Raw genomic sequence first — 1074005 nt, forward strand, 5'->3', positions numbered from 1 at the left:
TTGTGATGCTCTTCTTGTTGGCCTCAGCTTCTTAAAGTGATCTGTTCTGGTTTCCTGGGTTTGTGGTGTGAACTTCTGTGGTAGGATACCTGTGAAATTCAGTGGCGCAGTCTCCTATAGGTATCTTGGTGTTCTCCGCTTCCACTACTCCTCTTGTTGGTTTCCAGCTATTCAAACCTTTTCTTCTGGTTTCACTAGCTGCAGCAGCCTGAGGAGCTGTTAGTGTGGCCTTTCTTGCACCTCGGTAAGCTCAACTGGTCTCAGCAGTGCCCCACCAAGATCCAGACTGGCGCCGCTCTCCTGCGCCCTACTGAAACGGATTTTCTCCCAGGCTTTCCAGCCCTGGTCTTGCGTGAGGGCGTGCGCTCCCAGCCAGGCTTTCCTGTTCTCGTAGGCTTGGGTGCCGACCGTTCCATGTGTTGTGGCTAAACACACAGGACAACTCACAATTCTCCCAAACCAACAGCCACAGCCTGACTCCCCGTGTTTCCCTGTCTGCGCGGACAGAGTAGGGATGGAGCTGGTCTGCGTCGGGTGAGTAGGGGTGGAGCTCGCAACAGACTCACTTCTAGAGGTCCTGCCAGCAGCCCAAGACTCTCTGAGACTGTTCAAGTGTCAGCACAGGCCCCGTGGAGCAGGGAATGCTCAGGCAACTCTCAGTTTTCCCAAGCCAGCAACCTGACTCCACGGGTTATCAGAGCTTTCTGGTTTGCTTCCGAATGCTCACTCCTCTCTCTGCCACTACTGGCAGACCGATCTCTTATGGTGTTTTCCAATCTGCCAGATTGGAGGGGGGGGCGGTGTCCAGTTCTCTCCCAGAGTCGGTGTTGCCCATCCTTGGCTCTCGGAGACGGGGCCTCCGGCCAGGGCCCTGGTACAGCCTGGTGGAGGGCCTGCCACCACCTTTGCGCTGCTCCCTCATACCTTGTTGATCCGGGGTCATCTCCTCTCCTCAACCCCTGGTCATTCAGTGTCCCCTACACTCTGTGGAGTCCCGCCTTCTTATATGCTGCGTCCCCATTGGGCATCTGCTGTGCTCCTCTGCAGATCAGCCAGGTCCTTCTCTGTTGCGTGGAGGGAAGCGAAATCCTTTGTCCTACTCCGCTGCCATCTTCCTCCCTCTGTAAACACTAAATTCTCTGATCACAAATCCAAGCCTTTTAGACCTTTTCTCACTACCAGCTATCTCATCTTTATTTTCTTCTTCACTAAGCTTCTTAAGAAAACATTCTACCTACACTGTCTAAACATATCCTTCCAGGTACTCTTCAATCCACTCTAGCCCAATTTCTGTCCACCTCACTTCATAGGAGCTGCTGTAGCAGAAGCCAACAGTGACTTCATAAGGCAAAGGGCCTCGTCAATATGATTTTCTTTCCTCTTGGTGTCATCAACCCTGACTGTCTTGCAGGTAATTTTCTGTCCTCTCATGCTCCACACTCTTTTGCTATTGTTCATGCTGTTTCTTTTGTCTTGCATGACTTTCCCTCTGGTTTTTTTTTCTTATTTAATTCGTACTCTCTTTGAGGACTCTGTAGGTTATCATTTCTCAAAAGGTTCCTCTCACAGTCTTTGGCTGTACTCAGTGCCCAATTCCTTGGTTCCATTGTGTCCTGAGCATATGTCTGCCGCTGAGTGGACCACATGGAACTGAAATTGTCTGTTTATAGATCATAGAGGGTGAAGGCCTCAATAACTAGTTGCTTAGCACACTGCATGGCACACACTAAGCACTGGATAAGTGCTTGTGGAACCAAACTGGACTCTACTCTAACTTTTTGACAGCTTATCCTTCTTTTGCTATCTTGCTTTTTCTTACTTTGGTCCTAAACATTGGGGTTTAGTAGCATCTGGTTCTTCGTCTTCTTTTCTCCATCTTCTTATAGTCCTTGTTAATCTTCATGCAGTTGGACATGAATATTACTAATGAAACCAAGGCTCCTAACCCATCTGTGTCTGATCTTCCTGCTGAGAACCAACTTGTTGTTAGATGTCTTCAGAAGGTTCAAATTGACATGCATGGAACTCACCATCTCCACTCTTCCCTGCAACACATTTTCAAAAATGTATTCTGTAGTTTTGTTAATGTCAACTGTATCTACTCTGGCCCACAAAATAAGAATCTGGCAGTGATTCTAACTTTATTATCTTGATATATCATACTCTAGTGGTCATTACATGCTGTTGAATCTACATTTTAATACCTATCAAAAATGTACTCTTTTTTTTCATTCCTCCCTTTATATAGTCAAGGCTGATATTAAACTGGTACGCACAAATATGTTATGTTAATTGGTGTTTATTCCATGTTTGGGTGTCTGATCTGATTTGTGTGTTCTCGATTATCATCAGGTAACTGGTCTAGAACACATTCTAACAAATGTCACTTTTTGTCACTCCCCCCTAAACCATTTCTACCCTAACTGCAGTTTCTTAGCTCTCCTCGTGTACAATTAGTTATCTGTCCAAAATGCAAAGACCCACATAGAATTCTGTTACTTAAAAATCTTTCAGAGGATTGAGTGCTGCTTGTAGGAAGATAGATGGTGATGACATACATTTTCTTATTCCTGTCTCAAGTAGAACTAAATATCTCAGGCATTAGGTCTAAAACAAATAGAAGAAGATGAAAACATGGAGTGAAGAAGGAAAACTGGCTTTAAGGACCTTGTGGGCCAATGAAAAGCTTGGCAATGAGACCCTGGGTTTTATTTTCCCCTCATTTATCCTCAATTTGTTACTGAAGAGGCTGACAACCTAGAAATGCCAACAAATGCAGTCAAAAGTAAATATTAAAACCCTTCATCTTTTAAGCCAAAGGAGTAGAAAGGAGGAAGCCTAAGCAAGATGTAACTTTTAAATCATTCTTCTCCAGACAAACACCACAAAAAAATCCGTGGACCTACTCCCAGTCCCAACAGCAAAGGTCAGGTGGGTAGATTAGATTTCCACAATTGTCAGGCAGTAAGAAGACACCAGGACCCCCCTCTTTCCACAAGGGTTGTGGCAGAGCGGGTGGACTAGGGAGCCGAGACTTTCATCCCTGTTAGGTGACACTGAGGACCCTTGGAATCTGTAGCTGCAGTAGAGCCCATATAAGGAGCTGGACTTATTTGCCCACTCATCAGTAATGACACACCCTTCTAACTCCCCACTGGGGCAGTGTCAGTAGAAGCCCAGTAGAGTGTTAGTATTTTCACTGTTGATAACAAGGCCACCTATCTCTTCCTTGTGGTGTCAGTGGAGGCCATCTGGAGAGCAGTAACAAGACACTCTTACCTCACCCAGCCAGGGAGGTATCAGTTGGTGCTGGGAGCTACTGAGCAGTAATGAAGAACATCCTTCCAACTAGGCATCAATGGAGGCCAAACAAGGAACCTGTTTTTTTTTTTCTATATCTCTTTCTTGGTAGAGTACAATCAAAGTAAATAATCGGAAACAGAAGACTTAAATATGAGATCATCTCATAACATAATACACAAAATAGCTAAGATTAGATGAAAAATATTACCCCTCATACCAAGAACCAGAAAAATCTCAAGCTGCCTGAGAAAAGGCAATTGATAGATGCCAACACTGAGATGACAAAGATGTTAGACTTACTTGGCAAAAATGTTCAAACAGGCGTGTTAACAACCCTTCAAAAATTTGTCATGAATGTTCTTGAAACAAAAGGAGAAATAGAAAGTCTCACCAAAGATAGAGAAGCTCTAAAGAAAACCATATGGAAATTTAAAAAATGAAAATTAGAATGACCCAAATGAAATCTCATCAACAGGCTCAGTAACAGAATGGAAGGAACAGAACAAAGAACAATGAACTGGAAGGTGGGATAACAGAAATTTCCCAATCTAAACAATAGAAAAAAATAGACTGAAAATTTTACAGAGCCTCAGGGATATGTGGAATGATAAGAAATCTGGCATTTGTGACACAAGAGTCATGAAAAGAGGGGAGAAAGGGGGTGGGACTGAAAAAATAGTTAAAAATAATGAAAAATTTCTGAAACTTCTCAGCTCCTTATATTAGCCAAAGATATAGTCAAGCTACAGAGGATTTTTAGATTAAAGAAACTAAGTAAACCTCCAAGTAGGATTAATCTAAAAAAATCCATATGCACCAAAAAAGTCATAATTAAACTTCTGAAAACTAAAGACAAGTAAAATAAATGTGCCCTGCCTGATATAGCTCAGTGGATTGACTGCTGGCGTGTGAACCAAAGGATCACTTTTTCAATTCCCAGTCAGGACACATGCCTGGGTTGTGGGCCAGGTCCCCAGGGGGGGCATTTGAGAGGCAACCACGTATTGATGTTTCTTTCCCTTTCTTTCTCCCTCCCTTTACCTCTCTAAAAATAAATAAAACCTTTAAAAATGAATCTTGAAAGTAGAGAGAAAAGATACATTATCTGTTAAGGGGGGAAAAACATTTGCGAGAGAATTTTTCATTGGAGTGTAGGGAGATCAGAGGCAAGTGACATATTTTTCAAATGTAGTAGGAAAAGAACTATCAATTCAGAATGTTATATCTAGCCAAATTTTGCTTCAGGGATGTAAGAGACATAAAGATATTCTCAAGATGAAGAAAAACTTAGAGAATATGTTACTAGTAGGTCTCCAATAAAAGAATGGCTGTTGGCTAATACTTGATGGTGAAAGACTGATACTTCCCCCCATGTCTGAGGATGGGCAAGGATGTCTGCTCAGCACTCTGTTTCACTTATTTCTAGATGTTCTAGCCAGTTTGATAAAGCAATGTGTAGAAACAAAAACTTATCAAAAAGAAAATAAAATTGTCTCTATTTGCAGATAAACATAATAACCTGTGTAGAACATTATGGAACATATAAAAATTCTGTAGTAAATTAGTTCATGCAGATCTCAGGATACAAGATAAACATACACATTGCAATTGTATTTCTATATACTAGCAATAAACTGTGGATAAAAATGGGCAACATGAGTGATTTTGGTGGAAATGGAATTGTTCTGTAGGTTGACTATATTAATATCCTGATGACGATATTAAACTATAGTTTTGCAAGATGTTACCTCAGAGAAAAACTGGGTAAAGGAGGGGTGTAAAGTACAGCATATGGAATGCAGTCAATAATATTGTAATAACTATGCATGGTGCCATTAGGTGCTGGAAATATCAGGGGGAACACTTTGTAAATTGCCTAACCACTATGTTGTGCACCTGAAACTAATACAGAATTACATTGAATGTAAACTGTAATTGACAAATAAAAACTTTTTAAAAACTGGGTAAAGGGTACATGGTTTATTGCTGTAAATTGACAATTGCCTCCTATAGAACATTTAATTAAGAAATAAAAATCCTTCAAAGAATTCCTGGCTCTTAAGGAACACAGTTCAAACTCACTTGAATTATGGTACAAATGATCCAAAATCTCCTGTGTCTTGCCCACATTTAACATTTTGTCTCTGGCTCCTGGTCTCTGACTCAGCTTCCAAACCTAACATCCCTGTCCTTCTGGTACTTAACGAACAGAACTGCGAGTGATTAAATTGTTCCTGCTACTAAAATTCCACTTCTGTTCTAATCACAAAGCAGAGTGGTCTTTTTTCTTAAGGGGCCAACTTAAATTTGCTTCCTCTCTGACACTTTCTTTGCTTTCCTCAGGCTGATTGAAGTGTTCTTTATACTTCCATTATGCTGTTTAGACTCTTCTTATCATGCACATACAGTGCTGAGATACTGTGAAACAGTTGAGAGCAGACAATGGTTGTAATTTGTGTGCCCCCCAGTCCCTGCCACAGTGCCTTCTGGAGGTAGCTAAAATTGGTTGTGTAAATGAACCATTCCTAAGAAGGTTAATTGACAACTTGAACATGCAAAATGGAAGAGGAAAATGTGCCTGATTATTTAATTAAAACAAAACTAAACTAAAAGTTCTAACTTGTCACTAGGCCAGCAAGTGAAAAAAACACATATTCTCCACAAAATAACTGTCCCACTTGTGCCCCAACTATAGGTGTATTACAAAATTAACATTCATTAATATTTTATTTTAGTATTACAGTGTTTATTGTTTAGGAAGCCAAAGTTTTCTATAAAGTAATAAAATTTATATTCTTTATATAGTAAACAGAATAATTTAGCAAAGCATGTTTTTCATATTATCTTTTCTAAAGAGAAATAAAATTATATACATCTCAGTGTGATCAAAGTTTTATTTTCATATTATAAATTATAACATTTTAACCTATAATGTGAGGTAGATGGTAAATTGGTGTCTGTAATTGTATTTTTTCTTAATGATGAATTTTGAATAATTTAACAAAAATTGATGTTCTGAAGTGCTAGGAGATTAGAATTTCATTTATGTGTTAAAACCACCTGGACTGCAACATAAGTTAATAAACCATATCTTTTATTGAATGTAAATGGCTGATAGCATATTATAAATAAGTAAGGAATGAATCTTTTTCCTCTGCAAAGGTAAAATATTTATATTCTCTAGTTTCATACAAATCTATAACTTGAAAAAAACTTTGAAGATGGTTGTGACAAAGTTGGATATTCAATTTCACTTCTAGATATACAAAGAGGTAGCCACTTAAAACAATCTATGTTTCAACGTGAAAGCATACAATGAATATTTAAATAAGTTTTTTTTCTGCCCTAAGAGGACATATGTCTGTGAAAATATATTGGAAATCTTGTCTGCTTTGTCTTTAGCTTCCTGATAATTACCAGATTTTAAGCATATTTCTATTTCTCTCATTAAAACAAACAATAAAAAATTTTTAAAAAAAAACAAAAATCTTTGATTTCCTCCTCCCCTGTAGTTACGACTCTCACTCCTGAGGGCATGCCTGCACCCAGTAGCTCTGTTTCTAATGTGGAGCCCTGCAGTCCCCTTCATTGGCCTCTATCACAGTCAGCACATAATAACAGCTGTTGCTGGTGTCCCCAGTGAGCTCTAGTGTTCCAAAAGCCACGAACATTTTCAGACCTTATCTCCACACTTGGTTCCTCCACCTTTGAAAGTTGACCATTTCCTCCCTCTTAATCATTCACTTCCCTTCTAGAAGACACATCAGGATCCTATTTTTCCAAAATTATTCTTAATGCTCATTCCTGCTACGGGAATGTGCCCATGTGTTGCCTGAAATGTATTCCTCTTACCTTTTAGATCTCAGCTCAATGTCACTTTCCCAAGGAAGCCGTCCTTGACCTCTCTGAGCAGGTCAAATATCCTCGTAGTGCCTCACTGTATCTCTTAAGCACCTTGGCTTTTTCCTTCTTAGTTCCATCACTGTTCCAGTTGCACATTCATTTGTAGGATCCCTGGTTTGCTTATTTGTCCCTCCCTGCTCTGAACTCTTCAAGGGAAGGAAACAACTTAGTTTTTGCTCAGGATTAGTTATCAGCCTCTACCCTTCTTATTGATTTTGATGTAAAGACTTTACATAAAAAGTAATTTAATTTTCTCTTTAACAGAGAACTTCATAAACAACTTAAGTAATAGTTTAATAGTTTATATATTTCTATAAGCAAAGATTTACTTTTGGTTTTGACAAAGAGGAGGAATGCAACAATACTTTAATATAGGCACTTTAATGTCTACACAAATTTGGGAAAGTGGCAGGTATGTGTGGGCACTTACGTGTGTTGGTGAATAGTGGTCATACACAGATATGCCTTCTGGCTTCTCTCTTCTATTTTGTGTTTGCCTCCTTTTTCAATAACCCTGTCAAATGCAGAGTCAAAATGTAACGCGTCAAGGGTGAACAAATCCTCCTGGGCCCCAGCTTTCTCTTTATCTCTACTTAGTTGCCAATGTACAAATGTGTATCTTGTTTCAATTTCGTAATACTGGAACCCAGGCTCCCATAATGGCAATGGTGTGGTGAGCAAAAAACAAATAAATAAAATTCAATTTACTCACCAAACTTCTCCTTACTGTAGTCCCCTATGATCTTTTTATTTCTGAGGCATCCATTATATTGTCCTCTCTTTTATCTCTGATATTATTTATTTGAGGCTTTCTCTTCTTTCTTAGTTAGTCTAGGTAATGGTTTGTGAATTTTATTTTCTTTAAAAAACAACTCAGTTTTAATATTTTCCATTGGTTTTCTATTCTCCGATTTATTTCTAATCTAATGCTTATTATTTTCTTTCTTCTGCTAACTTTGGTCTTAGTTGTTTTTCTAGTTCCTTGAGGTGTAAAATTTGTTCATTTATTTGAGATAATTTCTTTATGCTAGTATTTATTTCTATAAACTTTTCTTTTAGTATTGTATTTGTTGCATACCCTAGTTTTGTTATGTTGTATTTTCATTTTTATCTGTCTTGAGATACTTTTAAAATTCTCCTGTGATTTCCTATTGACCCAATAGTTTTTAAAGAGTGTGTTCATTTTTACATGCATATGAATTTTTCTGTTTTCCTACTATTACTGATTTCTTGTTTCATTCAATGTGGTCAGAGGAGATAGTTGGAATTATTTTTATTTTATAAAATTTAAGACTTGTTTTATGATCTAACATGTAATCTATCCTTGAAAGTGTTTTATATGCTCTTGAAAAGAATGTGTATTTTTCTGATTTTTCTGCTGTTGGCTCGAAAAATATTGGCCAAAATGTATGAAGTTTCAGTTATTCCAGGTGAATAAATTATGGAGATCTAATGTATGGTAATGTGACATAGTTAACAATAGTGTATCATATACTTGAAATTTTCTAAGAAGGTAGATTGTAAGTGTTCTCACCACACACAGAAAGAAAAAAAACAGTAATTATATGGTGATGAATGCATTAATTAAACTTGATTGTGGTGATTATTTTACAAGGTACATATATTAGCAAATATACCTAAATGCAGCCAATTATACCTAAATACATCCAATTTTTATTTGCTCATTATTCCTCAGTAAGAGCCAGGGTAAAAAGGATGGAAAACTGTTTGCATATAAAAATAACACAAAGAAAATAGATTTTATGTTAAATTAAAAAAAGAAATCAGCTTACTGTTGTTTGGCTAAGTTATTACCTAGAATGAAATGAATTAGTTGTCACTTTCAGCCTAGCTTGACATCAAGTGATAAACTGGTTGGCATACTTGATCTTGATATGGTAGATATCATTTTTATGTAATAATAATCTCTTTGAAAGTCCTCAAGGAATGAAAGCGTGCTCTCATTTTATTAATACATTTATTTGCATTTCACAAATTGTTAACTTCATAGTAGCAAACCATTTTAATACCTTCTTCAGAGTATGCTGACTAGATTAACTAGGGCAGATGGCTGTCTGTTAATAATTCAACAATTATCTTTGAAGACATGTACTACAGTCTGTCTTCTTGGGCAATAAATTAGGTAAAGGAAGTAGAAGATTTGAGATTCTGAATTGTGGTGTAGGAATATAGTCACTGGACTGGAAATATGAATATCCACGTTATTTATCTTGCTTTGCCTTTACCTTCCTATATAACCTTAGGTGAACCAACTCAACCTCTTCTGGAATCCATTTCTTCACTGGAAACCAGAGGGGTGTCACATGTTCTCCCAGTTCTGTGATTCTGTGAAACTGCTCTGAGTCCATTGTTCTATTTCTAGAATAAATACATTATTCGATAACATGCTTTAATTTTTTTAACTCTGGAATTTCTTCCAATTTTCTTTCGTAGTGACTGCAGCTGACTCTTCAAACGCATTTAGTGAAGAAAGTTTTCATTCTAATTAGTGAAAATTTTAATGTCTGAGAGGAAGAATAGCATTTAAGACTTCTATACTGTGATTGTTGAAATGTCTACATATTGTTTGGCCTCAGACAAGGTACTTAACTGCTCTCAAGCTCAGTTTTCTCACTTATAAACATCAGTATTAATTGTACTTTTCTTATGTGGCATTACATTGGTTAATCCATGAAATCCCTTAGAATAGTTGCAAGAATATAATAATACAATAAATACTATTGTACACTGTTATTTAAAAATATGAATTTATTTTTTGAGAATAAAATTCTACAATATAAACCATTCATTCCCATGTGATCCATCACTGTAAGTCTGAACTTTCAGGTACTTGACATTTCTTCTTTCAAAGTCTGTTGGTCTCCACAACTGAGAAGCAGCCGTAACAGCACTAGAGAGGCTCCCTTCGGAGCCCATTAATTCTTTCCGAAGCATGAAGCAAAGGAATCGGCACGCAGGGATGTGTTGATGCCGCTACTACCAACTTTGAGGAATTTGGAGCCGTGAATGTTGAAAATAACTCTGTGGTCTCTTCTCTGAAGAATCTGTTCCATTACAGTAGAACTTGTGAATGAAACAAGAGTGCTCTTCTATAGCACAATATATTTCATGGCTCACCATTATCCAAACATTCCTAACTCCTTATTTATTTACTTACTTATTTATTTCCTCATCCAAGGAGGATGTGTTTTATTAATTTAAGAGAGAGAGAGAGACAAAGAGACAGAGAGAGAAAGGCATCGAGCAGTTGCCTCCCATATGTCCCCTGACCTGGGATGGAACCGACAACTTTTCAGTGTGTGTGTGGTGCTCCAACCATCTGAGCCTCCCAGCTCGGACTTACTTTTATTTTTGGATGGGCTCTATCATTTAGAGTTTTTACACTGTATATGTATATACACATATATATTTTGACCCCACATTCTCATTTGTAAGAATATATCCAAAGAAACTGAAAAGTCGAATTCCATAGAACCTAAACACTGTGTGTTCATGGCAGCCAAGACGTAGAAGCAGAGCAAATGTTGGTCAGTAGGTGAGAGGATAAAACAACTATGGGCCATTGGCACAGTGGGATACTGCTCGGCTGTAACAAAGAAGAAAATTTTACCCTTTGTGACAATACGGATGGGCCTGGAGAACATTATGCTAAGTAAAGTAAGCCAACCAGAGAAAGACAAATACAGCCCTGTCTTTTCTCTCCTTATAAATTATTAGTATAAAAATTAGCTCTACTCTCTTTTATTGAATAGGAATCAGATAAGATAATGTAGGTGACATTAGTTTGAACTCTTTGAAGAAATATGTATGTGTATATATATTAAAATATGACAGCATTATTTATACACACATATTTTATACATATTTGCAGAATGTGAGTAATTAATATCATTTTATGTTCGTAGACATAACTTTAAACCATCCCTAAGCATGAAAATCCCATGTTTCAGAATACTGAGGATAAAGCCTGCTTCCACATTGTTTTCGTATTGGGCACTCCTGTTAAATTATCCCTGATGTATCTTTAATGCACATGACACCCACTTCTGTGGATGCTACACTGAGTCTGCGATCTCCGTGGAGTCGCCCTACAGCATATTTTCCACACACGGGCCCTCTGAGTTCTGTGCTGCTCCCAGGCTTCATTTTAACAATGTAATTTTATCTGTCTGTGTTATAGTTGTTTTGCAATATCACTTATGGTAACCTGTTCTATTTAATTTGAGTGTCTGTTTTTCAAGGACAGAGGTTTGGTTCTTTCAAGCAGAGGGACATGTTAGTTCATTTTAAGACTAGTAGTCACAGTGCGTCTAACTAGTAAGCTCAGTGGGCACGTATGATAGCCCTTTGTTTTCCCCTTTGTGCAATGGAAAATGATTTTTAAAAAACTTAGTATATCAGCAATGTCCTTTTCTGTATGTATAAAATTTTAAAATGTGACAACTCAGTTTTTTCTCTCATTTAGGCTATATAATGTGATCTTCTCAACTGGGAAAGATTTAGAGCTGATGCCAGCATTTTTTAGATTTCTCTTTCACACAACCAATTGTTCAAAGATATCTACTTTTTAGTTTATTTTTATCTATGTGTGCCTGTGTTTTAGGTTGGAGCAAGCAAGTTCAGCTACTGTCACAGCTCCATCAATAATATTTACTGGTGCCTATTGTAGCTCAACATCTTGCTAGGGGCTGATATAGAAACAGAATAAATATCAGAGGCACTCCTTGCACTGAAAATGCAGACAATATATCTAATAACTAAGATCAATGTAGAGGATAGAAAGCAAACAAATCAAGACTAAGAGATTTTTTTTTTACTCTGTATAGAAGATATTAAAAATTTTCAGAAATTACAATGAGTCATGACTTGGGATAAATACTATAGATTTAATTTTTGTACCTTCTTGGATGCAATTTTTGATGGTAAAAGTAAATGAGGATGAAATAAATGGAGTTGCTTAAGATCATAGCCCTTGTAAATGGCAAAGTTGAGTTGCCACCCTGGTCAAAAACATGTCCACTAGTTCCTTAAGATTAGGAAGATTAGGACTATGGTAGGCAGAGGATACTTTGTGGATAAAACAGTACAAGTCATGAAAACGTCTACTACTGATCGAATGTTTGGCAACAGGAACTCTTCTAAGGGCTTGTACTTGGGATTTAATTTTCACCACAAAGCCATAGGGTCAGCATTTTGAGTCCCTACTTACAGCTGCAGAAACTGATGGTCAGAGACAGTAAATAACTTTACAAGTGGCCCAAGAGTGATGGAGCTGGGATTTGAAACAAGGTTTGCTGGCTCCAAAGTTCATGGTATCTTTCTATATTTTAGGAACAAGCAGTTGGGAAGCTGTTAAGTGCAAACTACCTGGTCAGAAACAGTGATCTGAACAGTAAGGGGAAGGCAGGATGTTAGGGTTTCAGGTGGGTGTTGTAAGATAAAGGGAAAAGGAAGTTGAACATAGCTGTGATGCCTTCAGCTAGGACAACTGATATCATGGCAGTTATCAAGTGAAGTATTACATACAGTAGGGCAGCAATTATTGTGGCGGGGCAAATAGTACTTGGATTTTGGTAATGTCGATTGTAAAGGTGCTCCTCAGACATTTGCATGGTGCTAGGAACTAGGTTTGAAGCTCATAAAAACTTTCAGAATTAGAGAGATAAAAAGAGTTCACAATTTCAGTCTGCTACAGAGATGATACAGGGAGAGGTGGATTTTGAGCAAGGGAGACTTTATAAGTTGGGAATGAGACATCGGAGAGGCAGCAGGAGAATCAGAGAAGCCAGGTGCCTGGAGCCCTGGCGGAGGGGAGGCTTTTGAAGCTGGGAGCTCAGCAGTGCTGAGGGCTGCTGAGGGAGGTCTCATCCGTCAACTGAGAAGAGACTTGAACATTAGGTGTCATTAGCTACCTTTATGAGAGCAATTTTATAGGAAGGTTTATTGCGTTTGCTTTGTCTTTTTAAATGGGGAAATATGAGTGTGTTTGAAGACTGTTCTATGTAAAGGATTCATTCAGTGGTATGGAGGAACCAGGCTTTGGGCATGCTCAGGTGGAATTGCAATGTCCACGTGTTAGTTTCTGGGCAGAAATCTGGGATTATAATAAAACAAGAAGCCATTTAATTTCTCTGCTTACAGCCAAGTCTCACTATTCATTATGAATAAAGAAAATGTTAATGTGTCCTTGTAGTACAGGGTAGCGGAGTGATTGTACATCAGCATGGAGGAATTCAGAGATGAAAGCTAGAAGCCGTGAGCTACCCGCTCTCTTAGTGATAAATGCTCTCTGTGACGGCTGAGACTGGTAAATATGTCAGTGCCCCTAATTAGCCCAGTGCCAGCTCTGCAGAATTAACAGTTCCAGTGCTGTGCTTCATTTACTTGTCATCCGTACTTCAGACTTCAGCATCTTTTCAGCGGGCAGGTAGATTCTTGTGACCGAGGTGGAGGCAATGGCCTATGCACTGGGAGTAGCCTCATCATGAGGCCCAATATAATCAACTCTCACAGCAGGGAAAGAACCAAAGCAAAGGGGATAAATTTGTTTTTCTTAAAATGTTTTCAGCTTTATTGAGGTATAATTTACAAATAAAATTGTAGGATATTAAAAGAGTACACCGTGATGATTTTATACACATATACATTTTAATAGCATTTCTCCCATCTGGTTAATTAAAACATCAGTCATCCCACTTGTTTATATGATGATGTACTTTTGGTGAGAATATTAAAGTTCTACTCTGTGAGAAGGTTTGAATTATATAATACAGTATTATCAACTTTTCACCATGTTATACATTAGATCCTCAGGTCTTACTCATCTTATCACTGAAAGTTTGTACCAAAGGGGTAGATCTAGAGTTTATTAAAGATAAACTCATCTTTAATATATAAATATCTGTGCAAGGATCTTGGCGCTGTAGCCTGGGAGAAGTCTTACCTTATCAGGTCAGGAAGCCAAAGCATGTTCTTAATTGAAGAAAGGGAAGGACTCTTGTATCAGAAATTAAAACTCTGGTATTTACTACAGGAGGCAGTAAAAAGAAATTGTCAAAGTTGAAAGCTTATAGAAAGTATTCATTCAAACCATGTGAAATTGCTGATATTTGACTGGTTTTAATTTACAAAAATGACAATTTCATGTAATCAACTAGCAGGAGGGATAAGAAGACAGGTCATTTGGGGACCTCAGCTTGACCACTGGGTTTTTGGTTTGAGTCTATTGGTAGCCCTTTGACGGAAGTGGGTTAAAAGGGTTGTACTAAGGAGTCATCCATCTTATAGAGAAAAAAACTAACAGATATTATGGTCTGCCTATTCCTCTGCATTTTAGCATCATCCAAGTTGTTTCTTAGAGCTAAAAACAAAAGAGATTTCTGTGTTTTGGTAGACTTTCATATACCTAGAAAATTTTAGGTTATGGAATCCTTTCCAGATCTGACAACAGCTATTGACTTCTCTCACTAGGAAAATGAATATGTATTCATATAAAAATTTTTCAGAATATTCATAAACTCACCTGAAGTTCAGGTCAGGATTCTGCCATCTAAAAGACTAAGATAGCCCTGGCTGGTGTAGCTCAGTGGATTGAGTGTGGGCCTGAGAACCAGAGGATCGTGGTTCAATTCCCAGTCAGGGCACATGCCTGGGTTGCCTGCCAGTTCCCAGCAGGGGATGCACGAGAGACAACCATACATTGACATTTCTTTCCCTCTCTCCTTTCCTTCCCCTCTAAAGATAAATAAATAAAATAAAAAATAAAAAAAAACATTTGCATTAAAAAAAAGATTAAGATAAAATCCTCTCGAGCAGTAATGACCCCCCGGATGAGAATGATAGCTTTAAAAGGTCTCTGGGAAACACAGAAAGAGCTCCTAGACCAGGCAAAGATGTACAAATAGTACTTTAACTCAGGGCTCTACATCCTATGATTCATGATGTGTATTGTGTGAGTCTTGGGTCTGGCTTATAAATCAAGGCATAAAGAATGTGAAACAATGAGGCACTTCTCCCAAATTATTTTCTCAGTGTATGCCCACCCTATAATCAAATTGCAATTATTAGTACACTTTGTTTATTTGTAACAGATAGAGAAAACCAGTGAAGGCTAGTGTTAAATTCTAGGCTCACCCACTAGGGCAACGAGGCAGGAAGGTATTGGAAAATTATGTAGCATTGGGTAGTGTCTAGGGTTTGAGGACATGTTGGTGCTCAATCCTGGCTGCAGATTGGAGTTATTTGGGGCACACATAAGCCATAATGGTGCTCAGCCTCAACTCAAGGCTGATTAGATTAGAATCTCTGGCAGTGGGGACTAGGCACTGATACCTTTCAGAAGCATCTCAAGAACTTCTAATGCATATTCAGGGTTGACCATCTCTGGATTAGATGGCGGCATGGATAAGCTGAAGGGAGGGAAGAAGCACCATATCCACACAGGCGAGGCCATTGGAATGATGGGAAATTTCTAGCAAATAGTCAAGGAAGCCAGTCTCTTAGAAATTCTTAGTCATCATATGATATTTGCAAATAAGTTTGTCCTCCTTGAAGGGGAGTCTGCTTTAGTAACACAAAGTCTAGGTCCGGGAGTCCTAGGGCCCAGGGCCGTTAACCCTTCTAGCTGTACACCAGCAGTAATGTTTCCAAAGTGGCACAAGTTAATGCGAATAATTGAGAGAGGAACTTCAGCAAGGAAAACCCCTATTCTATTTTTGAAAGAGGTTATATGCATACTTGGTTCATATTTGAAAACTCACAAATAAGTAAATAATGCAAATTTCACTCCCCTGTTCTCTGTCGTTCAATTTCACTTACTGAGGAGAAATCAGTCTTATGTGTACAATAGTTAATTCATGTATGAGCAGCGCCGTTTCCCCATTTTTTACACAAATGGCAGTGTACAACTGTTAAGCACACTATTTGCATTTTTCTTTTTTTCACTAAATAAATATCCTCAAGATTAGATGTTGTGTACCCAACCATTGATAAAGGCAGGAGCCCTGTTGTAGGAGTTCAACGAATGCCATTGTCGGTTTCATCCGTCTTCCAGAAGAAGCAGCTGACCCTGCGGCCCCTGTCTGCTGAAACGAAATGTAGGACCAGGCCCTAAGGGATGTTGCTGTCTTCGCTTTAAAACTGTGTGGAAACCTGCCTTTGGTAACATTCTCAGAAGCATTCTAAACAACAAAACACAACACAAGAAAACAAAAATCAAAACAAGGTATACTTTTTAATCCTACCACAAAAAGAGGCAAAAACTGCAGTTCACTCAAAAGTTTTTATGTCAAAATTTGAGAATCCACAGTAGCTTTGACTTCAAGCATTAGGTAGATTGAAATCACAGGTTTAATAATAAAGCAAATGATTTTTTTTCTCAGCCGTTTAGCCCTAGTGTATTAGATCATTTTGCTGAGCTGCTGTTTTCTACTACTTTCCTGCTGAAAACTTAACCTCATTGGGAATTATGTGAGCAGTCAAACATTACCTGGTTCTTTAACTCAGGATTTCTCATCTGTGGTCCTTCAGTATTAACGCATTGAATTGTAAGTAGTAGAAAATTATAAGTGGAAGTTAATTTTATGATTTTTGGTAACTGTATTATTTTCTGTGTTTGTAACACCACCAACCACATTATAAATATTGGCAATTGATGTTTTATGAATCTCTGATGTTAAAAATTTATGGTTTACAATAACCGAAAGCCTGCAGTCTCTGCTTCACCATTGTAGGGATTGCTTTTTGCCTTCGTTTTCTGGGCAGTAGCCAAGAGTATAGACTTTAGTTTAGGGGAAGCTATAAAAGCAAATAGTAAGGACACAAACTTGAGTTTTGAATAGCTTTTAAATTATCTTTACCTTTCAAGTACATTACTGCTTTTAGTATATATATTATTTGTTTAAAATCCCTATAATCTTATGATTTTTCTCATTTTTTGTGATAGAATAGAATTTGGGCTTCTGCTTCTTACTGAATATACAAGTTCTGAAATTAATGTCATTTTTCCAGGCAGCTCAACATAGTAATTACTATGCCACTGATTACTTTAAAAGAGGCATCAGCAGGGGATGGCATTGTCTGTGTGTGCATGTGTCTGTGTGCGTACAGGCTCCTGTGTGTGGGCAGTAGGACGGGAGAGAATATTCAAAAAAGCAATAAGTTATAGAGTCACTTTCATTTAAAGTACGTAACCAAAGAGGCTTAGAGGCTTTGCTTCACTTTTCTAAAGCTACCTGTGGTGATAGTTGTTGAGAATATATGGGTCCTATGTTTAGACACAAATAGCTTGCGACATCTTCTATGTAACCTTTAATAGTATTATATCACATAAACACCTATATAATTACTAGAATATTAGATTCATAAGAGCAGAACCTTAACTGACTTGTTCACAGAATTATTCCCAGAATTTAGAACAGTGTCACTAGCCCATAGTAGATATTCAATAACTATTTATTAAATGAATAACTATATTTAGCATCACCTAACTTATTATGATATGTTTTGATGTGAATGATGGTTTCTGATGAAAGATTTTTTCTGCACTGCGTAGTATTACCTGAAGTGTTTATATAATTTAGAACCTAATGTTGTATTAATCAGCATCTCTTTGGGGAAACAATAATTTCTTTAATATATCATCAGATTTGAGATTGAGCCGAAGTCCTTAAGAAAAGAAAATGACTAAGAATGGAATTAGTAAAGTAATTCTAAAATAGGGATACATCATACTCATAGCCTCCAATGACCATCTGTGGATTGGACAATAAAATGCAAAACGACTGAGCCTTCCAAGGTCAACTAGCTTTCAAAGAACATTGTAAGCCTTTACATATCACATCCGTCAGTATCTTAGTAGTAATAATATGTTATTGGATTTCTGTGCCCAGTAAATATAATATTGATGAAAATTTATTTAGTGCAGTGTTAGAAGTACGACGTTGGTTGTAATTTTATATTATTTATAAAAAGTATGGTAACATTTTAAACTAATATTTCTAATTCTTACAGTATCATGGTGGTTATCATTAGACATCATTCATTGAAGGAACTTTGAAATGCATCAGATCGTGCCCTCTATGTAGTAATCGTTATGGGATAGCGTTTTCATTCTGCTGCTCATATCATCTCTCAGTGAGTGTATTGTCATTGCTCCATGACGCTAGCACTGGAATTCAACTCCAATTGGCTATAAAATGTCTTTCTTTATGGGAGGTCAAACTACTTTAAAATATATTCTCAGTGTTTTTAGCTTATCGAGGAAATATTGGAAAAGTGATTTATTCTTATTTAGCAGGCAAGAAAATGGCAAGGCAATTGCATAAGGTCAGTTGACAAATCATTTTTATGTGATTGAGGTCAAGTTTTCCAAAGTCACAATCTAGTACACCAGGGACTGATCAGAGCCTAAAACAGATCAAAGAAATAGAAGTCAAGTGTTTACCTTGCTTGGTTAGAAAGAATAAAGTTGCTGAGTCATTTTTAGAATGATGTGGTTAAGGCTTCGAAATTTGTTAGTCAAACTATGTACTTGAGTTGCCAGATTGTGTACTATGTCAATGTGTTTATCTGTAGGAGGTGGTAATGAATAAATTGTAATCAAGTGTTTGGGATCGTTGGAATAATAAAAAATGAAATTCTAGTTGCAATAGATTCTTTGATATTAAAAGAGCAAGAGAAAAAGCAATAGAACATAGAGTCCTAGCAAAGTTTTTTTGTATTTTTATGAATATAATTACATTAAGGATCATTAAGAGTAACCATGAAAACATAAAAGTGAAATTGATATCATGCCCTATCAAAAATCCAATTAGAAGTGGATAATGAATCTACATTTTTAGGCAGTTATGGTCTGCCTCATGTTATTATTCATTCATTTATTATTCTCTATGGGGAGAACTCCAAGTTCACTGCTAGCAAATTCTTTCCTCTTCTCCCCTTAATTCAGTGTTACCCAAATGTGTTTTCCAGAACGTAAGATCCATGGGATGCTGAGATGGGAGATTTGGTTAGAGATATTTAGGAAATGGTATATATATAACATATATTACCATTCCAGACAACTTGCATTAGAAATACAGGAAGAAGTAGCAGTGATGAGAATGGATTGAAGAGTGAGAGGACATGGCTGAGCCAAGATAGATTTTTGTAGGTCACTTCAAAATTTTGCAAAATTATTGATTTATTTAAATGCCATGTTCATTTTCTACTGTGCAGGAACATCCATTAGAATGTCCTTTTATATTGCATAGTCTGTCAAAATTGTTAGATGTTTATGCTTGACTTTCCCATTAGACATGTATAATGTCATTTTGAGGCTGTGGAAAACATACTTTTGGGGATATCATGTTGGATTTTTTTCTTTAATTCATGGAAGTTGCTTTCCGTGGAGTGAGACATTTAATTTAAAAAGTCATTGCTCAGAAGTCACTGTGATTCCAGATTTTTCTCTCTTCTCAAATATTTTGAGAGTTGTTATTGTCACATTTAATAGTAATCATAAAAAAAGATTAAACTCAGAAATCAGCAAGTGTAATTTTCATTTAGCCCACCATACCAAACCACGTATTTAATTTATTGTAAAATAGAAGATTGTTGGGAACAATTAATTTGAGTGAGGTACACATTTTCTGTTTTTTTCTTTCCAAACTTGAGAAAGGAAACATTGCAACGAGGAAAGCTCGTAGGATGCTGTAATGGGACAAAGAGCTTCTCTGACGCCTGAGCATTTGGCTTGTTTTATTTATGACAGAACGTGGGATATTTTAGAACTAAGATTTGTTGAGAATTCCACTTTATTAACATTTCTGTATTAAATGTATAAGTATTGAACCGTCCGTGAAATATGAGCCATTTTACCCAGTGACATTTTAAATGATTCTCGTTGTAGGGGAAGCCTGTGGGAACACCAGATGCTGGTGCTTATTTCCGTGTGCTGGCGGAGCATGGAGTAGCTGCCTTGTTCACAGCGCCGACGGCAATTAGAGCCATCCGTCAGCAGGACCCTGGGGCAGCCTTGGGGAAGCAGTACCCACTGACAAGGTGAACCGATGCACAAGGCAAATTATATTAAAAACTACAATCAGAGTGAATAACTGAATGTTGTAATTTTTTTCCGGCACTGCAAGATCTCTTCTGGAAAGAGCCAAGATATTCTGAATGTTACTAAGAATGATTGTTCTAAACACATCTTTGAAATACTTGGAATACTAACTATACTGTGGATATTTTTCAATACTGTATCATGTTTCTTTTAGTTCAAATACTACCCAAATATTTCTCTTTTTTAATCTCCCCTGCTTATATTTTTCTTAAACTAAAATGCTATGAATTAAAATGCATAGATATGTGCATTTTATGTATTTATACATATATAACTATTTTTTGAAAATGAAGAATGGTTTCAATAGAGGAAAAATATGATTTGATTTTACATATGCAAATAAAACATGAATTTTAAAGTCCAAATTACATTTGCTGAAAGAGTGCAGGAAATTATTTTTTCTGTTTTTTTATAATAATGTGCTCCAAGTAGTTTAGATAATTTTGTGCTGGCTTATAGACATAATTTTAGTTTAATGATATGTATATTCAAAGATAACTACAGCCATTTGTATCTTCACGGCAGTTTCCATCCTCAGTTCTCATTGAGCCTCTTTGAAATAACTCACTGTTACCATAAACTAAGTGAAGAGGTTTTATAGTTAATTCTTAAGTCAGAAAGTGTGACTGAAATAAGTCGGTTTGAATTTTTTTAATTAAAAGCCAGATGTTATGACTTTTATGTTGCTGTGGCCCAAAGGAATTAAAAATAGAAATCACACACCAATTGCAGATGTAAGCAAGAAGCTTTCAATTTGGGCAGGGTCAGTGGTTGTGTTTGTTTCTTTTTCCTCTATTTTCTATTTCGTTAAAAATAGATCTGGATTTATATGCAAATTTACCTATAATCTAAAAAAATACTATCTTATTAAAATAAAAGGTATTCATAAAATTAATCATATATTATATTTTTATTCACCCTCTACTTGTTCCTTCATTTATGGCATTTCAATTGTTTCCCTCATTTTAGTAAAAAGGATAGAGACATAGATTTTGGTAAGTACATTTGATGGTGTGTATAGTCTTCATGTCTTCAGACAGGTACAGCACCTTTGAAGGATCAGTGACTGTAGTTTGTTACATGGTATGTCTTTTCTGACACATGCATTCGGATTGCAGGGCATGAAGTGTGTGACCATCAAGCTAAGGTCACTTATTTTGTTGTATCACCTTCTTTTCCCACCTGTATATGGATTTTCGATGCTATCTTTTCTGTGAAGACAGGATATGTTTCTAATTTGCCTAATGTATAAAGCATCAAACAATACTAAATGGCTTTTAAACCATCACTTTTCAAACAAATGCATAAAGACATGGAGTTAGATTTTAGCATAAAGGAAACCGCAGCACATTCTCCCTGATCACACTCCTTTGTCTTTGGGCACCTAAACTATTTATGATGATGTGTACATATGTTTTAATAGATGTTTAGGAATGAGGACTCTACAAATACCCTGAATAATTCAATTTGAATAATTTGAATTATTCAAATCACTGCTATACTTACTGAAAATCTACTATGTGCCAGGCATAAGCAGGTTATCTTGCTTGGTCATCATGATAAGTAGGAATTTTGTTTATCATTTTCCAAATTAGTAACATCAGTCCCAGAGAGTTGAAATAAGTCTTTAGAAAGAAACTAACTCAGGCAATATGACTAGGATCCACACTCTTAACTAAATATCTCAGACATTATTTTACTATGAGAGGTAAATTAGAAAACTAACAAAACCCAGGGATTTTTGTCATTTGTGAGATAAAAGCAGGTTTTACTTTTCATTTATTTTTAGTTTATTAGGTTGATACCTTTACTGAACTACTTTGATGGATTCTCACTTGTGGACTAAGAGAATGTTAGAGACAGAAGGGAGCTCAGAAACGCAACAATCTTTTTTTAAGAACAAGGAAACCGAGGTCCAAAAAGGTTAAGTTTGGTTCGGAGACAGAATAAGGACCAGAACTCGTCTTCTCATACAATTATACGTTTATATATTATATTTATGTTCAAGACATTTCATACTTACATACTGAATTAACATTCACTAGATATTATAATTACACATTCATGATTTATTTGGAGAATTTATTTGTCTCTCCTTTTCTTATAGAACACTGAAAATGATGAACTTTTCTCTTTAAATGTGTTATATATCTCAGAAAAGATTGTTTTAAAATACATTTAAAGATTTTCTATGGATTTTGGCTCTCAAAACAAATTTAATAGGGCACTATAAAATAAGAAACTAACCAGAACTATAAATTCATTTTATCATGGGCAAGGGTTTGGAAAAATAGATTAGAAGTCATCTAATATAGTCATTTCATTTCACATTTGAGAACGTTTTGTCGAAGAGAGGTGCGATAGCATGCCCAGGATTGCAAAGCTACTCTGGGCCAAAGGCAGTACAGTGTGGTAGGTAAGATTCTGACTCGAGTTAGGCTAGCTGGGTTCAATCTACCATTTACCAGCTGGGTGAGACCCTGGGAATGTTACATAGCCTCTCTGTTTCTTTTCTCCTCCTCCTCCCCTACCCTCTTCTCACCCTCTTCCTCCTTCTCCTCTTCCTTTTACTTTGTGGACTATAAAGCTAGTAAGAGTACAAGAACGTAATGAAAATAAAAGGTGCCTAATTCATGCAAAGCACTTGAAACAGTTCTTAACATAAACTAAGTCTTAACTATTATTACTATCTTTTGCTTTCTAATTCACTGCTCTTTTACATCACATTGTAGTGGTTAATTTTCCCATGCTTTTCTAATTCATTCTTAATCAAGTTAGAAAATATTTACTTCTGGGATTTCCATTCAAGGTGACATAGTACCTCATACCTGAGGCAGGCTTTCTTTTCCAACTGCATAGCAATGAGAACTTAATACAAAAGAGAAAAAGCAGAGTGTCAGACATGAGTTAAAAAAAATTATGTGGACTGCAAATAAAATAGATTGGCAAAGTGGTAAGGTTGGTTGTGGTCAGGCGGATCACAGATGGAAGTGCTACGCAAGTACTAGGCAGGTTAAATGTAAGTAAATTCCCATTGGACATATGATTTGGAAATTGTAGCACATAAGTTGAGGCTGTGATAAAATCTATAAACTGCCAGAGAAGATCAACAGAGCACCAAAGGGGAAAATCAAACTAATGCCAATAGATGTCAGATGACAATTGTGAAGATCTTCAAAGTACTGAGAGAGAATTGTCAAACAAAAAAATTTTATGAAGAACTCAGGACAAAATAGACAAATGTTCATATGAACAAAGCTAAAGGAACTTAAAGTCCAAAGACTTCTATAAAATGAGAAATAGCCTTAGGGGAATGGTGTGGGATATAAAAATCAAGCAGCTGACCAAACTGATGAAATATTTTGTTGAATTTATATAGTTAGTATAACAATCATAATGAGATATTGTGCTTAAACTGAAGCCAAAATTTATGTGGTAAATAACAGTAACAAAAGAGTGGAGAGTTTTTTTTTAAGAGCTAATTTGAGTTCTCCATCAGGGAACAGTGGGAGAAAATAGAATGAAGGAAAGATGGAGATAACCACAGAGACAGTGATGGCAAGAAATAATGATGTTCTGTCATGTGAATGAGAAGTTGATGAGGCATCACTGAAATGATCTTTTTATTTATCTTCTGTTGGCACAAGTGAAAAGCAATTTTCACTTGTTTGGTAGTTTATGGACCTTGAATAAAATATTCATTTTAGTATTCTTCTGTCTCTGCTTTATTACCTAAAAATTCTTCCCCAGAATTTATCTTTAGCTCTTTATCCATTTCTGTGCAACTTCTCAACCTTTTTGAACTAAAATTAATTTGATAATACTGCCACTTTCCCATTTCCTCTTTGCTTACTTTTGAATTCTATTGCAGTCTTGAATTGTACTCAGTTTTATACAGAATTAGGGAAAGGTATATAGGTCTCTTCCTCATTAATGTCCTCCCCACCCCATTTTTTCCTGTTCTGAGTATTGTATGCTATCTTTTGTATATCTTTTAGTATTATACATTGGATATAGATTCATTTTTGTATGTGTTACCATTATCAGAATATCATCCAGATATTTAATTCATTTGCAATAATCTAGGGTAACTCTATCCAATAAAACTGAGCTCTGCAATATGGTAGGTACTAACCACGTGTCACTACTGAACTCTTGACTAAGGAGTGATATTACTAAGAAACTGATACTTTTAATTCCTCATTTACCCTGTAAATGCATCATACTCTTAATCATGGAAGTTTTCTAAAATATCGAGGAACCTCTTTTCATATGATATAGTTGAAATATGTTCATATGTTTCAGTCATACCATTAACAATATGGTATTTATATTTTTAATTTTGCCTTTTTGCATGGCATCTGAAACTCTGGATGTGGCAACCTCATTTTAGACTCTAAAACTGTATACTAATCTCTGTTTAACCTATTTTAATGAATTAATATATTAATGTTTGACTGTATTAAAACTGTTCCGTCAGATCAGGCCATAACTGATAATCCAAATTTTAATTTCATGTAAGTTATAAGTGAATACACATTTGATTATCTAAATTTTACCTCAAATTGCATATATATGTACAAATTATCTGGCATTTTTCCTAGTCTCTGCCTCTAATTAATACCCCCTTTTGGTCTTCCATTCTCATCCTTTTTACCTGCCTACTTTCCTTTTTCTCAGATTTAAACATTGCCGTATCAGCTTTGCATACTCACCAAAGTGTTTGAGCTACTTTATTCAAATGGTTTCATAACAAAGACTACTATTGGATTACTTCAAATCTGAAATTAAAATTATACTTCACTCTCTTTACCAGGAAATTTAAATTTTACCTTCGTGACTTACTTTATTAAAGGATAGCTCCTAGATAATTTTGGGTATGTAGTTGGAAAATATGCCACTAGGCAGCTACTCAAACATTATTTTTGACAGTTTCTTGCAGCATTATATAAAGTCCTATAACTACATCAAATTATTAAACCAAACCAAACCCAATCCAAAGTTTTGCAAAGCTGTTGTGATGACAGTCTTCTTATAGAACCATTAAGTAATAGGTCATCTTTGTTGCATTTATTGGCACTTGCAAATCCATATATGTACATGCATATACAGCCAAGTCAAAAAAAGGTTATTGACCTAATAGTTTGAGGAGGAATTATATATACAACATAATTACAATTTTTTATCATTCTAGCTAATGTCCATTTGGTAGCCACGAGCCACCATGTCTATTGAGTACCTGAAATGCCCAAATTGAGACTCCATATGGGGAAAGACTGATATATCACTAGTAATTTTTTATGTTCATTACATGTTGAAATAATGCTTTTATTTATTTGGTTTAATAAAATGTATTTTTTATTATCTTTTTACTTTTCTGAATGTAGCTACTAGAAAATTTTGAACTACATCTATGTCTTGCATTTGCAGCTCACATTATATTTCAGGTGGACAATACTGATTTAGGTAATTATTATGGATTCAATTACATCATTAAAAATAAAATGTTGCAATAAGGTCATTTTATTCCCTGAATATCTTTATATTTGCAGATGGTGGTCCTTTTTTTCCCTCAGAAAACATGTTGAACAGTAACATTACATTGAATATTTTAGACAAATTTACCACAACCTCCTTTGACATCCTTATGAATAAACACCCTCATCTAGAGATGAAATTATCACAAGTAATCTTCAAGCATAGACTCCATTTATCAGTTATTCATTTATACTTAAAATTTAATTAATGCATTTGCAACAGCATATGCAACCAGATTTTTCCATGGAATTATTAAACTCATTTTTTCTACTTTTGAGGCCAGACTTTACTCTCAGGGTCATGATTATTTATAAAAATCAAGGAGGATATTAAAGTTGATCCCATGAGAGTTTGATCATTTTGTTTGTTTAATTGCTCATTTTCTATTAAAATTCATGCCTCTATGTGACACCTCCTCTTCAGAGCTCTCTTCATCAAGTCATGAACTTCCTCTCTCCTCTGGACTGCTACCATCCTTCAGTGATTTTTAGTATCTTAATGATAAATTCCTCTATCAATACACTCACATTTTCTAATGTCTTTCAATGTTAGCTTCTTTCTGCTACCATAAACACTATCATCCTTCAGAACAGACATATTTTAAAGATTTCGAAGTTTGGAATTGCCCTCTCACAACTATACTCTTTTTTGTGTGATTCTACAGTGCCTTTGCTTTCATTGATTTTTAAAAAATTTCCTCTGTGACTCAATTATTATTTCTTTTTCACTTCTCCTTGTCTTTTACCCAACTATTTTTCCTGGTAATTTTCTTCATCATGATTATACCTACTTTGCTTTCCCATTTCCCTTGCCTTGCCTAGATTCCCCAGACATCTCTTTTAGCTTTGATTTGCCATTCTTTCTTTTCTTTTTACTTCGTTATTGAATTTATTTAGGTGACATTGGTTAATAAAATTATTTAAGTCTTCCTTGTACAATTCTACAATCCATCATCTGTATATCATGTTGTGTTCACCATCTCAAGTGAAGTCTCCTTCCATCACCATTTATTTCCCCTTTACCCTCTGCTACCTCCCCACTTACCCCTTTCCTCTGGGAATCACCACACTGTTATCTCTGTCTATGAGTTGTTGTTGTTCTTGCTTAAACCCTTCATCCTTTTCACCTAGCCTCCCAACCCTCCTTTGATAGCCATCAATCTGGTTGTGTGTTAGTTTATTTTGCTCATTAGATTCCTTATATGAGTGACCATCCCTTCTTTTCTGTCACATACCTAGCCTGTGCTATCTTGATCTAGCCTTTTAGATTACTGGTTGAGTTTATGAAAACAACATGCCTCATTTTTTTACTCTATAGGCTGAGTCAGGCTGACATAACTTTTGCCATCTCCCCAATTCTGTACCTCGTCTTTCTAAGCTTCTAGAAAGATTTCAGTACCCAAAGTTCCCATGTGTTTTGACTGATATCGAGGTATCAAGATGAACGCTCCTAAGGAGCTCAGAGTCAAAAGTAAATATAAAATGAGACACATGTTTATAGCAGAGATAGGAAATACATGTTAGAAAATAAAGGTTGGAATATTTCAGCCTCCATGAATCTTCATTAGATGATATAGGTGAAAGGAATGGTAATAAATCTTCTGTGACTATTACATTGTTGGGAGGTAGGCAGTTTTAATCAGTTTGTTCTTTTACTTTGTTGATAATGAATTAACTCTTTATACACACATGCCCTTTCTTGACAGGTCATGGGCATTGAGAATGGAAGACAAACAGTCGTTTGCTCAATGAACCACTATTTGTGTCTAACCAATTCTATTCCCATTTCTTCCTTTTTATTCCGTGGAATGGTACTCCCGGCCAAGGATTCTTCATCTTTAGTAACCTTGTACTCCTTTCAATAAGATCCTTTTAAGCCTTGGAGGCCATAATGGAATTTACTCTTGAGTCATCTGTCTTTCCTATATATGTCCTTGGAATGGAGGAAACGCATGCATCAAATCAGAGTAATCTTTTCCAAAGGAACTCATGAGAAGATACAAGTGCATCATGTTTATGAGAGTATTTGTTATCTTAGCTAATACTTGAGAGTGTATTTTGTCTTGTGTATAGACCTAAGCAGAACATAGCATTTAAACTTAAGCTTAAAATTAGCAGAGACTATGTGTCAAACAGGAAAAGGCTTGCCATCTTTGATCATTTGGTGAATGTGAAAGACCAACTTGGTTGCTCTTTTCAGAACTGAGAAGGTGTAGCTGTGGATTCTACTTTTTCAATACCTCATTTCAATGCAGTGATGTGTATTTAGTTGCATTTGGGTCAAAACAAATCATGCTTCTCACCATCCTGATGCATGATATACTGGTAATATGACTGCCTTCTGCTCAGAGAATAAACGTGGTTAGATTCTACAATGTTTGAAGGAAAGTAGATGAAATTATTTAAATTTATTTTCAAGAAATGATTTGAACTCACTCTCCCTCTTATATTTAGGTTTAAAACATTATTTGTGGCTGGAGAACGGTGTGATGTGGAGACCCTGGAATGGTCCAAAAAGGTCTTCAGAGTACCCGTCTTAGACCATTGGTGGCAAACTGGTGAGCATTTTCTAGGCATGTACATAAATATTGCAGAAATGCTCAAATACACTGCAAGGGTTGGAGAAAATTCTGAACTCTGACCATCAGACACAAACTCAAGATTTGTGAGGTTCAGGTTTTAGTAGAAATAATCAATTTTTTGATGATTGATAAAAATGTTTTCATAAATGATATTGATGTCACCAGTCTCTTGAGACCTAGGTGTAAAACACCCAAAACCTCTTTGGCTTCTCCTCCTCTTTATTTCCTGTCTCTAGTGAGTCACTAAATCCCAGACTTTTTTTCGAAGTGTCTGTTGGATTCATCTCACCTTTAGTACTCCATTGTCTTTGAGCTGTGGAAACCTCATTATCATCCGTCCTGATTTAAATTATTCTCATCACTCATTGCTGTTCTCTCTGCTTTCCTGTACGCCTGCACACTCCTCCAGAGTAAGTTTTATAAGCACTGTTTAGTTACAAGATTCCTTGTGGTTCTCTGGCTCCTTTCTTGAGTTCTATAAAATTGAATATGTCTGCCTATCATTCAAGGCAAAAAAAAGTATTTTTTCTCCAAAACACACACATACATTCACAAATATATAATATATAATTATTTATTTACCTATTTGGTTTATTCTCTATTTTCTACCCACTAAGTGATTCTTGTGAAGCAAATTGTCATATTAAGTGGATAGAATATAATCTTTCATAAAAATAATAACAATAAAAAATTTTCTGCTGCTTCTTTTGAGGAATGATTGTGTACATATGTGAAAATCATTAGATTATGTGGAATCTGTTTTCCTCCTCACTAAGTGTAGAGGTTTTGTTGGGTTTCCTTCTGAACCACTAAGGGTAGCTATGAGCTATGAGAACCTTGTAGCTTTGATATGTACATTGTTTTAATTCAATTATATGTAGATTAACACATCAAATCAACCCTTTTATATTACTGTTTTCAGAATTCCCATCTTATGAGCAACTAGAAAACAGTATCAAATTTGAATTAAAAACTAATGAAGTTTCTTAGCAAAAGCTAGGTCTGATTTTAAAAATGATATAATCTAGAAGATCAAATGAGTAAGTAAATATTTTAGTAAATATTTTGATGAATTGTACTTTTTATATTATTTGGTGAATATTACTCTGTGAAAAAGCATGTTTTCTGTATTCTTTGTAATATGTGATAAGAAGTAAATGACCACAGCAGAATATGCATTCCTTAAAGAACATGAAAATCAGAAAGAATTGCTATTCCTTTTAGTTTGATTTGCTAACTGAAGGAGAAATTTCTTAGCTAAATTTAGATTTGTAACTATTTAGTAAATAAAACAGATAACACTGACTTTGGAGAAAGAGCAATGCTATGTATAGAAATACATAAAAACAAATAAAGAATTATTGCCTCTGTAAGGAAGAATATTCATCAAATTGGTGCATCCCTTATTTACCAGGAGACTTCAAATGGTTATTTTCCTACACTGAAGGAGAAAACCATCCAGTCACCACTGAGACGGTTGTCCTTTCCTGGTCAGATAAGGGTTGTTTCCATCACAGAAGTGACCTTACACAAATGCTTGCGAAGAGTTTTTTCTTTCCTCCTTAAACTTGACTGTGCCAAAGCTTGCTGAAGGAAAGCAACACATTAATATTTTTTTTACTTTTTATTGATATATTTGTGTATAATAGCCTGTGCAGATGTATGTAGTTAGTGCACTCAGGCTTACAGAAAAGCTCATTGGAGCCTGAGAAACAAGCATATAAGGTCCCTGGTGGGTACTAAGTTTCATGTGAATTTACAATTTTTCTTTAATGTATTGTTCAGAGGAAATTAATAGCATATAATGTCAGTGAGCTGTCACCTTAATCAGGTTTGACTGGCTGCTCATTACTGTGGGAAACAGAGTGGCTTTCTACTAATAATGACTGATTCTTTTCATTCCCCACCCCCTATTCAACTGTACAGCATTTGCTATTGTGTCCAATTAAAGCATACAAATACACACATATGGACAGGTAGGTAGCAGCTTGCTAACTAGCTAGGCAGTTTTGTACTTCATAAAAGAAATTCATGCAAGATGAGGCAGCTATCAGCTACTAACAAAATCTAGTAAGAATCTTCATTCATTTGCATTGGAAAAATTATTTATTCTCAAAGTTATATGTGGTGGTGAATAATTGGGAAGTGATACTGAAGTTTCCATTTGCAGCTCCTCACCTTTCCTAAGGGGCTATCACATGTGTTTTATGGTGACTTCAATTTAATGTTAGATCGTCAGAGGGGAAAGATAAATACTTTGTGGGTTACTGTTAATTGTTAGGGAAAGGAAAGAAAAATCTTGTATTTCTAGCATATTCATGAATTTCCTAATGTATTACATATCAAGTAGATGCCAGAATACTCCTCAAAAGGTAGGCCAGGAAAATCTGGATAACAGTTAAGGGAATATTAAGCTTTGCCCATAAGATTTCAAATTTCAAGTTTTTCACAAGGTCTCTCTTGTTACTGACTTAGAAATTGAGTTTTTTATACAGTTGCACACTCTTATGAACCTTCAAGACAATGTATTATTAATGAATTTGCTCTTTGATTACATTAACATATGTGTACACATGAGCTGTTTAGAAACTGTGATATGTAATTGAAATTATTAGGGGATATGTTAAGTAACTAAGATATATGAATAAAATTTGATTAGTTTCTGTGACTTGGGTTATAAGAAGGCACGCCGCAGTCAGTCCATTTTATTACCATGTTGGTTTTGTTACCCGTGTGCGATTTGTATTAGCAACAACGCATTTCCAGTGACTAACATCCTCTTTTGGTCCACTAGTATCAACTTCGATATCTGATTTGAATAATATTAAGATTCTAAATTGAGAACTAATCTATGGAAAATTCAAGGGCAGATCGATTCCTTCTAGGGATATTTTAATAAAGAATCACTGCTGTTCAGCACCACTGAAGCATTAAGCCCTTGTTTTGAATTATAATAATGTAAATGTTTAATGCTCTCATGAAGGAAATCGGTCTTGTTAAATGTAGATAAGTAGATTCTATCTATTAGACTCACAAATCTGCATAAAATATGATTTTTGTCACTTACTCAGATCTTTTATCTTCAGATTAAAAGCATCTGGATTATTGGCTAACATTTTTATTTTGTTTTTGACATAAAGATTGAGAGACAGAAATGTTACAATTATAATTATAATGGGAAAATTAGGTAAACAGATACTTGTTCCATCGTGATATAGAAATTCACATACCATAAAAAAAAAAAACAGAACTTCATTATCCTCTGGTGAACATTACACCATTGCACATCATTTCAGTACTAAGAGCAGCTTTTCTTAAAATCAGACAGGAAGCACGATTTTAGAAAGGAAAAACTGTCAGTTTGGTGCACAGTGTCCTTCATAAGAATTTTTTTCACTTAAAAATTATAGTCACTTAAGATGACTATAAATGAATTGTTTTTCTTATAAATGAATGACCAAGCAGAGAAAATTAAATTTTAGAAACTTCTATAACCAAAAACATATTAGAATTTATTCTTTTTAAAGTTTCTTTTTTCTTTCTCCTGTTTCTCCTTTCTCTCTCTTTTTCTTTCTATCTGTCCCTCCCTCCTTTCTTCCTTCCTTCCTTCTTTTCAGTTTATTATATGACATGGTACTGGTTTAGAAATTATTATAACAAAACAGTTATATAATCCTAGGTGGAAACTCTTTATTCATTCACTTGCTTTCAGTTAAAAAAGACAATGGCTACAAAGTTAGAATATTCAAGTTTCATAATGGCATTTATAAAAGACAATTTGGTAAATAGTTTAGATCAAAAGAAGCCATGATTCTTCCCATCTGCTAACAGCACATATCTGTGTGGTTTCTATGAGAAGACATAGAGTTCACGTTGAAAGTGTTTCAGATGCCCTTATGCTCAGGAGGTGCAAAGCAATTGAAATGATCACCAACTTGAGCAGCACTAGATAACTTTGTTGTTGGTTTATTGTTTTGTTTTCATCGCTTCAATGGATGACCAAACGTCATAGAATTTTTAAAAAGCTATGCAGAGATTTCAGTGAGAAAACCCAGTCACTTAATGGATTGAGACATTGGTGACAATTGAAGTTACTGATCTTACTTTTTCCCTTGGGCCATCTTTGCTGAGTTCTTATATCTTGAAGTAATCACAGTATTTCAATCCCTGTTTGATTAAACTGGTGCAGTTTTAATTGCAATTGCTAGTTCTGAAGAAAGTATATTTTATACACTAACTCTGTCTGAAAAACTTCCAGTCATTATTGATATAATGAGAATGCTTTGTACGACATCCTGGCAACCAAGGAGAGTGGACGGGAAGGCACATGCATGAACAATGCCAATTTCACTGTACTAGTCAGTGGGGGTGGTAGACTCCATTGAGTGAGTGTGTGTACTGTGTGGCCATTACACTCAAAATGACTGAGTGAGTAGAGAAATGAATTAGTATCAAATTTTGTGTTAAGTTTGAACATTCCTCTGCAAAAACTATTTGGGTGACTCAGAAGGCTTTCAGGGATGATGCAGTAAGTGCAGCACAAATAAAAGTGTGTCACAAACACTTTTCAAAGATGGTGGAGAATCTGTTGAAAGTGTCCACAAAGAGAAGTATCCAAAGAGAATCTGTTGGAAGGCCTAAAACAAGCCAAACACCTGAGAATGTTGAGCATATATGAACTGCAGTCAACAAAGATCAGCAACTAACAGTGTGAGATTTAAAGATGATCTGCGGATTCCAAAAACTATTGTGTCCAAGATTTTGGTATAGGATCTTGGCATGAAATGTGTCATGGCAAAATCTGTTTTGTGGCTTCTGCTACAGGAGCAGAAAGAACATTGTGTTGAAGTTGCTAATGACTTTATTCAAACTGCTACCAATGGACCAACTTCCCTCAAGAAGGTCATAGCTGGAATGAATCATGGGTCTGTGGCTATGATCCAGAAATGAAGGTCCAGCTATTCCAGTGGAAGTTTCCTGGTTCTCCATGCCCAAAGAAGGTGCAGCAAAGTTGCAGTAAGATGAAGATCATGTTAACTGTGTTTTTTGATTGGGAAGGTGTTGCCCATCACAAGTACACCCCCCCCAACACAATAATTAATACGGACTACAACCTCAATATTTTTTGTCAGTTGAGAGTTGCAGTATGATAAAAACAGCCAGAGCTATGGGCAGCTGGTGATTGGCAGCTTCATCATGACCATGCACCACTCATGCATCACATCTTGTGCAGGCTTTTTGGCAAAACATCAAATCATGCAGATGACTCCATCCCCCTATAGCGCAGATTTGATGCCCCGTGTCTCCTGGCTTTTCCTACAACTAAAATCACCTTTGAAAGGGAAGAGATTTCAGACCACTCATGAGATTGAAGAAGATATGACAAGGTAGTTGATGGTGATTGGGAGAACTTGTATGAGGACCCAAGGTGCCTACTTTGAAGGGGACTGAAGCATCATTGTCCTATGTACAATCTTTCTCGTACCTTATATCTCCTTCAATAAATGTCTCTATCTTTCATATTACATGGCTGGATACCTTTTGGACAGACTCTATGCCCTAATCCTCCTCCTTTTTAATAGGAATATGACAATTCTTGATTTTATTAAAGTAGACCCAAAGGCTCCAGCAAATTCCAGTATGCAGTTGTTTAAATCAAAATCATTGTTCCTAAAAGCATACACATCCTAAAACCATGTTATTAAAGTGTGTCAAGTTTACTTGACATGATAATCTTTATTTTGTTTTCAGTTTGGAAGTATATATTTCCTGAGAACAGACAACTGGGAAAATAGTTTTAAACTCAAAAATTGGTTAGGCTGGCCCAATTTACTTTTCATCCTTTTGTTGATCTGGAAAGATCCATTAGCACAGAAATTTTAAAGACAGCAATACATTTTATTTACAAGAATCAAACTCACAAAATGGAATAAGTAATTATAGTTTAAAAATAATTAGCCTACCTAAGCAGAGATCTTCATAGGAAATGATATGAACTCAAATTTGGTACTGTCTCATTTCTCCTAAGTAGACTAATTGTGACCATGTAGCCAAGATTTGAAGATGTTGTAATTAGGGTATCAAAGTTTAAGTCACTCTTTCATTCCTAAATCATCCCTTTCCTTTGTTACCCTTGCTGCTCTGACATTTTATTTTTGTGCATCTCATTTGATGATATACTTATAGCAGAAAGGTTTCGATCTGTCAGTTTGTTGTTTGAGTTTTAGTCTATAATAGAGAATCTTCATCCCAGGAATTCATCCCTGGAAGCTTTATGATTCCTGTTATTTCTGTCTTTTAAAAAACATTTACAACTATGTGCTAGCAATGTGACTTTCTTTTAACTGAAATGTATTTAGTTGTGTCCTCTGCAAAATCCTATATATTTTCTGGAAAATGCCTTCCTAGGGCTAACACATACAAGGCTCTGTATGACTGACAAAACAATAAGAAAAACATTTTCTTGGTGACTTTACCTAGAAGACTCTGTCTTTAACCATTTAAAACCTTTTCTCTGTGGTTTGGGGGCAAGTTGTCACTAACAACTACCCCTCTGGCCGCAGATCTTGGAGTGAAATGTTTCTTACGTAATTAAATGCTGCCTTCCTACGTTTGACTCTTCAGCTCTGTCATCCCTGCCTCTGGAGTTTACTTAATCATTTCCGAGCCCATCCAATTTGGCCTATGGTGATTGGCTTTCTTAAAGTACACGCTATGTTTTCAAATACAATGGGTTGAACTAGGCTCTTGAAGTGCACGCTCTGGGACTCAAAAGGCTGGGTTGCACTGGACTGGCAGTGCCATTGCCCATGAACTTGTTCGGATATACCTTATGCTGCTTTCAACGAGTAGAACTTAAGAGTCTTTAGCAGTATGAATGAATCACTACTGTCTGCTGCATTTTTTCTTTTTCTCAATGTAATGGTCAAAAATAAACATATCTTTTTTTCATTCACGGAAAAGAAAATTGTTGCAGGTTAGCCCGAGAAGTTGTGAGGGAGGGAGAAACAGTGATGTAGATGCCGTGTCATTTCAGCAATGTTGAGCCAGTGATGCTGACAGTATCCATCTGGTGAGAGAGCGGGAAGACCTGATGTCATCTTTGTTGCCTAGCAACCACATTCTTTTCTCAGTTAGAGCAGTCTTTGTTAGTTTAAAGTAGGCAATTTTTACCGACAATTGGAGAAGTAGGAGCTTAGAGCTAAGCTATGTGAATTTGGTTTGTAGAAGGAATAATCTTTTGTTAAATGTAAGGCAGGCTTGATGAGGCTTTCTCTCTTTGAAAGTGAATAACTGTTTACAAATTGTTAATCCACCTGAAAATGAATTTCCTGAGTCAAATAGCAGTCACTGAATGAGACATTTTCATCTTTGTAGCATTACAATGTAGGAATGACTTCAACTTAGGTATTTTTCAAATGTGATTACTAAACATGGATTCATTAGGATAGGTATAATAATTGCTTTTAAGAACCTCTATTTGTGCTCATTATATCAGATGATGCTTTGACAAGAGAATAAACACGGGAAAATCGATTCATAATGTAAAGTTGGTTTGGTCTTTGCAATGTCAAGTATTCTAATTCTCTTGCCCTTGGCAAAAATCACACTTAATCCACTCTAGAAAGATGAAAATGTGTCATATTTTTCTGGATCTTTAATAGGAAAAAGAGTCCCTAAACTCTCCTTGAAAACCTAGTACTGTCTGAAAATTTGGTTTCCTCCCATTGCATGTGAACTCTGGCACTGTGGATCTATTGGCCCCACAAAGGAGTTCCCAGTTCTCATTTGGAAAACAACATGTGACTATTGTTGGAAAAGCAGTGTAGATAGTGAAGAGAGATGCTGAATCCTAATAGGGTTGTGTTTAAAACCTGATTCCATCGCTTACTCTGCAGCCACAGGCAAGTGTTTGATCTGCTCAGGCTTTTACACTCGGGCCTGTAGGAAGCTTGAAATGAAGTGAAATATGTACAAAGAATGCAGCAGAGTTCCTGGTCTATAGTAACACTCAAATATTTTTCTTTTCCTTTCCTTTCAATGAATAACGCTTCATGATTATAAAGGCAATTTTAGAGCATCCTGGTTTGTTGGTAATTCAGACTCATGAAAACTTGGAGTATGAGAGTTCCATTTATAGATGAGAAAACTTAATCACAATGTAATTTCCCAAAGTCGGCTAGTTAAGACAGAACCAGAGCTGTCATTGTTTTCTGTTGTTCAGAGTTTTCTCTTCATATGTCTTATCTTATGCCTTTCTAAATTCAGTATGCTTCTCTGATTCAGCTGCAGGTTATTTATGAGTTTCTCCCTGGTTAGGAGCAGGATGAGACCTGTGTCTTGCAGTTTGAATTAGTGGTCTGCTTTCAGTATGAAAAGGTAGGCTGCTTTGAATTAAGTGTTTTAAACTGTAATCGTACCATCTCCTGAACACAAAGATTAGATTGATTTTCTTTCACTGGTATATCTCACTGTTTCTGCTTTCTTCCCATTATTACCATTCGAATTATTTATAGCTCATGGTATAGATTCAGAGGTGGAGAGAATGGTTTCTTTACAAAGTGCTGCTCTGCCCACCACGACGCTGTGATTATTATGACTCAGTGGTACCAGGTTGCTGAATTGATTTATTTTCAGGGCTTTAGTTCTCTGCATGGTCTGTGAGCTTCTGAGTCCATACTGCTGAAAGGTCACGTCTCTGGAACCACAGCGGGGGCAGAAGAGCAGATTTCCAGATGCAGCAGGAGCTCTTGTTTACAGCTGGACTTGTGACCCTGCCACCATCTTCTTCTCCTTAACCCTCACTCGCATCTCCTCTTCTTTCTCTGTGAATTCTAAATTGTAAGTCAAAACCTGGGGCTCTTTTCCCCATACCCAAACAGTCACCAAGACCTTTTGATCCGAGTATGACTCACAAGGAGTCTCATCTTCTACTTCCTGCGTAAGAACCTCAACCTCTAACTGATTTCCTGCACTTGGCCCTGAACCTGAGTTTAGCACTCCACCTTCCCACTGAAGAGATGTCTCTAACATGCAATACTGAGCAAACTGCCTCTGCTAAAAATCCCTCGTGTCTCCCAGTGTTCCTGGAATTATGTCCAGATTCGTTAATGTTGTGCAGAGGCGCCCCAGGGTCTGCCTCTGTTCATCTCTTTCACTTTGTTTCTTATTATCGCCCTTAGTCCACCCACCGCCCCCAAGGGTAACCCTGCTGAATAACTGGAGGTCACTCCCTCGATGGTCTAACTTATCTACCTCTGAACATGCTGCTATCCTGTTTAAAATATCTTTTCACCCTGAGCACTTCCTTCCTCCCACAAAATGCCTTTCAGCGAGTAGAATATATTTAATGAATATTTATTGGAGGACTCACCTTTGAATATCATTCTTGGAATAAGAAAAAAGATTGTAACAAATATAGTGGTAACGTACAATATGTTTCTTTTTCCTGAGTCCTCTGTTTCATTTGCTCTCTGGTTTGTTATGGGATTGCTTTCTGTGATTTGGCATTTTTTTTAAGAATCCTGATTGCAATAGTGGGAACTGGAACCAAAAATCGTGTAAAAAATACATATTACTTGTCAGCAAACATTTCCTGAGCATAAAATGTCAGGGACTGGACTGTGTTTGGTCCTGCTGATACAAATGATTTTCAGGCACACTAGAAAAATCTGATTCCAGCTATAGGCTGGGAAATATTTTCATATACTGATATGCACAACATAATTGCACTTACTTTTTTCTGAAAGATTTTGGTAAGATTTTTGATGGTGAGTGTTCTAAGTATCTATTACTGTTTAAAAGGAAATTTAACAGCCTAGTGGCTTAAAACAGCAGCCACATCTCATGATGTTGTGTATCAGGGCTAGAGGCAGAGATCAGCTGGGAAATCTGTGCTGTGGGTACCGTTGGTTGAGACGATTCAGACCCACTGAGTGAGGAATTGGCCACTCTGGTGGGTCCAGCACGTCTTCAGTCTCCCACCTGGGAATGGCTGGAGGGCTGGACTCAGGATTGTTGATGGAAATACCCGCAAATGGCATTTTTATCTTGGATTCTGAGTAGGGGGCCCACTGTGGCTCAGTGGTTCCAGGAAGAGTGCTTTAAAGGTCTGAAGGCCTGTGCTTAGAAATAAAGTATCACTTCCATTCTTTTTTATTAGGCAGAACAGTCAAAATGTGGCCTGAATTAAAAGAGAGTACATCATAGGTCCCATATGTTGGGGAAGAGAATGACCCATGGCCATGGAGAACAGTGTGGGGTTTGACAGAGGTCAGGGGATGGGCTGGGCAGAGGAAGGCAAAGGGGAGAAAAATTGGGACAACTATAATAGAATAATAATAAAAACATGATTTAAAAAAGAACAACAAATTGCAGTCTCTTTAAGCCCCATTGTGGACAAATTCTAATGTTGTGGATATAGCCTTTTGACCCCTCCAACATACCATCACTTTTGCTTACCATTCAGAAGTGACTTCTGTCAAAACTTTAATGTGTGTCTTGTCCAGCTGTTAATTTTTGCTCAACGTATACTGTCTTTTAAAAATTATTAGATTGGGTATTCTGTTTTACAGATTCTCTAAACAACATTTTTTGAGAATTATTTCCAAATCAGATTTTTTATGGTGTTTGTATGGTTTTGTATTACTACTTAATATGAAATATTCCCTATTTGGGGGCAACCATTTAAACTTTAATATAGATAATACTTTGATAATTGTCCTTGATGCTTAGTATTTGTGAACTCTTACAAATATTTTTTTAGTATATATCCCTTAAAGTAGAATAACTGAGTTAAAGGGTATGTGCATTTTTAACGATTTTTATAATTGTCCAATTGCCATTCAGAAATGTTGTGTTGATCTATACGCACACTAACACTTATGCCACAAACGTGATCATCCATGGTTTGTGTGGGCATCTCCCATGTACCATCTAACTGGGCCTTAGTGGATTCTCATGTGAATTAGTTCCTGATGCTGAGGAAGTCACAGGAATCACTACCATTGATCAACTATTCTAATATAGCTTCTGTCTGTCCATGCATTTCTTCCTGTACATCTCTTCCAAAACGCCAAATAAAATAAGCCTGGTTACAGTACCTAAATGATGTGCAAATGTTTAAGTAAATCTTATTTGCATAGTTGTGATTCATTAGCTTCTTTTTAAAACATTTTTAAATTTATTTATCTTTAGAGAGGAAGGGAAGGGGAAAGGGAGAGAAACATCAATGTATGGTTGCCTCTCGTGCGTCCCTTGCTGGGAACTGGCCTTCAACCCAGACATGTGCCCTGACTGAGAATGGATCTGCCATCCCCTGGTTCTCAGGCCTGAGCTCAATCCACTGAGCTACACTAGCCACAGCAGCTTCTTTGTTTAAAAGCCCTGATTAAGTTGCAACATCACTCAGACTAAAAGCTGAAAGTCTTACAAGGACTTTGAAGTAGTTTTTCATGCTCTGTCTCCTCATTACCTTTCTGAGCTTATTTCCTGTTAATGCTTTTCTCATTCATTCTGCCTCGGTCACACAGGCTGCCCTGCTGTTCTTCAAACCCTGTAGGAATAGACCTGTCTCAGGAACTTTGCACCTGTGGTTCCTTCCTCTTGGATTCTTTGACTCTAGATATGTAAATGGCATGTCTGCATTGTTCTTCAGGTCTTTGCTCAGATGTCACCTCCTCAAGGAAGTCTTTCCTGACCACCGCGTCTAAAACTGCAGTTCCTCTCGTTATATTCTCATACCCCGATTATGCCTTCTTTACCTTCTTAATGCTTCTCACTCTTTCACAGGCCCTATATTTTGCTTTCGTTTAGTTCTTATTGCTTGTCTCTCCAACTGGAATGTGAACTCCCTGAAGTAGTAATTTTGGTCATTTTTGTTTATTGCTGTATCCATGGTTCTAATGACAGCACGTAACATACAGTAGTTGCTCAATAAGTATTTGCTAACAAGTGGTATGTACCACCATTATTTCTATTTGCAAACATGAGAGAGTAGGCTCACTTTCTGTCACAACTATTTTCCTTCCTCTGAGATACATTCTGGGTGATTTTTGTTCTCTTCTAATTCTCTTTGTTCTACATGAGAACCTCATGAGATACACTAGTCTGTTCCATGCTTCTCAGGGCAAATGGTTTAAATTTTCTAGGTTTCTAGAGAGGGAGAACTCTCTCCCTCTCTCTCTCTCTATACACACACACACACAAACACACACACACACACACACACATATATATGCATATATATATGCATTTTATACTACATAATTCATATTTGAAAAATAACATATATTAGTTTCCTTTCCTTTGTTAAGGAAAATTTATTTAGGTAATATCTCACTAAAATAATAAGACAGAGTGAGGCAGCAAAGACACATGCAAAAGAGTGCAGTGTCTGTGTTAGCTTCTACTATAGCAAGAATAGAAATGTACCAAGGTACTTTACCTGTCACATTCTTCAATTCCCTGCCATCTTCTTCCTGGTTGTCTCTTATTTAAAGAACTCGTGCTGTACATTGCTAAACACTGTGTTTCTAACGTGGGGTATCTGGAAAGATTTCTCCAATGTAGTACCCTATTCTCTTCTTCAGAGAGGATGTTCTGGGTTCTTTTTTAATGTAGCTATTTCCCAGGCACAACATCACATCTGGATTTCTATCTCCCTGGATAAATGCTAAGCTGTTAATTGTAGCCGACAGTGTGAGGAAGAGGTTTTTAGAACATCTTTAAAATGGGGCATTGGGAGGCCTTCAGAGTTTGGTTAAGGGCTGCAGCATGCCTGAGTGCTTTTTCTTTTTCATTTTTTTTAATCTTTAAAAAAATTTTTTTATTGTTGTTCAAGTACAGTTCTCTCCATTTTCCTCCCATTACTCCCTCCACTGCAGCCATCTCTACCTCCCACCCTTGATCCCACCCCACTTTGGTTTTGTCCATGTGTCCTTTACACATGTTCTGATAAACCCTTCCCCATTTCCCCCCATTATCCCCTTCTACCTCCCTTCTGGTTACTGTCAGTTTGTTCTTAACTTCAATGTCTCTGGTTATATTTTGCTTACTTGTTTGTTTTATTGAATAGGTTCCACTTATAGGTGAGATCATGTGGTATTTGTCCCTCACTGTCTGGCTTAGTTCACTTAGCGTAATGCTCTCCAGTTCCATCCATGCTGTTGCAAAGGGTAGGAGCTCCATCTTTCTTTCTGCTGCATAGTATTCCATTGTGTAAATGTACCACAGTTTTTTGAGCCAGTCATTAGCTGATGGGCATTTAGGTTGCTTCCAGCATTTGGCTATTGTAAATTGTGCTGCTATGAACATTGGGGTGAATAGGGTCTTTTGGATTGGTGTTTTAGGGTTCTTAGGGTATAATCCCAGCAGTGAAATTGTCAGGTCAAAAGACACATTCATTTTTACTCTTCTGAGGAAATTCCATACTGTTTTCCACAGTGGCTGCACCAGTCTGCATTCCCACCAACAGTGCACTAGGGTTCCCTTTTCTCCACAACCTCACCAGCACTTGTTGATTTGTTTATGGTGGCCATTCTGACTAGTGTGAAGTGGTATCTCATTGTGGTTTTAATTTGCATCTCTCTGATGGTTAGTGACGCTGAGCATTCTTTCATATGTCTCTGGGCCTCTGTATGGCCTTGGAGAAATGTCTGTTTAAGTCCTTTGACCATTTTTTAATTGGATTGTTTGTCTTCCTGGTGTGGAGTCGTGTGAGTTCTTTATGTATTTGGAGATGGACATATGGATCAGCCTCAGAGCCAGGGTGGCCACTAAGTCCATGTGTGTGAATGTCTGAGCCCACAGGTGTGTTCTTGCATTGGGGTGGCTCAGTTTGGGGGCCTCAGGACATTCAAAGGTATAAAGATAGAAAACCAAAATTTCTATAATGACCATTATGGTCTTTCTAGTGTGACTTTTTCCCTAAGTGTGGCTCTTTATTGTGTTTAGAGTCTTAGGAATGCCATTTTTATAGTCTCCTTTGCATGAAACTAAAAACAGTTTTTTTCTAATCCCTTAAATGAATATCAAAATAAGGCCAATGAGATACTCAAATTGTTAATGTTCGGCGTATAAACTAGTATTATATACATTAACTGACTGGATAATGCTTTTCACTGTCCGTAAAATTCAGTCAAAATAATCACATAAAGATGTGCTTTTCATAGTTCCTTTACAATCATGAACTATGACAAAACAGCTGAAGGCTAAAAGATTATAAATATGCAAGTGCTGTACAAATATGCTTAATATTTTCAGGAAGGATGTGTGACGTCAGCTGACTTAGGCAGTCAATACTGGCAGTGCTTCACTAACCCTTTCTCGTCTTTGTTTAAGACGAGGTTTTGTTCCCACTTCTACCTCCCCAGCTCTCCTCCTCCCAGCCTTACAGGAAGAGCAGAGTAGTGCTGACATCTTTCGTAAGAATACACGGTAAGATGAGTTGAAGCAGGGAGCAGTTAGACTTTTGTTGTTTGGGATCTTTCTTTTTCTTTTAAGCAGGCGGTAGCAGAGCCATTGGAAGTTATATCTGTAGGGTCTGGAGTCTAAGGTGACAAATTGCTGAGAAGCTTCTTGTGGTTAGGAAGTGTAGTGAGTTTGAGCCGGCCAGTGTGGCTCAGTCGGTGGGAGTTGAGGTTTTGAGTCCTGGTTGGGGCACACCCTGGGTTGTGGGTTCCACCCCCAGTTTGTGTGCCCGTGGCGGGTGGCCGGTTGATGTTGATCTCTCATAGTGACGTTTTTCTTCTCTCTCTCTTCCTTCCTCTCCCTCTAAAATCAATAAACTTTTTTTTAAAGAAATGTAGTGAATGTGAACTTTAGATGATTGGAGCACCCCCACTGATAAACTAAACTTGATACGATTTACTTTTAAAATAGCAGCTTTACTTTAGCAGCTGCTTCCCACCAGGGTGGGAGGGGGATTAGAACTATCTAGAAGGGGAAAGCTCCTCTCCTAAGGAGACCTAAGAGTTTCTGTTCCTCTTGTCCCCTTGCTCTGTCTGTGGACCTTCCCTTAGAGACCCCACACTGCAGCGTTGCTTCCTGTCTCGCCACAGTTTTGAAGGATAACTGAAGGAGCATTCGGACAGTTTTACAAAGCAGAGGGAAAAGTGCTGTTCACCCTTCTAAACATGCGCATTTCCTCGCATGCCTTGACTGCGCTGGAGGGGGAATGGCCAGGGTACTGCGCGGCTGGTGAAGTGCCATTTCACAAAATACATTCCCGTTTTTTGCCTTGCTCTGAAAATAGTTGTGAATTTGTTGTTAAACATCAAAAATGTCTGCTCTGGGTACTCAGCGCTTCTCCTTGGCAGTGATGATATGGCCTAGCACCTTAAGTGCTGGGCTGTGAGTTCGGGACTGTGTTTTAATTTTCAGGAGTCCATCTTCTGTTATTGATGCCAGCTGAGCCACCATCCATAAAATGTGAATAATAAATTAAATGATGCTGGAACATAAAGAACAGTAATAAATTCTTCCCATCATTCTAAAGTGATATAACTGTGTGATAAATTATGGTAGAGACCATAGTAGAAGAAGCACATTTTGAGTTCTCAGGAGGATAGATGTTTTTATAAGTTTGGATTACTTTGGATCTGATCATCTGGGCAATGAATCCCTTGGGTTTACATGTGTGTACAATACTAAGCCAACAGTTTTGAAACTTTTCACTGTTGACACTCATTTATCCTGCCCTTCACAGTTATGAATCTCATAGTTAAAAGATTCTGTTAAGTTTACACTTATATTTATTAATAATAACAAATGCATTCTTCCATAAAATATTCACTTATAGAACTATGGTTATTATGTAATAACTGTTATTTTTCTGATTATTAAAACTAGAGATAGAGAAAAGGAAAATTAGCATTTTTGTTAATCAGTGCAGGCTAATTGTGGGTAAGTCTCTGGTCTAGCTGAAATAATCAGCATAGTATAAGTATATTTTTTCCTATGTTTTGGGACTTCTAGAAGTCCAGGAAATAGAGATTGAGAGCAACTTGGTAAGGCATTGGTAGATTCAGCTTCAGATGCCAGGGTCTCTAGGCTAGTATAGTTCTTAAGAATATTAGAATATGATATTGTTTTTAAACTTGCTGGGTTACTTATTCCAGAGACTAAGCTATAAATATTCCACACAAAGCCATTAGTTACCATGGTAAAATAATGTTAGGTGAGTTCAGGGAGACTTTCTAGAGATCTGTTTGGTTTGAACCTGTGTTTGTAAACCTCTTCCAGTCTTGCAATTCTCCATTCTTCACACCAGTGATCCACAGCTGAGAACACCGGAGAAGACTCTTTTTTCTTTAAAAGAATCACTGCTATATATAGTATTCTAAGTGGGTGTCCTTAAGTTTTAAAATGTTGATATGGTATAAATCACTGGGTTTTTAATTTTTAAACAATGCATTTGCCCTATTTATCTATTCCTCGTGCATTTTAATTCTATGACAAACCTGGTGGAGAGGGGCAGTGTACTCACTGAAGAAATCATGATCTCAGGTTGAAACATTAAATGATAAATAACATTTCTTTTTCCAGAGACTGGATCCCCAATCACAGCATCGTGTATTGGATTAGGTAATTCTAAAACACCCCCTCCGGGACAAGCAGGAAAATGTGTTCCAGGATACAATGGTGAGAAATGACCCTGAATTTTTAAAATATCTGAGACTGATAAATTTGGTATTTTAGTGTATGAGTATAGTGCAAATCCCATCACATGAAACATGCTAGGGGCTTAATAAGTATTTGATCAAATAAACACCTGTATTAATAAGAAGTGCCTTAGCCAGTTTGATCAAAGTAAGATTGTAGACTTCTAAAGATATGTTCTTGGTTATGACATCATAACCAAGATGGTTATGATGGTTGCCATACTTAAGGTTCCCAAGCGGGGGAGGGCGGGGGAACTGGATGAAAAAGGTGAAAGGATTGAGAGGTACAAACTGGCCATTACAGAATAGTCACAGGATGTAAAGTACAGCTTAGGGAATGTAGTCAATAGTGTTGTAGTGACTATGTGTGGTGCCAGAAATATCAGGGGAACAACTTGTAAAGTAAATGATTGTCTAACCACTGTGCTGTACACCTGAAACCAATAAAAATAATGTAAACAGTAATTGAAAAAATAAAAGTTAAATAAAAATATGGATGTGAAATTAGTGTGTAAAAAACCTGCTAGGTACTGAGTAATTTGGGTAAATTATTTCACTTCATGCTGAATTACTGGTATTTTTAATTCAGAGATATTATTATCATTTTAGAGATAAACTAACTGGTGCTCAGATAGACGAAATAACTTCCCAAAGGTAACTCAGTCCTGAAGATAATACAAATCATGTGTTTCACTTGTTTTGTTTGCTTGTTTTTGTTACAAAAGCTGCAGTTTTGTTTTTTTTTTGTTATACTGCCTTTTAATTTAAGAATGATGATAAGGCTTTTGAAGCTTTTGGGTAAAGATAAACATAAAGAGTGAGGGTTCTAAAAACAAAAATTATTTCATCCATGTTGGCAACATATGATAATGATATAAAATACCCTTCAGTATTTGTTGTTAAATTGTTGATAGTGCCCTGGCTGGTGTAGCTCAATGGATTGAGCGCAGGTCTGCGAACCACACAATCACGGTTCGATTCCCAGTCAGGGCACATGGCTGGGTTGCAGGCCAGTTCCCAGCAGGGGACGCATGAGAGGCAACTGTACATTAACATTTCCCTCCCTCTCTCCTTCCCTTTTCCTCTGAAGATAAATAAATAAAATCTTAAAAAAAATAAACTAGAAAAAAATTGTTGATAGTGATTATAGAAGTCCAGTACTTACCCTTGGACTGCATGCATTTCCTATTTGCATTTAATTATGGAAGTCATCTACCTTTTCAAGCCTTCAAATTCCTTATGCCACATGCTTCCTAGGGCTGCTGTGTCATGACGTGGCACAATGAAGCAGTAACACAAGTGACAACCAGTAGGACACCTGAACTAAGTCTAAGCTAGCAGTGTGACTGATGCTCCAGAGATGCCAGACGGACTGACTTGATTTAGGCTCATACTTTAATTTTATGGACAAGGAAAGTGAGACACAGAAGTTATATTATTTCTATAAGGTCACATGATTTAACAATAGATTTATGAGGAAAACCCAGCTTTGTGAGACAGAAAGGTACTTCTACATATAGTTCCTATTTGCATGTGAATTACAAAATTTAGAGCTTTTGTCTTTTGCTTCTCTAACATAGGAACATTGTATTTTTCTCTTAGCACAATGACTAGTTAAGAAAATGTGGTTCATTTGGTTTAACCCAGCAGATATATTTATAAAGACACTCAAGTGTTTTTTTTTTAAGGCAGAAATAGATATTCTGTGAAGTCGGTGACATCTCCGAGCCTGGAAAGGTGAATCCAGTTTTAGTAATATCCTCCCTTTGAACAGTTCCGCCGTCCCTACTACTCCTTTACCAGAAAAATTGCCTTTGTGTTTCCCCTAAAAACTGCCGCTTTTACGGGCTGACGGTTGTGGGAGATGTTGACCACGTCCTCCTTTCGGTGGCTCAGTAACATTTTTGTGTCCGGTGGGCAGAAAGCATTAAGCTTTGATGTCTTCTGGAATTTCAATACAGAAGTATCTCATTGTCTGAAAGCCATTGGCTTACAGACAGCGCAGGTTAAACATTAGAACTAAAGGATTTATAGCCAAGGAAATAGTGACTTCACGACTCATGATCTTTATGTGTCCTGTGGCTTTTCAGAGATTCAACACATAATGTAACATTCAATACTAGAATATAAAAAGCAGTAGTGTTCTTTTGAGGAAGGAAAGAAAACCATTTTTTGTGTTTGAAAAACATTCAATACGATGTAACACAGCTTCACGTTTATGGGATACTTTACACAGGTGTGTCACTTTATTTTTTTTTTCAGGTAATTCTTATACGAACACTATGAGAAAGGAATTGCACTCACTTTTAGATAGAGAATTGGAGGGGTAATAGAATGTGCTCAGAGGCACATAATAAATCGGCCCCGCTACTGAGATTTGGGGAAACAAAGATGAATGAGGCATGGCCTCCACCCCTAATGAACTCACAATCTAGTGAGAGACAGATAGTTACTCTGCTAATAATCTTCAGAATAGAATTTTAAACAAAATGCTCTAGGCACACAAAGAAGGAAGTGATTCATTTTTTTTTTCTGGGGATAATGTCTTTCTTTTCTCATAGCTTCTTTCAGCAGAATAAACTGGATGGATGAGCCACACAAAGAATCTATTAAAGCTTAAAACATGATGATATATCCTCATTTCCAGTTTCCAGTAAGGGTTACTGAATATGGATGTAAGGCTTTGATCTCATGATATCTTTCAGGAAGTGAACAGTGTAACACAGAAAGCATTGGGGTAATGTTTGGGAAGGTTAAATTGACCTGTGAGGCTTGTAAGTGCAAATGAAACCTTAAATCAGAAAACAAAAAGGTGTTTCCAGGCTTTTTAATACTTTATTTTTATTGATTAAAATACTTTTAGTGTATTTTAAAACCCGACTCGTTTCCTTTAATTTTTGAAAAGCAACATTTTTAATGTTTTGATGAAATGGAAGGATACCTTTAAATGGGTAGGAATATAGACTATGAAATTACCAGCATGTTCAAAATACAGTATCTTTATTTAAGGGAGAGTCCAAGGAAAATTTATGTTCTTGTTAGAAATCAAAAGTATGTACTCTTTAAATTTTTTGTGAGACATTTTAGTTTACTTATATATGTTTAAGTCTCACAGAACTTGAAAGATGCCCCTTTCAGGCTAGAGTGGAAATATTTATGCTTTAAGTTTGTGTATTTTTATTAAAAGTATTTATTTATTTATTTCTATTTTTATTTCAAAGTCATGATTTTGGATGACAACATGCAAAAACTGAAGGCTCGGCGTTTAGGAAATATTGTGGTAAAGTAAGTAAAATTTGCAATACAACTATTTAAAAGAGTAGGCATTAATATCTAGTTTAAAGAAAAGGAAATGATTTCAACAAATGACATTGCTCATGAGGAGGTTTCAGAATGAGCTTGTATACAGTTTGAGAACATAGAGTGCCAACTCCTGTGATCTATATGTGTAGGTGTCATACAGTGGAATACATTTAGGTACAATTTTAAAAAGATAAATGTTGCATCTTTTAACGTTTCTGATTATACAAGTAATGCATGGATGATAAAAGTAACTTAAATACCAAAAACACAAAGAAGTAAATAGAGTTGTGTCCTCATATGCTTCAACAATACATCATTAAGTTTGTGATATATGTGATTGTTCTCTTTTTCACAAGCATTTTAGGTTGTTGAAACAATTTGGCTTATTCTTATGTATTATTGTTTTCCTTTACCCTATTTCATAACCAGTTCAAACTTTTACTCTGCTTTTTAAAATGCTTATCCCCATTATAGGCCTCTTAGTCTTTTTTTAATATTTATGATTATCAATAATTCTGTATTTAACTTTGTGTTGTATTCTCCACTTTTCTGATAATTATTATAGTATTGAATAAATTTCTAAAAGTGTAACTACTGAGCCAAATAGTAGCATAATATAAAAATCCCTAACTCATCAAGTGTAATTCATTGCTAACATTTTTGTTAACATTCATTGGATAGGCAAAGTGGTAAAATTCTGAAAAAATGTAAGTATACTTTGATTAAACCAATACTTTGCCATTGTTATGCTGACGGAAGCTGACTAAGTTGGGAGACACACGGAATTGGTGAAGGTTGCTTTCGTGCATCTGGTCTTGGAATTTTCACTGAATGGTTGAAATAGTAGAATTTACTGATAGGATTTAAGTAGAATGAGCTGCTATAAATACAGGACATTGCATGTCAAGTCTTATAAGTTTGTTTTCCTATTTATCTTAAGTGGTTTTTATTACCTGGCATACTGACACTGATAGAAGATTATCTCAGATTAATAAAACACTAAATTCTGTGAAAATTAAGTGAAAAATAGTAATTTTTTAAAAAACATGTTCTTCAGGTAGAGATACTTCACCTGAACAAAAAGCTGATAGAGGAGATACACTTTCTGATGCGGTTTTTTTCAAATTCTGATATTATCAGTACATATGTAACCATGATATCACTTTTCAAAAGGTTAAATTTTAAGACATCTTTTGAGAAAACGGAAAAGTTTAATATTAAATATACCACTTGTTGTCATATTTTTCTGAATCCAAATCCATATTAACATAGAGCTCATCGAAATTTGACCTATAAGGGGAAACATGTTGGGACTGGATGGAAGGTTTCCTGAACAATTAATCTGAACGAGATCGTGAGTACATGTGCAGCCCGCTGAGGGAAGCACATGGCTGTAACGGAACCTAACTCTCAGTGAGCCTCGATTTCCTACAGCGGCGGGGGCAGGATCTCAGTGGCGGCAGTTGATACCAGCACAGTTTTAAACCCCTCACATGCTCTGCCCCCTAATTATTGGTGGCTTTGCCTCCCATCTGTTTAAAAATGATAAAACATGATAGTAGCCCACATAAACTATGATTTTTCTTGCAGCCATTAATGTTACTACAACTAATTGAAGGCAGCGTTACTATTGCCAAAAACATTCTATGGTTCGGATTGTCACCAGTTCAGAATGATTTTCCTCCCTCTCTATTCCTAGTGGGGAATTTCATTGTTCAGCTCTGGGATTTTGAGATTTCATTATAAATTGTTTGGGCATTCAATATATTGTGACATGCAGTGGGCTTTGATTCCCCCTTATGTCAACAGTGAAATAAGATATTTGAACATTTCATTCATTGTATATACATGCAGTTTATATAATATATAATTATATTTAAGAGGTAAGGTATAAATATCAAGGAAAAAGCTATTACTAAGATGTCTCGTATTTTAGTGGAGCAGTACGTGAAATCTTATTTCAGGAACTCATTTTCATCAGTGGAAGCAAGGATTTCCTTCTGGAACCCACACATCCAGTATTCATTTCACTCTAACTCATTGGCCTGACAATTATTTCTGTATCCCAAAGACTGCTTGCAATATTCATAAGATGTTTTCATATTTAATATCTATCAAGAAGACTTGTTTGTGTCAGTTTATTAGCTGTTTGCTGTGCCTTGAGGGGATGTTTCATTCATCCAGAATGGAAAATGATCAATGAATTTTTTTAAAAGCACATAATAAATAAATGCTTCATTGAAGTTAAGTGAAAGGAAAAGCATACCTTCTTGATTTGATAAAATGACTGTGATGTAAAAAAAACAGTCTGTAATTTGAGAGATAATCATTGTTTCTCTGTGGGCCACATTTTAAAGGAAATTTATGATCTGGAAGCCGTGTCCTTTCCGGAGACCAGCTGCATGGCCCCAGGACACTTGGTGGCCTGTAAATGATGTTTGATTAGGGACTATGTACAGTGCCTGAGGCTCACAAAGTATTTGAGACCCTGTACTTTAAGAAATGTATTGATTCCCAAATTTGAGAAATGTATAATCAAAATGAATATATGTTCCATTAAATATGTATAAAATTGTACGTTATATCAACTTCACGGTCAATTTAACATTCATGATTTTTTCATTTTATTTGTGAAAAATTTTTAGGTCATACTTTCTCACTTCCAATGATTCCTGTATATATACAATGACTGCTGGGAAATAACCAATGGGTAAACTATATGTGTGGCTTCTTGTCAAACAATTTCAAAACCAAAATGGAACCTTTCACTTTTTCAGAAAATGTTCTAGCTTATATGATATACTGCTATGTTTACTTTTCATGTCATGGATAAGGGGTGCGGCCACTAGTAATCAGAGGGACTTGGTGCACAAGGGGTTTAATGCTGAGCTGCCATTAGAGTTACCATTCGGCGGGCTCTGTGTAATAGTTAAGTGGAGTAGTCTTTGAAAGAACAATATTCCCTAACACCATTTATGTTCACTTTATGATTATTATAAAGAACAGAGGGAAGAGTCTGCATAGAATATTTGAAAAATAAGGAGTTCAAAGTATGTTAAAATAAGTCAGTAAAAAATCATAACTCATTGTCTTAATCTCAAATTTGTCTGACTTTTGTAAGTACAGCTATAGCTTCTTGTCTTATTGTAAAATCTGTTGTAAATATTATAAATAACAGTGGAAACTCTCTCTGGCAGTTTCCTTAAAATCTGAAGTTATAGTCATATTTCCATGCTTTATAAGCTGCTAAATGAAATAATTTGTTTTATTATATTAAGATGACTCACTCCAAGTTAGAAAAATGATATGTACTAATTTTTAATAAAAAAACTCTTAATCCACTTTGGTTTTTCAAACTCCTTCGTTAGGGCCTTCTAGAAACCTGGCTTTGCTCTCCTGGGAATTCCTTCCCTGGAAGGCGGGGCGTTTTAGTGACTCCGAAACCACCGCAGACATCGGAGTGCAATAAACATGAACCCTGCAGTTTTCAGAGAGCACTTTCATTCGTAAGATTGACCTTTCTAGTAGAAAACTACTCATCTGCATGGATGTTAGAAAACGCTTTGATTTTGAAACTTACTCCAGGCAGTTAGTTTAGTGGGGAAGTTTGATAGCTGAGCTATGAATACAAAATGTTCATGAATTTTAAAAGGTGCTCTTGCAGTTTCATCCGGGACTCTAAATTTCAAAACTAAAACCAGGAGTCAGTCAACACAGAGTGGGGCATGAGGGGAGATTCCAACTGCAGTTGCTACAGTGCTCACTGCTATTAAAGCCACAGGTCTCCCTCCAGTCGTTGCTACTGGAAGTGTGGCTTGTCTGTTTCATGTAGTTTCAGGGACCTGTGTTCTGCAGGCAGTGATGGGGTGCCAGGGGGCCATCTTGCATTGCCCGAGAGCACTTCACTCTGGTGTCTGCCAATTTCTCAGCCTCCAGGTACTGAGCTCTTGGCTTGTGATGGTGTTTATTTACATCTTTACAGCTTGGGAGGGTGATTCAGTCACTGTGCTGCTGTCTCGGGAGAGGGTTGTGACAGCTTTCTTTTCTTCAGTGTGTCCTTTGAGTGAAACAAGAATGTCGTATAATTGTAATGCCATTCTTTTCTAAATCACATGTACAGATTTTAGTGTGATCTTTTAAAACCTTATAACACTGAGGTGGGCAGTGGGACAGATATTATCCTCCTGTTAGACATGGGAATCAAAGCATCATTAGTAGTTATACAGCTAAAACCCACATTTATTACCTTCTTGTTTGTCTGCTCAGAGAGAAAGAAATTATGGCCTAGTTAGCTTCTGCCAGGGAGATAGTAGCTTCATATGAAAACCTCAAGTGAAGCCTGAAGACACCGTGGGAAACACTGAGAATGCAAAGTTGGGATCTAACTGTGATTCCCCAGGGAACGGGAGTTAAGTCTTCAATTTATTTCTGTTACCGTGGGGGTTCCCGATGGAGCCCTGAGTGTGTAGATATCATCTTTTATCTGGCATCGCCAGCATCTGGGGCTCATATTTAAAATTGGTCAGGGACGTGTTATCCTTTACAGTGATGAACATTTTCCTTCCTTAGTTATTTAAGGGTTTCTCTGCATTCTGACGCCTCCCCCTTCCTTGTCTCCCACACATGCACACACACATCACTGCTGCCTCAGTTCTTCCTCTTTTCCCCTTCTGAGTGGTCTCTTTGGAAGGAACATAGTCTGAGAGGACCTCCCAATTCACTACTGGACGGGTTGTAACAAAACTCCCCTTTCACTCTACTTGGAAGGTGGAAAGAGTTGAGCTGGTAACATTTGATCTTAGATTTGAAGGATGAGTATAGACATTAAGCAGCATATTTCTCAGCACTTTCATAACTTTCCCTTCCTTCTGCCAGTCCAATGTATTTTTTGTTATTGTAACTACAGGAAAAAAAGTTCTTTTTCTATCACTTCCGAAAGAGTCCCACCACACCCACTCTCTGAGAGAGAAGACCTGCATATAATATAAAATCAGGATTAGGATGGCAATAAGGAAAGCATTGCTTTGGAATACTCCCAGAAAAGTTCTGCTCTCTGCTCTATAGCTCATACACACCTGACTTCTATCTGGAGGTTATTGCTTTTCTCCTCACATTTTTTCTTTATTTCATTTATATATATTCACAAATACTTTCTATTCTGGAAATCTTTCTTTTATGCCTTACAATTTAAGGGCTACTCTATGGCATCTTTCAAAATTCTTTCTTTAGAGTCCCTTTTCAATACTAAAATAACAACATCTTGATTTTTTAAAATACCAAAATTTTTAGTAAAGGACATGCAGTATTCCTTTATTTTATCCTACTAATTATCAAATGCAGTTTCACATCTTGCTTTCCAGCCTGTTTCTCAATTATACTTGGGGATCATGAAATAGTTTTCTAGGGGCATCTTAAAAATGACTTGGGACCCACAGTTAGAGGCGTTTCCAGCAGGTAACGTCCATTACCTTGGACAGTGATAAAAATATTTTCTTCCAAGAGGTCCTGGCAGTACAGGGTTTAACCCCCTGCTGTGAAACTTGTCCAGGCAGATTTTAAATTTTACATTTTTGTCATTATTTCACTAACTTGATGAATAGAGACAATTCATGACAGTTGTTCTTCCTATCTATACTCAAAAGAATGTGTATTTCTTTGTAGTGCACAGTATGCCGGGATCTTCTTGGGTCTGAAGCCAGAGATTTTTGTCTTTGTATCATCAATGTCAACAGAGTGACTAAGGAATATCAAACACCTGACATTATTGAGGGATTGAAGAAAATAAATGTATGGGTTAATGCATGCATGTATACATGCATGTATGCATGCATGCATGAATAAATGAAACAGCTGTTTTCATTCATTCCTTTGCTGCTTTCTTCCCTAACTTTAATATTTTTATTCTCTGTCCACTGGTTTCTTCTACTCAAATCTTTGTTGTTCTAAACCAGCCTACCTGTCTCCATTAAACCACTGATTTTCTAAAAAAGGCCTTTTTCTTGTTCCCTCCTTTCCCCTCTCTCTAAAAATAAATGAATGAATAAATTTCTTATAAAAAAAGAACCAATCAATTTTCCAAACTTTTGTGGGCTTTAGGTGGGTCCACAACCCCTGGTTAGACTGACAGGCCTATATGTGTGAAGCTGTGGCTTTCGGGTGAAGCAAACAGGCTTAATCTTTCCCACTTCATTAAACTCAAAGTCTCAGTCCCTTTGCCATTCTTTTCTAGCTAAATACTGATGTGACACTTCTTTAACACTAATATTTGACCTTTGATTTCTTCTTCTTTTTAAAAAGATTTTATTTATTTATTTTTAGAGGGGAAGGAAGGGAAAAGGAGAGGGAGAGAAACATCAATGTGCAAGAGAAACATTGATGGGTTGCCCCTTTCATGCCCCCTGCTGGGGACCTGGCCTGCAATCCAGGCATGTGCCCTGATGGGGAATTGAACTGGCGACCCTTTGTTTCATAGGCCAGCGTTCAATCCACTGAGCCAAACCAGCCAGGGCAGATTTCTCCTTGTTCTGCACCCTTTTCCTGGATCATACCCTGGGTGCATTATTCTTAATATTCAGGGTCTATAGGTATGCGTAACCTTATCAGACCTTTCTCACCAGACTGAGGGATGGCATAAAAATCTTTACTCTTCCCCTTCTTCAGAAAACTTATGCAGATGTTTAAAGTTTTATGCAATAGCTGAGAAAGCCTGTGTCCTGAAAGCTTGTATTTTTTGAGGATGAATACCTATACTTTTAATTCTCACACTTTTGTTAATTATAGGAATATAATTAACAATTATATCTGTTACCAGTTTTTAATACTGTAGCACAGGAGCTCCAAACTCAAATTGAGAACTGCTTAGGTATTCATGATATTCCAGGAAAACCACTCAGAGAGCCAGCAGATGGGGACATGCCACTTACTATTCACATGACAGGGGAGGGCACTGACAGCAGTGGGTGGGTGTGAGAGAGACCACGCCTCCCTAGTCAGACTTGTTACCAGGGGCCCAACACAAAGGAGGTCTCGTGTGTGACTTTAAACTACAATACCTCAGTGTGTAAAAGGTCAGGAAGTAGTTACAGGACAAGAAGCTGCTCCCAAAAAGAGATAAGGAGGGAGTTACAATCCATTCCCAAAACAATACACATTCCTTATGGCCAGTGAACCTGTGACTGGCTCCCTGTCATGGGAGGAGGAAGGACCATGTCCATCGAACCCCTCAAGTACCATATTTTTCCTAGATTATCAGGCATCTTATTTGAAAAATAGAAACTGCAGGTATTTCCAACTTCTGGGAAGTATGAGATATCCTCTTTCTTGCCAATAACATTTGTACTGGAAAATGTTAAACTCTTGGTCCCATGTATACTCCCTGAATTAGGTACAGACTGAACCACCAGGAAACCCCGATGATATTCAGTACACTAAGTACTAACTCATTTGTATAATTATTGCAAGTTCTTAAGTATTTCCATGTACTGTGAGGTGGCAGTGTGTGGATGCTGGTGGATTACAATCTTGAAGTTGTGGTAGATAAGATGAAAGAAATGCTTGTTTAACCACGAGTCCGTCTATATGCGTAGTTCTTAATATGGGCAATGTTACGTGTTTAAGAATTTGGATCAGAATTTCTGTGTATCAGCGATCAAGTGGAACTACAGATTAAACCTGACATGCATTTCGATTTGCCCCCAGTACTCTCTGTTGTCCCCAGTCCAGTCTGAATGTCAGTTCCCATTCATTATTGCTGTTACTTTTAATTGTTCTTATTATAGGGAGATGCTTTCTTACACCCATGTGTCTGTTAAAAAAAATCTTACCAAGAAAGACAGAAAGGGCTATATTATCATGATGTATTTCTTGGGAACAGCCAAAAAATATTTATCATTTAATGTGCAAGCAGAATACATCTCCATCAGGTTTATTATTGCTTATGTACAATTGGCCTTGCTTGTTAAGGATGTTTCTCTTGGTCCATATTGGATTTTGATTGGTCACCTTGTAACTGAGGAAACTAGGGCTTGGCCATGTGGTGCCTTGACATATGACCCAACAATTAGTGTTGAATTAGGCAGGTTTTTATTGACAGGATTCCAACCCAGGGGGTGCTGAGAGCATTCCTGTTCAGAGCCCTGTTCTCCTGGGAAACCCAGTATTTCCCTTGCCCCCTAAAAGGCCATAAGCCAAAACCATGCCCAGAAGCTCCTCATGTCCTCATCTGCCCATCAGCCAGTCATGAAAACAGAGGTCTGTCCTCCCTGCAAGGTGCACTGTGCATTTCAGAGTCTCCGTCCTCTGACAGCAGCTCTCTCCCTGAGGGTCTGGGGTATGTTGTTCTCAGCCTCCATGCAGTGGTTCAGGAAAACACGTGCCGTGTTATACTGGGTCATGGTGGAGTTGAGGGAGGCACAGTCCCAAAAGAGTGACTTCTCCATATGTCCTTCAGAGAAGCAGAAGCCGACAGCTCAGTGCTCCCAGTCACAGTTCAGCTCCAAGTATCTCTCACAAATCTGTGCTTGGTTAGGCAGGTCCCCTCAGAGCTCCATCAGCTCTGCCATAGTTTGCTCCTTCTTACTACAGACCTCGTGGCTTCTCCCTATACACCGGACCTCATAGCTGACTCCCATCTACACCCTTTCAGCCTGCATGACTTCTTTCTCCTTCTGTTTCAGCCCACCCTTATTTTAAACAACTGGCCCAGAACTTACTATGTGACCGCATATCCAGCCCCTCCTATGATGTGTCAATTTTGCCAGTTCCCTGGTATCTTTTACCATCTTTCAGCTGTCATCTTCTAGTCAGGGCAAGAGTTCCCCACAACACAGGGGTATCTGCCTCCTCCGGCTGTGTCCCAAGTCATTATAGGCTCTCAAAGTTACACACACTTTTGGTCCCTGGGAGCAGCTTTCTTCATTCAAGAAAGGCACAGCTCTTAACTTGCCATTGTTATGCCAAGTGTCTTGTATCATTCACTTTCCCCTTCTCCCAGCCAACGTTTATGTGGGTTTTCTCCTATTTTCTGGGGACCCTCACTCTACACCCCATTACAACCTCTTCTTAGTGTCCTCTTCACTTCTTTAACCTCAGCACCCTAAACAGGTTGCTAATAAATTTAAAATGATTTGTAGTGGTTGCCATATTCCTATTTTAGTTTCATGTTTAATAATCAACGATCTTACACTGGTTTATAAAATATTAACAAACTCACAAAGTGAAATTATTTGCATGGGGAGTTGGAAGGATGAAGACAACAAAGTTAAAAGGACCTGAGGGATTCCTCGCTTCCTCCTGCTGCCTTCCTGCAGATTTCCCGTGAGCAGTAGCAGTAACAACTGCAGGAGCAGCAACATGGCAGCCTCCCTGTAGGGGTTTTTTTTAAGGTATCAAGATGCTTTCTCATATGTTTTCTGTAACTATACAAGGGTCAGAAATGCAAATGTATCCTTTTTTCTTTCATCTTAAAATATTAAACAAGGAGATCTAACAGGGGAGGCCGTGTAGGGAGGCTGGCCGTGGTGGAAATCGGCAAGTGCAGCTGGGCCGCGGACCCCACTTGCTAACCTTCTCTGCCTGAAAATGGGATAAGGTTAAAGTGGAAATAGATAAGGAAAGTGAAAATCGAGTTCAATGCCTCCCAGGTCTAACGCTGGCCTGCCAGGGCTGTGAAGCTGCCTCATGCAAGCAACAGCCATGTCTGCTCTGTTTTCAATTTTCTCAGCATCAGCACTGTGAATGAAGTAACCCCTTTACTTGGTGGTTTTGTTGTGTGAGTACAGGAGGTTCGGTTTTTGAAAATCCTTAAGTTTTATAGTACCTAAACTTCCAAACTATAGAGCATCTAAAAGGTTTCTTTATCCAGAAAACACATTGGATTGTTTGTTATGTGGCACTTCCTACAAGGAATCAATGTAAGAATTTATTCATTTATTTGTAGATAGTGTAATGCAGGAGCCCCAAACTGGAGAGCTACTTAAGTGTTTGTGGTATTGTGAAAAGAAACCCCACCTGGTAGATTAGCAGAGGTGCATGAGCCATTTATTACTCACGTTACAGGGGAGTACAGCAGGTGGGTGCGAGAGAGACCACAGCTCCTTCAGTCTGAGGCTCATTTTAAGGGGTCTCAGACAGGCAGCATGGGTCCTGGTTGCACAAACCTACGTGTGGTCTGGAGCTACATCATCTCAGTGTGTACAGGCAGCAAGAAGCAGTCACAGGACAAGAATCCACTCCCAAAAGGATATAAGGAGGGAATTACAAACCAATCTCAAAACAATACACATTTCCTCTGGCCAGGGGCCCCCCAACCAGCCCTCATTATGGTAGTGGAAGAGGCCGTGTCTTGAGCTACCTCACAGATGGAACTGTACAGGAAACGGGTAAAAAAGAAGAGACGTATACTGCCTTCTATTTTATTCATAGGAGTGAGAAATAACATAGAGGTCTGCGTGGTCATGAAAAGAAAAGCTTGAAGAGGTAGCAGTGGGAGGAAATTCTCAGAGTGTATGGGGGGGCATTGATTGTGAAGATAAGATGGTTCATGGGATGTTTAATTGGAGCATTTAATTACACAGAGACAGGAAGTTGGTACCTTGATACTTACAAAAACAGAATTGATTTGCCTATGGTAGAAGGATATTTCTCTTAAAAATTAATTCAGGGATGCGTTTTGGATTCTTTTTGCAGATGTTACGTTTCTTTTTGAAACCAGGATTACTGCTAATGACTATTCGAACACTGATGTGTGTGCTTCGTATGCCCTCCCCAGAAACTGCAGTTTCCCTCAGTGACTCTGCTGTGTGGAGGTCAATGACTTCCACCTCAGTGAGACGGGATCTATCCAGCAGATTTAGCAGTTACGTTTTTGTTATGGGGATTGAGTTGTAATTATACAGGAAAATTATTAGTTCTCATCATTCTGTCTTTGTTACCACATCCGTCATGATTCTAACTCTTCTGTTTTTATATAAGGTTGCCATTGCCACCTGGGGCTTTTTCAGGACTCTGGAAGAATCAGGAAGCCTTCAAGCATTTATACTTCGAAAAATTTCCTGTAAGAATTTTATTATGCTTTTGTTTTTAAACCTTCTTATCTACTTCTCTATAGTTCTTGGCTATTCCATGGAGCAACTTGGTCACAAAGCAACTTTTAAAGGTTATCTGGACCAGTTCCCAGATTTCAATAATAATAATGTCCAAACCACTCAAACAACTGAGTTTTATAATTATTTTTATTATCCTCAGGATGAAAAATTTCTCAGTTTGTTTAGGTAGCTCTTTCTGGAATTTCACAGCCTTTATTAGAAACATTATTATGAAGATAAACTTTTCGGGACTTCCTACATTATTTCCTCCACTGGACTCCTTCACAGACTGAGGCCCTGGCCAGAGCCCCACTGCCGTGAAGACCCCTTCCCCTCCTGGGCTCCTGGTTACCTGAGCAAACTCACTGGGCTCATCAGAAGTTGTAGTTTTCTATACCTGTAGCCATTTTTGACATCTTCCCTGAGTGTTCTCTGAGCTCTTTATTTCAAAATCACATTTTAAAGTACAAATACAGGATAGAGACAGTATTCTCAACACACAATATCCAGTCACCTGGGTAACAGAAAGTGCCTTTCTATAATAGTCTGTTTTATCCTCTGCCTGTTCACTCATGGCGTGGTTGTGTGCTTTGTGTTTACAGCAGAACTTCATGGATAACACACAGCAGGGCCCCGCCATCATCTTCTTGCTGTCTTTTCCTTGTATCTCCTTGAGAGACACCTGGTCCCCATTATTCCCTAGGGAAAACGAATAATCAGAATTTCTTTAAAAATAAAAAAGTGCATTTGAGTATTTGGCATTCTATCTTTTTCATTTGTGAGTGAAGAACAGCTAACCTAATCGACTGGACAAATGACAAGAATTAAAATAGCTTCCATTAGAAAGAGATCTCATAGTTAAATAATCTCAGTAGCCAAGGTGGAACAAGCCCCTGGGGGACAGTGGCAGGGAAGATTTGTCAGTGGAGTTGTCTTCAGTCAGCTCAGTCTGTCTGCTTGGTGGGCCACTGTTAAATCATCAGAATATTGGTATGGTTAATTACAACCTGACAATGGCAAATAATATATGCACATGGTTTTAACATGGTCTCCTTTAACACTGAAAGTTTCTTCCACGTCCCAGTATATGTTTAAGCTATCTGTAGTGAATCTGTACTCTGCCCTGTTGCCCTTACCTCAAAGCTTTCATTTAGGGGTTAATAAGAGCACAGAAAAATTGAGTTACCTGACCATAGCCTAGAAGTAACAAAGTTAACATTTGAACCCATAGAGTCTGGCTCCAGAGTCCATGCTCTTGAACTAATACTCCAGATTGTCCCTCTAATAGTAATTGCAAGAAGAATTGCAATGAATGTTAATTATTGAGGGCTCATAATGTGCTGGTGTCTGATCTCTTTATACACACCATTTAATTTATGCATCACAAAAGCCTTATAAGGCATAGTTTGTTACCTCATTTAATTGGTGTGCACACTGAGTGTTGAACACAAATAGTTACTCATCAGGATTTGCCCCAAAGCCCATGCTCACAAGCATAGGTATCAAGATAACTCAGAGGTCTTAGGGAAGTAATATTTCTTTCTTTTTACTTCTTCTTCTTGATTCTTCATTCTGTTGTGACTTGTGGACCAATGAAGATGTGCTAGTCCTTTGAGTTGATTAAAATTTTAATTTCATGCTTAGTACCTAACTATATTTCACTGAAGCTTGAGTTTAATCCAAATCCATGTTAATAAACTGTGCTCTATTTTGCAATTATTTATAGAGAGCTTTAAAGCTTTTAAATATTAACACAATTAAAGAATAAATCTACCAAAAAATTACTTTGAAATACCAAATTATATTGAAAATATTGGAGCTATTACTTTTCAATTAAAAAAAGAAATTGGGTTCATAAAATTTACAACTCCAAGTTTAAAAGCTTTACTCATATATATATATATATACACATATGTGTATATATATACAAGTATATACATACATATAAATATATGTATAAATTTATTCCTGGTTATTAGAGGAGTCAATAGTTTCTAGTAAGCTTTCAAAATCAAAAGTAACAATTCTATAGGCTAGCTATAAAAAAGTCAAATGCATACAGTACATTTATTCCTGTGACATTTTATATTTTACCAAGCTCAAAAATGACTATATTACCTAATAGTACATGCTGATTAGACATTACAATTTCTTACTTACAGGGATATTATGACACCATGGATGCCGGTTACATGGATGAAGAAGGCTACTTGTATGTTATGTCTCGAGTTGATGACGTGATAAATGTTGCAGGTCACAGGATCTCTGCAGGTGCCATTGAAGAGGTATTGATGAATATTGGCCTTCTGTTCTTGAGGATGTTTAGGAACAGAGCCGAGCTGATATCAATATTGAGCTGAAGTCATTCAACCTGGAAAATCACTCCACTCTTCATTTATAGCAGAGGCTAGGTTACTCAAGTACCTCACCTCACTTCCTCTCCTGTCTGCTCTCCGCACACTCCCCCATTCCCATCTGGGTGATAGTACAGAATTTTAAGCACTTACATATATTTTTTTTTTATAGGACAGTCTATGTATGTTTGCTTCTGGGTACTTGCTACTTGATTGCTTCTAGCTTCTTGATTTGTTCCTACTTGATAACCAGATTTGCATACAGTCTTATTTTTAAGATTTTATTTATTCATTTTTAGACAGAGGGGAAGAGGAGGAGAAAGAGAGGGAGAGAAACATCAATGTATGGTTGCCTCTCATGCGCCCCCTACTGGGGACCTGGCCTGCAACCCACGTATGTGCCCTGATTGGGAATCACACTGGCGACCCTTTGGTTCACAGCCCGCATCATATCCACTGAGCTACACCAGTCAGTGCTACATATAGTCTTTAAGTGGTGTAAACTTAAATATTTTATTGTACTCTCAAATCCTGAGGATTTTCTGCCATCATATGTTAGTCCCCAGAAGAGTTTTTTCAATTATTTTATATTTCTCACTTTTACATAGAGTAAAATCTACTTTTTTCACTGTTTGGTACTATGAGTTTTTTACTTGTAAAAAAAAATCTTACAAAAATCTATACTAAACTCATAGTATAGATTCTTGTAACCATCACCGCATACAGGATACAAAAAAATTTCAGCACTGTCAAAGAATTTCTGCGCTGGCTGGTGTAGCTCGGTGGTTGAGTGCCAGTCTGCGAACCAGAGTGTCGCTAGTTCAATTCCCAGTCTAAGGCACATGCCTGGAGTGCAGGCCAGGCCTCCAGTAGGGGGTGCACAACAGGCAACAATACAGTGATGTTTCTCTCCCTGTCTTCTTCCTCCCTTCCCCTCTCTCAAAATAAATAAGTAAATAAAATCTTTTAAAAAAAGAGTTTTTTCATAATGTCATCTTTGTATCTGACTCTCTATATCTCTAACCCTTGGTAACCACTGAATTTTCTCTGTTCCTTTCCCATGCTTTCNCAGAGTGTCGCTAGTTCAATTCCCAGTCTAAGGCACATGCCTGGAGTGCAGGCCAGGCCTCCAGTAGGGGGTGCACAACAGGCAACAATACATTGATGTTTCTCTCCCTGTCTTCTTCCTCCCTTCCCCTCTCTCAAAATAAATAAATAAATAAAATCTTGTAAAAAAAGAGTTTTTTCATAATGTCATCTTTGTATCTGACTTTCTATATCTCTAACCCTTGGTAACCACTGAATTTTCTCTGTTCCTTTCCCATGCTTTCTCTAGAGTGTCATATAAAGAAATAATATAGCACATAACTTTGAAAGAATGGCTTGTTTCATTTGATAAAATGTATTTGAGGTCCCTCCGAGCAGCTATGCATATCAATAATTTGTTGTTTCATACTGCTGTGCAGTAATCCATTGTGTGGATGTGCTAACTGGTTTATGTAACTTTTCAGCCATGAATGGATACTTGGACTGCTTCTAGTATGAGGCATTTATAAATAATGCTGGAATATATGTTCAAGTACAGTTTTTAATGCAAAAAATTACTTTTTATTTCTCTACAACAAGTACATACAAGTTTACTGGGTTGTATGGTAAACATATGTTTAAGTTTATAAGAAACTGCCAAATTCTTTTCCAGAGTGGCTGTGCCATTTTACATTTTATTGCTATGGTTCCTATTTCTTTCCATGCTTATAAGCACTTAGAATTGTCATTATTTTTTATTTTCACTATTTTAATAGATATATAATGGTATCTCATTGTGCTTTTATTTTCCTTGACTGTAATGACTAATACATTGGACATCTTTTTATACACTTATTTGCCATGCATGTATCTTTTTGATGAAATATTTGTCAAATTTTTCTGCCCATTTTAAAAAATTGGGTTGTTTTCTTATTATTTGATTTTGAGGGTTCTTTAGATATTCTGGATACAAGTCCTTTATCTGATATGAGATGTACAAATATTTTCTTCCAGTCTGTGATTGGTCTTTTTATTCTTTTAAAAGTGTTCTTAACAGAGAAAAAATGTTTTTCATATTGATATGGTCTAATTTATCATTTTTTTCTTTTATAAGTTATGATTTTGGTATTGTATGTAAGCATTATTTCCAAACCCAATGTCATAAATATTTTCTTCTTTGTTGTCATCTGAGTTGTATAGTTTTCCTTTTTACACTTAGTTTTATTGATTTACATTTATGTTAGTTTACATTTACATTTTTGGATCTTTTTTTGTATATGATGCCAGATGTAAATGGAATTTTTTAAAAATAAGGATGCCAGTGGTTCCAAGCATCATTTGTTGCAAACACTGCCCTTTCTCCATTGAATTACCTTTGCACCTTTGTTAAAACAGCTGACAATATTTAAGTGGGTCTCTATTTAGAATACCTCTTCTGCTTCATTAATCTAGGTGCTCATCTTAATGGTCAATACTGTTCTTTCTTTTTTAAATTTAATCCTTTTTGTATTTTTCCCATTTCTATTTAGTCTCCTTATACCCTCTCCCCCCCAGCAATCACCCCACTGTTGTCCATGTCTATCAGTCCTTTCCCTGTAGAGGTCAATTCCTCCACCCCCTCAACTACCCGCTACTAGCTGTCATCTGTTCTCCGTCTATGAGTCTATCCCCATTTTCCTTGTTAGTTCAGTTTGTTCATTAGATTTCACATCTGAGTTAAATCATATGGTGTTTGGCTTTCTCTGACTGCTGACCGGACTATTTCACTTAACATAATATTCTCCAGGTCCATCTATACTGTTGCTAAGGATAAAATTTTCTTTTTCTTTTTCTGTTTTTTTTTTTTTTTTACTGCCAAGTAGTATCCCATTGTGTAAAGGTTCCATACTTGTTTTATCCATTCATCTACTAGTGGGCAGTTGGGCTACTCCCACATGTTGGCGATTGTAAATAATGCTGCAATGAACATAGGGGTCCTTATGTTTTTGGAATTAGTGTTTTGGGTTCCTTCAGATATATTCACAGAAGTGGGATTTCTGGGTCAAAAGGCAGATCCACTTTTAATCTTTTGAGGTATCTCCATACTGCTTTCCACAGTGGCTGCACCAGTTTGCATTCCCATCAACAGTACAAAGCGTTCCCCTTTCTCCACATCCTCATCGGCACTTGTTTGTTGGTTTATTCACGTTAGCCATTCTGACAGGTGTGAGATGATATCTCATTATAGTTTTAATTTGCATGTCTCTGATGATTAGTGACTTAGTGACAAACATCTTTTTGTATATATACTAGCCATCTGTCTGTCCTCTTTGGAGAGGTATTTATTCAGGTCCTTTGCACATGTGCTAATTGGGTAGTTTTTTTTTAACATTGAGTTTTGTAAGTTCTTTATAAATTTTGGACATTAACCCCTTATGACATATATTGGCAAACATATTCTCCTATTCGATGGGTTGTCTTTTTATTTTGCTGTGACTTCTTTTGCTGTGCAAAAATATTTAGTTTGATGCAGTTCCATTTGTTTATTTCTTCTTTTGTTCTCCTTGCCTGGGGAGTTATATTAAATGAAATATTTCTATGAGCAATGTCCAAGATTTTGCTACCTATGTTTTCTTCTAGTATTTTTATGGTTTTGGGTCTAACATTTAAGTCTTTGATTTATTTTGAATTTATTCTTGCATGTGGTATAAGAAGGTGTTCTAGTTTGATTTTTCAGTATGTATCTGTCCAATTTTCCCAACTCCATTTATTGGATAAACTATTTTGAGCCCATTGTATGTGCTTGCTTCTTCTGTAAAATATTCATTGACTATATGGTGTGGGTTTATTTCTTGGCTCTCTATTCTGTCTGTTTCCTTGATCTATGTGTCTATTTTTATGCCAGTATCATGCTGTTTTGATTACTGTGGTCTTATAGTATTGTTTCAGATCAGACATTGTGATTCCTCCAAATTTGTTCCTTTTTCTCAGGATCACTGTTGCCATGTGGGGTCTTTCGAGGTTCCATATAGATTTTTGAAATATTGTTCCAGTTCTATGAAACACATTTCATTAATCTATATATTTCTTTGGTAGTATGGACATTTTAATTCTTCCTATCCATGAACATGGCATGTGCTTCCAATTATTTGTTTCTGATTCTGTTTCTTTCTTCAATGTTTTATAACCTTCTGACTACAGGTATTTTACCTCCTTGGTTATGTTTATTCCTAGGTATTTTATTCCCTTTGAAGCAATTGTGAGTGAGATTCATTATTGGTGTATAAAAATGCAACTAATTTCTGCATATTAATTTTGTATCTTGTGCTTTGATGAATACATTTATCAGTGCTAGTTCTTTCTTGGTGGAATCTTTGGAGTGTTCTATGTACAGTATCATGTCACCTTTGAATAATGACAATTTTACATCTTCCTGTCCAGTTTGGATGCCTTTTATTTCTTCTTCTTGTCTGATTGCTGTGGCTAGGTCTTCCAATAGCACATTGAATAAGAGAGCTGGAAATGGACATTCCTGATCTTAAGGGGAATGCTTGTAGTTTTTGCCCATTGAGTGTATCAGGTTGGCAGTAGGTTTGTCATGTATGGCCTTTATTATGTTTAAGCATGTTCCTTCTAATTCTACTTTGCTCAGTTTATAAATTCATGCTGGATTTTATGAAATGCTTGTTCTGCATCTATTGATATGATTATGTGGTTTCTATTCTTCATTTTGTTTATGTGGTGAATCATATTGCAACCGTTGTACCAACCTTGCACTTCCAGACTAATCCCACCTGATCACAGTATATGGTCTTTTTGATGTGTTACCATATTCAGTTTGTTAATATTTTGTTGAGGATGTTAGCATCTATGTTCATCACAGATATTGGCCTATAATTTTCTTGCTTTGTAGTATCTTTATCTGGTTTTGAAATTAGACTAATGCTAGCTTGGTAAAATGAGTTTGGGAGACTTCCCTTCTCTTGAATTTTATGAAACAGTTTGAGGAGCAGAGGTGTTATTTCTTTCCAGAATGTTTTATAAAATTCACCTGTGAAGCGACCTGGTCCAGGACTTTTGTTTGCCAGGAGTTTTTTCATTGTTGCTTCAGTTTCACTGGTGGAAATATGTCTATCCAAATTTTCTAATTCTTCCCAATTTAGTTTTGGAAGATTATACATTTCAAGGAATTTATTCATTTTTCCATGTTGTTTAGTTCATTGGCATACAGTTGTTCATAATATTTTCTCACAATCCTTTGCATTTCTTTGGTGTCAGTTGTTATTTCTCCTCTTTCATCTCTGATTTTATTTATTTGGATCTTTCCTTTCTTGATGAGTCTGGTTAGAGAGTTGAAGGTTTGTCAATCTTGTTTATCTTTTCAAAGAGCCAGCTCTTGAACTCATTGATCATTTGCATCCTTTTGGAAGGGTATTTTGTTTATTTATGCTCTGATCTTTATTATTTCCTTCATTCTGCTCACTGTGGGCTTTGTTGTTCTTTTTCAAGTTCCTTTAAGTGTAAAGTTAGATGGTTTATTTAAGGTTTTCTTGTTTTTTAAAAAAAATTTTTTGAGATAGGCCTGCAATGCTATGAATTTCCCTCTCAGGATCGCTTTCCCAGTGTCCCACAGATTTGGGATTGTTGTGTCCTCACTTTTATTTGTTTCAAGGTACCTCTTGATTTTTCCCTTGGTCTCATTGTTGATCCATTCATTGTTTAAAAGCATGTTATTTAGCTTTCATGCCTTTGCATGTTTTTCAGTGTTCTTCTTATGATTGATTTCTAGTTTCATAGCATTGTGGTCAGAGAAGATGCTTGATATGATTTCAATCTTAAATTTATTGAGATTTGTTTTGTATCTAAAATGTGGTCTCTCCTAGAAAACATTTCATATGCATTTGAAAAATGTGCATATTCTGCTGCTTTGGGGTAAAATACTCTGAAAATATCAATTAAATCCATTTGATCTAGTGTTGTTTAAATCTACTGTCTCCTTGTTGATTTTCCACCTGGAAGATCTATCCATTGAAGTCAATGGGGTGTTAAAATACCTGACTAAGATTGTATTTCTGTCTGTCTCCCCTTTTATATCCATCAAGATTTGCTTTACATATTTAGGTGCTCCTATAGGTACTCCTATTTTCACTAGGGTTATATCCTCTTGTTGGATTGTTCCATTTATCATTATGTAGTGCCCTTCTTTGCCTCTTACTACAGCTTTGGTTTTAAAGTCCATTTTTTCAGATACAAGTACTGCTACTCCAGCTTTTTATTCCTTCCATTTGCATGAAATATCTTTTTATATCCCTTTTAGTTTGTGTGTATCTTTCAATCTTAGGTGGGTCTCTGGGAGGCAGCATGTATATGGATCTTGTTTTCTTGCCCATTCAGCTACCCTGTGTCTTTTGCTTGTCTTTCACTTACACTATTTACATTTAAGATAAATTATTAATAGATACATAGTTAGTACCATTTTATTGTTGGAGTATTTTCCTCTGCTTTTTTCTTTTTCTCTTTATTCTTTTCCCAAGCTTAAGTCCTTTAACAGTTGTTGCAGTATTGGGTTTTGTGTCAACAAACTGCTTTAGCTTTTTCTTATCAGGAAGCTCCTTATTTCTCATTCAATTTTACAGGATAACCTTGCTGGGTAAAGTAGCCTGGGTTGTAGGTCCTTGCTTTTCATCACCTTGAATATTTCATGCCACTCCCTTCTAGCCTAAAATGTTTCTGTTGAGTAATCAGATACCAGTATAATTGGTGTTTCTTTACAGGTAACCTGCTTTTCTCTTGCAGCATTTAGGATTCTCTTCTTATATTTAAGCTTTGCCATTTTAAGTATTTTGTGTCTTGGTGTAGGCCTCTTTGAGTCCAATGTTTTTAGTGTTTTCTGGACTTTGTGGACTTGTGTGACTTTCTCATTCACCAGATTAGGGAAGTTTTCAGTCATTATTTTTTCAAGTAGGTTCTCTATCCCTTGCTCTCTCCTCCTTCTGGTATTCTCTTGAATTGGATGTTGGTATGCTTCATGTTGTCTAATTTTTTTTAAGCTCTCTTCATTTTTTAAAATTCTTATTCTTCTTACTGCTCTGTCTTGGTGGTTTTTTTCTACCTTGTCTTCTGAATCACTGATATGATCCTGTGCTTCATCTAACCTACTGTTTATCCCTTCCAGTGTATTATTTATTTCAGATGATGCATTGTTTATTTCTGACTGGTCCTTTTTAATGCTTTCTATGTCTTTTTTCATATTGTTAGTATCTTTATAATCATTATTATGAACTCTGTGTGATAAATTGCTTGCCTCCATTTTATCTGGTTTTTCTTCTGGAGAATTCTTTCATTCTTTCATTTTAGGATTGTTCATTTGTCTTCCCATTTTGGCCGTTTCTTTGTATTTTCTGCCTTAGTTGTTTGTGGGGGCAACTTTCCTCAAAAGTCCCCCCGTGAGCCACAGATGAGAGTAAACATGACAAAGACATGATGTGATCTGCTTGGGGAAGAGAGGTGGCCAGTTTCCCAGAGGAAAAAGGCCTTGAGCAGTGGCCAGTTTCTCAGGGGAAAAAGGCATCGAGCCCACTCCCCTAGGGGCTTTTATTGGGTTGTAATATACAGGAATACGGGTGGCAAGGATCAAACAGTAGATAATATTTCAAAGAAATCTGAGGACTTAATCTGAGTCAGAGTCTGTCAGGAACAGAGTTTGAGGGTTTCCTGCTCGAACTCTTAACATATGAATGAAAGCACTTTTTAGCAGAGCAGATTTTGCAGGTTTATCAGGAAGTCTTTGTGATGCCATATTTTTCTCCAGACACACTCTAGCAAGGCAAGGAGCTGCACCCCTCCCCATCAGGTATTCAGGCTTAAGGGGATTAGAGCCAGGAAGTGTTTCTTCCAGAAGACACGGGGACTCTGGCTATCCCAAAGCCCGGGGGTGAGAGTCCATTGCTCTTTGTTGCAGCCCCCCGAGTCCTTCCATGATGGCCTCCCAAGTGATCATGTCTGGCCTAGGTTGCCCCTCCTCTGAGGGGTCTTAACCATCAAGGACTTCCGACCATGCTTTGGGGGAAGGGAGGAAACTGAGGCAGCATTTGCTACCAGAGACGAGCTTTTTCTCCTGTGGCTCACATTCCAGAGGTCTCTGACTCATCCTCAGTGACAGGGGGTAGAGTTACTACAATTCCTAGAACCAGGCAGAGTGATCCACAACAGTTGTTAAAATAATCAATGATATAACCTTAAGTTGCAGTCCACAGTGGAGTGTCAGCACCACAAGGTGGAACAGGGTAATTCCTGTGGGTGGGGCTATTGCTTCTCAGGCTGATGCCACTTGGAGAGGAGTGCTCTGCCTTAGAAAGATGGCTTCTGCAGTGTGGGGGATGACACAGCACAGGGATCCTGGCAGCTGTTCCTTCAGTTCTCTCCCCAGAGTCACCAACCCCAGACTCTCCTCAAGCATCTCTAGTCCACTCTGCCTTCCCCTTGCCAGAGCTCAGGGTAAATGGCTGAAAATGAAATTTTGTGTGTTGGCCCTTTAAGAGGCTCTCTGCATTTTCAGCCATCTCTCCCTGGCAGACAGAAATCCTGCTGCTTTTCACAGTTGAATGCTATCTGAGTTTCTTTCTGGTTCTGGTGCTGTAGGTTGGAAGCCCAGCTTGGGATTTAGACCCCACACTTCTAAGGGGCAATCCCTGCTGACTGAAATATCCCTCTGGAACTTCAGCTGCCACTTGTGGGAGCCCAGCCAGGCCTCTTGCATTTCTTCCTCACTTCCTACCAGTCTCATTGTGGTGAAGTGGTGTTTTCTGTCTGTCCTTAGTTATAAGGTTTCTCTCCAGCTAGCGTTTAGTAGGTCATTCAGGATGATTTCTCTACACTTTAGTTGTAGTTTCAGATTGGTCCGGGGAGGAAGTTAGTGTAGCTTCCACTTACTCCTCTGCCATCTTGGGGGGATCAAGGCTATTCTTTCTTGATACTGTGGCTTTATAGGATGTGTTATAGTTGAATAGTGTCTATATTAGCTTTTTTCACAAATATTTTGGGTGTCCTTTTTAATTTTTTATATATATTTTAGAATGAGCTTCTGATTTTGAAATGAGCTTTTGGATTACAATAATTTCAGTGTGGATTTTTATTGGGATTATGTAAACTATCCCAAAATTATTATGACAAAAATTGTTGTTATTTGAACTGTACTAAATTATGCAACTTTGTATGTTGCATAAGCTTTGTATGTCTCTCCATTTATTTAGGTCTTTTTGATATGTTTTGTCAACATTTTGTACTTTTTAGTTTATAGATTCTGGCCTATAGATTAGTTAGGTTTATGCCTAAGTATTTAATATTTTTAGCTATTATAAGTGGATTTAAAATTTGGGCGTTTCAAATTTTTGTAATCAATAGAAATGCTGTTGACTTTAATAATCTGATATGTATTCCGTGATTTTATTAAAGTCATTATTTTTAGGGTTTTGTCTTTGTTGTTTTTTAATATATATTCCATGATATGTTCTATGTAGACAATAATGTTTGTGAATAGAGATAGTTTTAGGGTTTTCTTTCCAATCTCAATGTTTTTTTTTTCTCTTGCCTTCTTGAAATGGCTAGAAGTTCAGTCTGATAGTAAATAAGATAACTTGCTCCTTATCTTAGTGTAAAAGAACTTAACTACCTTAACATTAAGAATAATGCAGGCTATAGGTCTTTCTATAGGTGATGTTTATCAAATGAGGAAGTTGAATTCTATTACTAATTTGCTGACTTTTAAAAAAATATCTTAACTCAATGTGAAATTTGTCAAATGCTTTTTATGAATCTATTGACATGATCATATGACTTTTATTTTTAAGCCTGTTAACCTGGTGAATTGTATTATTTCATTTTCAACTGTTCAGTTAGTCTGTTGTTGCTGGGATAAACTTCACTTGGTTGCAATTCACTATTGTTTTTGTATATTGATTTTTTTTAAAGTGGCAGTTTTTCTTGTTCTGAAGTCAGCTTTGTATGGTAATTATATAGCAGTTCTTTTATGGATAATTCATGTTTTACAGATAATATTCAATCATCTACTAGTATCTTTTTTCATTCATTCATTTTTAATCTATCTGGATAATTATGCTTCCTGTGCATTTTCTGTAGATAGGAAATAGTTGGGTCTTGTTTTTATTTTCATCCAATTTAACAATTTCTGTCTTTTAACTGGTGTTTTTAGATCATTTACATTTAAATTATTGATATACTTACATTTGTCTATTAGTTTATTAGGTTTTTTCTTTTTTCTTTTTTATTCTTCTTAATATCTTCTCTTTTCTTTTTACGGCATTTGTGTTTTTTTTAACTTCTGTTTCTTTCCCTGAGATATTCTGTTTCCACTTATTTTAAAAGTGTTTGCCCATAGTTTCTGGGCCATTTATTACTCTTACTTTTAATGTGCAAAAATGTGCTCTGGGTAAAAGACAGATTTCTTAATAATAATGTGTCATCACCTTCTTACCTCAGGTCTTATTCCTAGGTGACCCATGAGAGCCTATGGGAAATTTCCTTACATCAGTAGCCAGACCCTCCATAGATGAGAAACAAGGAAAATGGTTTATCTCTGCTCATAAAGAGGAAGGAGGCAGTTCTCTTTCACCCCTAATGAAAGAGGCTCCTTGGATCCCTGCCTGCCTGAATCCAGACTTCAGCGGTTTGATATGTAAATAAAATCTCCCCAGGAGCCAGATAACTCCACCTGTTCAAATTCTACAACCTAGAAATGTTTCCAAATTCTGAGGCTTTATCTTTTTGACTTGTGATACCCAGGAAAGTGGTGAGCCAACCTCCCTGGCACATTGGGAGTTTAGCTTAGGGATCTTCTCTAATCATTTGGCTCTCTCAGGGAAACTAGAAAAGTTTTATTATCTTGTTAGAGAAGAGCAATTAACTAGACAAATAACCATATCTCTAATTCTCATGGTATTTGAAAATTCTAAGGAAGCTAGGACTTTTTATAGGAGAAAATCAGGAATGTTTAATTACCCATAGTTGGAATAGTTGATTTAAAATATTTGTCCAGAGATTCTAATATTGGGGTCATCTTGGGTTTGCTTCTGTTGATTAATTGTCTTTTTTCTTAATTGCTATTTAGTTTTTCCTCACTTTTTAAATGTACAGCAATTTGATATTTTATCCTGGATATTTTTAATATTACATTATGAGATTCTGGATTCTGTTTAAACCATCTGAATTCGTGTTCTTACAATTTTTTATTTTAGCATGTGGTCAACTTAGTTAAGATCAGACCACATCTCCTTACCCCCTTTCTGTGGACTTATTTCAGCGTCAGTTTAGTTTTCAAAGCCTTTCCAGCACTACTCTGGTTCATCTCCCAAAGGTCAGTCTGAAACTCAGTTAAGTGTTCAGAGCCTTGACTGTGCTGATTCTGTTACTGAACTAAAGAGGCTTATTTGCCTGAGTGCGTCAAAGCCAAATCAAGTGTGAACAGAAGTTTGCAGCTAAGGAAGTAAAGGTTTATTTTAAGGAAATGCTGCCACTCCCAGAGTCCCAGGTAAGCCCTTGCTAAAAGACTGGGCTCCCTGATGGCTTCCGTGAAATGGGTTACGTGGGTGAAAACCATTAATCATGGTGACTAAGGGGTTAGGGTCATGGTCCGGGCCATGGTCTCTACAGTTTGGTTGGTGCAAGGGTAGGAGTAGTTGCTCATTTTGCTTCTGGTCCTGATATCAGTCTTGGTGTCACCTCATCTAATTTTGGAAGGAACTGGTCAGTGGGGCCATTTACTTTTCTGGGTTTGGACCTGAATCCCAACTAAGGCCTAGATATTATCTTCTTTTTAATTTAAATTTTATTTTATTTTTTGTATTTTTTGAAGATTTTTAATTTATTTATCTTAGAGGGAAAGGGAAGGAGAGAGGGAAATATGAATGTATGGTTGCCTCTCATGCGTCCCCTGCCGGGAACCGGGAACTGGCCTGCAACCCAGGCATGTGCCCTGACCAGGATTTGAACCACGATCAAAATGGTTCGCAGGCCCGTGCTCAATCTACTGAGCTACACCAGCCAGGGCAATTTTTTGTATTTTTAATTTTATTGTATTTTTCCATTACCACTAGTCTCCTTATACCTTCTCTCCCCTTACAATCACCACACTGTTGTTCATGTCATGAGTCCTTTCTCCTTTTTGCTCAATCCTTTCACCTCTAACACTTCCCCACCCCCCGCAACTTAGCAGTCAACCTGCTCTGCCTATGAGTCTGTCCCCATTTTCCTGTTGGTTTAGTTTGTTCATTAGATTCTGCATATGAGTGATATCATATGGTATTTGTCTTTCTTTGGCTGGCTTATTTTAGTTAACATAATGTTCTCCAGATCCATCAAGACTATTGCAAAGGGTAACATTTCTTTGTTTTATGGCCAAGTAGTATTTTATCATGTAAGTATCCATAACTGTTTTATCCACTCATCTACTGATGAACATGTGAGCTGCTTGCAGCAAAAGGTTTTTGTACAACAAAGGAAAACATCAACAAAATAAGAAGACAACTCACTGAAGAGGAGAACATATTCACCCATACATCTGATAAGGGTTAATATCCAAAATTTATAAAGAACTTACAGAATTCAACACCAAAAAAAAACCCAAAATGAACAACACAATTAAAAAATGGGCAAAGGCCCTGAATAGACACTTCTCCAAAGAGGGCATACAGATGGCCAATAGATATACAAAAAGATGCTCAAAGTCACTAATCATCAGAGAAATGTGAATTAAAACCACAAGTAGATAACAGCTCACAAATGTCAGAATGACTATCATCAATAAGTTGACAAACAATAAATGCCTGTGAGGATGTGGAGAAAGGGAAACCCTTTCAAACTGTTGGTGGGAATGCAGACTGGTGCAGCTGCTGTGGAAAGTAGTGTGGCGATATCCTCCAAAGGTTAAAAATGGATCTATCTATTGTCCCAGCAATCCTGCCTTTGGGAATATATCTGAAGGAACCCAAAACACTAATTCAGGAGAACATAAGCACCCCTGTGTTCACTGCAGAGTTATTTATTTAGATGTTCTCTTTCGTTTGATTGAACCTCGGTTTCTGTGGTAAATGGACCTGAGGCTTTGTTCCTAAGATTGTTTAATGCTGCTCAGGGCTTCATTGTCCAAGAGCATAATGATTAAAGTAGTGGAAGACCAAGGGAGAGTGCAGGTAAGTCAGCATGTCAGATGAGGCCAGTTTGAGTCAAAAGGAAAGGAGAAAAGGTCATATGAAAGAAATGAAGTTTCTGCGTGTTTATAGTTCTGGCTGGATGCATGCATACACAAATTCAGGTTAGGGGCAGGACTTCATACATAGGTATGAAGTATCCCTCTCTCTAGCTCCTGTCTCACAACCTGTTTCTTAGTTTTTGATCCCCAGGGCTCCCCTTTCTGCTCTTTTGGAAAGAAAGCTGGGGCTTTAGTGCTCAGTCCTACGAGGTCTCCCTGTACAGTGTATGTGGGGAGAGAAAGGAACTCTATCTCCTTGCTAACACTCACTGGTATAGGGTAAATCAACTCCACAGGGATCCACTCTCAGCATGGACAGCTGCTGGTGGGGAGGGCACGTGGCACCGCACCTTTCCAGGCTCTCACTGTAGGATGTGGAGAGTCAACAAGGTTGCTGCAGTCCTGTAGGGAGGAAGCGGAGCAGCCTCTTTGCTGCTGTTTATCTGGAGTAGGAAGGACAAAAACAATAACTCTGTGACACAGTTCCTCTGCTTCTTTTTCCCGGACCTCCAGCTAGACAGTGTATGCCTTTCTTGGGGCTTTTCTGTCTGTACTCATTGGCAGTTCCACATTTTGGGTTATTCTAGTACCTGGGCCAGAATATCTTGAAGGCCAAACCAACCAACCAAAACCCCAATCAACCAACAAACAAAATAGAAGACTCACTATCAGATTGTGCCTATGTTCTGGAGTTTGGACAGAATCCTCTGGTCTGTAGTTTATCCCAGAGTTTTTCATTGCAAATAGTGGAAGTGATTGGGTGCAATGTAGTTATTCCATCTTTTTCAGAACCAAACCCATGATGGTTTAAACAGAGTGGGGCAGACTGCGTTTTAAGGGAAAGCAAATATTTAAAGTAGTATTATTAAAAGTGCAGTGGGATCACAATATGCAGAATGCAAGTTTAGTTCCCTTCCTCTTTTTTTCATTTTTTTATTGTTGTTCAAGTACAGTTGTCTCCATTTTCACCCCACCATACCCCCCAAAGATGCTCACCTTTGTTAACGACACACTTATCTTCAGACTAAATTTGACAGCTTAACATATATTGTCATGTGGCTTTTTAAAAAGTGACACTGAGATGTTATTTGAGTAAAAGGAAAGAAGTTTATAAAAGGTTTTGAAATGCGTGACCCTTATCTGCAATCATATTATCTTTTAACTGAGAGAGTTAAAAGAGTCAGTTTTTAACTGCCTCTGGAGCTTGTGATAAGCTGAAATTGAAATTTGTGCCTCATGTATTGTAGTGTAGTTTCTGTAGGGAAAAGGTGGTTCTGGCTGCATGAACTTTTAATTTTTTGCTTGCAGGAGAGTGCTTCTAATATTTTCTTGCATTTCTGACAGACTCAGCTAATCAAAATATGGAGGTTACATAGGCACAGACCTTAATATCAGTCAAATCCTTTGCTCTTCTATTTTCATAATGAAAGGAGAAATATCAACCTATTTAAATATTATTATAATATGTTTCTGCTGACATTCTTATCACAATTTGTATCAGCAAAGTGAGGTAGGCAAAAGGTAGGCAGTTAAATGGCAAAATGGAAAAACTGTGCTAAAATCAATGACATTTAACAGGAATGTCAACGCTTTTGTCACTAAGTGTTGGAGTACTTAGAGAAAGTAACAGGGCACCTCTCAGCCGTCAAGACGTTTTATTGCTATTCTATTACAGTTCTCCCAGTTTCCCCCCCTTTGCCCTCCTCTGCCCAGCCCACCCCCCACAGTCTGTCCCCACACCGTTGTCCATGCCCATGGGTCACTCATACATGTTCTTTGACTAGTCCCTTCCCCTTCTGGCCTCCATTATCCCCTTCGTCCCCTCTATGAATTAAGTGATTAACTTTTTATTGTATATTTACATCTTATAAGAAAATAGTATCTCCATTCATAGCAGGTTTGTCTTTTCTATGTCCCAATCTACTAGATATAGTTGGAAACTAACATCCTTTATTGGCTTCCTCTCAGCTCTTAGCACGATTGCTTAGCAAAGTGATAATTAATATTCATGTAGAATGTTTATATTGATGCCATAATCAGCTTTTATTAAGGTACCAATATCTTACTTGATATTTCAGTGCTTTTCCAGGATTCTTAATAGTGAATGTTAGATTTTATTTTGACTTTTTAAAGATAAAACTTGAGTGTCATAATCTGTTGGAAGTCTCATTTGTATAAATTAAAAGTAGACAGAATGTTGTTTTATATATTATATATTAAATTATATTAATATATTATATTAAAACATATAAATATATTATGTTTTATAAAACATAAAATATATAAAAACATGTTTTATAGTTATATACATATATAACTGTATATAACTATACAATATCTATGCCTTTCTAGTTTCTCAAAGTAAAATTCGACAGATGTATTACCTTTTATAAGACTTAATCAAACAGAAATTCTATTAAAATTACTACATCAAAAACATTTCAAGAAACCCTGTGCTCTCATCATAAGGAAACAGAGTCCTAGAACAGCTTTTCCAAATTTAAGAGGACATTATCCTTGGAGAGAACACGCATGAGGAGGAGCTTCTCTAACTGTTCATGTCTGTTTGAACAGTTGATTAATCTTTAAAAGCCTAGCATCTTGCTAGACATTTGGGATGCTTTGATGGAAGTTAAAGGAAATTAGATAAAAAATCTGCTAGTTCAGGTCTTCTGAGCAGAAACTACTGGGTGTCAGTGCGGCCCTTCAAGTTTAGTTTTCTTTCACAGTTCTGGGCGGACCTTTTCACTCAAAGACTTGCCTCTGGGGAGCAAATTGGGCTTCCTGTTTCATTCTTTCTCTGGTAGCTTAAGTTTCAGGTTGTTAAGTAGTTCTTGCAGTATCTTTAGAAACTTGGAAATCTGGTGTTAAAATATTGCACTTCAAGTAATATGCACATATAATTTGCCCTTTGAAGTTTGTTGTGACCAATGTGTCATTGTTTGTTTTCCCACGTATCTCTTTTGTTCACGATTTTAGGAATGATTTCTTCAAAGTTGAATATATTTCCATAAAGTACATATTCAACAAAGATGCCATGCAATTTCAATTCTACCCAGCATTAAGGAATGCCTGGATTTAAATAGTTGTAAAGTACTCAATATTTTCTGCAGTACATCAGTACCACTATTGATGAAGATGTGGAATTGGGCAGTTTTCTAGATGACTCCAATGTCACGGAATGAAAAAGCATCCCTCTTCCTCAGCTCCTTGTATCTTATGAGGCTGCATGATTTAAATTACGGGTTTTTTTTTCATGGAAATACTTAAAAACAGAATTGAGAAGCCTAAGTAATAGGGCTCACTAAAGGCAAAACCCTTTAAATTCATTAAAATGTGCACCAAAGTGGCAGTACACCAGTAACAATGAATGATAGACACTTATCAGACCTATTAACATAACCTTTGTGTACTCACTTCGGGGGAGATGATTACCATTTCAGTTATATCTTTTTGGGGGGACTGTATCTACCTATTACTCAAAGATGCTTCGTAGAATTCATTCAGAAGGAATGAATGAACGTGGCTTTTGATTGTTTACCCCACAGGACGTTTGGCTGGCTTCTGTCCCTCTTGCCAACAAGTATTTTGATGCTTTCATTTTTAATGATGCTTTCATTTTTAATGAAATCAGAATTTGCATGTCAGTCTTATCGCTGGGGCCAACACAGAAAGCTGCCTTCTTTCCTTTATGGTATCTTTCTAACACTGATAGATGGATATAACCTTTTATCCACTATGCTAATGAACCTCATTTACATGCAGTTATGGAAAGGGATCGTTTCTCACATATTTTTCAGAATTTATGCACAGTTGGTGAAAGTGGGAAACTCTGATACTTAGAGAACAACGTCAGGTATCATTTCTGGTTTGAGAATACTCCATGCCCTTAGAGAAAACCAGTCAACATTTCCCCCATCCACTTTGAAAAGTGCTAAGAGTGGGGATGAAACCATGGTGAGCTGAAAACAACAAAAGGAACAAACAGCAAACTAAAAGTTTTTACATTTAATTTAGTTTAAATTACAATCCCATTGTTCAGACAACAAACCACGTGGATTACTGATTTTTTTACAGTGATTTGAACTGATATCATGGCATTTCAAAAACTCAGGCATATGACGCCAGTGAATACTTTCATGAGTGTTTTTGACAATTATAACTCTGGTTAGCCAGGTAAAAGTTTTTCTCATTAAAATGTAAATAGTAAATCAGAATTATAGGATTGAGCCTACCCCATCTATATCCCATCTACTAGACAAAATATATATTCTCTTTCATGAAATGGTGACTGACTATACTAACTGCCAAAACAAATCTTTGGCCATAAAATTTGTTTCTACTCTCAATGCACGGACCTAAAAAGTAAATAAGACCTTAACAGATCAGAAAGCTGTTGGGAGCATTTTGAGCCTTGAGCCTGACACAGTGGGAGAACATCACAGTGCATGGTTGGGATAGCATGCATCTTAGAGCTTTTTAGTCGCCTCAACTAATAGAAAGAGGGTATGAAAGTCTTTTTTTTTTTTAAGATTTTCATTTATTTTTAGCGAGATGAGATGGGAAGGATGAATAAGAGGAGAGAAACATCAATGTGCAAGAGAAACATGGATCAGTTGCTTCTCGAACACCCCCATTTGTTGGAAACATGGCCCGCAACCCAGGCATGTGCCCTGACCAGGAATCAAACTGATGACCTTTTGGTTTGTGGAACCAAAGCAGTGAAGTTAATAAAACATATAGTAAAAAGTTATTTGTTTAACACATGCTACCCTCAGCCCTGTGGAAGTAAAAAGCTATATGGATGAGAACCCTGACAACTCAGTACTTCAAAGTGGGTGCTAACAATAGCCTATAGGACAGTGTTGCTTTGTATGTTTAATTAGGGCTATGTGAGGCACGCAGGGTTTGTTCCAAACATTCTAGCAGTTCATTGAGTTTTCCAGGAGTTCAGGGGAGGGAAAGTTCATTTTCACCTTGGCTTAATCAAAAGAAAAAAGTATCTTCATGCAAAGTTTGGGACTAGAAAATGAAATGTCCCAGACTTGTTTATTTCTCTCCTACCTGTCTGTCTGTGCCTTTTTAGTCTAGTTGACCAGCTTCTTCTTTATCTAATCATTAGCTGCTGGAGTTCCTTAAGGTCTCCCACTTTTCTTCACTGCTTTCTCCCTAATCACATTCATGTCCCCAGCTCTCATTAACATATATACATAATGGCATTCAAATACACATCTCTAGATTGAGACTCTCCCCAGCGCCAACTGCTTTGACTCGGATGTTCCAAAGATACTTCAATAGAACATCTCTAAGATGTATTATGTGCTCTTCCTTCTCAAGCCTAGCCCTAACTAGCATTTTCTTACTTAGAAAATGACACCATTATCCAACTCCTGCTCAGCCAAACACACACAGAGCCATTCTTAACCCTTCTGCTTTCTCTGTGCTCCATGTCCAGTTTATTATCAAGTTGTGTCCATTTCACTTCTAAATGAACTCTATAATCTTTACTCCCACTGCATATCCTTAGTCTCCTGTAGTAGCCTCTCAGGTGGTTTCAGCGCACAAACTGTGATACTCACTCTTAACTGTCCTCTATTTATTCTCCACAATGAGACAGGTTTGTGTTTTCCAAAATTCACTCCGAAGTGAAAGAAGCCATGCTGAAAGACTGTGTAACATTCTGGAAAGTGACTTAGGAGACAGTAAGAAGATCATGGGCTGCCGGAGGTTAGCGGGAAGTGACAGGTGAATAGGCAGAGCACAGGGAATTTTTTAGGGCAGTGAAGTCATTCTGTTAAATATTATAATGGTGGCTACAGGACATAGAACGTACAACACCAAGAGCAAACCCTAGACAACGGACTGGAGCGATCGTGATGTGTGAATGTCGATTCATCGGTTGTACCAAACATACCGCTGCAGTGAGGGATTTTGGTGGTGGAGAAGGCTGTTTATAAACAGGAGGGGAAGGTGTATGGGGACTTTCTGTACTTTTTTTCTGCAAATCTGAGAGGACTGTAAAAATAAGGTTAATTTAAAAATTCATTTGATCTTGCTAGCATCTTTTCCTCACCTCCTGAAAGTGCTTTATTCCCTTCCCAGTGCTGCTAAAATTGGACGTCGTCTGCACAGCCTCTCTCTCCCTCTGCAGCTTTACTCCCTCTTGCTCCATTCTCACCTGGCTCTGGTTTCCAGCCGTTCGGGTTCCTGGCAGGTGTGAATATTCCCGTGCAGTTCTTCCACAGGGCTCTCTCCTTCTGCCAAATCAATGTTTGTGAATCCTTTAGACCCGAGCTGGTCATTTCCTAAGGGTAGGCTTCTCTGAGATCAATATCCTTCTACCAGGTTGGTAAGTTTTGCTCTATTTTGCATATCAAACCCCAAATTATTTCCTCAAAGCCCTTACCACTTTTATATTTAGACATTTGTCATAATTAAATACTTATCATTATTAATATTGCTCTCCCCTACTACAGCATAAGCACCATGAGTGAGTGCTCAGTCTATTTTTGCTCACCACTGAGCCTAGTGCAGTGGTGGGAGCCCAGAAAGTAGTCAGTAGATGTTTGTTCAATGAGTGACTAGAAGGGAGAATGAGAACTGCCAAATGAACTGTTGGTATGTTGCTGTTTTCTCTAGCCATTAGAGGTTTGCAATTACTAAATGTGTATTACTTTGTCCTCTCTGGTTGGGTGGTCACTCAAGAAAAGAAACGTTCTATTCTCTGCTTAGTAACAGATGCAAAAATAAAACCACTATGTGTTTAGTCACTGGGCTGCCATGGACTCCTCCAGTAGGTGCACTTGTAGCCAGCACCAGGCGGCCATTTATTTTCAGAGGCCTGTTGCGATTTGCTTACATGTGGTGTCCACTGCACATTTTCCCTGACTTCATTAATGATGACTGCGATGAAGTTCAGTTCCCATACTTTCCAAGTAACCTATGCAATTTCTCTTCATCAATGTCAGCCTTTGACAAGTGATTAGCATGGGGATCCTAACCACTCACCCCAGTGGTAATGATGTAAATTGTGAATTAGTAGCTATGGTTTTTTTGGTTCTTTGACATATACTTCTTTTCCCAGTTGAAATAATTTATGCATACACACTAAATGAATGCTTTCCCTTGTTACAGTCGGTCCTTTCCCAAGGCACTGTGGCTGACTGCGCTGTGGTTGGCAAGGAGGATCCTTTGAAAGGTCATGTTCCCTTAGCCCTCTGCGTGTTGAGAAAAGGTGAGAGAGCTTTGTCCTCCCTTGACTGTTTGGGTCCTGAATGATTAGCTGAGGTTAAATCCAATGCTTACCATGTGAACTTTCTCCCTAGGTATAGATACAACTGAGGAACAAGTTTTGGAAGAAATTGTGAAACATGTTAGACAGAGCATTGGCCCTGTGGCTGCTTTTCGAAGTGCAGTTTTTGTCAAACAATTACCCAAAACGAGATCTGGCAAAATTCCCCGGTCAGCTCTGTCTGCCCTTGTCAATGGCAAGCCTTATAAGGTAAGTTTTCAACAATGTTTAGTGCTGGGTTCTGACATGGTTTTTCCCCATTTCTTTGACATCAGCAAAGAACTTAAAAGTGGTTTCAAAGCATGAATTGTATCCCTACAACACACATAATAGCACTTTTTAAAATAGTAAGTGAGAAGTCACATAGTCACTCTTTCTGTAGGAATAAAGGTTTGGGGAAACACAGATTAATTAAAACCATATGCATTGAGAATACAAGAATTCATGTGTGAAAATATTTTTACTGTTAGTAAATATGTGAGTTAAATGCAAACAAACTTGTAGAAACTCAATCTTATTGAATTAAAGGTACTTTTTCCTTCATTGTAGTCAATAGTGGCTATTAGTGAGAAAGCAAGTAATTGAGGTTGGCTATATGTGTAGAAACTCTTCTAAGTGATACATATGCTAATTGTATTGAGTTAAAATTATTTTAGGACACTTTAGGCTAATCCAAGCATATATATATTAAAATTTGTATGTTATACATGCATAGGTATATACATTTTGATAGTAGAGTAGTTGTATGAGCAAATGCAAAAAGAATATTTATTTTCTTTTCATAGAGGTACATAGAAAGCCCCATAACAGGGATTCCGGAGAAAATAGTATTAAGGACCAATAGTTTTGCTAATAGAACAGTTTCCTTTATCACTCTGGAAACTGTTGTTGTTAATATGTTTTAAAATATTAGGTTCAAAGTTTTCTATTTTTGAACATTTCCATATGAGTATCATGAGAAAATGGGAAACACAGCATTGCACATAATTGGTTAATCACAGGGAGGGTGAAAGCGGTGCAAGGAAGTGCATTCACGTCTCTCCCCTTCTTTTTTCCCCAGATAACACCTACCATTGAAGACCCCAGCATTTTCAGGCACATAGAGGAAGTGCTGAAGCAGGCGTCATGACTTTTTGAGTCAATTTTCCTAACAGAAGTTGACTTTTTAAAAAATTATGTCCCAGAAATAAATATTTATGTAGAAATTACTAGCCAACTGGAATGGGAATGGTGAAGCTTAGTCTAAAAGAACACACTGGAAGCCCTCGTGAAAGATCAGTGCCTTATGCTTGATTAGACCCAGTGAGCATTGCTATCAATTACCTGTAATGTGACTCATTATAGGTTGTCTAGCACTTTAATTTTAGAAAAATATATCCAATGTATGATTTTGAAAAAGTGTTCCCCCCACCAAAAGCATTTTAACTGAAGGTGACATTAATATAGAGCCGCTTCCTAATTAGAAATCTGTAGCTTTGACCCCAAACCTAAAACTCAAGTCGAAGTCAGAAAATAATTACAATTTTTCTTATGGAAATTTGCAATGTTTTCTAATATTTTTGACATGCTCACATGCATGGTCATCATCTAATCAGACGATTTTCTAGATAGGGAGGCCTGTTTAGTCATTTCTTGAGGGAAGGCTGATAATGACCATTATAAGATACTGACTTCCAGGGCACAGCTCTGCGGTCAGGTCATGTGTTATTCAGTCAAGGGAAATACCCTGCCTGAAAGACCTTGCAGGTCCTATGTCCTTTCTCTTAGTTTCTGAGACGAGGGCTCCCAGGAGCCCCACCTCCTGGCTACTGTTCTTAGTTGACCATGCACCTAATGATTCCAGCTTCTTATGGAAACAAGAAAATAATGTAGAAATGAGGTGGGTTGGCTGAGAAAGCTCTTCAGGAGGAAATGTAAATTACATTATGCTAAGAGAAACAAATAAATACAAACTTTTATGTAAAATTTATAATTTAAATAACCCACTAAAACAATATTGTGACATCCAAGTATATCTTTCCATTTTAAGCTTCTATAAAACTATTGAGAATTATTATTTTTAATTGAAAGAATTTTGTTAATAAGCTTATGGTAATGTGCCAATTAACCTGACTGGACATATACAGATAATTCAATATACGGTTTACATAGGGGCAGACACATTATCTGCAGTCAAAGAATACATTTGAACACAAAAATACACCATGCCCACTGAGTCTTTGATGGGATTCAAATATTCCTTAACCCTTCAGTCCAACGGGGACCTTATTTTCAAAGAGCAGCTGTCTTAACATGCCTTAACAGCTGTCTGCCTACACCAAATATATGTCAGAGGTAATAAATAAAGAGCTTACTTACTTGTTTGTTTCATACAAAATGCTTACAAACTGTATAAAGGCATTTTGAAAATGTGTGCTTTTTATTTGGATCATAAGCAATAATATTGACGACTTCTCAAGTAAATTCCTATTAGCTTAAGTTGGCTTCCCGATTGCTATACATGGAAACAATACATTCATTCATCTGTCGTTCCCACTAATTTTTTAATAGCCTAAGTTAAACCAACTAGATAGACAATCAGTTTATAATTTGAAGCTGTCGGGCTCCTTAAACTGTAGCTTCTATTGGGTACATTTAGTCCATTATCGCATCTGTAATCTTAACAAATAATCCATTTTTAATGTCTTAGCATTTAATTTTATTACCTTACACTTTCATATAAGATTCAGTTAATTTGAAATGGCAGCTTCTTTATCTGAAAATGTATTACTTGCAAGGTATGAGCACAAAGTATATTGTACTGACGCAAGCAGTGAGGGAAGGTGCGTCTTTGGTCTTCCTGCAGGTTCTTCCTGGGAGTCAGAGCTACAGAGCACACTTCCCCAAGCAGCTTGAGCTATTTTCCAGTTGAGTGGGAGGAGAACAATGTGAAAAACTGGGAAAGTGGCTTTTTCTTGTATCCAGTTGAGGAAATTTATCTCCTTTGTAGGGTCAGAGAAAATAATGTTACTTTCATATTAATAAATGTGGGGCAAGAGAGACAAGTCATCAGACTTTAAATTTTGGAAGGAAAAATACATTTTCTATTTTAATATTTTAATCATAAAACACTTTTACTACCTAGTTCCTAAAATATTTCTAATGAAATGTATCTTTAAAAATAACGATGTAATGTTACTAAAAATTCGATCACATTTAAATTTGCTGAAATAAATTCTCTACGATCTTCTTTCGTATTTCCATAATTGTTTTTACTGTAAGACATTGGAAAAATTAAAATATAAATATTTTCTTTTAAAATCTATAGAGTGTTCTTCAATTGGGTTATTTTGCTCAAGAAAATATATTGGGTACATACAGTCCAGACCTGTTTTATATTTAAAAAGCAGCTCAATTCATATAAAATTATATTTGTAAAGGCTTCATTCATTAAAAATATGAAAATTCATAATGTTGCTAGATGGTCATTAAATGGATTTTAGAATCTGAGAGACACTATTCTGCACATTAAAGAGTACTTTATGCTTATTTGAAACAAATGACTGGATCTTTTTTATCCCTATATATTGTAGTGTATTATAAACGATTAATATTTCTTGCTGGTGACCACCCTTGTATGTGTAGATGCAGATCTAGTTTACATTGTTGCAATATCATAGTTTCTAGCTATATTTCATTTTTGTAAGTCAACATCCCCAGGTTCATATGAGCTTTGAAAGCTCTTTCCCATTGTTTTTGCCCAGGCACTGTTTCCAGAAAACTTAAAATCACTCTCATGAGCAGGTTTAGGTCTCCCTCTTGTGGCCAGCTTACTTTTGAAGTGAGCTGACCTAAAAACAATTTTAAGTCAATTGTTAAACTTTATGTGACCAGAAAACAAAGCTTAAACAAAGAACTGGAAGTATTCTTTTTTTTTTTATTGACAATGGAGAGGGTTCTGTTACCATTACCTTTTGACTGAATCTGCTTAAACAAAAATAGACATCAAAACAAATGTAATGTACGTGCAAACATAGCAAATTAAATACAAAAATGAAATTACTAATGACAGGTCTTGCGCTTCATAAGATCAAACAGCAGAAAATCAGCAGTTAGATAAATGTATTTTTAAATAGGTTTTACTTTGAAATCTCCCATATAAACAAAGAATAAACAACAGTAACACCACCAAATAAAGCCACAGGGAAGAGATTACTCTTCTACACTTTATACACTATATATGTTAATCATTCTGTCTCTCATTTATTTCCTCTGATAAGATTGACTTCAGGGAAGTCAAAACAAGGCTATCTTGGCTAAAAGCTTATAATATTAGACACACGTCTGGCTGCTGCCCTGTTACACGGACAAAAGGGAGGGGTCTGGGTTATGTTTTCTTCCAGTAGAAACGAGCGCAGACCCTGCAGTGGCCCGTTCACTAAGCAGTGCTGGCTGGCTGGCTGGCTGGCTGGCGGGAGGTTCTAGACCATCTGAATGAGCATGTGGTTCTCAGTAAAGGAAATTTGTTTTATTGGTCCACAGGTAACAAGAGAAGATAACGGTTTTTTTTCTTTATAAATTTTTTAAATAAATTTTTTGACTCTTGTAAACAGTTTGGCTTTGTTTTCTATTGAAAAGGAGATCGAGCCATCACAGTGCTATTTCTAAGGATAGAGGACGTCCCTGATTGCCTTTAAAGGTCTATTTTTGGCTCCAGTTCCAGGTTAAATCATTCTTTTTTACATGATCAGAGGCAGGTTTTCAGCTTTAAGTATTGACAGACTTGAAGGTGAAGTGTGGAGGCATGAAACATGCTTCCAGGAAACGTCGGTCTGACTGTTATAATTCAAAAACTGTAAAAATGGTGGAATGGTAAAATACAAACAGTATAGGGTATTGTCAAATGTTTGTACTCAAGACTCCATGAACCATATATTTTATTTTTTAAAAAATCATATTTATATCCATTTACATAAAACTTACACATTTAAAAAGAAATACATACACAGTAATACATAAATGCCTAGTATATTACAATAAAACATGAAAAACAAGTGGCTCCATTTCATAAAAGCATCTCTTGTACAGAATTTATGATGTGGATGATGTTTATTTTTCAAATGACATAAGCATTTTCTTACAATTGTCATAAACTAATCAAACTTAATATGTGACTTCCCCCCAAATCACATTTTCAATTCAATAAGCCATTACTTGTGGTTATTTCCTTAGCCTTCAGTCTTCATGAAGGTGTTCGCTGCTCATCTTCTTAGGTGGTAGTGCACTTTAGGTAGGGTAGACTGAAAAGACGACATCTAGAATATCCAACAGACAGCGTCAGTTTACCGTAGGGCCCCAGGCTGGGAAGCCCACGCCTGCTCCCCTCGGTGTCCCCCTGCATGCAGCCTGCCTCCTTCTGCCCCAGGAGGTAATGAGCAGGGCACCGTCTAGGACGTAACCGACAGGTGTATGTAATGAACATTTGCTCTTCTCCAATTTTGTGCAGGCAATGTCGATAAATAATGTTTGCCCAATTCTGTGGGGAGCATGGCAGTAATATTTGCAAAAAGGTGTTAACAGAAAATATTAGCAGTTCTTCTGACAGATGTATGGCTTGGTCATCAATAAATTGGGTGTAGTTGACCTGTTCTATGGAATATATTTGTATTCTGGCTTATATTTTGGAGCTCTTATAGAGATACTTTAATTTCAACAAAACATAATGATAATAAATAACATATTGAAAGAATCTGGGTCAGTGATGAGGCATCATTGATATCTTTTTCTCATAATATATGTAGGAAAAGTTCACGATTCCTTTTCCTGACACAAAATAAATAATAAATTTGTTCTTAATTTAATAACAAAAGTGTTAATGTTTCATCAAAATGAAAATTGGTTGTCCTAGGTTAACTTAATGTAAATAAATACCTTTCTCCCATCTAATGGTAAAAACTAAGAAATATAAACTTGAGTGCCGTGCACAAAATACAGATTGCAAATAAAAAATTATTCTACCCATCAGTCAAGAGCTTAGAAGCAAATACTACTCAACATATTAAATAGTCATTTGTAAGATAGTGAAGTATTCATTTCTGGGAAAATTATCATGTTATGTGTAGAAGCGATTACAAAGAGCATTTTGGAAAGCCTCTTGTTTAGCCAAATTAGCCAAATTATTTTATTCTTTAGATCATGCCTAATTAGATGCCAAATTGCATGCCGTAATTAAAATTTTAATGTTAGGGTTTTATATTCCAAGATATCTTATCTGAAGGCTTTTTGTTTTATCATCAGAAGCTTCAAACAGTGACCTAAGAAAGGCAGTGTACCAGCTCCCATACTAGGCCCCAAAGACCAACAATAAATTGTGTGGTGCTTTTAGTTCAAGGCAATGAATAAACAGCACAAGATGAGCTGTTCCTCTGCCTATAACTGCTTTCCCTTTCCTTCTCTGCAAAGACATTTTGTTCTAATTATTGCCCTATAAAATGTGTTTCCAAAATATTAATTCACTGTAGATGGTAAAGTATTTTGGTAAAGCATGGTTTTAGGTTAAAAAAAAATGTTGTATGAGAACTTGGCATCTTTAACTAGGAAACCACAGTTTTACTAAGACTGCCAATAAAACTCCATTTTGGTATGGAATTGGAATCCCATCAAGTAATATTTCTATAAAAGAAAAATATCCTGTATCGCATGGTATGTATCAAGGTTTGCTGTTAGCCTTGTCTGTCCTTCTTAGAGTAATTTAACTTTGTTCCCATGCTGCTAGCCCAAGGCACTTAAAATTCATATTTATTTTCAACAAATATAAATCATATTGATGACACATATTAAAAGTTCAAAATTTCCAGTTATCCTTTTTCTTAAAAAAATAAAACCACCTGCAAATCTTTTTCCATCTCTGCCATTATTTTACTCTGAAAATCACTGTTTATTTCAGTTTCCCCTATATAAAATTTCACTTAAAAGTGTCTCCTTCTTGAATTGCCACATTCTCATCAGTAAATATTGCCATGTGCATCAGTATGAACTGTACTAAAAAACAGGAGAGTGTGGCAGCAACCTGCCCACACGTGCTAAGGTGGTGCCAGGCCTCCTGCAGACAGGCCTCCAATGACAGCAGACAGGCTGTGATAGGAAATCCTAGAGTAAGAGTTAAAATGTAAAGATTCCTTTCCACCCTCCAGGAAGACAAAGGGGTTACCTCCCTTCTGTACTGCGGAGCCATACCAAAGACTACGGTGTGTATTCTGTAGTCTATGCAGGTTTCATTTTTGTGGGCATTTGTTTTTTGTCAGCCAAGGAAAACTACTCACAGCAAGTCAGTGCTGCCTCCTTTGAGTGGCTGGTCAACATGAGTATGTGCGAACAGTGGAGTTGTCTAACCTCTGCAGCCTGGAGGAAGCAACTGCAAACGGAGAAAAGGGCTTTAGAGGGACTTGGACGATGGAGTACAGAATTTCAGATGAGAAAGATTTATGTTCCCTGCATAAAGGGATCCCGAACATCTTAGGTGTTCTTTCTCTCAGGTATAAGTCAGTCCTACTCCTCTTCTCTAGACCGAGTTACTAATGAAAGTTCATTCCCAAGTGACTTCACGGATCTTTGGGGCTGTGTATCCTCCTTAGATGAAACCTGGAACAGGAGCAGCTCCCCAGGCTGCTTCTGGTTTTCAAGCAAAGGTTGCTGCTGGAGAATTTATTAGGGTGGGTGTTTCCCCCTCCAAGTACTGAAGAGCTTCTGCATTAATTTTAATCATGTTAAATTCCTCATGAATTTTGCTATCATGTCCTATAATAGTAACAAGTTAGAAGAAATGTAAATCAAAGACCACAGTTTATATCAGAATGAATTATATGGGCCATAATAACTGTAAAACTTAAAAAGAATGATTCTAGGTGATTGTCTTAATAAGGAGAGTGGGCTATTTGTTTTTTAAATGCTTACCAAACAGAAACAGCCCTGCGACTACCAAGTCTAACTGTATCTCCTCCAGAATGGCTGGTTTCTTTGTGAAGTATACAGCAGAAATCTAATGTCCACAGAAGGAAATGCTCATTGGGAAATTACTGTTGGTTTTGTGTGTGTTTAATTCTCTTCTCATGGTTGTGCTTGTTTATTTAAGGCCTACTACCTTGCTCAAAGCTGGGGATTTCTGATGAGTCTGGGTTTCTAAGTTGAGGTATAAAACTTGAAACATTCAAACACGTGGGATGAGAGCAGAGTTCATTTCCATTTACTACATCTAATTAAATGAATTATTAGGAATAGAAGAGTAAAGAAACACAAAGCATGCAGGTGTTTATCATTGTTCCTAGATGTGGACATTAGCCAAATCTGTCCTTTAAAAATATTATAAATCATCTTTAAAATGTGCATAAAGGGCCATGAATTCATGCACTAGCTGTTTACAAAAGAGTCTGGTCTGATGAAAGCAAAGTAAACTTCAAGCAGAGCAAACCAACTCAAGAAGACAATTCCAAAAAGCTATGCAAGGTCAGAGAAGATGCTAGCACTTGCTAAACAAGCTTTTCACTTTATAAGCAGAAATGCAAAACTTCTGTACCATCCGTTGTCATTTTCCTCGACTGCCCAGATGTGGTGGTTAACCTGAATCCGGCTGGCAGTGTTTCCGAGGACCCAGGCATCATGCTGATCCCATGCACCTCACGGGCAGGAAACTGCCGCCTCCAGGTCGACCCACGCCTGAAGTTCTTGTCATCGCTCTGCCGGTACAGAGTTAAAAACAGGTAACGCTTTATTTACATTCAGCCTGTCGAGTATACATATAGAATACTAAGCTTTATTTTGAGAGTTTAATTGATTACAAAGTGAAAATGCAGGAAATCCAAAACAAATGTTTGTACTAAGTTTTCATATGATTTCAAACTTAAGGTTTGTTATCTTGTACATGAAACATCTCTGGAAACGTAAAATAAAACTCCAGCTTTTTTCCAAAAAGTGTATACTGACGATGGTCTGCTGCATTATATAGAAATTGGTTTTATGGTATAAGATGATACACTTAGTGGAATAAATATTGGCTCACACACTCAGAAAACCATTTATGAATTTTGCTTTTATGTGTCCAAAAGATACATGCTATAAGGAGTCTATTTTTCATATAGTCTGGCTTATGTGGGCTACTATAACCTATAGTCTGTGTAAGAAACTCAATTTGTCACATGCTAGATTTTAGCTGATACAGAGTTGACTTTTAATTTGTTGAGAAATGTGTACAGCCTGGATACTATCTTTTTAATGAAGACATGTGCTCTTGAGATGCCACTAAACACATAAAGTAACTCTGGCTGCTGATTCTATTACATATTGATGATAAAACTTTCCCCACTCTGTGCATACACCAAATTCCTACACAATACATTTATTTTGATAATCAACTGCATTGGTAACCAGCAATCCGTAATTTGGTATTCAACTAATATTATTCTTTGCATCTAATTCTAAGGAAAATGTTAATCATTCCACATAGATCTTACGTTTTTATATTACTAAATCTCCCATGCAGAGAAGGACCATCTATGCCCTATGTATGTGTGGTTCCCCTACTAACTCAGGTGGCTTCATTTTAGCATACATAATTATTGATATGCAGTGCAAATTTATTACTGTCATAAATAAGGAACACTCTAGCGGACTCTTCATCATAGATTGCTAATTTAATTATATAACACACAAGGTCACTCTGGGAAAAATAAAATAATTTATGTGATTATATCTATCCACTGGTCTTGTAGAATTCTTATTATCAGTATCTACATTTTGTTCAGACTTGGTAGACATTTTATAGGTTAAGAAATGTCTGCTATTCTTCAACTGTTGGGTTTTACATTGCCTAGATCTCCAAATGTTTATTTATGCACAGAAGAAGCAAAATTTCACAGATGTGGGCTCTCTGACTTCTTGGATCTTAGAGAAGTTGTTGCATAAACTTAAATATTCTTCAGTTCTATATATTGTTATATTACATTGTAAGAATATACAACTCTTATAATGTATGCATTAAGGGCTCAAAAATAACTCAGGAATTTAAGAGCTAAAATCATGATTCCTTGCATCTGCTCATTCAACTTAGCTGCAAAAACAGGAGACTATTGTATTTAAAAGTCTGTATGGGTATATGTAGACTTTGATTCAACAATTAAGAATAAGGATTAAAAAGATTATCAGACAACTTATAAAATTAAAATTAGTTAACTATTAACTGGTTCTTAAAAATATTATCCATAACCCTGATTGCATAGGAGGAAGAATTTCAAAGAAGTTAGCCAAGGTCAAGACTGTAGAGTTTATCTGTTGTAACTTCCTCTACAAAAGACAGATTAGAATTTATAAAACCAAGATCCTCCCGCCCTGCCCATTTGAATGTAGAATTATTGCCTCATTTGAGTATTTCCTGGGTTCATTCACAAAACTATGTTAATCAGCTTTTCTTTATAGCCAAGAAACAGCTGCATTTTGCAACACAAAATTATGCATCTCTTCATGCTCAGGTTTCCACTCCCTGCTTCCAGAAAGGCCCGGTAAAAACTCGGAAGGACTATTGAAGCCCACAGTGTCTGTCCATGCAGAGTTTAGTCATGTGCCTCCGGCTTCTTCCTCTCAGGACGCTGCTAACCTGTTCATTATTTTCCAAGTCACTTACACATGAGTATATGATGTAGAGGGATTCTTATGCTAGATATAGCCCTCAAATCCTACAATTGCTAAAATGCCATTCATATATTTTTAAGAAAGACTCAATAATTCTATATAAAATAATGAAAAGCTTCCCACTTATTGAAAGCAAGTTTTTCCTCTTCATTTTAATATCCTAAAACTTCCTGTGAAGATACACTGATATTTAAGAGATAATCAATTCTTATTAAAAAGCTGAATTTATTAGGATTAGTGTTATCGTTACTTATAACTGAAAAAAAACTGCTTTCAACATTATTTTCCATTCTCAGTTCATGGAAAAAAGGTGTGTTTTTAAATTACTTCTTAGCATTTCTAACTGCTGATGTGATAATATTCATGAATTCATGAATCTCTTTCAAAAGTAAAATGAGTAGTAAAATGTAATATTGAGGAACAATACTGGATTCTAGATTGTATCCATAAAGCAAGCATCTGACTAATTTCTGAGTCCTAGTCCTTGAAGCCATTTTGCTTGTCATTTCCTCCCAAGATTGCTTTGAATGATAGAGCAGGACTCACCTCGTCCAGTCGCCGCTCCGTCCCCAGAGCCAGGAGGTTGTTGTACTCCCTTTCAAGAATTTGCCTTGCCTGTTGACATCAAATAACAGTTACCAGCACCAAAATCACATTTTCTTGAAAAGAAAAATACATATTATATTTATCTGAGAAAGCATTACAAACCCTGTTATATTTATGATGTCTTAAGTTTTTAGTCTTCCCTATCTATAAGCCCTTGTAAATGTGTCCTACAAATAAAAGGTAGGGCAATTTTCTTTCATCTGTGAACAGCTGAGAAATGGCCTCGCATAAATGCCTGAGGTCTAGGGGCTTTGACTGACCTCGCTTTGCTGCTTTGTTCAAACAACATTTTTCTATAAAATTTGAAACATAAACACAAAATATACAGTGAAGTTGGACTGCCAAATTTTGAATAAGTCTATGCACATAGTTCTCAAACTTGAACAATGATTATCATTTGGGGAAACTTTAGAGAATTAGGATTCTTGTGCTTTGTCTCTGGATACCTGATTTCTTAGGCCTGTTATATATAGTTTGCAGATTTTATTTAAAAATTTTAAGGAACTCTGGTGATTCGAATAATTATCCAGATGTGGGAATAGATGGCATGCATACCTAGTGCTAAGTGACTGTATAATTCAGATATGTAAATAGAAATGACTGCCTGTTGTAGAGGCAGAAACTGAAGACCATCTGTCAGGGATATTGTCTCAGGGAATCTGGCATTCAGGTGGGAGGTTTGACCACATAACCTCTAAATCCCTTCCTGATTAATTTTATGATTTTGTTTTGGCTAGAAATTCAGTAGCTTGAAATTACAGCCCCAATGACATGTTTCAAAGGTTGGGCTAACTCTCAATAGGAATTATTAATACACAGCCAAATCCCCCCTAAAAGTTTAGCTAGTCATTGTGTAAATTAGGACACAGTGCAGGTGCAGCACAGAGGGGCTTGCCTGGGTGTTCTGTGTTGGAATCTGCAGTAATAAAGCTAAGCTGCTGTAGTCAAAGTTCTCATCCAGAGCTATGAGTGAGCCATGCACACCACTTTCAAGAATATTATTTGCGTATTCTCGAAGTCCAATCGCCTGGATCCAGCGAATAACTCGATCATTGCTCCACACCAGCACATCTAGGAAAAGAGGTGCATCATTTTAGGCTGCAGTATTTTGTATAGTAAACAAAACTACCGGTTGAAAGGGGTCACAGGCATCTGGCCAGGTCAGCATTGATGCCGATTTCTTTATCCACTCCCTAATGCACCTGGGCCCTTATGTGCCAAGTCTTTACTGTCCTAATAACTAACCTATTCTACTTTTACTCTGGAAAAAACAGTTGTCATTTTAAGGGTGTTTGTTATCACCTAAACCAGAGCGCTTCCATCACATGAAACAATGTCTCAAAGTGTTTCTTGTTTTCATTTGAAAGCTCGGGGGATCTGTCTGAAGTTTGATACTTTTACCACCAGATGGGGATATTTCTTAATACACAGCTTCTGTACAGAAAGCAAAGGGAGAATCTAGAAGGGGTCTTCATCAGTGTTTTTTTAACCACTATTTAAATAGACTAGAAGAGGCTTTTTTTTTTTTCCATCTGAAGTAACAAACCAGAGACCAGAACAGGAAGCTAAAACAAGGACTGAATAGTTTGATACTGCTCTACTACTTTGGAAATTCATTCTTTTAAATCTCACACTAATGCAAAAATCAAACATTCAGTCAAATTACAAGCCGATTTTCTGATTAGCCTGAAAAGCAGTATTTTATGGAGGTATAAAACAGTCATTAGACTTTACTTTCTGAAACTAAAACCTTTAGAGAAAAATAAAATAATGCTTTTATTAGATGAGAACATATCAAAGTATATTTTATTATTTTTCCCACTTTTCCCGGTTATTAGTTGACAGAAGGCTACATAACAAGTAAAATAGTTAGAAGGGCCAGAATGTGCCATGGTAAAGGAAGAATTTTAAGGAACTTGAGAGGAAATAAGAAATATGGAAACATTTTTTCTAACCCTATAGAAAGGGAAATGAAACTCATAATTTATGATTACAGTAAAAGTACATTTTTCTGTTATTTTTTCTAAATAAAATTTACACCTTTTCCAGAAAAAGTATAAATATTTGGGGAGTTATTCTACATCTGTAACTGTTTATTTTCTCCCATTTATCTGTAAGAAACAAGGTAGTATTTGGGTGAGGGAGGTGAAGAAGTATATTCATACACTGTTTTTCAAAAGCAACACTAACTTGTCTTAATGCATTCATTTTAACCAAGTGAGGTTTTCTAATGCATAACACTACAGCAGTAAAGTGACGGCCCTGCCCCCAGAGGGCCCCTCCTGTCCTTTCTCCATCTCTGTCCTCACTGCAGCAATAGTTGGTACGGCCAATACACTGACTATTCTCTCCACCGATTAGTTTTGCTTGATCTTTTTTTTTTAGGTTTTGATAAGTAAAATAATGGAATATGAACTTTTGTGCCTGTGTCTTTCACTCGATATAAGATTTATCCATGCTGTGGCAAATTGCAGTAGCTTGTTCATTTTCATTGGTATTAAGTATTCCATTGTAGGATTATGCCACAATTTAGCCATTGTACTGATGAGCATTTGGGTGGATTCTACTGTGAGTTATTAAGAACAGTGCTGCTTTGAATATTCTTATATAATTATTTTTTAATATTGCTGGTGTTGAGCAAATAATAAGAAATAGAATTGGTGAATCATTTTTATACATACATTTAACAGGAGCAGATAGTGCTAAATAAACTCCACTCTCATAATTTAAATCTTGGGAGCAGTGTATGGAAGTCTTCATCTTCACCAATACTTTGTAGTTTTCATTTGCTTTGTTTCATTTTACTTGTTTGTTTTTAGCCATTATGGTAAATTTTGTGTCATTAGGGGTTGAACTGTGTCCCCCCAAAATCTATACATTGAAGTCCTAATCCCCAGTGTTTTGGAATGTAATTTTATTTGGATATGGTCTTTATTGGAGCAATCAAATTACAATGAGATTACTAGAAAGGGTCTTAATCCAGTATGACTGGTTTCCTTCTTAAGAGGGGAAATTTGGAAATAAAATACACACACAAGGAGAGCATCCTGTGAAGATGAAGTTAAAGATACGGGTGATGCTTCTACAAGTGAAGGAACACCCAGATTGCCAGGAGACCCCCAGAAGGTAGGGGAGAGGCATGGAAACGAACCTTGTTCACAGTCCTCTCAAAAGGAACCAACCCTGCTGACACCTTCATCTAGCCGAACTGTGACAACACATTCCTGCTGTTCAGGCCTCCCCATCCCTGGTACTTTGTTACAGCAGCCCTGGCAAACTGTACATGTGATACCTCACTGTAGCTTTGATCTGTAACTCTCTGATACCTCCTTGTTAACTAATTTTTGCATATATTTATTGGCCATTTGGAAATCTTCTTTTATGCAGTTCTTTTAAGTGTCTTTTACCCATTTTGTAAACATCTGTTCTTTTCTTATTCATTTATTAGAGTCCTATAGATATCCAATATATAATTATTTTGTTAGAGATAGATGTACTGCAAATAGCTTTTTCAACTCTGAAACTGCTTTTTGCTCTTTTAAATTTATCTTTTGGTGACCCTTGTCCTTAATGTTCATGAATTTCAGTTTATCTGTCTTTTTTAAGGTTAACCTTTTTTGTGTTATGTATAAGAAATATTTGCCTATTTCAAAAAAATCAGAAGATATTTCTCTATGTTAACTTTAGAAGCTTAATTTTATTTCATTTTATTTTTCATATTTAAATCTACATTTCAGTTTGAATTAATGTCTGCACAGCAGAAGGTAGGGTCAGTGCTCTTTAAAAAGACAGTGAGTGTCCAGGTGACTCAGCGCTGTGAGCTGGGAAGACCACGCACACCCTGCCACCTGTTACGGACTGAGAGTTCATGTGAGTGTGAGTCTGTTTCTAGGCTGTCAATTCCATTCCACTGTTCTATTACTTATTCCACCACGATCACTCTGTCTTATTTACTGTAGCTTATTCACTGTTTCTAGTTTGCTAAGGTATTAATTTCTAATAAATTATCTTTTTAATCTATTTGAGAAAAATCTTTATTTTTTTCTTCATGCTGTCAATTTAGTCAATTACACTGATGAGATTATCAAATGCTAATCATAAAATACTTACATGCAGTAGTTTAAATCCTTTACTTAAATTATATGCTTTTTCCCTCAAGATTGTCTTGGCTATTCTTGGGCTTTGAATCTCAATATATATTTTAAAGCCTGATATAGTAAATTTAAATCTCCCTTCTCATACCCCCTTGGGTTTTTATTTAAGATTGTACTGAATCTATAGATCCATTTAATTTCCTTCAATAACTTGTTTTAATTTTTTGTATAGGAGTCTCATAGATCTTTCCTTTTATTTGATGTTTGACTGTCCTGTTACAGTTGTTGTTAATATCTTATACACTAGAAATATATTTGATTTTCTATTGGTATTTTAAAGTAATCTTTGTTTTTTTGAGTTTTGTAAGTTCATAGCAAAATTGGGCAAGAAGTAAAAAGTTCCTATGTTCTCCCTACCCCCCAACATGGCCAGCCTCCCTCACTATAAAATCCCTTACCAAAGTAAGACATCTGTTACAACTGAAGAAGCTTACACTGATGCAAAGTCCATAACGAGGTTCACTCTTGGTGGTGTACATTCTCCGGGTTTAGACAAATGTCTAATGGCATGATCCATCATTATAGCATCACACAGGATAGCCTCCCTGGCTAAAACTCCCCCGTGCTCTGTCTGTCCATTCCTCCCTCCCCTCTAACTGCAGGCAACCACTGATCTTTTTACTGTCTTCAGAATACTATACAATTGGAATCATAGAATGGAGACTTCTAATATAGGCTTGTTTCATTTAGTAATATTCATTTAAGTTTCTTCCATGCCTTTTCATGGTTTGGTAGTGCATTTCCTTTCAGCTATATTGACATTTTACCTATAGATCTTGCTAAAATCAAGTAGTAGTTCACATTGCCTATCATTGGATTATTTAGATTCTCTATATAACTTTTTTATGATATAGCCAAATTTAGTTAATTAATTTTGTGCTCTATTTATTACTAAAAGAATATAATAAAAAAATATTTTGTCATTACATAGGTAGAGTTTATCCAATGAAATCTTTAGAATATAATGAGAATCACCCTCATGTGCAAATCTCAGAAATATTACATTTGAAGTAATAATTTTAAACATATCTAAAGTTACATAATCATAATTCAACATTATATCTATTACATTATATGTGTGTATGAGTATAGAATATTGTTGTGCCTAAGTATATATAGGCATATTCCTCAAAAATTACCATAGATAAAAAGTTTTAAGAGACTGTCAAAAAATAGTTTGAGATACAATTAAATTAAATATATTTATTTATTCTATTCTAGGTGACACATATTTTATATAAATGAATAAACATATTGTATATAAAATATATCTCCAAGAATATGTTTCTTTGGTCAAGGAATCTTATTCTTATTTTTCAGGGAGAATTTTTGATGGAACTGATGCTTCTTGGAACATCCTCAAATGTTACAGTCCTGAAGAAGTATGGAGTGTTCCAGACTTTTCTCATTCTTATGCAGTTTGAAAAATTTACCTGTTTGGTTTTCTTCTATTTATTGCACTATTTGGGACTTTTTAGTTCAATCTTGAATAAAAGTTGTGGTAAAGCTCTCAATATTACATGTGAGTGTGTGTGTGTGTATGTTTTTTAAATTTATTTTTATAGAGAGGGATGGGAGGGAAAAAGAGATGAGAGAAACATCGATGAGAGAGAGAAACATCAATTGGTTGCCTCACGCCCCATTCAGGACCAGAACCCATGACCCAGCATGTGCCCTGACCAGGAATCCAACTGGCGATCTTTCACTTTGTGGGATGATGACCAACCAATGGTCAGGGCTGATGTTTATGTATTTTTAACAGATACTCATTATTAGATCAAAAAATCATTTCTGTTTCTAGTTTGCTAAGTATTTATTTTTAATAAATTAGCTCTCTTAATCTGTTTGAGGAAATCTTGATTTTTTTCTTTATGCTGTTAATTTGGTCAATTACATTGATGAAGTTATCAAATGTTAACCATAAAATTCCTGGAATTAAACCATCTTCACGAGGATGTATTATCCTTTTTTTAATGTTTCTTTTTGTTTGTTTGTTTTAAAATATTTTATTAATCTATTTTTAGAGAGAGGGTAAGGGAAGGAGAAGGAGAGGGAGAGAAACATCAATATGTGGTTGCCTCTCATGTGTCCCCTACTGGGGACCTGGCCTGCAACCCAGGCATGTGCCCTGATTGGGAACCGAACCAGAGACCCTTTGCTTCACAGGCCCGTGCTCAATCCACTGATATATTATCCTTTTTATTTATTGTTATAATCTGTTTGTCAGAAATTATCCCTTTTTAGTGTCCTTATTAGTTTTTGCTATCAAGGTTTTGCTGGTCCCATAAAATGAAGGTGAAACTGTTTTTTCTTTTTCTAATCTCTGAAAGAATATGTATAAGATTTCTGTTAGTCTTTCCCTTAAATATTTGGAAGAATTCAATAATAAAGTCATATGGACATGACATTTTTTCATGAGATTTTTAAAATATGAATATTTGTGTAATAGTTATAGAACTACTGTATTAACATATTTCTCTTATGTAATGTGTCTTTTCTAGAAATTTGCCTATTTATAATTTTTTAAACATTTTTGCCATAAAGTATTCCCTAAAATCCTCTAACCACTTTAAGGTGCAAAGGACTTACAGCTACATGCATTTTTATTTCTTACATTAGTTATTTTTATGTTTTTTCTTAACTTTGATAGGAGGTTGACACTTTTATTAGTCTTTTCACAAAACCAACTTTGGTATAGTTCATTTGCTCCATTTTGTTGGTTTTGCATACAATAACTTCTCTTACTTTTATTATTTCCTTCCTCCTACCTTCTTGAATTTAATTTGTTTTTTATAGCTTCTTGAGATAAATAGTTAGATAATTAATGTGAACATATTTTCTAATAAATGTAGTCAGGGCTATCATAGTGTTAGCTTTAGCTTCCAAGTTTTGATATCTCAGTTTTATTATCATTTAGTCAAAAGAGTTCCCAATTTCTTTGTGATTTCTTCTTTGATTAATGGGTTGTTTAGAAGTGCACTGTTTAATTAACAAATGTTTAAAGATTTCTGATTTTTAGTTTAATTTTACTATATACACAGAGAGACATAGATCTGTATGTTTTTGTGTGTTTTGGAATTTATATTATGTCTCAATCAATTGTGGTAAATAGTTTATGTGTCCTTGAAGAGAATCTGTTTGCTTCAGATGTTGGGCAGAATAAGCCTATAAATGTCAATTAGGTTTAAATTTTTAATCATACTTTTCAAATCACCTATATCTTTATGAATTTATCTACTCATCAATTTCTAAGTTTTTAGTATCTCTCACTATGATTTTGAAAATATCTACTTCCATGTTTAGATCTGTTTGTTTTGCTTTTCATATTTTAAGTCTATATATTACATACATACAAATTTGCCATATTTTCCCTTCTATTATAAAATACCCATTTATTTTTGGTAATGTTTCCTGCCTTAAAGTCTATTTTCTGATATTAGAAAAACCAAAGCAGTTTCCTTAATTTTTCTTTCCTTTACTTACAACTTTTCTATGCCTTTATAGTTATTGATGGAAAGAGCATATAATTGTTTTTATTTTTTTATTTACCTTTTAAGTTGGTTAGTTCACTCCCATTTAACATTATTGCTCAGATGATTAAGTTTAAATCTACTGTTTCAATTTGCCTTCCCTATCTATTGTTCCTTTTCTCTCCTTTCTTGCCTTTTTAAAAATCATGGTTTTTAAAAATTATTTTATTCTACCACTCTGTTAGCTTTTAATTTTATATTTCATATTATTCTTTTAATAGTCACACTTAAAGCTTGTAATATGCTTCTTTAACTTATAATCTCCTTCAAGTTAATGCTTCTATCATTCCTAGATAACACAGACCTCCAAACAATTTGATTCCATTCATTTATTTCCTGCATTTTGCATTATAATTGTCTTATATTTTATTTCTATGTGAAATTTAAACCCCACAGGCAGTATTACTACTTTTATTGTCATTATTAAAATTTCCCACACATTCCTTCCATTCTCTTTACACTGTGTGCATTTAAAAATTTTTTGGCCTGAATAATTTATTCTAAAGTTCCTTTTCTCTTTGAACTTCCTGGTAATGTCATTTCCCAGATTTTATTTATATGAACCTATATTAATTTTGCCTTTAATGTTGATGGACATAGAGTTATGGACTTTTAGGTAAGGATTAACTTTAAGAAACATTTAAGGATGTCACTTCATGTTCGTCTGGCATTATTTTAGATGCCGAGTCAGGTATCTCTACTACTTCTTGGAAAGTAATTTGGAAAGTAATGTGACATTTTCTCTCGTAGATTCTAACTTTTTTCGGTTTTTAAGTGGGTTTTTTTTTTTGGTCTTTTTGGGGGTCATGATTTTCAGCACCTGTTTGCAATGTGTCTCGAGGTGTTCCCACCTCATCCCTTTTCTTTCCGATCTTGTGAGGCGTGCACTGAGTATTGTGCATCTGCGGCTTGTTCTCATCCCCCCAAATCTCCGCTGCTTCTGCCTCATTCTCTCTCATCTCTCTTCCTGGGATTCCAGCGATACCTATACTAGATTCTTCACCAATGATCTGTTTTACATTATTCACTCTTTTGAATCTTTTCCTGTTTCAGGTTTCAGGTCACATGTTTTCAACAGTGGGGCTTTTATTTCACTAAACTTCTCTGTTACTGTTAAACCACCTATGAAATTCTTAATTTCAGGTTTCAACTTTCTGCTTCTGCACATTCCCATTTGGTCATTTCTCAACATTTGCTTCTAGCAATACACTAAATTTTTCCATTTTGTTATATATTTTTCTTAACACAATAATCACAATTGTTTAAAAGTCTATTTCTGAACAATAACAAAAAATATTCAATTTCATCTGTGGGCATGTTTCTGTTTTCTTTCTTGGTTTTCTTATTTTGCCCACATATACATTGATGATTGAAATGTCTAAAGACAAAAGTTGTGTAAAATGTCAGGCTTATTTATTTCCTTTTTCTCCAGGACCTTGGTTCTCCAAGGCCTGGAAGCACTGGCACTTTTCAATTATATTTTTCCCCTGCTCTGTGAGACAAGGACAAGCGGTAGAGAAAGACAGGCTTACTTCCATACACTTCTCTTTTTTCCAGGATCTTAACCTTTTAAGCTCGAGGTGTTTTATTGCTTTGTGCTGCCTTTAAACAGCTGTTTATTGATTTATCTAGCCTTTTACTTGTTCCTGTTGAAGATTTAATGCACTCCATTGTAGTCAGAAGTATAAGTTCCTCACATTAGTCTATGCTCTTTTTGTCTCTGCCAATTCACAGTTAGGGTACAGCACACATGTACGTTCATCTGGAAGCTGTAGCTGTCTCACTTCTCTCTCAACTCTTATTGTGACTTGGACCAGCTTATTGAGAAAGAAAAGGCCCCAGGTCTCTCTTTGGACTTAGTGGATGAGGAACACGTGGGGCGAGACTCAAAATGGTCACCTCCCACAGTCCTTTTATGATTTCTTGCTTCAGCCAAAGCAAAATGAATTTCTTTTGGAAGTAGGAGAGTTATTGTCGACCTCAGAGTTTTGGCTGTTTCTTTCCCCATGTCTTCAGCAAAGCAAAGATTTCCCTAATGATTTTACTATATCTGAGAATTTTATATTATATATATATAATATATAATATAAAAGTATATTATGTACTTAAGTATATATATATACTTACTAGGTTTTCCGGTCAGCCCTAGAGTATACACTTTCCTCTGAGATTTCATTAGTTTTTACATTAAGGAACAAAGATCTCAACAAATAAAATGTAAGTTGGTTAGTATTATACTTTGGTTATATTCATCACTTGCACTTCAGTTGGGCAGGTCTGTATAGCTCAGAACAATGGTTATCTAATTGTTTGCAATAAATGCAACATTTAAAAAAATAATGGGATAATAATTTCCTAACAAAAACCCAATGAAACTGTTTACTTTTCTTTGTACTAAGTAGATTTGTGAATAGGAACTGTTTGTTCATTTCTAGAGCTGGGTTTATCTTTTGATAATCTAAGATATTATATATTTACCATTTTTTCCTGCAAATATATTGAGGTAGGGTATGTGGCAAAATGGTGGTAACCCATAAAGGCTACAAGGACAGTTGCAAACATAGTAAGACTAACCCCTAAGAGATTTTGTTGGACCACTCTGCTTGGTTTTAGGAATTGTATCTGTACCCCTTGTGGCTAAGGGCAAGGGACGATCTTTGGAATGCCAGCCACAGGAGACAAACTCTGTCTCTGGTAGCAAACGTTGCCTCAGTTCCTCTCCCTGCCCCCAAAGCTTGGTCGGAAGTCAATGACGGGTAAGACCCCTCACAGCGGGGGGCAACCTAAGCCAGACTCGATCACTTGGGAGGCCTTCATGGAAGGGTGAGGGGGCTGCAACAAAGAGCAATGGACTCTCAACCCTGGGCTTTGACACAGCCGAGTCCCCATGTCCTCTGGGAGAAGCACTTCCTGGCTCTAATCCCCTTAAGCCTGAATACCTGTTGGGGAGAGGTGCAGCTCCTTGCCTTGATAGAGCTGCCAGATTGTCCAGGGAACAATCTGGCATCACAAAGACTTGCTGATAAACCTGTGAAATCTGCTCTGCTAAAAGTGTTTTCATTCATATGATAAGGGTCCAAGAGGAAATGAGTATGTTTTCCAAAGTTTCTGCAACTCTCTTCCTGACAGACACTGACTCAGACTCTGAAGCCCCCAGATACCTTTGAAATGTTATCTACTGTTTGATCCTTGCTGCCCTGTATTCCTGTGTATTACAACCCAATAAAAGGCTATGGAGAAAGGCACTCTGGGCCTTTTTCTCTTTGGAGAAACTGGCCACTGCTGGCCTTTGTCTCCCCTGAGAAACTGGCCACATCCCACTCCTCCTACCCAAGCAGATAACGTCATGTCTGGGCCATATTCACGCTTGTCTGTGGCACTCGGGGGGACTTGTGAGGAAGTCGGTCCCACAAGATTTTGTCTTAGAACTGGCAGAAGACCAGCCCAACCCAACATGGTGACTAATTTCACATTTTGGTAGCCCCTAAACTTATTATTTGCTCACTTGAATATATTAGCATAGTAAACAACACACCTGGAGCCAGTATTATGAGAGGCAGAAAGCCCATATAAGGACATGAAATGGTTGACAGTGTCCTTCTGAGAAGTCTCCGCCCCTTTCGTTCAAAAATCGTGAATATTCCTCCCCCTTACTGAATGACCTGCCCCTCGATTAAAGGATCCTCAATAAAAGAGGTAAATTCCCCTAGGGAGTGGCTGCTCTATAGCTAAGAGTTATCAAATACATAAAATCCATTTATTTGTAGCGTTAAGGGAAATTCGGCACTAATCCAAACTTTTCTTTTTCAGAACAGCAACATATCTCTTTTTTTTTCCATTTTGTAAATCAGGTCCCTTTCTATAAATCTGTTTCCAAGCAAAATTTACACGCTGATTTTAAAGCTTTGTAGAAATCCTCTGAACCTGAACAATAAATGGCTAGAGATCAGTGTTGGCTGTTTCCTAGCAACAAATTAAATGTGAGTACATTCTTGATATTCACATGGTCTCCTCTCTTTAGAAAGCTGTTTATTAAGGTTAAGGTTAATTAACACTTCAGATAATAATAGAGATCCCCTAGTCACAGCCAAGAAATATTCCTGTAAATGTCATTGAACCAATTATAGGAAATACGGGCTATTTATGATCTTACCACGCGAAGTTGTTTGTGTTTAGTCTTAGTGAATCATGTAAGTTTTTTTTCTTAGAGCTACATTGTAACCAGAAACTGCCAAATACTAATACAATATTTGATGGAGGACCAAATGGGTAATTCTTTTTCTTTACATCTATTTATATATGACGTATTCCATGTGGTGAGACCAAGCATAGTAAAATCTAATTTGAAAAAATATTTCAGAAAGAAAATTAGAAAGTGGTAACCCTTAAATTCAAATGATTAAGACAAAGATTAACTACCAGGAAAAAATATATACCATATTTCTCTGAATCATAACAAAAATGTTCTGATGAAAGTTTGACAAAAATATCTGCATGGAGGCATCTTTAGAACAAACTGGATGTATAATGAATAGGCTCAGAGAAATACATTTCAATTTAGAAGATGAAGAATATGCCCCAAATGAGATATTTATCTTGCAAGTGTTATAACCTTTTCTGTGTTTTAATCAGAAAAATAATGAAAGAGAAATAATGATGACACTGTGCTATCCAAATACGCATGTCACTCCATGATCATTGTAATACATAGAACATTTTAGTTGCACAAAAGTGAAAGCTAAAAATCCCAGAGAAAAGGCATTTGATATGAAAGAATATTACCTTTTATTTCATGTTGGCTTGCTTCTCGTCTCCTTTCCAGTTCTTTTCTGTCATAATTCAACCTTTTTAAGCACATAATTCCATACTGTAAACTTGTTCTGTTATTTTTTAAAGAAAAAAAAACATTAAATTTACTCAGCAGATGAAGAATGTTCTTTGATTAAGGATAGTTAACACTTTGTACTACCTTTTAAGGCAACAGATTAATAAATTATATTTGCATTTAAATTCTTTATCTTTGTTATTTATTTAAATGTATTGGGGTGCATTAGTTAATAAGATTATATAGGTAACAAGTGTACATTTCTATGATACATGACCTGTATGTAGCATGGTGTGCTCACAGTACTTTAGTATTGGTGGAAAATAAAATTATAGTTATTTTAACTAAAAACACAGTGTTTCCAAAAGAGTAAAAAACATTATTTGCAAAGTGAGGGAATTATCGTCTTGAAAATATCATGGATTATGTTGTTTATCCAAATGTCTTTATCTTCCATTAGGCTATTTTGACATAATCTGCACACAAATGAACATTTTATTCTTTGGAATATAATTTAAAGAGCCACTATGATAGAGACAGGAAGGAACTGATACTCTCTTTTAAAGCTGATAAGAACAATAATATAATAACATAACTAATTTAAGCAATAAGATAGAGAGCCAAATACTAAGATGAATAGCCAGCAACTCTAAGTGATACAGAAGTATGTGAAAGGAATCCACAGACATTGAAACTCTGGAAAGGACATTGGGAAGAGCAGAAAATGACTGATCCTTTAAGGATCAAGTGCAAACAAAGGGTTATTGAAGCAAATAGAGCATCATGAACATGGGATTGCAAATGAAAATTTAACTGTGTGGTGACCTTGAGATACAATGCCTGGGTTTGAAATCCTTGTTAGGAAATCAGGAGGAATAAAATTATGTATAGAGACTGGAGTTATACTAAAGAAAGCTTTGCATTCATTGTGAGTCTGGAACACATCCAGGTGAGGGAGAATTATTAGGCATTTTAACAAGAGAAAGACAACAAAAATTTCTGGTTTAAGGAAGAATAATCTGGTAGCAAAGTAGGAGATGGGGAAAATAGTTAAACCTAGGGGACAAGAAAATCAACTAAAGGGTCAGTGCTGCCCAAATAATGGTCATCATAATCACAATTGCCATGAGTGTAAAAAGAAAGCCCAGAAACCCAAGACACTCAGGGAGAGGAAAGAAGATTTGGTGGTGTTAGCTGCAAAGGATGTGGAAGAGTGCAATAAGAAATCTTTACACTTCAAAAGTAGAGAACATTGATTATTAGTGATTTCTTAGGTGTTTAGAAATACACACAAATTTAGACATACACACTGGCCAGGTTACACATAAGTGTTAAATGCAACTCTAAGCCCTGTACTTTTAAAAAAGACATGTTGAGCTCAATATTTCAGAATTAGAGGGAAATGAAAATAAATCTACATTAAGTGGGTGTTATAGACTGAATTATGTTCCCCCAAATTCATATATAAATCCTAACCCTCAGTACTTTAGAATGTGAGTGTATTTGGAGATAGGGTTTCAAAAGACCCTGGATTAAATTATTAGGGCCTTTGGAGTAAACCTTAATCCAGTCTGGCTGGTGTCCCCACAGGAACTGGAAATTTGGACACACAGACAGAGGCTACAGAGGTGAACACACAGAAGGAAGGCAACATGAGGACACAGCGAGAAGGTGGTCATCTGCAAAGCAAGAAGAAACCAATCTCTCTGGCACCTTGATGTTGGATTTTATGACTCCTGAACAGTGAGGCGATAAATATCTGTTGTATAAACCACCAGTCTGTGGTATTTTGTTAGGGCAGGCCCAGCACACTAATTCCGTGGGATACCAGATAATGTTGATATAATAATAACATCATAGACATTGGGCAGCTTGAGGTTAAACCAATAGATCTTGGCAAATTTCTGCTAAGCTTTTATATTATTATAACAATGTCTGTCCAATTTCCATTCATGGACTGTAAAGACAGTGAGATGCAATAGGTAGCCAGGTGCTACCTGTTTAGAGCCAGAGCTGAGCACAGCTTAAGGATGAAGCTTATGTATTTTCCAGAACAAACAAGAACCCTGCCATTAGACTAAATTTTTTTAAGATTTTATTTATTTATTTATCTTTAGAGGGGAAGGAGAGAGGGAGAGAAACATCAATGTATGGTTGCCTTTTGTGCATCCCCTGCTGGTAGTTAGCCTGCAAGGAACCGGCCTGCAACCCAGACATGTGCCCTGACTGGGAATCGACCTGCGATCGTCTGGTTCGCAGGCCCGCGCTCAATCCACTGAGCTACATCAGCCAGGGCTAGACTAATTTTTTAAAGAAAAAATTACTTGTAATAATTATTTTTAATGTAATAATAGAATGATTAAAAATAGATCTAGTGAAGGATGGGAAGAACATGAGTGTATTATATAAAATTCTAGTATTCAAAAGTCTAATGAAACCACTCAAAACTTGAGGGCCTAAATAAAATGTTCAGTGACAGGGAACTCATTACTTCACAATGTGTATGGTGTAGAGCAATTGATACACAGTTCTACTAAACAAAAATCATTCACCTTAGTATCTACACCTATCTGAACTAAGAAAAAATTCATTACAAGCTGAACAAAGCAAATATTATTCTCCCATCACATAATTACACTAAAACATAAGAAAACTTACCTGAAGTCTTCTCCTCTCCAAGCTAAATGAGTTTAACTTCATCAAACTTTCCACCAGATTTTACCACTTTATCAGTAACAATTTAATATGTACAAATTAATATAATTTATTATTCTCAACTTACCACATGGTGGAATTACTATCATGCTTGCCAATAAACACAATCTAAATATGCCCTGGCAAGTCATTAACACAAACTGAAATATTTGTGTCAACTGTAAGTCACATTATCTTTTTTATTTGAACTGTTTTTAAATCATGGATTGCCCATCCAGCATTTTAATGGTTTTTAAAAACTATGCTATATTTTTCTATACTAAATGTAACCCATGTTAAAAAACTGTATTAGAATTCAAAATATCTCTTTATGAGCTTGATTAAAGAGCCCCAATTATTATTTTTTTATACTAACACTTTGTCATCATTATATCTGATTTTAATACCATTTTAATTTCAGTCCCTAATTTAATGTTGGACAGGATGTGACCAAATATAGTTTCCCAGGCCAAAATCATTTAGATTTATGTTCATTAATTTATAATCACAATCAACTATATATAAAACAATCACAATCCAACTGACAATTTTCATATATGACATGGTCTTATAACAAGCATTTTTTCACCATCTAGATGGTGAATGACTTGAAAAAGGAGTTATATTTTATTCATCTGTGTGCTTACAGCTGTCTCATAACCATTCAGTTGTTTCCTGAAAATTAATATACAAATAAGCAGAATCACTAAAATATTTATACAGAAACAAAAACACAAAGTGTTCTTCAAGGCAGAATTCCTTCTCAAATCTTTTTCTAGTTTTTTTCCTAAGTTATATAACTTATAACCACATGTATTTACACTTGAAACTGGCTTAATTTTATTTTTAATACGCAATTTTTAAAAATATTTTATTTATTTATCTTTAGAGGGGAAGAGAAGGAGAGAGGGAGAGGAAATATCAATGTATGGTTGGCTCTCATGCGTCCCCTGATGGGAACTGGCCTGCAACCCAGGCATGTGCCCTGACTGGGAATCGAACCACTATCCTTTGACTCACAGGCCTGGGCTCAATCCACTGAGCTACACCAGCTAGGGCTTAATAAGCAATTTTTAATATACAAACATACACAGGTACAAATCACAAAATGGGATTTCCTAAAGTTACATTGAAAAAGACTTATGCTGTAGCAAATGTATGAATGTATCATTTTATAAGCTTTGGACACATAATATGAACACAGCTCTACATTAGATAGGCCCTGTAATTTTCTGCATGAAAATATTTTGCCCAGTAGATGTTCACAGGTGTTTCGAATAGCACATGTTCTCTATTTCCTAAACACCTCTTTTCAATTTAGTTATATGTACATTATTTATTGTTTACTCTAATGTTTCTTTGGAAGAAACCTACCGATGGAAACTATCCACCATTTTTAAATGGACACGGAGATCCTTTTTGGTTAGGTGATCTAACATTCTTGCATCTACCAAGCATTCCATAAAATAGCTTCTGTATTGTGGTAACCCCAGGCTGGGAAGCCATTCATTTCCGATCCACTCATGGTTCATATCTCCATAGGCCAGGGTCTGCAGAAAAACCGGACACTAGAATTGTTTTATAGCAGTCAAGTTTCTTAGCCAATAAAATGAGATGGTAATTGGGGGACACTGACTATTGCTATAACTGATATTTAACTACTATGACATATGGAAACAAAGCAGAAATCATATTTAGCCTCTAAGATCTGATTTACTTTGGTGCAGTCTGGAACTCTGTGTGTGTGAATTAAAGTACTTGCCTATAAGAAATGATGGTGTTCCTTTTGTATTCTCAAAAAAATTACATTTTATACAAGTGTGCATTTTAATAAAAATTAGAAATAACAGTATAATACAAATGCTGAACTTAAAGATTCTTTATGTCAGTAGGTTTATTTATTTTGTTTTTATTTGTTAGCTGATACCCCACCATTTCCTTCTCTTCAATGGTATGACATTGCTACGGCACAGTGGCAACACTCGATGTGAAAATAGAAATCTTAGTAAGTGAATAAAGAAAGAAACAATAAGGCTAGAGACAGAATGCTGAATTTTATGTGGACAATTTACCTAGTGAAGCATGCAGCTATATTTCATAAAGATTATTGGAAAGAGTCTTTTTTTAGAAATCAATATATACTTGAAGAGCAAGTCATGATCAAAAACTAAGAATGATAATCTAATTTTTAATGTCACAGCATGAACTGACCTTATCAAATGCTGTTTATAATAGCCCAAACAAAAAGTGGCATCAACTATCACCCCTAAGCCAATTTTTAAAGGATTATTACTCTCTATGAATTGTGTTGTGTTTGTCCTTATCGAATGGCAAGTGTGATTATACCATATGATTCTAATAAAAATCTAGATGATTTCCTTTTTTGTGTGTATTTTTTTAAATGATGAAATTCTTACCAAATCAGAACCTAAAAGCAATGATAATTTACTGAATGTTTAAATATAGCTCTTAGTATTAACTACTGAAATTTTCCTTATAGTCAAAGGTTTGAATCACATTAACTATAACATATGTTAGACTCATGTGCTCCTTAACAATGGAGATGTTCTGAGAAATGTGTCCTTAGGTGATTTCATCATTGTGCAAACATTGCAGTGTGTTCTTACACAAACCTAGTGTATAGCCTGCAAGACACTTAAGCCATGTCATGCAAGTGGTACGTCATTGACTGAAACATTATTATGTTGTGCATGACTGTCATTCTTTCAGTTATATGACATGTGGAAATGCGACAAAGGTGCAACTTCCTTGCAAACATAGATTTGCTCCAAGTACATATGTTTGTCCTATATTGTCATCTCAATTAATGGGAGTAAGTTTTCACTTGCCATCCCAATGCTTACAATATCTCTCCAACCCCAATCCTTATACCCTTTCCAATATACTTTAAAGCAAATGTGATGCCAAATACATTTTTAATTCTCCCCCTTCCTTATGTCCGACTTGAATGAATCCTGATTAAATATATTCAGAGCTGATTTCAGAGAAAATTAAGTTACAGTTGATTCTTCTGAAGAGGGAAGGAGATTCCCTTTTAAAAGAGACCAGGTATGAAATGGTAATCATTTTCTTTGCAAAATATGGTGATTTAAAAACATATATATATGTAAATATTTATATAATATAATAAAATCAAATATACACACTGGCCTTAATCTTAAGCTAAGGGAAGGTTTATAATATTGTGACATGCAACAATTTCTTACTTTATATCCTGATAGCATACTAAGGATATTGTTTTAAAGGATTTGAATTTCCTACCTGGGCCCAGCTTCCTTCCTCAGATTCTTTCTGTGTTAGCAGCAGGGAGTGATTAATAAAGCAGATAAGTATAAATTAATTCTAAATGAATATAGTGAAATTTTTCTAGCAGAAGCAAAATTGTTATTGAAAGTGTTAATTATGACAGAAAACTAAACAGAAAACTAAACTAAACTAAATACAACAGATTTTTATTCTGATCCATAGTAATCAATTTTACAGTTCAAAAGCAACTATATACTGTATTTTGCTCTATATAATGTGTACTTTTTGCCCAAATTTTTAAGGAAAAAATAAGGATGTACATTATACATGGGTATAATGATTACATACCACATGTATAATAATGGGTATAATATCCCATATATAATATATACAAAAAGGTGAGTGCACAGTGCATACAGAAGCACTCTATATATGGCAAAATACAGGTAGTTCCTAATTAATTTTAATTAAATATATATATTACACATGAGATTTCATGATACATTTGATTTGGTAATTCTAAACCTTTTTTAACTTAGAAATGTGTAGTTTTTCAAATGTAATGAGTTATAGCAAGAATTTCTGACCATATACATAAAAGCACATAATACACAAATGTGTATATATACACATATATATTATGAATATATATACTTGTATAATACCTATTATACCCCTAGGCTGTATAATATCCCATGTCGTATTTGCAATTCTTTGCTACACACATGCACATAATATATATGATGGAAATATCTTATACAAAGTAAATTAATAATGTGGAAAAGTGCCTGCATTCCTCTAAGATAGTTTTGTGGTAATTAAGTAGATTTCAACAACAGCTCAAAACAAGCAAAACAAACAAACAAGACAAAAACCTATACAACAAGCTAAACCAGAAATGTCATTAGTATAAGACATTGGCACTTCTATTAATCATAAACTAGATTCATATTTTCAAACAGTGATATACCTGAAAGAACATTAAATTTGGAAAAAAGTTGCTAAGAATAAAATGCATGCAGTGCTCAACTTTGCATCTTTAAATGAAGAAATGACTATACATAATATTGTATTTTTAAAAGTGGACAATTATAATCAGAGTCACCAAGAATTTTGGTAAACCTGTTCTTTGAATACCAAATGAACAGAATATTTTTAAGAGGTGGGGAACGGAAGGTCAAATGCTGTATCTGAAATGGTAAAGTACAAAAAATGAAAGTATTTTATTAAGAATGAGTATTCAGCCTGAACTTTTCTATTACAAGTTTAATTGGGTTTGGTAATATGTATTACCTGTGAATGTGCCCAACATTAAGTGATATTTATTACTAAAGTTGTAAAATAGATACGTAAATTGTTATTATTATTAATTATTGTTAGCACACTGCTTCATTTAAAAATGTCCAAGTGCAGTACACCAAAACCATAACAAACATATTAGTTATTATTGCAAAACACTACACAAACATACCTCATTACTTCAAACTATCGCAAACAAAATGATTTTATCATCCAAATAACAGCAGAATAACTTTTCTTCATGTTTAACAGAGCCATAAAGACTAACCGTTTTTGCTGGAGCTGCGAGATTTTCCATTTCTTCATGGGTCACCCAGACGTTGCCTGAAGGCTGCGGGAAGCCCGGGAGGGGAGCAGAAGCGGCAGGGTCCCGGGAGGGCAGCGGTAGTAAGGGAGAAAGGCAGCGCCAGGGTCAGTTAACGCACCACGGCAACAGTACAGAGCTCCTGCCCCTACAGCATGCACGAGAGAGCCAGCTTTGCTCCTGGCTCATGGTCCCCTTTTCTTCTACTTAAAAAAGATGAAATAGAAAGAAGCATTCTGTGAAGTTCATGCGAGAAAGACTTAAAATGATACTTCTGTGTTTATTAGTTAGAAAAAGGTTTAATTAAAATTTCCATTTCAAAGGTATGTGGCTGTTGGGTCCGTGGAGGATAGATTAAATCTGAATTGCAGAAGAGTGTATTTTTAGCTTTTTCTTCAGAAAACAAAGGTATGTGTGTTTTGTTGTGTTATTACTAACATTGTGTTCACAGAGTTTTGATTGTTCAATGTCCCTGGAAAGAGAAAACTGGTTGTTAACACAGAGTGAAAGCGCGGTTACAACCTGCCTGGGGAGCAACGCCAGCTTTCCCCAAGGGTACCTTTCCCTCCCCGTTTCGGTAAATATGTTGTTTTCTTTTATTCTCAGAGAAGAAAAGAAAGTGAAATCCTGTCTTTGATTTAACAAGGGGTGTTTTTCAGCCTCACTAAATACCCTCAGAAATTACCAAACCCATGTCCTAACTTTTTGGCAGTCTCCTACATTGTTATAGAGAAGAACAGGATGTAAAAGAAAAATTTCCCTCCAGCAGATATTTTCTATTATGACGTATCATTTACTTTCCAAATCAAACGGCCTATGATATTTATTCCATACACTGAATTATGTACAACCTCTAAGCCTAAGTCCACTTAGTAACACAAAGGACCTGGCGAGTTGTTGATGATAATGGCCATTGGGAACCAGTTCTCTTCAAATTCCACCATTTCCCGGGGAAGTCCTCACGAGCGCTTCAAAGTTGTCCAAGTAGAGCACTCCTATAGTTCCAATGGAACCTACATTCTACCTGTTGCGTGTGACTTGCTCTGGGACGTGTCTAGTTTTACAGAATTGGAACTAGCAAAACTGATACTCTATCATAAGCCACCAACACAATTCCCTCTAGCCTTTGCTACCATTCACACAAGTGCCATGTTTGAATTTCCTTCTACTATAAACTTAACATTGAACCTAACATAATTTTAAAAGTAACTAAATATAAAGTTATATAATTTGATAAAAATAAATTTTATGTATAAAAGAATTACTGATACATGCAATTGAGTAATACAAGGGAGTTGAATAGTATTTGTAATTTGTAATAAGTAAGTCATATGGGCATAAAAATCCCCAAACAGCCATAATACATATGCATAGAATTCTCATTCTCCTACCATTTGGAAATTAGAGTATGTCTGATTTTCTTTTATAGGATAAAACTGCACACACCTGTAAAATATACTTAAAATACAAGAGCTATCCATGACATTAGAAGTCCTTCCCCTAAGCTGGGAGGGTGTCATCCCTCCCCGGTTACTGGGAATAATCTTTATTATAAACAGGAAATACATATCAGTATATGAATCATTGAATCATTTGGAATAAATTTCTCTTATTGACTTCATGAGGAATACTATGCTAAAAAGAACCTTACACTCATGTGTCGTATTTCCTTCACACTCAGTAGTCACACTCAGTGGTCACACTAAGCTTTGCTTAGTGCTTGCTGTCTTCAAAGTGAGCTTCAGCAATGATTACCTGATAGGAAATTCATTTAAGTGAGTCCATATTTACAATGATTTCTGTAACCTCTAACTTGATTGTGAATTCAAATAATGAAGCTTTCCCTCCTCATTTAAGAAAGTAGACCTGCTCTGCTCTTCTTTCTCAAGTTGCTGTAGCTGTTGTTGTTTATGGTTCCACATAAATGTTTTAAGTGTTTGTTCTGTACCTGTGAAATATGCCATTGGTACTTTAATAGATATTGCATTGAATCTATAAATTGCTTTGGGTAATACAAACATTTTGACGATGTTAATTCTTCTGATCCATGAACACAGTATGTGTTTCCATTTGTGTTTTCCTTAATTTCTTCAGTGTTGTGTAGTGGGGTAGAGGGAAAAGAGAGAAAACTGTACTTGAACAGCAAAAAAAAAAAGTTAAAAAAACAAAGTTGGCCTGTATTATCTTATTCTGTACGTCTTACATGTATAACCCCTCTCACAGTTTTCCTGAAAGTCTGTATGTGCCAGTCTGGTACCATATTCTGGGATGGGCAAGGTGCTGGAAGCTGTGGTTTGAATCTGTATCTCTATATGCCAAATGAGTACATATCCAGGGCAATTTTCTAAAGTACAGTTGGCAAACTTTCTGAAATTATGTTAGTTGTTCTCCCTTAATCTGTAATTTTACTTGTGAAGGGGCACTGCCCTTCTAGAATCTTGTGCAGTTACTCATAACATAGCTTCGACACAGCTGAATTAATTAGCCACGAGTCAAGGTGTTAACAAGTTTGTTTTATAAGCAAGCCCACATACAGAAAGTTATTCACATTTCTTCCTTCTCCCCACCCATCTAAGGGATGGGACTTTCGTCTAGGTGATTCATGGAGGGGCAATGGGGCTTCAGCAAAGAGCCCGTCTCAGAGACGAGCCACAGCGGGGGTGGCTTGGAGCCACCAAAGGGGATGAGGACACTGGTGGGTTGGTCCGAACTGGCTAAAGAAAGTACAAAAAAATAGGTTGGAAAAGCATGAAGTACAAGCATAATATAGCGTAGTTGAGGGTCTCTGAGAGCCACTAAAAGTCACCTCACTGCCCTTGGCTGTCCATGCTGTAACCCCCAATATCTAAGCTGGAGAATGCAAACCATTAGTCATTCATGGTGACTAATAACACCTGTGTCTAACAGGTCATTTATAAAATTTTGATTATCTGGTAATTTAACAAATTATAATCAGGGGGCTTGAGTTCTACCCGTTCCACTTCTAACTATCCTAGGTAGGACATTTCCTAAACTTCTGAATTTTAGATTCCATTTATGTAAATTGGGCTACAACTACATACTTCATACTAGAAAAACACTGAAAAGTTTAAATTATGATATCCTATATTCTGTTACATGCTGGGTCTAGGATGAGATGAGGTGAGCCAACTGGACTAAGGAAGTTAAGGAAGTTAAGGAGGAAGCCCCATTTTCAGGCTTTTACAAGTACAGGGTCGGCACCTGACACTATTTCCTTAAATTTTGTGTCTGAGGTACCCTCTTGCCTCCCCTTAGTCTAGACAGGGTGGACTATTTAAATAGTATTATCACATGAGAACTGGGAGAAAAATCCCTAAAGGATATGAAGTATTAAAGCACTCACCTAATTAAATCATTCAGAAGAAAGTTATGACATAAAAATAAATTTTAAAATAAGCTTAAGAAAAATAATTAAGGGGAAAATAATTCATTCTCTTGCTGTCAGAAAAATAAAATAAGCAGCCAGACCTCAGAATAATCCTAAAGCTTACCTAGCAGGAAGTAAATTCTGTTACCACCTATGTCTTTTTGATGTGTTTTTTAAATTTTTTACTTTATGGTTGAATTACAAAGTACATTGACTTGAAATTCAATTTTTACATTCAAATGTGAATCTATGGCCTGGATTTACATTTTCCCTTTTACGAATCTATGTGTCTCATTAAAAGAAAAGAAGGAAAACAGATAAGAATATAGGAAGCAGGAGATGTACTTGTTAGGAGTACAGACTCTGAGTCAAAACCACCCAGGAGTGTGACCTTGGACAAGTCGCTCAACCTGTCTGTACATTAGTTTTTGCACTTGTAAAACAGATATAATAAAATTGCCTACCTCACAATGTTACTGTGAGATGTTTTTACATATAAAGCACTTAGAATAGGGACTGACACTTAATAAGTACTCCACTAATTTTGGCTATTACCACAGTATGGTTAGAAATTCTGTTAAGCAATCTCTACCCAAGAAAACCTTGAGGGTAATAAATAGTCTCTATTTCCCCATAAGATAGACTCATGTCTATCTCATGCCTTACACACCTGGTCAAGTTTGCTGAATTTTGTTTCTACCAAAAATGATTTATATTTGTTCCTAATCATGTTTATTTCCATTGCACTTCTAAAAATTAGATAATTTAAATATTATATGAAGTAAAACACAAGAGAAATTTACTCACATATAAATGCTGGTTTGAATTACTTGGAAAGACTAGGCATAGGCAAATCTTAAAACATACTATTTGTAGTCAGGTGCTAATCCACTGAGCCACATCAGCCAGTTAAAACACACTATTAATGAGATACAGCTCCATGAGAGTCCAGGAAGAAATTGTAAATGTCCAGGAGGAGTTTGTACTCAAATAAGCTTCAAATGTCATGAAGTTATTACTTTAAAACTAAATTCAAACTTCAATTTCTAGTGAAATTGAATATGTTTTATGGATGAGGTTATCAAAGAATGACAACTGGGACTCCAGGCATTGGAATCATATTCAAAGAAATTCTTAGGTGTTTCATCTAAATTAGAAAGTTTTGAACTTAATATATTTTTACTTAAAATAAAATATTTTAAAAATGTGTCCTGGCTGGATAGCTTCACTGGTTGGAGCATTGTCCATGTACCAAAATGTTGTGGGTTGGATTCCCGGTCACGGCATGTTTGGGAGGCAACCAATCAATGTTTCTCACTCATATTGATCGCTCTTTCCTTTCCTCTTTCTCTAAATTCAATGAACATATACTCAGGTGAGGATTTAAAAAGATGTAATTTATTTTCTAAGACATCCTTCTTAACGAAATATTTCCATTAACTGCTATCTCCATCCCTATTCTATTGGGTCAGAGGCCTTCCACAGTAGCACCAGCTAAGAAGAAAAAAGAAAGCTGGAAAATTAGGACTGGACCAAAGAAATAATGAATATAAACTTTAGATTTTCCTTTTGATGTATTGTGGACCATTCTGCCTGGTTCTAGGAATTGTAACTCCATCTCCTGTGGCTAAGGGCCAGGGACAACCTCTGGAATGCGAGCCTCAGGAGACAAAGCTTGTCTCTGGTAGTAAATGCTGCCTCAGTTTCCTCTCCCTGCCCCCAAAGCTTGGTCGGAAGTCAATGACGGGTAAGACCCCTCACAGTGGGGGGCAACCTAAGCCAGACTGGATCACTTGGGAGGCCTTCATGGAAGGACTTGGGGGGTTACAACAAAGAGCAATGGACTCTCACCCCCCGGCTTTGACATAGCCCAAGTCCCCATGACCTCTGGAAGAAGCGCTTCCTGGCTCTAATCCCCTTAAGTCTGAACACCTGGTGGGGAGGGGCACAGCTCCTTGCTTTGCTAGAGCATGTCTTGGGGAAAAATCTGGTATCACAAAGATTTCCTGATAAACCTGTGAAATCTGCTCTGCTAAGAGTGCTTTCATTCATATGTTAAGAGTTTGAGCAAGAAACCCTAAAACTCTTTTCCTGACAGACTCTGACTCAGACTATCTACTGTTTGATCCTTGCCGCCCTGTATTCCTGTGTATAACGACCCAATAAAAGCCCCTGGAGAAAGGGGCTTGAGGCCTTTTTCCTCTGGGAAACTGGCCACCTCTCTTCCCCAGGCAGATCACATCATGTCTCTGTCATGATTACTCTCATCTGTGGCAGATGGGGGGAATTGCGAGGAAAGTTGCCCCCACACTGATGATGTAGTCCATTTTTATCTAGACAAAAAAGAAAGCAGAACAGGCAGACACTCTGTTTAGTTAAACAAAAAAGCCTAAGTATTTTGTCTTTTTCACTTGAGAGCTTGAGTGAACACACAAGACACACCTGGCTAAGGAGCCCAACCCCAAATGCAACCCTAACGTACAATGAACTTGTATGATCCGAACTAATTACAGTTTTCTGGAAGACATGATAACATTTCTTAAAAAAAATGTGTATGTTTTCATCTTGGTGCAGTGGATTCATTACTATTTCTTTTTGCAAAGCAAATCACATTTGAAATATGCTAGAGATGAGTAAATAAATAATTTATTTAAATATTAATGCACTTAACTTCAGATATCCTGAAAACTTAAATGTAAGCAATGTGATAATGTTAACAAAGTGGGGAGGAATGAGTACACAATACAATTTGGCAAGCAAGGTTTAAAAGTAAAAGAATATACACTGGTTTTCCTTCAGATCACACAATTTGACCTTTTATTAAAAGTAATTAGAATATAAAGGCCCACTGCTCAAATATTGCTTTGGCAATAACTATAGTTTATGCAACAACATAACTATGTGCATATCCACTACGGTATTGTAAACACAATGAAAATTGTTAAATAAGCAAGATGTCCACTGTTAGGGATTTAGTTAAATAAATTACAGTATTTCCATGAAGGAGGTATGTAACAATTAAAAATTATATTAGAATTTTGTATTTATTAAATTGAAGAAAATATTTATGCTCTATTACTACATTTTAAAAGTACAAAATAACTCATCTTTATAAAAACATAAAGAAAATAGACTGGCAAGGTCTCTGTAAAAAAATAAACAGTGAAAAAAGTAATAATTAATAATACATGACCAGTCCTTCAAACACTGATTCCTCTTTGGAGCCTATTCCATCAGAATTGATTTCTCCTTACATGGAATTCCACAGCACTCTGCTTCTATCTCACATTTACAAATTCAAATAGACCATCTCCTACTAAACCTACTGGTAAGAACATCTTACTTTCCTCACCATGGCTGCCCTCTCTGAATCAGGGGCATGTATATTTCAGGCCTTTTGTAATTGTAGGTAGGGTGATGTATACAACAACCCTTTTTTTTGTTGAGTAATTACTGATTATCCACAATTTGCCAGGCACTGAATTAAGGCTTGGGGGCCATAGATAACCCAATGATATTCTTACCTGGCCTAGTGTAGGTTAAATCAAGGAGAGACAATTATTAAATGGTTTTTGTAAGTATCCAGAGTGGTAATACAGGAAGGGAAGCAGACCCAGACTTGAAAGCTTAGTGAAAACTTTGTAGAAAAAGGACAGTGAGGAATCATTAGCTCCAGGAGGAGCTGGAGACGGATGGTAATTCTGGAATGGGAAGAATATTCCAGGTAGAAGAAAGATCAATTAGAAATGCCAATGATCTGCCTTGCCTGGTGTGGCTCAGTGGCTGAGTGCCAGCCTGCAAATCAAAGGGTTGCTGGTTGGATTCCCAGTCAGGGACATGCCTGGGCTGTGGACCAGGTCCCCAGTCGGGGGTGTGTGAGAGGCAAGCACACATCAATGCTTCCCTCCCTCTCTTTCTCCCTTTCTTGCTTTCTGTCTATAAATAAATAAATAAATAAAATCTTTTAAAAAGAAAAGAAAAGCCGATAATCAACCAAGAACATGAAGTTTAGGAAACTGAGAGTCTGTGTTGTGGGGATCCTGACCTGGGGAAGTTGAGTTTTGGAGACAAACTTAGTGAAGTGTCTCCTAAGCTCTTTCCACATTTGACTGTTCTTTAAACAATTGAGTATTACTTATTATTTACTGTTAATACATTTTAATTATATTTTATTATTTCTGCTATCACAGTTGTCTTCAGTTTTTCCCCATTTTTCTATTCCACCCAGGCCTCCCACCCCACTCCCTCAGGCAATCACCACACCACTGTCCACGTCCATGGGTTATACATATATGTTCTTTGGCTAATCCCTTCACCCTTAGTTTTTAAAATTCCTTTAGTTTGCTTAGAACTTCTTAGAGAAATAGTGCTTAACTGTTCTATTTTTCATTGAGAAATGAATTAGGATGCTAAATGGATATGATAAAGTATATTCTATTTTTCCATTTGAAGCTGGAATTTAAATGCTCTTAATTTTGCAAGGCTAGAAATGCTTAATAATTTTGCATGGATATGCTCCTGACAGGAGAATCTTGATGTAAATCAGTTGTGATGCTCCTCTCTCAGTTAGAAATTGCTCAGGAAACTATCAAATTTCAATTCAGTTCACAATAACTGTTTTAGTGGCCTGCCCAGTTTTTGTTTTGGATTGTTTTCTAATTTGAGTAGTACTTCAGCTCTAGTGTACAGCATTTATAGACAGATGGACATGTTACACATGAGTTTGTTAAATTATGTATCTTTCTTTCTGCTATTTAGAAAGAAGTTAATATGGAACTATGAGAGAAAGGTAAAAGGTTTTTAAATTTGACGTTGTATTTCTAGCATTAGAATTCAGTATACTGGGAAAGAATATGAGGGTAGATAGAGTAAAAATGGAGTGAATTCTCTAAAACTGTTTAAGACCACACATAAAAACTGCAATGATATACCACCTTTCTGTCTTTTATTCATTACTCAAATGTACCTCCTTCTTCAATATGTTACTTTTCTGAGTAACACATGGGGCCAGAGAAGTCCAGTTAACAACAGAAATTATATCCTTTATCAGCAAAATATATAATTCAGGAAAAGACAAAGAAAATGATGAATATCATTTGTGAGTTTTTCTTAATATTTAAATTTGGTATCTGGTATGCATTTTTAGACATTTTGTTCTTTTCTAATATTAGGACACGGTAAAATTATGAGGAGAATAGGGGTTTATAAATGAGAAGCAAACAGATTTTTTAAGGCATTTCATGTGGTATTTATAAGACATCAAGTATCCTGTACTTTCACCAACACGAAAGATGCTTCAGAAGCAGTGAGTTAAGCACTGCATTTTCAGGAAGCACTAATTCCAACAGCTAATCACTTGAGATGTTGAATTATATTAAAAAAAAGGGACATCCTGAAAAAGTCTGGGGTCTTGCTGCTTGGGAGAAAAAATTAAACTTTAGTCTAGAGACTACTTCAAAAATCTATCTTGATTGCAGCCTTCAAATCTGATAAAAACCATAGCTCCTCAGTTGAAAACCTATTGGAAGTAGCAGCAAGGTTAATGAAGAGCAAGCTAAATCTCTTCACGATAATTCACACTGACATGGAAATGGCACTGCCACCATTGTACCCTGTGAACTCAGAGATGCCATCATTTGCCCAGGCCTGCAAGGGGGTGGGAGCACAAATGGACTCACAGTTCGGGATGTCGGAGGAGCTGAAGGGCTTGTTAGGGAAACCATCTCCTGGATTGCTAATCGGAGCTTTAAGCGATGCAGAGGATTGCTGATTCCAATTTCTCTCTGGATCTCCGTGTCTGACAGCGCAGACATGATGGCCCCACTCTTCACGTTGGCTCGGCAGGCTGCCACATACCAGGCAGGCATTCCCAGCCAGAGCTGTTGCATAGAAAACACGTACACACAGATTATAACCATAACTGACATTTTAGTTTCTCTTACATGCCAGGCATTATTCTAAGTACTTAACACGTATGAACCCTTTTATTGCCACTATCCCATTCAATAGATGCTATTATCATTTTCCCCAAAGGAGACAGATAGACAGGGATGTTAAATAATTTATTTAAAAATACCAGGCAAGCGATGAGGAAAATAAAGATTTGACATTTCATGTCCGGGGTCTACAATTTAACAACTAATTTTTATTATTAGCGATAAAATTAATAGTTACTCAACGCCAAATTTCCCTTTGCAGTTAGGACAAGAAAGCTACAAGCTCTATTTGATAAAGGCTCAGTCAATATCTGTTTAATGACCGACTTCAATTTGTAGTTCTCCTTTGGAATTCTGAGTGCAGAGAAATTCTGTCACAGAAAGAGCCAGCTCTCCCACCTCCAGCCACATGATTTTAGTCAAAGCCCACAAGGTGGCTAAGCCACAGTCATCACGTAACAACTTTCACCACGTGACAGTTGTGTAAGCTTAATTAGGTGATCTCTATGAACACATTTTTGGAGAATGAAATGTGCTAATGAAAGATGATCACATTACAAACACTTGGAAAACTTTAGCAAAAGGGAGTAACAACATGAATAATGAGTGAGAAATTAGGAGTTCCAATTTTTCAGATTTGCTTTGATGATCTTGAGAGACAAATGAATGCATAGTACAAGGAGCACAGCACAGTACCTGACACACATCTTAGGCACTGGGTGAATGCCAATTCACATGCATGTTGCAGAATCTGAATTACATACTTGAAACAGGAGTGTTCTCTGCACCTCCCTTCACCATGAGTTTTGGGTAAGAGGACATACTTACTTAGCTATGAGGAGAAAGGGTGACTCACGCAAGTTAGCAGTTTAAACCTTGGTTTTTCAATATCCCAAATATTACAGGGCTATTTTATTCATTGATATGAACAGATTGAGCAAAAGGAGAGCATCAGAGTGAGAAAAGTGAGAAGAGGAAAGAGAAAAACTATAAACCAGCAGAATACAATGCCAAGAATCAGAAGGCCTGGGCTGCATAGAATTCCTTTCCCGTCATCAGTGAGTTATTTACCCCTCTAAACCTCAGCTTTATTTTTTCCTTTGTTAAAGTGAAGGAATTCAGCTTTGTTATTCTAAGATTTCAGATACATCCCAATGAGCAACTCCTCTTGAGGTTTCTGCCCTTGTAAAATCTTGTTCCTTTGAGTTTGGGCTAGACTCAGTGACTTTAAAAAAAATTCGTTTAATGCTCACCTGAGGATATTTTAATTACTGATTTTAGAGACACAGGAAGGGAGGGAGAAAGAGAGAGAAATATTGATGTGAGAGAGAAACATAGCCCAGTTACCTCCCATATGAACCCTGACCAGGGATTAAACCCACAATTGAGATATGGGCCCTGACTGGGGATCAAACCCGCAAACTTTTGCTGCATGAGATGATGCTCCAACCAACTGAGCAACCTGGCCAGGGCCTCAGTGTTTTTTTTGTTTTTTTTTTTTAAAGTACAGACTATGGTAAAAGTGNGCTCACCTGAGGATATTTTAATTACTGATTTTAGAGACACAGGAAGGGAGGGAGAAAGAGAGAGAAATATTGATGTGAGAGAGAAACATAGCCCAGTTACCTCCCATATGAACCCTGACCAGGGATTAAACCCACAATTGAGATATGGGCCCTGACTGGGGATCAAACCCGCAAACTTTTGCTGCATGAGATGATGCTCCAACCAACTGAGCAACCTGGCCAGGGCCTCAGTGTTTTTTTTTTTTTTTTTTTTTTAAAGTACAGACTATGGTAAAAGTGATGCAATCACACTTTCTGAATTAGATTATGGAAAGGCTTCGGCTCCATTCCTGCGAGTCCTTTACCCCTTCATTCCTCTTGGAGATCTCATCTAGGGGGAAGCCAGCTGCCCTGTGAAGAAACCCTGTGAAGATGCCTATATAACAAAGAACAGATGTTTCTGGACAACAGCAATCAAGAAAGTGAATCACAGCTGTGAAGACATGAATCAGCTTTAAAGCATAGTTTCCCTAAATTAAGCCTTGAGAAGATTGCCACCCTGGCTGATACCTTAGCTTGTAGCCTTATGAGATACCAAAAAGAGGTCTTAGATAAGTTGTGTCCAGATTCCTGACCCACAGAAATATGAGAAAAATAAATGGTAAGTATAGGGATAATCTGTTACATGGTAGTAGATAACTAATACAGATGCTATCCTTTATTTTTAAAAACTTCTGGTCTATTGGAAGGTTGCTTGTCTTTATAGGGAAAACGAACAAACAAGAAGTCAAATCTTGGGGTCAGTGTGGACTGGGCCGTGATTGTGGTAAAAGGAAGCAGAGGGGGGAATCTAAGTGCAGTGCACGACTGTACCGCTCACAGACTCTTCCAGCAGGTTAGGCACAAGGAACAGGCCTTACCCTGACAGGCATGACTGAATATGACCGAAGGTGAGACTTGACCTCTTAAGTTTACAAACTCAACTTGTTCAGAATAACTAAACATTCAAATATATCCTCACTGGATATTAATGATTTCCTGCCTCCTCTCTTCTAAGTAGGATATTTAGATTTCTACAGAAACTTGGGGGTGTGTTTGGATTGACCCAAATGCTTGCCACGCATTGTTATCAATGCCCTCCCTGATTAGACTTTTAAAAGTTTTTCATGTGGATAAATGGTGTATGAAGCATCAGATTTATGTCATTCTTAGCAGGCTATATGCACTAGAGTTAAGAGGTCTCATTCATTGGATCACCTGCCTCACTCAGCACATTTCACTTCATAATTTCAGTCAAGAAGCACATTATGAACCATTTTTGTGTGCTCAGGATAGGTTTAATTAGCACAAACTTTACTGCCTGTCATTTCCCAGCCCCTTAATGTCAGTATATCTGGTTTTTTTCTTTTATCAAACCAATTGTTCCAAAGGGAGAGTTAGCTGCTATTTTGGCAAGCGATGAGTTCATCTAACTCCCAGTGTAGCTCACTAACTAGCTCTCCCAGTGTAGCTCACTTCGGTGGAGAGAAACTGAACAAAGAAGTGCTATCAAATCTGAGGTACACTTCCTTAAGCATTTTGTCTTATAATTCATTTTAAAATATAGAAATTTTAAAGACATGTTTGGAAGTAGCAGCTCTGATTACTAAAAACCTCCTGATTGGTTTGAGAGAATACAGGAAGACAAAGCTTCTTTCTCCCAGTCCAAGAAAAAAGGGCAAAACGTGTCTTTATATCTATTTATATAGAACACATTTTATTTTATTTTATTTTTAAATCATTTTTATTGTTATTCTACTACAGTCATCTCAGTTTTCCCCCTTTGCCCTCCCCTGCCCATCCCACCCCGCATTCCCACAGTCCATCCCCACACGATTGTCCAGGTCTGTGGGTCATTCATACATGTTTTTTTGTCCAGTCACCTCACTTATGAGAGGAAGCTAATGAACAAAATAAACTAATGAATAAAATAGAACCACAGGCAAGGAAACATGGAACAGACTGACAGTGACCGGAGGGGAGGTGAAAGGGGAATCATGGTGGAAAGACAAGGTAGGACAAATTTTAAAACTCATATGGCTTTTATTTTTCCACATTAACTCTTTGGCTTTGAATATGATATGATAATGAATATAAATGGTTTATAATCCTAAACCACTTAATACAACGAGTTCTCATTGCCGCTGCCAGGCAGGAAAAGCCTGTGTTCTTTGTCCTGACATGGGCATGTCCCGGCAGCTCCTAGAACTCCTCTTTAGAGAACTAGATGGGAGGGGGAGTGAACACTACTGACAAGCAGCATGATGGTGCCTTTGGGGTAAATATGAACTTCCTTCATTGTGCTCGTCAGCTCCTGATGCCCTCCACCCTGCTCAGGTGTTACCAAATTTTTCCAGACCCCTGTGTTGTGCACAAAATGCTGAATATAGTTCTTGTTTCGTTATAACACTCTGTTTAGACACAGCAGGGAGCAAGGAGATAGGTCTTCTGCTTTATTCCAAGTGTTTGAGCCTAGCTGGCTCCTTGGCCTTAGATACTTAGGTTCAGGAATTATACTATAAGCAAAGGAACAGTATGTGGTTAGGGGGCAACGGTACCTCAGAAAACACAAAAGTGTTAAAATATGGAGAGAGCTCTTCTCTGCAACCTGTATGAGCTACTCTAGGCTCTTGGAAAGCTCTGACTTCAGAAATATGCTTTTACCTCTTATCTAAAAGAAAAAAGCTATCAGATGAGTAGTGATTGAATGAAGAGCCTTCTGGTTTAATTCTCTTACCTCTAGCCATGCGACTACAGTGGGCCCATCCCACTGAGCAAAAGGTAATCCCTTCCTTCGAGCTTCTTCTAGAAGTTCATGCCTGAAGTATATGACAAAGATTATTAGTCAGGTAATATGGAAAAATATGGCTGTGATTATTTTTAATTACATTATTTAAATAAAACCAAATAATCCTTTATAAGCTTTCCATGACAAAATAACAGAATTCCTCCTTCTTTTGAGTAATACATGCAAATCACTCATTGATTTTATTAGAAATAAAACACATCTAAAAATAATTTTCCCTAACACTTATTCACTAAAATTCAACCATTGAATGTTAATACTAAGAAGCTGATTATATTATCAGCAAATGTCACATTCCTCTAACAAGAATATGCATATCCAAGTACACATTACAGGATGTAAATGTGGCTTCTTCCATCTGCCTTGCTCATGCTCCTTTATAACTTGAATGGTAGAGGGAATGCCTGTCTATGGAGCCAGAAGATATATTTGGTCCTTTTAGCCACTTCAAATGATGTGCTTAATTTTAGTATTTTTTCTGGGTCCAGGTGGCTATATTAGGAAGTTTTTTTTGTCTAGACTACAAAATCATTTCTCATTTGAAGAGAGCTCTGAGGTACATTGATTTTTATCACAACAATGTAATATAAGATGTGAAATTCAATAGTACATTTATTTCCATTTGTAATCACTTTTGTTATTAAAGAAAGTAAAATACCTCAATAACAACAAATGTTTGTTTATGACGATAAAATGTTGTAAAGAGCCTTGACAAATGCATCTTTAATCATTCTTCCTACTACAGAGCCTTTAGAATTGACATCCATTTAAAAAAACAATTTGAGTTTGCTCATTATTGAAATAGCAAGTTCATTTTCTTGCTATATATATCTGGCCAGGACCATATTAAAAAATGCATTCTCTGTTTTTTAGTATGCTTTGATTTCACACACAAATAATAAAAAATGTATAGAATAATTGTTTTTTGATTGTGTGTATTCTGTGTTTTAGAACCCCAAATTAACATCATATATAAGCTCTAAAATGTATCATTTTATCATATCTTAGTATCAATCAATTCATTGTTTATTATGGTGGACTATAATATGTTAAAAGGCAAAATCAAAAATGTCTTTCAACACAATAGATTCTTCTACTTGCAAAAGATGTTATCACTAAAAATGCAGTGTGAAAAATAGGCAAGGAGACAAAACAAAAATTGAATTTATAGTTGCCGAAGAGACATATAAATCCGTTGCTGTTTCCTTTGAAGGGATAGCTAGAAAACATGGGTAATCTCTGCAAGTGAGCTATTCAGCACCAGGGAAAGGGAACAGCGACCTGATGCCAGAATCCCACAAACTACAACGGCTTCCTCAAGGGGCCCCGCTCTGCCATCACCATTTCCTTGGGCTTCCTCATGCCATGCCTTCATTGCAAACCAGATTCAAAGAGCTTGGTGTCACTGTGACAGATGTATTTATAAAAATTGGTTGAAGGCTCAACCAACCAACCATCAGGTAGTTTTTGAACATCTGTTGTGAAATAGAGATTGACCCAGTCTTCCAGGAGATCCCTGGCTAACTAGAAAAACTAAAGACATGAAACCGAAAGCATAATGAAGTATATAAATAGATGATACAAATCAGCCATTCACATTATGAATGTGAGGATTTTGGAAAGGGGACTAACAGCAATGGCAACAATTGTTGAAGTCTTTGTGGCAACTGAGCTTTGGAGGGCAGGTAGGAAGGAGATGGGGGTGGAGTTTCAAGCTGGGTAAGTAGCAAAAGCATTGAGAGGCAGAGGCAGGACTTAGTGCAGAATTCATGCAAGAAAGTATAGAGTAGGCCTCCTTTGCAGTAGATCTCTACAGTGGTGAAGAGCATTATTAAGAGTTGTAATGTTACGTCCATTATGGAAAGGAACAATTTTGATTATGTGACAGGTGAGTGGCATTAAAGTGGAAGAAACAAGTAGACGTTTATAATCATTTTTTCCATATTTAGTAAAAAAGCAAGTAAATAGACACTCTGAACCTAGAAAGCACATATCATTTTCATAAGTGAATTATGAGTTGTTTTAAAGCTATTTTTAAAAATTAGAACATTTTAATTGTGAAGTTCTGCCTAGTTCCCTAATAAAAAAAATGCACCACACAAGCTAGAGTGATTATGTTGAAACTTAAGCCAGATGACACAACCCCTCTGTCCATAAATTCTCAATTACTCACTGTATCACTGAGAATAAAAGCCAAAGCAGCTCTTAAAATCTACCCTACTTTTTTTCATCTCTTTGACTCAAGTGTCATGTCACCTAGCAAAATCAGTTTCCTTGATGTTACTTGAAAACAGCCCAGGCTTCTTTCCACCTCAGGAACTTTGCACCTGCTGTTTTCTCTATCTTAAATTCTTGCCCCCACCCCCATCTCCACATGGCTTAGTTCCTTACCTACTTTAAATCTTTACTCAAATATCACCTTCTTGCTGAATGTCTCTTACCCTCCCTCCCACAACTTCCACCGAAGACCTCTTATCCCCATCCCTTGCTTTATTGTTTTTATCTTATCTTTTAACACGGAGTGGTATTTATTCCTCTCTGTCATCTGCCAATAGAAAATAAGTTCAAAGAGGAGCGATGCTTCATATATTCTGCTCAGAGGAATAAAGCATCTACAACAATTTCAAGATGCTTCCATTTGAAATTTGAAGCATCTACAACAAGGTCAGGCACAAAGGCGGTGCTCAGTAAATAGTTGTGAATGCTGACAGTGCTTAAATTCAGGTATTTTTGTTTAAGTAAATTGCACCCTATAATGCATTTGTGGAACCACTTTGTCAGAATAGTACCCATGCCACACGATCCACAAATCTGACCTGGTTTGGGATCTGTGATGAGAATTCTGGCTAATTCATATTCCAATGTGCTCAAGTAATTGTATTTTCTTTCTGAACAAAAATTTAAGTGTGCAACTTTTTGTAAAATCATTGAACATTGTGGCCCTTCAAAAATGTTCTTGTTTGTTTTGTTGGTTGCATTTAAATCATAGCTTCTCATTACATAACTTTAGTAAGAGTATGCACTTCACTTTTTCTTTTAACATCTGCAAGCTAAAAATTTATATCTTAATTAACATAATTATTCTAAACAGAAATATATTACAAATCCCAATCAGTTGCTTCAGAACATTGATTACCTAAATATACAATTTAGCTCCATAACATTAAGAGTTTCAAATCCAACATTAATGTTTGACCTGATTTGGAAAGCACAGCACACTGAGATTTTGTGTGTGGCAAGTGTATGTGTTTGTGAATGCTATTATGGCACATTTTCACAGCAGCTCATGTAAAAACCCATTACATATTTACGTAGTGTTTTACTTAGAGTCTAAGAACACATGATAGGTGGTTCAGAACTGAAGTGATTTCCTTACATTAAAACCAAAGATCATTCCTATTGAAACCTTTTTTCCTCAAGCTCTTTGAAATAGAGAGCATAGTCTCAGACAAGAAATTTAATTTACTTGTGAATTTGAGTTGGGATTTACACATTTTTTCCTCACTTTATTATAAATTTAATCAAAACCCTTAAAAGGGTATAAACACACTTGCACAACTGTGATGGAACAATACAATTACTCCTGCTGTTTTGAAAACTAGAGGGGCTTTCATTATGTTTCATTAAACAATTTCACTTTTATAAGACACTGTAGCCTGTTCGCCCCAATCACTTCTTGGTAGTAAAGTGGGGACTTACTGAGGAACATTGCTAATTTTTCAGGTTATTTGCATACCATTCAGACTGGATTATGTTAGTACTTCATCTAATTTTGAGCATCCTTTAACTCAGATTTGAAGTCTATAGTTCCCATACTTCTGAGGTCATTCATATTTTCTCATACTGAAATGAGGATAGGAAGTGGAAAGTAATGTTAGTAAGTACAGAGAATATAAGTCAGTTACTCAAGGGTACCCAGCAAATAGGTGGGAAATTTGAGGCTTAAACTCTTGTCTTCTGATGTGTAATTTAACGTTCTTTCCATCCCCAATTTTCGCACATCTTCACTGTTTGTTCTGTCTTCTCCTGTCATTTTAACCTCCTCAGCTTCCTTTTAGCAATTGTACCATGAAAATGATTTTGAGGCTCAAAATATTTAAGTTCCAGAAGCATAAGTGAGACAATAATCAATTTCATTTTAGAATTAAAGCAATTATATTGGTTCCTTGGAGTTCATAAATGACAGTGCATTATGCATTTATGATTTTTCAATATTTCATTCAAAAAATATAGAAATGGAGTGTTTTTCTTGGGATTATTTTCCTCATGAAACTTAAAAGTAATTAAAAAACAGAAGACAAACATTGTGTGATGATATGAAAACAGAACTTTAAAATCTAATGCCATAATGTTTACTATTTTAAAACTGTAAGTTTTTACAACTTACAATTAGCCAGCAGTGTGGGATACTACTATACCCCGATCCTGCCTTGCATTTTTAAGAACACTTATTAGAGCTTCCGTTAATATCATGAATTTTCCTAAGAAGAAATATTGCATTGTTAAATAATTAGCAGTAGTAACTATAATTTGAAATTATAGTAGGGGAAAAGAAACATTCATAGAGTCAATACTGACACTCTCCATAGTTTCCTGGATAATTGCATCTCATTGGAACCATTTTAAAATTTTTATATATTTTTATTTTATTTTATTTTTAGAGAGAGAGGGAAAGAAACATGATGTGAGAGAGAAACTTCGATGGGTTGCCTCTTGTACACACACTGACTGGGAACCAAACCTACAACCCAGGTGCAGTGTTCCAACTGGGAATAGAACCAGCAAACTTTCACTTTGTGAGGCGACAACCAACCAAGCTGTACTGGTCAGGTTGTCATTGGAGCCATTTAATTTACCACCCCTCAACTTTTGGCTTTGAATTTAAAAGCAGTATGTCTCCCCACCTAAAGTGTTTTAAATAGTTCACCATGTTACCAATGCAAAAGTTTACACCAACGGAAATATTTTATAAACAAATAGACTAAGTTAAATAAGACAGAGAAAAACAAGTACCATATGATTTCACTCATATGCGGACTCTAATGAACAAAAAAAACAAACAAGCAAAATAGAGAGACTCATAGATAGAGAGCAGGCTGACAGCTCTGGTGGGGACCAGTACTGGGTGGGTGGAGAGATTGAGCAAAAGAGAAAAAAATTAGAATGAACATGGACAAGGGTGTGGCAAGATTTGAAATTTGAAGCTGTAATCTGAATAGTACACATTTTTAAATCTTAAAAATTAATCCATGTACTGGAAACAATGGGAAAAACACAAAACAAAAGGGTTCAACCAAAACCAAAGATGACTTTGGAATCTGAGTGTATAAGTTCTACGGAGGAAGACCCAGCATTTTGAGCTGGATCTTGAGCTAAGTGCAGTTCTAGTCACTGACAAAAGTTGTCTCTTGACTCCAAGGGCGGTGCAAAACCACAAAGCACCAGGGAACACAGAGGCAGGTTCAGTCATGCAGTGCAGCCAGAAGCACCCCAGCAGCCTTCAGCTGTGACTTGGGCCTCCCTGACTGCCACACTGACTCCTGGAGAATGCCTTGAGAGCTAGGGGAAATGATGTCTGGAATGTCTGCTGACATGTGTCTACCAGAGGTGAAAAAAAACCCAGAAGTGCCTGGAAGGCCACATAAGCAATTCAAATAGAAACATTTCTCTGAACCAATGATTTCTTTTATGATGTGGAAATAAATACACTTTACAATTTTTGTTTTAGGTCAGAGGCAGTGCAGCTTGTGTTACAACCAAAAAGAGAAACACTAAAGAGAAAAGAAAAAGAGGATGGTGCTGAAAATAAACATGTTCAGCAGCCACTGTGATTCAACTTACCCAGATGTGCTTTTCATGAGATGGAGAAGGGTAGATGGAAAAGAAAAGCACAGAAATGTTAACGGATACATTTCAATCCAAAGAAAGCCATGGAATAAAACAAGAGCATTATTTCAGATGTGCAAAAGCTCAGATATGAGAAAAATATGGTGTCTCATTGTTTTCCACCATGACACACATACTCACTGCGTCCAAAATCATGATCAGGCTGAGGGTAGTTTTCTAACAGTTGACCTGTAAGTCTGGCTCTTAAAAATGAGTCACTCTGAAACATGCATGACCACCTTTTTCCCGGCCTCTAGTATACCCCGGAAGGAAATTGGGCACCTTATGAAAGAACATTCTTTACCTCATGGCACTCCCGGGTTATTTTGCAAATAGAAGCAAATAAGTTACTAAATAGCATGCAGATTCACATATAGCTATAATAGCCTACTGCTATGGCTCAAGGAAAAGTACAGTAGACTTCTGGAGAGGCAGCAACTGGAAGAAAGTACTGGTTTGAGCATCAGAATATCTTATCTCGTTCTCATACACGATTCAGTCAAAATTACTAGCAGGTTCTGATCTTGAATTTCCTCAACTTGATTAGGGGAAGAAATAAATTGTGCATTCCAGGCCCCTGTTTGTTCTAACAGGTGCTATAATAATAATTAGTATATTTATTTCTGTAAATATGTATGTGCCCACAATCATAACATGAGGAAGTATAAAAAATTCCAATACTCTTCTCCCCTCGTCATACTACTACTTCCTGAACTGGTAAGATAAGTGTTGAGTTAGTGCCAGTTGATTCTTTTTCATTAGAAACAGTTACAAGAATGGACCTTTACGAATGTTGCTATGAAGAATGATAATGAATGAGATTGGTTCACCAACATTGTCAGAAATCATCACAAAACCAACAATGATTTAAATGTGGTGTTGAAAGAGCCCACTTGCTCCCTGGTATAGTAGAGGCACCAGGAGAATATGGAAAAATAATTCAACAAAAAGCCATGGAAATATTATCTTACAGTCTCTAGGCAAGCAGAACAGAATAAACCTTAGAAAAATAAAACTTTCACTACAACTCATAAAATACATTCAATGTAACAAAATATGAAGCAGAAATTTCTATCTCAGTAATAAGGCAAATCATTAAGTTTTTTTATGGCAGAATCATTATAAAGAAAAGCTTGGTGTGGCAACGGAACACCCTGCACATGCCTCCTCTAAACACATTCATTCAGAGAAACCTTGTATTATTTTATTAAACAGGCATCACAGATAAATGCATATCCTTTGACAATAGCACCAGAACAGCTATGACAAGATCTTTAAACCTTCAAATAAACAAAAGCATAATTGTCCATACAAGTTGGCATCACAATGTCTGAAGAAATTTAATGCATATTTTACACCATACATGCAACATTAAGTAAATTAAGACCAAAAAGAGATAGCTTCTAGGTGATTAAGATGGTTTTCCTGTCAACATACCTGTGATCTTTTTTTCCTGAGATTCAATAGAGAATGCATTTCTTATATTCAGAAATATCTAGACTCTAGTCTTCCCCGTTAGCAATGGCAAGAAAAGTCCTCTCATTTTCTCTGGGATAAATAACAAGCCCCTGTGCATGACCACACAAAACCCACTCCCTTGTATGGGTCAAAACATTGAAACATGGTGATATTTCAAGGCCTCTTTGTTTTTTAGCAGAAATGTTCATTTCCTGAAATGGCAATTCTGAGAAATTAAAGACACGGATGATTCAAAGGGCATTTCCATTTTTGCTCATATACTACCATTTCTGACTCATTGGATACCTTTATTTTCCCCGGATTCCTTCCCCAAGTTCTGAGTGGGTCTGAAAGAATGTGAATTGACATATTGAACACATCCCGAGACACAGTCTGGACCCACGATAGTAGCTCTTCAGTGTTCACAAGCTCTTACAGCATCTTTCTTGTCTTTGTCTTTTCTCCTTTTTTATTGAATTTATCGGGGTGACACTGGTTAACAAAATTACACAGGTTTCATGTGCACAACCTGTGGACTTTTTCATGAGCTTTGAGAACAAGGTGATTTCTGAGCTTTACATGAAAATTGCCAAAAGAATTTAGGCCAGTTATTACTATGGACAAAATTATCTTCTGTAGCCTACCAGTTACCTAAGAATAGCTCTCCAATAAAGCAAGCAAATTAAATCTGAACAAAGTGGAATGTTAATATTCTTCACGTCTTCATCTATAGTTTTTTGAAAATAGGAACCTTGCATTAATAAAAATACCTTAAACATAAAACATGAGAAATGATGAAAATAAACAGAAAACACAAATAAAAAAGTATCACTCAAAAAGTATTGCTTAAAGTTCTAATGTGTTTGTTGTCAGTTTATGTAAGTTATCTGATTTCTCATAGTGTTCATGAACTTTCTTCTCTTCCATTGTCAATTAATTGAAAAGCCTATTTGAGTAGTTATCTCAGTTAAAATATTAAGTATTTCAGTGCATGACTTTCTAAAGCACAGGTGGCAATCACAAGGCCCGTGGGCCAAATCTGGCCCTCCACCTTGTTTTATCCGGCCCATCACCTTGTTTCTACCTGGTGGCAGCACCGAGGTCCTTGCCCTGAGTTAAGGAGTATTAACATTTACACAGTCCTAAAATTACATTTGGCCCTTTGAAAGCAACCAGAAGGCTGATGTGGCCCCTGGTGAAAATGAGTTTGACACCCCTGTTCTAAAATATGTTCTGTAACAAAGAAAAAAGTTATAGCCCTAAATAACTCAGAGATTTTGTGGTGATATAAATTCATATCAAAGATGTATGCTTGCAATGATATATTTTTTAGTTTGGATAAACTGTTTCATTTACATTATAAAAATTAGTACACGCAGTTATTTATAGTCATGTGTAACCTCATAATTCTTTTTCTCTTCCCTCCAAATTGTCAAGGTTATGATAGCAGTGAGAGAGATTCTGTCAAGAGTAAATGTTCTTTAGTTAAAGACCACTGTAAGTAATAGGCTAATAACAAATTTTCATTCACATAGAGAAGATCAAGGCAAGTTACCATCTAATGAATAAGATTAAATCAAGTTACTGACACAGTATTTTTCTTGGGAACATCAGCATACATCCAAACACAACAATAAGATATTATCTACTAACATATGTCTTTATTGCCTTAAAGTTTTCAGTTGCCTTGCTTTAATCTTCTAGATCTCCTATTAAATGAATGGGCCTTCACTTATTTATCAAGTAGTCAACTATGGATATAAAACTTCACATGAAATAATTCACTAAATGAAATTTATATGTATACTATGATTGCTTCTTGCTTTAGAAGGTTCAAGTTGATAACTCAGAAATATTCTTCACTTGGTTATTAGCACCAGGTTGAGAAGTAGATGGGTAGTAATTGGAGTGGAAAAGTGGAATGAACACAGGCTTTCTTTTAATAGGCTAAACTTGGCAATGTTTAAATGGTGATGGCCATAACACAGAAGGGAGCAGAAACTGAAAGTATAGGAGCGAGTGGGAAATCAGCACAGCCTATAACTGAGAAAATGAGGCTGGTCTTAAGTGAGAAGACAAAAGCCTGGTTCTCTGTAATAATAAAAAGGCAGGGTGGGGGCAAGTGTTAGTGTGTGTCAGCAAATAATTGAGAGTACTGTTGTTTTCCTCATTCTCTCCCTCTATGGTAGCGTGTGAGCTCATCTGCAGAAGGCGTGGGTTTGAGGACAGTGGAGTTCTCTAACAAAGGTTGCAGAGAGCAGAACGATTGGTGAGAGGAAAACACTGAGATTACTGGACAGTGTTGAAATGTCAAATGAAGCAGGTGCTAATTTGCCTGCTGTAATTTTCTCTACTGCACAGAGGTGCCCAAACATAGACATGGAGAATGAAAATTCATTGGTGCCTGTGGTTGTGACACTGGGTATGAGCAAAGAAAAGCAGGCAAAGGAATTTAGGAATTTTTTTTATTGTGTTGCAATTATGGACATGGAATCTAAAGTGAAAAGGAAGAGAGGATAGAAAAAAGGCTTATGCAGTGGAAAAGGATAGTAACTTTAAAAAATATGATAGTGAAAGAAAATGATAAAGAGACGACTCCAGTTAGAAAGGAACAACATGCATAAATCAGTAATTTGGGAACAGAATGACTTGGCGGTGATGACAAGGCTCAGAATACGACTATGGGAGGTGTATGAGTTGGAGAAGAGGGAATGATATGGGAAATGATGAAGATCTGAAACTCAAAGGTCAGGCTGTGATGGGGTGAGCTACGTGAATGTAGGAGCTGCCCAGGGTAATGGCAGGAATTGCTTTATATATAAAGTCAGGTGAAGTGATACAGACACAAATAGATAGCCAACCCCATTTCTACCAATCCTTATAATAAATGAAAGTGAATGGCTCAAAACTTCTAAGTATGCTTCATCATGATACTAATTTAAAATAACTTTTCTTTAAAGTTAATACTCATTTCAAAAAGCTTTTGGAGACATTTTTAAAAGAGGTTAGGACTCTATTCTTCTAAGAACTTTGTTATTCACTTGCCTAGCAAACTTAACTCAATCAAGCCCAAAATTGAGGTTTTGATTACATAGATTCTGGAAGAAGCACATTTAGTTGTACGTTTAGTTGTATATACATATGCATAAAATACACACACACACATATAGTTTGAAAGAAATGTCTTTTGGTGAAGACTATTTATCAAAGTAAAACCCCAGCAACAGGACACGGATGGTCACTGTCCTTCTTAGAAATGGGGAAACACGGAAGAGAACCTTGCTTCATGAGTGGCTAATTTTAAATGACTGTGAAAAGAAACCACATCTTCATGGTCTGGTAAAAAATATGACACAAATGAGGATGGCTGGGTGGTGGGGAGTGGAGGGGTGGAAATGGAGACAACTGTACTTGAACAATAAAAAGTGTGAAAAAATACAAGCTAATGCAACATCCTATATTTGTGGAAGCAAATATGGAGAATTCTTTCTAGACTAAGATGTCAGCATTATATATAAATGTACCTTAATTAGTGATATCTTTTTCTTTTTAGAAAAGGGACTAAATCATCCTTTTTATTAACACTAACTCAGTAAGTTTTAATGGAATAAATAGTGTTAGATTGACTTCAGCACACATTGTAATATTTATATTGTTTACTTATTAGTGATCATTACCATTATTATATCAAAATTTGAAATGTTATGTAGGGCTAATTATATCAGAAAAAGTCAATTTCATAACATGGCTACATCTTGTGCTTTGAAACTATTTACCCCTTTCAGTCATAAAAAAGATACTTGGTTTTAATATATCTGTTGCTCATTTTGAAGGAAGAAAGGGGGTTGGGTAAAAGACTTTTCTTTAGGAGAAATATATGCTACTTTTTTAATATGAAGAGAATGAGGGTTTTTTTTATTCCCTGCATAGACCATTTAAAATTGCATAGGACCTTGAAGGTGCAGCTCAGAGACTGAACTACATACTGTGCCCCTGCCCTGAAACCCTAGATAATTCAGACATGATCTGGGCTAAGGAAATCGGACCTTTTGTGTGCCACAGTGCCTGGAAAGCTATGTTTCCTCATGTGTGGAAGGAAACAGCAGTTTCTACTTCAAAGGCTTTGTGAAAATTAAAAATTATAACAACATAATGTGTAGAACAGCTGCTAGCATATTATAACTGCTCAATGTGGTTATTGAACATTTACTACATATAAATAGATTACTATCATTACTATACAGAGGATGAGGAGAAAAATGGAACAAAATGCATGCACACTAGGATATAGGAGTAATCATACACAATAAATAGGTATTAAGTATATTTAGACCATGATGTGTATGATTGGAAACAGAGAAACAGAGCTGGTGAGATGAATAGGGACCAGATAACGGAGGACTTCATAGGCCACCTAAAGGCATTTGGAATGTATCCTAGGGCTGCTAGGGAATGGGTGAGTGATCTCACGTCGGTTCCAAAATGTGATTTAAGTAGATCTCTTTAGCTGAAGTGTGGAGGGTGGACTGCAGGAAGGCAAGACTGAAAGTATGAAGATTGTTTTAGTGTAATGGTCTGAAAAGAGAAAGAAGAAAATCAACACCCTTGAGAGATTTTTAAAGAGCTAGTATATGGAGTGGTGGTATACAAAGGTGACAGGTACACACAGGTGAGAGTGGTAGTACACAGAGGAAGTAGTGTATGGAAGTGAGAGGGATAGAATATAGAGGTGATGAAGATGGTGTACGGAGGGGACGATGATCGTATATGGAAGTGACAGTGACTTTACGTGACAGCAGTGGTGTGTGGAGGTGATAGTAGCACACAAAGGTGTGTTGAGGAAGAAGGAGAAGAGAGAATAAGGGCAAAGATGAAACTCAGGTTTCTGGTTTGGTCTTCTGGGTAAAGGTCACAGCACCAGTTCCTGTTCCATTTTCTTAGGTTTTCTTCTTCACCCTAGAGTTCTTTCCCCATCCTAATTATGCATTCCGTTTTCCAGAAAATATATCATGAATACCTACCATATGCCAGCACTGCAAGTGCTTAAAAAAGCAGAGGTTTTCCTGAGTCCAGTCCTCAAGCTATACAGAGAATCATAGAATCCCAGGGCAGAAATAATTTAAAGGGCATGTAATACAGTCTCACATTTGTGAGACTGAAATGTGAATTTCCTATATCACAACCTTGCCACATACATATGCTTGGAAGGGCTGTATTGGAAAGAATCATGAGAAACAATTCTCTTTCCAGGAGGTCAGTTCTTTCTTCTCAGATATGTGATCACTGACAGTTCTCAATTAGACGTGGACCAAATTTATTTGTAACCACCTCCGCTTTTGGTCCAAGCTCTTGTCACAGCCATAAAGAGCACATCTGATGGCCCTTTTGCTTGGCAGCATCTGGAACTTTGTTGTCTACATGCCACGTAGTCCTAGTTATTCCTAACACTCCTTGAAGAAGTGGTTTCGTGTCATTTGTAATACGGGTCAGGATCCGCTGCTTCAAATACGCCTGCTTCAGGCTTATTTCCCAGAAATTAACACAATATCCAGCTATATGCTGGTCAGTGCATAGAAATTTGGCCTTAAAAATTGCTTTTATGGATATTGAAAATCATTAACTTATTTGTCAGACTTTGCTAATTTGCCCTTTTGCAGAAACATTTTCCTTAGGGACTAAAGTTAAATTATGCCTATCCATATCCTCCTATATACAAATAATATATATAGTAATAAAGTTGGATGCAGAATTACAAAAATGCCTTTATTAAATTTCATCCTATGAGATTTGGATCTCTCTATAAAGCTCTTCCTCAACCAAAAGTATTTATTTAAAAACCTAACTATGTCTCCTAGCTTCTTGCTTCACAAACCTGCTATTATTTAAATCATCTGTAAAAGTTTGGAGCTGGCCGCCTTCCATTTCACCCAGTCATCACTAACTCCTCTCTTCAGCCCTTTTGATTACATTGGTTCCGTTGGGTATAAATGCATTGTGTTAGTCTCCTCCCAATCTTATGTTTAGAAGTATCTTTTAAGAAGTATATGAAATACCTTGCTGAACTCAATATATGATATTTCTGCAGCATTTTTCTTCATCTGCATGTCTAGAAAATGTTTTAAAATTTTAAGGGCACAGCTTATTGTTGAGGAACTCCATTTACCCTTGGTGATCATCTAATGAGTGTTTTACATGTATATTTATCCCTCACCAATGAAACTAAGAGTGAGGTGACTAGTCTTTAACCTGCAGAACATATTTTAAGTAAGAGCATTAGGTAGCTGTAGGCCTGTGACACTTCTCATTCTGTTCAAAGATGAGTGACTTAGAGAAGGGAAAATGTCCCTGAAATACTTAAGTGCAATATTTGTCTTTATGTTTGTCTCTCTACTACCAGTCAAGACAAACAATATAAATTTATTTAGAAAAGGAGGTCCTTCCTGTAGTGTATGTAACTACCCTGAGTTTTAAAATCCTATTACTAGTTCATATTTTACATTTTCCATGGACAAAAGATATGAATACTTTTTTAGGGCTTCTGTTCTATGCACTCTGCATTAATGTTGCACTGTGGGTTCCTTCTGTATCCTTTCCTTCCTTCCTCCAAATAGATCAAACATATAGCGAGAGCACTTTGGTTTTCCTTGGCTTTATTTTTCCTAATAAGTTGCAATGCATCTTGGCCTTTAGTATTTGGGTATCACTGCTTTTTAGGTGCAGGGAAGTCTTACAATTGCCCATGGTTGGAGCTAGGCAGGACCATCACGATCAAGGCAACAGATCTCTAGCTCAGGGCAGGCAGAAAATTTGCACTTCCAGAGCCCCATATAGGACCCTGGGACACATTTTTCTGAGAGAGGAGTATTGAGTACCTTGTGTTTCAGTTCTGAAATATTCTATACTGTTTGATCCTTTCAAATCTGTTGCCCAGGAGTGTTTCCTCATAGCCATGTCTGTAACTAAATGAACTCTTGACTATAACTAATTGATCTGAGTTCAAATATCTTTTTTACATTAGGCCAACCAGATGCTTTCACCTGGGAATTTACAAATGTGAATAGAAAACATGAGTTACTGACACTTCAGAGAAATATTTCATCACTTGTTATTATTGAACTTTTGAAGTTGTCCTGACTGTGCTTTTCTGCAATCTCTGAGATCTCTAATATCCTCCCAGTGAATTCTCCCTTTTGCTTAATCTAGCAAGACTTAGTTGCTTTGGCATGCTTACAAAATAGGTATTTGTGGGGGAAGCAAAGGCATTCACCTCCCATATATACAGCATTACTTAGGTGGGAAAATGTATTTAAAGCTTCTAACATACGTCTTACAAGTTAACCTCTGAAATACAACTTGTTTTCAAATTTAACTTGGCCCTTATATAGGCCCTTAATAAATATTTATTAAATGAAAAACTGTTGTGGAATTTCTGTGATACTTTAATGAGGAATATTTTCTGTGACATTTATTTTGCTTGGAGATAGGCAATCTCTGAACCTTCCAAATGCTAAAGATTAAAAGTGCAGAGTTTTAAAACACATTAAAGATTACGTACTGAAGGAGACCCTCAGAATTGCAATGGAAATAAATTAATGAAATCTACAGAGCTTCATTTTTATGTCTTTGAAGTTCTGACATTAAGATTCATTGCTAGTGATGAACTGTGACTGCCCTGCTCCATGGGTAAAACTCTCTTCTAGAGGAGGCTGCTGACAGCTGAGTTGGAATGTTAGTTTTATTTTAATGATGTTGAAAAATTGATTTCAAATATAAAATCTATTTTCATTTAGCAGCAATATCCATTTAGGAGAACATAACAAGTAAAACATATAAAATATATTACTCATGTTACAATTAAAATTAAAAATGATAAATTAGTCAATATATTAAGATTTATATTATGTATAGCTTAGTTCATCTCAAGATACAGATTTTAGCATGAATATATATATCTTAGTAAAAATTACAGTGTTAAAAACACAGGAGGAAAATATTAGCAAACAAAAAATTTATTTAAAAATTTCAGAATTTATATTCCTGGAGATAAGTAACCACTCACTGGGTATGCATGAATTTTAATATGTTCACTGCCTGTCAAGGACTGTCACCAGTGTTAGACAAACGTAACGCTCCTAAAACAGACAACTTCATATTTAATGCCATAGTAAAAATTAGCTTCTCGGAAACAAGGCTGAGTGTAAAAATAAAAGTCCTTTCGGTCAATACATAAGACAGTTCAGTCAAAAAATCTTCAGATTAAAAGTATAAAGTAGAAAAATGAAACATTAAAACATTGACTAGAAACACACATAACATTTATGGACCCCAAAGATACAAATAAATATCTTAGGCTTCCAGAAAGAGAGAGGAAGAGATGTTACAGAAACCCTCCCTGTCTCACATGAAAGGATGACAACTCACTGACAGCAGACATGCCCGGAAGCAAGAAGAGTAGTGCTCTCAAGGTTTTGAGAGAAAATTATTTCAAACTAATAGTTTTACACTCAGCAATTATCAATTCATTTTAGATGTAAAATATATTTTCAGATCTGTGAGTATTTTGTGAGTTTGCCAAACACCCTATCATCACATTTCTAGAGAGGTGATATAGGTAATTGGAAGTTAAATATATTCCAGGAGAAAAAAAGAAGGAAAGAAGTCTGGTGAGACATCAATACAAACACATTTAACACTGATACTTCAAAATTTCTTCTTCAAGCAAAGACACTGGAGACATAAAATTTTCATTTCCTTCCTTATGGGATTATGGTCCTTGATTCCAGAGTAACATTTTTATGGAGTAATAATGTTTTTGATGCTATTTTTAAGGAGAGGTGGGGCTTACATGTCTGCATCTTGGAAGCCTGTGACTATCCAGCTCTTTCTGTGTCTGATAGGTTTGTCTAATTTGGGAATTCAGTTTTAGGAAAACCCCTTTTGTCCATATACCTAACTAATAAGTTAAATAGTTTAGAAAATGTAAGAATAAGTGGCCAATGCTAAACAATAATTAATAATAAAAATTTAATTTAAATACATTTAGACACTCTATAATTTGAAAAAGATTTATCTTTGTCTATCTGATAAAACTCATCACATGGAGACACTTCACGGGAGGTAACCCAGAAGCCCCGGGGCAGTGTCACCGCGGGTGAGTCAGTGCTGGCACTGTTGTGTCTATTCTCACAAATCCTGGTTACTCATCTGTGCTCATGGGGCTCTTGCTACAGGATAGACAATAAAAAAGAAAGACTCTTCTTCCATTAACTAACTCTGTTGGATTCACGTGAACCCAAATACTATTATTGTATTGGAAATTATTATATTGAGAAATGTTAGCTTTTATTATATTAAAGAATGTTCTTAACGTTTTCTTATAGCAAATGGAAATTATTCTATCAAATGCATTTTAAAATCACATTTTGCCAAAACATATTGCAAAATAAAATTCAAAAGTCAAGTATAGTAAGCTTTTCAAATTATATCCAGAACTAAAATTGGCTTCTGACTGTAAGGGTACTTAGGATTTGAAAAATAATTCTGTAACATTAATATCAAATCAGTCCAACAGTATGTAAAGTTAATACCAGCTAAACTTTAAATGCTTTATTTAAAAAATCATTGTATAATTGGGATGTTTAACTTTACTAGCTGTCATAGGACATTTAACCTGGCCCCATAAACAACCAATGAACTATGGCGATGCAGTGCCTCTGTATCAGCCTTGTACGCACCGCAGAAGCTGGCCACACTGCCATTACAGGCACAGCTCAGCACTCATCAGGTTCAGGGCTCATCTAGCCCTGACCTCGTCACATTTTGATGAAAGAAAATGTTTCAGCACTTGAGGCGCTTGCTTGGGACATGGCATTGCTAGAACTGTACAAGTCACGATGCTGACCCACGAGAGAAAATGCTTCATGGTTACTCGTTGGTTTTGGCACTTGTCCTGAGTTCCAGAATATATTAATGACAAGTACTGCAGTACCACTGTATGTGTAAATATTTCCTTGTGGAAAAAATAAACATTAACTATTAAGAGAAATAAACTAAGTCCATTAGCCTGGCTTGGCTTTGACTATTTTCTCAATAAATAACCATAACATTGAACAAAACAATCTTTGATAGGAATACATGAAATTAAGAGATTTCAAGCATATTATAGTAATATTTAAATATGCATTTTGACTGATAATTACTAAAAACATTTCACTGTACTTAAAAAATAATTATCCGGTATTATTTCTATTTTCTGCACAGTATGTGTCTTCTGAATTTGGATAAATACCTAATTTTTGTAAGTAGCAAATAAATAAAACAATTAGGCGACTGAATTGTTCTGCAACTTATAAGTGATATTTTCTCCTTCTTAGTACACAATTGCAAAGCAAGTCAGATGGCAAAATATCATTACTGTAAGAGAGACACTCTCATGGTTATAACATTCAGACTAATCAATTTACTTCATGACTACAGCCAAGAACATTTGAGAGAGAGGAAAAGGTGTTACCAGCCACCAGATTCTGGAATAAGAGAAATTCATTGGTTTTTAAGGACACGTTATAAACGTGCTATTTCACCACTAAAAATGTTACTATGTATTCAAAAAAAGTTATTTATGGATTCACTTGCTTTCCAAATGCTGCTGAGAATCAAAATTTGCCAATTTTGCAAGTCATGTAAATGTTCCATATTATATGTGAATGAAAAGATTCACTATCAGTTTCCCGACAGATGTACAACAATCTGCTATGAGTCTAAAATAAATTCATTTCAATCACTCAGAGGAATGCTCTGCTTTGAAAAACTTCATTTTAAGAGGGGGTACTTTACTTGTCATAAGAAGAAACACAAAGAGGAATAGTTTATTCTCTCATTTTATCATAATGATTCATTACCAAATTTAACATCAAACAGATGTTTGTAGGCCTACATTGAAGTATATTAAGTATATTTGTCTTTTGAAATAACTCAAGTGTGTTTAGAGAAACTTCATTTCTAGTCTAGGTGAACTATACTCATTTCAAACTGTAGCCTATTAGAATCAGGAAACATGATCACTGAATAGTTTCAAGGAATTCCAGGGCAATATATGCTCTGTCTTTTGATTTCCTTCTGACTAGTCTCTTTCTAAATTCCCCACAAGCAGTGACAAAGTATAAATTATAGTTAGGAAAAGGAGGGAAAAAATCTGCAAACCTACTTTTTCTTCAGTCTTCTGTCCTTCTCAGCTTGAGTTCCAAGTTTGCCTAAACCCAGGGACTCCTGAGCCGCGGCTTCTGTCTCCATGAAGCCTCCTGTGGGGGAGTAACTATTCACATTAGCTCCAATACATTGTGTCAGGTCTGAAATGAAATTCTTAAACACTTACTTGAGCAATGAGTTAATACCACATTTCTCCACTTTATTTTTTTCATTGTCTGTATATTTCCAAACTAACATGTATAGAATGGCACGGGTACACACACAAACACACACTGAGACAGTGAAAAATGACCTACCCTTGGACTAGACAGTGGCACCCGGTAGCAGTTGTAATACATGTGTCCCATGCACTGACAAACACGTGAATCTACAGTTTGCAAGTCTCAGGGGCTCTCTTTCTTACTATTTTTTCAGTGAAACATAAGAGCAAATATCTGTTGGACTATCAATTATATAATAGTCCAATGACTAAATATCTTCAATTCCATGTCAAAAGAATAGAGAGGCATTTCCTGACTTCTAAAATCTTTCCACGTGTAGCTTTTGGAACACTCTTTCACTCCCCCACATGACCCCTATGTCCAGTATACACCTAACTTCCAGAATTTTCTATGTTCTTGCAGTTTTTGTTTTGTTAATTTCATTAAATACCTTCGAAAAATTCTAAGTCTGTTTTTAAAAAGACCTTTTTAAAAATTGTTTTTACCAGTAAGTCAAAAATTATTGGATTTAGTGACAATTTTATAGGCTTTGGAATCTATTATATATGTAATATATAAAATATATTAGGTATATATTATATACATACATAATATAATGTATATCTCCTTGGAGTGAAAGGAGAAAGAAATATGTTAAGCATCAAACACGGAATCACACATTTTCTAGTGCAATTATTTAATGCAGAATCTCTGTACATAGATTAATTCATATATATTTGTTATAGCTAAAAAATGAAAACTTAATTCTGGGCTCTGTTTTCTCCTTGGTATCTATTCTATGTAAGAACATGAAATATACTCATTATACTGAAGCAGATTAAGGTATTATATATACCATATATAATGTGAAAAATATATATATATACATATATATATATACCATTTATATATCATTCTATATACATAAAATGAAAGTGGATTTAGGCTCCAATTAAGCTCAAGATCAGATACAAAGATTTAAGTTAATATTAACTCTTACAAAGACTACACAAGAAATTATACCAATATATCAGTAAATAAGAACTCTTACAGACAACTTTTATTCTCTGTCATTAAAATAGATATTTCTTTACCTAATATTCGTAGGACTTGACCAGGCACAAATTTCGTTGGTACCGTTTTTCATAATTTATTTTAGCAAATAATTTATAATACTCAATGTTATTAATTTTGGGTCATTGATATAACAAGTTACTCTTACAAGCTGTAAGAAAGTTCTATTTGACTAAAAACACATTGATGGCTGTCTAGATCTTATGCTGGAATTCATAGTTTGGGGACAAAAATGTATTTTATTCAGTTATGCAAATGTGCAATTGTTTTATTATAAAAGGTTTTCATTATTGGTATCACTAGTAAAGTCATCCAATAGTTAACTAAAGCACCCTTGGGGATCATTTTTAAATATGGGATTTTTCCATTATGTACCGTGAGTGAATATTTTCATTTCATTTCTCTCATTGGTATACTTGCCTTATTGTATATCCACAAATTATTATTCACAATCTGCAATTAACAATAAAATTATACTTTTTAAATGTAAATGGAAGTGATTGATTCATTTTAAAGCTACAAAATTTTTCAGCCATACAGATGGGGACAAGGAGATGGATGAAATGAATCCATTCAAAACAGTGAGATATTTTCAGCCAATGTGTGGTTGGATTAGACTTTTTATTCTTTAGAATAAACAGTAACAACTAAATTTTGATGCAAATTTGATCAAGAGCCAAAGATTTCAATTACAGAAAAAAAAATTTTAATAAGAACTCTGGAAGAGAAACAACAAAAGCTCCAGAAGAATTTTATAAGTCAAAACTAGATCCAGAAAAAACAGGATTTGAATTTGCTTCTTATAAATAAAATTATAAAAATAAAAAGCACGAGGAGCTTGAAAATACTATAAATACTTCAAAATCAATATCCTTTAAATGAAGAATTTAATAGAGACTGTGGATACATCCAGTTTGAAAATTCCAATAGAAAATGACACTTAATAGAGTAGGTAAAATTATTTTTATGCAACATATATAGGAATGTACCCTTAAGCAGGGTCAAAAGTATAAATACATTCATTTTTTCAGCCCAATTAAACTATTTCTAGATGAAAAGAACATTCTTTCATGGAACTGATCCAGCTGTCCCATAAATCCCAAGTCTACCTTTCCACAGCCTGACCAGCTAGCCAACTCGCGTAAGGGTGAGTCTGCTTCACTTTGTCAAGGGTATCAGCAAGCTACTATGGCTGTGTGGACTTTAGGAATATCTATTCATTTGTGCTGATACTTTATTCACTATTTATGTGTGGCTACTGAGCCACACATGAATTGTGGTTAGTCCAAATTAAATACTGTAATATAAAATATGCACAATATTTTGAAAACTCAGTACGAATATATATATATATGCATATATGTACACAATAGATAATTAGTAATTTTATCTCATTACATGTTAAAATGATAAAATTTTCATATATTGGTTTAAATAAAATGTATTATTAAAATTCATTTCCCTTATCTCACTTTTCTTAATGTGGTTATTAGAAAAATAAAAAATGAGACTCACATCTGTGGCTCGAATTATATTTCTGTTGGCAGGGCTAACCACGAGTGTCTCTTACACTGGAGATAGCATCGGCCCCCAGGGAGAGAATGCAAATATTTACTTATGTTGGTGGAAAGAGGCCACTACATTTTCAGATGTCACAATGACTGCAAAGTGAAACTAATATACATCAAGTAGGGACAAGGATTCTAAACGTCCTCAATGAGTAGAGGATACCTTGTCTTTCTGAAAATGTCAGGAGTGCCCCTGATGAGAAACACTGGCTTGTGGGTGACTCCTGCTCTAGGAGATTTACTGAGACTATGGGGAGAACACCATTAACTCCACCCATCTCATGGAAAAAGGAACTTAGGCATAAAGGGCTTGAGGCTTATGATTCAGTGGGCCCTCAGATAATAAATTACATGTCGCCTTGTCCATAGGCCCCTGGCAGTTGCACATACTAAGTCCCAAGCCAAAATTCTTGCCTTCAGAGTTCTCTGGTCTATTTATTATCAAGTACACCTTTATACCTTTGAGGATTTGGAAGTGATAGAGAAAGACCACTCCTAAAGTGTGACCCAACTCAGTATTTTTTTCCAGCCCTTTTTCTATATAAACATTGCTGCCCCACTCAAATCAGTGGGGCAGCAATCCAGTGGTCCAATCTTACACAATATCATTCTGGCCAGCAGAAGTGAATGGTTCAGTTAGTAGACTACCCTTCAGGAACCAGGCACAGGCCATTGGTCCAGAACAACCCCATAGGTGCAAGTCTCTGAGCTCAGCAGGACATGGAGTCGAGAATTAAGGAGCGCCCTGATGGGGAGAAACAGGGACCCAGGTCCATATGGTTTAGTAAGATAAGATGATACTGCCTCCCTAGCTGGTCCCAGGCTCTGAAATGTAACAGAAAATTTCAGTGCTTCCAGCAACTGGACCCACACAGGTCTACCTATTTTTTGCTGAGGATGCCCTGCCCTGATGGCAATTCCAGCCTCAGCCTCTCTCGGGCACCAGAGGAAAGCTCTTGGAGAATTTCAGTAAAGCTGCTACAAAGTGTGAGGCCTCCCAGGATCCAGGCTGAGGGATTCAAGGAAAGACCCTCTTATGACTGAATCTATAGGTGGTACTGGTTGAAAATATTTGTCCACTTGGATTATGAGAGCAAATATTTCAATATTGCCTGGGTTTTAGACTCTATTCAAAATAATTTCTTTCCTGTTGGCCCTTGATGTACATGTGTGGAGAAACCTCTGACACAAATCTGCATTTTAAGGTCTCTGCCTCTTCATTTTTCCAGCAGAAGTCCCTGCTATTGTATAAAAAAAGGAGACCTCTAACTCCAGGGGGACTGTGACTATAAACTGCTACTGACCAGTAGCTTCATCACTCTTTTATTCGACTTCTCTTTGGTATTATTTCTATATTTACACTTGAAACTGTTTACTTAATTGTTTCTGGTCTGTTAGCTCTTTGGAGAATGCACCTGGGCAGTGCCTGGCCCATAAAGAGTGTGTAAAAAAATGCACTCGTAATTGAAGCTAAATACTGCTTTTTCCAAAGAAAGGCGCTTTCACCCTGAAGAGAATGAGTCATCTTTAATTGATACTTTGTGGAATTTATATATCTCTTGGTTCCATAGCATTTAGGAAAAATCTAATTTGGGGGGGAAAAGCCAGCATAGCCATCCAAGTTTTATGCGTAGAATGGCACTTGCTATTTATAATTGCTAAATAGTGCTGGTGCAATGCTGATTCTGTTTTTGTTGTGATGCAATTGTTTTCTTTTTCATACTCATTATATAGCAGGTCAGTGAGCTCAGAGAGTTATAATACATCTGTCAGATGACCATAAATTAAGGGATATGCAGTTTAGTAGGCAAGAAATCTCTTCGAAATGCATTGCTTCTCAGATGTGTTAAAAGGTAATTTGTAAAAGTAGCTCTTAAAAAAAATCCATAATATATCCACTTTATATGTGTTTAATTGGGGAGTCTGCCTGTTCAAAATTAATATATTTTCTTCTTTCTATTATCTTTTCATAGCTTTGCTGTATGTGGTTCTATTTGTTCAATTCTCCATTCTTGAAGGTCTTTTTGTTTTTGATTTTGGTTTCCTCTCTTGCAATACCTGTCAATGCCGTCTTTTCTTTATTCTCACCCTTCACTGTTAACATCAGCTAGGCTGGTCATGTGTGTTCTGTTTTTTATTCTTTATAGTCATTATTATTAGGGCTCTCTGAAGACCTGGGAGAGGTAGTGTTTCCCAGGTAGTAAAAGAATTAACTTTAAAACCATATGGAGCAGATGATTCCCCCAGAGGCAGTACATTTTTTAACATCTCTACCTTTCCTCCACACTCTACCACCACTTGTGTAAGTGTCAGGTAAACTGCCTCCTAGCAGGGTACTTGATTGCTTTAACTTCTAGCTTCTACTTTGATACTTGACCCTGGACCTTCGATTATTTCACTTTATGTGCTTATCTCTGCTTCAAGCTGCAGCCTCTGAGCTCTGCTTTTCCAGTCTCTCCACAGTCAGCTAACTTGCCTGAGTTCTGATCATTTTCTTTGCTTGATGGTTTGGTTTCACATTTCTGATGCCAGTGAATAACCCACTTTCTGACTAACTGAGGAAAAGACCCAAGTTCCTTTCCATCACATTCTCCTTGCCAGTTTGTTCTTTCATGTGGCTTCAGTTCTCGGGCATAAGTTCTGTTTGAATCTCTAGGTTTACACCTCTTCAATTCTGTAGGAAAAGTGCATTTAGATATTCCTTGTAGAATCAAATGTATCCAGGGAGAAAAAAATTAATAGTTCAAATTAAAAACTGAACTCCTTACTTATATCTGTATCCTTCATAAGAAAATTTACACTGTATTCTGTAATTTTTTAATATTGCCTTGAATTTATTTAATTTTTATGCATTTATGTGTAATATTCTGAAAAAGTTATAATCTTGGTAAAATAATCACATTTTAAATTTTGTTAAGTTACCAGACTTGTACTATGGGACTAGGAACTCAATCAGGCATTTTTGATTGAAAGAGTGTATTGTATGGAGCAGGAGACCAGGAAATGAGAACTAGGAACCCAAACCCATGCTCCTTGATCACTGTTCAACTTACATCCGTTTTCTTACAGCACTGAATGTAGGCCACTACATGATCTTTACATATTGTCTAACTCTAAAATTCTACAATTTAAAAATACAAATACATTCTTTTTTAGAGGATATTTACTTACTTCATTAGAAGTTGTACTACAGTATTCCTTTGAAAAGCTATATCATCTGCCTCCTGCATTTAATATAGGATTTTTAGAATATGTTTTAAGTATATTTTATTGATTATGCTATTATATTTTTCCCAAGTTTTTTCTCCTCTTTCTCCCTCCTCCACCCTGCACCTCCCCATCTCCCAGCATTCCCTTCCCTCTCAGTTCATGTCCACGGGTTGTACATATAAGTTCTTTGGTTTCTCTGTTTCTTTTACTATTCTTAACCTCCCCCTGTACATTTTCTGCCTACCAATTATGCTTCTTATTCCCTGTACCTGCCCCCATTCTATCCCTTCCCTTCCACACTGAAAACCCTCCATGTGATCTCCCATTTCACTGGTTCTGTTTCTGTTCTCGTTGTTTGCTTAGATTTTGTTTTTATTTTTTAGGTTCAGTTATTGATAGTTTTGAGTTTGTTGTCATTTTACTGTTCATAGTTTTTGTTCTTCTATTTCTTAGGTATGTCCCTTTAACCTTTCATATAATACGGGCTTGGTGATAAATTCCTTAACTTTACCTATCTGAGAAGCACTTTATCTGCCTTCCTATTCTAAATGCTAGCTTTGCTGGGTAAAGTAATTAATCTTGGATGTACGTCCTTGCATTTTATGACTTCGAACACTTCTTTAAAGCCTCTTTCTTGCTGTAACTTTACAGAAGTTTTCTTTACAGAAATTTCTGTAAAGTTTCTTTTGAGAAATCAGCTGATAGTTGTATAGGAACTCCTTTGTAGGTAACTCTTTCCTTTCCTCTTCCTGCTTTTAAGATTCTTTCTTTATCTTTAATTTTAAGTAACTTAATTATGATGTGCCTTGGTATATTTCTCCTTGCATCCAATTTCTTTGGGACTCTCTGGGCTTCTCTTTGGCTCTCCTGGACTTCCTGGAAGTCTATTTCCTTCACCATATTGGGGAAGTTTTCCTTCATTATTTGTTCAAATAAGTTTTCAATTTCTTGATCTTGTTCTTCACCTTCTGACAACCCTATGATTCTGGTGTTATAGGGCTTAAAGTTGTCCCATAGGTTCCTAAGCCTCCTCATTTTTTAAAATTGTTTCTTCATTCTGTTTAGGTTGGATGTTTATTTTTTCTCTTTGTTCCAAATTGTTGATCTGAGTCCTGGTTTCCTTCCCTTCTCTGTTGGTTCCCTGCATATTTTGCTTTATTTCACTTTGGGTAGCCTTAATTTCTTCCTTCATTTTGTGACCTAGCTCAATCAGTTCTGTGAACATCCTGATTACCATTGTTTTGAACTCTGCATCGGATAGGTTGTCTCTCTCCTCATTGCTTACCTCTTTTTCCTGGAGTTTTGATCTGTTCTTTCATTTGGGCCATATTTCTTTGCCTCTGAGCACCTGTTATGTTGTAAGGGGCAGAGCCTTAGGTATTCACTGGGCAGGCCAACCCTCTTTGCTGAGTTGTGATGCTGTCTATAGGAGAGGGGTCAGAGAGGGAACAACGCCGCTTGCTTGCTCCACTCTAGGCCCACTTTTCAATAAATTCTCCTGTGACTCTGGGAGTTTCTCCCACTGTCACAACCCCCACAGTATCTTATAGGTAGTTTTGAGTCTTTAGTTTTCCGTTTAGTCAGGCCCAACTCACCCATGGTGTCTGCCACCTTGCTGTGCAACCTCTCTGCTCTGCTGCCTGTCTCCCATCTTTGTTCCTCCTACTGGTCTAGGTGACTATTTCTTTAACTCCTTGGTTGTCGGAATTCCATGAAGTTTGATTTTCTGGCACTTCTGCTTGTTTTTTGTTTTTAAATTGGTTGTTATCTGTCTTTCGGTTGTGTGAGGAAGTAAAGTGTTTCTATCTATACCTCCATCTTGGCCTGAACTCCATAAATACATTCTTATAGTAAACAATTCATGATGTATGTTTTATAAAAAAGAGTTGCTTGACATAGACTTAAATGTTAGGGTTTCATACGTCCAGTGTTATTAGGGTTGAAGCGGACATTTAAAGATCATCCAGTCTATCTTTCCAATGCTTGCATCCCCTCCACAACAGATCTTCCTAGTATTTACCTAGTTTTTGTTTTAAACTTACCTAGTTTTTCAGTGACAAAGAAGGCATTACCTCATAAGGCAACTCTTTGGAGATAATTCTGACACCCCTGTGTTCTTTTTACATTAAGATGAAGTCAATCTTTCTACAACTTTAACACTTTGGTTTCAGTTTTATATCCTCACTCAGCAATGAAAAAGCCTAGAGCTCTTTCACATAATGGCTCTTCAAATATTGTAATCAGCTATATCAGTGCATCAGCAAGAAGTATAAACACACCCATCTACTCACCTACTCCTCACACGAGCTCAGTTCTCTATATCAGCTTAATCATCCCCTTTACCCTTCCTCCAAGGTTATGAGATTGCTCTAAAAGTGCAGTAAACAGAAACGGATACTATTCCTTGGCTGTTATCTTATTATAGTGGAGTAGAATGAAAAGCCTTCTCTTATCCCAATATTATGTCTATTAATGTAGCCTACATTTGTTGATTAATATATCGACTTGAGAGTCACATGAAATTTCTAATGTTTTCTTATAAAAATAAGAATGGGGTATTTTGGAACTTCCGTATCTCACCTTTTTAAAATAGTATTTAGGAATAAGGTCTATTTTTCATTTGTGATTCTTACCCATATCAGTAATCCATAAACCAGATATCTGTGTTGTTGAAATGTTCACATCCAAGTGATTGGGAGATGTGTTGGCCAAGGGGAGGGTGTCTTAAACATGCCACTAGAGACCTTGAGTGACGTCACATCTCTCTATTCACTGGCATTATTATGGCAGTATTGTTCAACTGATTTTAACTCCCTCCCCAAATTGCCATTACCAAGGCCCCACTGTGACATCAGTCTGCAGGGATGTCATGAGTCCTCCACTAGCTTTCTTATTCTGTTACTGGGTAACTTTGTCAATGAAACAAATGAGGTTCATTTCACATGGCTATTTTTAAGCACAGCTTAATTTGTTTTGTTTCAAAGTAGGTTAATGCTGTCTGATAAAATTAAAAGTAAAGCCAGTCAGGATTCTAATTATTGATGCCTAGTCATGGATCCCAGGTTTCCAAAGCCTTGTTCTTGGCTGTTTCGATAGGACAGACAACAGCAGGTAAAATTTTCTGGGCCAGAAACATACTGAAGGTTTGGTTTGGTTTTAAATGAAAGGCTGTACATGTTTATGTATTGCTGCTGTTAGTAACACATTTATAGAAATCTATTATATGTAGTATATTGAATTTGGTGCTCTGTGGTTGGGGTTATTGATTTAGTCATATTGACTGAACCAGCACAACTGAAGTTTACCTTATTAACCTAGATTTTTTAGAATGCTATTTAAGGCAAGTAACATCCCCTTTGCAAATATTCTGCTCTGTGAATTATTAAGAATTCCTTCCTTGTTGTTTATCATTTCTGATAGAACCAAGTGAACATTTTAATAGTTTTAGTTGCATGATTTTATTCATTCCTCCAAACCATATTTCATTTAAAGGCATCCAGCACAGCTACTATCAGGTTAACTTATATTTCTCTGTTTTTCAAAATATTTTATTTATTTATTTTTAGAGAGAGGGGATGGGAAGGAGAAACAGTGGGAGAGAAACATCAATAGGTGGTTGCCTCTCATGTGTCCCCTACTGGAGACCTGGTCTGCAACCCAGGTATGTGCCCTGACTGGGAATCGAACTGGCAACCCTTTGCTTCATAGGCCCACACTCACTCCACTGAGCTACACCAGCCAAGACTATTTCTCTGTCTTTATGAAATAAATTCTTTAACTAAGAGTTGCAAATTTTAGGACGTGATTCAAAATTTCAGTTTGGTTCTTTGACACCACTGTTCCTCTACCATATTACTTTCCACGCCATCCTTTCTTATCTCCTATTTTTGATGGTAAAAGAAAGAACACTGGGATGCTGCTGTGTCTGAGTTTCCACATCAAGATATCAGAAATCAGAGTCATTAGAAATTCTTCCTCAGTTTCTACTGAGGCATAAGTCAGCAGCACGAGGTGGCAGTCCCTGGAGTTGGTAAGTTTTCATGGTCTATTGCTTGCAACCTGGATTCACCTTCCAGGCTAAAAGTAGACCTGAGTCCATACTTCTTAAGCAAAGTGCCAGTGGTACCATGCATCTTTTTTGGGGGGTACAAATATGGTTTATTGGAACGTACTTGTGCCTGTGTTGTTCGTGTTCAGTCAAATTTTATTTTGAATAAAGACTTTATAGTCTTGGTTTCTCTGAGAACTTTGACTCACCTTCAATGTAGCATGTATATAGCTCCAGAGGTTCACATTTGTCATGGTCTTCCTCACCCACACTGTAGCCCTGACCGTGCTGCTGATCCTGATTTTGTTTATACTCTGCCGCTATCGTTCTATCGAGTGAAACAAAGCTTTCAGAGCTCAGAAGTCTTATAACTATTGTGAGTTTCTGACTTAGATGGAGTTGATATGAATATAATTGTAATTCTTTCCTATCTCTTCTGTTCTGTTGTGTGTCACAGAGATACACAACCCTGGAAATGGGTAAGAACATCTAGGTTTCTAGATGGGCCTACATTTCTCTGACTTTTAACTGTACCTCGGACACAATATGGTTGGCAAAACTTCTCGTGATTCAGGAACTAAGTGAAGTGAAAAGGCAATTATGTACATTTTAAACAGCAAAAGTAAAGTATGGAATCTAAGATGAATATGTAATGTTGGAATATAAATATATAAAATGACTAGCATGTTAGCAAATTAAATATTCAAAAATAATTAACTATCAACACCATTGTGGGTTATACTATAATATATTGGGAATGACAAATAATTTGCTAAGACTATGAGCAGTTGTCAAGTAAGATAAAATTTAAAACAATATTGAAGTAGACATTTTGTATCCAAAAAAGAATCACCTTCCCTTTTCTTTGATTATGCAATAATGGTTTTGATAGTTTAAGGGGGTCCTTTTATGACAAATGAAAATCCAAGAGGATTTAATTCTCCTGCTGAATAACATTTAATCACACAGCTAGCTGAATCATCAGTTTCAATTGGTTTCTGATGTTTTGAGTGGGTTTCACATTGTGGAAGTTGGGAAAGGCATCTTTGAATAAAACTACAATTTTATATCTGAAAAGATGAAAATGATTCTCAGATATTATTTTGGTACCAAGACAGGAAACTCAGCCTGGTAGTTGAGGCATTACTTGTTAATAATCATTTCTTTATTTGAAAAAACAAATGCAGTGTTTAGAAATTTTATCATTCTGTTTAGCACTTACTACTGCAGATAGGAACTAAATTCATTCTCAATAATTTAACTCTAATTCTAAGTTAAGTATAAGGAGAAGAAGAAAAAATAGAATACACAATCATGACTTAACACAATGAATAAAAATTTTAGAAGAAAAAATACACATATAGGAAGACACCAAAAATACCTAAGTGTATATATCACCACTTCAGAAAATATATTTCACATATTATGTTTGTTTCAGACAATTATACGTGTATCTCTCTCTCTCTCTATCCATGCATCCATCCATCAATCAATCTATATATATGTTTATATAATAACCTAAAGTCATTTCAAGTGATTTTTGTTCAATTAGCCATTGACAATAACTAATTCCAACACAATCCCTATTCCCCCAATCCTTCCACCCCTCCCCCAACACCTACACGCTGTAGAGTTTGATAGTGGGAAGCTGTCATCGCTTTAGACAAAGAAGCCCTATCCTTTATATTTTATGCCTCACATGTCATATGCTTTATTTTGACCTAACAATTCTTTTGGTCTTTTGTAGGTTTCTGCTTTTTTCCAAAAAAAAAAAAGCTGTTCAATTCAGACAGCTAAGCTTTTATACACATCTGTGCTCCAAGTGGCAGAATATGCAATGGTTTTAAAGGGGTTTGAAACACTGGAACTAGGAGGGATATTTCAGTTTTGCAAATCACTAAGACAATGCTTACTTATCAATAAATGAGAATAACAGTGATAGCACTTTCCCTCAGAGGGTTTTTGTGTCTGTCACAGAGTCAGCATTAAATAAATTGTAACAGAAATTGGGAGAACTAAAAGTTTTACAATAGAGTATTCTTCTCTTGTAAGTTTTGTCAAACCTCTGTTCAGCTACCTTGGTTTTATCAAGCTGGTTAAGATGGAGAGTTTGTCTGATAAGAAAAAGAAAAAATGAAAAAAACAGAAATGAAATGAAATAAAAAATAGAGGGACACTCGTAAGTGACCGAAGTGAGTAGAAAAAGAAAGTCAGACGTGCATACTCACGGAGCTGTCCAAGGCGAGCTTTCTCCTTTTTACCAAACAAACGTCCTATTGAAGACTTGATTCCCTTCTTCTTGGGGGCTTTGTGGAGAGAGTCTTGGCTGCTGGTGGCACTGCCAAGCCCCAGGCTTTCTGGCTCAAGGGAGGCAGATAAACTACTGCAAAACACAAGGGAGGGCAAATGCTCATTTGATGCAATATCCAAAAATTACATAACATTTGCTTCCTTTATGAAGACATGAAAGGAGGAACAAGTAGACTTTGGAAATAATTTTCTCCCGTTCTGCTCACCTTTCCTCTTAAGCATATTGAAGTGTGGCTTCCTCATCCTTAGGGCCCTGAGTCTCAAAAGTTTCTCTAGAAAAATTTCTTTTTACTCCAAATGATTTTTTTCTTTATTTTCCACACAACCTCAAACTAAGCAAGGAACATAAGAGGGCTTATTAACTACATGTTAATTTATTTTCTATTATTTAGCACTTGATCTTTTATCTATTTCTTCCTTGGAGTGCTTTTAAATCTTAAACATAATGAATGACCTATGATAGGAAATTTAAATATAACTCATAATAAAGTGTAATCTATGGTTTCACTGTATTTTCATCTAGCCACCTTTCTCTATTTTGGAGCCTAATTCACTCCATTTAAAATCATCTAGCTGGCGTGAAACCATTAAAGCCCTAGAGGAGAGCGTTGGCAGGAAAATCTCAGATATTCCATGCAGCAATATTTTTATTGATACGTCCCTCAGAGCAAGGGACATAAAGGAAAGAATAAACAAATGGGATCTCATCAAACTTAAAAGCTTCTGCATGGCCAAGGAAAACAGTATCAAGATAAAAAGAGAAGCAACAGTTTGGGAAAACATATTCGCCAATGACACCTCAGACAAAGGTTTAATCTCCAAAATACACAAAGAACTCACATGACTCCACTCAAAGAAGACAAGCAACCCAATTAAAAAATGGGCAAAGGACTTGAACAGACACTTCTCCAAGGAGGACGGACATACAGAGGATCCAGAGACACATGAAAAGATGCTCGATATCACTAGCTATCAGAGAGATGCAAATCAAAACCACAATGAGATACCACTTAACACCAGTCAGAATGGCTACCATAAACACAGAAACAAACAACAAGTGTTGGAGAGGTTGTGGGGAAAAGGGGACCCTAGTTCACTGTTGGTGGGATTGCAGACTGGTACAACCACTATGGAAAACAGTATGGAATTGTGGGAGCCCGCCAGGTCACAGGGGATCAAGGACAGAGTCCTCCACTGTGAAAATGGTGGAGGAACTTGGTTTCTGGTCCCTGGAGCCAGCGGGTGTCTTGACGTTTTCCTGACCTTCTTCTTATCATCTTGTTCTCAGCCTTGAAGGAAATAACAAGATCTTGGCATATGGGTCATGTTCCGAGGATATGAGAACATCCTGCCCTTTTGATAACTCTAGGGTGTGTACAAACTTTGTAACAACAACGTTGTTCCCAGTTCCTTGCGGTCTTGCTTTAGGCTACAGTAGTTTGTATATAAGACAGCTGTTCCTTGAATAAAGTTGCCATTTGCCAGCAGAGCATTTGGTCCTCTCCATTCTTTCAGTCCCTCACCTCACCTCGCGACCACCCTTGCTGCGGCGGGCCGCGGCATGGAATTTTCTAAGAAAACTAAAAATGGACGTGCCTTTTGACCCAGCAATTCCACTGTTAGGAGTATATCCTAAGAACCCTGAAGCACCAATCCAAAAGAACCTATGCACTCCGATGTTCATAGCAGCACAATTTACAATAGCCAAGAGTTGGAAGCAACCTAGATGCCCATCAGTAAATGACTGGATCAAAAAACGATGGTACATTTACACAATGGAATACTATGCAGCAGAAAGGAAGAAGGAACTCCTACCCTTTGCAACATCATGGATGGAACTGGAAAGCATTATGCTGAGTGAAATAAGCCAGGCAGTGAAAGACAAATACCATATGATATCACCTTTAACAGGAATCTAAACAACAAAACAAACAAGCAAGCAAAATGTGACCAAAGACACTGTAATACAGAACGTGCTGACAGGGTCCAGAGGGGAGAGGGGAGAGAATCACAGGGGAAGGACTCACATGAACAAGTATAAAGGACACATGGACAATAACTAAGGTGGGGGGCGGAGATGGGAGGGAGGTGGGGAGCACTGGAGGGGGGAAGGGCTGGGAATACAAGAAAGAAAACTGTACTTGAACAAGAGTTAAATAAAAATTAAAAAAAAATAAAATCATCTAGCTGGGACTCACAAGTAACAATTTGCATACAGTAGTGATCATCGTATACTTTTTCTTCAGGTATTCTCCACAGGTTGAAATGACTTTCAAGCAGTTGGTACATTCCTAGCCAGTGTATCTGACAGTATATTAATAGGAGAGATTCAATAGATATTGCCATCATTCTTTTTTCTACAACTATTAAACTGACAATATCATAATGAATTATTTAAATTCATTACTTACTTTCCCTAATTAATTTGAGGTCACATTTTCTAAATTCCAAAAGCTATTACTTTTCATATGTTACAATACAATTCACTCTTTTTTGAGACAGTGAAGGAAATATATATTTTGAAGCTGGAGTAATTAGTGTTTTTCCCACATTAGAAATTAAAAATAAACAAAACAAAAAGTGCTTGCCAGAACAGAAAGCTCTGTTTTCAAAAATATTTGTTGCAAAACATATACTTTTTAGATGGCAAATTCTTATTGAAAGCACTAATCATTGTTATTATGTTCAGTTATATCAATTATGTATCTAGAGATGCTGCAATTGATGACAATAAAAGGACATACATTTAAGATTAAATTATATGCTTAGATTTATTTCCGTCATTAATTAGTAAAGATCTGCTTGCAATTTTTTTAGGTAGATGGAAAGCACAGTATTATAATGAAATAGGTCAGACCTGAGATTCCCAGAGAACGAGTGAGACATCAGGCCCAGAGTTCCCCCCGAATCCAGCACAGAGACCACTCCCGCCTTGGTAGGAAATGCAGAGAGTGGGAAGAGTGATGAGGGAGCAGAATAGAGAAGTCCGCCTTCTCCAAAGGGAGAGGCTGCCTGAAAAAGTGGAACTGCCCTAGGCCAGAGGCCAGTATTAACACAATGCAGTTGGCAGGAGGAGGGGCAGAGAGCGCCAAGGACTGAAACCAGAGTTGGGGCTTAGTAGCCCAAGCTTTGAGGCTACTTGCTCATGACAAAGGTGATCAGCACTGTGGGAGCTGGTTGCCCCACCCAAGGTAACTGGAGACTTCTGCCCATGCCTGGAAAGAGGGGCAAAGACAAAATGGCCATTGGCGGAAAAGCTGGACACTCCCATTGGCTTCCTGCATGTGCGGGATATTAGGAGGGCCTTTTTTAAAAGCAAAGGAATGGAGAAGTGAGGCTCTCTCTTTTGCTCTGGACCTTGGTACAGGTTCTTCTTGGCTCTCTCTGGGCTTTCGGCACGGGGGGCAAGTTCTTCATTTAGGGTTGTCTTGCTTTGGCACTTGGATACTCTGGGTTTCTGGCCCTTGCTCTTTACATAAATAGGAGAGCTCGTGGGACCAGACAGATGCCAAGCCCCCCAGGGGGCTTAGGCCCCACATGGTTGGAAGCTCTCTGCTCCTAGAGGTAGGGTCCCACCCCAGGATGTGTGCCTCCTTGGGCTCCAGCCTCTGAGACACTAAGATCCAGCACAGCAAGGCACAGGGGTCCTGGTCTGCTACAAGGAGACTGAGAGCAGTGCATCCCAGACCTTGAAGGAGAGCTGCTGCAAGAGGATGGTGACTCTGAAACCCCCGAGAGGATGGAGATGCAAACCTCCAGAGAGGATGGAGCTGATGGACAGATAAGAAAGTGGGGAACTTCTGGGCATGGTTTCGGCTTCTAGTCTTTTGGGGAGCAAAAGAAGTTCCAGGTCTTGTAGGAGAGAAGAGCTCAGAGCAGGAATGCTTTAGCCCCTGCAAGGCTGAGAACTTGTGAATAAAAACCTATTTCCCTCCACACAAATCTTTGGGTCATGTGGATTAAGGGCGACAAGCATCCGACGCCCATGCCACACAGTTACAGGATGAAGAGTCACTATGACAGATGGGATATTTCCTAATCTAACTTGTCCTTCAGGATTTTGTAAATGTGCTTTTTTTCCCCTAAGAACTTTCTGCCCAAGAAGGAGCAACACCCAAAAGATGGCTTACCTTGCAGTCAGCTAAAAGTAAATGAGGCACAATCAGGGAATTTTCTGACCTTAATTACTCTTACACTATAAGCCAAATTTACAGTCTTGTCTTTGGAGGGAAAAAGAATACCCGACCTCAGCCTGTGCCACTTTGGCATGTGAATTATTTTAAGTTGAAGAGAATCCGAGTCCAGCACTTCAGGAAAGCTTCTTACCACCACCCCGGCCTTAAATGCCTACAAGGAGTCACACAGGGACCTGTACGAGGAAGAGAGCCACTAAGAGAGGGGCATTGTTACATCAGAGGGCGATGCTGCAACCATGGCCAGCATTTATCTACAAACAGATAATCTTCTCATTTCTCTATGAATTATCTTCCTCCCCGTGAAGCCCCCAACCCTTGACCCCTGCCCTTAGCACAGGAGAGTATATAAGCCTCGTGGCCAGGAAGCCTCACAAGTTTGTAAGGCTCCCATACAAATAAAACATGTGTTTCTTCTGTCAATGTGTCTTATTTCAATTTAATTTAGACCAGTCAAAAAATCTAAAATGGAAGGTGGGAAAAGATTTCTGCCCCTACATCCCAGAGTCCCTTTAGTTTTTGTTGCTATTCCTTATAAGTTCTTCCTTTAGCCTGACTCCATTTATAGAAAGTACACAGCCAAAATAGAAGAGCTATTCCTATATACATGGCTAGCAACAAGACCACAAATATGATGTTAATTTTAAAACTAAAAATTGGATCTCAGAATCAAATTTTACTTTTTTCACAAGTGGTATGCCCTTTATTTATTTCACAAGTTGAACTAAAAAAATTTATATAAAATTTTAAACAGTCTACTTGACCGCACTGAAAGGAAGAAGAAGGTTCTCCGGAGGGGAGCACACTCTGCACAGCGTGGGGGGTGGAGCCTACCTCCTGGCCTCATTGTGGTAGGAAGAAGGCAGGGTGTGAGTCATCCGCACGGCTCTAGGGGTAGGGGGAGGGGAAGTTTCACATTTAATGGTCGCTTTGTCTTCCCGACCATCCTCTTCCACCACTGCGATCTAGAAGTAAAAACACTCCGATGAACGCTTTCAAATTTCAACTGAAGTGAACAAAAACAGAGAATCATCAAAACAAGGCTATCTGAGTAAATCTAATACAAAAACAAAAAAACCTTGGGGCATATAGGTTTTACATACACAAAGTCACATTATTAAAGAATGTGAATTTAATAAATCTTTAAAAGTGGAGACACTCCAGTTAAAGTGAACAAGGTCCGACTAGAAAAAGTATTTAATAGTAAATAAATACCATAGATCACTATGCAGGGACCATGAAAAAGCAATTTTGAAATCTGTTTTAATATACCAAAATATAAATGTTTTTAAAAAATTGGAGCAACTTTACTGAGAAAACACATAGTCAGGCTTTCATGAAACAGACATTTTTTACATGGGGGTTTTGAAGTGAGAAGACAAGTTGTCAATCTATAACTTTATTAGAGAAAGTTTATGTGTTAAATTAACCAAGCTAGAGAAATATATTTCAGGTGTTTAAAAATGAGTGGCAGTTTATATATGAACATATAAAAACTTTTTAAAATCACAATAATAAAAGGCAGGAACATAACTCTTACAAACTATTTTATTTCACTACCTGTCATGTGAAAATTAACAAAGGCACACAGAGAACCCTAAGAAAATGAGACACGGGATTTCCTTAAAGAACAATTATTTCAGAATTCAGGACAATCCTGGATGGCATAAATTTTGCCAGAGATAGCGAGATAGCTGTATTAAAATAAGATCTTTCAACAATCAAATCTAATGCTAAGTATATATTTTCACAATGATGTTTATAATTTATTCACAGTATCGTTGTGCATAAATGTATATATAACGAGAGAAAAACTGTGGAAAATCACAGCTTGAAGTAGTTGCAGAAGTTCTGAAGAAGTTCCAAGATTAGCTATAGCAAAATTTTTAAAGCCTGTCTTCTCATTTGATGTCTATGCAATATCTTGATTGTTTCTTCTATAAGGTATTATGCTTCAATGTTTTATATATGAAAAGGGCTTCATTCACTGGAGAAAATTAATGAAAATATCTGCTTGTCCTCTTGTTATACAAGCCTAGATTACTCTTAACCAGATTAGAGTGACTGGATCGTTACTTGTATAACAAGTAACTTGTTATACAAGCCTAGATTACTCTTAGGCCAGTTCAGGCAAGTATCTTAATAGAATTTTCTCTCTCCATTCCAACTGGCATAGTGCCACTAAAATAATCATTTCCTACAATTGTTTTCAGCGTGGTATCAATGCCATGGAAAACCCTTTCTAAACTCACATGCCTTTTAAACTCATGAAGTGTGCTTCCATACTCTTCCCAATGGATGCTTACATTCTCACAGGTCATGATCTAACCATGATTGTTTTCTATGATCGTTTCTGCTAAGCACGATGATTTCTGCTTCCAGGTTTTTTTCCTGAAACACCCTCTTACAATACCCTTCTCTCTTTGCTCTGACAGTTAAACTATGCCAATTTTTTAAATATCAGCTTTTAAGAAAACTATACACAAATGGTTCCCTTGAACAATGCTGAGAGCTCACACTATATCAACAAAATTGAAGAAGATGACTTTGGAATCAGAGATGGATTTGAATCCTGGTTTCTCTTATTTATGCTAATTCCTTACCTGTTGAGAGAATACATTTCTTCATCAGTAAAATGGAAGCCAGGATACTTATCTTAATATTTTCTTTTGAAGTGTAAATGGAATCATGCATGTAACTCCTTAGTCTGATATGCAACAATTTTTAGTTTTGTGGTCTTCCATAACTTACTTTTTTTAACTAATCAATTATGTCATCCTCTGAATACCCTGATGCTGCATTTCTGACAGGACCTTTCTTTGTGACTTTTTCTTTCTCCTACGCACTGAAAGTCTACTCAGATTTTCTCCTATGTTCCCAGGACTGGAGTCCATTAGGTTTCTTATATTCAATATTTATGCTCTTGAATTCATTCTGCACAGGAAAGCAGTATATCAGCTCTCTTTTCATATTTTCTATATTTTTGATGCTCTAGCATCTGAGGCAGGAGAGACTGCTTTTCCAGGGTCAGCTAATTCCTACGGAAAGCAAACCACGTCCCTGGAGAGTGTGCCTACCATGGGAAAATCAATCAATCAAGATATCTATCCCATACCATCTTAACCACTGGGCTCTTAAACTCCAGGAAGCAATATTCCTCTGCCTTAATCACTCTAGGCCAGTTATTGGAGACAGTTCCTAAAACCTAGAATCCACTAAAATATTCAAAACAGCCAATCCTAATTTTACTTGCTTTGCCTTGCCTTGTCTTCCCCTCAGAAACTATGATAAAATCTGCCCACACTTCCCCCTCACTCTGTCTGTCGCCTCACACACACTGGCTTCCCTGTGGTCCTGCATAGTGTGGCGAGCCCAGTCCTGCACAAGGATAACCTGGTAAAGAGATAGCTGGGAAATTTAACTGGTTATCTTCTCACTGCAGCTGTTTCCTGATCTGCTGGCCTCCCTGTAACTGAATAATGGTGAAATCTACATTTTAAATAGGAAGCATTATTCTAGTGTAAATAGTAAATCATCTAATTCTTTGTATCAACAGCGAGGTAAGTGTTGAGTCAAAAATCAAAATACTTAGTCCCTGTGATCTAATCATTGCTCCAATAAGCATCAATTTTTAAGTAATTTGCTCTGATGATCATATTTAAAGAATTCAATAATACTGTAATGCTCCTAATATTTTATTTTTTAGGTTAATAAAATATTTAACTGGAAGGACTATAATTTTAAAGCTCTCATAGGAAAAAAAAGAGTATTCAACTAGTAATCACATAAAAGTCATTACAATACCTTTCTCCGGTGCTTCCTTAGATCACTGGGCTGCGGTTGTCAGTGATGAAAGCAACATAAAACAGAACTAGTTAATGATTGTCATTTCACCATTGTACAAGTTTACATAGTATCTATAACTTGGTTTTCTTATTTTAAAAATTCTTTCCTAAATAAATTGTGCCCGTATTCATTTGTTAATCATTATAAAAACGCTCCTCCAGGAGTTACTTTAGAGAGGGAACTTCCTTGATGGCATAGGAGGTGTGTCGCCATGAAGGAGCCGGTGCACACGCAGGAGACGTGAGGTATGAGGCCCCAGGGAACATAAAGCACACGTGCAGTGAGCTGGCCAGAAATAAATATGGAACGAATTCCTCATCTTTTTCCCACCTCTGCAGAGCCTTGGGCCTCCTGTGGGCAAATAGGTCTATCAAAATCTCGGCTCCCAGTGTAACACGATTCTCAGACTGCTGCTTTCCTGTCGATAATCTTGCAGATTTTTTTACAAAGCTAGTTCTTTATGATCCATGTGAACCTTATTCACTTAATGTCTTTGTTAAAATGTTTCATTATACTTTACATTTTCATTGTTACCAGAAAATGGGTTGATTTACCTCATCCAGTATTCTAACTAAATATTGCTAAAATGTTATTTAAGCTTATGTATTTGTGGTGAGGTAACAGTGAATACAATTAGTAAAAGTAAATAAACCAAAAAAAACCTTAAAGCATATAAACATACGCAACCCAAACAACAATGTCTTTACAATAGTATTTTCTGTCCCCCAAATTTCTAATGTTCTTTGAATACTCAAATATGAATTATACCCAACAAAATTATTTTTCTTCCAGTATGTTCTAATGTAAAAGAAAATCTACCTGATTCGCTATAACAATAGTGAATTTGAGGGAAAAATTCCATTAGGTGATTAGTACTTCATTTTAAACACTTTTTAACCCTCAGGGCATGTTATAAATGTTTTAAGGACTCTAATTACAGAGCAATAATGTTCATTTACCACTGATTTATTTATGCCTGACCACTCAAGGCAATGCACAGAAGCACTGTCATCTTTGTCACACACAAAAACATCATATCTAAATATCATACACGTTTCATTTTATTAATATAAAATAATGACACTGTCCAGGTTTATTCTGATGATGTTTGTGAAAACACTTGAAGGTCCAAAAGCACTCATATTGCAAAAATGGGAGGAACTGATAGTGGTGGGGAGGTAATAAAGTTCTCTGGCCTTCAGGGCTGACAGAACTGCTCTGTGGACAAAGATTCTTCCTTTGCTTTAGTAAAAAGAAGGTGATCAGTATATGTAGCACATGTCAAATATGTAGAAACTAAGCCAAAGATAATATCATTTTAGTTAGTAACATCAAATGGATGGTTTCTAGATGTCTAAAGTAAGTAGATCATAACATAGCTGTTATTGCCTTAGTATATCTTAGTACAATGGCTAAAATGTTCTGCTGTATCGAGTGGCATCAGCTCTGATGCGTTTTTCTGATTGGCCATTGCTTGTGCTGTTTACTTTAAAAACATTTTTAATATCAAGCCTAGAAATTAGCAGAGACTAGAGGACTCACTGGCTTAACAGCTGAAGGAGATATATATATATATTTTATTTCACCACTTCTCTTACATAGACTTGATTGCATGGAAGTCCCATAAATGTAAAGTTTGCTGTGGGACATGTCACCTCACCTGTAAATAGTTGCTGTTTCAGTTCTCAATTAACAATCAAAGCAAGAGATACCTAAACTTATACACATAAGAGAAACTTTGTGAAGATAAAATAAAAACCTAAGGTAGTTATTACTTATAAGGTAGTTTTCCTCTAAGGTGAGAGCACACGCACTTATATACGAGCACCGTGTATATGCCTGTGTATGTATATACAATTTACTAGCCATATCACAAATTATTATAACATATTTATTTTAAAATGTCATTTGGAAAATGAATTCAACTTTTTGTTCAGATATTATACACACACACAGACATTGTGAACTTTTATAGAAGGTTTACAACCTTCTTGTGGAAATATAATACACACTTCATATTTTTCTGTAATATTATTAATTTCTCCTCCATTTGTCATGTTTGTGCTAGAGTTTACAGTGTCAACTATTATTTTATCTATTTGCATTTTAATTAGACTCTATCCCCAAATGCTTTCATTTTAATAGAAAAGTTTATTTTTTATAATAATAATGTTTTAATATTCATTATAAAAACAGAATTTTACCTCTACAAATAGTCTAGAATATTTAAATCTTCATTATTATTGTCAATTCAACATATTTCCATGTAATCACAGAACAGAAAGATAGTGTAATATGTGCTTTTGAGTTAGCAAATCTGAGGAAAAATCTAGCTCTGTCTACTAGCTGTTTTGGACATGGGCAATTTACTCATACTCTCAAAGTCTCATTACCTTGCTCTCTATTGATGTAATAGCCTCAGAATTTCAAATGTTAACATGAGAATTAAATGTCCAAACATTATGGCATTAAGTAGTTATTACAACCTGATTTACCAGAGGTTTCCTGTATTATTTTTAGCAAGGGGCACTCAGATCCCTACCAATTCATGCTTTCAACATTCAATTCCAAATATAAAGCTAAATGAAATAACAGAATTAAATAATAAAGATTAAAATCTTGACATGAAAATCAAAACAAAATTAGGAAATTGCTGCTATTGCTTTTGATGTTTCTTCTTTTTAATTATTTTATATTATGCATACATAAAATTTTAATATTCTATGTTGGTGTATTGAATCAATTATAAAATAATTTTTGTTATTTATTGTGTTAAAGAAGTCCCAATTTACTTCATCAAGATGTCAAAATGTACTTAATGGTTTGAGTCACTCTGGTTTCTAATAACTATTTAGATTCCTACTCTTCCATTTACTTATCCTATGACCTTGGGAAAGCTGCACCTATGCAGGTTACATCTCCTCATCTGGTAATGGGATTACTATCTGTACCTACTGCAGAGGGTTGTGGTGAAATGAAGAAAAAAGGAACAATAAAACACAGAGAAAGTCCTTAGTCTGGAATAAACACCCGATCAATGTCAATAATGTATCCTTAACCCTAGTGGCAGTAAAGTATCTCTGGACTTGTCATTTTACCAGTGTCATGACTCCCATCCGATCCATTTCTCTAGCAGGACTTCGAGGGGTGAGCTTTGGCGTCGAGTGTCCACTGGGGGGAGATGAACTGGCCAGTGAAGAAGCTGTAACCGAGGCAGTGATGGAGGTACCTGGGTGGACTCTGGCTAAATTCAGGCCTTCCAGGCTCACACTAGCTACTCTGTTCTCAATTTCTTCAGCACGTAACTCTGTAGATTCTTTTTCTTCCTGAATTAGCCTGAAAGATAGTTTAATTTTGATCCATTATTTGGTCCGATAATACTAATAAGTCAATAAAAACTTCTCTGTGAACATTTTATAACAAACCTGGTGTTTTAATCTTTTTTTTCCTCTAGGAAATATAAATATCAATAAATTCCAGGGACTTCCTGGCTGAAATTTAGAAAATCTCTCTTTCCAAGTAGTCCATGATTCCTCTCCACTTTTAGTTTGATCCTTTTCTATACTATCACCTACAAAAACTCCTTGCCTGCCTAATTAGTTTTTGCTATTAATCCTGAACTTACACTGGAACTCAGAGGATGAAAAATGAGAGTTTTCAAAACTTAGATTCCAATAAAGTTATTGAATCTTACTGCTGACTCAATAACAAAGTGTAACTGATAAAATCCTCAATAAAGAAATCAATTAGAATCATTTTGAAACATTAATACCTATTTAGCTGAGTCTTCTTTAAGTAAGCATTATACAATTTAATAATGTGGGAAAAATAGATGATAGATGGATATAGATAATAAAAAATTAAACTGTTACTACAAAATTTTTTGAGAAAAAAAAAGCACTAACCATCTCTGTTTTTCTTTAAATAGAAGCAGGCTCCAAGAATGTGTATATATCACTAGTAGGTATTCAAAGACACAGAAATAGAGCTTTAGCTGGGTTGCATAAAGTCCCTATTTAAGTTGAATCAATACATATTTTACATATTATAATGAAACTTGTATCAGAAGGGTTTGTTTGAAAAAAGAGGGACAGGAACCTACTGACATAATTCTGTAACTACAAATGGCTTATCGGGAAGTCCAAGGGCATATACTCCTTAACCTCAGGTCATGATCACTGTAAAGTTGTCTTTTCATATTTATTTTTTTAAGATTTCATTTATTTATTTTTAGAGAGAAGGGAAGGGAAGGAGAAAAAGAGAGAGAGAAACATCAACATATGGTTGCCTCTCATGTGCCCCCTACTGGGAACCTGGCCCACAACCCAGGCATGAGCCCTGACTGGGAATCAAATCAGCAACCCTTTGGTTTGCAGGTCTGCACTCAATCCACTAAGCCACACCAGCCAGGGCACTTTTCACATTTACTTTGGAAGACAGTTTGGCAATTTCTTACAAAATTACACATACACTTACCATATGATCCAGCGATCATGTTCCTTGGTGTTTATACAAAAGAGCCAAAAATTTATGTACATACAAAAACCTTCACATGGATGTTTCTAGCAGCTTTATTTAAAATTACCAAAACTTTAAAGCAACCAGGATACCCTTAAGTAGGAAAATGAATAAACTGGAATATTATTCATCAGTAAAAATATGAGCTATCAAGCTATGAAAAGATATGGGACATTAAATGCATATGACTATATAAAAGAAGCCAATCTAAAAAAGGCTACATATTATCTGATTATAACTCTATGACACTTTCAAAAAAGCAAAACTACTGAGGCAGTAAAAAGGTCAGTGTTCACCAGGGGTTGGGATGGGAAGAAGGTGAATAGGCAGAGCACGGCAGAGTTTCAGAGCAGTGAAAATACTCCGTTTGATACCATATTGCTAAATGCGTAGAATGCACAACACCACGAGTAAATAATAACATAAACTATGGACTTTGGGTGATTATAAAGTGTTAATCCAGGCTCATTAGTTGTAACAAACACACCACTGTGCTGTTTACGGGGGAGGATACACATGTACAGGATCAGGTGGTATATGGGAAAATCTATGTACTTCCCCTCAGTGAAATTTGCTGTGAATCCTAAACTGCTCTAAAAAATAAAGTCTTAATAAAGATATTAAGAAGCACATCTAATCTTAATTATAAGTTTTTACTTACACTAAATATTTATAGTCTGTTATTTTAAAGTTTATTTCATGGATGCATTTTAATTTGAGCAAAGATCACATTCCCAAAGGAAGGCTTTATCAAATATCAGAGTATAGCACCATTAATGCTTTAAACACATGCTAATGGAAAAACTTTCTCTTCTTCAAAAAAAATATTTTTTGTACATTTAAAATGATTGGTAGAAAATTATTCCAGAGAAATCTGGCAACATGGTTCTTTTGTAAAAAAGATTTGTAGTTAATAACTCTAATATTCTATTAATTGCATAAGAATCAAACCAAGAGGGACAATTCAAGTAAGAGGTCAATCAAAGATTAATCCAAAAGGAAATCCAAAGTTACCTAGATGCTCAATTTATTTGGAAAAAATAAATAGTAGTCCATTGATCTTTTGAATCCTCACGTATAAGTGGAAAGCAAAGAAAATAACAACAAAACAGAGTTCTTTTAGGATGTCCAGTATGCTGGGAGGGATTCCCATAGAAATCATAAAGAAGGCTGGAAAAAATAAAACCACAGAAGTAAATTAGGCAAATCGTAGCTAACTATAGATGAATAGATTATTGAACATTGCAGTGACAAATGAGTTTGAAGTATCTGGTCTCTCCTTGTAAGAGAATCAGTGAACTATGAGAAGCACTTTTTTAAAAAATTATTTTTCAGAAAATTCCACTCAAGATGGAGGCACAAGTAAACATGGCTTGCCTCCTTGTACAACCACAGCAAAAATTACAACTAAACTAACAAAACAACTATCACCCAGAATCACCAGAAAATGGAGATGTATATAGAAGTCTGACAACCAAAGAATTAAAGAAGTCACATTGATCAAGATGGATAGGAGGGGTGGAGATGCAGAGATGCGCAGACAGGGTGATGTGAAATATGAAGTATGGAATGGGTGGTCCCACACCCATGTGTGGTGGATAAAAATAGGGAGCGATACCTCAGAAGTGGACTCACTCCCTCTGGGCTCTAGCAACAGGGCAGCAGCTGGAAGGGCACCAGTGAAATATGGGGAGAAATTAAACTGTCCAGCTCAGGGCTAGTATCAGGGGGCAGCTTCCTCCTGGACAAAGCTCCAGAGGCCAGGCAGTGGCCATTGCCCCTTTTCTGGGACATCCCCCAAACAGACCCACAGAATGGCAACACCGTATCTGAGACTTCATTAACCTAGATCACATGGGTTGCCCCACCATGGCTACTGCCTAAGGATCTGTCCCATCCAACTTACCATGTGCTTTTCTACAATATGCCATGCTACTGAAACAGGGAGTCAACGCAGCTCTGCCTAATATATAGAAACAAACACAGGGAGGTTGTGAAAATATGGCCCAAATGAAAGAACAGAACAAAACTCCAGAAAAAGAATTAAAGAAAATGGAGATAAGCACTCTATCAGATGCAGAGTTCAAAACACTGGTTATTAGGAGGTTCAAGTGGGTAATTCAACAGCATAAAAATGATCCAATCAGAACTGAACACAACACTAACTGAAATAAAGAAAAATTTATAGGAAATCAATAGTGGAGTGGATGAATGAGAACCAAATCAAATCAATAAATTAGAAAATAAGGAAGAAAAAACCTTCAATCAGAACAACAAGAAGAAAAAGGAATCCCCCCCACCAAAAAAACAAGAATAGGCTAAGGAGCCTCTAGGACAACTTCAAATGTACCAACATTTGAATCATAGGGGTACCAGAGAAGAGAAGGAACAAGAAATTGAAAACTTATTTGAAAATAATTAAAGAAAACACCCATAATTTGGTGAAAGAAATAGATACACAAGTCCAGGAAGCACAGAGAGTCCCAGACAAGATGGACACAAAGAAGACCACTCATCAGAGTTAAAATGCCAAAGGTTAAAGATATAGAATCTTAAAAGCAGCAAGCAAGAGAAAAGCAGATAGTTACCTACAAAGAAGTTACCTACAAAGAAGTTCCTATAAGACTGTCAGCTGATTTCTCAAAAGAAAATTTGCAGGCAAGAAGGGACTGGCAGGGATTCTTCAAAATATTGAAAAGCAGGAACTTAAAATCTAGATTACTCAATCTAGCAAAGCTATCCTTTAGAATAGAAGGGCAGACAAAGTGCTTCCCAGAGAAAGTAAAGCTGAAAGAGTTCATCATCACCAAACCATTATTACATGAAATGTTAAAGGGACTTACTTAAGAAAAAGATCAAAACTATGAACATTAAACTAGAAACAAATTCACAACTATCAACAACTGCATTTAAAAAACAAACTAAAAAAACAAGCAAAACAGAAACAGAATGATAGATGTGGAGATCATTTGGGGGATAATCCGTTAGGAGGAGGAAGGCTGAGATTGTGAACAAGATTCAGGGATTAGGAAGTACAAATTGGTAGGTACAGAATAGACAGGGGAATATTAAGGACAGTAAAGAAGATGGAGTTGCAAAAAAACTTATATGCATGACCATGGACATGATCATGTCCCTGGAAAGATATGGGTTGTTACTGAGGGTATGCGTATATATTTTTGGTGAATACAAATATCATAAGAGTGCGTAATTGATTTGAAATCTATTTAGTGAGTTCAACCATTAGCTGCACAGCATCAGAAAGAGTTATGCAGTTGAAATTAATGTTGTATATTCTTTTTTATGTTTATAGGAATCGAATACTTACGAAGCACTTTCTATTTATCAAGCAAAGTGCCAAGTTCTGGAAATAAAACAGTTGGCCAAAACAGACACACTTCCTAGCTCTTATATGACTTATAATCTAGTGATATAGACAAAGCACTGAAGGACAGTGAAATGAACTGAAAGGTGGAAGAAGTGACAGTGGAGCTCTTTATGGGGAGTAACTATAAAGTGGGTGAAGAGTGAGGGCAGAGGAGTGTGGATTGCAGAGAATGTTCCGTAAGGAAAAAAAAAGAACAACAACAAAGGGGGTAGCGTGGATCATTTAAAGAATGCAAGTCATGTGTAATGGAACTTGGACTATGCCAGGTGAAGGTTAAGAGAACGTTGAAGTAGGTGACACGTTGCAGACCATCAAAAGATCTTGATCTACATCTTAAGAAAAACTTAAAGGCTTGAAAAGGGAAAGTATACAAATAGATTTGGTTTTTTCAAAGTCTGTTTTGGCTGCCGTGTCAGCTTGGACTAGCTTGGGAATTCAAATACTACAAAGAAACTAGAAACTATTACAATGTGCAACATGGTGATGAAAGTGGAGAGCTGGGTAGATTTGAATCAAAATAGGAGGTCCACAGATTATAAAGCTATAGGCTGAAAGAACAAATAAAAGTATTGTTCAAAATAGTAAAAACTGTTCACTGGTTGAAATAACAACTTAAGAATAGTTCCTGATGTTTGCAGGAAACAAATCCACCTAACACAGTAGGGTTCTTCATTAAGGTTAGTCAAATTAGTGATAGAAAAAGACTGCAAATGTCATTGGAATTCAAGAAAACACTTAAGTTAAAATTTAAGCTACTATAAGTGACAACATTTCTCAATATTTAAAATGCTAAGTTGCACAAATTCTATTCTATAATGCTATCCACTCTTTGGAAACCATCTACTTCCAGATACTGTGTGGTGATAGTTCCATTTTTCACATCTAGTTTCAAATAATTCAGTCACAGTTTAATTTCACTCCTGTGTCTAAATACTTTTAAGGAGCTGGCTGCACATTAATTTGAATGCTACTTAGTACCTTTATTGCAGTATTAAATGTGCCTTAACAGTGTATCTTATCACCACGAATACCATTTAAACAACAAACTTTAATTTAACAATGCTTTAAAATTCATTGGAGAAGATTTTATCTTTACCTCATTCTTTTACATTCCTTTCATATCATTTCCATATGTTTCATGTATGTCCCTTACAAAGACTATCCTAGTTTTGTACAGGAGATACATAGATACCTAGGGAATTCCATGAAAATGCACACTCTGAATCAGTAGGCGAGATATGAAATGCTGCCATTCCAACACCCTTCCAGTTGGTGCCAATGCTTCTGATTTGATGATCCTATTTGTAGTCTCGAGATCTTCTTATACCTTGAATCAGTAATAGATGAACTCACCTGATTTCTTTGTTGATGGCATCCAATTGTTCCTGAAGCATCATGGCTAGAGTCTGGGCATCAGAATGACCACTTGGAGAGAGGAGATCCATTGAGCTAAAAATCGTTTCCCGGTCATCATCATCAATATCAGAAATTTCTGTGTCACTTTCAAAAGGGTGGCTGCTTAGCATGCCAATTTGTTGAGTCCTGTTCCACTCATGATCTCCAAGAGATTTTACCTGAATGGTAAGTGAGCAATTATATTATCTATCACATTATTTATTTTCAAAGCAATATTCTAAAAAGCAGTAGAAAAAGTAGATATGCTATAATAGATTACTTGGCAAAAGATGAACCGATTATTAACTTTTTAATGTTTTGGTTCAATAAAATAGTTCCTTGGCATTTTATGTTATGGAAAGTATTGTCAGCATAAGTACCAAGATTTTCATAGAAGTAAAAATAATAAATGATAAACACCATGATTTCTAGCTCAACTCCAAATCGAGGTAACAGTTACTTTAAAGCATTTGTGTTTGCAACATTTCTCCTTATTTACAAATTAACCCTTTCTATTCACTTATACTCAAGTATTCCCATTTATCTACACCTTGTATCATAGATTTGAACTACAAATTATTCTTATAAGAATATAATTTGTGAGAACAACAAATTATATAAGAATTCTCTCAATAGTCATTTACATAAATCTAACTAAGTATCATTTAGAAATATTGTGAAGTTATTTAATTTCATTTCCACTACTCTGGTCCTTTAAATGTCTGATTTATTTTTTTAAGCCCAAGGCACACTAATTTACGTGGCTAGGTTTTAACTGATATAATAAATACTCATGTTAATGAAAGCCTTGTGTAACCAACAGACCAATGTTTTCCAAGTTGTAATATCAAGGTGTGAGTGGTTTGGGAGTAAAAGGGAGGATCAAGAGTTTTCTTCTACTTAAAAAATGGTTTTTCATTTTTGTGATGATGTAAAATAACTTTTGGGGGGACAATATGACTGTCTTGAGTATTATTTAAGATTTGAAAAACTGAATTAGCTTTTGTGTTACAAATTGTTTTGGTACCAATCAGTACTAATCTATTTTCATATAAAAATGAGAAAAGAACTGAGACGAACTCAATTTATTCATTTTTTTTCATATATTTACATTCAATAGGTATTGAATGACTACTGTAAGGGATTAATTTGTTCATGACACATAGGTGTCAATTAAAAACAAAAGTATTATAAAAAGAAAACAAGGGTTTGTATAAGTAGGCTAGATAGTACCTTGGGCACATAAAAGTAGTTGGGGAGAACAAACTATTCTTAGGGCACACAGGAGCTGTACTCTCTATAAATTGCAACTATATACTTACTGAACATGCATAGCTTACAAAGTTCAACTTACTGAGTGAATGAAAGGCTGGCACTGCAGTTAGTTGATCATGGACAGTTTTCTACAAACACCTTTAATGTTTACAGACATTTTCCTCAAAGTGTTTTTAAAATAGAAATTATAATTAAAATATTTAACTGATTTTAATTAACAGAATGAATGCCATTGCTTAGGTGCTCAAGCACAGAAACATAGGCTCAGATTCTGATTCAGCTACTTTGAAGGATGTATATCGATCTGGTCCGGGGCCTGCTAAGGAACCAGGCCTCAAGCAGAGCTTGCCTGAATGCTGCCACCTGTCTCCCCCACCCTCATCCGCAGCCTGTGAGCAAGGAAAGCTTACCTGAGCTCTGCCTCTCCTGTCCTCCTGTTTCCCCCTGTCCCCATTCCACAGCCGGGCAAGGGAAGCTCGAAGCTCATTACCTCCTAAGCCCTGAGCTCTTCTCCCTGCCCCACGTCAACCTGCCTGTCTTCCAAGAAACTGGCCTGTGGTGCCAAAAAGGTTAGGGGCCTATGGTGTGGTTGAACACTTAAAATTTCCGAGTTTCAGTATTTTCATATCTGTAATTATAATAGTATAAAAATAATACCCAATTCATAAGGTGATGTGGGTAAGTACATAGGAAATACTTAGTTGAATGTCTGGCATACAGTAAGGATTTTATAGTTAGTCATAGTTTTTAAAATACATCATACTTTACACTTTAAACTAACAAGAATACTAGCATTTTGAATCTAACTGAAATGTAATAAAATAGTGTATTCACTTAAAGGCCTCAGAGACTTGAAATAAAAATTTAACCTTGGGCTCATCTCTCCGCACACCCATGCGGCCTCTCCGTGGTCTTCTTATTACTTTTGTGGTTCTGTAGTCAGACTGGCTGTCCACGAGGGAGCCGACTGAATAGCGCAATTCGGCCGAGGTGTCCAGATGAGTCCTGGGAGAAGGAAAATATGAAGTATAGCCACTCTTTAAAATTAAATTTACTTTCAAATCACTGTCTACCTCTTAGCTGGCATTAAAACATTAGCCCTCAAGGAAATAAACTTCAAGACAGAAAACTGATGAATTACCATGACTCTCTGAGGTCTCCTAGGAAGCTATGTCAGAAATTCCAGCCTCAGGTTCTTTCCTAAAGGTTTGGCTCATGTTCTCTTTGTAGAATATAAACAGCCCTTCTGTTCATAAATCACTATTTTCAACTGTGGTAGTACAACAAAACCTGGACAACCAATGATCCAGAGGCTTAAGTTCTGTCACTTCTATTGAGTGTGACTGTTTAGTGGATATACCAATGTATCCTATTTGTTACTGTATTTGTTTTGAACATTCCTTATTAATCTAACAAAATAATGTGTAAAGTTTGGGAGTCCCAGAGTTCTCTGTTTTTCAACATTCTATTTTTCAATTTAAAAAAATCAAGAAAGTGCTTAAAATCAGATTGACCCAAGTTTAATAAAGTTATTTTTAATAAAATAGAATATACCACCAAAATAATTTTTTAAATCCTCACCTGAGGATATACTTATTGATTTTAGAGAGAGAGATGAATGGGGGAGAGGGGGAGAGAGAGATGTGAAAGAGAAGCATCAATCAGTTGCCCCTGAAACCCATGTGTGCGCCCTGACCAGAGATCGACCTGCAACTTTTGGGTGCACAAGGCAATGTTGCAACCAACCAAGCAACCCAGCCAGGGCCAAAATAATTTTTTAGCTTATAAGAAGGCATTGATTAAAAAAATGTTTAAAACGTCTTTTGACAAGCACATCTAATTTTGAAATCTACTTAGTGATGCAACAGTAGGAACATTCCAATTGGAAAATATTGTCACCATGTTTTACAATAAGTATAGTAACAAAGTACACTAAAAGTAAAGTGCAATAAAAGTTTTTCCAGGAACATTATTTATGTAGAGATTTATGGCAAATTCAGTGTATTGCTACAATAATAATATCAGTTGGCAACATGCTGTCCTACAAAATGATTTATTATCAGTAGCAAACATACTTAAAGCTGTGTTTATTCTTGAATTTGGGGTTCCTGCTGATCTACTTTCTCACCCTTAGTTCCCTTTGTGAAAGAATCATTTCCAAATATTTGGCCCGATTAAATGAAAGAGGTCAGGTGAGGTCAATGTTTACAACAGCAGAAGATACTGACCTAACTGCTGACAGTCCTAATTTTGCCAAATAGGACATTAAAGCAAATGATCTAAGGAATTATCCCTGGGAGACATGATAGTGATTGTTTTTTAGATCAGCGACCATGAGACTTAATCAGTCAAACTGATTTTTTTAAAAATGTTGATCAATCATGTATAAAACCAACAAGGCCACGGTTGTAAATGGCACAAATCTTAAGTCTTAAACTATTAGGCAGAGGGTGTAAGTTTCAAGAAGACAAATATACTTTCATCTCCATTATATGTTCAAGGGGTTATTCCTAAGCATATATTAAGCACTTAAAAAATATCTGGTAAGCCCTGGCTGGTGTAGCTCAGTGGATTGAGCACGGGCCTGTGAAGCAAAGGGTCGCGGGTTCAATTCCGAGTCAGGGCACATGCCTGGGTTGCAGGCCAGGTCCCCAATAGGGGACACATGAGAGGCAACCACACATTGATGTTTCTCTCCCACTCTTTTTCCTTCCCTTCCCCTCTCTCTAAAAATAAATAAATAAAATACTTTAAAAAACATCTGGTAAGATAATGAATTAATGAAATTGATTGTAATACATTCTAAACTACCTACCTCGGAACATTCTGTGTTCCTTTGTCTATGGCTGCTTAGGGTAATGTTTCTTTGAGCAACAGAGTAGATTTTCTAATATTACAACTTATCCTATGAGTAGTGTTTTCTTGTTTAACACTAAACTCTAGGTAATTTATAGAAACATGAAACAAAACATGGATTGGTCTCAATGACAACCTGCTTAAAGATCTTCAGTGTCCTTAAAGGCCCTCTGCAGTAGTTTGGGCCCTTCCTACTTCCGAGTTCACTTCTAGTTACTCTCTGTATCTTGCCATCGAGCTATATTGACTTTCATCTTTCAATTATTCACTTTCTTTTACTTCTGAACCTTTAAAACAGTCTCGTCACACATTTACATGATTAGCATTCTTAAAGGCTCCGTTTGAAAGTCCCATTGCCCTATATTATACTATTGTAGCTCCTCATATTCGTTCCATTACAACAGTCCTCAAACTATTATTCCTCTATTTTCCATCTGGAACAAGTCCTCTTCATCACCATCGTCACTGTATCTCTAGTGCCATGACTGGCAAGTAGAAAGTACTTAACTGATTTTGAAATAGCAAAAGACCCAAGACAAAGCAATTGTAGAAGAGCCCTCTGCTTATACTTCATCTACAAATGTTACTGCTCACCTCTTTCCTTTTACTCAACTCTGTGAGCTAGCTTTTTAACAAGAGAAGTCAAAAGCTATACTTACGTACATTTAAAATTGTAATCATTTTGGTTACAAGTTCATGTAAAATATATGCAAAATTAGAATCGTGTTATGAAAATGGGTTTTCCAAAATCAAACAGCTAGTACTTACATGTCTGAGAGCTAGGAACGTCAGTCTTGCTACACTCAGTGCAGTGTTGTTTCTACTACAGTCTGCTGCCATGAAAAATTGTCTTGTGTATAGTTCTATGATTGTAGATAAATATCACACTGCTATGTGGCCCATGATGACAACATGTCTAGAACTCTGCATTTCTGAGAGTGAAGGTCAAAATGACAACAAAATGGACATTTGGTCCTATGGAAATATCTTTAATTTGTTAATTTAATAATGCTCATTCTATGTATTTAGAATCTGCTTGGATATTTCATCAGCTCTTTTTCTCCTCCCCCATCATCACCATCACCATCAACACCATATAAACACATAAAACTGAATTAAAAATTTCAGTTCAGATATATGTGAGAATAAAAACTTGTAAAAAATCAGCATGATTTTCTAAATTAAAGAACTACCTATTAAAATTTTTGGTAATACCCTGGCTGGTGTGGCTCAGTGAGTTGAGTGATAGCCTGTGAACCAAAGATTTGCTGGTACAATTCCCAGTCAGGGCACTTGCCTCAGTTTTGGGCCAGGTCCCCAGTAAGGGGTACGTACCCAAGGAGCAACTACACACTGATGTTTCTCTCCCTCTCTTTCTCTCTCCCTTCCCTGCTCTTGAAAAATAAATAAATAAAATCTTTAAAAGTAAAAAAAAAATTGGATGTATTTGTGCCTGCAGAAATGTGTTTTTATATTCAACCGAAGAGAGAAATACTCAGAAGACTGAATGTTTTATCAATACTTATACTGAAAAATATAAGCTCCTTTATAATTTTTTTGTACCAGTAAATTTGGATCTTTTTCATTTGAACATCTGAAAAATACTTTACCAGATATTCATTCAACAATATTGTTTGAGAGCATACTACATGCCAAGATGTTTTTAAGGTGCTGAGATTATAGTAATTAACTAAATAAAAATTCTATCCCTTATGGAACTAATATTCTACACATAAGCATAAGATCATGAAAAGTGAACTTCTAGAAATCTGTGGTGGTCAATAGTTTCAAATAGCTAATATCATTGCATTGCTTGATAAATAAATGATCAAGTGAGTAAGCCTTCTAGGGTTTCTTATCAAATTTGAATAAAATGCTCTAAACAAAAAAAATTATGTGAATTATTGAAGTTCANGGTGCTGAGATTATAGTAATTAACTAAATAAAAATTCTATCCCTTATGGAACTAATATTCTACACATAAGCATAAGATTATGAAAAGTGAACTTCTAGAAATCTGTGGTGGTCAATAGTTTCAAATAGCTAATATCATTGCATTGCTTGATAAATAAATGATCAAGTGAGTAAGCCTTCTAGGGTTTCTTAACAAATTTGAATAAAATGCTCTAAACAAAAAAAAATATGTGAATTATTGAAGTTCATCTAGAGAGAAAAACAATGGGCTCATTACTTTTTTCATTTAAGGTGAGGTATTGAATCAAAGTAGATGAGTATGGCTAAGTTTATTTGAATTTTTTAAACAAGTATAATTTATTTTTACCTCTTTATTTGCAATTACTTTACCAAAATAGCTAAATTCTCTTTGAATATGAATGTTCATAATCAACAAAATTTCTCCAGTAACAACAAGCATTGAAGACATTTTTGTATGTAGAGAAAAGGGCTCACATTTCTTCCTGGAATGAGATGTAATCTTATGCATGATTCCATTTCTCTTCATTTAAGATTCTTATTACATATTTTATCTATGTAATTAAATGCAGAATATGAAAGGTAGGGATTTCAATTTTTATTGTATATCTGCAGAAAGGATTTCTAAATTAGAGAATTATTTTCGAGTATAACTAAAAGTGTAAATAAAATAAAATTGGTAAGAAGTCAAAATAAGACAATGATGGTTAGCAATAGGAAGTACTTGTTTATTTTATTTGAGGAGATATAATCATAAGAAAATTCATATTGATTACTGGTCAATTGCAGAGAAGTTTTTAATTTAATTACCTTGATATTGTGGGTTCAATTAAAGAGCCAGTTCTCATTTTCAGTTGGTCAAGTTCAGATCTCAGCTTTTCAATTTCTTCTGCTAATCTTTCCTAAAAATCAAAGAAGTATTATTCAAATAATATGCAAATAACAACAATACCAAAACTCAATCATGATCAACCAAACCACCAATTTTGCTAGCTTTTTAAAAGCAAAAAACTGATGGATATGATTTTATTAAAGGTTATTGGATATGACAGAAAAGCATGCCTGATTTTTCCCCTTATAATCGATAGCAGAAATCAATTAAAATCTATCTATACTCCCTGGAATTTGTTAATCCTGAATTTTTGCAAAAATATGAGAATAAAAGGATCATAACCAGCTAGCTATACATCACTTAGAAATGCAGAGTAGAAATCATAGCTAGTTTAAAAAATAAAGAAAAGACCTTACTTATGCAGTAAGTGAAGGATTTTTGTTATGATATAAGGATTGAAAAACACATGGGTGAAGGAGAAAGAAGATTGAATTAAAAAGATGAGGAAAAAATCATCATCTCACATGACTTAAAACTATTAGTTTGATATTGGTACAAATGTTTGTATGACTAAAACTTTCTCAGATTGGCATTGTCAATTTCAGCCTATAAATTTATGAAGATAAATTTAGTCTTTAGCATTTAAAGACTACAATTATGAAGATAATTACAGTCTTTAAATGCTCATGGGAGCACTTAATTTTGCTTTCATAATTATAATTTTTATATCATAAATGTTTAAGTACATCCTTCTGGATTTTCCATTGCTGTTTTTTGCTCTCCAGGTAGCCTATGCTTGGCATTTTACTTTTCTCATACTTCTTTACTTCCTATACTTTTTTTTGTGTCAATATGGCCTTTGCAATACTTCTGTTATCTGCCCTTTTTTACTCTTACTACAACTATCCTACTCCACATCCATTTTCCCTCTTTCCTAAATTATTTTACCAGCTCCCACAGAGGTGATGCACCATTCAAAATTTTCCACACATATTCTTCACTTAGATGTATCATTTTAAAAATGTACTATTAGATAAATCCTTTGCTTAAAAATATTCCCATCAGACTGTCAGTGGATTTCTCAAAAGAGACCTTACAGGCAAGAAGGAGCTGGAAAGAAGTATTCCAAGTCATGAAATCCAAAGACCTACATCCAAGATTGCTTTATCCAGCAAAGCTTTCATTTAGAATGGAAGGACAGATAAAGTGCTTCTCAGATAAGGTCAAATTCAAGGAGTTCATCATCACCAAGCCCTTATTATATGAAATGCTAAAGGGACTTATCTAAGAGAAAGAAGATAAATATGAACAGTGAAAGGACAGCAAACTGACAGTTACTAACAACCACACCTAAAACAAAAGCAAACCAAGAGGACAGCTAGATCAGGAGTGGAGCCATAGAAATGGAGATCACATGGAGGGTTAGCAACAAGGGAGTGGGAGGAGGAGAAGGGGGAGAAGGTACAGGAAATAAGTAGTATATACGGTAGGTAGAAAATAGATAGGGAGGAGGGCAAGAATAGTAGGGGAAATATAGAATCTAAACTACTTGAGATACATGGTCATAAACTAAAGGGGGAGAATGGTGGGGGAGGGTGTGTGCAGGGTGGAGGGGAATAACGGGGGGAAATAGAACAACTGTAATGGCATAATCAATAAAATATATTTAAAAAATAAAAAATATTCAAGTTTCTTATTGTAGTTATTAATTCATTCACTTGTTATTTCCATAAATATTGATTAAGCACCTCTTGTGTGCTAGATACATAAAACAGTAATAAACTAACACATTTCCTGCTGTTATGTAATTTACAATTTGGTAGAAAACACAATAAACAAATGCTGTCTTAAAGATATTGGTAGGAAGGAGACAACAGGAGAATCATGGAAAGGCTCTTCAATAAAGTAATATCTGAGTAAAGACTGAAGAGAAAGAGGAAGTTACAAAAACTAAGATACCTAGGAAAAGGCATGGCAGATAGAAGGAATAGCAGGTGCAAATGCCCCTTAGTGGGAGTATGTTCAGTGAGCTAAAGAGAAAATAGTCCAGTGAGGCTGGATTCGAAAAGTTAACAACCAAGCCAGATAAGGGTTGGATTTAGAAAAATACGATTGTGGGGTTGGAGAAGGATAGTTCTGAAAGTCCTTGTAAGCCATTTTAAAGCCTCTGGCTTTTGCTCTGAGTAACACAGGAAATGGCTAGAGGATTTTTGAGTTGAGAAATGGCATGACTATTCTGGTGGCTATAAAATGAACAGTCGAATGAGATTGCGGAGAAGGGAAAAATAAAATTATCAGTGTTCTTCCAAAAGATAAGCAAGAGAATTACAGCTTGGACAATGATGGTGTTAGGGAGATAATGGCTAGAATTTGGTCATATTTTGGAGATATAACCAACAGAATTTGCAGTTGGAGTGAATATGGAGTACGTAATAAAAGAACAAAGCTTTCAACCTGGGAAACTAAGAGAAAGAAGTTATGATTTACGGAGAAGCCTACTGGCGGTGGTGTTTTGGATGGATTGACTTGTTAAGTCTGAGATGCCTATGTGTCCAAATAGAGATAGAACCCTGGTTCTTGAATACATGAACTCCTTCAGGGTAGAGAGCCCAGTAGGAGATCTAAATTTGGAAGTGCTCAATTTATACATGTTATTTAAGACCATGAGATCAGATGAACTCACTACGGATTAAATATAGAGGAGAAACCCAAGAACAGGCCCCCAAACTTCAAATTATAGAGATTAAGATGATCAAGAGAAACACTGAGAGAAGAGGTTGAGAATACAAGGGATTTTGCTGATGGCAAGTGCATATAGGTAAGTGAGTGGAAATTTGAGGAGTTATAGGAAATGTTGTTATGTTAGGAAACACGTTTGCTGTATGAGATGATATTCAGAAATGAAGTATGACCTGAGACTTGCTTCCTCTGGCAACTGACATGAACGAGGATGTGAAGTATGGAATGATTAGTACTGCTGGTTGCTTAGGCAGATTGTTGATGCTGCAAGGCTTGGGTAGGTAGGTGGTGGGGGAGTGGGTTCTGGGGATCTTGCCAGGAACACACAGAATTTTGGATAACATAACATTGCATAACAGGATCAAATCCAAAATTCACAATCTGGTCAAAACCTACTTCTTTACATACATGCCAGTCTCAAGCAAACTTCTGACACAACAAATCAACCATCTATATTTTCTCTGTGCTGTTGCATATGCTCTGTCCTATGTCCTAAGCGTCTATATTGAAGAACACATCGGCCTTCAAGAGCCTGAAGAAATAGCCTCTCCTCCATGTAGACATCCTGAGCTACTTCAAAGAGAGTTTCAAGTAGGCACCCTATCATATTTCTCTAGTAGATTTACCTTTTGGGAGATTTTGTGCACACTTACCATGGGACCAAATAGTTACTTTTGAAATTAACATCATAATATATAGCATTCAATCAGGTTGAAGGTATAATTGTTCACTCTTATCTTTATTTTCTTATCATTTAAAATACCTTTCATATGCCACACTTTTCCCTCCCTTCCTTCCTTTCTCTTTTCCTTCACACTCTCCCTCCTTCTCTTTCCCTTCTCTCTATTTTTTCATAATTTGTTCAACACACATTTATAGGTCACTTCATAAGTTAGTAATTTTTACATGATTGCATTTGCCTATACCAAACAAAATGAAATGAAGACAAAATTGCTAAAAATCATTTTACAAGCGGATAAAGGAAGACAACAACCACGGCTTTTAACATTTCATAATGTGGTCTCAATTCGCCTCTTCTACCACATATTCTACAATAGGAGTAACTGATTCCAGCCAAATCATTAGGCTCATTAATATTTAAGTTATCAAACTCACTTCTCAGACCCTCCCCTACCAAGTACCTGCAATCATGTTACATGTACTGTATTTGAAAGACTTGCAAGATGGTCGTACCTTTTCTTAAAGTTTTAGTCAAGTCCCACCACCCTATAAAGAAGTCCCACAACTTCTTTATAGCAGTAACACATGGTGTTCTCTCCTACCTGTAGTTCTCATTGTTTCACTCATTTGACGCTGGCTTGGCATCTGCTTTTTGCAACTCATGGCTTTGTCAAAAGTGTGTTGTTTCTCTTCAACTAGATTTTTCAGCTACTTTGCAATAGGATTAGTTTTGAAAATACATAACTTAATTTTTATGCATAATAGGTATTTAATACATTTTTGTTAAAAGGATCTCAAACTAGACACAAATTTGTGTATGCATTTTAAATTTCATTTACATAAAGCACAAAGAAGTCAAAACCATTTTTTTTCTGTAAGAAGTCAAGCTAGAGATTTCCCTTTGGTGCAAGAACGGTGTATTTGTTAACAGCAGTGGGGATCCCAGAGTGTTGATTTTTAGTGTGTTTCATCACACTTTGATGAAAGTGTGATGAAAGTCTGATGAAAAAATTCATCAGGCTTTCCCTGTATATGTACAGTTTTGTAGGCATAACATAAAAAAGAAAACATCTTAAAATTATTTCTCATGAGATTTATTTTACAAAACATTCACCAATGTAAAATAGAAAAATGGCAAAAATGCGAGTTTTCACGATACCTTATCATGTAAAGATTCTTCCAGATTTTTTCTGAAAGTTTCTGATTCTTGAATTAAGACATTCTACAAAAGAGGAAAAAAACAGAAATTAATAAATTAAACAGAAAATAAGAAAATATGGACATTATTATTTTATCCCTCCAGATCTTCACTGATTTCTTCCTTGGTGCATCTATTTGTTGGTTTCAATAGAAACCAAGCTGCAATGGAATCTGGAAACATGACACCTGAACATTTTGAGAAATACATAATTTAAATATTTTGTTATTTTGTAACATTTGAGTTGACAAATGGCCTCAATATTATCTTTACATTTCTATTTGCCTCCTCTCAGCCTAAAAATTTGAATAATTAGGCTACTTTCAAATAAGAGTGAGTTACAAGCTTAATATTAGCCAGATGTATTATCGATAAAGAATTCAGATGAACTAATTACTATATCCAATACAAAAAGAAATAGTAAGTTTATATTTTGTAAACATTTAATTACTGGACTTATATTTCAAATACAGAATTAGCAATTTCCATGCTAGTTAAATTTTTAGAGAAATAAAAATAAAATGTTAGCAATTTAAAAAAACTAATGTTACACATCATGACATTGGAAAATTAGTTGCAGCATAGATATTTTTAAAGATCTTTACCATAAAATATTATTGTTGTAAAGCTTTATAATTTTCTCATAGTACTATGAAGCATAATTTTAAAACAACACATTGTTTTCAAGTTTACAGAGTAAAGTTAAACTAAGGGTATAGTAATTGGCATAGAGGCCATGCAATTAGAGTTGAATGGAAAGAAGTCAAGGGTTATGACTTCCTAATGGGTAAATTAATCAAAATACTTTAACATTTTATTGAAACATTTTTTCCTATATTAGTTTATTGGATGGGGCAGGAAAAAATGTCTAACTTAAGTAGTGACTGGCATTCAATCTAAACTTCCCAAATGATTTGTACACCTAGGTTTTAGCCCTTCTCTTTATTTATAAACTACAATGGGCAACCAGCTCACAGAACTTGCTGGTTTGGTAGCTGCTAGCTCTCAATGATATGTATGTAATTATCAATGAAATTGCAAACTGTGCAGAAACACTTTTAAAAAATACAGCTAAAATATTGCATGCCTAAATTCTACAGTGGAGTTGATATTACTGGTGATATAAACTCAATCACATTTTGGATTTTAGATCAGTAATAGATTCAGTTCCTTGAAACATTTGAACCATTCAAAACAAGCCTCCAAGTATACCCCAACATATTTATTTTTGTCTTATCACTTTTCTTTTTCGAATGCCACACAAAAGATAAATGAAATATTTTTATTACAAAAGTGCAGCATATGTTAATACATTTATCTCCTATGATCATGTTGATTAAGGAAAGGCAGTGAGTCATCTGACCAATAGAATGATTCCAGCAGGCACATGACAAATTCGGTGAGAACACTGCTGTTCGAGGGCCCCTTCTGCTGTCTTACCTTCTCTTCTAGAGCAGCCATTCTTTCCTTCAAGTGCAACTGTAAGCGCTCGTTGGATTCTGTCAGAAGTCTGTCCACAGTGTCCGAGAGCCTTTTATTGTGCTCCTCATTCATTTTCTCTCTTTGCCTAGCCTGAAATTCAAGAATCACAATAAATCAATTTGACATTACATAACTTTTAAAATATTTGGGTTTGTTTTTATATTTTTTCTAGTTTTCAAATTGAATTTACTTTTATGGTTTATTTTGACTAAACTGTTAGAAATTTTTTTTCTTTAAAATGCACAGGGCCTACTCATAACATTTTATAAATACAATCCATAATTAAGAAAGATGTTCATTTCTTACATGTGTAATATGAATTTGTAAACAGATCATTGAGGGGGGTTCTTAATATACATACTCTCTGAAGTTCTTGATTTTTCTCCTCAAGTTGACCTTCCAGATGTCTCATACGTTCTTCAATGTTTCCATGTCTCTCTTCAGCCTGTTAAGAAATATGAAGAATGTACCTGACATGTAAGATTGGATGAATACTTTTCCTCTAAATAAATTGAAATAAAATGTAAAGCAAGCTACTACCAACTGCAAATGTAATTTTCAAAAAAGAAACTTTATTTAAACAGGCAGCTGAACAGCATTGCTTGAAATGTGTCAGCTACAAAGGCCTGTTACATCCAAGCATCAGCAAAACATTGGAGTTATTTATGAGCAATGAAATCAGCCAAATGTAACATGCAGACTGTGCATGGTTTGAAAACAAACCTGCCATTGTCCAATCTTAAGCTCCTGAAGCACTGAACTGCACAGATGGTCGATTATCAATAAATAAAAGTAACATAATTTTTATAAAAGAAAAGAAAAACTTAGATGGATTCTATTTAGCAATAGAAAGTAAAGTCCAGTAGGACTACCTTCCTACGTATGGAGATCATGTCTTGTAGTTTAGCTTCCATAACATATTGATAATCATCAGATGAGGTAGAAGAGGTTGGATCAGACTAACGAGTCAAGGAAAAGGAGAGGGACAAAATTGAAAAATCAGAACTAAAGACACTGACGCTGAACAGAACACAGCACAGAATGCTTAAAAGAAAAGTGTGACAGCAAATTTAATACTTCTCTAGACAAAATCTCATGTGGACACAGTTACACCGATATCTGGTGAACATGATGCAGTTGATGGTTACAATTGAAAAACGATGATATGTTCAAATAAAAAGCTACCATCCTAAAGTACGGAAGGTTAGTGATGGCGGGCAATGAAAGACCACTACGGAATTAATTAAAGCAACTCTGAAAGAGTCATGTAATAATTGGAATTATGAGAAACCCAACACTACAATATGTCTCTGATAGGTTGTTAAAAGTTTTGTATTTCGGTTTGCTTGTTTGTTTAGCATATTACTTAAAAATAATGGAAACAATGTTGAAGGATATACTGATGCAATGACTTGGGTGAAATAAATTTGGAATAAAATTTATTATAAACTCAACTCTGTAGAAATCAGAGGAAAAGCTAAGCCGCAGGGTTAATTATTAGTAGTATCATCTAATTCAAGCAGGATTCAGTTTCCTCAGCAACAGCAGCAAATACAAAACGACTTCTTGTCTCTGAACACACATCGTGGCTCTCGTTCAAGAACCTTAGCACCTGTGCTCAGATATGGTCTGAATCTGAACTTTTAAGTGAATATTATTAAAAGTCTTCAAATTATCGAGGTGATAATAATGCTGTGGGAAATTGTTTGTCAACCGTCCTGAAAGATACTAGTGACCACTCCAAAATTGTTTCTGCATTGATATGTTGCTGTGGAAACAAAAGAGTGCCCTGAAATGTACAGGTAGCATCTTGACTTAGTGAGCTAAAGTTTCTCCAGTGCCAAGGTTAGTTACATGTCTCAGGGATGACTGTCAGGTTACCACAGATACAGACTGTTTAACACATGTGACATTGCTGATAGCAGGACCACATTAGTATGTTATACATAGGTTACGTGTAAAGTTACAGCAACATTTTCATCATTATTATAAGTATTATTATAATTATAACATCAAAAGTATCCTATGTCAGGACTACAGAATTTAACTCCAGAGCATATTCTATTACATTTTATATGTTTATAAGTTTATGCTAAAACAGTGAAACTTATTCTATGCAAATATAGAACTATATTTAAATACATCATGCAGTACCTGAAAAGAAATGGTAACCTATTCATGTATTGGTTCATATATATTTGTACTATGTTATGTAAGAAATTTCATTTTAATCTATGAAATAACACTTAATATTTGACTGGTATGCTAATGCATGTTATAGTTCAACATTTACTGTTTTTAATTTTCCTTCTGATATTCTAATTTCATAAATAGGGAAAATAAAGAAATAATAATAATGAAATTATCTCCTCAAATTTCCAAGCATAAGAAACATGGAAAGCTATCCTTGTCCCCAAATGCCATAAAATGGTTTTATAATAGCATTTGAAACTTAGAATTAAATTAAGAATACAGTAGGTGGGTCAAGCTGTTGTTGATATTACATAATCTAAATTCATAAAGTTATCTGTAATCTCTCAAAAGTATAATTTATCAGTGGTATAAAAATTAATTCGGTGACTGATTCAAGGTAGTCAAGTTATAACTGTTTCAGTTTCTAAAACTGTGTCTCCTAAAATACAAGTAACATCCAGTAAATCTTTCAAGGTACTTAAAACTTCTACCTGCTTCCATCTTAACTACTCCAAAGACACCAAAATATTGTGGAAATTCACTTCAGAGAATGAGCAAGAATTCCATCATGTTTAAATTACTGTGTTATTGCTGATCTTTTTATTCATACTAAAAATAAATAAAATACCTTATGGAATTTAAGATGAATTATGTCTTTGCTGAGGGAATATGAATTTTAATTAAAGAAGTATATATGATAAATCATGAGATTGGGAACTCAAATTCTTTATTAATTAATTGTATGTACACTTGCAAAAGCTCCATTTTTTGTCTTACCCATAGTCACACTTCTGCCTTTCTAAAACTAATGAGGTTTACCTACTTATCTATGTACATACACACACACACATACATGAAGAAAAAGAGTCTCTTATCAACCAAAGAATAGATTCAGACATCACTTCTAAAAACACTGGGATCAACTTTCAACCCCCATTGGTTTATGTTCACCTTATCCTTGTAAAGAATGCAATGTAAGCAACTGCTAAAAACAAAAGGTCACACAAGTACAATCTGCTATTTCTTATACTCTTTCCCGGGACATAGGGTTTATCTTGTGTTCACTCTTTAATGTAACACACAATTCCAAGTGAGCTACAGTTTTGGGAAAAATTACATAAGCAGAAATACCTTTGGGAAGAGTGCAAAGGTATTTGGAAAAGGGCAAGAAACTAAAGAGGGGAGAGCCAAAGAAAAGAAAACATAAGCAGGTGACAATAAAAATTATATATATATATGTGTATGTAGTATGTATATATATTTATATTTATTTGGTATATACATACATACCAAAAAAAATGTCTTAGGGATTATTAAGAATACTATTCAAAATATAGGAGAGAGGAAACTTGGTTAAAAATAGGCAGAAATCTTTTAACTTTTTTGAATAGTCAAAAATATTAAGTAGAAAAAGACAATGATGATCAATAATAAGATATTGAAAATGAATTGAAATCCAAAAAATAAATAAATAAAGCAGATCTGGAGACATCCCCTAAAGGTCTTGAGAGCAGAGGGCAAAAAAAAAAAAAAAAAGATTATTGCATCCATAAAACTTGGGAGAACAAATGAAAGAGTGATCTTCAAATGTTATAAAAATGGTACAGGCAGAGGGAGTATTTTGACATCGAAGCACTGGAGGACTGCTTACAATGACTGAAACACAGCAATCTTCTCAAAACTGCATGTCTGAAATGCTGTAGTGGATATACAGCCAGCCAGAAAAGAAATCAGTAAGAATGAGAAGCAGAGTAAATCCTAGCATTTAAAAAAACTTTTTAAGAAGAAAAAAATTCTACTGAAAAATGAAGAAATCAAGAGGGTCCAGATGAAGTAAATTTAAGCAATATACTATTAGGTATATTAAGTATATTAGGAGTAAACTGAAGAAATTATTTTGGGTATGCTAGTGAAGATATGTATTAAAATAAGAGCCTGAGAGGATAAAGCAAAAAGCAAAAAAGCCCAGAGAGCTATCAAGTTTTTAAAAAAATGTTCTAAATTAAAAATTCTCATGAATGTTAAAGACTCATAAATAAAGTATTACATTTTAAATTATGTTTTCTTCTCAGTCTATGAAAGGTTAATTTGGGCCAATTATTTGCAGAAGTTTAAACCATGTATCTTTGGAAGAGATTCTAAACTCTCCTGTATTTTAACTCAGGATAATACTGCTGATCATTTTACACTAAAGTTTCACAAAACTTATTTTTATTATTTAGCCACCTAACTCCCCCTAAAATAATTCAAGTCAATACAATAACTGTAAAAGCTTTCATGTTCCTCAGATAAAAAGACTAAGCATACATATCTTAATCCACACTATAAATCCTTCACAAGAAAAAATCGAATACTATTAGCAACGTTTCTCTTTGTGGGATGACACCCACCTAACTGAGCCACACTGGTTGAGTCTAAAACTATACATTTATTTTTATCTTAGAAATTACACATTTTTGGAATTGCCAGAGGGGTTTAGTGAATGATCTGTGACTACAGAAGAATTCAGTTGGTAACAACACTCTAGTCAGACTGATGTTTATTCAGCTAGTTACTCGTATACTCTATAGATAACCAACCATTCCAATATTTCCTAATCCTGAAGTACACTGTCAAATGTTTGCCTTTTTACTACCTGATTAACTTTCCTATTTTAACTAACAGGCATCAGTCTACTCTTCTTCTTCTTCTTCTTCAATTAACTACTTTTTCAGGAATGCTAGTATGTGTGCCTACTTTTATACTGTCAAATTTGTAACTTGCAGTTTATATATCTTTCTTATCCACTTACTGCAGTGGAGTGGAAAACTTAGATCTCAGTAACAATTGTGTGCTTTGAATTAATATTAAAAGTGAAACATGCTCCCAGTAACAAAATCTGGACTTTCATTCTAGTGACATGCACACACACTTTGAAGCGATGCCATTTTCACTCGAGTGTTAAAGGTAATACCACTTTTTTAAACACTGTAATGGTTGCAAAGCCTAAAATCTGTAGATAATTGCAGAATATAATAGCATTATCATCACAGATACATTCTTCAGACTATGGACATTGAACTATTGAACAGACTACTGAACATTCTTCAGACTATGGACTTTAACTGATTCAGAAGAAATTGCATCTACTAAAATCACTTTCTGACTTTTTAATGGCTGTAGACTTTAGACGTCTACAAATCTAACTTCCAACTTCTAAAAAATTTTTTTCCTCTTATAGTCAGAAAGGAATCAACTCTTTATGATATTTCATATACTGCTAATACCAATTTATGTTAAGCCTATTAGATTACTATTTTCATGTATATACATATTAAATGTCATTATGTGTTTATATTAAATAATTATGCTTATATGTAAATACTACCATGAAAAATTAGTAAAAGGACTAAAAGGACATGGAATTTTGTTTGTTTTTGTTAATGTTTAAATAGGCAAGGGAATCATCATAGTCATCTATTAATTATTCATGTCAGAATAAATATGTATCATATGAAAAGTTCACCTAAATAAGAAACCAATTAATAAAGATTAAACAAACAATTTTCATAGAGTCTAAAGAAAATCTTTATAGAACCCGTTTTGATTACTAGTCATTTCCACAAGCACATCTACACTGACCAACTGTTTTATGGCAGTACCTTTGTCAGGGCTGCAATTCTCTGCGCCAGTTCAGCCTCTACTTCGGGTAAGGTCTCAGCTTTTCTCATAGTCTGCTGCAACTTTTGCTCAGCGAGCTCAAGACGCTCTTGTAACTGCCTGTTCTTCTCTTCCATCTGAAATAGGGATGGAAAAGGAGACACTTAAAGAGTCACAGTTAGGATAGCAAATACCAGTCACTAAGAGATTGGGACTTCAGCCATTATCCTAGACTTAAAATCAGCGACCACATCTACCATGCAAAAAGATGATTGTCCTTGTCTTTTTATATATCATTTATCCATATGCCTTAATACAATTCAGCACATTAAAAACAGAAGAGATCTTACCAATGGCAGCAAAAAGAAAGTTAGTTAATACTGAATATATACTTGGACAAATGGAATACCACTTAGTACTAACACTTCAGATGTACCACGAGAGCAAAATATTGAAAATCACAGTGTTAGCTGGAGGGGGAGAGATAATGAATCATGATGGTTAAGAGGTAAGGCTCTGGAGATGGAGTTTTCAAACTTTTTCTGTGAAGGGCCAAATAATAAATATTTTAGGCTTTGTATATCATGCAGTTTCTGTTCTAACAATTTGATTCTACTGTTATAGCACAAAAGCAGTAGACAATGATTAAATAAATGGGCATGACTATGTTTCAATAAAACTTAATTTGTTAAACAGAGCCATAGTTTTGACACACGGGCCACAGCTTGCCTACTCCTGCTCTGGAGTGGAATAGATTTAGGCTTCTACTGTAGACTCTGGCAAGTGCCAATTTTGTGGCCTTGGGAAAGTGTTCATGCCCCTGAACCTTACTGTCCTTAGGACACTGAAGGTGCTTACTTCACAGGTGGTGGGTAGATTGAAATGAGGTAATATCTGTAAACTGTTTAACACCATTTCTGGTTCTTGTCTAGATCCAAAGTAAATATTAGTCATTAGTTTCATTATTATTAAGACAAATTTCTAAATTACATACTGAAAAGCATATCTGTTTAGTTCACCTCACTCTAAATTTTAGAGAATGATTGACTGTCAAGAAATAACATATTTTATTCACTCCAGGTTTTGTGAGAATGGAGAGAACACACACATGGACCAGAACAAAACCAACACAGAGATACTGAACCTGCCGTAGGATGGCCTCTTTATTTGCTAACTCATTTTCTAGTTTATCATTCATGTCGTGTATGGAGGTAGATTCTCTCTGAGCACTGAGGTAACGCTTCTCAAGAGTTGTGATTCTTTCTTCCATATCTTCTTTTTGTGCCATGGCCTACAGTTAAAATCATAAAAATTTTCAATTCAGATTCTCAAATAGCTTGATGTATTATTTTTATATTTAAATAAAATAGTAATATACAAAAAACATTGCTTTCTTGAAGTATATATCAATTTATTTACTTTCATGGAAGAAATGTCAGACTTTATGTGAGTTTCCCCAATTCATCTGTCAGAACTATCTTTACATCTCGGATTAACCGAAAACTATCTTTCTCTGAGAATGCGACAGAGTATATTTGAAACCACCTACCTTAGAATTTGCATTCTTAGAAAAGATGGGGCAGATACACTAGTTCATTACACAATAGAGGTAAGTACAATTTTGGGTAGTTATGTATCATAAAATTGGTGAAATGGTAGCTAAATTGCAAAGCAAACTTCAAACAAGGATTCTCATCTTCATAAATAAGAAGAGTAACTCAATGGTTAAAAAAGGAGGCAAAAAAGGTAAAATTGAATCTTATGCATAAATGAATTGATCTTTTGACTTTGGAACTTAATCATTTCTCTTGTTATCCATATTCCAAATAGAAAAAAATTAAACTACTAAATGAACACAAAACTCTATCAAAAAATTTGTTGGTGAAAATGCAGTAATACCATTGCATTAATAATATTTCTAATTCATAAATAATTTGGAGATGATTTTATCTTCCTAAAAGGTTACATGGGAATTTATTAGTAGGTATATAACCTACCTTTTAAGGTGATGTTGGCAAAAGGCAGCTGCAGAAGTGAGCCTCAGTGGGCTTGGTGTGGTTTCCTGACAATGTGAGGAGCTGCTTTGCATAAACAGCCTGAAATCAAGGGATGTTGGTGGTTTCCATACATCACTATCCAGATCTTTCAATCACTCATTCCTAATCTCTCTGTTATCTCCTCCAGAATCCAGGGCCAACCCTGTCACACCCACCAGGAGACCAATTTTCTTCTAATATTCCAAAAGAAACAGGAGATCTGAAACAGAGAGTCCTTCGACTTCCTGATCTCCCTCATCACCACGTGGACATTAGTTTATAACAGGTATCCCCTTTTCTCAAAGTTTAATAATTATCTGTGATCTCAGTTTTATGCTTTTTCTTCTTTAGGGAACTTGATTATTCTTTTCTCCTGGATTTCCCAGGAGACAATAGAGGTAAATCCCCCCCAAATGAAAACAGGCTTACAAAGAGGCTGGTATGGAGCAGAGAGGAAAGGCAGAGGAAAAGGGATTATTTTGAGAAAATAAAAATAAGAATGATAAATGATCTGTTTGACCATTGGCCATAATTTAAAATTACGAAATTATGCCAAGCTATCAGAGTTGGTGAGATTTTCCACAGGGTTCAAAATTAATAAGCAAGTTAATATATCATGTAATTAATAAAATGCTGGAAAAACAGAGAGCTGTATAACAAAATGAAACACTATCATAAGAAACTCCTACTTGAATCAGTTTTGGAAATTATTTGCATAATCATACTAATGGTAACAATTAATGTGATTTTGAGATAATTATAGTGTAAGGATGAGAAGAGATAGTAAGGAAGAGAATACGAGAGCAAAAATTCCCATATAATATGATCCAAATACATAGATTAAGCTTAAGTAATAGAGAAAATACAAGAAGAAATGGTTAAAAAGATTGAAATTAAGACTCTCAGGAAAAGAGATAGAGGTAGGTGGGGGTATTTATGTGTGTGCATAAATGTGTGTGTATGCACATGTGTGTGTTTTAGTTTTATACCTTCTAAATATTATTTGACTTAAATCATTAATATATCATAATAAAATTGAATAAAAGTAATATATCTACCTTGCAACTTAACATGTTGTCCTTAGTCACCCTGCCTATCCACAAGTCAGCTCTTCTTGGACCACTTGGCTGTGGAATGACAGCACTCTCCACAGAAATTCAGGGTCATTCTTGAAAATTTCATCATGCTAACTCTCACTTAATAACCCAACCTGTCATCTTCCGCTCGGTCTTTTTTTCTGATTACTGATTCTCTATCTTACCAACAGACCATTCTAAATGCCAATCTGATCATATTGAATCTTGGCTTCATGTGCTCCCCTGCATTTTTAATATAAAATCTGAGCTACAAAGCCTAGAAAAGAAGTAGCTTTTTAACCTGATACTTCTTTACCTCTATGTACTGGAATGAATCGTGTCCCCTCCTCTCAAGTTCTACCTGGGATATATAAGTTCGGCCTTATTTGCAAATAAGTTGCTGCAGAAGTAATCAAGTTAAGATGATGTCATACAGGATTACTGTGGGCCTTAAATCCAAGGACTAGTATTCTCATAAGGAGAGGGAGACCTGGGGACACAGATATACACAGGAAGGGCAAAGTAAGGAGGGAGACAGGGACTGTAGTTATACTGTCACGAGCTAAGAACACAAGAAGCTACAAGTGGCAAACAAAGGTTCTTTACTAGAGTCTTCAGAGGAAATACTGTCCTACTGGCATCCTGATTTTGAACTCATAGCCTCAAAATGACAAGAGAATAAATTACTGTTGTTTTAAGCCACCTAGTTTATGGTAATTGTTAGTTACAACGGCCCCAGCAAACTAATACACTCTGTGACTTCCTTCCCATCCAGAATGCATTTTTGCTGCCTTCTTTGTCTAGCTTAATCTTGCTGACCTTCAAAGCCCAATTAAAGACTGCTTGCTTAATTACTTTATTATTAAGTTCAAATGTATAAAATCTAATCAATTAATCAATTTGCCAGTAAAATATTCATATTAATATATTTTTGACATTAGGTACATAGCACTAGATTTTAGCCACCCCCCAAAATAATTTCTATTCAAAAAGCTTTAATTATAGAGTTTGACTTTTTCTATTTAATATTAATTTTTAATATAATAATGGTAGGGTATTTATCTTAGAGGATCTCTTCAGAATGCATATAATTGTTAATATTGCATTTTTAATATCTTTTTCATACAGAACCCTGAATAATTTGTCAATTAAAATAATTGTTAAAAATGTCTTGCTTTTTAGAGAGAGAGCAATGAGAGAGACAGAAACAGGGATGTGTTCTTCCACTTGTTTATGCATTCATTGGTTGATTTCTGACTGTGCTCTGACTGGGGATCAGACCCACCACCTTGGCATGTCAGGATGATGTTCTGAGCTGCCAAGCTACCCAGCCAGGACATATTTTGTCAGTTTCTTAGCTCGAAGAGAAAAGCCTGAATCTAGCCTGAATATATAAGATGCTTAATAAATTACAATAACAATAAATTCAGTTAAAGGCATATGTAGGCTTCTTCAGAACATGAATCCTGAAGTAGTACATACTCTCTCCAAACCTAGTTTTTCATACATATTATCTGTTGTCATGTAAATACTACAATGTTAACACCCCCCTTTTCTTTGTATGAGATATTGTTACCACGTAACATTGTTGAGGTATGTTTGTTATAGTGTTTAAGTGCTTCTCATTATATTTTATGCAGAAAACTCTCTCAATAAATCACATCTACTTTTAATTATTAATTAATATTATGCCTACAATTAGTTGATATGACTCTATGCCATACATTAAACACAGAAGTCATTGTAGGTGACTTTGGTACTGCATTTTCAATTCAGTGATTCATGCGGGAGATTCAATTTTTAACTACAGGCTGTGTTGACAAAAATAAATTTTGAATTTACAAGTTGAAGAAATATCTTTTCCCTATGTGTCACTTGGAATTTCTAAAAAAGGATGCTATTTTAGTCCCTGAAAATTGCTGTCTAAAAAGGGGAAAACAGAAGAATGATTCAATTATCTCTTGACCTGACATTTATGTATAAACTGAATTTTATTATATGAAATAAATATAACTATAAAGCTGGCACAGTGAAGATATAACTCTATGTTTCAATAATAGAAAAGACAAGTTCATTTAACTAATTAACAATCTTTTGAGGAGCTTTTAATAGGAAGTTGGAAAGACAAATTGGTTTTATTCATAAAATAAAATTAATTTAAATAATTCATAGGATATTCTAATTGTGTGCATATCTACATATTTACTGAAATATTTTTTCCAATACCTGATTAGTAGCCTTCCTGATAAAAAGTGAAGAGCTAAACTTCTGTTAAGGAAATTTCTATGTTTGCTATTTTTTCTGTTCTTTTGTTTTTGTTTTTGTTTTCCTTTTTACTTTTGAAAACTAAGGCTTTAACAAATAACTTTCCGCCCTGGCTGGTGTAGCTCAGTGGATTGAGCTTGGGCCTGTGAACCACACGATCGTGGTTCGATTCCCAGTCAGGGCACATGCCTAGGTTGCAGGCCAGTTCCCAGCAGGGGACCCATGAGACACAACCACACATTGGTATTTCTCTCCTTCCCTCCTTCCCTCCTTCCCTTCCTCTCTAAAAGATAAATAAATTTTTTAAAAAACCAAATAAGTTTCCTACATTTTTGCATGTTAGTAGCTTTCTAGATTTGTCCTTTTTAAAAAAAAAATTTATTTAATTTTAGAGAGAGGGGACGGGAGGGAGAAAGAGAGGGAGAGAAACCTCATTGTGAGGCTGTCTCTTGCACACCCCAAGTTGAGGACCTGGCCCACAACCCAGGCACATGCCCTGACTGGGAATCAAGTCAGTGACCCTTTGGTCCACAGGCTAGTGCTCAGTCCACCGAGCCGCACCAGCCGGGACTCTGAATTTGTTCTGATATTTTCTGTTCAAATATTGCAAGAAAAACAGGTTTTAGCTGAACCCTCCGACTGCACTTTTGGATTAAATACCTGAAGATATCCAGCAATAGCAGCTCTTAAAAATGCCTTCCCAACACTGAAGATGGAGCTTGTCTACATTTTCTAACAGGTGTACTGTGTCTAGACTTAATCCAGCCTCCTTACTCTAGAAGATCACAATCACTTTATGGAGCAACTAAAACAAAACTTCATATAAAAATAAATTTTGGACAGATTTATTTCTTGACAAAGAATAATTTCAAAACTATAATTTAAAACCCTTAATGAAACATACTTATATAATTTATTTTAGGTATAAATTATATTCATTCTTTTAGAATAATTAAATTATATTTATGTTATACGTAAGAGTGTTCTCACATATAAAGTGTAATACATATCAAATTTTAGTTATAGGGTTAGTTTTCTAGTCTATCATTTTTCTTAATTAATTCAGTAAATATTTATTGCTTATTCAATATATAAATCATGTTAATTTTTTTCTACTAAAACACTTGCAATCTAGTAGATTTTGTGTGACCATAGCCCAAGAACACGTTATTATTCAGGAAAACAAAAGCTAAGTTTAGGGCTTTGAATGTGAGTAAATGATGCCTTTTTTTAAGTATGTGATTTTTATATCTTCTTGCTTACTGGGAAAAGTAAGCAAAAAATTGATTGTATTACAGCTACATTTTTTAATGACAGTTTCTATCACTGAAGTAATAACTGTATCTCTCTGATTTGGGAAGCTGCTCAATGTGGAAAAAGCACAGGCTTCCAAGTTAGGCCTGTCCTGTATCTTTCTAGCACTGGGGCCTGAGGGCATGGGAAGGGCTGTGAATAGGCCTTGGACAGGCCACTTTACTTCACTGAACCTTAGATTCCTCTCCTGAGAAAAATGGGGATAATGACAAGAATCTTCTCTATCAAACAGTTGTAAGGAGTTAGAGAAATTAGATATAGTACACCTAGAATATTTTTCATGGTTGGTATTCAAGAAATTCTTAGCAGCAAACCAGGAGCTTATGGTTTTTGTCTTGAAACTTTTCGGAAATATTTTATTTGACTTTCACTGTGTCCTTAACACACACACACACACACACACACACACACACACACAGGTGGTACAACCAGAAAGGCAGGCAGAGTATAGGCTGTCTGCCCTGGTTGAATGAACTTGATCACTTTCCACTGTTCCACACTGGGCATTTCATTCATTTATAAATGAACAAAGTGCCCAGTGGCTCTGCCTGCCTGGCTCTGAAAGCATTGGTGTTTGCAATCTCCTTTCAAAGGTGAGTGATGAGAGAGATTCTTTTCTCATGAAACTCTTCTAAAGTACAAATACATTGAAATTAGAGTACTGATGAGAATAGTTATTATATTTTAAAAGAATTCGTGTGAAGGCTGAACACCCTCTGCCAGTACAAGGGATTCCCAATAAAAGAACACCTGGTATCAGATCATTGAATTTTTTTGTCACCTACATGCAAAGACCATTAGAATCAAATGATTATTTTTACATCAGCAGTAAGAATGGGGGAGATGGGGATACTGGGCTCTACCCATGACCCTAGATTAAATAAGCATGAGTAAAATAGACAAGTGTTAAATGAAAGGAAAACAGCTAAATCTCTAGGACTAAGAGAATAAAGAAACACAGAATAAGCAAGAAGTCAAGAAATGGCTTTGCTGGTTTACTAGCCAGAAATCTTGGTATTCCTTAACAGTGATATAGAAGAGAGGTTAAATGGATTTACTTTATAAATTCCAAGTTTCACCTGTGAGAAAGAATAGAGATAAGGGACATATCTAAAACCTGGTAATTCACATAAAAGTGTACAGAGCACACCCTTTGTCAGTGCGGTGGCAGAGCAATCTTCCCCTTCATGAGTCATGCGTCTTTTTTTGACAGAGCAGATATTGTTTTAGGATATATTCTAATCCTATCCATGCCTTTTGATGTTTATATCAAATATCTATAAATATTCACTTTCTCAACAAAGATTTTGTTTTTAGTATCTCTCATATGCTCAATAGTTATGTAAGTGATTCAAATGGATCAGCAAACAAAACAAGACAAAAAAAATCCAGCCTTTATGCCTTTTTATGTACAGTTGGAGAGGGAGGCGTATGATAAACAAGTAAGTCAGTAAAATAGCTATTGTTTCAGGTGCAATAAGTTGTGTGAGATTAAAAAATGAGATAAGAGGAATAATGTATGTGTGTGTGTGTGTGTGAATAGGATGGTCAGGGAACACTCCAATGAGAAAACATTTGAGCAAAAGGAAGAAGGAAAAGAAAACATAACAGAATACGTCTGCCTTGTTTAGGAGGTTGCCGTAGCTGAACAGAGTGGGATAAAATGAAAGACAAGGAAGTGAGTTCCAGAATGCCAGTAGGATGGTAGTGGAGGTAGCACGTTGCTTGTTGGCTCCTGCAAGGACTTCAGTTTGTTTTGTTTTTTTTAGATTTTATTTATTTATCTTTAGAGGGGAAGGGAAGGAGAGAAGGAAAGAAATATCAATGTGTGGTTGCCTCTTGTGTGTCCCCTGCTGGGAACTGGCCTGCAACCCAGGCATGTACCCTGACTGGGAAAGGACTTCAGTTTTAATGGGAGCAGGATAGGTAGTCATTGCAGTTTTAAGGCGAAAAATGACTTTAGCTGACAAATTTTAACAAATTACTCTAATGTAATGTGTTGATTAGAAACTGTTATATTAATTCTTTGAAAGACCATGGTTCTGTGGAATAAGGAAGAGCCATGGAAGATGTGAGAAGAGTTCACATTGTAGAGATATCGTGAGGTTGCAAGTAAATTGGATTTACAACTGAACCGAATACAGTGCATGGGTAAGAAGGTACCAAGGACAGCTCCAAGGGTTTTTTTGAGCAATAATAATGGGCTGCCATCAGCTGAGATGTGTAAAACTTCAAGTAAGTCTGGCTTCCTGAGGTAATATCAGGAAAACAATCTTGAGGAATCTGATTTTGAGATACCCACTGGAGATTTAGATACAGGCATCTGAACATCAGGAGAGAAAGATAGGCTGGAGATTTCAATGGGTGACATGAGACTGCATGAAATTAGGGAGCAAAGGCAGGTTGAGAAAGAAAGGCACTCCAAGTCTGGGGAGGAAGCTGGTCCAGCAAAGATGACTGAAATGGGAGTAGTATGTAAACTGGAAGAAAATCAGGAGCCTGTAGTGTGCTAATAACTAAGTGAAAAAGTGTCCCAGGGAGTGATAGCTAGTCAAGTGCCTGAAAGAACTGAGAAGTGACCCCTACATTCAACAACATGAGTTCAGTGGCAACTTGGATAAGAACCGTTTTGATGGGACGATGAATAAAAATATGATAAAGCAGGCTCAAGAGAAAATAAAGCATGCTCAATAAGAAAAGAAATGGGTACATAGAGTAGGGTCAACACCAATAACAACTAGCTAATTATATACAAAGGACATAAAGAGATAAATATATACAATTTAAAGAAATGTATAAAATAGAGACTTCACAAAATAAAATTTTCATAAATACATTTTTCTTTTTAATTGAATAAACTGAAAAAATCTAAACTTTTTATCTTAGCTGGTAAGATGATTTAACAATGTCACTAATAAGTGATCTCATTGTACCTTTTGTAGTAACTTCCCAGTGCTCTCTTTTTAAAATATGTAACATGATGTTAAGTCTAGTGAGAATAGAATATATAGAAAGAGTAAGGTTCTCACATACAAACATATACATCCACACTCATAGACACAAACTCAAAATGAAAAGGAAAAATTTTAAATAATGTCTTTGAGTAGTCCCATATCTAAGAGCATAGCAATTCATTATATATAAATCTCGTGTTGTTTAAAATGAACAGCTCAATGTTTTTTAAATCTGTACAAACTGTAGATACTTTTTATTATATCTGACACTTGATATCAAAAGTTCTTTCCATATATATTTTAACATAAACAATTTTTGCCTTAGTGAACAAGTTTCATGATTAATGTAACGAAACCCACATGATGGTCTTTTGAGAAGTAAAGAGTGTTGTCACTAGGGGTGATTATGGAAAAAGCACCTCAGAGAGAGCATTTGGGAAGTAAAGACTGAAAGTGTTATGAATCACTTACCTCCCTAATGTCCCTTTGATATTTAGTGTTCATTTCTTCTGTTTTAATGAGATCCTTCCTTGCTGTCTCTGCTTCTTGTTCTACCTCTCCCACTCGGGAAGAAAGGGCCGCTAAACGCTCTTTCATTTGGGCCATTTCGTAGTTTTGCTTTTCAAGCAATTCTTGTAGTTCGACTATTTGACTGGTTTCATCAGTTGAGTCTATAGAACCATTGGATAAACGCTGAAGGAAAATAAAGAGAAACGAGACTCAGGATTTTCTTTATCTTTAAAGTTCACAGACTTAAAGAAATGAGACTGATACAGCTTTCACACTGTAGAATTCTTCACAGAGAAAGAACTCTAAGAGAGTTAATTTGAGTTAAACAAAACTTCCGAGAAAAGCTCTTAATTGACATTAGAATAGAAAGGCAAATCTGTAACTTTCAAAAAGGTTAACAGATGCATTTGAACTGAGAGGTATATATTTATTATACACAGCTTCACATGAAACACCAGTACATCCTAAACATGTATTAAATGGTAGCTATTATGTTATCAATTATATATAACATTTATTATAAATAATACTACATTTCTGTAGCAAAGTATTTTAAAATTAAATAATAGTAAAGACACAGAAACTGTGTAATATTTTCTATTTTTATTCAAGACTCTGTGTGCATCTGCAAGTTTTATTTTCAATGACATTCAGATAAAGAACTGATGAACCATTTTTTTTTGGTTCCCACTGTGGATGTGAGCCGGCTAGAACAAAGTCATGGAATAGAAAAGTTTTGATCCCTATATTGCTAGCAACATAAAAGTCATGAGTGCACATGACCCATGGAAAGGAGGCTGAAATTACTGAGTACTTTGAGACTGACTTTCCTCCTCTCTGAAAGGGCTGCCTGGAAGCCAGGGTGACCCAGGTCTTCAAAGGCGTGGCCTACAGCCCAGCTGCACTGAAAGAGTTTCGTGGTAAACATGGCGCAACAACCCAAGAGAAATAAGTGCCGAAAGAAAAAGAGAACAACCATGATGAAGTAACAGGATGAGAAAAAGAAGAATCAATTTCATTATAATGTTTGTCTAGAAAATATAAATTTGTTTCAACACAAAAGACATATTAAAACAATTTGAACATACATAAGTTACGTGTTATTTCAGTTTGAAATCACTGTCTAAATACAGAAAACTGCACCTACCTGAACCAAGCCATGGAGGAATACACAGAATGCGCATGCACATTCCTTGACATCTAACATTGACCTCAGTTTATTGTGTGCTTTGACACAAATAGGCCAGGTCTGTTTTACAGCTTTCTGATTTCAGATACCCCTCCTTCCACCACCTCAACTAACTCACAGCTATAACCTTTGTGACATGGATCCCATAGCAAACTTCAGGTCTTTTTCAAGGTAAAGAATTATATTTATCCTAATATTTATGCTGTTTTTTGACTATGCAACATATTGAACAGTGCTACTATTTTTATTAGTTTTACATCTTTTATTTTAAATGACAACATTTTAATGTATGTCTCATGAAATATGTGATGCTTGGGATATATTTACACTAAGAAATTATTAGTTATTTGATGACATGAAATTCAAATTAACTGGACATTCTTTATTTTTATTTCCCCTCCATAGGAAAATAAATAAATATTTGCTAAAACAGCCATAACTTTTTACATTACAATTTTCCAGGTTGTTGTTTTTCCTTTAGGCCTAGGTTCTTTTTCTTTTTTTATTAAATCATTTTTTATTGTTATTCTATTAGACTTGTCCCAAGTTTTCCCCCTTTGCTCTCCTCTAGCCATCCCACTCCCTGCTCACAAAGTCCCCACACCATTGTCCATGTCCATGAATCATTCATACGTGTTCTTTGTCTAGTCCCTTTCTTTTCTTTCCACCATTATCCCTTCCCTCTTCCCCTCTGGTCACTGTCAGTCTGTTTCCTTTTTGCATTCCTGTGGTTCTATTTTATTCATCAGTTTATTTTGTCCATTATATTCTTCTTATAGCTGACATCATATGGTATTTATCTTTCACCAACTGGCTTATCTCACTTAGTGGAACAGTCTCCAGTTCCATCCACGCTGGTGCAAAAGGTAGGAGCTCCTTCCTTTTTTCTGCTGCATAGTATTCCATTGTGTAAATGGACCACAATTTTTTGATCCACTTATTTACTCATGGGCACTTAGGTTGCTTCCAGCACTTGGATATTGTAAATAGCACTGTTATGAACATCAGGGTGCATAGGTTCACTTGGATTGGTAATTCAGGATTCTTAGGGTATAATCCCAGCAGTAGAACCACTTAGTCAAAAGGCAGTTCCATTTTTAGTTTTTTAAGGAAATTCCATACTGTTTTCCAAAATGGCTGCACCAAATTTTATATCTCTTTTTTATGTCATTGATAAAGTTTTTAGTGTGCTGCAAACCCCTTTTCCTCCATAAACCCTGCATTTTTTATTGTGAAATTTTATATAGCTTATGATTTTTAATGATGAGTAAAGGGTACGCAGGATGTCTATATATTATTTCTTTCAACTACATGCAAATGTACATTACCTCAAAATAAAAAGGTTAAGTTAGAGCCACTGATGATAGGAAGGAAGGGGTGGAGAGCAGAAAGCATCATGAGAGCACTGAGAAAGATGGGCAGGAAAAGACTGAGTCAGACTTAGGAGAGTATCTAAAGATGCCAGTCAGACCTGAGGACCTAATACTTTGCAGGTATAGCTGAACTTCTCTGTTGTAGGTACTGAACCTCTAATTACGTAGGAAAACAGTATGAGATATTACAACTACACAGGAATGTTGGAGAGGACTCTGTGGTAGAGGAGAATAGATCCTCCTTCAACATGTCTATTCTGTCTGCTGAGATGGTTGGTAGTGGAGGGATCACAACTGAGAATGTCTGCAGGAATGTTTGCAGCATAAGGGAAGGGAACTGCCTTTCCAAAGTTATATCTCTCCCCTGGGGCATGTGATGCCACATACAATGTAGCACAGTATTATTGGGAAGTTAATAAAAACAAACTTTTTAGACAGGTCTTATGGACACAAAACTCAAAAACATTGATAGTGACCTTTATGTAGGCCACAGCTGTACACTGAATTGAGAAAAACAGTTTCCAATCATTGAGCAGCAACTGAGAACTGGTTTTGGAAAGAAGGAAAGAGTCAATTTCCAGTCAGTTATGTCCAAATTTGGGATAACTCAGGTATAATATTATAGGTTTTTTGACATAATAGCAAATATCATCTAACTCTGTACACTACTTGCAAGTAACTAGGCAAGCTTAAACTATACCAAAACTTCTACCTCCTCACATTGAGAAATTTCTATAGTCAACATAAAAAAGGCAATTTTTAGAAACTACAAAAATTACTGAAAACCAAATTTTACTATAAAATGTTTTATATAATTGAAAAATTACATTTAGGATTTTAGTGTGCTAAAAACTTTAGAGAAATTGAAACTCAGGTAATCACACAGAACTGATCTAAATTAAAATGCAAAACTTTGAATTCTCAGTTTTCATCTACCTGTTGGTTACCATGTTGCATTTAACCAGAACATATAAAGCAACATAATAAAGTTATATATGCTGTATGGTATAGCTAAGTACCAAGAAAGTAGCATGTGTTTGTATGCATATACGTACATATGTATACATATACATACATACATATTTAACAAATGTTTCCTCAGTGCAACTGAATGATGTTAGTCTTCTAATTAGAAAAAATGATTATTTCAATTCTGTGCATCTGAGGTCCATTAAAATCTTGTAAAAAATTGCATATTTTTAATGGGCTCAAAATAAGAAAAATTTTAACCAAATATAAACAGTAATTAGGCAACTAAAATAAAACACTTTTAAAATGTTAACCTTATTAATTTATTTAAGGAGGAGATGTGTACTCTCCTCCTTATATAAACTTATATACTACTCTTATATACTATTTATATACTACTCTCCGGTAGTATAGTTTTTATACTACTTTGGAATTTGGGACTATCTATCGGAAATTTTCATACTCGATTTTTTTCTAAAGTGTTTATGAATCTTTTATGTTTAAAATTGTGTAATATTTCATTTGTTCAAATCATCTTAAATAGATTTTATGGTGAGATTGGTATGTTTTCATAATTTCAGACTAGGAAGGCCCTACAAAAATGGATATTTACCTTAGAAAAAGAATATATAACTTCCATTCCAGATCATTGTTATATAGAATTAATTTTAAAATAAATTATGACACTTTAACCTAACTGACAAATGATTGAATTAGAGGTAAACCCAGTGATTATGTAAAATAGTTTTCTTGAAATGTAATTTATATACCATAAAATTCACCCATTTAAAGTATAAACATCAATGGTGTTTAGTGTGATTAAAGAGTTGCACAACTATCAAGATAATCTAATTTGAGAACATTTCCATCATCACAATAGAAACATCAGATGGTCATTTGACATTGATATAGTCCAGCTATAAGTGACTGTTATAGTCCAGCTATAAGTGACTGTTGACATTAACAGTCACTTACAGCTGCACCCATCCCCTAAGCACCACTAATCTACTTTTTATAATTATTCATTTTCTTACTTGGCACCTTTCAGTTAAGTGGAATCACAGAATAGGTAGTCTTTTAGACTGACTTTATTCACTGAACATAATGCTTTTTGAGACTCATTCATGTTGTTGCACCTAATCAATATTTCTTTTATTGCAGAGTAGAATTGCATCATGTGGATATACTACATGTTATCTACACATTCATCAGGTAATGGGCATTTAGATTGCCTCCACATTTTGGCTGCTGGAAATCACGGTACTATGAACATTTGTGTATGTCTTTGTGTGGGCATGTTTTCCACTCTCTCAGGTAGATTCCTAGAAATAGAATTGCTGGTTTATATGGTATTTCTAAGTTTAACATTTTGAACAGCTCTTTCCCAAAGTGGCCACACCATTTCACATTCCTGCCCGCAATGATGAGAGTTCCAATTTCCCACATACTCACCAGAACTTATTATTATATGTTTTTATATATACCCTTGTGGTTACAAAGTGGTATTTCCTTTATGTTTTTTAAAGGTAGCTCAAAGTATATTTATACAGTTGTTTTAAAGAGTATAAAAGATTCGCTGTTTTCATGTGCTCATATCTGTACACTGGGTTAAGAAAATAGGAACTGAAATCTAAAAAGGTGCCAAGGCTTCCCTAAGCTTGATTTGAGAATTAGCTGATTAGAGAGGCACACATACCGCACCCGTATCTCTCACTAACCCGAAAGCTTCCTATGAGTCCCTTATATTCTGTGTTAATAACATTGGTGTAATTATACTTCCAATAAGATGCAAAACAAATTAGAAAGATACTGTAATATTTTACTGGCAGTAGAGATTAAACGCGAGTTCAGTAATCTGCTCCTGCAAACACGCATAAATAATGACAGGAAAAAACCTGGCATCCCTGTCTGCTCAGCTATGGGTGAGCAGTTGAAGTCAAGGTAAAAGCAGTGTGAATGAACAAAATTGCATTAGGAAAAAAGCATTTCCTGAGGTGTTTTCAAGATGAGTTGACAAAGGCAGATATAAGTAACTATTTCCCATATTTCCCAGCTGTTACATATTCCAATGACCTCCAAACAGCTCGAGGCCACCCGGATGACTTTTGCCTTGCACTTGTCCAGAAAAGCATTGTTTACTGTTGTGTGCTCAGCCTGGTGGGTATTGTTTCTTTCTTTCCCCTGTTGCTATTGCTTAAATTCCAGTAATTCACTCTTCTGATGTTGGTCCTTTTTTATCTTTTGTAATTTTTTATTTTCTTCTTTTTCTTCTTTCTTTAGAGAGAATTCTTATAAGCCTGGCATCTGGCCCAAGCTGAAAACTGTGGGTCACCAAGAGCCATGTGACTGGTACTTCTGTTAGGTAACTCTGTGTCCAGTCTGCTCAAGAGCCTGGTGGCGTTGCATTGTTGATGTTCTCTAAATGCTTCTCCTCCGACGTTTCCTTGGAGTCTTTTGTTTTTTTCCTTTAGGTGTTTTTTTTTTTTTTCTCTCCTCTCTCTTAATTGCCTTCAGNTTTTATTTTCTTCTTTTTCTTCTTTCTTTAGAGAGAATTCTTATAAGCCTGGCATCTGGCCCAAGCTGAAAACTGTGGGTCACCAAGAGCCATGTGACTGGTACTTCTGTTAGGTAACTCTGTGTCCAGTCTGCTCAAGAGCCTGGTAGCATTGCATTGTTGATGTTCTCTAAATGCTTCTCCTCCGACGTTTCCTTGGAGTCTTTTGTTTTTTTCCTTTAGGTGTTTTTTTTTTTTTCTCTCCTCTCTCTTAATTGCCTTCAGTTTTCAGATTTTGGCTTCTTAATTCTTTCAGCTTCTCTTTTGAGCTTTTGTGGTATGTAGACTGCAGCAGTTGAAATGGTTATTTCTGTCTGATTTCAGCCTCTGATTGGCTTCCACCTAGTTGCCTTGGCACTAGGTTAATTGGCTTCACTCTACCTTGCTCCTTCCACTTCTCAAGGTGCTTCAGATCTTCCTCAGCAATCTTTTCATCTGATTTACTTGGTTTTCATTTGGTGCTATCAAGGTGTATGTGCCTATGAGTCTCCGGCCGATATGATATGGGCTCTCTCATGAAGGGACCTCAGAAGTTGCCTCCAAACTCAGCCTGGGGCCATGCAGCTGGCTGAGTCCTGGTGTTCCCAGTAGGGTCAAGGGCCTGATGGAAGGCAAGGGAGGTACCCAGCCCAGAGCCTACCACCCTACTGCAAGTGTACATTTGTGAGACAGATAGGGGCTCGCTGGTTCTGATTTATATCTGCTAATGGCCAATAACGTTGAACATATTTTCAGTGCCTCTAAGTTACTTATATAACTCCTTTGAGAAAATGTCTCTATGAAGTCCAACTTATTAAAATTTTTCTTTATGGCTTTCATAAAGTTTATGAAAAAATTGTTTTTAATAAAAATCAAATATGAAAGAGAACAGGATTTTTTTCTCATGTTTCAAAACAATACGTAGATACATTATCTTTATGGTAGAAAAATTTGAAGTAAACAGGAAATCCTTATTATAAGTACACATATGAATAAATAATATGGTAGAAATTATGCAGCCTACTTATAAGACCAAGCACAGTGATTGAAACACCAGAAGCCTCACTACGTCAGTTACACCTACTTCTTCCAATATGAAGCCAGGAATTTAAACACATTCTTGCATTTTCTACCAGGTAAACAATGGAAACAGAATCTTTTTTTATTTGATAGTTTCAAATTAAATGACCTCATCATTAATATCCTTCTCCTATTTGTAGCTTTAGTATTTATTTTAAAATACTCCAACATGTTTTTACAATTAATTTTAAAAGTACTAATACAATCATTTTCTTTCTAAGTTTGATGGTGCTTTAATGGTTATTGCTTGTTTTGAGTATATGTTAGTGGCTATTCATTGCTCTTCTACTCTGCCAAAGAATAGCAGTTTATTAAACATAATAATTAATAATTTTCACCTTTCTTATAAGTGATAAAATGATGCCTGTTAAATGTATAGAACAAAAGGCATTTACATTGGTATATTAATGTAAAACTTAATAATATCTGCTTGGATAGATATTTCTGGACAAGGTATTCTGGAGAATTTAGGAGGTAAGTTAATCATGTTTTTAGAATTACATGGACACTACTATGCAGAATGAATATTTGGTTCAGTTCTCCCCTCACCTGCTCCAAGGAGCTATTATTATTCTTGCAGCTAACAATTTCCCCCCAGATTTTTTGAGATATAATTGAGTGATAACTGTATAAGTTTAAGATATGCAACATGATGATTTTATTTATGTATTTATTGTGAAACGATTATAAAAAGTTAGCTAATGTATCCATTACTTTATATAGATACCATTTCCTTATAAAGATACCCTTTTTTTGTAAGAAAACATTGGAGATCCACTCTTTGAGCAATTTTAAAATATATAATACAGTATTGTTAACTACAGTCATCCTGAGAGCTGATAATTTAATTTTATTATGAATGTTTTTCTCAATTCAATTTGTACATTTTGACAACTCTCTTCCCATGTTTTCATATCTATACCATAAATCTTTGATTCTCTCCTAACAAATTTTTTCTTATTATAATAAATTTTATTTTCTATTCTTAAAACTTTTGTGGAAATCGCTAACCCTAACTCGTAGGTGAAACAGAGTTTATAGCTTGAGTCAAATCAAGTTAACCATGTTCTAAAATGAGAAATCAATACTCCCAGAACATTCACAACTTCTAGGAGAGAATTCCAAAATTATCTGACAAAAAAAGTACATGGAAACTGTAATCCATTGCAAAGAAAAGAAAGTCAACAGAAGCCAACCTTAAGATGATGTAATTGTTGAAATTATCAGATAAGAACCTTTAAGCAGCTATTATAACTATGTTCATTGATGTAAAGAAAATTATACTTGTAATGAATAAAAGGAGAAAATATTTCAGGAGAACCTGACAATATGAAAAAAGTCTAAATGAAAATTTTAGAATATAAACATAGAATAAAAATTCACTGGATGGACTTATAATAAAGAAGAAAAAAGAAAGGGTAAGTGAACTTGAAGGCAGACCAAGAAAATTAACATATCTTTAGAAGAAAAACAGTTGACAAAAAATAAAGAGCCTCGGGGACCAACATCATCAGTTAAGATCCCTGTAGTTGAGGAGCAAACTGGGAAGTAAGAGATATTTGAAGAGCTTACTTCAGAGCAAATAGAAAATTCCATTTCTGATAGTGAGTCTTTATAAATAAATTTATAATTGTTCCCAGTTTATATTTTTAAAAAGGGTCAACTAGAATAATGTGAATCATCTGTATAATTATTTCATGTCTTTGGAGTTTGTGCAAAGTGATAGATATCTGATAATTAAGAAAGAGTGACAGAATAAAGATGGTAGAGCCAGAAAAAGAAAAAAATATTTGAAAAAATAATGCCCAATTTTTTCCAAATATGGTGAAATATCTGCCTTCAAGTTCAGTTACCCTTTCTTTTAGCTTAAATTTCAGTCTTTCCTGAGAGAGTCCCTAAAATATGTTCATATCTCTATAGTTTTTTGTAAAATTTGCCAAAGAAATATTATTTTCTTTAAGGAGCTATCCCCTAATCAAAATTATGTATGTGTCAGGACCAACAAAATCTGAATCCATATTGGATATTCAAACAAAACTAAGTAGCATAAAACTATGACATATTAGAAATGAAAATCACCAGCTAGTTAATAAATCTTCTTTGGCATTTACAATAATACTAAACATCTCTTGAATGATGAGTGGCATTTAAAGAGCACTTCCACAAATTAAATTAGTAACATTTAGACTAACGTTCTCTAAATCTACAATCTTGATTAATGTATAGTATGTTAAAACCTTATAATTATGTGTATATCAATGATTAAATATGTCATGAATACTATTTAAACTCATTTTCTTCCTGGGAGTGATTTCTGAAAGGTAAGATAAAGCAAGAGGCTCTCTGGTTCTCTCCTAATTAATTTTAGATAGATATTTTGTCCTATGTGTCTTAATTTTTATGGTTTATTAATCTCTCTATGGGAAATAGAAAAAAGTGGGGGCAAAGAGTAGAAGTTAGGGATTTATGTTACTATTAATTAAATTCAGATATTAAAGACACAGATATATGTAAGACTTTTCAGCATTTAAGCAGTAAATACTCAGCAGTTCAATTCCATATTTGAAAATAGTTCTATATAATTTTAGGTTTAAAGATGAAGTGTTGATTATCTGATCAAAGAACTTACACTAATATTTGCAATCATTAATATAAGGAATCTAGCAATAATTCTTTGGAGGATTCAGACAAATCTAAAAAATGGGAACATCTAATAAAATATATTTTATTCTCTTCTGAGAAGAGAAATGTAGAACTAAAGAATGTAGAACTAAGAAAAATAACAAATTGAGATAGGAAAGGTATTTACAGGCATAAAAATAATAAGAAAATGAAAAACTAGAGCTGATAGTTCATTCCAAATTTCATGAGTATCAACAATGTATCAGGGTTAAAGAAATGTACATATAGAATGAATGACCAAATCAATTAAGGATTTCATAGGGCAGTAATAATGTCTGTTTATGATTATATCAGAAAATCTTAGATAAGGCACGATCCAGAAAGGGATTTTAGAAGACTTCAGTGAGTCTGATGCTCTAAAAAATATTCCCTACCCCTGGAGGGTGTGGCACAATGGATTGAGTGCCGGCCTGTGAAGCAAGGGGTTGCTGGTTCAAGTCCTGTCAGGGCACATGCCTGGGTATGGGCCATGTCCCCAGTAGGGGGTATGCAAGTGGCCACTATACATTGATGTTTATATCCCTCTTTCTCTTTCCCTTACTCTTTAAAAAGAAATAAATTTTAAAAAAGAAAAAATATTTTCTTATTTCATGAGATTGTTATGCTCCTCATTTTACTTCAATTTCTTAAATTTGAATTTACCTCCAAATCCCCCCAAACAAGCTCATACCCTTTGAGGAAGTACCAATGGATCTGGAGAGTATTATGCAAATTGGAATAAGCCAGGTAGTAAAAGACAAATATCATATGATCTCACCTATAAGTGGAACATAATCAACAAAACAAACAAGCAAGCAAAATATAACCAGAGACATTGAAATAAAGAACAAACTGACACTAACCAGAGGGGAGGTGGTAGGAGATGACAGAGGGGAAAGAGGAAAGGGTTAGCAAGGGCCAGGGACAAAGTCAATAGGGGTAGTCTTGAGGGTGGGAGGTGGGGATGGGTGGGGTGGTGAGTGTGGTGGGGGAAAATGGAGATAGCTGTACTTGAACAATAAAGAAAAGGAAAAAAATGAAATACACTTCAATAAAAAGAGAAAGCAATAACAATAAATGTATGCAAAACAATACCCTGGAATACAATGATCAGTTTTGTTTCTAAATACAAATAAATAAATAGATAAATACTTGAATTAAAAAAAACAGACCCCCCCAAACAACTGTATCTTTCATTAGAATAACAAGTTACAATAATAGCTAACAACTTTTGAGTATTTGCTTACCCAAGAATATATAGCTGATAAATTTTCAGCTTTCAGCATGCATGGGTTTATAAGTTACTTCATTTTGTTAACCCTTATTAAGTTCTGACTATGTTTTAGGCACTAAGTAAATTATAGGTATAAACACTTTTATATCTATAACAACCTACTGGATACACAAAAGAAAATTGAAGCAGAGAGTGTATTTTTCTGTGTCTACTAAAAAGTACTACAGCTAAGGTTACCTTCTAAACCCAGGCATTATTATTATTCCAGTGTCATATTGCTAGGAGTCTTCTTTCTCTCTCCCCTCCTTTGTTCATTCATTTAGTCATCCGTTTAGTCACCAAAACTCTACTGTCTGGCCTCTCCTATAACTCAGACACTAGGCGGGATGCTTAGAATATGAAATTTCCTGCCTGCAAGTAATATAATGTGGAAAAAAAGAATGAACCAAATCAATTAACCAAACAATTAACAAAATAAGGTTGAGAAAGCATGTAAGCACTGGGTAGTTCACAGGCTTCACATTATGACTTTTGGACATTTTGGGTCTGTCTATACTGCTTCTTAATCTCCATACTGCTTTCCAGCTCTCAGAAATCAGAACTGACCTCAGATATCAAATCTAGTTTTATGAATAACTGCATTTTTTCTTTGACTTGGGATTCTCCTGCACAGAATTCATAGCTGTTATTTTTAATTCCACAGTGATTTAAGTCCATTTTATCATATATAAACTATCTGTTTATAATCACTTTATAAAGCCTAGAAGAAAGCAGAAGTTATATTTGTACTCCATATGAGTTATTTTCAGCCATGACCACACATTAGAATCCTTGGCAGAGTTGAATAAAATTATAGAATGGCTCCTACTCTAAACCATATCCACAGTGAGGTCCAGACATGGATTTGATTTTACTCCCTAAGTAATTGCAATGCTTAATTGGAGTTAAGAACCACAGATGTATATTATCCAGGTACTTCTCTAACTATTATACCTAATTTAGTCATCAAACATGAAAGGTTGTCATACAAAGTAAAAGTTTAAAGTAAGAAAATAATAAAATGATTGTTGAAATGAAGACACTAAAATATATAATAGACCCAAATTAGTATTCTTTATTCTAGCATTAAGTAATTATATTTTTTAAATTAATGTTTCAAATTGAAAGACCTGATTTTATCCTTTGTTTCTGACAAATTAGAAGAAATAAAATCTTTAACAGACTTGACCATGTCATGGCCTCCATGAATAATGCTGCAATGAACATAGGAATGCATATATTTTTGTGAATCAAGGTTTTCAAATTTTTCATGTACTCAGAAAGGTTGGTATTTAGCTCTATTCTTAATTTTTTGAGGAACCTCCACACTGTTTTCCATACTGGCTATAATAGTTTACATTCCCATCAACAGTGAATGAGGGTTCTTTATTCTGCACAACGTCTCCAACACTTGTTATTGCTTGTCTTGTTGACAACAGCCATTCTAGCAGGTGTGAGGTGGTATGTTATTGCAGTTTTGATTTGAATTTTATGAATGGTTAGTGAAGCTGAAATATTTTCATATAGTATATTTTGTACTCCTATGTTCATTGCAGAATTATTCACAGTTACCGAGACATGAAAACAACTGAAATGTTTTTTGATAGATGATGGGTACATATATCCAATGGAATACTACTCAGCCATAAGAAAAGATGAACTACTGCCATTTGTGACAAGACAGATGGGCTTTGAGAACATCAGGCTAAGCAAAATAAGTCAGACAGAAAATGTTAAGAATCACATGCTTTCACTCATATGTGGGATATAAAACTGAAAGCAACAAATGAACAAGGAAAACAAACAATCCAAAACTTATAGACACAGATAACTTTATGGTAGTTACCAGAAGGAAGGGGGTTGAGGGTACTTGTAAAAGGTTTCAAATATATTTTTACACATGATGAGTTTAAAATATATTTTTACACATTTACATGCAATATATAAGTCATATATCATAGAAATGCACACTAGAAATCCATACAACCTTGTAACCCAATGTTATACCAATAAAAAAGGAACAAAAACAAAACAAAAATAATAATAGAGTTGACCAAATATTAACCTGCTTGGAAAATGTCTAGGCCAGATGATTTCTTATAGTTACTTCTCTAAGCTGACAGTATCCAGAGAGGAGAGGGGAGGGAATTTCAGGAGAAAAGGGGAAGGGTTCAAGGAACAAGTATAAAAAACACATGGACAAAAACTAGAGGGGTGGAAATGGGAGGGAGGGGGGAGGGTTGGGGATGGGCTGAGATGGGAGTAAAAGACAGAAAACTGTACTTGAACACTAATTAAAATTTTTCAAAAAAAAATTAAAATAATTTTATTATTTAACACTGCGATTTTCAAAGTCATTATGAAGCAATAAATTCCCAATAGTTTTATTTAATGGAAATATCCCCCTGATAGACCTTTACTTCTCAGTTATTTAGTTTAATGTGGTCAACAGTGTTTTGTTAATAAATATAAAATACTTATTATTTTCACAGAAATTACAAATCATTTTTAATTTCCACCATCCCCAGAGCAAGAATATTTTCATCAGAAGAATAGCTGTCATTCTGAAGCTCTGATATTCTCATAATGTTGACATTAAATACAATTCACTCACTATATCCTATGCATGTGGTTTGATAGAAATGTTATATTTTATAGTATCTTAACTCTAAATAATTAAACATAAAAATATTGATTTAATGTTAATGTTAATTTTGATTCTTGATCAATGTTAATAATACTCAGAAATGTAAAAAATGAAAAAAATTCCTATATTACAACATGAAATAAATATATTGAATGATTAATGTGGGAAAACACTCATTGGTAACAGGTTTAAATGATCTATATAGAAGGTAGAAGGAGGTGAAGTATGTGTAATGAGGAATTCGTTTTTGTTTCTAATTTTTGTTTTCAATTGCAAATCTTCAAATGTTTCTGACTTCCAGTCAAGATAGCTGCATAGGTAAACACAGCTCCCCTCCTAGAACAACCTCACCATAATTACTAAACTACAGCACAATGATCAGAAATCTATTGACCATCAGAAGTCTATTGAATGGAAGTCTGACTACTATGGAATTAAAGAAACTGGAATTATATCCATCCAGGATGGTAGGAGGGGCAGAGATGCAGAACAGGCTGGTCCCACAACCATACTTTATGGATAAAAATTTGGGAGGGATATCTTGGGAGTGAGGGGTCACATCACCACACTAGGCCCCACAGCCCAGGGTTCCAGTACCAAAAAGATAATTCCCCATAACTTTTGGCTGCAAAAACAAATGAGAGCCGAGTTGGTAGAAGAAACTTCACGAATTCCAAGCAGCTCCTCTTAAAGAACCTACACATGGACTTACTCAGATTCACTCCCTGTAAGCTCCAGTACCAGGGTAGCAGCTTGAAAGGCACAAGTGGTATACAGGGAGAAACTGAGGTGTCTGGGGTCATGGTGAGAGCTGGGGGACAGCTTTCTTCCACCAGAAAAATGGACAGAGGCCATTGTCTCTTTACCAAATCCTCCCCACACACCCCACAAAGGTAGCAAGCAAGTACCATATCTGAGACTCCAACAACCTAGCTAATATTGTTTGCTGATATTATCCTGAGACTCTGTCCCATCCAATTTATGGGCCCACACAAGTTGTTAACAGTTCTTTTTCCACATGAATGGCCGGCCTTGGCTAATTCATCACAGCTTCCTAAATCCTCTCAAACAAGCAACAGCCAGCCTCTGTGAGTCCCCGGCCCCCATACCACTTGCTAAGTGGCTCAAGGCCCAGCAGCAGCACCAGCCAGCCTAGGCCACAGCTTGGCTTTACCTAAAAACCTCCAAGCCCAGTGCAATTAGCAGCCATTTCAGAGTGCTTTATAGCCCAGGCAACGTGGCCCCAGGCAAAACACAGGTAGGAATTACTTTAGCCTGCACTGCCTGGGAAACCCAGAGCTTGTGCACCCAGTGAACAGTTACAGATCATGTCAGAGCACCCCCACCCTTCCTCCACAGTGAATCCTCCACAGAGGCTGAAGGTTGGTGGTCAGTGGTCACAGCCAGTCTTCATAGCTGACTGGCATGGTTAAATCCCTTCCATTGGCCTGCCAAAACTAATCAAGTCTCAATTACAAGAGGAGTGTGTTACTCAGCCCATAAGGTACACACACCTCAAGTACCCAGCTTGGATGGTAGCAGATACTGTGCCACTGGACCCTATAGGACACATACTACATTAGGGCACACTACCAAGACAGGAAGTCATAGCAGTTCTACCTAATACATAGAAAAAAATCACAAGGAGGTAGCCAAAGTGAGGAGACAAAGAAACATGGCCCAAATGAAAGAACAGATCAAAACTCCAGAAAAACAACTGAACAAAAGGGATGTTAAGAAATCTATCAGACACAGTTCAAAAAACTGATTATAAGGATGCTCAAGGAGTTAGTAGGGACCTCAACAGCATAACAAAAGAATTCACTAACTAAAATAAAGAACAATTTACAGGAAATCAACAATAGAGTTCCAATCAATGATTTGGAACATAGGGAAGCGGAAAAAAAAGCAATCAGAACAATAAGAAGAAAAAAGAACCCCCCAAAACTAGGATAGGGTAAGCATCTTCCGGGCTAATTTCAAGCTTTCCCACATTTGCAACATAGGGGTGCCAGAAGGAGAAAAGAAAGAGCAAGAAATTGGGAATCTAGTTGAAAACATAATGAAAGAAAACTTCTCTAATTTGTAAAGGAAATAAACATGCAAGTCCGGGAAACACAGAGAGTCTAAACAAGATGGATACAAAGAGGCCCACTCCAAGACACATCATAATTAAAATGCCAAATGTTGAAGATAAAGAGAGAATTAAAAGCAAGAGAAAAGCAGTTACCTACAGGGGAATTCCCATAAGACTGTCAGCTGATTTCTCAACAGAAACTTTGTAGGCTAAAAAGGATTGACAAGAAATATTTAAAGTGATGAAAAGTGGGGACCTACAGCCAGGATTGCTCTACTCCGAAAGGCTATCATTTAGAACTGAAGGGCAGACAAAGAGCTTCCAAGACAAGAAAAAAACAAAGGAGCTCATCATCTCCAAACCATTATTATATGAAATATTAAAGGGACTTATTTAAGAAAAAGAAGATCTAAACTAAGAACCATAAGATAGCAGTAAATGCATATCGACAACTGAATCTAACAAACAAACTAAGAAAACGGGAAGAACAGAGACAGAGTCATGGATATGCTAAGTGTTTTGATGGCTTCCAGATGGGAGCAGTGTTTAGGGGAATGGGTAAAGAAGTGAAGAGATTAAGAAGTACAAATAGGTAGTCGTAGGGTAGCCATGGAGAGGTAAAGTACAATATAAGAAATGCAGTAGCCAAAGAATATGTGTGTGATCCATGGACATGAACAATGGTGTGGGAATTGCCTCGGGGAGTGGGGGTTGCTGAGTGAAGGGGGCAAAGGAGGAAAAATTGGGACAACTGTAACAGCATAATCAATAAAATATAATTTAAAATGTTTCTTGTTTAGCTATAAAATGAAATGTAAGATTAAAGAGGATCTTCTTTCTTCCTGAAATAATCACTGAGCAGTTCTTTTTGTTATATAAATATAAGATAAGTAAGTACTCTTGCTCCAGAGCAAAACTATTTCATGGAACCTGACAAATGTCTCTTGCACTGTGGAGGACAATTTGCTTAATTACAAGAAAACCTCATGAGGGTGAGGAAAAACAAGACTGGTCTCCATTCTATTCTGAAGTTCAATGTTATTCCTAATTCTTCCACAGACTGATACATTTGACTGGGTCAGAAAGTTCTCCAAGAGTTCACAAGTAGAACTTACCATGAGGAAAGTAGGACTACGAACTGAGACCTGTGTCCAACACCTGGCTTCTGTGGTTCCAGCACAAAGTCTGGAAGACCTTCCTAGATTAGTCATCTTGATGAGTTGGGGAACCTGATTGTGAAACTAAGCCTCAAACTATCATAACCTGGAGAAGGGGAAGTCCTCCCCAAGGAATCACTGTGGTAGGGGATGACATTTCTGCTGGTGGAACTTGAAACCAGGTCAGTGGTTATATGGCATGGATTTATTCAGCCTGTACATCAGAGGGTCACTGCACTAACACATGGAGGGTGTCTGATTTTGAGGAGCCCACTATCAAATGATACTCTAACGACTCAAGAGAAGCAATAGCAGTTTAAAAATGGTTGCCTACCTTTCACCTTATCACATTTCCCAGTTCTTTCACAAAATGGTTAAAAGAAGAACTGTCCCTCTGGCCTGATTAAACTCTTGGTTTTTCTTGTTGTTATTATTGTTGTTTTGATAATTCAGGCAAAAAAAAAGAAAGGCCTCAAGAGAGTGCTACTAGGTTTACTCTTAATGGGTCACTTGGATCCTCTGATATTCATGTTAAATAGTCAGAAGTGGGCTCAACGTAAAAGTTATCAGTATAGACATAAGAATGATATATATGAATCAAGTATGACTGTTTTGTTTTTCTAGTTTTCTATTTTTTAAAAACTTAATTTCTATCTGAGAAACATGAAGATAGTTAAAATACAAAAATCAAAATTTTATTTCTAGTAAAATCCAATGATTCTTTTGTCCCCAATAAAACCTATCACTTTAAGAAATGACCTGGCTGGTGTGGCTGAGTGGATTGAGCGCAGGCCTGTGAACCAAACGATCGAGGTTCGATTCCCAGTCAGGGCACATGCCTGGGTTGCAGGCCAGTTCCCAACAGGGGACTCACGAGAGGCAACCATACATTGATATTTCTCTCCTTCTCTCCTTCCCTTCCCCTCTAAAGATAAATACATAAAATCTCTAAAAAAAGAGAAATGAATGTATCTTATTATTAATAATAACTAATAGTAAGTTTGTGATAGATGGGAGATGATAATTTTGGTTACTATGGCAATCATTACAGCTAATGTTAAAACTTGAGTAGCATTATAATTAACGTCTAGATCTTTATAGCTTCTGAAAAGCATTAAAAAGCTTTTTAAAAGCTTTATGAAGTTGAGTATGCTATTCTGACCCATGCTACTATATACTGTATTGAAGTTTTGAACACTGTATTTAACACTAAAGTCTTGGATAAAATATATAAAAATAAACATTTGCAGAGTTCTGACAGATGATTGACACATTCAGATTTATGTTTTAGAATGTCAGTCTGATTCATGCTATGTTGGAAATAGATTGTAGCCCATGGGAGATGCAGAAGGATTGGGTAGGAGGTGATTATAATAATCCAGGTGAGAGATAATAAATAGTCATTAGTGAGAAGTAGCCAGATTCCCCATATATTTTGAGGGTAGAACAAACAGAACTTTTGTTTAGTTTGATGTGGGTTGTGAGAAGTAGAGAAGACTTCAGGATCACTCCAAATTTTTTACCTTGAGCAACTGGAAAGGCAAGGTTTTCATCTTCTGAAATGAAAAACGGGTACCAAGTTTTGGGGGAAACTTAAGTGGAGACGCTCAATAGGTGCTTGGTTATATGCATTTGGTTGTAGGGTTTGAACTGGAGGTAAGGATTTGTAAGTTATTATCATACAAATAATATTTAAAGTTCTGAGACTGACTGAAATCACTGAGAGAAGATATTGAGTACTGAGCCGTGGGTCCCTTGAATGTTAATAAATCAGGAATATTCAATTCTTTGTCAGGGCATATGCCTGGGTTGCAGGCCAGTTCTCCAGTATGGGGCATGGGAGAGGCAACCACCCTTTGATGTCTCTCTCCCTCTCTCCCTACCCTCGCTGTAAAAAAATAAATTAATAAAATCTTTTTAAAAAAAGAAGTCAGGAAGAAGAATATGATTCAAGAAAGAAGACTGAGACGCAACTACTGGTAAAGTAAGAGAAAGGGAGTATGATTTACTGTAACGTAAGTGGGGAAAAAGGTGAATCAAATAGGAAACAATGATCAACTGTATCAAATACCACTCAGACATCAATACAACAGGGACTGAAGATCGCCCATTGTATTTAGCAGTATGTCTGTACGATGATGACGGGAGCAGTTTCTGTGTTGTAGTGGGACAAAGGCCTAACTGGAATTGGTTGAAAAAAGAATGCAAAGAAAGTGACTGGAGACAGTGAGTAGACAACCCTTTCTGAGGAGCATTGCTGCAGAGGGGAGTAGAACATAGAGTCGGGTCAAGAGAGAATGTTTTTAATTGAAACAATTTTGTATGTTACAGATAGAAAAGAAAAAAATTGATGAATTTTTAATTGAAGAAAAGAAGAATGCAGTAGTTAAATGGTGAGGAAAGGAGGCTTGACTTGGAATGTTAAACACACAATACAGCGTACAGACGNTAACTGGAATTGGTTGAAAAAAGAATGCAAAGAAAGTGACTGGAGACAGTGAGTAGACAACCCTTTCTGAGGAGCATTGCTGCAGAGGGGAGTAGAACATAGAGTCGGGTCAAGAGAGAATGTTTTTAATTGAAACAATTTTGTATGTTACAGATAGAAAAGAAAAAAATTGATGAATTTTTAATTGAAGAAAAGAAGAATGCAATAGTTAAATGGTGAGGAAAGGAGGCTTGACTTGGAATGTTAAACACACAATACAGGGTACAGACGATGTGTTGTGGAGTTGCATACCTGAAACCTGTATAATTGTATTAACCAATGTCGCCCCAGTAAATTCAATTAAAATTGCTGAATTTTACTCTACTTGGTATACATTACTAGATGACTGCTGAAGACATCAACACTGGTGTAACAAAGCTTGCTTTGTCTAAGGTTTATTTTTGAAAAATTTTAAATCTCATGCCTAGTCTAATAAGCTTTTTCATCTTCTAAGACACATAGGCATATTTAAGACTTTTCTTAAAGTAAATACTCTTAGTCTTAGAGTAAATACTCTTATATTTTGAAATCCATGAAATAAGGCAGTTTAAATGTTTCTATTTTTATACCCATATTCACTTTTTTAAAAAGACTCATTTATTTATTTATTTTTAGACAGAGGGGAAGGGAGGAAGAAAGAGAGGGAGAGAGACATCAATGTGTAGTTGCCTCTTTCGTGACCCCTGCTAGGGACCTGGACCACAACCCAGGCATGTGCCCCGACTGGAAGTCAGCCTGGCAACCCTTTGGTGCACAGGCCAATGCTCAATCCACTGAGCCACACCAGCCAGGGCTACCCATATTCACTTTTAGTATTTGTATACTTGTTATACTATCTCTGCCCCTGCTGTTCATGAGCTAGATGACTTTCAGCCGGGAATCTTTGCACTGCAAAGTTCATGGGATTATTATAGAGATCAACTAAAACATCTTACATAAAAACACTTTAAAAATTGTAAAGGAATTTCTACCAGTTATTTATCTTATTTTTATTGGTGTATAGCCCCTTTGTTAAATGAGGTTTTTGGCTTCTATAAAATTGATATGGGATAACTTCATGTACATGGGGATGAACCATGGAACAGCTTAACCTCGTCTCTTCTGGGCCCTTCTCTAGCCACAGATGTTCAGGCCACTTCAGCTATGTGTATCTAGGGCTATAATGGTATCTTCTCTTTCCTGGGAGGTGTACCAACCCCTATACAGAAAATTCACAGACCTCACTCTCTTGTTTAGTTTCACTGCTTGGAAATTGAGTTAAAGAATAAAAGAGAAGTGTATACTTTATTAAGTTATTATGAGAAATTAGATCACAATATATAGGATCAATGCATAGAGCAAAATATTGTTAGCACTGTTCAGAGGTAAGTAAATTCAAATAACTATCCCTGACCCAGAGAAGACATGGGCTTAATAATGCATAAAGTAAGCTACACTTGACAAAAACTGAATTTTTGTAAGAACAGTAGTTGGCGGCAATTGACATGGGGTGAGGATGGCATAGGAATGTGATTAATACACTGGACACATCCCGATGGATGATGGCGTTAAGCTACAACTTCACAGAGGTCTTTAAAAGAATAGTGTCTTTAATTAATGATGTTAGTTGTGTTTTTAGAGATAGAAATGTGATATACTGTGACTTAAATATTCTTAAGTCATACATTTAAGTGTATAGCTAACATAATTTTATTACATACGCCCATACAAGCCCTGGAGACCAGCTAAGGTCTGTCTGGTCAGAGAGCCTAGGCCTTTGGATACCTGGCTGTGGTAAGAAAGGGTGGTGGTGTCGGTCATAGGTGTGCAATTTTCTTTGGTCCCATGAACTCCTCACCTGGTGGAGAGACGCACACAGGGCAAGACTTCACAAATTGTAGGCTCAGAACACAGGCCCTTCATGCCCAGGTTCAAGAGCCATATTCATAGTGATCAGACATTTTAAATGACACTGACTTGGAGAATTGGTTCAGAATAAAAGTTAACTGTAAGAATTTGTGGGGAAAAATTAAAGAACAGGCAAAGGACTTAAACAGATACTTCTCCAAGGAGGACACACAGAGGGCCCAGAGACATATGAAAGGATACCCAGCATCACTAGCCATCAGAGAGATGCAAATTAGAACTACAATGAGATACTACTTAAAGAATTTTCTTAAAAAACATATTCTTGAATGTAATAAAATAATCAACTCTAGGAAACACATATGTATAATTATGAAAGAATAAATAACTAGAAAAATCATTTTGGGTTAGCATGGATTTTTAAACATCACCAAAACACCTAGAGAAATCATACTGGCATGAAGGAATATAAACACACAATATTCTCTTTCCTGGAGGTTAAAAGACAAAAGTTCTGGTGCTGCTTTGGCTAAATAAGTCATTTAATCTTCCTAAGTCTCAATTTCATTACCCATAAAATTAAAAGAAAAATCTCTACATACTTTGAAATTCTGATATATGAAAACAATGACTAATCCAGTAGCTGTAATGCAATGATTGTTTAAAAAGTATCTAATCAAGGTGCTTCCATGTTTAAAACATACTTACTACATCTTCTCACTGCTCTGAGGATAAAATCGGACTTCCGCCAGAGCCTACACAAACTTAAACGATCTGGCCCCTCTCACAGTGGGTCCTGTTCCCTGCTGCTCTCTCCCTTGGCCACTAGTCTTCAGTTTCCCTGTCACCCTTCCTTCCAGAAAATGTACCAAAGAAGCTCTTCTCTATCCTTGGTACACTTAGTGTTTCCTTTGCCTCAGAAACTCTAAGCTGCTCTATGTGGTTGACTTTTTGTGTCCTTTCAGGTCCCAGGTCAAACTTTGACTCCTAAAGAAGGTTTTCCCTCGCCTTGCCTATCAGTCTTTCTCCCACCTGCCTTGCACCTACCTCTTGATCACATCCACTCCTTTGAAATACATATTTTTCTTTTTTCAAGTAATCCAAGTCGTTGACTTTATTGATTGTCATAAAATATATGTAACGTAAAATGTAGTATCATAAGAATTTTAATTGTACAGTTTGGTGGAATTAAACATATTCACACTGTGGTGCATCTACCCACCACTGGCCACCTCTAGAACTTTCTTATCACCCCAAACTGAAACCCTGTATCCAGACATTGACTTTTGGGTAACCAGTGTAACCAGACACTTTACAAAATACTCCTAGTAGTTTCAATAGCTTCATAGTAGACTTTTTGAGATATAAACCTGTCTTTTGGCTCCCTTTACTCATTTATATGGACGTGTTTATCGCCAGTGCCCTCATCTGTCTTGTTCACTACTCTGACCTAACCTAGAATAGGACCTATTTCCTGGTATATTAGAAAGATCATCAGTAAATATTTATTTTAGAATGACAAACATGAAAGCCCATATTAAGAAATATTATAACCACACTATTTAATATTTATAATCAATGTGCCAAGATTTTTTTCATGCGTAGTCAGTGCTTCTATTCCTTGTAACAAAGCTGTAAGATAGGAGTATTTCCCTGTAACTGATGTTCAGGGAGGTTGAAGCCCAAGGTCACGCACTACTAGTAATCATCAGAAACAGAATTTGCATAAAGGCCCACTGACTTCAAACAACTCATTATTCCACACTGCCTCTCTGACACTCCCAATCAGAAATAATTTATCTCCTCTTTAATCTCTAGTACCATTTTGACTCCACTTTGTCATTTTTTGCAATTATTAATTTGGGCATGTTTATTTCTCACTCCAGTTTTCTAGTGAATTTATTACAGGGACTGTCTCCTGAGTCCCCACCACTGTTTAACATTATACTTATTCACATCACCTAGTAAATATTTACAGCTGGAAAAAATAATTGGAAGTGCATACTATGCAAGTTAGGAGCATTATTATCTCTTTCACTGGAGTAGCATGTTTACTGAAAAAAAATTACAAATTAACTATCCTCTAGAAGGTAACACAAAGTTATTGAGCTCAGTTCTGAATTCTTAGTGAGATAAAATTTTGGGTTCTGAAAATTTTTATTAACCTAGGAATATTTATGCTTTTCTAGAACAACTGATTCAATTTATGGCATACAGAAACATTTAAACTTGATTTATTTCAGCTTATATTTTTTCATGTTTTGTTTTTAAAATGTCAATAATTACACAACTTTTCTATGAGTAAAAAGGCCTGTTTTAGAGTGTGCTTTTATGAGACTATTTTTGTCAACTATTTTGTCAGCAGGCTTCTCAAACCACTGATATAAAACATCTCCTGATGGCTAATAACCCACCCAGACTATGTAATTTAAGTGACTTGACTGCTATAGACAAAGGGTAATCTATGTGACCAAGGTTCATGAATCACTTTCTGATGGCTCACAGCACCTAACTATAGTGTGGTGTTTTTCCCTCCGACAACCACTTGCAATTTACACACTAATACAATAGTCACCCTATGCTGGTGACTTCCATCACGTAGACACTCCCAAAATGAATGCGCTTTTTGTCTCCATTTGAATATACCTTTTAAGCAGTTCTCAATAAAATCTAAATGTTAAGATTTAAATTACAATCCAGTGATATTTGTTATACTTGATACGCTTTAAATAATCCTGTTATGGGGTAATTTTGAAAACATGTTTTATAATGTTATATGTGTATATTTGAGGAATACTTACATAAGGATGATAAAGTGCTGATTAGAATGTTGTTTCATATTTTATCAGGAAATGGCAGCAGTAGGGAGATGAAATAGCTCCGGGGGCCTAACGTGCATCATGGTGATCATGGTTAAAGGAACGTGTCGTATGTTGGAGAATCGCTGAGAGTAGATCTTTAGTATCCTTCAGCCTTCCCCACACAGATGATAATTACGTGAGGTGATGAATGTGTTAATTAACCTTACTGTAGTAATCACTTTATGATTTATCCATGCATCTAATTGTCACATTGTACATCCTAAATTTACACAATTTTCTATGTAAATTATATCACAATAAACCTGGGAAAATGTCAGGTAAAGAGTTGTGTTGTAAATAAATCTTTTGAAGTACTTTTTGAATCATCTCAGGTGTAATATGGGATGAAACACAATTTACTTTCTTTTAAATTTAAAATATACAAATATATACATATATGCATGGTATATTTTAGGTTCAGTTTTAGGATAGGGGCATAATGTATTAAACAATATTAGCATATCATTATTCCAAAGCATTTGGAAACCACCATTCCTATAATTATGGAAAGTTGAAAAAAGAATATCAAAAATTATAATGTTTAAAAATCTGTAATTGCAACCCTAAAAAAAAGGTGAGTAAGATAGCAAGGTCACGATTGTTCTACTCTGGCTGGAATGCCTTCACCAACAAATGAGAGGCAAAGAAAGCTGGTTAAAGACAAGTATTTTAGGTCACCAACTCTTCGTGGAGTCCGAAGGACACAAACATCAATTGCACACAGACCCACTGTCCTAATTCTGTAAACGGTTTCTGAAAATTAATCTGATGTGAATTCTTACATTCTATAATATCTGGATATTTAGGATTTATCTTCAAGAAACAATATTTGAAAAAATATTAGTATGAGTATTCATCCTTCCCAGAAGTATTAGAAGAATTCTTTAGCATCAGATAGACTTTTTAGAAAATAAACAAGATCTGAAGTTGTCATGCCTTTGAAAGCCATATTTTTTAAATTCTAGTCTGGATGAGCATAAATAAAACATTGTTATACAAACAATATTTTGTAGACTTCTATCAAAAAAGACAGAATGACTGTAAAGTCCACTTCATACCAAATGAATGTGATTCTATAATGAAAATAAAGTGGTAATAAAATAAAATGAAATGAAATAAATATAATATAAAATAAAATAAATGTAAAAGAAATAAATGTAATGCTCAGAAAATAAAATGAAACTGTAGTAATAAATTCATGTTAGTTTTCTACACTGACTTTCTTGTGCAAATGCCCTATTCTAAAGTGGTTCGTAGCTTATTTACTGAATTAATGTCAGTTTACTTACCTGAAAGACATAATATTTATTTAGATTTGAAATACAGCTCATGAAATTTAGCTGTCAGATTATATTTTGTTTTTAATACTTAGTTTAAGATTTCTATACAATACATGGATAAAAATTAGAATAATGAAGCCTTAAATAAAGAGCTGATTGCTTCTTAGCCACCAGAATTGATGGTGGTCTCAGGAATGAGTCTGGTTCATTTGGCTTCCTTTGCTTTTTTACCTGAATTTGGAAACATAAGAAGCCCCTTCACTTGTTTCAACTGGGTAAGAGAGAAAGTGCTCAATTTATTTTCTAGTAAAAGCTCTTGTGCTGTTCATTTTGTGGCTTCTTAATCTCTATGTTTTAAAACCTCTTGACATTTATGATGCCAATTTATCTATCTGACTCATGTGATCTTGGTAATTAAACAGTTCAACCCCCCCCCCCCAAGGTAAAATTTGTTAACATCAGATATTCAGGAGCATGTTAGAGCCTCTTGCAGAGGATATGCACAGGACTGTAATGTGTAATCGGATTCTAGGCCTACCCGCAATGAGCCTGCTTCTTGTGCCAAGCAAGTGGTTCGGCAGAGAAAAGGGCTCACCAGACTGCTGGTTTCTTTGGCCTGACTCTAAGCCCCACTGAAAAGACAATCACTCCATTCCAAAAACACCAGCAAAACTAGCGTGACCTTAAATATTCTTTTATGTAATTATCATTAACAGCAGTATTGCCAAGGCCTTCTCAAACAAATAGAAAAGTCTAAGTCAAATAAGAAATTATCAAAGAAATTTGATGTGATATCACAGATTATTTGATAATTCTATATAATAGCATTTATAAATAATAATTATTGTTCTTGTACTTTGAATAGTCCAGGCTATAAATTATTATGTATGAGTATTCATCCTTCCCAGAAGTATTAGGATGAATACTCATACATAATAATTTATAGACTGGACTATTCAAAGTACAAGAACAATAATTATTATTTATAAATGCTATTATATAGAATTGTCAAATTCTATAGATCTATTTGTATATGGGTACACTTAAACAGTGATATATATTCAATGAGTTATATAGTTGAATTATTTTAAGAGAATCAAGTTCACAGTAAGTAATGAGAAATTCAAATATCTATATGCATAAACACACATTTTTAAGAGGATCAAATCAAGAGCAATAAAAGAAAAGGAATCATCACTAACTCTGACAAACAAAAATATATTTACTACATAGATTTCCTATTTCATATCCTTATAAAATAATATAGCAAGTAAATGTTTTCATGCAAGATCCCGTCATATGGGTCATACCTTTTCATGGACTTTCTGGCCAGGCTCCATCCCTTCAAGATGTTCTGATTCTGTGGATCCCTCACTTGATGCCATTTTTCTTTGTATATGAACATTTTGTTCACGCAAGGCAACAATCTGTAAAATACAAGCACTATGCTTTTAAAATCTAAAGGAAAGCAAAAAGTATAAAACTACTGAATTTACTTGATTGTGGTTAAGAACTAATAGACACAATCAGGAAACAAACATGAAATTTTAGTTATAGTTATTTCAAAAATATTTCTAAAATTAGGTTAGTTTTTAAATAATATTTATAATGTTTATGGGAGTGTGAAACCTACTTTAAAATTTTTTTCTAGCTGGAAATGTATCTAAATCAATAGCAAGATCTATGTGTTGTTATATCAGAAATTACCTTAAAAAATAATTTATGAAATGTGATCAAATTTGAATTGGTCTACACTTTCAAAGGATAAAAAACATAAATAAAAAGATTGAAAATGGAAGGCTAATTATTAGCACATTCACTTACCCTAAGAAATAGTGTGTCTGCCATTTAAAAACCAGAAAACATACAAAAGCTGGACACAAATAACTGTGACACTATCATGGATACTTATAATGAAATGGATCTCATTATCATATTTAAATGGCCATTACCTTAGCACAGCTAGTCCAAATATAGTCGTTAATTTACAAAAAAACTTTTCCAAAGGCTATTCATTCCTGCAAATAGCTCAATTTTAAAGACATAATACTTCCAACTAAGCAAGATTCTCAGATAATTGTAGTTTAACTGATCTTGTTAATATACAAAGTGAAAAATAACATTCTAGCATTTTAATGGTATTTTAAAATACACAGTTGACCCTTGAACACCATGGATATGAGCTGCATGAGTCCTCTTATATGCATATTTTGAATAAATACTGTAAATATATTTTCTTAATAACATTTTATTTTATTTCCTTTTAAATTAAATTTTATTTATTATGTTACTACAATTGTCCTAATTTTTCCCACTTTGCCCTCCCCTCCTAACACCTCCCACTCTCTCAGGCAATCCCCACCCCTTTGCTCGTGTCCACAGGTCCTGAGTATAATAAGTTCTTTGGCTACCTCATTTCCTGTACTGTACTTTACATCCATGGGGATGTAAGGTACATCTATGACTACCTCTTCGTATTTCTTAATCCCCTCACCTCTTCACACACTACCCCAAACCCCTCTTTCATCTGGCAATGGTTAAAAACTCCCTCTGCATCCATGCATCCATGATCCCATTTGTGTTCTTCCTGTTTGCTTAGTTTGTTTTTAGCATCCAGTTGTTGATATGTATGTGTTTATTACCATTTTATTGCTCAAAGTTTTTTCTTCTTCTTTTTCTTAAATAAGTCCCTTTAATATTTCATATAATCACAATTTGGAGATAATAAACTCCTTTAGTTTTTTCTTTTATTGTCTGGAAAGCTCTTTATCTGTCCTTCTATTCTAAATGATAGCTTTGCTGGGTAGAGCAATCCTGGCTATAGGTCCCCACTTTTCATTACTTGGAATATTTCTTGCCAGTCCCTTCTAGCCTGCAAAGTTTCTGTTGAGAAACCAACTGACAGTCTTATAAGAACTCCCCTGTAGGTAACTAACTGCCTTTCTCTTGCTGCTTTTAATTTTCTCTTTATCTTTACCCTTTGGCATTTTAATTATTATGGGTCTTGAAGTGGGCCTCTTTGCAACCATCATGTTTGCATCGCTGCAGACATGTGCTTCCTGGGCTTGCATGTTTATTTCCTTTACCAAATTAGGGAAGTTTTCTTCCATCATTTTCTCAAATAGATTTCCAATTTTTTGCTCTTACTCTTTTGCTTCTGGCACCCCTATGATGCAAATGTTGGGATACTTGAAGTTGTCCCAGAGGCTGCTTACACTATCCTGGTTTTGGGGGATTCTTTTTTCTTCTTCTTGTTCTGATTGCTTGTTTTCTGCTTCCCTATGTTCCAAATCATTGATTTGATTCTCGACTTCATCCACTCTACTGTTGATTTTCTGTAAATTGTTCTTTATTTTAGTTAGTGAATCCTTCATTTCTGCCTGGGTCTTTTTTATGCTGTTGAGGTCCTTACTAAGCTCCTCAATCATCCTTATAACCAGTTTTGAATTCTGCATTTGAAAGATTTAATATCCCTTTTGTTTAGTTGTTTTTCTGGAGTTTTGATCTGTTCTTTCATATAAGTCGTGTTTCTTTGTCTCCTCATTCTGGCTGCCTCCTTGTGTTTGTCTCTATGTATCAGATAAAGCCACTATTCTTCCCTATTCTGGTAGTGTGCCCTAATGTAGTAGGTGTCCTATAGGATCCAGTGGCACAGCCTTCCCTATCATCCAAGCAGGATACTCAAGTTGCATCCTCTGTGTGGTCTTTGTACTCCCTCCTCTTATAGTTGAGCCTTGGTTGTGCTTGGCAGGTCAGTGGGAGGGATTCAGCCAGGCCAGTCAACTGCAAGGACTGGCTGTGACCACTGACCACAAACCTCCACCCTCCATGGAGGATTGACTGTGCAGAGGCAGGGTGGTTGTGTTCCAATGTGGTCTGTAGCTGTCCACTAGGTTTGCAGGCTCTGGCATCTCCCAGGTGTTGCAGACTGAGGTTAGCCCCCATCTGTGTTTTGCCCAGGGCCACTCTCATGAGTTTTAAAACAATCTTCAGATGGCTGTTAACTTTTGCTGGTCTTAGAGGTTCCAGGTGAGCCAGACTGTGATCTGAAACTGGCTGCTGCCTGGACCTGAGGTCAAGTAGAATTATAGAGGCTGGGGACTCACTGAGGCAGGTTTTTACTTGTTTGAGATGATTTAGGAAGATGTGCACCTCAAGCTGAGGCCAGCCATTCATGTGGAAAAGCCACTGATAGCAGCTTGTGTTGGCCATAGGTTGGGTGAGCGGAGCCTCAGGAATTCCCCAAGATGGAGCAAACCACGTGAGCCAGATTGAAGAAGTCTCACATTGGCCCATGCCTATTGGCTCTGTGGCTCTGCTGGAGGAAAATTCAAAAAAGGAACCATGGCCTCTGCCCCCTTTTCTCATTTGAGAAAGCTGTCCCCCAGCTCTCCCTCTGATGCCAGACACTTCAGTTCCTTCCCATATGCTACCAGTGCTTTTCAAGCTGCTATCCCAGTGCTGGAGCTCAGATGGAGTGAATCTGGGTACGTCCATGTGCAGGCCCTTTAAGAGGCACTGCTTGAGACTCTAGCAGTACCTTTCACTGACTCAAACCCCACTTGTTTTTACAGCCAGAAGTTATGGGGACTTATATTCCTGGAACTGGAACCCTGAGCTGGGGGGCCTAGTGTCGGGCTGGGACTCCTTGCTTCCCAGATATCTTTCCTGAAATTTTATCCACCACACATGGGTGTGGGACCATCACATTCTGCATCTCCACATCTCTGAGTTTCCTACCAGTCTGGATGGATGCGGTTTCTTCCGTTCCATAGTTATCAGACTTCCATTCAACTTGATTTCTGACAGTTCTGAGTGATGGTTGTTCTGTAGTTTAGTTGAATTTTGATGTGGTTGTGCCAGGAGGTGAGCTATATTCACTTACACCTCCATCTTGACTTGAAGTTAGTAACATTTTCTTTTCTCTGGTTTACTTTATTGTAAGAACTCAGGATATGACCATATAACATACACAATATGTATATAACAACTGTGTATGTTTTTAGTAAGGCTTCTGGTCAAGAACAGGCTATTCGTAGTTAAGTTCTTGGGGAGCCAAAAGTTATATGCTGATTTTTTATTGCACAGGGGTTGACACCCCTAACCCTTGAGTATTCAAGGGTCAACTGTATTATCTACTCATATACTGACTGAGTCAGTACTGGTTCTAGGAGAAGTCAATGTCCATAGTATTTAATACACAAAACTAGTGAATCATATAACACTTATATGTTGAAATTATGCGATCAGTATGTCACACAAACTAATAATCATCACATATACAAAAGACATCAGTTAGTTGGGTGTTTGTCTTGCTGCTTGCCACTGCTTCAATACCCAGATGGACCATGATGGGTTCACAAGTTCAAGTGATCTTGCATTTGAACATATGGCATGCCATTTTGTGAGGGCATGTCACCACATAATGAATTAACAGGGATGTAAAAGCTCTTCTGTCTTGTAGTACTGCAATCACCAAATAGTTAGTTCCCTGTCTGACATTCTTGCCCATCTACACTCTATTATTCACAACACATCCAGTTTCCTCTTTTAAACTTATGTTATATTCAGTCACTCCTCAGCTTTCTAAAGAAACTCAATGTCTTCACAACTTATTCAGTATACTTTGAAACATCTTAACAAGGTCTGTAATATCCTACAGGATCCCTTTGGCCACAGTGACCTCCTGTCTGTCTCCTAAACATAGCTGGTTCTTTCTTACCCAGAATCGAGAAACCCAATCTTCCTGCCTGGAACCTTCCTCCTCGCCAGCTCAGCTCAAGCTGACACAATCCCAGCTTTCAAAACTCAGCTGCAATAGCACTTTTCAGAGAAAATGTGCTTTGCTGTCAAACACTTATTATAATATACCCCTATTTATATGTGTGTGAGCTTCACTTATTAAAATACAATGTTGCATTTCTTATTTACCTACTTTGCTTGTTTATTTAGCTCACAGAATTACTAATAACACTCATGGGAAGATAATTTTCAAAGGAAGACCTTATTGGAAAAATTTTCATATGAAGCAGCACATCACATTTTTCAGTAAAAAAATGTGTTGAGGTAAATAACAAATGGATATAGAAAAACAAAGAGTATAAACCTAATTCATTAGGAAACAACAAAAGATCAAGATTTAAAGTGCTTGGGAACTCCTTCAGAGACATTTCTTTTTTATTAGTACAGAAATGTATTAAATCAAAGGAAAAACAAAAGTTAACTAGTCCCCCTATCATTTTTACATTACATTCTTAAAATTTGTCTTTTGCATAAAGTAATACTATGTTATCACCAATACATAATGAAATTCTATTATGTGTTTTTAAAAATTCAAGTGTTGTATGCTGACATCCATGAAACTAACATCCGATTTAGCAGATATGTTGAGACAAAGGTAACAGTGAATTTTTTAATTTTATGCATGTTATTCCATCATTTAATCTATTTGGAAGAGAAACCTTTTTAGAAAAAAATTAAACACAAAACTCCACTCCTAAGTGAGAGATTAACTTCCAATTGTTTAGTGAGCCGTATAAATTTCAACTATGTCCTAGTGTGTAAAATAAAGCAGGCTGTCCGTTAAGGTACACTGAATGAATTGGTGAGAGGCTTAATTAATACTCTTAATAAAAATTCAAAATATCAAATTCATATGGAAAACACTGAATGCAAACATACACTTAAAAAGACAAACATCAAACTTTAGAAAGTATGTATGTATGTGACATTCAATTCTATAAAAGACAACATTTTCAACCAAAATATGCAAACTTTACATTTCTAAAATATCAAGCCCCCAAATTAGATTTTTGAAATGGGAGAATGACTGTATGTAAGATATTCTATATTCTGTCACTCTAATATGATTTTATTCTATTCTATTTTTGCCTACTAACAAATTATCCTGGGTAGTTATGAAAGCAAAGCTTCAGCATCTGATTTAATTGTAGGTGCTAATAAGCTTGATTCTCCCTTTCACACCAGGGGAAGTGAGAACTTCCCTCCCAGGAAAGCCACTCTGGGGGGAAGAAAGCCACTCGGGCCCTGCTTTCCATGTGTTCAAAGGACCAGTGAAGGTCACCTAGAAACCACTGGGACTGAAGGTGGCACAGGCCTCTTTAGGAACTGCTCCCAGCCAGCTTGTGCAGACAACACAGGAGATGGCTTGAGGACCTGCTTGCAATAGCAAGCAGAAGAAAAGCAGCCGATTTTCTAAAACATTCTCTGGGCTCTCCCTGAGGGGAAATTCTGGCCGACTGAGGGCCGAGCAGCTTGTCTAGAATGCCAAGGGAAACCTGCATGTCGTTCTGATAAACAGCATGAAGTGCCGCAAATAGAATGACATGGCAGGTGGGTGGAATCACTTCAGCGTAGTCTCTATTTCTTACCCAGTTTCTTACATGACCAGGAGGAAGAACTGGAGATGCTGTACATGGCAAGCACTGTGCAAAGCCATTTTAAACTGCCAAGTAGGTCTTATGATCCACGTTTAATGAGTGATTAATCAAGATAAAGAAAGTTTAATGAGAACTAAGTGTAAATCAAATTTTTATGTTGTCTACTGTCATATTGTCTCTCATGGCTTAGCATTTGGGCTCTATGAAGTCAGGGGAAGTTAATGGTGGGTGAGGATGAGGGGGGTGCATTTCCTTTCCAAGCACTGCTACCCTCCCATCTTGGACTCTTTGTCCTTCATTAAGGGATGGATCTCTTCCTGGACTGATTCACTTCACGGACAGGCAAGCTGTGCATACAAATTCAATCCACTGAAGTCTGATGGAACTGTAGTCAAGAGAAATTTCCAGTCACTTTAGCTGATTAATCACGAGCGTTTGTTGACATTTGTTTCTAAATGCTCATCCTCCCTTCATCCCTTCATATTCCTTTTGGTAACAACACCTTATATTTTCATTGGAGAAATTTTTAATTTCCCTTTCCTGTGCTAATCCCTGAGGGACTGTCAATCCAGGGGTCAGAGCTGATGGCAACATGGTAGGCACATGATCCAAGCCAGGGCAAGTAGCATATTTCTTGAGCTGTTTCTAGCAGAGGGATGGGGGGAGATTCTCCTATGGAAGATGAGCTGGTGGATATGATCAGGGTGCTGTTCGCCGTTACTGTAGTTCTGCCTCTCGAAGAAAGCACAGCGATGAGGTAGAGCCCTGATGAATTGCTTCTACTCCTAGTTCTATCCTGGTACTAGTCATTTCTTTTACTTCTGCCATTTCTTTATAGTCATGTTTTCTCCCAACTTTTGCTTTAAGTGTATTTTTAATTACAGTTTACAGTCAGTATTATTTTGTATTAGTTTCAGGTATATAGAATAGCAGTTAGATAATCATACACTTTACAAAGTGTCCCCCTAATATTTCCAGTACCCACCCATACCAAACATAATTATTACAATAGTATTGACTACAGTCATCTCTACCTCTGGCACTTCATTAATGTAAGCCAAAAATGTCCCTTTGTGCTCAAACTAATTTGGATTAGTTTTTTGTCATTTGCAACTAAAAGTGCCCTTGCAAATATAGCAGGAAACATGGAAGGCCACACAGCACTGCAATTGCTAAGTGGAGATTTTAGAAAACGACTAAGAATATACTAGACACACAACGGGAGAACATTTTTCAGGTAAAAGAGCACTGACTGCTCTTTGTGTTCCTGTGGTTACAGGTTGTTTATTATTTTTGTGCAAAAAGTATTTGGAGGAAGATGGAAGTATGACAGGAAACTGAAAAAAAATAACAACAAAAAATTCCTAGAACAGTTCAGTTCAAGCTCTTGCCTCTGTGTGTGTCCGTCCTGCTGGAGGTTGGCTTTGCCTTGACCCTTGTTTGTGTTTCCTGACTGCTCATTAAGCTTCTGACAGCCTGACCCACTGCTTCGACACACTCCCAAATGCATTATATTTACCAGCCACTCTTCAAGTTTGTTTCTTGTTTTTGCTTCTGCCACGTTATTTTTGGCTCTTATCAATATCTGACAAGCTGTGACCCCATAAAATCGACCTCAGGTGGTCTTTCCAGTCTGGAAAATTCACCAACTTTCATTCCTTTTTTCTACCAAGTTGCTTCCAACAGACCCTCTCCTATCCCCTTGCTTCTGAGCAACTGTTTTACCTGCTATCCTGGAGAGATTCATTAGTTTCACAAATACTCATTGAGCACAGGCATTAGGGAAATACAAATGGACAGAAGAGAGGTGCTTGCCCTAGAAAAACTTTAATTCTTATTGGAGGGCAGAAGCTATGCACAAAAATAAGTAGCATAAAGTAGTAAATAATGATAACAGCAAAATGTAAATGAAAGCAAAAGAGAGATGCAGGGAGGTATAGTTTAATTAGAAATTAGGTGCTTTCTTAGTTTATACCTAAGAAAGAAGAACTTTGAAGGCAGAGGATGGGGAAGATATAAATCCTTATTGAAAACAGAGTTTGAGATTGATGAAAATGTTTCAGTGAGTTCCTCAGATGATGTAAAATGTCCTCTTTAAAAGAAAGCTAAGTCCTGGCTGGTGTAGCTCAGTGGATTGAGCACGGGCCTGTGAACCACACGATTGCGGTTCGATTCCCAGTCAGGGCACATGCCTGGGTTGCAAGCCAGTTCCCGGCAGGGGACACACCAGAGGCAACCATACATTGATATTTCTCTCTCTCCTTCCTTTCCCCTCTAAAAGTAAATAAAATAAAATCTTAAAAAAAAAGAAAGCTAAAATGCCAGTGAAAATTGATGCCATGGAAATTTGAAGTGTCAGGAAATATACAAAAATGTAATTCTTAGGAGAAATGTAATTTTGGACAAAATAAGAGTCTATTCAATATCTTCATATTCCCAAATTTGAGAATTTGTATAAATCCATATATTGAACAAATACTCATTAATCACTAGTCTGAGTATCAGACATCATGGAGAAAATGCAGATAAAGCAACAAGATTGCATTCTAGCAAAAGAATAAAAAAAGAAAGAGAAGGAAGCAGTAAGATAACAACAGAACAGCAGTGATTTTTTTAAGGTCTTAAAATACACTTGAAATTGTGTTAAGCACATCAAGCAAATTTGCATCTTTACAACTGTTTATCTACACTATGTTTTCTAACCAAGTTTGAGACTTCTTCAAAGCAGACCTTGAGATAACTAATAATGCATAAGTAGTTTATTTATCCTTAAATGATTTTGAAAGGTCTAGGTTGAATCCTGGCTCCTTTGGATATAACTGGTTGTATGACCTTGAACTAGTTACTTAACCTCAAGTTCATGTTCCTCTGCTATAAAATGAGGGACAATAATGTCTATTTTTGGTGTTTGTACTGTAAAGTACTTGGCTAAATATGATTTACATTAAAAATTCATTATATAATGACAATAACAAAAACCTCCATTCACCTCTTTAAGTTTATTTTCCTATTCACACTTTGTGTTCTAGATTATTAAAGGGATCACAGTCACACACACACACACACACACACACACACACAATGCCATCTTGGATGAGTTTTTATTCACTTAGGTTGCCCTTTGTGAGATGATAAAAAATACACATATTGGTCTCTGCCTCCTGTGTTTTGCATAAAGTTGCTAAAACCCTTGTAAATTCCTAAGTGATAAGAGCACTAGGAGCATCTTTTGTCCTTTTGAGGTGACTCTGGGTAGGCTCTCGGGTGGAGGCTGGTCACCACAAGAAACAAGCTCTCCTGGGATGCTTGGAATTTTCTGTCCATCCTCCATTCTCCAGAGAGGGGAGAAGGGGTAGAAATGGAGTTGGTTGATCATGCTTACATGATGAAGCCTTCATAAAATTCCCAAAGTACAGCTGTCAGAGAACTTTCAGGTTGGTGATTACATCCATGTTTGGGGAGGGTGATGCCCTCAAGTTTCACAGGGGCAGAAGTTCTTGCACTTGGGATGCTTCTAAATATTACCCTGTATGTCTCTTCATCTGGGCGTTCATGCGCATCCTTCATCACATTCTTTAATAAACTTGTAAACATAGGTTGCAACTGTTTCCTTGTCTTCCGTGAGCCCCTCTAACACATTCATCACACCCATGAAGGAGGCTATGGGAACCTCTGATTTAAAGCTGATCGGCCAGAAAGAATCACAGATGACAAGCTGGATGTGCCATTGGCACGTGGCATGCAGTGGGAGGAATTTGTGTGACTGGGCCTTCCCCTGTGGGATCTGATGCTGTCTCCAGGTAGATGGGGTCAGAACTGAGTTACATTGTGGCACACCCAGTTGTTGGCTCAGTGAATTGCTTGGTGGAGGAAAACTCACACACAGCTGGTATCAGAAGTGTTGTGAATATAGTAGCAGCCTGAGAGCAAAGGAGAAACACAGAAAGTAGCCTGGGGTTTTACTCTACATGCCTTTCCTCCTTTAACTGCCTTATAGCCATCTTGTAGGTTTTAGCATATATATAACTTACTTGGGAATGGGTTCTGAGACCATCCTACCTTTCAGAGTCTTAAGTTACATAATTCCTTAGAATTCTCCAAGACCTTATGCCATACATCGGGGAGGGCAGAAATACTATGGGAAATACAGAATCTAAAGAACTTGTGACACATGGACATGAACAAAAGGGGGGAAGTGGGGGGGAGGGGTGGGAAGGGTGGAGGGGAGTGAAGGGGAGGAATGAGACAACTGTAATGGCATAATCAATAAAATATATTTTTTAAAAAGGCCTTATGCCATACAATTCAATACCCTTTATCACAATTGGCTGTTAGTTTTCTGACTACCCATTTTTGCACTGAGTGCTTTGATACCAGAAGCTGTATCTAATTATTTATTCCCTGTTCTTAGGATACTGGCTGATAGGTAGGGGGCACTCTAGAAATATTATAAAGTGTTGAATGACAGCAGAATCTATGAATGAAAAAGACTTGTAGGGAGTTGTATAAATTAGATGGAGAAGTGCTCAAAAATTTATACTTGGAGAGGAAAATTAGTCATCCATGTAGAAGACCATACATACTTGAAGTATTTCCCAAAGTTCACATTACATAGTTCAAGGTTAAAAGGGAGCTCTGAGCATGGAAGAGTTCACCAGAGAAATAAAGAAAGAAAAGAACATAGCCTTGTAGGATTATGGAAGAGCAGCTTAATGAAAGTCAGCAAGAGATGTGATGTGAATATAAAGCAGTAGGCAAGTTTATTGTATCTTAAAATCCTACAAAATATTTAGAAGTATACTGCAGCCTGGATAATGTGTTTCAGGGCATTGAACTATGTGCTGTGTTTATACACTTTAGACCTGACAATAGATGTAAAAATTGAATTCCAAGGCTATCTAGGAATTTACTTCTGTTGAAATAATTTTAAAGTGAGAAGAACAATGTAAATTGATTTAGTTTTTACTTGTGTTTTTCCTCTTCTTCATTTTTGAAAATATTAATGTGCAGGACATTTCATTAAGTTAATTAAGGAAGAAAGACATATAAGAGAAAAGAGTTTAGAAAATAAATTTGTAATTAAGAACTAATGGCAATAATAACAGTTGTCATATGTTGACCACCTGTGCTATGCTACATACATGAAAGCAATTTACACTCGTCTCATTTAGTCCTCCTGATCCCCTCCAAAATTGGATATTATTATATTTCCCAAATGAGGATAGAGGGAATAAGTAATATACTTGAGGTCATAAGAAAAAGAAATTATTGAGATAGATTTTTAAGCCAAGTCTGAAACCTTCAAAATTTATGTTTTTAAGCATTGCACTATAATACTACTGAAAAATTAATAAACTAAGTCAAAGGATACACAATCCAGATATTTATCTAAGTGAAGACTCCAGTTCTATGGTCTGATAGCAGGTGAATTCACTCGCCCGGATTTGGCAAAACAATTTAGAAACAGAAAATTTCTTCAGTTATTCTTAGGAATAAAGTCATCTTGTTTACATTATCCATCGTTTTTATTTATAATTCTTATGTGGCAAAGTCATTTCAATTTACCTTGAAATTTTCCCAACCACTTTTAAAAATAAATCATGTCTAGCCCTCATGTTAATTCTCCAGGGATCTTCATTCTGAGATCTTCACATTCATACTTGCCTTCACCTATTTAGACTTCCAGACAGTGCCCACATCTAATTAACAAAGATTCTTTTCATCTATTTTTACCTCAAGTTCAATTAACAATTCCAAGAGTGAGACTTGCAGAAGTCTCACTACACCAGCATGTAGCTTGCTTCTGCACGCTTACTTAGTTTCATTTCGCTGAGTTCCGTGCCTAGGTTACACTGAGGTGGCAATTAGGAGGGAGAAAACAACTAGCAGAACAGTAGTGATTTACAATTTCCACTTAAGTAACTCTCCAGCCACACTAGTTTGGATTTGTGTTGTTACACATTAATTGGGAAATTATAAAAATTGAGACACTTATTTAAACAATATTAAGGGCCCCCAGGCAGTAGCTATCTCGCTTTCCGGCTCTGGCGGTTGGACATAAGATGTATACACATCGTGGCAGCGTATTAAAACCAGCGTAAGACAGCTTTAGGCAGTCCACCGATTGCAGTGGGATCAGCTCAGATGGAACCTTCTCTTGCCGTGCTTTCCAGTGATCACAGATACATTTGAAAACCTGTGACACTGAGCTGATCCAATGAATGATCAAATTGTTTGGAGGTGAGAATTAGCGGTTGGCATTATAAAAATTTTTCTGTTGTCAAATTTAAAAAAAAATAGTTTTTTAACTATGGTTTAATGAATGAATAAATTCATTTATCCTGATGAGTGATCAAATAGCTTGGATGTGGGAAACATAGGTTCACTTAGTGCTTTTTTAAGAATTCTTATCACTACACTCACTCTATTTAGCAAATAAATATTTGTTGGAAGAATGAGAATGTACTACCAACCTTTATTTTTCACCTCCCCCTTTTGTGTGACCACCTTTCACAGTTTTCACTAGATGAACTGTCTGGGTGCTAAATTTTAAAAGCACCAGAAATTTTCCGGTGACCCTTTGATAGAAAATGCAGTGGATCAATAATAGTACATGAATTGTGACTAATTCCAAATTTTGCATCAGAACCAATTTTGCTTATAGCTAAAAACGTAAGGGTACCTTGTCTTACCATGGAATCTAAGCTGACTGACTTTTTAATGGTGAAAACCATCCTTCAAAAATAATATTAAAGATTTTTAAACACTCTTCTTAAAATTCTAACTAGCATGCAAAACTGTTATTTTTAGCTTTATATTTAGGACAATAATTGCAATAGCAATAAAATCTCAAACGTTCAAATGCTTTCTTAGGAATGTTTGTTTTTTCAGTAAATATTTGTGATATACATTTTCAACATTATACTATTCAATAATAGTAATTTCAACAGTAACTATATTTTGACCATAGCAATTGATATGTAATTCTAACATAAGGTACAACTCTCTACCAAGAGAGTTGTGTTCATCTAATTGGTATTTTGGTAATTACATTTTTGATATTCAGTTATTTCATTTATTTCCCTTATTTAAAAAGCTCCTTAACCATTAAAATGATAACAAAACTTAAATTGGACAGACAAATTAGGTGGACATTGTTAAGGCACGGGACTGCTGTTATAGTAGGTTAGCAGGTAAGAGTGGCCTAATTGGGAGAATAGTAATAGAAATGGCCAAGGGCACTGTTAATGTGGTGAAGTACAAGAATTAATCCAGAGAACAAATGTGAAAATAAATCTTAGAGAATTTTCCAAAAGTACCAGTAATAGGAAAATGCATTCTGGGCAAATTATATTTATAACATAATATAAATATAATTTATTTTCACTGCAAGAAAACAAGATTTGATTTAAAATGTAAATAAACAAATAAATAAATGAGGGGAGGAAAATGTTCATTATGGTAAAACAATGACAGAGAAGTGCAGCACAAAGTGTAAAACACCTGCAATAATTCAGGGTTGAGTGCAGAGAAAGTTGGCAGTGATTAAGTTGAAAGTTCTGAATTTTGGCTAAAAAAATACACTAAACTTTCCATTACCCATCTTATTTAAAAAATAACTTAAATAACTGGTGTCTGTTAAATTAATTAAATAGGACTTCAGACTGAGATGGCTCTAATGTCAGGGTCGAACCCAAATCTTAAACCTAGATGCCTCAAGTTTCCAAAAATCAAATGGCTAAGAACAAGCCATCACAAGTGGCCAACTAGGATTTAAGCTACAAGCAAATAATTTGTTGTCTTTGCTTCTGAACTTTCTCTATACTGGCTCCCCTTCATTCCTGAAAGAGCTTGTGTTAGGTCATTCCACTTTAACGAAAGACCTGCATTAATACGGTAACAGCCTTTTCCATAAAAGTGAAATCCTCTTTGTATTTCTTTCAGTTAGTGCAAACAGGTACTACTGTAGGTCTTTCCTAAAAACAAAGTGCATAAGGTAAACTACTAAAAAGTGGGAATACTCTTTGCTCTCTGTTGTTTGGTTTAGAAAAGGTTCCATAGGAATGCTCTCCTTTTGGGTAGTGGGGAAGCCTGTGAATATTCCAAGCTCCTATCATGGAAGGGTGGTCAGGACCACTTCTGGTTCAACTTCCCTGGATGTGAATCTGTTTTTGTTCAAATACACTCTTAAACATTTTAATATGCTTCCATTTATCTTTTAACATGTCTCACAATAAAAAAAATAGGACTTCTGAAAGGCACTGATTAGCATGAATGACATCTTGGCATAGAATAGCCTGCCTTCATGATATTCCCCACAATCACTCCCTCCAAGCCCCTAACCCTCTAATTTGCATTGGCCTTCAGCTAAGGGCCGACAATTGGCTGCAGTAGTGATCTTGCCTCCTCAAATAAAAAAAAGAGTCCAAGTTATGCCAAGGAGACAGTCACTATAGTCCAATGGGTCCAGAAATGATCAGTTCAAAGTGAGTTCCTGTCTTCAAATGTCTCAATACATGTTTTTTATGAAATATGTCAAGACATGAACAGAAGTTTCTATGTTACTTTATGTATACTGAGAAGTATTAAAATGCTTTGAGTAAGTGCAGATTATTAAATGAATAGAGGTAAATCTATATAATACTAATGATGTCTTTATCATTTATTCAGATGTGATTCACCCACTGTCAGGAATTTTGGGATGTTTTAGAATAAAAATTCCACTTTAATAATTCAAACATGCTATATTTCCATTAATAAATATTTTATTTTTAAAATGTTACATAAAAATTAATCTCAGTCTCTGCTTAGCTTCTGACATCAGACAAGAAATCTGGTCTGTGCAGGGGCTGAGGTGAGGGGGGAGTGGAGAGTGGACACTCCGTGGGTGTGAGGCTTCAGATCTGCAAGACGAGTAAATCCTAGAGATCTGCTGTGCAGTGAAACAGCCAGTTAACAACACACTTTAAATATGTTAAGAGGACACATATTATATAAAGTGCTCTACCATGAAAAGAAAAACACAAAAACAAACCAAGAGAACATGACCCTTTGGAGGTGATGATTGTGTTTGGTACTTTGATTGTGGTGATGGTATAATGAATGTATGCATATGTCCAAACTCATCAAAATGTACACATTACATATGTGTAATTTTATAGATCAATTATACCTCAATATACTTAAAAAGAGATGGCCAAAAACATATAAAAATAATAACTAAAATTAATCTCTTTGAAGACAGACCATATTCCCCTTTCAGCACTATGAGATTTGACCTTCTCAGCCAGGCATGGCTAACACTGTACGTATATGCCTGAGTTTTTCCCTGGCTTTCTTTTCTACTTTCCAGTCAGGACTGAGTGACAAAATTATAGGCTGTGTCTTGAAACAGTTCTTTTTATCTCAGTGTGTTAAGGGAAAGAATCTTAAGGGGGAAAAAAGCATTTCAAAGTACTTGAAATGTACTTGAGAAAGTATAGAAGGCAGAAACAATATCCATTAGTCATTCTCGCATACAAAAAAAGAAAGCCAGGGAAATAAAAAGGATTTATCTATTTAGTTCCTTCCTTAGAAAAAACAACAACAACAACAACAACAACACACTCTAAACTTATTATTCTGAACAATTCTTTTAAAAGTAATCCATTTTCTTGTGTTTTAATGGTATTAATGGTGTGTTGTATTCTTTTGCATGAATTTCAATCTTATTTTTACAAGGTCTTTAAATGTGTACATATTACAAATTGCAGAATGGGAAGGAACCAGAAATTATGTGGTCTTTATACTTTACTCATGGGTAAAGAAAAGTTCACAGAGAATGAATGAATGATAAACCTCTTCCTGTCCCCAACCAACTGCAACCTACTCAGCCCCACTGCAGGCCAGACCACCTCTCCGATTTCAGTTCAGATGTCTTTAAAAAGAGTTACACAAGATCCCGGCTAAAAAGATTAACATTAACATCAATAATGATAACATTTACTGAAACATATTCTCTGCCAAGCACATTTTTAAGCACTTGGCATGTATCAATTCATTTAAACCTTACAACAACCTTACAAGGTAAGTTATATTATTAGAATCGAGCTAACTGAGGCAAGGGGGATGTCAGGAAATGGCCTGTAGTCACAGAGGCAGTAAATGGCAGAACCACTCAGGGAGAAATCAAACTCTCCCAGACGGAAATTACAGCTGTGGTTTGTGATGTGTTAAGTCCTTTCCCTCCCAGCCCTCCGCCTTTGCTTCTCAGCCAGGGTAGACTTTATTCACAGCATCCAATTATACATTCCACATAGAATGAAAGTTTTAGACCTGCCACTTTCACTCAGTTGTCCCATTAACTCCTAGCTACTCCTTACTATCTACTTTCCATAAAAAATTTCAAATTCTTTTGCTCCTTATTTCTGTTGTGATACTTACGTCACTGCTTTGTAATCTCTGTTTTCCGAGTTATGTGCTCTATGTTTATATTTTATTTAGGTCATAGTTCATATTAGTGGTTGAAAGTCACTTGCATCAAAATTATTGTTTGTTAAAAACGTGGAAACCATTTTAATGAATCTGAAATTTAATATACTTCCAGGTGACCCTTATGAGCCATTTAACCTGGGGACTAATGCACGCGAATTCTCCAAGTGCAGTTTTTCTCTTGTCCCTATGTTGGAGGTAGAGGTGTTAGGTAGGATAGGTAGCAAACCAAGGCAGGGAGGAGGAGGGAGACATGCCTCACTCACTAACTCAGCAGCCCCGCGCCTGGTCTGGTAATATTGCCATCATCACCAGAAACAACATGCTAGCATGCGGTGGAGGGTAGTCCTTGAAGCTCTATGCATTATCTCCACTATCTGTGCAAGAAAGCCTTTGAAACTGTGCTTACACCCCAAAGCCTGAAAGGTTGGGAAGGTCTCATAGTGCCCAAAGGAAGAAGCCCATTAACATCTTTGGGTGTTCACACCACCGCCCCACCCTGAGCTGGCACCACCTACCCTTCAATCAATAAGTAACTTCTTCACCCACATCCCACCAACGATGTAAGTCCTCAGAACAAAGGGCTCTCACTCTGATTCTCTGGCCACCTGGTCCTTGGCCTCTTTGGCTCTTGCCACCCCCGCCCTTGCCTTCCTCCTCCACCTCAGCAAGGCCTGTTCTCTTGTATGAGAACATCTTACCAAAAATTCCTGCTTGCATGCTAATAGGCTCTTTGATTTGTAATTATTTAGTGCACCAGTCAGAAGAACCGAGTTTCTTCTCATCATATAACAGAGGCAGCAGCCCAGTGAAAGCTGCTGAAGGCCTGTGACAGACTGAGACTCTAGGACATAACCCAAGTGATTGATCACCTAGTGCAAGGGTGATGCGGCTGCCCGCTTTTGTCAGACCTCCACAAGCTAAAAGTGATTGTACATTATCGGATGCTTAAAAATAATTGAAAAAAGGAGAATGCTTTGTGACACATAAAAGTTATAAGAAGTTTAAATCCCAGTCTTCATAAGTTTATTTTTATTGGAAAATGGCCAAGCCAGTTTGTTTACATAACTGTCTATGATTGCTTTTGCTCTGCATGACGGAGCAGGTATGGCAGAGACCTAATGGCCACTGAGCCTACAATAGTTATTCGATTGCCCTTCAGAGAGAAGTTTGCTGATCCCCAGTGTAGCAGTTCATGTTCATCTCAAAAACAAATGAACAAACAAAACTTGTTCAAATGGATCCTGTGAAAGCCAGAATTCTAACTCTATTTCCTGAATTTTAGATTTCGCTTGAACACACTGTTTGTAATTTCATTTAAAGCAATAGAAACATAAGATAACTAATGCCTGGAAATGTAACACTTGACAGAGTAAATGCATTTTTCATATACAATGTGATATACTTGTGTCTAAATAGGAATATTTTGGATGACATAATGACATTGATTAGTAATATTACAAAAGTAAGAACTAAGAGAATACAGAAAAAACTTTAATCTGAACTTATTTTTTTGTGCAGATTAAATTTGTAATACTCTATCCATAGGTGTGTAAGTCATTTCACAAAACTTATCACTACCTAACATTTTTATAAGTTTGTTTCCAATATAAGGTCTTTGAGGACTGGTGTTGCTGTTGTGCCTTCAAGACCCCAAACAGTGCTTGGCACCTGCCTGGCAGATAACACAGAGCACTGACTGAGTATGAACTACCAAGTAGAACGCCGGCTCCATACTTTTTGACACTGTGGACTTGCTTTCCCTCTCTGGGCCTCAGTTTCCTTCCTCTGACTCCCCCTCCATAAATGATGACAGTTGCAATACCAATCTCAGAGGTTACCAATGTGGAGGTAAAATGAGTTAAAATACATGAAACACTTAGAAGAGGCCTCTTACATTTTAGATACTTTATTAATTTATTAATGTTTTAATAAATTCTTATTGAATAAATGTTTCTGCTAAATATAACTATGGTCTTGAATTAATATTCTTGTATATGTTTTTGATTAAATTTTTTCATGGCCTTCAGTTTTTACTAGTTTGGTCTTGCTAATTTTATTTCTGTTTATTTAGTGCTGGTATGAGAATGCTACTGATAGTTACAAGTATATTTTATGTGACTTCATTAAATTCACTTATGAATTCCAAGAATTCTTTTTTGCAGTTCTTTTTTTCAGCCTTATTGAGCTATAATTTACAAATAAAATTGTGAGTACTTAAAGTTTCGAAGTGTGGTTTTGATACACATGTGCATTGCGACCAAGCATTCTTATATTCTGCGTGTTCTATCTAGATGCTACTTGTTGCACTGCAATATTTGTTCCCTTACTCTTTAGCAATAGAAATCCTTCATATGGCCATGTAAGTAGAGATTGTACTTTCTGGTCTCTTTTCTAGCTTAGATGATTGTGACAACAAGTTTTATTCAATGGAAGTATGCAAAAATCATTTGTGCTACTTCCTTATCTTCCTCTAAAAGTTATGTTATTTCTCCATGTTTCTTGGCCCCCCTCCATATCCTGCTGGCTAGAAGTAGTGACAACCATGGCAGGTACTTCAACCCAAAGATAGAAGTTTTTTGGGGTGTGTGTGTAGCCAATAAAAATTCTGATAAAGTCTATCCATAAGAAAGGATAAAAGCAAATCCTATAAATGTATTTTATGCTTTAGAACCAGCTACATATTTACGAAGCATCTTACTGCGTTTGTGTGCAGATAAAATTAATTACTTGGGTTGTTCAGGAAGTACTATGCATGTGTTATGTGGATAATTCTGATATAAATAGAATGTGCTTCCTTAAATTTCAAGGGGTCACAGCCCTCAGCAGTAAGTTCAATAACCATTACAGTTTCTGTCACCATGCTGACAAAGATAGTTGAGCACCTCTGATCTGAGCACCATGTTTAGCTGGGGGTTTTGCTGTGAGGCGGTCATGTTGGATAGATAGAGCTTAACATTCTACCACAAATACCTAGTAAGGCAAGGTGACACAGGGTTACATATTAGATCAGCCATGTATGACACATATATCAGAGTCTTTTGGAAATCTGGATTATGATCAAAATGACTAAAGCCAGGAAATGGGACCAGAATGTAACTTGGTCCAAATATTTAAATTATCAGCATAACTCTTGAGTTGGTTGTGCCCTCATAGGTGCTTCCATATTAAGCTTAAAGATGCCCTTCCCTGAACTGAACCTTGTGTCTGAGCTGAAAAAGTGTTTTGAGTATATTAATTTTATTTGCAAAGAAAAACTTCTGGTGGAACTCAATCCTACTTTCCAAACTATATCCCAGGAGTGCTAAGGAGCATTGGGCAGAAAGCTCCTGAACACTTGCATATTTTAATCGCCCTTTCATGGGAAAAGTTCTATGTGTCTCCAAAATTATTTGCATTAGAGAAGTAAGAATCACCAACACTGTTTTGATTAGTAGCATGATATTTATCATTCACTGAGCGATTGTTATACTCTCAGTGCTAGATTTTTAATTTGCATTATTTAATGTCATTATTTTACTAGATTTATAGGCAAGTATTTTTAAGATTTTATTTATTTATTTTTAGAGAGAGGGGAAAGGAGGGAGGCAGAGAAGGAGAGGAACATCAATACGTGGTTGTTTCTCCCACGCCCCTGCTGGACACCTGGCTCGCAACCCAGGCATGTGCCCTGACTGGGAATCCAACTGGCAATATTTTGGTTCACAGGCCGGCACTCAGTCCTCTGAGCCATACTAGCCAGGGTCTTATAGGTAAGTATTGATCTTATCCATATTCTACTGATAGACATTTACAGGTTTCAAATGTAAATTGACTTATCTGAAGTCACATATCTTATAAATGGCAGGCTAGGGAGCCAAACCTGTATCTGCTTCAAAGCCCATGTTTTTTCTCCACAATGTGCCCTCTCTAGTTCTCAACTATAGGCTCAAATTAAAATCAATTACATAACTTTTTTCTTTTATTTTTTAAGTTCAGGTAGCCAAGCCACATGCTAATGATGAATCTGAACTTCTGGATGCATCTGTATTTTTCAAATGCTGTACAGGTGATAAAGGTATACAGCCAGGATCGAGTCCTCCACAGTGACATATCCCTCTCAATCTCCATCTCCTCTTTGGTGACAGCCTTCCAAGTACCAGAAAGAATTTTTTTAAAGCACACCAGAGAGCTTTGGTGGATTGCTCTTCTTCTAATATTGAAATAATAACTCATTGTCCTCCTCCAGTCCCTGTGTTCTGGACACAACAGAAACATCAGTGAGAGTACAAATCCATCCAATCCCTTGGGCAGATAAGAGCCACAGTTCTATTTGGATAATAATCCAAACCTAGTGAAGAGATTTTAGAAGAAGAAATTCAAAGAAATGAATAGACCTGAGACAAGGGCAGTGGAACAGTTATTTACCAGCCATGTATTTTGAGTGAGTTGTTTCAAGCTTTAGAAGCCTGTTTTTTCCACATGTTTAAAATTGTTGTAGTATGTCCTGCCTTCTAAATTCTCACTGTTAATAATAGTAATTGTCTCATGATATGGGGGTCTGAAGACCTGAAGGTCAGAGAGGGAAGTGGTTGAAGCTGCCTGGCAGAGTGTGAAGAAGCAGCCCTTAGTATTTAACCCAGCCCAGCACCTTGAAACAGTAGATCTCCCAGAACTATTTCTAATGATCCTATAACGTAATCAACCTGTGTTGTATTTTCCTTTTTACAAAACTGCATTTTTCCTCCCTTTCCCTCTACTTCACCTCTTGTGTTTTATTAAAACTGATTTTCTAAAACTTCCTTGATACATATTCTGAGATTGCTCATAGTTTTTTCCTGCTATTTCCCAATTATATTATTTTGGGGGTAGAAAAATAACATTGGTTTTTATCAAGCATTGTTATACTTGGAGATATTTCCAACATTAAGTGTTCATGAAAACATCTTCAACAGGGGAGAGCAATGGGGGAAAGTTGCGATGACTATAACCGAACAACAACAACAAAAGAGACTTTAAAAACAGAAAGTTAGGATGATTTATAGCTGTGCAGTAAAGAATTTAGCTTTCTCCAAAGAGAGATCAGGCCTTTGTCCTCAATTAGGGGGACGTAATCTATGTTGCACCTACTAGGAATATCTTTGTTCAGTTTGAGGTCTGGCCACAGTGGATCTTAGTATGGGGCAGGCCACTCCTCATAGTCTTACCTTAGGGGTAGGTTACCTCACCTTAGGGATAGGTCAGAAAGACCTACCAGATGATTTAGGTGTCTTAAACTGGAGGCTGAGTTTAACTGCTTGGACAAACAATGGTTCTTCCTTAATTAAACCTAAATAAAAACTCTAGACGCTCAAAGGTTTGGTGAGCTTCCCAGGTTGGCAGTGCTCTGTGTGTTATCACACATCAGTTCTAGGAGATAAATGCATCCTAAGGACAATGGAAGTTTGAAACCCGCCCAGGACTTGGCCCTCTGTGTTTCTTTCCTTGGTTAATTTTGGTCTGTATCATTTCCTTATAATAAGCTATTACTGTAGACACAACAGCTTTCAATGAGTTTTGTTAGTCTTTCTAGTGAATTACATACAATGAGAGTAGATGAGGGAACCCTTGAACTCACACTTTGTATTGGAAGAGACACCAGTCTTATGAGGGATTGTGCCCTCAGACTTGACAGGGTGGCTGCGTGCTGGTAACGGTGTTATGGGTTGAATGTTTCTGTCTCCCCAGTATTCATACGTTGGATCCTAACCCCCAATGTGACGGCAATAGGATGTGGGGCCTTCGGGAATGTGTAGCTCACAGGAATTGCATTTAGTGTCCTTATAAAGGAGACCCCAGAGATCTCTGTCACTCATGCTGCTCTGGAGGACACATTGAGAAGGTGCCAGGAAGCAGGCTCTCACCAGACATGGAATCTGCCAACACCTTGATATTTGACTTCCCAGCTTCCAGAACTGTGAGAGGTAAATATTTACTGCTTAAGCCACTATGGGAGTTTGTTACAGCAGCACCTCCCAAAAAGGCTAAGACAAGCAAATAACATATGGTAGATACCAGCTGATCAAATCTGTGATGTTTTCTGCTATGGAGTTTCCAAAAGTTAAAATGATGAGCAAAGTACCATTTATAAAAATAATAAAAAAGACAAAAACCAAAGAGAAAAGATTAAAGCAATTCTTGCATCATTTTTGTCCATCCATTTCCTTTTAGTGTCCAAAACATTGATCTATTGGAACTTCCAAATTTCTCTACATTTGAGAACATTTGTTCATTTCTTTCAAAAATGAAATGGAAATAAAGAAATGCTGTAGAAATCCTCGGATCTTGTTTAGTACAACTTGCGATCTCCCACTCTCCATACTGAAAGTATACAGGCCAATACAATGCTCTCACACCATCTACTGCAGAAAACTAGTCAGAGCCACTGACACTGAAATCTATATCAAGGGAAAACATTTAGATGCAAAGTTTAAAACCAAGTGATCTAATGTATCCAAATAACTTCACCTACTAGATGTTTTAATGTTTCTTTCTATGGAGTTGAATGTTTTACTTCAACCCAATATTTGGCAATTTGAAAGCAAGTGTAACTTAACTCACTGATCTAACACATGTTTTATTAACAGATAACTGTTTTTTTCTCTGTCAGTATAAAAAAGCTATGAACTTTGAAATAATCTGTGAAAAAACTATAAAGATATCATGATGAAGTTAAATAACTGGTAGAAGGTGAACTGTGAATTTAGAAACACAGTTTTCTTATATAAATATTCATAGTAGGAGAAAGGCCAGACATACTAGTGGCCACTCTTAAACACTCCCATTTGGAGTCAGATATCTTGGCTTTTGATTCTTGCTCACTAGTGATAATAAGCAAGGCATTTCACTTAATTCCTCTACTCCTCAGTTTCTTCATCTGCAAAATGTTAGTAGTAATTACACTTTTGTCACAGGTTAACTGTGAGGATTAGGTGAAAAGTGTGTGTATGTGTATGCATGTGCATGTTCAGGGTTGGTACAGCATAGTGTATGGCATAGAATAATCTCGCCCTCAAAATTGTAGATGCTATAATTATTACCAATTGCATAAATAATTAAATTGCAGATCATTTATGAAATTCAGGTCATGCTATAGAACCTTCCTATGAAGAAATAATGTACGGCATTTATTAATTGAACAATAAACAAGTGGATAAAAAAACTATGATACATTTATACAATGGAATACTACCCAGCAAAAAGAAAGAAAGAAAGAAAGAAAGAAAGAAAGAAAGAAAGAAAGAAAGAAAGAAAGAAAGAAAGAAAGAAAGAAGGAGCTCCTACCCTTCATGAGAGCATGGATGGATCTGGAGAGTATCATGCTAAGTGAAATAAGTCAGGCAGTGAAAGACAAAAACCAAATAATCTCACCTATAAGTGGAACCTAATCAACAAAACAAACAAGAGTGCAAAACAGAACAAGAGACAATGAAATAATGAACAAACTGAGTAGCCAGAGGGGCAAGGGGAGAGGGATAATGGGGAAAAATAGGTGAAGGGCCATCAAGGACACATGGACAAAGCCAAAGGGAGTAGGTTCAAGGGTGGGAGGTGGTGGTGGGTGGGGCAGGGGGTGTGGTGGGGGAAAAATGGAAACAACTGTACTCAAACAACAATAAAAATATTAAAAGTAAACAAATATATAAAAGGCGATTTAGGCCTCAGAATAAAATGAAATACTGTTATTTTGTTTATTCCCAAGTTCAAATTGTCAACAGAAAAAAGTTTTTGTCTATTTAATTACTAACTAGCTGACGTTGACCTTTGAGCTTAATAATAGCAATACAACTTTAGTACTTCAAGTTTACAATGTGCTTCCTTGTATATTGTTTTATCCAAATATCATGAAATTTGAAAGATAAACTGTTCTAAGATTTATTAATATTCTATTTCACCAATGAGAAAACTGAGGTGCAGAGAGGGTAAATAAATTGCCAGGGGTCACCAAATTAGTAAGTGATAGATACAGGATTCAAACTGGAATCCTTTAATTTCAAGTTAAATTTCAAGTTACTTTCAAGTTACTTTGAAACTTCTCTTACTAAATTTCATTAAAATGTATTCCATTTAATTTTTAAAATAAATTTTTAAAAATCCTCACTCAATGATATGGTCATTGATTTTAGAGAGAGAGGAAGTGAGAGAAAGAGACAGAAACATTGATGTGAGAAACACTGATCCGTTGTCTTCCGCACACACAGGATCAGAGCTTCCGCACACTCAGGGTCAGAGCTTCCGCACACACAGGATCAGAGCTTCCGCACACACAGGATCAGAGCTTCCGCACACACAGGGTCAGAGCTTCAGCCCATTTAGTGTACAGGATGGCACTCTAATCAACTAACCACTTGGCCAGGGCCATTTAATTAAAAACAATAATAATTAATCTGTCTTATAAGAATACTCTAGGAAACATGTGGATAAACTAAAATGGATCAATTTATGATGCTTAGGAATAAAATATTAATATCAAACATGACCTTGTAATTCATATGAAGAGGAAAAAACGGTTCATACTCTCCACATGCAAAGATAAAGCAATCACGTCTGCTATCACAGAAAAGCAAATCCTCTGCTTTTATTGAAGAAGAAATTTATTCAAAAAAATCTCTTGAGATTGTCAACAGACTTCAAATGTCTTACACACAACAGGAGAAAATTTTAACTTATATTTTAAATGATTTATTCACATAGGTTTTAGAAATAGTAAAAATAGTGGATGTAGCAAGCAGCAATTTTTTTAGCTCTCTTTTCATTATTAGGTTTTAACATAGTTATCGTAACACATCTTGATTTCCTTTTATTGGAAAAGATTCTTTGTACTGGAACAATAAAAGTATGAACAGCAAACAAGACATTTTCTATCAATGACAAAAACTTAGGTAATTTAGATTTTACTATTAGACTGCAGTGTTATTAAGAAAAGATAATCTAGAAGTAAAATAAAGAATCATAGGCATTTATGAATAACTGCCAGTTTGACAATGCTGAAAACTTGAGTGGATTACATAAAGCAAAAAAAAAAAAAAAAGGATGTTGTTCAAGTATCATAAACTCTTACATGAAATAAAATAAATTAAGAATTAGATAAGTTTCTAACAAAAATGATACAATTCCAACAGGAAGAATAGGTTCCCACCAAGTGGGCCCTATCACATCAAAGAATTTCACAATGCCTTCTAGGGCTGTATGTCCAGACTGCAAGGATGCCAGTGCCTTATTTATGCAAACACTGCAGTCATTAAACAAAGGCTATTTTCTGGGAGGTTTTTAATGGTGATTTGCTTCAAATACTAAACTAAAATCTTATATTTGACTTTCTGTTACAGTGTGGATTCAAAGTTAGTCATGGGATTTACTAACAATAAAAATACAGAACGTGCTGACAGGGTCCAGAGGGTAGAGGGGAGAGAAGCACAGAGTAAAAGGGGATGGACTCACATGAATAAGTATGAAGGACACATGGACAATAACTAAGACGGGGGGCGGAGATGGGAGGGGGGTGGGGAGCACTGGGGGGGTGCAGGGCTGGGAATACAAGAAAGAAAACTGTACTTGAACAAAAGTTAAATAAATTTAAAAAAATAGTTCCATACATTTACTAATGATGAAAGTAAACATATCAGGATCTGAATTAGAATCTGTAGTATATATAAACATAAGGAATTAGAAACTTGTAAGATTAATCATTTTATAAAGGCAGTGGCAAACAAAAAATTATGTTTGTTTTTATCTTGGAAACAAACAAAGAGAGAATTAAAAGAAAAAAAACAAGTAATGGGCACAGGGTCTACCAAGATAAATAACATCAATATTGGGATTCTGAAATAATTGAATAACATCAGATGAGTATTTTTATTGGTTACCCCAAGGCTAATTCCTTTAATAAGTACTGATCAGCAACTCTCCCCCATTCAACATGATTTTCTGGATCACCTTCAGCTACTAAATAAATATAGCTGAGTTACTTGTGGGTTTCAGAAACCTTAATTTTTACCTCTGTTCAATTTTAGGGAAACATTTCACCTCTGTATTTATTCCAAGTGACTAGAGTCATCTGAGACAACTTTAATATTTGTATCTCTTACTTTCAAATTATTATGAATTAACAGAACATCATAGATTTAGACAAGAAAATACTGTAGTAGAATTCTAATTATTATAGTAGGTAAGTGCTGTGGAAACTTAATTTGTTTAATTTGCTGGGGTAACTTAATGAGACCTTCCTTTGAGTCTACCATCCCACACTAAAATTTCTTTGCATAGTTTTATTGGCTCCTGACTATATTCTATCTTCTCTTATTCTCAGTTTTCTTAACTCATAAAAAGTAACTATTCTACTTCCCTTAGCAGGTGGGCAATCCTTGTTTCATTGGGAAGACTCTACTGTGTCTTCTTTCCTCTCCAAGTCAAAATCCTACTCATTGCTATACTCTACACCACATTCTCCTTCCTCTATTTCTCAGAGGAAGCACTTCTACTACTTGCTATTTATTCTGAAACCATGCTTTTCTTCTACTGTGCTGCCCACAAATAATTCCTTCTCCTATGTGTCTTCCTTCTTTCTTTCTATTGGTTGTAAGCTTTTATGAGAGGCTATCTCTTATTATTGCCTATATATTCAGCTTTTCCTCTCCCCTGGTCTTTGTTGCAAACTTCTCTCAGAAAAGCGTTACTCACTATGTCCCATTTTAAAATTTCTAATTGACTCAATTTCCTTTCATCACAACCTCTCCTTTTGTGTTACAGTTTATTGAAACTCTTTGCAAGTCATTTTTACTGACCTAATGGTAAGTCTAATCACCTAATATTAAGCATAATCCCACATACCTTCATGAAACTTTTGACACTGTTGATCGCCTCAGTGCCCCCACATAAAACTCTCTCTTCTCCGTCTTCTACATCCCTCCCTACCTCTATCTCCATATTTCATTTCTACCTTTATTTGTTTTAAAGATTTTTGAGTCACTTGAGTTTCCAGCGTTCATCATTCCTTCCCAGCCTCTTATTGGCTTGTTAAGGTAGGGTCCACCTTTGCCTGTATCTCTTCACCTTTTCCATGTTTCCATTCACTTCTATTAATTCAACTAAATACTTATTTTTAGCCCAAGTAAAAGGATTGTCGAGATCATTAATAGTGAAGGATATTTAAAGCAATAGCCATGGTCCAACTGTGGTCCTAAAAACCCCTCAAAGAGGTTTGCTGCCTCTAATTCCTCCCACTATCCTGATCCAATATTCTTCTAATGTGCAAAGTACTTTATTTGCTCTTGAAAGTTCTTTATTTTTTTCTTAAGAAATTAGACTTCAGGGATAAAGTTGGTTGTAGATGAGAAAAAATGAAATCTTAAGGAAATTTTTATGAAAGTTACTAAATTAAGTTGTTGGAATAAATAAATATAGAATATACAAATATAGTTCAGCCTACAACTATAAATGCTAGTTCTTTTTATATAAAATACAATCATGTAGAAAAGTTTTTTAAATAAGCACTCCTGTGTATTCACTGAAAATTAGTCTGCACATTAATTTTTTACTGTAGTTTCTGAATCATCCATTTGTCTGGCTTAATTAAATAATTTTAAAGTATATAGGCTTCTTCTAAAGGAGAACTCATTGTTAGGATATAATCTATTCATTCTTCTTTTCATTTCCTTTGCACATTTTTTGTGGTTTCCAATTTTAAGCAACAACAAAAATACTTTGCAAGGAATAAAGACGTTATTGTATTTTCTGTGTCTAAATAATCTGTGCTCACATTTTTTTAGGATGATGACCTGTAAAAATGTATTCAGTGCTAACAATACAATCTGCCTGTGTGGACTATTCAAAGAGGCAAAAAATAAAAGCAAATTTTGATTATATATATATATATATATATATTTACAGTACTACTTTGATCCTTTCATTTATATCTGTATTTTTCATTATTAAAAGAACATTAAAAATGCCAGAAAGGATAAAGCTCTATTTTATGTTCAGTACTTTCTCACACTAGCCCTTGTTACTTTCAAGAAATTTTAAAAATCTGAATTATAAACACTGCCCCTTTACTATCATATATATTATCTACCTTTAACTTTTGGATTACCATTGATCTGTAAAATTAAAATATATGATCATATCACTTCTCTCTTTAAAAACTTAGTTGGCACACCACTTTGTACAGGAGAAGGCCCACGCCCTAGCGTCTCTCACTCAGACTTGCCTGTCTGCCATCTCCTCCCTCTCCCTACTCGTGCCTGCTTTTCTTCTCTTCGTCCAAGTCCATTTAGTATACTCTTTTTAGTCACCCTCCATACTATAGGTAATTTTTTTCTCTAGGAAAACTTAAAAAATATTTTTCTATCATGATGTAATTAACAAATACCATTGCATAAGTTTAAGGTATAAAATGTGATGATGTCATATACCTCTATATTCCAAAATGATGACCGCAAAAGGTTAGCTAACAGAGCCATTGCCTTACATTGTTACTCACCATTTTGTTTTTTATTTTTATTTTTTTGGTGGTGAGGACATTTAAGATCTACTCCCAGCAGATTTTAAGTATGCAATATAATATAGTTAACTATAGTCACCATGCTGTACATTCAATCTCCTAACCTTATTCATCTTGTAATTGGAAGTTTGTATCCTTTGACCACTATTTCCCCATTTTCCTCAACCTCCCCATCCCTGACAACCACAAACCTATTTTGTTTCAATGGGTTATACATCTGTATACTCCACATAGAGGTGAGATCATACGGTATTTGTCTTTGTCTGCTTTACTTATTTCCCTTAGTATAAGATTCATCTATGTTGTTGCAAATGGCATAATTTCTCTAGGAAGATGTTTTTTAACACCTCTGCTTTTCCTCATTCATTACTCTATTTTGTAATACTAAAAAAAGTAAGTAAACTTTGTACTTATTAAACCTTGTGCTTCCTTTCATTTTCACAATAGTCATGTTGTATTGTAATTAATTTTTATTATGGTAAAGTGTACATAATATAAAATTTACTATCTTAACCATTTTAAGTATACAGTTCAGGAGTGGCATGGCCTTCATGTTCTGCAAAATCACTACCATCAGTCTTCACAAATGTTCTCATCTTCCCAAAGTGCAACACTGTCACTAAATAACTCACTATTTTACTTACTTTTTACCATGTCTGTCTCCTATACTAGACTTAAGAGATGAATGGTTCCTTTATTAATATGAGCTTTGTCATTAGATATTCATACCCAGTACTGAACATAATGTCTGATTAAAAGAATATGCTCAAAAGTGTTCGTTGAAGTGTCATGATCAAAATCACATTTCATATCACCATATCGACCAGCCATATCAGATTATGTCAACTTTCCAGCTGGGTGGATCTGGGTACTATTATGCTAAGTGAAATAAGCCAGTCAAAAAAGACAAATACCACATGATTTCACTCATATGTGGAATCTGATGAATGAAATAAACTGACAAAATAAAACCAGAGGCATCAGCATATGGAATAGACTGGATAGATCTCAGAGGGGAGGGAGGTAAGGGGGATGGCAAGAGATTAGCCAAAAAACATACACACATATATGCAAAGCCCACAGACACAAACACCAATGTGGTGAAGGCTGGGGTTGGGGGAGGATTAGTGAGGGAGGAATTGGGAGAAACAGAGGATATCCGTAAGAGTGTCAACAATCAAACAAACATATTCTTTTAGAGGTGTTCGGTTTACAAAACAAAAACAAACTAAAACAAAATTACCTTCAATGCTTTCTCATTTCACAAAGTATTAATTACAAATTTTGATCACGGCATGCAGGGCTCACTAAAATCTGAGTCCTATCAATCAACCATCTACTTCTACATCTTTTCACAACTTGATTCTACCAACACAGCAGCATTCATTATTATTGAAATAACCAACTTCAGGTTTTCTTAATCATACTGGTTCCTCAGCTTAAAACATTTTCTACCAATTTTGAAGTCAACCATAGTCTTCCTTCAAAGGTGAGACTTTTCTAATCCTTTGGTTTACAGTATACCCTTCTCTCTGCTCTTTTGCACTTTGTTTGGGCTCCAATTTTGCAGTTAGTTAGTTTTGCACTAAATTATATTTTCTGTATCTATTTATATGTTCAACTTCATCACTTGAGGGCAAGTTACACCAAAAAATGCATAATTCTTCACTTATATTATGTTTTCCTATTCCTTTCTGTCAGCTACTCACAAAATTTTCTGAATATAATATTTCTCAATAATTATATTTTGAAAGAACAAAGATTTTACTCAATGTGATACACTGAATCAATGTATTTCTGTTTATTTAGCATGCCTAAGGTTGTTCAAACTCTACTAATAGGTAACAAACCATGTGAAAACACTGGTCACAACAAACTCTATACAATGAAAGTTGACAAATACATATTGACCACAAGGTTTATATTACTGTACTGATGAAATACATACAAATGAGAAAGATGTAGTTCATTTGCTCAGGGAACTAACAACCTAGGGTTAGACAGGTATTTAATTAACCCTAGTGCTTGTTGAACAGTCGTACTAAGTGCTGAAGCAGTAAGTGTTAGCTATTTAAACTGAGGAGCAATGACTGTTGGCAAGAAATAATAAAATATTTCATTAAAATTATCATGGTATCTGAACTTGGGTTTCAATAGGAAAGTATAATTTTAATGGGTGAGCTGGAGTTGTGGAAACATCCCAAGAGAGACATTAGCATAAAATTTAGAGGCAGGACAAATGTTGGCTGCTTTCAAAAACAGTGAATACAATAATTTAACAAGACCTTAGTCAGATCCTGCAGGGGTAAGGGGACTTAGAGCTGGATTTGTAGGTAAGACCATCAAAGAGATTCTTGAGTGTACATTACAGGTTTATGTAATATATATTGTTACACATATGTTAATATAGTACATTATATTATGTGATTAACATATTGATATGATACATATTATATACATTATATATCAGACAATGTTATAAAATAGTGAATATGATTGAGGCTTTACTTAATAAGTTTAATTTTGAAGGATAACTTAGTAGAAAGGGATAGGAGATAAGAACAGACAGAACTTTATTATAAAATCCCAGGTGTGAAATAACGAACACTTGAATTAAGAGTACATGGATTGGAAGGGTAGATTGTGGAAACAGTTAAATATATGGTTGGAGCTGCCTGAATACAGAGAGTTATAACAAATTCAAAGACAAGAGCATTTTCATGTAGGAGAGAATAGTGTCACTTTAGGAGAGATAACCTCTCGGGGCTAATCTGCAGTGGTATGTAACTTCCAATATTATTTTGCTGATATATATGTATTTAGCACAATGCCCTGAGGTTTAAGGTACTCAGTAAATAGTAGCTATTGTTATTATTAAGTGATTAACAGAATGACCAAGTAAGGAAAATAACATTTTACTCTAAAATGTTCATTGTTTTGTGTATAACATAACAAAAAGTTTTTAAAAATTCAAATGCTACAAAAATAGTATATATACTTGGAAGCACCTGAGACAACCCATAATGACAGGTTTGTACTTATACATAAAATTTGTTTTCTAACCTCACAATAATGTAATATCACTATTTGTACTTGTACAGAATTAGGATCATACTATCCACCTTCTTTCTTTTTGTAATGTTGACCATTTGGAGTTCTTTCCCAATATAGTTGTTTCACATTACTTTTCATAATGCTACTTATTTCATTTCATCCATGTGCCATAGAGAACCTAAGGCACACTCAGGAAAACTAGATAGAGATTCAGGCCTAACAGTGCGCATGGTCCATTTGTATATATTAGAAAAATTGATCCCAGTAAGTACCAGCCCTGCAGGCACATTTTTTGATTAGCAAACCCTGAACTGAATTTTAGTCTCTCCCCTTAGTCCCATGCTGTACACCTGTGGCAGAGAACAATCCGTGCAACCATTAGCAAAGCTGGGTGGGAATGCCAAACCAGTGTTTAAAATCTGTGCAGCTCAGAAAAGAAAATGAACTTTGAGCTGTAGATTTGGTTTCCTTTCTGTAGAAGTCATGGTTGAAGCCTTGGATGGATGAGAAAAGCATGAAGCCTCCACGGGAGAGATTGTGTAAGGAAAAGGTATTAAGGGAGATAATTCCCAAACCATCTGTGAGAATGGCGTAGGGGAGAAACGACAAGAGACACAGAGAGACAGAGGGACTCAGATAATGGAATAGACTCTATTAATGTAATGATGATAACGTCTATTATCTTTTAGACTCTGTATATGCATTTACATATATACTGTTATATGCATACGTGTCTCTACCAAGGTAACACTTGTAGTCTGAAGCCCCGCAGTGATTTCTCCTTCTGAGTGCAGAAAGTGCAATAATTCAGAAAATGTTTGGATAAATTTTTGGCTATCTGCACTGTCATTATCACTACCAGAAATTCAGGAACCAGACAGGTTCTGCTAATGTGGCATCCTCATTCTCCAAGCTTGCTATATGAACTCAGGAAACAAACAGATTTGACTTAGGAGGGATACCTGTACATAGATAATAATTTTAATCTGAAATCTGAAGCATTAAATAAAATTTTCCTCTAACTCTGGTTCATTTAGTCGTTTTCAAAAATTTTGTTCTAATAACTGATTATTTTGGTCTATCTTACATATTTTTATTTGGCTCTTAAGAATGTGCACTTAAGTAAGTTTTCCTTTTTTAAATAAGAAAATTTTTCTATTTATTTTTTAAAATACCTTCTTCAATTACTTCCTCTAATATCCAAACTTTATCTAGTTCCCCTTTCTAATGCTGCCAATAGCATGGATTTTTCTAAACTGATTTTGTCAGGTTTCTAAATGTATCTTTCCATCAGTAAATGATGCCCTCCTTACAGAAATTTCTTGTACAGTTTGTTGTTACTATAGAGAACCAAGAAGCCAAACCGTGTCCTCTATTTTTTTAGTATTTCATTATGAAGTAAATAATAGCATTATTATGAAGAGCTGACTTTTTCCTATGTACTTTCTTTAAAAGTCACTAATGATTTTTAAATAACTTATTATTAGAAAACTAAGAGATTTTTATTTTATTTTATTTTTTTGCTGGGTCTGTGCCATTCTAAGTAAGAATTCAAGTTAAGCCCCGTGGAAATTAATTATAATGAATAACAATGACAAAATATATTGAAGTTAATGAGTATACAATTTACATAAATAATTTTAAAAAACAAAAGCATTCAGAAAGGCTATAGTATTTTAAGGGTAATTTGAATGATTCAAAATGTATTTAATCTATATGCAAGCAATCTCTATACCACACTGCCTACGGGAGACTCTAGTAATAGTTGGGGGCTAAAACTGCACTGCACACAACAGTCTACAATCTTGTCTCCTCTTTTGTTGTCAACTGCTGTTTTCCCTTGGTATCAGCAACTGGGCTATTGAGCTGCCATTTCTGGAGCAGTTTCAGAGCCTCACTGGAATGTATGAAACATTTTCATTCAGCATAAATACTTCAATCAAGAAGTCCCCTACACCCTTGTTCATGATGAATAGAAACTTTTTCACTGCCATATCAGGCGAGACTTTCAAATTAGTAGTCACCACACCTTTTGTTTGTTTACCCTTATCAATAAAATATTTTTCATTCAGCCAAAATAAACATACGCACACATGAAAGTCAAAATTAACAATGATAAAATACAAACACTTAATACTTTCTTCTTGTGCATTCTAAGAATGAGCACAGGTAATATGCGTATTCTCTCTCATAGAAGGACTGAGTTCCTCTTGTTATTACCCATTATCTCACAGGCTCTTTACCAGAAGTACCGCTCTCTTCCTTTTGTTTAAACCATCCGGTACATTTTAAACCACTGTGCGACCTTTTATGCTTTTACCACCGCTAGCCTTTAATTCACATGGAACTAATTCTTCCTGTAGTTAAGTCAATTATTTCTAAAGTTTGAATTGTTAACCTGGAAGTAAACAAAAGCATATGTAAACTTTCTCAGTTGCCCCAGATTATTTTAAAGAACAGAGAGTTTGCACAGGGTAAGAGTTTTAGCTTGTTTGAAAAATGTGTGAATTTGTTCATGTCTGTAGTATACATATAAATATTACTATGTTAAGAATTCATTTATAATGCATGATTAATTATATTAAGCTCCCACTTCTTTAGTTATTTATTAAGTAATTCAATAATTACTGAATTATTTTACTATGTCCATTACTAGCAGTGATATTTATATCACTCAAATAAACTGGAAAAATCACCTTACTAATAAAATGTGTGTGTGTATGTGTGTGTGTGTGACAGAGAGAGAGAGAGAGAGAGAGAGAGAGAGGCCAGGCTATTTTAGTGGCCTACACAGATTAAATTTGTTATATATATTTATATATTTGTTATATATTTCTAATGTCCAAGTTCATTTATGCACTAATAACCAAAAGAAGAAAAATCTTCTAAAGAAAAATGACTCTTTAAATCGGAGATGATAAATAAAATACTTCCTTGGAGTCATGAATGAGATCAAAAGAAATGGGCTCAATGATGCCTCTAAACACAGATACCAGTTTTAGAGGATGAGAATAACAAGGACCTGAGAGAAAATATATTTATATCTACAAGGAATCAACTTTATTTGTAACATTTTCTAAGTCTAACAGACATTGTACATGTTCTCCAACTTGGGAGCTGTGTTTTCCTTCACAGAAGGACCGGCGTTCTGACTGCAGACCTTCAGAATCCCCGTGGCACTGGCTCACAGGTCACTAGCTTCTCCCAAATTTCCTTCCACCTCTCCCTGGCAGGTCTGAACACCAGAAATGAGAACACATGACTTTGGCACCAGTGTCAAGAGGCCTTGTCCAGTGGCATATACAGAATGTAATTTACTTTTTTGTGACAGTTTTGATAAACATGACGTACAACACGAGAGATAGTATGTTAGCTATATTGCACCTCGAAAGAGGAGAAAGTTTGGTATGTTACCTCCTGATTAGCAGCAGCTAGTTCTTCTTCCAGTGCAGAGACTCTTTCTAAAGAAACCCTCAGTCGTTCCCTTACCTAGAAGAAAAACCGAAATATAATATGTGCTGTAACGTACAACCCATGCATGTTAAGCTGTTAATCCACCATTAGTGTTATCAGAGACAGTCACAGTGGGCTATTATTCCACTATTTATAGTCCTAAGTGCTCAGCAATACATTGTCACCTCATAGTTTCACTGTATCAAGAGATTTCCTTTTAAGTCAGTCCTTTTAGTAGTTCAGGATAGATTTTCCCATGGAGTTGGAAGTAGACTCATCTTGTTTTCAATTCTGATTCATGGTAAGTGGAGGCAAAGTTTAAAAGTATATAATAAATTCATCTGAAAAATGGTCACTGATTAAGCATAAAAAGTAGGCAAGGAAACTTTCTATTTCTCTAAAATAATAAATCAGTTGTCGTCTGGCGTTTACTAGCTTCAAAACTGATTTGTCCAAGAGAAAGTGATGCTTTAGGCTCTGAAATACACTGTCCGTGGCTCATATGCTCATATGTATTGATTAGAGGCCTACACTGTTATGAAGAAATTCAAAAGTACCTTGTTCTGCAATTTCTAGTTAGCTTCCAGGTACCAAATTCAAACCTTATATTTTATAGAACTAAAGACTCTGCACATTTAGTTTGAAAACAATTATGATTTACAAATGTTTCATAAACAAATAAAATTCAGTGTTTCTTTTATTTTTGCTTTCTTAGAACTTCCAAAATTGTTGTATTTATTACATGTTCATATATATGCTCTATATTTATTACATCTATTCAAAAGTATAAATATTTTTATCATGTAAAAATACTACATTTATAAAAATTTAGAAAATAAATTTGACTCAAATAAATGACTATAGCAACTTAATTTTCCTTAAGAAAGAAAATCAACAAAATTTATAGCTTCATATTAAGATGTAATTTATGGTGAGTTTTGAGTATTTATGAATTAAGAAAGATTTTTCCATGGGAATGTTACAGTATTTGAATAGTGAATATGCATTTTAGTATATAATTATATTTATAAACTTTGAATTTATTATAATTTTGGTAATTCATTGCGTGAGTGTTTTAATGAATGGTATTTTCTCTTTTTGTAGATTTAATGGAGACTATAAATTAAACATTATATGAAACATATAAAAACATACATAACAATTTTAAGTTGGAGTTATAACATTATTTTCTAATTAGCAAACAAATAAAAAGCACTAGATAAATCCAGAATATAATTTGAAATTCTTTAAAATATCAATTACATATTCGTACTATCTAATGATGTCTGTTACATATTCAGGTGACTAGGTGCACTTAACTCTTGAAATAATCTTGAGTAATAAGGAATAAGTATCTGAGTGGAGTTCAACATTAATTGTATTTCATTATGCTCAAATTCTCCACAAACTGTTAATATAAATACATAAATGGATATTTGATATCAAAGGCAATTATGCAGATTTTTCCATGTTACCTTGGTGCGCTAGACCGACTGCCAGGTACCAGTGCTGCTGGACAAATATCTAACTGAACATAAAAATGCATAAAACTAACTCCTATTAATGACTGAACAAGAGCTACCTGAAAGGAAGTTTTTGATGATTTGACTTGGGGAATACTTTTTAATGAACATCTTGGATAGATGCCAAATCTTCCTATTTCCCAAGGCAGGTAAATGAGCAGGACTGCTGATATGTGGACTGCAGATATGAATAAAAATGCTAGGAGAGGTGCTCAGTATTTAACGAGGATGGTTGTAAAGTTTTATGCCCACTTCCCAAAATACCTACTATTAGAGATGGGTGTTCTGATAAAGGTTTAGGAATCCTAGTTGATGAAAACAGCAATTTGAAATAGTTAAATATAAGTAAATGATCTCACTATATGCAACACTGGTCAGGTCACATTTAGATTGTTGTGAAGATGTAAAGGTACCGTACTTTAAAAGATACACTAACACATTGGAATGTTTCTAAAAGAGTCATTCAAGTCATTTAAGAAATGGCTGAAACCAGGCTATCTTGTAGGTTAAAATAGCTTCCTGACTTTCTTTGCTCAACTGAAAATCATAGAAACTGTTTGAGACTGTCTCCTATTTACTACAAATTAAACATGTATATTTTCATTATATTGAGCCTTTAAGAAAATTGAGTTACCCCTCAATAAATTTAGAATAGCATTTACAACTTGAGATTATATCATTCACAAAGTAATGAATTTGAAGCTGTTTTTACAAGAAAATAAAAAATTATTAATATACTTTGAATTAATATTATAAATGTAAAATTACTGGTATATTGATATAATATAATATCAATATAATATAAATTTTATTCACATTTATATGAGAATGCATTTAATTCATTTTGCACTAATTTCAGCTAAACTTAGTAAGAAAAATGGGTAGGAAAAGAGGGTAACTTTTCCATGGTTTAAAGAACCGTTATAGTTTATCCTGTGTTCATAGCTGGAACTCCACTGACACAGAAAAAAATAGTATCTCTGACAAGCTTTTTAACTTTTTAAAAATATTTTTATTTATTCATTTTTAGAGAGAGAGGAAGGGAAGGAGAAAGAAAGTTAGAGAAACATCAATGTGTGGTTGCCTCTGATGTGTCCCCTAATGGGGACCTGGCCTGCAACCCAGGCATGTGCCCCGACTGGGAATCGAGCCGGTGACCCTTTGCTTCACAGGCCCACGCTCAATCCACTGAGCCACACCAGCCAGGTTAACTTTTTGTTCTACTCTGAACATAGCATCAGCGGAATGCCATAATTATCTTTACTTTTCTTCTCAGATTTCCTTTCTTCCCCCAAATGTTGACACCATTGTCTCGATACTTAATTTTTTCTGTTTTTTTACTATTTAATCATGTTTAATTAATCAATTTTCTGCATAGTCTTTAAGAAATATCCAGTACTCATTTGTATAGCTATAGTGGAACCCCCAAATACTTTATGGATATCTAGAATATTTGATATATAATTTCTTGTTATATCTATTTTCTTCATAATTGTATAAAAATAAAGATAAGTAATTTTCTTCCCAAAAGATGTTTCAAGACCACAGAAATTTTATTCCTGGAAATTAAAATATATCCCTAAACATGACAAATCTGTTTCAGAATTAAAGGAAACTGTTGTGGGATGAGCATATATTTGAAATAAAAATTAAGTCATTGACAGGGTTTCATTTTAGAATTTTCAATCCTATGATAACACCACTTGTGAAAAATCTCTGAACACCAGAAGTTCAAATCCAGTTTTGGTATTGTGATATTAGATCATAGAAAAAATGGAAAGTGTATATATATTTAATATTTTTGCTATAGTTCCCATATATATTTTGTATATATTTTTTAATAAGACAGAAACCTGTACTTGAACAAGAATTAAATAAAAATTATATTAAAAAATAAAATAAAATAAATAGTCAGTGATACCTGAGTAATAGCAAAGCACACATATACTTCTCATTTCTTCCAGCCAACAGAACTGGTGATGGATAGTGCTCTCAAAATTACTGTTGGCCTTAGCTAATTGTGAAACTTCCACCCTACAACTCAGTGGATGTATAAATAAGGGCATCAGCAATGAAGACTGCTCCTCATTGTGTTGTCCAGAGCATGCTCAGACTTTTTCACTGTATTTAGCTCTTCAGGTGTTCTAAGCCCTGTGTCATTAAGTTGGTAGTTTCTTTCCCTCAAGATATGGCTAATTGCATCTTCATTTGATCTTCTATTTAAATTTGAATATATTATCCATAACAAATTAGAATTTATATGTTTTATACCTGTTTCTTCTCCCATTCTTATTCTCATGAGAAGCTGTGAGCTATTCTTAGGAAACTTATCTATGAAGTTGCTTAGGCACATAGTAATTTCCTCAATGACTAAATGAAATACTATTTAAGACAAGCATGAGAATCAACAACAAGAACAGTATCTTTACATAGTTTGAAAGTTTTGTCAATATTGAAACATGTGTGTTAATAGTAACATTCATTAACACTCACTGAGCATTTGACATATACTAAACATGGGCTAAGAGCTTTACATGTCAGGCCATACCTAATCCGCATGACAACTCAACGAGGTAGGTGCTATTATTCTCTCCTCATTCAGAAGAAGATGCTTAGAGAAGCCACTCATACATGTCCATCCAATGTCAGAGCCCAAAGTTGTAAAAGTTTTTCTTTAGGCTGTTCATCATTACTTAGTTGATGATCAGTTCTTGCTCCTAAACTCACTGGTATGCAAGGCACCACTGGTAAGTTATTACACCTTGTTTCAGCTTCTGGGGCCATGGTAAAAAATATTTCTTTTAATTATGATATGCTCACTGAACTGAGAGCAATTATCTCTACATACTAAGTTGTACAACACCATTTTCTTCCTAAATGTACTCATATCCATTAGGGTATTTCTCTTAAAAGCTGTTTACTGCTTTTTATTCATTCCTTCATAAAGGTATTCCTCACTTACATAGTGTGGAGTGCATCTAGGGAGCATTCCAAACCACACATTCTCAAGTACTTTCTTCATTCTAGTCATGTTAAACTTTTTTTCTGAACAGGCCATGCTCTTCTTATAGCTCTGGGTTATTTTATATATTGGTCATATTGTTTAGAGTATCTTTATTTCTCTGCTCAAAAAAACTTGGCACATTTTTAATACCCAGATCAAATGTCCCCTCTGTGAATACATCCTTGACTTTCTTGTCACTTTTTCTGTGACTACAAATCACATTGTACACATCTCTTCTTAGCAGTGCTGGTTATTGACATGTGAATGTCCAACACTAATTATAAACTCCTCAGCTGTAAGAGCAATGTATTATTTATCTTTGTGCGCCAAATGCTTGCCAAGAAATGTGACACATAACAGATATTCTATAAAGGCTTGAAAAATCTTAACAATGAACTTTTGTAACAAGAAAGAGGATATAATATCCAACTGTTTACTTATGATGATAAATAAAACAAAATTAAGTATATTAAGTGATTATTTGATAAGCCATATTAGTTAATATTATATTTATCAGGGATCTTTATATAATTTTCATTTGGCTTCATTCAAATTTATTTATAAACTAGTTGCCTCTCATAGCTAAAATGAAAAATAAAATAATTTCCTCAATAATATGGAAGATAGAATTATAGTTGTCATTCTGTACACACTCTATATAATCCCCTACTCAAAGAACAGCTGAAAGACCAATGATAAAAATATACATGCAAATAAGTATTAAATAGAGCTACACTGTCTGCATGTCAAAACCTATTACGCAGTAATAATCTGTACTTTGGATTTTAATGCTCAGAGCTTGTCAGATGTTTTACAACGAAGTGACCCAATTCCCACTGTACAAAATCCTAAAGTTGTATTAATTCTAAAATTTTCATTCTTTAAAATTTACAAAATGGAAATCATGTCATAAGCCTTACTAATCTGCAAAGGGTATTATCATCATATTGGCTTATTTATGTCAGTAAAACATATCTGAGGAACAGCTGAAAGAAATTTATAGCTGTTTTTAAGACCTAAAGCAGGTTTTTCTACTAATACTTTATGCTGTTAACATACAGAGACTTAAAAATGTGAATTCATAACTGTGATATTAGAGACTAAAAAAATGCTTTGTTCTAATATATACATTGAGATATGTTTAATTTATCATTAATAGTTTCCAATGTTGGCATCTATATACATGCATTTCAGAGACAGGTAGAGGAAGAGAAAATGAGAGAGAGAGAGAGCGAGAGAGAGAGAGAGAGAGCAAAAGAGAGACAGAAGCTGAATGACAGCACTAAATTTCAATAGACTATCTGCAATAGGACCATAATGTACCATAATAGAAGTCTAACTTGATAAGCCATAGATTCAGTGACATTAAAAAACCATAGGTATGAATATTACCAACATACACACAATAATCCTGTTGCATTTATTAAAAACGACTCTCCTACAACTCAAATGTGTTCCTCTGAGCTGACTGACATCAGGAGTCGTGCACGCCACGGCTGAAGACGAGGAGCACAGCTGCGGCGATCCTCAGCAAAAACAGTTAAGCGGCAAACCTTTGCCGACATTCCACCTTTTTCCATTTAGTAGATAAACTTTTAATTCGTTTTTTTGAAGTAGAATTGACATATATAATTGTGAGAACCCTTCTACAATACTGCACCTTTTCATCCAAGGCCTTGTGGTGCTCAAACAAAGATTTCAGTGCCTTGAGAACCTCGACTTCACTGGAGACCCCCGAGGGGGACTGGGCTTGCCGTTTCACCACCGTCATTCTCAGGGACCTTTCATGCCGCGACACAAGGCACTCCAAATGCTCCAGTAACAGCTGTGGGGTGAACAGAAAATATATATGGTATAGGTAGATACAAGTCACTAACACCTGTAAGTGACTTCAACCTTAACAGAGTGAAGGTTAAATAATATCTAATGATAACCTCAGATTATAACGCAGGTAAGCAGCATAGAAGTAGAAACCTGTATCTAACCCAGGGCTCATAAAATACATTTAAAGTAAATTTCATTTCTATCATATAACAAGTTACTGAATTTAAAAATATAATGCAAATTTTATGCACTCATTTAGAAAATGTAGTCAGTATGAATTCAGTAGAAGTAGAATGCAACATAATATGTGTGACCCAATATGAAAATTATTAAAAAACATTGTGCGATGCATGATCATCTTCTTAACAGTGTTTAAAGCCAAATTAATTTCATTTCTATTTGGTTATTTTAAAAATGTTTAATAGAAGGAAATGATCATAATCATCACCTAGCTTTAAATGTGATTGTAATGATAAATAATCACATGTTGTATAGCAATTACAGTGATAATCATAATGACATGCTGTTCTAGTAACTATGGTCTCATAATCACTAATAATTATATGTTCAATTATTCTTCAATTATATCATAGAAAATGTATGCAATCAACTGGAGTATAGTAACTGACATTTGCAATAGTCTTTTTGGGAAACAAAGGTTAGAGGACAATTTTTACATCCTTTTTATTTTTCAGTGAAGGTTGACATACAATATTATATCAGTTTTAGTGTACGTCATTTTAAACTAAGTAGTCCAAAACCTGCATTTACCCAGAGTGGTCACTGGGGCTGAGTCAGGCCGGGAATAGATAGAAGTCCAGTGAACAGTGTTTCAATTATGTTCCAGACTCTATGTTCTGACCTTCCTGGAGAAATTTTGCTTTGAAATGTTTCATGACTTGGGATTCACTTTTGTTTTGTTTTATAAGAGATCTGCTACTAAAAACAAAGACACATATAAAGAAAATAATAATAATAAAACTACTGGGTTATCAGTATTAAAATGCTCTACAGAAGAGCAACACATGACCAGTCTGTTTTGTAGGAGAGCCTTTTAGAAGGACGGTGAAATCACAGGCTAACACATGGTGTTCGAGCATAAAAAAAGGTAGAAGTTACTCAAACAAGAAGAAAAAGCAGGTGTAAGATACTGGGGTGGAAAGAAATAAAGAGAACAATACTTTTTCAGGATTGTTTCCTAAAGCTTACACTGTAATGAAAAAAAATTAGAAAAGATTTTTATTTCTTTTTAGAGATATGGGAAGGGAGGAAGAAAGGCAAGATAAGAATCAAAGAGAAGGTGATACATTAAAGAAACATCAATGGGCTGACTCTGACACGCCCTCAACCAGGACCTGGCCTGCACCCACGCATGTGCCCTGACCGGGAATTGAACCAACAATGTTTTACCTTGCAGGACGATGCCCAATTAACTGAGCCATGCCAGCCAGGGCTGTAATGAAAATGTTTGGTTTTTACAATGCCACTATTAGATTTAGTGTCACATATGAGTATCACATTTCTTAGTGCTTAGTAAGTTAATTTCTCTACATTTACTGTTTCTAATTATGGTTCAACATGTCAGAAAACTTGGCCATGCCATTAGCACAAAGGAACACAAATACCTGAGATTTTATACTTATATAGATCAGTAGAGAGAAGTCATATTTAAGGGTCAAAATGGTAATAGAAATTCCATATGAAGATGATACAATTATTAATATTTCAAGGAGTTTTCCTTTTATTCATCCACCTCTAATTATATTCATGGTTTTCTCCTCTTGAATTATATAAATACATGCCTGTATTGGTCAAATCCAAGGTGTTTCATGTAGGTTATGTGGGATTGTATTAACTGTACTCTGCCTACTTTTCCAGCATCATTTGGTGTTCATCTTTTTCTGACAAAGTGCTCTAACCACACCAGCCTACTTTTGGTTCCTCAATATACCACACCTTTGCACATGTTGAATCCTCTGCCTGGAATTCTCTGCCTTTGCTCCTCAGTTGGCCAACTCTTTCTCATTCTTTAATCTCAGTTTAAATATCATCTTCTCAAAGAAACTTTTGCTCACTACTCTATGTAAAGTAAGTCTCTCCTCTTTCCAGCCTTTGTAATTCTTGAATCTCTTGCTTCATTTCTTCATAACATATCATGTGTCATTTCTTAAGAACAGTTTCACTAAATCTGTTTCCTCACTGAAACATAAACTTTATGAGAGTAGGTACCATTTCTGTCATGATCATTTTGATATTTGTATTTGGATAGTGGCTCAGTTCCTGGCATCTACAGACACGCAATAATTATTTGTTAGGTTGATGCATGTCAGCATTACTATTGTTTAGACTTTTAATATGGAAAAGCATATGAGAAAAGTTAGGGTATAGTTTAGACCTGACACTTGTGGTTGCCCCAAATTTTTTAAACATGTCCTCCATACTTAATAATTTCCTGCATTCTGAATGCTACTGTCTAGTAATATAGGATCCAAGAAGTATTTCTCAGTCATCTTTGCCACTAGGTGGCAGACACGTGACTAAACAGGACAGATTCTGAGGTGGTCAAATGAGGAAATGTGCTGGGTATGGGACGTCCATCTATTTTACAGGCACAGGAAGTAGCAGAGGCTGAATATTACTGGGACTGGAGATGTGGGAAACACTCACAAGATGAAGAAATGTGGTCCTAGCATTGTGCATGGAAGCTCAGTTTAGAGATTTCTTATACACCTTAATTAATATTTTGATGAAAACAGCTAAGCTGTACTGTTATGTGCAACTTGGAACTCTCACCTATACACAAAACCCAATGGATTTCATTAATATAAAACAAACTCCTTAAAGGGTTAATTTAACTTATCTTGACTACTCTTCAATATCTAAGAAAAATTCCATATAATATATACTTAGTACTTAAGAATCTAACTTAATGAGAAATGTAAATTAGCATGCTCCACATGCCTGGAACATGTGGCTCAAAATATTCTACTGTAACAGGTGTCTGTGGCTTTTAAGCTTACAAATGAAAATGAATGAAAAATAAAGAGAAAATCATCTATGATAACACTAACAATCTGCTAAGTGCCCGACATTCCACCTTTTTCCATTTAGTAGATAAACTTTTAATTCGTTTTTTTGAAGTAGAATTGACATATATAATTGTGAGAACCCTTCTACAATACTGCACCTTTTCATCCAAGGCCTTGTGGTGCTCAAATTTTTTATTTATTTATTTTATTTATTTTTTTCTGAGAGCTACACTTTAGTCTAAATTTTAATGTTCTTTTTTTTTTAGATTTTATTTATTTATCTTTAGAGGGGAAGGGAAGGAGGGAAGGAGAGAAGTATCAATGTATGGTTGCCTCTCGTGAGTCCCCTGCTGGGAACTGGCCTGCAACCCAGGCATGTGCCCTGACTGTGAATCGAACCGCAATCGTGTGATTCGCAGGCCCACGCTCAATCCACTGAGCTATGCCAGCCAGGGCTTTAGTCTAAATATTAATAAAGCCTGCAGAGGTACACTCAAAAAATTGCAAGGAATTTATGAGTGGCGACTAGTTTTATGTTGGAATTCCCTTGAAATGATACCATCAATATATGTACACAAAGAAACATACACTATACAGGCATACAGACATATGGCATCACTGGAAATTCTTTAACTAAATTTCTTTTTACAAATAATCTTTTTTAAAAGTACATTGTATTGATTATGCTATTACAGTTATCTTATTTTTTCTCCCCTTTTTCTCCCTGCCCTGTAACCCCCTTCACCAGCATTCCCCTCCCCTTAGTTCATGTCCATGGGTCATACATATAAGTTCTTTGGCTTCTCCATTTTCTATACTAGCCTTAACCTCCCCCTGTCTATTTTATGCCTGCCAATGATACTTCTTAATCCCTGTACCTTTCCCCCCATTCTCTCCCTCCCCTTCCCAATGATAACCCTTCATGAGATCTCCATTTCTGTGATTCTATTCCATTCTAATTGTTTGCTTAGTTTGTTTTTGTTTAGGTTTAGTTGTTGATAGTTGTGAGTATGCTATCATTTTACTGTTCATATTTTTCATCTTCTTTTTCTTAGATAATTCCCTTTAACATTTTATATAATAAGGACTGGTGATAATGAACTCTAACTTGACCTTAACTGGGAAGCATTTTATCTGCCCTTACATTCTAAATGATAGCTTTGATGGACAGAGTAATCCTCCACATAGGTCTTTGCCTTTCATAACTTTGAATACTTCCCTCCAGCTTCTTCTAACCTAAGAAATTTCTTTTGAGAAATCAGCTGATAGTCTTTTGGGAACTCCTTTGTAGGTACCTTTCTGTTCCTCCTTTTCTGTTGCTGCTTTTAAGATTCACTCTTTATTTTTAATCTTGGGCAATGTAATTATGATGTGCCTTGGTGTGTGTTTTCTTGGGTCCAACTTCTTTGGGACTCTCTGAGCTTCCTGGACTTCCTGGAAGTCTATCTCCTTTGCCAGACTGGGGAAGTTCTTCTTTATTGTTTGTTCAAATAAGTTTTCCACTTGTTACTCTCCCTCTTCTTTTTCTGGTACCCCTGTGATTCAGATGTGGAACATTTAAAGTTGTCCCTGAGGTCCCTAAGCTTCTCCTAATTTGTTTTAATTCTTGGTTCTTCATTCTGTTCTGGTTGAATGTTTATTTCTTCCTTGTGGTCCAAACTATTGATTCGAGTGCCAGTTTCCTTCCTTTTACTGTCAGTTCCCTGTGTATTTTTATTTCACTTTTCATAACCTTCCCTTCTTCCTCTATTTTGTGACTATACTCTACCATTTCTGTGAGCATCTTGATTACCAGTGTTTTGAACTCTGCATCTGAGAGGTTGGCTATCTCTTTGTTGCTTAGTTCTTTTTCTGGAGCTTTGATCTGTTCTTTCATTTTGGCCATTTTTTTTGTCTCAGCATGCCTGTTAGGTGGTAAGGGGTGGAGCCTTAGGTGTTGACCAGGGTGAGGCAACCTACCTCACTGTGTTGTGATGCTGTATTTGGGGGAGGGGTCAAAGAGGGAACAAAGCCTCTTGCTCAGCTCTGGGCAACTTTCAGTCACCTCCTCCACTCACAAGCAATTTGGGCCTTCCAGGTGCTGATTCCCACATGGGTGGGTTTGTGTACGTTCTAGGACACTTTGAGTCTCTTTAATGAACTCTCCAGTGAGGCTGGGAGTTTCTCCTGCCACCTCAACCCCCACAGGTTTTTTTCAGTCAGAGATTTGAGGCTTTATTTCTCCGCACTGGAACCCTGGGTTCTGCAGTCTGTATCACTCCCCAGTTGTTCCTCCTGATTTATTCGCACACAAATGTGGGACCACCCAATCCTCCAGCCTCTACCTCGCCCTCCTTGGTCCACCAGCTGCCGCCTAGCCACTTGTCCTTTTTGCCTCTCTGCCCATCTCTGCGCTTCGTACTGGTCTTTCTGAGTGTTTCTTCTTTAATTTCTTGGTTGTCAGACTTCCACACTGCTCAATTTTCTGTCAGTTCTGGTTGTTTTTTTCTTTTTAAATTTGTTGTTGTCCTTCCTTTGGTTGTGTGAGGAGGCAAAGTGTGTCTATTTATGCTGCCATCTTGGCTGGTTGAACAAAATTTCTAAAACTAATCAGAGAAGCCAAAGAACTTATACATACAACCCATGGACGTGATCTAAAATGGAGAGGATTTCTGGAGGGCTGCAAGGTGCAGAGCAGAGCAGGGAGAAAGGGGAGAAAAAAGTGGGAAAACTGTAATAGCATAATCAATAAAACATACTTTAAAAATTTACATCTTCCTATTAAATCTGAATTTGACATAACCTTGTGCAGTTATTTTGAATCACAAATGGTGTTAAAGCAGAAATACATTCTTCCCAATAGGCCAATTTGGCTTCTATAATCTAGTCATATAACTTAATATTAACATCTGGAAAAATAACAAAACTTCAAACTAGTTCCTTTCATGCTCAGACCACTCAACATGCTTTAATCTTAAGTACTGTTTACAGTCCCCTGTGTTTCTTAGGTACATGTTTGAGTCCTACATTGAAGTCTCAATGCTTTGGGGAGGGCATATGTCCTGTCTTATTCACTAGTGTATTTATTTTACACCATTATAGTCCATTCACAAATATGTATACATGCATCCATGTATGTGCACACATGTATCTTTACCTGGTTTTCACTGCTAGGGTCTTCTTTATTCCCCTCAATTGGATTGTATTCTCTACACATTGAGGAAATGTATTTGGAGGAAGTTTATTAACTTATGTCAACAGGTTGGTTGTCAAGAATGAGAAGCTTTTCTTTAGTAATGGCAAGTGTCTTTGAACATTTATATAATTCCTTTAGATCAAAATAAAAGTAAGGGTATTGTAAAATAGGTTTTGAATTAAGTCTATTAAAGACTTAATAGACTTAAATTAATTCAAATTAATTGAATTAACAACAATTAAGTCTTTAAGTTTGTGACCCATAGATAAAATTACAGCTATATTGTTTCTTACTGACTCTTGAAATCATAACTTCGTTTTCAAAGTTATGCAATAGTTACATTCTTAAACATTGTAAGTAATATAACCATCTTTTGATCTTCAGCCACACAAAAAATTGACACAGTTCCAAAACAACAACAAAAATGTTCTACTCTGATATTAAAAGATAGTAACTATGTTAACATTTTTGGTTTTCCTTCACTTTTTCATTAATTCAAATAATTCTGAAAAATAAAAATTTGCTAAATTTTAGTAATCAATTTGAATAAGTTGAAATAATAGCTGGAATAAGTTATTTTCTGTAAATACAACTTGTCTAAGTATGATCGGAGAAGTTTTAGGAATAACAAATTTTGTTTAATCACTTTTTCTATATTTTATTATGTAGAAATATTAAATAATAGATCTTGTTTAAATGTTTATGTAAATACCCACTATGACTTTTGTACAATCAAGAATAACATTAAGATTATTTTATTTGGATGTCCTCAATTTAATTACTCGGAGCAGCTGGATTTAAGAGCAACTGTAGTGATTTCTTTGATTCACTCATATTTCTTTTTCATTCACTCACGTTTCAGGGCAGGGAATCAGGTGTTTCTTTAGTGACAAAGTGACAAATGGCCGCAACTTTCATCTTGGTCATCACGATAAATACCTAGTACATTATTTTCCACATAACTGATACAAAAATAAATTACTGAATAGATTAGGAATCACTAAAAAGAAAAAGAAAAACCTTGCTCTTCCCTAAACACAACTGCTTCTATCACGTATGATTCATGAATGACATGGGAAATAGGAATGTGGTTTCTTAAATACACAGCTTGTGGTCAGGCTAAGCAGTACATACGCCCCGGTGTGTCACTTACAAGTCATGCAGCCTGAGGCAAGTTACCGTATTTTTCAGACTATAAGATACACCCCCAATTTTGGGAGGAAAAGGGTGTGCATCTTATATTCCAAATGTAGCTTTACATTGGTGAAATATAATGTTATTCATGTTATTAAATGTTTACCATTTTTTGCTTCAATTTTTTTTCTATTTTCTTCTTCTAAAAGTTAAGTGCATTTTATGGTCTGAAAAATATGGTACTTACTATGTTAGTTTTCCCATCAGTGAAATAGGGAAAGTGGGATTATCATAAGAATAAACTGAGTTAAACATGTGAATGACTTAAAAAACACTCTGCATGTAATTAATTTAGCTATTATGTAATTATCATTATTATTACTTGACATATTAAATAAACTCTATTCAATCAACTCCATTTGCAACTTCTGCTTTCTATTTGGAAGAAAGATATAATTAATTCATATATCAAATAGGAGAGCCCTTTCTAATCTATTGTTTTTGATGACATTCAAAATTAACACATAACCATATCTACTTGCAAGTTCTCTTTGTGGACTGTTTGTGTGTGTGTGTGTTATTTCAATCCATATGTTTACTATTCAAGGCAGACAGAGAAGAGTCACAATTTATGAGAACCCTGGAAATTAAAACACGCAATTCTGCTTTAAACTTTCTCACAATCTAACACCAATCAAATATTCTGTAGGTGTGAGAAGAAAATACTAGCTTGTTGTTTTCTCTCCATGACCAAAAAGTAGGTGTTTATGGCAAGAAGAAAAAGACAACATGTAGAAGAAAAAATTATTTAAAATGTATAAAACTGTTGTATTTAGGAACATTTAATAGGAAATTATGGGGAAGAGAGAATATGTGTCTAATTTTTTAGCTCTGGATATTTTTGGGGGGGTGGTGAAGGAGATGAGAGATGGCTATATAAGTTAGGTAGTTGTTATATAATCGATACTCTGGGAAAAAAGTTCCATAAATTTTTTTGATATAATCACAACAAAAATCCTTCATGTAACTTCTTTTGAAGAAGGTAGAAAAATGGTTTCTAGGTGGGATATGGGCAAAAAACGTAAAGAGGATGAAGAAGTACAAATTATCAATTATAAAAATAGTCACAGGGCTGTAAAGTAGCATAGCATAGGGCATATAGTCACTAGTATTGTAACAACCATGAATGGCGGCACATGAGCACTACACAGTCAGTGGTGCTGACTTCATAAGGTACATAAATATCTAATCACTGTTTTGTACACCTGAAATTAACACATTATTGTATGTCAATAATAATGTTAAAATAAATTCAAAAAGAAAAATATATTTTACAGGTTTATTCATGCTTTCAAAGGAACTATTATGATGTTTAAAACCAATTTCTGTTATCCTAATAGAACTAAATATTTGTATTTTGTTCACTTTGATGCCTGAACAGGTATTTTAATATAGCTTGCCTTAGTTCTTTTATTACCTGAGGTTCCTTTGCAGGTGCAATAGCTGCATGTACTTTTGCCTCTCTCGGAATGTAATCTCATGAAAAAAACTGTGTGGATGCTGTCCCCAAATCTCCTAGTTCTCTGAAATTAGTCACAATCAAGAAAAAATGGCACACTCTCTACTGCACTGGTCTGCACTTAGGAAATATCTCCTCTAAGCTGTAGCAAATCTTGGAGTTGTTTTCATGGATGTATAACTTGAATAATTAGGCTTAGAGCTAAGGGTCTTGGCTCTGGAGTTATTCTGCCCTTGTTTCAAATCCTTCCCCTGCTATTTATTATGGCAGGACTTTGGGCAAGTTATCCGCCCTTTTCTGAGCTCAGCTGCCCATCTGTAAAATGGGGATGATTATAACATTTCCCACAAAGGGCTGTGGAAGGGAGTAAGAGGACTGTAGAAAGAAAGGCTGTGTAAAGCAGAAATACACGGCTAGTAAAAGTTTTTGTGCATTTTAAATATGCGGAATACTTGAAAGCTACCTGGAGGTTTGCATCCCCTTCCATTTTCAGATTCCCACTCACACTTTTATATTTGGCATATTGTACTACATCAGGGAATGTAGCCAAATGTGTTAAATGTGTTATTCTGACCCTTGAAATGGGTCAGAATAAATATCACGGCAGAAATAAACTTTAAATTTGGTTTTTAAAAAAAGTATACTTAAAAAATCAAGGGTGAGAAAACAGATAGAGGAAGAAAGAAACACAAAAATTAATCTGACTACTCTTTGACAGGATCCAATAACATGAACTAAAGATGGCCCGCTATGTCCTGTTTGAGGCAGTCCGCAAAGACGGGCTCAATGAAAACCCATTCCTGTGCCCACACCCAATGAATTCTCTTTACCGTGAAATAAGTCCCTGATGAATAAGGACACAGACGGGGTTGGATCATGTAGTCATTGTTTAAGTGATGGCAGCTCTCCTTAGAAGCACAAGCTCTGTGTTGGTGAAGCCATCCTTTGTACATCGCTCTCAAAGACCAAGCATAAAATGAATGAATATATTCATTCTACATTATTTTCTCAGCATGCATTTATTAGAGCTCTAACATTTAAAATATTTTTTACCTACTTCATGTAAAATTGAACTCTATCCACCCAAAAGTGGTTTTTCTCTATGTTCTTTAGTACATAAACTGCTCTCATTTATGGGTACTATGGCAATTTATATACTTTATGAAATTTAGTGAGTTCATAACTAAAAATACAGCATCATTGATCAAATTCTAAACTTTAATGTTAAATGTCATGAGATTGAAACAACACATAGGTTTCCAAGGGCAGCATATAGTAAATTCCATCAGTTTCATAAAATCAGAATTGTCTCCATGACAATCTTCTGAAATAGAAAAAATACAACTCCTTTACCTAGGAGATTTCTGTTCCAATGGTTTTACATTTTAAAGCTTAAAATTTTTTTCTTTTAAAGATTTTATTTATTTATCTTTAGAGGGGAAGGGAAGGAGAGAGGGAGAGAAATGTCAATGTATGGTTGCTTCTTGTGGGACCCCAGCTAGGAAGTAGCCTGCAACCCAGGCATCTGACCTGACTGGGAATCGAACCGTGATCCCTTGGTTCGCAAGCCTGCACTCAATCCACTGAGCTACACCAGTCAGAGCCACTTAAAAAATTTTTAAATAAATACTTTTCTGGCAGAGGGGAGCACCAATGGCATGACACTCCCTCCTAATGCCTCATAACTAAAACTCGGGTCCTCTCTCAAACCTCTCCCATGACCCATCTCCAGACGTTGGGTATAGGTCTCCTACTCCAGTACAACTATTTGAAAGTTTGACATTCTGTATCGATATCTAGCCTTTCCTTTTAAGGCTGAAAGGAATAAGAACATTTTCTAAGGCAACATCGTGATTTTGTAGCTAAGACTATAATTTAGGATCTCTGTCTTCTTGTTTTGAGTTTTGTAGTATATTGTCCTTTAGTTTAAGCAACAGACTCTAAGTGATGTCTACTTGTAAAGTCTTTCTGAAGTTTTTAAATGCTTATTTTTATTCATATATAAGAGATAAGGCACTGAACCATATATGGAATCAATTTCAAGCAGAGGTAGTTTTATACTTACTCTTGTGTTGTTTCTTTCAGCTTTAAGTTCAGAAATTTCTTCTTCCTTTTCTAGAAGTTGTTCCCTACAGGCATTTAACTCTTTTGTCAGTGCAGCAAATTCCTGAAGGGGAATAAAAATATTTGAAGACACACTTTAGATATAAAAAATGTATTCCATCCAGCAGAAATTTAAAACAATTAAAAGCTAAATGTAAATGCAAAGAATGAAAAACATGACTCAATTGCCTGGCAATATATATATATATCTGTTATTAAATTAACTTGATTCATATTCAAAAAATGCTAATCTATAATATTTAACATATACATTTTATTATAATATGCTGTTTAGATGGATAAAAATATTTCAAAATGTATCAGATATATTATACTAAACATTAGTGTAATAATATAGAATAATTTGAATTTGTCTAATTGTGTTAACTATTCAACAAATATTATACTTTTATTTCTATAGAGCAATGTCCTGACTATATATATACATATATGTACTAGATTATTAAACAAACAAACAATAAATAAATACCAACAACTCCAATAAAAAATACCTTACTGAAAATGCTACTTAGATGAAGAATTTCATTTATTTGTAAAGTACATGAGGAGAATGTACCTCTTACAAAAATAATAAATGGACATAAGACTTGGTAACTGTCAGGATGGGCTGGGTAGGACAAAATGGTGGCTGGACTACAACCCAAAATGGTGGCTGAACTCTGACCTGAGAAAGACGGCTGATGTCAAACCAGAAAGCCGAAAGGGCGGACTTTGCCAAAACAGATATCTGCATAGCAACCTGAGCCCGAGGAAAGCCACCAATGATATATTGCTGCCCTGTTCAAAGGGGACCAATCCCCAGCTCCCACAAAGAGAGCCAACCAAAATAAAACCCCGCCATATTCCCTGCTTAGGCGCGACTTCTCTGGCCTCACTTTTCAGACCAGAGAACCTCGCCCGGACACGCAAACCCCAATAAAGCTCTATACTGCCTAACTTTGTGGCTAACTGGCATTTCTTCCTCAGTGGAGCCTGAGAAAACCTTTCAGTAACATTATTCAATTGTCTTTTAATTTATGCATAGCTTTTGTTCTGAAATGTAAACTTCATGTGAAATGGAACTTTGTCTGACTTCATTACTATACTCTCAATTTCTAAGATATAATGAGTTTTCAATTAGTACTTATTTTCAACCAATATAAACAAATCATATTGTTATAAAAAACTGGAAGTTTTGGAGTATTCTTCCATGTGAGAAATGACACTTTGGGGGAATCTTCAATGGCTTTCCTTCTGCAGATGGGGTCAGATGTTACAGGATGGCGCAAAAGCAGCTTTACAGTTGTGAGTACAAAAACACAGTTTTTTCTTGTCTTACTGATTCATTATTGTGTTCTTTTCCAAACAACTCCACATCTACTTTTTCCCCACTGTGTGTACGATATGGGTAATTTTTACCACTAGGCAGAGTTTAGAAACAATAAAAAAATTCCTTTAAAAGGAGATCAAGAAACCCAATTTGAATATTCTGCGACTTTCATAAGCAAATACTATCTTAAAATAGTTTTGAAAAATAATAAACAGATCCATATTATCATTAAATCATTTAGTGTGGTCCTTAGTAATAAAACTGATGCTTATCCAATATTTAAGTATTTGAGAAAACTCAACTGTAGACTGAGAAGCCACTGTCAGAAAATAAAAAATAAAAAAACCCAAAATGCAGGGACAGGTTTGGTTAACCTAACCTCCACAATGGCAAACTTAGTATAAAGTAAATGAATATGATGATTATTCAAGGCTGGGAAAAGTTGAGGCTTTATATTTTTGTTGGCTTCAAACCACTTATTTTGCTGAATTTCTCTGAGTGGCTTCAGCCCAAATGAGTACTTCAAAGGCCTCGGAATAGACTTAGAGCTTAGAATCCTGATGACAGAGCCCATTGCTGGCAACAGAGATAAGGGTTTTATTCCTTAATCACTGCCAGCTTCAATGCTATTGATATTCCCTGATATATTATTTAAGTTTAGCGTGGAAATAAACAAATAGAAAACAATAAACATTTCCATAAAAATGAAGCCTTGGATAAACCACATAGTTTTGATAAAGAAAAAGAGGAAATTGACAAAGATTTTATATTGTGTGTTATTAACCTAGTCACTAATATATAAACCAATACTTATGAATATTATAAGCTGAAACAAATATGTATACTTAACATACCAATTTTAAGAAACATAGATCTGGATTGACCTTTATGGATATTTAGCTTGCTATGGACAGAAAGATAAAAAATCAAAAAGAATTGGATATTTCCTGGTGGTGAAATAGTGTGATTTTTTTTTTTTTGCTTTCTCCTATGTATTTCTATGATCAAACTCTCTACATTAGAGAAAAATGCTTTTATGCACAGATAATAAGAGAAAATGTAACTCTGTAAGTGCAACTAGGTATTCAAAACTGAGTGATGTTGTGTCCATGTAGATTGATCCATTGTAGAAATGAACCGCTTGACAGAAATTAGTCAAGATCCTACCAGGGCCAAGTGACCTGGCATGTTTTATTTACTATTATGGCACTGATTATGAGCAAGCTATTCAGTGACTCTATGTATTAAAATTAAACTTATACTTACTGACTTCTTACAAATTTCAGGCATTACTTGCACATTCATTATCTCATCTTGCTATCTATATAACCATGAGGGAGACTCACTCCCATTTTATGGGGAGCAAACTGAATTAGTCAGAATTAAGTCTAAGTTCCCAAGCAAGCCACAGAGTGAGTTAGGCTGTGAACATGGTTCTCCAGACTGTCTGTCTACAGCTTTTCCTCTGTACCATCTCGACCTTAATTGTTGATCAGGTTTATATGATTTGGGTTTAGAGTGCATTTAGCAAGACTCTTCTTTTATTATGTGAAGAACTAGAAAGCATTACTTACAGTTACCCTGCACAATCTTTCTTAATTAGTCCAAAACCAGGGCGGGGAACTAGGGGGCCCAGCGCAGGGCCTTTCACGCTGAGCAACAAGTATTAGACAAGCACATGCGGCCTCTCTGGGACCGCAAAGACACAGACCCCTCACACAGTTACATGTCCAGTTATTTTACACTTTTCCTCTGACATCTCTCCCTTCTGCACCTACTTTTCCAATCTTACTGTAAACAACAGAGTTTTATGTCATCTTTCAAGAGATAGTAACAGCAAATATAATTAACATTGATTGAGCCCTTATAATATGCCAGGCTCTCTGTGAAGCAATTTATATTATCTAATTAATCCTAATAAAACCCTGAAAAACACAACACCTCACATAAAAAAAAAACAAACTACTATATACTCTTACCATATAATCCAGCAATCTCACTCATTGGTGTTTGCCCCAAAGAGTTGAGAAATATTTACACAAAAACCTTCACATGGGTGTTTATCGCATATTTACTCATAATTGCCCAAACTTGGAAGCAACCAAGGTGTCCTTCACTAGGTGAACAAATAAATAAACCGTGCTATATCTGTAACAGGGTGCAGCCAAAGCGGGGCCCCAAATGGGGATTTGTAATGGGGTCCAGAACTCAGAGTGTCCAGGAAATATTAGAATATATATATATATATATATATATATATATATATGATGCCCTCACCCCCACCAGTCTGAGCTGGGGGATGGGAAACATGCAGCAGGGCCATTGGGAGTTGTTTTACATAGCAACAGCTTTGCAGCTAACCTCTGGCGTGGTCATTTAACATACCTATAGCCTTTAACTGGTTTCATAGATATGTTAAATAGCTGTGGCCATGCTTTGAGCCAGGGGGATGGGGGTGACTTCAGCCCAGGATGTAACTGGGAAGCAACTCTCCCTGAGTACAGCTCCTGCATGAGAGCTTAAAGATGACTGACTCCACGCCATGGGGCCATCCCTGCCTGGACTTACTATGGCAGCCCAATAAAGCTGAAGAATACAGGAATGGTAGCAGGTATAACTGATTGTGGGAGGAGTCAGAAATGGGGCTGCAGAGGAAGGTCCACACAGGGATTTAAACCAAGGTGCAGCAGCTGTACCAGGAGAGGACCACACAGCTTTGGTAGAGTTGGTTGGGACCACGTGGCTTGGGCGAGAGTAGGACCATGAGGCTTTGGGATGCTCCCTTTTGCCACGTGACTTAGCAGGAGAGACTGCCTGGAAGAAAAGGGGTGAAAGGACTCTTGCTGGTGGGCTATGAGAAGGTGCCACATGGCTTTAGATTAACTTCAGATCATGGCGGCAATGGTTCCAGAAGCCTGAATCTTGGACTTCCATTTGTTTTCCTGAGATCCAGTACCCAGGCTGGGCAAAGGGGAGAAGGAAGGACTGTGCATTTGTGGGTATTCTAAAGGATTTTAGTATTTAATGAAGATATTAAGTCATCGCTCTAAGTCTGTATAACTTTTAAATAAATAATTCCTTTCCTTTTTACCAATCTCTGGCATTGAGAGACATCTTTCCTCTGCCAGTGGGCAGAGTGAACCTAGTACAGGGGAGGAACCCCCAGAGAAAAGGGGGGTCATTTTGGTAATAGTATATCATACACCACCCCTCGGGTCTGTTCTGTAACATATCCACTGAAAAGAAGATTATTCAGTGCTGAAAAAAAGTGAGCTATCCAGCCAGGAAAGAGACATGGAAGAACCTTAAATGCATATTGCTAAGTGAAAGCAACCACACTGAAAAAAGCCTATATTCTGTATGATTCCAATGACATGAAATTCTGGGGAAAAAAATAGAACCAAATAAAGATAGCAAAAAGATCAATGGTTGTCAGGAGTGCTGTGGGGGGTCGAGGGATAAGAGGACGGATCACAGAAGATTTTAGGACAGAGGAATACTCTGTATGATATCATGACACATAGAGTCTTATACATTTTTAAAATAGACAGAATGTACAACACCAAGAGTGAACCATGCTGTAAACTATGGACTTTGGGTGATGATGTCTCAATGTAGATTCATCAACTATTAGAAATGTACCACTCCATTGGGGGATGATTTTAATGAGGGAGGCTATGCATGTGTGGTTACAGGGTACCTCCATCTAAAAGGCTCTGTACCTGCCTTTCACTTTTGTTGTGAACTTAAAACTGCTCTAAGAATATACATCTTATTTTTTTAATCTCAGAAGTTATTTCCCCAAAGTTTGGCACAATCGATGGTACAGTGGCCCTGAGCTTAGCATTTTGTATGAGTTACTTAATATCTTTCTTACTTTGAAGATAAGGATACTGAAGCTTAGCATGGATGAATAAATCGCTCAAGGTCACACAGTTACAAATAATCCACTGTATTCCAAAACTCTTTAATTCCTAAAATACTGTCTCCTTCTTGCTGAAAATGAAAAATCATCAAATTCCTTAACTGCACAAATTATATAAATTTATCATTCCTCTAACTACCCACCCACCCATACAATATTTATGAAGCGCCTACTACATACCAGAGCCTTGCTAGGTGCTGAAGATATAGAGATAACTTAGATATGATTGTTGCACTTGACCCTAAAGAGCTTTCTAATTCACATTTGAGACACATTAGGGATTTCCATCACCAACAAGCACTCAAAATTCATCACCAAAGTACTGCACCGAGAGCAACATTATATGTTTAAAAAACACTGTACATATACTGACCCTTTAAAACTCCTTTTTAAAAGGTGTATCTTCTGCCCTGGCTGGTGTAGCTCAGTGGATTGAGCACGGGCCTGCGAACCAGAGAATCGCGGTTCGATTCCCAGTCAGGGCACATGCCTGGGTTGCAGGCTGGTTCCCTGCAGGCCAACTCCCAGCAGGGGACGCACAAAAGGCAACCATACATTGATGTTTCTCTCCTTCCCCTCTAAAGATAAATAAATAAATAAAATCTTAAAGAAAAACAAAACTGCTTTAAAAAAAAAAAAAAGGTGTATCTTCTGCATCTACCAGAGATTTTTCTTCCTGTTTCTATTTCCCCCTTTCCATTTTTTTCATCTCCTGATTTCATTTTCTTTCACATATTATTTCCTATACCTAGAATACTTTTACCCATCATCCATTTTGCCTAATTTATTCTTAAAGCACCAGCATAGCTTGTTAATGCTCTATAATCCTGTTCAAAATCTAGTAATGCACTCATGGTATTGTTTTTATTTAAACTGAGTTATGTGTTCATCTCCTCCAAGTAAACATTATAATTCTTTAAGGCAAGGTTGCTGCCTCATTTATTTTTATATCCTCAGGACTTTACATAGTTCCTGACAAATTATATACACTCAACAAAGCTTTGTTGTAACAGTTAGTGAATGGTTTACTTTCCCTAAACTTTTTTACTTTAATGCCAAAGCAATTTTTAAAAGATACAATTAAGTAGAGTTATTGTTTTTCTGAGTGACATTATTAAAATTTGCTCAATATATAAAATGTCTGATATTCATTTTATTTTGTAGTTGTTACTTTGGCTTATATCTGAAATATTCTATGCTATATTCTATACAACAATGACATTCCTATCTGCTAGGTTTTATTTGCATGTATATAAAGTGATATTATTGCTCCTAATACCTTGTGAATTTGGATTTATCATTTGTTTGTTGGATATATTATATTGATCTTATTATTTTTTAAAGTAAAAATACATATTTGACCCCTATGTTATTTCTCTAGTCTTTTTTCCCGCAAAATATAATCTATAGAACAGTATTTCCACAGGATACCCAGAAAAAAATTCAGAGTCAAATGGATTTGGAAAATAATATTTGCTAACTTTTACTCTTGTATATTTACTACAGGTATCAGAATATAAGAGAATATGAGTAAAGTTGGTTTTGTTGTCAAGAATTGGGAACAACCGAATTTCCATCTGCAATAAAATAGTTGAATTAAATGTACTAAGTACGCATAAGGAACACTGTACCAAGGCAACATAAGTAGCGTAGATCTTTATGTAGCAGCATCAAAAGATTTCAAAAATATAACTTATAGTAAAAATGGTATGAAACATAAAACAGTGTATACAGCACAGAGTACTGTAAGAAGCTGAAAACAGGGCAGGACAAATGGTAGAAGAAAACCTCATTTGTACCTCACCACGTCCGAATTCAAAGGAGCTGGGTTTGCTTTGACTCACTGAGACAGGAGTCGTAGATCAGTCACCAACAACAAATTATACTCAGTAACATTTTGGGCTAATCATGTCGTTCCCCAACCATAGTCTGCCAAAATTCTTACTTTGCCCAAGGACCAAAATTACTTTCCCTACTCTGTATTTTTTACTTGGAATTTTAAAGAGCGGTCAGAACACACAGTACCCACAGACCAAAGGGAATGTCCTGTTCTTTCTCAACAAGCACTTGTGCACACCACACACACATTCATATGAGCAATCCCTGTGTATTGGGCACTACCGTAAATGCAAGGGAGCTGGCAGTGAAAAAAGCAAGTTAAAGTCCCTGAACTCAGTAAGTTCTTAGTAAGTGGTAAATGTGCTCAGGCATTCACCACTCAAAGTTGTTACTCAGGGGTGGATCATTTTAGCCACACCAACCCCCTCAATTCTAACTCAACTCATGTTGCAGAGCACTCTTTCCTTAAAAAATAGAGCAAAATAAAATGGCTATTTTCCAACAGTCATCTAATTGTCTTATGCTCCTAATTATACATTACAAGTCTCTTAAATTATGTGAAATCTAACGTTGCTCAATTTCAGCTACATTGTTAGTATTACTGCCTTTCTCCCCTGCTCACCGCGTCCCCTTCTTAAGGTGTTGTTTATTGGGCATTTTTTATAGGCCAGGGATGTTGGGAGAAACTTTACATCAGTTACATGATGTAGTCCTCATGGCATCCTTATTCTTCACAGTGCAGAGATGAGAAAACTCAGATAAAAGGGTTTAACTGTAACAAGGATCATGCTAGTTCTTGGCAATGTCAGGGCTGGTGTCAACATTGCTCAGGCTTTTCAAGCTCTTCCTAGGACACAGGTAATCTTCCTCTTTATCGCTGCGGTGGTTTCAGTTCTGCACGCTAAGTGTGAACTAAGTGTGAATCCAGGCTAAGGTGAACTTGAGTAATTAAAGTGGCTAAGCTACTAATATTCCAAATAACAGCCTTTAGGTCAGTGGGTTATTCTCAGTGGTTTACATAAACATCCTTTTGTCTTGGTCCCCACGTGTCATTCCCAAAGAGAAAAACAAAAGGGCAAAGTAAAGACTCACTCGGTTCCTGTGCTTACCTAGATTTTGTAGAAGTCACCTGGTCAGAAGAGTGTATAGGCTCAGAGCTTCATCTGGCCATCTTTCCTCTTCTCCTCATGCCCCTTTGTACCCAGTAAATCACCACAGCCTACCAGGCTGCCCATCTCGGCACAGATGTAGAACACTATTTTTATACATGCTTACCTTTAAGTACATTTCCTGGTATTTAATATTGAATATAGAAGAACTAAAAGGGACTGTTGATTTCCCTGACTCTTTACAGAATGGTGTGCTAACTCGAGGCTTATTTGAGGGTGGGGGCATATATTTTCTCATTAATGAAAGGTTTGAAAGGCCTTGATTTAACAGGTGAATCCACACCTCAGAAAAGCAGGTCAGGAAAAGCTGCATGACAGGAGGGAAAATCAACCTTTTAATTCCAAGTCATTGACACCAGACAGCAGCTTCCAGGGAAATCTATGCCAGTCCACTCATCATAATTACAATTCTAACACTCTTTACCTAGCAAAACAACCTGTGTTCGCTAATCCTGTGGGTCACTAAACTGCTAAACTGACAAGGCCTTGCATCTGCAGCCATACACCTGAGTGAGCCCTGGATGAAGACTCACGAGGGCAAACCAGCCTGAGAGAGAAGAGAAAAAATGAAGGGTGAGCTGGAATTCAGCTTCACTGAGCACCACCAACACCCTCACCAACCACAAAAAAGCATCTTTTAAGTTTATTCTCTAACCATCTAACATTTGTGCAAATCAAAAATAGCTCCGAGGAAAGCATATGGCATGGAAGCATGCTGACTTGACCATCCAGCACTCAAATTAGACAAAATTAACTACTTCAAAATGTTTTTGTAATGACTTCCCTGTGTTATGCCCCAAACTATATTTTGGTGTCTCCTCTTTCAAAAATTGAAAATTCTTCTACCAATTCTATTTCTAATACTCAGTAGAAAGATTTAGATTTTAAATCTATATATTTTTGGACGAAATGGCGCAAAAAATTTCCATGTATAAAATATATACATCATTCCCCATGCCACATGACATTACTTCCTAGAACAAATTAATACCAGAAGTAATACATTGAAGAGATGAAAACAAAACAATAAAAGATAATATAGATATTCCTTACATTTTATATGTATATGTATCTCAGAATATTAGTTTATAAATTCACAAGAGACTTTAGAAATTTAGTCCAGAAATCATTTAGTCTGGAAACAAATCAGCATTTATTTCACAGAAATCAAAACCCCACCATGTGTGTGTATGTAATTTGTGCTATATCATGTTATGTAATCTAACGCAGTGTTAATGACCTCTGGTCTTCTAATTGCCTCCCAGACTTGCATGAGTTCAGGGTAAACTGTCATCCAAAATTACTGTGTGACACAGCCTTGTCTCATGGTCAGCCCTGGGCTAGACAGCTCCTAGGCAGAACCGCCTGCATGGCTAATGCAATTTGACGGCCACATCTGGACTCCTAGAGTTGCACCAAAATTGTCGAATAAGGATGCTCAACTAAAAAGGAAAATGAGATTTAAAATTCATGCAAATAATATTTTGTGCCCCCTTGATTTTCTATGTATCCATATTCTAATGAGAATTGTTCTTCCCCTAAAACTGCACAGTAGAAGATTATCTTAATGCATTAGTAATGATCTGAGACATGGAAGTCTATTTAAAATCGAACACATTATGATGGCCATTTTATGGTATGTGAACATAGATATTGAGTAACTGTTGCTTTAAAATATCTGTAGTCAGGTAACTGGAATCAAAAGTCCCCCCCCAAAATACGGATGCTTGTTGAAATCAAACATGGGTGCTGCCAGGCAGCCTCAGGCTGTCTGACCACCCATTTGTGTCCCCAGCAGGCTTCACTCACTGCCCTCCCACGGAAATGTGCCCCTCTTACGTCTCAGCCCCACTCTGCTTTCCCGGCTTTAATTTGTCAATATGTGTTCAGAGAGGTACCACGTATCAGGTGCTCTTCAGCAGCAACTGTTAGAGAAGATTCGTCTTTGTTGCTGAATACTGGAGGGCAGGCAATACTATCACAAAGTTGGTAGGAACATAGTTAGAGGCAAGTTAATTTTTCAGTATCCCAAAATCAACATTGTGACTTCTGCAGGTCTCAGGTGTTTTTTTGCCTTGTGGGCCCCTTCATTAATAGGAAATATTAGAAACTTTATTTTATTACTCCACTGATAAAGAGATAAAGGTAATCTAGACTGGTTTCCATTCATTTGTTTCTTTTAACTTTAAAGCTAATTGAAACATTTCATGGTCCCCAAAAAGTAGCATGAGCCCTAAACAGCGGTTTTACTGTACCTAATTGGTAAACTGGCCTTAAACTCCGCCTACTCCAGGAAGTCACATGCACTGTGGTCCGAACAGCACCGATTTCAGGATGAAACAGAGCTGGGTTCCCATCTAATTTCAGTTGTTAAGTCCCAGTTATCTTACTGGATGGATGCAGGTAAACATTCAGTAGTCATGCTTCTTGGTATTTACCCAAAGGCATTGAAAACATATCCATAAAACACCTGTACGTGGATGTTATAGCAACTTATTCATAGTTGCCAAAATCTGGAAGTAACCAAGATGTCCTTCAATAGGTAAGTGGGTAAATAAACTGTGATACATCTATAAAATGGAATACTATTCAGTGTTAAAGGGAAATGAGCTACCAGGCCATGAGAAAACATGGAGGAACCCAAAATGCATGTCACTAAGTGAAAGAAGCTGATCTGAAAAGGCTTCACTGTATGATCTCAATTATGTTACATTCTGGAAAAGTAAAAACTATGGAGACAGTGGTTGTCAGGCCTTGAGTCAGAGGGGTTTGGGATGAATAGGTGGAATGCAGAGGATTTTTTTAAAAAGATTTTATTTATTCCCAGAGAAGAAGGAAAGGAGAAAAAGAGGAAGAGAAGCATCAAAGTGTGTTTGCCTCTCATGCACCCCCCACTGGGGACCTGGCCCAAAAGCCAGGCATGTGCCCTGACCGAACGGGTGACCATTTGGTTTGCAGGCTTGTGCTCAATCTACTGAGCCACACCAGGCAGGGCAGAGTGCAGAGGATTTTTAAGGCAATGAAAATACTTCATACGATACTATAATGGTAGAGACATGCCATTACACATTTTTCTGAGCCCACTGAGTAACACTGAGAGTGAACCATGATAAAAACTATGGACTTTGGCTTGTAAAGATATATCAATGCAGGCCCGTAAGTTGTAGGAAATATATCATCTGGGGGGGATGCTGATAATGAAGGAGGCTATGCGTGCGTGGGAGCAGTTTGTACATAGAAAATCTATGCAGCTTCCTCCCAATATTGCTGTAAATCTAAACTGCTCTAAAAAAATTAAGTCTTAAAGTACCAAAAAGTGAGATCCTTAGTATAAATGTGACTAGCATAGTTGCTGATTATAATAGATCCAATAGATATACACAATAACTTTTGACCTACTTACAGTTATTCCACATACAAGTTTGTTTTCTTCCCACATCCATTTTTCCATATAAGGATAATATATTTCATTAGGTGCTTCAGGAAATACAAACATCATGCACTTTGTTTCATTAATAGTAACTGAAATCTAACTCGAGTCACATGACTGACTTAAATAAATAACTAACATAAATCTCATTGTGAAGTATCTCTCACTTTTGGGGAGAAGATCCTAACATCACTCCTAATAATAAATGATAGAAACAGCATGTTTGCTCTGAAGAGTAACGATAAAGAAAGAAGGGTCCTACTATCAGACTAGCATGTTTAAAGTGATTAACATTAATACACTAGAGTAAAAATACTCAGCACATTTTATAAGAGAAAATGGCTTGTTGTACTCCTTTGCTCCTTTGTACTTAGTAAATTCTTACTGATCAATTAATTAGGTTTTTATTACTTAGAATACATAATATAACACTCCACATTCTCTTACAAAAAGAAGGCATCATATTAATGTCTATAAAGATAGAAACTATGAGAAAATTCTCTGGACATCATAACAGTGTTCTTAAAGGTCCCTCTAGAGCATATGTCTCTAACCTTACCTGCTATTATTCCCTCCATATGTCTCTGATTGCATCCACTACTAGCCTGGGGCTCACACAGCTCTCAAGATTTTATCTATAATCTGAAATAAAATGGCAGGATAGAACACATTGGAGAAGTTTTCGGTGAACTCTTAGATGGGTTGTTATGAGATGGTGTTGGAGAGGAGCCCAGGTGCCCACACTCTGCCCAGAATCCAGGGTTCTAGCCTGAAGCCTACCTAGGAGAGTAGGATGGACAATGTTGAATGAAGACTCCTCTCCTTTGGGCTCTGTCTTTTTGGTTGAGTAGCATCTCAAATCCTAAATTTGAGCAGTTCCTCTCATTTCTAAGTCTTGTCACTGTGCATGTGAATACTAGATTGAGAAACTCAATGGCCTAGAACCAATACTGAAGTTATTTACTCCAAGTATTCTATCCCTTTAACCTGCTCCAGCTTCCCCTATGCTTTTCTCCAAAAAAGAAAAGCCATTAGGCCCAATCTTATGGTATCAGACATAGGAAAGAAGAAAGGAAGATTCTAAAAAGAAATAACTAACAGAGCAATCATGCCTTCCGGTTCTGTAACCCAGTTAATATTATTGTCCTTAATCTTGACTCTTTATAAAAAGAGATGAAAAATATCTTTTATCTCTACCAATGGCCAAAGGATATTTTTGCTTTTTTAATGGTTGAGGCATTTGAAAAATTTTTAAAAGTCAACATTCTGATACATTAGTAAAGTCACCTGGCTCAGTAAACATTGTAGCTGAAGCATGCCAGGGCTGAGCCACTGCCAACCAAAAAGTCTGTTGGCAGATAAAGCCAGTTCTCAGCAGCTCTGACAGTGTAAAGCAGGAGGCATGTTTGACAAGATGCTGCGTATTAATTTCAAAGGCTTTAGCATCTGTTTAGGTAACACCTGCTGTGGCGAACACTCCCAGGCACACAAAATAGCATCCAAATAAAATATTTAAATCTCCCAACAAAGCCCAACAAGGCTCAAACTCGAAACAAAACTAAATCTTGTCTCTCTAGCAATCATCAGACGTATAACCAAAAACATGTGGGCTATGCCATTGTTTGCTATTCACTGAGTTATAACGTTGTCATGGGTGCCAGGTAAGTTGTAAAGTCTATCAAAATATGTTGTCCCGACTTGGAAAATTTTACTGTGTGTAGAGTCTAGAAGAGTTGAACATGGATCAGAGAGTAACATTTTGTGTTCGATTACTTCATGTTACCATTAGAATTAAAGTATAATTTGTCAGTGAGGAGAGGGGATTGTATCAAATAACAGAAAAGTATGCAGTAGAAGAGGAAGAGCTCGCAGGGTCTTCTAAACAAGCTCTGCTAGATGGGGAGTCCAGTCTCAATGATCGTGGTCACCTGGGAAGAGGGGTAGAAACATGTGTACGTGTGCTTTGGAATTGTGAAGACACACTAACATGCCACTGTGCCACCACATGTTCAAATAATGTAACATGTTCTGAGTCCTTAAATACTGAGAAATGTTTTTAGAATAATTTAATTTGGGGGTGCAGTTTCCTTCGGATAAAAAACTTGTCCTCATCAGCCCAGTCTGGATACCAGTTCTGCTTGACAATTCTAGGACTTACTATAAGTTAACAAATTGACATTTTGATCATGTTGTTCCCTGACTTCCTAAAATATCCAATGCTAACATGTAGAAGAGCCTGTAATATTTTCAGACATTATAATGTATATAACAATGAAAAATACATGTTAAATAAAGGAAACTGAAACAATTAAAATAAACCATTATAATGTGTTAATGGAGCTATGAACAGGGTGCTCAGAAAGCACAGGCACAGTTTAACTAACCCATGGAGTGGGTGTGTGTGTGCAGGGAGCGTCTAACATTGAAGGAACAACAGCATTAACGACTTCTGAAAAAACCCGAGTACACTAAAATTGTAACACTCTTAGTAAAAACCATAAAGGTAAATCATAATCTTGCATTAGATAATGGTTTCTTAGATATGAATCTAAAAGCCCAAGAAACACAAGAAGAAATAGATCAAGTGGATACCATTTGTTATAGCCTGAATTGTGTATCCCCAAATTCATGTGTTTAAATCTTGACTTCCAATGTAATGGTATTTGGAGGTGGGGCCTTGGAGAGAGATTTAAGTTTAGATAAAGTGATAAAGGTGGGGTCTTCATGATGGGATTATTGCCCTTAAAAGTAGAGGAAAAGACACCAGATCTCTCTCTGCCACATGGACAGAATGCAGCACTTCACAAAGCAGTGACATGGGTACACAAGCCCACTTACCAAGAAATCAGCACCTGAAAGAGCACAATCCGTTTGTGCATAGCGGGGAAAGTGACTGAAAGCTGGCCTAGAGCTAAGCAAGCAGCACTGTTCTCTCTCAGACCCTTTTCCTACATATAGTGCCCAAACCCAGCCCCTTGGTTGCCCTGCCCTGGCAAATACCTAAGGTTCTGCCCCTTAAAATGTAACATGCACACTGAGACAAATTAATGTGACCCAAATGAAAGAACAGAGCCAAGTTCCACAAAAAAATACAACTAAGTGATGAAGAGATAGCCAACCTATCAGATGCAGAGTTCAAAACACTGGTAATCAGTGCAGAAAGGAAGAAGGAACTACTACCCTTTGCAACATCATGGATGGAACTGGAAAGCATTATGCTGAGCGAAATAAGCCAGGCAGTGAAAGACAAATACCATATGATATCACCGTTAACAGGAATCTAAACAACAAAACAAACAAGCAAGCAAAATATGACCAATGACACTCAAATACGGAACAGGCTGACAGGGTCCAGAGGGGAGAAGGAAGAGAATCATAGGGGAAAAGGGGATGGACTCGCATGAAGAAGTATAAAGGACACATGGACAATAACTAAGGTGGGGGGTGGAAATGGGAAGGAGGTGGGGAACACTGGGGGGGGCAGGGCTGGGATATAAAACAGAAAACCGTACTTGAACAAGAATTAATTAAAAATAAACATTACAAATAATTTTTAAAAAAACAAACAAAAAAACACAACAAAACACTGGTAATCCGGTTGTTCACAGAAATGGTTGAGCATGGTTGCAAAATAGAGAGAAAAAGTGAAAGCTACGCAAAGTGAAATAAAAAATTATATACAGGGAATCAATGGTAAAAAGAAGGAAATTAGGTACAAACTCAATCACTAACTCTGCATGATGTGGCAGAAGCGAAGGGAACCAGGTTTGCTAACATAATTGTGGTGATAGAAATGTATTGGCCTCAGAAGCTACTGAGGTGGTCCATTCTATCCTAGGACAGTGTAATAAATAAATAAATAAATAAACAAAACAAACAAACAAATAAATATAAATAAAAATAAAAAATAAAAAAAGAAGAGAATCAGGACTCAAATCAACGATTTGGAGCAGAAAGAAGAAATAAACATTCAACCAGAACAGAATGAAGAAATAAGAATTCAAAAAAATAAGGAGAGGCTTAGGGACCTCAGGGACAACTTTAAATATTCCAACATCTGAATCACAGGGGTGCCAGAAGGAGAAGAGGAAAGGCAAGAAATTGAAAACTTATTTGCAAAAATAATGAAGGGGGACTTCCCCAGTCTGGCAAAGGAAATAGACTTCTAGTAAGTCCAGGAAGCTCAGAGAGTCCCAAAGAAGTTGGACCCAAGGAAGTACACACCAAGGCACATCATAATTACATTACCCACGATTAAAGATACGGAGAGAATCTCAAGAGTAGAAAGAGAAAAGGAGTCAATTATCTACAAAGGAGTTCCCAAAAGACTGTTAGCTGATTTCTCCAAAGAAACCTTGCAGGCAAGAAGGAGCTGGAAAGAAGTATTCAAAATCATGAAAGGCAAGGACCTACATCCAAGATTACTCTATCAAGCAAAGCTTTCAGTTAAAATGGAAGGGCAGACAAAGTGCTTCCCACATGAGGTCAAATTCAAGGAGTTTATCATCACCAAGCCCTTATTATATGAAATGCTAAAGGGACTTATATAAGAAAAAGAAGATGAAAAATATTAACAGTGAAAGGACAGCAAACTCACAATCATCAGCAACTGAATCTAAAAACAAAAACAAAACAAACTAAGCAAACAACCAGAATGGGATAGAATCACAGAAATGGAGATCATATGGAGGGTTATCAGCATGGATTGGGAGAAGGGAGAAGGGTGGAAAAGTAACAGGGAATAAGAAGTATAAATGGTAGGGACAAAATAGACAGGAGGAGGTTAAGAATAGTAAGTAAATGGAGAAGCCAAAGAACTTACATGTACAACCCATGGACATGAACTAAGGAGGGGGAATGCTGGTGGGAGGGGGCATAAGGTACAGGGGAATAAAGGGGAGAAAAAATGAGACAGTTGTAATAGTGTAATCAATAAAATATACTTTTTAAAAAGGTAGCAGTGTATAAGCCATGATGAGGACTTGGCATTGGTGACATCCTGAATACAGACTTCCAGCCACCAGAACTGTGAGAAAATAGATCTGGTTAAGCCACTCAGTCTATGGTGTTTTGTTATGAAAACCTAAGATGACTAATACACCATCAAAATGGATAATCTTTGCACTCCAATGATTCAGAAAGCAAAAAGACAACCCATAGAATGAGAGAAAATGTTTCTCAATCATATATCTTATAATAAGAATTTGTTTGTAGACTATGTAAATACCTCTTACAACCAACTAATAAAAAGACAACCCAATTCAAAGTGAGTAAAAGACCTGAATAGATAGTTCTGCAAAGATATGCAAATTACCAATAAGCAAATAAAAATTTTTTCAATATCACTAAGCATCAGGGAAATGACAAATCAAAAGCACAATTTACAATAGCCAAGAGTTGGAAGCAACCTAGGTGCCCGTCAGTAAATGAATGGATCAAAAAACTATGGTACATTTACACAATGGAATTTTATGCTGCAGAAAGAAAGAAGGAGCTCCTACCTTTTGCAACATCATGGATGGAACTGGAAAGCATTATGCTGAGTGAAATAAGCCAGGTGTTGAAGGACAAATACTATATGATCTCACCTTTAACAGGAAGCTAAACAACAAAACTAACAAGCAAGCAAAATATAACCAAAGACACTGAAATAGAGAACACGCTGACAGTGACCAGAGGGGAGAGGGGAGGGAATTTCAGGGGAAATAGGGGAGGGATTTAGAGGAACATATATGAAGGATACATGGACAACAACTGAGGAGGGTGGAAATGGGAGGGAGGGGGGAGCACGGGGGTGGGATGGGATGGGAGTAATAGACAGAAAACTGTACTTGAAAAATAATTAAATAAAAAAATTGGGGAAAAAAGAAATTTAAAAAAATCACAGTGAGATATGACTACATTATGACCTCATTATATGAGGCTCTAATGAAGAAGATAAAGAATGTGCTGGTAAGGACATGGAGAAGCCCCTGCACGGCTGGTGGAAATGGAAAGTGACACAACTGCTTCGAAAAACCATCCTGCAGTGCCTCAAATGGTACAAATAGTTATCATATGATCTAACAATTTCACTGTTAGGAATAAATCCAAGAAAATTGAAAGCATGTCCACACAGAAACTTGTGCATGAGTGTTCATGCAACGTTTTTCCTTAAAGCTACAAAATAGAAACAACCCAAATGTCCAATAATTGAAGAATGGATTAAAAATATGTAGTATATATAATGAAATATTATTCAGAAACAAAAGAACTAAAGTTTTGATACATGCTATAGCCCAGATGAGACTTGAAAATATTATGCTGTTAAAGGAGCCAGTCACAAAGGACCATGTATTATATAATTCCATTCCTATGAACGGGTAAATACGTAGGAATGGAAAGTAATGAGTGGTACCTAGGGTTATTAGGGAAGATAGGGAGATTGGAGGAGGAGACAGTTAAGGGGTATGATATTTCTTTTGGATGAATAAAATGGTATGTGGATGATGGTTCAATAAAGCTGTCTTTAAAAGGCAGCTTGGCCCTGGTTGGTGTGGCTCAGTTGTTTGGAGCATTGTTCTGTAAACCAAAAGGTCACAGGTTCAATTTCCAGTCAGGGCACATTCCTGGGATAGGGGTTCAGTCCCTGGCTGTGGCATGTATGAGAGGCAACTGGTCGATGTCTCTCACATCAATGTTTCTCTCAGCTCTCTCCCTCCCTTCCCTTCTCTCTGGAATCAATGAGTATGTCCTCAAGTAAGAATACATACATACATACATACATACATACATACATACATATTTAAAGGACAGTTTAGTATAGATGCAGCAAGTGTAAGTAATGCTAACTATTGTGGTTTTTGATAAAGGACAATGGGAACCATGGAAATGATTTGAGAAAATGAATGAGATTGTTAACTGTATTGTCCTTGTAAATTCAGCAACCTCAAAGACATTGAAAACTCCAGACTTCTGACTCGGTTAAGCTAAGAGCTGAATTCTGGACCTTGCTAAATTTATCAAGATAGTGCCACCCTGGCATCTGGTCTTCTTGTGGAAGACCAGATTCCTTCAACTTCAACAGCATTTGTTTCTTGTTGCCACAGGAATTTTCATTCCTATTCGCACCATCCTTCCCCCAGCAATAAACTATATTAAAAACAACTCTTTACATAAGAAATATGGCATTTTCCCACTTGCCTTTCCCCCTTCTTCTCCCAGGGCACTTTCTCTGAGTTCTGAGTGTCTTTTCCGTCTGCAGAAGCAGAATTTCAGAACACTCTGATTTCCTGGGACTCATGAAAAATTTATCAAGAAAAGTACTTGTAAGATCACTCACAAATATTCTTAACCTTTTCAACTGTTCATAAGAATTCTGTGAAGACTTATCGAAATTTAGAAAAACTCTTGACTTCCCTCTATCCGATAGATATTTACTCATGTGAAATAAGTCTGTCAATAATGAATTGCTACATAAACATACACATGCATACAACTGCATATAGAATGAAATGTAAAATCAGGTACATAATAGACTGATACTTGCTATTTTATACTGTTTTTCTACAGCTTCATGCAATCAATTACTTGTGTTCCCATTCTATCTTCTTCCCTTTCCTGAGACAACATGAAATAATCACCTTTTCTAAGCAGTCCCATAACATTCCTTGATGTTGCACTTTAAGCAGCAAGTACTTAATAACCCAAAATGGCACCCAACATTAATCCTATTTGCAATCCTGTCATAAATTGTAACTTTTTTGTAATACTTTAAAAAAGTATTGCAAATAGTCCAAGATAAAAACTCTAGTGCTGTCCTGGATGGTGTGGCTCATTTGGTTGGAGTGTCATCCTGTGGTCTAAAGGTTTTGGGTTCAATTTCCTCTCAGGGCACATACCTAGATTGTGGGTTCATTCCCTGGTTTGAGTGCTTACAGGAGGCAACCAATCAATGCTTCTTTCTCAAATTGATTTTTTTCTCTCTCTCTCTTCCTTCTCTACAAAGCAATGAAAAACTCTCCTCGGGTAAGGATCAAAAACAAAAACAAAAACAAACAAAACAACTTCTACTGTAAAAAATTCTTGAAGGCCCTGGCTGGTGTAGCTCAGTGGATTGAGTGCGGGCCTGCGAACCAGAGGATCGCGGTTCGATTCCCAGTCAGGGCACATGCCTGGGTTGCAGGCTGGTTCCCTGCGGGCCAACTCCCAGCAGGGGACGCACGAAAGGCAACCATACATTGATGTTTCTCTCCCTCTCTCCTTCTCCTCTAAAGATAAATAAATAAATAATTAAATCTAAAAAATAAAAAATAAATTCTTGAACTGAAGAACCATGACTTCATCATCACTATTTGTTTACCTGCATAAATTGAATTAAAATGACTGACTGTCTACATTATGCAGAGAAATGAACACAGAGAGCTACTTTATTTGTTGGAGGGTCCATAGCACTCCTTACTCCGTTTTTATTTACTTAAGCTAATATTACTTGGGAAAATGAAACGTAGTTAAGAGTGAATGTATATAATCAGATGTTCTTCCTTCGTGATTTTATCTTTGGTACTAAAATAATTTTTTGAATGATATATTACACTGCAAGAGAAAGAACATAGTCCATTAGTAAGAAAATATTTTACAAAAAAAGTAAAAGAAGATTATAATTTTCAGGGAAGAAAACATTTTCAACACTTCCTTCATGTTGAGTTTTTATATTATCTTTGAAATAACCCTGCATTTAAATACACTAACACCCAGTCCATCTTGAAATAGTTTAATCGCTACGAAATGTATCGTCCTTTGATTAACAGTGTTTTTTAAAAACCATCTCTATTTCAGAAGTAAGCAAAAATCTAATGAGTGTTTCTAAATCTGCTTTTAAGGTATAAAGAAGTTCTAGCTTTCTTCTAGTCAGTCATAAGTTTGCTGATTGTGCTCTGTTGGCTTTGACAAGGTCACTCACAGGATCCCTGGCTTGAGAAGTCAGTGAATGGGACATACAAAAGGTGGACCTGATGGGTTGAAAAATGTTAACAAATGTTGAAATGTGAATTGTTTAGAACAAAATGATACATAATACATAAAAATAAAATGGTCCTTGAAAAGTAATGAGATTTTTAGGTGAGTTAACTCTCATTTCAAATTATTCATGCCACTTTTCCTTTGATTTTTGTTAATCTAGTGTGGCAAACTTCCAGATCCCATGACACAGGTCCCGTGACGCAGAGCTGGAACTTTTCATTTAGCCCAATCTGAGTCTCTGCCTCTAGATGGTAAACTCTGTGAGGGCCAGAACTAAGCACTTCTTGCCTTAGTTACACTGCTAACTGCTCACCCTGGGCCTGTTGTAGAGATTACATTTGTTAAATAAAGGCGATGCTAAATTTACTGTTCACATTTAGCGATGAAAACTTTTTATTGCAGATTAGTAGACATTTTTTAAAGAGAACTAAAATCTTGTTTCTGATTAAACAATTAAGGAATGAATTTTAAAATGTTGTATGTCATTATTTTGAAAGTGTTATTCTTTAAATATTTTGAACTTGATATTATAGGTATTATATTCTAATAAGTGACAGTTTTGAGAGCAGAATTTGCTATCTATTGTTTCTTCTGACTATAGCACAAGACAATTTAGTGATCAAGATTTAAAACAATGATTGCAACATCATACTTAGTTATTTCAGTCTGTGGGAATTCTGTAAGATCTCACTGAAAGAACTTAAGAGAGAAAATATTTTTCCTTCCACTAGGCACTATGAAGAAGGGACTACTATGAGTTTAAATAATTAATAAAAATTTGAACTCCAATCATTTTCAAAGGCACCATTGGGGCACTCCGTGTTTTCTTCCTCAACCTTAACTCAAATTTATATTGATAGCCTTCCTGACATCCTTTCGCTGATAGAAGGTTTCCTTCAGGCCACCCTGTCTCTAAGATGGTTCAGGATTTCTTCAGGGCTTTAGTTCCAACTCTCTTTTTTCTAGGTTCAAGGCCTTGTTTCCTTCCTTGCTCCCAACATACCCCATTGACATTACACCCCAAGTTTCTAGTTCCTGGGATCAGCAGATATTTTCAACATCTTCAAGTCTTCAGAAAACACTATATGGTTTTTCAGTAGCCTATTTGTTGCATTTTATCTTAGTTTTTATACTGGGAAGGCATTTCAGTCTTACATTTTTTCCACATTGGAAAAAAGTAGAAGTTAAAGCCAATAAAATATTTATAGATGTTGAGCACCTATGTTGAATTAACATTATACATGATTCAACTCATCAGGGAAATATCCTTAGGAAATTTGTTTTTTTCTCTGCCAGTCCCCTAGCTTCTGAGACACATGATTAAATATGACATAAAAAATAATGAGTTCATAAAAGATAAACACAAAAAACAAATCTACTTTTATATTACATAAAACATGAACTGTATTTACACTAATCCAGTCAGCTAAAACATTGGCATGTCAACAGTGTAGCGCTTTCTGTTAGTTTGGTCTGAAGAAAGTAAGTGAAAACCTCAGGACCGAGAGGAGATGACAGCCCCCTTCGATGATCTGAAAGACTTTCACTTTGAAGAGCTGCTTCACAGTCAATAGGGAATGATTGGAAGGGAGTCACAAGGCATTTTTATTAAATGATAAGTCCAAATCACATTTATTCGACATTTTAGAAGTGACTGTCAGGAGTCAAAATTGTGCTGGCATCACAAAGGTGGATAAAATAAAGTTCTGCTTGTAGATAGATGATGGAGGAGACAGATCTGTTCCAGATAAACTGTGACATATACTTTATTGTGTCAAAATTTATTCTGTAAAAGTGAAGATAGAATTCTTCTGCAACTCAACTAGGTGTCATGGAAGTTTTAACTTCATTTATTGTTTTAGTGGTATGGAAAAATGGTGCAATCATTTTGGAAAACAGTTTGGCACTTTCTCAAAATGTTAACTATAGTTACAATAAAACCCCCAACTTCCATACATATGCCAGCCAAGTCCATGTCCTTTTTGTAGTCAGATAACGAATCATGTAAAATCCTGAATCTACATAGATATATATACATTCAACCCTATTTTTATTGTTGACATTATTACAGATGTCCCCACTTCCCCTTCCTTTGCCTCCCTCTACCCGGCCCCTGCTCCTTCCCTCTAATCATCTCTACACTATTGTCTGTGCCCATGGGTCACGCATATGTGTTCTTTGGCTAATCCCTTCAACTTTCTTTCATTCAGTCCTCCCCCCACTCTGATAGCTGTCTGTCTGTTCCTTGTATCCATGTCACTGGTTCTATTTTGTTCTTTAGATTCTATACATACATGAGATCACATGGTACTTGTCTTTCTCTGACTGGTTTATTTCACTTAGCAAAAGATACATATAAGTGAACTTTTAATGTATTCAGTGGCTATTCATATTTCACAAAACAAAATTTGATCCTGCCCTTAGGGAGCTTCCCATAGGAATGAAAATCGTGTGAACACACACAGCACCCTAGGTTAAGCTTGAAGAGTCTGGTGCAGAAGGCTGGGTGGGTTTGTCATTGGTCTAGTTACGTAAGGCAGCCAGGTGGCCTCTGGGAAAGGAAGGTAGCACAGTGGCTCAAACTTCCAGCTCCAGAGGTGGAGGTGTTTGAATTCCAGCTCCATCTTTTAGTAGCTGTGTATCCTTGGGAAATTTTCTTTACTTTTTTGTGCTTTACCTTATTCACCTTTTAAAAAAAGATAAATTGCAGAACCAAATGCAGTCTCATGAGGCTGTTGTGAGACTTAGCTAAGTTATTCGTGTAAAGTGCTTAGACAAGTGTAAGTACTTGCTAAGTATTAACTATTTATTAGTATTTATTTTATTATTGGAACAAACACACTTCACATCTTTAGGGGTAGGAAGCTCATGTCACAGGTAATTCTAGGAGTGAGCTGTATGTCCCCAAACCCCACCAACCCATAGATACTCAGATTGTTACATCAAACATCAGCTTGCATGGCTGGTATTTTACATTCATGCCCTCAAGTCCGCTACCAGAATTCTATCATAGTCAACTTCAGTTATTTTTGTTATGGTGAAAGAAACACAGTGGCATTTAGACCTCCTATCACAATAATGACAGGTGTCTGCTGGCCAGGCTGATGTTCAAAGAATCTGGAGGGAAGTGGAGAAAATGAGTCATTTATATAAATTACCATTGCAAACAAAAGATAAAAAATATATACATACTCACAAATCATTTAGAATATGTGTGAGGCTAATAAGTCTCACAATCTGTTTTTATGATTGGTATTTTCATTTTCATTTCCATTTTCCCATTTAAATGGGTGATTTAAAGACATGTAATAGAGTTAAATATTTTGTGAATACACTAATCATTGCTGAGAATTCCAGCATTTATCAAAGAAAAGTTCTTATGTAACAGTACTATACAAAATAAATTAGAGTTTTGAGGTCTTTCACTATATTTCCCCGTAGTTTTGTTATTTGAGGTTTAAAAATAAGTGCATTTGGAGAACAGAGTCAGACAAATGTGAAATATTTGTGGCACACGGAGGGTATGACCCTAACGAAATCAGAAGCCACTTCAACTTAAGTAGCAAATGAGTGCATGCACCGTGTCACCTGTTTCCTCCCACTGCCACTACTTACAGTCCTCACCATGTGCCCTTTTGTCATCACAGGGTAGGGACTTAAAGATCTTGTGCCACATACCTGCCCCATAATAACTGGGAATTTCCCTGAAGTTACCACCAACACGTAAAACTTAAAAACACAAATTAAGAGTGATAGAGCCAGTAACACAAAGATTTCTCCTTGTCTTCCTATCAAAATATCCAATGGATTGTCGTGCTTTGTCATTCTATATTTTTGCTATCTTTTGTATCTGTGGATGCCCTTGTTCACTACTATTGTCTTAGTTAGGATTTTTTGCCAGACTTATCAACTTTTCCTGCACCCAGTACCTTTTCCCTCCACATCACACCCAAGTGATCTTTCAAAAGCACATCTATCACCCTGTAGCTCCTCTACTTAAAATCTCTGTGTGACCTGGCTCTTCATGCCATTTGAGTGAGTGCTGCCAGTCACGCCAAAGCCCCACCGCCTTACGGTGTCTTCTGAAGGGACCATGATCTCTGATGTTGCACAGTGTTTTTTCTCTGCTCTGGCTGCTCTTGCTTGCCTTCTTTATACCTGGAAAACTGCTTCTCATTCTCTAACTCTTAAAGGGCATATCTTCTGTTCCAAGAAGCCTATCTTCTGCAGAAAAGATTCGGAAATCTGTTCTGAGGTTCCCCATCGACTAGAGTTATCCATTCATGGTGCTGTATTATTTGTGCAGTTGTTTGAAGACCCACACAAGACCGCAGGACTCTACAGAACAAGAATTGCACTCCTCTTTATGTGGGTGTCCTTCTCACAATAAGGTATCTACGCAGAGTGGGATCTCAGTGTGTTTGAATGAACAAATTACCTAATAAAACAGAGATATACAATTGAGCACAGCACAACGATTCTAATTCAGAAAATTCACAAATTCCGAAAATTCTGACTTTTTGTAGATGTTAATTCTTACCTGGGCATATTGCTTTGTAGGATATTTCTAGAAATGCAATCCACTAAAAATTGTAAATGCAAGCTTAGCATAAGCATACACACCTGCCTCAGTGGACGTTCATAATGGCCAAATAGAAAGAAAATGCATTCAGGCTCTCAGCATCATTCTTTTCCATGGTAGTCTCTACCACCATTTGCCATCACTAATGCTTCTAAATGAGCAACATGCTATTTCTTTGAAATTGGGTGCTTGTGTCTGAGAAAATGAAAAAGTAAGAGCACTAAATGTACTTAGAGGTTTGCTGAAGTTTATATATTTAGATCTGAAAAGAATTCAGCTACCTAAGAATTCAGCTACCTAAGAATTCACAGCTACCTAAATAAGCACCTGTGCTCTTTTTACACAGTGATCAGAGCAGGTCACCAGTGCCCAGCTTTTTTCGGATCACATATACTGTTCACCATATTCTCAGTGTATTTTAATTTGGTAACACTGAGAGTTATAAAACGTACAAACTGTAGTAAAGGGCATTGCTAATTAATCAGGTAGTTCATGAATTTTCAGGTATTCAAAGTGTTAAAGTATTAGAGGAAAAATTTTAAAATGGTTCTCTAGTAGCTGAGTACTTTAATAATAACATATAGAAAAATCATTAATATAATAAAATATTTATAACATAATTATTTTTAAAGTATTTTACAGAATATTCTGGAGTTCTGTTTATTTGGATGCTTGCATTTATAAATGTTTCAAATTGCCAGTTTAAAGCAATCAAAGTAACACAGAGAAAAAGAATTACTTTTGATCACTGACCAGAAGGAACAAAAAAAAAACCTTTTAAAATTATTTTTAAAATTTTCTCTTAAATAGTCATTATACTCAATTATCACTTAATCATGAAAAAACAATTTCAAACCTGTTTTTGACAAATGCTTAATTTTCACATAATTTCAAAAAATTCAACTGTTAGTATTACTCCCTAGAGAGCTTTTTGTGTGAAAGAGTTTCTATAAGCATAATCTTAAAGACTTTATAGTATTTAAGCTACATATAAGAACTGGAAAAAAGCACCCTATATTCTTTGAATTTTACCTATGCATCATATTTAACAATTCAAAACATTGCACAAGTGGAGGCTGACAAAAATGTCTAACTCTTGCCCTGGCTGGTGTAGGTCAGTGGATTGGGCACAGGCCTGTAAACCACACAATCGCGGTTCGATTCCCAGTCAGGGCACATGCCTGGGTTGCAGGCCAGTTCCCAGCAGGGGACTCATGAGAGGCAACCATACATTGATGTTTCTCTCCTTCTCTCCTTCCCTTCCCCTCTGAAGTTAAATAAATAAAACCTTTTAAAAAATGTCTAACTCTTATTGTGTAACTTCCTATTGATATGCTACCCATCTTTCAAGATTCATTTTGTTTTTCACCACTATAGAAAAGGGTACTCAGGTATTCTCCGGTTAGAAATAAATAACCTCTCTCTTTCTTTCATCTATCAATTTATTGATTTATTATCTGTGTCATATCACTTATTTTCACTTATTATTTCAGTCTTTCTCTTGTACATATGCCCAGGTTCCCCATGATAAGATCTTCCCCTTAAAAGACCAAATATTCATCTTGGTATCATGAATAAACACCTTAGCAATATTGAGCACATGGGAAATGCTTTAAAAATTCATGTTAAATTAAAGTAATTATGTAGTTTGGAAATACCCAATTCAAACTTACAATGTCTACTAATTCATAGATGGCTCTACCCAGGGAATTTTGGCAGCTATAAGGTACAAAATTCAGAAAATTCTGACTTTTTGTAGATGTTAAATTCTTACCTGGGCATATTGCTTTGTAGGATATTTCTAGAAATTGTAAATGCAATTGCACTAAAAATTGTAAATGCAAGCTTAGCATAAGCATACACACTTGCCTCAGTGGAAGTTCATAATGGCCAAATAGAAAGAAAATGCATTCAGGCTCTCAGCATCATTCTTTTCCATGGTAGTCTCTACCACCATTTGCCATCACTAATGCTTCTAAATGAGCAACATGCTATTTCTTTGAAATTGGGTGCTTGTGTCTGAGAAAATGAAAAAGTAAGAGCACTAAATGTACTTAGAGGTTGGCTGAAGTTTGTATATTTAGATCTGAAAAGAATTCTGGGTGTCAAATTCACATTCATCAAATATAAGTAAAAGTTGTTAAGTAGCTTTGACTATGCAAGGGAAAAAACAACAACAGAAGTTATTTCAGACCTCCAACGTTTCCACACTGTCAGATTCTCTACTCCAGGGCCCCCCTCTGCCTCTCTCACGTGCCATTTCCCTCCGTCTTGCCCCACTTGGTTCTCATTTTGCCCAGCTGCTTCTGGCAGGTAGGCAGTTGATTCTACATGCGCCATTCATTTCCCTCATGTTGAACATTCTCAGTCATTCAACTTTCTTTGAAGCATACATCCTCTACTAAGTATCCTTCAGTGAAAGAATATGACACCTTACTTTTGTACTGGAGGCCATGACCTGACTCCATTTCTTCAAGGCCTCTCTCCTTATTTCTGGCCTCATATCCTGACATTCCCTGTCAGGGGCGTAATATCCCTTCTACCAGTTCCTGTACAGCACTAAACTCTCACCTACAGGTGGACTTCGCGTTTGCTTTTCACTACGCCAGCCATGCTCTCTCCTCTTCAACACCATCTCCCGAGAGAGGCCTTCCCTTATTGTTCTTTGTAAGTTACCTTTCTGCAACCCCTTCTTTCCAGTTACTAGCTCTTTCCATTCGATCATGCTTCAGGAAAAGTAACTTCTGATCACTGCTTTTTCCGAAAAGCAGTGATTAACCATTACTTTTTTTCCCCTAATCCCCACTCTACTGAAATAATTTTTAATCCAGCTTTCCACACTCAGTTTTATGTTTAATTCATCTTACAGTTAGAATGCCACTTATTCCAGTGCCTTGTTTGGGCATTTCATTCCTCCACTCCCTCCCCCCAATATGTCACCTGAACATTTGAAAAATACCCCTGCTTAGAGATTAAAAAAGAAAAGTCCTTAACCCTTTCTTCAAGGTCAGCATGTGCTAGCCTCCCCCCGTAGCCCTAAGCCATCACTTCCCATACTCCTTTGAAAAGAGTGCTCTGCCTCAGGGTAAAAAAAGCAAGTTTACATGCAGTCCCTCCTGTTCAATTTAGTTTCACACTGGTTCTCTTGCCTGGATCATTCACTTATTTACCTTCCTACATCCTAAACACTATGTGTGTTTGTTTGTTTGAGGTTTAGGTCGAATCTCTATTCTTCACTGAACACTTCTCCAGCTGTCCAGAATTTAAAGAGTCTGTTTTTCTTCCTATCTAAGATGAAAGAGTTTTGTGTTCCTGATTATAAAGACAGTTTAAGATTGTCTTACAAATTGTCTTAGGAAAAGAAGTATCATGTAGTATGTTGTTTATGTTTGATATAATAAAATCTGCAAAAAAAGAAAATCTATCAATTGTCTATTTTTTTCAAAAATTCATCACATTCATTCTTGCACTTAATTCACTCAAAAACACTGACAGGTTTCCTACTAAGAGGAACAATGGCTTTGCCAGAAAATAGAAATATAAGAGCAGACCTTCTTCAGTCAAAACTGACAACAACCTGTGCCTTTACGAAGCTGGAAGACATATTAATAAAAAAAGATAAATAAACACATAAGGAATATAACAAGTGGTGGTACGTGCTAAGGAACAAAACCGAATGGGAGACCAGAGCTGCAGTTCCAATAGGCTGGGCAGAAAACACTGGAGGAAAGTGTAGCATTTCACTAAAGGCCTGGAGGGAGTGGGAGGGCAATACAGTGGTGGGTGGAATGCTTTTCATATGATGGAAGGGGGAGTGTTTTGAGCAGAGTGATCAAGGAAAAGAACACCAGACCCTAGAGGTAACTCCAGACTCAAGTGAGGGACTTTCTATAGCCCACTGGGAGACTCGTCTATTTGGAAGCAATTAGGAGATTCTGATCAGAAAAGAGACGTGACCTGTTTTCCGGGTTACTACAATCCTTTCAGCAGCTACTTGAGAGATAGGCTGAAATGAGGCAAAAGAAGAGGGAGATCAGAGAAAGGATTGTTGCAAAAATCTGGGGGGAGATAATGGTGACTTGAGCCAGAGTGCTAGCCATGGAAGGGATTGAACTAGCCAGATTTATTTACATATATATGAATGACAAAGCCAACGGGGTATGTTGAATAATTTATGTCAGTGTGAGAAAAACATGATGGCCACTGATTCAGAGAATTTTATATAAAGCAACTAGAAGAAAGTGATAGAAATTGAGGAAATTACGAGAAGAGCAGGTTTGGAGCAGAGCACGAGACGTCAGGATGTCTGTTTTCAATGTGTTAAATGAATTGAGTTGCCTATTTGAAAACTAAGTTAAGATGTATTTTTGAAGTCTGAAATTTAGCGGAGGGGGGATCTAAGTTGAAGACATTAATTTGGGAGTCATTAGTTATAATATGGTACTTAAATCGATAATCCAGCCAAGATTACCAAAGGTACGAGACAGAATGAATATAAAAAGAAGAGATCCACAGAATGAAACTGCTGCATTCCTCAATGTTTGGGTGTTGGAGAAAAAAGGAGAGAACTAATGAAAGAAACTGAGAGACAGTGGGCAGAGAGGAGGGAGAAAAAGCAGAGGAACGTACTGCTAGAAGGCTGGAACATGTGGTAAGGAAGGACTCATCAGCTTTGAAGACTGAAAATCACTGGATTTGCCAACACAGAGGGCTCCAACATCCTTTATATTACGTGTCGCTGGAGAGTTGGGGGGCAGAGCCTGAAAGAGGTAGAGGCTAGAAATTGGAGGAAATCAGCATTCACAATTTTTTAGTCATTTTTGCTGTAAAGGAATTGGGGTGTGGGATGTAACTAGAAGCACAAGTGGAATTAATGGGGGTTTATCATACACTGTTATTAACATCAGAAAATAACAAAATTTTGAATATGGATGGAAAAGACTTACTAGAAGAGGGAAAGTAATCAAAGAGAAAGAAGAATCGTTAAAACTCTGTCTCTTAGCAGGAGAGAAGGGAGCCATGGGAGGAGCTGGCCTGGGGAGGGGGCGGCGCCAGTTTTTCCGCAGAGGAGATAGAGCGTTCACCATAACGCACAAGCCCGCGAGGGGACGGGATGTGGGGGATTTGGTTGTCTCAGTTGGAGTAAGCAGCAGAGTCAACAGCCGAATACGGGGAAGAAGATTTGGAAATTTGAAAGGAATTGGAGGTGTGAAACTGGTGCTTCAAACATATCTGTTCAGTTATCCAAGATATTTAAGGAATGTAACTCCTCACACATTTTAAAAATGAAATATGAAATTTGTTATTGGAAATACACACATAATTTTAATAGGTTGTAAATTTGGGCATATTAAAATATAACTGTTAACATCACTGTTTTAAACAGATCACATTGAATCATAGTAGCCTTGCAATTTTATACTCATTATCTACTAAATCATAGAAAAATTCTTAAGACAGATATTTAAAAGTTTTGCTCTGTTTAATTGTATTTTTGCCTTGGCTGGTGTGGCTCGGTGGACTGAGTGCTGGCCTGAGTGCAAACCAAATGTCACAGGTTTGATTCCCAGTCAGGGCACACACCTGGGTTGCGGCCCAGGTTCCCCAGCTGGAGCTTGCAAGAAGCAACCAATTGCTGCATCTCTCACATGCTGATGTTTTTCTCCCTCTCTTTCTCCCTCCTTTCCCCTCTCTCCAAAAAGTAAATAAATAGAATCTTTAAAAATTTGTATTTCCATTTTATCTCTCAACCACATGAAATGCATTTTTAAGCTGCAAGTCATTAATGGACCACCTAATGTGTTTGTCTGCAAAAAATATATTTAAGTAAATTCAAGTGTGTAATATTGTAAGTCTCCAGTTTTTGAATTTTGCTTCTGGCTTGAATTCTCATGAATTGCTACTAGTAAAATACTAAAATGTTATTGACTAATTTTTGTTACTCAGAGTATTAAATAAAAACAACATACATATATTACAAAGTTTGATGTTTAATTATAAAATGTAGAAGTTAGCCCTGGCTTGCGTAGCTCAGTGGATTGAGCATGGGCCTGCGAGCTAAGGGATCATGGTTCGATTCCCAGTCAGGGCACATGCCTGGGTTGCAGGCCAGTTTCCAGCAGGGGACACACAAGAGGCAACCACACATTGGTATTTCTCTACCTCTCTCCTTCCCTTCCCCTCTAAAGATAAATGAATAAAATCTTAAAAGAAATATAGAAGGTATATTTTATTGGCAGTGCCTAGGGAAATGAAAAGGACATTATGACTTGACTAAGGGATACTCCCCAGATGTCAGTTCTGTGTTTTGTCTTCTCGTTTGGTGCTGCAGGAGTTTTTATAACAGAGTGATGTACCATGGAAAATACTGAAATAAACAAAAGTGATACAGCTCTCCCTTGCTTTGTTTTTCCTCCTTGCTTTCTCTCTTTATTCTTTCTTTCTTGTATATAAGTAGAGAGGTATGTGTTTGTAGAGTAAGTTGTGATAAAGGATAATAAACTTGATTTTTTAATAGACAAATTACTTGTAGAAAGGGAGTTCATGGAAAACCCATTCATAGATCAATGTACAATCCTTGATTAATTTCTGGATAGAATAAAAATAAATGAAAAATAATAATCTTTTGGGGATAATTGGAGGAGACTGAGTATGGACTATTTGTGAGATAATACTATTATATCATGAATTGTCTTGGGTATGGGAATAGTATTGTCATAATAAGAGAAAGTCTTGATTTTTGCAAGAGACACACTAAATCTTTTGGGGTGAGACACCATGTTATCTGCCACTTATTTTTCAGATAAAAATTGGGAGAAAGAAATAGATGAAGCAAATCATAAATACAGATGAAAGAAAATTTGATAACAATAAACTTTTACTCTGCACACTTTGTCAGCTTTTATACACATGGTCAGAGTTCAATATTTCTAGCTTATAACCCTCTGATATAGGATGAGATAATTCAACATTTAAGAATAAAACCAAAGGGAATATGCTGAAAAAAAATCCATGTGTGTTTATACTAGTAAGACTAGAAGGTTAATTTACTATATGGAAAGGGAGTCATCTTTGAGGTATAAAAATAAATCTGAGAAGGTGGATCTCTAATGTCATGTATCACAGCTTACTGTTTTTCTTAACTATGATGTGCCTCAGAGCAAATGGATCTTAAACTGGCTTTACCCCTACTAAAGCTCCACTCCCTGCTGAGTGGAGTTACAGATGATTTTTTTAAATTCAACAATCAGTAACACAAATTTGTCATAACTAGTAGGTGTGAATCATACAGTTCAAAATATATGTCCCTACCCGTGCTTACTTCCGCACCCTGTGGGTGGTTTGGCAGTGGTTCCGCTTCCCTTTGTTCACCAACACAGTGTGACTACAAAAATAATCCTCTTAGAGACTATTCTTTGTGAGGAATAAAAATGAGAACTGAAGAAATTGCACCAAGACCACACTTTTAGGTCATTTCATGATTATTTTTGGCTCAACAATATTGAAAATTAAAAATTAAAAATGAGATGCCTTTGAATTCCTAGATGAGACCAGTGACTTAATATCTGTTCTTCTCAAGATTATTTGTAAGTTAATCTTTGTATTAATTTTCTCTTTATTAGAGTACAGGTTTTCTCATATACGTTTGGAATGCATTACCTAACAAAACATAATAGAGATGAACTATAAAAAGTGTCTTCTCTCTTCCCTCATGTTGGCCTTGCATCTAAATAATTTCCTATGTCTCATAGTTAGGTGCTTTTTTGGTGCTCTTAAAAACTACCTAAAGTTCTAGTTCTAGAGTTGTCTTCACCTTCCACCAACAGAGGTCAATTTCCTTTCTCCTCGATTTTTGCTTTCTTAGGCTCCTCCATAAAAATGGTTTGGGAAAAAGACGAGGAGAAGGGCACAGTGTCCCAACTACTGATAAAGCAAACAAACAAAAAATACTAATGGTTGCGGTTCTCACAAAGTCATGAAAAGTAGGCATGAGTCTTGAGAGCACACTGTGTTACGGGACATAGAGAATTTCTTAAATTTAGTTTAAGATAGTATTAGACTGACAGAGGAGTTACAGAGATAGTACAAAGATTTCCCATATACCCTTCATGAGTTCCACCTTCTGTTAGCATCTGACATAACCACAGAACATTTATGAAAACTAAGACCATTATACTAAGTGAAATAAGTCAGGTGGTGAGTGACAAATACCATATGATCTCAGCTTTAACCGGAACCTAATCATCAAAACAAACAAGCAAGCAAAATATAGCCAGAGACATTGAAATTAAGATCAATCTGACAGTAGCCAGAGGGGAGGTGGGAGCAGATAATGGGGGAAGGGTTTTCAGAACAACTATAAAGGACACATGGACAAAACCAAGGAGGCGGTGGAAGCAGGGGAGGGGAGTGAGGATGACTGGGGCTGGAGGGAGTGTTGAGGGGATAAATGCAGACAACTGTAATTGAACAATAAAATAATTAAAAAGAAATTAGCATTGGTGCAAAACTATTAACTAAACCATTCGCACTTCCCAAGTTTTTCCACTAATATTCTTATTCTGTCACAGTATCTAATCCAAGATACCATCAGCCTGTGTTGTAGTCAGTTATCATGTCTTCTTAGTCTTCTATAATCTGTGACAGTTTCTCAGTCTTCCATGACCTTGATATTTTTGAGAAATACTGGTCACAAAGTTTATAGAGTCATCCTCAGTTTGGGTTGATTTGACATTTTCCCATGATTACACGGAGTTTGTAAGTTTTGAGCAAATATGCCACAGAAGTAATGTGCCCTTCTTTTTGTGCCCTCTCAGGAGATTCGGGTCATAGGTATTTAAAAATGCAACCTTGCTCTGGAGGAAAGGAAAGGAAAGAAAAATAGTGCCAATCAAGCCATGAAAGAAAATTATGAACCTCGTCCTCTGCTGGCATTTTTGGCTGTTGGCCATAAGCCAACATTACAAGCTCACTGGTAGGGGCTGCAAGAACGCCATTATTTCTGCTACATCAACCACTGCCAGTTCTGCCCCCTGAAGTGAACTCATGGAACGTTCTCCCTGCCTGGACACACATCCTGCCTCTGAACCATGCCTTCGTGCTGCCTCTTCAAAGGTACACCATTCTGCCTCTGCTCTTTATCTCCGTTATCAACAACTATGACAACTAGCAGGAGCCCTTGTTTGTTCTTTTTTTTTTCCTTTTGTTCCACCCAACAACTGCTGAAGACCTCAAAGAAAAGCCATTAACTCTCATCCTCTCTTTCACGGTTCTCTCTCTCCTCTCTTTAATTTTATACTTGATCAGAGAGTCTCAGTTTAACTCATCTCCCAAGGGAGTCCATACTCTCCTCAGTTCATTCTTACCTTGGAAACAGAGTTTCATCTAATAGTAATGATATTTTTGAGGAACAGGGAAAAGGGGGGAAAGGAAGACAAATCACCCTTTTTATAACAGACTTTCCATTTCCATTTATATTAAATTTACATTTCCCTTAACTCTGAGAAGCCTGTGAGGCAAATATTAACATCCTTATTTTATAGTGAGGAGAGTGGAGTCTAGTATGATTTTAAAAGCTCTTTAAAGTCAGCCAGGTAGCAAGGGGTGACGACAGGGGTAAAGGCATTGAGTTGTAGCATGCCCCTTTCTCCCTCACCTGGAGGTAGAAATCACATGCTTTCTGAGTGTGTGGTTCTAAAACACACACTTTTCCTGATATCACCAATCACATCCAACCCTGTTCTCGTTCTCCTGCCAAGGGAGTAGATCCCTTGGTAACTGCCCTGAGATCGTTGGTATGTGTGTTTCTCTGACCCCTTTTTGAAAGTCAGAAATGATGTGAACATTAAGATCCCCAGCACACAGGGTTTCAAAAAATACTACTCAATACTATTCAGTTGTGTACAAATTGGACCCCGTTAGAGGTTGGGAAGCCTTTCACATGGCTAGTCCTACGTCAGTACAAATGAGTAGTTAGAGGTCATGTATGTAAACTTGAAGTGAAATCAAAACTTGTTTCTCTATTTCTGATCCCATATGGTTCCATGACTCACACTCAACAATAACTAAGCATTCCTTGTAGGAATGTAGCAAAATTAGAAACTAAACAAAAGACTCTGACCTTTACCCTTGGCTTTAAGGTTATATGTTCAAAGTTATTTGAACATATAACCCTTTAAGGTTATATGTTCAAAGATCCTCAACTTACAGAAGAAATTTCTCTGTGCCCAACACTTTAGGGCTCCCTATTAAAAAGTGAGAGGTCCAGCTGATAACATCACTCAGATGGAAGTCTGGGCAGTGCAGCACTTCCTGGAAAAGCCTTTCCATCCCACAGGAGACTCCACACCTAAGCGCCTATTTGACTATCTCCCCCCCGGATACCACTCTTCCAATACCCTGCACCCCTGTTTCAGCTGGGGCGTGACAGGGGCCCTTACACCAAGGACATGATCCTCCTACACGACTGACTTCAGCCAACTCAACTGTGACCAGTCCTTCAAGGCAAGGAGTCATCTGTGGTTGTCATTAGACATACTCATAAATATCCCAGGTCTCTGTTCCTTTCTGCACATACCAACATGAATTTTCTTTCTCACTTTGGAGTTTAGCTGTAGCCATGTTCAAATGCTAATTCTTCCCTTTGCTAGTTGTGTGACCTAAACCTAAGCTTCCTGGTCAGTCAGTGAGGAAACATACTTAATTCAGAGGGCTGCTGTGAAGTTTAAGTGGGCATATAAAACATTTAGAACAGATACTCGCAGGATTTTCTTTTCATGTGCCTTCTCTCACTACTGCAAACAGAATCAGTCTTTCTAGTTCCTTTCCACTCTCGGGGCATACAGCTTACAGACAGATTTAGGAAACAAATATTCACGTAGAATAACAGTTGATTCTAACCAATTGTTCTTTGCCACCATAGTGGAAAAGGGTGGACAAGGGGTATTTCTTATAAATGTTTGTGTTCCCAGTTACTGGCACAGCTTAAGAACATAGTATACAACAAAATGTGTATTAATTAAGTGACTAGAATGAACGAATGCATGAATGAATGAATGACTTATGGCCTTCACCTAGAAACTTAAATTAATCTTCAAAATCCATTTTATTTGCTTCCTCACTTAGCTCTGTGACATTTTTCTTGATTCCACCAGATACCTTTACTGGCTTCCCTCTTGCAATACATGAAACCACCTATCTGTCTGTCAACTATTTATTTATCTATACACTATCAATCTACTTAAAATAGATAACATTGCAAACATAGTGTTTGCTCCCCTAGCCTGTAAATAATTAAACTAAGATAAAAGCAGCAACAGAAGAACTACCATTATTTACTGAGTCCTTATTACACGCCCAGCTCTCCGCTAAGAATTTCATATAATTATTTTATTTAACCTTCCTTCAGTCCTATGAAACAGATACTGCAATCACCATTTACACTTGAGGAGCTGACATTTTAAAAGATTAAATTACTCAGTGTCATAAAGCTCGCAAGAAATGCCTAGAATTCTCTTTCCTCTTGTTAGGTGTTAGCAGAGAATTGGCCACAAGCCTGACCTCCAAACCACTGCAGTACACGCCCTCCCTGTCTAATGTGCCCCGGACCATCGGCCCCTGGCCAGCCATGGCTTGTACTCAAGTGCTTGGAACACAATGAGCATTCTGTAAGTTTTATTGAATTTTAATTAAATAAAATCCATGAGCTTTTATTAATTTTGAGTTCATTTGCACCTTCTACACAGATTCCTAGATACTGCAGATTGGAAAGCTTTCAGGTCAAAGATTGCAATTCCCAAACGCTGCTACTTTGGGCACAAAGCATTCAGTATCTTGTCAATCTAACAACATGCCTCCACTGATGCATAATAGAAGCTGCTCAATTTCTATTTTAAAAAATACCATAAATTCTTTTTACATGACATTTTAAATTAACATAATCAGATTGTATGTTACTAGTGTATTATGTTATATGAAATAACATTTAGATTGTCAAATCCTCATTAATTCATTTGTGCTAATGATTGTTCACATCTCAACCTGTTTATGAGTCATCATCATATCCTGGAACCCTGGGATTTTGTGAATTGTATCTGTTTATTGGACCCTGATTTCTCAACTGCTGTTTTTGTTTGTCTATGGCTTTAACTCTTGTGTTCCTGAACTCTGCTCCTTATAATCAGATTAGCATAGATAAAGCTGCCTCAGGGAAGAGGTCAAAGCCATTGCTAATAATAGTAGTTGCCCTACTTCAGTCTATTTTCAACACAGTAGCCAGGAGATCTTGTTCACACCAAAGGCAGACCAGCACCACCACCCCCTCACGATCCTCCAGTTGCTTCCTACCTCACTCACAGTAAAAGCTAGTCATTGTGCCTACAATGTCTCACAATTGTCTGCACTGATTTCACGAATGATTATTTTTATTCTAATACAGTCTTTTGTAGCAGAATTGTATTCTTTGCTCAAACATGCCAGGATACTTACACCTCAGGGCCCTTTCACTTGCTATTTTCTTCTTTTCCCAGACAGTTGCCCCCTCATCTCAGTCAAATCTTCATCTAAATGCCCCCTTTCATCAAGGTGTTCTCTGACCCCCTTACTTCAATCTGCAATACCCCTGCTTAATCATTATCTAACAAATTGTGTATTTGCTTAACTGTTTCATTTATTATCTATTCCCTCTGACCACTGTATGCTCCATGACACAGGCATGTTACTCTGTTTTGAGCATTGTTACACAATATTAGGAGACCTAGAGACCTACCTGGCACCTAATTGTTTCTCAAAACACATTTATTAAATGACTAAATAAATAAGTGAATAGACACAGCATTATTGGCTTTTGCAAATGTTTGAGATATGGATTATTATTTACTGACTAATACTAGTCAGTATATAAAAGCTAATATTATATGATTATATTTTGCTATCTCTTTATACATACTGTTAAAAGTTTTTTGTTCATATTTTTATTTTTAAATTAAATTTTAAAAAGAATATGCTAAAGGCAGTGTTATTTCCAAGGTGCATATCAGCTCGTAAGTATATGTAGTGCTTTTATTTTCCATTTTCTGCTAACGTAGATCTAAAAACAAGAAACCGAAAGCGAAGAATGCACAGAGCTACAGACATTCTGAGGTTTTGAAGAGGAAGAGCTCTGGGCCTTGCCACTGACAGAAAATTAGATAATGAGAAACATTTTGTAGTAGAGGAAACAAGTTCCTCTGCAGCCTTCCTTGGGCTGTACCGTCCTTGGGGTGACCATGTCTGAGATTAGGTCGACAGACAAAGGAGAGGGCTATTTGGTGAGATGTTTAGATGAGTGGATGGTGGGGATTCAGGTAGTGCCCCTCCACAATGGTACATATTAGATAGCATACAGAAATTAAAACATGGTAAGGGAAAAGAAGGGTTTTCAAATCAAGCCCTCCTGTTGATGAGGGAAGACCTTCAAATTATATTACCAGGGGTACCAGTCCATCCTCCTCTTTGCCCACCTTTGGTCTGAGATAATATATAAGGGTCAAGTATCAGATGTAGAGCCAGGGTAAAGACGCTCTTAATTGCAAGAATTTGCATGAAATCTTCTCTGTCCCAAAGATCTTAGGGCCCTTAATAGCTCCCTCTTCTTCACCATGTCCTCTTGCTTCCTGGAATACTTCCAGCCCTTACTTTTGAACTTGCTCACTCCACCTAATCCTTTTTGAGAACCCTTCATTTCAATTTTAGCTCTTGATTCCTAACTCTCTCTTTAAACTTGAAAATACAAAGTCTTATGTGAAATTCAGTCTGCTTCCTCCCTGCCCCAAATTCAAAGTTGTGGGTCACCTCTCCTCACTCCCACAACCAAAATTGGTTTCTGTGACCCACGACAGATCAGGGTTCTGAAAACCTGTCTTGAACAAGAGAGGAAGACAGATATCACCTTCAAAGGAAATAGTCTTTTCCCCTGACGACAAAGGACTCAAGATCGTTTCTGTGAGAACTGAAACTTGTCTTTTTTCAACGTCAAGTAATGTGAACATTTATAAAAGTTTAGAACCATTCTATCATACCTGTTAGATGCTAAGGGAGACTGAAAGAGGAAAAGAGGGAGGCATATATTCCACAGAAAAAGAACAACCTGACTATTACAATCACCTACTAATTGCCGATGCAAACACAGTACATAGAATCAGTGCATTGAGCAGAAAATGTCTTCTCTCCTGTAGGCCCAATGCACATGTACAAATTTACAGATGCTAACATTTAAAATACTTAACCTCCATTTACCCTAGGAGCACACTTATTTAAGTGATATGCAACATTCAGAATGAAGGCCTTGATTTTTACATCATATAATAGTAATTCACATACTGGGTTGCTAAATTATGATAAGTACCCATAACTTTCCTTTTGCAATCAAATGAAGAAATGAATAAATTGTAAGTTAGGATATTTTATTTTAATCCTTTTAGAAGTATTTGTATGAGCATTTTTAGTCATACAAATGACTTTTTGGAGCTCTGTGCATTCTTATAATTTATTCACAGGTCAATAAACTCTTTATTAAAACCATGCAATTAGGAAAAAAACTTTAGAAAGGTACCACAGTACTTTTTAAATTGAACTTATGGACTGATATTGGTTAATAAAATTATACAGGTTTCAGATGTACAATTAGGTAACACATCTCTATATTGTATTGTGTACTCACCATCCTTCCATCATCATTTCTCTCCCCTTTACCATCTTCCACCTCCCTGCCCCATACTATGGTATTGTGATGCAAGCTAAATAATACATTTTTGACACAGCTGGAAATTCACAATAACTACTTTTATACAATAATAAATTTGCTTCTGTTTCTTTTTTTAAGTGCATTTTTTAAAAGGTTTTACTTATTTGTTTTTTAGAGAGAGGGAAAGGAGAGAAAAAGAGAGGGAGAGAAACATCAATGTGTGGTTGCCTCTCACGTGGCTCCCACTGGGGACCTGGCCTTCAACCCAGACATGTGCCCTGACTGGGAATCAAACTGGGGACTCTTTGGTTCACAGCTTCCACTCAATCCACCGATCTACACCAACCAGGGCATATTTCTTAAAATGAATATACTAAACTATCTTGCTTGGTTCATCCTTTTTATTTTCTTCAATCTACTGTCCTTTCCTTGATAACAGATCATAGAAATAAATAAATTCATTTGTTATTTTATGACATTTTACCATTTAAGCTGTCACAATTTTATTATAAAGAAGACTTGCTTGTGGATTCTTAGTGTCTGTCCTCTGATACTTTTTTTTTCATTTATTCAGCATTGTTTTCTGCTATTAACTTTAATCTGTAAGATTATACATGTGAAAACTAAAAGGAATTTAATAAGAAAGTATAACATGCTCCTATTACTGACACCTCCATGAATTTTAAAACACTAGTTTGCTTTTAACACACTATAAAAATAAACTGACAATTAAAATTATACTTTATCTTTAACAAATAATACTTGCCACCTAAAAAATAAAAGATAATGCTAACTCAAAGGTAATGAAATCTACAGTAAGATTACACTTCTTCCTACCAGCTGAGTGTAATAAAATGTTGGTACAGGATAAATCAAAAGAAAATTTATTGTAGGATAAAAGCAGTTATTTCTCAGAAATCTTGAGAATTAGTCAATACGTTTTATAAAGTATTATTTTATTGATTATGCTATTACAATTGTTCCCATTTTTCTCACTTTGCCCCCTTCCACCCAGTACCCTCATTCCTTCCAACAACCCCTGCCTCCCCACCTTAGTTCATGTCCATGGGTTGTACATATATGTTCTTTGGCTTCTCCATTTCCTATACTATTCTTAACCTCCCCCTATGTATTTTGTACCTACCTATTACACTTCTTAACCCTTGTGTCTTTTCTCCCATTATCACCCTTCACCCCAACTGATAACCCTCCAAAAGATCTCCATATCTATGCTTCTAATACTGTTGTAATTGTTTGCTTACTGTGTTTTGTTTTTGTTTTTTAGATTCAGTTGTTGATAGTTGTTTGTTGTCATTTTAATGTTCATAGTTTTGATCTTATTTTTCTTACACAAATCCCTTTAACATTTCATATAATAAGGGCTTGGAGATGACAAACTCCTTTAGCTTTACCTTGTCTGAGAAATACTTTATCTGCCCTTTACTTCCAAATAACAGCTTTGCTTGTATAATCTTGGTTATAGGTCCTTGCTTTTCGTGACTGAATATTTCTTGCAAGTCCTTCTTGACTAAAAAGTTTCTTTTGAGAAATCAGCTAATGGTCTTATGGGAACACCTTTTATAGGTAACTATCTGCTTTTCACTTGTTGCTTTTAAGATTCTCTCTTTATATTTAACTTTTACCATTTTAATTATGCTGTGTCTTAGTGTGGTCCTCTTTGGGTCCAACTTGTTTGGGAATCTGTGCTTTCTGGATTTGCATGTCTATTTCCTTCACATAATTTGGGAACTTTTCCTTTATTATTTTTCCAAATAAGTTTTTGATTTCTTGCTCTTCCTCTTCTTCTGGCGCCCCTATTAATATGGATGTTGTCACTTTTGGAGATGTCCCAGAGTCTTCCTATTCTCTCATCATTTTTTTGAATTCTTATTTCTTCATTCTGTTTTGGTTGACTGTTTACTTCTTCCTTATGTTCCAAATCACTGATGTGAAACCCAGCTTCCTGGTCTTCACAGTTGGTTTCCTGTGGATTTGTCTTTATTTCACTGAGTGTAGCCTTCATTTCTTACCTTATGTTTTTCCTGTACTCAGTGAGTTCCCTCAGCATCCTTGTCACTAGTGTTTTGAATCTGCATCTGATAGGTTGGCTATTTCCTTTTTGTTTATTTCTTTTTCTGGGGTTTTGTTCTTTTCTTTCTTTGGGCCATATTTCTTTGTCTCCTCAATTTGGCAGCCACCCTATGTTTCTTTCTGTGTATTAGACGGACCTGCTTCGACTGCCTATCTTAGCATACCTGTTAAGTTGTATGGGATGGATCCTTAGGTATTCACCAGGGTAGGGCAACATGCTTCACTGCTTTGTGGCTCTGTTTTGGGGGTAAGGGTCAGAGAGGGGTCTTTGTGGCTCTGTTGCCTGGCTGCTGCAGGCTTGCTCAGCACTTGCCTTTCTTCCAGTTTCTGCATCCACTTCCCATATGTGACTGGCACCCCTCTAGCTGTTGCCCTGGTGTTGGTTTCCAGAGTGGGTGGGTTTACATTCTAGAACCATGTGGGCCCTTTAAATGAACTCTCTTGAGAGACTGGCAGGTTCTTCTGTGGCCCCAACACACACTGGTTTTCACAGCCAGAAGTTCTGGGGCTTTATTTCTAGTGATGGAACCAGGGCTGTGTGGTCTGGCCTAGGGCTCCAACATGCTTATAAACACACTCTGATGAATGCAAATAATACTAACATTTAAATGCATATTATTTGTATTGATCAACATTCTGCGTTTACATAATTAAATTAATAAAAATGTAAATAGTCAATAATTCTAAATATTGTGCCATGATTATTTTAGTTTTGTCTTCCATTTGTCTTATTTCTGACTCATGTTTTTATCCGGCTGCTCTTCAACATTTCCTCTGGTTTTCAGTCCAGGCTTCTCTCATCAGCTCAGATTCTCGTATTTGAACTTCTTAGCACACATTGTTTAGATGTTTCACTCACCTTACACTCAGTGTCCTAAAAACTTACTCTTTATATATTTTCCTTTTTGAGTACTTTTGTATATTTATGTGTGTGCTTTTTGTAATGACCTCCTTTTGCAAACCAGAAATATGGGAGTTATTCTAAACTCTTCTTTTCTCACTATTAACATCCAATAAATCATCAACACTTACACATTCTACCCCAAATATATTTCTAGGATCTCATTCCTTCTCTCTTTTCCCACAGTCCTCATCATCTCTTACCAAAACTCTTAACACTCAGCTTGTAATACTTTATTATAGCAGTGTCAGAAAACTAATATTGTTGCTTTCATTATTTTATATAAATTTGTCTATTCTTATGTTAATTATTTTAGAAGGTTAATTAAGAAACACACGAAGCTGAAATATGTAGATCATTTGTCATATTATTTAATAAAGTCCCATGGGTAACTAGATAATTAATAAAAGATATTGATGATGCTAGCATGAAAGTCTTCTGAACCCAGATGAAAACATAATAAATAAATTGTCCTTACTTTCTACAGAGCCAAAAGGAGGGCTTCATGGGCAAAAAAAAAAAGAAGCTCAATCACTTACGTAACACTTGTCCTTAACTTCTCCCTGTATATCTGTCTACCATATGGGACTCTATGTAGCTCTTTCTGACTGTTCTATATTGCTCAGTTTCTATTAGAGAAACTAAATTTCACTCTAGCTTGCGGGGAATCTGTCAGAGCATATTAAATGATTGAATCACTAGAGGGACTGAAGAAATAGACTATAGGTTAAATATTTGGTAACTGACCCCACAGACAAGGATCCAGGGGAACTGGAAGTCCCCAGCAATTCAGCACCACTGCCCTGGGCAGGATCTCAGGCAGTGGCATTTCCAAACCACAGCTGATCTGCTACGGCCTGCATCAGAGAGATCTAGGCCATGTGCCTGGCCCCTAGGTGTCCACAGAAAGGCTGACAAGATGCTGGGACCTCTGCTAAGTCTGCCACAGACCTCTCCGGTCTGCTTGTCAGCCAACAGAGCAGAGGTCGCAGAGAGAGAGCTTTGTGAGAGAACAAGATTGACTGAACTTCAATCACACCAGGAACCCTGGCTGCAAGAGAATCTTGAAAATGTAGTTTGTAGCTTTCCACATTCTGCCATTCATCAAGATCCATTGCAAAGGACGGAGGATGTTTTGAATATCCACCCTACCCACCAGATAAACTAGTAAGGCCGGTTTGTTATAGAAGTACCTTAGGTGCCCAATGAAGTTTCTAGTATAGCAGTCTTTACTTTTCATGGTAACTTCCAAACTATGCCCTTCCTGAAAATTTCCACTTTTCAAGTCCAAACTCTCAGATGACACTATCTTTCTTTGCTGAAGTAATTTAAAGAGAGAATTTAATTTGTTTCCTTTATTCCTTAAAGATTTTAATACCTACCTGGTTTACCACAACTTTTATTTCCAGTTCAAATTTTTGATCATTCAATATTCATGCAAAACAATTTTAACTTTGTCTTTTTCAATTACTCCATCCTCAGTCATATCTCAGACTCCTACTTTCAAGGTCATGTGATGTCCTACTAATAACAATAGCTACACCTTGCTTCCCATAATCTTAATTTTAAACACATTCTCTCTATATTGTCCATCTAATTTCTAACTACTTCCTCAAACACCTCAAATTCAGTAATTCTTCAAAAGTAGGGCTCACATCCACTGCGTATCATCTCTTCATTCATTCTCATGTCCCCACATCCCTAGCTATTCATCTTAAATGTCACAAACCATCATTATAACCATCATTATCATCTTGCAGACTCCCACACCTTTCCAAGCATCCCCTCTTCTGCAAACCCCTATAAACTACTTTTCTGCCTTGTAGCTTTCCATAATATTTATCATCTTTATCATTTTATCCACCATTTCTCCTACTCAACTATAATTTCCACGATTCCAAAGACACTTTTGTTCACTGCTGTTGCCCCAGAATGTACAGTAATGTCTGGTGTATAGTAAGAGCCCAGTAAATATTTACCAAGAAAATTAGTGACATAATTATCTTGTCATAATTCTTTGTTTAACTAGAACACTGATTACCATGTTGTAAATGAGTCATACAGTATTGCAATTCTAAGATGAAGCAAACCCTTAAAACTCTACTTTGTCCATTTTGTAAATAATATACAACACATACAATTTTTGTTATATATCATGAAATTTTAATATATATTCTTTGAAATTTTTAAATTTTTCCTCATAAAATCCCATACTTTTTAATAATAATTACTTCAACTAGAGTAACAGTATAGTTTTCTAACATTAAAAATATATGAGAGAACTAATTGAAGAAATTCTTAAATTAGTGAATATATCTATAGGTTTCATTAATGTTGCACTAAAACTATTATTCTCTTCAAATTGATTCTACTCTCTTCAGTCTATCCTTCAGGAAGGAAATTAAATAGTTTGAAAATACTTAAAGAGTCACTTTAATGATGCTTTTTCAGCAGTCATAATGTAGTTCCCAAGTTATTAATTACATCAGTTAAATCAGCCATAAGAATCTGTTACTAAGAAATGGAGAAGAAAATTAAATTAGTACAAACTATTTAAACTGATTAGCTAATTAAAGAAAGACCCACATTGGCATAAGCATGCCATAGGAAAGCCTTATCCATACACTGACATGCATATAATTTTGACTGTTTACAGAAATGCTGTTTTTATTGCTATAACGAACCATCCAGAGATCTACACAGTATGTCCAATAGCACAAAGTAGTATACTTAAGAAATGTTTCAAATCTTGTATAATTAACATATTCTTAAAAGCTGCAATCTTTAAATGTAGAAACATATTATACAAAATATTTTTTAGAGCTTATCTTAATAATATTTATGATGCATTAGTTTTAAAATGAAATTATCTGGGTTTATGTGTTTGTAGGTCTACATAGTATGCAATAAACAGTATGAAAGACAATTGTTATTTTCTTCCCTTTTTCCTTTCTTCCTTCTTTCTTTCTTTCCTTCAACAAACATTTTTTGGTTACCTAGATGAGCCTGGCACTTCGTCAAGTTTGGAAGGATAACAAATAACAAACAGACAAGGTGACTGAGATCAGAAAGATACAAAGCAGTCCCTCAAGAGAAGAGGTGTGAGGGAGGGCACCAGGAGGTGGTGATTATCCTTCCTGAGAGTATCCATAACTTTTCTCTGGAGGGAAAAGCATACTAGGTTCTAAGAGCCCACGTACTGAGAGCAGAATGGCTGACAGTGGTTGTGTTAAGAGAAGACAGAGCATAGGTAGGCAGGATTCACACCATGCAGTGCCTGGGTAACCCAGGGAGGGAGTGTGGCTTCTACTGGAAGTGCCATGGGAAGCCACTATAGCGCTTTTTGAAAGACAAGGAAGGTGGGGAGCATCAGATTAGGAAAGTATTATAAAAGATAATAGTAGAAATTTTTTTTTCATTTACGTGCTGCTCTAGTTTGTATGTAATGCTAGAAAATAACATACACCCCAAAATAACGGTACATTTAAAAAAAAGAATGGTGCTAAAATTTTATAGAAGAATTAGAGTATACGTTGCTAAATGATTAGCACTAATAAATTTAAGGAGTCACAAGAAAGAAGGTCTTGTCTAATGATCACTAACAGAAGATGGAAGTAAGTTTGGAGCCCCCTGCCTACCCTAGATAACAGCCCTTAATAAACGCTACCTAATACAGTAACTCTGGTGAGTGGTAATTTGACATATTACTCATCTAAATGAGTAGATGGAGGTCTATTCTGATCTTTACTAATCACTGATCACTGCAAAAGAGCAAATACATTGCAAGCACCTGCAATGTACGACCCACAATAGCATGTGCAGTCTATTGCAGTAGGTGCATGTCAGAACTGTTTTCTTCACTGATGTATGGTTTTAGTACTTCTTTTTTAAAATATACTTTATTGATTATGCTATTACAGTTGCTCCATTTTTTTCCTTCCCTTCATTCCCCTCAGTCCTATGCCACCCCTCCCACTAGCATTCCCCTCCTTAATTCATGCCCATGGGTCATTAAGATAGTAATAAGTTATCCAAATGAAGAGGTTTTGAAATGCTAATATATTTGTGTTGAAATCATTGCACATTTGTATGTACAAATCAAATATTTTATTTTATGAAGAAGTTAAATTGCACCCAGCATTGCCTGAGTTTGTACTATAAGGTTTACACTGTAGGTTGTTATATAATGATAAGAGCAAGGCTTGATTTTTGCAATTGTTCTTATTTTAACCAAGTATAATCAGATAATTTATTTAGGAAAATAAATTAGGATAAATAAAGGAAAATATTAAAATGAGGCTTTTATAGGTGTTTGACTTATGATAACATTTTGAAAATATTAAGTCTATAGAATTAAAAAAAGAAATGTTTAAAAATGTGAACTGGATTGCAGACATTCTTTAATTGCTTCAAAATCATTTGTTACAGCTCTAATTTTCTCTGGATTCCACTCCCTACACCTTCCCCCCAAAATAAATAAGTACTGTCATATGTATACAAATACCTTATTTTTTAGAAATATGCATTAACAATCTAGTGTGGTTCTATACATATAATACATATAAGCAAATTCAGTGTAACTCTTTATGTCTTCTATGCTCAGAAACATGGTACATTTAAATAGAGTATAGTATACCTACCTGAAGACTAGCTTTCTGAATAAAATGTTTTAAAAGTTCTTATGCAGAAGTCTTTAGATATAAAACTTGAATCAATCAATATTACATCTCTTTAAGTATACAATAGAAATATTATAGCAGCACAATTTACAGTAGCCAAGAGTTGGAAGCAACCTAGATGCCCATCAGTAAATGAATGGATCAAAAAACTATGGTACATTTACACAATGGAATTCTATGCAGCAGAAAGAAAGAAGGAGCTCCTACCCTTTGCAACAGCATGAATGGAACTGGAAAGCATGTGCTAAGCAAAATAAGCCAGGAGGTGAAAGACAAATGCTATATGATCTCACCTTTAACAGGAACCTAAACAACAAAATAAACAAACAAGCAAAACATAACCAAAGACACTGAAATTGAGAACAGGCTGACTGTGACCAGATGGGAGAGGGGAGAGAATTTCAGGGGAAAAGGGGAAGGATTCACAGAAACTAGTATAAAGGACACATGAAGAACAACTAAGGGGGGTGGAAACAGGAGGGAGGTGGGGAGCATGGGAGGGTAGGCTGGCATGGGAGTGGGGGATGGAAAACTGTACTTGAACAAGAATTAAATTAAAAAAGAAAGAAATATTATGAAGAGGAAATCATCCAAATTTTCTGCCTATAGACTTCTGCTAGTTCAGTACTACAACCCTTTCTACGTATCGATGCATGATTTATCTTTATAAAAACTATATCACTTCATCATTTTATCTCATTTTTTCCTCATGATTTAACTTTTAAAGTCTTTTACACATATAACAGAATGCAATCTCTTGTACAGGAGAGAATTTATTTTCTGTGAAACTTTCCTTAGAATTAAATTATTCTCACACATCCTATGACTTTTCTTATTAACTGTGTTCAATTATTTGGATTTTGACACCTGTTTTTATAATCGGAGGGTAACTGATAATAGATTCTGGAACACATTAATGAAAAGGAAAATTTTCTTATAATAAATGGAAGTCATATATACACATCAAATTGGTATAAATGGTGTAGTATTTATTCATTAAAATGCTCATCTAGTAATTAGTTACAATGTGTTTGGAATTCAATTAGGCACTACATATTCAGAGATAAAAGATAATGTTCCTTATTTTTAGAAAACCACACATAGTATAGCAGAAAAGACAGTCAATAACAATACTAGAGAAGAAAACTGATGATAGTGTAAGTAGAGTGTACCATAAAATCATAGGAAAGGGAAACAAAATGCAACACCAAAAGGTCATAGAGGACTTTGGGGTAAGTTAATAATTGGATGACGGTTTGAATAATGAAGAGTTGCCTAGGCTATGAATGGAGAAGTTTTATTCATAGTGCAGAAAAACAAAAAAGTAATGATGAAGAAGGAGAAAACAATAACTGGCAATCAGAATGTGATCAGGAAGACTGACATATTGGCATAGGAGGATATGGCAAGATATAGGATAAGAAGAAGATCCACATTCCCAGGTGCCTTGTAGAATATGTGAAGAAAAGATTTGCTTCTAAGGGTCCTGGGAAGGTGTTAGAGATTTTTTTCCCCCCAAAAGGAGAATGACACAGGAGGTTACACTAAAATGGAATAAGAATGGAGCCAAGATGAATTCAAGGTATAATAACAAAATCGCTCAGATATAATGAGAGTAACAGAATCTGAAAATTATAAAGAAATTTGGAGATCAACTGCCAGGTTTATTAAATCACTTCTGGAATTAACTGAAAATTGAGTAAATACATATTAACTAAATAAATGTAATGAACACATATTGTGATGACTGAGCTGCTCAGTTTCCTAAAAGGTCAGCATTATCTTTAATGCAATCCTGTCTCCCCAACCACAACATTTGGTCTCAGTTAGCTGGGTCAAAAATAGTCCTCTGAAATAAAAGCAGCCATGACATTTGCTAGAAGAAATTTACAACTTGGGTGTCTGGCTTTAACAGATGAACTAATCCACTCAAGTGAGAAATTTCGAGACTGTTGCTAGTGAGCTGGAGACTTTACAGCTGATTATGCACCCTTAGGTTCTGGGGTAGATATTTTCAGGCTTGTGCAAACTGATGACTAAGCCAATTTGTAAAGAAAGAAGGGTAGAGCAGACAGAAAAACATCAGTAAGATGAGAATCATGCAGTACCAGAGCAGCTAGCTCCGAAAGGCCTGCCAGTTCTCATGGAATCAGGTAGTTCATTTACTCCATTTTTGGATTTTGTGAGCCTTTCAAACTTTTTAATTAAGACTCTCTGTTCTTGATTTTGTTCACATGTGTCTGTTGCTTGCAACTGAAGGAGCAGTGGGTGGATTAATGCAATAATAAATCAAAATAATCAAACCAACATATAAGAGATTATGCAGTTAAGATTTTTTTTACTCTATAAACCAAGAAATATAAATAGATGATAGATAGATAGATAGATAGACAGATAAAACTATTTAGGTTCTCTATAAATATCTAGTTACCAGAAACTCATCTCTCTTGGATCTAGTCTATTCCATTTTCAGAATTTTTGGTACTAATTATCAGCTAGTTTTTGACATTATGGTGAAATCTATTTTGATCTTTATTTTATTATCAAATCAAGAATTATGTCTACTGTTTGTTTTTTTCCTATCTCATAACTTCCTTCTTTTTAGCAGGGTGCCTAGAAAGCTTTCGACCTCTGATGTTTGCATTTCTCTCTTTCCCGGAATATTAATGGGATTAGCTTCTCACTGATAGAAGCAAAATCCCCTTTATCTCAACCAATAGCCCCTCTGCATTTGTCAGATAACACTTAAAAGTTTTCTATTAATAGTGTGCTCCTCATGTATCTGTTTTGTTTGGGGTTTTTTTTGCTAAAATTTAGCTGACATTCCAACTTTATCATAACATTGATATGAAATGCTGTGAAGGGGCACTTAGCCTTCTGAGAAAAGTTGGGTTTGGTTTCATATCCAATGTCTCCAATACCCTGCCTGAAGAAGGGGACTTATATAGTGAAATGTTGTAACCGTGATGAAAGGGCACTGGCTAAAATGTTCAAAATGCTTGCAGGTATTCAAGTACAGTACTATTATAAATAATGCTGCAATAGTTTAATATAAAAGGAAATTCTATAAATGTACTAATCTTCTCCAAAGATCATCTATGATTTTAGATTCTACTGAATTTATACGTATATTCTGTAAATGACGTGTGCCTTCAATACCCCTTTTATCCTACTCTTTACAGCCAAGTTATTTTTTTAAGTGCTACTGAAAAGACCTCAAAATCTATAGCAAATAAGTGCTCATAGGCTGTACTCAGTTGCAGACTTTGTATAGTGATTTGCCATTGCTTTTAAGTTTTTTTTTAATATTTTATTTATTTATCTTTAGAGGGGAAGGGAAGGAGAGAGGAAGGAAACATCAATGTATGGTTGCTTCTCGTGCATCCCCTGCAGGGAACTGGCCCCTGCTGGAAACTGGCCTGCAACCCAAGCATGTGCCCTGACTGGGAATCGAACCGCGATAGTCTGGTTCGCAGGCCCGCGCTCAATCCACTGAGCTACATCAGCCAGGGCTTTAAGTTTTTTAAACTCATAAAGTTTTTGGGTGAGAATGAAATTGGATGCAAAATTTGCCCTGAATTAGAATAGTCCTAATGATAAATGTGAAAAATATATATTAGAACATGTCAATGTTATGGCAAAGATGTTCTTCAATTACAGTGGTTCCTAAAGTCATATTTTGTTGCTTTGGGTCATTGTCTTAACCTAGCAACCTTGTATAATAACATCATATTTATCTTTCAATCAATACTACCTTGCTGGTTTTTTTACAAAGTAAAAGAAGGAATATGGTGAAGGAGGCTGATGTTTTGAGATATTGTCAATGCATTTTTTTCGTCTTGTAATTAAGTTGTTTTCTTGCTACTTTTTATTGTTCAAGAATCCTTTCAGAGAAGGTCATGAGTGGATATCAAGAATTGAGAACACATTATTAAACTTTGAGTTCCAAACTCAAGAACTCATAGAAAGGCAGGCTTTACAAATAGAGAGTAAAAGTTTTTCTACAAACAACCATAGAGTCAACATCTATCAAGAACCAAAGCTAAGAAGACAAACTATAAGGTCAGAAGTAAGAGCAGGTAAAGTAACTGACATACAAATACTTTTAAATAACTGAACTAATTTAAGCAGACTGGAGAGCTGATCATCTTGGGGATATTTCCTGCTTCCCCCTGTGTAGTTCTAACAAAGCCTAAGTGCTCTTGGAGAAGCTCCCATTCTGGCAGCTGGTATGCCCACCATGATAAAAAAAAAAGGTAATGACTGAAGTTGTCTAAATGAATAAACATGAGAGCGGCTTCAGAAGATCTGGAAGACTCCAGCCCAGAGTATAAAATATGTAGTTGAAATCTCTAGGACAGTGGGCACCACAGGCTATATAAAAATTCTGAGGGTGCTATGGATTTCAAAAGGCCTGGCTTCATCATAGGAGGGTCTCAGAGATTGGGAACTCTGGACTACAGGCAAAGGCTAGGTCCACAGTCATTAGCATTGGGGTCCAGAACAATAATTGCAAGATCATTTGGGGCCAGACACACTTCAGTGGACACCAGATCATGATGTTCAGTGTCCTAGAAGGTAAAATCTCACTGCAGATGATGCCATGAGATCATGCTGAGGCAACTGAACTAAGAAAATCTAACTCAGTATCAGAAAACTAGCTCTTCCTCTCTCCTGATACCACCTGGGCAAGGAGGGAAGAAAGAAAGTTCATGAGCATGGCTAGAAACCCTGCTCTCCATAAAAGAACTGACTAATTGTGTAAAATTTAGACAATTTTAAACTGAAAGAGACTGATATCTCATTTATATACCATCTCACCCTTCTTCATATGAGGAAATGAAGGCTCAAGAACAAGAAGCTATCTGCTGGGGACTGCTCTGTTTGGTTTCAGAAGCTGTAACCCCCATGGCAAAGGCTGAATGAAAGACCTTGGGACCCTAAAAAGACAAAGCTTATCTCCCTGGCAGGAGCACTGCCTCTGTCCACTTTACTTCACCCTGCCTGGCCCCCCAGTGCATGACTGGTTAGCCAATGACAGGTAAGGATCCTCAAGGGAGGAATGACCTAAGACAGGCACAGTCATGAGGGGGCCCTCAGGGAAGGATGTGGGGGGCTACAGAAAAAGCAGGTGATGGACCCTCAAACCTCCACTTTGACATAGCCCGAGTCCTCATTCTGTCTTCAGGAAGTCTCCTGATCTTTTGGCTGCCTTACTTCCTCTACCTGACTTAAGCCTGAAACAATGTTGGAGGTGGATGCAACACTGTGCTGGAAAGGGCTGGTTCCTGGGGCAATCAGGCCTAAGAAAGGATGCATAAAATCCTGTGAGACCTACTTTGCTAATACCCTCAATTTAAATGATAAGGATTCAAGAATGAAATGAGTTTGTTCCCCAAAGTTTTATGATGCTTTAGCTATCTGACCCTTATTCAGAATAAGCCCTCATAGTTCCTTGTATATTATCTATTGTGTGGTCCTTATAGCCTGACAATGATTAATGAGCTTTACCTGTATTCCTATGCAAATTGAACCCAATAAAAGCCCACTGAGGAAAAGGCTCCTGGTCCTTCTCCTTTGAGAGATCAGCCACCTTTTCTCACCAAGCAGATCATGTCCTGGTAGACTTTTTCTCATCTGTGGCAGCTGGGGAGGGCCTGCGGGAACCGGCCCCCCACAAGCTATCCATTGCAGAAAATAAAGAAATTTTATTTTTATATTTAGAAATTGTGTAGAGGTCTCATTTTTATTATAAGTCTTACAACTTGAAAACCTTTCCGTTCATGCTTCCCTTGTTGTAGCTGAGTACAAATCCACCCTTTACATGGGAAACCAGAATAAAATTCAAGGTAAAAACTAAAAAAAAGCATTAGCAAATTGTTCTATTACTTACTTTACTAGATATGTCAAGTGATAAAATTCAAGCAAAGCCAGATTTTCTTTCACATTTGTTCCCTGAATTCATTTTGACACACCATCAAAGCTAAGTCTTCAATGAAAATATAAGTGATACAAAAATAGTCACCTCTCAGCATACAGAGAATTCACCAGAAAAATTAACTATCAAGGCACTTAAAACTCATCAATCACAACAAAACTGACAAGTATTATTTACTTCCCTATCAGATTAGCTGAAGACAAACATGTAATGAGATAAATGTATCATCTGTTCTGAACTATCAACACAGTAATCTTCATTGGCTCAGCATAAATTCCAAATCTTACTGTAACATACTGATGAATACTGAATATTGCATATAAACTTCATTTTTTATCTGACTCTCATTATGCTTAACAAATAAAAGTTTTCATTATATTTTCTAAACTATTTAAGTGTCATACAGAAAGTATCAAAAACTTTATTTTAGATATCAGCTAAAGATGTCTTTTCCTCCCATGAGTTTATCAAAGAAAACCAAAAATAAAAACTGTCTTGAAATTTAAAAATTTTTAAATTTTATACTGAAAGAATAAAGTTACTCAAATTTTCTAAGGAATAATAAAAAGATGTGAATGACATATTAGCTACTGCAGATCGCCTAATTAATAATACACACTATGAAATATATGTGGAATGTGAAATGTAAACATTTTTTAAAGACTTTATTTATTTTTAGACAGAGGGGAAGGGATGGAGGAAGAGAGGAGAGAAACATCAATGTGTCATTGCCTCTTGTGTACCCCCTACTGAGGACCTGGCTGGCAATCCAGGCATGTGCCCTGACTGGGAACAGAACTGGCAACCTTTTGATTCGCAGGCCAGTACTCAGTTCACTGAGCCACATCAGTCAGGGGAAAGGTAAACATTTTTGAAAGCCATGAATGGCTGCCTGCCCATTGCCTGACATATTCATACTTTTGATGGGGTACCCAAGAGATGGAAAATTTTTAGTTTTAGGTGATAGCTAATACACTTAGTAATCAATGCATGCAAAAAGCTATTGTTCCAGGAACTGAAGGTATGACCCACTCTGACTCCAGGCATCCACAAGCAATTTGCCCTTTCTGCTCCAGAAGACACCATAAGCAACCAATATGGTATCTGAGCCATTGTGCTCCAGGGTGAGACTTCCACTGCCCAGGACACAGATGAAAGATTGCTGCAACTTTTTATCTCATTAAGCTTTCCCTTAAATTCCAAACCCCTTACCTATACATTTTTTCTTATAAAAAAGGGTTTTGTTTAAAATAGAATGTAAGATCATCTGTTAGGGTACATAACCCACTGTCCTCTCAGATGGCCGCCATCTAAATAAAGTGCCATCTGAATAAAGATTCAATTCCTGTCTCTGCTCATTGGTTCTGGTAGTGACAGGCAGCATGAACACCAGTTTTTCCAGTTTCCATTTTACATCAGTAAATATCTGTTTATCAAGTATACACTATTTGTTCAATGCAGCCCTAAAACCTAAGTGGGAAGCAGAAGAATAATAAATCAAAAATAAGTATTTTCTATAAAGCATATAAATACATATGCATTTTATAAGTGAAACAAAAAATTTAATCTGGAATAACCATAGAAAACCAGGCAACAGAGGATTTATTTGATGTGATATATAAGATTTAAAAAAAATCTCTGCTGGGACAATGCCCCAGGAGATAAAATCGAATACTTAAAAATTTTACTTACTTTTCTCATTCTTTCACAAATCCTCCCCATTGGCAATCTAGACACTGTGTCCAAACCCCTTTCCCTAATTTAGAAGGAAAAAGAAGAAAGAAAGAGAGAGAGAAAGAGAGGAAGAGAGGAAGCAAGGAAGGAAGGAGGGAGGGGGGGAAGGAAGGNCTATAAAGCATATAAATACATATGCATTTTATAAGTGAAACAAAAAATTTAATCTGGAATAACCATAGAAAACCAGGCAACAGAGGATTTATTTGATGTGATATATAAGATTTAAAAAAAATCTCTGCTGGGACAATGCCCCAGTAGATAAAATCCAATACTTAAAAATTTTACTTACTTTTCTCATTCTTTCACAAATCCTCCCCATTGGCAATCTAGACACTGTGCCCAAACCCCTTTCCCTAATTTAGAAGGAAAAAGAAGAAAGAAAGAGAGAGAGAAAGAGAGGAAGAGAGGAAGGAAGGAAGGAGGGAGGGAGGGGGGGAAGGAAGGAGGAAAGGAAGGAGGGAGAGAAGGAGAGAAGGAAGGAGGGAAGGAAAAGCAGTAGGGGCAGGAGAGAGAAGAGCACAGTGTGGCATCCAAGGAAAACACATTAGCTGGCTCACATCAGTGCCTCCGCCCTTGCAATGCCCTTTGTTGGATTCTCTCCCCCTTTTCCACCAATGTTTTGTGAATAGTTTACTCCTCCCACCCAGATCCCTGAGATGATTCCCTACACCTGGTAAACTCAGACGCTCTTTGTGGAAGAAAAGGGGCCACATGTGAAACTGGACAAGCTCAAAAGAGGCCTTCATGGCAGCCTTCCAAACTCAGAGACCTAAAGTAACCACATAGGATGGTCTAACATTAAAACTTTCTAAGTAAATGCAGATCTTGGTGGGGTAGTCACATCTTAGGCCAGAACTTTCCTGAACATAGAGAAAGTGTTATCTACCATAACATTGTGGAATGTTAAATTTCCTTTTCCTGGCCCCTCAAAGCACAGGCAGGCACTGTGCAAGGGGGAGACCACAAATCCCCTCATTGTTATTATCATGTTCACTGTTGACTGTCAACTATCCTGTACCCATCTATGTAAAAGATGTGTCTACCACTTTACTTTTTATCCAATCCAGAGATTTCTATGCTTTGCTTCCTCCTACCTCCCTAATCTATGACTGGTAAATTTCTTGTAACCCAGTTAAGCCTCCTCTTTTGATTGTAATGTATACAAAAAGGTGTAAAAGTTCCATTTTCTAGAGCATTTTCTCAATTCATTGAGCTTTTGCTTCCCAGCAATTATCTTCAGTTTTCTCAAATAAAGTCACGAAAATTCTCTACAGGTTTGAATGTTTCTTACGTTGACATCTTGATAGACCATTTATTCTACTGTCAGCACGCCTCTACTAGAGTGCAGATTACAAATTATTTTAAGAATCCTTTCTTCCCATTAGACTGTAAGTGAGTTACTTGTTCCAGCAATGTTTTCCAGGGCCTGGCACAGTGCCTGGCCTGTGCAGATATTTAATCAGAAGAAGAGACCTGGAGGTCTGAGGGAGAAGACAGTTGACTGGCCATCAGGGATCTCAAAGCATGACCTCTACTTACTGAATTTTCCCTAGGTAAGTACCCTCCACACCATCTTCTAGAGTTAAAAATTTGATTTGGGGCAGCGCACCAACAGTGAATCCATATCTTAAGCTGACTCACAGCACCCATGTCCATAACCTGGTGATGAGCACAGGTCAAAAGGAATGAAGAGCAGATGTCACAGCTCTGTGGTTAAGGCTACAGCTCTTGGATCAGCATTTATTGAATCACATGCTGTCATCCTCACTAGACAATAGCGTTAGACAATTACTACATCCCCATTAGCCTCATTTGTAAAACATAATATTAGCCACTTCAAAAGTTGGTTTTGAATATTAAAAAAGACAAAGCATGATAAAATATATAGCACAGTCACTGAATGTTCACAATAAGCAGTGAATGTTGATATTATCCTGACAGTAACTGAGGCAAACACAGAAGATCAAGTTGTGGGTCTGGATGATTAATTAATTCCTCTGTGAAACACTCTTCCTGGGTGCTGCCTGGATGTTTGAGTATTTGCATGTAGAAAGGACTGCTATGGGATTTATATTCTGGTGAGGGAAGACATATGTTTTAAAATTCAATAGATATGTATTTTATATAATAAGAGAGAAGATGATAAGCACTTTGGAAAAAATAGAGAAGGGTACAGGGATACTGGAAATGCTATGAATGAGGGAGGGTGAGAGGGGTTTTGATTTTTAAATTGGGAAATCACAGTAGGTCTCATTAAGAAGATCCTATTTGGACAAAGACGTAAAGGAGAAAAACATGTGGATTTCAGGCGTAAAAGCATTCTAGTGTAAACTGCCAGTGAAGCAGGAGACAGGAGAGAGGAAACTCAGGAGGCTGAGACAAAGGACCTTGATACAGGACAGAGCCCTGTTCGAAGACCCATTATTCCCGCTTTCTGGAAAAGCACTGAATCGCCGTGAATCATGAATGTGCTTGCACAGAAGACGCTACATGACCCCTGCTTTTTTATAATAGCATTATAATAAATTAACACTGTGGGACCCCCTTCCCCGGTGGCCAGTCAAGGAAAATCACAGACCACACACGCAGTAGCTTTAAAGTAATATAACAACTTGTACATGCGCAATAAAAGCCCGCCAAAACTAGCCATGAACTATCTGCCCTGTAAGAATAGAATCCCTCCAGCCCCTGCAGTCAATCTCTGCTTGGAGTTGGCCTGCTCCCATGTTCTGTAGGGTACTATCAATAAATCTGCTCTCTCTCTGCTATAAACTCTCTATTTGTCCGGTTCAACTCTTTCCCAGTTTCCGTTCCCAGTTTCGATTCCCAGTTTCCAAGAAACCGAACCCAGTTTTGGTTCCCAGTTTCCAAGAACTTGGTTACCTGTGCCCACCTGCAACGCAAGTACACAGGTTCTTAGGTATAAAGTTCTGCTTTGTGGGTGTGTGAGAGGAACAGAATGGAGACCAGAATAGCCAGAATGGAATGAACTAGAGAGAAGATAATATGGGGTGAAGTCAGAGTGTGAATTTTGATTTGTAGGTCATTTAAGGTTTTTTTTTTTCCAGGGCATAAAATTTTTATTTATTTATTAAGATTTTATTTATTTATCTTAGAGGGGAAGGGAAGGAGAGAGAAATATCAATGTGTGGTTGCCTCTCATGTGTCCCCTGCCAGGAACCGGGAACTGGCCTGCAACCCAGGTATGTGCCCTGACTGGGAATCGAACCGCAATCATGTGGTTTGCAGGCCCGCACTCAATTCACTGAGCTACACCAGCCAGGGCAAGGTCATTTAAGGTTTTGAGGTTTTATTTGGAGTGGGATGGTGAGCTTTTGAAGAGTTTTGAGCAAAAGAATGAAAAGAGCTGACAGCTTTAACATTACTCTAACTTCCTTGTTGAGAATAAATCATAGAGGGTCAAGGTCAGAGGCTAGGTTTAAGGTGTATAGTTAGAAAATTATTATAATAATCCAGATGAGATATGACTGCTCAGACCAAGGTGCTAACAATGTAAATAATGAAATGTGCCCAGGTTAATAAATGGATTGTACTGTGTAAAAGAGATCAATCTAAAGTGATTTAAATTTTTATAAATAATCCATTAGAAGAATTGACTAGTCATCAACTAATATAGGGAAGTCTCTGGGTGGAGCAGATTGGAGGCAAAGTTCAGGAGTTCTATTTTTAGACATGTAAAGCACCAGAAATCTATTAGAAACAGAAATGGAGAGGTTGGGTAGGCATTTGAATATATGTGTCTGAAGTTCCGGAGAGATCTGGGCAGAAAGATTTGAGAATCGTTTGTTTACAAATAGTATTTAAAGCCATGAGATTGGGTAACATCTGATGATTTCAACAAGCGACCAAGGACTGGACTCTAGCATTACAAGTACTAGGATGTCTGTAGAGGAGAAATACCAGTAGAGGAAATTGAGAAGGAAGAATCAGTGAAGGAGGAGAAAAACCTAGTATGGCTTTACTCCAAACAGCATCAATAACATCGCAAGGGAACTTGTTAGAAATGCAAGTCTTTGACCCCACCCAGCCTTAAGAAATCAGTACCTTCCCAGCAGTGCCCAGCAATTTAAAAACAGTGTTTTACTAACTCTCCCAGATGACTTTGATACATGCTTACATTTAAGAACTACTGTCATAGAGGGACAATTGGACTTGGAATACAAGTAGACAAATTTATATTGATCCTCTTAAATGTTAATGAACTTTTATTGAGCCTCTGAAGGACTAGACACTCTACTATATATAGTAATAAATGGTCACTCAGGGAGCTCACACAAGAGTGCTTCCAGATGTTACTACCCTTAGATTAGTCATTTCACATACTTTTATATTCCCTATTTTCTTATTTTCCATTTCTTTCAGACATGATTGCTTACAGCAAGTTTTATCCTCCCAAGTTGATTTTACTAATTTCAACTGATTTCCATTAAATGTGATTAAAGCAACTAAAATTTAACTAAGGTTCTACCCATCTAGGGATAATTAGAATTCCAAAACAGGAATTCATTTGTTTATGCAAATGAATTCCCATAGTGGGTGGGGTGAGGGGAGAGGACAAATGGGGAGGGAGGGATGAGAGAGAGAGAACCAGTAGATGTATGTCAGTTGTCTATGTCAGGTGGACTCTCTGTTTCTTCCCAGCTCCCACGCCTGCCTTACCAAATCAGACAAACCAATAAAATAAAAAATAGCAAAAGGATAAACACATAAATCAGGGAGTAAATACGTGGCAGACCTTTTGAAGTTCTACTTAATATTAAAGAAAGGTGAAAAGATTTATCATAAGAGTTAGCAATTAAAAATGGAAAGAACTGCCCTGGCTGGCATAGCTCAGTGGATTGAGCACAGGCCTGCGAACCAGAGGATCGCGGTTCGATTCCCAGCCAGGGCACATGCCTGGGTTGTAGGTCAGTTCCCTGAAGGCCAACTCCCAGCAGGGGACACACGAAAGGCAACCATACATTGATGTTTCTCTCCCTCTCTCCTTCCCCTCTAAAGATAAATAAATAAATAAAATCATTAAAAATTAAAAAAAAATGGAAAGAACTATGTTTGACGCTAGCTCAACAACTAATTTAGGGGAATCAGAACCTCCTCATGTTCAACAATAAATATATATACAACCAGAAAATCTTCCTTGTAAACTCACCATGAGGGCTGAGATCGACCTATCACATGTGGCAATGCTTTTCTAACCAAATAGTAAGCAAAGATTAAATTACTATTAAAATAGTTGGAAGAAATTCTCTCTCATTAAAAGAAAGAACTTTGGGACTAAAGGAGTTTATCAATCATTTAACTTAAAATAAATATAGCTCTTAGGGCTTTAAAAATATTTTAAGGACAGATTGCATGTGCCTATATATTCTTTTGTGTTATGGATAAAATGGGGAATGTTCAAAACAAAAATTTATATACTTAAATAATTTATTTTCACTATTCATATATTCTTCCAGCTTAGAATTCTAAAGTATTTTGGTGCATTTCAATAAAAGTAACAGACAGAAAAATACAGAAATATTATGATATAGATCTTGTACCTAGCAAGATTTTAGAGATGTTTTATATTTCCACATTAATTTTGATTCTTTAAAAATCAAAAGATTTTTGCCTACATTTCACAGATGCAGTTAAAGCCTGTACCTCCTCATTGAGCCCTCCCTTATTTCTTTTTCCATGAATGTGTGCTATCCTGAAGTCAGAACATATTATTCCCATATGATTTGTTGCATATATTAAATATGTGTATATATCCATACAAAACATATATTTTTAAGAATTTGTATAAATAACTCAGCTTTTTCCTAAGATAAGGCTTTGAAATTTATCAGTATGTATACATCTATCTGTAGTTCATTTTTTTAATCGCTAGTCTTCTCTAACAAAGGGAAAAAAACAGTTTGTTTATTCTCTTAGAGAGAACCAGGTAATTTCCAGTTTTTTTTCTTGCATTACTAACAGGCTATTGGCAGGCATTTAAAAAAAAATAAGTGATGTTCAAATTAATTCAGCTGTAGGAAATTGTCTGTGGCATAATCAAATCTGACAATCCTGCCCATGAGCCCTGCCCCGACATCTGGCCACACCAATGCAAGATACCTGACTTTATGTAAAAATTGGTGTCATACAAGAAGTTGTCTTTTGTTGTGGAAAATCAAGTACCGAAACAAAATCACAATGCCAAGAGAAATACAACGAAGTAGGTCCACATAGGGTAGTTCCCTATGTGATCTTTACAGTATCTATGACAATTTGGAAAAGGCTTTCTTTTCTTTTGTGAAAAATAAACTTGTGAAAACAACTGTTACTGCTCAACAGATAGTTCTTTTTTTGTGATAATCAGATAGATGATGTCTTTAAAGTGATCAATACACAAAAGACTACTCATTTTTTGAGTAGGATACCTGAGATCAGGCTTCTGGAATAAGAAGTAATTTTTTCTTGACTTGTCTTGCTCAGGAGTTGACTTGCCCCGGGATACAAGTTAACAATTTTGAAATCACTATAGAATGTATATTGGAATTGCGCAATCAAGTAGACAGAAGGCTGATGGTGACAGCCAAGTTCCTCTCTTGGAGTGACAGGTTACGAACAAGCAAGGGGTGAAGACTACAATGAACAAGGTGTACCTAACTGCAGTTAGGGAGGGTGGTATGAATTCATGCTTAGTTTGATATAAAATACAGAGGAATACGGTAGTGAGCCGGTTAATGACCCCTAAAAAGATGCACCTGTCCTAATCTCTGGAACCCATAACTATTACCTTGCATGGCAAACGCGAATTTTACCTTATTTGGTAAAGTATGTGATTAAATTAGGGAGTTTGAGAGGAACTAATTTAGTTTATCGTAGTGATCCCTGAATGCAATCACATGTATTCTTCTAAGAGAAAGGCAGAGGAGTTTTGGGACAGAGGAGGAGGAGGCAATGGGGCCACGGCAGCAGAGATTAAAGTGATGTGGCCGGAAGCCAAGGAACGCCTAGAATCCCCGCCAGCTGGAAAAGGCAAGGAGTGGATTCTCCTCTAGAGCCTTGGGCAGGAGTATAGCTCTGCCTGCATCTCAGTTTGGGAATCCTTTCCAGAGTATGAAAGAATTTATTTGTGTGTTTTTTCATGCCACCCAGTTTGTAGCAATTTGTACATCAGCCACAGAAAACTCATACCGACCTATTCATCTACTATCTCTCTCTCTCTCTCTCTCTCTCTCTCTCTCTCTATATATATATATATATATATATATATATATATTAGTATACATATATATTCAATTGTTCTGCCCATTGAGAGGGCCTACAAGTAATGAGACCCCAGTAGTAAAGGGAATATTGACCAGACTTTATTTTATTTGAAAATATTTTGGAAAGCCCTGCTACCAATAACTCGAGTTGCCAATGTGTGATATGCAAATACTTCAACTGTCACATTCACAGGAATCATGTATATAAACAATAGTATCTAACTGATTATGTCTGGATATGCTTGGCCATTTACATATTAAAATATACATCATTTATTATACATTAAATTTCTTTGATATCTCCTTTACACTCAGAGTATTATATTGACTTATATATATTCAGATGGATCATATCTCGTATGAATTTCACTTTAGGAAATGTAAAAGAGTATCGCATTGGAAATTACTGGATTTATTGTAAGTCAGGGTTAGGATCTGGGAAGTTTGATCCTGTGGTTGTTTTCTTCTCCAGTATGGAAAGAGGCAGCAGGTTGTGACTTCTCAGTTCCCAGTCGTGCCCTACGCCTGGCAGTGAGAAGTGTGGCAGATGCTGGGGGTGGGTGTGCTGGAAAGGAAGAGGAAATAATGTTTTCCAGCACCTAGAATTTGGTGTTGGCAACAAAACTGTTTGTCCATGACAAATTTCAGCTATCATTTATGAAACTGTGCTCATTTTATGGAATTATGTTCATTTTCAATTAACTACAAAACTAAGTCATATAAGTTTCATTTGCATTCCTATTTTATTGCCAAAAATTCTTGTGGATCAATTACATATTTTTGAATGACATTTAATCCAGGTATCAAAAGTTGACTTCTGAGCCTCAGTCTAAAGTAAAATTCTATATTTTTCACTTCACTTAATTCTTCAAGTTAGACTATAAGCCACTAAGGAGACAAAGCTTATCTCCCTGGCAGAAGCACTGCTTCTGCTCCTTTTACTTCATCCATAACTGGCCTCCAATGCTTGATCAGTTAGCCAATGATGGGTAAGATTCCCCAAGGGGGGATCGACCTAAGACAGGCATGATCACATGGAGGCCCCAGGGAAGGACTTGGGGGGCTATAGAGAAAGTGGGTGATGGACCCTCACCCCTCAGCTTTGATGAAGTCTGGCTCCCCTGAGTCCGTAAGAAGTCTCCGAAAATTCCTTGGCTGTCTGCCTCCTCTGCCTGACTTAAGCCCAAAACAATGACAGAGGGTGGTGCAGCCCTGTGCTGGAAAGGGTGGGTTCACTGGGTGATCAGGCCTGAGAAAAAATATGTAAAATCCTGTGAAGCCTGCTTTGCTAAGAATGCTCTTAGTTAAATGATTAAGGTCCGAGAAGGAAATGAGTTTGTTTCCCAAAGTTTTGTAGCCCTTTAGCTGATAGACCCTGATTCAGAAGAAGCCCTAATAGTTCTTTGTATGCTATCTATCATTTGATCCTTACTGCCTGACAATGATTAATGAGTTGTACCTGTATTCCTGTGCAAATTAAACCCAATAAAAGCCTGTCTAGGCAAGGGTCACGTGCTGTCCCCTTGAGTGGTGGCCGAGCCACTCCAAGGAGCTCTCTGCCTTGAGGGAGTAGCCGTGTGGTCCCTTTTCCTCCACAGGACTCGGTAGTCCAAGTGAATTTGTCTCATATCTCATCCATGACACTGAGGGCACCGTAAGCCGGTACACACATCATACATGGACCAGTGATATATTTATTGAGACAGAGAATTAGAGAAAGAACAGAGAATTGCAGATTGGAGCTTAATTCCACCATGATTTTTATAAGGCTCTTTTACAATCCATGTAAATCCCAGGTGACTACTATTTTAATTAAAAATAGGGAGCACTGGGGGGTTGGGCTGGGATGGGAGTAAAAGACAGAAAACTGTACTTGAACAACAATTAAAATAAATAAATGAAAAAATTGAAAAATAAAAATAGGAATAATCAGTGATCTCTAATTATAGCAATAACTAGTACCTGGAAAATAATATAATAACAAAAGAAATCAGAACTTTACCGAGTTTTTTTCTGGCAAAGAACTATTCTTACTTTAAAAAAGTGAGAAGAGAATTAGGATACGCACTCTCTTTTAGACAATGACATTAATTCATGACTCCTGTAGCCACAGTTTGGAATTATGAGGGCAGTCATTAAACTAATGGTACAACAGACACTATGATTTTACATAAAGAGGCTGCAGGTGCTTATTATGGAGCTGTACATCTAACTTTGCAAAGAAAATGTTTGTGTTCCTCCCAAGCTTTACTTGGTTACTTTTCATTAGCAAAGATATAAGGGAGCTTAGTTTACCACAAGGGAAATACATCGTAGAAATCAATGTCTTTGAGCCATAGCATCCCTCCACACAGGCAGTGAATCATACTCTCCCATCTGTCCCAACCCAACTGCATCTTTTAGTAACACATGCCTCTCTGGAAAGAGCACTGGCACATGTGTTTATTATTGCTGTTATCTATATATAGTTCAAGCAGTGCCTCTATTTTCACAGAACCTCTGTTTTTAAAATAATTTGAGAGTTACATACATTATTGAAAAGATGTCAGTCAACCTACCATTCATAATTGGAAATAGTATTTCAATTAACAAGTGGAAAATTAATGTATATTCTAAGAAAAAAATCTACTTTTAAAATAGATGCACATTAGAGAAAATTTAGCTTCTATGAAAATACTACTGAGATGTTAACAGGGGTCTCCTTCATCTTGAGATTTAAATAATATTGACTGCTACCCCCATATCAGGTCCTATGTGAAGTCTCACACATTTCCCCTTGATGTTTTTAAAAATATAGGAGGGTTCATTCTCATAACAACCTCTTTACTCCAAAGTTTTAATCTCACTGAAGTTTTTAATATAGTCTTTTCCCCTAAATATTCTCAAAACATTATTTACATAAGTCATTGCATGTTTAATAGATAAGAATAGTAATCTCAGAATGAGTTCTAATGCATAAAAACAGCAGAATTTTAAAAAAGTAACCTGAATATAAGGCATTCTAATTTTAAAGTTATTTAGTCACTGCTTCTTCAGGTCACTGTTAATGCTGCTGTCCCACTGTCCATCTTCCTGCTGGGGCCCACACTCACAGATCTCCGCTAACTTATTGTGTAAAGCAGTTTACTTGTCTCTGTCGTTCAAAAAGCAGCCTTAGAGCATCTATCTTAATTTTAAAAAGAAAGCCAAACTCGTTAAGAGTCATGCCAATGCAAAGACAGTTTTCTTCTTGAGAAGAGTTTGTGAACTTTTATTTAAAAGAGGTTTTTGCTCTAAAATTTATTTTTGTCTTTAATCTCAAGTAGATAGACCAATTAGCACTAGAAAAGGAGATGCAGAGTAAACAGCAAAATTGTTGCCCTTTCAAAATTCACAGTCTAGGCAGGAAAATAGACAAGTGAAAAAAGTTGCATACAATGCACTCACTGCTATAACAAAACTGTGTGAGGTGTTTAAGAAGCAGGGAAAATCCAGAGCTTAGAGAGCTCATGGCTTGGGGGAGAATTCATACAGAAGGAAACAGCTGATCTGAGCTAAATCTGCAAGGACAGGTAGGAATTTGCTAGGCACTTGGGAAGTTAAGGCATTTCAGACCCTGGAAAGAACATCAATAAAAGTATGAATATAATTTATTTGAAAAAGAGTCATGAGACCTCTTTGACAGGGCATATACAGAATGATGTGATAGAGTTATACAGAAAGTAGAGTATTAAAGTGATGTACTTTAAAACAGGTGGGCTGGGGCTGGGTGCAAAAGGGATTAAGTACAAACTGATTGTTACAAAATAGTCGTGGGGATGTAAAGTGCAGCATAGTGACCATAGTCAAGGATACTGCAGTAACTATGTGTATGGTGCCAGGGAATACTAGAAATATCGGGCGAAGGGGCACTTTGTAAAGCATATGATTGTCTAACCACCATGCTGTATACCTGAAACTAATACAAAATAATGTTGAATGTGAACTGTAATTGAAAAATTTAAAATATAGCTCACCTAAGAAGCCAGCTTTAATACACGGTCCGACAGAGACTTCACATGACTCCAAACCCAGCTGCTTTCCAACTGCAACTTCATGAGACTCCACGTGAGAACCATCCAGCCAACTCTCAGATAATGAGAAATAATGATAAATTGCTGCTTTAAGCCACTGTGTTTGGGAGTTTTTGTTCAGCAACGGTAGGTAACGGAATTACAGAATGGTGTTTTTGTGGTGAGGACGGGGTAAGTGAGCTGGGCGAGGGGCTGGGAACCAGGTTAGGTGTGATCTTTATGGCATTTTAAGATTTTTGGTTTTATCTTAAGGGCAGTGGTAAGACAGAAAAATTTTAATTGATGTGATGCTTTGTTAGAAATTGACTTGACATAATTTACATGTTACATATTGCAACTTAAATTCTTAAAAGGCTGTCAGTAGAATCAGGGGAGCAGGCAGAGGGTGCTTCACCAACGGAAGTCAGAACAGTGATTCTCAGCTGAAATGGCAGCAGGGAGGAGGATGGGCTGAGATACCCACAGGAGAAACAATCTGTAGGACTTCATCAGGTGGACGGGACGTAGAACTTTGAGTATTCAAATAGTCAAAAGTGACAGCAACCGAACTTAAATTTTCTTAAGCCAGAGTGGGACGCAATTCCAGGACAGAGAGTCGTCACCAGGAACTCCCAGGCTGGCATGTGTCTGAGTCTCTGAGACAAGTGGAACTAGAACCCTTCTTCACCACTCCTTCTAAACCTTCTTCATGTTCTTCCTCTGTACAATAGCTTCTCGCAATTTTGTCATGTTGGTGGAGGAAAATACGGCCTCCAAATTGGCTATGGTTTCATTTAATAGTCCAAAATCTAATATTAATAGAAAGCTTACTTTCTCTTCCTCAGATCCAAGAACAAAATGTTTGAGAAATCTGAGCAGATATTAGAGAAAGAATTAACTCCATAGAGCTCATATCCTTATAAGTGAGAGTTTTTTTCTCGGGTGGTTGACAGTCTTACAGAAGAAAATGATTATGTTCAAGTGAAAGGGAAATAGATCTAGTAGAAGTTATTACTTGTATTATTTGAAATAGAAATATTTTCTGAACCAAAACACTATACAATTTTCCAGCGCAATAATTCAAGGCTATTTGAAATGTATGTCTTGGTTCTTCTTGTGTGGTATTATGTGAGTTCATTTCCTATTCAGTGATAGGACTGGGAGGATATTTTGGTAACTAAGGGTCTTTGCTTTTTGTTGTTGTTGATAACCATTTTTTTGTTTGTTTGTTTTGTAAAGATTGAAGGTCTTTTGAGAACAAAGTCACAGGGTATAGTTTTCAAGCAAATCCTAAAGAAGTTTATAGGGTTTAGTTGCCCCAAAAGTGCTCCTTTAAATACTTTAAAAACCTGAGGTTTTGTAGTCATATATATTTTGGAAGTGCTATAATTTATGTCTGTCTCTTAGGCATTCACTACATAAATTAGCAAATTAAAAACTCAGAAAAAAACTCTCCAAATATATATCTCTATACATATAAACATATAGAAATTTAAAATGTACCTGACAATTTTTTTCAAATAATCTTTCTAATACTCTGACTACATCTTGTGGGAAATGTATATAAAGTGGTGGTGATTTAAAAATCAATTTCTGAACTTCTGGCCAAGATGGAGGCATGTGGAAACACTGTGCCTCCTTGCACAACCAAGTTTAAAGACAACAAAAATTTAGTAACAAAAATGCAACCAAAACAGACAAAATTGAACTGTAAGGAAGTCTGACAACAACAAACCATTCATCCAGACGGGTAAGAGGGGCGGAGTCAGTGGCTGGCTGAGCAGGGTTACGCAGGAAAAAGCCACCGGACCAACCCAGGTGCACAGGCAGTGGTTGGCAGATCCCAGGTGTGGGGTGGCAACAGGTGGACCCAGTGAGGACGCAAGGAGGCTGGCTCACCATGGTCACACATTCGCACACAGATAAACCAGGCAAAGGAGTGAGCAGCGAGACCGACCAAAACAACCAAGGCCCCAGCCATGGGAATTAAAGCCTCAAAGCATCAATCAAAAAAACTTTTGAGGATTGACATGCCAGGAGAAGCTCCCAGGCTCACAGAGAGTTCATTGGAGAGACCCACAGTGTCATGGAGGGTGCACAAGCCCACACACCCGGGAATCAGCACCAGAATGGCCCAATTTGCTTGTGAGAAGCGGCAGAGAGGACAGAAATCTGAGAGAGAACAGAACAAACACCATTGCCCCTCTCTGACCCTGCCCCCACATACAGCCTCACAACCCAGCCACTGGGTTGCCTCGCCCTGGTGAACACCTAAGGCTCTGCCCCTCATACATAACAGGTGTGAACAGATCAAACATTATGACTCAAGAACAGCTCAAAGCCCCAGAGGCTATAATTCTAAGTGACCAAGAGATAGCCAACCTATCAGATGCACAGTTCAAAATACTGGTGATCAGGATGCTCACAGAACTGGTTGATTTTAGTCACAAATTAGAGGAACAAATAAAGGCTAAACTAATTGAAATGAAGCAAAATGCACATGGAACCAATAGTGATGGGAAGGAAACTGGGACTCAAATCAAGGGAATGGACCAGAAGGAAGAAAAAAATGACCAAACAAAAATATGGAAAAACAAGAATTCAAAAAAATGAGGAGAGGCTTAGGAACCTTCAGGACATCTTTAAACATTCCAACATCCAAATTATAGGGGTACCAGAAGGGGAAGAGGAACAGCAACAAGTAGGAAACGTCTTTGAACAAATAAGAACTTCCCCAATCTGGCAAAGGAAATAGGCTTCCAGGAAGTCCAGGAAGCTCAGAGAGTCCCAAAGAAGGTGGACCCAAGGAGGAACACACCAAGGCACATCATAATTACATTAGCCAAGATTAAAATGAAGGAGAGATTCCTAGAAGCAGCAAGAGATAAGGGGACAGTCACCTACAAAGGAGTTCCCAGCAGACTGTCAGCGGATTTCTCAAAAGAGACTTTACAGGCAAGAAGGGGCTGGAGAGAAGTATTCCAAGTCATGAAATCCAAAGACCTACATCCAAGATTGCTCTATCCAGCAAAGCTCTCATTTAGAATGAAAGGTTAGATAAAGTACTTCTCAGATAAGGTCAAGTTCAAGGAGTTCATCATCACCAAGCCCTTATTATATAAAATGTTAAAGGGACTTATCTATGAAAAAGCAGATAAAAAATATGAACAGTGAAAGAACAGCAAACTCACAGTTATTAACAACCACATCTAAAGCAAAAGCAAACTAAGTGGACAGCTAGATCAGGAGCAGAACCATAGAAATGGAGATCACATGGAGGGTTAGCAACAGGAGAGTGAGAGGAGAGGGGGGGAGGAGGTACAGAGAATAAGTAGCATAGATGCTAGGTAGAAAATAGATAAGGGGGAGGGCAAGAATAGTAGGGAAAATATAGAATCTAAAGAACTTGTGACACATGGACATAAACTAAAGGGGGAAATGGGGAGGAGGGGGTGTGTAGGGTGGATGGGAATGAAGAGGGGGGAATGGGACAGCTATAATGGCATAATCAATAAAATATATATTTTTAAAAATTTAATCAATTTTTGTGATTTAAAAATGGAAAGTTTTTCGTTGTAATTCCAATTTGAACCATATGGTGAGAGGGACAGTATATTATGATATATATAAAATTATTCTTACATATATAATGAGCTAAATAAAATCTTGTAAATATGGTAGCTATGAATAAGGGCTAATGTTGGCATGAACTATTATCCTATTTTTCCCAAATGTGATTATGCCTTATTAATCTGAGATTCTTTGATAATCTATAAATTTTCACAGGCACAATTTTCAGATGGTGACAGACTTTCATTAAGAGAAAATAAAGGGTTCTTCAGTCATGGTTTTCTGTTAAGTAATTTTTTACTCGTAAAAAATTGGGTGGCAATACATGAACCATTACAATTAATTCCATAAAGGACAAGAATTAGAGCACAAGTTAGTAAATAAAGTAAATTGATGAAGTTAATGTACTTTCCAAAAATAAATTTTAATTGCAAAAGAGAAAATATCAGAGTCCTAAGTCATGACTGTATAACGAAGACCTTAAGGCCCAGAGATGTACAGACTAGTGACACTTTTTCTGGGTGTTTGAATAGTGTCTTCACAAAATGTAATATGACAGAGTCAAATTCAGTGCTTCCTGCTCTTTGTTGCCCACTGGGATAATTCACATAGTTTCTAGGAGTAAAACCCCTCAGGGTGTAACCTGAAATATGACAAATGAAAAGAATAACAAGTTTTTGGCCTGGGACCAAGAAATGTTTATCTCTGGAAGCAGCCCTGGTGACCCTGATACATCCAGTCTGTGAGTAGCCATGGTGTATGAGAGTCACTGGACTGGGGACTCCTAAGTCACCTGTCAACTATTGGGTTGGCCAGAAGAATCATTACTTTTTTCCCATAAAATAAAAGACACATTTTTTTCATTTTTACCAATAACTTTATTGATTTGTATATTTTGAGTATGTCAGCTATCTCCTGCTATTTGCTTCTACTGAATAGAGGCCAGGGGTGCTACTAAACATCTTCCAATGCTTAAGACAGCCCCACAGCAAAGAATTATTTAGCCAATGTACCAATAGCACCAAGAAACTTTGCAAACCATTTTTGACATGTTCTATCAGTCACAGCACCTTGTTCATACACTGAACAAATAATTTTTTGCATTTCAGATGCATTTATACCTTTCTTGAAATAATAAAGCATAATACACCAAAATGTTGCGTATCTTCTTCCATCTTCCATATTAAAATGGCTGCACAAATTTCAGCAACTTTAGTAAATTTTTTAAATGCACACTTATATGATAGTTGTCACAGTACAATTGAACAAAATTGTTTAGAATGAAGTTCAAGACAACTAAGCACTACTAGAGCCATCATACAGGAAAAACATAATGTTCTTTTGGCCAACCCAGTATTTCTAAATACACTTATAATATACATTATATCTTCACCCTTTCTACTTATCATTACTTATTGATCATAATGAACACTAACTAATTTGATCAAATAATAAGGTGGTGCTAGTCCAACCATTATCCATTGATAAATGCACTGTGATTATTTTACCAAAATTAAGCCAATGACTAAACAAGTCTAAGGCTACTATGAGGGAGGAACAAAGTTTCCTCTACCCTCAAGTTTCTTCTGGCTGATCTCACACTCAAACAGACCTGAAACAGGTTAGCAAGAGAAAATATCAAAATTTAATTCATACATGTGTATGGAAACTCTGCATACATGAGATAACCAGAGAGCCCATATGCACAGGAGGTTCAGAGTTGAAAGGGGGATTGAAGTACATAAGTCATCCTAAGCTAGAGAGAAGGTAATGCACCCTCTTGGTCATTGCAGGATGGTAAGGAGAGCAGATGTTGAGTACATAGAAGTTTGCCTACCCTGTAGATGGGTGAGAATAAGTTATCTCTGATAACTCTTACTATGAGCAAGGCCCCTAATTCATTTCTTCTAGTTAGTTAAAAGGACAGAAGTTTCTCTTGATCCTGAAACTAAAACTGCCTTTAACTCAAAGTAATCTGCACACCCCAAAAGGCATATCTTGGGGTGGCTCATTCTGAACTGCCTTCACACTATGAAATAAATAACATGTCTTATGAAGAATAAGGTTGGATTACTGAGATTCTAACATTTTAAATTATCTCATTACTCAACTTGATTAACTGGTTTTATGATTACCCAGAGAATATTTTTCACAATTTTCTATGCATATTAAATGGTGCAAAGTTTTTCACAAACTAAGTGTAAAATGTGTTGATTGGATTTAGGTGACTATGAGTGAAAGCTTGTTGCTGAAGGTGAGATTAAGTATTCGATGAAGTGGGGTTTCTCATCAAACAGAAGTGGGCCACAGGAACCAGCTTTTGAAGCATGATTTGTTAGGTTCTTTGAGTTCAACCTATCTACCCAGTACATTAACTTATGCTGCTGGTGAGACATCAAATGAAAAGACTGAGCCCTGGCTGGCATAGCTCAGTGTTTGAGTGCGGGCCTGCGAACCAGACGGTCACGGTTCGATTCCCAGTCAGGGAACATGCCTGGGTTGCAGGCCAGTTCCCAGAAGGGGACACACAAGAGGCAACCATACATTGATATTTCTCTCCCTCTCTCCTTCCCCTCTAAAAATAAGTAAATAAAATCTTTTTTTAAAAAAAGAAAAGATTGTCAATGACAATAAACCAATTTAAAAGAGAAATTGCACATGTAGCATGAAGCATGGGAACTACCCATTGTTGAGGCCCTTATAACCAAAATTGATGATAAAACTAAGAGAAGTTTAAAATATAAGATATACATCACATCTGTAAATCTTATATTCACAGTATTTTTTATTTTTAGCAAGAATGTGGCAGATTATCTAATTTTCAAATTTACCATCAATTTTAACTAGCAGCTCTTAATTTATTTAACTACTGAAAACAACTATATATATTTATGTAAATGGTATTATCTTGATAGTCCCTACTTTTATTTGTTTCTCAATGAGACTTTCAAAAGAAAAAGAAATTAAATAAGAAGTGGTTTATTAGGCCTGTTTGATTCCAGACTCACACATATACACACAAATACAATAGTAGTCTCTTTCACAAAATGAAGTTAAAAGTATCTAACTAATGCAATATAAGTTCTACCAAGCATCTTGAAATCTTGGTTACTCCAATTGATAAAATCTCCGTCCCCATTCATATTTAGATCTGAATCATTGATAATATCAATTCAGTTTACCTCAAAATTGTGATTACAGAGACTGCTAGAAAATTATGAGGTACCAGATTTAAGATCAAGAGAATAAATTAGAAACAAATTCAAAGATACAGAAAACAGACTGATAGCTGTAAGATGTGGGGATGTTATGGGGCTGGATGAAATAGGTCAAGGAATGAAGCCAAAAGATACTCTTAGACACAGTCATCAGTATGGTAATTACCAGAAGGAAAGAGGGTGGGGGAAGTAGCAGAGGGTATGGGGAAGGGTAAATGGGGACAGAGACCAGACTTTGGGTCATGAACACAATACAGTATACACAAGATGAATTATGGAATTGTACACCTAAAACCTACATAATTTATTAGCCAGTGTAACCTCAGTAAACTCAGTAAAATAGAAAAATAAAAGGAATATAATTATATGCACCTATGGAAGCCTTTTTATCTCCTTCAAATCAAAGGAAAGTCATAGTTATATGCCTTTTTAGTACTGTATACCTTTCCTTGATCTATAGCTACATTACTTAGAGTGACTATTTGGTTAATTTTGACGGTCAACTGGAATGAAGCTCCAAGAGTGGAGGGATCAGGTCTGCTTTCATTCATAATGATATTCTCAGAGTGGCAGTTTCTTGCACAGGATAGGTTTTTAAAGTTCTCAATTTAAAAAATATTTAAAATCCTTTAGGCATATATCAAACTCACTCTTTTTAGAATTCCTGCACATTTTATTTCTGCTTACTAGAGTAGAAGAATCTTTATTAGCTCTGCTGGTTACAGTGTCACCACAAAGTGTTGCGGGACTGATCCCCAGTTGGAACATACAGGAGAAGGCAAACAATCAATGTTGGTTGATTGGTTGCTTTATTTCTCTCTCACATCGATGACTCTCTTTCTCCCTCCCTCCATCCCTTTCTCTAGAAAAGCAATGAAAAAAATGTCCTCAGGTGATGATTTAAAAAACTTGATCAATCATAAGAATTTACATAACTGTTAGAGTTAATGCTTTCTTAGAAATCTTACTATAAAGGTTATCAATTATTCTGGGAATAAGCATTATTTCAGTAATTTCCATCAGCTCTACTTAAAGTTAGTTACTCTTAGAATAGCTATAGTAATTTCATCTCTCTATTATTTAAGCTAATTGCTGAAAGAACAGTAAGTCTAGGCCATTACCCAGATTTAAATAATTTCAGATCATAACTGAGCCATCTCAAATTAAATAGCATTTAGCTCACTAAATGGGTAATTTACTTAAAGTATTAATGGTGTGAGATAATTAATGCTTAAGCTAAATGTACTTACAAACTCCTTGGCCATATATTATATCTCTAATATCATCTGAGACTCAGGAAAGGTGTCTTTAGGAAAGCCACGCCTAATTTGTGTAAACATTTATATGATCAATTTATAAATGCACTAGCCTTTGAGATGTGATTAGCATATTATGATTCTAAATAGCCAAATGAACTATCACAGGAAAAGGGATCAAAAAGTTCTTTGAAGAATGACGGGTTTCTACTTACAAACTGTGTGCTCAGGAATCAGTGATCCTGGATGGTAATTTTTAAACTATATCATAATTTTCTTCTAATTTTATGAATTTGGTCTATATAATATGGCTGGGTGTAAAATGTAATATTTTCTTTTATTTCATGAGACATCAAACATTTTAATGATATTCTTTAAAAATATGTTCAAAAACTGCCCTGGCTGGTGTAGCTCAGTGGATTGAGCGCAGGCCTGTGAACCACAGGTTCGATTCCCAGTCAGGGCACATGCCTGGGTTGCAGGCCAGTTCCCAGCAGGGGACTCACAAGAGGCACCCATACATTGATGTTTCTCTCCTTCTCTCCTTCCCTTCCTCTCTAAAGATAAATAAATAAAATTTTAAAAATGTTCAAATATGTGTTTTTAAGAATTCTATATAGTTCATAGAAACAATATAAAATATACATCCTGCATTCCTATTTTATTAGCCAAAAGGTAGCATACAAATTTTCTGCTTGCATTCTTTAAAATCTGAAAGATAAGGATGTGGAATTGTACCTGAGTCAAAGTTACAGCCATTACATCACTCTCTTAATTGAAGTATTTGTTATATTATTACAACTCAATTTTGTTAAAGCAATAATATGTAGTAATATAATACCACAACCTTTTGATATATTTTGAATAGCAAAATAAATGGCTTTCACTGGCTGAAAAATATATTTATTTATCTGATGCATCTAAATTTATCTAGATTTGAAAGTTATCAGTATTATAATGAAAATTATGTTGCAAAAGGTTAAGCAAAGCAAAGAAGAGAGAAAAAAACAAACAGAAAAAAAAACAGTATGGTAATCACCACAGAGAAGGGAGGTGAGGGGAGGCAGAAGAGGGTAAAAAGGGATAAATGATGATGGAAGGAGATTTTATTAGCGTAGGTAGCTAGTAAGTATTAACAAAGGAAAGGAGCAAATGGAATCAGACATTAAGCCTAATAAACTAGGGAGATGCATAGGATATTAAGCCTGACTTCCTGGGAAGTAATAACATTCACAGTCTCCCCAGGGGACTTCAGCATCCACTGCCCTCAGGACATAATCCCCAAGCAAACCCTAAAAATGCAGAAAATATTTCCTCAGGGAACAAGTGGCCTGGCACTGGGATTATCTGGAGTAGTGGAAATAAATTCCTTTGCTAGGTGAAGGCACTGTAGAAGCCAAGAAGGTGACTATAAAGGGGAGATGCATAGACTAGGAAAAGGATTGGATTGGATAAGGGGAGTACCCAGCATAAACCCCCAACAGATTAAGAAAGAGACTGATTAGTTTGAAAGAAAGCCAACTCTTTCCCCAAGCCTGAGGTAATATAATCAAAGCACATGTTAGTTCATATTCTCACCTCTTCATCCCCATTCTCTATTCACATCAGCCTTGTGAGCCTGCAGGATGCGTGGGCCTGAGCACAGGCTGCAAGTGCAAGCCTGGGTGCGACAGCACAGCACCAGCTGCAGCAGAGCCAGCAACAGAAATTAAGCCAGCTGGGTGGGAACAGAGACTGAGCCGGACTAAATTACTCAGCCATTACTCAGCTTTGGCGTGAAATCAACTAAACCAGGGCAGCTTCGGATGCCCTACCAAAGCTGAGTAATGGCACATCTCTGGACCCCAATCCTTCTCTGGGCTTGAAAAAACAAGGCTTCACTATGGCCACAGCTGGACAGAACTGAGCTACCTGGTTGTGGATGAGACATTGGGCACCTAGGAGCAATCTTTCAGTATTATTCCAATAAATCTTACTCCTACACCTCATCTTTCCATGCATGCATCCCTGAAATGCTTTTCTCATCACTCTGTGGAAGATCCCTATTTCCACTAGCAACAACTTGACACAATAGAATATACACATGATATATTATATAATTATACACCTGAAACCGATACAATTTTATTAATATCACCCACCAAATTTAATACAAATTATGTTGCACATTTTATTGATGCTATCTGACATAACATGAAAATAAAGTGTTTAATATAAAATTCACATTGTATTTTTTACATTTTTTATTGTTTTAGAGAGAGAAAGGAAGAGAGAGAGAAACATCAATTTGTTTTTCCACTTACTCATGCACTTATTGATTCTTGTATATGGCCTGACTAGGTATCAAACCTGCAACCTTTGCATATCAGAATGATGTTCTCACCAACTGAGCTGCCCATCCAGGGCCACACTGTGTTTTCAAAATAGAGAAATGGAATGTTATAAGTTTTAAAAGTATGTAACATACTTTGAATAATAAAGAATATTGCGTAATAAAGAAATATTGAATTGAGAAATATTTGAATAATATTGAATAATAAAGAAAAACGTCGCAGAAGCTAACACACTTGCTGTAAAGAAATATATCTATTTTGACAAACTATAGAACATCTTATATCAAAGGCACAGGATGGCACAACATAGGATTCTCCCTGGAGCCAGGCAGTCTTGTTTGAAATCTGCAACTCTAGTAAGAATAGCAGTGTTTGGAATATTATTGTTGAGTCATTTTCTTGTTATTCTGAAGATATCTTATTTATATACAAATCACCTTAAAAAGGTTAGAATTTATCAGGTTTGTCAAATATAACTTCTTGGGGCCCACAGATTGTGGCTTATTTCTCAAAGGAGATATTTGATTCACTCTGCCTTATATGTAAAGAAATATTATTACATCACGCCTGGTTCTTCTCCTGGCAAAGCTGAAACATACAGAGAATCATATTCATGTTTTTCCAAATGTTCTCTGGACTTCTTAGTTGACTGAGTTCTGACCTTAAATCGGTATTTAGAAGGAAGAGAAGATTCATTCATCGTTACTGTACTGAATATTTCCTCACCCTAATGCAAATGTATTCTCATATACAGTTCAATAGAATATCACTGAGAAAAATTAGGAAATACAGATAAGCAGCATCCAAAACATCACCAATAACTGCACCACCCAGAAGGCATTCCCACACGTCAGCATGGCAGAGCCTGGCATACTGGTGGCAGTGAAGACCAGCCCATGCTAGTGTGACCACAGAGCTGTAGAACAATGCACATCACAGAGGCCAGGAATTCAAAGAAGCCAGGGCAGACAATGAAGATAATAGTAGCTCAAAGGATTTGTTTAGGAAGGCTCCTGAAACATTTCTGAAGATGTGTAAAATATTACACTTGAAGATACGGCCAGCCTTTTGCTAAGAACAATATTTAAAATCCTGCAAAGGCAAATGTGGACTAGCAAGTAAAAATCGGGTTACCACAGATTACTCCTATACTTGCCAATTTATACTCTGGTAAGAATGGACTTGGAAAGCATGCACTGTAATATGAATTCACGCATATTTCCATTTTAGCTCACACAATGAAGTTAGTGTTATTTCTTGATGATTATGTTGTGTACTTAAAAAATTAAAGTATAATCCTTTCCACACTAGACAGGGCATATAATCTGTTTTTCTGAATTCTTAAATAACAACACAGGACTATTTGGCTATAACTTAACTAACTTTATCCCAGAGTTAACAGTCTTGGGATAGAAAATAAGGAAAATTAAAAAACATTGAACCATCTGAAAATAATATAGTTTATGCAATAATTTTAAATATCTTAGCCCTGGCTGGTGTGGCTCAGTGGACTGAGCACAGGCCTGTGAACCAAAGCTTCACCGGTCTGATTCCCAGTGAGGGCACATGCCTGGATTGCAGGCCAGGTCCCCAGTAGGGGGCACATGAGAGGCAACCACACATTGATGTTTCTCTAACTCTCTTTCTCCTTCCCTTCCCCTCTCTAAATATAAATAAATAAAATCTTTAAAAATATATCTTAAAACACATGGAGAAAATGTCATCCTCCATTTCCCTAAGAAGTAAAGAATTGCTTCAGGATACTCTAACTTGTTGAAACTCAGGTGATAACAGGTAACTACATTACAATAATAAGTGTTAAATATCCTTGTTCCTCTTTATTTAGAAAGGGGATGTCCTTTTCTAAAAGCAGTGCGTGTGCGTGCGCGCATATTTTAGATGGTAAGCAAATTAGAGGGCAAGAAAAGAAGATACAAGATTGGAACTCCATGGAGTTGTGTGTTGTGGGTTCTCCAATGTTTTATTCATTTGGGAGAAAAATAAATTTTACCCTGAAGTTAAATTAGTGCTTTTCTGTTGCAACCTAAAGGAATTTTATGCACACATATTATTAAAAACTATACCTAACAAGGCATTAAACCACTTTTTTCCAGGGCAAAGTAATTCTAAACTTATGAATGAGTTCAAGTGCTAATGTATCAAAGAGCTTACAAAAACATTAAAAAAATCTTTATAGTTTGAAATGTGGGATGTTGTAAATCTCTCTAAATTGCAAAGTAAAGATAACTAATAAATAATTTTACATTCTATGTATTGTTCTTATCCAGTACCTTCCATAATGCTATTTTTTTTCAGTCTTCTGGCTCATGGTTTTCCCCAGAGGGATGCGGACATACATGTGCTCAAGTTAATTAACATCCTAACTTACAGACTCCTTTGCCCTGAATAGAAAGTTCAAAAGCTGATTTATGGGCTGACCTATATGACGTCCTCCATCAAAAACATAACACATGTTATTATTATACTTCGGAGGCAGAAGAGTTGTGAGCCTCTTTCTTGTTCTTTTCTTTTAAACAAACCAAACAAGCAAGCAAAATACAACCAATGACACTCAAATATGGAACAGGCTGTCAGGGCCCAGAGGGGAGAGGGGAGAGAATCATAGGGGAAAAGGGAATGGACTCACATGAACAAGTATAAAAGACACATGGACAATAACTGAGCGTGGGGGGTGGAAAGGGGAGGGAGGCGGGGAGCATGGGGTGGGGGGCAGGCAGGGTTGGGATTATAAGACAGAAACCTGTACTTGAACAAGAATTAAATAAAAATTATATTTTAAAAAATAAATAAATAAATAAACTGACACTTTTGGGGCTACACCTGGGATCCCGAGAGAAATGAGTACTAGTAACCAGTGTGTGAGGAGGCAAAATATGGTTGAAGTGGAACAAAAACTAGAGGTAATTTGGTTAAGATGTTTAAAGTATTATCAAAAAATATTGGCATTTCCTTTTGTAAAGCCAAAAACATGAGTGTCTATGTGTGTGTGTGTGAGAGAGAGAAAATCCTTTAGTATTAGATGTAGAATTATATGCAAAAATCAATAATTTATCATATATTATTAGTTGCAAGTATTGATTGACATGACCTCATAATTTGACTGTTCTTGTATTAGCAGAGAGTCATATGTAGTTTGAAATAGATCTAGAAGATTTATCAGGGTGTCTGAGTTCATTCCTAAATAAAAACTAGATTGACTTATTTAAAATCCTATTTTCCAGGTAGGAAACTGGGCTCTCTCTCACAGAAGAATTTTTCAGATCTTGCATTTATGCCTCTAAATATTTTAATTTAGCTTAATCATGTAAACAACTGGACTTTACTATGTTTTAACATCATGCAACTTTAGATTAGTAAGCAAAAGAAAGCATAGGATAGGAAAAAGAGATCATATTTAGAATCACAGAGACTTAGAATTAATTTCAGCTCTGGTACAAGTACCGCAGATTCTGTTATGATGGGAATGATCTTGGTGAACACAGAAGCATAAATTTAGAAAACTTAACAGAAAGTATCAATGTGAAAATAGCTAATACATTTCCTGTATTGAAACTTTTGATTAGGGGAGAATAGACATCAATAAACCACCTCTTATATAAAAGACATTATGCCCAAATTATGTGAAATGAGCACTGATTCTAAATAATAAGTTAATTGCTCATTTCTATTTCTATATATCTTAGCTATTTTAAGGAAACAATTTAAGAAAATTAATAATAACTTTAAAGTGTAATACATGCTAAAATTATTCTTATGATTCACTTAAAATGAGAATATATTTGTATTGGGACTTACAAAATAAGACAGACTGTATATGTTACATGGCAAAGAACAAAATACATGATCATAATATGCTATATCCTACAGCCCATTTTTTCTTATGATATAGAAACTAATTTAATTTCACTAATTTGAGACATAACATGTCAATTAGAATATAAGACAATAATTCATAAAATAGTTTTGAGTGCTTACGATGTGACAGGCAACTATAATAGAATAAGCAAGAACAAATTAGACACAGTTCATGCTTCAAAAGTTTACAATCTCTCTGGTACAGCAAGTACAAATAGTAAATTATTGGGATAAGATGTATATACCAAGACTGAGATATGTATACCAAGAAAAACACTTCAATGAGTCTATTATCCAGGGGCCTATTCAACCACCAATCGACTCTTTGGCCTCCTCTAACTTGCTAAAGCCAAGTTTTATTTTTACCTCTTGACTTCCTCAGGGTAGGTTTCTCAGAAACTCATCCTTTTAGTTTATAGCTATTAAAGTTTTATATTCATATTTAAGTATTTGATAAATATTTGCTCCTTCATTAGACAGGAGGCTCTAAGACAGCTATAATGATTCTTCTTTATGTCATCATAATTAGTAGCTTCTCAATTAAAAAAACACCTGTTTTATTAATGAATAGAGAGGTGAAATCTGAAAAATTATTAAAGGCTAAGTAGAGTTTTCCTAGTGAAGGTGGAATAAATTCAGAAAAAAAAACAGGAATAAGAAACAGGTTGTAATGTTTCTAGCAGGGGAACTAACTAAACAAAAAAATACAATAAAACAGCAAGAATAATGCCCAAAATGACTCTAGGATCCTCTAGGGTCTTTTAACTGTGTTAGGAAGAATGAAGTCTTCTTTTAGCAAAATTAGGAGCCGCTGAGGGATTTTTTTTACTTTTATTTTTTTAAAGATTTTATTTATTTATCTTTAGAAAGGAAGGGAAGGAGAGGAGAGAAATATCAATGTATGGCTGTCTCTTGTGAGTCCCCTACTGGGAACTGGCCTGCAACCCAGGCATGTGCCCTGACTGGGAATCGAACTGCGATTGTGTGGTTCACAGGCCTGCGCTCAATCCACTGAGCTACACCAGCCAGGGCTTGAGGGATTTTAACCTGACAAGTGTGAAAGGGCAAATTTTGCTTTGCAAATAGTCAACCCTGGAAACTTCTCTAAGATCAATTGTAGGCAGGCTAGGTTTCATGCACAAGTTACCACAGTGAAAGATAAAAAAGAGAGCTCTTAAGGAAAAAAAATCACCCTAAATGCTGAAAGCCAAAGATAATTACTGTTAATATTTGGGTGTTGATACCTGATAATTATAAGGTAGAAATTTTGAGCATCTTCGAATTGACAAATTAACAAATGCCTATTTCACACAAACTGCTACAGAAAGCAGGTTAATTTTATGTGAAAATGACATCTTTGGATAACTGACAATTTCACAAACATACTACTACACTTGTACTTAGGTGAAACTTTGATAGGAGGTTTACTTATGGCATGACAATGCCCATGGGGGATACATGGCTTACCGACATGTGGCTCAGGAGAAAACTATCAGTGTGTGTAAACACTGCTGAAGGCACTCAAGGGTTCCTGAGCTGCGAAAATGAAAGATTTGTCTTCCATCGAATCACTTTTATATTCTCTGGAGCATGGACCAGGAGAGTGTAATGAATCACTTTGTTGCAATTACAACATGAAGTCACTAATCTAATTAACAACAGATGAAAGCCACCAACTTCCATTTTCTATGCAAAAGCCATCACTTTCCAAAGTTTCTCCATTTTTTACAGAAACATTTAAGACAAAACACATCACGAAACACCACCCATTTGGTGTATGGTTTGGTTAACATCAAATAAACATTTCTTGTACTTCATGTACAGGATATTCATGTATTTCATCAAAGGGAGAGTTGTGTTTATTGAGCACCTAAAATATGTCAATTATTTTGCAAGTTCTATTTCATTTCTGCAGGGGACTGGTTTGGTTTAGTCTGGCAAATGTGACTCAGCTCTGTATGGAAAACCTACAGAAGTGAAGTGGTGGGCAGGAGCCAGACCATCAAACTGAGTTTTCTCATGAGAATCAGGCCTAGAAAATGCATACAGATTGTTATAGCTTGCTCTTGCTAAAACTCCCTCACCCTGGTCTAAAACAACGAATGTATATTGTCTATCTTCAAGGCAATTTCCAAAGCCTGTGTGAATTTTCTCAAGGACAGAGCTAATCAGCTCGCCGCCATTCCCCTCTGCATGTTATTTTCATTTCCTTGATTGTACCTAAAATGTAGACAATAATATTCTGTGTAATAGATAGTAAATCCTTCTTTGATATAAGACCCAAGAAAAACAATAAAAGCCTATCTAGGCAAGGGCCTGGGCGCTCTCATGAGAGTTGCCGCGGCATTCATAGAAACTCTCCCCTTGAGAGAGTAGCGGTGCCACTCCCTTTTTCTACACAGGATTGCTGTCTCTTGTGCATTTATTCTCGTCTTCAGTCACAACAGGTGGACTCTGCTGGCCGGAGTCCACCACATCTAGCACCCAGGAACAGGGACCCAGAGGCTACCAGCCGTCATTGTGGACAACACACCAACATCTTTGGAATGCTGGCAACGCCCCTGGTAAGATCGCAGGGTGTGTTGTATTTCAGGGGAAAAGGGTACTTTTCCAAGGTCACTCTCTCTTGCGACCACACTCTCTTTAGTAAGCAGAAGCCTTGCTCTCTCTCTCTCTCTCTGGCAATCGCCACACCTCGCAGGCACAGGTGGAGCATTTAAAAGCCGCAAAGGTGATCGCTGCAACAAAGTTACCTGTGACACGATGAGTCAGTCGTGGGCAATGAACGAACACTAGGTTTCCTGCCAACTGCAAGCAAAAGCCCACGCAATGAGAGACACACTGTAAAAACATTCACAAGCCCATCCCCAAGGCACAATCCCCAATCAGGTTTTAGGATTGAGAGAGAGAGCAATGAATTTTCCTTTCAATTAGCTTTTTTTTTTCCTTACAAGCACCTCTGTGCATTCTTTCTTTAAACGTTGTTTTTTGCAGCCCTTTTGATTCTGCTTTTTCCCTCCACCCACCTGTAAACAGAAAGGCAGATATAAATGAGTGTTTTGGTTTCAATCGGACTTAGAAGAACTCATAGTTAGTTACAAGGTTGTTTATGAGTGTCTGAGCTTCTAGCTGAAGCACAGAAGATAAGAGGCATTCCTCCCTCCAGCTTGAGATCTCAGGCGTTCCTACTGGGGTAGGGGCCTTGCAGAGGTGCCTGGGGTCAATCCCTGAGATGCGTAGGGGCCTCACGGGAAACTCCAATCACAGTAATTTAACTCTCAGCTAGGTTTGGGAGCATGGTATAAAGGTTGGTCACCTGGCATTTCGAGCCCCCCTCACAGTTTTAAATGCGTGGAAAAAACCTGAAACCCATAATTGGGGTTAGGGTACCCTGGATGACAGGCAGCCCTCCTCGATTGTCTCTCACCAACAGTACATTTTTGACCCACCACACTATACTCCCTAATAGCTAACTAGTTAAGGTTTAGTATGGGCTGCCAAATCTGAAAGGGGAAATCAAAAGTAAAAAAGAAAACTTTTAACAACAAGAAGGAGCTCTCTAAAGAACAAGAGCAACGTTTTATGCTAATGCAGCAGTTTTTTAAAAGCTAGTACATGTCTCCCTGATAAGGGGTCTTTACACTTAGTAATTTAGGGAAAAGATGGGCAAAAGTTGAAACAGTACCAGGTGGTGCAAGATAAAGACTAGTGTCTCACTCCCTCCTTTAGAGGATTTAATTTAAAAATACTGGTTTGCTTGAATTTTATTTTTGTTTCTGTTTTAAAAGTAACATCCAGTCTCAAAATGTTTTAGTAAATAGAATGAGATCTCTAATATTGTTACATCATAAGGATTCTATTCAGAAAGAATTTAAATTGATTATTTAAAAAAAGAAAGAAAAGATCTCACTTTCCTCAGGCAGTAAAAAAACTTAGGAAGAAAAACAGTGAGAAAATGTGTCTTTTAACCATTCTGAATCCTCTTTCTGAAAGCCCAGGGACTGCTTTGGTTCTGGGAACAAACTCAGCATCCTCTCTCCCTCTTCTCCAGTCTCCCTAAAGTTGTCAAGGGCACTAGATAATAAGACAGTTCACTTTTGAGCACACTCAAGGAATGCAGTAATCACCAAGAATAGAAAAAATGTAAATATATTTGCCAGTGGGAAAAAAATGTTTCTGAGAGTTATGAAATGCGTTCACAAATTTCTCAATCTAAAGCACGCTAATTGCTTACTTTTAGTTGTCACTAAAAGTTGAGAATTTTAATTAAATTAGAAAAAAATTTTGGTTTTGATAATGAAAGGTGTAAATTATGGTATTTAATCTTGAAAAAACGGATTGAATGTGGATTATTCTAAAGTAGGTTATGTCTGAATGAGTTAAAAGGGCAAACTAAAATGGGCTAGAAGAGTTGAAGAAGGATTGTGTAGTTTTGCATTTCATGTTTGCATTAACCCTTTTGAGATAGATATTAGCAGATTACACAAGGAAAGGAGAGTACAGTGGGGGGGTGGGAGATAATCAGGGATGACTCAGAGGAGGTGAGAGGATGTGAAATTCAGGTACGTGGAATGGTGTGGCAGGAAAAGAAGGGTTTGACTGTACAAAGAAGTAACCCACAGAGGCTGAAATAGGTATCACTGAGCTGACAAATGGGAAATCATCAATCTGATTGAAATAAAGTTCCATATGGAGACTTTTCAACAATTAAAAATTAATAAATATGGTCAAACATTATAGTTTAAGGAATTTAAAGATATTTACTCTTCTGATTACATGAGAGTTCTGTCTGGAAAAAGTTCAACCATTGTGAACATAATGAGAATGGTTTGCTCAAGGACAGTGGACTGGAATGCACACACCTGAACAATGACAACTTCACTGAACTAGTCAGTGGGGGAGGTAGACACTATTGAGTGAGCATGTGTACAGTGTGGCCAGTGCATTCAAAATGACTGAGTGAGTAGCCCAGTGAATCTGCCTCAAATTTTGTATTAAGTTTGAATATTCCTCCATGGAAACTATTTAGATAATTCAGAAGGCCACAGCTTTGGGTGACTGGTGATTAGCAGCTTCATCACAACAATGTGCCCACTCATGCATCACATCTTGTGCAAAGTTTTTGGTGAAACATCAAACCACCCAGGGTGACTCAGTCCTCCTACATCCCAGATTTGGTGCCCTGTGACTTTTGCTTTTCCCAAAACTAAATCACCTTTGGAAGAGAAGAGATGTCAGATGATCGATGTGATTCAGGAAAATATGACAGGACAGCTGATGGCAATTGCAACGAAGGATGCTTCAGAGTGTTTTGAACAGTGGAAGAGATGCTGGGAGAACTGTGTGAGGTCCTGTAGTGCCTACTTTGAAGGGGAAAAGGGCATCATTGTCCTATGTACAATGTTTCTTGTATATTGTATCTTCTTCAATAAATGTTTCTAATTTTCATATTGCATGGCTGTATACTTTATGGACAGACTTCAATAAATAAAAAAGCAATAACTTTGATAAAAATCATTATCATGCTAATAATTCAGCAATTGTGATTACAGTTCAGAAATACAATCCAGAAACTATTGCATCTTTTGTAAATACTAGCGTTTATATATCTAGAATCAAGAAGATATAGAAAAACATGCATGCATTTTAACATAAAAATTATCTAATTATAAACTTCTGCTATCAGTACTATTTTTAAGTAAATTTTATTAATTGGGACAGATGTTTTGAAAAGCTCTTTAAAAGAAGGTCACTAAAACCTAGATGTTACAGTGTACTTAATTGAAAATTTTAATATGCTGCATAGGAAAACTTTCAACTTGAACCTTAAGAGAATTTTAGATTCTTTGTATTGTGAATGTAGACATAATAAGGTATTATATTTTCCAAAGGAATGCACTCAGGTAAGCAATTATTTTCTATTTGTTGAAATGGAAATAACATTATTTGTAAGTTAGAATGTCAAAGGCTGATTCTGTCTCTAAGGAAAAAAATGTGCTTTTTCAAAGATATAATTTCTTTGTTTCTTCTCCTTTTAATAAGACTTTTATATTACTGTAACCTATATGGCATTATTTATGATAGAAGTTATTGCATAATAACTTCTAAATGTCAAACACTATATTAGTATTTGACAATCTTATTCACATCAAATCCTACCATATTTTATCTCATTTTAACTGGCCTGCAAATAGAGGACATATTTACAGCAACCATAATTAACAGATAAATAACTCAAATTAAGTAAGAAGCATAAATCATTTTAAGGAAAGGAGGTGTCTCATAAAAGTCAGGGACGCGAATAAAACTGGGACTCAAAAATGAAGAAAAGAAAGAGTACTCAATAGATATGTGTTTATTGTCATTTTCTTGTTCATATTTTTATCTTCCTCTTTTTCTTCTTAAAGAAGACCCTTTAACATTTCATATAATACTAGTTTGGTAATGATGAACTCCTTCAGTTTTTCTTGTCTGCCTGATTCTAAATGATAGCTTTGCTGGGTAGAGTAATCTTGGTTATAGGTCCTTCCTTTTCATGACTTTTTGAATGTCTCTTGCCAATTCCCTCTAGCCTGCAAAGATTCTTTTGAGAAATCAGCTAACAGTCTTATGGGTGCTGCTGTGTAGGTAACTAACTGCTTTTCTCGTGCTGCTCTTAAGATTCTCTCTTTGTATTTAACTTTTGGCATTTTATTATGACGTGTCTTGGAGAAGGTCTCTTTGGGGCCATCTTGTTTAGGACTCTCTGTGCTTCCTGGACTTGTATGTCTATTTGCTTCACCACACTAGCTATCAACAATTGACTCTAAAAAATAAAACAAATAAACAAGCAGAAAAGAAACAGAATCATATGTATAGAGAATGTTCTGATGGTTGCCAGATAAGGGGGTAGTCGGGAGGTGAGTGAAAACAGTGAAGGGATTAAGCAGCACAAATTGGTATTTACAGAATAGTCACATGGATTCAAAGTACAGCATAGGGAATAGAGTAGCCAAAGAACATATATTCAGGACCCATGGACATAGACAATGGTGTGAGGTTCCCTGAAGAACTTGGGGTGATAGCTGGGTGGAGGGGAACTAAGGGGGAAAACTGGGGACAATGGTAATAGGACAAACAAAATACAATTTAAAAATAGAAAGAGTACTTGCATATTAACAGACTCATTCTCTTATCTATACTCTACTCTTTTAATCTTCTTGGTTCTTTCCTATTTCAACCCTCTGAAGTTCTGCTTTCTATCTTTTAGGTCCCATGGTTAAAAAAATGGGACTTCATGCAGCTCCCAATTTTTATGCATACAAGTATAAATATTCTTCATTTTCTGTTTCTACTAAAATGTCCTAGAAAGATCTCATTGGTAAGTTTAGATAAGGTGGTCACTTCTTGAACTAAGTAAGTGAGTTGGGGAAGGGAGTGGTAGAGAGTTGGATGGGTGGGTCTCGGGGGAAGAAAACATCTGTTTCACTGGTAAAAACTAGACGCTTACCCTGATCCTTAGCACCTATACGTTCAGCCACTTGAACGCTTCTACCTGCAGTTTATAATCTGAAACCTGATAAACAGCAACATGAACACAGTCAATTCATTTCACCAAACTAAAGGCAGTTACATTCAGCATCCAGTGACAGCCTTTTATATCCAGTGAATTCTAGCTAGATGTTCTCTGAAATGTAACACATACTCTCTATTCATATTTTTTTGCTAGTGACAGAATACAAATATATTATCAAAAATAAAATCAAGAAGTTAATATTGATGCGAGCTCTTTACTTATAAAGTTTTCTTATCTCTTAAAAAAATAATGGGCCTGAACGTTTTTCAGACCTAATTTTAGAGCAGCTGTCTGTTGCCTAGCATTGCATAAAAATAAATGTAACTTATAGGATATAAAGAGAAAATTATGAAAACCCAGTGTAAAAAAACATAAAAATTGAATGAATTAAAAGTGGTGACTAAGAAAAATAATATATGCTAATCTAAAAATACAGATTAATATACATTTTTAATTTCTCTGATCATAAATTTTTGACATAAGTAAAAAGTAATTAAACCAGCACATAAAATAAAAATAATTCAAAGAATGTTACTGCATTGTTTTTGTTGACAATCAATCATTTGTTTTCATTATACAGATAATTACAGGAAAAATACCATTAAGGAAAACAGTGAAAATCCTCCTATAGTTAGGACCAAAGAGGGTAACTGAATGGAGTTCTCTGAGGAATACTGTAAGAGTATGTAGCCATTTTATAAGAATTTGTGTTGACTCTACAATAACCACGTGCTCTGGAGAATTCCAACCTGGGAATACAAATGTCATGGCAGGGCAGAAGGCGTGAAGAGGTATTCTTGCAAGCCATTACATATGTCAGTGGGCAATAAATGTGGTCTGCACACAGAAGGCACAGCCTCCATTTTTTGTCTTTCTTATTTAGGAGTGAATCGCTTCATCTTCTCTTTTCTATAATGCATTCATTTAAAAAGTGATCTTTTCTAAAACAGCCATCCATTTCTTCGTAAAGATACGTTTGCCTACGCCCTTGCTTTCAGCTTCTACTCCGATGAGTCACTCCACTGCTTTCCTGGGTTTCCTCTTCCTGCAGCGTCTCCACCAAATCCTTCAGCATGACTTTCAAATGCTGCACAACACAGACATATCTAACGATTTAAAACACCATCCTTACTATATTCACAACCTCTATTCTAGTGCCCTAGATTTCTCCTTATTACAACTCTGCTTAAGTGGTCTCACTTCGCTGCTTCCATTGGTTTTAATTTGTTCCTTGCAATCTGGCTTTATTTATAATGAAATATATCCAACGGTCCTTTCAGTCCACATCCAATCTGCCTGGTAGTATTTGACACAATGTATGACTCCTTTCTTTCAACCTGTCTCCACTCTTGGCTTCTCTAATGACATATTCAATCACTATTCATCAATTTGTTCACTTAACAGATATCAAAACATTATCAAACCATTATCATTTGGTAGGCATCAGTTATTGGAGATGCCAAGTATAAGCCTCAGTAAAATATGGGCCCTGAACTTTTGAAAACGAAAAAATACACAGATAATTGTTATAAAATGCGATGAATGCTATAATAGTAATATTTATAGCATCGTGCTGCGGAAGAGGACTTATTCAAAAAATGCTTAATACACATCACTCTTTTCATTCAAGTATGTAAAGTCAATAAGAATACTCTACATAAATCTCTTCCTTTAAGTGAAAATAAACCAAAATGGTTTTGAAAGAATTCAGTGTGAATGACATAAAACATTACCCATTTTGTAAAACAGACCTAAGTATGACAGGTAATTATTTTGAATATTATTAGTTCTGATTAACATTGCAAATAGAAAACATCTTCACTAAATACTTATGAAATTAACCATTAATCAAATGATACTTCTAAGACGGTTTATTTAACCTGAGATAATGTATATAGCTGTAGACTTTTAAGGGGGGAGAGAACTTAGAGATCATTTGGTAGCCACTGATTATTTTATAAAGAAGGAACTGACTTTCTGGAAGACACTTGCTCCAAAACACAAAGAGGCATAAGTGCATAACTGAACCAGAACCCAGGATGCTCTGTATGAAATGATCTTTCTATAAAAACGCAAACCAAGTACCCCAGTAAGGCTATTCTGTGAGACACAAACACCCCTTTCTACAAGTATTCATAATAGTCTAAAAACATTTTAATGAGTCTTACGTGTGTTTTCCCATCCTCTCATTTACTTCAATTATAAAGTGATAGACCAACTTCTAAACACAATGTTGTACTCCCTGCAATCCTCAAGCAGATGTTACTTAACGTAGCTGAGACTCTGTTGCCCTAAAAAACAAGTCTAAGGATATCAGATTCCTGGAAATGTCTTTCATATCTTATAAAAAATTACAATCTGAACTCAAAAGATGCAATCAACAATGCAACATTCCTTTTATTTGTTATCTGATGACTTCATTTTAGGATGAATCTACAACTATTTACTCCCTTTAGATAAAATTAGCCCTGGCTGGTGTGGATCAGTTGATTCAGTGCTGGCATGCAAACCAAAGTTTGTAGGTTCAATTCCCAGTCAAGGCGCTTGCCTGGATTGTGGGCCAGGTCCCCAGGAGGGGTGCGTGAGAGGCAACCAATTGATGTATCACTGGCACATCAATGTTTCTCTCCCTCTCTTTTTTCTTCCCTTCCCCTCTTTCTAAAAATAAATAAATAAAATCTTAAACAAAATTAGTTGCCAAAGGCAGCTCTGTATCTGAAACCTGACTCAAACTTGTCACATATAAATATTTACAGAGAAATCATATTTTCTTGGTAGAAGGTTAGGTCTTAAAAAATCAGTTCATGAGACAGAACCCCATTTATTCAGAACCACTCCAGACAATCCCTCAGGGAGTCATCACACTGTTGACCAACATACCAAGTCCCTCTGAGTGCACCCCAGAAAAACCCCAGGCAGTTTTTCTCCCCAGTAAGAACACATCACTCCTGCTGGGTGAGAGTCCTGGATGGGTGACCTGCCCTGACACAACAACTTTCTTGTATGAAAGATCAACCATACGATTCAAGGGTCGGGGGTTTGAGCCATGTGAAATTAGACTGACCTCCTCACTTCCAATGAATGGAGAGGACTAGAGGCAGAATTCAATCACTGTGCCAATGATTCAATTAATGACACCTGCATAATAAAACCCAAGAAAAACTCTGAACATCTGAAGTTTGATACATTTCCTGATTGGTAATGCACATCAGTGTGCCGGGGGTGTGAGGCCAGGGAAGCTTTACATTGGGGACCCTCCCAGATCTTACCTCATGTGTCTCTACGTTTGGCTTGTCTTAATTTGTATCCTCTACAGTGAAACTTCAATTGTAAGGATAGCCTCTCCCTGAGTTCTTTGAGTTGTTCTAGTAAATTGCTGATCCTGAGCAGGTAGTGAAAACTGTCTACTTCATAGCTAGTTCATTAGAAGTCTGGGTCACTAGGGAACCCTGAATTTGCAGCAGGTGTCAGAGTGTCGGGAGTTTTGTGCAGAATTATGTCTGCAATCTGAGAAAGCTGTGCTAACTCTGGATGGTCATGTCTGGATTGCATTGCAATAACCATGACATAAGCATGACCACTAATTATGTTTGAAGGTACAGGGTGAGTTGTTTGTTTCATATGGAATTCATCTAATCTTCCTCAAGAAGGTATACCCACTGGATAGAAGGTAAGAAACTAAGTCATTCAAGCCTGACAATTTAAACAGTCCCTTTAGATAAATCTCTTATTCTCCAAGAGTTCTGTATCTTGTGCTTGTGCCATGGCGACTCCCTGAGATGTCGGATCCAGGTGGCGGGGCTTATACAAACTCACAAAAAAGCACAAGCGTCAGAGGCCTCGAAGGACAGTGTCCTCTACCTCCTTCATCCCCTGTCTGTCTGGTAGGGGGTCTTCCTTCTTATATTCACAAACTGTCTGTGGTTCATGTGTCTAGAAATCTCTGTTGGAGCCTGGTCACCATTGCCAGCCAGCTTACCCCTACCTGAGCCTCAAGCTCCATTGAGTTTCCAGGGATGGGTGGTCAATTCCCCTGCCATTCCCACTGGATCATAATGCTTTTTCCCATTGCTAGCCAAATTGCAAGCCCACGGGAATTCAAATCAACTGCCTCTAGCATGTCCTGTCAGTAAGATTTTACTTGAGAACTCACATATGTGTCCACCCTACAGGGAAAACAGGGAGTCTAGGAAAACCAATCTCCCTTCTAGTGCTGGTTGAAGGAGTCTCATTTCAGAGTACTAAACAGAAACCCATTATGGTCAAATGTTCTTTCTTCTTTATATACCTCTATTTTATCCAATATATCTTTAACCTGCTCAATCCCTGTCCTTGCTTCCTTTCATTTCCCTTCTTGACAGAGAGAGTAAGGCTTTACCACATTCTCTGCATAGTGTCTGAGGTCAGAAGCTACAAATAAAACCATGGTTTAATGGGGAAATTAAAAAAATAAGTTTAATTTTTCAAAACATCATTTGTTGAACAAAGGTATACATTTACCATTATTTATCTAAAGTAAAAAAATATGTGTATATGGCCAAATAGAAAACCATAGCTTAGCTAAAACTAAATTAGGTAATTATTTTTACTTTTCTTCATAATGATGTTGAAATACAGTTGCTGAAGACAAAGCAATCTTCAACTATTTAATGGTCACGAATATGCATTCATCTTGAATTATATATATTTAATGAATTGCCAAAAATGTACATACACCGTAATGTGATTTGTATGAACCACGTCAACTTTCTATGCTTTTTTAGATTTATTCAGGTCAGAGCCAAATGATAAACAAGCTCACAATAGTTTTATTTACCCCAAAGGAATGGTAAAGGTGTTTAAAGTCAAGTCTATCTGTAGTATACAACTCCATGCTTAAATTTGGAGCTTAAATTGCATCCCCTAGTAAAACAAAATTCTTGGGAAAATAAGCCATATCTATCAGCTTTCTCACCAATTCTCCAAATCAGATGCGTGTTAGCTGGTTATCCCACATGGTTCCAAACCTCAGCAAAGCAACTATTCATTTTCCCTCCACTTTGTTTTTGACTTATTCCTATCACTAATTCTTATTTCTCAAATATATGATGATCTATCTGGTTAACATCAGGAGCAAAGAGTAATCTGTTAATGAACAAGACTGTTTTGACTAAATTCAGTAAAAATACAATGAGAGATGCTATTTTTTAACTTCATGATTATATTTAATATTGGTTTGTGTGTTATTCTAAAATGGTAAAATTTTAGATGAGAATTTTTTTAATTTTTCCCTTCATTTCTTGCCAACTTAAATTTAGAGAAAGACAACTGCTATTGCCACATTGTGAAATATGCTCAGGCAGGGGGACTGGAGTTGGATTATGAGCAATAAAAGATGCTACTATTTTTGACAAGACAAATACAGTATGCATGATTCATTAAGAATAATCTATCATGCTTCTTTATGCTATCTTGTTTTGTTTTCAAAAACTGATTCATTTTTAACGCTCATGAATAATATAGATGCTTTTGTTTAAAAAGGAGAGAAACTTTTGACCCATTCTATTAAAAATTTTGTACATCTTAATGTAAGTTAAAGACACAAAGTTATTTATTAATTACAAGATAATAAAATGCAGTGCAGATTATAAAAATAGCTCCACAATGCCTAGCAGAAAATGTTATTCCATCATAAAAAGACAGTTTGAAATTCACTGAAGGTAAATTTCCCTTATAGTTTTTATTCTTCTAATACTTTGCTGTACAAATGTAGATTCACAAAGGATCAGTTACATAGCCAAGTGTAAGCTTCATCTTCTACTTTAAAAAAATCTCCTAGAAAAGAACGTTCATAGTATTCAAAATAGAGGACATTTCTTTGTGTTTTCTTTTATATTGAAAATGTATTCACCCTTGGCTACTCTGTGATTACTCAAACTAGCTATGATACTGGCATTCACAGAACCTAATTAGAGTATGTCTACGTTGAGGATGACTCCAGGCTTGAAAATTTCTTGGGTAAAGAGCTATAAAATATTCTCTCACATAACCCCAGATTTAGAGTTTCATGTGGTGGTCAATTACTGCAATTAACATTTCTGAACTGAATTCTGAGCATTCAACAAAGCATTGGGGTAGAGAAAAATAAAGGGAAAAACCTAGTAATATAATAAACACATAAAGACAAAATGTTAGAAGAAAAATATATTCATATATACTGCCAACTTTCCCTCTCCCCACTTCACCTTGTGACTAGCAACGTAGCAGCCCAGCTTACTTAGAGGAAGTCTAGCATATTGGTTCAGGGACTCAGAGGCAGGCAGCTTGGGTTGAAATCACAGCTCTTCCCCTTTGAGCTGTGGAACCTTGAGCAAGTTACTCATCTGAAAATAGAATAATAAACACTACCTACTGCATTGCTGTTCAGGTCAATGAGTTAATATGTGAGTGAGCTGCTTCAAACAGATCACAGACTGTGTGCTCTATATGTGTGTGTAAAACACAATTACCTGCTTCCCTGAACTTTATAACTATGTTAACTGTGTACATTTAATAATTTATCCGTTCACTTACTCCAAAGATATTTACCACTTAATTCCCACTTATAGCCACTTAGGACTATAATTGTTCCCCCCCATTAAAACCCTGGGCCTAGAAAATGTTTTGTTCAAGGTGGTACAAAACAATATTTACTGATGTTGAGAAATCCAATGTGGTCTATCTACTTCTTTAATATATAAAAGTGGCATTCCAACAAAAAATATTCTCTGTTATCTGAGCCAACATGGAAAGCCAATACAGTCATAACAGCTATGGAAGCTGACGAGAGAATCTGTTTAAAGGTCTCCCTCAGACCGTGCCCGATGTGCAACTCTCTCTGACCCCTGGGCACTCTGGCTCCATCCACACTGGTCTCCTTGCTTCCTATGGACACACCAGTCTTCCATTTCAGAATTACATTTGTTTCTCTTTCTGTCTCTTCTGCTTCCCAACCCTACCTCTAACCCTAACACACAACCTTAAGTTAAAAGTATTTACACATCCTTGGCTGGTGTGGCTCAGCAGATTGAATGCCAGCCTGTGAACCAAAAGGTTGCCAGTTCAATTCCCAGCGGGCCACCCCCAGTTGGGGGCATGAAAGACAACCAATTGATGTTTCTCTCACACATTAATGTTTCTCTCCCTCTCTTTCTCCCTCCCTTCTCATTTCTCTAAAAGAAAATAAGTAAAATCTTTTTAAAAAGTAGATATACAATATATAATGGGAACTAATATAGTTTAGCTGGTATCACAGGAAGGCAAAAATACATTCAATAAGTAAATAAACACACTAGCAGTAAATTTAATGAAACACTGTGCTCCAAATGTCAACATGACTATCAAGATTTTAAGAATGTGTTGTGGGTTACCGAAAAGGGACAGCACAGGTGTGTTTGATATAAAGTTCCCACCATATGTGGTGATGATTACAGACCTTAAAAAACAACCACACAAACAGTAGAATATCTTGGCCTGCATTCACATCATCTGCAGCAGTAAGAAAATAGCCAATTCCTTGCTAATAATAACACTTAAGTGTTTTATACGTAGAGCTTAGATCATCATTTTGGAACACCAAAAGTCTATGTATGTCCATTTAGAAAACATTTACAAACACCCACTTCTCTAATTTTTAAACCACATATGGCATTAGCAAGACTGAATGCTCCAAGAGGGGAACGCGAAGTAACCTATGGTAGGTTCCAAAGCTGTCTCTGTTCCTAGATTTCTCTCTGGTGAACTTGAACCCGCTCAGTTTACCATCTGCCTCTGATTTCAGTGCTTTCACTGGCTGGTTCTGATCTTGCCTGGGGTCTGACAACCACCATCACAAGTCTTTCTTCACCCCCCCACTAAGAATTTATACCTTCCCATAAAGAAGACAGAAAAAGAGCAGCATGGGTTCAATCATGGGTGCCAGCAGATTCAAACTGTTGTGTAAAATGCTCCTTTGGAATAGCTATTAACTATTGTCCTTAACTATGCTAAATTATTTTTGAATATCTATTGCTGTTACAGAAGTTTTGGTTGACTTAAAATCACAAAGAGGTCAATATTTTCTAACTGAAAAACACTCTAATATCTTAACTGAAAACAACACACACACACACACACACACACACACACACAATAATCCAGTGCTTTCTAGGCTGAGAACATTCTCAATAGGAACCCTACTTCTTACTTTCACCCTCTCATTAGAGCTTTAGTTAATATGTCATGATTTTTGGCCTGCAGCTAAACAGATGGTACTCAACTGCACATTTAATATTATATTTTCTAATATCACACTACAGAAATAGCTATCATGGGCTGCATATCCATTTTTTGTAGACACTCAGGAAACATAATTTTCACATTTCCTCTTTTATCATTTACTTCTGTGCAGCCAGAGCTTGAATGCCATACCTTACAATCTGTTGGTGTATTGCTTCCTAATATATTTTTGTTTTAGTCAGGGAATTAGTGGAAAATTCTAGATACAATAACATTTTGTTAATAGCAATGAAAGATCAGCTTTTAAAGAATTAGATATATCTAAAACCGAAACTAATATGACCACTACTGAGTGTTTTTTGATGTTTCAGAATTTTGAAATTACTTCTATTAAAACAAAAACTTAACTAAATACCATTCAATAGAAAATGGTCAGGATTAGAGGAGGTGATTTTTACTCCATGTTCAGCTTTTCAGGCATACAAGTTTTCATTAAGACTAAATGAATGCAATGACAAGTTGCACAACATATAATTACCTCTCAGCCACATAATTTCTGGAATACCCTTTGGCTTTCCAGTTCCCTCGAACAAAATATGTACAAGTGTATTTTTACCTATAGCGATCATGGTGCCCCTACAGATATTTTTTTTGTTTTCCTTCGAAAAATCCTCCATTTTCCTGAAAGGGTTTGCATTCAGTGAGTCACATGTCCATTTATAGAAACAGAGCCCTGATTTAATTGATGCTTTTGTGGTTCACACTGCACTTACATTTGCCAAGTTTAATTGTTTGCTGTGGCGAGGCTTTGTGTTACCTAAGGTTACATGACACGGAACCAAAAAAGATTTTGGTATTTTCTCCTATTTTATAGAATTGTATTAAGACTAATTAGAATGCTAAATGAAGTGTTTCTTTTGGTTCTGAAGACTGGCAGAACACTCTGTTATGAAGCAAAAAAGATTAATATATGTATTTAATTTTTTCAAGTTATATGGGAAGTTGAAGAATAATCATTTCAAAAGGGTGTCCTTCTAAATTAAAAAATGCAATATCCATGAGATTACTGATTTTAAAATCACCTTAAGATTGTTAACTTTCTATCTCACTGTAGATTTGTGAGGATATATTTAATAATTACTTTTCAATACCTCTGTATCCACAATGGAAATAGTTCCTGAAATTAAAAATAAATTTTAGTAAACACCTAAAACTGTGGATTTCATCATAGAGTAATGAGGACATTGAATTTAATAATTCTACCAAATAAACCTACCAGAGCAGAGTATTTTTTACATAATTCCTCTCACCACTTATGTCCTACAACAAAGCAAATAGTTACATCTTCTGAACATACAACCAGGGCAAACATGGGCCCATAAAGTCATCATTATTCACAGTGTTTCATGAAAAATTGAAAGTCCCACTTAGGTTTATCAATCATCTTACATATTGACCTTGTAATCATTCCTCGTTGGACAGATACTTATGAAATATTGACTTCATGGTCAGCACTTGGATAGACCACAGTGAATCAAAATGTGTAAAGACATACACGGGTCCTGCTGTCTGGAATTTCCACTGAAAATTTTAAAAAGCTAGTATATAAAAATGTCTGATTGTGTACTGAAATAACCAGTGTGAAACAAAATAGTACAGTGCCATAAACCTATCAAACAGAAGAACTTGAGCTTATCTAATGGGTCAGCAAAAATTTTTATATTAGGATAAGATTCAGTTGAATACGAAATTTGTAAATGAAAAGTGACAGAAACAGGAGAAAAGTTTACTACTCTCTCATATAAAAAACTACTAGATATGCATGGCCCAAGGCTATTTGTGAAAGAAGCTCTAAGTCGCCAAGGCCCCGTATTCCTTCTCTTTTGTTTCTGCCAGTTTAAGCATGTGCGTCTACCTCATTATCAAAGGTGGCTGTTTAAGATTTAGCAACCAGCTTTGCATTCCAACTAGAGAGCAGAGTGGGCACCTGCTATCTCTTTTAAAGGGCTTCCTAGAAATTCCACACAACCTGTTCTCTTACATCAGCAAGTGAGAATCAGTTGTAAGAGAAGATGGTATACTCACATGAAATGGACTGAATCAATAATTTGGAGCCTTATAATAAAGAAGAAAAAATGGGTATTTAATGCCTGGTCAGAGAAAACAACTTTAGATCTGAGGTCGGAAGGGTGAATAGATAGATCTTCACCAGATGGTGGGAGGAGGGGGGAGTAAAGGGCGTTCCCGACAGAAGCACAAGCCCTGTGGCTAACCAGCCTTCCTCATACCTGGACATGGACCACTTGTGTCTGGTAGTATTTTACGTGGGAAATAAACTTCCCCTTTATTTTAGCCGATGTTGGATTGAGATTGTTTAAATATATAATTCAACCTCACCCTAACTAATCCTATCTAATATACCAGCATTTGTTAACCCCTTGGAGATAATGTCTAATTTCTCTATTCTACCATTTTTCTTGAGTCTACTGTATGATTAACTTTTTGTTTATTAGTATCATAAGTTTACAATTAGTTTATGTGATTTTTCAGTATTATCACAGACACATATGTGAATAGATCTCTCCTGTTCAGATCATATAAGTGTCATTAGAATATATAAATAATATGTATACATATTTTATAAAAGCTGCTTTGCATTGCTGAGCTAATGCAAAGGTTTTGAAAATATTTAGATAACTAAGTCTTACATTTTAAAAATATTTCTCTAAAAATATTTTAAAATAACTCCATTTAACTGCTACACTTTGATGTGATATATTCTCTGAAAATATCTCCTACCTATTTTTTGTTGCTCTTGTTTGTTTGTTTCACTCCCATGAATGGCAATTTAGTGTTGGCAGTTAGCTGGGGCATGAGTGCCTCTTCCTGTGAGCATGCGCACAGGACTTCTGGAGCACACTCACAGCACAGCCGCTGACTTGTGAGCAATTCCAAAGAGATAGGAGGAAGCTGCAGTGCCTTCCTCCTATCTCATTTTAGAAGGCATGCTCTTTTCCTTGCACCTTATGTTAGGGGTCAGTTCTAATTTAATGAAGGAGAGATTTACACAAAGGTGTGAATTTTAAGAAGTGAGGTTCATTAGCAGTTGTCTTAGAGGTTAGAAATTAAGTCAGGTATTTTATTATTATTAGTAGTAGTAGTAGTAGTATTTTATTATAACCATCATTTTTATTATAAAAAGCATACCATATATTTGGTAGTTTACTCATTCATTTTTTAATTTTTAATTTTTACACATTAATTTTTCAGAGAGCGGAAGGAGAAGAGGAAAGAGAGAGAAAATATGGATTTGTTGTTCTGCTTATTTATGCATTCATTGCTTGATTTTGACCTGTGCCCTGACTGGGATAAAACCTACAACATTGGCCAGGGTCTCATTTCTAATCTTTGTAAAATTCCTTTACTTCATTTCTAATTTTCACAAAATTCCTGTGAAGTAGGTTTTATTATTTTCATTTTATAATGAGGGAACTAAAATTCAAAGTAGTTACACAGTGGGCCAAAAGTCATATAAGTAGTAAGCAGCATGATGTACGTTGATCTGATTCCAATCTTACATTCTTTCATTCATAACATGATCCTTTTCAGAAAATATCATCAGCTCTGGGCTAATCCTGCTAGATATTAAAAATGTTTGTATAATGACCATTGTACCTCTTAAATATAGCACAAACTGTAGGAGGTGGAAATATTAATCACCACTAATTATACTTGTACTTTCATTTCTTCTAGGTAAAATATATTTAATATCAAATCTTAGTTTTGCTACATTAGAATAAGATTTCCAATTTTCTTCCTGTTGAAAATAAATTCAAAGAAAATCTTGAGATAAGTAATTAGTGTATCTATAACCAATCACATAGTATGGCCCTCTCATAAATGTTTTAACATTACAATTTCCTTTTAAACCTGTACTTTGGAATTTGCAAATATATCTTGGCATATTGGCAGATATTTTATGAAACCACAGTCACAATTTGTAGGCCTGTACACCAAGATTCAATGGAGGGCCTAAAGATCACGACCAAACACACATGGGCACATTATTCCTCATATTTAAAAACTGCCCACTATAGGCACAGCAGCTACATAACACCCCTCTTCTAAGGAATGTGAATTATTTTAATCAAGATCTAATTTGAAATCAGAATTTTATTAAAACTCATTATTTACTATTGGATAATGTAAAGGTTTTGTTTCATTTTACACAGTTTCCAGGTGATAGGTAAATCATTTAATTAACACCAGATGAACTTCATTCTTGACATGGCAATATCTTAAGTCTGAATTTGGAAATTTCATGACAATCATATGTCCTACAGAAGAGATTAGTTAAAGGTCATCATTACTGAGGGTTTGTCCTCAATTTCATCAGCTTATTTTAGCTATAGTTTGGAATCCTAACAATTCATTCAGCAATTGAATTTAATAATTTTCCCATGAAAGAAATAACAAAATGCCTTCATCACAACAAATCAAAGCATGTCTTTGTAAAATAAAATAATTATTTAAAATAGAGGAAGGCATTTTGGATATTTAGCCTCTGCTCATCAGTTATCTTTCAAACAGAAAGTACCTTTCATACTGCTAAACTTTCTCTATCTCTTGCCTGCTGTTTCCAAATGTGTGACATTTCTGCATAAACATTACCTGGAATTCAGTTTAAATAAAGATTTGTTGGTCATTACCAGATTTTCTGAACCATCTTTGGGGGTGGCAAACCTGCATTTTGGATAGTTATGTTTTCTGAAGCTTGAGAATCTCTGTAAAAATTCCAAGAATGTTTTATTCCAATCCACAAGAAAGGAGAGATGAATTCTGAAAATCCAGTTTCAATTTCAAAACACAATTTGCATTAGCAGTAAGAAGTAAATATAACCTTGGGTAACAAATTATTTCATTCAAACATTTAATATTTTAATAATAACACTAGTGAAGAGAATGTTGTAGGTTTTGTATTTCTTCATATTGAGACCCATGGTAAATACCTCAGCTGGCCTTAATGACTGTTCTTTGAAGTTGATAATTCCATTTGCCTCATTTCACAGATGAAAAAAGTGAAGATAAAGAGAATGACTAACATTCAGGTGTGTCTGGCTTCTAGCTGCTATACTGTGTCATTATGGATTAAAGAAGATTTATGCCCCAGTTTCTCTTTCTGATAGCTCACTGTTGTATAAAAATGTGAAAACTATGGGGAAAATCCCATTTACTGTAGCAACAAGAAAAAAATAAAGTACCTAGGAGTAAATTTAACCAAGGATGTAAAAGACCTATACTTAGAAAACTATAGAACATTGAAGAAAGAAATTGAGGAAGATACAAATAATTGGAAGCATATACCATGTTCATAGGTAGAAAAAACTGACATTATTAAAATGTCCATACTACCCAAAGCAGTCTATAGATTCAATGCAATTCCTATTAAAATGCCAATGGCATATTTCACAGATCTAGAGTAAATATTTCAAAAATTTATATGGAACCAAAAAAGAGCCCAATCAGCAATAGTGATTTTGAAAAAAAAAGAACAAAGTGGGAGGGATCATAATACCTGATATCAAATTATACTACAAGACCACTGTAATCAAAACAGTCTGGTACTGGCATGAGAACAGACACATAGATCAACAAAACAGAATAGACAGCCCTGAAATAAACTCATGTTTCTATGGTAAATTGATATTCACAAAGAAGGCATAAGTATACAACAATGTAAAGGACTTACAAAACTCAACACTAAAAAAATAAGCAACCAAATTTTTTTAAAATGGGCAAAAGACCTGAATATGCAGGTCTCCAAAGAGAATATAAAGATAGCCAGTAGGCATATAAAATGATGCTGAATGTCACTAATCATCAGAGAAATTCAAATTAAAACCACAATAAGATATCATCTCACACCTGTCAGAATGCCTATCATCAATAAATCAACAAACAAGTGCTGGTGAGGTTGCAGAGAAAGAGGAATGTTTTTGCACCATTGGTGGGAATGCAGACTGGTGCAGCTACTGTGGAAAGCAATATGGAGATACCTCAAAAGCTTAAAAATGGAATTGCCTCTTAACCCAGTGATTCCACTGCTGGGAATGTACCTGAATAATCCTAAATCACTGATTCAAAAGAACCTATGCATCCCTGTGTTCATAGCAGCACTATTTATAATAGCCAACTGCTGGAAATAGCCTAAGTGCCCATCAATAAATGAGTGACTCAAAAAATTGTGGTACATTTACACAATGGAATACCATGCAGCAAAAAATAAGGAACTCTACTTTTTGCAACAGTATGAATGGAACTGGAGACCAGTATGCTAAGTGAAATAAGCCATATTTGATGAAAGACAAATACCATATGATGTCATTTACAAGACGAATCTAATGAACAAAATAAACTAAGGAGCAAAACAGAACCAGAGTTGTGGAATCATGGAATAGACTGAGAGTGGTGAGAGGTGAGGAAGGAAGGAAATAATAAGAAACGAAAGAAGGGGAAGGAACCAGTTAAAGAACATGTATGAGTGACCCATGGACATGGACAACAGTGTGGGGATGGGGGTGGGATAGCCCACTGGGGAGCAGGGGGGTGGGCTAGGCAAAGGAGGGCAAAGGGGGGAAAATTGGGACAACTGTAATAGAATAGCAATAAAAAATGTAAAAATAATAAACAACAAAAAGAAAAATAAATATTTAGTATTTACCAGTGATAACTTCAGGAAAAATATTTGATAAGAAAATTGAAACTGATTTTTATAGCTGGGTATTGTAGAGTTTCAAAAAGAATGAAATAGAACATCTAAGTTTTATATTGCGTTCCTATTAAGTGTATAGATCCTGATATAATTTAGTGGACATTAAATTTGAACAAATATATTTATTTAAAATTTATGAATATTTAATTAAAAATCCTTATGATAACTTATGACCTTAATTATAAGTAAGCAAAAAATCAATCATCATACACATACACATACAAAAACATGATAAGATAATGAGGCTAATTAAATGTCTTCTGTCAGATAATTAATATTTTACAGTCACAATGTCAATTTCAATCTACATATTCTCAACATAAACATGCATATTGTGACCTTTAGGATAATTGTAGGCATCCTTTACATATGTAAACATTTATTGGGCACTCAGTTTGTTCTTCTAATAAGTATATATATACTGTGTCCTTAAGGAACATATAATATAACAGGGAAACAAATATACATACTTAAATTAGACTTATGGTAATTACTGAGGTAAAAAAAATCTTTTTATGAGATCTTAGCAAGAGGGTAGATGAACCTATCTAAGGACTGTAATGCATTCATAAAAGACATACATTACACTGAACTCCAAAGAATTGGTGAGATTTGCCCTGGCCAGAGTGGCTCAGCAGATGGAGTGCCAGACTGAGAGCCAATGGGCCGTTGGTTCAATTCCCAGTCAGGGCACATACCTGGGTTGCAGATCCAGTCTCCAGTGGGGTGTGCACAAGAGGCAACTACACATTGATGTTCCTCTCCCTGCCCCCTTTCTCCCTTCCCCTGTCTCTAAAAATAAATAAATAAAATCTTTAAAGAAGAATATTAAAAAAAGAATTAGTGATATTTGAGGGCAAAAAGGAATTGAAGAAATGATGGGATTTGAAGGAAGTTCTTAGAGCAGTGAGGAATATAGAGATATAATGACCATTTTCTGACATCTTAAAGGAAATCTACAATCTGTTGAAATCGTCTGTTTACAATAAATCTCATTACAGTAAAGTGCAAAAGGTTTGGGACAGAGGTGGAACATGACAGTCAGAAGGCAAGCAGATGAGAGCACATTTATGAGGAAGGGAAATCCAGGTTGGGCCAACCAAGCAGATTTTCTCTCCCTTGAATTTAAATTTGAGTAGTGGGATAGAAAGAGTTAGCCTATCTGCAGAGAACATCCTTCAGTTCATTCTAATGCAGAGATGTAAAGAGCTGCTCTGATTGCTTCAGGTCTTCATTCAAATGTTATTCTCTTCTTCAGGTCACCTCCCTGGTCACGTGGTTCAAGCTGCATATTTATACTCCCCCACTTTCCATGTTTTATATCTCCCCTTTGCACTTATCACAATTTAACATACCATATAGTGTCTGATTTACTTTATCTATTACTCTGCTAGCTTTAATTTTCATTTGCTCACTATACATCCAAGGCATAGGTCAGAACCTGGCACGTAGTTGGCTATGAATCAATAAATTCTTGAATCTTTTACTTTTCTTTCAAAGTTCCCCACATCATTCTACTGCATTTTTTGTTAAATCTAAGAAAATTCTAAAAATATAGGCGAAGATAGAGTGGAGTTCTGTTTATGAAGGTCTCATAGAAAAAGCCCCCATGGTCATTCACAAAATATCGCTGGTATAAATGGGTTGAAACATAATTTTTTGCATCTGTGTTTGTGTGGCAGAGTTATTTTGAATATCTTTAATATTTTCCAAGTAATGTTCTTTCTTGAATACACATTTGAAATTACCTGACTCTTTTAGCATATCACTGTATTTTACATAATACTTTATTGTATATATTTTGACCTATTACATACTATAATAATTGCTCCTCAAAAATATAGACCATATGTGAAATAAGTTACTAATTACTATTCCCTGAAGGAAAAAAATGTATGTCAATACATGAATTGCATTATATTATTGTTAAAACATTTGATTCTTTATGCACATATTTTAACATACAAATAAAATGGTATTAAAACAAAAACACTTATACAATAATAAAGCATAATTCTTCAAATACAATGACTTTGTATTTTATTTATGATAGCTTATATTTCTTAGGACTTCAAAAAAGCCTTCTTTTTTTAGCTTCTTTGTAACGTTAATTTTGAGACTTCTGAGGCTTCCCAGAGGCATATTATAACTTCAAAGATAGATCTTCTTACAAAAATTAATTAATGATGTGTAAAATTTTAAAAAATACAGGATAAAAGAAGCAATATTCCATAGAACAGTGTAACATAACATTGTAGTTCAGAACTGTCAGTTTTGCACTGATTTGTAAAAACAAATAATATTATTTTCTATGACTTCTGTGTTTTTCCACAACATAATTAAAATTGTGAATATTGAAGATACAAGAACTAGAAAGGGAAATTAAGAAAAAATTTTCATTCACAATTGCTATAAAAAGTTAAATAAACCTAAAAAAAGAGTTAGGAATAAACCTAACCAAGGATGTAAAAGACCTGTACTTGGAAAGTTATAAGAGTGAAGAAAGAAATTAAAGAAGATACAAATAAGTGGAACATGGTATGAAGCACATACCATGTTCATGGATAGGAAAAATCAACATTATCAAAATGCCCATACTACTCAAAGCAATTTATACATTCAATGCAATTCCTGTCAAGATTCCAATGACTTATTTCACAGAATTAAAACAAATATCTCAAGAATTTATAAGAAACCACGAAAAGCCCCACATAGCAACAGCAATCCTGAGCAAGAAAAACAAAGTTCGAGGAATCATGCTACCTAATATCAAACTGTAATATAAGGCCACAGTAATCAAAACAGTCTAGTACTGACATGAGAACATACAGATGAATGAAGAGAAGAGAGAGCCCAGAAATAAACCCATGCCTCTGTAGTTGATTAATATTCAACAGAGGAAGCAAGCATATCAACGGATAAAGACAGTTTCTTCAATAAATGGTGTTGGGAAAATTGGAGAGATATGTACAAAAAATAAACTAGACCACCTTCTTATACCACACACAAGAAAAAATTCAAAATAGATCAAAGACTTAAACATTAGACCCAAAACCACAAAAATCATGGAAGAAAATATAGGCAGAAAAATCTCTGACATTGCTTGTAGCAAATTTATTGGATATATCTTCCCAGGCAAGGGGGAAAAAAAAGAAAAAAAACAAGTGGGACCACATCAAACCAAAAGTTTTTGCACAGCAAAGGAAATCATCAACAAAATAAAAAGACAACTCACAGAATGGGAGAATGTATTCACTAATACATCTGATAAGGGATTAATATATAAATTTAATAAAGAACTTACAAAACTCACCACCAAAATATAAACAACAATTAAAAAATGGTAGCCCTGGCTGGTGTAGCTCAGTGGACTGAGTGCAGGCTTGCAAACCAAAGAGTTGTGGTTTGATTCCCAGTCAGGGCACATGCCTGTGATGCAGGCCAGGTCCCTAGTGGGGGGTAGGCAGGAGGCAACCACACATGGATGTTTCTCTCCCTCTCTTTCTTCCTCCCTTCCCTGCTCTCTAAAAATAAATAGATAAAATCTTTTTAAAAATGGGCAAAGGACCCAAACAGACACTTCTCCAAAGAGAACATACAGATGGCCAATAGATATATGAAAAGATACAAAATGTCAATAATCATCAGAGAAATGCAAATTAAAACCACAAGAAGATATCATCTCTCACCTGTCAGAGATAAATCTGACACACAAGTGCTGGTGAGGATGTGGAGAAAGGGGAGCCTTTTTGCACTGTTGCTGGAAGCTCAGATTGGTGTAGTCACTGTGGAAAGTAGTACAGAGATACCTCAAGAAATTACACTTCTCCAAGGAGGACATACAGAGGATCCAGAGACACATGAAAAGATGCTAGAGATCCCTAGCTATCAGAGAGATGCAAATTAAAACCACAATGAGATACCACTTTACACCAGTCAGAATGGCTATCATAAACAAAGAAACAAACAAGTGCTGGAGAGGTAGTGGGGGAAAGAGGACCCTAGTTCACTGTTGGTGGGATTGCAGACTGGTACAACCACTATGGAAAACAGTATGGAATTTTCTAAGAAAACTAAAAATGGACGTGCTTTTTGATCCAGCAATTCCACTGTTAGGAGTATATCCTAAGAACCCTGAAACACCAATCCAAAAGAACCTATGCACCCCAATGTTCTTAGCTGCACAATTTACTATAGCCAAGAGTTGGAAGCAACCTAGATGCCCATCGGTAAATGACTGGATCAAAAAGCTATGGTACATTTACACAATGGAATTCTATGCTGCAGAAAGGAAGAAAGAGCTCCTACCCTTTGCAACATCATGGATGGAACTGGAAAGCATTATGCTGAGCTAAATAAGCCAGGCAGTGAAAGACAAATACCATATGATACCACTGTTAACAGGAACCTAAACAACAAAACAAACAAGCAAGCAAAATATGACCAAAGACACTGAAATAGGAACAGGCTGACAGGGACCAGAGGGGAGAGGGGAGAGAATCACAGGGGAAAAGGGGAAGGACTCACATGAACAAATATAAAGGACACATGGACAATAACTAAGGTGGGGGGTGGAAATGGGAGGGAGGTGGGGAGCACTGGGTGGGGGGCAGGGCTGGGAATATAAGACAGAAAACTGTACTTGAACAAGAATTAAATTTTAAAAAAGAAATTAATAATGGATCTGCCTTTTAACCCAGCAATACCACTCCCGGGATTACCCTAAGAACCCTGAAACACCAATCCAAAAGAACCTATGCACCCCAATGTTCATAGCAGAACAATTTACAACAGCCAAGTGCTAGAAGCAGCCTAAAATCCCACCAGTAAATGAGTGGATAAAAATCTATGATACAAAATAAGTTTTTATGAAAGAAATCCAAATATACCTCTATAATGTCAGTGCTCTGAAAGTTTTTATTCTATAAGCACAAAAGTATTTTATATAAAATTAAGACCTTGAAAAGTTAATTAAATACATTTTCATAAGTTCCCTTATGTATGAAGTATTTAAAAGGAAGTACTTAAAGTGGTAAGTATGCCGTGAGCATGTTCTCTAAATTAATATTAAGTGAAAAATTCAGGGGGAAAAGGTACAGGGAATAAGTATAATTGGTAGGTACAAGATAGACAGGGGGAGGTTAAGAAGAATGTAAGAAATGGAGAAGCCAAAGAACTTACATGTACAACCCATGGACATGAACTAAGAGGGATGGGGGGGTGCAGGTGGAAGGGGCAGTACAGGGCTGAGGGGGAGAAAAGGGAGGGAAAAATGGGACAATTGCAATAGCATAATCAATAAAATCTACATACTTAAAAAATAAAAGAATCACTTGTGGGTGCTTTAAACATCACTAATAAATTATGTTATTTTTAGAAAGTACATTTATCATTAAATGATGTCACAAATGTCATAAAATAACATTAGCTAATTTTGATTGAGTGCCATTTTACTGGAAGAAAACACTTTAGATATAATTCCATAAATAATCCTTCTAATGTTTGTGATGACTTCATGACCTACTCTCATTCCTTCACAACAGTCAAGGGAAGCAAAAGAACAGAAACAATTACAATTGCTCATAGCCCCTTTGTCACCTTGAACCACGTGCTTAATTCCGAAGGCGATGCTCTTAACCATTATGCAATCTTATTGGGACCAATAGGGTAATATTGGAAAAGTTAACTGTGAACTGAAATCAAAAATAGATTTGAAAATAAAATTACTTGATTAAACTTACCACATTATAATAATAATATCTATATGTACCTTTAAAGTCAAACCAAATAATGTGCTAGTGTGACTTTTAAATAATTTTCCTTAAATTGATTCTAAGGTTTTGGGCAGAAACCAAGCGTTTTGCTCACCATTGTTAAAGTCTGACATAATGAGGATGCTCAACAAAGTGTGTTGAATGATTTTGCAAAGTAATAGAAAGGAATTAATTTTAGGCAGTCTTCAATGCGAACATGAATTCGTTCATACAACCTAAAAGCACTGCAACTTCTTTTTGACAAGCACTAATCTAGGTGTCAATAAATAGATGCAAGTATTGATAATTAAGTAAAATAAACTTTATGTTCTCCAGAAGTTCACAAACTGGGGTTAAAGAGATACAAGCAAGAACCAAATGTAGTATAATACAGAGTAAAGTGTGTTACTGAAGTTCAAGGACAGGAGGATTTAACTTATATTAAAGTTCAGGGATGATATTCATGGAGTGGGTGAAAAGGAAATGTGAGTTTTCAAAACAGATTCACAAAACAAAGCATATCCACACGTAACGAGGCAGAAGCATCTAACCTGAATTAGGTTCTGGGTAAATATTCAAGGAGAGGTGGTAAGGAAAAAGCCTCTGAAATATGTTTGCAAAATCAACCAGCACACGTGCTCAAAATGAGAATCAATGTGTCCAAGGATTTCATGTCCCGTCCCACCTGCCCCATTTTCCTCATTCTTTGCCAAGGTCATTTTATCTATGTCTATAGTGTTCCCTACCCCATAAGCAGATGCCTCCCGCATTTGCATTTAGTACTCACAAACCTCTCTCCTGAGAGACAAACCTGTGTTTCCAACTGTCTATTCAATCTGTCCAAAACTGAACTCAATAATTGTTTTCCAAAGCTCCTCCTGCTCCATATTGCTCTCTCCCTCGAGAGAAACCTCAGAGGTTCTTACCTTTTTCTCTTTATGTCCTTTTTTAGTGAGGTAAATTCTTTTGAAGGTATCTTTTCATGACTTTCCTCACCTCTGCGACTGTTTTAGCTCACATTCTTGCGCCTCTATTGTGGCCTACAGACCCCGACTCCAGCTGCTTCCAGCGTTGCAGCAGCTGCTTATTGAACTCTTACTAACCACCAGGTGCTGTGCTCAGTGCATCAGATCCCTGACCTTAAGAATCCCTTCCATCATTTCTCTATATCCAATTTTCCTGCCCTCAAAGCATTACCTGTAATATAGACCTATTCTAGTTAGGTATAGGTGAAATACATGAAATATATTTGTGGACTCCAGTCCGGGAACATTACAACCATTTACATGTTCCTATGGGCAGGCCATTCTAGTAACAAACTATAGAAACGATCTCTCAAAGTACAGTCTTACAGAAGGTCATTCTACATCAGGTTATCACTAAGGCCTATATGATACAGAGCAAGACATTCATATTTTCACTTTGTAATTCAAATCAATATGTATTTACTCATGGTTTAATAGTAAAAAGAAGGACACGGCCCCTGTCCTCGCAGAACACATAGCCTGTCTAGCATATTTCTGTGAAGCAGAAACCGCTGCAGATACAAGAGTTACCATGTCCTACATGGAGCCCCAGGGGCTCTTCATTGGTTTCTAGGGTTGGCCTCACGGATGTAAAGAGCATTATTAAATTAATAAAGATGTGCATTTAGGAAAGGCTTTCCCCTCCAATTTACATTTTTTTCTTTCAGTACATTAGCAGGATATAAGTTTATTAACAATTTGGTTACTATAAAAACGTAATTCTGTCCTGGCTGGTGTGCTCAGTGGATTGGGCATCAGCCTGTGAACCAAAAACTAATTCCAACTAGGAGAATATTGGGTCAATAAAAACAGAATGAAGAGGTGTAACTAAATGAAAGTCTGAAGGTTCAAAACCTAAGGAGTCTGTATAGTACAATGCTTTGAAGTGGCAGAACCAAACTTCTCTAAATTTCAGAATTAATAGACAATTTAGATTAGCTACATGGTAGCTTGGAAAACTTTTGCCGTTGTACTTCATCAACACTTGAGCCAGTAGAATATAGAAGAAAGAACACAAATTTTGGATTCTGTAACCTTAAATTCAGACAGAAGCTACATCACTTACTCTCTACATTATTAACAACTATGTGGGTTCCTTTTGTGAGCATCAGTTTTATTTTATTTTATTTTATTTTCTATTGCATGTCATTTGTAAAGCAGGGAAATCTTGACAATTCATTTGGACATTGTGGAAAGCTACTGACTGGTCCTCTCTGCCCCAGTCCTATCCCCCAGCCAAGGTACAATCCATATTCTACCTAAACAGAAAATACAAGACTGTGAGTCCTCACTGAAATTCCTTAAACCTCAAGTCCAAGACCTTGAGGATGACATTTAAATTTACCTTTATAATCGCTTCTCGGCCTTTTGGCTAAGATCAAGTGTAGTATCTGTTCTTATCAGTTTAAATTTACCTTTATATTCCAGAGTTTGCACATTTTACTTTTAGTCATTCACTATCTCTAACTTCTGCTCCAGTTGTACTATATTCAGCCTTTCCCCCACACCAGTAAGTACCATTGAACACGGTAGCCCCGCCTACTTCAAACACCTGTTGTGTTGTCTCTGCTACTTATAATCAATGGCTGCTTACAATTGGGTAACAGGAAAACCTCAATTCTCTGATTTAGCTGGGGACCTCTGCCTCTTCTACTTCGTAACCCAGGAGCTGCCAAGGGATCAGTCATGCATCTATGCCTTAACTCCAACCATTGTGCTAGACATATCCAATGCATTTTAAAATGATCAACAGCAAGAAGTTATAATGTACTCCAAATAATAGAAAAATAATGGTGGATTTCTAGTAGTACCAAAATGACTGAATATAAAAAAGTCTGGTTTTTTGCTGAATAACCAGAATTACCTCATTCCCTTTGCTCACAAAGACATGGTATCTCATACTAATAACCAGTAATGATTTTGAGTGAAATTCTTCATGCAATTAAGACTTACAGCTTGCTTATTAATCTATACATTTCAAGTGCTAACCCTATCTGGTAAATTGGAAAGTATATACTAATCAAATTTTAAATTCCTCTTGATAAAATGTGAAAAATGCCAAATAATCAAAAACTGTAAAGAGATATAAAGAAAAAGATCTAAAAATTTTTGTCTGTCATAGAAATATGCCATATTTTTCAGACCATAAGACATGCCTAGGTTCTAGAGGAGGAAAATAGGAAAAAAATTTGAAGCAAAATATGGGGTAAAATATCTAATAAATAACATAGGCTGCCGCCCCCCTGCCCCCAGTGAGCCAGGTAAGCTACATTCAGACTATATGATGCATGCCCATTTCCCTCCCAAATTTGGGGAAAAAAGAGTGTGTCTTATAGTCTGAAGAAGATGGTATATTTTAAATTATTTGTTTTTTTATTAATTTTCAATTACAGTTTATATTCAGTATTATTTTGCATTAGTTTCAAGTGTACAACACAGTGGTTAGACAATCATACTTTACAAGGTGTTCCCCTAATATTGCTTGTACCCACCTGCACCATACATAGTTATTACAATATTACTGACTATTTTTTTCTGTGCTATATTTTATATCCTCATGACTATTTTATAACTACCAATGTGTACTTCTCAATCTAGAAATATACATTTTAAAATAATAAAATTAAAGCATTTCATTAATTATTCAGGGAAATTACCTATTTTGAATAATCCAACCATAGTAGACAGAAGCTAAGTATTCAATTTACCTTTATATATCTTTAGATATTTTCTTTAATAATATATAGTTATGCCTCATAGCCTGCCCATATATAGTTTTAAAAGTGTTTCCTATTGTGTTAAATATTTATATATAATCACTTAACTTTTAATTATATGTCCCAGTTTATTTAATAGAGATATCAGCAGTATCTATGTGCTAGAGACACAGAATAATACAACCTTCTCAGGGACTAAAACAAAGCATAAGTGTTTTAATAGAGGCAGAAACATGTAAATGATCAAAGAAAAGGCACTTAATAAGGCATGTAGAAATGAGGGGAATGAGTGAAGTCTTCATGAGGGAGGTGGCATTTAAGAGGAGTCTTTAGGTAAAACAAATCTCCAATGGGCAGGCTGAGAAGAAGCAAACCTAAGCAAGAGCACACTGACAGCTTTCTGGGGAAGCAGAGCTCAGGAAGCAGGGAGTGTTGCATGTATTACATCCAGACCACAAAGGGCTTTTGACGCCAAGTTGGGGAAATAAAGTTTATTCTTTAAGGACAGAGGTTACATGAAGTAGTTTAAACAGGAAAATGGCAGATTAGTATGTTTTCATATTTTGTGATAAAAAGTGTCTTTCTCTAATTTTCAGTGGGTTCTAGGGGGCAGCAGTCAGCCACTTCTATACACAATGTTGGCAGTTAATGTTAACGCTGGGAGTGAATGGCAAAAAATGTATTTTAAACAGAAATAATTCCTCCGTGGGTTCAATAAATAAAAGTGCTCCTGTCAGAAATAAATTCCTTTGTTTGAGGAAGTGGTCTGCAAACTTTGTTTTTGTAAATTTGGGGTATTAACCCCTTATCAGCTATATCATTGATGAATATGTCCTCCTATTCAAGGGTTGGTTGTCTCTTCATTTGTCCATGGTTTCCTTTGCTAAGTAAAAACTTTGTAGCTTGATCTAGTCCCATTTATTTATTTTTCTTTTGTTGCCCTTGCCTGAGGCAATGTATAAGAAAAAATATTGCTACAAGAAATGTCCAAGATTTTACTTAGTTTCCTCCTAGGTAGGATTATTATGGTTTCACAATTTACATTTAAGTATTTAATCCACTTGAGTTTATTCTTGCATCTGATATAAGAAGGTGGCCTAGTTTCATTTTTTTTGCACGTATCTGTCCAATTTCCCCAACACCATTTAATGCATGCTATCTTAACCTCACTGTATGTTTTTGCCTTCTTTGTCAAATATCATTTTTGATAAAGCACACTATTTGCTATTGTTGTTCATGAAAGTTTGCATAGAGCAGGTAAATGTAGAATAAGGAAACATTAAGGGCCTCAAAAAAGTGTATTCCTCGTTCCTGCAGTCTCTAGCAGACACTAACACACTCCTTTAAAACCTCAGTGCTGTGCAGTTTGACAATCACTAGGTTAAGTAAGAGTTAATCTACAGGAAATGAGGAGGAGCATCAGTCATCAAGACCTCTTGGAAGATTAACACATTAAGTGATAATTAACCAATCTAGAGATTTAGTAAAGCATGTAAATGGTTTCATTTGCAAACACAGAGCTAAATGCAAAATCATTTTGGGACATAATTTTTTGAGACATAAAATTAAGGAGAAGTTACTGCATTCATATGTGCTATATTATATGTTGTGTATATATTCATTTAATTTTGCTTCAAAGTTTGATTTCCATTTGTATTTATTTGAGCCCCAAAATTGACAGTTCTAATGCATACAAACATTATAATTAATATTTTATAATAGCATTTAGTCTTAATTTTTGTCAATAAAAGGGCATTCTAGTCAACTATAATGCAGAACTTAATTTTGGTGATAAATAATCACCAAACATACTAAACATACACTGCAAATTGGGTGTTGGCATCATACATGGTTCAGGCTCCTCTGAACAGGAAAATGCTGACAAAAGTATATTCATAGTAATATATGGAACCTCACACATGAGGACACTAACATTTAATTTAACTTAAATTAAATGTTAGATGGACTAGACTAAAATAGCATGTACATGTGTGTAGAAGTATGAAGGTATCTGACTACATTAAAATGCAATAAGAAAGAAAATCTTGTAAGTAAAAAATCCCTGAGCTGCTTACTTGTTGCCTTTTTACCTTTGAACTATTCAGGTCAAATACATTGTAAATCTTTCTTTTAAAATTTGATAATGTACAACTTTAGCAAAAATGGTAGGATGGTTTGAATATTTGATGAGAAGATGAAACTAAAACTCAATATTATTCATGCTAAGCTATCTTCCACTTTTTGCATATGTTAACTCTTGTAATTTTAAGAAAGTAAGCATTAAAATCCCAACTTCTTGATGCAGTACCATTTCAGAAATGTATTTATGCCATTCCATAATGAGAACCACTTTTGAAAATTTAACTAATCACTTTCAAAAGATACATTTCTTGAGAATGATCTACTACTTTCATAGCATCTCATTTCTTATAAAAAAACAAAGAAAATATATTGTCTTAAAGTAGGTGAAAACATATAAATAAGAAAAATATTCATGTTTAATTCTGTTCCTTTGAAAATAAAAGCAGAGTCAACTTTTATACACCTTTACTATCACACTTTAAAGTCATCTTTCTTTCCTTTTCTTCCACCAAAAACTAATAATACAAACTAAAACTTAAACACATTTACTGGTATTATGAATATAAAAATCAAGTATCATTTTGTACATTAAAAACAAAGAATGGAGTTTGTAACATTTCTATTTCATCTGAAATCCTAGAGTTTTTACACAAATTGTTATAACATCAATAAAATAGAAGCATGGTTAAAAATCATTCCAGTGTGTTTTCAAAGAAAATCACCTGCCCAGAAGGCTGTCAGCAAGATCTTTACCGAAGGAATTGTAGAAAGCCTGTGCGATGACTGAGCATACGAAATTTACTGACCCTTAAACTTTAAGGGACTGAAGTAGAATACCTAATGTCAAAAGCTGCCCCAAAGAGCCAGTTACAGGATATTGTAAAGAGGGTTTATATGAGTCCACGAAGAAAGAAAAAAAAAGGTAATAATTCTGTAGAAGAGCCCAGGGCACTTGCATTTTGAGTCACTGGCACAATAAGAAATCGCCACTGGGAAGCGAACATACTCTCTAACAGCACAGACGTGCACAATCAGTAGACATCAGTGTAAAGCAGACAAGGCGACAGGATTAAAAATAGAAGTATAAAATGGGAGAGAGAGAGTAATTATACCCACTGCTTATAGTTTGCAAAGGCAAGAGACTTTAACAAACAAGACATGCATTTATCCAGAGCCACCCTTTAAAATAATTCAGACTACCTCTGCTATATTAATTCACTAGGTCTTTATAGTTTTTTCCATAACATTATAACTATGTAGTAAAATAATTAAATGCTAGGATGTTTATATTCCTTCCCATAGTGTAACATATACAGGGGGACGAGGTTCACTTTCCCTTTTCATGCAAACATGACATGACTGAATTACAAAGTAAATCTTAGTACTGAAAAATGCAATTTGAAGATAAAAATGAGGTGGAATCTGATTTACTTTAGACTTAACCATTTTCTAGATGGATGACTGATTTATTCTCAGGCAGTTGAAATACATTCAGTAGGTAACACCTTTGTGACTCACTATTATACGTATATTATAAATCATTTTGACTTTTTGATCACACAGAAAATCTTCCATCTTAATGAGGTTTTACTTTATCTCAATTTGAAAAGCATATTAAATGTGATACCTAAACCTTCTGTATTATAGATTGCTCCTATAATGCACACATAAGAATTAAAACATAAGAATTATGTTAGACTATGTATATGAAATACAAAACATTTTTCTAAGCCCAGAGGACACAGTTTGCAAAGTTCCATAAAATGTCATTTAATCCTACTCTCTCTGTGATATATAAGGGAAGTAAATCTATAATGTCCACCACATTATAGCTATAAATAACAGTATCAGTAGACATAGCTCATTAACCCTCAAGGATGATACTGTAGAAAATTTTAAAATCCTTGTGAAAATTAAGTATTCACTACTATTTTGCTTGAATTCACAGAGAATCTTACTGCCATCTTATTTTCATATTTAAAGCACAGGCTAAACTGACATACCCATTTCTTACATTCTCTTTAATACTTCCACACTTTGCAGTTTCTTTTCTCATCTTCCCTTTATTTTAACTTTGACTACATATTAACTTCTTAAGTAGTGAAGCCATTTAAAGCACACTTACTTGAAAAGTGTAAAACCGGGTCCCATTAGGAGGATGCACTTTAGGGGAGCCAGAAACGGTGTTCATATCCGAGAAAATCATTTCTGATCACAGACAATATAATCCACAAGGAGCTACAGATGCAGAGCAGAGAGCTTAGCGTACAGATAAATCCATGCATGCATTGAGGGAGGCTAGAGGGTAAAACGAAATCTGCCCCATCCTTCATAGATACACAGTGCTAGCATTTTGAATCTTTCTCCTACGTTTGAAATCTAAGCTGAAAGGTCATCAGCCACTGACCTTTTGTGCAGCTAGTTCTTTAGAACATACAATGTTTAAAAAAATTTTTGATACAGAAAGAAAAAAGCAAGAACCAACAATAAATGGAGCATGTGCAGGATCTGGCAGTGCTGTGGACCTGCCCATCTGTTCTCAGTGATAATCACCCCCCTCCACACAGTCTAGCAGAGTGATTATGCTAAATATCCTGGTTAACCAATAACACACAGTTTCATTTCAGGGTAGTGTGCACAGTGTAATTCAGAGGACCTCTTCTGACTAACCTGAAGCGTGTTTCATGTACTGTTTAAAGCTGTATTCGGTAACAAATTATTTTTTTATCACTCTTATTTCTTTGTTTCCAAATCTGTACAGTATTTTCAAAAAGATTTTCAATTTTTATACAAAGCCCTTTATTTTAAAGTAAAGAGTCATTTTTTTATTTATAGATCAAATCTGGCTAGGCACCCAGGCACAAGGCATAGAACTCAGTAAAGCTATATAACACTAGGGATATTATCAAACAAATTACACTAAAATATTTCTGTTTTTCTGAACTCCTATAGAGCATCATAATGTGAACATAAATAATCATTATTCTATTTCTCCATCTTAACTCAAAAAATATTAAATTTCAAAGTCAAAGCCTAAAAAGTACATTTAAAAAAAATCAAACTCTACCTATTATATACAGAAAACAATTAATAATGTATCTTTTAGATATAGATTTTTTACACAGATCCAAAAATATTAATTGTAAACATCTAGACTACATTGCAAAGCATAATCATTTTTCTGTATCTTTTAAACAAATTATTCATTCTGCATAAAAGATCATATTCAGATGACTTTACACATTTTAGAGGTAAAAATAAATGTTCCATTTACACATGGTTCCAAGGTGGAGACTTTGGGAGGACAGAGACAAAATGAGCCAAAAGTGGTGTGTTTGTGAATTTATCCAGGATGAAATAGTTATACATAATCAAGAACCAGAAACCACCTGCTTTGAATCTGAGGGTATAGACAAAGTACAGGGTCTGACACAAGTAACTCCCTTTTTTATTATGAAACCTGTTATTAAAAATCATAAGGACATAATTCTATAATATTACACTATCATACTCAAGCACACCATATGAAGTTTTAGGTGAAATGTTACAATTAAAACTATAAATTAGTGCGCCCATATTCTCACCCTACCAACCACACTCAAGCAGGCGTTACTTCTGCTGGACCCTGTACAATGGTGATGGGCTCTTAAAACCTAACTTATTATTCATTTGTACTTCTATTCTCCAATTATGATTCAAATTTATAATATCAATAAGGAGAAAGCAGAGGAAATTATTCTTAATTTCTTAGATGGTATCCCTACAGTCTGGCAAATTTTGCAAATAGGTAATTATGTATCTAGCAAACTACTAAATAGATTAGGAGATTTTTCAAAATATTTTATTTATTTATTTTTAGAGAGAAGGGAAAAGAAGGAGAAAGAGAGGGAGAGAAACATCAATGTGTGATTGCCTCTCATGTGTCCCCTACTGGGGTGGGGATCTGGCCTGCAATCCAAGCATGTGCCCTGACTGGGGATCAAACTGGTGACCTTTTGGTTCCCAGCCCACGCTCAATCCACTGAGCTACACCAGCCAGGGCTAGGAGGTATTTTTAAATAAGTCAATCTTTTTATTTTAAAATTCTTATTACTGACACTATTACAGATGTCCCCGTTTTCCCCTCTTTGCCTGCTTCTACCCAGACTCTTGCCCTCTTCCCTCTGGCCATCACCACATTGTTGTCTGTGTCTATGGCTTATGCATGTATGTTCTTTGACTATTCCCTTCCCCTTCTTTCATTCAGTTTTCCCTTCCCTCTGACAGCTGTCAGTCTGTTCCATGTCTCCATGCCTCTGTTTCTCTTTTGTTAATCAGTTTACTTTGTTCATCAGATTCCATATACAAATCATATGGCATTTGTCATTCTTTGACTGGCTTATTTCACTTAGCATAATGTTCTCCAGGTCCATCCACGCTGTTGCAAAGGTAAAATTTCCTTCTCTTTTACAGTCTCATAGTGTTCCATTGCGAAATTGTACCACAGATTTTTTTATCCACTCATCTACTCATGGGGTGTTTTCAGATCTTGGCTATTTTAAGTAATGTTGCTACGAACATAAAGGTGCATATATTCTTTCAAATTGGTGTTTCAGGATTCTTAGGATATATTCCAAGAAGTGAGATCACTGGGTCAAAAGGCAGTTCCATTTTTACATTTTTGAGAAAACCCTATACTGTTTTCCACAGTGGCTGCACTGGTCTATATTCCTACCAACAGTGCATGAGGTTCCAATTTCTACACACCCTCGCCAGCATTTGTTGTTTGTTGATTTACGGATGATGGCCATTCTGACAGGTATGAGATGATATCTCATTGTGGTTTTAATTTGCATTTCTCTGATGATTAGTGACATTGAGCATCTTTTCATATGTCTGTTGACCTCTGTATGTCCTCTTTGGAGAAGTGTCTGTTCAGGTCCTTGCCCTTTTTTAAAACTGTATTGTTTGTCTGATGTTGAGTTGTGTAAGTTCTTTATACATCGGATATGTCATTGCCAAATGTGTTCTCCCATACAGTGTGTTCCCTTTCTTGTTTTGTTGAATTTGGGGATAATTTTAGATTTATAGAAAAGTTGCAAAGATAGTACAAGAGGTACCTGGAGAACATTATGCTAAGTGAAGTAAGCCAATCGGAGAAAAATAAATACCATATGATGTCACTCATTGTGGAATCTAGTGAACAAACTGAACTAACAAGCAAAATGGGGACAGACTCAGATGGAGAGCAGGATGAGAGGTAGGGAAGGTGGTAGGAGGTACAGGGACTGAGCAAAAATGAAAAAGGATTCATGGACATGGACAGAAGTGGACTGCTAGCATGAGAGGTGTATAAGGGCACTAAAAGTTAATATTAAAAAATACAATAAAAGTGAAGTTAAAATGTTAAAAAGTGGAGTTCCCGTATATTCCTTACCCAGTTTCCCCAAATAACATCTTACATTGCTGTGATGCATTTATCAGAACTAAGAAACTGATACTGGTACCTTATTATTAACTAAACTTTAGACTTTACTTGGACTTCACTAGACTTTCCTGTTCTGGGTTCCAACCTAGGGTACCGCATTTACTTATTTTCCATATTCCCCCAGTTTCATCTGGTCTGTGATCGCTTCTGCTTGTTTTTTTTTTATGACTATCAAGAAGTACTTTCCAAGTATCCTGTAGGATATCCCTTGCTCTGATGCTTACATTAATTTTGTTTAATGATTCTCTCATACTAAACTAGGGCTATGGATTGGGGATTTGGAATCACCAGAGAGGTGAAGTGACCTCATCACATCACATGGGGGTGGTGCATGATACACAAACATCACTAGTAATATTAACCTTCACAGTAGGTTAAGGCAGTGTTCGTCTGGTTTTTTATTGCCAAATTACTATTTTTCTCTTTCCATACCCTATTCTTTGGAAGTTAGTCACTAAATCTAGTGCATTATCAAATGGGTGACAGGGAGGGGTAAGATTAAGATTTACTTCTTGGAGAGGGTAGTACTGACATATATTAAATAGGATTTTCCTGTATAGAAAGTTTGCCTCTTCTCTAATTATTTTTTCAACTATTTCTTTTTATCAGTATAAACTATGGTATATTTATTCGGGTTATAATGCAATACAATTTATTTTATTGCTCAATTGTCATTTCTGTTTACCTTTGACATGCTTTCGTTTTTTTTAACAAGGGATGATTTTTTAAATGTTTTTTTCCTCCTGTGTCAATTACCTGTTTGCAAAAAGTGTTGGTCTTCTTAACTATAATTCTGATTGTCCCCACATGTCAACTTGAAAAATTGTTTTATATTTTTCAGAATTATTTAAGCAGCCATATTAGTTTATTTTTTAAGTGATCTATTTTTATTCATACTGATTTATTAGCCCTCATAGAATCCATTCAAATGATTCTCAAATTAAATAAACTATATAAATACACCAGTTGTGGTAATCAGTGACATATATAAAACATTTTTATTCTTCTCCTTTGAAAATACCTGTTGGGATCGCACTTTCTCCTATCGCCAGTGGGGCCCCATAACTCACACTTACCAAAGAGCTGTCAGTGGAAAAATAGTGTCTCCAAAACAAAAGTGAGTCTTCTTGGAAACCCAGGTTTTACAGGAAAAATTGGTTTGCCAAATAAGTTGTTATGGTTTAAATGTGACCTTCACATATTTTTATGCTTGCCTATAAATTGGTTCAGATATAATTTAGACCAGACAATTCAATAGATTTCCTATTATTATTGTAGGGGAGCCAATAAATTAAATATTCCTTTATTATATGACATATTCCTGATATAATCTCATATATTTACTGAATTTGCATCAAACAGCAAATTATTTAAGTTAGGAATTCTAAAGCTTTTTGGTAAAAAAATATGTCTTTTCATATTTCTTGTGTGAGAAGGAAAAGAGAATAGTATGAATTAATGTTAAAAGAGGCAAGAAAAAGAAACACTATTAATATCAATTAATATGTAAGCACCCCTCTATTTTAAATGTTGTTGAAAATTGCCAGAATATACATTCTTTTACAGTATTTTTTATGTAGGCTAATTATGATAATGACAGTATTTCACTTTTCTGATGGCCTATTTGTAGAAAACTCCATTTCCCCTCTCTGCTAATAGATGTAGGAAAAGCGGTGTCCAGGTCTGAAACCTGAGAAGGATCTAGAATCACGTCTTGTGCACTGTGGTTGTAGAGAGCTGGTTCGGTTTCCAGGCCCTGAAGTCATCATTATAAAAGATACGGTCTCTGCCCTGAAGACACTTAAAATTTGATGGGAGGGACAACAACTAATGAGAGAGATAATGAGTATGACAATTAAAATGGTGTCTAATGAATGCTAAAGATGGACTTAACCTAATGGAGGTCTTCCTAAATGAGCTTATCTGAAAAGCACCTACTCAAGGGATTTGTACGAGAGACCCTGGAGAGAGCAGAGGGGTAAAGGCTTTCCCAGGAGAAGGGAACGCCCTTCCCATTGACGTGTGTGAAAAGATATAAGATGACGTGGAATGTGTGGGGAGATATGGCAGAAAACACCTCAGGGCATAAAAAGTAACTGTGCTAGTGTGCTTTTTCATTTATAAACATTTTCTCAAGTGAAACTAGTAAAGAGACCTAATCTGGTCAACACCCTATCTATGATACCAAGTAAATTTAAAACATTCTTGTCTCAAAAAGATATGAAATATAGCATCATATTTTCATACTTCGGGTTAGTTATACTTTGGTTTTGTTTTTAATTTTCCAAATAACTTTCAAAGATTATTTTAGCTTGTCAAGAAATTTCATTCTTCATCTGATTGCTTTTCATTTATACTAAGATGATTTTAGGTATTAACTTGAAAGTAAAGTATATAGTACAATATTACTATATAAAACAAAATTTAATATGCTTATGGTAGCAGTTTCCAGACAATGTCTACCACTTGAAGGGTAAATGATACATCCATTTTAATTGTTACATTTAGAACAGTGACCCAAATCTCTCCAGATGTACCTTTCACAAAGAGAAGTGAATTAAAGTATGAACCGTAGCTCTAGCTGGTGTGGCTCAGTGGACTGAGTGCTGGACTGTGACCCAAAGCATTGCTGGTTTGATTCCCAGTCAGGGAATATGCCTGGGTTGCAGGCCAAGTCCCTAGTAGGGAGCATGCAAGAGGCAACCTCACGTTGATGTTTCTCTCCCTCTCTTTCCCCCTCACTTCCCCACTCTCTAAAAAGAAATAAAATATCTTTTTCAAAAAAGAAGATAAACTCTAGAAAATTTAATACCAGCTATTTCAACCACTTGAATGTTTATGGGAAGAAATTGTGAATCAAGAAGCAAAAGGATGACTAAATTGCACTTTCTTAAAAATGGGTAAAATAAAGTCCTAAATCCTGATACTTGTTTTGAATGCGCTAAGAGAGAAGATTCCCACAAGTTATCTAATATACCCTTCTGCCTCTGGGACCAATTAATTACTCATTCGCCTCCTGAAATGTATGTTATTGGTTTGACTTTGTAAAAAGTCAAAAAATATTTGAAAGCCTACCATTTCAAATTTTGGAAGATTCAGCTCAAACATATTTTCTATCACTTCAAAATAATTTTTACTCAAATAATTGTAGATATATTCTGCTTCAAGGCAATAAATTCAATATAATTTTTCTTTTATTACTTTACTGATACTGGATAAAAAACTAACAATTTTATAGAGCGATAAGAGTTTGATGAATTAAAGAAATACACTGAAAAGAACTTGTCTGCTGTTAGTTTCTGGTAAATAATCAGGGGGATAAAAATGCCATACTGGACGAGAATAGCAGNAAATAATTTTTACTCAAATAATTGTAGATATATTCTGCTTCAAGGCAATAAATTCAATATAATTTTTCTTTTATTACTTTACTGATACTGGATAAAAAACTAACAATTTTATAGAGTGATAAGATTTTGGGGGGGGTTAAAGAAATACACTGAAAAGAACGTGTCTGCTGTTAGTTTCTGGTAAATAATCAGGGGGATAAAAATGCCATACTGGACGAGAATAGCAGGGGTGGGTGGTGGGAAAGAGAGGAGAAAGAGAGGAAGAGCAGGAGAAGGAGAGTGGAGAGGTATCATTACAATTTACACCGTATCACACAGTGGCACTATAGGATAACAAAGGATTTCATAGCCAAGTATTCTGTTAGAAGTCATTCCAGACGGAGTGAAATTTGCAGACCATGGGCAATACATCCTAGAGAAGTCATATGGATGGCACATCAAAGCTAGTTAAGCATATCCTGGCAGCTAAGTTATCTACCTATTATCTACCTAAATATATATTCACATTTATATATTCTCAAATATATATTCTCTATTTATGTGTGTATTCTTATCCTCGTATCATAAGGTTTGCAAAATGCAGCAAAGGTAACCCTCTATAGACATCCAAAACTCTGTAAGTATACTTTTACATTCTGCTTCTGAGTTACCTGCTTCCTGGGTGTCACAGCTGAAGCTGTACAAGTTTGTTGGATTTGTTCATTCATTCATTCATCACTCACTCATTTGTTCAACAGTCCTTACTGGGAAGTGATGTTGTGCCAGACCCCTGGCATATTTAGAACAGAAATGAAGGGCAAGTGAAGCTAGTGGTGAACACCTTGCATTTAGTCATAAGCCAATGAAAAGCTCCATCATACAGGCAGAGTCAGCCCTAGAAATGAGCTCTTTTTGGAGGACATCCAAAACAAACAAACGGGGAAAAAACCTCCTTATGCCTTAAGGATTTTCTTCCAAGTTCAAGTGATTTCTTTGCTAGCAAACCATTCATTGAGATGCCCCAAATAAATGAAAACAATATTTAGAATTCATTGGGAACCCTCAAGTTTTGCAGCCATGTAGACAAAAAAAAATAAGCATATTGAAATTTAAATTCATAAGCTCCCATTTATAACACCCAAAAATATTAAATTTGGATTAAAGTCAATCTTGATGATCTTGATGGTAATGCGTTGGCATTTTACATAATCTATATGTGTATAGATTTCAGATCATCTCTGACAAAAGAAAATGGAAACTACAATAGAACAATCACTCCCAAGCCTTGAAACGTGCCCAGCATTTCAAAATACCACCTATGGCCTAGAAAAGTAAGATGCTACTAACCACACCCCCTCCCACTTCCAGCATGACTGAACCACACACATCCCCCTTAACGACACTTACAAAGAGTGTCTACTCAGTCTTTTGACTGAGGAAAAGTTTAGCTTTCCTAATGTCAGCAAACATAATATACTATGGACTCAAATAGGTTCTTCTGATGCTGAAATGGTTTTTTGAAACTAAAAGAGTTAAAATGTAGTTTTAATGTATGTTTTACACAGATTATAAATGTTTTCTTAATTAATAAACAAGAACATTCTTCACATAATATATGCTAAGTAAGTGTCTACTGAATAAACTGAACATTTACATAATCATGAAGAATTCACACTAAGATCATAATATCCAATTGTACAACAGAGGCCAAAACTGATGGTAATCTGGGCAGTACTCCGCCCTGCTGTGAGCCACTTAAAAACTAGCCAGGCTGCTCTCAAAGGAACCAGATAATCCCAGAGTGTCCTATCCCAGTGGCAATTCTTTATAACCACTTTTACCTGGTAGTGCTCACTTTATACTGAACTATCAGGAACTATTAGTTACTTTTTTTACTTGAGTTTAGAGGAAGCTCAGCTATGACTGATGATCCTTGAATGTGAACATGATTGTACATTGAAATATATGGCTATATGTATATATGTGCAGCCAGCCATATGTGTGCATGTATGTGTGTGCATTATACACACATCAATCAAACACATACATGTGCTTACACATGTACACACATGTGTACACACACCTACATATATATTGTCTTTGGAACTGAAATCAGAAAATTTTAAAATAGTGTCTTATTTCCATATTCTTTCATTTATTTTACTTTAGTATCTTTTTGCTTAAAGCACAGTTTCCACAAATGTTTACATTTATAATGATAGCTCATGAACACATTTGTGTAACTTAAAAACACTAAATTGTATAAAATTCAGGATTGAGTTTTATTTTGTTTTCTTAAAAATGTTAATTGATTAGAACTCTATAATTTCACAACTCAATGATTTTATTATATTTTGTTAAATTTATGTCATATTCTGAAATATGTCATCAGCCTGATGTTACAAAAACCACATTAAAGTTCTATGACAGGCTGTTATTTCCTCATCTACCACTCTGAATGCCAGATGTTCACATAGTTCAAGATTTTATAATAACATCTACCGGAATTTCTGAGTTCTGACTTTTTATAAAATAAATAAAGTTAGATGAGAAATATTGGGTCCATTCGATGGCATGGGAACTACATGTGGAGTATTATATGTTGAACTTAAACTTGGATGTGCCCTACATGCTCTATTGCATAGTACAAGTTTGAAGTTAAGTTTCACTCTTCCCCAGAAATTGGTAAAATTCCTAGCCATATATGAATAAGCAAAATATTTCCACTCTGGCTAAGTCTGTATTTTCTATTTTACTTGCTGTCCATCTTCAATATATGTTCTCTGATCCTTTGCACAAGAATTATTGTATCAAAATACAAAGAATTCTCTGTCACTTATACAGCATTTGGATTTTATTTTTTTAATCAAGATGCAGAATTTCAAGCTAAACTTTCATACGAAATATGCTTCTTTGGGGAAAAAGTTATGCCTTATATGGAACTTCTTGTCTATCATTGAAAAGGACCAGCACAATGGACTACATAGAATAGGCATCACTTAATATTTGGGAAATAATTGAAACATCTTCCTCTGGCTGTGTTTCTTCCTTCCTCTCTCTCTCTCCCCACCCCCTCCCCATGGTAATATAAATTATCTCATTTTTACTTGCTGACCAGTTCTTAGAGTTCAAAAAATGTTTCTTCTCCAACATATATGCACTCATCCACCCAACAGCTAAATTGATCTCCATGCACCCATTTACAGAGCACTGAAAGAAACAGTACATTAAAGGGGGAAATGGTATGTTCCAAGCAAACAAATCATATGTTCCAATGTTTTTCATCTAGTTTACTTTATTTTAAATACTTTGTTTATATAGTCCCAGAAGAAACAGATCCAACTGATGGAAGAGGAAAAGAATCATGATGGTAACTGATTCTATGTGAGTACTTTTAGGGTAACACTACCACCTGTAGCTTGAAATAATGAAATGAATTTTTTAAAAAAATGATTAATATATATGTAGATGGATACTCTATAACAGCACCATGTTTAAAAATAAAAAAGATTGCAAGATTATGGGAATAAAGGCAACATTAGGCAGAACTATGGAGTAGTACTTTTCAAAACCTTTTTTACCAAAGTTGCCAGGGTAGAAAATACATTATTTTCTCCTGAATTTTATTTTTTCCAATGTTTTTTGGAAGACAAAGCCAATCACTGTTTTTTTTATTAAGATGACCATTTATTGAATTATATTTATGGCGGCCACAGTGCTCCCTTTTACAAAGCCCTCTAAAGTATGTATTTATTCCTTAGTTGCATAGAAGGAAACTGAATCTTAGAAAGATTATAGCCTGTCTAAGATCACAGGAGTTATGAGTGAAAAAGTCACCTGAAATCAGGTCTATCTGATTACCAAGCCACACTATGAATTGAAATTGCATCTAGGCACTGATTTATCTGCCAACAATTTTAATTCAGTATAGAGTATGAAGAAGGAATTAATAAATACCTGATTATTGATTAATTGATTTCATACACCAAAATACTTTGAGGTGACTGATTATTTGGTAGAATATGTATTTTTACTTGCTGGACATATTCACATTTTCCTCACGGATCAGACATGGTCTGTGGAAGACAGAAAGGAACACAGAACCACTGAAGGCTGTGGTCCGAGCAGTTGTTCAGGTCTCTGGCCTGAACAGGGAAAGGGTGAAGTCACCACCAAATGAAATGGAGAAGGCTGCAAGAGAATCAGGTGTGGGGGAAATTCAGTTGCTCAGTTTGATACAGGTTGAGTGTAAGTTTTCTTTTAGTCAGCCAAATAGAGATGTCACCTGACAGCTGAATTTACAGATTTGAAAACCGCATTAGCATACAGGCTAAAATCCCTCCAAAACAAAACAACAACAACAAAAAACTGGAATGAAGTCATGAGGAAGTGAATGCAAATACAGGAAAGAAAGAGAGAAGAGGTCCAGGTTCAAGACCTGATGCACAATAAGCGTCCTGGGAGACCAGAGAGAGACAATAAGTAAGAACAATCAGTGAGGGATGAGGAAGACCAAGAGAGGGGTGCATCCCTAGAGTCCAGTGATTAACGCGTGAATTAAGTAGGCAAGAATGATCATCTGTATCAAATGCTGCAGAGAGTTCAAAAGCTGAGGACTGAAGACAAGGCACTGGATTTGGTCATGTAAAGGCTAGTTCCAGTAGGTATTAGGGAGAAAAACTCAATACTTAATGAATTGAAGTAAGTTTATGATGAAATGGGGGGAGAGAATTTGGAAACACTGTTCTTATACAACAGTATTAAAGCATGTTGTTGCGAAGGGAGCCAAAGTAATGAGACAGTGACTGGCAAGGAAAAGGGAAAGAAATAAGAACAGGTTGTTGTCCTAAGGAAACCGCTCCAGGAGAAAAATCGATGATGTGGGATGGAAAGAGGCATTTCTGGAGCGATGTCCTTCAGCAGGTGAGAGGGGGTAGAATCTACGAGAGAAGAGATTGGCTTTAGAGAGGAAGAGGACAGCATCTCTGATAGCAGAGCATGTGGATTGCCGTGCTTGTGGTTGTGATGCTAGGAGTTTGTGCCAGCTGTCAGGAACTGAGCAAGGAAAACAGGTGAGAGTCAGGTTGGGGGAGACAGTTGGGAATGTCTGAGCTGTGAAGGAACAGTATGAAACTGTTATGCAGGAGAAAAGCAGAATATAAATAATACCATATTAAAGAACATAGCTTAGACATGCAAGCAAATCCGTTGACTTTACCTCCTTAAATTAAAAGCTTTTGCTGTGGATGAATGGGTTGCAAAAAACTGCAAAGTGTTTACAGCATGGCAGAGAGCAGCTTAGAACATGTGCCCTGCAGAGGTAGGCAGTCCCACAGATTGGTAACAAGGAAAGAAAGGGCTGAGCCACACGTATCCAGCTCATTCTCTCAAACTTGCTTAGCAAAGGAAACGACTTCTACCTGGGGGAGTGGAAATTATGTATGCCCATAATTTTTTGTAACACAATAAACTCCTAATGGGAGTGTTTATTCCTCACTAAAAATCCATGGTCTATTTTTCTTCCATTATCTTATCTACCCCTCGATCTTAATTTCCTAATATACTTTGAACCCGTTCAGTAAAAAATTATAGTAATCCAATTGTCCAGCTTCTCTGCTACAACCTGAGTTGGCGTGTGCTGTGGCGTACATCAGACAACCAGCACACGGACGAGCTCCCATCCTCAACCCCAGCAGTGCCCTCTACACTGCCTGGCCCTCACTAACTCCCACTTCCTTTTCACGGCAGATCAATAAATCTTTTACAGTCTGTTTACTGTCTTCCTCCATTGGTTCTCACTCACCCCCCACAGATTAGTAGTTCACAGTTTGATAGTGAAATCTCCCTTCTTTGTTTTTTGTTTGTTTGTTTCACAAACTTACATGTATTTGTCCCTCTTCTTTTCTTTCTTCTCTCATCTCAAAGTCTGGAACTGATACTTGATTCCGATACTTCCACTTGAATTATGTCACAAGGAGAAAGAGAAACTTCCTGGCAATTTTAAGTCCACATGGGCTTGCATTCCCTTTTCTGGAACAGTCTCTTTTATGGGTTTTCCTTGCTTGTCTCTTTAAAGCACTCACATATTCACTCTCTAAACTGAGGTTGCTATAGAATATCTCCTGACATTACTTAACATCCAAGATGGTTAGACATACAGAATACCTGGAGACTATCTAGCACAGTAGAACCTCAGAATCCTCTAGGGTGCTTTGAAAAATAGCAATGTATAGCCCCCCCCTAATGATGTCATGTTAATTAGTTTAAGGATGCCAATGGGTACTTTTCTAAATCTCCCTGGGTGTTTCTCAGTGTGCAGACAGGATGAAGGAGCCAGTGATGCAGTGCAATTCTTCGATTTTACACTGAACCAGAGCACGAGAGAGATTAGAATGTGCTGCTCTCCTTGGTCATACAATGAATCGCCCTGAGCTAACTAGGGCAGCGCTGATCAACCAGTGCTGCAAATAGGTTATGGGCGTGCTGAAACACCGTTCTCTTGGCCTCAGGTGGCGCCGTAAATCCTGGGACTTCCAGAGCTCCTGTGGCACGCTCCATTCTAGGCTGGAGCATTCTCCTCTGTCTCCACGGCTGTGATGTAGAGATAGAATACTTTTCTATTTGTGCCACACTGTGAAAAAGTTTGAGAGACACTGGTCTGATTTATACTTCTCCTCAAAAAATCTCTGGCCCATATTCGTCTTTGAGAAGTTTATCTTTTCACCTTTTTCTGCATTAAATTCCATTCTTTATGTTGACACTCTCTTCTTTGTCCGGATCACATGACCAGTTTTGTGTTTTTAGTATATTCTTCAGCCCAATAGCTAAATAAGGAATGAACAGGTGAAACACTACGTAGGGAATGACCACAGCAAAACTTCATTTTGAACATATTGATAGTGAATTATTAAAAATGTCCTAGGTCACAACCTTTAAGATGGAAATGTAGACACCGGAACCACTAGGGTCAAGTCACAGCCCTGCAGCTTGTTGTGGAGGCCATGCAGACACACAATGAAGAGTTTATTATGTCGTGATAAACTATGGGCATACATTAGTTTCCTCAATTTATCTGCCTTGTACATTCACCACACACAAATAAATGAAAGGAAGCTAAATAGTAACATTTCACAACAAAGGCAGAAATTTTTCTTATAGCTGTGTTCCTTCATTAGGAAAAGGTCACATGATCAGTAATGTGATTACAATGCCTGGGATAGCATTATTTATACTGGAAGCCCCAGACATGCAAAATAAATATTAATTAGATTACACTGATTAGATACTTCTTTAAATTCTGATTGTATTATTATAAATTTATCAACTCAGTACATGGGCTCTACTGGCAAACAGACCCAAGTTCACATCCCCTTGCTTCTACTTTCTGGGTGAAGAAAGCTTCAATTTAGTTTTTCAGAGCTTCAGTTTCCTTCTCAGAGAAGTGAGGGTTAACAGAGGTTTTACCTCAATGGGGTGATGTGAAAATTAAGTCAGGTAATGTAGTAAAGTACTTACAGTCATTATTACCCTCTCTGTCACTCATAATTAAATTTAATTTCTAAATTTCTGGGTTTTTTCACAAATAGATTGTGTTGTGTTTATCCATTTCTCAGTTATGTTCTGTTGCCCAGGATTCATTTTTCACTCATACTCTAGATCCAGCTCTTGTGACCCCTCTTCTAAAAATTCTCACCAGTCTGAAATCATTTTATTCTCATTCAACTCATCTGTGGTTCAGTTGTGGGCCTTATTAAGGTCTGCAATGATGTGCTTGTCTATTCAACTGTGAGCTCCTGGAGAATGTAGATTGTGTTGTCCACACAGTAAATATGCTAATCAGGCCATTTCCTTCTCTTATTCTCAACCCTCCCACAGCTTCCTATCACACATTGGAGAAAATCCAGTTTTTCCCATGGCCTACAAAGCTATACAAACATTTGACCCTAATCCCTCTTTGTCCTCACTTTATGTCACCATGGTCCTACGCACTGTCCACTGGCCACACCATCTCCTTGCTGTTCCCAGAATACAATGTAGATCAGTACAGTGAAGATCTATTGAGCACCAACTATAAACTGGATGCTATTCTAGGCATTTAGGATACACTGGTGAACACAGTAGACCAACACGCTTCCTTGTAGAGCTTTCACTATAAGTGGGAAGAAGTACAGAAATCATCAACATTATAGTAATTATGTGCAATGAAAAGAAGTAGAGCCAGGGAGTGGGACAGGAACTAGAGCGAGGGAAGAAGGGATCGGTGAGCGGTGATTTCAAATCCCATAGTAAGCATATTCTCCCCTTGGCATACGTGACGGCTGTTCCTTTGGCCTGGCGCTCTCCCCAGCCACTCCAACATTCATATCGTTCCTTCCATCAGTTATTTAGGTGTCGGCCCAAATGTCACCACTTCTGGAAGTCCTTAACTGAAGCGAGTGTGACATGTGTGTTTCTACTCCCACACTGCAGCTCCCTATTCTCTTAATCAGCTTTGTTTTAACACATTGCATTTTTACTATATATAATATCTAATCATTTTTATGAGGAAAGAGATTTTTTCCTATTTAATTAATGTTGTATTCCCAAGGCTTAGGACAATGTTTGGCATAAAGTTGTTAATAAATATAATTACCTTCAGCTGATGGTTATTAAACATAAAAAGTAGAGCCAACCAAACTGATCTTTAATCAATATATTACTTCTCAGTAATTGGGGAAATTTTCATATTTAAAAATTCTGCTTTTGATGCTTATGACGTTTCTATAGATAACAATGACCTGCCAAACTCCTCTAAAGGAGACCCCTCATTCATTAACTGCACAATTATTGAGTGTTTATACTGTTCTAAGCTTTGTCCTAAGCATTGAGGGTACATTTGAAACAGAGATATCATTATTTTTTAAAAGGTAGGTCTAATTATTAAAACCTTTGCACATATATTCTTATAAAAATTAAAACAAAAAGATTGTGAAGATCATTACTCTGCTTTTTTAGTTAAACCATCATTCAATAATAGTCACAGAAGCTTGATTTTTTTCACACATGCTATTTACTATATTCTTTTCTTTGACTTTAAAGTGAAGCAAAATGTCTCCCTGGTATAAATAAATAAATAAATAAAATTTAAAAACTAGGAGTGTCTGAACTGGTCAATGCTCTTTCCATTCTTAGGAGCTTTACTGCTGATGGCAAGGATACTTAAGAAATTAGTGAAATAGATGTGTAAAGCATTGTTGATAACATATGCTGGATAAATAACTTTATAATCCCAACTGGCCGTGGAAGTCAGCAAAGCAGTCCACCTAAATGCCACAGGGTCTCCTCATTAGGGTTTTTTTCCCACTCAGCCTCTAAATTTCTACCTGGATATGGCATGGTTTAGGAAAAAAATTATACATGATCTATATGTGAATAAGACTAGCTAATAATATTAAGAAAATGTTATTTGCTTCTTGGGACTAGAAAAAATTATTTTTGCAGAATAAGCAATTTGAGTAAGATCCTTATTGTTTCTACAACTCAAATGTTAAACAGTTTATCTGACAACTTTAAAGTTTCTTCCAGACGGATAAAAGGCAAACACATTGTAAATCCATGTCTTAGTTACTTAGTTGTTAAAGTCTAACATTCAGACTACAAAAATACAATTTCTCTTATGGCCATTAACAACATAAAGCTAAGCATTTAAAAAGAAAAACAGCCCAGTAGTAAAAATAAATATTGATCAGATAAATGCAAAAAAGAAAGATTTATTTTTAAAAAGATGATAAAACAAATAAATACATCAAAAGTAAAATATCATACAACTAAATATATAATTTATATTTCAAAGGAAAAAAACATTTATTTATGAAAGCACCAAACAAGAAAGGTTCGTATGGTTCCATTTTTTCCTCTGGATCCAAGATACATATAGAAACGATCAAAGCTACCTGAATAATGTTTATAATCTATAAGTTTTAATGTACCAACTTTTGGAGTTTGATAATTAGATGATAACTAAAACTGAGAATATAGAGATATAAACAAATGCCCAAAGCTTCAGGTGAGAGGCATAAAGAAAAACATAATCCGAGGCAGAAGATGCCCAATAAATTTTATGAACCATTATGTCTAGTATTGATTTTAAACTGCCTTTTTTGTGATGTAATATTTTTTTATCTTATAATTACCCATGAAAACCTCCATTAATGACTCGTTGAGGAAGGAGGGTGCTGGGGGTGTGCATCAGTGCAAGTCAAGGGAGTTTATTCAGGGACAGAATCTGGTGGGAGGGGCTGAGAGCACCAAAAGTCACGGGAATAGAGCCTGCAGCCTGAAACCGAAGTAAGAGTTTAAGGCAGGTGGCAGGCAAATTTAAAATCCCCTTTGAAATCTTCAGAAATGTTAAAGGCACTGGAACACCTATAGTAAATTGGGTAGATTATTTAGATAATAAGGAAAGAACTTAAAGAAAGATCATTGATTCATTTAAAAAATAGTTTTCATCTCCCAAAGCTGTTTGAACTGCTAAAGATTTCACTGTGAACAAAACAGAAAAAAAATAATTTTCTTTCCTCATGAAGTTTATGTCCCCGTGGAATAAATAAAACATTTGTATAGCATAATAGGAGGAGATAAGTGTTTTGGGGGGGGAGAGGAAAGAAAAGTCAGAAGGAATAAGGAACTAAAATGTTAAAGATAAAGAAGACTTCAGTGAGAAAAGAACATTTGAACAGAAATAGACTCAAGGTAAGGGAATGGAATACACAGATAACAAAGAAAGAGGGCCCCCAGGGAGAGCCAAAAAGATACACAAAGGTGCCAGGGTGGTAGCATGGTTAGAGGGTGACTGAAAGACAAGGAGGGTGGTGCAACCAAGCTCGTATATGAGCGAAAGTGTAGCAGATGATGAAATCAGAGAGAGAGAGGAGGACCCTGGATTATGTTGTATATTATAGCATTAAATATGCATTGACCTTTATCCTGAGGAAGATGAGGAAGAAGGGTAGGGGAGGCTTTGGAAGGTTTTGTGGGAGGAGTGACAATTAGATGATTAAACAACATTTTTAAAATACTCTGGCTTCTGGATTGAGAATAAAGCACAGGGAGGGGTGGCAAGAGGAGGAAAAGGGAAACAAGCTAGAAAGCTATGAGGGCGAAAGCTAGAGGCAGCTCAGACGGAGGGGGCCGTGGCGAAAATTGATGAGACATAGCTGGACACGAAATATATTTTGAAGATAGATGTGGATGTGAGGGAAATAGAAAACAGGCATAACTCCAAGAGAATTACCTACACAAATGAAGGATGAAGTTGCTATAAACCGTGATGGGGAAGGCTGCGGTTGCACCAGGTTTGGAAGGGAGATCTGGAGCTCAGTTTTCAACATGTTGAGTTTTAGGCACATATTAGACATTCACATGGAGATATCAAGTAGGGAGCTGGACCTATGAGTTTAGATATTAGTGTAGAGTCCGGGAAAGCATTATAAATTGGGAGTCTTTGGTATATATATGTAAAGGGTATACAAATACAGGGAGATCAGAGGAGAGGTCCAATGACAGAACCCTCCAGCATCTCAATATTAAAAATGCCTGGTGAAATGTGGAAGAACCAGCAAAAAAAAAAATAATAAAGCTAAAAAGAGAGGCCATCAAGCTTTCCACTGGGTTGAGCATTTGTCCACTGAAGCAGCCCACTCTGAAGCCCACGGCCAGATCAAGAGCTGTCTGGAGAGGGTAGCTTCTTCGTCCAAGCTGATAACCTGGACAGCGAGCTGGGTGGTCTGGGAAAGGAGGTGCTGTTCTCCTGCCCACCATCACCAGAAGCCACTACACTGACCAATGAAGTGACAAATTACCACATTATTATTTTCCTTTTCTGAATTAAGTGGAGGGTCAAGAGGGGAAGATAATAACAAACAATTTGTGCCTGCAGTTTGATACAGGGCTCAACACCAACACCCAAAATAATATCTGGTTCTAGATATCAGAGCTGAGGGGGTCAGTATAGATTTCTTCAAGTAAAGTGTTCATAAAATCCAGTGATGGGTAATTTTCAACACTTTTTTTAAACAAAAACTACATTTTAAAAAAATTGTATGTGGAAGTACAAGCTGTAAGAGGCGTAGAGTGGCACTTCTTTGCTTGAGGCAGAAGTTACAGAATCAGAGACTGGCCTTTTCAAGAGTCCCTGCTGGCGCTGTCCCTGCGGCATCCTGACACTGCTCTAGAGGCCTGGTAAACACTTAACACTGGCTGAAACAGAAAAACAAAGCAGTTCAGAGATGTAAGCAAGCGGCCTTTGAAGTAGACAGAGAAGGTCTGGGGAAAATTGGACTTCATAGAATTGAATGTGCCCAGGTTGTCAGTGCTTCGCTCTCCCCTGCTCAGCTTAAAACATCTCAGGGGCAAAACTTCCAAAACGACAGATAGCACACTGGGGATAACCAGGGCCATCTAGCAATAATTCTAAATAACTTATAATTTATGGTTTAAAGACAATTATTTCAGAAATGATACAGTAACTCTAAGATAAGAGGGTAAAAGATGCATTTATAAGGTTGGGTTTCTTTTTTAACTAAGAAAAACAAGATTGTGAATATGCTCTTTCACAACTACCTTGGGGAAGAAGTTATAACGAAGAGCAGGCATGATAATGAGCCTACAGTTGCATTCGGTATCAATCTTTTTCCATCAATTGAGAGATTAGCCTTCCAGCCAGCAGTAAGGGGAAGTGTGGATATTAAAGTGATCTTGTGGGAGTCCCTCAAGAGGAGTACTCCAGCTTATTTAGAGACATTGCAGTGGGTATTCAAAACAGTGAAAATAGAGATGCTCAATATGTACAAAACTAATTTAAAAGAGTAAATAACTGTCATGAGAAATACAAGCTGGTATTTATAACGCTCATTAAAGTGATTGGTATCTTAGGCAATTATAATGACCTAAAACAATACATCATTAACTTCACTAATCTACTATATAGAACTGACACATTAATTTTTCTAAGGCTAAAAGATGTATCACTAATTTACAAATGTGAGCAGTTAAATAATCTGCCAAAGACGCCAGAGTGAGTTGCGTTTACAATGTAAGACTCCAACTACCACCTGTTTTCAGACTGCCTATGTATTACATCCACAATTGTATCCTTTGGGTCCAGTTCCTAAAGCCAGGTACTGGCTTTAAAATGTCCTAGGTCAAAAGAGCAAATGTTCTAATGACTTAGACACATTTCTGGACCCTTTCTTATACAAATCCAGTGCAAAAAACATCAGATGTGGAATGAAACTAAAGTTGTTCCTCCTACTAGAATTATGTAATTTTTTATTTTATTTATTTAATTGTTGTTTAAGTGCAGTTTTCCGTCTTTTACTCCCATCTCAGCCCTCCCCCCCAGCCATCCCCACTTCCCTTCCATTTCCACCCCCCTTTGTTTTTGTCCATGTGTCCTTTATACTTGTTCCTGTGAATCCTTCCCCTTTTCCCCTGAAATTCCCTCCCCTCTCCCTCCTAGTCCCTGTCAGCCTGTTCTCTATTTGAGTGTCTTTGGTTACATTTCACTTGCTTGTTATGATAGGTGATTTTGTTTGGTCATTGCTATGAGTTCTGTGCTCAGAACAGTGCCTTAAAAGATACTGGGTGCCAAAAAGTCCATATGGATTTTACATAAAATAAAAGACACATTTTTCACTTTCACCAGCAATGTTATTGATTTGGATATTTTGAATATGTCAGCTATCTCACATATGATATAATGGTAATTTTCTCAATTTATGTCTTGATTTGATCGCTATCAACTTCAATTGGTCTGCCCAACTGTGGAGCATCATTCAGCAGGAAATCTCCAGCATGAAACCTCGCAAACTGCCTTTGACAGGTTGAATCGGTCACAACACCTCCCCCATACACTGCACAAACCTTTTCTTCTTCTTCTTCTTTTTCTTCTTTTGCATTTCAACTTTCTTGAAATAATAAAACATAATATGATGAAAATGTTATATATTTTCCTCCATCTTCTATATTAAAATGGCAACACAGAAATTCACCAATATTGATGCTTTTTTAAATGCACACTGATATGACAGCTGTCACATACAATTTAGCACAATTGTTTCAAATGAAGTTAAAGACAACTAAGTGCTACTAGAGCCACCTCACAAAAAAAATACAAACTAACATTTTGGCCAACCCAGTAGCTACTCAATAAATATTTGCTGAAAGAATGAACACCATTTACGATACACAAGCCAAAGGGCCACATCATTCACTGGACTGGTCAGTACAGTGTCTACTTTAAACAATCTACTTTGCGTAGCAGAATTATAGACTTGAATAGGTAGGAGGCCCAAAACTCTACATTCACTTTTTAGAAAAAACATTAATTATTCCCAAATTATAGGTAATATACTGTGCTTTTTGTCAAGATAGAAACATAATATTTTGTAATCAAACCAAACTTGGGAGTTAAGGAACTAATTTTTCTAATTTTACCTAAGCCAGTAGTCATCAGGGTGATTCGGAGAAAAGCTCTAAGACATGGTTAAGTAGCATTAGATTTTTCTGTTCTAATTAAAAGTGTACAAAATCAGGTTAAAACAGAACAAGATAAAAAGCATACAAGCAAAAAAAAAAAACCAGTTTGCAGGGGACTCAAAACAGAAATGTTATTCAACTTTAAATTATTTTTCTTAAATCATTTTTTGAATTGTTATTCTATCACATGTCCAATCCTGGCAAATTATATCCCTCTTTCTTGCTTTTACACTGTTTTTCCTGTTTTTACACTCCTTCTCTCACCGCCTCTTCTCTATATGAGGCATTATGGATATCTAGAAAATCCTTCGATCTCAAGCGTTCTGGTGATTTAGTTGGAATCAAACAGTATGAGTTGAATTCTGGTTTTGCTGCTTTCTGTTGTGGCTATTAGGTGACCCTGGGAGAGATACTTAACTTTTAACATTATGGCTTCCAGGGCTGTAACTAGCAATAATAGCACATACTTGAGAGAGTTCTTATGAAGATTATATTTGGAGATGTTATTTGAAAATAAGCAGCACTACAGATAGCTAGATAAAATATTAATTTTATTTATATGTTATTTCTATTACTCTCTGGCATTTTTCTAAATGTTTTTGCTATTTCCTAATTTTTTTTCTTTCTTCTGGTTTTACTCCCCATAATTATTTCATGTGCATAGCTAACCTGTCTCTGATAAAAGGAAAAACGCACGAGTCACAGAAAGAGGAATAGAGAATCTCAACAGCAATCATTAGATTCCACTTTAAAGCCCAACCACGAACCATACTTAGCTGATAGAGATGTCGAGTTTCCAGAGCAGAATATTAAAGTTCGCTTTCGTTACTCCTTTTCAAAGTGAGTATTGTCTCGTGTTGATATCATTTGTAGAAGTTTATAAATGTAATTGGCACATCCCAACCTAACTGCAGAAACATTAAAGGCACTAGAGAGGACTCCTTCTAGGTCAAAAAAGGACTATAAAGATACCTGGAAGAAATTTTCTCCATGAGTTGAAAAAAAGCTATTTTCAGGTTTTTCCACTGCACATGAAAGAGATATTTTCTACTAACGTAGCCTATTTTAACTTATAAAATCTTAAATTAAGGCTAATTATATGATCTTAAGCACCACCAAAAATATAAATCTATAAATATTTAATCCCGTATTATATTTACATCCTTATTAAATTTAAAATGGCATAATATTAAAATTAAGCAATGTAACTAAAAAGATACAATGTTGGCTATAAATAGAAATTCTCTTCTGAGCCGTCTGAATCACCCTGCAGTATGCCTGGCAGAATGGCCAGAGTGGAGTGCAAGCAATAATAAGATTAACAAAACTGAAATTTTGTGCTGAACATTATGTTCTTGGCAGGAATTAGGTGATGCTATCATAGAGGACACCTGCTTCCAGAAGTTCGCTTGGAAGATTCTAGTGCATTATTTCCTTTAGAACCAAAGCATTTTAGACGATACGCATTGTTTCGGGAATTGTTGGGGTGGGAGTTTAGGACGAGCAGAGATTTTGCAGTAATCGGTATGTCGAGTCATTTGTTGTCATCTAAACATTTTTCCCTCCTTGATTCAGTTAAATGTGATCATTTTAATGCCATTTACTTTGAGTCATAGGGATAGGGATAAAATTAGTAAGTCTACTTTTAACTATCAAAAGAGATTTTAATTTATAAGTGGTCCTTTTTCACCTTAAGTCTTATGTGATGTGTTGAAAGCAGGTAATTGACATTGTCAGTAATTAGCCACTGGTCATTAAGACCCATGTTGATCTTTAAAAATGAGAGTCATCTTGGTCATTGAAAGACTGTCACTCTCCTGGGATAGTATTGACTTTACGATTTGTTTGCTTGTTTGTTTGTTTGTTTGTTTTGCAGACTACCTCACTACCAGGAGGTAATTCCACTCAGGTGTCACACACAGGATGGATTTACTGCATCACCATCAACATCACAACCTACAGGAAAATTAGAAGCTTCATTTGTCTTAATTAGAAAAAATTAAATGCTATGTAGTTTAAATGGATTTCTTTTATATATTCTGACAGTAGTACTAAATTCATGATCACGATACCAAATTACAGCCACATATTACATGTTGCTCAAGTTTTCATTGAAATTTCAATTATTTTTATATATCGCCCTCTTGTGGCCATATATATATGATGATACTAAAGACGAAATGACATTTTATTTTTTTCTTTGTAGTAGATCCTTTGAGGACTAATAAATTTCTTAAAATTTACTTTATAATATTTCAAGAAAAATCCCCATGACTAGTCATCAATGTAAATTGTAAGCAAAATCTGGATTTTTGGAAATTTAGTATTGACTGCAATATAATCATTGAAGAAATACAATAAATAAGAAGTAAATGGAGGATTGCTAGGGTTATTTATTAGCTTTAAACTAATAAATTGATCAATAAAATTAACATAATGATTTAATTTCATAAAATTAAGTTCTAGAGCTACCTTTGACATGATTTTCAGAATAAAGATAAATTTTAAGATATAATAATAATATCTTCTATCAAAAAAGAATTAGTATTAATTTTAGAAAAGGCTTTATTTTTGGTAACCTAACATAATAAATTAAGTGCTTTTATTTCCAAAGACAGCTTAAGAAATACTACAATTATAATCATACAATTAAGCTATTAAAAATGTATTGATCCTGAGCTAGCTATTTGAGTTTTCTAGTCCTTAGTTTCTTCATTTTTAAAATGAGAAGTTTTAGCCAAGTGATCTTGATTAATAATCATTTTACAGGTGTCCTATTAGCAAGAACTATGAGCAATCAAGAGCTGCAATCTTGTTTTTTCATTTTCTCTACCTGATTTCTAAAATGCAAGTCAAATTATTTATTAAGTCCTGTTTTTGAAGCTGCTGCCTCCTGGTCACATTTTCGAGCTCCAGAGGTAGTTTTTTTTAGAGCAAAGGGACAGAGGGACACATGCTGTTTATAGTCTTCTGTTGTTTTCGGTGTAAGAATAGCAAGGGGGTGGCTCAGAGCCAATAGAATGGAAGAAAAGGACCCCAGGTAGAGAGATGCTGAGTAAGCTTCCCTGGGGAAAGTAAATGAGTTGACCTTTCCGTCTTCCAGAGGGATTATATGCCAAGAAGAAAGGTAAAGCAGTCTCTGTGGTCACCATCACAACACAAAATGTCATAAGTTAGATTATGCAAGGTTTGTCAATGTTTGTGCTGCATAGAAATAATAATATATATATTGATTTTATAATGCATTGATTAGTAAAATTTATACTGCATAGGATGAGCTTCAATAGTATGATTTAACTAGATAGCTACTTAAAATATAGGAGTCATAAAATATAGGGTGGGGCAAAAGTAGGTTTATAGTTGTATGTGCAAGTTTATTCTTGTATTATTATTTAATTATTGTATTATTTTTCATATGAACAACTGTAAACCTACTTTTGCTGCCTCACCCTGTATTTTATAGATGAAAAGTCTTTAATATCAAAAATAACTAATTAATCACTACATTTAGTCAGTAAATCAATAATTATCCTTTTGAACAGTTGGCAACTTTGTTCTGGGTTATGTGGGTGTTTTTTGGGTGGGGGACTCTGTATCCTCAAACATCATGTATCTTATCTATCCCTCTGTACAGTATGCACTCATCCCTCTCTTCCACATACTCAGGGTTCTAACCACCTTAACTAAATAAAGCACAGGCGGCAAACATAAGGCCCTTGGCCTGAGTCTAGCCCTCCACCTGGTTTTATCCGGCCCCGCACCTTGTTTCTACCTGGTGGCAGTGCTGAGATCCTAACCCCTAGTTAAGGAGTGCTTATATTTATACAGTCCTAAAATTATATTTGGCCCTTTGAAGGCAACTGTGAGGCTGATGTGGCCCCCAGTGAAAATGAGTCTGACACCCCTGAAATAAAAGAATCTATAAAATGGGCACTTAGTAGCTCATAAAACAAAAAGAAAAACAACACCCAAACCTGAGGCACCCAGCACCTGGAAAATGCAAAGAGAAGGCTTCAGAGTTAATGAGGATCACACCAAATACTAAACTTCTACCCCAGGACCCATCAAATAAAGACACTGTTGTCACAGAACAATGAGTGCCCCCAAATTGACAGCTTCCACTGGGCTCTAGGTGTTCCTTCTAGGATCAAGGTCACTGTGGCTCCTATGAAATAATGTCGCTGCTGCAGGTAAGCCACCAGAAAGGATCCTTGCGAGAGACAGGATAATGTCTGCTCGAATGTCCAGATCTTAATGACTGAAATGTGTAAATGTGTTGCCTTACATGGCAAAAGGACTTTACAGTTATAATTAAATATCTCGAAAGGGAAAGATTAGCCTGTTTCACTTAGTGGCCCCAAATGCAACTACACAGGTCCTTAAAAGAAGAAGTTAGAGTGCAAAGGTGGGAGTGATTTGAACATCATACACTGTTGGTGTTTAGATGGAGACGGGGCCACAAGCCAAGGAATGCAGGTGGACTTTAAACTCCAGAAATGACAAACAGCAAAACAAACAAACAAACAAAAAATGAAAAAACAGATTCTTCCTTCCTACTTCCAGAAAGGAATACAGACTGGCTGACTTCTTGATTTTAGCACAGTGCAGTCAATTTCAGTTTTCTGACCTCTAGAAAAGTAAGATAATTCATTTGTAATGTTTTAACTTACAAAATGTGTAGTAATTTGTTATAGTAGTAGGAGAAAACAAACTAAATTCTCCAATGCAGATGCTAATTATACTACTAGCTCTCAATTCCAACCCTGGGTGGGTATATCAGACTCGCCAAGTCAAGGGAATACATCTACTGCACAATCACATGGGAGCCTAAAATTCCAGCATTTTCGTGGCTTCTATAGGAAACACAGGCTCCACATCCTGTGCGATATATAGTGAGACAAGCAGCAGAAGCAAAAATAAGAAAGTGGGGCTACATCGAACTAAAAGCTTCTGCACAGCAAAGAGCAACCTACAAAATGGAAAGGCAATGCACAGAATAGGAAAAATATTTTGCAAACCACCCATCTGATAAGGAGTGAATCAGCAAAAAATATAAGGAACTCTTACAACTCAAAAATAAAAAATAATAATCCAATTTTTAAAAAAGGGCAAAGGGCCTGAATATACATTTCTCCAGAGAAGATTTCTACATGGCCAACATGAAAACTATTCAGTATGACTAATTACATCAGGAAAATGCAAATTAAAACCCTAATGAGACACAATTGACCCCCGTTAGAAGGGCTATTATCAAAAAGACAGGAGATAACAAGTGTTGGTGAGAATGTGGAGATAAGGGAACACTTGAGCACAGTCGGTGGGAATGTAAATTGGTGCAGCCACCATGAAAAACAGTATGGAGGTTCCTCAAAAATTAAATATAAATCTACCATAAGGTCCAGCAATTTCTCTCTGGGAATATCTCTGACAGAAATGAAATCACTATTTCTGAGATATTTCCCCCCATGCTCACTGCAACACTGTTTACAATAGCCAAGATATAGAAACAACCTAGTGTCTTTTGATGGATGGATAAAGAAATTGTGATGGACACACATACAACGGAATGTAATTCACTCATAAAAAGGACATTCTGCCATTTTTGACAACTTGAATGAGACTTGAAGGCATTAAATTACATAAGACTGACAGAAAAGAGACAAATACTATATGATCTCACTTATACATAGATTCTTTTTTAAAATGAGTTCACAGGTACAGAGAACAGATTGGTGTTTACCAGAGGCAAAGCTAAGAAGTGAAAGAAATGGATGAAGGTGACCAAAGGGTATAAAATCCAGGTATAAGACAAATATATTCTGGGAATGTAATGTACAGCATGGTGACTATAGTTAACAACCGTGTATTGTATATTTGAAAGTTGCTTACAGAGATCTTAGAAGTTTTCATTATAAGGAAAAATGCAACTATGATATGTGACAGATGTTAACTACACTTACTGTGGTAACCATTTCACAATATATACATAAATGATTCTATTGTACACCTTAAGCTTATACAGTGCTACATGTCAATTATATTTCAAAGAAACTGGCTTTGGTGGAGAAGCATATGATGAAGGATTCCCCAAGCATAGGGAAGAGTTCCAGGTTCTAAGAAGTCTGAAGAAACAAGTATCTCCCATTACCATATTTTAATATTTTTATTATTCTTTAGACTATGTCATCATCAAAGTGCTTTTGGAAGCCTGATCTTCTAGTCCTGATGACTGTCTGATTCATTGTTTCCATTCTCTTCTAAATCACTACCTTCAAAAGCTCAAAGAGACATCATAAGCTTAAAAAAACTAAGATTTTGACCTGGCTCATCTGGCTCCATGGATAGAGTGCTGGCCTGCAAACCAAAGGATCGCTGGTTTGATTCCCAGTCAGGGCACATGCCTGGGTTGCAGGCAAGATCCCCAGCTGTGAGGGCATGACAGGCAACCTCACATTGATGTTTCTCCCTCTCTTTCTCCCTCCCTCCCCCTCTCTACAGATAAATAAGTAAAATCTAAAAAATGCTAAGACATTTACTTATCTATCAGAAATAAAACACATTCCTAGAGTACCTCAACCTATAGGTACTTTAGATATATCATGAAAGAGAAAAATATTTTCTATAAAAAAATGTGGTGTTACATTTCATCACATTCTTATATAGATACTGTTATAGAAAGGCTATAGAAAACTTTACCCTGATTCAAACGATAGATTCTGATTTCAATGCTACTAGCAATGTTTACTCTAAAACACAGATTTCTAGTTATTGTAGTAAATATAGAGTTTGGATTATACAATTAAAAGTGGAAATGTCGTATGGTGAAAATCATGCTGACTTAAAAGTGTGGATATATTCCAGACACTGTCTTTAAAATAAAATTCTTTTTTTCCATTTTTTATTGTTGTTCAAGTACAGTTGTCTCCCTTTCCCCCCCTTACCACTCCCCTCCCCAACAATCCTCTCCCCCCCTCCACCTTTGATCTTATCCCACAGTCTGGTACTGGCATTAAAACAGATACATAGATCAATGGAACAGAACAGAGAGCCCAGAAATAAACTCAAATCTCTATGGTGAATTAATATTCAACAAAGGGGATGGAAGCATAAAGTGGAGTAAAAATAGCCTCTTCAACAAGTGGTGTTGACATCTGGACAGCTCCATGCGAAAAAATGAAAGTCAACCGCCAACTTACACCATACACAAAAATAAATTCAAGATGGATAAAAGACTTAAATGTAAGTTGCAACACCATAAAAGTCCTAGAGGAGAACATACGCAGGAAAATCTCAGATATCCCACCCAGCAATATTTTCACTAATATGTCCCCTAGCGTAAGCAACATAAACAAAAGAATAAACAAATAAGATCTCATCAAAATAAGAAAGCTTCTGCATGGCTAAAGACAACATCAGTAAAATAAAAAAGGAACCAAATGTATGGGAAAATGTATTTGCAAATGATACCTTGGACAAGGGTTTGATCTCCAAAATATATAAAGAACTCACATGACTCCATTCCAGGAAGACAAACAATCAAATTTAAAAACTGGGCAAAGGACTTGAACAGACACTTCTCCAAGGGGGACATATAGAAGCCCAGAGACATATGAAAGGATGCTCAGCATCACTAGCCATCAGAGAGATGCAAATTTAAACCACAATGAGATACCACTTCACACCAGTCAGAATGTCTATCACAACCAAATCAACAAACAAGTGCTAGCAAGGTTGTGGAAAAAAGGGAACCTTCGTTTACTGTAAGTGGGAATGCAGACTGGTGCAGCCACAATGGAAAACAGTATGGAATTTCCTCAAAAAGCTAAAAATGGAACTGTCTTTTGACCCAGTGGAACTGCTGGGAATTTACCCCAAGAATCCTGAAACACCAATTCGAAAGAACCTATGCACCTCAATGTTCATAGCAGAACATAAAACAGTTTACAATAGCCTAGTGCTGGAAGCAACCTAAGTGCCCATCAGTAACTGAGTGAATAAAAAAACTATGGCACATTTACACAACGGAATACTACACATCAAAAAGAAGGAGCTCCTACCCTTCATGGCAGCATGAATGGAACTGGACAGCATTATGGTAAGTGAAATAAGCCAAGTGGGCAAAGAAAAATACCATATGAGCCCTGGCTGGTGTAGCTCAGTGGATTGAGCATGGGCCTCAGATAAGATCAAATTCAAGGAGTTCATCATCACTAAGCCCTTATTATATGAAATGTTAAAGGGACTTACCTAAGAAAAAGATAAAAAATATGAACAGTGAAAGGACAGCAAACTCACAGTTATTAACAACCACACCTAAAACAAAAGCAAACCAAGAGGACAGCTAGATCAGGAGTGGAAACATAGACATGAAGAACACATGGAGGGTTAGCAACAGGGGAGTGGGAAGAGGAAAAGGGGGGAGAAGGTACAGAGAATAAGTAGGATAGACAGTAGGTAAAAAATAGATAGGGGGAGGGCAAGGGTAGTAGGGGAAATATAGAATCTAAAGAACTTGAGACACGTGGTCATAAACTAAGGGGGGGAAATGGTGGGGGAGGGGTTGTGCCAGGTGGAGGGGAATGAATGGGGGGAATAGAACAACTGTAATGGTATAATCAATAAAATATATATATTATAAAAAAATGGAACAAACTGACAGCAACCAAGGGGAGGGGTGAAAGGGGTAATCAGGGAAAATAGAGAGAGGGTTGTCAAGGAACATGCATAAAGGACATAATAAAATTTTTATTGAATGAATAACTGGCCTTGTGCAAATGATTTTTTTCTGAGTTCAATTTATTCAGTTAATCCTCTACCTAACCTAACCCAAATATCTGATAATGCATTAAAATGAGGAGAAAATAATTGACAATGTTGTGTATAGTTATAGATTTGTTGTGTAAAAATACAGAAGCAAAATGCAAATTTCAAAATTAAGTTTTCATCCTTTTTCAACATTTTTCTGCTAATAAATACATATCTAACTCATGAATTGCTGAACCTTAAATTTGGAAGATACCATACCAACCACACTACCACATAAATTCAGTGTTTATGCGTCTGTAAAAACTTTCATCCTAATATCACTTTACAGTGGTCCCTAAACATTTAAGCAATGTAGAACTGTGTTGGAGAGCAAAAGTCTTCATTTCCAATAGACCTGATTTCCAGTTTGGGTTCTAATCTGTTCTAGTCACAATCTCCAAACAATCCTCTTCATGCCCAAAATAGTAGTAATCATAGAAGTTACCTCATAGGTTAGTAAGGTGACTTAGAGTCATAACATAATACCTAGAGATAGCCACATTATCTGGCACAAAATAACTCCTCAGTACATGTAAGTTATTAACACCAGTAATGATAAGTCGAAGGCAAGTCGAATATGTACTGGGTGCATATTTGTCTCCATTTTTAAGGACACATACTATATACACTTAGTTCATATATTTTTACTGTTGCAAACCATTAAAATGTACAAATACTAAGTGTTTTAAAAAACATAATAAAAAATTTTTAAAAACCATAATAAATTGTAATATATATGTATGTGTGTGTGTGTGTACACACACACACACACACGCACACACAAGGTCTGTCTGGAAAAAGTCCAGCCATTGTTAACATAAAGAGGATGCTTTATACAACATCAATGTAACCTGGCAGCCAAGGAGAGTGGATGACTTCACTGTACTAGTCAGTGAGGGAAGTAGATGCCACTGAGTGAGTATGTGGACTGCGTGGCCATCACATTCAAAATGACTGAGCAAGGACAGCAATAAATATGTGTCATATTTTGCATTAAGCTTGAATATTAATCCGTGAAACTATTTGGATGGCTCAGAAGGCCACAGATATGGGAAACCAGTGATTAGCTGCTTCATCACGACAACTTGCCTGCTCATGAATCATGTCTTGTGCAGAGTTTTTGGTGAAGTATCAAATCATCCAGGTGACTCAGCCCCCTTCAGCCGAGATTTGGTGCCCTATGACTTCTGGCTTTTCCCAAAACTAAAATCACTTTCAGAAGAGAAGAGATTTCAGACCATCGATGAGATTCATAAAAATAAAATGAGGCAGTTGATGGCAATTGGGAGAACTGTGTGAGGTCCCAAGGTACTTATTTTGAAGGGGACTGAGGCATCACTGTCCTATGTACAATGTTTCTTGTATCTTGCATCTCGCATCTTCTTCAATGAATGTCTCTACCTTTCACATTCCATAGCTGCATACTCTCTGGATTGTGTGTGTCCGTGTGTGTGTAAATGTATGTGTATATATACATATACACAATATTGTATATATACAATATTATAATCTATTTGGAAGTGCTCAAGTGTACATTGCAATAAAATCATTAAAAATGCAGAAATAGCAAATTGATCAAGGCAATACAAAAAAGCAATTGGTAGATGGAAAAGAAAATACTGCATTGGTCTGAAATTCTTTGCTACTTCATTCTTGCTCTTTGCTTTCCCCATTCTCTTGCTTTATCATTGGCTTTCTTTAATTGATCATAGGAATTACATAGTAAGTTTAACTTCTCACCTGTCACAGGGATAAGAAAGGAAATCTCCAAGCTGCAGTGCAGTCTCTCTCAGTCTCTGAGGCACACAGAAGCACGATGTGTGTGTGCGGCAGCAGCGGGGTGGGGTGGGACCCTGTTTTTACAGACCCAGGCTGTCTCTTGTGCCCTGCGGGCCTGCATGGCCTGTGGATGCTCTGACTGGCTGCACTCTTCCTTTCTGGTCCCAGCCATACTGGGCCCTGGACCACCGGTAAGTTTCTCTCTGGTTTGGGTCCCTCTTATTTTCATTGGCACTGGGGCCCTAATGAGAATCTCAGTTTTTGTCTGACTAGGAAATGTAGTGACTGCTTATGCTGTATGAAGAACTCTAAATATTACACTTATTTGGTTTACCACATTTTATATTCGTGACAACACATTTGCAGTAGTTAGTATATTAATAAGGAAAACTAAGTCTTGCAGAGGTTAGAAAATTTGATCATGACCACATGTCTACTAAGTCATAAATGTGGTGTTTGACTTCAAAGTCTAGGGGCACTGCTATTTTTAATATATAACCCTCTGCCTCAATATAATTATCAGAAAAGAAAACACATTCCAATTTCATACATTCGATATACATCTGGGATTTCTTTTTTTAATGTGAAAGATAAAAAAATTACCTCTGGAATAGCTGAAGGTGATTAAACAGAAAGTGTATTCTCCCTTAGGAAGTATTTAACAAACCAAACGGTGGGGTGAGGTACTGCATCTGGGTTCCATACAGGAGCTTTGATGATAATTTCTCCTTGTGCCCATGTTTCAGTTCCCAACCACCTTGTGGATACAGATATATAAATAACTCTAAACAGTGTGATACAAGATATTCTGGAGAATCACCTAGGAACTCAGGTTAGAGAAATATTGCTGGAATCACAATTAGGGTTCCCCCAGGACAAAAACCAAAATGAAACAAAACATACCTGTGGGCTTTCCCAGAGGTGATACTTTAAATGCATTCTTGACAGCAAAAAAGGAGCTTGCCAGTAAAGAAATACACGGTAGATATAGGAATAGATGCTCTATTGCACTTGTGAGTGCAATATGTTGTGAGTGAAGGAAAGAAATCTTAATAAAGATCACACATTTGTTCAGATAAAATCACAAACTTTAATATAAGAAGATAATGAGAATAGATGGAAACATTATACAAGGTAGAAGAGTATAAAATTAGCCATAATGCCTCATGAGAATGACAGCTAAGGTAATTTTCCTTTTTTTAAATTATATTTTATTTATTATGCTATTACAATTGTCCCAATTTTTCCCCTTTGCCTTCCTCCACCCAGCATCCCTCACTCTTCTCAGGCAATCTCCACACCATTGTTCATGTCATGGGTCATTTTTGGTTCTTTAGCAACTCCATTACCTATACTGTGCTCTGTATCCCCATGGTTATTCTGTAACTACATACTTATACGTCTTAATCCCCTCACCTTTTCAGTGACTACCCGAAATCCCCCTCTCCTCTGGCAGCCATCAAAATGTTCTCTGTACCCATGATTCTGTCTCTATTCTTCTTTGCTTAGTTTTTTAGTTTCAATTGTTGGTAGATATGTATTTATTGCCATTTTATTACTCATAGTTTTGATCTTCTTTTTCTTAAATAAGTCCCTTTAACATTTTGTGTGATGAAGGTTTGGAGATAATAAACTTATTTAGCTTTTTTTTTTTGTCTGGGAAACTCTGTATCTGCCCTTCAATTCTAAATGATACCTTTACTGGGTAGAGCAATCTTGGCTTTAGGCCCCTGCTTCTCATGACTGAATATCTCTTGCCAGTCCCTTCTGGCCTGCAAAGTTTCTTTTGAAAAATCAGCTGACAGTCTTATGGGAAGTCCCCTGTAGGTACATAACTGCTTTTCTCTTGTTGTTTTTAACATTTTCTCTTTATCTTTAACCTTTGGCACATTAATTATGATGTGTGTTGGAGTGGGCCTCTTTGCATCCATCTTGTTTTGGACTCTCTGTGCTTCCTGGACTTGCATGCCTATTTCCTTCACCAAATTGGGGAAGTTTTCTTTCACTATTTTTTCAAATACATTTCCAATTTCTTGTTCTTTCTCTTCTCTTTCTGGCACCCCTATGATGCAAATGTTAGAATGCTTGAAGTTGTCCCAGAGGTTCCTTACCTTATCCTTGTGAAGCTTTTTTTTTTTTGCTTTTTATTTTTTCTTCTTCTTGTTCTGATTGCTTGTTTTTTGCTTCCATATGTATCAAATCATTGATTTGATTCTCAGCTTCATCCACTCTAGTGTTGTTTCCCTATAAATTGTTCTTTATTTTAAGTAGTACATCCTTTGTTTATGACTGGACTCTTTTTATGCTGTTAAGGTTCTCACCAAATTCCTTGAGCATCCTTATAATCAGTGTTTTCACTTCTGCATCTGGTAGATTGCTGTCGGGAACTACCCTGCCTGGATTCAGGAGCTGTAACCCTTCCATGGCTAAGGCTGAGTGAGCGACCTTCAGACCATAAGCCACCAAGGAGACAAAGCTTATCTCCCTGGCAGGAGCACCGCCTCTGCTCCTTTTTCCATAACTGGCCTCCAGTGCTTGATCAGTTAGCCAATGACGGGTAAGATTCCCCAAGGGGGGAACCACCTAAGACAGGCATGATCATGTGGAAGCCCTAGCAAAGGACTTGGGAGGCTATGGAGAAAGGGGGTGATGGACCCTCACCCCTCAAATTTGAAGAAGCCTGACTCCCCTGAGTTCGCAAGAAGTCTCCGAAAATTCCATGGCTATCTTGCCTCCTCTGCCTCACCTAAGCCTGAAACAATGACAGAGGGTGGTGCAGCCCCATGCTAGAAAGGGCGGGCTCCCTGGGTGATCAGGCCTGAGAAAAATACATAAAATCCTGTGAAACCTGACTTGCTAGGAATGCTCTCAATCAAATGATAAGGGTCCGAGCAGGAAATCAGTTTGTTTCCCAAAGTGTTGTACCCTTTAGCTAGTAGACCCTGACTCAGAATAGGCCCTCGTAGTTCTTTGTACGCTATCTATTGTTTGATCTTTACTGCCTGACAATGATTAATGAATTTTACCTGTAATCCTGTGCTAACTGAGCCCAATAAAAGCCTGTCCAGGCAAGGGTCGTCACACTCTCCCCTTGAGAGAGTGGCCAGGCCACTCCAAGGAGCTCCCTCCCCGATTGAGGGAGTAGCTCTGCCATCCCTTTTCCTCCACAGGACTTTGTAGTCTGTGTGAATTTGTCTCATGTCTCATCCATAACGCTGTGGACACAGGGCCAGTATCTGCGTCAGATTACTCATCTCCATATCTTTTAGTTGTTTTTCTGGAGCTTTGATCTGTTCTTTCATTTGAGCCACATTTCTTTGTCTCCTCATTTTGGCAGCTTCCTGTATTTGATTCTATATATTATTAAGTAGAACTGCTATGATTCCCTGTCTTTGTAGTGTGGTCTAATGTAGTAGGTGTTATGTAGGGTCCAGTGGCACAGCTCCTCCTATCACCCCAGCTGCATACTCAGGGTGGCCCACCATTTAGGCTTTGTACACCCTCCTCTTGTAGTTGAGCCTTGGCAGCTATTGGCAGGTGAATGGGAAGGATTTCACCATTCTGTCAGCTGTTTGGATGGGCTATGACCACTGACCACCAATGCTCATCCTCCATGGAGGGCCAGCTGTATAGGGGTAGGGTGTTGGTTCTCTAACAAGGTGTTCACTGGGTGTGCAGGCTCTGGCATTTCCCAGAACCTGTTGGCCTAGGTCAGCCCCTACCTGTGTTTTGCCTGGGGCCACATTGCCTGGGCTATAAAGCAATCTGAGATGGATGCTATTTGTGCTGGGTTTGGCAGCGTCTAGGTAAAGCCAAGCTGTGAATCTAGGCTGGCTGCTGCTAGTACTGGGCCTGGGGCCATTTAACAAAGGGTATGGGAGCTGAGAATTCACTGAAGCTGGCTATTGCTTGTTTGAGGGGATTTAGGAAGTTTTAAAGCATGAGGCAAGACTACCCATTCATGTAGAAAAGAAGTTGGGTGGACCTGTATATCTGGTGGGACAGAGTCTCAGGAGATCTTCAGGGTGGGTCAGCAGTGTTAGCCAGGGTGATGGAGTCTCAGATATGGCACCAGCTTGCCAGCTCTGTGGCTCTGTGCGAGGGAAACTTCAGAAAAAGGACAATGGCCTCTGCCTACCTTTTTCTTTGGGAGAAAGTTGCGCCCCACCCCCACCAGCTCTCTTCTTGGTCCCAGACACTTCAGTTTCTCCCTGCATGCAACTGGTATATTTCAAGCTACCCCAGTGCCGGATTTGAGAAGGAGTGAGTCTGAGTAGGTAAGTCCATGTGTGAGTTCTTTAAAAGGAATTGCTTGGGACGCTCCAAGTTTCTTCCACCAACTTAATCCCCATTGGTATCAGGAGCCAGAAGTTATGGGAGCTTATCTCCTGGCACCGGGACCCTGGGCTGGGGCACCTGGTATGGGGCTTGGACTCCTTGCTCCCAAGATACTCCTCCTAAATTGTCATCCATCACACATGGATGTGGCACCAGCCTAGTCCACGTCTCCATCCCTTCTGCTTGTCTGGATGGATGTGGTTTCTTTAATTTTATAGTTGTCAGATTTCCATTCAACTCAATTTCTGAGGGTTCTGAATGATGGTTGTTCTATATTTTAGTTGTAATTTTGATGTTGTTGTGCAAGGAAGTGAATCATGTTTACCTATGCTGCCATCTTGACTGGAAGTCTCTAGTTTTCTTTTGTGTGAGAAAAGGGTAATAAAGAGGTAGTTTATATTTTAATTGGGAACTCTGGGAAATATAAGCTAAAATGAGGATCTAGTACTTAAAATGGTGTAGGGCTTTTTGGCAAATATTGGAAGCCAAAAATCTGCTTAAGGTTATTCTCTGTGTTGAGCAGCTGTTCATTTCAGAATGGTTTGGAATATAAGCAAAATGTTACTGTGTGATTTTTTCAGTAAATCAGTTTTTAATGTCCTGAGCCACCAAATATAGATGCAAATAAAAGTTGGAGATTCTGCCCTAGCTGATTTGGCTCAGTAGATTGGGCACCAGCCTGTGAACCAAACGGTTGCTGGTTCAATTCCCAGTTACGGCACATGCCTGGGTTGCAGGCCAGGTCCCCAATAGGGTGCATGCGAAAGGCAACCACACATTGATGTTTCTCTCCCTCTCTTTTGTCTTCCGTTTCCCTCTAAAAATAAATAAATAAAATCTTTTCCAAAAAAAGGTGGAGATTCTTTCATTTCTTGATTATTTCTGTAACTTTGAAATAGCGTTTTTTTTTCCCTTATGGGCTGCTCTTCATAAACTGTTTATTGGAAAGTTGGCATCTTTTTCTGCCTTACAATATGAATCCTACAGCTAAGGGTTTAAAATTGTGAATAAGGCAAGAAGTTTTCATTCTCTCAGAATGTTCCTGATACAAATGAATAATCCCCCTTTTCATAGAACCAGAATTATTTCTGTAAGCTTACTGTGTAAAATGAAAAAATGTTTAAGCTTTTTGTTTTATATTCTTTAGAGCACCAGGTTCATTTCAGGCCTTCGTATGAATTAATAAAGGGGTCCAATCCAATTTTAATCATGCTATTCCCCCGCAGTGGGAAGACTGTTAATAACCTTCTGCAACTGAGTCATTTTAGTGTGTCACACATTAATTCTCCATTGTTAAAACCAATTCTTTTCCCCAGAGGCTTTTGCATTCTTCTCTTGTGAAGAAAAGTGGATTATTTTTCCTTGAATGAACATACTGCACATTATAATACAATTTTCATAGACAACACTTGTCATCAGAATTAGTTCTGAGAACCACATTAGACAGTGTAATAACTTTTGTTGCAACCATTAAACATAATTTTGAAAACTTGAGAAGAAAAGTCTATATTTTTATCATTTCTGTTTTTTTATCTCTTCCTGAAATTCCAAGTTTCCTTCTTTTATCATTTCCTTTCCATTCAAAGAATTTTCTTTTGACATTCTTTTAGAGTAGGACTTTGTGCCAAATTCTCTTACTTTGCTCTCAGATGAGAATGTCTTAATATCCCCTGAACTGTAAAGGACATTGGCAGTGGATATAAGAGTCTGTGCTGCCAGTTCTTTTCTTTCTGCACTTCATGCCGCACCGTCCTCTTCTGACATCTAAAGTGCTTGATAAAGTCCTACTGCCATCTGAGTGGGTTTTCTGTTGGACACAATGTGTCATTCCTCTCTGGTTCCTTGTAAGATTTTTTCTTTGTCTTTGTTTTTGGAAATTTGACTATGATATGTCTTGGTGGGGATTTGTTCAAATGTATCCCACATGGGATCTGCTCAAAAATGGGAATTTTTCAGTCATTATTTCTTAGAATACTGTTCTGGCCTGTGCCCTTTTGCCTTTCCTTTTTGGTATAAATTGATATTGATATATCAATATAATAATATAATATATCAATATATCAATATAATATATCAATAATATAATCAATATATCAATATAATATATCAATATAATATATCAACTCTATTGATATAAATGGTAGAGATTTTGTTTCAGTTACATATGTGTGTGAGACTCTGTTTGTTTAGGGCTGGGTTTTGGGGGGGGTTGGTTTATTTACTCTTTGCTTTTCAGATTAGGTAATGTTTTTTTAAGTTTTTAAAATAACATACATTTTAAAAAAAATTAACATGTGAACATAATAGGAAACTGAACAACACAAGAAACAAAGAACAAAGTCATCCATAATGACAATACGTTTACAATCTGACCTCTCTTTGTACATCCCTGTGTGCATCTACACAAGGAGGCTTCCGTTTTCATGCAACTAAGACCATACAGTTACAAAGCAGGCTTTCCACACAACATGAATATTGGCCAGTTCACGGTCCCAAAGCTATTTTGTCTCCACCTTCAATGATTCTCTCCTCTGTCTTCCCCATTCTGCTGTTGAGCTGAGCCACTGAGTTTTTATTTTTGTTACTGTACATTTTGTTCCTAAAATTTCCATTTGGTTCCCTTTATATCTTGTATTACTTTACTGGAATGCTATATTTCTTTGCCAAGACTTTATTTTTTATTCATTTCACGCATGTGTGTAGTCGCACAATGACACATTTTTTACAATGACTGCTGCCACCACAGGGCTGATGTCTGCTGATTGTCATCTCTCATTCGGTGTGAGCCCGCCCTGGTTCTTTGCATATTAGCAATTTCCTACTGAAATCTGGTCATTTTGTGTATTGTGTGATGAATCCTGGATCTTATTAAATCTCATGTCTTATCAGGCCTCCTTTGACTACCAAAGTGTGTGAGGAGGGGTGCCGTCTTCTTAATTCCAGGTGGGGGTAGAAGTCCAGGTTCTCTGCCTCGATGATAAATATTTAATGACTTGACAAGAAATTCATTCAACAAGTGCTTTTTACTTTTTTGGTCTCTTTGCTTTATGTAGCTCATCTCTGACACCCATGGCCATGCCTATCCCTTTATCTTACGATCAGTGACAGCCTGATCCTCTAAAGCTCCGCTTAGTTAACTAATCATTTGCCGCGTCCTGCGCTCTAGTTTACTCCCTCCAGCATTCTACCGCAGCCACACGTGATGGAATTTACACATGACAGGGCCACTTACTGCAGCACTCGGAGAATACCTGGAAGCGGTGAAGAAGTGTGTAAGGAACCTACTGCGGAGGCCCAAGCAGAAGTCCAACTGAGAGACAGCTGTGATTGGGCCCAGGGTTGTGACTGAGAAAAGCAGATGTGGGTTTGCCGCATATTTTCAAAATTGAATTGGTGAAAATTGAAGATTGAATTGATGGAAGTGTTCAAGAATGGGAAAGGATGATTCAAGAATGACATTAAAGTTTTTAACTAGACCATCTACCTCTGTGGTTGAACCAGTGACTAAAATATAATACACAGGTGAAAAACTGAGGGTAATACTAAATTTGTGCTTCAAGTACTTATATGACACCCAAGCTATAAAGCGGTACTAAAACTGAAGAAAACATAAGTAACAAATAGTATAAGTTTTTGTATGTTAACAGATAAGTTTATCTTTAAAGTGACAGATAACTTTTGCAAGATATATTTGGAGTTACAAATTTAGATGATTTTGCTGGGAGAGAGAAGTAGAAAGGTAGCAATACATCTTGGAGCAATGTTTATTTTGTTGATTTTTATCTACATAAATATTTATGTAGATTTAATGCAGGGGCATTATGCAAACCACACGATCGCAGTTCAATTTCCAGTCAGGGCACATGCCTGGGTTGCAGGCCGGTTCCCAGCAGGGGACACACGAGAGGCAACCATACATTGATGTTTCTCTCCTTCTCTCCTTCCCTTCCCCTCTAAAGATAAATAAATAAAATATTTTTTTAAAAAAAGATTTATGCAGAATGGTAATCATTTTATAAATCTGAATTTTCTATACAAGGATTCCTTAGGGGTCCATATTTATCATAGTAAAATGGAGAAGGCAATTCAAGTTTTCTCTTTTTGTGTCTTCAATTTTCTTTCTCACTGTAATATATTTTGGAGATGCCTTCCATATTTTTTATCTAGTTTTCTCTGCTTGCTTACCTCTCTTTTCAGAGAACTACTTGTCACTTGGGGAATTGTCAAAGCCTTTAGTGTGTCAAACATGAAAGCCAACATCCTTGTTCATCACTATTTGTCTCACAAAGAAACTGAGAACTACAAGGGCAATAACAACGACCAGATGAGAGTGTAGGAGTATGCTTGACTGGTATCTATTTCCCCCACTCTTTTTCTGTGAAAACATATTTCTCTGGATTAAATTTCCACATACCACCTGCAACAAAAAACAACATTCAGAGCATCTTTGACAATAGAAAATAGAAACTACAATAGAACAATCACTCCCAGGCCTTGAAACGTGCCCAGCATCTCAAAACACCACCTACGGCCTAGAAAAATAAGATACAACTACCCACATCTCCTCCCACATGCCCTCCCACCTCCAGTATGACTGAAGCACACTCATCCCCCTTAACCACACTTAGTCTACTCAGTTGAAAAACTTCATTTTCCTAAAGGCAGCAAATATAATATACTATGCAGTCAAATAGATGACTGATTCTAAAATGGTTTTCTGAAACTGAAAGAGTTAAAATGTATGTTTTACACAGATTATGTTTTCTTAATTAATAAACAAGAACATTCTTCACATAATATATGCTAAGTAAATGTCTACTAAGTAAACTGAAAATTTACATAATCATGGAGAATTCACACTAAGATAATATTCGATTATACAACAGAGGCCAAAACTGATGGCAGTCTGGGCAGTACTCCGCCCTACTGTGAGCCACTTAAAAACTATGTCAGGCTGCTCTCGAAGGAACCAGATAATCCCAGAGCATCCTATCCCAGTGGCAATTCTTTATAACCACTTTTACCTGGTAGTGCTCACATTATACTGAACTACCAGAAATGATCATTTGTTGTTTTTTTTAAAGAATATGTAAGTTTAAAGGAAGCTTAGCTATGATGGATGATCTTTGAATGTGAACATGATTGTATATAAATATATATGTGGTTATGTATATTTAAATTTAATGTTCATGTAATATTACAAAAATTTTTATTAAATTTTGGAATCATATTTATATTATGAATCTTACATCTACTTTTTATTCAATTAAAATATTCCTTGAACTATTATTTTTTGCCTACACTACACTTCAGGCTGAGACCATTAGGCCCAGAAAGCAGGGGGTGTATGAAAAAGTCTTTGAAGGGGAACAGGATTGTAACAGTTGGTGATTATCGTAGTGATTGAAAAGAGAAAGAGCACAAATTTAGTGTCAGAAAAGCAAACAAAAAACCCCATATTATCTCATATATTTTATTAAACATGCCAAATTAATCAATTTTGGTTCTTGCTCTTTTTCTTAGATAGATTTTTGCTCTGTGTTTCCTTCATTTCCATATTTTTAACTATCATCTTTATATGACCATCTCTGCTTCTGATTTCCACTTAGCAGTTCAGTTTTAAGTTTTCAATGCCCCAACAAAGGTTTCCATTGACAATGCAATTAAACTTTGCCCCGAATAGAATTACCTTCAAATGAGGTTTTTTCTGAGATATATATTTTATTATAATCAGAAGACTACTCATACTACTAAGAAAAATATGAATTCTGCAAATAATAAACTATTGACAGTTTTGTACCCTTCCCATATTAAACATATAGTTATGCATTTTATTTGTAGGATTTTTATCTAACTCTCTCAATCACCTAGTGAGATAGTTGTTATAATATTCAGGGTTTTTTTTGTTTGTTTGCTTGTTTTTGCCAAGGAGGAAACAAATGGGAACTTAAAGAGAAAAAAATGACATACCTAAATGCCTAAGGCCAGTTTTTAGAGAAAGGAATTGGTGGTTAAATTTAATGAATTTTTAATCCAGGTAAACATTACTACAAATATTAAAACATAAAAATTATGTTGCTTCTCATTAACTAAATCACCTAGTTCAAACAATTTAATCCTCTCTCTTCTTCATTTATGTCTCTAATTACAAGTTCTACTGATTATAACCTCACAGTATACACCATTTCCATGTCCATGGCTAAGTCCTGGTTGTCATAGGTCACAAAAGTGACCACAATCATTTGCAGATCTACCCACTAACAAGTGGAATACAGTTACCCACTCCTGGAATCTGGGCGGGCTTGTGATTTATTGTGGACCAAAGAATGTTCCCCAAATTAAGTTGTGTGACTTCTCAATTAAAGCTTTAAGAGACATTTTATACTTCGGCTCTCTCTCAAGACCTCTGCCAATGGCCCAACGGGCTGCAGGATGAGAGACAACACAAGATGAGCCATTCGAGCTGAACAACTTCAGACTGGCCAGCCTTCTTGATCTGACGACTGACCACAGTCACATGAACAAGTCCAGCCAAGCTCGATGAACACGGCACGCACACATCAACAGAGCTGCCTTGTGGAGCCCATCCCAAACTGCCACCCCACAGAACACTAAGCTCACTAAATGCTTACTGTTTCAAAACACTAAGCGTCAGGTGTGGGTTATGCATCAAAATGTAGCCTGTTCACCTATGAAAACTCTGCTCCAGCCAAACTGGTCTACTTACTATTCCTCCACTTTAATACTTGCATAATACATCTTAAACTTTCATATTATTTTCTTGTAATAATGTCATATTGATTAAACTCATTGACATATTTTACCTGTTAAGACATTAAGACTAGCAATTTCAAATATTGGAAATGATTTTGATATATATTATATTATATAACATATATAATATATAATCATACATTCTTTTATAGTAAGACTAAGATGAAAATGCTTATATAACAAAGAGTTAAAGAGATACAACTAAAAAATAGAATATTAGCTCCAGTTATAGAATAATTTACATACAGAATTATATCAGAATTTGTATAGTATTTTTTATATCCTTGGCCTTAGTTTTCACATCTGTACGATAATTACAGCCTTGTGATCCTTTTTGCTACGAGACTTTTCTGGGGATCTAATAATGGTAATGTTAATAAGAGCTGAATAAATATTCAGCTCCTTCTATGTGCCAGACATTGTACTAAATTTTTATATACATTTGTTCATTTGATTCTTGAAACATACACATCCAAATTATTTAAAATGTCACGATAAAAATACAGTATACCATCATTCAGCACTCTATTCAGACTGGCTAAAAAAGCAAAGGAATCGTGATTTGAAATTTATTCAAAATAATGTTTTACCACATGTCATCTCTCTGGACAGGTTTCTGATAAATATACCATATGGAGGATATAGATATAAAAATTAAAACATGAACATTAAAGAGCCTTCAACCACTAAAATATGTGTATAGATTCCTGTCTCAAACATTCTATCCAAGGCCTGTATGATTTCTGAACATTATGCAAAGTCCAATAAATCTGTGAACATCATTTCTTCAGAGTAATACTTTTATTAAATGCAATAAATTATTTTTAGCTTGTTTTATTGTTGTTCAAGTACAGTTGTCTGCATTTCCTCCATTCTACGCCCCCCACCCCAGCCATCCCCGCTTCCCACCTTTGATCCTCCCCTCCTTTGGTTTTGTCTACGTGTCCTTTAAATCGCTAATAAAAACAGCTGTGAGCACAAGATTTACTTGAATTATATTTGGTTCTGGGAATACAGACAGAAATACTGCTAAAGCCCAATAATTCTGGTGATACAATTACCTGAGTCACGGCCCTAGGAGAAAAGAAAAGGACCCGTGGGCTGGGTGATGTAACGGTGAGACGGTTTCCATCAGAACTAGTAACTGGACTAGAGTTACCCGAAGGTAAGTTAAACAGAAGCAAAATTCAAATTTCTGTTATTCACCCTGTATAATTCATCCTTGTATATGAAAACACAAAGGCACATTTACAAATTGTACTTATCGCTTGTATTTTCTTGTAGAGAAACAAGAAACAGAGACCAGAATCTAGATTCATAAAGATTCTAACAACCAGAATAATCAAAGCTAGATCACTTGACCATTTTGGAAATAACTGCCTAACTCGAACATGTTAGAAAAACCTGGGAAGAACCTGGCTTACGAAAAGTCCATGTTTAAACAATGAGCAATTAATTACCCAAAACAGAAAAAGAATAGATTTTATTCTTCTACAATTTCCGTATAGAACAGTGATATAATTTGCTATTGGAAAGTATTAGTGATTCGGCACTCCAAAGCATAAACACAGTGTTTAATTTTGCAGGAAGATGAAACCTACTTTCCTTTTGTATTGGGGAGGAAGACCTTTTCTAGTGATGGGCTCCCAGGTGTAACAGGAACATCAAGAAACTGTGGCCCAAACTTTAGTTGGGATGAAACAATGTATAACACAGAACTTTTAAAAGAACCAACAACTTTTTAATCATAAAAATGTTAAGATTTTTCAAGTTAAATTCCATGAAACACTACATGCATTTATCACATGCCATTTAAAAATATGTTTCTAGAAAAAGTATATATTTTTAAGCAGACAATAGTATATATTGTGCATTATTTTGTTATGATAACAAAACTTACTTTTGTTAAATAATTTTTTCCCCAGTACAGGACAATGAAGCATTGGTATATTCCAATGTCTGACAATCAATTTAAAAAAACCAGTCAAACAGGAATGATGTTTCTATGAACATACTTAGCCCACCATTTGCTACACATAAGTCCATGGACACACTAAATACACCATCAATTTTCCTTTACTTATATTTAAAGTAAGGTGCTTTTTTGGATTAGGTAATAGTAATAGTCACTTAAGGTGCCATTTATTGTTTTAAACAAACAATTAATTCTAACAGAATGTTTGTATAGAAGAAGTCATTATAAATTACAATTTTGCAGGGGATATTTTTATTGTTTCATGACGAAACAATAAAAAATTATAATCCCATCCTTTTCTATTTTTTCTTAGGAAAAAAGTATGATAGTTTTATCTACACTAATATTTTAGTATAAATTTAAAATATTTTAAAATAAATTATTATTCCGTTAATGTTCCTATCTTCCATTTCATATAAGCATATACTCCCACAAGGTGGCGCTCTTGGCTTAAAAGTCACGGCAGATAGCAGTTCTGTTTTTGCAAGTTCTCAATGACATGATACAGGTATTAACATATTGTAAATGATGAAGTAAATGAACACTAAAAGTGCATTTGTCACTTAAAATTTATCTTTATTTATCATTCCATTTCATTTATTGAATTAAAGTTAGATTTTTATCTTATTTTGGAGGTGTAATTTGACTTTTTATTTTTATTTATTTTATTATTATTTTTAATATATTTTATTGATTATACCATTACAGTTGTTCTATTCCCCCCTTCATTCCCCTCCACCCACACACTCCCTCCCCCACCATTCTCCCCCCCTTAGTTTGTAACCACGTGTCTCAAGTTCTTTAGATTATATATTTCCCCCACTATTCTTGCCCTCCCCCCTATCTATTTTCTACCTACCCTCTATGCTACTTTCTGTACCTTCTCCCCCCTTTTCCTCCTCCCACTCCCCTGTTTCTAACCCTCCATGTGTTCTTCATTTCTATGGTTCCACTCCTGATCTAGCTGTCCTCTTGGTTTGCTTTTGTTTTAGGTGTGGTTGTTAATAACTGTGTGTTTGCTGTCCTTTCACTGTTAACATTTTTCATCTTCTTTTTCTTATATAAGTCCCTTTAGCATTTCATATAATAAGGGCTTGGTGATGATGAACTCCTTGAACTTGACCTTATCTGAGAAGCACTTTATCTGTCCTTCCATTCTAAATGAAAGTTTTGCTGGATAAAGCAATCTTGGCTGTAGGTCTTTGGATTTCATGACTTGGAATACTTCTTTCCAGCCCCTTCTTGCCTGTAAGGTCTCTTTTGAGAAATCCGCTGACAGTCTGATGGGTACTCCTTTGTAGGTGACTGTCCCCTTATCCCTTGCTGCTTCTAGGATTCTCTCCTTCATTTTAGTCTTGGCTAATGTAATTATGATGTGCCTTGGTGTGTTCCTTCTTGGGTCCAACTTCTTTGGGACTCTCTGAGTGTCCTGGATTTCCTGGAAGCCTATGTCCTTTGCCAGACAGGGGAAGTTCTCCTTTATGATTTGTTCAAATACATTTTCCACTCATGGCTGTTTCTTTTCCCCTTCTGGTACCCCTATAATCCGGATGTTGGAACGTTTAAAGATGTCTTGGAGGTTCCTAAGCCTCTCCTCATTTTTTTGAATTCTCATTTCTTCATTCCTTTCTGGTGGGATGTTTCGTTCTTCCTTCTGGTCCATTCCATTGATTTGAGTCCCAGTTTCCTTTCCATCGCTATTGGTTTCCTGGACATCTCCCTTCATTTCAATTAGTTTAGCCTTCATATGTTCCTCTAATTTGTGACTATAATCAACCAGTTCTGTGAGCATCCTGATGACCAGTGTTTTGAACTGTGCATCTGAGAGGCTGGCTATTTCTTGGTCGCTTAGAGTTATTGGCTCTGGGACTTTGACTTCTTCTTGCGCCATCTTTCGGGCTGTTCGTTCCTGTTCTGTAGCAGGACCGGAGCCCTAAGGTGTTCACTAGAGCAGGGCAACTAAGTCACTGGGTTGTGATGCTGTATGTGGGGGCGGGGTCAACGAGGAACTATGGCGTCCAGACTACTGCCTCCAGACTACTCCCACTGTGGCCCCCACAGGTGCTGTAGCTGCCACTGTCACCAGGCCCATGCGTTTCATCCCACTGCACGCAAGTGTGCCACCGTTGTCAGCCCTCACCCCCTGGGGCCTACGTGGTCCGTCTCACTGTGCGCGAATGTGCGACCGAGGTCAGTCTGCCCCACACCCTGACTGAGTCCGGGCCACTTGCGCGCCTAGGTCAGGGGATCTTTCCTGCCGGACCCTGCTCTGGTGCTGGTTCCACCCCTCTTACTGTCCCCATTGAACGGTTAGTGGTCGTCAGACTTCCGTATAATTCAATTTTCTGTTTTTTGGCTGTGTCTTTGTTCTCCAAACCTTTGTTGTATTCAAACTTGGTTGTGGGAGAAGGCACAGTGTTTCCACCTATGCCTCCATCTTGGTGGAAGTCTAGATATTTATCTTAAAAATGCCAATTATACAAATAAATTTTGTAGCAATTCAGTCACTGAAAATGTGGAGGTTTTAAAAATTCAGAGTTAAAATCTAATCAGGAAAATCCACTGGAGCCCTGGTTGGTGTGGCTCAGTGGATTGAGCACGGGCCTGTGAAGCAAAGGGTCGCCGGTTCGATTCCCATTCCAAGCACATGCCTGGGTTGCAGGCCAGGTTCCCATTAAGGGACACAGGAGAGGCAACCACACAGTGACGTTTCTCTCCCACTCTTTCTCCTGCCCATCCCCTCTCTCTAAAAATAAATGAAGTATTTTTTTAAAAAAAGAAAATCCACTGCATATTCATAAGCAAAGACACAGAACAAAGATAGTGAGAAGATAAGTTTGTCTGGGACAGATGTTCTTTGGAAATAGAGGGAAACTAGGATACCATAGAAAGAAGAAAGTAAATAGGAGAAAGAAGAAATTAAATAATGATGGTGATTTTTATCCACTATTCCTCTCGAGGTTATTATTTCTTTGGTATGACTATTCAAAGTTTGAACGTGCTCTTTCTGTTACACCCTCAGCTCCTTCAGGTCTCTCAGAGTGCTGCATCTCATCTTCCTGAAGCCTGTTCTGCTGTTTACAGTTTTGCATTCTTTGGTTCCTATTACTCCTTAACGCAGGTCAAAGAGTTTATCTAGTAACCAACCAAAGGAAGAATAATATATTCTTCATTTATCTAGTACTGGAAAAAATGAATTAGATGAGAAGTTCCATTTCGATTTAGGATGTAGAAAGTGTTAAAAGAACATTGTTCCCTTGCTAACAATGAAGAAGAACAAAGTGATCTAAAAAAAACATAATTTTTTTTAGAATATCTTATTTATTTATCTTTAGAGGGGAAAGAAAGGAGAGAGGGAGAGAAACATCAATGTGTGGTTGCCTCTTGTGTGTCCCCTGCTGGGAACTGGCCTGCAGCCCAGGCATGTGCCCTGACTGGGAATCGAACCACGATCCTTTTGTGTGCAGGCCTGCGCTCAATCCACTGAGCTACACCAGGCAGGGCATAAATTTTTATTTAATAATCAGAGCCCTGAGGAAGCCAGACATCCAGATGGACCAAGTTCCCAATGTTAACAAGGAAAGACAAGATATATAAACAGCTTAACTACTGGTAGAACATGGAACACAGTGAAAGCAGCCATAAAAGTTGGTAAGAAATAAACTCACATGTTAACTAATACTTAAAAGCTTACTGTGGCTATTATGAAAGGGCAGAATTCCTGGGAGCTCCATGGAAAGCTCCAAAGAACGTTGCCCAAGGGGTATCTACACCTGCTTGACTAATGGCTCTTTTGCAAGATGCGCTCAACTGCTGCTTGGGGACAGGCATGAAAAGAGAAAAAGACATCTGTCTCTGGTATAAGGGCAAACAATTCTTCTAGCATCTAACATCTGGTCTTGCCTTGATAAGAACTGGCATCTGTCTGAGAGAGGAGGGAAACCCTTGCATAAGTGCCAGATGAAGGTTGGCTGCCACCAGGGATGTGGCAGAGAATCTTCTCACCCCTTACCAGCAAGCTAAGGTCCGCTGCTACTGGGAGGGAATAGAAATAACCTTCCTCTAACCAGAACTCCCAAGAGGTTAAAAAAATCTGCCTTTGAGGGAAGTGCAAGAAGCCCAGTACTCTTCAATGACTAAACAAGAGGTCTATTGCTATGGGGGAAAGGCAGGAGATTAGCTTGTAAAAACACCCACTGACTCAAGACAGAGATCTGCTGCCTTGGAGAAAAGGTAGAAAACCTGAAATCCACCTAGAAAGGGCAGGAAAATGGAACAAGGCCAAGACCTGAGGCTTGGTGCACAGAGCCAGCTTCAGACTGAAGCTGGACAGATAGAGCTATGAAGCCCTAGTTTCCCCTTCCCCCGACTCCTACCATGAGCCTTGCAGAATAACAAGCAACAGTGGTCTATTGCAAAGGAAAGCATAAGAAAGCACAGAGTCGTCCCTGCCTCCTTTCCGCATAGGCATGCAGAGTCTTCTGAAAGTTGAGGGTGCGACAGGAACACTCAGACAAACTCTCTGGCATTTAAAGACTCAGACAAAATACAACGTAGATGTAGTTGAAAATAAAGGAATTTTAAGTGCATGTTGCACTAAAATTGTCATTAATGCCCAAGTCACCCTCAACTGCTAACTACCAGCTAAACCCACTAAAATAATAGCCTGATCAAGACAGGTGATCATTTATGAATATGTATGGGTATATACAATTTACTTCAGTGTTTCCTTCTTTTTTCCACACAATGTTTTGTATTTAATCATAACTGCAATACATACAGAAATAAATTAGGAGTCTCATAGAATCAGGCACAGAGAAATGCAAGTTGTAACCCAATTAAAAAATGGGGAAAGGACTTGAACAGACACTTCTGCAAGGAGGACATACAGAGGATCCAGAGACACATGGAGAGATGCTCAATATCGCTAGCTATCAGAGAGATGCAAATTAAAACCACAATGAGATACCACTTTACACCGGTGAGAATGGCTATCATAAACAAAGCAATAAACAACAAATGTTGGAGAGGGTGTGGGGAAAAGGGGACTCTGGTCCACTGTTGGTGGGATTGCAGACTGGTACAACCATTATGGAAAACAGTATGGAATTTTCTCAGAAAACTAAAATTGGACTTGCCTTTTGACCCAGCAATTCCACTGCTGGGATTGTATCCTAAGAACCCTAAAACACCAATCCCAAAGAACCTATGCACCCCAATGTTCATAGCAGCACAATTTACAATAGCCAAGAGTTGGAAGCAACCTAGGTGCCCGTCAGTAAATGAATGGATCAAAAAACTATGGTACATATACACAATGGAATTTTATGCTGCAGAAAGAAAGAAGGAGCTCCTACCTTTTGCAACAACATGGATGGAACTGGAAAGCATTATGCTGAGTGAAATAAGCCAGGTGTTGAAGGACAAATACCATATGATCTCACCTCTAACAGGAAGCTAAACAACAAAACAAACAAGCAAGCAAAATATAACCAAAGACACTGAAATAGAGAACAGGCTGACAGTGATCAGAGGGGAGAGGGGAGGGAATTTCAGGGGAAATAGGGGAGGGATTTAGAGGAACCTATATAAAGGATACATGGACAACAACTGAGAAGGGTGGAAATGGGAGGGATTGGGGAGGATGGAGGGTGGGATGGGATGGGAGTAATAGACAGAAAACTGTACTTGAAAAATAATTGAATAAAAAATTTGGGAAAAAAAAGAGAAATGCAAGTTGTTCAAATGTTGGAACTTTCAGAAAGAAACAAATCACTCCGAGTTCTGGATGCCAGGCTCTGAAAGCACGTTGTCAGTAGGTTCGTTTCTTTGTGGAAACTCCCAGGGAGAATCTCCTCCACATTTCTCTCCTAGTTTCTGGTAGTTCTTAGGAATCTTTGGCATCCTTCGGAATGTCCGGCATGACTCCAGTCTGTCTCCATTTTCACACTGCATTCTCCTCTGGGCGTCCCCCAGGTGTTATTCTCACCTTATGAAGGTGCCAATCATTAGATGAAAAGCCCAACTACACCCAGAATGATTTGTTTCAAGATCCTCATAATTGAATCTACTAAAACTATATTTTCAAATAAGGTCACATCTAAAGATTCCGGATAAACACGAATCTGTAGTAGACACCATCATCTCACTACCTTCTTCATGTTACTACACCTGCCCAGGTCATTTGCCACCTCCTATAAAGGGTTATTTTTTTAAAGACAATTTCTCAGGAAGAGCTTCTTTCACCTTGTCTTCCACTCTTAATAACAGGTCCTCCTTATTCCCTGCACATGAAAGGTGTACAATTTTAGTGGCATATTTTATATGTAGCATATGATATATAGATACATACATACACAATACCTGTAAATATATAAACGTAAAAGAAAACACACAGTAGCATGTGTTTGTGTGTGTGTACACCTGCACACAGTCTGTGTAATCACCGGAGAACATGGGACGATGTCTTAATTTGACTTTGTCAGGGCATGTGCTCTAAGGGTGTGAGCCCTTGAGCTATGGGGGTATCTGAGAAATAGAGAAGATTAATAAAATCAGCTGAAGAATGAAAAGCACAAGTGAAGAAGAAGAGAAAATGAACAGAAATATCTTTAAATCTAAATAGGTATTAATGACAAAATATGAGAAAACAAAGAAAAGGGAAAAGGAAGGCACAGGCAGTAACACTGTGTATTACATGAACTGTGGAGAAAGTAAATCAAATATTCTAAAAGATTAAATATAACACAGTCTATTAATTGCAGTGTAGGACTATAGAGTTATTTGTTAGGATGAGAAAAAAGATAAGACAGAAACAATTTTCTTAGCTTAAAAAAAAGCCTAGTCTGCCAGAAGCAATAAGAAGTGAGAAGGAAGGAAAGTATTCTTCTCAGTCATTCCTGTTAAATCCAACCTTGACAGCAAAAAATAAAAGACTTATATGCCTGGCTATGGAGATTCTGCTCGATGTGATAGCTAAATAAAAACCTTCACACACTTTAGCAAAACCTGTGTTTTTATAGCTACACTTTGAAAACAGTATTAATTGAATTCTTGGCACATCTGCAATATTAATATAAATGGGACTTCCTTTTAAGTATCTTGAAAATGAAAAATACTTTCTGTCCAAATAAATATTTAAAGTTCTTTAAAAAGCATTAAAAGATATGAATTTAATGTTTTGACAATTTTATAATTACATCTCTTAGGGGTTAGAACATGGCATTCTTTCCGTGTTTCTTATGACATCCAATATCATCTAGTTTTGATGAGCAAATCAAGACTTATTTTGATGAGCAAAGAGTTGATTAATGCTCCAAAGGAAAACAATCCATACACAGGTAAAGGAACACGAATAGAGGATTCGTGGGCACAGACATTGGCAGGGGGATTGACTGTGGGAGTGGGGAGGAGAGAGGAGGGCTGAGTAATGGGGATAAAAGGTGGGACAACTGTAACTAAAAAACAATAAAGGGAAAAGAGTTTTAGGAATGAAGGGAGGGAGGGAGGGAGGGAGGGAGGCCAGCCCACCATATGGCCCAAGATATCACCTGTATTCCTTAGCTTAATACTAAAAACAATACCAGATAAAGGCTATGTTATACCTGAATATTTGGGGGATGAGAGATTAAATTCTGATATTAAAAACATAAGATTAACAAAACATAATTGCAAAAAACAAGTTCCAGAAATGTATCAATATTTTACTTTTTAATTTATATGCTCTTATTTTTTATTTGTATTGTATTTTTTTCATTACCATTTAGTCACCTTATACCCACCCTTTCCCCCCAGTAATCCCCACACTATTGTCCATATCCCTGAGTTCTTTTTCCTTTTCGCTCAGTCACTCCCCCTCGAACCACTTCCCCTCTACACCAGCCCTTAGCTGTCCATCCTGCTCTCCATCTACGAGTCCATCTCTGTTTTGCTCTTAGTTCAGTTTGTTCATTAGATTCCACATGTGAGTGAAATCAGATGATATTTTTCTTTCTCTGACTGGCTTATTTCACTTACAATAATGCTCTCTAGGTCAATCCAAACTGTTGCAAAGGGTCAAATTTTCTTCTTTTTTATGGCCAAGTAGTATTGTGTAAATGTCCCATAGTTGCTTTATCCACTCATCTACTGACGGATACTTGGGCTGCTTCCGTATCTTGGTGATTGTAAATAACACTGCAATGAACACAGGGGTGCTTATGTTCTTCTGAATTAGAGTTTTGGGTTCCTTCGGCTATATTCCCAAAAGTGGGATCACTGGGTCAAAAGGCATTTATCAAGATCTTAATATTATAGTAACCTAAATTCTATATCTAATTATTAGTAATAATGAGTACATTTTGGTGATACTTTTGCTCATTTTCTTTTTTCTTATTTTATTGATTATGCCATTATTTTATTGATTATGCCATTATAATTATTGCCCCATTTTTATCCCCTTTATTCCCCTCTACCCTGTACACCCCTTCCCACCAGCATCCTCCCCACCCCTTAGTTCAGGTCCATGGGTCATACATATAAGTTCTTCGGCTTTTCCATTTCCTATACTATTCTTAACCTCCCCTGTCTATTTTCTACCCACCATTTATGTTTCTTATTCCCTGTATCTTTTCCCCATTCCCCCACCACACTTCGCTGATAACCCTCCATGTGATCTCTATCTCTGTGATTCTGTTCCTGTTCTAGTTGTTTGCTTAGTTTGTTTTTGTTTTGTTTTGGTTTCAGTTGTTATTTCTGAGTTGTTGTTTTCTTGTTCATATTTTTGATCATCTTCTTTCTCTTAGATAAGGCTCTTTAACATTATATTTAATAAGAGCTTGGAGATGATGAACTTCTTTAACTTGACCTTACCTGGGAAGCACTTTATCTGCCCTTCATTCTTAATAAGAGCTTTGGTGAGTAGAGTGATCTTGGATGTAGATCCTTACCTCTCATGACTTGGAATACTTCTTGCCTCTAAGGTTTCTTCTGAGAAATCAACTGATAGCCTTATGGGAACTTCTTTGTAGGTAACTGTCTCCTTTCCTCTTGATGCTTTTAAGATTCTCTCCTTATCTTTAATATTGGGTAATGTAATTATGATGTGCCTTGGTGTGTGCTTCCTTGGGTCCAACTTTTTTGGGACTCTCTGAACTTCCTGGACTTCCTGGAAGATTGGGACTTCCTTGCCAGATTGGGAAAGTTCTCCTTTATTATTTTTTCAAATAAGTTTTCAATTTCTTGCTCTTGGTTTTCCTTTTCTCCTTCTGGCATCCTATGATTCAGATGTTGGAACAATCAAAGTTGTCCCACATGTTCCTAAGCCTCACCTCATTTTTTTGAATTCTTGTTTCTTCATTCTGTTCTGGTTGAATGTTTATTTCTTCCTTCTGCTCCAAATGGTTAATTTGAGTCCTAATTTCCTTCCCTTTACCATTGGTTCCCTCTATATTTCTCTTCATTTCACTTTGCATAGCCTTTACTTTGTCCTCCATTTTGTGACCACTCAAAACATTTCTGTGAGCATCCTGATTACCAGTGTTTTGAACTGTGCATCTGATATGCTGGCTATCTCTTCATTGATTAGTTCTATTTCTGGAGCTTTGATTTATTCTTTCATTTGGGTCGTTTTTTTTTTTTTTTGTCTCAGAATGCCTGTTACGTAGTAAAGGGTGGAGCCTTAGGTATTCACCAGGGTGCTATAACCAATGTTGCTACACTGTGGTGCTGTATGTGGGGGAGGGGTCCAAGAGGGAACAATGCCACTGCTCTGCTCTCACCCTACTTTCAGTCACTTCCCCTGCCACCCACAAGCAAATTGGGCCCTTCTAGAGCTGATTCCTGGGTGGGTGGTTTTGTGTGTGTTCTAGGACCCTGTGTGTCTCTCCAGTGAACAATCCTTTGAGGCTGAGAGATTCTCCCACCACCACAACCCCCACAGGTCTTTACAACGAGAGGTATTGAGGCGTTCTTTTCACATGCTGGAACCCTAGGTTGTGTGGTCTTTCTTGCTCCCCAGTTGTTCCTTCCAGTTCATCTGAATGCAAATGTGGGACTGCAAGGTCCACCAGCTGCTGCTTCACCCAGTCCTCCAGCCACCACCTGGCCTTGAGTCCTCTCCCCACTGGCTGTCTGTCTCCACCCCTCCTACTTGTCTGAATGAATGTTTCTTCTTTAACTTCTCGTCAGACTTCCATACAGTTTGATTTTCTGGAAGTTCATGTTATTTTTTGTTTTTAAATTTGTTGTTGTCCTGCTTTTTGTTGTACAAAGAGGCAAAGTATATCTACTTATGTCCCCATCTTGGCCAGAAGTCCTGGTGATTTGTTTTTAGAATTAAAGTTCTGCACAGATTAGCAAAATAAATGAATATTACTTTTTAAATCTTAATTCTCATTCTTGTCATCTTTTACATAATAAGTGTGTTACTTTTTAATACTTTTCATAACATTTTAAATATGGAAGGGTATGCTAATTTTTGCACATATTTTTATTCTCCTAATATCCAGGAAATATACTTATTATATCCAGTAAGTATAATGTACTTATAATAATCCATCTTTTCTTTTTCACATTCAAAAATGTCAAACTAGGGTAAAAGTCACATTTCTTTACAATGTCTTTATTTCATTTAGTATGGTTGGCCAAAAAATAAGTTATATGATACAGTAATTATATTAAATTAATTTTAAAAATTAGATACAATTCCAGCTGTTAAATATAGAAAGATCTGGAAGAACTATTATGTTTGGTTAAATAAAAAAGAAGAAAAGAGAGAAGGAAGAATGAGAGGAAAATATTTATTATTAAATAGAAATAACTCCAGCTATATATTTTCATAAGTGTAGAGTACTCTGTGAATAAATACTGATGTATAAATAATTTAATAAATATAGAGTAATATTTCCTTATGGCGAATGTTTATGAAGAGCTGCCAATATTTTGACAGAAGAGATCCTCACAAGTGCACATGAACAGAAAAAACAATTGAGTTTCTGGCAAATGTTAGTTAACAAATATTTGGATAACATAAAGACATTAATTAATTAATTAATAAGGAAATTCACTTCTATTGTTAGATGTGGAAAATTACCATTAGAAATATTTACTGTTTCAATATATAACACTATTAAACCATTACATTTTTAGTCATTATGTGATCAATATATAGCATAAAATGCGTCATTACAAATGCCAAATACTTGTCTATATTTTGTCTTCATCTATGTAGATACTCATGTGATTTTCCTCATTAATCAATATGTCAATTGCATTTATTGAATTGTAAACATTAAACAAATGTTTTTAAATTATTAATTTTACATTTTTCCAAATTAGAAAGGAAGAAGTAAAATTGTCATTATCTGCAGATGACATGATACTGTATATACATACAGAACCCTAAAGATTCCACAAAAAAATTACTAGAAATGCTAAGCAAATTCAGTACAGTAGCAAGGTACAAAATATCCAGAAATCAGTTGCATTTTATACACCAATAATGAACTATCAGAATGGGAGAGTAAGAAAACAATCACATCCACAATTGCTTCAAAAAATATTTAGGAATAAACTTAGCCAATGATGTAAAAAGCCTGTGCTTGGAAAATTATAAAACCCTGAAAAAAGATATTAAAGGAGACAAAAATAAGTGGAAGCACATACTGTGTTCATGGATGGGAAGAGTTACAGCATTAAAATGTCCATACTTCCCAAAGTAATCTATAGAATCAACACAACTCCTATCAAGATGCTAATGATGTATTTCACTGAACTAGAATAAATATTTCAAAGATATATATGGAACCACAAAAGACCCCAAATAGCAACAGCAATCTTGAGAGAAAACAAAGATGGAGGAATCATGCTACCTGATGTTCAATTACAATACAAGGCCACAGTAATTAAAACAGCACGGTACTGGCATGAAAACAGACACATAGACCAATGGAACATACTAGAGAGCCCAGAAACAAACCTAAACTTTTACAGTAAATTAATATTTGACAAAGAAGGCAAAAACATAAAAATTGTGAATTTAATTTATAATTTCTCTGGCCTCATGTGTCAGACAGAAGTGGTTCTTATGTTCATGTGATTTGCTTCTAAATAATTAGAATATGGTAAAGGCAACTGGATGTCATTCTCATCATTACATGTATATGTTTATATAATAGGGGTGTACACATACACACACAGTGTGAGTGTGTGTGTATGTATATACATATATAATTATATTATATATTATATATATAATCAGATTTCTTTTTGAAGTATCCATAGTGGTTATATTCACTATCAGATGGGGAAAAAAGAATATGCATGCAATATCAAGCATTCACATTTTGCTCTTTCATGTTTCCCAGACTGCATGCATTTGTAAGGAACAATCTATTATGGTTACTGAGAGGCAGCAAAATTTTCCTTCCAGATAAATGTTCCTTCCCATAGAGACAAGTTCTAGAGGGCAAGGAAGCCCTAAATGCTGCCTCCTCTGGAAGCTCAATGAGCAAAGGGGAGGAAGCCAAGACACAGAAGTCTGTAATTTCTTACCCAGCCAAGCTATGGTGAATGAATACTAATAGTGAAAAGGAGGCAAATTCTCAGAAAACGTTCTTATCTTGCTGAAGGAGATAAAGAATCAATGACCACATTGGGATCCCAGAAAAAGCAACAGCGGCAGCCCTGGATCCACAGATACCCTGTTGCTTCGTCCTATGCTGGCATTGCCCATCAGACCCTCCTTAGAGGGCCAGCTGGGTGCAAGCATACCCAGTAGCCGAAACTCACCCAGGCTTATGAATACACAAGCACGTGGAGGGTGCCTAGGACTTCTTATTTTAAAAAATCTCATATATAATTTGAAAAAGGTATTAAAAACAAGATTTAATTTTATATTCTAAAAAAACTTTGACAATTAAATTTAAAAAGATGCACTGTAAACAAGTGGCAGCAAGCAGTTTTATTCATTGCTAAAGCCTATAGAGCCCTGATGGGTGTGGATTAGTGGGATGGGCGCCTTCCCATGAACCAAAACATCACTGGTTCAATACCCAGTCAGGGCGTAAGTGTGGGCTGCAGGCCAGGTCCCCTGTTGGGAGTGTGAAAGAGGCAACCAATCAATATTTCTCTGGCACGTGGATGTTTCTCTCTATCTCTCTCTCTCTCTCCCTCCCTTCCCCTCTCTCTAAAAATAAATAAGGAAATCTTAAAGCCTATCAAATTTAAGTACTTTGGGATACCCTTGATTTACTTTTATTCAAAACAAGACTTTAACTTGATGCAAATTAGTTCTTCAAGACCTGGTTCGACATTTACTGTTAAAATAAGTCTTTCCAGTCTGGCTGGTATAGCTCAGTGGATTGAATGGTGGCCTGTGAATGGAAAGATCACGTTTCAATCCCCAGTCAGGGCATGTGCCTGGGTTGTGGGCTGGGTCCCCAGTTGGGGACATGGGAGAGGCAACCAATTGATGTACTTTTCACACATTCATGTTTCTCTCCCTCTCTTTCTCCCTCCCATCCCCTCTCTCTAAAAATGAGTAAATAAAATCTTTTAAAAATAAAATAAAATGTCTTCCCAGAAAATAAAAATAAGATCCCCTAAAATATACTTGTCATTATTATTTCCCTATATACAAAAGTATTTTTTGTATGCCTCTGTATTATTTACTTCTGTACTCCCTATTTTACACTTATGGATCATGTTTTTAAAAGAAACAATTGTTAACCAGTTAGAGTACAAATAGTTACAGCACTGAGTTGTTATTTTTTTATTTTTCCTGTGTCCAGAAATAGTCCTGAGCACACACAAGGCATTACAAACATGCTTTCTAATTAAACCTTTATTTTTAGTTTATATTTTTCACATTGTAATGAGCAATTATGTGTATAAAGCTGTATTCACCCATCTGTTTTTTTCAGCTAAACATCCTAAACTATATGCATCTTTGATCAAGAATATAAATAGTCCCACTTTATTGTGTTAGATAAGAACACTCTAATTAGAAACCACTCTGTTGTTTAGTCAAGGACTCAAGAAACTAAAATATCCATCCTTTTTTGAAAGAGGAAATATGTATAGATATATGTTATATATGTTTTATATACTCATGTGTTTATATGTTATGTATAAGTATGTGAACACATATATACAAATAAATTTATGTATAATACAATGAAACAGAAATAGAAAAGAAGATAGAAAAAAGAATAAACTACAAATGTATAATATCTGTAGTTGAAATTATATTATTATTTTTGACAGAATTATGATAGGTATTTTGGGAAGCAAGGAGAAGTAAGCTAAAATAATTCATATCAAACTTTATTTTTTATGATCAGGAAACTAAGTATATCTTTATATATGTCAATGTTTTACTATTAACAAAAATAATGTATCTTGCCCATAATGCAAGTTCCTGATTTATTTAATTTATTTGTCCTTTTTAATTAATATATTGGCTTTCCTTCAGAAAATTTCAAGTAAATTTATTGTTACAGATTGATTAGAAATTAACAGTAGGTAACATGTAAGAATCTATTTCCAGTAAGAAGTTGTTTTATTACTCTGAGCTTCCCAAATACCTTGACCAACACTGAAAAAGTCATTTCTAAAATGCTTCCCGTGACATGAATCATCAATGAAATGATACGTTGGCAGATCTCAAACATGCTCCCCACAGGCAGTGTTATTTCAAACCTAGCTTTCAGGCGTTAGCTTATAATGCATATCTCTTGGCTCCTCTTCATATTTAACATAATTTAAATTTCTGAATATAGGAACCCACATTCTCATGTGCCCTCCAATTAAGTATTTTGACTGTGTTAAAAGGTAGGTGTTTATATAGTTCTAACCAGTAATACATTCATGAATAGGAAATAACCAACCATGGAGATCTTCTGGTATCATATATGCTAAGCCTTACGTTATCTCTCATGATAAAATTCTTGTGTATTATTTTGACTAGATCTTCGCTCATGCCACCAACATATTAAGTACCTATTTTGACATGCTGAAATATTAATCAATTAATTAGTTAATTAGTTAATGATGTCACTGATTTCTTTCTTTCCAGCCCATACCTATAATGGCATATAGGAACCTCTGATTCAGTTTTATGCATGGAATACACATTAATTTGTTTCTGCCCTCACATCTATTCCATGGAATCACATGCTCATTTAGCTGCTGAATAAATATACCCCGAAACAGAGAGATCTTGAATATATAAGTCATTGCTTTGGGTCCACCCTCATTGGGCTTCGGAGAAGCAAACCCTTGTCTTCTTCAGAAGTAAAAGCCTTGCAAGGACTCCCTACCAGCCGAAACTCTGCTGGTTAGTCCTTTCTCACAGTTTTAGAGAGGCTAAAGGTGATGATTTACACTTTCAGGACTCTTACTACTCTAGAAATTAGGAAGTTTGTGGTGAGTATGTCTGGTACTTCTCCACAGAATGTGGAGATACTTATTACCAATGGTACTATGTTTTGAGTATTTAAATACAATTCCAAATCAACAATGGAAGCTCCACTTCATATCTATTTATTTATTTAAGTTTGCAAATGCTTGTTCACATTTTTTTTATCCTCAGACTTACTGGCATTATCATGCTTGGTTCATTAATTTGCTTATTAAGTATTTATTGAAGGTCTACTATGTGCCAGTCATGTTCAGAGTATTAGGGTTGCAGCTGTGAATCAGACAGAAATGTCTGCTTTCAAGAGGCTGATATATAGTGATAATTAAAAGGGATAAATAAATAAGATATACAGCATACAAACTATATCCTGCTGATTTAATATTATTCCCAGTGGCCAACATTTGACATTATCCTTCAGTCCTATTTTCCCCATCCCACTATAAGATTCTACTTATAGTGTTCTGGTAAATTTTTATTCTCTGCTATTTTAATTCTTACTACCACTACCATAGTCTGAAGTACATCCATATAATCTCACTCCAGAATTACTATAACAGTTTCAATCTCTTTCACGCAGTATTTTGCCATCTTTTTAAATTGACTTGAGAGAGAGAGAGACCAATTTGTTGTTTCACTTATTTATGCATTCACTGGTTGCTTCTTGCATTCGCCCTGAGTGGGGATTGAACCTACAACCTTGGAGTAATAAGACAACACTCCAACCAACTGAGCTCCCCAACCAGAGCATAGTCTTACCATCTTAAGACACAAATATGACCATACAGGAATTCATAAAATGGGTATTATTCTACACCTTTGGAATAGAATAGTGAAAAGAGACAGAGCCTCTAGTTATATAGAGCATATATTCTAATAAAACAAAATAAACAATAAACATGTAAGAGCAGAGAAAAGAACACTGAGTGTTCATGATGATCTCTCTGTCAAAGTAGCATTTGAACAGAAACCTAAAGGAAGTAAGGGTATAAGCCACAGGGATCTCTGTAGAGCCAGCATGGGAAGCAGAAGGAATCATAGCATGTGCTCATCTCAGTAGAGGAACAGCAACATTGTTAGTGCAGCCCAAGTGAAATGAATTAGGGATGGAAGGTACTAGATGAGTTCCTACAAGTGCTGCAAGGAAAAACGTCACAAAGCATCTTAGAAACTACCCTGTGGACCTGGGGACTTTTTCTTATCAGATAGAAAAACAACAAAGATTTAAATCTAGATGTGACCTAATCTGATTCATATTTTAAGAAATTTTTCCTGCTTGGTTCACTGAAAAATGGACAGGTGAGAAAGGATGATGGATTTGATCAGGGTGATAATTTTGTAAGGGTGGTGAGAACTGGTTGGAATCTGGATAAATTATGAAGATAGGAACCTACAGGATGACTCTAAAATTTTGACTCCTGGAAATAGAATCCTGAAGTAGCCATTAACTGATCCAGGGAAAACTGCAGATTTGTGGAGAGTGATAAGATCAGCTCACTTTTGAACTTGTTACGCTTTAAATTTGTTGGATATGCAAGTGGATATGCCAACTATATATTTAGTTGGATACAAAATTCTAAAGTTTAGGGGAGTGATCCAGTGTAGAGATGTAAAATTTTTAGTTATCAGTGTCTAGATGGTACTTAAGTTGTAAAACAGGTTTTGATTATCAGGGGGATTGATTCTGGGTAGGAAAGATTGCAGGGCCCACGTATAAGATCCCTCCAACACTGACCTCTAAGTTCCTTGACATCATCAGCCTCAGAGTTTCACTTTTTCTATCCTTTACCATTTCCATGACCACAACCTGGATCCTATAGAACCTGGAATTGCTTTGGTCCTCAAATACTTAAATTAAGCATACCACTCTCTCACCAAAATCTTTTATCTTTCTTACTTTACCCACTGCTCCTATTTTTTTCAAATTTATTCAGACTTTAATTTTCTGCTTTATCAATCCCTTTCTGTCTTCACTGTAATTTTTATTCAGCGTAGACTTCATGACATTATTGCTAATAAAATTCTGTTATCTTGTCCCATTGGACTTCCACAGCAATGGTCTAGCAGACAACAACCTGAAATCAAAATGGCTGTAGGCATTCTCCCCTACCCCCACATATGAGCTACACAGCACTGTTGTGGGGTGGGGGGACACCTTTGAGTTATTTATGACCACTACTATTTGACAATCACAAGTGGACCTCAAACACTTGCCACTAATCCATCCATGGTTTACTTGGTTCTCCTACAATCCATCATGCTAGGTAAATCTCCATATTTCTACAATACCAGATCCCATCATGCCCCCCACCACTGTCAGCTAATTGGCTTTTTTATTTGTGAGGAAAACAGAAATTGTGAAGTGGAAGCTTTCAACTTAGTGAGATCCCCATCTACAAATATGCTTGCATCAGCTTCCATCCTTTTTTCTACCCTCATTTCAAACTTGAAGAGACATTGCTCTTTCCGTATAACACGTCCTGGGGACCATCTTCTTCTGCATCATCTACTGCTCTCCCAGTTAACTAACTTATCTCCCCTCAGTAAATTCTTCTTCCTCTGTGTGTGCTTTTCACATGTTTCAACACACTCAAAATTTTTGTTTAAAGTAATTGCCTCTCAACCTCATGTTCTATATTGGCTGTTATTCTCTCCCACTTCTTTTATAATTAAGCACTTTGAAATTATTTTTATGGCCACTGAATCCAATTCTTGTCTTCCATTAGTCTTTCAGACCACTGGAAACTTGATTCTACCTAAATTACTCCACTGAAATTACTCTTACCTAGATTCCCTCTACCTTCCCTTCATGTTGCTAAATTTCAATGGGTACCTTGTTCTTGAACTCTTGACACCACAAAACTGCCAATAAATCCTTTCACTGTCCTCTCTTGACACTGTCATTCACAATTCCATGTCTTCCTGGTGTTCCTTTCTTGTATTCATCTGTTTTATCTCTTTTTTGAGGCATACACTTCCTCCTATCTTTCCCTTTCCTCTGATTTTTATTTAATGTTTTTATTTCTCAGGGAAGAACTCTCTTACCTTCTCACTCAGGATACATTTTGGAGAGATGATTTCATTGACTCCAATAGTTTCTATTAACTACTCAATATGGCCATAAATGAGATATCACCTTTAAATTTCAAAATCATTTAGGCATTGCCAAATCTGTCAGCTCAATTTAATGTGTCCAAAACTGAACTCATCATTATCCTTCCAAAAATTCCCCAGTTCATGGGACTCTTATCCTCCCAATTGGCAAACCAAAAAGTCCAAAGTCACTCTCAACTTCTCAATAAATCTCATTCTCCTCTCTCCAAACAACCATCAGTTCTTGTGCACTCATTATGTCCTTAATATCTCAAATATCAGTCCATTCCTCTCTGTTCTCAGTTACTATCTAGACTCATATTGATCATCTAATGCTCTACCCAAATAAAATGCTGACTTTCTCCTGAGATATTACCCTCAATTAGTTTTGTAATAGTAAGGTAGACACCCCCAAAAGTTACCATTATCATTTTCATCACCTCTGTTTTGGATGACTCTAAGAGTCTTCTCAGTGGTCTCTCTGCTTTAGCTTTTTCCCTAAATCACTCTCTAACCAGAGCCAAGAAAATGTTTCTAAAGGAGACGGTTAATTAAGCAATTTGCACATTTGAATTTTTAATGGGTCCTCATGACCCTTAGTATAGAGTACACATTCTTTCTCTAACATGTCTTAGTTCTTGCCCTGCCAACCTTCTACCTTCTATCTCACCACTGCTTTCTATCCTCTAGCGTATATCATACTCTAGACCTACTGTTATTTTCTCATTTTTTGATCTATGCAGGCACTATTTCTTCCACTTAAAATGCCATGCTCCACCTTCTTCAGTGGGCAAGTTCAAATCATCCTGCAGTGATCAAGTTATTTCCTTTTACTTACCTCCCTTTATTCTCCAGCCCCTTTTCATTTCCACCAATTGGATTACACAATCCTTTGCTTTTATCTTATCCTTTGCTTACATTATATTGTAATTGGTTTTTACTAACCTCTCTACTTCACTGTATTATATGATTCTGAAATATAAAACTACTTATTTTTGCCTTTGTTTTACTAAAACATTACCAAAATCTAGCACACATGAAGCAGATAAGTAGAGCATTGGTATTTTCTGAATGATTAAATTGAAATCAGTTTTGGAGACTTTTACATTTAAAATCATCTAAAATTTGAAAAATATATATCCTGGTCTAAACAGCATCCTTAGAAAATTAAATTTCTTTCAAATTCTGTGGAGTGTTTACTCAAATTGCTATGAACCATCAGGAAGACCATTAAAATGAGAACAGAAAGTACAAAACTATGGAATGTACAATTCTGGCTCCTCAGTCGGGAAAAAATTTAATAGAGCTGGAGAATGTTCAAGGCAGTCTACACATCAAGGCCAAGGATAAGAATTAGACTGGGAATAGCTTTTAACCACACTTTAGAAATAAGGAGAACCATTAGCATTTGGATAAAGGAAACTTAGAACAATTAAAAGTACCAAGTTGTGAAGGAAGCAAATTTATAGATCTTATTACTCCAAGGTAACAAATAAAAAGAAATACAAGGGAAGAACTGAATACCCCTGTGGCGTTCTTGCCATAAACTGTAAATGAAGTAATGAGGCAAACTTCAGTCAAGCACAGATGAAGGCACTCTCAAATGTCACACTTCCACATTTGACCAACACAGAACGTTTCATGTAGTCCAAGATCCACATTACTCCTCATTAGATTTTGTTTCTATTAATTCTTAAAAGGAAATAAAAAATTGTAAGAAAATAAATAGACACTTAAAAATCACAGTATTTCTTGAACAAAATTACAAAGAGAAACTGGGGTCCTCTGACCATTTTTATTTAATTATTTGTTTACTTGTTGTTAAGTTATATGCATTCTTCATATACTTTGGACCTCAGCCCTTCACCAGAGATACTGTTTGCAAATATTTCCTTCCATTCAGTTGGCTGCCTTCTTATTTTCTTGATCATTTCTTTTTTCAATGTTTTATTTATTTATTTACTTTTAGAGGGAGGGGAAGAGGAGGAGAAAGAGAGGGAGAGAAACATCAATGTGCGGTTGCCTCTTATGTGTCCTCTACTGGGGACCTGGCCTGCAACCCAGGCATGTGCCCTGACTGGGAATCAAATCGGCGACCCTTTGCTTCACAGGCCTGTGCTCAACCCACTGAGCTACACCAGCTCAGAGCTATTGGTCATTTCTTTAGACATTTCTTCCAAGACACACAAATGACCCAAAGATACATGAAAAGATGATCAACTCCATTAGCTATAAGAGAAATGCAAATCAAAACCACAGTGAGATAACACATCATACCTGTTAGAATGGCTATCGTCCCTAATCAAGTGGAAATAACAAGGGTCGGAGAGGTTGTGGAGAAGATGGAACCCTCAAACACTGCTGGGGGGAGTGTAAACTGGTACAGCAACTGTGGAGAATATAAGGGAGGTTCCTCAAAAAATTAACAATCAAGCTACCATATGACTCAGCAATACCTTTTCTGGATCTCTGCCTTCGAAATTGAAAACATTTATTAGTAAAGACATATGTACCCCATGCTCACTGCAGCATTATTTTTGGTGGCTAAGGCATCGAGTGTCCTTCAGTGGATGATTGGGTAAAAATGTGGTACACATAAAATGGAATATTATTTAGCCATTAGAAAGGATAAAATACTACCACTTGCAACAACATGAATGGATCTTGTAACTATCATGTTAAGTGAAATAAATCATACAGAAAAAGAAAAACATATGATGCACTCATATATGGCATATAAAACAGAGAGCAGCAAATGAACAAAAGCAAATAAAAAGCACATAGACACAGACAACAGTATAGAGGTTACCTAAGTGCAAGGAGTTGGGGGAGGCAGAGCAGATTAAAAGGGGTCAAGTATAATGTGACAGAAGGAGACCTGAATTTGGATGGTGAATGCACAATGCAATATTCAGATGATGCATTATAGAATTGTACACTTGCAGCTTATATAATCTTATTACCCAATGTAACCCCAATACATTTAATAAAATTTAAAAAAGAGAGAGAAATTCTCCTCATTGTGTAAACAAGTTTGCTTGGGTCTACATCACTAAATTTAATCTCTGTGACCAAGCTGAGCTACTAATCCCACCTTACACCTAGCCCACAGTCAGGAACAGGGGCTGGCCAGGGGCTCCTGGCCAGGGGCTGGCCTACGCCTCCAAGTCAGTGGCTCACTGGCTCAAGGCAGGAAAAGAATCTGTCACAGTACTGGTTCCACATGGAAGTGCATATCTGCAGCTTCCCAGATACCGGGTACAGCTGGTACAAGTGAGTAAAAGTGTTCTTGCTTTGTGCCCCAGGATTTCAGTACCCAAAACTCCTGATGGTTGTATGAAGCTAAGTTGCTCAGGCCTTACCCTGGCCTTCCTAAGGCCTGGATGACAATTTGATCATGTAGAACACCTTGAAACCTTAGAGTTCACAAGTGTTTTACATTTTAATACTGTTAATATTTAAAACTCAAAACACTGTGGCAAAATGGTTTAATTTTTTATAAAATGCCACTTAATATTTTACCCATTAGATTTTAATTACTTATTTTCATTCCCTTTATTTTTATACATAGATGTATGCTGTGTTTTTTTTCACTGAAGGTTAATCTCTGATCTAATTTTTGTGAATAAAAAACATATGCCAAATGTAGAATATCTGACACAATTTCTCAGAGAAAATTCGAAGTTAACATTTAACATATAATATTTTTCTCATGGAGAGAAGAATTTATTTTCTATGATAACTGTGTGATTTAGAAAAATCTGCAAGTTTTATTTCCTGCAGCAAGTAATTTCCAGTTTCTGAATTTAAAGACATGCTTTTGAAATCCTTTTCAGAAGAAAGGCATCAGGAAGCCCCTAATTATGAGTTATTCTTTCATTATGAGCATTAAAACTGAGGCTACTTTAATTTTTAAAATACCTGCTTAGCATTTATTGTTAAAATATTAGCGCAAACTAGATTTCTGGACTTCCTCAAATTTATTCTTACTAGGTATGCAATATGCAAATTTATTTATAATGACATTTGCAAAATTTGACACAACTTTTATACGTGCTTGGTACTATAAAAAGTGCAAAATCCACTTTTTTCTTATGATTCAGGGATAATATTTATGTCTACCCACAGAAAAAAGTGCAATTTTTAAATATACCATTTACATTTAAAGATATATCTAAGATTTCATTATACTAGTAGAGAAATGAGACCATTCATTCAGCAATTTTTACATTTTGTACAATAAGTAAAAATTACAGAATGTTCAATTTCTTATCATTGAAAATTTCATAGAAAAGGTTTAGAAATACACTATAAATATTTATACAAAAGACATAATTTTACAAATATATAATGGATAATATTATTTAGATGATCTATTGCAATGTCACTTTTAAAGAAAAAAATAATATAAAACTTCATACAGCTTTAGGTTAGGTATAATTTAATACAACTTTTAGGGTATTTTTTTATCTTAGGGGGAAACAATACATTTACTAAAAGCCTTATTTTTAAACAATTAAAGTAATCAAATAATACTATTACCATTTCAACCTCATGCTTAAGACTATTCGATATAAGCTTTAGGAAGCACTAAAAATGATTTTATTACATACCTCCTGGTAATACACTCCAGACTGTTCCTTAACAATGGGAGACATTAAATCTATGTGTACTTTCACCACCCCCTCCAGATTGCCTGCACTCTAAGTACTCTGAAATTTGCACAATGTTCTTATCTCTACAAAACATTATAAAATAAGCACAATCACTGAATTTCAGAAAATGCAGAGAGCAGTATAAAATACCCATCATCACAGAAGGGCAAAGCCAAGAGAGAACAGGTATCTTCACAATATTATAAATTGAATCTAAAGAAAAAATACACATATAATGTAAATATACATACCCATACAGAATTCACATTTGGCTACTGGGAAAGTTGATTGAGTTTGACTTCAGGACACCACCTTGCCTTTCTGGGACCTTTTTCCCCCGTAAGGGGCTTCTTTCAATAACTAGGCTTTATGTCCACTCAATCTTTCATTTTTGGAAAAGATGCTTTCTTGACAGGACATGATATACTAAATTATTTTAACATGTAAATCATGGATAAGAATATTATCACCACTTGCAGAAGAGAGGTGTTGAGTTTTGTTTTCAACAAGAGCCAGATTCTTTTCAAAGTGATTGACCTTAACTGCAGTAATCTTTCCAGAAGCAGTGAACAGGTGGGAAAGATATTTTGAAGGAAATGAACTGACTTTTCTAATAAATGTTGGAAGCTATGTACAAACACTGCAAGGGAGCAGGGAGAAACTACGTCATGTAAGCAAACGTCCGCACTCCTTATCTGCAGGGTTGCCCATGCACCCTGTCCCAGTGAACTTCCTAGGCTGACTGGCATTTCATCTTGTCTTATACTCAAATCTATTAGGTTCAGGGACTAAATACAAGCAGCTCTCTGAAGACAATACCTTCTTTTAAATTCTTGCATAGACTAAGACAATAAATTCAGGAAAAGAACTAAAATGTGTTGTGTAGTCTACTTTAGGAGAAATTTAATAAAGATTAGATAACATCAAGAGACACTTGAGAGGGAGAGAAAAGAGAAAACCTAAAACTGCGAGTTATTTTTTTAATGTAATATCCACACAGATGCCTAGATGAAGCATAGCTAAATGCAGATAACATTGGGTTCTGTGTATTCCACATTAAACCTCACAATTCTAAGTAAAAAAGCAGTGATAAAAATGAGTGCATTCTAGTTGTTCAAATAAGTTGAATCTTATTATGTTAGACTTACAGCATGAGTTCATGATTGTACTTTAAACATGAAGTCCTAGAAATGTTATATTAATTAATGTTTTCTGAAATCACACATCACAGGAAGGACCAAGATGTTCCAACACTAGACTGCTGTCTAAAAATGATAATTCTCCAAAACTTTTTAATACTTTTTCTAGTTTTCTAGAAGCTTCCTAGGTAAAGTAGGAAAGAAACAGTGATATGAAACATCAATACTGTTGATTAAATGGGTTGAAAAAATAATTTTTCTCAGTAATTTCAAAGTGTATTGCAAGCCAGATCATGCATTCACATTGAGAATGATAAGGTCTCAAATTCCAAAGGTTCTAACTTGTGATATAGCCCATCAGCAGGACATAAAAGTATTTACGTATTCTAATGAAGCCTTTATTCTTATTTTTAGAGTTAATACATGGAAATGGATTTTATAAGTTACTAAAACTTTTAAAAATACCCAATGACATCATAAGCACGTTCACACTTTTGTATTAGTTACTGCAATAACTATATATTTCAAAAAGTTACCTATATGACAAATTACATACAAGTAACTACCTGATGATCTGGTGTGTACATAATTCAATCCATCAATAATTAAATTTAATGAAGAAGCTAACTTACCGGTGGATCAGCCCCCTTAGAACCAGTCAGACCTCCTGTTAAGGATTCGATATCCTGAAAAGGGGAGAGTGTTGATTGTAAAATGCTACTCAAATCCATGGAGAACTTCCCAGTCCCACAGTGTAATATTTTCTTTAAACTACAAACTTAGGGCACTCAGCTATATTTGTTTTGTTTTGTTTTGTTTTTTTGACCATCTTGCTAAACAAATGCTATACAAATAACCTGTATCTAAAAATGTAGATTATTTTCTCCAACTCAGTACAATCTGTAAAAACAAAAATATATAAATACACTAATTATTCCTGAAATATGCAAAGAAGAGGCTCTGGGAGAGGGAGCAGATGTTCTGTTCTCTGAGAAGCTGAAGTAAGTGCAGAAAAGATGAAAGAAAACTTAATAAAATTGCATTACAACACTTGCAAGAATATTAATGCCACAGAAAATGCTGAACCTACAGAAATTTTTCAATCACTTATAGTCCGTCTGTTACTATACATAAGTGAAAACATAAACAGATGTAGATAAATTAATTCTTCTTTACAAGAATCAATTTCTAACCTTGACTCAGTAAACACACAAGACTGGGCCTGAGTAGCGATTCTAGCTGCCACAGAGGCCACCAGTGGAGAAGTGATGCTGAGACAAGGCAGAGAACATGCATGCCCTTTATAGGGGCAGCGACAGCGCAGCCTCATCATTACAGGACTGCACTAACCATATAACTGGCAAAAGAAGCCACACTTCCAGAGTTTTAAGTAAAATCTCTCAGGATTTTAATGTTTGCCACTATTGTCATTTTGAAGTCCTGTTCCCACACCTCCAAAATGTAAAAAACAAAGGAAAAAACCTGTATGCTCAAAGGCTGCTGGATAGGAGTTTGGGACTACATTGAAGAGTCACACTATTTGCTAAAGTTTCTTTTGTGTGGCCCTGGTCACTTGTTGTATGTATGCTCTTCTTATATGTTCTGGTAAGTATAGGATTGAAGAGCCTGGGGAAATATCACTATCGTAGTGAAAAATCAAATGTAAAATATAATTGAGTAAAGATAGAAAGAAATTACATACTTATGAGAGACACCTTGATATCACTAAAAAGATTTATGCTACCAGTTCACTTGGGACTTAATCACATCATCTCCCTGCTTATCTTAAAAATGGGGAATCTTAACAGTGAATATGGGGTTCAAATGAGCACGAGAAGAAAACATCAAAGTCAGGGTAGGAGACAAGGAAGGATGATGGGATGAGAGTTGCCATTTGAAGAAGCTGACTTTCAATGGGAACTCAATGGGTGATGAATTTCTACATACAGGTTTTATTAGGGCCATAAATGACAAGAAAATTACAAAAAATTGAGTTGTCTTCTCTGTAATGGATATATTGTATATAATACCTTTACCTATCAAGCACCCCTTTGAGGAACTTCTCTTTTCACTCCCCGACTCTAGCTCCAAAAAAGATACATAAAATTTGCTTCAAATGTAGGAGCCTGACAGGGAATCGAGGCATTTAAGATTCTGGAAGGTACAATGCTATAGTCTAAGTCTTGACTTTATTGCTTGAGCAATGTTTGAAACTAAATGTTCTCCCTGCCTTCAACTGTAAGAGTTCCTGGCTCTCAAAAACTACAAGATCCTAATTAATATGCCTGCATTCTCTTAGAATTCTTTATTCCAACATCATGCACATATAAACAACCAAACCTCCTGAATTATTTGACATTATGTGTTCTTTAACATTCCTATTAAGTCATCTAGTAAATTATGTCCTTAAAAGTAAAGTATAAAACATATTCCTAAGTTGAATCCAAAGATGAGATATAATTTAAAAAATTATTTTAGAGTCTTCTGGAATGAATTGACAAGATTTGGTCATAAAATGGTTAAAATATTAGATTAATAGGTAAGAGAAACACGCAGCCCATTTTGCTGTCATGACCATGGTGAAAACCACAGTTGTAAGTGCTATTTCTGTGAAAGGGCTCTTGCAATTTCATTGAGTGAATACCTTCTGTTCTTCATAGAAAGGCATATACATTATATTGGCAATAGAATTTTGGATGGTAATATTAGAGAGATAATAGAAAACTTGATTCAGATAAAAAAGGATTTTAGCAATTTAGTTGATGCATTTTATCATAATGTTAAAAATTCTTTCATGAATTTCTTGGTATCATGGATAAGTTGGACAAATTTTTAGGTTTCTAAAAATGTTCATTCTTTTCTCCATAGTCATGGTCCTAAGAAAAATAAAGCAAATGTAGAATTTAGAAAATGAGTGAAAATGGCATTGATATATATGGCTTTTAACATGTTGAATTACAGCAAACTATAAACTCCTGGCTCTAAACAGAGTACAAATGTGCATTGTATTACACTTATTTAATTGAAAAAGTTTTTGAGCTTATATTCTATTTTGAGCATAATTTGAAAAAGAATGTCATGCTTAGACACCCATGTTAAACATGGCATCTTCTGATATAAAAGGAAAATGTTCAGGTATGAATGAGTGTAATGTGCATAAACAAAGTTATGTGGTAAAATTAATAAGTGAAATAAATAAATCCTTTGAGAAACTGAACATAATTAAAAGTGAGTTAATCTTTTGGATGGTGTTGAATATTTCATCTACAAAATAGAACTGAAATCCTCGTCAAATGTATCTACTGTATTTAATTTTTAAATATTATTTAAATGTTTTTATATGGAAAACAACAAAAGAGGACATAAAAAAGCAAATACATTGATATCCTAGAAAAATTTTAAACTAACTACTATAATATTTGATTATAAAAATTCAAAACAAACTTTGATTTTTTTTAGGTTACAGAATTTAACTATATTACACATCATGCTTATATAGTTTCAGTAGCTAATAAACTAGTTACCACTTACTGAACATCACTACATGCCAGGAACTCTTTAAATGCTTTATACATATTATAAACAGCCTTATAAGGTGGTTATAGAAGCCTTGTAAGTTATTTCTTTTCTCACTTAACACATTAAAAGTTTATATAATTTACCCAGTATTGTTACTGTTGGCATTTAACTAATTATTAATAAGAAAAGTGGAGTAAAGGGAACCAGACATTGAATGTAATAAACTGGGGAGCATAAGCCTGTTCCCTTAGTCAGAAAGCCAGGGCTTCACACCCCAGGGTATTACACATCACTCCATCAAGGGGATTAACACTCCTCCCTTCCCCCATCCAGTATCAGATTGTTGGGGAGGTGGTTGAGGAGGAAGTGGTGGACCATAGAGGTCTGGCAGTCTAACTAGGGGATGTGGACCCACTTGAAGCCCACAAAAACTTGGGAAGTTCATTAAGTTCATCGGCCAATTTGAAAAAGCTTCTGGTCTTTTCGAAGCCCAAGGTATATAATCCCAGGGGAACAAAGCAGTGGTCTCTCACTCTCTCTTGCCCACCTGGTGATGCACTTGCCCCATGTACTCATGTGTTTTCTCTCTATGGCCCTATGGCTCATGGCCATGTAGGCTCCACACACAGGCTCCAGGAAGGAGCCCTAATACTGCAGCACAGCAATGCACTGCAGCTGGAAACACTAAGCTAGCTGGGTGTTAGACTGGATTGTACTTTAACATGGAGCAGAAACTCTGGGCAGTAGCTTTTGCCTTGACCCTACTGAGAACAAGATTGGACCTTTTCCACGGTGAGATGGATGGAGGTGGGATGGTGAGAAGTGAGGAGGGGAACACCACCCTCCCATGTGGGTTAAAAAATTATTTTCCTCATCACACTGCAAGAACTTGTTTACTGCCAATAACAGTATCATGCAGCTATGAAGAAGTGTGATAACAAAACATACTTGTGTGACACCCCCACTTGTGTTATTGATACTAGTTGTAAAGAAACAGCTTCACCCTGGCATTCTGGTGACCCTGCAGATATCCGTACAGGCCATCAGCCAAGGCCACACCGTAGGATGGTAGAACATCCTCTGAGCCACCAAGAGCGTGACAAGGTAAGCAGTCTCATGAAGAGCTTTCACATGGCTGTTTATCATTCTCCTCCTGGGCACCAGTGAGGCATGGAACTTTCTACCTCACCTTTCCCAACCCAGATCCATCTGCAGGCAATAAACCTGCTTAAGTGCAATATGGAATTGGCTCTTGCCAATAGAGCACCCCATCACTCTTATCACTTATTATCTGACCCATCCAATTCAGAGTAGTTCTGTGGGGCCAGGGACCAGGGCCAGGATTAGAACGAGGCAAGTGATGTGCTGAAGGTGTCAAATTTAAGGAGGCACTTGTTCTGAGGTGATAGAGTGCTAACCCTGCACTGGCGGGATCCTGAGATTTAGTGCCTCCTTAAATGTTGAGCCCTTGCAATCTCATTCTTCAGAGTCTTGCACAAACAGGTTTGGTAGTTGTACAATTCTGGGAGTGAGTGACTCCTTAAACTTTGTTCCCTAAGCCCCTTACTTAGCTCACATTAGTCCTGGCTCTTTAGGGATGTGGAGAGCTGATACCATGGTGACTTTGTTAACGCTGTGTTTGTAATAAACTCTTTAAAGCCATTTGGACTCATTGCCTTCCTCCCAGACAAATTTACAGATGTGAGGCAAGGCAGCCTGGCACCTGCCTGCATGATGCTGCTCACAGACGGCTTGCTGCTTACTACCAGCAAGACATAGCCTCCAGGATATGACTTGTTATCACCTACACAGAAACAAACAAACAAACTAGGACCCATTAATTATATACTCAACTTTATTTCTCGAACAGAAATTTCAAGTAATGAAACTTTCACTTCTCTTTCCAAGGTGTCAAATACCTAAGCGAGATTAGCCAATCCTTGACACAAACTATAGCATTGGTCTCTTTTAGTATTGGGCGGCTCTGCTCCTGGGAAGGAAGCCTGGTAATCCAGGCTGGCCTGTGGATCAAGTCTTAAAGCTGGGGAAGGTTGCCCTGCAGGAGAAGTGAGGCAATCAGTGGCAGAGCTCCCATCAAAGCGAGATTTGAGAGCATCCGGGAGCCTGGGTACCACCTCAACCCAGGTTTAAAATAAACTCCACTTTATGCTGCCTGACGCTGCTGGTTTTCCAACGGCACCCTCTCCCCATGGTCCTATGCTGCAAGAGTTGACATACTTTTCCCTGACAGATCATTTGAATGATGGAGGTATAGGGATTAATCATGTGGTTTTTAGAGCAAGTCATTAAGTGCGGATGTGAATCCTGCTTCCTCTGTGTAGAGGTGGGAAGAAGAGAATATTGGGATTCGAGGTCTCCTTCAAGGCTATTTCTGGATCTTGATTTTTATCCCTGAAGCATAGAGTCAGCCAGTTGTTGTCAAGAAAAAAAAAGTTAAAATAGCCTGGGTATCAAATACATTAAAAATGCTGAAAATAAAATTTTAAATACTCGACTTAATCAACATTGCTCATGCCATAAACTCCAAAACATGTTTAAACCTGTAAGTAACATTTAAAGTTATTATTGAGTTTTTAAGTATTACTTCCCCCAAAAGTCACTTGATATAACATGAAAACACTTGAAGCATAACAGTGTGTTTGCCAACTAGGAGTATGTTAAAATTTGATTTATGTATAACTATAATTTGGGACTATTTTAGAAAAATTTTGGAGGAAAGTGATTATATTTCAATTAGAGCGCACTTCGGTGCATTAGACAACCTATTGAAAAAGGTATCAGGATAGTGAAACTAGTGTAAAATAGTGATATCAACCATTTTTGTTGAATGGTTCTTTTTAAAATGTGTTTCAAGGCCTTTAAAATATTTGACAAGGTATTAATGTTTATAGAGAAGTTTACATAATTCATGTATTCAAAATACCAAAATTAAGCATTTCTCTCCTCCTTTTTCTCTCTCTCCTTTTTGTAGGAAAGTTCCCCAGAACAGTCCTCCTCCGCCATTTCTCTCGAAGCGGGCCCTTTCCTCGTTGCATCCCTGCCACCTTTCGCATCGAGGCGAAAGGGCCAGGATTAGGCAGGGCCAGGATCGCCCTGCCGACGATCCCAATTCGGTTGAATCAGTTGTCAGTGTTCCATGATCATTTTTCTTGATCTTTCAGCCACATTTGACACAATGGACCACTCCACCCTCCTTGAAATACTTTTCTTCTCTTGGTTTCACCTCTGTATCACTTATTTAATACCAGGGCTCTAAATACCATGAATGGTGATGAATTGTAAATTTAAATCATCAGCCTCATCTTCTCCTGTGCAGTCCACACTGCCCACTCCAATCTTCACTTGCAACATTAAACTTGATTTCCACCTCAATCGCGCCTCCAAATTAGGTTCCTGTCTCACGGCTCTTTATGGTGACATCACCATTCTCCTACTTTCTCAGGTCCAAGTCCATCAGCAATTCCTGCCAATTCTATCTCTGAAATAGGGCTTGAATTTATTATTTCTTACCACCTACATTCACACCATCCTAATCGTTTGGACCATATTAATGATATTTCTTCTTCTGTTTCTGTTGACCCTGCATCCCTCCTTGTCTCCCCTGCCCCCACACATTCTCCTCACAGGAGTCAGAACTATCCACTCAAATACATATTAGATCAAATTACTCCTCTGACACAAACCTTCCAATGGTTTCTCATTATTCTTAGAATAAAATGCAAACGTATCACTAGTGCTCTGTGGTCATCGGGCTTTACCCGTAATACTGACTTCATTTATCACCATTAACCGTCTCTCATGCCACCCAGTAACACTGGCCTCANGAATTTATTATTTCTTACCACCTACATTCACACCATCCTAATCGTTTGGACCATATTAATGATATTTCTTCTTCTGTTTCTGTTGACCCTGCATCCCTCCTTGTCTCCCCTGCCCCCACACATTCTCCTCACAGGAGTCAGAACTATCCACTCAAATATATATTAGATCAAATTACTCCTCTGACACAAACCTTCCAATGGTTTCTCATTATTCTTAGAATAAAATGCAAACGTATCACGACGTCCTACAGTGCTCTGTGGTAATGGGCCTTTACCCATAATACTGACCTCATTTATCACCATTAACTGTCTCTCATGCCACCAGTCACACTGGCCTCATCGCTGTTTCAAAAGCAGCCCAAACATGGCTCCTGTCTCAGGGCCTTTGCACATGCTTTTCCTGCTGCTGCTTAGGATGCTCATTCCCTAGACATCTTCCTAGTCAGCTCACTTCATTCAGACCTCTCAGTTTAAATAACAAAATCTCAGACACACTTTTTCTAGTTAGCTGTCTAAATCAGTAAGGGTTTCACCCAGAAACAAACAGCAAACTAAAAAAAATCTAGAAGGGTGTTTAATAAAAGGATATTTTATTAATTTTTATAATCATTTTATTAATAATATTTTATTATTTTATTAAGTATGGATGGGTAGATCCAAAGAAATGCTGAGGCACAGGAACTAGCAACAGCTGGAGGTCATCTCCACCCTGAATCCCAGGGAAGTAAGGCAAAGAATAATATTGTCAAGAGTCCAACAAAGGCTAAACTGCTTTGCCACAGAATGGAACCTCAGTAACAGTTTTTGAATGGATGAATGACTGACAATGAACAAAACACATAACGCCATCTTTATACCTAAAAAAAAAGCTGAAGCTCAGATTATATAAATGATGAAATAGTTCTTATTTTTATATAAATGTATCACATCAAAAGCATAGCTCTAGGCAATAGTGTTTGCACAACAAATCTTTACAGAATGCCCGAACGAACAAACTAATGAATGAATTGCCCACGATCATACAGCTGGTGGATGCTAGAAAGAAATTTTGAAATCCTCAAGCCCAGTGTATTTTCCATTATATTATGCATCATTAATGAAACTTCCTTCTAAAGGAAAATGCACTCTCTCATCTTGAGGCAATAATTTTTTAGATATTCCAAGGTTTGTAGTTCATAAGAAAAAATATATACAGAATAATTCAGGATGTGATAAATAATACATTAAATTTATTTTCTGGAAAATTTCTATCAATACTTCATATTAATGACCTGCTACCTTAATCATTATACAATGAATAAATCAATTTTGTGCTTAGTAGTAATATAGTTCAAATACATTAAAAATCAGTAGTTTATTTTTATGTAACATCTCATAGTGAGTAGTTTCACAGTCCTGGGAATGAGTAACAGTCAGAAGACCAAATTTCTTTTAAAAAATCATTCAGCTTTTCATATAATACTTAATGGAAACAACCTTTCATCACAGTGCACCAGCTCCTTGAGGCAAGCATCCAAAAAACAAAGCTGAGTTTGTTAATGAGGCATCTTCCTACTCTACCAGACTTAAGCTGTCACTGTTTCCTTGGCAACTTTACAGAATAAATTTCCTGGGAGACAGAGAAACAGGAAACACACACAACAAATTTTAAAAATCTTCTTTTCTATGGAAGCCAAAAGGAGCTCTAGTTAGTCATTCTTTAAAAATTTTAAAAAGTGAAAAATATGCTTCTACTTTCAGCATAATCCAGTCCAAATCCAAATTTTCCTCGAGCCCCATAATTCCTTCAAAAAAGAATGATTGAGCCCCTGCTGTGACTGAGGCACTGTGCTGGACACCGAGAACATGATGAGGAATAAGCCAAGGTCACAGCTTTCACACTGTTCAGGGTCTGGCACAGTCTCGGAATGGCAAAGTGAATTTAGTCAACAAGCATACAGTGTGTACACAATAAGTGCAAGTTAGCACACCCAACCTGGTGGAACCCAGACTCTATGACATGCTCTCTAACTTCAGGGACCCTTCAGTCGAAGTATGTCAATCTACAGACAACATGAAGAATTCTGAGAAATAAGTGTCCTAAAAGGGGATGCAAGGGTAAATTTTTAGGGTGAAAACAAGTTTGAATATTTTACATTTTTCCCATTGCCAGAATTTTACTTCATTTTTGAATACATACTGGGTAAGTTTGTCCTCAGAACTTGGCTGAGTAACATAAATAATAATGAACATTTATTGAGCATTTCCCGTACCAGTTACCAGGCTACGAGCTCTACTGCCTCATCAAATAGCATCTTAACTTTTTTATAGTTTATTATTTGCACCATTTTGGAAATGATAAAACTGAGTCTTTAAGAGTTTAAGTGATCTGACAAAAATCACACAGTTAATAGTTGTTCAAATTTAGACAGGCTGACTCCATAAGTGATTATTTTTAACAATTGTGCTCTCTTGCATAAGTTGAGGTATAAAAAAGGGGGGGATTTCATGATATGCCACATAGCGACTTGAGAGAAAACATACTCATTTAACACTTGTACAAGGAACAAATGAAGCTGCAAGCAGAATTTTCCTGGTGGAATAAAGAATATCCTTGTTTGACCTACTGATGTGAACGAATGCTATTGAAATTAGCAAGAAGTAACATTCCAAAGATTTTTGCTATATTCACGCCTAGACTGGAAATCTCACAGGTATGAAAGATACAATTGTGTCAGTGTTCCACAGAATAGGGTTTTCTGAAGAAAGTGCCGGAGATTCAAGGCTCTATCTTTTCCACGGAGTGCCCTCTTTGAAGCACTTTCCTTGATGACATTTTTGAACTGCTTTCATCTTGTCTGTTTCTATTCATGTGGCTGAAGTGATAAAGGGGACTTTTTGCTAAACCCTGACTTGGTCTCATTCAGTTTCTCTTTGTCAACTTTTATATATTGATGCTTCTTTGTTATCTCAAATTCAATGTATCCAAATCAGACATCATCTCTTCTGCCTCTGCTATGGCCAGCTGCCTCCCAGCTAATTTCTTCCTTCAGCACTTGTCTCTGCTGGTATTTCCTAAGGACAGTCAGCCAAGCACACTGGATTTCTGCAGATCAATAGAGACTTATCTCAATCTGGTATCCATACATCACACCAAGCGAGTCAATTTTTCCTTTTAAATATCTGCTCTGTCCCATCTATTCCTTTTTTTTTTTTAGCAACCACTGTATTCACTACCTTAGTTCAAATCCTCATTTTATTTTTCTTCATTCTTGGATTTATCAAAAATACTGTCTCTGTGACTTATGTCTGCGTCATTTTTTCCACTCTCACCCTCATACAGAGAAATGGTCCTCAGAGTCTCTCTTGGGGACCAGTAGCACCAGTGTCACCTGGGGACCTAGAAACGCAATTTTCTTTGGTTAAAAACTGTGTACTGGTTTCATGTTTACAGCTCAGTAGTTAGACAACCATATACTTCATACAGTGTTCCCCTTGATAGTTCCTTACCCAAGTCCTGCTGAATCAGAAACTGTGTTTTACAAGTCCTCCAAGTGGGTCTATGTAGGCTAAAGGTTGAGAAGCACTGCTCCAGAATGTTGTGTTTCAAAGGCAAATATGTATAGGTTACTCCTGTACTCACAATTCTTAATAAGGTGCCCATTCTTCTTAGGAAGGAAAAATATCATGCCTCTCTACGCATGAGGTCTTTCATTATATATTTTGAACTACTCTTTTCATTATAATGAACCCCATACCTTTATTTTTTTATTTTCTTCATCTATGCTTTTGCACCACAGATCCTTCTGCCTAGAAAATCACTCTTCTCCTCTGCATAAATCTCAGTCACCCTTTGAGAATTTTCCCAGGCATTACCTCCTCTCAGGAGACTGTCTTGAGTCCCCCAGGCTGGGGGAATGGTTCTGCTTACCTTTACTTCCACAGTGTCTTGAACTTAATTCTATCGTGACTCTTGGTACACCATTTTATAATTCTCGTTTTACTAATTTGTCTTTTCCAGACATTTAAGGGCTAAACAACTAAGTGATACACTTATCGTCTCTGAATCCTGAGTTGTTAAAGAAATTAAATTAATGTTGAATTTAGCTTCCCAGGAAGTCCTACAAGGAAAGAATGAGCTGAGTTGGCTGACATTACCACTTTGAAATGTGCATTTTTTCTGTATTAACAGCTTTCATTCCACTTACATATTGGTTTTGTTAGTGTAAACCAGCCATTGAAAAGCTGATTATCTTTGAGTGTACTATAGAAACTGAAGTTCTAAATGGCAAGACAAATGGTCAGATATATTTTTAACATTACAAAGGTCTGAGGGGTGACTAGCATCCCTTCAATTCTGCTCGAGCCTGCAAGATGCAACACATGCAAGAAAAAAGTATTCTAGTGATCAGGAAAACAGGTTCAGATTGGCTCCACTATTACTAACTGTGTGACCTTGAGCAAATTTGTTTATGTCCTTCACATAAAAGACGTTAATCCTGGTACCTATCTTAGAAGGACCTTACAATATTAATTATGATAGTTCATGAAAATTTACTTATTGATAACTTATAGTAAATTTTCAGTTAACATTAGCTATTATTATCTATGGAATCATACACAGACACAGATTAGATTACACAGTTATGGAAAGAAGCCAGGATATGGGCTCAAATTCCATCCGTGTTGAACCAGGTATGTGTTGGAATGATTGCACATAAATCCCAGATATAGATTAAAATTAGGTATAATCTCGATGACATTTCTACAGTGTAGTTTTTCCTGAAAGTCAGGATATCCTGTATTGTATCTTACCTCATCAATTAGCCCTATAATTTTCATGTATTTGTATGACACTGTGGCTATACATTTTTTCACTGTCGTTTTAAAAATACATCATTTTTATTCTTCCCAGTAAAAATTGAGCAATCTTTTTGCTTCAGAGTAAAAACTAATTATTGGATAAAATCCATATTACGAACTGATACGCATTTTATTCCTCTTGCACTGTGTATCTGACGTCACATGTTTATGTACCACGGTGGGCTGCTTTGAGACTCTGAAATGTGCTGTGGCGACTGAAAGGAGGCGCCGACATCTAAAGGAGGCTGTCAGTGTTCCTGTCCTAGGTGCACAGTCATCTATGGGAGTGCTATCTACCAGCCTTTGCTGCCTGAGAGGGGAGACAGGTTTAATTATTATGACCTGAGTTTACAATTATACCTCCAGTTAATTAATGATGGTTGATCTTTCCCTATCTGACAAAAAAAAGTAAATAACAAGGGAAAAAATACAATACCCTACTTTTTTTAAAAAAATCAGGTTTTATTTCTAACTCAGTAAATAATAGCTTAAAATATTTACTCAGATATAGAAAAAGATTATCCTATCTAAGGTAATTTTTAACTGAGAACAGAATAAAATGTGTACCTTTTCCAACTGTTTTTATCTGCAATTCCACTGAATATAGTACCTTAAAGTCATTTATCCTTTGGTTTATAAATAAATACAAGGAAGAACTGCTTGTTAACTGAAAACAAAAGCAGAGCAAATAATTATATAGTGTATATACAGTATGTATGTATATATATATATATATATATATATATATATATACACACACACACACCCACTATTTCTAATATTCTCTCTCTCACTGGACTTCAAGTATTAAGCCAATCAACATGAATAGTTTTTAATGTGGTCATGAGAAACTGGTAAAAAAAAAGACAAAATATTTTAAAATCATTAAGTTCACACTTTCAGAGAAATTGGGCATGAGATTTTTACCTAAACATTAAGTGCTTCATGCCAGAAATGACAGCCACGGAGGAATCAGATGGAGTTGGGAACGAGAAGAAAACTTGAAAAACAGCAATTAGTAGCCCTATCTAAAATTAGATATGCAAAATTTTCAGAAAGATGTCTAATTTGGCCCTGACCACAGTGGCTCAATTGGTTGGGTGTCATCTGGCAAAGCTAGCAGTTTCCTGTTGGAATTCCAGTCGGGAACGTGCCTGGGTTCGGGGTTCGGTCTCAGTCGGGGGTGTATGAGAGCAACCAATGGATGTTTCTCTCTCATACCGATGTTTCTCTTCCTCTTTTGCTCCCTCCCTTACCCTTTCTCTAAAAATAAATAAATAAATCTTTTTTAAAAAGGTCTAATTTGAATGTAAGAAATATGCAAATTCCTTTTGCCTTGCTATTTCTTTGGGAAAAATTAATTTACCAAGTTTAAAATCATGAGAATTAAATTTAAAATTCATTTTCTATTTCCTCTGTTATTTCAATGAATAATGAAGGTTATAATGGTAACCAGAAATAGCAACAGGACATATAACTTCTCTATCTCTCTCTCTGGGAAGTTTCATTTGAATTGATTCTACCAGGATTCTGGTATCAATATCACATTCTTAAGTACTGTTAAGTGAAAGAAAATAAAACCGACTAAAATCAGGGCATAAAATGCACTGATGTTCTGCTGCTGAACTAATTGAGACTATAGCGTAATGCGAGAGAGTCTTCAGCACTAGAGACTGAAAGTCAATGGCAGAATGCTCAGTAGTCAGTGTCTGTTGTATAGACGGTCTTGCTTTCTTTTACTCCTCTGGTCAAGCTTCCAAAAAAAATCAACAAAGACCAAGCTTTAATTTACTAAAATTATTTTAGAACATTTCATATTTAGATCACTCCTTTCTTTAATATTTCTGGAACATATTTTTGATAATTTATTATTCCTGCCAAATATAACTGAAAGCATTTAGCTGAGCCACATAGCCAGGTAATAATTCCAAAGTGCAGGGAATGCTAAGGCTGTTTCAGTTAGTGCGATGGCAAAGAAGTTTGAATGTTTGTGTTTTTTAAAGCCACCCAGACCAAAAAATGTACAGCCCTCACTTTGCACAGTACAGTATTAACCAAAACTGGTGAATGTAAGAACCAGGTCCTGGTGTTGCATTGCTATGTGATAACTCAGTTACTATGCAAAGCAAGGACACAGCCCCTCTGATTCTGGCACTGCTGGTTTCAGTTAATGCAGTACCACACAAAGCAAGGACTGTTACTCCTCTTCTTTTTTTTAATTTTAATTTTTATTTAATTCTTGTTCAAGTACAGTATTCTGTCTTATATTCGCAGCCCTGCCCCCCCCCAGTGCTCCCCACCTCCATCCCATTTCTGCCCCCCCCACCTTAGTTATTGTCCATGTGTCCTTTATACTTGTTCATGTGAGTCCATCCCCTTTTCCCCTATGATTCTCTCCCTTCTCCCCTCTGGACCCTGTCAGCCTGTTCCGTATTTGAGTATCATTGGTCATATTTTGCTTGCTTGTTTGTTTTGTTGTTTAGATTCCTGTTAACGGTGATATCATATGGTATTTGTCTTTCACTGCCTGGCTTATTTGGCTCAGCATAATGCTTTCCAGTTCCATCCATGATGTTGCAAAGGGTAGGAGCTCCTTCTTCCTTTCTGCTGCATAGAATTCCATTGCGTAAATGTACCATAGCTTTTTGATACAGTCATTTACACTTCTTAATATACTCAGTCTTTACTCCTTTCCCTCCACATCCTCTAAACTAGATTGTGAATTCTGAATGCACAATACAGTAGCTATATATAGCCCAATGTTGAAATTGGAAACTTTATCTACTTTAGCTTGGCCCCAAGGCCAAGAACAAAGCTATGGTGACAAGGATTTCCACATTCGCAAGCAAGAACCTGTAAGAGACCATTATAAAATACCATAGGAAAAGTTCTGCCACAATTGATAAGCATCTTTTCTTATTGGAAGATTGGGTAAGAAATCTATATAGATGTATATGTATATATATATATATGCACATATATGTGTGTATATACATACATGTATGTATTTAATATATTATGGCAGAATGTTCAGTAGTTAGTATATGAGGTCTATCTGGAAATGGCCTCGCCATTGTTAATATAAGGAGAATGGTTTGCGAAACATCGATGTAACCTGGCAGCCAAGGAGAATGGACTGGAATGTGCATGCATGAACAATGACGACTTCACTGTACTAGTCAATGGGGGCAGTAGGTGCTGTTGAATAAGTATGTATACTGAGTGGCTGTCGTATACAAAATGACTGAGCAACTAGAGCAATTAATCTGCATCAAATTTATCAAATTTTGTGTTAAGCTTGAACATTTCTCCATAGAAACTATTTTGATGATTCAGAAGGCCATAGTTATTAGCAACTGGTGGTTGGCAGCTTCATCATGACAATGTGCCCACTCATGCGTCTCGTCTCATGCAGTTTTTTGGCAAAACATCAAATCACCTAGGTGACTCAGCCCCCCTACAGCCCATATTTGGCACCCTGCAACTTCTGGCTTTTCCCCAAACTAAAATCACCTTTGAAAGGGAAAAGATTTCAGACCATTGATGAGATTCAGGAAAATATGACAGGGCAGCTAATGGTGACTGGGAAAACTGTGTGAGGTCCCAAGGTGCCTACTCTGAAGGGGACTAAGGCGGCATTGTCCTATGTACAATGTTTCTTGTATATTGTATCTTCTTCGATAAATATTTTTCATAGTACATGGCTGGACACCTTCTCAACAGACCTTGTATGTTGTATATGCAGTCTTGTTTTCTTTTATTCATCTAATCAGCTTTACAAAAAACTCAACCAAATACCTAAGTAAGGAAAGTGTGAGAGGTACTCACATAACGCTATGCACACCATACATGTGCTGTAATATTATACAGTTTTAATAAGAAGGAAATTCTGCCAAATGCAATGATATGTGAAATAAGCCAGTCACAGAAGGACTAATTTTGCATGATTCCACTAATCTGAGGTATCTAAAATAGTAAAAATTATAGAAGCAGAGAATACCCATATTATTGCACTTGGCAGGATTTCCTCATTTTAAAGCCTGTATAATATTCCAGCATGTGTAGTGTGTTGGGGGGGGGGGCGTTATGTGAGTACAATCCACATTTTCCTTACCCAGTCATCCATTTAGGTCTTTCCCACATCTTGGCTGTTGTGAACAGTGCTGCAATTAATATGTAAGTGCTAATATATTTTTGAGATCCTGATTTCAATTCTTATAAATAAATTCCCAGAAGTGGGACTTCTGGATCATACGGTACTTCTAATTTTAATTTTTTGAGAACTCTCCATACTCTTTTCCATAGAAGCCATGCCATTTTGCATTCCCACCAACAGTGTTATAAGGGTTATAATTTCACCACATCTTTACCAACATTTGTTGTCTTTGTGTAGAGTACAGTGTCATTACTTTTCAGGATATCTGGCATCTTCAGACATGGGCACCAAAGCTTGTCCCTATTTCTAACCCCTGTCCCCAAACACACACACATACATGCACCAGATTTGGGCTACACAAGAGAGAGTGCATCCTGAAAAGTAGTTGACCTAAGGGGACTGCTTAGGAGGGTTAATCAACCTAGCCTGGAGTTGAATGAGTGGAAACCCAATAGATCAAAAGTGTATTAAATTCTTATAGTTGCTTTAACCAATTACTACAAATTTAGTGGCTTAAAATAACAGAAATTTCTTCTCTTTCATCTCTGGAGATCAGAATTCTAAAAATTAAGCTGTTGGCAGAGCTCTATTCCTTTTGGAAACTTCAGGAGAGAACCTATATCCTTGCCTTTGCCTGCTTCTGGAGAGGCCACCAGCATGCCTGGCTCATGGCCCCACACTGTCCTTCAAAGAGCATTGCTTCCATTTGTGGTTCCATCTTCACATCTTTTTCTGACTCCATGACTCTGGCTTCTCTCTTATAGGGACCCTTATGACATTGGATCACCCAGGTAACTGAGAACAGTCTGCTCATCTCAAGATCCTTAAACATACCTGCAAAGTCCCTTTACCATGTTAGGTACCTAAAAATTAGGATGTAGACATCTTCGATGGATCATTTATTTCAGCCTCCTCCAGGGGGATATTAAAAATGTAAGCCAGAGTAACCTCAGCCTGAATCACAGGAACTATAAGGATACCTCAGATTGAAAACAACATTCTCCTGATCAGCGTGTGACCTCTATCCACTAAATGTGTATTGTATTTATTTTTATTATATATTGTCTTCTATTATCATTCTATGTGTTTTTTCCATATAAATCCTAACACCCTTAGCCAAGATTTATCTACAACTCTCTGTGATCTGTAGGCTCTCAATAAATATGTTGATTTGAAAAGCCCCAAACCACAGAAATATGCCTGAAGTAGGCAGGTGCCATTGCCTGCATGGTGGAACCAAGGCCTTCCTAGCACCTATGCCAAAAAGTATCTCCTTTCAGGTCCTAGAATCTAAAATCTTTCCATTATATGTCATTCTTCTTTTCCAAGGCACTGAAACCTTAGGCATTATTAACAAATAACACATACTAGAATTAGTCACTAACATAACTGAATCATTTCAGCAGGTTCTATATAGTCTTAAGCTCCTCCAGTGTAAACTCATTGGGAGAAAGTACATTTAAGTTACTGATTCTTTTATTGTCTGCATTGCATTGGCCAAATATTTTGCATGTAAGATAACTTCAGCAAATACCTACTGATGGATAATATTTAACAGTCATGGAAAATTAAAAATAACTTCAGATCAAAGGTAACACCCAGGGAGAAAATTCCCTAAGAATAAAAATTATTAAAGAGAAAAGAGAAGAAAAAGATACATCTCATTTATTTTACAATATTGTTTAAGATGCCTTTGAAAACTGAGGTTGGAAGACTCTAAAATGCCTCTCAATGATTCCGTTCCCTGGAATTCATGCTCGTGTGTAATACTCCAGGACCTTGAATGTAGGCTGGACCGAATAGAAATACGGCAAGAATGAAGAGATGTCACTTCTGAGATTAGACTACAAAAACCTGTGACACCTCTCCATCTTTCTCTCAGAACCCTCCAGGGATGCTGACACATTGTGAGTAATAATATCATCTAGGGAGGTCCACGGGGCAGGAAACAAATGTCTCATGATGATGACCCTCCAGGAACTGAAGCTCACGCAGCTCCTCTGAACGAACTTAGAAGCCCTTTCTTCTCTGTTTGAGCGTCGGATGACGGCAGCCTTAGCTAATACTTAGAGCCAGGCTGTCTGAGAGGTCTTAAGTGTGAGAACCCAGGTAAACTGCACCAAATGCTGACCCACATATATCATCAGGTAATAAATGCTGCTGTTTTAAGCCAGCGAGTTTTGAGGTTTACAAAACTGTAGAGTTGTTTACAAAGAAAAGAATAATTAATACAAGCACCAAACTCAAATTTCATATATTTCTAATTTTATAAGGACTCTTCCATTTCGTACATTCACCATATAAGGGTTCTATATAAAATTAAAATATTTGACGGTGTTAAGCATTTTACCAATATAGCCATAAAAATAGTCATTTTTCTTGTTATGATTTTCATGCATTTGTACAACTCTAATTATATTTTAATTATTTTTGTAAAAGAGAAGCAATGTTGGGAAAAACAGTAAATGATCAATTGATTATCTGCATTGTTGATAATTATCAGTATAAATCATTAAAGAAAGTTCACATAACTCACAGTATATTTTTTTCAACACACATTTTTATTGTCTTTATTTAAGTACCCTTAAATTTCTAAGAAAACATTTTTGTGGTAATCACTGTGAGATTGAGTTTAATACATTAGAGCCACATAACCATCAGTTATTATGTAAAATCTTATGAAGAAAAACAACTTCATTTCAATTATGTGTGAATGACTTGGTAAAACTGACACAGAAGAATGTGTAAAAAGCACTGTGATTTTTACCTGCTGAATATACCATCATAGCAGATGACTCATACTTTATTTTTAAGCTGAGATATTTTATAACATAGATTAAAATAGTCTTCATTCAATGTCTGACCACATAATAAAAATAAGAACTTAGTCATCCAGTTCATGTCTACCTGGTGCTTTAGTAATAAAAAGGTAATTTAAAAGCATCCTTTTGAGGAGTCATGTATATAAGATATCCTTAAATTCCGTATTAGAATTCCCCTTTATATGGGCATTTATGAGTGATCCAGCCTCATGCACATAAATACACACACCAACCAAAAACAAATATATCTTCTTTGGAAGCCTTAGCCTTCTGTTCGAACAATCACCACTACACATCAGTTGATTTCTGCTTCTTCTAAATGGTTCTGCAGTTTACAGTCTCCAAATCTAGTATCCTTAGGCAACGTCCTGACCTCATTCCTAATTCCCAGTGCCAATATATAATTGTCTCAACAAGCAAGGTCCCCACAAATGAAAGAACTTATCTATAATTTTGCACTCAGAAAATCAATGAAGCTAATTTAATTTCAACATATTGTGGGTTTGTCACATAGTTTAGTGTTAGTATTAACACACAGGCTGTATAGGTGAATTAGAAATAGTACCTTTAGAGACATGTTACCTAGGTTCAAATCCTGCCTTTGCCATTGATTAGATATGTAACAGTTACATGACATTTTCATGCTTACTGCATTGTATTTAAGAATAAAAGTACATGTCTCACATAGTTGTTGGGAGAGTAAATGACTGTATGTAGCAAATGCAAACAAGGGTTAGCAGACAGCAGCATAAGCAACAAGAATAGTAGCAATAGTAGTTATTGCAAAGTTGTTTCCATGTGTTTTCCTCGGAATTTTAAATTACATACTGAAGGGGGAAAAAACTAGCATTTCAGTTTTTCTACCAGGTGTATGGCCTGCAGCTTCACCGTTCTCATAATTCAAACACAAAAAGATGTGGTAGCCCAAATTTAATCAGGAGACATTGTGACTGAGTGAATAGTAAGAAAAATGTCTGACATCTTGTATATTTGCATATTCAAACCTTGCATATTTGACTTACACAACCATGAAGTAACCAGGCTTCCCTTATGAAGGAGAGACACAAACCAAGGTTAACAGATCATATTTGTACATATTTAATTGGGATCTATTAACAAGCAGGGTCTCTTGAAGTATTCTCATTTATCATGGCTTCAGCAAAACTTTTCATTTATAGCATGTATTACTGTATTTCCATTTCTTCTGCTTATTTTTGATCAAGCAGTTTCTCAAGCCATGTCATAAGTGTTTCTCTCAGAAAGGGAATGAAAGATTTCATGGAAAGTTTTTTTGAAAATAGGCAATAAAATGGGATCCAATTAGTCCTGACCTATTTGATCTCCTGCTATGTTTTTCTAGACTAGATGAAAAAAATGATTCTCTTTTATCCTTAAACCTCATACATTTAAAGGGAAATAGAGTTCTATCTTTGACCTTGATTTTTGTCTCTTGAGAAATCAAATTTTTTTCATATTAAATTATGATATTTCAACCTTAAATCTGGGCTTATTATGAATCCAGTATTATTTTGTTGTTGTTGAAATGAATCATAGAGAGACATTATCTAACAAGAAAAGTGGAAGGTTTACATAGAAAATGTTGATTTCCCCCAAATTTCTAAATTTAATGAATATGTTTTAATTGCATAATAAAGTAAATATCAAAAGAAAGATATCTTTCCCTGCCTTTCTCATTTGAGAGATCTTGTCAGAAAGAGTGCACTCCGCTCCAAATGAGATAAATTCTCAGTGACCATTTTTAAGGCCTTAGGCTATTCTGCTTCACTAAATGCTATACCATATAAGAAATTATGATAAACTATTCTAAATTATTTAAAAACTGATTTACAAAATATAATGATTTACTCTAGTGACAGATTTTTTCCCTTGTAACAAATTTTCAACTCAGACTATGAATTTGGAAAAAGAAAGAAAAGCAGAGAAATTAAATAATTCATATTTATAATTATGAAGAGTTTTATAGGCCACCATAGCTAAAAAACATCTGCTCATAAATATTTAACACTGTTGTATGCAGATTTACATTATCCAGAGGAGGGATGCTTATAGCACTTCTTAGCAATCACAGTAACCTAGAAACTGCAAGACAACATGGATTCTCTTTAATGAAATGAAAATCAATCAACAGAAAAACTTCCAGAATGTTATTATGTTGCCTCTCCCCCTTCCAATTCAGCATGTTCCTCACAGCCAAGACTTTGTTTTGTTTATCTATCAATTTCCAGGCACCTGAATCAATTTCTGCATATGATGGGCACTCAATAAACACAACTGAATGACTAGATGCATAAACTCTTTCAGTTTAAATCAGGCTAGAATGACCAATCAAGAATGTGACATTATTTTTTTAATAAAAATTTGTATGTGGTATCTGGAATCTGAAATACAGAATGCTAAGACCGATGGGATAAAAGCAGTTATATTCAAATGAGTTTGTGGAATGACATTTTAAATAAGCCATGTAAATATATCCACAAGGATGCCCCCACAGGTACTACGGATCCAGAAAAGAAAAGTGCACAAAAGAGTTTCTGATTCAGTAAGCCCAGGATTGAAAATATTAATTTCTAAGAAAGGAGATTTGTGAATTAAGTAACAGAAAAAGAGATATGATCTGGGGCCCTGAGAGGAAAAAAAACTTTGTTTATAATTCGAGGCAAATTCTTTTAGAAATTAATTAATTAATTAATTAATTAAAATTAAGTTGCGTGACATCCCTTCTTATGCCTGTGGAGGGTATGTGTCATACAGAGTACAGAAGTGTTACTAATTTCAACTTACCTACTCATTGTCATATATATGTGTTTAACACATATATGTGTTAAACACATATATATGTACATACAACATATACATGTATATATACACACATACACATATACTTAATACAGGCACATACACACACAGAGAAAGTTCGTGGAAGCATTCACTGATTTTCCCCTTTAAAGTAGTGGCTGTGAGCAGACTGAATACAAGTTATCCGTTGCATGTGCCATGACAATCACCATATATCGTATCAAAATGCACTTGAGCACAAGGGACTTCATTATAAATACTGGTAGAGCTAAGATATTTGCTATTCACAAGAAAACTTATCCAGAAATGACTTTAGATATTCTACTATCAAAGGATTTGCAGAATCAGGCCATAGATCTATCATGGAGCCACAGGAAGACTTCAGAAATAAAACATGATAAGATTTAAGAAATTATAAGACGTTACTAAAGGTGGTATATACAGTATAAAAAATTTGTCCATTTTTAGTGGACAAACTATCTACCCATATCCTCAAACATTAATAAAAGCTAGAACAAAAATCAATTGAGTACTGATGTGAATTTTTTTCAATCGCAGGTTGAAAAAATTGTTGGGGCTCAGCAGACTCTACTCTGATATACATTGTATAAAATTTTAATGAACATAATAATACTGGAACACTATGTGAATTTTTAATGATTTTAAGATTGCATAAACATGACTTTTGCAGAACTATTTTCTTCTTGATTTCAAGTTTTTAAAAAACATTTATCACGACTACTTCATGTAAGAAAAATTGTGTGGTGGTGAGATTACTTTATTCATACTAGTATTTAGGCACTTGTGAAGAATATGTAGCCTTAAAAATATGAAACATACCCTAAAGCAAAAGTTAGCATCTTCCTTGAATGTTAGAATTGGCGTAGGTTAAAAGTAAACAAAAAAACAAATAAATTATTGTAATATAAGATGATTCTATAAACATAAAAGTTTTCTTTTAGTGACCCTGGCTGTTGTGGCTCAGTGGATTGAGCAGGGGTCGGTGAACCAAAGGGTCTCTGGTTCGATTCCCAGTCAAGACACATGCCTGGATTGCAGGCTGGATCCCCATGGTGGGGCATGCAAGAGGCAACCACACATTGATATTTCTCTCCCTTTCTATCTCCTTCCCTTCCCCCTAAAAATAAATAAATAAAATCTTTTAAAAAAGTTTTCTTTAAGTGGACTTTATACCATGCTTTTTCTATATAATACTAAACAATATTAATTATTGTCTGTGAATATGCAATTCTTAGCCCTGAATTACCCTCCAGGTATCTCCCTGTTTCTCCTCTTTTTAATCTACTTTCTAGGAGGAGTAGTACACATTTTCCACTCCCTGTACTTTCACTTATCGCTCATTTTCAAACCTATTTCTGCCTTCACAATTCTACTGAATACTGTCTTGCTAAGAGTACAATGATCTCGACAAGTCGCTAAATTAAATTTTTATTATCTAATAATAAGAAGTGACATAATCAGTAGTGACATCTAAGTCACTACTATAACATGGTTGAATCTTCACTCATTAAAATTTTAATTCATGAAACTCTTTCATGATATATTGGACTTTCTCCTAGTTCTACACTTTCTCTCGTAACCATCCCTCAGATTTTTTTTAATTTCATTACATGTATTGGGTTGATTTTGATGAACAAGATGATATAAGTTTCTCGTGTAAAGTTCCATAGTAATCACTATACGTTGCTTTGTGTGTTACGGATACCTCTCTACCTGAGCTCCCCTGAAACTGGCATCCCTCAGGGGTCAGCCTTCGACCCATCCGACTGACCTCTTACTCTGTGATTCCCCTGGATAAGCTCATCCATTCATAGAGTTACAACCACCAACAATACACAGGGACAGAGTTGTATTTATAACACTTTTTTCTCATATTATTATTTATTAATTAGCGTATTATTTTCCACGTGAACAACTGCAATCTACTTTCGCTCACCCCTGTATACTGATGATTCCTAAATCTTTGTCCTGGTGCTTATTGTCTCTGGGAAATCTCAAATACACTGCTTTTCTTCTCAACTGTCCCTCATACCTCAGTTAACACTCATTCATCATTCAGATAGACTTTAAGAAAATCCTGGATGATTCCTTTCTCCTTCACATCTAATCAATCACCTGCTAATTCTACCTTTTAAGTAAGTGTCAAATTTCTGTGCACATACAGTAACCTGTAAAGCTGACAAATATGCAGATCCCATCACTCATCTGAGGCTTGTGATTCAATGGGTCTGGGAATAAAAGTCTGAATTTCTAGAAAAGGAAGTTTGTTTTTAATAGGCTGGGCAAGATCTGAAAGTTTAAAAACAGTATATAGGCTGTGAATAAGGAGTCATCAAAGAAGAAAATAGGAAACTAATAATGTTCTTGGGCACGTAGACACCCCTTTGTTGTAAAATCAGTCCTGTAACATTGCAACGCCCAACACCCTCGGCCCCACTCCAGCCCCAGCCCTACCCATGGGAAGGAGTGGCAAGGCCTGGAAGATTGCGCTTGCCCGTGTTGTCCTAGTGACCAGGAGGATGCACACAAGACTGAGCAGAAAAGAAGCTGCCAAGGGCTAATGCTGGAGCTACGGGGGGTCTTTAAAAGTGGAGCATACGGAAAAACTCATGTTTTTGTTCTCTCCTCCCCTGTCTGGCTGGTCGGCAGCTGGGGGCTCAGATTCCTGAACCGGCTGGCCTTGGGGGAACCACATCATGGGGGAGTGTTCCCCGCCGCCCTCCCAGTGCTCTTGGACCTGCCTAGCCAGAAGCGCTGCTGCCCCTGCTCTCCTCTGGGGGCAGCATTGGTGGGGTGGCTTGAGAGGAACTGCGACATCAACAGTGGCCACCCGCCCACCTGCAGTGGGAGACCCCCACAACAACAGTAGTTATGCCACCGCTGCTGCTTGGCCTCCTCCAGCCTGGGATGAACCTAGTGCCCAAGGCAGTAACTTTCGGGACAGGGGTAGCAGACCACGGGAGGGCATTGGACAGAGGAGAAGCCCACTGCGAGTAGGACACCTGGACCCATGAACTCCAAATAGTACTTTGGGTGGGAGGAGAAATCCCTGGTGCAACCTAGAATGTGGATGGCAGAGTTATTTTTTTTTGAGGCGTTTTAAAGGAAATGGACTTTGAGGCAGAAGCCTGCCATTATTTCGAGCTCTATATTCTCTAAATCACGGGTGGCAAAGACAAGGCCCATGAGCCGAATCTGGCCCTCCACTTGTTTTATCCAGCCAGCACCTTGTTTCTACTCAGGGCAGCATGCAGCTCCCTGCCTGTAATTAAGGAGTAGTTACATTTATACGGTGCTAAAATTACATCCAGCCCTTTGAAGACAATAGCCCGAGGCTGACAAGGCCCTGGTAAAAATGAGTTTGACATCCCTGCTCTGAATGACTCCTTTTTCTTTCCACCAGCCTCTGTCTGCAGAGTTTCTGCCTATGGGTGGTGAGTGGTGGGACCCCACTAGTGGTTCTGGAACAGCACAAGGCTGTCCCATAACATTTGTAACACGCTTGTTAGTGGGAGAGATGTACTGCATGATCCCAAACTTTCACTCTATCTTGTCCCTTCTTAGTTTTATGTGTCAGAAAAATATTTTTTCTCCTGCTTCTTTTGTAAACAGCTTGTTGTATTTTATATTCATTAGAAAAAACTGACATCCTTTGTTAAAAACGAGACAATAAGCCTCAATCCATTTATGCTAAGCCCCACATCACCAAAATAAGACTTGATGTCACAGTTTCTTCTCTATCACAACTGAAGCGCTGAACCAATCAGCCATAGATTACTGGTCAGCACTATTTTGGTAATCTGCCTCATAGATCCCCGCCGGCCCCTAAAGTCACCTTGCCGTAGCCAACCCGCCCTTTTGCCTAGTTTATTTTCTTTGTTACTACTCCCTTCTGCCTATAAAAGTCTTATTTTGAACAGCTTCTCAGAGCTCCTTTCTATCTTCTATAATGGCTGCTGACCAATTCAAATCAGTTTTTCTTAAATAACACCTAATTTTTAAAACATGCCTCAGGTTATCTATTAACAGTTCTTGTGTGAGAAGATGAAGCCTAAGGAGACGCCAACAGCCTCCACGAGCAACGAGCAACCAGCAACCGGACCCAGGTACCTGTGGACCCCCTGGAACTCACTGCTTTCTTGTTGCCGTAGGAGGTGCTAAGTCTGTCGCAGCTTCACAGCTTTTGCCCTGTGAGCTTTCAGACTTTATTTAGCATTTCTTTTTTGAACTGGGTCCAAAAACCACTGGAGAGCGACTGGCCCTGCTTGAAAAGCAGGGCCGGTCCAGGTTCAGACTAAGTCTGACTCAAAAACTGGACCGGTTCCGGGTCAGACTAGGTCTGACTTAAACTGACCTGGGGCCAGTGTGAGGCCTCAGGTGAAAAAAACCTTCGTTTCAAGCCAGAGTAAGCAGGTTAACTTCACCAAGGTAATCGTGAATTACAGTGCCCACAGTTCAGAACTTTTAACCTAGGTAAGCTCACCCATCTATGAGGTGCCCTAGGAAAAACAGTGTTCGCCAAGCACTCACTATTAAAGGTGGAGGGAAAGCGTTTCCTCTTCTACGATCTCTCATGACCAGGATGAGACCCCCTGGGAAACTCCACTGGCTCCAGAGGCTAAAGACTGGTTCTGGGAAAACTGCCAGAAGAGTAAGAATTCTTACCAAAGTCAGCTTGATCTGTGGTGCCTAGTGGAAAAGGGAAAGTAAAATTTCACATTGTCCCTTCCTATCCAAATTTAGATTAGCAACCACAAAAATTATTTGTAAGAATTAGATCTTTGAATTGTGACCCACAGATTTGTTTTCAGGTCGTCGCTGGTTGTCAGCCATTTCTTTCCTAGAGAGAGTTATTTCCCTCTCATTTCTCTCATTTTCTGGCCTTTGAAAACTTATCTTGGCAAATGTCAGGTTGGGGGGGGGCAAAAATATGGGTGGACAGAAATATGGGTAGTGCCCTACGTGAGGCTGAATCTGACTAGGCAGAAATGAAAGTTGCACCCCATTTGTGAGTAGGGTCCAACTGACTGGTGCAACTCTCATGTAAACTGCCTGAATCTTTCTTTCTTTTGGTTATCTTAGGGAGTGGCTGTGGATCTTGGGAACTTAGAATCTTCTCCACTTATTGGGGGGATGCCTCTTGCATCCAAGCGGTTGTTCTATACAGTCAGTAAAGTCCCTAAGAACGGGTGATAAAATGATAAAAAACAAAAGTGGATGCTCTTTCCTGACATCTATGCTAAGTCTGGTTTTGCTACATACAATTATTTGGCTGTCTGGGGCTAGTCTCTGAGGACAGCATTTGCCTCATTTGGAAAGCACAGATAAACATATCTAATTATGAAAGTAACAACAAAGATCATGCTTGATATATAAATACTGTGAAAAATCACAGTTGTTAATCAAATACAAAGTTCTACCAATAGAATGTCTAGCACTTTCAAAATTTAAAAAATTAAAATTCCTGTTCTTATGCCTTTTAAAGATACTTTCTTCTGATGAACATAAAATCTGTTATATAGCTTGTAGAAAAAATAAATGATGAGATTATAAGAATAAAACATATAACCTGGAAAACCTTCTCTGCCCAGAGGATTTTTCTTGTTGGCACATTCCAAAGCTTAGGTTTCCGGGACATGTGCTTCAAGACAATTTGATGTCACCATGAAAGATTACCAGTTCTACTTCCAGCATTGTGTATTATGTCTGAACGTGCATTTCAACTGCACACAGCATTGAAAGTGGTATAAAAATACAGCAATGGCTAACAATTACCACAGAAATATTTAAAAATACAATTACCAACAGAGGAGGAAAAAATATGTGAAATCCAAATACATTAGTTGGGTATAAAATTGATTTAAAATTTTTCTTTAATGTATTTTATTGATCATACTATTACAGTTGTCCCATTTTCTGCCCTTTATTCCCCTCCACCCTGCACACTGCCTCCTACCCACATTCTCCCCCTTTAGTTCATGTCCATGAGTCATACATACAAGTTCTTTGGCTTCTCCATTTCCTATCCTATTTGAATGGAAACAAACATCACTGAGAATGCTCAAAGTTTGGGTTCCCTATATTTCATATACATTAGATATCAATAAAATGTCACCTACAACTTGCTCCTAAATTGGTATAAAAAGGTTTGGAAGATGGAGCAGAAGTCGACTATGAAAAAGTGGTTAAACTGCACCCAAATTCTGAACAAGTACAACTGTTCAAGATTTTGAGACTGACAGCCTAAACTCTAGAGCAATGCCGCCGCCTCCTGCACAAATGGGCTGCAAGGAAAATTACTCAGCCAGTGCGAATCACATTCTCCTCATCTGTGAGATGAGGACTGTCGTGCAGAGGGTTGTTGGGAGGATTAAGTAAAATGCTACAAGTGAAGTAGTTGCCACAGTGCCTGGCAGTTAGTCACCATTCGGCGCAGGTCATCTCTTTACTAAGCTGCTGTGGTGCTGCTGTTACTACTGCTTACAGGAGTCAGGTAAAGGTATGGTGCTCTCCTTTCGGGCCCTGCGTCAAAGTGAGCCATGCATTCAGCGGGAGTTAAAGGGTACCAACTCCACGGAATCACATGATGCTGGAACTCTATCAGGGCATTATCTGCACCATTTATTTGGTGCCTCCAAGAGTAGAAATTAGAGGTTAGAGCTTAGACTCTGTTGCACTACGTGGGTTCAAATACTGTCTACAGGACTTTCAAAATGCCTGATCTTAATTGAGTTGTTTAACTTCCTTATCTATAAAGCAAGGAATACAAAATAATAGCTGACTAAATGGGTTGTGTGAAATTTACATGGCACATTTCACATAAAGTGCTTACACAGTTTATGACACATGGTCAGTGCTCAGTAAGTAAATATCCATCACTGCTTAATATTCTACAATTCTCTCCTTCAGTATGTTGTAAAAATGGCCATGAGGTTCTCCATTAAGACAATTTAAACAGAGGCTTATTATTAGATGTGCTTTATTTTATTGGTCACAAAATTGCTCTGATAAACCCTGAACTAAATTCTTATTTCATGTCAATTAACCTTGTAAGTGTAAGCGGTACATCGTATGGGAAGGTAAAAAGAAAGTAGGTGGAAGCTTAGATTGACAGGTGTTTGATAAATAAGGAAAAAGAAAGGGAAAGCAGAGCAGACTGGTAGCTGGAGAAAGTGAGATACAACGTGGGATGTGAGCAGGAATTTCCTATTCCTTGCTCCCAGCAGCTGCTTGCTGATTAGGAAAAGGAAAAGGGAAATGGCAAACACCTGGGGTGTGGCTTTCTGAGACCCACCCCACTGAAAATGGCCACTATCGTCTAGTGCCACACTCCAGCACAGACTTTGCAAGCTGATGTAGTTCTGCACACACACCTCCCTTTCAAACAGCACGTCCCCAACTAAATGTATCTTTGATTGTACCATTTCCCCCCATCTACCACTGTTTCTCTCTTGCCACTGACAGCCAACTTTTCACTTAGTCCCTACCAGTTTCCTCTACTCCACTCTGGCTCCCACAGCACCACTGCAGAACAGCCAATCTGCTGACATCACCCAATCATTTAAATGCTTTTTACTACACGTCAGTAGCATTTCCTGGAGTTCACTTTTTACAAAACACTGGGATTTAGATCTGACAGTAACAATTTCGGGTTTCATCCTAAGTGTCATAAGAAGCCACAAAATGCTATTTTTGTGGGAAGGGAAGGCTCCAAGGACACTACACATGCTGCGTTTTACTCCTAATTCTCTAGTGTGTCCTCCAAAAATAAAACTCTAAATGGCAGTTTTATGGATTCAGTGTTTGTGTCTCCTCCAAATTCATATGTTGAAGTCCTAATGCCCATAGCATTTCTTAGTCTTACCAATCTTTTCAAAAAGTTCTGACACCCACAAGTTATAAAGCAGAAAAACTGCTGGTCATTCATTCTTGATTCCTCATCCGCCATCAATCCTCATGTACTAGCCCTCAGTAAGTATTCTCCAAATCAATCCAAATACATCATCTTCTCTTTAACACCTTGGCCCTGACTCCGGCCCAAGCCACCATCTTCTATCATAGGATTCCTACAATGTGCCTCTCATTCTGGTTCCATATGCCCTCCACAGGGCATTTGCATCTGTAGATTCATCTGTTAAGTATGATTCTTGACCTTGCTTATTTGAAATCTTTTAAATAAAACCCAAATTCCTTATTGTGGCCTACAAATCGCAGCTTCATCCTGCACCTTGCCTACCTCTCTACCTTTACTTCCTGCCATTCCCACTGGCTCACCCGGTTCTAGCTGCACTGGCTAAATTTTAAATCCAGTGCATCCTGCTCTGTCTTACACATGCTGTTCCCTCCCTGAGAGTGCTCTTCCACCCACTCTTCACACACATAGCGATTAGACATTTATACAACTAATAAAGTGAGTCTTCCAGAAAGATCTAGTACACATCTGACACCATACATAGTTATTACATTATTGACTATATTCCCTATGCTATACTTTATATCCCTGTGACTATTTTGCAACAGCCAATTTGCACATCTTAATCTCTTCACCTTTTCCCCCAGACTCCCAACCCCCATTCCATATGGCCACCATTAGTTTGTTCCCTGTATCTATGAGTTTGTTTCTGATTTTTTCATTTATTTCATACTTTAGATTCCACACATAAGTTAAATCATATGGCATTTATCTTTCTCTGACTTATTTTACGTAGCATAATACCCAATAGCTCCATCTACATTGTCGCAGATATTAAGATTTCACAAATGGTAAGACTTCATTCTCTTTTTTATGGCTGAGTAATATTTCACTGTGTGTATATACCACATCTTCTTTATTGAATCATCCATCAATGGAAACTAGACCACTTTTTTGCACCATATACAAAAATTTAAAAAATGTATTAAACACTTAAGTGTACGTCCCCAAAGCATAAAGCTTATAGACAATAAACTCTCTGGCATTGTTCTTAGTAATATATATTTTTGGCCATGTATCCACCAGCAAGGAAGCCAACCAAACAAATGGGACTACATCAAACTGAACAGTTTTTGCAGAGTAAAGCAAACTATTTTTTTTCTTTTTTTTGTTTTTTTTTGTTTTTTTGTTTTTAAATATAGTTTATTGATTATACCATTACAGTTGTTCTATTCCCCCCTTCATTCCCCTCCACCCGCACACTCCCTCCCCCATCCTTCTCCCCCCTTAGTTTATAACCACGTGTCTCAACTTCTTTAGATTCTATATTTCCCCCACTATTCTCGCCCTCTGCCCTATCTATTTTCTACCTACCATCTATGCTATTTTCTGTGCCTTCTCCCCCTTTCTCCTCCTCCCACCCCCCTGTTGCTAACCCTCCATGTGTTCTTCATTTCTATGGTTCCACTCCTGATCTAGCTGTCCTCTTGGTTTGCTTTTGTTTTAGGTGTGGTTGTTAATAACTGTGTGTTTGCTGTCCTTTCACTGTTGATATTTTCATCATCTCTTTCTTATATAAGTCCCTTTAGCATTTCATATAATAAGGGCTTGTTGATGATGAACTCCTGGAACTTGACCTTGTCTGAGAAGCACTTTATCTGTCCTTCCATTCTAAATGAAAGTTTTGCTGGATAGAGCAATCTTGGCTGTAGGTCTTTGGATTTCATGACTTGGAATACTTCTTTCCAGCCCCTTCTTGCCTGGAAGGTCTCTTTTGAGAAATCTGCTGACAGTCTGATGGGTACTCCTTTGTAGGTGACTGTCCCCTTATCCCTTGCTGCTTCTAGGATTCTCTCCTTCATTTTAGTCTTGGCTAATGTAATTATGATGTGCCTTGGTGTGTTCCTTCTTGGGTCCAACTTCTTTGGGACTCTCTGAGCTTCCTGGATTTCCTGGAAGTCTATTTCCTTTGCCAGACTGGGGAAGTTCTCCTTTATTATTTGTTCAAATAAGTTTTCCACTCGTGGCTGTTTCTTTCCCCCTTCTGGTACCCCTATAATCCGGATGTTGGAACGTTTAAAGATGTCCTGGAGGTTCCTAAACCTCTCCTCATTTTTTTGAATTCTTGTTTCTTTACTATTTTCTGGTTGGATGTTTCGTTCTTCCTTCTGGTCCACTCCCTTGATTTGAGTCCCATTTTCCTTTCCATCACTATTGGTTTCCTGGACCTCTCCCTTCATTTCAGTTAGTTTAGCCTTCATATGTTCCTCTAATTTGTGACTGAGTTTCTCTAATTTATGACTATACTCTACCAATTCTGTGAGCATCCTGATAAATAGTGTTTTAAATTGGGCTTCTGAGAGGCTGGCAATCTGTTGGTCGCTTAGAGTTATTGGTTCTGGGACTTTGAGTTCTCCTTGCACCATCTTTTGGGCTGTTCGTGCCTGTTAAGTAGCAGGATCGGAGCCCTAGGTTTTCACCAGAGCAGGGCAACTCAGTCGCTGGGTTGTGACGTTGTATGTGGGGGCGGGGTCAAAGAGGGACAATGGCTTCCCTCCGGCACTAGCCTCCGCGACCCCCACCAGCACCGCAGCCACCACAGTCACCAGGGCCACGCGCCCCGCTCCACTGCACGCGAGTGTGCCATCGCTGTCAGCCCTCCACCACTGGGTTCGCCCCCTGGGGCCTGCGTGGTCAGTCGACCTTGCACCCCGACCCCAATGTGCGACCTTGGTCAGTCTGCCCCGCACCCCGACTAGGTCCGGCTGCCTGCGTCCTAGGTCTGTCCTTCCCGACCCTGCTCCGCTGCTGGCTCTGCCTCTCTTACCGTCCCCGTTGAACGGTTCATAGCTGTCGGACTTCCGTATAATTTGGTTTTCTGGTCTCTGGGTGTGCCTTAGTTCTCCAAAACTTTTGTTGTATCCAAACTTGGTTGTGGGAGAAGGCACGGTGTTTCCACCTATGCCTCCATCTTGGCGGAAGTGCAGTAAAGCAAACTATTGATGAAACAGAAAGACAGCCTGCTGAGTGGGAAAGCATATTTGCCAATGATACGTCCAAGAGGGGGTTAGTAACCAAAGGTTATAAAGAACTCATACAACACCAAAAAAAAATCTAGTTTAAAAATGGACAGAGGACCTGAGCAGACTCCTACAAAGAGGACACACAGATCACCAATAAACATATGAAAAGATGCTCAATGTCACTCATCATCAGAGAAAGGGAAATTAAAATGACCGTAAGTTACCACCTGACACCTGTCAGAATGACTAACATTAATAAATCAATAAACAGCTGTTGGTGAGCATGTAGGGAAAAGGAAAGCCTTGTGCACTGTTGGTGAGATTGAAAATTGGTGCAGCTACTATGGGAAACAGTATGGAGCTTCCTCAAAAAGTTAAAAATAGAGCTATCATATGACCTAGCAATCCCATGTCTGGGTATCTATCCAACACTGATTCAAAAAGATATATGCATGTTATGTTCATTTCAGCATTATTTATAATAACCAAGATACGAAAATAACTGTGCCTTAATATTTAAAATCTGTTTCCTATTCATTATAGTAGCCCTATCTGTTTCAATTATGTGAAGTTCCTTGTTATTCTCTGTTCCTCAACTAGAACATTTCTACATATAGATAATTTATTTATTTATATGTCTATTTATTTGCTATCAGTATTTCTCATTACATGGTATACAAGGAATTGTATTACATGGAATCTTGTCTCCTGTGTTTATCAATTTATACTCAATAACTAGCACATTTTCTGAATTTGTAATACTCAATATGCTGAATGACTGAACCCCAGTATGAAACAAGTACTCAGTATACATTTAAATAAGTTAGGGTTTGTTACAAATTATTTAAAGAATAAGATTAAATATGTTCCTCTTTAATTTATTTATATTACATATAATTGTCAAAAAGAAATATTGTGGGTTCGTCAAGTTTTTATTGAATATAGTACTTTTTCTATGCTCAGAACACTGCTTGGCTGTAAGAAAAGTTGAGTAAAAATAGTCTTCACTCGTTAAAGGAAAAGTTAAAATCTTCAGGATCTAAAGTTTAGATACATGAAGCAATATAAAAATAATATATAAAATGATTTCATGATACCAAAATCACTGTAAAATATTTTATAAAACTCAAAGATAACAAACGGGTACCCCTGATGAAAGTGACCTCAGATTCCACGACCCTGCAAAAATGGGCTCCAATGAGCTGAGATGAACTAAACGACAACAGACAATCCCACTAAAGTAGCAGAACCAAATTATAGGTATATGTGCACATATAAGGTTTGTGAGCCTCGGGAATTTTAAGTAGTCACAGATATCATGTAAGACAGAATCAGAATTGGCCACCTAAAAAAATTCAGAGTGCATAATACTTTGAGGTAGCAATGTAAATATAACATGTAGATGTTTATTAAGAACATAGTTTATGTCTGTCCTCTAGCTGCTGTCAGATTGTCGAAAGTGAGTAATGCATAGTACCTACTCACAGTGCCCGTAACACAGCTGGAGGGAAAGTGAAGGGAGATAACCCTACAAATGCCAAATCAATACACACTTCAACAGGTGGTACAGACAACATATAAACACAATGCAACAGAAACCCCAATATTGAAGAGTCAATTGATTTTGTTTTGTGGATTTTAAGATGGAGGTATAGAGGTTGTGCCATTTGAGTTGGGCCTTCAGTTTAGGTCAGGTTTTGGCTGCTCCTAATACGAGAGAAGTTTATTCCAGATAGAAGGGACATCCTGTTCAAAGCCATAGGCCTCAGAAATCAACAGGGTAGCTGTGAAATGTGGAATGCATTTCAGAGTGTGCTCAGTGGATTAATACAATACCGGTTCTGGGGGTCACACAAGACATCCCACTAAAAGGCAAAAATGCAGAATCCCGAACCAAATAAGGTGATACAGGTGATGATGTCATGATGCAATACTGTCTAATCACTTGTTTTCTTTTCCACTGTGTCAACCATTTTGTTAACTGAAAAGTATTTTGTCTTTTGCAGAAACTACAGTCACTTTAAAGTCATACAGAGTCTAGCATAGGTGGCAATTGAGCACTTGAAATGTGGCTACTATCACATATTGATATGACAATAGTTTAAATATAGTGGCTTAAATAAAATGGATTATTAATATCATTTATATTTTCTATTTTTAGAAGATTAGATTATTCAATGCTGAGTCCATAAAATCATCTCTAAAATATGTGGTTTCAATGAAAACCATAAAAGTTGAATATTACATAACACTGAAGTATTTTCTTATACCTGTGAGAAAGCGTTAAAATGTGGTTTTACCTAGGGAAACAATATTTTGTAATTTTAATTAAATGTGAAAAGCTTCTATAGTATTGTGCTGCTGTAGTGGAGAGATTCATAACAACCTTTATTTTTTAATGAGGCTATTTATTATGTAACTTTTGTTATTTGCACAACCCTAGAAAATTAGCTTACAAAAATTATCTTTATGATTTGTGAATAATACCCTTCAATTGAACCTATTGGCTTCCAATAGGACTTTGTATATGTTAAAACTAAGAATAAAACCAAAATATAAACATCAGGTAGAAATGCACACAGCAACATACTCATTGTGATTATCTTTTTTTAAAATTTAAGAAATATAAAAGTACAGGATGACTATATAATCTAGAATTATATTGAAAATGACTTTAAATAGTTAATACCTATGTGTCTAAACTAAAGATTTAAAGATCTATCTACCCTCCGTAGTAAACTTAAGACCAATACATTTAGAAATTACTTGTAAGTCAATGAACATCATGTGAAAAGCTTCTGAAGTAATTTTGATAAAATTATTACTTGTATAAGAATTACAACTAATATTTATTTAGCTGAGTTACCATGAAGCAATAGTGACATTCAATAACACTAAACTAGCTACATAGTTCTAATTTCTGTGAAGTGTCTTAAAATAAAATGTTACTGTCGACGGTGCTTAGCGCATCTCTGCTAATGTAAGAGACTCAGTGTACAGCCTTCTTCAAATGAGTGCGAGTAATGCGGCTGTTAAAATGCACGAGATTGCACTGTAATAGCATTCTGTCCCTACTCACAAATCAGGCCGCAAACACTAATAAACACTGATAAGCTCACAATCACTGATCCATTAATGGAAGATTTCTGCTAATTTTGAAAGCTTTACAATTAACTGTGATTCAAGGAATCTGACTACCTGTTAAATTAAACTGTTAGGGAAATTTAGGAAGTCAATACTGAAGATTCTGTCTGAACTTTTACTTTTCAATGCAAGGTCATTATAAAAATAAAATTGTTTCATTATTTTTATAAATATGAAATGAAGACCTGCTTAATTCAACACTGCAGTGATTAAAATATTTTTATTTTTTTATTAGTACATGTATTTATTATAAAATATTATAAATATGATATATTTATTTTATTATAATACTTATTAATTTCTATTTTTAGTACTCATGAACCCCCTGGGCCCTGAGTCTACTAGTATCGCAGACTTTCTTTCACCCCGTTTGCACCACACAGGTCCCTCCACCACATAGGTCTTCACCCAGCTCCGGCCCCGCAACCCTGCTCTGGCCCAACACTTTGTTCATGCTGCTCCCTCTCCCTGGAAGGCTACATTCCTCAGTCCTCTCACATTCAGCTCCTTCTTTTCATATGGGTCTCAGTTCAAACATCGCTACCTTAAAATCATCTTTCCTAAATTTCTTTTCCCAGTGCTCATCATTCCCTCTAGTGAAAAAAAATTATTCCATTCTTTTCCTGAGAACCACCATCAAATTTGAATATATCTTGTTAATTTATGTGCTTAGTTGCATATACACTCCATGAGACAGAAAGCTATTGGCTTGAACACCCTCATTAACAAACTGATGGCATACTCACTTTCAAAGCCCGTAAGCATCTCTGCACCATATTCTGTCATGGTTACAGGGTGGTCTACCATTTGAATATACTAGACTTTGTTATCAAATCCCCTATTATTGGATACTTAGACTAGCACTATTTTGTACTATTATAAACAAAATTTTGATTCACATTGTTGTACTTAGATTTTGACCACTTACTTGGTTATTTCCTTCAGATAGTCTAAGTTAAAATACTAAGTAAATTAAAATATAGACATTTAAAAATTTAGCTCATTTTTCCATACTATTCTCAGAAATGTTTAACCAGTTTCTACTTATATCAACATTCAGTAGAATTGTCTTGCCGACTCAGTAGGAGAGCATATATTACTCCTTTTTGAATAACTTATTTATTGTCTTTGGCATGTTTTTCTATTAGAAACTTTATCTTTTTTGTTGATTTCTAAGATCTAGTCATATATTAAAGTATTTAATATATGTGGTCAAATAATTCCGTTCCAAATATTTTTCCAATTTTCATATGTATTTTATCTTTTTGCATATTTTATCTTTAGCTGTTTTTATTTTTTAATATATTTTATTGGTTACGCCATTAGTTGTTCTAATTCCCCCCCTTCATTCCCCTCCACCCTGCACACTCCCTCTCCCACCATCTAGTTTATGTCCACGTGTCTCAAGTTCTTTAGATCCTATATTTTCCATACTATCCTTGCCCTCCCTGTCTATTTTCTACCTACCGTCTATGCTACTTATTTTCTGTACCTTCTCCCCCCTTTTCCTCCTCCCATTCCCCTGTCGCTAACCCTCCATGTGATCTCCATTTCTATCTTTCCACTCCTGATCTAGCTGTCCTTTTAGTTTGCTTTTGTTTTAGTTGTGGTTGTTAATAACTGTGAGTTTGCTGTCCTTTCACTGTTCATATTTTTTATCTTCTTTTTTTTAGACAAGTCCCTTTAACATTTCATATAAGGGCTTGGTGATGATGAACTTCTTGAACTTGACCTTATCTGAGAAGCACTTTATCTGTCCTTCCATTCTAAATGAAAGCTTTGCTAGATAGAGCAATGTTGGTTGTAGGTCTTTGGATTTCATGACTTGAAATACTTCTTTCCAGCTCCTTCTTGCCTGGAAGGTCTCTTTTGACCTGTCAGCGGATTTGCTGACAGTCTGATGGGCACTCCTTTGTAGGTGACTGTCCCCTTATCTCTTGCTGCTTCTAGGATTCTTTCCTTCATTTTAATCTTGGCTAATGTAATGATGATGTACCTTGGTGTGTTTCTTCTTGGGTCCAACTTCTTTGGGACTCTCTGAGCTTCCTGGACTTCCTGGAAGTCTATTTCCTTTGCCAGACTGGGGAAGTTCTCCTTTATGATTTGTTCAAATAAGTTTTCCACTCATGGCTGTTTCTTTTCCCCTTCTGGTACCCCTATAATTCGGATGTTGGAATGTTTAGAGATGTCCTGGAGGTTCCTAAGCCTCTTCTCATTTTTTGAATTCTTCTTTCTTCCTTCTTTTCTGTGCTTCTTTCTTCCTTCTGGTCCACTCCCTTGATTTGAGTCCCAGTTTCCTTTCCATCACTATTGGTTTCCTGTGCATTTCCCTTCATTTCAATTAGTTTAGCCTTCATTTGGTCCTCTAATTTGTGACTAAAATTAACCAGTTCTGTGAGCATCCTGATCACCAGTATTTTGAACTGTGCATCTGAAAGGTTGGCTATTTCTTGGTCACTTAGAATTATAGGCTCTGGGGCTTTGAGATCTTCTTGAGCCATATTTTGGTCTGTTTGCACCTGTTACCTATGAGGAGCGGAGCCCTAGGTATTCACCAGGGCGGGGCAACTCAGTCACTGGGTTGTGAGCTGTATGTGGAGATGGGGGTCCAAGAGAGGCAATGGTGGTTTCCTCTGCTGCTTCTCTCCGCCGGGGCCTGTGCTGTCTCACTGCTTGTTCCTTCACTGGTTTATCTGCATGTGAATGTGTGACCAAAGTCAGCCTACTGCCTTTCACCCTCACTGGGTCCACCTGTTGCTACCCCAAACCTGGGATCTGCCCATGGCTTCCGGCTCCCCTGGGTCGGGGGATCTTTCCTGCCTGACCCTGCTCCACTGCTGCCTCTGCCCCTCTTACCGGTCTGGCTGAATGGTTCGTTGTTGTCGGACTTCCGTATAGTTCAATTTTCTGTGTTTTGGCTACATTTTTGTTACTGAAACTTTGTTGACTTTAAACTTGGTTGTGAGAGGAGGCACAGTGTTTCCACCTATGCCTCCATCTTGGCGGAAGTCCTGTTTTTATTTTTTAATCATAGTTTTTTTTAGTATTAGAATACAGTTGTCTCCATTTTTCCACCACCACTTTCCCCCGCCCCACCCTTGATCCTACCCTCCTTTGGGTCCATGGGTCCTTTATATATGTTCCTTGGTGACCCTTTCCCTTCTTTCCCCCTTTATCTCCCTCTCCTTTCCCCTCTGGTTACTTTCAGTGTATTCTTAATTTTAATGTCTCTGGTCATATTTTGCTTGGTTGTTTGTTTTGTTAATTAGGTTCCACTTATAGGTGAGATTATATAGTATTTGTCTTTCACCACCTGGTTTATTTCACTTAGCATTATATTCTCCAGTTCCACCCATGCTGTTGAAAAGGGTAAGAGCTCCTTCTTTCTGTTCTGCAGTATTCTATTGTGAAAATGTACCACAGTTTTTTGATACACTTATTTACTGACTGGCACCTAGGCTGCTTCCAGCACTTGGCTATTGTATGTTGTGCTGGTATGAACGTTGGGGTGCATACGTTCTTTTGAATTGGTGTTTCAGTATTCTTAGGGTATAATCCCAGCCAGTGGAATTGCTGGGTGAAAAGGCAGTTCCATTTTTTTTAGGAAATTCCATACTGTTTTCCACAGTGGCTGCACCAGTCTGCATTCCCACCAACCAATGCTTTGTTTTTGATGGCCATTCTGACCAGTGTGAAGTGACATCTCATTGTGGTTTTAATATCCATCTCTCTGATGCCCAGTGATGCTGTGCAGCCTTTCATATGTCTCTGGACTCTCTGCATGTCCTCCGTGGAGAAGTATCTATTCAAGTCCTTTGACCATTTTTTAATTGGTTTGTTTGTCTTCCTGGTGTGGAGTCATGTGAGTTCTTTATACATTTTGGAGATCAAACCCCTTGTCTGAGGTATCATTGGCAAATATATTTTCCTATATAGTTGGTTCCCTTTTCATTTTGCTAATGTTTTCTTTAGCCATGCAGAAGCTTTTTATTTTGATGAAGTCTCATTTGTTTGTTCTTTCCTTTATGACCCTTGCTCTAGGGGACATATTGGTGAAAATATTGCTGTGTGAAATATCTGAGATTTTCCTGCCTATGTTCTCCTCTAGGACTTTCATGGTATCATGACTTAAAGTCTTTTATCCATCTTGAGCTTATTTTTGTGTAAGTTCATGACTGAGTTTTTTTTTTTTTTTTTGCATGTAGCTGTCTAGCTCTCCCAACACCATTTGTTGAAGAGCCTATTTTTACTCCATTTTATGCTTCTTCCTCCTTTGTCAAATATTAATTGACTGTAGAGACTTGGGTTTATTTCTGGGTCTGTTCTGTTCCATTGGTCTATGTGCCTGTTTTTATGCCAGTACCAGGCTGTTTTGATTACAGTGGCCTTGTAATACAGTTTGGTATCAGGTATTGTGATCCCTCCTACTTTGTTCTTCTTTCTCAAAATTGCTGTGGCTCTTCAGGGTTGTTTATGGTCCCATAAAAATTTTGAAATGTTTGTGCTATATCTGTGAAATATGTCATTGTTACTTTAATAGGAATTGCATTGAATCTATAAATTGCTTTGGGTAGTATGGACATTTTGATTATGTTAATTCTTCCAATCCGTGAACATGGTATATGCTTCCACTTATTTGTATCTTAATTCCTTTCTTCAGTGTTGAGTAGTTTTCTGAGTATAGGTCTTTTACCTCCTTGGTTAGGTTTATTCCTAGGTACTTTATTTTTCTTGTTGCTATCACAAATGGGATTTTTCCCCTGATTTCTGTTTCTGATATATTTCATTGCTGGTATTTTTAGCTGCTTTTTAGACAGTCTGTTTTTCACTCAGAATTTTTATTTTTAGTACAAAGTTTTAATAGGTCCCACTTTATCCCAAGACTATAAAAATTAGACACATAAATATATATACACTGTATATACTATACATGCATATAATATAATTAGTATCACTTTCATCCTTAACATTCAAAAAAGCCTGCAAATAATATCAGAAAAATTGTAAGTTTGAATATGTTGAGACTTACATCAATGAGCCATTATAATAGTTTGATACACAGTACTTAGTATAAGATTTTATTTACTTATTTTTAAATAAATAAATAAAGCAAACGGAAGGGAAGGAAAAAGAGGGAAAGAAACATCAATGTGTGGTTACCTCTCACACACCCCCAACTGGGGACCTGGCCAGCAACCCAGGCATGTGCCCTGACTGGGAATCAAACCAGCAACCCTTTGGTTTGCAGGCCCACGCTCAGCCCACTGAGCTATACCAGCTAGGGCAAAAGTGCTTACTATTTTTTATTAATTGATCTTAAAAAGAACCTCCCAAATAATATTACTTCTATATAGGAAAAAAATGTTAAAATCCCATAATTGATAATATGTCTTTCCCAACTGACTTTAATTTTAGTTTATAAGGATGTTCATTAAAAGCAGGGCTAACTAATCTTCTCAGCATATTGAGAGTAGGAATTTAGTAATGTTATCATTAGTTATAGAGATTTTGTGATTAGGTTGCATTTCAGTACCACATAATGTTTCAGTTATGTTTAAGGAACAATTCACTTTCAAAAACATCCTGAAGGTAGATACAGTTTGTTGAAACATGATTTAACAGGTGACTTACTGGTGACTCAGCCCCTTCACTCTGGCTTAACAATGAAACTAAGGGATTTTTAGTGGGGTATCACTGCTTTCATGTTTCCACTGGAGCTTCCATACTGTCAGTGCTTCAGACTCTCTTCAATGTTTTATTGTTTCAACTGCATTGCCAAGGAGATGACAAAGTGTTGGTGTGGCTAAAGTCCCACTGAGTGAGGAAACTCTGTTTTTATCAAAATTGTTATTTTCAAGGTAAGAAGTGGAGCCTATTTCTGGAAGTCTAAAGCACTATGCTTAACTGTTTTCATTTTCTTGATCTTTTTTGTTCGGAATAGAACCTAATAGGTCAAATTTCACCTGTGTGTGATATGACCACGATTAGTATTTCTATAGTTCCCTTAAACAGTTTAGTACAAATTTATTAGAAAATACAATAAATAATAACAGTTCTTTTGAGGATTGACTATATGCTAAAAGCTTTAAGGGTTTTAATTCATTAAATATTCATAGCAAAACTATGACATCAGCATTATATGCATTCCTATTTGACAGACAACACTGACACACCATAAAATTAAGAGACTTGCTCCAGGTCACACCACTAGGAGCAGCAGAACAAAGACACAAAGCCAGGCTGTCTGCTTCTACAGTACATTCTGTACTGCTTCGTGTAACTTACACTTGTCTCTCATTCCACAGTCTGAAGTTATAACAGGATCATAATGAAAGTAATAGAGACCGTATTTCCTTGATTCAGCAAGGCCAACCTCCACAGTTCTATAGCATTCCAATTTCAATTACTCCTAGCAAGTTCTAAAAGTCCTGTGTTAGCTGTGTCATGAGCTGGCCAATGTATTTATTCTATAGTGTATTTCCCATACCATTGTCACAAGTTTTCTGCTGTCTGATTTAGTGCCCAGGTCAGCCTGACTGATTTATTGGTCACATTTACTGAGTGATTAACCATGTGTCTCTTATTGTTCCAGCCACTGGGAAAATAGCAGAGAACAAAACAAAATCCCTGCTCTTTTGAAGCTGATATTTGAGATAAGAGTGACAAATGGTAAGTTATTTGTCAGTAAGAGATAAATGATGTAGATGGAAAAAATCAAAGATAATGGAAGTCATTTTATATAGGATGTTGGCGGTAGACCTTAACAATAAGATGACATTTAAGTAAGGCCTTAAATGAAGTGAAGGTGTGATTCATGTAGATTTGGGGGAAGAAAATTAAATATAGGGTGATTTCAAAGTTTTGGCCTAAGCATGTGAAAGAATGGAATATGTTACATAGATATGCAAGGCAGCTGCATGAATAATTATGGAGTGTCTAGGGGTAGAAACCAGGGTTTCAAGTTGTAGATATGTTATATTTCAGACTCATATTCAAAGTCAAATGGAAACTATTGACTAACCAGTTGCAAATGCTAGTCAACCTTGAGGAAGAATTACTAGCTGGAAATGCAATCTGGGAGCTGTCACACTGTGAATTGCATTTAATGCCATGGAACTGGATGAGTGTTCCCTGAATCTATGTAGAAAGAGAAGACACAGTAACAGCTGAATCTGGTACATGTTCTTACACTCATACTTGTACCCAGAGTTTTATATACAGACCACTTTTTATTTTTTTAAATAGGGGATAATAAATAAGACTACATTTCTCAAATGAGTTCATATTCAAGCCTTAAGTGAAGAAAAATACTGGTATAAGACGATTAGAAGATGATCAAATACTGTGGGTGTTTTCTCTCTTTTTTTTTTTGGTTTATTTGACTGGTTATGCTATTACAGTTGTCACATTTTTTTCTCTTCCTTATCCCCCCTCTGCCCTGAATCCCTCCCCACCCTCCACCATTCATCCCCTTAGTTCATGTCCATGATTCGTACACAAAAGTTCTTTGGCTTCTCCATTTCCTATACTTAAAAAAAATAACATTAAGGTAAAGGCAATAACATTAATGAGAAGAATGCCACAATGGCTCAAAGACTTTATGAGTACAAACTTTAATGCTAGGATGAATAATTTTAAAATGTTTATATTTTCAGTATAATGCTTTGCAAGTGGATGTACATAACATAGGCAAGGAAATAGAAGTTCTATAAAACAAATGAACAATTACTGACAAAATAACACAATGCACAGGACTTTAAGAGAAGCTAATGACCTATGTACCCTTGACCTCATTTTACCTCTTAGTTTTTGGCTTTATTATTTTTTTAAGATTTTATTTATTTCTCTTTAGAGGGGAAGGGAAGGAGAGAAGTATCGATGGTTGCCTCTGGGAATGGTTGCCTCTCATGGGTCCCCTGCTGGGAACTGGCCTGCAACCCAGTCATGTGCCCTGATTGGGAGTCGAACCGCGATCGTGTGGTTCTCAAGCCTGTGCTCAATCCACTGAGCTACACCAGCCAGGGCTTTTATTATTTTTTGAGATATAATAAACATGCCATAAAATTCACCCTTTTGAAGTATAAAACTCAGAAGTTTTTGGCACATCCACAAAGTTTTGTAACTATTACCACTATCTATTTTCAGAAAAGCTGTCTCACCCCTTGCAAAAACCCATTACCCATTAACCTTCAATTCCTATTTCCATTTGCTTATTTCTATTTTGACATATTTCATTTTATTTACTTTTTATTGAATTTATTGGGGTGATTATGGTTAATAAACATATAGCTTTGAAGTGTACAATTCTATAGTAGTTTGTATTTTTATTAATTAACAATAAAATTTATCATATTATTAACAAGTTATAGCTCATTACATATGACTGACCTTGATATATACACAAATTTTACTTTTTTTCAGCCTTTTGAAAATCTAGTTGACAGATAACATTGTGTGAGTTTGAGGTGTATGATGTGACATTTTATATATATATATAAATGATTACCACAATAAAGTTAGTTAATACATTCATTATTTCACATGGTTACCTTTTTGTTGGTGAAAACATTTAAGACCTATTCTCTCAGCAAATTTGTTACGTAATACAGTGTCAGTAATTATAGTCACCATGGTATGCATTAGATCTCCAGAATTTGTTTTTAATCCAAAGTTTGTACCCTTCGACCAATACCTCTTATTTCCCCTGTCTTTAGTTCCTCGTATCCACCAATATACTCTCAGTTTCTAGAAATACAATTTTTTAGATTCTACTCATGTTAGTGAGACCATGTAGTATTGTCTTTCTCTGAGTCATTTTACTTAGCATAATGCCCTCAGAGTCCATCTATGTTATCACAAATGGCAGGACTTCTTTCTTTTTATCGATGAATAATATTGCATTCTCTTTCTTTCTGTGTATGTGTGTGTTATCTAAGCAATGCAAGTTAGAAAGAATGCTAAAAGTAGTTTCTTCTGGAATGTAGGATTGTGAGGCGTGCACCTGCTAAGTAATAAAGACTTCTTAGAGAAAATTGCCACGAGTGGGAGTCTTTTGTTATGTTTTCATGTGTTCTATTTATTTCCCTTGTTTCTGCTAGCAAGACATATACTGGGAATGTTTTTCTGGGTAAGACAGCAAATATACTCAGAGTTGGGGATGCTTTGGGTAACTAAGAAAGATTACTAGCAGGACTAGTCCCAGCTAGTAACCAGGAAAAGACTGAACTCCACATCAGAAAAACAATAAAGTCTGTCCTGAATCGAAGAGGTCAGAAAACAACGGCATAGTGAGGTCTGGCATTATAGACCTTGCTGGTCCAAAGGCATTCCATGATCTGAAGCGATGCTTCTAAGAATCCAAAGACAGTAGGACAAATTGAGAGCTTAAAGTCGGAGATCAGCAAACATTTTTTGCAGTGGGCTAGATTAAAAAATTGTAGGCTTGGTAGGCCATATACAGGGGTGAGCAAATGTAGGTTTACAAAGGTATCTTTGCAGTTCTTTCCAAGTGAGAAGGGTAACGGTGGTAGATAAATTGTTTTTATTTGTTTGTCTTTTGTTTATCTTCATTCAATACAAAACGAGGCTTGAAATAGCCTAGAGTGTTGCTCCACCAAAATTATCAGGGCCTTAAAGACTAAGACAGTCATTCAAAATTACTTAAGCACCTACATATGTCAGGCACGGTCCTGGTGCTGGAAATACAGCAGTGAATAGAAGGGATTCATTGTCTAACCTCGGGGAGCACATTCCAGAGTGGTGTCTTGAATCAAGTTCCACTGAAGCAGAACCTGAGGTGTAAATTTTTGAGTAAGCGATTCAACAGGGAAGTGCTCTCAAGAAGAGGGAAATGAAAGAAGAATTTGGTAGGAGAGGTAAACTGAGCAAAAGTCTAGTCTTAACTGGAGACAGGCTTCAAATTGATCCCATTAAGAAAACAAGAAGTAGAAATTGCAGCATAGTTGGCTGCATCTTGAGGGCAGGGACTAGACTTCTGTGCTCCCGACTTGAGGCAGACACGGCCTCAATGGAGAGGCAGCTCCTTTTTGGCCTGAGGACAATATTCCCAAGACAGCGAGACAGGAGCACTGGATTGTGGTCAGTAGAAGAATCAAGACAAGGAACAAACATTATGCATTACCAGGAGAGATAGACATTAAGGCCATAAACATTTACTATTTCAGGTGATGACACAACCAAGTGGGTAGAGAATGGCATTGGTGAAGGAAATGCTCTTATTCATAAGATGAACAAGGAAGGCATCTCTGATCATGTGACGTGTGAGGAGACAGCTGAGGGAATTAAGAGTCCTGGTCACGCAGTTATCTGAGGAAAGAGAAACTTCAAATCAAGACAGAACTAGCACTGGAATATTCTAGGAAGAGGGAGAAGGTGGATGTGACTGAAGTGTGGGTAGGGAAGCAACAGCTGAGGCTGAAAATGGAAGGGGTAGTGACAGATTATATAGAGCCGTGAAAATCACTGCCAGGTGTTGAGGTCTTAATCTAAGAAAACAAAAGCACCAGTTTCCACAAGACATCTACATCACAGTTTTAGAACCAGAAAGGCTCTCAAATGCCATCTGGTCTAACTCTTAAATTTTAAAGCATTTCTACAACGGAAAAAATATATCATTAAAGTTAAAAAAGAATTCTAAAATGTATGGAAAGTGACTACCCAATTAACAGATCTGAAAGAAATTTTGCTAGAAATTTCTGAACAGTTTCCGCATATTAGGTTCCATTTGTTTAAGTCCAGAATCTTAATGTGATCTCACCAGTGACAAAACTGTGAGAGGATAAGATCTAGCTGGCTGATGTGTGAATGCATGCTCACAGTCTGGCGTTGGCTTGGCATTTATTCTAGTTGTAACTTCATCATCTTAGGGAAGAGAAATAGTGATAATGATTTAAAGCAAGTGAGCCACATTTTCCTTACATGTAACTGCCAGGATAACTATCCTCCACAAACTGTCCATTTCACTGCAGCCAGTGAGAAGTATTTTGTTTTCAAGTTCATGAATGGAGAACACCAGACCATCCTTGATGGATAATCCGTAAAAAATCACAAAATAATATAAAAATACTCTAAAAAATAACTGCACATGAATAACCAGTAACACTAATGATATCCTATTACTTCCATTACTCTGAAAGAAACACTCCATGTCATATTATTGTTGGCCTTCAGAGAAATATTTTTAATGGCTTCAGCGTTCTGTTGTTGTTACTGTTTAGCGTGGAATAATTGTATACTTTGCTTTTATTAGGTCAAAATACTTTAATATTCTCCAACACAAAGTCATACCTTGTTTGTTTCATTGAAACAATTTGGTAAGTTTCTGGCTTTACCTTAAAGAGCCCATATCTTACTCTAATGTCAGTTTTCCCACATGCAGTTTTCTGACCCTAATACTGCTTCCTAATTATTTGCCATTAAAAACTTTTCAGTGTGGTGATCACCCCATTACTGAAGAGATGGCCTTGAAATAACCATCTAATTTTCATTTCTGTGTCATACTTCCTCCATTTTTAAAACGTGCTGAAATACCAATGATATAAAAAAGACCTAATAGATATATCTTCCTAAACATCAATGAATAGATCTTCCAGGCGGATAATTGACAAGGAAGCAGCAGCCTTAAATAACACAAAGTGGGATGTGTTTAACTGATATCTTCAGAGCATTTTACCCCAAAGCAGCAGAACAGAATATACATTCCTCTCAAGGGCACATAAAATATTTTCTAGGCTAGACCACATGTCAGGCCCCAGAACAAGTCTCAGTGAATTTAGGAAGATAGAAATCATACCAAGCACCTTCTCTGGCCACCATGCTATGAAACTAGAAATCAATCACAGAAAAAAAAAAAACCTGAAAAACACACAGGGACATAGAGGCTAAATGACATGTTACTAAACAACAAATGGGTTAACAATGAGATCAAGGAAAAAAATCAAAAGATGACCTTTAAAAAATTAAAATGAGAACACAACAACCCCAAATCTGTGGAACACAGTAAAAGCAGTCCTAAGAGGGAAATTAATAGCATTAGAGACCTACCTCAAGACCTATACCTCAAGTAACAAGAAAAATCTCAAGTAAACAATTTACTTTACACTTAAAGGAACTTGGAAAAAAACAACAAACAAGACCCAAACTGAGAAGAAAAGAAATAATGAAGGTCAGGGCAGAAATATACAAAACAGAAGAGTCTGAAAAACAATGCAAAAGATTAATGAAACTAAGAGCTGGTTCTTTGAAAAGATAAACAAACTTGGCAAACCTTTTACCAGGACTCATCAAGGGAAAAAGAAAGAGGAATAGAATAAATAAAATCAGAAATGAAAGAGGGGAAATATTATGAACAACTGAATGACAACAAATCAGACACCTGGACAAAATAGATATATTTCTAGAAACATAAAATCTTTTAAAACTGAATCATGGAAATTAGAAAATCTAAAAAGATTACAACTACTGAAATTAAAACAGTAATCCAAAGACTCCCAGCAAACAAAAGTCCTGGGCTAGATGGCTTCACATGTGAATTTTACCAAATATTCAAAGAAGAACTAACGCCTTTCCATGTTAAACTATTTCAAAAAAATTCAAGAAGAGGGAAGGCTCCTAACCTCATTTTACAAGGCCAGTATTATCTTAATTCTAAAATCAGATAAAGACACTATCAAAAAGAAAATTATAGGCCAACATCCTTGATGAAAGTAGATGCTACTATAATCCTCAATAACATATTAGCAAATCAGACCTGGCAATACATTAAAAAGATCATACACTGTGACCAAGTGGGATTTATTTTGGAAATGTAAGGTTGGCACAATGTCCACAAATCAATAAATGTGATAGATCATATAAACAAAATAAAAGATAAGAACCACATGATTGTACCAATAAATGTAAACAAGCATTTGATAAAATCCAGCACACATTTATGACAAAAACTCTCAACAAAGTGGGAACAGAGAGAATACACCTCACTCAACATAGTAAGTCCTATATGACAAACCCACAGTCAACATTGAAGACTATGGGCAAAAACTACAAGCGTTTCCCTTAAGATCGTGAACACAAGCAGGATGTCCCCTACTGCCACTCTTATTCAACATAGTACTGGAAATCCAAGCCACAGCAATCATACGAGAAGAAATAAAAGGCATCTAAATTGGAAAGAAAGAGAGCAATATGCTAAGTGAAAGAAGCCAGGTGGTAAAAGACAAATACCATATGATCTCTCCTATAAGTGGAGCCTAATCAACAAGACAAACAAATGAGCAAAACATCACCAGAGACTTGGAAATGAACAAACCAACAGTGACCAGAGGGGAGGGGGTAAGGGAATAACCAAGGAAAGAAGAGGAAGGGGCAAGAAAAGGAACATAAATAGAGGACTCAGGGGCATGGACAAGGGGGCAGGGGATTGACCTTGGGAGTCAGGGGGATGGGGTTGGGGTGAGTAATGGGGAAAAAGGTGGGACAACTGTAACTGAACAACAATATATAAATAAAAAAGCAAACCTGTCATAATTTTCGGATTACCTAATATTATGTTAAAAAATTTAAGATTCCACCAAAAGATTATTAAAACTTGTAAATGAATTTAGTAAAGTAACAGAATACAAAATAAATATTCATAAATCAGTTGCATTTCTATATACCAATGATGAAATGTCAGAAAGGAAAACTAAGAAAACACTCGCAATCACAACTGCATCAAAAATAACAAAATACCTAAGAATAATTTTAACCAACAATGTAAAAGACCTGTACTCAGAAAATCATAAAACCCCAAAGAAAAAAATCAAAGAAGATATAAATAAGTAGAAGCATACACCACAATCATGGATAGGAAAAATTAACATCATTAAAATGCCCAGAGTACCCAAAGCAACCTATAGATTCGATGCAATTCCTATGAACATAATAACAATGACATATTTCACAGAACTAGAACAAATATTTCAAAAATTTATATGGTGCCACAAAAGACCTCTATTCAGAAACAGCAATCTTGAAAAAAAAAAGAATGAAGTTGGAGGAATCTCACTACCTGATATCAAACTATACTACAAGTCTTCAGTAATCAAAACAGTATGGCACTGGCTTAAAAACAGACATAAAGATCAAAGGAACAGACTAGAAAACCCTAAAATAAACTCATACCTTCATGGTCAATTAATATTTAATAAAGAAGGTAAAAACATACAATGGGGTAAGGATGGTCTATTCAATTAATGATGCTGGCAATATTGGACAGATATGTAAAAAAAAAAACCCAAAACTACATCACTAACTTATACCAAACACAAGAATATATTCAAAATGGATTAAAGACTTAAATGTTAGGCTTGAAACAACACACACCCTGGAAGAAAACATAGGCAGCAAAAGCTTAGACACTGATTATAGCAATATTTATTCTAATATATCACCTCAGGCAAGTGAAATAAAAGGAAAAATATACAAATGGGACTACATCAGTGTAAAAAGTGTTTATACAGCAAAGGAAAACAACAAAATTAAAAGACAACTCACTGAATGGGAGAACATATTCAGACACATCTGACATGGGCCTAACATCCAACATTTATAAAGAACTTTTAAAACTCAACAATAATAAAACAAACAATCCATTTAAAAACTGGGCAACGGACCTGAATAGACACTTCCCCAAAGAGGACATACAGATGGCCAATAGACACATGAAAAGATGCTCAAGGTCCCTAATCATCAGAGAAATGCAAATCAAAACCACACTGAGATACCACCTCACACCTCTCGGAATGGGTGTCATCAATAAATCAACAAACAAGTGATGGTGAGAATGATGAGAAAGGAGAATCCTTTTATACTGTTAGCGAGAATGTAGACTGATGCAGCCACTGTGAGGACTAGTGTGGAGTTACCTTGAAAAATATATTTTTTTAATTTTTATGACCCAGAGACTCCACTTCTGGGAATATATCCATAGAAACCCAAAACACTAATTTGAAAGGATATGTACACCCTGTGTTCATTGTAGTGCTATTTGTAATAGCCAAGATTTTGAAGCAGCTCAAGTGTCCATCAGTACATGAGTGGATAGAAAGCTATGGTACATTTACACATTAGAATACTACTTGGCCATAAAAAAAGAAGAAAATCTTACCTGTTGTGACATCAAAAATGGACCTGGAGAGTATTATGCCAAGTGAAATAAGCCAGTCAGGAAAAGACAAATACCATATGACTTCATTCATATGAAGGACTGAATAAACAAAATACACTAACAAAGTAGAAACAGACTCATAGATACACAAAACAGACTGACAGCTGTCAGAGGGGAAGGGGTGGTTAGGGTGTTGAGTAAAAAGGTGAAGGGATTAAGCAAAGAAAAAAAATTCACAGACACAGACCACAGTATGGCGACTACCAGATGGAAGCGAGTAGGTGGGAGGTAACAGAGGGGAAAGGGGGGATAAATGGTGATGGAAGGAGGCTTGACTTGGGGTGGTAAATATACAATACAATATACAGATGCTATGTTATAGAATTGTATACCTGAAACCTACATAATTTTATTAACCAATGTCACCCCAATTCAATAAAAATTTAAATGAAATACATATATATGAAAGCAAAAAAAGGAAAAAAGAAATCTAAGTAAAAAAAGAAAAATCTAAGTCAAAGTGATTCATTCAGAAGAGTTAGAGCTTGAAGCTGAGCATCTCTATTGTAGTTTAATTAAGTTCATATAATTTTTCTAGTAAAAGTCATATTGTTTATTTAGAAAATGAAACATGCAAAATGCAAAGTTTTTAAAAAGTTGTTATCAATATACAATTTTACACTTGGCTTTTTCATTCCAAATACCATGAACATTTTTTCCTTTTTTAAAGTATATTTTATTGATTATGCTATTACAGTTGTCCCATTTTCCCCCTTCACTCCCCTCCCCCTGCACACTCCTTCCCACCCACATTCCCCCCCTTTAGTTCATGTACGTGTGCCATACTTATAAGTTCTTTGGCTTATACATTTCCCATACTATTCTGACCCTCCCCCTGTCTATTTTCTACCTACCATCTATGCTACTTATTCTCTGTACGTTGTCCCCCTCTTTCCTCCTCCCACTTCCCTGTTGCTAACCCTTCATGTGATCTCCATTTCTGTGGTTCTGTTCCTGTTCTAATTGTTTGCTTTGTTGTTTTTGTTTTACGTGTGTTTGTTAATAATTGTGAGTTTGCTGTCATTTTGCTGTACGTGGTTTTTTATCTTCTTTTTCTCAGAGAAGTGCCTTTAACATGTCATATAATAAGGGCTTGGTGATGATGAACTCCCCTAACTTGACCTTATCCAGGAAGCGCTTTATCTGCCCTTCCATTCTAAATGATAGCTTTGCTGAATAGAGAAATCTTGGATGTAGTTACTTGCCTTTCATGACTTGGAATACTTCTTTCCAGCCCCTTCTTGCCTCTAAGGTTTCTTTTGAGAAATCAGCTGAGTCTTTTGGGAACTCCTTTTGTGGGTAACTGCCTCCTTTTCTCTTGCTGCTTTTAAGATTCTCTCTTTATCTTTAATCTTGGGTAACGTAATTATTATGTGCCTTGGTGTGTGCTTTTTGGGGTCCAACTTTTTTGGGACTCCCTGAGCTTCCTGGACTTCCTGGAAGTCTACTGCCTTTACCAGATTGGGGAAGTTCTCCTTCATTATTTTTTCAAAGAAGTTTTCCATTTTTTGCTCTTCCTCTTCTCCTTCTGTCACCTCTATGATTCGAATGTTGGAATGTTTAAAGTTGTCCAGAGGGTTCCTAAGGCCCCTCCTCATTTTTCTGAATTCTTATTTCTTCATTCTTTTCTGGTTGAATGTATATTTCTTCCTTCTACTCTAAACCATCCTGTTTTCCTTCCCATCACTGTTTGTCCCCTATACATTTTCTTTTATTTCACCTTTCATAGTCTTCACTTTTTCCTCTATTGTGCAACTATACTCAAGCATTTCTGTGAGCATCCCGATTACCAGTGTTTTGAACTGTGATAGGTTGGCTATCTTTTCATTGCTTAGTTGTGTTTTTTCTGGAGTTTTGATCTGTTCTTTCATTTGGGTCATTATTTTGTCTCAGCACACTTGTTACCTACTAAGGGGCTGAACTTGAGGTACTCACCAGGGTGGGGCAACCCAATCAGTATATTGTGACACTGTATGTGGGGGAGGGGTCAGAGATGGAACAAATGCTGCTTGCTTAGGTCTGGGTGGGCTTTCAGTCACTTCCCCCACTACCCACAAGTAAATTGGGCCCTTCTGGTCCTGATTCCCAGATGGGTGGGTTTGCGGGTAGTACCCTGTGGGCCTCTCCAAGGAACTCTCCTGTGAGGCTGGGAATTTCTCCTGCCTCCTCAACCCCCACAGGTTTTTCAGTCAGAGGTTTTGAGGCTTTATTTCCCTGTGCTGAAACCCTAGGTTGCATGGTATGTCTCACTCCTCCGTTTTGCTTCCAGGTTTATCTGCACGCAAATGTGAGACCACCTAGGTGCTCCACCAGCCACACCCTCATTGGCCCCAGTCCTCCAGCTGCTGCCTTGCCATGCATGAGTCCTGTCTGACCCAGCTACCCATCTCTGCCCCTCCCTCCAGTCTGGATGAATGTTTCTTCTTTAACACCTTCCTGGTCAGACTTCCATACAATTCTATTTTCTGTCAGTTCTGGTTGTTTTTATTTTTAAATTTGTTGGTGTCCTTCTTTGGTTGTGCAAGGAGGCACAGTGTGTTTACCAACACCTCCATATTGGCCAGAAATCTCAAATTTATATAATACTTAAAACAGCATTCAACCACAGATCTTAAAAGGATCACTTATAGCACAGGTGGCAAACACAAGGCCCGCAGGCCGAATCCAGTCTGGCACCTTGTTTCTACCCAGTGGCAGCACCAAGCAACTTGCCCCCTAGTTAAGGAGTAGTTACATTTATACAGTCCTAAAAATTACATTCCGCCCTTTGAAGGAAGCTGCAAGGCTGATGTGGCCTCCGGTGAAAATGAGTCTGACACCCATGAGTTAGAGAAATTTATTTCATTTCTACAATTATATTCATGTTTTTTTGGTAACTTGGTGGGAACAAGTCATTTCTAAATACTGTGCATGCCTACTGACTTTTAAAATAGGGTATTTCTGATAAATAACCTCATGGAATACCTAACTTACTTTACTTAAATATCCTTGTTGTTAATATATAGACTGTGAAAGAGCATTAATTTAATTTGCTTAAAGCATGATGTTTATTTTGTTAACAAATTATATCCATTCTAAATGTATCTAGTGTTAGTAAGTCTCAAGAAAATTTAATGCTATTTAGAAATAATCTGACATTTCTCCACATTAAAAGTTCAAGTATGATTCTTGTGACATAAACTGTGATATACTTGATAAGGAACCATGGCCTACATGTTCCCAAGTCTTAAATTTGAAATATAGTCAAAACTCTAATTGTTATTTTCTTTTGTACACACAGAATTTTTGCTGTCAATGGGATTCTTTAATTAGGAAGAGAAATGGTTCTTGTAAAACACTTCACTGATTACAAAATTGGGGGGCAGAGTAGAACTGACTGAAATTCCTGATATTAAATACATTTGGTCGTCATGTCAAATACACATATTAACCTCCTTTCTGTATGGTCAAGAGCTACACACACGTCGGAGAAACTAAAGCGGACAAAAATTGAGATGTCACCTCTTGGTTTTCCTGCACAGCATTTATCCCTCCTTCCCGTTAATGAGAACTCAACTTCTGGAACAATGTTCCTCCCGATCACAACAGGACTGTCAATTGTACAGCCCTCCTCTGGCGAAGGTGAGGGCTATGATTAAACATAGGCTACTTCACTTTTCTTACCCCAGAATATGAATTCTGAACAGCAAGCTATGAAGACTGAAAAAATTGGAGGTGATTCAGCTCCTATGCACACACCCTGCTGATGTACCTTAGGTTCCTGCTCGTATCCCCGGGTTTTCCCTGGCTCCTGTTCTTTCTGAGACTTAATTTGTCCTTTCTGAGACTCTAAGCTGTCTTACATACTTCGAATAAATTCATGTTTGGCTTTAGTTAGCCGAATCAACTTCTGATAATTACAAAGATTCCTGACCAATGAAAGCTCATAAAAATGATAAAATATTATATGTTCAAAGAAAATGAAATGTTTCCGTGTAGTAGTAATACCAAATAAATTAGAAATGACACATAAAATGTACTTTAAATCTCAAGGTGGAAAAGGCAACAGACAGGCAAGTGATTGTGTGATGGATAAACTGTAATACCCTAGCCAGATTAAAAAAATGACTGTTTTTATTACCTAGCTACACCTATGAGGACACATTAGTGCTACGATGAAGGGGGAAAGTACAGGGCCTCTAATGAAATGGAGAAACAGATGTAGATGGGGCCAAGACTGGAGATTCTTTCATGTTGATCCCAGGATTTTTCTAGAATTCCTCCGATCAATTTTGCTTAACCATGGTTTGCCCTCAAGGACAGTATGTTTTGCTTAGCCCGTATTCTAAAATCTATCAAATTCCTCAAAGCATTTATAAGCTCCAATTAGACAGGACTTGTGGTTACTATCTTTTCTATATCTGGTATAGTGAACTGTGCAGAATATTTATTTTTTTAATACATGTTGACTTCTTCCCAGTTAACAACTGCACGTTCACAAACACACACACACACACACACACACACACACACACACACGAATTTGGTCTCGAGGGCTCCCTGTAGCTGTTGGGGGCTGCTATGGGGACATGATTTCACATAAACTGGGGCATCTCAGAAAGCATTTTCCCACCAATTTTACCATAGAAAAATAGTATTTTACTGTGAGTCTTTTCTAAAAACAACTCTACCTCTTTCTTTATAATCTCATAACATAGCACTGGTGCCACACCAACCACACAAGTTTTAGTTACATAAACTTGATATAGTGATAGAAAATGCAGACGAACTATTGAAGCTCTAAGACTCCCCCATGGACTTGCATTTAATTCCTTTACAACAAAATTTATGTCTATTTAAAAACCAACTTTTTTACACAATCACAGAAGAGATTTTTAGCACAACTGAGTAAAACACCCTACAAAGACTTTGACATGCCTAAAAAGAAATGCATTCAATAAAATAGTGAACTATAAAGATCAAAAGGGAAAAAATTACTAGTCAGTCACAAAAGTACTTCTGAATACACTGGCGATTAAGACAGAGAAGAGAATGTAGCCAGGGGCTCTGCAGGGCAGCGGTTTGTGACCCTGCGAGTCAGCAGAACACCAGAACCCCCACCACTGAAAGGTGTCTAACAGGCCAATTGCTGTTCGGCTAAAACTCAGTTTTTCTATGAAGAAATACAAACTTGTAGTCACCAGGTTTCCCAAGTTTTAAAAGAAACTGAAATTATAGATTTTATACAAAATATACAAAATTTGAAACTTAGAAATTAAATCATAGTTGAGAGGTTAGAAAACAACGTCTCAAATAAGCCTGCCTGAGTTTATGTCTTGGCTCTATCATCTACTGTTGTTTGACCTTGGATATGACAATCACCAAATAATAGTTTCAACCTTATAAAAGTTTTGTGAGGATTTCAACGGGATAACAAAATGTCTGATATAAGTACTTAATAAATATTAGCTATTATCCCTATTTAAAACAATGTTTTGTAAAACCAAAATATATCTCCTGTAACATAATAGGTCAGTGGTTTAGGCCTGTGATTTATAATTTTCCTACTGTCCAGAAAGAAAAACCCATTGATTTTTTTGAGAAACTTTTTCTATAGAATTTATCTTTAAGATAATATAATCCATGTAAAACTCCATATAGATGAGGCAGTATACAGAGTCGGTATAACCCAGACAGAATTCTGCAGTATGACATCCTTTGCAGTCTCTTTCAACTTCCACTTTCCAGCCAAGTTTAATTTTAACCAAAAATCAAGTGGTCTTGAGCCACACAATAATATTAGAAAACTGTATATAACAACCAATAATGAGAATATGATGATGTGTGTATCAACCTGCCTCTGATATAATTTTTTCTTTAAACAAGATATACTGTCCATCAAATCACATTACATATCACACAGAATTTATTCCCAAATCTAAATTGGCTAGATCTGAGAATGACTTTTGTAATATATCTGTAAGGATAACAATGCCTCTGAAGTTTCTTCAAAACATTCAAAAATAATTCTCCATTTATCAGCAAGGTATTGCCCAACCTCACAGAACACCATGAAAGTGCACCCACCTCACTTCCTGTATTAAGCTTCAGCTTCCCACCAGGAAGTCCCTTGAGGAAGTTTATATATTTTCTTCTCCAAGCCCTCTTCAATGCAAATCAGGACACCACCTCACACAAGCTTCAGCTTCAGCACAGGAAGATTTTTTTATTATGCAAAATTTAGGTCTTAAGATTGATTTTCCAGATCACCTCTTTCTATACCTGCTGTTTTAAAAAACCTGTTCAATTGAAGTTTATCTAAACTGGTCTTGCTGTCTTGCCATGACATTATTTTATTTTCAAATTTCTCTTCTGAGACTTCATGAGGGTGCACCTGTCAAGCATAAAGGATACTACTTACCTCTTCACCTTACAGGTTTCTGAAGTACATAAATTACACACCAACTGGCAATATATAACACAAATTTAGCCTGAGAGACAACTTTTTTAACCTGCGCGTCGATCAAACCTGTACAAGTTTAAGCATATAGGCAAACATGTTCGGGAACATAAAGTTTATAAATATATTTGGCCTTTACTTCACTACCTCAATTTCACTGCTCCACTAACGCCATGCAACTGTTTTGAAACCTATCATTAACATCTCAAAATACTGACTCACCACACCCTTTCCACTTGCAGGTGAATATAAAACATAAAGATTCTATGCTTCATCAGTCACAGAGATTGCACAGCCGAGACTATACAAGATGCCTCATACTTTATGGTGATAATTAACTGAAATGGTATAGGGCAAACATACAATTTTGTTTTAAATATATAAAGTTAAAAAATGCTAATCAACATTAATACATTTTTTAGTTTCTTAAAAACAGTGAGCAAAGAGTGTCAGCTCTACAAAACTGCCTATGCTGAGGTGCTTGGGGAATCAAGGAGATACAATCTTATATATCATAATAGTCATCTATTCTGTCTGGGTATTCCAACTCTGACATAGCCCCAGGTGTTCAAGAAAATAATTACTCTTCATAAAGAAAAATATCATGGCATCACTTAGCAGAATACAATTCCCTGTACACTGAAAATCTTCTAGTTGAGTACATTAAGTTCTTGAAAAAAACATCTATTGTAATGCAAATTACGAAATATCAAAACACTCTTGAATTTCTGTCTATAAAGCAGGCTCATTGAGAAAGTTCTGCATATGACAATAGGATAATTCCCCCACTTAAGGTGCTTTATTTCTGAAAGCACAAATTAGAGGGTAAAACTAATAGACATTTCTCCTTCAAGAATGTAAATGAGATAAATTACGTGAGATATTCTATTAACTTTATCTAAATTGTCCAAAATTTAACTTTAACTAACTTTAACTAATATGCCTGAACTAACAAAGTAGTGTAACTAATTAAAGTAGCTAACATTAACTAATATGTCTGAAATTGAAACACACTCTAAAGAATTTCAAACTAGTATTACTTTGCTTATCTCAAATAATAGAGCTATTTGCAAATGTAAAAGGAAAAAACAGAAAATCTGACTGTTTCCCATGAAAGTATTTCCAGTTATCTTTTGGCTTGGCTACAACTGTTTATCTCTAAATTTGAATAATGTTGAAAATAACACTAAAAGATTTGTAGGATATCTTCTTTAAGTAGGTTGTATTTGACTTGTCTTAGTGATTGATAATTATTCCACTTATTATAAGTTGCAAAATGACATTGTTTTATGCCTGGCTGATAACTTGAAAGCTCTGTAATTATAAGGAATGACAAAAATGTCATTAAATTGCCTCTATAATTAATTCAGTTTTTTTTCAGTTCATGTAAGATGAAGTAACAAAAATTAAATAACAAATTAGAACTTAATAACATAATAGCATAGGTCTATGAGATATATACATTAAATTCTACAAATTGAAATATAAAGAATATTTTCCCAAATTCTTTTAGAAAGCCCCCCAAATTTTAATATATTAATACACAAGAAAATCAATACTTTGGAAGTAAGGGCCACATTTCTGTTCACAATTTATTAAAGATAGAAATACTAATAAAATTAAAAATAAACCAAAAAGATCCCATCACCTGAAAATCAAAACTATTTAACCAATTATTTATTTTTAAATAACTGCAGAATATTTTAAACAGCATATCAGAATCTATTGGAGAGAAACCAACTTAAATATATAAGTCATAAAGTAAGAAAAAATAATAGGTAATTCTACAGAATATAGAATAAAATATTGTAAAATGGTAAAAAATAAATTGATAAATATTAAAGGGTTAACAAACCAAATAAAAGAGTGTTGAAAAATAACCTTTTGATGATACTAATCAAGAAAAAATGGGGGATGGACAAGCATACGTACACAAAATAAAAATAAAATGATAACATAAACAACAGCTACGTTAACAAATCTTAACAGGATCCTTAGTGCTTTCTAGCACTCATATTCCACATCCTCAGTCACTTTCTTGCACTCTCAGAAAACTGTTGAACATTGTCTACTCTCACACCTCCCACTACCACCATAGAAAAAGCTGTATTCTCTTCCTGAAGCCATTGTCACTACCTTTTCTGTCAGCCTCCTCAGACAGAAAACTCCAGGAGGTCTCCCCTCTTCATACACTGAAAATTTTTGAATTATTCCCATCAACACCCACGAGCAAAGCACATCCTGTTATTCTATCTAGGACAAAGAAAAATATTTCTCAATGTCACTTTACCCATCAGCTACCACCTATATATATGTTCCTATTTGTAGAAAAATTTCTTGAGACATTTCTTAAATACCTGAAATCTGATTCTACTCAATTAAGTTTCTCTTAAATTCACTGAAACTGGCTTTTGCCCAAACTGCTTCACAAAAAACTTGCACCAAAAAAAGTTTCAATATGTTAGATGATGTATAGTGTTGGGCATACTCAAACTTTGCTTCTGAGAAGATTCTAATGTAAAATAGTCATCGCTTTTCCTAGGATTACAAACAAGATAGAAAATAGAAGCCGTCAACCATAGAAAGATTAAAAAGAAAACAGTGAAAATTATAAGCACTCAAATAGTACTGCTTAATGATAGCAAGAAAGAGTCAATAATCTCTGCTTAATTACCACACCTCTGTGGCTCCTGCCATCCTTGTACCACTACTCGGATTGCAACCCCTACGGCTTCCACACGCCAGCCTCACTGTCACCACCACTGCGCAGGTCAGTTGAAATGCAACCTTTGCCTTCAGCAGTCTTGCTCCGTCTGGATGCAGCCTGGTGCTGGCCACTCAAAAAATGCTTTCTCTTCTTTCATCCTTTTCACTCTACTTTTCTTATCAAACCCAGCAGTTAAATGAATGTTATCTCTAGTCTGCCTGGGAGGATTGAGATTGGAACTGAAACTTCCCAGTGCATCTTTCCACTTCCCTACATAACAATGTGAAATACTCGAATCTGTAGGTGAGTCCTTTCGCTGATGAACTCATGAAAACCCTGAAGCACAAAGAGGTTCGAGCTTGACATAACTTGAAATCTAAACAACAAATTTCACAGGCAATGCTGTTTCCTTGTACTTCAAGACAATATGCCTTAGAGTAAAAGGTGAGAAAAGTATGTAAAAGTAAATGTCAATTCATGTTAACACGGAGTTCAGTATGAGAAAACAGTAAGAATAGAGAAGTTCTTCCTCTTTATAGGCTTTACAAAAATGATGCAATACATTCCTAATTTTACTAAATGAAATAATATGGGTAATAATTTCTTCAAAGAAAACAAGATACACTAGTTTAATTTAAAATAATTTTTATTTCTTACATATATTGCAGAGAGAAAAACAAATCCAGTTAACAGTAAAGAAAAGGCAACTTCAAAGAAAAATTAGTGACATAAAAACTTGTTCATGATATGATAAATGAAAAAAAGCAGTATATAAAATTGCATGTAGTATGATTTTAATTTTGAGAAAAGTACTTCTCCCTTAGTGTACCAGATGATAAAGATCTATTTAAACTGAAGTTTAAGTAATTGTAGATACAGATACCAGAACATATACTGCAAAAAAAAAAAAAAGCAATGCAAGATAACAATTTCCAAGACAAGGTCAAAATTGAACAAGGTCCATATGTGACTCAAAGTGGAAATCAGCAAAATACGTCTCAGAACCTCTGTTGAAAACCAGCTCAGAGCATCAGAAAAAAATTCTCTTAGTTATGTCTGGTCTGATTTTTTTTTACAAATAAATCTTTTACTGAGATCTTTAATACAGTAATCTCTTTGTGGTCTACTAAATAGAGACTAATATCTAAACATACATTATAAGTTTATGATGATTAAATACATATAATTCTAGTTCTAGTTCTAACATATGAGTTCTAACATTGTTAAGAATGTTTTCTTTTACTTCAATCAAGTTTCAGGTTAAATAATTCTTCCATAAATATAAAACTATAACTATCATGTATGTAATATGTTTTTGGCTATCTTTGCCTTTACTCCAACATCTTGAGTGCTTTAAGGGAGGTTATATCTCAAAGTTGTAATGGTATAAAGTTTCAGTATGTAAGATGAAATAAGTTCTAGAGATTGTTGTACAACAAATGTTGCGCCTATAATTAGTAATACTGTATATTGCTCACTTACAATTTTTTTAAAAGATTTTATTTATTTATCTTTAGAGAGGAAGGGGAGGAGAGAAGGAGAGAAATATCAATGTATGGTTGCCTCTGGTGGGTTCCCTGCTGGGAACTGGCCTGCAACCCAGGCATATGCCCTGACTGGGAATCGAACCGGGATCCTGTGGTTTGCAGGCCCGCATTTAATCCACTGAGCCACACCAGCCAGGGCTTAAAAATTTTTAAGAGGAATATATTTCATGTTAAATATTCTTACCAGTAAGAAAAATAAAATGATAAATCAGGAAAACTTGTAGTAAAATCCTGTTTCTGACACTGGTAATGTGAGAATAGAAAATAAACTTTTCTGAGACTTTATCTTACTATATATATAAAATAAAATTAAAGGGATTGCTTTCAGGACCCCAGTGAGGATAAAGTATTTGAAGGAGTCAACAAACGTAGTACTTGGGACTACAATACGTGACCAACAGATGCTTTTCCTTCCTCGCCACACCACTACTCTGCAGGCTTTACCCTTATCTACACGCTTCTACCACTGCCATTCTTTCACCACAGATCATCGTAAATACACGGGCTTCATTGTCAGTCAGCTCAAATAAGCTAAGCATTTCTTGTTGGAGAGGCATGCATCTTTCATTGGTCTTTTCCATTTCTGTAAGCCCAGTCCAGTGACCCCCTACCCCAAGATAATGCAAATGCCCATTCTATGTGTTCCCTTATTAGTAGTCACATGCCTATCCACTACATACCCATTATACAGGGAGAGGCAAAAGTAGGTTCGTAGTTGTGAGTATGCAGAACAGTTTATTCACCCATTATTATTTATTAAATATTGTATTATTTTCCACAGGAACAACTGTAAACCTACTTGTGCCCCACGCTATTGTAAGAGACCATTCTGCGTGGCATGAGTCCAGCCCCCAGTGGCAAACATTTACTGCAAAGTAACTTCCTAAAATCCATGCTAACCTTCCAAGGACAAGTGTAACCGGTTCAACCACTTTGGACCTTTTCGTTTGCAAATATCCCTCTTTTGTGATGTAATTAGCGGCATTGGCTCCTTTGTTTTCTGTAAAAGGTAACCACCTAAAGCAACCTGTGTATAGTAAAAGAGGACCTTCTTGTAATGTGCTGAGAAACTCAGTAAAGGGTGGTCACAGCAAGGGCCGTGGCTTTTGCTCCCCTTAAGAGAAAAGCCATGCTGTCCCTTTTCCTCCACCGGACTCTGTAGTGCATGTGAATGTCTCAGTTCATCCATACTGACAGACACTGACGGCCAGTGTCCGCATCACCCTATATTATAATATGATTGGGGATCTTCATCTTCTGAAAATATGTGAAATTATTGACGGCAGGAATGCAGCTTGAAGATGATCAATTCATGACCTAGATAAAGCCATGGTCTCATGTCACCACCAATTTTTATCTGAGGGGTGCATAGAGTGCCCAGATCTGGGGACACTGATGAAAATGGCAGGTGGTCTCCCAAGGCCCGTGCAGCTCACAGCTGGAGTGTCTCTTTACCCTCAGGTGAACCTCTTCAAACATCTAACAATTGTTCATTGCAGAGACAGCCAGGCTCAGCACTGCACCAGTAGTTTGGTGATAAAAGATAAAATCTCCATATTTGCAGGGATTACATTGTATTTGGAGAAAAATATGTGAAATAACTTTGAACAAGACAGCATTAAATAGGAAGCTTGACTTTTTAAGTTATGAGGCAAGAGTGGGAGAATATGAGGTAGGGAGAGGCAGATTAGAAGTCAGACTTAAGAGATATAGTAAGAGTTTAATGGTTTATATTCCAGATTAGTGTTTTCCAGATCTAATGATGTAAATTACCCAAGACAATTGTCAAGTTTCATTTGTATGAAATCAAAATCCCCAGAGGAAATGATGTCATTGTCAACAAGCACCGTAATTCCTATCTTTGGTCAACTTTGTGAAAACTGTCTTAGGTGACTGGGAGCCAGGAAAAAGTGTTCATTTAACACCTCAACTGAGAAATAATTTAAATACCATAAAATTCACCTGCTTTAAGTGTACAATGGCATGATTTTACTAGATTTACAGAGTTGTGTAATTATCACAATACAATTTTAGAATGTTTCCATGACCCCCAAATATCCCTGGTGCTCAACTGAAGTCACTTCATATCCTTCTCTATGCCTAGGAGACCACTGATATACTTTCCATCACTATAGCTTTGTCTTTTCTAGACATTTCACACGCATAAAAAGTTGTACGATTTGTGAGTGGCTTCTTTCACTTAGGATAATGGTTTTGAGTTTCATTTAAGCTGTAGTATCAGTAGTTTGTTATTGGTGTGGCTCAACAGCATTTCACTGCATGAATACACAATATTTGGTTTATCCATTTGCCAGTTGAGGGGGGTTTATGCTGCTGCCATTTTTGGCTGTCATGAATAATGTTGCTAGACCATCTGGAAACAGGATGTACATGGACACATTTTCATTTCTCTTGAGTAAATTTCTGAAAATAGAATTTATGCTTATCTATTTTAGCAAACTGCCAAAATGTTCCCTGGCTGGTGTAGCTCAGTGGATTGAGAGCGGGCCTGCGAGCCAGAGGATCGAGGTTCGATTCCCAGTCAGGGCACATGCCTGGGTTGCAGGCCGATTCCCTGCATGCCAACTCCCAGCAGGGGACACACGAAAGGCAACCATACATTGAAGTTTCTCTCCCTCTCTCCTTCTCCTCTAAAGATAAATAAATAAATAAAATCTTTAAAAAAAAACAAAAAAACTGCCAAAATGTTTTTGATGGTGTTTGTGCCATATTCCATGTCAATTAACAATTTATGGGAGTTCTAGCATCTCTACAACATCATTAACACTTGTTATTGGATGTCTTTTTGTTTATCAATGTGAAGTGTAAACTCATCATGCTTTTAATTTGAATTCTTAATGCCTAGAAGTGTTGAGTGTGTTTACATGTGCTTATTGACATCCATTGTTCATTACTGGTAAAATGTTTATTAAAACTGTTGTTCATTTTTTAATGTTCCAATATTTTTATTTGTTTCCAGTTTTACTGAGATACAATTGACATATAATATTGTATAGGTCTAAGGGGTGCAACAGGATGATTTGATACACTTATACATTGTAAAATAACTATCAAAGTAGGGTTAGTGAACACCTCCATTATCTCAATAATTATAATTTATAATTATAATTTAATAAAATAATTGTTTAAATAATTATAATAATAATTATAATGTATTTGTTGTGATGAGAACATTTAATCTACTCTCTTGACGTTCAAGTCTACAATATCACATTACTAACCACAGTCACAATGCTGTACATTAAATCCCCAGAAATTATTTATCTTATAGTTCAAAGTTTGTACCTTTTGACCAATGTCTCCCCATTCTCCCCTTAACCCCCCACCACCCTACATCCCCAGCCCTGGCAACAACCATTCTACAAACTGATCATTTTGGCTTTTTTAGACTCTACAGATAAGCAATATTAGACAGTGTTTGTCTTTCTATGTCTGACTTATCAGCATGATGCTCTCAAATTCCATCCATGTTGTTACGAGTGTCAGGATTTCTTTATCATGACTAAATATATTTCACTGTATGTATGTGTATGCGTGTGTGTATACATATCTTCTTTATCTTTCATCCATTGGCAGACACTTAGGTTATTTCCATACTTTGGCTACTGTGAGTAATTCTGCAATGAACATGGAAGTACAGATAGCTCTTCAAAGTCCTGATTTCATTTGCTTTAACTATACACCCAGAAGTGGAATTGCTGGGTCATATGGTAGTTCTATTTTTCTTTCTTTTGAGGAACCTCCATACCCTTCCATAGTGGCCATATCAATTTTGTTGGAGCTTCACCTTCCCTGGAAACCTGGACTCCAGAAAGACTTCCTTGACCATGGGTGTTGGTCTAAGACAGTGCTATGAGCTCCTGGACCAGAGCTAAGAGGGGCTAGAGCCAGCTCATGAGCCATGCGCAGAGTTCACAGCTCAGTGCTAGGTCAATATGCCTATTACCTGACACACAGTTGAGGGAAACTCCTCCCGAGCCCCTCTGCACATGGTGCTGGATCTCACAGCTCGCACAAAGGCGCTTTGTCCATGAATGGATGCCACGTTGTTGGTGAGCAGGAAATAAGAGTGGGAGACTATTATTCTGCTGTGTTCCTGTTTATCAATGTTTCAACCGAGTTACTTTCTTACTTTTTTCTTATTATTCAGTTGTGAGAGTTCTTTATATATTTTGAATATCAATCTTTTATCAGATAAATGACTTGGAAATACTTTCTCCTAGGTGTCTTTGTCTTTTCATTTTCTTAATGGCATCTTTTGAAGTATGGAAGTTTTTAATTTTGATGAAGTTCAATTTATCAATTATTCATAAATTATGTTTTATGAATAGTGTCATGTATCTTTGCCTAATCCAAAGTCTCAAAGATCTTACCTTATTTTTCCTTTTAATATGTATATGGTTTTGCTCTTGCATTTCAGTCTCTGGGCCATATCAAACTAATTTTTGTTCATGGTATGTGTAAAGATCTAAAGTAATCTTTTTGCCCTGGCTGGCGTAGCTCAGTGGATTGAGCGCGGGCCTGCGAACCAGACGATCGCGGTTCGATTCCCAGTCAGGGCACATGCCTGGGTTGCAAACCGGTTCCTTGCAGGCTAACTACCAGCAGGGGATGCACAAAAAGGCAACCATACATTGATGTTTCTCTCCCTCTCTCCTTCCCCTCTAAATATAAATAAATAAATAAATAAATAAATAAAAATAAAGTAATCTTTTTGTATATGTGAATATTCAATCATCCCAGCATCATTTATTGAAAAGACTATCTTTTCCACAATGAACACTCTTGGTGTAACTGTTGAAAATCAACTGACCACAAACCTAAGATTATTTTTGTATTCATTATTGTTTTCCATTGTCCTATCCTTATGTCTATTCTTAAGCTACCTTAAGAATGGGCTATATTTCAGCTTCTTTGATCACTGCATTTTTAAATAAGCTGTGAAATAAGTACTTTAAGTCTTCCAACTTTGTCATTATTTTTCAATACTGTTTTGGCTATTTGGTTTTTTTTTTCTTTTTCATATAAATTTTACAATCACTTTCTCCTAGGCTGAAAAAGAGCCACCTGACATTTTAATAGGAATGGGGCCCAATCTATACATCAGTTTGTGCCTGTGTGCTTCCTTAATGATTTTGACTCTTCTAAACCATGTACATGGAATGTTTCTCCATGTGTTTAGAATCTTTCATTTTTCTTAGTAACATATTGTCATATTTAGTGCATAATCCGTGAATGTATTTTGTCAGATTTAGTTTTATTTTATTATTTTCAATGCTATTTTGGATGAAATTATTTTCATTTTAATTACGTATTGATAGTAATAGAAACAATTGGTTTGTTTATATTATTCTTTTATTCTGTGACTTTGATGAATTAGTTATTGGTTTTAGCAGTTTTGTTGGTTTTTTTTTCTTCTTGTGAACATGGAAGCATTTTAAGAAAGGGAGTGGTATAGTTAAAATTTCATTTTAAATAGATAATTTTGCAGCTGTGAGGAAGGTGTATGTGAAGGAGGAAGTGCCAGAGAAAGGAAATTACTTTTTAACACTGTTGAAATAGTTATTGACATCCAAAATCCTAGCAGGAATCTATAACAAGACCAGGAGTAGACCAGAAAATGAATTAAGAAAGATAATTGCTTTTTTTTCCACAGAAATTGACCTGTTTATCATCAGACAATTGCTTTAAAGTGTCTTTTAGATTAATTACATTTACTGTACTCATTAAGGCTTACGGACTTCTACTCCCAGTAATGGCAGACTGTGCATGATGGACCACCTCTGTTAATATGGAAAATTAGAAACGTTGAATATTTTTAATTCACTTATGACCTAACACAAAAAGAAGAATAGTGAAGAACTGAGAGTTTGAAAATGGCAGAAAGTTAGGTCTCAGATATGAAGGCCTTTATCTCCCCTAGTTTTGGAAGGGCTGGCTCTGCATATTTGGCAGCTTCATTGGACCAGCAGCAATTTTCAACTGGTGTGCTGCAAGAATTTTTATTTAAAACATGCAATATCTGATTATTTAGTCAGGGGCACTGACCTCTTTCCCCTTATATTGTCAAATGATAAAAAGGACAACAGCAATATAGCAGTAACCACTGGGTGTGAATGAATTAAAATTATACCTATTTTTGTCAGATAGGCAAAATATATATTTTGGGGGATGCCACAGAATTTTAGTAATTAGTTTATAAGTGCCATGAGATGAAAAAGGTTGAAACTCACTAGACTAACAGGGACAGTGACTGTCCCTGACAAGATGGTGTAGATCAGGAAAAGCCCCTTCACTTGGAGTTGAAACTCTGAAGGGTCATATCCTAGAAGAAATAACCCCTGGATGATGGATCTTCCCAGAAATTATTGGAACAGAAGTAGTTGAGGATTTCTATTTTTCCAGTCACATGGCCAAAGCAAGTAAGTATTCCCTCTGGCAGAAGATAATAATATAACCCTAGAACTAAAATGACTTCCACTATTAATTTTATGAAAATTAATGAATTTTTATGAAAAATAACCATGTATATGAGATGACAATAAGAATAAACAATTACACAAATAAAACAACAGTAACAGACCATAGGAGTTCCAGATATTAAAGTTATCTAAAAGACTTAAAATAATTATGCTTACAGTGGTCCAGGTGATAAAAGGCAAGATGGTAAATTCTCCCAGGAAACTGGAAATTAAAAAATAAAATAAAACAAATGGAAACTGTAGAATTAAAAAAGATAATAAACACAATAGGGAATTAAATAAGTGGGTTCAATAAATGCCCATCAGTAAACAAATGGATCAAAAAACTATGGTACACTTACACAACGGAATACTACACAGCAGAAAGAAAAAAGGAGCTCCTACCCTTTGTGACAGCATGGATAGAACTGGACAGCATTATGCTAAGTGAAGTAAGCCAGGCAATGAAAGACAAATACCGTATGATCTCACCATTAATAGGAACCTAATCAACAAAATGAACAAGCAAGCAAATTATAGCCAAAGACATTGAAATTGAAAATGGGCTGACAGTGATCAGAAGAGAGAGGGGAAGGATAAAGGGGGGAAAGGGTGAAGGGTTTAGAGGAACAAGTATAAAGGACACAGGGACAACAACAAGGGTGGGGTGGAAATGGGGGAGGGAGGCAGGGAGGGCTGGGTGGTGGGAGGAGTGGGGTGAAAAGGCAGAAAACTGTACTTGAACAACAATAAAAAATTTTAAAAGATAAAAAAACAAGTGGGTTCAACAGCAAATTAGACACAGCAAAGAAAATTAGTGCACCAAAAGGTAGGTACAAAAGAAAAAAATGCCTAATGAATCATAAAGAGAAAGGGAAAGTACAGAACAAGATGTAAGAGTCATAGACAATAAAATAAGAAGAACAAGCATATGGGAATAAGATTCCAGAATTAAAAGGGAAAAATGTGACGGCATTTTTTTAATTAGTAAAAATTTCCCCAAGTTAATAAAACAGGAAAAATTAAAAGATACATTTTAAGTATATCATAGCAAAACTTCTAAAAAATTCTTTATAGCAGACAAAAAGAAAAACAAACAAGCAAATGAAAACACAAATTGACCCTCAAAGAGGCAATGTTTAAATGACAACTGCCTTCTCAATAGCAAAAGTGAAGCTTAGGATAAAATATGTTCAGAATGACAAGACAAAATAATCAGTAACCTAGGTTCTACATCCAGTGAAAATAGCCTTCAGAAATAAAGGTGAGGCAAAGACATATTCAAAAGCCTTTCAGCTAAGAAACTATTCATTTATATACTTACACTAAGGGAGATACAAAGACTATTTTTCAGAAAGAATAAAAGTGATCTCAGACGGAAGATTCAAAATCAAAAAAGAATAATTAGTAACTCAAATAGTAAATGTGTAAATAATTTGAAAGGGATAGTGCATGTATAAAACTATAAAATAATATATTTCACATTACATGCATGGGAATAAAAGGCAGGAAAAGTATACATTAACATTATACTTTGTTATGCTGAGAATGCACACACACACACACACACACACACATATATATATATGCAATATATATGTTAAATGAGCAAAAGAGTATAAAACTGCCAGAGTAATAAAGGGGAAATTGATTTTTTAAAAAAAGTATACTCAATCACTTCAAAAGGAGGCATTGAATGTTAATAAAATGGAACACAAAACAGGGAAAGAGAAAGCCCTTAGTTAGGCAATAGATTAAGCACAAATATACAGGTAATTACAGAAAATTTAAAGAGACCAATAATTAAATAAGATTGACAGATTGCATAGAAATAAAATCCAGAAACTATATGTGGGTCATCAATGCAAAGACAGAGAGACATTGAAAGTAAAAGGATAGAGGAAAGGTACACAGTGCAAACACTCACAAAAAATAAATTCACTATAATGTTATTAAAGCAGACAATGCAGAATTCAGAAGTGGACACTTCATGATGATAGAAGGTTACAATGGACATGGAGATATAACAATGATGTGGTCAAATGCAACCTAGTAACAGCCTCAAACATATATAAAAATTAATAGAATTGCAAGGAAAATACATCTATAATCATAGTGGGGGAACATTAAAGCCTCTGATTACACCAACACTAAACTTTAGACTTGGAATGGTAAAATAAAGTTATATTTTTATAAGAAAAATTAAATTTACCTAACAATATTACTAAACAAATGTGATTTCAAAGGTCAAATCTCTTCTACAAAAAGATCCTAAATAATAGATAAGTTTCTTCTAACTCTGGCAATGTCAACTCCCTTGGATTATCTTGTACAGGTTGAATACATTTCATAGGAGCATATTCTAAATGACGGAGTATATCAGACAACAGCCTATCAGAATTTTTAAATGACACTTTTATGAATATTTTTCAATAATATATCTCATATACAAAACTAACAAAGATAAAATAATCTTGCTATTAAACTTGGTCCATTAAAAATCTATTTCAAGTCACCAATACATGTACCTTCTAAACTCTCACAAGTATCAAAATTGAAGCAGATTACCCTGAAAGTGAGCATGAAAAATAGAGAATCATAGGTAAGAATAATCAGGAAAATCAGTTTATTATAGAATAATGTAGTGTCAAATTCTAATCGCATCCATTCTTGAACAATTCTAATTAATATCAAAATTAACATGGATTTTTTAGGAATACTTCAAAGCAAAAATCTTCTTTTGCCAAATACTTTTGAAATAAATATCAATCCTTACACCTGCCTTGTAAGGCTACCTGGGACCTTTGACCACCTCCTGGTAGGGAAGGGGAGCAAGAATCAAGAGTGGGGAGATTCACCTTGTTCCCATAGTACACTTTCCAAATTCTAATATCAAAGATCTCACTTCTTGAATGATAAAAAAAATAAAATAAAATAAAAAAGGATTAGAAATTTTTATTCTGGGGAAAATTCAAAATACAAGGAAGAAATGAACTATCATTCAGAATCTCAATAAGTTCTGTCATATCTAGGAAAAAGTCCTCGATCTTTATGTAAAAATAAAAATCACTAGACTTACAAATAAAACTTGGAGTGCAATGCAAAATGTAATTTAAAATTCAGGACCTATGTAACTTGGCCTACCGATCTTCAATAAGATTAAATTACAAAATCTTAATGAAATAAAGAGATAAGAAAAATCAGACAAGAAATATTAAGGGCTTACTAATGGCCTTTAGTAATACAGAGCTACTGTATTGTAAGCTAAATTGCAGAGATCAATGCAAAGCTATATGGTGTAAATAACTAGCTGTGATCATCATGTTTTAAAGGAATTTCACAAATATAGTTCTAAACTCTCGTTTCGTACACTAGAGCATTGTGGTGGTTGCTACTGAGCTTTGACCCATGAGGCCCTGAAATGAAATAGCCAGGAAAAGTAAACTGTGAATTTCAACTTCTGTTACTGAATCTAGAATTTTTCTTCAAACATTAACAAAAATAAATAAATCATATGCATGCTAATGTTCAGTATACCAGATTAAACCTTGAAATTTAGTGAAAAACACATTAGGCATTCATCTAATGGCTGTTTTTCTGTTGAAATTATTCCTTCTAAGAGAATTAAAGCAAGTAAAAAAAATTAACGATTATAACAAAGTGATTCAAAAACAAAAAACAACCAAAACATTCTTTTACTTTTGCCCTTCTGTAAAATGAAAGTCAGACATAGATATCAAACAGTGGTAGTGGTATTATAACATCACAAAACAATCCCTATCACTTCTTTTGTAAAAATTGTCTTAATTTAGGCAATAAATTCCTTGGTAGAAGAGCACAAAAAATGGAAAAATGACTGAAATTTAAATTCAAAAATACTAAGATTAATATCGCTTATGCATATCTTCAAAGCAAATGATTCTCATACTGATCTTCTTTGCTTTGATTTGTAAAATATTCAAAATGTCATCCTCTCTTTATAACCACTTCATTCCAGAAGAGGCTTCAAGATGCAATATCAACACCAGCCTTATACATACTATGACTTTGTATATACAAAGACTCTATAAATTGCATTTGTTTCTTGTTTTATCAAGATATTATATATATTATATATTACCAAGATATTAAACATTTTGATAAAATATTAATAATCAAGATATTATGTATATAATAAATAGTATCTTAATAAATTTCTAGAACATTGTGATATATATATATAGAGAGAGAGATGCTGTCTAATTATTCAGACTATATGGATTACCAAGTAGATATCATGGAAATGTGTTCAATATGCAACAGGATGATTTTTATTTCATTTTATTACTTAATATTTTTTAACATATACAAAATGCCAGATACCTTTGTAGGTAGAAATTACAGCTGTGAGTCACTGGAAAAGAACCCCCTGGCTTCATGAAACAGAATCTATCACAGAGGGAGGAGTTAATAAACAGGACGAAGAAATATAATATGCACCATGTTGGATGGTTATGTGCTATGGAGTGAAACCTGAGAACAGGGATTGGTTATATTAAGTGGGGACTATTGCAATTTTAAATATGGTGATCTGTCAGGGCCTCAATAAGAAGTTGATATTTGAGTAAAGCCTTGAATGAGTTGAGAAACGAAGTCCCATGGTAGAAGGGCAACTTTCCCAGGCATGTGGAAGACCCACTGCAAAATCCCTAAGACAGTTGAACGCCTGACATGTTGAACAGCAAGAATACCAGAGGGGTGGGAATAGAGTGAGTGAGCTAGAAAATAGCAGGAGGTGTTGAGACAGATGAAAAGGAGGGAACAAGTGTTAGACCCTGGGCTTGCACTTTGAGATGGGCAGGCGTTTCAGAGATCTGAGTAGATGCAAAACAAACATGATGCACCTTTTGTCAGAATCAGGGTGTCACTTGCTATTGTTTTGGCAACAGCTAATGAGATACAAGCACCCAAACAAGGAGACTATTTAGGAAAATGCTGTGTAATCCCCAGATATGAGATGGTGACTCTGACTAGGGTGGAGTTGAAGAGGTGATTAAAGTGGTTCAATTCCACAGCAGTTTGAAGATAAAACTGAGAGATTTAGCTGCTAGAATGAGAAAAAACTTAGACACTAAGGTTTTGACCTAAGATGATGGAATAATGACATTGCTATTATTAATTGACATGCAAAAGACTAAATAAAGATCACAAACTCAGGTTTGGACATGTTAAATTTCTGTATTTCATAATATGAGTCTGAAGGTCATGGAAATGTCTGGGCTAAAAATGTACGTCCGCCACCATCAACAATCAGATGGCATTTAAAGCCAGGAGATGAGAGAGGTTACCCATAGTGTCAGTAGAAGCTTAAGAAAAAGTATGCATGGGTACTAAATCCTGGAATAATCCAGTATCAGTGAGACAGGAGGGTGAGGAGTAGCTAACAATAAAGACTGAGGAGTGAGCAATGAAGGAGGATGAACCAAACAAGTGATATGCCTTTAACAGGGGTGTCCAACCTTTTGGAGTCTCTGGGCCACACTGGAAGAAGAAGAGTTGTCTTGGGCCATACATTGCAACATATAATCACAAAAAATCTCATAATGTTTTAAGTAAATTTATGATTTTGTGTTCGGCTGCGTTCACAGCCATCCTGAGTCACATGCGGCCCACAGGCTGCAGGTTGCACACCCCTGCCTAGAGCCAAATGAAAATTCTTCAAGAAAAAAGAAACCCACTGTGTATATTGATGAACAGGAAGGAAGATAGAATTGATCACTGCATTTAGCAACATGGGGGTTATAGATAATGTTTACAAAAGCAGGCTAAATAAAGTGGATTGAGTGAATATCTGACTGAAGTGCATGCAAGAGAAATTAGAAAAAACAAGTGTGTGCAATTAAAACAATGTCTTTTGCGATGATTGCGGTTCGATTCCCAGTCAGGGCACATGCCTGGGTTGCGGGCCAGTTCCCGGCAGGGGCTAGTTCCCAGCAGGGGATGCACAAGAAGCAACCATACATTGATGTTTCTCTTCCTCTCTCCTTCCCTTCCCCTCTAAAAATAAATAAAATATTTTTTTTAAAAAACAATGTCTTTTGCTATACTGGGAAAGACAAGTGGGGTGGTAGCTTGGTAAGGCAGGGTCATTAATAAACTTTTTAAATGGGAGAAACATAAGAATATTTAATGCTGTTGATTAAAATCTGTTGGAGATAGAAACACCAATGATCCAGAAAAAAAAGGAGGAAAGTTTTGTCCCAGAAGAGCAAGAGAGGATGAGATCTAGAACACAACAGAGTAGGAGGTCTTTTCCAAGGACAGGCACAGTTCATCACAGTAGAGGATTAAAGGCAGTGAAATGACTAGAAATAACAATCAGTTTCAAAAACTTAGAAATACATGTGGTATTCAGTGCTTCATAGGCATTGCCTTTTGGATGCCATGATGTATTTCTAGGAGCCACAATTGGCCAAGGTCTTAAGATAAAATAAAGAATAGATATTAGCAACACTATACTGAACCTAATACAGAACCTGATACACAGTAGGCCCTAAAATACTTGTTAAATAAATAGCAATTGTTAATTAAATGGCTATAATTAAATTAATAAAGCTAATGTGTATGCCCTTTATAGTCCTTTGAAATTAACAAAGTATACAACATATTAGAGAGAATTTGAATTCCCTCACTTATATGTAAATAAACACTATCAAACCCATTATCAAGTGGTTTGGCAAAGTTGAAAGTAATATCTAGATACTATATTTCCTAGTTAAATACTTTTCCATGGGACCCACACACTTTCATTTATTAAAAGGACATGATGGGCTAAGGACAGAGTATGCTAAGTCCATAAAAAGGCAAATTCATAGTATCATAACTGAGGATTTGGGATCCTTGAATACTTGTGCTCAGCATAATTATACTAACCCTAATAATCACTTCACATTTCATTAATAATAATTTTGTTTGCCTTATTAGAGCTTACGGGTAGTTATGAGAAATGTTTTCAATGGTCCATGTCTCTTTAAGAAAGTTTCCAGAGAAGTTTAATATTTCTCTAAATCTAAACGAATATAATGAAATGAAGGCGATGGCTCCAAGTAAAACAAACATAAACCATGAAAGGAATCCTGATGAGTACCACTCACCCACACTGTGGAGCTGAACAAGTTACTTAACCTCTCTTTGCCTTGGCATTATCATCTGTAAAACGGGAATAATAATCGTAACGACCTCATTGGAAAGTTTTGAGGATTCACCAAAATGATACATCTAGCAATTTAATGAATGATCTAGATTCAGAAATCAGCATTATTATCTCTTCTAATTCCCTCAGATGAAGAAATAGACCTCAAATAAAATTTCAGACAGTTATCATAGCTTTTCTGCTCATGCTTAGAGAGTAAACTATCTTGTTTTTTTGGAAGTTAAAAGTCTATTTCATAATTCTAGTTCAGAATAGGACTGTATAATATAAAAAGCTCTGATCTCCTACCCAACCTGAAGCTTCCACTCTTGTACTAAGTTCAGGCTTGTTTCAAGCTTTGAAGCCTGCACTGCAGGCTAGGGCCATGGTGGTCTGTCTTTACTTTGACCTTCTTCACTCACATCGACTGTCTCTGACTCTGTTAGAGTCAGGGCCTGAGAAAGGGAAAATGGAAAAATCACAGTGCTATGTGACTTACCCAGGTGTCAGCCATGGCAGCCAGGGCCTTCAGAAGGGTAAATATATAATCAGTGACCCTTCTTCGGAGTATGTTTGTGGCTGTGCCAAGTAAAACTGCTTCTTCCCCAGTTTTACACGACCTGCTTAGAGTCTTTTCTCTGATACAAAACTTCCAATTCATCATGCACTCATCACCATTTAGGAGTCAGGACTTCTGACACCTAATCCCACCTAAGCCCTAACAAGGTACTCACTCTGTGGGTTTACACAAACTTAACCCCTAAGCAAGCATCCCTTTTGAGGGTCCCATTTGCTTTTCAAAAAAATCACCACCTTTTGTCTTGGCACTGGGGGGTTATAACTTGCCTGAGGTATGCTGTACCACAGCTCAGGGCATCTCAAGTCACAGCTGACTTCAGACTCTACATCCCTCAGCTTCTGGAGGAAACAAACACATCAAGCTCTCTGGCTGTTTTTCCTGAAGCCCTTCTCACTTAGCTACGTTGAATGGGAACCACTCAGCCCTCACACACAGAGTGGTAGATTACACACAGCAAACCAACAGCTCTCCAAGACAGCTCCGTCCCTCTTTGAGTTTTACCACCTCAAACCTTGTAGAATCTTAAAATGGAGTTTGAGCTAATTCTGGACTCATTAGTTGGACTAAACCTCCTACAAGTAAGGTTCTGTACTTCACTTATTTAGCCTGCCCTCAAACAGAAAGATTCCTTTTTAATATGTGGATACTTAAATAAAACATTGCCTAAGATAGTGGGAGTGTTCAGAAATATTAGCTATGGCTCTTATTTATCTAACTTTATTATTTAATATTTAAAGAGTGGTCAATGAGGAGTTGCCCATATTAAAAAATAAGGGAAAAGTCTAAATGAGTTAAAAACCAAGACAGTTTGGTGTCACAAAAGTCAAGAGAGTAGGTATTTTGTTTCGTTGAGCAGGGAATAATCCCAGTGCTGGATTTTGCAGTGAATTTTAATAAAACAAAACAACTGCACTCACCAGTTGATTCCTGGTGACAGCAGCGAGTTAGAGGGAAAGCCAGCCCACATTTGTTTTAAAGAGTGAATAAAAGAGGAAAAAATTGAGACCGTGAGGACAGACAAGTTGGGAAATAAGTTCATAGGAAAAGAAAGGTTAGATTGGTAGCTATGAGGAGATAGTGTTTTGTTTTTATTGTTATTATTGGTTTGTATTTGCCACCATTTTACTTTTAAGAAATAGATTTTAATGTTACTCACCAAAAAACAGTTTGTGTGTGTGAGAGAGAGAGAGGGTTGGGGAGAGGGAGAGAGAGAAACTGAAGATACTAGAGACACAGAAAAAATTATTGGAGGAGATGAAAAGGAGGGATCAAGGATTTAGAATGGAGTATTAGTTCTAAGCAGGAAAGGCAATGCTTAAGATTGAAGGCAATGCTCAAGATTGGAGAACGTAAGTAAATAAAGACAAATAAGTGTACAGTGGTACATAAGCAAAAAATATATATTGAAGGACAACATACCTGGTAGCCTATGAAAGGGATGGTTACGAAGAATTAAGGATATGGGAATTTCAGGATAAAATAATTAATAGCATTGTTTGGCACAAAGATTCAAGGGTCATGAAGAATGAAAGAATATCAATAGATTTGCAAAATATGCATCCATTAGTAACATACAGAAATGTATTTTTAGAAAAATGATAATAAAAGAAGTCTCATTGAAAGGGTTAAGAAAAAGAGATATAAACAAAGAGAAATAAAGAAATATAAATAATGAAAAATAGAAGCTGCAAGTGAATACAATTTCATTTGGCCAGGGGTTAAATACCTAACCAGTAGAAAGAAAAGCACATCAAGAAAATAGAACGAATGACTACAGTAAAAGGTAGCAAAAGATGCAGCATCTTTCTCTGACAGGAGCAAAGGAGCAAATGCATAGTGTGATGACTTAGGTTTCCTTGAAAAGTAAGAAGCTCAATCTAAATGTTATCTTCTCATCACAAGAGGGAGGGTTGTTGTTTGACTAATCAAAGGACATGTGAGATCGGCCTTTGTAGAAATGGAAAATTTGGAAAAAGTAATTAGAAGAATGTAGTAAAGAAATGCTTTAATATAAATAAATGAATAAATAAATAAATGAATAAATAAATAAATAAATAAACTTGCAAGTTTGCGAAAGATTTTTGAGAGTAAAAATTTTCATGCTTTTCATGTGTGCTAGTGTTCATTATTACCCAGTAAAATTGCGCAGTTAAGGTTGGCTAAGAATAATGATGATTATATCTACGGTAATAACAGCATCAATAGCTGAATTTAACATTTATTGAGCATGTACTATCTATGAGTCACTGAATTGATCATTTGACATGTTCCAGCTCATTTACTGCTCATAATGATCCTAAATGGCAGGGTCTATTATTGTTTGAATTAACTACTTTAACCAAGGTTACTGAGTTAGTAAGTAGCAAGCCAAAAAGATACCTAGGTAGTGCACCTCCAGAGTAAAAGCGATTTCTGTCACTCTCTGCAAATTTCACTTAAATATTTTGCATGTTTAAACATCAAAATACAATCATATTCCTCTTCTCCACCAGTAGCCTCTTTCAGTGTAATTCATCTTCTAAGTGTACACTGGCACATCCCAGTTTATGAAAATACCTCCTGACTCTTTATAATGTTCAGGGTTTCTGAAGTACATGTATACATCTCTTTTCAACCACTACTTTAGAAATATATCATTCCTTCTTCCAATTAAGGAAACAGAGTTTCAGAGAAGTCAAGTTATTTACCAATGGTTCCTCAACCAGTAAGTGGAAGAATTCCATTTCATATTCAGATCTTCTAACTCAAGTCCAAAGCCTTAGCCACAAAGTTCATTATCAGTTCTTATTTCTTCTTTCTCTTCAATATTCTTTCTGTTTATTGTCTCTATTAGATTCAAGGTTCACTAACACAATGATGACCCAAGTGACTCTTGGCTTAGACTACACTGCATTATTTTAGCAATAGATTGATTGCACTTATGGTCCAGTGCTTCATCCCTCCTCATAATTTTCCCATGTGATTTCATACTACTTTCCACTTTGTCCCTGGTCTTGGCTAAGTAATAGTACAAAAAGAAAAAACAACAAGAAAAAGCTTACAGAGCATGTAATTGTTTCTGCTTTACTCCTACACCTCTGCCAAGACCAGGAATAACCCCGCCTGTTGCACGATCAGACACATGCATAGTACGGAATGACCCCAGTTGGTCTAGTCAAGGCCATTCATACCAGACAATGGCCGGTACAACTGACTGAGTCAACCTTCAGCTAGCCAGTGGCACAAGTGAGCACAGCCAAACCAACCAATCCATGACCTAGAGCTTTTGTGTTGTTTGTCACACAGCATTATTTTAGCAATACATAGCTAATGCACGAGTGCTGTGCAATCTATCCTAAATCAAGTATCACACTAATACCTCTTCATTATTACCGTATCATGTCACCAGTTCAAAGTTCTACTGATTATCCTGTATACAAACTCCTGTCCTTAGCAGTCACCACTCATGAGGAGGCCACACTCCTGCACTGCCACCGTATAAAACTTCATTCCTACCCCAAAGCTCTCCAGTAAACAAAACTGCTAGTTATTCTCTTTATTTAATTCCTATTTAGTCTTCTTCAAGAAAAAAAAGGAGGATACTGCTAGCTCGTTGGTCTTCTCTGTGAACATCAGAAAACCTAACCTGGAAAGCAGAGTATAGGCTGAATTTCTAGCCCCCAAATGTCCTTGAACAGGGTCCTGTGCAAAACTCTACTGCCCCACAGGAAATGGTTTCTCTCTAAAAAATGGCTCTTGAAAACCTCCTTCTGCATAAAACTTTCTGTAGTTAATCACAACTAATATTATATCTCAAATTTCAGTAAATTTTTAATTTTTAATACTATATTAATTTGGATCCATTTATATAATTTTTGCTAAGCAATTTTATTCCTTAAGTTCTCTGGGAGCCAAATTACATTCTTTTTCTCTATTTTCTTTACAAACATATGTAACCATTTAATCACACATAGGAAGCCCTCAATATATGTAAAATAAAGTAATAAAAAATTTTAAACATTCATATATGATTTTTTGCAATAAAAATCTCGCTGCCTTCAACTTTTCTTTAAATAATCTTAATAACCATATTAGTAATTAACAAATATTTGCCCTGATTTCAAAAATGCAGGACTGTTTATTTTATCAATATACCCAGTAAATTTTTCTAATACTCAGTGATATGTACATATCTGAGCATTAGAACCATATGTGTATGTATTTATATATGTAAATTAGTTAAAACAAATATAATCATTGTCATATTTATGGCTTCATAAATTAATTAGTTCTCATATTATTACTTACATTATTTTCTTTAATTAGCATAAACTACCCTATAAAGTATCATCAGTATTAGCAACCTGTTATAGCATGGAATCTGAAGACTGGACTCAAGTTGATGATGTATGGTACAATCACAATACAAACCAGATCTTCCTATTTCAAGTTTATTGCTCTTTGTACATCCAAACACATATACATTCAGTTCCGGTTTTGTTTTAAAAGCCCTTATTACTGGCACTTTACTGGTTGAGACGGTTGTAGATGATTAACATGCCCCTGTTCTCAAGGCGCTTATAATCTAGGTTGCTAAACAGGCACATAATCAAGTAACAACAATAATATAGTAAATGATAAGGTAAAGAACACGGAGGAAATGTGCTCAGTCGGTGCAGAGAAGTCTTCCGGGAAGATACAGAATCTTGGCTGGAATGAAAAGTGAGTTAGACAAAGATATTGAGGAGGAACATTATGGGCAGAGAAATAAATATGCATTAAAAAAAGACTGGCATAGATGAAGTTCGCGGGGACATTGCAAACAGTGAACTGTTATTCAATCATACAACATTACACGTTTGCAAAAGTGAAAATGTTAGGTGATAGAATAATGAAGCAGTTCAACACCACGTGTCGCAGAAAAACAAAAAATAAGAAATAATAGAGATATGTGAGGGTTATTTAATAGATTATAAACAGTATGGTCCAAAGAGGACTGAATTCAGAGAAGAGGGAGAAAGCATTATCTATGAGGACTCTTGGGTGTCTGGGTGAAGAATTCAAGTGGATTTGGTTGAGGAATGGAAGACAGATGACTGAGTTAGGGGCACTCTGAATCTGAGGTTCTGTGGCATATTTAACTGGTTCTACAGAAGGTACAAAACTGAGAGTCTAGCCTGGAGATATGGAATAATGTAAATTTATCAGCACTGTTTAACGTTTACACCTAATCACATAATAAAGAACTAAACACTATGGCTACAACACCTTTTACCTAGTTAGGGTTGTTTGTTTATAAAGTAATGATAGGAGAGAAAGTGGCTAAAGCAAAGTACCAAATCATCAATACCTGATAGCATGATATGGGCAATTTTTACCATGATATGTCATTGAGTTTGACTCTGATTCTTTCCCAAAATAATTATTTTGAATTATTTTGCTAAATTTTCTTATTTATATTATTTTAGTAGTTTTCCATTTTACATGCTATTTCTGCCTTAAAACTCACATGTATAATAATCATTTTATCCTCCAAGCTAAATGGCAAATGTGGTGCCCACAAACACAGCAGGTACATTGTTAACAAAATATTCAAAAAGATTCAAAGGTACCAATTAAAGAAGAATACTCCTCTGTTACATACAGAAAATCTATCACCCTTAAGGTACAGATTAGGTTATTAAAAATCTGCTTTGAAGAAATGGCAAGACCATCACTATTTTTAAGAACCTGTGGATTACTAGAAGTATTCAATGTTTATAATGGTGAAATACAAAACAATGTCGAAAAGTGTGTACAAGTATTTGTAAAAGAGATTGAAACCATATGCATCTAATCGTAGAAGTTCATAGTCCCTAGTATATAGTTTCTGAACCTACACACTCTATAAACAGGTAATTTGTTTATAAGTGTGTTGCAACCTTGATTGGTGACATAACCAGACCTGTACTAACATGAGACATTTATAGTTTTTATTTTTTCCATGCAATAAAAGTGTTCATAGACATGAAAATGTGTAATTATGGGGTGCTTTCCAGAATCTTTCTGGAGGGGTGTTAAATAACATATATTACATAACTACAAAAAACTCAGAAAAAACTGAACTGTAAAACACAGCTGGCCCCAAGGGATTTGGATAAGAGATTGACTAAAATTCAAAACTTGAAATTTTAGGTCATGTTATAAACTTGATATTCAATATAACAGAACTTCTAGAAGGAAAATTTTTCATTCTTATATTCTTAAGATTTATCTCTATGCTATCATTATGTAGGAAAACATTTCCAGCTTTTTTCTTTTTGCCTCAAAATATTTTGTTGCAGTAAATTGTACTTACAGTATCCTTATGAAATAATCACTCAGTTTTGTAAAGACAGAAAAAAATTTAAAACCCTGTTATTCTAGAATCACTTTGATAGAGTTAGGATCTGAACTGATGTCATCAGGCTTGGATGAGATATGAAAAGATAAATGTAGGAAGGGTACTTGCATATTCTCATACTTAGGACCAGGGAGTCGACTTCTAAGAAGGGAAAATAGGAACGCATGTAGCATTCATGCAACTCAGTTATAAATTTCATTTGACTACTTCCCCAGGACACACTGAAACTTGTCCCCAAATATAATACAGTCCTGGGTTTTTTAATGGAACATTCTATCCAGAAAGAGAAATGATTGTCCAATTCTACACTTGTCACAGAAGACAGTGAGTCACATGACTGGTTAAGGGACACACTTTATCAACAGCATTGACCAACTCAGTCTTAAGTGAAGAGTAAGCATGATGGTGATCAGTTTAGAAATTACCTTATGAAGAACAATTGCAAAGACTGAAATACCTAGCTTGAAAAATAACATTTTTGGTTAAGATATTTGAAATGAATCAACTCATTCTTTGTAATTAAACAAACCAGTGCACCAACAGGTGAGAGTTACTAGAAACACTATATCTCAAAACAAGGCAAAGTGAAAATAAAAATGAAAAGGACCAGGACAGGAACTACCCACAGAGAGGGTTACGGGATTACCTAATGGGGATGTGACAAAAGGTTCCAGGTGGTCCTTTCCATTTTGAAAGTGATCAAAATCTTAGCACTACAGTCCAAGTTGAGCTGGGTTTAGAATTGTATCATCTTTGATTATATAATTTTAATATTTATGAAGACATAATATTTACAAGATATAAAATCACAGAGAGAAATCAACTCTTCAACATCTGCTATTGTACCTAGAGCAGAGGGCCAATCAAATATGCATTTACAAGAAAAATATAGTTTATTGGAGGTGATTATTAAAAAGCTCACTTATATTCTATGCTTTTTTGTACCTAGAAAAAACACAATTATGCTATTATTAAGTAAGAAAGTTGCCTTATTATTAGCTGAAAATTCTTAAAATATATTCTTTTTCACAAAATAATGCTTTTGACAAAAATATACTAAAAATAACTCATCTAACAATTTTAAGTTGGTGAAAATAGGGCTGAACTTTTGCCTCTTTTCTAATTTCCAAAATAATTTATTTAAAAAGAAAACTCCTTAAAACATTTCTGAGTGGAGAGGGTAGGTAACACATCAGTAACTTCAAGAATTTTTAAGCAGGTGTTAGGCATTTCTTAAGGACACGTAAAAAATAGACAGTAGACTTCCAAACTATTGTCGCTTCTGAAGACAGAAAACACAACTGAAAACGAAAAGTACATATTCTTACACGCCATGATTATGTTTAAAATGCAAGGAAAGAAGAGAAAATCAACTATTCCCAGTCTGGTGACAGGTAGCTGATCAACAGGTGATTTTTTAACCTCACCAAAACACACAAAAACTTTCTTAAAAGACCAGATAGGAACTCAGTGCTTCACACTTCCAATCACCGACGTACCACATTTTCCTTTGAGGCAAGTTTTATGTGAATTAATTACCTATTCTTAAATTTTTCTCACCAAAACATGCATATCATATATTTTAAGGAAAGAAGTAATTATAAGAATGGGAATAAAGCAAAGCGTACTCAAGTCTTATCGCATTTTCAGTTGCAATAGGAAGGGCAAACGCTACCAGGAGGCGTACCTGTGGCAGGGCTGAATTGAGCTGTCTCTGGAGCGAATCTCTGTCGTAGATGACATCCTGCAGTCTTTGCTGGGCAAGTGAAAGACTTTCTTGTGTCTCTCGAAGGGTGTCTAGAAGACGGTCCCTTTCATCTAGCATATTCACCATCAGCTGCTCAAAATGGGAGTCTGAGTCCGAGCCACTGCTTTGGGACCCCCTTTGGCTCATTGGGGTGTCCTCATTAATCGTGGGCATCACTTCACACATCATTGCTTAAATAAAGTAAAAGGGAGGGAAGTCTTAGTAAAGACATGGTTGCCAATAATGCCGCCTGGCCCTCAACTCACAAAGTGCTTAGCAGCTCATTAGCCTAATGTCCCTCTATCCCTTACCCACTGCCCCAACTCCAAGCAAACTAAATATTTTGACCAAAATGAAAAACAATTAACTGACTTCCAACAACCAACATGCTCGCTTTTAATGAAACAACTTGGTTTCACCTACTACTTAAAGTTTTTTTCATGACTTATGCCACCTAATTAAATTTATAGTCATATGTTTCTACACTTATTAATTGATCATTTTTCTTTCCCTGCAGGTTTACAAATCCCTTATTGCTAATACCTCCATGTTATCTTTATTTGTTACATTGTTCACGACAAGCACAGTGTCTGGCTCTTAATGGGTGGGCAGCAAATTATTTTTAAATGACTTAAATAATTCAGTGAATTAATGTCCATTCCTTTGTTTAAGAAAATTCACAAATAAGTGAGTATTCTGTTTATATAATAATCAGTTTTTCCTTTTTACTTTTATCAACAGATTTTTCCACACCAGTTTAAAGCTTCTTGACTTTACAACTCCCAATGCTTTAATTCTATATGCTCTCTTCCTAAATTCCTGCAGTAGCCTAGCGACTGAATTAGGTATAAGTAAGCTTTATGAAATAGTCTAAGGTACATAAATTTGTTGACGTTAATATACCACTAATTGCACCTAATATTCCTTTGTTTCCTGTGAGCTGCATTGTCTGGTTTTCATTCAAACAATACAAACTAACACTCTTTCAGATACTCCACAAAACAGATGCCATAAATCACATTAGCTAATGTAGTAACTTCACATCTTAGCTGCTAACCAGAGGCTCCCAACCATGAAATAAATGAACTGCTCAGGGTATTTTTTAAATCATTTATTAATTTGATTTAAAATAGACAACACAGACGTTAGGAAAACAGTAGATTGACAACATCAATCTACTATGTGGCATTTTAATAATCAGAAATTATCTCCTTTTACCTTTTATCCTCTATCTTATATTTGAAAAAGAATCAAACCCATCTCAGTTTCAGTTCTCGTGCAGAGGCCAGCGCCTATTCATTAGAGGGCTTGGTTTCGCAGAGGGCTGATCTGGAGAAAGGCTGGTTTGGCTGTTGATCCTGAAGCCTTTTTTGGTTTTGTAATACAAGATCAATTCATTTTTCTGCCTACATATACCTGTCTCTGGGAAAATGTTTATGGTGATATTTTCAAATAAAATGCCAAGACTCACTAACTCAACAGCTAATTACTGTTCATGTGATTTTTCATACAAAATGAGTTATCAAGAAGAGAAATTCAATTATCTATGAATGATTTGGTCAGGGCTCACTGAAAACAATGAGACACCCCCAGAAAGATGAGAGGAAAGTACTTTTCTGACTGATATCCTATGTAAAAAAATTAAGGAATAAGGAGGATAAATTATTTTTAGAGTAATTCAAGACAATGCTTTCAATTATTGCTCATCATTCAAAACAGTGGGCTACCTGAAGGTAAGAATTTGACTTGTTCAATTTCTTATTGGCCCTAAAATAAATAAATAAGAGTAGATACACAAGATACACCAATGCACATGTATGCATGCACATACACACATAATTACTATCATTAAATACTTAATGATGAAAATATAATATTTGTTGTATTATTTCAATTTAAATGCTATTCAAACACTAAAACAAATATGGAAAATGAGACTCTTTTCTAAGTACTACAAATTGTCTTTGCCTTGACTGAAAAGAAATTGCAAAACAAAAAGTGTTCCAACACAGTGAAATACTTCAAACAATTAGTTCACTTGCCATGCATGAAATATACACACTGAGCAGCTGTGTCATTCTGAGAAATCATTACCAGGAGCCACTGTGGGGTTTTTTGGTTTGTTTGATTTTGGGTTTTTTTGTTTGTTTGTTTGTTTTTGGTTTTGGGGTTTTTTGTTTTGTTTTTTGACATTCAAGGTTACAACAAAATAATGGCAGAGGAAACAGTAGCATTGCGATAATTTGTGCCAAAACATTTGTGAGATGTAAATTTGGGGGTTACTTAAACATGATTAAATTAGTATTTTAAATGTTATATTTCTTGAAAGGAAGCTAATAGCCCATCTTTACTTGGGATAACTTATAAAAACTTTATATTCCAAGGAAAAATATAACTTCAGTGATTACCTGCACTATAATTTTCTCCTGAATGTACTAGCCTAATTCCAACCAAGCCTCTGGGTCACCGTGGGACATTAGACATTCACAAACTTTAGGCTCCTACAGATCAATATAAAGCTGGTCTTTGATTCAGTCCAGAGCTGCTATGATGAGAAGCACCTTCGGGACTTAGAAAATCTATGGAATCTACACTCCAGAGCACCGGATTCAATTTCACTTCCGTAGCATGTGAACAAGGGAGAGTCACTTCACCCGTCAAAACTTTAGTTTTTCTCTTTTGTAGAGTTAATAATCTGTGTTTTTTTTTAAAAAGCCTGTTTTAAAGCTCTTATAATATATCTGACTGAGATCACATAATAAAATACTACAGAGTTATTACAAACTTAAGTGTTTATTTCTATTACATAGGGACCGACATTCATTGTTGTAGAAAGAATATTTTGCTTTTATGATTCATTCTGCTTCCATGCCTAAAGGTTTAATTCCAGTGGGTACTCTGAATTCTCCAAATCCAATTTAAAAAAATCAAATGATGCAAAAGTCACCTAGGAAACATGCTGCTTTTCTTTATTAACAGTGAACCCAAATAAGTAAATCTAAACTCTTCTCAACAAAACTAGGGGAAAATGTTTCTACAAAAAATAAGGCCACTTTCATAAACTACCTTAGCTTCTTACAATAGAACTCAGATTCTATCATAAATCAAAAAATACTTATATAATCCTTAAAATATAATATAACCTCTTTCTCAAAGGCACATTTTAAATATTAAAAGCAATGAAAAATCTTGTGAGAGTTAATAGCTTCTTATAGATGACATCTGAAGCAACTTGCACAATCCAGAAGCCTATGGCTACTCAACCTCTAGGATAGTTCATCCTCATATACCACTTTTAACTTTTGTAATCATTTTCAGAACTAAAACTGCCTTGAATATCATAATTTATGAAAAACAAGGAAGGGGCTACTAATAGTTTGCTTTGACATCTACCTTTTCATCCCCTCCTCCCCAAAGTCAATTGGACACATGAATTATTATCCTCCTTTAGACGGTGATGCCTGGCTCACTAAATTACTGAAGGTTACCAAACCTAGTAGAGGTTATTTTATTGTAGAAGGGAAAAATAATAATAAAGTTGATTGGTTTAAGTATCCCAGTGCTTAGCTTGAATAATTTTATATAAGGAAAACCAACTCCCTCATTCTTAGCACATAACCTTGACTGTCTTCTAAATCTCTCGGATTTCAAAATAAAAGTTGGAATGCCCACTGGAGTCATTACCCAAAAGCTTTCAAGATCCTATGTGTTTCTTAGCAATATATACCCTTCAAGCAGTACCTATTCAGATATAACAGTGCTACAGAAGGCTTTCTTTTTTTCTGTCAGTGAATCACTTTACTCAGCCAGACCACTAGGATTTAGACCCCAATGGAGGCAAAGATGAAATTATTTTTGATAGTTAGTTTCTTTTGGAAAGATTTAGTCTTAACTACCCCAGCTCCATCTCGGTTAACCCACAAAAAAAGTAATTTGGTGAGAGAAATCCTAGCCATTGTCTGATTGATTACATTATATGAATATTCCTCCTCCTATTTAACTCTTTGAAACCCCCTGTCCTCAGGAAACATTATCACCTCTAAAGGAAGCATTTTACACTTTCTTCACCCCAGTGGGTTCACAGATGGTCAAAGAGCCGGCACACCTACGTGGCTGGATAGTTATCTCTCGGCCACACCCCCCACCCCCCCTGAAGAAGTTGACTTCATAATTTCCACACTTAAAATTCTTCATTATGCCCAACAGGAGAGAACCGAGCAGGAAGGGGGTAAAGGAGGAGGAGGGATAGGGGTTGGGGGAGAAAGCAAAGGACGGTTCGGAGCAGTAATTGGCAAGAGGAATTCGCATATTTTCCCTGGGGGCGGGGTGGGGCCGCGGGTGGGGAGGAGGTAAAGTAAATAAATAAATAAAGCGGTAAGGAAACCGTGTCACTCAAATGCAGTTTTTGTACCTAATGTCAGTAATTTCGGTCCTGCTTCTTCAATTGATCAACGACCACCGCAGTCTCCGGCTCCACTCGAGGGGAGGCTCACGCCGGGCGCTCCTGGACCATTTCCCTAGCAACGGGAGGAGAAAGGCCGCTGAGACCCCGGCGAGCCCCGGCGCGCCCCCGGAACGTGCCCTGGCTCGGCGGCGCGGCGGCGGCTCGGCATCTTCCCGCGCCTCCGTCAGCAGCCGAAAGGAGAAGCGTCCATCGGAAAAATGGCATATTACAAATTTTGCTTTGGGAAGCAGAGCTCGGTTCAGACCATTGTCAAAGGGAGGAGAGGGGGAGGCGGCTCTTAAAGCAGCAGCGGCCCCTTTGCCCGCGCCGCCGCAGCCCCGCGCGTGCAGCTGGAGACCCAGGGCGCGGAGCCGGGAACGGGGGGGCTGGGCTGGACTCGCGGAAACTTACCCCGGCGGCGCTGCTCCCCCTCCGAGTCCGGGCCCCCTGGAGGGTATCCACCCACCCCCCGCCAACCCAAACGCAAGCCGTGGGAAACGGAGTCATGAGTATCTGGAAGGGAAGTTTCCCACCTCGTCCGTCCCCCACCCGGAGCCCCTTCGGAGTTTGGGGCTAACGCCGGGATTCGGAAAGCCGAAGGGAAGAGAGTCCCAGGGAAGGGAGAAACAGGACAGGTCCCCTCCTGGCTCCCAGCTGCGCTTCGGTGTCTCATTTCACCTAGAGAGATGCTTCTTCTCTGGAAAGGGAAGCCGTCACCCCCTTGCACCCAGTTTCTCCTCCCAGTCTCTTTGCAAGCCTCCTCGCTTGCTTACATCAACCAACCTGCTGAGACCCGGTTTGGGTGCTACATCTTCTCTCCCCACTTGCCTCGCGCTGTCGCTGATGCTGCTGCTGCTCCTCCTCCGTCTCTCCCTACTCCTCCTCCTTGGCAGCCGCCACCTCCTCTTCCCCTGGAACAAGGGCTTCCCCTGGAAGCTGCTGCAGTGGTTTCCACCGGCCCTTAAATAAATTCTGAAGTAATCACGTCTTTGCTCTCCTCCTCACGCACACGCGCTCGCGGATATACACGACTACCCCGAAGCTGCTGCCGGGCTGCTGGGGTTCGCGCTGGTCCCAGTGCCTCCCGCGAGGGGCAAAGGCCGGAGCTGGGGATGGGCAGGTGCGGGAAGTGGGTGCGCTCTTCCACGCCCGACCTTCCCTCCTACACAATGGTTTTTGCAGAAAAGCGCGTGGCGGCTGCTGGGGAGGGGAATGGGCTTGGGCACCGTCTGGCTCTCAGGTCTTCTGTGCCTGTCATTTCTTTAAGCAGTTTCCTTCTCCCAGGATTAGGGCATGATAGTCAGGGTGGTAAGAACCTGAGTCAATCCAGGGTGTGGCGGCCTCAGTCACTTCTCATTACCTCTCCAGCTCTTCTCCCTTCATTGCTTTGGCAATAAGAATTGTACACTAAGTACTCCCTACCCTAGGAAATTCCGGCTTGGAGCCAAGTCTGGTTTCCATCGTGTTTCAGTTCCTCTCTTCCTAAACATCCCTTTACCTATTCTCCTTTCCTTCTTCATTCGTACAAACCCATCTCATCAAGGGGTAGGGAGGAAGCACAAGACAAAACCAGTATCTACTCTCACCCAAACAGAAAACATTTCAGTGAGAGAAATTCACATACCCTAGTTTCAGTGAAAAGAAAGAGGGAGTTCAGAAGGGAATTGGGAGAAGGGTTAAATGTTAGGAATAATTTGGGACTTAATGCAAGTACCTTTAGGACATGGTGCAAGAAATTAAAAAGGTATGTTTTACTCTTGTTTAAAGCAAAGAGTCACAAGCTAACTAAAGAAACAATATTCAAATACAAGCTCCCTTAAATTAGGTACAATATTAAAAAACATCTTTCATTTTTAGGGTAGGATTTAATTCATGTAGTGAATCCACAGAGAAATGTTAAGTCAAGTAAATGTATTTACCTTCTTCTCTTCCAGATTGTTACTCGAATTCTGCATCACAAGACAATCCTATAAGAATTAAGTGTAAAGATATGAAAAGCGAAAGGTAAGAATAATATGATGACTCATTAGATGTCAATCAGAACACATTCTCAAATATAATGTACATATAGATAATTCTGATTATCTATAATTCTGATTATCTATATGTACATTTACATAAATTGTAAATTCTGATTTACTAGGATTGGGGTGGACCCTGAGTTTCTGCACTTTTCCCAGCTCCCAAATAGGACCACCCTTTGAGCAGCAGAGATCTGGACCACTCAATCAACTCCTCCCTCTCTGTTGCTTAGATACCCTTAACCATAAGGAACCCATTGACACAAAAGGTGGCCCCGTCCATTTTCAGATAGGTCTGATGATATAATAGCTTCATTTTGTTAATCAGACATTAGTACTCTTATAACTTTCATTCTCTGGAATTCCCCAGAAGACATAGTCCTTGTACACAACAGATCTTCATATTTTAAAGACAGTTAATGGGTATGAGTCTTTGTCCAAGAATTCCTCCCTTAAGAAGAATTGGTTCTAATTTTCTTGATAATCAATAGTCATCAAAAGTGGTGTCAGATGTTCTTAGCATTTCCAAGAAGAGTCTTGATTTGCGTGATTACCATTCACATATCAAATAAAGATTTCAGTTCTAAGTAGAATCTCCCCACATTCGTTTGACACAACAGCATTGAAAGGCTACCCCACAGTTGGTATCACAGAAAGGAAGGATTTGGCAATGGAAGGCAGAGATCAGTCATGGAGAAAAGGCTGTTTTATTAAGGAGCTAGAATCTTCATGGTTACTCTCAGCTTAGGAACCTTATATTCTAATGTTATCACCCCAACACCACTGCCAAGAGTGTAAATAACATTTTCTATCAAACTGAGAGACCTTTTTAAGAAGCAGTTTTGCAGAAAACATCAGGTGAACCAATTCATAAGAGAGGAGTCACTCTCTGTATCAGTTTTTCAAGTTTAGTAATCTCTAACTTAGCATTCAAGAGAATCTCCAAAAGATTTCTGGGCCTGTCCCCAGAGTTACAGATTCAGTAGGTCTGTGGTGTGGCCAGAGATTTTGCATTCCTAATAAATTCCTAAGTGATGCTAATAATACCATTAGGCCAGAAATCCCACTTTGAGAACCACTGCTCAAATTAATCTGAAGAAACTTGGAAAGGCATAAGTACAGAACATAAAAAAATAGCTGGTAAATATTTCGCACTCAAAGCAAAAATCTCTCACACAAATACAAAAGCAACTATTTTGCTGAAGTTATTGTCTGTTCCTAATTTTGATAGCCCAGAATCAATGATTGAGATGAAATAGTCAACGGGGTTTAGGCAGAGATAGTAGAAGCCACCTCTTTCCTTAGTCTAAGTACCTGACATCAATGAAACCATTTGATCCATAGAGACATATGATATTGCCAGCCACACTTACTAATGCTTCCACAGCACATTTTATTTCAAATATGAGTTTTTTATCTTTATACTCTTTTAAGTGCAGAATGTCATACAGCCACTCTCATTTTTACTACAGTAGCGAGTCTTTCCATCTCTTTAGATATTCGGAATAGTGCATGGTTTATTAATAATATCATAATAAGAAGAAGAAGAAGCATTTGTTTTATTTAAATCAAAGATAGTTTTGTTTGTAAAGATAAAATTTACTTCAATGAGCACCAAAGAAAATGGGTAGTTAAGCATGGGCCATGACAATAACAAAGATTTAATAAATGGCATAATTTGTCTTTTAAGTGCAAGGATAATTTTCATGCAGAATGAAAGCATGTAATGTTTGTTGTAACAGACATGTTGATATTAATATCACCTAATGTCAACTATATAGTTATCCATTTATGAAAATATTTTCTATACTCGCAATAGTTCACATTAACATATTAAAATACTTTGATGATATTTTCTGCACTTACACTTATTGGTGAGTTTAAAATTGAAGATGAATTTGACAGTAGGAGTAGTTCCCACCATACACTTTTAATCTTGTGGGAACATAAATTTTATTTTATTTTCATTAAACAATTAGGCCATGCACTATTATTACTTTATTACTTTATTACTTTATTTATTTATTTAGAGTAAGCAACAAATAAGCCCAAATATATAACGAATCAAATGCAATTGAAGTTCATTTTTCACCCTCAATATTCCAAGTGAGCATTGGTTAGTGAGCTCCTTCATTCTACACAGTAATTTAGACTTCTTTCTTGTCTGAATTCTGTCATCTGTCTCCTGGAATTTGGGGTCCAGGTGATGGGAAGATAAGGAGAGGCTGGAGGAAACACATGAATTCTAAACTCCTTAGTCCAAAAGTAACACACACTTTTCTCATGTTCAGTTGGTGAAAACAACTCACAGGGCAATATCCATTACAAGAGAGTTTTGAATAGTCTAGATTTAAGGCCAGAAGACAAAGAAGGTTGGGTAAAAACTTAGCCAGTTTCTCCCACATATTATTTGCGGAAGTGATTATGGGTGTAAAAGGTATGTAAAAAATATGTTATGTTTAAATGTTCTCTTTTGTATATATTTAGAAATAGATCGAATTCAATTAATTGGATTGACAATAATGACATTAATAACAAATTCTAGCACAAATAGTAAGCATTATTTACTATGTAAGTTTTATGCTTTTTATTTTTTATGCTACACATTACTCTTCTTACCTGTCAAAAAAGGCAAACTACAGAAGGTGAAAGCTCTCCTAAGCACATAGTTGCTGACTCTTGTGCCTTCACATAAACATATAAGCATCAATTCTCACAAGATAAATTGTAAAATATGACATTAATCAACCTTTATCTATGCATTTATATGGGGTTACTGTAAAATGTAGCAATTTGACAAATAGTCGCTGAGATTTCAACTCATAACTAAAAATAACTTAGTGTTGTAGAAGAGAAAACTCAGTTATTTTTGAAGTCAAGGTGTGTTAAGAGAAGACAATGTTTATTGCATTATTCAATGGTATTGAACATCAATCTAAGAGCAATAGAAAGGCACTGAAAAATAAAATAATGACGACTTTTAAAATAAATTTTTATTCCTTTTAAAGGAAAGAAATAACCTATCATAGGAAAAAATATTTTCTTTCTAGCCCCCCTATGTGATGAAATATTAAGAGAACAATTTTAATTATATTCTTACTTTGGTTTTTACTTAGAGAGGAGATGTATTCTAATATAAATTCTCATAATAAAGGTTTCTATTTTTGCCTTCGTTCCAATGCAGGGACCCTCACTTTGTAACTAAAGAATCATAGAATTTTGTGCTGAGTGTTCAAATAGAATTCCAATCTTAGAGATAAACAAAATAAAACTCTGCAGCATTAATTCCTGGATTTTCCAACCGAACTATCTGTAGAAGCTAATCAGGTACTGCTTGACTTTAGATATCTACTTTTCAACTTCTATCAAATATAAATCTTCCAGAATTTGACTCAAAATTATTAATGATACCTAATTATTTTGATCATTGACATCACTGGTACTTTCCAATATATTTGTTTGAATCAATTGGCAACACAAAGTGAATGAAATTGATGTAAGTGATTATTGCTGCTCTTCAGATAAGAAATCATTAGAGGGGAAAAAAGTCACCAACATAAAAATTAGCTTTTCCTCAGTGTTCGCCATTCAAAGACATGTGTAAGCAGTCATGAATAGTAAATTAAACAAGAATAGCTGATATAGATAATCTTTATTTTAGACATAGTTTAAAGATTCATAGAGCAATAAAGAATATGAATAAATACTTTAGAAAAACTGAGTAGAAGACCCATCTTCAATATTAAAATAATAAGAACAACTTAATAAGAAGTTTTAGACAGTTGATGTCATGTAGAAAACTCTCTTCAAAATAACAATTATATTCATATATAATGTCTTTAGTAACTGGCTCTTGCCTTCTCTTCATTCTTAAATGGGATGGACTCAAGTTTACTTCTCATGAATACAGAGGAGTGAGATGTGGAAGGGAGATGAAGACCAAGTGAGGAAGTGTCAAGTGTCTTGGCATGCATTGCAGGGCGTAAAAGAAAAAAAATATTGGAAAACTTAGTAGCTGAAAACAGCCATCTTTTTCTTATTTATCATAGTATCAGTGGGTCAAGAATTTAATAACAGTTTGCCTGGGTAATCTTGTAATCTTGCCTGGCTTGTAATCTCTCATATGATACGTGTAACAGTGGCTAGATCCTGAAAATGGAGGTGGAAACAGCTAAAGCAGCTAGGGCTGACCAGGAGAGATCTCGCTGTCTCTTTCTCTGTGTCTCTGTCTTCTCTCTCTCTCTCTCTCTCTCTCTCTCTCTCTCTCTGTATCTCTCTCTCTCTCTTCTCTCTGTCTTTTGGGTTTTCTGTGTGATATTGCTAAATGGGATACTTTGGGCTATCCCACAACATGGCAGCTCAAGAGCAGTCAGAATGGCAGTAGAAGTCACAAACAAGTAGTGAACAGGCAGAGCTGCTTCACATTTTTATGACCCAGCTTTGAAAGTCACATAGTGTCACTTCCTCCATACTCATTTATTGGAGAACAGTCACAAGCTCTCTTGGTTTCAAGGGGAAAAAACATACTCCCCCAACCTACCTATTAGTGGGAGGAGCATCAACATCACATAATAATAAGAGTATTATTGAAGCCACTTTCAGCAAATAAAATCAGCCATGGCAACCTACTTTTCTAAAATGCATATTTGCTATTAAAAATATTCAATTTTATTAGTGAAGAAGTTTACAGTTTTAGAAATATAGGCAAACTCTATTTTTTTAAAAATATAAGTAGCTAATAAAATGTTTGTTAGACATGGGAAGAATTCATAGGAATTGGGTATAAGATAAGCAGTTAGAAAGCAGATCATGTGTGTGTCAAACAGAAAGGGATGGAAAGATCAAAGATACCCAATATTTATGAGTTACCTGGGTACTATATATTTATAATATATAAATATATCTAAGAATAAATACACAAGAGCCTGTAAATGTTCAGGTAACACTAGATACACAAGAAAAAATTTGATTCACAAAGTCTTTTTTTGACCATCTATCAATGACCGCAATTATAATCCTATAGGTCCTCTGCTAAGCAACACAAACAAAATCCATTACCATTCATTAGGCTAATGAACAGAGCCATATCAGTTGGCCAGGTATATTCGTTCCTGCATCTCTCTAGTAGGACAAGTATTTGTTGTTGGCCCTGAGTGTCTTCTTCTTGTTGACCTCCAGCTCAAACTTCAGCTCTGGCCCTGGTAACCATGCCATCCGTGTGGAAGGTTGGTGTGGCAGAGAGAAGAATAGGACGTTTGAGCATTGCATGCTCCAGGGTTCAGGTGGTATTGTCTGTCCTTCTACACTGCACCTTCTCATGTATGTGTTAATTTATCCTATCTCTCTTCTCTTGCTTCTACGTGTTTCAAATAAACTTAATAAAATGCGTGATCTGAGTATTTTAATTTGTGCTCTAAGCTTCCTTATTTCATGACCTCTGATATGGCTTGCTGACAATATATTTGGAAGCCACCAGAGTATCAAGGTGATGTCCCATATGATACTTTATCTTGAAAAGTGAAGAGGTAAACTGGCTTTTCTTATAACTTCAAGTATTTTCCCAGTGTTATCTCCATGAACTGTATCCAAAACAAAGCAAATAAACAACAAAAATCTGATACTAACCAACCAGGTGCCTGCCAACAGGATGTCCCCTGGAATCTATGAATTCCCATTCAACCACAGAAACAAACAATCTCATAGACATTTCATGACACACGACTATCACCAAATGGTGTCAAACTGCCACCAGGTCCGGGTTTGATTTGTGTAGAAGAACCAGAAGCTGGACTCCTGGTGAGCTGGCAATAAAGGATCATTACGATTATTTGATTAATCTTGAAAGTATGCAAACCTGCATATTATGTAATTAAGTTTATTATGGCAAACATTTTACCATAGTTAGTTAACAATTGTTACAGTATACATCTGAGTTTTATTTTCATTTACTTTCCCAAGCAATTATAGAGTTTTGGAGTTATAAAACCGGTCTCTACATATTGAAATTTATTTTACAACTTATACATTTGCAAATAAGGTCTTTACTTATAATTCTAGATGTCCATGAACCATCTAGAAATCAGCTGTGTAGGGGGTCAGGAGTCACACAATGTGATGAGATATAATGAAGGTGATACGGAAGCACAGACAAGAACCACTGAAACTATTGATGGGAAATTAGAGCTGAGGATGAGAAGGGTTTATTAAGTAAATATGTGAATGAAGGGTGTCAAAGTGTAACAGCAACAGCAAATAACCAGGGGCAGGTAAACTGTAGCCTGCACAGGGATCAGGGATGGTGCCAATTTGGCTACTGCGTATAAATGAGAGAGACTTAGAATGAAAAAAGAGAATGAAAATCTAAGAACATACATGAAAGATGTAAACCTTGTTAAAGAGCTTAAAATGTATCCTGAGAGTAAAAGGAAGCCTAGAAAAGTTTAAAATAAAAGGTAGAATATACTTTGGAAAAGATAAACATTGGGGGATAAGAAAGTTAAAAGTAAGATATGAAGACTGAACCACACTTCGATGGGGTATGAAATAGGCAGGATTATGTTTAGGTTCAAACAAAATGAATTCGTTTGGTCATGTTGAATATTATTATCTGACCGTGAGCCATCCACTTAGAGGTATTCAAAAGGAGTTGAGGCTGTTAATTTATCCAAGGAGAAATCTGGAGTGAAGATAAATATTTGTATATTATCATTGCATTAGAAACCATAGAAATACAGTCATCCCTCGCTATATTGTGGTTCATTTATTGTAGCTTCCCTATATTGCGGGTTTTTAAAAAAATATATGTCTAATTCTGTATCGTGGAATTTTCGCTATATCGTGGAATTTTGCAGTATATAGGTATTTATATAATATTTATGAGTTTAATTATTTTTGCCTAAACATTTCAAAATAATATAAAAATATAAAACTGTTCATTCAAACATATTAAAAGACTATTAAATCAAAATAAAATACAGTATGTATTTCATCAGCAGATGAATACCGTACTGTACACCATGGACATGCAGTATGCCACTACTGCTTGCGCAAGTTTGCACACGTGAGATTGTACACAGCACATTATTGGCTGATAGAGTGAAAGGTGACCAATCACAGCAATGTGTTCTTTGTCCTGGGCGCTGATTGGCTCAGTGACTGTAGCATCGGTCGGTTGGTTCTCCTGCACTGTCCGCATTTTCAGCATCTCTCCTCCTCCACTTCACGTTGACATCTGATTGTTGAGTGTAGTGTTGCTCTGCGTTGTTGTGTTTTGTGAAATTTTCATAAAAGTTTAAATTTATTTCAAGCCCTCTGATGCCACCCAAATATTCTGTGCCTTCTAAGGCTACTGGCAGTGAACCCAAGCTCCAGAGGAAAATGCTTACCATCAAAGAAAAGGTGGAACTTCTCAACTTGTTAAAGGAAGGCAAAAGCTACTCTACTGTAGGCTGCCATTACAACATCAATGAATGTACTGTTCGCTAGATAAAGAAAGACTAGAAGAATATTAGGTCTACGGCCACAATGACTTTCAACAAGACGGCAAAGAGGGTGGTCACTTCCCTCAATAAGGCCATTGTGAGGATTGAGTCTGCATTGGCCCTGTGGATAAATGACTAAGGAAGAAGAATATCTTTCTGGATACCAACACCATCTGGATGAAGTCTAAGAAACTTTATAATAGTTGTGCGGAAAGCACAGACATTCACGAAGGTGATGAGGATGACAATGCAGAAGCAGGACCGTGGAGTGCTTCTCCCACCAGACCAACCCCCTTCAGTGCCATCAAGGGCTGGTTTGACAACTTTCAGAGATGCTTTGGGTTCAAGAGTGTTTCTCTGCATGGAGAAGCTGCCTCTGTGGATAAAAGGCATCACCAGCAACTCCTCATAACTATGTTCATCACTCGGATGAAGAGATCAGTTATGCCTACACCTTTAGCAGAAATAGAAGTTATGGCCCAGGGTGAAGATACTGCACCACCTGATGAAGCACCTGATGAAGTGGTGCCTTCAGAAGAGCTGTAATGCTCTTGGCTGTGCCGCACATTCATCTCATCGTCATCACCTTCATTGCCATCAGTACTGCACAGCTACATAATTCATGATCTTCATCATCCAAGTTGTAGTAGTATACTTCACTGGTGAGTACCCATATAGAATTTTATGTTGTTAAAATTACACAGGTTTAAGAGTGTAGAAAGTGTTTAAGAGCATATGAAGTGTTTATAAGAGTGTGGGAAAGGTTAATAAGAAAGTTGGAAAGGTTTATAAAAGTGTGGGGAGGGTTATAAAGCCTTAAAATACATATAAATAATAAAATAAATATAACACCGCTACTTCACGGATTTCCACCTGTCAGTGGAACATAACTCTGGGGGGTCTCTGGAACCTAACTCCTGCCATAGGTGAGGGATCACTGCAAACATCGACAATGAGGGTGGGATTACAGAACCTCAATGAACACTAGCATTTAAGGCATGGTTCTAGCAAGAAATAGGCAGACAAGGGGAGGAAACTTGGAGGGCATATGTCACAGATACATGCCAATAAAGAGAATAAACATTGCAAGAGTTAGTAGGGTGGGTAACCACTATAAGATATTCCTGAAAAATCAAGTAAGATAAAAACTGGAAAGCATCCCATGGATTTAGCAACAAGATATTTCTAGAATATTTAGCAAAGGAAGTTTCATCAAAGTGCTAATTGCAGAAGACAAATCATATTGGCTTAAGAAGATTACAGGCTGAAACTGTGGCTGTTGAAGAAATGGGGTTGCTAATGGTGTGAAAAAGACAGAAGCAAGCTGAAAAGACATAACAGAGTCTTGTGTTGGAAGTCAATTGAGTGCTAAGTGGTCCATAGGGGACAGTTAGAAGTTCCAGAACCCCCTGAAATTATAATGCAAAATTTACATGTATATTTATAAGAGCATTTCTTTGAGATGAGTAATTATAGTGTGAGATTCTCAAGTCAGAGATCAACATATTAGTAATCAGAGCTGGATATAATATATTAAATACTCATTAGTATTATACACTAGGTATATAATCTTTATGATTTGCATAGACCTGAATTTATATACAATGACAACACATTACTGTGACTGGTTTTGTTTGGAACAAGAAAACAAATCTTATCACTTTATTATAATGCATACTGTGATATATTTTATCACTATTTGCTATTATTCACAACATTCTCTGAAAAGGATCATAACACGCCCTCCCCCGCCCCGCCGCCTTGTAGCAATGCCCATTGCACTGCCTTCTGTGGGAGGGTTTGCATCCCTTCTGTACTGACATAGACCAGGTCATGTTACCTGTTGTGCAAGTGGCTGTGCCAAGGTGTAGTGGAAATGTGAAGAGCCATCACATTTTTGCTTTGGATCTTTTTCTTTTCCACAAATCCAGTAGACTCTCTAGTCCTTCAGCCTTTCTAACACATACTCATCAAAATCACTTCTTGCCTAATATGTTCATATATCATTATTGTTCATATTGTTGCCATTTGTAGCCATTCCCCCTGTTTTCATTCTATATAAACACTGGAAAGGAAGGACTGAACGAAGAATTTTATATTTTTCATAGAACATGTATATATTGGGTGTTGAAAGTACATTAATTAATATGAACCTTGTAAAAATAAAACAGGCTGCACTTTTTGATGCCTTAATGAATAAATAAAACAAAATCACAAGAGACTTTAGCATAAAAAGTAAAGGTGTAATCCAGTGTAATTTTGTACAAATCAAACCACGAATGTTATTAAAGGAGGTAAAAGTGAATTTGGCTTTAAATGTTCTTTGTGAATTACATTAGGAAGTAAAAGTATACGTAAATGGCTTGAACAAATATACAAAATTTATTTTGGACATGAGGGAAGTGCAGAAAGAGTTAAGTAATAAAAAGGATCGTCTGTTTAGAGAGATATCTTAGGTAGAGAGGAGTAAGACTTCTAAATAATCAGACACAAGATTAACTTGCTCAAATAGGTGACACTAAAATTTTAGTGAAAGAAGAAACTAGAGGGCATTTGAAGTAAATAACAGGAAGAGAAAGAACAAAGAGTTTACCACCTATTATGTATTACTGAGACTTACTGAGCTTCTACTATATCTCACTATGAGATATTTTTAAAGTAAAAAAATGTGGTATCATGAATAATGATCAAATAAACATGTGGATATGGTGATATCAAGATATATCTCTATGTGTTTCTCCTTTGCCTGTAGACAAAATCATAATTCCTTTCTTTTCATCTATAACTTCTCTCAGTGTCCATTTTCTCTGTGTGACACATCCATCCTCCCAGTAACTAAGGCTTATAATTTTGGGGGGAGGGGGAGGAGCAGAGGAGAGCTCAAACAGGGTCCCTGAATACCACAAATCACAGTCAAGTTTTCCACATTTGGAGAAATCGCAGGAGTCAAGCACACCCAGGGTGTAGTGGATAAGCCTCACCCTGGGAAAACCACCTTCATGAATGTGATATCTCTCCTGCCAGGTAAGTATGAGACTCGTAATTTTGGAATCTCCGTTTGATTCATTCTAAAGTTGGACATTGCATCTGATATGATACTGAGATTTGTTGAGTTTTAATTACAAAATATTTCTATTTTCCTTTCTGTCTCCCATTGTGATTCAGTATCTCATGCCACATTATTGTAGAAGTTCTTTAACTGACCTTCTTTAATAAATCTTGAAGGAGTTCAGCAAGCATAAGAGAAAGTCAGGATATAAAGAGAGTCTGGGGGCAAAGAAAAAAACAGGCAGGGAGATGTACTTGTAAGGTGTAGTGATAAATAACAGGAAAATATTTCATCGGGCAGAGGATCTAAATCCTCATGTCCATACACAACAGGCAATAATCCAGCAGTCAGGTAGGGGGGAATGGAACACTTGCTCGGAAGCCCACATGGTTTACTCAGGTATAGACAGAAGCAGAATTTCCAGTTCCTGAGAACTTGCAAGAGCAAGCGAGGACACCTGCCCTAAGGAAGGAAATCAAATGTAATATTGAAAGTATTAATTAAGCAGACTGCCTGGTGTCAAGTCATGTCATATGCTAGCTGACCTGAGGCAGATTATTTAAACTTTTTGTATTTCCCATTTCATCATGTGTAAAATAGGGATAAAATAACACCTACATCATAGAATTAAAAGACCATTAATACACACAGCTAAACAAATGCCAGCTATTGTTAGCATCAGTAATTCCAGAGCTGAGAAACAAAGCAAAACCTAGTATTTGCAGTTGAGATAAAAATTAGAGGGCACAGTAGACCAAATTTGTATAAGCAGATGAAAGTCAGGAGTGGTTTTGATAGATAAACATATCTTCCTCTGCTCTCTTAAGTCTGAAGTTTCATCTAGATAATATACAACTAAATTGTACACATTTGTGTTAACGTTTATGCCATCAAGCTACCATTTAGTTTACTGATGAATTTATATGATCATTTCTAATATAGTTATCTTCATTACCTCTTTATCACAATATAAACACATGGTTAGATTAGGTTTCTAATCTACTGTCTCTAAAGTATGAGAAAACCTTTTTTGTGCATTCATTTTAGGAGAAAATGTTTTGGAAATGCACCTTTTTGGACTTCAAATTGTAATCCTAAATCACATGGTATGGAGCTAAGACAACGTATGAAAAGGAAGCACTAGAAATCATTTCCTAGATAATATTGATCTGTTGACAAGACTATATGAGAGCACTTTTAAAAAGGATAAAGCACATGGTAAAATATTAATAATATAATTATTTTAAGGTTATATATGTTTTAGGTCTATAAAAATATCCCCGTTTAAAACAATAAATTACTAATTCATCCAACAAATATTTATTGTGCCAGACGCAGTAAATACAATAACATGGCATGCTCTTTTTGAGCAATTTCCATAAAGACTGTTAAATTCAGATGAACAACCTGTCAAAACAAGCAATAAATATCTTCTTAAACTGTTCTAAGGCAGTGATTTTCAAGCTTTGTCATCTCATGGCCCACATAAACTAATTGCTAAAATTCTGCAGCACACCCCAAAATATGTATTTTGCCAATCTGACAAAAATATCTATAATTTTGATTTATTCACATTGGATGGCTATTGTGTTGGCTGTTGTCATTTTTTTAACATGAGAATCTAAGGCAAAAGAGATCGGTGCCCTTGACCATATTGTCAAGTACTGCTCATTAAAAAATTCTGGTGGCACACCAGTGTGCCTGCTGCAGCACACCCATTGAAACTCACATTCTAAGGTATTATTTTTACTTTAAAAATGAAAGAAGTTGTATGTGCTTAAATAGCACTATAATAATGCATACAGTAGCTCACAAACTGGACTTTTCAATAAAAGGAAAAATTATGTATTTTTAAATGTTAAACTAAAATATGCAAAGATAGATTGTTCAGTTGAATAAATTTTCATACATAAAATCAGTTTTATTTATTTGTTTATCCCTCCTACCTTGCCAATATGTCATTAGTTTGATGGAGTATAATAGTCTCAAGCTAACTTCTGATAGCTTAGTAGTTATAAGAAAGTAGCTCAAGCTTAATAGTTATAAGAAAATCTTTTAACCTTCAAGTGTTTGGATTTTGCATTTCCTTAGGAAAAACATTTTTGAAATCTTATATAAAATTAGACTACTAAAATAATTACTCCCCCCACATAGTACTTTTATGGTAAATGTGACAAAATTTCTAAACAGAAAGCATATTTTGGGAAGATCTTTTAAGTACTCTAAGGTAATTTGAATATTTAAGTGTCCAATATCAAAAACCAAATATTAAAATTACATTGATATTAAACTTGAGATTTTGTTTTTATTATATGGGAAAATAGAATTTAATTTTTGTTTTTAATTTTACTTCAGGAATGAACTCAATACTCCTGACAGTGTTTAAGAACATTTTATCCTGTTATGTTTATTGCCATGAACATTACATTTTAAAACTTTAAACATGTAATTTATATTTTAGTTCATTTTAGAAGACATTATAGTTACATCAAAAGCTTTAATTTTAATAAATAACATAATATTTTATATATAGATACTCTAAATATAAATGCAAGCTGTACAGAAGGATTACGCGCATTTAAAATGGGACCAATAATTGAAGATAAGACTAATAAAAGAAGTACTATCAAAACATTATAACATAAGTATGCAACTAAGGAATATTTCTTATTTATCAATTACCATCTCTATAAAATGATTTATGCCAAGTCACTCCATTAACAATTGCTGTTTCTATACAGTTTTTCTCCCTCTTCCTCCCTTCCTCTCTTATTTCTTTCTGCCCTGTTCCTTTCTACCTTTATTATTTATATTTATATAAACAAGAGTGCTATTTCTTTCATGAACTTTTATATTAGATATTTAAACTTTAATCTTGCTTAATATTATCTTACAAACCCACATTACTGGAAAAATTCTCAAAGTATATTTGCACTTACTTATTTTTCTATCTTTTACTGGAATAGTATAAATTGAAGGCTGCATCTCTACCTAAAATTCCTTCAGATGATTTGATTAATTGCTTTTCTGTGACCTAAAAATATGTTTAACTTACTCAAGTGGGAAAACTATTTAATGTTCCAGGTTTTCAGAGAACACACCTAGCTGAAAAATTTTAGAAAAAACCTAAAATGAATGAAGGAATGGCACATTTTATCCATTTTAACCACATTGGTCAACCTGGTTAGAATTGATAAAACACGATGACTAGCCTATTGGCCTACAAATTTCTATGAGTCAGGCACCATGTTGATATCAGTAAGAGTAATCCAGTATTTCGTTTCTTTGTCATTTATCTATCATAGAACAAAAGAACTCGACAGGTGCATGAGCTGATTTAGTGCAGACTTACAATTTTTATTTTGTGATCACTTAGTGGGTATCAAAATAAGTAGTTTTTCCTTTAGAAATTAGATCAAGATATTCAGGATAACCTTCAGATGGTGACCTTTGTTCTTGTCAACTTTGGCTAATTATAGGTCTTGGTTTCAAGGTTAATGATGTTATATCCATTATGCTGTTAGTTTTCTTGGATAAATCAGATTGTGAATGATATAATTGTAGTGCAAGCTTTTTACATCAGGAATCATTCCAGCCATGTACTTCATAATTTAATTATTGTGAAAAAAGTATATTAAAATATAGTCATATTAAATGACACTTTNAAAATAAGTAGTTTTTCCTTTAGAAATTAGATCAAGATATTCAGGATAACCTTCAGATGGTGACCTTTGTTCTTGTCAACTTTGGCTAATTATAGGTCTTGGTTTCAAGGTTAATGATGTTATATCCATTATGCTGTTAGTTTTCTTGGATAAATCAGATTGTGAATGATATCATTGTAGTGCAAGCTTTTTACATCAGGAATCATTCCAGCCATGTACTTCATAATTTAATTATTGTGAAAAAGTATATTAAAATATAGTCATATTAAATGACACTTTTAAACTGAGTGCTACCACTACACTTTCATTTAGAGCTTTGAAAATAAAGTCACTTTCAAAACTAATGTAAAAAGACAAAAAGAAACAGAGTAAAACAAATCATTTGCTTATCTTTGTGTGATAGATTGAAAAATATTCTATGTATTTATGTAGATACAGTATATCTATCTAAATAGATGAACTATTTAATCACAGGTGGCAAACACAAGGCCCACAGGCCAAATCTGGCCCTCCACCTTATTTTATCCAGTCTGGCACCTTATTTCTACCCAGAGGCAGTGTTGAGCTTTTGATTAACTGTTAAGGAGTAGTTACATTTATACAGTCCTAAAATTACATTGGGCCCTTTGAAGGCAACCACAAGGCTGATGTGGCCCCCAGTGAAAATGAGTTTGACACCCCTGATCTAGATAAATATATATATATGGAAGACAATAAAACTCATTATACTACCTTCCTCCAAAGAATTTCATGTATAGTCAGTTCAAAAGGTAAGTAGAAGTTGTGCTGGGTGGAGCTTAAAATGCATTTCTAAGTTTCTAAGTCCTTGTTGTATAGTTAATAAATTCACATGTAAGAAACTTGACAGGAATATATAATTTTCATAATAAGGTCAATTCTTCTCTTCCATGACATATGACAATGTTCTGTGAACTAAAAAGAATCAATCCTTACTAATAATATTAATATAAATAATAATAAAACATTTCCTGTAAGAAAGTCAGGCCATAAGTATTAGTCCATTTTTTGTTTCATACAGCAGTTTAGAATCAAAGCTAAAACTAAAGTACAATATTTACTCTTATAATCTGCATTTCTGATTAGTTAGAAAATAAAACGTTTTCTAATATTAGACAATAAAAATAATGAGTATGGAAAATCCATAGTAGATAAACATGAGGCAAATTTTAAAAATGCCACTGTGAACTTGTATGTCTATTTCCTTTGCCAACTTCGGGAAGTTTCTTTCATTATTCTTTCAAATAAGTTTTCAATTTCTTGCTCTTTCTCTTTTCCTTCTGGCACCCCTATGATTGACACTGTGGAGATGTCCCAGAGTCTTCTTATTTTCCCCTCATCCTTTTAAAATTCTTGTTTCTTCATTCTGTTCTGGTTGATTGTTTATTTCTTCCTTATGTTCCAAATCATTAATTTGAACCCTAGGTTTTTTCCTTTCACTGTTGGCTCTCTGTGTATTTTTTTTTATTTCAATTAGTGTAAAAAGCACAGAGAATCCCAAATAAGTTGGACCGAAAGAGGACCACACCAAGACACATTGTAACTAAAATGCCAGATGTTAAAGACAAGGAGAGAATTTTAAAAGCAGTAAGAGAAAAGTATAGAGTAACCTACAAAGGAGCTCCCATAAGATGATCTCTCAAAAGAAGCTTTACAGGCAAGAAGTTTTCAAAATGATGAAAAGCAAGGACCTACATCCAAGATTCCTTTATTCAGCAAAGCTACCATGTAGAATTGAAGGGCAGATAAAGTGCTTCCCAGACTAGGTAAAGCTAAATCAGTTCATTATCATCAAGCCCTTATTATATAAAATGTTAAAGGCACTTAAGAAAAATAAAATCAAAACTATGAACATTGACAACAAATACAACTATCAACAACTGAATCTAAAAAATAAAATAAAAACCAACTGAGCAAACAACTAGGACAGGAAGAGAGTTATAGCTATGAAGATCATTTGGAGAGTTATCAGTAGGCAGGAGTATGGGCGAAAGAGAGAGTGGTGGAAAAGGTACAGGGATTAAGAAGCATAATTAATTGGTAGGTACAAAATAGACAGGGGGAGGTTAAGATAAGTATAGGAAATGGAGAAGCCAAAGAACTTATATACAAGACCCATGAACAGGAACTAAGGGGGGGATTCCTGGAGGTAAGGGTTACAACAAGTAGAGGGAGATAAAGAGGAAAAATTGGGACAACTATAATAGTATAATCAATAAATTATACTTTAAATGCCACTCTGAGATCTACTTCAGGAAATTATTTATCTAAGAAGGTCATTAGATCATCGTTATATCTCAGTTTAAAGAATGTATACAAGTTTTTTTTTAATCTGCCAAAACCTAACAAAGAACTATGATGTCATGTTCTAAAGAATGAGGTAAGAGGTTTCTATTTATTTGAACATAATTTGATGAAACTAAGGGAAAAATTGTAAAAATACAATTATTTTCTCTTCTATGTCCATCAGTGTTTGGCTACAGGTCAAAGGAAAGTTAATTTATTATCTTTATGGTTTTGTTCTGGGGCCTTTTAAATTTAAACTTTACATTACAACTATTAATGTAATAAATTATGTCACAGACCTATTGATCAATATAAATGTAACTTTGTTATCACATAAAATTGTTCAATATTATTTATCAAAGGAGTTAACATCTCTTGTTATTTTACACATCTTTAAAGAACATTTATTCTCCTCCAATGATGAGAAAGGTAAAACCATCAGAAGCTGGTGCATGCCTTGAAATTCCCTGTCATTGAGTGAATTAAAGGCATATTCTGCAATTTGCATCTTCAACATGTTTCCCACTGGTATGCCCTCTTTGTTTTCTTTGTATGTAGCAACCTGACAATGAAAATATCTATAACAGATGCATAAAGTATAAGTCTATTGATTGTAGCTATCCATTTTATATCACATTTTAAGGACTATATTATTTGAACAATAAAATTACAAGCATGGAATTCAGAAAAATAATCTCTGCCCTCGAATTGCAACTGTAGTTACAACATTTAAGCATCTATCCTCACAGTTTGCCTTAATGTTTCATCACCCACTTCAGCCTTTACAATAAATTGAAGTTTAAATAAGAGACATGACTTTGGCATAGGAATTCATATTACCCCTTGAGAAATTAAGATATGTATTTAATTCAATATTCACATAAAGCTCAGTTATCTTCCTTTTACATTATAATCTGTCATTTTACATTCAAATTATCTTAATATCAAAAGTCCTGCTGTTTTGCTTTTCTCCACTAGAATAGGAAACTAACAATAGAAATGTTCAGTGATGAAACCATGGTTACACTAGAAGTTCTGCATTAGTCAGATATGCTATTAATTTATTTTATGTCCATCACTTTAGTATTTTAAAATAGGTTCTATTCACGAGGGAAGTACAGTAAGAGAAAAGGTTTTAAAATGTCAACTAATATTAAACAATATCAAAGGCTCACAAATAAAATGGAAATAAACTATATACTCTTTCATTTAGTATGTGTAAAATACATTATGTAGATAAGAATCATCATTATAGAAGTTTATATTACGTTTTGAAATACAATTAATGCCTTGCGATGTTTTTAAAGAATGTGATATAAAAAGGATATTTTGGATATTGTCAGTTTGCCCTTCCAGATTTACTACCTATTTCTTCCTACTAAGTTTGTGCTACTTAGAATGGGAATTAGTTTTAATAATAAAACTGAAGTCTCATGTTAAAAAATTTTTAGGTCAATTAACAATCCTATTTTTGATATGTTTGCAGGTATGATATCTTTCATGTGTATTCTTTTACCACATGACAAAAATACTACCTTCTAAGCCATATTTTAAGTTTTTTACTACTACAAAAATCTGTTAAATTATTTTGACTTACTCTCAGAGCAAATGAGCTATTTTGTTAAAAAATATTCAAGTACATTGAATGAAATAAATAGTATCATGGAATGAAATATGCCTTTCATAACCATAATATTGTTAAAATACTGTGGAAGATGGGAGAGCTATATCTTATGAAATTTCTTCTCTTGAAAATATGTAGAAAATTATCTCATTCAGTTCTCTTGCAGTGGTGAAATATAAAAAGAGATAGACTGATGTTTATATTTTTAAACAATGAAAAAGTCATATTCTTAGAATATATATTTTCTCGTTTTTAAGTTTTTACTAGTCACTATATCATGTACCTTAATAATGAAAAAATCTTATTTTTATCAGTGATAGCATATAAACAGATATTGATTTCTTTCTAGTAGTGGCATAAATAATAAAAAGAGTGACACAGCCCAATTTAGACAATATACCAAACCTTAACAAGTTACACTGTTATGTGAGAAGTGATGCAATGACTGAATTGAACCAGAGTTTTTAAACGGATCAATTATTTAATTATATCTCTATATAGCAGTTCCATTGGTTTTCAGCTCTTAAATAATTGTTTTTCAACCTTAGAAGAGTTTCAGAAATTTTCACCCAGAACTGTAAAACTATTGTATAGAATTTTCATTTCCATAAAAACATTTGGAACTAAATTTTGTTGAGATTCTGGATGATAGTGAAAACGTATTATCTTGAGCCAGAATTATGTTTATCTGAATACATTACTAACATCCTTGTCATAGGTACCATGAATATTTTGCATCTCTAAAGGTGATCCCTCGATCTCCACTTAAAAATTCTGACCTAATTATCACAGCATTTCATAAAAATTAGAACCCATTACTGCCATGGATACCATCTTAATATTTTCTCTTTTATTTAATGTATTTTAAAATGAAACTCATTTCAAACTACCAAAGACTTTGTGTCTATAACTTATTATTTTAGTAGTAAGAGTAATTTTTTCTATTATTTATGTTGGATCTAATTTGCTTTAGGCTTGCTTCATATAAGTACAAATGAACTTTTTATAGCATGTTCAAGATTCACTGAAATTGGTTTTCAATATATGCCTGTGCTCTGGAGCTCTCTCTATGTTCTGTTCTATAGATCTCTCTTTTTATTATCAATCTCTCCCTTTCTTTTGACTCATTATTATGAAAAACATATAACCCTATTCAAGTCGCATCTATCTTTTAAAACCCTCCAAGGACCCATCTACACTAACAGTTACTGCTCTGGATCTCTTCCCATTTACAGCCAATCTTCTTGACATAGTCATCCATTGTCTCTCTATTTCATTAGCTCCCATTCATTCTGCAACATACACCAAAATTCTCTAACTAAGGTCAACTTTAAGCTTCTTATTGCTAACCTAAATAGGCACTTGCCAGGCTTCATCTAACCTGAGATCCCAGAAACAATAGATGATGTTGACGATCCCGTTTCTCAAAACTCTTTCTTCCCTTCAGCTTTCCTAAAACTATATTCCCCAATTTAGCTCGTAACCAGAATGACACTATTTCTTGGGTTGGTCAGGAAAACCTTGAATTATGCTTACTGTAGTAGAGTAATATTTATTTTTATATTTTTCCAAGATTTTTTAAAATAAAATTTTACTATGAACTCTTGTATTAAGTATGTCAGATGTATTTGGTGAATTGCTACTTCAAAATGTCCAATGTCTGTTATCATCTTGCTTAGAGTGTGAAAAAGATAGGCAATATGTAGAATTCTCATTATCATAATAATTTAAACATTATGATTATGAGATTGTCATTAAAATGTCCTTGGACTTGATCTCATATAGCCTGTAGATTGAGTTCACATCACAGTGTATTTGAACTGAGCAAAAGTTAGAGACACCGTGATTAGTCTTTATTCATTTCCGTGCCTTCTCCAAATAGGCTGCTTAAACTCAAAAAACATAGTGCTAAGCGAACCCTCAGAATCATTGATTTGAAATACACAATCTTTTACAGAATTAAAAAACAATATATGGCTAACTTTTTTTATCTGAAATTTCTATCCACACTAGATGCTTTTCTTCTATGCACACCCACTCACAGTAAAGACTCTCCTATTATTTGACTTATTTTTGCACTTATTATGCCTTACCAATGATTTCTTACAGTAGAAGAGTGTAATCATCCACTCAGGGCAGATACTTTTAAGAAATACACATACATTTCTTGTCATGGACCTTGGTAGACGCATTGCAGCAGGCAACACTCACATTCATTAGAGTTGACGATAAGCAATACATAGCTTTCAACTGGGGCACTTGTCCTTGAGCTCACTGACTGCATTTCAGTCATTTCTAATGCTCAGAGAATACTTGCTATTCTCAACGTATGAGTTTATGGTTTTTGGAAATGTAGTCTCTAAAGATGTATTTAACCATATTAATGCTCAACTAATGCATTCACGAAGCTTGATTGGGGTATGGGAGATAATGTTACTGTTTTTCTATTGCTCAGCATCTTCAATGTCCTATTTTAAACAATTCATTTTGGTTTCTTGAACAATATCTGTATTTGTCACACTTCCATTTCCTTTTCTACCAAGAGACATAATTATTCTGAACAAACTTCTCATATTTCTATTTATGTAATATCTCTAAAGTGATTTTAAAATAGGAACATATTAAAAGATTTTCTTTAACTTAATTCACAGACCAAGCTCCAATAATATGAATACTCTGCAGTTTTTGAGAAAACAATATATTTTTTCAATATATATTTATAAATTTAGGGGAAAAAAGCCAACAAAAACCACTGAAGATATATGTGATTTCACTCTGACAATTCTAAATTACTAAGTCAATATAGGGCAATAGTTACTACTATTACTTTATTGGGCAGTAGAAGTTTTATCTTTTCTACATCTATATGTAAGAGGCCAAGAGTGAGGGGAAGATGAGAAATATGGAAGGGAGCAAATCCTGAGGTGCTTTCTGTCGACTGCATCTTTGTGAAATGGTCTGGATAAAGCCTTGTGTTCCCTCCCTCAGCCCTGCAGTCAACCTACATGCTTCAATTGCCGCAGCTTCTTTGGCCCTGGATGATTAAATTCAACACTAGCACCAGGGTGTGAAGTTGCTAGGGAGAAAATTGGAAAAGATGCTTATACATAGCTGCAATGGGTGTTCTCTGGATTAATAAGGAGCCCACTGTAATTTAATTCATTTCAAGTCAATGATGCTACCAATCCACCTGTGGAAGAAAACTATGCCTATCTCTGTTTGACATTTAGGAGGGAATTACCTATTTGTGCTGCTTGTTCCCCTCAGTCCTGAATTACATTGGAATTTAATTCCAATGTAAACGGAAGTGTCTGTCTGTACAATTCTATCCTTCAGCACATGTCAATTTTTTGCAGCAGCTTTGTAGTCTCCTGTAGCCCCTTCTCCTGTATTGCAACATCTGCTGTCAAGAGACCTGCCCAAGACAATGATTTAATGGTGGTGCTCTTGGCTCCGAAATGGCCACAAGCTTATGAGTGTCGTGGAGTCTCTCTTGTGAGGACTTCTCTAATTCTCTAGTCATGATTATCCCAATCAATGATCTGACAAAATCATATGCTGTACTGTGGTCCTGATTGTTTGTATGTGTAAAATGTACCTCCAATTATATTCTAAGCTGCTTAAGGACGGAGACCTTGGATTTTACTTTGGATGTATAGCTATCATTTAAGTCATACCTATGTTCTAAGAATGTTATTTGTCTCATATCTTTAATTAAGCCACACATCCTGCTAGGTATTGCCATCGTTATTATATATCAGGGAAACCCAGTCACAGGAGACATGTAGCTTGTATAATTCCACATTGCTGAGTAAGTGACCATGCCATGATCCAAACTGAAGACCCTTGGCTCCAAAGCCCTCTCTCCAAACACCACAACATGCTGCCTCCTAGTAAATTATGTGTGGTCTTGATGCTGTTTGGCCTGAAGGAAACAAATATCAAGGGGATACAGGCTGGATGCAAGAAAAACTACCCAGATTGCTGCTACCTTCTGGTTGCTTAATTATTACAGATGAGTAGGAGAAGCAAAGTGAAGCATCATGAAGCAGATGGCAGGAAAAACATCCAGCAGGACTGGGGATGCTCATATTGCTCTGGATGACCCATTTTCCCTTATTCAGTAAAATATACAGACATAGTAATAGTAACAACCCTACCTTTTTTAGACAACAATTTGCAAAGCATTTAGGAGGAAAAAAACACAGAGAATTGACACCTGATCATCAGTATTCTCTCCAGGGAAGTGAGAGAAGCAAAATAATCTTTAGGCCATCCTCCTTGAGCATTGAAATTCATGCAGAGTAACTTGCCAACAGGAGGTGCCACTGGCTGCTGGTGTTGTGGACTGCTCTGCCTGGTTCTAGGAATTATAACTCTACCCCCTGTAGCTAAGGATGAACCAGTGACCTCTGGAATGTGAGCCGCAGGAGACAGAGCTTGTCTCTGGTAGCAAATGCTGCCTCTGTTTCCTCCCTGCCCCCAAAAGCATGGTCGGAAGTCCTTGATGGGTAAGACCCCTCAAGGTGGGGGGCGGGCAACCTAAGCCAGACTCGATCACATGGGAGGCCATCATAGAAGGGCTCGGGGCGGGGTGGGGGGCTGCAACAAAGAGCAATGGACTCTTGCCCTGACAAAGCCCAAGTCCCCATGTACTCTGGGAGAAGCGCTTCCTGGCTCTAATCCCCTTAAGTCTGAATACCTGATGGGGAGGGGTGCAGCTTCTTGCCTTGCTAGAGCGTGTCCTGGGGAAAAATCTGGCATCACAGAGACTTCCTGATAAACCTGTGAAATCTGCTCTGCTGAGAGTGCTTTCATGCATATGTTAAGAGTCCAAGATGAAATGAGTATGTCTCCCAAAGTTTCTGCAAAACCCCCTTTCCTGATAGACACTGACTCAGACTAAGCCTTCAGATTTCTTTGAAATGTTATCTACTGTTTGATCCTTGCTGCCCTGTATTCCTGTGTATTACAACCCAATTAAACTCCCTGGAGGAAGGGGCTTGAGGCCTTTTTTCCCTGAGAAACTAGCCACTGCTCAAGGCCTTTTTCCTCTGGGAAACTGGCCACCTCTCCTCCCCAAGCAGATCATGTCATGTCTCTATCATGTTTACTCTCATCCGTGGCACACAGGGGGACTTTCTAGGAAAGTCACGCCCACATGCTCGGAATTTTTGGTGGCTTTTGTTGATAAACACATGGAAGGCACTAGAAATAGAACACAGGACTTTTCTGAAGTCCTGTGTCCCTACAATGCAAAGGAGTCACTCAACAAATATTTCTTATACATCTATTGAACCTTTTGCTTTATATCACCTGTAATCTATTATTTAAAGAATCTATTTATCTTACTGGAAACAGAAAAAAATCATTTTTGTTCTAGAAGTTTGTATACATGAATTCTTTAACTTAAAAAAAGTATTTTAATATTCAGCTTCTGTGCTGTCTAAGCAGCCATTGGCAGTCAAAGACAAAAAGGGGTTTTTTTGATAGATGATATAACACAAAATGAGTTGTCTGTCAGAATTAACAACATCAAAACTTTATAATTTTGAAAATCTCTGTTGACAGTCTAAACAAAACATCCTACCAGGACTCTAGTTTGGACACTCAGGTTCTCTGTAGAATTATCTTTCTCCTTTTCCACCTTCAGGGGAATTGGCATTCCTCCCCATTTGATCAGCTCTCACCAGTAATAATTTTAGTAGTATGTAGGGCTTTTGTGAATATAGATGTCACATGGAGTTTGCATGCATACAGAACTGTACAAGTCTGGAAATTACTTTGATGGGAATTTTATGTGAAAACTTTTCTTTTGTGTAAAGTGAGACAGGAGTTATCTATAGGATATAGTGGTTCAGTGAATTTTATCAGTTCCTAATACTACAAAAACTAGAGAATTGGTGGAAAAGGAATTTTAGTGGTACACTATACATAAAATATGCTACTTATACATGAGTAATATTGCTAATAGTACCTTCTGGGGGTGCAGCATTCATTTTTATTCACAAAGGAAAGTCAATTTGAAAATTAGGCAATTATTACTATTATTATTTATTGTTCTCAATAGTTTATTTTTTCTGGGACACACTAAAACCAAATTTCCCTCAAATTATATAATTAAGATTGTTATAGAGCCCTAGCTGATGTAGCTCAGTGGATTGAGTGCAGGCCTGCAAATCAGAGGATTGCGATTCGACTCCCAGTCAGGGCACATACCTGGGTTGCAGGCCATTTCCTGGCAGGGGACACATGAGAGGCAACCATACATTGATATTTCTCTCCCTCTCTCCTTCCCTTCCCCTCTAAAGATAAATAAATAAAATTTTAAAAAGATTGTTACAGAGGGGAGTGTTAAGATGGCAACAGAGTAGCACGGAGGGAACCCAGCTCCCGTGCATCTGGTAGAAAATCTGGGCGGATCTACCAAAGAACAGTTTAATCAACCAACAATTCCCCAACATTTATGAAAATAAGACCAGGGACTGTCACAGAGGAACCAGACACCTGCAGGTCGGCGTGGAATCCAGAAGGCGAATGAGGACAAAAGCGGCTGCGCGCCTGCAACCTCATAGGCTGTGGGCTGTGCCTGGGCACGCCCAAGGCGGGCGACCTCCGGTGGAACGTGAGTATGGAGGAGAATTGGCGCGCAATCGGGGCCAGCACCAGCAGTGGGAAACAGAAGCCCCGTCTGAATCCAGGGCCAGGGCGCCTGTGATGGAGGGAACTCCAGACGCCCAGCACCCGGTGAGCTGGCAACAGACTCTGTGGGAGAGAACTGACTCCCCCCCTCTCTGTCTAGGCAGTCAGGTTAATACCAGGCAGAGACCTGGGGGCTTAAGTTAACATAAAGGGGGCCAACTGCGGACTTGGTGGTGGCCAGCCCACCAGCCCACCAGCCCACCAGCCCACCAGCCCGCCAACCCCGGGGGATTTAAGAAGGACATTGTCCTTGCTGGTCTTTTGGGATTGGGCTGGGCTGAGAGGCAGGCTTTGTGGAGAAGTCTCTATTGGAAAGTGAACTGAGGTGCTCTGCAACAGCAGCTTCCCTCATGGCACAACCACCCAGCAGCCATCCAGGGGAGGGGTGGGAACACCTGGGTCCCACCACTGGACTGAGAAGGAAACAGGCAGCCTCTCAGGTGTGGGTGCCCACATCCCAATCAGGCACCCTGCGTGCCTGCATACCTGCCCTCAGAGACGCTGCAACCAGAAAAACCGGTTTGGACAGTTTGAAACCGACAAAGGAAGAGTGCTTTTTTTGTCTGTTTGTTTTTGTTTTTGTTTTTGTTTAAATGTGTGTGTGGGGGGCTCCCCTTCCCCCCCTTTTTTCCTCTCTCAACTTCTTTTGTAAGTAATCTTATATCTTCTAAACTGTATCGTTGCTCTATCTTTCAATACTCTGTCCCTCATTTCTTTTTTTTTTGTGTCCAGATTTAGTCCTTCCGTTCTTCCCAAATTTTCCGCTTATTCCTCTTTTCTCCTGACTTGTGTGTGTGCGTGTGAGTGTTGGACTGTTTGTTTGTGTGTTGCTTAGTTTTCTTTTAGGTGTATTATTATTTTTTTGCATTCTTCTTCTTTTTTTAAAGAATATCTCTGTATCCCTCCTCTTTTTGTACAGGTTTATTAGTCCTGGCTGGTTATATTGTACTACCTGACAGGTTCCCACTGCTCTTTCCTCCACAGTGTATTGCTAATTTTCTATATTTCACTTGCTTTCCTTTGCCATACTACCCAAGTTCTATAACCCCCATTTAGACAGATCACATAGAATCTATCATGTGAGTGTTGCTCTAATATTATTGTAAATAAGAGCTGTTCTATACAACAGTAATACTTCATAACACATCTCTCGGACCTTAGACCACCTTACAGGTGCCTGAATTCTATCACTCTATTTACTGACGCGCTACACCCAGTTACTCACCTGTACTCTCAACCTTACCTCAAATCTGACCACCCGCAACCACACTGCTTTCTAGATACAACTCACAAGCCGCCCCCCCTTCCCAACAAGAGACTTAACTTATGTCCATCCTTTCCTAAAAGTGGCAAGCTGGATCGAAGAACACAGTTAACTCTATACATAGCCTAAAGATTGTCTATTTCTTCTCTGCCCACTGTGTCTGTAAATAACATAAAATAATCTTCTCCTATCATAAACCATTTTGCCTCCCCCTCCAACTGATCACACATGCACAATAAAGAAAGGAGCAGGTGGAAGCAGAGAACACCAAGATACCTGCAGGAGATTGTACCACTGAATTTCACAGATATCCTACCACAGAAGTTCACACCATAAACCCAGGGAACCAGAACAGATCACTTTAACAAGCTGAGGACAACAAGAAGAGTATCACAAACAATGGGAAGACAACGAAACAATCCCCAAATGAAAGAAAAGGAGGAAGCCTCAGAAAGAATGTTAGATGAAATAAAGGCCAGTCAACTATCAGATGTGGAATTCAAAGCACTGGTTATCAGGAAATTCAAAGAACTTACGACGAGCTAACAGAAACTACAGGGGAGCTGCAATGAACTCTCTGCAAACTATACCAACATGAAAAAGGAAAAAGAAACCATCAGTAAAGGCCAAGAGGAAGTGAAGAATACAATTTCTGAACTGAAGAACACAGTAGAAGGTATGAAGAATAGAATTGATATGGTGGAAGATCGCATAAGTGAGATTGAAGACAGGATAGAAAGAATCTCCCAGACGGACCAAGTAAGGGAAAAGAGAATCAGAAAAAATGAGGAGAATATAAGAGAAATGCAAGACAACATGAAATGTAATAATATCTGAATAATAGGAATACCAGAAGGAGAGGAAGAGGGACAAGGGATAGAGAACCTACTTGAAAGAGTAATAATGGAAAATTTTCCTAAGTTGAGGGGAGAGAAAGTCACACGAATCCAGGAATCTCAGAGAGTCCCAAGCAGGTGGAACCCAAAGAGGCCTACTGCAAGACACATCATCATTAAAATGGCAAACCTCCAAGAGAAAGGAGAAAGGCAAAGAGAAAATCCTAAAGGCAGCAAGAGAGAAAAAGGAAGTAACATACAAGGGGGTCCCAATAAGGTTGGCTACTGACTTCTCAATGGAAAGGTTCCAAGCAAGAAGAGAATGGCAAGAAATATTTCAAGTAATGAGGCCTACAACCAAGGCTACTGTACCCAGCAAAGCTCTCAATCAAGATAGAAGGCCAAATAAAGAGCTTCCAAGACAAAAGAAGTCTAAAAGAATGCACTTCCACCAAACCAGCTGTACATGAATTACTAAAAGGGCTGCTTTAAGGAAAGGAAGGAAAAGAGAGAGGCGGAGAGGAACACAGTTACACAAATGGCAATGAATAAGTACCTTTCAATAATAACCTTAAACGTAAATGGATTAAATGCACCAATTAAAAGACACAGAATAGCTGAATGGATAAGAAAGCATGACCCACACATATGCTGCCTACAAGAGACTCACCTGAGGACAAAAGACCACCACAGACTGAAAGTGAAAGGATGGAAACAAATTTTCCAAGCAAATGGACATGAAAAAAAAGCCGGGGTAGCAATCCTCATATCAGACAAAATAGACTTCAAAAAAAAGGCTATAAAGAGAGACCCAGAAGGTCACTTCATAATACTCAAGGGAAGAATCCACCAAGAAGACATTAACATCATAAATATATATGCACCCAACACAGGAGCACCCAAATATATAAAGAAAATCCTAGAGGACCTCAAGAAAGATATTGACAGCAACACAATTATAGTAGGGGATTTTAACACCCCACTGTCAAAAATGGACAGATCTTCCAAACAAAATATCAACAAAGATATAGCAGCATTAAACGACACTCTAGAAGAAATGGACCTAATTGATATATATAGAGCCATCCATCCCAAAGAAACTAAATACACTTTCTTTTCAAACGCACATGGAACATTTTCAAAGATAGATCACATGATAGGACACAAAACCAGTCTCAACAACTTCAGGAAAATAGAAATCATACCAAGCATCTTCTCTGATCACAAGGGACTGAAATTGGAAACCAACCCCACAGGAAAAAACCCAAAACACCCAAAATCATGGAGACTGAATGGTAGGCTATTGAACAATGAATGGGTCAAGATTGAAATTAGGGAGGAAATCAAAAAACTCCTTGAAACAAATGAAAATGAACTCACCACAACCCAAAATTTATGGGACACAGTGAAGGCAGTCCTGAGAGGGAAGTTCATAGCGATACAGGCTCACCTAAAGAGGATAGAAACATTTCAAACAAACAACCTAACCCAACGCCTGCAAGAACTCGAGGAACAACAACAAAGACAGCCCAGAGCAAGTAGAAGGAAGGAAATAACCAAGATCAAAGCAGAATTAAATGACATAGAGACTAAAAGCACAATTCTAAAGATCAATGAATCCAGGAGTTGGTTTTTTGAAAAGATAAACAAAATAGACAAACCTTTAAGTAGGCTCATTAAGAAAAGAAGAGAGAGGACACAAATAAACACAATCAGAAATGAAAGAGGAGAGATTACAACTGATACCACAGAAATAGAAAGGATTGTAAGAAATTACTATGCGGAACTGTATGCCAAGAAATTTGAAAACCTGGGTGAAATGGACAAATTTCTAGAAAAATATAATCTTCCAAAACTCAATGAAAAAGAAGCAGAAAACCTGAACAGGCCAATAACAGCAAATGAAATTGAAGAAGTAATCAAAAAACTCCCATCACACAAAAGCCCTGGGCCAGATGGTTTCACAGGAGAATTCTACAAAGCTTTTAAGGAAGAGCTAACCCCTATTCTTCACAGACTATTCCAAAAAATCCAAAAGGAGGGAAAACTCCCCAACTCTTTCTATGAAGCCAGCATCACCCTAATCCCAAAGCCAGATAGAGACACAACAAAGAAAGAAAATTACAGACCAATATCACTGATGAACATAGATGCTAAAATCCTCAACAAAATATTGGCAAATCGCATCCAACAATACATCAAAAAGATCATACACCACGACCAAGTGGGATTCATCCCGGGGATGCAAGGATGGTTCAATATACGCAAATCAATAAATGTAATACACCAAATAAACAAAAGCAAAGACAAAAACCACATGGTCATATCAATAGATGCGGAAAAAGCTTTTGATAAGGTACAACACCCATTTATGATAAAGGTACTCAGCAAGGTGGGAATAGAGGGAACATTCCTCAATATAATAAAGGCCATATATGAAAGACCTACAGCCAACATCATACTCAATGGGCAAAAACTAAAAGCTTTTCCACTAAGATCAGGTACAAGACAAGGTTGCCCACTTTCACCACTTCTATTCAATATAGTATTAGAAGTTCTAGCTGCAGCGATCAGACAAGAAAAGGAAATAAAAGGCATCCAAATCGGAAAGGAGGAAACAAAACTGGCATTGTTTGCAGATGACATGATAGTGTACATGGAAAACCCTATAGCCTCTACCAAAAAACTGCTGGAACTAATAAATGAATTTGGCAAAACAGCGGGATACAAAGTCAATATCCAGAAATCAAAGGCATTTTTGTATACCAACAATGAAGCAGCAGAAGCAGAAATCAAGAAAAAAATCCCATTCGATATAGCAAAAACAAAAATAAAATATCTGGGAATAAACCTAACCAAGGAGGTAAAAGACCTGTATGCAGAAAACTACACAACACTGAAGAAAGAAATCAAGGAAGACACAAACAAATGGAAACATATACCGTGTTCATGGATTGGAAGAATTAACATCATCAAAATGTCCATACTACCCAAAGCAATTTACAGATTCAATGCAGTACCTATTAAAGTACCAATGGCATATTTCACAGACATAGAACAAACACTTCAAAAATTTATATGGAACCATAAAAGACCCCGAATAGCTGCTGCAATTTTGAGAAAGAAGAACAAAGTAGGAGGGATCACAATACCTGATATCAAACTGTATTACAAGGCCACTGTTATCAAAAGAGCCTGGTACTGGCATAAAAACAGGCACATAGACCAATGGAATAGAACAGAGCCCAGAAATAAACCCAAATCTCTATAGTCAATTAATATTTGACAAAGGGGGCAGTAACATAAAATGGAGTAAAGATAGCCTCTTCAACAAATGGTCTTGGGAGAACTGGACAGTTACATGCAAAAAAAAATGAAACTCGAGCACCAACTTACACCATACACCAAAATAAGTTCAAGGTGGATAAAAGACTTAAATTTAAGCTGTGAAACCATTAAAGTCCTAGAGGAGAGCATTGGCAGGAAAATCTCAGACATTCCACGCAGCAATATTTTTACTGATACGTCCCCCAGAGCAAGGGACGTAAAGGAAAGAATAAACAAATGGGATCTCATCAAACGTAAAAGCTTCTGCATGGCCAAGGAAAACAGTATCAAGATAAAAAGAGAAGCAACAGTTTGGGAAAACATATTTGCCAATGACACGTCAGACAAAGGTTTAATCTCCAAAATATACAAAGAATTCACACAACTCCACTCAAAGAAGACGAGCAATCCAATTAAAAAGTGGGCAAAGGACTTGAACAGACACTTCTCCAAGGAGGACATACAGAGGATCCAGAGACACATGAAAAGATGCTCGATATCACTAGCTATCAGAGAGATGCAAATTAAAAGCACAATGAGATACCACTTCACACCAGTCAGAATGGCTACCATAAACAAAGAAACAAACAACAAGTGTTGGAGAGGTTGTGGGGAAAAGGGGACCCTCCTAGTTCACTGTTGGTGGGATTGCAGACTGGTACAACCACTATGGAAAGCAGTATAGAATGTTCTAAGAAAACTAAAAATGAACGCGCCTTTTGACCCAGCAATTCCACTGTTAGGAGTATATCCTAAGAACCCTGAAACACCAATCCAAAAGAACCTATGCACCCCGATGTTCATAGCAGCACAATTTACAATAGCCAAGAGTTGGAAGCAACCTAGATACCCATCAATAAATGACTGGATCAAAAAGCTATGGTACGTTTATACAATGGAATTCTATGCTGCAGAAAGGAAGAAGGAGCTCCTACCTTTTGCAACATCATGGATGGAACTGGAAAGCATTATGCTGAGCGAAACAAGCCAGGTGGTGAAAGACAAATACCATATGATATCACCTTTAACAGGATTCTAAACAACCAAACAAACAAGCAAGCAAAATGTAACCAAAGACACTGTAATACAGAAGGTGCTGACAGGGTCCAGAGGGGAGAGGGGAGAGAATCACAGCGGAAAAGGGGAAGCACTCACATGAACAAGTGTAAAGGACACATGGACAATAACTAAGGTGGGGGCGGAGATGGGAGGGAGGTGGGGAGCTCTGGGGGAGGGCAGGGCTGGGAATACAAGAAAGAAAACTGTATTTGAACAAGAGTTAAATAAAAATTTTTTAAAAAGATTGTTACAGAATGGGGATGGTGGGGGGGCACAATATACTATTACCAAAAGTACCCCCACTAGGTTCGCATTGTCCACCATCAGAGGAAGGGTGTTTCTCAATGACAGAGATTTATGAAAAGGAAAACAAATGTTTATTTAAAGCTATACAGACTTAAAGTAGTGACCAAATATCTTCATAAAGATTCCAAAGTTCCTTAAAACATCCACAAACACACCCAATCCTTCCTTCTCCCTCTGCCCTTTTCTGGGGTACCGTATCTCAGGAAAAGTTGCAGTCCATGATTCAGGCTTCTGCACCATCAGCTGTGTCTCCAATTAATATAAAGCCATGTGGCACCTTCTCATGGCCCACCAACAAAAGTCCTTGCACCCTTTTTCTTCCTAGCAAAGTCTCTTGTTTCCTAAGCCACGTGGCAAGAGGAAGCACCCAAAAGCCAGGTAGTCCTCATTCTCTCTTCACCATGGTTCCCCTGCACTGCCACAGCTGTGTGGTGATTCCCATGTCAATCTTCCTCTGCACCCCCATTTCCGACTCCTCCTACAATCAGTTACACCTGCCAGCATTCCTGTATTATTCGAAGTTCACTGGGCTGCCATTGTGAGTCTGCGCAGGTGTGGCTCCATGTTACAGATCCAATCTTCTCCAAGCTCTCATGCAGGCGCTATAACCAGGGTGACCTGCCCCTCAGTTACATCTTGGGTGGAAGTCATCTCCATCCCTCTGGCTCAGAGCATGGTCACTGCTATTTAACGTATCTATTCAACCAGTTAAAGGTTATATATATGTTAAATGACAATGCCAGAGGTTAGCTGCAAAGTTGTTGCTGTTCAAAACAGCCCTGCATGTTCCTTCTCTATGTGTCCCTTCCCCCAACTCACACCTGTGGGGGAAAGGGGTGAGGACATCCTTTATATTTCCTGGACACCCTGAGTTCTGGACCCCATTCTAAATCTCTATTTGGGTCCCCCCTCTTGGCTGCACCCTGTAACAAGATGGCAAGTGGTCATCTACGTTACCAATGTATATTTGATTAACAATATGAATATAATGTAGTGAACCAAAATTCATCTAATTTTCAAAGACAAGCCCAATATAGATATATTCTGATATAATTCTCACATATCCACAATTTAGAAGACTATGAAAAACTGGAAATATAATTTTAGTGGTTATAAACACTGGGTCCAGCAGAAGCAAGGCTTGCTTTAGTGGGGTTGGTGGGGTACGTGACTGTCTCACACAATATGGACAGCAATATGAACATTTCACCTAAAATGTCGTATGCTGTGCTGGAGTGTGATGTTGTTATGTTACAGAATTGCATGCTTATGATTTTGTAATAAAAGATTTTGTAATAGAAAGGGGGCATTATTTCTGTCATACCCTGTATATTGCTGCAAGATCATATAAAGCATTTTTCTATTGTTAATCAAAAATTCAACTTAAAAACAGCAAAACAGAATGAAGTATACTGGGCAAATGTTAAGTTAGAACTTTGGGTTATTGATGTGTGATGGGGTTCCTTTGATCAGCATGTCACTTACTTGTGTCCATTCTGAATGAGAACTTCTTACGTATTCTCCCCCAAAGTAGATACTCTCCCCCAAAGTACTCTTGAAAGCTACAGTTTGCCAGGAAGAGTTTACAGAAAATGGAGATTTGCAACCACAGACCAGAACTTAAGAAAAATCTTTCCAAGTACCTTCATTCCATTCCTCTCCTCTCATACTCTCTTTCCATACAGGCCTCTTCAGCTTCCTGGCCACAGTTTCAACCTGTGGAATGTGCCCTCATGGTCTCTTCATTCTATTTGATTCTGCTTTAGCAGAATTCAGTTATCCCTCACCCNCATATAAAGCATTTTTCTATTGTTAATCAAAAATTCAACTTAAAAACAGCAAAACAGAATGAAGTATACTGGGCAAATGTTAAGTTAGAACTTTGGGTTATTGATGTGTGATGGGGTTCCTTTGATCAGCATGTCACTTACTTGTGTCCATTCTGAATGAGAACTTCTTATGTATTCTCCCCCAAAGTAGATACTCTCCCCCAAAGTACTCTTGAAAGCTACAGTTTGCCAGGAAGAGTTTACAGAAAATGGAGATTTGAAACCACAGACCAGAACTTAAGAAAAATCTTTCCAAGTACCTTCATTCCATTCCTCTCCTCTCATACTCTCTTTCCATACAGGCCTCTTCAGCCTCCTGGCCACAGTTTCAACCTGTGGAATGTGCCCTCATGGTCTCTTCATTCCATTTGATTCTGCTTTAGCAGAATTCAGTTATCCCTCACCCTTCTAAATCTTGCAAATGTCCTCATTTTTATCACCCAACTCATAAGCAAAGCATGTTTCTTATAAAGCTTTGGGAGCTTAAAATATTAAATTTTTCCTTGTTACAAATAATGTTTTTATTCACAAATGAAATAGATGTCTGAAAATAAAAGATGTTTAATGATTGAGCCCTGGCTGGTGTGGCTCAGTGGACTGAGTGCTGGCCTGCAAATCAGGGGGTGGCAAGTTCCATTGCCAGTCAGGGCACATGCCTGGGTTGCAGGCCGGGTCCCCAGTAGGGGGACATGTAAGAAGCAACCACACATTGATGTTTCTCTCTCTCTTTTTCTTTCTCCTTCCTCTCTCTAAAAATAAATAAATAAAATCATTCAAAAAGATATTTAAAGATTGAAAAAACAGAGTAAAAGGAATTTATAGAATCTATCTATATGAATTCATGGCAGAAGTTAGTTAAATATGTGAAAGAAAGAAAGAAAGAAAGAAAGAAAGGAAAAGAAGAGAAAAAAGAAAAGAAAATACTGATGAATAACACAGCAAAAGTCTTATAGAAATTTTGTTAGATTCTGGGGTATAGTACAATGTTCCTACATTTGCAATTAAATGTTGGTGTATTTATCAAAAGACACTGTTTAAAGAGTAGAAAGTCAAAGTTCAGAGAGATAGATTTGCAATACTTATATCTAAAGAGAATCTTCATTCAGGATATTTTAAATTCAAACAATCCAAAGATACAAAGATAGATAACCCTTAAGAAAAAAAGAAATACCTGATGAATAATAAATTCATAAAAGAGGAAATCCAAATGGCTTTATATATATATATATATATGTGTGTGTGTGTATGTGTGTGTGTGTGTGTGTGTGTGTGTGTGTGTGAAGAGGTATTGCATATTCTTAATAATCAGGAAAAAAGCAAATTTAAAACCAATGATGAGATACAACTCTATACCCAAAAGAATGCCTTCAAAAAGAGCTGATGATGCCATTATTTGGTAAGGGATAAGGAGCAATTTGAACTCTCACACAGCTGCTGGGTTTTAAGTTTTACAACCTTCTTGAAAAGACTCTTTTGTAGTATCAGACAGAGCTAACTACAATCATATGAATAGCTCCAGTCCGAGGTATACGTACAGAAGAAATGTAAACAGAAATGTGTAATATGAGCACAATGCTACGCATTCATAGCAGCACTCTTCATCATAACTCTAAGCCAGAAACAACCCAAAAAACCATCAGCGGTAAAATAAGTGAGTAGTAATGCATTTTAATGGAATATCATACAACAGCGAAAAAATCACTTCTCCGTACAACAACAGGGATAAATCTCAGATGCATTATGTTAGACAAAATTGTCCAAGAAAAAAGAATGTGTACTCCAAGGTCCCACTCATGTCAGACAGGAAAAAACAGCAACAAAACTGGTTCATGGTGATGTAAGTCAGAAGGGCAGTTATCATAGGGAGCAACACTCGAAGGAGGTGTGAGGAAGACTTCTCGAGGCTCGGGTCTTTATTATATTTTGATACAGGAAGAGGTTACCCCGGTATGTTTATTTTAATAATCAAGCAGTAGAGTTATGATTTGTATAGTGTTATGAATATACAATATAGTTTAGTTTTAAAGGCTTAAAAATAAATGCAGTCAATTTCTTTTCAGTTTTTTCATTTCAATAGAAGCAAGTATAAAATGTTTACTACTTCATTTTTCTTATGATCAAGATATAGATGCTTCAATTAACTCCTTTGTTACCGTTGGCTCTATCTATCCATGCATCAGTATTCATTTGAAATTGTAAGTAATTATAAGAGAAGAGGCGGAATCTTTTTTTCCTTTTTTTCTCCTTTCTTCAGAAAAGTGCAAGTACAGTAGCATGTGGGAGTTTGTCCAAGCTATGGAATAAGAAGCTGTGTCTTGAGAGACATGAAATATTACATATTTTAAGTCATGACATTGGAGATCAAAAGACATATACCCATAGAGACAAGTAAAGGGCTATTTCTATCCTTAATATCTGTGATTAAAATGCAAGTTCAAGAAGGAGGTATCAGGGATGGAAGATGTATCAAAATCCTATTTTATTTTATTGAAAATAGTGAAATGCAGGTGAGGGGTCAGGAAAGTTGATCTACTTATGGTACAAAATCATAGCTCTTGCCTACTGAGACCTTCCTTTGTGGGACGACCTATGTGGTACATTAAACCTTTGTCCATGCTGATGAAAGAAACATTATTAAAACTTTGAGAAGTAACACGTCATTGATGAGGATGTATGAGGTGTCAGGTTTGTCTCAAAGTAGTGGCTTGGGAAAGACATAGAATGTCTGAAGATCAAGGAGACAGCATGTGCTCAGGTGTTGGAATACCTAAGTTAAATAGCCATTAAGGATGTACTTTTTGTTTTTTTGTGTGTTTTTTTAAGTGGGGGACCCATTTAATGATGTGGAAAAGAAAATCTTAGAGCTACAGTTTAGGACACTTACTGTGATATTAAAAGTTAACTTGGACCTGGCTGGTGTAGCTCAGTGGATTGAGCGCGGGCCTGCGAACCAGACGATCGCGGTTCAATTCCCAGTCAGGGCACATGCTTAGGTTGCAGGCCAGTTTCCGGCAGGGGCCAGTTCCCTGCAGGGGATGCATGAGAAGCAACCATACATTGATGTTTCTTTCCTCTCTCCTTCCCTTCCCCTCTAAAAAGATAAATAAATAAAATATTTAAAAAAAAAGTTAACTTGGTTGGAAAAAAGAAAGACTAACCTAAAAATCACATATTTTTGTGGAAAAGCTAGAAGCTATAATTCCCCCCCCCCGAATAATGCTTTCGAATAATGCTTTCGTACCACTACGTTTTCAAAGCAAACTGACTTGTAAATAGATATTCACATCCTGAGAGCAATTATTTAATAGTGGGACATTGAAGTTAATATTTTCTCTCCAACACTATAGCATTTGGCAGTTCAAAACCTAATTTCTAATGATAAGAAGACCCTATCAGGAGTTTAGAGAGACACTTAAAGGGGGAGGAAGCACTCATATCACTAGTGTACACAACTGTTCTGAGGTTTGTCTGAAAGACTGAAGGTTAGTCCCCACACAACCCCAAGCAACTGAAATCTTTTCAACTCTCACTGCTCATGGTGGATCTCATATTCTTGATACATTGGACATAGTTTTTTTCAGGCTTGTATGAAAATAAAAACTTTACTACTAGTAATAGAGATATAGATACAGATATATAAATTAAATATATATATTAAATTTATACCATACACATTTTAATAATATATTATATTTAATTCATATACATGTATTAAACCCAAATCCTCCTAATGTCAGAAAAGAAAAAATATGTATCTTAAAAGTATGTGGTGATATATTAAACTAATCCTGCCAAAATTTCTTCATATTATTATGCTTTATCTAAAAGTTCATGATGTTTTTATATTCTACTGCATAGTACATGTCCATATTTCTTTTAATATAAACTTTAACATTCTAAATTACTAAAAATTTGTTTACTAAGAGTTTTAAGTAAATATTTTAAATTTCTTAAAGTTGAGTAAATTTGATGCTGCATTAGACTACACTGTTGTCTACACAATTGTGATTCTTCCCTTCTGTCTTACACACCATCATTCTGATTTTGTTTGTCGCAGCAATTTCTAATTACAAATATAGTGGTACCATGGTACTCGTCATTAATTCACCCCAACAAGTGCTGAGCAAGTGATGACTGATGAAGCATTTTCTCTTGTGGGGGCAGCGTTGTAACTCACAGAAGTTCTATCAAGTGTGAGGAGTGGCAAGCAAGCTCTAAGTCCTGAAACATATTTCCTTGTCAAAATACAACAAGTACCAGGTATGACGAGTTCTGAAGCCAGCGAGTTCGAGGCATGATTGCATCCCTTACACCAGGCCTTCTCCCAGTCTGGGGAGGCCATTGACCCAGTTCAGTTTCCTGGGCTAGAAAGTTTCTTGTGGATGAGGATTCTAGAAAAGCTATTATTTTTCTGAAAATCAAAAAGTGGGGAGAGAATCAGATGCAATAAGCTTTTTAGTTTTTGATTTTTCTTGTTTTCCTTCCCAGAGCATTGAAGCAGGCCTGGAGGCGGAATAGTCACTTTGAGCTGTGGACTGGTGGACAAGTAGGTATAACGAATAGCCTAGTAGGAATCTAGAAGAACCTGAGAGGCACCAGCACCGTGGGCACCAGCAGTGTACCTCTCTAGTGCTGTCCAATATGAGAGCTGCTAGTCACATGTACTCACAGAGCATTTGAAATGCAGCTAGTGAGACTGAGAAATGCATTTTTATTGTATGTTTTCCATGACCATTCTACATGTGGCCACATATTGAATAGGACAACTAGACTTATACCTGTATTTAGACAGCTTTTTTTATGTGCAATTCACTGGCCTCTTAACTAAAAATACTGTGTTTATACCAGCACTTCACCCGTTCTCTTTACCTTTTTTTTTCACATGCATGCACACACACATACATGCACACCCCTACTCTGAAAACCTTTCCTTTGAATCGCTGTCAGATTATACCTTGGTGGGAGTGACTGACAGGTAACTGTGACTCTCTTTACAGTGAAACACAGGATGAAGCAAAAGAATGGAAACGTGGAGCACTGAAAATAGATGGATTTACTGCAGACAAGCTCCAAACGTAATCAAGCTTCTCCACCTGCATTTCTCAGTGCAGGCAACTAAATAATGCAGAAGAATGTGTGTTCCAGGTGAGTTCAGTCTTTCCTTTACCAAGAAAACTGTGTTCCGCTTCCCCGTCAAAAGATAGGTCGCATCCTGCATGGTTTGCAGTTCTGATTTCTTCATTTCATATTCANAGAAAATAAAAACTTTACTACTAGTAATAGAGATATAGATATAGATATATAAATTAAATATATATATTAAATTTATACCATACACATTTTAATAATATATTATATTTAATTCATATATATGTATTAAACCCAAATCCTCCTAATGTCAGAAAAGAAAAATATGTATCTTAAAAGTATGTGGTGATATATTAAACTGATTCTGCCAAAAGATAAAATTTCTTCATATTATTATGCTTTATCTAAAAGTCCATGATGTTTTTATATTCTACTGCATAGTACATGTCCATATTTCTTTTAATATAAACTTTAACATTCTAAATTATTTAAAATTTGTTTACTAAGAGTTTTAAGTAAATATTTTAAATTTCTTAAAATTGAGTAAATTTGATGCTGCATTAGACTACACTGTTGTCTACACAATTGTGATTCTTCCCTTCTGTCTTACACACCATCATTCTGATTTTGTTTGTCGCAGCAATTTCTAATTACAAATATAGTGGTACCATGGTACTCGTCATTAATTCACCCCAACAAGTGCTGAGCAAGTGATGACTGATGAAGCATTTTCTCTTGTGGGGGCAGCATTGTAACTCACAGAAGTTCTATCAAGTGTGAGGAGTGGCAAGCAAGCTCTAAGTCCTGAAACATATTTCCTTGTCAAAATACAACAAGTACCAGGTATGACGAGTTCTGAAGCCAGCGAGTTCGAAGTATGATTGCATCCCTTACACCAGGCCTTCTCCCAGTCTGGGGAGGCCATTGACCCAGTTCAGTTTCCTGGGCTAGAAAGTTTCTTGTGGATGAGGATTCTAGAAAAGCTATTATTTTTCTGAAAATCAAAAAGTGGGGAGAGAATCAGATGCAATAAGCTTTTTAGTTTTTGATTTTTCCTGTTTTCCTTCCCAGAGCATTGAAGCAGGCCTGGAGGCGGAATAGTCACTTTGAGCTGTGGACTGGTGGACAAGTAGGTATAACGAATAGCCTAATAGGAATCTAGAAGAACCTGAGAGGCACCAGCACCGCGGGCACCAGCAGCCTACCTCTCTAGTGCTGTCCAATATGAGAGCTGCTAGTCACATGTACTCACAGAGCATTTGAAATGCAGCTAGTGAGACTGAGAAATGCATTTTAATACATGCATTTTTATTGTATGTTTTCCATGACCATTCTACATGTGGCCACATATTGAATAGGACAACTAGACTTATACCTCTGTTTAGACAGCTTTTTTTATGTGCAATTCACTGGCCTTTTACCTAAAAATACTGTGTTTATACCAGCACTTCACCCGTTCTCTTTACCTTTTTTTTCACATGCATGCACACACACATACATGCACACCCCTACTCTGAAAACCTTTCCTTTGAATCGCTGTCAGATTATACCTTGGTGGGAGTGACTGACGGGTAACTGTGACTCTCTTTACAGTGAAACACAGGATGAAGCAAAAGAATGGAAACGTGGAGCACTGAAAATAGATGGATTTACTGCAGACAAGCTCCAAACGTAATCAAGCTTCTCCACCTGCATTTCTCAGTGCAGGCAACTAAATAATGCAGAAGAATGTGTGTTCCAGGTGAGTTCAGTCTTTCCTTTACCAAGAAAACTGTGTTCCGCTTCCCCGTCAAAAGATAGGTCGCATCCTGCATGGTTTGCAGTTCTGATTTCTTCATTTCATATTCAGACAGGGTATCTCTTCTGATGCAAGTTTGTATTGTAGGGTCAGAAGAGGATAATGACTAGGCAGAAAGCCCTGACTGATGGTAAGCAATACACATATGTTCAGTTTCTTCTTGTCTCCAGATCATCCACACAGATCGGAGGACACAAAGAAGGAACAGGAGGCTAACTTTGGACCATTGAAAGGATTAGCTACTGCTGCTGTCCTGTAAGCCAGAAATAATTTTTTAAAAAACAGTCTTGTCTTTGAGTACAGTGAAAGAAGAATCTGAGTCCTGAAATTTCAATCATAACCATAAATATAACTCTATGAACACAATGTATTGAGGGTGTTGCTGTGCTGGTGATTTTCACCCTCTGTTGCTAAGGGCGATACAGCCCAATGGCATATCATACAGAGAAATTGTTAGGCATCCTTTGAAAAAAGCCTTAGTGTATTTATGAAATGGATTATGACTGTCTTTCATCTTAAACATTAGAGGATTTAGAAGCTATCCATGTCCAACTGTGGCCTTAATGTCTACCTGATACGAACTGAAGCCGTGCTATTAAGTTGAAATTGTTTATTTTCAGTCAACAGGATTTTATTTTATATGCTCATTGTATAAAAAATATTAAAGCATACAAACATTTTAAAGGTTTTAAAAATTGCTTTTAAAGTAGAAATTATGGCAACCCATTAAAAACAGTTGTATGAGAGGATGTTTCTTTCCAGAAAACACAGTCCTGGACCTGGGCATTTCACTGCAGCATAGAACGGAAGGCACTTAGACGAAGAAAAACACTACTCTCTGACATGTAAATTCTAATTATACTGAGATTTAAATTAGACTGGAAATAATAGTGTGTAGATATGATAAAGCCAAGGAAAATTCCAAAACCTAAAAAAATCCAGATAAAGAAATAATTTGCTTCAAAGCCTTCCTTCACTATAAAGTAAGTACAAGCTCATTTGGAACCTACTAGCCACTTAATAAAGAAAAATGTGGAGGATTTGTTGACCACGTACTATGTGCCAGCCACTCTGCTCACTCCTTTATATTTGTTATGCCACTTACTCCCCTCAATGCATTGTTATAAAGTTGAATGTGATCGAGGCAAAATTGTATTAGCTTTATAAAAGATTTGCATCATGTCATAGTTCAGTAAAGATACATGTCCTATTAGTTGGCCATTATTACCTATACGGGGAATAATAATCTCCAATTAGGAAGTGAATATGTTAGACTTTTAAACTATAAATCCATTAGATTCACATCTTTTCACCCACTTAGGGCTCTACCGCTGATCCATCCATGGCTATGAGCAAACCACTGAAAATATCCCTAACAATTCGCCTTATGCATTTCGAGAAACTGTTTCAAGTAAGTAAAAAATAATAGCTAAGTGAGGAGGAAAAAAATAGATGGTACTCCTTAACGAAAAGTTTTTGATTCAAGAAAATGGGAACAAGACTTTGTTATATGTGTGTCCTAAAGATAATGAAGTAGAACCAGGAATAAAATTATTCAGAGGTTTGCCAGAGTCAATGTAGCTTTAATTTAAAATTTCATATATCAAAGCATAGCAGCTAAGTAGGGGAGGATGAAACAATGAAGCAAAATGTTAAGAGAAGAAAATTTAGTCAGAATCTACTTACAACTACTTACATGTTTCAAGATTGTTCACAGTGCCAGGTTCTGTGAAGAGGAATAGATGGGAAAAAGCACAAAGAAATAGGCAGAACTTTCCCATTAACTTGCCTGACTTCTTGAAGTACGTGCTAGGTTGAAATGAAGTGTTACAAGTCCATACATCATCGTATTTTGTGTGATGTTAGAATTCCTAAACTAGGTTATGGCTTTTGTCTTTGGTTGGTGACTAACACTTCTCAATGATTAACTCATCCACCTCCTCTGCTTTCTCCTCAAATTACCTATGAAATTAACAGTGTCCAAGTTCCCATGGCCTGGAGAGACTACTAAACCTGATTTGCCACATTTGGAGAGGAATTCCCTCTGCCACACAACAGATGTGCCAGATTCTGGAAATACTCACAGTTACTCTATATTTTGATGAGTGAAACAAACATAACCACATAGGAAGGTCAGGACTATGAGGTTCAGGTACAGTCATGGTGTAGTGAGTGCCCTTGGAGAGAGAGGATCTCCATCAAAACTCTGAGCTTGCTTTCTTCACTTTCAGGTGCTCCCTCCATACATTTAGCATTTGCCTTGGAGACCAAGCACCCGGTAATGTAGCATGGCCAGGTGAGAGCATTCCCAAACAGGTAAACCAGACTCAGCATTGGAACACAACTATATGTTAAGGCAGTCATTCTGTGGCTGGCAAAAGAACTACCATTTTTGTTTTTTTCAAAATGTTGGGGGAAAAAAACATCCCATCCTTTAGAGTTGGAACCAGGCAAAATGAGAGGCCCATCGTATTTTAGTGTTGCAGAACCACACTGGCCAAAATCTGTCAGACAGTGGAAATTTGGCTAAGACTTTGCACATTGAACTGTCCTCAAGCTGAAGATCTGAGAGGAGTGTTCTGGGAACATGCAGATGGACTGGAGGGATGCCAAGAGAAAATTTTGCATGCTCTCTGTGTTGAATAGCAAATTCCTGGGGTAGAGTGCTCATTATTCAAGAATGGGGAAACTGGAGGAAGTTTAAAGTAGAAGAAATGGCCTTAAGCTAATGAAATGACTAGTCAAGACACAATGGGAACATTGCCTTAAAATATAGTAGAGTTGACTTTTCAAATGTAGTACAAGAAATGTATGAAAATGTTAAATGTGTTTACTATGTGCTATCACTAAAACACAAGAAAAACATACACTATCTGAAATGGGGGGGGGAGGACAAGAGACACAATAGAAACAGATCAGCAAGATGATAAATCAAATACATCAAATACAGCTTTGCATCAAATACAGCTTCATCGTGCCACTTATCAAGTCTAATTTTGTTATTTAATTTTATCTACTCACAAAATTCTTTATAAATAATAAAGAAGAACTAAAATAATGCTGAAATCTATACAGATAGTTCAAAATAACAAAAGGAAAGTACGGAATAGTATCTACTGAAGGAACCAGAGTTGTGCCACCCTAAGCTGTTTTTTTGGCATACTGAACTTAAGCTGTTTATCAAAAAACAAAAGATTCAGAAAGAAACTGTGGCCTTCCCATCTTTTATGCCCAACAGATTCAGAGAAACCTGCTTCAGGAAGGTGACTTAGGGATGTTTGCTACAGCCCAATTTGGACTAAGTGTGGTAAATAGAGGGCTTCAAGCAAGAAGACCCCAAGCCTGTTTGCTATATATGCTCTGTTTTCTACTGTTTCTGAGTTGTTATACATCCTCTGTTTCTATTGTTTCTGAAAACATACATATTCCTGCCATGTATGTTCTGGCTCTTACTCAACTAGCTGTAAATGGCCCATTCTCCTTCTGAAGTCTAATACTCATTCTCCCTCTTTTTCCTTTATCCAAAATGTCTTTTATGCCCAATGATGCCTCACTGTCTTTGGAATTTTCATGCCATGTGAATCACCCATGTGCGTGAATTAAAATTTTGCCAGTTTTCCCGTTAATCTGTCTCTGTTAATTTGATTTATTAGTCCAGCTAGAAGAATTTAGAAGGTGGAAAACAGTATTATTTCCCTTTAGCTCCCACATTATAATTTAGGTTTAAGAACTCTAATAAAAACTACTAAGAATCAATCAATATATGACACAGCTACATATTTTTTGCTATTTGAGAAAAAATAAAGTCATATTCTAAGCTTACACCATATACGATAATAATGCCAAGCAGTTGGAAGAATTTTATGTGAAGCTTAAAGTTGTAACTGGGTAAGATGGAAATATAGGTGAAGATGGGTGTGTGATATATGGGAGGGAGATATTAACGATTTTCTAACACAAAATCATGAAGTAAATGTAAAGAAAAAATTATTTTTAGTGTATTATTATTCGATATGTTTAAAAAAGACAACAGTCCCTTAATGAAATTGCTCGTGCTAAGTCTCATGTCACCACACGGAGATATAAACTTAGTTACATTTTTAACCTCTTCCAGAAGTAGAATCTCAAACCAGTCAATCAGAAATTACCTGGTTAGCACTAGTGAGGTAATTTGTCCTTAAGTGAAGGGGATCTTTCTGCAAATAATCTGCTCTTTACTGGCATAACTTCTTTGTTCTACGACCATCTGCCTAGTCTTTCATTTTGTAAGGTTCTTTGGATAGGATGCTGCCCAACTCATAAATGACTGAATAAACCAATAAGATTTTTCAAGGTTACCATTACTTTTTTCAATCCTCACTTACAGATATATTTATTGATTTTAGAGAGAGAAGAAGGGGGAGAGAGAGAGAGATCGATGTGAGAGAGAAACAGAGATCAGTTGATTCCTACACATGCCCTGACCAGGGATCAAACCTGCAATCTTTTGGTGTATGGGACCAAAAGATTGTCATCTAGCCAGAGGTGAATTTTGTTTTGTAACTGACATAATTACCTATTAGAAAACAATCAAACCACCATAAACAAAATTATAAGTAAAAACTTACCATGGGAAATATACAAGAACCAAAAAGATAATTTCCCAGAGATCAATTTCTAAAATTCTATTAATACTTCAGTGTTTTTTAAAGATATGAGTAGATAATTCATAGAAGAAATATGAATAACTAATAAGCGTACAATAATTTTCAAGAGGTTATTTCTAAACTATATATAGACCTTACACTATTCAACATGAAGAGAACAAACAACCCAATCAAAAAACAGTTTTTGATCTGAATAGACACTTCTCCAAAAAGGACATACAGATGGCCAGTAAACATGTGAATAGGTGCTCAAAGTCACTACTCATCAGAGAAATGCAAATTAAAAGCATAATGAAGTATCACCTCACACCTGTCAGAACGGCTACAATCAATAAATCAACCAACAACCAGTGCTGGTACGGATGCAAAGAAAAGGAAACTTTTGTGCACTGTTGGTGGGAATGAAGGATGGTGCAGCCACTATGGGAAACAGTATGGAATTTCCTCAAAAAATTGAAAATGGAACTGCCTTTTGACCCAGTGATCCCACTTTTGGGAATATTTCCTAGGAATCCTGAAACTCTAATTCAAAAGAATGTATGCACTCCTATGTTCATTGCAGTGATATCTATAATCACAAAGATCTGGAAACAACCCAAGGTGCCCATCAGTAGGTGAGTAGATAAAAGAGCTGTGATACATTTACACAATGGAGTACTACTCAACTGTAAAAAAGAAGGAAACCTTACCTTTTGTGACAGCATGGATGGACCTGGAGATCATCATGCTCAGTGAAATAAGCCAGTCACAGAAAGACAAATACCATACAATTGTACTTACATGAGGAATCTAATGAACAAAATAAACTGAATAAAAAAATAGGAACAGAGGTATGGACACATGGAACAGACTGACAGCTCCCAGAAGGGAAAGGGGTTGGGGGTCTGGATGACCAAAGGTGAAGACATTAAGCAAAAATCTACATATTTATATGTAGTTTATATACATATATATGTAGTCTATATGGAATCATATATATATGAGATACATATTTATATGTGTTGTATAATATATAATAATTATATATATTATATCTCATATATATATATATGAAATATAAACCCAGACTACAGTGTGGTGTTAGCCAGAGGGAAAGTGGAGTGGAGGTTGGTGGAGGTGAGCAAATGGGGCAAAAATGGGGATGGAAAGAGATTTTGCTTGGGGCAATCGGTGCACAATGCAGTGTGCAGATGAGTTTTTTTAGTTACATACCTGAAACCTGTATGTTTTGTGAGCCAATGTCACCTCAATAAATTTGATAAAAATAAATAAATGAAATGAAATAAAAAAATATGAGTAGACAATTCATAAAATATGCATAGTTAATAAGCATCCCATAATTTTCAATCTCATTATTAATTATATAAATTAATATTCTATCTCACCTATTAAATTTACAATGATAGTTTGGTTGAAAGTGCACAAACCGGGCATTCCTACTTCTGCAGGGAATAAGGCCCAGAATGACCTTTCTGGGAAGCAATCTCTTGCACTTAAAAAAAATCTTTAAGAAAATATTAAAGACCCTTCGACCTAATGTCTTACTTTCTTCTATTCTATCCAGAGGTAATAAAAAATCTGACAAAGATTAATGTACACTTATATTCATTGTGGCATTACTTTTAATAGCAAGAGAATGGAAAAAACCTATATGTTCAACATTTGGAAAATGATTAAAAACATATTGCCACATCCATCTGCTTTTGGGTGAATAGGTAAGCATAGATTTAAATCCTGATTCTCTCACTTCTTCCCATCTGACTGTTTGTAAATTAGTTATCATGTAGTATGCTTCATTTCCTCAAATGCAAAACAGGGTTAATAATACCTATCCCAAGGTATCAGTGTCAAAAGTAAATGTTATGATACATTTAAAGTGCCCGGCACCTATGGAACAAAGAAATGAATGTTGTCCTTCAGAAAAGTCATCAAAATAATGTTTGTGCAAATCAAATTGTATGAATTGTTCTGAATATTTTCGAACAAAATTCATACATAAAATTCAGGGTATTATTTTGTGTGCTTCCTTCTGGCCTTAATTCTTGCGTGCCTGTGCTGGGTGATTGCACCTTCCCCATACCTGACCTGAATTTGGAGTTGAATCTGTAAGCTGAGGTGCTAGTGGGAATTTGCCTGGGAGCTGTCATGGCAAACAAGGCTCCTTTCCTACAAGTGGAAACACATTTGTACATGAGTGCAGGCTTGGGGATGTTGCCCTCTAGGGAAGCTTTCAGAATTAGAAGCCTCTTTGGTGATCAAGCACTGTGGCAGGGGTTGAGTAAATGGGCCACTTCACAGGAGATTTTCCCCACTGGTTTATGGAATCTAGGCAACATTGTCTGGGGTGAATAGTGTGACAAATGGGGTGTGACAGGCAAGAAGACAATTACAAAAACAGAGTACCAAATTCTTCAAGTGTCCTCTACACACATATAAACAAATATAACTCCGCAAACTGAAAAAGTGAGACCTTCAGATGCAGTAATTTAGAGGATTGAAAGCAATTCTTCCATTAATCATATTAAGATTTATTGAACTTTTAAGCTCTAGGCATGACTCTTTAGTAATTCTATTCATGAAATTATCCAGTAATTACAACATCTCTGTGACTTCATTTTATTATGAAAAACATTTCAAAGAGGAAGAAACTGAGACCCAGAGATAATAAATGACTTACTCAGGATCATACACCTAATATTTGTCTGAGCTGGGACCCAGATTAAGGGGCTCTGACTTCAGCATCTGAGCTCTTGATAAATATGCAGCTGTCACTCATTAGTAACCTTGTTAACGATAATAATAAAACAAAGAAAGGCCACTTTTGAATGTCTATTATCCATTAGGCTCTGTGTTATTTTATGAAGTTTATCACTTTTAATCCTTGCAATATAAACTCTGGTGTTTATGCACTGTAGTTTCTAGCACAACTTGTGACTGTATGAAGTACAAGTTTGGGGCCAGGGTGACTTTGAACTACTACTCTATCCCTAAGATTACCATTCCAATTTAAAAAGTTTACCTTTAAATGTTTACCTTGTACAAAATTAGAGCCCTCATATACTGCTTATAGAATGTAAAATGTTATAACAGTTTTGAAAAGTCTGGCATTTCCTCAGAAGGTTAAACGAGAGTTATTACATGACCTAGTAATTCCAGTCCTAGGTATGTGCATAGGACCAGCTAAAACATGTGCGCACAAAAACATGTATGAATGTTCAGAGCTGCCTTGATTTACAACTGGCAAGAGTAAAAACAAGTCAAATGTCAATCCACTGGTAAATGGATAAATAGGTGTATTCATTCAATGGAATACTATGTGGCAATAAATTAAGTGGAATACTGATACATTTTGCAACATAGATGAACCAATCACAAAAAAATCAGACATTATATGATTTCATTTCTAATAAATGCCTAGAATACACAGATCCATGGAGAGAAAAAGTTGAGTGGTGATTGCCTGGCACTAGAAGTGGAGGGATTTGGAGGGAAGTGGAGAAGGACTGCTAGTAAGTGTAGGGTTTCTTTAGGGGGTGATGGAAACATTCTAAAATTGATTATGGTGATGGTTGCATGACTACAAATATACTAGAAATAATTGAATTGTACACCATAAATGGGTAAATTGTAAGTTATGTGAATTGTATCTCAATAAAATGCTTATAAAAATGTTTGCCTTGACTTTCATTAATATCAAAGCCCAGAAGTTCAAAATTGCCTAGGGTATTTAGAATAATAATCACCTATATTTTAGATTTGAAAAAGGCATGGGATACTTTCTATTCCAACCTCAGTTTATATGCTATAAAGGACAAAATAGTCTCTTTTCCTAGATCATACAAATAGACGATAAAACTTTCTCTAGAATTTAGGACTACTCCTTCCTGCCTTGTATTCATTTTGCACAGTCAGCAGACACCTAGTTCCGACAACCCTGGTTTATGTTCATTTTGGGAAAAAGAGCTCCCAAATCATGATGATACCTGACAAGTCTCTATGCTGATGTAATTTTTAAAACGTGCTTCAGTCCGTTTCATTCAGGTCTTGGTTCAATCATCATCTACTAAGACACATTCTGTGACCACCCTATACAACAGTGTCATGCAACACATGGTATATTTATTTGTGTGCTGTCCATCTCTCTTACCAGGACATAAGCTTCACAGAATGAGGGAAATTTTTGTTATCTCACCTAATTTGATTTGGCCATGCACAAAGTTTCAAACTTTTATTCTTTTAGTTTTATATTACAGCAGTTTCCAAAGAGGTGTGAGGTAGCATGGCTGTGCTCTGTAGCCTTCCTTCTCTTCCACAGTTTTACTGTTAGATAAGAATGAAAATTACCTAAGACCAATTTTGTTACATGTCAGACTTCAGCAAACATACAGTCTTTAGCAAGCTGGTGCAAAACAGTTCACACAAACTATAAATCAAAACATTGCAGCTCTCTCTTCTTTTAGTTGCCCCCGACCAGACCACACTTGGCCCAACGAACAGATAAAGCAATCTGTTCTGTTACACTTAGGGTCATCTTCAGGCAATGGCCATGACCCTCTTTGAAGCTGACTGGAAGTTACAGGATAAAGGATTTGCTGGATTCGTGTGTTTCATCGTGCAAAAGGGGAGAGTATTTTGAAAACACTTTAACCAATGGATGTTTCTTGAATGTTCTCCACTGAAATTCAAATGTTGTATTCATCATAATACTCAAGAGCCACTGCTTCCCTAGTATAAACCCATTTCTGATGGCCAGTTTGCTAATTAGAAAACCATTAGTAGTTCAGTCCAAAGTTATCACTGAAGTTACTGCTAGAGTGTTGGTCTTCTGAAATGACGGGAATGACCAACCAAACTGCATTCTTGATTACAGAAGCTAATGGCTCCTACGTATTGGTCCTTAAACTAAATCGTGCATACAAATCTCACTCTGTCTAAGCTGAACTAGTTAGCATATGGTTCAAACATCTTAACATTCATCTTGGTTATAGCTGTAGTCTCATCACTAGAACTGTGCCTTAGCATAGTGTAGCTGCTCTATGGATCTTTCCCAGATAGATAGTTTTTGTATTTTTAGGTAAAAGTTCTCAAAACTGTCCACTGCATCTTATTTTAAGATACTTATTTTCCTATTAAAATATGAGTTGAATGGGTTTCAAAAATTGGTTTTATGGTTTTTCTGCCATCACATTACATTGAATGTAGTGAATGTAATTCCTGAAATTACATAAGTACACATTTCCCCATTTATGTACATTAATATTCTTATTTATAAACATGTACCAAGTGATTGTTATTGTACAATAGATTAGCAAAAACTCAAATAATGGATCTGAACCTTATCCTCAAATTTCTCATCCTGCAGTAGTTATAGTACACAATCAGAAATAGTACAACTTGGACTGTAGGTACAAGAAAGAACTTTACCTAAAGAAAATAAAAGAGCTAACTATAATGTTCTTTTGAATCAAGCTCATTCTCATTCATGGGTTTTTCCTTCTCCTTTTTGTGTTCTTTTGGATGTGCTGAAAAAAATTTTTTTTACTGAAGTTCAAGCAGAATTTCAATTGAAAATCAATTCCCTTTGTTTCCTGGGAAAAAAATTAATGTTACACACAATGGCTTCTTATTATACTCGAAAATACTGTCCATTTGCTATGGTTTTCACTAGGAATTATGGTCTCAATCATGAATAAAGTTTTGTCATAATAGATCAGAAAGAATATTTAATTATAGTAGATGCTAAAAAGTATATTAATGGTACAGCACTCGATAATATACTTATTACACTACATCCTAAACATTTACTATAAATAAAGATTTATAACTAAAACATAATTTATAATTTTGAATATAGATAGGTAAGAGTAGTTTCCAAACTCATTTGACTTTGAACTAATGCCTAAAGGTAGCCGCATGTCAGTGTAGCAGATGCGGGCTCACTCACAACTCACTGGAACCTCCCTGCCTTCTTCCACTGTAGAGACTAGTAAGCAAAGCACTCTTTACTCCAGTCACTCCAGTCTCTTTAACAATCTTCTTCCATAGTTGGTCAGGATGTAAAGTCTTGGCCAGTAGAATATGGAAGGATATCACAGGTTTTACATCTTGAGTGAAAAGTCAAGATCTTTTGAGAAACAGGCTTTTACATGTGACCTTCTCTGTTCCCCTTCCTTCTCCCTAGCATGTGAACATGGTAATCAGAAGTGTAGCAGTTTTCTTAAGACCAGGAAGGGAACAAAGGTGTCTATCAAAGATGAGAGGAAAGGAAGATAGAAGAAGCGTGGTTCACTGAAGACATCTTTTAGTTTTGCTAGTCCTGGACCATGTAATCTCCAGATCCTTGACAATAAAGTAATTAACTGCCTTATTATCCTTATGGAGCAAATATAATAAAATTAAACAAGTTGGAAATTATTTCAGTGATTAAAAATTCAAGAGATTAGCCAAAGAACATGTATGCATAACCCACAGACACAGACAAGTGTGTAGTGGTGAGGGCAGGAGGGAAGAAGTGGCAGGTGGAGGGTGGGGACAGGCAAAGAGGGAGGAAATGGGGACATCTGTAATGATGTCAATGATACAAATAAAGAAAACAGCCCTGGCTGGCGTAGCTCAGTGGATTGAGCGCTGGCCTGCGAACCAGACGATCTCGGTTCGATTCCCAGTCAGGGCACATACCTGGGTTGCAGGCTGGTTCCTTGCAGGCTAACTACCAGCAGGGGATGCACAAAAAAGGCAACCACACATTGATGTTTCTCTCCCTCTTTCCTTCCCCTCTAAAGATAAATAAATAAATAAATCTTTAAAAAAAACAAAAACAAAGATAAGACAGAACTCTTTTCTTTCTTCCTATCACAGAAAATGTGATAAACTTAAGGATGCTATTAATGTTTTACTTTTAGGTAAAAATCAAAGTGACAGCAAGCTTTTGTAAGATAAATTTGGGTTCTATTGTCATTTGGTAGTATAACCCCACATAATTTAAATTCATTTTTGTTAAATATACATTAAAAATAAAATAAGTCACAGATTTAATTTGAGAGTTAAGCTGTAAATTATACAAAGCACAGATAAAAATTGATTCCTCATTGTTTTTATTCATATGCATAAAAGTTTCAGTACTCATAGGTAGAAATGACTTCTTGAACTTTTTGTTATGAAGTTGTTTTATCCAAAGAAAATAAAATTCATACTTCCAAGGACATTAACAATTAATGGAGCAGAACTTCTTATTTTTTCAGTTAAAAAATATCAATTTTCTGTACCTTTAAGATGTTTCAGAATTTTTTTACCTCACCTTTCTGTGGAAACATTTACAACCCATGTTTCCACATTCCACTGTGGAAACGTGGGTTGTAAATAAGGTTAGGGAAAAAGAAAAACTACTGAAAGACAGAAACATATATATCTTGATTAATATTTTATAAATGGTGACAGAAATGCATTTAAATTTCCCCGTAAATCATGCTTGATTTTTCCATCTCCCACCTTGAAAGACAAACCGGGAGTTCTGTATTTGTTGTTTTGTTTTGATTGTTGTTCAATTACAGTTGTCCCCATTTCTCCCCACCCCCCATTATGATGGGTTAAGATCTTTTTCTCGTTAAGAAGACATTGGACTTAAAGAAGCAGCTCTGTGCAGAGAGGAAAAATTATCAGACTGTTTCAACTCCCATTTAACATTTTGAAGGTTGATAATAAAGGGGACGGGCATAGTACAGAAAAGACATCTCTTCTTCCTTTGAAAGCTAGGCCTTAAGGCTTTTTGTTCTTCAGAAAGAAATTAGGACAAACAGGAGCCGGTTTTCTCTGTCCCATGGGATTATGGAAACAGGGAAGAGAGAGAAAAGTGAAATTGGTGACATATGTGTTCTGATCTTTCCTTTCTAGGCCTTGGCATGGAAAGAAGAGTCAGATGAGAGTGAAAGAATGTTCTGCCCCATTTCCTTTTGGATTGTGGGGGGGAAAGGGTATCTCGGGTGTTGTCTTCTCCCACATCAATTTTACGTTGTTCACGCTGGAGTAAATGGTCATATGACATATCAGGCAAGTTTGACTCCCCAAAGTACTTGCGTGTGTGATGGTGGGGGCCAGAAGATATTGAGGATCCTCCTGTATACTGAGCTTTCTGAGAGCATCTGGGAATTCACATGGGTAGATGAACCACCCAAGTGGGGAGTGACAAGAAGACCTGATATGAGACCAGCTCGGTCTGGTAGCACCATCATGCTTTGACCAGACTAGAAGGAAACAGATGATGTTTCACTGGTCCCTGATTTTTTGACCTAACTCAGTAGTATTGATAATGATTTGTGCCATACAAAACAGAAATTTGGACCAATTCTGTCTGAGAGAAACAGAAACAGAGAGAGAGGGAATGGAAATATGTAGGAGATACAGACAATATGAGACAGAGAGAGTGAAAGGGAGAGAAAGACAAAGTCAGGGAGACAGAGATGTGCCCCCTGCAATTTTACATAGTTGAAAATGGGAAGAGTCCTCACTTTCATAGCGCATATACTGAACTAATTGGAAGAATGTTCTCATAGATTAGTTTTTGGCCTATATCTTTTCATGTTTTAGACCCTTTTAAAATTTTTCTCCATAACATACCACATACTTCTGGTTTCTGAGGCCACAAAACATGTTTGTATTTTAAATCCTCTTGCCTTGTATTCCCGTGGGTAAAGTAGGGTGAGTTGTCACAGTGGACAGTCCTGGGAGGCCACTCCTATACTCAAATTGCTAGCAGTAACAGAATTCTACAGGGGAGTAAAGGTGACCCTCAAAAATCCGTCTCACAACTCAAAGTAAATATAGCCTCAACTCCAATTCTCCTGCTTTGGTGGAACCTCAAACACCAGTAGCCATTCTGTTTTTACTCAAGATGAGGGAAAGTGTGAGGGAGTACTGCTTGAGTGGAGAGGTACAGTGCTCTTAACTAATGAAACTGAAGTATATTACTTTTGACATTTTTATTAAAAATAGACCATATTAAAACATTGCAAACACTGCAGTAAATACTCATCTTTTTAAAAAATATTTATTTATTTATCTTTAGAGGGGAAGAGAAGGAGAGAGGAAGAGAAACATCAATGATGCAAACCATATGAGAAGCAATATGGTTGCTTCTCATGCATCCCTTGCTGGGAACTGGCCCCTGCCGGGAACTGGCCTGCAACCCAGGCATGTGCCTTGACTGGGAATCGAACCGCGATCATCTGGTTCACAGGCCCGCGCTCAATCCACTGAATTACACCAGCCAGGGCTAAATACTCATCTTAATGGAAGACTGAAAAAATAGAAAAGGCTGAACATTTTTCTCATAATGAATCAGTATTTTGATTAAATTATTTTAATGGGAAAAAACTAACACTGGATAGAACAAAAAGTGAAATTTTCCCCACTGAATAGTGGGTGCAGGCTCAGTCAGAATACCAGATTTGTAATAGGAAAAACACATTTTTAATCTACACTCAAACTTTAACGTAGTTCTTTATATTAAGTATATGCACATTTTGAATGAACTGCCTGCCTTCCATCTCTACTGAAATATTCCTCTGTTTTTAAGTACGTGACATAACTGCCACCCCTGTTTTGAAGCCTTCCCTGATCCCCAGAAAGAATAAACTCACACAGAATGAGTTTTAATGGTATTTGCTTTGCGCTTATTTCCTGATAGTCATTTCTTGCCACACTGTATTTTAGTCACATGTTTATACACATTATCTGTGGGGAGAGTACATCATTCATTGCCCTAACAAAGCCACCTCTGGAAATGAAAGGGGGCATTGTGTTAATTAAGCCTAGAGCACAGTATGAACTCAGAATACCCTGAGGGAGCTGGAAAGGTTGGCACTTTTTATCTCCTTGTTCTGAATGAGAGCTTTTGAAGCACCTGGATTGGAGCTTTGATTTTTGTTCCTCTATGGTACTTAGTAATATTCATTAAATTCAAAATAGAGGTGTTTAATTTGTTACATGATTGCTTTACTGGCTAATTTTAGAAATTTCTCTTTATTGAATCCTAGAGAGTTCCTCTTTCTGGTGTATGGATATCAAATCATGACTTTCACCCAATTCATAGACATTCACAAGAATTTTATATATGCTATAAATTAATACAAATTATTCAATGATTTATTCAATAATTACACACATACACATACCTATATAAAATGTGCAGACACTTATTATGAGCAAAGGTCACTCTGAATGATGAGCAAATATTTCTTCTTTTTTAATTTGATTGGCCACATGTCAAATTTGAAAGATTTAGATTTCAAAAAAAAATAAATGAACAAAATTGATTAAACTGATTAAACTGATGGATATTGAGGAAAATCAGAATGGCCCACCACATTCCAGAAAGTTGATTATTAATGTTATTTTATGGGTTATTTGTTATCTAATTTATATACTTAAACATATTTTATATTTTTTCTATTATAAACTATGGTAACATTTTTCTGTTTCAAATCTCTAAAAGGTTGTATAAAAAATTGAAGAATTGTCAACAATCTCGCATTGAACACATTATCCCATTGTTTAAAAGTCAGCTGTAGCTTTGTTTAAGTTTGTGATATGAATTCTTGGATCCATTACGTGATATTTCAGTAGGATTTTATGAACTAGGTTTTCATTGATTCAATAAATATTTATAGTTGATTTTAATCATGAAAACTAGGTAATTCACTGTGCTATAACCTGAGATAAAACAGTGAAGGTGAAATATTTAATCAGAAAGGGACACCATCTTACTTATATGTTTAAAATATTTGAGTTGGGATCTAGTTTTATATTTGGTAATGTAAAATTTATTAATAGATGTGTTAGTTTTTTAAAATAGTATTCTAAGCTAAATACTGTTAAGGTAGGTTAGATAGAAACATAATTTTTATCTGTATATGATCATAAAAATGCAAATATAGAGAATAATTTATTTAAATATTTTATTTGTCAATGGAATAGTATGTAAATTACTATAAAGTTTCTAAAAACAAACTTGGATTTGCCTGGAATGACGTTATATTCTATTATGGCAGATCTTATCATGTCAGAATATATTCAGTTTTTTCCAAGGCAGCAATTAATTTCAAAGCCTGAAGATTCAGAATATTTTCTGTGGCGCAAAATACTACTTCACTTAGTTTCATGTTAAATATAATGCTACAGGTCATATGACTAACATACATATATAATACTGGAATTATACCCATATAAACAAAAATATATCATAGTTCATGTGTAAATCAAGGTCCCAGCAGGACACAGACAGTATATTCAATCAGGATAAATCAAGAATAGTTTATTAAAGTGATTACTTTAAAATGTGACCATCTTTGTTGACAGAACTCCCTAGAGAAAGGACCTGTGCACTGAATACCCAATGTGTCTGTCTGCCTTCCTCCTGATCATCTCTCAAAAACCCATTATTGGCTAATTTCAACTGAAGTCAGAGAACAAGACAGCCTGCTGAGGTAGACCGTCCAGATAGGTGAGCAGGGTGAAGAGTGAATCTCAAAGGACAAAAGAGGATATATGGCACTGTTCATCCTTTTGTTTCTCAGCATACACCACTGTCTTGGTCTGGGTGACAGGTGTCTTCCAAATGCAGAAGACTGTGTTCCACAGCATGTTCACTCAATCATAGTCCTGAAACCCCAAATCATTAATCACAACCACTATCATCTCTTTCTACAAAGGCCAGGGGGTCAATGTGGAGTCAGTTCTACAGTCAAACATACTAATTCCAATTTTGTGCCCAGGAATTGAGAAAATGGACACTGAATGGGTGTATGGGTAACCATGAACTCACCATAAGCTGTACTTTTGCCAAAACTCCATTTATATTATCTGACCCCCATAGGTTTCCACTTGATGAGAGGGAAAGAAAGAGGGCATGATAGTATTTTGAGTTTCTTTGTGTTGATGTCAACTCAAATTCTGTTTGCATTAATTCTTGAACTCTTTGTGTAAGAAGAAATAGAGGAGCTATGAAAGGGCGGGAAAGTTGTCACACTGTGATATAAATAAAAGAGAGAGAGGGAGGAGTTTGGATGGAGTTTAACAGGTTCAGTAAACCTGGAGCCAAAGTTGGTCGATAGGATACCATGTCTCCTAGAAAGGATCTGCCTTAATATTTCTTACTCAGTGGAAGGGAACAGCATGTAAAAAGTATGGCCTCAGTCCAAACGTGAGAATGAATTTCAAAGAGCAGCATATTTTCAGTTATTCTCAGTCAGTTATCCTCCCTATAGTAAGAGGCCTATCAGGCACCTTCCATTTCTATTACATTATCATAGTGTGAAGATACTGAAAATGTCTGAGGGATGAGAAATGGGATTCCAAATAAAACCAAGCTGGGGCAGTTTCTGAAATCTTATTTCTTCAAATTTTTACATTTTGAACTCATGAATTAAGACAGAGACCTGAGAGTGGCACTTATGTGACAAATCTAGGAAGAATAGGATAGAGAGCTGGGTAAAGGAGCCTGAAATAAGGAGACAATTCTGTTTCATTCTAAGCCTTAGGAAGAACCCTCTTTCTGATTCCCTCAGGTCACGTTATTCTTCATCCCACAGACTATTTAGTGTAAAGTGTGGTAGAACAAACCAAAGCATATGCTTAAAACACATTTAGTAACTGTTTGAGGTCATGGTTCTCATGGATCCTGAGATTAGAAGGACTTTCCAGTACAATCTTGAAAACCAAAGCATTTGGTGGTAGGCACCCTCGAGGAGGTTAAATAACTCTTGTAGTTATTCATCTATTCATACATATTTTTCCCTTTTATACCAAAAAAGGCAACAAACATAAAAACAAGTCAAAGTTATGTCTATTTAAATTCCTCTTTTATTCTCTCCTCAAGCCAATATCTAATTGACTTTTTCCAAAACCAAAAGTATTATTTCAAAGTCACCAGTTGCTTTATCTTGTGGTCAATTCTTATTTCTTATCTCGCTTAACCTCTCAGCCACATTTACATAATTGCTCATTTCTACCGCGAGAGATTTTAGTTTTTTGGTTTCCAAGATACCATAAATGTTGGGTTTCTTCCCTTCATAGTGGCTCTCAGTCTCTTTTGCTGACTCTCAGGACTTAGGACTTGGATCACCATCTTCTCTGCTCAGTGTTTCCTTGGAGATCTAACTCATAAATAATAAATATACAGTGATGACTCCCAAATGCAGATCTCATACTTGGTCTTTCTCTTTGAATGTCATTCTCACATATTGAATTGCATTCTCAACCTCTCCATCTGAATGTCTAGTGGTCATTCCAAAATTAGCATGGCTCTAATGATCTCTCTGTTTTACCTCCCCAACATCTCACCCTATGTCAGTTATAGGAAACTCATCCTCCCAGTTACTTATCTAATAAAACGATTGAACTTATCCTTGACACCTCTTTTTCTCTCCTATGCACATCCAGTCCATACACATCTACTTTTCAAACATATCCAGACATTGACCACTTATCAATACTTTGTACCAACCACTGTCATCTCTTGCTTACACTATTGTAATAACCTTCCAACAAGTGTCCCTGCTTTCAGCCTTGCCCTCTTAATATTGATTCTTAACATAAAAATAAGAGTAATTGTTTTAAAATATAACACATCAAGCTACTTCTCTGAACAAAATCCTGCAGTAAATACCTATGCATAATACGAAAATTAAAGGAAAAGTTTAATTGCCTACATAGCTCAGCATGAACCTGGTAGCTCTCATACTTCACTTTATCCTATTCTTTTTCTCATTCACTTCTCCCTAGACACACTGGCCTTCCTGTTGTTTTCAAACACATTAGGCATGTACTTACATGAGGCCTACCTCAGGGACTTTGCACAGTCTTCTCCCTCTGCTTAAAAATGTACTTCTCTTAAATATTTATCTGCAAAGTTTATTTCACTTTCTCCTTCAACAATAGGCTCAAATGTTCCCTTTTCAAAGAGATTCTCCAAGGCTATCATTTTAAAAATTGCACCCTCCACTAAGGCATTCTATTTCCCTTGTCCTGTTTTATTTTTCTTCACAGCACTTACAACCCAACAGAATAATGTATATTTATTTGTTTTGTTTTCTGTTTTGTCCCTGTCTCTTCAACTACAATATAAAATCCACAGTTGTAACTTTTTTTACATTTTGTTTGCTGTTATATCTCTAGTTCTTGAAATAGATCCTGTCATATAAGAGGCATTTAATAAATGTCTGAATGAATAAATGAATGTATAAATGAGTTTACATTTGTATTTTAATACCATATTGTCATACTGTTGTTTAAAATTAGTTAACAGGCTGACCCCTGCTTTTATACATTCATTAGGAAAATTTCTTGCATGTCGAATAATCATGCTGTCATTTTATAAGTTTATGAAAGCAAAAATAATATCAAAACAAGATCACTTTAGTAGCCATTTCCTAGATCCATTAAAAAACAACTTTAAAATGACTTTTAGAAATAGTGAATTAAATTCCTAGCTAATGCAATTATTCTTTTTTGGTCTCTGTCTAAAGGAAAGCAATGATGACCACTTCTTGTTACATAGATATTATCGTTAGTTATCATAAGTGAGTGGTATACCTGTAAAGTACACATAGTGAAGAAACATTCATAAAGAAGGAAAGAAGAGTGTGGTGAGAGCACAAAAATGAGTAGTTCAACATTCAGAAGTCTGAGAAAAAAAGATTCAGCAAGAAAGGTGAAATAGTCAGTGAAGCAGAAAGAAACCAGAAAAAAATTGCTTTAATGTAAATATGCAAAAAACAGTATTTTCAAGAGGTCAAATGTGTCAAATGATACTAAGTGGTTGAATATAATCTTTTTCTTAGGCAAAGGAGAAACAAGACTTGTGACTCAGGCCTGACCTTTAATAAAATCTGTGTTTAAAAGGCAATAGGATTTTTAAGATCCCCAAATGTACCTATTCAATGAATTAGAACTGGAGGTCATGCAAGGATTTTGGACCCAAATCTTAATACATGATGTATCATTGGGCTGAGTACATGTGGCTCGTGATATGGGTCCTAGGTTATTCTGCAGATCAAATGAAATGCTCGTGAAGCAACAGTGTTGACAAGCAGACTGTTCTGGCTGGCACCTAATAGTATAAAAGAAGAGGAAATGATGCTCTACAAACACTAAATTGCATCAGGGGTCAAGTAATAAGAGCCCTGTAAAATTTCTTAAGAAGCCTAGACAGATATCTTAGAGACAAAAATTATAATCAACTGCAATTGCATGCAAAGAAGCACTGATAATAGGTAGGACTATTCACCCACATAATTATACAAGCCCCTCTTTTTAAATAGTTTTAATGAGACATAATTTACCTATTTAATGTGCACAATTCAATGGTTTTTAATGCGTCCACAAAGGTGTGCAACAGTTATCACAACCAATTGAAAGCATTTTCTCACTCCAACAGGAAGTGCAGTACCCACCAGCAGGGACTTTGTTCTCACTCAAGCCCTCCCCCAGATCCTAGGTGATCAAGGCGGCCTTTTCCCCTCACCTTGACTAAACTTTAGATGGGTTTCTTTCTAACTGTAGACCCTTGACACCACCACCATACCTTTTCTTCAAATATTTACTTTAGAAAACTTGCCATTAGACATTCTTTCTCTGCTGCTTTGAAATATAGGTAAGTTTTCTCTCAGACACTTACCAGCTCTAAAATCTAGAAATCTCTTTCACAAGGAACTGAGAGTCATCCCTTTGAAATACAATTGTCAAAGGAGATAGTGGTACTATCTCCCTGTCTCTATGGGAGAGTAGGAACCTAACTACATTAGTGAACAAATATGGTCTAATCACACCCACTGATTTCCCCACCTCGCTGAGCATTTGACAATTCTTTCACTTTTTGTTTCAGAGGAGTGGAGCCCAGTCTCTTCCACATTGCAGTAGTCTTCAATAACATCTTCCTTGCCTGTTAACTTGGCTGGTGCATTTTTCCTTTGAGATAGGCAACACCAATCCATTTTCTATCTTCATATATTTGCTATGTGGAACATTTTATTTTAATGACATCATATAATATGTGGTCTTTTATTCAGCTTAATGCTTTCCAGTTCCATGCATGTTGTAGCATGTATTGGGACTTCATTCTTTTTCACTGCTGAATAATATTTCATTGTATGGATATACCATATTTGGTTATTTTTTAGCCATTTTATTTATTTATTTATTTGTTTGTTTGTTTATTTTCGGTCCATTTTTTAATTTGTTGTTAAATTACAGTTGTCTGCATTTTCTCCTCACCCCACCCCAACCCTATAACCATTTATTTTTTTAATATATTTTATTGATTATACCATTACAGTTGTTCTATTCCCCCCTTCATTTCCCTCCACCCGCACACTCCCTCCCCCACCATTCTCCCCCCCTTAGTTTATAACCACGTGTTTCAAGTTCTTTAGATTCTATATTTCCCCCGCTATTCTTGCCCTCCCCCGTATCTATTTTCTACCTACCCTCTATGCTATTTTCTGTGCCTTCTCCCCCCTTCTCCTCCTCCCACTCCCCTGTTGCTAACCCTCCATGTGTTCTTCATTTCTATGGTTCCACTCCTGATCTAGCTGTCCTCTTGGTTTGCTTTTGTTTTAGGTGTGGTTGTTAATAACTGTGAGTTTGCTGTCCTTTCACTGTTCATATTTTTCATCTTCTTTTTCTTAGATAAGTCTCTTTAACATTTCATATAATAAGGGCTTGGTGATGATGAACTCCTTGAACTTGACCTTATCTGAGAAGCACTTTATCTGTCCTTCCATTCTAAATGAAAGTTTTGCTGGATAAAGCAATCTTGGCTGTAGGTCTTTGGATTTCATGACTTGGAATACTTCTTTCCAGCCCCTTCTTGCCTGTAAGGTCTCTTTTGAGAAATCCGCTGACAGTCTGATGGGTACTCCTTTGTAGGTGACTGTCCCCTTATCCCTTGCTGCTTCTAGGATTCTCTCCTTCATTTTGGTCTTGGCTAATGTAATTATGATGTGCCTTGGTGTGTTCCTTCTTGGGTCCAACTTCTTTGGCACTCTCTGAGCTTCCTGGATTTCCTGGAAGTCTATTTCCTTTGCCAGACTGGGGAAGTTCTCCTTTATTATTTGTTCAAATACGTTTTCCACTCGTGGCTGTTTCTTTCCCCCTTCTGGTACCCCTATAATCCGGATGTTGGAACGTTTAAAGATGTCCTGGAGGTTCCTAAGCCTCTCCTCATTTTTTTGAATTCTCATTTCTTCATTCCTTTCTGGTTGGATGTTTCGTTCTTCCTTCTGGTCCATTCCATTGATTTGAGTCCCAGTTTCCTTTCCATCGCTATTGGTTTCCTGGACATGTCCCTTCGTTTCAATTAGTTTAGCCTTCATATGTTCCTCTAATTTGTGACTATAATCAACCAGTTCTGTGAGCATCCTGATAAACAGTGTCTTGAATTGTGCTTCTGAGAGGCTGACAATTTCTTGGTCGCCGAGAGTTATCGGCTCTGGGACCTTGAGTTCTTCTTGCACCATCTTTCGGGCTGTTCGTTCCTGTTCCATAGCGGGATTGGAGCCCTAAGGTGTTCACCAGAGCAGGGCAACTCAGTCGCTGGGTTGTGACGTTGTATGTGGGGGCGGGGTCAAAGAGGAACAATTGCGTGCCTCCTGCCGCTGTGGCCCCCACTGGTGCCGCAGCTGCTGCCGCCCCCGGGCCCACGCGTTTCGTCCCACTGCACTCAAGTGTGCCACCGCCGTCAGCCCTCGCCCCTGGGGCCTGCGTGGTCTGTCTCACTGTGCACAAATGTGGGACCACGGTCAGTCTGCCCCACACCCTGACTGGGTCCGGGCCACTTGTGCGCCTAGGTCCAGGGACCTGGCCTGCCCGACTCTGCTAGCTGCTGGCTCTGCCCCTCTTACCGTCTCCGTTGAACGGTTAGATGTAGTCGGACTTCTGTATAATTCAATTTTCTGTCCTTTGGCTGTGCCTTTGTTTCTCCAAACCTTTGTTGTATTCAAACTTGGTTGTGGGAGAAGGCACAGTGTTTCCACCTATGCCTCCATCTTGGCGGAAGTCTCCCCTATAACCCCATATCTGGTTATTAATTCAGCAGTTGATAGACATTTGGGTTGTTTCTATTGTAATTTTTGGCTATTATGAATAGTGCTGCTATGAGCATTCACCTACAAATTTTGAGATGGACTTCTTCATTTTCCTTAGATGTATTCCTAAGAGTGAATATAGCTGCATTATATAGTAACTCCATGTATAATATTTTGAGCAAATGCTAAACTGTTTCCCAACATTACTGCAGTTTTACAATTCTACCAACAATATATAAGGATTCAAAAGTCACCACACCCTTGCCAACACGTGTTATTATCTATTTTATCAGTGCAATCCTGTTGGGTGTATAGTGGAGTCTCACTGTGGTTTTGATTTGTATTTCCCAATGACTGATAAAATTGAGCATCTTCTAGTGTGTTTGACATATTTGGAGAAATATTTGTTCAAATTTTGTACATGGATTTAAATTTAAAATATACTTGTCTTGATTTTTCACATTTTAAGGAAATTTTATAGGGATATTTCAACTGTCATTTAAGTGTTGTTACAGAATTATAGCAAAACAAAATCATTTCACGTGAATAATGAGAAAATATAAACAATCTTTCCTTTTTATCTATTTATTTTTATTGTGTATGCATGTTACTTCTTCATTAATGATGCTATTTATTTTTGGATCTTGGCCATTGTTTATATATATATATATATAAAACATTAAACCATGAGCCATTATCTTCAAAGTTTGAAATTGTTTTCTAAAATATAGAGTTGAAATGTGGATATTCAATTTCTTGGTTATTTAACATTATATGATAAATTTTCCTTTTTTATATTTTCAGGCATGCCTCACTTTAGACAAATAAAACTGAAATAACAGAATCTATATTTATAAAACAAAAAAATTAGGGTGAAATTACATATACATTATATAGTATTATTTTATTTTGTCAGAACAAGTAAGAAAAAATGACTACAGGATTTTTAAAAGAATGCTAGTTCAATGCATTTAGTCATCTAATTAATATTGTTTAGACAAAATATTTGTGAAGCATAAAAGGAAAAAATCCTGTATCTATATCGTCATGTTCAAATAACAATGTACAGAAAGAAACACAAAGTAAGATTTCTGGTATAATTAAATTAGTCTGACTAAGAGTATATTACTGTTCTCCTTGTGGTATAGTGGAAATAGCACTAGAATTAGAATCAAAGAATTGAATTTACATTCTAATTATGCAACATAACAGATGCAAGAATTTGAGCAAAATAGGATACAAGTACTTGGATAAATTTCAAAGTTTATGTAAATGTAAGTTATTACTATTCTAAATCTGATAATTAAAAGAATATAAAGAAAAGTAAATAGTAGGTAAACTCAAGCATTGTATAATAAGAAAATATATATACAGAAGGTATCCAGCCATGTAATACGCAAAAGAGAAACATTTATTAAATAAGATACATGAAACAGGGAACATTGTACATAGGACAATGATGCCTCAGGCCCCTTCAAAGTAGGCACCTTGGGACCTCACACAGTTCTCCCAATATCCATCTGCTGCCCCATCATATTTTCCTGAATGTTATTGATGGTAAAGCAATGATACTTCTAGAAAAGAATATAAGAGTATATCTATGTTCACCACTTTAGAGTAGGCAGATTTCTTAAGACACAAAAATTCACTAAAAATCACTGACTGTAGGACATTAATGTAATAATATCTTAGTATCAAAAATTATAATTAAATAAATAAGACATAACTAGAAGAAAATATTCACAATAAATTACCTGACAAAGAACCTATATCTAGAATATATAAAAAACTCTCAGCTAAACAATAATAAAAAATAAATAACTTGACATTTTAAAAAGGCTGAAAGACTGACCAAGCCCTTTTAAAAAAACATGCTCACATGGTTAATAAATATTACTATCAAATAAATTCAAATTAAACCCATAAAACATTCACCAAAGTGTATAAAATTAGAAATATTCTAGTTGTTCAAGTAAAGATGTGGTAAGGAAAACCCTGATGCTGGTGGTAGTGTAAATTGATTCAACCACCTCGGCAAACTTTTCAGTAGTATGTATGACAAACTCACACTTACTCTAGGCTTACACTTTTAAATTCCTAAGAGTGCATACGTGTACAAAATGATTTGTTTACAGCAACTTTATTTACAATACTCAAGTACTTGAAACAACTTAAATGGCAATGCACAATAGAATGAATATATAGATTATGTATATGCATGCATAGCAATTAAAAGAACAGGCCCTGGCTGGTGTAGCTCAATGGATTGAGTGCGGGCCTTTGAACCACCCGATCGTGGTTCGATTCCCAGTCAGGGCACATGCCTGGTTGCAGGCCAGTTCCCAGCAGGGGACTCCCAAAAGGCAACCATAATTGATATTTCTCTCCTTCTCTCCTTCCATTTCTCTCTAAAGATAAATAAATAAAAAGTATTAAACAAAAAAAAGAAAAAATTAGTGATAACTACAATGGCATAAATAGATGTCACGGACATCATTTTGATTGAAAGAAGTCATACATACTGGATATCTCAATTTATATTAGCTTCAAGAATAGATGAAACAAATCTATGGTTTTAGATATCAGAATACTGATTACCTCCAGAGAAAGGTACTCTGGGATGAAACAAAATAAAGATGGAAACTCATGGAGTTCAATATGTTTGATCTTGGTAGTGGTTAGATAGATGTATTAATATGTACAATCATGTGAAAATTCCTTCAGTCATACACTTAAAACAAGCACAATTAACTTTATAAATGTGCACTTTAATTCTAAAATAACCTCACACAAGTACACATACAAAAATTGGTACGATCAGATATTTTGAAAATGTGGGGAGAAAGCCATTACTTTCACCTGTTGGAACAGGCTAGTTCAGCTGAAGTGGTGCCCCGCTGCACATCCCTCCCTCTCACATCATGGTTTTAAGAAAGACGTTTCTTTCTTCAAAATAATTAGTAATTTTATCCCATAATACTAGTATTTGTAAGTTGTCACTTCCTTTTCCCTTCAAATAGTGAGGCACATAATTTTTAACCTGATTGTGGTTTTCAAATAGGAACTTAATACAGAGCTTGTCTCTTCAGTAACCTAAACTTTTTGTTATGCCTACCACTCTCCCATCTACACACATATTTTTGACATCTCTTAAAAATGCTTATATTAGCTTAATTTGTTACATATTGATTGTATAGTACTAATAGACTCCTAATTAAATTGTACAGCTGGATTAATTACATGTATTTTACTTAATACTTGAGGTCAAAATTAGAGGGAATCTATGTACCAGAGTGGAAATGAAATACAATTAATTAATCTGTATAAGATTCTACTTATTTTTCTAAGCACAGTTGGATAAGAAAATCTTTTAACACTATAAATGTCAATTATCAGGTTAGTTGAGTTAAATTTCTTAGCTATACATAAAATCTATCTTATGTCCCATGTAAAATGTAGGACTTAATCCCTTCTTCTTTGAGACTATCAAAGCAAAGTTTTGCATAAAAACAATTTTAAGAAAATAATTAAAACCGTAAGTACAATCTAAAAGATAATTATTCTTTTTTATAAATTAGTTCTATCAGATCAGAAGGTACATGAGATGAGTAGAAGAGTAAGCAATAAATTTGCAATTTGCAAGTTTCTTCAAAAGTGATAAATTCTATGTGAATACCAAAGATAATATTATTAAGTTTAGCAAGAAATAATTAATCAACTGGAATATACAATTTATCTTCCACTTTGAGAGCCAACATGAAAATCTGCACATCCAAAATATTTTTCAGGATTATCATTTAAAAACAATTTTTCTTACTATTTGTCATATTTGTCTCCTTAAATCTTCAAACTGTTTCCTCTTTCAGTCAAAAGTTTAAAATATGATATTAATATAGTATTTATTCTTAACATTTATCATACTGGTCTATGCTAAGCCAAAGATCTTGCCAAGAAACAGAAATTAAGTGAAACTGATGTGAGCAATTGATGTGAGCAGTGATTTTTAAGAATCTAGGCTTTGAAACATCCACTGTCCACCACTATTGTACTATTCCTTGCTCCCTGTGGCTATGGCCCCTAACTATAAGTAGCTCCTGTTCCCCCTGCTGAAAGTCTGCTTCTTGTTTCTCTTCTGATGTTCTTCTATATGCTGATATTGATGCATATAGAGTGATGCATGTGAGTGAAGAAGTAATTCAGGATTCTCTGCTTAAATTCCACAGTCAACAGAAGAAAAAAACACTAGGCTGAATCTTAATGCTGAATTTCAGCTCACTATATTTTCCTTGACCCAATCTATTTTCCCCCAAATCACTTTACATGCAAATACATCACCATATGTGTGACCCCCTTTTTCTTCATAATCTTATTAACCAAAGTCACTTGAAAAGATTTAATTTAAAAGATAAATGCAAATGTGACCATGTCATTTTATGTGAAAGTGTTAAATACCTATCCTTTGGTCCTAAGATCTAGTTTGAAATCCTCCCCATGGACTGCATCACGTGGCCCATGTACAGGGAGACTCATGTTCTATGGGCTGTACAGCTTTTTAGAAAAAAAAGATTTAACTGATTACTTCAAGTGAATCAAATCAATTGAAATGAAATACCCAATGCTTTATGAATTCCGAATGATACTAAACAAAATTCTTTGAAATAGGGTATTGGTATTTCTCTTCTTTTTTTATTTAATTGGTGTTCAAGTACAGTTTTCTGTCTTTTACTCCCATCCCAGCCCACCCACCCCCCAGTGCTTCCCACCACATCCCATTTCCACCCGTTACTGTCTGTCCATGCATGTGTCCTTTATACTTGTTCCTGTGAATTCTTATCCTTTATACTTGTTCCTGTTCCAAGGATTCCTGTGGATCCTTCCCGTTTTCCCCTGAAATTCCCTACCCTCTCTCCTCTGGCCCCTGTCAGCCTGTTCTGAATTTCAGTGTCTTTGATTATATTTTGCTTGCTTGTTTGTTTTGTTGTTTAGCTTCCTGTTAAAGGTGAGATCATATGGTATTTGTCTTTCAACGCCTGGCTTGTTTCACTCTACATAATGCTTTCCAGTTCCATCCATGCTGTTGCAAAGGGTAAGAGCTCCTTCTTTCTTTCTGCAGCATAGAATTCCATTGTGTAAATGTACCATAGCTTTTGGGTCCACTCATTTACTGATGGGCACCTAGGTTGCTTCCAACTCTTGGCTATTGTAAATTGTGCTGCTATGAACATCGGGGTGCATAGGTTCTTTTGGATTGGAGTTTCAGGGTTCTTAGGATATACTCCTAGTAGTGGAATTACTAGGCCAAAAGGCATATTCATTTTTAGTTTTCTTAGAAAATTCCATACTGTTTTCCATAATGGTTGTACCAGTCTGCAATCCCACCAACAGGGAAGTAGAATCTCCTTTTCCCCACAACCTCTCCAACATTTGTTGTTTGTTGTTTTGTTTATGATGGCTATTCTGACCGGTGTAAAGTGGTATCTCATTGTGGTTTTAATTTGCATCTCTCTGATAACTAGCAATATTGAGCATCTTTTCATGTGTCTCTGGATCCTCTGTATGTCCTCCTGGAGAAGTGTCTGTTCAAATCCTTTGCTCATTTTTTAATTGGGTTGCTTGTCTTCTTAGAGTGGAATTATGTAAGTTCTTTGTATATTTTGGAGATTAAAACCTTGTCTGAGGTATCATTGGCAAATATGCTTTCCCATACAGTTGGTTCTCTTTTTATTTTAATACTGTTTTCTTTAGCCATGCAGAAGCTTTTAATTTTGATGAGATCTCATTTGTTTATTCTTCCCTTTATGTCCCTTGTTCTAGGGAACATATCAGTACAAATGTTGCTGAGTGAAATATCTGAGATTTTTCCTGCCTATATTCTCCTCTAGGACTTTGGTGTCACAGTTTATACTTCAGGCTTTTATCCACCTTGAATTTATTTTGGTGTATGGTATAAGTTGGTGCTCAAGTTTCATTTTTTTGCACGTAGCTGTCCAGTTCTCCCAAGACCATTTGTTGAAGAGGCTATATTAGTCCACTTTATGTTACTGCCCCCTTTGCTGAATATTAATTGACTATAGAGACTTGGGTTTATTTCTGGGCTGTCTGTTCTATTCCATTGGTCTATGTGCCTGTTTTTATGCCAGTACCAGGCTGTTTTGATTACAGTGGCCTTGTAATACAGTTTGATATCAGGTATTGTGATCCCTCCTACTTTGTTCTTCTTCCTCAAAACTGCAGCTGCTATTTGGGGCTGTTTATGGTTCCATATAAATTTTTGAAGTGTTTGTTCTATGTCTGTGAAATGTGCCATTGGTACTTTAATAGGTATTGCATTGAATCTGTAAATTGCTTTGGGTAGTATGGACATTTTGATGATGTTAATTCTTCCAATCCATGAACATGGTATATGTTTCCATGTATTTGCATCTTCCTTTATATTTCTTTCTTCAGTGTTGTATAGTTTCCTGTATACAGGTCTTTTACCTCCTTGGTTAGGTTTATTCCCAGATATTTTATTTTATTTTTTTTGCTATATGGAATGGGATTTTTTCTTGATTTCTGCTTCTGCTGTTCCATTGTTAGTATACAAAAATGCCTTTGCTTTTTGGATATTGACTTTGTAACCTGCTGTTTTGCCAAATTCATTTATTAGTTTGAGGAGTTCTTGGGTAGAGTCTATAGGATTTTCCATGTACACTATCATGTCATCTGCAAACAGTGACAGTTTTGTTTCTCCTTTCCAATTTGGATGCCTTTTATTTCCTTTTCTTGTGTGATTGCTGTGGCTAAAACTTCCAATACTATATTGAATAGAAGTGGTGAATGTGGCCAACCTTGTCTTGTTACTGATCTTAGTGGGAAAGATTTTAGTTTTTGCCCATTGAGTATGATATTGGCTTTATGTCTCTCATATATGGCCTTTATTATATTGAGGAATGCTCCCTCTATTCCCACTTTGCTGAGTGTTTTTATCATAAATGTGTGTTGTACCCTATTGAAAGCTTTTTCCACATCTATTGATGTGATCATGTGATTTTTGTCCTTGCTTTTGTTTATGTGATGTATTACATTTACCAATTTGTGAATATTGAACCATCCTTATATCCCTGGGATGAATCCCACTTGATCATGGTGTATAATCTTTTTGATGTATTGTTGGATGCAATATGCTAATATTTTATTGAGGATTTTAGCATCTATGTTCCTCAGCGATATTGGCCTGAAGTTTTTTTTCTTTGTTGTATCTCTGTCTGGTTTTGGAATTAAGATGGTGCTGGCTTCATAAAAAGAGTTTGGGAGTTTTCCATCATTTTGGATTTTTTGGAGTAGTCTGTGAAGAATAGGAGTTAGCTCTTCCTTAAATGCTTTGTAGAATTCTCCTGTGAAACCATCTGATCCAGGGCTTTTGTGTGATGGGAGTTTTTTGATTACTTCTTCAATTTCATCTGCTGTTATTGGTCTATTCAGGTTTTCTGCTTCTTGTTCATTGGGTTTTGGAAGATTGTATTTTTCTGGAAATTTGTCCATTTCGCCTAGGTTTTCAAATTTCTTGGCATACAGTTCTTCATAGTAAGTCCTTACAATCCCTTCCATTCCTGTGGTATCAGCTGTAATCTCTCCTCTTTCATTTCTGATTGTATTTGTCTGGGTCCTCTCTCTTCTTTTCTTGACAAGTCTACTTAAAGGCTTGTCTATTTTGTTTATCTGTTCAAAAAACCAACTCCTGGATTCAGTGATCCTTAGAATTGTGCTTTTAGTCTCTATGTCATTTAATTCTGCTCTGATCTTGGTTATTTCCTTCCTTCTACTTGCTCTGGGCTGTCTTTGTTCTTGTTCCTCGAGTTCTTGGAGGTGTTGGCTTAGGTTGCTTGTTTGAAATGTTTCTATCTTTTTTAGATAGGCTTGTATTGCTATGAACTTCCCTCTCAGGACTTCCTTCACTGTGTCCCATAAGTTTTGGGTTTTTGTGAGTTCATTTTCATTTGTTTCCAGAAACTTTTTTATTTCTTCCCTAATTTCATCCTTGACCCATTCGTTGTTTAATAGCATGCCATTCAATCTCCATGATTTTGAGTGTTTTGGGTTTTTCCCTTTGGGGTTGGTTTCCAGTTTCAGTCCCTCGTGGTTGGAGAAAATGCTTGGTATGATTTCAATTTTCTTGAATTTGTTGAGGCTCATTTTGTGTCCTATCATGTGGTTTATATTGAAAATGTTCCATGTGCATTTGAAAAGAATGTGTATTTAGCTTCTTGGGGATGAAGGGCTCTATATATTATCAATTAGGTCCATTTCATCTAGGGTGTCGTTTAATGCTGCAATATTTTTGTTGATATTTTGTTTGGAAGATCTGTCCATTTTTGACACTGGGGTGTTAAAATCCCCTACTATAATTGTGTTGCTGTCAATATGTTTCTTGAGGTCCTCTAGGATTTTCTTTATATATTTGGGTGCTCCTGAGTTGGGTGCATATATATTTATGATGTTAATGTTTTCTTGGTGGATTCTTCCCTTGAGTATTATGAAGTGACCTTCTGGGTCTCTCTTTATGGCCCTTTTTTGAGGTCTATTTTGTCTGATATGAGAATTGCTACCCAGGCTTTTTTTTCTTGTCTGTTTGCTTGGAGAATTTGTGTCCAGCCCTTCACTTTTAGTCTGTATAGGTCTTTTATCCTGAGGTGTGTCTCTTATAGGCAGCATATGTGTGGGTCATGATTTCTTATCCATTCAGTTATTCTATGTCTTTTGATTAGAGCATTTAATCCATTTAAGTTTAAGGTTATTATTGATAGGTACTTATTCATTGCCGTTTTTGTACCTGTGTTCCTCTCCATCTCTCTTTTTCCTCCTTTCCTTAAAGCAGTCTTTTTAGCATTTCTTGCAGAACTGGTTTGGTGGAGGCATATTCTTTTAGACTTCTTTTGTCTTCGAGCTCTTTATTTGGCCTCCTATCTTGATTGAGAGCCTTGCTGGGTAAAGTATCCTTGGTTGTAGGCCTCTGGTTCTCATTATTTGGAATATTTCTTGTCATTCTCTTCTTGCTTGGAATGTTTCCATTGCGAAGTCAGTAGCTAACCTTATTGGGGCTCCCTTGTATGTTACCTCCTTTTTCTCCCTTGCTGCCTTTAAGATTCTCTCTTTATCTTGGGATTTTGCATTTTAAAGATGATGTGTCTTGAAGTGGGCCTCTTTGGGTTCCTCTTGATTGGGACTCTCTGTGATTCCTGGATTTGTGTGACTTTTTCTCTCATCAAATTAGGGAAGTTTTCCCTCATTACATTTTCATGTTTTCTTTTTAAAAATATTTTATTTATTTATCTTTTAGAGAGGGAGGAAAGGAGAGGAGAGAACTATCAATGTACGGTTGCCTCTCTTGGGTCCCCTGCTGGGAACTGGCCTGCAACCCAGGCATGTGCCCTGACTGGGAATCGTCAAGTAGGTTTTCTATCCCTTGTTCTTCTTCTTCTCCTACTGGTATCCCTATTATTTGGATATTATTACATTTCATATTGTCTTGCATTTCTCTTAATCCCTCTCCATTCTTTCTGAGCCTCTTTTCCTTTTCTTGCTCTTTCTGGGAGTTTATTTCTACTTTGTCCTCCAATTTGCTGAGGTCTTCTGCTTCATCGATCATGCTTTTCATTCCTTCCACTGTGTTCTTCAATTCAGAAATTGTATTCTTCATTTCCTCTTGTCCCTTACTGATAGTTTATATTTTCTTTTTCATATTGATATAATTTGCAGTGAGTTCATTGTAGCTCCCCTGTAGTTTCTGGTAGCTCATTGTGCACTCTTTGAACTTCCTGATAACCAGTGCTTTGAATTCAATATCTGATAGTTGACTTGCCTCTATTTCATCTAACATTCTTTCTGAGGCTTTCTCCTTGTCTTTCATTTGGGGATTGTTTCTTTGTCATCCTATTTTTTGTGAGACTCTTCTTGTTAGCCTCTGCTTCTTAAATTGATCTGTTCTGACTACCTGGGTTTATGGTATGAACTTCTGTGGTAGAATACCTGTGAAATTCAGTGGTCTGTCTCCTTTGGGTGTCCTGGTGTTCTCTGCTTCCACCTACTCCTTTTTTGTGTGATTAGTTGGAGGAGGAGGCAAAATGGTTTATGACAGCAGAAGAGTATTTTACGATATTTACAGTCACAGCAAGTAGAGAAGAGATAGAAGATCTTTAGGCTATATATAGTGTTAACAGTAATCTTCAACACAGCTTGCCACTTTTAAGAAAGGATGGAGAAAGATAAGTCTCTTGTTAGAGAGGGAAGGCTCATGAGTTTGATCTAGAAAGCAGTGAGGTTGCAGTCGGTCAGATTCTGGAGTAAGGTCAAAGTAAAGGATAGTAAATAAATGTAGTGTGTGTGCAAATAGAGTTAATCAGTATAGTAATAGAATTTAGGAAGCTGTCAAGTGGGCTAAGATCCGGGAGATGTGTTGTGAAGTATTTACAGTTGTATTAGAACAGCTATTATTTACAATAATAATAGAGCAACAGTCATATGACAGACTGCATGTGATCTGGATAACATGAGTAGGGGGTATAGAACTTTGGGTAGTGTGCTAAATGAAAACAAGTGGTGTGAAGTATCGAAAATTAGCAATACACCGTAGAGGAGAGAACATGGGAAACCTGTCAAATGATACAATATAACTAGGCAAGGCAAAGAAGCCTATCCAGAAAGAGAAGGAATACAAAGATACTATTAAAATATAAAATAAGTGAGAATAATGAAAATAATAATAATAAAACAAATATGCAGCAACTTGTGGCTTCTCTGCTATAGCAAAGTGAAATTCGTCTCTGTCTCTACTGTTGGGATGCCCCCTCTTTGGGTCCTACTTTGGTCTTTTCGCAGTTCCAAGTTGTTTGTGTCACTTGTGGGTAAAAGAAAAATAAAAGGGGCAGGAGAAGGGAGGAAAAAGCAATAAGTTTGGAGAGAAAGGAAAGAAGAAAAGAGAGGGAAAAAGTATTGAAAGATAAATCAAATAATAAAATTAAAAAGATAAAAGATTACTTAAAAAACAAACAAAAAGAAACATCTCTTCTTGGTTTCAAACTGGCCAAACTGGTTTTTCTGGCTGCAGCAGGCTGAGGGAGTGTGGTCTTTCTGCCAGTGCTCTCCCAAGAACTAACCTGATGCCTCTCCCCAGCGCCCCAGGAAGGGGATCTAGGTCTTCTTCAGAGCACTTTCCCCTGGGGTCCTCGCTGTGAGCTGGGGTGCGGGTGTGTGCACATGCATGCGCGCACCAGCCAGGCTTCCTGGGTTTTGCGGGATCTGGCTCAGACCTTCCCAGTTCTGTGGGGGAACTCAAGGGCTTCTGCCCATTCGCTGGATCGCTGCCTAGTTGGGTGGGGAGCAGGCCAAGTGGCTGTCACAGGAGAATCCTTCAGTTTACTTTCCAAAAAATTTCTCCTTAAAAAAGCCCGCCTCTCAGCACAGCCTAATACCCCAGCCAGACTGGTGACTATCGGAGCCAGACCCCGACACTGCGCCTGTCAATTCTCCCAAGCTGGGGACCGCAGACTTTGTGGTTGATCACAGCCCTTTGTCCTTATCCCTCTGTCTGTGAACTCTAGCAAACAAGTCTCCTCTCTGTGAACTCTAGCAAACAAGTCTCCTCTCTGTGAACTCTAGCAAACAAGTCTCTCCCGGTGCCCAGCCTTGCTTGGCCGGTGAGGGAGAGAGCTGATGACCCAGCTCTCTCTCAAGGACCCTTCAGCAGGCCCGAGGCTCCCAAAGAGTCTGTGGTAGGCTGCTGCTGCTCCTGTCTTTGCTGCAGTCCCTGAGACCCTACTGCCCTGCAGCTGTCTCCTTACCGTCTGGCTCTTCAGTGTCCGTTACAATTTCTGGTCTCTTATTTTCATATATGCTGGGGAACTGTTGGCTGTTTGCACTGTTCCTCCATAGATCGGCCAGGATTTTCTTCCATGTGTACAGGGAAATGGAATCTGCTCTGTCCTACTCTGTGGCCATCTTCTCTCCTCCTAGTCAGCATTACTCTTCCTTTAACTCTGTCTAATCCTGCTGGGCTTCTGAAACTAAAATGTATTGAGCATAGGAAATGTATTATGACTATGCAAACCTCTTCATAAACAAATGATAAAAAATTCTTTAAACTAATTTTAAAATAAGACATATTTAAAAGTACTAATAAATCATTGATACTTTTTCATAAAATATTTCACTTTCAAATAATAATTTTAAATGTAAATATATAAATGCATTTGTACACATGTATTTAATACATATTTATACAATGTATATGTGTATTTATTTAATATAAAAATTATTTTTCTCAGGCCACCTTTCCCTGCTAGTTGTAATAGAAGTATCCAAGACTTAAGAGATAAACATAGCACTAAATGACATCTCATGATATTTGTTCATGTCACCTATTAATAAATATTAATGGCTTAAGTCAAATTCATTCAAGATTAAGGAGTTACTTTTTTCTCCCAGATATATTCTGAGAAGTACCTTTAGATATTCTACTGTGACTAAAATTTTCAAATCTCTTTTCAGTGTTTAGTGATATAGAGATATTTTCAAGCATCTTTAAAGAACACGTCTCAAATGTATTACATTGATTTACAAGTTTACTATGGCTTTTAATAGGTGTTCCATAATTTTTAAAAAAAACTCCAATGTAAAATACTCTTGGAAAATTCTGAGTAATTTTATTACTCAGTTTCCTCATCAGTAAAATGTGAATCACATTAACACATATTAGGCAGGTAGATTAGCTGTTCACTCTCTCCACGTCTTTATTAGGTTTTCTGGGAAATATCTGCCCATTCATATACTCCACTTCTCAGCTCCTGATGCAGACAGGTGTGGCCATATTACTAGTACTTATTGATGGAATTCTGAACAGAATATTTGTCTGTCCTGGGCCAAGGTTATTAAAAAGAGAAAGATTTCCCTCCAAGCTTTCTTTCTAATTGAACTAACCGATGGCAATGAATCACTGCATGGAGAACAGCTGCCCACCTACCAGGAATAACCACTTTTGACTTTTTTGTTGTTATTGACATTATTAGAGATGTCCCCCATCCTCCCTTTGCTTCCCTCTACCTACCTTTCCCTCCTTCCCTTTCCCACATTGTTGTCTGTGGCCAGGGGGTGTGCACAGATGCATATATGTGCTTTGGCTGTTCTCTTTAGTCACTTTGACTATTTAACTGAACAGTGGGTTTGAGCCATTTGAAAGTAGTTTATTTTAACTAATTCAACTGACCAAGGATTGTTGTGAGGAACAATTTAACACACAGCCTCATCCATAGTAAAAGCTTAGTAAATGTTACCAGTAGTGCTTTTACTACAAAATACTCCTTGATCTTGGCTTAGTTGCCTTATCAACCAGTTCTTTCTATAAGATAGTTGAAAAACTGTTGATCAACTCTAACTTGAAAAGTTTTAAACAATAAACCCAACTTATTAAGTCCATATTATTAGTATGTGATTCAAATCATAAAAGTATTTCATATTATCTGAAGAGACTAGTTATTGTCTATACTGAGTCTCCAGGATTTTGCATGATAAATGCCTGCTTCTTTGATATTTATTATTATAATTATTCATAAATGAATGAATAAATTATCCAAATGGAGAATCATCTTTAAAACCAGCCTGTAGCAACCCTGTATATTGGCTCCAAACAATGCACTAAAAATTATTTGATATGGGTTTGGCAATTTTTTTCCAGCATTCATTCATCTTGAAAAGGGTCAGTATCTAAACTAACTCAACAGTTAATTTGATAAAGTGGCAACACTACATTTTTCTCATGGCCTTTCTAATGGAGTCTAACCAAATCTTCAGAAATATATTCAATAATTAACAAGCTATCAATTTTGCTTTAGGTATAAATCCAATCTTATGTGGAAGTTACTATTTGACAGCCACTATCAGACATGTTATTTCTTAGGACTTCTCTTTGCTTTGGCTGTCATTTTCTTAGTCACTTTCAAAATAACTGTGATCAGTTTTTTGTTTTTATAGCAGCATGCTCTTATGACAAACCATCATCTTCCAGCTTTTGACAATCATACAGGGTTTCTGTCATCCACAAGCCAGACATCTTTCCACTATGCAAAGTATTTCACAACCAATTAAATACAAATGGTCTCTATTTTCTGTTTTATTCTACAGAAAGTATTGTAAATCCAAGCCAGTAAAACTGATTGTGAATTTAATTTAAGAATCTATTTTACCACTTTGACCCTTTATATAGTTTAAAAATATACATTAAAACATTTCCTACAAGTACACTCATGGAAGATAATAGTCTGAGGAAATATAGACTAAAAATAAGCATTGAAAATTTTTTGTACTGGGACAAAATTTGAGAATACAGGAGCGTATTGTGTTCTCTACAAATTATCAAAATGAATCTGGAGATATTCCAAAAAGACTAATTTTAAGAGCTCTATATTTAGAACTGGGTAACAGTGTAAACTAAGGACTCATAAATATAAAAATGCCAATATGCATCAGCAATACTTTTCAAAATCCTTTTGTAATCAATTTATAAATGAAGAAAAGTCATAAATACCTTGATAATTTAGCATCCTGAAATAAACAACCAACTTTTTTAAATTTTTAAAATATATTTTATTGATTTTTTTATTACAGTTGTCCCAACTTTTCCTTCTTTGCCCCCCTCTAACTGATACTCCAATTCCTTCCAGCAGTCCTTTCCCTTAGTTTATGTCCATGGGTCATGCATACAAATTCTTTGGCTTCTCCATTTCCTGTAGTGTTCTCTTTTTTTAACATTTTATTTATTTATTTATCTTTTAGAGAGAAGGGGTGGGAAGGAGAAAGAGAGGGAGAGAAACATCAATGTGTGGTTGCCTCTCATGTGTTCCCTCCTGGGAACCTGGCCTGCAACCTAGGCTTGTGCCCTGACCAGAAATCGAACCAGCGACCCAACCCCCTGCTTCACAGGCCCATGCTCAATCCACTGAGCCACTCCAGCCAGGGCCATTTCCTGTAGTGTTCTTAACATCCCATGTCTATTTAGTACCTACCAGTTCCTACTTCTTAATCCCTGAACTCTTTCCCCCATTCTCCCTCCTCCCCATCACAGCTGATAACCCTTCAAATGATCTCCATATCTATGATTCGGTTCGTGTTCTGCTTGTTTGCTTAGTTTGTTTTTTAGGTTAAGTTGTTGATTGTTGTGCATTTGTCCCTATTTTAATGTTCATAGTTTTGATGTTCTTCTTATACAGTCCCATTTACATTTCATATAATACTGGTGTGGTGATGATGCACTCCTTTAGGTCTTTCTTGTCTGGGAAACACTTCATCCACCCTTCAATTCTAAATGACAGCTTTGCTGGGCAGATTAACCAGGTTGTAGGTACTTGCTTTTCATCACTTTGAATACTTCTTGCCAGTCCCTTCTAGCCTGCGAAGTATGCTTTGATAAATCAGCTGACAGTTTCATGGGAACTCCTTTGTAGGTAACTTTCTGCTTTTCTTTCACCGCTTTTAAATCTCTCTCTTTATCTTTAATCTTTGGCATTTTAATTATGATGTATTTCGGTATGTTCCTCTTGGGTTCAACTCGTTTAGGATTCTCTGTGCTTCCTGGACTTGTACATCTATTTCCTTCATCAAATTAGGAAAATTTTCTTTCATTATTTTTCAAATAAGTTTTCAACTGGCAACCCTTCTGGCACCCCTATCATTCAGAAGTTGGTACTTTTGGTGATGACCAAGAGGATCCTCAGGCTATTCCCTTTTTTTTTTAAATTCTTTTTTCTCCTTGCTGTTCTGATTGAATGATTTTTTCTTCCTTGTATTCCAAATTATTGATCTAAATCTCAGTTTCATCCTTTCCACTGTTGGTTCTCTGTGGATTTTTCTTTATTATATGTAATGCAATCTTCATTTCTGCCTGGGTCTTTTTCTATACTGCTGCAGCACCCAATGATTTTTTTGAGTGTCCCAATAGCCAGTGTTTTGTACTATGCATCTAATAGGTTGCTTATCTTCATTTCATTTAGTTCTTTTCTTGGAGTTTTGTTCTATTCTTTCATTTGGGCCATATTTATTTGTCTCCTCATTTTGGCAGCCTCCCTGTGTTTGTTTCTGTGCCTTAGGTAAAGCTGTTTTGACTCCCTATCTTCACAGTGTGGCCTATTGTAGAAAAGGCACCTGTCTGGGTAAATGTGGCTTCTTTAAATCCTTGGTTGTCAGACCAAGGAAATACAGCTCAATTTTCTGATGAATCTGGGTGATGTTTGTTTGGTAGTTTTGTTGTAATTTTGGAGGTAGTTGTGCCCAGCCAAAAGGTGAAGTGTGTTGACCTATGGCCAGAGGTCCCTTAATCTGACTGCAGGCAGCCAGGTCATCCACATTGTGGCCCCTCCTATATGCCAAGCCAGAGCCAATGATGACCTTTCACAAAGACAAATTAAAAAGTAAAAATCTCCTGACCAAATTATGTTTCTACTACTAGGGATGTTTTCTATAAAATTTAAGTAAATTGCCTCATATTTAATATGGTTGAAATCTCCAAGAAAAATTGAAAGACAAAATTGTACTTATTTTAAATAAAAATAAAAAGAGTTATATTTCTTAAATATTACTATCTTAAAGATCACAAAAAAAATTCAAAATTCTTTTTTATCATAAAATACAAGACGATGTTCCACAACACATGAGTAATAATTTCTTTGGTGTTGGTTGGATATATAACATGTACATACTTGCATTTCGGTTGTGGGTCTATTATATCTGAAACTGATTTACCTAATTAAGTTCTATGCTAAAACTGAAGGCCTGAAAGAGTGTGTTACTTAAAACACAATACCTTTAATCAAACAGATTATCTCAGTACTCCAAGGTCTTGCACTCTTCAAAGTCTAATTCTTTCCCCACATGAAAAGAAAATTGTATTCCTGTACTATTTCTAACCAAATAATGTCTGTACATTATATATTTTGTCAGTCTTTTATTCAACATAATCTTTTCTAGTGGATCAAATGCCAGAATAATACATGTACAAGGAGGCCATTATTTCAGAGAATTGTGCTGGTCTGGTGGTTATTTCATTTCATTTACATAGATAAATCAAGGAATTTAAAAATATCTGGTGAAAATCATATACAGCTAAAAAGGGAAAGGTATCCATGATGAGGCAATACTTCTAGGTTCACTAAGCACTTTCATTCTACCTAAATGAGCAGCTTTTGCTGGCCTATCTTTTCCAGAGGACCTAGGTAATGATAGCTAATATTTATTTTACATGAACCTCATGCCAGACACCTTTTAAAGCACATTGCATATGCTAAAGTATTTAATTCTGGCAGCAACCTATAAAAGTACATATTATTTTTCTCGTAACTTGACAAACAATGCTACCAAAGTTAATATAGCCTATAGTTATAGTAAGCATACAACTTGCTGTCCATTTTAGGATACTTTGAGAGTAAAAGTATGAATAATTAAGATAAAAGAGCAGACATAACCTAGGATATCTCAGGCAAACAAAACCATTTGGTCATCTGACTTGTATTTCATAATGAATTGAAGAAAATAGAAGTTACATACATATTAATTTTTGTTTTTATAGCACTTAAAATCAGCACAATGCTAAATTTTTATTTCACTAGTTCCAAATACTTGGGACTGACTGTACAGTACCTCAGTAGAAGCGCCAAAATGATTTTCAGCAGTGTTTGTTTTGTACTTCAGATAAGCAGGGAAATGACTTGGCAGAAAAACTAGGCTGAAAAAAATAAAAATTTTATGTTCCCTTTGAACATGCAGAAATTCCAAACTTTAAATTACTTAAGTTATTTCTTTAAAAGGAGTAATTTTAAATCAAGTTAGAGTACTGTACATAAACCTAACCCTATTTGCAGAGGTTAATTGTTCATTTTAGGAATATCAACACAAAATAGTTACTAAAAGACATTATCCATTTAACACATTTGTCAGGATACACATGGAGGCTAATATTTTAGACTTAGTCTAAATACCTCATGATACATTCTTAACTATTTACATAGATTTCTTTAAATGGCATTTATTGACCACCTACTATGTGCCAGGCATGCTCAGGAAAAAAAACAGTCAGATGCCCCCTTAAGGTTGTGTTGGGGGAAAGAAAAATACCTTGCAATGTAAATAATTATAAATAATCACAATCTATCATACAATAAATGCTATTAAATCTATTATTTAAATAGAAGCTGTAGGGTAGAAGAGTAATTTTGACTGAGTTATTAAGGAACTCCTTTCTTAGGAATGTTACTCTCAGGAGTAATATTTGAGCTGAGATTTTATTTATAGAAACAAATCAATCATGAGACTGTTGGGGGAAGTATTTGATGAAGATGAAAGAGCAAAATCAAAGGCCTGAAAAGGGAATGAACTTGGTAGGGGGTGAGAAAAAACCAGGGGACTAGAGTTCAAGCACTGCAGGAACTCAGAGTATCAGGTGAGATTGGGGAAGTCAGCCAGGGCCAGAGCACCAGTCTTGTGGACTCTGGTACTTGTAGGAGTAATGTTAAGTGCAGTAAAATGCCTTTAGAGTCTCAATAAGTGGGTAGTGTGACTTGGTACACCTTTTAGACATATCATGCTGAATGTAGTGTAGAAAACAGATTCTAGGAAGGCAGAATGGAAACACTGAGTCTTCTAGTTGGCCAGTGACTCTGGTCTGGGAAGGGGCTTTGGAATTTGGAAAAGTTTGATTTATTTGAAATGTATTTTGAATGTGAACAAATGAGAGTTATTGATAGAATTCTGGTAGAGAAATCATAGCTTTCTTTACTATTATAATTTAGCTTAATTAATGAGATCAGATTTTGTTTTTATTTTTATTTGTTTTATTTACCTGTTACAGTATTCAGGGAGTCAATTAACAGATTTGAGGTGTTCAGTGAACTCACTAAAATTGTATGCAAATTAATTGACTGCATACACACACACACACACACACTCACACTTACATATACACACAATTTAGAGAAGTGAGTTAATTGCCTTCATCAGATAATCAGAGGTCCATAACTGAAAGGGAGCTTATTTTCCTAAATATTGCACCTATGTGTTCCCATGAACTGGCTGTCTCTCTGACAGCAACTCTTGCTACTCTTGTTTGGTAATTTACATTATATTAATATTGAATGATCTCTTCCCTATATAAATCCACTACAATATTTCTTCCTTTGATATCTCTGTATACTGTATTCTCTCCCTCTTCACATTTTTGGTTTAGCAAACTTTCCTCATCCTTAAAGATTTGGCTAAGAGAGCAAATCTCCCACAGTGTTTTTGCAGGGCAGCCTAGACTGAGCTAACTTTTCTCTCCGGACCCCCAAATTATCAAAAGGACAGTCTATGTTCTAAATGTTTTAAATTGTCACCCCTTGTGTGGTGCATAATGCCTGATTTGTGATAGACACTAAAGGGAGGTAACTACCTTTCTTCTTTTTACAAAGTTTCCCAGAAGTAAAAGCTTATTTTACATTATTTTTTAATTTTTTAAAGATTTTATTTATTTATCTTTTAGAGGGGAAAGGAAGGAGAGAGGGAGAGAAATATCAATGTATGGTTGCCTCTCATTCGTCCCCTGCTGGAAACTGGCCTGCAACCCAGGCATGTGCCCTGACTGGGAATCAAACCGAGATCGTGTGGTTCTCAGGCCCGCGCTCAATCCACTGAGCTACAGCAGCCAGGGCTTATTTTACATTATTTATTGTTTATTCATATGCTATATGATATATAGATATCTTATTATTCTTTTCTCATTCCTCTACTTTTAGCCCCTGTGGAAGCTCTGTATTTCTTCTTAATATATTTAAATTTAAATTATAAATTTCATACTTAAATATAGAACAAAGTGCTGGTGCTTTAAATTTGTGATTGTTTTAAGGTTTCAAAAATTAATCCTCAGACAATTTTGGTATATTCCTCTTTGGTCTGCCACAGAAGTTGCTCAATGTAACTTTCCAATGTAGACAATGTAAATAATTGCAAATTCTTAACATCATTTGTATTGTATGATATACGTTTTAAACTTTAAAAAATTATGAAGTATTGTAACCACATTACAGAATACGGGAAGAGGGGAAAAAGTCACTCAAAATGCCATGAATGTAATATAATTACTTGATGTTATGTTGTACTTCAATCTAGAATTTATTTCATCTTTTTTATATCCTTATAATTTCCACACCTTTTTTTACCTAAAGCTCCAAGAATTCTTCTTTCTTGTACAAACCATATTGTATATTTTTAACTATGCAATATTTTATGTAAACTATTTTTATGTAAGAATTTCCTTATTTTGTATTTTTATTTTTATGTCAGGGTTATTTCATCAGATAAGATCCACAGGACTGACATTACTAGGTCAAAGATTATTAAAATAAAGATGTGTATTGATAAATATTGCAAAACACATTTCTGATACAACTGTATAAGAATGATAAAACTACTTTATTTCATTTATTTATCTTTTTCATTAGCATTCCCTCCCTTATATCTCCCTCCCCCTGTAGTCACCACACTGTTGTCCATGTCTATGTGTCCTTTTCATTTTTACTCCATTACTTCACCCCTCCCCTTCCCCTCCAGAGCTGTCCACTTGCTTTCTAAGGGTCTGTACCTATTTTCCTTGTTAGTTCAGTTTGTTCATTAGACTCCACATATGTGTAGAATCATATGGTATTTGTGTTTCTCTGACTAGCTTATTTCACCTAGCATAATGTGCTTCAGGCCCATCCATGAAGTTGCAGAGACTAAGATGTTCTTTTTATGGCCAAGTAATATTCCATTGTATAAATGTCACATCGTTGTTTTATCCACTCATCTACTGATGGACACTTGTGCTTCCATATCTTGGTGATTATAAATAATGCAGTAATGAACATAGGGGTGCTTATGTTCTTTTGAATTAATGTTTTGGGTTTCTTCAAATAAATTCCCAGAATGAGATCTCTGGGTCAAAAAGCAGATCCACTTTTAGTTTTTTGAGGTATCTCCATACTGATGTCCACAGTGGCTGCACCAGTCTGCATTCCCACCAACAGTGCAAAAGGGTTTCCTTTTCTCCACAACCTTGCCAGCACTTGTTGTTTATTGATTATTTATAAGAGCCATTCTGACAAGTGTGAGATGGTATCTCATTGTGGTTTTAATTTGCATCTCTGATGGTTAGTGACGTTGAGCATCTTTCTGTGAGTCTATTGGACAGTCTACTGTGAGTATATCCTCTTTAGAGAAGTGTCTATTCAGGTCCTTTGCCCATTTTTAATTGGATTTTATGTTTTTCACTGTCAATGAAGGAAAAAACAATTTTATTCTTTCTCTTTGATATGTGTCATTATAAAAAATTATTTTGCTGTTGTTCAAGTACAGTTGTCTGCATTTTACCCCCAACCACTCCCCTACCACCACAACCATCCCCACCTCCCTCCCCTGATTCCACTTTTTTTGGTTTTGTCCATGTGTCCTTTATAGTAGTTCCTGAAAACCCTTCCTCCTTCCCCCCCACTATCTCCTCCCATCTCCCCTCTGGTTACTGTCAGATTGTTCTTAATTTCAGTGCCTCTGGTTATATTTCACTTGCTTATTTGTCTTGTTGATTAGGTTTCTGTTAAAGGTGAGATCACGTGGTATTTGCCTTTCACCACCTTGCTTATTTCACTCAGCATAATGTTCTCCAGTTTCATCATGTTGTCACAAAGGTTAGGAGCTCCTTTTTTCTGCTGCATAGTATTCCATTGTGTAAATGTACCATAGTTGGGAGATCTGGACAGCTACATGTGAAAATATGAAACTTGATTACCAACTTACACCATACAAAAATTAAATTCAAGGTTGGTAAGAGACTTAACCATAAGTCATGGCATCATAAACATCCTAGAAAAAAACATAGGCAGAAAATTTCAGACAACCCACACAGCAATATTTTCACCAATATGTCCCCTAGAGCAAAAGACATAAAGGAAAGAATAAACAATGGGACTTCATCAAAATAAAAAGCTTCTCCATGGCTAAGGAAAATAGCATTAAAATGAAAAGAGAACCAACTGTACAGGAAAATATATTTGCCAATGATATCTCAGACAAGGGTTTGAACTCCAAAATATATAAAGAACTCACATGACTTCACTTCAGGAAGACAAACAACCCAGTTAAAAAATGGGCAAAACTATTTTAAATCACATTCTCAATTATAAATATTGATTCTATTTTGTTTATAGAATGCATAATAAATTGTGCCTCATTTTTATTTTGTCTAACTTTGCATTAGCTTGTGATTGAAGTTTAGTTTTTATAAATATATGTTTAATTATTAATTATATTTCCTCTTTGCCTATTTCTACTGTAGTCACAATTTATTTGATTTTTTCTCATTAATTTGCAAAAATTATGTATTAAACAACCAATGATTTCTGTCACATTTGCAATTTTGTTATTCAACTAATTTATACTTACTGAATGCTAATTGAACTATCGCTTGAAACAAGCACTGTGCCATGGGGTTTCCATACACTACTAGCTCATCAAATTCTAAATTCCCAAAACTAATCATAACATAGGTGCTAATATTACCCTGACTTTATAGACAGGAAACTGAGGTATAAAATTGTTCAGTAAATTCTGGTAAGGGAAACCAACTTCACATTCAAATAGATTGATTCCAAAACTCCTACCACTTTCCTAAAAATACCTAACCTCTTACAATTGACATATTGTTTTGGTCTATCTTTGAATGTAGATATTTAAAGCTCTGATTATGTAGAATTATGTTGCATTTAATTTGTATTTCTTTCCCTTGCTTAAAGAAGGAAAAATACTAATTCCTGGTCATTTCCTGCTTAGTAAAATGCATACAAAAGAAATATGTTCCAGTGTTAGCACTTGGAAATCAAAATTCTAAAAATTACTGGAAGCTTTTATACACATGTTACGTATATATCATTTAATAGTGCATCTCAGTTCAGTTACAGAGTCGGCAGCATGAATAGTGCCCATAAGTTGGGTATGCACACCACCACATTGTAGTCTTGAGTTGCTAAACCTTGGTATCCAACTACTAACTTACAAAATCTGATATAATAAATATTTTAACTTATTTGCAAGGTACTTTTAGTGCTGTGTTTTGGAATATTAGGGCCTTAAATATTTATGGTTTAGTGTGATTGTAGCTGCTATGCTATATGCAGACATAAAGAATTTCTTTGTTTCTTTTTAAAATGTTTCTTAAACCAAATATCCAATCTACATATTAATCTCTCAATGTAAATTGTGGGTTTAATAATGAGCCCATAGGAAGTCACTACCACATGCAGTAAAAAATTTCAGGGTCTGAATCAGAAACTGTCGAAATGTAAGATCAGCTGCTTACTGTGTGACCTTAGGCATGTGGATACTTTGCAGTTTCTGTACATCTGAAATAGGGATAATAAAAGCATCAATTTTCCCTCAGGTATATTTTAGGGATTAAGTGTATTTAACGTAACAGGAAAGCAAGTTAGAGATTAAATGTTCAATAATGTTAATATAAAATTATTAATATAAAATAAGCTCAGAAATGAATAGTAATCTCAAAACAGTACCTTTAATGTATGAAACTGACTGAATATAGAGTTTAATTCTTGGGACTCTCCATTATGAGGTCCTATGAGGTCCATTAAGACCTATGAGGTCTTCTTCCCTTCAGTGTACCTGCATATCAGCAGATCAGGCTGTTGTAAAAAATACACACGTGACCTGGTGTCAGTGAACCACAGATTTTTTTTTCAGATTGGAGAATATTTGTTCCCCTCTCATTAACTGTTTTCCAGTTAAATCAAAACTGAAAATATAATTACTTCAGTTTATTTTCCAGATTGCTGAAAGCAGTAACTTCATTTATTATTAAGAACAGCATCTGGTAACATGTCGGCACATGCAAATCATTTAACCCACTATCATTTGGTTTTCTTCTCTGTTTTGCACTGAGTTACAGCCTTGTTATTGATACAAAATGACATTATCTTTAATACAAGAAATAATCAGCAGATTAAATAATTATTTAGAAATTTTACTAAGTCTTCAGTGATGGCATTTATATTTTTACCACCAGAGATAATATCTTCATGCATATTTGATCTAGTTCATTTACAGAGTAAAGAACCAGTAAAGTGGTAAATTTTCTATCCCATTCTGAAAAGATTGAATATTTGCTAGTCAAAAACTTTGTTTTCCACTGTATCATGTATCCTTTGATTATAAAATAATTATAAATGTTATTATATAATTTTAAGCCTAATATTAGTCATATATTGCTTAGCATATTTGGAAAGCAAAACTTTTACTATTCTCCTAGATGAATGTTATTATGTATATATTTTAAGTTTTTCCAGTAAGAAAAATATGACTAAAAATAAAGATGAAAACTCTAGACTCTTTTCTAGATAATGCCAATTACTTGATCTGGATTTTACTTTTTAATACTTTTCATTGGTTTTCTAGTGCAAACATTCATAATAATATTGTTTTTAAAAATCCTTATTTCAGAAAGTGTCATAGCTAAAAAGTGTATTATCTTCATACATTTTGGAGATCAAACCCTTGTCCAAGGTATCATTGGCAAATATATTTTCCCAGTATATTGGTTTTCTTTTCATTTTGCTGATGTTTTCTTTAGCTTTGCAGAAGCATTTTAATTTGAGGTAGTTCCATTTACTTATTCTTTCCTTTATATCCATTCCCCTAGGAAATATATTGGCAAATAAAATTGCTGTGTGGGTTGTCTAAAATTTTCTGCCTATGCTTTCCTCCAGGACATTTATGGTGTCATGATTTATATTTAAGTCTTTTATCCATCTTGACTTCATTTTAGTGGATGTGAGAAAATAGTATGGGATTTCCTCAAAAAAACTAAAACTAAAACCGGGTTTTCTGACCCGGTGATCCCACTGCCTGGATTATACCCGAAGAATCCTGAAATACCAGTTCAAAAGAACCTGTTTACCCCAATGTTCATAGCAGTGTTATTTATAGTAGCCAAGTGCTGGACACAGCCTAAGTGTCCATCAGTAAATGAGTGGATCAAAAACTGAGATTCATTTACACAATGGAATACTATACAGCAGAAAGAAAGAAGGAACCCCTACTTTTCGTGACAGCATGAATGGAACTGGAGAGTATTATGCTCAGTCAAAGAACCTGTATAAAAGACCCATGGACATGAACAGCAGGGTAGGGATTGACTGTGGTAGTGGCAGGGGGTGGGGGTTGGGAAGAGCAATGGAGGAAAAATTGGGAAAACTGTAATTGGAAAACAATATAAATAAATAAATAAATAACATTTCAAAAAGGCGAAAAAGCATGTTATCCTCATCATAATCATATTCATTATATCTATAACATAAAATACAATTCAGAAATTAAGAGAGTGCTTAAATTCAAAAGGCACATAAATATTTTAAAAGCCACAAAAATGAGAATTTTCATTTAGAAAGCCAAATGAAAGTTAACTGTGGCCAAAATATCCCAAACAGACTTTGACAATATTTCAAAGAAATTGATTTTCAGGATCATTCCACCACATTGCTGGCTATTTTGATTTTAATTCATGCTTGTAGTTGATTACTTCTATTTCTAAATGACTTAAAAACAGGAGAATCTGGTGTCATTCAAGTTAAACTAGTTGTGCATTTAACTACATTTAAGATTGTTAGTTGCTGAACCAGCTACTCCTACTGTGGTATCTATATTCTGAGAATAAATTTCCACTGTTTGAAACTACATGAAATAGGTGATATTTGACCTCTTGGTGTCCTGCATCACACTTGAAGATTTCTTCATTTCATATCAACATAACTTGACAAAGGTTGCTTGCTGTGCATTCTTCTGTAAGACCCAGGACGCACAGGACAGGGAAATGGAAGGCGATTGCCCTGACCACTGCTAGGCGTGCAGATGCGAAGAGGAAGAAAGGAGGTTGAAGCACAACCACAGAGAATCTAAACATTGCTTCCTAGATTCCATACATTTTTCTTCTTCTTTTTTTGGAACTTATGTACAAAGAATTAGATAAATTACAAAATAGTGTGTAATTCATGGCACACTATTAGTATTGGTCCATTTGTGGAGGGTTTTTTTTTTTTGGCTGTCATGTTTTGCTTCTTCATAAAAACAAAAAGTTCTAAATACCCACTACCCACTAAAAATTAAAACACTAACCCTAATTTATCTTTACTATAGATTTTCTTCTTATCAAATCTATAATCTGAACATTCTATCTACCATTACTATCTGCATTTTCACTCAACATTTATTATTAAGATTTATTTGTTATTTCTGAAACTATTCATAGTTACTGACTGTTTTAGATACCTCATACAAGTGGAATCATGCAGCTTGCCCTTCTGTGACTGGCTCATTTCACTTAGCATAATGCCCTCCAACATAATCATCCGTAATGTTGCAAATGGCAAGATTACCTTCTTACTTAAAGCTGAATGTTCCACTGAAGTATATACCATGTTTTCTTTATTCATATATGGATGAGCATTTGTATTATTTCTATATCTTGGCCATTGTGAATGATTCTGCTGTGACACGGGAGTTCAGCTATGTCTTCAAGATCTTGATGTCAGTTCTTTTGGATATATACCCATAAGTGTTATTGCTAGATCATAGTGAGGGTCGTTTCATTTTTAAGTTCCTGAGGAACATGCAGACTGTTTCTCAGAGCAGCTGCACCATTTTGCAGTCCCACCAACAGCACACAGCTTCCAATGTCTCCACATTCTCAACAGTATTTGTTATCTTTCATTTTTTGATAAAAGCCATTCAAACAGGTGTGAGATAATATGTCATTGTGGTTTTATTTTCATGTCCATAATGATTAGTGATGTTGAATACCTTTTCCTATACCTATTGACCACCTGGACATCTTCTCTGGTGAAATCTCTATTCAGTCCTTTGCCCATTTTTAGAATTAAATCATTTGGTTTTGTGTTATTATTGAGTTGTAGGGGTTCCTTATATATTTTGGATTGTATATGTCTCTGAGTACAGTGTACTAAAGGTTTTTTTGAGAGTATATATACCTTGAAATGGAATTACTGGAAAGTATGCTAATGTTGAATGTCATACAAGTATTTGTGGAAAAAATATATTGTGCCAGGCATCTTTTTGTATCCATAGAACACACCAAAAAATCAAAACAAAGAACTGCCTTCATGGTGTTTACATTTAGATAAAGAATACAGACAATACATATAAAAAAGCAAATTACATAGTATGTTAGAGGGTGGTAAGCACAATGAAAAAAATTAAAAGTATAATATTATTAGGAGAATTGGTAGAACTATTGACCAGGGATGGCCTGTGATTTAATTCCATTGAAAACTCATTGGAGCAAGAATTGGAGGAGGTGAGGGAGTTAGCCATACAGTTATCTAGTGGAAGAATATTCAAAGAAAACATCTTTTCAAAATATGTTGTGAAAAAATGTTCTTGCAGCTGGACTAATTAAGTAGGAAATAAAATCAGAAAGATAACAGAGTCTGTGGTAACATAGATTATGTTGGAAATGTTGGAGTATCTTGGATAAAACCATAAAGAAGTGGTTGTGTATAAAGAAAAATAGAACCTAGGACTGAGTCTTGTGACATTTAAACATTGAAAGGTCAATAAAAGAGGAAGAACTAGCAAAAATGAAAATGAGTAACTTGATGGGGAAGAAAAAAAATCAAGAGCATATTGTCCAGAAAACCACTGGCAAAAGTATATTATGGAAGACACAATGATCACCATTGATAAATGCTGCTATTCTCATGTTATGTTCATATAACATGAGAACAGAATGGGCCTAAGGTTTGGCTGCATACAAGTCAGAGTTGACCTTGAAAAAGAGCTCTATTACTGGACTAGTGAAAGTGCAGTCCTGACTGAAATGATGTAAGAGTGACTGGAAAGAAGTATTCATTTATAATTCCACCAACAATATATGAGATCCTGCATGGAATGATAGAAATAGTCATGCCATTTACCAACCCTCACTCAAATTATAAACATCCTCCACTTCTATTAATATCTTCCACATTTAGTCAGCAAGTTTTCCTTGGTAACTAATTTTTAAATTTCTCCCCTACACTCCATCCTCAATTAACTTCTCTTGTTTATATTATTGAAATAGTATCCTCCATAGTCTTTCTGCCTCCCATCTCTATCAAACCACTGCATAATCACTATGCTTTTTATAAAACAAATCCAAATTTTGTAGATATTTTGGCCTTACATACCACAGACATAGAATTTTTAATTGTAGCTCTTTGCTCCCCCTCATTCAATTGAGCAATTTAAATTATGTGGGAAGTTGCCACTGAAATCTCACAGGAATAAACTTAAAGTATGTGTGAAGGATGTATATATGGGGTATATATATATATATATACATATATATATATATATATCCTGGGGGATGAAGGGATTGAGCAAAAAAAAAAAGAGAGAAAGAGAAAACTCAGGAACACAGACAACAGTGTATTGATTGAGGTGGGGAGGGGAGTGGGTGGATAAATGGTAATGGAAAAATAAAATAAGAAAAGGAGGATAAAAACAATTGAACAACCACAATGAAATGGAAAAATATTTTGTTTTCATAGATTGGAAGACTACATAGTTAAAATGTCCATATTACCCAAAGCAAAATACGGATTTTATACAATCCCCATCAAAATCCCAATGGCATTTTTTAAAGAAATAGAACAAAAAAATCAGATTTGTGTAGAACAAAAGACCCCAAATAGCCAAAGCAATTCTGAGAAAATAGAGCAGAGCCACAGGTGTCACACTACCTGACTTCAAATCATGCTACACAGCATCCTGGCCAGTGGCTCAGTTGGTTGGAGCATTTACCTGTACACCAAAAGATTGCAGGTTTGATCCCCCGTCAGGCCACACACCTGGGACCTAGGCTGTCGGTTTGACTCCCGTTTGGGGCACGTACAGGAGGCAACTGATTGATCTCTCCTTCTCTCTCTCTCTCAAATCAATAAATATATACTATGGTGAGGATAAAAAGTATACCATGGAGAAATGATAATCCAAACTGCTTGATATTGGCAGAAACACAGAAACACAGACACAGAGGCCAATGGAACAGAACTGAGAGCCCAGAAATAAAACCAATTGTATATAAACAAATAACTTTTGAAAAAGAAACCAAAAACACACAATGGATAAAAAGAAAGCCTCTTCAGTAAATGTTGCTAGGAGAATTGGAGAGCCATGTGCAAAGAGTAAAACTAGACTACAGTGCATCCCCAAATACAAAAATCAATTAGAAATGGATTAAAGACCCTAGTTCACTGTTGGTGGGATTATAGACTGGTACAACCACTATGGAAAACAGTATGGAACTTTCTAAGAACACTAAAAATGAACGTGCCTTTTGACCCAGCAATTCCACTATTAGGAGCATATCCTAAGAACCCTGAAACACCAATCCAAAAGAACCTATGCACCCCGATGTTCATAGCAGCACAATTTACAATAGCCAAGAGTTGGAAGCAACCTAGATGTCCATCGGTAAATGACTGGACCAAAAAGCTATGGTACATTTACACAATGGAATTCTATGCGGCAGAAAGGAAGAAGGAGCTCCTACCTTTTGCAACACCATGGTTGGAACTGGAGAACATTATGTTGCGTGAAATAAGCCAGGTGGTGAAAGACAAATACCATATGATATCACTGTTAACAGGAATCTAAACGACAAAACAAACAAGCAAGCAAAATATGACCAATGACAATGGAACAGGCTGACAGGGTCCAGAGGGGAGAGGGGAGAGAATCATAGGGGAAAAGGTGATGGACTCACATGAATAAGTATAAAGGACACATGAACAATGATTAAAGTGGGGTGTGGGAACGGGAGGGAGCACTTAGGGGGGCACTTAGGGGAGCCCTAAGTGGGGAGCACTTAGCGGGGCAGGGCGAGGAATGTAAAACAGAAAATGGTACTTGAATAAGAATTAAATTAAAAAAAAAGAAAAAGGGAGAACTGCAAAAAAAGACCTAAATATAAGATCTGAAATAATAAATTATATGGAAGAAAACATAGGTAGTAAACTAATGGAACTTAGTATTAAAGAACATTTTATGAATTTGACCCCACAGAATAGGATAAGATATTTGCAAGCAAGAGCTCAGAGAAAAAGTTAATACCTAAAATATGTAAAGAACTCATACAGCTCAATGCAAAACCACCAGTCCAATTAAAAAAGTGGGCAGAGAACCTGAACAGACACTTCTTCCTAGAAGACATACAAATGGCCAACAGACATATGAAAAGATACTCAACTTCACTGGTTGTTAGGGAATTGCAAATCAAAACCACAAGAGGAAAGGGTTTACTCAAAGAACATATATGAGTGACCCATGGAAATGGACAATGATGTGGGGACTCACTGTGGGAGTAGGGGTGGGCTGCACAGTGGAGGGCAAAGGGGGAAAAATTGGGACAACTGTAATAGAATAGCAATAAAAAAACACAATGAAATAGCACCTCACATCTTTTAAAATGGTTATTGTCAACAACATAAGTAATAAATGTTGGAGAGTTGTGGAGAAGGAGAAAAACCCTCATTCACTGCTGGTGGATGAATGTAAACTAGTACATCCACTATGGAAAACAGGACAAATGTTCCTCAAAAAATTAAGAATTGGGTTACCATATGATCCAGCAACACTTCATCTGGGTATACCCTTGAAAAATTTGAAAACATTTATTGCAAAGATATATGCACTGCTAATTTCATTGCAGCATTATTTATAGTGGCCAAGACATGAAAACTACCAGTGTCCTTTGACACAGGACTGGATAAAGAAGATATGGCACACACATCCAATGGAATGCTACTTAGCCATTAGAAAAGACGAAATAGTGCTATTTGTGATAACATGGAAGAACCTTGAGAATAACATTCTAAGTCAAAAAAGTAAGTCAGATATTTCTCTAAGTACCTTTATCATAAATGGGTGTTGTGCCTTATCAAAAGCTTTTTCTGGGTCTATTGGTATGATCATGTGGTTTTTGTCTTTGCTTTTGTTTATGTGATGTATTACATTTACTGATTTGCAGATATTGAATCATCCTTGCATCCCTGGATGAATCCCACTTGGTCGTGGTGTATGATCTTTTTGATGTATTGTTGGATGCAATTTGCCAATATTTTACTGAGGATTTTAGCATCTATGTTCATCAGAGATATTGGCAATGACACTCAAATACGGAACAGGCTGAGAGGGACTAGAGGGGAGAGGGGAGAGAATCATAGGGGAAAAGGGGATGGACTCACATGAACAAGTATAAAGGACACATGGACAATAACTAAGGTGGGGGCAGAAATGGGAGGGAGGTGGGGAGCACTGGGGGGGCAGGGCTGGGAATATAAGACAGAAAACTGTACTTGAACACGAATTAAATAAAAATTAAAATTAAAAAAGTCAGTCAGATAAACCTAAGAACCATATGACTTCACTCATATGTGGGATATAAAACTGAAACTCATAGACACAGACAACAGTAGAGTGGTTACCAGAGGGGAGGGAGCATGAGAGAGTAAAGGGGAAAGGGGAAAAAATACATGGTGGCAGATGAATTGACCTCGGATGGTGGGCACTTGATGCAACACACACAGGTCATGTATCATAGAAATGTATACTTGACGCCTGTACAGTCTTCTTAACCAATGTCACCCCAATACATTTAATTTAAAAAAAAACTTATTTGAGCTAGTATTATAGGAGTTGAAGGGGTTAACCATATAGATATCTAGTGGAAGAACTTTGAAACAAACAGATAAGGAGAACATTTCTAGGAATAGGTTGTGGAAGACTCTGACAAAAGAGTATGAAAATTTGCATGACCAGTGACAAAAGATTTCCTGAGACTTCTCACAAGTGAGAACAATATACAAATCCAGTCAAGATAAAATGTCAAGGGTCTGTCAGTTCATACTTTTGAGATGAGAAGTCAAGGAATGGATAATAATAATGATCTGTAGCACAACATGGTCTGTGAGTGGAGGCTCATAAATGTTTGAGTGAGGAGTCTGAAGGTGGTTTTTTTTAAAGGGATGACTAATATAGATAAGCTTTATTTTCTGTATCTTGTCTCATCTAGATTAAGTATAACAGCTATCAATAAACTAATATAGACAAGGTATTTTTTTTATATTTTATCAAATTTTGTAATATTTTGATATGCTGAATTGCCATGATCTTAGGTTATTTCTACTAGGAGAAGCATGGAAATATGAAAATGTTACTCTTCTATTTAAAAACTTTCAGTGGGCCCCCTGATTGTAAGATAAAGTCTTAAGTGAAGCAAATCCTCTACATTCAGTAGTTTCCTTTCTTTTTTTACTTACTAAACACTGTTTCAGCCATGGTCCATCAGAAAACAGTCCACTCACACTGGGTAGTCATGGGGAGTTTAATAAAACTGTCAAATACATGTTAAATATCATAGTAAAAATAATTCATGAAAGTTATTGTCAAAACAGCATCATAAAAACACTATTTGTAATTGGTTTATGAGGTTCCTTATATTATTTTTAAAAAACTGCTTAGTTGAGACACAAACAATTCAGGAAAAGTCATAAATATCCAATTCAAATGCAAGCAATCAAATACTAAAGTAGGAGGCATATCAAAAATGAATAATAGAATTAACAAAATTGTTAAGATTTGTAAATTATGCTAAAAATTAATACACGTAGCTCCATTCTTATCTTTGGTGACTTTTCTCATCTCAGATTGGTTCTATAGAAAAGAGTATCAGTTAATACTGTGGACACAAATTTACTTTGTTTTTGTTTTCATGGAAAAAAGAAGTGCAAAAAGGACTATTTGCCACTGAAGGCTGACCTTATAAAACCTGGGCCCTATAGTTTAATGGAGAGCTTCTGGCTTAGGTAGAAAATATGTAATCAGAAAGGAATCAATGCGTTTATAGTAAACAATGCATTTCTATTAATTTTATTTCACTGACTATACCTCTGAGGTCAGCATGGCAGAGCATGCTGTGAACCCCACGTGACAGCTCAGCAATTAGAGACTTAGAGTGCTTGCAAGGAGCTCAGCGACCCACAGAATGTTAACAGTAGAGCTACAATACGAATCTAAATCTCCCCAAATCAGACTTCAGGAGTCTTCAATGAACTCAATTTTAGTCAAACAAGTACCAAGTACTGATTAATGTTCATTCAGAATTAGATGAAGAGGGGTCATGTTATGCAGAAACTCACAATATGGCTTGGGGGTTTGGTGGGATCACTGCGGAGCGAGTTGTGGGGGACCCCAAATGGCAAGAGAGGCCGCACTGCCCCGGGAAGGGAGGGGCCGTAGGAGAAGGAGGCTGCCTGAGGTTACAGTAAACGACCTAGTGTGGCGCCAGTGTGCGTTGCCCCAGCAATCGAACAGCACGCCATGATATATCAGAAGGAAATTTGCACAGAGTATGGACCAGTGCTAGTGAGATGTTTGAGTAGAGGAAAAGACTCTCCTACTTATTTCCGTAGCCTGCAGGATTTCGGGCTGGGACTTGAAAAATGGAGCACAAGTGGAAACTCGTTCACTATCCTTTCCCTTTGCTAGCCTGTGTGGCTGTTGAGGGCCCAAGTGTTCCTGGGCCGGTTCGCCAGGCAGCAAGCCCTGAGCTCCAGCCTGTGCAAGAAGCGGTGGCAGCACTGGCGACAGGTGCTGCGCTGCATGGCCCTGTCCAGCCACGCACACACACAGGCTTGTGAGAGGTGCCTGGAACCAGGCTGTGATCCGGAACCTCCAAGTCTCCTGAATAATTATGTTGCAACCACCTGTGTATCACAAAGAATGGTATTTTAAATGGGAGAAGGGATTCCAGGCGCAGCGTTGGAGAGGGTTGAGCTGGCAGAGGGTGAGGAGTTACTTGCCTTTGAGTGTTTTAAAGGAAATAAGTTTTGAGGTGGAAGCCCATTATTCTTCCAAAATTGTATAGACTTTAAATAAGACTCCTTTTCCTTTTTCACCAAACCTCTAACTCTGGAGTTTATGGGCAGCGAGCCGCAGAGCCCCACACAGCTGAAAGGTGACAGGAAGAGGAACCTAATAATTTGATAACATAATTCAGAAACGCATAATGAGACATAAAACTTTGAGTATTTAAGTCATATATATTGAAACATTGGAAAACCACTGTGATTATTGTGTGCTATAGGAATCACATGCAGTTAATGTGTCATAAGCCGTTTCTAAACTTTTTTCATATTTTTAGCAAGCTTTTTACAAAATATGTTAGAAAACACTGATTAAAACATTCTGTATTTTATAAGCACTTCCTCTGATGTGTAAAGTAATACAAATGCATAAATAAAAGTGGTTATATAAATATTGAGAAGGAACATATAATTATTCATGTTAGTTGGATTCAGTATCTAATTACAAATTATATGAAAATTAGATATATCTCTATAGTGTGGTAAAATTACCTTTGCTATTTTAAGCCTTATATATCAATTGTTATGTCCTTCAGTGTATTTATGGCACAAATGGACAGTACCATGCCTTAAATACATGTGCCGATGTGCAAATATTTTTAAAACTGAATTACTCAATTAAGAAAATCATCGTCATTTGTTCCCTCCTCTACCTCCTAAAAATTACTTAAATATTATATTAGAGCAAAAGCTGATTACTAGGTAGATCATAGTATTTTTTAGAAAAAGCATGAATACATACTTGTATCTTTTTCTAATGGTTATTGGAATTTCAGTGACATTTTTAACATAACTAGAACAAATGATCCTAATTTTATATGGAACCACAAAAGACTGCAAATAGCTAAAGCAATCTTGAAAGAGAACAAAGAAAGTTGGAGGTATCATGTAATGCAACCTGATATCCAACTATACTACCAGCTAATAGCACTCAAAACAGCATGGTAGTGGCATAAAAGTAGATACATAGATGTATGGAACAGAATAGAGAATCCAGAAATAAACCCATGCCTATATGGTCAATTAATCTATGACAAAGGTGAAAAGAACATTCAGTGGGATAAAGACAGTTTATTCAATAAAAGGTGTTGGGAAAACTGATAGATGCATGCAAAAAAATGTTACTGGATCACTTTTTTACATCATACATAAGAATAAACTCAAAATGGATTAAAGACTAAAAACCCCAAACCATAAAACTGCTAGAAGATAGGCAGTAAACTCTTTAATATCACTCTTAGTAATACTTTTTGTCTTTGTCTCCTAGGGTGAGGGAAACAAAATTTAAAAAAAAAAACAAATGGGACTGTATCAAGCTAAAAAGTTTTTTCCCAATGAGGGAAATCATCAACAAAACAAAACAAACAAAACAACCCTACTGAATGGAAAAAGTAGGGTTGAATAATATCATTCACCAATGATATATATGAAAAGGAGTTAATATCCAAAATAGGAGGTCTATCCAGAAAAAGGCTAGCCATTGTTAATATAACAAGGTGGTTTGTGCCACATTGATGTAACCTGTAAGGCAAGGAGAAAGGACTGGAATGTACATGCCCGAACAATGATGACTTCACTGTACTAGTAAGTGGGGGCAGAAGACCATGTTGAATGAGCATGTGTACTGTGTGGCCATTAGGTTTAAAATGACTGAGTGAGTAGAGCAATGAATCTGCATCAGTTTAAATGCACTATTAAAAAGCACATTTCAACTGCATAAATTTCAAAGATCTTATTGCATTTATTCATGAATTGGGCAGCATCCTGTCTAGCACATATAAAGAAAGTCTGATGAGCTGTGTAAAATGAAAACAATTTATTGGCAGAAGGGAGAAGAAACAACAAAGTTATAATAGCAAAAAGAGGATTGTTTGTGGCACAGAAATGTTATACCTTCCCTTAGGGACTGGCAAGGTAGTATCAGGCAGACTACCTGGTGATTCTTGATTGACTGGACTTGGAGAGTATTGTGTTAAGTGAAATAAGCCAGTCAGAGAAAGACAAGTACCATATGATTTTACTCCTATGTGAACTGTAATGAACAAATGAACTAACAAGCAAAATAAGGACAGAATCACAGAGAGCAGACTGAAAGCTGTTCGGTGGGGGTGGGGGTTTGGGGGACTGAGTGGGTGGGATGCAGGGATTGACCCAAACAGAGAGAGATTGCCAGGGGGAGGGGTGTGGAGGAAGGTGGAGAAGAGTGTAGGGAGGATAAATGGTGATGGAAAGACACTTGAGTTGGGGTGGTGAAGACACAATACAGTGTACAGGTGATGTGTTGTGGAATTGTGCACAGGGAACCTGTATAATTTCTTAAGCCAGTTTCAGCCCAATAAATTCACTGAAAAGGAAAATAAAAATAAAGTTCTGACAAGAGATTTATCAGCATTTGGTAGATTACACATGCAATTAGATTTATTCAAAGTTAGTAAAATATAATGTCCTTCCTAAAAAAATAAAAGATAAAGTTACCATTTCTGGGACAGGCCAATAGTGTAAATAAGCTTCAAGTTAATGACATGGGGCTTAGCATATGCGAATTTATTTTGGGCCTATTGTCTTGTTCTTAACAGTAAAAATGGAAATGAAAACTGTATTTTTTTTTCTGAAGCTTCTCCTATTGATCTCCGGATCAATAATGAATTAACCCAACAAAAGAAATATAATTATAAAGTAACATATACTTAATTATATTGAGTATAACATGGACTGCAGGAGAGAAAAAAGAAAAATAGGTGTAATGAAAACATTTATTGATTGCTTATCATCAGCAACACAAAGTGTTTCTTAAAGGTATCACATATATCTCATTTATTACATACAGCTAACTTTTTCAATTTTGCAATTGGGAAAACTGGAGTTTATAGAAGTTAAGTAGTATACCTAATATGTATGCAGTGGGTAAAGGAAGAAAAGTCAAATTCTTTTAATTCTAGTAGCTGATTTTTATTCTCTGTACTTCATTCCTTCATGATAGCAGAGTGATTGCCTTTAACATTGCAAAAATATAATTTTTAGGGCTGTTTCTGTCTTCACAATGCTGAAATTAACATGGACCAATAGATGACACAAACATTTTTCACTTGCCATCTGTTTCTTGGATTACTTTTGGCTAATAGAGATCATTTCATTTCATTTTACACATTTAAATAACAAAACGCCCAGTTTTAGTTTAAAAACATCATTTTTCATGAATGCATAACAATTATTTTCGCTGTTTGATAGATTTTAAGTTGTCTTCTGACCATTCTTTTAAAATTCATCTTCTGTAAGAAAACACATGCTATCCATAAAGTATTGCTATAACAAAAGGACAATATGGTTAGTTCAGGAAAATTATATTTAAAAGCTTAGTTCTTATTCCAACTTACTGTACAAACTATTTTACAGGACATTTACTAAGAAATAAATATGTCTACTCCACTATTCTATATAAAATTTTAGGACCCCTTATAGTTAAATGACTAAGCCTGGAAGATAGATGTAAGAAATATTTTTAGGTAAAGTTTTCAAATTCTTTATACATTAATATAAAATATTATTTAAAAGGAAAATTGTATTTTTTCTTACTATTCCAGGAAATATAAAATAGATAAAATGAAAACCATATGGACTGGAATTTTTTTCAGAGTGGTTAAAGATTTTGCTATTCTATTTTAACAAAGAAAACTGTCTATTAAAGTGTTCTAGGAATAAATTTAGCTTATTTCTCCTTTCTTTTACAGATATTCAGTGGAAATCACATTCATGACCGTTCAAGTTATCATGCTTCAGGATTTTCTTAGAACAAACTTCTGTTCACCATCCTCCACTTTTTCTTTTTTTGTCTTTAATTTTTGTATTTTTAATTGAATATAAATATAAAAATATTACAATTTTTTACAATATTACAATATTGTGAAAATATTACAATCATACAATATTACAATCCCGTGATTAGGTTAGATATCATATAACTTGCTAAGTGATCAACCAGATAAATCGTATATCCATCTAGTTGTTAAAACATTATTATACTACATTCCCTGTGCTGTACTTACATCTCAGTGACTATTCTGTAACTACCAATTTGTACTTCTTAATCCTTTCACCTTTTTACCCATTCCCCCAAACACCCATCCCTCTGACAACCATCACAATGTTCTCTGAATCTATTTTCTAAATCTATGAGTTTTTTTCTGTTTTGCTTGTTCATTTATTTTGTTTTTTTTTATTTAAACATTTATAGGTATGCGTTTATTGCCATTTTATTATTCATATTTTTACCTCTTTTTTAACTCTTCTTCTTAAAGAAGACCCTTTAACATTTCGTGTAATATGGATTTGGAGGTGATGAACTCCTTTAGCTTTTTATTGTCTCAGAAACTCTTGATCTGTCCTCTCAATTTAAATGATAGCTTTGCTGAGTAGATAAATCTTATTTGTAGGTCCTTGCTTTTCATCTCTTTGAATATTTCTTGCCAGTCAGTCCTGGCCTGCACAGTTCCATTGAGAAATCAACTGACAGTCTTATGGGAGCTCCCTTGTAGATAAATAACTGCTTTTTTGCTGTTTTAAAATTTTTATCTTTGTCTTTGACCTTTGGTATTTTAATTATGGTGTGTCTGGTGTGGGACCCCTTAGATTCAACTTGTTTGGGACTCTCTTCACTTCGTGAACTTGCATGTCTATTTACTTCACCATTTTAGGAACATTTTCTGTCATTATTTTTTCATGTAGCTTTTCAATTTCTTGCTCTCTCTCTCTCCTCTTTTTATTATCCCCATGATGCAAATGCTATTATGCTTAAGGTTGTCTTGGAAGCTCCTTATACCATCCTCATTTTTCTGGATTCTTCTTTTTTTTTTTTTTTTTGCTTTTTTGATTGTATGTTTCATGCTTCCTTATCTTCCAAATTTCTGATTTGATCCTTTGCTTCATCTATTCCACTGTTGATTCCATTTAAATATTTTTCATTTCAGTTAATGTATTCTTAATTTCTGACTGGTTCTTTTTTATGCTTTCTAGTTTTTTTATATTTCCTGTCTCTTTGTTGAAGTTCTCATTAAGTTCATATACTCTTCCCCTAAGTTCACTGAGAATACTTATCACCTGTGTTTTGAAATCTGCATCTGGTAAATTGCTTGTTTCCATTTTGCTTAGTTCTTTTTGGAGTTTTGTTCTATTCTTTCACTTGGGACATGTTTGTTTGTCTCCTCACTTTAGCCACCCCCCTGTGTTTGTTTCTATGTATTAGGTAGAGCTGCTACACCTCCTATGGTTGGTAGAGTGGCCTTCTGTAGTAGGTATTCTATAGGGCCCAGTGGTATAGCCCCCCTGATTACCCAAGCTGGACACTTAAGGTATGTTCCCCCACCTCACCATGTAGGCTGTACAGCCCCCTGTTGTAGTTGAGCCTTGATTGCTGTTGGCACATCAGTGGGCTACAAGGACTGGGTACACCCACTGTGGAGGATCAGCTTTGCAGGGGCCCACCATGTGGAGAAGGATTTACTTAGCAGGGCTTTAGTGCCCATTGAGTTTCCCCCTTCAGTGTGTCACGTGTGGAGGTAGTTGGATGGTATTCTGGTGTGGCCTGAAGCTGGTCAGCAATTGTGTTGATTCTGGGCTCCTTTGGAACGTCCACGTCAGTCAACTGCTGCCTGTGCCATGCCCAGAGCCACCTGGTATGAGCTGCAAAGTGATCTGCAGATGGCTGCTGCTTGCGCTGGGCTTGGAGTTGCCCTCAAAAGGCCAAGCTGCAAATCAAGGCCAGCTGTCACTACTCCAAGCCTGGGACCAATTAAGGAGAGCTACAGGTCATGCCAAGGCCAGATGCTTCTTGTCTGGGAGATTTTAGAAAGATCAGAAGCATGAGACAAGTTCATCTGAAAATGCCACTGGAAACAGCTTGTGCGATCCTGAAAATCGGGTGGTATGGCATCTCAGAAAATCACCAGGAGAGGACAATGGTAGCCAGGTTGATGGAGATGCAGATACGGTGCCTGCCTGTCAGCTCTACTTGGTGAGGGCTCAGAAGAAGAACAATGGCCTCTGCCAACACTTTCGTCTGGCAAAATGCTGCTTTTCCAGCTCTCACCTGATGCTAGATAATTGGGTTTCTCCCTGTATGTCCCTGGTGTCTTTTGAGCTGTTGCCCTAGTGCTGGAGTTTGGAGAAAGTGAGTCCAAGGTAAGTCGGTGTACCGACCCTTTCAGGGGAATTCCTGGGACTCCAGGAGTCCACCGTCTCATTAAGCCACAATCCCCACTGGATTTTATAGCCAGAAATTATGACTTCTCTTTTTGGCCACTGGAACCCTAAGCTGGGAACCAGGTGGGAGGCTGGGACCCCTTGGTGCTCACAGGGGACCTATACAGCAGAGACATTCTTCCCAATTTCTATCTGCCACACATGGTGTGGGACCAAACCATTCTGTGTCTCCATCCCTCCTAAGGGTCTAGACATGGCTTTTTCTTTAAATACTTGGCTGTAGGACTTCTGTTTAGCTCATTTTCAGGTGATTCTGAATGGTGGTTTTTCTGTCATTTAGTTGTAATTTTGATGTGGTTGTGGGAGGATGTGAGTACAGCAATTACCTATGTTACCATCTTAATTGGACGCTGGACTAGGATTGTTAAATGTACATAAGGAATCAGGTCAGGAGAATAAGTCAAATAACCTCAGAAACTATTCAATATTTGCATCTTTTTTATTGATGAAACCAGATACTTTGCTTTACCATACATGGTAAGCTCCTACTGTTTTTAAAGCAGGACTTTAAACTCTTTCTTAATTTCAAAATTATACCTTCAATGAAAATACTACTGTAAATTATTGTAGCAGGGTAGGATTTACTAAATCTTACAAAACCTGAAAAGGTAGGCAAAAGAAGCCAACCAAGGTTAACTGGACACTGTGCTAGAATCCTTAAAATAATTTTTCTCATCTGCAGCAGGCATTATTTTCCCCATTTCGTACATGAGGAAACGAAATCCTTGGAAAGACCATCTAGAAGAAAATAGCAAATATACTGTTTTCTCAAAAAGAGAGAGCATCATGTTCTCCATTAGTAATATATACATTGTAATTTGTATAACTTCCTTTCAAACCTTGAATGTATCCTACAAGTCTTTCACTGACTTTCTTCTAACTTTTAAATTTGGATTCTTGACCACATCCCGACTTTACTTCTTTTAATCTTCTAGGTGTCTCTGCCATCATCAGGTAAATGGGGACATGATTACATATTAATTTTATTATACTAAGTTTCAAAAGACATCAGGAAGTCTCTGAGATTCTATAATGCATTAACTATATTGTGCAAAACATTTTTAACATATTAAATTTTACAGTTGGCCCTTTGTTTCCAGTGTCATCAAGTCTGTTACAAAGAGACAGGGATTCCCGCAGAGATTTGACCACAAGAGCCCATATTTCCAGGATGCATGGCTCCCTTATGTCACTTGCTGTTCCCCTTACTTAGCTCTCCTTATGCTTCAGTGCCTTGTGTGCCTTTATGGGAATGACAACAACGACATGATTTTACTGGATGATTTGAGTTTAAGAAATAATCTGATCAGTAAAGAAAATCTCTTTTGTTGAAGGTACGTTAAACATCTGTTTCCATTTCACTCATAAGCTTTTTAAAGATATCTATTCTCTTCACTTCCTATATACACTTTTGGCATTTGCTCACATGTGAAACACTCAACTAATTGTTAATGCAATTCAATTTCATATCAGTAACTAATAGGATCGTTCAAAAATGATTTATCATCTTTAAAAGATGTTTGTAATGTTATTTGGAATAAATAATGACAGTTTTATTAGTTACTATAGCAACATGAAATTCTATTTTAAAATGTGACAATATATTTTCTCAAAAGGCATTTTAATTAAAAGATACTGAAGTGTTTTTGAATATCTAATCTTACCATCATAGCAGGAGGGCATACAGTATAACTATTTCTGAAAGAAATTGGAAAAAATGTCTTTTTATTTGCTTAATTTTTTTCGTTAATTAGACCTATTTACTTCTACCATCACTACCTACAACTTAATACCGTTACACTCTTGACTTACTTAATCTGTTGAATTTGCTATTACTTGAATACCAGATATTTCAGATTTCTTTTCCCTCACTGAGTCTTATAAAGCCACAAGGTAAACAGACGTTTTTTCTTTATTAAGACTCAACACCGATGTCTACTTCAAAATTTTTAAACCATTTTCATCTCTAAGAAAAATTGCCCACTCCTCTAAGCACCCCCAGTGTTTTCTATCGAGGTCACCAATGTGTTTCATACATGTTTAATTCTTTTTCCTCCTCACTAAGTTGGTGTGTCTCCAGGACAGAGCTGCATTTGTTTCTCAGCATCTAGTTCTAAAATAATGGGCTCTCAGTAGTAGAGTTGATACCTAATGTACACATGCATGAAGAAATGAACGAGAACAAATCAAGTCACAGAGGGTAATAATTCATAAAGGCAGATCTCAAGAAAGAATGAGAATGAATGTTATATATTAAAGCTATCACTGCTGTGTCCCAACTAAACTATTCTCTTAGCTTTATTTCAATTTTTCTTAGAAATTGCTCCTGTTCAGTTTAGAGTATGCTGTTAAGTTAAAAGGGTACTTACCGAGCAGCATGAATAACATGATACTATGAATATGCTGTGTGTGTGCACTTGAGAATCTTGAAAGGCTTCATTAAAGTACTAGTACCGGTTTCATCAGAGTATTAACATTTTATAATGTAAATGTTTTCTTATTTCAATTTTTAAATTTTATTTGAACTTCAAATTTGATTATATAAATTTTCCTTAAAAATGTTTCCTAAATAAAAATGTATTAGCAAATATTCATAGTAAATGAAAATATAGTAGTAAAAAACCATATAAATGCAGGGATTGACTAATTCAAAATGATAATAGTATTTTCTTAGGTAAAGGGATTACAGTTGCCATAATTTCTGTTTTTAAAATATATTTTCCAAATAATTACTCAAGCATAGACTTTTTTACAATGAGAAAAATATAAATTTAAAAATTAACAACCACAAAAACACAGAGATAAAATACCTCATGATGTTTGAAAAGTCTCTACTTGGTGACTTCTCAGAGTTTTAACAAGGTGATTTCCAAGAATTTTAAAAAGGGCCAAAGTCAACATCAGGTAAAAGAGGAGGTGTAGCACACCCACATTCCAGATGACTTTGTAAATTCTAACAATAAAGTCTTCAGTGGATCAGGACATCCATCTATAGATAGTTTTTATGTGAGGTCTGCTTTGCACATTACAAGTGACTAAGAGTATCACTAGACTATTCTCACTACATTTTAACTATATTCAAAATAGAACACTATCCATAGGTATAGTTGCTTCACAAGAGGTAAAGAGGTATTTAATCATTTTTCTCATAATTAAAAAAAAAAACGTAATCTGGTCCTGGAAGAGTACATGGCCCCAATAAAATGGGTTGCTTGCTCTGAGAACGTTTTCCAACAACACTGTTTTAAAGATATTCACTCTTCAATGGGATGAAGCAGAGAAGTAGAGTCTGTGAATTCCTCACTGACTGTGGCCATCAGAGGCTGCAATAATCTCGGTTTGAATAATGGCAAATGCAGGGCTAATCCTCCCTGGAAGAAAGATTTCCCAATTTATTTTGCTAGATTTTCAAGAGTAAGGTAAAGAAGTAAAGTCAATCAACAATTACCATATGTGAAGAAAGGCGAACCACTATAAATATGTCAGATGAAACTATAAAGGAAAAATATTTAGACATTCAGATATTAAGATACCTACTGAGTTGCAGATACCTATTAGAATTGCGGGTACTTATTAGAACAGCTACTTATGAATTATTTTAACCAGTTAGCCCATATCATATATATAAGCAAAAAATTATGTGATTAGAAATTACCTTCCAGAAATAATTACATATAATTTTGAAATTAAAAAAAAATATTGGATATATTAATTAGTGGATAAAAAAGCAAAAAGGAGAATAAACTAAAATACATATTCCAAGAAATGACTAAAGTGCATCACAGAGACAAAGAGATGAATATAAACACAAAGAATTATAGAGGGCAGAAAAAGATCTTGTAAGTATCCCACTGAAGTCTTAGAAGCAGAGAAACTTTTTTAAGTTAAAGTAAAATAATCCAAAAGATATATCTAACACGTATGAGTTCAAATATTTGAAGAGATAATGCTTGTGAGCTTCCAATCAATATTTCTCTTCCTCCCTTCCTGTCTAAGAATATAAAAATAAAATCTTTAAAAAAACAAAATCTCACAAGTGGAATTTTTGTTTTTTGTTTTGGTACTCAACAAATTGCGAATATGAGACAATGCCTTAAGCTTATCTTGATGCTACACTTAAAATATTTTCTCCCCCCTACTATTACGAGCAAATCAAGAGGTGCCATTCTCTCATATTTAAAATGTAACTGATATTTGTGAAAATTAGGTTATTAGTATTACCTACATTTTGCTACCTTTTGTCTTTAAAAGAATGATTGCAGACCACAGTACTCACGCCATCCTTCCCCTACAATTAGTTCTGGAGTTCTGGAGATCATACAATATGCGTTTTGTATGATCTCAAAGAAAACCGCTCAAGTCCTATTCATTTCCATCTAGATGTGAAGCTCTCTTGGACACAAATGATGTTTCAGTTCTCATTGTGTCAGAGCTGCAATGTGATTCTAAGAGAAATTGAGTAAGACTACTGACCACTCAACATCACCCTTTTTCTCCTAATCCCTGAAGACAGCACTATATATATACATATTCCCTCTATTTCTTAAATCTCTTTCAAAATACTTACCTAGCTTTTTAATTCAGCATTCTTTTTAGAGATTTCAAAACTAGTCAATGGAAGCAAGTTTGAGCATAAACCATCTCTGCTGTCCTTGTCCCCATCTAATCCATCACCGCTCCCAAAATCTCCTCTCTCCCTGACATTTGTATATTTCCTGGTTCCTTACCATATATATTTAAAAAGCAAGAAAATTACTTTTAAGCAATGATAGTCAACATTTTTTGCTATGTGTATGTCATGAGAACCCAGTGGTATGCTCTACTGGTACACACTCGATGAGTCACGACACTGATACAGTGATGCACTGTTTAACGACAGGAGTACATTCTGAGAAATCCCTCCTTAGTGGATTTTGTCATTGTGTGAACAGCATAGGGTGCACATGAACTAACCTAGAATGGTATAGCCTATTACACATCTACACTATATTGCTATAACATATCACTCTTCATCTACAGGCCTGTACAGCATGTTACATACAAAACAACATGAGATTAAGCACAAGAGACAAATAAAACAATCAAGAGATGCAGTAAATATGAGTGGTGTGAGGCTATTGCCTTGTGTTGTTTAAAAGCTAATTTTTTTAAGTAGAAAGAGTACACTCTAAAATGGTAAGAAGTATAGTAAATAAAGTGGTAACATAGTCATTTCCATCAAGTATTATGTACCATACATAACTGTATATGCCACACTTGTATATGACTGGCATTGCAGTAGGTTTGTCTGCACCAGCATCACTTCAGTAATGTGTTGTGCTGTGATGTTAGGAAGGTTACAATGTCACTAGGTATTGGAAATATTTCAGCTCCTTTACGATCTTATGAGACAACCATCATATGTGCAGTCTATTGTTGATAGTAACATCATTATGCAGCCCATCACTATACTACAAGCATTAACAGAGTTAGATTTCATCTCACGGTGGCTTGAGTAGGTTGTCAATGTCTTACGCTGTACAGTTTTCTTCTTGTCATTTTTGGTGGTTCAATATCTATCTCCCAGGGTGCTGTGAAAATGGAAACTCAGAAGTTTTTGAAAATTTGATGGTAAAGTTATATATAGTCCTAAGTTGTTTTTTTAAGTTACAGTTTTAGAGTATCTGCAGAAGCAGAAGGCTTTATCAGTTGAGTAAATTTGATGTGTGTGTGTGTGTATACTTTTTTGTAGAAACAAACAGCTAATGCTCAAAATGGCCACTGGCCATTTATTCATTGTTAGTTGACTGTGTGTTCTTTTTTAAAGACTTTTAAAATTTATTTTAGAGAAAGGGGGAGGGATAGAGAAAGAGAAATATCGATGTGAAAGAGGAACATCAACTGGTTGCCTCTCAAATGTGCCCCAACCAGGGACCAAACCCACAACCCAGGCATGTGCCCTGACTGTGAATCAAATAAGTGACCTTTCACTTTGCAGAACAACACTCAACCAACTGAGCCACACTGGTTAGGGCAGCCCACTGTATTTTAAAATGACTTTTCAATTCCTAACAATCATGGGGGATGATAAAGTTATATAATGTCTGACCATCATCAGGCATGAAAAGTCTGACATAGGCTATTGCCACTGTTAAGTTGATTTGTGCTGTAAGCAATTGTAGGAAGTAGGCATTGAAGACTCAACTATCACTCTAAAGACAGAATAGAGGACTGATACAACTATGTTGTTTTGTTTTAAAATTTCCTCATCTCTTTGGACTAAAAATCCTGTATTGTGTTACAAAGACAAAATTGAAAATACCAAGACGTCTGTGTGTGTGCATATGTACACATACATATCTGCATTTACTGAGAATTTGAAACTGTCCTTGGGGACTAATACATCTCTGCATTATCACGTTATGCAAACTGACTGGGAGGCTGGCAGGAAATAGGCACAAGTCTCTCATATTGCAGAATTTCAAATCCTAATATAGGCTCGATTAAAATACCAGCTACCCTCATGCCTCCATTTTTTCTTGTTTATTAAAATAAATTCACTCCTCCATCACCCAAATGTATCTAGTTTTATGATTAAACAAGAATGTAGAAAAAGACAACATAAAGAATTTTCTATTTGCATTTTTGCATATTTATAATTCTAATAACTAAAAACTGGCTGTTGCTTAAGTTTAAAGGCAAGTGAAATAAGCCAGAGAAAAATAAATGCCATATGATGTCACTCATATATGGAACCTAAAAAACAAAATAAACAAACAAAACAGAAACAGACTCATAGATACAAAGAATAAACTGATGGTTGTCAGAGAAGAGGAAGGTTAGGGGATGGGCGAAAACGTGAAGGATTAAGAAGTGCAACTTGGTAGCTATAAAATAGTCATGAGAATATAAAGTGCAGCATGTGAATTATAGTCAATAACATTGTATAACTATGTATGGTGCCAGGTACATGCTAGACTTCTCTGGGGGATCACTTGGTAAATTATATAAATGTGTAATTGTAATGGTGCAAAGTGGGCTTTGGCTGGTTGGCATCTTTACATATGACCAAACCAAATGATTGGTGTTGAAGGAAGTGGGTTTTTACTCACAGGGCTCCAACCTTGCAGAGGCTGAGGGCGCTCCTGCTCTGAGCCCTTCCTTCCCATGAGACCCAGAACTTCTTTTGCTCCCTGCCAAAATTAAAAACCAAAACCATGCCCAGAAATATCCCATTTCCTTATCTGTTCTTAAGCTAGTCGCAAACAGATCTTCATCCTCCCTGGAATGTGCATTTCTGGGTTTCAGAGTCACAACCTTCTTGTAGAAGTTCTCTTCCAGGTTCTGGGATGCACTGCTCCCAGCCTCCATTTAGCAGTCCAGGAACTGGTTTGCCATGCTACATTGGATCACAGTGTTTCACAGGCTGGAGCCCAGGGAAGCGCATGCTCCAGCATGGTACCCTGCCTCCAGGGTGGGGTTTAAGTCCCTGGTGGGCGTGGAATCTTCTGGTCCCATAGTGCTCCCATCTGTGCATGGAGCAGGTGCAGAGGCCCAGAACATCCAAAAGCCAAAAGCCCAGGGACAGAGCTGTCACCAAGCTCCAAAACACCCTACCAAGAGAGTGACTTCTCCGGACCAAGCTCCCTTACCAAGACAGCCAGAGCAAGTGAGTCTTTTCATGCCTCTGTTGTTTAAAGACCCTGCTGAAATGTTATTTGCATAGGAAGCCAGTGAGAGTGTCTAGCTTTTCCTACAGTGTGTCAGTGTCCGCCATTTTTGTCAGCTTCTTAGGGTCTTTGACTTTCTTTAGTCAGGACAAAAGTTTCCCAGCCACGCATGCACAGGTGCACCTACATTTGTTCATCCAGGCTTGAGATGAACAAATCCTCCACCCCCAAATCCTCCTCAGGCACTGAGTTTTGCTCAGCCCCAACCCCCACTGGCTCACGTTCTCAGAGTTCCTGTTGTCTTTGTTTACACGTTGCCTGGGGCAGGGCGACAGCCTTCTTCTGCAGCCCCTCATTTCTGGAAGGCCTGGGCAGCGTTAATCTGCATTTGTTATACAATGTGCCCTAAAGTCTTTTCTTTCGGCTTCTGCTCCATTCGCTCTTCCCTGCTTTGGAGAAGGCAGGGCATTTTTCATCTGCTGCCTAGGCACCCTTTCTGACCCTGCCTCCCATCCCACCCACCGTGCCTTTTTGCAGGATTGGAGGCTGGGTCCCCTAGACCTGGGTGCTCCCTTGTTTTCCAGGGAATTTTGGGTACGCTCTAACCCGATATATAAACACTATGCCATATGCCTAAAACTACTATAAAATAATATTGAATGTCAACTGTAATTTAAATATGAAAATAAGAAAAAGAATAAAGAAAGAAGAAAGTCAATCTAAAATTTTACTATAAGGTTAGGAAAATAAATAAAGAGATTACAAGTGGTATATGGAAAATGTGCAGATACATACAGTCATAGCATGTCTGGTATGATTATCAAAATATAAATATTGGTACTTTAAAGAAATATATTTATACCACTGGATACAACATAAACCTTTTAAAAATAGTTGAAAATATTATCACTTCCTCTACCCAACCCCAAAAAGCAGTGTGAGAAATTTTATGATATGCCTCTAAAAATTTCTGCTTATGTTGAATATTATAGGCCAAATTTAGAACACGATCCCTAATACATATGGACAGGGCTACCTATATGACTTCAGACAGATCATGCACATTGAATTCATTGTCATGAGTGGAGAGGAATTTGAACTGGTAAATCACAGTGTTCTGTATCATTTTTGTACATGACATTCTCTATAGCATTACAAAATTTACGAGTGTATTAATATATATTTAAATTCTTGCATTCTCAGTAGAAGATAAGCATTTTTGCTTTGTTATCCAATAAAGAAATTGGAGATGCAGAAAACCTAAATAACTTGGAAAACCGTATATAAATAGTGAGAACTAAAATTCAGATTCTCTAATTAAGCTCTTTCCAATGATAAACATTATCTTATCATTACAGGATAGTTTTTAGCCCTCAAGATAAAATGACTAACAAGGTCATTTGAGCATTAAAACTCACTAATTCTAAATGGGAAACTACAGAGAAAATCAAACCTAACTTAGAAGCCCAATTATTTTCCTCAGAAAGAGGCATCCCCCCCCCCCCCCCGGCAAAATAGAGGCAACCAAATGCTGACAGGGTATTAAGAAACATAAATTGGTTATTATCAATTTATTAATTAATGCATAGTTTGATTTATTAAGTAAAATTATATAATTTATTAAGTTTGCTTTAAAACATTTATACAAAAAAAATGTCTGTCAGGAAGATAAATGAAATAGAATAGTAGCATATTTATATAAGTACATATATATAATTGAAATCGGGCAATGGGTACATGGGAGTTGATTTTACTACTCTATTTGAGAATATTTGAAAATTTTCCATAATAAAATATCTTGAAGTAAAACAAATCTATGCCAATGAACTTGAAAAAGCTTAGGTAAAAATAACCAATTTCCTAAAATGCCTTATCGAAACTAATTTTTGAGAAACAAAAATCTTAATAGATATATAACCATTAAAGAAATTGAATCCATAGTTAGAAATCTATGCACACCCTTGAATTTGCTGGTCTCGTGTTTTTTTTCTTTTTTTCCAGTTGAGGCTTGTATATCCAAGAAACAGATCGTTTCAATTACAAACTCCTTCAGAGCCGTGAAGTGGGAGTGCTCTCCACTCAGTTGACAAAGCCAGTATAGCATTGATACCAAAGCCAAGTAAGGACAATATGACAAAGAAAATTTACAACTAATCTCTTATATTATCCTAGGTGAAAGTTCCTAGTAAAAATAGAAGCAAATCTTACTTAGCAATGCATAAATACAAGTAATGCAAAAGAGTTTATCATCAGATCTTTTATATGTTTTGCTTTAGTCATGATAAAAGGAAGATGTGATCATCTTAAAAAATGAAAAAAGCATTAAACATGATTGAATGTGCATTCACAGGAAACAATAAAATGAGGTGTACCAGTATATAGAAAACAAAAACATGACACCACTATCAACACTTTACTCGATATTTGTGAAAGTCCTAATAAAATACAGTAAAATAAAAGGAGCATTTTATGACAACTAAAAATAAAAATGAAACTGTCCCATATGATAGATGGCACAATTGCCTAACTAAAAATATCACACACATCTATAAAATCATTACATTTGAAAATAGAGTTTGGCAACTGAGCTATAGTTTAAATGAAGAATCAGCAAACTAGAGTCTGCAGACCCAATCCCTTTTGCTGTCTGTTTTTTTTTAAGACCTATGAGAAAAAATAATTTTAAATGTGAGAGGCTGTTAGCGTTTTGGTGAACACAGACACTGGATTTTGCCCCTTGGTATCCAAAGCCCAAAGTGATTACTAATTGCTCTTATATAGAAAAAGTTTGGCAACTTCTGACTTAGTTTTTCAAATAAAAATCCCTCACAACCACAAAAAATTAGAAAGTGCAATTTATAAATCTCATTTACAAAAGTTACTGTATAAAGACTAATGTATAAAAAGTGTTAAGAATTTGTAGGGAAAATTATAAAAACTATGATATATATTTCCAATTATATAGAGAAAATTATTAGACTAGCATGCAAAAAATACAAAGAATTCACACCCGTCAGTACTAATATTCCAGTAGAAAATGGGCAAGAGCACTGGAAACACAACTGGCCCATGAATATTAAAAATTAAAAAAAATTGCATATCTATAGTAATTAGAAAATTGTCTATTAAAGCCACATGGAGATACTATTCCACATCCACCAGACTGGTAAAATTTATACTTGACAATGTCAAGTGTTGGTGAAGCTATAGATCAACTAGCATTCTAATAATCTATTACAAACTTGGGGAAATATTTTGACAATCTCTATTGATGTAAAGGTATGAATAATCAACCCCTCAGCAATTTCACCACTGGGAGTTTATGCTAAAGGAACACATATAGAAGAAGATAAATATGTAAAAAGCTTAAGTAATCTTCACAAGGATGAGGGGTTTATTTTTTTCTTATATTCTTAATGATTGATAAATGTTTGTTAAATGAATTAAATAAAATCATTTACCAACTAAATGTACCAACAGGACAAGGGATGCATTTGGGCACAGTCATAAACAAAAAGCCATACAGAAAGGAAGATAAATAAACCAGAGCCACAGCAGTGTGGTGAGTACCAAAGGTATGGTACTGAGTAACAACAAGTCACTGAAGGATACATACAGCATTAATATAAAATACTGCATGTTAAAGTAATACTCTAAATTACTTAGAGATGGAAACACAGTGAAATTGTAAAGACATTTATGCAGTTGATTTTCTCTGAAGTTAAAATGGGAGATTAGGATGGGGAAGAACACATACTGAACTTCCAAGGAATATTTTTAATGCTCTATATTTATTTCTGGATAATGACAATGTGAGTATTGATCATATTATTTTACAATTTTTATAAGTATTATATACTTATTAAAAATAAAAATAATAAAGTGAAGTATCCTGGAGATAAAGGACTATTTATAAGAAAATTGAGCCCCAGTATTTGTTTGGCACCAGGTGAAATGCAATAACAGAAGACTTTCTTTTGCTATGTTCCTGCCCCCGAGAATAACTGCTCATGTAAAGCAACATAATGGGAGTAGAATATGAATTTGTGAAATAAAATGGCTGCTTAATCATGAAGGGTCTTAAATGTCAAGTTGCACTGCTTAAATCAGTTTCTGAAAACTGTATTTTCTAGCATGGAGATGGTGTATTCAAAAATGCATTTCATGATAATGTGTTGAGCACCAGTGCATGAAATATACAGGAAACACCATGGAAACTACTAAGATCATCTAAATGTTATGAAAATCTGAGCAGACACACACACACAAAGGTTTTGTGGCCGGTCATGAAGGGTATTAAAAAGACAAAGATGTGTTAAAGTTTTTACATCAAATTGAAAGGAAAAAAAAGGTGACAGAATTCTTTGGACAGGGGACAGTTTAATGGAAAAGTTGGAGGTGTTTTGTTTTTTTTTAATATATTTTATTGATTATACCATTACAGTTGTTCTATTCCCCCCCTTCATTCCCCTCCACCTGCACACTCCCTCCCCTACCTTCTCCGCCCCCTTAGTTTATAACCACGTGTCTCAAGTTCTTTAGATTCTATATTTCCCCCACTATTCTTGCCCTCCCCCCTATCTATTTTCTACCTACTATCTATGCTATTTTTTGTACCTTCTCCTCCTCCCACTCCCCTGTTGCTAACCCTCCATGTGTTCTTCATTTCTATGGTTCCACTCCTGATCTAGCTGTCCTCTTGGTTTGCTTTTGTTTTAGGTGTGGTTGTTAATAACTGTGAGTTTGCTGTCCTTTCACTGTTAATATTTTTCATCTTCTTTTTCTTAGATAAGTCCCTTTAGCATTTCATATAATAAGGGCTTGGTGATGATGAACTCCTTGAACTTGACCTTATCTGAGAAGCACTTTATCTGTCCTTCCATTCTAAATGAAAGTTTTGCTGGATAAAGCAATCTTGGCTGTAGGTCTTTGGATTTCATGACTTGGAATACTTCTTTCCAGCCCCTTCTTGCCTGTAAGGTCTCTTTTGAGAAATCCGCTGACAGTCTGATGGGTACTCCTTTGTAGGTGACTGTCCCCTTATCTCTTGCTGCTTCTAGGATTCTCTCCTTCATTTTAATCTTGGCTAATGTAATTATGATGTGCCTTGGTGTGTTCCTTCTTGGGTCCAACTTCTTTGGGACTCTCTGAGCTTCCTGGATTTCCTGGAAGTCTATTTCCTTTGCCAGACTGGGGAAGTTCTCCTTTATGATTTGTTCAAATAAGTTTTCCACTCATGGCTGTTTCTTTCCCCCTTCTGGTACCCCTATAATTCGGATGTTGGAACGTTTAAAGATGTCCTGGAGGTTTCTAGGCCTCTCCTCACTTTTTTGAATTCTCATTTCTTCATTCCTTTCTGGTTGGATGTTTTGTTCTTCCTTCTGGTCCATTCCATTGATTTGAGTCCCAGTTTCCTTTCCATTACTATTGGTTTCCTGGACATCTCCCTTCATTTCAATTAGTTTAGCCTTCAATGTTCCTCTAATTTGTGACTATAATCAACCAGTTCTGTGAGCATCCTGATAAACAGTGTCTTGAACTGTGCTTCTGAGAGGCTGGCAATTTCTCGGTCGCCTAGAGTTATCGGCTCTGGGACTTTGAGTTCTTCTTGCGCCATCTTTTGGGCAGTTCGTGCCTGTTACATAGCAGGATCGGAGCCCTAGGTGTTCACCAGAGCAGGGCAACTCAGTCACTGGGTTGTGATGCTGTATGTGGGGGCGGGGTCAAAGAGGGACAATGGCATCCCGTCTGCCACCTCCCGCCGCGGCCCCCAAAGGTGCCACAGCTGCCACCGTCACCAGGGCCCATGTGTTTCATCCCACTGCACGCGAGTGCGCCACCGCCATCAGCCCTCCACCACTGGGTTCGCCCCCTGGGGCCTGCATGATCTGTCTCACTGTGCGTGAATGTGCGACCACGGTCAGTCTGCCTCACACCCTGACTGGGTCCGAGCTACTTGCACGCCTAGGTCAGGGGATCTTTCCTGCCCAGCCCTGCTCCGCTGCTGGCTCCGCCCCTCTTACCGCCCGGTTGAAAGGTTAGTTGTTGTCGGACTTCCGTATAATGCAATTTTCTGTTCTTTGGCTGTGTCTTTGTTCTCTAAACCTTTGTTGTATTCAAACTTGGTTGTGGGAGAAGGCACAGTGTTTCCATCTATGCCTCCATCTTGGCGGAAGTCTATAGGTGGTTTTTTTTTAGATTTTATTTATTTATTTTTACACAGAGGAGAGGGAGAAACACATCAATGTGTGGTTGCCTCTTGCATGCCCCGAGCTGGAGACCTGGCCTGCAACCCAGGCTTGTGCCCCAACTAGGAATGGAAACAGCAACCCTTTGGTTTGCAGGTCAAAGGTCAATCCACCGAGACACACCAACCAGGAAAAAAAGTTGGAATTTTTTAAAAAATTAAATGAAAATTGAAAAAAATAAGTTGGATTTTTAAAAGTGTCAAGTTGGTTAAATAAGAGTTGAGTTTGAATTGTTTGAATTTACCTCATTTAATGGAGAGTAGAATAGATCTAACTGAACATACAACTTAGTAGTACTGGAAAAACCACTGTATCCATACCTTATTTTTCTTTTAGTTGATAGCTGAAAATGTAAGAAAAATTATTTTATAAGCTTTACATTTAATTCTCTCAATTATCCTAGGGGGTATCAGTTTGTTCAGGCTGCCTTAGAAAAGGGCCACAGTCTGGGCAGTTTAAACAAGAGAAATGTATTGCCTCACAGCTCAGGATCAAAATCTCACTGGTTTGGTTGGTTCCTCTGATAGCTGTGAGGGAGACTCTGTTCTGTGCCTCTTTCCTAGCTTCCAAAGTAAGTAAATTGCCAAGGGTCATCCAGGTAAAGTCCTAATTTGCATTCAAGTATCCTAGCTTTGTATGCTATTCTTTATTTTAGTAGTTAGAGTGAATTTAAAAACTGCCTTTGATAAGAGGTTACCTTATCTTGTGAGTACTGGGCATATTAAGAATGTTTAAAGAAAAGTGATAAATTTAGCTTCAAGAAGTATAAATAAAGCATATAAACAGAAGGTACTAAGGGATGAGAATAAAGAGGTATACAAGTGCAGTAAGTAACCTGGATGTCCAGAAGGCTCAGTTTGCCAACCAGCCATTTTCCCCAGGCCTTCCCCGAATCCACTAGTTTCTTTACAAGTCATTAAAATCAAAGGGAAATTGTAAATGAGGATATGAGAAATGGTGTGTCTTGAGAGAATTAGAGATGTTGGAACTCAGTTGGCTTTAACTATAAAATCTTATCCTTACAAACCAAAATGTAGGCAATTCTAAAGATCTATTCCAAAAGTCTGTCTCTGCTTTAGGCCCCTACTATTACTCATTTCAGATATCTTCAAATTTTTGTTTTCTATGTGATGCTGTGAGGAACAACCTTGTCTAGTCCACATTATTTTCTTAGAATAAACTCCTAGACATGAAATTGTGCAAAGTATATATAATTTCCAAGACTTTTGCTATGATTCCCAGTTCTACTCAGTTTCCTTTGGACAGTGCCTCAATGTAAAATACTTTGCCATCTGGGCCCAATATCCTTCAGCTGCCTTATCGCTCATCAAAGTTATTTTTCAGTTGTGTAGGATATGTTTCTCTGAACCCACCACGTGCTTTCATAGATCCCTTCACTATGAGATAAAATCATAGTCTTCTTTCTAAGTCCAATCCACTGTTATTGCTTTGGGGGGAAACTCTGATTCTCATAGCAACATTAATTTATCTTCCCCATGCACTGCCTCTATTTGCCTCTTGTCATTACTACAGTTTCCACAAGGTACTTAGCTGTCTTTTAGCCTGGCTGTGTTACCAGCTCCTCAGAAACAGGAACCATGTCTTCTGCTCTTTATAGTCTCAGCAAGGATTAGTGAGAGTAACGCATAATCAGATTTTGGTCAATGTGTTTGAATGACTAAAAAGAGCATACATCCTATTTTCCCAAATTGAACCTAAATCTGTGACCCAAGTTTTACCACCCCTTAAGGCAGCAAACCATTCTGACACCTGCTGATGGTGGTAAACTTCAATTCCAACCTACCCAGACAAAAATCACAAAGTTGAACAGGGTTACAGAAAGAACGATGTGGGGTTTTAAAGCATGGATTTAACTCACATTCTATTAAGGTCTGTATGAATGGTTTCATTATATGTTTACTCTTAAAGCAATGCCAAAAGTAGACTAATTGTATGTGTTTGAAAGAGAAAACAGCAGATTTCAAGGTTGTTTTTCATGAAAATCTAGAAAAGTATGAGAATTAAAAAGCATTTTTTAAATCAAACTACCATAGGATAGTAAATATATTATGTCTCCTCCTGTAAGAAAGATGTGTATTTAAGCTCTTAGTCCAAAAGTCTGTGATTAACTCAGAATTGTTCAGAATAAGTGTGAGCAGCATTTTAACTGGCTATGTTCATCACAGGGCAGGAAAGTTTACACACTAACTTCAAAAGTAAACGAACTCTGCTGCTTTCTGGACTGTTTTCATTCTCCTCTGTGAAGCCTAGCTGCTCAGAGTTGCATAGATGTTTGGTACCAACAGCTTCTAAATTCAAGCCCGTGAACATTTGTACACCCTACATATCACCCTCACTTGGAATAGTTATCACTCCTACTCCCTAGTAGCAGTACTAGGAGCTACTCCCTAGACAGGCAATCTTAGTTAACATAAGAATGAAATTATTAGTTTTTAATGATACACATCAGCTCTCTGCCTAGAAATTATGTAGAATTCATAAACAAACAAAAAACACCTTTATTTATAGGAATTGGATGGCCTAGCAGTCATTTGGGGAAATCATTTCCTGTTAGGCAAGAATTTAGATATAACTTAATGAAACGATTATAAATTCAAATTCTACAAAGGGGTTGGGTAAGTGCAATGTAAGAGCAATGTAGTCTCGTGTGGCAAACTTTAGTGCAGAGGCTCCATCGAGGGGGCCTTGCAGGTGCCCTATTTCAGAAAAAGTTTGCCATGCACGGTAGCCCAGAAGCCCAAATTTCAGTTTGCTATGAATGCAAACATTTTTTTATTAATTAAATTAATTTATTTATTAACCTTTAGATGGGAAAGGGAGAGGGAGAGAAACATCAATGTATGGTTGCCTTTCGTGCATCCGCTGCTGGGAGTTGGCCTGCAGGGAACCTGCCTGCAACCCAGGCATGTGCCCTGACTGGGGATCGAACTTCGATCCTCTGGTTCGCAGGCCTGTGCTCAATCCACTGAGCTACACCAGCCAGGGCTGAATGCAAAAATTTTTAAGTATTGTTAAATAATTCAATATTTTAAGCCTTCTGTGGGCCCATGAACATGCCTTCAGGTATATATGAAAGGTGGGCATGCAGTTTGCAGTCTGACCCTGGGATTACTGCCTCTGATTCCCAATCCAAAGTGCCTCTGGGGCTCAGAAAAATTCCGAGTGAAGTTTTCACATTGAGAATCTGATCCAGCACCAGGCCAGATTATTTCTGCTATCCAGAAATAGGTAGTTTGAGTTTGCCATGAAAATTTTTTGAAAAAATTCAAAGTTTGTTTTAAGTGGAAAAAGGTTTTTACTACAGAAGTTTTAAAACAGTAGTGTAAAACATATAAAAATTGATGCAAATTTAGCATGACCAATATTATTATTCTCCTAGTCCCTGCTTAAATTATTATGTAATATTTGCCTTTTCCAAATTATATAGTTATACTTTAATTGCAAAAAATTTACAAGTGTTATTTAATATTCTTATGTGTCTGCACCAATTTAATCATCAGTGACATCATTTCTTAATACTGGCAAGTGTTGCTAATTTACCTGTTGTTTCAGTATTTTTAAATATTTTAATGTTATAATAATAAATAAAACCTCATTGCAGAAAACATGGAAATAAAGAAATTAATAAAGAAAGTTTAAAAGTAATGATGACAATACTATCTTTAGGAACTTCCCAGTGGATTATAGATACACATACACACATATATATACCCCGTAATTATTTTAGGTCAGTGAATATGGAGATAGATAATTGTTGGAAAAGCAAAATATCTAGGTGTAGCAATATTTTTAAACCAAGCTCCCAAATCATATACATTTAGGAATTTTCTAATTTTTTACTGCTAAAAAAAGAACCACTTTACTGAAAATGTTTATCATAAATGGGTGCTGGATGTCATCAAATGCTTTTTCTGCATCTATTGATATGATAATGTTTTTTTCCCTTCATTTTGCTTATGTGGTGAGTCACATGTATTGATTTGTGAATGTTGCACCAACCTTGCATTCCCAGAATAGATCCCACTTGATCACAGTGTATGATCTTTTAGAAGAGTTTGCTAATATTGTGTTGAGGATTTTAGCATCTATGTTCATCCAGAATATTGGCCTATAATTTTCTTTCTTTTTTGTTATGTCTTTTAAAAATATATTTTATTGATTATACTATTACAGTTGTTCTATTCTCCCTCTTCATTCCCCTCCACCCTGCACACTCCCTCCCCCACCCTTCCCCCCCTTTAGTTTATGACCACGTATCTCAAGTTCTTTAGATTCTATATTTTCCCTACTATTTTTGCCCTCCCCCCTATCTATTTTCTACCTACCATCTATGCTATTTTCTGTACCTTCTCCTCCTCCCACTCCCCTGTTGCTAACCCTCCATGTGTTCTTCATTTCTATGGTTCCACTCCTGATCTAGCTGTCCTCTTGGTTTGCTTTTGTTTTAGGTGTGGTTGTTAATAACTGTGTGTTTGCTGTCCTTTCACTGTTCATATTTTTCATCTTCTTTTTCTTATATAAGTCCCTTTAGCATTTCATATAATAAGGGCTTGGTGATGATGAACTCCTTGAACTTGACCTTATCTGAGAAGCACTTTATCTGTCCTTCCATTCTAAATGAAAGCTTTGCTGGATAAAGCAATCTTGGCTGTAGGTCTTTGGATTTCATGACTTGGAATACTTCTTTCCAGCCCCTTCTTGCCTGTAAGGTCTCTTTTGAGAAATCCGCTGACAGTCTGATGGGTACTCCTTTGTAGGTGACTGTCCCCTTATCTCTTGCTGCTTCTAGGATTCTCTCCTTCATTTTAATCTTGGCTAATGTAATTATGATGTGCCTTGGTGTGTTCCTTCTTGGGTCCAACTTCTTTGGGACTCTCTGAGCTTCCTGGATTTCCTGGAAGTCTATTTCCTTTGCCAGACTGGGGAAGTTCTCCTTGATTATTTGTTCAAATAAGTTTTCCACTCATGGCTGTTTCTTTCCCCCTTCTGGTACCCCTATAATTCGGATGTTGGAACGTTTAAAGATGTCCTGGAGGTTTCTAAGCCTCTCCTCATTTTTTTGAATTCTTTTTTCTTCATACTTTTCTGGTTGGATGTTTGTTATGTCTTTATCTGGTTTTAGAATTAAGATAATGCCAACCTCATAGAATGAGCTTGGCAGCTTTCCCTCCTCTTAAATTTTTTAAAAAAATAGTTTGAAAAAGAGAGGTATTAGTTCTTCTTGGAATATTTGCTTAAATTCAGCTATGAGGCCATCTGGTTTGGGGCTTTTGTTGGAAGTTTTTGAACACTGCTTCAGTTTCATTACATGTAATCTGTCTATTAAGATTCTCTTATTCTTTCTCATTTATCTGTGGAAGATTGTATATTTCTAGGAAATTATACATTTCCTCCAGGTTGTCTAATTTGTTGGCATGTCGTTGTTCATATATTTTCTAAAATTCTTTGTTATTCTTTGGTATCAGTTGTCATTTCTCTTCCTTTGTTTCTGATTTTACTTATTTGGGTCCTTTCTCTTTTTTTCTTGAGGAGTCTGGTTAAAGTATTTTTAATATTGTTTATGTATTCAAAGAACCATCTCTTGGATTCATTGGTTTTATATAATTCTTTTAGACGCTATTTCATTTATTTCTGCTCTGATCTTCATTATTTTCTTCCTTCTACTCACTTTAGGCTTTCTTTGTTGTTCTATTTCAAGTTCCCTTAAGTGTAAAGTTACATTGTTTATTTGAGCTTTTTCTTATTTTTTTTTTTTTGAGATAGGCCTGTAATGCTATGCATTTTCCTCTAAAGATTGCACTCCTTGTGTCCTACAGATTTTGGGTTATTGAGTTCTCATTTTCATTTGTTTTAAGGTAACTTTTGATTTCTTCCTTGATCTCATTGCTGACCAATTCATTGTTTAATATGTTGTGGGAACAGAGGGAACATGCCCAAACATAATAAAGACCATTTATGACAGACCCGCTGCTAGCATCATACACAACAGGCAAAAGGTACAAGCATTCCCCTTAAGATAGGGAACAAAACAGAGTTGTCCACTTTTACCTCTCTTATTCAACATAGTACCAGAAGTCCTAGCCAGGGCAATAAGAAAAGAAGAAATAAAAGACATCCAAATTGGAAAGGAAGAAGTAAAACTGTATTTATTTTTGTGTGATATGACACTGTACCTAGACAACCCTAAAAATTCCATGAAGAAACTACTATACCTGATAAATTAATTCAGCAAAGTAGTAGGATACAAAATTAATACCCAAATTCAGTTGCATTTTTATATGCCAATAGTGGACTAACAGTCAGAGAAATAAAAAAAAAACATTGCTTCAAAAAGAAAAACAACTAGGAATAAATCAACCAGAGATGTAATAGACATGTACTTAAAAAATTATAAGACACTAAAGGAAGAAATTGAAGAAGATACAGATAAGTGGAAGCACATACTGTGTTCGTGGATAGGAAGAATTAACATCATTAAAACGTCCTCCTCCCCAAAGCAATCTATAGATTCAATGCAATTCCTATCAAGATTCCAATGTCATAGTTCACAGAACTAGAACAAATGTTTCAGAAATTTTTATGGAACCACAAAAGGCCCTGCTTAGCAACAGCAATCCTGAGAAAGAAGAATAAAGTTGGAGGAATCATGCTTCCTAATATAAAATTATGCTATAAGGCCATAGTAATTAAAACAGCATGATATAGACACAGGGTTAGTAGAACAGAATAGAGAGCTCAGAAATACAAGGTCTGTCCAGAAAGTATCTCCTCGTGTAATATTAAAGACAAAGACATTTATTAAAGAAAATACAAGATACAAGAAACATTATACTTGGGACAATAACACTTCAGTCCCCTTCAGAGTGGACACCCATGATTCATCTCTGGTTAGGAGCTTCTTGAGGAAATCTGTTCTTTGCTAGTGGTTTAAGTCAAGTCATTAGCAACTATAGCACGATGTTCCTTCTGTTCTGGCAGCAGAAACTACAGAATGAATTTTCCCACAACACTTTTCATGCCAAGGTCCTGTGTCAAAATCTTGGACACAGTAGTTTTTGGAATGCCCAGATCAGGTTTTAGTTCTCACTCTGTCAGTCACCATCTCTGTTGATTGTGGCCTATACACGTTCAACATTCTCAGGGGCTGTGCTTGTTGCAGGCCTTCCAGAACACGGATCATTTCCAACAGATTCTCAATCATCTTTAAAGCATTTGTGCCACACTTTTATATGCACTGCACTCATTGCATCATCCCCAAAACCCTCTGGATCATTCAGATAGTTTCTGCAAAGGAATATTCAAGCTTAATGCAATATTTGATGTAGAGTCATTGCTCTCTTTGCTCAGTCATTTTGAATGTGACAGCTACACAGTATACATGGTCACACAAGGGTGTCTACTGTCCCCACTCACTGGCACAGTGAAGTTGTCATTGTTCACACATACGCATTCCAGTTCACTCTTGTGGGCTGCCACTTTACATGGATGTTGCACAAAACATTCTCATTTTATTAACAATGGCTGGACTTTTCCTGGACAGACCTTGTAAACCCACTTCTTTATAATCAGTTAGTGTTTGACAGAGGAAACAAGCACATACAATGGACTGAAAGATAGTTTATTCAATAAATGGTATTTGGAATATTGGAGAGATACATAAAGAAAATGAAACTAGACTACCTTCTTACACCACACACAAGAATAAATTCCAAATGGATTAAGGCTTAAATATTAGACACAAAACCATAAAAATTCTAGAAGAAAACATAGGCAGTAAAATCTCAGACATTGCTTATAGCAATATTTTATCAGATATATGTATATGTATATCCTCAGTAAGGGAAATAAAAGAAAAAATAAATAAATGGGCATACATCAAACTAAAAAGTTTTTTATAGTAAAGGAGACCATCAACAAAATAAAAAGACAACCTTGTAATTGGGGAAAATATTCACCAATACTTCTGATAAAAGGGGTTAATATCCAAAATTTTAAAGAAGTTACAAAGGTCAACACCAAAAAACCCAAAAATCCAATTAAAAAATGGGCAAAGAACCCAAATGGATATTTCTCCAAAGAGGACATACAGATGGTCAATGGACATATGAAAAGATGCTTAACATCACTAATCATGAGAGATGCAAATTAAAACCACAATAAAATATTACCTTACACCTGTCAGAATGGTTATCATCAATAAATCAACAAGTAAGTGTTGGTGAGGATGTGGAAAGAGGGGAACCCTTTTGCACTGTTGGTGGGAATGCAGATTGATATAGCCACTATGGAAAGCAGTATGGAGATTTCTAAAAATATTTAAAATGGATCTGCCTTTCAAACCAGTGACCCCACCTCTGAGAATATATCTGAAGAAACTCAAAACACTAATTCAGAAGAACATAAGTATCTCTCTATTCATTGCAATATTATTTACAATCACCAAGATATGAAAGCAGCCCAAATGTACATCATAGATGAGTGCATAATACAACTATGGGACATTTACTCAGTGGAATACTACTCAACCATAAAAAAGAAGAAAATTCTACCCTTTGCAACAGTATGGATAGACCTGGAGAACATTATGCTATGTGAATAAAATAAGCTGGTCAGAGAAAGACAAATACCATATGATTTCATTTATTTATAAGTGGAATCTAATGAACAAACTGAACTAACAAGCAAAATAGAGGCAGACTCATAGATAGAGAGTATGATGACAGCTATTGCAGGGAGGTTAGGGAGTGGGGGGATTGACTAAAAAGGTAAAAGAACTCATGGAAAAGAACAAGGATTTTAGGGAGGCAAGAGTATAGGGTGTTAAATGGTAATGGAAAAATACAATAACATTTTTCAGAAGTAAAATAAAAATAGAACCTTATATATAAACTTGTTTATGCAACATGTTTTATTATTTATTTGGAATAAAATATGGTAAACTGAATTTCTGGGAATTCATGTGGGCATTTTGAATTCTTTTTGATACGTAACAAAATTTTCTCCAGAAAATTCCACAAATTTAATCACCCAACAATGGTGCACTATGAGGGCTTATTTTCCCACATTTACATTAATATTTTAATCAAAGTTTATGTATTAAATGAAAAACAGGATCTCAATGTTTTTTAGTGTATGCATGTTTCATTTTGTAACAAAACTTTTTGATATATTGGCTATTTCCTTTCTGCTTTTTCAAATCTTTCTTAGACCTGAGTCATCTTAGTCTGCTTGTCCTTTTATTGATTTATAGGACTTCTATATATATATTCTTTGATTATTTATCTTATGCATATAAGCTGTAAATATTTTCCAGAGGTTATAATTTGTCTTTATATATGTCTTTACTATTTATGTGCTCTTTTAACTAGACCCATCTTCTTAGTACCTGTAATAAAACTAAACTTCTCATTAAATTACCATCTTTGTGAGACTATTAGAAAATATTCCATTCCAAAATTCAAAACTATATAACTATATTTGTATAATAACATTTTTGCCTTTCATTATATTTACAGTTCAATATTTACCGTCTCTACAATTGTCTGGGAAATTGTGAGGTAAACGTGTAACTTTAAGCTTCTGCAGACTATTAACTAGTTATCAAAACTTTATTTACTTTATTCTAATCATTTTATTTCACTTCAAGTTTTATTATATAATGAACTGGAATTTAAATGCTTTTTAAACATATAATCAGTTTTCACATCCATATTACAAATGAATTTTCCATTTCCTCCTGTTTTAAAATACTCTGTCATAAAAATACTCTTCTACAATCATTAGACTACATCCAGGTTGTCTAATGTGGCTCAAATATTTGTCTGCAGAATTCCTCACAAGATTATTGCAAAATTTTTTATTATAGTTGACATACAATATTATATTAGTTGCAGGTGTAGGCTATAGTGATTCAGCAATTATCCCTTATGAGGTGGGCAATGTCCACACTAAGTCTAGTAACCACCTGTCACCATACAAAGTTATTACTGCATATTATTGACTGCATTCCCTTTGCTACAAGCTACATTACAATGACTTATTTATTTTGTAAATATAAGTTTATATCTCTTGTTCCTCGTTACCATTTTTGCCCTTCACTCCACTGCCCTCCCCTCTGGCAACCATCAGTGTGTTCTCTGTATCTATGAGTCTGCTTCTGTTTTGTTTATTTGTTCTCTAGTATTGAATTTTAGATTTCAAATATGTGAAATTGTATTTTTCTTTCTCTGAGTTATTACACATAGAATAATACCCATAGGTCCATTCATATTGTCTCAAATGGTATCATTTTATTGTTTTTTATGGCTGAGTAATACACTATTGTATATATGCAACATATTCTTTACCCATTCATCTATCAATAAACATCTAGATTGCTTCCACATCTTAGCAATTATAAATAATGCTGTGTGAATACAGAGGTGGATATTTCTTTTCAAATTATAGTGTTTTTGTTTTCTCTATATAAATGCCCAGAAGTGGAATTGCTGGGTTATATTATAGTTCCATTTTTATTTATTTTTAAATTTTTTACTTAATCTTTATTGTATTTTTCCGATACCATTTATTCCCTCACCCCAGCAATCACCCACTGTTGTCCAAGGTAGTTTCATTTTCAAATTTTTGAGGAGCCTCTGTACTGTTTCCCATAGTGGCTGGGCCAATTATAATCCCACCAGCAGTGCAGAAGGGTTCCCTTTCCCCCACATCTTTACCAGTACTTATTTTTTGCCTTTTTGATAATAACCATTCTGACAGGTGTGAGATGGTATCTCTTTGTGTTTTTGATTTGAATTTCTCTGATGATTAGTGATGATGAGCATCCTTTTATGTCTCTTGGATATTGATATGTCTTCTTTGGAGAATTGTTTATTTAGGTCCCCTGCCTATCTTTTCATTGTATTGTTTTTTGCATGCATGGGATAATTTGTATGAGCTCTTTATGTGTTTTGGATTTTAACCCCTTGTCAGATATATTCATTGCAAATATTCTCCCATTCAGTAGGTTGCCTTTTTTACTTTGTTGATAGTTATGTTCACTGTGGTAAACCTTTTCAGTTTCAGGTAGTCCCATGTGTTTATTTTTTAATTTCCCCTTGCCTAGGGACACATATCCAAAAAATATTGCAAAGACAAATGTCAAGGAGTTCACTGCCTATGTTTTCTTCTAGGAGTTTTATGATTTCAGGTCTTACATATAAGTTTTAATCCATTTTGAATTTATTTGTATATTTGGTATAAAATATTGGTATGGCTCCAATTTTTGCATATATCTGTTCAGTTTTCCAAATATCATTTATGAAGAGATTGTTTTTTTCACAACTGTATATTCCTGCCTCTTTATAGATTAATTGACCATACAAATATAGGTTAATTCTGCACTTTCTATTCTGTTCCATTGGGCTTTGTGTCTGTTCTGTTTTGCCAGCACAACACTGTTTTGATAACTACATCTTTGTAGTATAATTTAAAGCCAGGGAGCATGATAGTTCTGACTTTGTGCTTTCTCAAGATTGTTTTTGCTATGTGGGGGTCTTTTGTGATTCCATATAAATTTTAGGATTATTTCTAGTAGTTCTGTGAGAAATGTCATTGATAATTTGATAGGGATTGCATTGAATCTATAGATTGCATTAAGTAAGTAGAATGAACATTTTAGCTATATTGATTCTTTGGACCAATGAGCACAGTACATCTTTCCTTTCTTTGTGTCTTCTTATTTCAGCAACGTCATCCAAAGTATAAATTTCTCACCTCATTGATTAAATTTATTTCTAGGTATTTTATTCCTTTTTCTCAATTGTCAATAAAACTGTTTTTTAAATGTCACTTTCTGATCATTGGTTATTAACGCAACACAACATATTTCTGTACATTAATTTTTTTTATCCCTCAACCTTACAGAAATCATTTATTCTAATAATTGTTGGTGGTGTGGTTACAGTTTACATATCTGCCTATAATATTATTTGCTTATAGTTTTATTTCTAATTTGGATGCCAATTATTTATTTATTTACTTATTTATTTCTTTTTCTTTTTCTTTTTTTGTCTGACAACTGTAGCTAGAACTTCCAATACTATGTTGAATAAAAGTGATGGCAATGGGCATATGATCTTGTCTTATCTCTGGTTTAGGGGAAAACTCTTCAGCTTTTCACCCCGAGTATATTTGCTGTAGATTTGTCATATATGGCTTTACTTATGTCGAGATATGTTTTTTCTATATCCACTTTGTTGAGAGTTTCCATCATAAGTGGATATTGGATTTTATCATATGCTTTTCCTGTATCTATTGAAATAATCTCATGATTTTTATTTTTTATTTCATTAATGTAGTATTGATTAATTTGTAGCTATTGAACCATACTTTTATTCCTAAAATAAACCCTAATTGATTATAGTGTATGATTTTTGTAATGTGTTTTTAAATTTGGTTTGCTATTTTTTTTAGAATTTTTGCTTCTGTGTTTATCAGGAATATTGGTCTGTAATTCTCTTATTTTTGAAGTATTTTATCTGGTTTTTGTACCAAGGTAATGCTGGCATCGTAGAATGTGTTTGGAAGTGTTCCTTTCTCTTCAATTTTTTGGAATTGTTTGAGAAGAGTCTTTAAATGTTTGGTGGAATTCACCTATGAAGCTGTCTCTTTCTGGACTTTCATTTGTTAGGAGTTTGTTTTGCTTTGTTTTTACTAGATTCAATTTCACTACTAGTAACTGTTCTGTTTAGACTTTTAAATTATTTTTTCATAATTTGGTTTAAGAAAACTGTATATTTCTAAAACTTTATTTCTTCTAGGTTGTCCAATTTGTTGGCATCTAATTGTTCATAATATTCTCTTATGAGCTTTTGCATTTTTATGGCATTGGTTGTAACTTCTTGTCATTCATTTCTAATATTATTTATTTGGACTTGTACTCTCTTTTTTTGATGAATCTGACTAGAGATTCACTTTAGTTTCTCTCTTCAAATAATCAGTTCTTAGTATCATTGATCATTCTAATTTTTATTAGTTTCTATTTTATTTATTCCCAGGAAGTTTGGAAAGATTTTGATTTAAGACACATTAAGAGCTAAAGACAGTACCTGCCATATAGTCAGTGGTCAATAAATGTTAGCTATGGTCATGACCACAATATAAGTGATCTATTTCTGTGCTGTCTCTTTGATTCCATTTGCCATCTATTTATTTGTAGTTTTATAAATAGCAAATTCAGTGCAGCACTGTTATTTTTATCAACCTGTATTTTCTTGCTTATGCTATCCCTTTATTTGTCCAGAAAAAATTAAAGATCATTATTTTAAATGTCATAATTAATGGTTTCCTAGGGTAACTAATATTTCTCTAGAAAATTATCTACTATGTGAAGTATTTCTAATTTATGAAAATGCTATTGAAATAATAATCACACAACAAAAGTATTCTTTATGATCATGTCTTTCTGAGCCTAAATTTTCTGAGTCAAAATCTGTATTTTTTCCTCTTCAACATATACATTTCTTCATTAGATATTCCTCATTTAATATTCTGAATATATTTAAAGTCTATATTTTATAAGTTATTTAATAATTATTATAAAAGTATCTATTTTAGAATAGATACATTTTTATTTTAACATTGTTATGTGTGCTGATTAACTGTTGTGGACAATTTAGATAATGCAAATGTAATAATAGGTAAAACTGTTGGTGCCTTAGCATGAATCAAGGCAGTGTCCCAAACTGTACTAATTATATGTATTGTTCCATGCAATATACTTGCAGGAAAAAAGTGTTTCACTTAAGAATGTCCTTAAGAAAACAGTAAAAATTATTAATTTTATTTAAAAAATTATTTAGCTTTTAATAGCTATGTGATTAAATGGAAAGTATGCACAAAAACTGGCTACCACCATTTCACCTGTCCTGGTAATTTCCTGAGACCTCACCCCACCCAACTTTTGGGGTCACCCAAGCCACTTCCAGCAGCTTTTCCGTATAAATGGTTTATCTTTATTCACCCTACGGACTTTCCTAAAATCCCTCAAAGGTTCACCAACACCAAAAAAGCAGAAACAAGCAGTGTGTGCAATGCCATATATCTTTCTTTAAGTGTCCTCAAACCCAGATCTAGTGGCAGCCAGGTTGGATATATAGCTTAGCCTCTCCCAGGTGCCTCCAAGCCCAGGACAGAAGGCAACCACCTATAGAACATTCTGTAGCTCATATAAGGTGACACTGGCCTGCATCAGAGCCCTTCCCAAGAGGTCTCAAAACTAACATACCCAGCAACCAGCTTTAGATTACACTACCCAACCATCTCTACAAATGATACACCCAAAGGGCAAACCCCACAGGTACTACCACTAATGTGAAACCTGTCTGGGGGGTTAACTTCTGCATAATGTTCCTCTAATGTAGTCATGGCCATTTCTCACAGCCAGTCAGTCCGATGATTCATCTTTTCCATTGATGTGCCAATAGCAACCAAAACTCAACTAAGTAGGAGGGCAGATGTAACCCACATTAGGAACATACCTGAAACAACAGCTTAGGTGACAAGGATGACTGTACCACTGGGCCCCACAAGGCATCTACTACATAAGACCTCTCTATAAAGACCAGGAGAGGTAGCAGATTTAATGCATATAAACAAACACAAGGATTCAGGCAAAATGAGGAGACAAAGACATGTGTCCCCCCAAAAAAACAAATAAAACTCCACAAATTAAACTAAACAAAATTGAAACAATCTGTCAGATGGAAAGTTCAAAACACATTATAAGGATGCTCAATTAACTTAGGAAAAGAGTAAATGAACTTAGTGAGAACTTTAACAAAGAGACAGAAACATGAAAATGGCAATAGTAAACACAAAGAAGAACCAGTCACAGATGAAGACTATTGCAACTGGAATGAAAAACACATTAGAGGGTGTCAGTAGAAGATTAGATGAAGCACAGAAGTGAATCAGTGGTTTGGAAGACAAGGTAGTGGAAAACAGCTGATCATAATAGCACAAAGAAAAAGTAATCCAAAAATATTATGGTAGTCAAAGAGCTTTTCTTAATGGAAAAGAGCACCAAGCAGCCTTTAAAATCCAACTCATGCTTCAATTCACTTTTAAGATAGGAATAATATATTTGTTCATTATTAATAATTCTATATTATATTTCTAGGGCAGATCATTCCACAATAATATGAATGTTCTATATATCTGTATGGTGTGGTAGAGTAACCACATGTGGCTATTCAACACTTGAAAGAAGCTAGTGTTACTAAGGAACTAAATTTATAATTGTATTTTATTTTAATTAATTTAAATTTAAAGAGCCACATGTGTCTAGTAGCTCCCACATTGTACAGCACAGGTCTAGAAAAGTAAAAAGTAATTTAAAAATAACAGAACCCTGAAGACAGGCAAAAGCATAAATATTTTTAAAAATTATACTTTATTTCTTCCCCCTGCTGCTATTCCAGTCACTGAAAGGTTATGTTCTCTCTTTATTTGAAGTTTTGTATCCTCAGGTTTAAAAAAATAAAAGCCACACTAAGTTTACAGCAGCCCACATTAACAAAGTCAATTACCATTTTAAACCCATAAGGACATACAAAAGGGGCCTTCTTTTCTTCACAATTTTCTTAAACTATGCATATTGGGGGAAAATCTGGTTAAGTAGGATGTAACTTTAAATATTATGCTTCTATTTTGCAAAAATCATTGATGTGAAGGTTAATTTTGTGTATCAACCTAGAGAGTGATTTCGGATGAGATTAACATTTAAATCAGTGAACTTTGAATAACAAGATTGTTCTCCGTAGTGTAAGTGGGCTGCATCCACTGAGTTCAAGGCCTGAATAGAATAAAAAGATTGGCCTCTCTGTTCATTAGATTCCACTTAAAGGTGAGATCATATGGTATTTGTCCCTCGCCACCTGGCTATTTCACTTAGCATATATTCTCCAGTTCCATCCATGCTGTTCCAAATGGTAGGAGCTCCTTCTTTCTTTCTGCTGTGCAGTATTCCATGAATGTACCATATGTTTTTTTGATCCACTCATTTATTTATGGGAGCTTAGGTTGCTTCCAGCTCTTGGCTACTGTAAATTGTGCTGCTCTGAACATTGGGATACCTAATCAACAAAACAAACAAGCAAGCAAAATACAACCAGAGACATTGAAATTAAGAACAAACAGACAATAACCAGAGGGATGTGGGAAGTGATAAAGGGGAGGAAGCGGGGAAAGGTTTTCAGAAAAAACTATAAAGGGCACTTGGACAAAACCAAGGGGGGTGGAAGCAGGGGAGGGAGGTGCAGATGGCTGGGGTTGGGGGAAGTGGTAAGAAGAAAATGCAGACAACTGTACTTGAACAACAACAACAACAACCACAACAACAAAGATTGGCCTCTCTGAGCAGGAGGGACTTCTCCAGCAGAGCACCTTTGGATTTACTCTGTGTCATTGGCTCTCTTGGGTCTGCCTGCTGGCCTTTGGGCTGACACCCTACCACTGACTCTCCTGGGTGCTGAACCTGCTGGCTCACCTTGCAGATTGCCAGTCTCCATAGTTGTGTGAGCCAATTCCTTTATTTGTATATAATTGATTCTGTTTCCCTGGGGAACTCTAATACATGCACTTTTAACATTTAAAATTTTCTTTGTATCTTTAACATTACTGTATCATATTCTTCTATCACCTTTGTGACTATAGATTTTCATCAAAAAATCTATGATAACAAATTTATGGGAAAAGATTATTAATTTTATTTAAATATATTCAAGTAAGCAAATATAAATCACAGTATGCTGAACAATGGACAACATTTACATAACCATAATAATCTAAACACTGATTACTGACTTAATCAAAAATTATAATTTCCATATTAAGTGGAATAAAGAGAATAGCAAGAACATAAGGAGACTAAATCTTTGTCTACCATAAAAGAAAGTCCATATATATGCACAAAGATACAAATTAAGAGCTAATGGCATTAACATGTTACCTAGAAAAATGTAGGTAAATATCCAAAGAGATAGAGAAGTGATTATTATTGGTGATTAGCAATGATGTGATTTTCAATGCAGTGAATTTTTAAACTGCATGCTCATATTACTGTGATGAAAATTTTTTATCACTTTTCATTTTTATATGAAATGAAAAGTAGGGGAGAAGAACATAGCCAATGGAGAGAAAAAGACGACAGTCTATAAATGCAATAAAACAATTTGAATAAAATGTTACAGTGTGCCTAATGTGGCAATTATTTCAAAACTTATAATTGCTCAATATATATACTGAATATATATATATATGTAAAGAGTGCAGTTTAGGCAGAAGTGGAATTGAATGAGTAATTCAGATTAATTTAAGCCCCAGACTCTTGGAGCCGGAAGGTACCACAGAGGTCATCTGCACACTCCTTATGACTCTTTCCAGTCCATCTAGCATTCCCTTCATGTCACAAAGAGGCGTAGGTATGAGGATGTCACAGCACAGTGAAGGGCGTCAGTGTCAGTAACAGGTGTTAGTATCACCTGTCAGCTGCAGTGTCAGGTGGTACTAACAAAAGGAGGGAATCTTAACTTTATGGAAAAAATGTCAAATGACCTGATTAATAAAGTGTTAGTGAAGTAAAAACAAAGGTCAGGTCTTCCTATTGACTACATTTTTAAACATAATTAAAATTTGATTACCTCTTTAAAAAAATTTCCATAGGTTTTTATTGAACTTGTACTTTTTAGGTCTTAAATGTGTACCTAGATTAGAGAAATTAAGATGAACACAGTTAGCATTCAGTTAAGTTGAACTGTTAAAATGAACACAATTAAGATAAGAACATTTAGCATAGGAATGTTTATTTTACTCTAGAGAGGTAAACGTTCAGAACTGACTTTCTAGAATGAGGAGGCACTTCCTTATCCTAAGTGATCTGTAAACTAATCGTACTTTTGGCCATTTTATTATTAGACTGGGCAACTATAACAGCCTTTCACTCCCCAGAAGCATTTTTCTGTGGCGTGAGATTATGGATATTCACTTGGCGTTGTAGTAAAGACACCGATAAATCTTGAGGTGAGATGTCACTGAGCCAAAAGGCTTGGAAGGGATAAAGACTGAAAACAGCTGGCTGGCTCTGTGTGCCAGGAGTGAAGTGTCCAACAGATTGCTTACCTATAAATCTGGAAGACAAATGTCACAGGTAGCTGACACAGAAGAATTTGAGTTATAGGAATTTTAGAAAGTTGGGGGATATGAAGCTTTACTGCCTTTCATAGTTAGAGTGGATATGAATGCAAAAATAGAGATTCAGAATGGATTGATCTGATATATCTCCAAGGATGTTTGGCCTTTAACAAAATCAAATTTATAGGTAAGCAATCTGTCGGACACTTCAGATTTGGTATTACATATTTTTTATTATCAGTCACTAAGTTACTAAAACTAAAATTACTAGTTACGTAATTTAAAATTATAATTATAGGGTGGAGTAAATGATATAATGTGCTATAGAAGTAAAAATTCCTAATTTTCTTTTGGAGTTTATATGTTGACCAAAGGCTGCGGTCCTCCCAGTTTGTGAACTTTGTTTTCTTGGCAAAGAGGGAGATTGCAAGCATCCCTGCGGACATTCGAGTAATTCTAATCCCAGTCATTCTGCCTGAGCTCATTAAGGCTCTTCTGAGATCTCACGCAGTGTAATGGTGACTATGTAATGCTCAGGTAGGAGCTTGAAAGCAATTCCAAACAAAAGAGCGCTATGTTGATTTCTTCACCAGCAAAGAATTTTATAAAGTCATTATGGCATCATGTATATTTACCTTTTTAAAAATGATACATGAACATTAATTAGAAGAACGTAGCTAGCTTTCAATTAATTATGGAGTACTCCATAGCTTTACATTTAGCCGTTCGGATTTTGTGGTTATTGTCTGACTGAAGTAGAAGTGAGTTACATTTGAAACTCGGGGAGCTGACAGGTAATCACTGGCTATTTCTAGAACCTTGTTCTATGATGTATATTCTTGCCTGCATTGTAAATTGAGCTGTATTTGAACTACACTATTGTACACAGAGGAATCACCCGGTTGACATAAAGCAAAGTAAATACTTCTGCCACCACAGTAGCTTTGGAGGATGCTCTTGCATTTTTATAAAATGACAATAAATTAATTATGAAGACCCACATTTTAACAATGTTATTACTATACCACTTTCTAGTTATTAATAAAATATTTTAACCTGGGAAAAGGCAGATGGATTTAGTAAAATGCTACATTATGTGCTATACTATGTGCGAAAATGCAGTACTATACACAAAATGCTATACAAACTTCTATTAACATGCCAATTTGGAAATAAATATTGGCTAATAATAAAATTAGTGCCATTTATCGAGCATTTACAATGTACTCAGAGATATACTGTGCTTTATATACATGAAATAGATTTATTACTATTTGGGGGGCATCTTACTATTGAATGCTAACTTTATCAGAGTATATGTAGGAAACAGTTGACCCATTCAAAACTACAAATAATAGAAGCCATATCTACAGGCTGGTTCTAATAGATGTTTTCAGTTTCTCTTCATTAAGGCGTAGACTGGATCTCAGTATTTTCTCTTTTCTCCAATTCTACAAATTGTCATAATTGTTTGTTGATTTTCTTCTTTTTTTTCCTCTCTCTATATAGGCAGATATTCTTTCTGTGCCTAAATAGTCATTCTCTTGTTTCATAAATGAATTTTTATTCCATTGTCTTCAACTGCAGCATTCTGGTCATATCTGTGAAAAGACATCTTTAGACTTATTCATTCTTCTTTTTAAAAATATCACTTATTTTTCTCTGCTTACATTTTCCAATGGATTTCAGATGTATTTTTCTTTAAATATTTTACCAATATAGTCCCTTGCGTACTTTCTTCACCCAGATTAAAAAAACAAGACAGCTCAAGAAGCAGTAAGAATAAAGGCTTGGTTTTGTTTTTTAATACATTTTATTGATTATGCCATTACAGTTGTCCTATTCCCCCCCCCTTGATTCCCTCCACCCTGCACAACCATCCCCCACCATTCCTCTCCTTTTGCTTATGTCCATGTGTCACAAATTCTTTATATTCTATATTTCCCATACTATTCTTGCCCTCTCCCGGTCTATTTTCTACCTACCATCTATGCTACCTGTTCTCTGAACCTTCTCCTCCCTTTTCCTCCTCCCACTCCCCTGTTGCTAACCCTCCATGTGATCTCCATTTCTATGGTTCTGCTCCTGATGTAGCTGTCCTCTTAGATTGCTTTTGTTTTAGGTGTGGTTGTTAATAACTGTGAGTTTGCTGTCCTTTCACTGTTCATATTTATTATCTTCTTTTTCTTAGATAAGACCCTTTAACATTTCATATAATAAAGGGCTTGGTGATGATGAACTCCTTGAAGTTGACCTTATCCGAGAAGTACTTTATCTGTCCTTCCATTCTAAATTAAAGTTTTGCTGGATAGAGCAATCTTAGATGTAGGTCTTTGGATTTCATGACTTGGAATACTTCTTTCCAGCCCCTTCTTGCCTGGAAGGTCTCTTTTGAGAAATCAGCTGACAGTCTGATGGGAGCTCCTTTGTAAGTGACTGTCCCCTTATCTCTTGCTGCTTCTAGGATTCTCTCCTTCATTTTAATCTTGGTTAATATAATTATGATGTGCCTTGGTGTGTTCCTTGGGTCCAACTTCTTTGGGACTCTCTGAGCTTCCTGGACTTCCTGAAAGTCTATTTCCTTTGTCAGATTGGGGAAGTTCTCCTTTATTGTTTGTTCAAATAAGTTTTCTACTCATGGCTGTTCCTCTTCCCCTTCTGGTATCCCTATAATACAGATGTTGGAACATTTAAAGATGTCCTGGAGGTTCCTAAGCCTCTCCTCATTTTTTGAATTCTTGTTTCCTCATTCTTTTCTGTTTAGTCATTTTTTTCTTCCTTCTGGTCCACTCCCTTGATTTGAGTCCCAGTTTCCTTTCCATCACTATTGGTTTCCTGTGCATTTCCCTTCATTTCAATTAGTTTAGTCTTCATTTATTCCTCTAATTTGTGGCTAAAATTAACCAGTTCTGTGAGCATCCTGATCACCAGTATTTTGAACTGTGCATCTGATAGGTTAGCTATCTCTTGGTCACTTAGAAGTACTGGCTCTGGGGCTTTGAGCTGTTCTTGAGCCATGATGTTTTGATCTGTTCATGCCTGTTATATATGAGTGGCAGAGCCTTAGGTGTTCACCAGGGTGGGGCAACCCAAGTCACTGGGTTGTGATGCTGTATGTGGGGGCGGGGTCAGAGAGGGGCAATGGTGTTTGTTCTGCTCTCTCTCAGATTTTTGTCCCCTCTGCTGCTTCCCACAAGCAAACCTGGCCCCCCTGGTGCCGGCTCCTAGGTGTGTGGGCCTGTGTATCCTCCAGGACCCTGTCGGTCTCTCCAACAAATTCTCTGTGAGCCTGGGAGCTTCTCTGGCACCTTGACCCCCCCAAGTTTTTCTAATTGGTGTTTTCAGGCTCTAATTCCCGATGCTGGAGCCCTAGCCTGAGCGGTCTGTCTCACTGCTCACTCCTTCATCTAGTTTATCTGAGTGTGAATGTGTGACCGTGGTCAGCCAGCTGCCTTGCACTCTCACTGGGCTCATTGCCACCCCACACCTGGGATCTGCCAACCACCACCTGTGCTCCTGGGTCAGTCCAGCTTATCTTTTCTGCCTGACCTCGCTCCGCCAGCCACTGACTCCACCCCTTACCGGTCTGGCTGAATTGTTTATTGTTGTCAGACTTCCATACAGTTCAATTTTCTGTATTTTGGCTGCATTATTGTTACTGAAACTTTGTTGTCTTTAAAATTGGTTGTGTTTCTACCTATGCCTCCATCTTGACCGGAGAATAAAGTTTTAAGACAAGAGAGACTAGAACCCTCTGGAATATAAATTGCATATCAATCAAAGAAGAAAAGAAAAATATGCTGGTAGATTTTCTTTATTGAATTGTCTAAAGAATTTTTGGTCATCCAATTTTTTTAATGTTTTCATCTACAACTTATGTTTATGCCAACCCTCCCACAGTGGAGCCCTGGTAGATGGAGTTCCTGTCTAGTTAATAGATAGGTTTGTTACTTCTTTCAACAGTTGGGCTGCTCATTGGTCCTCATTATCTATGAGAACAGATTAGCTGCTTATTCATTCTGGCATAAAGAGCCTTAAGATCCTTTCGCCTATTACAGGGAAGCTTCAGTTTTATGGAAGTATAATTCTTTCAATAAAACAAAAGTTTAACGAACCAAGCTTTTCTGAAGTTTAAACATAAAATTAAATATAGTATTTAGCAGCTTCATTTGAAATTTTTTGAGTTATCGCCACACTGCTTTCCACAGTAGCAGCACCAATCTGCATTCCCACCAACAGTGCAAAAGGGTTCCCATCTCCATATCCTCTTCAGCACTTGTTTGTTGATTTATTGATGATGGCCATTCTATCTGGTGTGAGATGATATGTCACTGTGGTTTTAATTTGTATTTCTCTGATGATTACTGATGTTGAGCATTTTTTATGTGTCTATGGATCCTCTGTATGTCCTCTTTGGAGAAGTGTCTAGTCAGGCTCTTTGCCCGTTTTTATTTATTTATATATATTTTTAAGTTTTTTTATTTTTCTAATTTTTTTATTTAATTCTTGTTCAAGTACAGTTTTCTCTCTTATATTCCCAGCCCTGCCCACCCCAGTGCTCCCCACCTCCCTCCCATTTCTGCCCCCCACCTTAGTTATTGTCCATATGTCCTTTATACTTGTTCATGTGAGTCAACCCCCTTTTCCCCTGTGATTCTCTCCCCCCTCCCCTCTGGACCCTGTCAGCCTGTTCCATATTTCAGTGTCTTTGATCATATTTTGCTTTCTTGTTTGTTTTGTTGTTTAGATTCCTGTTAACAGTGATATCATATGGTATTTATCTTTTACCGCCTGGCTTATTTCGCTGAGCATAATGCTTTCCAGTTCCATCCATGATGTTGCAAAGGGTAGGAGCTCCTTCTTCCTTTCTGCAGCATAGAATTCCATTGTGTAAATGTACCATAGCTTTTTGATCCAGTCATTTACCGATGGGCATCTAGGTTGCTTCCAACTCTTGACTATCATAAATTGTGCTGCTATGAACATCGGGGTGCATAGGTTCTTTTGGATTGGTGCTTCAGGGTTCTTAGGATATACTTCCAACAGTGGAATTGCTGGGTCAAAAGGCACGTTCATTTTTAGTCTTAAAAAATTCCATACTGTTTTCCATAGTGGTTGTACCAGTCTGCAATCCCACCAACAGTGAACTAAGGTCCCCTTTTCCCCACAACCTCTCCAGCACTTCTTGTTTGTTTCTTTGTTTATGATAGCCATTCTGACTGGTGTAAAGTGGTATCTCATTGTGGTTTTAATTTGCATCTCTCTGATAGCTAGTGATATTGAACATCTTTTCATGTGTGTCTGGGTCCTCTGTATGTCCTCCTTGCAGAAGTGTCTGTTCAAGTCCTTTCCCCACTTTTTAAAAAGATTTTATTTATTTATCTTTAGAGGGGAAGGGAAGGAGGGAGGGATAGAAATGTCAATGTATGGTTGCCTCTCGTGAGTTCCCTGCTGGGAACAGGCCTGCAACCCAGGCATGTGCCCTGACTGGGAATCGAGCTACGATCGTGTGGATCACAGGCCTGTGCTTACTCCACTGAGCTACACCAGCAGGGCCTTTCCCCACTTTTTAATTGGATTGCTCGTCTTCTTTGAGTGGAGTCATGTGAGTTCTTTGTATATTTTGGAGATTAAACCTTTGTCTGAGGTATTATTGGCAAATATGTTTTCCCAAACTATTGCTTCTCTTTTTATCTTGATACTGTTTTCCTTAGCCATGCAGAAGCTTTGAAGTTTGATGAGATCCCATTTGTTTATTCTTTTCTTTATATCCCTTGCTCTAGGGGACGTATCAGTAAAAATATTGCTGCGTGGAATATCTGAGATTTTCCTGCCAGTGCTCTCCTCTAGGCCTAATGGTTTCACGGCTTATATTTAAGTCTTTTATCCACCTTGAATGCCCATTTTTAAATAGGTTTTGGGTTTTGGTTTATTTGTTGTTGAGTTTCATAAGTTCTTTTTTTTTCAATTTTATTTATTTAGTTCTAAAGAGAGGGGAAGGCAGGAAAGAAAGAGAGGGAGAGAAATAGCAATGTGTGGTTGCCTCTCATGTGCCCCTAACTGGGGACCTGGCCTGCAACCCAAGCATGTGCCTTCATTGGGAATCAAACTAGCTACTTTATGGTTTGCAGGCCAGCACTCAATCCACTGAGCCACACCAGCCAGGGTGAGTTTTATAAGTTCTTTATAAATGTTTTATATTAACCCCTTATCAGATGTATTGGTGAATATGTTCTCCCACTCAGTGGGTTGTCTTTTGATTTTGTTGGTTTCCTTTGCTCTGTTAAATTTTTTTAGTTTGATGTACTGTCATTTAAACATTTTTTTATTTTGTTTCCCTTGCCTCAGGAGATATAGCAAAAAAAAATATTTCTATGAGCAATGTCTGAGATTTCACTGCCTATGTTTTCTTCTAGGATTTTTATGGTTTCAGATCTAGCATTTAAGTCTTTAATCCATTTTTAAGTTTATTTTTGTGTGTGGTATAAGAAGGCAGTCTAATTTCATTTTTCTGCATGTATCTGTCCAATTTTCCTTGTACCCTTTATTGAATAAACTATTTTTAGCTCATTGTATTTGCTTGCTTCCTCTGTCAAATATTGACTATAAAGGTACTGGTTTATTTCTGGTCTCTCTATTCCGTTCCATTGATCTATGTATTTTTTTTAATGTCAGTACGATGCTGTTTCGATTACTATGATCTAATAGTATAGTTTGATATTAGGTAGCATGATTTCTCCAGATACCACTCCTGGAAATTTACCCAAAGAAACCCAAAACATTAATTCAAAAGAATATAGGTACCACTATGTTCATCACAGTGTTATTTACAATTGCCAAGATGTGGAAGCCCACGTGTCCAACAATACATGAGTGGATAAAACAACTACGGGACATTTATGCAATGGAATACTACTCAGCTGTGAAAAAAAGAAAATTTTTGCTCTGGCTGGTGTGGCTTATTGGATTGAGTGCCAGCCAGAGAACCAAAGGGTTGCTAGTTCTATTCCCGGTCAGGCCACATGCCTAGATTGCAGGCCAGGTCTCTAGTGGGTGACATATGAGAGGCAACCACACATTGATGTTTCTCTCCCTCTTTTTCTCCCTCCCTTACCTTTTTTCTAAAAATAAATAAATTCTTTTTAAAAAAGGAAAATTATACCCTCTCCAATAGCATGGATGGAACTGGAGGACATTATGCTAAGTGAAATAAGCCAGTCAGAGAAAGACAAATGTCATATTATTTCTCTCATATGTGAAACCTAATGAGCAAACTGAACTAACAAGGAAAATGGGAACAGACTTGGAGAGCAGGCTGACAGCTCTGTTGTGGAGAGGTTAGGGGTTGGAGGGATTGAGCAAAAGGAAAAAAGGACTCATGGACATGGACAACAGTGTGGTGATTGTGGGGGCTGAGTATAAGTGGAATAAATGGTAATAGGAAAAGTACAATAAAAATAAGTTTAAAAATTTTAAGTTCAACTTTATTACTTGCACTTGAACGCCTTGAGGACATTGAGCGCAAAGTACATAACTGTTTTATGAAATCTTTATAGTTAGAATATTAATATAGTTGACTAATATGGCCTTTCCTTAATATTCCCCTCAACTTGGCTAAACTTTAGACAAGTTGCTTCCTGATTATAGGACTCTGAACTCCCTTCTCAGAACATTTACTTTAGAAACTTGAATTGTAAATCATTTCTTAGCCCCTTTTAGGTGTAAATCTTCTGCAGTCCAACAATGTCTTTCTCAAGGATCTGAGAGTCATACTTTCAAAATGCAATCTTCAAAAATGATAGCACCCCTATATTCTGTTTTTTTGTGACAAGGTAGGAACCTAACTCTATAAATGCCAGTTAGCAAACAGAAATGGCCTCATCACATTGTCCAAACCTACCCTCTGCCAATGTCCTTCAGAGCTTTTCCATTCTTCCTTCTCTTGTTTAGTGGCACTGAGTTGAATCTTTTTCTCCTTTTACAATAGTTTCTTCTATTGCAATAGTGTTGAAGGAAGTCTTTCTTGCCTGTTTAATTGGTTTGGTATATATTCTTTTTTAGTTTAAACTATAGGAATATTTGGGCCAAAGGGACAGAGACTTAATCCTGGCTTGTAGGGGAGAAAGTACATGTTGGGAATAAGGACACATTTTTGTATAGTCTTAAACACAAATATAGTGATCAAATATAATTAAAATATAACTTTTAAGTATTTCATTTAAAATAACAAACTATTTTTTTAATCACTGGGGTATAATTGACAAAGTTGTAAGAGACTTAAAGTACATTGTGATGACTTTATGTACTAGGTCTGTCCAGTACATACCCAGCCATGTAATACGAAAAATAGAAATATTTATTGAACAAGATACAAAAAAACATTGTACATAAGACAATGACACCTCAGTCCCCTTCAGAGTAGGCTCTTTGGGACTTCATGCAATTCTTCCACTGTTCAAAAGATTCTGTGAAATTCTTTTTTAGAATTTCTATCAGCTACTGTGTCATATTTTCCTGAATCTCATTGATGATCTGAAATTTTGTGCCTTTCCAAGGTGATTTTAGTTTTGGGTAAAGCTAGAAGTTGCAGAGTGCCAAATCTGGGCTGTAGGGGGCTGAGTCACCTGGGCGATTTGATGTTTCACTAAAGAACTCTACACAGGACATGATGTATGGGTGAGTACGGTGTCATGCTGAAGCTGCCTATCACCAGCTGCATGTAGCTGTGGCCTTCTGAATCATCTAAATAGTTTCTGTGGAGTAATGTTCAAGCTTGATGCAAAATTTGATGCAGATTCATTGCTATGCTTGTTTAGTCATTTTGAATGTGCCAGCCACACAATACACATGCTCCCTCAATGGCATCTATCACCCCTCACTGACTGGTACAATAAAGTCATCATCGTTCATGCATGTGCACTCCAGTCCACTCTCCTTGGCTGCCAGGTTACATTGATGTCAGACAAACCTTCTTGTTATATTAACAATTACTGGACTTTTTCTGGACAGACTTCATATACATACATTGTGAAAGGATTCCTCCGTCTAATTAACTGGCACATGCATAATTCCACATATTTACATTTTTTGTGAGAGTATTTAAGTTCTACTCTTTTAGCAAAATTCAGTTACACAATACGTATTATCAACTATAGTCATCATGCTGTACATTACAGCCTAGATCTTTATTCATATTATAGCTGAAATTTATTACCCTTTTCCCTACTTTTTCCCTATTTTCCATACCCGACCCCTCAGTCCCTGGGAACTCTCTGTTTCTATGAGTTTGACTCTTTATATAGATTCCATATATAACTAATACCATGCAGTATTCATCTTCTCTTCTCTATTTAACTTATCATAATACCCTCAAACTCCATCCATGTCATCACACTATTCAAAATAGCTAAGATATGGAATTGATTCATTCAATTGATGAATTATAAAAACAGAAATTTGACAGCTATTATCCATATTATGAAACCTTGAGGACCTAACAAAACTTTACCTTACATTACTTATGCCAAATCTGAACCATATTTTTGCTAGAATACACATTTAGATAAATAATTTTCCCCATGCCACTCCTTCTCACATATCCTGACCACCACCCATGCTGCAGCCACATCTGTGCTTCTTGATTGGACCTTTGTGGACTGCAGACTCTGGCTTCTGACTTTCAGCTGGACTATGGGGATACTCCAACTGACTTTCCTTTGGGGATAGAAAATACCAGCAAGGGATTAGAAGGTGATGCTTTCCCTACATATGCCCTGTCTCCTCAGCTCTGAATTCTGTCCTGGCACCGCTCCCAAGACTCCATCTCTCACAGGTTTTAGTGACACCATTTCCCGCTCTTGTCTTAACAGACATAAGGTAATACTGGCGACATAAGTCCCGTAAGCTCCACCATGCCTTGGTTTCCATCACCCTCTGACTTGTTCAGTCATCAGATTTTCATCAGTTAACATGTTTGAGGGTACCTTCTGTTTCCTGCATGATATAGTTTGTATCATATCAATGTTGCATATGAACTGAGTACAAGTTCCTATCTTGGATAATTAAGGAACTAGCATTACATTTTTAAATGAAACCAGTTTTAATTCTTTTTTCTTTAAAGAGAATAAACTATGACTTACAAGTATCTTCATTTTTTAATAAATTTGCATTAATAAAATTTCTAAACATACAAAAAAGTAAAGTAAATAAGTAAATTTTTACTACTCTCATCACCCAGTTTAAAAAATTATTAATATTTTGTAGTATTTGTTTCAACCCATTCTTCTTGCCTTTTTAGGGGGTGAGGAGAGTGGTGGGGGTGAGAGTAGGGCTGAAGTATTTTAAATTAATTGTAGGCACCATATCATTCCTCTTTATTTCAGTATATAGCAAAGGCAAAGACTGATTTTCCTTACAAAAGAATGCCATTACCACTGTGAATAACTAAAAACATTAACAATAATTTCCTACCATGTAACATGCCCTCCATTGTCTCAGTTATTTTTACATTTGCTTTGTTTAAATTAGGATCCAGTCTAAATAGTTCAGTTATTATATATTTCTTCTCCCTCTTTCTCTATTTTTTAAAAAAATATAGAGCAAAACGAACAAACAAGCAAAATATAACCAAAGACACTGAAATAGAGAACAGGCTGACAGTGACCAGAGGGGAGAGGGGAGAGAATCACAGGGGGAAAGGGGAAGGATTTACAGGAACAGGTAAAAAATACACATGGACAAAAACTAGTGGGGGTGGAAATGGGAGGGAGGTGGGGAAGGCTGGGGGTGGGCTGGGGTGAGGATAAAAGGCAGAAAACTGTACTTGAACAACAATTAAAATAAAAAATATAGAGAGCAGTCTCCCATCCTCTCACTATATTTTTCATGTCATGATCTTTTTTTTTTAATTTTTATTTATTTACCTTTAGAGGGGAAGGGGAGAGGGAGAGAAACATCAATGTATGGTTGCCTTTTGTGTGTCCCCTGCTGGGAATTGGCCCCTGCAGGGAACCGGCCTGCAACCCGGGCTTGTGCCCTGACTTGGAATCGAACTGCGATCCTCTGTTTCACAGGCCTGTGCTCAGTCCACTGAGCTACACCAGCCAGGGCATGTCATGATCTTTTTGAAAAAATTAGATCAGTTACCCCAAAGATGATCCACAATCTAGATTTAGCTGACCATTTCTTGTGGCATTTCATAATATATTTTGTTAGACTGGTATAAGTTCTTAAAGATTTGAGTCAATTCAGATAGTTTTTTCCTTTTTCACAAAATCATTCCATGGTGATGCTTAGTACTTTATAACGCATCACTTCAGAGGCACACATTGTCTAATTCTCTTGGTTCAGCGACACTAACTGACACATAGTTTTAGCTGGTGATGTTCTGATTTCTTCACTTCAAAGTTCTGCATCACATTTCACCTAATGATTTTTTCATACATTACTGACTAGTGCCCAAATCAGTCCTTTTGTTCACAGTAACAAAACAGTGATTTTTTAAATTACGTCATTCCTTCCAGATGTATTACCTGGAATTCTTCTCTATAAAAGAACTTTTCTTCATCCATTAATCTCTTTGTTACCATGGATTACAGTTTATGTTGGTAAGGTAGACACATTGCTTAATTCTTCTGATACTATCAATTATTAGAGTAATTAGTCTACTAGTTAGTAATTTGTAGACCATTACACCTTTCTCATTTTAAATGCTATGGTAAACTCATGGCTTTTAATACTCATGATGTTTTAATCAAATTCCATCTTTTTTTTTCTTCTAGACTCACACTGTTCCATTTTGAGTCAGCACAGCTCCTGCGAAGTTTTAACATCACACCGTTAGTTTCTGTGGCTTACGTACCAGCTCAGCGCAGTGTCCAGGCTCCTCATACACATCCTCTGACCTAGACTTGAAAGCAGTCCTGTTTTTGAGGAGGCTTCCTTCCCTTTAGGAGAAAGGATATTTAGAGATAATGCTTGAAAAGCAGAAGAGGTCAATATTACTATGTTGTCGTTTTTTCTAGCCTCTTTCAATTGATGGACTTGGGGAATAGGTAAATTTAAAAAAAAATAAAAGTGGTCATACTGCTATTTCTCACAAAGTATACAATTTTTTTACTTAGCTGCTTTGTTTTAATTTCTGTATTGTTTTTGCTTCATGCTGGAAATTTTATTTACCAACCAATAGCATAAGTTACAAAAGGTAACATTTATTTGCCTTCTACTCCAATACACATTCAATGTTCATCATTTAAAGGTGAATGTGAATGTTTATCATACATATTCAGTGTATACCCTTTAGGAAAGAAAAGAGTTCTTAGGAGAATAAAAGAAACCTTATTCTATTTAGGTTAATAACTTATTTACAGAACATTCGCTTCCAACTTTAATGGAGTAATTGGTACTAGGCCTATCCTCTACCATGAATAATTATAAAACTAAACAAGAGCGTGGCCTCCCTTGAACTAAGGATCACAGATTAAAGTTAGGAATGCTGAAGTGGCTAATAATTTCAAAGCTAATGATGATGATCCAGAAGTCTATGTGAGGGTATCTTACAATTCTTTGATCAGTGGCTGGACTGCAATTGCAAAGGTCAAGCCATTTTGTGGCTGAACGATGACACCAGAAGTCACGCCATGACAGTCCTGCTTGACCAGAGTGAAGGAAAACCCCCCAGAAGGCCATTAGGTGAAACACCTAATTGCCCAAATCCTAAGAGTAGGTACCATGCACAGAGCAAGACCATAATCTGTAAGTAAAAATAAAACTGAATTAGAATGCCCAAACAAGGAAAATAAGCCAGAAGGGATCAAAAAGTTCTACCTAATTTCTGTCCAGCTCAAAGTTCAATTACGCTTTTTTAAAAAAATCAACACAATTGAGATTCCCTTTAATGTATCATCATAATACTCAGCATAAAATAACTTATCTAAATATTTCTCATTGTTATGACTTGTGCTTAAAAAAAAAAACAACTCAACCCTCATTTTCTACATCCTTATATATTCTAAAGAACACTTTATGAAAACTTTCTTTTTGAGCAAACTTAACATTTTTAATATTTTCAAAGGCCTTATCTGTCTGGGTTACTTGTTTCCATCACTAGAAAAGATGGGAAAGGTGAAGTTTGTATAATATTAGTATGCTTTTTTGTGTTTTTGTTTTGACTTTCAGTGAAATCATTCTGCATTCAGCTAACTACACAGGACAGTCTCTTTTGATACCCTACATGTTTTTACTTTAATTTTTCATGGATTCATAAACATTAATAATTAGGGAAAGTAGAATAGAGGTTTACTTTATCCAATTTATAAGGAATTTTCAAGCATTCATGAATCTCTCATTTATGAATAGCATAAAATATTTGCTAACACTACAGAAAATAGAGCAGAGAAGCTTAATGTGTTGTTTACTTAAAAGGAAAAAATCAATCATTCAGAGTCTACAATCTTTGTAAAGTTAACATGTTGATTTATAAATGACAGTGTGCACTAATAGAATGGCAGAACAAAGAACTGATTTTCCTACAAATAACAAATAAAAAGGAATTCCAGGTATTCAGCACCTTTTTGAGAAACTGCTTTATGACACTGCTCTGTTTCTCAAGGCAAGATATTTTGCCTGAAATTCAAAACTTTGTAAAGATATTTTTGAGTTTTTGACATTAAACATATAGTATGTTATCAATTTCAAAAACATACAAATAATTATTTGGCATCAGAATTATACAGCAAAGAGGAGTTAGAAAATTGAGACAAATTTCGAACTGTAAATATATATATTAACTTCTAAATAAACTCTCATGAATTGACTAAAGTACTACCAGAAAGCCAATGAGTACTTAAGTATTTTAAAAAACTGAAAATAAAGGGAACTTATTGCTTCAAAACATTATCATACAACTCACATGCTAGAAAATATTTTAAAAACACATGAGAATTAATTTTTCATTAAAGTGAAATTTCAATTATTTCGGCAGTGATGAGGCACAGAAAGAGCATGGGCTCTAAAGTTATCCAGACCTTTGTTCTAACTGCTGACTTTCTCACCTCTACCAGTGGGTCAGCCAAGCAAATAGCTTCATCTTTCTGATTTTTAGTTTAGTTATCTATAAAATAATCATACTAATTTATTTACCCCAGGAGTTTTATGAGAATAAACTGTCATAAGTAAACTTTCTTGAGAGTGCCTGGAAATGTCGCACACTTTCTGTATGTGTTGGTATCGTTTCTGTTCTTTCTTTTTTTTAACTTTTCTCTGATAAAACAAATTCACAAATTAGACTTTTTCAAAATTTACAGGAGAATAGAAAGTTAAGAGATATATTCAAATATTCTCAGAATACTTTTGTTCTCACACCATGACATACCTCAGGCTACTGCATTACACTCATATGCTCTGCCTCACCTCACATGACCAGAAATGAATGAATGAACTTCCATCAGAGATGCATCTGCCACTTGACCAATGCAACCCACCTACTTTTTCACAGTGTACAGTTTTGTTCCCACAATTTTCCTATCATTTCTTCTCTATGTTTCCCTTTTCTCCTGAACTGTCTTTCTTAACATGTAATCATACTCATTATTAGCTTAAGAAGCAAAATATGAATTCTCTTGCTTCACAGTCTCTGTGCCATTTCTGTTTTTCCTTTAAGCAAAACAAAAAAATTGCTGTTTGCGTATGTACTTTCTATGCTCTAATCCCAGAACTCATCTAATTGAGGAATCACTTTTATATTGGACCTTCAGATATCTACTATTACATAAATTATTAATTTTGATCCCAATGTTGGATGACTGGCTACTAAAAAAGTTTTCTACAAAGTAGCCTAGAATTTGTCTTTTCATAATTTATACTAATTTCTCTTTCAAAAGAAAACTCTGGATGAAAGTTCTCAAATCTTTGATGACATTTATTATGTGTACTTTTATTAATTTCTTCCCTAGGCTAAACAGCTATACTCATTTTTAAACATTACTTCTATAAAACAATGCCTCCAAAACTTTCTGTGTATAACACTGTTTTTCTATATCCAGTCACACTCGCCAAGCCTCTAATGATGCTAAGTTTGGCCTAGGAAGGGACAAAATCCTACTCAGAAATTTGATACACAGAATTCATTTTGCCTCTCTCCCAAAATACTAAGTATTAGTTTTTTAAGTAATGAAGTTTAGATAAACACTGAAGAATTCATGTTTTAGACTTTTTCAGGGAAAACAGAATAGATATATGAATCCAGTAAATTGGTTTTATATTTATCAATATGTTTTATGTTCATTAAATTCCTTTCATGTAAAATTTTAACCAAAGTATCAATCAAATCTAATAATAAAATATACATGATTAATCTACATGATTAAAAACAGTTTTTTGTGAAGAATGAAGGTGTAACTGAAGAAAGAAATGAAATAAAAAAAGAAGTCAATTCAAGATTTTTCATAGTGCTTATCAGGATTTACTCTGTGGGATGATTCAGTCCAATTACCAAATTGACTAATTGGTCAAAGGCTGTATATACAGAAAAACTTTTAGGAGAAATTAGGGATTCAAATAAGCCAAATTTCTTTGAAGTAACGAATATTTTTTGAGCCAGTAATCTCAGATTGCTTTTGTATTTACAGATGAGCTAAGGATTTGATTAAAGAGATGGACTGTTTTTCTTTCTTTAATCACTCCCTTTGTACTTCATTTAATTCTTTCTATTCACAATATAATTATATAGTGGTCATTTTTATAACTTTTGTAGCAAAGTATGCAACTTGGCCATTTTGTGGCTTAGATCTGAAGCTGCCAGTGGTATAACAGCTTCCTCCGGCCAGCCAGTGGCTGCTCCAGCACACTGCGGAAGGGGCGTCTGGGTCCACCGTGATTTTCTCTCTGTACGTTCCATTTAATTAATTCACTTTCTTTTGACTTTTGATTTTAAGTAGACAAGTGTACTCTTCAAAAATAACCATCTGTAGTACCTGATCTGACTTTTCCCTCCAGCTGATTTTAAGATGTCTGTTGTTGTTTATCTTCAGGAAAACACTGCACTTCTCAAATGTGCAGAGTTGTGTCCTTCATCAGTACCAGGGGAGAGTAAGCCTTTGTACCTTCAAGTATTGTTGCTGCTCATCTCATTTGCTTTCCAGTCATGTAATTCTTGTTCCATATATATAATGAATCCTCTCTCTATGTTACTTTTCAGAATTTTTCCTCTTTTTTTCAGAATTTTTTCTCTTTCATTCTCAGGGCTGCATTTTAGGTAATTTCCTTCAATCAATGTTTCATTTTACTAAATTTATTATACATTGTGTCTAAATGGCTATTTAGCTCATCTATTGGGCTTTTTAAAAAAATTTATTTATCTTTTAGAGGGGGATGGAAGGAGAGAAATATCAATATGTGGTTGCCTCTAGTGCATTCCTTGCTGGGAATTGACCTGCAACCCACACATGTGCCCTGACTGGGAGTTGAACCACAATCCTTTGGTTCACAGGTCTGTGCTCAATCCACTGAGCTACACCATCCAGGGCTCTACTGGGCTCTTAATTTCAGTAACTATATACTTTAATTTTATGTCTTATTTTATTCTTGTTAAATTCCATCCATTTTCATAAAACATTGTCAGTTCTTATATTTTGACTTTTTATTTTATTCTTTATTTTAAACATGTTTAATAGGTACTTATTTGTGTATTTAATAATAAGAGAGTGTTTTTCTTCCCAGGGTCCAAGCTTGATAAACAGACTTGCTTGTCACCTTCCTATCCTGGATGGATGTTTTCTCACTTAAGTTTCTGATCATTCCCAGCTATAAATAGCTATTTTACTTTCACTTGCACACCAAGACTCTCGCTCCTTTTCCTACTTGAAATTTAAAAGCCTTACCTCCATTGTTAGGCTAGTGGCCTAAAATTTGTTGGTGAATCAGTATATTCTGTCTTCCTTACTCAGAGTTTAAGATCAGGGTTAGACTTATTATCCAAATATAAGAATTAAAACAATTCTTCTAAAATCAGAATACTTGCTATGCAGATTGTCTTCTTGGTGTGCGTTAGCATGCCTGCCTGACTGAGGCTTATGAAATCCAGAGCAATGGAGAAGCCAGCAAGTGGTGAGAGTGTTGTTTAGTCCATTGTACTGGAAAAGACTCTCACAGTCAGGATGAAGAATCGCGCTCAAGCAGTCTTCAATTGACCTGATTGAAAGGTCTGGGGGCAATGCTAGCTTCGGATGTTGCTGAACCCAGGGATTCGAAAAAAAGATAAATATTTGGATGTTCACCCTTTATTTTTCACCTCTGCTTTCAACTGGATTAATCACTATTCCCATTTTACCCATCTTTCTCTGTCTGGTATGTGGCAGTAAGTATGAATTTGAATATAAAAGTAGAGAACAAGAAATAATTCAACTAGCCCATCATGAACACTCTGATGTTCAACTTAAATATCCCTTATGGGCTGAAGAATCAATCATCTGGCTACTGGGCATTCTGTTAGTAGAAAATGTTCAGTTGACAGCCTGTATCAGTCAAGGTTCAGAGAAAAAGAATCAGTAGGAAATATACATGAAGAGAGTTATTACAAGAAAATGGATTGCACAATTATTGGAGCTGACAAGGTATGTCGGAAATCTGTAGAGCGGGCTATCAGGAAAGGCACTTTGGATCTTCTGGGCACAATCCACGGCTCTTATTCTCAGGTAGAATTTCTTTTTTCTCAAGGAAGTCAGAATCCTTTTCTTAAGGCCTTTCAATTTCCTGAATCAGGGTCAGTTTATCTAGATTTATCTAGGATAATCTTTTTTACTTAAACTCAACCCAAATTACCTTCACAACACCCACATTAGGGTTTGATACATAATTGGGGACTATACTTTAGTCAAGGGGATGCATAAAACTTACTGTCACGTAGACTTATTTTGAAGAGAGTCTGCTCATCCACACCCATGGCACTTTCCCAGAGCACCCTGCACTGAAGACTGGTCAGTGCAACACTGTTAAAGCTGGCACCCCTCCCCAACTCAGAAAAGTTCTGAAGAGTCACATCACATTCAGCATTTCTTCTGGGGGTTGGCAGAAGCCTTTGTTGAGAGTGCCTCAGAGCCCAGCTTCCCTTTGACCAGCCCCCTTTTGTGCCTTATTTCTATAGGTGTGACATAAATCTTAATGGGCTTCATATGCACATCCCATCGCAGAATCTCCCTCTCAAGGAGCTCAACATGTTCCAACATCCCCGTTACTCATCTTCTTAAAACACATTGAAAATACTTTGTTTTCTTGTAAAACCTATTATAAAATAGCAAGACTACCTCTCCAAAATATTCTCATTCGGAGACAACATCCATGAGTTATCAGTTTACTTCAAGGACACATACAACATCTAGCATATAATGTGCTTGAGGAATGAAAATAAAGCATCACAGTTGGTCACCACAGATCATTAAAATTTCTTTGCATAGTCCTGGAAGGGTGCCTGGTTGGTTGGAACATAGTCCCATAAACAAAGATGTTGCATGTTCAATTCCCAGTCAGGGCACATACCTAGGTTACAAGTTCAATCCCCAGTTGAGGTGTGTACAGAAGACAACCGATCAATGACTCTCTCACATTGATGTTTCTCTCTCCTTTCTCTCTCTCTCTCCCCCACTTCCTCTCTCTCTAATATCAATGAACATATCTTCAAGTGAAGATTTTTTAAAGAATTTTAAAAACTTAGTATGTTGAAGGATCTCCAGAGAAATAGAGTCAAGAGGAAATATACAGACATGAACATTGTCAGTTTATTTTGAGGAATTGGCTCATGTGGTTATCCAAGCTGGCAAATATAAATTCTGTAGGGCAGGCCAGCAGTCTAAACTTCAGGCAGGAATTGAAACTGCAGTCTTGAGTTGAAATTCGGAAGACAGAACAGAAACTAAAGCAGAAGTTAGCACTTTAGGCTTAAGAGAGATTCCCCCCAACCCCACCCCACTCCCAGGAAACCTTAGTTTTAGCTCATGGTTCTCTGCCTGGCAGAGGACCAAAACCTTCATTCCTGAAAAATCTGGGCCATTAAGAGTCCAGCCAAAACTGGGTAATTGTAGCTTTCCATTGACCTTAATCATAGGGCATGGTAGTAACAAGAGAAGTCTTTAGGGATGTCTTGTATTCCAGACATACTCTTCCTTACCTCCATTGTGTAGTAGCTGTTCAACTTCCCCTGGTAATTAGGATCAGGCAGCCCAACCATAACAGTAACTGCTCTCTTGGCTTATTGATTCAGAGGCATGGGAAGCCCCCGATTTTGTAACTAGAGCTAATAGTGAGTGGTGCAACTCCCATTCCCACATCTTGATTCCTGGGTTTATGAATTATGGTTATGGGCAAAACAGAACCATATATGGATGCTGATTCTGAGCCGCCCTTCTGAAAAACATTGCCACAGCCCTGCACAATACAGCAGTACAGCTAGGTAGAACTATAATTATTTCTTCAAAAGGTTACTCCGCTGTTCTTGGTAAAACATGGTAAGGCCAGTAAATTTTGTGAATATAGGCCCACACTTAATTTGTTATGAAGGGATTCCTTGGTCAAGAGCGGTGTGTATAGAATACCATGGCCATGCATAAGGCATTCTGTAAAGCCCTGGATGATAGTTATGACAGAGGCATTGTGTGTAAGAGGGAAAAGTCCATATCCAAAGTGTGAAAGTGTTTATTCCAGCAAGAACAAAGTACTCACTCTTTCATGATAAAAGGAGTCCATTGTAATCAGCTTATCACCAGGTAGCTGGACGATCACCCTGGGGAATGGTGCCATACTGAGGACTTGGTGTTGGTCTCTGACATTTGAAGATTGAACACTTATAAGTTGAATAACAAATGGCTGGGTGGTAATACTATTTTTCATTTTTGAGGGACCTCCACATTGGTTTCCACAGTGGCTTTCACACTACCTGTATACAAAGATTCAAATTTCTCCACAGACTTACCAACATTTATAGCCATCCTAACAGGTGTGGGGTGGTATCTCTTTGAGGTTTTCATTTACATTTCCTTGATTATTAGTGATAGTCACCATCTTTTCATGTACCATATACTTTGTATATATCTTATACATATTCTTTGGCCATTTGTATATATTCTTTGGAGAAATGTATGTCTGAATGTAACTTCACTGAGAATATACTTTCTAGTATAATTTTTATATCAATATATCTATTTTAACTCTCAAAATATATCTAAAGTTTAGAGGTAATTATCCCTGGGTTGTAGAACTGTAGGTAACATTTTCTTATTTATATATGCCTACTTATGAATATCAAATGCAGAGATTATGTTTTACACTTTTAGAGAAAACACCAAAAGACAGTAAATATTATGATTAGCACACAATTTTAGTACATATGACATAAGGTAGTTAGCCAACTTCTAGGAAAATCTAATAATAAACAGATACATTTTAAGCCACAAACTTAACAAATAATAACCTCACATAAAAATAACATGTTAACTTGATTTGAGAAAAATCTAGAACTGATGTAAGCAAACGTGATTTACACCTTGCGTGAAAGACAATGAATATGTCACAGAATTTGGTAGAAAATTAATTTGACTCAAAAAACTCTCCCTGAAGAGAGCAAAAAGGAGATTCCGACAGAATTTTATAGCAACGTTGATTGTCAGTGTTAAATAATAGTACAGAGTAAATCAGACATATAAAATTGATAAAATTACTTTTTTGTGATATGGAAAGTCTCAACTATTTCCTCAATTTGTATATACTCACTAACCTTTTGAAGATCTCATTAAAGAATGTAGAAATTAAAGCCTTGCATAATGTGTTCAAGCACTGTAAGAATAAATTATAATTCCTTTTTTACCTCGATGATACTCTCATAAATATTTGACAGAACAGAAATTGTTCATTATTAATAATTCTGTACAAGCTGGCACATCTCAATATTACATAATATATAATGATAAAATTGTATTATAAGTATTATATAATCCAGATATCCAGAACAAAAAAGAAAATTCTTATAATCTAAACAATTTAAATTATTAAAGTAAAAAACTACCAGATTGTATTTTTGATGATGCAATGCAATCTAATTTCACTACCCAGCTTGCTGAATCCAACTTACAAACTTCAAATGCATTTACTCAGAAAATACCTATAAAGTTATGAGGAATTCCAAGTGAATAAAAATTTTATGAAAACACATGTTATAAAAGAAAAGAGACACTAGTCATCTCAAGAATGAAGAGGAAGAGCAACTAGTGGAAAACTTATTTGAACAAATAATAAAGGAGAACTTCCCCAATCTGACAAAGGAAATAGACTTCCAGGAAGTCCAGGAAGCTCAGAGAGTGCCAAAGAAGTTGAACCCAAGGAGGAACACACCAACGCACATCATAATTACATTAACCAAGATTAAAATGAAGGAGAGAATCCTAGAAGCACCAAGAGATAAGGGGACAGTCACCTACAAAGGACCTCCCATCAGACTGTAGTCTGATTTCTCAAAAGACACCTTACAGGCAAGAAAGGNAATTCCAAGTGAATAAAAATTTTATGAAAACACATGTTATAAAAGAAAAGAGACACTAGTCATCTCAAGAATGAAGAGGAAGAGCAACTAGTGGAAAACTTATTTGAACAAATAATAAAGGAGAACTTCCCCAATCTGGCAAAGGAAATAGACTTCCAGGAAGTCCAGGAAGCTCAGAGAGTGCCAAAGAAGTTGAACCCAAGGAGGAACACACCAACACACATCATAATTACATTAACCAAGATTAAAATGAAGGAGAGAATCCTAGAAGCAGCAAGAGATAAGGAGACAGTTACCTACAAAGGACCTCCCATCAGACTGTAATCTGATTTCTCAAAAGAGACCTTACAGGCAAGAAAGGACTAGACAGAAGTATTCCAAGTCATTAAAGACAAGGACCTACATCCAAGATTGCTCTATCTGGCAAAGTTTTCATTTACAATGGAAGGGCAGATAAAGTACTTCTCAGATAAGGTCAAGTTGAAGGAGTTCATCATCACCAAGCCCTTATTTTATGAAATGTTAAAGGGATTTATCTAAGAAAATCATATAAAAAACATGTATAGTAAAATTACAGCAAACTCACAATTATTAACAACCACACCTAAAACAAAAACAAACTAAGCCAACAACTAAAACAGGAACAGAATCACAGAAATGGAGATCACATGGAGGGGTAGCAACAGGGGAGTGGGAGGAGGAGAGCAGGGGAAAGGTACAGAGAATAAGTAGCATAGACAGTAGGTAGAAAATAGGGGGCAGGGCAAGAATAGTATGGGAAATGTAAAAGTTGAAGATCTTAAGACACGAGGACATGAACTAAAGGGGGTGATGTGGGCAGGAGAGGATGTGCAGGGTGGAGGGGAATTAACGGGGGGAGGGGGATGAGACAACTCTAATAGCATAATCAACTGTAATAGCATAAACCCCTGATAACCTCTAATAAAATATATTTTTAAAATAATGCATTTCTGAACTTATAAGGTAAAAGTCTAAATAAAAAATTGGGTTAGTATTCCAAAAATATTTACATTTCTTCATGTTTTTTTTCTTTCTGTCTTGAGGATTCCAGCCATCCTGTTGATGGACACAGAAATCTGTGAATTCGGGAGAGCAAAAATTATCTAAATAAGTAATTTGACTTGAACCTTTTTAACCTTGTATCTCACTATCTTTCTCCAAAAAAACATTTTAATGTCAAAGAAGTATCGCACTGTATTAGAAAGAGCACATCCTAATGGGTCATAAATGGGCTGGTAAACCCATTTCTCTGCCTGCTGGCTAGAAGAACCTGGACAAAATTCCTAATAGATAATTTTAATTACTTTATCTGCAAAATTGAGTTAGTAATAGCTACTTTTAAGAGTCAAAAATTAATATGTCTTTCTCTTTCTGTCCCCATTTTTATATGCAAATGCCATATCAGGTATTAACTGTATATTTAGATATTTGTTGATAGTGCCTAAAACATAATAAACACTCAGTATCAGTCACCTAATTTTCTCCCGTGTTCTGATTCCACATACCCACTTATTTAAGCAATTTCCTTCTTTTAAGATGCAGATAAAATATTTCATTTTCCACTTGAATTTTGCCAACATTCCCAAATCATAGTAATCTGGCTTAACTTGCCAATTAGCATTCAATTATTAATAGTTATATTTGTTTTGTTGGACATACAAATAATCACTCTCTGAATTTTCTTCTAAACATCACAAAGAAAAGAATTATATATTTTTAAATGCATATACTTTTGTATGTGCTAAAAATAATTGCTCAGTAAATATCTAATAATTAAGACCAAATATAAATACAAGTTTATTCAGCTGTATATAAGAATCTACATGGAGTCAGACCAAGATCTACATGGTGCCCTGACTGAAGAAATGTTTCTCTAGGTTTACTTTCTCATTTAACCCACTATTTGTTCAAGCAATTGCAATGGTTTTGAAATATTAGCAGGACGAAAATAGCTAACATTTAATTTATTGAACTGCTATATGAGCCAAGCCCTCTGCATGTATTATCTCACGTAATCCTCTGAGCTGTAAATCATTCATTCCACTTGCAGATAAGCAAATCAAAACTCAGAGAGGTTGTTGAAATTTCTTTAAGGGCCCATAGAACTAAAACATGAATTGGACTCAAATCTTTCCAGGTTTTTTCCACCATACTACAATGCCTTCCTATGCTCTGATAATTCTCAGCTGGTTTTCTTACAGTTCTCTCACCAGCATAGTTTACACAGACTAATTTTTACACATATGTACTATCTCTCACAAACTCATGCACACACTAGAAGATAACTGTCTGTGCTCAAAAACAACAGAGTAATAAGAAGGGAAATATTTATTTAAAGATCCTCAAAGTTTACATGAAGTGAGTACTTATAAAAAATTACTTGTACAACACTCTTGGGTTTTCATTGTTATTTCAAATGGTATTTCTTTGGCCTTGCTGAGAATAAGAAATAACTGTTGACCTTCAATCTTTTTCAAGAATACTCAAATGCTAACAGGAAGTTTCAGTCAAAACAGATTACTTTTTGTAGTCATGTTACTGAATAGAAAGTGGAGTTTGGTCTACGGCCATACCACCCTGAACGCGCCCGATCTCTTCTGATCTTGGAAGCTAAGCAGGGTCGGGCCTGGTTAGTACTTGGACAAGAGAAAGGAGTTTCGCTACCTGCTGCCACCCGATAGGCAAATTCTGGAGACAGAGGTTTGGTGAAAAAAGGAAGGGGGTCTTTTATTTAAAAAACTGCACATTTGGAAGAATGGCAGGCTTCTATCCCAGAACCCATTCTCTTCAGAACAGCCAGAGGAAAACCCCACCACTCTGCCAGACCAGTCCAAGCCTGTGCCCAGAGTTCCTTCTCTCCTTTAAAAATACCATCCTTTGGGAAGATGAGGTAGTTGCAGCACCACCATCCAAGTGGCTTAGCTTGTTTCCAGTTGCAGGCTTCTCCCTGTGGTCTGCATGTGGGACTAGAGCCACCATGCTGCCACTGCTTCCCCCAAAGGGATCTTGGAGCTGCTGCCGACAGCTGTGGCTAGCTGTGTGGGGACTCCATCATACTGGCCATGGGAGCTGGCACCCACTGATCCTGCAAGCACACTAGCTGACACATTTGTGCTGGTGGGTCCCAGAGGGAAGAGGCAGTGCATTTCTCCCTTTCCTCTGCTTAAATATCCTGGCCTGAACTTCCATGGGCTATAGGAGGGTCTATCCACCTTGGCCAATACCCTCCATTTCCCAGGCTAGACTGACAGGTTTTTTTCTGGTACAGCACCTCCTCCTTCTTTCATCTACTGGAAGGGAATAGGAGAGCTTTTCCCTTATCCAAACATTTCACTAGCCTCACGCATGCTCTGTGCAAAGCCATCTGCTGTAGTGCCCAAGAGTAGGGAAATCTGTTGTCACACAGCACACTGTGCTAGCAGTGAGGCTTCATCCATGCTGCCCCCACCCCCCGGCATTTCCTGTGGCCCCTCCCTCACTCAGGGATCTGGCCAGACCATCTGGCCAGGTCTACCTGTATCAGTGGCTTAAAATTTTAATATATGACATACTTCCAGGTTTGCATTTGGGGGAAGGAGGAATCACTAAACCCCTGATAACCACCATATTTTTTACTGTCTCCATAATTTTGCCTTTTTTAGAATGTTGTATAACTGAAATTCTACAATAAATATGCAGTCTTTTTAACCTGGCTTCTTTCACTTAGCAAAGTACATTTAAGGTTTCTCCATGTCTTTTTCTGACTTGACAGCTATTTCCTTTTATCGTGGAACAAAATCCCATTGTACAGATGAACTGCTGTTTGTTCACTCATTTACTTAGTGAAGGACATTTTGGAGGCTTCCAATTTGGGGTAATTATTATTAAACTGCCATTAACATTTATGTGCAGGCTTTTGTGTGGACATAAGCTTTCAATAACTTTGGGTACATGCATAGAAGCAGGGTTGCTGAGTAATATGGTAAGACTAAGATTTGTAAGAAATGTCACACTGTCTTCCAAAGTGGCTGCATTGTTTTTCGTTCCCACCAGATGTGAATGAGAGCTCCTCTTGCTCCACATCCTCCCCAGCATTTGGTACTTTGGAGTTTAGCCTTTCTGACAGTTGGGTAGTCGGAAGACAAAGTCTTTGTTGTTCAAATCAGTCTTTGTTTCTCAAAGTATTTCTTAATATTATATTTAATGTTTAGATTCTAAATTAGTTGTCTCTAACAACATTTTAAAACCCTGATTTCTGGATTACCTAGTTTTGTTATTTCTTGCTTTCAAACCAACAAATTTTATTTTTGAGCTCATCTATTTCTGTACTTCCTGAGCAAATGCAATAAACAACAACCAGCATACATATTGGCATTTTATTTTCTGACTTCTTTCCTTAAAATTGAGTTAACTGTGTACATGACTGTCCTCCACATTACCACAGCAGATATATTGCCTAATATTCTGCCATAGCATAACATGGCTCACCTTCTATCCAAGCACCAGCTGTTAAACTAATAGGTAAACTGCTAGGCAAACTAACATCATATACTTTGGTTTGCCTATGCAAGAAATGCCCAAACCTATAGAGAATTTTATGAGTGTACTTGAATCAAACATAGAGTATGGTTGGAAGCAAGATCTCAGCAGAGAAAAGTGCTTTGAAGAGTAAGTTTGCAGTTTCTTTTAAGCTTTTGACATGAGGAGGAAAGGTAAGGAAGACTATGGGAAGGTGATGGAAAGCAAGATGGGGATCGCATTACCTCTTGCATGCTTTAAAAGGAGGGACCTGAAAGAGTGGTCTAGGTATTAGAAGGAGGGGTGTGAGGGGGATAATTCAAGGCTGTGTTAATTTAGATGCCCAGAAACAATGGACCGGACTTGCTTAAGGTAAAGAATCCTTTTAGGAAAGAAGTTTTATGTCCGGGGTATGAGTACCAGCCATGACCTGCCTAGTTAAGAATTGATGATCAGATGACTCTACGAGGTTACTTTTTCTTGACCCCCTTTTTTATCCATATATTTTATGGGGCACACCCTCTACTGATGATAATCTCCTGTATTAGCAAAAAGAAACTAGGGTTTTTAAAAGAATCCCATACTTTACTAAATATTAAATTATCTCCAACCCTTTATAATCTGAAAAGAAATTTCTGAGGGATTTGAACTTGTTCATTCATCAGAAAGAGTCCATCAAACAGCAACAGTGTCCCAGAGCGGTTTAGAAATAACAGGAGGTAATCCTAGACAGTGTAAAAAAATTCAGGACTAGGGACACCTATTAGATATACACTAAAAATAAAGCTCATTCTAGATCATTGTTTCTGTGTGGCTTAAATTAATTTTCCAAGAAAATAAGGGAATAGAAATTGTTTCATACCTATTTTGAAGAGGAAGGGTGCAGAAAGCCAAAGACTAACATTTACAAACCATGTTTATACACATTTTTTTCTCAAAAAAATACCCAAAGGTATTGATTGAACAGAGCCATATTAATTGTTGCAATATAAACAAAGCACTTCGTTTTCAAACTTAATAGTCATGCTTTAATAGTCATGCTTATTTTAGAACTTGCAGCCGTTAAATCCATGATAACTTACTTTAATAATGCCCACTGTTCCAAAATAAGAAAATTTATCAAACTACTTCAATTAACTCACTTGGAAATGAAAATTAGAAGTAAACATTTAAACATATTCCCAATTATTATAATTCTTTAATCACACAGACACCATTCAGAGAATTAAAAATAGCATCAAACACCTATTACCTGATTCTATTTGTCCTGTGTGAGAGAAAATCCATATTATCTTCCCAGAAGAACAGAGAGGTTTTAAAGAGAAAAGGAGTTCCTCTTCCCCAAAATTTCTTCTTCCTTTTGTTCTCTGGACCTTGGCCTCTCCCAACATACACAAGTTATTTATCTGTTCATTCATTTATTTATTCATTAACATATTCTGCAAAATAGTATTGTGATTCTGGTGTGTATTGAGCATTATGCTGGCCATTGAGGATAAAATAACCTCAGAGAGAGTGTTTGAGAAGACAAAGACATTTGACATTTAGTAAAACCTGACAATAGGCTCTTTTTTTATGTATACTAGATTTATTGGGATGATCACTTACTAAGTTATATATCTAGTCACTGGACTGTACACCTAAAACTAATTTAATATTCTATGTCGACTATAATTTAAAAATTAAAAATTATATACAAATATTGTGGGGGGGGAAGAAAACATTTCTAGTTCCTTATTCCTGGCTTTCTCTTTTAAATAGTATTGTTGATTATATTGGGCCCACTTAAATAACCCAATATCATCTTCTCATCTCAAGGGCCCTGACCAAATCACATCTGCAAAGTCCCTTTTGCTTTATAAAGGAACATATACACATGTTTTGGAGATTATGACATGAATATGTTGGGGTCTTGTCACCCATCCAGTCCCCAGCTCAAACTGGGGCAGATCAAAGCTTTTGTCTCCTGGAAGAAAGAGTGTATATCGAAGGGGGCTGGAGTCAGGCAGGAAAACTGCAGGTACTGCGAGAGATTTTCGTTACAGTATTTTCCCTCCTCATCACCCAATGGCAAAATAACTAGGAATATTCCTGGAATTGAAAGTGCTAGAAGTCACAGCCAACTTTAGGTCCTAGAATCATCTTCATACATATTTAAACCGGAGTGGAAAGCAGTTATCATAGGTGCCAAACATCGGCCAGAACAAATTGGATTTGAATCTTGCAGACAGGCCCCTGGAACTCAGGATGGGTAGTTGCACAGGCTCAGACTTCATTTTATTAATCCTGCAATAAAGTCACCCCCACATATTGTCATTTAATTTTTGGATCCTACTACATGATATTATGGTGAGATAATTTACCAATGAGGCACTTTTGTCCATTGTGGCATGGTACAAAGAAGGACAAAGGAACCAGTGCAGATACTCTACAGCTGCAGTGGCAATGGAGTGAGGAATTTTCTGTCTGGTGAGTTCTATTTTCTCTGTGATTTAGGAAGCAAATTCATCTCATGAGAATAGTGAGGTAAACGCATGAAAACAAACTAATGTCTTTAACAACTTAAAACCAAACTGCAAAAATGTTCCCAGTTCCTATGCAGTCTCCCAGTTCCTCAGTCTCTCCAACAGTATTTTTCCCTTCTGCTGCTGAGACTATAAACCTCCTCTGCTTCCTGATGTGTTTGTGGCTTTATTACTATTATTATTTTGTTTGTTCAGCTAAGCCTGGAGCAAATCAGGCTTGCAGATTCTGTGGCTCTAAGTTCTAACTGAAAAGTTTCTAAGAAACAAGAAACTGAAAAGTTTCTAGAAACAAGATGCCGATGGGCCAGCTTGGTTCATTTGGACCCACAACATTCAGCTGTGGTCAGGAGTCAATCACATGGTCCTGGTGGCCATTTCTGAGTATGGACTTTCTGGAAAAGCAGAAGTTGTTATTATGTCCGATAGCCAGACAATGATTATCTGTAACACATCCAAGCGCTCATGGCCTCTATGTTCCTAGTATTCTTCGTTTTCATGTGGTTCCTTCTCAGATCCTTGTTGGGCTCTTTTTTCCTTGACCCTAAATGCTCATGCCTGTCAAGATTCTCTTCAGGGTCTTCTTCTCTTCTCACTGTAGGATCCTCCACTGGGTAATTTCCTCCTTTCCCAAGGACACGATGGACAGTTTTCGGGTGATGAAGTCTATACTTCTTTCCCAGATCTTATTCCTGAGTGGCAGGCTGGTAAAACACCACCGAGAACAGAGAGAGACAAAGGGAGAGGAAAATCTTCATGGTTACCAGAAGAGTCACAGCCCTGGATTGAGCTGGCCTGAAACTAGATCTGCCTCTAATATGTTTTATTATAAGAATTCTTCTTGCTGAAGCCAGACTGAGCTGGATCTCTGTTACAACCAAAAACCTATTTGACTGATTCAGGAATTTTCCTCAATGCTTTTTACTATCATCAGTCCTGAATTCCTTTCCTGGTCAACTTTTCTGTTCTCTCAGTGTTGGGTGAGTCACAGCCCCTGAAACACACTTATGCTCTGGTAGAAACATTCTCAGCCTCCTCATCTGCAGGGGCGACTTTCCTCACAAGTCCCTCAGTCCGCCATGGATGAAAGTAAACGTGACATGACATGATCTGCTTGGGGAGGAGAGGTGGCCAGTTGCCCAGAGGAAAAAGGCCTTGAGCAGCGGCCAGTTTCTCAGGGGAAAAAGGCATCGAGTCCCCTCCTCCAGGGCCTTTTATTGGGTTGTAACACAGGAATACAGGGCCGCAAGGATCAAACAGTAGATAACATTTCAAAGAAATCTGAGGGCTTAGTCTGAGTCAGTGTCTGTCAGGAAGAGAGTTTTAGAGTTTCCTGCTCGAACCCTTAACATACCAGTGAAAGCACTCTTAGCAAAGCAGATTTCACAGGTTTATCAGGAAGTTGTTATGATGCCAGATTGTTCCCCAGGACATGCTCTAGCAAGGCAAGGAGCTGCACCCCTCCCCATCAGGTATTTAGGCTTAAGGGGATTAGAGCCAGGAAGCACTTCTCCCAGAGCACCTGGGGACTCCGGCTAGGTCACAAAGCCTGCAGGCACAGGTCTATTGCTCATGCTTTGTTGCAGCCTCCCCTGCCAAGTCCTTCCATGAAGGCCTCCCAAGTGGTTGAGTCTGGCTTAGGTTGCTCCCTGCTGTGAGGAGACTTACCCCTCAAGGACTTTTGACATAGCTTTGGGGGCAGGGAGAGGAAACCGAGGCAACCTTTGCTACCAGAAACAAGCCTTGTCTCCTGAGGCTCGCATTCCAGAGGTCACTCACAGCCTTAGCCACGGGGGGTAGAGTTACAATTCCTGAAACCAGGCAGAGCGGTCCACAACACCCGTCATCACCCTCCTCCTTTCCCAATTCAACACACACACCGAAATTAAAATGCTAGTTATCATTTTGCTCTTAATTCATAAACTTTTACTTCGAACATGTGTAGCTATCAAAGTGAATCCAAAAACAGCCCTGTTTGCACTAGAAAAAGAAATAAGGTTTCAGTATGACCCTCAGTAGAACAAAACTCAAGAAAGCTAAGATCTAGTCTTACCTATTTTGACAATACTGGCTGAGAAAACACATGCTTTTAAAATATACTTCTGCCTTTTTATTTCTTCCCTAAAACATATTATAATATCTAACTATTCCTCATAATGTTTTTCAAAAGTCTAATTACCAAGAGCTGTGAAAGGCTTTGAAAAATGAGAAATCTTTTTGACAATGAGAACTTAAGAGAGGTAGATACAAAAATAAAGTGAAGAAAAATTATGTGATACCAATAAGAACTTAAAAGAAATACACACATAAATAGTCACATACATACAATTGTAATCTTGACATGTACTGGAATACTTGTATTTTTGTTCATCAAGGCCATGATTGTGTAAGTAAAACTTTGCATTTTAAAAATATATTTACAGCCCTGGCTGGTGTGGCTCAGTGAATTGAGTACCAGCCTGTGAATCACAGTGTCGCTGGTTCAACGCCCAGTCAGGATACATGCCTGGGTTACAGGCCAGGTCCCCAGTGGGAAGCATGTGAGAGGCAACCACACACTGATGTTTCTCTCTCTATCTCTCTTTCTTTTCCCCTCTCTCTAAAAAAATAAACAAATAAAACTTAAAATAAATAAATAAATAAAGATATATTTACAAAAGCAGTAATATATGTAATGTATATAGGAATCCACATACCTTACAGTACCTCAACACATGTAAAAAGTTTTTAATTAAAAAAAGGAACTCAAACATTATTTAATACTATACAGATATATTTGTATCTTAATTGCATGAATAATGATCTTGCCGGAATGCAGAATTGGACTGATCATAAATAATGTAAATTTATGTATGTAGATTTATATTAAAGTCTGGGGGTAGCATAAGATGTTGTAAGGGTGTACAAACAATGCTTTAGAATACTCCCAAACAATTGCTGGCATCACATAAAAATTAATTTAAATACAAATTAAATATACACTATATATTCTATTTCTAGCATATCTTGCCTATAGTATATATCTCAAAATGACCTGAATAAGAGTTATAATTTTTTAGAAACATTAATTAAATATTAATTTATTTTTTTCTCTATAAAATAGCATTTAAAAGATAGCTTTATGAGATTAGAACTGAAAAAGAATTGTCTTGCATCTTTAAACAAATGGCACCTTAAAGCCCATTTTATTGAGCTAAAAATCACACTCCTTTTAAAATGTATAGCCATACTTAAAACAATTTTGTTATAAATAAGCATTCAGAAGGACAACACCAAAAGAACAAGTAGAATAAAAGCTGTAGAAGAACAGAAAAGAAAGAAACTGAAGTCTCATAACCTAGTTCCATTCATACATTAGATGGCTGTATGACCTTGTGCTGGTCACATGCGTCTTTAGGCCTCAGTTTTTTCACCTAAATAAAGAGAATGCCAATTTTAATCAAGAAAAGTCCTACACATCCTATGTGCATTTAGTATGTCAACTCTTATTAGTACACTAAGGGGAAATAATTGGTAGTAATAAGAATTAACTGATAATGAAAGCACATGCTCCATATTAGGTAACCTTACAGAGAAAAATATGCCTAACTTTCTTCCAAAAATAAGTCCATCCATCTTGTGAAATTATCAGATATATTTACGAAATTGTTAGCTCCAGTTTACTCCTAAGACACAGGAAAATGTCATTGTTCATATATTATGGATCATTGAGGATGTCCTGCCGTATTTTTCTTTATTAAATTGGGTGTCTTTTGGGTCACTCTTTTTGTAAGCAGTCACGAATTTGGAAAATTAGGTTATAGTTGGGAAATAAGGAAAAGCACTAGTTGACCTAAAATGGTTTAGAATGCTTTGTATTACATTTTAAGAAAAACAGTAAATTAAAGCAGAGTAAGGAAAAAGTTGCCTGGGGCTGCTTTAACTTACGCACAAATGGCACACGCAGGATTCACGGGGTGCCTGTATGACGACCATTCTTCTCTTTCTATTGAAAAGCAAATGCAGTGGAACTCACTAAACATTGGTCTCATCGAATTGATGCTGGATATCTCTTCTTTCCTGAAGGCACTTACTCTAACACAATATCGTTATTATAAGAGAAAACCTGAAACTGGCTCTGTGCTCACGATGCCAAAATAATGTAGCCACTACCGAGTGAATGGTTTAGCATTGTCCAAACATAGCTTTACTTGGACTCGTCTGTTTATTTGAGATTGTTCAGAAATTAAGCAAAAGCCACCTGCTCAATCAACAGAAGCAATCAAAGAGAAGTGAAGTCAGACTTCAGTGCAAAAGGAGGTTAGGACAGTAGTCCTCTGGGAATAGAGTAGCTCCAAGCTCACTACGGAGAAGTATGTTAAGCACAGAGAAAGGCAATGCAGCCCATTTAGTGGAAGAGTACTCTATTGAGACTTTAATAACAGAAGAAATACATATCCCCGGGCTTAAATGGGGTACTCCTGGCAACGAATTTTAAAGCTACCCTTCCTCCACACCTGCCATCTTGTCTTTATTCACTTCCATAGTGATTACAAAGCATCTATTGGGTGTCAGACACTTACTGGTCGTATGCAGATGAAAGATACAGCACCTGCTCCGTACCTTGCTCATTGTTTTGACAGGCTTGTATACAGTATGATAGGAGTGACATTTGGCCAAGGCTGGAGTGTCAAGAAGGATGTCCCAGAGCTGGAAATTATTGACCTAAGTCTTAAAGACATGTAGGATTCCTCCAGGTGAAGGAGGCGATCGGGGTGATCCAGAAAAAAGAAAAGTTTTCATTAAAATATGATAGATTCAGAAAACTGCTGAGAGACAGGTTACATGCAGAGAAAGAGTCACAGACTGAATTACAGAGGCAAGGGTCAGATCATGGGTAGCTGTACAGGTTCAGCTAAAATGCTTAAAGTTTATTATGAACACTATGGGGAGCCACTGGATTAACAAGATTTGAATTTTCTAAAATCTTCTTTGTACGCAGAGTTTAATATTCTCTTCACACCTTCAACAAATATTTGTGGAGCATCTACTGTGAGCAATGTGCAGTATCAGAAGATGAATATGCAACTGTAAGTAGGAAGGTCAGTGTCCCTACCCTCATGGAGTTGACAGTTCTCCAAAGGGACAGCCTATATGTATCACTCAGAGGCTATTTCAATAACCACGGTGAGGAATGATAGAGGTTACTATTCAGTCAATAGTACGAAAGGTAAGGAAGAAGAAATACAAGACAAGAGTACAAGTAACAGGATCCAGTTATCCTGCTGATCCAAACACCGGTAACATTTCTAATAATAACTATGCAGCTGATAAAGAGCTCTCTATTGAGTGACTACTCTAGGCCAGGCACTACAACAAGTGCTGTATTTTACGCAATGCCCATGAAAACTCTGTAAAGTCTATATTATTTGTCAGTTGTATCAGAAACTGAGGATGTACAGATTTCAGAAATGACCTCAATACGTTGCCGCTCCTCCCAACGAGTGCTGGAGCCTCTCCCCCTACAAGGTTTGGTGTTGTGGCTTTGCCCCGTAGAACACAGTGGGATTGACATTACACTAGTTCAGAGCTGGGCCTCTGTCTCATGTGCACTTGTCTCCCATATGCCCGCAACACAAAGTAAACACTAAAGATAACGTGACCAATGAACAAAACTGAGAATGGACCTTAACCCAGAAGATTTCCTAAACTTGAGGAAACTTATTTTCAGATTTTTCAAAAAAGATTCTATGCTGCACAAGTTTCAAATCTCATATCTCTTGTCTCTAGGAACACAGGCCACTCCTTATCTTTACCACCACAGCATTCTGATTTTTCAGGCAAACTCAGAGGTCATTTGGATCAGTAGCAAATGTTCCTGTATGTGAATAAATTGAAATAAGAGGGGGACCCTAAAAATGGAATCTATTTATTTAAAAATTGTGTATTCATTCTTGCATGTTTAGACTTCAGTCACCCTCAAAATACTCTCCATTGGATGTAGTACACCCATTGAGACATCTTTTTCTCACTGCTCAAAACAGTTTTTGAACCTGCGGATTTTAATGAATTTTAAAAGTGCTTCTGCCATTTTTTGTTTCACTTTTTCCACACAGGGTTTCCACTGGAGGACTTTTATTTCATCTAGGGAAACAATGAGAAGCTACTCAGGGCAAGATCAGGTGAACAGGGAGGTTGAGGTATGGGGCTCGTGCTGCTTATCATCAAAACCTTCAGAACACTCAGCATGGAGTAGGCAGGTGCACTTGGAAGTCACTCGTCATGAAATGAGCAAATGCATGGGAAGTCTTCCAAAAAATTCACTGAAGCTGAATGCAGCCTCTCACAACAACACCAGCCAGCACACTGAATCAGACAGGTTTGTAGAACACTCATCTAGCAGGGGAAGCCTGTACCAGAGGGGCCTGTCCTCCAGAAGCTAATTCCAGTTTTTGGAGGGTCTCTCCTCCTACACTAGCACTTTTTAGGTTTTTTGTTAAGTTTTTGTAATACAACATTGTCTCACTGGCAGTGAACTTCTTGTGGTATTTCCTAGACATTGTCAAATATTATTTTCAGATCATACAATTGTTTACCATAATATCTGTAAACCAAGAATCATTCCACAGAGCCATTCATAAAACAATATACCAGAGCTACAAGAAAATACACTCTAACTTCCCCTTTTCACAGATGAGAAAACTGAGGTTCAGAAATCTCACCTGCTCAAGGTCATATAGTTTATTAGGGAGAGAGCTGCAGTCAAATACACATCTTTCAACATGCTATCCAACGTTTTTTCTACTTAAAACAAGCATCTACTCAATAATTGCCAAATGGAACGGGAAACCCAAATACATACTTTTGTACCCCATGGAAACTCCCAAGTCCTACAACATTAAAATACATCTAAATGGAAGATCTAAACAATGAAAACACAAGAGTATGTAGGGGATTAACAAAAGAAGGAACAATTTTTCCTACAGCTACATTTTCAACACTCATTAAAAAGCAAAAATCAATTTTCATATAGTTCACTAGAGAAGTGAAATTCAGCAGACTACTTTAAAACAAAATTAAATATTCAGGAGTGCAGCTAAAACATTTTAGAGCATTTTTAAAAATAAATGTTTTTATAGAGCAATAATTAGTGCCTAAAGAAAGAATCATTATAAAAGTAAAATGATTGTGATTTTTATCTTTCCCAAGGTAGTACAAACTCCAATAGTCATTTTATATTTAAAGAAATAGTAACAGCTTTTGAAGTTTAAACAGCTATTCTTATTTCACCTGAATTTTAATATATACAATGAACTACCTACAATATGGTGAATTAGCTTTTTATATTCTCAGAATGGTGCATATCGTTATCTTATTTATTCTCACAATAAAATTTTTTATAATGGTGCAATTATAAGATAAAAGGTTCTGATGGCTTGCTGAAAGCTAACATAGCAGACCCAGCAGAAATATAAAAACAGGAAAAAGATGCTAATTCTACAGATACACTGCAGGATGCCACTCCAGGCAATGGTTCCTGGAGAAGCATTCTCAGACCCAGACTCAAACGAAGGGGCCGCCGCCCTCTTACACACCTGTGACTTCTCTGCAAGCGAGGTTGATGGGAGCAAATGTGGGCATGTGTTCCAAGGAAACCTCTCTTGGCACATTGGTGTGTTTTCTGATTCAGGGACTTTGTATTGGTCCTAGGGGTTACACAGTATTGTTCAGTTGTTGTTCGAACCAGGGTCATGGAAACCTAGACTCACCATGAGTTATAAGAGACTCACAGACAAGCACATCTGAAGAAAAAGAGAATAGAGCTGATGTGTACATGGCACACAGCCCCAGAGAAACTGCTGGAGTAAGAAGGAACTACAGCATTCAAAAGAGAGGACAAAGGCTGCTTTTTAACCTTCCAAAGTATGTGCAATCAGCTGTATTTCTGCATTCATTAAGATTACCCTGGTTCCTAAGTGCTTCACAGATGTCAGATCTATTAGGATGTACAGGGCTAACAAATTAGGCCCCTAGTTTGGAACCAATTGAGAGACAAATTTGGAAATGTACCAGAAATCAAATTGTCAGCTTTAATTAATCACTAAATCTAAGTTGGTGAAGGGCAATCTTCTCATAACTTACACTGAATTTGTCAGATTTACCTACCCAGCCACAAACTTTGAAGGAATCCTGATGTCTCACCCATGAGGTCCTGTCCCTCAAAAACCCACAGCACAGAGGCACAGGCACATGCATTTCTCTGCACTCAGGCGGGTTTTGAAATGAAAGCAGAAAGGAACAGGTGATCTGTACACGTGCATCGTGTGATTCCAGTTTCGACAGACAGTATCATGATACTTATCTATGATGTTGTCTCAACCCAGATACCTCATTTAATTAGGCTGGGTGTTACCAGGGCATTGAGGGGTTTTTTTTATAGGTCCCTAGGTAACCCATCTGGAGAACTTCCTCTCTGGGGAAGACCTGGTAGAGAAGAGGGGCTTTTGCAGTCTTTGCTCTTGGATTTGACCACCTGTCTTGTGGTGAAACTAGACTGTGATTGTCTTCAGATAAGCATATCAGCCTCTTTCTCAGGGCTATACTGGCCTCTTATTCAATATGCTCCAACCTAAGTGTCAGTGATTGCTTTTTGTACTATCTTTGCTCTGCTGATGGGTAAGGTATATCCCACAGGAAGCTGTATAACCCATCAAAACTATTTTAATGTATCAATTAAATTAACTCCAAGAGTCGCTAAATCTGAAGCTATAACTTTACTATTCCCAACCCAAATTATATCAATTCATGTTCATTATAGTTCATCAGAGTTTCTGCAGTAAGATTAAATAATTTTAAGGTATACCAATGACAAAATAAATCAAAAATATGCTTTATATTTTGATATAAATCCATTCCATTACTATTTCACTGACAGATATGTAAAAAAAAAAAGCCTAAATAAAGATTATGTTTAAAATCAAAGTATCCTATTCAGATAGAAGAATTTAAGACTTAATGAATTTCAAGTTTTCTCCAATTTTTTATTTCATTAATCTTATTTCAATATTTCAGGTCTTGATGCTTGCGGCTATAGTGTCAGTTTTTATCTGTCGGAAACTGTATAAACCCCATAGCACCAACAAAGTTGAATTTACCTCAGCCCAAATCTCTAGTGTGCCTCATTTTTAAAAAATCAAAGTATTTATATATGTATATATATTTTTATTGTGGTTCAAGTACAGTTGTCTCCATTCCCCCACACACTCCCACATCCTGCCTCCCACCCTCAAACCTGCCCTCAAAGCTTTGGCCTTGTCCATGGGTCCTTTACATACATTTTCCTTGATGGCTCTTCCCCTATTGTCCCTTGTTACCCCCCCCCCCCACCCATTTCAATGTCTCTGGTTGTATTTTGCTTGCTTGTTTGTTTTGTTGATTAGGTTTCGCTTACAAGTGAGATCATACGAATGGGATATATTATTGTCATAGCACTGGATTATCCCTGACAAATTTAGAAAGCAAGACAAACCACAATACCTCAACATTTCCTGGTATAATTATGCAACAAAATTAACTTGGGCCCTGACCCATGTGGCTCAATTGGTTTCACACTTTTCTGTCATCCCACAAATTGAAAAGTGTCGCCGGTTCAAGCCCTGGCTGGTGTAGCTCAGTGGTTGAACGCAGGCCTGCAAACCACACGATTGCGGTTCGATTCCCAGTCAGGGCACATGCCTGGGTTGCAGGCCAGTTCCCAGCAGGGGGCGCATGAGAGGCGACCATACACTGATATTTCTCTCCCTCTCTTCTTCCCTTCCCCTCTAAAGATAAATAAATAAAATCTTTAAAAAAAAAAAAAGAAAGAAAAGTGTCGCCGATTCAATTCCTGGTCAGGAGGTTACTATAAAAGTCATTTGGAGCACAAGGGGGAATCCCTGCTCATTGGCCAAGATGGCGGCACGAGGAAGTTCTTACCCTGAGCACACAGAAAGCTACAAAGATGAATGCATTAGGAAAAAAGGCCTCTCCTTCCTATCCCTCTAAGAATTGCAGGTTTGAGCAGGAGGATTGAGATGATCTTTGAGATGGGAGTCCACCATTTTCCTAGGTTGTGCAGCCCCTGAATAAACCTCTTTCCTTTTTGCACCAACGCCTGCCTCAAAAATTTGGCTTTTTGTGGCAACAAGTAGCTGAACCTCTGTTTTAGATCAGTATCAAGTACACATGCCTGGGCTGCCGATTCCATCACCAGCTGGGGTGTGTGCAAGAGGCAGCCAGCCTACTGATGTTTCTCACATTGATGTTTCTCCCCTTTTCTCCCTTCCTTCCCCTCTCTCTAAAAATTAATAAATAAAACCTTTAAAAATAAATCTGATGTTGTCATCAACCAGTAGTTCCCAATCCTAGATGTATATTATAAACACCTGGTGTACACTTAAAAATCTCTGATATCTCACCCAAGAACAATTGAATCATCATCCTTGAAGAATGAATTAGATCTGATCCATATTATTTTTTAAGATTTTATTTATTTGTTTTTAGAGAGAGAGGAAGGGAAGGTGAGAGAGAGGGAACAAAACATGTACCAGATCAATTGGTTGCCTCTCCTATACCCTCAACTGGGGACCGGGCCCACAACCCAGGCATATGCCCAACCAGGAATGAAACCTGCAACCTTCCAGTTCTCAGGCCAGTTCTCAATCCACTGAGCCACACCAGCCAAGGCAAGCTGATCCATATTTTTAAATCTCCCTATATATTTTTCACTTTTTTAAAAAATAGATTTTTAAAGCAACCAGGTTTTTAGAACAATTGAGCAGAAGTACAGAATTCCCATATAATTTCATCAGTTATCACCCCCCAGTTTCCTTCAATACTGACATCCAGCATTAGTGTGGTCCATTTGCCATGCCAATTACTCAATATTGGTGCATAGCTATTAGCTAAAATCTATAGTTTACATTAGAGTTTACTTTCTGTGTTGTAATGTACATCCTACAGGTTTTAACAAATGCGTTGTGATACATATCCACAATTATAGTATCACACAGAATAGTTTTACTGCCTCCAAAATGTCCTGTGCTTTACTTTTTCATCTCTTCTTCCCTCTACCTGAAACCCTGGCAACCACTGATCTTTCTGTCTCCATAATTTTGTCTTTCCACCTAAATTCCCTTGTTGGAATCGTACAATAATATAGCCCTTTCAGACTGACTTCTTTCACTTAGCACTATAGATTTCAGGTTTCTCCATGTCCTTTCATGACTTAACAGCTCACTTTTTTTAATTTTTGAAAAAAGCACTTAAATTATAGATATACCACAGCTTTTTTTTATCCATTCATCTCCATTCATCTACTGAAGAACATCTTGACCCAGAGTATTTTAATGTTTCACCAGAGTTAAAAATCACCACCACAGATCACAGCAGTCACTCAGTGGTTCCTTGAGGGAAGGAGAAGAAATGCACAAAGCACTTATTTTAGCCACGGTAGAATGTCGTTCCTCGATGCCACCCTATATTTAAACATACATTTAAGAAACAAGGTGGGAGAAAATTCTCATTGAGGGGCTAGTATTTTTCACTACACAATATTCATGTTGCAGGGGAAGCTACCTACTCACGTTGTCTTATTGACATCTGAACTATTATTGCCTTCCCACAAAGTCTAGAGATTCGCAGTGCCAGCAGCTCCACTCACCATCTTATTTTACTCCTCCTCCCCCCAACCTAGCCTGTAAATTTAATCCAGTCCTTCCTAATCCATTTATCTTTTGGGCCTTGTGCTTTCACACTTTCTTGTCAGCACGTTTCAATGCTCTGATTTTGTCATTTAATAGGGTACTTAGACAGTTGAAATCTGTGGTTTAGGAAAGGTTTGCCCTACTTATCTCATTTGTTTCAACTGGAAAATCACCCTTAGCATATTTGTAGTGGGGGGGAAAAAGCATTGCCCTTGTTTGTTTTCTTTGTTTCTTTATCACTTTTGACTCCAGAGGCCTAGGATGGACCAACTTCTACACAAACTTTGGAAGGTTACTGATCTCATGTATCATTTCTCTTTTTGTTGTTTTTGTTTTCAAATAGCTCTACTGAGGTCTACAATTTGTCCATTAAAATGGACAAGTCAACATTTTTAGTATATATGATGAGTTGTGCAACCATCATGACAATCTAATTTTAGAACATTTTCTTTTGTTAGAGGTAAATCCATATTTTTCATTTTTCAATGACAATTGACTTCAACATTATTTTATGTTAGTATGGTACTTGGTGGGTACTAGAATCATCTGGGGGGTCACTTTGTAAAATATATAATCACCTAATACCTATGCTGAAACTAATATAAAGTAACATCGAATGTCTACTATAATAGAATATTTTTGACTCTTCTAAAAAAAAAACCTGTTCCCATAAATAAGTAATCCATAGTTTTCAATGAGCAGGCAGCTTAATGTTTTACTTCCCTTTTATTTTCTCTTGTCAAGATTTACTATTTGACTTTCAACATTTTTTCTACAATTTTTCTGGGTTCATACTTATCTTACATGTAGTTTGTTGAGGTTCCTGATTTTTCATCAAATTTGGAGATATTTTCAACCTTTTTTTTAAAGATTTTATTTATTTGTCTTTAGAGAGGAAGGGAAGGAGAGAAGGAGAGAAATATCAATGTATGGTTGCCTCTCATGCATCCCCCGCTGGGAACTGGCCTGCAACCCAGGCATGTGCCCTGACTGGGAATCAAACCGCAATCGTGTGGTTTGCAGGCCCGCGCTCAATCCACTGAGCTACACCAGCCAGGCCCAACCTTTCTTTTTTTGAGTGTTTATTCTGTCCCTTACTTTCTTCTCCTTCTGGTAGTCCCATTACATGGGATCCACCTTTCTTTGAGACTCTTAATCTTTCTTCCTCTTTATTGTTTCAGATTAGTTAATCTATTTTGATCTGTCTTCAAGTTCACTGATATTTTTCTTCTGCCAGTTGAAATCTACTGTTGAGCTATTCTAATGAGTACTTTAATTCAGTTACTGTACTTTTGAACCACAGAACTTTAATTTGGTTCTTTTGAAATAATTTCTATCTGATCACTGGTATTTAATATTTGATGAGATATTGTCATACCTTCCTTTAATTCTTTATGCATGGTTTCCTTTAATTCTTTCATCATATTAATACTAGGTGCTTTGGAGTCTTTGCATTTCTGACTCCACCACCTGGGCCACTTCAAGGATATATTCGATTGCCATTTTTGTTCCTTGTGTATGGTTACACTTTTCTCTGTCATTACATCCCATTTTTTTGTTGAAAACTGGACATGTTTGATAATATACAGGAATCCCTTTTTATCATGGTTCACTTTATTGCACTTCACAAAAGTTGTGGGTTGTTTTGTTTTTTACAAATTAAAGGCAAGACCTTCCACCAGAAAAAAATTACAACTCACTTTATCGTGATACTTTACTGATGTGGTCCAGAACTGAATTTACAGTACCTCCAAGGTTTGCCTGCATTGTATAAATTCTGGATGCTACACAGCCCTGGAAGTTGTTACTTTCTTGGTCAATAGTTTGTTTAATGATTTAGCTGAAATTATTTTAAAAGGCATATTTCCTCTACAGTGTGTCACCTCTGATAATGGTGCTCACATATTTCCCCTCTTTTGGAGGTCGTTGTTGGTTTGTTTTGACCCTGGCCACTCCTGGGTTGGCATAATCCACTTATTGGTCAAAGATGAGACATAAATCTCCTTAGCCAGTTAGACTTTAACCCTTTATCATTGAATATATGTGTATGTTTTGTAGACTGCTATCACAATTCAGAGATTTTACATTTTTCCCCATGTTCAGCCAAGAACAGTAGCTCAGAGGTCCTCTTTCTGATCTCTCCTGACAGAATTCAGCCTTGGGCATTCGCATGCCTTTGAGACTGCCAGGAATGACTGTGATATTATTTTAAGACACGGTTCATAGACTCCACCACACCATTGGTCATAGTGGCTTAGTGTTTTGTCATTGTTCAGACAGAGGTTGTGTTTAAGCCACAGACATGGAATTGAAGCTTCTGACATTGTTGATCTGTGTGAGGTTCGGATAATGCTTTCAAGTCTACCCCACATCTTGCTTGGACTACTCCTGAGTGAGTTCAGCCTAGTAGTGTTATATATGTAAGGAGCCTTTGCCAACTGTAGAGTTGCCTGTGATCTCAGGAGGGCTTTTATTGACTATATCTTTTTCTGATTCTCTTTACTAAGCTTCTGCTATGCTGCCATTTTGTGTGTATGAGAGCTACCAGTGTCGTAACCTTGAGGCTTGCAATAATGCCATGTTTATTTGTTTATTTGTTTTCTTCACTACCACAATCCCGATAGGTAAATTATTATTTTCTTATTTTTATTTGTTTACAAATAATACCTACCACTTTATTGTGAGTGAAATGGCACAATGAGACTCAGACAGCTAAAGCTACATTCAGAATTAGTAATTAACCATTCCAGAGACGGTTGATTACAGGTCATGCTTGACTTTTATTATTTATTTGTTTATTTATTTATTTTATAGAGAGGGAGAGAGACATTGATGTGAGGGAGAAACCCAATCACTTGTCTCTAGTTTGCGCCCCAACCGAGGACCCGACTTGCAACCCAAGCACATGCTCTGACCAGGAATCTAACCAGCAACTTTTCACTTTGTGGGATGTTGCCCAACTCAGCCACACTTTGAGCCAGTCCATAAAGTACTCTATGCTTGGCATGAATAACTTTAATGTAAAATAGCATTAATGTAAGTAGCATTTAATGTAAAATAGCATCAGCATGTGGAATGCCATTCTCTTCATTGATAAAAGACCAGGTTTCAATTTATAAAGTTACCTGAGAGCCTTATCATTTAAGCAGCTGAAAAATTATTTCTGACCTAATATCTAAAGACCTTTTTGGGAAAATTTCCCTGAGGGAGGCAGAATTGATAAGAATAAAATGATCCCTTCTCCTGTCACCCAATTTCCAGTCCCTGGTATCTACACTCTCTGGCAGTTATTCAAATGCTAGTATAAATGCTACTATTAAGGAATTGAGCAGGTGTGATTAAAATGCCTCTAAACTGACTTTAAATTGGGGAGATTAAGCTAGGTGAGTCTGACTTAATCAGGCAGGTCCTTTAAAACAAAGTTGCAGGATTTCCTTCCCATTACATGTACATAACCAGATTTTCTTCATTCTTCAACCTGTTGATAAACATTTAGGTTGTTTCCATATCTTGGCTATTGTGATAAAGCTACAGTGAACATGAGAATGCAATATCTCTTTAAGAGATTTCTTTTGGACAGATATCCAGAAGGGAGTGCTGGACCATACAATACAATAGCACTATTTTTAATTTTTCAAGCATTTCCACGTGGTTTGTGTAGTGTCTGCACTGTTTTACACTACACTAATAGCATGTAAGGATTCCAGTTTCACCACAATCTTACCAACACTTATTCTCTCTCTTTTTTGATAACCATCCTAAGTATGACGTAATAGTTCACTGTGATTTGGTTTGCATTTCTCCAAAGATTAGTGATGTTGAGTACCTTTTCATATACCCTTTTTTGTAATCTTCTTTGGAGAAGTGTCTATTCAAATCCTTTGCCACTTTTTAAATTTAGTTATTTACTTTTTAGGTGTGTTTTCTCCCCCTGTTGATTTATTTGTAGGAGTTCCTTATACATTTTGGAAATTAACCCCTATCAGATAGGTAGTTTGGAAATATTTCCTTCCATTCTGTAGGTTGCCTTCCCACTTTGTTGATGATTTTCTTTGCTGTGCAGAAGCCTTTTCGTTTGATGGAGTCTCACTGTATAATTTCGATGCTGTTCCCTTTGCTTTTGGTGTCATATCTAAGACACCACTGCCTAGACCAATGTCATCATGCTTTTCCTGTATTTCTTTTTTCCTAGGATTTTTGTAGTTGCATGTCTTATGTTTTTGTCTTTAATCCATTTCAAGTTGATTTTGTGTGGTATAGCATAAGCATCCAATCTTTCATATGTGCATATCCAGTTTTCCAAACAGGATTCAACAACATGGATAAGCCTGAAGGGCATTATCCTGAGTGAAATAAGGCAGACACAGGATGATAAATACTACAGTGTCACGTATGTTAGTATCAAAAATAGTCAAGCTCAAAGAAACAAAGGATAGAATGGTATATTTTCCAGGGACTTGGAAGAAAGATGAACAGGGAGTTGCTATTCAACTGGTGTAAAGTTTCAGTTATTCAAGATAAATAAATTGTAGAGATCTGCTGTACAACGTTATGCCCATAGTTAATAATAGTGTATTATGTACTTCAGACTTTGCTAGGCAGATAGATCTCGTGTTAAATGTTTTCACCGTGACAATAGATAAATAGATGGATAGGTAGATAGGTAAGTAAATAGATAAAATAAATTGAAGTATGAGAAAGTGTGAAGTATTCTCTTATTGTCCTAGAAAAATGGAAGTTGCCATGCAGTCTACAGCTGCAAAGATATTAATTGTGCCAACAAACTGGAGGAGTGTGGGAGATGTCTTCCTGCTTCAGGTAAGAGTGCAACTCTACCTAATACCTTGACTGTGGCCATGTGGGACTTGAGCAGAAAATCCAGCCAGCCCTTGCCTGGAATTCTGACTGTGGAGACTGTACGATAGTAAATTTGTATTGTTATAAGGTACTAAGGTTGTGGAAATGTGTTACACAGCCATGGAAAACTAATACACTCTCTTTCTCTATAATTGACCCCATGCCTCTGCTGTATCTGATTGTTCAGGGCGGAGCTGTCTATCTGCATTTGTAAGACTTCTGCTGCAGTCCTTCTGATTTAAAAATAGCCACTGGCCTGCATCAGTCATTCACCTAAATGCATAGTACCACAAGCAGTGAATAAAAACTTCATAAAGTGTGGTAAACTGGCAAGTTCATAAACTCATGTGGCCATAGGTTATAAAGGCTAAGTTCAAAGCAACCTCCTAAGGCTGCATGGTAAAAAGTCAACTACAAAACAGGAAGCACTAACTTTAAGAAACACACAGGCTGCTGAATACAGTCAAGGTCAAACCTACCACAGCTCTGACTTGCTAACCTAAGGCTTAAAATGGCCATCAAGGCCCAACCAGAGTACTCCCATTTAGAAAATGTGAAAACTTTGGGCCTAATAATGTAAAAGAAAACCGGATCTATGCAATTCCCAAAGACTGAGTTACCAGTTTGAAGCACAATTACCTTTGCATGTATGTTTGTGCATTTACATGTGCTCGCATATATGCATATATTAACAAACTCATTGAGGAGAACGTAACCACTGTATATAAAATAGGCAACAATTCCAAATCTTGAGATCAGACATCTTGTTATGCCAGAAGAATACCCATCAGATTTGAAACTGACCTCTGAAGAAATCGTGTTACTCAGCTTAAATACAAAAAATTATTTGGCAAATAATCTTTTTGACTTTTCTATAATGTAAAAATGCACATCATTTGTTTTGAGAAAATAGTCCAATTTTGTACATAAAAATATTGTCTATACATTATCAAACCAGAAAAATTAAAATATATGAGGCATTTAAACTTATCTTTCTATGCTTCTTTAGAAATTTGTGGTATCTTTTCTTTTTTTATTGATGGTTACATCTTTTTTTAAAAGATTTTATTTATTTATCTTTAGAGAGAAAGGGAAGGAGAGAAGGAGAGAAACATCAATGTATGGTTGCCTCTGGTGTGTCCCCTCCTGGGAACTGGCCTGCAACCCAGGCATGTGCCCTGACTGAGAATCGAACCTTGATCATGTGGTTCGCAGGCCCGCGCTCAATCCACTGAGCTACACCAGCCAGGAGTTTATCTTTTCTTTCTTAATAGTGTTCATATTATTAACTGAAGCACAAACTAAGCTACTATAACAAAGACATCCAAAAGTACAGAAACTTAAAGAAAATTGATGTTTATTATTACTCTCAGGAGTCCTTATTTCTCCAGAGAAATTAAAGTAAGGAGTCTGAAATTAGAAGGCAGTTCTGTAGTCCCGAACACGTGATTTCTGTCTTTGTGTCCAAAGGCGATGTTCCAGTACATGTCGCTTGCCACAGCAAGCGATAAGAAGGCAAGAATGCATAGGTACATTTATTTTTATGAACATAATTATAAATGGCATTCTTTCGATCCAATTACTGGCAAAAACTTAGTTATATAGTTACATCAATAGTAGAGAACTCTGGCCCTGGCTGGTGTAGCTCAGTGGATTGAGCGCGGGCCTGCGAACCAGAGGATCGCGGTTCGATTCCCAGTCAGGGCACATGCCTGGGTTGCAGGCTGGTTCCTTGCAGGCCAACTACCAGCAGGGGACGCACGAAAGGCAACCATACATTGATGTTTCTCTCCCTCTCTCCTTCCCCTCTAAATATAAATAAATAAATAAAATCTTGAAATAAATAAATAAATAAACACTTTAAAAAAATAGTAGAGAACTCTGGGAATGTAGCCTATATATATGATAACCATATACTCAGCTAAAACTTGGAAGCTCTAACACTAAATAATAAGATAGTGGGCACATATAGTGGGACTTCTAGTACTTGTCTTTTTCTTAAAAATACTATTTGTTTATTTTTAGAGAGAAGGGAAGGGAAAGAGAAAGAGAGGGTGAGAAACAAATGTGTGGTTACCCCACTGGGACTCTTGCATATCCCCCGCTGGGAACCTGGCCCACAACCCAGGCATGTGTCCTGACTGGGAATCGAACCAGTGATCCTTTGGTTTACAGACCTGTACTCAATCCACTGATCTACACCAGCCAGGGTCTAGTATTTGTCCTTAATTCTTTCCCATATCTTACCAAATAGTAATGTATTTTGTTTGTCTCCTTCTGTTTTCAGTGACTATATTTCAAAATTACTTTTCCTTTGTTCACATCAAACCCAATTTACCTTAATGGTCAAGTCTAAGGTTGGCAGAAAAAAATATTTTAATCAAGTTAACTTCAATTATAAAATGTGAAGATTTATATCATATTATACTTTCCAGAATACTTTATTTTTTAAGTGAATATCAATTCTCCTTTTTCTATTGTAGCATACTAAAGAGTCTAAGACAACAAAGACGGGAGCAGTAAACAGAAATACACAAATCAAACATAAGAAAATTGAGTTCAGTTTCCCAAATTTATGCTTCTCATTAATATGATCAGGAATGCCACCTCTAAGAATGGACAAAATCCGTATGTCATAAATCTTGTCCTTTCTCTGTCTTTAGCAGTGGGAGACTGACCATTATTTTGGGGTAAACCTTCCTGCCTTGGAGATTAGCATCTGCCCTTTGTGAATAATAGAGATAAAGCAAGGAACATAATAATTGCTACAAAAAGAGCATTATATAAAAAGTAATTGCTTAGGCCCCTTAGGAACACACCAGAACTTTTCCAATAACACAGTTTCACTCCAAGGATATTAACTTAATGCCCCAAATAACAAAAAAACACAACAATGAGTCCACAATTATAAAGATGGAGCATGATTTATATGCCATTTCTTTGACTTATGTGCAAATGAAGTTTATCCAACCTGGAGCTTAAATCTACAATAATCTTTACCCTCAGCTATTTTAGAGTGGCCTAAATACAAAGTGACTTGGCAGAAGCAATTATTATGTAACAAGGAAGAAATTTAATACTGCAAAGGGCTATTCCAATCATGACCTCACCACCAGTGAGGACTCCATTATCTCAGTATACCATGATTTGTTGTGAGGTGGCTAGCAAATTGTTTGCTAATCTTAATGAAGTGCCATAATCTGCAAGCCGTTCAAAATAAATTATATTGTCGCTTTTTAAAATATTCCTCATGTGAGTGAAATCATATGGCTCATGTCTTTCTCCATCTAACTTACTTCACTTAGAGTGATACTTTCCAGATCCACCTACATTGTTGCAAATGGCAGCCTTTCATCATTGTTATGGCTAAGTAGCCGTCCATTGTGTGTGTGTGTGTGTATACATATATGCATCACATCTTCTTTGTTCAATCATTAAAGAAACAAACAAACTCGTAGATATGGACAACAGAATGGAGTGGGGGAGATGAAGAAGGTTAAAGGGGTCAAACACGGGGTGACAGAAGGAGACTAGATTTTGAGTGGTGAGCACACAGTGGAATATATAGATGCTGTATTATAAAATTGTATAACTGAAATGTATATAATTTTATGAGCCAATATTACCCCAATAAATTTAATTTAAAAGATAAGAGTACAAAGATTGAAATGTCTGCTTTTCAAACTCATTTGTAAAGAGCCTACGAATGTAAAGAGAATTAAAAGCCATAGACTGAAGGAATATGAGTTATATATCTGACAAAAATACATGTTCATAATATATAAAGAACTCTTAGGACTTAGCAATAGGAAAACAAAGCCCCCAGATTTTAAATGAAGATGGTTAAAAGATTTTAACAGACATACTAGCAGAGATAAAAACAAAAAAATGCTCAGCCTCATTAATCATTAAAGAAATGAAAGTTAACCACAATGATATACCACCGCATCTATTACAATGACTAAAATTAAAATGATGGACAGTAATGTGGATGAAGATATGGGCGTCCTGAAACTATCAGACACTACTACTAGGAATATAACATAATGTAAGTCATTTGGCAAAGAATTTAGCAGTTTTTTAAACATTAAACATATACCTGCCACATGAGCTGACCGTTCCCCTGCTAGGTATTTACGCAAGGTACATGAAAGCGTACATCCATACAAGTCATATACACAAATGTTCACAAGTGGCTGTATTTTGTAATAACCAAAACCTTGAAACAAATGTCCATGAGCCAGGTAATGGAATAACAAATGTGGGAGACTCATACAATAAAATTTGACTTCATAATAAAAAGTGATGACAATGACCTACTTATAGCTACAATATAAAATATAAATATGAATACAAAAAGCCAACCTCCCAGATCCTCCTAAAATAATATCTTCTCATTCCATGAGTCTACTTGTTTAAAATTTTAGAAAACTCAAACCAAACCAGATCAGTAGTAGCCGGAGGATGAAAAACTATGGTGGGCCCGTAGCAGGGTGGAATTCCAAATAAGCTCAAGGATATTGATACACTTGGTAGATATGTTCATTGTACTGTGATAACTTTACCTGTGTATACATATGCCAATACATTAAATAATACACCTTAAGTATGTGCAGTTTATACATATATGTATATCTATGTGAATATATACATATATGTGAATATATATACATGTATAATATACCTAAATAAAGATGTTTAAATAAGTGACAAGAGTAGATTCAATAGTATCACTGCACTTGAGTATGACAGAGAAGGGATAAAGGTTCCAATACGGACATGGCATAGTTCATGATCCCTGGTGCTCCTTTGAGTGTGTGTATAAGTGTGACTGTCATGTGTCATGTATGTCTCAGTGGGAAAAAGAGTGGACCCTCTGTTTCGGGCCACGCTTAGACTTGGGCACAGAGAGAGAATAAGATGTAGTCCCTGTGCTACAAACAATATAGGAAGTGCAGGCAATGCCCCTCTTCCCGGTCCCCATCTCAATTAAGTTATGAATTCCTAAAGGCACAGAGTCCTAGACTCAGGAAAACGTTAGAGATAAAAACAATTTAAGTTCATGTAGTTGAGCCTAACTGTTTTCAGAAGATGGAACTGAACTTACACATCAGCACACAGAAATCTATTGGCAGAGTTAATACTAAAACCCACTTTTTCTGGCTCTCTGTCCAGGGGATTCACCATCACATTATTACATCAGTTTCGTTTTACTGAGCACTATACTCTGAGCATAGTCAGCGATCAATGAATTCGCTTACCAACAGATGATACCAACTGACAAAATGGACAGAAAGAGCGCTTCCACAGCTACATTCTATTCAGAGGTTTCAGGAACAAAGTATTCCCAATAATAAGAAATAGCATAAATTTGTGAATCTTCCTTTAAATTCTTTTCCCCCTCTTTCTTTAAGATTATATATATATATATATATATATATATATATATATTAAATTTACATATTATAAGTGCTCTAAAACAAATAATTAGGGGTCAATTCTCCACAGACAGTAAGAAAAATCAATTGGTGCTCTGGTGAAAAAATCCAGAAAGGACCACTTAAATAGTCAATTTATGAATTAAGACTATTAGTAGAGATTAAATCGGTCTGGAAAACAATCATTGGGGGACCTTTGAGAAACTCCACACTATTTATAGTGAATGCTCTGAAGCTGTTTTGTTCATTTATATCAGGTAACAAAATTACTACTGCATCAGAAACACTCTGTAGAATCTATGGCACTTGGCAGGGAAAGAGAATTGACTTCAAGCCAAGGAAATGACAGCACCGTATAGCTGCTGCTGACTTGAAGGAACAGGGGGGAAAAGGAATGGATAATAATAGAGGAGAATTGCAAGTCAGCTCAGATTAATTATAAGCCTAATACCTATGCAGGAGACAAATTTTGAAGACCAAGATAAAAGGGGATAAGCTTTTAAGGTGGCTCTAGGGAATTGATACATTCAGGAAAAATGAAGACTACATTCACAACAGCTGAGACAAAAGATCTGTCACAAAAAGGTGTCACAAATGACTTTTTAAGCACGAAGAAGGAATCACAGGCCTTGGAACATGGAGACACATTTAATCCACTGGAGGGAACTACTGTTAGTTCTCGTCAACATGTGACGTGCATTTTCCTCAGGCCTTTTGGGGACCTGTGTCATGGTAAATAGGAGTTATTAAGACAACAAATGCTGGAAAATATCAATAAAACCATAAGCTAATTCTAATTGAGTCATGCTTTCACATTTCAAGGTCACCTATTCAATAAATCGCCCACATATATCATCATGTGCAGTTACAAATATGAAGAAAACAAAACCAACAGAACCTCCTTGTCCAAAACAGATACCGCAAAATCCATCAATTTTGATCATCTGAGGTACCCTCATTTACAACGTGGCTCTGCATCTTAGGTTTAATTTCAAGAAGATTATGTTCTCCAACAGCAGACATAGTAGCAAGTTCTAGAGGAGAGGAGCGGCTATAAATACGTTAACAGCAGAAAAATGTATGCAAAAACCATGTAAGTTGAAAGGTGGGGTTCACAAAAATTACAGGAACAGAAAAAAGTAAACCTTAATCATCAGAGGTCAATAAATGTAGAAACATACATTTCTATACCTCTATTCATCATACCAACATATTTTATAAGATGATTTATGTCCAAGACAATAACTGAAAATCATTAAAAGAATAAAAAACCACCTTCTGTACACTCCACAACAAAGATGTAAAAGCAAAAAGTACACTCTGTAAATGACTCCATACAAAATTATTAAAATGAAAACAAAAAAATTATTGCCTTGAGTACAGAAGTTATCTGGAAAACTTTCTTATGTGCAATACTGCATTAGTCATGAGACATTTTTAGACATGGCACAGTAAACTCACTGACAAAGAAAAGAAATCTATATTTGCCATATGTTTCTTGCTCAGGAGTGAGAGAAACCCAACTAAGATGATTAAAGAATTTTGAAGTCACATATTTGAAAAGCCTCGTGATGTATTTGTGTTCAAATATAGCTGGGTAGAAGTTGATAAAGTTGCTAGGAGCCTTTGTTCTTGATATCTTGACTCAGTTTATTTCTTCTTTTAACTTCCAGCTTTAAAATAATTTTAAATTAGCCCTTGCTGATGTAGCTTAGTGGATTGAGCGCAGGCCTGCGAACCAGACAATCGCAGTTCGATTCCCAGTCAGGGCACATGCCTGGGTTGCAGGCCAGTTCCCAGCAGGGGACAGTTCCCAGCAGGGGATGCACGAGAAGCAACCATACATTGATATTTCTATCCCTCTCTCCTTTCCTTCCCCTCTAAAGATAAATAAATAAAATATTTTTAAAAAGTAATTTTAAATTTACAGAAAATTTGAAAGAATATTCCAACTCAGTTCTTCTAATATTAAACATTTAAATAGTCATAATACAATTTTCAAAACAAGGAAATCAACTTTGGCACAATATTAATTAAACTACAGATCTCACTTGGATTTCACCAGGGATTTATCCCCACCAAAGGTCTTTTTTTTTCTTTTCCAAGATGCAATCCAGACTGCTACACTTCATTTAGTTGTCATGCCTCTTCAGTCTCTTCCCATTTGTGACACTTCTACAGTGTTTCCTTGTCTTTCAGTTGCCTTGATACTTTTGATGAGTACCGGTCACTAATTTCGTACAAGTGTTTCAATTTGAGTTTGATATTTTTTTCTTTTTGTCTGCTGATTGAAGTTTCATACTTTTGGCATAAATTTCACAGAATTAGTGATTTATTTTCTCTAAGTGCATCATACTAAGGGAATACAATGCCAATAGATCTTATTTCTGGTAATATTGACCTTGTTTGCTTCCTTAAGGTTTCTTTGCCAGGTTTCTTTTTTGTGAAGCTAACATTTCTCTCTGGGGAATTGATAACTAGGAGGAGCCACTTTGAGACTATGTTAATATGTTGTTTCTTCTCCAATATTTCCCTCAATGATTTTATCATGCATTGGTGGATATTGTCTGGAACAGTTACTCTGTGATGTTTTCTTTGGCATTGTTTCTTCTTCATTAGTTTAGTCTCAAAGGGATGCTGCTAAAGAAATGCTGACCACAAGCAGCTCTAGACTTAAGTCCAACCAGCTCAGTAATGGCAGTGAAAAGAGCCCACTTCTTTCCCCACTTGCAACAAAAATAGAGCTATCAATTGCTTCCTTTGTTTGGGTCATGTATTCATTTCTGAATCGATTACCAAAGGAATGGCTAAAGGAAGGGGCGCTGTACTGTCATAGAGCAGGCCTGTGTTATGTTCCCAACCGATGAGGTAGTGGATGGGGTAGTCCCACTGTTACCATGTGAACTGAGAGTGAATGAGAGGAGAGTCCCCAAGGAAAACCAGGCTGTTGTCACCATGAGGGACAATGGATGATAAACACACTAAATCAGTGTATTTCCACTACATTAAGGTATAACCAATTATTCCCAGTGTGTCTTGAGATCTAAGTTTTTGAATAACAATTATTAACCCCATCAATACTTAAAAATACAAACACTTCAATTTACCTATTTACCACAATATGGAAGACTGAAAATTCTTTTTTTTTTTTAGATTTTATTTATTTATCTCTAGAGGGGAAGGAAAGGAGAGAGGGGGAGAAGTATCAATGTATGGTTCCCTCCATGAGTCCCCTGCTAGGAACTGGCCTGCAACCCAGGCATGTGCCCTGACTGGGAATCCAACTGCGATCCTGTGGTTCACAGGCCCGCGCTCAATCCGCTGAGCTACACCAGCCAGGACTGAAAATTCTTAATAATCTATTTTAGTGTTTTCCAACTCTTATTGCCACTATAAGATTTTCCTCTCTGTCCTTGATATAAACAACAAAAAATCACCACATTTGTTCCTACAATCGAAGGAGAGCACTTGGTGTAGCACACGGCACATAAGCAACTGCTCAAAAATATCGTTATTATTGTGATTACTACTACTATCAAAATATTCAACTTTACACATATTTATGGGGTGCCTGTTATATACAAAACACCATTAGGTAATAGGAACTCACATACGAATAAGGGTTATGATTTTAAAAAGCACAGAGACGAGTGTGAAAGATAAAACATATACCAAACTTCAACACTGGGCAGAGTGCTATGATTATAATACACATTTATGCGTTTTAAATATTAAATACCTACTTAATCTCTTTTTCAAGCAACACAAAAACAGAAAACCAAGAACCACATTTTCATACAGCTTTTTCTTAAACGATTAAGCTCTCCATAAACACTTAACCTTTTGGATGTAAATTGGTTATCACATTAACTTGGAATGGAACAGAGTGACAACAACTGATTTCATTGTTATCTGTGCATTATATAAAAAGACTAAAATAAAGATTGCAACAAATAATTTAGTCAAAATGTTAGTTTTCAGCACTTAATACTATAGTCGTTTTGCACAACCTTCTCTAAATTTGTTCTGTACATAAAAAAGGCTTTTTAATTTAGAAATTGCTTTTGAACTGAATGACCAGGCTGTTGCTAAGCAACAGTGTAAAACAATTCTTAAATATAAAGACATGAACATATAAAGTCTATGTTAATATGTCTAATATTTTTGTATAGTCAGTCCATGTTATTTTAAAAAGAAATATTTTTAATATTCTCTTTACGAGTGAACTATGTGTGTGTAAGTATGTGTATTCAGAGAAAGTGGATAGATTGTGAAAAAGAAAGCAAAATCTCAACCAAATTGGGTTAATTTTAAATAATAACTTTTTAGTTCTGCATTGATCCTGTTAGCCTGCCAATACAGAGTTTTTATAAGTATTTTTTTAGTTCTTTGCACTTCCAAACTGACAACCATTCAGATGTTCTGAACCAATGTTTCTTCTCTGGAAATAGGGCATTTCTGGGAAAATCCAAGACAGGAAGATATTACCCGACTTGACTACGTTACCAAATGAAAATGAGAGTTTGGCTGCCCACTGACACCAACAGACAAATTCCAGAGGCAGAGGCAAGCGAGGAAAGAGGCCTTTATTCAAAGGCTGCACAATCTGGTAGGATGCAGACTTTTGTCTCAAAAGCCCATTCCCTCCAGAAACTCAGAGGAAAACCCAGCCAGAAAAAAAAACAAAAAAAAACACAAAGGCAGCAGAGTTCCTTCTGCTATTTAAAATACCATCTTTTGGGAACCACAGGCAGCGGTTGCACAATCATCTAGGTGGCTTAGCTTGCTTCTGGTTGTTGTCCAGCTTCAGGCTCCTTCCTTGGAACCCATGTGTGGGGCCAGCACGGCCATTGGCCACAGGGCTTCCCAGGCCAAAAAGTCCCACAAGCACATCAGCGAGTACATTTGTGAGGTGGGCAGGCCAACCCATCTCTTTCTTCCTTTGGGATACATTAGTTTCTCATGTGGCCCAAACCAGGTGTCTTTCTTAGCCTGAAGTTCTGCATGCTCCAGGAGGGTCCAGCCACCAACACATCCCTTCTCTTCTCCAAGTGGAGAAGTTTCTCCAAGTGGACTGACAAGTTTCTTCAACATAGCATCTGCCCCTGCCACCATCTTGACTATGGCACATGTGCCTGCCACCCCCTGGTCCCTCCCCCAGTCAGGTACTGGAAGTGGCTAGGAGGGCTTTTCCCCAATCCAGTTGTTTTTGGTAGCCTTGCATGTGCTCAGTTCAATGTTTCCTCCTGCCACCAATTTGCCTGGGGGTGGGGGGTCTGTCACCAGGAGCAAGACAAGCTACTCCAAGGTGGAGTGTTCACAAGGCACTAGCTCGATTGCCCAGACAACGTGGTCTCACCAGCTGCCTTGGGCAGTTCACGATTTCCTTCTTCTTCCTCCATGATCTGGCCAGGCTATTGGTATCAAACTTACATTCTAATTTTTAAAAACATTACATAATAATGTTCTGTCCAGTGTGGCTCAGCTGATTGGAGCAACGTCCGGTAGACTGAAAGGTCATATGTTCATTTTCCAGTCAGAGCACATACCCAGGTTATAGGTTTGATTCCACGGCAGGGAGCACACAGAAGGCAACCAGTCAATGTTTCTCATATTGATGTTTCTCTCTCTCTCTCTCTCTGTCTCCCTCCACCCCTTTTTCTCTTCCTATCTTTCTAAAAGCAATGAAACAATGTCCTTGGGTGAGGATAAAAAATATAAAATAAGAATAAAAAATTACATAATTAACTTAATGTTATTATGAGGATACAATGCTAAAAATCTAGCAATAAATTACTTAATAAATGTAAGTTTTCACTGATATCACACAGGCTCTGAATATACTTGTCACTCTTAAACAAAAAGAGACTTACTTTCCATTGAAAGACATGAATGTTAAGTCTGGTCTTTCACAGCCAGAGGAAGAGGCCTGTGAATTATTTCTCTATGAAAACATTGCTTTGATTTTACAGAAGTAGCTCTACCACAGGGAGAACTTGGTGACCAAAAAAGCCATCACTCTGTGAGGAGCGAAGTTGATCACCAATCTCAAGACAGCCCCTGCACTTCAAACTAGGGAGCACCAAACCTTCAGCTATGAACAAGTGAACCATTTTTGCTTCATTTACGTAACATTTCATTCCCAAAAGCCCTATGTGTTAATGTAAGAAATGTCCAAACCGCTAATAGTTTTTATGAGTTTAATTGAGCCAAACTGATGACAATTACCAGGAATCAAAATCTCAATGGATTGATAAAATGCAACAGAAAATGTCACTTTTGTACCTTATACAACAGAATCAAGCAGGAGGCATAAGGAAGGTTACATGAAATCCATTGGTGTTAGATTAGGGGGGTGGGAGAGAGCAAAGTGGAGGAGATTTGTGGATTGGATAAAGAGTTGAATGAAGACCCTGGCTGGCGTAGCTCAGTGGATTGAGCGCGGGCCTGCGAACCAGACGATCGAGGTTCGATTCCCAGTCAGGGCACATGCTTGGGTTGCAAGCCGGTTCCTTGCAGGCTAACTACCAGCAGGGGATGCACAAAAGGCAACCATACATTGATGTTTCTCTCCCTCTCTCCTTCCCCTCTAAAAATAAATAAATAAAAATTAAAAAAAAAAAAGAGTTGAATGAAGAGACAAATTCTTCTTTTACATCAGTGAGCAGAGGATAGATAACAAATAACATTTACAGCATGTTGAGATTTGGGGAAGTAAAATAACAATGGCAATTCTGTAATGGTCTTGCATTCTGGTGGGAGACTGTGCCCTGAGGGGTCTGGAAAAAGGGATCACTCAGACTTTCTAAAGGTATGTTATCTTAGATGCAAAATGACTATAGACAGGCTCAGTTAAGGTAAAGACTGACCTTTGCCAGGAAGATACTGGCCTAGGGCATGACTGTCAGCCATGAATTGCTCTTGGTTAGAAAGTTTTAATGTATGTGGTCACTTTAGGTCTCTGGGTTTGTAAGGCCACCATGCAGGCCTTGCTTGAGCTTGTCAGGATTAGTATGTGGCCCCCTTTATTGTCCACATATGGAACATGGCCAAAACAAAAACTTACCCTAGAAAAGAAATGTCTTTGCATAATTATTTTACTAAGCTATAGTCTGTTATTTTACTAAGCTAGAGTCTAAACTAAGCTACAGAGATTTAGTCCTAATGACCATATCATCAAGAAATTAAAAAAACAAACAGGATAAAATGAATTGTGAATAAACTTTTCTTTAAAAGACAAGAGTAGAAATTTGTCTTTCCCAGCATTATGCTGAGCGAAATAAGCCAGGCGGTGAAAGACAAATACCATATGATATCACCGTTAACAGGAATCAAAACAACAAAACAAACAATCAAGCAAAATATGACCAATGACACTCAAATATGGAACAGGCTGACAGGGTCCAGAGCGGAGAGGGGAGAGAATCATAGGGGAAAAAGGGATGGACTCACATGAACAAGTATAAAGGACACATGGACAATAACTAAGGTGGGGGGCGGAGATGCGAGGGAGGTGGGGAGCACTGCGGGGGGGCAGGGCTGGGAATACAAGAAAGAAAACTACTTGAACAAGAGTTAAATAAAAATTTTTTAAAAAAAGAAATTTGTCTTTCCCTTATGATAGTAGTGTAATACCGGCATAGTGCCTGGGGGACAGGGGAAGGGCCACAGGAAGAGGTTGCTAGAGACAGTGGTAAACAAACTAGTGCAGCACAATCTCCCTACCCCAGGGTGGAGACATGGCAAAAGGAGACTTTGTATGAGGTTCACACAGGCTGAAGAGTAACTGACAGAGGAGAAAACCCTGCTACCCCTTCCAGAACATGGTGGCAGGGGGAAGTGAGACCTGCTGGGCTAGCATGAAAATGGCTGGGATTGGCTGGAAAGCTGGATGCACCCAGAAAGCATGGAATTATGGGCCAGAAGATTTAAATGGAGGGAGGGCAGAGACTCAGGCTCTTACTCTTCCTTGGGGATCTGCTTGGATGATCCTGCAGCAACTGCTTACAGTTTCCCAAAGGATGGTGTTTTTAAATGGGAGAAGGAACTCTGGGAGCAGCATTGAACTGGTCTGGCAGAGGGTGGAGTGGTTTTTCTCTGTGTGTCCTAGAGAGAACAAGCTCTGAGGCACGAGCCTGCCATTCTTCCAAAGTTGTGTAGCTTTTGAATGAAAGACTCCTTTCCTTTTTCACCAAAACTCTGACTCTGGAATTTGCCTCTGGACATCAGGCAGTAGGACTAATCTCTTATTGATAACAAGTATACCAAGACAAAGCACAGAAAGGGTGTCAGAAGAACCAGAGATGACGTGTGGCAGGAATACCTACAGGAAGTATCCAATGATCTAGTTTCTAGTTAATTCTGTTGCTTCGACGTATCGCCTCTCCTCTCCCAACTCCAGCACCCCATCATAATATGCTTCCCAGTCAACATCTGATGGAACCATCTCAATTACAAGTGATTTTGGTAGGGTATTTTTCCTGAAACCTTGTGAATAGGGCTAAGTTTCACTTCTGAATTGTGTGAGGTAAAGTAGTGTTAGCCAGTGGCAGAGGAATCAAAATGAGAGAAGCTCCAGTAAATTCTCACACTGACAGAGAAAGGGCGTAGGTTTATAAAGATCATGTTTGGAAGTTTGAGCCTTCCTTAAATTTTTCAAAAAAGCAGGAGACTCCACCCAGAAGAAACCTGGCTTACTGATATAATATAAATGAGTTTGGTGTTCAGAGTTTATTTTATCTGTTGAGTTGGTTGAATAGCCATTTAAAAAAAATTATGTAGATCAGAAGCAACCTAAGTTCCCATCAGTAAATGAGTGGATCAAAAAACTATGGTACATTTACACAATGGAATAGTACCCAGCAGAGAGAAGGAAGGAGTTCCTACCCTTTGCAAAAAGCATGGATGGAACTGGAGAATATTATGCTAAGTGAAATAAGCCAGGGTAGAGAGCGACAAATACCATATGATCTCACCTTTAACTGGAACATAATCAACAGAAGAAAAAAGCATACAAAATATAACCAGAGACATTGAAATTAAGAACAATCTAACAATAGCCAGAAGGGAGAGGACAAGGGACAGTGGGAGGAATGGTTTTCAGGAACTACTATAAAGGACACATGGACAAAACTAAGGGGGAGGGTGGAAGCAAGGGAGGGAGATGGGTTTGGCTGGGATGCAGGGGAGGGGGTGGGAGGAAAATGAAGACAACTGTAATTGAACAACGATAAAATAATTTTTTAAATATGTCTTAAAAATCCAAAATCTAAAAAAAAAAAGAAATATATATTTATGTATTCAACAAAATGGGTGGTAAAGTGTAAAAAAACTATGTAGATCAAATAAAACTTGTCACTATCATCTTAAATACAAAACAGGCTTCATTATGTTTGCCATGGTAATGTTTTAGGCTTCCTGCAACCTTGAGATGTGGATGACTGCCTGACCACATGAAATAAAACCAACCAGAGCTCTAATTATATAATTAAATGATTCTCTAATTAAACCCAAGTCTAATTGCATAATTAAATAATCTCTAATTATATTCAGGTTATACATAGATTGTTTTTTATACCAGCAATCTTGGTACTAGTTACTAGGATACTTTGTACAAATATAAACCCATTGGAGTAGTGTTTAGAGACTAGTAATAAAATAATATAATTAGAACCACGCCAAAAAAATCAATCAGTAAAAAAGAATAGGACATTTTTGGTATTATTAAAAAAGGCAAAACCAGCACACTTTTGAATAGTACAGCTTACTCTAGTCATGCATTCCCCACCATAGCATATTCCTTTGCTTTTACTCTTATCAGATCCAAATATAACCTCACTCAGAAAGCAAAATGATATAGCAGAGATTACTTTTATTAATAAACCTCTACCTCTGAAATCACCTTCAAAGTTGAAGATAAATAATAAGGAGAAATAATTAACTGAAATGTCTTGTCAAAGTACTAAGGGAGTACTTACATCATTGTAGATTATACATCATTAACTGTGTAGTCTAGCAACCAAATCATGTGAGAAAAGATGTGAGAATTTTTAATATTTTAGATAATATGACTAATTATGAGGTAGATTATTTCTTTTTAACCCGGAAGCAAGTATACATCTCAGGGTATGTTTTTTTACCAGTAAGTTAGTGTAAACTGTATTCATAAAGCAAAATTTTCTACTTGGCTCAGTTCAACATCTACAAATTTATTGTGGTTCCTGGAAACATTTAAAAATACAATGTGTTTCCAGGTAACTGCTATGAATGTGTTATATGCATTATTGTACAGAGCACTGTAAAGTTGCCCCTGTGATATTGTCCTTGAGTTGTGTGACATGAAAAATAATGCATGTTCTTGCTTGAACATATTTATTGGATATTGCTAAAGGTCTTGGGAATAAACCTTTGCATGACTATATTAAATCTATTTTGGGAAAGAAAAGACATTTCCTCGTGAGGACTAGCAATTTAATACAGAACAATAGTTCAGTAGGAACCCTAGTAAATGTATAATGTAAGACAAGGAACCAAACGGTACAGGGCAGAGTAAAGGCTTATACTCAACGATGTGTGCACACACACACTGCACCAGTCAGTGCCTTTCAACAGAAGAATTTTAGTAAATGCAAAAATAATAGTGATACATTAAAAGATTAAAATATCTTTGGTAAGTGATGATCAAAAATTTCATCACTGGAAATTATTTATTATTTTATAAATGTCTTCCCATATTAGAACACATCATAGAAATTATCTATAATTCAGAATTTAAGATAATAACTGTTAGAAAAATTATTCAGGTCCCATTTCTGCAGGTCATGAATTCAGTTTGAACTGGATTCATTGCATGAACTAGATTTCTTTGCTTTGTTTTAACGATTGTGCTTTCAGCCAGCTATACACATATGACAGTGCCCACTCTTGCTTACCCTATTAAGATTTACCTTCACTATGTGTATCAACTGAGTAAAATGACACATACCCTGGGCAGTTGTCCCTCCCACCATGCTATTCTTCTAGACTGTGCAAATGATAATGGAGTTAAAGTAGATGCACAGGCCCCAGAAGCTGCCTCAACAAGTATAACAAATATCTTACCTTGACACCTGAAGTGAAACTCTGACGATGAAGCCAATAATCTATAATCTCTTTAAGAGTGGAACTAATACCTATCTTTTTCATTCTTTTATTTCCACCACCTACTAGAGTAAACACATTATAGCTACAAAATAAAATTTGCAGAATTATTTAGAAATATATCTTCTGGCTCAGGATGTGAATGCCAAAAAAGCAGAAAATTATTTTCTTATGTATTTATTTTAAGATTAAAAATTAAACACCATCAGATTCACATTTATTTATACTAAATGTCTAATGAATGAACCATAAAAAGACATTCAAGACAATTCTACTTTCTAGCTTTGGCAAACTCAACAAAATAACTTCTGGAACTGAAGGCAAAAGATACCTTCTTGCAGAAATATCATAGTAATTAAGTTTTCCACAGCTTACTAGAAGCTCCAGTGGCTGAGATATTATATTAATCATCTTCTTCTTAGCACTGTTAGTGTAAATATTCAGGTGCTCAATAAGAATTGAGTGGAGAATGCTTTCTATTATAATTTTATAGTTAGCTCATTTAAAATAATTCTAATTCTTCCACAGTCGCCTGCCTAATAAACAATAATATAATACAGTGTGGAAGCCTTGAAAATCTACTCTCTGAAATCTGCTGTGAGGAGTATAATGGGCTCATGCATCCAGATGCTACATCTCTGAGTTTCTTTCCTGTGAGCAACCATATCAGTCTGCTCTGGCTGCTGTAGCACAATACCACATATTGGTGGCTTAAACTTATTTTCCTACAGCTATGAAGGCTGAAAATCCAAGATTAATGTGCATGATAGTGTTGGTTTCTGGTGCGGTATGAGAGTGGCCTCACCAGGTCACCAGGTTGAGGCAACCTTTTCTCTGTGTGCTCACATGGTCTTTTTCTTTGCACATGGGATGAAGAAAGATCTAGTGTTACTTCCTCTGCTTCTAAAGACACTGGTCCTATTGAATCAGGACCCCACCATTATTACTTCACCTAACCTTAATTTACCTCTGTCAAAGCTTTATCTCCAAATACAGTCACCATGAGGGTTAAGACTTTAATATTCTCTCTAAATGCTCTTTACTTCAATGGACACTTAAACATGGAAAAGTAGAACAATGCAATCACATATTTATTAAATGGTACTAATTCTAAGGGAGGAATGAAGATAAGAGGGGTATAGAGGGGGGTGCAGAAGAGAACATTTGCTTCCCCGAGTTCCTATTATTGGAGGCTGAGGGAGGTATGGTTCTGAATCAGAGAGCATAGAAAAACGCCCAAATGATGGTTCACCAACTATTTTTCCCTCACATCAATAGCAAAGAACAAAAATGTTCATTTATATTTTTGTGTCAAACACTCCTTTAAGATTCAGATAAAAACTGAAAACCCTCTCACTGAAAAAAACAACAACAAAACACATTCTAATGCAGCAAACCTCAGTTCTCAGTTCTAGTTTTAGAAGGACTTTGACACTGAAGATCTAGCTCAGTGGGAAGTATTTCCAGGAATTTTTATTTTCTTAGTTTGCCAATCTGCAAAACAAGAAGAGAGCTGGTGAGTTACAGGTAAGTACACAGGAAAAGTATTTTGTATGAAGAAAAGAGTGTGACAGTGTAAAAGTGACTAACAGTTTGAGTTGAAATGGTGACATATATACAGTGATGACAGTAGGTCTGGGAAGGGTATGAGCAAGGGACAAAGAAAACCTCCACAAAGTGCATCAGTGACAACCAGGGGAGAAGGGTTGAGGCATCCTTGGCAGTGACCATGATATTGGCATAGCACAATGGGGTGGAACTTGCCTTTATGGGATATCTTAAGCCTCTGCCTTTGTGCAGTAATGCCAAAAATTCAAGTACCTGAGGCACAGGAAAATAAGGGTAGGCAATGGAGTTATCTCATCTTACATTTGAGAGTGCAGAATGAGAGATCTGGATTATAGCATTCTCCCTGGGGTATGTAAACAAAAAGTAGGGTAAGAAGAATGGATCCTCCATTAAGATAGTTAAGTGGAGGAGCGTACATTTATAGTATTTAAGCTGGAATCAGTATCTTCTTTTATGCTTGCCCAGTAGGTTCTTGCCCAAAATTTCTTTTTGGTACTGTGTCAGCCATGAGAATACACCTTGCAAATCTTCAATTCTAGGGAATTTAATTGTCCAGAATATATTATGCTGTACTTTGAAGCCACCACCACATTTTCACCACCACCACCTTCTTACTGGCTGCTCCCAGCCAATGACTGAGCATGCAGGAATTCTAAAATATGCTATAGGACTCCCTGAGCACTTGGCTGAATCCTCTAAGCTCATAGGACGCAACAGGATGCGTCCATCTGGCCTTTCTTTCTTTACAAGGGGTCAGACTTGCCTCCCTCAGGTTTCCTCATCTGCCTCCCATTTTTTTTGTCACAGAAGCATTTCTTCTAATAAAGTTATAGCTAATTAAGGCCATCTCACTGTTTATGTCTTGCTAAACCTAGGTTAATAGAACTGATATTGGACATAGAATGATATGAAGTAGGCAGTAAGATGTGGATTTGGGACTGGCTCACCACCTCCCCAAAGGTAAAGAGAATGTCATTCTGCTTGATAAATGAGACATAGGTATTCCCTGACGCAAAATGACACTGTAATTACTAACAACGTTACATGTTTTATCAAGAGTGCCAGAATGTAAGATCGAATAAGCAAGAATCCATCCACTTGAGGAGGCAGGGGATTTTACTAGGACATAGGATTTAATACCGCTACCCCAAACTCCATCAGATTGATCCAAGTTGTTGCTGGGGTGCTTGGAATAAGCCTGGAAATGAAGTGATAGCCAACTCTAAGTGAAGTAGAAATGCCTCTGTTAACCTTGCAGATGATTAAGAAATGAATTCAGAAGCTAAGAGCAGTGGGTGTGCTGGAACAGATGTACTATGAAAGGAGAAAAGGCCCAGAAGAGAATTATGGGTCAAGAGGAGGTTCGGACCATTCATTAAGTCCTTTAGGAATGTGTGGGGAGAGGAGTGCCATCATTAAGGTGTTCGGTGGATCTCCTCAATAGTTCAGGAAAGATGGTAGAAGAGATGATTAGTGAGATACTGTCATCAACATTCATGGGATGATGGAGGCCTCAAAGTAATAAATGCTAGAGGTAGTCCTTAGTTGCTAGAAGCCAAGAGGTGTTGATTACTATAACTACTGTTAAGATCAGGGAGCAGACAAGGGGGCTTGGGCAGATAACAAAGACAAAAAAAGCAAACAGAAAAAAAAATAGAAAAGTAGAAGGCCAAGTCACAATAAAAATTATAATCCCTTGCTCAGTTCCCAGGCCAGAGCCCATATTCAGATCTGGAGACCACTAATTGAAGAGGTGTTTGAATCTCTAGGAAGAGTGAGTGACCTGGCCACACCATGACAAGTGACTAACTTCACAACTGTCCAAGTGGTACCTGCATATGACCATTTACACAGGTGACCTAGTTAAAAGGGGAAAAACACAAACTTTTATTGATTTATTATTATTATTATCATTATTATTTAATAGCCATAATTTTACCACAGTCCTTTTGTTAGAATGGATGTCTATGGAAAACAGGAAATGAATGATGTCCTGGCTAAATTACAGCACAGAGTGTGCCCAGGTGGCAAAGTGGACCAACCCAGTAATCATTTTCCCAGTCTTTCTGGGAATATTTTAAATTTGTATACTTGTTGGTAGGAGTCCCTAGCCTTTAGAAGAAGAGCTATCATATCTGGAGAGGCCAAAGGGAAATCTCTGACACCATCTACCTTCCAGTCATCAACTCCCTGCCAAGAGAGTAAATTAAAAACATCATATTCCAGGAGTTGCAGCAGAGATTATTACTATCATTAAAGACTAAAGAGGCAAAGTTGGTGCCGCATGTTATATCTTCATTTAATTCTCAGTCCAGTCCCTGAAAAAATGGGATGGACACTGACAATGGCTATAGGCAATCTCAGATTTAACAAAGCAGCATCACTGAGAGCAGCAGCTATTCTGTTCATGGTCTCACAGCTAAAGCAGGTTATTAAAACTACAAATATGTGACTAGTGGTTGTTAATTTGGTGAAGGTTTATTTTACCATTCTGATTAGAACAGAAGGTAAGAATCATTGCTGTTCTTATTGGACAATTTTTATTTTGTCTGTTTGCCTTAGGTATTTTAGTACTCCTATCCTCTGTCATGATGTAGTCATAATGTAGAAGAAACCTGTATTGCCTAGACATCTCACAAAATAACTCATTCTTTCATCACATTGATGGACATCATGTTGATTGGATAGGATGAGCAAAAGACAGTATTCTAGAGGCTATGGTAAAACACATGCGTTCCATAGAACAAGAAATAAGACCCGGGAAGTTTCAGAGACCACATATACACAGCAGTAAAATTTTCAGGAGTCCAGTAGTCAAAAATGTGCTATACTTCCTCACGAATTAAAATCTAAATTGTTACATTTTAAATATCTTGTATGTTGAATGAAGTATAATGTTAACAGGCTTCTTTGGGATCTGGAGCCAACACATTGCACAGCTAAGAATTTTGCCATGGGCCCAATGCTGGGTGAAAAGTAGGCTACTTGCACAGAATAAGTAGGGCCTAAAGCATGAGATACTGGTTTAGCAGGTCCAGGCCTTGGTGCAGTTAGCTCTGTAGCTTGCATCTTGCCATCTGGTAGACTTTATGGTTTTAGAATTGTCAGTAATGGGAAAATATGCGAGCTCTGGTGGAGAATCACATGTAAAACCTTAGGGTTCTGAAAATACACTTAAGAAGATATAATTTATGCCTTTTGAGAAGTACGTCTTGGCATGTTATTGTGACCTGCTAGAAAGAAAATATTTGACCCGTGGGACTCCCAGTGAGCATGTGTCCAGAACTACTCATTATGAGTTGGCTGCCAAGAAATAAAGCTAAATATGACTGGTAGCAGTCTTTCATGAGATGGAGATAATGCATCTTGGATCAAGCTTAACTTGAACTAGAGTGGCCAATATGGCAGAAATGAAAAGCACATTTAGGTACCAAATTTATGGGCTTGGCTTCTCCAGGCAAATGTACCCATTAATTAATGCCTCTGATTATCTAACTCGTCAAAAAAGAAACCAACGCCGAGCTTCCAATATAGCATTATTTCCTGTGAAGATTAACCAGCCAATTGGTGGCAAATTGGCTACACCAGTCCCCTTCTATCCTAGAAGGGTCAGTGGTTTGTCCTTACAGGGGACACATTGTAGGTTGGATTTACATTTCCTTCCTTCAGAGCCACTACTTGCAAGGGCATATGGAATGTCAAATTCATAGGCATGGAGTCCCACATAGCATAGCATCTGGCCAGAGCACTCACTTCACAGTAGGAGAGGTGTGAGAGTGGCCCCATGGCCATGGAATCCACTGGTCAAATCTTGTACCACACCCTCCAGAAGCAGCTAGTCTCAAGCAATGCTACAATAGTCTTCTAAGTGTGTACTAATAACAGTGTTCTAAAAAGATGATGCATTATTGTTCAAGATATCGTGTATTCATTATTCAGAAACCGTAATATAGTTCTGTATCCTCAATAGGAAAGATACAGGATCCTTCTGGGAAACAGTTGTCATCCTGCTTATCACCTTTTCCAATTATGCACTGGAGACTTTTGTACTTCCTGGCTCCATCACTGTGGGCTTTTCAGTGCTGGAGATCTCAGTACCCAAAGGAGGTACGCTTTTGTCAGAAGACACCACAAGGGTCCTATTGAATTATAAATTCAAGCTGCTGTTAGGCTTTAGACTTCTTGTGTCAAGGGACCAGCTGGCAAAGAGTTCACCATCCTCCCTGTCTTCTGACTCTGGTCAGTAAGAGATAGATGTGCTTCTACACAACAAGGGCAGGAAAGAATCTGTATGGAAATCCAATGATCCAGAAGGGTGCCTTCTAGTGCTCCCTGGTCCCGATGTTACTGAGAACAGACACACACAGCCAGCAATCTTAAACTGTATGTATGATTATCAAGGGCTCAAAACCTTCGCTGATGTAAAGAAAAAGCAAAGTATGGTAATGATGCCAGAGGGGCGATTCCCTAGTAGGGACTATAGCCCCATTTTTGGCTTCAAGAAAGAAAGAATTCAAAAGGGAGCCTTGGAGTAAAATGGAAAAGCAGAATTTATAGAGCAGGGAGGACAAGCAAGAAAAGCCACTCCACAGACAGAGTAATGGAGAAGAGAAGGAGGAAAGATCCCAACCATCCCTAGAGGTTGAGCTTATATATGGTTGTAGTTTCTGTGGAAACTTGCTTGCATGGGGAAATAGAGAGTGGGGAAAAAGTGTTGCATTTGACTGTAACCTTTACAAGGTATATTTTATGGTATGAGTAAACATTTATGGTATGGGCAAGCTGTGGATAGTAGTAATCTTATCTCAGGACTGATGAACCAAGTTTTGTATCTGATGGCACGGAGCTGGCTCGGAATCTAACAAGGCTTCACTTTGGTCTATTTGTTTAGTTCTCATGTCCCTTCCCTATATTAGTAATGACATATACCATAGTGGAATTAATCTCTAGCCACATCTTGATCCTTATAATCCTCTGACCTTATTATGATCTCCCACTTAGTATTTGCTCAGTACCTGAAATGCTCTTTCCTAGAAAATTGGCACGAGTGTTTTGTTATATTTTTTGTCTTTGTTCAAATATCAGCTTCTTAGTAGGAATTTCCCGGCTGCCTTATGTAAAACTTCACTATTTCTTCTCAGTTATCTGTACTCCATTCCTGCTTTATTTTTCTCGATAGCACTTTTCATCACCTAACATACAACATAATTAACTTTTTATTTGTGTGTTATTTATTGCCCCTCAACTCAAATGTGGACTTCAAAAAGACTGAGATATTTAATCTTATGTGGTTGTCTCTCCACCCGCTAGAGCTGGGCTCGTGCACTGCAGATCTTATTAAAGGATATGATGAGTGGCTATTATTACCAGAAGTGTTAAAGAGAAAAACCACAGCCCAAAATTGTGTCACCTGTGCTAAAGCCCAGGACACCAAACCTAAACTTCATACTTGATCTAATTGCAGTTTCAGCCTTTTTCAGCAATGTAATCTTGATCAGTCAGTATGGAATTCTAGCACCAATGAGGTAATCTGTCATTTGACCTTTCCCCCAAACTCTTCCCACAGAGGAAGCTGAGGTGAGGTGACCCTCTGGATGAGACCCCTGGCTTCCCCTAAGGGAAAGGAACCTTGCCTGAAGCAATCATTTCTTTTGTTTTGTTAATAACTATCTTGCCCCACCTAGTTTCTGCCTGTAAAAGCCTTCCAGATTATGCATCGTCTCAGACCACCTCTCTACTAGATGACACTCTGCTTGATTCACGAATCATTTGATAAAGCCAATTAAATTTTCAAATTTGCACAATTGATTTTTTCTTCTTTAACAGCAGCAATTACTAGAGTGTGAAGTGACATAGGTAGAAGTAGGATCACCAAGGTGTTACAGTGTAAATGGACGCGGAAAAATAGCATCATCATTGGGAACCAAAGTTCTGCCACCCTGAAGCTGCCTTTCTGGGATATTGATTTTAAGCTGTTTACTAAGTAACAAGGTTCAGAAAAAAACTTCTTACATTTCCTCCTTTTCTGCCCAAGTTTTGTGGACAAAGGGGGCCACATACCAAACCTGACAAGCTCAGGGGAGGCCTGAATGATAACCTTACACACTCAAAGACCTAAAGTAATCACATAGTATGGTCTGAAAGTAAAACCTATCTAACTAAAAGCAGGTCGTAGCAGGAAGTCACTGTCCTAGCCTAGAATCTTCCATGACAAAAGTTAGTCTTTACCTTCATTGAGCCTCTCTTGCTTTTTTGCATCTATGATAACATACCTTTGGAATGTCAAGGTAACTTCCCTTTTTCTAAAACCACTGGGGTACAACCACCACCCCAAAGCAGAGACCATGAATACCCTTACTGTTATTATCATCACATTCATTGTTGACTGTTAACTATCCTGTAAAAAAGTACGGCTATCATTTTGTCCTTTATCCAATCCCAGAGGTGTCCCCATTTTGCCCTCTTCTGCCTTTCTAGTCTATCACCAGTGGATACATAACCCACTTACATCTTCTTGATTGTAGTGTGTAAAATAAGATGCAAAACTGCCATTTTGGGGAGCATTTTCTCAATCCATTGAGGTTTTGCTTCCCTGTAATTGTCAGCAGTTTTGCTCAAATAAACTAAAAAATTCTTTCAGGTTTGAACATCTCTTACATTGAAAAGATTCAGACAGCAAAACCTGTTTCAGGAAGGGAGCCTTGGACAAATCACCTTAGGAATCTTCACCCTAACTTTAGTCAGGAAGACTCCAAGCCTGTTAACTGTTTACCCAGTGTCCCGTTGTTTCTGAGTTGCCTCACAAAAATTTGCCTGCCGTGAATGTTTCTCTTCCTCAGCCACCTGTAGATCACGGATTCTCACTTCTGAAATCTAATACCTTGTCCTTCCGCTTTCTCTTTTGTCCAATAATGTCATTTATACCCAATGTTTTCTCACTGTCTTTGGAATTTTTATGCTTATGTGAATTCTCCATGCACATGTATTGACATTTGATTTTCTCCCACCAATCTGTCTCTATTTATTGAATTAACTCAGGTAGATGAACTTAGAAGATGAAAGCAGAAGTTAATTTTTTCAGCCCCTACATCATCATCATTATCCCAACGACTGATATTTGTTGAATGCTTATTATATGCTAGGTATTTTGCAGTCTGTTTCACATGCATTATCTTTTTTAATATACCCAACTCTATGACATAGTTTTATTTATTTATATTTTATATTTTATTAAAATATTAAATATTAAATATTAATATTATTTATATTTTTCGACAGCTTAGAAAGTCTAAGTATCTTAATTAAGATAGAAATAATTGGCAGAACAGTTATTTCAAACTGGACCTGACACCAAAGTTTCAATTCTTACTTGAACTCTGGTGAACACAGAAATCACAGAGGATAGTTCTAGAACTTTGTACTACACCAAAGAAATAGAAAAGCACTACGAAATATTAAAGTAATTCAGCAATAAAACATGCAAACATTTTTATATCAAAAATATACTTTGATAAAAATGTGAACATTTTAAAAGAGAAAAGTACCAAAATCTAAAAAAAAGAGAAAGCTTTGTGCTATACCCTAAACTTATACCATTGCCTTTATTTGTAGAAAGTAGACAATAACTGTGCTGTTTCATCAAACTTTAAAATCATTTCTAATGGCAAGTTAATTAAAAGATATTACAATAATAGAACAGAACCATCACAAAAACAAACAATAGCAATATTTTAATTTAAGCAAAGAAAAATAGAGATTTTATGGATACAAAAATAATAATACGTGTTCTATAACACCACACTGAATTTTCAAATCATTAGTTTTATCTCATACTGTTTAACCATACACACTCATGCACCAAATGGAAATTTATTGTTCCTTTTCGTTTTGTCTTTTAAGGTGTAATTGAAACCCAGGTGCAGAATATCACAAAAAAGTCGGTTATCTCAGAAGTAGACAGCTAAACAGCCTCATTACTTTAAAACATTCAAATATCAAGGACAGTTCTGTGGTTTGAATGAGAAGCAAATGAAAACTCTACAGAAAAATAGCAAATTATAAAAGAATCACAGATACGGAAGGCATTTAAGTCAAGGCTAAGAAACAATGGTCGATATATGAGAATAATCTCAGTTAATGTGAAAATAGAGGACACATTTCCTTTGAAAATTCTCACAGCATTTGTTGTTTTTATGTATATTTTTACATTTTTTAAAGCAATTTTCACTACATGAAAAATTATAGGGAACATTGACTATGCTTTGATGCACACATATTAAAATTTTAATTTTACCACCCTGCTAGCTTATTCATTCATTCACTTATTCATGGACACAAACAAACACAAACATTAATTGAAAACTTCCTTTGAGTACTATGTATTTTTAGGATTTATGGCAAACATAAATCAAATTTTTCTATGCCCTTAAAGTCAAGTACCAGAAACATACACATACACTGAAAACTATAATAGAGTGTGAGAAGTGGTATGAGTATATGTGGAACCAGGTTCCTGATGAAAAACAGCAAATTTTAAAGGAAAGATCTGTAAACAATGTAAATTTGGGGGAGTCGGGGAAAGGGTAGATGGGTAAAGGGAAAAGGGTAGATGTTGGTCATGAAAAATCTTGAGAAACTGAAAGGGCTGGATGAGACATTCAGTGTGAGTGGAGCATGGGCCCCTGCTGTGAGGCCAGAGGTAGAAGATAGTATTGGAGGATGATGTTTGCATCAAGTAACAAAGGGAAGGTAAAGGACATTTTAAATAGGAAAATTATGTAATCAGTGTGGATATCTAGGAGACCAGTTCTGTGTGTACAGGGTGTACTTGAGTTATTGGAAAGCAGAGACAGCACACACTAAACAAAATGTTAAACAAAGTGAAGATGTGGTCTAAACCAAAGCTGTAAAAATTAGTCTTTTAAACCAACGTGTGACCTGTGTGGGCTATTTATAAGCAGCAGTGAAATTAGGCGGATGCTATGCATGGAATTCACAGATATGTTCACTGTCTGATATCCTTTTTTATTTACCCTTCTGAAAGATGTGTTAACAGTGCAATTTCCTTATGCATTTAAGTTTGAGTCCTGGTCTACAATGAGGAGTAGCAGAAGAGGTGGAGAGAAGGGGTCAGATGTATGTCCTTCGCTGCATCTGGTAAAGCTGATTTTTCAACAGCATATTTGTGGTGCTCTCTTTCATCACAATAAACACATTACTGCTTTCCATAATTTGGATAATTTTAGCAGTGTTAGAATTATGAATGTCTATGACTATTAGGCTATTTTCAATTACATGGGTGTCAATGGGAATTGCCAGTTCACAGTGTTATATGTCTTTGAAGATTATCAGTATTTCATCATGATAGACCATATGTTTTATTCTTAGGTTCAATATTGATGTCTACTGATCCTACACAAACTATTTAGTATTTAATGTGTAAGTCACATTCTTCGGTGAAAAAAATTACTGAGAAATGTATCACAATCAATAAGCCTATTTCAGGTCAGGCAGTGAAATCCAAGTATGAAAAATCAGTCCACAATTTGAAGACAACCATGAAAGCCTGATGCAAGCTCATTTTATGATAACTACTTAGTACTCTACAGTAAGAAATAGTTGGGAACTGTGGAGGTCATCATTAAAGGCACAGAATTTCATTCATCATGAACACATTTTTACATGTATTGGTTTTGATGGAAAAATTCCATAGAGTATTTCAAAACCAAAATCTTCCCCAAATAGCTTATCCTCTCAATTCAAGACATGGAGTGAAATGAGGCAAATGCTGTTCTGTTTGAGATCTCCAAACTGAGAAAACAATGACCTCATTATTTCCTGCTGTGAAGTCCTCTGTAATTGAAAATGCCAAAAAAGTTTTTATTTTTGGTCTTTTCTGCTCTTGAATTGGATGAGAAAATAAATCCATATATCCATTAGTATTTCTACCTTTAACAAATATTTATTTTAATATATTGGTAAGAAAAAATTTAATATTTTTAGAAAAACTTGTGTCTACTCACCAAACGCAAAATGAAAACATTATTTCAACCTAAATTAAGTTGTTAATTATATACATTATTTGTTCTAATTGCAAACTCCTTAATATGGGGACTATACGTAATATAGTCCTATATGTAATATAGTCCTATATGTAATATAAATGTAATTCGAAAGAAAAGGATAAGGAAGCTTGGAACTAAGACTACTTAACATACAATGTAACAATACCTGTGGCATATGTAAATGATTTTAAAAGGAGGTTTAATTAGATTGACTTATTAAAGTTAAAAAAAGTAACTACTCAGTGAGTTGTTGATATACAATGGTCCCATACAATTTGCTCTTTTTAAACTAAATCTTTATTATGCTTTTTCATTACCATTTAGTTCCCTTATACCTCCCTCCCCTCAGCAATCACCACACCGTTGTCCATGTCCATGAGTCCCTTTCCTTTCTGCTCAGTCTCTCCATGCCCCACCTCCACCTCCCAGCTGTCATCCAGTGATTCTTTTCTGTTCACTGAATAGCTGATTAAATTACAACTTCAATTTCCATAGATGTGACCTAAAATAACAGAAAGCTAACATTTAATGCTGTAATGAACTTGTTATTTTACAGTTGGAGAAGCTGACATGACATCTCCTGAATAATGAACACAATACTTATTGAAGGCTTTATTTTTTTTTATTTGACAACATTCTCTGTGGCCAGTACCTCGCATGTTCTATCTCACTTGAACCTCACATCAGCCTCTGATCCAGTATGACTATTACCTACACTGTCTATGGGGTAAAATTGAGGCTCAGAGAACTTAAAACCTATTAAAGGCCACAAAACTTAAAAGTGTTACAGTTAACATTTGAATAGATATAGTTTAACTAAAAAGCCTAAATTCTTAACTATTATACTACAATCCAGCTTAAAATAAAAAATACAACAAAAATTAATTCAATAGCAAGATAAACATACAAAACAAGTTGCTAATATTTTGAAATTTCTGTCTCAAAGACTTTTTCAGCTCTTTATCAACATGTACTACTGAAAACACTTGTGACTATTTTTAAATTAAAATTGACTACTACTTAACCATTTGTTTAGTGACTTTATGATCTAATTAACCAATTGGAAGTTATCAATTTTATTCATGGGTCTGTCTTTTATTCTTCAGGACAAGCTCATTTTATAAAATGCAAAGCAAATCCATTTCTAGTTTTATTTTTTATTCTATACTTGCCCAACATTTTTGTTGTTTATGCCTTTTTATTTTTATTTTTCATACTTTTAAAAGTGTGTTTATTGATTTTAGAGAAAGAGGAAGGTGGGGAGAGAAACGTGAATTTGTTGCCTTCCTTATGCACCCTGACAGAGGACTGAACCTGTAACCCTTGACCGGGAGCCAAACCCACGAACCCTTGGTTTATGGGAAAATTCTCCAACTACCTGAGCCATATTGGCCAGGGCTGTTTATGCCTTTTTTAAAAACGTAAGTTAATTTACACAGTTACCCAAATGTGAGATACAAAAATTTTATAAACGAGGCAATATATTCAATTATTATTGAATCTGGAGTCTGGACCAGACTATTATTAGATTCGATTATTATTAGATGCTGAAATGAGGCTTTTATTTCCACCTAAATCCAGACCGATGCCGCAGGTGTTGTGCCTCTTTGTTCATGAGTGAGTTGTGTAAGCTTAGACATTGCCTTGTTCTTTAAGGAAAGTGCCCTGACAGGCTGCTGACTTCTGGGCCGCCAGGATAACACAGATTTTGGAAGGCTTCTAAGTTGTATGAAGTTTACCTCTCATTCTCTGGCCCTCGTGTTTTACTAATCATTTGGATGCTTCCTACATTCTACTTACAAATCCAGTAAACCTATGGGTGAAGAGAAAGTAGAGAAAAGTCGGCACACTCTATTGGACTACTCTCGTGGAGATAATAAAAATATAAGAAAAATAAAAAGGGGAATATCATGGTATTAATTTTACTACAAAGAAAGAGATCAGCAATTGATTTGCTATCTCACGTTACCTGGTTTTCATCTTTGTCTAAAACCAGGATGAATACTGTCCACTTGTCAGCCCTGGCTGATGTGGCTCAGTGGATTGAGCACTGAACCAAATGGTCTCCAGTTCGATCCCCAGTCAGGGCACATGCCTGGGTTGCAGGCCAGGTCCCCAGTAGGGGGCGCATAGAGGCATCCACACATTGATGTTTCTTTCCCTCTCTTTCTCCCTCCCTTCCAATCTCTAAAAATAAGTAAAGTTTTAAAAAAATGTATTGTCCAGTTGTCAGAGAAATAATATCAGTGTTTGTGCACTGGCTTCCTAGACAATGAAAATCAATAGATAATGCTTGTAGCTAATCCATGTCTTGTGGACCAATGGTAGATTAACAAGAACTGTGAAAATGACATAAATGATGAGTGGATTCTGATCTAAGCTATATTTATATTATATGTGAGTCAATTTTTTATGTGTAACACTCTTCCCTAATAAATTTTCCCTGTTATTCCCCCAAGGTAATGTGGAGCATAGATTAGTAGAATTTGATGGGAACTTTACTTTAATATATAAAATGAAACTTTTTGTGTGCTTAAATTTTTTTTCCTTTTAAATTGATATGAGCTAAAGGTTACCAGACTAATATTTCATAGTGCTGTTTGGACTCTAAAGATATGGGTATGATTTCAACTACATTTCAGTTAAATATAAAGTCTCACAATAATTATCTTGTAATTCACAAATTTGACTCTTAGAAACAATTCCAAAAATGGGCTTTAAAATGTTTAAATGTCATAAATACATAGTCATCAATGGTGGTTACTTTTAAGAGAAAATTCATCTACTGTGGCCATGTTATTTCACTTTTAAAAGTTTTATAACTTCACCTTCTCAACCTGTCTACTTCTCCAGAAAAAAAAAAATCAAGATCACAAATAAAACTGTACGTGATTGTTGAAGAAGTCTGATGATGCTTACAATGAGTTGAGTCATAAGAGTTTGCTAGAAGATTGTAGATATATGTATATATGTATACATAAAATTATATATATATACATATATATGTATACACAATTTTCAAAATACATATAAAAATTTAGAAACCAGTGAAGTGAAGTAAATTATTTTCTTCTAGTCACTAGAGGTAAAAATATATACCTCTAGTGACTAGAAGCAAGGATTACTATAATTGTGGTACTGTTTTTGTAAATTAAATATTGTAAAAAACACATGTAAAATATGGAGAATAATTTATAATAACAGGCATAAAACTCAAATAAACAGCCCTGGCTTGTGTGGCTCAGTGAACTGAGTAGTGGCCTGCGAACCAAAGGGGTGCTGATTTGATTCCTAGTCAGGGCACATGCCTGGGTTGTGGGCCAGGTCCCCAGTGCGGGGGCACACAAGAGGCAACCACACATTGATGTTTCTCTCTCTCTCTCTTAAAAATAAATAAATAAATGCATCTTTAAAAACTTCACATAAACACAGCAATAATCTCCCATTAATATTATGCAGTAAGAATTGCCCATTCTGTTACTTTTTTTACAATATCCACATTTAGTTTCCAAGTTAATTGGGCTCTATTTTGAGCTGGCCAAACATATTTTTGAGTTATATATAGAATAAGCTGACATATGACTTAAATAAGATATTTCCTCCTGATAGAATAATATATACCATTTATAGTTCTTCTTAAGATCAACTTCCCTTTTGTATCTAACAAAGTTCTTTGATAATGGTATATGGATCAATTTGGAACATATTATATATAGCATTATGTCTTTTTTCTATAAAGGACATGTGAGGACAGAAATAACAATGGTGATAAAATAACAATGGGAACAAGACACTGTTTACAGTGTCTTGACAAATTTTTTGAAGAGTATTTTTAATCAGGTAAATCTGCAACTTCAAGTTTATCGATTATTTTATGGGATAGTAATTCATTTCCTAACAGGAAATCAAGGTATAAAAATAGTTTTTATGTAAGAAACTATACAACTTAAAAATAAGTAGGAGCTAAAATATGTAAATATGTGGCTAAATCTGGGACATATACTACTATACAAGAAATTAATTTGAAATAGTGAATTTTTCTCAGCTTTATTAAGGTATAATCTAAAAATAAAAGTGCATGTATTTAAAACACACAACATGATGATTTAGTATGCATACACACTGTGAAATAATTACTATAATCACCTTCTTTAACACATCTATTGTTTCACATACTTTGTGTGTGTATGTGTGTGTGTTGAGAACACAAGATCTACTCTCAGAAAATTTCAAGCACAAAATACAGTGTTATTAACTGCAGTACATTAGATCCTCAGAACTTATTCATCTGATAACTGAAAGTACATGACCATTGACCAACATCTCCCCATTTCTCCCATCCACATAGTAGCCACCATCCTGTTCTCTGTTTTTGTAAGCCTGGGAGTTTTCTGTGAGATTTTTTTGGGTCTAGATTTCACTTTTATGTGATATAGTACAGTACTTATATTTCTGTGTCTGACTTATTTTATTTTACATCATACGCTCCAAATTCATCCATGTTGTCACAGATGATAGGGTTTCCTTGTTACATAAAGTTGAGTAATATTCTATTATGTATATACACAAAATATTTGCTTTATCTACTCATCTGCTGACAAGCATTTAAGTTATTTTTATTTCTTGGCTATTGAGAATAATGCTTCAGTGAACATGTGAGTGTAGATATCTCTTAAAGATAGTGATTTTGGAGTTTCGGCCAAGATGGAGGGGTAGGTAGAAACCCTTTGCTTCCTTGCACAACCAGCACAAGAAAAACAACCAATCTAAAATCAATAAACAACCAGAAGTGCCAGAAAATCAAACTGCATGGAAATCTGACAACCACAGAATTAAAGAAACAGTCAACCAGAACAACCAGACTGGTAAGGTGGTAGACAGAGAGATCCCACAGTGAGAGAGCAGATTGTGTGGACAGGGCTGACTTAAGAGAAAACTGAGACTCAGAGGTAGCTGTGGACAATAGCGGTTGCCACAGTGGGAGAAAGTCCCAGTCTCACACAAGAGTTTGTTGAAAAGTGTGCTAGAGATGAGTAGGTGAGCTGCATTGTTCCCTCTCTGGCTCTTCCCCCACAGGCAGTGCCACATTACAGCAAGGAGAGTTGCCCTGTCCAGCCCCCTTACAATTAATCAGGGGCCCTGAGCAAAGAAATAGGGCCAAAATGGAAGAATAGTACAAAACCTTAGAAAGAGAGCTAAGCAAGGAGGATATAGCCAACCTATCTGATGGAGAATTTAAAGCCCTGGTAATCAAAATGCTCACAGAACTCATTAAGCTTGGTCAAAAAATGCAAGAACAAGTGAAAGATACCAAAATGGAATAAAGCAAAATATTCAGGGAATCAAGGGTGACAGGTAGAAAACCAGGACTCAATTCAATGATTTGGAACAAAAGGAAGAAATAAACATCCAACTGAAACAGAATGAAGAAACAAGAATAAAAAAAAGTGAAGAGAGGCTGAGGACTCTCTGGGACAACCTGAAACTTCCAATTTCTGAAGTATAGTGGTGCCAAAAGGAGAAGGACAAGAGCAATAAATCGAAAACTTATTTGAACAAGTAATGAAGGAAAACTTCCCCAATCTAGAAAGAAATAGAATTCCAGGAAGTCCAGGAAGCTCAGAGAGTCCCAAAGAAGTTGGACCCAAAGAGGAACACGCCAAGGCACATCATCATTAAGTTACCCAAGATTAAAGACAAAGAGAAAAATCTTAAAAGCAGCAAGAGGAAAAAAAAAGAGTTACCTACAAAGGAGTGTGCATAAGGCTATCAGCTAATTACTCAAAAGAAACCTTGCAGGCAAGAAGGGGCTGGAAAGAAATATTCCAAGTCATGAAAATTACTCTATCCAGCAAAGCTATCATTTAGAATGGAAGGGCAGATAAAGTTCTTCCAAGATACAGTCAAGTTAAAGGAGTTCATCATCACCAAGACCTTATTATATGAAATATTAAAGGGTCTTATCTAAGAAAAGGAAGATAGAAAATATGAACAGTAAAATGACAACAAAGTCACAACTATCAACAAATGAACCTAAAAAGGTAAAAAAAAAAAAAGACAACAAAAGCAAAAACTAAACAAACAACTAAAACAGGAACAGAATCAGAGAAATGGACATCACATGGAGGGTTTTCAGTGGGTACAGAGAGGGGAGGTATAGTGGGGGGAAAGTACAGGAAGAAGAAGCATAATTGGTAGGCATTAAATAGACAGAGAGAGGTCAAAAATGGTACAGGAAGCAAAAAACTCAAAGAACTTATATGTACAACCCATGGACATGAACTAAGGGGGAGATGCTGGAGGGTTGAGGAGTGCAGGGTGGGGGGCATAAAAAGGGGAAAATTGGGAAAGCTGCAATAGCATAATCAATAAAATATAACTTTAAAAGATAGTGATTTTGTTTATTTGGGATATACACCCAGAAGTGGGATTGCTGGATGATGTGGTAGTGACAGAGGGCTTAACAATATATTTGCATGGCAAACCAGTAGCAGGTAAAGCAGAAAAATCACTTTGGAGAAAAGAGATTTTCTGGAACAATAACATTGAGTAAGTGACAAGAAATAGAATCCAGTGCGAGAATGCAGGGGTTGTCTCTGTAGAAACATTATGAATTAATATATGGCAACAAAGAGGAAATTAGAGTATGAATGTTGGTAGGTGGTTAGATGTAGTAGTGGCTTTCTGTGAAGGTTCACTAATGATTGCTCTAATTTCTCAATGAAGTAAGAAGTAAAGTAAGAATGAAGAAATATTGAGAGGCTCAGAAGACAAGAAAAAAGGTCACTGGAAAAAGATGAAATATGAAGTGATTAGGTATACAGAGTCTGATATTGCTGGGCAAAATGAAGGTTCTACCTGTGATTCAATCTCATGAATTGAAAGTGAGACAAATTAGAGACAAAAAACACAGTTATGGGTTTTTTTCAAGCCTTATGTCACAACGTGGAAGCTTGCTATCAGAGAATTATTTAATTAAACATGTATGTGTTCTACTAAGCAAGTAAAATAAAGCAAGAGTAGTATAACAAAAAGAGAGTAGAAGTCTTTTACAAAGCATGAAAACCAGAGATCATTATTTTAAGCCGAATGGAAGAAAAAGACTTGAGGAGAATGAAGAACAGTAAAATAATATCCGTATGAATGGAGTGGAGGTGTTTGTTCGATTAAAGGAGACTTGAGGTCTGGGTACTCGTGGTAAAAAGAAAATTAAAGAAAGGAATATATGGTTACAGAGTGTGGTACATAAATTTGAAATTTGGTATCATAATTATTGAAATTTGGTGTCATAATTATAGTAAGGATGAGGTCTTTAGGGTATCCTCATGGAAATGTGTGGCTGAGGTAAGATGGACACGATAAATGGAAGAGAGGGGGGTTTGATTCAAAGCCAGAGAGAATAGGATGATGGAAAGATTGTCTACATGCGTATCTTGACTACTTTTAAGTGCTCAAAATGAAGGCACAAGAAAGTGATTGAAATAAAGAAGATAATTCTTGAGAAATTAATGTCATTTATAATGTATTGTAGTGGCCAAAAAGTTTGGGTGTTTTTCGTAAAATGGTTCTAGTAGTGCTTAGTTTCCTTTAACTTCATTCAAAACAATTTTGTTAGATCTTATTGTGACACTTGTCATATCAGCATGCATTTTAAAAATCTATCAAAAGTAGTGAATTTTGGTAGCCATTTTAATATTGAAGATAGAAGAAAATATGCAACATTTTTGGCATACTATGTTTTATTATTTCAATAAAGGTAAAAATGCAACTATCATGCAAAAGAAGATTTGTGCAGTGTTTGGAGAAGGTGCTGTGACTGATGGAACACGTCAAAAGCGGTTTGTGAAATAACGTGCTGGAGATTTCTTGCTGGATGATGTTCCACAGTTAGGTAGACCAGTTGAAGTTGATAGAGATCAAATCAAGACATTAACTGAAAACAATCAGCATTATACCCATGCAGGACATAACTGGCACACTCAAAATATTCAGATCAATAAAGTTGGTAAAGATAAAAATAAACATGTCTTTTATTTTATTTAAAAAAAAAAACCTAAAGGGACTTTTTGGCCCATCCGATATATTTTAGTGAAGGAAGGTAATTGTAAAATTGAAGTTTCTTAGTATTCAGAGTATTTAGTATTTCATTAGTATTTCTTAGTATTTCTTAATTCAAAGCTTTGTTGTTGAATACAAGGCCAACTTGGTTACAGTTAAATGTTAAGCTATGTGACTTTGTGAAATTAGTATTGAAAAGAATGTATTTATAGAGTCATTATAAGAGGTCAGAATATAAGAGGAAGAAGGGAAAAACTGCTCTTGTAGTATATGAGGTCAGACCAGTTTCTTGAGACTGATACATCCTTGCATTACAGACACTAACATAAGTAGGTGTCATGTGCACCAATATATGCAAAATATTAATTAATTTTATGAGTAAAATCTATGATCAGTGGAGATTCCTCTTAATGTTAATGGCTAAGGTTGTATGAAAATATGGTAACAAATAAAATCAGGGAGGATATGAACGTGATACAAAAAAGAAAAGTGGTGACATAGAGAACTAGGTATGATTTCTTGCATAAAAATAGGATGAGAATTGTGACTAATATAAGTTAGTGGTATAAAAATATATGATGATTGGAATAACAGAACTAATGTGCTCCAATAAGACATACAGACATTCTAACAACATATATGTCATTATGGGTCCATAGAGATATACTCGAAAGAGAGAAATAATGTGTACTAGGATAGGCAAGGCTAGGTAGGCTATGCTGTAGTAAGAAATGATCCCCAAAGCTCAGTGGATTGAGACAATAATAATTTATTTCTCCCTTGCACTAAATATTCAATGCAGATTAGCAGAGAGGCTGATCATGGAAGTCACTCAAGGACCCAGGCTGACAGAGTCTCTGTCCAACACTGGCATGTTGACACCTGGAACAGTTATACATATGACATCTGTTCATAATTTGTCAGCCAAAGCAATAAAGGCAGAAAAATGAAATATTTGTGGATAGCCCTATGACCACAACAGAATTATAATAAAGCAAACCAACTATATAACAACAAAATTATTCAAAGGCAAATATGTATATACACATTTTTGAGAGGGGTAAAGATTTAACTCAACTGAGCAGTTAAAAATTCTAGTTCCTAACAGATTGTTAATATCTTCTTATGCTAAAAAAAATCTAGAAATAGACACCAAAGAGGCCTAATCTTCTAGCTCATCATTCTCAAAGGATGAAAATTGCCCCTTGTATAAAACTGAATGTAAAATGCAATATATAGGTTTTTATTTTGTCAGTCAGGCAAGAAGGACTAAATCAGGCTTCTAGGCAAATATTCTTAGAATAAATTTGAAAACATCTTCCTTACTCTGCACCCGCATTTTTCTCTCCGATGAGTCTTAATTCTTTATTAGATGTAATCTGGTCGTTTCATAATTTGAGATACAGGACTCAAAAATAAATATCTACTTAGAGTGATAAGAACTGAATGTGATTTCGGGGGGAAAAGCTGAGATCTTCTCAAAAAAAGCCCTCAAAGTACTAATCAATTTTCTTTCCAGCACCATGGTTTAGCTTCTGCTATATGAGGACAAGTGGAAACTGTGTAGGGAAGTATTTTGGTCATGCACAGCTGCACTCAGAAAGTTAGCAGAATGTTGCTACTGAGGAAGATCATGTGGGTCAACACTTCCGCACTGATGAGGACCCCTTTTGTAAAAGCATGATTACCCCCTGTAAAAGGTGGATTGATTCCAGAAGAGTTAACATATCACAGAAAGATATTTTTGATTTGATGGGAGTGACAGAGAAGGTAAGAGAGAAGGTAAGGCAAGAAGAGCTCAATAGCTTTCCAAGTGTCACACAGCTAAGAGATACATTGACAGATAGAGGCAGGAAGTCAAACTCCAGATGGATCTACATGAAGCCGAAAGCTTGAGGCCATAATGTCAGATAAAATGAATCCAGCACCCTGTGCTGTCAAGACAGTCCCATGCAAAGTGTGTTTCTGAGAATTCTCTTGGAAAGAATTAGGAATGACAGCAATATGGATTGTGGGAAGTAATGCCTAGAGAATATATTATGATAAAAAGAGACATCTTTGTCATTTGCGGTATAAATTTTCTTTATAAATTTTCTTTAAAAGCTATATAATATAGTTTCAGGTAAAGAACAAAAATTAGTTCTTATTAAATACTGATAGCTAATAATAGCAGAATACATAAGAACATGAGTCAGAATATCTGGATTAAAACTCAGCCTTTACTATTAATAGTTTGTGTGAGCTTTCACAGGTTATTTTTCTGTGATCCAGTTTCTTCATTTCTAAAACAGAATAAAATTAGTAGGCTTTGGTTGTAATGATTAAATAAGTTAATATGAGTAAATCACTTAAAAGAGAGTCTGGTACACAGTGAGCACTCAACTTTATTCATTATTGTTACTATTCAAGTTATTATCTTATTTGACTGAAATATCATATAATCTCATCTATAAGTGGAACCTAATCAACAAAACCAAGAAATGAGCAAAATAGAGCCAGTCTTGGAAATAAAGAACAAACCAACAATGACCAGAGGGGGGGCGGATTTTGCTTGTATTTTACGAAATACAAACCATACTTTCTAACACAGCTTGATATCAACTGTGGTTATCCCTCTTCCTTTGTTCTTTCTCAGAAATGTTGTGGCTATTTGGGGTTATTTATGGTTCCATATAAATTTTTGAAATGTTTGTTCTGTAAAATGACTTACAGGCAATGTTGAATTATTCTCAATAAATTGACTCTAGAGAGAAATTAGCTAATGAAAGTAAAATATTTTAAACATATCCTTTGGAAATATGTCTGCTTGTACTATTTATATTAATACTACTATATGACATATTAATTTAAAAATATTTCATGAGTTATGCCCATAATTTGGTTTAAATACATATATGTGACATATTTATATTGTATACATATATGTACATATTTGTCTATATAAATATGCATGTATATATTTACATATGAATACATATACGAGTATATTTATATATAAATACATATATTTTGATTTATGTCTGCAAAAACAGAATGTTATTTCAGGCAAGATATAAAAAGCTGTTCATGCTGATTACATCTGAGAAAGAGTTGTTGTAGGTATGCAATGAAGAGAGAAAAATTTTGCTGTATTGCCTTGTGTGTTGTTTTTTTAATGTTTGCTTCTCATAGCATATCAATTAAAATATATAAAAATATTTTTCTTCAGACAGAGAAACTTTTTTGCCTTATAACATGTATTTCCTTTTTCCATGATTTTTTTCTTTTGCTACAGTAGGCACAGTCTGTAGAAATCATAAGGCATGTGTTGAATTGTGCATGAATGTTGAGGGAACCTTTTAACTCTGGCATTAAGAGTACTTCCTCCTGGGGAAGGGCCCGAAAACACCCTGTTCATTGACAACTTGCCAGAGCAAGACTAATACCAGTGCACCTTGCCAAAAAGGGTACTCTCTGTTTCAGATTACTTCGAAATACATAGTCTTCCCAGTGAGAAATATATTGGTATCCAGGTGCCATTTTTAAGTCTTACATCAATGAGTCAAAGAATGTCTGGTACGAGTGCAGGTGACACATCATAAGATTGTGATGGAAGGTTGTGGCTCAAGGAGGCAGGAGATCTTTAAATGAAGAGTACAGTTTGATTCTGCAGAGAAAAAAACACCAAAATATCAGTTTATCCCATGCAATTTCCAAGAAAGTTGTTACATAGCTTCCTTTTTATAAAGTGTTGAAACTGTTGACTATGTATATTAGGGGCACACACTTTTTTCTACCTTTTATTTTTAATATCTTCGTATGAGTCATTATCTAATTTTCATCTTGTCATGCAAAGTCTCTTCAAGGTTAGCTATTTTATATAATTAGAATTAGCACTAACATTTGGGGATATTTTTGCTTTTATTTATGGCCAATAAAAAAGAGATGTAAATTGCAATTTTGACAAATTCATTAGCCAAAACATTTTGCAGAAACTATGTGTGGAATTAATTGCTTTGCCTCCTTCGAAACAATCAAGCCATGCTTGCTCATGAAAAATTTAATGAAATTCTTGCAGTAATTTTACAACTAAGACAATGCTTTAAAAATATTGCTTTCTGATTATATAGAAAATTAAATGGTCTAATTCATATTTTCCATACTTGTAAGGAAATAAAATTTAGTTTGAAATAAACTACTTTTTAATAAGTACAGCATGATGGTTGAGCTGTAGTAATTTTATTTATTTTTTTAAAAGACTATTTTAGAGCCTTTTTAGGTTTACAGCAAAAATTAAGAGAAAGACACAGACGTTTTCCATACCCCCTGTCCCCACACGTGCCTCCAGCATTATCAACATGTCCTGTCAAAGCTGTACCTTAGCTACAATTGATGAACCTACAGTGGTACATCATAATAACACCAAATCCATAGTTTATGGTAGAGTTTGCTCTCAGTGTTGTACATTCTATGGATCCAGAAAAGTGAATGATATCATGTATCTATCATTATGGAATCATACAGAGTATTTTCACTGCCCTATTGTAACACTATTTTATGTCCTCTGAAAAGCTGAGTCCTGAACAACATCCATCTGACAATACTATTTGAAATATATATTCTAAACTATTATTTAATCAATCAGTGTCCTTCTCAAACACAGTAGTAAAAAACACTATCAAATGAAATTAAATGTTAAAGTCTCTGAAAGATTGCTTCTGGACAAAAATTATTGGTGTTATACAAGAAACCTCAACCGACTGTGTAATCTAAGTCCATATTCAACTCAGGCTTCAAAAAGAACATTATATTCTTCCTTCCAAAAACAGTTTTAAGTAATTCTTTGATCACTAGAGTCTGCATAATGCTGATCACGGATGACATACCAGTTAGGTCAGAGGAATAATATCAGTTACTAAGTGTACTCGAAAAGGGATACTGATGTATTAATGGTGTAGCTGCTCAGGATAACCAGTAAAGCAGGATGCTACTATTTTTACTTAGACTATTGGAGGCATGTCCCATTTCTATAAAGTCTGTGAACTTTAAGGACCTGCCACAGGAGAAAAAACAGTAAGTCATTGCCTCTTGAGGAATAATAACTCCACCGTGGCACCCTGCTTACCCTGCACAGATCCATATGGGCAGAGATTTGCATCACAGCTGATCTGAGTTTTGGCAGGGCGCCTTGTAATTCCATGTGGCTATTTCCTACCAAACTATTCCCACTCCCCACAACCCCCAGGAAGTTGTCATAAAACATTCTCATGGTCTCTGAATTCTAATGAGGAATGGCGCTTTCAACATTCCCCCCTGAGAGTAGTATCACAATATAAACCACTTAGCTACAGTCTGTATTTGGTTTCTCAGCAATGGCATGCCCAACAGATCTCATTGCAATCATCCAGCCCCTTTTGCTTCATTACCATCCTTTTTGAAGTGTGAAACACTTATCTTGGAGAACTGACACCTTTCACTTAATCCTTTTTTCATTGTCTATGTAAGCAATGAACTGTCTAAATCTGTAAGTGGTTCATTGTATCTTTACAGCTGAATCAGGCCTTGAGCTTAGCCTTGCCTATCTTGTGTATTTGCTTGATAATAACAGGATTTCCAAACTGAGTATATCTCAGTAGACTACAATAACATTTTATTTCTTCAAAATTAAAAAAATTGTTCAAAAATGTTATGAAGCAACAGAAGACCCCGAATAATCAATCTTGAGAAAGAAAATCAAAGCTGAAGGCATCACACTCCTTGATTTCAAATTATATTGCAAAGCTATAATACTCAAAATAGTATGTTACTGGCATAAAAACAGACACATAGACCAGTGGAACAAAATAGAGAGCTCAGAAGTAAACCCACACATACACAGTTAATTAATTTGTGATAAAGGAAGCATGAATACACAATGTAGAAAGGACAGTTTCTTCAATAAATGATATTGGGAAAACTGGGCAGCCACATGCAAAAAATGAAACCAGACTTTTATCATATGCAGGTACCATACATAAAAATCAACTCAAAATGGATTAAAGCCTTAAATGTAAGACTTAAAACCACGAAACTCCTGAAGGAAAACATGTAGTCAGCTCCTTGACATTGGTCTTGGTGATGATTTTTTGGATCTGGCTCCAAAAGTAAAGGTAACGAAAGTAAAAATAAGCACATGGGAGTACATCAAAAAGTTTTTCTACAACAGAAGAGATCTTGATAGCATTATGCTAAATGAAATAAGTCAGACAGAGAAAGACAAATACCATATGATCTCACTTATATATATAGAATGAGAAATAAAAAAACAAACGTAATGGTACTCCATGCCAAAGACGAGTGGAGTAGGAGTAAGCAAAATGGATAATGGAAATCAAAAGGTAAAAACTTCTAGTTTTAATAAAAATAAATCATGGCAATATAACATACAAGATGATAATTCTAGTTAAGAATACTGTTTTGCATATTTAGAAGTTGCTAAGAGAGTAAATCTTAAGAATCTTCATCACAAGAAAAGTATCTGTAACTAAGTATGGTAAGAATGTTAACTAAACTTATTGTAGTGATCATTTGGTAATATGTGCAAATATTGAACCATTTTGTTGTACACCTGAAACCAATATAATGGTATGTATCAGTTACTACTGATACATATCATAAAAAAAGAAGAAAGTGGTTTAGCTCACAATTTGGTGGGTTGGCTGGAGTTTGCTTATTTTTGTCTCAGCCCCACTGAGTGCCTCTGCTGGTCATTCACTGGAAAGGTTGGGGTTGGCTGATCTGGGGTCACCATGGCTCAGTTGGCTCTGCCCCATATATCTGTCATCCTCCTGCTATGACCAGCATGCTGGACCAGCATGTTCTTCCTCTGTCAGCTGAAACACAAGAAAACAGGCATAACCACACATATAATTTTTATGCCTATTTGTATTATATCAGCTAATATCTAGACAAAGCAAGGTACTTGCTGAACCCAAAGCCAAGGGATGAGGAAAAACAATTTTTGGACAGTGGAATGGCGCTGAAACAATACATAGTAACATGTGTGGATGTGTGATCCTATTACAGAAATGTAAGTGAAGATTTGGAACAGTAATCAGTTGGCCACATTCTCTCTAGCTGAAGTTTCTTTATCTGAATAATACGATTTAATGGAATATAATAATGTGTATTCAAAATTCTGTACCCAAAGCAAAAAGCACTATAATTAATCTATATACATGTGCTATAAAATAGTAAGTTGCCTGCAAGTCTGAGAAGAAAAAGTAAAATGATCTTGTCATCACATTTTAGCATTTCTTCCAACAGATTCATGCTTTGTACTTTTGTCATTTAAATGTATTATGTATCATGGTTATAATCTCACCACACTAAGTTAAAATGTCTTAAAAATGGGTCAATGGCTTTAATATGGTAATTAAATTAAGAGCCATAAAAAAGTTAATGTGGTACATGTATTACTGTACCACAGTTTCTTGATCCACTTGTGAAACTGGAGAGCATTATGCTAAGTGAAATAAGCCAGGCAGTGAAAGATAAATATCATATAATCTCATCTATAAGTGGAACCTAATCAACAAAACCAAGAAATGAGCAAAATAGAGCCAGAGTCTTGGAAATAAAGAACAAACCAACAATGACCAGAGGGGAGGGGGGAAGGGATTTTGCTTGTATTTTATGAAATACAAACCATACTTTCTAACACAGCTTGATATCAAGTGTGGTTATCCCTCTTCCTTTGTTCTTTCTCAGAAGTGCTGTGGCTATTTGGGGTTATTTATGGTTCCATATAAATTTTTGAAATGTTTGTTCTGTATCTGTGAAATGTGTCATTGGTATTTTAATAGGGATTGCATTGAATCTATCCATTGCTTTGGGTAGTATGACATTTTGGTGATGTTAATTCTTCCAATCCATAAACATGGTATATGCTTCCATTTTTTACTGTCTCCCTTAATTTCTTTCTTCAGCATTGAATAGTTTTCTGAGTACAGGTCTTTTATGTGCTTGGGTAGGTTTATCCCTAGGTACTTTTTATTTTTCCTCTTGCTATAGGAAATGGGACTTTTTTTCCTGATTTCTGTTTCTGATATTTTGTTGTTGGTGTACAAAAATGCCTTCAATTTCTGAATGTTGATTTTGTATCCTGCTGTTTTGCCAAATTCACTTACATAGATTTTTGGTGGAGTCTATAGAGTTTTCTATGTACAATATTATGTCATCTGCAAACAATTACAGTTTTAGTTCCTCCTTTCCAATTTGGATGCCTTTTATTTCTCCTTATGTCTGATTGCTGTGGCTAGGACTTCCGATGCTATGTTGAATAGAAGTGGTGAAAGCGGACATTCTTGTTTTGTTCCTGATCTTAGTGGGAAAGCTTTTAATTTTTGCCCATTGAGTATAATGTCGGCTGTAGGTCTCTCAGATAGGCCTTTATTATGTTGAGGTGTGCTCCCTCTATTCCCACTTTGTTGTTTCTATCATAAATTGTTGCTGTACCTTACCAAATGCTTTTTCTGCATCTATTGATATGACCATGTGGTTTTTGTCTTTCTTTTTTAATGTGGTATATTACATTCATTTATCTGTGAATTTTTATCATCTTTGCATCGCTGAGATAAATCCCATTTGATCATGGTATATGATCTTTTTAATGTATTGCTGGGTGTGGTTTGCCAATGTTCTGTTGAGGATTTTAGTGTCTATGTTCACCAGCAATATTGGACTGTAGTTCTCTTTCTTTGTTGCGTCTTTATCTGGTTTTGGGATTAGGATGATGCTGGCTTCATAAAAAGAGTTTGGGAGATATCCCTCTTCTTGCATTTTTTTGAATAGTCTGTGAAGGATAGGGGTTAGCTCTTCCTTAAATGTTTCTGCAAAATTCTCATGTGAAATCATCCAGACCAAGGCTTTTATGTGCCAACAATTTTTTGATTACTCCTTTGATTTCACCAGCTGTTATCAGTCTATTCAGGCTTTCTGCTTATTCTTCATTCAGCTTTGAAGATTACATTTTTCTAGAAATTTGTCCATTTCACCCAGGTTTTCAGATTTCTTAGCATGTAGTTGTTTGTAGTAATTTCTTACAATTCTTTGCATTTCTAGGGTATCAGTTGTAATCTCTTCTCTTTCATTTCTGATTTTATTTGTTTCCTCTCTCTTCTTTTCCTGATGAGCCTACTTAAACACTTGTTGATTTTGTTTATCTTTTCAAAAAACCAGCTCCTGGATTCATTGATCCTTAGAATTGTGCTATAGTATCCATGTTGTTTAATTCTGCCTTGATCTTGGTTATTTCCTTCCTTCTATTTGCTCTGGGCTTTGTTTGCTGTTGTTCCTCCAGTTCTTCTAGATGTTGTGTTAGGTTGTTTATTTGAAATGTTTCTATCCTTTTTAGGTAGGCCTGTATGACTGTGAACTTCCCTCTCAGGACTGCCTTCTCTGTGTCCCACAAGATTTGGACTGTTGTGAGCTCATTTTCTTTTGTTTCCAGAAACTTTTTGATTTCTTCCTTGATCTTATTATTAAATGGCTCATTGTTTACTAGCATGCTATTCAATCTCCATGAATTTGAATGTTTTTGAGTTTTTTCCTTGAGATTAGCTTATAGTTTCAGTCCCTTGTAGTCTGAGAAAATGCTTGGTATGATTTTAGTTTTCTTGACTTTGTTGAAGCTTTTTTTGTGTCCTATCATGTGGAATATCTTTGAAGCTGTTCCATGTGCATTTGAAAAGAATGTGTATTTGCTTCTTTGGGTTGAAAGTTTCTATATACATATCAGTTGAGTTTCTATATACATATCATTAGAGCTAGGGCATCATTCAACACTGCAGTATCCTTGTTGGTATTTTGTTGGAAGATCTATCCACTTTTGACAGTGTGGTGTTAAAACCCCCTAGTATAGGTATTGCTGTATATAACTTTCTTGAAGTGCTCCAAGATGTTTTTTAAATATTTGGGTGCTCCTATATTGAGTGCATATATGTTTACAATGTTTATATCTTCTTGATAGATTCTCCTTTTGAATATTATGAAGTGTTCTTCTGTGTCTCTTTTTATGGCTTTTGTTTTGAAGTCTATTTTGTCTCATATAAGTATTGCTACCCCAGCTTTTATTCTCCTGTTCATTTTCTTGAAATATTTTTTTCCAACCCTTCACTTTCAGTCTGTGTATGTCTTTTGTTCTGAGGTGGATCTCTTGTAGGCAGCATACTACGGGTCATGTTTTGTTATCCATTCAACTACTCTACGTCTTTTGATTGAAGCTTTAATCCATTTACATTTAAGGTTATTATTGATAGGTATTTATTCATTGTTATTTACTCACTTTGTACCTATGTTCCTCTTTCTCTTACTCTTTTTCTTCCTTTTCTTAAAGTCCCTTTAGCAAATCTTATGCAGTGCTGGTTTGGTGGAGGTGTAGTCTTTCAGCCTGCTTTCAAACTCCTTATTTCATCTTCCTTTTTAATTGAGAGCCTTGCTGGGTAGAATAGTCTTGATTGAAGACCTTGGCTTTTCATTACTTGGAAGATTTTTCGCTATTCCCTTCTGGCTTGTGATGTTTCTGTTGAGAAGTCAGCTGCCAGCAATACCGGGACCCCCTTGAATGTTACTCCCTGTTTCTCCTTTGCTGCTGTTAAGATTTTCTCTTTGTCTTTGAATTTTGCCATTTTAATGATGATGTGTCTTGCAGTGGGCCTCTTTGTGTTCCTCTTGTTTAAGACCTTCTCTGCTTCCTGGACTAGTGTGACTTTTTCTCTCATCAAATTAGGGACGTTTCCCATCATTCTTTCAAACAAGTTTTCTATTCAATGCTTCTCTCTTTCTCATTCTGGTATCCCTATTATATGGATTTTATTCCATTTCATGTTTTCTTGCATCCCTTAACCCTCTTTGTTCTTTTTGTGTCTTTTTTCCTTTTCTTGCTCTTTTTTGGAGCTCTTTTTCTACCTTGTCCTCCAGCTCACTGATTCTATCCTCTGCTTTATCGAGTCTGTGTTTGATTCCTTCTACTGTGTTCCTCAGTTCAGAAATTGTATTCTTTATTTCCTCTTGGCTTTTGTTGATTGTTTCTATGTCCTTTTTCATGCTGGTATAAATTGCAGAAAGTTTTTTGTAGCTTCCCTGTAGTTTTTGGTAATTCTCATTGAGCTCATTGAGCTTCCTTAACAGCATCATTTTGAACTCCATATCTGATAGTTGACTTGCCCTTATTTCATCTAACATTCTTTCTGAGGAGTCCTCCTTCCCTTTCATTTGGGGGTTGTTTCTTTGTCTTCTCATTGTTTGTGAGATTCTTCCTGTTTGCCTCTCCTTCTTAAATTAATCTGTTTTGACTCCTTAAGTTTGTTGTGTGAACTTCTATGGTAGGAGGCCAGTGAGATTCAGTGCTACAGTCTCTTTGATCCCTTGAGCTTGATGCTTTTGAGGTGCCCTTAATGCCATTTATGTTCGTTCTCTGGATTTAATTGGGTTTTGATTGTTGTTGAGTCATTCTTTTATGGGTCCTTTCTCCAACAGGTTGGCTGAGTTTCACTCTGCCCACCATGTCCTGTATGCTGTTGTGCAGTTGCTACCAGAAAAAAATTTCTGACTTTATTTATTTGGGTCCTCTCTCTTTTTTTCTTGGCAAGTCTGGTTAAAGTATTTTCAATCTTGTTTATCTATTTCAAGAACAATCTTTTGGATTGATGGATATTTTGTATAATTCTTTTAGACTCTATTTATTTCTGCTTGAATATTTATTATTTCCTTGCTTGTATTCACTTTAGGCGTTCTTTGTTTTCCTATTTCAAGTTCCTTTAAATATAAAGTTAGTTTGTTTATTGGAGCTTTTTCCTTTTTTCTTGAAATAGACCTGTAATGCTATGAATTTCCCACTTATGATTATTTTCACTACTTCCCACAAATTTCAGGTTATTTTCTTTTGTTTCAACATATCTTTTGACTTCTTCCTTGATCTTGTTGTTGAAACTTTCATTGTTTAATATTATTTATCTTCCATGTATTTGTATATTTTTTAGTTTTCTTCTTGAGACTCATTTGTAGTCTTATAGCTTTATGATCAGAGAAGACACTTGATATGCTTTCAAATTTTTAAAATTTATTGAGACCTGTTTTCTGTCCTAACATGTGGTCTATCCTAAAAAATCTTTCATGTGTAAATAAAAAGAATATATATGCCACTGCTTTGGGATGAAATGCTGTGTAGATATTAATTAAATCCATTTGATCGATTGTGTCATATAATGCCATTGTTACCTCACTGATTTTCTATCTAGAAGATGTATTCTTTAAAGTCATTAGGCTGTTAAAATCCCCTAAAATAACTGTATTTTTGTTGATCTATTCCTTGATGTCCATCAAGATTTGCTTTACATATTTAGGTGCTCCTATGTTGGGTGCATACATTTTTACTAGGGTTATATCCTCTTGCTGAAATGTTCCATTAATCATTTTCTGGTGCCCTTCTTTCTCTCATACTATAGCCTGGGTTTCAAAGTCTATTTTGTCAGGTGTAAGTGCTGCTACCCAGCTATTTTTTTCTTTTCATTTGCATGAAATATTTTTCCATCCCTTTACTTTTAGTATTTTTTAAAATTTATTTATTTAATTGTTGTCCAACTATGGTTTTCTGTTTTTTACTCCCATCCCAGCCCACTCCCCCATTGCTCCCCACCTCCCTCCCATTTTCACACCCCTTACTTAGTATTTTTCCATGTGTCCTTTATACTAGTTCCTGTAAATCCTTCCCCTTTCCCCCTGGAATTCTCTTCCCTCTCCCCTCTGGTCGCTGTCAACCTGTTCTCTATTTCAGTGTCTTTGGTTATATTTTGCTTGCTTGTTTGTTTTGTTGTTTAGCTTCCTGTTACAGGTGAGATCATATGGTATTTGTCTTTCAATGCCTGGCTTATTTCACTCAGCATAATGCTTTCCAGTTCCATCCATGCTGTTGCAAAGGGTAGGAGCTCCTTCTTTCTTTCTGTGGCATAGAATTCCATTGCGTAAATGTACCATAGTTTTTGGATCCATGCATTTACTGATGGGCACCTAGGCTGCTTCCAACTCTTGGCTATTGTAAATTGTGCCGCTACGAACATTGAGGTGCATAGGTTCTTTTGGATTGGTGTTTCAGACCTGTATACAGAAAACTAAATGACACTGAAGAAAGAAATCAAGAAAGACAAAAACACATGGAAACATATACCATGTTCATGGATTGGCAGAATTAACATAATCAAAATGTCTATACTTTCCAAAGCAAATTTACAAATTCAATGCAATGCCTATTAAAGTACCAATGACATATTTCACAGACATAGAACAAACACTTCAAAAAATTTATATGGAACCATAAATGACCCTGAATAGCAGCTGCAGTTTTGAGAAAGAAGAACATAGTAGGAGGGAACACAATACCTGATACCAAACTGTATTACAAGGCCACTGTAATCAAAAGAGCCTGGTACTGGCATAAAAACAGTCACATTGACCAGTGGAACAGAACAGAGAGCCCAGAAATAAACCCAAATCTCTACTTTTAGTCTTTATACATCTTTCATTCTGAGGTGAGCCTCTTGGAGACAGCCTGCAGACAAAAGCAGATCTCTGGGAGCTATGAGACTTTAGCTGACCCTCCCTCAGCCTAGTGCTAGTAAAAGCCAGCCTTGGTGTGCAGCTGACATATATAGGGGTCCTGTTACCTTATCCATTCACCTACCCTGTGTCTTTTGATTGGAATATTTAAGCCATTTACATTTAAAGTTATCATTGATAGATTTGTTGCTGTTTAGTTTTTAACTATTTTACCCTGTTTTTTTTTCTCTTTTTCTTCTTGTTTTTAGAGCAAGCTATTTGACATTTGGTGCGATGGTGATTTGGAGGAAACAAATTCCTTTAGTTTTTTTCTTGTCTGGGAAGTTCTTTATTTTTTCTTCAATTTTAAGTGATAGCCTTACTGGGTAAAGTAGCCTTGGTTATAGATTGTTGCTTTTCATCACCTTGAATATTTCATGCCAGTCCCTTCTAACCTGAAATGTTTCTTTTGGGAAATCAGATAGCAGTGTAATGGGAGCTCCCTTGTAGGTATCTAAATGCTTTTTTCTTGCAGCATTCAAGATTTTCCTCTGGTATTTAAGCTTTGCCGTGTTAATTATGCTATGTCTCAGCGTGGGCCTCTTTGGGTTCCTATTTTTGGGGACTCTGCACTTCCTAGACTTGTGTGTCTTTTACCTTCAACAGAATAGGGAAGTTTTTAGTCATTATATTGTTAAATATGTTCTTGATCCCTTGCTCAATCCCTTCTTCTGTTATCCCCATTTTGTGGATATTGTTATGCTTCTATTGTCCCAAAGGTTTGTTGAGCTCTCCTCATTCTAATTCTTTTTTCTTTTTGCTGCTATGCTTGAGTGTTTTTTCTACCTTGTCTTCAGAATCACTGATTCAATCCTATGTTTTCTAACATCCAATTTATTCCTTCCAGTGTATCATTTATTTCAAATATTGTATTCTCTGTTTCTGAGTGGTCTTATTTTATGGTTTACATGTCGTCATGATGTTGAGCATCCTTATAATCATTCTTCTAAACTCTATATCTGATAAATTTCTTGCCTTCATTTCATTTAGTCCTTCTGAACAACTTTCTTGTTCTTTCATTTGGGGCTTGTTTCTTTGTCTTCCCATTTTAGTCGCCTCTTTGTGTTTCTATGTATTAGGTAGATATGCAAAAACTCTGATGCAAAACTATGTCAGATGCTATCTCTGACTGGTCCTGGGCAACTGGTTTGGAGCTGTCACTGACTCACCACAGGTGGCTCCCTCTGATGGGCTTGGGTGTGTGCAATAAGCACCCGGCTGCATACCAAGGCTGGCCTTTACCAGCACTGGGCCCAGGGAGGGTCAGCTAAAGTCTTACAGCTCTCAGAGATCTGCTTTTGCCTGCAGGCTTTCTGTTAGACTTAATCAATGAAATTGCCCCCACCTGTACACCTCAGCAGCCCAGCTTAACTTTATAGGGTGGAGTGAGAGGGATTCCTGTAGGTGGGACTATTGTTTCCCCACCGGATGATGTGGCATGGAGGGGAATGTTCTGCCTGATAAAGATGACATCTGTAATAGGGGGAATTACTGAGCTCACGGGTCCTGGTGGCTAACCCTTAGCTCTCTCCCCAGAGCCACCAACCCCAGACTCCCGTCATGTGATTCTAGCCTGCTTTGCCAGAAGCCAGGGTAAGTGTCTGCAAATTAAATTTTGTGTGTTTACCCTTTGAAAATCTCTCTGAGTCTTTAGTTTTCTCTCCCTGGTGAACAGAAACTCCATTTCTTTTCACAGCTGAATGTTGTTTGGGTTCCTTTCCCTGTTCTGGTGGATTAGGCTGGGAACCTAGCTTGGGGTGTAGACCCCACACTTCTCAGGGGGAAGCCCCAAAGCCACTGAAATATCCCTCCAGAACTCTGAATGCCACCCATGGGAGTTCAGCCAGCCTTCTCGTGCCTCTGTACTTCCCACCAGTCTTGATGTGGTGATGTGGTTTCTTCCATACATCCTTGGCTATAAGGCTTCTCTCCATCTGGTGTTCAGTTGGTTATTCAGGGTGATTTTTCTATAATTTAGTTGTAATTCTGGTTTGTCTTAAGAGGAGGTTAGTATAGCTTCCATCTACTCTTCCACCATCTTGGATCTGCTAAATAAATTCTTAATGGGACTTTAAATGTTTTACATTATATATAAACAGTAGATTTGTTATATTTATTTGAGTTATTTATTTTAATATTTGGCAAAATTTGAGGAGACTTTTTGTGGGATGAGTAATCATTACAATTTTTAAATAGTAAACACATTAAAAATTGTATCTTTAGAGGAGATATATAAAGCATATTTTATATATCTCATCTATAATGAGAGAAATATATTTTATATATCTCATTTAGAGGAGATATATAAAACGTATTTTCAGGAATGGGCTAGATGCTGGTAATAAGAGATGCCTTTTGTGTGTGTGTGTACTTAATCATGTGAGTAGCTACCAAAAAAGTTTGGAAGCTGTTAGTTTGTTCTTTTACTCAAGCATCACAAAAGAGGTACTAATTCAAGTCTCTAAGAATTGGGGAGAGGGTATAATCCATACTGAATTACATAGTCTCTTAATTGCACTTTATCTAAAAATTACAAATGTTTCTTTTTCTCAGAAGCAGGGAAAAGGAAATAAATAAATAAAGCATTTATTAGGTATTTTTGAAATGTTGTATTTAGTTGTCACAAATACTTTACTATTACTCAGGTATTCAAGGCAATGAAATAGCCAGCAGAAATTAGGGAGTGCTCTGTAGCCAGGAACCCAATAGCAAATGGTCTCAAAATTAGAGTTTTGAGAATCCTCCATATGAGATTATAAATGGAATCATCATACTTGTATGTAGTTTCTTTATACTTCACAGAATCTTGTTTATACAGACTTTTCCCCTATATGATTTGCTTAAAAGTAAATGTTAAGAAAACACGGCTTGTGTAATTCTACCTTGTATATAAAATCAGATTTGTAGCCCTGCCTGGTGTAGCCAGTGGATTGTGTGCAAGCCTGCAAACTGAAGGATCACAGTTTGATTCCCAGTCAGGGCACATGCCTGGGTTGTAAGCCAGTTCCTGGCAGGGGACACACGAAAGGCAACCATACATTAATGTTTCTCTCCCTCTCTTCTTCTCTTCTCCTCTAAAGATAAATAAATAAAATCTGTAAAAAAAAAAAGGTGAGAGGTAGTTATTATTAATTTTAAAAATTGGATTTGTAAATATTTGGGGCTCTTTGTTCATTTTATAATATCTTAGAATTTTCAGAAAATAAAAGGTACTCTGGCCTCTCTCACCTGTTGGCATCTCTTGCTTGGGAGTTGTTATTACCCAACATCACGGGGAAGGAAGAGATGAAGGGGTTAGTCACCAAGAAAGAAGTGACACATCTCTTAAGCAAGGGATGTATGATTCAAAAATAGGGGGTTCTATTTCTAAAACCCTCTCATTTCTCATTATAACCCACTTAAAATCAATTTTTCATGTGCTAGAGCTTTTATTAATTTTATTAAATTTGGTCATTTGAAAAACTTTTTTGTTGTTGTAGCAATACTTTTGTAGCTTAAAAAATCAATAAAACTGTTGCATTGGAACAGGTTTTTATAGAACAAAAGAGTAATAAATACAAATGATATTCATTTACCTATGATATATATAAAAATAATACTGTGAATTTTGGGGGGGGTCCAATAATAAGCATTACAACTTTCTATTTGTATCAAAATGCAAAGGCAACAGTTTTTTTTTGTCAGAGTCAAGAAACAGTGAAACACAAACTTTTCCTCCATATATCTTTTTTTAATATTTCATTTTATTTATTTTTTTTTAGAGAGGAAGGGAAGGAGAGAAGGAGAGAAATATCAATGTATGGTTGCCTCTCGTGAGTCCCCTGCTGGGAACTGGCCTGCAACCCAGGCATGCGCCCTGACTGGGAATCGAACCAGGATCATCTGGTTTGCAGGCCCGTGCTCAATCCACTGAGCTACACCAGCCAGGGCTTCCTCCATATATCTTTAACTTAAATTTAAGCCCATATTTTCAATAAACATCATGTCAGTTAGTCTTCATAAAACTTCACATTTACGTAGGCATTAGGTGACTCATAAATATAATAGAAAAGTCTCTGGCCATTTCCATGAAGCCTGGGGCCTCTGAAGCTCTAACTCTTCTAAGTTTATGCAACTGTACAATTGTACAATTCGTAGCAAAATGCATTGTTAAGTTTGGATCAATAGTCTCTCCATTTTTGTGCATTTTGTACAAAAGTAATAGAATGATTAAGATTAATCTATTAATATTCCCCAAACATAGCCCCTTTATTGTCCAAACCCAGGCAGCCTACTCAGCCATCGTGAGCAGTGCAAGATCACTTTTCCCCACTAGCTAATGCTCCCAAATCCTCCGTCCACCTAAAATAGGCCATTCCTGAATAATCAAGGGGCTACGTTCTTTTAAAATTTATCACTATGTATAGGTACTCTACACAGAATATAAAATAAGAGTTTCCTCCTTTGATTCAATAACTTAGGATTTACATGGCAGTTTCATGCAGGTTCTTTATTTATCAGATTCTTTGTGCTCATACACAGGCAGGTCTTCAGTACCCTTGAAGAGTTAAACCAGTTCTAGCAGAATCTTGGCAACAGATAACAATAAAAACTAACATCCCTAAGATCAGCAAGCACTTTTTTTCTCTCTCTCTAGCTATGAACAGAAGTAAGTAGAAAAAAATTCTGTGAATAAAACTTCAAGCATGTCAAATTGTTTACTTTCCCAAGGTAATTTCATTCACAGCATCATAATTTGTATTTGACCATTTACTGTTCAGGATTTTTACTTATAGTTTACTAACTAATTAATAATCAACTTGCTGCAAGCTGAGAGCATTGTTTTCTCTATTAGCAATCATTTAATTCTCAATAACTGCCTAATAAATCATGTTTATACTTGAAAACATTATCTAAACTCACCCAAGATTCAGGATTATATAATAAAGAAAATAAATATAACAAATTTACATTTAACATTGACCTCTAATTTTTTAAAAAAGTCAAAACAATTCTAAAATCATTATTTCTTTTATGACTACTTTTGAAAAACAAAAAAGTAAGTCCCTGATTCTGTTCATTTCTCTATTTCTGTTCCTGTTCTAGTTGTTTGCTTAGTTTTTATTTTTGTGGGGTTTTTTTTAGTCAGAGAAATAGACATCATGGGGATAGATTTCAGTGGGGAGGGGGAAGGGAGGAATGGGGGAAAAGGTACAGGGAAGAAAAAAGCATAATTAGTAGGCATAAAATAGACAGGAAGAGGTCAAAAATGGTATTAGAAACAGAACTCAAAGGACTTATATGTACAACCCATGGGCATGAACTAAGGCGGGGAAATGCTGGAGGGTTGGGGCATGTGGGGTAGGGGGGTGATAAAGGAAAAAAAATTGGGAAAACTGAAATAGTTTCATCAAAAATATATACTTTTAAAAAAGTGAGTCCCAGTGCTACTTTAGAAATACTGGTAAACCACTCCTCAAATTATGTAGATATCAGTTAAAAATATTTTTCTCCTTGTTTGTAAAAGGCAACTTGGAGTCGTTTTTCAAGCTGCTCTAAAAGATATATCCTCTTTATTTAAAGAGAGGTAGTTTTAAATGTAGTACTTGGAATATTCCACTAGTTCACGTGATGCATGGCCATGGGGTGGGCTATGTTATTTGGCTGAATAAAGCTGTTCAAAAATCAGACAAGTGACAGAGGACTGTAATTGGCTTTTAATGCTTATTGGGCCCACTGGATTTTACTTAGTACTAAAAGAAAAAAATCTTTTTTTCATGAAATAGGTGCAAGTGTATATTGTCATCTCCTATCCTATTGCAGGTATCTAATGACAACAATTTGGATTGCAACGTATTCTTTGCAGTTTTCACGGTGAATAACGTTTCTTTTGCTTTCATAAACTTAAGAGAAAATTCTTTACCGAAGAATGTACTAACTCAACAGAAATGTAATTCAAATAGCATATCCCATCATTAATAAAAGTTATCCCTGTGTAAGAAGAGACCCTGCTATTAGCCTCAGCACTCTGAGCAATGCTGCCCATAATTAGAAGAATCACTTAATCAGCATACAGTAAATGCCAGTGAAATTGAAAATGAACTGCTACATGTCATGTTTTATTTTCTTTTTAACATGATCATGATACAGGGAAAAAGATCAGATTTAGAGTCAGACATCTAATTTTGAGTGTCAGCTCTGATATTAGCCAGTTTGGTGGTGTCTGAATAGTTACTTAACTTCACTATGTCTCAATTTCTGATTATATAAAATAAAGATTAAATGACTTTTTAAGAGAATTATTTACAGGGCCAAAATAGATTTAAAAAATATGAAAGTATTTCATAAAATTAAACATTCAAATACTCTTGAATGTAGGTAGAATACAACATCAAAACAAAATTTATGCCACCAATATGAGGCAAAAATTCTAATTAGTGTTATTGTACCACTGGTGTTTGCCTTCTGTTCTTCCCTGATATAACCATTACTTCAAATAACAGTAACTTGGATTAAATAACTGGGTAATGTTGGTATCATACAAGTGCACTGCAATTAAACAACATAGAAATATTCATAGAGTAATCATTTCTCCTCTTATTGCAATTAGCCCATTCATTTCCCCCTTTTTATTGGCAATTCTTCTGTGTAATTTACTTTCATTCTCAGGACATTAGTTTATAATAAGACAAAAGATTTCCATTCATTAGGGAATATGTACTGAGTTATGGTTAAATCAGGTTTTGATTATGTTTAATTTTACTTTAATTTTCATTTTGTACATTTCACTTACAGGGATAACAGAAGAATCTGAGGGGAAAATTGGTCATGTTCATGCAACAATTTGAAGAGATTCAAGGTTTTTAGCAAAGGGGAAATAAAAAATGAATAATAACGTCTTATATCAGCAAGAATATATAATAGCAATGAAATACATGTATTTTAAAATACCATACCACATTGTGCCTTGTCAGGTAAATGTTAACATAAGCAGTTGTTTGAACTAGCCAACCCCACAGCATGAAATTGAGGATTGCTGCCGTCCCAAGAATTTTTAGCTAAGTAAATATTGTTTGTAAATTTGCTCCTAGGAATAGAAAAAAAAAGTGGCACTTTCAAAATCTCAAACAGCCTTTATGATCATATCCGAAGGCCACTTCAGCATTTATGTTGCCTACAAATTATTTTTAAACTGTTTATAAAATATATCATTACTACTAAGTGACTTATCGGGAAATAATACCTATAATTATAATCATCGTGCATTTCTTATGCTTTAATTTTTTAAATTATAGCTTCAGATTGCACATGGCTGGTTCCCTGTTTCCAGTCTGCTGCTTTGCCTGAATCTCTGCATTCACCAGTCACAGAGTCCTGTCAGCTCCCTCTGGTGTCCATTTGTCCACTCACCTAAGCTCGCTGGTTCTGATCTCATCCTCTTCCCCAGCACAATGCATTCTCCAACATGCAGCTAGAGTAAAATAATCTCTCTACTATCCAATTCTGAGCACCACCCTTCACTGGGAAGTCTCCCAGTGGTTGCCCACTGACTGCAAGACAGAGCCTGAACTTTTAAAAGTTGTATAACCACTTCTCTACGGACAACTCAGACCTTTTCTCTCTCCATTTCTTAACATGCACTTTCCAGTCCCACCCCATACCAGCACATGTATACTATATGTCAGTAATTCTTCATGCTCTTCTAAATCCCTGAGCTTCTATACATGCTTTTTTAGTTGTTTACAATACTCTTCTCCTATTTTGTCTGGTTAATCCTCACCCATCAGACCTGTTTAGGTGTCATATTCTTCAGGAATACTGAAAACTCTGAAGGGTGTCCTGCCGGTGTGCCCTCATCTCTGCCCCACTTACTTACCACCACACCCCCAGTCTGGTGGAGAGACAGGAAAATAGGGCCTAAATAAACAATGAAGAAAATGAGTATTTTAGACAAAATTGTCATGTATAGCCAATCAAAATGCGATTCCCACTACATTTTAAACTATAACATTTATGGATTGCTTACTACTCTACGGGGTCTCCTCATGATAAAATGAGGTGTGTACTGACAAATTCTTAAGGTAAGCAAGGAGATTTTCTTTCAAAAAAACCATATTTACACAATATTTGGTAAATATGTAAAGAAAGTATTTAAGATGCTGAATAAATGTAGCCAACATGTTGACAGAATTTTAAGTGTCAAATAGGCATTAAGGAAATAAAATGATATAATGTTCAATTAGAAGCTTAAAAATATGACATATAAATTAGTATTAATCTGAGTGAAGAGGAGACATGTTGGAAAAGTTTGAATCCCAAAGTCAAACAAATCTAAGGTCATATTTTAATTCTACCAGTTCTTAATTACATAAATTTAGAGGAAGGAAATTCTTTGAGCCTCTGTTTCCTCATCAGTAAAATGAGAATGATAGTAATATGTCTCCCTGTGTAAAATTTGGGGAATAAACTTTTAAAGCACATACTACAATATTTAGCACAAAGGGAAATTCATTCAATATTGGTAATATAGTTAATATTATAGAATAGTGGGATGGATGAGAACAATAAGAATTATAGCCATGAGGGGAGATACCAAGCAGAAAATGATTTGGATCTAAGCTTTGAAGATTGGGAAAGTGATAGAGAGAGAGTGGGAAGGTTGGATTTATATTTCTTTTCTACCTCTGTTATGGAGCACGGATTATGGACTAGCTCATGTCATTCTAACTTGTGCGTGTGTAACAAATTTCCTCCACTGCACCACAAATTTCTAGTAAAAAAGGAAGCATATTTTTACCAAATCTGCTATCTATAATACTTGGCAATTAGCACAATAAGTTCACAATATTTTATTATTCATTAATAATAATTAATGTTATTTATTTATTTGGCAAACACAAGGCCTGCAGGCCAAATCTACCCAGCGGCAGCACTGATCTCCTTGCCTCTAGTTAAGGAGTAGTTACATCTACACAGTCCTAAAATTACATTCGACCCTTTGAAGGCAGAGGCTGATGTGGCCCCCCAGTGAGAATGAGTATGACTCCCCCAGACTATGCTATTACAGTTGTCCCAATTTTTTCCTTATTACTCCCCTACACCTGGTTCCCCCATTCCCTCCAACAATCCCTCCCTTAGTTCACGTCCCTGGGTCAGGCATATAAGATCTTTGGCTTCTCCATTTCCTATCCTGTTCTTAACGACCCCCTTTCTATTCTGTACCTACTAATCTGTACTTCTTAATTCCTGCATCTTTTCTCCCATTTTCCCCTTTCCCCCTCCCAACTGATAACCCTCCAAAAAATCTCCAGATTTATAATTTTTGTTTGCTTAGTTTGTTGTTTATATTCAATTGTTAATACTTGTGAATTACCATTTTAATGTTCATAGTTTTTATCTTCTTTTTCTTATATAATTCCCTTTATCATTTTATATAATAACGGCCTGGTGATGATGAACTCCTTTAATTTTACCTAGTCTGGGTAGCACTTTATCTGCCCTTCCACTTGAAATGATAGCTTTGCTGGATATAGTGATCTAGGTTGGAGGTCCTTGTTCTTGCCAGTCCCTCTAGCCTGCAAAGTTTCTTTTGAGAAATCAGCTGACAGTCTTATGGGAACTTTTTTGTAGGCAAAAGGAACTTTTACCACTTTTAAGATCCTCTCTTTATCTTTCACCTTTGGCATTTTAATTATGCTGTGCCTTGGTGTGGTCCTCTTTGGGCCCATCTTGTTTGGGACTCTCTGTGCGTCCTAGAATTGTATGTGTACTTACTTCACCAAATTAAAGAATTTTTTTTCTCTTCCTTTCCTTGAACAATTAAAATAAAATAAAATAAAATTTTTTTCTTTCATTATTTTTTCAAATAAATTTTGAATATCTTGCTCTTCCTCTTCTTCAGGCACCCTTATGATTCAGATCTTGATACAACTGAAGTTGTCCCAGAGGCTCCTTAGCCTATCCTCATTTTTTTAATTCCTTTTTCATCTTGCTGTTCTTGTTGAATCTCTTTTTCTTCCCTATATTCTGAATCATTGATTTGATTCTCAGCTTCTTCCCCTCTGCTATTGGTTCCCTGCAGATTTTTCTTTATTCCACTTACAGTAACTCATTTCTGCCCGGGTCTTTTTTGTGCTTATGAAGTACCTGGTGATTTTCTTGAGCATCCTAATAACCAGTGTTCTGAACTCTTTATCTGATAGATTGCTTCTCTCAATTTTGTTTAGTTCTCTTTCTGAAGTTTTGTTCTGTTTTTTTCATTTGGGCCATATTTCTTTGTCTCCTCATTTTGGCAGCCTCCCTGTGTTTGTTTCGGTGTATTAGGTAGAGCTGCTTTGACTCCCTGTCTTAGTAGTGTGGGCTATTGTAGAAAATCGCACCTATAATTTGTATGGGGGTGGAGCCTCAGGTAATTGGCTGGGTGGAGCAACCTGTGTCACTGTTCTGTGACTCTGTGCAAGGGAGGGCTCAGAGAAGGGACAATGCTGATGACTGTCCTCTGGAGTTTTGCCTGGGTTGAAGCTGTCTCCTAGCACTCACCCTGATGCCAGTCATTTCCATTTCTCCCCACATGCTGCTGGTGCCCCTATAGCTGTTTCCCCTGGTTCCGAATCTCAGAGTGAGTCTCCGTAAGTCCTAAATCCGTTGTGGGCCCTTTAAGAGGCGACTCCAGAGAATCCTGCAGTTTCTTCCACTGCCCCAACTCTCACTGGTTTTTACAACCACAAGTTGTGGGGACTTATCTTCCTGGCCTGGGAGCCCTCAGCTGGGTGGTCTGGTCTCAGACTGGGATGCCTTGGTACCGCAGTACCCCTCCCAATTTTTATCCCCCACATGTGGATACAGTACCACCAGTTCTGTGTTTCCACACCTCTCCACCTCTGTGCAACTCTCTGTGCATCTCTGCCCCTCCTACTCATCTGCATGAATGTGGCTTTTTTAATTGTCAGATGTCCATACAGCCTAATTTTCTGACAATTCTGGAAAATATTTCTTTGGTAGTCAGGTTGTGATTTTTGCCATAGTTGTGTGAAGAGTCGAGACATACTTACCTGCACCTGCATCTTGACCAAAAGTCTCTAATGCTATTTATTTAAATAGCTATGTGGACGACTCTAAGAGAGTCTGACAGATCACTGAGCCAAAGTTAAATAGTTTAAATGAGGTTTTATTATGGTAGACCCTTCAAAACCAGGTCAAATATACACTCAATTTTACTAAAAGTATTAAGATAAGTCTTGAGTACCTAATGAGTTAAACAATAAAACTCCAAAATTAATATAAAATGTCACATAGAAGAAGAAAAATACAAGGATTGATAGTACTGTTGTTAAAGAAAAATTTTAAGGGGACGTATATACTATAATTTATTAAACTTTGCCATGAGGTCAATATAATAAAAATCATAAAACAGACAGGATAGACAGAATAGCGTAAAGCCCAGACACAAATCCAAAGGTAAGCCCTTTTAGCCACATTCTAAAAGAACTCTGAAGGTCCAGTGCCAAGGCAGTCCCTTCAACAACCAGAATGTTAGCAATATATCTCATTGTCTACTCCGTCTTCAAAGTAGGTGACCCAAAGAAAGGAGCTATACCAATTATTGGGCTAACAAACATGGGCTAATAATCAAGGACATGCAAGAATCAAGATTAAACACTGTGACTGAGAACATTAGGGAAGAAATACTCAACAAAACACTTCCACGGTGAAGTAGATCATTCATAATTTGATACATATGTTCACCTGTTCTGGATGTAGGATAGCCTTCCTCCTCGAAACCTAGTAGTTACTCATATACAAGGAAAGTAACTATGGTAGCATGGACATAGAACATGCATGGGAATAGCACCACGGAATTGTCTTTGTAAAGACTGATTTATCTACCAACACCGTAACCCATTTTTCATGAGTGGTGACTAACTCTAGTTCCTAAACATGCTACCATGCTTCAGTGAAATCAGTTAGATGATGGCACATTGACTATATTGGATCTCTTCCATCATGAAGAAAGCAGGTAAACATCCTCATAAAAACAGAAACCCATTCTGCTTTTGAATTTGCTTTCCTTACTCATTATGCTTCTATCAGAACCACAATTTGTGGGTTTACTAAATGCCTAATACACCAACATTTTGTCCCATACAACACTACTTTCAACCATTAGACAAAGGCTCAGGGATTTAAAGATATTATTTCCCATAAAATGGTGGAAAGGATTAGTGAAGACTCAATTTTGCCCCCTGCTAGAGGACAAAATATCAAGATGCTGTATCTCACCAACTCAGTAATTACTCACTTAAATTCCTAACAGAATTAGACTCTGGACAGAGGATCCTTAGAAGATTTATTCATGCCTGTCTTATATCAAACCTATATTCCTAATATAGGTCTTACCCTAAGAATTATAGGAAAAAGGAAAATAGCATTTATTGAGTTGTGTACATATACCACAACTTTTTTATTCACTAATCTACTGATGGGCACTTGGGTTTTTTTCAAATCTTGGCTAGTATAAATAACACAGTTATAAATATAGGGGTGCATATGTTCTTTCTGATTCAGGATTCTTAGGATATATTCCTAGATGTGGACTGCTGGGTCAAATAGTGGCTCTATTTTTAGTTTAATATAAACATTTAAAAATATTGAATTATAACAAATTTTGCATCTACTTCAAAGAATATGTAGGTTCTCTCAGAGTTAGAAAATTTTACTGTAGCAAGGTGTTAAGAATGAACATTTTCAGGTAACTGCATTTCCTCTACATTGTTTTGTCTGCTTATCCTTGTCTTCTCTAAATGTAACTGCCGTGACAACATCTGTGTTATACAATATTATATCCCCAGCTCCTCAACAGAACATGGAGTAACCAGAGTGAAATGCTTGATCTCTCTTTGATTCCATTTTGTCCAAGCCTGCTTAGTTCTCATGGCCTCCAGGCAAATAGTTTCTGCTTAGTTTTGCTTATAGACATGCTAATCACTTAAAAAATTCTGCCTGTGGCTTGAGTCTTAACAAAAATAGCCCTTCACATTTTTCCCCTTGAGATTAACAAAGACTTAACTGTGCTTTCTTAAGATAGATTTGGGGATCAGGTCTCCCATCTTCTCGGTTGGCATGCTCTTGATCAATAAACTTCTCCTTAATCCAAACTCTGTTTTGAGTTTTGGCCTTTCAATGTGTTGAGCACGTGAACTTTGCACCTATAACAATGGCACTTGACAAATACTTTTTATATATTTATTATATGAATGAATGAATGAATGAATGAATGAGTGAAGCTCAACTCTAATGGTTTCCAGTCAACCATCTCCCACACTTCCACACTTTCCATCCTTCTTCAAATTGTGATTCAGAGAGTAACTAACTACCTAAGGGGCTTCTTTGGTGCATAATAGACAGATCTCACCTATCTGACATTACATTACAAAACAGTTGGAGGATTTCCTGGTTTGAGTAATGACTGTATCTGGACATTTAGGCAAATAAATTTGGGATCATTAGAAAATACTATTAGGAGCCTGAAATCCTAGTACTGACTGTCCTTGGTAAGCTGTGAAATCTTGAACAGGGAACTCAATGACGTGGATTTTGTATTTCTTTATCTACAAAATCAGTCCATTTAAGAAGTTAATCTCTTAAACTATCTCTGTAATATAAATTTCAATGACCCTAATAGTTATACTGTTGGTTGTTTTGTTTATTTTTCAGATGTGTGGGATATTTTCACAAGCTTATAATTTAATATATAAGTACATTGTGGTATAAGTCATATCTATTCACAATTTAGATTTTACTAATAATACATATCAGTAAAATTTAATTCTATCAGCTATAATAGCTAGCTTTTCATTTATCTGATTATATATTTTTGGTACATATTGTATAGTTTCCATCCAAGAAATTACTCTGTAACAAAACTACTTAAGACATTCCATTTTCTCTTAAAGATAAACTAAACAGTATATATGGCATAGTAGCAGGAAGCCAGGTCTTTTCTATGCATTTTAGGAAACAGCATAATACCTTCACCTCCATAGACATAGATCTTGCTTATTGTAATTCAATTACTAAATAGATAACAACTAAAGGTACATGGAATTGAATTTTATTAAATGAATTAAAAATACATAAAATATCTTTTGCTTTCACTGACTTTAAAAAATTTTTGATTAACATGTTTGATGCCACTGATTTTGGAGCCTGATGCCTGATGAAGGCTCCCTGGAGTTGATGTCCTTTCTGGCAGTTGCTGCCAAAAAACTGAAGCAGAATGTACAAGGCTGCATAGTATATGAATTTACTCCTATTGAGGAATTACTGTTACAAGAAAAATAAACTGCCTTAATAAAAAAAAAGGTGTAAAATAATAAAATATCCATATAATGAAAAATTTTAATGCAGCTCAGTGGTATGGTATCCTTTCATTTTTTAGTTCTGAAGCCTGTATTTCAATTCCTTCTCATTGAAGTGAAAATTACATATTTTATCATCATGGAACCAAAAAAGCTCTATAGCAGCCTTCTGAAGAAAAAGATGCTTTGATTGGTGCACGTTGTCTGTATGGAAGTTATAGATAAAGATTGAAGGTAAATAAAATTAAATTATTTGAGAGGCTTTGTTTTCTAATTGGATTTTCACTCCTTTTAGGTTACATATTCACTGATTAAAGCTGTCATAAAGACTGATGGACATGAATCCACCAACAAAGCAGCATGTGTACCTCTAGGTCAGGACAGCCACAGTGACCTATTTCACGTGTCACCTGGGTCCAAACACCTAACTGTGGAGGACACTGTTCATTCTTTGAGGGCATCCGTTCTCCCCATCTCGATTGCTAACAGAATCATGATTTTATTTAGGAAGGCAATACTCTGCTGTAGTGATGGGTCATGCTAATCAATCATGACAATATTTTCCCTGATTTCCCATCCTCGTCTGAAGTCAGGATGGCTATGGGATTTGGGACTAGCCAAAGAGACTTTCAAGATCTTCTGAAGGAGTTTCTGGGAATGCTTTTCCTTTCACGATAAAAAGGGATACTTGCACCTAGCTATTTCTCTTCTCCTTTCAGTTACTCTCCTGCATTATTTTGAGTTTAAGAAGGAATAGCATGTGATTTCCTAAAAAACTACAAAGACATTGGTCCTTACATAACTGAGCTCCTGAACCAACTTCAACTACCATCTACTTCCAGGAGCCTATTTGTGAAAATAGTAAACTTGGCATTTACCACTGCATATTGTGTTTTCTACTGCTTGCAGCCAAAGCTTTCCTGTTTAATATGCTAACTGTTCAGAAGTGCATCCCACCATAACCATTCTCATTAGCAAACCAGCATCTCTGGCCTGGATCAGCCAAGCACTCAATCTCATTGCCTCCAGTTTAATCCATTTGCCATCAGGAAACTCTTCCATAATCCAAATCTCATCCAATTCCCTCCAAGGCCCTTTTGGGGTCCAACAACTCAGACTGAAATTCAAAGGCCTTACTGTGACCTGAATGACTGGCACGAAATTGCCTCTCCAGCTTCCTTAATTCATGTGTTAAAGATATATTTAATTCATTTTATAGTTATTAAAGACCTAATCAGTATAGAGCCAACACAATCCTGTTTCCACGTAGTTACCTTTTTATCCCAACCTTTCACTCTTTGGAAGGCCACAAGTATGAAACTTGCCATCAGATCATTTTTCTGTACATTTTCTGGATCCTATGTTAGAAGATTTTACCAACCAGTTGCTCAGGATCTACTCTCAACGCACATATGTAGGGGAAAAATACAAAATAAATTTCCAGTTTCCAAATCATGGAAGTCAAAATAATTTCAAGTAAAATTTTTAAAACATATTTTTGTCCTGGCTGGTGTAGCTCAGTGGATTGAGTATGGGCCTGTGAACCACATGATCACGGTTCGATTCCCAGTCAGGGCACATGCCTGGGTTGCAGGCCAGTTCCCAGCAGGGGACTCACGAGGGGCGACCATACATTGATATTTCTCTCCTTCTCTCCTTCCCTTCCTCTCTAAAGATAAATAAATAAAATCTTAAAAATATTTTATAACATATAAAGATGCTCAATTCTAATCTTTGGCTTATCAAAATTACATAAGTGAGCCAACAAAGCCCTCATTCTCAGGTTTTTTAATTGATTCTTCATTTCCCTATAAGAAACAAGTAGCTTGCATGTGGAATTATTCAGTTGATTCACTTTCCTATATATACATATACATTTTAATCCCTGTTTGTTCATAGAAACATGCAGGTTTTTAAAGCTAAAGTGTATTAATACTCATTCTACACACAAAAGAATAAAATCTACTTTTGTTCAGCAGTGTTATTCATGGAGAAATATGTACTGAGCACCCACCACTAGACCTAAAAAAATCATACCAGGTCTTAAATTATGTGATGTTGTGGAGCTGGGAAAGCTGTGTCGACACTTGCTTTTTCATTTTATTCTTATGACAAATCTATCAATAGAAATAATTTCCTCCTTTTTAGGATGGGTTCCACAAACATTTTAACAGTGGTTTGACTGAACTGGAAAAAACTAGCATCCCCACATTACGGATTTAAAAGTCTTTGAGGTTTTCATTTAGCAGCATAAAAAAAATCATTCATTCGAGTCAAGCAGACCCATGTTTGAACTCTGGCTATAAATGTTTTAGCTGCATGATGACATCTCACTTGTCTAGTTAAAAAAAGGTTTGCCAAGGTTCGTAGACACGTTTTACAAGATTGAATGGTTTGCCCATCACAAGGCCAGATATATAGCAAGCACTCAATATGCTTCCCCTTAATCCCTTTCATTTCCTCTCTCCTTCCCTTTCTTCCTCAAAGACAGGTCCATGAGTTTAAGAGAAAGGAAAGATGAATGAATAAGATAAATATTTTCTACTTCATGGAAAAATGGCAATCTTCGTAGGTTTTCCTGAGTTCTTTCTAAGAATAAATTTCAGTTATCAAAGATTCATTGTGCTGAACTCCTAACCTAGTTTATAAAACTAGCAGACAAAATTGAATAATTTATAGACGTCTTAGTTATTTTTCACTATATAGTGAAATTCACAGAATCAGTAGCTTAAGGTAACAAACATGTATTATGTCCACACAGATTATGAAGCTCAGGAATTCTGGTGGCATTTGCTGGGTGGTTCTGGCTGAGGGTCTCTCATGAGGAGACAGTGAAGTAAACCAGGTTGCAGTTGTGTCAAGGAGCTGAACATCTATTTCCAGGTTCACTCACGTGACTACCCATGGGGGCTTGAATACTTCACCTCGAGAGTCCTCCATAGAGCTGCTCTCACACAAGATGTCTTTCCTTGTAGCAAGTGATTCAAGAGAAAGAGAGGTCCCAAGACAGAAGCTGCAGTTTTGTACATCTAAAATTGGAAATGGCATAACATCACTTCTGCTGAGTGCTATTGATCACACAGCCAACCTGCTACAATGTGGCGGGGGACTACACAGAGGTGTGACTACAAAGAGGCGGAATTGTTAAGTATCATCTTGGAGGAGGGCTACTAAGGAAGTACTGCTGTTATCCACGTTGTGGAGCTGAGCCCTGCTTGTCCCAGTGGCCCAGACGAGGTGTGCAGGGAAATCAGAAATTTTACAGGCACAGGTTTTAGTCTTAACTAAGATTATAATACAAAACCAGCAGAGATATCGGAAAGCATCACTGTTGCAAACTTGAAAGAGCAGAATAACACAAAATGTCAGTTTGGTACCATGCCTCTCACATGTTACCAATTAAGTAAATATTTAAGGAAACTTTTTACACTGTCTTGTGCCCACTTCTGTCTAGATACTCTTCTGGGTTCTCCAGTTTAGTCATATTTATCCTCTAGAAGAAACAGCCTTTTTCTTCCTGCCCTTTAAGTTTCTGAGCTACAGAATTTATCTAGGTCGTACAGAAAGATTTCCAAAACAACCCATGTGATTTTTATTTCTATGCTATAACTTGATGGAATTCTAGTTAATATTCTCAGTAATGTTATATTCTGGTTCAAATAATCGAGAGTAATGATCAAACAGTGATTAGCACATAATTAGTATTCTAAATATTTATTGGTTAAATATGAGCATATATGCTTTATTTCCACTGCAGTGCAAATTGACAAAAGATAATGTGGTAATATTTAGATAGTTTTATTAATAGTGCAAAGGAAAGTGGGCCTTCTGAAGAAAACTAAATACCCATAAATATGTACATGAATTGTAAAAGATGCACATACACAAGAAAGAAAATGTTGTCGCCAGACTAGAAACTCCTTTATCCAAATAACTATGTTTTGAAGAAGAAATGATAGTTGTATCTTTTAAGAGATCAGCTAGTATTTATAAAAATAACAAAACCCTTTTTCCTTTTTGTGTTATATGTATCTAGTTTCAATGAAAATTATATAAGGACTCAAAAGCTGAAATTAGGGTAATTTAAAACCAATTCAAAGAGGTTATGAATTACCTCCTTTTCAGTCTTGTCTCATAGGTACTTCCATAATTTATAATTCATGATTCTGGAAAAAACATGAAAGAGTGACTTTAAGAAATCATTTTAAAGGCAATTTTAAGCTAGCAACTTGTTTAAAGATATGATTGGGGAATATAAATATTCATAAAACTTCCCTAGGCTTTATTATTTTAAGTTATAATAATTTTACTTTGATAACAATCTGAACTATTCAAACACAAGAAATAAAAGGTTAAGAAAGTAATTAACAAATTCTTAAAATTACTAACTTGTTAATATTATTGGATAAAAAAAGAGTGCAGGGAGGTTTAAGGAAAGTGTTGCCAGGTGATTGTTAAATAGTGCTCTTCCAGCTGCTGGACATTTATTTCAGAAAGGAAAGCACTTCTTTAGAAAGTAAGTGTTAGGAACAATTTAAATGATCAGAAAAAATTCAGTTTCCTAAATTTTATAACATTATAAGCATAAAACAAGAGCTCAATTTCTTGAACCTTATTCATTCATTTACTCTGTTTCCCCTCTGAATTATTTATCTTCATTACAGCCAACACCACCTACATTCTTACATGTTAATTAGAGTATTGTCCACACCCACCCACCCGAATCTGAACTCCACTAGAGGAGGACTCTCTCTATGTTATAGACTATTTTATAGCCAGATATTAGAAGAGTCTTGGCTTCGTATTTGGTGCTTTTTAAATATTTACTGAGTGACAGCCCGCTTAATTTCCAAAGCTTCATGCTCAGAGTGTCTCTAGTGTGGACATGGGAGCTTCCCAGATGTTGCATGTCCATCTGGAGGACAGAGGAGTCAGTACGGAGCCGTGGCAGGAGCCTTGGCTCCCTAAGCATGTCTTAAGCTTGTGCCAGGGTAACAAGTTCCCGTGCAAGAGTAGTGAGCCCCACAGGCTCCAAATCAGAAGAGCTTGGAGGAAAGGATGCAGGGTTGAGAACATCCCGAACTGGAAGGGTTTTCCTACTCTGGATGGGGACACACTTGGGAGCAAGGCTCCCCAGACTCTGTCACAGAAGGAACGGTTTTCTCCTAAAATCCTTTTCAGAAATAAAATTAGGTGCTTTTTTCAATAGTTTTGTCCTGGTAAAAAATGCAAACAGCAAGAAAACTTCTAGGGAAAGGGCAGCCCCATTTCATCTGCACGAAGCAGAGGCCCAGTTAAAAGCAGAGCTGTCTTTACTGGAACGATGGAAGCTCAGAAACTCATGACAGACATTGGGAAGTTTCTAGAGGAGAAACTGGGGTTTCACCAGGCAATAGACACCGTCTGCTCTCCAGACACCATCTGCTCTCCAGACACCTACCCCTCCTGCCCCCTGGTCAGTGAAGTTTGGGAAAGCTCAGCAGAGGGCAGCAGGGTGGGCCTGGGTGGAGTCTGTCCAGGGGGCATCCTTCCAACTCCAGGGTTCTGTCCAATAAAGTAACAAATACAAAGTTCTGCTGCCCAGCAGCTGTCTTTGCTGGACAGAGTTCTGCAAACAGTAGAGAAGTCAGAGACAAGGACAGGCACCACCAGCTATTATGTCAGAGGCACCCCCTATCTGCCCCACAGGAGGACTGCGCCCCATCCAAGCCCCACCTGCAGGCCTCAACCTGCCCAGGGGCCTCCTGCTGCTCTCAGCACTGCCGAAGGTCCTGTGTTCAGAGATCAGTCTCTATTCAACAGAAAGTGTTACTCCAGAATTTTCTGAGGGAAAAAATTTCCCCCACCAAAATAACTCCTTCCTGTAGATAGACAATATTGATTCATCTTAATAAATGTTTCTCTGATAACAAAATAATAATAATAAATAAATATTTACTGAGTGAGTGAATGAATGATTATCGTGCCACGCACTTAACTAAATGCTAAAGATGAAGTAATAAACAATACAAACATGGTCCTTATCATGACAGAGCTTACATTTTACTGAAAGTACAGGTAAATGGACAATTACAGGAACCATCCACAGGTACTGTGAGCGAGGAGAACAAAGCACAGGTACCGACTCTGAAGTTGGACGAAGTCTTTCTGAGATCAAAGCTCAAACCTAAAAGATGTTTGGAGACTAACCAAGTTTTTGAGAGATGGGCAGAAAAGAGAGAAGACTATTCAACATATGGGAACTGTATGTGCAATGACCCAGAGATGAGAGAAATTCTATAAAAGAAATTCTATATAATTTTATTATAGAGTTTAAATTTATAAGGGAGAGGTATCAGTTAAGCTTTTTTCAGCAAATGCTTTCAGCACTAGTAGCAGAAAAATCACATCCAAATCCTGAGCTGAATGCGCAGACAATTAGAACAGAACCCAGTTTACTGTTTTTTTCTCACAGCTGATTTCATTTTGGGCACCCGATACCTGCTTGCTGGTCTGAAAGTGACTATCAGCAGTTCCCAGACCTGCTTGCTTCCCTCTTGACACCCAGCACAGGAAAAAAGGGAAGGTCTTGAGACTCACTTTGTTTGGGTCAAATTAGGTCACATGAAATCTGGGTATTGGATTGGACTGGTCTCACACTCAAACCCTGGAGCCTAGATGAAGTCAGCACCTCAGAAACCATAGGGAACTTGTAGAAAGACCAGGGGCTCTTGGTAATGGAAAGAATAAAATTGAATACACAAGCAGCTGGCCTGTTGTATTTGCCATGTAACTTTCAATTGTATCATAAAAGCACCTCAGGGCTATTGAACTGAGAGAAGGATGAACCCACTCATGTTTTTATTTTATCACTCTGAAATGTGAATAACATTGGACAGAAATGAGATTAGAATCAGAAGCTAGTTAGCAGGTTGTTGCAAGGTGCAATTAGTAAGGACAGACTGACAAAGATTCAAGAGATATTCAAAAGAATTGACAGACATTGGAGAAGATTTGAATTTAAGAAGTGAAGGAGAGAACAAAGTCAAGAATGATTCCCATGTGTTATGATTGGTGAAGAAGACATGTATGGTGGTATCCTAGCAACCAAAAGGAAACACAGTTTGTCGTGAAAATGATGGATTGGTTTCTGGATATAAAAGTTGGACGTGTCTACACGTTGTAACATTGAGAATGTTTCGGTTCTCAGAGTCTTGCCATTTCAGGAGATGTTTAAGATGTAATTTTATAAGAGAAGTAAAAATGTAAAGTAAGATATAACATTTAATAGTTATTAGCAAAGGACCCATTCTTTTTATGCTTAAATTTTTTCCATAATTGCTAAATCCTGATGCTATTTACCAAATTGAAAAATTAAGAGGAAAAAATGAAGACATCAGAAGCATATAATAAGTAATTTATGTTTTCCTCTTGCAAGAAACAAATGCATATTAAATACTACCTGCTGTGATGTTGTGGAAATAAAATAGAATGAGAATTAGAAATACCCTGTTTGGTAAACAGAGGAACAAGCACTGGATTAAACAATAATAAGGTCAAGTAGATATACCTGCAAAGACAAAGTAGAGCAAGGTTTTTTTAACTATCAAAACAAAAAATTATTATTATTATAACATGGACACCCTCAATACTTGTGAAAAGGGAAGCAGTTTTGTGTGGGACGATATCTACCTGAAACATCACTTGGAAGAAGAGGTCTAATCTAAGATTAGCAACTGCAGTATGGGACTGATTCAGCAGCAGGCATGAGACAAAACTCCTTGTTTCCAAATTTGCTGAAGGGAAAGATGTAACCTAATATTAAGGAAGAAGCTCAATCCAGGTTATACAACAGTGAAGTAGATAAATGACATAGTTAATCTGTACTGCATAATAAATCAATGAGAATTTCAGAGTGGAAGAGAACAGAGAAGAAATGAGTGAAGGGATGGATAAGAGAACAAAGAGGAGAATGAGGAGGAGAAAGGGAAAGTGAAGAAGTAGAAGGAGAATGAGGTGGGGGAGGGGTGTGATTAGAGTGCTTCAGGGTGGGATGGGATGGGGAATGAGAGAGGAGAGTTGGGGGGGAGAACAACAGTGTAACCAGAAAAAAAATTCATAATGGCTAATGGGAATGTTTTATTTTTTTTATTTAATTCTTGTTCAAGTACAGTTTTCTGTCTTATATTCCCAGCCCCGCCCCCTGCCCATGCTCCCTACCTCCCTCCCATTTCCGCCCCCCACCTTAGTTACTGTCCATGTGTCCTTTATACTTGTTTGTGTGAGTCCTTCCCCTTTTCCCCTGTGATTCTCTCCCCTCTCCCCTCTGGACCCTGTCAGCACATTCTGTATTTCAGTGTCTTTGGTCACATTTTCTTGCTTGTTTGTTTTGTTGTTTAGATTCCTGTTAACGGTGATATCATATGGTATTTGTCTTTCACCGCCTGGCTTATTTCACTCAACATAATGCTTTCCAGTTCCATCCATGATGTTGCAAAGGGTAGGAGCTCCTTCTTCCTTTCTGCAGCATAGAATTCCATTGTGTAAATGTACCATAGCTTTTTGATCCAGTCATTTACCAGTGGGCATCTAGGTTGATTCCAACTCTTGGCTATCGTAAATTGTGCTGCTATGAACATCGGGGTGCATCGGTTTTTTTTGGATTGGTGCTTCAGGGTTCTTAGGATATACTCCTAACAGTGGAATTGCTGGGTCAAAAGGCATGTCCATTTTTAGTTTTCTTAGAAAATTCCATACTGTTTTCCATAGTGGTTGTACCAGTCTGCAATCCCATCAACAGTGAACTAGGGTTCCCTTTTCCCCACAACCTCTCCAGCACTTGTTTGTTTCTATGTTTATGATAGCCATTCTGACTGGTGTGAAGTGGTATCTCATTGTGGTTTTAATTTGCATCTCTCCGATAGCTAGCAATATTGAGCATCTTTTCATGTGTCTCTGGATCCTCTCTATGTCCTCCTTGAAGAAGTGTCTGTTCAAGTCCTTTCCCCATTTTTTAATTGGGTTGCTCGTCTTCTTTGGAGAAGAAGTGGAGTCGTGTGAGTTCTTTGTATATTTTGGAGATTAAACCTTTGTCCGAGGTATCATTGGCAAATATGCTTTCCCAAACTGTTGCTTCTCTTTTCATCTTGATACTGTTTTCCTTAGCCATGCAGAAGCTTTTAATTTTGATGAGATCCCATTTGTTTATTCTTTCCTTTATGTCCCTTGCTCTAGGGGACATAACAGTAAAAATCTTGCTGCGTGGAATATCTGAGATTTTCCTGCCAATGCTCTCCTCTAGGGCTTTAATGGTTTCACGGCTTATATTTAAGTCTTTTATCCACCTTGAATTAATTTTGGTGTATGGTGTAAGTTGGTGCTCAAGTTTCATTTTTTTGCACATAGCTGTCCAGTTCTCTCAACACTATTTGTTGAAGAGGCTGTCTTTACCCCATTTTATGTCACTGCTCCCTTTGTCGAATATTAAGGGAATGTTTTAGAACAGAGAGTACTTAATATTCGATTTTAAGTTATTTTCCTTCATATATTAATATCAAACCCCACATTTTCAGGAAAGCCTGACACACTGACATGTCTTCATGTGATGGTATTAAGAAGAAGAAAAAGAGTAGTAAGAAGAAATGTGGTCATCCCTATAATTACCCTTTCTACCAATTCTTGGATAGATTACCACTATCTTCTTAAGAGGAAAGATATACATGACCCAGATTCCAGATGTCATGGTAGTTCCCATGGGATTAGGTTTTATTCTAAATGAATTCAAAGTTATGTTGACATGACATTATTTATTCATGTATTCAGTGAATAAAACCAGAGCAAACTAAACAGCTGTCTCTAGCAAAAATGAGAGTGTTTCAGTGATGAAGTGCAGTATAGAACTGACTGAAGAGTAACACAGATACACAAAGAGTAGGTGAGCTTAACAACATTAATGACAAGTGAATTTAAACAAAGCAAGTTTGACATTTTGCTTATACCAGAATAAACCTGTACAAAACTTACAAAATTTTAAAGGTCATTTTCTCAACATCCATCAATGTCCTATTTTTTAAGGACATGGGACCAGAAGTCTACTCCTAGTTCTGACTATATATTTATGATTTTGAGTGAAGCATATGATGCAGTTATAGCTCAGCCCCCTCACCCTTAGTTTGAGGGCTTTGGTTGGGTGGTTGCTCAAAGTCTGTCTCAACCCAAGTACCATGGGTCCTGAAGCCAATTTTAGTATCGCCTTTCCTAATGAGTGGCAGTCCTACTGCAGTTATGATTCTTAAAGGATTTCTATTGCCTTTTTAAAAAATAAGATAAAATTGAATATAAGATGTGCCAGCTCATCAATAACCTTTATTTTAAAGCTATGAAACTTTTTTCCAAAAAAGAAAGTTCAAATAAGATCTATTGAAATCAGTCTTTTGTTATAATTCTTATTCATAGGATTTCTATAATTTCCAAATATGACTTTTCAGTTAGAAAAAAGACACATTTTTTTCTAATTGTCATGGTAGGTTCCTTGTGATAAAGTTTTATTATAAAATCACTTTCAGGAAATTTGTTAATTTGCTTATTTTATATAATTACTGACATGGACTCTGGCCCACACTTTCCATGGCGTTATGGATGAGACATGAGACAAATTCGTATGGACTACCGAGTCCTGTGGAGGAAAAGGGACTGAACAGCTACTTCCTCAAGGGGAGAGCACCACATGCCCTTGCCTTGACAGGGTTTTATTGGGTTCAATTTGCCCAGGAATACAGGTAAAGTTTATTAATCATTGTCAGGCAGTAAGGATCAAACAGTGGATAGCATACAAAGAACTATTAGGGCTTATTCTGAGTCAGGGTCTATCAGCTAAAAGGTTTCAAAACTTTGGGAAACAAACTCATTTCCTGCTCAGACCCTTATCATTTAATCAAGAGCATTCTTAGCAAAGCAGGTTTCACAGGATTTTGTATATTCTTTCTCAGGCCTGATCACTCCGGGAGTCCGCCCTTTCTGTCTGCACTCTGGACTGCACTCTGTCATTTTTCCAGGCTTCTGACTGAAGGCAGGAGAAGTAAGGAAGCCAAAAGATTAGGAGATTTTTCACAGACAGAATGAGAACTCAGGCTTTGTCAAAGCCGAGAGGTGAGGGTCCATCACCTGCTTTCTCCATAGCCCCTCAAGTCCTTCCCTGGGGCCTCCATGTGATCATGCCTGTCTTAGGTCAATCCCCCCCTTGAGGAATCTTACCCATCATTGGCTAACTGATCAAGCACTGGAGGCCAGTTATGGATGAAGTAAAAGGAGCAGAAGCAGTGCTCCTGCCAGGGAGATAATCTTTGTCTCCTTAGTGGCTTATGGTCTGAAGGTCGCTCACTCAGCCTTAGCCACGGAGGGGTTACAGCTCCTGAAACCAGGCAGGATGGTTCCAAAACAAATTACCAGGCTTAAGAGCTGGTTTTAGCATGGTAGAAAGTATAACATACTCTCCTTAAAGAGTTCATAAATAAGTTCTAAACATCCAAAGATATTCCTCTGATGGTAAGACTCAATAGAAAAAAATCCATTTGCCAAAAAGTGCTCTCCACTCTAGATTAATGAAACATAGATGTGATGATCATCTGAACAATCTAAAGCATGGGGCCCATGGCCACTGTTTCAGGATTTCCAAGTAAGAAAAACATGAGGAAAACTTTTTAAAGTTTTATGGTTCAAACGATGGTTTCAAGTTAGTAGATAGAGATTTATGTATTAGTCTTCAGCAATCAAGGAAACGGTGACTGTTGTCCAGCTATGTGTTCTTCATCACATATTTTTATTTATTTATTTTTCTTCATCTATTTATTTTTCTTTTTTCCTTAGAGAAAAGAACACAGTAGACTCTCTGAAATCAACCATTCTATGCTGATTAACATGATGGTAAAGTTCAGGTTGAACCTTTGTAATACATTAAAGAAAATCATGACATCATCGGTGAAGGCAGTTTTGCACTATCAAAGTTGGCACTATCTTCCTGGGTAGATGGGACTAAGGTGGAAATGATCAGACTCCTGAAATTATGTCAGAAGATCAAACGGACAGCTGACATCCTAATGCAGGCATACATGAGGTGAGAAACAAGAGTAGAGGTTTTAAGATACTGATGTTGTGCCTTTACATGCTAAGAACATTTTAAATACCAAAAAGAAAGGAGAGGAGAGGAGAGGAGACATTTTAAGAGTACACATTTTGGTTATTGTAGCATCAAGATCAAATAAGATTATCTAGAATTTATTTCATTCTCTTCCAGAATATGCAAACATCTGCAGAAATATTACTAGCTTCTAGATACCAAGGAACTATACATTTGTTTCAAATAGTCATTTTTATTTAAAGAAAAAACACACTAGAGAGTGAGGGTTTTATGTATGTAAAAAAGAGTAATTTTAGCCCTCAAAGATTTTCCAAGGAAAGCTACAATATGAAAGTCTCAGCAGATTTTTATTAATATGAATTAGACAGTCCTACAGATTAATTAAATACCCAACACTTTGCTGCTTATTGTACAGTATGCACAATTTTTTAAATAAAACTAACATTTTTCTCTCTGCTTAGAAATATTTAACTATTTTTCTATAATCTTTGGGCCTTTCAGAGTGTTATTTTTAAGTAGGTAAGAAAATGGAACTGACCACAAAAAAATTAACCCCTCTAAAGTCACTTCCTAGGTATTCTAGTCAGAAGTCTCTAAAACTAAACCTAAACCCAGATTTTTCTCAGAATTTTCAAGGCCTCTGCACATTATGTCAAATAAAAAAATTTTTTTTAATTTTTAAAATTTTTTACAGTCCCTGGCAAGGTCTGAGGCCAAAGCAACACCAATATAATCAATTAGTTTATTTCCATGAAATCAACTGAGCTCTACAAAAATTTATTAAGAACCTGCTATGTGTAGGCACTGAAGCAAATACTGTCACCTGGAACCCCAAAGTTCCATTCTTCAGGAAAAAAAAAACAGGAGACAAAAGTCTATATATCCCCTCGCCTATTAGCCAGGGTAAATCAGGGCAAATGTACCATTTCTGAAATTAATTCTTTAGATCATGGTAGAGTTAGAAATCATAAACTGAAGAATAAGTTAAAGTTTTACAGGTAGAAAAGCTAAAAATCTTATTTTTATTTATGATTTAATTAATTTACTCATCCATTTATTCAACAAATATGTATTAAGTACACCTCTGTACTAGATACTCTGTTAAGCGCTTTACATAACCCATTACAGTAATGTTTTTTATTTTATTTTTTAATATTTTATTTATTTATTTTTAGAGAGGGGAAAGGAGGGAAAAAGAAAGGGAGACAAACATCAACGTGTAGTTGCCTCCTAAGCAACCCCACTGGGACCTGGCCTGCAACCCAGGCACGTGCCCTGACTGGGAATTGAACTGCAACCCTTTGGTTTGCAGGCCCGCGCTCAATCCACTGAGCTACACCAGGCAGGGCACAGTAATGTTTTTTTTAAAAATCCTATGAGAAAGATGCCCTGGCTGGTGTGGCTCAGTGGATTGAGTGCCGATCTGTGAAACAAAAAGTCACCAGTTTGATTCCCAGTCAGGGAACATGCCCGGGTTGCAGGCCAGGTCCCCAGCTGGGGGTGTGTGAGATTCAACTGAATCTGATGTATCTCTCACATATTGATGTCTCTTTCCCTCTCTTTCTTCCCCTCTCTCTATAAATAGATAAAATCTTTTTTTAAAGTCTTATGAGAAAGATATATACTTTACATTTAAGAAACTGGCACTCCAACTAAATTTTTTTTCATGAATAACTTATTTGTGTGTGTGTGTGTGTCACTATTAAGTTTCAACCCATTCATTTTTCAGAAATTTATTAAGTGTTTGGTCCTGCCCTCTTAGAGCTCAGAGGGCCCCTTGGGGGGGGCAAAGGGCCCTTCTGGTCAATGCTCTATTTTACCTCCCATACATGTGGTGATGGGTGATGTAATACTCTCCCAGGTCAGTCTTAACTATGTTGGGCAAGAAACCACCATCCTTTGCTTGAGTGGGACCACTCTTCTCATTCCACCCTTTTTGGAAAGTGTGTATTATTCCTCCAAGATTCATTATAATCTGCTGACTTTGATGTGGCAAGCTTAGTAAATTATAGGTATATAATGAGAATCTCTAGCCCCTCTAAGATTCATTGATCTTAAAGAGTGGCATTGAAGTCTGCAATCATTGCACCTCAGATGCAGTATAGCTTCTGATTTATTTTCTTGGGCAAGTATTGTAGTTCTAGGGGCATCTGGCTATTTCCTCACATGGAAATAGTTTGATTGTTCTCTCAGATGTGAAGTACATTCTTATTAGTCAGGAAATTTGAAAATAGCCACCACAGATGGGTCACGGACCCCTTAAAGCCACAGTGGGAGATGCTTGAGCTGTCAGTGCCCAGTCTAACAGGATTCCTTTGGGGCATTTCTGAACTTCTGATATTCATGTAAGTTTGAACTCTATGTCCAACAGCCTTCAATAGGCAGTAAAGCTTTTGGAGGAGAATTACGGAGGGAATCGCTATTGCATGCCTTTGGGTCACGCTGGAGTCCTTCTTCAAGAGAACCTGGCCTACTTTTCAATAGATTAGCTCTAGGTCTGAAAAAATGGCTTACATCTAGAAATTGAACACATGATAATAATTTTCTATTGAAGTGGGTGATATCAGCCACTTGCTTATCTACTTCTAACCTCTCTAGTCCCTAGGAATGCAAAGGGTGATTAGCCATTGGCATAGATCTTTCTGAGTCAGGATTTCCTTGGGGAATGTGGTTCACTGCCCAGTATGTTAATACCCCTCATTGTGTCTCCAGTGCTTAGGTGCTGCCCTGGCTCCTGTTCTTCTGGTAAGCTGCTGTCTTTTTTTTTTTCTTTAAATATAATTTTTTAATTTAATTCTTATTCAAGTACAGGTTTCTGTCTTATATTCCCAACCCTGCCCGCCCCCCGGCCCCATGCTCCCCGCCTCCCTCCCCTTTCTGCCCCCCACCCTTAGTTATTGTCCATGTGTCCTTTATACTTATTCATGTGAGTCCATCCCCTTTTCCCCTATGATTCTCTCCCCTCTCCCCTCTGGACCCTGTCAGCCTGTTCCATATTTGAGTGTCATTGGTCGTATTTTGCTTGCTTGTTTGGTTTGTTTAGATTCCTGTTAACGGTGAGATCATATGATATTTGTCTTTCACCGCCTGGCATATCATGGATGGAACTGGAAAGCATTATGCTGAGCTGCTGTCATATTGACACCAGATAACTTCCCAACAGAAGTTCCTACTATCAACCCTCTCCAACACAAGATAGCCACCACAGAGCTTCTCAGGGTTGCTGGTGTCATCCTCTATAGAACATTTCCTAGTAGTTGTTTTTTTAAGTAGATTTCCTTTGACCAAACCTGGAAAGCATGTCATCTGATGGGTACTGCGTTCTTACAGTATCCACCTCTCAGAGCTTTCTTCAGTCCTTAAAAAAGGCATATCTTGCACACCCACCTCATTTCATGTGCACCATCATTTTTCCCCAAACTTTTAAGACCCACTCTAACATCATAATGATATAGATTACATGTTCTTTTCTAAGAACTTGGATTCTGGGCAATAGAATAGTGTCCTGCTATCAATAAACTCTTATCCAATCCTACATTATAATATATAATATAGTATAATCCAGCTTTGTGTGTGTATATGTATAAAAATAAATTCTGTAGTCCACATTTTCAAAGGAGATGATGCCTTTTTAGAACTGTTATAGATTTACAGGAAAAAACTTCAAAAATAATACAGAATTCCCATAAACCCCAAACCCAGTTTCTCCTTTTAAAACATTAGTATGTTTCATTTGTTATAATTAATAAACCAATATTCTAGCATTATTATTAACTAAAGTCTATACTTTATTTAGATTTCCTTAGTTATTATTTAAATCCCCTTTTCTCTTCCAAAAAGTCCTATCCAGTTTATGCCAGATTCTTTTTAGTCATCATATCTCCTTAGGTTCCTTTTGACTGTGACAGTTTCTCAGACTCTCTTTGTCAGGTTTGATGACCTTGACAGTTTTGAAGATTGCTGCTCAAATGTTTTGTGGAATAACCCTCCACTGGGATTTGTCTGTATATTTTTTTCTCATAATTAGTCTGTGGTTATGGTGTTATAACACCATAGGAGTAAAGTGTTATTTTCATCACATCGACTCGAAGGTACATACTATCAACGTGACTTATCCCTGTTGATATTGACTTGGACCACCTGGCTAAGGGAGTATGTGTCAGGTTTCTTCAGTGTAAAGTTACCTTCCCCACACCTTTTTCCACACTGTACTTCTTAGAATGAAGTCACTGTGCACAGCTCACATTTAGGGAGAAGGGAGTTATGCCCACTCTCCTAGGGGCAGATTATTAACATAAATTATTTAGAATGATTCTACATGGGATATTTATTTCTTCTCTCTAATTTATGAATTTATTCAACCATTTATTTTTATCAATATCAACCCATGTGTGTTTATTTTATATGTTGTGTTATAACCTAATAGTACTTAACTTTGTTGCTTAAAGTTTTTCATCTTTTGCCATAGGGAGAATTTTCAGTTGACTCTTGAACCGCTTAGACATATCTCCTTCAGTGTGGTTTGCCCTTTATTATTTTCTAGCACAATAAGTTGCTACAGATTCACCTTGTATGAGTATATTTCCCCACCCTAGTCCTAGAACCAGCCATTTCTCCAAAGAGACCTTTTTTCTTCAAAGGACGGCAATGGAAAAACAAGATCCAAATGTCAGGTATGCTCATTGCTACTAGGTGTCATTGCTTCTAGGCTCTCTAGCTAACATCTGTCTCTATGTTAAGCTAAGCATGAGTTCATATTGATATCTTCAACTTAATTATTGACTCATAGAACATCCTGGCCACTTCCCCACACTTACCTGTAAACTCACACTCCAACTGTAAGAAACCTGGCTATAGAGATGCTGTCTTTATATAATCCCTGTGAAGGTAGGTAACAGCTTCAGGCTCTGTGTTGTGCACTGTACACTATATGCTGTACTCTACAACCTACACAGCTCTCAGCTCACTATCCTATACAATTTGCTGTGATGCTAGTGCAGAGACTATGCAAATCACATTTCCCAGACTTTGTCAGCTGAATTACGGTTAGGTTCTGCCATAGAGGACAATAAAAAGGAATTAAAAGGTGTGGGGAGGGAAGAAGGGTCTTACATCACATTTTATTCCGTTTTCATCAACATTGTTCCAGTAGAAACAAATTGCTGGCTCTAGCATTTGCCTTCTTCTGATATACACTCAGAGGTTTGGATATAAACCTACTTCTGATTTTTTTATGTGAGAGTAGTTATAGATATGCCTCCTTTTCTAATCCTTTGGGCTGCATGCTCCTTAGGCTGTCCAAGTACCAAACCATACCCTTAGTGGTCTGAGAATCTGCCAGGTTGCAACACTTTTTCACAGACATGACACCAGCTAAACTCTTCCCAAAGACGTCACATTTCCAATCTCTTATGATATGACAATACCATCTCTTCTCTCTTGTTTCCCCCAGCCCTAAGGATGGTAGCTGCTACCCATCATTATTAATCTTTGGATGTGTTCAGAAACCACTTTTTGCTCTCTTCATCATTATTTTATTTGCTTTTATCATTATTTTATCTTCCATATTAAATTTACTCTATTTGAAATACATATTAGTTTTTGTCAATGAATTTTGACACTCTTCCTCACTTTGTCATCTGTAAATTACAGATTTTAATAGTGCCTACCTCAAAATGTTTTTGTAAAGATTAACGTAATCATTCTATGCAAATCACTTAGTACAGTGCTTGCCACTTAAGAAGTGCTCAATTGGTATTGGCTGTTATTTTTCTCATCAACTAATCTAGTGGCATGGAATTTAAAGACAGCCTCACTATTGGAAGACCAATGTTCAAATATGGAATCTTGAGACTGACTACTTTTATAATTAAACACTAGTGTGTCTCAGCATCAATTTTTTGCATAATTCCAAGGCTATGTCAAACTATATACACACTAAATGGCATTTGAATGTTTGTGCATTAATTGGAAAATAGCCCCAGCACTGAGTCGTCTGAGCACCTTCTTACAGCCCTGGTAAATTTAGCCCCTTTCCAAGACCCCTTCGACTTACCCACTATACAGTAATAAAAAGCCAAACATCTCCAGCATCTGCTACCATGCTAGGGTCAGTATCTATCCTAATTGGTTTATGCATAAACCAAACATATAAATACTTTATTATCACCCTGAATATATATATATTGTCCCTTCTTCAAATAATAATATTACTGAAGTTAGCATTGTACCATGATGAGTTATTAACTCTTATTAGTCTTCCCTTTGTTTTTTTATCTGAGAAAACTCAGACACATAGAGATTTTATGACTTGCCTGAGGTCACACAACTATTAGGGGGTGAACCCATGATTTATTTCAGCAGTTTGACTCCAGATCCTGGACTCCTGATTGAGAGTTTATACCAATCAGGGAACGTGGGGTAAGTGTAGCTGGAGCAGAACAAAGAGGAACATAAATTAAAATTTCACTTGGAAATGTATTCAGAAGAAGAGACTATGGGAGGGGAAAATATTTTGAAGTACATAAAAAAGTAAAACCAAGGAGAGGATCCTCTGATTAAATAATAGTAATAGGTTATTTAAAATAAAATGGTTTGATTCACTGTCTTTAGCTTTTCTATGAACCTTTGTCAAAATATACTGAAGTTGGAAGAACATGACTTTTCCAAGTGAATCTGAGTTGTATGATTATGTACTGCTCTCTCATCATGTAACCTCACAATAAAATAGAGTGTGCTTTTAGGAAAAGGAGGATCTGTGGAGTCAGACCTAAATTCAAGTGCCAGCTCTGTCTCTTATTAACTGTGTGACATCAGACCAGTCAGAACTTCAAGGTCTTCATTTTTATTTATTTATTTTTCATATGTTTTATTGATTATGCTGTTACAGTTGTCCCATTTTCCCCCTTTTCTCCCCTCCACCCTCCACACCCCCCTCCCACCCTCATTCCCTTCCCCCACCCCCATTCTTCGGGCATGTAAGTTCTTCAGCTTCTACATTTCCCATACTTTCTTAACCATCTTCTACATACCATTTATGCTACTTATTCTCTGTATCTTTTCCCTCTCTCTCCCTACCCACACCCCCAGTGATAACCCTCCATGTGATCTCCATTTCTGTGCTTCTGTTTCTGTCCTAGTTATTTGCTTAGTTTGTTTTTGGTTTTGTTTTAGGTTCAGTTGTCAATAACTGTGAATTGGTTGTCATTTTACTGTTCATATTTTTATCTTCTTTTTCTTAGATAACTCCCTTTAACATTTTGTATAATAAGGGCTTGGTGATGACAAACTCCTTTAACTTGACCTTATCTGGAGAGTACTTTATCTGCCCTTCCATTCTGAATGATAGCTTTGCTGGATAGAGTAATCCTGGATGTAGGTCTTTGGATTTCATGACTTAGAATACTTCTTTCCAGCCCCTTCTTGCCTGTAAGGTCTCTTTTGAGAAATCAGCTGACAGTCTTATGGAAACTCCTTTGTAGGTAACTGTCTCCTTTTCTCTGGATGCTTTTAGAATTCTCTCCTTTTCTTTAATCTTGGCTAATGCAATTACAATGTGCCTTGGTGTGTTCCTATTGGGACCAACTTCTTTGGGACTCTTTGAGCTTACTGGACTTTCTGGAAGTCTATTTCCTTTGCCAGATTGGGGAAGTTTTCCTTCATTATTTTTTCAAATAAGTTTTCAGTTTCTTGTTCTTCCTCTTCTCCTTGTGGTACCCCTATGATTTGGATGTGGGAATTTTTAAAGATGTTCTGGAGGTTCCTAAGCCTCTCCTCAATTTTTTTGAATTCTTGTTTCTTCATTCTGTTCTAGCTGAATGTTTCTTTCTTCCTTCTGCTCCACACCATTCATTTGAGTCCTGGTTTTCTTCCTGTCACTGTTGGTTCCCTGTACCCTTTATTTCATTTAGCATAACCTTCATTTTTTCATGTAATTTGTTACCATATTCAACCAATTCTGTGAGCATCCTGATTACCAGTGTTTTGAACTGTGCATCTGAAAGGTTGACTATCTCTTTGTTGTTTAGTTGTATTTTTCTGGAGATTTGATCTGTACTTTCATTTGGGCCATTATTTTTTTAGCTTGGCGTTTCTGTTACAGAGTGATGGGTGGAACTTTGGGTGTTCACCAGGACGGGGCACTCCACAGCACTGTGTTGTGATGCTGTATGTTGAGGAGGGGTTCGAGAGGGAACAATGCTGCTTGCTCCCCTCTCTGCTCATTTTCAATCACTTCACCTGCTACCCACAATCAAATTGGGCTCTTCTGGTGCTGATTCCCAGGTGGGTGGGCTTGTGTACATTCTAGGACCCTATGGGTCTCTCCAACAAACTCTCCTATGAGTCTGGGAGCTTCTCCTGCTGCCGCCTCAACTCCCACATGTGTTTTCAATCAGAGATTTGAGGCTTTATTGCCCCACATTGGAACCCTGGGTTGTATGGTCTGTCTCACTCCCCAGTTGTTCCTCCTGGTTTATCTGTACATGAATGTAGGGCCACCCAGTCCTCAATCCAATGCCTTGCTGGGTCCTCCAACCACCACCTTCCCTCAAGCCCTCTCCACCCAGCTGCCCATCTCCATCCCTCCTACTGGTCTGGATGAATGTTTCTTCTTTAACTCCTTGGTTGTCAGACTTCCATATAGTTTGATTTTCTCTCTGTTCTGGTTGTTTTTTGTTTTTAAATTTGTTCTTGTCCTTTTCATTGTGCAAGGAGGCACATTGTGTCTACACCTCCATCTTGGCCAGAAGTCCATTTTTTAAATAAAGAAAAGTTAACTGCATTTCCTCCACAACTACACATAGGTTTAAATAATATCACTCATTTAAAATATCTAGCCTTTATCCTAGGGTCTATGATTATAAATTTTTTATTCTTCTTCAAGTTTCATGGGTTTTTTTCATTCTCTTAAGTTTCAGAATTTAGGTTTCTCATAATGTTTCTGCTAACTTTACACATTCACTGGGTACATCTGTTTATATGCTGACAGCATAAATTACCAAATATAACTGACCAAATAGGCCTAGTATCTAGAAACTGAGCACTGTTAGCTTGGGTGACATTGCATATGAGTTATAAATATTTCAAAGTTACTAATTATTCCTTCCTTTACTTTCTAACTATCTAAAGAGCAGGTCCTCTATAATCCATTTGTAAATGTAAATAAGCTCCCAGATAATATAAATTGCTTCAATATGACCCCTTACCAATAACTTGTAGTGAAGGTGAGAGCAGAGGTGAATGGCAGAGAGAAGTGGGCTGGGTATTATTTATCTAATTCTATGGCTTTTCTCTAACTCATCTGTCTGGCTTTCAATGAAACAATGCCATATTCTGTCACTAAACCCCACTTTCCTGCATTAATTAGCTTGGGTTCTTATATTCACATCAGAAACATTACTAAATTCCTGGTCCCCATGGCCTTCATGCCAGAGGAAGCCCATTATGATTCTAAGAATTATATAATAGATGTTGAAAATATTCCCTGTGCACAGGACTCAGTATTATATGGTTCATTAGGTTTTGCTGTGGCTGGTCCTGGGCTTTTTTGTGTTAACCAGTAGAATAAGAAGATCATGTGATGTTGGAATAAGGGGATTTATCTTGGTGATTTTAGGATGCTGGTGCCATTGTGGGTATAATTTTGCAAAGCTAAGAATCCAGGAGGAGAATCACCCAAGAAGGAATTACAAAGAAGACTTTATATGAAAATACCCATGCTGATCCTGAAAGGAAATAAAAAAAGGCAACAGCATCAGTTAAACACAGTCTTGAGCACAGAAACCAAATCAATGTGAACAAAATTGAGATGAACTATGTAAGACATTGTAAATACCATAAAGAGGTTTGCAATCATGTAAAGTATATGTACATTGTAAATATATATACATATCATATATATTACTAAATTCCTGACAAAAAGTTGTTTAGTCTAGAATCTTGATGGAAACAGAAACAAAAAGTCTTACCCCGAAAATTCCCAAATTCTTGCTATTATAAAAGTAAACTTACAAAATTTTTACTTTTGTATACATACTCTTATAGGTACCTGAAAGAAGCAAATGGTCAAATGAGGATCTATAGGATCCCAACAGATAAATAACAAGCATAATATATAAATTTCCATAATATAGGAGGAAACATAACATTGTGAGTGAGAGTTACTGGGAACAAAATATATGGTAACTAGACCACAGAGAATTTCAGATGCAGTAATTATAATACAAAAATTATCAACAGTTTATACAGCAAAATAATTATACAGATAAAATTGAAAATATGAGAAAGAAATCTATAGAAAACAAGACCAGGCAACTGTGGAAAAGAATCCAAAGAACTTACAAAATTTGAAATGTAGTCACTGAAATAAAAATAAACCTCAATGGCTCAGTGAAGCAGCAGACCAGACATTACTCAAGAGATAATTACTGAAATGGAAGTTAGAACTAAACAAGTTATCTGAAATATAGTAGGAAGAGATGAAGAAAAACAGTTTTTGTAATATGATATTAAAGACTCTAAAAGAATGTAAAGGTATAAATTGTAAAAAGTAGAGAGAGTGGGAAAGAAGCAAATTTTCAAGAAAAACAAAGCTAACAAATGTATAGTAATGATAAAGGATATCAAATATCAGTGATCAAGAAGTATTTTTTAAAAATCAGGGAAAATGAAACAACAAATCCATGCTCTGACACATCAAAATCCAAGCGCAGAGTACTAAAGACAAGGGGAGGGGCCAAAAAGAAAAGGTAATGTAACAACACAATAATAGTTGGTATATAACAAAACTCTCAACAGCAACAACAAAAAAATCATAATACATTGTAATTATGCCTTTTAATGGCTAAAATAACAGTTAATCTATAATTATATACCTAGGTAAGCTATAATCAAAGAGTGAGCATGAAATAGAAACATTTTCAGACACATAAGAACTGAGAAAATTTACCTTCCAGAGACCCTCACTGTAAGAAAACACTTTCAGGAATGCATTTTAAGAAAAAGAAAATTGATCTTACAAACTGCCAGAGACGCAAGGAAGAGTACATCTCTACATGAAGCAAGCACTAAGTGAATACATTCTTTTTATTTACAGTTTGAAATAAAAGATTATCAAAGTACACATTGTTCAAGACAGGAGAAACATGGTACAATTTTAAAAGAATTACCAGGACGTCCAGCCAAGATGGAGGCATAGGTGGATACACTGTGCCTCCTCACACAACCAAAAGAAGGACAACAATAAATTTCAAAACAAAAATCAACCAGTACTGCCAGAAAATCAAACTGTATGGAAATCTGACAACTAAGAAGTTAAAGGAACATCCATCCAGACCTATAGNGCAAGGAAGAGTACATCTCTACATGAAGCAAGCACTAAGTGAATACATTCTTTTTATTTACAGTTTGAAATAAAAGATTATCAAAGTACACATTGTTCAAGACAGGAGAAACATGGTACAATTTTAAAAGAATTACCAGGACGTCCAGCCAAGATGGAGGCACAGGTAGATAAGATTTGCCTCCTCACACAACCAAAAGAAGGACAACAATAAATTTCAAAACAAAAATCAACCAGAACTGCCAGAAAATCAAACTGTATGGAAATCTGACAACTAAGAAGTTAAAGAAACATCCATCCAGACCTATAGAAGGGGTGGAGGTAGGCAGCCCGGATGGAGAGGACTTGCAGCAAGGCAATGGCTAGAGGACCAGGCAGGTGAAGTGGTGGCTGGTGGACCAGGCCAGGCAGTGGCTAGAGGAGTGGGTCCCATATTCACATGCAGATAAATGAGGAGGAACTGGGGAGCTACACAGACTGCTCAATCCAGGGTTGCAGTGTGGGGAAATAGAGCCTCAAAGCCTCTGACTAAAAAAATCTGTGGGGCTTGAGTCAGCAGTGGGAGAAACTCCCAGCCTCACTGGAGAATTTGATGGAGAGACCCACAGGGTCCCAGAAAGAACACAAACCCACTCACCCAGGAGTCAGGACCAGGAGGACCAAATTTACTTGTGGACAGCAACAGACAGGCCTGGAAGCAGAGAGCTGAGTGGGCCTCATTGTTCCCTCTCAGGCCCTTCCCCCACATTCAGCACCACAGGTTGCTCCATCCTGGTGAAATGATAACAAACTCACAACTATCAACAACTGAACCTAAAAAAAAAAATGAACTAAGCAAACAACTAGAAGAGGAACAGAATCGCAGAAATGGAGATCACATGGAGGGTTATCTGTGGAAAGGGCATGGAGAGAGTATGGGGAAAGTGGTCCAGAGAATAAGTAGAATAAATAGTGGGTATAAAATAGACAGGGGGAGGTTAAGAATAGTATAGGAAATGGAGAAGCTAAAGATTATATGTATCTCCCATGGACACGAACTAATGGTGGGGGGAATGCAGGTGGGAGGGAGTGTTCAGAGGGGAATAAAGGGGGGAAATGGGACAACTGTAACAGCATAATCAATAAAATATATTTTTAAAGCCCTGACTGGTGTAGCTCAGTGGATTGAGCACGGGCCTGCGAACCAGAGGATCGAGGTTCAATTCCCAGTCAGGGCACATGCCTGGGTTGCAGGCTGGTTCCCTGCAGGTCAGTTCCCAGCAGGGGACGCATGAAAGGCAACCATACATTGATGTTTCTCTCCCTCTCTCCTCCCCCTTTAAAAGATAAATAAATAAAATCTTAAAAAATAAAAAAATAAAAATATATATTTTTAAAAATTACCAAATCACTAAATAAAAAGACTACAGGTCAGAACAGAAAAATGTATTTTTCTATTCTAGTTAAGGGTTCTAAGTGGAGAAGCTAGAGATTTATATCAGAACTTGCTAGAGATCTTCTTTGCAGTTTTGTTTTACACCCAGAAAGAATCTTCAGGCATTATCAATTCTTTCTTATCTTTTTAAAAATATTTTTCTGGAGACTTCTGCCAAGATGGAGGCATAGGTGGAAACACTGTGCCTTCTCCCACAACCAAGTTTGAATACAACAAAGGTTTGGAGAAACAAAGACACAGAACAGAAAATTGAATTATACGGAAGTCCGACAACAACGAACTGTTCAATGGGACGGTAAGAAGGGTGGAGCCAGCAGCGAGCAGGGTCGGGCAGGACAGGTCCCCCGACCCAGGCGAGCAGGCAGCCCGGAACAAGTTGGGTGTGGGGCAGACTGACCGCGGGCGCACATTTGAGCACAGTGAGACACACCACGCAGGCCCCAGGGGGCGAGGGCTGACGGCGGTGGCACACTCGCGTGCAGTGGGACGAAACGCGTGGGCCCAGTGACGGCAGCAGCTGCAGCACCGGTGAGGGCCGAGGCGGCAGGCAGCAGGCGGCAGACGAGATGCCATAGTCCCTCTTTGACCCCACCCCCACATGCAGCGTCACAACCCAGCGACTTAGTTGCCCTGTTCTAGTGAACACTTTAGGGCTCTGATCCTGCTATGGAACAGGCATGAACAGCCCAAAAGATGGTGCAAGAAGAACTCAAAGTCCCAGAGCCAATAACTCTAAGCAACCAAGAAATTGCCAGCCTCTCAGAAGCACAATTCAAGACACTATTTATCAGGATGCTCACAGAACTGGTAGATTATAGTCATAAATTAGAGGAACATAGTCACAAATTAGAGGAACATATGAAGGCTAAACTAATTGAAATGAAGGGAGATGCACAGGAAATCAATAGTGATGGAAAGGAAACTGGGACTCAAATCAATGGAATGGACCAGAAGGAAGAACAAAACATCCCACCAGAAAGGAATGAAGAAATGAGAATTCAAAAAAATGAGGAGAGGCTTAGGAACCTCCAGGACATCTTTAAACGTTCCAACATCCGGATTATAGGGGTACCAGAAGGGGGAAAGAAACAGCCACGAGTGGAAAACTTATTTGAACAAATAATAAAGGAGAACTTCCCCAGTCTGGCAAAGGAAATAGACTTCCAGGAAATCCAGGAAGCTCAGAGAGTGCCAAAGAAGTTGGACCCAAGAAGGAACACACCAAGGCACATCATAATTACATTAGCCAAGACCAAAATGAAGGAGAGAATCCTAGAAGCAGCAAGGGATAAGGGGACAGTCACCTACAAAGGAGTACCCATCAGACTGTCAGCGGATTTCTCAAAAGAGACCTTACAGGCAAGAAGGGGCTGGAAAGAAGTATTCCAAGTCATGAAATCCAAAGACCTACAGCCAAGATTGCTTTATCCAGCAAAACTTTCATTTAGAATGGAAGGACAGATAAAGTGCTTCTCAGATAAGGTCAAGTTCAAGGAGTTCATCATCACCAAGCCCTTATTATATGAAATGCTAAAGGGACTTATATAAGAAAAAGAAGATGAAAAATATGAACAGTGAAAGGACAGCAAACACACAGTTATTAACAACCACACCTAAAACAAAAGCAAACCAAGAGGACAGCTAGATCAGGAGTGGAACCATAGAAATGAAGAACACATGGAGGGTTAGAAACAGGGGGGTGGGAGGGGGAGAAGGGGGGAGAAGGCACAGAAAATAGCAATAGCATAGAAAATAGATAGGGGGAGGGCAAGAATAGTGGGGGAAATATAGAATCCAAAGAACTTGAGACACGTGGTCATAAACTAACGGGAGAAGAATGGTGGGGGAGGGAGTGTGTGGGTGGAGGGGAATGAAGGGAGGGAATAGAACTGTAATGGTATAATCAATAAAATATATTTTAAAAATAAAAAATAAATAAATAAATAAAAATATTTTTCTGGCCACTGTGTCAACATTAATTGATAACATCTGGATAAGTAGTCAGAGTGACTAGCCATTAATAATAAACATTTAAATAAGAATTCTGGGAAGTTCTAATGCATATTAACTCTCCTTCCCACTTAAAGAACTAGATACTTCTGAGCAAGCCTTTCAATGTGCATGTGCAAATCACTGTCTACACTACTGAACAGAGCAGGACAGTCAATGCCTTTATGCTTTGTATTTCTTGAATCTGTTTTATTCAACATAATTACTCAAAGATTATGTATCATGTTTTACTCCTTAAAGCCTCCCACTTCTCAACCATATAATTTAGCAACAGTAAGCCAAGATACCCTCATGGTGCAGCTAAAACAATTACTTTCTACATTTTCTGAATGAATTTTTTTCCAGTCTGAAGATAATTTATCTTAAAGAAAAAGTTTTCTTATCTCTTGGATATTCATTAATACACACTTTTGGCATCTCTAAGATTAAAACTCTCTTTATCTTCTTTTTTTTTTTAAAGATTTTATTTCTTTATTTATCTTTAGAGGGGAAGGAGAGAGGAAGAGAAACATCAATGTATGGTTGCCTTTTGTGCATCCCCTGCTGGTAGTTAGCCTGCAAGGAACCAGCCTGCAACCCAGGCATGTGCCCTGACTGGGAATCGAACTGCAATCATGTGGTTCACAGGCCCGTGCTCAATCCACTTTGCTATGCCAGCCAGGGCTCTTTATCTTCTTAATAAAATATAAATGGAATGGTCCTTTCAGTATTGTTACTATTTTTGGATATTCAGCACATTTAGGGTGTTAGTTTTTCAATACAATTATTAAAATTTAAGTATCTACAATTTATATATATATTCTTTAAAAATTGACCTTAAGGGAAGTTCCATCTGTACTTTTCATGCCTTACTTTGATCCTTTATACAGTTTAAATTCTATCAAGAAAATTCTCATTAGAGTGTGCAGAATGGGCAGTTAGCCAGGATAAGCCATGTGTACCCAATCTAATCATATGATTCCTTACAAGCAGAGAATTTTCTCCATATGGAGTCTGAGAGATGCCGTATAAAGAGAAGTTAGAGAGATTTAAAACGTGAGAAGTACATTTCTGCTGTTACTGAAAGGAGCCATATGAAAATAATAATGTATAGCACAGGCAGCTTCAAGAAGCAAAGACTAACCCCCTTCTGATAGGCAACAAGGAAATAGAGACCTTAATCCTACAGACCCCAGGAAATGAACTTTGTCAACAACCTGAATGAGCTTAGAAGTGGAATTTTTCCCAGAGCCTTAAGATAAGACAGTAATTTTAGCCTTGTGATGCCTTGAGCAGAGAACCCAGCCTAGCCGCAACGAGCCCAGGATCCTGACCCACAATCCTGTGAAATTTTTAAAAATGCATGATTTTAAGTCATTAATTATGTATTAATTTGGTGTACCAGCAATAGAAAACTCATGCACTCACAACTCTCTTCCCTTGGAGAGCCTTAATTGCTAAAGTGAGCCTATCTTTTTTCTTACCTTTGATAGGGGAGTCAAGAGTTGGAAAAATTTACTTTAAGGTAAATAGTTAATAAGCCTAGTAGGTAATGTGAGCATTAAAGCTATTGTTTCAGGAACTGCAGGTACAGGCCATCCTGGCTCCTGGGATAAATAGCCCATCTCCTAGGCACAGCTAAAGACCACCACCTGGGCACAGCTAGAGACATCTGAGCCATTGTGTTCCAGGGAGAGACAGACAACCTCCCAACTGGGACGAGGGTGGGGGGAGGTGGGAGGTTAAGGAGGGTAAGGGGTTGCGGGGTAGGGGGGAAGACACAGCTAACCAACCAGGTCAAGAATGCTGCAGTTTTCTAAATCAAATTTTCTCTGAATTTCAAAACCCCTCACCACACTTTGCTCCCTGTTATAAAATGACTGTCTTGGAGATGGCAATAGAGTAGGATGGAGCGGATTCCATTTCCTGCACACATGGGAGAAAATCCTGGCAGATCTACTGAGGAAAAGTGCAAACAGTCAACAGTTCCCCAGCATTTGTAAAAATAAGAAACCAGAGATTGTGACAGACACTGAAGGACCAGACAGTAAGGAGACAGCTGCAGTAATCTTAATCTGACCACCTGAAATCTCACTGCTTTCTAGAACCAACTCACAAGCCTTCCCTCCCCAACAAGAGACTTATCTCTTATCCATCCTTTCTTAAAAGTGGCAAGTTGGGTTGAAGATTACAGTTAACACTATATATAGCCTAAAGATCTTCTATCTCTTCTCTACTGGCTATGACTGTAAATATCATAAAATACTATCCTGCTGTCATAAACCACTTGGCCTCCCCTTCCAACTGATCACACACAAAAAGGAGTAGGTGGACGTGGAGAACACCAAGATACCTACAGGAGACTGCACCTCTGAATTTCACAGGTATTCTAACAGAAGTTTACACCATAAACACAGGTAGTCAGAACAGATCAATTTAAGAAGCAGAGGCTAACAAGAAGAGTCTCACAAACAATGGGAAGACAAAGAAACAATCCCCAAATGAAAGAAAAGGAGAAAGCCTCAGAAAGAATGTTAGATGAAACAGAGGCAAGTCAACTATCAGATATTGAATTCAAAGCACTGGTTATCAGGAAGTTCAAAGAGCTCACAATAAGCTACCAGAAACTACAAGGGGGCTACAATGAACTCACTGCAAACTATATCAACATGAATAAGGAAATATAAACTATCAGCAAGGGCCAAGAGGAAATGAAGAATACAATTTCTGAACTGAAGAACACAGTAGAAGGAATCAAAAGCAGGATTTATGAAGCAGAAGATCAGATCAGTGAGTTGGAGGACAAAGTAGAAAAAAACTCACAGAAAGAGCAAGAAAAGAAAAAGAGACTCAGAAAGAATGAAGAGGGATTAAGAGAAATGCAAGACAATATGAAACATAATAATAGGGTTACCAGAAGGAGGAGGAAAAGAAGAACAAGGGATAGAAAACCTATTTAAAAAAATAATGAAGGAAAACTTCCTGAATTTGATGAGAGAAAAAGGACACAAATTCGGGAATCACAGAGAGTCCCATTCAAGAGGAACCCAAAGAGGCCCACTTCAAGACACATCATCATTAAAATGGCAAAATTCCAAGATAAAGAGAAAATCTTAAAGGCAGTAAGGGAGAAAAAGGAAATAACATTAAAGGGAGCCCCGATAAGGTTAGCTACTGACTTCTCAATGGAAACACTCCAAGTGAGAAGAGAATGACAAGAAATATTCCAAGTAATGAGAACCAAGGTTACTTTACCCAGCAAGGCTTTCAATCAAGATAAAAGGCTAAATAAAGAGCTTCCAAGACAAAAAAAAAAGTCTAAAAGAATATGCCTCCACCAAACCACCTCTGCAAGAAATGCTAAAAAGACTGCTTTAAGGAAAGGAGGAAAAAGAGAGATGGAGAGAAACACAGGTACAAAAACAGCAATGAATAAGTACCTATCAATAATAACCTTAAATGTAAATGGAGTAAATGCTCTAATCAAAAGAAATAGAATAGCTGAGTGAGTAAGAGAGCATGGCCCACACATATGCTGCCTACAAGAGACCCACCTCAGGATAAAAGACCTACACAGACTAAAAGTGAATGGCTGGCCACAAATTTTCCAAGCAAATGGACAAGAAAAAAAGCAGGGGTAGCAATACTCATATAAGACAAAATAGTCTTCAAAAAAAGGGCCATAAGGAGAGACCCAGAAGGCCACTTCATAATACTCAAGGGAAGAATCCACCAAGAAGACATTAACATCATAAATATATATGCACTGAACATAGGAGTACCCAAATATATAAAGAAAATCTTAGAGGACTTCAAGAAAGATATTGACAGCAACACAATTATAGTAGGGGATTTTAACACCCCACTGTCAAAAATGGACAGATCTTCCAAAAAATATAAAAAAGATATTGTGGAATTAAACAACACCCTAGATGAAATAGACTTAACTGATATATATATAGAGCCCTTCATTCCAAAGAAACTAAATAAAAATTCTTTTCAAATGCACATGGAACATTTTCAAAGATAGACCACATGATAGGACACAAGATAAGCCTCAACAAATTCAAGAAAATTGAAATCATACCAAGCATTTTCTCCAACCACAAGGGACTGAAACTCGAAACCAATTCAAAGAAAAAACCCAAAACACCCAATATCATGGAGATTAAATGCCATGCTATTAAACAATGAATGGGTCAAGAATGAAATTAGGGAAGAAATCAAAAAGTTTCTGGAAACAAATGAAAATGAACTCACAACAACCCAAAACTTATGGGACACGGTGAAGGAAGTCCTGAGAGGGAAGTTCATAGCAATACAGGCTTACCTAAAGAAAATAGAAACATTTCAAACAAACAACCTAACCCGACACCTCCAAGAACTCGAGGAACAACAACAAAGACAGCCCAGAGCAAGTAGAAGGAAGGAAATAACCAAGATCAGAGCAGAATTAAATGACAGAGACACCAAAAGCACAATTCTAAAAATCAATGAATCCAGGAGCTGTTTTTTGGAATAGATTAACAAAATTGACAAGCCATTAAGTAGGCTCATGAAAAGAAAAGAAGAGAGAGGACCCAAATAAACACAATCAGAAATAAAAGAGGAGAGATTACAACTGACTCAACAGAAATAGAAGGAATTGTAAGAAATTACTATGAGGAACTGTATGCCAAGAAATTTGAAAACCTAGGTGAAATGGACAAATTTCTAGAAAAATATAATCTTCCAAAACTCAATGAAGAAGGAGCAGAAAGTCTGAACAGACCAATAACAGCAGATGAAATTGAACAGTAATAAAAAACTCCCATCACACAAAAGCCCTGGACCAGATGGTTTCACAGGAGAATTCTACAAAGCATTTAAGGAAGAGCTAACCCCTATTCTTCACAGGTTATTCCAAAATATCCAAAATGATGGAAGAATCCCAAACTCTTTTTATGAAGCCAGTATCATCCTAATCCCAAAACCAGATAAAGATACAACGAAAGAAAACTTCAGGCCAATATTGCTGATGAACATAGACGCAAAAATCCTCAACAAAATATTGGCAAACTGCATCCAACAATACATTAAAAAGATCATACACTATGATCAAGTTGGATTCATCCCAAGAATGCAAAGATGGTTCAATATTTGCCAAGCAGTAAATGTAATACATCATATAAACAAAAACAAAGACAAAAATCACATCATCATATCAATACATGTGGAAAAAGCTTTTGATAAGATACAACATCCATTTATGATAAAGGTACTCAGCAAAGTGGGAATGGAGGGAGCATTCCTCAAAATAATAAAGGCCATATATGAGAGACCTACAGCCAACATCATACTCAATGGGCAAAAACTAAAATCTTTTCCACTAAGATCAGGAACAAGACAAGGTTTCCCACTTTCACCACTTCTATTCAATAAAATATTGGAAGTTTTAGCCACAGCGATCAGACAAGAAAAGGAAATAATAGGCATCCAAATTGGAAAGGAGGAAACAAAACTGTCACTGTTTGCAGATGACATGATAGTGTACATGAAAAATCCTATAGACTCTACCTCAAAATTGCTCAACCTAATAAATTAATTTGGCAAAACAGCAGGATACAAATCAATATCCATAAATCAAGAGCATTTTTGTGTACCAACAGTGAAACAGCAGAAGCAGAAATCAAGAAAAAAATTCCATTCAATATAACAAAAACAAAAATAAAATATCTGGGAATAAACCTAACCAAGGAGGTAAAAGACCTGTATGCAGAAAACTACACAACACTGAAAAAAGAAATTAAGAAACACACAAACAAATGGAAACTTATACCATGTTCATGAATTAGAAGAATTATCATCAAAATGTCCATACTACCCAAAGCAATTTACAAATTCAATGCAATACCTATTAAAGTAGCAATGATGTACTCCACAGACATAGAACAAACACTTCAAAAATTTATATGGAACCATAAATGACCCCAAATAACAGCTGAAATTTTGAGAAAGAAGAACAAAGTAGGAGGGATTACAATACCTGATATCAAACTGTATTACAAGGCCACTGTAATCAAAACAGCCTGGTACTGGCATAAAAACAGGCACATAGACCAATGGAACAGAACAGAGAGCCCAGAAATAAACCCAACTTTCTACAGTCAATTAATATTTGACAAAGGGGGCAATAACATAAAATGGAGTAAAAATAGCCTCTTCAACAAATGGTGTTGAGAGAACTGGACAGCTACATGCAAAAAAAAAAAAATGAAACTTGAGCACCAACTTACACCATAGACCAAAATAAATTCAAGGTGGATAAAAGACTTGAATATAAACCGTGACACCATTAAAGTTCTAGAGGAAAACATAGGCAAGAAAATCTCAGATATTTCATGAGCAACATTTTTACTGGTATGTCCCCTAGAGCAAGGGACATAAAGGAAAGAATAAACAAATGAGATCTCATCGAACTTAAAAGCTTCTGCATGATTAAAGAAAACAGTATTAAGATAAAAAGAGAACCAAGTATATGGGAAAACATATTTGCCAATGATACCTCAGACAAAGGTTTAATCTCCAAAATATACAAAGAACTCATAGGATTCCACTCAAAGAAGACGAGCAACCCAATTAAAAAATGGGCAAAGGACTTGAACAGACATTTCTCCAAGAAGGACATACAGGAGATCCAGAGACACATGAAAAGATGCTCAATATCACTAGCTATTAGAGAGATGCAAATTAAAACCACAACGTGATACCACTTCACACTGGTCAGAATGGCCATCATAAACAAAGCAACAAACAACAAATGTTGGAGAGGTTGTGGGGAAAAGGGGACCCTAGTTCACTGTTGGTGGGATTGCAGACTGGTACAACCATTATGGAAAACAGTATGGAATGTACACAGTATATATTTACACAATGGAATGCTATACAGCAGAAAGAAAGAAGGAGCTACTACCCTTTGCAACAGCATGGATGGGACTGGAAAGCATTATGCTGAGTGAAATAAGCCAGGCGGTGAAAGACAAATACTGTGTGATCTCATCTTTAATAGGAACCTAAACAACAGAACAAACAAGCAAGCAAAATATGACCAAAGACACTGAAATAGAGAACAGGCTGACAGGGACCAGAGGGGAGAGAATTTCAGAGGAAAATGGGAAGGATTCACAGGAACAAGTATAAAGGACACATGGACAAAAACTAAGGCAGGGGTGGGAAACGGGAGGGAGGTGGGGAGCACTGAGGGGGTGGGCTAGGATGGGAGTAAAAGACAGAAAGCTGTACTTGAGCAATAATTAAATTAAAAAATAAACATAAAAAAAGACTGTCTTGAAAGGAAATGTAAGATGGTCCATTAGGATACAATCTCACCATCTTCTCAGATCCTGACCATCTGAATAAAGCACCCATAATGATTTAATCCCTGTCTCTGCTTATTGTGTTTGGTAGATGACAGGCAGCACAAATGCCAGCTTTTACAGTTTTACATTTATGATGTTGGTTTTCACAATGTCTAGATCGTAGATAATTATAAACCCAGCCTTCCCTCAGTGGCTGCACTGCCAAAATTCTTTTCCTCAAGGCTTTCCATTTCTTCTATTCCACTAGCTCTTTTGAGGAGAAGGTCAAAATTAGAATAGCAGTTTCTGTTCTTGTTTTGGGGGGCATGAAGTCATCAGTAAGGCAAGTCAAGAACTTGTCAGATACTCTGATTAGAGCCAACTGAGACTTCCAGCAAATGTCCAGAAAGTCCCTGTTTTGCTGCTGTGCCAGTTCTGTAATTTGTGTCAGGAACACATCATCCATTTCCTCCATCTGTTAGTCTCTCATCTTCAAGTGTAAGAATTACAAAGAAACAGCATTTCTGTGTTTAGCTCAGATATGATAATGATGTTACTTCAGCACTTCTTTTGCCTTCTCAAAAATGCCCCTATTTTAAAGTCATTCAACACTAAGTCATAGAGACTTGGATTTTGTTACGTTACTCCCACAAGCCTGGCTGTAGGACTTCAAGTTATATTATTGTTCTCATCCAAAAGGCTCAATTTTCAGACTTATGAAGAACAAGTCTTACCCAGTACCAATCTGGAGACACAGTCAATGCTAAATCAAAATCTAGGATGCGCTAACCCTATCAGAATCACCTTTCCAAAACCGTTTCCACTCTGGAGTGTATTTGGAGTGACCAGCACTAGCAATGACTGTCAGAAACTTTCCAGGGGAGCTTCTTAGTTTGTGGTTCTTCAGATTTTATTCCTTACTAGTGATATAGCTACAAAGATTATGTGACTGCTTCTATTCTCCAATAAAGTTATGTCTCATAAATCCATAAATTGTACACTTATTTATAATAACCAGTTCTAACAAGCCAGAAATTTCCTGTGAAAAAGATACTTGGTGAATGTACAACAGCTCCTGGAAGACCTTCATTTATCTCCCAGCTGGTAAATTCCACCAAAATAGTCACAGAAGGATCTGGTCCAGTCAAAATGATTTTCCTTGAAGGACAGGAGAAACTGAGTTAGTCTCACTTTTCTTCCAGGTCCCAGTTAGTGTCAAAACCACTACTTGCCTTTGGGACTCAGAATTTTTCTTTCCTTTGAAAGAATTCTTTCTCGGGGGCCAAAGTTTGTCTACTCCTTCTCCCACTTCATTACAATTTGACTGCTAATGCTTGTACAGTCTAGAGCTATACTCCCAGTACTGAAAGTCAAGGCTTATGGTATATTGTTTCATTTTTTTGTTGCTGTTGTTTTGTCCATGAGGCTCCTACACCATGAAGATGAATGGATTAAAAAAAACATACTGGCATTAGGAGAGTATATGCAGATCTCTGTTATCAGTTTCAGGCCCAGTGTATTCAGGGATCCAGCATATATTAGGATGTCTTCCTGATGTTGGTTCCTGCTGACCCTTCTCTCATGATTTGTATGTGTGTTTTTACTGGTTTCAATTGCTCCTTTCCTTCATGAATGCATTCCAACAACTCTTTAGGACATCACTGAGGTTCAATTTTACCACCTTATGCAATCATTTCATATTTAGTTTATCTATTACCCATATGCTGTAACTTGGTATATGATAGACTTCTGAGATCACACATTTTGTTCTTTAGCCTCTCCTAAATAGTTTATTTTGACTAATAGCCAATATTTAAGTCATATAATTTTTAGGCAAAAGGCAAACATTACTTTTTCTTCTTGTGTCGTGAGCTAATTTCTTAGTCAAGGATTCAGGATTTTGATGTTATGACTCAGACTCCAAGTGCCATTTTTCAGTACCAATTGTAGTATTTGAATTCCTTGATAATATTTCCTTTTAGCACGTCAAGCTTTTGTTTAAAACCACTTTGTCCAGTTCTCTAAAATTTTGGGAAGCCATTTTCTGGAACTTTCATCCACCTCCATATAAATGAGCAGCAACAGCTGGCATCCAGCAGATTAGACTGGGTAATGGCAGGCTGTTATAACCCATACTCAATGAGCACATCTCTCAGTGGATCACATTAGATCTACAGCCTTCAGTGGGGAGTCCACATCCACCCATCACTTCTTTCCAGGAACACTATTGGATTTTTGGAATCGATAGAACTCAGGGAATTTTATTACACTGTTACATTGTCCCCTCCCCCCCCACTGGATTTTCTATGACAGAGCATGCTTATTGATTTTAGAACTCCAATAGCACAGTTTACTGCTCTACTCTCCTGTCTACACCACTTTTCTAAACTATCTGTCTGTGTGGCTTTCTTTTGATTTCCAAATGATTTTTCATCTTCATTTCACAGAGCACATATCTGTCCTCATGTTGACCTTGATGGGACAAGTCTCACGTGTATTGGTTAAGAAGTTACAGAGCTGTTTTCGTTATTCCTGAGTCATAAGTCTCCCTTCTCTGAATGCATACAGATTTTTGATAAATTTCGTTCCCTTAGGCTCTTGTACTATTTATTCTTTCTCTAGTGGTTACTCCATTATATAAGATTAGTCATCTTTGGCAAAATGAGCACTCACCTTGGTATCATCAAAACTACACACACTTGATATTTTCTACAGATGTGACCATGGGAGGGTCAAGACTATCTGAGCATCTATTTCTCCTCTAAAAATGGGAATAGTTATTTCTATACCTCAGAGTAGTTGTAAGCTAAAATAAGACAATAGGTATGATTTTTAAACTATAATACACTATTAAAAATGCTTGGTAGTCATAATTTAGTAATCTTTCATTTATTCATTCATTCATTCATTCATACATTCATTCATTCAAAAATTCACTAAACTTATATACATTTCTTTTCACTTCATTCCAAGCAGATATTTAGGACCTTGATACTTCCTTGTCTTAGATGTTTTGTGCACTAAACCCCAAATTATTACAATACAGAGCTTTCTCTCCATTTTAATTAATAGCCCATTTTATTAAAAATACTATGCTTTTAAAGAGCATGAAGAAAAAAGAAGATAGCACAAAGGAGGAATTCCATCCTGTGTACTTTAGGACAGTAGATGGAAGTGTTCATAGAACTCTGAAGAAATGCCTGTACTGTGCTTCCAAAGAATCAGAACCCAAAGAATACCCAAGGCATACTCACCAAGGAATACTGTGATGGTTCATTTATGTGTCAACTTGATTAGACTAAGAGAGACTCAGATACCTGGTAAAACATTATTTCCATGTGTGTCTGTTGGGGTGTGCCAGAAGATATTAGCACTTGATTCAGTAATAAACTGAGTAAAACAGATCCATACTCACCAATGTATATGGCATTATCCAATTCATTGAAGGCTCAAATGAGAATGAAGGCAATGAAAAGGTGAATTAACTTTCTGCTTGAGCTTAGACATCTGTTACATCCTGCTCTTGGACATAGGAGCTCCTGGCTCTCAGAGCTTCAGACTAGGTCTAAATTATACCACTCACCTTCCTGGTTCTCCAGCTTGTAAGATGGTGGAACTTTGCAGCCTCCATAACCATTTGAGCCATTTCCTACAGTAAATCTCCTCTTACATAGACAATTCTATAGTCTTATTTGTTCTGCTTCTCTGGAGAACCCTGACTAATAATAAGTACCAACCTTTAAGAGTACTTTTTAAGCACCAGAAGAGCCCCTGTAGGATGAATCAGTGAGCATTGTATCTTATTCAGCCTGTACAGGAGGAAATATATCTTGATGCTGCATTGGATTATGGAAGTACTTCACAGGTGGAAGAAGGGGAAGTCCTAGTATTGACTGAATTTATCCATAACCCAGAAAGATAAATCTAGGCTAGACTCAGATTTTGTTATTAAAAAAAGAAATGTCCATTTTCTCATATCTGGATTTTGAGTGGTTAATTACATGTAGTAAAAACATAGCATATGTCCTGTAATACCAGATTAGTTTCTTTGGATGCCTAGGCCCTCATGAGGCTGTGGTTATCAAATGAAATTACATTGTCCGACTCCTGTTGAGAATCACTCTTCCTAGATTCTACAATGGATTTCAGAATAAACTGCCTGTTTGATGGACTTTTTTCCTCCTGGCTATTTCTTAAACCAATATACTCCACAACCAGAGCCAATACTTCTAAGCGACCAAGAGATAGCCAGCCTATCAGATGCACAGTTCAAAACACTGGTGATCAGGATGCTCACAAAACTGGTTGATTTTAGTCACAAATTAGAGGAACAAATGAAGGCTAAACTAATTGAAATGAAAGGAAATGCACAGGAAAAAAATAGTGATGGAAAGGAAACTGGGACTCAAATCAAGAGAGTGGACCAGAAGGAAGAAAAAAATGACTAAACAGAAAAGAATGAAGAAACAAGAATTCAAAAAAATGAGGAGAGGCTTAGGAACCTCCAGGATATCTTTAAACGTTCCAACATTCAAATTATAGGGGTACCAGAAGGGGAAGAGGAAGAGCAACAAGTGGAAAATTTATTTGAACAAATAATAAAGGAGAACTTCCCCAATCTGGCAAAGGAAATAAACTTCCAGGAAATCCAGGAAGCTCAGAGAGTCCCAAAGAAGATGGACCCAAAAGAAAACACACAAAGGCACATCATAATTACATTAGCCAAGATTAAAATGAAGGAGAGAATCCTAGAAGCAGCAAGAGATAAGGGGACAGTCACTTACAAAGGAGTAGCCATCAGACTGTCAGCTGATTTCTCAAAAGAGACCTTACAGGCAAAAGGGGCTGGAAAGAAGTATTCCCAGTCATGAAATCCAAAGACCTACAACCAAGATTGCTCTATCTAGCAAAGCATTCATTTAGAATGGAAGGGCAGATAAAGTGCTTCTCAGATAAGGTCAAATTCCCTTTAACATGAAATGCTAAAGGGATTTATCTAAGAAAAAGAAGATTAAAAAGATGAACAGTGAAAGGACAGCAAACACACAGTTATTAACAACCACACCTAAAACAAAAGCAAACTAAGAGGACAGCTAGATCAGGAGTGGAACCATAGAAATGAAGAACACATGGAGGGTTAGCAACAGGGGGGTGGGAGGAGGAGAAGGGGGGAGAAGGTACAGAGAATAAGTAGCATAGACAGTAGGTAGAAAATAGATAGGGGGGGCAAGAATAATTTGGGAAATATAGAATCTAAAGAACTTGTGACAGATGGACATAAACTAAGGGGGGAGTGGTGGGGAAGGGGTGTGTAGGGTGGAGGGGAATGAAGGGGAGAATGGGACAATTGTAGTAGCATAATCAATAAAATATATAGTTTTTAAAAGATGATATACAAAACAGAAATTTGCTAAAATTATACAAATGATTTTCTGTGAATAGAAGACTTATGTTTACATTCTCATTTTTTAAACCTTCAACTATAACCATTTATCATTTTTATAAGCAAGTAATGCAATAAATGTTATTTTTTAAAATTCTCTTCTGACATTTTCTTACATTATCTCCCACCAGTTGTCAGGGGACAACTCGCTGCCAAATACCAGGAAATCAACAGCAATTATCCACAGCTGGCTAGCTACTAGCAGTAGTCCCTGGACTGTAATTCACACAGCAGGAGATAGAAAACCTTGAAGGAGTAACATCGATGATTAATCAAACTTGAAAAATTAACTTCCTGGGATAACATATATCAACATGGCTTGCTCCCTGGGCCCTGGACATCATTCCCAAAAGCTCCATTCTAATGATTTCAAGAGTGTCAACCCTTCAGAAGGGATTGCTGGTAGCCCACTCCACAGAGTAAGTATTTTATGTTTGAGACAATGTCTAAAATTCAAGCTAACCATATAGAAGCTAACAATATTTATACATAAAATCTTTTTAACTTAATCAACATTGGGTTAAGGCATCAAAATCCAAATGAATATAGCCTTAAACTGAACCATCCTTTTCTTTTTAAATAAAAAGCCTAAAGAAATAAAATTCCCAAGTGTCTTATCATGCCAGGCCTTAGTCAAAGAGGGTTGTTGATATCCTTATAAAATTGGGGCTCTTTCAAAGCCACAGATCTTCCAAGAAAGTGGTGTAGCCCCTTTTAGACCTCAAAATATGAATTTGCTTTTCCATGAACCATTTTAAAATTACTAAACAAATAACAGAAGTCAAATATGGCAAATGGATATCTGAGAAACACTCTGCTAAACAACAAACACTTCTAGATAAACCACACTTTTTAATACACTGTTAAATTTATAGAAACAGAGAAGTCTCCAAGTTTCCACCTTTTCTGCAAAAAATAAAGTTTTTAAAAAATCAGCCATAAACTGAAATCTGAATAGGGAGTGGTTAGTGCCCATGTAATTGTCCAGACACAGTACTAAACTTTGGGTATATAGTGAGATGAGGGAGATAAAATTGAGAAACCTGCATTAATTTTAGGACCTAGTTCTTGAGGAATAAATGCAATTTTCCTTTCCCTCGAAGAGTATAGTTTTAATTCTGGTGCTTAGAATTTGCACCTGTTAAAAAGCAATCAGCTATGAGTTCATTACCAAAGATAAACAAAGCCAGGAAAAAAAATCACTAGAGTAACAACAAATTTGGAACTACAAAGACATAAGCATTTTGTTTGTTTTCAAATGCAAATTTATATCAATTATCAATTGTTGAGTAATGAAGCACCTCAAATAGTTTGGCTTAAAATAAACCATTTTAATTGTTTTCATAACTTACGTGCATCGGAAATCTGAGAGTCTTAGCTGGCTGGCTCATCTCTGATCTACTTGGGATTAGTTGGAATTGCTAGGGCTGGAGGAACTACCTCCTAAATGTCTTCTTTAATTATATGTTTGGTGTCTCAATGTTCCTTGGCTCCTCTTTCTCTCTACATGGTGTCTCATCCTCCAAGACCTGCTCACTCAGTTCAGGCTTTCCAGGCATGGTAGTTTCAAGTGAATCACACTTCTGGTACATCTGTTAGTTCCCAAGTAGGGTTGCCACATTCACTAAATGCAAATACAGAGCACCCACTTAAATTTGAATTCAAGTAAATAAATAATGTTTCTTTGGTATAAAATATTCAAACCATTGGCTTGGGCACAGTTATATGAAAAAATTATTGACAACCTTATTTCCAAAAAGTAGTAAGTGAAACTCTTCAAGCCATTCAAGGACCTTGCTCAGAATTAAAAGACTATATTTCCACCATAAAATATTGGTCAAATCAATCACAGTATCCATTCAAGATTTAAGAGGTGAAGAGATAAACTCATATTTTGATAGGGTAGTGGAAAAGTTACATTGCATAAAGGCATGTGGGATGGTATATATTGTGGTGGATTTCTTTGGAAAATACAGTTTGCCAAAAATTATGTAAAATGTGAAAAGAGATTAAGAAAATAAAATGTGGTAATGATGGCCAAATGTGGTAATGAGTTTGAAAATGTACCCTCCTGTTCAATTTTTTGAAAGAGTTCAAAAGGGATTAGTATTAATTTTTCTTTAAACATTTGGTTCACCAGTGAAGTCATAACATCCTGGAATTTTATTTGTTGGGACTTTTTTATTCAAAAAAATTCAGTTTTTTCACTCATTAGTCTTTTCAGATTTTTAATTTCTTCATGATTCAGTCTTGGTAGCTTGTATATTTGTAAGAATTTACCTATTTCTTCTAAGTTGTCCACTTTGTTGGCTTTAATTGTTTATAACAGTTTATGATTTTTACATTTCTGTGGTATCCATTGTAATGTTTCATCTTTCATTTGATTTTATCTACTTGAGTCTTCTCTTCTTTTTAATTTTCTTATTTCTTTTTATTTTAATATATTTAATTTTCTCATTTTTAAATGTCAAACTTTCATTGATCTTTTTTTTCTATTCTCCTTTTTATTTATTAATGCTCTGATCTTTGTTTCTTTGCTGACCTTCGGCTTAGTTTGTTCTTTTTTCTAATTTTTGAGGTAGAAATTAAAGTTTTTTACTTGAGAATTTTCTTTTTCTTCCTAATTTATCACAATAAAAATTCCCTTTTAGAAGCATTTCTGTTGCATCCTATAAGTTTTGGTATTTGTGTCTTCATTTTGTTAGTTTTGAAATATCTTTTGATTTCTCTTTTTTATTTCTTATTTGACCAATTAAATGTTTAGGGGAATGTGGTTTAATTTCCACAAAACTTAAGTTTGGATCAAAACATCATTTTTAATACTCTACTGGACTATTTCTGAAAAACATAAGGGAGGAAATACATATAGGTAAGCTTTTAGCAAAGACTAGAATGAAACAAAGCAGTACAAAATGTGATAAAATAGGAAACAAAAAGAAAAATTGTGAAAACAAGTGCAAAATTATCAACCATCACAATTAAGTTAAATGTACTAAACTTGCCAGAGATTCTCAATTTGTAGGGGGAAAATCTACCTACATTACCTGTATAAGATACATCCCTAGAATATAATAAAATACAAAATTTGACATAAAAGGCTAATAAGATATATACCAGGAAAATACTAATGAAAAGAAAACTGAGTCAATTCTCTTACTATCAGACCAAATTGACTCTAAATCAAGGAGCTTGATATGTGTCCAGCCTGAGCTTTAGGAACAAGTGAAACTCTGAACAAAGTTGTCTTGTCACATGACAGTCCAAAGGCAGGAAATGAGACAGTCCCAGGAAGGTAGCAGCAAGGACCACAAAGTAATCAAGAGTTCATAGATCCTCAGCCTTGTTTGTCTGTCACCACCTGGACAGTTTTTTTTAAAAATTGTGTTTGTTTGTTTGTTTATATGCATAAAACTCTACATGTCTCAGCTGAAGGAACAGGGAAGAAGAAGGAAAGAAGGCAATTGTCCTTCTTCTAATGTATATTGATAAATTATTTTGCTTTTGCTCCCATCCCATTAGTTAGAGTTTAGGTAAATGAATACACCTGGTTACAATGGAGGCCAGGAAAAGAAGTCTGTAGTTAAGAGGCTATGTGCCATCTAATTCAAACAAACAGGAAGACATAACAATTATGAAGCTGAAAGCCTTTAATAAAATAGCTACAGCACATTTAAGGCAAACAATGGGTTATAGGATGAAACGGCTGTTATAATGAAGTATTCAATATACTTTTCTCGATAATCGACAGGTCATGCCAAAAAAGAGTTAACGAGGATGTGGTTAGTTTGAAAAGCAAAACTAACCATCTTTATTTGATGGATAAAAATAGAGCTCTACACCCACACATCAGAGGAGCTTGGTATGCATGGTTTATTCTTCTCCAGCATGCATGGTTTATTTACACAATTCACCATGCACTGAGTTATGGAGCCACTCAAAAAATTTCAAAAATCACTACTTAAATATACATTTTCTACTATAATGCTATTAAATTAGACCTTAATATCAAAAAGATTCATTTAGAATATTAAAAACATGCTTTTCAAAACTACATGAGTCAAAGAATTATAACAAAGTTTTAGGAGGTTAGTTCATTTGGGGCCTAAGCATACCTATTTGGAAGATATTTTTAATGCTATTAGACTGGAACAGCCTCATATTCTACTGAGCGCTATTAGACTGGAACAACCTCACATTCTACTGAGTATAGAGGAGCCTGAAGAAACAGAATTTCCCACAAGGAAATGGAAATTAAGATCTACTTAGTATATAATAAATAAGGAAGACTAGGTGATTGGATGACCTACTTTATAAATTCTGAACTTTGTAAGGAGGAAGTAGTAATAGCTTGTAATGTTCACAAATTTGTATTCCCACTTCCTGTAAGCAAATTATAAATACCATAATTTGCCATCAGACATGCAGTGCCTCCAGTCGAGGACTATACACATTTATGTCACGTTGATAATGAGTCTTGCCACATCACTTGCTATGAACATATGAGCGGAAGCTATATTCACCACGTCTCCACAACCGCTTTAATAGCTGCTGCTTCTGGGGGGTCATCTTTGTTCCTCTATTTTCTCTGCTATGAGAACAGCAGGTTCCAAGTAAGCAAGGATCCTTCAGCCTGGATCCTGGAATAAAAACAAATGTTGAACAGACACACAGGTGATCTAAAGCAGCTAACATATTTTAAACAACTTTTAAACCACTAAAATTGTTTACTGATAGTTTGTTATAGCAGCAGACCAAGATAGACTTTGCTCATCCTGCATAAACAGGAAGCCTGAGCATATTTCCTCTAGGTATGATAATGGTATGATGCCAAAATCCACATTCTAATGGGAGAATTTCCCTTACTCTGTTTAAATTGTCATGAACTCTGGACCCCTGGTATGAACTAACTAGGAGCCTAATGAGACTAAATTTTGGAAGTGGAATCTTTCCCTATTTTACTCGCCTTCACTCAAATAACCAAGTCCTTTCTAATGGCTTTTGGAAATATAATTTTGCCTGGAATAACTGTTGTTGAATGAAGAATGGTTAGTTTTCGAAATGAAATAGACCTGGGAGTACAACAATACCTGTGTGTTCTATAACGTATTTAAAAAGTAAATCACTTAGACTCTTGGCATTCAATTAATTAACTTCTGATATTTCTGTTGAAGAAATCCTGAATCACCCCAAACACAGGAAATCTCCTAGCTGAGATGCAAAAGAGAAAGAGAGAAGGATAAATTTTAGGTTTTAATTTATTTGAAATTTAACAACCAGGGACAAGAACATTTGATATTAAACTTTAATTTCTTTATGTTTTATGTTTGGAAATTTAACCTGCCAAGGAACTTTTTTTTTCTTTCTTTCCTTTTTAAATATATTTTATTGATTACACCATTACGGTTGTCCTATTTCCCCCCTTCATTCCCCTCCACCCTGCACACCTCCTCCCTCACCATTCCTCCCCTTTAGTTTATGTTCACGTGTCTCAAGTTCTTTAGATTCTATATTTCCCCCACTATTCTCGCCCTCCCCCCTATCTATTTTCTGCCTACCATCTATGCTATTTTCTGTGCCTTCTCCCCCCTTCTCCCCCTCCCACCCCCCTGTTGCTAACCCTCCATGTGTTCTTCATTTCTATGGTTCCACTCCTGATCTAGCTGTCCTCTTGGTTTGCTTTTGTTTTAGGTGTGGTTGTTAATAACTGTGAGTTTGCTGTCCTTTCACTATTCGTATTTTTTATCTTCTTTTTCTTAGATAAGTCCCTTTAACATTTTATATAATAAGGGTTTGGTGATCATTTCCTTGAGTATTAATTTATCCCCAGGGATTGATAGAGTGAGAGGGTTCACGTTCAAATTTTGGACATCTCTATGTTGGCATTTCATTACTTTCACATCTTAATGCTGTCTTTGGGGGCTGACATGAACTCTTCCTGGTAAGCTATGTTGAAATAATATGGCTAGAAGCAATATGAAAAGGGAAATCGATGTGTGACCTAAATGTTAATTTAATATTGGATTTTTGCGTAATCCTAGAGCTTTGTGGCAACAAAACTGTACTACCCATCAGCAGTCCTAGAAAAATATCCAAAAGAACACTGATGTGTATAGAACAAGTGCTTTTATGAAGGTAAAAGCAGGACTGTCTTAGTAAGGTGATGTCATCTTTCCTCAGGGGAACAGCCACAACACTGGTAACCCATGTGCCTAGTAGCTAAACCCAGTGGACTAAAAGAACAATAACGGCTGGAATGGTATGGAGGTTGAATTCTTCTGCACACATATGGTATTTATTTATATGTGGCAGGAGTTCCACTATCACTCTATCTCTTTACTATTCCCACCCTCACAGAGGATCTGTGAACTGGTGAAAACACACTGGGCACATTAAGCCCAGCCACTTACTGGTGAACACTATTAGTAAACCTATTTACCCTAAATATATAAGCTATATTTACCTACATCAACTTCATCAGTAATGAAGCTTATATTTTTTATTGCCTGTTTGCCTCATTTGTCTTATTTTTTAGTTACTTCAGAATTTGGGTAGGGTAAGAGTGTGATTTTTATTGTAACTCTTACTAGTCTCAACAATGAGTACTAAATGATTAGTAGTTATAATACAAGATTGCAGAACAAAGACAAATTACCGTAAATCTAACAAATATTTGGAGGATATATAGGACTTAATCTCAGATTTGAAAGATAAATGAGATTTAGAGTTTTAAAGCAGAGTTATAAACATTTTTGGTCTATCTAGTCCCCTGAGTATAATCAGAAGAAATTTTCTGAAAATGTATTTTCTTAATGAAATAAAGACAAAAGAGCTATGCAAAAGTCAGTGAACTAATACTAGGGGGTGTGACAGTTTTGAAATGTAGGTCATGAAAAAAATGGTTCTTTGCTTCCTTGTGATACAAAACCATTCTATTTCTTGATGGCTTAACAAGAATGTGTTGAGTATGTGCCAGAGCCATGCAGAAATGCACTTACTCCATTGGACAATGTGACAGTCAAGAACATTGAATGATATCCAATAAGCCATTATTTGCCTACAACATTTCAAGACACTCAATCTAATTCATTATAAATCTTCTTTCTCTAAATATTTTTCTTACAAGTCAATACATAAAATTTAACTTTGTCAGTTACTATGAATGTCAGGTTCTACATTTACTGCCATAATACTCATCATCTAAATAGATAGCTCATGAATCTTGATAAATGTAAAGTTTTCTTCTTTGAAAGCTGTTACCAGATAATCACCTCACTCCATTTGGCTAGTGTGGGTATATTAGTATGCCAAGAATGTAAAAATCACAAGTTCAAGCCTATAAAATTCCAAACTTGATATTTTTATTCTTGTAACTATTAATCTGAAGTATATGAAAAAAGAAATCAATGATTTTTTTCTTCAATGCTTGATATTTACTCAAACAAGAAGCTCTAGTTTTCTAATTAAATTAATGACATTAAACTTCAATATGTGTGTTATGTGAATGAGTTCATTCCTTTACTAAATGTTTATCACATAATTTTCTTCATAATAAGCAGAAATAAGTTCAAGAAGTAAGATAAATTTTGCTGCATAATCACGCAATGGTTAGGGTGATTTCTCTCCTGTTAATAATTTTATTAAGCTTAATTGTACAAGACCTAGCCGGAAAAAGTCCAGCCATTGTTAATATAAAGAGAACAGTTTGGGCAACACCTGGAAGCCAAGGAGAGTGAACTGGAATGCACATGCATGAATAATGAAGATCACTGTGCTTGTCAGTGGGGGTGATTGACACTGTTGAGTGAGGATGTGTACTGTGTGGTCATTGCCTTCAAAATGACTGAGTGAGTAGAGCAATGAATTGGCATTAAATTTTGCATTAAGCTTGAACAGTCCTCTGTGGAAACTACTCAGATAATTCAGAGGATTTCAGGGTGATGCAATAAGTGCAGTGCAAATAAAAGCGTGGCACAAACACTTCAAAGATGATTAAGAATCTGTTGAAAGTAATCCGTGTTCTGGAAGGCCTGCAACAAGCAGAACCTCAGAATGTGGAATGTATATGGGCCACGATAAAAAAAAATCAGCAACTGACAGTGCAAAAACTAGAAGCTGATCTGGGGATTCCAAAATCTGTGTCTGAGATTTTGATGCAGGATCTTGGCATGAAATGTGTCATGGCAAAATTCATTCCATGTCTTCTGCTACCAAAGCAGAAGAAACATCGTGTTGAAGTTGCTAATGACTTGGCTCAAACCCCTACCAATGAACCTGGTTTCCTCCAGAAGGTCATTACCAGAGATGAATCATGGGTTTACGGCTATATTTTAGAAATGGAGGTCCAACTGTTTCGATGAACTCGCTTGGTTCTCCATGCCCGAAGAAGGAGCAGCAAAGTCACAGCAAGATTAAGACTATGTTTTTTATTGGGAAGGTTTGTCCACCATGAGTATGCTTCTCCTGGACAAAAAGTAATAAGTTGTATTACCTCTATGTTCTTTGTAATTTGAGAGATGCAATAACACAAAAATGGCCTCAGCTATGGACAACTGGTGATTGACAGCTTCATCACAACAACAATGTGTATTACATGTCCTACAGAATATTTCGGTGAAACATCAAGTCACCCAGGTGAGTCAGCTCCACTAAAGCCAAGATTTGGCATCCTGCAACTTCTGGCTTTTCCCAAAACTAAAATTGCTTTTGAAAGTGAAGAGAATCCTGACCATTGAGGAAGTTCAGAAAAATATGACAGAATAGATGACAGCTATGGGAGAACTGTGTGAGGTACCAAGATGCCTAATTTGAAGGGGACTGAGGTATCATTGTCCAAGGTACAATGTTTCTTGTATCTTGTATCTCCTTCAATAAACGTCTCTATTTTTCATATTACATGACTGGATACTTTCTGGATAGTCCTTTTATATCTCATGTATGCTTAGTGGGGATTTTAGCAGACATACAGGGATATGGAGAAAGACATTAGCACCCCAGGATTCACCTATACACACACTAGAACTTCTAAGGGCTGCACTCTGGATTTAAGGATAAAGTAGAAGCAGAGAGGTCCTTGCAGGGAATTGCAGTTCAGCGTTGAATGATCTTAATCTCTGAAATTGGGTTAAGGTGATCCCAGTATGATTGATTGTGCCTCGAAGAGGCTTGAAGGAGTACACTTTAATTCTCTCTGGAGGAATATAACATAGTTTTAGCATCCACAATATTTCTATTGACAACTTTTCAAATACAATGCCTGACACTAAGAACCTAAACAAGAGAACCAATGTGAAAAAAACAAAACAGTAAAAACCTTTGTAACATCAGGTCCTATAACGTTAAAGGAATGGTGTTAGGAAAAGATTGAGTTTTATGAGGAGGCCCACTTGGGGAATCACAAAAAAAGGTCCCTGGAGTTCTGGAAGAAGGTCTTATACAGTAGATAATTATATGCCTTTCAAAAGACAGTTTGTGAAACATATGTGTATCTGACCATGAGACATCAAGTAACTGTTCATCAAGCACTGTCATCATGAGACATATAAGATATACCAAGTCATAAGAACAAGCAAGAACGGTACCAATCTATCAGAAGGTGGAAATGTTAAATCTACATTGAACATGAGCAGGTCCCAATGAAATGAGCAAGCTGCATGAGCAAAGATGAAACACCCACACCATCCACAACTGTTGCCTAATCCCCATTCTCAGCTCACATTTGGGTGATTCCTTATTAGTCCCTAATAGAGAAGAAAAATTCCTGAACCGAAAAGCTGGGCATCTGGGCAAAAGAAAAAAATGGATAGCAGCAAAAAAGACTCATTTGGAAATGGCCTTAAAATACTATTGCAAGGGCAAATCCTCCCAATAAATAGAGCTTTGCACAGTTCATGTGTGTGGCCCAGGGTTAGAAGATATGTCAACTTATGTGCAACTAAAAATGTCCAGTCCAGTGGTCAGGGGCCTGAGAAAAGAGGAACTGGGGGAGAGGCATATCCATGGACATATGGGAATGGGAAAATGTGTGGAGAGTTTTGTATTATATGTTATTCCTGAAAGAGGGCATCTGCCATGGATGAGACACTAAACAATTAGAGCAAGTATACCAAACCAAGTAGACAAAATGACTTGGCCAGTTGCTATGAGCCAGCTTCTGTTATTGGCTACTTGTGCTACCCAATGGGCACATGAATGGCTGCCATTAAGGACTATTTTTGAGCCCCAAAACATGAGGTTGTCTTACTAGAGCTGAGTTAGCTAATGCAACTGCTGAATGTCCAAATGTATGGAAGCAGAGACTAACTTTGAGCCTCCAGTGTGGTGCCATTCTACATTAGGTCTCTTCTTCCTAGAAAGGCCAGGAATTTGTTCTGGCAGGAATGAATGCCTTTTCTGAGTATGATTTGCCTTTCCTACTTGCAGAGTTTCAATCATTACCACTACTTGAGAGTTTATGGAGTACTTGATCTGTGGAATAGGAGCCCAGATAACATTACACCAAACCAGGAGACCTACTTTATTGCAAAGGAGAACCATGACCATGCAACCAGTATCTGCTAGTTGATACTAGTTGTGATATCACATACTAGAAGTACTCTCGCATAAACATCCTGTACTCACTAAACTCTGTCTCAGAGTCTGCTCTCTGCAGGAAGCACTCTGCCACATTTTTTTTTTTTTTTGTCTTCTGGTCTCCCTTGTATGAAAAGGAAAGAAAAATTTCTTTCCTTAAACAATTTTTATTGAGATCTAGTTTTTATGTGGATATTGTAGGTATATGGTTTGATAAGTCTTGATTAACTCATACTCTCATGCAGCACACACTGCCGCGGAGACAGAATGTTTCCATCAACCAAGAAAGTTTCCTTTTGCCCCTTCCCACTTATTTCCCCTACTTCCATCAGAAGCAACCACTTGATTTCTGTCACTGAAAACAACTTTACTAATTATAGAACTTAATATAAAAGAGCCGTGTACTATGTGTTCTTTTGTATCTGGCTCCTTTCACTAAGATTAAGGCTTTTAAGATACATCCATTCTGTTAAGAGTATCCATATTAGGTTTCTTATTACTGCTGAGTTATTTTTCCATTGAACCACAGCCAGTTAACCATGTTCTTATTAATGAACATCATTTCCAGTGTGTGTGTGTGTATATATACACCACACTAGTGCTAGCGTACCAATATCTGGTGGTTTTGATTTGTGCATATCTCTAATGTCTAATAATCTTGAAAGCACTTTTCATGTGCTTATTGGCAATTTGCGTGTTATTTTGCAAAGTGTCTGCTCAAATCTTTTGCCTATTTTTAAAATGGGCTCTATCTCTGTATACATATTCTACAGCCAGATACCTGCGTTGTGAATATTTTCTCCCAGTCTGTGATTTACCTATTTTCTTAATGATGAACTTTAATGGGCAGAAGTTTTAAAATCTTTTTGGGTATTCAGTTGATTATTTTTTTACAGTTGTTGCTTTATGTGTTTTTTCAAAAGCCACTTTTATTTTTAGTTTATTTTACAATCAGCTAAAATTCATCTTAGCTAATATGCTTTTCCATAGCAACAAAATACTTTAATTTTCAGTTTTATTAATATGTCTGTTCCTTATATTTGAAATTCTATTCTCTTAACCTATTTAGATCTCAGTTAATAACTAGTAGATATGAATTCAAATTTTAGATATATTTCATAACATAAAAAAAAACAGTTTTTTAGATTGAGCATGGGCTGTGAACCAAAGAGTAGCCAGTTCAATTCCCAGTCAGGGCACATGCCTGGGTTGCAGACCAGGTCCCCAGTAGGGGCCATGTGAGAGACAACCACACACTGATGTTTCTCTAACTCTCTTTCTCCTTCCCTTCCCCTCTCTCTAAAAATAAATAAATAAAAATCTTTTTTTAAAAAACAAAAACAAACAAAAGATTTTTTTAAAAACTCATGAATTTGTTCAGCATATTTAATTAACTAAACCATGTATTTCACTATTAGTATAAATATTTAAGAGCTGGCTATATAGTCAGTGTTTTGAAATTTTTTATATGTGATATACTATTTATTATTAGTATTTTCCCATAACACAAATGCTAAGTAGATTGTCAACACAAATTCTCTGATAATGGTAACTGTATATGTGTGTGTGTCTGTATTTGAAGTGTAAACATCCACTGAAGAGGAGATATTCAATAATAAATATAGTACTTTTATACAATGGAAAAACAGAACTCAGAAATTTAAAATTACATTCTTTAAGTAAGAAAAGCAAATACTAAGAAAGTTGTGCTCAGTTGAACATAGTGCATAAAAATGTTGTTTATCAGCTGAAAATAGAAGCCGTCATATTTAGCAGGATAATATTTTCCATTGATTTAATATCGAACACTTGTATCTGTGCTGAAATGGGAGGCACTTAGTTATAGAAACAGTAAGGTGCCTCTACATAAAGCACTGAAGGAGTTTGGCAAGTTAGTGAAATAGATTGCAAAAGGGAACATTTAAAATCCTACCCTTTAAAAGTTTATCTAACCGCCAGTTTTAAACTTCAAGGTGACATCTATGGCTGATTTTAAAAATATATGGAAGATAATCTTTTCTCTATGTCTCAACTTCTGCAATGCATTTCTTTCACAGTTGTAAAAAAGTATTTTTGTGGTGAATAGTTCACTTGTACTCATTTTTTTCTGCCTTTTCCCCACTATTATTAGTTAATCTTGAACTTATCTATTAGTCTTATGCAAGTCCAAATCCTGGCTCTACTATGTATTAGCTGTGTACATATAAACAACTACGTCACAGCCCTGGCTGGTGTGGCTCAGTGGATTGAGTGCTGGCCTGTGAGTCAAAGGATTGCTGGTTCTGTTCCCAGTCAGGGCACAAGCCTGGGTTACAGGCCATGTCCCCCTACTGGGTGTATGAAAGGCAACCACACATTAATGTTTCTCTCCCTCTCTTCCCCTCTCTCTCTAAAAATGAAGAAATAAAATTTTTTTAAAATTACATAATATAATATACAACACTGAGTTATTGTGAAAATTATATAAAATTATGCATGTATCTAGCTTTAAATAACATCTGGGGCATTTGGTAAACATTAAGTAAGTGCTGGCCATTGTTACTACTATGGTTTATGCATCTAATATATCTTAGTCTGATTGAACTGCCTTAGCAAATACTACAGACTTGGTGGTTTAAAGCCTAGGAATTTACTTCCTACAATGCTAGAGGCTGGGAGTTCCCAGATAAAGATGTCAGCTCATCTGGTTTCTGGTGAAAACTCTTTTGCTCCCTTGGAGGTGGCTGTCTGCTCACCATGTCCTCACATAGTAAATAGAAAGAGCTTGTTCTCGCCCTCCTGTGTTAAGTCCACAGTCTTATCTGATCAAGGCCCCATCCTTATGACATCATTTAACCTTAATTACTTCGTAAAGACCTTGCCTCCAGATATATCACATCGGAGGTTAAAGCTACAACATGTGAATTTTGGAAAAACACAGTTCAGCTCCGAGCAACATATTTATAATATCTGTTGACTGATTTATTTACTAAGTGTTCTTTACTTCCATCTCTCTGATAAATATGGTAATCCATGACACTTGCCCTGGATAATCAGAGTTCTCTATCCCTCTTGTTCAATAATAGGTTTGTATGAACTATGATCTAAAATCGACCAATTGCAGCCCTGGCTGCTGTGGCTCAGTGGATTGAGTGCTGGCCTGTGAACCAAAGGGTTGCTGGTTGGATTTCCTGTCAGGGCACATGCCTGGGTTGTGGGCCAGTTGGGGGTGCATGAGAGGCAGCCACACATTGATGTTTCTTTCCTTCTCTTTCTCCCTCCCTTCCCTTCTGTCTAAAAATAAAAATAAATCTTAAAAAAATAAAATGGACCAATTGGTGTCTCCTGTGCAATCATTTTATGCCTGAAAATTATTTTTCTTAAACTGATATTCAAGTATTAAAGATAAAGTAGGCGTTGCACCACAACTTTCCATCTTCTAAGGAGAGATACACAGATAGCTAGGTAGCCATTTTTGGAGAGAAAAAAGAGAGATAAGGTGAAAGAGGGAGGGAGGGAGTGACAGAGAAAGGGAGGAAGAGAAAAAAGGAAAGGAAGAAAGAGAGAGAGGTCTGATATTTGAACATCTGGATACATTTTGCCCAGAGGGAGCAAAATGTGCTCTAGACCATTTAGTTAGTGGGTCCTTAATTTTCTTAACTCCAATCCTCCCTACTGCCTTCCCTCCTTTACTTTCTCTCTCCCCTCTTTTCTTCTTTCTTTCCTTCCTTCCTTTTTTTAAAATAGTTTTATTGTATTTTTCCATTACCATTTATCCCCCTTACACCCTCTTCCACCTCCACCCACCCCCTCCCCATCATAATCACCATACTGTTGTTCATGTCCATTAGTCCTTTTTCTTTTGGGCTCGATCCCAACCTACCCCCAAGAACTGTCAGCCTGCTCTAAGTCTGTCTCTGTTTTGCCTGTTAGTTCAATTTGTTCATTAGGTTCTTTTCTTTTCCTTTATTTAACTTTATTTTCTTTTTCCTCTCCTCCTTTCTTTAATTTATGATCATTTGAACTGGTTTGTCACTTGCCAGTTGACCAATATGAGGGTCTTCCTAATGAAGTTACAATAATAATTTTAATAAACATTTAAACTTTTGAATGAGGAACAATGAAGGGTATAGACAGCACTGGCCTTGAGATAATTCTTTTAAATGTAATATTGGTTTAGTGCTATGCAACAGTAGCACATGCCATATCTGAGGAATGTCCTGAAAGTAACCAGCCAAGTACTATTGAAAATAAAAATTTTTGTGAAGATACAAGAAACATTGTACATAGGACAATAATGCCTCAATCCTCTTCAAAGTAGGCACCTGGGGACCTCACACGGTTCTCCAGGCACCTCTTCCACTGTTCAAAACACTCCACAAAATCCTTTGGTGGAACTGCCATTGGTCGCCCCATGTCATTTTCCTGAATTTCACTGATGGTCTGAAATCTCTTCACTTGCAAAGGTGATTTTAGTTTTAGGAAAAGCCAGACGTCCCAGGGCAGCAAACCTCTGCTGTAAGGGGCCTGAGTCACATGGGTGATTTGATGTTTCACCAAAAAGCTGCAGGAGATGTGATGCAGGAGTGGGCACGCTGTCCTGAGGAAGCTGCCAATCGCCAGTTTCCCATGGCTGAGGCCATTTTCATCACATTGCATCTCTCAACTGATGAAGAACATGGAAGTAGTACTATTATTACTTATTTGGCCAGGAGGGGCATACTCATGATGGACAACAGCTTCCCAATAAAAAACACAGTTAACATGATCTTGATCTTGCTGTGACTTTGCCACACCTTCTTTGATCCTGGAGAACCAGACAATTTCCACTGGAACAGTTGGGCCATCGTTTCCAGATGATAGTCATAGACCCACAATTCACCTCTGGGTATGACCTTCTTGAGGAAATCTGGTTCATTGGTAGGAACTTGAATCAAACCATTAGCAACTGCTGCACAATCATTAGCAACTGCGCTCCAGTAGCAGAAGGCTTGGAATGAATTTTGCCATGACACATTTCATGCCACGATGCTGCATCAAAATCTCAGACAGTTTTTGGAATCCCCAGATCAGCTCCTAGTACTCACACTGTCAGCTGCCAATCTTTGCTGATTGTGGCCCCTACACTTTCTATGTTCTGAGGCGTTCTGCTTGTTGCAGGCCTTCCAGAACAAGGATCACTTTTAACAGATTCTTAACCATCTTTGAAGTGTTTGTGCCACCCTTTTATCTGCACTGTACTCATTGCATCATCCCTGAAAGCCTTCTGAATCATCTGAACTGTTCCCTCAGAGGATGTTCAAGCTTAATGCAAAATTTAATGCTGATTCATTGCTCTACTCAGTCATTTTGAACACAATGGCTACACAGTGCACATGCTCACTCAAAAGCATCTACGGCCCCCACTGACTACTACTGTGAGGTCTTCATTGTTCATGCATGTGCATTCCAGTCCACTCTCCTTGGCTACCAGGTGCTGACCACATTGTTCTTATTATATTAACAACAGCTGGATTTTTTCTGGACAGATCTTATAAACTGTATATGGATAAAATTATGAATGACTGAATAATGGACACTTAAGTAACAATAGTGATCATTGTGATTGAAAGCACCATTGACAAAAAGATAACTGATTCAAAATATGTTTATATATATATATATATATATATATATATATATATATTTGTGTGAATGCATGCATGTGTGTGTGAGTGAATTACAACAGCTGCAGCCATTTTTTCTGGGGGTATTCATTTTCTGAATGACTTCTGCTCAGCCTTACCACCTCCAAAGACACATGCCTCTCGCACCCTAAAACATACACATTTTACTAAGACACCTTAATTTAATTGTAAAAGAATAAAAATAATACTTATTGTACAATAATATTTATATAACTACCTATCAATATTGATTTATTCATCTTATATATTCACCACAAACACAATACCTCAAGAAATATATGTGACCTCATATTTGTATCTCCTAAAAGTACAGGAAGAAAACTGAGGAGAAACTGACTGTGCTTCAAATGAATGATATAAACTCTTGTCAGTTCTCACTATCCTTAAATTTAGTGATCAATCAAGAAAGTAGTAATTTTTCACATGCAGTAACTTAAGTAAAAATCAATAATCAAAACAATGAAATTACCAATCTTTAAAAGTTACTATTCCAAGATAAATTCTGCTTTCCTAACAATGACAGCCTTTTGTTCATAAACTTTACATAGATCTGAAATTGATTGGTACTGCCTGATAAAATGTAAATACTAAATAATTTTTCTCTTAGTCAAGCTCCATCAAGCATTGAGGTTAATGCTTTAAAATGGTTCCATATCTTCTCATTAAAGTAGTTTGAAAATCACTTCAAGTATTACATATTTAATTTAAATTCTGTATGGTTGAGAGTTATACGCAGTTATTTGAGGAGGCCGCATCACTGCATATTGGAAAACGCTAGGTTGCCTGTCTGCCGGATGTATCCGCTGAAACTAATGGAGTCCCTCCAACTCCCGTGGTCTCAATTTTCCCACTTTTACATTTTCATATGTTGACTAAATGGTTCCCAAAGACGTATATGCAGACCTGAGTCTGACTAGCTAAAATTTTTTATTAAAAATTCAGACTAAAAGGCCTACCCTAGACACGCTGACTCGGGACCTCAAAGACTGTTGTTTAGGAAGTTCTCTGGTGGACTTCCATTGTGCAGTCAAGTTTGGAAATCTCTGGACTGAATGAGCTTTAAGGTCTCTCTCAGCTCTAAAAATCAATGATTCTGTATTTTACCTTAGCAAGAGAATATTATGTCAAAATCAGTTCTCATATTGTCTGCAAAATATTTGGTTTATCCTCACATATACAACATGGTGTGAGCGAGTTCAGTTATGTTGGAAAAGACTGAATTCACACAAGCAATGAATTTAGGGTTTTGAGGAAATCTGTTTTTATTCTTGTTCTCTCTCACTCCACCCTCATCTTACTGACTTTACATCAGCACAGTAATCTATAACTTAATCATAACTGTGCAGTACATATTTGCTTACTAGATATAATTAACCTCCAAGTAAATTCTATATAGAGCACAAACACAGCTTTACATATGCATAACACAAATATCTCATAACTTACAGGAAATCCATAAAAATAAAAATTGGTAGTACAATCAGCTTTTCTAATGCTCACACAGCTTCTTCTATGCACCCCTATTTTTCCAATCTACTTTGGCACATTTACTTTCATGGACATAAAATGAGATGAAAAGACTAGAAGGAAAGACACAAGATTTTGATCCCAGATGTGTCACCCATTAGTCATGTGACTTACAATGAGCCATTTCTCTCTCTAAGACTCGCTTTCCTCCTCGTCTATAAAATTAGAAAAATAATATTTCATCACAGAATTGCTCTGATCAATAAAAGAGACCAGAACATATGAAATACTCAAAACTAGCTCTCTTGATTTTTTAAAAGATTTTATTTATTTATTTTTAAACAGCAGGTAAGGGAAGGAGAAAAAGCAGGAGAGAAACATCAATGTGTAGTTACCTCTCACACACCCCCTACTGGGGACCTGGCCCACAACCCAGGCATGCGCCCTGACTGGGAATCAAACCAATGACACTTTGGTTCATAGTCTGGTATGCAATCCACTGAGCCACAACCAGCCAGAGTCTCTTCTGTGATTTTAATGAAGATCAAATAGAGTTGTACATTACAATTCTTTTAAACCATGAAGCAATATTACTAACCTGGTAAGAAAACTACCTTTTAAGGTTTTTCCAATGAGAAAATATAAAAGGTAGATAATATTTATAATGTCAAGCTATCATTTTCATTTGTTCTATCAAAATATAACATGTTGGCCCTGGCTGGTGTAACTCAGTGGATTGAGCGCAGGTCTGTGAACCAAAGGATCGCAGTTCGATTCCCAGTCAGGGCACATGCCTGGATTGCAGGCCAGTTCCCAGCAGGGGACACATGACAGGCAGCCATACATTGATATTTCTCTCCCTCTCTCCTTCCCTTACCCTCTAAAGATAAATAAATATAAATATATATATATATAGATAGATAGATATATAGATATATATATAAATAACATGTTGTATGGGTATTAGTCACTTCAAGTTCCAATACATGAAGACATTCCTATTTTGGAGAAAGCTAAAATAAAAGGAAGATAGCATGATTCCCTGTGATCAGAATGGCCAGTGTTGGCAATTGGAGAAGACGTTCCTATTAGGGGTTCATTAGAGCCAGTATATGCTAGTAATAAGACTCTGGATTGAGATTTCCTGAGTTGGAATCCAGACTTTGCCATGTACTTGCTGTACTAACTTGAGTAATCTACCTAAATTGTTAGGCTCTAAACATAAAAATACCAAAATCTAACCCAAGGGTGATATTGGTGGTTTGAATCCTTTCACTTCTTGAGAATTCAAGCTCATTCTGTATTCTCTACAGGTGGGAGGGAAGCTCACCCTCCCTAACACACTGATTAGTGTTCACATGAGCTACAAAGAGTCATTGCTTGTAGCATAAATTATGAAATCAGTGACCAAACTTTCCCCCCATAGAATATCAAAACCAATCTTTTGGCAATAAATAGGGATACAATATGATACATGCTATAACATGGATAAACCTCAAAATCATTATGCTTTGTGAAAAAAATCAGATACAATAAATCCCATAGTATGTAATTCCATTTACATGAAATACCCAGAAAAGCAAATTAGTGTTTACCTAAACCTGGGGGTTGAAAAGGGAAGTGACTATAAATGGGCACAAGCTTTCCTATTGAAGCAATGGATATGTTCTAAAATTATATTGTAATGATAATTGTACAATTCTGAAATGTAAAGAAATCATTGAATTATATACTTACAATGGGTGTATGCTATTGTATATAAGTTATACCTCACTAAAGCTGTTAAAAACAATAGAAAAAACCCAAGGAGTTCATTTGTCAAGAGCCCATGAAAAAATACAACAATGGCAATAGTAAGTAATGTTTAATTACCTACATACACAACTAGAGTTCAAATATAAGAGAGTCTGAGTTGCAGAGAAAGAAAAACTAATTTGTGAACACATGGGACACTCAGAAATAATTTTAGGTGCACATTGATGGAGCTGTATATCCTGAGCCAAGGATGTGAGAATAGGAAATTTCAATGACTCCTTCTACCTCCGTGACATTCACTGATTTTTTTTTCAGCCTGTCTCTAATATACACATTTGAAGGTATAAAATTCCTTCAAAGAAATTCTTAACAGTATTCCACATATATTGATATATTGTACCTTATTATCATTTAGGTCTGGATATTTTTTCCATGGTCACATCATTTTCTAACATGCCATTGGCCAAAGCAAACCAACATGGCCATGCCTAAGATCATTGGAGTTGGGAAGTGGACTCCTCCCCAAGAGGGTAAAGGACATAACTGAATGTTTCCTAAACAATATCCAATTGGCTACATTTCTGAATGACAAATACAGATGCAGTTCCAGGTGGAAGAAAAGGAGCATGCCAAACAATGGTGTTTTTGGAAATAATAATCAGTTCAGCAGGGCCAACATTCTGGAAAGAATGGTGGTAGAGGTAGGTAAACCAGACTGTTGTGCTCTTTCAAGCGTTTTGAGTACATTGATAACAATAATTGCCTTTTACCTCTTTTCTTAGAAAATTGGAAGTAGTACTATGCATTGAATGTTTTTGCAAAATATAAACAATAAACTGACACATTTCCTGAGATTTTTAAAGAGAATTTATTGTGTTTTATTAAAGCATAACAAAACAATTTTTGAAATGTTTTTCCATTTGTATTGTCATTTCTTTTTAAGGAGAGTTGCCAGTGTTTTTATAATGAGATATCACTAAGATAAAGAATTGACTTTCTTATGAATACCCAGGGTCCCTAGTGCTTTTTACATATAAGCATGGAGAACTTGCTCCAAATATATGAAAGACTAATAATCTGGAATATAGTTATAGAGTTTTGCAAAAATCTTTTATAGGTATGGTCTCACAATGTATTTCACCATGATGTGCTTGCTATTCTTACAGAAGTGCTCAAAGAGAATTTTATGCTTTTCACTAACAATAGAGCTTTTCATTGCTAACATGACAAGAAGGAAATTTATAAGTGCAATAAACACAACAAACATATGAAATAAGCAGGAATTTTTAGTGATGTTTTTCTCTGAATTTCAAAAATTGTTAAGTTTCAAGTAGGGCTTTATTTAGTTTTATTTTAAATTAAAATAGAAGATACAAAACACCCTTAATGAAAACGAAAAGGATTGTCAAATTTTATTAGGTTCCTTTTTCTCTAAGATCAATTAATTAAAATATCTCCAAATCTCATGGGGTATTTGACTCACTCCAAATCTTGGCCCTTCTGTCTTCTAACTCATCAGTTAAATAAATTTTGAACAGTCTTTCTGAGAAAAAAATTCTGCAGTAGTTCAGAGGTATAAAATTATAGATAGATTTTATTTAATTTTAGGACATTTATTTGCTCATTTTAAAACATGTTTTAAGTCTGGGTTGCTTATCACATGTGTGCAAAATAGATGAAGGTACTTCTTTGTCCAGGAGGACATAGTCTAATTTCAGTACCAACTTCTCTGCTCACTTGAGTACAATAAAACCATCTGTGCAACTGTATGCTGTGGCCTTTTGTGAAGGATTCCTATTTTTTAATTTGTTTAATTGGTAATATTTAATACAGATCCCCACTAGTCTACTTTATTTGCTTACTAACAAAAAAAATTTTTAGTGCCAAATAAAACTGTTTTCTACATTAATGATAAAGTGATGAATTAAGCTTTGAACTCCTTTAAAATAAAATCTATTAAATCAATAAGGAAATTTGCATTTTAAAAGAAATAAATGTGTGTATATATATGTATATATATATATGAATAAACTAATAATATATGCTTGCTAGGAGGATTTTCATATAGTAAGTTTAAATGTGGTAAGTTAATGGGACACTCTGGATTGTGCATCTGGGTGTGTCCAATCCCCACTTTTTTTTTGCTAGAGAGTTCTAGGACCTTAGTACAGTCCCTTATCTTCTAGACTTGAATTTCCCAACTTATAAAATGAAAATGTTTATGTTTTTTTGGTCACATTGGGATTTATTTATTTGTTTGTTTGTTTGTTTATTTTATTGTTGTTCAAGTACATCATTATCATCATTTTCCACCTGCCCCAGCCACCCCACTTCCCACCCTCAATCCTACATCCCTTTGGCTTTGTTCATGTGTCCTTTACACATGACTATATGACTTTTATATATGTCTTCTTTTCCTCAAATTATTTGATTTTTATCAAATTATACATTTATACCCTGGAAATTTTTCATTGTAACAGAAAATCAACCAAATATGAGTAACAACAAAAAAAAGCTTGTTTGCTATGATACTTAGTTTAGAACTCAAGCAAAATAACACTTGACTAGATCAGGAAGTCACAAGATAATGTTATTTCCTGAAATAATACAAAATCACAAAGAGAAGCCATATATACTTCTTCCAAAAAATGGAGTGCTTTCCTGGTTATTCCTTTATTTCAGGTAAAAAATTCCTGTTTTCAAATGACTAAAAATATGATTACATGTAAGCAATGACATTTGTTAGAAATGTATAAAAGAAACTACATTTTGCCCTGGCTGGTATAGCACAGTGGATTGAGCAGGGGCCTGGGAACCAGACAATCGCGGTTCGATTCCCAGTCAGGGCACAAGCCTGGGTTGCAGGCCAGTTCCCAGCAGGGGACACATGCGAGGCAACCATACATTGATGTTTCACTCCCTCTCTCCTTCCCTTCCCCTCTAAAGATAAATAAATAAAACCTTAAAAAAAAAAGAAACTACATTTTAACATACACCTTAACATATGATGTTTTGGTGTAATAAAGATTAATTTACAGTGAACTTTTAAAAATAAAAATATTAAGATATGTTCAGAGAATGAGTAGAAAACGTAACTCTCTAATGAAAGATTAATGATTTGTGAGCATTTAAATAACAATTACATTTGAATAAATTGTCATATGTTATTTTATTCATTCAGATTATGACTATACTTCATTTTTTACCCTGATAATAAGAAATTCTGTACAATAAATAATTGAACTGAAGTTCACACTTGTTTATAGTTAAACTATGCTAACACTTTAATTTTACATTGATTACACTATAGGTGGAAGGAAAAAGGTAAAATAGAAATGCTTATATTACTTATATCTTCTGTCAATAGGTAATTGCCCTTGAACCTGCTTTATCTAACTTAAATATCTCAAGTACCAATACACCCCAAAACACCATCAAACAAACCACCAAGAAAATACTAACTCTTTTGTCCTCCAAAGCATCATTCATTCATCCACTCACTCGCTTATTCACAAACTTTATTGAAAACTATGACAAAAATCACTATATGTTTACCCATTTCCTTCTCTGTATATGTAGCTAGGTCATACCTCCCAAACTCCATTGCCTTAAGTGTCACCATATGACCATGTTCTGGTGAGTGGATCATGGACAGAAGTGATAGCCTCCACTGCCATGCTTAGAAAACAAAATCTCCCACATATGATTCCTACTTCTTTGCTCTCAACCCCAGAACCAACTAGGGAGGAATCTGTTAACCTGGAGGAAGCTGGAGCCTCCAGGTGTACAGCGAAGTTTCTCTAGTTGGCCAGGCACGTCTGAATGCTAGCACAAAGGAATGCTGGGACCTGAATAAGAACTAAACTGCTACCGTGTGAAGACACTGAGATGTCAGGGTTTATTTGGTATATCAGCTAAGTATTACCACACTTAATATAAGAACTTTTTACCAGCTGTGAAGAAATGTTGAGATTTAGGAAAAGAGAATATGAGATTAAGTTTATTTATTCATTCATAAAAGAACTTAATAGTTGCCATTTGAGAGACTTGAAGGACCAAAAACTTTTCATCATGGCCCCCTTGTGACCTTAGCCTCCAATTGTTCCTCCTCTTCCCTTTCGTTAAACTTGAGTTCCTCAACTCACTGCTGCCAAATCACAAGAATAATTTTTCACTTCTCAGTAAAACCAGTTTTGATCACGTTACAGACATTAGCAGAACTTTGGCTGACCTCTTTTGCTAAAGTTCTAAAAAAACTTTCTGCCTTTCTTCACCAAAATATATTACATCTTTCTTTGGAATAGTTCTCATGTTCTAGCTTTCTGAAGAAAGGCTTATTTTTCATGATGTTCTAGATGACTCCCTTCCACACTATTGTATTCCTGTGCTATTTTGGAAGTAAAATAATAAGCAAGAGGTACTCAGTAACTACCCTCAGGAAACTTATTATCTGCTGGAGAATACACACAAGACTGTTTAGTACAATTACTCCTACAATCGGGTTATGTATAAATTATGTACAGAGCAACAGCAAAAGAAAATTGTAAATAAGTACTACATAAAATAAATGGCAAGAAATTTCAAATGTATGTAGATTATTTCCTTGTGAACAATTATATATGCATACATATATGTCTATATGTGTATGTATATCTTTATCTGTGTGTGTACATATACAAGCTGCTACCCAAGATAACAATGTCCTTCTAAAATACCACTCAACTCTATGCTCTTTCCCTACTTTACTTTCCTTCATTATATTTGTTATCTTGCTATGTTATGCATATATGTATTAGTTCATCTATTTATTGTCCTCCCATCACACAGATTTAAACTCCCTGAAAGCTGTCTTGCTCACCAGTTCATCTCTTTTGCTCAGTTCATCTGCCCTGCTCCCTAGTTTTTCTAGTGACTACACCAGTGTCTAACACAGAAGAGACATACAGTGAAGTACTTATTAAATCAATAAAAGCATATCCCTTGTTTGTGTTTTCTCATGTATTTTTTTAAAAATCTATGTTCTTTCCCACCAAATGACACACTGTAGAAAATAGTGCATGCATAATTTAAAAGCCTTGGTCTTACCAAGACCATCTCTAAACAGACATGAAAGAAAGTTAGGCATAGATTTCTTCAGTTCTCAAAGACAGGTTAAAATCATATTTTACTTGAATTTTTCTTCCCATATAATTTTTATTCAACACACACTAAAGCTACTCACCCCAAATTAGAGAATCAGGCTTACTTAAGAGATGAAAATCCATTAAATGGGAAAAATAAGTATTATAAAGTTCACTTCTTTTGAGATAAAAGTAGAACTACTATCAAAGTCTCACAGAAGCATATACTAGATGAGAACTATACAAACATTGCATTCGAAAAGATTTAAGAAATTTACTAGACGTGGTTTTCACTATAATATACAATCATTAATGCCAACCATTCAGCATTCACATGAGTTGCTTGTATTCCCTTTTCCTCATACCCCCAACCCTCCCCAAAATTTTGGAATTTCAACTTTAGTCACAATTTTTTTTAAAATAAAGCCTATCACATTTCTATTCCACATTGTACTAACAGACATTGCCAGTGCATGATAAGTAAATGTAGGCTATATAGAATAGGAGCAAATGAAAAAAATACCTGAAAAATAAAAAAGGGCATAACTTTATTTAGACATAGCATGCTAGTGTTTTAGAATATTTATAAGAATCTATAGAAAATGTTTTTAAGTATGTAAGTAACTTTAGCGAGATTGCTGTACACAGATTATTTTAAAAACAATTGTATATCTGCCCTGGTTGGTGTTGCTCAGTGGATTGAGCACAGGACTGTGAACCAAAGGGTCATCACTTCAGTTCCTAGTCAGAGCACATGCCTGGGTTTCCAGTCAGGTCCCCAGTAGTGGGCACACAAGAGGCAACCTCACATTGATGTTTCTCTTTCTCTTTTTCACCTCCCTTCCCCTCTCTCTAAATAAATAAATATATATTTAAAATAACTATTTCTATGTGCCATCATCAAACATTACAAAATAATTTTTTAATAATACTACTTATATCAGCATCAAAAATCAAATGTATTCATAGAATGTACAACATCAAGAGTGAACCCTAATGTAAGCTATGAACTTTGGAGGCTAATGATATGTCAATGTAGATTCATCAATTGTAACAAATGTACCACTCTGGTGGGGTATACTGATCATGAAAAAGGCTACACATGTGTAGGGGTAGGTAGTACATGATAACTCTCTGTACTTTCTGCATAGCTTTGCTGTAAACCTAAAACTGCTCCAACTTATTTTTTAGTCAAATACATAGAATGGTATGTGTTCAACTGAATATAAAATGCTACACACATTTTTATTTGTGCATCTTTCAATATGGTATTATGCTTCAAGTAAATGTGTGTTTAACAAACAAGCATAATTATAATGCAGGATTTCAAAATTTTTTGACTTAGAGATTATGTACACAAAATTTGATCATTGTTTGCTCATGATGTAATTCTGACATTTTAATATTTTATTTATTTATTTTTAGAGAGGGGAAGGGAGGGAGAAAGAGAGGGAGAGAAACATCGATGTGTAGTTGCCTCTTGAGCACTCTCTACTTGGGACCTGGCCTAAACCCAGGCATGTACCCTATGTTGGGAATTGAACCAGTGACCCTTTGGTTCACAGGCTAGTGCTCAATTCACTGAGCCACACCAGGGCTATTACTATATATTTTTATATTTAGGACAATATATTTATGTGTTATGTTAATTGACATGATTTATATGGAAAGAGAGAGAGTGAAAGAAAGACAGAGAGACTGAGATAGAAAGAATGGGAGTGGGAGGAGAGAGAAAGAGAGAGATGAAATGTACAGCACTCACTACCAAAATCTGTGTGGCATAGCCAAAAACTGTGTTCAAGCACAAATTTATAGATAAATGCATTTGTTATTTAGAAGAAAGTCTGAAGTTAAGCAACTCAATGATCATTTTGAGGAACTGAAAACAAAACACAGAAAAGTAAACAGAGATAATTAACAAGTATAAAATAAACTTAAGCTGAACTAAAACTCACGCTAAAACAAAATGTTTAATTTTTTGTCAAAATTGGCCAAAGTATCCTAAAGACTATGAAATAATAAATGCTGAAAAAGTTAAGATATATGACATATTAATACAAAGGAACATTATGCTGACCAATTATTAAAATGATTAGAATTCCTTATCAGATTTTATAATTAATGTAGTATGAATTATTATGTGCTACTGGCATAAAATATGCAAATAAATCAGTGAAACAAAATAGAGATCTCAAAACAGTACCCCAGCAATAATATCTTAATTCAGTGAGAAAGGAGATAGATTATTTACTTAGTGATGCTGGTAAATTGGCTGTTGCCTTTGACCTACAGATTGCAGCACTAAAAAAGATAAAATTATTTGATTAAAGACTTTAAATTTAAAAAGAATAAAAATATGAGAATAAAACTTGAGGCTGTATTTAAAACCTAATGTTTGAGCCCTGGCTGGCATAGCTCAGTGGATTGAGCGCGGGCCTGCGAACCAGCCGATCGCGGTTCGATTCCCAGTCAGGGCACATGCCTGGGTTGCAGGCCGGTTCCTTGCAGGCTAATTACCAGCAGGGGATGCACAAAAGGCAACCATACATTGATGTTTCTCTCCCTCTCCCCTTCCCCTCTAAAGATAAATAAATAAATAAAATCTTTAAAAAAATAAAAAAATCTTTAAAAAAAATAAATAAAAAAATAAAACCTAATGTTTGAAAGACTTTTATAATCAAGACAAAAAATGGCATTTTTGCAACACGATACTAAAAAATCAAAAAGGAAAGTGGTGAGAATGTATACAGTTAGGTAGGGTTCCTCACACTTGGCACATTATAGACTAGCTGAACCTATCTTGTGCAATGTAGGATTGTTAGCAGCAGCCCTGGTCTCTACCCCCTAGATGCCAACAAGTCATTACCATTAAATTTTCAAATACAATTAAACATTCCTAGTTCCACACCAGACCACCCAGCCCAGGGTTCCAGTGCCAGGAAAATAAGTCCCCATAACCTCTGTTCGTTTCAGTGTCTCTGGTTATATTGTGCTAGCTTGTTTGTTTTATTGATTAGGGTCCACTCATAGGTGAGATCATATAGTATTTGTCTTTCACCACCTGGCTTATTTCACTTAGCATAATGTTCTCCAGTTCCATCCATGCTGTTGTAAAAGGTAGGAGCTCTCTCTTTCTTCCTCTTGCATAGTATTCCATTGTCGGGAACCACCCTGCCTGGTTTCAGAAGCTGCAACGCACCCATGGCTAAGGCTGAGTGAGCAACCTTCAGACCATAAGCCACTGAGGAGACAAAGCTTGTCTCCCTGGCAGGGGTGCCACTTCTGCTCCTTTTACTTCACCCTGCCTGGCCCCCAATGCTTAATCAGTTAGCCAATGACAGGTAAGATTCCCCAAGGGGGAAATGACCTAAGACAGGCATGATCACAAGGAAGCCCCAGGGTAAGACTTGGTGGGGGGCAGCTATAGCAAAAGAGGGTGATGTACCCTCAACTCCTCGGCTTTGACATAGCCTGAGTCCTCATTCTGTCTGTGAGAAGTCTCCTAATCTCTTGGCTGCCTTACTTCCAATGCCTGACTTAAGTCTGAAACAATGACAGAGGGCCATGCAGCCTTGTGCTGGAAAGGGCAAGTTCCCTGAGCGATTAGGCAAAAGAAAGAATATACAAAACCCTGTGAAACCTGCTTTGCTAAGGATGCTCTCAATTAAATGATAAGGGTCGGAGCAGGAAATGAGTTTGTTTCCCAAAGTTTTGTAGCCTTTAAGTAACAATCCCTGACTCAGAATAGGCCCTTGTAGTTCTTTGTATGCTATCTATTGTTTGATCCTTACTGCCTGACAATGTAAAATGAACTTTACCTGTAATCCTGTGCTAATTGAACCCAATAAAAGATTGTCAAGGCAAAGGTCAGGACACTCTCCTCTTCAAAGAGTGGCTAGGCCCCTCCAAGACACTCTCCCCTTGAGGGAGTAGCCATGCTATCCCTTTTCCTCCACAGGACTCAGTAGTTCATGTGAATTTGCCTTGTATCTCCATAATGCCTCAGACACTGTAGGCCAGAGTCCGAGTCATTTCATTGTGTAAATGTACCATAGTTTTACTGATCCACTCATTTACTGATGGGCATTTAGGTTGCTTCCAGTACTTGGCTATTATAAATTGTGCTGCTATGAATATTGGGGTGTATAGGTTCTTTTGAATTGGTGTTTCAGGATTCTTAGGATATAATCACAGCAGTGGAATTGCTGGGTGAAAAGGCAGTTTCATTTTCATTTTCTGAGGAAATTCCATACTGTTTTTCACAGTGGCTGCACTAGTCTGCATTCCCACCAACAAAGCGTTAGGGTTCTGTTTTCTCTACAACCTTGCTAGAATTGTTTGTTGATTTGTTTATGAAGACCATTCTGACCTGTGAGAAGTGGTATCTCTGCTGGCTAATGATGAAGAGGATCCTTTCATATGTCTCCAGGCCCTCTGTATGTACTCTTTGGGGAAGTGTCTGTTCAGTTCCTTAGCCCATTTTTTAATTGGATTGTCTGTCTTCCTGGAGTGGAGTCATGTGAGTTCTTTATGTATTTTGAAGATCAAACCATTGTCCAAGGTATCATTTGCAAATGCATTTTCCCATATGGCTAGTTCCCTATTCATTTTGCTGATGATTCATTTAGGCTTTCAGAAGCTTTTTATTTTGATGAAATCCCACTTGTTTATTCTTTTTTATGTCTCTTGCTCTAGGAGACATATCAGTGGAAACATTGTTGCATGGAATATCTGAGATTTTCCTGCCTATGTTCTCCTTTAGGACTTTTATGGTGTCACAACTTATAGTTGAGTCTTTTATCCACCTTGAATTTATTTTTGTGTATGGTGCAAATTGGTGATCAAGTTTTATTTTTTTCGAATGTAGGTGTCCAGGTCTCCCAACACCATTTGTTGAAGAGGCTATTTTTACTCCATTTTATGCTTCTGCCCCACCCCTTCATTGAATATTAATTGGCCATAGAAACATGGGTTTATTTCTGTCCCTTCTATTCTGTTCCATTGATCTATGTGTCTGTTCTCATGACAGTACCAGACTCTTTTCACTACAGTGGCCTTCTAATATACTTTGATGTCAGGTATTGTGATCCCTCCTAGTTTGTTTTCCTTTTTCAAAATTTCTGCAGCTATTTGGGATCATTTATGGTTCCATATAAATTTCTGAAATGTTTGTTCTATACCTGTGAAATATGTACTTGGTATTTTAATAGGGATTGCATTGAACCTATCAATTGCTTTGAGCAGTATAACTTTTTGATGATGTTAATTCTTCTAATCCATGAACATAGTATATGCTTCCATTTATTTTCATCTTCCTTAATTTCTTTCTTCAGCATTGTATAGTCTTCTGACTATAAGTCTTTTATCTCCTTGGTTAGGTTTATTCCAAGGTGCTTTATTTTTTTTGGGGGGGGGTGATTATAGCAAATGGGATTTTCTTCCTTATTTCTGTTTCTGATATTTCATTGTTAGTGTAAAAAAATGCTTTTAATTTCTGAATATTGACTTTGTATACTGCTGTTTTGCCAAATTCACTTATTTGGTCGAGTAATTTTTTTGGTGGAGTCTATAGGATTTTCTATGCACACTATCATGTCTTCTTCAAATAATGACAGTTTTGTTTCCTCCTTTATGATTTGGATGCCTTTTATTTCTTTTCTTGTCTGATCACTGTGGCTAGGACTTCCAATTCTATGTTAAATAGAAGTCTACTTTCTGAGTCCACTTTCACTAAAGTGGACATTTTTGTCTTGTTCCTGATCTTAGTGGGAAAGCTTTCAGTTTTTGCCCATTGAGTATGATGCTGGCTGTACATTTCTCATATATGGCCTTTATTATGTTGAAGTATGACCCCTTTACTCCCACCTTTCTGAGTGTTTTAAGAATATTTTAAGAATATTCAAAGTTATTATGAAAAGGAAAATAAGGAATTTGTAGACATGTTTCCTACCCACATTCATGACAAACTGAGTTGGACCTTTGTTCAGGTAAAATTATAGGTTCGGGTTTTAAAATAATAGAAGAAAAATAGCTTTGCTCCTTTACATCTGATGGGTAAAGTTGTCAAGAACATTTGTAAGGACTACCTTAAAATATGGATATATGAGAATGACAGTTTTATGAGATGGTAAAAATCCATTTATCTGGATTTGATAAATTCTCTCTCTTCAGTAAATCAGACATGGGTCACTAAACCATGATAGCTCAGAGCCACACAGAAATGCCATGATTGAATTATTTGCTATACCCTCCTCCAATTTAATGCTCTGCCCTCAACCTTTATAAGAGAACAAATAAAATTCTTCATTTGAATGTGTTTTATTTCTTTGGTATAAATAAAAATAAAGATATTATCAGCTGTGAAGACTTCCCCTAATACTTTGCTCTTCGTGATATAGGTCTTATTAAGTTTATTTACAAGAAATAATTACCTTCTGCAGAGGAATTTTTATTTCTTATATCAGACATGAACAATACTTAACTCAGTATATTTCTTTTTGCCTTAGCTGTCAGTAAATTAAGCCAAATTGTGTGCCCAGAAGTAGTAATGAGGTCATCTGAGAAATCTGGTGACATAAATTCCATATGCTTCCATAAGTTTGTCTCTCTTTGTTTTTATTCTGTTATTGAATTTAACATAATTTAAAACTATCTCATGCCTAAATTATTTGAAAGAAGGCTGAAAAAAGAAAATAAATAATATGCATGTTGAAGAATTATATTAGGCAATGTATTTTCATAAATAAACTACAGATGGAATAAGATCAGTTAAAAACTTCCTAATGTAATTCAATTAAACATTTCATATCTTTATATAAATATCATTTATATATTCATTCTTTCAAAAACATTTAACAAATACCTACAACAGGCCTACTTAAAGAAGACAATGCTAGATACTGTGGTTGGAAAATAAACTATGAAGTTACTATTTAACTCCTTAAAACTAAAAATCTAGTTGGAGATATGGTAAATTAAACTATCAGCCAAAGGTCCAAGGTATTACGGGAAATAAGAGCATTAATTCTCAGCTCTACATAGGATCATTATAGCCTAGTCCCCATGGAAATATATACCTGACACTGGAATTTATCCTCTAGTCAACAAATTATGGTTTTACTGGTTTATCATTTATCTTTTCAGTACATTTTAAAGCCAGTTAGGCCAAGATCACTAGCTTTATAAACCTAAATTGAATTAAAAGCTTGTTTGAAAGAAAATAAGACATTAGTTGTAAAGAGAAAGACCATAGCAAAATAAATAAACCAAATGGTTTAGAAAGTGGCCACTCAAACTGAGGAAAACATAGTATATGTCACTGGCTCTCAAAGACGAGGAGTAGAAGTAGGAGGGTGTTTATAATACAGCACTTTGAGAGGCTCAATACCAAAACAGCACATAATGCAGTATGCCTATGTATGGCAATATAGGATGATACTTTATTATATTTTATTAGCTTGTATGACTGTCCCCACTACTAGAAAACCTCAGAAGAGTAGAAGTTTCCCCAGTCCTGCTCAGCATAGTATCCCTAATGCCTAGATGGCTGAAAGACACATAGTTGATGAATGTTGTTCATGGAAAAAATTACATGCTAAGTGACTGATAAAGAGTAAGTAATGCAGCGGTCTGGTAAAGAAAGTAGTTCCTCCTGTGCTAGAGTGTTGCCTTATATTAGGTTTCTCCAATATAGACAAGGATCAGAAAACAAGTTCCTTTAGGAGGTGATTATAAGAAACACAGATACAAGGTGGGGAAAAAAGGGAAGCCAATAAAGTTAGGTTATCTGGCAGGTTCTCATAGCAGGTTGGCACTGTTAGCAACTAGGGAACTCTGAAAGAGGCTAGACTACAACTCAAAATTGCCTCTCCTGAAGGTGTTTACCTCCAAATTCCATGCTGCACTAGCTAGGGATGAGTGCTGGGAATATAAACCACCGCTTCTGTTAGAACTTCCTTCGTGCCCTATTTAACCAAGAGAGAGGCCTCTGGCAGAGTTCAAGGTTGTTGGCCTAGGATGTAGTATGCATGCACTAAAATAATGAGTGCAAAGGAGACATGGAAAAGACATCAAGAGTGTCCACCAAAATGTTCATAAAATAGAGGATTTGAAAGTTGCAACTTAAATTAACTATTTAGTAAGTCTAATTGAAAAATGAGTGGAATTCAAATGAAAAGAAGAGAAATGCAAGAGACATAATACAAGTAAGAAATATTTAGAATACAAGAGAGAAAAAAACAAACCTAATGGAGTGGAGGACTGTTGGAAAATGAGATTTAAAGATCCTTTAGTCCAAAATCAAAAGTGTCTTAAAGGTCATCAAGACCTTTGGACTTTATCCTGTAAACAATGGGAATCCTGGAAGATCTTTTAGTATGAGAATAATAGGAAGGATTTCTGGTTAAGATGGAGGAGTAGGCAAACACACTTTACCTCCCCATGTAAACACAAAGACAATTACAACTATATCTCAGAATAAATAGCAACCAGAACTGTCAGAAAATCGAGTTGTATAAAAGTCCAACAGCCAAGTATTTACAGAAGTCACATTCATCTAGACGGGTAGGAGGAATGGAATTGTGGACATAGGTGGAGAGGCTTAGAAACTTGGTGTGGCACGGAGTAGCAATGGTGATGGAACGGGCTGTCCCACACTCATGTGCGGTAGACAAAGATCAGGAGGGCTACCTTGGAATACCAGACCACAAAGCCCAGGGTTCCCATGCTGGGTAGACAGATCCCCATAACTCCTGGCTCTAAAAAATCAGTGGAGGTTGGAGCAGCAGAAGAAACTGCCAGACTTTCACGAGAGTCTGTTTAAAGGTCCTGCACAGACAGAACATCTGCAATCTCACACACTCTGGGATTCACCACTGGGGAAACAGCTGGAAGGGCACCGGGAGCATCCAGAAAGTGGGTGAAGTGATTGGGAGTGGGGCAAGGGAACAGCACCACTGTCCCCTCTCGGAGCCCTCCCCAGACGCAGAGCCACAAAGTGGTAAAGCAGGTTGCCCACTCTGGCAACTCCCTAAGGCTCTGCCCTACACAATTTACAGGGGCCTTTTCTAAGACAGGGAGTCAAAGCATCTCTACCTAATGTGCAGAAAAAAACACAGGAAGCCTGTTGAATTGAGAAGACAAATAAATGTGGCCCAAATGAAAGAACAGAACAAAATCCCCCAAAAAGAACTGAAGGAAACAAAACAGAGACAACCAACCTATCAGATGAAGAGCTCAAAATACTGGTGATGAGGATGCCCACAGAACTCACTAAGTACAGCAAACACACAAGGAAAGAAATGAAGGTTACACTAAGGGAAATAAAGAAAAATCTACAGGGAATCAACAATGGAAAGAATGAAGCCAAGAATCAAATCAACTATTTGAAGCACAGGAAACAAAAGCATTCAAACAGAAGGGCAGGAAGAAAAAAAAAAATTTTAAATGAAGACAAGTTTTGGAACTCCTGGGACAACTTTAAACATACCAACATTCAAATCATAAGGGGTGCCAGAAGGAGGAGAGGAAGAGCAAGAAATTGAAAACTTATTTGAAAAAATATTGAAAGAAATTTCCCTCATTTGGCAAAGAAAATAGACATACAAGTCTGGGAAGCACAGAGTCGCAAACAAGTTGACCCAAAAGGGACAAAACCAAGACACATTGTAATTAAAATGCCAAAGTTTAAAGATAAAGAGAGACTCTTAAAAGAAGCAAGAGAAATGCAAAGAGTTACCTACAAGAGAGTTCCCATAAAACTGTCAGCTGATTTCTCAAAAGAAACTTTGCAGGCAAAAAGGGACTGGCAAGAAGTAGTCAAAAAAATAAAAAGCAAGTACCTACAACCTCTATTACTCTATCCAGCAAAGCTCTCATTTAGAATGGAAGGGCAGATAAAGTGCTTCCTAGACAAGGTAAGACTAAAGGAGTTCATCCTCACCAAGCCAATAGTACATTAAATGTTAAAGGTACTTATTTAAGAAAGAAGATCAAAACTATGAATATTAAAATGGCAACAAACTCGTTACTATCAACAGTGGAATCTTAAAAAAAATATAAAAAGAAAACAAACAAAAAACCCTAAGCAAACAGCCAGAACAGGAACAGAGTCATAGCCATGGAGGTCTTTGGAGGGTTATCAGCTGGGAGGGCAAAGGGGAACAATGGGAGGAAAGGTGCAGGGATTAAGAAGCATAATTGGTAGGTACAAAATAGACAGGGGGATGTCAAGAATGGTACAGGAAATGGAGAAGCCAAAGAACTTATATGCATGAACTAAGGGGAGATTGCTGGAGGGAAGTGGTATACTGGGGGGAGGAGGACAAAATTGGGACAACTGTAATAGTATAATCAATAAAATATATTTAAAATGATGTAGAACATATTCTTTATCCCCCCAAAATAATAATAATAGGAAGAAATAGTATAACAGAGAGTAATTTGTCAACAATACACAGAAAGATATGGAATATATGATAATGAAGTGCTGATCACCTGATATTATAATTCAGGAGCCTGGACTAGAGTGGTGGAATTAGGGCAGGAAACAACAAAAAGGTCAATAGGATATAGTGGATTACATAAACAAAGAATTGGATAGAAGGAGTAGCCCAAAACTCTCAGAGTTCACATCAGTAGGTCATGGTAATTGTGCTTTCTTAAATTATTCTTAAATTCTAAAACTAATTAAAACCTAAATTTACTTTCATATTGCATATTTTTAGAAATTTAACTTCACTGTACAAATTACATGGTCCTGATCCTATTTCAAAAAGTTAAATTGTGATTTTCACAAATCTAACTATGTAACTCTGGTAATTCATAATGACATAATGAATAAGAAAGTTACTTTTGAAAATTTTATAGCTATTTATTCTTATGTGCTTTTTATCTATATTAAACTACTTTTAAGATTTAAGATTCTTGAAATGTATCATATTTTCAATCAGATTATCTTGGAATTATTGAATAAGATTATAAAACTCTTTGTATTTACTTACATTTTAAATTGAAAGAACATTCTCTCTCCTTGTTATTATAGCAAGAAACATTTATTAAATGCCAACCCTGTGACAAGCTCTTTGTTAAGCTTTAAGGTCACAAACATGAGTAAGAAGTAGCCCCATCATGACCATTTAGACTAGTAGGGGACAACAAGTGTTTTGGTTATCTACTGGAACCTAACAAACCTACACCCATACTCACTGGCTCAAAACAATAAAATTTACTTGGCTTATGAATCTGCAATTGGGACAAAATTTTTCAAAGTCTGGCTACATTTGTTGTCACTTAGGCAGCTCAAAAATTATAGGCTAGCATGTCTGAAGGCTCCGCGACTGAAGTGGCTGTGCTTACCACACAGTGATACCACAGTGGTGGTTGGAAATTAGCCATGGTGGGAGTTTGGAAATCAGCAAACCCTAAAATTAAGGTTAGCTATTGATTACTCGACTGGTTGAAGAATTGTTGGAGAGCTTGTTGTTAAATATTTAAACACATCGCTAAATAATTGGAACCAACTATTTAAAAATTGCAACTAAAAATTCTCAGATGTAAAACTATAAATGGCGAATGCACTGTTGAATTTTTCCAATGTTATTAGGAATTGAGCAAAACAAGTTGCTCTGGCTTTCCAAAATACTCTAAAGGAACATCGTTTGTATGCATCTGTTAGCTAATTTGTATATTTGTATATTTTATATGTAAATACAGGTACATGAAATGTTTGTACACACATTTCTTCAAACTATGTATTATCCTTTTCCCCCTTTTTCCTAGATGTGCCAAGAAGTAAAACTAATAGCTTTGTTACACTTATTTCATCTACCTCAGGATATACGCAGATTGTCATTTGGCTATGATTTTTGTTTTTAGGCCTACTGTGAATTTTTATTTTTTATTTCTGTCTTTATAAGTTTATATTGAGAAGAGGGGAGAAGTTGTGTCGGGAGCTTCTAGCCAGATGCCATTTCAAATGGCACATAAATAGTAAATTCTCTTTCATGTCTTTGATATTTAAGGAAAATTTTGAATAAGAAAAGCATAGCAAATTTTAATTCAGGTTCCTATTTGGCATTACTGTCTTTATTCTGTGTGTGTACCAAAGAATAATTTGGTACCAATCTACTCTATCATAAAAATAAATATTTAGGAGCAAATAAGGAATTGTACTGTTAAACTCTTTTCCATGGTGAAGGTAAGTGATTAAATGATCCAGCTGTATATATTATTACATAGCAAACTGTAAGCTAGTGGCCCAAACTATAACATTTAGGCTAGGTAGTCTTTTGTTTGCAGGCAAGGTGCTGAGCTGACACAGATACCTCTCTTTTGACTCTACTAGCTAGTCTTTCAGATAGTATCAGATAGCATGTTTTCTATACTTTATTGTATTAGTCCTCAAAATAACCCAATCAGAAAGGCGCTATTATCTTCATTTTATAGATAAGAAAATGGAGACAAAGAAATGAAAATAGGTTTATCCAGGGTCACACTCATAGAAAATGGCAGATATAAAAGTAAATCAGTCAGTCTCTCTCCAGAGCCACATCCTCAACCCTTCTTCCCTTCTGCCTGAGAAAATGAGGTCTAACTGTGAGAGAATTACTATGAGAGAATCGTAATTGGTGAAACTCATTTTGGATGTTCAAATATGGCTGACTCCTCCATTTATAATGGGAAACATGATGAGATTTGTGGATTCCAGGAGGCTATTATTGAGAAAAAAGCAAACATTACAATTTGATCCCTCTTTCTTTTTATTATAAATAATTCTAAGCTTTGTCAGGTTTACACTGTTTAAAAATTTCTAGAGGTTTTCTCTGTTTCATCTTCCCACGTTCAGCCTTGTAAAATACAGTAATACATTGGACAGATTCAAGATGTAATTAGTCTGAGAGCTGGAGTCATCACTTTAATTCCCTCTAGATTTTACATCTCGAAATCTCCATACAAACAAACCAAAATCTTTTCTCATTTTCTGAGATCTGTGGGGGTAAGACTGTTGAATCTGGCAGAGTGACAAAGGGGAAGATCCTTAAAGGCCAGAGCAAGTAAGTTTTAAATATAAAATCTATTTTTAATCATTTTTTCTCCTTTTTAAAGGTTAGGAAATTGCTTTTGTTGGATTACCTATTTAGTAGTTATAATAAGCTAAGCATATATTGATTTTCTTTCTAAAATGATATATTATGTAATACTTCCCAGACTTTGTATCATTTAATTTACACTCATCTATTTTATAAATCTAAACTTAAAAAAAGAAAGCGGTGGAAGGGAAACTAGAATAAATTCACACTTCTTACAAGATTACATATATCTAGCTCCATTGGCAAATCTTACAGTGCCTTTTACTTATTTACAACTTTTGTATTTCTTTGCAAAACAAAGCTCCATGTTACTCAACAACCCTTCACTGACAAATAGTATGTTACAGGTACCGTGCCTGAGACAGAGATGAAAGAATGAGTAGGACCCACACTCTACTTCATATTCTCACAGAAGATACGTACAAATAAATATATGAGTACCATACCCAATTGTGATAGACAAAAAATGGCTTCCCAGAGACATTCATGCCCTTATCCCCAGACCTCTGAATACATTAGGTCACAAGCAAAAGAGGAGTGAAGGTTACAAATGGATTAGGTTGGTAATAAATGGTCCTTAAAACAGCGAGATGAACCTGGACTGTCCACAGGGACCCATGGAGTCACAAGGGGCTTTGAAACTAGGAGAGGAGCCAGAAGTAACTACTGGTCTCACGCTGAACTACACGAAATTGCCTCCCATTCCTCAGGATAAACTAATCTGATCCCTTTTTCTACCATGTGATGACTATGTGAGCAAAGGACACATCAACCTGAAAAAAGTCCTGCTCTACTCTGTTGTGGAACATGTAGAAAATTATGCGGTGGTTGATCAGTTGCATGGTCTTTGGAAAGGCTGCTCGGGAAGTGCCTAGTTCCAATAGTGTTACCGAACAAGGGTCCGATGGGGGGGGGCAATATTTGGCCCACCCAGGGATGCCAAAAACTGCTTCAGAAAACAGAGGCCCCTCCCAAGGATGGTATACTAATATCTATTGGGCTCTTCTGTCCGCCGCCAATTGGAAAGACATCTCTCAATGCCAGAGATTTGTGAAAAGGAAACAAAATGTTTATTTAATGCTATTCAGGCCTAGTGCCTTCATTAAAATACCAAAGTCTTTAAGGGTATACACCTACACACACACACACAGCGCTCCCTTCTCCCACTGTCCCAACTCTGGGTACCGTAAATCAGGAAAAGAGCACACGTCCGTTTTTCAGGTCGCTGGCACTGTGGGCTGTGTCACCTGTCTAGGCAGGATCTCCAATTAATCCAAAGTTTTACGTCACCTTTCACTGGCAAGAGTTCTTTGTACCAAGTTCCAGTCAAAGTCTCTCCTGCTTTCCAGGCCACTCGGCCAAAGGGAGCACCCCAAAGCCGCGTTGGCCTCTTCTACCAAAGCCAAACTCCACCAAAAGCGCGTCTTTCTTCTTCACCTGGCTGCAGGGATCTCCATTCTGGCAAAGCTGCATGGTCTTCCCTTTCACCTGGCCAAAAGGGGGTCTGCACTCTGCTGAAACTGCGTGTCTCTCCCTCCTAATGGCTACAGGGGTCTACATCTTTCCAAAACAGCGTGGCTCTCCCCCTCACCTGGCCAAGAGGGGGTCCTCACTCTGCTAAAGCCACATGCCTCTCCCACAGGCACTCTCTCCGAGCATCAGCCTCCAGTTCCCACCTGGGTAGCAGCCACTCACTTCTCCCTGGCCCAGAACTTGGCCACAGCTATTTAACATATCTATGAAACCAGTTAAAGGTTATAGATATGTTAAATGACCATTCCAGAGGTTAGCTGCAAAACTGTTGTTATGCAAAACAGCTCTCAATGGCCCTGCTCCATTCGTCCCTTCCCCCAACTGACACCTTGGGGGGGGGGGAGTGAGGATATCTTAATATTTCCTCCAATATTCCTGTACACTTTGCGTTCTGGACACCATTCCAAATCTTTTCTGGGCCCCCCCTTGGCTGCACCCTGTATCAATAGGTATGACCATAATGGCAGATTTTCCTCATCCTCAGCGGTAAAAGACTAGGTTTGTTTTTCATTTGTTTTTGCCTAAAAAAGAATTAATGAATCTCACCATGTCCCTGAAATGGGAGGCCAATTTCTGTGACTTTGTTATAGAATGGACACATTGGGGCAGCAGCGGAGCAAAATACTATTACCTAATGGACCCCCATTCCCCTGTACTAGGTTCATCTTGCCCACCACCAGGGAATTATAGCTCTCAATGCCAGAGATTGGTGAAAAGGAAAGGAATTATTTATTCAAAAGTTATACAGACTTAGAGTAATGATTTAATGTCTTCATTGAAATCCTAAAGTTCCTTAAAACATCCACAAACACACAGTCCTTGCCCTGACTGGTGTGGCTTGGTAGACTGAGCACTGGCCTGCGAATCAAAGGGTCACTGGTTTAATTCCCAGTCAGGACATATGCCTTGGTTGTAGGCCAGGTCCCTGAAAAGGGCATGTGAGAGGCAACCACACATTAATGTTTCTCTTCCTCTCTTTCTCCCTCCCTTCCCCTCTCTTTAAACATAAATAAAATATTTTAACTGAGCGCTGGCCTGCGAAGCAAACACACAGTCCTTCCTTCCTCCCTTTGCCCAGTCCAGCCAGTCAGGGATACCGTATCTCAGGAAAAGAATAGAAGTCCGTGGCTCTGGTAGCTCCCTGTTCTTCCCAGTAATCCATGCTCAGGTAGCAGGCCTCCTGCAGTTTCCAGCACCATTCGATGTGTTGCTGGGATCTCCAGTTCTCAATCCAAACCCATATGGCACCTTCTCCTGGCTCACCAGCAAGAGTTCTTTCACCCCTTTCCTTCCCACTATGTCTCTCCTGCATTCTTCCAAACTGCTAAGAGAGGGTTCTGCATCAATACTACATCTTGCTCTCCATCTTCCTAAACTGAGTGGCAAAGGGAGTGCCCAAAGCCGTGTGGTCCCCGCCCCCCAGTGGCTACAGTGCCCAATCTTCTCCTGCAGCCCCATTTCTGACTCCTCCTATGATTAGCTACACCTGCCAGCATTCCTGTATTTTTCAAGGCTTTCTGGGCTGCTATATTAAGTCCAGGCAGGTGTGGCCCCATGGCGTGGAGCAAATCATCTCCAAGCTCTGACACAGGCATTATAACCAGGGGGAATTGCCTCCCAGTTACCTCATGGATCGAAGTCACTCCCATCTCCCTGGCTCAAAGCTTGGCCACAGCTATTTAACATATCCATGAGACCAGTTAAAGGTTATAGATATGTAAAATGACCATTCTGAGGTTATCTGCAAAACTTTTGCTATGCAAAACAACACTCAAGGACCCTGCTCCATGTGTCCCATCCCTCAGTTCAGACATGTCGGGGTGAAGACATCCTATATTTATATTTCCTGGGCACCCTGAGTTCTGGACCACATTACAAAGCCCTCTTTGGGGGGTCCCTGACTGCACCCTGTTACAACTTCTCTTTTGACCCTTTTACTTTACAATGAACAGATAGTGTGTCTGACCAGAGCACTTGTATCAGTCCAGCGACTCTTTGCCAGAATGGCTGCCTTTTGTAGGAGGGCTACTCTATGGCTATGAGATAGAAAGTAAGTGTCAGTGAGCCTGGGCTATGTGGGCTTCTGGCTTCTGGAGAAAACTCTCTGCCAGAGAGTTGACTTGCTGAATATGCAAGAAAAGGTAAAGTCAAGTTGCTCAAAATAGGTGTTCCCCATTGCCTTATATGTTATGTGAGTCTCAATAGCAGTAGTCTGAGAGAATAAAACCAAAGTAAGTATAAGAAAGAAATATGAAAAAAGAGACAATAGTAAAACACAGAAGATGATTTACCAAATGAAAGCTAAAATTCCCAGAGAGATAATAGCAAATAGTACATACTTAAAGCATGGTTGGAACTGGAGGCTATTATGTTAAGTCACTCAATGAAAGTCAAATATCATAAGACCTCACCTATAAGAAGAATCTAGTGAACAATGTAGACTAATGAACAAAATAAAACCAGAGGCATGGAAACACGGAACAGGCTGACAGCTGACAGTGAGGATGGGGGAGGGGGAGACTGGTGGAAGAAAGGGGAGGGGACTAAACAAAGAACATGTGTGAGTGACCCATGGGCATGGACAACAGTGTGGAGACTGCCTGTGGGAGCAGGGGGTGGGATGGGTGGAGGAGGGCAAAAGGGAAAAACTGGGACAACTGTAATAGAATAACAATAAAAAATCATTGAAAATGTAAAAAAAAAGAGGAAACAAGATGTCATGATGAAGAAATAAAGTACAGAAAAATTCCATTGCATAAATAACCATGTGTGTATCTGAGATGTTTAAAAATCAAAACAATATTAAGAATCCTACTAAGAATATTTTGTAAAGAGCAGACTCTTCTCTAAAGAGAAGAAAAATAGAAGAGGAGAGATTAGAAAATTGGAGAATTGTAGTGGTTCAATGTCTGAAAGAAGAAACATCAGACTCATAGAATGCTCTGAAGACAGAGAAAAAGAGAGAAAAAAATCTCTGCCAGAATGCATCTCTGTAACATTTCATAACATCAGAGATTTAAAAAAAACTCTAAAACTTTTTAAAAGTTAAAACAGGTGGCTGAAAAGGACATAAAAGTAATTTTTTTCATTAAACTTTAATGAACTGGAAAGATACTGTAACAATGCCCTAAAATTCTCTTTTTAATTTTATTTTTTAATTATACTTAACATTTAATATTATTTTATATTAGTTTTAGGTGTACAGCATAGTGGTCAGACAATTACATAACTTATGAAGTGACGTCCCCTACCCCACCCCATAAGTCTAGTACCCACCTGGCACCATAAATAGTTGTTGCAGTATTATTGACTATATTCCCTATGCTACGCTTTACATTTCTGTGACTACTTTGTAACATAAATTTGTAGACCTCAATCTCTTTGCCTTTTTTACCCAGCCCTCCAACCTCCCTCCCATGTGGCCACCTCAGTTTAATTTCTTTATTTATGAGTCTGTTCGTGTTTATACATTTTTGTTCTTTAGGTTCTACATATAAATGAAATCACATGGTATTTGTTTTTCTCTGACTCATTTTACCTAGCATAATACCTTCTAGGTCCATTCATGTTGTTGCAAATGGTAAGATTTCATTCTTTTTATGGATGAGTAATATTCCATTGTATATATTTACCACCACTACTTTGTTCATTTGTTAATGGATGGTACTGTGTGTGTATATGCACACATGGGCATTTGTTAATATATATAAGTATATGAAACTTAAAATTTTGGAAGTATATAATATAAAATATTACATATTGCACTGTGGAGGGTTAACAAATTTTTCACTTTGCTTCTCTGCTTATTCTAATTTTCTACATCAAACATAACTTGTATAATAAATGTAATAAAATATTGGAAAATATTTGTTTAACAATATCACATGCTAGCCCACCTGAGGACTGACTGTGACACCATGGCCTCACAGCACCACTAAGTAAGCAGCTACAATAATATATCCTCAACCAAATCGAGGGGCTAAACTCTTTTTAATAACTCTTCTTAGGACATGCTCACATGCCCAATGCTATATTAAACTCTGTTATACCAAAATTACTTACTGAAGTTATAATACCACATGTATTGTTTATGAGCAAAGGTATTCTGTTCATATTCATTTTCTCTTTCAAGACTAAATCCATTTACTCTAAGCTTTCTTTTCTGCCTTCATTTTCAGTCATTTTAGTGGTTTGGCTTCTTTTTCTTATTCTTCCTTATTCTTTTCACATATTTTCTCATACATGAAACTACCTGCCATCTCTTGAGATCTAAATGAACTGGTTAGTATAGTCATGAAAATTCCCTTGCATTCTTCTTGTGTGAATCAGTCTGCTTCTCACTCTATTTTTAATGGTTCTTATTCAGTTCACCATGCACTAATAGAGAGATTGTTTACCTAATGGACTGAAACATAATAAAAATTTTTCTCCTCACCTCATTTCATCCATAAGTAAGCTTTCATTTTCAGCTTTCATGTACATATGTTGTTTTTCAGAAATCTTGCTTGCAATAATACAAACCTGGTTATGACTAGCTGGTGTGTCAAATCCTGTTACAAGAAACTACTGCAGCTCATAACATATGTTTTTAGATAATTAACCAGTAGGAAACATTTACCAAATGTTATGTATTATTGCTCAACAAAATTAAGGGTTTGAATGATAAAAATATATATAACCCAGGTAAGAGTAGGGAACACGACTATAAACCGTATATAATTAAGAACCAAGTGTCATATAAAAATATAACAGATGTGTCTTTACAATTCACTGAAGCATATTTTCTGATACAAACAACATCAAATAAAAATGTAATGTTCCTGAAAAAGCCTAGTGAGATAGTACAACATGAATGTGGCAGCCACTATTGTCATCCACGTAGAGCAGCTGAGCCGCCAACGGCCCAGCTGCCTTTTGGAAACAAAGCCAGTTCTGGGACCAGGCACGCCAGGTGATGATCGCACAGATGCAGCACCACTGCCGCGTACTCACTGCACTGAAACAGACGGTATCACTGAAACCCAAACAAAACAGCAGTCTACGTGAGGAGAAGAGCGTTAAACAGGCGAAATGGGGATGGTTATCAGGTACCTTTTAAGAAGACACTCTTCCAGTAGCCTACTGAGTAAATAGAAATAAGAAACTCAACATTTTCCTCTTCCTGGTTCCATTGAAGGAGCTGCCTCTTCTCTTCCACTATGCTGCTAGTAACTCAGTCAAATGTGTATTAAGCAACTGACATGCGTAATATCACAAGTAGGCAAGGTTTGCTTTCCTATGTTAAATTTTATTTGAGAGGAAATTAAGTGGTTTGAGGAGCAGGGAATATAAATAACATGAATAGTGAAATAAATCTAAGACAGACTTCTAAAAACCCCAGATAGACAGATTAGGTCTGTGATTTTACTTTATTCTCAGAAGCTGGAATTCAAGTTATTATCTTTTTTCCCACTCAGACACTGATGCTCAGAATGACCTACAGCATGTAATAACCTTTCCACTTTAGTATCTTCATGCAGAAAATTGGGATCATATATTTTATTACATTGACTTCATCATGAAAGTAGTGAGAGGATTAATTAATTTATTCATACATATTAAAGACATTTTGTAAAAATTATTTTGAAATTCTGCCAATCATCAGCTTTCTTCTCTTTGGCAATCATTTGTTGTTTTTCAAATGGTTGGAAAATATTCTTAATTTCTTTTATTTATTTATTGATAAGACTTCTATAGGAAGATCTTGAATGCAACTTGATGAATTTGATGCTAATTCCTAAAAACAGCAAATTTAGTTAAATGTATATTTTTATTTTTATTACAATATTATGTAAATTTTAGCAACTACAAATGAAATATTCTGGAAATTAGGTCTGATAGATTCTGTACATTAATGGGTATAATGCATTGTTCAGCGTATTTCTGCAGAAGGCTAATCTTTTCCTGGTCTCTCACACAGTCGCAAAGCTGATACTAAAATGAATCTGCAATTTTCTCAGGCTTTCCCAGTGGGGCAATGTGTATCACATAGCAACATCTGCCACAGAGAAAACTACCCAGCCAGCTTCAGTTTTCCCCTCTTGTAAAGATGATTTCTTTCAATTGCAGAAATGTATGCAACATCAATACCATTTTAAACATACTTTACTATGCGTATTGCATGTCTGTGGCTATTTTATTGGGTTCAATAAACATTATCACACATTAAATTTTACATTTCCAAAGAATCTTCTAATACAGTTAATAATGCTGTAAGGCAGGCGTGATTATCCTGTTTTACATATGGAGAACCTGATATTTAAAGGAGGTGGATCTCCTGATCAAGGTCATAGGCTGGTTTTAGACAGAATCAGGATTAGATTCATTACTCAGTTCACTTTGTATTATACCTTGCCATAGTTCATATGTACGTGAACAAAAATAGAGAATAATGGAAGTATGCCATTGTGCACAAACATGCTATTTTATAATCTACAGGATTGTATGTATTGTGGGGGGAAGCGCTATGTCTATTGATTGCTCTAATTTTTATGTAATCATAGTGCAGTCTTGTTTTTTGTCCTATAAATGATGGTGGCTTGAAACTGCTGAAAATTGCTAATGTTCCTGGGTACATTTGGCACAGCCTGAGGCAAGCAAACCCACAACAAGAAAATTAAATCCTTATAGTAGTTTATATCGGAGAGCTTACAATATGACTAACAAAGACATTATGGACCCCAAACAATTTAAATAGAAATACAAGTTATTATATGTATTTGTGTAAAAGAGCGGGCAGTTTAGATAATATAGTACAAAGGACAATAATCAGGACAGCAAACCTTCTTTTTAAAATATATTTTATTGATTATACCATTACAGTTGTTCTATTGCCCCTTTCATTCCCCTCCACCCTGCATACCCCCTCCCCCACCATTTCCCCCCCCTTTAGTTTATGACCACGTGTATCAAGTTCTTTAGATTCTATATTTCCCCTACTATTCTTGCCCTCCCCCCTATCTATTTTTTAGCTACCATCTATGCTACTTATTTTCTGTATCTTCTCCCCACTTCTCCTCCTCCCACTCCCCTGTTGCTAACCCTCCATGTGTTCATTTCTATGGTTCCACTCCTGATCTAGCTGTCCTCTTGGTTTGCTTTTGTTTTAGGTGTGGTTGTTAGTAACTGTCAGTTTGCTGTCCTTTCACTGTTCATATTTTTTATCTTCTTTTTCTTAGATAAGTCCCTTTAACATTTCATATAATAAGGGCTTGGTGATGATGAACTCTTTGAATTTGATCTTATCTGAGAAGCAATTAATCTGCCCTTCCATTCTAAATGAAAGCTTTGCTGGATAGAGCAGTCTTAGATGTAGGTCTTTGGATTTCATGACTTGGAATACTTCTTTCCAGCCCCTTCTTGCCTGGAAGGTCTCTTTTGAGAAATCCGCTGACAGTCTGATGGGTACTCCTTTGTAGGTGACTGACCCCTTATCTCTTGCTGCTTCTAGGATTCTCTCCTTCATTTTAATCTTGGCTAATGTAATTATGATGTGCCTTGGTGTGTTCCTTCTTGGGTCCAACTTCTTTGGGACTCTCTGAGCTTCCTGGATTTCCTGGAAGTCTATTTCCTTTGCCAGACTGGGGAAGTTCTCCTTTATGATTTGTTCAAATAAGTTTTCTACTCGTGGCTGTTTCTTTTCCCCTTCTGGTACCCCTATAATTCAGATGTTGGAACATTTATAGATGTTCTAGAGGTTCCTAAGCCTCTCCTCATTGTTTTGAATTCTCATTTCTTCATTCCTTTCTGGTTGGATGTTTTGTTCTTCCTTCTGGTCCATTCCATTGATTTGAGTCCCAGTTTCCTTTCCATCACTATTGGTTTCCTGTGCATTTCCCTTCATTTCAATTAGTTTAGCCTTCATTTGTTCCTCTCATTTGTGGCTAAAATCAACCAGTTCTGTGAGCATCCTGATCACCAGTGTCTTGAATTGTGCATCTGAGATGTTCGCTATTTCCTGGTCACTTAGAGTGATCAGCTCTGGGGCTTTGAGTTCTTCTTGAGCCATATTTTGGACTGTTTGTGCCTGTTAGGTATGAGGAGCAGAGCCCTAGGTGTTCACCAGGGCCAGGCCACTTAGTTGCTGGGTTGTGATGCTGTATGTGGGGGTGGGGTCAAAGGAAAGCAATGGCGGGCCCCCTCTGCAGCCTCCCACCACTACCACAGGCCTGGAGGTCTGTCCCACTGCACGTGAATGTGCGACCGTGGTCAGCTCGCTGCTGGGTTTGCCCACTGGGGCCTGCGCAGTCAGTCTGACTGCTCACTCCTTTGCTGGTTTATCTGCAAGCGAATGTGTGACCGCAGCCAGCCTGCTGCCCTGAACCCTCACTGGGTCAGCCCGACGTGGAGCTGCCTGGGCGCCTGGGGTCAGAGGATCCTTCCTGCCTGACCCTGCTCCACTGCTGGCTCCAGCCCCGTTACCAGTCCGGTTCAACAGTTCATTGTTGTCGGACTTCTGTCTAGTTCAATTTTCTGTTCTTTGGCTGGGTCTTTGTTCTCCAAACTTTTGTTGTGGGAGAAGGCACAGTGTTTCCACCTACGCCTCCATCTGGGCGGAAGTCAGGACAGCAGACCTTCTGCTATCTCTGAAACACGTGAAATTTGAAGTAAAACACAAACAACAACCACCAAAAAAATAACTAAATTTGAAAGACATTAAATGCTGTTTGATATTAGGCAAAAAATCTTGATAATCTGGCCAGAAGGGCATCCCAGACAGAGAGCATGTTGGGTGGGGGGACCAAAAAGAGGCAGATGTGGATTGGTGGATCAAGGAATTTGGTTAATTTCTTTTAACCCCACTTGTTAAAAGAAATACAAGTAATGGCAAACAGAATATACCATTACTCTCTAATGGACAGCGCTGGAAAGGAATACACCATCTCATATTTCACTTTCCCTCATTCACGTTGCTCTCTGCAACCCCTGCCCTGCAATCAAGGCCAACTTTACCCATATATTTGGCAGTTTCTACCTCATGGATCTAAGCTATTGCTGATAAGCAAGGTAAATAGCTTGGGAAATCACACAAAAATAAATATATAAACTGTTAAAGAAATGTTTTGGGTGACATTTATTAAAGATAGTGAGGCGGACCTTATTCAGGGGGGACTATCACGATAGGTATACAGACAATGAGATGGAGTTTGGGGGTAGGTGTTGGGCTCGACTCCAAATATAATAACAAAAAGGGAAATTTATAGCCAAAAAGCAGAGAGGAGGGTGTAAATAGATAGAAAATTACTAAGAGGAAACATTAGGAATTGGGGGTGATTCTGGCTAGACTATCCTAACAGGACTCTTGCTGAAGGCAAGCCAGGGTAATTGGGCATCACCTGGGGTATTGTGAAGGATGATGAACACAGTTAGATATCCAGGTTGGGAGGTTCTGGCTAAACTGACTTAGGTATATTCTTGTTAAAATCGGGGAATACAGAGATGAATACGGAAGGCCAAAAGTTAGGGCCTAGTTGAGAAGAGAGTTCAGAGAAACCTGACTAGAGATTGGTCAGGAAAAGAATTTTTGTTAATGCGTGCACACACACACACACACCAGACCTGTATTCATTCAGTTTACAGAAACTTTCTGGTGTCATCAAGTGCCAATGCCTCTGTCCCCATCCCACCCCTATGTCTGTGTGCACTTTTTCTTGCTTTAACGTTGTTCAAGGAAGCTTTCTCTGACTCTCCCAGACTAGACAGCAAAGCCCTGACAAATGCTTTTATCATCCCCATATTTGTATTTTACAGCATTCTATAACCATGCAATTGTAGATAGTAATTGTATGCCAGTGTGATTCTTTAATAAATATCAGCCAATATTTCAATAAAATTTCTGTGTTTTCATAACCTGTAACCTCCGTAAGAGGCAATAAAAGGTATTTTTACTCAACATTGGATTCTTTGAACAGTATGAATCAATAAATAGTTGTTGAATAATTGAGCCCTTTCAAAAAATGATTCTCAAATTAAAAAAAGAGTGGAGGTATGAAGAAGAGATAAGAGCGATTAAAACAGTATGGGCAAGAAAACCAGATTCATTCACCCATTCATATATGGTAAAACTCTCAGTACCATGGCTAGTACACTAGTTTTAAATCTAGAAAATTTTAGTGATGCAATCTTTTACCTTTTTTGCCACATATTTATTCACATTTTCACATCTTGGAGTATAATTTTCCTACTTGCTTGATTACAAATATTGACAGTTACTGTGTGTTAATTGGTGTGTAACAGTGTGCAGCCAAGGAGGTCCCCAAATGGGGATTTGTAATGCGGTCCAGAACTCAGTGTCCAGGAAATATTAGCAATATATATATATATATATATATATATATAGAGAGAGAGAGAGAGAGAGAGAGAGATAGGATGTCCTCACCCCCACCAGTCTGAGCTGGGGGATGGGACACATGGAGCAGGCCATTGAGAATTGTTTTGAACAGCAACAGTTTTGCAGTTAACCTCTGGCATGGTCATTTAACATATCTATAACCTGTCATTGGTTTCATGGACACGTTAAACAGCTGTGGCCACACTTTAAGCCAGGGGGGATGGGAGTGACTTCAACCCATGATGTAACTGGAAGGCAACTCCCCCTAGTTACAGAGCCTACGTAAGAGCTTGGAGATGATTGGCTCCATAACACAGGGCTACACCTGCCTGGACTTACCATGGCAGCCCAGTAAAGCTGGAAAAATATGGGAATGCTGGCAGCTGTGGCCAATTGTGAGAGGAGTCAGAAATGGTGCAGCAGAGGAAGATTGGTGTTGAGATTTAAACCCAGATGCAGCATTCATGCAGCATCTTTTGGGGACCACGCAACTTGGGCAGAGAAGAACCATGGACTTCTATTCTTTTTCTGAGATACAGTACCCCAGACCAGGCAGAGGGGATAGGAAAAACTGTGCCTTTGTGTGTATTCTAAAGGAATTTTGGATCTCAAGGAAAACATTAAGTCATTACTCTAAAGTTTGTATAAGTTTTAAAATAAATAATCCCTTTCCTTTTCACCAATTCCTGGCATTGAGAAATGTCTTTCCCTAGCGGTGGGCAAGGGGAATCCAGTACGGGGTGAAGGACCTCTGGAACAAAATTGGGGATCCATTTGGTAATGGTACATCATTCACAAACACACACACCGGTCTGTTCTGTAACAGGTGTACTTGTCATATAAGGTGTTTAGCCCTTGGTTAGAGATGAAACTTACACTATGACCTTGCTTCAAAGAACATTACCTGAGCTCTTCATAACTGTAATCCATATGAAAATATGACCCCCCTGTATTCTTTGTGAAAAATAGCAAGAATTCAACTATAGGTAAGAATGAAGTTTGTCAACCATAAAGTAGTGCAAAGCCCTTAAGAAGCCTAAACAAAAGGTCAACTAGGGAAAAGATAAGTAGAAAAGGTTATTTTGGAAATTAAGGGAGTGGAAATTCAGGTAACATAGCTCATAAATGTGGGTTGAGAAAGTTGTACAAATGAGTTTAAACTTGAAAACATTTGAATAATAAAAGTATAAGTGCGAAATTAAACAAAGTATTAGGTTATTGTATATGCATACTCAACTGGAATCTTCTTAACATAAATTTGTTTAATACCTGTAGAATTTTTCCCTCTGAAGGGAATTCAAATATGCTTCCTCAAAATATGCCACTTTGGCATATGATTATTTTGAGCTGAAGGCAATGAAGAAGCAGCAGATATAAGAGGAACTTTCTGCCCTCTCTCTTTCCATCTACACACAGACAATAACTTACCACAGTGAAGGTGATCACCTCCCCCTCTTCCATACCAGGAAGAGGACAATGACTCTTTGACACTGAAAACCACTCAACTGTTCCACTAAAGGTGGCACCAACTCGAGTCACATAACCACCCTCGCTGAACAACCTTTATCTTTCATTATTTTTCCTCATATGTTTACCCTTCCACAATTTAATGTCCTTTCAAATCTGAACTTGTTTGCTTTTATCTTGCCCCCTCTCCACAAGTTGTCACCCTTTATTAAAATAGTATGTAAGATCTCAATAAGCCTAACCACTTCTATGGATTTTCACTTCTTTTTGTGAGATACCACGTATGCATGCATAATAAGCCTTTCTCCTATTAATCCATCTTTTCTCATTTTAATTATTACACTTCAGCTACTGAACCTATGAGAGTAGAGGAAAATTTTCTTCAAACCTATACCTCCCATCTCTAGTTTTGTAACAAAAGAATTAGGGGCCTTGTAAATTACATCAAGCAGGGGGGGCCCTTAAATTTTAAGCAATTTTGTATAGAAACCACATTGTGAAGAGTGGTGTTTCATTCAATATATTCATTGAAAAGATATTTATTAGGTACCCACTATACTCTTAATGTTTAGACATAAAAGTTTGACTAAGATAGGCCTAGTAATTCTCTTCATAGATATCATATTCTAGCAAGGAGGGGTAGGAATTAAGCAAAGCATTACAAATTTAATCATTTCACAAAAATAGTATTAATGCTAGGGAAGAAAAATAGAAGGTATTGTAAAAATGTATTACTGAGAGACCTGACTGGACAAGCAGCGGGTGGTGACCCACAGAGATACCTTTAGAGAGTTCTAATTCAGCTGAGTGATCAAGAGTGAGTCGAAATTAAACCCTGGCTGGTGTAGCTCAGTGGATTGAGTGTGGGCCTGTGAACCAGACGATTGCGGTTCGATTCCCAGTCAGGGCACATGCCTGGGTTGCAGGCCAGTTCCCGGCAGGGGCCAGTTCCCAGCAGGGGATGCAAGAGAAGCAACCATACATTGATGTTTCTCTTTCTCTCTCCTCTCCTTCCCCTCTAAAGGTAAATAAATAAAATATTTTTTTAAAAAAGAGTGAGTAGAAATTAACTAATGCTATTATTTGGCCACACAGAAGATAAATGAATTTTCTTTATTTAATAAGTTCACCATTCAGTGAGTTTTCCAGTGAAAAGTTAAAACTATCAGAGAGTCATTTGCCCAGCATCCCTTTCAGTTAAATTACAGCCACATTTGTGTAGGCTCTGCCTGAAAGATGTCAATCTAAATGCCTGAATTGGGAACAAGTAATTCAAAACAAACAGGAAATGGAGGGGATGTTTTCCATAGGTGTCAGCTCATGCTGCAAGAATGAGTTTCTGGGGCAACAGGCTTGGCAGGATAAATAGCCGCAGGTGAGGCTTGGCATTGAGGACCATGGTATCAGCACTGCTGTGAGTCTGAAGTGTGCTTCCTGGCTTTGAGGCTACTGTTTTGCTCTCTAGAGCACTCCCAATAATTCTTTGAGAATCCTAACATCTTTTAATGTATTTTCTCCTTAAATTAGTCCATGTTGTGTTTTCTCACAACTGAGCAAAGGAACTGGAGAGAGTGAACAAATGAATGAGAGTCCTTGATGGAGGCGAGAGTAAATGTGAGCAGCCTGAGTTGCTGAGAGGGAGAATGTGATGACCGATAAGACTGGTGAGGTGAACAGGGACCACAGAGGCAGGGCATGGAGGCCATGAAAAGAATTATTTACTTTATTCAAACCAACGAGAAGTCAGGAAGGAGTTTTCAGCAGGCAGGAGACATGATAAAATTTGCATTTTTAAAGGTCACTCAGTGATTGGAGACTCTACGCGAGCTCCATAAAACCACAGCTGTGGAAAAACAGAGGAAAAGCTGTCTTTTTGAAATTCTGTGCAGAAAATAAATAGGATTTGGCAAGAGGTCAGATATGTACAAGTAGAGCGTTTTACTTTCATAAAGAATTGTTACTTGTTCAATAAAAGTGGATGACAGATGGAGTAATTTTAATATCCATGCATTCTCTGGCGGGTCAGATTTGCATATGTTCTACTAAACCAGGTATAGTGAGTAGAAGCCCGTGGTTACCACACCAGCTCAATATTTCCCCTGTTCTCTTGATCTGGATGATTAAGTTCTACACTTAATCATGCAAAGAACAACTTTGCATAGTTGTTCTTCAGTAGTTTAAAACATCATGTCATCTTTTCAGTATCAACTTAATCCTTTTTTTCATATATTTTGAAAAGAAATGGAAGCATAAATTTGTTTTAGAAATATACAAAAGACATTCAGAAGCTAGACAAATTGAAAAATCAAGAATTAGTTTGATACTTATGCATCTCTAAAGAATAAAATACAACTATTATTAATGAAAGAAAGCAGATCACTTACTTGTATTATCAAGTAAAACTAAGCAAAATATTCTAATAGTTGAAGGTTTTATTAATTGTCTTCTGCTTATGATGCTGTGGCATTCATTGTTTCTGAGTTCATTGGATGTGCGTGACTGTCCGTGGAATCCAGTGTTTCATTATACTCTGTTGCTGAGGGTTTTTTTTAAATTTAACTATGTCCCTCCTCTTTGTTCCCACAGAACCCCAAGCACAACTCTAACATACACCTTTGACATGTGCACTGGCCTGCAGTGCCTACCGGGTTGTGGATGGAAAATCAAGACAAATGCACACAGACTACCAAGTCCTGTGGAGGAAAAGGGACAGCCGGCTACTCCCTCAAGGAGAGAGCACCCCGACCCTTGCCTAGACAGGGTTTTATTGGTTTTTTTGCACAGTTCAGGTATAACTTATTAATCATTGTCAGGCAGTAAACAGTAGATAGCTTACAAAGAACTATTAGGGCTTCTTCTAAGTCAGGGTCTAACAGCTAAAAGGCTACAAAACTTTGGATAAATAAACTCATTTTCTGCTCGGGCCTTTATCATTTAATTAAGAGCATTCTAAACAAAGCAGATTTCACAGGATTTTAAATTTTCTTTCTTAGGCCTGATCACCCAGAACCTGCTCTAGCTGGCAAAGAGCTGCACCACCTTCCCAGTCATAGGTTGTTAGGCTTAAATGGATTAGAGCCAGGAAGCGCTTCTCCCAGGTGGAAATGGGGACTCGGGCTATGTCAGAATAGCTGGGGGGAGAGGGTCCATCGCTCCCTCTTTGCTGCAGTCCCCCAAGTCCTTCCTTGAGGGTCTCCCAAGTGATTGTGCCTGGCTTAGGTTGCCCCACCTCTGAGGGATCTTAACTGTCTCTGACTAACCCACAAAGCCTTGGGAGCAGGGGATGGAGCAGAAGCAGCATTTGCTACCAGAGACAAGCTTTGTCTCCTTAGTGGCTCGCATTCCGGAGGTCGCTCACTCATCCTTAGCCATAGGGGGCAGTTACAACTCCTGAAACCAGGCAGAGCAGTTCCCAACACACCTTCACAAGGAATGATGTTGTTGGCTTAATTTTTTGCAGGCAGAAATCATTAATTTTTAAAAATGAGATGTCGTTTCTCCCACACTCATTGATTCAACAGCCTTAATCATTGCAATGAATGGTTCAGGTCTGTGCATTTGGCCCATATACATACGTTCTGGTTGGAATGTAAGTTGGTAGAGCCACTATGGAAAACAGTATGGAGATTCCTCAAAAAAATTAAGAAAAAGGCTACCATATGACTGGGTATCTACCCCCCCAAAATTGAAAACATTTATTTGAAAAGGTATATGTACCCCCATGTTCACTGCAGCATTATTCACATTGGCCAAGACATGGAGACTATCCATGGAGATGAGTTCATCGATAAATGAATGGATAAAGATATGATACATATATATACAATGCATTACTATTCCTCCACAAGAAAAGATAAAATACTGCCACTTGTGACAATGTGGATGGATCTTGAAAATATTATGCTAAGCAAAATAAGTCAGATGGAGAGAATCAAGAACCATATATTTCACTCATATGAGGGATATAAAACTAAAAACAGCAAATGAACAAACAAGACAAACGAAACCTATAGACACAGACAACAATATATATGTATTGCTTACCAGAGGGAAAGTGGGGTTGGGGAGAAAGCAGCAAAGGATAAAGGGGTCAAAAATATGATGACAGGAGGAGATTTGACTTGGGTGGTAAACATACAATGCAATATACAGACGGTATTTTACAGAATTGTACAATTAACTTGTATGACTTTATTAACCAATGTCATCCCAATAAGTGTAATTTAAACAATATTTTTAATTTTAAAAAAGAAACATTTTCAATGAATGCAGAATGTCCATGATTTAAACTACTTTGTTTTATCATAAGTACCACTGAGTAAATATTACATAGATCTCAAATTTAATGAGAACAGTGATTTGGAATTTTCTAAATTCATATTGAATATGTTTTCTCAATACATACAAAATAAAGGAATAAAATCCAAATACAGTTGGAAGCTGTTTATCACTAAAGTTAATTGCCAGGCTTGGTGTAGGTATAGAGCTAAAAAACCAAAATAAAAAATGACTTCCATTTACTGGAGCAGGCAGTGTCATAGGCATTTATGTATATTATATCCAGCGTTCTGATAGCTTTGCAAGGTTTTAAAGATGAGGATACTGATGCTCAAGGCGGTAAAATTATCTACCTAAGAACAGAGCCACTATGCCAGGCTTCATACCAAAATGACTTGTCCAATATCTCTGCTACTCACAGAGTGTCCTAAGACCATTCCTTTAATACTCCAAATACCTACATATCATAAAAAATGTTTGCTAAGTTGAATTGAGGGAGGACAGATACTCAGCTCCGTGAGATAAGTCAGCAAGAGCAGACCCTTCTTTTTCAACCTTCTCCCCATGGCAGGAGTAAAAGTATCCCCTCTAAGAGTAACGAGCTATGGCCAATTTTGTTTTGATTTTGCATTAAATGTGTCTGTTTTTGGAAGAAGTATAGGAAACTTACTAGATCTTCAGCATTCATACCATAATGGCTCCTGCATTGGCCAACTTCTTAAAGACGTTCTGCCTAATGTGAGTAGTTCTTTAACCCAGCATGGAATCATGATTTTCCAGGAGCTATCCCTTTAGACGATTAGAAGCAACTTCTTCATGATTTTTTTCTCATATTACATGCTGCCATATGGCAACAAGAATCTACCAAGCAGAGCATATGCAAGATTTGCCATGCATGGGAAAACATTAAAGAAAAATATGGAAACAAGAGATGCTGCCATTGCTCATACCACTGCATAAGAAAGTTACTTGCTACTCATGCCAAAGCATAAGTAGTTGAGCATATCTCTAATGTGTGATTTCTATTTTACATTTAAGTCTGGCTTACCAAGCAATACTCCGCCTGTGTTAGTCCCTGTTTGAAAGCCAGTTGGATAAAAATGTGTTTTCTAAGCAGTGGTTTAGCATGGCTGATTCACAATGTTTCTCCCTCTGACCTTGAAAATGCTCTTTATTCTTAATCTTCATTTATATCATCTGACTACTCTGACTTAGTTTCTCAGAGTAATACTTTCAAAACCATTCTCAATTACCCCTTCTTCCTTACATCCCATATCCAACCAGGCAAAAACCCCATGAATGTTGCTTAAGAAATACCTTTGAATCAGGTTTCTCTTTTCCATGCTCATTGCCCTACATTCAAGAACTTATCTCTTATTTGTAAAACTGCAATAACCGTCTGTTTTTTCCCGCCATTCTAACTTCCAACTTCTGCTGGAGTTAACATTCAGAATGCAATTCAGATTAAGTCACTTCTCTAGTTCAAAACGTTTGACAGGTAGGAAAGAGTGAGACCTAAACTTCCTGGCTTAATATTTCAGAGGCTCCACAATCTGGTGCCAATGCATCTCACGTTCGTGAATGCTATGCTCCAGCCACACCATTGTTTTCTCACCTTTTCCTCAAACCTGTTCCGTCCTGCGGAACAGTCAACTGGGGTCCCGAGTCTACCTGAAACGGATGAATAGGGATGGGAACAAGAGGCGCGAAGAATGGCAGCAAGACAAAGGATTCTGATCAAGCTGCGAATTTTATTTTGGGCGGGGCTGTTATATAGGGAGCAGGGGAAAAGGGGAGGTGGTTCTGATAGGTTGTCCTGTGCATGCTCACTGCATGCTCTTGGCGACGGTTGGTGGGTGGGCGCATGATCAGCATCTTGATTGGTAGTTAGTACTCGTGATCCAGGGATGCCCACAAGGGTGGGGGCTACCTGGCTTGGCTGCAGTATCCTGTTTGGGGCTGCCTCAGCCAAGCCCTCCTGGTGTGATCTTCTTGATAGATTGCATCCACCGTCTTTAGGCCCCGACACAAACCCATCAACCCTCTTCTATCTCCAGGTGCCTTTAAATTAATCCTCTTTCCCCACCCCCTTTACCTGCAAACTCTGACTCAGATGCCAAGTGTCTCCTCCAGGAAGAATTAGTTGCTTCCCTGATCCCAGAGCTCTCAGGGACTACTGTTATTTGTTTCTAAGTTTGACTCTCCCTCTCCATGAACAAGTCCAGAGCAGAAGCAAGTTATAACATCCGACACTTAAAAGATAGTTAAATAATTGCTGAATAAATAAGTGAATGAATTACTCAGTGCACTGTTTTAGGATGATCCAATTTTCAACACATATAGAGTTCTTTAAAGAAGACTCTGGAAACTGTAAGAGAAATTAGTTTGGGAGGAAAATCAATAAAGATATGGGGGAAACGCTTATGTATGCAATATTACATAATAATTTGTCACAAATAAGCTTAATTTATTAAAAGGAGCCCCCTAATAGTTTAATATCAAACCATTCTCCGAAGAGCTAGGTTCAGGTAGTTGTGCCTGGAAACAAAGTCTCTTTCTAGATTCTCTAATATTATTACATATTTTCTCATTGTCCTTTTATTTAATACAAAAGCAGTCCTCACAAGTTACTGGCTGCTACAAATTGCTAGAATCCATATCAATTTCAGATTTAACTTCAAAATTGTGTATTGAAAGTTTATTTTGTATTGTATACTGAGCTTATCTTACAATGTTTATATATACATTTATTTTTAAGGGGTTAATATTTTTGTTACTAGTTCTTACTAGTAAATTTTTTCCCCGCCATTCCAGTCCTTATTTTGATTCTTGTACTGTGTTGCTTTCGCAACACTGCCTCATTCACCTGACTCCACACTCATGCGTGACACTACCTTATATTGCAAATAGTTTCCCCCAAAGGGCCACCTGTCTTCGTCCAGAAGAACTTTCAAGGCTAAATGTTTTGTCGTTGGGCCATCTTCTACCAGTACTAGTCTTAAGCTCTTATCATCTAGAAATTCAGATGTGGCCAAATTCCTACACGGTTCGTGATGTTCTTGGTCATCTCATCCTTTTGTGTCTTGCTAACAACCCTGGCTACCACGGCTCAACTCGTTCCTCGCCAGTAGTCTACCTCGCATTCCTTATATCCTATCTTGCAAGCTGCTCTGACAGCAGCCTCACCTCAAACATCAAAGCCCTACCAAAACTATTAGATAAACCTCGAAGCCCTTTTTAAATCCTTGAAGTTCCTCCTTCATTTATACTAATCTCTTTTAATACATAAATTACATACATATCTATCAAGTTTCTAATTTTCTTTCATGCACAAATTGCATATGTATCTACCAAGTTTCTAATCTTCTTAGGCCATTTTCAGATAATCAACATTATAATCAGTTTTTAATAATTGATGAAAGTGATTGTCTTAAAGGGAGAAATTATAAACACCTCTACATGTATTATTCATCTGTGTGAGTCTTGAGAACAAGAACTATCTTGACTCATATGCAGAGGAAAGGGAGGAAACAGCAGAGCTACATCAACCTTGAAGCTGCTAAAACAGCTATCACAGTAAATAAATGTCATTGTCGTCTTTATCTGCTTGATACAAGTCTCTGGGAGGGCTGAAAAAGGATGCTTATGGTTTGTATTTAGACATTCCACTGCTGTTCAAGGTACTTCTTTATTCTGAGCAAAATACCATACAAAAAAGTTTTGTTAAAATTCAATATTTTTTGAGAAATATATGCAGTCCACCATTTGTGAATGTAAGTATTTTTCTAAAGTTTATAACATAATTTTTTGGAAGGTCATTTCCCCAGAGAACTAAGTTTTAAGTTGGTCTCCACCTGACAAACATCAAGTTCATTACCTTGGGTCTAAAACTAATAGTATGCCCTGGCTGGTGTGGCTCAGTGGATTGAGTGCTGGCCTGTGAACCAGGGGGTCACTGGTTTAATTCCCAGTCAGAGCACATGCCTGGGTTGTGGGCCAGGTCCCCAGTGGAGTTTGTATGGGAGGCAACTACACATTGATGTTTCTCTCCCTCTCTTTCTCCTTCCCTTCTCTCTAAAAATAAAGAAATAATTTTAAAAGAATAACTAATACTAGTAGCATTAGTTCAACTCCATAAAACCCCATTCCCATTTTTTTCATGGTAGCATATATTTCAGGTTATGATTCAGGTGACAGAAATACAAGGTCCAGCAGAAGTAACCCTCTCCTGAGTGCGTTGGCAGGGTAATAATATGGGTGTAATAATTTATAGTTTTAATTTGAAGATTTCACTTAAAACATCCTATGTTGTGTGTGACCTGATACATAACAATATCGAGTGTGATACTGTTATATTACAAAATTACAAGCTGGTGATTTTGTAATAAATGATTTTTGTAACAGATTCTGTAATAACAGAGGGGTGTTATTTGTGTAGGGTCCTGTATATCTCCCCATACTAAAGTGCTGGCAGCCAACAGGTAGTGCTGCGCTCCACAAAGTATGACCTCTCATCATATGCAGAGCAAAAGAGAACCTTACAGATTAAACATTCCCCAGGAGTTATAAATTAAGCAACAAATGCTCGGAGGTAGGCCTTTCTTGATATCGCCGTTACTCTACTGAAGACAGATCACTCATCCGTACCTGTAAGGAGAGACAAAAGAAGCTTGTCTATTTGTAATTTCAAGCCAGTATACTTTTTAAATATTTATAAAATCAAACTGAAGTTTCTAATTCATGTGATTCAATTTCAGAAATAGATGAAAGATAGTTGATAGATAAATAGATAATAGATAGATAGACAGATAGATAGACAAGAGATAGATAGACAGAAAAAAAAAGATCCACAGGTCAAGTAACTGTTTTTTCTTCTATCTTTATGTTTTCAGATCCTAACTTGATTTTCAAAGCTCAGCTCAACTTCTATCTCCCATCAAACTGAATGGGAAAGAATCGTATCTGTCTGCGTGATTTTAGTTATTTGTGTGCATGACCTATGGCCCTCATGTATAAATTTTTGCAGACAGTATTTATGTTTGATTGACTTTGACAAACACCAATCAATCAATCAATATTTGTGGAAAGAATGAGCATATGAAAATATGAACAAATTTTGTTTTGTTTAGTTTAGTTTTGTTTTGTTTTAAATACCGGTGCATAACAGTAACATGGTAATAAAGATTTTCCACCAGGTAGCCCTCTTTTCAGAGCACAGACAAATCACTGCTACAGTTGAAGTTTTAAAAAATAACATTCTACTTCATAAGGACAAGTAAGTTCTAAAGTAGTAATTTAAATCTCCAGAGATTCTGTGATAAACAGGTTGTCAAGATTTCTCTAAGAACTATAGAGTTTATGTTTGCTTTAACTTCGCTTTATAAAAATGACAACCTTTGGAAATAATAATAAACTTCTAACAGTTTTCAAGAGAATTGGAGAAAGAATGAAATAAAATTTTTTCTCAACCAGCATGTGTAGAAACTGAGCTTATTATTTATTTGCTGTATCTGGCATTGAATGTAAAAATCAGAAAGAGAAAGGAGGTAATAACTCAATGGTAGGTCCCAGACTGACTCTCAGAACTGTCACAGAACACGAGACACAAACTCAGTAACAAAATGCAAAACTAAGTCAAAATTCTGCTTGTTCTTTGATAAAATAAAAATATCAGAGATATTTCAGCCATATAAAAATATAAGAGCAAAGAAATACTGTACGTATTAGGTCACTGTGAGTTGTAGCATTACTAAGTCACACACTGACCACCAGCAGCTTCTCACTTAGACACACACACACACACACAACCCAAACTGATGAGCACAAAATATATAATACAAAGAACGGAGTTCATAATGAGAAAATGTGTTCATAAAATAAAATACACATATACTTTGGTATAGAAAACTTATTTGACTTATTCTCAATATAGGCCATTCAGAACTTTATTATCCAATTTGGGAATTATCCAGAAAACTCCCTCCTTATTTTGGTACTTTTAACACAAACCAAAAAAAGGAAGGAGTGACAGTGGAAAAAAAAGAAGTAATTCCACTTAGTTTCTTTGCAGCAAATTTGTTAAATACTGTTGGGAGGGGAAATTGAAACTTGTAATTAAATTAGTGTTTTTGATTATCAGTAGATTTCATTTTTTTCTGACTCTGAACTCAATTATCATGTATAATTGAGATCCATCTTTAGGGTATTAAGAAAAATGCCTCTCATCAGACAGAGCCCATTTGGAGGAGGGAAGAAAACTAAGGAAATTGAAAGTCAATCTATCTTCGGCCCCTGCACTCCCACTTCTGGCCCAGCCCCACCGTCTTTACTCTTAGAAAACTGCACGGAGCGTCCTCCTGCACAGAAAGTGAGAAATAGAACACAATAAATACCATCTGCACACTTCAGATTGTGGCTTACCATAGTAGCAGAGCACTTCAGATATACTGATGTAATGTGTTTGGGTTGGAATTAACCCAAAGAACCTAATGCTGTTTCTGTCAGATTAAAAAAATAACAACAACAACAAAAGAAACTTGTAAGCTTGCCAATAAATATATATCTGCAAGGCTTAGCTTAAAGTGAAAATTTTTAGATTGTCTGCCATGAAAACTACTGACAGAAGAACCTATGCACTTACAACACCCCTACTAAGAGATGTAAGAGCATTTAGAGCATGAAACTCTAAAACTGTCAAGAAAGCAACTTTATGACCGTAATCCCTGTTTTGCTGAGAAATCCCGCAATGCTTCCTTCAAGGACATTGTTTTCTCAGATGTTCTGTGAACCATCCTACTCGGGTAATTATCTGATGCTGAGCAAGTTCTTTGCATCTTACTTGGGGATAAAACCCAACCAAAATTATTAAGACAGGCTACTTCTCATCAGTATGTTTTGAAAGTAATACATAATAAATTCCATTAGGCCCCTAAATGTTTTTCTAGAAAAATTATACCTAAATCTAGAAGTTACTGTGGCATCTTCAAGGTCATATTATATTTGTAGAATAAGAAGTTATTTTTCCAAAACAAAGAATACAATAGGTTTGGGTTTCTCTGGAACTTATTTTAAAAAGTCTTTCTACTTGGTGACATTATCCTGAAAGATATTTGTACTGATAATGACTCACTTCAAGAATTTCAGGGATTTTTTATGGCAAAACAACTTAAGTTATTTTAAAGAGCACTTTATTACAGTGTTTAAAAAATTGGGAAGATTATATGGTTTATAATATAACCAGAATTGACTAGCCAAACCATTTAATTACCAATGCTGCTGGATAATACAATTTACTGAAATTGATTGCATTACCATTATGTAATCATTATGATTCCAGTCTCTTCAAAAATTTATCAAACGCCTTTAATATGTCTGTTCTAATATAGTACAGAGCTAACTTTTATGTACTAGACATTATGCTAGGATACCTTCCTGATATGTTGGAGTTCTGTCAGGGATATTTAATTTCCTTTTTTCTACTTCTCCTTCCTTTCCTTTCCCTTGTCCCTCCTTCCCTTCCTTCTGTCTTGTCTTTATTCCGCCTGTCACTTACATGTCCAAATTAAAAATTTGACTGAAAGTCTATTTGTCAAGGTCTGGTAATGTTAATATGCAAAAACAACAAAGGATAAAATCTGTTCTTAACTTTAGAGGTGTCCATACCCTAATCTCCATGATCAGAAAATATGTTAGAGAGAAATGTGATGACATCAGAAAATGGTAGTGTACAATAACTATTGTTATAGAGTCTTTTTTGTTTGTTTACTACTGCCTTTAACAGAGGTTCACAAAGTATGGTCCATGAAATACCAGCCTTGATATCAAAATCACCTGTCATCTAGGAATGCATATTCTCAGGTCTCAGACACCCTCCCAGACCTACTAATCAGAAGCTCTGGTAATGAGACCTGCAATTCACGTTTAATATGCATCTGAAGCATATTAAAGTTCAATAATCACTGCTGTAATACTTCCTCCAATCCTACTCCTTGAGGACACCTCAAGCAGAGCCCTTACATTTCTCAGAAAATTCAATTTCCTTATTCATTTTTAGGTATTATAACATTTCAGTTTAAATAGAAAATGTCAAGGCCTGAACCATGATGTAGTAACTAGAAAAGAGGAAAATTTTCTGTTCTCTTACTGTGCTACTTTGGATCTCTCTTCCCTGAAATCCTAAGACGTGGGAGAACAGTTGGGAAAAGGGAGAAACCATCTCTTAGGTGATTACTGCTACTGCAATCCAGTCATTAGGGTCTTCCATGAAGCAAGCACTCACATGTGTAAGTATGGAAAAATTGCTTAAAGCCTCAGTAACTGTTGCTTCATCTCAAAAATGAGAATAACACCATTTCCTTCATGGGTTGTTTGATTGAGTAAATGAGTTGATGCTTCTAAAGGCCATAGAAAATGCCTGACGTGTAGAAAGTGCTCTATAATATTCCTTGCTAATCTAATACAAAATGAAACCACTTTTGAAAACCTTAGAATGAAATCATAAAAATGATTTGTACTAAGAATGCTAAAGAACTAACTGGAGGTGGGGGAGGAAAGGAAAGGAGATTAGCGATCTAAATATTGGTGACCAGGAGAGTAGGAAGCAGAGGAGAAACAATAACTTGAAACATATGCAACTGTAGTCTTTGTAGCTCAAATATTGCTAATCTCTTATGGACATGTAGAAAAACACTAAGTAAAATGACTGAGAAATTGCTGGATAAGAATGAAAATTGCATTTATGTAAATAAAGGTCATGAATCTAAATCAGATAAAGAGGTAACACCTGAGTGAAAAGGATTATTCAAAGAAAGAATAAAGGAAAAAATTCTTCAAACACCTTAAATTAGGGGTGTCAAACTCATTTTCAATGGGGGCCACATCAGCCTCACAGTTGCCTTCAAAGGGCCAAATGTAATTGTAGGACTGTATAAATGTAACTCCTCCTTAACAGCGCTGCCTTCAGGTAGAAACAAGGTGCGGAGCGGGATAAAACAAGGTGGAGGGCTGGATTCAGCCCACAGGCCTTGTGTTTGCCACCCGTGCCTTAAATCCAATAAACCCAATAAGAAAAAAGAGGAAACAGTGAACTAAACTCAAGTCTTAATGCCATATTTGACTAAGTATATGGAAGTTCTTTGCCAGAATGTGCAGCCATCATATAGGGTTAAAATTACCTTCACTGGAAAGATGTCAGCAATTCAACATTGTGATAAACTAAACTTATAATGCACAATAAGATTTTAAGGAAAGTTTATTTTACTAGAAATATATGATTGCTAAAACCAACTAAAACTTGGAAGACCATCATGATAACCACTATTATTTTCATGTTCAAAACAGATCATTGTTGTGCTAACAGAATATTCAAGGTATATAGCAAATGCAATTTTAGCTCAATTTCCTGCAACTTAAATACTTAAGAGAAATAACACTTTCCTAGACTCTCTTACAGAATCCAAACTTCTTACTTTCATTTTCATGCAGCGTCACTTATAACTTGACTCACACCTCCCTCTTTCATTTTATCTCCTTCCAGTTCCCTTTTATTCATCCTGTTAGTAGGAGAGACCATATCATCTACTGGCCAAGCTGAAACAACACTAAGAGTGAACACAGGTCCCTAAAGTAATGAAGCTAATATAAATAGTTGAAATATTATATACGTGCCAAAAACTGGGTTTTAACTAGTAAAAAGTTCTGTTTAAAAACTATTTTCAAATTAATATTCCACTAGGAAAGTAAAGATAATATGTATGTACAAGTCTACAATAACAGGAGAAACTACTTCATCTTGATTATTGAAGTATTTAATAACAAAAGTTATTGAAGTATTTAATGCACAAATATTACTGGTGCATTATTCAAATAGTTTAAGTCAGTTTTTCAGTAATATCTGTCTCCAAACAGTATCACTGGCATTTTTCTAAAGCATGGCTTTTTAATTGTCTTATGGTTTACTATTTTCATAAAATTGTCTGCAATCTTCATAAACACCAAATAGAGCATTAATACATTTAAAATTGTTGGTATTTGCAATAGAATCTTTTCTGTAATCACAGTACTTTTCATTAAGAAAATATTCTCTCTATAGAACTGGGGTAACTGATTGGCTCAAAGCAAATTCTGTTAAATGGAAAATATTCTCAATTTTAATATTTTGTATTTAAATAACTATATATTTCATCATAAATATTTTTGTTAAGCACATCTTTTTACTTGTAGTCACTAAATTTGTATTGATAAATATTTTACAGTCAAGTAAGTCATCTCTATTTAAAATTTAGATGTCCTGCCAAATTTAGTTCTTATAAAATTATAAAAGGCTTTTTAGCATTTTGACTCTTATACAGAATATAAATTAGCCATTTAAAAATGGAAGCTCCATCAAAACCAACGTCTTCCAAATACAGTTGTAGAATTACAAACGAAGCCCTATAATTGTTTGAACTCTCAACACTTGACTTGTTCATTTCACATTTTGCTATTGTATAAATGCATTTTTTATTCTTTCTGTTTGAAAATTTTGTTTTCAATAACTACAATTCTCCAAAGCTTCAAAAGATGGAGACTCTGTCCAAAACATTGGACATATGTGATTAATAAAATATATTAGGCAGGGAAAAAAGTCTGTGTGTAGGTAGGTATTGGAACAACAGAATAATCCAAAGCAGTAATAAGGAAAAGTGATTTTTTTCCAATGGCAAACTCAGAAAAATAAGGGAATGAAACAACATCATGGAAAAATAGGGGTATATTGCGGCTGAGAATGATGATGATTGATAGTTGAAGATAAAGGTACTAGAGATCAGACCATGACAAAGTACATACTGAAATACTTCAGTGGGGCTTGCCTTTTTCTTGTTCACACTTACCATAAAGTTGAAAGAAAAATAACTAATTCCACTTGTTGAATATTTAGTTCAAGATGTCTCATTGATTTTCAGTGAAGTGCAACCAAGATTTAGAGAAGCCACTTATTTAAAAGTTCTATATTGGGTAAGTTACTTCAGTTGAATTGCAGGTAGTTCTTTGAAGGCTTGAAGATTTCTAAACTCTATGTGACACTAGGCAGCAAGAGAGAAAGCACTCACTGTGATACTAGAATTATTCAGCTGTACTCAACATTAATTTTGTCACAGACATTTGGTTGTTCAATTACTCCAAGTATATATACATTGAAAATATCCAAGAATTTTGACATTTGTATGTACCATAACAAATCCCAAGTACATTTTGCCTTGTAAGTTTCTTAATTTAGTTAATAGCAAGTTTTTCATAGCAACACTGTGGTGTACCCAAACATTTTAGTTGTATAATCACCCCAGTAAAAACTTCAAGTTACTTCTGAACTTTTAAATTAAATTTATAAGCCATCTAATGTTAAATATATCACCTTCACCCAAATGAGCTTCCAAAAGATTTACTTTGAATCCATGAAGTGTTTTTTAAATGAAGCCATTGTATAAAATAATTTAACTGTTTTTCTATTTTAGGCATCTAATGACCCTTATATGGAACTGGCATAATTTAACTCTTTGCTAAAGTCTCCTGCTAGCAGAGACAATTCTTTAACACCTAACATTCCTAATTTTGTACATGAAAAACAAAATTTGGAATTAAAAATGAGCAAAATTAACTTGAAAGGAAAATAAAATTGAAAGAAGAATCATTCAATTTTAATTTGCCTTCCCCATGCATGACTGCTGGGGCTCAGTGAGTTGGGCAACATCCCACAAACCGAAAGGTCAGTGGTTCAATTCCTGGTCAGGGCACATGCCTAGGTTGTAGCCAGGTCCCTGGCTGGGGGCATGTGAGAGAAAGGTAGGGGCCCTATTTTCTTGATTATTACATTTCAAAGGGATGTCCCCCAAGACCTTGAGAAAAACATTCCTGGGTTGTAAAAATAGCCAAAGACTTTCTACAAAGATTACATCTCAAAGGGGCAGGAAAGGAGTTTGTAGTTACAAGTTTTCTAAAGCAAACTAAATGCTCTATGAAAATGGAGGTTAGGGGCCTAAGCTCAGGAAGAAGCTGATCTAAATTTAGGCAAACTGGCGGGGAACATTATGACCATTTTGGTCATAAGCCAAGATACATCATATTTTTATAAACTCTTTCTAGAATCTTTATTATTCTCCTACGTCTTCAACTACTTTAGAGAAAAATTCCTCCTGCTTATACTCAGTGTCTCCACATTTTTTCTCATTTGCTCCTTAATAGTTTTCCTTTTGAAATATTTCAAACATACAGAAGAATGCATAATGTACACATGAATATTGAAAAGAACAATAAACCCCTTATACGCACCACAAATTTTTCTTAAATAGAACACTGCAAGTGTTTTGCAAGCTCCCTTTGAAGTGTCCCACCCCAACATGCCTCACTTCTTACCCTAATCAGGGTAGCATTATAATGAATCAGATTTTTCATAATTTACTTTCTTTTACCACAAATGTGTATATTACTAAACAAAATATTGTATATTTTTAGGTTCTTGAGCTTTATTAACATATCAGCCATATACATTATTCCATGTCTTGCTTGTTTAGATTCATGATTATGATTTTCAGATTCACCCATGGAAATGTGTGTATCATAGGGCATTGACACTAATTTCACTATCTATTTATGCACATATCTATTGAAGGGCATTGGAGCTGTTCAGGAGTTTCTGTTGTTGTTTTGCTGTTGTTATTGCTGCAGTGAACATTCTCACACTTTGGCACTTGTGCAAGATTTCTTCTAAGGTAAAAATGCTGGTTCCCAAAGAATCATCATTTTCAGTAACACTAAATAGTGCCAGATTATTCTGACAAAGGGTCATCAGTCTCACAGATTATTATTCTCACAGATTAGATTATTCCACATCCTTGCCATCACTTGCTATTACTTTAATTTTTTTTTCAGATCTAGCGAATAAAAATGCAATTAGATCCTACTTTTCATTTGCACTTATGGCCATTAATGAGGTTGACAATCTCTTCTTATGTGTGTTAGATGTTTGTTTTTCCTCAGAAATGCCTGTTCATGTCATTTGGCCCTTCCTCTACTAAAATGACTATATTCTCATCCCCATTTATAAGTAATCCTTATATAGGTTGAAATACAATTGTTCACAGATTTGTGTGTTGCAAAAATATTACATTTTGTGACTCATCTTCTTACTATTTTAGGGTGTCTCTGATTAATTTTCTTAGGTCCATTTAGATGGTAAGTGGTAGGGCCAAGACTTTAATTTGAGATGAAATTCACAGTTCAGAGGCGTCCCATGATAGTTCCCATTACTTTTTCTGCAGGTTTTCATACTCTACTACTCTCTGACCACATTCTCCTCCAACTCTCACTCATGGCCCTAGTTGCTCCTCAAACTCATCAGGCAAGCTCTGCAGTAGGGTTTTAAGCTTCCTTTTGTGTCAGCCTAGAACCATCTTCCTCACGATGCTGCAGAATTTGCTTTCTCCCATTTTTAAGTTGTCTACTCAAATGTTACTTTATCTTAGAGACTCTTTCTGACCATTCTAAAAAATATATGGCCCTTTCCTGCTGTCATTCTTTATATACTGAACATGTTTTATTGTTGCTCACAGCATTAATCACTTCTGGAAATATTGTACAACTATCTGTCCACTTATTTTTTATCTGTCTCCATGAAAATGTGACCCCATAAGAACAAGGATTTTGTCTATCAGGTACTTCTGTAACCCTTGTGTCTAGAACACTGCTTGGAACCAAAAAAGATGAACAAAAACACAAATAGATGAATAATGACTTTAGCTATATTTTCCATAATAATTCTCACATCTGCAATGTATTTTATGAACAATATTTCTGACATGTCTGATTTTAAAAGTATCAGAGCAGAAAAAAATGTTAAAATTACATCAATAATTGCCTCTATTTATTTCATAATAGTTCCCATTACTTTATCCAAAAATACTACATTCTGTGAAAAGAATACATTGTAACAAAAAATATATTTATTAGCCTGGTCAGATTCAATCTTAGTCCAGGCACATACCTAGGTTACAGCTTCCATTCTAGTCTGGGTGTATAGGATCCCAGGTCCAGTTGCTCATGGGAGGCATCCAGTCAATGCTTCTCTTTCACATTGATATTTCTTTCTTTCCTATCTCTCTAAAAGCAATGAAAAAAAAGTTCTCAGATGAGAATAAAAGAAGAATATATTTATTAAACTTTGAGTAAATAAGAGTTTTCATGTGACTAATAATAGGTATCTATATATGTGTGTTCTATACACAATAATCATTATATAATGAATTACCAACAGAGTTAACGAATTTTTTTCATTTTTACATCTTTGTCTAAAGATAAAAATAGAAAGAAATCATTTTCTAGTCATTTTAAAGAGTCTAGTATTTTACCTGGCCAGGTGGCTTAGTTGGTTGGAGCGTCATCCTATATACCAAAAGATTGTGAGTTTGATTCTGAGAGATGTTTCTCTTTCTCTCTCTCTCTCTCTCTCTCTACCTTCCTCTCTTTCTCTCACATCAATAAAATATCCTTAGGTGAGGATTTAAAAAAATAAGGAGTCTGAGATTTTAACTGTTACTGACCTGAATTTATTCTACTTGCAAGCTAACAAGTTTGCATGCCAGTTTCAAAGATGCTGACATAAGACACAAGACTCCTGATCAGAGACAAAGAACTTCATCACACACATGAAGGGAAATAAGGAGAGTAACAGCATCTGAGCTAGTTGCCTAAGCCTGGGTTCCCTAAGGGGCCTGTGAAGATGACCACACGATGCTTTCCCATCCAATGGAAGGCAGTACAGAAGAGAAACCCTGAATTTAGGGGCCTTGAATTTTATTCTAAGAGCCTGACTTTTTTCTAGAGGGGGACATTACTGTAATGAACAATAAACAATACTGTCCTTTGATACAGAAGAAGACACTTCTCCATCTTGCAAATCTGTTCACTATATATACATACTTGAAGAGAGTCTGGAAAAAGAGCAATGTGTCTGCTCTCACAAGATGTCCAGAAATGTGAGAGACCCATGGTGGGTGACTTTTCTTTCCAGAAGTACAGTTTGACAGTTCTTCAAGAGCTCTTTGCTGAAGTCCTTCCATTTTCCTAAACTCTTCCACCAATACCATTTGCCTTTCCTCTAATCAGAAATCAGATTATAAACTGCCACCTTTAGAAAATTCCCCATGATCCACTGAGGTTGAAATTGGTGCTCCTGGCTTCCACAGAATTCTGAACATTCTCATAACTACCACATCATACGTAACTACAACATCCCATAACTACCACATCACACATTTCATAACTACCACCTCACACACCAGTCTGTACATTAGTGGCCTATCGAAATGTTGTTTTCCCCCTTTAACTCATAAGCTTCTTGAGGTCAGGTACTGTGACTTATTAATCAATGGACTCCTGAAAATTTAAAACAGAAATTGACTCCTTGTTAATTCTCAGTAAATATTTGATCTTGAGAGTTTGGAATCTTTAAGAGATTTTTATAAGTTACAGAGTTTTTGAACTCTTCATTAATGTTACATATTATGCTGAATATTTTCTGCAATACATCTTTATGAATAGATATTTTAGTTAATTCAGGAAGAAAAGATAAAAATTCCCATTGAAAACTATCAAAGAAACCTGATTAAAACTTTATGTCATTGAAATTAATTCTTCAGCTTAGCTTAAGAAAATAATTTTTAATAGGCTGTCACAATGCTACATTAGTTTTTCAGGAATCCTGAAGGAAAAGGTACAGGCAGAAAACTGTGCCTTCAACACTGGACAAAATTGGGTGACTACTATTGAATAAAGAAAGATCTGTCCTGGATTCCATAGTCTAGGACAGTCTCACATTTTCGGGGAAATATATGGAGATTTTAAAAACTTGTCCTCTCTGTTCTAATATTTTTAGTTAAATCTAGACAAACATTTTTCTGGTGTTCAGAAGCAAATAGGAATCTCATGAGAGTGTTCTCTAAGAATATTGAATTAAGTCTGTTTTATTAAAGATAGGTGCATTGCATTTTAAGAATAGTGGGAATTATGCTGGAGAGGTTGTGGGGAAAAGGGGACCCTAGTTCACTGTTGGTGGGATTGCAGACTGGTACAACCACTATGGAAAACAGTATGGAATTTTCTTTTTTTTTAATTTTTAAATATATTTTTTAATTTATTTAATTATTTTTCAAGTACAGTTTTCTGTCTATTACTCCCATCCCATTCCACCCCCTGTGCTCCCCCCTCCCTCCCATTTCTACCCTTCTCAGTTGTTGTCCATGTATCCTTTATATATGTTCCTTTAAATCCCTCCCCTATTTCCCCTGAAATTTCCTCCCCTCTCCCCTCTGGTCACTGTCAGCCTGTTCTCTATTTCAGTGTCGTTGGTTATATTTTGCTTGCTTGTTTGTTTTGTTGTTTAGCTTCCTGTTAAAGGTGAGATCATATGGTATTTGTCCTTCAACACCTGGCTTATTTCACTTAGCATAACGCTTTCCAGTTCCATCCATGCTGTTGCAAAAAGTAGGAGCTCCTTCTTTATTTCTGCTGCATAGAATTCCATTGTGTATATGTACCATAGTTTTTTGATCCATTCATTTACTGACGGGCACCTAGGTTGCTTCCAACTCTTGGCTATTATAAATTGTGCTGCTATGAACATTTGAGTGCATATACAAAACTAAAAATGAACATGCCTTTTGACCCAGCAATTCCACTCTCAGGAGTATATCCTAAGAACCCCGAAACACCAATCCAAAAGAACCTATGCACCCCGATGTTCATAGCAGCACAATTTACCATAGCCAAGAGTTGGAAGCAACCTAGATGCCCATTGGTAAATGACTGGATCAAAAAGCTGTGGTACATTTACACAATGGAATTCTATGCTGCAGAAAGGAAGAAGGAGCTCCTACCTTTTGCAACATCATAGGTGGAACTGGAAGGCATTATGCTGAGCGAAATAAGCCAGGCAATGAAAGACAAATACCATATGATCTCACCTTTAACAGGAATCTAAACAACAAAACAAACAAGCAAGCAAAATATAACCAAAGACACTGAAATACGGAACAGGCTGACAGGGACCAGAGCGGAGAGGGGAGAGAATCACAGGGGAAAAGGGGAAGGACTCACATGAACAAGTATAAAGGACACATGGACAATAACTAAGGTAGGGGACGGAAATGGGAGGGAGGAGGAGAGCACTGGGGGGGTGGCAGGGCTGGGAATATAATACAGAAAACTGTACTTGAACAAGAATTAAATTAAAAAAAAGAATAGTGGGAATTAAAATTTCCATAGTAAATGTAAACTTAAAACTTACAACATATCCTGTTTTTCTCTATTTTTAAAAACTCCAGTTACCATGACAACAAAGTTGCCTTAAATAGTTCATTCTTTCCATTAGGATTTGGTTGTTTTTGTTTTTGTTTTTTTCAAGAAAACAGAAAATTTTGTCCTCCTTCAAGAATTTACAATGTACTGGCCAAAATCTGCTATAAAATAATAAAAGAAATATTTCCAATTAAAACATGTATCTTTAGAAATAACCTCTGTCCAAAATTTTAAGATCCTACCAAGTCTTGAAATTATTGATTCCTCTACTAGAATTTCAGGCATCTTGAATTTCAATACTTTTAAATAATTTCTCTGACAATGCCAAACAGAACTAAGGGAAATTTTGTATGACAACGCCAGAGCTCAACATTAGCTGGGATTCAGCCAAAAGATCATAGGAGAGAGAAGTGGCATTCTTTCCCTATCAATTAGTAGCTCTAATAATATACTCTTTTAAGAATCAAAATAGTTAATGTTGAGTTCCATGGTTTCCCCAACAATATTGTTTCAATGGCGAGATGATTCTAAACTACCATAAAGCTAAAAATTACATTAAAATAGTTTAAAATATATTTTAGTCCACTTATTTGTATTCTCACCACCAAAGAGAATGTAATGTCATTCAGTCACAACAACTAAGAGAATTTTAAGGAAAATACTATTTTGGACATTTGTATAATTCTCATTTATCTGGTTAAATATAATAATCTCTAGATAATTTTAGCGGAGTAAGCTTGGTCTATGCCAAGGATTTCTCTACTTGGTTTCCTTCATAATCTTTTCTGAAATTATATGTGTTTGTGTATGTATAACAATATATCACATATATTATTTAAAAATCCATAAATTAAACTGAGCCCAATTTACTACCATTCCACACCTAATTAGCATCACTTAGATAAATGAAGAGTTTTTTAACACGTTAATAGCTATCAGTTCAATAAAGCAACCATTACAATATGAACAAAAATTAATATAAACAATAATACTAATTTACTGAATTTCATTTGTTTTTAAATATAGATGTGAGAATTTATATAGATAAATGTTCACTGACCTTCATATCTAAGAGAAAATTATCATGACAATAACTCACATATAGTTAAATACTGACTATTAATAGTTAGATTAATAAAGATCATACATAGATGTGATGTAAAACCTGATGGCTAAGCAGAAATAGACAGTGTGCAAACAGCATGAAAACTAACCTTCCAGCTCTGCGCAGAACACACCACTGTTTGAGTCTGTCTCAGAATGGAGTTTACACAGAGCTGTTACTTGAAAGCCATCACTGGGTGACAGCCAATGATACAACCTGTGCCAGGCACTGCACTGCGTGTTTTATAGACATAACCATACATAGCCCTCACAAAAACACTAAAAAGAGTTATTATCATCGCCATGTTACATGATAATGAAAGTAAATCTCTCAGAGACAGAGCCATGACTAAGGATACACAGTGAGTGGAATTCTAAGCAGAGGCTGTGATTCAGGTCTGACTGACTCCAGAGCCTGGGCCCTAAGCCACATATTAGAACCCACTGACTTCTGCATTTTTTCCTTGGTTGGCATCATATGTTGATCTAGGTCTACAGTAGCCACTATGTTCACAGCCTGACATTTAGCAGCTTTGGGGTGTCCTAGGATACATTAGTCATAGGATGTGGAGGAGCACTGGGGGAGTGACAAGGAGACAGGTTGTCGCTACTCCCTCCCATTTAGAGTTATCAAATTTAGCAAATAAGAATACAAAACATACATTTTAATTTGAATTTCAGATAAATATTGGAATTTAAAATATTGCCCAGAACATTCTTACACTAAAAATTATTTGTTGTTTATTTGAAATTCAAATTTAAATGGGTGTCCTGTATTTTACATACAACCTACTCCCATGTACCCCACACACAGCTATGAATCATAGCTGTAGCTCAAATTCCAAAAGAGAATTGTGAAAATAGGTTGGCATTAGTTTTTTAAGCCATAAGAGAAGATATCATAGTTGAGGAACCCAAAACTCATGGAGAAAAATATTAAAAGGAGAAAGATCATGAATAAACTTATTAAAGACATAAAATCATATTATGTGTTTTAAAACAGAAAAGGACAAAAACATTTAAGAAACTATCAATGAGATATAAATGTCTTCAGTTTGTAATAATGCATATTGGGAATTTGCTTTCTATTCATCTTTGAACTTTATATTTCATGAGAGAAGGAAAATGCTATTAAAATAGTTTTTATAAAACTGTAGATTTGTGTAAGTTAGAATCAAAAAGTCCACTTTCATATTTGTGGCTTTATCAGTCTTCTAGCCATTGAATTTTTATTTATTTATTTAATCATTATTCTGTTACGGTTGTCCCAATTTTTTCCTCTTTTCACTCCTCCACCCAGCCCACCCCTCACTCCTATTTAACATACAGTGGTTCAAGTTATTCAGAAAATATATCTCTATATTCTACTCTTTCATTCATATTGCCTTATTTTTTTAAGATTTTATTTATTTTTAGAGAGAGAAGAAGGGAAGAAGAAAGAGGAGAGGAAATCAATGTGTGGTTGCCTCTTGCATGCCCCCCACCTGGGACCTGGCCCACAAGATAAGCATGTGCCCTGACTAGAAATCAAATCAGCAACCCTTTGGTTTGCAAGCTGGCACTCAATCCACTGAACACAGCAGCCAGGGCCATATTGCTTTATTTTTGAGAAAACATGAAATTTGAGCTAAGTATCTTCTCTCAAGTTCTCTTTGTCTTCTTTATAAAGTCATAGCAAGACAGTCAAGTCAATTCTGTACATTTCCCCTTGCAATGTGATTATGTACATGCTCAAGATACAAACTTTTTGTACTAAATCTATTTTCTGTTAGTTTCAAAGAAAGGCCTTACTTCCTTTAATTACAGTCTTCAAAACCGTATGCGGCTTCTTTTGTAAAGAAGCTTCTTTTGTAAAGCTACTGATTCTTTCATCTGAAATACTCTGTGTCTGTATTTTGGGGGTAGCTGAATTTCGCCTGCATCTACCAGCATTTGTGCATACTGTAGCAATAGAAGGGAGATTTTTTGTAAAGGTTTTAACGCAGTGAGTCACATTCTACTTGCTGTCCATGAAAACATTATCTGAACCTTCGAGGTTTCCTTTCTAACACCATTAACCTCCAGCAGTAACAGTTCATTTTCATTATAAATCATTTATTTAATGGCCAGCAGTACATGGACTACATGGGCACTAACTATTCATCAAGACCTTCAATCTGTTCACTTCTCTTCGATTCCATTATCTACTACCTCATTCTTTCTTTTTCCTATCCCTAACTAAATTTATGTTCCATGACCATGATTATAATCTCCTTGAAGACACCTTCTACTCTTTATCCTTCCTTCCCACTGACATACACTCCACGTTTGACTGAGCCCAGGTATCTGCCTTCCCCAAACCTACACTTAAAAAGCTGAATGTTGCTTAGAATGGCACACACCTAAGCTGACTTGTTTCACTTTAAATTCATGTTCCTAACCTCAAATAACATTCAACTCTGCCCAGTCACCCTGCTGTTTACACCTAGTAAGTTTGCTTCCACACTCTAGAAACTGCGATTTCGTAGTTAACCTTCTCCTCAGATCTCCTACATTCTTTTATTATTACCCCATGTTCAGGCAACAAATGCACTTCATACTTCTTTCAGTAAAGAGCCTTCAAACAAGAAATCTCCCATCTTTCTTGTTCGTAGATGGCAATCCAATCTACAAACCTACCTGCAACAATACTTACATTGACTTTCTTTCCTTTGTTATAAGGGTCTCTTCTTTTATCAAAGGCCAGTTCTTCACCCTAGGCTTTTAAACACACAACCTTCCACTTTCTCAAGATTTTCTTCCTCAGGTTATCTTCTCTCCTTCCCCTGTATTGCCAGTTTCTCTCCACACCAATCACCACCGCCTTCAACACACAGGCTGTACTATCTCTTATCTTCAAACAAACATTCCTTAACACATATCCACCTCTAGCTGTCTTCTCCCATTTTAGAACCGGTGTCACAAGAAATGCCTAAAAATACAGGGTCTGGCACAAATACTCCTTTTTTTATTGCAAAAACTTTTATTATAAAACCATAAGCATGTGATTCTGCAACACAACCATATCATACTCAAGCATACCATATGATATTTTAGGTGAAATGTTCAAATTAAAACCATAAATTATTACACCCATATTATTATCCTGCCAACCACACTCAAGCAGGCGATACTTCTGCTGGACGCTGTATATTCACATTCACTGGTTTCACTTCTTCACCTTCCATTCACCCTTAAACCCTTCTTTCACTCAAGCTTAATTTGCAAGGTCATAACAAACTTCCATGTTGTAAATCTAATGGACACTAACTACATATACATATCTTACACAATTTCATAATTTAACGAACCACTTCTTCTTGAATGCTTTTTCTGTATTAGTCTGCTTTGACTAAATTATAGTATATAAAAACTGCAAAATTATATTTACTTAAAAAAAACTAGTAGCTATTTCTGATTCTAGTTACGTATCAGCTTCTATTTGCCTGCCATAGCTCTACTCCAAGTTACACCTTGAATTCATACCTGTTATGCGTGTCTCTTCATTCTGAGGCCCAGATCAAGGAGTATTTTCTTTCTGGGACATATCCTTCTCCTGGCAGAGGGCTCAAAAACAAAAGGCCTGGCAGAGACCTTCAATGCTTCTAAATATTCTGCTTGGAATATTGGGTCTGCTCCTGTTCCATTCGCCAAAGCAAGTCATGTGAGTGAGCCCAATATTACTGTGGAGTAAAATTATCCTAAGACTTATTTGGCAACAGGCAGGGGTGAATAATCCTTTTACAAGACAGGAAATGTTTACTACACCCAGAGATGTAATCTACCACAGTCTCTCGGTTATTACACCCTTCTAATTTCACTCTCATTTTCATTGACTCCTCCTTCTTAGCTTTTCTTTTTTTTGGTTCCTCATTCTCTTCATTTTTTAATGTTGAAGAATTCCTAAAATTATTTCTGGGAAAATTTTCTTCTATATGTATATTCTCATCCTACTCTATTTCTACTGTCCCAAAGGCATTTAAATATTAACTGTAATTTAATGATTCCCAAATGTACATTTCATCCATGATTAACAGCTCCCTTTATATCTACAAAACAGAACTCTTGATACACACACACACACACACACACACACAGACACTATTCATTACACTTCGAAGATACATATATCCATATACAGTGTCCTACATCTCACTAAATAGTTCCAGTTGTCCAAGACAAAAACTTAGGATTTATTTTGGTGATCTATTTATTCCTCCTGTTACATCTAATCCATCAATAATTTCCAAGAGTTTGCCTTTAGTATGTATTTGAAATTGTTTACTTATCTTCATTTTCTATTATTTCTACCCCATTTTATCTCCAAGAACCATGGTAGGCTTGGGGGTTATATATATATATTTTTTAAAGATATAATTTCGGTTATCAAAGAGCTCTCAATTTAACAACATGGACCAGTGCACATGCATTTTTAAAACTAAAATCACATGTACATGTGATTGCTAAATTTAAGACAAGTATTTAATGCTAAGGAACACACATAAATAAATTAATTCTGTTTTGGGTATCAAGAGAAATTAACCACAAGGAAAGTATCTGTTAACCTTTCCTTTCAGAATTAGCAGAATTTTATCAGACATACTATGATAATGGGTGTAAATGTGTGGGTGGAGGAGATTTAGAAGAAAGTTTTCCCAGAAATAACCTCATGAATTCTTCAAAACTAGAAACAAATAGGAAAAAGAATTTTAAAAAAGCTTAAAAAGGAGGAACTAATGAAATGAAAGAAATGGAAAAACCGAGAAGTTGGATAACCAGTTGGGAAGCAGGTAAGCAATTCTAAAACCAGATCTTAGGTATCGAATGTCTTTGAAATGAAGAAGAAATTTTATAGATAGGAGTTTAACTCTTTCACACAACTCAGTTTTAATGATAGAAGGAGCTAAATGCCTTCACACCAAGACATAACAGTGGGTACGATTCCAAATTTTCTACACCTTCACCGTACTTGTTATTATTTCTTTTTATTATTATAGCCATTCTTCTGTGTATGAAGCACTATATCATTACAGTTTTGATTTGCATTTCCCTAATGACTGATCATGTTCATGTTTTCATGTAGTTTGGTCATTTGTATATCTTCCTTGGAGAAACTTCTTTTCAGTTTTTGCTCATTTTTAAAAATTTGGTTACATACCTTTGATTATCAACTTGTGAGAGTTCTGTATATAATCTAGGTAAAATCTTTCTTTAAATATGTTTTTTTCATTATGTTATTACACTTGCCCCATTTTTTTCTTCCCTTTATCTCACTATGCCCTATACCCCTCCTCCCACCAGCATCCCCCTGCCTTAGTTTATGTCCATGGGCCTTACATGTAAGTTCTCTGACTTCTCCATTCCCTATACCATCTTTAACCTCCCCCTATTTTGTATCTACTATTTATGCTTCTTATTCCCTGTATCTTTTCTCCCATTCTACCCACACTCCCTCCCACTAATAACCCTCCATGCGATTTCCACTTCTGTGTTTCTGTTCCTATTCTATTGTTTGCTTAGTTTGGTTTTGTTTTTGTTTTTTTGTAAGTTCAGTCTTTGATAGTTGTGTTTATTGTCATTTTACTATTTATATTTTTGTTCATCTTTTTTTAGATAAGTCCCTTTAATATTTTACATAATAAGGGTTTGGTGGTGATGAACTCTTTTAACTTGACCTTATCTGGGAAGCAGTTTATCTTCTTTTCCATTCTTTTTTAAAGATTTTATTTATTTATCTTTAGAGGGGAAGGGAAAGAGAGAGGGAGAGAAATATTAATGTATGGTTGCCTCTCATGCATCCCCTGATGGCCTGCAACCCAAGCATGGGAATGCTCGATTCCCTGACTGGGAATCGAACCTCCATCCTTTGGTTCACAGGCCCGCTCTCAATCAACTGAGCTACACCAGCCACAGCTGCCTTTCCATTCTAAATGAGAGCTTTGCTGGGTAGAGTCATCTTGGATGTTGGTCCTTCCCTTTCTTGACTTGGAAAACTTCTTTCCAGCCCCTTCCTGCCTATAAGGTTTCTTTTGAGAAATCAGCTGACAGTCTGATGGGAACTCTTTTGTAGGTAACTGTCTCCTTTTCTCTTGCTGCTTTTAAGATTCTTTCCTTATCTTTCATCTTGGGTAGTGGAATTATGGTGTGCCTTGGTGTGTGCTTCCATGAGTCCAACTTCTTTGGGACTCTCTGAGCTTCCTGGACTTCTTGGAAGTCTATTTCCTTTGCCAGATTGGGGAAGTTCTCCTTCATTATTTTTTCAAATAAGTTTTCAATTTCTTGCTTTTTTTCTTCTACTTCTGGCACCCCTTTGATTCAGATGCTAGAATATTTAAAATTGTCCCAGAGGTTTATAAGTCTCTCCTCATTTTCTTAAAATTCTTGTTTCTTCATTCTGTTTTGGTTGAATGTTTATTCTTCCTTCTATTCCATATTGTTGATTTGAGTCCCAGTTTCCTTCCCTTCACTGTTGGTTCCCTGCACATTTTTCTTTATTACACTTTGCATAGCGTTTATTTTATTTTTTCTCTATTTTGTGACCATACTCAACCAGTTCTGTGAGCATCCTGAGCACCAGTGTACTGAACTGTGCATCTGATAGATTGGCTATCTGTTTGTCACTTTGTTGTATTTTTTCTGGAACTTTGATATGGTCTTTCATTTGAACCATTTTTTTTTTGGTCTCAGCACATCTGTTATATAGTAAGGGACAAAGCCTTGTGTATTCTTCAGGGCAGGGAAACCCACATCACCACATTTTGGCACTGTATGTGGGGGAGGGTCAGAGACGGAACAATGTCACTTACTCTGCTATTGGCCAACTTTCAGTCACTTCCCCCACTACCCACAATCAAATTGGGCCCTTCGGGTGCTGATTCCTGGGTGTAGGGGCTTGTGTATGTTCTAGGACCCTCTGAGTCTCTCCAATGAACTCTCCTGTGAGGCTGAAACTTTCTCCTGCTGCCATAATATTCACAGGTTTTTACAGCCAGAGGTTTTGAAATTTTATTTCTCCATGCTGGAACCCTGGCTGTATGGTCTGTCTCACTCACCAATTGTTCCTCTTGGTTTACCTTTATGGGAATGTGGGACTGCCTGGTTCACCAGCCACTGCCTTGCCCACTCACTCCTCCAGCCACTGCCCTGCCGCTTTTTTTCTCTGCCCCTCCCACCAGCCTGAATGAATGTTTCTCCTTTAACTCCTTAATTGTCAGACTTCCATACAGTTAAATTTTCTGGCAGTTCTGGTTGTTTGTGTTTTTAAATTCGTTGTTATCCCTCTTTTGGTTGTACAAGAAGGCAAAGTGTATCTATCTATGCCTCCATTTTGGCAGGAAGTCTCTAGGTAAAATCTTTTATTACATATATGATTTACAAATGCTGTTTCCAATTTTCTGTGATGTCTTTTCACTTTCTTGCTGGTATCATTTGCAACACAAGCATTTTAAATTTTGATGAAGTTAAATTTATTTACTTTCCTTTTAAAATATTTTTTTAAAGATTTTATTATTTTTTTTTAGACAGTGGGAAAGGGATGGAGAAAGAGAGGGTGAGAAGCAACCAACAATGAATGGTTACCTCTCACACATTCCCTACAGGGGAATTGGCCTGCATCTCAGGCATGTGTCCCAACTGGGAATCAAACCAGTGACCTTTTGGTTTGCAGACAGGCACTCAATCCTTGAGCCACACCAGCCAGAGGTATCTATTTATTTTCATGTGCTTTATATATTTTGAGGCCTATCTTGATAAGACTTGATCAACATAATTCCCAATAAAGGCCCTCCAAATATCTGTAAGCAGCTCTTATGTCTATGTTAACTATACTGCACCTGACCCAGATTTCTTCATCAAACATTCTAATAAAAATCTCTCTTCAACATATTCTTTACTTTACTCTGAACATAGCCATTTTTTAAGAATAAACTGGTAATTCATCTTTTATCTAGAAAGTTTAGGGAATATTAAAAATGTTGTCTCCTTTATATTAATTTTTATACTTCTAATTCTTTCAAACCATATTGATTTTATAGATAAGTAAAATTTCTAACTTTTTACTGCTTTCTATATTTGTGCATAAAGGTCCATGAAAGCATTATTTTTAGTATAAGGCATAATGTTCTATTTTACATTTTGTGTGAATGTATATAAAATTTCACCTTAGTAGTTTTATAAAATAATGAAACTACATTCTCTTAATGATGTAAAATTATCTTTAAGGTATTAAAATACATTTTAAATTTATTGTTCATTGAAATGTACAGGTCAACAATATACAGATAAATGTCATTTAATCAATTTTACACACACATATATAAGCACAGACACAAGACTAATAAGATATACACCAGTAAAATAACAGTTATATATAAATGAAAATGTTAAATATCACTTTTAATTTGTTCTTTTCCTAAACATAATTCTTTGAGGTATATTATTAAAATTACATAAAATATACTTGTATGGTTTAAGTTATATTTATAAAACAGATGCCTAATTTAATCAGGTGAAAATAGGACATTGGCAACATCCTGGGAAGCCTACCAGGATTCTGGGATGAATCACAATCCTGGGAATTGTGCCTACCCCTACCACTTTCTTCTCTTTCCTGCCTGAAAGTACCCAATATTCTTTCTATAAAAATTACCCTTTGTTGTCAACAATGTAGTTTTTCTTGTTTTTATATTTTAATTAATTGAATAAAAGTCGTCTATGTTTTTAACATTAGTTTTTCTTGTTTTTAAACCTTAACTAATATTGTGTATATAATTCTCATTATATTTGTCAGATCAATTCATTTAATACTAAGTGTAACTACATTTAATTTCAACTACCACAATTTTTTTATTCATATTCCTGTTGATGAACATTAGTGTTATTCTCAATTTGGAGTTCTTCTTAAAGCCTGACAGTATGAAAATTTTGTAGCTATTTCTTGATACACACATGCAGGAAAATCTCAGGAGACTATACCGGGAAAGGAGTAACTATTTTGCATATTGTCAACTTTACTAGTTAATGTTATATTTTTCTAAAAATATTAACAGAAAAACCCTCCACTTCTCATTCTTACCATACAACGTATAATTTTTAACATCATATCCTTCTCTGGGAAGTCATGATACCTAGCTATGACAGTAATTTGCATTTTTTAATAATAAATGAAATTGATCAGCTTTTTATTAGTCCATTGACCACCTAGATTTCCTATTGTGTGAAGTCTTTTTACTCATTTTTCTATTGATTTTTCTGTTTTTTCTCATTAATTTGTAGGAATGTTTACATATTGTGCATATAGTCATGTTATTGCTTGTATATGCAGCAACTTCTGCCCTGTGACTTCTTGATTCTTCCAATGTAAAGAAATTTTCAATTTAAATGTAATGGAATTAATCAGTATTTTCTTTTAGGGTTAAAGGTTTATATTTCTTAATAAAGAAATGTATATGTATCAAGTACATAAATACATTCCTTCATTGGATTATTTAAAATCTGAACTTTAAGCCACCTGCATTTGACTTTTGTGCATGGTATGAGAAACCAGTTACAATATCTATTTGTTTCTTGATAAATATTCAGTTTCCCTACTAACACAAATCGAAAAATCTATCATTTCCCTACCTAACTGTAGTGCCACCTCTGTTATATATGCCTGGCTCCAGTTTTGGACTCTGTTCTATTTCTTTGGTCTATTTTTCTAAGCTAGATTCAATACAGTGCTTTACATTACAGCTTCAAAGAGAGTCTTAATATCTGATAGCAAGTTCACCAACAATCATGTTCTTCTCCTTTAAGAAAGTCTTGGTTCTTTGCATTGCCATAAAAATTTTAGAATCAATTTCTCAAATTCAACAACAGCAACCACAGCAGTAACAATTAGAACTTAGAATTGCATCTCACCTACAGATCAATTTGGAGAGAACTGACATCTTTATATGAATAAATTTTATATTCTATGATCATAATATGTATGTTTCTTTACATATTAATGACTTTCAAAATGTCATCATTTTATCCAAAGATCTCACACTCTTGCTAAACTGTTCCTAAGAACTTGATATTTTTTGTTGCCCTTGTGAATGCTATATTCTAAAATTACATTTTATGTTTGTGACTGATAATAGCATTGTATTTATTGTTCACTATTAATCTAGAAATTTTGCTAATTTTTAATTAACTTGCATAATCTATGTGTAAAATGTTGAATCATTAGTATTATTGGATACCTACTTCCAGATATAAAAAGAAAGTTTTCAGTATCTTGTGAAAAACGGGTATTTTGGTTATAAAATTTCATGACCTTATCAAATGAACTGGAATGTTTCTTCCTAATCTATCCTCTGGAAAAGTTTGCATAAGACAGGAATTATTTCTTGTTAATTATTGGGTTGGCCAAAAAGTCCATATATTTTTCCATAAAATAAAAGACACATTTTTTTATTTTCAGCAATAACATTATTGATTTGGGTATTTTGAGTATGTCGGCTATCTCATGTGTGGTATAATGTTGATTGTTCTCAATTATGTCAATTTGATTGCTATCAACTTCAACTGGCCTACCCAGCTGTGGATGGTCCATTGTCCAGCAAGAAATCTCTAGCAGGAAACTTCGCAGACCACTTTTGACGTGTTTGATCAGTCACAGCATCTTCCCCACGCACTGCACAAATTTCTTTTTGCACTTCAGTTATGCATTTGCTTTTCTTGAAACAATAAAGCATAACATGGCAAAATGTGTATTTTCTTCCATCTTCACCATTAAAATAATTACACAAAAATTTACCAATTTTGATACGTTTTTTAATGCTCGCTGATATGACAACTGCCACAATAAAATATAACAAAATTGTTTCAAGTGAAGTTAAAGACAACTCAACGCTACTAGAACCATCTTACAGGAAAAAAAACAAATGAACTTTTTGGCCAATCCAATATTTGGAGAAGTCACTGGTAAAGCCATCTGGGTCTGAGGTTTTCTTTGTTAAGAGATCTTTGGTTACTCAATTCATTTTATTTATAGAACAACTTTTAATATCTTTTGTACTTTGATTCACTTTGGGAAACTTGTATTTTCCTAAGAATTTGAACATTCTTTCAGACTTTCAAATTTATTGACATTAACTAATCAATAATACCATCTATATGTTTACCATCTGCAGCACCAATACTTATGGTTCCTCTTGCATTCTTTGTATAGATCACTTGTCTATTCTCCTTTTACGTGTGATTAAACTTGCCAGAGGTTAATCAATTTTATTGATCTTTATCCTCCAAAACAGCCAACTTTTGCCTTTGTTGATACTTTTTCTTGTATATTTGTTTTCTAAATCATTAATTTCTCCTCTTATTTTTAATACAGTCTCTTATATAATTTTGGGTTTATTTTGCTATACTTTTATAACTTTACAAACTTTACAAATACATGGTTGACATTAATTTTCAGCCTATTTTCTAAAATGAACATATAAATCTGTGAATTTGTAATATTTGTGTTAGCCGTATCCACTTAGATATTCTGTTTAATATTATCATTACTGTTACATTAAAAATGTCCTCTAAATTTTCCTAACTTTTAATCACAATTTGCACTTAAGATTTTTTGTTTAAACAATGAATTAGAAATTATAAAAATTATATTTCCTAATTTCCTATTATATGGATTTTTTTCTTTCTATAGTTAAATGCAGTTTGGTAAGAGAACATGTGCTTTATATCAGTGCTTTTAAATTTTTCAAAACTTTACTTATGGAACATATTCAGTTTTTAAACATTTTTTCATATATGCTTTAAAAGTATATGCATTCCTGAATTTTGGAGTTTGACAGGTCAACAATAGTCATAGTATTGTTCCTATCACACTTATTTTTCAGTCTGTTCTGTCAATTAATGAGAGATGACTGCTAAAAATTACCACCATGGCTAAGGATTTATTTATTGTGGTAACTCTAAATATTATTCTTTTGTATATTTTGAGACTATGCTGTTAGATATCCATAGATGATTGCTGTACCTTCCTTGAGAATTGAATGTTTATCTCTATGAAGTGACTGGCTCTATCACCAGCAATTCTTTTATACACTAGAGTCAATTTCGTCTGAGAGCCATAGAACAGCATCTGCTTTCTTTTGGCTAGTGTTTGCATGGAAAATTATTTATGGTTGGAGGATTATTTTGTTGTTGTCTTCACCCTCCCAGCAATAAAGATTTGGTTCAAAATGACACATAGGAAAACAATTTCATAAAGACTTTATTTCTTTTCTCTTGTTTTGCTAAGTCGCAGAGAAACCTTTTTTTGTAAGATCCTGAGAATGAGAGAGAGGGAAGAGACAGGTTTAGCTTCTAGTTCACAGTTACCTTGAAGCTGTAGTCCCTGGGGGTGACACAATCCCTGAATGAACCTCCCCCTTTTTTATTGTATCCTAAGCTTTGACTTCACACACGGTTGCTCATATAGTCATCAGATCTCAAACTCAAGATTGCCTACTTCAGCAAAATGCCCCCAGGGCAAAAGTAGCTTTAGCACTCACCCTATTTTTTTACTTTCTTAGGATCTTAATTTGCCATTCAACACACTTCCTACCCTTCTAAAAATTTTATTATTATTCTTTTATTTCTTAACTGGGAAGACTGTGTATTATAATAGCCAAAGCGAAGCATACTTAAGCATATATCTCAACTCTGCAGTTTGCTAGCAGTAAAATTTGTGCAAGTCACTTCACCTCTCTGAGCCTCAATTTATTTCTTTGTTAAATGTGGATACAAAGCATTATTAAGATGAGCAAATGGTATTGTGAGTTTAAGACATGTGGCACAGTACCTGGAACACAAGTTCTATTCATTCAAATGTTTTATGTTGCAAGGTACAGACCAGGTAAACCTTGTCTAGGCTGTCTCAGTAAGTGTTTTACTTCAGATGTGTCCAAAGGTTAGTTCATCCAATGGTTTAGGAACATTATCAATGATTGATCTTTCTTTCTCTCCCAAGCTAAACTTAGGCACGTTGGCCTTTTACCTCCACGGTCTCTAGATGACATTAGCTTCTTAAGCCATGTTTTCACTATGGTAAGGAAGGTCCAAGGCTTTAAGAAACATTCTCTTTCTTTTGTCAGAAACTTTCCCAGCCAACTTTCCTCACAGGTAAAAATATTTTCTCATGCCCATTTCCAAACCAATCATTGGCAAAATGTTAAAGAGGCACAATGATTGTTAAGTCAGTCATGATTCTGAGGATAGGGATGATGTTTTTCCCCTAATTCACATGACTGCTATAAAGACAGTGAATAGCTAAAGAAAACTGGATTTTTTGCTAGAAGAAAAAGAGGAGATTGACTGTAGACAGAAATTAAATATTATAAAGTTTTCAATATTATTTACTATTATTATTCAATACATTAATTGATAAAATGCATTCCATGAGGGACAATCAGAGCTCGACCCTAAAACATACCATTAGAAATTGTCTTTTATGTTTACATTAATCCATTAATCTATATCTTTACACACAGTTACAAGATTGATTATTTTTCTATCTAACTCTTCAAGTATCTGTTTTTTTCCTATCTGTAACAAGATGAAAAAGGTTATTTACTTACTTATTAAAGTCCCAAAACATTTATTAAAATCTCCTAATGATATTCAAGGAGTTAGGTTATCAGTCTAGTATTTACATCACAAGAAATTTATTTAGATTGACATGTGGTTCAAAATGAATCCATCTTGGCTGCTGATGGCCACTTCCTCTTCTATCTGCTCACAACAAACCACTAATTTAAATAATTTATTCTTTTTTATTTGGTAAAGAATTAACATCAAGTACTAAGGTCTCAAGACTATACCTATAAAATCTATCTTCTTCACTTTTTTGGATATTATTAAAACTTTCTTTGGACTTCTACATATTCTACAATATTCCTCACATATTATAAATACTGTAACTTTAAAGATTATGAATATTAACATGGTAGCAATAGTAACAGTGCTGATAACATTTCAGAACAATTTATGCTTGGTTGGCACTAGGATCTTGAAATATATTGTCATCTAATCTCCACTGCAACCCTGTTATTTGATACTGAAGCCTAGAGAAGACAAGATACTTGCGCCAGATAAGGGTGTCCTGAATCTGGAGTCCATACTCTGGGATACTGTTCCATAATGTAATATAGCAGCTGGTGCCTTCAGTTATATTCAAGACCCATAGAGAATAATTCAAAATATGGTTATTTTAATCTAAGTTCTTATCAAGATTATACCAAGTTTCCACCATATTAAGTCTGATTAGATTGATTACCTTTTTTTACATGCCTAATATCTCAATCTACATGGATTGGTGAATAAATTCTTAGTAAATATCAAATTAATATGATTTGTTTATATCAATGTCATAATTTTGTGTTTGAAACCTCTTTAGGGCTGTGCCTTATACTACCCCTACTTCTTTCTACTCCGACACCACTATATGAGACCTTATTTTTGAAAAAAATTCATAAAACTTCATATACAAAAATACTGACAAATGTTAACAAAATATGTCTGAAGCCCTGGCTGGTGTAGCTCAGTGGATTGAGCATGGGCCTGCGAACCAGAGGATCGCGGTTCGATTCCCAGTCAGGGCACATGCCTGGGTTGCAGGCCGGTTCCCTGCAGGCCAACTCCCAGCAGGGGATGCACGAAAGGCAACCATACATTGATGTTTCTCTCCCTCTCCTTCCCCTCTAAATATAAATAAATAAATAAAATCTTTAAAAAAAATATGTCTGAAGACTTACAATAATACACAATAAATAACCAAAGTGTTACAGCAACCAAAGTGAACATTACCAGCTTTATTTTTAGGATATATCTGTATGTAAAACAGAAAATATTTCACTATTTTCCCTAGTTAATATCTGGATGTTTATTGACTTTAAGGGAAAAAAATCTTAATATCAACAAGTAAAATTTTCTGTTAAATTTACAAATTTTTATAGACTTAAAATAGTTCTGTAGAATCACAAATATACTTCTATATAACTAACTGAATTATCCAATCATTTTTGCTTTTTAAAAATTCTTGTTAATTACAGTTGTCCCCATTTTCTCCCCATTACTCTCCTCTGCACTACCCACCCTCACTTCCCACATTCAGTCTTTCCCTATAACGTTGCCTTCGTCCATGGGTCCTTCATACATGTTCCTTAAAGACCCTTCTTTTCTTTCTCCAGTTATCCTCCTTCCCCCACCCCTCTGGTTACTATCAGTTTGTTCTTTATTTCCAGGTCTCTGGTTTTATTTTGCTCATTTGTTTGTTTTGTTGATTAGGTTCCACTTATAGGTGATATCATATGATATTTGTCTTTCATTGCCTGGCTTATTTCACTTAGCATAATGCTTTCCAGTTCCATCCGTGTTGTCACCAAAGGTTTCTTTCTTTCTGCTGTATAGTATTCCATTGGGTAAATGTACCACAGTTTTTTGATCCACTCATTTACTGATGGGCACTTAGCTTGCTTTCAGCACTTGGCTGTTGTAAATTGTGTTGCTGTGGACATTGGAGTGCATGGGTTCTTTTGAATTGGTGTTTCAGGATGGTTAGGGTATAATCTCAGCAGTGGAACTGCCAGGTCAAAAGGTAGTTCCATTTTTAGTTTTCTGAGGAAATTCCATACTGTTTTCCACAGTGGCTGTACCAGTCTGCATTCCCACCAACACTGTATTAGGGTTCCCTCTCCTACACAACTTGTTGTTTGTTGATTTATTTACGATAGCTACTTTGACTGATGTGAAGTGATATCTCAATGTGGTTCTAATTTGCATCTCTCCGATGGCTAGTGGTGCTGAGTGTCCTTCCATATGCCTCTGGGCCCTCCATATGTTCTCCTTGGGAAAGTGTCTGTTCAGGTCCTTTGCCCATTTTTTAATTGGGTTGTTTGTCTTCCTGGTATTGAGTTCTTTATATATTTTGGAGATGCAACCCTTTGGGAGATCTGGACAGCTACATGCAAAAAAAATGAAACTCTATCATCAGCTTACACCATACACAAAAATAAACTTAAGATGGATAAAAAAAATAAATAGAAGTTGCAACACCATAAAAGTCCTTGAGGAGAATATAGGCAGAAAATCTCAGATATTCCATGCAGCAATATTTTCACTGATACATCTCCTAGAGCAAAGGACATAAAAGAAAGAATAAGCAAATGGGACGTCATCAAATTGAAAAGCTAGTGCATTGCTAAAGAAAACATCAGCAAAATGAAAAGGGAATCAACTATATGGGAAAATATGTTTGCCATTCATACCTCAGACAAGGATTTGATCTCCAGTCATTTTCTTTAAATTAAAATGCTTTCCCATGTACAATGTACTGTATCACTATGGTCAATTTTCAGTACAGCTCTGGTTTTCATCATAATTGGTAGTCAGAGAGCTACATCATATGTCCCAGTCATTATTTGTATTCTGTCTGTAGCTATTTCTTAATTCAGAGCATTTTTCTATTCCCACCCGGATGTCAGTACACAGTTATACTTACCCCTTATTTTATCCATTTATATAACTGCTTCTTGGTTCATCATAATAAAATATGCTGTATCAATACCCAAATACAGCAACATTATCAAATCCAGGCTAAATCTCAGATTTCATACCTATTGTAATAATGTAAATTCCTACACAGGATTTTCAGTGTGTCCGTGAAAGGAGGTAAGTTTAGGATTTTTCTATGTTACCATTTTGAACTGAAGCCCCTTAAGATGTCAAAAAACTTTTCTTCTTTCTGAACTGATACCTTTTTTCTGACCACTCCTGGTCCTCTCTGGTTAATTACAAAGCCACTCTCCTTTCTCATTTGGCCCTAATGGCTTGGAATATCTCATTCTACTCTTCAAATTTCCACATAGAAGGATCTTGGTGCTTTTCTAATGCAGTTTAAGACTTCTCTTTTATCTTCTGCCAGTTTTGGTGCTGTTCAGCATAGTCAGAACATCTGACCTCTAATTTTCGTATCTGTTCATTTCTCCTCAAATCTAAAAGATCTTCTCTGAAGCTGCTTCCATCAGAAGAAAAGTCATATCCTGAGTCAGCTCCCTTTGAGACAAGTGATTTCTCGCTCACCAACAATGGAATTCATGTAGCCTCTCCTCTTCTCTGAGTGACAGCAGTTTCTCGTGCAGTTTTCTTCTTTAGCTTTGCAATTATTTGTTTTTGTTTTGTTTTGTATGGCTATCCTTCACTGAAAACTAGCTTTTGAGCCATCACAGGGGTCCTTAGGCCAGTAATCAGAAATTCAGAGATAAGTGTCTAAAAAGTTTCAAGCCAGTATCACCCAGAAAAGAGCTTATGTACTTGCCTGGACCCTGAGTATTATGGCTGCCATCCAGGGGACACTGACAGATCACCTAGCTCTGGTGGCCAGTGGAACTTACTCCTGTTGTCCTACAGGAATAGGACAGTATAGTTTTGCATACTTTTAAAAAATATATTTTATTGGTTATGCCATTACAGTTGTCCTGTTCCCCCCTTCATTCTCCTCCACCTTGCACACCGCCACCCCACCATTCCCCCCTTTAGTTTATGTCCATGTGTCACAAGTTCTTTAGATTCTATAACTCCCCTACTATTCTTGCCCTCCCCCTATTTTCTACCTACAATCTATGCTGCTTATTTTCTTTATCTTCTCCCCCCTTCTCCTCCTCCCACCCCCCTGTTGCTAACCCTCCGTGTGATCTTCATTTCTATGGTTCTGCTCATGATCTAGCTGTCCTCTTAGTTTGCTTTGGTTTTAGGTGTGGTTGTTAATAACTGTGAGTTTGCTGTCCTTTCACTGTTCATATTTTTTATCTTCTTTTTCTTAGATAAGTCCCTTTAACATTTCATATAATAAGGGCTTGGTGATGATGAACTCCTTGAACTTGACCTTATCTGAGAAGCACTTTATCTGCCCTTCCATTCTAAATGAAAGCTTTGCTGGATAGAGCAGTCTTGGATGTAGGTCTTTGGATTTCATGACTTGGAATACTTCTTTCCAGCCCCTTCTTGCCTGTAAGGTCTCTTTTGAGAAATCCGCTGAGAGTGTGATGGGCACTCCTTTGTAGGTGACTGTCCCCTTATCTCTTGCTACTTCTAGGATTCTCTCCTTCATTTTAATCTTGGCTAATGTAATTATGATGTGCCTTGTTGTGTTCCTCTTTGGGTCCACCTTCTTTGTGACTCTCTGAGCTTCCTGGATTTCCTGGAAGTCTATTACCTTTGCCAGATTGGGGGAGTTCTTTATTATTTGTTCAAATAAGTTTTCCACTTGTTGCTCTTCCTCTTCCCCTTCTGGTACCCCTATAATTCAGATGCTGGAACATTTAAATATATCCTGGAGGTTCCTAAGCCTCTCCTCATGTTTTTGAATTCTTGTTTCTTCATTCTTTTCTGTTTGGTCATTGTTTTCTTCCCTCTGGTCCACTCAGTTGATTTTAGTCCCAGTTTTCTCCCATCACTATTGATTCCCTATGCATTTTCCTTCATTTCACTTAGTGTAGCCTTCATTTTTTCATCTAATTTGTGACTACAATCAACCAGTTCTGTGAGCATCCTGATCACCAGTATTTTGAACTGTGCATCTGATAGGTTGGCTATCTCTTGGTTGCTTAGAAGTATTGGCTCTGGGGCTTTGAGCTGTTCTTGAGCCATAATGCTTTGGTCTGTTTGTGCCTATTATGTATGAGGTGAGGAGCCTTAGGTGTTCACCAGGGTGGGGCGACCCAGTTGCTGGGTTGTGACTCTGTATGTGGGGGCGGGGTCAGAGAGGGGCAATGGCGCTTGTTCCATGCTCTCTCTCAGATTTTGGTCCCCTCTGCTGCTTCCCACAAACAAACCTGGCCCCACTGGTGCTAGCTCCCAGGTGCATGGGCCTGTGTACCCTCCAGGACCCTGTGGGTCTCTCCAACTAACTCTCCCGGCACCTCGCCCCAGAAAGTCTTTCCAATTGGTGCTTTCAGGCTCTAATCCCCATCACTGGAGCCCTAGCCTGCATGGTCTGTCTCACTGCTCGCTCCTTTGCCTGGTTTATCTGCATGCGAATGTGTGACCATGATCAGCCAGCCACCTTGCGCCCCCACTGGGTCTGCCCATTGCCACCCCATGCCTGGGATCTGCCAACTGCCACCTGCACTCCAGTGTCTGTCTGGCCAATTTTTCCTGCCAGCCAGCTGATGACTCCACCCCTCTTATCAGTCTAGCTGAACGATTTGTTGTTGTTGGACTTCCGTGCAGTAAAATTTTCTGTGTTTTGGATGTGTTTTTGTTACTGAAACTTTGTTGTCTTTAAACTTGGTTGTGCAAGGAGGCACAGTGTTTCCACCAACACCTCCATCTTGGCCGGAAGTCCTAGTTTTGCATACTTTTGAAGGCTGCTGCCTGAATCAGGGTTGTAGTCAGCCTGAATCTAAGTGATGAAGTCCTCCCCTTTGGGACACTGACAGGTCTTGGCACATCCTAAACTACTAGGAGCTATTAAAAATGTAAAGGTCTGATTATACAAATGCAAAGTGTTGAGAGACAACTAATAGTAGGGCAGAATTAAACAACAAAGTTCACCACCTATGCCCCCTCAAGACTGGGAGAGGTGGTTGTTTCATCTACTGCACAGAAAGCAGCACAGAGAATCAAGCAAAATGAAGAAATGAAGGAATAGATCCCTAATGAAAGCATAAGATAAACCTCAGGAAAAAAGAAACCTTAATTAAACAGACATAAGTAATTCATTTGGTAATGAGTATGAAGTAATCATCATAAAACTGCTCATCAAACTGGGGAAAATAGATGAACAAAGTGAAAAAACTGAGATAAAGGCAGAAAACATAAGAAAGTAGCAAGAAGTGAGGGAGCTGAAGAAAATGATAACTTAAATTCAAAATACACTATAGGGGTTTAACAAGAGACTAGATAAAGCCAAATAAAGAATTAGCTGTCAAGTCAAAGACAAGGCTGTACAGATCACACAATCTGAGCAACATAAAATTTTTAAAAAGAAGTTAAAAAGTGAATATAACTTAAAGAACTTATGGGACAACATAAACCAAACTAACATTTACTTCATAAGACTCCCAAAAGGAGAAAAGAGAAAGAGTAATCATCTTACTTGAAGAAACAATGGCTGAAAACTTTCCTGTCTTCATGAGGGAAACAAAGTACAAGTACAAGAAACCCAGAAAGTTCCAAATAAGATGAACCTGAAGAGATTCACACTAATACACATTAATTAAAATGCCAAAAGTTAAAGACAAGGAGATAACATTAAAAGCGCCAAGAGAAAAGCTGGTCATGAACAAGGGAACCCCATAATACTGCAAGATTTTCAGCGGAAACTTTTCAATCTACAAGAGAGTGGCATCATATATTCAAAATGCTGAAAGAAAAACACTTTAACCACTTTACCTGGGAAAACCTAAGAGTCCATCAGCCCTAAACTAGTCTCACAAGAAATGTTAAAGGAACTTCTTTAAGCTGAAAAGAAAGGTTGCTAATTAATAACAAAATAACATGGAAAAAATTAATCTCACTGGAAAGGTAAATATATAGTAAAGGTAGATAATTAATTGTTTATAAAGTTAGTATGAAGGTTAAAATTCAAAAATTGTAAAAATAACTATGATTACAACAACTAGTTAAGGGATATGCAAGATAAAAATGTAAAATATGAGTAAAATATGATATCAAAAACATAAAATGTGGAAAGAGAGAACAATAATGTTATGCTTTGCGATGGGACATAACTCGAGTTGGTATCAACTTAAACTATTATAAAGATAAGTTGTGATATGCAAGCCTCATGGTAAGCATAAAGCAAAAACCTATAGCAAATACATACATAACAAAGAGAAAGAAATATCAGCATACCATCAAAGAAAGTCACCAAACCACAAAGGAAGAAAGCAAAAGAAGAAAGAAATCGAGAGGAACTATAATAACAACCATAAAACAACTAGCAAAATGACAGTAAGCACATACATATTAATAATTACTTTAAATATAAATTATCCAATCAAAAGACATGGAGTATCTGAATTGGCTTAAAAAAAACAAGACCCATCTGAATATTGCCTACAAAAAAACTCATTTTAGGTGTTAGGGACACATGGATGGATACTTAAAATGAAGATCTGGAAAAAAATATTTTATTCAAATGGAAACCAAAAGATAGCTGGAGTAGCCATATTTACATCAGACAAAATAGATTTTAAAATAAGACTGTAATAAGAGACAAATAAGGATGTTACATAATGACAAATAGGTCACTACAACAAGAGGATGTAACTTTTGTAAGTATTTATGCACCCAAAAAAGGAGCACCTAAATATATAAGTCAAAGACTGACAGACCTAATAGAAGAACTATACAGCAATACACTAATGGTAGGGGATTTAATTACCCCACTCATGTCAGTGCATATATCATTCAGAGAGAAAATCAATAAGCAAACATTGGCCTTAAACAAGACATTAGATCAGGTGAAATTAACATATATATATGTTCACATATACATACATACATACACACACACACACACACACAGAGAACATTTCATTCAAAAGCAACAAAATATACATTATTTTCAAGTGTATATTTGAAAATGTACATGGAACATTTTCCGAGATAGATCATATGTGAAGCCACAAAACAAAGAATTAATAAATTTAAGAGGACTAAAATCATATCAAGCATCTTTTCCATCTGGTTTAAAAGTAGAAATTATTTATATGAAAAAAATGAGAAAATTCAAAAATATGTGGAGGTTAAACCATATGCTACTAAACAACCAATGAGTCAGGGAATAAATCAAAAGTGCCTTGAGGCAAACAAAATATGGAAATGTAATATACAAAAATTTATGAGATGCAGCAAAAGCAGTTCTAAGAGGGAAGTTCATAGTGTTAAATGTCTACCTAAAAAAAACAAAAGGTCTCAAATAACAATCTAACTTTGCACCTCAAGGAACTATAAAAAGAACAACCAAATCTCAAAGTTAGTAAGGAATGAAGAAATGAAATAACAGAGAGCAGAAATAAATGAAATAGACATGAAAAAAATAGAAAAGATCAATGAAACTAAGTTCTGGTTCCTGCAAAGGTAAACAAACTTGACAAACCTTTGGCTAGACTCAGAGAGAAAGAGAGAGAGAGACAGAGAGAGACAAAGAGAGAGAGAGAGAGAGAACACAAATAAATAAAAGCATAAATGAGAGATGTTATGGCTCATACCAGAAAAATACAAAGTATTGTAAGAGGCTAGTATGAATAATTGTTTGCCAACAATCTGGACAACCCATATATTTATTATATAATTGCAGCAGTTCAAGACTGTCTGCCAAGTGAAAAAAAGAACTGGTGTCTCGTGGCTTCACCAAGTTTACAGTTAAGAATTTTCGCAATGTTTCCATTGGCTTGACTGAGCGAATGGAGAAGCAGACTTCAGTAGCCAAGTTACAGGCCTCCTTCAATGACCAAAACACCCGGGACGACCTGCAGCTGCTCACCTCAGACTACCTGCAGCACGACAGCATGTTCTTTAAGAACTTCATCAAGGATAAAGGAGTTCTGCCATTAGGAAGTGGAGCTCATGTGCAAGGAGAGTGACCACCTCCACATTACCATGCTGGCCCAGGCCCTCAGTAGCTCCATCCTGATGGAGGACATAGACCAGGGCAAGTGGCTATCAACAACCCACAAATCTCTGAGGTCTCTGAGCCCAAGCTCTTCCTTCTCTACCAACGTGAACAATACAATATTCTCTACAAATAGGGCTGACACTAGCTTGTCACTACCCTGTCTGCCCTTTCCTCTGCTGTGCCCTAGACATGTAAGAGAATTTATGTGGTTTTAAATAGTTGTAACTCACTCCAGGCCCACCTTTCTCTGCCACAAAACTTTCCACATTTTATTAAATGAGATGCTGGTGGTTAAAAAAAATTATGTGCTGAAGTCCCAGTCAATAAACAGATATTTTTATATATAATACTTCTAAAGATTATTGCTATGACATGTGTACTATTTTTGGAGATGTGCCTTAATACATAAAAATAGGAAATATGTAAATATTATCTCATGCTCAGTAACACATGAGATTTTTTCTGAAATGTGATTGTCTGCTAAAGGCACCAATTCAAAGCCATATGTCATGTTTTTAATAAAAGAATCATCTAGTTTCTAAGTCATGTGAGCTATCTTATTTCACCAATCCATTATAACTTTTTCACAAATTTGGAAAAAGTAAGAGCTACAATTAGATAATTTGTGTGACTAGAAAATTAATAAATAAGCTAAAGAAATATGTCATTAAAACACAGTTAATTCTACAGCACTTTCTTCACCGGTCCTCTTCTTATAAGTTGAACACATTTAAAGTAAACTAAAGTACCACTGTCCCGTCTGAATAAGTCTTGCCAATCTGCCACATATTTACATGCCATTTGTCATTTCTCCTCTCAATTCAAAGAAGTACTAAAAATACAAAAGAAAAATCCCGTCTAAGATAGTAGCATTAATATCAAAACGGCAACATTATTTTTAGGTGATGTTTGCTATTGCTCTTTTCTGGTAAAACTAGCTCCATAGTTCCACCCAGTGGGACTTCTTCACAAAACAATTTTAAAAAGAAGAGGAGCTAGAGAATAGAGGGGAAGAGAAGAATAATAGAATGGAGGAAAAAGATGAGGGGATTGAGGATATTGAGGAAGATGCAGAAGAATATGAAGGAGAAGAAAAAGAAAAAACATGTTTTCGTTTCAAATCCCATGATCGGAAAACCTGGATGTCTAACTTTACCTTTAACCCGAATACTCTTTTTTCCAAGGATAACCACTACTGAGCTCTACTCAAAAATGCCTCACCTCTGTTCAACAAAATGCAATCATGCTGTGGTCAAGAAGCATAGAATAGCACTACAAATGTATGGTAATAATAGACTACAAATAGACTAATACACTAATACACTACTAATACACTACTAATAGACTAATAATGCCAGTCTATTGCACTGGACAACATTTCATCCTATTTCAGCAATCTAGAATAACATACTTCTGTGGTTTTTTTAAAATAATAATTCTCACTACTTTTATTCTAATTTGTACAACTAAACAAATAAAAATCACAATCTCTAAAATATTTTCCCATCACTTTACTTCAAATCTATGTTATTATATTTAAAGTAGGTTTTTTGTGGACAGCATATAGTTAGATATGTTATGGCTTTTCCTTTTTCAGTTTGATGACTACTGTATTTTTTTAACTTTTATATTGTTTAGGTACAATTTTTTTAACTTTTTTGTTGTTCAGGTACAATTGTCTTCATACTTTTGAAGCTCCAATTTAATACTGCTTGAGGATATATTCAAAATAAGGCCATTTTAGTGTCTTCCTTTCAGAGAAGGAAATGGATTCAGAAGTATTTCATGGAGGAAGACATGTAAAGAGAAGTCATTTGTATCACTTTCCCCATTAGGGCAATTTAAATAAATTTTCAGAACTGGTAAATCTTTAAATAAATTGATTCATTCACTCAACAAGTATTCATTCAGCTTCTACCAGCTGTTGTAAATTGGGGTTTATAAAGATGATTCAAGCAATGTCTTGTCCTCACAGACTTTTCTTTCTTGTGAGGAGATAGCTGTAAGCATACAAATAAACACAGAACATAAAATCAGAGTGTAATAAACAGTTAAAGAGAATTAAAGCTTAGTTAAATTAAATTATGTTAATGAAATATAAATAACTTAGCCAGAAAATGTCTATCTGAGGAAATGACATTTCAGCAAAGAAAAGGTGTCATAAAAGGAATATGATGTTGTTGAAGAGCATTTCAGAATATGAGAACCTAACAGAAAGGGCTGTGTGAGAGGTCAGCATGTGTTCAAATAACATTGCAACAGTAAGTTGCACTATTTCAAGTAAGCATATAAGACCTGAAAATGATAAAATCCTTTTTCAATGTGAATTTTAAAAATTATTTTATTGTTGTTCAAGTACAGTTGTCTACATTTACCCCCCAGCCATCCCCACCTCCCTCCCCTCATGCCACACCCTACCCTTTGTTTTGTCCATGTGTCCTTTAGAGTTGTTCCTGAAAATCCTTCATGACTTCCCCCACATTATCCCCTCCCACCTCTCCTCTGATTATTGTTAGATTGTTCTTTGTTTCAGTGTCTCTGGTTATATTTTACTTGCTTGTTTGTTTTGTTGATTGGGTTCCACTTATAGGTGAGATCATACGGTATTTGTGTTTCACTATCTGGTTTATTTCACTTAGCATAATGCTTCCCATTTCCATCCATGCTGTCATGAAAGGTAGGAGCTCCTTTCTTTCTGCTGCATGGAATTCCATTGTGTAAATGTATTACACTTTTTTGATCCATTCATTTATTGATGGGCACTTAGGTTGCTTCCAGCACTTGGCTGTTGTAAATTGTGCTGCTATGAATATTGGGGTTCACAGGTTCTTATGAATTGGTGTTTCAGGGTTCTTAGGATAAAATCCCAGCAGTGGAATTGCTGAGTCAACAGGCAGTTCCATTTTCAGTTTTCTGAGGAAATTCCATACTGTTTTCACAGTGGCTGCACCAGTCTGCATTCTCACCAACAGTGCACTAGAGTTCCCTTTTCTTCACATCCTCTCCAACACTTTTGTTGATTTGTTTATGGTGGCCGTTCTGACTGATGTGAAGTGGTATCTCATTGTGGTTTTAATTTGCATCTCTCTGATGGCTAGTGATGCTGAACATCTTTTCATATGTCTCTGGGTCCTCTGTGTGTCCTCCTTGGAGAAGTGTCTATTCAGATCTTTGGCCTATTTTTTAATTGGAGTGTTTGTCTTCCTGGAGTAGAGTCGTGCCAATGATACCTCAGACAAAAGCTTGATCTCCAGAATATATAAAATGCTTTTTTATTGTTGTCCACTTATAGTTGTCCTCATTCCCCCCCCCCCATTGCTCTCCTCTGTCCTGTCCAACCCCTGGTCCCAAAGACAATCCCCTCCACATTGTCCTTGTCCATATGTCCTTTGTACATGTTCTTCTTCTTTCCCTTGTTATCCCTCTTGCCCCTCCCCTCTGGTTCCTGTAAGTTTGTTCTTTATTTCCACCTCTCTGTTTCTTTTTGGCTCATTGGTTTATTTTGTTGATTAGGTTCCACTTATAGGTGATGTCATATGATATTTGTCTTTCATTGCCTGCCTTATTTCACTTAGCATAATGCTTTCCAGTTCCATCCATGCTGTCACAAAAGGTAGAAGTTGCTTCTTTCTTTCTGCTGTATAGTATTCCATTGGGTAAATGTACCACAGTTTTTTGATCCACTCATTTACTGATAAGCACTTAGGTTGTTTCCAGCACTTGATTATTGTAAATTGTGCTGCTGTGAACATTGGGGTGCATAGGTTATTTTGGATTGGTGTTTCAGAGTTCTTAGGATATAACCCCAGCAGTGGAATTGCTGGGCCAAAAGGCAGTTTCATTTATAATTTTTTGAGATAATCCCATACTGCTTTCCACAGTGGCTGTGCCAGTCTGCATTTCCACCAGCAGTGCACTAGGGTTCCTATTTCTCCACAACCTCACCAGTACTTGTTTGTTCATTTGGTTGTGATGGCCATTCTGACTGGTGTGAAGTGGTATCTTATTGTGGTTTTAATTTGCATCTCTCTGATGCCCAGTGATGCTGAGCACCCTTTCATATGTCTCTGGGCCCTCTGAATGTCCTCCTTGGAGAAGTATCTGTTCAGGTCCTTTGCCCACTTTTTAATTGGATTGTTTGTCTTCCTGGTGTGGAGTCATATGGATTCCTTATGTATTTTGAAGGTAGTCACTGATTTCTTGTAAAACAAATTTGGTCCAGTTTAACCAAAGACTTTGATAACCATCAATATTTTCCTGAGCAAAGAAAATAGCAAAAGTTCATTTTATTTTAATTAGTTCAAAGTGGTATAAATTTTCAAGGTTATGTCCCTGGATACTCAAGTTAAATTTTTAGTTCTCTATAACTCATCTTTAGCTGCATTATATTTCAATGTTTTACCTGATGGAAAAAGCATAATATTTAATCCCAAGTCACATGTTATTTTAGACCACCTCCCCCAATCTCATAAATTCGAGTAGGCTTACTCAATACCATGACATGGAGGTAGGAGGGTAGAGGTAGAGGTAGAAGTACGGTATGCAATGTGTTGTATTTTCTCATCTATTAAAGTTAAAAATCCTTCCAGGTCTTTTGATATATTCTTTTCACTACACTGGCAACTGCAGAGGGATTTTGCCTTCTAAGTCTGTAATTTTTTAACTTTTTCATCTCATGGCACACATAAATTAATTACTAAATTTCTTCAGCATACAACAAAAGATAATCTTTGCTGATCTGAAAAAATGTATAATTTTGATCTATTCATACCAGACAACTATAGTTGTATTGGATGTTGTCATTTTCTTTTTATTTGACAGTCTAAGGGAAAAGAGATCAGTGCCCCTGACTACATAGTCAAGTATTGCATGTTTTAAAAATTCTGGTGGCATACCAGTTGAAAATCTTTGCTCTGGCCCTGGCCAGTGCAGCTTGGTTGGGGCATTGTCTCATGGACCAAAAGGTCACAGGATCATTTCCACTCAAGCCACAGGCCCAGGTTGCAGTTTCTGTCTCTGGTTGGGGCACATAGGAGAAGGCAACCAATCAATGTTTCTCACATTGATGTTCCTCTCTCCCTCTTTCTCTCTTTCTCTCCCCTCCCCTTCTCTCTCTCAAGGCAATGGAAAAAAATGTGTGAGGATAAAAAACTAAGAAAAATCGCTGCTCTAAGTCAACAACCATGTGGCCCATGATTACTTTCCACTCTGTACAATTGTCATCACCACAAAGTCCTTTAGATCCTCATCATTATCACCAGCAAAAAAAGGGTTTCTTCTTATATCTCATGACAACATATATAGGCCATGATGCATTCTAACTCAAAGGGCTTGGGGTCCAGATGTACCAAGTGCAGTCAGGAGACAGTTTCTAACTGTCAGCTCCTTCTTAATCTACCTCAGCTGCAGTGAGCTGCCTTGCCTGGGGTGACACATATTGCTCAGTGATCTAAACCTAAATGACAGAGCCATGTGGGGGGACACAGGCCCAGCCATCTTGGCCAACCCAAGAAACTAGCAATTCTTGTTTCATAACTTCCCATGAGGTTGGCCAAAGTTGTATCACAGTCTTCTTCTGGCCTACCCTATTTCTTTCCCCCATCCTTCAAAAAGATTAAACCCCTAACAAATACTTTGTACCCAAAACTCTGTCTTGGCACCTACTTCTCAAGAACCTTACTTGTAAATGGGCTTACATCAACTTAATGAGCTTACTGCACACTCTTCTGCCCAGGTGTCTGATACAATTATCCCACTTGTATTTTGCTACACCATGGGTATCAGAGCAATGTGTCATTCTGCTACCAGGCAACTAGGTGGAAGGTGAATCATAAGTCCACTCTAATTTCACATTTCCAAACAGAAGGGGAGAATTCTAATTTTTTTTACTACCCAGCTTGGAACTATTCCTGCAATAGGAAGCATGATAGTCCTCAGTGGCCCATTATTCTCCTGTATTTTCTTCTCCAACTCTTTTCTCACCTCTGAACTGCAACTACCAAAACTGATTTAGCAAATTTCTCCCACACACATAGTCTGCTCATGGCTTTTGTCTAAGTTTAAAAGTAAAATGCCATACCTTTTTTCCTCTGTTCAAGGGACAACTTAACCCCATCCATACACCCAGTCATGTCTAGCACCTACAATAAAGGGAAGGGGGAAAGTTGCAGAGTAAACTTAAATTCAAAATAAAAGAAAACATGTTTCAAATGAGATCTTATCCCCATTTTTTGAGGCAGGCACATGCATGATTCACACTTGTCCAATTCAAGCCCTTCTCTGGGATTTTTAATAACTGGAACGAAAGTCGGGGGGCAGGGAGTTCTTACTACCTAATGACTATGTTGCAAGCAGCTCTGGAAACTGCTAGATGTCATCTACACCCCTCCACCACCCTTCTACAAAGAAAGCTCATCTTTGTAGGAAAAGGCCAACCTGATAGATTTAAGAAATCAAATAAAGTGATTCTGATGACATTCAGTAACTGTGATCCCAAGAATTGTTCTTATGCCTGTCTTCCTGAAGCTGATGTTTGACTCTGCTATGAAATTTAAAAACTATCCCAGAATCTTTGCAATGTTTTTTCCCATAAGTTGATATAACTTAGAGTCCACTTTATGTACCCAAAATAGTACACCTTACAGAAATACATTGAAATACTCAAATGCCTGTTGAAGACCTTCTGTCTGTGAGATACACTCACAGTTTTCCAAGGGTTGTCCCTACTCCACCACATACCTATATGCACACACAGACACACACCATACACAGAGGCTTCTGTGCCAAGAAATTATCTTGTCTCTGAATAATGACTTAATCATCTTAATATACTCACATACTCCCAATTCATAAAAGCATTTTACCTCTATATCCTGGGACATTTATGTCATGTCATTTGCATATACAACTTGAACAAGATGTGCTCTATTGCCTTAGTGTGGCATGTCATATCTACTCCCTTAAGGAAATCCAACTATTCCTAAAAAAAAAAAAACAATAAATAAACATTATAGTAATGCACTTACCAATGAGAACATCCAGTGATTCAAAAAATCTCTGGTTCTGATTGATTCTGTTTTCCAACCCTTGATATCACCCAGTCCTTTTCACACATCTTTTTTATAGCATAATATCTTCTTCAGCATCTGTAATTCAAATTTCACTTTGGAAACTTTCTCAGCTGCTTGTATTTGAAATTGGTGGGCCTCAATGATTTTGGCTACAACAGAGGTCCAGAAAACTCTAAATTTTGGCTCTTCTTTGTGTGTGTGTAATTCATAAAGGAGCTCAGTTCAACAGGACACAACTATGTACTCTACATGGATAGTAAAACCTCGAGAACCACATTTAAGGTGAAATGTCTTTCCCAAAAGGGTGGAGATATCTCACAATGTAAAAAATGTCACCAACTGCTACAGTTTAAAACAACTCAGTACAAATCTGTGGTCAAGTGGTAACAATATGGCAATTGCTCTTTTTCATGTATCTCAACTCCAAGATCATAAACAAGCCTACAAATCTAACCTAAAACCTAGATATCTAAGCTAGATATCTAGCCTAAAACCAAGAATATTTTATTGTGTTGGAACTGTTAGTTCCTAAAAATAGCATCCACCTTATTTTTGAATAAAAAAATTCACCATCACTGAGCTTAATTTGAACCTTATCTTCTTTACCTGGAAGCAAAACGCATCAGTCTAGTTGTTCAACTGATTTGCTGCTATTCACATTAACTCCTATTTGTACTCATAAATTTATTCCATTATTAGTTCCATTATTAATATTCTTCTATATGTAAATTCCTGTCTTATTGTTCTTTCCACAAGGGCCCATGGATTCCAACTTTGGTTGTGCCACAGCCTTACCTGGAACCATCACACACTGCACAGTATTTTTTCTAGAGTTCCCCTTGCCCTTATTTGCCATCTGGTAATTCACTGGGTCCTAAGTGTGATATCCATGCCTAGAGGAAAGACTACCTTGAAAAACACCAAGGTTTTTCCTATTCTTCATGCCAATATACATGACACAGCATAAAGGAACATATCAGTAACTTTAATCACCTTCATCCCAGACTCAATATCATAGACTCTTTCAACAAAATGGTCTGTTTGATATCCTGCCTGAAAGCAGCCACCATAGACAAATGTTCTCTATTTGCTGTGATACATCCAAATACACAAACTCGCAGAGTAGATAATTCAAATTATAGGACATGGTCATTTTCTATTTGTGACAGATTCTTATAAATAACCCCCAATTAAAGTTTCCCTTTAATATCAAAATGCCTATAATTTCTACCCAGTCTTATGCACACAAATGATAACTGTTAAAATATACAGTGACCGTAGCAAATATAATTTGAAATATTTAACAAATATTTACTAATTGCATGCAATGACATCAAGTGAGAATATAGAGAATCAATAGTGAGGGAATAATTTGGGTGTCTACTACCATAGAATTTAGGTGGTAACCAATAAATTATTAAATATAAGTAAATGTGATTTTAGCAACAAACCAGAGGAAATAGGAAGCAAAGGATGCTATAGGAGCATGTAACGGGAATACATGTAGGTTGAAGGGTGGGAGGTTATTATAAGAAACTTCCCTCAAGAAGTGATGCTTAAATTGAATCTGCAAGAATTGGACAGCTATCAAAGGAGCTGGGGTGAAACAGAGAGATGGGAAAGAATTTATGTTCCAAGCAGAGGGATCAGATGTAAAAAAGTCTGTAGGTGAAAAACAAAATGACAAACTTGGAGAACCTAAGGAAATTAATTCTAGTTCCACAAAACAAACCACATGAGGACTTCCGCCAAGATGGAGGCATAGGTGGAAACACTGTGCCTTCTCCCACAACCAAGTTTGAATACAACAAAGGTTTGGAGAAACAAAGACACAACCAAAGGACAGAAAATGGAATTATACGGAAGTCCGACAACATCTAACCGTTCAACGGGGATGGTAAGAGAGGCAGAGCCAGCAGCGAGCAAGGTCGGGCAGGACAGGGCCCCCGACCCAGGCGCGCAGGCAGCCCGGAACCAGTTGGGGCGCGGGACAGACTGACCGCGGGCACACATTCGTGCACAGTGAGACAGACCACGCAGGCCCCAGGGGGCGAGGGCTGATGGCGGTGGCACACTTGCGTGCAGTGGGACGAAATGCATGGGCCCAGTGACGGCAGCAACTGCGGCACTGGTGAGGGCCATGGCGGCAGGCGGCAGACAGGACGCCATAGTCCCTCTTTGACCCCGCCCCCACATACAGCGTCACAACCCAGCGACTTAGTTGCCCTGTTCTAGTGAACACTTTAGGGCTCTGATCCTGCTATGGAACAGGCATGAACAGCCCAAAAGATGGTGCAAGAAGAACTCAAAGTCCCAGAGCCAATAACTCTAAGCGACCGAGAAATTGCCAGCCTCTCAGAAGCACAATTCAAGACACTGTTTATCAGGATGCTCACAGAACTGGTAGATTATAGTCACAAATTAGAGGAATATAGTCACAAATTAGAGGAACATATGAAGGCTAAACTAATTGAAATGAAGGGAGATGCACAGGAAACCAATAGTGATGGAAAGGAAACTGGGACTCAAATCAATGGAATGGACCAGAAGGAAGAACAAAACATCCCACCAGAAAGGAATGAAGAAATGAGAATTCAAAAAAATGAGGAGAGGCTTAGGAACCTCCAGGACATCTTTAAACGTTCCAACATCCGGATTATAGGGGTACCAGAAGGGGGAAAGAAACAGCCACGAGTGGAAAACTTATTTGAACAAATAATAAAGGAGAACTTCCCCAGTCTGGCAAAGGAAATAGACTTCCAGGAAATCCAGGAAGCTCAGAGAGTCCCAAAGAAGTTGGACCCAAGAAGGAACACACCAAGGCACATCATAATTACATTAGCCAAGACCAAAATGAAGGAGAGAATCCTAGAAGCAGCAAGGGATAAGGGGACAGTCACCTACAAAGGAGTACCCATCAGACTGTCAGCGGATTTCTCAAAAGAGACCTTACAGGCAAGAAGGGGCTGGAAAGAAGTATTCCAAGTCATGAAATCCAAAGACCTACAGCCAAGATTGCTTTATCCAGCAAAACTTTCATTTAGAATGGAAGGACAGATAAAGTGCTTCTCAGATAAGGTCAAGTTCAAGGAGTTCATCAGCACCAAGCCCTTATTATATGAAATGCTAAAGGGACTTATATAAGAAAAAGATGAAAAATATGAACAGTGAAAGGACAGCAAACACACAGTTATTAACAACCACACCTAAAACAAAAGCAAACCAAGAGGACAGCTAGATCAGGAGTGGAACCATAGAAATGAAGAACACATGGAGGGTTAGAAACAGGGGGGTGGGAGGAGGAGAAGAGGGGAGAAGGCACAGAAAATAGCATAGTTGGTAGGTAGACAATAGATAGGGGGGAGGGCAAGAATAGTGGGGGAAATATAGAATCCAAAGAACTTGAGATATGTTATAAACTAAGGGGGGGGGAGAATGGTGGGGGAGGGAGTGTGTGGGTGGAGGGGAATGAAGGGGGGGAATAGAACAACTGTAATGGTATAATCAATAAAATATATTTTTAAAAAAACATGAGAAGAAAGGGAGAACTGGGTGAGTACCTAATCAAAATCAGAAAAAGACATGCTTGAAGGAATTAGATTTTATCCCAAGAACAATGGAAAATCAATCACCCAAGAACAATGATATAACAAGATTTGCGATTTAGAAAGAAAGTGAGAACACAGGACTTTTCCTATCACTGACATAACAAATTCTGTTGCTTATAGACTTGACTTTCTCCTGCCATTGAATGTAGATGGATTTCTTGCAGTATGGTGAACTAGAAATTAAAAAGCCTTCAAACTAAAAAAGCAAACAAATAAAAACCCAAGGACATTGGGTAAATATAAGAAGCATTTTTTAAAAAATACAGAGTAGGTTATAAGAAAGTAAAAATAATTTAAGGAAATTTAGGAGAAAAAAGTGAAGAGTAAACTGAAATCCAGAACTGTAAACACCAAGTCAGTAGTATGCACTGTGGAATGTGCTGCAGCTCTTACTAAGAGCCTCATGCATTACTTGCCTTAAGCTCTTGCCCCTCCTCAATGAAACTAGGACCCTCATCCTCCATGAAACTAGGACCCTCAAAGAGAGCACCTTCACATCAGCTATAAAAAATACAGCAATCTGTCACCAGAGCAAAATGAAAAATTAGACTATCTATCCTTGTCTTGCTCATGATAAAGAGGAAAAAAAATTTCTACCAAGAATTTGTAACGATTGAGTTGATCTCAGTCAAGTATGGTGTTTGAATGCCCATCAGTTGCTGGATCCAAACCTCTAAAGCTTAGAAATTAATATAAATTGTTGCTCTGAGGCTAGATAGTATTTAAAGCTGTTAGTAGAACCAAATGCAAAAATTATTCTTAAAGGGTACACCCTAAATCCAGTCAACAGAAGAGTGCCTACTAAGGATGGACAATCTAACATTGCAAAGCACATAAGGAAACCATCCACTGAGAGCAAGAATCACCAGATACTACACACAGCAGGTAACACTCCTTTGAAAAATATTTTATTGTTATTCTATTACAGTTTCCACAATTTTTCCCCCGTTGCCCTCCTCTGCCCAGCCTGCCACAGCTCCCACAGTCCTTCCCCACACTGTTGTCCATGTCCATGGATCATTCACACATGTTCTTTGACCAGTCCCTTCCCCTTTTTTCCACCATTATCCCAACAGGTAACAGTCTTAAGACTTCAGATAATAGAACCATCTTATGCAAACTACTAATTATATTTAAACAACTAAGTATACAAAGAAGGGAATGGAAACCCTGAATTAAAAAAATGTACAGATACAATTAGAAAAAATCAGGTAGATTTTAAAAAGAATCAAATAGAATTCTTATGTTAAAGTTTTAATGAAGAGTGAAAACAGAAAAGTGAATGAAGCTGAAAACATGATTAGTAAATTGTTAAATTGTGCTGAGAAAGGTACCGAGACAGCAATGGCTATAAACAGGGGTGACAGTTGTATTAAGGGATACAAAGTCAAGGTGGGACTGAGGACATTCGATTACAATAGCATGAAAAATCATGCTGAGAATGATTACAGAGAAAACATTCTAAGTCAGTCACATTGTTAGGGAAAGCAAAAATTCTGACTTCTTTAACATTTGTTAAATTGTGGTAAAAGTTTAAGGGTAACTCCTAAAAGACAACATACCATTTCCTTAAAGTAGAAATACATAATTTCCCAATGAACAGAGAGATTTAAAAATATAAAGTAAATTTTACCAATCCAATATAATACATAAGAAGGAAAATGTAAGCATAAAAAATAGCATAAGATAAAATAGTGAAACAAAAATTAACAGATAATTACAATGAAAATAAATGTAATTTTTAAGTACCTAAAATATATGAACCCCAAACAATTGAGGTTGAAGGAATAGAAAAATGCAGCAACTACTATCAAATACTGATAGCAAATATTAACCAAAAGAAAGCAGGCAGAAGACAAAATAGACTTTATGGATAAAAGAGAAAAATGTAAAAGAATTATTAAGCATAGAGAGTGATTCAACAATATAAGGTAATATTCACCAGGAATATATTATAGTTATAAACTAAATATGTACCTAATAATATGACTTTAAATGATCTTAATTATTACAACAAACTTATAAACTACTGTACTATTGTTATGTGCAATTTAAAAATGGGAAAACTTGAATAAAAAGAGGTAATTTTCTAAGAATTGCACATCTAGTACATGATAGAGCAGGGACATACCCACTCATATCACAGTCACTCAAAATTCAAGAGATCATAAAAGTAGAGAGCTGAAATATAGAGTTGAAGCAACTCTTGCAATTTATAACAACAGCAGCAAACTCTCTGTTAGTATTTTAGAGAAAAACTATTACAAAATGAATTTATGCTTACTGGGTATCAAGTGGCAAGCTGACCTGGGAGAATTAGTAAAGTCCTTTCTAACAACTCTCACAGCAATTATCTCCACTTCTCAGACATGTTGACATTCTCTTATGTGATTAATCTCCATAAATACATTACAAGGTCTTTGAGTTCAGAGGTCATGGCTTAGAATTGTTTGTTGCATCCAGAGCACCTTATAGAATATATTCCACATGAAATATATATATATGTATGTGTGTGTATATATATATATCATGTGGAGAAGATATTTATATATCTTCTATTGTATCTGATGATAGTATGTAGTCAATAAACCTTAGTTCCCTAAACATCAGAATAGGATGATAGGAATGACTTTAGGAGTTAGTTAGGTTTGAATACCACTCTTCTGCTTCTGAGCTATGTGAGATAGGTCAATCTCCTTAATTTATCTGATATGTGGTTATCTCACCAGTTAACAGTCATGCAGTAATACCCACCTTATTGCTGTATATTGACAATAGTGTATAATAGACATTGTCACATAGTAGGTACTCAATAAATATCAGTTATGTTTTCCCTCCATTAGAGGGATTGATTTTTAAAAAATATGTCATTTATTTATTTTTAGACAGAGGAGAAGAGAGGGAGAAAAAGAGGGAAAGAAACATCAATGTGTGGTTGTTCTTGTGCCCCCCATACTGGGGACATGGCCTGCAACCCAGGCATGTGCAGTGACTTGGAATTGAACCAACAACCATTTGGTTCAAAGGCCAGCACTCAATCCACTGAGCCACACCAGCCAGGGTAGATGACTGATTTTTATATGGTCTTGATCTTATAGTTTTATATTTGTCAGGATTCTCCAGAAAAACAGAACCAATGGAAGCTAAGAAGTACCACAATCAGCCCTGTGCAAGCTGGAGACCCAGGAAGGTCAGTGGTATATAGTTCAAAGGCCTGAGGGCCTGAGAGTCTGAAGGCCTAAAAACCAGGGGCACTAAGGGTAGGAGAGGATTAATGTCCCAGTGCCATCAGCCATACAGAGAAAGCCTGAATTCAACTTCCTTCTGCCTTTTTTATTCAATTCACACCTTCAATGGATTAGTTAATATACATCCACATTGGGAAAGGCTACTTTCTGCTTTACTCAGTTAACCAATTCAAACACTAATCTCTTCCACAAACACTCTCAAAGACACACCCAGAAATAATGTCCTTCCAGCTATCTGTGTATCCTGTGGCCCAGTCATGTTGTCACATAAAATTAGCCATCACAGGTTTACTACAGACATTGTATCCAGAGTCAATAAGGTATTACTCTTGAATCATTCTGAGTACAAAATGTAAAACATAGATTGCATCAAGAGTACAATCTTGGATATTAACACCAAACACCAAACACCAAAATACCATTAACACCAAAACAATTTTCTGAAACACAATTTTCCTGGGCATAACATATATTCAGATAAGACAAAAATAGTATTGAGGCCACTAATTTTTAGCAAATTGAAGCTGCCTAGACAGACAAAAAGAAGCAGCTCAGCCAGAAAACAAGTACTTGCAAAAATATTAGAGGAGCCCTGGCTAGATGCTTAGTTGGTCTGAGAGTCATCCCATACATCAAAATGTAGCAGGTTCACTTCTCAGACAGGGCACAAACCTAGGTTGCAGGTTCATTGCCCCCTTGGGGTACATACAGGAGGCAAGTGATCAATGTTGCTCTCACTGTCTCTCTCTCCTTCTCTCTCTCTAAAATTAATAAATGCACCCTCAGGTGAGGATTTAAGTAAGTATTAAAGGAAGGAGATATCAGAGAATAACTTTGAAAGGTATAGCATAAGGTAATGCAACCAGACGGAAAGCATGCATCAGAAAATACTCACCAGTGTGCTACAGTGGGGAGTAGAAAGTTTTCTGTGTGTACCTATATTTTAATTAGGAACTGTACATTAGCAGATGGTGGATATAAAAGCTGGGTAGTCCAACTTACAAATTCTATAAATGGCAACCTGCTGAATCTACTTATTTCAGAAAGCAGAAAATATTGTGCATCTTTTCAGCCTGAATTCCTCCAGGTTAGAACTCCCACAGCAAAACCAGAAATTCTATTCTGAAAGTGTAAACTGTCCTTGTAATAAAAGAGTAGGGTCCTCAGGCAGTAACCTTTCTGACCTCTGTACCTCTAGTCAGATTCAAAGCCTAAACCAAAATCCAGGAACGATTATCAACTGTCATGAAAAACAGAACTTAACCTCTTTTATGAAATTATATACTTAGCACTATTGTTTGTGTCTGATACATCTTTGCCCCCAGCACTTGTCATCACATGTAGTAGGATTGTCATTTCAAAGTATTTGTGAGTGAGTCTAATTATGTTGGGAGTCATTCTCTATACTCACACCATTTGAAATTCAAGTCCATCACTGAAACTCATGTTTCAACGAAGGACAAAAATCTTTGAATCCATTATACCAATTGACTAGTCAACCTGGTTAAAATTTCTCTCTGGTGTCTAATCACTTTTTTTTCTCTGATGAATCATAGATTTCAATTGTCCTTCTTTAGATATATTTTCACCAAAATGAAAGAGACAAACATTTACTATGGAACACCTAGCTCAAATATACTTGAAAAGCTTTTTCTTAGCACCCAATAACAACTCATTTTGTTGTTCACAACTTGCAGAGGTTGCTATGCAACCATAGTGAGAGAAAGGGAATTTTCAAGCCAGAGAATATAGGCACATGAATTAAGGTGTTAGGATAAAATTGGTTAAATGTGTAAGTGTAGGCAAATACTGTATAAATTATCATACAATAATAAGCTGAAAGTACAAACCGATTTTTCTACAAGGAAAAAAAATGATCCAGAAGAAGCAGATCTTCCAGTTAGAAGCTTGAAAAATTCTTACAGTTAATTAGGCCTGTTGTTTAATTTGATCATTCCAACTGCAGCATGGGCATAAACTGCAAAGAAAAGAATAGTGGGTGGACAGCAAGCAGCTAAATTGGGCAGGCAACAGATACCAGTGTAACAACTTTTTTTCTTTTCCCATTGTGAGTAGGAAGAATATAAGAATATATAGAACTAGAGCTTCATACTAAACTGTGTGTGACAGTCATTGTAACAAGACAAAATACATGAGATTCACAACCTCACTCTTTTATGCAAGCAAAAATTAAAGACACACTAGAAATATATGTGAGCACAGCCCATGTGATATATGAAGGCAAAAATAAAACAGTGGTGTTCAAATAGAAGAATACTTTTCTCTCCTACAGCAATACTCCTAATTCTCAACTTCAGATGGTCTTCCTTCCTAAAAATAATCCCAAAGCTTTATGTACTAAAAAAGATACTTTTAAGTTTTTCTAACTTAGGAAAAAAGTAGCACAAGTGAGATTGTTTCTTTAAAATGTTCAGAAGAAGCCTTGCTTGTTGCTTTTTTTATATATATAAACTAGCATTAAATGGCATGGTGGCCGAGACGGCATCTCTGAGGACAGTCCACCTACTCGGCCAGGTATCACTTTTGTGAGTTTGAGAAAGTTGTTTCACCTCTCCAAACCTCTGTTTTCATATCTGTAAAATGGAATTTTTAATTCTACCTACCTCATAGGTTTGTTTCACAGATTAAACCAGCCAGAATAAGAAAAGAGTTTAGAATAGTACAGACTCACCATTGCCATTTATTAAATGTTAGTTACTGTTATGGGCTGAATTGTGTCTTTTTCTCCTCAAATTCCTATACTGAAGGCCTAACCCCCATTCCCACAGAATATGACTATATTGGAGATAGAGCCATTACAGAATTAAGTTAAAATAAGGCCATAAGGGTGGGCCCCAATTCAACCTGAATGGAACCTTACAAAGAAGAGAAAGTTTGGATCCGCAGAGAAACTCCAGGTGCGTGTGCCTGGAGAAAATGCCGTGTGAGGACACAGTGAGAAGACAGCCATCTGTAAGGTGAGAAGAGAGGCCTCAGAAGAAAGCCAACCTGCTGACACCTTGATCTTGGATTTCCAGGCTCCAGATTTGAGAAAATAAATTTCTGTTGTTTAAGCCACTCTTTTCGTAGTATTGTGTTACGGTGGCCCAGCAAACGAATGCACATACATTTATAAATGTTAGCCACAGCTAGCAGCAGAAGAACCCAACAATCTCCAGTTGCCATTTCTTGAAATGCAAATAAAAGATATTAATAAGATATTGAAAAAGAACATAAAATAACTTTTTCCATTTTTAAAAATAGTTGACTTTTCCAATTTAACTGTTGATATTTGTCAAAGCTTCTTATATAGAAGCTTTGACATATCTTTCTGCCCTCACTGATATCATTTTACCTAGCACTGTATATAAATGTATACATTTATTACTCCAATACATTCTAACTAGTATGTGATAAACTCCACATAGAGAGAATACAGAGAGATTAATCAAAGAAGAACAGAAAAATGAAAAAGCCACAAGTAAATCTGTAACTAAACTGGAAATAAGAGCCAGAAAACAGTCAGTCACCAGGAAGAGATTCCCCCTTATGTTAATGCTTTCACTTTGGAAATTAGCAAGAGTAAGGAAATTCTTATTTGTGTCAAGAGAGCCTGCGCTAGAGTAGGGCCTCCCACTACACACCACCACATACCTTAAAACACTGGTCAGGTGAGACCAGGACCCTAATCTGTACTTGGACATAGGTATTTGTCCATGCAGATCATTAGGAATTCTCAGTCTGTGTGGCAACAAAAGTGTGCATTCGATACTGGGATAGCTGAGAACAGTCACTTCTAATGAAGCCTCTCACCCATGCAACCATAAGTCACCTAAAACAAGTCCAGCTTCCTCACAAGTCTGCAAATCTCTCTTGATTTTTAAAACTATTGGTTTTAGAGAGAAAGAAGAGGACATAACAATTTACTGCAACCAGGAATTGAACCTACAACATTGGCACATCAGGATGATACTGGAACAAACTGAGCAGTCAAGCCAGGGCCACAAATTTCTCTCTATCCTTTACTCTCCTTTGCTATTCGTCCATGTCCCTTCTTTCTCCAAGCTCTTAAACTGTACTTCTACTTTCACTGTACATTCTGCAACCTCACTCCATTACTATATAGAAAACATAAACGAACTTGGAGTCCAGGTCAACAATTTTGAGAATTGTTTCCTCTAGCTAGCAGCTGTGTTAAGTCCCTTCTATCTCTCAGTTTATTCCTCTGTAAAATGAGGAAGTAATGGCTAAGAAGTAAATTAAAAACAGAAATATATTGCATAAAATATAAAAATAATATTGTATAGAAAAATATATAGTAAATATACATATATAAAATTATACATTACAAAAATCTATTTAGAAAAATAAGTTATATGCATTGCATTTTTAAAATTAATTAACTTAAATACATTAATTTTGTGTTTTCATCAGTATCTATATAAATCACCAGAGGTACAAAAAATTTTAAGGAGGGAAAACAGGTAGACTATGGAAGACTTTGTATTCTTTTAATCACAAGTGTAAGGACAGTAAAAATAAGAGTAGCCAAAAACATGGGAGGAAATTGATCCAGTTGGGTTAAATTCTCTAGCAGAATTGCAATGTATATATGACTCTCCCTGTTGTCTTGGCAAGATAACAACCCCACTCTTTTTTTATGTTAATAACATTGTAATAAGAAACATCAAAAGTAAATAGAGTAAGCATTAACAAGAGATAGAGCCACACATGGTCTAAGTGCTAAAATAACTGTAGGGAGTGTGAGAAAGATTGTATCTCCAGAACTGATGTCATTACAGGGAAGAGTGTGACCCAGGTAGAAATGAACTAACTTGAACCTATGAACTTGAGAAAGCATCTGAGCCTATCCCTTCTCTCACTGAATCCAGTCAGGTCAGTGTGTATTATTTAGTCAAGACTGTTGTAATAAGAGAATTGACAATAACTGGGTAGCTTAAAGAAGACGAAGATATGTTTCGATGTCATCTGATAGTCTGAAGTGAACAGTCCCGGTCAAAAGACTGTGCTGCTCCAAGCAATTATTCAAAAACTGAGGCTCCTTCCTTCATGTTCTTGCACCATTCCTAAGTGCCTTGTCTTGATCACATGATGAAAGTAGGCTCACTACCCCATTTTACGAGTGCGTCTGGCTAACACGCAGAAGAAAGTATGGAGGTGCATGCCCAGGACTAGGTCCATAAGTGGCACACATCTCTTTCATTCACACACAGTTAGAGAAAATTTAGTCACCTAACTTGGAAACACCACTAGCTGGCAGGTGGAGAATGGAGTCTGCCTCAATATCAAAGCAACAAAATTATTCTAAAACACTAAGAACGATAAATGGGAATTAAACATGTATATGTATCTACATTGAATGTTTAAAAAATTCTGTCAGTGATTGTTTTCTCTCTGAATAATAGTGGGTATAGTTTAATAATGTCTACCAATTGGTAACTCATACAATAATTCTCAGAATTTCCTAAAAACAGTATAGGGCACATTTAATTTTCTAGGGGAAATGTGTGAGGGACAGCAGTGTGGTGATGGTGAGTGGAGAGAGGCATAAGGGGACTATAGGGTAATGGGAAAAATACAATAAAAAGTTAAAATTTAAATCTTTTTAAAAATCTGTAAAAAAGTATTAATTATTAATGTTTGGTATATTTTATTAAAATAAATTTTGTAATTATTTTATCTTATCTATCATGTAAAAATATAATTTAAAAATCTATTTTACACAACTCCAAATCACTTTAAATTATGTGCTTATTTTACATGTTGGGATAACAGTGACCCAAAAGAATAGTTTTCATTTCATAAATTTGGTTCAAGATATATTTTTGTGGTTACCTAGGTAATAGTTGCCATAGCTCTGGAATACATAAACAGTTTAACATTACATCACAATTAATGCTACACTACAGTTTCAAATCACTATTTAAAACAGTCATAAATAAATGTGTTAATATTTGCATTGTTATTTATCTTTGCCAAATATACGAATTTATTCCTTTGCCTTATAATATACTCTACAAGAATTTTTTCAAATTTCATAATTGTGTATATGAATGTATATTGCTTTTAAAGATGGGAAAAGCTATAGAGTTGAATTTCTATATGAAAGAAATGTCAAGTGTGGTGCCAGATGGGTACTAGACTTACCAGGGTGATCACTTCATGAGGTGAATCGGTATATACACACTGAATCACTGGGTTGTACACCTGAGACTAATATAATATTGTATGTCAAATGTAATTGAAAAATAAATTACAAGAAAAAGAAATTTCAGGTACATTTATGTACTACGAATATATACACAACCCCGAAACTCAAAAAAAAAATTTTAATACGATATTCAGTTCTATTTACTAGGCCAACTGTCATAACTAACCAAGCACACTCTCCAGGAAAACCAATAAATAAAACTAAATAACCTTAATTTACATGTATAATTCCTAGATCCTTAATTGTTGGCTTATACTTCATTCTGAAGTATTTAAAAGTTTTGATCGGTGTCCTGCGGGGCCTAAATGACTGCCTTTTTTGACCTCATTGGTAATTTCCACTCAAGAAGTAGCACTGCGTACCAGAGTAGGCAAGAGCCCAACAGCAGACTCCCGAGCAAACTCATGTCAGAAACAAGCTATGCGACATTGAGAAAATTACCTGAAGCTCAGAGCCACAGATTTCTCATCTATAGAGGACTTGTGCAGGATCATTTTTCAGTATTAAATGAAATAATTTATGTGGAAACAATATAATAATAATAGTATATATGAGCCCAGAGCAATTGCTATAACTTAACTACCAATTAATGTTTCTTCCACTAGTTTAATTATCATTGCAGAAATGTAAATTGAGTGCTGTTCCAAACCAAAATTGTTTATACTATAATTCATATTGATATACTTAGCTGTTGGCATCCAAAGTAAAGACTTTTACATTAGAAAAATTCATATAAATATTTTTACCAAAGCACAGTATTTATAAAGATTTTAGTACTACCTAACAGTAGACCTTGACTGCCTTCACCAACTCACTCAACTGTATTTCAGATCTCTCATTGGTAAGAGCAAAATGTAGTCCAAAATGCACAATGTACAGTGTCTCTTTAAAAATTCTTTATTGGATTAAAATGTAAAAACACACACGAATCTCTGCATTGGTCTCTTATCTCAAACTCCAATTTCCTTTTTCTTAACCTTGATTTCAAACAAGGCTTTCCTCAGTGCTATTGCTATGGAACTGCTCCTGTCAAGGTCACCATTGATTCCCTTCATATCATTTCCAATAGTCAACACCCAGTCCTCACCGTACTTGATCTCTCAGCAGCATTTGACATAGTTGATCATCACTCCTCCTTTTTTTTTTTTTTTTAATATTTGGCTTTCCAGGACACATCTTCTTGTGTTGTTCTTCTTTTGAGTCTGACTGCTCCTTCTCCACCTCCTTTTCCACCTCCTCCTTTTGTGTCTCCTAATTGTGGACTGCCGCCTCGGGGCTTAATCAGAGATAAGCTTCTCTATTTACACTCTCTTCCATAGGTGATCTCATCTAATCTCTTTGCTATAAATTTCATCTATGTTCTGACTCCCAAATGTAATCTCCATTATACTTCACCTCTGAGCCTTGTGATATTCTTCTTAACCTGTTTACCTGTCAACTGGAAATCTAATACAAACCTTAAAGTTAACGTATCCAAAAGAACTCTTTATCTCCCCACTAAGACCTTAACCCTGTCCCTCCCTCATTCTTCTCCTCCATTCACATTTCCCCAGGTCACAGGTCAAGAAGTCATCCTTGACTTCTGTTTTCTCATCTCCTACACTCAGCCCATCAGAAAGCCAAGGTTTAAATACATACTCGAATCCTACCTCTTTAAACACCTACCACCACTAACAACCTAGTGCAAACCACAATTTTCCAATGTGACTTATAAGAATGTGAATCAGGTCATGGTACTTTCCTTTTCAAAACTTTCCATAATATTCAGAAGAATAGCCTAACCATTACCTTTAAGTTTCTTTTTTTAAAAATATTTTATTTATTTATCTTTAGAGGGGAAGGAAAGGAGAGAGGAGGAGAAACATCAATGTATGGTTGCTTCTTCTGCATCCCCTGCTAGGAACTGGCCCCTGCCGGGAACTGGCCTGCAACCCAGGAATGTGCCCTGACTGGGAATCGAACCGCGTTCGTCTGGTTCACAGGCCTGTGCTCAATCCACTGAGCTACGCCAGCCAGGGCGCCTTTAAGTTTCTACTTACGTTCTTAGCCTATGTTCACAATCTCCTACTACCTCTTTTTTGCCAACATTCTTCACTTCGGCCACCCTGGGTTGCTCCCCTGTGAGCACCATCTCACCTGCTGTTCACTTTCCTAGAATATCTTTACTCCAGATTCTCAAATGGATTGAGGCTAGCTTCCATGTCTGTGCTTATTTAATTTCTCATGAATGGCCTTCCTTACTATCCTGTTTTAAGTAAGCTTCCCACATCACTTTCTCTTATCTTGTTTTTATTTAAAAAATATGGACAAAAAAAAACAGACTGAAAGTGACCAGAAGGGAGAGTGGAGGGGGATAATGGTGGAAAGAAGGGGAAGGGTCTAGAGAAAGGACATGTATGAATGACCCATGGACAACAGTGTGGGAATTGACTGTGGGAATGGTTGAGGGGGGTGGAGGTTCAAAGATGGGTGGAGGAGGACAAAGAGAGAAGAATTGGGACAACTGTAATAGAATAACAGTAAAAAGCGATTTAATAAAAAAATAAATAAAATAAAAACAGAAATACTTTCCTCAGACCACCCTCTGTTGCCCAAAATAAGGAGTAGTTCTAACAGCCTCCAGCCATTAATGCCTTCAGGACCTGCCTCAGCTTTACATACAGGTGACAACTCTTCTCTGGAGACCTCAGCCAACAGCTAAGCAACAGGCCAATACAACAACCCAGGCATTTCTAATGAGAATATTTTGTGCTGGAGTGCCTCATTGGATGGGTAGAGATATTTCTTGTCAGATGCATCAGCATTGCTGACCTCTGCTCTGTGTCCCTTCCTCCCTTATCTTTGTATTGGTGTTGGTCTCCTGCAAGTTTCTTCAGCCCTACATCCATTTCTGTGTCTACTTTCTAGAAGACCCAAAAGAAAAAGCAAATTGTATTACATATTTGTTTATTGTATCTCTCCCTCAATAGAATGTAAGTTTTATAAAGCACTAAGTTAATTTTTTATTAGTTTTTTTACTGTTGTTCAAGTATAGTTGTCTCCATTTTCCTCACCTCCATGTTTCCCCCGCCCCACCCATTCCCACCTCCCACCTTCAATCCTACCCCCTTTGGCTTTGTCCCTGTGTCCTTTATACATATTCCCTGACAGCCCTTTCCCTATTTTACTCCATTATCCCTCTCCTCCCATTTGTCTGACTTATTTCACTTTGCATACTACCCATTAGGTTCACCCATGTTGTCAAAAATGGTAAGATTTTATTCTTTTTTATGGCAAAGTAATGTTCAATCATATATATGTACCACATCTTCTTTATCCAATCATCTTAAGTAGACTAATTCTTCACTTCCTCTCTTCATCTGTCACTGCACACAGCCACATAACCCTTCTATCCTTAGAACAGTCCATTTACATTTGCAATTTTCTCTGCTTGAAATTTTCCAATTTTCCCTAGGACTGGAAAATTTTCTCATCCTTTATCTCTCAACTCAAAAGTCATCTTCTCAGATAAGTCTTCTACCATAGCATCTTCCATTCGGGGACTCTATGTCATCACCAGCATAGTTAATTCCTCTGTGGCATTTATCACACTCTGATATTACTTTCTTTATTTATCTCCATTAGGAAGTAGTCTCTAAAAGGAAAGAATTGTATCTATATTGTCCTGTACTGTTTTTCAATGTATAAAATGGTATCTGGTATACAATAGGTGCTCAATAATGAATATATAAACAGATGAGTGAGTGACTGAATGAGTGTTATCTAGGACTATATAACCAACTAAGAGTTTAGTGGCTTAAAACAACAAAGATTTGTAATTACTGATGACTCTGGGGATCAGGAATATAAGCAATGCTCAGCTGAGTGGTTTTTCTGCTCTCGATGATATGGCCTAGTTTCCCTCATACTCAGCTGCAGTCGAGTGGGATCTCATCTAAGGTGGCTTCTCATCCTTCAGGGTATCTCTCCTTGTGGCCTCTAGTCATTCAAAATGTGTAGCCTGGATTTCTTTATGTCATGTCTGCTGATTTTCAAGAAAGAGAAATGGAAGCTGCGTATCTCTTAAGTTTTAGTATGAAAATCCCAGAATGTCACTTCCACTGCATTTTATTGGTCTACTGTTTAAGTCATAGTCTAGCCCACATTCGAGAAGGGAGAAAATAGTCCCCATTTCTTGGAATCTATGTATGTATAGTGAAGGGAGAAATTATTAACAGCCATATTTGGAATTATATATACCCCATATAACTCAGTAAGTGAGAATGCTAGCATACAAGATGTGATAAAATTTTTAAATAGTTATTGCCACACTGTTTACAAATAGGCTTCAATAATATTGTTCAGGTGTTTGCCATAATTCAATCAGCCTCCTTCTCTTGGATAATTGATAGTATGATTCTTATAATTCAATGAAAAGGAAATTTCAAGTCACAGAGGAACAAAGCTAAATCAGATGTCTTCATCTGTGTTTTAGTGCTAACTAAGCATAATATGACGCACTCTGATTTCAGATTTCTAACTAAAGGTGGGAGCCTTCCTCTCTGAAGCTTCTAGAGCTCCAGAGTCATTCAAAGGTAAATGAAGAAAAAGGAGAAGACGTGCTCTGATACATTATTATTTTTCCTGGACAGAGACTGATGCTGCTGATGAAATCCAGCCAGAGTTCCCAGGCTTCTTCCCTTTAAGCCTAAAGCAAATTCTTTTTGGAAAATCTCAGCTAAGAAATAAATCATTTTCTCTCCATTAAGTAGGTCAGCAATTTTCCTGAACAACAGAATGGGCTTTAGGTTTGTTATTGACTCTCCTAATAGAAGGGGTAAAGAAGTTACTTATAGCAAAGATCTCAACACAGTGTGCATTAGATTCCACTGGGAAGGTTTTTTTAATTAGCAGTGTCTATGCCCCAGAGATTTTCACTCTATTAGTTGGGGGTATTTTCTAAAAATTACCTATAAGTTTCTCATGTGCAGCCTGGTATAAAAACCTCTACCTTAAAGAAAAGGGTTTGGTGAAAATTAGGAGGCTTCACTTATAAATAATATACATAGTGCTAGTTTTCTCTAGTCCATTACAAAAAAATTAATACAATTGGAAATAATTGGGTATTTTCCTGAAATTTCCCCATAACAAATATTTATCACTCCTACCCACAATGTTTGAAAGTGCCTAATTCTCCATACCCTACCAGCATTACTCATTAGCAATTTTCTTTTGTTTCCCTTTGTTGAACTAAGTAAGTGGAAACAGCAACTTCAATATTGTCCCTATCTGAATATCTTGAATAATTGCTAGGATTGAACATCTCACTTGTTCATTGGTCATTACAATTGCCTTAAATTACCTTTACATATTTTTGCCCATTTTTTAAAATTGAGCTGTCCATCTTTCTTTTATTGCTTTTATAAGCTAATTATATGGATAATATACATTGTTTTTTGTATATGCTGTGTGTGTGTGGAAGTGAGGAAAAACTTCCTCAGGTTTTTACATTTTTTAACTCTTGTGTTATTCCTTTTTTTAAATTTTGTGTAGTCAAAATTTTCAAGCTTTCTTTCCTTATTTTTTGTCTAGAAAGGCTACTCACAATCCAAAATTATTTAAGCTCTAGATTTCCTAATGTGCTTAAATTTTCACATTTAAATATTTAATATTTCTGAAATTATTTTAGTATAGCACAAGGCAAGTAGATACTTGTTTTCCACTAATTTACACAACACAAATATTTAACTTATTGTAGCACACTTCCATTTTTAGATACATTTTTAAATTATAAATGTTTGTATAGTCTGATTACCTAAAATTACACAAGTTGACTTTAAGGATATTGAATCATGAAATATGGATCATTCTGCCTATTTTACTGTGACATTCAGGGAAAACCATTTAAATAAGAAATGAATTTCAAAAAGTCCTCTCACTCTAAAATGTATTCATTATATCTGGAACTTTGACACACTTTTTTATGAGCTTCTTTTTATTCATTGGAATTATACATTTTTAGAGATAATTTAAATACGTTAGATTTGGATTTTAGGATTGAAAAATCAGAAATATTACACTCTGCAGCCACCAATTCTTTGTAGTGCTGATGGAATTATTAATTTATTGTGATCTAGTTATGTTAATAAACTCTAAAAAAAACCATATGTGAACTGTTGCTGTAATTAAAAAGCAAAAATATGCCCTGGCTGGTGTAGCTCAGTGGATTGAGCACGGGCCTGCGAACCACCAGATCGCGGTTCGATTCCCAGTCAGGGCACATGCCTGGGCACAGGCCAGTTCCCAGCAGGGGACACACAAGAGGCAACCATACATTGATATTTCTCTCCTTCTCTCCTTCCCTTCCTCTCTAAAAATAAATAAATAAAATCTTTAAAAAAAATTTAAAAAGCAAAAATATGTAGAAAATAATATACACAATAATTAATTTGCTCCTTTAATTCTTTAGGTTAAGACCAATGTTGCAAATCTTTTGCTTGTGATAAAGCAATGCAACCTTAGCAAGTCATTTAATTCCCTAGGTCTCAATTTCCTTACCTCTAAATTAGGATAATAATGTAGCTTCCAAAGTGTTATTACAAGCAATTAGTAAAATAATACATGAAAAGTGCTTAGCAAAGTGCCATATATAAAGCCAGCACTCACTAAATGATAGGTGTTTTCATTTTACTACTATTGTCATCACCTAATATATATTATGTGATCTTCTCATTGTTTTCATAGGTAAACTCAGCCTAGTCAGACTTCACGCCTACCACTCCATTGATATTGCTTATGTCAAAGTCACCAATAACTTCCATGAAACCACATTCCATGTACCTTTTTCTAGTCTTGTCTTAAACTATGCTTCTGCCCTTTTACTATGTTTACTTTACTCTTCAGTCTTATCTCATTTTTACCTCTTATTTCATTCGTTCCCCTGTCCTTTCACACTGTCTTTTTTATGATTCTCTTCTGTCCAACCTCTTAAGTGTTGAGATGCTTCAAGGCTCTGTTTCATCACCTTCTCAATATTCTCACAAAGTAACATTTCTAGTTAATGGCTTTGCATACCAACTAAACACTAACGGCCCCCGACTCCCTAACTTCAACCCTTTCTCTTTGGATCTCTAGAAACCAACTTTCTTCTACATCATATCTCTGCATGCATGTCAGACAAATATTTCAGACTTGTCAAAGAAAAATCAGAACTTCTGATACAGCTGTCTAACCACACCTCAGCTGCATCCTGTCCAAATCTTCTTTACTCCATAACCTAGTATTACTACTTTTCAAAATGGAAATCAGATCTTGCTTCATCCTTTCTTAATACCCTCCAATGGATTCCCATTGTACTTTTTATAAAATCCAAATCCTTTGCCTTAGTTTGCAAAGGACATTCCAGGGCCTGGTTTTTGCTCTCTTTGCCATTATTTAATAATTCCTTTCTCTTGTCACCTGCACTTCAGCAAGATTAGTTTTCTTGATATCTTTAAATTCAACATACTTATAAATTTTACCAGACTATCATCTGTCTATAAAAGATGATTCCGAAGTAGCCACAGAGTCTCTGTATTATGAGCTTCTTTTTATTCATTGGAATTATATATTGTTGGCTTAACTGCCTGTCTGTTTATTTCCTCCCACTAATGTAAGTTTCATAAAAGTAAGGATCTTCTGACCTTGGTTCATATTTCAAAGAACAGAGCTTAGCATTCAATAAGCATTTGTTGAATGTATAAGCAAACATTAATCCTTTTAAGGCAGAAAAATCAAAACTTAAAGAAGAGCTAGTGTAAAATATTTCTGGGGAAAGGTTATGAGTAATAACTTTCCTTGAAATTTTGCATATTTTCTGTAATCAATTCAAAATAAATTTGTCAATCAATTAATGCTTATGAATTTGCTAATTAAGTGCTCTCTGGAAACAAGCAACAAAACACGAAACATGATCCCTAACATCATGAAGTTTTCCACTTAGATGCGGACATAACTGTACACACGAAAAGTTTAATACCAGACAGCAAATATTAAATGCTAGAAGAATGATACAAATATGAGTAAGGAGAAATAGCCTAAGATTCAACCGTATTTATTTCCCAGGATTATTAGCAGAAATAATTATTTTAGTGTTTTTTTCATTGTTGAAATGTAATTATGTTTTTTGAAGATTTTGATGCCCAACTGAATATGCAGTCTGATAACAAAATGTTGAGAAATTCTAAAAAACTATTTCAGGCCATTCAAAAAAATAAAAATGAAATGATGCTCACTAAGAAAATAAAATTAAATTGAAATCATTTTCAAGAGAATTTTTCCTCTGAGACAGAGGAAAACAATACTTGCATTGTTTTCAACAGCAATTGACACATTTTGGGACTTATTTGAAAGCTAGTTATGTGTTTATATTTTTAAATTTAAAATAAAGAGCTCATTGTGTATTTCTAACTGCTGAGGTTTCTATCACATGTGGGTATTTCAAAAAATATTTTTTTCCTCTCTAGTAACTCTCTCCACCGTTTTAATTTGTGAGGTGAGTCCAAATAATGCAACTGAAATACAGTGATGTCATTTTCTTAAAAGTATCGTAGTGTGGATAAGTCCATCAGAGGAGTTTATTCCGTGTTAGGAAGGTCTGAGGTAACATAAGGTCCAGTGCCTAGAGGGGAAAAAAGGATGCTGTTTGGGAGGAAAAAGTCACAGAAGAAGAAGCTGCAAAGATGAATTCTACCAACCTCATGCGTTTGAAAACAGCCAGCCTGGATATCCACCCACCAGCAATAAAGTTCTTTAATTACTCTTGAAAGAAATGGCAGGGAGGGTCAAGTTTAAGTAGAGCCTATCAGTAAAAGACAACAGTCTTCAATTCTCCCTGAAAACAACTCAGCAAGATGTAGTCTTGAAGTTATCCTGTATGACCACATCACCATGGTAACCTCCAGCTCAGGCTAGATGATATCTGCAGAGCAGTGAGAACATTCCTTTCGAGCAAGAAGAATGTATGTAGGTCACACACACAAATCCAGTGTAAGAGAATAAAAGATTTATTTTACAGAGTAGTGCAACCATGCTGGAGGCATCCAACATTTGAACAATGAAAACTGTTTGAGTCTTTCCTTATAGGAGAGATGCAAAAAATTTAACACCAGTTACTGAAACTGGGAGTACCTCTGATATGCCAAGAAGAAAATAAAACATAAAATAAAATGTGCATAATAAGGCACATTTTCCTGGGATATTTTTCTGGTTGCGTAATCCAGAAAAACCCATGTTTCCCACCTAATATCTCATTTCTCCTCCTCTGGAGATACCAAATACCTCTTCAGAAGCCATGCATATCTACTCCCAGGTATTTTTGTGTAAGGCAGGACTAAAACATGCTTACATGTAAGGCTGCACCTCACTCATTGTTAACAGTGAGACAAGCACCTATATAAGAAGAGAGACAAAAAAAAGAAATAACACCATTTTTATAATGCTTATCATTTGATAGACTTTAAATATATTCACTTTCTTAATTCATCCATCAACCCTGTAGTGTAGGTGCTATTATTTTCCTTCTTTAATAGATAAAGAACTAAAACACTAAAACAGGTTAAGTAATTTTCCCGAGGTGACACAACTAACGAATGACTGATGGAGAATTGAAATTGTGGTAGTCTAACTCCAGAGTCTGTGTTTTTAACCACTGTGATAAGACAGTATTATCAACACAGAATTCCTTTTTTTTAAGGTAGAAAGATAAAACTCCTCAAATCTGGTGTTGTTAGTTATTACTGCATAACAAATGGCTTAAAACAATAACGATTTATTACTTCAAAGTTTCTGTGAGTCTGTAATCCAGGAGTAGCTGATTGCCAGTGGGGGACTGTCAATCATAGCTGTAAGGTGGATTCTTGGGCTAACGTAAGGCCGGGCTGGGACTAAGGCAAGGCAAGTGAGGCACCTCGGGGACAGAACTTACGCTGACACTGGTTCTCGGGTGCTGAACCTGCACTCACTGACCCGGAGAGGGAGCAACTTCCTATGGTTTGCTCCCTAGGTGTCTTGCTTGCTTTATTCTAGTGCCAGCTCTGGTACAGAAGATAAACACTCTTCTGTGTTTTAATTACTCTCCTTCCTACTATTTGTTACTGTAGGCTTGCACCCTGAGAAGCTTCCCAGGGGAAATTCAAAACTGGCCCCCATACACAGAGGGCAAGGACAGGTGGAAGAAAGAGTCAGGCCACTTCATAGTAACAGGTGGCAGGTTTAACACACAAGGGAACTTACATACCAGGCTTGTCCTGGGTGACCACAAGATGAGTAGCTCTTCACACCTATCTGCCAGAATCTTAAAGGTTTATAGAGAGGCTGTAACAGGATTCAGTTCTATGTACCATCCATATGGTCTCAACAGTGCGCTGCTCTCTCAAGACTACATTTTTGAACATGACTGCTACTGCGGGAATGGTGGGTGGCGAAGAGCCATGTCCAACTCATGGGTCACTGGGTGGTCACATCCTTCTGATTACTTTCTCCAACAATTACAAGTTCAAAGTCATCATCTACTTAACTAGTGGGTTTTATCATAATTTTGCTTATTTTAAATTTTAAAAATATTAAGCTCACTATGTCCTTGTCACAATCGTTAGTGGTACTTTTTGTCTCTAACACAAGGGGTTTCTAATTGTCATAGTTGTATACCCTGTCTTAGAGGTCTAGAATGGAAAAACTTTTTAAAAAGTGCAGTTCCAAGCCCTGGCTGGCATAGCTCAGTGAACTGAGCACGGGCCTGCGAACCACACAATCAAGGTTCGATTCCCAGTCAGGGCACATTCCTGGGTTGCGGGCCAGTTCCCAGCAGGGGATTCATGAGAAGCAACCATACATTGGTACTTTTTCTCTCCTTCCCTTCCCCTCTAAAGATAAATAAAATCTTTTAAAAAAAAAGTGCAGCCCTGGCTGGTGTAGCTCAGTGGATTGAGTGCGGGCCTGCGAACCAGACGATCGCAGTTTGATTCCCAGTCAGGGCACATGCCTGGGTTGCAGGCCAGTTCCCAGCAGGGGAGGCACAAGAAGCAACCACACATTGATGTTTCCTTCCTCTCTCCTTCCCTTTCCCTCTAAAGATAAATAAATTTTAAAAAAGTGCAGTTCCATGAATATGTTCCATAAACACTCTAATATTGTCATATATGAGTTATATTTGTGCTAATTTTTCTGGGGTAGTGGTTCACAATCTTTCTTTAAAAAAGCTAAAACTCCTTCATTGTGAATTACAGCATCATTTTTTAAATATTTTAGGGTGTTTATTCTCATTTGTCCTACTATTCTCAGTCATCATTTTTTTCCACAGAAGCAAATCATACACTCCAATAAAAGCACTGTATTTTCTATTATAATAGCAAATACACAGAAGCGCAATTTAAAGAATGGATTCAAACTACTGGTTCTTCCACCCACAAACATGTATCAGAATCACTTGTGGAGGTTTTAATCATATTCAAGTCCAGGCCTCTCTCTTGGAGAAGGTTGCCACAGGGGTCAGGACCCAGGTATTTTTCAAAAGGTCTCTGGGCAGCTCTGATGTTTCCTCCTGGTTGAGTCACTGATTTTAGGCCAACTGGGACACTTTGGGGTTGGGGGGCCTTTATCTGAGTGTGTGTGGAGCTTTATTTTGCAGTTTTATTAGCTGTAGTGAAGAACTTGGGATATCTGTCTTGGGTCTTTTTTCCCCAGGGGAGAGTTTATTTCCTTCTTTACCTCTTGTTTGATTTTTGGCTTCCTCCCTGAGCACTTAACCTGGAATCTTGAGCTCTGCTGCTTTCGAGGTCTCCACAGTTGGGAAGGCCTCCTTCCCGCAAGATGTGTGGGGACCAGGACTCTTGTTCGGAGACCTCTTTCCCATGGTATGTTTTTGTATCTTTATGTTTTCTTTGGCAGGAGTTTATCCTATTGAGACCAGTAAAGGAATTCCATCTCCTGGTTCATTTTGCACTTTATTTTAGGCTTTTACTCTGCAAGCCTCTTTCTTCTCAGACTCAGGGGTGTCTGTCTTCTGGGGTCCAGGGTCCCTCCCTGGAGGACCATTAGTTTTGTGCATTGCCTCCTCTGTAGTTAGGGCTGATGCAGCCTTTCTATCCTGCTTCATAATTCTTCTATCTCTTTTCATCTCCTTTTGTGTTTCATCATAGTCTTTTTGTTTTTTGTATTTTCTTTGCTTTTTCTCCCTTTGCTTCTTTTTTCTTCTGGCTAGGAGTACACACTCCTTTGGCTTCATCCTGACTGCTGTCAAATGAACAAAACATGGGAAGGGTGACTGATCTCTCAGTTTTCACTTACAAGACTTTCACGCTCTTCCACTCTGGCAATTTCTGTGACAGCAACAATGTTTTCAATGTTGTACTGAGCCTGCATTCCAGTGTGACTGCTGCCCACAGTGCTTGGAGAATGACTTGCAGAGATGTTTAAGACAGTTCTGACTATGGATCCATTGATCTCTCTGGAAAGATTCTTGGCTTGAAGGTCTACAGGTACTGGAACTTTCTCTCTCTTACAGAAATGTCTCCCTGGGGTGTGAGGGTAATAGCCACCTGAGTCTTGCATCAGTAAGAAAGAAATCAAAAATACCCAGAAAGCAGAGCTTGGCCTCATAGGCTTTGTACTCCTTTTTTAAAGTTCGGAGGGGGTAATCTGAGATATGGTTTTAATTCCATGCTTGTTCAAACGCTTCTTTTTCAAATGTCCTGTCTTTTCAGGAGTTACATCGGGTTCATCGTTAGTAAATAAACAGATATCTGCTAAAGCTGATTGAATACCATGAATAATGGAATTTCTCATAATACTACAACTTAAGATTTTTTAAATTCTCATTCAAAAGTAAGTCATTCATCTTTTCCGGGATCTGGAATGTGCCAGCAGAGCTCCTGTGGCCTTCTGAGTTGCCCTTTATCCAGCTGTTTCAGGGGCAGCCTGGGTTGCTGAGATCCAAGCTGAGGCTGTAGGTGCCAGTGAAGCCTATTCACCTGGGCAGACTCAAGAGAGGAGCCCCACTCCATCTTCATTTTTAAATGCACAAGTGTGATTTTATCACTAGTTGTCATTCAGCAGTAAGAATGAGCACTGTTTTATTTCTTTAATTTTATATTATTAGGCAATATAAAAAAGATTTACATAAAACTTTTAAGTACACTTAAAATTAGTAGTTATGATGTCTAAACAAAGAAAACACCAATGAAAATAATTTATCTCTGCTCTAAGATATCAACTTCTTTACCCGCCTCCATTTTTTCCTAGTCATGGCCTATTTGCACACAATAAATCCCAGTAGAGATATACTTAATTATTTTGCACTTATATCCTAAAAGTTTCTCTATGTATGACATACTAAACACCTCTTGATACACCTCTCCTTGCCACACAATCCTTATAAGTATCATTTCATATAGTATTTCTAAAAGCTCTTTATTTTGGAAAATTATAATCATATGCAAATATAGGGAGACTGTTAAATTGTAGTAAACCCTCTGTACCACCACCTAGCTCTGACAAGTGTTAGTCACCTAATCAATTCTAAATCAGAAATAATTTTGAAGAGATGAATTATTTCATCTCTTCAAACATACTAAATTATAAGATTAGATCTCTAATTTGCCACCTACATTTTTAGGCTATGTCACAACTCCATAACAAATTTTTACTAGGTTCCTTGTACATAATGAGGTTGGCTCGTAAGGATAATTTTCATGGACAAGAGTTGGTGACAGAGACAGAAATGAGCCAAATATTTTTGAGTTGCCAACAGACTGGACTGAATTAGAAAATTCCAGACTTTTATATATTTTTAATTGGATTTAAAGCAAATTAGAAGAGATTGAAAATTATCTTAATTTGATTAAAAATAGTAGAGCTTCCAGAATGATCAATTCATGGTGATTTGTTTATTTTTTCAATTGCTTCAATCATTGTAAAAAAAGTAATTTTTAAAGAAAAAAGTTATAAGTTTGAAAAATAAGAATTCTGGAGAAAGTAATAAAAATCCAAAATGTATTTTGTTATCTGAAAACTAGAGAGAGGAGCTGTTGACCACTGAGTTCAATTAAGTCTCAGGTAAGGAAATCATAATTAGCCCTGGCTGGTATGGCTCAGTGGATTGAGTGCTGGCCTGTAACCCAAACAGTCACTGGCTCGATTCCCCAGTCAGAACATATACCTGGGTTGCAGGCCGGGTCCCTAGAAGGGAGCATGCCAGGGGCAAACACACATTGATGTTTCTCTCCCTCTCTTCTCTTCTCTCTAAAAAAAATAAATAAATAAAATATTTTTTTTAAAAAGTCAGAATTAACAAATCCTTAACAAGCCACTCTGGCAGGAAGCTAACATTTGATTAAATATAACAACACAATTATACAGTAAGGGAGTTTAATTCATAGGGAGATACTGGACAACATCCAAATATATTTCTAAGAATCAAAGAACAACTTAAATTGCATAAGACAATATTTTAAACAGCATAAAAATAGCAACTTGAAAACTGGTAGCAAATAGTGACCCTTGGTTGATGCTTAAGTATTAAATATCAGCATGAGTATGGTAATGTAATTCATACTAATGTATTTTTAAATTTTTGTTCGAAGTATGGCAAAATTTTTCCATTGCTGATTTGAGTGCACAGGTATATAAGATAAGTAACATGAAGCCCACAGTACAGAGAGAGTTGATAGCAGTCATGAAAAGAAAACTGGGGACTTCCCACCAAGATGGAGGCATAGGTGGAAACACTGTGCCTTCTCCCACGACCAAGTTTGAATACAACAAAGGTTTGGATAACTAGGACACACCCAAAGACCAGAAAACAGAATTATACGGAAGTCCGAAAACTACGAACCGTTCAACGAGGACGGTAAGAGAGGCGGAGCCAGCAGTGGAGCTGGGTCGGGCAGGAGGGCAGGACAGATCCCCCCACCTAGGCACACAGGCAACCCGGAACCAGTCAGGGTGTGGGGCAGACTGACCAAGGTCGCGCATTCGCGCACAGTGAGACTGACCACGCAAGCCCCAGGGGGTGAACCCAGTGGTGGAGGACTGATGGCCGTGGCACACTCGCGTGCAGTGGAACGAAACGTGTGGGCCTGGTGAAGGTGGTGCCTGCGGTGCCAATGGGGGCCACGGCGGTAGGCGGCAGATGGGAAGCCATTGTCCCTCTTTGACCCCGACCCCACATACAACGTCACAACCTAGCAACTGAGTTGCCCTGATCTAGTGAACACTTTAGGGCTCCGATCCTGCTACTTAACAGGCAGGAACAGCCCAAAAGATGGCGCACAAAGAACTCAAAGTCCCAGAGCCAATAACTCTAAGCGACCAAGAAATTGCCAGCCTCTCAGAAGCACAATTTAAGACACTATTTATCAGGATGCTAACAGAACTGGTTGATGATAGTCACAAATTAGAGGAACATATGAAGGCTAAACTAATTGAAATGAAGGGAGATGTCCAGGAAACTAATAGTGATGAGAAGGAAACTGGGACTCAAATCAATGGAATGGACCAGAAGGAAGAACAAAACATCCAACCAGAAAGGAATGAAGACATGAGAATTCAAAAAAATGAGGAGAGGCTTAGGAACCTCCAGGACATCTTTAAACGTTCCAACATCCGGATTATACGGGTACCAGAAGGGGGAAAGAAACAGCCATGAGTGGAAAACGTATTTGAACAAATAATAAAGGAGAACTTCCCCAGTCTGGCAAAGGAAATAGACTTCCAGGAAATCCAGGAAGCTCAGAGAGTAACAAAGAAGGTGGACCCAAGAAGGAACACACCAAGGCACATCATAATTACATTAGCCAAGATTAAAATGAAGGAGAGAATCCTAGAAGCAGCAAGAGATAAGGGGACAGTNTGGTAGGTAGAAAATAGGGGGAGGGCAAGAATAGTGGGGGAAATATAGAATCTAAAGAACTTGAGACACATGGTTATAAACTAAGGGGGGGGAATGGTAGGGGAGGGAGGGTGCGGGGGGAAGGGAATGAAGGGGGGAATAGAACAACTGTAATGGTATAATCAATAAAATATATTTAAAAAAAGAAAAAAAGAAAACTGGACGAGGTATCAAAAGATTTAGATACCAGCATCAATTTGTTCTGTAAGAGCTTATATCTTTGAACCTTAAAATCTTTTATGTAAAAAGTACTGAGCCAAACTAAGAGATGATTAAGCTAAAAGTTAAAATAAGATTCTCTAATATATGTAGTGTTAAAAGATAATTATTAAATTTAAATAATAGTTCTTTTTAAGCCTCCATTTTAAAAACAGAATGTGTAGAAAACCTCCATAGTGACAAAAGTATTACCTGTCTGTCCTGAACTGAAATTCAGATGGGGGTCAGAGAGGAAGGTGTGGGAAGGTATATGTTACTGTATGATAATTTACTATATGGCATCATCCAAACAAGTTTATTCCAAAGAATAAAAACAAATATATACTCAACACAAATCATTCTAGTATAATTTGCCAATTATTAAATTTGTATTAACACTTGTGAATATACATTTTTTTGTAAATCCATTAATATTCTTCATTTTGGAATCATCACTACATAATGAGTTCAATTAGTGAAATTTTGTGAAACAATTGTGACTGGCCTGGATTATTTGATATATTTGGGGACAAGGCCTACTTCATCACAGATGCTGATCAATGGTTCTCAAAGTACTTTCTCTGGTTCAGCTACCTGTGAACTTTTAGATTTTTTAATTTAATCTTTATTGTATTTTTTCTAGCACCATTTAGTCTCCTTATACCTCCCTCCCCTCAGCAATCCCCACACTGTTGTCCATGTCCATGAGTCCTTTCAGCTCAATTCCTCCACCCTCTTATCTCCTTCCCCTACCGCTAGCTGTCCTCTGCTCTCCATCTATGAGTCTGTCCCCATTCTCCTTGTTAGTTCAGTTCAGTCATTAGATTCCACACGTGAGTGAAATCACATGGTATTTGTCTTTCTCTGACTGGCTTATTTCACTCAGCATAATGTTCTCCATGTCCATCCATGCTGTCACAAAGGGTAAATTTTTCTTCCTTTTTATGGAGCAGTAGTGTTTCATTGTGTAAATGTCCCAAACTTGTTTTACCCACTCATCTACTGATGGATACATGGGCTGCTTCCATATCTTGGCAACTGTAAAAAATGTTGCAATGAACATAGGACTGCTTATGTTCTTTTGAATTAGCATTTTGGGTTCTTTCAGATATATTCCCAGAAGTGAGACTGCTGGATCAAAATTATATATCAGTATTCTTGGATCCTACTCCCATACCTAATAAATCAGAAATTCTGGTAATAAAACGAGGTTATCTGTACTTTAACAAGTTCACGGGGTCATTCTGTGGCACAATAAAGTTTTATAACCACTGCTCTAGATATTTTATGTAAGAATAAATTAAATACAGTTTAGGTGCTTAGGGAATCATTGATAAGGCTGCAAGAACAAGCTCTGAACTGGGTCTCCAGATATGAAGAACAGGATAGGAACAACCCACTAGGGAATTACTACCTCAGAGTCCACTACTGGAACAGCAGATTTCAAGGACATCTTCTGTAACTGCAGAGGTTATCAGGACTGTAAAATTAAGAAGACACCATTACTGCTGCTACATATGTGCTTCTCAAAGCCAGGAGCTGGAGAGCAGATCCTGAGAAGCAGTTTCAGAAGTACCTCCATCTCCGTGACATTGTTTCTTGCAGAGTAATACTTAAAGGAGACAGAAAGATTGCTTCTGCCTCCCAATCTCACACCAGTGCACATGACTAACAAATCCCACTGTTTAACCAGAAACATAGCTACACAGGTATAACTTAGTGCTAGCCTTGGCATTTAATGAACAACATAGTTAAATCACTACCTAGACAGTATCCACAGTGTTCTGAAGTATAGCCCTAGAATTATCATTTCCTTTAATTACTATATTGAAGCACAATATAAGAAATACTGAGAAGGGACTTCCAGTCAAGATGGAGGAGCAGATAGACACGCTTCACCTCCTTGCACAACCACAAGAATTACAAGTGACCTCAAAACAAATTGCACCCAGAACTGCCAAAAAATTGAACCGTATGGAATTAAAGGATTCAGATGGGACTGCAAGGATTTATAGAAGCCACATTCATCCAGACAGTAGGAGGGGTGTAGATGCAGAGTTGGTATGGAGAGGGGAGGAGACGCGATGAGCAACCCTAGACCCAGGCCAGGCCAGACTGCACACCCCAGGGTTCCAGCGCTGGGAAGTTAAAGCCCCATAATTTCTGGCTATAAAAAACAGTGGGAGTTGGGGCAATGGAAGAAACTGCTAGTTTCTCAGGAAACTCCATTTAAAGGGCCCACACAGAATGTGCACAAACACACCCACTCTGGGATTTACCACCAGGACAACAGCTAGAAGGGTACCAGTCACATATGGCAAGTGGGTGAAGTAACTGGAAATTAAGCAAATGCAGAGCAAACCTCCAGAAGCCAGGCAGTGGCATTGTCCCACACAGAGCCGCAAAGCGGTAAAGCAGGTGCCCTTCCCTGGCAGTTGTCTATGGTTCCACCCCATACAACTTAACAGGTGTGCTAAGACAGGGAGTCAAAGCAGCTCTACCTAATAAACAGAAACAAACACAGAGAGGCTGCCAAATTGAGGAGGCAAAGAAATACAGCCCAAATGAAAGAAGACAACAAAACCCCAGGAAAAGAACTAAACAACACAGAGATAGCCAACCCATCAGATGCAGAGTTCAAAATACTGGTGATCAGGATACTCGGAGAACTCATTGAATACAGAAACAATATAAAGGAAGAAATGAAGGTTACACTAAGTGAAATAAAGAAAAATTCACAGGGAAACAGTGAAGGGAAGGACACTGGGATTCAAATCAACAATTTGGAAGTTAAGGAAGAAATAAACAACCAGAATAGAAATAAGAAGTGATAGTTAAAAAAAGTAAGGGTAGTACAAGAAGACTCTGGAATACCTACAAAATATCCATATCTGAATTATAGAGATGACAGAAGAAGAAGAGAAAGAGCAAGGAATTAAAAGTTGATTTGAAACAATATTGAAAGAAGACTTCCCTAATTGGTGAAGGAAACATACATACATGTCCAGGAAGCTCAGAGAGTACAAACAAGTACCCTAAAGAGGACCACACCAAGATACATCAATTAAAATGCCAAAGGTTCAATATAAAGAGAGAATCTTAAAAGTAGCAAGAGTAAAGCAGAGAATTGCATACAAAGTTCTAGTTCCCATAGGGCTATCAGCTGATTTCTCAAAAGAAACTTTGCAGGAAAAAGGGACAAGCAATAAGTATTCAAAGAGATGAAAGGCAAAGACCTACAACCTAGATTATTCTATCCACCAACTCTATCATTTAGAATGAAGGGCAGATATAATTTTTCCCAGACAAGGTAAAGTTAAAGGAGTTCATCATCACCAAGCCATTATTACATTAAAAGTTAAAGGTACTTATTTAAGAAAAAGAAGATCAAAACTATGAACAGTAAAATGGCAACAAACTCACAACTATCAACAATGGAATCTAAAAAAAAATAAACAAAAACAAAAACCTAAGCAAACAACAAGAACAGGAACAGAATCATAGGTATGGAGATCACATGGAGGGTTATCAGCTGAAATGGAGAAGGGGGCAAAGGGGGAGAAAAGGTACAGGGATTAAGAAGCATAATTGGTAGGTACAAAATAGTCAGGGGGTTGTTATGAATAGTATGGGAAATGGAGAAGCCAAAGAAGTTATATGCATGATCCTTGGACATGAACTAAGCTAGGGTGAGGTGGTGAACTGCTGGAGGAAAGAGGGCTACTGAGAAGAGGTGGGAAAAGGGTAAAAAATCAGACAACTATAAGAGCATAATCAGTAAAATAGACTTAAAAAAGAAATACTGTGGAAACAAAGGTTTAGAGCAATTAAGTTTTTTAAAAGATATTTATTAATTTTCACATGTTATCATTGTTTATGAATTTATATACTTGCATATTTATTAAATTAAGCAAGTAAAACAATCCCCAGCTAAATCTTGGGAAAATATACCTAAGCAATTTACATGAAGATGACAGATAGAGATAATAGATGGATACATAGTTAGCAAAAACTTAAATATGCCTACTATAGTGCTTTCGTTTTTATACACTATAATTGAAATAGATAGAGTGTAATATTATAATGGGGTGCAGCCAGGACCCCCAAAGAGGGATTTGTAATGGGTTCCAGAACTTGAGGTATCCAGGAAATATAAAGATACATGATACCCCCAACCCCACAAGTCTAGACTTCAAGATGGGACATGTGGAGCAGGGCCATTGAGAGTTATTTTGCATACCATCAGTTGGCCAGCTTCATACCTGATATGCAAAAATGGTTATTTTACATATCTATAACAGCTGGCTAACTTCATAGATATGTTAAGTATCTGTGGCCACGCTTTCAGACAGGGAGATGGGAGTGACTTTGCCCCATGATGTAACTGGGAGGCACCTCCCCCTGGCCTATACGAGAGCTTGGAGATGGTTCACTCCACACTGCGGGGTCCACGCCTGCCCAGACTAATTATGGCAGCCAAGAAAGGCTGGAAAAATATGGGAGTGCTGGCAAGTGTAGCCAATTTTGGGATGAGTCAGAAATGGGCTCGCAGAGGAAGATCCACACAGGGATTTAAACCCAGCTGTGACAGCCATGCTGGTTGAATCACGTGGTTTAGGAAGGCTAACCACATGGTTTGGGGGGCAGAGAGAGGGCTCTCTTAAACACATGGCTTAAGAAGCAGAAAAGCAAGATATAGCAGCCATGCAGAGCTCTCTCTTAGCAGTTTAGAAGAATGCAGGAGAGAAGTTGAGAGAAGGAAAGGGGTGAAAGGCCTCTTGCTAGTAGGCTATGAGAAGATCCCAGCAACATAGCTGATGGTGCTGGGAACCGAATCAGGCCTGCCAGCCAAGCACAGATTACTGGGAAGACCGGGGGCTAGCCAAGGCACAGACTTCCTGAGATACGGTACTGCTGACTGGCCTGACTGCAAAGTAGGGAAGGAAGGACTGTGTGTGTTGGTGGGTGTTTTAAGGGACTTTGAGTATTTAACAACAACATTCTGCCATTATCCTAAACCTGTATGACTTTTCAATAAATCGTTCCTTTCCTGTTCACCAAACTCTGGCATTGAGAGCCATAATTCCTAAGGGTGGTGAGCACGGCAAACATAGTACAGGGGTATCGGGAACCATTCCACGAGGCATGAGGAATGTAGCCCAGCCCCTGATTCGGAAAACCAGTGGGGAGTGAGGTTGGCATACAGGACCCACAACCACGGACAGGGGAATTTCCATGGGGAATCAGGCCTGCATCATACCTAGGCTGCCTTGAGGCTTGCTTTTTTATAAAACTCCTTCACCCTTAATTGAGGCAGCAAGTATTTACTGCATATCTTTAAAGTAACTTCCTAAAATCTGTGCTAAACCTCCCAAGGATGAGCGTAACCAGTTCAACCACTTTTTCCCTTGCATTTGTAAATATCCTTTTTCTTTGATGTAATTAGCAACATCCTCTCCTTTGTTATCTATAAAAGGTAATCACCTACAGCAAAACTGTGCATAGTAAATGAGGACCATCCTCAATGTAATGTGCCCAGAAAAGCAATAAGTGCCTGTACAGGCAGGGGCCGGGGCCCTCTCTCTCACTTAGAGAGTGGCCATGCCGTCCCTTTTTTTCCACAGGACTTCCATAGTCCATGTGAATTTGTTTGTCACATCCACAACACATGGACCCTGCGGGTCAGGGTCTGCATCACAGGAGGACCCCACAAGAGAGGGAGTCCATTTGGTAACAGTATCTTGTTCCCCCCACTATAGGTCCATTCTGGAACAATATGTTCATTTTCATATAAAGAAATTGAGTTTCAAAATGATAAAATGCTACAGGTCATAACTGAATTAATAAGAGAAAGAATGCATGGATGTCTTCCAACTCTTAGCTAATGTTTATTCCAACACATTTTAATGCGCTGCTTATATGTTCTCTGCAAATTCTTACAACAGCAACACAGCATGATAGAAGAAAACACATACTGAGCCAGAAACAGGAAAATGGTGTGAGTGCAGGGCAAACAGGAACAAAGCAGTGGCCTAGAGCTAAGTTTTAAATGACAGATCAAATTCAATGGAAAATATGCAAATATAATACAATTCCATGTATAATTATGTATTAGTCAAAATAAGCTTGGCTATGTGCTGGGACAACAAACAATCTTAACGTCTCAGGTTTATTTCTTGCTCCATTGAGGTATGCCTGGGGACCCTTATCTGGCATACCTTCATTTAGGAATTCAAGCTGATGAAGTAGCCACTAACTGTAACATTGTTCATCATCAAAGTAGAGGAAGAGCACACTCTAGAGCCTCTTGCTGGTATTCAAATGACACACATCACAACTGCTCACACCTCATTGACCAGAATAAATCACATGGTCTCACCCAACTACAATGGGGCTAGGAAGTACAGTCCTATCACATGCATGCAAGGGGGAAAGAAAAAATATTTGGTGAATAACATTAATAAACACCATATTTTTTCAAGGCCAAATTAATAAAGAAATCTTTATCAAAAATTTAAGATTGAAGTTCATAGACAGCCAATTAGGGTAGATGAAGTAATGTTGATATAAACTTGGTATTTGTGAGTAACCATTTTTCCATCATAGTCATAGAGAAGCAGAAAAAAAACAGTTTACAAAGAGAGACATAGCGAGGCAGATACTCAGAGCAAAACAGAGAACAGTGACAAATTATAGCTAGGAGTTCTGATGGCTTTCTTGACATTGGCTCTAGTCATAGGAGAGCTCTACTTGCCCTGTATTTCACTGGATAAATCTAGTTTTTGTAAATTCACTCCAGTTGTTTTCTGTTGTTTGCAATCAACAGAATTTTAATTAAAGCAGTGATACTAATTATTTCCTTAATGTCATCTATTGAGTAAAATGCAATGTAGAGTCTAACACAATATGGTACCAAAATAGTTCCTCACATTAATGGGCCTTATTTCATTTTCCCGGTACAAAACATAATGATGCAAAAAGTTATTTTGAATTTAGAATTACTAATACAATATTAGAGAAATGAATGTATGGTATTAGATAATTCAGATATTTTTCTCAATGTTAAAAAATTGAATCATATTCATCTAAGTGAATACCAATGAAAATAAATTGTCAATTTACATTTTCCCATGATAGAAACATATAAAAAACACTGTAACCAATATTTTAAGACCTGAGAAAGTGCCAAATGATTAAGCAACCCCATCTAATATTTAAAATATTAAAGTTCACATCAGCCAGAAAACAAATTATTAGAATGTATAATGATATTCAGAGAAATGAAAGAAGAAAGTATTTTAAAGTGTTCTCATCAAACAAAAAGAGTTCAAATTCAGAAAGAAATATTATTTGTACAAAAAAAAAGTAGAGTATAAAACAAAAACTTTCTAAAGTTCTTAACATGATTCATCCAGAACCATTTCATATAGACTAGTCACATCCTTAGCGCAACTCTAATGCTTCTGTACATTCTCAAGTGCGAAGTAACAATTGTGGCAGACAACCCTTTTCATCATTCTTAACTTTATATGCAAGAAAATCATTTGGTTCATACTGTGAAAAAGGCAGACAATCATGATAGTCCAAACTGTCAGTTTGGTTTAAACATTTCTGAAAAGATGAAGTAATTTGCTAAGACCTGCCAACAATATGCCAACTACTTTAGTGCCCGCTTGGGTAAACATGAAACAATATTTGGATATACTGATTCATGATAAGATTTTGCTATATATTTATAAGATTTCATTAAAAAATGTGTCTCTTAGTATGAAAGCTAATAATGCTTTCAAATACCAAATATATTCTGAAGTCTGTTTCTTAGTAAATGTAACATAAGAATATGATATGAATCACACAAAGGTGAAGTGTAATGATCTGAGGTAAAAATACATTGCCTACCATAAAATTGTGATTTAATAATCAAATCTTGCTACGTAATCCTCTGATTTTAATAGCAAAGCATATTTTCTCACACACAGTATTTTAAAATATTTTTATTTTCTATTTACATAGGATATGAAAATGGTGATTTTTTAATCATTCGTATCTCTAGTCTCAAGTAGGTTAAAAAATACTGATCAGCATCCACACTAGGACACAGAGACCCAGTGGTGGGCTACACTCTGCAACATGGTGGTATTGATTTATCATAAAAATAGTCGAGTGTCTACTGGGTGCCAGAGGCTGTTTTAAGTGCCTGGGGATCAGGTTGGTACATGATGAGTGCCGCGGTCCAGCCGCAGCTCATCTAAGGGTCCCTCAGGTGAGAGCAGGCGTCGGCGCTGGGTAACAGGCAACTACACAGCTCAAAGGCAGGTGAAGCACTGTTCCGTTTATTGTAAGTACAAGCTGATTTTTTATATTTTCATTTTTGGCATAGATTAACATTTACAGGTGTACAGCATGACCAGTTAAGCAGAAAAAATCAATACAAAGGTAACCAGGAAAAGTACGAAAGTTCCCATAGTTTCAGTTATGTTAAACAAAAGTTATTTTGACCAGGAAAATCATTAATCAGACAATTTGAAAGAGTTCTATGTATACACTTTAAATGTCTTATTGTTTATTAAAGTTCTCAGAAATTGTCATGGGCAACAGGTACGCTTAGACCAAGCAGAGGTTAGGAAATTCACTATAAGCCTTTGTAATATCTAACTTAGCTACCTATCTTGCTGTCTAAAATGTTTTTTGTATACTGTGTACTCTAACTCCTTGGTAGTTGTTTCTATGTGCTTAGTTTGTAATAGCTAACCAGCTTCTTCTGTTTTTATGCCTGTCTAATTTTAATTGATATATATTCCTATTCAAGGTAAAGGAGGGGCTGTTACTCTAACAGCTCTTTAACAATTAGGGGCTATTTTCTAAAGGGGTTTTTGCTATTCTATGAGGCAGTTCTGTGGGAATACATATTTTTCCCTGAACTGTTCTTTCTTGGGTGGCTTTCACAGGAACAAATAAGTAAAGTACGATGCCTTAATTCAGCCAGGGTGATATTGCTTAGGACTTGAGCCAACTGTTGTTTTTTCTCTGAGAGTGGTCATTAATTCTAGGAGATTCCAAATTATCAGAAGTGCAAAGGTTAGAATACTAAGAAACAGTAAGAATAAAAGCAACACCATATATCCACTAATGCCACGTCCATCCTGCTGGAAAACGCTTCTGTGAAGCCATCATCTCCAAGTCGTGACTGTGTCAACCGACATGGTTAGAAAATGCTTCTGTGAAGCCTTTGTCCCCAAGCCGTGACTGCGTCAGCCAACCTGGTTAGCATTGGACGTGGCAGATGAGCAAGGCACTTATTTTAGTAAATGCTATTAATTGCTTATAAAAATATCTTAAAACGAACAAAAATATATGATATAAGTGCTATAAAGAAATTTCACTCAGGTAAAATGACAGAAATATAATGCACTGGTATTTGTTGTTGGCAATCTCTTGTTGGGGATCCCTTGGTGGGACTCCAGTTGGGTGTTCCAACAATCTCTTTGAACCCACCTCATAAAGTCGAGATTAAAATATGCAGTTACCTATAAATATAGTTACCATGTGTACACAGTAATCACTTCTTTACACAAAACCACAGCTTAAAAATATATTTATGAACATTAGCCTGTTTTTTCCTCAAAATGGAAAAGAGCAATTTTCTCATTTTACGAAATGGTGAAAATAAGCCACAAGGAACTTACATGGCTGGCCCAGGTCTATGAACAGGTAGGAATTGAACATAAGTGCACAGAAGAAACTTTTATTGAAATTCTTTGATATGCCAAGCCCATGATGAGTATTATAAAAACAAATAAGGCATAGCCCTGACTTAAATGTCTGTCATCTGGGGTATGTTTCACTGTTCTTAATCTCTGGGTAGAAGCAATCATGCTTCTAACTAAAACTAACCTAGAAAAAAATCTAACCCTTTGGAAACACATGAGCCTGGAAGTAAGTCAGAGGCTTAGTCTCACCCATGCTTCCTTCTAGTAAATGATGTCTCACTTCCACAAACTACCAGAAATTGCATGCAAAAAAATTAAGTTACCTATCTTAAGATCAAACTTTCTCTTTTACCATTTTCAAACACAATCTAAGATGAGTGAAAAAAAAACAGAATGGGCTCAAAAGAGCACATTAGCAGAGACTTCCTTGTGTCCCATGCACGAGTGACTGACATTTGAAGACTAAGGCATGGGTTCCATAGCCCCCCAGTGGTGACCAACAGGGACGGGATGAGGAAATGGCTCTTTTTACCAGTTTAAATGTGATTTGCTACAAGTAGTTTCTTGGGATCGTTGGTGTGTTAAATGGCTTCTGGAGAATTGGACTTATTTAGAGGTAATCAAACATATTTCCCTAGAGCAACACTAGATAGATTTTCAAAGCGATAAAAAGGCTGCTAAATTCCTAGAGGTATCATCTTTTGAGTGAGATTCAAATGCAAGTGTGCATGTTGGTGCTAAAAGGCCTAACACTGGCTAATGTCCACAGCAGGACAGAACAATGAGCAAATTTAGGGAACTGCTTTCATTTATGCTTCGAAAAATATAGGTTAAGGTATGCAAATCAAGTTCTTTCTTGTTTCAGTGAATTCATGTTTATTAATACATTCAAAGGTATCTTTTTAAAAGTTAATTTGACTTTATACCTCAGGGAAATCTCTTATGTATCACTAGTCAAAACATTACAAATTACATAAAACAGCATTTAACTATTACAATTAAAATATTAAAGGGGGAATAATTCCCTAATTATTTATTTTAATTCTGTACTTTATTTTCCTCCCAGAATTATCTAATGGTTAGGATCAATTACTTTGGGAAATAAGTTTTTTTCCACATAGGTCCTCAGTTGTTGGAGGAGGTCATCAAGGGGATGTGACCACTGGTTGACTCTTCAGCTGGACCCAGGAAATCCGAGGCTCCCTACTCCTCCCCTTTGTTTAGAATGTACATTCGCCAACTCTTTTCATAGTATGAGCCATATTCAACAATATAGCCTTAAGAGAACAAGGTGTTGTTAAGACAATCTGGATGGTATTTGTGACTAAACCTCGTTAAGGCCTTTATATAAACATTGGAGATTCTGGCAGGTGGGCATGGAGATCTACTCATTTTGTGGCCACCCAAGACAAGTCTGGTATGTAAGTTCCTTGCTCACTAAACTTGTCACCTACCAAAATGGAGTGGCCTGCAGCTTTCTTTGGTCTCTCCTGGCCATCTGTGCATGGGGCCTAGTTTCCGATTCCATCTGGGAAATTTCTGACATTGCAGACCTGAACCAACACCAGTCAATCAAGGTGCAGGTAAATAGGAATAAGACACCAGAATCTCAATAGCAGTTCATTTCACAATTCCCTCCAAGGCTCCCGTGCAAACCTGGCACAGTCTGGTCTCTGGCACGGAGCCATGCTCAGAGGGAGTGGCCATGTATGTGACATGGAGCTGGTTTCTGTACGTAGGGGATATTGGTTCTTCAGGTAGCCCCAACACAAGGCAGGGTGTGAAAGCATTTACTCCTAAATTCAAAACTGATATTCTCCCAAATTCAGACTCACTGGTTATAGTACTTGGCACACAGGAAGCACTGAATGAATACCTGTTTAGTTAAATTAATCAATTATAAGGTAAAATGGCAGGATCCAAAAAAATGTACATAAAAGCAAGCAAAACAGGAAGAGTCAAGAAAAGATGATAAGAACTTCCTATTAATTTGCTTTGACAAATCAAAATGTTCAATATGCTAAAACTGAGAAAATGATAAGACTACAAGGGAATCTAAGAGTACATTAGTTCCACTCTGTTCTCATAAAGGTGGATTTATAAGTTTTCCAGCAGAATAATTAATCTTTTCTAGAATATCTCTAGGGACAAAGGACTTCACATTCTCCTGAGCATATTGACATAAAAATTTCATGAGGATAAACCAAATGGCGTATATTAAAGAAGCTGATTAACTACCATGTCATTCTGAAACTTAATTTTTCCTACTTTGCAATAAATCATTTATAAGAACTGTTTGTATTTAATTTTTATTATTTTTCTCATAACATGAGAATTGTAAATATATAAATTAAAAACATATTTTCTTTGTATAAATTTTGGAAAACAAACATAAGGCACCTGTATTCCTATCAACCAGTATTCCAGCATTAAATGTTGTTTTATATTTTGGTTTATCTCCCTCTAGTCACTTTGAATTTACAAATTCAAATAATATTGAGATTATTTACTCTGTTCGTTGCATCATCCTTTTTTAATTAGACATTACATTATGAACATTGCTCAAGACTTTAAACCATAACCAAACTAAGATCCTTAATAGTACTGTTAAAATATAACCTATTATAGAGTGTTTAATGGTGACCCCTCTCCTGGAATATATGCTTTGAACCTGGGAAAAGCTTCTTTAAAAACACAGTGAAGGGTTCTGAGATAAGGATCATTCTGGATCAGGGTGGGTCTTAAATCCAGTGATAAGTGTCTTTTTGAGAGATTAGGAAAGAAGACGTAAAGAGCTGATATGAAGACAGAGGAATAGTGACGTACCAAGGACTGCCACCAGGCAGCATGGGCTGCACTCTCCTTCAGAGTCTTCAGAAGGAGCCAGTCCTGACAACACCTTGATTTCAGACTCCTGGCCTCTAGAACTATAAGAGAATACATTTCTATCATTTTAAACCACCCAACTGGTGGTTATTTGTTTCAACAACCTGGGTAATTAATACATACGTGAAAAGACCATGATTTATATAACAATTCCCAGATACAAAAGAATTTTTAGCATTTTTTTCTTTGTTTTCATAAATAATGCTAGAATGAATATTCTTTCTTTATTTATTTATTATTGTTTATGCTATTATAGTTGTCCCCACTTTCTCTCTCTTTTGCCACTTCAAATCCCCTTCCCCTCCTCAGGCAATCTCGAATGAATATTCTTGACATTCACTCAGTCATTCAAGAAATATTAAACACCTACTATATGCCAGATACCCCTCCATATAATTGAAGGAACAGAATACCAGAAAACAAGACACAAAGATTTCAGTCTTCACTGAGCTTCCTATGAACCATATATGTGATAAACACAGAAGTTGTAGAGTATGTCTGAAGATGTCTTGTGCTATGGAATAAAGGAAAAAAAAACAGAATAAAGGGATTGGGTTGAAATGGTGGAACTTGCAATTTAAATAGGAAAGGCCTTATTGAGAAGCTGATGCTTGATTAAGGTGCATGCAGTAAGGGAGTTTATCTACATAATTAACCTAGAAAGACCTTCCAGGCAAAGGGAAAAGTCAATGTAAAGTTCCAATTTCTGAATATGTCTTTAGGATAAATTCCTAGAAATGGAATTACCAAGTCAAAGTGCATAGACATTTTTAAACCTTTTGATAAATATCTGCCTGAAAGATTGTACCAGATTACACACGATTGGAAATGCATATAAGTAATAAATGACTTCCCCAAATTTTAACATTATACATTATTGCTTTTAATAAAAAATTTGGAAGGCAAAGGTAAAACAAAAACTCCTGTATTCTTCAAATTTGCATTTCCAGTGAAAGTGTATTTTTTTCATGAACCTAATAATTACTCGTATTTTTCTTTTAAGAAATGTCTGTACTTTGAAATGTATGTTTTTAAAATATATATTAAATGGGGAAAGTTTATTCTATAATCTGTAACCTTTAATATATGGTACAAATGTGTTTTCTTTTTGGAACTTGCCTTTTAAGTTTGCATTATTTTGACATGCAGAAATATTTTTAAGTTCATACAGTAAAATATATCTATTTCTTTCTTTGAAATAGTACTCAGTTATTTTTAACTCCAGGAAAAGATGTAGGACACAAAAATACAGTACATTTTTCTTGTTTTACAAATCTATTTCCAACTGAGTATATTTTCTAAGAATACTTATAACTTTTCATGAAAGATAATTAGAAACTTAATTAAAAGCACTTAAATTTTCATTTCTTGCAAAATTCAAAGTTCAAATGCTAACTAACCTTAGGCTAAAAATGAAAGCATGGAAAATTCAACAGTAATAGTTAAAATATATCTCTCTAGATATTTATTTCAAAATTTAATTCTGGCTGTACTACAAAGTACATATGTTTAAAAAATACTAGTGTTACATGGACAATAACTAAGGGTGGGGGGCGGAAATGGGAGGGAGGTGGGGAGCACTAGGCAGGGGGTGGGCAGGGCTGGGAATATAAGACAGAAAACTGTACTTGAACAAGAATTAAATAAAAATAAATAAATTAATTAAAACAAAAAATATATTAATCTTTTCAGATAAAAATAAAAATAAAAAATAAAAAATACTAGTGTTAAAATAAATTTAAAAATTATTCTAACATGTACTCTGTGGTATTTAATCTATTTATAATTTATTGTTTGTATAAAAAATATATATTTGTTACCAGCAGATAATATATACTGAAAACAAACAGAACAAAATGTGGAATGAAAATGAAATGGATATATCAAACTCAGAGTAACGGAATTACTTTGATAGAACATTAAATTTAACACTAAACTTCCTGGCTTAAAAATATTTGATACAACACAACCAGGTCTGCCTCTGCTATCACATAGCAAGTGGCCCACAGGGCTTCTGTAACCTTTGCTTGATTGAATTACTGCTACTGAGAGGTTCAGGGAAGCATTTGATACTTCATAGCAGTCTTCGTCATTCTGTTACTGATAAATACCAGACAACAGCAGGCAGCAGAGAAAAACTGCCACTGGCATAATGCGGTTTTTTCAAAATATCCAATATAAATTAGCACATTTATAAGTTTTTACTAAATTGTCAACCACCTTTCAGCTTTTCATAGTTTCATTTTTTCCAAATTCTTTACATTTTAAAGACATAAGAACTTCAAAGATATTTAAAAGTGTTACATATTAAATACCTTCATCTGTGTATATATACATTCTACCATTAGAACATTGTTCAACCCTGGCTGGTGTAGCTCAGTGGGTTGAGAGCGGGCCTGTGAACCTGACGATTGGGGTTCGATTCCTTGTCAGGGTGTTACCGAACAAGGGTGGGTGGGTGGGGGGCAATACTTGGCCCACCGAGGGATGCCAAAAACTGCTTCAGAAAACAGAGGCCCCTCCCAAGGACAGTATACTAATATCTATTAGGCTCTTCTGTCCGCCGCCAATTGGAAAGACATCTCTCAATGCCAGAGATTTGTGAAAAGGAAACAAAATGTTTATTTAATGCTATTCAGGCCTAATGCCTTCCTTAAAATATTAAAGTCTTTAAGGGTATACACCTACACACACACACACACACACACACACACAGCGCTCCCTTCTCCCACTGTCCCAACTCTGGGTACTGTAAATCAGGAAAAGAGCACACGTCCGTTTTTCAGGTTGCTGGCACTTGAGCTGTGTCGCCTGCCTGTCCAGGCGAGATCTCCAATTAATCCAAAGTCGTGTGGCACCTTTCACTGGCAAGAGTTCTTTGTACCAAGTTCCAGTCAAAGTCTCTCCTGGTTTCAAAGCTGCACTCCACCAAAAGCGCGTGTCTTTCTTCTTCACCTGGCCGCAGGGATCTCCATTCTGGCAAAGCTGCATGGTCTTCCCTTTCACCTGGCCAAAAGGGGGTCTGCACTCTGCTGAAACCCGTGTGGCTCTCTCTCCTAATGGCTACAGGGGTCTACATCTTTCCAAAACAGCATGGCTCTCCCCCTCACCTGGCCAAGAGGGGGTTCCTCACTCTGCTAAAGCCACATACCTCTCTCGCAGGCACTCTCTCAGAGAAGCAGCCCCCTTCCCAGCCTGGGTAGTCCCCACTCACTTCTTCCTGGCCCAAACTTGGCCACAGCTATTTAACATATCTATGAAACCAGTTAAAGGTTATAGATATGTTAAATGACCATTCCAGAGGTTAGCTGAAAAACTGTTGCTATGCAAAACAGCTCTCAATGGCCCTGCTCCATTCATCCCTTCCTCCAACTGACACCTGGGGGGTGGGGTGAGGACATCTTAATATTTCCTCCAATATTCCTGTACACTTTGAGTTCTGGGCCCTCCCTTGGCTGCACCCTGTACCAAGGGCACATGCCTGGGTTGCAGGCCAGTTCCCAGCAGGGGCCAGTTCCCAGCAGGGGATGCAAAACAAGCAACCACACACTGATGTTTCTCTTCCTCTCTCTCCTTCCCTTCCCCTCTAAAGATAAATAAATAAAATATAAAAAATATATTAAAAAAGAACACTGTTCATATAATCAAAACTGACAAAATAATAAACACTTAATAACAATTCTACAGTCATTACTCTGAGTTTTTCCTGAATTTGATTTTCAAAATAAGAATCACATTTACTATATTCCATACATTACTTCAAGTTTATGTTATCTGCATTCTATACAAAAATTTATGTCAAAATTTTTCTCATTAAAAAAGAACTTAGGTTATCTAAATTATGTGACTTATGGAGGACCTATAAATATTTAGGCAATTTTTTAAGTTATGTAGCTACAAAATTTGATCCGCAAATATATTTGATGGAATAAATGTTTTGAATTCTTAATTTTATTCCATAAATTAGTAAAAGAACACATTTTTATTACAGATGATTATTTAAGTCCTCACAAGTAAAAACAGTGTCTTGCACTCCCTCTACTGGCTTCAAAGAGAAGTTTAACTTTAAAAAGTTTCACTCTTTTGTATAATCCAGTACAGAAAAGCAAAGAACTTAGAAACATTTTAAATGTCACATAATTGCTTAAATTATAACAGTAATTGAATGAAGCATATTTATCTTCATTCACAATTAAAATTATACTTCAGGGTTATAAGAACTGAATATTAAAAACTATTAACATAAAATCATATTAATCGAAACAGTGTTGAGATTTAAGCACATTCAAAAAGATCAGTGTAGGAAATCCTCTGGGAACTTCTGGCCAAGATTGGGGTGTAGATGGGTACATTTTGCCTCCTTGCACAACCAAAAGGACAACACAAAATTTATATTTATAATTTAAACAAAACAGAACTACCAGAAAATCGAACTGTCTGGAAGTCCAATAACCAAGAAGTTAAAGAAAAAACATTCATCCACACTGGTAGGAGGGGCAGAGATGGGCAGCAGGGGTGGAGAGGACTCACAACAAGCCAGCAGCTGGCACAGAGAAGTCCCACATTTACATGCAGGTAAACCTGGAGGAACAACTGGGGAGTCAGACATAACACACAACCTAGGGTACTGGGATGAGGAAATAAAGCCTCAAAACCTCTGACTGAAAACACCTGTGGGGGTTGAGGTGGCAGGAGAAACTCCCAGCCTCACAGAGAGTTCGTTGGAGAGACCCACAGGGTCCTAGAATGTAGACAAACACATCCACCCAAAGAATCAGCACCAGAAGGGCCCAGTTTGCTTCTGGGCAACAGCAGAAGTGACTTAAAGTCCCCAAGAGAAGAGCAAGCAACATTGTTCCCTCTCTGACCCCTCCCCTGCATACAGCCAAGTGTGTTGCCCCACCCTGGGAATACCTAAGGCTCTGCTCCTTACAATGTAACAGCTGCACCAAAACAACAACAAAAAAATATGGCCCAAATGAAAGAACAAGTCAAAGCTCCAGAAGAAGTACAGCTAAATGATGAAGAAAGAGTCAATCTATAAGATGCAGAGTTCAAAACACTGGTAATTAGGATGCTCACAGAAATGGTTGAGTATGATTGCAAAATAGAGGAAGGAGTGAAGGCTATGCAAAGTGAAATAAAGCAAAATGTACAGGAAAAAAAAAACAGTGAAAGGAAGAAAATGGGGATTCAAATAAATGATTTGCAGCATTAGGAAGAAATAAACATTCAACCAGAACAGAATGAAGAAACAAGGCAAAAAAAATGAGAGGATTAGGAACCTCTGGGACAATTTTAAATGATCCAAAATCATTTAAATCACATAGGGGTGCCAGAAGGAGAAGAGGAAGAGCAAGAAATTGAAAACTTATTTGAAAAAATAATTAAGGAGAACTTCCCCAATCTGACAAAGGAAATAGATTTTCAGGAAGTCCAGACAGCTCAGATAGTCCCAAAGAAGTTGGACCCAAGGAAGCATCATAATTCCATTAACCAAGGAACATCATAATTCCATTAACCAAGATGAAAGATAAGAAGAGAATCTTAAAATCTGCAAGAGAAAGGGCACAGTTATCTTCAAAAGAGTTCCCTTAAGACTATCAGCTGATTTCTCAAAAGAAATCTTGCAGGCAATAAGGAGCTAGAAAGAAGTATGTGAAGTTGTGAAAGGAAAGAACCTACATCCAAGAGTACTCTATCCATCAAAGCTATCATTTAGAATGGAAGGGCAGATAAAGTGCTTCCCAGATAAAGTCAAGTTAAAGGAGGTCATCATCCACCAGCCCTTATTATATGAAATGTTAAAGGGACTTATCTAAGAAGCAGAAGAAGATCAAAAATACGAACAGTGAAATGACAACAAACTCACAACTCTCAACAACTGAACCTGAAACAATGAAAACAGAAACAAAAATGAACTAAGCAAACAACTAGAACAGCAACGGAATTACTGAAATGGAGATCACTTAGAGGGTTATTAGTGGGGAGTGGGAGAGGGGAGAATGGGTGAAAAGGTACAGGGAATAAGAAGCATAAACGGCAGGTACAAAATAGATGGGGGGTGGGTTAAGAATATTATGGGAAATGGAAAAGCCAAAGAACTTACATGTATGACCCATGGACATGAACTAAGATGGGGAATGCTGTTGGGGGGGGGGGGGCACAGTGCAGGGTGGAGAGGAATAAAGGGGAGAAAAAATGGGGCAACTGTAATAGCATAATCAATAAAACATATTAAAAATAAAAAAAAGACCAGTGTAGAGAGTAGACCATCCAAAAGTACATTAGGAATTTAATAAATGACAAGTAGGACAATTTACTTAAGTGGATAATAGGGAATTTCATAACAATGCATACTAATATAATTACTCTTGTATTTAGAATAAAGATATACTTCATATTCTTCAACAAGATGGAAGATTTAGAAGTTGATGGCCATAAACATGAGAAAAAATGCTCAGCATCACTAATCATCAGAGAGATGCAAATTAAAACCACAATGAGATATCACCTCACACCTGCCAGCATGGCCCCATCAATAAATCAACAAACAGCAAGTTTTAGAGAGGTTGTAGGGAAAAGGGAACCCTCACATAGTGCTGGTGGGAATGCAGCCTGCTGCAGCCACTGTGGAAAACAGTATGGCGTTTCCTCAAAAAAATTAAAAATGGAACTATATTTTTGACTAGTGATCCCAATTCCCAAACACCAATTTGAAAGAATGTGTGCACACCGTGTCCATAGCAGCATTCCTTATAACAGCCAAGATCTGGAAACAGCCCAAGTTCCCATCAGTAGATGAGTGGATAAAAAAAGCTGTGGTACACTTGCACAGTGGAAAATCATGCACCTGCAAAAAAGAAGGAAATCTCACCTTTTGCCACAGCATGGAAAGGACTTGGAGACTATTATGCTGAGTGAAATAAGCCAGTCAGAGAAAAAGAAAAGAAACCTAATAGAAAAGTGGGCAAAGTCTTACCACTAAGGAAATTCAGAGAAAAAGAAATACAAATAGTGAATAAGCGTACACAAAGCTGCTCATTATCTCTAGTAGTCAAGTAAAATGAAGATGAAAATAAAATTCACAGTGAGAGTTAAAAACGATTAATATAATGTTTATCTTAAGCCGAGTGCTAACTGGCAAAAATTAAAATACAATGCAAGCTGCTACAATCCTTTTCATTATTATTATTTTAAAAATATATTTTATTAACTACGCCATTACAGTTGTCCCATTTCCCCCCTTCACTCCCCTTCATCCTGCACACTGCCTCCCCCACCATTCCCCAACTTTAGTTTGTGTCCATGTGTCACAAGTTATTTAGATTCTGTATTTCTCATACTATGCTTGCCCTGCGCCCTGTCTATTTCCTACCCACCGTCTATGCTACTTATTCTCTGTACCTTCTTCCCACTTCTCCCCTCCCACTCCCCTGTTCCTATCCCTCCATGTGATCTCCATTTCTATGGTTTCACTCCTGATCTAGCTGTCCTCTTAGTTTGCTCTTGTTTTAGGTGTCGTTAATAACTGTGAGCTTGCTGTCCTTTCACTGTTTATCTTTTTTATCTTCTTTTTCTTAGATAAGTCCCTTTAACATTTCAGATAACAAGGGCTTGGTGATGATAAACTCCCTGAACTTGACCTTATCTGAGAAGCACTTTATCTGTCCTTCCATTCTAAATGAAAGCCTTCCTGGATAGAGCAATCTTGGATGTAAGCCTTTAGATTTCATGACTGGGGATACTTCTTTCCAGCCCCTTCTTGCCTGTAAGGTCTCTTTTGAGAAATCCACTGACAGTCTGATGGGTACTCCTTTGTAAGTGACTGTCACCTTGTCTCTTACTGCTTCTACAATTCTCTCCTTCATTTTAATCTTGAGTAATGTAATTATGATGTGCCTTGGTGTGTTTCTTCTTGGGTCAACCTACTGTGGGACTCTCTGAGCTTCCTGGGTTTCCTGGAAGACTATTACGTTTGACAGATTGGGGAAGTTCTCCTTTATTATTTGTTCAGATAAGTTTTCCACTTATTGCTCTTCCTATTCCCCTTCTGGTACCCCTATAATTCAGATGTTGAAATGTTTTTTAATTTTTTTATTTAACTCTTGTTCAAGTTCAGTTTTCTTTCTTGTATTCCCAGCCCTGCCCCCCTCAGTGCTCCCCACCTCCCTGCCATCTCCGCCCCCACCTTAGTTATTGTCCTTTATGCTTGTTCATGTGAGTCGTTCCCCTTTCCCCCGTGATTCTCTCCCCTCTCCCCTCTGGACCCTGTCAGCACCTTCTGTATTACACTGTCTTTGGTTACATTTTGCTTGCTTATTTGTTTTGTTGTTTAGCTTCCTGTTAAAGGTGAGATCGTATGGTATTTGTCTTTCACCGCCTGGCTTGTTTCACTCAGCATAATGCTTTCCAGTTGCATCCATGATGTTGAAAAGGGTAGGAGCTCCTTCTTCGTTTCTGCAGCATAGAATTCCATTGTGTAACTGTACCACAGTTTTTTGATCCAGTCATTCACCGATGGGCATCTGGGTTGCTTCCAACTCTTGGCTATGGTAAATTGTGCTGCTATGAACATTGGGGTGCATAGGTTCTTTTGGATTGGTACTTCAGGGTACTTAGGATACACTCCTAACAGTGGAATTGCTGGGTCAAAAGGCACGTCCATTTTTAGTTTTCTTAGAAAATTCCATACTGTTTTCCATAGTGGTTGTACCAGTCTGCAATCCCACCAACAGTGATCTAGGGTCCCCTTTTCCCCACAACCTCTCCAGCACTTGTTGTTTGTTTCTTTGTTTATGGTAGCCATTCTGACTGGTGTTAAGTGGTATCTCATTGTGGTTTTGATTTGCATCTCTCTGATAGCTAGTGATATCAAACATCTTTTCATGTGTCTCTGGATCCTCTATATATCCCCCTTGGAGAAGTGTCTGTTCAAGTCCTTTCCCCATTTTTTAATTGGGTTGCTCGTCTTCTTTGAGTGGAGTCCTGTGAGTTCTTTGTATATTTTGGAGATTAAACCTTTGTCTGAGGTGTCATTGGTGAATATGTTTTCCCAAACTGTTACTTCTCTTTTAATCTTGATACTGTTTTCCTTGGCCATGACGAAGCTTTGAAGTTTGATGAGATCCCATTTGTTTATTCTTTCCTTTATGTCCCTTGCTCTAGGGGCCATATCAGTAAAAATATTGCTGCGTGGAATAACTGAGTTTTTCCTGCCAATGCTCTCCTCTAGGGCTTTAATGGTTTCACGGCTTATATTTAAGTCTTTTATCCACCTTGAATTTATTTTGGTGTATGGTGTAAGTTGGTGCTCAAGTTTCATTTTTTTGCAGGTAGCTGTCCAGTTCTCCCAACAGCATTTGTTGAAGAGGCTATATTAGTCCACTTTATGTTACTGCCCCCTTTGTTGAATATTAATTGACTGTAGAGATTTGGGTTGATTTCTGGGCTCTTTGTTCTATTCCATTGGCCTATGTGCCTGTTTTTATGCCAGTACCAGGCTGTTTTGATTACAGTGGCCTTGTAATAGAGTTTGATATCAGGTATTGTAATCCCTCCTACTTTGTTCTTCTTTCTCAAAATTGCAGCTGCTACTCAGAGTCTTTTGTGGTTCCATATAAATTTTTGAAGTGTTTGTTCTATGTCTGTGAAATATGTCATTGGCACTTTAATATGCATTAGATTAAATCTGTAAATTGCTTTGGGTAGTATGGACATTTTGATGATGTTAATTCTTCCAATCCATGAACACGGTATATGTTTCCATTTATTTGTGTCTTCCTTGATTTCTTTCTTCAGTGTTGTGTAGTTTTCCACATACGGGTCTTTTACCTCCTTGGTTAGGTTTATTCCCAGATATTTTATTTTTGTTTTTGCTATATCAAATGGGATTTTTTCTTGATTTCTGCTTCTGCTGATTCATTGTTGGTATACAAAAATGCCTTTGATTTCTGGATATTGACTTTGTATCCCGCTGTTTTGCCAAATTAATCTATTAGTTCAAGCAGTTTTTTGGCAGAGGCTATAGGATTTTCCGTGTACACTATCATGTCATCTGCAAACAATGACGGTTTTGTTTCCTCCTTTCTGATTTGGATGCCTTTTATTTCCTTTTCTTTTCTGATTGAAGTTCTAGCTGTGGCTAGAACTTCCAATACTATATTGAATAGAAGTGGTGAAAGTGGACAACCTTGTCTTGTTCATGATCTTAGTGGAAAAGCTTTTAGTTTTTGCTCATTGAGTATGATGTTGGCTGTAGGTCTTTCATATACGGCCTTTATTATATTGAGGAATGCTCCCTCTATTCCCACTGATGAGTACCTTTATCATAAATGGGTGTTGTACCTTATCAAAAGCTTTTTCCGTGTCTATTGATATGATCATGTGTTTTTTGTCCTTGCTTTTGTTTATGTGGTGTATTACATTTACTGATTTGCGAATATTGAACCATCCTTGCATCCCTGGGATGAATCCCACTTGGTCGTGGTGTATGATCTTTTTGATGTATTGTTGGATGCGATTTGCCAATATTTTATTTTAGTGTCTATGTTCATCAGTGATATTGGCCTGAAGTTTTCTTTCTTTGTTGTGTCTCTATCTGGTTTTGGAATTAGGATGATGCTGGCTTCATAAAAAGAGTTGGGGAGTTTTCCCTCCTTTTGGATTTTTTGAAATAGTCTGTGAAGAATCGGGATTAGTTCTTCCTTAAAAGGTTGTGGAATTCTCCTGTGAAACCATCTGGTCCAGGGCTTTTGTGTGATGGGTTTTTTTTTTATTACTTCTTCTTCTTTCATCTGCTCTTATTGGGCTGTTCAGTTTTTCTGCTTCTTTTTCATTGAGTTTTGGAAGATTATATTTTTCTAGAAATTTGTCCATTTCACCTAGGTTTTCAAATTTCTTGGCATACAGCTCTGCATAGTAGTTCCTTACGATCCCTCCTATTTCTGTGGTATCAGTTGTAATCTTTCCTCTTTCATTTCTGATTGTGTTTATTTGGGTCCTCTCTCTTTTTTTCTTGATGAGCCCACTTAAAGGCTTGTCTATTTTGTTTATCTTTTCAAAAAACCAACTCCTGGATTCATTGATCCTTAGAATTGTGCTTTTACTCTATGTCATTTAGTTCTGCCCTGATCTTGGGTATTTCCTTCATTCTACTTGCTCTGGGCTGTCTTTGTTGCTGTTCCTCAAGTTCTTACAGGAGTCGCATTAGGGTATTCAATTGAAATGTTTCTATCTTCTTTAGGTGAGCCTGTATTGCTATAGACTTCCCTCTCAGGACTGCCTTCACGGTATCCCATAAGTTTTGGGTTGTTGTGAGTTCATTTTCATTTGTTTCCAGAAACGTTTTTATTTCTTCCCTGATTTCTATCTTAACCCATTCATTGTTTGATAGCATACCATTCAGTCTCCATCATTTTGGGTGTTTTTGTTTTTTTTCCTGTGGGGTTAGTTTCCCATTTCAGTCCTTTGTGATCAGAGAAAAAGTTTGGTATGATTTCTATTTTCCTAAATTTGTTGAGTCTCGTTTTGTGTCCTATCATGTGGTGTATCTTGGAAAATGTTCCATGTGCATTTGAAAAGAATGTGTATTTAGCTTCTTTGGGATGAAGAGCTCTATATGTATCAGTCAAGTCCATTTCATCTAGGGTGTTGTTTAGTGCAGCTATATCTTTGTTGATATTTTGTTTGGAAGATCTGTCCATTTTTGACAGTGGATGTGTATAAGAGACAGCTATAATTGTGTTGCTGTCAATATCTTTCTTGAGGTCCTCTAGGATTTTCTTTATATATTTTGGTGCTCCTATGTTGGGTGCATATATATTTACGATGTTGATGTCTTCTTGGTGGATTCTTCCCTTGAGTAATATGAAGTGACCTTCTGGGTCTCTCTTTATGGCCCTGTTTTTGAAGTCTATTTTGTCTGATATGAGAATTGCTACCCCGGCTTTTTTTCTTGTGCATTTGCTTGGAAAATTGTTTCCATCCTTTCACTTTTAATCCATGGTGGTCTTTTGACCTGAGGTGGGTCTCTTGTAGGCAGCATATGTGTGGGTCATGCTTTCTTATCCATTCAGCTATTCTGTGTCTTTTAATTGGTGAACTTAATCCATTTATGTTTAAGGTTATTATTGAACGGTACTTATTCATTGCCATTTATGTACCTGTGTTCCTCTCCATCTCTCTCTTTTCCTTCCATTCCTTAAAGCAGCCCTTTTAGTAATTCTTGTAGAGCTGGTGTGCTGGAAGCGTTTGGTGGAATTCTTTTAGACTTCTTTTGTCTTGGAAGGTCTTTATTTGGCCTTCTATCTTGATTGAGAGCCTTGCTGGGTACAGTAGCCTTGGTTGTAGGGCTCTGTTTCTCATTACTTGACATATTTCTTGCCATCCTCTTCTTGTTGGAACGTTTCCATTGAGAAGTCAGTAGCCAACCTTATTGGGACCCCCTTGTATGTTACTTCCTTTTTCTCCCTTGTTGCCTTTAGGATTTTCTCTTTGTCTTCGAGGTTTGCCATTTTAATGATGATGTGTCTTGCAGTAGGCCTCTTTGGGTTCCACCTGCTTGGGACTCTCTGAAATTCCTGGATCCGTGTGACTTTATCTCTCCTCAACTTAGGAAAATTTTTGTTATTACTCTTTCAAGTAGGTTCTCTATCCCTTGTTCCTCTTCCTCTCCTTGTATTCTTATTATTCAGATATTATTACATTTCATGTTGCCTTGCATTTCTCTTAAATTCCCCTAATTTTTTCTGATTCTCTTTGCCCTTACTTGGTCTGTCTGGGAGATTCTTTCTATCCTGTCTTCAATCACACTTATGCAATCTTCCGCCACATCGATTCTATTCTTCATACCTTCTACTGTGTTCTTCAGTTCAGAAATTGTATTCTTCATTTCCTCTTGGCCTTTACTGATGGTTTCTATTTCCTTTTTCATGTTGGTATAGTTTACAGAGAGTTCATTGTAGCTCCCCTGTAGTTTCTGGTAGCTCGTTGTAAGCTCTTTGAATTTCCGGATAACCAGTGCTTTGAACTCCACATCTGATAGTTCACTTGCTTCTATTTCATCTAACATTCTTTCTGAGGCTTCCTCCTTTTCTTTCATTTGGGGATTGTTTCTTTGTCTTCCCATTGTTTGTGTTGCTCTTCTTGTTATCCTCAGCTTCTTAAATTGACCTATGCTGGTTCCCTGGGTTTATGGTGTGAACTTCTGTGGTAGGATACCTGTGAAATTCAGTGGTGGAATCTCCTGCAGGTATCTTGGTGTTCTCCGCTTCCACCTACTCCTTTCTTTATTGTACATGTGTGATCGGTTGGAGGGAGGCAAAATGGCTTATGATAGGAGAAGATTATTTTATGTTATTTACAGACACAGTGGGCAGAGAAGAAATAGACAATCTTTAGGCTATGTATAGAGTTAACTGTGTTCTTCGATCCAGCTTGCCACTTTTAGGAAAGGATGGATGTAAGTTAAGTCTCTTGTTGGGAAAGGGGGGCTTGTGAGTTGTATCTAGAAAGCAGTGTGGTTACAGGTGGTCAGATTTGAGGTAATGTGAGAGTACAGGTTAGTAACTAGGTGTAGCATGTGAGTAAAAAGAGTAATAGAATTCAGGCACCTGTAAGGTGGTCTAAGGTCCAAGAGATGTGTTATGAAGTATTACTGTTGTATAGAACAGCTCTTATTTACAATAATATTAGAGCAGCACTCACATGATAGACTCTGTGTGATCTGTCTAAATGGGGGTTATAGAGCTTGGGTAGTATAGCAAAGGAAAGCAAGTGAAGTATAGAAAATTAGCAATACACTGTGGAGGAAAGAGCAGTGGGAACCTGTCAGGTAGTAAAATATACCCAGCCAGGACTAAGAAACCTGTACAGAAAGAGGAGGGATACAAAGATATTCTTAAAATTAAAAAAAAGAAGTAAGAATAATGCAAAAAAATAATAATAATACACCTAAAGGAAAACTAAGCAACACACAAACAAACAATCCAACACACATACATACATACACACATACACATACACACAAAAGTCAGGAGAAAAGAGGAGTAAGCAGAAAATTTGGGAAGAACAGAAGGACTAAAACTGGACAAAAAGAAAAAGAAATGAGGGACAGAGTATTGAAAGATAGAGCAACAATACAGTTTAAAAGATATGATTACTTACAAAAGAAGTTGAGAGAGGAAAAAAAGGGGGAGGGGGAACCCCCCCACACACACATTTAAACAAAACAAAACAAAACAAAAAGCAGCAACCTTCCTTCGTCAGTTTCAAACTGTCCAAACCGGTTTTCTGGTTGCAGCGTCTCTGAGGATAGGTATACAGGCGTGCTCCAGCAGGGTGCATGATTGAGATGTGGGCGCCCACACCCGAGAGGCTGCCTGTTTCCTTCTCAGTCCTGTGGTGGGACCCAGGTGTTCCCACCCCTCCCCTGGATGGCTGCTGGTTGGTTGGGCTGTGAGGCAAGCTGCTGTTGCAGAACACCTCAGTTCACTTTCCAATAGAGACTTCTCCACAAAGAGTGCCTCTCAGCCCAGTCCAATCCCAAAAGATCGCCATGACAGTGTCCTTCTTAAATCTCCCGAGCTGGCGGGGTGGTGGGCTGGTGGGCTGGCAGGCTGGTGACCACAGAGTCCGAAGTTGCCACTCTTTACGATAAGCCCCCAGGACTCTGCCCGGTATTAACCGGTCTGCCTAGACGGGGAGGGGGGGAGTCAGTTCTCTCCCACGGAGTCTGTTGCCAGCCCACTCGGTGCTGGGCCTCTGGAGTTCCCTCCGCCACGGGCCACCTGGCCCTGGATTCAGACGGGGCTTCTGTTTCCCACTGATGGTGCTGGCCCGATTGCACGCCAATTCTCGGCCAGACTCACGCTCTGCCGGAGGTCGCCAGCCTTGGGCGCGCCCAGGTGCAGCCCGAAGCCTAGGAGGCTGGGGGCAGGCAGCTGCTTTTATCCCCACTCGTCTCTGGAGTCCTCGCCCACCTGCAGGTGTCTGGTTCCTCTGTAACACTCTCTGGTCTCTTATTTTCATAAATGTTGGGGAATTGTTGGTTGATTAAGCTGTTCTTCGGTAGATCCGCCCGGATTTTCTACCAGATGCGCGGGAACTGGGTTCTCTCCGTGCTACTCTGTCACCATCTTCCAAATCCCCCATTGGATGTTGAAACGTTTAAAGATGTCCTGGATGTCCCTAAGCCTCTGCTCATGTTTTTGAATTCTTGTTTCTTCATTCTTTTCTGTTTGGTCATTGTTTTCTTCCTTCTGCTCCACTCAATTGATTTTAGTCCCAGTTTCCTTCCCATCACTATTGGTTCCCTGTGCATTTTGCTTCATTTCACTTAGTGTAGCCTTCATTTGTTCCTCTAATTTGTGACTATAATCAACCAGTTCTGTGAGCATCCTGATCACCAGTATTTTGAACTGTGCATCCAATAGGTTGGCTATCTCTTGGTTGCTTAGAGATATTGGCTCTGGGGCTTTGAGCTGTTCTTCTTGAGGCATAATGTTTTGGTCTGTTTGTGCCTGTTATGTATGGGGTGCGTAGCCTTAGGTGTTCACCAGGGCGTGGCAAACCAGTAGCTGGGTTGTGATGCTGTGTGTGGGGGCAGGGTCAGAGAGGGGCTAGGGCATCTTTTTTTGCTCTCTCTTGGATTTTGGTCCCCTTTGCCACTTTTCACAAGCAAATTGGGCCCTTTTGGTGCTGGTTCCCAGGTGTGTGGTCTTGTGTGCATTTTAAGACCCTGTAGGTCTCTCCAACAAACTCTCTGTGCCTAGGAGCCTCTCCAGGGACCTCGACCACTGAAAGTTTTTCAATTGGTGATTTTAGGCTTAATTCCCATGGCTGGGGCCCGGGGTTGGGCAATCTGTGTCACTGCTCCCTCCTTTGCCTGGTTTATCTGCATATGAATGTGTGAACAAGGTCAGCCAACCACCTTGCACCCTCAGTGGGTCTGCCCATTGCCATCTCACACCTGGGATCTGCCAACCGCCGCCTGAGCGACTGGGTTGGTCTGGCCACTTTTTCCTGCCATTCCTCTCTCCAAACAGCCACTTACTCTGCCCCTCTTACCAGTCTGGATGAACAGTTCATTGTTGTCAGACTTTGGATTCAATTTTATGTTTGTTCTGGTTGTGTTTTTGTTTCTAACTCTTTGTTGTCTTTAAACTTCGTTGTGTACAGGATTTCCACCTACACCTCCATCTTGGCTGGAAGTCCTTTTTCATTATTATTATTCATTTTAGAGAGAGGAAGGGAAAGATAGAAAAACATTGATGTTAGAAACAACAATCAGTTGCCTCCCACATGCTCCCTGACCAGGGATTGAGCCTGCAATCCCCTAGTATAAGTATGTTGCTGTCTACATCTTTCTTGAAGTCCTCCAAGATTTTTCTTATATATTTGGGTGTTCCTATGTTGGCTGCACATATGTTTATAATGTTTACGTCTCCTTGATGGATTCTTCCCTTAAGTATTACGAAGTGTACTCCTGGGTCTCCCTCTATGGCCCTTGATTTGGAGTGTATTTTGTCAGTATAAGTATTGCTACCCTGGCTTTTTTTTCCTGTCTGTTTACTTGGAATAATTTTTCCCCAACCTTTCACTTTCAGTCTGTATAGGTGTTTTCTTCTGAGGTGGGTCTCATGTAGGCAGCATAGGTGCAGATATCCATTCGGCTACCCTATGTCTTTTGATTGGAGAATTTAATCCATTGACATTTAAGGTTATCATTCATAAGTACTAATGAGTTGCCATTTTACTCCCTTTATACCTTTGTCCCTTTGTCTCTCACTGTTTTTCTTCCTCTTCTTAGAGCAGTCCATTTCACAAATCTAGCAATGTGGGCTTAGTGGACATGTATTCTTTTAGCCTTCTCTTTTCTGGGAAGCTCCTTATTTCACCTTCAATGTTAATTGAGAGGCTTGCTGGGTAGAGTACTCTTGGTTGCAGTCTCGTGCTTTTCATTACTTGGAATATTTCCTGCCAATCCCTTCTGGCTTGTAATGTTTCTGTTGAGAAGTCAGCTGCCAGCCTTATTGCGGCTCCCTTGTATGTTACTTCCTTTTTCTCCCTTGTTGCCTTTAGGATTGTCTCTTTGCCTTTGAATTTTGCCACTTTAATTTTGATGTGTCTTGCAGTGAGCCTCTTGAGGTTCCTCTTGCTTGGGACCCTCTCTGCTTCCAAGACTTACATGTTTTTTTTTTCTCTCATCAAATCAGGGAAGTTTTCCATCATTATTTTTTTTGAAAAATAACCTGTTTGAACAGGTTTTCAGTTCGTTGGTCTTCTTCTTTTTCTGGTATCCTTATTACATAGATATTATTCCATTTCATGTTGTCCTACATTTCCCTCAACGGTCTTCATTCTTAAAATCATTTTTCCTTTTTTTGTTCTTTTTGGGAGTTTTTTTCTACCTTATCCTCCAGCTCACAGATTCATACCTCTGCTTCATCAAGCCTGCTTTTGATTCCTTCTACTGTGCTCTTTAACTCAGAAATTATAGTCTTCATTTCCTGTTGGCCGTTGATGATTGTGCTTTTTTATGCTGTTAGAGTTTACAGTAAGTTTCTCATATTTCCCTATAGTTTTTGGTCATTCACACTGAGCTCATTGATATTCTTTATAACCATTGTTTTGACCTCAATATCTGATACTTGACTTGCCTCTATTTCATTTACCATTTTTACTGAAGTTGTCCCCTTTCCTATTGATTGGGAGTTTTTTCTTTGACTTCCCATTATTTGTGGGACTCTTCTTGTTTGCTTCTCCTTTTTAAGTTGATTTGTTTTAAATTTCTGACTTTGTGGTGTGATCTCCTATGGCAAGAGGCCTGTGAGATTCAGTGGTGCAGTCTCCTTGATAATCTGAACTTGATGCCCTTGGGATGCCCTTTACGTTGGTTCTCTAGATATAATTTGCTTTTGATTGTTGTTAGATCTTTCTTGTTAAGGGAGGGTCACTCCACCCACCATGTCTTCTGTGTTGTTGTTCAGCTCCTGCCAGAGCAAAACCACGAAGCTCGGGGAGCAACTGCACAAATACAACTCCCTCCACAAGCCCACTAACAACACAAAAGAGCTGATATTAATCAGGGTGTATAAGATCAAGACTATTGTATGAAAAGAGAGCAGATAGGAGATGATCTACTGAAATAAAAGTGATTCTGAGAGCGTGGAGGGAGGAGCACTAATAAGAGTTGGGAGTTGGAGCAGTGGAAAGAGGGGAGGTAAAATTTACCTCATGAATTAAAAAAAGAATGAACAATGAGGAATGGAGTATGAGAAAGGACACATATGATATTAGGTTTAAATAGAAATGAAAATAATATAAAATAAAGTGAGAGAAAATGGAAAGCAAAATAGTAAATAAGTAATAAAAATATAGGAGCCAAACTGTAGAGGAAGATCCACCACTGTGCTATCAACAACATATGCAGAAAAATTAATATTGGTGGTATGGGAATAAGAGAGAAAAATAGAAAAGTCTAAGTGATGTTTAGAGGAATGGGAAGTATTTTTGAAATGATAGAAGGAGAGGCAGTACTAACAGTGAGGAACAAACACCAAGCTAAAATAGGAAAAAAATAAAATTTGGGATGTAAGGAAAAAAAAAGAAAAAGGAGAATAAAGAAAAATGCAAGGTCAGGGAGAAAGAGAAGCAAAAGAAAAAAACTGCTAAGGAGGCAAAACTAAAATTTGAGACAAACAAAGACTAGGAGAGGGTATCAGTAAAATCTGATATATGAAATGCAGCATTAGTAAAGTTCTAGAGGTAAAATTGAAAAAACAATGCAACAACAATTACCCTACCCACAACCAACTAGCAAAGATTGTTAAAGGCGGAGAGAACGTAGGTATTTTAAGAGCAGGGCTGTGTAATGAACCCAGACAAGAAAATTGGTTTTGTGTGTCTGGCTGGCAGAGAAATAGTAAGAGTGCAGAATAGAAACAAGTTGTAGTGAGAAAGAAAACAAAATTTGAAATGGAAATATTGCAAGGAAAGAGGAAGGTAAAATGGGCCAAGAGGAGGGAGAGGCAAAACATGTGAATTGAAATTCATTATAGTATAAAACCTAGTGACTTAATATGTACAGACTTGCTGGACAAAAAAGGAATGTTAAAAAGCTATTTGGGAAAGATAATAGCACAAATCACGAAAAAGACTACAGCAGCTTTCATCTTGGTAGCCTCTTATAAGTCCCGATGTTTCTTCTTTCTGGGTCTGCCTCTGGTGATGTCAGATGTTGACCCCGTCTGACCTCAGGCAGCCTGTTCAATGCTTCCAGTGATCTGCTGTCCCTGGCTGTCTCCTTCCATTGTGAACATGGTCACTCTGCACTCAGTAGTCAGATGTAAGCACCCTGGGGCTGAGCCGAATCCCTCCTGGGGTGGGAGCTATTGTTTCTGCTCAGGCTGCTGCTCCGAGGGGAGCAATCTGCCTGAGCAGATGGCTGCTGCATATGGGGGTTGGCTCAGCATCCGGATCCTGGCAGCTGCTCTCAGTTCTCTCCCCAAGTCCTCCACCCCTAGTCTCTCCCCAAGTCTCTCCAGTCCACTCTGCCTCTGCTTTGCCAGGGATCTACTGCCTCTNTCATGTTGGTATCAGGGAGCAGAACCCTCCTTATGGACTTTCTGCTGAGTCTGCTCTTTGGCTGGGGATGGGAGTGTCTGAGTGTGCAGGTTCCAATGATTTAAGCTGACTGAAGACAGAAAACAATGCTGCTTCTGGACAGGGTGAGGGAGGCATGGCTGCAAGCAGGTCTTTAGTAGAGTCCCTTCGCAGTCATCACCAATCCTCTTTGACTCCACAGGTGAGCACTCGCAGAACTGTGTTTCTGGGGGACTTGCTGCTCCAGAGCTTTGAGTTTTTAAAGAGCCCTCAGTCCTTCCTACGGGCAGCTGCAGTCACCTTCATAGGTAAGGAGGTCCCTCCTGTCAGTTCCTCCCTCCTCTGCAGCAGGAAAGCCCTCCTTGACTTTTTGCTAAAGGATGAAGCCAGAACCGTGGTATGATGAAGCTGGTCACATCCTTTCCCAGCTCTGACCTGGTTAGGGAGGTTGACCTGTAATTGAATGTCAGAAAGGCCTGGAAAACTCTCTGCCATCATCCTGGCTGTGTGTGCATCTACCCACAAGGCATGCTGCTTTGTAAGAGAAGTATATACACTTGGCAGGAGAAAACTGTTGCTTCAGCTGAAACCCCATCGATTTTCCCAAACAGTTTTGTTTTACACTGTTCCACAACAACAATATGCATCAATGGTAGAAAGCATAAAATATTCAGATGGGCTGAAAGAAGACAATAAATAATGCTAGAACTTCCATCGTTTGGATTTAACCACTACTAGCATCCTCGAATTTTTTAAAACAAAATATACAACACACACACACACACAGCACTTTTAGAAAAATACAAACTTTGGGCCCTGGCTGTGTGGCTATATTGGTTGGAGCATTGCCTTGTGCACCAGAAGTCTGCAGGTTTGATTCCTGGTCAGGGCACATACCTGGGTTGTGGCTTCAATCTCAGGTTGTGCTGCACACAAGGCCACCAATTGGTGTTTCTTATGCTAATGTCTGTCTGTCTCATTCTCTCTCAGATCAATAAACAAAGATTTTAGTGAGGATTTAAAAAAACAACATCACTACACACCTGTATCATGAATGCATGCATTAGATACTCTTCAACTGCATAATTTTAATTCTATTACATAGATGCATTTATGAAACCAACCCATACTTTTGAATATTGAGACTGTGTCGTCTTTTGTTTTTATAAGCAGGGACATAATGATTAACTGTCTGCATGTCATCATGATTATTTTGTTAAGATAAATTTCTTAAAAGTGGAATTGCTGGGCCCAAAAGGTGTGCACAATTTTAAGGACTTTGGTGGTTACTGCCAAACTGCATTCCACAAAGTTAGATCATTTGTTATTGTCATCAGTTCTGTATGTGAGCATCTGTTTCTCCAGACATTTGCCCACCCTGGGTAGTAGGTTTTAAAAACTATTACCAATTTGATAGGTAAAAAGAATAAGCTTGTTGTTTTGAGTAATACTTTTCTTTATCAGCAGCAAGGTTAAATATTTTTTGCAGTATATATAGGCAATATGTATTTTATTTGTGCACATGAATTGCCTGTGCCCTCAACTCTAAGGATGTGGGAACTCCCTGAAGATTAACATCCTTGGCTCATGCGCCACTTGTCACCTGCTGACAGTATTTTTCCCGTGTCACAACTGTTCTTTCCCTAGGACACTGACATGTAGGGAGCAAAGCGTCTCTTAGATACATTCCTTGCTAAAACTGGTTTACAGGTTTCCTTGCTCACTAGTGAGCCTGGGGGAAGGGGATGGCCCAAAGATCCAGGAATTCTGGAAGGACTTTATATCTCTTCTGTCCTTAGCATCAATCACTCAGAAGATAAACCTGAAGGACATACATGAGGATGATGTGCAGCTCTTACAAAATAGTGAGTCTGGGCCTTTTTCTGTGGTTCTGGGTTACACCAGGAGGTGGGGCAAGATAGGAAGGAGGAAGGGAGAATTCCTTAAGGGTATGTGTTATTATTTTAAGTCAAGTTTCTGTTTACCAATATAAATATTATATAAAGGGGCTTGAGTGGACAGAAGTAAGAGGAAGGAAACAAATGACCCATCATTGGACTCATTGGATAAAAACCCTGCTAACAGAACGTTCCAGTCACTGCACCTTTCTCTTGCACTCCAGGTGCCGACTCCGCAGTGGTGTGTGAGGCAGACAAGGTTGCTGCTTCCTGAAATACTTGCAATGTAGTGTTCTTTTTTAACTGCTTTAAAATATTTTAAAATTAATTTACATGTAGGAGGAATTCATGGGTATAGTCTCATTGCAAAAAAAGAGATTGATAAGTGTATAAAATTCCATTAATTCCCAACTCTCATTCTTCCCCCTCCCCCTGTCTGTTTGCTGTATAGTCCTATATTGTTTTCCTGCCTGCACATAGAATAGATTAATATATGGTTTATATATGTGTGATATAAAATATTATATATATATACATATATATACACATATATATATATACACACATATATACATATATATATGTGTGTATATATATATATGTGTATATATATATATAAATGGTTTCTGCAACTTGCTTTTTGTCCCACTTAGGAAATTGCTGCATACAGATCTGCATTCCCATAACCCTTGATAGATTACTAAAGTTGTTTCTGAATTTTTGCTATTCAGACAAGCTACCATGAGCACTCATATATGCCTCTTATGAACAGGCTTAAGTGTTGCTTCAGACTGGATGCAAAAAAGTAGACTTTCTTCATGCATATTGAGTTTAACAAAATTTAAAGGAAAGCAACATTTTAATCTTCTGTGTTGACATAAAATCCAATCACTACCTCTTCCAACTTACAGGCTTTTGTTAGCCAATATTTGAATTCTCTTTTTCTAACCCATAATGTAGATGCTGTGCTTATTACTGGTTTTTTTTTTTTCTGGTGAGTCCAGTCTATTTACTAAGTGCCATCTCCCTCCTCCTATTCTACTGTGTGTGACCTTGGTCTCATTTCCTCTTGCTTCAATTTTGATAGTGTTCCATCAGTTTTCCTTATTTTGCATCTGATTTCCAATTTTCCATCGAAGTCCATTGTGTAAGAGCAAGTGCAAATTCCTCCTTTCCTCAACTACACTGTTAATGTAGCCTGTCCTTTGTCGACCCCAATTTTACACTAGCCTTTTAGATTCACAGAGTATTACATGCTGACCATTCTCTCTGTATGCCTGACCATCCTCGGGTACACCTTTTAGAAGTTCCTTTAGTGCTAGTGTCTTGGCAGTACACTCTCTTGGTTTTTGTTTGTTTGTAATCATTTCTTGGTACCCTCATTCTTGCAAGACAGCCTTGCTAGTGACACAATTCTAGACCAATTATTGTCTCTCTGCACTTTGACTATATTCCACTATTATTTCATGTAGCTTCTATAATGAAAACAATAGGCAACAATGCCAGGAGCTATTCTAAGTGCTTCACAAACATTAACTTCTTTTACTGGCAGGAGTTGATAGGATACTTAATTTAGAACTTAAGTCAACAAAATGAATTTAATGATAAAAAAATGACAGCATCAACTCAGTAGTGCTCCCTACTCTGAGCAGGCCTCACAGTGACATTGCAGGAGGCTGTCTCAATTGTCCCCCACAGGACCCCTTCCCATGGCACCAGGAAGGGGAGCATTTTCCTCTTTCCATGCCCGTTTTGTTTTAGCAGTGATGACAGAGAGATCATGTGAGACAATGTGCCTGTAGCTCCAGATTTATCATTTACGCCCCTGGTCTGATGAAAATCATGAGGGGGAGGTCTGCCAGCGTGCAGGCTCTGTTAATCCCCAATACCATGGAACCCTGTTATGCTGCCCTCAAAATAATCCTTCATTTTTATGCTACACAGACCTCCCTGCACCATCTCTGACCTTCCCCCAAGGAATAGGTGACACCACAGGAGGCCATGCTTTGTGGACCCTGTGCTTCATTCACCTACATGCTTTTCCTTCCAGGGACACAGCTTGCAGCTGCGTCCGTTGTGGGGCCACCGGGTGGGAGCACTGTAGGCAGCTGCCACCTACCTTTGGCCCACCTCATCGGTCCACTTCAAAACACTGGTAATGAAAATGTGCAGAGATCATTGAGTATTGCTGCAAAATAAAGGAGGAAGAGAAGTGTATACAAAGTGAAGTAAAGAAAAATATACAGGAAACCAACAGTGAAGGGAAGGAAACCGGAACTCAAATCAATGATTTGGAGCAGAAGGACGAAATAAGCCATCAACCACAATAGAATGAAAAAAGAAGAATTCAAAGAAATGAGGAGAGGCTTAGGAACCTCTGAGACAATTTTAAATGTTCCAACATCCAAATCATAGGAGTGCCAGGAGGAGAAGATGAAGAGTGAGAAATTGAAAATTTAATGGAAAAAAATAGCGAAAGAAAAATTCTACAACGTGGTAAAGGAAATAGACATACAAGTCTAGGAAGCTCTGAGAGTTCCAAACAACATGGACCTGACGAGGTTCACACCAAGACTCATCATATTTACAATGCCAAAGGTTAAAGATAAAGAGAGAATCTTAAAAGCAGCGAGAGAAAAGGAGACAGTCACCTACAAAGGAGTTCCCATCAGACTGTCAGCGGATTTCTCAAAAGAGACCTTACAGGCAAGAAAAAGCTGGAAAGAAGTATTCAGAGTTATGAAAGGCAAGGACCTACATCCAAGATTGCTCTATCCAGCAAAGCTTTCATTTAGAATGGAAGGGCAGATAAAGTGTTTCTCAGATAAGGTTAATTTCAAGGAGTTCATCATCACCAAGCCCTTATCATATGAAATGTTAAAGGGACTTATCTAAGAAAAAGAAAATAAAAAACTATTAACAGTAAAATGACAACAAACTCACAGCTATCAACAACTGAACCTAAAAAAAATGAACTTAGTAAACAACTAAAACAGGAACAGGTTCACAGAAATAGAGATCATATGGAGGGTTATCAGCAGTGAGTGGGAACGTGGAAAATGGGGGAAACGTACAGAAAGTAGAAGCATAATTGGTACGTACAAAATAGGGGAAGTATAAGAATAGTACAGGAAGTGGAGAAGCCAAAGTACTTATGTGTATGACCCATGGATATGAAGTAGGGAAGGGGGAGTGGAATGCTGGAGGGAATGTGTATACTGGGCATAGGGGGATAGAAGGGAGAAAAAAATGAGCAACTGTTGTAACATGGTCAAGAAAATATAACTTAAGCCCTGGCTGGTGTGGCTCAGTAGACTGAGTGCCAGGGGCACCATTTTCATTCCCACTCGGGGCACGCTCCTGGGTTTCAGGCCAGGTCCCCAGTGCAGGGGTGTGTGAGAGGCAACCACACATTGATGTTTCTCTCTTTCTCTTTCTCCCTCCCTTTGTTACCGAGCAGAGGTACAAGGGGGGCAATATTTGGCCCACTGAGGTATGCCAAAAATTGTTACAGAAAACAGGGGCCCCTTCCAAGGACAGTATACTAATACCTACTGGGCTCGTTTGCCACCAGAGGAAAGACATCTCTCAATGCCAGAGATTTGTGAAAAGGAAAGGAAAGGTTTATTTAAAGCTGTACAGACTTAAAGTAGTGACCCAATATCCCCATTAAAATATCAAAGTCCTTTACGATAACCACAGATGCCCAGGGTGCTTCCTTCTCCCCTGCCCTAATTTGGGGTACTGTATCTCAGGAAAAGAAGCACACGCCTGTGTTTCAGGCCACTGGCACCATCAGCTTTGTCGCCATCCAGGCAGAATCTCCAATTAATCCAAAGCCATGTGGCACCTTCTCATTGCTTACTGGCAGAGTCCTTTCACCCTTTTTCCAGGCAAAATCTCTCCTGCTTCCCAGGCCACGCGGCCAAAGGGAGCATCCCAAAGCCACGTGGGCCTCTTCTACCAAAGCTTCAGGGGTTCATACTCTGCCAAAAGCTCGTGTCTTTCTTCTTCACGTGGCTACAGGGATCTCCATTCTGGCAAAGCTGCATGGCTCTCTTTCCCACCTGGGCAAGAGAGGGTCCTAACTCTGCTAAAACTGAGTGCTTCTCCCAATGTCTACTGCATCTGCCTTTTAAATCCCCATGCCAGTCCTCCTTTGCAGCTCCATTTCCAACTCCTCCTACAATCAGTTACACCTGCAGGGACTCCCATACCCTCCCAGCTTTACTGGGCTGCCATAGTGAGTCTGGGCAAGTGTGGCCCCATGGTGTGGAGCCAGTCAATTCCAAGCTCTCTCGCTCAGGCACTGTAACTCAGGGGACCAGCCCCCAGTTACATCCTGGCTCAAAGCCACTCCCTTCTCCCTGGCTCAAAGCATAGCCACAGGTATTTACCATATCTATGAAACCAGTTAAACGTTATAGATACATTAAGTGACCATTCCAGGGGATAGCTGTGAAACTGTTGCTATGCAAAACAGCTCTCAATTGCCCTGCTTCATTTGTCCCTTCCCCCAACTGACACCCGGGGTGGGGTGGGGTGCGGTGAGGACATAATATTTCCTGGAAACCTTGAGTTCTGGATCCCATTCCAAATCCGTTTTTTAGGGTCCCCCTCCTGACTGTGCCCTGTTACACTTTCCCTTCTCTGTAAAAATAAGTAAATAAATTAAATCTAAAAAGAAAAGACTTCCCACCCTAAAATGTACGTTAAAAAATATATACTTAAAGAAATAAATGGTGTTAGGAAAAACAGTGTTTGCATAGCAAAGGAAACCATCGACAAAATGAAAAGAAACCCACTGAGTGAGAGAGCATATTCACCAATGATACATCTGATAAGTAGTTAACACCTAAAATTTATAAAGAAGTCATACAAGTCAATAGCAAAAAAATACAATTAAAAATGGGCAAAGAACCTGAATATACATTTCTCCAAAAAGACATACAGATGGCCAATAGACATGAGAAGATGCTCAACATCACTAATTGTCAGAGAAATGCAAATTAACCATGAGTTATCACTTCATACCTGTAGAATGGCCATCATCAGTTAATCCACAAACAATTGTTGGTGAGGGTGTGGAGAAAAGAGAATCCTCCTGCACTATTGGCGGGATTGTAAATTGGTGCAGCCACTGTGGAAAATGGTATGGAGGTTCCTGAAAAAAATTTAAAATAGAACTACCTTATGACCCAGCAATTCCACTTCTGGGTATTTATCCAAAGGTATCCAACACACTAATTTGAAAAGATACATGCAGCCCATCGCATCATTATACGTGTGGCCATTAAATGGACGCAACATAAGTGTCCATCCATAGACAAATGGACAGAGGTGTGGTACATATATAATGGGATATTACTCAGCCACAAAAAGGAATAAAATCTTGCCACTTGAGACAATATGGAAGGACCCAGCGGGTATTATTCTCAGTGAAATGAGACAAAGACAAATACTCTATGATTTCACTTCTGTGGGATCTACAAAACAAAAGAAAACAAACAAAAGAGAAACTCAGATGCAGAGAACAATTCAATGGTTGCCAGGGTTGCGGGATGGGAAGGGATTTAGCTGATGGGTGAAAAGGTTGAAGGGACTAAGAAGTAGAAATTGCCAGTCCCAATTATAACGTGGGTAGGGGGGTAAAAATAGTGTACAAAAAAGCCAGTAATATTTCAATAACTTCATGTGGTATCAGGTGGGTAACAGACTTTTCAGAGTGATCACTTACTTCGTAAGTTATATGAACGTCTATCTAATCAGTATGTCGTACTCCTCAAACTAATGTTTTATGTCAACCGTAATTGAAAAATAAAAGTCCTAGTTCCTGCACAACCCAGTAGAGGTGTGTACCGTCGATCGCGAGGTAAAATAACAGGTTTGTACATACTAAGGCCCGACAATGGCGGGGACCAGTATACAGGATTCTCAGTTTCAGCACCGGGCGGGAGCGCAGCGGAGGTGCAGCACCCAGAGCAAAGGATGTGCTCTGAGAAGTTCAGAGAGTCCACTGTCCAGCAATCCCACCGCCGGAAAAAAGCACCCCGGCTCCGGAACCAGCCGCGCAAACGCAGTGGGGCAATGAGAGAGAGAGGGGTGGGGGAGACAGAGAAAGAGAGAAACACGCCCGAGGCTGGTGTGAGCACGCGCAGTGGCGTGGGGGCGTGGCGGCGATGCACGAGCCTATTGGAGTTGGTGTGGACCGTGGGAGCCGCGATTTTCAATCCAGGTTTGCTCTGCTACCGCACCAGCCTTCTCTGAAGCAAAGCCGTTCTTCCGGAAAACAGGGTGAGCAGGGTGCGGCGTGGTATCAAAGCTTAGGACGAGGAGAAACGAAGTGAGAAAGGGCAAACTCCGGGCTGAGCCTAACCCTGAGGTCTGCAAAGCGGGGTTGGGGGGGGGGGGGGGGGGGGGGTAGTCCGGAGCGGGAAAAACCTTCCGGATATTTAGGGGCGGGGCTAGGGTGTGATGGACAGGCAATAAACCAATGAGAAGGGGAATGGGAGGTGCGTAAGAGCGGGAGCTGCAGTCCAACTGGAGCGGCGCTTTGGCGTCCTATTAACACGCACCAGAGGATTCAGTAGTCCAAGTCAGCGCTTTTCATAAAATATCTTGTTTAGGGGTCGCTGCAACCTTGTGAGTATGTGCTTTGACCTCTCTTTTACACACGAGGAGGCTGAGGGTTAGGGGTGTTAACTGAGGCACAAATACAGCTGGAATCCCAAATTTGGCAGTGTGACCCCAGAGCCCACACTGTTAATGGCTCTTCCCTAGTGTCTGTCCTTCAGAAAATCAAGGGGGAGTGAGGTTCAAGCCGAGAAGATTCGGATGAGTGGAACTGACCACACTGTTGGAGGATATGCCATGAAAAGTGGAAGTAAATACTAGGAAGTAGCGGGTTTTCCCTACACAGTGTGAGAGCTCTGAGAACGGGGCTGGCGGGAAGACAAGGCCAGAGCAGGGTTGTGGGGCGGGGCCTTGCGCCCAGCTGTGGCAGTATGGGGGTTCTGCTGCATACTGTGGCTCTGGATTCACAGTGGGTGTAGGAGACGTTTTATTTTGAGGCGGGGTTGTCTTCCCAGGTATGTGAAGTTAAACCGTTTTAGAAGCTTAAAAGCCAGATAGTGCGTGGAACATAGTTTCTGCCTTCTGTGGTTCCCATAAGAGAACACCATACGCTGCATAGCTTAAAGAGCAGAATTTTTTTCTTACAGTTTTAGAGGCTGGGAAGTCCAAGACCAAGGTCCTATCCTATTCAGTCAGCAGCGAGAACCCCCTTCCTCTCTCACAGAAGGCCTCCTTGTCTGCACAGGGCTGGTGAAGAGAGCTCTCACTCTTCCTCCTGTGAGGATTAGGACCTCTGTGTTCATGACTTAATTTAATCTCAGTTACCTTTTCCATTTAATGTTAATTAGCTCCTAAAAGTCTCAAGTCTCTTGTTGGGGGTTGAGACTTTAACACCTGACTCTGTGGCAGTTCAGTCTGTAACAATAGTTTATACCCAAGTAAATAACGAGTGATAATTGAAGACTGAAGAACATGAACACTTTAGGACAGTATGTACCTGAGGTTCTTTCACAGTTAATGAGTGTAAAGTTTTCTGTGCTGGTATGTGCCTTAGCACTGGTGAGGAATTCCAGGAAGAACTTGTGTGGGAGGTCACGATTGAGCTCCCTGGAACCAACCTAAAGAGGTCAGAAAAAGCAACACCAAGCATCCTTAAAAGGTGTGCTTAGTGTATCCACTATTCATGGATTTATCTTAACCCTTATTTTTAAATCCTCACCCAAGGGTATGTTTATTGAATTAGAGAGAGGAGAAGGGAGAGAGAAACATCAGTGTGAGAGAGAAACATTGATTGGTTGCCTCCCATAGGTAACCAGACCAGGCATCAATCCTGCAACCTAGGTATGTACCCTGACTGGGAATCAAACCACAACCTTTTGGTGTGGGGGACAAAGCTCCAACCAACTGTGCCACCTGGCAGGGGCTAAACCCTTCTTTAACCTTTCCCTTAGCTTTGTGCCGCTTCTTGAATAATGAGATCCATAATTACCACCGACAGTGAATTAAATGATAATGACCGTCTTTCTGTATTGTTTCCTGTTGTCACTCTAACCAAGTCTCTTCACCCTATCTCTCTATCTCCCTATCCTGGTGAGAAGGGAGAGTGAGGCCATACAAAGTCAGGGTCTCGATGGTCTGGCAGATGTGCTTTCAAAGCTCAGGTTCAGGCAGTTTCTCATTGGCTGAGGGCAAATCACTGAACATTTCTGAGTGTCAATTTCTTCATCTGTAAAATGGAGCTAATAAAAATACTGGTCGCACAGGGTTGTTGTGAGGTTATATGAAGACAGTTTGAAACTTAAAGAACTGTCCTGCAGACTAGATATTTAAGTCACAGGGGATCTTCCACCCTTACCTCTGAAGAACAGAAACCTCCACCTATAGCCCCCATGTCAAACTGGTTTTTTATTTATGCATCAGATTTTTATTGAATGCCTTCTAGTTGCCAAAGCACCTGGTTCTCTGAGTGCTAAGGGTAGGGAAAAACAAGACAGACAAGGTCCCTTATATGCTGCTTACAAGGTCTGTCCAGAAGGTACCCAGTCATGTACTATGAAAACTAGAGGCACTTATTGAAGAAGATACAAGAAACAATGTACATAGGACAATGGCGCCTCAGTCCCCTTCAGAGGAGGCACCTTGGGACCTCACACATTTCTCCCAGTTGCCAGCAGCAGCCCCAACATATTTTCCTGTATCTCATCAACAGTCTGAAATCTCTTCCATTTCCAAGGTGATTTTAGTTTTGGGAATAGCCACAAGTTTCAGGGCACCAAATGCGGACTCTAGTGGGGCTGAATCAGCTGGGCAATGTGATGTGCTGCCAAAAAAACTGTACAAGACATGATTTATCAGGAAGAGTGTTGTCCTGATAAGGCTGCCAGTCACCACTTGCCCATAGCCGTGGCCTTCTGAATCATATGGATAGTTTTCGCTGAGGAATGTTCAAGCTTAACACAATTTGATGCAGATTCATTGTTCTACTTGCTCAGTCATTTTGCAACAGCCACACAATGTACAGTCACTCAATGGCATCTACCAACCCCTTGACTAGTAAAGTAAAATAATCATTGTTCACACATGTGCATTTCAGTCCACCCACCCTGGCTGCCGGGTTACATCAATTTGGTGCAAACAATTCCCATTATGTTAACAGTGGCTGGACTTTATACAGACAGACCTCACATATTCTAGTGGGACGGACTAAATAAAATAGTGGACTGGCCAAGAAGTTCATTTGGTTTTTTCTGTAAGATGGCTCTAGTCACACTCAGTTGTCTTTAACTACATTCAAGACAACTTTGTTAGATTTTTTGTGTGACAGCTTTTACATTGATGTGCCTTAAAAAAGCATATCAAAATTGGTGAATTTTTGTGTTGCCATTTTAATATTAAAGAAGGAAGAAACATCATTTTCAGCATATTATGCTTCATTATGTCAAGAAAGGTAAAAACACAACCGAAGCACATCGTAGATTGGGGCAGTGTATGGAAAACATACTGTGATTGGTCAAACATGTCACAAGTGGTGTGCAAAGTTTGGTGCTGGAGATTTCTCCAGGACAATATTCCAGGATTGGTTAGACCAGTTGAACTTGATAGCAATCAAAACGAGGTATTAATTGAGAACAATCAATGATACACAAGCAGGAGAGAGCTGGCATACTGAAAATACCCAAATCAATAAAGTTATTGGTGGAAATGGAAATTGTGTCTTTTTTTTATGAGGAAAAAACTACATGGACTTTTTGGCCAATCCAGTTAGCTGTGAGTGCTAAGAGGTATGAAGAAATTAAACATAGGGTATTGAAATAAAAGAGTGACTTAAAGTAGAGCAGTGTGTGTGTGTGTGTGTGTGTGTGCGCGCGCGCGCACGTGTGCACACACATACCTATATTTGGAGGGAGGGTATTTGACCACTAGGATGGTGAAACAGTAAGAGTCATCTCTGATGAGCTGAGTGGCCCTAACTCTTGAGGACTCATCCTTCCCTGGGGCAGAGGCTAGGATGGGAGTGGGGAGGGCAGCAAGTGCAAGGCCCAGGAGGATCAGGACAGGCTGGTGGTTTACCCTTGTGTAGGGTGACCAGGGATCTGTTCTTAAAAGGGCATAAGGTGCTGATTAGATATTTCTCTTGGGGTTTAAAACTGAGAAACATGAAAAGCATTTTGTTGCAGTGGGAGCTGAAGCTAAAAGGTACAGAGGGCTGAAGTGACCATGTGCAGACTGAAGTTCTGAGTGAGCTGTGAGTAAGCAGAGGAGGTCAGTTAGAGGTTCCATCTGGCATGTGAGTGAGCCAGAGAATGAAAATCCATGGATTTACTGGTTGGTGAGGTTCTGGGAGCTGTTTTAGATCTGAGTGTGTCAGTAGTTCTAGTGTGCCAGAACTCCCACCCTGGTGGTGGCTTCTGTTGATTTTTCCAGATGATCTCAATTCTCCATAGGTATCTTTCCAGTAAATCTCCCTTTTATGTCTGTTAGTTATCTCCTGTGGCCAGTTAACTTTGACTAAAACAGTCATCTGGACCTGGGTTTGGATCCCTGGTTTTCCTCTAACTAGCTGAGACTTTGAGCAATTATTTCATTTCTGTAAGTATCTATATGCAACAACTGTATCCTTAAGTGTTTTTCAGATTAAATGAGATAATAAAAGCAAAAGGGCCTGTGGAGTGATTAACTAAATCACTCAAAGTAATTTAGCAGATTACTTTGCTAAGCACTCTTAGCACACAGGTGCTCCAAATTTGTTCCATGCCTTGCTCCACCCCTTCACATTGTAATGGTTATTTGATTACAGGCCTCCCTCTCATTATTGAATTGTCCATGTGTTTCAGAGTCACTCTTCTTGTAGTTCACCCTCCTACCTCTGCAGTCGTTTGAACTGTCCCTACACTGTAACTGGAAGAGCATTACAGCAGCTGCCTTTCCCCTCCTGTTGAACAGACACTGCTGTTGGTTTTATTGAGGCTAGTTAGGTAACAAAGATGCAAATGGTTTTAGGGTTATTAATGTTTGTACTTGTGAAAGATGGGCCTGCTAAAGAGCTTGGAGCAGTGACTGCCATAGAGAGAGTGTGGGACCAGGGTGGAAGAGTCAGTCTCCCAAATGGTGATCAAGGGAAGAAAGTCCCTTAGATGCAAACGCTCAGAGAAATCAGGCTCAGAAGAGGACAAAAAGATGACATAGACACGGAGGGGAAGAGTTTGCCTTAGACCTTGGCCTGGCAGGGGAGAGAGATGCCGTGGTCTCCCTTTGTGGAGCTCTTCCAGCTGGGCGTAGTCCTTGTGAAGAGCACTCTGCCAGTCTGGAACCAGACAGAAAGCTCTGGTTCTTGAGGCCCAACCATTTTGTGGAGGCAGCTCTGGTTGGTACTGGAAATGGAGGGTAGGATGAACTCACAAGCAATTTGAAGATAATCTGTAAAATAGTGTTATGTATGTTAATCTGTGCCACATAAGAAAAGCTGTAATGGTACTTGTAATTTTCTGCCGGTGTGCCATGATTTTACTTAGAAATCTTTGCAACAGGATAAAGTGAAGCAAATATATCATGCAAATGCTACCCTGAGGACAAGGGAGAAAAGAAAGACTAGAGACATGATTAAAGGAACACCTCTGATCCCAGAGGAAATCTCCAAGCCCTTCATAGGGGGCACTAAGGCTATCCTAGCAGCAAAAACATCCCAGGTAAAATGGCAAGGAGTTCCTGTACAGGGACTTTCCTAGGCTTCCTTCTTCTAGAGCCCCTTGTGATAAATGTCACTAAATGGATTCCCCATGGCTTGGTATGGCTTCATGGGGACATGCACATGATGGAGAGAGCATGGTGTGTGTTTGCAAAAAAATGTACAACCTAAGGAGAAGTTCCATAACTGGTCCTGAGACTGTTCTTAGGAATTGTTCTAGTTTTCAAACCAGTTCTTTCTGGCTCATCAGAGAACCATAAGTTGCTTTGTTCTTTTGTTTTTGTTTCCTCTTAGGATCATGGCTGATAAAACCCAGGAGATTGGTGGCATCCATTTCCCTTTTCCTTTCACACCCTATTCCATCCAGAAAGACTTCATGGCAGAGCTCTACCAGGTGTTGGAGGCTGGCAAGATTGGGATATTTGAGAGTCCAACCGGCACTGTAAGTATGAAGAGTGGGGCCCAAGAGGGCTCTTGGGAGTCCTCGATTACAACTATTCAGAGGCTTATTTATCCAAGCAGAGATTTGTTCATGGTTTGAAATGAAAATCTGAGGGGACTTAGGCATGCTCACTCCTCTCTATTAAATCATTAAACACACCCCAGGGTCCACGGAAAATTAGACTGAAAGTGAATGAGAATCTGAATGGCTATAGAAGCATAGCACTGAACTTTTCTGGATTTCTCTGGGCACACAACTGCTTTGATGTTGAGCAACATAGAAATTACTTTGGTTTATTCACATACTGAATACATTGGTCTAATCTCCAGGAACTAGGTTACCAAGTGCTGCAAGGGCCCCTAAGTTTTTCTTCCTGGCCCGCAATGAGGGATTTATTAGATATTGACTGTTGAGGATTTCTAGGGCTGTGGTGATCCAGTGTTGTTTCTCTCTTGTACTTATTTATTGTCTTTTATAGCAAGTACTACGTGATAGTAGAATGTATGCGTTGATGTGAAGGTCCCTCAACTAGGCCATGACCTCCTGGAGGATATGACCTTGTGGTCCTCATTTCTATGTCCCTGTCATCTAGAAGAGCTTGGCCTATTAGGTCCCCAAAAGGCTCTTAGTAAGTGTGTGTTGAATGAATAAAAGAGAGTGACCCATTCCTTTTCTCTCACTTGCTGATGGAAGCATGTCACGTTTCTCGAGATGACATGATCTCCTGAGACAGGAGGAGGGCAGACTGGGGTACTGTGCTGTTTCATTTTGTTCTTCCATGTATGTTTAATGAGTAGGAGAGAACAAGTCCTGCCAATGGATAGAGTGCAGGTCAGGAATGCAATGTGCAGGGGGGTGTTGTTTTTTTTTAACTAGTATTCCACTAGCATTTGTACCTTCCATTGAAACCCAGCACAGTGTGACTTCTTCCGCTACCAACCCACCGAAATGTCTTCTTAAGATCAGTAGTGACTTCCTGCTTCATAGATCTGGATATTGAAAGTCCTTATTTTCACTACTCCACAGTGTTTGACTTTGTTGGACTCCTTCGTTTAAAGCCCTATAAAAATCGTTATCACAAAATACTACATGTTACTTACAAGTCAAACTTAATGATTTGGTGGGCAGGTGCTTTTAGTTCTTTTGTCTGTATTTTAGGAAATACACTTGCATAGCACATTTTGAAATTGTAAACTGTGTGCTGCTGTTTCTTGATTTCTTGATTTTAATCATGGGTGCCTTCCTGTTGTGATGGATAAGATGTAGCTTTCTTCCCATTTCTTTTCCCTCTCTGTCCTGATGTAGTAATCTATTTTTAGTCTCTGCTAAGTCAGTATACTCTGATTGTTTTTTTCCTCGAATAATTTTGTTTTTCTAGAGTTAATAACTGCCTTTTAAAAGTTTGTTTAAAAATATGCTTATGCCAATTGCTCACATATTATCCAGTGTTCTCAATAGGATACAGGTTTCCAGGCCATAGAAAGTTCAGCACCCACGGATTCAATCAACCTCAGATCAAAAATATTAGTCTGGGGGGGGAGCTACCTTGTTGCTGACATGTACTATGTAGTTAGACCTACAATGGTTGCTGAACACGTGCAGACTTCAGTATAGCAATTATTTACATAACATTTGCCTCGTGTTATCTATTATAATCTAGCCTCTTGGTCGCAGCCGCCTCCTATCGCCAGAGTCTGGAGAGAGCTGGGAGGAAGGGAGCTCTCGGCCATGCGCACCACCCCTGCCCCCACACCCCCACCTCCTTGGCGCTGGCACGTCTGGGGAACGCGGCCTTTGGTGCTGAAGCAGTGGGGTGTTCCCTGTGGCCAGACTAGTTCCCGCACGTATGCCCGGCTGCAGCCCGACCTGGACAAATCTCCTGGTTCAATGTCCAGCCACCTTTTACTGGCGTCTGCCACCGCCCCAGCCAACCTTCACCTGCCGGGCCCCAGAGCATGGCTTTCATTTCCTTGAGAGAGCATGGCTACTCTCTCAAGGGGAGAGCGCCCCGACCCTTGCCTAGACAGGCTTTTATTGTTTTCCTCAGGTCTTGCATCAGAGAAAGATTTATTATCTATTGCATAGAATACTATTGGCTACATTTTAGGTACAATCAAGGAAATGAAAATAACATGCAGAGGGGAATGGCAATGAGCTGATTAGCTTTGTCCTTGGGAAAATTTATACAAGCTTTGGCTATTACCTTGAAGATAGACAATATACATTTGTTGTTTTAGACCAGGGTGATGGAGTTTTAGCAAGAGCAAGCCATAACAGTCTGTATCTATTTTCTAGGCCTGATTCTCATGGGAAAACTCGGTTTGAAGGTCTGGCTCCTGCCCACCACTTCACTTCTGTAGGGTTTCCATACTGGGCTGAGTCACATTTGCCAGACTAAAACAAACTGGTCCCCTACAGTAGTCATTACGCAGTGCCACAGGACTGGTGGTCACAGCCAAGCATAGTGTTCAGAGGACCTCCACCAAGTTTGAAAGGAACTGATTTATTTTCAGTTTCTGCAGAGTTTACATTATTCCCCGTTGCTTACACTTGAGAATGTTTATTGTATGGGAACCATGCAATTAAAAGCGAATGAACTAAAAGGTAACATTTTCTCCCCTTTTTATGAGGACACCAGTCATTCTGGAGTCAGGTCCACCTCATCTAACTGACTACATTGGCTCTGACCCTGCTTCTAAATAAGGCCACATTCTGAGACGTAGGGAGTTGGAAGTATGATATATGAACTTTGGGGAGACATGACTGAACCCGTAACACAGACCCACTGGGAAAATTCTGATCTTTAAATCAAGAGCTGTGTTCATCAGAGTCATGGGTTTGCTTTAACAGAGTCCTGAGCACCGGGACCCCCAGGACTGCTCATGCTCTGTCTGCACACTGGCTGCTTCAAAAGGCCAGTCGAGGTGGCTCGTCCTCAGCATGTGGGTGGGGTTTCATGCTCTGCTTTCCCTGGCCTTGATGCTTTTGGGGGCTGTTCATCTAATTTCTCACCTTCTTCTGATTATGTTAACTTGCAGAAGTTGTATGTAACCTGATGAGTCACTTTAAATTGTTTTAGGAGTTGTCAGCTGTATAATTAAGCAAAGAACTTCATTTTTATTTCTTCTTTGGTTCTACTTTTCCTGGCTATTCTCTTGCTAATTTCCTTCTTTTCCTTCCCCAGGCTGGTCTTAGAGCACCCTCTCATACTTAAAGTCAGACCTTCCTCAAAGCTTTAGTAGAATGGACAAGGTCATTCTGGGAAGCTTTGCTTTTGTTCTCTGTTTCTGAAAACATTTCTTTTCCCATAGGGAAAATCCTTAAGTCTTATTTGTGGGGCTCTGACCTGGCTCCGTGACTTTGAACAGAAGAAACACCAAGAAGAGGCAGGACTCCTTGAAACTGGAATTGCCCCCTTAAATGATGGGAAGGATCAGCCCCCATTTATTTCATCCTCTTGTCAAGAGCCGCCAGACACCCTGAGGTCTACTGGAGAACCTGACTGGATTACGCAGTTTGTGCAGAAGAAAGAAGAAAGGGACCTGGTAGATCGGCTAAAGGTGAGATTTATGACAACAGGAAGTGGGAGTGAGCTAAGAAACAGGACTGCATTGGTTATGTTGGATTTAGATATCATGTGTTCTTTGCCTTTGCAGTGCCTCCGAGCTTGCGTGGCAACTTTCTTGGGTCAGTGGGCCACACCCTTGCTGTCTGTCTTTTTTAAGCTGATGTCAATGCTTAACACAGCTGTCTCTAGACCAGGACTGGCAGTTCCCATTCATTACCACCTGGGAAAGGACCCTTCCTCACTGTTGCCATTGGCCACAGGGTTTTGTGGCTACTAACTCAGTTAAGGAATGCATTTGATTAGGACTTCCGCCAAGATGGAGGCATAGGTGGAAACACTGTGCCTTCTTCCACAACCAAGTTTGAATACAACAAAGGTTTGGAGAAACAAAGACACAGCCAAAGGACAGAAAATTGAATTATACGGAAGTCTGACTACATCTAACCGTTCAACGGGGATGGTAAGAGGGGCGGAGCCAGCAGCGAGCAGGGTCGGGCAGGAAAGATCCCCGGACCTAGGCATGCAGGCAGCCCGGAACCAGTCGGGGTGCGGGGCAGACTGACTGCGGTCGCACATTCGCGCACAGTGAGACGGACCACTCAGGCCCCAGGGGTCGAGGACTGACGGCAGTGGCACACTCGAGTGCAGTGGGACAAAACGCGTGGGCCCGGTGACGGCAGCAGCTACGGCACCGGTGAGGGCCGCGGCGGCAGGCGGCAGACGGGACGCCATAGTCCCTCTTTGACCCCGCCCCCACATACAGCGTCACAACCCACTGACTAAGTTGCCCTGCGCTAGTGAACACCTTAGGGCTCAGATCCTGCTATGGAACAGGCAGGAACAGCCCAAAAGATGGCGCAAGAAGAACTCAAAGTCCCAGAGCCAATAACTCTAAGCGACCGAGAAATTGCCAGCCTCTCAGAAGCACAATTCAAGACACTATTTATCAGGATGCTAACAGAACTGGTTGATTATAGTCACAAATTAAAGGAACATATGAAGGCTAAACTAATTGAAATGAAGGGAGATACACAGGAAACCAATAGCGATGGAAAGGAAACTGGGACTCAAATCAGTGGAATGGACCAGAAGGAAGAACGAAACATCCAACCAGAAAGGAATGAAGAAATGAGAATTCAAAAAAATGAGGAGAGGCTTAGGAACCTCCAGGACATCTTTAAATGTTCCAACATCCGAATTATAGGGGTACCAGAAGGGGGAAAGAAACAGCCATGAGTGTAAAACGTATTTGAACAAATAATAAAAGAGAACTTCCCCAGTCTGGCAAAGGAAATAGACTTCCAGGAAATCCAGGAAGCTCAGAGAGTCCCAAAGAAGTTGGACCCAAGAAGGAACACACCAAGGCACATCATAATTACATTAGCCAAGATTAAAATGAAGGAGAGAATTCTAGAAGCAGCAAGAGATAAGGGGACAGTCACCTACAAAGGAGTACCCATCAGACTGTCAGCGGATTTCTCAAAAGAGACCTTACAGGCAAGAAGGGGCTGGAAAGAAGTATTCCAAGTCATGAAATCCAAAGACCTACAGCCAAGATTGCTTTATCCAGCAAAACTTTCATTTAGAATGGAAGGACAGATAAAGTGCTTCTCAGATAAGGTCAAGTTCAAGGAGTTCATCATCACCAAGCCCTTATTATATGAAATGCTAAAGGGACTTATATAAGAAAAAGAAGATGAAAAATATGAACAGTGAAAGGACAGCAAACTCACAGTTATTAACAACCACACCTAAAACAAAAGCAAACCAAAAGGACAGCTAGATCAGGAGTGGAACCATAGAAATGAAGAACACATGGAGGGTTAGCAACAGGGGAGTGGGAGGAGGAGAAGGGGGGAGAAGGTACAGAAAATAGCATAGACAGTAGGTAGAAAATAGATAGGGGGAGGGCAAGAATAGTGGGGGAAATATAGAATCTAAAGAACTTGAGACACGTGGTTATAAACTAAGGAGGGAGAATGGTGGGGGAGGGAGTGTGCGGGTGGAGGGGAATGAAGGGGGGGAATAGAACAACTGTAATGGTATAATCAGTAAAATATATTTAAAAAAAGGAAAGCATTTGATTGAGAGTGTGTGGCTTTGGAGGGAGTGTACAGACTTCCTGCAGTGAGCAGTGATCCTGGGATCTGGCCAAGTTCAGGGTCTGGTGAGGAGTGCTGGCCAAGGGAGGCAGATTACCCTGAGTGAAGAGGCACTAAGCCAAGCAGCCCCAGACTTTTTTAGAAAGGCCTTGGTTTGGGGCTTCCTGCTGGAGTCTCCTTTGTGGCTTCTTTACCTTTTAGAAGGAGCAGATCAGGAGAAAGAAGAGAGAAGAACGCCTGCTGCAACTCCGTCACAATACACAGCTCAAGTATGCAGCCAAACGTGAGGTGAGTGTCCCCTTCTGGAGTAGCTGCTTGAGGCCATAAGGTGTGGCTCGTTTGGGTGAGTGTCCGGGACCTTGGTCTCCTCTGCCTGCCCTCCACTGGCTAAGATCTTCTCACCCAGTGGTTGGGCAGCTTGAGCCAAGGCATTGATATCAATAAAACAGCAAGGCCCATGTTAATGGCATGTGTGTATTGTTCTGGGGAATAGCCATACTGAGGCTGACTCTGTCAAGGAAGTGGAGGCACCATTACTGAGTTGTTCTCTTTCCCCACTTGCAATGCTCCTAAACAGAGACTGGAAGAAGAAGAGACCAAGCGTCTCATCCGCCTCAGCAAGGACATACTGGCCACAGGGACAGAGGCTGAGCCGCCAGAGCAGCTAGCATCTGGGGAGGAGGAGCTGGTCCTCTCGGAGTACGAGAGTGATGAGGAGAAGGGAACAGCTAACAGGTGAGATAGCACTTCTGCCCCTCCCACTGCCCTGCTGAGTCTGCCAGGAGACTTCCTGGGACGCAGCTCCTTCTTCATGCCCAGAAAGAGGCAGGCTGCTTTGTCACTCATAGGGCGTCTGAAAGGATGGAATGTCAGCCACTGCCCCTGTTCCCTCATTGAGGCTCCTCCTTAGGAGGCCGAAGTGGTAATGACAGTGATGACCAGCCCTCTCTTTCTGCCAGGCACTGGCTGCATGTGTGTTAACACCATTATTTTCACAACGATACCTGTGTCTTCCCTTTATTTTTATTTTTTATTATCTTTTATTGATTATGCTAGTACCTAATCGCAAAGGGATTTTCCTCTCTTTGTTCCCCTGCACTCAGATCCCCCACTTTCTCAGGCAGCCCCCATACCATTGTTCATGTCCACAGGTTATACCTGTAAGTTCTTTGGCTATTCCATTTCCTACACTGTACCTTAAAGCCCCTATTCTGTAACTCCCTATTTGCTTCTTAACCCCTTGCCTCTTCACCCATTTCCCCTCATCCCCTTCCCATCTGGCAACCATCAGAAGGCTGTCCATGTTCATGAGTCTGTCTCTGCTCTTCTGGTTTGCTTAGTTTGCTTTTTGGAATTCAGTTGTTGATAGATATGCATTTTTGTCCTTTTATTGTTCGTAGTTTTGATCTCCTTTTTCTTAAATAAGTCTATTTAACATTTTCTATAATAATGGTTTGGTGATGATGAACTTCTTTAGTTTTTTCTTATCTGGGAAGCTCTTTATCTGCCCTTCAATTCTAAATGATAGCTTTGCTGGGTAGAGCAATCTTCAAGGGAAGTCCCCCCTTTTCATGACTTTTGGTACTTGTTAATCTTTTCCAGTCTGTAAAGTTTCTTTTCAGAAATCAGCTGACAGTCTTATGGGAACCCCACTGTAGGTAACTAACTGTTGTTCTCTTACTGCTTTTAAGATTTTATCTTTAACCTTTGGCATTTCATAATGATGTGTCTTGGAGAGGGCCTCTTTGCATCCCCCTTGTTTGGGATTCTCTGTTCTTCCTTTTCTTGCATGTCTATTTCCTTCACCAAATCAGGGAAGTTTTCTTTCATTATTTTCTCAAAGAGATTTCTAATTTCTTGCTCTTTCTTTTCTCCAGCACCCCTGTGATGTGAATGTTGGAACACTTGAAGTTGTCCTAGAGGCAGCTTATCTACTATCCTCATTTTTTAAATTCCTTTTTCTTCTTCTGGTTGGCTGTTTTTTGCTTTCTTATGTTTCAAATCATTGATTTGATTCTTGGCTTCATCCACTCTACTGTTGTTTCCCTGTAAATTGTTCTTTATTTCAGTTAATGTATTCTTTGTTTCTGAGTGGATCTTTTTATGCTGCTGAGGTCCTCACTAGGTTCCTTGAGCATCCTTACAACCAGTGTTTTGAACTCTGTATCTGATAGATTGCTTCTCTCCATTACGTTTAGCTCTTTTTCTAGAGTTTGATTATTCTTTCATTTGGGCCACATTTCTTTGTCTTCTCATTTTGGCAGCCTTCCTGTGTTTCTTTCTGTGTCTTAGGTAGAGGTGCTTTGGTTCCATGTCTTGGTGGTGTGGTCTAATATAGGTGTCCTGTGGGGCCCAGTGGCACAGCCTCCCAGTTATTCAAGCTGGGTCCTCTAGATGCACCTCCGTGTAGGCTAAGTGCGCCCTCCTCTTGTAGTTGAGCCTTGATTTCTGTTAGCAAGTCAATGCAAGGGATTCACCCTGGCCAGTCAGCTGCAAGGACTGGCTGTGACCACTGACCTGCAACGTCTGCTGTCTGTGGAGGATCAGCTGTGCGGGCGCAGTGTGGTGGTGGGCTGACGTGGTAGGTAGCAGCCCACTGGGTGAGCAAGCTCTGGGGTTTCCTGGGTGGTGCTGGCTAAGGTCAGCCCCCACCTGTGCTTTGCCCAGGGCCACCCTGCCTGAGTTATAAAGCAATCCGAGATGGCTGCTATTCGTGCTGGGCTTAGAGATGGCCAGGCAAAGCCAAGCTGTGAGTCTAGGCTTCCTGCTGCTAGTGCTGGGCCTGGGGCTCACTGAGGCCAGCTCTTGCTTGTTTGAGAGGATTTAGGAAGTTGTGAAGCATGAGCCAAGAGCAGCCACTCATATGGAAAAGCAGCTTGGGTGGGCCCGTGAGTTGGGTAGGATGGGGTCTCTGTGGATCTCCAGGGCAGAGCAAACAGTGTTTGCCAGGTTGATGGCATCTCATATATGGCACAGCTTACTGGCTCTTTCAGGGGAGGGTTTAGTTAAGGGACAATGGCCTCTGCTCACCTTGATGCCAGACACTTCAGTTTCTCCCTGTGGGCCACTGGTGCCCTTCAAGCTGCTCCCCCTGGTGCTAGGGCTCAGGGGGAGCGAGTCTGAGTAGGTGAATCTGTGTGTGGGCTCTTTAAGAGGAGCTTCCACCAAGTCATCCCAGCTGGTTTTTACAGCCAGAAGTTGTGAAGACTTACCTTCCTGGCACTGGAACTGTGGGGTAGCAGGTCTGGTGTGGGGCTGGGACTCCTGGCTCCTGAGATATCCCTCCTAAATTTTCATCTACCACATATGGATGTGGGACCAGCTCATTCTGTGTGTCCACCCCTCCTACCAGTCTGGATGGACATGGGTCCTTTAATTCTGTAGTTTTCCAACTTCCATTCAACTCAATTTCTGATGGTTCTGAATGATGGTTGTTCTATATTTTAGTTGCAATTTTGACATGGTTGTGCAAAGAAGCCATAGCTGGCTATGTCACCTTCTTGACTGGAAGTCTCTTCCATTTATACCTGAGGACACTGTGGTCAGCAAGGAGTGATGCCTCGGCCAAGAACACAAGGCCCCGCAGCGGAGAGCTGAGACTTGAACCCTCACCCCCAGCTCTAGATCTTGGGCTCCTAAGTACCAAACCACAGTGGGTCAGATTTGTGATGAACCCACTGAGGCATCCTTAGCTGCTTTTCTTTTCACTGTCAGTCACCTGTTGGTCCAGGTTAATAAGTTTCTAATTTATGGGCTATGATACGTGGGTGAACTAGAAGCACAGATAACAAGTAGGTGTGTTTCTGGACCACACGGCCTGTCGTGAGATTCTCCTTTTTCATTGATGAATTAGCTTCCCAAATGACCTGTGAGTGTCTGCTCTGGATATGGTGCGTGTCTAGATGCTGTGGATGCTGTGGATGCTATGGATACGGAGCTGAATAAGACAGAAGTGTCCCCTGCCCTCAGGGGACATTAGTTCTAGGACACTAGAACTTGCATTTAGTGGAGGGAGACAGATAGTAAGTGTGAAAACAGCCCTTATTTGAAAGTAGCACATTCGCCTCTGAGGGCAGTGAAGCAGCGTGAAGTGGGTGGGGTGTGGTTTGCACCTCCAGGTGGACGAGTCGGGGAAGGCCTTCGGAGGAGGTGATGTTTGTGCCAAGGCCTGAAGCATGAGAAAGATTCATGGGAAGAGCTGGGAGGGTTGTGATCAGAGACCTGTCAGTGCAGCGGTCTGGACATGGAACAGGTTTGGTGTGTTTGGGGAGGAGAAAGAAGGCTCATGTGTCGAGCAGTGAGAGCTTAAGGAAGAAAGGAAGAAATGGCCAAAGATGAGGCAGCTGGTAGTTAGGCATTTGGATGTTACTGTCAGTGCAGTGGGACTTTGTGGGAGGTTTCAAGCAAGGGAGTGGATTTTGATGTTAGAAAGGTCATTACAACCTTGAGGTTCAGTGGCTCTTCCTCTAAGGTGTGAGTGTTCCGACAGATTATCCGTCAAAACCCCCAGCTCCGAAGAGGTCTTTCCTGTCCTCAGAAGGTGACAATAGGTCCTGCATGTCCCTCATTTTCATCAGTGCCGTGGTCATTGTGTGTGTCTGAAGTGTAACTTCAGGGCCTGAAACCCTCGGCTGACTCTGGTTAAGGATAAACCAATGCTTCTTCACAGTCTGTCTGCTCTGCAGCTGGATCCTGCTGAGCTTGTTCACAATGTGGCGTGTGATTTCAATCCAGGCCTTTTCGACAAAGCTGACCGAACAATTCTTTACTGACCAGGAAGCCGCCCCTGTAAATAACTCTTTTTCTCCTAGCTCAAGGCAGTTAGCACTTCTGCTTTTAAAAAAAAACTGAATTGGCCTGCCTGGTAAACAACAAAAGTTAATGTGATAGCCCTATCTCATACACAAGGAGGAATGTATCTGTAAAAGGTTTTTGTGTCTTCTAGGGAGCTTAGACAGATGATGTTGACTAATCATCCAGCCAAGTATGGCAGGACTGAGTCATCAGTGCCCAGTGTTGATGGGCTCCTCGTTCACCCCTAGAAAGGGTAGACTGAGGAGAGAAGAGATTTGTCTGGTCACGAATGACAGCACCTTTTATTCACTCACTCAGAAATGTGCACGGAGTTCCTGCTGTGTGCAGGGTTGGGGCCGGGGGGGTGGCACTCCACAGAAATGAGACATGCCCTGCGGTCCTGCCTGTGGGTGTGACAGTGTGGTCAAGGAGACAGAAGGAGAAGGAATGGCTTTGAACGGGATGAGTATACAGGGAACAGGTGCAGGGGCCGTGGAGTTGTGTCACAGGGCAGCCAAGCCTGCCAGGGGAGGTGGAGGGAGGTGGCCCCGAGGAGGTGATATATTTGTGGAGGTCTGGAGGTTGACTAGGAGTTGGCTCGGTCAAAGGAGGAAGTGAGGGCAGAGAGCATTCCAGGTGCAGAACACAGCATGTCCCCGGCTCTGGGGAACTGAGATGAGACAAGTCCAGTTTGCTGGAAGTTGGATAGTGAAGGGAGAGGGGACTTCCGTGGCAGTCAGACATTGAGCCTTGGCTTTGGGAATACCATGTCCTTTCTCTGTCCTCTCCTGAGTGGCAGTGGAAGGATGGCTGTGGTGTCAGCCTGGGGGCATCTCTGACCGAGGGAGCAAGCAAGTGCCTGCTGCTTTGGTGGAACTTCCCTGCGGGGATGTGTCTGTCCTCTGGTGCAGAGCTCCATCCTCAGTTCCATCCTTGTTTGTTTCAGTCAAGGGCTGGTCGCTGGCATGTGGTAGATGCTCAGTAAATGCATCTCTCTAGTTGACCCGAGTTCTCTGAGGAGACTGTTTTTTCTGTGTTCTGTTTTTCCCTCTCAGATTAGAGGAGGATGAGGATGACCTGGAGGAAGAACATGTAACTAAGGTAAGATGCCATATCCTGGTCTTCTGCTCTCCTGTGATTGGTCTTGAGTCCAGGGCTCTCCATCCCCAGGGAGACTGTGAAGTCCCTCCTGCCCACTGACTCCATCTCCCCAGACCCAGACCTTGGTCTGTAGGTGCTCACTGGCCTGCTGGGCTGGGCACCTGGGGAGACCTGTCCTGGGAGCAAGGCCTGGGCTCATGCACCCCAGGGCATCGAAGAGCAGCCATTCTGGGCCAAGGATCCAGGGTTTCTCTCTCCATTTGGGATGCAGGGAAGGCCAGGGCCGGTCAGAGTGAAAGTTTCTCTCTGCCCTTTGGGTGTCTGATGGTGTGCTCCTCTTTTCATACTTTCACTTGCGCGGAGTGCCACAGTGCACATGCAGTGCCGACCGGACTCAAATGTCAAATCATTTGGTTTCATTAATGCAAGACTTCTGTTTTCTCTGTTAAAATTAGATATTTTCTCTTTTTCTCTCCTATTCTAAATCTTGGCACAGTTCAGAGAGAGAGTATTCAGCAGGGCCTCCTGCTTTACGGCCAGCCCATCCTCTAAGCCCTTTGGGGGTGGGGTGTGGAACAGCCCCCCTCACACATTCCCCAGGGTCTTAGGAACCTTTTCCATGCCAAGAGTCACCACTCAGGGAGATGGCCTTTCCTAAGATGACCAGCCCCTGCAGAATAGTGGGATTAGAGGCTGAGCATGACCAAGAGGAATAGTCCTGTCCTGTACGCATTCTGTTGAACTTCAGGAATTGAGAGTAAGGTGGGGAGTCACTGGGCCCTGTATTTGCCAAGATCTTCTGTGAAACAGTCATTGCTTCAGGTGTGTGTATTTGTGGCCAACCTCTCTGTTCGCTCAGCCCGTCAGGCCGTGGCATTCCTTGATGTGCAGAGAGTATCTGAGGATGCTACCTCCTTTAAAACCCCCTGCTTTTCCCTGGATCAGATTTATTACTGCAGTCGGACCCACTCCCAGCTGGCCCAGTTTGTGAGCGAGGTACAGAAGAGCCCCTTTGGCAAGGACACCCGGCTCGTCTCCCTGGGCTCTCGGCAGGTAGGCAGAAGCAGGGTGTCTCAGCCCAGGTGCTATCTGCTTCCTTCCCTGTGTTTGTCTTCGCCTTCCAGGCCTAGAGGAAGGATGGGTCCAAGGCAGGCTGAGCTGGGGGAGGGTAGCCCCTTCCCTGGCCTTGCTGGCCCTTGGAAGGAAGCAGAGGGGGGTGGGCTGCTGTGTGTCATTTAGGCATCCAGCACCGGTTCTTTAACCCTTGCTCCTTTGTCGTACAGACTCTGTGTATAAACAAAGACGTGAAAAACCTGGCTTCTGTGCAGCTGATCAACGACCGCTGTGTGGAGCTGCAGAGGGGCAGACATGGTAGCCACCCTTGAGCTAAAGGAGCAGCCTCTGCGACCGTCCTGTGGCCTGGGGCAGTACTGGGAGTGAGGGGGCAGGAGGGGCATGGACCAGGGCCACAGGAAATACAGAGAGCATCTTAATAGAAGTGATGGTTTCTTCCTAAAGATCCTCTCCTTGGGAACAGGGGTTTTTTTTTTTTTTGCCTTCTGGGTCAGTGTTCATTCTAAAACCCTGGCTTTGAACACAGACCGAAACACCAAAATGTTGTGCTGAGACCAAAATAAATAGTTCATAAAAGGGTTTTGTAGACTTGACTTTGCAGGCCTGCTCCTGGCCATAGGACAGTTACCAGTCTTTCTGCCTCTCCACCCTCTGGTGCCCCGCACAGAGAACAAGAGCAGAGCCGAGGAAGAGGGGCTCAAGAAGAGAAGGAAGGAGCCCCAGGCTGCCTGTCCCTTCTACCACCACACTCAGCTGCAGCTCCTCCGGGACGAGGTTCTCCTGGAGGTGAAGGACATCGAGCAGCTGGTGACCCTGGGGAAGGAGGCTGGGGCCTGTCCCTATTACGGGAGCCGGTTTGCCATTCCAGCAGCCCAGGTGAACACCACAGAGGGCTGGGCAGTAGCTCTTGGCTTTGACTGCAGCCTAGGCAGTGAGGGAATCCTTTACTCCTCTTAGCTTGGGAAGATGTCACCGGCTGTGGCTGGACTGACTGACTACACTGCACACTGACGGCACATAACCACTGGTACATAGGGTCACTGGAAGCCCTGGGCTCCTTGGTAACTGAGCTGCTTGGACTGTTGGCACCATGAGACACAGCAAGCAGGTCAGAGCCAAGAAGGAGTGTGCACGACTAGTTGAAACCACAGCGAGAGATGCCAGGGCAGAAACTGAGAGGAATGGAGTAAGGGAGCTACAGAACGTACATCTACTTCCGAATGCCCTTCTAGAGTCACTGTCCTGACCCTGCACCTGCCTGTTGCATTTGAGCATCTTATTTTCTACACTGGTCATGTGGAGTATAATTTAATTGAGAAAATCTGCCAGTTTGACAGGCCAGAATTGATGTCTTTGTTATTTGGTATGACTTACCTGTTTTCTTACTACTCCCTTTATTTGAGTGACTTTTGGAAATAGGCTATTATTTGTGGAGAGTTCTGTATTATCAAGAAAAGGTTGAAGTCGATTTTAAAATTTTCCAGGAAGTATATGAGTAGAGCATTCCACGTGGCACTAACTGGGCTCCGCATCCTGCCCCGCACTGTGTGTGTGGCACTGGGAGGACCCCAGGGCCCCCGGCTGTCCCACGCCCTTCCCAGGCTCTCTGTGCCACTCGGAGGGGTGGTGCGGTCCACGCTGTGCGCCAGTACGGTTATATGTTCCCCGAAGTTGTCATGATCTTGACTTTTTAAGGCACCTTTCACCTCATACTGGCTTTTATGGTGTCTCGTTGAGACGGGCGCTTTCTGCATTCTCCGCACAGCAACCCTGGGTCCAGAAAGGTTAGGTGATTTATCTGTTTCTCACAGCAAGTGTGGAATGGAACCACTGTAAAGCCTGGGTCTTAAGCTTCCAGTTCCCTGCATTTTCACTTTGTTTATCAGTATCCTTTAATTGGAAAGTCTTTGTAACACCACGGCCCCTGGAATGCTTAAGGAGAACCTTTATTTTTGTTCCCCTAACCCCACTCTTTAACTCTGTCGTCACGTGGATTTATTGAGCCCAATTTGCAGATGAGGAAACAAGGCTCATGAGGTTAAGTGTCTTTGTTGGAATTGCGGGGGGTGGGGGAATGGCAGCTCCTGGGCTGCCTCTGGTACACACGTGGTTTTCACAGTGTTTCAAGGAAGCTTGGGTGCCTCAGGGGCTGCCTTGGGGGCATGGACTTGGCTAAGCCGAAGGGGTTTCACTCCTGTCTCTCATCCCCGTTCAGTCAGAAGTTAGATCAGCTTCACTTTTATGTTTTATGCATTTGACACTCCACATAAAACTTTTGAGGGAAGTCTGTTGCTAAAAGCGCAATGTGACGCATTAGCTTTCTCTCTGTGTGTGTTCTGGGCAGGAAATAAAACTTCCCACCAGGAACTTGGAGCAGGCTGGGTGAACCTGCTGTGGGGGCTGTCCCGCCACCACTCTGGGGGCCACCATCTCTTCCTCCCAGGTGGTGGTGCTGCCCTACCAGATGCTGCTGCACACGGCCACCCGGCAGGCCGCGGGGATCCGGCTACAGGGCCAGGTAGTGATCATCGACGAGGCGCACAACTTGATCGACACCATCACAGGCATCCACAGTACAGAGGTCAGCGGTGCCCAGGTAGGGGCACTCCTCTAACTGCCTGGAGCTGGGATTCCGCCAGGGACGGAGCTTGTTAGAGGTGCACTGAGTCAAGGCAGTGGCCTCATGAGGGGCTAGCTCTGGCTTTCCAGCAGACCTCAGAACTGTGGGGATCCATCCGGCTCAGGCAAAGTGGCCCGTTCCCTTGGTCTTCACTGGCTTGTGTTATGCGGAGTTCCTTCAGCCCAGGAGGCTGCTAACTGTAGACTCCATGACCTCGGATAACAGCGTGAGAGCAGCAGAGTCTGCGTGTAGCTGGACGTTTTTATTATCACTATTGCTTTGAGGGGATTTAACTGAGGAATGCTCAAGGTTTCTGAAAACCGCTATCTGTTTATCACCCAGTATGTGCCTCGCCTACTCTGCATGGGCTGGCATTCCCACTGTCCACTGAGAACTCAGACATACAGAAAGGTTTAAGCAGTGCCTAAGGTCACACAGCCAGTAGTGGGGAGCTGGGGCTGACCACTGCTTTCTAACCCTGAAACCCACATGACACCCCACCCCACCTGCTGACCGGTGCCTCGGTTGACCTTAGGCCAGGTGGTGATGGTGAACTTGAACCATCACTCTAGGACACAATAGGTCCTTTCCCAACCCAGTAAGCACTAGCAGGGACCTGGGAGATTCAGGCCCTTGCTCTTTGCCCTGGCACAAAGTGGACACTGTAGCAGAACATACTTTCCTTTCCCTCCCTCTCAGGTCCCACCAGCCTCAGGGCCTTTGAAACCCACAGCTTTGTCTGTTCCCAGCCCCTCCCAGCTCCCCTGATTGCCTCCTGTGTGTCCTGGGCTGGCATTTTCTGGGCACAGTCTAAGATGTCACCAGCATAGCCCTAGGCCATTTGCCCAGAGCCTGGCCTGCCTCACACCCATTTCTTCTCTCCCCAGCTCTGCCAGGCACATTCCCAGTTGCTCCAGTACATGGAACGATACAGGTGAGACACCACCTGCAGGCGAAGGGAAATCCCGCTGAGCCTCAGCACCCCTAAGTGAGCCCCTGAGCCGAAGCACTGAGGTTGCTGACTCTGGCCAGGGTCAGTGTGGGATGGCCCTACGTGGCCCTTGGGCTCTTTTTCTAGGAGGGTGTCTGTAGTTTAGGACATATTTTGAAAGCACCAGACAGAAAGGCCTCAGCTCGGGGCACCTAGAAGGGAACTGCTGTTAGAGTAACCCTGCTTGCTGTCCACTGGTTTGTCCTCAGGAAGCGTTTGAAGGCCAAGAACCTGATGTACATCAAGCAGATCCTGTATCTGATGGAGAAGTTTGTGACTGTGCTGGGTGGTAAGGAGCCCCATGCCCACCCAAGTCCAGCCTGCTCAGCGGGCCTCACCTGGTTCCCGGGGTGCCATCAGGGCATCTGGGTTTTCCGTGTCCTCAGATTGTCTGGGCCATTCATTAAGAAAATTCTTATTTTAGAGAGCCTAGTTGAGTTGTCTGACTTAGATCTTTGTTTAGAAGCCTGGTATATTTGCCACCATTCTGTGGCGGTAATTATAATATAGTAGAGGTATATGGCACTTTATGCAATAGCGAGAGCAGCGTGGAGTGCTCCAGTGAGGAAGCAGTGCAGGCGCGTTAACCTTCAGTGACACAGGAGGAAAGGGAAGCTAAAAGCAGAGAAGTGACCTGTGTCTGGTTCCTGAGCCCCGTGAGAGGAACTGGAACCTGCCAGCTCCAGGTGCCACACGACTCTCCAGCATTCTGTGCAACAGCCTTGTCCTTCCTCCGTGATCCCCCTGAAGGCTTCCGTAGAAGTGGAAGTCAGGAATGCCAGCTGGTTTGCTCTGCGGGATTGTGTCATGTTGCTGCTCTTCGCTTCCATCTCTGCCTTGGCCTGTCCCAGTGCAGCCTGCCACGTCCTGTTGGCACCTGTGTGAAGTGGGCCTGTCTCTCTGTCCCTGCCTCCTTGGAGGAGGTGTGAAAGGGATGAAGTCACATGTGGGTCAGACTTCGAGGCTTCCTGGGACGTCCTGTGCTCTGGGTTCTAAGAACTGCAAAAATCCTGCTCAAACACAAGTGTTCTTATTTGACTGGTCCCTGGTGGAGTGTGAGAAGATGGGGGTAGAGGACCACCATCCTGACCTGTTTGCACTCTCTTTTAGGGAACATTGAGCAAAATCCCAACACACAGAGCCTCTCACAAACAGGTAAGGGGGCAGCCCTCATGGGCCCAGAGCTGGTCTGAGCCAGTTCTGATCTTCCCTCTGGGGCCCAGAGCTGTGGGCTCAGAGCAGAACTCCCAGGCTCTCGTTTGTTTGCCCTTAGGGACCGAGCTGAAGACCATCAATGACTTTCTCTTTCAGAGCCAGATCGACAACATCAACCTGTTCAAGGTAGAGGTTTTACCTGTTCATGTTAGCACATCCCATCTTATCCCTACCACCACCTGTGGGAAGACTGGAAGGAAAGAAAAGTAAATTCCTTCTGTCCTCCAGCAGTCCAGAGGGATGAGTATCTACAGGGCACGCATGTCATTAACCCTTAAAAAAAGCAATGTGTCAGCAAGAAGAAAATCCTCTGCCTAGGGTCACGGAGATTAGGGAAAAAATGGTGCCTGCTTTTGTACCTGATAAGCAGAAGTAGGGAGGCCCGGGCCCTCCACCTTTTGCGTCTTCCTTGGGCAGAGCAGGAAGTTAATTTTGTGAGCATGACCCTGCCCTTGGGCTGAGGCGAGTAAGGACACAGCTGGGGCCCTTGCGTGGCCTTTCCAGGTTGCAGCCCCAGTTTTTTGCCTGCCCCAGGCCCACACCATCTGCTCTCCCAGGTGGGGCATAGCCACTGGCACCGGACATGACACCATAGCAGTTCTAGTTTCCTGAGTGGACCAGACCAGCTATTGTGTTTTGAATCAGCTTCTGTGACTCCAGGGCAGGGTGTGCCATCACCATTCCAGAGCCAAGGAAACGGAGACAGGGTGAGGCCACATCAGGAGGGCAACACGCACAGGCCACGCAAAGGACGCAAATGGTGCGTGGCAGAGCCAGCTTGTGAACCCAGCTGCACACACTCAGGACCCTGCTTGCTTTGTGTCCTGACTTTGCATTTCAAACCAGCTTGCCCCTGGCTTACCCATTGTGGTCATGGTTACTGCCATTATCCCCCTCAGACCGGTTGGCAGTCCTGTCATTTTTGAGTGCTTTCTTTTTCCCATTGTGTCCCACATCCCAACAGCTGCCTGGCCCCACAGCCTGAAATAACTTGGATTTACCCCACCTTTTCATTTCCATAGCTACTTCATTATGGCTCTTTTTCCTCTGCCTTCTTTCTGGTCTCTTATTTCACTTCATTCTGTTTCCCTTCCAATGGCTTTTACAAACTAGAGACTAGTGATTCTTAATTGAAAGATACTGTTCTTTTCAGAAACCATGAAAGGCTCCAAAGTCATCGTCTTGCATTCCAAGCCACACACCTACTGAACCGCAGCCCAGGCATCCCCTGAACAAGTCCCAAGCTTCATCTCCTTTGTGCTTTGGCTCCTAGGATTTCTTTTTATTTTTAAACTAACAATCCTTCAAGATGCAGCTTAGGTGCTGTCATTTTGAAGGACAGTGGAGGGGACAGAGCTATCACCGAGCACCTTTGAGAGGGTTGGGCCATGCAGGCTTCTCTGTAAGGAGGCCATGTGTGAGGCCTGGCAGCGGCCCTGCTGTGGGAGAGGGCTGAGTGATGGAGGGACACAGGGAGAAGTGACCTCAGAAAGGAGGATGACACCATCAGCCTCAGGAGGCTCTGGGCTCCTGGGGAGGTGGTGGTGGTGAGTCCTGCTCCCTGGGGTTTGGAAAGGGGTCCTTTTGTTTCTCAGCCTAAGGTTCCCACGACCTGCAGCGGGCTTGGTCTTACAGGTGCGGCGCTACTGCGAGAAGAGCATGGTCAGCAGGAAGGTACGGCCGCCCTCCCTTTCCCTTGGGCCCTGGGCATGGTTGGGCAGCACCCTGCTTGCTGCCCTCACAGAGGCAGCCCTGTCTCCACGGCCCCCACTGTGGCGCAGCCTTGCTGGGGTGGGGAGGGTCTGCCAGGACGCCTGGGGTTGCTGGTTGTACGGTGGAGGGGAGATGGAAGCCTCTCTTCTGGCCCAGTCTCCCTCAGCACTGCTACCCTTATTAGTCTTCATTGCTCTCACCCCTGCTCAGCTGTTTGGCTTCACTGAGAGGTGGGGGGCAGTCCTTGTACCCACCGCGGAGCAGCGCAGACTGGCTGGGTTTCATCACTTCCTACAGAACCTGCAGCCCATGGCGATCGAAGGTGAGTCAGGAGGGTAGGGGTAGGGCCATAGGCCCTGGGCAAAAATGTTCTGTCTCACATGTGGACTGGTCTTCCCCAGAGAACCACTTGAGCCCAACTGCAGAGCGGCCCTCTGCCCTTGTCTGTGGTCCCAGACTCTCTTCCTCCTGCTCTGTGCAGCTCCCGTAGCCCCTGTGGAGGAGAGAGAGGCCATGGCACCTCGGCCTGCTTCCCCGCTGATGCACATTGAAGGCTTCCTTGCAGCTCTCACCACTGCCAACCAGGACGGCAGGGTCATCCTGAGCCGCCAAGGTATCCGAAGAGGAGCCCACCTGCAGCTGGGAAGCCAGGGCATGAAAGGAGTCTCTGCTGCCAGTCCGGCTCCTCCCTGGGTCGGATGAGGAATCCGGGTGGTGACACCTAGCCTCCTATGGCCTGGGCAGGCGGTGGGTAGTGAGGAGGGATGCCGCTGAGCTGGGATGGTTGGCCATTTCAGGCGAGGGTGCGAGAGAAGCCGTGCAGCCTCGTGGTGAAGTTTGCTTATATGAGTTTGCTTTGAGTCTTAGTTCCAGCTGCGTGTCTTGGACCACTTTCTTTGTCTCTCAACCTCATATTCCTCGTGTGAAAAGGGAGATAGTTGTACTCTCTGTCTCAGGGTGGTCCTGGACAGCAAGTGAGGTGTAAAGAGAAAATGCTGTTGCTCATGCCTCCTACGCCAACCCGGCTAGAGATCCCCTTTGCCTTGGACAGAGAGATGTTTCTCTTGGGCCTGTACCCACCCCCTTCCCTTGTAATTGTCTCTCATTTGTCTTTTTATCAGGCAGCCTCAGCCAGAGCAGCCTCAAATTCTTGCTCCTGAATCCAGCTGTGCCTTTTGCCGAGGTGGTAAAGGAGTGTCGGGCAATGGTCATTGCCGGGGGCACCATGCAGCCGGTAAGGACACCAGGCTCGGCCTCATGTACTGGATCTGGATGGGATAGTGACTGGGAAGGGTGCACAGTCAGGCCTCTTCACCTCATCATTCCTTGGGTTCCCAACCCAGAAAGGCGTCAGCTTCAGCAGGCCAAGCAATGTCCACCAGGTGGCATTGCTGGGCTATCCCACTGCCCAGGCCTTTTAGGCCCTAGGGACTGGGCACAGCTAAGTTCCAGTGTGTCCCTAGCAGTGGGATCACACTTGTCCAGAGAACGAGTGAAGGTGGCAGCTCCTTCCTCTCATGGAGTTGCCTCAGTGCCCCGGCCTGCCTGTGGCCACCATAGCTGTAACCTCCTCTCTTTTACAAATGTAAATACACCAAACGTGCTGTGTGCACCCCTGTTTCTGTGCACACCGCACATGGGACTGTTATTCCCATGCTGTGTAATCATTATCCCCATGTATAATGTGCATCCTTATGTTTCTCTCAAAAATTTGGGCAGATATGTGTGCATTATACACAGCAAAATATGGTACTTTTAGAAAAGTATTGTATTTTCAGTTGTGGAAAGCAGAGACAAAACAAAAGCAGGAAAAAGGATCATAATTTGACAAGCAAAAGATTCATTTTGTTGTGCACATCATTATAATTGTCTTTGCATAATTTTTACAAATACACATACATACTATTAAAAATAAAATGGTACAGTGTTATCTGTATGAGCTCTTGTTATAATTTGATTTCCCCCCACTCAGAAACACAATGCCATACGTGTTTTTTCTTCTCAACAAATAAGTATTTATTTGCCGTACTCTAGCTGTACTTCATCCTATTGCATGAATGTATTTTATGTAACTGCTCTTCTTCAGTGAGATACTCATGTAACTCCTAGTTTTCCTGTGCAAACGTGGTAAATGTAACCTGTTCCTGCACAGCAGTTGTGTCCTTGGGAGACGTACATCTTAGATCAGGACTTGGTGCTGGGAAAGTCCCTCAACGCCCTCAAGCCGTCTGTGCCAACCTGAGCTGTCCGACCACCCCTGTAGCTTTTTTTTTTTCATTCTTTCTTGTGTATAGACTTGTAGATCTGAATTTATTTGTGTGTAAAATTGTAGCCTTTGTGGCTTTTGCTGCTCAAGTTGTCTCAAACTTGGCCTGTGGGAACCCCCCCAGCTGCCTCCAGTCCTCTGGGTGTGGCCCCCATGGCCTTGGAAGGCGGTTCAGCTTGCTTGCTTTCTGGCGTGACCAGAGCACACTGGGCCGCCTGATGCTCTCTTTGACCCCGAGTGTGAATCATCCATTTCTCCAGGGTGCCTTGGTTTCTTTTACTGAAGGTGGTTGCTGAGAAGCCAAGGTCTGGGTGCTGCACTGTTTGCAGTGTTCCTGGGTGACTATTGTTTATAGGCCTTTTCAGTGCAGACCTAGGAAATATATTTTCAGACTTCATGAGTCCATACTGATATTTCTAAATCAAAATCAATCAATTTATTTGACCGCATGCTGCATCTCTTTTCTCTTGAGCTCAACTTTTGATTTCTTATATTCATATAATTATTTATTTGCTCTATCCTATAATATACTCAAAATAGTGTCCAAAAGATAATACCAATATTCTAACAGTAAACTGTTGATTAAGATGTTATTTCTTTGCCCTTAGTTTTTGCCCTTAGAGTATATTCTACTAAGGATATATGGTCGCTAAGGATATGAAGTCACACAGGTCACTGTGTGAAGTCACACAGGCCCTGGCCAGTGTGGCTCAGTTGGTTTGAGTGTCATCCCATAAACTGAAAGGTTGTGGGTTCGGTCCCTGGTCGGGGCACACGTGACAAGCCACCAGTCAATGTTTCTCTCCCTCTCTTCCCTCCTCCTCCCTTCCCCTCTCTTTAAAGTCAATGAGCAAGTCCTCAGTTGAGGTTTAAAAAAAAAAAGATACGAAGTCACTTGGTATCAGGCTTTGTTGCAATTTGTTTTCAGTTTCAGTGTTTGCCTTTTTTGTTGACTTCATTCTGTTTTTAGAAAATGTAAACGTGTGTGGTTCCAAAGTTGAAAATGTAGAAGTTTTTCAGCAAGTCTCACTTCTACCCCTTTCCAACCTCTTCCCAGTCCCTGTAGGTGATGAGCATGTTTTATTAGTTGCTGCTGGTCTGTCTTCCCACTGTTTTCATGTGATGGTTTTGCAAAAAGAAGCAGATGTATGTCCTTACTTTTTTTTACTTACCTCAAAGGCAGCAGGACCCGTTGTTCTGCGCCTGTACGTTCTGGCGGTGCCCCCCTAGCAGTCCACAGCAGTGGAGGGGCCGCATTCCTCGGCTGGGCTGTGCAGGGTTCTGTTGGGCGGATGTGGCACAGCTCGGGGGACCAGTCCCTGTGGAAAGGCGGCCACGCTCTCACTCGTCACTTCACAGGAAATACCCTTGCGCAGGTGGGGTCTGGTTTGTGGAGNCTGCTCAAGTTGTCTCAAACTTGGCCTGTGGGAACCCCCCCAGCTGCCTCCAGTCCTCTGGGTGTGGCCCCCATGGCCTTGGAAGGCGGTTCAGCTTGCTTGCTTTCTGGCGTGACCAGAGCACACTGGGCCGCCTGATGCTCTCTTTGACCCCGAGTGTGAATCATCCATTTCTCCAGGGTGCCTTGGTTTCTTTTACCGAAGGTGGTTGCTGAGAAGCCAAGGTCTGGGTGCTGCACTGTTTGCAGTGTTCCTGGGTGACTATTGTTTATAGGCCTTTTCAGTGCAGACCTAGGAAATATATTTTCAGACTTCATGAGTCCATACTAATATTTCTAAATCAAAATCAATCAATTTATTGACCGCATGCTGCATCTCTTTTCTCTTGAGCTCAACTTTTGATTTCTTATATTCATATAATTATTTATTTGCTCTATCCTACAATATACTCAAAATAGTGTCCAAAGATAATACCAATATTCTAACAGTAAACTGTTGATTAAGATGTTATTTCTTTGCCCTTAGTTTTTGCCCTTAGAGTATATTCTACTAAGGATATATGGTCACTAAGGATATGAAGTCACACAGGTCACTGTGTGAAGTCACACAGGCCCTGGCCAGTGTGGCTCAGTTGGTTTGAGTGTCATCCCATAAACTGAAAGGTTGCGGGTTCGGTCCCTGGTCGGGGCACATGTGACAAGCCACCAGTCAATGTTTCTCTCCCTCTCTTCCCTCCTCCTCCCTTCCCCTCTCTTTAAAATCAATGAGCAAGTCCTCAGTTGAGGTTTAAAAAAAAAAGATACGATGTCACTTGGTATCAGGCTTTGTTGCAATTTGTTTTCAGTTTGTGTTTGCCTTTTTTGTTGACTTCATTCTGTTTTTAGAAAATGTAAACGTGTGTGGTTCCAAAGTTGAAAATGTAGAAGTTTTTCAGCAAGTCTCACTTCTACCCCTTTCCAACCTCTTCCCAGTCCCTGTAGGTGATGAGCATGTTTTATTAGTTGCTGCTGGTCTGTCTTCCCACTGTTTTCATGTGATGGTTTTGCAAAAAGAAGCAGATGTATGTCCTTACTTTTTTTTACTTACCCCAAAGGCAGCAGGACCCGTTGTTCTGTGCCTGTACGTTCTGGCGGTGCCCCCCTAGCAGTCCACAGCAGTGGAGGGGCCGCATTCCTCGGCTGGGCTGTGCAGGGTTCTGTTGGGCGGATGTGGCACAGCTCAGGGGACCAGTCCCTGTGGAAAGGCGGCCACGCTCTCACTCGTCACTTCACAGGAAATACCCTTGCACAGGTGGGGTCTGGTTTGTGGAGCTGAGTCTTCAGGGGAGACTCCTGAATGTGGGATTGCTGGGTTAAAAGTAACAATGTACCTCATTTGTGAAATATTGTGCAGACGCCCTCTGCCTGGAGCAGCAGCATTCTGTGCCCCACCTGCAGGGTGAACATGCCAGTTCCTCCACAGAGTGGTCAAACGATAGGATTTTTGCCCACGTGATAGGTAAAAAACCTGGATGGAGTTCATGAAATAAATACAAAAGGCCTATTCCTCCCCCTAGAAATTCTTTATTTTTGTTTTTTTGTTTTCAAAAAGATTGTATTTATTTTTAGAGAGGGGAAGGGAGGGAGAGAAACACCAGTGTGTGGTTGCCTCTCACGCCCCTCCTCCTGGGGACTCGACCCGCAACTCAGGGATGTGCCCTGACTGGGAATCGAACCTGCAAGCCTTTGATTTGCAGGCCTGCGCCCAATCCAGGGAGTCACACCAGCTAGGGCTCCCCCTAGAGATTCTTATTCAGTAGTTTGGGCTACGGCCTGGCCATGTATGTATGTATGCATATATTTAGATTCCCACTCCTGATTTTGTGAGCTGAGACAGAGCTGAGACTCACTGCCGTTTGTCAAATTTCCTTTGCCATTCCCACAAGTAGTTTAAATGAGACTGCCAACACTGGCGTCAATAAATTGTTTTTTCATCTTTGCCAATTTATCAGCCTTTCCTTCAACCTCTCTTCTGTTCCTAGGCACTTGCTGCCTCCTCACCCTGACTTCTGATTTTCCAAGTGATTCTCTCTTCCCCTCCCTGCCAAGGGCCCTGTCTGCTCAGATGCTGGGTCCCTGAGCCTGGACCCCTGGGAGGTCACAGAGCCTTGATGTTGTGGTCCTCAGGTGTCTGAATTCCGGGAGCAGCTGCTGGCATGTGCTGGGGTGGCAGCTGAGCGTGTGGTGGAGTTTTCCTACGGTAAGGATCTGTGTCCAGGGTGGAGTGGGCCCCACAGTCACATCATGGGCTGTGTTAGAATTGAGCTGTATGCTGTTAGCAGGCCTAAGGGGCTGAGGGGACCTCGGGATGCTAGCTGTCTGTGTCCCTCCACCTGCATGGGAGAGGCCTGAGCATTGCTGTTTTACTGCGGAAACAGCACAGGAGGGTGAGAGCTAAACATTGCTGCTCCTGGTCTGCAGGACACCAGTTGGGCAGGGCTCCCTGTGGCATCTGCCTTGCAGCAGAGCCTGCACCTCCAGTTTCACACGCTCCCTGGGCCTGTGCAGGTCACGTGATCCCTCCAGACAACATCCTGCCCCTCGTCATCTGCACTGGGCCCTCCAACCAGCAGCTGGAATTCACATACCTGAAGAGAGAGCTGCCTCACATGGTCAGTACCAGTCAGCCAGCTTCACCGCCTCCGTCTTTCCTGGGGCGGGAGGAAGATTTCTGGGGTGGGGGGCACGCTGGCCAATCCAGAGCTGGCACAGGATGAATAGTATCTAGACATTTATCAAGGAAGGTCTGAGTTTCCCAGTACCCCTCACCCCTTGGGTTGCTAAGTACGTTTTCCTCACACCTCCAGCCTTCCCTGTAGGATGAAGCTCATGAGAAAGTGACTCAGTCCCTTTGCTTCTCCTGTCATTGGGTTGTATCGGCTCCAGCCTGGCAGGGAGGCAGATGCTGGGGCACTTCTCTAGTGGCATGCCTCAGGTTTTCAGTGCCCGATCTGTCACAGAGGGTGTTTAATCCCAAGTTGCCACAGGACATGGGGTGCTGGGGAAGGGCAGCCTTGGCACACACCCACAGCAGGTGCAGCTCAGGTGTGCCCACGCAGTGATGGGTGTCAGATGCTGCCCATCACCAGGAGCGTCCCTTGGGTGTGTTTGGTGGGGAGTGTGAAACTTTCCAATCTGATTCCCAGCCGGGGGGCGTTACCCAGCTGCAGGCCTCCCCAACCCCATTCACCTGTGGGTCTCTGTACTTTGCTCTGAGCCCTAAGGTTAGGAGCCTTTTGGGGGTGTGGCTTCAGGAGTGGCCTCCCCTTGTCTTCTTTTCTTAGATGGATGAGACAGGTCGCATCCTCTGTAACTTGTGCAACGTGGTCCCCGGAGGAGTGATCTGTTTCTTCCCCTCCTATGAGTACCAACGCCAGGTCCATGGCCACTGGGACAAGAGTGGCCTGCTGGCTCGCCTGGCTGTCAGGAAAAAGGTGAGTGACCCCTCAGCAGGACTTTCCACTTCTGGGGACAGTGAACCCAAAGTTCTACCTGGGATTGCTCGTACCCATCAAACCAGATGGTCAGGCCTCACGTATGGGGGCTTCTCCCACCACTTCTAATCCCCGATGACCGCCCAGAGGAGTCTGTGAAGGTCTCTCTGGGCTGGAAAACAAGGCCTGGAGCAGACCTGTGACCCAGGCGTCCTGAAACCCCGTTCTGGGAAACATCTCTTTATGTCCAGATATTTCAGGAACCGAAGAGAGCAAGCCAGGTGGACCAGGTGCTGACAGAGTATTCCACGTGCATACAGGTGAGAGGTAGAACTCCGGCTTGGGTCCAGACCCATGGATTTGGGGGCTGAAAACGTTTTGATGGTGTCCCAGCTTTGGGTGGTCCCCGCAGTGCCATGTTCAGGCAGGAGGCACGGTGACAGGGGCCCTGTTGCTCTCAGTGGTCGGAGGCAAGATGAGCGAAGGCATCAACTTCTCTGACAACCTCTGCCGGTAAGTAGTGTGCTCCATGTCTCCTGGAACGCTGAAACCCACCACCCCTCACTCCAAGCATCTCCCCACCACGCTCCCCCAAGCCCTCTGCAATCTGCTGCCATCTGAGTCTGCCCCTGCGCTGACGGCGAAGGTCGGTCAGCTGCATGGGGAAGTGATTTGGCAGCTTTGGGTCTGCCCCTTTGAGGCCAGGCGAAAAATGAGGCAGACACGAACTTTCTTGAACTCATTCCTCGGTCTAGCTGGGATGTTGTAGGCTAAGATCGCCTTTCCGGGTGGGAAGTTTAGGCTGGGGAGGGAAAGGTAGAGCCTCTGAGCCCAGCATGACTGCGGGAATGGTGGAGGCAGCTGTTGTGACCTGTGGGCGAGAACCCGGCCCTTCGTCCTGGGCCTTGAGGACCCCAGCTGCCTCTGGCTCCCATGTGCCTCCACCCCAGGTGTGTGGTCATGGTGGGCATGCCCTACCCCAACATCAAGTCTCCGGTGCTCCAAGAGAAGATGGCCTACCTGGATCAGACCCTTGTGAGTGCCTCCAGTGTTTGGAGAATGAGGGGAGAGGGCAGGGAGAGCTCGGTAGCCCTGAGGACTGAGGTCTGTGGGGACTTCCCCCCGCCCCTTGCTGTGTGCCACTGTTTCCTGTTTGCCCAGAGGGATGGCAGTGTCCTCTGTGCCCTCTGGACCCACACAGGACATCATCCATCCTATCAGCTGCTGGCATTGTGCCCTGGAAGCTGACTGGTCTTGCTCACAGCCCAACAGTGTCATTTTCTCAGAATGCTAGGAGGGGGCAGGAAACAGTTCTGATAGGTCATCTGCTTTGCCCTTCCCAGCCCTGGACCCCAGGTCAGCCTGCCCCGGGAAAGGCTCTGGTGGAGAATCTGTGTATGAAGGCTGTCAGTCAGTCTATAGGTGAGCCTGGGACTGCTCCTCGCTATCAGGATGAATCACTGGGGAGGGAAGAAGGGAGAGAGAGAGGAAGAGGGAGGAGACAGGATGGGGTCTGTTCCTGGCCATCTCTCCATTCTGGGGGCTGAGGAAGGGAAAGGGACAGAAGAGCAGTGCTCTGTCTGCAGGCAGGTTTGATCACAGCCCCAACCTGCTCCCGTCCAGGCAGGGCCATCAGGCACCAGAAGGATTTCGCCAGCATAGTGCTCCTGGACCAGCGGTATGCCCGTCCACCTATCCTGGCAAAACTGCCCACCTGGATCCGAGACCGTGTGGAGGTCAAAGCCACCTTTGGCCCCGCCTTTGCTGCTTTGCGTAAGGTCAGTCCTGCCTTTCCCTTCCCAGCGAACTCCCCATGGAGACCTCCATCTAGTCTTTCACGGTCTTGCCCTGTCTCCTCAGTTTCATCACAACAAGTCTGGCCTCTCCTGAGGGATGTCCACACTTCTCTGGCATGCAGATCAGCCCTCTTCTGGAATCACCAGGACCCAGGAATAGGCACAGAGGCCAACTGGTGAAAACTAGGTTACTTGGGTCCCAGCCATCCTTGGGCCCCTCCCAGAAACTGGACCTTTCCTCCTGTCCACCACGGCCCAGTGTCCTCCCTGCCCTGCTTCCTGGCCAGCCTTTCTGGGCAGCTGTGGAAGCTGCACCTTCCACTGAAGCATCTCTCTCCCTGCCTGTTTCTCAGCATCCACTTCATCAGAGGTGACGTGGAGCAGATCTCTGCTTCCACCCCTTTCTCCTCCTCTCCCTTCCCTAGCTCAGATTAGCTGTTCAAGACCTTCACCCTTTCCTCAAAATTAAGGACATTCCCCATTCCCAGCACCCCTGGCGTCCAGGGCTCCTCTGCCCTCAGGCTTCTGGTTTCTTCTTCCAACTGCCATCTGGGGATTAAAAAAAAAACCCTGGGAAATCTGCACTGAAGTCACTGAGAACTGGGAGCAGGACCCTGTGCACTGCTGCGCCACCTGCTGGCCTCACTCCTTTACTTCCAGGCTGCTCCCTAACCTGTTCAGGTTCTGCACAGCATCCTTATCCCCCTGGATGAGCACCAGGTCCTGCAACTCAGTAGCACCTCTCCCCCTCTCAGCCACCTGGGCAGACTCCGGGACACCTCTTCCCCTGACACCAGCAATTACACCAAGGGCCATGAGGCTCTCAGCATGGCTACTTTTAGAAACTCTGTGTCCAACAGCCAGGCAATTTTCCCTGTGTGAGAATACCCCTGCCCCCATCTGCAACAACTGGCCCTGTTGACTATACCTCTTCTCTCCCTGACCCCGGAGAAAGGGTCTTGGTCCCCGTGGCACCCGGCCCCATTGCCTGAGACCAGTGGGAGCAGGAGCACAGGCCCTGGCTTGGAGACGTTTGCATTCTGCACGGCTCTAGTTCCTTAATGAAAAGTGCACTGTCAGTTGCTGGCTTTCTGCTTTCTACTGCTTTCTTGATTTGTGCATTGTCGTATCTCAGAGTCTCAGGGAGGAGCAGAGCACACCAGTGAAAGAGGTGGGTGGAACACAGGCACGGAGCCAGGGCCCCTTTCCATACCCCTCAAGAGCCAGCCTCCCTGCTTCTTGAAGAGGGCCCAGCCACAGCCCTGGTGTGCCTCCAGGATCCCCATCCCTCCAACGTAGCAGGGGCTGAAACACCTGCAGGCCACAGAGCCCAGCCCACCTGCTGCCATGTGTGGGCAAGAGCTTCAGCCTGGGTTTGGGAAGAAGAAGGCGCCGCCCAGCTCCTAGGATTCCCATTCGTCTTCGTCTCCCTCTCCAGAAGGCTGCTATGGGGGAGGAAGAGGTGGGATGGAGTCTGACATTCGAGTGAAGTTGCCCCTCCCTGGCCCTGGCCCCAAGTCTTTTCTGAGAGTCGCCTGGAATGGAAAAGATGGAGGGTAAGGGGGGCGCTTTGGGGCACCAGTTCACCAAGCCCTTAGAGAATTAAAAGCTCCTGGAGACTTAAGGCAGACTGTACATGGCGCACAACTCCTCAAGTCCCCAGAAGGCAGTGGTGCTCCACNCTTCTGCACAGCATCCTTATCCCCCTGGATGAGCACCAGGTCCTGCAACTCAGTAGCACCTCTCCCCCTCTCAGCCACCTGGGCAGACTCGGGGACACCTCTTCCCCTGACACCAGCAATTACACCAAGGGCCATGAGGCTCTCAGCATGGCTACTTTTAGAAACTCTGTGTCCAACAGCCAGGCAATTTTCCCTGTGTGAGAACACCCCTGTCCCGGTCTGCAACAACTGCCCCTATTGACTATACCTCTTCTCTCCCTGACCCCGGAGAAAGGGTCTTGGTCCCCGTGGCACCCGGCCCCATTGCCTGAGACCAGTGGGAGCAGGAGCACAGGCCCTGGCTTGGAGACGTTTGCATTCTGCACGGCTCTAGTTCCTTAATGAAAAGTGCACTGTCAGTTGCTGGCTTTCTGCTTTCTACTGCTTTCTTGATTTGTGCATTGTCGTATCTCAGAGTCTCAGGGAGGAGCAGAGCACACCAGTGAAAGAGGTGGGTGGAACACAGGCACGGAGCCAGGGCCCCTTTCCATACCCCTCAAGAGCCAGCCTCCCTGCTTCTTGAAGAGGGCCCAGCCACAGCCCTGGTGTGCCTCCAGGGTCCCCATCCCTCCAACGTAGCAGGGGCTGAAACACCTGCAGGCCACAGAGCCCAGCCCACCTGCTGCCATGTGTGGGCAAGAGCTTCAGCCTGGGTTTGGGAAGAAGAAGGCGCCGCCCAGCTCCTAGGATTCCCGTTCATCTTCGTCTCCCTCTCCAGGAGGCTGTTATGGGGGAGGCAGAGGTGGGATGGAGTCTGACATTCGAGTGAAGTTGCCCCTCCCTGGCCCTGGCCCCAAGTCTTTTCTGAGAGTCGCCTGGAAGGGAAAAGATGGAGGGTAAGGGGGGCGCTTTGGGGCACCAGTTCACCCAGCCCCTAGAGATTTAGAAGCCCCTGGAGACTTAGAAACAAGAAGAGGTAGAGTGTGCATGGCGCACAACCCCCCAAGTCCCCAGAAGGCAGTGGCGCTCCACCTACCTCTGCGCCCAGGACCAGCTTGTTGGAGACATGTGACGTCAGGCCCCACCTAGGCCTGTGGCCCTCACTGCAAGCGGAGAAACCACTGGTGAGGAAGAATGAAGGGACCAAGCACGAAACCTGCCCCTGGGTGACAACTTCAGGGTTGTCACATTTGTCCTCTTTTTCTTCATCGCTGACACACCCCACAGCCACCCAGTCACCACCAGCTCCTGGAGTTTCAGTCTCTCAGTGGATCCAGCACCAGGGCACCAATAAGAAAATAGTTAACTTTTGAGAGACACCAGCACAGCAACCCAGTGAGACAAAGGGGTGCCAATGAGCAGGCCCAGTGTGTGAGCAGCCCAGAGTGTTAGGCAGTTGGCCCAGGTCACAGTGCAAAGCTCAGAAGGCAAGAAGGGACTCAGTGCAGGACTGGTGCTTCACGTCCAGGTGTCACCTTCATGCCAGTGTCCCGGGAAGAAATCTATAGCCCCAAGGCACTTAGAGAAGCAGGACTGAGCCACCCCTCCAGGTCCTCTTTCTAAAATATCTCAGGTCTGGACCCGAAACATTGTCTGTTCCTTGGACAACTGCCAGAGTAGAAGATTCTCTCTTGTACTTGGAGCTGGAGGAGGCTCTGTCACCTACCAGGATAGAGAGGAAAGTTCCCCTCAGCAGGCTCCAAAACCTAGCAGGAACCCACTGCCCAGGCAGCAGAGACGAGGATGTTAGGGTGGCCACCCAGGGTTTCCACAAACACCCAGGAGGCAGCAGGGGGCTGGTCTTTCGACACGGGGTGGGCAGGAGCACCCTGTTGGAGTCTGGTGGTGGCTGGAAGAGGCAGCCCTTGTCTCAGAGCCCTCCTGGAGTGGCTGCAGCAGAGTCCCCTCACCTTGCTCCTGCTCCTGCTCTTGTCTACCCTGCACTCCCTGACACTGCGGAGCTGGGCCATGCAGGTGCCCCCAGCCTGGTGGGTGGACTGCAACAGAGGGGCCCGGCCACTGGAGGGGTCCACCATTTCCTTGGGAGCTCCCTGGACTGGGAAGAAGGGCTGCTCACGCAGGGCTAGGATGTGGGACAGCCTATGGTTCTGGGGGTCCTGAGGAGCTGTCAGCAGCCTGCCTGAGGAGGGGCTCTCCATGAAGGGGAAGCCAGCTGGTGAAGCCAGGCCTTTGGTGAAGCCTGGCTGCTGACTGCATCTGCCTGGGCTCAGGACCCTCTCCAATCCCCACCCGGCTTAGCTGCCATCTGCAGGGGGGGCTGAGAGTTTATGATATGCTGAATATCTCAATATGACATGTTATCCAACAAGGAATTTCTGCAATACTTCTGGAAGAGGGAGATGACTGGGAGATACATTGAAACGGCAATTCTGCAATTTAAGGAACCGGGGATACTCTGTTGCTGTGGTCTTCAATGATTTCACTGGCCCCTCTTATTCCACTGGTGTCAGTGGGGGACCCACAGCCCCACCTTCCCAGACGCCCTCTACCCTGGAGGACAGATCTCCAGAGCTCCATGGACACAGTTTGAAAACCACTATTAGTGAACCTAATGGAACAAGATTTAAAATTAGAACTATCCTGCAACTGTAGAATTTATGGCCACTTAACCAAACTACAGAAAATCCTTCAGGGATCCAGAAACTTGGAGGTGCCCTCTAAGAGGGCGCCCCACCCCCACACATGGGCCCAAGAGCCCTGCCCCTGCTCCTGCCTGAAGGAGAAGAGCTGCTGTCAGCCTCCTGGGCACCGTGACCTGGAGAGGCCAAGGTCTGTGGTGGGGGTGGGGGTGAGGGAGCACTGAGCAGCACTGCTGGAGCTGGGGGAGCGGTGGCAGTGGGGGTGCTATTAGCACCCCATCTGATAGGTCTGAAACAAGTGTGAGAACCCTGAGGTATCTGAGGAGGAAAGTGGCCCAACTCCCATTCCTGGCTCTGGCTCACCTGTCTCAATGGGCTCGGCCACCTCTGTGGGCAGGCAGGCAGCTCTGGAATGGTGCCTGGGGTGGAGGGGGCAATGCCAGGGCCAGATCCGCTCTGTACCTGAGGTCATCAGCCACGCCTGGCAGGTCACTCTCAGCACTTGGCCCAGGTCAGGCCCGCAAAAGTAGTTCTCAGGAATCTGCAGGATTAGGTGGAGGTTGGTGAGCTGGGTGCTGCAGTTTGACCTTGGGGCAGTCCCACAGCTGCTCCTCCCGTGCCAGCTGCTTGCTGACCTGCTGATGGCAGACAGCCAGCTGGGCCTTGGCGGCTTCCTTGCTGGGGTAGAGCTGCAGGACCTTCTGGACGTCAGCCCGTGCCGAGTCAACGTCATTCACTGCCAGATTGGCCTCTCCCTGGTGGGAAAGGCCCTCCTCATTGTTGCTGTCCAGCTCCAGGACCTCATGAGGACAGAGGAATCCACAGTGAGACCTCAGGTCCTGTAGCTTCTCAGTCCAAGACCGGTTTCCAAGGTACGTACCCTTAGCAGGATGGTGGGGAATGTAAATGGCTGGCTCCGCCTGTAAAAGAATGAGTCTTGGGACATTAAATGGAAAAGACCAAGGTCCACAAAGGAACCTCTTTCAGTCCAAGAGGCAGAGAGGGAAGACAGGTCTTCCTCAATGCCCCCAGGCAAGACCAGCTGGCTTGTATTACGTGAAGACCGCAGGTGCCACTTGTCCACTCACTGGCAGAAACTGACCTCAGCCATCGGTGGGCAGAGGTGGGCCCAGAGGAGCCCTCCCTGAGCGTGTCCTCAGGACCACGGCGGCTGGCTCACCCTCAAGCACACAGCGCCTGCTCTTTCACTGAGGGGCTCTGCTCCAGCTTCTCCTCTGAATGCGCCTCCCAGGACTCCTCGGCCTGCCATCCCCCAGGGGAGAAACACAACTGTCAGAGACCCCAGAGAGTCACATCCAGGGTGGGAGGCAACGTCAGGATGGGGAGGACCTCGAGCCAACTCACCTTCCCCAAACTCTGGAGGTGCATTTCCTATTTCAGGTCAGCGTCTGGTGGGAACTGGAAGTTCCCCTTCCCAACACTGCCAAGAGCAGGGCTGTGGGGGCAGAAAAAGCCCCTATACCATCTCATCAGCAGTCAGCCTGCTCCGCACGGAAAAGACTTCCTGTTTCCCAAAAAGTACCTCCGTGTCCCGTGTGGCAGAATCTTCCCTGACCTCCAAACACATTACTTGTTCTCTTACTATCTTCCACACCCTTGCGACAGCTCAGGCTGTGCATACACTGGCATGACTACTCACTGAACCGGCATCTCAGTGAAAAATGAGGCAGTAGGTGGCAGGAACAATGCGTCTGAGAAACTAGATGTCGTCAGCACTGTGCATGGCACAGATAAGTGTGCTCCCATAAAGGTCACCAATGAGGGAGTGAACCAATGGAACACAAAAACCTTGATGTGGGTGAGGGAGAGAGTCTGCAGCAGCCATGACTGAAAAGATTATGCTTTGATCCAAGGAGATGTGGACAGTGTTGCCCAGGCTCCTAAACACAGCAAAGGGACCACAATGGCCTATGTTTGGTGTACCCAGAGGCACAGTGAGCACGCAGGAGGCTGTGGGGGCAGTGAGCACGTACGAGGAGAGGATACACAGGCCAGTCATTTAACTCACTGTGGACGTTTAGATCTCTGACCTCGGTTCGCACTCATGCTCTGACAAGCCCACCCCTGACCTGGGCTTGAAGTACACGTGGAATGTTCTCCACTTCCCATGCACTGAATGGCTTTCTCCAGCCCACTAGGCAGATCCAGACTCTGCACCTCACCCATCTCAAAGTGGAGCTCCTGCTGGTCAAAAATCTGGTCCTTGTAGTGCCCTTCCAGTGCAGCTGGCACTCGATAAAGGCAATGGACCCAGTGCACAGGTGGGGAGGCAACTGAAGGAGGACGCCATGGGCATCCTTCTGTGGTCTCACTACTTCCTGCCCCCAAGACTCCCTGGTGTGCTCAGACTTGGAGGGATGATAAAAGCATATGTTCCAATCCCTCTTTTTACAGATAAGAAAAGGCGATCAGAGAAAGGAAACGACCTGCCCAAACCCACCCAAAGACTAAGTATCAGAAACCGAATTAAAACCTGCCTGCTGTTTTACCCTCCACCACAGCACCCTCGTGGGCCTGGCATAGCCTTCGCCCCGCGTCCGCATTCCCTGCATGGTTGCCCCGTCTTCTTCCTCTGCTGGGTCGTCCCCCTGAATTTACACCTGCCAGGCGAGGTCTGACCAGGAGGGCAGCCACGCTAGGAGTGAGCAAAGGGGCCCTTGTGCCAAGTTCTCAGGATCTGCCCCCGTCTCAGCTTTGGTGGAGGTGGGCAGGCCCCCCAGATTTCAGGTAACCTCAGGACACCGGTCTGTGCGCTCCCTGCTCTGCACAGTAAGGACACGTTCCAGTCAATCCTCCCTCAGCTACTGGAGGCCAGTCCGACAGCGTTAGAAATGACCCAACATCTCTCAGCAGTCTCCTGAACATCCTCCAAGTCCTTAGTGTTGATTAGGGCTCAGCTACTTGCAGACTGACCAGTGTCAAGTTCCACCTCCTCAGAGGAAACTTTCCTCACCTCCCTGACCCACAAGGGGAGGCATCTCCCCCCTCCTCTTATCTCTAGGCCCCAACCCTCTCTACTGTCATTTGTAACTGCATGCACATTCTGACCTCCTGGCTCCTTTGGGTTCAAATCACACCCCATCTCCTCTGGGCACTGCTCTTGAGATAAACATGTCTCTGCCCATTACTGCCTGGAGTCTGAAGAGTAGTTCAGGGCCATCTCTTCCCACCTGAAACCTCCACGTAGCCTCTGTCCTGGAAGCAGTAAGCTGTGTGCAGAGTGAAGCCAGCTGCCCTGCCATTTCCCTTTCCCCTTAAGGCCAGACCCTTAGCTCTGGCTGCACTGTCTCCAAGTGGCAGGAAGGAACGGAGGGCAGCCAGGCCCTCAGCTGGCTCTTTGCCTTGCTCCCTCGCTGGACGCTTACCTCAAACATAAGAGTTACATTGGAAGGGGTTTGCAGAGGGCTGCCTGCCCAACTGTGGGCATATTCTGGCTTGCAGGTGAGGCCAAATGCTTCTCCCAACCTCAGGGTTGCTACGGCAACGTCCCAAGCCTTGATGACCTCCCCTTTCTGTAGGTACAGAAAGTGAACAGGTCCTTCCTCCTTGGCAGGGAACTGACTGGGCTCTGTGGCCCCAGGGTACGATGCCTGAGGGGAAGCTGGACACTCTTTAGAAACAGGACCGGGAAGGTAGAAACACATGGCAGCCGTCAGTGCTGCCAAACCAAACACCAAACACCAAACCAAACACCCTAAACACCAAACCAAAATCAGACCGCTCAACTCTGGAACAAGGACAGTCAAGAAACAAGGCAGCCCCTTCTGAAGAGGAAGTGAGGTGCTCAGAGTGATCAGAGCAAGGAGAGGAATCAGTGGAGTCACCACCAGACCATGGGAGAGAAAGGAGCAACAGCAACAGCAAAAGCAGCAGTTTGCACCAAAGCATTCCTCCTCAAGCTTCTGAAAACATGGTCCCTGCCTGTGACCTCTCACATCCTCCCGAAACCTAGCTACCAAGCCTGGTTTTGCCCACCTTTTCCCAGATCAAGGAGAATCTGTCTCTGGGGTCCGGACTGGAGGCAAACTTGGTGCCATCCCACAACGGCCCACTTCACAAGTGTAGTGAAGGAGGACTGGGTCCCCAGTCATGGGCATCTCTGGGCCTGTGCCCTCTGGCTTGATGACCTGGGAGGAAGGGGGAGGTGAGTACCCAGGGAGGGGGCAGAAAGAGGCACAAAACAGCCTGCACGTTTCTGACAGGTACATAGAGGAGTCTCCTGCCTCCTTGTAAATACAGTCAAGGGACCAACGTCAAAGGACTCTGATACAAAGCCTGGCGAGAAGCCAAATAACCTTCCCCTCTTTCTTGAGGTGTGGTATGACTTGGTCTGAAAAACTGCAGACAAGCCCTGGCCATGTAGCGCAGCTGGTTACAGGGTCCTCCCCACACGCCAACACTGCAGGTTCCATCTCCAGTCAGGGCACATACACAAGCAGCTACCAATACGTGGAACAACAAGTAGGTCTCTCTTTTAACACAACAACAACAAAGAAAACAAACCCTGGAGAGAAAAGACCCAAATTCAAGTTTTTGCTGGATGATCTTGGACAGTCACTCAAACTCTCTGGACCTTATTTGGAGTGATGACCATCTCTATCAGAGTTGTTGGAGGACTCAGCCTGTAAAGTTTATTAGCAGCAAAGGAAGAAGTGTTTACGCTCTATGTTCTCATTCTTCCTAAATGCCAGCGACCTTCGGATCAGAGCCCCATTTGGAGATGAGGAGAGGAATGTGAGTAATGAGGCGACCAAAAGAGGGAATCTACCAGATCGTGGACCAGCACAGGGGCTGCCAATCAGGCCCTAAACTAGGACTCAGGGCATGGGCATTCCTGACTAGTAGGCTAGTTTTTAAGTTATTTCCGGGCTAAGAGTATTTCCCGGGAATTTATAAGCCATTTCCTCTTCCTTAGCATTTATCCAAAGTCCCTCCATGGGCCTCCTGGTAGGCCTTTCATTGTCCTCTAAGGATAAAAGGGGAAATGACCCTTCCTGGAATAACAACCTGGTGGAAAGCATCAGGACCCTGGAGAGAAAAGGGAAAGCCACATGCCCATGGGGACAGCAGCTTGAGATTCCGAGATCACGGGGAGGGGTGGGGTGTCACATGCATTTCTGGAGCAGACAGGGAAGCTGGAGGTTTGCCTAGCCCATGCACAGCAGCAGGCTACCAAAGGAAGCATCTCCTTTACACCCCACTCCCCAAGTACCAAATCAGGAGTGAATTAGAGGTGGAAGAAGGAACTACAGATCCTTGGTTTACGGGGCGGGGGCGCTGAGGGAGGGGGAGACAGCGTGGCTGAGCGGGTGATCTAGCTAAGTCCCAGCCTTTAGAAAGGGACCAAGCAGAGCGCGGAGGGTGCCAGAACCTTCCTGGAGGCCAGGTCGGGGGCAAAGTTACACAGAAGCCTCTGGGTCAGGAAATGACTCTTGTGACCCGTTTCTACTCCTTGCTACTATTTAGTTGCCAGAAGTCGGCGAGCTCTCGCACCACCACCGATGAAGTTGGCCCATGGCCATCCAGGCTGCGGTTTGCAAGGCTGGAGCTGGCAGCTTGGCCGCAGCTGAGGGGTCGGAGCAGGCCTGGGCCCCTGTGCAAGCCGCCCAAGAGCCCTAGCTGCCTCTCAGGTGCAGCCCCGCGCCTCCGCCCCCTCACGGAGCGCGCCCTAGTGGACGCTGAAGGCTGGGCACGTGAGCCCTGACCACAGGCTTCCGAGGCGGCCGGAATAACGGCCAAGGCTAGGTCCGCGCACCTAGGCTACCCCCTTCCGAGCCTGCGACCACCCTCAACTCCAGAACAACGCAGCCCGCTCCAGGAAGGCCGTGTACCCCACCGCCCCTGCAGGAGCACTGCGCCCACAGCCCGGAGCCTGTAGAGGCGGCCGTCCGGTCCGGTGCCTCGGCCAGGGGCTTCCAGGCTGGCGAGAGAGCGGCTGCGATGGGCGCTCCGGGTTCCGCGCCCCCAGCAGACTCCGTGCTCCCCCGGCGCCCCCACCCTCACCTTCAGCACGCCTCCATCATGCTTGGACCTGATGTCCACCGTCTCGATTCCGAGGGGCGCCGGCTGCACCGCACTCCCGGCCGCTTTCATCTCCTCGGCGCTCAAGGCCACTCGGTTTACTCGGGGCCGGGCAGTGGGCCGAGCTAAGCCCTCTCGGCCGCCCGCCTGCCCGCCTGGGGTGGGGCCCGGCTTCGCAGCCACCAACCGGCCCAAGGTTCGAGCACCTCGGGCTCGGGAAGCGCTGGCGGCCCGCGGGGGAGCCCAGCTCAGGACGGAGAAGGTGGTGCTGAGCGGCCCCGGGAGCCCTGGGTTCACCCGTCGCGGGGGGAGGGGTGGGAGGAGCCAGAGCCGGGGCGCCGAACGCAGTGGGTGGCGGCGGCGAAGTTTCTGCGACGTCGGTTGGGGCTGTAGTGTTGGGCGGACTGGTGTAGGTCCAGTGGATTGAGCACGGGCCAGTGAGCCACCGGATCGCGGTTCGATTCGCAGTCAGGGCATATGACTGGGTTGTGGGCCAGTTCCTGGCGGGGGACTCACCAGAGTCAACCATACATTGATATTTCTCTCCTCTCCTTCCCTTTCCCTTCCCCTCTAAAGATAAGGGTGTACAGAGGGTGTTGATTTTGGTAAGCACTTAACCCCAGGTTAGCATGGTGCCTGGTGAGTGGCGTCGAACAATGGCTCTATGAATTTGTTTTCCAATAACAATAAAGAAAATTCTTGAGCCCTGGCTATGGGCCTGACACTGTGCTGTTGGAGGCAAACTGTCGCTTTTAGGTAAGTAACCAACAGGGCTGTTACACGTGAAATTTCAGTACCTTGGCATAGTTTGATAATTCATCACAGTCCTCTCTGATAGAACTTTACTGAGAGGAGATGCAGAAGAAATAAAGTCGGTTCCTCTAGCAATTTACAGCACATTAATGTAGCCGCAGCTAAGACAGTACTTTTTCTTTTCTAAAAAAGATTTTATTTAGTTAATTTTTTAGGGAGAGGGGAGGGGAGGCAGAAAGAGAGGGAGAGAAACATGGATGTGTGAGAAAAACATGGATTGGTTGCCCCAGCCAGAGACCTGGAATCAAACCGGCGGCCTTTTGCTTTGCAGGACGACCATCAAGCCACTGAATCACACCAATCAGGGCAAGATATTTCTTCTTAGATGACTGGGGATATCTTCAAAGGATATGGTGTCAAACTCTCCAAACTTCCAGGTGATAGGGATGGAGGGTGGGGTGCTGGCTTGCAGGTGTGGCAGTGATCTTATTGTTGTCTGTGCACCTGCTTAGTGTCAGCATGTGTTAGTTTTTAATGCAGGGGCCGTTGGGTGTTAACTCAGCAAAAAAGGTTGGGATGGATGGAAGAGAAAACACCTTTACAGTAATGCTTTTCTGCACCTTTCTCTTTGTTGGAAGCAAACGCCATAAGTCCATGTCTTTTTAATTCCCGTCAACATGTATTAATTGAGCACTTAAGATGTGCCTGTCTTTGCATAAACAGGTAACATGATAGCAATAGAAAGAGCGCCTGCATGGGAGTAAGGGAAGACTTGGGTTGCCCATACACTAACCATGGGATCCAGGGCAGGTTCAAGCAACATCTGTGGACAAGGGCAGTTGTGATGGTTCAGGAAGAGAGAATATGTCCGCTCTGTGGCATGGGGCCCACCTCCAAGCAGGTGGTTAATACATCAGGGGCATCACTCTAGTGTGATCAGTGCGGTGGTGGCAATGGGGACAAAGTGCTAAAAATGCATAGGCCTAGAAGACAAAGGAAAGTTAGGGTGCAAGGGGAAGGACAAGAAGGAAAAGTTTTCAGCAAGAGAGCATGTCACCCACTCAAGAAGTGAGTGAGTGTGGGGGCTGAGAGATGAGAGGGAACAGGGAGGGCAGAGGGCACTGGGTTCTTGTAATTCAGAGCAGGAACTTACTAGTAGATTTTTTCTGGTCATTTACGTTATATTCTTCTGATTGTAAAACTTACACATATTCAGTGTAGAAAGTCCTCAGGCATTTGTCTTTTCCCAGCCAGTTTGAATTAGTGGTCTCATCATCAAAGATGTCTAACAATGTAGTTATTTTCAATGGTATCATTGAATCATTCAAAATCCTCCTGAAGATGTCCCCTTTTGCTAGAGAAAGAGAGCACACTTAAAAACAAATCATCCAGGGTACCCTGTAGATGACTGAAGCTAAGGTTAGAAGTTTTGTCAGTGCCAAAACGAGCCATCCCGAGCTAATCTGGCCCATGTCCCTGATGCTAGGCCCAGCCGTCACACATGGGGACACCTTGTTTTACAAAGGTGCTATTTTTTTTCTTAGTGAGCCAGTGCTCTTGAACATTTAAAAAAATATTTAAATATTTGGACCACTCAAAAGAATGCGAAATGAGTATGTGCGCAGATATGTGTGCGTGCATGGTGTGTAACACAGCACGTAATGGAACTTGGCAGGAGAGCACCCAACCTAAGAGTTAGAACCTTGCCAGCATGACTTGTGTCAAAACCGTAATACCAAACGTGGTAAGGACGCTACCATAATTTCTTGCTATGTTTGTTCTCTGTTGATTGAGAAAACACAAACTATACCACTGGTAAAAAGTGCTGCTATACATTTCACGAAACATTTATGGATTTGCTTATTTTAGTGATGGCAGCTTCATTTCACACAGTGAAAAAATAGTAGACCTCTATGGAAGGCCTGCACATAATGGAGATCTGCATAGTGCAGAGGCTAAGCTCATGGGCACTGGATTGGGTTTGCCAGGCTTCAGATCTCAGCTTCATCATTGAGCACATCGTGCGTCATGGGGCAGAAGTGAAAGGTCTTTGTCTACATTCATTGTTTTGTTTGTGAGTGTCCTGTTGTTCTACTGACATTTGTTGACTCTACCTAATATGTGGAAACAAACACAAGGAGGCTGCCAAAACGGCCTTCATCAGAGTTTTATGGTTTTCCTCATGTAGATTCATACCTAAGTATTTCAGTTTTGAGGGGTGGTGCTAGTGTAGATAGCATATTCTGAACTTCAAATTTCACTTGTTTATTACTAGTATATGGAAAAGCAATGAGCTTTTGCATGTAAACCTATATCCTGTAACCTTGCTCTAATAAAATTATGTATTAGTTGTATTAGGATTTTTTGTTGTTGTTGATTATTTTGGATTTTCTACATGGATGATCATGTCATCTGAGAAGAAAGACAGTGATTCTGTATGTGTGTCTTGTTTAAAAACTCTTGGTCTATTCCATGGTTGTGAAGATACTCGCCTTTCTGTGTTTTAACTTCTAGAAACTTTTAAAAAAATCTCTCACGTTTAGGTCTGTGATCCATCGCAAATTGATTTTTGCATGTGGCGTGAGGTGGAGTCAGGTTTACTTTTCTTACGTATGGATGTGCAGTTGATCAGGCCCCATTTATCCAGAGGTGACCATCCCTGGGTGAACTGTGATGGCTCCTTTGTGGTCCTTCAGGTGTGACTACGTATTTGTGTCTGTTGGCAGACCTTCCTCTGTTCCAGAGGTCTGTTCCTCTATCCCTGTGCCACATGGTATCTTAGTTGCTGTAGCTGTAAAATGAGTTTGACATCTGGTAGTGTCAGTCCTCCAGCTTTGTTCTTCTGTTGTTCGGATCGCCTTGGCTTTGGTAGGTTCAACACCCCGTTTTGTCCACATGTTAGAATTATTTTCTCAGTGTCTAAAGAAGTGCTGGTGTTCTGGTTGAGATTCCATTGAACTTATACATCAAGTCAGGGAGATTTGGCATCTTAAATAATGAATCTTCTAATCCAAGAATAATATGTGCCTCCACGTATTCTCTTTTTTTCTCACAAATGTCTTAACATTTTATGTTTTTCAGCATAGAGGTCTCACACATCTTTTATTAGATTTTTCTAGATATTTCTGGTTNGCCACATGGTATCTTAGTTGCTGTAGCTGTAAAATGAGTTTGACGTCTGGTAGTGTAAGTCCTCCAGCTTTGTTCTTCTGTTGTTCGGATCGCCTTGGCTTTGGTAGGTTCAACACCCCGTTTTGTCCACATGTTAGAATTATTTTCTCAATGTCTAAAGAAGTGCTGGTGTTCTGGTTGAGATTCCATTGAACTTATGCATCAAGTCAGGGAGATTTGGCATCTTAAATAATGAATCTTCTAATCCAAGAATAATATGTGCCTCCATTTATTTAGGTATTCTTTTTTTTCTCACAAATGTTTTAACGTTTTCTTTTTCAGCACAGAGGCCTCACACATCTTTTATTAGATTTTTCTAGATATTTTTGGTTTGAGTCCTATTGTAAATGCTATTTTGTGAAGTTAATTTTCTAATTGCTTGTTGCCAGTATATGACGTACAATTGACTTTTGTTTTTATTTTTATTTTTTAAAGATTTTATTTATTTATTTATTTATTTATCTTTAGAGGGGAAGGAGAGAGGGAGAGAAACATCAATGTACGGTTGCCTTTTGTGCATCCCCTGCTGGTAGTTAGCCTGCAAGGAACCGGCCTGCAACCCAGGCATGTGCCCTGACTGGGAATTGAACCGCGATCGTCTGGTTCGCAGGCCCGTGCTCAATCCACTGAGCTACGACAGCCAGGGCTTTATTTTTTATTTTAATTGTGGGAAGGTATACATAACATGAAATGTACCATTTTAACCATTTTTAGGTGTGTAGTTTTGTGGCACTAAGTACATTCACATTGTTGTACAAACATGCAAATAATTTCTTTGGGTAAAAGCTTTATTGAGACATAATTGAGGCCCCATATAATTCACCCATTTGCAGTGTACAATTGGGTGACTCTTAGGATACGCACAGAGTGGTGCAGCCATGACCACAATCAAATATAGAATGTTTTCATCACCTCAGGAAGAAATCCTGTGCCTTTTAGAAATCACTGCCCAACCTTCCCCAGGACCTGGCCCTGGCAACCAGCAATCTATTTTTGGTCCATCTGCTTCCTTCTTAGTTCACAGGTATTTACAAGGTTTGAGAGCGTGACTGGCGCTTCCTCGTCCTGCACATGCGATGCTTGAAGAATCCCACAGGCAGCCTTAGTTGCTCCTGCCCTTCTGCCAGCCTTTTAGACACTTAAACACTGTTTCGTTTGCTTATCTCCCTGGGTCTTAGTGTTCTCTTTCTTTCTGTCTCATTCTCTGTGCCTTCTAATGAAAGAAAGAGGTGTATTTATTCTTCTTTTTATTTTTTTTAGAGAGAGAAGAGGGGAGGGGGAGAGGGAGGGAGAAAAAAAAACAATTTGTTGTTGGACTTTTTAATGCAATTCATCAGTTGAGTCTTATGTAGGCCCTGGGTTGGAATCAAAACCATGACCCGGGTGCACTGGGCCAGTGCTCCAACCAACTGATCACCCAATCAGGGACAAAAGAGGTATATTTCTGACATGTGACACCTTCTCTTTCTCTGAACCTTGAGGCAAACTAGCCCACTCTTCCTTGGTGGGTTCTCCCCACCCTGAATCACCGTATCCTTCCATGCGGCATGCTTCTCCCTAGTTCATTCCGCCACTGCTGGAAAACATTTTTCTTTCTCCATTTTTATTCGCCAAGTTTTCTTTCTCTCATGTCATTGATTTTCAAAGCCAGTTTTACTGAGGTCTGATTTACATGTGCTAAACTGACCAAGGTTAAGTGTATAGGTCAGTGAGTTTTGATAAGTGCACACAGCCACGCAGCCACCACAACCAGCACAACACAGAGCCTTTGCTCCCCACCCAGAGTTCACTTGTGCCCCTCCCAGTCAGCCCCACTCACCTCCTCCCTCGGCCCTGGCAGCCACTAACCTGCTTTCCCCTACAGCTTAGCCTGTTGGAGAACTTCACGTGAGAGAGTTATACAGTGTGTGTCCCTTGTGTCTGGCTTCTTTCACTTAGGGTAAGCTTTTGAGATTTTCCTGTGTTGTCGTGTGTATCAGTAATTTGTTTTCCCTTTTTTAATTCCTGAGTCGTCTTCCATTGTGTGGCTATGCCCCAGTGTGCTTATCTGTTCACCAGCTGAAGGACGTTCGGGTTATGTCTAACCTGTGGCTACCAGGAATGAGCTGCTGCAACATCCTTGTACAAATCTCCGTTTGGGACGGTGTTTTTATTTCTCTTTGTGTCCTCACGAGGAGCAGGCTTTGCTAGGTCACACGGTAAGTACATGTTTAACTGTAGAAAGAACTGCTGAGCTGTTTTCTGAGTTGGCTGTGCCACGTTGTGTTTCCAGCAGCAGCGCATGAGAGTTACGTCTGCCCTGCATCCTTGCCAGTGCTGAGTAGTCTTCTCACAGTTCTAGTGGGTATGCAGTGAGGATCCTGGTGGTTTTGCAAGTCTCATTTCCCTGATGAACAGTGATGTTGAGCATCTTTGTGTGTACTCATTTGCCATTTTGTATCTTGTGTGCAGTGAAGAGTGTCTTCATATCTTTAACCTATTAAAGAAATCAGGTTCCTTTGTTACTGATTTGTGAGAGGAACCTGGGTGTGCATGCATGTGCACGGCACAGCGCTAAGGTGAACAATGGCCCTCCAGACAGATGTCCTTGTCCCAGTCCCCAGAATCTCAGAGTACATGTGACCTTGGATCTTGAAATGGGGAGATCATCCCAGTGGATCCAGTGTGGTCAGGTGGCGTTTGTGAGGGAGGGAGGAGGGTCAGCCTCAGAGGTGGAGATGTGACCATGGAAGTAGAGGTCAGTGTGACATGGGGCCTTGAGCCAGGAAATGCAAGCAGAGTTCGGAATCTGGAAACTGCGAGGAAGCCAACTTTCCCTGGAGCTCTGGAAGGAATGCAGCCCAGCTGACACCTGTATTTACCCCAGTGAGACTGATCTTGGACTTCTGACCTCAACTACTGTAAACCAGGGGTGTCCAAGTTGTCTTGGGTGACACATTAAATATGTGCAGCACATAATCAGAAAACAATCTGATAATGTTTGAAGTACATTTATGATTTTGTGTTGGGCCGCATTCATTCATAGCCATGCCACAGGTTGGACAGCCCTGCTGGGAACTCACAAAACTAAATGACTTGAAGCCACGAAGGTTGTAATGTTAGCAGTGTATGGACACTCAGTGTTTATGGAGTGATTTGGAACTTTTGTTTCTACCCTCTTGTCCTGGGTGGAGGGAGCAGGGTCTTTCAGGTGGTGCGAACAGTACGAGAAAGCCCTGCAAGCAGGACCTGAGCATCCAGGGCACGGAGGGTAGAGGAGCCTTAGGTGGTGGAGTGTGTTGGAGCTCGGGAGAGGAGATGATTGGGTGGAGAGTACTAGACTGTGGAGGCAGAGGACTTTGGGCCTGAGATGCCCAGAAAGCACTCAGAGGCTGGAGCGTTTAGGCTGCTCACCAGAACTGTGGGCATGGGGGGCAGGGGCTGGACCAGGGTGAGATAAGCATGGAGAGAAAAGGCTCTCCAGCCCCTTTCACTGGGTTCTGAGGGGCTGGCAAACCCGGCCTGCTCTTTGTTGTGATCTTAGAGCAGCGCTGACAGTTCTGCAGCCCAGGCTGATTCTGTGAATGTGGGGAAGGGAGTCAGGGAGGTCAAAGCCACCTTCTTCCTTTGGGCCCCTCAGGTTCATTGGTCGGCCCTGCATGCTCCACCCTTCACCCCCTCCAAACTGGCACTGGCCTTACTGATGACATTGAGAGGACACTGTCAGACTGGTCAGCACTTTCTCTTTCTGCATGGCCATGGGGTTTGCTGTGGGGTGAGTGGGGGAAGGGGGAGGGAAGCCCTCAAAAAGGTGACCAAAGTATACTGTGATCTGGGAGCTGCTTTCTTTGCTGCTCCTGTCCTGGTGTCACAGTTCTCTGTAAGGAGGATGGGGTGGGCAGGCTGACTGTCCTCTTTCCAGCATGTCTCCCCACGCTGGGAGCTCTGAGGACACTCCTGTCCCTGGGTCTCAGGATGCTCCCAGACCTCTGACAATGACTTTCCCATTCTTCTTCCTACTTGTACTTAGCTTAGGACACTTCAGACCCAGGCTTCTCCCTGATAGCTTCCCTAACTGAAATCACTTCTTTTCTCTGCCACACATTTTCAGTGCCAGGTGACTGTCAGTTCCTTACTTTATTGTGTCTCACATGGTTCTCTAATCATCCTGGAGAAGTCAGTGCGAATGGATATGGTGTCTTCCACTGAGATCACCGACTTCCTGGGGATGGGAGCAATCTTCCTGCACCTGTGCCCTGTCTCACTGAACACACTGTGGACCACTGGGGGGCAGCTCATGCTTTACCAAAGGCCGTGTTCATGGGGCCTGTTCAGAGTGTTGTTGAGGGAACTCTTCAGGGAAAGGATAAGTGGACAGGAACTAAGTGAGAGGAAAGGAGGACTTCTTTGGAGCTTAAGAGGGATTATTTGTTGTTTGAAAAAAATGTTTCCTCCCTAGTGTGGTGGATTCCAAAACTGAGGGCAACCCTATCTGGCAGCTCTAATTTTCCACGCTGTAAAACGATGGGCCTCTGGTCCCTAGCCCCTTTTGCTTTCTTCCTGTGCTCCCCTCTCGGCTTTTCAAGATGTCAGGTGTTTATTGAGCACCTTGTGTGGTAAACACTGAGGACTGACACCAAGGTGAACAGTAGGTGATCTTTGCCTGCAGATGGCTGTCTTGGCTGCTCTGAGCCTTTAAGTCTACACATTACTCCCAAACCTCTGTCTCCTCTCCCAAGCTCCTACCCCAAATCCATGTCCCATGTCATGCGTTAGATAATTTTCCAGATGTCAGAGTGCACACAGACCTGCAGCCCCAACAGGAGCAGAGATGATGCTTCTCTTTGCGGGGCTGTGGGAGGGTGAGGAAGGGCAGGGGGGAGGGTTGGTGCATTATGTCACATGACTCTCTGAAGCCATGGGAAGGAGTGCGTGTAGGGGCATCCTAACTGGTGTTTGGATTTGGGGGGAAAGTCCGGAAACCCAGAGCATCAGAGACAACTTCCTAGCAGTATGAAGCTGAGTTAAAATCAAGGGAAGCAAACGGTCAGCTCAGAGTGTTTATATTCAGGATGGGGCAAAGGTAGGTCTACACTTGTGAGTATGCAAAACACAGTTTTACTCTTGTATTATTATGACGAATTCTTGTATTACTCTCCATACAAATAACTGAAAACCTACTTTGCCCCACCTTGTACAAGAGCAAAATAAATGCTTTAGCTTCACAATGGAGGAGAAATTAGTGATGGTGAACTGAAATCAACGAAAGCAGCAGTAGTAGTGACAAGTCAATGACAACAGGCCAGAAGGAAAAACAAGTAGGGTACTACCCAAAGAGTTTACAGTTTGTGCTGGGGCACTGCCTGGCTTGTGCACGGGGGCTTGCAGGGACAGGTGTGGGAGCTGACAAATGAGCCTCGCCAACACCTGAATCGAATTTGTCTGTCCTTTTCTACAGTCTTGGGAGTATGTTTGCTAAAGCTGGGGCCAGTGACACAAGGCAGGACTTAGAAGAAGCAACTGTGAGAGCCTGGGCGGGGCTGTGTTGGCTCACTGGCAAGTCAGTCTAAAGGGGGCCTTGGAGACAGGCTCAGGGAGTTAGCCTGGAATGAGCTGCCACTGCCCACTGCTGCCCTGCCAGTCTCCTGGGAACCCCTAGAGTTTAGGAGAGGCTTTGCCCAATTGGGAAGAAAGGTGTGGGCGTGATTGCAGGAGGCAGAAGGCCAATCCAATTAGTCCCTTTCGACAGTTCATCAGTTCCCCCCTTCTGCATCAGCTCCTTTTTCTGCATTTCCTTCCACAGCTAGTTTTGAGCAGAGTGGTGGGGCGGGTAAGAGGGGCTGAGGGCCAGGAACAAAGGGACAGGAAAAGGTGGTGTCTGGTTAGGCCGATTCCTCATGTTGCCAGGAGAGGGCAGCAGATCCCTTCCTCTACCACACTGCAATATGGTGCTGTCCAGGTTCTGGTTGCTTTTTTCAGTGGTCACTGAGGGGCCCTATGTAGCAGCCTCTGTCCTGGGCACTGGGGATGCCAGGCTGAGTGAGCTTTGAGCCCTGGCTCCAGAGGAGCTCATGGTCTGTGAGAGTGAGACAGCCATGGACACACAGAGTGGGAAACAGTCGCTCTTCAGGGGACTGGGGGAGGGGAAGGGGGCATCCAATGAGCCTCATAGGAGGAGATGTTTGAAGTGGGTCTCGAAAAATGATTTGTTCTACAGGGTACACAGTCAGGTATGGGTACCAGGGCAAGCATGACACTTCGTGGCATGGAGGGTGGTAGGGAGGGGGCTGGAGAGGAGACTTGGGGAGTTGGTGGGTCATGGAGGGCTGTCCTTGGCTGCCATGCTGAGGAGCTTGGACTAAAACCATGAAGGAAATGGGAGGCCATCAAGGGGGTTTGATGATAAGAGTAACACACTCAGATTTGCACTTTTAAGACATTGGCTGTTCCAGCTGTGGGGAGGACGGCCAGAGGAGGGATGTAGGAAGGACAGGGCTGAAGGTTGCTGGCCAGCTGAGGTTTGTCTGAAGCAAGTGGAGTGGGAGATGGTGGTGCTCTGAAGGAAGGCCGTAGCAGTGGGACAGGGAGGAGGGGCTGGACATGAGATTGAAAGGACAGACTATGGTCTGTGATGAGATGGAGCAGAGTGAGGGTGGAGGTCTCCTGTGCTTCTGGCTTCAGTAGCTGTGGTGGGTGCTGGTGGCAGCTGAGAAGACTGAGATAAATCTGGGGGGGCAGGCGATAAATCTGGGGAGAAGGATTACGAGTTGTTGGCAAATATGGGGCATCCTGTCCTGTGGTCCATTTGGTTCCCACCACACCCCGCAGTCTAGATC

The 1074005-nt window shown here is 37.2% G+C and overlaps 3 protein-coding genes, 3 non-coding genes and 2 pseudogenes across 30 annotated transcripts; 4 read left to right on the forward strand and 4 right to left on the reverse strand.

The window, feature by feature from the left end:
- The first annotated feature begins 9682 nt into the window (after positions 1–9682).
- LOC119000665 (acyl-CoA synthetase short-chain family member 3, mitochondrial) lies at positions 9683–99437 on the forward strand. 3 transcript variants are annotated; one of them, XR_005069370.1, is made up of 11 exons: positions 9685–9808; positions 20117–20268; positions 28321–28424; positions 44994–45089; positions 48331–48394; positions 59384–59465; positions 61659–61781; positions 82255–82354; positions 82446–82621; positions 83472–84821; positions 99426–99437. XR_005069370.1 is itself a non-coding variant. In XM_037065756.1 (10 exons), exons 1-10 carry the CDS (start codon positions 9779–9781, stop codon positions 85413–85415), a joined length of 942 nt encoding a protein of 313 aa, XP_036921651.1. In that variant the 5' UTR covers positions 9683–9778; the 3' UTR covers positions 85416–87426. The 3 variants fall into 3 exon arrangements, 2 of the variants coding, with proteins under 2 accessions (XP_036921651.1, XP_036921650.1); XM_037065756.1 differs by lacking the exons at positions 83472–84821; positions 99426–99437 and adding an exon at positions 85401–87426 and having other exon boundaries at positions 9683–9808; XM_037065755.1 differs by lacking the exon at positions 99426–99437 and having other exon boundaries at positions 83472–87426.
- Positions 87428–559595, reverse strand: PPFIA2 (PPFI scaffold protein A2). 16 transcript variants are annotated; one of them, XM_037065741.1, is made up of 33 exons: positions 559411–559595; positions 554940–555190; positions 471271–471324; positions 284308–284409; positions 273222–273386; positions 266996–267070; positions 231448–231564; positions 204666–204887; positions 195694–195840; positions 194552–194686; positions 189079–189162; positions 188676–188807; positions 187197–187259; positions 182596–182687; positions 177867–178002; positions 175681–175901; positions 169520–169757; positions 166380–166409; positions 163410–163540; positions 158301–158455; positions 145971–146064; positions 133265–133273; positions 127355–127436; positions 122816–123016; positions 113714–113776; positions 112162–112191; positions 110254–110429; positions 106143–106240; positions 94572–94747; positions 93617–93685; positions 90963–91122; positions 89713–89804; positions 87428–87705 (listed from the first exon to the last, which is right to left on the reverse strand). In XM_037065741.1, the coding sequence occupies exons 2-32, from the start codon at positions 555186–555188 to the stop codon at positions 89746–89748; spliced, it is 3765 nt and encodes a 1254-aa protein (XP_036921636.1). In that variant the 5' UTR covers positions 555189–555190; positions 559411–559595; the 3' UTR covers positions 87428–87705; positions 89713–89745. The 16 variants fall into 16 exon arrangements, with proteins under 16 accessions (XP_036921636.1, XP_036921637.1, XP_036921632.1 ...); XM_037065737.1 differs by having other exon boundaries at positions 87429–87705; positions 110254–110447; XM_037065738.1 differs by having other exon boundaries at positions 87429–87705; positions 110254–110447; positions 158301–158452; positions 559411–559594.
- Positions 299751–299883, forward strand: LOC119000671 (small nucleolar RNA SNORA66). Its single transcript, XR_005069375.1, has one exon. It is a non-coding gene; the product is annotated as a small nucleolar RNA SNORA66 (small nucleolar RNA).
- LOC119000670 (U2 spliceosomal RNA) lies at positions 395924–396111 on the forward strand. Its single transcript, XR_005069374.1, has one exon. It is a non-coding gene; the product is annotated as a U2 spliceosomal RNA (small nuclear RNA).
- A 12218-nt stretch (positions 559596–571813) lies between the features above and the next one.
- LOC119000669 (U1 spliceosomal RNA) lies at positions 571814–571977 on the reverse strand. Its single transcript, XR_005069373.1, has one exon. It is a non-coding gene; the product is annotated as a U1 spliceosomal RNA (small nuclear RNA).
- A 402441-nt stretch (positions 571978–974418) lies between these two features.
- On the reverse strand, positions 974419–975254 carry LOC119000661 (ribosomal L1 domain-containing protein 1-like; annotated as a pseudogene).
- Positions 975255–1018853: 43599 nt separating this feature from the next.
- On the forward strand, positions 1018854–1069345 carry DDX11 (DEAD/H-box helicase 11). 8 transcript variants are annotated; one of them, XM_037065758.1, is made up of 28 exons: positions 1018854–1018948; positions 1020483–1020568; positions 1024707–1024854; positions 1028166–1028414; positions 1030726–1030812; positions 1031102–1031259; positions 1036374–1036419; positions 1037365–1037472; positions 1037703–1037790; positions 1038161–1038369; positions 1039937–1040089; positions 1041001–1041047; positions 1041314–1041393; positions 1042215–1042259; positions 1042378–1042445; positions 1043955–1043993; positions 1044243–1044354; positions 1044514–1044645; positions 1045154–1045266; positions 1049861–1049933; positions 1050242–1050345; positions 1051018–1051167; positions 1051419–1051487; positions 1051580–1051680; positions 1052118–1052202; positions 1052511–1052589; positions 1052791–1052945; positions 1069060–1069345. In XM_037065758.1, exons 3-28 carry the CDS (start codon positions 1024711–1024713, stop codon positions 1069126–1069128), a joined length of 2763 nt encoding a protein of 920 aa, XP_036921653.1. In that variant the 5' UTR covers positions 1018854–1018948; positions 1020483–1020568; positions 1024707–1024710; the 3' UTR covers positions 1069129–1069345. The 8 variants fall into 8 exon arrangements, 7 of the variants coding, with proteins under 7 accessions (XP_036921653.1, XP_036921654.1, XP_036921656.1 ...); XM_037065761.1 differs by lacking the exon at positions 1018854–1018948 and adding an exon at positions 1019553–1019574; XR_005069371.1 differs by lacking the exons at positions 1018854–1018948; positions 1020483–1020568; positions 1069060–1069345 and adding exons at positions 1023224–1023316; positions 1053028–1053683; positions 1054685–1055033.
- Positions 1061194–1064667, reverse strand: LOC119000663 (uncharacterized; annotated as a pseudogene).
- Positions 1069346–1074005: the final 4660 nt, after the last annotated feature.

Source organism: Sturnira hondurensis, unplaced genomic scaffold (assembly GCF_014824575.4).
Source record: "Sturnira hondurensis isolate 20B ecotype Veracruz unplaced genomic scaffold, ASM1482457v3 Scaffold0016135, whole genome shotgun sequence".
NCBI lineage: Eukaryota > Metazoa > Chordata > Mammalia > Chiroptera > Phyllostomidae > Sturnira > Sturnira hondurensis.

What these genes read in the sequence shown, in the direction of transcription:
- LOC119000665 (XM_037065755.1), top strand. Translation starts at nt 9,779, where the DNA reads ATGTCTACATATTGTTTGGCCTCAGACAAG. An exon ending in AGACCATTGGTGGCAAACTG is followed by an intron (nt 28,425 to 44,993) that starts GTGAGCATTTTC and finishes TTCTTTTTCCAG; the next exon opens with AGACTGGATCCCCAATCACA. An exon ending in TATACTTCGAAAAATTTCCT is followed by an intron (nt 59,466 to 61,658) that starts GTAAGAATTTTA and finishes TCTTACTTACAG; the next exon opens with GGATATTATGACACCATGGA.
- PPFIA2 (XM_037065737.1), bottom strand. Translation starts at nt 555,188, where the DNA reads ATGATGTGTGAAGTGATGCCCACGATTAATGAGGACACCCCAATGAGC. An exon ending in CTGAAAGAAACAACACAAGA is followed by an intron (nt 273,387 to 284,307) that starts GTAAGTATAAAA and finishes TTCACCCCACAG; the next exon opens with CTGTTACTGGAGCATTTGGA. An exon ending in GGATGGGAGTCATGACACTG is followed by an intron (nt 166,410 to 169,519) that starts GTAAAATGACAA and finishes TGACAACCGCAG; the next exon opens with CCCAGTGATCTAAGGAAGCA.
- DDX11 (XM_037065758.1), top strand. Translation starts at nt 1,024,711, where the DNA reads ATGGCTGATAAAACCCAGGAGATTGGTGGCATCCATTTCCCTTTTCCT. An exon ending in GAGAAGGGAACAGCTAACAG is followed by an intron (nt 1,031,260 to 1,036,373) that starts GTGAGATAGCAC and finishes TTTCCCTCTCAG; the next exon opens with ATTAGAGGAGGATGAGGATG. An exon ending in GCTGCAGAGGGGCAGACATG is followed by an intron (nt 1,037,791 to 1,038,160) that starts GTAGCCACCCTT and finishes TGCCCCGCACAG; the next exon opens with AGAACAAGAGCAGAGCCGAG.